Source organism: Pelodiscus sinensis, chromosome 5 (genome assembly GCF_052426305.1).
Source record: "Pelodiscus sinensis isolate ZL-2025 chromosome 5, ASM5242630v1, whole genome shotgun sequence".
In the NCBI taxonomy this organism is placed as follows: Eukaryota; Metazoa; Chordata; order Testudines; family Trionychidae; genus Pelodiscus; species Pelodiscus sinensis.
Genome location: NC_143056.1, coordinates 59898136 through 61021229, shown reverse-complemented (window position 1 = coordinate 61021229; position 1123094 = coordinate 59898136). Strand labels below are relative to the sequence as shown.

The 1123094-nt window shown below is 45.4% G+C and overlaps 2 protein-coding genes and 6 long non-coding RNA genes across 10 annotated transcripts; 2 read left to right on the top strand and 6 right to left on the bottom strand.

Annotated features, from left to right (window-relative positions):
- Positions 1–6803: 6803 nt before the first annotated feature.
- Positions 6804–33941, bottom strand: LOC149524325 (uncharacterized). Its single transcript, XR_016349650.1, has 6 exons — positions 33786–33941; positions 31839–31911; positions 23290–23376; positions 8933–9027; positions 7942–8057; positions 6804–7170 (listed from the first exon to the last, which is right to left on the bottom strand). It is a non-coding gene; the product is annotated as an uncharacterized LOC149524325 (long non-coding RNA).
- Positions 33942–41566: 7625 nt separating this feature from the next.
- Positions 41567–83524, bottom strand: LOC149524324 (uncharacterized). 2 transcript variants are annotated; one of them, XR_016349648.1, is made up of 6 exons: positions 83409–83524; positions 81087–81159; positions 74373–74459; positions 43674–43768; positions 42705–42820; positions 41567–41933 (listed from the first exon to the last, which is right to left on the bottom strand). It is a non-coding gene; the product is annotated as an uncharacterized LOC149524324 (long non-coding RNA). The 2 variants fall into 2 exon arrangements; XR_016349649.1 differs by lacking the exon at positions 74373–74459.
- A 7678-nt stretch (positions 83525–91202) lies between these two features.
- LOC149524323 (uncharacterized) lies at positions 91203–116392 on the bottom strand. Its single transcript, XR_016349647.1, has 6 exons — positions 116237–116392; positions 114760–114832; positions 104383–104469; positions 93320–93414; positions 92329–92444; positions 91203–91557 (listed from the first exon to the last, which is right to left on the bottom strand). It is a non-coding gene; the product is annotated as an uncharacterized LOC149524323 (long non-coding RNA).
- A 10023-nt stretch (positions 116393–126415) lies between these two features.
- Positions 126416–128704, bottom strand: LOC149524322 (uncharacterized). The gene is made up of 3 exons (XR_016349646.1): positions 128549–128704; positions 127558–127673; positions 126416–126770 (listed from the first exon to the last, which is right to left on the bottom strand). It is a non-coding gene; the product is annotated as an uncharacterized LOC149524322 (long non-coding RNA).
- A 137009-nt stretch (positions 128705–265713) lies between these two features.
- Positions 265714–461513, top strand: FSIP1 (fibrous sheath interacting protein 1). The gene is made up of 12 exons (XM_089778464.1): positions 265714–266040; positions 269013–269144; positions 277396–277573; positions 286110–286282; positions 289790–289883; positions 292850–292948; positions 297770–297882; positions 307162–307272; positions 318209–318373; positions 340972–341109; positions 445196–445742; positions 448779–461513. The coding sequence occupies exons 2-12, from the start codon at positions 269019–269021 to the stop codon at positions 448811–448813; spliced, it is 1779 nt and encodes a 592-aa protein (XP_089634590.1). The 5' UTR covers positions 265714–266040; positions 269013–269018; the 3' UTR covers positions 448814–461513.
- A 14807-nt stretch (positions 461514–476320) lies between these two features.
- THBS1 (thrombospondin 1) lies at positions 476321–498518 on the bottom strand. Its single transcript, XM_006123938.5, has 22 exons — positions 498185–498518; positions 497810–497902; positions 496306–496883; positions 495619–495694; positions 495148–495344; positions 494440–494565; positions 492864–492957; positions 491714–491887; positions 490071–490247; positions 489506–489679; positions 488808–488935; positions 488520–488672; positions 487872–488090; positions 486690–486797; positions 485736–485895; positions 485161–485279; positions 482161–482395; positions 481426–481653; positions 481032–481303; positions 480047–480144; positions 479775–479914; positions 476321–478670 (listed from the first exon to the last, which is right to left on the bottom strand). The coding sequence occupies exons 2-22, from the start codon at positions 497874–497876 to the stop codon at positions 478663–478665; spliced, it is 3531 nt and encodes a 1176-aa protein (XP_006124000.1). The 5' UTR covers positions 497877–497902; positions 498185–498518; the 3' UTR covers positions 476321–478662.
- A 51616-nt stretch (positions 498519–550134) lies between these two features.
- Positions 550135–1019344, top strand: LOC106732083 (uncharacterized). The gene is made up of 13 exons (XR_016349643.1): positions 550135–551527; positions 552960–553095; positions 609561–609668; positions 678368–678472; positions 679641–679814; positions 716593–716632; positions 773305–773453; positions 848940–849019; positions 882184–884617; positions 927599–927689; positions 937032–937160; positions 1010638–1010699; positions 1019206–1019344. It is a non-coding gene; the product is annotated as an uncharacterized LOC106732083 (long non-coding RNA).
- On the bottom strand, positions 917213–1103328 carry LOC149524321 (uncharacterized). Of its 2 annotated transcripts, none has more exons than XR_016349645.1 (3): positions 1097322–1103328; positions 1052750–1052816; positions 917213–917429 (listed from the first exon to the last, which is right to left on the bottom strand). It is a non-coding gene; the product is annotated as an uncharacterized LOC149524321 (long non-coding RNA). The 2 variants fall into 2 exon arrangements; XR_016349644.1 differs by lacking the exon at positions 1097322–1103328 and adding an exon at positions 1093901–1094085.
- Between the last annotated feature and the right edge of the window lie 19766 nt (positions 1103329–1123094).

Sequence of the window (1123094 nt, the reverse complement as noted above, 5' to 3'; positions counted from 1 at the left end):
CCTTCCAGTGTGCCCTGGTACCACCAGGGCATGGCATCCCACACACTTCTGCCCTTCCTTCCCTTAGTGCTACATAGACACCTCTTCACCCATTCTCACCCCTACGCCCGCCCGTTAGTGAGTGCAGTCTTGCTGCAATGTCTTGCCTCCGCACAGGCATTGATTGCTGCCCCTGATGTCCTTTAGGCTTTATTGCTGTGTGTGTTTTCCACAGCCCTTGTTTCCTGACCGGAGTCTTTGCTCCCCCTTGTGTTCATTGGGCTATAATGCAGTCCCTGAGCCACAGCCCGTTCCTCTCCCTGGTGCCGATTGGGCTGTACTGCTGTCCCTGACCGCCCAGCCGTTGCTCCCCCTAGTGCCATTTGTCCTGCATTGCTATTCCTGACCCGAGTCGTTGCTGCCCCTTCTGCCTGTTCAGGCTGATTTAGTATTCCTGAACCCCGAGCCATTTCTCTTCCTAGTGCCCACTGAGCTGTACTGCATGTCCAACCGTTGTTCCCCTTAGTGGCCTTTGGGCTGCACTGCTATCCCTGACCCCAAGTCCAAGTGATTGCTACTCCTTGTCCCTGTGTAGGACGTACTGCTGTTCGTGACCCGGACTCATTTCTCCTCCTAGTGCCCATTGGGCTGTACTGCTGTCCCGGACCCCGAGTGACTGCCGCTTCTCGTGCCTGTTGAGGCTGCGTTGCTATTCGTGACCCGGACTCATTTCTCCTCCTAGTGCCCATTGAGCTGTACTGCTGTCCCGCCGCCCAGTCGTTGCTCCCCCTAGTGGCCATTGGGCTGTATTGCTATGCCTGACCCCGAGTACTTGCTCTCCTTTGTGCCTGTTTAGGCTTCATTGATATTCTTGACCCCCCCAGTCATTTCTCCCCGCAGTGCTCATTGGGCTGAATTGCTAATCCTGACCCCCTCCCCGCAGCGTTATTGCTCATTGTGCTCGTTTAGGCTGCATGGGTATTCCCGAGCCCGGGTTATTGCTGCCACTTGTGCCTCTTTAGGTTTCATTGCTGTGACTGACCACCAGCCATTTCGCCTCCTAGTGCCCATCGCGCTGTATTGCTGTCCCGAACCCACAGCCCTTTTCCCCCCACGTCTCCATTGGGCTACATTGCTACTCCTGACCCTGAGACATTTCTGACCCCGAGTCATTTCTGCACATAGTGCCCGTTGGGCTGTACTGCTGTCCCGCTTGCCCAGCCGTTGCTCCTCTAGTGGCCATTGGGCTGTACTGCTCTCCCGGACTCCTTGTGATTGCTGCTACTTCTTGCGCCTCTTTAGGCTGCATTGCTGTTCGTGACCGGGACTCATTTCTCCTCCCAGTGCTCATTGGACTCTAATGCTGTCTCTGACCCCCAGCCCCTAGTGGCTCTTGGGTTGAATTGCTTTTTCTGACCCCGAGTCCTTTCTCTTCCTAGTGCCCCTTGGGCTGTACTGCTGTCCCGGCCCCCCATCCCTTTGTACCCCTAGCGTCCATTGCTATTCCTGAACCCGCATCATTGCTGCTGCCCTAGTGGGCATTGGGGCTCTACTGCTGTCCCGGACCCCGAGTGATTGCCGCTCCTCGTGCCTGTTTAGCCTGCGTTGCCATTCGTGACCCCGAGCCGTTGCTCCTCCTAGTGGCCATTGGGCTCTTAACGCTGTCTCTAAACCCCAGCCGCGATACCTCCTCGTGACCCTTGGGCTGCACTGCTATTCGTGACACGGAGTCATTGCGTCTCCTAGTGCTCATTGGAGTGTACTGCTGCCCCAGCCGCTTAGCCATTGCTCCTCGTGGTTCCCATTGGTCTGCACTGCTATTCCGGACCCCGATTCGTTTCTCCTCCTACTGCCATACGGGCTCTACTGCTCTCCCGATCACCCACCCGTTGCTCCCCCTCGTGCCCATTGAGCAGCATTGCTATTCCTGATCCCGAGTCGTGCTGCACCTAGTGCCTGTTTAGGCTGCATTGCTACCCGTGAGCCGGTGTCATTGCTCCTTGTCGTGCCCATTGATCTGTACTGCCGTCCCGGCGCCCAGTCGTTGCTCCCCCTAGTGGCCATTGGGCTGCACTGTAGTCCGGGAAGTCCAGCCGTTCCTCCCCCTAGTGGCCATTGGGCTGTACTGCTGTCCCGGAGCCCGAGTGATTGCCGCTTCTCGTGTCTGTTAAGGCTGCACTGCTATTCCTGACCCGGAATCATTGCTCTTGCTAGTGGACATTGGGCTCTAACGCTGTCCCTGACCCCCAGGCGTTACACCCCGTAGTGCCCCTGGGGCCGAATTGCTATTTCTGACCCCAGGTGATTGCTACTCCTTGCGCCTGTGTAGGCTTTATTGCTGTTCGTGTCCCGGACTCGTTTCTCTTCCAAGTGCTCTTTGGGCTCGAATGCTGTCCCTGACCCCCAGCGGTTCCACCCCCTAGTGGCTCTTGGGCTGAATTGCTTTTTCTGACCCCGAGTCCCTTCTCTTCCTAGTGCCCCTTGGGCTGTACTGCTGTTTCGGACCCCCCCCCCCATCCCTTTGTACCCCTAATGTCCATTCCTCTTCCTGACCCCGCATTATTGCTGCTGCCCGTAGTGCCTATTGAGCTGAACTGCTGTCCCGGACCCCGAGTGACTGCCGCTTCTTGTGCCTGTTGAGGCAGCGTTGCTATTCCTGCCCCTCGACTCATTTCTCCCTCTCGTGTCCTTTGAGCTATACTGCTGTCCCGCCGACCTGTTGTTGCTGCCCCTAGCGGCCATTGGGCCGTAGTGCTTTCGCTTTCCCCGACCCCGAGTGATTGCCGCTCCTCGTGCCTATTTAGGCTGCATTGCTATTCCTGACCCGGAGACGTTGCTCCTGCCAGTGGACATTGGGCTCTAACGCTGTCCCTGACCGCTCAGCCGTTAAACCCTGTAGTGACCCTGGGGCTGAATTGCTATTCCTGACCCCGAGTCCTTTCTCTGTCTAGCGCCCCTTGGGCTGTACTGCTGTCCCGGACGCCCAGCCGTTGCTCCCCCTCGTGGCCATTGGGCTGTACTGCTGTCCCGGACCCCGAGTGACTGCCGCTTCTCGTGCCTGTTGAGGCTGCGTTGCTATTCGTGACCCGGAGTCATTTCTCCTCCTAGTGCCCTTTGTGCTGCGTTGCTCTTCCTGACCCCGAGTCCTTTCTCCTCCTAGTGCCCCTTGGGCTGTACTGCTGTCCCGGACTCACATCCCTTTGTACCCCTAGTATCCATTGCTCTTCCTGACTCCGAATCATTGCTGCTGCCCGTTGTGCCTATTGAGCTGTACTGCTGTCCGGGACTCCCAGCCGTTGCTCCCCCTCGTGGCCATTGGGCTGTAGTGCTGTCCCGGACCCGGAGTGACTGCCGCTCTTCGTCTAGGCTGCATTGCTCTTCCTGACCCGGAGTCATTGCTCCTCCTAGTGGCCATTGGGCTCTTAACGCTGTCCCTTAACCCCAGCCGCGATACCTCCTCGTGTCCCTTGGGCTGCACTGCTATTCGTGACACGGAGTCATTGCGTCTCCTAGTGCTCATTGGAGTGTACTGCTGCCCCAGCCGCTTAGCCATTGCTCCTCGTGGTTCCCATTGGTCTGCACTGCTATTCCGGACCCCGATTCGTTTCTCCTCCTACTGCCCTATGGGCTCTACTGCTCTCCCGATCTCCCACCCGTTGCTCCCCCTCGTGCCCATTGAGCAGCATTGCTATTCCTGATCCCGAGTCGTGCTGCACCTAGTGCCTGGTTATGCTGCATTGCTACCCGTGAGCCGGTGTCATTGCTCCTTGTCGTGCCCATTGATCTGTACTGCCGTCCCGGCGCCCAGTCGTTGCTCCCCCTAGTGGCCATTGGGCTGCACTGTAGTCCGGGAAGTCCAGCCGTTCCTCCCCCTAGTGGCCATTGGGCTGTACTGCTGTCCCGGAGCCCGAGTGACTGCCGCTTCTCGTGCCTGTTTAGGCTGCACTGCTATTCCTGACCCGGAGTCATTGCTCCTGCTAGTGGACATTGGGCTCTAACGCTCTCGCCGACCCCCAGGCGTTACACCCCGTAGTGCCCCTGGGGCCGAATTGCTATTTCTGACCCCAGGTGATTGCTACTCCTTGCGCCTGTGTAGGCTTTATTGCTGTTCGTGTCCCGGACTCGTTTCTCTTCCAAGTGCTCTTTGGGCTCGAATGCTGTCCCTGACCCCCAGCGGTTCCACCCCCTAGTGGCTCTTGGGCTGAATTGCTTTTTCTGACCCCGAGTCCCTTCTCTTCCTAGTGCCCCATGGGCTGTACTGCTGTCCCGGACCCCCATCCCTTTGTACCCCTAGTGTCCATTGCTCTTCCTGACCCCGCATCATTGCTGCTGCCCGTAGTGCCTGTTGAACTGTACTGCTGTCCCGGGCTCCAAGCCGCTCCTCCCCCTAGCGGCTATTGGGCTGTACTGCTGTCCCGGCCCCCGAGTGACTGCCGCTTCTTGTGCCTGTTGAGGCTGCGTTGCTATTCGTGACCCGGAGTCATTTCTCCTCCTAGTGCCCGTCGGGCTGCACCGCTGTCCCGAAACCGCAGCCCTTTCTCCGCCTAGTGCCCAGTGGTCTCTACTGCTGTCCCTGACCCTCAGCCGTTATACCCCCTTGGGCTGCATCGGTAGTCTTGGTCCCGAGTGATTGTGCCTGTTTGGGCTGCATCGAATTGCTATTGCTGACCGGGACTCGTTTCTCCTCCTAGCGGTCACTGGGTTCTACGTCTGTCCCTGACCCCCGGCCGTTACGCCCCCTACTGCCCCTTGGGCTGCATTGCTGTTCCCGACCTCCCCCAACCGTTGTTGCCCGTCGTGCCTGTTTAGGCTGCATTGCTGTTCCTGAGGAGGAGCCGGTGCTCTCCCTTGTGGCCATTGGGCTGTACTGCCGTCCCTGACCCCCGGCCCTCGGTTGCTTAGTGCCGGTAAACCTGCGGGAATGTCTCTTCCTCACCAATCTATTGTTTCCCCTAGCGCCCGTTGACGGGGTTTACGTGCTTCTTTTCACCCTTTCACCTCCTTTTCTCATCTATTTTTCTTTGTTTCCTCGTGGGTGCTGCTGTTTAGCCCTGTCAGCCATTTTGTTTGAAGTTCTTCTCCGACGCGCCCCAGTTTTCCAGCATCGTTAATAAAATGTGGTTGCCGAAAGTGGACGTGATCATAATAATCGCTCCAGGCTACAGCAGAATGATGGCAAGGCTACAACCTTTCACGCCTTCCCTCTGCTGCCAGTCGCTCTCTTGAATAGTCCCCCACACTTTTCCCGAGCAGGTGAAAGGGAGCTACAGTGAATAACCCCCCGTGTGATGGGTAGGGGTGGAAAGGGTGAGTCATTGCTCATAGCTGGCACTAGGAGAAGAAATGTCATAACGCTCTGCTGTCCCTAGCGTTCATTAGACAGTATCTGTCCCCTTCTCACACCCTGCTGCCCCTCGTGGCCCTCCGTGTGCCCACAGTGACCCTTGTGCATTACAACTGCCTCTTTCCTCCTTTCGAGCCTCCCTTGTTCCTGGTAGTAACGAAGCAGCGTTGCCCCTTTCTCCCTTCCCTGGCTGCGTCCTCCAGTGTCTATTGCGCTTCTATTGCCCACTTTGGGTGTGCGCTTAGCTAAGGGGTTCAAATCCCGCTTTATGTCTGCTGGGAAGGGATTTGAATCGTCATCTTTCACCTCTCAAGTGAATGGCCTAAGGTGCGAGTCTGACCTGGCCCCTGCCTTGCTCTTGTCCCCTGAAGCTGCTCCACTTTCGGTACGTATCCATCCTGCCAAAGCTCGAACAAACAGCCCTCTGTAGCTTCCTGCTTGCGTTTGTGCTCGCTGACTGGGAAGTTGAGGGTCCAGGTCTGCATCTTGCCTGCTGGTCTCTTGCCTCAGAGGTATTCCAACGTGCTGGCTGGCTCCTTCAGTGTTTCCTTTCCAGGGTGGGCCACCGTCATTAACGAGAGTCACACACATTTCCCTGTTGTGCAGTGGGGCTGAGTACGGGCCCCTTGGACGGTGCAAGTGTTGGTTCAAATCTCCTTCTCGCTCCCAGAGAAGGGATTGGAATGTTGATCTCTACACCACCGAGTGCTTTTGAAAATAACTGTCAAAATAAGCTTATTCCTCTTCACAGGCAGTTTTTATTCTAAAACAACAGGCGCGGCACCGGGGCTCCTCGCCTCTGTGGTATTGGGGTTAGGATGCACACCTGAGGAGGGTGCGTGCCTAGATCAAATCCCTGCTCTACCAGGCAGCAGCGTGCGGGGTGGGAGAGTACAGCCCCTGTAGCCTATCAAGAGGCCATTTGTGGCCCCCCTTTCTCTTTTAATTAAAGACTCACTTTTGTCCACCACGATCAAGAGACCGGCCCAGCTTGGGGGCAGCCCCCAGGGCACTCCCCTACTCTTTTGAGGCGTGTGAACTGGGGGCTCCAACCTGCTGGGGCGAGTCACTGGTGAGCCATCCCTGTCACAATCCCCTCCCCGCTCCAGGAAGACAGCAGCCTCTTGACAAAGAGCTCGAGTTTGTTCAAGGATGGCCCGCTGCAAAGGACGGTCCCCTAGGAGTAGGGCACAGGAGGGCTAAAGCCGAAATAAGCTACGCAACTTGAGCTCGTCGAAATAGCTTATTTCGCCTTTTGGCGCTGGCTACGCAGCAGCCAGCCCTTGTTGGAGCACTCTTCCTCCCACTTCCCTCACTCCTCGTAAAATGAGGGTTACAGGAGTCAGAGTAAGAAGTCCTCCAGCTCGACATTATTTCGACCTTCTGTTAAAATAACTGCTTGCTGTGTAGACATAGCCTAAGGATTTCCAGCAAGCACTGCACAGGGTCAACCTCCCCACAGTCAAGTCCCAAAACAAACTAAAACAACCAATTATTTAATTAAATGTATTTCTTGTTTCATCACCATAAGATTTCATCATCTAAATTTTACAACGTAACACAGCTATTTTGTAACCATACACTTGACAGTGACAATAAACGTAAGAAAGAGAAAACCCCAAGTAACATTCGAACGGTCCATTCCACAGAAAACACAGCAAGAAGAAAGCAGGAGATCCAAAAGCTTGGGTTTAGTTCTCCTAAGTCTCAGATCTGCACCATTTGCTGAGTCTGAAACATCATCCCTCCACCGGCTCGTAGAAATCCTCAAGGGGAATCCACGCAGACTCTTCCTCTGCTGGGCATCGCTGCTAGACACTCAGCTCCTTGACTGGTCAATCAGTTAGCTACGTCACAAATATACAGATGGAAAGAAAATCCCGTTAGAATACAAGAACAGGGAACAACAAAATAGAAATGACTCTTTTCCCATTGATACATTTAAGGAAAAGCTGATGACACGCACTAGCTGAGGAAGTTAACTAGAACAGCATGGCTAAAATCCAAACAACATTCCAAGTGTACACTTAAAACAGAACAAGTTATTTTTCCCTGTGTTATAATGAGCATTGCCCACATTCCCCGCTGGAGGGTTAACAGTATCATTAAGCTGCTGCAAAGTGCTTCAGCGTGAGGGACGACAGCCTGCTCTCTGCTCCTGAGCTCAGCTTCTCCCAGCTCACACAAGACTCGTGGCCCTTAGAAAAGCAGCTGTCCTGCCAGCTTGCCCTCACCTCACGGACTGTAACCCCACCAACCAAGATTGAACCAACTGGAGCAGAGCCCCAAACTCTACACCCGGAACCTTCTGGCACTGAACGTGGTGGTGTTAAATCTGCTCAGCAACAATGATTCAGACCAGGGGTGGGGGCAAGAGAGCCCCTGCGGGCCAGATCCAGACTGCAGAGGCCCTGCCGTCCCCAGGCCAATCAGGGCCCCTTCCCTGAGCCCCCTCATACACGCCAACCCTGACTTGCGCTGCTTGTGTATGTGGGGGTGCAGAAGTCCCATTAAATAAAGTCTGAAAGGACAAGGTTTCATTTCTGCTATTAATCATCTCATCAATTATCAATAATATTAAGCTGTGTATTTTCAGTCATGCAAACGTGCTTTCTTACACGGCTCTTGGTTGACCGCTTGCTCTGAATTTTGATGTTGTTTGAAAAGGTCGCCGACCCGCCGCCGTAAGCTGTTGGAGGGCTGTTCGGCGTTTGGACGCATCTCCTGAGGGGCCCTGAAACACCATTTCAGCATTGGCAGCAATGACTCTGAAGTCCAAGACACATTTCTACGTGGAAAGCTCACTAGTGCACACATGAAGGCAGCTGCTGGGGCCAAATGTCACCCTACAGCAACAACTAGTAGCAGGTAATGTTCTGATGGCTAAAAACAAAAATGGGTTTCGTTTGCTAAAATGGCACTACTACGAGAAAACCGTGGGCCGAGAGAAGAACTTATTTCAGGCAGGAAGTCACCCATATGCCTGGCTATTGTAGCTGCTCTGACAAAACTGGTTTGTTATAAGTAATTCTTCCACTCTGCTCAGCACTTAAGGGCCTCAGCTGAAGTACCGTGTCTACTTCTGGGCAGGGATGTAAATGGTTAACTGGTAAACCAGTAAGTATCACCCTTAGCAGATGATAACTTACAGGTTACGGTTAACAGGCAGACTGGAGCACTCCCAGCCAAAAGGGAGACTACGCCGCCTAACTGCCAAAAGGGGACGTAGAGGGAGAAACGAAGCAAGAAGCCGCTATCTTTTGTGAAGGTCAGGAGTGTGGGAAAACAGAAAAGGGGCGGCATTGCCTACAACAGGGAGACAAGAGAGTGCAAAGGGGAGGAAGGGTAGCAATACTGCAAAATGGGAACTAGCAGTAACAGAGGGAAAAAGCGGGGAAGAGATAGCTACAGCAGCAAAGGACAAAAGGGGCAAGGGGAAGCTATCGTGAGGAAGGGCATGAGGGGCAGCGCACAGAGGGAAGGCGGGAAAGAAAAGCTATACTGCATAACAAGCACAGTAGCAGACACGGAGGAGTGGAGGGGGGCAGCTGTACCTCCCAAAAGGCACCAATGGCAGAAGACGTATGCAGTGAAAACCAGCAGCCTTACCATAATTCTTCTATGCTAGTCCACACCGATTGGGGCATCAATTTCATCAAAGCATGCAGTCCCGGGCACCATGTGTCCTTAAAGATCCTGGACAACTGCAGAGTGCAACCAAACAAAAAAAAAGGCTGAAAATGTTGAATCCCCCACCTACAAGGGAAGACACCCTTGCTTTTGCTCTCTGCAACCAAAGCTGGGCATTATGCAGTAAGAGCTGTACTTTCCACCACCTCTCAGTCAACAAGCACAAGGGAACGCCAGCGGTCATGTTGGGTATCAGACTGCACAGTTGACGCAAGAGGGTGAAGAGGAGGAAGTGGTTGGACACGAGGAGGACAACAGGAAAAGAGGGGAAGACGGAAGGCTTTACTACAGTGACCACTAGGGTGCGGCTTTAAGAGAAACAGAACAGGAAAAGAAAGACAGTGAGAAGAGACAGAAATAAAGACAGGGGCACCTGTAAAATACACAAGAGACTGAGGGGAAGCAGAGAATGAGGTGGGTTGCTGCCTAAAGGGGCAGCCACGTTTACAAGAGGGAGAAAAGGGGTGTTACATGGGGTTCCTACCAAATACAGGGCACTGCGGACAGACGAATAACGGAGCCTAATTTGCCTAAAGGACAGGAGGAAGACAATAATAGGAAGAGAGGGGAAGAGGGAAGGCTTTACTTCAGTGGCTACTAGGGAGCGGCTCTAGGAGAGACAGAACAGGAAAACAAAGATAGTGAGGAAAGACAAAAAGGAAGACAGGGGCACTTGTAGCAGGTAAAGGGTTTGGGCAACTTGGCTCCCTGACTATATCGCAGCTTATAGTGGCCGTTAGGGAACATGGACACCCCTGCGGCGTCATCACCCTCTGTTGCCCCTAATCCCCGTTATGCAGCAGAGCTGCCCCGCCACTCCTCCTGCGCCTTCTCTTTCCCATACCGGGCGTCATGCAGTGTAGCTACCCTTTTCCCCTCTCAGTCTGCGGCCTCATAGACTTTAAGGTCAGAAGGGACCGATATGATCATCTAGTCTGACCCCCTGCACAGTGCAGGCCACAGAGTCTCACCTACGCCTCTTAGAATAATCCTCTCACCTATATCTCAGATATTGAAGCCTTCAAATACTTTGAAGGCCCCAACATGCAGAGAATCCTCCAGCTGTGATCTGTGCCCCATGCTACAGAGGAAGGCGAAAAACCTCCAGGGTCTCTGCCAATCTACCCTGGAGGAAAATTCCTTCCCGACCCCAAATATGGCGATCAGCTAAACCCTGAGCATGTGGGCAAGACTCATCAGCCAGACACCCAGAAAGTTCTCTCTAGTAACTCCTATCATCCCTCCAATGACCTATTTCCCACTGATAATGGCTCCCTGACTATATCGCAGCTTATAGTGGCCGTTAGGGAACATGGACACCTCTGCGGCGTCATCACCCTCTGTTGCCCCTAATCCCCGTTATGCAGCAGAGCTGCCCCGCCACTCCTCCTGCGCCTTCTCTTTCCCATACCGGGCGTCATGCAGTGTAGCTACCCTTTTCCCCTCTCAGTCTGCGGCCTCATAGACTTTAAGGTCAGAAGGGACCGATATGATCATCTAGTCTGACCCCCTGCACAGTGCAGGCCACAGAGTCTCACCTACGCCTCTTAGAATAATCCTCTCACCTAGATCTCAGATATTGAAGCCTTCAAATACTTTGAAGGCCCCAACATGCAGAGAATCCTCCAGCTGTGATCTGTGCCCCATGCTACAGAGGAAGGCGAAAAACCTCCAGGGTCTCTGCCAATCTACCCTGGAGGAAAATTCCTTCCCGACCCCAAATATGGCGATCAGCTAAACCCTGAGCATGTGGGCAAGACTCATCAGCCAGACACCCAGAAAGTTCTCTCTAGTAACTCCTATCATCCCTCCAATGACCTATTTCCCACTGATAATGGCTCCCTGACTATATCGCAGCTTATAGTGGCCGTTAGGGAACATGGACACCTCTGCGGCGTCATCACCCTCTGTTGCCCCTAATCCCCGTTATGCAGCAGAGCTGCCCCGCCACTCCTCCTGCGCCTTCTCTTTCCCATACCGGGCGTCATGCAGTGTAGCTACCCTTTTCCCCTCTCAGTCTGCGGCCTCATAGACTTTAAGGTCAGAAGGGACCGATATGATCATCTAGTCTGACCCCCTGCACAGTGCAGGCCACAGAGTCTCACCTACGCCTCTTAGAATAATCCTCTCACCTAGATCTCAGATATTGAAGCCTTCAAATACTTTGAAGGCCCCAACATGCAGAGAATCCTCCAGCTGTGATCTGTGCCCCATGCTACAGAGGAAGGCGAAAAACCTCCAGGGTCTCTGCCAATCTACCCTGGAGGAAAATTCCTTCCCGACCCCAAATATGGCGATCAGCTAAACCCTGAGCATGTGGGCAAGACTCATCAGCCAGACACCCAGAAAGTTCTCTATAGTAACTCCTATCATCCCTCCAATGACCTATTTCCCACAGATAATGGCCCCTACAGCCCGTTGACTCTGAGGAAGGGAAAGGGCAGCTATCCTGCGTAAAGCCCATTACAGGAAACAGAAGGCCCAAGGGGAGCTCGGGGCGGCAACGCTGAAGAGCGGGGAACAGGGCCAGCAGAGAGAAAAGAGGGGAAGGAAGTGGCCCATCTGGTTTAAAAAAAAAAAAAAGAGCTAAGGGGCCAGAGGTGGTGGCGGAAAGGTAGAGAGGGGCAGCTAGATAATACAGAACGAGCATGAGGGGAAAGAGGGACAGAGGGAAAAGAAGGCAGCAACGCCACCAAAGGGGCCGCCCGAGTCAAAGAGGGTTAAAACGGAGACAGAGTAAAGGAAAACAAAGACAAAGACAGAAAGACAGACAGGGGCACCTGTAAAATACACAAAGGCCTGAGGGGAAGCAGAGAGGGAGATGGCTTGCTGACTAAGGGGCAGCCACGTGTACAGATGGGAGGAAAGGGGTGGTACGTGGAATTTCTAACAAATACCGGGCACTGTGGACAGACGAATAACGGAGACTACTTTGCCTAAAGGACAGGAGGGGGACCACAATAGGGAAGAGGGAAGGCTTTACTTCAGTGGCTACTAGGGAGCGGCTCTAGGAGAGACAGAACAGGAAAACAAAGAGTGAGAAGAGTCAGAAAGACCAAAAGAAAGATAGGGGCACCTGTAGCAGGTTAAGGGTTTGGGCAACGTGGCTCCCTGAGTATATCGCAGCTTCTAGTGGCCGTTAGGGAACATGGACACCCCTGTGGCCTCACCACCCTCTGTTGCCTCTAATCCCCGTTATGCAGCAGAGCTGCCCCGCAACTCCTCCTGCGCCTTCTCTTTCCCATACCGCGAGTCGCGCAGTATAGCTACCCTTTTCCCCTCTCAGTCTGCGGCCCCTACAGCCCGTTGACTCTGAGGAAGGGAAAGGGCAGCTATACTGCGTAAAGCCCATTACAGGAGACAGAAGGCCCAAGGGGAGCTCGGGGCGGCAATGCTGAAGAGCGGGGAACAGGGCCAGCAGAGGGAGAAGAGGCAAAGGAAATGGCCAATCTGGTTAAAAAAAAAAGAGCTCAGGGGCCAAAGGTGGTGGCGGAGAGGTAGAGAGGGGCACCTACATAATGCAGAAAGGGCGTGAGGGGAAGGAGGGAGAGGGGGAAAAGAAGGAAACAAGTCCATCCAAAGGGCCGCCGGAGTGAAAGCGGGTTAAAGTGGAGACAGAGAACAGGAAAAGAAAGAAAGGCCTGAGGGGAAGCAGAGAAGGAGGTGGGTTGCTGCCTGAGGGGCAGCCAAGTGTACAGGAGGGAGAAGAGACGTGTTACATGGCGTTTCTACCAAATACAGGGCACTGTGGAAAGACCAATTACGAAGCCTATTTTGCCTAAGGGACAGGAGGAGGACGAGAACAGAAAGAGAGGGGAAGACGGAAGGCTTTACTACAGTGACCACTAGGGTGCGGCTTTAGGAGAAACAGAACAAGAAAAGAAAGACGGTGAGAAGAGACAGACAGAAAGACAGGGGCACCTGTAAAATACAGCTAGGCGTGAGGGGAGCAGAGAAGGAGGTGGGTTGGTGCCTAAGGGGCAGCCACGTGTACAGGTGGGAGGAAAGGGGTGATACGTGGAATTTCTACCAAATACTGGGTACTGTGGACAGACGAATAACGGAGATTACTTTGCCTGAAGGACAGGAGGAGGACCACAAGAGGAAGAGAGGGAAGAGGGAAGGCTTTACTTCAGTGGCCACTAGGGAGCGGCTCTAGGAGAGACGGAACAGGAAAACAAAGAGAGTGAGAAGAGACAAAAGGAAAGATAGGGGCACCTGTAGCAGGTAAAGGGTTTGGGCAACGTGGCTCCCTGACTATATCGCAGCTTCTAGTGGCCGTTAGGGAACATGGACACCCCTGTGGCCTCACCACCCTCTGTTGCCTCTAATCCCCGTTATGCAGCAGAGCTGCCCCGCAACTCCTCCTGCGCCTTCTCTTTCCCATACCACGAGTCGCGCAGTATAGCTACCCTTTTCCCCTCTCAGTCTGCGGCCCCTACAGCCCGTTGACTCTGAGGAAGGGAAAGGGCAGCTATACTGCGTAAAGCCCATTACAGGAGACAGAAGACCCAAGGGGAGCTCGAGGCGGCAATGCTGAAGAGCGGGGAACAGGACCAGCAGAGGGAGAAGAGGGGAAGGAAGTGGCCAATCTGGTTAAAAAAAATAGCTCAGGGGCCAGAGGTGGTGGCGGAGAGGTAGAGAGGGGCAGCTACATAATGCAGAAAGGGCGTGAGGGGAAGGAGGGAGAGGGGGAAAAGAAGGCAACAATTCCATCCAAAGGGGCGCCAGAGTGAAAGAGGGTTAAAGCGGAGACAGAGAACAGGAAAAGAAAGAAAGGCCTGAGACGAAGCAGAGAAGGAGGTGGGTTGCTACCTGAGGGGCAGCCACGTGTACAGGAGGGAGAAGAGAGGTGTTACATGGCGTTTCTACCAAATAAAGGGCACTGTGGAAAGACGAATTACGGAGCCTATTTTGCCTAAAGGACAGAAGGAGGACGAGCATAGAAAGAGAGGGGAAGACGGAAGGCTTTACTATAGTGACCACTAGGGTGCGGCTTTAAGAGAAACAGAACAGGAAAAGAAAGACAGTGAGAAGAGACAGAAATAAAGACAGGGGCACCTGTAAAATACACAAGAGACTGAGGGGAAGCAGAGAATGAGGTGGGTTGCTGCCTAAAGGGGCAGCCACGTTTACAAGAGGGAGAAAAGGGGTGTTACATGGGGTTCCTACCAAATACAGGGCACTGCGGACAGACGAATAACGGAGCCTAATTTGCCTAAAGGACAGGAGGAAGACAATAATAGGAAGAGAGGGGAAGTGGGAAGGCTTTACTTCAGTGGCTAGTAGGGAGCGGCTCTAGGAGAGACAGAACAGGAAAACAAAGATAGTGAGGAAAGACAAAAAGAAAGACAGGGGCACTTGTAGCAGGTAAAGGGTTTGGGCAACTTGGCTCCCTGACTATATCGCAGCTTGTAGTGGCCGTTAGGGAACATGGACACCCCTGCGGCGTCATCACCCTTTGTTGCCCCTAATCCCCGTTATGCAGCAGAGCTGCCCCGCCACTCCTCCTGCGCCTTCTCTTTCCCAACCCGGGCGTCATGCAGTGTAGCTACCCTTTTCCCCTCTCAGTCTGCGGCCTCATAGACTTTAAGGTCAGAAGGGACCGATGTGATCATCTAGTCTGACCCCCTGCACAGTGCAGGCCACAGAGTCTCACCTACACCTCTTAGAATAATCCTCTCACCTATATCTCAGATATTGAAGCCTTCAAATACTTTGAAGGCCCCAACATGCAGAGAATCCTCCAGCTGTGATCTGTGCCCTATGCTACAGAGGAAGGCGAAAAACCTCCAGGGTCTCTGCCAATCTACCCTGGAGGAAAATTCCTTCCCGACCCCAAATATGGCGATCAGCTAAACCCTGAGCATGTGGGCAAGACTCATCAGCCAGACACCCAGAAAGTTCTCTCTAGTAACTCCTATCATCCCTCCAATGACCTATTTCCCACTGATAATGGCCCCTACAGCCCGTTGACTCTGAGGAAGGGAAAGGGCAGCTATCCTGCGTAAAGCCCATTACAGGAGACAGAAGGCCCAAGGGGAGCTCGGGGCGGCAACGCTGAAGAGCGGGGAACAGGGCCAGCAGAGAGAAAAGAGGGGAAGGAAGTGGCCCATCTGGTTTAAAAAAAAAAAAAGAGCTAAGGGGCCAGAGGTGGTGGCGGAAAGGTAGAGAGGGGCAGCTAGATAATACAGAACGAGCGTGAGGGGAAAGAGGGACAGAGGGAAAAGAAGGCAGCAACGCCACCAAAGGGGCCGCCCGAGTCAAAGAGGGTTAAAACGGAGACAGAGTAAAGGAAAACAAAGACAAAGACAGAAAGACAGACAGGGGCACCTGTAAAATACACAAAGGCCTGAGGGGAAGCAGAGAGGGAGATGGCTTGCTGACTAAGGGGCAGCCACGTGTACAGATGGGAGGAAAGGGGTGGTACGTGGAATTTCTAACAAATACCGGGCACTGTGGACAGACGAATAACGGAGACTACTTTGCCTAAAGGACAGGAGGGGGACCACAATAGGGAAGAGGGAAGGCTTTACTTCAGTGGCTACTAGGGAGCGGCTCTAGGAGAGACAGAACAGGAAAACAAAGAGTGAGAAGAGTCAGAAAGACCAAAAGAAAGATAGGGGCACCTGTAGCAGGTTAAGGGTTTGGGCAACGTGGCTCCCTGAGTATATCGCAGCTTCTAGTGGCCGTTAGGGAACATGGACACCCCTGTGGCCTCACCACCCTCTGTTGCCTCTAATCCCCGTTATGCAACAGAGCTGCCCCGCAACTCCTCCTGCGCCTTCTCTTTCCCATACCGCGAGTCGCGCAGTATAGCTACCCTTTTCCCCTCTCAGTCTGCGGCCCCTACAGCCCGTTGACTCTGAGGAAGGGAAAGGGCAGCTATACTGCGTAAAGCCCATTACAGGAGACAGAAGGCCCAAGGGGAGCTCGGGGCGGCAATGCTGAAGAGCGGGGAACAGGGCCAGCAGAGGGAGAAGAGGCAAAGGAAATGGCCAATCTGGTTAAAAAAAAAAGAGCTCAGGGGCCAAAGGTGGTGGCGGAGAGGTAGAGAGGGGCACCTACATAATGCAGAAAGGGCGTGAGGGGAAGGAGGGAGAGGGGGAAAAGAAGGAAACAAGTCCATCCAAAGGGCCGCCGGAGTGAAAGCGGGTTAAAGTGGAGACAGAGAACAGGAAAAGAAAGAAAGGCCTGAGGGGAAGCAGAGAAGGAGGTGGGTTGCTGCCTGAGGGGCAGCCAAGTGTACAGGAGGGAGAAGAGAGGTGTTACATGGCGTTTCTACCAAATACAGGGCACTGTGGAAAGACCAATTACGAAGCCTATTTTGCCTAAGGGACAGGAGGAGGACGAGAACAGAAAGAGAGGGGAAGACGGAAGGCTTTACTACAGTGACCACTAGGGTGCGGCTTTAGGAGAAACAGAACAAGAAAAGAAAGACGGTGAGAAGAGACAGACAGAAAGACAGGGGCACCTGTAAAATACAGCTAGGCGTGAGGGGAGCAGAGAAGGAGGTGGGTTGGTGTCTAAGGGGCAGCCAAGTGTACAGGTGGGAGGAAAGGCGTGATACGTGGAATTTCTACCAAATACTGGGTACTGTGGACAGACGAATAACGGAGATTACTTTGCCTGAAGGACAGGAGGAGGACCACAAGAGGAAGAGAGGGAAGAGGGAAGGCTTTACTTCAGTGGCCACTGGGGAGCGGCTCTAGGAGAGACGGAACAGGAAAACAAAGAGAGTGAGAAGAGACAAAAGGAAAGATAGGGGCACCTGTAGCAGGTAAAGGGTTTGGGCAACGTGGCTCCCTGACTATATCACAGCTTCTAGTGGCCGTTAGGGAACATGGACACCCCTGTGGCCTCACCACCCTCTGTTGCCTCTAATCCCCGTTATGCAGCAGAGCTGCCCCGCAACTCCTCCTGCGCCTTCTCTTTCCCATACCACGAGTCGCGCAGTATAGCTACCCTTTTCCCCTCTCAGTCTGCGGCCCCTACAGCCCGTTGACTCTGAGGAAGGGAAAGGGCAGCTATACTGCGTAAAGCCCATTACAGGAGACAGAAGACCCAAGGGGAGCTCGAGGCGGCAATGCTGAAGAGCGGGGAACAGGACCAGCAGAGGGAGAAGAGGGGAAGGAAGTGGCCAATCTGGTTAAAAAAAATAGCTCAGGGGCCAGAGGTGGTGGCGGAGAGGTAGAGAGGGGCAGCTACATAATGCAGAAAGGGCGTGAGGGGAAGGAGGGAGAGGGGGAAAAGAAGGCAACAATTCCATCCAAAGGGGCGCCAGAGTGAAAGAGGGTTAAAGCGGAGACAGAGAACAGGAAAAGAAAGAAAGGCCTGAGACGAAGCAGAGAAGGAGGTGGGTTGCTACCTGAGGGGCAGCCACGTGTACAGGAGGGAGAAGAGAGGTGTTACATGGCGTTTCTACCAAATAAAGGGCACTGTGGAAAGACGAATTACGGAGCCTATTTTGCCTAAAGGACAGAAGGAGGACGAGCATAGAAAGAGAGGGGAAGACGGAAGGCTTTACTATAGTGACCACTAGGGTGCGGCTTTAAGAGAAACAGAACAGGAAAAGAAAGACAGTGAGAAGAGACAGAAATAAAGACAGGGGCACCCGTAAAATACACAAGAGACTGAGGGGAACCAGAGTATGAGGTGGGTTGCTGCCTAAAGGGGCAGCCACGTTTACAAGAGGGAGAAAAGGGGTGTTACATGGGGTTCCTACCAAATACAGGGCACTGCGGACAGACGAATAACGGAGCCTAATTTGCCTAAAGGACAGGAGGAAGACAATAATAGGAAGAGAGGGGAAGTGGGAAGGCTTTACTTCAGTGGCTACTAGGGAGCGGCTCTAGGAGACACACAACAGGAAAACAAAGATAGTGAGGAAAGACAAAAAGAAAGACAGAGGCACTTGTAGCAGGTAAAGGGTTTGGGCAACTTGGCTCCCTGACTATATCGCAGCTTGTAGTGGCCGTTAGGGAACATGGACACCCCTGCGGCGTCATCACCCTTTGTTGCCCCTAATCCCCGTTATGCAGCAGAGCTGCCCCGCCACTCCTCCTGTGCCTTCTCTTTCCCAACCTGGGCGTCATGCAGTGTAGCTACCCTTTTCCCCTCTCAGTCTGCGGCCTCATAGACTTTAAGGTCAGAAGGGACCGATATGATCATCTAGTCTGACCCCCTGCACAGTGCAGGCCACAGAGTCTCACCTACGCCTCTTAGAATAATCCTCTCACCTAGATCTCAGATATTGAAGCCTTCAAATACTTTGAAGGCCCCAACATGCAGAGAATCCTCCAGCTGTGATCTGTGCCCTATGCTACAGAGGAAGGCGAAAAACCTCCAGGGTCTCTGCCAATCTACCCTGGAGGAAAATTCCTTCCCGACCCCAAATATGGCGATCAGCTAAACCCTGAGCATGTGGGCAAGACTCATCAGCCAGACACCCAGAAAGTTCTCTATAGTAACTCCTATCATCCCTCCAATGACCTATTTCCCACAGATAATGGCCCCTACAGCCCGTTGACTCTGAGGAAGGGAAAGGGCAGCTATCCTGCGTAAAGCCCATTACAGGAGACAGAAAGCCCAAGGGGAGCTCGGGGCGGCAACGCTGAGGAGCGGGGAACAGGGCCAGCAGAGAGAAAAGAGGGTAAGGAAGTGGCCCATCTGGTTTTTAAAAAAAAAAAAGAGCTAAGGGGCCAGAGGTGGTGGCGGAAAGGTAGAGAGGGGCAGCTAGATAATACAGAAAGGGCGTGAGGGGAAAGAGGGACAGAGGGAAAAGAAGGCAGCAACGCCACCAAAGGGGCCGCCCGAGTCAAAGAGGGTTAAAACGGAGACAGAGTAAAGGAAAACAAAGACAAAGACAGAAAGACAGACAGGGGCACCTGTAAAATACACAAAGGCCTGAGGGGAAGCAGAGAGGGAGATGGCTTGCTGACTAAGGGGCAGCCACGTGTACAGATGGGAGGAAAGGGGTGGTACGTGGAATTTCTACCAAATACCGGGCACTGTGGACAGACGAATAACGGAGACTACTTTGCCTAAAGGACAGGAGGGGGACCACAATAGGGAAGAGGGAAGGCATTACTTCAGTGGCTACTAGGGAGCGGCTCTAGGAGAGACAGAACAGTAAAAGAAAGAGTGAGAAGAGTCAGAAAGACCAAAAGAAAGATAGGGGCACCTGTAGCAGGTTAAGGGTTTGGGCAACGTGGCTCCCTGAGTGGCTCCCTGAGTATATCGCAGCTTCTAGTGGCCGTTAGGGAACATGGACACCCCTGTGGCCTCACCACCCTCTGTTGCCTCTAATCCCCGTTATGCAGCAGAGCTGCCCCGCAACTCCTCCTGCGCCTTCTCTTTCCCATACCACGAGTCGCGCAGTATAGCTACCCTTTTCCCCTCTCAGTCTGCGGCCCCTACAGCCCGTTGACTCTGAGGAAGGGAAAGGGCAGCTATACTGCGTAAAGCCCATTACAGGAGACAGAAGACCCAAGGGGAGCTCGAGGCGGCAATGCTGAAGAGCGGGGAACAGGACCAGCAGAGGGAGAAGAGGGGAAGGAAGTGGCCAATCTGGTTAAAAAAAATAGCTCAGGGGCCAGAGGTGGTGGCGGAGAGGTAGAGAGGGGCAGCTACATAATGCAGAAAGGGCGTGAGGGGAAGGAGGGAGAGGGGGAAAAGAAGGCAACAATTCCATCCAAAGGGGCGCCAGAGTGAAAGAGGGTTAAAGCGGAGACAGAGAACAGGAAAAGAAAGAAAGGCCTGAGACGAAGCAGAGAAGGAGGTGGGTTGCTACCTGAGGGGCAGCCACGTGTACAGGAGGGAGAAGAGAGGTGTTACATGGCGTTTCTACCAAATAAAGGGCACTGTGGAAAGACGAATTACGGAGCCTATTTTGCCTAAAGGACAGAAGGAGGACGAGCATAGAAAGAGAGGGGAAGACGGAAGGCTTTACTATAGTGACCACTAGGGTGCGGCTTTAAGAGAAACAGAACAGGAAAAGAAAGACAGTGAGAAGAGACAGAAATAAAGACAGGGGCACCTGTAAAATACACAAGAGACTGAGGGGAAGCAGAGAATGAGGTGGGTTGCTGCCTAAAGGGGCAGCCACGTTTACAAGAGGGAGAAAAGGGGTGTTACATGGGGTTCCTACCAAATACAGGGCACTGCGGACAGACGAATAACGGAGCCTAATTTGCCTAAGGGACAGGAGGAGGACGAGAAGAGAAAGAGAGGGGAAGACGGAAGGCTTTACTACAGTGACCACTAGGGTGCGGCTTTAGGAGAAACAGAACAAGAAAAGAAAGACGGTGAGAAGAGACAGACAGAAAGACAGGGGGGCACCTGTAAAATACAGCTAGGCGTGAGGGGAGCAGAGAAGGAGGTGGGTTGGTGCCTAAGGGGCAGCCACGTGTACAGGTGGGAGGAAAGGGGTGATACGTGGAATTTCTACCAAATACTGGGTACTGTGGACAGACGAATAACGGAGATTACTTTGCCTGAAGGACAGGAGGAGGACCACAAGAGGAAGAGAGGGAAGAGGGAAGGCTTTACTTCAGTGGCCACTAGGGAGCGGCTCTAGGAGAGACGGAACAGGAAAACAAAGAGAGTGAGAAGAGACAAAAGGAAAGATGGGGCACCTGTAGCAGGTAAAGGGTTTGGGCAACGTGGCTCCCTGACTATATCGCAGCTTCTAGTGGCCGTTAGGGAACATGGACACCCCTGTGGCCTCACCACCCTCTGTTGCCTCTAATCCCCGTTATGCAGCAGAGCTGCCCCGCAACTCCTCCTGCGCCTTCTCTTTCCCGTACCGCGAGTCGCGCACTATAGCTACCCTTTTCCCCTCTCAGTCTGCGGCCCCTACAGCCCGTTGACTCTGAGGAAGGGAAAGGGCAGCTATACTGCGTAAAGCCCATTACAGGAGACAGAAGGCCCAAGGGGAGCTCAGGGCGGCAATGCTGAAGAGCGGGGAACAGGGCCAGCAGAGGGAGAAGAGGGAAAGGAAGTGGCCAATCTGGTTAAAAAAAAGAGCTCAGGGGCCAGAGGTGGTGGCGGAGAGGTAGAGAGGGGCAGCTATGCAATGCAGAAGGAGTGTGAGGGAAAGGAGGGAGAGAGGGAAAAGAAGGCAGCAACGCCGCCAAAGGGGCCGCCGTAGTCAAAGAGGGTGAAAATGGGTGTTCTGCTGCTCTGGGGGTGCCATGGGCTATAAAAAGCGAAAGCAGGGACGGGCAATGTCCAGTACCTAAGTGGCACTGTGGACAGCACAATGTCAAAGACATTTTGCCTAATGGGCACTAGGAGGAGAATAGGAAAAGAGGGGAAGAGAGAAGAAGGCTGTTCTTCACAGTAGCCACTAGGGTGTGGCAGAGCGCAGGAAGCTGAGAGGAATCCTTAAATCTCCTCACACACAGGAAGCACGGGCGAGGTCAATGCCCTAAAAGGCCGTAGGGGAAGAGAAGAGTCAAGGGGTAAACGTGCTGGCTATGCAGGCTAATAGGCAACAGAGGCAGAGGGTGGCAAAGAAAGGCCGAGCAATGTGCTGGGCATTAGGTGCCGGAGAAGATGAAATGCTCAACGCCTCAAGATCCTGAGGTGGAGGAGAGAGATCAAGGGGGAAAAGGCACCAAGGCTGCCTCAGGGGCTCCAGGGGCACAAGAGGATTCCAGGGGGTTAAGCGGCCCTGGTGGGCGCTAGGGCAGCAGAGAGATAAAGCAGGGACAGGGCACTCCTAACACCTAAGAGGCGCTGTGGATAGACCAATAATGGTGCCCACTATGCCTAATGGGCACGAGGAGCTCAATAGGAAAAGAGGGGAAGAGGGAAGGCCGTACTTCTCTGTGGCCACGACGGAGCATCTCTAGGGGACAGAGTGGAGAAAGAGAAAGACAATGGGAAAAGACCAAAAAAGATAGGGGCAACCTGTAAATTGCACAAAGACCTGCGGGGAAGCAGAGAGGGAGGTGGGAGAAAAGGGAACAAGGCTGCCTAAGGGGCAGGCAAGGTGTAGAGGAGGGATTAGGGACATCAAGGAGCTCTGGGGTGGTTAACGACCGGAAAGGTCGTAGGGGGAGGAGTGGAAGAAAGGGTTGGCTATGGAGGCTAACGGGTAATAGATACAGAAGCAGGCAAAGAAAGAGCAACCGAGTGGCTGGGCTTTCTAATGGGGTCTATAGAGTAGGGAAGAGAGAGAGAAAGAAAGAGAAAAACACTTATATAATGTACGAAGGGCCTAAGGGGAAGCAGAGAGAGGGGGAAGGCGGCAGTAAAGCCGCGTAAGACGTCGCCAGGCTCCAAAGGTTATAATGGGTTTATGCTGACCTGGGGGGCACTATGGGCCATGGAGAGTGAAAGCAGCAACAGAGCATGTCTAGTACTTTATTGACATTTTGTGGAGAACACCATGTGTAAGAGAAAAGGGCGTCCATTTTCCCTAATGGACAGTAGGAGGAGAAGAGAGGCTATGCTTCACTAGGGCCACTAGAGTGAAGCTGAGAGCAACAAGGCTACTGGGGTGCTTATATCATCTCAGAAAGACTAGAGAGCTGAGGATCAAGGACGGATGTGGCAGGAGAGGAGGCAAGTGTGGAGAGGAGAGGTTATGGAGCATAATGGGCAATACGGGCAGAAGAATGCGCAGAGAGGAACAAAATCCCTGACCTGTATAATAGGCACCAGAGAAATCGAAGGTATAGGGGGGAATCTAAGTAATTCAGGAAAGGCCTGAGGGAAAGGAGAGAGCAAAGGGGGAAAAGGACGCAATCTATAATACAGAGGGAGAAAGGAGGCGGAGGGGAAACGTGGCTGCCATATTTTATGAAAGGCATCAAGGTTAGCAAACAATCAAGGGGGAGAGCGGTGGCTAAACTGCTTCACATGCAATAAGTGTAAATAGAGACGGAAAAAGGGAAAATACAGCAATACTGCAAAATGAGCACTAAGAGTAAGGAATGGGGGAAGGAAGAGACATACCGAATAATGGGTGCTACGTGCTATAGAGGGAATAAAGTGGGAACATGGGGAAAGGGATGGCAGGAGCAGCAGAGGGTGGTTAAAAGGAATAAGCGGCAGTTACGCAGTGGAAGGGTATGAGAGCCAGCAAAAAGGGAAAATGGGAAAGGAGAAGCTACACTGCATGCCTGAATAAAGGGACAAGAGAGGAAGAGGGAAAGGGTGGCAACATCCTATTACAGACACTATAGGTAGCAAATGCCATAGAGTGGAAGGGGCATCAAATGGGCACAAATGGCAGGAAGAGTGAGGAAGGATAAGGGAAGCCTTACCACAATTCTTCTGCTGTTGTCCACAGTGATTATGCGCCAATTCCATTATCGCCTTAAGTTCTGGGAATCACGTTCCATCTTAAGAAACTGCAGGAAGCCCGGAGAAGAAGAAAACTGGCTGAAAATCTAGAAATGAGCACCTATGCAGAAAGAAGGGACTACAAGCACAATGGACACAAGGAGCAACAGACAGGCAAGGGGGAAAGAGACATCTACATTTTGTAAGAGGTAGCAGGGGCACGAGAGGATCACAAGAACCAATTATGCTGCCCTGATGGGCACTAGGAGCAGTGGAAAGTGAAAGAGGGGGAAAAGGCACTTCTATTGCATGAAAGGCACCTCTGAGGGCAGGAAAGGGAAAGGGAAAGGGTCGGCTATTCCCGCATAATGGACACTAGAGGGAGGACAGGGCAGAAGGAAGGTCATGCTTCACAATGGCCAGCAGGGGACAGCACTGTTTGAGAAGGGGAGGTTTCGCTAACACTGCCTAATGGCAAAGGGAGAAAATGGCGGCTACACTGAACAAAGTCCACTGAGGCAACAGAGGGCGAGGAGCTGAAAAGTAGGCTGTGCGGAATAATGCCCACTGGAGAAAGCAAAGGAAGAAAGGGGGCGGAGAGACAGGGAGAGACAGCTACATGGAAAGAAGGATATATGAGGACAGGCACAGTGTAAAGCGGAGAAGGCTAGGCTGCAAAACATGCACTAGGGATATGCAGACAGCGAGAAGGAGAGGAAGAGCCAGCAGACGGTAAAAGTACTGCGAATCCACACAATGGGCACTAGAAGTAGCTGACTCAGGAGGGGAAAGGATGCCTAAACTGCACAGTGAGGAAGAAAATGAGGAAGGAGGGAGTATATGTTCCATGGACACTAGGGGCAAGAGAGAGGAAAGGGGGAAAAGGATGTTTACGCTTCGAAAAAGGTACCGGAGACAGGAGAGGATTACTACAGAGATTTATGGTGACTTGGAGGACACTTGGGGACAACGGGGGCATTGGAGGAAGCATAGGAAGAAAGGAGCGGAGAGGCAGGGAGAGACACCTACAAGAGACGAAGGACACGAGGACAGGCACATAACGGGGAGGAGGAGCAAAGGACTGCAGAGACAGAAAGGGACGCTTATACAGTTCAAGGGGAAATCAAGGCCACAGAGGGGAAAGTGGGGAAAAGAGTTGCCAGAGTTTTTAACGGACACTAGAGAGAGCCAAGCGTGAAAGGGAGGAGAGGCAGGTAGACTGGACGAAGCACAGGAGGGCCAGGAGTTGGCCAAGGGAGAAAAGGGCGGATACAGGGAACAACATGCCCTGGAGGCAACAGAGGGGGAGGAGGGCAAAAGCTGGCTAGGCAGAGTAACGCCCATTGGAGGAAGCATAGGAAGAAAGGAGCGGAGGGACAGTGCAAGACAACTACAAGAGACGAAGGACACGAGGACAGGCACATAACGGGGAGGAGGAGCAAAGGACTGCAGAGACAGAAAGGGACGCTTATACAGTTCAAGGGGAAATCAAGGCAACAGAGGGGAAAGCGGGGAAAAGAACCGCCAGAGTTCGCGACGGACACTAGAGAGCGCCGAGTCGTGACGCACAGGAAGAAAGGGGGGGGGGGGTGAAGGGAAGGGCAAGGAGAGTCTATAGGGACCTTTATGCTGCCTTAAGGGGGCACTTGGGGCAGCCCTACGTGAGAAGTTCTGTTTCTAATGCCTAAGAGGTACCACTGAGGGCAGAGAAGTGCAAAAGGGAGGCCTACCCTGCATAATGGACACTAAAGAGGCTGGGGCAGGGATTTGGGGGGAGAGGAAGGGTTTACCTCACTCTGGCCACTAGGTGGGGCACCGCTGGAGAAGGGACGGGTCACTTACACTCCCCAATGGACACTAGGGGCAGCAGAGAGTTAAGAAGGGGAAAGTCTCCCACAGTACGCTGCTGCTCCCAGTGCCCACTAAGCTCCATCGCCCACCGCCTAAGTCCCTCTCCAGGGCATTCTGGCTGTTAGGCAGTACATCTGCCTTTTCCCCTCCTCAGAGCCAACGAGCATTAGAGCTAGCAGAGGGAGGAGGGGAAAGAAGCCGTTCTAATGCCTAAGAGGCACCACTCAGGGCAGAAAACTGAAAGGGGAACGGGCGTCATTCCCCCACAATGGGCGCTAGCAGAAGGAGGGGGGGGGCAGAAGGCCATGCGGCACAGCGGCCAGTAGGGGGCGGCACTGGTTGGAAAAGGCAAGGGGTCACTTATGCTATCTAATGGACAATAGAGGCAGCAGAGAATTCAAGAGGGAGAAGACTCCCCCTCCCACCTGCTTCTAGTGTCCCCTGGGCACAGAGACCCCTCCCTCCTCCTCCTCCTCCTCCCTTTCACCTTCTCCATGCTGTAGTGGGCGATATGCAGTACAGCTGCCCTGTCCCCTCCTCAGAGTCAACGGGCAGTAGGGGCGGCAGACTGAGGAGGCGAACAGGCCGCTAAACTACATTAGAACACCGACTAGGGCACGCAGAGGATCAAAGGGCAGCGAGGGAGGTTAGGCTGAATAACAGGCAACAGATTCTTAAGCGAGAAAAGAGGGAAAAGGAGGGCCCATATTTCATAACGGGCACAGGGGCAAAAAGGGGGCAGCTATATTGCAAAAAGGGCAGAGGGGCAGCAGAGAGTGAAGGGGGACAAAGGACGACTATACCACGCTACACCAACTAAAGGGAGAGGGAGAGCGGGAGGGAGAGGGAGAACAAGTGGAGACAGGGGACCTTATGTTACACCTCACCAAGTCTAAGTATGGCTCAAAGCAAAGTAGAAAAAAGGGGGGTTACAGGCCTAATGGATCATGAGGGCAGGAGAGGGAGAAAGGGGTGGCTATACTGACTAAGAGGATTTAGGGGCACCAGTAGAGGGAACAGGCAGCTTTCCTACATAACGGGGAGGAGGGGCAAAAACTGAGCAGACAGAAGGGGACGCTTATACAGTTCAAGGGGAAATCAAGGCCACAGAGGGGAAAGTGGGGAAAAGAGTTGCCAGAGTTTTTAACGGACACTAGAGAGAGCCAAGCGTGAAAGGGAGGAGAGGCAGGTAGACTGGACGAAGCACAGGAGGGCCAGGAGTTGGCCAAGGGAGAAAAGGGCGGATACAGGGAACAACATGCCCTGGAGGCAACAGAGGGGGAGGAGGGCAAAAGCTGGCTAGGCAGAGTAACGCCCATTGGAGGAAGCATAGGAAGAAAGGAGCGGAGGGACAGTGCAAGACAACTACAAGAGACGAAGGACACGAGGACAGGCACATAACGGGGAGGAGGAGCAAAGGACTGCAGAGACAGAAAGGGACGCTTATACAGTTCAAGGGGAAATCAAGGCAACAGAGGGGAAAGCGGGGAAAAGAACCGCCAGAGTTCGCGACGGACACTAGAGAGCGCCGAGTCGTGACGCACAGGAAGAAAGGGGGGGGGGGGTGAAGGGAAGGGCAAGGAGAGTCTATAGGGACCTTTATGCTGCCTTAAGGGGGCACTTGGGGCAGCCCTACGTGAGAAGTTCTGTTTCTAATGCCTAAGAGGTACCACTGAGGGCAGAGAAGTGCAAAAGGGAGGCCTACCCTGCATAATGGACACTAAAGAGGCTGGGGCAGGGATTTGGGGGGAGAGGAAGGGTTTACCTCACTCTGGCCACTAGGTGGGGCACCGCTGGAGAAGGGACGGGTCACTTACACTCCCCAATGGACACTAGGGGCAGCAGAGAGTTAAGAAGGGGAAAGTCTCCCACAGTACGCTGCTGCTCCCAGTGCCCACTAAGCTCCATCGCCCACCGCCTAAGTCCCTCTCCAGGGCATTCTGGCTGTTAGGCAGTACATCTGCCTTTTCCCCTCCTCAGAGCCAACGAGCATTAGAGCTAGCAGAGGGAGGAGGGGAAAGAAGCCGTTCTAATGCCTAAGAGGCACCACTCAGGGCAGAAAACTGAAAGGGGAACGGGCGTCATTCCCCCACAATGGGCGCTAGCAGAAGGAGGGGGGGGGCAGAAGGCCATGCGGCACAGCGGCCAGTAGGGGGCGGCACTGGTTGGAAAAGGCAAGGGGTCACTTATGCTATCTAATGGACAATAGAGGCAGCAGAGAATTCAAGAGGGAGAAGACTCCCCCTCCCACCTGCTTCTAGTGTCCCCTGGGCACAGAGACCCCTCCCTCCTCCTCCTCCTCCTCCCTTTCACCCTCTCCATGCTGTAGTGGGCGATATGCAGTACAGCTGCCCTGTCCCCTCCTCAGAGTCAACGGGCAGTAGGGGCGGCAGACTGAGGAGGCGAACAGGCCGCTAAACTACATTAGAACACCGACTAGGGCACGCAGAGGATCAAAGGGCAGCGAGGGAGGTTAGGCTGAATAACAGGCAACAGATTCTTAAGCGAGAAAAGAGGGAAAAAGGAGGGCCCATATTTCATAACGGGCACAGGGGCAAAAAGGGGGCAGCTATATTGCAAAAAGGGCAGAGGGGCAGCAGAGAGTGAAGGGGGACAAAGGACGACTATACCACGCTACACCAACTAAAAGGAGAGGGAGAGCGGGAGGGAGAGGGAGAACAAGTGGAGACAGGGGACCTTATGTTACACCTCACCAAGTCTAAGTATGGCTCAAAGCAAAGTAGAAAAAAGGGGGGTTACAGGCCTAATGGATCATGAGGGCAGGAGAGGGAGAAAGGGGTGGCTATACTGACTAAGAGGATTTAGGGGCACCAGTAGAGGGAACAGGCAGCTTTCCTACATAACGGGGAGGAGGGGCAAAAACTGAGCAGACACAAGGGGACGCTTATACAGTTCAAGGGGAAATCAAGGCCACAGAGGGGAAAGTGGGGAAAAGAGTTGCCAGAGTTTTTAACGGACACTAGAGAGAGCCAAGCGTGAAAGGGAGGAGAGGCAGGTAGACTGGACGAAGCACAGGAGGGCCAGGAGTTGGCCAAGGGAGAAAAGGGCGGATACAGGGAACAACATGCCCTGGAGGCAACAGAGGGGGAGGAGGGCAAAAGCAGGCTAGGCAGAGTAACGCCCATTGGAGGAAGCATAGGAAGAAAGGAGCGGAGGGACAGTGCAAGACAACTACAAGAGACGAAGGACACGAGGACAGGCACATAACGGGGAGGAGGAGCAAAGGACTGCAGACACAGAAAGGGACGCTTATACAGTTCAAGGGGAAATCAAGGCAACAGAGGGGAAAGCGGGGAAAAGAACCGCCAGAGTTCGCGACGGACATTAGAGAGCGCCGAGTCGTGACGCACAGGAACGGGGGGATGGGGGGGGTGAAGAGAAGGGCAAGGAGGGTCTATAGGGACCTTTATGCTGCCTTAAGGGGGCACTTGGGGCAGCCCTACATGAGAAGTTCTGTTTCTAATGCCTAAGAGGTACCACTGAGGGCAGAGAAGTGCAAAAGGGAGGCCTACCCTGCATAATGGACACTAAAGAGGCTGGGGCAGGGATTTGGGGGGAGAGGAAGGGTTTACCTCACTCTGGCCACTAGGTGGGGCACCGCTGGAGAAGGGACGGGTCACTTACACTCCCCAATGGACACTAGGGGCAGCAGAGAGTTAAGAAGGGGAAAGTCTCCCACAGTACGCTGCTGCTCCCAGTGCCCACTAAGCTCCATCGCCCACCGCCTAAGTCCCTCTCCAGGGCATTCTGGCTGTTAGGCAGTACATCTGCCTTTTCCCCTCCTCAGAGCCAACGAGCATTAGAGCTAGCAGAGGGAGGAGGGGAAAGAAGCCGTTCTAATGCCTAAGAGGCACCACTCAGGGCAGAAAACTGAAAGGGGAACGGGCGTCATTCCCCCACAATGGGCGCTAGCAGAAGGAGGGGGGGGGGCAGAAGGCCATGCGGCACAGCGGCCAGTAGGGGGCGGCACTGGTTGGAAAAGGCAAGGGGTCACTTATGCTATCTAATGGACAATAGAGGCAGCAGAGAATTCAAGAGGGAGAAGACTCCCCCTCCCACCTGCTTCTAGTGTCCCCTGGGCACAGAGACCCCTCCCTCCTCCTCCTCCTCCTCCCTTTCACCCTCTCCATGCTGTAGTGGGCGATATGCAGTACAGCTGCCCTGTCCCCTCCTCAGAGTCAACGGGCAGTAGGGGCGGCAGACTGAGGAGGCGAACAGGCCGCTAAACTACATTAGAACACCGACTAGGGCACGCAGAGGATCAAAGGGCAGCGAGGGAGGTTAGGCTGAATAACAGGCAACAGATTCTTAAGCGAGACAAGAGGGAAAAGGAGGGCCCATATTTCATAACGGGCACAGGGGCAAAAAGGGGGCAGCTATATTGCAAAAAGGGCAGAGGGGCAGCAGAGAGTGAAGGGGGACAAAGGACGACTATACCACGCTACACCAACTAAAGGGAGAGGGAGAGCGGGAGGGAGAGGGAGAACAAGTGGAGACAGGGGACCTTACGTTACACCTCACCAAGTCTAAGTATGGCTCAAAGCAAAGTAGAAAAAAGGGGGGTTACAGGCCTAATGGATCATGAGGGCAGGAGAGGGAGAAAGGGGTGGCTATACTGACTAAGAGGATTTAGGGGCACCAGTAGAGGAAACAGGCAGCTTTCCTACATAACGGGGAGGAGGGGCAAAAACTGAGCAGACAGAAGGGGACGCTTATACAGTTCAAGGGGAAATCAAGGCCACAGAGGGGAAAGTGGGGAAAAGAGTTGCCAGAGTTTTTAACGGACACTAGAGAGAGCCAAGCGTGAAAGGGAGGAGAGGCAGGTAGACTGGACGAAGCACAGGAGGGCCAGGAGTTGGCCAAGGGAGAAAAGGGCGGATACAGGGAACAACATGCCCTGGAGGCAACAGAGGGGGAGGAGGGCAAAAGCAGGCTAGGCAGAGTAACGCCCATTGGAGGAAGCATAGGAAGAAAGGAGCGGAGGGACAGTGCAAGACAACTACAAGAGACGAAGGACACGAGGACAGGCACATAACGGGGAGGAGGAGCAAAGGACTGCAGAGACAGAAAGGGACGCTTATACAGTTCAAGGGGAAATCAAGGCAACAGAGGGGAAAGCGGGGAAAAGAACCGCCAGAGTTCGCGACGGACACTAGAGAGCGCCGAGTCGTGACGCACAGGAAGAAGGGGGGGGGTGAAGGGAAGGGCAAGGAGAGTCTATAGGGACCTTTATGCTGCCTTAAGGGGGCACTTGGGGCAGCCCTACGTGAGAAGTTCTGTTTCTAATGCCTAAGAGGTACCACTGAGGGCAGAGAAGAGCAAAAGGGAGGCCTACCCTGCATAATGGACACTAAAGAGGCTGGGGCAGGGATTTGGGGGGAGAGGAAGGGTTTACCTCACTCTGGCCACTAGGTGGGGCACCGCTGGAGAAGGGACGGGTCACTTACACTCCCCAATGGACACTAGGGGCAGCAGAGAGTTAAGAAGGGGAAAGTCTCCCACAGTACGCTGCTGCTCCCAGTGCCCACTAAGCTCCATCGCCCACCGCCTAAGTCCCTCTCCAGGGCATTCTGGCTGTTAGGCAGTACATCTGCCTTTTCCCCTCCTCAGAGCCAACGAGCATTAGAGCTAGCAGTGGGAGGAGGGGAAAGAAGCCGTTCTAATGCCTAAGAGGCACCACTCAGGGCAGAAAACTGAAAGGGGAACGGGCGTCATTCCCCCACAATGGGCGCTAGGAGAAGGGGGGGGGGGCAGAAGGCCATGCGGCACAGCGGCCAGTAGGGGGCGGCACTGGTTGGAAAAGGCAAGGGGTCACTTATGCTACCTAATGGACACTAGAGGCAGCAGAGAGTTCAAGAGGGAGAAGACTCCCCCTCCCACCTGCTTCTAGTGTCCCCTGGGCACAGAGACCCCTCCCCTCCTCCTCCTCCCTTTCACCCTCTCCATGCTGTCGTGGGCGATATGCAGTACAGCTGCCCTGTCCCCTCCTCAGAGTCAACGGGCAGTAGGGGCGGCAGACTGAGGAGGAGAACAGGACGCTAAACTACATTAGTGAGACAAGCAGCAAATATGCTGCACAGCCTGCACTAACTAGAAAGCAGAGACTGAGGCGCTCCAAAGTCAGGCTACGCTGCCTAACACCCAATGCAGCATGAAAACGGTGAAAGGGGGGGAAGTGACAGTTAGGTTTGCGAAGAGCATGAAGATCAGCCAATGGGAACATAATAAAGGGGTTGCTAAATTGCCTAATGTGCTATAGGAAGAAGCAGAGACGGAAAAGTGCGGAAAGGGTAGCAATACTGCAAAACAGTCATAGAGTGAAAGGAAGGAAAGGTCCTACTAACAGGCACTGTAGGAGATAAATGGAAAAGGCGAGGAAAGGGGTGGCTACAGCTCCTAACGACACAAACAGTAGGAAAGGGTTAAAGGTGCAAGGGACAGCTATACTGAAGAAGGACGTGAGAAGTAGAAAGGGAAGGTGGCAAAGGAGCAGTTAAACCGCATAATGAGCGAGAGGGAATGAAAGGGGGAACAGAGTGGCTACATCCTATAACAGCGGCATCAGGGACAGCAGACATTGAGGAGCGGAAAGGAGAAGCTATACCTTCTGAAGGTCATAAATGGCAGAAGATATAAGGGAAGACAAGCAGCGCCTTACCCATAATTCTTCAGTTCGAGACCACAGTGATCCAGGGTCAGAAGATCTAGAAAACAGCACCTGGGAGAAAACACTGGGGAAAAAACTGGGTTAGTAACTCTGTAGAACAAATACTGAAAAGATGGCTAATGAGAGGTATTCTGCATTAACAGGCACTAGGAGGAGCAATGGCTAGCGGCCAGTGACACCAATATGGCTTAACAGTCACAGGCCCGCAGGGTAAGGAGGAGCAGAGGGACGCCGCAGTCTCCCCCCCCACCAACCTCCAGGCCCGCCGGGTAAGGAGGAGCAGAGGGACGCCGCAGGCCCCCCCCCCACCAACCTCCAGGCCCGCCGGGTAAGGAGGAGCAGAGGGACGCCCGCAGGCCCCCCCCCACCAACCTCCAGGCCCGCCGGGTAAGGAGGAGCAGAGGGACGCCCGCAGGCCCCCCCCCCACCAACCTCCAGGCCCGCCGGGTAAGGAGGAGCAGAGGGACGCCCGCAGGCCCCCCCACCACCCTCCAGGCCCGCCGGGTAAGAAGGAGCAGAGGGACGCCCGCAGGCCCCCCCCCACCAACCTCCAGGCCCGCCGGGTAAGGAGGAGCAGAGGGATGCCCGCAGGCCCCCCCCCACCAACCTCCAGGCCCGCCGGGTAAGGAGGAGCAGAGGGACGCCGCAGGCCCCCCCCCACCAGCCTCCAGGCCCGCCGGGTAAGGAGGAGCAGAGGGACGCCGCAGGCCCCCCCCCACCAGCCTCCAGGCCCACCGGGTAAGGAGGAGCAGAGGGATGCCCGCAGGCTCCCCCCCACCAACCTCCAGGCCCGCCGGGTAAGGAGGAGCAGAGGGACGCCGCAGGCCCCCCCCCACCAGCCTCCAGGCCCGCCGGGTAAGGAGGAGCAGAGGGATGCCCGCAGGCTCCCCCCCACCAACCTCCAGGCCCGCCGGGTAAGGAGGAGCAGAGGGACGCCGCAGGCCCCCCCCCACCAGCCTCCAGGCCCGCCCGGTAAGGAGGAGCAGAGGGACGCCCGCAGGCCCCCCCACCACCCTCCAGGCCCGCCAGGTAAGAAGGAGCAGAGGGACACCCGCAGCCCCCCCCCCCCACCAACCTCCAGGCCGCCGGGTAAGGAGGAGCAGAGGGACACCCGCAGCCCCCCCCCCCCCCAACCTCTAGGCCGCCGGGTAAGGAGGAGCAGAGGGACACCCGCGGCCCCCCCCCCGCCCCCCCAAGCTCCAGGCCGCCGGGTAAGGAGGAGCAGAGGGACACCCGCAGCCCCCCCCCCCCAACCTCCAGGCCGCCGGGTAAGGAGGAGCAGAGGGACGCCCGCAGGCCCCCCCCCCACCAACCTCCAGGCCGCCGGGTAAGGAGGAGCAGAGGGACGCCCGCAGCCCCCCCCCCCCACCAACCTCCAGGCCGCCGGGTAAGGAGGAGCAGAGGGACACCCGCAGCCCCCCCCCCCCCAACCTCCAGGCCGCCGGGTAAGGAGGAGCAGAGGGACACCCGCAGCCCCCCCCCCCCACCAACCTCCAGGCCGCCGGGTAAGGAGGAGCAGAGGGACACCCACAGCCCCCCCCCCCAACCTCCAGGCCGCCGGGTAAGGAGGAGCAGAGGGACGCCCGCAGCCCGCCCCCCCCTCCAGGCCCGCCGGATAAGGAGGAGCAGAGGGACGCTGTAGACCCCCCCCTCCACCCAATGTCCAGTCCCAGGGCTGGCCAGGATCCGGGGCGGAGCGTGGCCGAGCCAGGCCTGGGGCGGGGCCGGGATCCGGGGCGAAGCGGGGCGTGTCGGAGGCAGGCCCCGGGCGGGGCCGGGATCCGGGCCGGGGCGTGGCGGGGCGGGGCCGGGATCCGGGCCGGGGCGCGGCCTGACCCGGATCCGGGCCGGGGCGCGGCCTGACCCCGGGCGGGGCCGGGATCCGGGCCGGGGCGTGGCGGGGCGGGGCGAAGCCAGGGTCGGGCTGGGAATACTCACGGAACAGCTGTGTGGGAATGGCAGCTTCGGAGTCTCCGCTACTTTCCAGAAAGTTTTCACCTTTCGGACCTCTCCAGTCGCCGTCCTTCCGCTTCTGGATCCCACCGGCAAATGGCGGGCTGGGCGTCTTCGGCCTCTTTTTATATGGACGTTCTACGCTCTGATTGGCTACTTTTCCCGGAAGTGTGTCTCTCTTTGGATGACTATCCCTCTGCCTCTTTCTGATTGGCTGATTCGCACAAACATGCTTCGGGCACGCGGAGAGCACGTGCCCTTTTAATTGGTATTGCCAGCCCTTGGTTTCCGGCGTGGAGTCGGTTCCCGTGTCAAGCCGCAGGAGTCTTTCGAACTTTAAATGTTCTACACTCTGGTGTAAATCGGAACTAGTTCATCTGATTTGGAGTAGTTATATGAGTGTAACTAAACGCCGTTTGTTCCTTGCTGTCGATGATAAATTATTTAAGAGATTAATCACGTGTCAGGTTCTGGATCTCCCTCCGAGATTATATCCGACAATTGTACATTTCATTGGCATGCTCTGCAGTTTCGCCTTCAACTCTACAACGATTTACGGCAATTGCTGATATCCCAGCTTGCGTTCATCTCTGTGGGAGATTCCTGCAGGGAATTCTCTTGCCCGTATACCCTAAATTTCAACACATGCCGCTTTCCACGCTGAGAAGTTTTCTCGCTCAAAATGCACCTTCTCCTTTTAGTCTTCATCCTTTTTTCTTCTCCCGGCAGGTTTCTTTTTTTCTTTCGCTCCCCTCTCTCTTATTTTCAGGGAAACACACGGACCAAGCAATACACTTCTGCAACGGGGGAGTGGGGGGAAACACATGTCTGTTGACAGGGTCTCCCCGACGCGGCTGATGGAACTTGCGGTAGCAGGCAATAAGTAAGCGTATCGGTTTCATAACAGACCACCTCACAGACGGACTGGTGGGATTACATAGAGCAGAAAACTATCGGCGCAGGACCTTCCAGTGTGCCCTGGTACCACCAGGGCATGGCATCCCACACACTTCTGCCCTTCCTTCCCTTAGTGCTACATAGACACCTCTTCACCCATTCTCACCCCTACGCCCGCCCGTTAGTGAGTGCAGTCTTGCTGCAATGTCTTGCCTCCGCACAGGCATTGATTGCTGCCCCTGATGTCCTTTAGGCTTTATTGCTGTGTGTGTTTTCCACAGCCCTTGTTTCCTGACCGGAGTCTTTGCTCCCCCTTGTGTTCATTGGGCTATAATGCAGTCCCTGAGCCACAGCCCGTTCCTCTCCCTGGTGCCGATTGGGCTGTACTGCTGTCCCTGACCGCCCAGCCGTTGCTCCCCCTAGTGCCATTTGTCCTGCATTGCTATTCCTGACCCGAGTCGTTGCTGCCCCTTCTGCCTGTTCAGGCTGATTTAGTATTCCTGAACCCCGAGCCATTTCTCTTCCTAGTGCCCACTGAGCTGTACTGCATGTCCAACCGTTGTTCCCCTTAGTGGCCTTTGGGCTGCACTGCTATCCCTGACCCCAAGTCCAAGTGATTGCTACTCCTTGTCCCTGTGTAGGACGTACTGCTGTTCGTGACCCGGACTCATTTCTCCTCCTAGTGCCCATTGGGCTGTACTGCTGTCCCGGACCCCGAGTGACTGCCGCTTCTCGTGCCTGTTGAGGCTGCGTTGCTATTCGTGACCCGGACTCATTTCTCCTCCTAGTGCCCATTGAGCTGTACTGCTGTCCCGCCGCCCAGTCGTTGCTCCCCCTAGTGGCCATTGGGCTGTATTGCTATGCCTGACCCCGAGTACTTGCTCTCCTTTGTGCCTGTTTAGGCTTCATTGATATTCTTGACCCCCCCAGTCATTTCTCCCCGCAGTGCTCATTGGGCTGAATTGCTAATCCTGACCCCCTCCCCGCAGCGTTATTGCTCATTGTGCTCGTTTAGGCTGCATGGGTATTCCCGAGCCCGGGTTATTGCTGCCACTTGTGCCTCTTTAGGTTTCATTGCTGTGACTGACCACCAGCCATTTCGCCTCCTAGTGCCCATCGCGCTGTATTGCTGTCCCGAACCCACAGCCCTTTTCCCCCCACGTCTCCATTGGGCTACATTGCTACTCCTGACCCTGAGACATTTCTGACCCCGAGTCATTTCTGCACATAGTGCCCGTTGGGCTGTACTGCTGTCCCGCTTGCCCAGCCGTTGCTCCTCTAGTGGCCATTGGGCTGTACTGCTCTCCCGGACTCCTTGTGATTGCTGCTACTTCTTGCGCCTCTTTAGGCTGCATTGCTGTTCGTGACCGGGACTCATTTCTCCTCCCAGTGCTCATTGGACTCTAATGCTGTCTCTGACCCCCAGCCCCTAGTGGCTCTTGGGTTGAATTGCTTTTTCTGACCCCGAGTCCTTTCTCTTCCTAGTGCCCCTTGGGCTGTACTGCTGTCCCGGCCCCCCATCCCTTTGTACCCCTAGCGTCCATTGCTATTCCTGAACCCGCATCATTGCTGCTGCCCTAGTGGGCATTGGGGCTCTACTGCTGTCCCGGACCCCGAGTGATTGCCGCTCCTCGTGCCTGTTTAGCCTGCGTTGCCATTCGTGACCCCGAGCCGTTGCTCCTCCTAGTGGCCATTGGGCTCTTAACGCTGTCTCTAAACCCCAGCCGCGATACCTCCTCGTGACCCTTGGGCTGCACTGCTATTCGTGACACGGAGTCATTGCGTCTCCTAGTGCTCATTGGAGTGTACTGCTGCCCCAGCCGCTTAGCCATTGCTCCTCGTGGTTCCCATTGGTCTGCACTGCTATTCCGGACCCCGATTCGTTTCTCCTCCTACTGCCATACGGGCTCTACTGCTCTCCCGATCACCCACCCGTTGCTCCCCCTCGTGCCCATTGAGCAGCATTGCTATTCCTGATCCCGAGTCGTGCTGCACCTAGTGCCTGTTTAGGCTGCATTGCTACCCGTGAGCCGGTGTCATTGCTCCTTGTCGTGCCCATTGATCTGTACTGCCGTCCCGGCGCCCAGTCGTTGCTCCCCCTAGTGGCCATTGGGCTGCACTGTAGTCCGGGAAGTCCAGCCGTTCCTCCCCCTAGTGGCCATTGGGCTGTACTGCTGTCCCGGAGCCCGAGTGATTGCCGCTTCTCGTGTCTGTTAAGGCTGCACTGCTATTCCTGACCCGGAATCATTGCTCTTGCTAGTGGACATTGGGCTCTAACGCTGTCCCTGACCCCCAGGCGTTACACCCCGTAGTGCCCCTGGGGCCGAATTGCTATTTCTGACCCCAGGTGATTGCTACTCCTTGCGCCTGTGTAGGCTTTATTGCTGTTCGTGTCCCGGACTCGTTTCTCTTCCAAGTGCTCTTTGGGCTCGAATGCTGTCCCTGACCCCCAGCGGTTCCACCCCCTAGTGGCTCTTGGGCTGAATTGCTTTTTCTGACCCCGAGTCCCTTCTCTTCCTAGTGCCCCTTGGGCTGTACTGCTGTTTCGGACCCCCCCCCCATCCCTTTGTACCCCTAATGTCCATTCCTCTTCCTGACCCCGCATTATTGCTGCTGCCCGTAGTGCCTATTGAGCTGAACTGCTGTCCCGGACCCCGAGTGACTGCCGCTTCTTGTGCCTGTTGAGGCAGCGTTGCTATTCCTGCCCCTCGACTCATTTCTCCCTCTCGTGTCCTTTGAGCTATACTGCTGTCCCGCCGACCTGTTGTTGCTGCCCCTAGCGGCCATTGGGCCGTAGTGCTTTCGCTTTCCCCGACCCCGAGTGATTGCCGCTCCTCGTGCCTATTTAGGCTGCATTGCTATTCCTGACCCGGAGACGTTGCTCCTGCCAGTGGACATTGGGCTCTAACGCTGTCCCTGACCGCTCAGCCGTTAAACCCTGTAGTGACCCTGGGGCTGAATTGCTATTCCTGACCCCGAGTCCTTTCTCTGTCTAGCGCCCCTTGGGCTGTACTGCTGTCCCGGACGCCCAGCCGTTGCTCCCCCTCGTGGCCATTGGGCTGTACTGCTGTCCCGGACCCCGAGTGACTGCCGCTTCTCGTGCCTGTTGAGGCTGCGTTGCTATTCGTGACCCGGAGTCATTTCTCCTCCTAGTGCCCTTTGTGCTGCGTTGCTCTTCCTGACCCCGAGTCCTTTCTCCTCCTAGTGCCCCTTGGGCTGTACTGCTGTCCCGGACTCACATCCCTTTGTACCCCTAGTATCCATTGCTCTTCCTGACTCCGAATCATTGCTGCTGCCCGTTGTGCCTATTGAGCTGTACTGCTGTCCGGGACTCCCAGCCGTTGCTCCCCCTCGTGGCCATTGGGCTGTAGTGCTGTCCCGGACCCGGAGTGACTGCCGCTCTTCGTCTAGGCTGCATTGCTCTTCCTGACCCGGAGTCATTGCTCCTCCTAGTGGCCATTGGGCTCTTAACGCTGTCCCTTAACCCCAGCCGCGATACCTCCTCGTGTCCCTTGGGCTGCACTGCTATTCGTGACACGGAGTCATTGCGTCTCCTAGTGCTCATTGGAGTGTACTGCTGCCCCAGCCGCTTAGCCATTGCTCCTCGTGGTTCCCATTGGTCTGCACTGCTATTCCGGACCCCGATTCGTTTCTCCTCCTACTGCCCTATGGGCTCTACTGCTCTCCCGATCTCCCACCCGTTGCTCCCCCTCGTGCCCATTGAGCAGCATTGCTATTCCTGATCCCGAGTCGTGCTGCACCTAGTGCCTGGTTATGCTGCATTGCTACCCGTGAGCCGGTGTCATTGCTCCTTGTCGTGCCCATTGATCTGTACTGCCGTCCCGGCGCCCAGTCGTTGCTCCCCCTAGTGGCCATTGGGCTGCACTGTAGTCCGGGAAGTCCAGCCGTTCCTCCCCCTAGTGGCCATTGGGCTGTACTGCTGTCCCGGACCCCGAGTGACTGCCGCTTCTCGTGCCTGTTTAGGCTGCACTGCTATTCCTGACCCGGAGTCATTGCTCCTGCTAGTGGACATTGGGCTCTAACGCTCTCGCCGACCCCCAGGCGTTACACCCCGTAGTGCCCCTGGGGCCGAATTGCTATTTCTGACCCCAGGTGATTGCTACTCCTTGCGCCTGTGTAGGCTTTATTGCTGTTCGTGTCCCGGACTCGTTTCTCTTCCAAGTGCTCTTTGGGCTCGAATGCTGTCCCTGACCCCCAGCGGTTCCACCCCCTAGTGGCTCTTGGGCTGAATTGCTTTTTCTGACCCCGAGTCCCTTCTCTTCCTAGTGCCCCATGGGCTGTACTGCTGTCCCGGACCCCCATCCCTTTGTACCCCTAGTGTCCATTGCTCTTCCTGACCCCGCATCATTGCTGCTGCCCGTAGTGCCTGTTGAACTGTACTGCTGTCCCGGGCTCCAAGCCGCTCCTCCCCCTAGCGGCTATTGGGCTGTACTGCTGTCCCGGCCCCCGAGTGACTGCCGCTTCTTGTGCCTGTTGAGGCTGCGTTGCTATTCGTGACCCGGAGTCATTTCTCCTCCTAGTGCCCGTCGGGCTGCACCGCTGTCCCGAAACCGCAGCCCTTTCTCCGCCTAGTGCCCAGTGGTCTCTACTGCTGTCCCTGACCCTCAGCCGTTATACCCCCTTGGGCTGCATCGGTAGTCTTGGTCCCGAGTGATTGTGCCTGTTTGGGCTGCATCGAATTGCTATTGCTGACCGGGACTCGTTTCTCCTCCTAGCGGTCACTGGGTTCTACGTCTGTCCCTGACCCCCGGCCGTTACGCCCCCTACTGCCCCTTGGGCTGCATTGCTGTTCCCGACCTCCCCCAACCGTTGTTGCCCGTCGTGCCTGTTTAGGCTGCATTGCTGTTCCTGAGGAGGAGCCGGTGCTCTCCCTTGTGGCCATTGGGCTGTACTGCCGTCCCTGACCCCCGGCCCTCGGTTGCTTAGTGCCGGTAAACCTGCGGGAATGTCTCTTCCTCACCAATCTATTGTTTCCCCTAGCGCCCGTTGACGGGGTTTACGTGCTTCTTTTCACCCTTTCACCTCCTTTTCTCATCTATTTTTCTTTGTTTCCTCGTGGGTGCTGCTGTTTAGCCCTGTCAGCCATTTTGTTTGAAGTTCTTCTCCGACGCGCCCCAGTTTTCCAGCATCGTTAATAAAATGTGGTTGCCGAAAGTGGACGTGATCATAATAATCGCTCCAGGCTACAGCAGAATGATGGCAAGGCTACAACCTTTCACGCCTTCCCTCTGCTGCCAGTCGCTCTCTTGAATAGTCCCCCACACTTTTCCCGAGCAGGTGAAAGGGAGCTACAGTGAATAACCCCCCGTGTGATGGGTAGGGGTGGAAAGGGTGAGTCATTGCTCATAGCTGGCACTAGGAGAAGAAATGTCATAACGCTCTGCTGTCCCTAGCGTTCATTAGACAGTATCTGTCCCCTTCTCACACCCTGCTGCCCCTCGTGGCCCTCCGTGTGCCCACAGTGACCCTTGTGCATTACAACTGCCTCTTTCCTCCTTTCGAGCCTCCCTTGTTCCTGGTAGTAACGAAGCAGCGTTGCCCCTTTCTCCCTTCCCTGGCTGCGTCCTCCAGTGTCTATTGCGCTTCTATTGCCCACTTTGGGTGTGCGCTTAGCTAAGGGGTTCAAATCCCGCTTTATGTCTGCTGGGAAGGGATTTGAATCGTCATCTTTCACCTCTCAAGTGAATGGCCTAAGGTGCGAGTCTGACCTGGCCCCTGCCTTGCTCTTGTCCCCTGAAGCTGCTCCACTTTCGGTACGTATCCATCCTGCCAAAGCTCGAACAAACAGCCCTCTGTAGCTTCCTGCTTGCGTTTGTGCTCGCTGACTGGGAAGTTGAGGGTCCAGGTCTGCATCTTGCCTGCTGGTCTCTTGCCTCAGAGGTATTCCAACGTGCTGGCTGGCTCCTTCAGTGTTTCCTTTCCAGGGTGGGCCACCGTCATTAACGAGAGTCACACACATTTCCCTGTTGTGCAGTGGGGCTGAGTACGGGCCCCTTGGACGGTGCAAGTGTTGGTTCAAATCTCCTTCTCGCTCCCAGAGAAGGGATTGGAATGTTGATCTCTACACCACCGAGTGCTTTTGAAAATAACTGTCAAAATAAGCTTATTCCTCTTCACAGGCAGTTTTTATTCTAAAACAACAGGCGCGGCACCGGGGCTCCTCGCCTCTGTGGTATTGGGGTTAGGATGCACACCTGAGGAGGGTGCGTGCCTAGATCAAATCCCTGCTCTACCAGGCAGCAGCGTGCGGGGTGGGAGAGTACAGCCCCTGTAGCCTATCAAGAGGCCATTTGTGGCCCCCCTTTCTCTTTTAATTAAAGACTCACTTTTGTCCACCACGATCAAGAGACCGGCCCAGCTTGGGGGCAGCCCCCAGGGCACTCCCCTACTCTTTTGAGGCGTGTGAACTGGGGGCTCCAACCTGCTGGGGCGAGTCACTGGTGAGCCATCCCTGTCACAATCCCCTCCCCGCTCCAGGAAGACAGCAGCCTCTTGACAAAGAGCTCGAGTTTGTTCAAGGATGGCCCGCTGCAAAGGACGGTCCCCTAGGAGTAGGGCACAGGAGGGCTAAAGCCGAAATAAGCTACGCAACTTGAGCTCGTCGAAATAGCTTATTTCGCCTTTTGGCGCTGGCTACGCAGCAGCCAGCCCTTGTTGGAGCACTCTTCCTCCCACTTCCCTCACTCCTCGTAAAATGAGGGTTACAGGAGTCAGAGTAAGAAGTCCTCCAGCTCGACATTATTTCGACCTTCTGTTAAAATAACTGCTTGCTGTGTAGACATAGCCTAAGGATTTCCAGCAAGCACTGCACAGGGTCAACCTCCCCACAGTCAAGTCCCAAAACAAACTAAAACAACCAATTATTTAATTAAATGTATTTCTTGTTTCATCACCATAAGATTTCATCATCTAAATTTTACAACGTAACACAGCTATTTTGTAACCATACACTTGACAGTGACAATAAACGTAAGAAAGAGAAAACCCCAAGTAACATTCGAACGGTCCATTCCACAGAAAACACAGCAAGAAGAAAGCAGGAGATCCAAAAGCTTGGGTTTAGTTCTCCTAAGTCTCAGATCTGCACCATTTGCTGAGTCTGAAACATCATCCCTCCACCGGCTCGTAGAAATCCTCAAGGGGAATCCACGCAGACTCTTCCTCTGCTGGGCATCGCTGCTAGACACTCAGCTCCTTGACTGGTCAATCAGTTAGCTACGTCACAAATATACAGATGGAAAGAAAATCCCGTTAGAATACAAGAACAGGGAACAACAAAATAGAAATGACTCTTTTCCCATTGATACATTTAAGGAAAAGCTGATGACACGCACTAGCTGAGGAAGTTAACTAGAACAGCATGGCTAAAATCCAAACAACATTCCAAGTGTACACTTAAAACAGAACAAGTTATTTTTCCCTGTGTTATAATGAGCATTGCCCACATTCCCCGCTGGAGGGTTAACAGTATCATTAAGCTGCTGCAAAGTGCTTCAGCGTGAGGGACGACAGCCTGCTCTCTGCTCCTGAGCTCAGCTTCTCCCAGCTCACACAAGACTCGTGGCCCTTAGAAAAGCAGCTGTCCTGCCAGCTTGCCCTCACCTCACGGACTGTAACCCCACCAACCAAGATTGAACCAACTGGAGCAGAGCCCCAAACTCTACACCCGGAACCTTCTGGCACTGAACGTGGTGGTGTTAAATCTGCTCAGCAACAATGATTCAGACCAGGGGTGGGGGCAAGAGAGCCCCTGCGGGCCAGATCCAGACTGCAGAGGCCCTGCCGTCCCCAGGCCAATCAGGGCCCCTTCCCTGAGCCCCCTCATACACGCCAACCCTGACTTGCGCTGCTTGTGTATGTGGGGGTGCAGAAGTCCCATTAAATAAAGTCTGAAAGGACAAGGTTTCATTTCTGCTATTAATCATCTCATCAATTATCAATAATATTAAGCTGTGTATTTTCAGTCATGCAAACGTGCTTTCTTACACGGCTCTTGGTTGACCGCTTGCTCTGAATTTTGATGTTGTTTGAAAAGGTCGCCGACCCGCCGCCGTAAGCTGTTGGAGGGCTGTTCGGCGTTTGGACGCATCTCCTGAGGGGCCCTGAAACACCATTTCAGCATTGGCAGCAATGACTCTGAAGTCCAAGACACATTTCTACGTGGAAAGCTCACTAGTGCACACATGAAGGCAGCTGCTGGGGCCAAATGTCACCCTACAGCAACAACTAGTAGCAGGTAATGTTCTGATGGCTAAAAACAAAAATGGGTTTCGTTTGCTAAAATGGCACTACTACGAGAAAACCGTGGGCCGAGAGAAGAACTTATTTCAGGCAGGAAGTCACCCATATGCCTGGCTATTGTAGCTGCTCTGACAAAACTGGTTTGTTATAAGTAATTCTTCCACTCTGCTCAGCACTTAAGGGCCTCAGCTGAAGTACCGTGTCTACTTCTGGGCAGGGATGTAAATGGTTAACTGGTAAACCAGTAAGTATCACCCTTAGCAGATGATAACTTACAGGTTACGGTTAACAGGCAGACTGGAGCACTCCCAGCCAAAAGGGAGACTACGCCGCCTAACTGCCAAAAGGGGACGTAGAGGGAGAAACGAAGCAAGAAGCCGCTATCTTTTGTGAAGGTCAGGAGTGTGGGAAAACAGAAAAGGGGCGGCATTGCCTACAACAGGGAGACAAGAGAGTGCAAAGGGGAGGAAGGGTAGCAATACTGCAAAATGGGAACTAGCAGTAACAGAGGGAAAAAGCGGGGAAGAGATAGCTACAGCAGCAAAGGACAAAAGGGGCAAGGGGAAGCTATCGTGAGGAAGGGCATGAGGGGCAGCGCACAGAGGGAAGGCGGGAAAGAAAAGCTATACTGCATAACAAGTGGAGGGGGGCAGCTGTACCTCCCAAAAGGCACCAATGGCAGAAGACGTATGCAGTGAAAACCAGCAGCCTTACCATAATTCTTCTATGCTAGTCCACACCGATTGGGGCATCAATTTCATCAAAGCATGCAGTCCCGGGCACCATGTGTCCTTAAAGATCCTGGACAACTGCAGAGTGCAACCAAACAAAAAAAAAGGCTGAAAATGTTGAATCCCCCACCTACAAGGGAAGACACCCTTGCTTTTGCTCTCTGCAACCAAAGCTGGGCATTATGCAGTAAGAGCTGTACTTTCCACCACCTCTCAGTCAACAAGCACAAGGGAACGCCAGCGGTCATGTTGGGTATCAGACTGCACAGTTGACGCAAGAGGGTGAAGAGGAGGAAGTGGTTGGACACGAGGAGGACAACAGGAAAAGAGGGGAAGACGGAAGGCTTTACTACAGTGACCACTAGGGTGCGGCTTTAAGAGAAACAGAACAGGAAAAGAAAGACAGTGAGAAGAGACAGAAATAAAGACAGGGGCACCTGTAAAATACACAAGAGACTGAGGGGAAGCAGAGAATGAGGTGGGTTGCTGCCTAAAGGGGCAGCCACGTTTACAAGAGGGAGAAAAGGGGTGTTACATGGGGTTCCTACCAAATACAGGGCACTGCGGACAGACGAATAACGGAGCCTAATTTGCCTAAAGGACAGGAGGAAGACAATAATAGGAAGAGAGGGGAAGTGGGAAGGCTTTACTTCAGTGGCTACTAGGGAGCGGCTCTAGGAGAGAGAGAACAGGAAAACAAAGATAGTGAGGAAAGACAAAAAGAAAGACAGGGGCACTTGTAGCAGGTAAAGGGTTTGGGCAACTTGGCTCCCTGACTATATCGCAGCTTGTAGTGGCCGTTAGGGAGCATGGACACCCCTGCGGCGTCATCACCCTTTGTTGCCCCTAATCCCCGTTATGCAGCAGAGCTGCCCCGCCACTCCTCCTGTGCCTTCTCTTTCCCAACCCGGGCGTCATGCAGTGTAGCTACCCTTTTCCCCTCTCAGTCTGCGGCCTCATAGACTTTAAGGTCAGAAGGGACCGATATGATCATCTAGTCTGACCCCCTGCACAGTGCAGGCCACAGAGTCTCACCTACGCCTCTTAGAATAATCCTCTCACCTAGATCTCAGATATTGAAGCCTTCAAATACTTTGAAGGCCCCAACATGCAGAGAATCCTCCAGCTGTGATCTGTGCCCTATGCTACAGAGGAAGGCGAAAAACCTCCAGGGTCTCTGCCAATCTACCCTGGAGGAAAATTCCTTCCCGACCCCAAATATGGCGATCAGCTAAACCCTGAGCATGTGGGCAAGACTCATCAGCCAGACACCCAGAAAGTTCTCTATAGTAACTCCTATCATCCCTCCAATGACCTATTTCCCACTGATAATGGCCCCTACAGCCCGTTGACTCTGAGGAAGGGAAAGGGCAGCTATCCTGCATAAAGCCCATTACAGGAGACAGAAAGCCCAAGGGGAGCTCGGGGAGGCAACGCTGAGGAGCGGGGAACAGGGCCAGCAGAGAGAAAAGAGGGGAAGGAAGTGGCCCATCTGGTTTTTAAAAAAAAAAAAGAGCTACGGGGCCAGAGGTGGTGGCGGAAAGGTAGAGAGGGGCAGCTAGATAATACAGAAAGGGCGTGAGGGGAAAGAGGGACAGAGGGAAAAGAAGGCAGCAACGCCACCAAAGGGGCCGCCCGAGTCAAAGAGGGTTAAAACGGAGACAGAGTAAAGGAAAACAAAGACAAAGACAGAAAGACAGACAGGGGCACCTGTAAAATACAGCTAGGCGTGAGGGGAGCAGAGAAGGAGGTGGGTTGGTGTCTAAGGGGCAGCCTCGTGTACAGGTGGGAGGAAAGGGGTGATACGTGGAATTTCTACCAAATACTGGGTACTGTGGACAGACGAATAACGGAGATTACTTTGCCTGAAGGACAGGAGGAGGACCACAAGAGGAAGAGAGGGAAGAGGGAAGGCTTTACTTCAGTGGCCACTAGGGAGCGGCTCTAGGAGAGACGGAACAGGAAAACAAAGACAGTGAGAAGAGACAAAAGGAAAGATAGGGGCACCTGTAGCAGGTAAAGGGTTTGGGCAACATGGCTCCCTGACTATATCGCAGGTCCTAGTGGCCGTTAGGGAACATGGACACCCCTGTGGCCTCACCACCCTCTGTTGCCTCTAATCCCCGTTATGCAGCAGAGCTGCCCCGCAACTCCTCCTGCGCCTTCTCTTTCCCATACCACGAGTCGCGCAGTATAGCTACCCTTTTCCCCTCTCAGTCTGCGGCCCCTACAGCCCGTTGACTCTGAGGAAGGGAAAGGGCAGCTATACTGCGTAAATCCCATTACAGGAGACAGAAGGCCCAAGGGGAGCTCGGGGCGGCAATGCTGAAGAGCGGGGAACAGGACCAGCAGAGGGAGAAGAGGGGAAAGAAGTGGCCAATCTGGTTAAAAAAAAAGAGCTCAGGGGCCAAAGGTGGTGGCGGAGAGGTAGAGAGGGGCACCTACATAATGCAGAAAGGGCGTGAGGGGAAGGAGGGAGAGGGGGAAAAGAAGGAAACAAGTCCATCCAAAGGGCCGCCGGAGTGAAAGAGGGTTAAAGTGGAGACAGAGAACAGGAAAAGAAAGAAAGGCCTGAGGGGAAGCAGAGAAGGAGGTGGGTTGCTGCCTGAGGGGCAGCCAAGTGTACAGGAGGGAGAAGAGAGGTGTTACATGGCGTTTCTGCCAAATACAGGGCACTGTGGAAAGACCAATTACGGAGCCTATTTTGCCTAAGGGACAGGAGGAGGACGAGAAGAGAAAGAGAGGGGAAGACGGAAGGCTTTACTACAGTGACCACTAGGGTGCGGCTTTAGGAGAAACAGAACAAGAAAAGAAAGACGGTGAGAAGAGACAGACAGAAAGACAGGGGGGCACCTGTAAAATACAGCTAGGCGTGAGGGGAGCAGAGAAGGAGGTGGGTTGGTGCCTAAGGAGCAGCCACGTGTACAGGTGGGAGGAAAGGGGTGATACGTGGAATTTCTACCAAATACTGGGTACTGTGGACAGACGAATAACGGAGATTACTTTGCCTGAAGGACAGGAGGAGGACCACAAGAGGAAGAGAGGGAAGAGGGAAGGCTTTACTTCAGTGGCCACTAGGGAGCGGCTCTAGGAGAGACGGAACAGGAAAACAAAGAGAGTGAGAAGAGACAAAAGGAAAGATAGGGGCACCTGTAGCAGGTAAAGGGTTTGGGCAACGTGGCTCCCTGACTATATCGCAGCTTCTAGTGGCCGTTAGGGAACATGGACACCCCTGTGGCCTCACCACCCTCTGTTGCCTCTAATCCCCGTTATGCAGCAGAGCTGCCCCGCAACTCCTCCTGCGCCTTCTCTTTCCCATACCACGAGTCGCGCAGTATAGCTACCCTTTTCCCCTCTCAGTCTGCGGCCCCTACAGCCCGTTGACTCTGAGGAAGGGAAAGGGCAGCTATACTGCGTAAAGCCCATTACAGGAGACAGAAGACCCAAGGGGAGCTCGAGGCGGCAATGCTGAAGAGCGGGGAACAGGACCAGCAGAGGGAGAAGAGGGGAAGGAAGTGGCCAATCTGGTTAAAAAAAATAGCTCAGGGGCCAGAGGTGGTGGCGGAGAGGTAGAGAGGGGCAGCTACATAATGCAGAAAGGGCGTGAGGGGAAGGAGGGAGAGGGGGAAAAGAAGGCAACAATTCCATCCAAAGGGGCGCCAGAGTGAAAGAGGGTTAAAGCGGAGACAGAGAACAGGAAAAGAAAGAAAGGCCTGAGACGAAGCAGAGAAGGAGGTGGGTTGCTACCTGAGGGGCAGCCACGTGTACAGGAGGGAGAAGAGAGGTGTTACATGGCGTTTCTACCAAATAAAGGGCACTGTGGAAAGACGAATTACGGAGCCTATTTTGCCTAAAGGACAGAAGGAGGACGAGCATAGAAAGAGAGGGGAAGACGGAAGGCTTTACTATAGTGACCACTAGGGTGCGGCTTTAAGAGAAACAGAACAGGAAAAGAAAGACAGTGAGAAGAGACAGAAATAAAGACAGGGGCACCTGTAAAATACACAAGAGACTGAGGGGAAGCAGAGAATGAGGTGGGTTGCTGCCTAAAGGGGCAGCCACGTTTACAAGAGGGAGAAAAGGGGTGTTACATGGGGTTCCTACCAAATACAGGGCACTGCGGACAGACGAATAACGGAGCCTAATTTGCCTAAAGGACAGGAGGAAGACAATAATAGGAAGAGAGGGGAAGAGGGAAGGCTTTACTTCAGTGGCTACTAGGGAGCGGCTCTAGGAGAGACAGAACAGGAAAACAAAGATAGTGAGGAAAGACAAAAAGGAAGACAGGGGCACTTGTAGCAGGTAAAGGGTTTGGGCAACTTGGCTCCCTGACTATATCGCAGCTTATAGTGGCCGTTAGGGAACATGGACACCCCTGCGGCGTCATCACCCTCTGTTGCCCCTAATCCCCGTTATGCAGCAGAGCTGCCCCGCCACTCCTCCTGCGCCTTCTCTTTCCCATACCGGGCGTCATGCAGTGTAGCTACCCTTTTCCCCTCTCAGTCTGCGGCCTCATAGACTTTAAGGTCAGAAGGGACCGATATGATCATCTAGTCTGACCCCCTGCACAGTGCAGGCCACAGAGTCTCACCTACGCCTCTTAGAATAATCCTCTCACCTAGATCTCAGATATTGAAGCCTTCAAATACTTTGAAGGCCCCAACATGCAGAGAATCCTCCAGCTGTGATCTGTGCCCCATGCTACAGAGGAAGGCGAAAAACCTCCAGGGTCTCTGCCAATCTACCCTGGAGGAAAATTCCTTCCCGACCCCAAATATGGCGATCAGCTAAACCCTGAGCATGTGGGCAAGACTCATCAGCCAGACACCCAGAAAGTTCTCTATAGTAACTCCTATCATCCCTCCAATGACCTATTTCCCACAGATAATGGCCCCTACAGCCCGTTGACTCTGAGGAAGGGAAAGGGCAGCTATCCTGCGTAAAGCCCATTACAGGAAACAGAAGGCCCAAGGGGAGCTCGGGGCGGCAACGCTGAAGAGCGGGGAACAGGGCCAGCAGAGAGAAAAGAGGGGAAGGAAGTGGCCCATCTGGTTTAAAAAAAAAAAAAAGAGCTAAGGGGCCAGAGGTGGTGGCGGAAAGGTAGAGAGGGGCAGCTAGATAATACAGAACGAGCATGAGGGGAAAGAGGGACAGAGGGAAAAGAAGGCAGCAACGCCACCAAAGGGGCCGCCCGAGTCAAAGAGGGTTAAAACGGAGACAGAGTAAAGGAAAACAAAGACAAAGACAGAAAGACAGACAGGGGCACCTGTAAAATACACAAAGGCCTGAGGGGAAGCAGAGAGGGAGATGGCTTGCTGACTAAGGGGCAGCCACGTGTACAGATGGGAGGAAAGGGGTGGTACGTGGAATTTCTAACAAATACCGGGCACTGTGGACAGACGAATAACGGAGACTACTTTGCCTAAAGGACAGGAGGGGGACCACAATAGGGAAGAGGGAAGGCTTTACTTCAGTGGCTACTAGGGAGCGGCTCTAGGAGAGACAGAACAGGAAAACAAAGAGTGAGAAGAGTCAGAAAGACCAAAAGAAAGATAGGGGCACCTGTAGCAGGTTAAGGGTTTGGGCAACGTGGCTCCCTGAGTATATCGCAGCTTCTAGTGGCCGTTAGGGAACATGGACACCCCTGTGGCCTCACCACCCTCTGTTGCCTCTAATCCCCGTTATGCAGCAGAGCTGCCCCGCAACTCCTCCTGCGCCTTCTCTTTCCCATACCGCGAGTCGCGCAGTATAGCTACCCTTTTCCCCTCTCAGTCTGCGGCCCCTACAGCCCGTTGACTCTGAGGAAGGGAAAGGGCAGCTATACTGCGTAAAGCCCATTACAGGAGACAGAAGGCCCAAGGGGAGCTCGGGGCGGCAATGCTGAAGAGCGGGGAACAGGGCCAGCAGAGGGAGAAGAGGCAAAGGAAATGGCCAATCTGGTTAAAAAAAAAAGAGCTCAGGGGCCAAAGGTGGTGGCGGAGAGGTAGAGAGGGGCACCTACATAATGCAGAAAGGGCGTGAGGGGAAGGAGGGAGAGGGGGAAAAGAAGGAAACAAGTCCATCCAAAGGGCCGCCGGAGTGAAAGCGGGTTAAAGTGGAGACAGAGAACAGGAAAAGAAAGAAAGGCCTGAGGGGAAGCAGAGAAGGAGGTGGGTTGCTGCCTGAGGGGCAGCCAAGTGTACAGGAGGGAGAAGAGAGGTGTTACATGGCGTTTCTACCAAATACAGGGCACTGTGGAAAGACCAATTACGAAGCCTATTTTGCCTAAGGGACAGGAGGAGGACGAGAACAGAAAGAGAGGGGAAGACGGAAGGCTTTACTACAGTGACCACTAGGGTGCGGCTTTAGGAGAAACAGAACAAGAAAAGAAAGACGGTGAGAAGAGACAGACAGAAAGACAGGGGCACCTGTAAAATACAGCTAGGCGTGAGGGGAGCAGAGAAGGAGGTGGGTTGGTGCCTAAGGGGCAGCCACGTGTACAGGTGGGAGGAAAGGGGTGATACGTGGAATTTCTACCAAATACTGGGTACTGTGGACAGACGAATAACGGAGATTACTTTGCCTGAAGGACAGGAGGAGGACCACAAGAGGAAGAGAGGGAAGAGGGAAGGCTTTACTTCAGTGGCCACTAGGGAGCGGCTCTAGGAGAGACGGAACAGGAAAACAAAGAGAGTGAGAAGAGACAAAAGGAAAGATAGGGGCACCTGTAGCAGGTAAAGGGTTTGGGCAACGTGGCTCCCTGACTATATCACAGCTTCTAGTGGCCGTTAGGGAACATGGACACCCCTGTGGCCTCACCACCCTCTGTTGCCTCTAATCCCCGTTATGCAGCAGAGCTGCCCCGCAACTCCTCCTGCGCCTTCTCTTTCCCATACCACGAGTCGCGCAGTATAGCTACCCTTTTCCCCTCTCAGTCTGCGGCCCCTACAGCCCGTTGACTCTGAGGAAGGGAAAGGGCAGCTATACTGCGTAAAGCCCATTACAGGAGACAGAAGACCCAAGGGGAGCTCGAGGCGGCAATGCTGAAGAGCGGGGAACAGGACCAGCAGAGGGAGAAGAGGGGAAGGAAGTGGCCAATCTGGTTAAAAAAAATAGCTCAGGGGCCAGAGGTGGTGGCGGAGAGGTAGAGAGGGGCAGCTACATAATGCAGAAAGGGCGTGAGGGGAAGGAGGGAGAGGGGGAAAAGAAGGCAACAATTCCATCCAAAGGGGCGCCAGAGTGAAAGAGGGTTAAAGCGGAGACAGAGAACAGGAAAAGAAAGAAAGGCCTGAGACGAAGCAGAGAAGGAGGTGGGTTGCTACCTGAGGGGCAGCCACGTGTACAGGAGGGAGAAGAGAGGTGTTACATGGCGTTTCTACCAAATAAAGGGCACTGTGGAAAGACGAATTACGGAGCCTATTTTGCCTAAAGGACAGAAGGAGGACGAGCATAGAAAGAGAGGGGAAGACGGAAGGCTTTACTATAGTGACCACTAGGGTGCGGCTTTAAGAGAAACAGAACAGGAAAAGAAAGACAGTGAGAAGAGACAGAAATAAAGACAGGGGCACCTGTAAAATACACAAGAGACTGAGGGGAAGCAGAGAATGAGGTGGGTTGCTGCCTAAAGGGGCAGCCACGTTTACAAGAGGGAGAAAAGGGGTGTTACATGGGGTTCCTACCAAATACAGGGCACTGCGGACAGACGAATAACGGAGCCTAATTTGCCTAAAGGACAGGAGGAAGACAATAATAGGAAGAGAGGGGAAGTGGGAAGGCTTTACTTCAGTGGCTAGTAGGGAGCGGCTCTAGGAGAGACAGAACAGGAAAACAAAGATAGTGAGGAAAGACAAAAAGAAAGACAGGGGCACTTGTAGCAGGTAAAGGGTTTGGGCAACTTGGCTCCCTGACTATATCGCAGCTTGTAGTGGCCGTTAGGGAACATGGACACCCCTGCGGCGTCATCACCCTTTGTTGCCCCTAATCCCCGTTATGCAGCAGAGCTGCCCCGCCACTCCTCCTGCGCCTTCTCTTTCCCAACCCGGGCGTCATGCAGTGTAGCTACCCTTTTCCCCTCTCAGTCTGCGGCCTCATAGACTTTAAGGTCAGAAGGGACCGATGTGATCATCTAGTCTGACCCCCTGCACAGTGCAGGCCACAGAGTCTCACCTACACCTCTTAGAATAATCCTCTCACCTATATCTCAGATATTGAAGCCTTCAAATACTTTGAAGGCCCCAACATGCAGAGAATCCTCCAGCTGTGATCTGTGCCCTATGCTACAGAGGAAGGCGAAAAACCTCCAGGGTCTCTGCCAATCTACCCTGGAGGAAAATTCCTTCCCGACCCCAAATATGGCGATCAGCTAAACCCTGAGCATGTGGGCAAGACTCATCAGCCAGACACCCAGAAAGTTCTCTCTAGTAACTCCTATCATCCCTCCAATGACCTATTTCCCACTGATAATGGCCCCTACAGCCCGTTGACTCTGAGGAAGGGAAAGGGCAGCTATCCTGCGTAAAGCCCATTACAGGAGACAGAAGGCCCAAGGGGAGCTCGGGGCGGCAACGCTGAAGAGCGGGGAACAGGGCCAGCAGAGAGAAAAGAGGGGAAGGAAGTGGCCCATCTGGTTTAAAAAAAAAAAAGAGCTAAGGGGCCAGAGGTGGTGGCGGAAAGGTAGAGAGGGGCAGCTAGATAATACAGAACGAGCGTGAGGGGAAAGAGGGACAGAGGGAAAAGAAGGCAGCAACGCCACCAAAGGGGCCGCCCGAGTCAAAGAGGGTTAAAACGGAGACAGAGTAAAGGAAAACAAAGACAAAGACAGAAAGACAGACAGGGGCACCTGTAAAATACACAAAGGCCTGAGGGGAAGCAGAGAGGGAGATGGCTTGCTGACTAAGGGGCAGCCACGTGTACAGATGGGAGGAAAGGGGTGGTACGTGGAATTTCTAACAAATACCGGGCACTGTGGACAGACGAATAACGGAGACTACTTTGCCTAAAGGACAGGAGGGGGACCACAATAGGGAAGAGGGAAGGCTTTACTTCAGTGGCTACTAGGGAGCGGCTCTAGGAGAGACAGAACAGGAAAACAAAGAGTGAGAAGAGTCAGAAAGACCAAAAGAAAGATAGGGGCACCTGTAGCAGGTTAAGGGTTTGGGCAACGTGGCTCCCTGACTATATCGCAGCTTCTAGTGGCCGTTAGGGAACATGGACACCCCTGTGGCCTCACCACCCTCTGTTGCCTCTAATCCCCGTTATGCAACAGAGCTGCCCCGCAACTCCTCCTGCGCCTTCTCTTTCCCATACCGCGAGTCGCGCAGTATAGCTACCCTTTTCCCCTCTCAGTCTGCGGCCCCTACAGCCCGTTGACTCTGAGGAAGGGAAAGGGCAGCTATACTGCGTAAAGCCCATTACAGGAGACAGAAGGCCCAAGGGGAGCTCGGGGCGGCAATGCTGAAGAGCGGGGAACAGGGCCAGCAGAGGGAGAAGAGGGAAAGGAAATGGCCAATCTGGTTAAAAAAAAAAGAGCTCAGGGGCCAAAGGTGGTGGCGGAGAGGTAGAGAGGGGCACCTACATAATGCAGAAAGGGCGTGAGGGGAAGGAGGGAGAGGGGGAAAAGAAGGAAACAAGTCCATCCAAAGGGCCGCCGGAGTGAAAGCGGGTTAAAGTGGAGACAGAGAACAGGAAAAGAAAGAAAGGCCTGAGGGGAAGCAGAGAAGGAGGTGGGTTGCTGCCTGAGGGGCAGCCAAGTGTACAGGAGGGAGAAGAGAGGTGTTACATGGCGTTTCTACCAAATACAGGGCACTGTGGAAAGACCAATTACGAAGCCTATTTTGCCTAAGGGACAGGAGGAGGACGAGAACAGAAAGAGAGGGGAAGACGGAAGGCTTTACTACAGTGACCACTAGGGTGCGGCTTTAGGAGAAACAGAACAAGAAAAGAAAGACGGTGAGAAGAGACAGACAGAAAGACAGGGGCACCTGTAAAATACAGCTAGGCGTGAGGGGAGCAGAGAAGGAGGTGGGTTGGTGTCTAAGGGGCAGCCAAGTGTACAGGTGGGAGGAAAGGCGTGATACGTGGAATTTCTACCAAATACTGGGTACTGTGGACAGACGAATAACGGAGATTACTTTGCCTGAAGGACAGGAGGAGGACCACAAGAGGAAGAGAGGGAAGAGGGAAGGCTTTACTTCAGTGGCCACTGGGGAGCGGCTCTAGGAGAGACGGAACAGGAAAACAAAGAGAGTGAGAAGAGACAAAAGGAAAGATAGGGGCACCTGTAGCAGGTAAAGGGTTTGGGCAACGTGGCTCCCTGACTATATCACAGCTTCTAGTGGCCGTTAGGGAACATGGACACCCCTGTGGCCTCACCACCCTCTGTTGCCTCTAATCCCCGTTATGCAGCAGAGCTGCCCCGCAACTCCTCCTGCGCCTTCTCTTTCCCATACCACGAGTCGCGCAGTATAGCTACCCTTTTCCCCTCTCAGTCTGCGGCCCCTACAGCCCGTTGACTCTGAGGAAGGGAAAGGGCAGCTATACTGCGTAAAGCCCATTACAGGAGACAGAAGACCCAAGGGGAGCTCGAGGCGGCAATGCTGAAGAGCGGGGAACAGGACCAGCAGAGGGAGAAGAGGGGAAGGAAGTGGCCAATCTGGTTAAAAAAAATAGCTCAGGGGCCAGAGGTGGTGGCGGAGAGGTAGAGAGGGGCAGCTACATAATGCAGAAAGGGCGTGAGGGGAAGGAGGGAGAGGGGGAAAAGAAGGCAACAATTCCATCCAAAGGGGCGCCAGAGTGAAAGAGGGTTAAAGCGGAGACAGAGAACAGGAAAAGAAAGAAAGGCCTGAGACGAAGCAGAGAAGGAGGTGGGTTGCTACCTGAGGGGCAGCCACGTGTACAGGAGGGAGAAGAGAGGTGTTACATGGCGTTTCTACCAAATAAAGGGCACTGTGGAAAGACGAATTACGGAGCCTATTTTGCCTAAAGGACAGAAGGAGGACGAGCATAGAAAGAGAGGGGAAGACGGAAGGCTTTACTATAGTGACCACTAGGGTGCGGCTTTAAGAGAAACAGAACAGGAAAAGAAAGACAGTGAGAAGAGACAGAAATAAAGACAGGGGCACCTGTAAAATACACAAGAGACTGAGGGGAAGCAGAGAATGAGGTGGGTTGCTGCCTAAAGGGGCAGCCACGTTTACAAGAGGGAGAAAAGGGGTGTTACATGGGGTTCCTACCAAATACAGGGCACTGCGGACAGACGAATAACGGAGCCTAATTTGCCTAAAGGACAGGAGGAAGACAATAATAGGAAGAGAGGGGAAGTGGGAAGGCTTTACTTCAGTGGCTACTAGGGAGCGGCTCTAGGAGAGAGAGAACAGGAAAACAAAGATAGTGAGGAAAGACAAAAAGAAAGACAGGGGCACTTGTAGCAGGTAAAGGGTTTGGGCAACTTGGCTCCCTGACTATATCGCAGCTTGTAGTGGCCGTTAGGGAGCATGGACACCCCTGCGGCGTCATCACCCTTTGTTGCCCCTAATCCCCGTTATGCAGCAGAGCTGCCCCGCCACTCCTCCTGTGCCTTCTCTTTCCCAACCCGGGCGTCATGCAGTGTAGCTACCCTTTTCCCCTCTCAGTCTGCGGCCTCATAGACTTTAAGGTCAGAAGGGACCGATATGATCATCTAGTCTGACCCCCTGCACAGTGCAGGCCACAGAGTCTCACCTACGCCTCTTAGAATAATCCTCTCACCTAGATCTCAGATATTGAAGCCTTCAAATACTTTGAAGGCCCCAACATGCAGAGAATCCTCCAGCTGTGATCTGTGCCCTATGCTACAGAGGAAGGCGAAAAACCTCCAGGGTCTCTGCCAATCTACCCTGGAGGAAAATTCCTTCCCGACCCCAAATATGGCGATCAGCTAAACCCTGAGCATGTGGGCAAGACTCATCAGCCAGACACCCAGAAAGTTCTCTATAGTAACTCCTATCATCCCTCCAATGACCTATTTCCCACTGATAATGGCCCCTACAGCCCGTTGACTCTGAGGAAGGGAAAGGGCAGCTATCCTGCATAAAGCCCATTACAGGAGACAGAAAGCCCAAGGGGAGCTCGGGGAGGCAACGCTGAGGAGCGGGGAACAGGGCCAGCAGAGAGAAAAGAGGGGAAGGAAGTGGCCCATCTGGTTTTTAAAAAAAAAAAAGAGCTACGGGGCCAGAGGTGGTGGCGGAAAGGTAGAGAGGGGCAGCTAGATAATACAGAAAGGGCGTGAGGGGAAAGAGGGACAGAGGGAAAAGAAGGCAGCAACGCCACCAAAGGGGCCGCCCGAGTCAAAGAGGGTTAAAACGGAGACAGAGTAAAGGAAAACAAAGACAAAGACAGAAAGACAGACAGGGGCACCTGTAAAATACAGCTAGGCGTGAGGGGAGCAGAGAAGGAGGTGGGTTGGTGTCTAAGGGGCAGCCTCGTGTACAGGTGGGAGGAAAGGGGTGATACGTGGAATTTCTACCAAATACTGGGTACTGTGGACAGACGAATAACGGAGATTACTTTGCCTGAAGGACAGGAGGAGGACCACAAGAGGAAGAGAGGGAAGAGGGAAGGCTTTACTTCAGTGGCCACTAGGGAGCGGCTCTAGGAGAGACGGAACAGGAAAACAAAGACAGTGAGAAGAGACAAAAGGAAAGATAGGGGCACCTGTAGCAGGTAAAGGGTTTGGGCAACATGGCTCCCTGACTATATCGCAGGTCCTAGTGGCCGTTAGGGAACATGGACACCCCTGTGGCCTCACCACCCTCTGTTGCCTCTAATCCCCGTTATGCAACAGAGCTGCCCCGCAACTCCTCCTGCGCCTTCTCTTTCCCATACCGCGAGTCGCGCAGTATAGCTACCCTTTTCCCCTCTCAGTCTGCGGCCCCTACAGCCCGTTGACTCTGAGGAAGGGAAAGGGCAGCTATACTGCGTAAAGCCCATTACAGGAGACAGAAGGCCCAAGGGGAGCTCGGGGCGGCAATGCTGAAGAGCGGGGAACAGGGCCAGCAGAGGGAGAAGAGGGAAAGGAAATGGCCAATCTGGTTAAAAAAAAAAGAGCTCAGGGGCCAAAGGTGGTGGCGGAGAGGTAGAGAGGGGCACCTACATAATGCAGAAAGGGCGTGAGGGGAAGGAGGGAGAGGGGGAAAAGAAGGAAACAAGTCCATCCAAAGGGCCGCCGGAGTGAAAGCGGGTTAAAGTGGAGACAGAGAACAGGAAAAGAAAGAAAGGCCTGAGGGGAAGCAGAGAAGGAGGTGGGTTGCTGCCTGAGGGGCAGCCAAGTGTACAGGAGGGAGAAGAGAGGTGTTACATGGCGTTTCTACCAAATACAGGGCACTGTGGAAAGACCAATTACGAAGCCTATTTTGCCTAAGGGACAGGAGGAGGACGAGAACAGAAAGAGAGGGGAAGACGGAAGGCTTTACTACAGTGACCACTAGGGTGCGGCTTTAGGAGAAACAGAACAAGAAAAGAAAGACGGTGAGAAGAGACAGACAGAAAGACAGGGGCACCTGTAAAATACAGCTAGGCGTGAGGGGAGCAGAGAAGGAGGTGGGTTGGTGTCTAAGGGGCAGCCAAGTGTACAGGTGGGAGGAAAGGCGTGATACGTGGAATTTCTACCAAATACTGGGTACTGTGGACAGACGAATAACGGAGATTACTTTGCCTGAAGGACAGGAGGAGGACCACAAGAGGAAGAGAGGGAAGAGGGAAGGCTTTACTTCAGTGGCCACTGGGGAGCGGCTCTAGGAGAGACGGAACAGGAAAACAAAGAGAGTGAGAAGAGACAAAAGGAAAGATAGGGGCACCTGTAGCAGGTAAAGGGTTTGGGCAACGTGGCTCCCTGACTATATCACAGCTTCTAGTGGCCGTTAGGGAACATGGACACCCCTGTGGCCTCACCACCCTCTGTTGCCTCTAATCCCCGTTATGCAGCAGAGCTGCCCCGCAACTCCTCCTGCGCCTTCTCTTTCCCATACCACGAGTCGCGCAGTATAGCTACCCTTTTCCCCTCTCAGTCTGCGGCCCCTACAGCCCGTTGACTCTGAGGAAGGGAAAGGGCAGCTATACTGCGTAAAGCCCATTACAGGAGACAGAAGACCCAAGGGGAGCTCGAGGCGGCAATGCTGAAGAGCGGGGAACAGGACCAGCAGAGGGAGAAGAGGGGAAGGAAGTGGCCAATCTGGTTAAAAAAAATAGCTCAGGGGCCAGAGGTGGTGGCGGAGAGGTAGAGAGGGGCAGCTACATAATGCAGAAAGGGCGTGAGGGGAAGGAGGGAGAGGGGGAAAAGAAGGCAACAATTCCATCCAAAGGGGCGCCAGAGTGAAAGAGGGTTAAAGCGGAGACAGAGAACAGGAAAAGAAAGAAAGGCCTGAGACGAAGCAGAGAAGGAGGTGGGTTGCTACCTGAGGGGCAGCCACGTGTACAGGAGGGAGAAGAGAGGTGTTACATGGCGTTTCTACCAAATAAAGGGCACTGTGGAAAGACGAATTACGGAGCCTATTTTGCCTAAAGGACAGAAGGAGGACGAGCATAGAAAGAGAGGGGAAGACGGAAGGCTTTACTATAGTGACCACTAGGGTGCGGCTTTAAGAGAAACAGAACAGGAAAAGAAAGACAGTGAGAAGAGACAGAAATAAAGACAGGGGCACCTGTAAAATACACAAGAGACTGAGGGGAAGCAGAGAATGAGGTGGGTTGCTGCCTAAAGGGGCAGCCACGTTTACAAGAGGGAGAAAAGGGGTGTTACATGGGGTTCCTACCAAATACAGGGCACTGCGGACAGACGAATAACGGAGCCTAATTTGCCTAAAGGACAGGAGGAAGACAATAATAGGAAGAGAGGGGAAGTGGGAAGGCTTTACTTCAGTGGCTACTAGGGAGCGGCTCTAGGAGAGAGAGAACAGGAAAACAAAGATAGTGAGGAAAGACAAAAAGAAAGACAGGGGCACTTGTAGCAGGTAAAGGGTTTGGGCAACTTGGCTCCCTGACTATATCGCAGCTTGTAGTGGCCGTTAGGGAGCATGGACACCCCTGCGGCGTCATCACCCTTTGTTGCCCCTAATCCCCGTTATGCAGCAGAGCTGCCCCGCCACTCCTCCTGTGCCTTCTCTTTCCCAACCCGGGCGTCATGCAGTGTAGCTACCCTTTTCCCCTCTCAGTCTGCGGCCTCATAGACTTTAAGGTCAGAAGGGACCGATATGATCATCTAGTCTGACCCCCTGCACAGTGCAGGCCACAGAGTCTCACCTACGCCTCTTAGAATAATCCTCTCACCTAGATCTCAGATATTGAAGCCTTCAAATACTTTGAAGGCCCCAACATGCAGAGAATCCTCCAGCTGTGATCTGTGCCCTATGCTACAGAGGAAGGCGAAAAACCTCCAGGGTCTCTGCCAATCTACCCTGGAGGAAAATTCCTTCCCGACCCCAAATATGGCGATCAGCTAAACCCTGAGCATGTGGGCAAGACTCATCAGCCAGACACCCAGAAAGTTCTCTATAGTAACTCCTATCATCCCTCCAATGACCTATTTCCCACTGATAATGGCCCCTACAGCCCGTTGACTCTGAGGAAGGGAAAGGGCAGCTATCCTGCATAAAGCCCATTACAGGAGACAGAAAGCCCAAGGGGAGCTCGGGGAGGCAACGCTGAGGAGCGGGGAACAGGGCCAGCAGAGAGAAAAGAGGGGAAGGAAGTGGCCCATCTGGTTTTTAAAAAAAAAAAAGAGCTACGGGGCCAGAGGTGGTGGCGGAAAGGTAGAGAGGGGCAGCTAGATAATACAGAAAGGGCGTGAGGGGAAAGAGGGACAGAGGGAAAAGAAGGCAGCAACGCCACCAAAGGGGCCGCCCGAGTCAAAGAGGGTTAAAACGGAGACAGAGTAAAGGAAAACAAAGACAAAGACAGAAAGACAGACAGGGGCACCTGTAAAATACAGCTAGGCGTGAGGGGAGCAGAGAAGGAGGTGGGTTGGTGTCTAAGGGGCAGCCTCGTGTACAGGTGGGAGGAAAGGGGTGATACGTGGAATTTCTACCAAATACTGGGTACTGTGGACAGACGAATAACGGAGATTACTTTGCCTGAAGGACAGGAGGAGGACCACAAGAGGAAGAGAGGGAAGAGGGAAGGCTTTACTTCAGTGGCCACTAGGGAGCGGCTCTAGGAGAGACGGAACAGGAAAACAAAGACAGTGAGAAGAGACAAAAGGAAAGATAGGGGCACCTGTAGCAGGTAAAGGGTTTGGGCAACATGGCTCCCTGACTATATCGCAGGTCCTAGTGGCCGTTAGGGAACATGGACACCCCTGTGGCCTCACCACCCTCTGTTGCCTCTAATCCCCGTTATGCAGCAGAGCTGCCCCGCAACTCCTCCTGCGCCTTCTCTTTCCCATACCACGAGTCGCGCAGTATAGCTACCCTTTTCCCCTCTCAGTCTGCGGCCCCTACAGCCCGTTGACTCTGAGGAAGGGAAAGGGCAGCTATACTGCGTAAATCCCATTACAGGAGACAGAAGGCCCAAGGGGAGCTCGGGGCGGCAATGCTGAAGAGCGGGGAACAGGACCAGCAGAGGGAGAAGAGGGGAAAGAAGTGGCCAATCTGGTTAAAAAAAAAGAGCTCAGGGGCCAAAGGTGGTGGCGGAGAGGTAGAGAGGGGCACCTACATAATGCAGAAAGGGCGTGAGGGGAAGGAGGGAGAGGGGGAAAAGAAGGAAACAAGTCCATCCAAAGGGCCGCCGGAGTGAAAGAGGGTTAAAGTGGAGACAGAGAACAGGAAAAGAAAGAAAGGCCTGAGGGGAAGCAGAGAAGGAGGTGGGTTGCTGCCTGAGGGGCAGCCAAGTGTACAGGAGGGAGAAGAGAGGTGTTACATGGCGTTTCTGCCAAATACAGGGCACTGTGGAAAGACCAATTACGGAGCCTATTTTGCCTAAGGGACAGGAGGAGGACGAGAAGAGAAAGAGAGGGGAAGACGGAAGGCTTTACTACAGTGACCACTAGGGTGCGGCTTTAGGAGAAACAGAACAAGAAAAGAAAGACGGTGAGAAGAGACAGACAGAAAGACAGGGGGGCACCTGTAAAATACAGCTAGGCGTGAGGGGAGCAGAGAAGGAGGTGGGTTGGTGCCTAAGGAGCAGCCACGTGTACAGGTGGGAGGAAAGGGGTGATACGTGGAATTTCTACCAAATACTGGGTACTGTGGACAGACGAATAACGGAGATTACTTTGCCTGAAGGACAGGAGGAGGACCACAAGAGGAAGAGAGGGAAGAGGGAAGGCTTTACTTCAGTGGCCACTAGGGAGCGGCTCTAGGAGAGACGGAACAGGAAAACAAAGAGAGTGAGAAGAGACAAAAGGAAAGATAGGGGCACCTGTAGCAGGTAAAGGGTTTGGGCAACGTGGCTCCCTGACTATATCGCAGCTTCTAGTGGCCGTTAGGGAACATGGACACCCCTGTGGCCTCACCACCCTCTGTTGCCTCTAATCCCCGTTATGCAGCAGAGCTGCCCCGCAACTCCTCCTGCGCCTTCTCTTTCCCATACCACGAGTCGCGCAGTATAGCTACCCTTTTCCCCTCTCAGTCTGCGGCCCCTACAGCCCGTTGACTCTGAGGAAGGGAAAGGGCAGCTATACTGCGTAAAGCCCATTACAGGAGACAGAAGACCCAAGGGGAGCTCGAGGCGGCAATGCTGAAGAGCGGGGAACAGGACCAGCAGAGGGAGAAGAGGGGAAGGAAGTGGCCAATCTGGTTAAAAAAAATAGCTCAGGGGCCAGAGGTGGTGGCGGAGAGGTAGAGAGGGGCAGCTACATAATGCAGAAAGGGCGTGAGGGGAAGGAGGGAGAGGGGGAAAAGAAGGCAACAATTCCATCCAAAGGGGCGCCAGAGTGAAAGAGGGTTAAAGCGGAGACAGAGAACAGGAAAAGAAAGAAAGGCCTGAGACGAAGCAGAGAAGGAGGTGGGTTGCTACCTGAGGGGCAGCCACGTGTACAGGAGGGAGAAGAGAGGTGTTACATGGCGTTTCTACCAAATAAAGGGCACTGTGGAAAGACGAATTACGGAGCCTATTTTGCCTAAAGGACAGAAGGAGGACGAGCATAGAAAGAGAGGGGAAGACGGAAGGCTTTACTATAGTGACCACTAGGGTGCGGCTTTAAGAGAAACAGAACAGGAAAAGAAAGACAGTGAGAAGAGACAGAAATAAAGACAGGGGCACCTGTAAAATACACAAGAGACTGAGGGGAAGCAGAGAATGAGGTGGGTTGCTGCCTAAAGGGGCAGCCACGTTTACAAGAGGGAGAAAAGGGGTGTTACATGGGGTTCCTACCAAATACAGGGCACTGCGGACAGACGAATAACGGAGCCTAATTTGCCTAAAGGACAGGAGGAAGACAATAATAGGAAGAGAGGGGAAGTGGGAAGGCTTTACTTCAGTGGCTAGTAGGGAGCGGCTCTAGGAGAGACAGAACAGGAAAACAAAGATAGTGAGGAAAGACAAAAAGAAAGACAGGGGCACTTGTAGCAGGTAAAGGGTTTGGGCAACTTGGCTCCCTGACTATATCGCAGCTTGTAGTGGCCGTTAGGGAACATGGACACCCCTGCGGCGTCATCACCCTTTGTTGCCCCTAATCCCCGTTATGCAGCAGAGCTGCCCCGCCACTCCTCCTGCGCCTTCTCTTTCCCAACCCGGGCGTCATGCAGTGTAGCTACCCTTTTCCCCTCTCAGTCTGCGGCCTCATAGACTTTAAGGTCAGAAGGGACCGATGTGATCATCTAGTCTGACCCCCTGCACAGTGCAGGCCACAGAGTCTCACCTACACCTCTTAGAATAATCCTCTCACCTATATCTCAGATATTGAAGCCTTCAAATACTTTGAAGGCCCCAACATGCAGAGAATCCTCCAGCTGTGATCTGTGCCCTATGCTACAGAGGAAGGCGAAAAACCTCCAGGGTCTCTGCCAATCTACCCTGGAGGAAAATTCCTTCCCGACCCCAAATATGGCGATCAGCTAAACCCTGAGCATGTGGGCAAGACTCATCAGCCAGACACCCAGAAAGTTCTCTCTAGTAACTCCTATCATCCCTCCAATGACCTATTTCCCACTGATAATGGCCCCTACAGCCCGTTGACTCTGAGGAAGGGAAAGGGCAGCTATCCTGCGTAAAGCCCATTACAGGAGACAGAAGGCCCAAGGGGAGCTCGGGGCGGCAACGCTGAAGAGCGGGGAACAGGGCCAGCAGAGAGAAAAGAGGGGAAGGAAGTGGCCCATCTGGTTTAAAAAAAAAAAAAGAGCTAAGGGGCCAGAGGTGGTGGCGGAAAGGTAGAGAGGGGCAGCTAGATAATACAGAACGAGCGTGAGGGGAAAGAGGGACAGAGGGAAAAGAAGGCAGCAACGCCACCAAAGGGGCCGCCCGAGTCAAAGAGGGTTAAAACGGAGACAGAGTAAAGGAAAACAAAGACAAAGACAGAAAGACAGACAGGGGCACCTGTAAAATACACAAAGGCCTGAGGGGAAGCAGAGAGGGAGATGGCTTGCTGACTAAGGGGCAGCCACGTGTACAGATGGGAGGAAAGGGGTGGTACGTGGAATTTCTAACAAATACCGGGCACTGTGGACAGACGAATAACGGAGACTACTTTGCCTAAAGGACAGGAGGGGGACCACAATAGGGAAGAGGGAAGGCTTTACTTCAGTGGCTACTAGGGAGCGGCTCTAGGAGAGACAGAACAGGAAAACAAAGAGTGAGAAGAGTCAGAAAGACCAAAAGAAAGATAGGGGCACCTGTAGCAGGTTAAGGGTTTGGGCAACGTGGCTCCCTGACTATATCGCAGCTTCTAGTGGCCGTTAGGGAACATGGACACCCCTGTGGCCTCACCACCCTCTGTTGCCTCTAATCCCCGTTATGCAACAGAGCTGCCCCGCAACTCCTCCTGCGCCTTCTCTTTCCCATACCGCGAGTCGCGCAGTATAGCTACCCTTTTCCCCTCTCAGTCTGCGGCCCCTACAGCCCGTTGACTCTGAGGAAGGGAAAGGGCAGCTATACTGCGTAAAGCCCATTACAGGAGACAGAAGGCCCAAGGGGAGCTCGGGGCGGCAATGCTGAAGAGCGGGGAACAGGGCCAGCAGAGGGAGAAGAGGGAAAGGAAATGGCCAATCTGGTTAAAAAAAAAAGAGCTCAGGGGCCAAAGGTGGTGGCGGAGAGGTAGAGAGGGGCACCTACATAATGCAGAAAGGGCGTGAGGGGAAGGAGGGAGAGGGGGAAAAGAAGGAAACAAGTCCATCCAAAGGGCCGCCGGAGTGAAAGCGGGTTAAAGTGGAGACAGAGAACAGGAAAAGAAAGAAAGGCCTGAGGGGAAGCAGAGAAGGAGGTGGGTTGCTGCCTGAGGGGCAGCCAAGTGTACAGGAGGGAGAAGAGAGGTGTTACATGGCGTTTCTACCAAATACAGGGCACTGTGGAAAGACCAATTACGAAGCCTATTTTGCCTAAGGGACAGGAGGAGGACGAGAACAGAAAGAGAGGGGAAGACGGAAGGCTTTACTACAGTGACCACTAGGGTGCGGCTTTAGGAGAAACAGAACAAGAAAAGAAAGACGGTGAGAAGAGACAGACAGAAAGACAGGGGCACCTGTAAAATACAGCTAGGCGTGAGGGGAGCAGAGAAGGAGGTGGGTTGGTGTCTAAGGGGCAGCCAAGTGTACAGGTGGGAGGAAAGGCGTGATACGTGGAATTTCTACCAAATACTGGGTACTGTGGACAGACGAATAACGGAGATTACTTTGCCTGAAGGACAGGAGGAGGACCACAAGAGGAAGAGAGGGAAGAGGGAAGGCTTTACTTCAGTGGCCACTGGGGAGCGGCTCTAGGAGAGACGGAACAGGAAAACAAAGAGAGTGAGAAGAGACAAAAGGAAAGATAGGGGCACCTGTAGCAGGTAAAGGGTTTGGGCAACGTGGCTCCCTGACTATATCACAGCTTCTAGTGGCCGTTAGGGAACATGGACACCCCTGTGGCCTCACCACCCTCTGTTGCCTCTAATCCCCGTTATGCAGCAGAGCTGCCCCGCAACTCCTCCTGCGCCTTCTCTTTCCCATACCACGAGTCGCGCAGTATAGCTACCCTTTTCCCCTCTCAGTCTGCGGCCCCTACAGCCCGTTGACTCTGAGGAAGGGAAAGGGCAGCTATACTGCGTAAAGCCCATTACAGGAGACAGAAGACCCAAGGGGAGCTCGAGGCGGCAATGCTGAAGAGCGGGGAACAGGACCAGCAGAGGGAGAAGAGGGGAAGGAAGTGGCCAATCTGGTTAAAAAAAATAGCTCAGGGGCCAGAGGTGGTGGCGGAGAGGTAGAGAGGGGCAGCTACATAATGCAGAAAGGGCGTGAGGGGAAGGAGGGAGAGGGGGAAAAGAAGGCAACAATTCCATCCAAAGGGGCGCCAGAGTGAAAGAGGGTTAAAGCGGAGACAGAGAACAGGAAAAGAAAGAAAGGCCTGAGACGAAGCAGAGAAGGAGGTGGGTTGCTACCTGAGGGGCAGCCACGTGTACAGGAGGGAGAAGAGAGGTGTTACATGGCGTTTCTACCAAATAAAGGGCACTGTGGAAAGACGAATTACGGAGCCTATTTTGCCTAAAGGACAGAAGGAGGACGAGCATAGAAAGAGAGGGGAAGACGGAAGGCTTTACTATAGTGACCACTAGGGTGCGGCTTTAAGAGAAACAGAACAGGAAAAGAAAGACAGTGAGAAGAGACAGAAATAAAGACAGGGGCACCTGTAAAATACACAAGAGACTGAGGGGAAGCAGAGAATGAGGTGGGTTGCTGCCTAAAGGGGCAGCCACGTTTACAAGAGGGAGAAAAGGGGTGTTACATGGGGTTCCTACCAAATACAGGGCACTGCGGACAGACGAATAACGGAGCCTAATTTGCCTAAAGGACAGGAGGAAGACAATAATAGGAAGAGAGGGGAAGTGGGAAGGCTTTACTTCAGTGGCTACTAGGGAGCGGCTCTAGGAGAGACACAACAGGAAAACAAAGATAGTGAGGAAAGACAAAAAGAAAGACAGAGGCACTTGTAGCAGGTAAAGGGTTTGGGCAACTTGGCTCCCTGACTATATCGCAGCTTGTAGTGGCCGTTAGGGAACATGGACACCCCTGCGGCGTCATCACCCTTTGTTGCCCCTAATCCCCGTTATGCAGCAGAGCTGCCCCGCCACTCCTCCTGTGCCTTCTCTTTCCCAACCCGGGCGTCATGCAGTGTAGCTACCCTTTTCCCCTCTCAGTCTGCGGCCTCATAGACTTTAAGGTCAGAAGGGACCGATATGATCATCTAGTCTGACCCCCTGCACAGTGCAGGCCACAGAGTCTCACCTACGCCTCTTAGAATAATCCTCTCACCTATATCTCAGATATTGAAGCCTTCAAATACTTTGAAGGCCCCAACATGCAGAGAATCCTCCAGCTGTGATCTGTGCCCTATGCTACAGAGGAAGGCGAAAAACCTCCAGGGTCTCTGCCAATCTACCCTGGAGGAAAATTCCTTCCCGACCCCAAATATGGCGATCAGCTAAACCCTGAGCATGTGGGCAAGACTCATCAGCCAGACACCCAGAAAGTTCTCTATAGTAACTCCTATCATCCCTCCAATGACCTATTTCCCACAGATAATGGCCCCTACAGCCCGTTGACTCTGAGGAAGGGAAAGGGCAGCTATCCTGCGTAAAGCCCATTACAGGAGACAGAAAGCCCAAGGGGAGCTCGGGGCGGCAACGCTGAGGAGCGGGGAACAGGGCCAGCAGAGAGAAAAGAGGGGAAGGAAGTGGCCCATCTGGTTTTTAAAAAAAAAAAAGAGCTAAGGGGCCAGAGGTGGTGGCGGAAAGGTAGAGAGGGGCAGCTAGATAATACAGAAAGGGCGTGAGGGGAAAGAGGGACAGAGGGAAAAGAAGGCAGCAACGCCACCAAAGGGGCCGCCCGAGTCAAAGAGGGTTAAAACGGAGACAGAGTAAAGGAAAACAAAGACAAAGACAGAAAGACAGACAGGGGCACCTGTAAAATACACAAAGGCCTGAGGGGAAGCAGAGAGGGAGATGGCTTGCTGACTAAGGGGCAGCCACGTGTACAGATGGGAGGAAAGGGGTGGTACGTGGAATTTCTACCAAATACCGGGCACTGTGGACAGACGAATAACGGAGACTACTTTGCCTAAAGGACAGGAGGGGGACCACAATAGGGAAGAGGGAAGGCATTACTTCAGTGGCTACTAGGGAGCGGCTCTAGGAGAGACAGAACAGTAAAAGAAAGAGTGAGAAGAGTCAGAAAGACCAAAAGAAAGATAGGGGCACCTGTAGCAGGTTAAGGGTTTGGGCAACGTGGCTCCCTGAGTGGCTCCCTGAGTATATCGCAGCTTCTAGTGGCCGTTAGGGAACATGGACACCCCTGTGGCCTCACCACCCTCTGTTGCCTCTAATCCCCGTTATGCAGCAGAGCTGCCCCGCAACTCCTCCTGCGCCTTCTCTTTCCCATACCACGAGTCGCGCAGTATAGCTACCCTTTTCCCCTCTCAGTCTGCGGCCCCTACAGCCCGTTGACTCTGAGGAAGGGAAAGGGCAGCTATACTGCGTAAAGCCCATTACAGGAGACAGAAGACCCAAGGGGAGCTCGAGGCGGCAATGCTGAAAAGCGGGGAACAGGACCAGCAGAGGGAGAAGAGGGGAAGGAAGTGGCCAATCTGGTTAAAAAAAATAGCTCAGGGGCCAGAGGTGGTGGCGGAGAGGTAGAGAGGGGCAGCTACATAATGCAGAAAGGGCGTGAGGGGAAGGAGGGAGAGGGGGAAAAGAAGGCAACAATTCCATCCAAAGGGGCGCCAGAGTGAAAGAGGGTTAAAGCGGAGACAGAGAACAGGAAAAGAAAGAAAGGCCTGAGACGAAGAAGAGAAGGAGGTGGGTTGCTACCTGAGGGGCAGCCACGTGTACAGGAGGGAGAAGAGAGGTGTTACATGGCGTTTCTACCAAATAAAGGGCACTGTGGAAAGACGAATTACGGAGCCTATTTTGCCTAAAGGACAGAAGGAGGACGAGCATAGAAAGAGAGGGGAAGACGGAAGGCTTTACTATAGTGACCACTAGGGTGCGGCTTTAAGAGAAACAGAACAGGAAAAGAAAGACAGTGAGAAGAGACAGAAATAAAGACAGGGGCACCTGTAAAATACACAAGAGACTGAGGGGAAGCAGAGAATGAGGTGGGTTGCTGCCTAAAGGGGCAGCCACGTTTACAAGAGGGAGAAAAGGGGTGTTACATGGGGTTCCTACCAAATACAGGGCACTGCGGACAGACGAATAACGGAGCCTAATTTGCCTAAAGGACAGGAGGAAGACAATAATAGGAAGAGAGGGGAAGTGGGAAGGCTTTACTTCAGTGGCTACTAGGGAGCGGCTCTAGGAGAGACAGAACAGGAAAACAAAGATAGTGAGGAAAGACAAAAAGAAAGACAGGGGCACTTGTAGCAGGTAAAGGGTTTGGGCAACTTGGCTCCCTGACTATATCGCAGCTTGTAGTGGCCGTTAGGGAGCATGGACACCCCTGCGGCGTCATCACCCTTTGTTGCCCCTAATCCCCGTTATGCAGCAGAGCTGCCCCGCCACTCCTCCTGTGCCTTCTCTTTCCCAACCCGGGCGTCATGCAGTGTAGCTACCCTTTTCCCCTCTCAGTCTGCGGCCTCATAGACTTTAAGGTCAGAAGGGACCGATATGATCATCTAGTCTGACCCCCTGCACAGTGCAGGCCACAGAGTCTCACCTACGCCTCTTAGAATAATCCTCTCACCTAGATCTCAGATATTGAAGCCTTCAAATACTTTGAAGGCCCCAACATGCAGAGAATCCTCCAGCTGTGATCTGTGCCCTATGCTACAGAGGAAGGCGAAAAACCTCCAGGGTCTCTGCCAATCTACCCTGGAGGAAAATTCCTTCCCGACCCCAAATATGGCGATCAGCTAAACCCTGAGCATGTGGGCAAGACTCATCAGCCAGACACCCAGAAAGTTCTCTATAGTAACTCCTATCATCCCTCCAATGACCTATTTCCCACTGATAATGGCCCCTACAGCCCGTTGACTCTGAGGAAGGGAAAGGGCAGCTATCCTGCATAAAGCCCATTACAGGAGACAGAAAGCCCAAGGGGAGCTCGGGGAGGCAACGCTGAGGAGCGGGGAACAGGGCCAGCAGAGAGAAAAGAGGGGAAGGAAGTGGCCCATCTGGTTTTTAAAAAAAAAAAAGAGCTACGGGGCCAGAGGTGGTGGCGGAAAGGTAGAGAGGGGCAGCTAGATAATACAGAAAGGGCGTGAGGGGAAAGAGGGACAGAGGGAAAAGAAGGCAGCAACGCCACCAAAGGGGCCGCCCGAGTCAAAGAGGGTTAAAACGGAGACAGAGTAAAGGAAAACAAAGACAAAGACAGAAAGACAGACAGGGGCACCTGTAAAATACAGCTAGGCGTGAGGGGAGCAGAGAAGGAGGTGGGTTGGTGTCTAAGGGGCAGCCTCGTGTACAGGTGGGAGGAAAGGGGTGATACGTGGAATTTCTACCAAATACTGGGTACTGTGGACAGACGAATAACGGAGATTACTTTGCCTGAAGGACAGGAGGAGGACCACAAGAGGAAGAGAGGGAAGAGGGAAGGCTTTACTTCAGTGGCCACTAGGGAGCGGCTCTAGGAGAGACGGAACAGGAAAACAAAGAGAGTGAGAAGAGACAAAAGGAAAGATAGGGGCACCTGTAGCAGGTAAAGGGTTTGGGCAACATGGCTCCCTGACTATATCGCAGGTCCTAGTGGCCGTTAGGGAACATGGACACCCCTGTGGCCTCACCACCCTCTGTTGCCTCTAATCCCCGTTATGCAGCAGAGCTGCCCCGCAACTCCTCCTGCGCCTTCTCTTTCCCATACCACGAGTCGCGCAGTATAGCTACCCTTTTCCCCTCTCAGTCTGCGGCCCCTACAGCCCGTTGACTCTGAGGAAGGGAAAGGGCAGCTATACTGCGTAAATCCCATTACAGGAGACAGAAGGCCCAAGGGGAGCTCGGGGCGGCAATGCTGAAGAGCGGGGAACAGGACCAGCAGAGGGAGAAGAGGGGAAAGAAGTGGCCAATCTGGTTAAAAAAAAAGTGCTCAGGGGCCAAAGGTGGTGGCGGAGAGGTAGAGAGGGGCACCTACATAATGCAGAAAGGGCGTGAGGGGAAGGAGGGAGAGGGGGAAAAGAAGGAAACAAGTCCATCCAAAGGGCCGCCGGAGTGAAAGAGGGTTAAAGTGGAGACAGAGAACAGGAAAAGAAAGAAAGGCCTGAGGGGAAGCAGAGAAGGAGGTGGGTTGCTGCCTGAGGGGCAGCCAAGTGTACAGGAGGGAGAAGAGAGGTGTTACATGGCGTTTCTGCCAAATACAGGGCACTGTGGAAAGACCAATTACGGAGCCTATTTTGCCTAAGGGACAGGAGGAGGACGAGAAGAGAAAGAGAGGGGAAGACGGAAGGCTTTACTACAGTGACCACTAGGGTGCGGCTTTAGGAGAAACAGAACAAGAAAAGAAAGACGGTGAGAAGAGACAGACAGAAAGACAGGGGGGCACCTGTAAAATACAGCTAGGCGTGAGGGGAGCAGAGAAGGAGGTGGGTTGGTGCCTAAGGAGCAGCCACGTGTACAGGTGGGAGGAAAGGGGTGATACGTGGAATTTCTACCAAATACTGGGTACTGTGGACAGACGAATAACGGAGATTACTTTGCCTGAAGGACAGGAGGAGGACCACAAGAGGAAGAGAGGGAAGAGGGAAGGCTTTACTTCAGTGGCTACTAGGGAGCGGCTCTAGGAGAGACGGAACAGGAAAACAAAGAGAGTGAGAAGAGACAAAAGGAAAGATAGGGGCACCTGTAGCAGGTAAAGGGTTTGGGCAACGTGGCTCCCTGACTATATCGCAGGTCCTAGTGGCCGTTAGGGAACATGGACACCCCTGTGGCCTCACCACCCTCTGTTGCCTCTAATCCCCGTTATGCAGCAGAGCTGCCCCGCAACTCCTCCTGCGCCTTCTCTTTCCCGTACCGCGAGTCGCGCAGTATAGCTACCCTTTTCCCCTCTCAGTCTGCGGCCCCTACAGCCCGTTGACTCTGAGGAAGGGAAAGGGCAGCTATACTGCGTAAATCCCATTACAGGAGACAGAAGGCCCAAGGGGAGCTCGGGGCGGCAATGCTGAAGAGCGGGGAACAGGACCAGCAGAGGGAGAAGAGGGGAAAGAAGTGGCCAATCTGGTTAAAAAAAAAGTGCTCAGGGGCCAAAGGTGGTGGCGGAGAGGTAGAGAGGGGCACCTACATAATTGAGAAAGGGCGTGAGGGGAAGGAGGGAGAGGGGGAAAAGAAGGAAACAAGTCCATCCAAAGGGCCGCCGGAGTGAAAGAGGGTTAAAGTGGAGACAGAGAACAGGAAAAGAAAGAAAGGCCTGAGGGGAAGCAGAGAAGGAGGTGGGTTGCTGCCTGAGGGGCAGCCAAGTGTACAGGAGGGAGAAGAGAGGTGTTACATGGCGTTTCTGCCAAATACAGGGCACTGTGGAAAGACCAATTACGGAGCCTATTTTGCCTAAGGGACAGGAGGAGGACGAGAAGAGAAAGAGAGGGGAAGACGGAAGGCTTTACTACAGTGACCACTAGGGTGCGGCTTTAGGAGAAACAGAACAAGAAAAGAAAGACGGTGAGAAGAGACAGACAGAAAGACAGGGGGGCACCTGTAAAATACAGCTAGGCGTGAGGGGAGCAGAGAAGGAGGTGGGTTGGTGCCTAAGGGGCAGCCACGTGTACAGGTGGGAGGAAAGGGGTGATACGTGGAATTTCTACCAAATACTGGGTACTGTGGACAGACGAATAACGGAGATTACTTTGCCTGAAGGACAGGAGGAGGACCACAAGAGGAAGAGAGGGAAGAGGGAAGGCTTTACTTCAGTGGCCACTAGGGAGCGGCTCTAGGAGAGACGGAACAGGAAAACAAAGAGAGTGAGAAGAGACAAAAGGAAAGATGGGGCACCTGTAGCAGGTAAAGGGTTTGGGCAACGTGGCTCCCTGACTATATCGCAGCTTCTAGTGGCCGTTAGGGAACATGGACACCCCTGTGGCCTCACCACCCTCTGTTGCCTCTAATCCCCGTTATGCAGCAGAGCTGCCCCGCAACTCCTCCTGCGCCTTCTCTTTCCCGTACCGCGAGTCGCGCACTATAGCTACCCTTTTCCCCTCTCAGTCTGCGGCCCCTACAGCCCGTTGACTCTGAGGAAGGGAAAGGGCAGCTATACTGCGTAAAGCCCATTACAGGAGACAGAAGGCCCAAGGGGAGCTCAGGGCGGCAATGCTGAAGAGCGGGGAACAGGGCCAGCAGAGGGAGAAGAGGGAAAGGAAGTGGCCAATCTGGTTAAAAAAAAGAGCTCAGGGGCCAGAGGTGGTGGCGGAGAGGTAGAGAGGGGCAGCTATGCAATGCAGAAGGAGTGTGAGGGAAAGGAGGGAGAGAGGGAAAAGAAGGCAGCAACGCCGCCAAAGGGGCCGCCGTAGTCAAAGAGGGTGAAAATGGGTGTTCTGCTGCTCTGGGGGTGCCATGGGCTATAAAAAGCGAAAGCAGGGACGGGCAATGTCCAGTACCTAAGTGGCACTGTGGACAGCACAATGTCAAAGACATTTTGCCTAATGGGCACTAGGAGGAGAATAGGAAAAGAGGGGAAGAGAGAAGAAGGCTGTTCTTCACAGTAGCCACTAGGGTGTGGCAGAGCGCAGGAAGCTGAGAGGAATCCTTAAATCTCCTCACACACAGGAAGCACGGGCGAGGTCAATGCCCTAAAAGGCCGTAGGGGAAGAGAAGAGTCAAGGGGTAAACGTGCTGGCTATGCAGGCTAATAGGCAACAGAGGCAGAGGGTGGCAAAGAAAGGCCGAGCAATGTGCTGGGCATTAGGTGCCGGAGAAGATGAAATGCTCAACGCCTCAAGATCCTGAGGTGGAGGAGAGAGATCAAGGGGGAAAAGGCACCAAGGCTGCCTCAGGGGCTCCAGGGGCACAAGAGGATTCCAGGGGGTTAAGCGGCCCTGGTGGGCGCTAGGGCAGCAGAGAGATAAAGCAGGGACAGGGCACTCCTAACACCTAAGAGGCGCTGTGGATAGACCAATAATGGTGCCCACTATGCCTAATGGGCACGAGGAGCTCAATAGGAAAAGAGGGGAAGAGGGAAGGCCGTACTTCTCTGTGGCCACGACGGAGCATCTCTAGGGGACAGAGTGGAGAAAGAGAAAGACAATGGGAAAAGACCAAAAAAGATAGGGGCAACCTGTAAATTGCACAAAGACCTGCGGGGAAGCAGAGAGGGAGGTGGGAGAAAAGGGAACAAGGCTGCCTAAGGGGCAGGCAAGGTGTAGAGGAGGGATTAGGGACATCAAGGAGCTCTGGGGTGGTTAACGACCGGAAAGGTCGTAGGGGGAGGAGTGGAAGAAAGGGTTGGCTATGGAGGCTAACGGGTAATAGATACAGAAGCAGGCAAAGAAAGAGCAACCGAGTGGCTGGGCTTTCTAATGGGGTCTATAGAGTAGGGAAGAGAGAGAGAAAGAAAGAGAAAAACACTTATATAATGTACGAAGGGCCTAAGGGGAAGCAGAGAGAGGGGGAAGGCGGCAGTAAAGCCGCGTAAGACGTCGCCAGGCTCCAAAGGTTATAATGGGTTTATGCTGACCTGGGGGGCACTATGGGCCATGGAGAGTGAAAGCAGCAACAGAGCATGTCTAGTACTTTATTGACATTTTGTGGAGAACACCATGTGTAAGAGAAAAGGGCGTCCATTTTCCCTAATGGACAGTAGGAGGAGAAGAGAGGCTATGCTTCACTAGGGCCACTAGAGTGAAGCTGAGAGCAACAAGGCTACTGGGGTGCTTATATCATCTCAGAAAGACTAGAGAGCTGAGGATCAAGGACGGATGTGGCAGGAGAGGAGGCAAGTGTGGAGAGGAGAGGTTATGGAGCATAATGGGCAATACGGGCAGAAGAATGCGCAGAGAGGAACAAAATCCCTGACCTGTATAATAGGCACCAGAGAAATCGAAGGTATAGGGGGGAATCTAAGTAATTCAGGAAAGGCCTGAGGGAAAGGAGAGAGCAAAGGGGGAAAAGGACGCAATCTATAATACAGAGGGAGAAAGGAGGCGGAGGGGAAACGTGGCTGCCATATTTTATGAAAGGCATCAAGGTTAGCAAACAATCAAGGGGGAGAGCAGTGGCTAAACTGCTTCACATGCAATAAGTGTAAATAGAGACGGAAAAAGGGAAAATACAGCAATACTGCAAAATGAGCACTAAGAGTAAGGAATGGGGGAAGGAAGAGACATACCGAATAATGGGTGCTACGTGCTATAGAGGGAATAAAGTGGGAACATGGGGAAAGGGATGGCAGGAGCAGCAGAGGGTGGTTAAAAGGAATAAGCGGCAGTTACGCAGTGGAAGGGTATGAGAGCCAGCAAAAAGGGAAAATGGGAAAGGAGAAGCTACACTGCATGCCTGAATAAAGGGACAAGAGAGGAAGAGGGAAAGGGTGGCAACATCCTATTACAGACACTATAGGTAGCAAATGCCATAGAGTGGAAGGGGCATCAAATGGGCACAAATGGCAGGAAGAGTGAGGAAGGATAAGGGAAGCCTTACCACAATTCTTCTGCTGTTGTCCACAGTGATTATGCGCCAATTCCATTATCGCCTTAAGTTCTGGGAATCACGTTCCATCTTAAGAAACTGCAGGAAGCCCGGAGAAGAAGAAAACTGGCTGAAAATCTAGAAATGAGCACCTATGCAGAAAGAAGGGACTACAAGCACAATGGACACAAGGAGCAACAGACAGGCAAGGGGGAAAGAGACATCTACATTTTGTAAGAGGTAGCAGGGGCACGAGAGGATCACAAGAACCAATTATGCTGCCCTGATGGGCACTAGGAGCAGTGGAAAGTGAAAGAGGGGGAAAAGGCACTTCTATTGCATGAAAGGCACCTCTGAGGGCAGGAAAGGGAAAGGGAAAGGGTCGGCTATTCCCGCATAATGGACACTAGAGGGAGGACAGGGCAGAAGGAAGGTCATGCTTCACAATGGCCAGCAGGGGACAGCACTGTTTGAGAAGGGGAGGTTTCGCTAACACTGCCTAATGGCAAAGGGAGAAAATGGCGGCTACACTGAACAAAGTCCACTGAGGCAACAGAGGGCGAGGAGCTGAAAAGTAGGCTGTGCGGAATAATGCCCACTGGAGAAAGCAAAGGAAGAAAGGGGGCGGAGAGACAGGGAGAGACAGCTACATGGAAAGAAGGATATATGAGGACAGGCACAGTGTAAAGCGGAGAAGGCTAGGCTGCAAAACATGCACTAGGGATATGCAGACAGCGAGAAGGAGAGGAAGAGCCAGCAGACGGTAAAAGTACTGCGAATCCACACAATGGGCACTAGAAGTAGCTGACTCAGGAGGGGAAAGGATGCCTAAACTGCACAGTGAGGAAGAAAATGAGGAAGGAGGGAGTATATGTTCCATGGACACTAGGGGCAAGAGAGAGGAAAGGGGGAAAAGGATGTTTACGCTTCGAAAAAGGTACCGGAGACAGGAGAGGATTACTACAGAGATTTATGGTGACTTGGAGGACACTTGGGGACAACGGGGGCATTGGAGGAAGCATAGGAAGAAAGGAGCGGAGAGGCAGGGAGAGACACCTACAAGAGACGAAGGACACGAGGACAGGCACATAACGGGGAGGAGGAGCAAAGGACTGCAGAGACAGAAAGGGACGCTTATACAGTTCAAGGGGAAATCAAGGCCACAGAGGGGAAAGTGGGGAAAAGAGTTGCCAGAGTTTTTAACGGACACTAGAGAGAGCCAAGCGTGAAAGGGAGGAGAGGCAGGTAGACTGGACGAAGCACAGGAGGGCCAGGAGTTGGCCAAGGGAGAAAAGGGCGGATACAGGGAACAACATGCCCTGGAGGCAACAGAGGGGGAGGAGGGCAAAAGCAGGCTAGGCAGAGTAACGCCCATTGGAGGAAGCATAGGAAGAAAGGAGCGGAGGGACAGTGCAAGACAACTACAAGAGACGAAGGACACGAGGACAGGCACATAACGGGGAGGAGGAGCAAAGGACTGCAGACACAGAAAGGGACGCTTATACAGTTCAAGGGGAAATCAAGGCAACAGAGGGGAAAGCGGGGAAAAGAACCGCCAGAGTTCGCGACGGACACTAGAGAGCGCCGAGTCGTGACGCACAGGAAGAAAGGGGGGGGGTGAAGGGAAGGGCAAGGAGAGTCTATAGGGACCTTTATGCTGCCTTAAGGGGGCACTTGGGGCAGCCCTACGTGAGAAGTTCTGTTTCTAATGCCTAAGAGGTACCACTGAGGGCAGAGAAGTGCAAAAGGGAGGCCTACCCTGCATAATGGACACTAAAGAGGCTGGGGCAGGGATTTGGGGGGAGAGGAAGGGTTTACCTCACTCTGGCCACTAGGTGGGGCACCGCTGGAGAAGGGACGGGTCACTTACACTCCCCAATGGACACTAGGGGCAGCAGAGAGTTAAGAAGGGGAAAGTCTCCCACAGTACGCTGCTGCTCCCAGTGCCCACTAAGCTCCATCGCCCACCGCCTAAGTCCCTCTCCAGGGCATTCTGGCTGTTAGGCAGTACATCTGCCTTTTCCCCTCCTCAGAGCCAACGAGCATTAGAGCTAGCAGAGGGAGGAGGGGAAAGAAGCCGTTCTAATGCCTAAGAGGCACCACTCAGGGCAGAAAACTGAAAGGGGAACGGGCGTCATTCCCCCACAATGGGCGCTAGCAGAAGGAGGGGGGGGGCAGAAGGCCATGCGGCACAGCGGCCAGTAGGGGGCGGCACTGGTTGGAAAAGGCAAGGGGTCACTTATGCTATCTAATGGACAATAGAGGCAGCAGAGAATTCAAGAGGGAGAAGACTCCCCCTCCCACCTGCTTCTAGTGTCCCCTGGGCACAGAGACCCCTCCCTCCTCCTCCTCCTCCTCCCTTTCACCCTCTCCATGCTGTAGTGGGCGATATGCAGTACAGCTGCCCTGTCCCCTCCTCAGAGTCAACGGGCAGTAGGGGCGGCAGACTGAGGAGGCGAACAGGCCGCTAAACTACATTAGAACACCGACTAGGGCACGCAGAGGATCAAAGGGCAGCGAGGGAGGTTAGGCTGAATAACAGGCAACAGATTCTTAAGCGAGAAAAGAGGGAAAAGGAGGGCCCATATTTCATAACGGGCACAGGGGCAAAAAGGGGGCAGCTATATTGCAAAAAGGGCAGAGGGGCAGCAGAGAGTGAAGGGGGACAAAGGACGACTATACCACGCTACACCAACTAAAGGGAGAGGGAGAGCGGGAGGGAGAGGGAGAACAAGTGGAGACAGGGGACCTTATGTTACACCTCACCAAGTCTAAGTATGGCTCAAAGCAAAGTAGAAAAAAGGGGGGTTACAGGCCTAATGGATCATGAGGGCAGGAGAGGGAGAAAGGGGTGGCTATACTGACTAAGAGGATTTAGGGGCACCAGTAGAGGAAACAGGCAGCTTTCCTACATAACGGGGAGGAGGGGCAAAAACTGAGCAGACAGAAGGGGACGCTTATACAGTTCAAGGGGAAATCAAGGCCACAGAGGGGAAAGTGGGGAAAAGAGTTGCCAGAGTTTTTAACGGACACTAGAGAGAGCCAAGCGTGAAAGGGAGGAGAGGCAGGTAGACTGGACGAAGCACAGGAGGGCCAGGAGTTGGCCAAGGGAGAAAAGGGCGGATACAGGGAACAACATGCCCTGGAGGCAACAGAGGGGGAGGAGGGCAAAAGCAGGTTAGGCAGAGTAACGCCCATTGGAGGAAGCATAGGAAGAAAGGAGCGGAGGGACAGTGCAAGACAACTACAAGAGACGAAGGACACGAGGACAGGCACATAACGGGGAGGAGGAGCAAAGGACTGCAGAGACAGAAAGGGACGCTTATACAGTTCAAGGGGAAATCAAGGCAACAGAGGGGAAAGCGGGGAAAAGAACCGCCAGAGTTCGCGACGGACACTAGAGAGCGCCGAGTCGTGACGCACAGGAAGAAGGGGGGGGGTGAAGGGAAGGGCAAGGAGAGTCTATAGGGACCTTTATGCTGCCTTAAGGGGGCACTTGGGGCAGCCCTACGTGAGAAGTTCTGTTTCTAATGCCTAAGAGGTACCACTGAGGGCAGAGAAGAGCAAAAGGGAGGCCTACCCTGCATAATGGACACTAAAGAGGCTGGGGCAGGGATTTGGGGGGAGAGGAAGGGTTTACCTCACTCTGGCCACTAGGTGGGGCACCGCTGGAGAAGGGACGGGTCACTTACACTCCCCAATGGACACTAGGGGCAGCAGAGAGTTAAGAAGGGGAAAGTCTCCCACAGTACGCTGCTGCTCCCAGTGCCCACTAAGCTCCATCGCCCACCGCCTAAGTCCCTCTCCAGGGCATTCTGGCTGTTAGGCAGTACATCTGCCTTTTCCCCTCCTCAGAGCCAACGAGCATTAGAGCTAGCAGAGGGAGGAGGGGAAAGAAGCCGTTCTAATGCCTAAGAGGCACCACTCAGGGCAGAAAACTGAAAGGGGAACGGGCGTCATTCCCCCACAATGGGCGCTAGCAGAAGGAGGGGGGGGGCAGAAGGCCATGCGGCACAGCGGCCAGTAGGGGGCGGCACTGGTTGGAAAAGGCAAGGGGTCACTTATGCTACCAATTGGACACTAGAGGCAGCAGAGAGTTCAAGAGGGAGAAGACTCCCCCTCCCACCTGCTTCTAGTGTCCCCTGGGCACAGAGACCCCTCCCCTCCTCCTCCTCCTCCCTTTCACCCTCTCCATGCTGTAGTGGGCGATATGCAGTACAGCTGCCCTGTCCCCTCCTCAGAGTCAACGGGCAGTAGGGGCGGCAGACTGAGGAGGCGAACAGGCCGCTAAACTACATTAGAACACCGACTAGGGCACGCAGAGGATCAAAGGGCAGCGAGGGAGGTTAGGCTGAATAACAGGCAACAGATTCTTAAGCGAGAAAAGAGGGAAAAGGAGGGCCCATATTTCATAACGGGCACAGGGGCAAAAAGGGGGCAGCTATATTGCAAAAAGGGCAGAGGGGCAGCAGAGAGTGAAGGGGGACAAAGGACGACTATACCACGCTACACCAACTAAAGGGAGAGGGAGAGCGGGAGGGAGAGGGAGAACAAGTGGAGACAGGGGACCTTACGTTACACCTCACCAAGTCTAAGTATGGCTCAAAGCAAAGTAGAAAAAAGGGGGGTTACAGGCCTAATGGATCATGAGGGCAGGAGAGGGAGAAAGGGGTGGCTATACTGACTAAGAGGCTTTAGGGGCACCAGTAGAGAAAACAGGCAGCTTTCCTACATAACGGGGAGGAGGGGCAAAAACTGAGCAGACAGAAGGGGACGCTTATACAGTTCAAGGGGAAATCAAGGCCACAGAGGGGAAAGTGGGGAAAAGAGTTGCCAGAGTTTTTAACGGACACTAGAGAGAGCCAAGCGTGAAAGGGAGGAGAGGCAGGTAGACTGGACGAAGCACAGGAGGGCCAGGAGTTGGCCAAGGGAGAAAAGGGCGGATACAGGGAACAACATGCCCTGGAGGCAACAGAGGGGGAGGAGGGCAAAAGCAGGCTAGGCAGAGTAACGCCCATTGGAGGAAGCATAGGAAGAAAGGAGCGGAGGGACAGTGCAAGACAACTACAAGAGACGAAGGACACGAGGACAGGCACATAACGGGGAGGAGGAGCAAAGGACTGCAGACACAGAAAGGGACGCTTATACAGTTCAAGGGGAAATCAAGGCAACAGAGGGGAAAGCGGGGAAAAGAACCGCCAGAGTTCGCGACGGACACTAGAGAGCGCCGAGTCGTGACGCACAGGAAAGGGGGGGGGTGAAGGGAAGGGCAAGGAGGGTCTATAGGGACCTTTATGCTGCCTTAAGGGGGCACTTGGGGCAGCCCTACATGAGAAGTTCTGTTTCTAATGCCTAAGAGGTACCACTGAGGGCAGAGAAGTGCAAAAGGGAGGCCTACCCTGCATAATGGACACTAAAGAGGCTGGGGCAGGGATTTGGGGGGAGAGGAAGGGTTTACCTCACTCTGGCCACTAGGTGGGGCACCGCTGGAGAAGGGACGGGTCACTTACACTCCCCAATGGACACTAGGGGCAGCAGAGAGTTAAGAAGGGGAAAGTCTCCCACAGTACGCTGCTGCTCCCAGTGCCCACTAAGCTCCATCGCCCACCGCCTAAGTCCCTCTCCAGGGCATTCTGGCTGTTAGGCAGTACATCTGCCTTTTCCCCTCCTCAGAGCCAACGAGCATTAGAGCTAGCAGTGGGAGGAGGGGAAAGAAGCCGTTCTAATGCCTAAGAGGCACCACTCAGGGCAGAAAACTGAAAGGGGAACGGGCGTCATTCCCCCACAATGGGCGCTAGGAGAAGGGGGGGGGGCAGAAGGCCATGCGGCACAGCGGCCAGTAGGGGGCGGCACTGGTTGGAAAAGGCAAGGGGTCACTTATGCTACCTAATGGACACTAGAGGCAGCAGAGAGTTCAAGAGGGAGAAGACTCCCCCTCCCACCTGCTTCTAGTGTCCCCTGGGCACAGAGACCCCTCCCCTCCTCCTCCTCCTCCTCCTCCCTTTCACCCTCTCCATGCTGTCGTGGGCGATATGCAGTACAGCTGCCCTGTCCCCTCCTCAGAGTCAACGGGCAGTAGGGGCGGCAGACTGAGGAGGAGAACAGGACGCTAAACTACATTAGTGAGACAAGCAGCAAATATGCTGCACAGCCTGCACTAACTAGAAAGCAGAGACTGAGGCGCTCCAAAGTCAGGCTACGCTGCCTAACACCCAATGCAGCATGAAAACGGTGAAAGGGGGGGAAGTGACAGTTAGGTTTGCGAAGAGCATGAAGATCAGCCAATGGGAACATAATAAAGGGGTTGCTAAATTGCCTAATGTGCTATAGGAAGAAGCAGAGACGGAAAAGTGCGGAAAGGGTAGCAATACTGCAAAACAGTCATAGAGTGAAAGGAAGGAAAGGTCCTACTAACAGGCACTGTAGGAGATAAATGGAAAAGGCGAGGAAAGGGGTGGCTACAGCTCCTAACGACACAAACAGTAGGAAAGGGTTAAAGGTGCAAGGGACAGCTATACTGAAGAAGGACGTGAGAAGTAGAAAGGGAAGGTGGCAAAGGAGCAGTTAAACCGCATGAGCGAGAGGGAATGAAAGGGGGAACAGAGTGGCTACATCCTATAACAGCGGCATCAGGGACAGCAGACATTGAGGAGCGGAAAGGAGAAGCTATACCTTCTGAAGGTCATAAATGGCAGAAGATATAAGGGAAGACAAGCAGCGCCTTACCCATAATTCTTCAGTTCGAGACCACAGTGATCCAGGGTCAGAAGATCTAGAAAACAGCACCTGGGAGAAAACACTGGGGAAAAAACTGGGTTAGTAACTCTGTAGAACAAATACTGAAAAGATGGCTAATGAGAGGTATTCTGCATTAACAGGCACTAGGAGGAGCAATGGCTAGCGGCCAGTGACACCAATATGGCTTAACAGTCACAGGCCCGCAGGGTAAGGAGGAGCAGAGGGACGCCGCAGTCTCCCCCCCACCAACCTCCAGGCCCGCCGGGTAAGGAGGAGCAGAGGGACGCCGCAGGCCCCCCCCCACCAACCTCCAGGCCCGCCGGGTAAGGAGGAGCAGAGGGACGCCCGCAGGCCCCCCCCCACCAACCTCCAGGCCCGCCGGGTAAGGAGGAGCAGAGGGACGCCCGCAGGCCCCCCCCCACCAACCTCCAGGCCCGCCGGGTAAGGAGGAGCAGAGGGACGCCCGCAGGCCCCCCCACCACCCTCCAGGCCCGCCGGGTAAGAAGGAGCAGAGGGACGCCCGCAGGCCCCCCCCCACCAACCTCCAGGCCCGCCGGGTAAGGAGGAGCAGAGGGATGCCCGCAGGCCCCCCCCCACCAACCTCCAGGCCCGCCGGGTAAGGAGGAGCAGAGGGACGCCGCAGGCCCCCCCCCACCAGCCTCCAGGCCCGCCGGGTAAGGAGGAGCAGAGGGACGCCGCAGGCCCCCCCCCACCAGCCTCCAGGCCCGCCGGGTAAGGAGGAGCAGAGGGACGCCGCAGGCCCCCCCCCACCAACCTCCAGGCCCGCCGGGTAAGGAGGAGCAGAGGGACGCCCGCAGGCCCCCCCCCACCAACCTCCAGGCCCGCCGGGTAAGGAGGAGCAGAGGGACGCCCGCAGGCCCCCCCCCACCAACCTCCAGGCCCGCCGGGTAAGGAGGAGCAGAGGGACGCCCGCAGGCCCCCCCCACCACCCTCCAGGCCCGCCGGGTAAGAAGGAGCAGAGGGACGCCCGCAGGCCCCCCCCCACCAACCTCCAGGCCCGCCGGGTAAGGAGGAGCAGAGGGATGCCCGCAGGCCCCCCCCCACCAACCTCCAGGCCCGCCGGGTAAGGAGGAGCAGAGGGACGCCGCAGGCCCCCCCCCACCAGCCTCCAGGCCGCCGGGTAAGGAGGAGCAGAGGGACGCCGCAGGCCCCCCCCCACCAGCCTCCAGGCCCACCGGGTAAGGAGGAGCAGAGGGATGCCCGCAGGCTCCCCCCCACCAACCTCCAGGCCCGCCGGGTAAGGAGGAGCAGAGGGACGCCGCAGGCCCCCCCCCACCAGCCTCCAGGCCCGCCGGGTAAGGAGGAGCAGAGGGATGCCCGCAGGCTCCCCCCCACCAACCTCCAGGCCCGCCGGGTAAGGAGGAGCAGAGGGACGCCGCAGGCCCCCCCCCACCAGCCTCCAGGCCCGCCCGGTAAGGAGGAGCAGAGGGACGCCCGCAGGCCCCCCCCCACCACCCTCCAGGCCCGCCAGGTAAGAAGGAGCAGAGGGACACCCGCAGCCCCCCCCCCCCCACCAACCTCCAGGCCGCCGGGTAAGGAGGAGCAGAGGGACACCCGCAGCCCCCCCCCCCCAACCTCCAGGCCGCCGGGTAAGGAGGAGCAGAGGGACACCCGCAGCCCCCCCCCGCCCCCCCAAGCTCCAGGCCGCCGGGTAAGGAGGAGCAGAGGGACACCCGCAGCCCCCCCCCCCCAACCTCCAGGCCGCCGGGTAAGGAGGAGCAGAGGGACGCCCGCAGGCCCCCCCCCCCACCAACCTCCAGGCCGCCGGGTAAGGAGGAGCAGAGGGATGCCCGCAGCCCCCCCCCCCACCAACCTCCAGGCCGCCGGGTAAGGAGGAGCAGAGGGACACCCGCAGCCCCCCCCCCCAACCTCCAGGCCGCCGGGTAAGGAGGAGCAGAGGGACACCCGCAGCCCCCCCCCCCCAACCTCCAGGCCGCCGGGTAAGGAGGAGCAGAGGGACGCCCGCAGCCCGCCCCCCCCTCCAGGCCCGCCGGATAAGGAGGAGCAGAGGGACGCTGTAGACCCCCCCCTCCACCCAATGTCCAGTCCCAGGGCTGGCCAGGATCCGGGGCGGAGCGTGGCCGAGCCAGGCCTGGGGCGTGTCGGAGGCAGGCCCCGGGCGGGGCCGGGATCCGGGCCGGGGCGTGGCGGGGCGGGGCCGGGATCCGGGCCGGGGCGCGGCCTGACCCGGATCCGGGCCGGGGCGCGGCCTGACCCCGGGCGGGGCCGGGATCCGGGCCGGGGCGTGGCGGGGCGGGGCGAAGCCAGGGTCGGGCTGGGAATACTCACGGAACAGCTGTGTGGGAATGGCAGCTTCGGAGTCTCCGCTACTTTCCAGAAAGTTTTCACCTTTCGGACCTCTCCAGTCGCCGTCCTTCCGCTTCTGGATCCCACCGGTAAATGGCGGGCTGGGCGTCTTCGGCCTCTTTTTATATGGACGTTCTACGCTCTGATTGGCTACTTTTCCCGGAAGTGTGTCTCTCTTTGGATGACTATCCCTCTGCCTCTTTCTGATTGGCTGATTCGCACAAACATGCTTCGGGCACGCGGAGAGCACGTGCCCTTTTAATTGGTATTGCCAGCCCTTGGTTTCCGGCGTGGAGTCGGTTCCCGTGTCAAGCCGCAGGAGTCTTTCGAACTTTAAATGTTCTACACTCTGGTGTAAATCGGAACTAGTTCATCTGATTTGGAGTAGTTATATGAGTGTAACTAAACGCCGTTTGTTCCTTGCTGTCGATGATAAATTATTTAAGAGATTAATCACGTGTCAGGTTCTGGATCTCCCTCCGAGATTATATCCGACAATTGTACATTTCATTGGCATGCTCTGCAGTTTCGCCTTCAACTCTACAACGATTTACGGCAATTGCTGATATCCCAGCTTGCGTTCATCTCTGTGGGAGATTCCTGCAGGGAATTCTCTTGCCCGTATACCCTAAATTTCAACACATGCCGCTTTCCACGCTGAGAAGTTTTCTCGCTCAAAATGCACCTTCTCCTTTTAGTCTTCATCCTTTTTTCTTCTCCCGGCAGGTTTCTTTTTTTCTTTCGCTCCCCTCTCTCTTATTTTCAGGGAAACACACGGACCAAGCAATACACTTCTGCAACGGGGGAGTGGGGGGAAACACATGTCTGTTGACAGGGTCTCCCCGACGCGGCTGATGGAACTTGCGGTAGCAGGCAATAAGTAAGCGTATCGGTTTCATAACAGACCACCTCACAGACGGACTGGTGGGATTACATAGAGCAGAAAACTATCGGCGCAGGACCTTCCAGTGTGCCCTGGTACCACCAGGGCATGGCATCCCACACACTTCTGCCCTTCCTTCCCTTAGTGCTACATAGACACCTCTTCACCCATTCTCACCCCTACGCCCGCCCGTTAGTGAGTGCAGTCTTGCTGCAATGTCTTGCCTCCGCACAGGCATTGATTGCTGCCCCTGATGTCCTTTAGGCTTTATTGCTGTGTGTGTTTTCCACAGCCCTTGTTTCCTGACCGGAGTCTTTGCTCCCCCTTGTGTTCATTGGGCTATAATGCAGTCCCTGAGCCACAGCCCGTTCCTCTCCCTGGTGCCGATTGGGCTGTACTGCTGTCCCTGACCGCCCAGCCGTTGCTCCCCCTAGTGCCATTTGTCCTGCATTGCTATTCCTGACCCGAGTCGTTGCTGCCCCTTCTGCCTGTTCAGGCTGATTTAGTATTCCTGAACCCCGAGCCATTTCTCTTCCTAGTGCCCACTGAGCTGTACTGCATGTCCAACCGTTGTTCCCCTTAGTGGCCTTTGGGCTGCACTGCTATCCCTGACCCCAAGTCCAAGTGATTGCTACTCCTTGTCCCTGTGTAGGACGTACTGCTGTTCGTGACCCGGACTCATTTCTCCTCCTAGTGCCCATTGGGCTGTACTGCTGTCCCGGACCCCGAGTGACTGCCGCTTCTCGTGCCTGTTGAGGCTGCGTTGCTATTCGTGACCCGGACTCATTTCTCCTCCTAGTGCCCATTGAGCTGTACTGCTGTCCCGCCGCCCAGTCGTTGCTCCCCCTAGTGGCCATTGGGCTGTATTGCTATGCCTGACCCCGAGTACTTGCTCTCCTTTGTGCCTGTTTAGGCTTCATTGATATTCTTGACCCCCCCAGTCATTTCTCCCCGCAGTGCTCATTGGGCTGAATTGCTAATCCTGACCCCCTCCCCGCAGCGTTATTGCTCATTGTGCTCGTTTAGGCTGCATGGGTATTCCCGAGCCCGGGTTATTGCTGCCACTTGTGCCTCTTTAGGTTTCATTGCTGTGACTGACCACCAGCCATTTCGCCTCCTAGTGCCCATCGCGCTGTATTGCTGTCCCGAACCCACAGCCCTTTTCCCCCCACGTCTCCATTGGGCTACATTGCTACTCCTGACCCTGAGACATTTCTGACCCCGAGTCATTTCTGCACATAGTGCCCGTTGGGCTGTACTGCTGTCCCGCTTGCCCAGCCGTTGCTCCTCTAGTGGCCATTGGGCTGTACTGCTCTCCCGGACTCCTTGTGATTGCTGCTACTTCTTGCGCCTCTTTAGGCTGCATTGCTGTTCGTGACCGGGACTCATTTCTCCTCCCAGTGCTCATTGGACTCTAATGCTGTCTCTGACCCCCAGCCCCTAGTGGCTCTTGGGTTGAATTGCTTTTTCTGACCCCGAGTCCTTTCTCTTCCTAGTGCCCCTTGGGCTGTACTGCTGTCCCGGCCCCCCATCCCTTTGTACCCCTAGCGTCCATTGCTATTCCTGAACCCGCATCATTGCTGCTGCCCTAGTGGGCATTGGGGCTCTACTGCTGTCCCGGACCCCGAGTGATTGCCGCTCCTCGTGCCTGTTTAGCCTGCGTTGCCATTCGTGACCCCGAGCCGTTGCTCCTCCTAGTGGCCATTGGGCTCTTAACGCTGTCTCTAAACCCCAGCCGCGATACCTCCTCGTGACCCTTGGGCTGCACTGCTATTCGTGACACGGAGTCATTGCGTCTCCTAGTGCTCATTGGAGTGTACTGCTGCCCCAGCCGCTTAGCCATTGCTCCTCGTGGTTCCCATTGGTCTGCACTGCTATTCCGGACCCCGATTCGTTTCTCCTCCTACTGCCATACGGGCTCTACTGCTCTCCCGATCACCCACCCGTTGCTCCCCCTCGTGCCCATTGAGCAGCATTGCTATTCCTGATCCCGAGTCGTGCTGCACCTAGTGCCTGTTTAGGCTGCATTGCTACCCGTGAGCCGGTGTCATTGCTCCTTGTCGTGCCCATTGATCTGTACTGCCGTCCCGGCGCCCAGTCGTTGCTCCCCCTAGTGGCCATTGGGCTGCACTGTAGTCCGGGAAGTCCAGCCGTTCCTCCCCCTAGTGGCCATTGGGCTGTACTGCTGTCCCGGAGCCCGAGTGATTGCCGCTTCTCGTGTCTGTTAAGGCTGCACTGCTATTCCTGACCCGGAATCATTGCTCTTGCTAGTGGACATTGGGCTCTAACGCTGTCCCTGACCCCCAGGCGTTACACCCCGTAGTGCCCCTGGGGCCGAATTGCTATTTCTGACCCCAGGTGATTGCTACTCCTTGCGCCTGTGTAGGCTTTATTGCTGTTCGTGTCCCGGACTCGTTTCTCTTCCAAGTGCTCTTTGGGCTCGAATGCTGTCCCTGACCCCCAGCGGTTCCACCCCCTAGTGGCTCTTGGGCTGAATTGCTTTTTCTGACCCCGAGTCCCTTCTCTTCCTAGTGCCCCTTGGGCTGTACTGCTGTTTCGGACCCCCCCCCCCATCCCTTTGTACCCCTAATGTCCATTCCTCTTCCTGACCCCGCATTATTGCTGCTGCCCGTAGTGCCTATTGAGCTGAACTGCTGTCCCGGACCCCGAGTGACTGCCGCTTCTTGTGCCTGTTGAGGCAGCGTTGCTATTCCTGCCCCTCGACTCATTTCTCCCTCTCGTGTCCTTTGAGCTATACTGCTGTCCCGCCGACCCGTTGTTGCTGCCCCTAGCGGCCATTGGGCCGTAGTGCTTTCGCTTTCCCCGACCCCGAGTGATTGCCGCTCCTCGTGCCTATTTAGGCTGCATTGCTATTCCTGACCCGGAGACGTTGCTCCTGCCAGTGGACATTGGGCTCTAACGCTGTCCCTGACCGCTCAGCCGTTAAACCCTGTAGTGACCCTGGGGCTGAATTGCTATTCCTGACCCCGAGTCCTTTCTCTGTCTAGCGCCCCTTGGGCTGTACTGCTGTCCCGGACGCCCAGCCGTTGCTCCCCCTCGTGGCCATTGGGCTGTACTGCTGTCCCGGACCCCGAGTGACTGCCGCTTCTCGTGCCTGTTGAGGCTGCGTTGCTATTCGTGACCCGGAGTCATTTCTCCTCCTAGTGCCCTTTGTGCTGCGTTGCTCTTCCTGACCCCGAGTCCTTTCTCCTCCTAGTGCCCCTTGGGCTGTACTGCTGTCCCGGACTCACATCCCTTTGTACCCCTAGTATCCATTGCTCTTCCTGACTCCGAATCATTGCTGCTGCCCGTTGTGCCTATTGAGCTGTACTGCTGTCCGGGACTCCCAGCCGTTGCTCCCCCTCGTGGCCATTGGGCTGTAGTGCTGTCCCGGACCCGGAGTGACTGCCGCTCTTCGTCTAGGCTGCATTGCTCTTCCTGACCCGGAGTCATTGCTCCTCCTAGTGGCCATTGGGCTCTTAACGCTGTCCCTTAACCCCAGCCGCGATACCTCCTCGTGTCCCTTGGGCTGCACTGCTATTCGTGACACGGAGTCATTGCGTCTCCTAGTGCTCATTGGAGTGTACTGCTGCCCCAGCCGCTTAGCCATTGCTCCTCGTGGTTCCCATTGGTCTGCACTGCTATTCCGGACCCCGATTCGTTTCTCCTCCTACTGCCCTATGGGCTCTACTGCTCTCCCGATCTCCCACCCGTTGCTCCCCCTCGTGCCCATTGAGCAGCATTGCTATTCCTGATCCCGAGTCGTGCTGCACCTAGTGCCTGGTTATGCTGCATTGCTACCCGTGAGCCGGTGTCATTGCTCCTTGTCGTGCCCATTGATCTGTACTGCCGTCCCGGCGCCCAGTCGTTGCTCCCCCTAGTGGCCATTGGGCTGCACTGTAGTCCGGGAAGTCCAGCCGTTCCTCCCCCTAGTGGCCATTGGGCTGTACTGCTGTCCCGGAGCCCGAGTGACTGCCGCTTCTCGTGCCTGTTTAGGCTGCACTGCTATTCCTGACCCGGAGTCATTGCTCCTGCTAGTGGACATTGGGCTCTAACGCTCTCGCCGACCCCCAGGCGTTACACCCCGTAGTGCCCCTGGGGCCGAATTGCTATTTCTGACCCCAGGTGATTGCTACTCCTTGCGCCTGTGTAGGCTTTATTGCTGTTCGTGTCCCGGACTCGTTTCTCTTCCAAGTGCTCTTTGGGCTCGAATGCTGTCCCTGACCCCCAGCGGTTCCACCCCCTAGTGGCTCTTGGGCTGAATTGCTTTTTCTGACCCCGAGTCCCTTCTCTTCCTAGTGCCCCATGGGCTGTACTGCTGTCCCGGACCCCCATCCCTTTGTACCCCTAGTGTCCATTGCTCTTCCTGACCCCGCATCATTGCTGCTGCCCGTAGTGCCTGTTGAACTGTACTGCTGTCCCGGGCTCCAAGCCGCTCCTCCCCCTAGCGGCTATTGGGCTGTACTGCTGTCCCGGCCCCCGAGTGACTGCCGCTTCTTGTGCCTGTTGAGGCTGCGTTGCTATTCGTGACCCGGAGTCATTTCTCCTCCTAGTGCCCGTCGGGCTGCACCGCTGTCCCGAAACCGCAGCCCTTTCTCCGCCTAGTGCCCAGTGGTCTCTACTGCTGTCCCTGACCCTCAGCCGTTATACCCCCTTGGGCTGCATCGGTAGTCTTGGTCCCGAGTGATTGTGCCTGTTTGGGCTGCATCGAATTGCTATTGCTGACCGGGACTCGTTTCTCCTCCTAGCGGTCACTGGGTTCTACGTCTGTCCCTGACCCCCGGCCGTTACGCCCCCTACTGCCCCTTGGGCTGCATTGCTGTTCCCGACCTCCCCCAACCGTTGTTGCCCGTCGTGCCTGTTTAGGCTGCATTGCTGTTCCTGAGGAGGAGCCGGTGCTCTCCCTTGTGGCCATTGGGCTGTACTGCCGTCCCTGACCCCCGGCCCTCGGTTGCTTAGTGCCGGTAAACCTGCGGGAATGTCTCTTCCTCACCAATCTATTGTTTCCCCTAGCGCCCGTTGACGGGGTTTACGTGCTTCTTTTCACCCTTTCACCTCCTTTTCTCATCTATTTTTCTTTGTTTCCTCGTGGGTGCTGCTGTTTAGCCCTGTCAGCCATTTTGTTTGAAGTTCTTCTCCGACGCGCCCCAGTTTTCCAGCATCGTTAATAAAATGTGGTTGCCGAAAGTGGACGTGATCATAATAATCGCTCCAGGCTACAGCAGAATGATGGCAAGGCTACAACCTTTCACGCCTTCCCTCTGCTGCCAGTCGCTCTCTTGAATAGTCCCCCACACTTTTCCCGAGCAGGTGAAAGGGAGCTACAGTGAATAACCCCCCGTGTGATGGGTAGGGGTGGAAAGGGTGAGTCATTGCTCATAGCTGGCACTAGGAGAAGAAATGTCATAACGCTCTGCTGTCCCTAGCGTTCATTAGACAGTATCTGTCCCCTTCTCACACCCTGCTGCCCCTCGTGGCCCTCCGTGTGCCCACAGTGACCCTTGTGCATTACAACTGCCTCTTTCCTCCTTTCGAGCCTCCCTTGTTCCTGGTAGTAACGAAGCAGCGTTGCCCCTTTCTCCCTTCCCTGGCTGCGTCCTCCAGTGTCTATTGCGCTTCTATTGCCCACTTTGGGTGTGCGCTTAGCTAAGGGGTTCAAATCCCGCTTTATGTCTGCTGGGAAGGGATTTGAATCGTCATCTTTCACCTCTCAAGTGAATGGCCTAAGGTGCGAGTCTGACCTGGCCCCTGCCTTGCTCTTGTCCCCTGAAGCTGCTCCACTTTCGGTACGTATCCATCCTGCCAAAGCTCGAACAAACAGCCCTCTGTAGCTTCCTGCTTGCGTTTGTGCTCGCTGACTGGGAAGTTGAGGGTCCAGGTCTGCATCTTGCCTGCTGGTCTCTTGCCTCAGAGGTATTCCAACGTGCTGGCTGGCTCCTTCAGTGTTTCCTTTCCAGGGTGGGCCACCGTCATTAACGAGAGTCACACACATTTCCCTGTTGTGCAGTGGGGCTGAGTACGGGCCCCTTGGACGGTGCAAGTGTTGGTTCAAATCTCCTTCTCGCTCCCAGAGAAGGGATTGGAATGTTGATCTCTACACCACCGAGTGCTTTTGAAAATAACTGTCAAAATAAGCTTATTCCTCTTCACAGGCAGTTTTTATTCTAAAACAACAGGCGCGGCACCGGGGCTCCTCGCCTCTGTGGTATTGGGGTTAGGATGCACACCTGAGGAGGGTGCGTGCCTAGATCAAATCCCTGCTCTACCAGGCAGCAGCGTGCGGGGTGGGAGAGTACAGCCCCTGTAGCCTATCAAGAGGCCATTTGTGGCCCCCCTTTCTCTTTTAATTAAAGACTCACTTTTGTCCACCACGATCAAGAGACCGGCCCAGCTTGGGGGCAGCCCCCAGGGCACTCCCCTACTCTTTTGAGGCGTGTGAACTGGGGGCTCCAACCTGCTGGGGCGAGTCACTGGTGAGCCATCCCTGTCACAATCCCCTCCCCGCTCCAGGAAGACAGCAGCCTCTTGACAAAGAGCTCGAGTTTGTTCAAGGATGGCCCGCTGCAAAGGACGGTCCCCTAGGAGTAGGGCACAGGAGGGCTAAAGCCGAAATAAGCTACGCAACTTGAGCTCGTCGAAATAGCTTATTTCGCCTTTTGGCGCTGGCTACGCAGCAGCCAGCCCTTGTTGGAGCACTCTTCCTCCCACTTCCCTCACTCCTCGTAAAATGAGGGTTACAGGAGTCAGAGTAAGAAGTCCTCCAGCTCGACATTATTTCGACCTTCTGTTAAAATAACTGCTTGCTGTGTAGACATAGCCTAAGGATTTCCAGCAAGCACTGCACAGGGTCAACCTCCCCACAGTCAAGTCCCAAAACAAACTAAAACAACCAATTATTTAATTAAATGTATTTCTTGTTTCATCACCATAAGATTTCATCATCTAAATTTTACAACGTAACACAGCTATTTTGTAACCATACACTTGACAGTGACAATAAACGTAAGAAAGAGAAAACCCCAAGTAACATTCGAACGGTCCATTCCACAGAAAACACAGCAAGAAGAAAGTAGGAGATCCAAAAGCTTGGGTTTAGTTCTCCTAAGTCTCAGATCTGCACCATTTGCTGAGTCTGAAACATCATCCCTCCACCGGCTCGTAGAAATCCTCAAGGGGAATCCACGCAGACTCTTCCTCTGCTGGGCATCGCTGCTAGACACTCAGCTCCTTGACTGGTCAATCAGTTAGCTACGTCACAAATATACAGATGGAAAGAAAATCCCGTTAGAATACAAGAACAGGGAACAACAAAATAGAAATGACTCTTTTCCCATTGATACATTTAAGGAAAAGCTGATGACACGCACTAGCTGAGGAAGTTAACTAGAACAGCATGGCTAAAATCCAAACAACATTCCAAGTGTACACTTAAAACAGAACAAGTTATTTTTCCCTGTGTTATAATGAGCATTGCCCACATTCCCCGCTGGAGGGTTAACAGTATCATTAAGCTGCTGCAAAGTGCTTCAGCGTGAGGGACGACAGCCTGCTCTCTGCTCCTGAGCTCAGCTTCTCCCAGCTCACACAAGACTCGTGGCCCTTAGAAAAGCAGCTGTCCTGCCAGCTTGCCCTCACCTCACGGACTGTAACCCCACCAACCAAGATTGAACCAACTGGAGCAGAGCCCCAAACTCTACACCCGGAACCTTCTGGCACTGAACGTGGTGGTGTTAAATCTGCTCAGCAACAATGATTCAGACCAGGGGTGGGGGCAAGAGAGCCCCTGCGGGCCAGATCCAGACTGCAGAGGCCCTGCCGTCCCCAGGCCAATCAGGGCCCCTTCCCTGAGCCCCCTCATACACGCCAACCCTGACTTGCGCTGCTTGTGTATGTGGGGGTGCAGAAGTCCCATTAAATAAAGTCTGAAAGGACAAGGTTTCATTTCTGCTATTAATCATCTCATCAATTATCAATAATATTAAGCTGTGTATTTTCAGTCATGCAAACGTGCTTTCTTACACGGCTCTTGGTTGACCGCTTGCTCTGAATTTTGATGTTGTTTGAAAAGGTCGCCGACCCGCCGCCGTAAGCTGTTGGAGGGCTGTTCGGCGTTTGGACGCATCTCCTGAGGGGCCCTGAAACACCATTTCAGCATTGGCAGCAATGACTCTGAAGTCCAAGACACATTTCTACGTGGAAAGCTCACTAGTGCACACATGAAGGCAGCTGCTGGGGCCAAATGTCACCCTACAGCAACAACTAGTAGCAGGTAATGTTCTGATGGCTAAAAACAAAAATGGGTTTCGTTTGCTAAAATGGCACTACTACGAGAAAACCGTGGGCCGAGAGAAGAACTTATTTCAGGCAGGAAGTCACCCATATGCCTGGCTATTGTAGCTGCTCTGACAAAACTGGTTTGTTATAAGTAATTCTTCCACTCTGCTCAGCACTTAAGGGCCTCAGCTGAAGTACCGTGTCTACTTCTGGGCAGGGATGTAAATGGTTAACTGGTAAACCAGTAAGTATCACCCTTAGCAGATGATAACTTACAGGTTACGGTTAACAGGCAGACTGGAGCACTCCCAGCCAAAAGGGAGACTACGCCGCCTAACTGCCAAAAGGGGACGTAGAGGGAGAAACGAAGCAAGAAGCCGCTATCTTTTGTGAAGGTCAGGAGTGTGGGAAAACAGAAAAGGGGCGGCATTGCCTACAACAGGGAGACAAGAGAGTGCAAAGGGGAGGAAGGGTAGCAATACTGCAAAATGGGAACTAGCAGTAACAGAGGGAAAAAGCGGGGAAGAGATAGCTACAGCAGCAAAGGACAAAAGGGGCAAGGGGAAGCTATCGTGAGGAAGGGCATGAGGGGCAGCGCACAGAGGGAAGGCGGGAAAGAAAAGCTATACTGCATAACAAGCACAGTAGCAGACACGGAGGAGTGGAGGGGGGCAGCTGTACCTCCCAAAAGGCACCAATGGCAGAAGACGTATGCAGTGAAAACCAGCAGCCTTACCATAATTCTTCTATGCTAGTCCACACCGATTGGGGCATCAATTTCATCAAAGCATGCAGTCCCGGGCACCATGTGTCCTTAAAGATCCTGGACAACTGCAGAGTGCAACCAAACAAAAAAAAAGGCTGAAAATGTTGAATCCCCCACCTACAAGGGAAGACACCCTTGCTTTTGCTCTCTGCAACCAAAGCTGGGCATTATGCAGTAAGAGCTGTACTTTCCACCACCTCTCAGTCAACAAGCACAAGGGAACGCCAGCGGTCATGTTGGGTATCAGACTGCACAGTTGACGCAAGAGGGTGAAGAGGAGGAAGTGGTTGGACACGAGGAGGACAACAGGAAAAGAGGGGAAGACGGAAGGCTTTACTACAGTGACCACTAGGGTGCGGCTTTAAGAGAAACAGAACAGGAAAAGAAAGACAGTGAGAAGAGACAGAAATAAAGACAGGGGCACCTGTAAAATACACAAGAGACTGAGGGGAAGCAGAGAATGAGGTGGGTTGCTGCCTAAAGGGGCAGCCACGTTTACAAGAGGGAGAAAAGGGGTGTTACATGGGGTTCCTACCAAATACAGGGCACTGCGGACAGACGAATAACGGAGCCTAATTTGCCTAAAGGACAGGAGGAAGACAATAATAGGAAGAGAGGGGAAGAGGGAAGGCTTTACTTCAGTGGCTACTAGGGAGCGGCTCTAGGAGAGACAGAACAGGAAAACAAAGATAGTGAGGAAAGACAAAAAGGAAGACAGGGGCACTTGTAGCAGGTAAAGGGTTTGGGCAACTTGGCTCCCTGACTATATCGCAGCTTATAGTGGCCGTTAGGGAACATGGACACCTCTGCGGCGTCATCACCCTCTGTTGCCCCTAATCCCCGTTATGCAGCAGAGCTGCCCCGCCACTCCTCCTGCGCCTTCTCTTTCCCATACCGGGCGTCATGCAGTGTAGCTACCCTTTTCCCCTCTCAGTCTGCGGCCTCATAGACTTTAAGGTCAGAAGGGACCGATATGATCATCTAGTCTGACCCCCTGCACAGTGCAGGCCACAGAGTCTCACCTACGCCTCTTAGAATAATCCTCTCACCTATATCTCAGATATTGAAGCCTTCAAATACTTTGAAGGCCCCAACATGCAGAGAATCCTCCAGCTGTGATCTGTGCCCCATGCTACAGAGGAAGGCGAAAAACCTCCAGGGTCTCTGCCAATCTACCCTGGAGGAAAATTCCTTCCCGACCCCAAATATGGCGATCAGCTAAACCCTGAGCATGTGGGCAAGACTCATCAGCCAGACACCCAGAAAGTTCTCTCTAGTAACTCCTATCATCCCTCCAATGACCTATTTCCCACTGATAATGGCTCCCTGACTATATCGCAGCTTATAGTGGCCGTTAGGGAACATGGACACCTCTGCGGCGTCATCACCCTCTGTTGCCCCTAATCCCCGTTATGCAGCAGAGCTGCCCCGCCACTCCTCCTGCGCCTTCTCTTTCCCATACCGGGCGTCATGCAGTGTAGCTACCCTTTTCCCCTCTCAGTCTGCGGCCTCATAGACTTTAAGGTCAGAAGGGACCGATATGATCATCTAGTCTGACCCCCTGCACAGTGCAGGCCACAGAGTCTCACCTACGCCTCTTAGAATAATCCTCTCACCTAGATCTCAGATATTGAAGCCTTCAAATACTTTGAAGGCCCCAACATGCAGAGAATCCTCCAGCTGTGATCTGTGCCCCATGCTACAGAGGAAGGCGAAAAACCTCCAGGGTCTCTGCCAATCTACCCTGGAGGAAAATTCCTTCCCGACCCCAAATATGGCGATCAGCTAAACCCTGAGCATGTGGGCAAGACTCATCAGCCAGACACCCAGAAAGTTCTCTATAGTAACTCCTATCATCCCTCCAATGACCTATTTCCCACAGATAATGGCCCCTACAGCCCGTTGACTCTGAGGAAGGGAAAGGGCAGCTATCCTGCGTAAAGCCCATTACAGGAAACAGAAGGCCCAAGGGGAGCTCGGGGCGGCAACGCTGAAGAGCGGGGAACAGGGCCAGCAGAGAGAAAAGAGGGGAAGGAAGTGGCCCATCTGGTTTAAAAAAAAAAAAAAGAGCTAAGGGGCCAGAGGTGGTGGCGGAAAGGTAGAGAGGGGCAGCTAGATAATACAGAACGAGCGTGAGGGGAAAGAGGGACAGAGGGAAAAGAAGGCAGCAACGCCACCAAAGGGGCCGCCCGAGTCAAAGAGGGTTAAAACGGAGACAGAGTAAAGGAAAACAAAGACAAAGACAGAAAGACAGACAGGGGCACCTGTAAAATACACAAAGGCCTGAGGGGAAGCAGAGAGGGAGATGGCTTGCTGACTAAGGGGCAGCCACGTGTACAGATGGGAGGAAAGGGGTGGTACGTGGAATTTCTAACAAATACCGGGCACTGTGGACAGACGAATAACGGAGACTACTTTGCCTAAAGGACAGGAGGGGGACCACAATAGGGAAGAGGGAAGGCTTTACTTCAGTGGCTACTAGGGAGCGGCTCTAGGAGAGACAGAACAGGAAAACAAAGAGTGAGAAGAGTCAGAAAGACCAAAAGAAAGATAGGGGCACCTGTAGCAGGTTAAGGGTTTGGGCAACGTGGCTCCCTGACTATATCGCAGCTTCTAGTGGCCGTTAGGGAACATGGACACCCCTGTGGCCTCACCACCCTCTGTTGCCTCTAATCCCCGTTATGCAGCAGAGCTGCCCCGCAACTCCTCCTGCGCCTTCTCTTTCCCATACCGCAAGTCGCGCAGTATAGCTACCCTTTTCCCCTCTCAGTCTGCGGCCCCTACAGCCCGTTGACTCTGAGGAAGGGAAAGGGCAGCTATACTGCGTAAAGCCCATTACAGGAGACAGAAGGCCCAAGGGGAGCTCGGGGCGGCAATGCTGAAGAGCGGGGAACAGGGCCAGCAGAGGGAGAAGAGGCAAAGGAAATGGCCAATCTGGTTAAAAAAAAAAGAGCTCAGGGGCCAAAGGTGGTGGCGGAGAGGTAGAGAGGGGCACCTACATAATGCAGAAAGGGCGTGAGGGGAAGGAGGGAGAGGGGGAAAAGAAGGAAACAAGTCCATCCAAAGGGCCGCCGGAGTGAAAGCGGGTTAAAGTGGAGACAGAGAACAGGAAAAGAAAGAAAGGCCTGAGGGGAAGCAGAGAAGGAGGTGGGTTGCTGCCTGAGGGGCAGCCAAGTGTACAGGAGGGAGAAGAGAGGTGTTACATGGCGTTTCTACCAAATACAGGGCACTGTGGAAAGACCAATTACGAAGCCTATTTTGCCTAAGGGACAGGAGGAGGACGAGAACAGAAAGAGAGGGGAAGACGGAAGGCTTTACTACAGTGACCACTAGGGTGCGGCTTTAGGAGAAACAGAACAAGAAAAGAAAGACGGTGAGAAGAGACAGACAGAAAGACAGGGGCACCTGTAAAATACAGCTAGGCGTGAGGGGAGCAGAGAAGGAGGTGGGTTGGTGCCTAAGGGGCAGCCACGTGTACAGGTGGGAGGAAAGGGGTGATACGTGGAATTTCTACCAAATACTGGGTACTGTGGACAGACGAATAACGGAGATTACTTTGCCTGAAGGACAGGAGGAGGACCACAAGAGGAAGAGAGGGAAGAGGGAAGGCTTTACTTCAGTGGCCACTAGGGAGCGGCTCTAGGAGAGACGGAACAGGAAAACAAAGAGAGTGAGAAGAGACAAAAGGAAAGATAGGGGCACCTGTAGCAGGTAAAGGGTTTGGGCAACGTGGCTCCCTGACTATATCGCAGCTTCTAGTGGCCGTTAGGGAACATGGACACCCCTGTGGCCTCACCACCCTCTGTTGCCTCTAATCCCCGTTATGCAGCAGAGCTGCCCCGCAACTCCTCCTGCGCCTTCTCTTTCCCATACCACGAGTCGCGCAGTATAGCTACCCTTTTCCCCTCTCAGTCTGCGGCCCCTACAGCCCGTTGACTCTGAGGAAGGGAAAGGGCAGCTATACTGCGTAAAGCCCATTACAGGAGACAGAAGACCCAAGGGGAGCTCGAGGCGGCAATGCTGAAGAGCGGGGAACAGGACCAGCAGAGGGAGAAGAGGGGAAGGAAGTGGCCAATCTGGTTAAAAAAAATAGCTCAGGGGCCAGAGGTGGTGGCGGAGAGGTAGAGAGGGGCAGCTACATAATGCAGAAAGGGCGTGAGGGGAAGGAGGGAGAGGGGGAAAAGAAGGCAACAATTCCATCCAAAGGGGCGCCAGAGTGAAAGAGGGTTAAAGCGGAGACAGAGAACAGGAAAAGAAAGAAAGGCCTGAGACGAAGCAGAGAAGGAGGTGGGTTGCTACCTGAGGGGCAGCCACGTGTACAGGAGGGAGAAGAGAGGTGTTACATGGCGTTTCTACCAAATAAAGGGCACTGTGGAAAGACGAATTACGGAGCCTATTTTGCCTAAAGGACAGAAGGAGGACGAGCATAGAAAGAGAGGGGAAGACGGAAGGCTTTACTATAGTGACCACTAGGGTGCGGCTTTAAGAGAAACAGAACAGGAAAAGAAAGACAGTGAGAAGAGACAGAAATAAAGACAGGGGCACCTGTAAAATACACAAGAGACTGAGGGGAAGCAGAGAATGAGGTGGGTTGCTGCCTAAAGGGGCAGCCACGTTTACAAGAGGGAGAAAAGGGGTGTTACATGGGGTTCCTACCAAATACAGGGCACTGCGGACAGACGAATAACGGAGCCTAATTTGCCTAAAGGACAGGAGGAAGACAATAATAGGAAGAGAGGGGAAGTGGGAAGGCTTTACTTCAGTGGCTAGTAGGGAGCGGCTCTAGGAGAGACAGAACAGGAAAACAAAGATAGTGAGGAAAGACAAAAAGAAAGACAGGGGCACTTGTAGCAGGTAAAGGGTTTGGGCAACTTGGCTCCCTGACTATATCGCAGCTTGTAGTGGCCGTTAGGGAACATGGACACCCCTGCGGCGTCATCACCCTTTGTTGCCCCTAATCCCCGTTATGCAGCAGAGCTGCCCCGCCACTCCTCCTGCGCCTTCTCTTTCCCAACCCGGGCGTCATGCAGTGTAGCTACCCTTTTCCCCTCTCAGTCTGCGGCCTCATAGACTTTAAGGTCAGAAGGGACCGATGTGATCATCTAGTCTGACCCCCTGCACAGTGCAGGCCACAGAGTCTCACCTACACCTCTTAGAATAATCCTCTCACCTATATCTCAGATATTGAAGCCTTCAAATACTTTGAAGGCCCCAACATGCAGAGAATCCTCCAGCTGTGATCTGTGCCCTATGCTACAGAGGAAGGCGAAAAACCTCCAGGGTCTCTGCCAATCTACCCTGGAGGAAAATTCCTTCCCGACCCCAAATATGGCGATCAGCTAAACCCTGAGCATGTGGGCAAGACTCATCAGCCAGACACCCAGAAAGTTCTCTCTAGTAACTCCTATCATCCCTCCAATGACCTATTTCCCACTGATAATGGCCCCTACAGCCCGTTGACTCTGAGGAAGGGAAAGGGCAGCTATCCTGCGTAAAGCCCATTACAGGAGACAGAAGGCCCAAGGGGAGCTCGGGGCGGCAACGCTGAAGAGCGGGGAACAGGGCCAGCAGAGAGAAAAGAGGGGAAGGAAGTGGCCCATCTGGTTTAAAAAAAAAAAAAGAGCTAAGGGGCCAGAGGTGGTGGCGGAAAGGTAGAGAGGGGCAGCTAGATAATACAGAACGAGCGTGAGGGGAAAGAGGGACAGAGGGAAAAGAAGGCAGCAACGCCACCAAAGGGGCCGCCCGAGTCAAAGAGGGTTAAAACGGAGACAGAGTAAAGGAAAACAAAGACAAAGACAGAAAGACAGACAGGGGCACCTGTAAAATACACAAAGGCCTGAGGGGAAGCAGAGAGGGAGATGGCTTGCTGACTAAGGGGCAGCCACGTGTACAGATGGGAGGAAAGGGGTGGTACGTGGAATTTCTAACAAATACCGGGCACTGTGGACAGACGAATAACGGAGACTACTTTGCCTAAAGGACAGGAGGGGGACCACAATAGGGAAGAGGGAAGGCTTTACTTCAGTGGCTACTAGGGAGCGGCTCTAGGAGAGACAGAACAGGAAAACAAAGATAGTGAGGAAAGACAAAAAGAAAGACAGGGGCACTTGTAGCAGGTAAAGGGTTTGGGCAACTTGGCTCCCTGACTATATCGCAGCTTGTAGTCGCCGTTAGGGAGCATGGACACCCCTGCGGCGTCATCACCCTTTGTTGCCCCTAATCCCCGTTATGCAGCAGAGCTGCCCCGCCACTCCTCCTGTGCCTTCTCTTTCCCAACCCGGGCGTCATGCAGTGTAGCTACCCTTTTCCCCTCTCAGTCTGCGGCCCCTACAGCCCGTTGACTCTGAGGAAGGGAAAGGGCAGCTATACTGCGTAAATCCCATTACAGGAGACAGAAGGCCCAAGGGGAGCTCGGGGCGGCAATGCTGAAGAGCGGGGAACAGGACCAGCAGAGGGAGAAGAGGGGAAAGAAGTGGCCAATCTGGTTAAAAAAAAAGTGCTCAGGGGCCAAAGGTGGTGGCGGAGAGGTAGAGAGGGGCACCTACATAATGCAGAAAGGGCGTGAGGGGAAGGAGGGAGAGGGGGAAAAGAAGGAAACAAGTCCATCCAAAGGGCCGCCGGAGTGAAAGAGGGTTAAAGTGGAGACAGAGAACAGGAAAAGAAAGAAAGGCCTGAGGGGAAGCAGAGAAGGAGGTGGGTTGCTGCCTGAGGGGCAGCCAAGTGTACAGGAGGGAGAAGAGAGGTGTTACATGGCGTTTCTGCCAAACACAGGGCACTGTGGAAAGACCAATTACGGAGCCTATTTTGCCTAAGGGACAGGAGGAGGACGAGAAGAGAAAGAGAGGGGAAGACGGAAGGCTTTACTACAGTGACCACTAGGGTGCGGCTTTAGGAGAAACAGAACAAGAAAAGAAAGACGGTGAGAAGAGACAGACAGAAAGACAGGGGGGCACCTGTAAAATACAGCTAGGCGTGAGGGGAGCAGAGAAGGAGGTGGGTTGGTGCCTAAGGAGCAGCCATGTGTACAGGTGGGAGGAAAGGGGTGATACGTGGAATTTCTACCAAATACTGGGTACTGTGGACAGACGAATAACGGAGATTACTTTGCCTGAAGGACAGGAGGAGGACCACAAGAGGAAGAGAGGGAAGAGGGAAGGCTTTACTTCAGTGGCTACTAGGGAGCGGCTCTAGGAGAGACGGAACAGGAAAACAAAGAGAGTGAGAAGAGACAAAAGGAAAGATAGGGGCACCTGTAGCAGGTAAAGGGTTTGGGCAACGTGGCTCCCTGACTATATCGCAGGTCCTAGTGGCCGTTAGGGAACATGGACACCCCTGTGGCCTCACCACCCTCTGTTGCCTCTAATCCCCGTTATGCAGCAGAGCTGCCCCGCAACTCCTCCTGCGCCTTCTCTTTCCCGTACCGCGAGTCGCGCAGTATAGCTACCCTTTTCCCCTCTCAGTCTGCGGCCCCTACAGCCCGTTGACTCTGAGGAAGGGAAAGGGCAGCTATACTGCGTAAATCCCATTACAGGAGACAGAAGGCCCAAGGGGAGCTCGGGGCGGCAATGCTGAAGAGCGGGGAACAGGACCAGCAGAGGGAGAAGAGGGGAAAGAAGTGGCCAATCTGGTTAAAAAAAAAAGTGCTCAGGGGCCAAAGGTGGTGGCGGAGAGGTAGAGAGGGGCACCTACATAATTGAGAAAGGGCGTGAGGGGAAGGAGGGAGAGGGGGAAAAGAAGGAAACAAGTCCATCCAAAGGGCCGCCGGAGTGAAAGAGGGTTAAAGTGGAGACAGAGAACAGGAAAAGAAAGAAAGGCCTGAGGGGAAGCAGAGAAGGAGGTGGGTTGCTGCCTGAGGGGCAGCCAAGTGTACAGGAGGGAGAAGAGAGGTGTTACATGGCGTTTCTGCCAAATACAGGGCACTGTGGAAAGACCAATTACGGAGCCTATTTTGCCTAAGGGACAGGAGGAGGACGAGAAGAGAAAGAGAGGGGAAGACGGAAGGCTTTACTACAGTGACCACTAGGGTGCGGCTTTAGGAGAAACAGAACAAGAAAAGAAAGACGGTGAGAAGAGACAGACAGAAAGACAGGGGGGCACCTGTAAAATACAGCTAGGCGTGAGGGGAGCAGAGAAGGAGGTGGGTTGGTGCCTAAGGAGCAGCCACGTGTACAGGTGGGAGGAAAGGGGTGATACGTGGAATTTCTACCAAATACTGGGTACTGTGGACAGACGAATAACGGAGATTACTTTGCCTGAAGGACAGGAGGAGGACCACAAGAGGAAGAGAGGGAAGAGGGAAGGCTTTACTTCAGTGGCCACTAGGGAGCGGCTCTAGGAGAGACGGAACAGGAAAACAAAGAGAGTGAGAAGAGACAAAAGGAAAGATGGGGCACCTGTAGCAGGTAAAGGGTTTGGGCAACGTGGCTCCCTGACTATATCGCAGCTTCTAGTGGCCGTTAGGGAACATGGACACCCCTGTGGCCTCACCACCCTCTGTTGCCTCTAATCCCCGTTATGCAGCAGAGCTGCCCCGCAACTCCTCCTGCGCCTTCTCTTTCCCGTACCGCGCGTCGCGCACTATAGCTACCCTTTTCCCCTCTCAGTCTGCGGCCCCTACAGCCCGTTGACTCTGAGGAAGGGAAAGGGCAGCTATACTGCGTAAAGCCCATTACAGGAGACAGAAGGCCCAAGGGGAGCTCAGGGCGGCAATGCTGAAGAGCGGGGAACAGGGCCAGCAGAGGGAGAAGAGGGAAAGGAAGTGGCCAATCTGGTTAAAAAAAAGACCTCAGGGGCCAGAGGTGGTGGCGGAGAGGTAGAGAGGGGCAGCTATGCAATGCAGAAGGAGTGTGAGGGAAAGGAGGGAGAGAGGGAAAAGAAGGCAGCAACGCCGCCAAAGGGGCCGCCGTAGTCAAAGAGGGTGAAAATGGGTGTTCTGCTGCTCTGGGGGTGCCATGGGCTATAAAAAGCGAAAGCAGGGACGGGCAATGTCCAGTACCTAAGTGGCACTGTGGACAGCACAATGTCAAAGACATTTTGCCTAATGGGCACTAGGAGGAGAATAGGAAAAGAGGGGAAGAGAGAAGAAGGCTGTTCTGCACAGTAGCCACTAGGGTGTGGCAGAGCGCAGGAAGCTGAGAGGAATCCTTAAATCTCCTCACACACAGGAAGCACGGGCGAGGTCAATGCCCTAAAAGGCCGTAGGGGAAGAGAAGAGTCAAGGGGTAAACGTGCTGGCTATGCAGGCTAATAGGCAACAGAGGCAGAGGGTGGCAAAGAAAGGCCGAGCAATGTGCTGGGCATTAGGTGCCGGAGAAGATGAAATGCTCAACGCCTCAAGATCCTGAGGTGGAGGAGAGAGATCAAGGGGGAAAAGGCACCAAGGCTGCCTCAGGGGCTCCAGGGGCACAAGAGGATTCCAGGGGGTTAAGCGGCCCTGGTGGGCGCTAGGGCAGCAGAGAGATAAAGCAGGGACAGGGCACTCCTAACACCTAAGAGGCGCTGTGGATAGACCAATAATGGTGCCCACTATGCCTAATGGGCACGAGGAGCTCAATAGGAAAAGAGGGGAAGAGGGAAGGCCGTACTTCTCTGTGGCCACGACGGAGCATCTCTAGGGGACAGAGTGGAGAAAGAGAAAGACAATGGGAAAAGACCAAAAAAGATAGGGGCAACCTGTAAATTGCACAAAGACCTGCGGGGAAGCAGAGAGGGAGGTGGGAGAAAAGGGAACAAGGCTGCCTAAGGGGCAGGCAAGGTGTAGAGGAGGGATTAGGGACATCAAGGAGCTCTGGGGTGGTTAACGACCGGAAAGGTCGTAGGGGGAGGAGTGGAAGAAAGGGTTGGCTATGGAGGCTAACGGGTAATAGATACAGAAGCAGGCAAAGAAAGAGCAACCGAGTGGCTGGGCTTTCTAATGGGGTCTATAGAGTAGGGAAGAGAGAGAGAAAGAAAGAGAAAAACACTTATATAATGTACGAAGGGCCTAAGGGGAAGCAGAGAGAGGGGGAAGGCGGCAGTAAAGCCGCGTAAGACGTCGCCAGGCTCCAAAGGTTATAATGGGTTTATGCTGACCTGGGGGGCACTATGGGCCATGGAGAGTGAAAGCAGCAACAGAGCATGTCTAGTACTTTATTGACATTTTGTGGAGAACACCATGTGTAAGAGAAAAGGGCGTCCATTTTCCCTAATGGACAGTAGGAGGAGAAGAGAGGCTATGCTTCACTAGGGCCACTAGAGTGAAGCTGAGAGCAACAAGGCTACTGGGGTGCTTATATCATCTCAGAAAGACTAGAGAGCTGAGGATCAAGGACGGATGTGGCAGGAGAGGAGGCAAGTGTGGAGAGGAGAGGTTATGGAGCATAATGGGCAATACGGGCAGAAGAATGCGCAGAGAGGAACAAAATCCCTGACCTGTATAATAGGCACCAGAGAAATCGAAGGTATAGGGGGGAATCTAAGTAATTCAGGAAAGGCCTGAGGGAAAGGAGAGAGCAAAGGGGGAAAAGGACGCAATCTATAATACAGAGGGAGAAAGGAGGCGGAGGGGAAACGTGGCTGCCATATTTTATGAAAGGCATCAAGGTTAGCAAACAATCAAGGGGGAGAGCGGTGGCTAAACTGCTTCACATGCAATAAGTGTAAATAGAGACGGAAAAAGGGAAAATACAGCAATACTGCAAAATGAGCACTAAGAGTAAGGAATGGGGGAAGGAAGAGACATACCGAATAATGGGTGCTACGTGCTATAGAGGGAATAAAGTGGGAACATGGGGAAAGGGATGGCAGGAGCAGCAGAGGGTGGTTAAAAGGAATAAGCGGCAGTTACGCAGTGGAAGGGTATGAGAGCCAGCAAAAAGGGAAAATGGGAAAGGAGAAGCTACACTGCATGCCTGAATAAAGGGACAAGAGAGGAAGAGGGAAAGGGTGGCAACATCCTATTACAGACACTATAGGTAGCAAATGCCATAGAGTGGAAGGGGCATCAAATGGGCACAAATGGCAGGAAGAGTGAGGAAGGATAAGGGAAGCCTTACCACAATTCTTCTGCTGTTGTCCACAGTGATTATGCGCCAATTCCATTATCGCCTTAAGTTCTGGGAATCACGTTCCATCTTAAGAAACTGCAGGAAGCCCGGAGAAGAAGAAAACTGGCTGAAAATCTAGAAATGAGCACCTATGCAGAAAGAAGGGACTACAAGCACAATGGACACAAGGAGCAACAGACAGGCAAGGGGGAAAGAGACATCTACATTTTGTAAGAGGTAGCAGGGGCACGAGAGGATCACAAGAACCAATTATGCTGCCCTGATGGGCACTAGGAGCAGTGGAAAGTGAAAGAGGGGGAAAAGGCACTTCTATTGCATGAAAGGCACCTCTGAGGGCAGGAAAGGGAAAGGGAAAGGGTCGGCTATTCCCGCATAATGGACACTAGAGGGAGGACAGGGCAGAAGGAAGGTCATGCTTCACAATGGCCAGCAGGGGACAGCACTGTTTGAGAAGGGGAGGTTTCGCTAACACTGCCTAATGGCAAAGGGAGAAAATGGCGGCTACACTGAACAAAGTCCACTGAGGCAACAGAGGGCGAGGAGCTGAAAAGTAGGCTGTGCGGAATAATGCCCACTGGAGAAAGCAAAGGAAGAAAGGGGGCGGAGAGACAGGGAGAGACAGCTACATGGAAAGAAGGATATATGAGGACAGGCACAGTGTAAAGCGGAGAAGGCTAGGCTGCAAAACATGCACTAGGGATATGCAGACAGCGAGAAGGAGAGGAAGAGCCAGCAGACGGTAAAAGTACTGCGAATCCACACAATGGGCACTAGAAGTAGCTGACTCAGGAGGGGAAAGGATGCCTAAACTGCACAGTGAGGAAGAAAATGAGGAAGGAGGGAGTATATGTTCCATGGACACTAGGGGCAAGAGAGAGGAAAGGGGGAAAAGGATGTTTACGCTTCGAAAAAGGTACCGGAGACAGGAGAGGATTACTACAGAGATTTATGGTGACTTGGAGGACACTTGGGGACAACGGGGGCATTGGAGGAAGCATAGGAAGAAAGGAGCGGAGAGGCAGGGAGAGACACCTACAAGAGACGAAGGACACGAGGACAGGCACATAACGGGGAGGAGGAGCAAAGGACTGCAGAGACAGAAAGGGACGCTTATACAGTTCAAGGGGAAATCAAGGCCACAGAGGGGAAAGTGGGGAAAAGAGTTGCCAGAGTTTTTAACGGACACTAGAGAGAGCCAAGCGTGAAAGGGAGGAGAGGCAGGTAGACTGGACGAAGCACAGGAGGGCCAGGAGTTGGCCAAGGGAGAAAAGGGCGGATACAGGGAACAACATGCCCTGGAGGCAACAGAGGGGGAGGAGGGCAAAAGCAGGCTAGGCAGAGTAACGCCCATTGGAGGAAGCATAGGAAGAAAGGAGCGGAGGGACAGTGCAAGACAACTACAAGAGACGAAGGACACGAGGACAGGCACATAACGGGGAGGAGGAGCAAAGGACTGCAGACACAGAAAGGGACGCTTATACAGTTCAAGGGGAAATCAAGGCAACAGAGGGGAAAGCGGGGAAAAGAACCGCCAGAGTTCGCGACGGACACTAGAGAGCGCCGAGTCGTGACGCACAGGAAGAAAGGGGGGGGGGTGAAGGGAAGGGCAAGGAGAGTCTATAGGGACCTTTATGCTGCCTTAAGGGGGCACTTGGGGCAGCCCTACGTGAGAAGTTCTGTTTCTAATGCCTAAGAGGTACCACTGAGGGCAGAGAAGTGCAAAAGGGAGGCCTACCCTGCATAATGGACACTAAAGAGGCTGGGGCAGGGATTTGGGGGGAGAGGAAGGGTTTACCTCACTCTGGCCACTAGGTGGGGCACCGCTGGAGAAGGGACGGGTCACTTACACTCCCCAATGGACACTAGGGGCAGCAGAGAGTTAAGAAGGGGAAAGTCTCCCACAGTACGCTGCTGCTCCCAGTGCCCACTAAGCTCCATCGCCCACCGCCTAAGTCCCTCTCCAGGGCATTCTGGCTGTTAGGCAGTACATCTGCCTTTTCCCCTCCTCAGAGCCAACGAGCATTAGAGCTAGCAGAGGGAGGAGGGGAAAGAAGCCGTTCTAATGCCTAAGAGGCACCACTCAGGGCAGAAAACTGAAAGGGGAACGGGCGTCATTCCCCCACAATGGGCGCTAGCAGAAGGAGGGGGGGGGCAGAAGGCCATGCGGCACAGCGGCCAGTAGGGGGCGGCACTGGTTGGAAAAGGCAAGGGGTCACTTATGCTATCTAATGGACAATAGAGGCAGCAGAGAATTCAAGAGGGAGAAGACTCCCCCTCCCACCTGCTTCTAGTGTCCCCTGGGCACAGAGACCCCTCCCTCCTCCTCCTCCTCCTCCCTTTCACCCTCTCCATGCTGTAGTGGGCGATATGCAGTACAGCTGCCCTGTCCCCTCCTCAGAGTCAACGGGCAGTAGGGGCGGCAGACTGAGGAGGCGAACAGGCCGCTAAACTACATTAGAACACCGACTAGGGCACGCAGAGGATCAAAGGGCAGCGAGGGAGGTTAGGCTGAATAACAGGCAACAGATTCTTAAGCGAGAAAAGAGGGAAAAAGGAGGGCCCATATTTCATAACGGGCACAGGGGCAAAAAGGGGGCAGCTATATTGCAAAAAGGGCAGAGGGGCAGCAGAGAGTGAAGGGGGACAAAGGACGACTATACCACGCTACACCAACTAAAGGGAGAGGGAGAGCGGGAGGGAGAGGGAGAACAAATGGAGACAGGGGACCTTATGTTACACCTCACCAAGTCTAAGTATGGCTCAAAGCAAAGTAGAAAAAAGGGGGGTTACAGGCCTAATGGATCATGAGGGCAGGAGAGGGAGAAAGGGGTGGCTATACTGACTAAGAGGATTTAGGGGCACCAGTAGAGGGAACAGGCAGCTTTCCTACATAACGGGGAGGAGGGGCAAAAACTGAGCAGACAGAAGGGGACGCTTATACAGTTCAAGGGGAAATCAAGGCCACAGAGGGGAAAGTGGGGAAAAGAGTTGCCAGAGTTTTTAACGGACACTAGAGAGAGCCAAGCGTGAAAGGGAGGAGAGGCAGGTAGACTGGACGAAGCACAGGAGGGCCAGGAGTTGGCCAAGGGAGAAAAGGGCGGATACAGGGAACAACATGCCCTGGAGGCAACAGAGGGGGAGGAGGGCAAAAGCTGGCTAGGCAGAGTAACGCCCATTGGAGGAAGCATAGGAAGAAAGGAGCGGAGGGACAGTGCAAGACAACTACAAGAGACGAAGGACACGAGGACAGGCACATAACGGGGAGGAGGAGCAAAGGACTGCAGAGACAGAAAGGGACGCTTATACAGTTCAAGGGGAAATCAAGGCAACAGAGGGGAAAGCGGGGAAAAGAACCGCCAGAGTTCGCGACGGACACTAGAGAGCGCCGAGTCGTGACGCACAGGAAGAAAGGGGGGGGGGGGTGAAGGGAAGGGCAAGGAGAGTCTATAGGGACCTTTATGCTGCCTTAAGGGGGCACTTGGGGCAGCCCTACGTGAGAAGTTCTGTTTCTAATGCCTAAGAGGTACCACTGAGGGCAGAGAAGTGCAAAAGGGAGGCCTACCCTGCATAATGGACACTAAAGAGGCTGGGGCAGGGATTTGGGGGGAGAGGAAGGGTTTACCTCACTCTGGCCACTAGGTGGGGCACCGCTGGAGAAGGGACGGGTCACTTACACTCCCCAATGGACACTAGGGGCAGCAGAGAGTTAAGAAGGGGAAAGTCTCCCACAGTACGCTGCTGCTCCCAGTGCCCACTAAGCTCCATCGCCCACCGCCTAAGTCCCTCTCCAGGGCATTCTGGCTGTTAGGCAGTACATCTGCCTTTTCCCCTCCTCAGAGCCAACGAGCATTAGAGCTAGCAGAGGGAGGAGGGGAAAGAAGCCGTTCTAATGCCTAAGAGGCACCACTCAGGGCAGAAAACTGAAAGGGGAACGGGCGTCATTCCCCCACAATGGGCGCTAGCAGAAGGAGGGGGGGGGCAGAAGGCCATGCGGCACAGCGGCCAGTAGGGGGCGGCACTGGTTGGAAAAGGCAAGGGGTCACTTATGCTATCTAATGGACAATAGAGGCAGCAGAGAATTCAAGAGGGAGAAGACTCCCCCTCCCACCTGCTTCTAGTGTCCCCTGGGCACAGAGACCCCTCCCTCCTCCTCCTCCTCCTCCCTTTCACCCTCTCCATGCTGTAGTGGGCGATATGCAGTACAGCTGCCCTGTCCCCTCCTCAGAGTCAACGGGCAGTAGGGGCGGCAGACTGAGGAGGCGAACAGGCCGCTAAACTACATTAGAACACCGACTAGGGCACGCAGAGGATCAAAGGGCAGCGAGGGAGGTTAGGCTGAATAACAGGCAACAGATTCTTAAGCGAGAAAAGAGGGAAAAAGGAGGGCCCATATTTCATAACGGGCACAGGGGCAAAAAGGGGGCAGCTATATTGCAAAAAGGGCAGAGGGGCAGCAGAGAGTGAAGGGGGACAAAGGACGACTATACCACGCTACACCAACTAAAGGGAGAGGGAGAGCGGGAGGGAGAGGGAGAACAAGTGGAGACAGGGGACCTTATGTTACACCTCACCAAGTCTAAGTATGGCTCAAAGCAAAGTAGAAAAAAGGGGGGTTACAGGCCTAATGGATCATGAGGGCAGGAGAGGGAGAAAGGGGTGGCTATACTGACTAAGAGGATTTAGGGGCACCAGTAGAGGGAACAGGCAGCTTTCCTACATAACGGGGAGGAGGGGCAAAAACTGAGCAGACAGAAGGGGACGCTTATACAGTTCAAGGGGAAATCAAGGCCACAGAGGGGAAAGTGGGGAAAAGAGTTGCCAGAGTTTTTAACGGACACTAGAGAGAGCCAAGCGTGAAAGGGAGGAGAGGCAGGTAGACTGGACGAAGCACAGGAGGGCCAGGAGTTGGCCAAGGGAGAAAAGGGCGGATACAGGGAACAACATGCCCTGGAGGCAACAGAGGGGGAGGAGGGCAAAAGCAGGCTAGGCAGAGTAACGCCCATTGGAGGAAGCATAGGAAGAAAGGAGCGGAGGGACAGTGCAAGACAACTACAAGAGACGAAGGACACGAGGACAGGCACATAACGGGGAGGAGGAGCAAAGGACTGCAGAGACAGAAAGGGACGCTTATACAGTTCAAGGGGAAATCAAGGCAACAGAGGGGAAAGCGGGGAAAAGAACCGCCAGAGTTCGCGACGGACATTAGAGAGCGCCGAGTCGTGACGCACAGGAACGGGGGGATGGGGGGGGTGAAGAGAAGGGCAAGGAGGGTCTATAGGGACCTTTATGCTGCCTTAAGGGGGCACTTGGGGCAGCCCTACATGAGAAGTTCTGTTTCTAATGCCTAAGAGGTACCACTGAGGGCAGAGAAGTGCAAAAGGGAGGCCTACCCTGCATAATGGACACTAAAGAGGCTGGGGCAGGGATTTGGGGGGAGAGGAAGGGTTTACCTCACTCTGGCCACTAGGTGGGGCACCGCTGGAGAAGGGACGGGTCACTTACACTCCCCAATGGACACTAGGGGCAGCAGAGAGTTAAGAAGGGGAAAGTCTCCCACAGTACGCTGCTGCTCCCAGTGCCCACTAAGCTCCATCGCCCACCGCCTAAGTCCCTCTCCAGGGCATTCTGGCTGTTAGGCAGTACATCTGCCTTTTCCCCTCCTCAGAGCCAACGAGCATTAGAGCTAGCAGAGGGAGGAGGGGAAAGAAGCCGTTCTAATGCCTAAGAGGCACCACTCAGGGCAGAAAACTGAAAGGGGAACGGGCGTCATTCCCCCACAATGGGCGCTAGCAGAAGGAGGGGGGGGGGCAGAAGGCCATGCGGCACAGCGGCCAGTAGGGGGCGGCACTGGTTGGAAAAGGCAAGGGGTCACTTATGCTATCTAATGGACAATAGAGGCAGCAGAGAATTCAAGAGGGAGAAGACTCCCCCTCCCACCTGCTTCTAGTGTCCCCTGGGCACAGAGACCCCTCCCTCCTCCTCCTCCTCCTCCCTTTCACCCTCTCCATGCTGTAGTGGGCGATATGCAGTACAGCTGCCCTGTCCCCTCCTCAGAGTCAACGGGCAGTAGGGGCGGCAGACTGAGGAGGCGAACAGGCCGCTAAACTACATTAGAACACCGACTAGGGCACGCAGAGGATCAAAGGGCAGCGAGGGAGGTTAGGCTGAATAACAGGCAACAGATTCTTAAGCGAGACAAGAGGGAAAAGGAGGGCCCATATTTCATAACGGGCACAGGGGCAAAAAGGGGGCAGCTATATTGCAAAAAGGGCAGAGGGGCAGCAGAGAGTGAAGGGGGACAAAGGACGACTATACCACGCTACACCAACTAAAGGGAGAGGGAGAGCGGGAGGGAGAGGGAGAACAAGTGGAGACAGGGGACCTTACGTTACACCTCACCAAGTCTAAGTATGGCTCAAAGCAAAGTAGAAAAAAGGGGGGTTACAGGCCTAATGGATCATGAGGGCAGGAGAGGGAGAAAGGGGTGGCTATACTGACTAAGAGGATTTAGGGGCACCAGTAGAGGAAACAGGCAGCTTTCCTACATAACGGGGAGGAGGGGCAAAAACTGAGCAGACAGAAGGGGACGCTTATACAGTTCAAGGGGAAATCAAGGCCACAGAGGGGAAAGTGGGGAAAAGAGTTGCCAGAGTTTTTAACGGACACTAGAGAGAGCCAAGCGTGAAAGGGAGGAGAGGCAGGTAGACTGGACGAAGCACAGGAGGGCCAGGAGTTGGCCAAGGGAGAAAAGGGCGGATACAGGGAACAACATGCCCTGGAGGCAACAGAGGGGGAGGAGGGCAAAAGCAGGCTAGGCAGAGTAACGCCCATTGGAGGAAGCATAGGAAGAAAGGAGCGGAGGGACAGTGCAAGACAACTACAAGAGACGAAGGACACGAGGACAGGCACATAACGGGGAGGAGGAGCAAAGGACTGCAGAGACAGAAAGGGACGCTTATACAGTTCAAGGGGAAATCAAGGCAACAGAGGGGAAAGCGGGGAAAAGAACCGCCAGAGTTCGCGACGGACACTAGAGAGCGCCGAGTCGTGACGCACAGGAAGAAGGGGGGGGGTGAAGGGAAGGGCAAGGAGAGTCTATAGGGACCTTTATGCTGCCTTAAGGGGGCACTTGGGGCAGCCCTACGTGAGAAGTTCTGTTTCTAATGCCTAAGAGGTACCACTGAGGGCAGAGAAGAGCAAAAGGGAGGCCTACCCTGCATAATGGACACTAAAGAGGCTGGGGCAGGGATTTGGGGGGAGAGGAAGGGTTTACCTCACTCTGGCCACTAGGTGGGGCACCGCTGGAGAAGGGACGGGTCACTTACACTCCCCAATGGACACTAGGGGCAGCAGAGAGTTAAGAAGGGGAAAGTCTCCCACAGTACGCTGCTGCTCCCAGTGCCCACTAAGCTCCATCGCCCACCGCCTAAGTCCCTCTCCAGGGCATTCTGGCTGTTAGGCAGTACATCTGCCTTTTCCCCTCCTCAGAGCCAACGAGCATTAGAGCTAGCAGAGGGAGGAGGGGAAAGAAGCCGTTCTAATGCCTAAGAGGCACCACTCAGGGCAGAAAACTGAAAGGGGAACGGGCGTCATTCCCCCACAATGGGCGCTAGCAGAAGGAGGGGGGGGGGCAGAAGGCCATGCGGCACAGCGGCCAGTAGGGGGCGGCACTGGTTGGAAAAGGCAAGGGGTCACTTATGCTACCAATTGGACACTAGAGGCAGCAGAGAGTTCAAGAGGGAGAAGACTCCCCCTCCCACCTGCTTCTAGTGTCCCCTGGGCACAGAGACCCCTCCCCTCCTCCTCCTCCTCCCTTTCACCCTCTCCATGCTGTAGTGGGCGATATGCAGTACAGCTGCCCTGTCCCCTCCTCAGAGTCAACGGGCAGTAGGGGCGGCAGACTGAGGAGGCGAACAGGCCGCTAAACTACATTAGAACACCGACTAGGGCACGCAGAGGATCAAAGGGCAGCGAGGGAGGTTAGGCTGAATAACAGGCAACAGATTCTTAAGCGAGAAAAGAGGGAAAAGGAGGGCCCATATTTCATAACGGGCACAGGGGCAAAAAGGGGGCAGCTATATTGCAAAAAGGGCAGAGGGGCAGCAGAGAGTGAAGGGGGACAAAGGACGACTATACCACGCTACACCAACTAAAGGGAGAGGGAGAGCGGGAGGGAGAGGGAGAACAAGTGGAGACAGGGGACCTTACGTTACACCTCACCAAGTCTAAGTATGGCTCAAAGCAAAGTAGAAAAAAGGGGGGTTACAGGCCTAATGGATCATGAGGGCAGGAGAGGGAGAAAGGGGTGGCTATACTGACTAAGAGGCTTTAGGGGCACCAGTAGAGAAAACAGGCAGCTTTCCTACATAACGGGGAGGAGGGGCAAAAACTGAGCAGACAGAAGGGGACGCTTATACAGTTCAAGGGGAAATCAAGGCCACAGAGGGGAAAGTGGGGAAAAGAGTTGCCAGAGTTTTTAACGGACACTAGAGAGAGCCAAGCGTGAAAGGGAGGAGAGGCAGGTAGACTGGACGAAGCACAGGAGGGCCAGGAGTTGGCCAAGGGAGAAAAGGGCGGATACAGGGAACAACATGCCCTGGAGGCAACAGAGGGGGAGGAGGGCAAAAGCAGGCTAGGCAGAGTAACGCCCATTGGAGGAAGCATAGGAAGAAAGGAGCGGAGGGACAGTGCAAGACAACTACAAGAGACGAAGGACACGAGGACAGGCACATAACGGGGAGGAGGAGCAAAGGACTGCAGACACAGAAAGGGACGCTTATACAGTTCAAGGGGAAATCAAGGCAACAGAGGGGAAAGCGGGGAAAAGAACCGCCAGAGTTCGCGACGGACACTAGAGAGCGCCGAGTCGTGACGCACAGGAAAGGGGGGGGGGTGAAGGGAAGGGCAAGGAGGGTCTATAGGGACCTTTATGCTGCCTTAAGGGGGCACTTGGGGCAGCCCTACATGAGAAGTTCTGTTTCTAATGCCTAAGAGGTACCACTGAGGGCAGAGAAGTGCAAAAGGGAGGCCTACCCTGCATAATGGACACTAAAGAGGCTGGGGCAGGGATTTGGGGGGAGAGGAAGGGTTTACCTCACTCTGGCCACTAGGTGGGGCACCGCTGGAGAAGGGACGGGTCACTTACACTCCCCAATGGACACTAGGGGCAGCAGAGAGTTAAGAAGGGGAAAGTCTCCCACAGTACGCTGCTGCTCCCAGTGCCCACTAAGCTCCATCGCCCACCGCCTAAGTCCCTCTCCAGGGCATTCTGGCTGTTAGGCAGTACATCTGCCTTTTCCCCTCCTCAGAGCCAACGAGCATTAGAGCTAGCAGTGGGAGGAGGGGAAAGAAGCCGTTCTAATGCCTAAGAGGCACCACTCAGGGCAGAAAACTGAAAGGGGAACGGGCGTCATTCCCCCACAATGGGCGCTAGGAGAAGGGGGGGGGGGCAGAAGGCCATGCGGCACAGCGGCCAGTAGGGGGCGGCACTGGTTGGAAAAGGCAAGGGGTCACTTATGCTACCTAATGGACACTAGAGGCAGCAGAGAGTTCAAGAGGGAGAAGACTCCCCCTCCCACCTGCTTCTAGTGTCCCCTGGGCACAGAGACCCCTCCCCTCCTCCTCCTCCTCCTCCTCCCTTTCACCCTCTCCATGCTGTCGTGGGCGATATGCAGTACAGCTGCCCTGTCCCCTCCTCAGAGTCAACGGGCAGTAGGGGCGGCAGACTGAGGAGGAGAACAGGACGCTAAACTACATTAGTGAGACAAGCAGCAAATATGCTGCACAGCCTGCACTAACTAGAAAGCAGAGACTGAGGCGCTCCAAAGTCAGGCTACGCTGCCTAACACCCAATGCAGCATGAAAACGGTGAAAGGGGGGGAAGTGACAGTTAGGTTTGCGAAGAGCATGAAGATCAGCCAATGGGAACATAATAAAGGGGTTGCTAAATTGCCTAATGTGCTATAGGAAGAAGCAGAGACGGAAAAGTGCGGAAAGGGTAGCAATACTGCAAAACAGTCATAGAGTGAAAGGAAGGAAAGGTCCTACTAACAGGCACTGTAGGAGATAAATGGAAAAGGCGAGGAAAGGGGTGGCTACAGCTCCTAACGACACAAACAGTAGGAAAGGGTTAAAGGTGCAAGGGACAGCTATACTGAAGAAGGACGTGAGAAGTAGAAAGGGAAGGTGGCAAAGGAGCAGTTAAACCGCATAATGAGCGAGAGGGAATGAAAGGGGGAACAGAGTGGCTACATCCTATAACAGCGGCATCAGGGACAGCAGACATTGAGGAGCGGAAAGGAGAAGCTATACCTTCTGAAGGTCATAAATGGCAGAAGATATAAGGGAAGACAAGCAGCGCCTTACCCATAATTCTTCAGTTCGAGACCACAGTGATCCAGGGTCAGAAGATCTAGAAAACAGCACCTGGGAGAAAACACTGGGGAAAAAACTGGGTTAGTAACTCTGTAGAACAAATACTGAAAAGATGGCTAATGAGAGGTATTCTGCATTAACAGGCACTAGGAGGAGCAATGGCTAGCGGCCAGTGACACCAATATGGCTTAACAGTCACAGGCCCACAGGGTAAGGAGGAGCAGAGGGACGCCGCAGTCTCCCCCCCCACCAACCTCCAGGCCCGCCGGGTAAGGAGGAGCAGAGGGACGCCGCAGGCCCCCCCCCACCAACCTCCAGGCCCGCCGGGTAAGGAGGAGCAGAGGGACGCCCGCAGGCCCCCCCCCACCAACCTCCAGGCCCGCCGGGTAAGGAGGAGCAGAGGGACGCCCGCAGGCCCCCCCCCACCAACCTCCAGGCCCGCCGGGTAAGGAGGAGCAGAGGGACGCCCGCAGGCCCCCCCACCACCCTCCAGGCCCGCCGGGTAAGAAGGAGCAGAGGGACGCCCGCAGGCCCCCCCCCACCAACCTCCAGGCCCGCCGGGTAAGGAGGAGCAGAGGGATGCCCGCAGGCCCCCCCCCACCAACCTCCAGGCCCGCCGGGTAAGGAGGAGCAGAGGGACGCCGCAGGCCCCCCCCCACCAGCCTCCAGGCCCGCCGGGTAAGGAGGAGCAGAGGGACGCCGCAGGCCCCCCCCCACCAGCCTCCAGGCCCACCGGGTAAGGAGGAGCAGAGGGATGCCCGCAGGCTCCCCCCCACCAACCTCCAGGCCCGCCGGGTAAGGAGGAGCAGAGGGACGCCGCAGGCCCCCCCCCACCAGCCTCCAGGCCCGCCGGGTAAGGAGGAGCAGAGGGATGCCCGCAGGCTCCCCCCCACCAACCTCCAGGCCCGCCGGGTAAGGAGGAGCAGAGGGACGCCCGCAGGCCCCCCCCCACCAGCCTCCAGGCCGCCGGGTAAGGAGGAGCAGAGGGACACCCGCAGCCCCCCCCCCCCAACCTCCAGGCCGCCGGGTAAGGAGGAGCAGAGGGACACCCGCGGCCCCCCCCGCCCCCCCAAGCTCCAGGCCGCCGGGTAAGGAGGAGCAGAGGGACACCCGCAGCCCCCCCCCCCCAACCTCCAGGCCGCCGGGTAAGGAGGAGCAGAGGGACGCTGTAGACCCCCCCCTCCACCCAATGTCCAGTCCCAGGGCTGGCCAGGATCCGGGGCGGAGCGTGGCCGAGCCAGGCCTGGGGCGGGGCCGGGATCCGGGGCGAAGCGGGGCGTGTCGGAGGCAGGCCCCGGGCGGGGCCGGGATCCGGGCCGGGGCGTGGCGGGGCGGGGCCGGGATCCGGGCCGGGGCGCGGCCTGACCCGGATCCGGGCCGGGGCGCGGCCTGACCCCGGGCGGGGCCGGGATCCGGGCCGGGGCGTGGCGGGGCGGGGCGAAGCCAGGGTCGGGCTGGGAATACTCACGGAACAGCTGTGTGGGAATGGCAGCTTCGGAGTCTCCGCTACTTTCCAGAAAGTTTTCACCTTTCGGACCTCTCCAGTCGCCGTCCTTCCGCTTCTGGATCCCACCGGCAAATGGCGGGCTGGGCGTCTTCGGCCTCTTTTTATATGGACGTTCTACGCTCTGATTGGCTACTTTTCCCGGAAGTGTGTCTCTCTTTGGATGACTATCCCTCTGCCTCTTTCTGATTGGCTGATTCGCACAAACATGCTTCGGGCACGCGGAGAGCACGTGCCCTTTTAATTGGTATTGCCAGCCCTTGGTTTCCGGCGTGGAGTCGGTTCCCGTGTCAAGCCGCAGGAGTCTTTCGAACTTTAAATGTTCTACACTCTGGTGTAAATCGGAACTAGTTCATCTGATTTGGAGTAGTTATATGAGTGTAACTAAACGCCGTTTGTTCCTTGCTGTCGATGATAAATTATTTAAGAGATTAATCACGTGTCAGGTTCTGGATCTCCCTCCGAGATTATATCCGACAATTGTACATTTCATTGGCATGCTCTGCAGTTTCGCCTTCAACTCTACAACGATTTACGGCAATTGCTGATATCCCAGCTTGCGTTCATCTCTGTGGGAGATTCCTGCAGGGAATTCTCTTGCCCGTATACCCTAAATTTCAACACATGCCGCTTTCCACGCTGAGAAGTTTTCTCGCTCAAAATGCACCTTCTCCTTTTAGTCTTCATCCTTTTTTCTTCTCCCGGCAGGTTTCTTTTTTTCTTTCGCTCCCCTCTCTCTTATTTTCAGGGAAACACACGGACCAAGCAATACACTTCTGCAACGGGGGAGTGGGGGGAAACACATGTCTGTTGACAGGGTCTCCCCGACGCGGCTGATGGAACTTGCGGTAGCAGGCAATAAGTAAGCGTATCGGTTTCATAACAGACCACCTCACAGACGGACTGGTGGGATTACATAGAGCAGAAAACTATCGGCGCAGGACCTTCCAGTGTGCCCTGGTACCACCAGGGCATGGCATCCCACACACTTCTGCCCTTCCTTCCCTTAGTGCTACATAGACACCTCTTCACCCATTCTCACCCCTACGCCCGCCCGTTAGTGAGTGCAGTCTTGCTGCAATGTCTTGCCTCCGCACAGGCATTGATTGCTGCCCCTGATGTCCTTTAGGCTTTATTGCTGTGTGTGTTTTCCACAGCCCTTGTTTCCTGACCGGAGTCTTTGCTCCCCCTTGTGTTCATTGGGCTATAATGCAGTCCCTGAGCCACAGCCCGTTCCTCTCCCTGGTGCCGATTGGGCTGTACTGCTGTCCCTGACCGCCCAGCCGTTGCTCCCCCTAGTGCCATTTGTCCTGCATTGCTATTCCTGACCCGAGTCGTTGCTGCCCCTTCTGCCTGTTCAGGCTGATTTAGTATTCCTGAACCCCGAGCCATTTCTCTTCCTAGTGCCCACTGAGCTGTACTGCATGTCCAACCGTTGTTCCCCTTAGTGGCCTTTGGGCTGCACTGCTATCCCTGACCCCAAGTCCAAGTGATTGCTACTCCTTGTCCCTGTGTAGGACGTACTGCTGTTCGTGACCCGGACTCATTTCTCCTCCTAGTGCCCATTGGGCTGTACTGCTGTCCCGGACCCCGAGTGACTGCCGCTTCTCGTGCCTGTTGAGGCTGCGTTGCTATTCGTGACCCGGACTCATTTCTCCTCCTAGTGCCCATTGAGCTGTACTGCTGTCCCGCCGCCCAGTCGTTGCTCCCCCTAGTGGCCATTGGGCTGTATTGCTATGCCTGACCCCGAGTACTTGCTCTCCTTTGTGCCTGTTTAGGCTTCATTGATATTCTTGACCCCCCCAGTCATTTCTCCCCGTAGTGCTCATTGGGCTGAATTGCTAATCCTGACCCCCTCCCCGCAGCGTTATTGCTCATTGTGCTCGTTTAGGCTGCATGGGTATTCCCGAGCCCGGGTTATTGCTGCCACTTGTGCCTCTTTAGGTTTCATTGCTGTGACTGACCACCAGCCATTTCGCCTCCTAGTGCCCATCGCGCTGTATTGCTGTCCCGAACCCACAGCCCTTTTCCCCCCACGTCTCCATTGGGCTACATTGCTACTCCTGACCCTGAGACATTTCTGACCCCGAGTCATTTCTGCACATAGTGCCCGTTGGGCTGTACTGCTGTCCCGCTTGCCCAGCCGTTGCTCCTCTAGTGGCCATTGGGCTGTACTGCTCTCCCGGACTCCTTGTGATTGCTGCTACTTCTTGCGCCTCTTTAGGCTGCATTGCTGTTCGTGACCGGGACTCATTTCTCCTCCCAGTGCTCATTGGACTCTAATGCTGTCTCTGACCCCCAGCCCCTAGTGGCTCTTGGGTTGAATTGCTTTTTCTGACCCCGAGTCCTTTCTCTTCCTAGTGCCCCTTGGGCTGTACTGCTGTCCCGGCCTCCCATCCCTTTGTACCCCTAGCGTCCATTGCTATTCCTGAACCCGCATCATTGCTGCTGCCCTAGTGGGCATTGGGGCTCTACTGCTGTCCCGGACCCCGAGTGATTGCCGCTCCTCGTGCCTGTTTAGCCTGCGTTGCCATTCGTGACCCCGAGCCGTTGCTCCTCCTAGTGGCCATTGGGCTCTTAACGCTGTCTCTAAACCCCAGCCGCGATACCTCCTCGTGACCCTTGGGCTGCACTGCTATTCGTGACACGGAGTCATTGCGTCTCCTAGTGCTCATTGGAGTGTACTGCTGCCCCAGCCGCTTAGCCATTGCTCCTCGTGGTTCCCATTGGTCTGCACTGCTATTCCGGACCCCGATTCGTTTCTCCTCCTACTGCCATACGGGCTCTACTGCTCTCCCGATCACCCACCCGTTGCTCCCCCTCGTGCCCATTGAGCAGCATTGCTATTCCTGATCCCGAGTCGTGCTGCACCTAGTGCCTGTTTAGGCTGCATTGCTACCCGTGAGCCGGTGTCATTGCTCCTTGTCGTGCCCATTGATCTGTACTGCCGTCCCGGCGCCCAGTCGTTGCTGCCCCTAGTGGCCATTGGGCTGCACTGTAGTCCGGGAAGTCCAGCCGTTCCTCCCCCTAGTGGCCATTGGGCTGTACTGCTGTCCCGGAGCCCGAGTGATTGCCGCTTCTCGTGTCTGTTAAGGCTGCACTGCTATTCCTGACCCGGAATCATTGCTCTTGCTAGTGGACATTGGGCTCTAACGCTGTCCCTGACCCCCAGGCGTTACACCCCGTAGTGCCCCTGGGGCCGAATTGCTATTTCTGACCCCAGGTGATTGCTACTCCTTGCGCCTGTGTAGGCTTTATTGCTGTTCGTGTCCCGGACTCGTTTCTCTTCCAAGTGCTCTTTGGGCTCGAATGCTGTCCCTGACCCCCAGCGGTTCCACCCCCTAGTGGCTCTTGGGCTGAATTGCTTTTTCTGACCCCGAGTCCCTTCTCTTCCTAGTGCCCCTTGGGCTGTACTGCTGTTTCGGACCCCCCCCCCATCCCTTTGTACCCCTAATGTCCATTCCTCTTCCTGACCCCGCATTATTGCTGCTGCCCGTAGTGCCTATTGAGCTGAACTGCTGTCCCGGACCCCGAGTGACTGCCGCTTCTTGTGCCTGTTGAGGCAGCGTTGCTATTCCTGCCCCTCGACTCATTTCTCCCTCTCGTGTCCTTTGAGCTATACTGCTGTCCCGCCGACCCGTTGTTGCTGCCCCTAGCGGCCATTGGGCCGTAGTGCTTTCGCTTTCCCCGACCCCGAGTGATTGCCGCTCCTCGTGCCTATTTAGGCTGCATTGCTATTCCTGACCCGGAGACGTTGCTCCTGCCAGTGGACATTGGGCTCTAACGCTGTCCCTGACCGCTCAGCCGTTAAACCCTGTAGTGACCCTGGGGCTGAATTGCTATTCCTGACCCCGAGTCCTTTCTCTGTCTAGCGCCCCTTGGGCTGTACTGCTGTCCCGGACGCCCAGCCGTTGCTCCCCCTCGTGGCCATTGGGCTGTACTGCTGTCCCGGACCCCGAGTGACTGCCGCTTCTCGTGCCTGTTGAGGCTGCGTTGCATTCGTGACCCGGAGTCATTTCTCCTCCTAGTGCCCTTTGTGCTGCGTTGCTCTTCCTGACCCCGAGTCCTTTCTCCTCCTAGTGCCCCTTGGGCTGTACTGCTGTCCCGGACTCACATCCCTTTGTACCCCTAGTATCCATTGCTCTTCCTGACTCCGAATCATTGCTGCTGCCCGTTGTGCCTATTGAGCTGTACTGCTGTCCCGGACTCCCAGCCGTTGCTCCCCCTCGTGGCCATTGGGCTGTAGTGCTGTCCCGGACCCGGAGTGACTGCCGCTCTTCGTCTAGGCTGCATTGCTCTTCCTGACCCGGAGTCATTGCTCCTCCTAGTGCTCATTGGAGTGTACTGCTGCCCCAGCCGCTTAGCCATTGCTCCTCGTGGTTCCCATTGGTCTGCACTGCTATTCCGGACCCCGATTCGTTTCTCCTCCTACTGCCATACGGGCTCTACTGCTCTCCCGATCACCCACCCGTTGCTCCCCCTCGTGCCCATTGAGCAGCATTGCTATTCCTGATCCCGAGTCGTGCTGCACCTAGTGCCTGTTTAGGCTGCATTGCTACCCGTGAGCCGGTGTCATTGCTCCTTGTCGTGCCCATTGATCTGTACTGCCGTCCCGGCGCCCAGTCGTTGCTCCCCCTAGTGGCCATTGGGCTGTACTGCTGTCCCGGACCCGGAGTGACTGCCGCTTCTCGTGCCTGTTTAGGCTGCATTGCTCTTCCTGACCCCCAGTCCTTGCCGCTCCTAGTGCGTGTTTAGGCTGCATTGCTATTCCTGACCCGGAGTCATTGCTCCTGCTAGTGGACATTGGGCTCTAACGCTTTCGCCGACCCCCAGGCGTTACACCCCGTAGTGCCCCTGGGGCCGAATTGCTATTTCTGACCCCAGGTGATTGCTACTCCTTGCGCCTGTGTAAGATGTATTGCTGTTCGTGTCCCGGACTCGTTTCTCTTCCAAGTGCTCTTTGGGCTCGAATGCTGTCCCTGACCCCCAGCCGTTCCACCCCCTAGTGGCTCTTGGGCTGAATTGCCTTTTCTGACCCCGAGTCCCTTCTCTTCCTAGTGCCCCATGGGCTGTACTGCTGTCCCGGACCCCCATCCCTTTGTACCCCTAGTGTCCATTGCTCTTCCTGACCCCGCATCATTGCTGCTGCCCGTAGTGCCTGTTGAACTGTACTGCTGTCCCGGGCTCCAAGCCGCTCCTCCCCCTAGCGGCTATTGGGCTGTACTGCTGTCCCGTACCCCGAGTGACTGCCGCTTCTTGTGCCTGTTGAGGCTGCGTTGCTATTCCTGCCCCTCGAGTCATTTCTCCCTCTCGTGTCCTTTGAGTTATTCTGCTGTCCCGCCGACCAGTTGTTGCTGCCCCTAGTGGCTATTGGGCTGCACTGTAGTCCGGGAAGTCCAGCCTTTCCTCCCCCTAGTGGCCATTGGGCTGTACTGCTGTCCCGGAGCCCGAGTGATTGCCGCTTCTCGTGTCTATTAAGGCTGCACTGCTATTCCTGACCCGGAGTCATTGCTCTTGCTAGTGGACATTGGGCTCTAACGCTGTCCCTGACCCCCAGGCGTTACACCCCGTAGTGCCCCTGGGGCCGAATTGCTATTTCTGACCCCAGGTGATTGCTACTCCTTGCGCCTGTGTAGGCTTTATTGCTGTTCGTGTCCCGGACTCGTTTCTCTTCCAAGTGCTCTTTGGGCTCGAATGCTGTCCCTGACCCCCAGCGGTTCCACCCCCTAGTGGCTCTTGGGCTGAATTGCTTTTTCTGACCCCGAGTCCCTTCTCTTCCTAGTGCCCCTTGGGCTGTACTGCTGTTTCGGACCCCCACCCCCATCCCTTTGTACCCCTAGTGTCCATTCCTCTTCCTGACCCCGCATTATTGCTGCTGCCCGTAGTGCCTATTGAGCTGAACTGCTGTCCCGGACCCCGAGTGACTGCCGCTTCTTGTGCCTGTTGAGGCAGCGTTGCTATTCCTGCCCCTCGACTCATTTCTCCCTCTCGTGTCCTTTGAGCTATACTGCTGTCCCGCCGACCTGTTGTTGCTGCCCCTAGCGGCCATTGGGCCGTAGTGCTTTCGCTTTCCCCGACCCCGAGTGATTGCCGCTCCTCGTGCCTATTTAGGCTGCATTGCTATTCCTGACCCGGAGACGTTGCTCCTGCCAGTGGACATTGGGCTCTAACGCTGTCCCTGACCGCTCAGCCGTTAAACCCTGTAGTGACCCTGGGGCTGAATTGCTATTCCTGACCCCGAGTCCTTTCTCTGTCTAGCGCCCCTTGGGCTGTACTGCTGTCCCGGACGCCCAGCCGTTGCTCCCCCTCGTGGCCATTGGGCTGTACTGCTGTCCCGGACCCCGAGTGACTGCCGCTTCTCGTGCCTGTTGAGGCTGCGTTGCTATTCGTGACCCGGAGTCATTTCTCCTCCTAGTGCCCTTTGTGCTGCGTTGCTCTTCCTGACCCCGAGTCCTTTCTCCTCCTAGTGCCCCTTGGGCTGTACTGCTGTCCCGGACTCACATCCCTTTGTACCCCTAGTATCCATTGCTCTTCCTGACTCCGAATCATTGCTGCTGCCCGTTGTGCCTATTGAGCTGTACTGCTGTCCGGGACTCCCAGCCGTTGCTCCCCCTCGTGGCCATTGGGCTGTAGTGCTGTCCCGGACCCGGAGTGACTGCCGCTCTTCGTCTAGGCTGCATTGCTCTTCCTGACCCGGAGTCATTGCTCCTCCTAGTGGCCATTGGGCTCTTAACGCTGTCCCTTAACCCCAGCCGCGATACCTCCTCGTGTCCCTTGGGCTGCACTGCTATTCGTGACACGGAGTCATTGCGTCTCCTAGTGCTCATTGGAGTGTACTGCTGCCCCAGCCGCTTAGCCATTGCTCCTCGTGGTTCCCATTGGTCTGCACTGCTATTCCGGACCCCGATTCGTTTCTCCTCCTACTGCCCTATGGGCTCTACTGCTCTCCCGATCTCCCACCCGTTGCTCCCCCTCGTGCCCATTGAGCAGCATTGCTATTCCTGATCCCGAGTCGTGCTGCACCTAGTGCCTGGTTATGCTGCATTGCTACCCGTGAGCCGGTGTCATTGCTCCTTGTCGTGCCCATTGATCTGTACTGCCGTCCCGGCGCCCAGTCGTTGCTCCCCCTAGTGGCCATTGGGCTGCACTGTAGTCCGGGAAGTCCAGCCGTTCCTCCCCCTAGTGGCCATTGGGCTGTACTGCTGTCCCGGAGCCCGAGTGACTGCCGCTTCTCGTGCCTGTTTAGGCTGCACTGCTATTCCTGACCCGGAGTCATTGCTCCTGCTAGTGGACATTGGGCTCTAACGCTCTCGCCGACCCCCAGGCGTTACACCCCGTAGTGCCCCTGGGGCCGAATTGCTATTTCTGACCCCAGGTGATTGCTACTCCTTGCGCCTGTGTAGGCTTTATTGCTGTTCGTGTCCCGGACTCGTTTCTCTTCCAAGTGCTCTTTGGGCTCGAATGCTGTCCCTGACCCCCAGCGGTTCCACCCCCTAGTGGCTCTTGGGCTGAATTGCTTTTTCTGACCCCGAGTCCCTTCTCTTCCTAGTGCCCCATGGGCTGTACTGCTGTCCCGGACCCCCATCCCTTTGTACCCCTAGTGTCCATTGCTCTTCCTGACCCCGCATCATTGCTGCTGCCCGTAGTGCCTGTTGAACTGTACTGCTGTCCCGGGCTCCAAGCCGCTCCTCCCCCTAGCGGCTATTGGGCTGTACTGCTGTCCCGGCCCCCGAGTGACTGCCGCTTCTTGTGCCTGTTGAGGCTGCGTTGCTATTCGTGACCCGGAGTCATTTCTCCTCCTAGTGCCCGTCGGGCTGCACCGCTGTCCCGAAACCGCAGCCCTTTCTCCGCCTAGTGCCCAGTGGTCTCTACTGCTGTCCCTGACCCTCAGCCGTTATACCCCCTTGGGCTGCATCGGTAGTCTTGGTCCCGAGTGATTGTGCCTGTTTGGGCTGCATCGAATTGCTATTGCTGACCGGGACTCGTTTCTCCTCCTAGCGGTCACTGGGTTCTACGTCTGTCCCTGACCCCCGGCCGTTACGCCCCCTACTGCCCCTTGGGCTGCATTGCTGTTCCCGACCTCCCCCAACCGTTGTTGCCCGTCGTGCCTGTTTAGGCTGCATTGCTGTTCCTGAGGAGGAGCCGGTGCTCTCCCTTGTGGCCATTGGGCTGTACTGCCGTCCCTGACCCCCGGCCCTCGGTTGCTTAGTGCCGGTAAACCTGCGGGAATGTCTCTTCCTCACCAATCTATTGTTTCCCCTAGCGCCCGTTGACGGGGTTTACGTGCTTCTTTTCACCCTTTCACCTCCTTTTCTCATCTATTTTTCTTTGTTTCCTCGTGGGTGCTGCTGTTTAGCCCTGTCAGCCATTTTGTTTGAAGTTCTTCTCCGACGCGCCCCAGTTTTCCAGCATCGTTAATAAAATGTGGTTGCCGAAAGTGGACGTGATCATAATAATCGCTCCAGGCTACAGCAGAATGATGGCAAGGCTACAACCTTTCACGCCTTCCCTCTGCTGCCAGTCGCTCTCTTGAATAGTCCCCCACACTTTTCCCGAGCAGGTGAAAGGGAGCTACAGTGAATAACCCCCCGTGTGATGGGTAGGGGTGGAAAGGGTGAGTCATTGCTCATAGCTGGCACTAGGAGAAGAAATGTCATAACGCTCTGCTGTCCCTAGCGTTCATTAGACAGTATCTGTCCCCTTCTCACACCCTGCTGCCCCTCGTGGCCCTCCGTGTGCCCACAGTGACCCTTGTGCATTACAACTGCCTCTTTCCTCCTTTCGAGCCTCCCTTGTTCCTGGTAGTAACGAAGCAGCGTTGCCCCTTTCTCCCTTCCCTGGCTGCGTCCTCCAGTGTCTATTGCGCTTCTATTGCCCACTTTGGGTGTGCGCTTAGCTAAGGGGTTCAAATCCCGCTTTATGTCTGCTGGGAAGGGATTTGAATCGTCATCTTTCACCTCTCAAGTGAATGGCCTAAGGTGCGAGTCTGACCTGGCCCCTGCCTTGCTCTTGTCCCCTGAAGCTGCTCCACTTTCGGTACGTATCCATCCTGCCAAAGCTCGAACAAACAGCCCTCTGTAGCTTCCTGCTTGCGTTTGTGCTCGCTGACTGGGAAGTTGAGGGTCCAGGTCTGCATCTTGCCTGCTGGTCTCTTGCCTCAGAGGTATTCCAACGTGCTGGCTGGCTCCTTCAGTGTTTCCTTTCCAGGGTGGGCCACCGTCATTAACGAGAGTCACACACATTTCCCTGTTGTGCAGTGGGGCTGAGTACGGGCCCCTTGGACGGTGCAAGTGTTGGTTCAAATCTCCTTCTCGCTCCCAGAGAAGGGATTGGAATGTTGATCTCTACACCACCGAGTGCTTTTGAAAATAACTGTCAAAATAAGCTTATTCCTCTTCACAGGCAGTTTTTATTCTAAAACAACAGGCGCGGCACCGGGGCTCCTCGCCTCTGTGGTATTGGGGTTAGGATGCACACCTGAGGAGGGTGCGTGCCTAGATCAAATCCCTGCTCTACCAGGCAGCAGCGTGCGGGGTGGGAGAGTACAGCCCCTGTAGCCTATCAAGAGGCCATTTGTGGCCCCCCTTTCTCTTTTAATTAAAGACTCACTTTTGTCCACCACGATCAAGAGACCGGCCCAGCTTGGGGGCAGCCCCCAGGGCACTCCCCTACTCTTTTGAGGCGTGTGAACTGGGGGCTCCAACCTGCTGGGGCGAGTCACTGGTGAGCCATCCCTGTCACAATCCCCTCCCCGCTCCAGGAAGACAGCAGCCTCTTGACAAAGAGCTCGAGTTTGTTCAAGGATGGCCCGCTGCAAAGGACGGTCCCCTAGGAGTAGGGCACAGGAGGGCTAAAGCCGAAATAAGCTACGCAACTTGAGCTCGTCGAAATAGCTTATTTCGCCTTTTGGCGCTGGCTACGCAGCAGCCAGCCCTTGTTGGAGCACTCTTCCTCCCACTTCCCTCACTCCTCGTAAAATGAGGGTTACAGGAGTCAGAGTAAGAAGTCCTCCAGCTCGACATTATTTCGACCTTCTGTTAAAATAACTGCTTGCTGTGTAGACATAGCCTAAGGATTTCCAGCAAGCACTGCACAGGGTCAACCTCCCCACAGTCAAGTCCCAAAACAAACTAAAACAACCAATTATTTAATTAAATGTATTTCTTGTTTCATCACCATAAGATTTCATCATCTAAATTTTACAACGTAACACAGCTATTTTGTAACCATACACTTGACAGTGACAATAAACGTAAGAAAGAGAAAACCCCAAGTAACATTCGAACGGTCCATTCCACAGAAAACACAGCAAGAAGAAAGTAGGAGATCCAAAAGCTTGGGTTTAGTTCTCCTAAGTCTCAGATCTGCACCATTTGCTGAGTCTGAAACATCATCCCTCCACCGGCTCGTAGAAATCCTCAAGGGGAATCCACGCAGACTCTTCCTCTGCTGGGCATCGCTGCTAGACACTCAGCTCCTTGACTGGTCAATCAGTTAGCTACGTCACAAATATACAGATGGAAAGAAAATCCCGTTAGAATACAAGAACAGGGAACAACAAAATAGAAATGACTCTTTTCCCATTGATACATTTAAGGAAAAGCTGATGACACGCACTAGCTGAGGAAGTTAACTAGAACAGCATGGCTAAAATCCAAACAACATTCCAAGTGTACACTTAAAACAGAACAAGTTATTTTTCCCTGTGTTATAATGAGCATTGCCCACATTCCCCGCTGGAGGGTTAACAGTATCATTAAGCTGCTGCAAAGTGCTTCAGCGTGAGGGACGACAGCCTGCTCTCTGCTCCTGAGCTCAGCTTCTCCCAGCTCACACAAGACTCGTGGCCCTTAGAAAAGCAGCTGTCCTGCCAGCTTGCCCTCACCTCACGGACTGTAACCCCACCAACCAAGATTGAACCAACTGGAGCAGAGCCCCAAACTCTACACCCGGAACCTTCTGGCACTGAACGTGGTGGTGTTAAATCTGCTCAGCAACAATGATTCAGACCAGGGGTGGGGGCAAGAGAGCCCCTGCGGGCCAGATCCAGACTGCAGAGGCCCTGCCGTCCCCAGGCCAATCAGGGCCCCCTCCCCCGCAACGCCCTTCCCTGAGCCCCCTCATACACGCCAACCCTGACTTGCGCTGCTTGTGTATGTGGGGGTGCAGAAGTCCCATTAAATAAAGTCTGAAAGGACAAGGTTTCATTTCTGCTATTAATCATCTCATCAATTATCAATAATATTAAGCTGTGTATTTTCAGTCATGCAAACGTGCTTTCTTACACGGCTCTTGGTTGACCGCTTGCTCTGAATTTTGATGTTGTTTGAAAAGGTCGCCGACCCGCCGCCGTAAGCTGTTGGAGGGCTGTTCGGCGTTTGGACGCATCTCCTGAGGGGCCCTGAAACACCATTTCAGCATTGGCAGCAATGACTCTGAAGTCCAAGACACATTTCTACGTGGAAAGCTCACTAGTGCACACATGAAGGCAGCTGCTGGGGCCAAATGTCACCCTACAGCAACAACTAGTAGCAGGTAATGTTCTGATGGCTAAAAACAAAAATGGGTTTCGTTTGCTAAAATGGCACTACTACGAGAAAACCGTGGGCCGAGAGAAGAACTTATTTCAGGCAGGAAGTCACCCATATGCCTGGCTATTGTAGCTGCTCTGACAAAACTGGTTTGTTATAAGTAATTCTTCCACTCTGCTCAGCACTTAAGGGCCTCAGCTGAAGTACCGTGTCTACTTCTGGGCAGGGATGTAAATGGTTAACTGGTAAACCAGTAAGTATCACCCTTAGCAGATGATAACTTACAGGTTACGGTTAACAGGCAGACTGGAGCACTCCCAGCCAAAAGGGAGACTACGCCGCCTAACTGCCAAAAGGGGACGTAGAGGGAGAAACGAAGCAAGAAGCCGCTATCTTTTGTGAAGGTCAGGAGTGTGGGAAAACAGAAAAGGGGCGGCATTGCCTACAACAGGGAGACAAGAGAGTGCAAAGGGGAGGAAGGGTAGCAATACTGCAAAATGGGAACTAGCAGTAACAGAGGGAAAAAGCGGGGAAGAGATAGCTACAGCAGCAAAGGACAAAAGGGGCAAGGGGAAGCTATCGTGAGGAAGGGCATGAGGGGCAGCGCACAGAGGGAAGGCGGGAAAGAAAAGCTATACTGCATAACAAGCACAGTAGCAGACACGGAGGAGTGGAGGGGGGCAGCTGTACCTCCCAAAAGGCACCAATGGCAGAAGACGTATGCAGTGAAAACCAGCAGCCTTACCATAATTCTTCTATGCTAGTCCACACCGATTGGGGCATCAATTTCATCAAAGCATGCAGTCCCGGGCACCATGTGTCCTTAAAGATCCTGGACAACTGCAGAGTGCAACCAAACAAAAAAAAAAAGGCTGAAAATGTTGAATCCCCCACCTACAAGGGAAGACACCCTTGCTTTTGCTCTCTGCAACCAAAGCTGGGCATTATGCAGTAAGAGCTGTACTTTCCACCACCTCTCAGTCATCTAGACTGGCATGATTGTCCGCAAATGCTTTTAACAGAAAAGCTTTCTGTTAAAAGCATTTGCGGAAAAGAGCATCTAGATTGGCACGCACGCTTTTCTGCAAAAGCACTTTTGCGCACACGTATCCGTGGCCAATCTAGACATGCTTTTGTGCAAAAAAGCCCCAATTGCCATTTTTGCGATCGGGGCATTTTTGCACAAAACAAATCTTAGCTGTCTACACTGGCCCTTTTGCGCAAAAGGTTTTGCGCAAAAGGAGTTTTGCCCGAACAGGAGCAGCATAGTATTTCCGCAAGAAGCACTGATTTCTTACATGAGATCGTCAGAGTTCTTGCGGACATTCAACCAGCCAGTGTAGACAGTTGGTAAGTTTTTCCACAAAAGCAGCTGAAAAAGCGGAAAAACTTGCCAGTCTAGACGCAGCCAAGGAGGATAATAGGAAAAGAGTCAACAAGCACAAGGGAATGTCAGCGTTTATGTTGGGTGTCAGACTGCATAAGAGGGTGAAGATGAGCAATGGGTTGGACACTAGGGCTGTGTCTAGACTGCAGGGTTTTTTCCAAAAAAGTAGTCTTTTTTCGAAAAAACTTCACCTGCATTTTGACTACAGCCACGTTCTTTTGAAATAAAATTAAAGAATATGGCTTTTCTGTCGATGGCAGTGCTCCTCGGTTTATGAGGAAGAACACCTTGTACGACAGCGATCCATCGAAAAAAACTGTATGTGGATGCAGGGAGCTAAGTTTTTTTTTTTTTTTTCAGAAAAAAAAAAGGGTCTTCAGGAAGAAGCCTTGGTGGACAGTCTGGGGTATGCCTTGCATCTCTCTGGTTCCTGTCTGCAGCCATCTTTTAAAGGGACAGTCACCCTCACAGCCAGTTGTGGCAGCAAAGCAGACAGAGCACACAGCTCTTCCAGTTCAGCCATGTCCCAGCCCGAGGACCCTCCTGGCCCTTCCAGACAGTCTTCTGGGGACCCAACCAGGGGCTCCGAATGCCGGGCACGGGCATGGTTTGGGCCAGAGCTTAAGACCCTTCTTGAGCTCTGGTCGGAGAAGGAGGCCTTCTAAGCCCTGCACACAAGGCGGTGAAATGTGGATATTTTTGGCTGCATGGCAGAGGCCCTGGCCAAGAGAGGGCACAATCCCTGCACCCAGGACCAGGTGCGCTCTAAAGTCAAATAGCTGCTCCAGGGCTATGTTAGGGCCAGGGAGGAGAGCTCCTGTTCTGGGGCAGGCCCCTCCCCCCCACTACTGCCCTTATTATTCTGAGTGGCCCAGATCCTTGGTGGTGGGGAAGGACGCACACCATTGTGTCTCGTCCAGTCTGGCTTGGGGGACCCTGTGGTGGATGCTCCAGAGCAGGACCTAGAGCAGTCCAGGGTGTCTGGAGACAGGGAGATGGTGCTGGAGGAGGAGGCGAGCGAGAAGACTGTGATCCTCATTCTGGAGCCAGTCACCCAGACCCCAGATGCCTCCCAGGTGTCATCTGATGCCGGAGGCAAAGCACCAGGTGAGTGCAGTGATGTCGTGTAACACACAGGGTGGGGGAGGTGGGTGCACAGTGGGTGAGGCACAAGAGAAACCTGTAATGTTCACCCTGGACATCATGCAGCTGGCTGTGCATGTGCCAACATGTCCAGTGGTAAGAGTGTAACACATGGGGGTGCACTACGTGGTAGCATAAACCATGTCCAGAACACACCTAGGTGGGTTGTCAGTGTAAGGTCCCATGGACACTTTGGGACACCTGTGATGTTCAGGCTGATGCCCAGGTCACACTTTGTGTTACCTTCAGAACCTCTGAATCCCCTGTCTGAAAGAGAGGGCATGCCCTTTTGGATAGTTGTTGCACACATGACTGATCGTGTTTTCCTCCACAGATGGACCAGCCATGCAAGAGGGCCGCAGCACCCCAGCCCCACCTCCAACCCAGGGACATGGGAGCCGCAGACACAGGCGTGTCTATGCAGACATCCTGAGGCAGCATGTGGTGGCCCTGCAGGATCTCAACACCAATCTGCGAGAGAGGATGGAGGTAGAGGCATGGTGGCATGATCGGCTGATGGAGGAGCTTGTCCAGCAGCTCACGTCCCTGTGTGCCACTCTCAGGGAGGTCTGTGGCTTGCCTGCTCCTGTGCTTGGCCCTGCTCCTCCAGCACACCATGACCCTGCCCCACCAAACCCCCCTTCCACAGCACCATCGCCTTCCCCCCTTGTACCTCCCTCTCCTCCAGCCCCTCCAGTCCCTCAGCCCCCCCGTTCCCCTGGCCCTCCTTTCCCCCAGGCCTCCCAGACCCAAGTGCACCTAACCGCTCTTGTCCAGCCAACAGTCAATCACCCCACCTGATCCCAAGGCCATGGTGGACCCTGAACACGAGGCGGCAGGAGCTTGTGAGCAGGCAAGCACCATCCAACCTGATCCCCTTCCCCTCTCCAGGTTTTAAGCACCCCCACCACCCAGTTAAACACAATGGTGGGTATTTAAGAAAATGTTTATTTTTGATGCAGAGAGTATTCTTTGAGAAAAAACTATGTACAACAAACAAACAATTTTATATGTTTGCAACATTTCTACATTCTTTCAGTTATTGATATTTATAACAATAAAACAGAAGTTATTCTTTTCAGGCAAAACCTGGTGTTTATTATTTCTACAAACAGAGTCAGGGTGAGGGTTCAGGAGGGAAGGTTGTATTGGGCCACAGCTAAGCCCCCAGATAGGAGGCCCTCAGGAGATTCAGTGGCCTCCATTATAGAATCACTCCCATATGGCCTCCTGGATGCGAACACCAGATCTGTGAGCCTGGCGGATGGCAGCTGTCCGGGGCTGGGCAAAGTGCCTCTCCTGACCATCAGCACCTGTACCCCACCCTGGTAGGAAGGCCTCCCCTTTCCTCTCTACCACGTTATGGAGAACACAACACGTGGCCACCACCTCAGGAATGTTGCGTTCCCCCATTTCTTGCCATGTCAGCAAGCACCGGAATCTCCCTTTTAAACATCTGAACGCACATTCCACCTGGCTGCGAACCTGGTTAAGATGAACATTAAACTGCTCCCTTGCTCACATCCAGGTGGCTGGTGTAGGGCTTCATCAGCCACGGCATTAGCCACTATGCACACCGGCATGTGCACATCCCCAACTGCAAAGTCATGATGTGGGAAAAATGTTCCTGCCTGCAGCCTCTGGTAGAGGTAGGAGTTCCTGAAGATGCGGGCATCATGTGCCCGCCTTGACCACCCAAAACAGATGTCAGTAAACTGGCCATGATGGTCGACCAGGGCCTGGAGGACCATTGAAAAGTAGCCTTCCTATTAATGAATTGGACTGCTCAACGGGGCGGTGCACAGATTGGAATGTGTGTCCCATCGAGTGCTCCTCCACAATTCGGGAAGCCAATGGCAGCAAAGCTGGCTATGACGCTATCCAGGTCTGCTAGATGGACGAGCCTGTTCAGCTGCTCGGAATTGATGGCCCTCACCACCTGAAGAAAGAGACAAATAGACAGACAACGACATTTTAGAAGGGGTGCCTGATCTCTTGGGAGGAGAACCCACCACCCACCTTCCCCCTCAAACATCCTGGGAATCCCCTCCTTGGAACTTCCCTCCCTCCCCAGCAGCTCACGGTGAGTGGAGGAGCTCCCTCCCACTCCCACTCCACTCCATCCCCCACTCCACCTTGCCCTTTCCCAACAGTCTCCCTTCCCCCCCCCAACTATGACTGTCCCCCTACAATTACTTACCTCCATCAGGATTGACCTGACAGTAGACCTGCCCACTCCAAACTGGTGTCCCACAGAGCAGTAGCTGTCGGGGGTGGCCAGCTTCCAGAGGACAATAATGACCCTCTTTTCCAGGGGGATGGCAGGCCACAGGTGGGTGTCCTGCCATTGCAGAGCGGGGGTGAGCCAGGTCCACAGCTCCTGGAAAGTGGCCTTCCACACCCAGAAGTTGCGGAGCCACTGCTGGTCATCCCACAGCTCCATAATGAGCCGGTCCCACCAGGGGGAGCTCGTGTCAAGCCTCCAAAAACACCTCTCCATGAAGAAGTTTGGAGGCAAGGGCAGTAGGGCTGTATGATGGGTGAACCTTACGTATCTCTGGTCTGGGTCCAGACGTGGAAGTAGCCTCATGACTGTGTCATGCAGATGCAGCAAAACTTGCAGTATGATGGTGTGGAGCCATCGCTTACCCAGGGGCAGGTCTGGTTCTATGGCAAAAAAAAAAAAAAAAAAAAGGGGATCTAAATCAGGAAAACCTCCAAACAAAAAAACCTGCTGTGCTGTCCCAGGAAGCTGGGCACTCCAAACAAGCACTGCAATACCTTGCTTACTTCCTAGAGGGACAACAAAGGCAGCTGCAGGAGCAGAGCAACTGGTGTTCAGGGGGGGTCCCTTTAACCATGCGTCTCTGCAAAGGGCAGGCAGCAGCACCTGGAAGGAAATGCTGCCCCCATGCCCTGGCAGAAGCAGTTCCGGGTGGCTTTTTCTTTCGACAGAGCGTCCAGCATTCAGGACGTGCTTTTTCAAAAAAGTGGATCGATTTTCCGATCCACATAATGTGATCTAGATGCTCTTTTTTGAAAGACATTTTTTCAAAAGTTTCTTTTGAGAAAGTGTCTTTCGAAAGAGGCATTTAGTCTAGACGTACCCTAGGAGGAGATTAGGAAAAGAGGGGAAGCGAGAAGGCTGTACTTCGACAGTGGCCACTAAGGTGTGGTAGACTGCCACGAGACAACAGGGATGCTTTGATAGCCTTTCAAACAATAGGCACATCCAAGGAGCTCTGGGAGTGGTCAACAACCGAAAAGGTCAAAGGGGGACAAGAGGAGGAAAGGTTTGCCTATTGAGGCTAACGGGCAATAGAAGGCAAAGAAAGAGGAACACAGCAGCCGGGATGTATAATGGGCTCTAGGGGACAGAGAAGAGAAAAAGAAAGACAGTGCGAAAAGGCAGAAACAAAGAAATATAGGAGCACCTGTAAACCATACAAAGCCCATTTCAGGAGGCAGAAGGTCCAAGGGGAGTTTGGGGCAGCAATGCTGAAGAGCAGGCAACAGGGCAGCGGAAAAAAGAGTGGAAGGAAGTGGCCAACCTGGTTTTAAAAAAAAAGGCTCAGGGCCCAGAGAAGGTGGTGGAAAGGTGGAGACGGGCAGCTACATAATGGAGAAAGGGCATGAGGGGAAGGAGGGAGAGAGGAAAAAGAAGGCAGCAACGCCGCCAAAGGGGCTGCCGGAGTCAAAGAGGGTTAAAGATCATGCTAATGAAGCACGGGATATTTAAATCTGTGACCACTCCTGTCACAAACCCTCATTCCACTTTCATCTTATGCACCCCCTAGTGAGTGTTGAAATGTATTTTAGTGGCCTTTTCTCTTCCCAGTCTTTTGCCCTGACTGCCCATTGACTCTGAGGTGGGGCCAGAGCAGCTTTACTGAATAACACCCAGTATGAAGTGGAGAGGGTAAAAGTGGGGGATCATTGTGCATATTGGGCACTAGGAGCAGCAATGTACTCTTTCCCCTCTTTTTAACTCTAATGCCCCTAGTGTACTTTAGGATGTATAAATGATCTGTCCCCTTCCCACATTCTGCCACCCCTAGTGACCATTGTGAGCTATACCATTCCTTTACCCCCCTTCTCTTAATGTCTGTTCTGCAGGATAGATGCCCCCTTTCTTTTCCCACTTTTCTGCCCTTTGTGGTGCCTCTTTTACATTAGAACAGTGGATTGCATGAGATCATTTATACATCCTAAATGAAGCCTGGGGTTCCGCCAAGTGGAACTTAGGGTTCCGCAAAAAAAATTCTGCGCCCGTGTACCCTGCAGAACCTGTAGGCAGCTTCCATTGGTGCTTTGCTGGCAGGGATGGGCTTCTGGGGGCGCGCAGCTTTGGCTGCTCCACCACCCACTGTAGCTGCCCTACCCCTGCACACTGAGTGACCTCTCCGCACCCTGCAGGACCATACCGGTGCCTTGCAGCTCCCTCCTCCTTGTGTGCAGGCTGCAGCTTTTGCAGTGGCTGCTGCTGCTGCTGGGTGAGGGTGGCCAGAGCTGAGGAGCCGCTCCTGGACTGCGGCGTTTTTAAATTGCTGCCTGCGTGGAACCCGGCTCGGGCTCTGCTGCTCCCCCCACCTGGGGCTTGCCCGAGCTCTGCTGCCCCCCCTTGCGGAGCGCTCAAGCTCTACTGCCCCCCCTCGGGGCATGCTCGGGCTCCGCTGCACCCCATGTGCTGCTGCTCTCTCTCCCCAGCGCCCCTCCCCAGCCTACTGGGGAAATGGCAGAGTTTGATCTGGCGGGGAAGGTCAGGGTTTCTACTCTCACCGCCCCCCGCCCTTCCAGCGGAAAGCATTTCCTGGTGCTGCAGCTGCGCTGGGTTCCCTGTTACACGGGCGGGGGAGGGGGCGGTGGGACTGAGCTCCCTCCCTCCCCCAGGAACAAGAGCATGCTGGCTGGAGACTTTTCCTGCTGCAGCAGAGTGCCAAGCCAGGTAAGCATCCCCCCTCGTGCCAAGACCCTGCACCCATATCCCCGCACCAAGAGCCTGCATTCTCAGCTTGCTCTGACACCCTGCCCCAAGTCCCGTCTTGTAACCTCCCTCCTGGCCAGACAACTCTGCCCCAAGCTTTCTCTTCTGTACTCTTTTTCCTGGCCAGGACATTGCAGATCATCTTTGTGATTTATACACAAACATCGTGAAGTATTTTACAACCACAAATGATAACAATAACTGGATTTGAAATCCATTAAGTATAACAGGAAAGCCAGTCAGTTTTTCTATGCAAGATTATGAAAACCTAATCAAAATCACTTCAGATGGCCAATTAATACAAAAATTTAAAGATGATTCTGATTACATTTTGGGGCGGCTTATGTCAAGAATATTCAGCTTTATCAAGATGTGCAATTCGTCAGGTGTTAACGTTCACCAGCACATACTTGTGTGACACTGGGTTCTCGAATTATGCAGCAACAAAAACAAAATACAGAAATCAACTGAATGCAGCACCAGATATGAAAATCCAACTTTTTAGTATTAAACAAAATATAAAAAGAATTTGCCAAGAAAAGAAAAACCACTCTTCACATTGAAAACTGCCAATATAATTCATATTTTTGAGCTTTATTTTTTGTACACATTAAATGTGATTTTTGTTTTTAAATATGTGCAATTAAACTAAATGTTGAGCTCATGTCCTTATTTAGCAGTTGTTCATTATTATTATCCTTACTTATTTGTGGTCTACTTTTTCAGCTCCGTATACCAGACTCCGTATACCAGACGTATATATGTCTTCCTCGGGGCCTGGGGTAGGGGAGGTCGTGGTGCTCAGGTCCGGTGACTTTTTTTTGTTTGTTTGTTTGACAAATTTTCCCTAGGGGTTCCTTGAAATTCTTCCAAGTTTAAAAGGGTTCGAAGGCCAAATAAAATTGGGAAACACTGTTGTAGAGGGTAGCTTAGAAACCTCAAGTGAAAGGCTCTCTTATTGTGATTTCAAAAATTACTTTCTTTCATTATGTTATTCATGGTTTTCTGCTTAAACAGCAAAAGTCAGGGCTACGCTTATGAATAAGTTTTATTCTAATGGCAAGCATAAAGGAGTAAGGGATTCTGCAGACTAAAAGGAGCATGCTTATATTGCATCAATGACCTGAACTATAATTCCACATTGCATATTAAGTCTTTGTGGCGGCATCTGTACTTCAAAAAAAATCATGACATTAATTTGATTTCTTGTATTAAAAAATGCACATTTACTGCAGTTAAAATGGGATAAAACATGCAGGCATTCAGTGGCTGATTAGGGTACAAAGAACAAAAAGCTAGATTGTATCCACTGGATTGAAGCTGCACAGTGTGGAGAAAGAGTGAATAGTTTTCTGTCACCTTGTGCATCTCATGCAAAGGTCACTTAGGGTATGTCTACACTACATGGCTCCGTCAATGGAGCCATGTAGATGAGGTTTGTAGACATAGCAAAATGAAGCCGCAATTTAAATAATCACCGCTTCATTTACATCACAATGGCTGCCGCGCTGTGCCGATCAGCTGTTTGGCGGTGCAGCGCGGTAGTCTGGCTGCTCCTCAGTCAAAATCAAAAGCCTTTGTCGACCTCATTCCATGAGGCATAACAGGGCGGTTGACAAAGGCTTTTGATGTCCACCGTGGAGTGTCCAGACTACCGTGCTGTGCTCTTGCGCAAGAAGGAGCATCTACACTGCCCCTTCTTGCTCAAGAAAAACCCTCTTGTGCAATGCCATTACATCTATTACTTTTCAGGAAGAATGACATTGCACAAGAGGGTTTTTTTTTTTGTGCAAGAAGGGGCAGTGTAGATGCTCCTTCTTGAGCAAGAGCCTCTTCTGAAAAAAATGGTGGCTTATTAGGTATGCAAATGAGGCTTGGTGATATTCCACGCTTAGCCTCATTTGCATATTACTCGTGCAAGAAGCCGCGAGTGTAGCCATAGCCTTAGTGTGAGTCTACACAGCACCCTAAACTTGAAATAAGATATGCTGCCTTCAACTTAAAAGATGTGCATTTTCACTTATCTATTGCCCCATGTCACAGATACTCTGTCCATTTCATTGTGGGCCAGGACCTTTTATCAATTCACTGCACTCCCTTTTGGAGTCTCTATTTCCCCCCCAGGTTTTTACCAAATGCATGGTGATGGTAGCTATAACCTGAGGTCCAGTTCAATGGCACAACTATTTGTAATGGCTGTGTATCACCGGAAGGTGTGTAGCATGTATCTTTTACCTGCATTTGGCTAGGGTCATATGTTTCGCATTTCAGCACAATCTGCTTTGTCCATCATGTTTCCACCATAGGTGAGCAATATCTTTTTCTACTTCCATCATCCTATTTTCATTGCATGATTTGACCAAACACATCACCCTGACCATGCTTCTTATAAATTGCTGTTTTGGTCCCTACACATTTGCTGACTGAATTCTCCCATCTATTTTCCTCCATGGTCTAAATGATCTAAAATCCTGAAGTTATTTTCTGTAGTGGTTAGAATTTATTTGGTTGGTTTTGCACTTATTTAGGGGACCTCAACAGAGATTTTCTGCATACAGACAAAATTATTACTATTGCTACATATAATTATACAACATTCATCACTACTGTATCAATGGACATTTGATAGAATTTTGCCAAGAGAGATTTTTTCCCCCAGAAATAGGCAGTATGTATTTGTACATCTCAACAGTCAATGTATACTCTATATTTAAACATATTACGAAGCATATTCTTAGCGGAAAGAACGAACAATATCTAAAATGAATTCATGCTCTGAATAAGGTTTCATTGCAAAACAAATAATGTTGACACACACCTATTTTTCTAAAGTTTTATGTACTTTGTATCAAACTTTTATGTTTTGTTACTTTGGGAAGTTGCTTCCTTTTCCCACTCTTTGTTCTTTTAGTTTACCAAGCATTTATTATATTACTTTGTTTAAACCAGGCTGGTGTTAAAAATAGAATGAAAAATGAAAGGTACACTGTATACAGGCAGTCCCTGAGTTACGCGGATCCGACTTATGTTGGATCCGCAGTTACGAACTGGAGACCAGCAGACCAGGGAGACGGGAAGCAAAGCCTCTGAGGACGCCGGCAGCGGGACAGCCGCGGCGTGTCTGGGCTGTCCGCTGCCGGCGTGCTCCGCGGCTTTGCTCCACGTCTCCCCAGACCAGGGAGACGGGGAGCAAAGCCAGGGAGCACGCAGGCAGCGGACAGCCCAGACGTGCCATGGCTGTCCCGCTGCCGGCGTCCTCAGAGGCTTTGCTCCCCGTCTCCCTAGTCTGCTGGTCTCCAGCAGACTAGGGAGACGCGGAGCAAAGATGCGGAGCAAAGCCGCGGAGCACGCGGGCAGCGGACAGCCCAGACGCGCCGCGGCTGTCCCGCTGCCGGCGTGCTCCGCGGCTTTGCTCTCCGTCTCTCTGGTCTGCTGGTCTCCAGCAGACCAGCAGACCAGGGAGACGCGGAGCAAAGCCGCGGAGGACCCGGGTGGCGGGACCGCGGTGCGTCTCGGTTCCCCGCCCGCGTCTCCCTGGTCTCCCCCCCAGAAGTCCAGGCTTTTCTCCGGATGTCTGTGGTAGAGCAGCAGCTGGGGCGCTGCCGGATGGTCCCGCAGCGCCGCTCTGAGCGCTACTGGACCAACCCGGCAGCACCCCAGCTGCTCTGCCCCAGGCGTCCTGATTCAGCCGCTGCTGGTCAGTTTCAGCAGCGGCTGAATCAGGATGCCTGGGGCAGAGCAGCTGGGGTGCTGGTGGATTGGTCCAGTAGCGCCGAGGAGCGGCGCTACTGGATCAACCCAGCAGCACCCCAGCTGCTCTGCCCCAGGCGTCCCCAAGTCAGCCGCTGCTGAAACTGACCAGCGCTGAGTAAAGGAAGCCCGAGGCAAAGTTGCTCTGACCAAAGGTCAATCTAGCCCAGTATCCTGTCTGTCGACAGTGGCCAATACCAGATGCCCCAGAGGGATTCTTCATGTGATCCCTCTCCTGTCACCCATTTACAGACAGAGGCTAGGGACACCATTTCTACTCATCCTGGCTAATAGTCATTGATGAACCTCACCTCCATAAATCTATCTAGCTCTTTTTTGAACCCTGTTAAAGTCCTAGTCTTTACCACGTCCTCTGGCAAGAAGATCCATAGTGAAGCTGAGTGAAGAAAAACTTCCTTTTGTTTGTTTTAAACCTGCTGCCTATTAATTTAATTTAGTGACCCCTAGTTCTTATACTGTGGGAATATGCAATGGACATATGATCCTTCACTCTCACAGGCCTTAGGAGGCAGGCCAGTCCTCGCCCACAGACAGCCCACCAACCTGAAGCATATTCTCACCAGCAACTATACACTGCACCATAATAACTCTAACTCAGGAACCAATCCATGCAACAAACCTCGGTGCCAACTCTGCCCACATATATATACCAGCAACACCATCACAGGACCTAACCAGACCAGCCATACCATCACTGGTTCATTCTCCTGCACATCTACTAACGTAATATATACCATCATGTGCCAACAATGCCCCTCTGCTATATACATCGGCCAAACTGGACAGTCCCTACGTAAAAGACTAAATGGACACAAATCAGATATTAGGAATTACAACATACAAAAACCTGTAGGGAAACACAATTGCAGATCTAAAGGTAGCCATCCTGCAGCAAAAAAACTTCAGGACCAGACTTCAAAGAGAAACTGCTGAGTTACAGTTCATCTTCAAGTTTGATACAACCAACTCAGGATTAAACAAAGAGGCTACGTCTAGACTGGCATGATTTTCTGCAAATGCTTTTAACGGAAAAGTTTTTCTGTTAAAAGCATTTGCGGAAAAGAGCGTCTAGATTGGCATGGACGCTTTTCCGCAAAAGCACTTTTTGCGGAAAAGCATCTGTGCCAATCTAGACGCGGTTTTGCGCAAGAAAGCCCCAATCGCCATTTTCGCCAGCAGGGCTTTTTTGCGCAAAACAGTTTTTAGCTGTCTACACTGGCCCTCTTGCACCAAAACATTTCTGGAAAAGGGCTTTTGCCCGAATGGGAATATCAATCATTTGCGCAAGAAGCACTGATTTCGGACAATAGACCGTCAGTGCTCTTGTGCTAAATCAAGCGGCCAGTGTAGACAGCTGGCAAGTTTTTGCGCAAAAGCAACTACTTTTGTGGAAAAACTTGCCAGTCTAGATGCAGCCAGACTATGAATGACTAGCTAACCAGAAAAGCAGCTTCTCCTCTCTTGGAATTCATACCTCCAGATCAGCTACTAGAAATGGGCCTCATCCTCCCTGATTGGATCCATCTCATCATCTTTAGCCTGATTCTGGCCTGCATATTTATACCTGCCTCTGGAAATTTCCACTACATGCATCTGACGAAGTGGGTCTTTGCCCACGAAAGCTTATGCTCCAACACTTTGGTTAATCTATAAGGTGTCACAGGACTCCTCGCCGCATTCACAGTTTTAAAGAATTTATAAATCTCACAGAGATCTCAAAATACCTAGTAATAACTCCACAAAACATAGGGAATGTCTACACTACAGCGCTAATTCGAACTAACTTAGTTTGAATGAGTTAATTCGAACTAAGCTAATTCGAACTAACGCATCCAGACTAAAAAACTAGTTCGAATTAGCGTTTTGCTAATTTGAACTAGCATGTCCACACAGAGTGGACCCTGAACCGGGGCTAAGGATGGCCGGAAGCAGTGCCGGCAGGGCATCAGATGAGGACTTAGAGCATAGAGCTGCTGTCTCAGGCTAGCCGAGGGCTGTGCTTAAAGGGACCCGACCCCCCACCCCGGACAGACAGGTCTCAGGGGTGCCCCGCTTGCAAAGCAGTCCTGGCTTGGATTGCCCGGAGTACCCACACTGGGCACATCACAGCACTCGGCCATCAGACCGGCTGCACTTGCCGCAGGCTGCCATCTGGGGAGAGGGGCAATTGGGGGGCTGCAGGAGAGGTTCCACCCCCAGAAGCCCGCAGAGCCAGCCCAGTCCTCCACATCGGGGGCTCGTACCCCATTCCTCCCTCACCTCCTTCCACTTACCCCTCCCTAGCCCCCCTTCCTGATGTACAAAATAAAGGACAATTGTGTTCAAAAATAGAATCTCTCTTTATTGAACAAAACTGGGGGAGACTGGGAAAAGGAGGTGGGAGAGGGGAAGCAACTACAATGATGAGGGGTTTGGAACAGGTCCCATATGAAGAGAGGCTAAAGAGACTGGGACTTTTCAGCTTAGAAAAGAGGAGATGGAGGGGGGATATGATAGAGGTCTATAAAAGCACGAGTGGGGTGCAGAGGGTGCATACAGAAAAGTTCTTCATTAGTTCCCATAATAGAAGGACTAGAGGACACCAAAGGAAAGAAATGGGTAGCAGGATTCAAACTAACAACAGAAAGTTCTTCTTCACAAAGCAATTAGTCAACCTGTGGAACTCCTTGCTGCAGGAGGCTGTGAACGCTAGAACTATAACTGAGTTTAAAGAGAAGTGAGATCAATTCATGGAGGTTGGGTCCATGGAGTGGTATTAGCCAGGGGGTAGGAGTGGTGTCACTGCCCGAAGTTTGTGGAAGGCTGGAGAGGGATGGCACGAGACAAATGGCTTGGTCACTGTCTTTGGTCCATCCCCTCCAGGGTCCCTAGGGTTGGCCGCTGTCGGCAGACAGGCTACTGGGCTAGATGGACCTTTGGTCTGACCCAGTACGGCCATTGTAAGCTCAGGGCTCAGGGTCGGGGGTCTCAGTGGACCACCTTTATTTTCATGCACACCTGCTCCTGGGTGGCCAGGCTAGCAGCTCTCCTGCCCTAGACGGCCGCTTTCCTGTGCCTAGTGCGGAGGTCGTGGACGAGGTCCACGATGTCTGCACTGGACCAGGCGGGTGTTATTGATCACGCCTCAGCCTCGCTATTGGTTGAGCGACAGCCCCCTACGGCCCAGCCTGGGGTCAGGGCACCAGGCAATGGGGGAACACAGATAGTTTAGGGTTTTAAACTATCAGCTCTGGGTCACAGCTCTGGGTCAGGGGGACAAGCAATGGGGGAACAATAGTTTAAAGCTCCAGCCAGGTTCCAGCCAGGCAGGGGTTGGGTCTCCTCACTCTGGGAGAGCTGACAAGCACAGAGGGGTTTGCCCTACAGGGGGAACCTGCCACCTACTGGGAGGAGTGGCGGGAGGGGGACACAGGTCCATCCACTCCACTGTGTCCTGGCCCAGGTCAGCAGGGATCCAGTCCATTAAATGCTGATGAGGTTGAAGGTCAGCGGGGGTCCAAGTCGCAACATGCTGCCCACCCGACCTCCATGTCCTCAGCTGGCCCAAGGTCAGCTATCCCTGGGCCACTTTCTAAACCCCCCTGCAGGCCTACCTAACTCCGGTGCTGCTCCAGGGCGTCCTCAGGTGCTGGAGGTGCTGGCAGGGTGTCCATGGGCTCTGGCTCAGGCAGGGGTCCCAGTAGGCCAACTCAGTCATCCGTGCCCATTGAGGGTCCTGGAGCGGTCGGCGTGGGTTCAGGCGGCAGCCGGTGTCTTGGCAATCCGGGCTAGGGCTGCGGAGCTGGCAAGGGTCCCGGTGGCTCATCCCAGTCCTCTGGATGGGGGCAGCATGGTCAAGCCCTTCTCTGCAGGAGCCAGGGTCAGGCATCTACTCGGGTTGGCTGCCCAGCTCTGACTGAAGCCATGGCTCTTATAGTCCTAGACCTACCCTTTGGCTTTCTGTGGGCGGGGCTAGGTGCTGCTGGGCCCGCCCACCAAGGGGTCTTAGAGGGCGCTTCCTCTTCTGGGTCAGCAGGTGGCCATGTTGCTGTCCCGGGCTCATTACAATCACCTTTAAGATCAGATGTTTTTGAGCTGCTTCACAGCTAATAGGATAGAAACAGATGACACTATTAGACACTCTCAAGAGTTTTTGCTGTGTCACCTTCTACTGAGCTCCAAAATCTCAACTTTTCCCTGAGAATTTCAGCTTTGCAAACTTATTTGTTTTTTTACCCTTGAAGTTTCATTAGTTTTTGCATCATACATTTTTCATGGGTCTTTGGCGAGGCCATATTTTTATAGAACTGGTCCAAGAATAAACATAGTATATTCTGGATGCCAAAAGTACACAAAGTTTATTTCATGAATACTGGTTAATCCACTGTTCGGAATGCCCCAGTAATAGAGCACACTATCTTAAATACAGGCAGTCCCCGGGTTACGTACAAGATAGGGACTGTAGGTTTGTACTTAAGTCGAATTTGTACTTAAGTCGGAACTGGCATCCAGATTCAGCTGCTGCTGAAACTGACCAGCGGCTGACTACAGAAAGCCCGAGGCAGAGTTTCTCTGCCCCGGGCTTCCTGGAATCAGCTGCTGATCAGTTTCAACAGCAGCTGAATCTGGACGCCTGGGACAGAGCAGCTGGGGTGCTGCCGGGTAGGTCTCTGCAGCGCCGCACCTCAGCGCTGCAGGGACCAACCCAGCAGCACCCCAGGTGCTCTACCCCAGGTGTCCCCAAGTCAGCTGCTGCTGAAACTGATCAGCGGCTGATTCCAGGAATCAGCAGCGGCTGACTTGGGGACGCCTGGGGCAGAGCAGCTGGGGTGCTGCTGGGTTGGTCCAGTAGCGCCGAGGAGCGGCGCTGCAGGACCAACCGGCAGCGCCCCAGCTGCTCTACCACAGGCGTCCTGAGAAAAGCCTGGTCTGCTGGGGGAGGGGAGGCGCACTAACTGCGCCCCCCCCCCCAGCAGACCATGGAGACATGGGCGGCGGGACCAAGACGCGCCGTGGTCCCGTTGCCCGGGTCCTCCGCGGCTTTGCTCTGCGTCTCCCTGGTCTGCTGGGCTCCCCCCCCCAGCAGACCAGGGAAAGGCGGAGCAGCTTTTCTCACCCCAGAGGACGAGGGCAGCGGGACCTCGGCGCGTCTGGGCGGTCCCGCCGGCCGCATTCTCCAGGGCAAGAAAAGCCCTGTTCGTAAGTGCGGATCCAACATAAGTCGGATCCGCATAACTCGGGGACTGCCTGTACCAAACTGAGAAAAAGATGGAGTTGTAGCCTAAAGTCTTGATCCTTCAACTACATCTGCACCAGTGGTCTAGGGACCTATCAGAATCACATTGACTTCAGGAGTCCGGATTCCATCTGAACTGAAGCCACGGCAGTTTTGGGGCCTAAATTCTTCTTTTGATGATCTTTCTGTGCATAAGACAGATTCTTGCTGTTATTTAAATATGTATTATGCATAAACTTTGGCTTTTCAATTTTTTTTAAATATATATATTCTATGTTGACTAGTAGAAGATAGACTTTCAAATACATATAATACTGCTTTTGAAGTCAGTACAGGTAATCACATATATTGGGATTCTAAGTGTAAACTGGAGCAGTTTTTAATGACTATTAATAATTATGACAACATATCAAAATTAATCACTAATATGCAATATTTAGCTGAATATGAATAAAACCAGGATAAAATAAATACTATATGAATTTGTTAAAAGGATACATAAGCATATTCAGTAAATAAAAAATATATAGAAAGATTTTTTTCTCTTCCCCAAACCAAAAGATGCAAAAGTCCAGCAGATTTTCATTTAATATATAGTGTTGATTGTTTCTGTGAATTGTTTCTTACTTTGGGTTCAAAATAAAGAAAAGAAAAACAGGTGCTTTGAAACATGAACATTCAAGTTTTGGTTAAATGTCATCTCTATTGAGTTGAAATGGATACTGGAACACAAGATGACTAGAACTAAGGAGCTGAATGTTCATATACTGACAGGATCATTTCAGGACAAAGGAAATAAAAGATGAACTTCTGCCAAATACAAAAAGGCTCTAGGTTCCCCATGGTGAAAAAAAAGAAAGGTGAACATACAGAGAGAACAGTCTTTAACCATATGTGGAAAATGTCCCTGAATTAAATTTATTTTTCATTCAGGCCCTCCCCTTACTTTCAGTAGAAATGTTTAGTAGAGTTGAAATGGGATGACATTTCTCTATGTGCAAAATAGGGGAAAAAAGTATAAAAACAAACATACAAAGGCTGAATACAATTGTAACATTGTGTCTTAGGGTATGTCTACACTACCCTGCTAGTTCGAACTAGCGGGGTAATGTAGGCATACCGCACTTGCAAATGAAGCCCGGGATTTGAATTTCCCGGGCTTCATTTGCATAAAGCGGGCGCCGCCATTTTTAAAACCTCGCTTGTTCGAACCCCGTGCAGCGCAGCTACACGGGGCATGAACTAGGTAGTTCGAACTAGGCTTCCTAGTTCGAACTACCGTTACTCCTCATTCCACGAGGAGTAACGGTAGTTCGAACTAGGAAGCCTAGTTCGAACTACCTAGTTCGTGCCCCGTGTAGCCGCGCTGCACGGGATTCGAACAAACGGGGGTTTTAAAAATGGCGGCACCCCGCTTATGCAAATGAAGCCCGGGAAATTCAAATCCCGGGCTTCATTTGCAAGTGCGGTATGCCTACATTACCCTCCTAATTCGAACTAGGAGGGTAGTGTAGACATACCCTTAATGTTTACAGCAGTATAAGGCAGACAAGCTCTATTTCTCTTTATTCAGGTTAAATGAGGCACCAACCCAAGCTGGGAGTCCTAAGGGAGCATACAGCCAAAAGCAGAAGCTCTCAGAAGCACTGTTCCTGACTCATGTACCTAGCATGCCAGAACTCCAGGAAGAATGACTTTTGCATGAGTATAGCATGAACTCCTTCCCCACCTGGTGTGGCTGGTGCTACATGGAAGACTGTGTCACTGGTCCAGCATCCTACTCATCACTAGCCTTGCAGATTCCTTGTACTCCAGGGAAAAACAACAACTAGACTGAGCCTGGTCCACGTGCTCTTCTCTGCCTTACCTACCCAGGGAAAGTCAGTCACAACCTGGAAGTCATTAATTTTCAGCATGAAATGAAAACAAAAAAGAGGCATGTTGAAGAAAAATGAACACACTACAAACTCCTAGGCTGCATCTAGACTGGCAAGTTTTTCCACAAAAGCAGCCGCTTTTGCGGAAAAACTTGCCAGCTGTCTACACTGGCCGCTTGAATTTGTGCAAGAACACTGACTATCTAATGTAAGGTTGTCAGTGATCTTGCGGAAATACTATGCTGCACCTGTTCGGGAAAAAGCCCTCTTGCGCAAATGTGTTTGTGCAAGAGGGCCAGTGTAGACAGGGGAGGACTGTTTTGCGCAAAAAAGCCCCGATGGTGAAAATGGAGATCGGGGCTTTCTTGCATAAACCGCGTCTAGATTGGCATGGACGCTTTTCCACAAAAAATGCTTTTGCGCAAAAGCGTCCGTGCCAATCTAGACGCTCTTTTCCGCAAATGCTTTTAACAGAAAAACTTTTCCATTAAAAGCATTAGCGGAAAATTATACCAGTCTAGATGCAGCCCTAGTGGCTACGTCTAAACTACATCCCTTTTTTGTAAAAGGGATGTAAATTAGACGTATCGCAATTGCTAATGAAGCGGGGATTTAAATCTCCCCCGCTTCATTAGCATAAAAATGGCTGCCGCTTTTTTTCGGCACGGAGCTTTGCCAGAAAAAAGCGCCAGTCTAAACGCTCATCTTGCGGAAAATAAAGCCTTTTCCGAAAGATCCCTTATCCCTCTATGAAATAAGGGATAAGGGATAAGTGATCTTTCAGAAAAGGCTTTATTTTCTGCAAGATCAGTGTCTAGGCTGGCGCTTTTTTCCGGGAAAGCTCTGTGCCGAAAAAAGCGGCAGCCATTTTTATGCTAATGAAGCGGGGGAGATTTAAATGCCCGCTTCACTAGTAATTGTGATACGTCTAATTTACATCCCTTTTACGAAAAAGGGAGGTAGTCTAGACGTAGCCTAAGAGTTTTCTAAAACCACTAGAGAGAGTCGGCAATATCACCACTTCAGTTTGTTTGGGTGATCAATTCCTAGGATCTTCAGACTCAGAAAGAACCCATATGAGCCAAATGAGAAAAGTTTGCTACTCTGATATCCAGAAAAGTACATGTTTGACTGTTATATAGCACACAAAGTAATATCCTGTTCAGTGAAACACTATTTGTAGGAAGTGTTTTTCTTCTTTAGTTGTACAGTAAATGAAGAAAAAAAAGAAAAAAAAAGATGTTCTGTCCTTCACAATGTACACCAGCTTGCAGTGTTCCCTGGGAAGAAATAGTCTCCTTTATCCTCTAATTAAATAATACTGTATAGTATAAAGGGCTCCTACTGGGTTTTACTTGTCAAGTCTCATACATGAGAACTTCCACTATGATGAACCTTAACAGAGGAAAGAAAAGGATTAAGTATGTGTTTTGTTATTGCCCAGAAAAGTGATCCATTATGTTAGGAAAAAGTTGTTTTCTTTCAAATTGAGCACAAATGAAGTTATGCCTATTTATGATCCAAATTGAGATTCCACTCACAGTTCACTGTACAGTTGTTCACAATATGATCATGAATGCTTTCTGGTCTCTGTGAGCTTTCCTTCTCTTCAGCAATAAGTGGTATTTGGGTATATTCATGAACTCTGCTTGGCTTCTTGAACTTGACTTCCCCTAAGCTGGAATCAGATGTCCTGTTGGGCTCGTTAGGAACGGCTCCCCATAGTGTGACACTGCTAGGCTCCTAGGTATTAGTTCATATCTGATGAGAGAAAAATAGTTGGAATCTCACAAGTGCTATCAAAATAAGATGACACTCACAGCTGGCTATAGATCTTCATAACATGATTCACCTTCTCCTTTTTTCATGCCTTGTTCAGCAGTGAAATAGTTAACAATGCTGCCATTTATGCTATCATCAGGTATCAGTACTGAGATGAGGCTCTTTGCGATGAAAGTATATTGCAGTTTGTTTCCTCATGAACAAGCCGTGTATGGCAATACTGTTGTATATTCTTCAAAACCAGCAGTTCTCCAAATCTTTCATTGCTTTAACCACATCATAAGGCAGGATCCTCCATCTAATCCATTACCATTCCTTTTATGTCATTTTTATTATGTATCTGTTTCACAATCAATGTTGCAGTACTGATGTGATTCCCTAGTACATCTCACGAAACGCAGAACAAAATATTGGATGTGTAACATTTAATGTACACATTAAGTGGAAATATGTGAATAAACTATAAACAGTGTAGCTCTGATTCTTTAAAAAGAGGAACTTGACTCCTATGTATTGCACAAAAGAAAATTTTGATTGATAATTAGGAAGGTAAAAATGCACTGTGTTCAGTGATCCAAATCCTACTTCTCATTTGTGTCCTCATGAATTTTGCCTTGTGCACAAGGTCTGGAGTGATTGGAATCAGGATGAAATTACCAGGGGCTTCTGAACTATGTAAATTGGATATTGGCAACACAGTGAGTTATTCAAAGCTATGCAGAAACTAGCTCAGCCTTATAATGTAAACTCAAAATTGAAGTGTATGTAAATCAATTTAACAACTTCTTATTCTCTACTGCCCCTTCTCTTGGACTTGTTCTTCTCCCCAGAAGTGGTGTAGCCCACTTGGAGGCAGCTTTCTGAGAAAGAGTCCTAAGATGATTTTGAGGTAAGGTATTTGTAGCACCCACAACATGTTAGACACTGAATAACGTATAGATGAGCCAATGTTTTGGAGATTTTTCAAACTAGATTTAAAAATGTCCACCAACTCTTGATTTCTGTGCGTTCTTCTGTTAGTAATCAATAAGACTGGATTATCATATATGAATTTTGCTCTCAGTATTACACTTCCTTCAGCCTTATCCAGACACCAGTAGTCATCTACTTAGATGTTAAAAAAATCATTTAAATCTCCTGTCTCATAGCCTTAATTTCATTGCTAAAGATCAACACTACCCTCATCAAGTCAACATGGTGCCCATCATAAGAAATGTTTCACAAATCACAGTGTGTGAAAAAAGCCCTGCTAATCATAGCTCTGAGATCATTTTATGTACATCTAGGTCATATTTTTGTAATTAATGATTTACATCTTGTTCAAGAATAACAGAACTGAAAGCACAGATAGCTTATTATGTTACCATGCTTTAAAGGGGTCTAAAATGTACTTTTTAACTGATATACCTACAGCAATAAATAAAATACAGTCTTTCACAATGTTTTATCCTTTCTATGATTCAGGAGGATATTATGTGTCATGTCTGCAAATAAAGTCTCCAATATTTTACCTGTTGATGTGCAGGAACAATATTGCCCAGTAATTGGATCATACTCTTGGTTTTCTTCGGACAGACACAGGACGGTGCCTTCTATATTTTCGGGGGAAACAAGGGGATACACACCCCACTCAGCGTTTCATATTCATTCACATCTGGAGAATGAATCAGAAGTTGGTCAAAACCTGACTACTGCTTAAGTGGACTCCTAAGGAAACGTGTTCATCGGAGGAGATTAAAGGCCATTGAAAATAACAGTAACATTGTAAAAGGCCAGTATTGATTTTAAGCTAGACCAGAGTCCTAACTTTTCCCTTTCCCTTATCTCCCTTTTTTACAGTGTGAGGGTATGTTTACACTACCACCCTAGTTTGAACTAGGGTGGTTAATGTAGGCATACGAACTTGCAAATGAAGCCCGGGATTTGAATTTCCCGGGCTTCATTTGCATGTTGCCGGGCGCTGCCATTTTTAAATGTCCGCTAGTTCAGACTCCGTGCCCGCGGACTACCTAGTTCATGCCGCGTGTAGCCGTGGGCACGGAGTCCGAACTAGCGGACATTTAAAAATGGCAGCGCCCGGCAACATGCAAATGAAGCCCGGGAAATTCAAATCCCGGGCTTCATTTGCAAGTTCGTATGCCTACATTAGCCACCCTCGTTCAAACTAGGGTGGTAGTGTAGACATACCCTAAGATATTGACTTCTTTTGAGCTATGTTATCAGGACAGCAGGCAGCTCGCAGTGTTTATTTTATTTAACAGATATTATGCCAAAACTTGCTGTCATTCTTTCCAAGCTCAGTGAAATTCAAAGAATTTAGAAAGCAGATGAGGGCAGGATTCAGTCCCTGCTATACAAATGAAAAACTGCTTTCCTGGGGCATGTCCTTTTGATACTCTAAACTCCTTTTTGTATTAGATCCCTCACGCACAAAACACTACAGATTGCTCTGGGGCTCAGAAATATTACAGGGCGTCCCCACTGTAAGTCACCCCGTATACATCAGTTCCACACTAACATCACTGACGCTTGTAGGAACTGATGCATTATAAGTCCTCCCATTCCCTGCTCTTATGTCGCTTAAAAAAAATTGCGCAAATGGAAGTCAGCTGCGGGAAAAAAATTCTCCGCTTTACATCGTTTCGTTATGCACCCATGTTTTTTGGAATGTATCTTGGATGTATAGTGGGGATTCCCTGTAGTCTGGTATTATCTAGGGAAGTCTCTGTAGAGCAATGCAAGTCTCCTCTACCAGATTAAGGGCTAGGTCTCACACTATTGCCAATTGCTCTTGGCCTGGCACAAAAAACATTCCAGGAGTCGTAAACTTGGCTCCCAACACTTCTAACCTCATCTAAATACTATGAAAAGGAAAGTTGTCCATGGTTTGAATGACATGGGATTACCAAAAATCCCTAGCACTTGTTAAACTCTGCTCCTTCTCAAATATATGAGTTTTACTTTTGACTGACCACAATACAGCATATTCACTATGTAATTGTAAAATTATTACATTCTGATTAATAAATTAATAATATTTTATATAGTAATAAAACATACTGCCTCATCTTTTATCCACCAAAATAAATATGTAGCCATATAATAGACTATTCATAAGTTTTTATCTTATCTGGATCAGCGAACTTAACACTTTTGAAATTAATTTAATTATTTTATTTTGTTTGCTGCATATCAATGAGTTAAAGCTCTGCTTTGGGGAACACTGTTTACAAATTATACAAAGACATATTTTCCATTAAAATGTTTTTGAGGGATTGGTTACATCAAAATTGTTTGTGAGCATGTTAGAATGTTTCCAGTATAGGATGAACCTCTCTAATCTGGTACTCTCTAGTCCAGCAACATCTGTGGACTGTCATGATAAATTAGTTAGCCAGATGTCCACTTATCATGGGAATGGCCAAGTTTTCTCCAGTCCTATAAAATTTGTTTACAGCCATCAGTTCTTGCTCAAAGTGTTCTGTGCTGTTATTTAGCGCTAATTTTCCCCTAAATGTCTTCTAAGAGCCTAGTAACCAGTGAAAATGTTGGAAATGTTGCTAGACAATATTGATCTACCGTGGTTTGGCAAATTCTCTGGTTTGGTTTAGAAAGGTTCAAACTTTACTCCACTAATCTCATTATCACATGTGCAAATAAGCCAAACTGTGAGGTTGTTCCACAGTGCAATCTCATTCATTTCACTAACAGCCAGCAACAAAAATCAGCTTCCACAAACTTTCTTTTTTTCTTCTTTCCTTCCCTATATTTTCCCCTAACTTTGCCTTAGTAGTTGAAAAGTTATTATACAAAATATTACACAAACAACTGATTGTGAGATTGCAAAAGAAAAGCAAATGTTAATACACTGCCATAGGGGGCAGCTTATATTTGAGATTGACAGAATCCAATTTTTATTTTTTTTCTAATTTCAGCAATTAAAATATTCATTTTTGTATTTTATCTATGTGTATTTTTACAGTTGCTAGCAAGTAAGATGAAGGTGGGGATAGAGCTCGGTTCAGGGGCTATTGTTCAGCATGACTGCTGAAAGCTCCCAGCACTGAAAGTGGGGTAGCAGGGAGTTTGCTGCATGGTTGTCAAAATGCAGGGGAGGCTGCGGGCTTGGCCAAGCAGAGCAGAACCCCTTGGCCTAGGCTGCAAGGAGGAACACGAGCCTCTGTCTGTGCGGGACTGCTGCATCCTTTCTGCTCCCAAACTCCTGGCTAGTGAGAGAATGGGGTAATGACACCTAACCCTTCTAGGCACAAGATGAAAGGAAAGTTATTGTTCTCGGTTAAAAACAGCAGAGACCTCTGGCCAGGGTCATGAGGACAAGTCCCTGACCTCAGCACAGGCCACCTGGCTCCAGATGACTCCTGTCCAGGGACATGGCCATTCAGTATCAGGGTGGCCTCTCTTGTGGCTGCAGCCTCATCCTCTTCCCTCTTCTTTTAGTATTGGGCATTGGTCGCTGCTCTGCCCAGCCAGAACCTCAGGTTTCCCCAGACCGTGCATCTGCAGGGATCAGGTGCCACTAAGCTTGTGGCAGCAGAGAGAGAGACACTTCTGCAGTCCCACCATCACAGGAGTGAGGAAGCAGGTCTATGACAGTGAGGCTGCAGTTGCACTGCTGCAGGCTTGGCGACAGACACCCAATCCCTGCAGGCTGCACTCCTGCCATCTGCCACCAATAGTTTTATCATTGATTTCAGGCTGTCAGCTGAAATCAATATTTACCAACAACTATCTATTTAAACTGAATCCTGCAAGCCTATTTTGATTAGTTCAAATAGGCTTAATTTGTTTGAGTTTATATTTCATATCATTGAAAAAATCACCAAGAATTAATTTTGCAGAAATGTATTTCCTTTCAATTCAATTACTAAAATTAAGGAAATCACAGGTTGAAGCAACATTGGCATTCACTCCAGTAAAAGGCCCCAATGAAGAAAAACATCCCTATTCAGCACAGAACCCAGGTATGTGTTTATGACAATGAGATTTAAATAGGCTCTTAAGCGATGAATTGAAGTACGTGCTTAAGTGCTTTTCTGAATTGGGGCCTCAGATAATAGGCCTTACAACTCAAATATCAGAATCAGACTCCTCACCTGCACAACAAAATCCCCTTTCTTTCCACCAGGTAGCCACCTGCAAAGCGTACATCCAATTCTCCAGAACTGTGCACACATGCACTAAATTAACTGTGCCCTCAGAACTTGTAAGGTACTTATGACTTTTGCCAGAAAAACTCTGTACATTGGCAACATCATTTTTCTGACATTGTAGGTAATGCTGCATATTTGGGTACGAGTGTTAAGAACTGGATATATCTATCTCCCAGGCCCTGGAACAGCCCAGTCTGACTTCCTGGAGCAATGTGCTGAACACAACTGTTTAGGAAGATAGATGGTAACAAAAAGACAATGTAGCTCAAGGAACTGGGGAGCTCTAACTACTGTGGAGCATAACTAGGATAGGTTATGCCAAATTAGCAAGATCATTTAGAAAGTTTGATATATAAATTGCAACTTGCCCACTTGGAAGAGATTATCATAATGTGCACATGCTTCGCTTTGGGTTTGTAGGAGCAGTATTTGTAGATGAGGGCTGTCAGGACCATATTTTTAAAGGAAAACATTTTAAAGTACTTGTTTTCTGAAAGATTTAGTGACACTAGTAAGAGGAAACATTACAGAAAATTCCCTTTGCTCCGGAAAAGCTACTGTGCAGAATTTGGAAACAAAATGAATTAATTTGTGTGTTTGAGACAGAGATTTCCCCCCAACTCCCAATTTAAATTCTCAGTGCAATCTTTACTATGTAGTCACTACTGACACATCTATAATTCTGTAGTTAACTACCAACTTCTACAAGTTGGCAACACCCAGTTATTGTAAAATACACCAAAAATCAAGGAAAGGCTTCTTCATGACTGATGGGCTATACTGTGCAAATAACTCCTATTTCTCAACGGGGCTCAGAACCTGCAAACTATTATGTATCTGCTTAATTTTAAGCGCCCAAATAGACCCACTTAGTTCAGCAGCATCGAGATATCAATTAGGTCACATAGTTGCAGGCATATTAAAAATGAAGCAAACTGTCAACATGTTGTTTAATAATAAATGCGCCAAAAAGTCATTAATTAGGGAATAGACCAGTGGTTCTCAAATTGCAGTTGAGGTGGTCCGCAGCTTGAGCTCAGCCCCCCACTCCCCTTCTATCCTTTCTTCCGCAGCAGGGAGACCACGCTGGCACTCCAGCCTCGCCCCTCCCCCTTCGTGAGGTTGGAGCACCAACATGGCTTCTCTCTGGGGTGGGAGGAAGCCTTGAGCCTTTCTGCCAGATCTGGCTGGTAGGGAAGAAGCAAAGCCGGAAGTGATTCCATGTGTTGCTGCTTCTTGTCAAAGTTGACTCAGGACTCACAGATTTTCGTAGACCACTCTGTTTTATTAGCAAAGCGCTTCACCAATACAACCAGAAAAAGTGAGTTCCTCCCCAACCCGAGTCACCTTATTTATACAGATAAAAGAGTAGAACAGACAAAGGACTGAAAAAGGGCTCGTATTCACAAAGTTACCTGGGGTCAGTCAAATATCTCATTTTCTTATCAACTCTCACCAATCTCCTGTTAATGTCCCACTATCACCCTTAAGTGGAACCATTGTCCTCTGCCTTCACATCCTTCTTCCTGCTTACACACAAACAACTTTACCTTCACATCTCTCTTCCTGCTAGAGCAGGGGTCTCCAAACTACGGCCCGCGGGCCGGATGCGGCCCGCGAGGCCCTCTCATCCGGCCCGTGGAGACCTTTTTTTCCTAATGTCAAAACTTTTGCATCAAGGTACCTTTCAATCTTTGGAACAACATACCTGTGTGAACAAACATTTTCAAGAATGAAATACGTGAAGAACAATTTGAGAACAAACTTGTCCGATGATAATCTCAGGTCACTGTTGATGTTAGGGACAACAAATCTAAAGCCAGAAATGTCTGCTATTTTGGCATCCAGGAAACAATTTCACCATTCACACTAATACAGGTGTTCATGTGTAGTGTATCAATGTGTTATTAAATAATAACTGAATAAAATAATATTAAATAAATAATTAAAAACAACATCCATGTTTTGATTGTTTTTTATTTGGACCTCAAGTGTGTAGTCGGCCCCCGAACTGCTGTTTGATAGTTAATGCGGCCCTCGGGCTGAAAAGTTTGGAGACCCCTGTGCTAGAGGAACAAACAACAGTTTGTTAATTCATTCTACTTTTATAATATAATTCAGTCTACTTTCACAATCCCTTCTTTTGGTCAAGATATGCCATGACCAACAATTACTGAGTTCCACATACCAATCGTTCTTTGTCTCTTTGTTTATCAGTGATATTTAGAACCATTATATTAGCCCTCTGGTTTGGGGCAACGACCTGTGTGGCGTGCCATACACAATTTTGGATAGAACAGGAGATTAACTGAAAGCACACAAATATTATTAAGATACCAAACAGGATAGTCAAGGCTCCCTGAAACAACCAGCTTCCTATGCCAGAGAAATTGAACAGGTTACTTAGCCACTTCCATAGAGAACTCGGCTCTTCATAGGGAAGATATGCAATCTGCTCTAAGTGGCTAGCATGATCGATTACATCATGGGTATTGTCAGGTATATGTACATAACATTCTTTGCCAATGAGAGCACAGGTCCCTCCTTTGGCTGCCAGCACTATGTCCAATGCCTGACGGTTTTGGAGGGCCATCTTTCGGCTTGCCCCTATTTCTTTGACCAGAGCTCTTAAACTTTCTCCGGTTTCATTTGCCATTATTTCAACTACTGCTTGTAACCTCAGGAGCCTTTTTGAATGGTGTATTACTCCCCCAAATGGGACAAAGGAACCACCAATAGCCTCTTCCCAGGTTAAGGGGCTTATATTATTTACATACCACTGGGCATCGGATAAGTACCTTCTTTTTCACCTGAGATTATGGAGGCGAGTTCGTGGAAAGGACTCTAGTACTCGAAATTGTGGAAAGAGTCGGGCAGGATAACAGATACCTGACCAGTTAGCTGGTAATACGGTATAAGCTTTGGTTCCGCAAATCCAATGATGCCCTATCAAGGCCGGGAGTGGTCAATTGCACCCATTTGTCAAATAGGTACCTGCAAAGGAGGAATAATATCCCCTAAAGGGCACATGGTGATTCTCCTTAGGAGAAGTGGTGTTATTAGCATGACATTGAAAGACTGTATTGTTCTAATTAGGGTTACCGAAGGGGGAGCATGAGATTGATTTCTCTGTTTGATTCCAAGTTGAGAAAAAGGTCATACCCCCATACCCAGCCCGCAACTCTTTAGTTTTGTTCGAATAATCCCATGCACCATTGGCTACAATATGCTGAAGACAACTGCTCCTTCCCAGATTCAGCCCTGTCCCATTACACACCCAACTCCAATGACCTTTTCCCTCCACCACACTTATCCATTTAGATACATTTATTCCCACTGCTTCCCAAGTATCATTATTGTTCCATGTTTTGCTAAATGGACGAGGTCTTCCAGTGAGGTCTGGGGAATTAAGTGGGATTGCCAGGACAGGAACACCAGCTTGAGAGTGGGCTGGGATTTGGCTACAGACCCAGCAATTAGAGATATTGAGAATCTGTGCTATGCTGTTGGATAAAAGGATTGTCATTGTGGATTCCCCAGACTGTAAGACACCAGCAACTGAGGAACAGGCACCACCAGAGGCACATGTTAGAGGCCCTTCTGGTTCTGACAACCTCAACTGAAGGAACCGCAGTTGCGATTTTACGTCCTCCAGGCAGCAGGTGCTAGGCTCGCTACTGCTTCTTTGTGGGCCTTGCTTTAGGTCATCATCCACTTCTGGCAACCCTTACGAGAGCGTAGAATGTAAGGTATTGCAGGCTGTTCCTCTGCGTCTTCTTCTGGAGTCAAACTGACTCTGCAAGGTCCTAAGGTTGGTGGCTGATTCGCTGGGGGCAAGGCATGTATCCATGCTGTGATGCCAGATAGTTTGACAGCCATCTGGGTAGTAAGTAGTACCTGATGAGGACCCTTCCACTGGGGCTCCAAGGCGTGTTTTCAATGGTGGTGCCGTACGTCGACTCAGTCACCTGGCTCGAGGTTGTGGCAAGTGTCAGAGGTTCGTTCTGTTGGCCAGTTGGCTCGGACCTGTGAATGGAAGTTGCTAACAGCTTGCATCAGTCCTTTGCAATATTGGAGGAGTGCACTGGGGTCAAGTTCAGGCCTGGGACTGGCGTAATAGTGGCCAAAGCTTGCATAGGGCATCCCATAATTATTTCAAAGGGTCTCAGATTATGCCTTTGGGGATGGGGTGCATTGCATTTCCATAAGGGCCAGTGGTACGGCTGCTAGCCAGCTTAATTCTGTAGAGTCGCAAATTTTTGCAAGCTTATTCTTTAGTATACCATTTCTTCTTTCAACTGCACCTGCGCTCTGAGGGTGGTAGGGTCAGTGTAACAGGTGTGTGATATGTAATACGTGATCTAGGTGCTGAATAATTTGCCCGATAAAATGTGTACCCCTGTCACTGGACAGAGTGGCAGGAATTCCCTTAGCAGGCATAATATGATTTAACAAACATTTGGCAACAGACAATGAGTCAGCCTTGTGACAAGGAAAGGCTTAAATCCAACCAGAAAATAAACATACCATAACCAAAATAAATTCATATCCTTGACACTTAGGCACTTGTACAAAATCAAGTTGCCAATGCAAGAATGGTGCTTGGGGCAGGCCCCGGAACCCCTGAGCCACTTTTACAGGTTTATCAATATTGTGGCTTTGACAAGTGGCGCAGGCTGCACAGTGATGGGCTGCAAAAGAGCTGAAATGAGGGGCCCACCATCCTGCCTTAGTTCTAACAGAGACCATTCCCTCCTTTCCGACACGCAAAACACTGTGGAGCAGGGTGGCTAGAGACGGGTAGAGCAAAAAGGGGGCCACAAAGGCACCCGTAGGTGAGCACCAAAGGGAATCAGGATGCAAAATGCAGCCTCAGGCAGCCCAGGAGTCCTTTTCGGCTTCTGAGGCAGTCTTGGAGCAGGGCGAGATCAGTGAGGGACAGTGGTGGTATAGAAACAGAAAGAGAACCTAAAAACGCATCCGGGGAGGGTTTTATGGCTGCAGCACGTTTAGCAGAAGCGTCAGCCAAGGTGTTGCCCTTAGCAATGTCCGTATCAGCTGTCGAGTGGCCGGAACATTTAACAATAGCTAGGGCAGATGGAAGTAAAACTGCATACAGGAGAGCTGCGATATAAGGACCATTCTTAATAGGGGTTCCGGCAGAGTTAAGGAAACCCAGAGCTTGCCAGAGGGTGCCAAAGTCATAGACAACCCCAAAAATGTATCAAGACTCAGTATAAATGGTGGCAGAGCGTCCCTCAGCCAGAAAGCAAGCACGGGTGAGGGCAACTAATTCAGCAATCTGTGCGGAGGTAACAGAAGGTTAAGGTGCAGCTTCTAGGGTTTCAGAGAGTAACACAACAGCGTATCCTGCAAGGAGACGACCTTGGTTGTCTCAAAAACTGGAACCATCAGTGAACAAAACAAGGTCCGAATTAGGGAGAGGGACATCAGAAAAGTCGGGGTGCGGGACGGTGACAGCAGAAACAGTTGCAAGGCAGTCACTGGGTTTACCGTCATCAGGCAGAGGGAGGAGAGTGTCAGGGTTTAAGTGAGAACGCTTCACAGTAATATGCGAAGCCAACAGCAGTAAAAGTTCGTACCTGGTGAGGTGGGTGGAGGAAAGGTGAGCTGTGTTACGTTGTAGCAGGAGAGTTTCTACAGAGTGAGGGACCACGAGGGTAAGAGAAGAGCGGAAGACAAGGGATTCAGACATTTTGAGTAGGCATGTTGTGGCAGCCACAGAGCGCAGGCAGGGGGGGTAAACCCTGGGCAACAGGATCCAAAGTGGCAGAGAAATAAGCCACTGGGCGATTTTTGTCACCATGTACCTGGGTGAGAACTCCGAGTGCACAACCAGATTGTTCATGGCAGAAAAGGGAAAAAGGCTTAGAGTAGTCAGGTAACCCTAGAGTGGGAGCAGAAGCCAACCCTTGTTTGAGAGACACAAAAGCTGAGTTGGCCTCAGGGGGCCATGGCATGGGGTCAGGCACAGAGAACCGAGTGAGTTCCTGGAGTGGCTTAGTGAGAAAAACCCAGCCATGCCCAGGAACTTCTGGACCTGGTGTAGAGAGTTCGGTCTGGGAAAGTTAAGGATAGCTTGAACGTGGGCGGGAGAGAGTGTACAAGAACCACGAGAGAGGAGAAAGCTGAGGTACGTGACAGAGGGTTGACAGAGCTGTAGCTTAGAGCGAGAAGCCTTGTGGCCCTTGTTTGCTAGGGCAGTCAGGAGCACTAAAGAATCAGTTTCTGAAGCAGACAATGAAGGGGAACAGAGGAGTAGATCATCTGCATATTGGATCAAAGTGGACCAAGAGGGGAAGACAAGGATGGCAAGGTCTCGGGCTAATGTTTGAGAAAAGTTAGATGGGTAGAATATACCCCTGTGGGAGCGTGGTCCCAGTATATTGCTGCCCCTTGTAGGTAAAGGCAAAAAGATACTGGGAGTCAAGGTGAACTGGGACAGAAAAGAAAGCAGAACATAGATCAACAACAGTAAAATGAGTTGCATCTGGTGGGATAGAAGCCAGAATGGTTGCTGGGTTAGGGACAACAGGAAAGGTGGGCATGACAATATGGTTAATGGCACGAAGATTCTGAACAATACACCATAAATTCCCATCAGACTTTCGAACTGGGAGGATAGGGGTGTTACAGGGGCTACTGCAGGGGACAATAATGCCTTGTTCCCGCAGGGTGGACATGACCGGAGCAATGCTGGCCTCTACTTCGGGATTCAATGGATATTGAGAGAGGCAGGGTAAAGGTTTGGAGGAGTCAACAGTAATGCAGATGGGGTCAGTATTTAAATGGCCCACTTCTGATGGGTAGGCTGGCCACAGAGAGGATGGGACCTGTGAAATTAAGTGTTCAAGGGATGGGATCAATGGGCAACAGGGGAATGGAAAGGGGAGTTTTGGACAACAGAGAAGCCACAGAATCACACAGAGAAGACTGGGGAATTTGCAAGTAAATACCATCAGGGGAACAGTAGATGGTGCAGCCGAGCTTGCATAGTAAATCACGACCCAACAGGTTAACAGGCGTAGAGTCAGAAAGCAGAAATGCATGATCATCTGAGAGGGGACCAACTTGAACAGGCAAAGGTTTAGCAAGGGGATAGGGAATTGGAACCCCTGTGATACCTACAGAGGATACAGTTTTTCCAGAATGGGGAACCGCAGGCAAATCGGCGGTACAGACTGCAGAAAGTGAGGCTCCTGTATCAACAAGGAAAGGAAGTGAAAGGTCATTGACAGTCAAGACACATTCACCCGTAGGAGAAAGCGGTAACAAGGAAGCCAAAATTTCCTGAGGTTCCCCTAGATCCCGTCATTGCTGGGGAGCGAAGTATGGTTGGGGACCGGCGTGCGGCATGTAGCCTTGTTGATCGCTTATGAGGCCATTAGGGCAGCTTGGACACTCATTTTTCCAGTGTCCTGGTAGCTTACAATAATTATAGACACCTTCAAATCCCGAAAACCCAGTCCCACGGCCCCTTCCCTGACCTCATCCCCTTCCCTGGAAATCCCCGCGGCCCCTGTATTAACTTTTGAGAGGACTGTTCCTCTTTTCCTTTTAGAGTGCAGTGGCAGTGCTTTGCCACTGCTTGCAATTTGTCCATGGTCTCGGTCTCCCATCCAACATTTATTCGCTTTAGCATATTGCCAATAGCAGGTAGGAGGCCATTAACAAACGCATGCGCCAGGGCGCCCTGTACATTTTCACCCTGTCGCTGTATACCAGAATGTTGCAGAAAAACATCAGTCAGCCGGGTGTGATAGTCTCCCGGGCTTTCTCCCTGTCACTGTTTACAGCAATGTATAGCCGTCCAGTTGGTTTTTGGAGTCCATATTTCGGGAATGGCCTCATACAAGTTGTATGTGAGGAGTGAGGAGCCTCCCCGGTGCCAGTTCCATGCACGTTCGGCCCGCCACTTGCTGTCCTGCCGCCCCAAAAGGGGTTGGGCTAGTCCTGGAGTCTCCCTTGCACTGGAGTCACAAGTACCCTCAGACTCAGTCACAGTGACGCCTCCGCTGATGGGTGGCCACAGGGTAGGGGGGCCTGGGCCCGCCGTCTCTCACGGGTCCCAGCTCAGGGCCCTAATGACAGGTTCAACCGAACCCGTCCAGCCGGTGGGGGTCCTAGCCCACAACTTGCCGGCTCACCAGCCGCAATTCTAGACTCTACCTTGGGCTGCTTTCTACCCCGTGGTCTGCGTCCTCTCCCTTTCTCTCTCTCCCCTTCAGCAGAATCCTCCTCCATCCCCCTTGGAACTCGCGCCCTACCTCTCCCTGCCGGGTTTTTTCTTTCCCCCTTTCGCTTGCCCGGTAGCCTCCTTTTAAACCCTCCCACCCTCCTGACATCACCTGCTGACCCTGTTGACGTGGGTGCGCCCCCCTTGCCGTACTGACGACACCCGCCGGCCCCACAGGTGTGTCCTGCTGACGCCTTACACCCGGGTGGCTAACTCTGCCCCCGCTGCTCCGCTGGGTTGCCGCAGCCGTGCACAGTGGACAAAGCCTCCGCGCCTCCCGGCCTATCCCTAGGTGTGTGAGGGCAACTGCCAGGTCAGTGTGGGGCAGATCCGCCTTGGAGGGGCAGAGGTGGTCTGCCCCATCACACAGGTGCTTAGCTGGATTCTTACATTTCCTCCGGTAGGCAGCGTCAGGACCAGTGTCTGGTAAATTAGAACGATGCTCAGCGGTGGGCCAATTTGCAGTTGTGAGCCATTTTTTGTGCTTGCTAGGGGTTACGAGTAGCTTACGGAGTTGCAGGAGGTCTGCTTCAGAGGGTTCATAGGCGTTGCACACTAGCAAAAATTCCTCTGCAAATTTGGTAGGGTTTTCCTGGGGCTTTGGAAAGCCTTTTACAATTGAGTGGAGCTCCATGTGGGTCCAGGGTTTATAGCTCCAAGTGGGACCCCCTTCTTGGCCCTCAGTATGCAGGATTCAAAGGGGAGCCTGGATAAACTTATTGCCAGAGCGCAAGTGCTGAGCCCAATCATTATCAGAGCAGTCTCCATGGGAAGTGGAGTCAGGCAAACTGGGAGATTTTGAGGGAGCAGCATCGGAGGAATGGATTCGGGCAGTGCCGGACAATTCAGACTGGTCTGAACTGGAGACCACTGTGGTTTGTCCCTGAGCCAAGGAGGTTGGTGGCCATCTATTGATCCGATGCAAGAATGCCAAGCCAATTAATGCGTCATCCTCATCGTCGTCACCAGAAATTAACAAGGGGTCTCCTTCGTCCTCTTCCACAATGGGATGGGAATATGGAGGGGGTCAGGACCAGTCTGGATCTTCTCGGAGGATGAGGAAAAGGGGGGAGCGCTTGGTCTGGTGGTGGGAGAGGAGGTTTCCAATAAAGCTTTTAACTTATCATTAGAATCTTTGAGAGAGGCGGTTTCGATTCTGTCCACCTATGATTTTCCTCTTCTCATCACTGCATGAAACAATCGACCTCTCCTCTAGCCAATTCTGTTTTGGGTTGGCCGAGTTTGTCTCTTAAGACATCCACTCGGTCTTTGTCCCAAGATCCTAATAGTGGCCACTGCAATTTGGGATCCCCTAGGGTTAACCTAGACCATTTCTCCAGGAATTTACAAGAGTCCGGACTCTTTCTAAAATACATAAAATGAGCTGGCGTCCCTTTAGGGAACTGCCCCAACTTACACGTCTGATTACCCATACAGGAGGACTTCACACACACCAATCACACAAGGAGGAAATTCGGGTTCGTCAGAGCAGTGCCCGGTGCAACACACAACACACAAAAGAAGCTCACAGGCTACTGCCTCAATTGCCCTTGCGTTCACTCCAAGGATTTTATCCAAGGTGCGGTGCGGCTGCGATTGTGCAGATTCCAGTCACACAGACCATGGGGACAGGAGCCCCTTGGTCGGCCAATCCCCAGGCAGGGATGGCTCCCAGATTCACTCACATTACAGGGAAGACAGATAGACACAGAGACAAGACGGTCCTCAGTCCGGACAAAATACCAGAGGTATACCTGACCAGATACCAAATTCCAGATACGGGATTCACCAGAACAGAGTGGGAACCAACAGGTTCGATGTTGTAGACTTCACTGCAGTCACACACCTTTCCATTCTAGTGGAGGATCATCGTTCTTGTGGAGGACCAAAGCGCCCACATGCCGGCTACCATGGCTGTCCTGCAAGACGGTCAGGAATTACACAGCCTCAGTGAAGATGGTTGCCATCTCGGTGGAACCTCTAAATTGTCAGAGTTGACTCAGGACTCACGATTTTCGTAGACCAGTCTGTTTTATTAGCAAAGTGCTTCACCAATACAACCAGAAAAAGTGAGCCCCTCCCCCACAAACCTAAGTCACCTTATTTATACAGATAAAAGACTAGGACAGACAAAGGATTGAAAAAGGGTGCAAATTCACAAAGTTACCTGGGGTCAGTCAAATATCTCTTTTCCTTATCAACTCACCAATCTCCGGTTAATGTCCCACTATCACCCTTAAGTGGAACCATTGTCCTCTGCCTTAACATCCTTCTTCCTACTTACACACAAACAACTTTACCTTCACATCTCTCTTCCTGCTAGAGGAACAAACAACAGTTTGTTAATTCATTCTACTTTTATAATATAATTCAGTCTACTTTCACATTCCCCCTGGGGAAACTGCAGTGCACAGATGCACTGCCTAGAGGCTTTTCCCTGCTGCTCCCATTGGCTGGAGTTGTGGCCAATGGGAGCAGTGGGAGGCCATGACTGGGACACAATGCTTGGGAGCAGAGTGGGGTGTGAAAGCAAGTAAGTGCCTCACCGCCCCCTCATGCCCAGATCCCACACCCCTAGCAGTGTTCCCTCTAAGATTTTCTATGAGAGGAGTGAGTTTTGTCTTGTGCACCAATATTGAGGTCATGGGCACTTGTTTGGATGTGTGCCACCGTGGCACCCAAGTCAATAAATATCTTATCAATATTTTTTAAAATGTTATGGAAGAAAGAATACTAAAACAAGAGATAATTAACAAGATGAATGACTTTAAATGTTTATTTAATATGAAGTCAAATAAAAAGAAAATTAATACTGAAAAATTTTCAGTAGCCAACTTCCTCTGGTTATAGCCCTCTCTTAGACCCTTTCTCAGCTGAGCTTCCTCATCAATTAAATCAGGCTTTCTTTTCAAGTGTAACCCTTCTGCCAGGCCGAGTTAATAGCAGCAAGGGCCGGGTTCAGTATCTAGGGGTCTCCTCCCAAAAAGGTAATACAACACCGGCTCAAGCCCCCACCCAGTGACCTGGGAAATCTTACACACACCTCTGGGTGCCTCAAAGAGGCAATTCTTCCCCTCTCACAAGCACAGAGTCTCAGTATAGCAGCAAACCTTTAATAATATGAGGTAACCGACATCAGCATTAACTTGGGAAAACACCACAACTTGGATTCATAGATCAAATATGAGCAAAGACCCTACCCCCAGCCATGAATCCCCCAAAGTCCCAAAAGTCCAACACCCCAAGAGCCTCTTAAGTCCAGCAACCCAAAAAATCACCCAAAGTCCAACATCCCCAAAGTCTCTGTCCCGGGTCAGCGCCGCACCAAGGTTCAAAAGTTCACCCGGTAGGGTTTTACCATCCCAACCTGGAGGGGAGGGGATTGATACACCTTACGTGGTCCGCCGATGGCTCCGTCTCTTCATAGGGTTCTGCCGCCGCCGCCAACGTGAGTCACTCTGCCACACTCCACCTGTCCTCCAGTGAGCCACCTCAGCTGTCCCACGAACTGTCCAGCTCCACCAGCCCTCTTGGTCCACGCCCCTGGCCGCCAGCTGGTTGCTCCTGCCACTGCTCCACTGGCTGTCTGCTGCCATACCCACCAGTCATCCTGGCAAACCGCTCTGCTGGCCGCCTGTGCTTGCTGGTTGTCCCTTGCAAGCTGCTCTGCTAGTAGCTCACAGCAACAGTGATTGCAGCTCATCAGCAAGTTCAGCTCATAACAGAGGAATCTCAGTGCTAGTGCTCTACTGGCCCACAGTAAAATCAACTCCACAGCTCACAACTAGACTCCTAATGGAATCTAAATTAGTTCTGATATTCCACAGTGGAGAGAGGAAGGGGTGCAATCAGTGTTGTTTAGGCCCTCAGACAGGGCCCCACCACCAGCTACAATGACCTATCCCCAACCTCTCTCAATTTGACTGGGTTTGGAACCCATGCCCCTTGTCTAGTGAGTGATACTTAGTTTATGGCGAATCCCTCTGTCATAAACAGTTCCACCATTCCATTGTCCTTGATTCGCATAATCAGGGTAACACTTTTATCCCCTCTGCCTCAATAACAGAGAGACTGGGGATCCTACAGTGGCCAAAGTGACCATTTGGGCTGCCGTGAGCACATACTAGATGGGGCGGGTGTGTCTATGCAAATTGGGATCAGCCCCTGAAGTCTCTTTGTACCACTCACCACAGTTCACCACCAGGTGTCAGGGTAGAGCTTACCCTGACCCCGCTTACACAAGGAATTATGTTAATTGGCCTTTTGGACTAACATTTCTGAGCTTGTGTAGGATACACTCTCCGTTGCACGCCTAGACAATAGCTTATTGACTGTTTCTCTCTATTCACATTGTGTGTCAAGGCTATATTTTATTTTGGATCAGAGGTGAAGTCAATCCAGTATAATTCAAGACAGCTCTTTTTATTACAGATAAAGAGCCAACTTAGAAAATGTAGTTACATGGAATGCTTGTTCTGCACAAAAGACATATCAATCAGAGCTAAAGCTCTCTGATGAATCCGGTGCAGATTTCCTTTAATTCTGTGTCCTGGCCGCACTGCGGGGATATGCTTATTACAAGTCTAAATTTGCCCAGTCTTTGGATCGTCTGCTACATTTCTGCGATAGGTTGACAAACCAGTGATTCAATATTTGTTCCCCCATAGGCACTTACAGACCGATTGAGTCCCCCTTAGAACCGGAGAAGGGCTGAAGCTGGGGCTAGGGCCATATAATGAATGCTCCTGAGGTGGGGCTGCGTGACAGGTGGCTGCCCCATGTGCCAGGGCTGGAGCTGGGCTGCAGTGCAGCTGCTCCTGGGGCTAGGGCTGCGATGCTATTTTTAGTACTGCAGTGCTGGTCCAGGAGTAGCTGCACCACAGTCTGGCTTCAGCACCAGTACACAGGGCACCCGCCTGCCATGTGGCCCCACCTTGGGAGCAGCAGGTGTTGGGGCTGCAGGGCAGCTGCAGTGGCCAGGGCCATGGTACTAAAAACAGCACTGAGGCCCTGGCTCCAGTCCCAGCACATGGGCCATGGTGGGCAGCTGTCCCGTGTGCTGGGACTGATGCCAGGGCTGCAGTGCAGCTGCTCGTGGGCCAGGCCGTGGTGCTATTTTTAGTACCTCTGGCAGATGCCACGCAATCTTACCGAGCCACAGATCCAGCCCTGATGAAGGGTTGAAGCTAGAGCCAGGACCCTGTGGTGGCTGTTCAGCTGCTCTTGGGGTGGGGTAGCTGCCCATCCCATTCCCTACCCTGTAGCCCTGGCCCAAAGCAGCTGAGCACCCACTGTGCAGCTCTGCTGAGGAGGTATGTGTGTCTCAAATTCTTGGTGCACACCCACATAGGCATGCACCTTAGAGGAAACTTAGACCCCCCACCCTGCTTCTGCACCACTCCCTGCTGAAACCCTGCATTGCTAGCCCGCTTCTGACCTCCCTTGCTCCTGCACTCTCCCCCTGGCTGGACACCTTTCCCCCAGCCTACTTTTGCACCCTCCCTCCTGGCCAGACACCATACCCCCAAGCCTATTCCTGACCCCACCTTTGCTCTTGCATCTTTCTCTCCTGGCCACATACTGCAGTTTGCTTAGCTCTTGCCTCCATCTTCCTGGCCAGACACCCTACTCCCAGCCTGCTCCTGCACCCTACCTTCTACCCAGACTCACACTCACCCCCTCCTGTACCTACTTCACTGGCAGTCCTGCCCCGCACACTGAATCCTTCATTTTTGTATCCACCCCAGAGCCTAATGGGGTCCACAAAATCCACTAACTCTGAAACCCCAGAAGAGTAAATCTGGCACATGGGAAGCCCTAAACCTCAGTCCTCCCAGTTACTCCTCCTCGCACCAGAGGTATGAGGTGTCTCAGTTGGGGGCCACATCAGTGAGGGTTGGGGGTTTTTGGAAGGGTTTTTTTGCTTCTCAGCTGTGGGATCCCCAACTGATTTTTCTGTGGGTCAGTGGTTTACCTGTGATCCAACCAGCAACACACTCTACACAGATGACAGGTTATGAAAATCAATCTCATCAATTCTGCACAGGTTCTCCCAGTTCCAAAAGCACCAGGTCAATTTATGCCTCAGATCTTACCCAGAAGAGCACACTGTGCCAGTTCTTCAGACACTAAAATCTAAAGGGTTATTAATAAAAGAAAGAAAAGTTTGAGCATGAGATTGTTAAAAGAAACACCTTACATACATCAATCACCAAGTTCTTGAGGCAGGCTCTTAGCAGAGATGTAACGAACTGCCAGCTTAAAAGTCTCTGGAGTACAGCCTATGTCAGGATGGGTCAGCAAATCCTTCTGGGCCCTCTGTTCTAAGCAAAGGTGCTTCTGGAGCAAAGGGCAGGAGCGAAGACAAAGATGAAGGAACCCATAGGATAATTTTATAATCTTGCCAATGGGGAGGGAAAGCCATTGTTCTTCTGAGTGATGGTACTTCCCAAAATGGAGCTGATCACATGATCAACAAATCACTCTACGTCCTTTTTTGGCAGGAGCCTTGGAGTATCCCAGTGTGTCCTTTTCAGGCTAGAGGCCATTGTCTGCTCCTCAGGTGTCAATTGGCAACCTGTAAGAGTCATTGTCCATGCAGTATTCACTGGGTCACCACCCCTCCCAATAGGTGGTCAACGCCTACTGCTGTCTCCCAGACAGAAAACACATCAAATATAAGTACAGAGCCCATTCTCAAAACTTTACATACAAAAATCATACAAGTGCATGAGTAGCATAAAGAGAATCAGCATGGCATACGCTTTCATTTGGTACGTCACATGGCCCACTGTGCACCAAATTTGGGGCAAGCATATAACAGCGGGTGCGACAATGATCTGCCTGCTCACATTAAAATCCAATAATGTGACAACAATATTGAAAATTTTTGTGCTGGACAAATTAATATTTTACTTTATTTAAAATGAAGTTTGCTTCTCTCGGCACACACAGTCTTTTTCACACAGTCCTTTTTCTCAAAGTGATAAACAAGTCCATAATCCACTTGGGCGCTGTCTCGGATCCTAGTATGGCCTCTCTTCAGCTCATTTACTGTTAATTCATTTATGTCAAGCATTCACACTACCCATGATTCGTGACACCTAAGAAGCAGGATCTACTGCGGAGCTGTAGGATTCCCCACCCACACCCCCATGCTGCAGGAAGGAAGGCAGGCAGCTCGGGGAAGGAAGGGAAGACAAGAAAGGGTGGGCTCCTCCCTTGCAAACAACTTTCTTGTCTTCCTTTCCTTCCATGTCCTCCGGAGAGGTGGGGATGGGAGGGGGGTTAAGATGGTGGTGCAGGATCTGGAGCGTCTGGATTTTTTTTAAAGGAGCTGCACGTGCTCTTCATCCAGTGCTATCCATAACTCCTGCCCCAGAGATCGTTGTCCCTGGAGACCCCCCCCCCCCAGGTATCAGCCAAGCTTCCCCTGCTCCTTCTCTCCTGCCCAGTCACCCAACCTGCCCCCTGGCCAGACCCTCACCAGCACCCTGCCCTCTGCCTAGACCCCCATCAACATCCTGCCCAGACACCATCCAACACCCTGCCCCTTCCCAGACCCACACCAGCACCCTCTCCCCTGCTCAAACCCCCACCAGCACCCTGCCCCCTGCCCAAAACTCCACCAGCACCCTGTCCCCTGGACAAACACTATTCAGCACCTTGCCCCACGCCCAGATCCCCACCAGCACCCTGCTCCTGCCCCAAGGCCAGACCCACCCCAGCACTCTGACCAGATACCATGCAACACCCAGCCCCTGCCTCCTGGCCAGACACCTACCCAGCACTCTGCTCCTGCACCCTCCCTCTTGGCCAGATACCTACACCCAGCTTGCTCCTGTACCCTATTTTCCACTCAGATTCTGCACCATCAGCCCTATCCTACTCACTGGCGGCTCTGTCCTGCACACTGGATCCCTCATTTTTGGCCCCAACTCAGAGTGTAGAGGGGCCCACAAAATTCACTAACCCTGGAACCCCAGAAGAGTTAATCTGGCCTGAAGCCTTGAACCTCATTCCTCCCTGCCCCTTCCCCCCATGGAGCTGGAGTGTCAGGGGAGTGAGGTGAGTTCTTTGGGACCACATCAGTGAGGCTTGGGGGGTTTTGGAGGGTTTTTTTTTTGCATTTCACTTGTGTGGTCCCCACCTGATTTTTCTGTGGATCAGTGGCCCCTGACCAGGTTCCCTTCCCCTCCCATAAATAAAGACAACGCTGAAACATTTTGTGCTGGACATAATATTTTATTTAAAAATGAAGCCTAGCCAATAAGTCCCCAGTTAGGGCCAAGCCCCCATCTGATTGCAGCATCATAACACTCCTGCATCCCCCCCGCACACCCCAATCCTGAGCTTATCATACACCTGAACCCCCACCCTGAGCCTCTCACATCCCCAAACTCCTGTACCCCTACATCTCCAGTCTTCTGCCACAACACTCCTGCACCATCTGCACACTGCAAATTTGTGCCCTGAGCCCAAAATACACCCAACCTCTCTGCCCAGAGCCCTTCATACAGCCCATCCCAAATTCCTGCACCCCCCCCATCCACAAACCGGCTTCTTGCTCAGCACCTTTACCTTCCACCTGACCCCAAAACTCTCCAGCCTGGAGCCCCTTCCATGAGCCAACATACCCTCCACCTTCTCCTGCACCCAAATTCCCTCCCAGAGCTTGCGCCTCTCACCCCTTTCCACACCCAAATCCCTCATTCCCACCCCAGAGCCCGCACTTCCTGTCTCAACCCAGTGAGAGTGAGTAAGGGCTGGGGACAGCAAATGATGGAGAGGGGAGGAATGGAGAGGGTGGGGCCTCAAGGAAGGGATGGAGTCCTGGGGTATTGGCTTGCCCTGACATTTAAAAAGTGATCTGGGTGTAAAAAGGTTGGAGACCACCGCCTTAGAGAAAGAAAATATGAACTAAGGCTAAAAGGCCTATTGACAGCTTGAAGAAGAATCTGATGAAAGCCATAAACAGTCATGACACAGTTCTAATTAAGTAAACATAAATTCTGTACAAAGTCCAATCCGTTTTAAAAGCAAACAGTTCACAGGGCCAGATTCTGTGCTGTGAGGTCCATCCAGTACAAAGGAGGGAGAACACAACATAACATAGGAACGGCCATCCTGGAACAGAGCAATGGTCTATCTAACCCACTATCCTGTCTACTTAGAATGGCCAGTGCCAGATGCTTCAGAGGGAATGACACATCTTTTATCAATCAGTTCTAGCTTTTGGTAGTCAGTGCATGGGGTTGTATCCTTAACCACACTGACAAATAGCCATTGATGGACTTATCCCCCAAAGCTGGTATTAGACATAAACAGACTCTACATTTGCTTTGGGGCCTGAGCAGCTCAAGAGCCTCTCCACATTTGCTTTTTTATTATAAGAAACTTGTCTGTTTTAGTAATGGGGGGCCAAAAATATTCCTGTTTTAGGCTCCACTCGGCTAGTACCAGCTCTGCTATTCTCTATGGGTATGCCTACACTACAGCACTAATTCGAACTAACTTAATTCGAATTAGTTAATTCGAACTAAGCTAATTCGAACTAGTGCATCTAGACCTAAAAACTAGTTTGAATTAGCATTTTGCTAATTCGAACTAGCTTGTCCACATTGAGTGGACCCTGAACCGGGGATAAGGATGGCCGGAAGCAGTGCCGGCAGGGCATCAGATTAGGACTTAGAGCGTGGAGCTGCTGTCTCAGGCTAGCCGAGGGCTGTGCTTAAAGGGACCCGACCCCCACCCCGAACAGACAGTTCTCAGGGGTTCCCCGCTCACTTGTCTAACTCGATGAGGGACAGCAAAGCAGTCCTGGCTCGGAGTGCCCTGAATGCCCCCATTTGGCACATCACAGCACTCGGCCATCAGCCCGGCTGCACTTGCTGCAGGCTGCCATCCGGGGGGGTGTCAATCGGGGGCCTGCAGGAAAGCTTCCACCCCGAGGAGCCCGCAGAGCCACCCCAGTCCTCCCTGTCGAGGGCTCGTACCCCATTCCTCCCTCACCTCCTTCCACTTACCCCTCCCAAGCCCCCCTTCCTGATGTACAAAATAAAGGACACGTGTGTTCAAAAATAGAAATTCTCTTTATTGAACAAAACTCGGGAAGACTGGGAAAAGGAGGTGGGAGAGGATAAGAGAGAGGGTGGGAGAGGGGAGGGCAACTAAAATGATCAGGGGTTTGGAACAGGTCCCATATGAAGAGAGGCTAATGAGACTGGGACTTTTCAGCTTAGAAGAGAGGAGACTGAGGGGGGATATGATAGAGGTCTATAAAAGCATGAGTGGTGTGGAGAGGGTGCATAAAGAAAAGTTCTTCATTAGTTCCCATAATAGAAGGACTAGAGGACACCAAATGAAATGAATGGGAAGCAGGCTTCAAACTAACAACAGAAAGTTCTTCTTCACAAAGCAAATAGTCAACCTGTGGAACTCCTTGCTGCAGGGGGCTGTGAACGCTAGAACTAAAACAGAGTTTAAAGAGAAGTTAGATAAAGTCATGGAGGTTGGGTCCATGGAGTTGTATTAGCCAGGGGGTAGAAATGGTGTCCCTGGCCTCTGTTTGTGGAAGGCTGCAGATGGATGGCACGAGACAAATGGCTTGGTCATTATCTTCGGTCCATCCCCTCCAGAGTACCTACTGTTGGCCACCGTCGGCAGACAGGCTACTGGGCTAGATGGACCTTTGGTCTGACCCAGTACGGCCATTCTTATGTTTTTATGTTCTAAGTTCAGGGCTCATGGTTGGGGTCTCACTGGACCACCTTGATTTTCATGCAAACCTGCTCCTGGGTGGCCAGGCTGGAAGCTATCCTGCCCTAGACAGCCACTTTCCTGTGCCTAGTACGGAGGTCGTGGATGTTGGAGGCTTCCCCCCAAACCTTGATGAGGTCCACGATGTCCTCACTAGACCAGGTGGGCGCCCACCTCTTGCGGCCCCGGGCAGGCTCCTGGGAGCCGCCAGCCTGGTCCCAGGAAGAGGCGGAGGGCTGGGTGGCAGCGGGTGGCTGGCTCATGCTGTGCCAGGTGCAGGGTCTGCTGGCTGGGTGCTGGCAGGCTTGCACCTGGCATGGGCACCGTAGCCAGACCATTCCCCTTTAAGGGCTCCGGGGCCTGGAGGGGGGCAGATGAGTTTCCCTGGTGGTGCCCAGAGTGGCCACCAGGGCAAGCTGGGGAGGGCTAGCCTCCCACTAGTTTGAATTAAGTGGCTACACAGCCCTTAATTCAAACTAGTTAATTCGAACTAGGCGTTAGTCCTCGTAGAATGAGGTTTACCTAGTTCGAATTAAGCGCTCCGCTAGTTTGAATTAAGTTCGAACTAGCAGTTTGCCTGCGTAGCGCCTATGAAAGTTAATTTGAACTAACAGCTGTTAGTTCGAATTAACTTTAGTGTAGACATACCCTAAGAATTTGTCTTTTTTTGGGGGGGGATGCAGATATATATTTGGCTTTCACATCCCTTGGCAATGAGTTCCACAGATTGACTGTGTGTTATGTGAAGAAATACTTTTTTTTAGTTTGTTTTAAACCTGCTGCCTCTTGATTTCATTGTGACCCCTGATTAGGGATGTTAAAATGTTATTAATTCCCTAATTGAATAGTCTGGCTTGCGCCAATTCACAGTGCAACCATCACAGCTGCCCCTCTGCATTAGACTGCCCAGGAAAGCTGTGCACGAAGGTGCTAGCTCAGTCCCTGCTCCGCACGTCACTTTTCATTCTGAAAATGAAAATTCTGGTCTGATGAATAAAAAGAGACGCACGGAGCAGGGACTGAGCTAGCGCCCTCGCATCCGGCTTCCCTGGGCTGTTTAATGCAGAGCAGAAGCTGGGTGTGTGCATGTGGGCTGTGTCTACATTGGCACCCCTTTCTGGAAAAGGGATGCTAATGAGACACTTCCGAATAGCAAATTCCGCGGGGGATTTAAATATCCCCCGCGGCATTTGCATTTACATGGCTGCCGCTTTTTTCTGGGTTGGGGATAAGCTGGAGAAAAGCGCCAGTCTAGACGTGATTCTCCGGAAAATAAGCCCTACTTGAAAGTAGGAATAAGAAATCCTCCGGAAAAGGGCTTATTTTCCGGAGAATCACTTTTTGCGGAAAAGTGTCCGTGGCCAATCTAGACGCGGTTTTCCGCAAAAATGCCCCGATCGCCATTTTCGCGATTGGGGCTTATTTGCGGAAAACAGTACCGTGCTGTTTACAGTGGCCCTCTTGCGCAAATGATTTGCGCAAGGGGGCTTTTGCCCGAATGGGAGCAGCACAGTATTTCCGCAAGAACACTGACGATCTTACATGAGATCGTCAGTGTTCTTGCAGAAATCCAAACGGCCAGTGTAGACAGCTGGCAAGTTTTTCCGCAAAAATCACATGATTTTGCGGAAAAACTTGACAGTCTAGACACAGCCATTGTGTTCATTTATATGTCTGATAATTCTGTTCTTTACTATCCAGTCAATATGCTGTGGTCTGAAGTTAGGGTTACTGGCCTGTAATTGCTAGGATTGCCTCTGAAGCCTTTTTTAAAACTGCCATTATGATATCCTCTGGTCCAGAGGCTGCTATAAAAATGCTATTTGTCTTCAAATGGTGTTCCTGTGGGTGCTCCACTCAGGCATCCATGTGTCCTTGCGCTGGCGAGCAAAGAGTTTTAACCTAGCAGTGCCTTCCCACACCACACATGCGCAGGAGTTGTCTCACACTGTCTTCATTTGTTAGCTGTGTGCACGGCACGGATCCCCTCCATTCCTTTTCTACTGTCCTCAGTAGAAGATGGCATTTCAAGCAGGGCTCTCTTTACTAGAAAAAGATAGACAAATTATTTAGCTTGTTAATAGGGTTTAGTATTCATAGTCATTGGTTAGTTCTAGTTCCTTTTTTCTTAAAAAATACAATGCACCAAACCAAACCAAACCAAACCGTTGCTCCCTGGTTTTTTTCCCATCTCCAAGTTCTTCATATCTTAGTTCATTAACATGCCAGGTTCTCCTGGGTTTAAAAAATGTGACTTATGCAGAGTTTCAATGCTCACTTCAGATGGGCACGCCTCATGGATAAAGTGCCGAGGCAAAGGCCATGTGGTGCAGAAATGCCCACACTGCCAGAGTATGACTGTCAGGGCAAGGAAAGATTGAGAGATGAGGCTTAAAAATTTGCTGTGGCAGAAATCCCTCCACCTGCTAGAAGCAAAGACAACTGCTCCTTCAGAACCTCTAACTCCAAGGAAAAGGGCTAATTCAACACTCACGCGAAACTCCTGTAAGTCCCGAGTCTCCCTGGCACGGTCCTTACCCCCGCATCGCCAACATTGCATGCCACACATTCCCCAGTACCATCTATGTCTGGCAAAGTGCAAAAATGGAAAATGTCACTGACAAAAGGCTCTGAGTCGGAACCTAAAAGAAAGGTCACCACCTCCACACTGACAAAGGCGGACATGTCACCCCCACGGGTGCTGACAGACATGCTGGCACCACCACAACCTTCAGATTCTCGGTGCCCATCAGCACCGAAGAACACTCCAGCACCGCAAGTGCCAAAGCCGAGACCACATAGAACAAGAGAGGTTCAGCACCGCACCTCAAAACCATCAGTGCCTTCTTCACCGGTGCAGGAAGATAAGACACCTCTGCATTGTGTCAAGGAATCTAGGCTCAAGGAATCTAGCCCGCACCAACGTTCCTGAGACCATCTCATTCTCCTCTACTCTGTCTTCCCTGAGCACTGGACCTGGGTGCTGTTTCTCCTCCCAGCACTGAGTCATCACCAACCGGCTCAGTCAGTTGCTGGCATTCAAACAGGCACTGACCACATTACTACTGCTCATAGTACTCTTGGTTCAAACACCCGTGGCATTATGTACCTCAACAATACCAGTCCCAGTGGCCACCCTGGGAACTGTGGGGCCAATATCCCACTCGTCCATCACAGTGGCACCAATCTCGGGAATCAACTACAGCTACCTCAGGAGGTGATTACTTACCTCAGTCTGACTCAGAGGGTACATCTAGACTACATGGCTCCGTCGACGGAGCCATGTAGATTAGGTTTCTAGACATAGGAAAATGAAGCGGCGATTTAAGTAATCGCCGCTTCATTTACATCAAAATGGCTGCCACGCTGTGCCGATCAGCTGTTTGGTGGCACAGCGCAGTAGTCTGGACTCTCCGTGGTCGACAAGGGAAGCCCTTGTCAACCGCCCCGTTATGCCTCATGGCATATTAGTTAAATCGCCGCTTCATTTTCCTATGTCTAGTAAACTAATCTACATAGCTCTGTCAACAGACAGACATACCCAGACAGTCAGTTGCCACCTCAGCAGTCCTCTTCATCACCTGATGAGGCTGTGTTTCCTTCCTCTTCCTTTCCTGCTGCTGCTGTGCTGAAGCAGTTTCAGGAATTGTTTAAGTGGGTAGCACAGTCGCAAGAGACAGCCTTACAAGAATCACAAGAAAAGCAGCGCAAGCTGCTTAAAATTCTACAGCCCACTACATCTTCCAAGGTAGCACTACCAATAGATGAAGCTATTATGGAACCACCTGAAGCCATATAGCAGACACCGGCCTCTATCCTGCTGGCTAATTGCACGTCCGACAGACAGAAAGTACTTTGTATCAGCTAAGGCAGTGGTCTACAACCTTTTTATGCTCAAGATCACTTTTTAATTGTCAGAACAAGCCAAGATCCTTCCCCCAAGTCCACACCCCTTCCTTGAAGTCCTGCCCTCTCTGTTTTCCTCTTCTGCATCACTTACTATCCCCAGCCCTTATACACTCTCAGGGTACAGCTACACTGTCACTTTTTTTCGATTCTTCTGGAGGAAGAGGTTTTTCCAATATTTGGCCTGTGTAGACTGGGCCAAATGTCAGAAAAGCCCCTTCTTTTGGAAGCCCCCTTATTCCTTGTGGAACAAAGAATACAGGGGTTTCTGAAAGAGCACGTTTGCTCTTCCACTAAAAAAAGCAGAACAAACGTGTCCCTGAACACGGAAGAGTCCCAGAAAAACTCCTGCAGTCTAGCCGTATCCTCACTGGGTTGAGACAGGATGTGTGAGCTCTGGGGTGGGAATGAGGGATTTGGGTTTGGGAAGGGGTGAGAGGTGCAAGCTCTAGGAGGGAATTTGGATGCAAGAGGATGTGGAGAAAGGGATGCTGGCTCAGGGAGGGGGCTCCAGGCTGGGGAATGTTGGGGTCAGGTGGAGGGTTGGGGTCCTGAGCAAGCCACAGGCTTATGGATATGAGGGTGCAGGAGTTTAGGTTTGGGGGATGTGAGGGGCTCAGGGCAGGGAGGTTAGGAGTATGATGGGCTCAGAACACAGATTTGCGGTGTGTGGATGGTGTAGGAGTATTGTGGCAGAAGACTGAGGATGTGGGGGTGCAGGAGTTTGGGGATGTGAGAGGCTCAGGACAGGGGGTTCCAGTGTATGATAGGCTCAGATCTAGGATCTAGGGGGAGGAGGTGCAGAAGTGTTATGATGCTGCGGCCAGATGGGGGCTTGGCCCCAACTGGGGGTTTGTTGGCCAAGCTTCATTTTTAAATAAAATACTATGTCAAACACAAAAAGTTTTAGCATTGTTTTTATTTATGAGAGGGGCAGGGAACCTGTTTTGAGTCAGGGGCACGGACTCATAGAAAAGTCAGTTGGGGTCACACACGTGAGATGCAAAAAAAACCCCCAAGCCTCACTAATGTGGCCCCAACTGTGCTGGTCAGAGCAGGGGACAGGGTGCTGGGGATGGGTGCTAGGGACAGGGGGGGTACTGGGGCAGGGTGCTAATGGGTGCTGGGGTGGGGACAGAGTGCCAGTGGGTGCTGGGGCAGGGGACAGGGTTCTGCAGCAGGAAACAGGATGCCAGTGGGGGCAAAGTGCCAGTGGGAACAGGGGACAGGGTGTTGGTTGGGGCAGGGGACAGGGAGTCCTCGGCATGCACCTCCCCCCGCAGAGGAGGGAAGCCCGGTGCACGCCTCCTCCCAGGACTTCTCCCTCCTCCTCCGCAGAGGAGGGAAGCTCTGGCACATGCCTCCTCCCAGGTCTCCTCCCCTGAAGAGGAGGGATGCTCTGGCACGTGCCTCCTCCTGGGACTCCTACTCCCTCCCCCCGTGCAGCAAGTTCCAGCACACAACAGACCAGGAGGAGGGGAGCAGCCAGAGCACTTCCAGAAACCCCGGAAGTGGCACATAACTGCTGGACTTCCGTCCACCCTGCGGGAAGCCAGGACTACCTCTATCGTTGCTGGAGGTAGGTACTGGGGTTTCCTGGGGGTGGGAGGAAATGGAGGGGGAGCCCCCGAATGCCTCATGATCGACTGGTTGAGCCCTCCCAATTGACCAGTCGATGGCGATCGACAGGTTGGTGACCACGGAGCTAAGGGGATGGATTTTCTCTTCTCCCATCCCCAGCTAAAATTTGGTGGTAGATTCTGTCAGTCATCAGTCCAGATAGCCACAATTCAAAGACCATGAAAGACTTGACATTTTTGGGAGGAAAGGCTATTCTTTGGCTACCCTCCAATTTAGAATCTCCAGTTATTCAGCTCTCCTTGCCATTTATGACTTTGTCAATTATAGCAGGTTTCAGGAGTTGCTAAATGACCTCTCTGAACAAGAGACCACATCTACAGTCCATTATGAAGGAGGGCCAATCCATTGCCCGAATGGTGCTCCAAGCATCTATGGATGTAGCAGACATGGCGACCCGAACAACCACAACCTTATGTCATGCATTGCACCTCATGGCTCCAATCATCTGGTGTCCCTCATGAACTACAAACCAAGGCAGAGGACCTGCCCTTTGCCAGGAATCAGCTTTTTGAAGCCAAAACTGATGAAGTACTTCATTCAATAAAAGATTCATGCACAACCCTCCAAACACTCAGAATGTACATGCCATCCAGTAAGAGAAGGAGATGATCTCTGGTGTGGAGTATAAGGGATACCTCCTATCAAAGACAACATCAGAGGCCCTTTGATAACAGATCGAAACAATGGTCCAATAGAAGAAGAGCTCAACACACCCCATCATCTGCCCCTCAATCAGCAGCACCTAAACAGCAAATTTGAAGGTGTGGTCAAGGGTCTGAGTGACCACCCTGCAGATCCAGTGCATGCCATTCATACTTTCCATCATCATTTGAGACCATTCAACCATCAGTGGGCTCTCATCACCAGGGCTAGACAAACTCCGGTGAGAGCCACTCGCCAGCCCTGCTCTGCGCATGCACAAGACTGGCACTGTGAATGTGTGAAGTGCCGGTGAATGGGCCTCGCGGCGCAACTGGCTGAAATCTACTCGCCATCGGCGAGTAGATTCAGTGGTTTGTCGATCCCTGCTCATCACTCTGGACCAATGGTTCCTTGAGACCTTAAGAACCGGCTATACCATTCCATGTACATCTGTACCCATCCACCCTTCCTCCTCATCTCTTTTCAGGGACCCCTCTCATGAGTCCCTTCTACAGGCAGAGGCACAAAACTTCTGAGCCTGGGGGCCATAGAGTAAGTTTTACCCGAATTTCACTGAAGAGGGTTCTATTCCAACTGTTTCCTTACTTCCAAAAAACAGGGGAATGGAGACCAATCATAGATCATAGGAGACTCAGCAAATTTGTCCACAACAAGAAGTTCAGGATTGTGACCTTCGGAACCATCATTCCTGCACTGGACGAGGGGGATTGGTTCTCAGCCCTCAACCTCCAAGGCGCATTTTTTCATATAATAATACACCCTGCCCACAGGAGGCTCCTCCAGTTTATGTTGGGCAAAGAACATTATCAATACCACGTGCTCCCCTTTGGGTTATCACCAGCACCATGCGTGTTTTCCAAGACTCTGGCTGTAGTGACAGCCTTCCTCAGGAAGCAGGGCTTTATCATGTTCCCGTACCTAGATGACTGCCTAATCAAGGAGATTTCATGACAACAAACAATAAACATGACAGATATTACCCAAGATGTTTTCTCCTGCCTAGGTCTTCTGTTAAATGTACAGAAGTTTCCTCTTGATCCCACCCAGGGAATAGAATTCATCAGAGCACTACTAGACTCTACCGTGGCCAGGGCCTTTCTTCTGCCACACTGCTTTCAGACTCCGTGTGACATAATAAACAATATTCTCCATGTCCTGATGAGAACCGTTTGCACATGTCTTCAGGCCTTAGGCCACATGGCAGCCACTTGCAAGATTCCACAGGAGATGCTGTACGTAGAGATTTCGGCAAATACAGTAATGTGCCTGAACCACTATTGCTTACTGCTTAAACGTTAGCAACCAAGCTAACAGGCCCAAATTAGACCTAGACAGCAACTTCCACATGACCACAGTCAGGGAGTGGAAAGAAAGGGGGCTTGAGTGCCACAGAGAGGGCAGCTTGACCCTGCGTCTTTCCTGAGGCCCAGATCTCTAGTGAAATCGCTAAGCTATGCATTTAGGAAAACAGGAAGTTTGTCTAAATGCCCTAAGATCTATATCTATCAGGACCCCCAGACATGGAGACTTTGAAAAAGAAAAAACGCATCTGGTGAAAATAATGATCAGAAGAAAACCTCTTGCCTAACCTTTAAAAAGTGCGTGCCTAACAAGTTTTTGAGTGACACGTTATTGCAATACTAATGGATAAATAAGGAAGGAAAGTTTGAGTTAGAGGGACAATTTTGGGGAACACTTGGAGGGATGCCTGAAGGACACCTTGAGGACTCTTCTCATCTGGATGCATCTCCGTCCCCATGGGCAGACGGAAGACTGGCCATCGAAAGCCTGCCCGGTGTCACTCGAGAGCCACACTCAACTTTGGTAATTATCAAGGGTGGAGAAGTTTTACTAACCTGTTGCGGATGTGTGTAAGTGCTTGAGACTAAGTAAAGTTTAGCTTTAAGTTAAAGCACTCCTGTGTTGTCCTGTTTGTACCATCCATTTATTAGTCGGACGACCGTGTCTCCCCTGAATTATTTCCTGACACCACCTCGCAGAGAGTAAAAGTTACCGAGACGTTTGGGTTGAAAGAACCCTGGTAACAATGAGTACAGGCTTGGCTAACATCAGTGTATATTCCCAACTGACACAGCCTCACCGAGGGTATGTCTACACTACCCCGCTAGTTCGAACTAGCGGGGTAATGTAGGCATACCGCACTTGCAAATGAAGCCCGGGATTTGAATTTCCCGGGCTTCATTTGCATAAGCGGGGAGCCGCCATTTTTAAAACCCCGCTGGTATGAACCCCGTGCAGCGCGGCTACACGGGGCACGAACTAGGTAGTTCGAACTAGGAAGCCTAGTTCAAACTACCTAGTTCGTGCCCCGTGTAGCCGCGCTGCACGGGGTTCAAACCAGCGGGGTTTTAAAAATGGCGGCGCCCCGCTTATGCAAATGAAGCCCGGGAAATTCAAATCCCGGGCTTCATTTGCATGTGCGGTATGCCTACATTACCCTCCTAGTTCGAACTAGGAGGGTAGTGTAGACATACCCCAAGTGAGTTACATCTACAACATTGGTGCTGACATCTCTGTGGTGGTGAACCTGCCCACACAATCTCCTTTCTGGAGTGCTCTTCCACCGCCCAGACCCCTTATAGGTAATAACTACAGACACATCCCTTCTGGGCTGGGATGCTCACTGTGGACATCACAAGGTCCCGGGAAGATGGTTGTACCATGAGGTGAGACTGCATATCAATATTTGGAACTCAGGGCAGTCTGCAATGCCTGTCTTAATTTCTTGCCACTCATCCATGACCATACAATACGTGTCCTTGTGGACAACACTCCATTTATGTATTACATCAACAGATGAGGGGAACCTGATCACACTTACTATGTGCCAAAGCAATCAAGTTTTGGAACTGGTGCATGAAGAACGACATCACACTGACAGCAGTGTACATACCAGGTCAACAGAAAACCATGGCAGACAAACTGAGCAGATATTTTTCTGAACACCACAAGTGGGAGCTCAGTCTCAAAATCATCCTGCCTATATTCTGTCAGGGGGATAAGGCAATGTCGCATTTATTGATAATATAACAAAGTAGCATATGCATTCACACACACATGTCTTGCTAATGGAATAGTTACCAGTCTGTTGATCGACCCAGCCTATTGGCCAGATAGGTCGAGTACAAAGGGGGAGTCGGGTTCTTGTCAGTCTGGACTGATGCTCCATGGTCTTAGCAGGACGGAATCCAAAGAACCATACAAGACACCCCGTCCTTTATAAGGATTTTCCCTCCATGCAAGTCTATGTATTTTGCCTTGTCAGATCTTAATTGCTTTGTTAGGTCTTAATTCAGCATCATAATCAGTTTTTCTGTGACATATGTGTATCTAGAGGTTGTTCTCACAGTCATCTGATATCAGTGTGCTGATGACCCCTCGGGGGTGTTGTCTTTCCAACTAAAGTTGTTATTGGTTCCCTATCATGGGGTGCTTGCCACTAACTTCAGGGTTCATCAATCTGCCTTGGTCCAGTTTGCCTCTTCAGTGTGCTTTAGCTTAGTTGATTATTATTTGGTTGTTTCTGAGTCTCTGGCCCCTCCTCTGACCATTTGGGCATGCAGTAGTCCTCACACTTATTTCTCCTAAAAAGTTCTCTCTCTCTCATTCACACAAACAATACATTTACAGAATTGCAGCATGGAACAGAGGGGTACTTCCAGTCACTTTAACAAAGTTACAAAGTCTTCCAACATTAAACTTCTTTCTATCTACTACAAGGCTTTATCTAATGCTAACATCACTAGGCATCACAACGTTCCATCTCTTCACTTCAACATGCTAACATCAAATGGAGCTGGATCTAAGTTAACAAAGCTGCCTGGCCTGTCTGAGGCCTACATCTTGTGTTTAAGTTTAATGCAAACCTTTTGCTATAACATACATTCATTATAACTAACTAAGGGTATGTCTACACTACCGCCCTAGTTCGAACTAGGGTGGTTAATGTAGGCAACCGAAGTTGCACATGAAGCCCGGGATTTAAATATCCCGGGCTTCATTTGCATCTTGCCGGGCACCGCCATTTTTAAAGCCCCGGTAGTTCGGACTCCGTGCCTGTGGCTACACACGGCTTTCTAATTCAAACTATCTACTCCGTGCCGTGTGTAGCCGCGGGCACGGAATCCGAACTACCAGGGCTTTAAAAATGGCAGCGCCCGGCAAGATGCAAATGAAGCCCGGGATATTTAAATCCCGGGCTTCATTTGCAACTTCGGTTGCCTACATTAACCACCCTAGTTCGAACTAGGGTGGTAGTGTAGACATACCCTAACTTATTACCTACACAATTTTTACAAGGCTACATTTCTACAGAATGTCCCCATGCCCAACATCTGTAGGGTGGATACCTGGTCTTCCTCCCATACCGTCACACAACCCTATGCATTACAGCAAGGACTATTACCTACCAACTCCATGGGCGACGCTGTCCTTGCTTCTTCCCATAGATGACTCCAAAAACCCACCTCCACACATTGTAGGTACCGCTTTTTAGTCACCTGAGTAGAGCACCCACTGGGACACCACTCAAAGGAGAAGAGGAAGTTACTCAACCTGTGCAGTAATGATGGTTCTTTGAGATGTGTGTCCTTATGGGTGCTCCACTACCCTCCCTCCCCTCTACTTTGGAGTCCATTAAAGGATTTCTGGTAGAAAAGGAATGGAGGGGACCTGTGCTGCATGCACAACTAACAGAAGAAGACAGCATGAAATGGCGGCACAGGAGGGCACTGCTAGGCAAAAATCTCCAATCACCAGTGCGAGGATGCACCAACACCTGAGGGGAGCACCCACAGGGACACACATCTTGAAGAGCCATCGTTACTGCACAGGATGAATAACTTCCTCTTACCACTGTTAATAGTTCTACAATTTCATATTTGAGTTCCTTTAGAACTCCTAGGTGAACACCCTCTTTTCTTGGTCACTTATTCCACCTGGGACAGTTCTTCATATTTGTCACTTAAAAATGGCTCTGTGATGGGAATCTTCCTCAAATCCTCTGCAGTGAAGACCAATGCAAATAATTCATTTAGCTTCTCTGTACAGCCTTGTCTTCCTTGAGTGTTACTTTAGCACTTCAATTGTTCATTGGCTTCCTGCTTCAGATGTATTTGAAGAATTTTTTGTTGTAATTTTTGTTTCTTTTGCTACCCTTGACATGCTTTTTTGTCTGAATTGTATTTTTATCCCTTACTTGCCACAGTTTATATTCCCTTCTATTTTCCTCAGTAGGACAACTTTTTTTTTCTCTAGCTGCCTCTTTTACTCCGTCATTAACCAAGGTGGCATTTTTGGTTGTTGTAATAGTTCTTGTCAGCGCGAAGCCATGCTGACTCACTACACTTCGCCTGAGTTCAGGGCCTCCAGTCTGACTGCAGGCCAAATATCAGTTCTAGCAGCCTGTCCTCACAGAATGGGGCCTGGTCACCCTCCCTATTGTTGAAGCAAAACAAGCTCCTCTGCGATTAGGCAGCTAACAAAAGCTTTATAGATCAATAAAGCACAAAGTGAGCCAAACGTGGTCCCAGCAGAGCCGGGCCCAGTAAGGCTGCTCAACACAATCAATCCTAGTATTTTATACCCTTAACCAAACAAGTTTGATGCCAGGGCATACCATTAAAGCAAACTTCAAAGAGAAATGGTTATCAGCAAAGAAAGAAACAGGTTTTAGGGAGTGAGAGTTATTTCTCAAAATGGTTCATTAACACATTCCAACAGCTCATATTTCTGGCTTTTTCTCACATTGGTGAAGGTCAGTTCATCCACCGGTGCACATGCAAAAGCAAGAAACTGAAATGGATTCTGTTATACAGAATGGCTTCTAGCTAAATATGAAATGGTTTCCACACTATGTATGGAAGCTCTCAAATTATGGAACAGGTGCCTGGCACACCAAATTACCTCCATAGCAACTTATCTCCCGGGGGCACTGAATGTTACAGTGGACACTCTTAGCCACAATTTTTATGACCATCACAAATGGGAGATAGAAGTCCAAGTCTTCAATCACGTTTTCCTTTGATAGGGACTTAGACCTCTTTGTGACCAGAGCCAACTGCAAATGCCACCTCTTGCTCCAGAGTAGCCCTCAGGAAGGGTTCTCTGGGAGACACTTTCTCCCGCAAATGGGATGCACCTTTGTTCTTTGTGTTCCTGCCACTCCCCTTGCTCCACAAGATCAGAACAGAACCAGTTTGTGTGATCCTCATCGCATCAGCTTGATGGAGACAAACATGGTTCCCTTACCTGCACAGATTGGCAATAGTGGATCCATACACCTTTCCCCCACAATGCAATCTTCTCACTCAACATCAGAGCAGAGTTCTCCATCCTGAACCACATGAACTCCGCCTCCACACTTGGGTCCTTCATGGCTCCAGAATGCTGAGAACACCTGTTCAGAATGAGTGAAGCAAATATTAATCAACAGTAGGAGAAAGTCCACTAGGAAAGCTTCCCTTTACAAATGGACCAGATTCTCTAAGTGGCTCAAACACAGTCACCCCATGCCTCTTGAAACCACCCCTATCTCCCTCATATTAGATTACCTGTTGGAACTAAGGGAGTCTGGCCTATCTTTTAATACAATAAAAGTACACACAGCAGTGATAGCAGACTTTCATGAGACCACTGATGGCAAACTCCTTCTTTTCAGACCCAATCACCAGAAAATTCTTTACTGGTCTCCAAAACACTTTCCCATCAGTTCGCCCTCCAGTTCCCATTTAGGACCTTTGCCAGGTCCTTAAGAGTTTGACTAAGCCATCCTGTGAGCCTCTATCAACTTGCTCGTGGTCACACCTATCCATGAAAGTCACCCTTGTGGTGGCCATAACCTCCAGCAGGGGAGTAGGGGAGCTCGCTGCACTAATGGCAGATCCCCTCTTATACAATTTTCAGTAAGGACAGAGTGACCTTTTGGCCCCATCCTAAATTCCTCATAAAGGTCCCTTCTCCCTTCTATATTAATGAACCCATACACTTACCTGCGTTCTTCCCCAAGCTGCATGGCATACCCTCGATGTCCATAGAGCACTCACATTCACCATAGATTGAACAAAATCATGCAGACTATCCCCTGACTCTTCTTATCCTTTGTCGACCTTTCCAAAGGCCAAGCAGTCCCCTCCAAGAAGATTTCTAAGGGGATCTTATCATGCATGTTATGGCAACCATAACAAACCACCACCAGATACTATCACTGCCCACTCAACCCGGGCCATAGCCTTCACAACTGCCTCTCTCAAAAATGTACCTCTGGAGGACATTTGCAAAGCAGTCACCTGGTCATCTAGCCACACATTTGCAAAACACTACGCGCTTACCTCACCATCTATTGCTATTGGACAAGCGGTGTTATCCTCAGTGACAGTGACAGAGCTCCAAACCTGACTCCATGATTTGACTACTGCTTTGTAGTCACCCAGAGTGGGGTACCCACGGGGACATCACTCGAAGAAGAAATGAGAGATGCTCACCCTGTGCAGTAATGGGGGTTCTTCAAGATGTGTCCCCCCATGGGTGCTCCACCACCCTCCCTTCTTCCCCTGCTTTTGAGCCTTCTCATCTACTGACAAGTGTAGAGAAGAAACGGAGGGGTGTGTGTGTGTGTGCCACATGCACACCTAACAGACACCAAGAGCACGAGGAGGCACCAGAGTGTGTGCGGGGTGTGGCAAGGCACTACTGGAAAAATCTCCAGTTGCCGGTGCAAGGATGCACCAGCACTCAGAGTGAAGCACCCATGGGGACACACATCTAGAAGAACTGCACAAGGTAACTCTCATTTCTACTCTTATGGTCTAACTCAGTCATGTCAGAGCATGGAGCTTCTGACTAAACCTCAGGGCTCTCATCAATAAACTCAGCAGCTCCACAGATAACTTCCTTCTACACATAAATGAACATCATGCTACTTGCTACACACACAGTGGATGTACAAAAAACTAAAGTAACATTGTTAAAGTTGCAAAGTCAAACTTTCAAAAATTAGGAATATCAGAATTAAGATTACCTGTGCAGCCTTAATTCCACTCCCTTGTGCATATGCTTTATGCCAGGGTAGCCAACGAGATAGAGATGAAGAACCAAAATAGCTGTGGATAGAGTGCAAAGAGCAACATATTATATATTTATTTATATCTATCTATCTATATATATATATAGATATAGTACACAAAGTGTAGTGATAAAAATAACATTACAGGACATTTTGGACAAAAACCAATAAAAAGTCTCTAGTCACTTAAAAAATTCATGGTCAGTCCATAGATTTTCAGAGAACTTGACAAGGAACAAACATCACATTAATTTTTTTAAAAAATATAGTAATATTCTCTCACTAAAAAAAAGCATCCCCACCATGTATTTTAAATTTAACACTACTGCTCTATTATGTCCTGTGAGTTTTTTTAAATTAAACTGAACTGAGAAGTAAATTAGCACAATCTGAAGTGCCTGTTTCAATCCAGCTTGTTGATCTCTCATATGGTTTCCTCATTTTTTTTACTTATGAAGATTATGGCTTTTTTATAGTTCTGTCCCAAACTGCAAATATGAGAGGTTCAAAAACAATAAGGGAGAAACTAATATCCCAGAATAATTGCTTCAGCCTGGCAAACAATAGCCTTTGAATTTTCTTTAAAGAAACACAGCGTAAACCAAGTATATGCTGATTCTTTTTTTGCCCTGGAATTTAAATATGACATCTGTGCTGGCTGCCTTATTCTGCATCCAAGAAGACTTTGAGTTTAAGGCGCTTCACACCCCTTCCCCCCACTCTAACTCCCTCCACTCCCCCAAAGCCAGGCACCCTCAGCCCCTCGCTCTAACCCAATGCACCCTCCCCTCTCCCAGAGCCAGGCACTCCTAGCCTCCCTGCTCCAATCCAATCCCCCTCTCCACCTCCCCCCGAGCCAGACCCCCTCCCCAGCCCTTCCCTGCTCTAACCTAATGCCTGGGTCTCATTGGAGCTGCCACCACCTGCTTCTCCCTCCAGGTGCTGGGGTGTGTGCGTGGAGCGGCTGGCCCTGAGCAGTCCAGGCATTTGGCTCAGAACTAGCAAGAGCCCATTTCTTAGAGCAAAGAGCTGCATGTGGCTCGAGAGCTGCGGGTTGGCCACCCCTGCTTTATGCCATTAGTCTTTAATTACATGACCACATACTAGTTCTTCCATACGTCCCCTGTGTCATCCAATGGAAAAGATGTATTCAATCTTCTTGTCTTCTGGTTCACCCAACTCACCACACTCTATATCACAATCAACTCCACACACCATAAACTTTGTCCAGCTCATGTCCTCACTCTATTCAAGGCAAGCTGTTTCTTTATTCACTAGCCAATTAGCCCGTCATAAGACAGGATTTTCAGGTCTCTCCTCCACGTTGGTCTTTTCTCCTGAACCTCTGGTCTCTTGCTCAGTCTCTCTCTCTTTCTCTCTCCTCCTCCTACTGCCTCCCTGTCTCTCTCCGCTCTCCTCTGCCTTCTGTCTCTCTCTCCATCTCTCTCTTTCTCTTCTCCCCCTCCTGCCTCTCACTCTCTCTCCACTCTCCTTTGTCTCTGTCAGGGATGCACGCTCATCCAGGCCCCGCCCCCTGGGTATGTACATCACCGCCCCACCCCCCCTTTGCCTCTCACCGTGGCACTCGGCTGACTTCTGCGCCACTCGGCCAGGCTGCCGCGCGGGAGCAAGTGGCACAAGCAGCTGTTTGGGCCCCATACTCCCCATGTAGCACCCCACTGCTACATGGGGAGCGCGGACCCCAAACGGCCACTTGTGCCGCTTACTCCTGCGTGGTGGCCCAGCTGAGTGGTACAGAAGTCAGCCGAGCACCATGGCAGGAGGCAACAGTGCCACCCAGAGGGAACAGCCAGTGTTTCAGTGTTACAGAATTACAGACATTGGGCTACTATATATATGATGGTGCACAGGTATAAGCAGTGGGAGTACTGAAAGCACAAAGGAGACAATCTTCCTGATCTCAATTCTGGTGCCCAGTGCCACATTGGTTCTTAGGAGCCTGAAGAAGAGACTGCAAGAAAAGTAGTGCTCTGCCTACATCCCTGGATTGTCACATTATCCAGTTTACTCTTCAGAGACTTTTGCAACCAAACCCTAACAATTTTCTATTGAACATGTGCAAATGGCAATTTTTCAGAGATGCAGAACTTGGCTAGATTTGGGTATTTTATCACAAGAACAACAAATGGCACAGCACACCTCTGACACAAAGACTGCCCCTTCCCAATTTGCATGCAATTGCTCCGAAACATGGAGGCACGAGGGCTTCTAAATCTAAATGAAATGACTGTTAGACTTTTTTTAAAACACATGGGCAAAACAATATGTTTTCTTTCCCCAAAACATGTTCTCATGACCCTCTTGTAGGGATAACATATCAATGTATTAAAAATGTGATTCCCCCAAATGGAAGTGACTCCCATTAATTTGTTCCACACAACTTAAAGTGTTTAGATTTATTATTAATTCTTCTTCTTACTATTATTATTTGTTAAGATTGTTAAATGTTTAGATTTATTATTATTATTGCCCCTTTAGAATATAATGTATTCGGTCATGTAACTTAGAACTGTTAAGAATATAATCCTATGTAGCAAGAAACAGCCCCCCCCCTGTGCCCCAAGGCATGCTCAAGCTTGTGCAAGGGGGCTGCTTGAAATTGACATTGCAGAGATACATTGTAACAATGCATTGTCAAGGCACTAACTCTGCTATGGGAGCCAAGCCCTGTAATTGACTAAGGGCATTGTTACATAATTGACGCCTGTTCTCTTTAAAACATTGTAACTTTACTCAGCACTCAGAGAATGTTTTAAGCAATACCACCCAGAAACTTTTGTAACTACAACTTTTATTATTATACAAAATACTGTATGAATGTATGAGAGAGTGCTTGGACGATGAATGAATGGTTCTGAGAGGTGCCAGCCTGAGAATACAGCAACTAAGGGCTGAAGAAGGCGTCAGGTGCCAGTGCAACCAAAAGGTGTCAAGTGGAGAAAACCAAGTACTGGAGGTCCACCCGATGAGATCACTGACGAGCACCTGGCAGCCACCTGGAGACATCAGCATGATGCAGCAATTTCCATAGACTGGCATAGGAAAAAATTCCTATAAGAACTGGACTAAAAAACTATGGAATCAGAGTCCAAGGTTCTGCTGCCAGCCTGCCAGGAGCTTCAGATGCGCATCTGATCAGGACTTCGCTCCCCACTACCATCACTTGTGTACAGAATACTTGGCCAGTATTCTGTCACAAGCAACTTCCAGGCTGGTAACTATAACAATACACAGAACCTGAATGAATGGATGAATGAATGTTTATATGTATAAGGGTTAAGTAGTTAAACAACGTTGTTTGCGTCTATCTTTTCTTTATTTTTTATTATCATCTTTACAATAAATGTGGCTTTTTGCCTTATCCCCCTCATAAGATCCTGCTTGCTTTTATTTGGTACAACACTCTGGACCATTTCTGTGAAAAATTTCCCCAGAAAACTGAGCTTGAGGCAGATATGCATCATGGAAAACGTTTGCCCATGTAGGAAAAGTCCAGAAAAGTTATAAGAAACTGACAATAGGAAGTATCAGGCAACCTCAACTATACGTGGCATTACTAGCGCTGCCTATGATAATATTACAGTTTTAATTCTGAACTCAGCAACAGTAACTTGTATTTACTCTTAAAATACGATCACTGAGTTAATTCCAGATAAAGGATATGGTTTTGTGTGGGTGAGTAAAGTATGAAGTCAGAAAGCATGGTATTATAGAGTGAGTTAAGTATTGTGTGTAGTGAGAGAGAAGAGGGGAATGCGTGGGAAACCGAAGGGAGTAATTTGTGGAGCTGCAGAATCTCTCAGAATGGCAAATATTATGTGTGGATGTAATGATGCGGCAGAAACGCTTCCCTTAACACAGTGGTTCTCAACCACCGGTCTGTGGACCAGTGGTGGGCCACAAACTCCTGCCTGCTGGGCCACAGCACTCTGCCAGGCCATGCTTCCACTGTGTGCTGTGGCTGGAGCCAGGCCACGGTGAGGATGTCCCAACTGGGGCAGCCTCACCACAGCCCCAGGTCCAGCTCTGCGATTCCAGCCTCTGGGGCAGCCAGCCTGCATGGCTGAGTGGGGCTGCTCTGGGATGGCTGGGTCGCATTGCAGAACAGGGCTTTTCTGGGGGGCTGGGGCCCCTCTGGGGTGCCAGAACTGCTCCAGGGCTGTCCAGGAATGTGGGGCTGGTCCAGGGGCTGGAGCTTCTCTGGCAGTGAATGGGCTGTGGGGCAGAGCAGGGCCACCTGGTTGTGCGGAGCCCTGGGGGCTGGCTCAGGAACACCCTGGCGGGGTGGCTGGGGCTGAGCAGTGGCCATCACTACCTACGCAGCTGGGGTTGGGTGAGGGGACAAGGTGGGAGAAGCCCTCCCAGCTGTAATCAGAGCCCTGTCACCTTCAGCCCAGCCTCTCCCTGGCTTGGTCCCCCTTGTCAAATCACAGGGCCAGGGCCCAACAGGGTTGTGGATTCGCTTCAAGACAGAGTCAATTAGGGATAGATAGTTGCTTTTATTAATCTCACTATGTCACTACTATTATAGGCTTAATACTGCCACATGGTTACACAACTACTGCAAAGTAATAGAAATAAGCATAGGCAGAGCAATGCATATAAGAGTAATAGGCACTTGGAAATGCTTACACCCGTTTAGTCTGCAGGGAGTTCCATTCCGGTCACCTCATACCAGGCCACAGAGGACGTGGCTCCAGCAGGGGGACCCAGTACAGCCTCTGAGGTTGAGGTCCCTGGTGGAACTCCCAGAGGGGTGGGACTCCCAGTGATCTTAAACCTTAGGGCTGTGTCTAGACTGTCCAGTTTTTCCGGAAAATCAGCCGCTTTTCTGGAAAAACTTGCCAGCTGTCTACACTGGCCGCTTGAATTTCCGCAAAAGCACTGACTTCCTACTGTAAGAAATCAGTGCTTCTTGCAGAAATACTATTCTGCTACCATTCGGGCAAAAGTCCCTTTTGCGCAAAAGGGCCAGTGTAGACAGCTCAGATTTGTTTTCCGCAAAAAAGCCCAGATCGCGAAAATGGCGATCGGGGCTTTTTTGCAGAAAAGCGCATCTAGATTGGCCACGGACGCTTTTCTGCAAAAAGTGCTTTTGCGGAAAAGCGTCCGTGCCAATCTAGATGCTCTGTTCTGAAAATGATTTTAACGGAAAACTTTTCTGTTAAAAGCATTTCCAGAAAATCATGCCAGTCTAGATGTAGCCTAGAGCTACGTCTACACTGGCATGAATTTCCGGAAATGCTTAAAACAGAATACTATTCCGTTTTCAGTTTTTCCGGAAAAGGAGCGTCTACATTGGCCGCGGAGTTTTCGTGATAACAATGCGCTTTTCCGGAAAAGAGCGTCTACATTGGCGGCATGCTTTTCCGGAAAAGCAGAAGCCCGGAACCATTTTGAAGAGGGCAAAGGCCACCAGACCTTTCCGGGGGCGGGGCCAGAGCTCCATCCAGACGCGTGGTTAAAGGGGTCTCGCCGGGCAGCCGTTGGTCTCGTGCTCCCGTGCCTTGGGACCTCTGCCAGGGACTGGCACCCTTCACAGGGTTGGCGGTTACCCTGTGAGTTTTGGGGACACCACCCTTTGGCCCCCCAACAGCTTTTCCTGATGTTTTGTTTTGTCTGCCCTGCTCTGTCTGCTATGGAGCCGTGGGTGGCCATGTACCTGCTCAGGCCCCTGTTGGAGCTGTACAGGTGCCTGGAGCTCGTGCTGCAGGCTGGTGCCCTGCTGTACACATACCAGGAGGCAGAGATTGCCTTGGACTCCCTCACCAGAGAGGTCCTGGCAACCGTGTGGCATCAGCACCCCACTGTGGAAAGGACCATCTGGACTTTGGAGACCAGCACCGACTGGTGAGACCGGGTGGTCCTCGGACGATGGGATGACTACCAGTGGATCCGGAATTTCAGAATGAGAAAGCGGACCTTCTTGACGCTGTGCACCTGGCTCACCCCCGCGCTGCAGAAAACCGCCACCCGGCTGCGGGCACCCATCCCCGTGAACAAGAGGATTGCCATCGCGCTCTGGAAGCTGGCCACACCGGACAGCTACGGCTCGGTGGCACACCAGTTCGGGGTGGGAAGATCCACTGTCGGAGTGATTGTCATCGAGGTAAGTCCCAGGGGGAGTGGGATGGGGAGAGGGTGCTGCATTCCAGTCCCAGGGACAGCCAAGACTCCAGACTGGGTCGCCCAGGGGTTTGGGCCGTCCCTCCCTTGTACAGGCCCACTGGTGGGGGGGGGGGGCGTGGGGCGAGGGGGGCCTTGGAGTGTGTGTGTGTGTGTGTGTGTGTGTGTGTGTGTGTGTGTGGACAGAGAGAATCAAGGGGGGGACCCAAGGGAGCGCACACTCACCGCTGGCTGTATGTGATGTGTTCCCTTGTGTTTCTCTGCACCCTTCTGCAGGTTGTCCACGCCATCAATGATGTCCTGCTCCCGCGAATCATCCGCCTGCGCGACGTGGATGATACCATGGCCGGCTTCGCTGCCCTCGGGTTCCCCAACTGCGGGGGAGCCACATCGCCATCCAGGCCCTGGAGCATCGAGCAGCCCATTTCATGAACCGAAAGGGGTACTGCTCCATCGTTCTGCAGGCCCTCGTGGACCACCAGGGCCACTTCGTGGACATCTACGGGGGCTGGTACAGCCGGGCACACGATGCCCGCATCCTCCAGAACTCAGGACTGTTTAGCAGGTTGGAGGTGGGCACCTACTTCCCCCGGCGGGACTTGACTGTCGGGGATGTGCCTATGCCCATCTGCGTCGTCGGGGACGTGGCCTACCCCCTGATGCCCTGGCTCATGCAGCCGTACACGGGGCAGCCGGACCAGAACATTATGGAGCGCAGTGGGGAGGCCTTCCTCCCTGCATGGGTGGCAGACCAGGCACAGACCTTGGACCAGCACGACACAGCTGCCATCCACCAGGCGCGCCAGGAGGCGGTGCACATTAGAGAGGCCCTGGTGGACATGTTTGCCCAAGCCCCATAGTAGGGTCGCCTGGGTCACCTCAGACTACTCCGTCCCATCTCCTACCCTTCCCCATCTCCTCCCCTTACCTCCCTCCCCCCAATAGTAAAGCGTCGGGTCATAGCACATCGGCCGTCATCGTGTCTGTTCGTCGGGTGCGTCGGGCGTAGTTAGGGTTTTTCTTTTAAGTTAGACTAGGGTTTAGGCCACCATCGCCTGTCCTGAAGAACAGCCAACAGGATTTGGGATTTGTGCCGAAGGCTCACGTCAGTGCCATCTTCGACGGATCTCCTGGCTCTTCCTCTCCTGAGGCCCAGAAGGACCAAAGGATTGAGGTGGCCAGCAACACCACAATTGTCTTCCCTGCACCTAGACTATGTTTTAGAATCTGTACTGTGCATCTTTTAACCATTTGTGCTTGTTTGTTGCTATGTGAATATAGTTTGTGGTTTACATCTTTACTGAAAAGTCTCAGTATTTCTTTATGCGCCACAAACCAATGACCACTGAAAAAGCCCCCCCCCCCCCCGGGACACTGTGAATTTGTTGTCCACAGTTTGTAACCCTGTTAAATTGAAGTGGCTAATTGGCATCTCACATTTCTTACAGTTACTAGAGGAACACAATACCCACACAAGATTCAAGTGAAAACAGAACTTTTTATTTACATAGGAGAGGGGAGGACCTTTAACTGGGAGAAGGAGGGGGGGGGCCTTTAACTGGAACGGGGGGACCTTTAACTGGGAGGGGGGGACCTTTAACTGGAATGGGGGGGACCTTTAATTGGAAGGGGGGACCTTTAACTGGGAGACGGAAGGGGGGGCAGTTACTGGGATGGGTGGCCCCTGTGAGCACCCCTCCGGGGGCGGACCTGCCCACGCTAGGCAGACCGCGTCGGGGCAGGCTGCACGGTGAGGTGGCCACGAGTAGGAGCACGAGTAGGAGCACAAGTAGGGTCAGGGTCAGGAGCAGGGTCAGGAGCAGGGGCAGGGGCAGGGAGAGGAGCAGGAGCTGGGAGAGGAGCAGGGATAGGAGGGGGCATGGGCTGTGCTCCTGGAGGGATGGCGGGGGCATGCGGTCCGGCCATGCCATAGTGGATGGCATGCACTAAATGTGCCGTCAGCGTGCCCATTGTGGTGCACATCCCTCGGCATTCCTCCAGGAAGGCATCCCAGCCCTCCTGCCACCAGTCCTGGTCCCCCTGCACCTGCTCCGCAATTGAGGTCTGGATCCCCTCCACCGCGGTGATGTGACAGCGGAGCAGCTGGTCCCGGTGTCGGAGCCTCGGCCTCCGGGCTTGGGCAGCTGGGGGTGCCGCTGCTGCTGGAGTCGCGGGTCTGGTGCTGGGTCCTGCTGCAGGGAAGAGAAGAAAGGACGGGTCAGTCAGGCAGGCCTTCCACTGTCCCCTCACCTCATGCCCTCCACCCCTGAGCCCAGGTGACCGCACAGTTGTGTGGCTTGGCCCCACTCAGTTTCCCTCCTGCTCCTGTGTTGTATGTTGGCAAGGAGGACCGCCCCTGGAGTAGGGTACTCCCTCCAGTATTGTAAGCACCGGTCTGTATCTGGAGGGCGGGAGGGTGCTTGTGCTGCATTCACCTGTGGAACTCCCTGCCAGTGGAGACTGTGAAAAGCTTTGGGCTAATCACTAGTGTTTGACAGGGAGCGAGATGCATCCCCACACAGTGCCTGGGAGCACACCTGTCAGTGGCGGGCTGGGCTCTCAGATCCCCTCGCGTGGGATATCTCCTGGACGGAACCAGAAGAGTGACTGGGTGGGGGGATGTCCCATCCTTGCAGCAAAACTCAGGGGCCCTTCTCCCTCCCACTATCCCTCCCACAAGCCCGGTAGCCCAGGGACAGGTGTGGCCACAGTGGGGACTTCCCTCGGGGAACCTGCCAAGGCACCGGGAGCAGGTGAGGGGCTTGGTGGGGGTCCACGGTCACAGGACTGTGACCCTGCGCTTTTCCCAGGATCAGCTGGCTGTGCCTCACAGCCAGGCATGGAACAGTGTGCCGTTCTCTGTGCTGCACCCTTGGAGGAGCAGCGGGCTCTGGGCTGAGTCCCTGGGGCCCTGGCCGGTTCCACCCAGCATCCACCCTTCCCACTGGTCCCGCCGAATGTGTAAGCAGCATGGTCCCAGGCGTGCCCTGCAGCTGCCTGCCACAGCCACCTGCCGCTCGGTCACCAGGCTGCACGTGGTTGCACGTGCTGCTAACTGCCTCATGCTACGCAGCGTGCAGCTCACGTGGCCTGAGTGACATGCTCTCCCCCTCCCCTCTCTGGGTACCTGGCTCTCCCCCCCCCCGCCCTCCGCCCCCCGCCCTTTGAGAGTGTAACCTGCAAAGACTCACCAGTGGGTTCCTCCCCGGCCTCAGAGGAGCTGCTGGAGGGGGCTTGCTGGGTGGCAACGCTGGCCTCCTTTCCTGACGCGCCGCCACTGTCCTCTCCCTTCTCCGGCTCGGTGGGATGGTTGATGGGGGGGTGCTGGCAGGTGTCCACAGGGACAGCTGGGGCTTGCGGGGCTGGCTGGCCCAGAAATGAGTTCAGCCGCTCAAAATAGGGGCAGGCATTGGGTCTTGCTCTCCTCCCCTCCGAGGCCCGCACGTACCCCAGCCGCAGCTCCTTCACCTTCGACCGCACCTGCTCGCAGTTGTGGCTGGGGTGTCCTTGCTGGGCCAGGTTCCGTGCCAGACGGGTGTAGACGTCTGCGTTCCGGCGGCGGGACTGCAGGTCATGGAGACTCTCCTCCTCCTCCCACAAGTCCAGGAGGGTCTCCAGCTCCCTGGGGGTTCAGGATGGGGCCCTGCGTTTGCGGCCCCTGGGGGCTTTCTCCCCTGCCCCGGGTGACAGTGGCTGACCACCCGGAGCTGCCATGCCTGCGCTGTGAGGTGGCTGGGCAGCACAGTTGGCACGTGGCAGAGCTGGGAAGGGTGGTCTCCTGCGGGCTCCTGCCACGTGCGGCTAGTAGCGTCCGCGCTCTTTAAGACCTCGGGTAACCCGGAAGTCCGTGGCTTCTACGGGTCTCCCGCCATCCAAACCGCTTTTTTCCGTTTCTTCTGCTTTTCCAGAAAAGCTGTCTACACTGGCCCTTTTCCGGAAAAGCTTTTCCGGAAAAAGGACTTTTGCCTGAGCGGGAGCAGCGTAGCTTTTCCGGAAAAGCGGCTGATTTTGTACAGTACAGCGTTGTTGCTTTTCCGGAAATTCAAGTGGCCAGTGTAGACAGCTCGCAGCTTATTCCGGAAAAGCGGCTGCTTTTCCGGAATAAGTGGCCCAGTGTAGACACACCCCACCTGTTTACTGAGTGTGCGGGAGTTGGTCCAATGCTACTCTCAACGTTCCCACGAGGCTGAGAGCTGAGGTCATATTCTTTATCCCATACTTGGCTCTCAGCTAGCAAGCAAGGGGAGCTGAAGCTGTTGAAGGCCGTCTGATAAATAACACCTGGTGTTTTCACCAGCAAGGCTCATAGCTGGCCTAGGGGAATACAAGTTTAACCCCTGTTGGCCTACATGTGGCTTTTATGTGACACCCCTTTTCTTTTCCTTCCCTTCCTTCATCTTGGCAACAGCCCCCCTTCTCCTGCCCTGCCTGCTGTACCGCTTTGCCTTTCTCCAAAAATTAGTGAAAAGAAGAACTATTCTGCAAAGCATGCCATATATTTAACAATGTATGATTTTGATTTTCCCAGCCACACAATGGCATGTATCGTGTGCACACAGATGCAATGTAAAATAACAGGTGACTGCTTACAATTAATTACCATAACAAATATGCAAATAACTCAATTACCACAATGAATATGCAAATGTTCCCGTGCTGGTTCACCAAAAGTTTTTGAATGAGTTTGCTGGACTGTGGTATAAAAAAGGTTGGGAACCACTGCCTTAATATGTCATTTCCTTGGTTTGAAGGCTGGGTGAAGGAGGATTTCCCCATTAAGCATCCTTAACTAGTTTTCAGTGTAGAATGCATTTGTAGGAATTATGGGTTTATGTAATTGGAAGCTATTGTCCAAATTCTTGGACAAGAAAAAAAAACCCGATGCAGCAGAGTGCATGTTTTAAAATAATTGGTATAACAGAAAATAATGGATGGTTCCTACTAAAAGAAGTTATTTAACAAACCCCACAGCAGCAAATCTAATGCTGATGTGAATGTCTGTTTTAAATTCTCCTACTGGAAAGTTGCTAAGCACAGTGTAAAAGGAGGTCAGACAGAAGACATGATGGCTTGATCTTGCAAGATTCTGAGCAAGATACTCATATCTTCTACTCCCACCAAAGTCAGAGAGCATTAAGGTGCTCAGTGCTTTGAACCCTAAAAGCATTCTCTACTCCCCTTGTATGTGATAAACAATTTCAAAGTGATGTATATTAATAATAAAAGTTAAGACATTTTATTTTCAGAACCATGCAAGGGCTCTAATAATCTTATTTCTCCCATCTTTAGCACACCATATAAATAATCCACCTGTGAGTCTTTCATTCATCCCTGCCCATAAAGAACACCTAAAAGGCTATGGCAGGACCATTTCAAGCTAGATTGGGAAAAAAAACCAACCCCAACCTGGGCTAATGGGATTGAAGAGCTTGTGAGACAAGCTCACACTTCCATGTTTTAAACAACCCAGTTCTACCACATTGAAGATGCTATAAATCAACTGCTTCTCCACTCAGCTTGTGACTGGATTTTATTTATAATCATGTCTGAGCTTGTTCTCTCAAGCACAGGGCTAAACAAAACAAAAACATTTTCCATGTTAAAAAATCTCAGAGGGGACTACATGCATATAGGCTGACGCAAGCCACTCCCCCCTCCCCCGCACGGCTGCCTTTCTATCAGAGGCAGCAGCAGTATGTGGGGAGGGAACTGCCTGCCTCTCCATGCTGCTGCTTCTATCAGAGGCAGCAGCAGGGGGTAAAGGGCACCAAGGCTTGCTATGCACAGAGGCTGCTCCATGGGATGCCGGCACAGCCTCTATCTGTGAAGAGCTCGCCCCCTCTGTGGATAGGGGTGGTGGGTGAGAGCCTGTCTGCCCAGGGATCTGGTTTTTAAATGGACTCCCCTCATGGACTGGCTCTCACCTGCCACCCCTGCTGCTGCCTTTGATGCAGAAGCAGCAATGCAGGATGGCAGGAGGCTCCCCGGGAGTGAGGCCAGGAGCTCACTGGCTGCTGGCCCCATCCCCAGGGACTATTGAATAGTTGTGTAACTAATAACATTTGGGGTGGTCACATGACTATTCAATTAACCACTCCCTAACATCCCTATTAATATTAACATACTGCTATTAACTTGCCAATGGTTTGGCTTACTTAATTTCAATTACCTACTTCTGGAGTCAAAACTCTCCATGATATTGGCCTCTTTTCATGCAGCATCCACTGTTAAAACATTCACATGAGTCAATGGTAAAGATGCTAAAACCTTACCCGCAGAGGTGAGATCTCAAACCTTCAACAAAATCTGAGAAGTGGGCCAGGAGGAGAAACCAAAAAGGTGCATATAAGCTTGAATTCATCACCAGATAATCAACATATATAATACATGCATTTCCCCTACATTTTCTTGTATGTCTGCATGATAGAAAAGGAGTAGAGAATTACAAATGAAAATGTTAATGTTCAATTTAAAAAAGAAGCTTTTAACACACTCTGGAAAATAATATATTGTATACTATAAGACATATCCAGCATTGCTTGGGTCCTTCAGGGCAGGAGGCTGGGAGTGGAGAGAGAGGAGAGACTTAGGGCAGATGGGGGGGTTCAAGGCAGAGGGTGGGGAGCAGAAGTCAGGGAAGGGGTTGAGAAGTGTGGGGATGTTTAGGAGAGGGAGTGGAGGTGCCTGCTGGCTTCTCTCCAGGGCTGGCCTGGGGCGGGGAGGGAGATGCAGCCTGCCCGGTGGCTTCTCTCCTGGGCTGTTCCCAGGAAGGCAGGGGGTATGGGGTGGGTGCAGCCCGCCTGGCAGCTTCTTCCTAAGAGTGGGGGCATACTTTGTTGTTGAGATGGTGGGGGCTTTGCTGCAGGCCAGTAGCTGCTCCCCAGGGTTGGGCCGCTTGCTGCCCCCTGTGGTCATTCAGCAGTATAACTGTCCCCTTGTGATCATTTCTGTGTATAACTGTCTCTGCTATAACACCGCTCCCTTTCCGGTTGATGAGAAGCAATCACATTCCATGCACATCCCCTTGTCCTGGCACAACCAAACCCTGACCTTGTTTTAAGTTATAAGAGGAAGCTGCATACCGAATTTGGTGGTCCTAGCTCTCACCATTTTGGAGGAGTTCTTGAAGAAACGGACTGACAGATGGACAGACTCACAAACTCTCAAATATTCAGTAGATTAGAAACATTGTGGGACAGATCTTGCTTTCAGTTGCACTGGTGTTAATCCATAAAAACTATTCACAGATCCTCAAAGGTATTTAGGGGCCTAACTCCCATTGACTTCAATAGGAATTGAAGGAAGGATTAGGATGTAGCCAGTCCTATTCTGGAAAGGGGACCGGTAGGCAGAAGCTGGGAATGATCTGATCCTGATTGGCAGTGTCAGGAGACTGGGTCTGATGAGAACCAGCTTGGTGATACAGATGTGGGCTCCAACTCCATGAGGAAGCCTGGGTCCATGAGCATGATGGAGCAGAGAACTGGGGGGGGGGGGAGTGAGTGAGAGGCCCTGCAAACTACTTTCCCCTGACCCCCACAGCTGGGTGAAGGTTTTGGCTACCAAACTGCTGGTAACTGGGGACTGGGGACAGAGCGTCATGTTAGGAACAGAACTATTACTTGATGTTGTCATGCCATATTTCCTTTTTGTGTGTTGGACAAAAAACCAGAGCCCTAAGCCAAGGGTTATGAGTTGATGTGGGTGTGATTAGTTATTTTCTCCAGCTGATGATCAAATCTACCAGCCTACACATACTTTGTTGGGACATGGCCAGAGAAGGTCAAATCCACAGCTATGTGCAGTCACCTAGTATTTTCCTATGCAAAAGAAAGACAGAAGAGGGCACATGGGTTGTAGGTGCAATTGAAGCCTCCCAGAGAAGGGATTATTTAACTCATGAGTTGTTTTGGATGGCACAGAAGATAATCTTTGTTGTATATATTATGTGGCCGGAAAAGGCTCCTTATGTGCAAATGCAAGTGATCCCTTAAGATTTTTGAAAAAATTTCTTCCATACCTGAGCATTTTGTCTCTTGATCATTCAGCTTGTAGCCTTCATAGCAGATGCAGGTGTATCTGAAGCAGTGTCCTGCTCCACAGATATCAGGGTTCACTGTGCACTCATTGATTTCTATAGACACATAGAAAAAGAAAAAAACTTATGAAAAATATATGTTAAATATTTCAGTGAATAGGTGATATTCAGTTATTTCAGCTCAAAGGAAGAGTATCCTGACATCAGTTGTGACCCATTGAACAAGCAACCTATCTTGAAGGCCTAACAGGCCTAAAAGAGTCAGACAACTCTTTTCTCCCACCACTTCCTGACCCCCCCAACCTGCCTACAGATCAAGTAGGTATATATGCAAATCCAAAGTGAAGATAAAGCAAAATGAAAATAATCATAGATGTTAAGTAACTATTTGCTGTAATGGATTACAGATTTGTCACAGACTGTAGTTTTTAGCAATATCACAGCAGATTGTCTATGAAAACACACATTTCCTAATTAGGACAAATACAGATTTGGCATCTTTAATATAAGCAATATGATATTTCAGTTAAATATAAGGATTCTTTGTGTAGACAAGCTCACAGTATCAACCTAATTTTAAATGTCAAAACATTCTATCTTAGAACTTAGTTTCATTAGTTTTATCCTTAAACATAATTTTAAACATCTTTACCCACCTTGTTACTTTAGAACTCGGTATATTTACTGTTGAAATAGTATTCAAATGGAAACTTTTCAAGTCATAGAGGGTATGTCTAGACTACATGGCTCCGTCGACGGTGCCATGTAGATGAGTTTACTAGACCCAGGAAAATGAAGCGGCAATTTAAATAATCGCTACTTCATTTACATCAAAATGGCCTCCGTGTTGTGCTGATCAGCTGTTTGGCTGCACTGTGGGGCAGTCTGGATGCACCGTGGTCGACAAGGGAAGCCTTTGTTGACTGCTCTGGTAAACCTCATTTCACGAGGCATACCAGAGCTGTCGACAAAGGCTTCCCTCGTCGACCGCGGCGCATCCAGCCTGCCCTGCTGCACCACCAAACAGCTGATCGGCACAGCGTGGCAGCCATTTTGATGTAAATGAAGCGGCGATTATTTAAATCGCAGCTTCATTTTCCTATGTCTAGTAAACTCATCTACATGGTTCCGTCGACGGAGCCATGTATTCTAGACATACCCAGAGAGTAGGGGAAAAGTTAAGAAAGCTTTGAAAAACTATTGAAAAGGATTGAGCATCAGGGTCATAGGGTATATCTAGACTACACGCTTCTTTTGAAAGAAGCTTTTTCAAAATCTTTTGAAAAAGCTTCTTTCAAAAGAGAGCATCCAAACTATGTAAAGTGGATCCAAAAAGCAATTTGCTTTTTCGAAAGAGAGTATCCAGATTGCCTGGACACTCTGGCTGTGTCTAGACTACATGCATCTGTCGGCAGAGGCATGTAGATTAGACACATAGGCAAAGGCAAATGAAGCCGCGATTTAAATGATCGTGGCTTCATTTACATTTACATGGCTGCCGCGCTGAGCCGACAAACAGCTGATCAGCTGTTTGTAGGCTCGCGCGCTAGTCTGGGCGCTCCCTGCCGACATCAAAGCCCTTTGTCAGCAGCCCCGTTATTCCTCGTGGAATGAGGTTTACCGGGGCTGCCGACAAAGGGCTTTGATGTCGACAGGGGGAACGTCCAGACTAGCGCGCGAACCGACAAACAGCTGATCAGCTGTTTGTCGGCTCAGCGCGGCAGCCATGTAAATGTAAATGAAGCCGCGATCATTTCAATCGTGGCTTCATTTGCCTTTGCCAAAAAATCAAATCTACATGTCTCTGCCGACAGAGGCATGTAGTGTAGACGTACCCTCTGTAGAAAAAAGGGCACTCAGAATCACTTCTGGCAGGGCATGGGGGCAGCATTTACTTCTGGGTGCTGCTACATGCCCTTTGCAGAGATGTGTGCTTAAAGGAACCCCTCTGGACAGCTGTTTCTCTGCTGCTGCAGCTGGCCTGCCTACCTCTCAGAGAGACAGCAAAGCTTCTGTAGTGTGTACTCTGGTTGCCCTGCTTTCTTGGACACCACAGCAGTTTGGTTTTTTTTGTTGGTTTTTCTGGTTTTGAATATTTTTTTTTGCCATGGAGCCGGAGCTGCCCCAGACAGGCGATGGCCCCACACTGCCATGCTGGAAATTCTGCTGCATCTCCACGATACCATCATGATGCTCCTGCCCCATCTGGACTCAGAACCCAGCCTTCAGCCCCTCGCCCAGGGTGCAGCACCAATGGCCTTCCCACCGGACTTCTTCATGGAGAGGAGATTTTGGAGGTTGGACACCAGTTCAGACTGGTGGGACTGTCTTCTCATGGAGTGGTGGGATGATCAGCATTGGAGCCAAAACTTCCAAATGCGGAAGGCCACATTCCAGGAACTGTGTGCCTGGCTCACCCCTGCCCTACAATGACAGGACACCCTCTTGCTGCCTGCCATCCCCCTGGAGAAGTGGGTCGCTATTGCCCTGTGGAAGCTGGCCACGCCCAACAGCTACCACTCAGTGGGACACCAGTTTGGCGTGGGGAGGTATACTGTTGGGGCCGTCTTAATGGAGGTAAGTCACTCTTGGGGGACAGTCCCTGTGAGGTTGGGGTGCCGGAAAAGGGGGACTGTCAGGAAAGGAGTGGGGGATGAAGTGTGAGTGGAGGGGGGGCTCCTGGCTTCACCCTCCCTGCTGATGGGGGGGGCTGCGTCAAGGGGGCTCTTGGGATCCTAGATTGCTCCCCTTCTAATTTCCTGTTTTATGTGTTTCTATTTGTCTTTCTGCAGGTGGTAAGGGCCATCAACTTGGAGCTGCTGCACAGGATTGTCTGCCTCGGAGACCTGGACACCATTGTGTCCGGCTTTGCTGGGCTAGGATTCCCAAACTGCGGAGGAGTGCTTGATGGGACTCACATCCCGATCGACACACCACCCCATCGAGCAGCCCAGTACATAAACAGAAAGGGCTACTTCTCCATGGTGCTGCAGGCCCTGGTCGACCACTGGGGACAGTTTATGGACATTTGCGCTGGGTGGTCAGGCCAGGCACATGATGCCCGCATCTTCCATAATTTCTACCTGTACCGCAGGCTGCAACATTCTTCCTGCAGTGGAACTTTGTGGCTGGGGATGTGCAGATGCCAATGTGCATCGTGGTCAATGTGGCGTATCCCCTTATACCTTGGCTCATGAAGCCCTATACTGGCCACCTGGACACGAGCAATTTAACGTGCACCTGAACCAGGCTCACTTGCAAGTAGAATGCACCTTCAGGCATCGGAAGGGAAGGTTTAAGTGCCTACTCACTCGCCTTGACATGGGGGAATGTAACATCCCCGAGGTGGTGGCCGTGCGTTGCATGCTCCACAGCCTGGTGGAGACGAAAGGGGAGGCCTTCCTCCCAGGGAGGGGGACATGGGCTGATGTCAAGGGGAGGCAGTTAGAGCAGCCCCAGACAGCTGCCATCCGCCAAGCCCACCAGGCCGGAATGCGTATCCAGGAGGCCCTGTGTGAGAGATTCTCAGAAGGAGCCCAATGACTCTCCCCAGGGCCTCCCCAATACCTTTCCCCCGACAACCCATCCCTGCTCCACTTTCTGGACAGTAAACACAGACACTAGGTTTTCTTTGAAAAATAGCCAATAAAGTGTGCATTGAATAACGATCAATAACAAAATAACAGTGTTAAGTATCAGAGGGGTAGCTGTGTTAGTCTGGATCTGCAAAAGTGACAAGGAGTCCAGTGGTACCTTATAGACGGAGGGTACGTCTACACTAGCCCCCTAGATTGATCTAGGGAGGCTAATGAGGGCAACTGGAATTACAAATCAAGCCCGGGATTTAAATATCCCTCGCTTGATTTGCATGTTCCCGGCCGGTCGCCATTTTAGAAATTGACTCGCCCGAAGTAATTGCCCATGTCTACACGCGGCAGTGAAACGGGATTCCAGAATAAAGCCCTAAATCGAATTAGGTGGTATTCCTCGTGGAATGAGGCTTACCATCTAATTTGATTTAGGAGCTTTATTCCGGAATTCCCTTTCACTGCTGCGTGTAGACGCGGGCAGTTACTTCGGGCTAGTCAATTTCTAAAAATGGTGACCAGGCTTGATTTGCAATTCTCGTCACCCTCATTAGCCTCCCTAGATCGATCTAGGGGGCTAGAGCATACGCACCCTAACAGATGTATTAGAGCATATGGGGGCAACAAAATAAATGTTGTTTCCAAAAATAAATGTTGTTTTAAATATAAAAATGTTTCTTGAACTGTGGAGGAGAGGGGGCTGTAAACCTGGAGGGGGGAGAGTGACTCAGGGCAGTGGGTGTCACCTGGACTGCAAGTTCTGCTGCCTCGGGTCCGTGGACCTAGAAGTGATCAGGGTTGTGTGGGGCCTGGGCAGGAGTGGGGGCTGTAGCTACATCTGCAATGGCAGGGGCTGAGAGGGGCGAGGGAGGGGCAGGGAGAAGGGTGGGGGGGGAAGGAGAAGCAGTTGGGCCGGAGTAGGTTGAGCAGGAGGGGAGGTAATAGGTATAGGATCTGGGAAGGCCATGACCTCCCAGATTGTGGCACAGATTGTTGTCCGGTCCTGGACGAGCTCATCCAGAAAGCGGTCATGCCACACAGCCTCTGTCTGCGTCCTCTCGGCTATGGTCGCTTCCAGTCAAAAGCAGAGACATCCAAGAGGATGAAGCTGGGGATGGTGCTGGCCTTCAGATTTGACCAGGAAGAGCCTGGTGGGCACCTTGGAGAGAGCAATTTTGGGGGAATGAAGTAGCTGCAAGCTAGCCTAGTGAGGATCTGGGCTGGAGTTGGAAAAGTAACTCATTTATTTTCATGTAACCCTTCTGCCAGGTAGCGCCATCTGCAGCCAGGCCAAGTTCAATATCTAGGGGTTCCTCTCTTTCCAGCCAACGTAGGACTGGCTCAAACCCCAACCCAGTAACCTGGGAAATTCACACAACACTCCTGGGCACCTCTGAGAGGCAATGCTTCCCGACTTGCAAGCACAGAGTCTGAGTACAGAAAAGAAACCTTTAATAAAAAGGGAGGGAAGTAGTGTGGCATTAATTTGGGAAAACACCACAGAGTTCATAACCAAAGCCATGACAATCACATTCCATGCACAACCCCTTGTTCTGGCACAACCAAATCCTGACCTTGATTTAGGTTACGATAAAAGGAAGCTGTGTACCAAATTTGGTGGTCCTAGCTCTTAACATTTAGGAAGAGTTTTTGAACAAACAGACTTACAGATGGATGGACAGATATAGACAGAGATATGCTCAAACTCTCTAAAGCAGTGCTTTTTTTGTGATAGTACGTACAGGTACGGTGTACTGTCACCGATTTTTGGGAGCACTTGCCGCTTTTCTCCGGCACAGCCCCTAGCTGGCCCTGGGAGCACTTGCACCATGCCAGATGGAAGCCTGCTCAGGACTCATGGTAATTAAAGGGGCTGTTCGGGACACGTGACAATTAAAGGGGCCGTGACTGCTTTTTTTTTTTTTTTTTTGCACAACCAATTTTTCCCTGGCGTTTTTTTTGTTTGACAAAACCATTGGAACCCTAGTACTGGCACTTTTTTTTTTTTTTTTGAACACAAAAAGAGCACTGCTCTAAAATATACAGTAGATTATCAATACTAATATTATGGTAGCGCCTAGGAGACCCAGGCATGGACCAGAATTCCATTGTGCTAGGCATTGTGCAGATACGTAACAGATCATTTCACATACTTTTTATAGGATTACACTTTATGCCTGCATTTTTATACAAACAATTCAACTGTGAATACAAATCTGAATATTAACTACCTGATTGAGAGCCAATCAGGCATCTAAAAGCGGGATTATTCAGATTTCTATGAACCATTTATTTTGTGAGCATAAAATGAGCCAGAAAACAGTATTTACAACCAGGGGGGCCCACGTCTTAGTTCTGCTAAAAGCATACCCTTTACTATGCTATTTTGCCCTCCTATGTTGTACCTCCCAGTTAATTATTCCCTTATTTTCTACTGTTAGTCTATTTGCTGTTCCAGTAGAACCGTAATGCCACTAACAACACTATTTAGGTGTTATTGTCAGGAATGTGTTCACAGTCATATCTTACCTTGTTTTTATACTGAAAGGCAAGTCCTATATCTGTAACTTGAGTAGGCACAATTACTTGACTTGCACTTGAAGGAGAAACTTCAGGGGCAACTTCAACAGGCAGGAGAGGTAAGATTATCAATCACTGCTGTTTGACAGAGAATGGAAAACTATCATATTTAAGATATATTTCAGCACATAACACACAGTATTGAACTAATCTGACAGCAATTTATGCTACTTTGATTTTAATTAAGAAAAACAGGTTGAGGTTTTTTTTCCATTACACCACTTGTGAGAAAAAAAAACCACCTTTGCACTGGGTTAAACAAATAAAGAATATCCAGTGGCCACATTTTTTGGACCTAAGCTTAGATGCAAATCTACATTTAGATTTAGACATCCCCATGAGAGTCCCCCCATTGCCAGATGTTGATTGCCCCCACATCATGGACTTCAAAATTCTTGTTTTCATGTTCAAGGTCCTTCACCATTTCACCTCAACCTACAATATCAATCTTTTGCTTAACACTTTTCCTGTCCTTTGTTCTTCTAGCAATGCCAACCACTACACCTTCCACTCCCATTACCTTCTTCCACTCCAGACTGTGACTTTTAAGACTTTGCCTCCCATTCATTGAATGCTCTCACAAAACCTGCTAGCCAAGCCACTAACAGCTTCTAATGAATATCCATTCAAAAAGCCCACCTCTTTCAGGTGGCTGTAAGTAGTGCACCAATTTACCATTAACAACAATAGTAACTTGAATGGAAACAAAATATGCACACTCAGGAAAAGTCATCAGGTTGTCTAATTGTCATCCTTCTTATTTTCACTCCTTTGGTTTATTACTCCCAAATGTTTCATCTAGTTTTAAGTGAGAGTGTAATTTTTTTGGGGCAGAGATGATGCTTCTATATTTATTCTCTAAAGCGCTTGACACATTTTTAATAACAATGTTACAAAATTTAGTTTTTGAATTATTTCCTTTATAATTTGCCTTGGCAAAAAATTTCACTCCTTACAGTACAATCCTTCCATTACACACCTGTTACGTCACTTTTATTGACTTTTCAACAGGAGTTGCATGCAGAGCTTCTGCAGGACTGGGATTGGAGGAATCAGTTCTGCACACACACACACACAAGTAGTCCAACTGATTTTAATGAGACTGTCCTTGTAAGTATCACTTGCAGGAATAGATTATCGCAGAATCAGGCCCTAAATTCATGAATCCAGAGTTTCAAGTTAGCAGTTGGCTTGTGAAACAGAAAGGAACATATAGCAAAATGTACTACTCCATTCTTTGATTCACAAGTACTGTCAGCCACTAAAGGAGGAGTCAAAAAGAGCTACCTGGAAATTGCTGTTGCAGAATAATTGTTGAAATCCCAGGAGAAAGCAGACGTTGACCAGGCTTTCGTATTGGTTTTTCTTGATCATCAAGAGAAATCAATTCCTAAAAAATATTTTAAAATGTATCACTTGAAGATGTGATTTTAATTCAGTTTGCTGAGATGTGAGGGGAACTATTGTCTGGAAAAACAGTTGCTACTCTTACATACCTATCATAATGTTAACAGCAAACAAAATATTATTAATGAATATATGAAATAATGGTGGCATATCATGCAATTATCTGAAGTGGTTACTCATGTGGGGTCTAGTTCCACAAAGGTTTTCCACGCATGAGCAGTCCCATCTCTCACTTTAGAATAGTTATAGAATATATTTCATTGCAGTTTAGTGTGCAATTTTTTATTTTATAAATATACTTTTTCACAAATATAGCAGACTCTCAAACATCTGTAGGCCTTTGGCTGATGGAGAGCTTATCACAAAGGTCACGTTTTTATTTTCACAAATTACAGATACTTTCATCGTAACGGAGGAGTGAAATGAAGTGTAGCAATTGTTATCTCTAACAAATCAAAGTAGAAAGTATAATACACTGCCCATTGCAATATGTCAACGTACTTCGTGGGGGGCTGTTTTACATTTCTTAATTAGGCAAAATTCTAAGTGGATTAAAAGGAATATTGCCTGAACAATAATTAAACAAATATTAAATAAGTTCTTTATTTGTGAGACATCTAATTATTTTATGTTAGAAAGCATGTTGGTGACTTTTGTAGCTAAGGACTAAAAATTCTTACATTTATATAGCTTAATATGGAGGAAATTAGTAAACTATACTGATTTATAAATTCACAGAGTATAAGCCCAAAAGTGACCATTAGATCATATCATCTGCTCTCCTGTATAACCAGGACCATTACATTTCACCCACTTATGCCTCTATTTAGCTCAATAACTTGTGTTTGACTAAAGCTTATTTTCCAAAAAATTACCCTGTCTTGATCTGAAGACATGAGGAGATAGAGAATCCACCACTTCCCGTGGTAATTTGTTCCAACAGTTAATAATCCTCACTGTTTAAAAAAAAAAAGTGTCTTTTTTTCTAATTTAAATTTATCTGGGTTCAGCTTCCAGCCGTTAGTTCTCATTATGCCTTTCTCTGCTAGCTTAGGTAGTCTTTTAGTATCCTATACAGTACTTTCTTCCCATGGAGATACATATACACTATAATCAAATCACCATTCAATCTTTTTTTAATAAAACAGACTAAGCTCTTTAAGTCTCACTGTTGTACATATTCTTTAGCTGTCAAATAATTTTTAGCTTTTTTTCCCCCATTGTCTTCAAGTTTTCAACATCCTTTTAAAATGCTGACAACAGAATTATATACACTATTCCAGTAGCAATCTCATGAATGCTGTATTCAGAGGCAAAGTCCCCTCTTACTCCTACTCACTTGTTGTTGATACATAGAAGGACTGCATTAATTCTTTTTGCAATAGAATCACATTAGGAGTTCATGTAAAATTGCTTGTCTATTATGACCACTAAATTCTGTTCAGAGTCACTGCTTTTCATGTTACAGTCCTCCATTCTGATGGGATGTCAACCTGTATGACTTCCCTATTTAACCTCATCAACATTTTTGTTAGTGGAACTCTTGAGGTCTCAATTTAAGGAAGCATCCTCATTCAGGATAGTACTTAATGACATGCTTAAAGCCCATTGAAGTCAAAGGGAATTGAATGTGTGCCTGAAGTTAAGCACATGTTTCAGTATTGTGACAAAGTCAGGCCTCAGGGCTGCTGCAGAATGGGGAAAAGGAAACCCCAAAAGGGTAAAAGGCCTGCTAATTAGAGGTGGAGGGCTGCAGGGCAATTAGAAGCAGTTGGCAGGGAGCTGTCCCAGGCAGATTAGGGCCAGCTGACTGCTTCAGGCCTGCTGGAAACCTTTAAAAGCCTCCTGGGTTAGCACCTGGAGGAGAGAGTGAGAGAACAGACAAAAAGCAAGGGTTTGAGACAAAGTATTACAGATTGGCTCGCTCTGGTCTGGCACCTTAAACTGTCCTGGACTAGGGGAGGTTAGTGCTCCCCTGATAGCTGTGGTGCTCCTGGACTCCTAGCTGTGGGGTTCCCTGCTTTGCTACTGTCCCCCTAATACTGGCCTGGCACAGCTTTGCTACCTGTACATTGCCCTAGGGTCTCTTGGGCTTTGTCTACACTCATGGCTTCTTGAGCAAGTACAGCTGTTCTTGTGCAAGAATCTGCAGAGCATCCACACTGTGCGCCTGCTCTTGCACAAGGAAATTTACAGTACGGCGTGGTAAGAGAGGGCTTCTTGCACAAGCCCTACGCTCTTTTTTATCAGGTGTAAGCCCCTCTTGCGCAGGAGCTCTTGCACAAGAGGGCAGTGTGGACGCTCAGCAGGGATTTCTTGCACAAGAAACCCCTATGGGTAAAATGGCCATCAGAGCTTTCTTGCACAAGAGAGCGTCCACACTGCCATGGCTGCTCTTGCACAAAAGCACAGCTCGCACATGGCAGTGTGGACATGTTCTTGCACAAGACTTCTTGCACAAAAACTCTTGCGCAAGATGTTCTTACGCGAGAAGCCACCAGTGTAGACATAGCCCGGGTTTGTGGGGATTCCTAGCTAGGGCCACTGACTGCTGACAGCTCAACTGCAACTGGGGGTTCCCCAGCTAGGGCAGGAGCTCCCCAGCTGCTGCCTGTCCTAGCCAAGGCTCCCCAGATCCTGTGTTGCTCTTGCTTCTTGGGCTCTTTGGTCCAGCAACATCTGTGGCCTTGCTGGACCATGGATGTAGTCAGACCAGAGAGTCCTGGATGTGGGAGGTCCAACCTGTTAACAGTGAAGGAATGTCTGGGCTCCCTACTCCAGAACTAGCTGCAAGCCCCAAACCCTGACAAAGCAGGAGGGCAACTGGGCCAAACTCTGGCCAGGGAAAGAGGGAACCTTGCCACAATATGTTGCTGAATACAGATGGAGCAATGAATCAGAGCCCTAACCATTAGGAACATCCAATGAACCTCAGTGCTAGCCCTAACCAATTATAACTGATGCTTTTTCATTGTCATTGGTGAATTTCAGTGGAAAATTAAACAGTGTGGCTGCATCTAGACTGGCAAGTTTTTCCGCAAAAGCACCTGCTTTTGCTAAAAATCTTGCCAGCTGTCTACACTGGCCGCTTGAATTTGTGCAAGAACACTGACGATCTAATGTAAGATTGTCAGTGTTCTTGTGCAAATACCATGCTCCTCCCGTTCGGGAAAAAGCCCTCTTGCGCAAATGTATTTGCGCAAAAGGGCCAGTGTAGACAGCTAAAAAGTGTTTTGCGCAAAAAAGCCCCAATGGCGAAAATGGAGATTGGGGCTTTCTTGCACAAAACCACAGCTAGATTGGCACTGACGCTTTTCCGCAAAATGTGCTTTTGCGCAAAAGCGTCCATGCCAATCTAGATGCTCTTTTCCGCAAATGCTTTTAACGGAAAATTTTTTCCGTTAAAAGCATTTGCGGAAAATCATGCCAGTCTAGACGTAGCCTGTGGCTATATCTACACTACAATGTTATTCTAAAATAAGTTATTTTGGAATAATAACTCCTGAAATAACTATTTTAAAATAGCATGTCTGTAACCCTTCTGCCAGGCCGAGTAAATAGCAGCAAGTGCCAGGTTCAATACCTAGGGGTCCCCTCCCAACAATGTAATGCAACACTGGCTTGTGCCCCCATACAGTGACCTGGGAAATCTTACACACACCTCTGGGTGCCTCAGAGAGGCAATTCTTCCCCTCTCGCAAGCACAGAGACTCGGTATAGCAGAAAATCTTTAATAACATGAGGTAACTGACATCAGCATTAAATTGGGAAAACACCACAACTAAGATTCATAGACCAATCCATAAGCAAAGACCCACCCCCAGCCAAGAATCACTCTGGCTACGTCTACACTGGCATAATTTTCCGGAAATGCTTAAAATGGAACAGTTTTCCATTATAAGTATTTCTGGAAAAAACACGTCTACATTGGTCCCAGAGTTATTGTTATAACGATGCGCTTTTCCGGAAAAGAGCGTCTACATTGGCAGTGCGCTTTTCCGGAAAAGCAGAAGCCTGGAACCATTTTGAAGAGGGCAAAGGCCACCAGACCTTTCCGGGGGCGGGGCCGGAGCTCCATTCAGACACGTGCTTAAAGGGGTCTCGCCGGACAGCCGTTGGTCTCCTGCTCCCGTGCCTTGGGACCTCTGCCAGGGACTGACACCCTTAGCAGGTTTGGTGGTTGCCCTCTGACTTTTGGGGACACTACCCTTTGGCCTCCAACTGCTTTTTCCTGTGTTTTGTTTCTTCTGCTCTGCCCTGTCTGCCATGGAGCCGTGGGTGGCCATGTGCCTGCTCGGGCCCCTGTTGGAGCTGTGAAAGTGTGTGCAGCTCGTGCTGCAGGCTGGTGCCCTGGTGTTCCAGGACCAGGAGGCAGTGATCTCATTGGACTCCCTCACCAGGGAGGCCATGGTGGCCCTGTGGCATCAGCACCCCACCGTGGAGAGGCCAGTCTGGAGTTTGGACACCAGCACTGACTGGTGGGACCAGGTGATCCTCGGACGATGGGATGACCAGCAATGGCTCCGGAATTTCCGCATGAGAAAGCAGACCTTCCTGCAGCTGTGCACCTGGCTCACCCCCTGCGCTGCAGAGAGCCACCACCCGGCTGCGGGCACCCATCTCCGTGAACAAGAGGGTCGCCATGGTGCTGTGGAAGCTGGCCACACTGGACAGCTATCGCTCGGTGGCACAGCAATTCGGGGTGGGAAGATCAACCGTCGGTGTGATCGTCGTGGAGGTAAGTCCCAGGGGAAGTGGGGTGGGAGGAGGGTGCTGCACTCCATGCCCAGGGACAGCCAAGACTCCAGGCTGGGTCACTCAGGGGTTTGGGCCGTCCCTCCCTTGCACAGGCCCGCTGGTGGGGGGGGGGGGAGCCGTGGGGCGAGGGGGGCCCTGGTGTGTGTGTGTGCATGCGTGCGTGCGTGCGTGAGGACAGAGGGAATCAAGGGGGGGCTTGGGAGCAGGACGTCGTTGATGGCGTGGACAACCTGCAGAAGGGTGCAGAGAAACACAAGGGAACACATCACATACGCACACTCACCCCTGCCGTATGTGATGTGTTCCCTTGTGTTTCTCTGCACCCTTCTGCAGGTCGTCCACGCCATCAACGACGTCCTGCTCCCAAGAGTCATCCGCCTGCGCGGCGTGGATGATACCATGGCCGGCTTTGCTGCCCTCGGGTTCCCCAACTGCGGGGGAGCCCTGGATGCAACCCACATTCCCATTCGGGCCCCGGAGCATCGAGCAGCCCATTTCATGAACCGGAAGGGGTACTGCTCCATTGTTCTGCAGGCACTCAAAAGCCTGGGCAACAAACAGAAAGAACTGGAGGCCCTGGCCCAGACCAAGAAATATGATTTAATTGGGATAACAGAGACTTGGTGGGATGACTCGCATGACTGGAGCGCTGTCATGGAAGGGTATAGACTGTTCAGGAACAACAGGCAGGGGAGAAAAGGAGGAGAAGTTGCACTATACGTAAGAGAGCACTACGATTGCTCTGAACTCCAGTATAAAGAGGAAGAAAAACCTGTTGAGAGTCTATGGGTTAAGTTTAAAGGAGCAAACAACAGCATTGATGTTGTGGTTGGTGTTTGCTACAGGCCACCGAATCAGGTGGATGAGGTAGATGAGGCTTTCTTCGGACAATTGAGCGAAGCTTCCAGATCGCAGGCCCTGGTTCTCGTGGGGGACTTTAATCACCCTGACATCTGTTGGGAAACCAATACGGCAGTACACAGGAAATCCAGGAAGTTTTTGGAGAATGTTGGGGATAACTTCTTGACACAGGTGCTGAAGGATCCGACCAGGGGCCATGCGCAGCTTGACCTTCTGCTCACAAACAGGGAGGAACTAATAGGGGAAGTGGAGGTGGGTGACAACCTGGGAAGCAGTGATCATGAGATGGTAGATTTCAGGATCCTGACCAAAGGAAGAAAAGAGAGTAGTAAAATACACACCTTGGACTTCAAAAAAGCAGATTTTGACTCCCTCTGAGATCTGATGGGCAGAATCCCCTGGGATGTTAACATGAAAGGAAAAGGAGTCCAGGACAGCTGGCAGTATTTTAAAGAAGCCTTATTGAAGGCACAGAAAGAAACCATCCCGACGCGTAGCAAGAGAGGCAAACATGGTAGGAGACCGGACTGGCTTACAGGGGAAATCCTTGGTGAACTTAAGCACAAAAAGGAAGCTTACAAAGAGTGGAAACTTGGACAAATGACCAGGGAGGAGTTTAAAGGTATAGCTCGAGAATGCCGGGGGGTTATCAGGAAGGCGAAAGCGCAAATGGAATTGCGACTGGCTAAGGATGTGAAGGATAACAAGAAAGGTTTCTACAGGCATGTTAACAAGAAGGTGATCAGAGAGGGTGTGCAGCCCCTAATGGATGAAGGAGGTAACCTAGTGACAGATGATGTGGGGAAAGCTGAAGTACTCAATGCTTTCTTTGCCTCTGTATTCACGGACAAGGTCGGCTCCTGGACTTCTGCGCCAAGTGACGCAAGATGGGATGAAGATGGACAGCCTGTGGTGGGTAAAGAACAGGCTAGGAACTATTTAGAAAAGCTAAACGAACATAAATCCATGGGTCCGGACTTAGTGCATCCAAGGGTACTGAGGGAGTTGGCAAATGTCATTGTGGAGCCTTTGGCTATTATATTTGAAAAGTCGTGGAGATCGGGAGAAATCCCGGATGACTGGAAAAAGGCAAATGTAGTGCCCATCTTCAAAAAAGGGAAGAAGGATGATCCAGGGAACTATAGGCCGGTCAGTCTTACCTCGGTTCCTGGAAAAATCATGGAAGGGATCCTTAAGGAATCCATATTGAGGCACTTGGATGAGAGGAAAGTGATCAGGAATAGTCAGCATGGATTCACAAAGGGCAAGTCGTGCCTGACCAATCTGATTAGCTTCTATGATGAGGTAACTGGCTCGGTGGACATGGGGAAGTCAGTGGATGTTATATACCTTGACTTTAGCAAGGCTTTTGATACGGTCTCCCACAATATTCTTGCCAGCAAGTTAAGGGATTGTGGATTGGATAAATGGACTGTAAGATGGATAGAAAGATGGCTAGAAGGCCGGGCCCAGCGGGTAGTGATCAATGGCTCAATGTCAGGATGGCGGTCAGTTTCTAGCGGAGTGCCCCAAGGTTCGGTTCTAGGACCGGTTTTGTTCAATATCTTTATTAATGATCTGGATGAGGGGATGGATTGCACCCTCAGCAAGTTTGCGGATGACACTAAGCTGGGGGGAGAGGTAGATACGCTTAAGGGCAGAGATAGGGTACAGAATGACTTAGACAAATTGGAGGATTGGGCCACAAGAAATCTGATGAGGTTCAACAAGGACAAGTGTAAAGTCCTGCACTTGGGACGGAAGAATCCCAAGCATAGTTACAAGCTGGGGACCAACCGGTTAAGTAGTAGTTCTGCAGAAAAGGACCTGGGGGTTACAGTGGATGAGAAGCTAGATATGAGTCAACAGTGTGCCCTTGTAGCCAAGAAGGCTAATGGCATATTAGGTTGCATTAAGAGGAGCATTGCCAGCAGATCCAGAGATGTCATCATTCCCCTTTATTCGGCTTTGGTGAGGCCGCATCTGGAGTATTGTGTCCAGTTCTGGGCCCCCCCACTACAAAAAGGATGTGGATGCATTGGAGAGGGTCCAGCGGAGGGCAACCAAAATGATTAGGGGTCTGGAGCATATGACTTATGAGGAGAGGCTGAGGGACTTGGGTCTGTTTAGTCTGCAGAAGTGAAGAGTGAGGGTGGATTTGATAGCAGCCTTCAACTTCCTGAAGGGAGGTTCCGAAGAGGATGGAGAGAGGCTGTTCTCAGTAGTGACAGATGGCAGAACAAGGAGCAATGGTCTCAAGTTTTGGTGGGAGAGGTCCAGGTTGGATGTTAGGAAAAACTATTTCACTAGGAGGGTGGTGAAGCACTGGAATGGGTTACCTAGGGAAGTAGTGGAGTCTCCATCCCTAGAGGTGTTTAAGTCTCGGCTTCACAAAGCCCTGGCCAGGTTGATTTAGTTGGAATTGGTCCTGCCTAGAGCAGGGGTCTGGACTTGATGACCTTCTGAGGTCTCTTCCAGTTCTATGATTCTATGATTCACTTGTGGACCATCGGGGCCGCTTCCTGGACATCTACGGGGGCTAGTCCGGCCGGGCACATGACGCCCGCATCCTCCGCAACTCCGGACTCTTTCGCAGGTTGGAGGTGGGCACCTACTTCCCCTGGCGGGACTTGACTGTCGGGGATGTGCCTATGCCCATCTGCGTCGTCGGGGACGCAGCCTACCCCCTGCTGCCCTGGCTAATGCGGCCCTACACGAGGCAGCCGGACCAGAACCGGGCCCGGTTCAACGACCGCCTCAACCGGGCCCAAAACCTAGTGGAGCTCGTCTTCGGACGTTTGAAAGCCCGCTTCTGTTGTTTGCTCACCCGTCTCGAGATGGGTGAGCAGAATGCAACGGAGGTACTGGCCGTGTGCTCTGTGCTCCACAACATTGTGGAGCGAAGTGGGGAGGCCTGCATGGATGGCAGCCGAGGCACAGACATTCGACCAGCCCAACACAGCTGCCGTCCGCCAGGCGCGCCAGGATGCGGTGCGCATCAGAGAGGCCCTGGTGGACATGTTTGCCCAAGCCCCATAGTAGGGTCGCCTGGGTCTCCCCAGACTACTCCCTCCCATCCTCTCCCCTTCCCCACCCCCTCCCTTTACCTCCCCCCAATTGTAAAGCGTCGGTTCAAAGCACATCGGCCGTCATCGTGACTGTTTGTCGGGTGCGTCGGGCGTAGTTAGGATTTTTCTTTTTAGTTTAGGCTAGGGTTTAGGCCACCATTGCCTGTCCCGAAGAACAAGGAAGAGGATTCGGGGTTCGTGCGGAAGGCTCAAGTCAGCGTACCTGATTCCAGTCGTCTTCGAGGGATCTCCTGGCTGTTCCTCTCCCGAGGCCCGGAAGGACCAAAGGATTGAGGTTGCCAGCTTCGCCGTCATCTTCCGTCGAGGGATCTCCTGGCTGTTCCTCTCCCGAGGCCCAGAAGGACCAGAGGATTGAGTTTGCCAGCAACACTACCCAGTCGTCCTCCCTGCACCTAGACTATGTTTAATAATCTTTAGTGTGCGTCTTTTAACCATTCTTGCTTGTTTGTTAGCTATGTTAAATATAGTTTGTGGTTTCAATTTTACTGAAAAGTCTCAGTATTTATGTATGTGCCACAAACCAATGACCACTTAAAAAGGGAAGCCCCGGTGATAGAATAAAGAATTTGGTGTCCACAGTTTGTAACCCTTTTAAATTTAGGTGGCTAATTGGCATCTCAAATTATTTCTTACAATTACTAGAGTAACACAATAACCAACACAAGAATCAACTGAAACATAGAACTTTTTATTTACAAGAGGGAGGGGGGGAGACCTTCAACTGGGATAGGGAGGGGGGAGCTACTGGGACGGGTGGCCCGTGCGAGCGCTCCTTCGGGGGTGGACCTGCACATGCGGGGCAGGCTGCATCAGGGCAGGCTGCACGGGGAGGTGGGCAGGAGCTGGGGGCAGCAGGAGCAGGGGCAGGAGCTGGGGGCATAGGAGCAGGGGCCTTTATGGGGGCAGGAGCTGGGATAGGAGCAGGGGCCATTATGGGGGCAGGGGCCAATTCAGGGACAGGAGGGGGCATGGGCTGTGCTACGGGAGGGATGGCGGGGGCATGGGGTACGGCCATGCCATAGTGCACAGAGTGAACAAAGTGTGCCGTGAAGATGGCCATGGAGTTGCCCATCCTTCGGCACTCTGCCAGGAAGGCACCCCAGCCCTCTTACCGCCACTGCAGGTCCCCCTGCATGCGCTTGCTAATGGAGGCCTGAATTGCCTCCACCGCGATGACATGGCGGCGAAGCAGCTGGTCCCGCTGTCGGAGCCTGCGCCTCCGGGGTTGGCCAGCTGGGGGTGTTGCTGCTGCCGGACTGGGGGGCTTGTGCTCGGTCCCGCTGCAGGGAAGAGAAGAAAGGATGGGTCAGTCAGGCAGGCCGTCTACTGTCCCCACACATGCCCTCCACCCCTGAGCCCAGGTGACCCCACAGTTGTGTGGCTTGGGCCCACTCAGTTCCCTCCCTGCCCCCCGTGTTGTATGTTTGCAAGGAGGACCGCCCCTGGAGCAGGGTACTCCCTCTAGTATTGTAAGCACCGGTGTGTGTCCTGGCCCCGTGGAGGGCGGGAGGGTGCTGGTGTTGCATTCACCTGTGGAACTCCCTGCCGGTGGAGACTGTGAAAAGCTTTGGGCTAATCACTGGTGTTTGACAGGGAGCGAGATGCATCCCCACACAGTGCCTGGGAGCACATCTGGCAGAGGTGGTCTGGGCTCTCAGATCCCATCGCATGGGATATCTCCTGGATGGAACCAGAAGAGTGACTGGGAGGGGGGGGTGTACCATCCTTGCAGCAAAACTCAGGGGCCCTTCTCCCTCCCACTATCCCTCCCGCAAGCCCGGTAGCCCAGGGACATGTGTGGCCACAGTGGGGACTTCCCTCAGGGAGCCAGCCAAGGCACCTGGAGCAGGTGAGGGGCTCGGTGGGGGCCACGGTCACAGGACTGTGACGCTGCGGTGTACCCAAGAGCAGCTGGCTGTGCCTCACAGTCAGGTATGGGACAGAGTGCCGTTCTCCATGCTGCACCCTTGGCGGAGGTGCAGGCTCTGGGCTGAGTCCCTGGGACCCTGGCCAGTTTCAGCTGGCATCCACCCTTCCCCCTGGTCCCGCTGCATGTGTGTGAGCAGCATGGTCCCAGGCGTGCCCTGCAGCTGCCTGCTGCGGCCACGTGCCACTCGGTCACCAGGCTGCACGTGGTTGCACATGCTGCTTGCTGCCTAATGCTACGCAGCGTGCAGCTCACGAGGCCTGAGTGACATGCTCTCCCCATCCCCCCTCTGGGCACCTGGCTCCCCCCCCGGCCCTCTGCCCCCCCGCCCTTACAGGCAGTCCCTGAGTTAGTTACGAATGGGGTTTGCTGCCCGTCGGGAAGTAAAGCTCTGAGGACACCGGCAGCAGGACAGCCGCGGCACATCTGGGCTGTCCGCTGCCCGCGTGCTCCGCGGCTTTGCTCCCCGTCTCCCCAGACCAGGGAGACGGGGAGCAAAGCCGGGGAGCACGCGGGCAGCGGACAGCCCTGATGCGCTACGGCTGTCCTGCTGCCGGCGTGTTCCGCGGCTTTGCTCCCCATCTCCCTGGTCTGTTGGTCTCCAGCAGACCAGGGGGACGCCTGTGGTAGAGCAGCTGGGGCGCTGCTGGTTGGTCCCGCAGCGCCGCTCTGGGCGCTACTGGACCAACCCGGCAGCACCCCAGCTGCTCTGCCCCAGGCGTCCCCAAGTCAGCCGCTGCTGAAACTGACCAGCGCTGACTACAGGAAGCCCGAGGCAGAGTTGCTCTGTCCCGGGCTTCCTGGAATCAGCAGCTGATCAATTTCAGCAGCAGCTGACTTGGGGACGCCTGGGGTTCTTAAGTTGAATCTGTATGTAAGTCGGAACTGGCATCCAGATTCAGGATGGAGCCCGCCTTTTGCGGCCCCTGGGGGCCTCCTCCGCTGTGGGTGCAGGGGGCTCACCAGCTGGAGCTGCCATTGCTGCTGAGAGATATGGCTGGGCAGCACAGGGGTGCCGTGGCAGAGCTCAGGCTGCAGCGTCTGAGGCACGCTCCTGCCACGTGCACCCAGGAGCCTGCATGCTCTTTAAGCGCTCGGGTTACCAGGAAGTCCAGGGCTCCTACGGGGTCTCCAGGCGTCTAAAGTTCTTTTTTCCATTTCTGCTTTTTCGGAAAAGCTGTCCATACTGGCCCTTTTCCGGAAGAGTTTTTCCAGAAAAAGGACTTTTGCCCGAACGGGAGCGGCAAAGCTTTTCCGGAAAAGCGGCTGATTTCATACAGTAGATTGTCATTGCTTTTCCGGAAAAGCAAGCAGCCAGTGTAGACAGCTTGCAAATTATTCTGGAAAAGCAGCCGCTTTTCCGGAATAAGTGGCCCAGTGTAGACACAGCCCCTAAGTCCTCAGGAGTCCAACACCCCAAGAGTCTCTTGAGTACAGCAGCCCAAAAATCACCCAAAGTCCAACACCCCAAAAGTCTCTGTCCCTGGTCAATGCTGCCCCAAAGTTCAAAAGTTTACCTGCAGGATTTTTACCTACCAACCTGGGTGGAATGAGGGGGCAGGGGTTGATACACCTTACGTGGTCAGCCGATGGCCCCGCCTCTCTGTAGGGTTCTGCTGCTGCCTTTAATGTGAGTCACTCCGCCACACTCCACCTGCTGTCCCGTGAGCTGCTCCAGCCATCCTGCAAACTGCCCTGCTCTGCCAGCCACCTCTTTCCACTCCACCAGCCAGTTGTTCCCACCAGCTGCTCCACTGAGTCATTCCCACAAACTGCTCTGCTAGCAGCTCAGCAATATAGCTTCAGGCTCCCCACAGCACTCAGTGATTTCAGCTCAAAGTAGAGTTCAGCTCTTTAGCAATTTCAGCTCATAATAGAGGAGCCTCAGTGCTAGTACACTATTGGCCCAAAGTGAAGGCAGCTCAGTAGTCTGTAACTAGACTCCTAATGGAATCTAAATTAGCTCTGATATTCCACAGTGGCAAGAGAAGGGGGTGCAGTTGGTGTTTCAGACCCTCACACAGTGGGCCCCACCACCAGGTACAAATATCTGTCCTTAGCCTCTCTTACTTCACGGGGTTTGGAACCCATGCCCCTTGTCTAGCGTGTGCTACTTAGTTGATGGTGAAAACCTCTATTGGAAAACAATTCCACTGTTCCACTGTCCTTGATTCACATAATCAGGGTAACAACACTTTATCCCCCCTGCCTCAATAACAGAGAGACTGGGGATCCCGCAGTGACCAAAGTGACCATTTGGGCTGCTGTGAGCTCATACTAGGTGGGGTGGGTGTTCCTATGCAAACAAGATCAACCCCTGAAGTCTTTTTGCACCACTCGCCACAATTCACTACCAGAGGTCAGGGTAGAGCTTATCCTGACCCTGCTTACGTGTCCATACAACAAATCGCCATCAAAATAGTGAAGATCTATATCAAAATAGTGTGTCCACACTCATTAGAGCTTCAATTGCATTAAAGCCCCTGAAGCATTTCAGGGAGGGCATCAGGACAGCAGTCACTTTATGGAGCTGCTGTCTCAGGCTAGCTGAAGCTCCTGCTTAACGGGGCTCACCTCTACGGCCATGTCTCAGACTTTTCACCTTTGCCTACCTCCTTGAGGGACAGAAAACACCACACTGTGTGCTCTGGTTGCCCTTGTAGAAGCCACAGCACTTCCAGCATGGAGCTGGACGAGTGGCAAATCAGTCACCAGCGGACAACTGGGCTGCTGAGCTGGGAAGGAGTTGGGTGGGGTAGAGGGTATAGCCGGGACCAGGCAGGCACAGGGTGGGGCTGGCAGGGTGCAGCAAGTGGGGGGCACTCCAGGGCTTAGACATGGGTAGGAGAAGGGAACAGAGCAGTCAGGGGGCGCTGCAGGGACTGGACATGAGGTAATGCTGTTGGGGCACAGTGGTGAGGGGCTGGTAAGGATCCTCCTTATGCCCAGCCCCTGCAGTGCCTCCCAACTGCTCAATCCTCTGCCCCTCCCTGTGCCTGGGCCCTGCAACTCCCTCCACTTGATGCACCCTGCCAGCCCCATCCCATCCCATGCCTGCCTGGTCTCTACTCCCTTCCCCTCCCCCTGTGCCATGCCAACCCTTTCCTGTACCCGGTCAAGGCAAGCAGGCGGCCTCCATGCTGCATGCCCGAGTTTGTGAACGCCGTCTTCAACGTGACCATCATGGCCACCAACACGTGTGGTTCACTAGCTGAAGAGTACCGCACACAGACCAGGGTGATCAAGTCTGGCTACAGAGAGAAGTGTTGGGGAGCATAGCAAGCAGGGGGTGCAACTCCCTAACCTTCTTACAGAATGGATTGTTTAACAATTTTGTTCAGTATCTTTCCAGGTATCAAAGTCAGCCTGACTGATGAATAATTTCCCAGGTCCTCATTATTCTCCTCCTTAAAAATAAATATTATGTTTGCCCTTCTTCAGGCCTCTGGGACCTCCCCCATCCTCAATGATTTCTCAAAGATCATGACAAATGGATCTTAGATTTCTTCAGCTAGTTCCTTAAGTACCCTACAGTGAATTTCATTAGGCCTTGCCAATTTGTGTACATCTAAATTATCTAAATAAACTTGAATTTGTCTTTACCCTATTTCATCTCCTATATTCAATGATATGTACACAGTCCAGGCAAGTAGTAAGTAGATTTGCTTTCTTAGGTCACAATTCTACAAGCTGTTTCATGGGAGCACACTCCTATGCCCTTGCAGAGCCCTTTGACCTCCGGGCGGCTACACTGATGCCATTGTTAAACTCAGCCAGCATGGCCCAATATAAATGGGACAATTGTACCATTATGAATATTCTGGGAGAGTAGTGCTCTTTGATTATGAGTATAGAATTTTAGGACCATGTAATGTATTTATGAAATGGGGAGAAGGAGAGATTATTCATAGGATGGATTAATATAAGGAAAAGACTTTGAATTATGAATTGCTATAGACAACAATATTGAGGGATAGTCTTTGCATACTAATTCCTAATTGTTCCTGATCATGTGATTACATTTGTTATTTTGTATACACATCGTATGATGTGAAGGAATGATAGAAATAAACTTTCTTCATTAAATAAAAAATCTTGATTGAAAAACAAGTATTAGAAAAGTACATTCACTCATGCCCAGGCAGGCCAGCTATCATTACCACCCCAAAAAAACAGTAACAGCAGAACCTTACAGGAAAAACAAACAAAAAGCGCATAAACAAGAGCACTCAATGAAATCATGTGAAGACAAAACCTTCCTCCTATAACATGTCCAGTGGCCACCAGTTTTCCTTTCTGTTCTTTTCCCATTTGTCTGGAGTTCCTGATTCAGGATCAGTTTGCAGCGATCAACACCCAACATGGGTTCAGAATTCATGATGGAATCACTGGATTCCTCAAGATTTAACCTGCTAGGCTGTGGCTTTCTTTATGTTTGCATGCAGTCATTTCTCCTCCCCATCCTGGCACATTTTTGCACAAAATTTCAAACTGCAGTCATATTTAGGACAAATGGTTTTGACACCTGGACAACAGGGGCTTACTTGGACAGCAATGGCTAGATTTTGTGAATAGGACACCTGTCTCTGAACACGTGCACACACATTACTATGGCAGTTTAGACTACGAAATAGTATCTTTACAAGCATGGCAATGTAAAAAATTGGTATCTTTCCAGTAAAAATACCCTTTGAAGGTTTTCTTTACTGTTTGCATGTCCCAGTTACTGTACTGAACTCTATTGCAGTGTGTGTACACTCTGCTATTAGCAAATACATGCTGCTAGCTGGTGCTGCTTATAACTTTTGTATTGGTTGTAGAGTGGAAATCCCTCCCATTACTATATTAATAAATATTGTAATTAGCCAGAAATTTACCAGGCTTAGGGGCAATTTCTGTCCCATTTCCCTGCTGCAGGCTCCACAAAGGGCTGTTTTTAAGGAGTGCATCAGCTCCTCCACGTATGGAGCTAGAGGCTATGTCTACACTGGCGGGTTCTTGTGCAAGAAAGCATCCACATTGATGGGACGCCATTGCACAAGAATGGCCCCAGAACCACTTTGGCCATATCAAGAGGTCACCAGTGGCGTCTGTGGGCGTGCGTCAGACCCACAATGAGAAATGTGCTTAAAGGGACCCCTAGACGGCCGTTTCCCTGTGGCTGCATGCTGAGGCACCTCTGTGAGGCATCGAGAGCCACAGACTTGCCCTCCACCTCAGCCCCGGCAAGTGCCCCTGGGCACCGTCACAGCCCTCGTTAGAGCCATGGAGCTGGAGGAACCCCACTCAGCAATGTCCCCCACAGCCATCATTGAGGCTATGGCCACACTGCTCCAGCAGGAACTGGAGACCGGGAAGCACATGGTGGACCAGATGAATGCTGCAGCTGCGCTCGAGCACCCCCACCCCACCACTGACAGGCACCTGCGGAGCCATGACACCAGTGGGGAGTGGTGGGAGTGCCTGGTGTTGGGACAATGGGCTGACCAGCAATGGGTGCAGAACTTCCAGATGTGCAGGGGACATTCCATGAGCTCTGCACCTGGCTCACCCCTGCGCTCCGGAGGCAGGACACCCGCCTGCACCCCGCCATCCCCGTGGAGAAGAGGGTCGCGATCACCCTCTGGAAACTGGCCACCCCACACAGCTACCACTCTGTGGGGAACCAGTTTGGGGTGGGCAGGTCCACCGTCGGCATGGTCGTCCGGCAGGTAAGACCCCCTGGGGGACCGCAGGCTCCCCATGGGGGAAGGAAGGGGCCAGACCAGGGTGGGGGGGAGGCTGTAGGGGCAGGGGAAAGCACCACACCCAGGGGGTCATGCTGTCCCTCCTGCACACAGCTCTGCTGGTGGGGGGGAACCCCCTGGGGCAGAGGGCCCTGGCCTGTGTGTGGGGAAGGGCCATCAAAGGGATGGCGAGCACACCCCAAGGGCCCATGTACCCACTGTGTCTCATTCCGTGCATCCCCTGTGCTCCTATGTGCCCCTCTGCAGGTCCTCTGTGCCATCAACGATGTGCTGCTACAGAAGGTCATCTGCCCCCATGACCTGGATGCCACCATCGCCAGCTTTGCCACCCTGCGGTTCCCAAACTGGGGGGAGCCATGGATGGGACCCACATCCCCATTTGGGCACCAGAGCACCAAGCGGCCCGGTTCATCAATCGGAAGGGCTATTGCTCGGTGGTGTTCCAGGTGCTCGTGAACCACCGGGCCAGTTCCAGGACATTTATGTGGGGTGGTCCAGCTGTAGGGATAACATATCAAGGTATTAAAAATGATTTCCCCAAGTGGAAGTGACTCCCCATAATTTCTTCCCCACAACTTAAAGTGTTTAGATTTATTATTATATTATTATTATTATTATTATTATTATTTGTTAAGATTGTTAAATGTTTAGATTTATAATTATTGGCCCTCTAGAATATAATTTGTTAGGAATATAATATTGGGACTATGTAGCCAGAAATAGCTCCCCCCCACAAACAAATAGCTTAGTTTGTTTTTTACATGTGCAATTCGGTGCTTATTAGATAATACAGCAATCCATACTTTAAAACTAAAAGAGCGTATCATGCGATTAAATTAAAACGCAAAGCCATGCTTTTTTTGAGACATTATAGGGTTACCAGGTAGTCTTAAAAAAAATAGTGGACACACTTCATGGAGGAGGAGGGACCAGCCGGGAGGGGAACAGGGCTGGCCAGGAGGAAGGGGGGGGCCGGGAAGAAGAGCTGGCGGGGGGGGGGGTCGGGGGCTGGCCAGGGAAGATCGGGGGGTGGGGAGCGGCCAACGGGAAGCAGAGCTGGTGGTAGGGAGAGGGGGGAGGGCAGAGCGGGGCTGGCCAGGGGAGATCAGGGGGAAGAGCGGGCAGCAAGCAGGAGTGGGGCTGGCCGGGGGAGCTCAGGAGGAGGAAGGGAGAACATGCCACCAGAAGCAGCGCTGGCGGGGGTGCAGTGGGGCTGGCTGGGGAAGATCGGGAGGAGGAACCGGCTGGCAGGATGTAGAGCTGGTGGCGGGGGTTGGGTACAGGAGGGCTGGCCAGGGGAGATCGGGAGAGGAGGGGAGAACTGGCTGCTGGAAGCAGAGCTGGCGGTAGGTGCAGTGGGGCTGGCCGGGGAAGATCAGGAGAAGTGGGGGAGAACCAACCGGCCGGCCAGGAGGGGGAAGTAACGTATCAGCCGGTGGGGAGCGGGACTGACCCGGGCAGTACAGATCCCAGGGCGTTCTTTCCCCCTGCACGGTCCAGGCGAAGCGCGAGTCAGTCCGGCTGCAGCTCCACCAGCGCTTGACCAGCACACAGGAGCACGGACCTGGCTGCCCCTCTTCCCCACTCGTCTGCGCGGATCTTGGTGGCGAGGGAGCGCTCCATGCACTCAATGGCGCAGATGTGGTGGCGGAGCAGGTGGTGGTGGTCTCGGGTGCACTGCGATGGCGCTGGCTCCTTGGCGCCGGCAGGATGGGGCTGGAAAGTCCCTCGCTGGCAGGGGGTCCTGCTGCAGAAGCAGATGAGAGCAAAATGGTCAGTGACCCCTGCCCCATGTTGTCCTGGGCGCCTGTGCCCTCCTCGTGCCACTGCACATGCCACAACACCTGGAGACAGGTGTGACCAGCATGGGGGTATTCCCCTAGGGGCAGCAGGAGGGCCTGAGGTGGTTCGGGGGCCCCTAAGAGGGCCACATGTGCTGGGGGGGGCCTGTTGTGCCTTCCCCTGGGGCAGCTACTGTGTCCCATAGGTGGCCATGGATGCATACTGTGTGCAGCAGCCTTGGGCTTCGTGGGGTCCAGCCTATGCCCTTGGGACTGGGCTGCTCCCGGACGGACCCCCCACCCTGGGTTGGGTGTGCGTGACCCCTGGGGTCCCAGGTGTGTGCTGGGGCTGGCTGTTGTGTTCGTGTGTAGCTCAGTCTGGTTGCACAGGGTTGCACATGCTGCGTGCCACTGCACAGCATCCGGCCAGGCTCTGCCATGTGCTGTGCCCTCTCCCCCACCCCATGGCCCCCCTGACTCCTGCACACTTGTGAGTGGCAGCCGCGACACTCACCAAATGATCCCTTGCCAGCCTCCGATGAGGCCTGGAATACATCATGGCTGCTGGACCGGGCTGGTGGGCTCTGGCTGCCGTCCTTTTCCTCTTCCACCTCCTCGGTGGACCAGTTGCCCTCCTCCTCCTCTGGGTCCGTTGGCCGGACCACTGCAGGCCACTGCTGTGGCCCCCATGTCCCCGAGGATGCTGTGCAGGCTGTAGTAATGGGGACAGGCAGTGGCTCCCCCACCTCCACTCTTGCTGGCCTGCATGTAGGTGAGCCGCAGGTCTTTCACCTTGGCCCGGACCTGTTCCAGGGTCCGGGCTGGGTCTCCCTGTGCAGCCAGAGCCTGGGCCATCCAGGCAAAAATCTCTGCATTTCTCCTCCTGGACTTGGAGTCCCTGAGGGCCTCCCTGGACTGCTACCCCAGAGGTCCAGGAGGGCCTTGACCTTGGTGGTGCCCCAGCATGGAGCCCACCGTTTGGTGCCCCTGTGGGCCTGCTGGGTGCTCTGGGGTGGCTCCTGGGTGGGGACTGAGGGACCTGGCTATGGGGTGCAGGTGTTTGAGGGCTCCTGCTGGGGATGCAGGCTCTGGGCTGGGGCTGAGGAGTACAGGGCTGGGTCAGATGGTTAGAGTGCAAGGACTCTGGCTTGTGGTATGGGCTGGGGATGTGGGGTTTGGAGTATAGAAGGGGGCTCCAGGCAGGGGCTGAGGGATTCAGAATACAGAAAGGGGCTGCAGGTGGAATAAGGAGGCTGGGGTGCAGGAGCAAGTGAGGGCTCTGTGGTGGGCCCAGGGATGAGAGGGTTTGGTATATAAGAGGGGGCTTGGGTTTAGGGAGGGGTTCAGGCTTGGGGGTTAAGGTGCAGGGTGTGAACTTTGCAGTGGGGCCAGGGATAAGGTACTTGGTGTGCAGGAAGTGGTTCTGGTTGGGTGTGTTCAGGGTGGGGCAAAGGGCTGGCTTACCTGGGCGGCAATGCTAAGGTAGGCTGCCTGGTGCCTGACTGTCCTGGGACACCTCACTGTGGCCAGCAGGTCTGGCTAGTGAAGAAGGGGGCTTGAGGCTTCACACTATGTCTCATAGTGCTCTTGCCCCTGGGGCGAAGGCAGCATCCATGGCTCCCCCCTAGGAGCTGGACCTACTGTTCTGGCCTCTTCCCCACTGGCCCCAGCACAGAGCTGCCTCAGCTGTGGCACCTCAGAAGAGTGGGGCCCCTCCCTGCTGGCCCTAGCTGTGGCAGCTCTGTGCTGGGGCCATCAGTTCTGAGGTGGTAGCTCCTTGCTGGGGTGGCAGCTTTGGGGCTTGTGGTATCTCTCCCTGTAGTAGTCCTGAGCCCTTGTGTTGGGCTTAATGAGAAGCTGGCCACTGGTCTATAAGTTTACAGTGCTGCTAGCTTCTTTACTATTTGTTGTGTTGGGATTTTGTGGTACCCAATGGCAACCAAATGAGTCAGGTGTTTGGGGGAATAAAGAGTCTTCGACACGTCATTCAATTCAACAACAAATCTTTATTCAATGTGCACAAAGGGAGAGACCCTGGTACAAAATCAGCCAGGCTCCATTGAGAGAAGAGCCCCGCCTCTTGATATTTTATGGCACATGGCAGTTACATAACAAGAACTTTTTGCCAATCATATCACATTCTTTATACTCAGCGTGACCAATCATGTTTAACAATTCCATACATAGACTTGTTTACCACATGCTTGTACTTTTCAGCTCAAGGGTCCTGTGAGACACACTGAGACAACAATTTGCAATATTCAACAAGCTGGTCACCCATGACTTACAACTCCCCTCCTCCAATGCACAGGTCCTCTAGCATCCTCATTGCCTGCCCTGTCAGCATTTCAAAAGGAGATAAGGAATGTGGGTTAGTAGGATTGTCTCTCAGGGTATGTCTACACTACAGCGCTAATTCGAAGCTAATTCAACTAACGCGTCTAGAACTAAAAACTAGTTCGAATTAGCATTTTGCTAATTCGAACTAGCGTGTCCACACTGATTGGGCGCAGGGGGGCATTTAAAACCGGTTCTGGCAGGGCATCAGGTCAGTAGTTGCTTTGTGTGGCTGCTGTCTGAGGCTCGAGCTTAAAGGGACCCCCCTGGACAGCCGGTTCTCAGCTTTTCCTGCTTGCTTGCCGAGGGACAGCAAAGTGTTGGTCTCTGTGCCCGTCTGTGTCGGTGCTTCCCTTCGGGGACACCACCGCAGGTGGCAACATGGAGCCACAGCTCGCCCTGCACCTTCTGGTGCATTTTCTGGACTTGCTGCTGCAAGCCTGCCACCAATGGCTCAAGGCTACCTGGCTACCTGGTGCACGTCAGTCCCCTGCCTCTCCGCCTGGCCGCCCTGGGGGCCGTGGAGGAGCCGCGGCGGTGCCCCGGCACAGGCGTGCCCCGCCACGTCTGGCGTCTGGACACCAGCACCGACTAGTGGGACCGCATCATCCTGGAGCGCTGGGAGGATCGACAGTGGACCCAGAACTTCAGGATGAGGAGGGACACCTTCCTGGAGCTCTGCGAGTGGCCCGCCATCCCCCTCCAGAAGCGGGTGGCCATCGCCCTCTGGAAGCTCTCCACGCCGGACAGCTACCGATCCGTCGGGAACCAGTTTGGTGTGGGGAGATCCACCATCGGAGCGGTGCTTATGCAGGTATGGCATTTGTCGGACACCAAGTCAGGGGGGAGGGGAGCTGCGAGGAGGGGATGGGCTGCCCCAGGGACAAAGGGGGGGGCGGGAGGAGGCGAAAGTGCCCCGCACCGGAGGGGTCGGTCTGTCCCGGCCGTACTACACACCGCCAGGGGGGTTGCTTCTGGGAGTGGGGCGCGGGGCACTGCCAGGGCACGAATGCTCCCAGCCACCCGGGCGCCCCACTGATTGGCACTTTGCTGTGTCTCTCTCCGCAGGTGGTCAAGGCCATCAACTGGGTGCTGCTCCGCAGGGTGGTCCGCCTCGCCGACCCGGACGCCGTCATCTGGGGGTTCAGCGCCCTCGGCTTCCCCAACTGCGGGGGGGCCAACGACGGGACGCACATCCCCATCCGTGCCCCGGAACACCAGGCGTCCCGGTACGTCAACTGCAAGGGGTACTTCTCCATCCTCCTGCAGGCCATGTGTGACCACCAGGGCCAGTTCATGGACATTAATGTGGGCTGGTCCGGCAAAGCACATGACGCCCGGGTGTACCGCAACTCCTCCGTGTGCCAGCGGCTGCAGGACGTGACCTTCTTCCCCGACCGCCACATCAGGGTCGGGGACGTGGACATGCCCGTGTGCCTGGTGGGGGATGCCGCCTACCCACTGCAGCCCTGGCTCATGAAGCCCTACACGGGGCACCTCAATCCCTCCCGCCAGGCCTTCAATGCCAGGCTGACCAGGGCCCGCATCGTGGTGGAGGGGGCCTTCGGGCGACTGAAAGCCCGCTTTCGATGCCTCCTCACCCGTCTGGACCTGGCCGAGCACAACATCCCTCCTGTGGTGGCAGCATGTTGTGTGCGCCACAATTTGTGAGAGCGAAATGGGGAGGCTTTCCTGCCAGCCTGGATGGCTGAGGCTGACCACATGGCTGGACACTATGGTCAGCCCCGCACCGTCGCCATCCGGGAAGCCCAGCGGGGGGCCGTCCGGATCCAGGAAGCCCTGCGGGAGAGCTTCCAGGTGGAGGAGGAGGACTGACCTCTCCCTTGCATGCCCCACTGGGGCCTTCTTCCACCCTACCCCCCTTCCCTTTCCCCTCCCTACCTACTGTAAAATAAAGACACCTGTTTTTCAAACAAAAACGTATGTTTATTTCACATAACTGGGGTGGGGGAAGGGAGGAATGAGGGTGGGAGAGGGGAGGGGGAAACCTAGGACGAGGGAGCTTGAAGGGGAGGGAAGGGAGGAAGGGAAAGGAAAGCTCAGGGATGGGAGTCCGGCTGCCTCTCCTGTCTCGCCACACTGCGGGTCCGGGGGCGTCGGTGGGAAATGGTTGTGGGGGGGGGGGGGGCAGGAGGGACGGGGGGTGTGGAGGAAGCAGGAGCGGGAGCAGGAGGGGGAGCAGGAGGAGCAGGGGGAGCAGGAGCAGGAGCAGGAGGAATTGGGAAGCGGTCGAGCAGGCTCTGGAGGTGGCCTCCAAACTCCTCCGGCGCAGCCTCAGGTCCTCCTGGACCCAGTGGTCCTGGGTGCGGAGCTGGTGATCCAGGAACCGGAGGTGCCGCCTCTGGTAGTCCTCCTCATTCCTGGCTCTCCTGCTTGCCCGGGCACGGGCAGCTGCTGCAGGCGGTGTGGTGCGCCCTGCAGGCCTAGGTGCTGCGGCTGTGGTGCAACAAGACCAGCGGTCAATTACCCCAGGGGCCCAGGTGTGTGAAACCCAGCTCCCCTCTGCAAGGCCAGGGCCCCTGCAGGATCCCCAGCTGCTGCTCCATGGTGGGCAAGGCCCAGGCGCACGGTCCTGGGGCTCCCTCTCGCCCCAGCCCCCCGTACACATAAGGGGAGCACGATGGTACTCACAGGTGGACGCCTCCCCGGCCTCAGACGACACAGGCAAGCGGCTCTGTGGGGTGCCTCGGGGGTCCCGGGTCCTGGGCAGGCTGCCAGCAGGCTCCTGGCTCTCGGAGCCCTCCTCCTCTTCCATCTCCTGGAGCGGTCCCTCTGCCCCGGGGTCTATCACGTCCCGGGGGGCAGGGACGGCATGAGCCCCCAGGAGGCGGTCCAGGGCGTGGAAGTGGGGGCAGACCTCCGGGTCGGCCTCTGGCAGGCAGGCCCGGGAGTAGGACTGCCGCAGATCTTTGATCTTGCAGCGCACCTGCTCCCGGCTGCGCTGGTGGCCCCTGGCGGCCAGGCTGGCAGCCATGCGGCTGTAGATGGCCGCGTTCCTGTGGCTAGTGCGGAGATTGTGGACATTGGAGGCTTCCCCCCAAACCTCGATGAGGTCCACGATCTCCGCACTTGACCAAGCGGGCGCCCGCCTCTTGCGTCCCCGGGCAGGCTCCTGGGAGCCGCCAGGCTGGTCCTGGGGAGCAGTGGAGGGCTGGGTGTCCTCGGGTGGCTGGCTCATGTTGTGGCAGGTGAAGGGCTCCGGGGCTGGGAGGGGGGTAATAGAGTTTCCCTGGTGTTGGCCAGAGTGGCCACCAGGGAAACCTGGGAAGGGCTAGCCTCCTACTAGTTCGAATTAAGGGTCTACACAGCCCTTAATTCGAACTAGCTAGTTCAAACTAGGCTTAATCCTCGTAAAATGAGGTTTACCTAGTTCGAACTAAGCGCTCCGTTAGTTCGAATTAAATTCGAACTAATGGAGCGCTAGTGTAGCGCCTATGAAAGTTAGTTCGAACTAACGTCCATTAGTTCAAACTAACTTTGTAGTGTAGACATACCCTCATAGACATGAGAACTTCTGGTAGGTTGGTGACCCAGTCTTTCCCTATAACAGAAAACATCTGTTTGGTAAGCTTGTTTTTAACGGTTTGGTTAGCTCTTTCTACTAGTCCTGAACTCTGGGGATGGCAGGGACAGTGGAATTTCTGTTTTGTCCCCAGTGTCATGCATACAGTTTTCATTACCTCTCTGTGAAGTGGGTACCTTGGTCACTATCAATAAAACACGGAAGTCCCCATTGGGGAATTACTTCAGTCATCAGTATGTCATCAGTTAAACCTCATTGCAGGAGGAATAACAGGTAGTTCAAAATAGGGCTTTATTTCGAACGCCCGCTTCACTGCCACGTGTAGATGCGGGCAGTTATTCCAGGTTTGTAAATTTCAACAATGGCTCCCGGACGGGAAGATGCAAATCAAGCGCGAGATATTTAAATCCCAGGCTTGATTTGCAATTCCGAATGCCTACATTTGCAGCCCTATTCCTAAATAGGCTGCAAGTGTGGACATACCCTATTTTAGCTACATCAGCCACAGTGGCCTTGGCCACCGGGAGAGCTTTTACCCACTTAGTAAAGTGATCCATGATCACCAGAACATATTCCTCCCCTCTGTATCTTGGCAAGGGCCCAATGAAATCCATTTGTAACTGTATGAAGGGCTACATTGGTCTTGGCTAATGTTGCATTTTCACTTTCACTGTGTGAGCAGAATTACATTGAGCACGTTACGCAACTTCTCACATAATCATGAATGTTCACATTAGGCTTAGGATGCCACCAGCTGTCTGACATCCAGTGGATCACTCTCTGCACCCCATTGTGTCCCAACATGTGATACATCTGTGTAATAGTTCCTATAAGTGCATTTGATAACACTCATGTATTCCCTGGACCCCTACAAGTGTTATCATCACATGGCTTGCCCCCATTCTCTATCCATAACCACTTCTCTGCTCTTGGTGCAGCATGTTAGATGTCCCGTAATTTGAAAAAAATTGGGGTTTTTATGAGAGGCTGTGTTGCAGCATCAATTGTGTCTCTTCACCTTTCACTGCTGCTTGTTTGGCTAGTTCGTTTGCCCTTTGGTTCCCTTCACTATAGGGGTCTATCCCTTTTGTATGGGCCTTCACTTTTATCACTGATACTTTTGTAGGTTTCTGTACAACTGCCTAGAGTTTCTCCACTATTCCCCCATTTTGTATTGGGGATCCTGCACTCGGCAGGAATCCCCGATTTACCCAGAAATTAATATAATCATGTATAACTCCAAATGTGTATCTAGAATCTGTATATATGTTTACAGCATAGCCTTTCACAGCTTCACACTCTGTGACTCATGCCTGTAATTCCGCTACTTGCGCAGATGCCCTAGGTAAATTGCCATACACCACCAACTGCCCAACTTGAGTACAAACGGCCCATCCTGTGTGTCATTTGCCATCCATGTAGAAGGAAGAACAATACATGTATAGGCAAGGGCCACCAGGTATTTCAGTTTCTTTTATCAATGGAGGGTCCATGGGCTCTTCCTCAGTGCAGCAACGATGCCGGTGCTCCTCATCTGGGATAGGCATGTGGGGGCAGGGTTTAGCAATGATGCTCACTGCAGAGGTACTGAACGCATCAGCAAGCTTGTTTCTCATTGGGTCCATCTCGCCACATGGACTGCCAAGGATTTCTTTCCTGATAAAATAGCAAGGACAGCATGAAGTACAACAATATTTATATTCTGCATGCCAATAAGGGGTGACACCTGACTTAGGGCCATAGAGGCTCCTTCCACTGCTTGGAGGCATGGTGGCATTGCCTGAGCAACAGTGTCTAGTTTAGAAGAGTACTATGCTCCTGGGCATTGTTTGTCCCCATGTTTTTGCATTAACACTCTTGCCATATGTCCCTCAGGGTATGTCTACACTGAAAAGTTAGTTCGAACTAACGGATGTTAGTTCGAACTAACTTTCCTAGGCGCTACACTAGCGCTCCGCTAGTTCGAATTTGAATCGAACTAGCGGAGCGCTTAGTTCGAACTAGGTAAACCTCATTTTACGAGGAATAAGCCTAGGTCGAACTAGCTAGTTCGAATTAAGGGGTGTGTAGCCCCTTAATTCGAACTAGTGGGAGGCTAGCCCTCCCCAGGTTTCCCTGGTGGTCACTCTGGCCAACACCAGGGAAACTCTATGCCCCCCTCCCGGCCCCGGACCCATTAAAGGGGCACGGGCTGGCTACGGTGCCCATGCCAGGAGCAAGCCTGCCAGCACCCAGCCAGCAGACCCTGCACCTGGTACGGCACAGAGCCACCCACCCGATGTCCCCCAGCCCACCCCCTCTTCCCGGGACCAGGCTGGCGGCTCCCGGGAGCTTGCCCTGGACCGCAAGAGGCGGGCACATTCCTGGGCTAGTGCGGACATCGTGGACCTCGTCCACGATCTCCGCACTAGGCACAGGAAAGTGGCCGTCTAGGGTAGGAGAGCTGCCAGCCTGGCCACCCAGGAGCAGGTGTGCATGAAAATCAAGGGGGTCCACTGAGACCCCCGACCCTGAGCCCTGAGCTTACAATGGCCGTACTGGGTCAGACCAAAGGTCCATCTAGCCTAGTAGCCTGTCTGCCGACAGCAGCCAACCCTAGGGACCCTGGAGGGGATGGACCGAAGACAGTGACCAAGCCATTTGTCTCGTGCCATCCCTCTCCAGCCTTCCACAAACCTTGGGCAGGGACACCACTCCTACCCCCTGGCTAATAGCACTCCATGGACCCAACCTCCATGACTTGATCTCACTTCCCTTTAAACTCTGTTCTAGTTCTAGCCTTCACAGCCTCCTGCAGCAAGGAGTTCCGCAGGTTAACTATTTGCTTTGGGAAGAACAACTTTCTCTTACTAGTTTGAAGCCTGCTACCCATTCCTTTCCTTTGGTGTCCTCTAGTCCTTCTTTATGGGAACTCAGGAAGAACTTTTCTGAATGCACCCTCTCCACCCAACCCCTGCTTTTAGAGACCTCTATCCTGTCCCCCCTCCGTCTCCTCTTTTCTAAGCTGAACAGTCCCAGTCTCTGTAGCCTCTCTTCATCTGGGACCTGTTCCCAACCCCTGATCATGTTAGTTGCCCTCCCCTCTCTCAGCCTTTCTCTTCCCCTCTCCCACCTCCTTTTCCCAGTCTCCCCCAGTTTTGTTCAATAAAGACAGAGTCAATGTTGGAAGAAATGTTATCTTTATTTTGTACATCAATAAGAAGGGGGGCTAGGGAAGGATAAGTGGAAGGGGGTGAGGGAGGAATGGGGTACGAGCCCCCGATGGGGAGGACTGGGCTGGCTCTGCGGGCTTCTGGGGGTGGAAGCTCTCCTGCAGCCCCCCGATTGCCCCCTCTCCCCAGATGGCAGCCTGCGGCAAGTGCAGCCGGGCTGATGCCCGACTGGTGTGATGTGCCCAGTGTGGGTACTCCGGGCACTCCAAGCCAGAACTTCTTTGCAAGCGGGGCACCCCTTAGAACTGTCTGTCCGGGGTGGGGGTCGGGACCCTTTAAGCGCAACCCTCGGCTAGCCTGAGACAGCATCTCCATGCTCTAAGTCCTCCTCTTATGCCCTGCCGGCACTGCTTCCGGCCATCCTTAAGCCCTGTTCAGAGTCCACTCAATGTGGACTTGCTAGTTCGAATTAGCAAAACGCTAATTCGAACTAGTTTTTAGTTTAGACGCGTTAGTTCGAATTAGCTTAGTTCGAATTAACTAATTCAAACTAAGTTAGTTCGAACTAGCGCTGTAGTGTAGACATACCCTCACTGACATGTGTGTACAATGTAAAAGGCATTAATGGATTAGCAAGTCACAATCCTGGGGCAGTACTTAGTCTCTGTTTCAATGTGGTAAATGCCTGTTCGTATTCGGGCGTCCATTCAACTGCATTGTGTGGTCCACTGGCCACCTTCAGGAGGTCATTAATGGGCTGGACAATCCTTGAATAATTTGGGTTTTGAGTTCAGCAAAAACTGAATAACCCCAACACTTTCCTCACTCCACTGACCGTAGTTGGTTGTGGGTATGCATTAATAGCTTCAGAGCAGTCAATTGTTAAACACTTGTACCCTTTGGATATTAGGTATGCCAGATACAATATTTCCTTCTTTGCGATCTGGGCCTTTCTAGCATTACATTTTACCCCACAGTCTGCTAACTGCTGTAGGATCACATCTAAATTTTTCATATGCATTTGGCGATCTGGTGAGGAGATAAGAAGATAATGAACATACTGTACAACACATCAGCTAACGCTCTATGTAACAAAGTAGGTGAGTTATGAAAACCCTAGCTCAGGTGAGTAAAGGTGCATTGCTTTCCTTTAACAGTAAATGCAAACTAGAATTGACTGTCAGGGTGCACAGGAATGGACTAGAAGTCATTACTAATGTCCAAAGCCGAAAACACTAAGTACAGTAGAAAGAATAGTACTAGGGTCAGGAACTAGGAGAGTGAGTCTGTCAGCATGCTTGTTAATATTTTGATAAACAATAGTGAGCCGCCACAATCCATCTGACTTCTTAACCGTCCAGACAGGCGAATTACATTTTAACTACATTTCTTTTACAACTCCCCTCTTTATCAACTCCTTGACTGTGTTTTCTATTGCTTTCAGGGCCTCTGGCTGAATTGGATAGGGACCTGTGAGAGGGGGAGGGTTTCCTATATTCACCGCTGGAGGAACTTTCATCAAACTGCAGTCGAGTTTATTGGCCACCCTCACTCCCTTCGGTCCCGGCACAATGTACACACGCTCATCCGGAGAAGAACAGATCAGTGGCACATTAGCACTAGACTTTTGAGATGGTATTTGCAAAGAAGGTGACTTGCCCAAATTTAAATGTCACCCCAATTCTTGTAACTTGTTGATTCCCATTGTTGTACCTTTGGTTTATTTTGGCACATAATAAAATTGCCCCATCTAAAAATGTTCTTCCGTCTTGATCAAAAGGGACTTTGTCAGATATGCTTTCATACTTGCTCCCCCAAGCCCTGTTAAGGTAGTAAATTTAGAAGCTAAAGGTAATCCTGGAATATTAGTGATGGATACTGAGGCTCCCATATCTATAAGGATTTTACATGATACATCCCCAACCCTAGCATTTAGATACAGGCATGCAGATGAGCCATACTGACCTGCTGCAACAGGGGCTGAAAGCCCCTAATCACAGGATTTTTTCATGGAGTTAAGGACTTTTATTAATTGTTCTTGAGACATATTCTTGAGAGGGTCTTTACCCTTGTTTTGGATCAATGCCCTGTCTGGTCACATTTCATACCTGGTCAGCTCTTCTGCCCCCTTTCTTATAACATCCCTTTTTGTTATGACCCAGCATTCCACAATTACTGCAATTACCTCCACCTAAATTTGCTTGTTTAACTGTGGCAACGAAGCTATCTTCCAAACTCATGTTCTGTTTCCTTTTTCCTTTCTGTCCTCAGGTTTGCATTCTGTGTACCTTTTCTCCTGCACCCTGTTCCTGATTGCGTTTGCTAATGTTTGAAGCCCATGTCAATAATTCAGCATAACCCAGAGGCTGAAAGCTGGTTTTCAGTGCCATCTAATATGGGCCACATACCCCATCAATTACCCCTTCTATGAATACGGCGTCTTTGCGCATAGCATTCTGTTGTCCCCCATACTGTTGATATAACTCAAACTTATCTTCCACATATTTTTCAAATGGCTCATTTGGATGCGTATAATGAGTACAAATTAGTACCCGGTCCCAAAGCCACTGTTACAGCTTGTCGGAAGTTCCGTACTGTGGTTTCCATATCAGCTGAGGAAGCAAAAATAGTCGTTATCCAGGTGGAGCTATTAAAGCCGTTGGAAATTCTACTACAGGCTGTGCCTGGACATTTCACTTTTACCTTGGTAAAAACATCAAAAGCATGTAAGCCTCCCACTACCATCCACTCCTGTACCTTTTCCCAGAAGGGTAGGTTGGGTTATTAACCTGCAAAGATGGCAATTCTTTTAACATGCTCCTCAGGTCAGACTGACACATAGGACTGTGCTCTAAGCGACTAACAGTAGCAGGGTCCCCTTCCTCTTGATTAGGATTAGGGACAGCATGCACTCTCACTGGAGCCATGGAACCAGACTGATATCCCCACATTCTGAGTGTAAAGTACAAGGGAGCGGAGGGACAAGATCTTTTTCCCTGCAAAGCTGCTTCTTCATACTATTTTTCAACTGCTTGAAATGTTTCTACCTTTACTTCTAACCCCCCCACCCTTCCTTTTAGCATATCATACTTTGACCAGCTGTTTGTAATCGACAATGAAACACATACCAGCCATTTTGTCCTTTTCTATGCCATTTGTTAACCCCATACATCAACAGGCAACATAATATGGGTATTTAGTTGGGTTATTCATCATGTGTCGGATACCCTTGTTTCAATGCCTTGTCATACCAAGACAGGGAAGATTTTACCCTCAACAACCTTACATCTACACTGATGACATCGTCTTCCTCTGATAAGTATTGTGGTTTATACACAAAATCAGTAATACCCACCTGTAATGGGGGGTCATCATCCTTCTTTATTTCAGTTACACAGCCAAAATCTCAAGAAAATGAATAACCTTACTACTACAATAAGTATAAAAGCACTAATTACATACTCTTGATACTATAGATCGCTATATCTCTTCATTAATCACACATCATCCATCTTTTTCACTCAAATATCCTCCAATCTCCAAATTTTCAAATACAATTTTGTTTACAGATCAATGGCAATTTATTCAAATCAAATACCCCAGACGGAAATGCCCAATCGGTGGATTGATCAGTTTTCCAATTTATTTGGTCTGGACTTTTACAATTGTACAACTTCTGATTAGAAGATCTGGATCACCCAACACATTAACTAGAGGTACTTATGGCTATCTCAGCCCTTACAGCAGTGGTCTCCAACCTTTTTACACCCAAGATCACTTTTTAAATCTCAGAACAGGCGAAGATCTACCACCCCACCCCTTCCTAGAAGCCCCACCCCTTCCTAGAAGCCCCGCCCTCTCTATTCTCCTCCTGTCCATCACTTGCTATCCCCAGCCCTTACTTACACACTCTGATAAACAGTTTATTTTTAAATTATGTGATACATAAAATTAAAATCATGTGTTTATAGTTACGAAATAAACGGTCTGTTTTTTATTCATGCTATTTAAATCTAAAATAAAGCATTTATAATTATACATTTTGTGGGGACAGAGTTCTGCGGCTGGGGGCAGGAGAGAGGGAACAGGGTGCTGGGAGGGCAGAGGACAGGGTTCTGCAGCAGGGGACAGAGTGCCAGTGGGGACAGGTTTCTGCAGCTGGGGACAGGGTGGCAGTGGGGACAGAGTTCGAGGAGTGGGGATGGGAGTGGGGACAGAGTTCGGTAGCTGGGGACAGGAGAGTGGGGACAGAGTTTGGGGAGCAAGGACAGAGTTCTGTGGCTGGGGCCAGGAGAGTGGGGACAGAGTTCTGTGGCTGGGGCCAGAGGAGTGGGGACAGCATTGTGTAGCTGGGGACAGAGTTCTGTGGCTGGGGACAGGGGACAGCGTTCTGTGGCTGGGGAGTGGGGTGCCAGTAGAAGCAGAGAGTCCCCTGCATCACCCTCCTCCCAGGATTCTCTCCCCCCCAGGGAAACCAGTGCGCGCTGGTCCCGGCGCCAACCTCCCCCCATGCAGGGAAGCCCCACGCGCACGCCTGCCCCGGGGCCGACCCCCCACTCAGGGAAACCCTGTGCGCGTGTGCCTGCCCAGGGGGCCGACCCCCCCACCCACGCAGGGAAACCCTGCGTGCGTGCTCCTGCGCCTGCGCCAAGGCCAACCTCCCCCCCAGTGCAGGGAATTCCCGTGCGCGCGCCTGCCCAGGGGGCCGAGCCCCCCCCACACAGGGAAGCCCCGCGCGCGCTTGCCCCGGCACCAACCCTCCCTCCCCCCCATGCAGGGAAGCCCCGCGCACACGCCTGCCCCGGGGTCAACCTCCCACCCCGCATGCCAGGAAACTCCCTGCGCACCTCCCGCGGGGCTGACTCACCCCTCCTGCGTGGTGCAGGTAGCCAATGCTCCCTTCCGCAGTACACCCGGCAGAGCAGCTAGCGCACTTCTGGAATCGCCGGAAGTTGTGCTAAGCTGCGGGACTTCTGTCCATCCCCGGGAAGCCGACACTACCTCCATTTTCACTTGAGGTAAGTAGTGGGGCTTCTTTGGGGTGGGTGGAAAATGGGGGCGGGGCAGACAGGACGCCTTGCGAGCGACTGGTCGAGGCCTCGCGATCGACCTGTTGGTGACCACGGCCTTACAGTAACTGTTAGTCCTTATGGACTCTTTGATTTCCCACTTCAACAACACTTAGTCAGAGGAACTTACGGCTTAACCAGCCCCCACACTAAGTACAATATCTTAAGACTGAGATCTAAATGTTTCAAAACTGCAGCAAACTCCTTGAATTCCACACCACCAAGACTCGTTTATTACAAGGGGTATGAGAGTCACCAGTCAGGTCAAAGACACACAATCAAATAAAAAAAAAAAGATGGTAAAATAAACATACAGTACTCACTTAATTTGATTGTAGGTCATTGTGACAGAGCGCCTGCCCTGCACTGGGCCTTTAAGCCCAGGGCTCATGCCCTGAGCCTTAGGGTGGCTTGAAGAACCCAGCTGACGCTGTTAGGCTAATGAGGGCCCAGCTGCCAGATATTCAGAGAAGCCCGGGTGGCTAGGAGAGCCCAGCTGTCAGCTATAAAGGGAGGAGCACAGTTTGCTTGAGAGAGATCCAGTGGAGGGCTGGATGCTGAAGAAGCCGGAGCTCCTAGGGGGGATAGCCAACAAGGGCTGGAGAGGGCCAGCCAAGACTTCCCCTGGAGAGGGGCCGGAGACAAGACCCCGGATTTGTAGCTGGATCATGATGCCGGCTTGGTAAACAAGGTAGTTGAGACAGACAATGCCGATGATGAGCAACCCATACAGACTGTAACTTGCCCTGAGAGGGGCTAGATGAGGACAGTCAGGGGGCACTGAGGCGTGGGGGGGGGCTTGCTCCCTGACAGACGGTGGAGAATGTGGGCACTGTAACCCCACCCTGAGGTGAAAAGGGGGTTATTGTGAGCAAATGGTGGTCGGTAGGCCACAGGACTAGAATGGGGAGTTGGGGAAAAATAATAATAATAATAATAATAATAATGAATAAGTATTGGAGGGCCTGGGAGGCCCTACAGGCTCGGCCCTGGAAAAGGGGGAGCTGACCACTACAAAGGTGGGACCCGGGACTCCATAGTAAACCAGGTTCCAAGAGTTGGGGGCAAGGGCTGAAAGTGAAAACTTGTTTTGCCTGTGGGCACAGGGGACACCTGAGAAGGGAGTGCCCCTATGGGGTGGGAGCCAGGAGGCCCCACCCAGCGAATAGGGACAGAGGGAGAGCAACCCCTGTGAAGGCAACAGGGGAGGCATGGACATGTTGGGCCTGCGGGGAGCCGGGCCACATCCGGAGGCTGTGCCCTAAGAGGACCCAGGGAGCCCCAGCTAGCATGGGGGGAAGGTGGAGGTGACAAACTGCCAGGGAAAAGACTCAGGACCACCGGCCCGGGATGGTAAGGGAAACCAGAGGGTGGACGGAAGGTGGTTTGGACCCGGGCAAAACCAACGCACAAGGGAGCCCAGACTGGAGTCCTGCCCTGAAGTGTGATGGGCCGGGACAAGCAGGAGGCCAGCGAGTGGGCGACAACCATACAGAAGGTGCGTATGGCCAGGTGATGGCTGCTGACCTACGGGCGAGACCACGGGACAGGACAAAGATTACCCTGCAGGTATGGCTAGAGGGAAGGCCAGTGACCGCCCTGGTGGATTCTGGGTGCAGCCAGACAATGGTACGAACAGAGCTGGTCCCGGAGTGGGAGGTGGCTGGGGGAACCATCTTGATGCAATGCATCCATGGAGATGTTAGCACCTACCCCACGGGGTGGGTCCGTCTGTCAGATGGGATAGACGAGGTGATCTGCAGGGTAGCGTTAGCCCCAAAGCTTGTGTATCCAGTACTACTGGGCCAGGACTGGCCGGGTTTCAGACGCATCCTGCGTGACTGGGAGGAGCAGGGGCAACCGCCACCAGCAGGGATGGAGGACTGGAAAAGGGGAACATCCCAAGGCCCGGAGGAAGAACCGGACCCTGAGAAAACCCTCACTTTGGAGGAAATAGGAGGGGATGAGGACTTCACAAGAGACCAACGGGAAGATCCCTCCTTAACCCATGCCTGGGAACAAGGGGCAGGAGAGACTGGGGACCCCGGCGCGGGGGCAGCTGTTCGACCAACACCGCGATTCGAGGTAAGAGCCAATCGATTATATCGGATCGCACAGTCGGCCGACGGGCAGACAGAGGTTAGCCAGTCGTTGGTCCCCGCACGGTACTGTAGGCAGGTATTAGACCTGGCACATGCGAATCCCTGGGCCGGACATTTGGGGCGAGAGAAGACCCTACAGCGCATAACGCAGAGGTTCTTTTGGCCAGGGATTTATAAGGAGGTCAGAGACTTCTGTGAGTCCTGCCCTGAGTGCCAGAGGATGGCTCAGGGAGGGGTGCTGAAAGCCCCTCTAGTCCCTCTCCCCGTGGTAGAGGTGCCATTCGACCGGGTGGCTTTAGATCTGGTAGGACCCCTGGAGAGGTCCCGAAGAGGACACCAGTATATAATGGTCATAATTGACTATGCCACCCGATACCCCGAGGCCGTCCCACTTAAGAACACGACAGCGGCAACGCTGGCACGTGAATTGGTGCAAGTATTCTCCCGGGTGGGAATCCTGAGGGAGATAGTAACTGACCAAGGGACCAATGTGACTTCCAAACTGATGGCGGAACTTTGCCGCCTCTTAAACATTAAGACCATGCGTACCTCAGTTTACCACCCACAAACCGATGGACTTGTTGAACGCTTCAATAAGACATTAAAAGGCATGTTGCGGCGGTTTGCTGAGCTCGACCCAAAGGACTGGGACCTATTACTACCGGCACTGTTGTTTGCGGTGCGAGAGGTGCCCCAAGCCTCAACGGGATTTTCCCCATTTGAATTACTTTACGGCCGACAACCCCGGGGGATACTGGACTTATTGCGGGAGACATGGGAGGAGCAGGACTCCAGGGTGAAGGGTACAGTACCGTATATCTTGGACTTGCAACAGCGACTCCGGACTGTAGGGGAGCTGGCTAGAGAGAACCTCCTCCAGGCCCAAAATAAGCAAGCCCAATATTATAACAGAGGGGACAAGTCCAGGACAGTCCAACCTCGAGACAGGGTACTCTTGCTATTACCGGCGCCAGACTCAAAATTATTGGCCAAATGGCAAGGGCCCTTCGAGGTCATACGACAGGTAGGACTAGTTGATTACGAAATCAAATTATCAGGAAAACGGAAAGACAAGCAGATCTATCATGACAATTTACTAAAGAAGTGGAACGCACGGGAGGGTATGCTTATCACCTTACAGCCACCCGAACCAGCGCTTGGACCCTGGGGAGGCGACTTGAAGGCAGAAGGGGCAACGCATATCGGGGCAGAGTTGACGGAGGAACAACACCGAGAGATGAACTCCCTTCTTTGGGAAAATGAACAGGTCCTAACTACACAACCGGGTAAGACCCCCTTGATGAGCCACCATATCGCGACAACCCCAGGTAAAAAGATCTGGGACCACATACGACCCCTCCCAAGGAAAATGTGGAAGCCCGTTCAGGAAGAGCTGCAACGGATGTTGCAAATGGGGGTGATCAGGGAATCGAGAAGCAAGTGGCGCAGTCCCATCGTTTTGGTGCCTAAGCCCGACGGCACAATACGGTTCTGCATAGACTTCCGGAAAGTCAACGCAATTACGCGATTTGACGCGTATCCTATGCCCAGAGTAAATGAACTGTTGGAACAGTTGGGTAAAGCACACTACATATCTACGCTCGACCTCACTAAGGGGTATTGGCAGATCCCCCTGACACCAGCCTCTGAGGACAAGACCGCATTTGCCACACCATTTGGCCTTTTCCAGTTCATCACAATGCCATTTGGATTGAACGGGGCGGCAGCGACGTTCCAGAGGCTGATGGACAAGGTATTATGCAAACATCAGGAGTATGCTGCTGCATATATTGATGACATTATCATTTATAGTGAAACCTGGCCGGAACATCTGCAACATCTAAAGGCGGTCCTCGGAGCCCTAGCAGATGCCAAGTTCACGGCTAACCCCGGTAAGTGCCACTTTGGACAAAGGGAAGTATCCTATTTAGGTTATGTGGTGGGACAGGGAAGGATAAAACCTCAGGTGGACAAGGTAGAGGCCCTAAGAAGCTACAAAGCCCCCACCACCAAAAGGCAAGTCCGCCAGTTCCTGGGATTAGCCGGTTACTATCGGCGATTCATCCCCGATTTTGCCACGATCGTGGCACTCTTGACCCAAAATACACGACCCCAAAGGGTCCAGTGGACCATGCAATGCGGGAAAGCGTTCCAAGCGTTAAAACACCGATTGATGCAGACACCGGTTCTCCGTCAACCTGACTTTACTAAATCATTTATAGTACAGACAGACAGAGGGCTAGGGGCCATCCTCTCGCAGGAGCAGGAAGGGGAGGAACACCCAATCCTGTATTTAAGCAGGAAATTACTACCGCGGGAGCAACAATATGTCACGATCGAGAAGGAGGCCCTGGCAGCTAAGTGGGCAATAGAGGCACTCCGCTATTATCTGCTAGGGGGGACCTTCACCTTGATAACAGACCACACACCATTACGATGGATCCAGACGATGAAGGAAACCAATCCTCGGATCATGAGATGGTACTTGGCCTTACAGCCTTATAAATTTGAGGTCTGTCACAGGCCGGAGAGAACCCATAACAATGCAGACTTTTTTTCTAGGTCCCTAGCCAATAGCGAGGCGGCAGAAGGGGATGGAGCCCTGGGAAGAGGGCTGAGCGATGGGGCAGTGGCGTCCCACACCGACATTGGTGGGGTGACCCTCTGCGGAGCATGCCTGCCGACCCGCTGACGTTGCGGAGCATGCTCAGAGGCAGCGAGGGCAAGCCCAAAGGCAGTTAAGGCCTCCAGGGGAAACCAGACCCCGAGGGAAGGGATAGGAGAGGCCCGGCTGGGGCTGGTGGAAGAAGGGAAGCACGAGCCGAAGGGGAAGGTGTGTGACAGGGCGCCTGCCCTGCACTGGGCCTTTAAGCCCAGGGCTCATGCCCTGAGCCTTAGGGTGGCTTGAAGAACCCAGCTGAGGCTGTTAGGCTAATGAGAGCCCAGCTGCCAGATATTCAGAGAAGCCCGGGTGGCTAGGAGAGCCCAGCTGTCAGCTATAAAGGGAGGAGCACAGTTTGCTTGAGAGAGATCCAGTGGAGGGCTGGATGCTGAAGAAGCCGGAGCTCCTAGGGGGGGATAGCCAACAAGGGCTGGAGAGGGCCAGCCAAGACTTCCCCTGGAGAGGGGCCGGAGACAAGACCCCGGATTTGTAGCCGGATCATGATGCCGGCTTGGTAAACAAGGTAGTTGAGACAGACAATGCTGATGATGAGCAACCCATACAGACTGTAACTTGCCCTGAGAGGGGCTAGATGAGGACAGTCAGGGGGCACTGAGGCACGGGGGGGGGGCTTGCTCCCTGACAGTTATGATCCTGAAGGATGTTTCTCACCCTGCTCACTGAGACAAGAAACTGTTGGGATTTTGTGGTACCTAATGGCAACCCAAATGAGTCAGGTGTTTGGCAGAATCAAGAGTCTTCGATGCATCATTCAATTCAACAACAAATCTTCATTCAATGTGCACAAAAGGAGAGACCCTGGTACAAAATCAGCTAGGCTCCATTGAGAGAAGAACCCCGCCTCTTGATATTTTATGGCACATGGTAGTTACAAAACATGAACCTTTGGCCAATTGTATCACATTCTTTGTACTCGGCATGACCAATCATGTTTAACATTTCCATATACAGACTTGTTTACCACATGCTTGTACTTTTCCACTCCACCTGTAGAGCTCACCCTCTCCCCTTGGCCTCTTTCTGAGAATGTTCCTAGGGTGGTGAGACACAGCATGCTTCCTTGCACGTGCACACCCTTTAAACCACATTTTGCACAGAATAAACACAAGCATACCCCTCAGCTGGTATGTGTGGTCATTCCTGCTACTCTTACTAAAGTCCACTGTTTTGTTGTCTTTATACCAGAGATTTACCAAAAGCCGTGCTGCACGCCTGTGTCCATGAAGCAGAGTGTTTTGCAGAAGGTTTGCTCTGGTCAGCCTCTACTTTGAACGCAGAAGACTTTCTAGTGGTAAGTTTGTAGTTCAGTGGCAAGACAATGGAAGGGTTATAACACACTGACTTATTGAACTGCTGCAGTGTATCAAGATTGGTTTCTTCTGTTTTCAATAGAGTAGATTCAAGATTTTTGAGAACAAGAGGACAAAGACAGTTGGTCCCTGGGATTGTGGGATATTTTGGGGAGAACTACCAGGAACTGAGGCAGTTGGGGCTGCATGCACACTGCAAAGCAACAGGGCTCATATCCTGGCTTAAGGCTTGACCTGGGCTCCAATCCTGGAGCCCCACAGACTTCTGAGATCCTGGATCCTAGCCCTGGATTAATACAATTTGTATATGGACAGAATGGGAGTTAAATTTGAGCCAGAGACTGAGCCGAGGCTTACATTGCAATGTAGTCATACCCATTATTTTTTATATTTTGGGAAGCCATCACAGCAGGAGTGCATGTATGTGGCTAGAACTTGCTTCTTGTACAGGTTAGTAAACATGATTATTTGTATCCCACTGTACCCCTGTCATTCCCTCATAGAAGGTAAGTTATAAAGAACAAAAACTACAGTCCTTGACCCTGGAGATGGGATACTGATCCAAGAACACAGAGGAATGCAGAGTAACTGCAGAGGCCCTCTGAAACAGAAAACGGCACCCACTGGGAATAAACTACATTTTTAGGGCACGTTTACACTACAGTGTTATTTCAAAATAACTCGCGTTATTTTGAAATAACAAGGCCAGCGTCCATGCAGCAAGCGGGTTATTTCAAAATTATTTTGAAATAATAGGCTTGTTATTTTGAAATAATAAACCCTCATTCCACAAGGAATAACATTTATTTCAAAATAGGGTGAGTATGGACTGTTCACCTTTACTTATTTCAAAATAATAAGCCTCCAAGGCTTCTCACAGGTGCCCCAGTGGCCACTCTGTCCACACTCCTCAAAAGTCTATAGTTTTGCTTCCCCTGCAGCCTTTAAAGGTACAGACAAAAAGGGCTTGTGGCACCACACTGGCCCTGCCAGCCCTGTGCCGCACACCAGTATTCTCTACTATTCCCTGCTGCCATGAGTGTCCCCAGCATTCCTTCTGAGGCCCCCGCAGCTGCAACCAAGCATGCAGCCACCTTGGAAGCCCCTGGCCAGTGGCAGAAGAGGAAGACGCCATCCTGGACTGGCGAGGAGATCCTGGATCTCATCGAGGTCTGGGGAGAGGAGGCTAACCTCCAGGATCTCTGCACCAGGTGCAGAAATGTTAATGTGTATGGTTGGATGGCTGCCAGCATGGCCCAAAAGGGACACGGCAGCACCCAGAACCGGGTGCAGATGAAAGTAAAAGAATTCCGCCAGTCCTACACAAAGTTCCCACTCAGGGTTGGCATCCCAGATGTGCTGTTTCTACCTGCAGCTGGATGTCATGCAGGGAGGGTGAGGTCAGTCCCTTGCCCACCTTGTCATGGACTTCAGCCTGGTCTCTAGGAGGGTGAGACTGTGGACCAGGATGCAAAGGAGGAGAAGGTGGGCGAGGAAAAGGAGGAGGCAGTGATACCACGCCCACCAGCCAGGAGGTCATCCTCAGCCTGGAGCCATCCCCGCCCTTCCAAGATGTCCCCCAGGGCTTGGACAAGGCCTTGAAAAGCACATCAGATGTGTTCCATTACTTTCCCTATCTACACGTGGTGGGAGGTGGTGGCCTGCGAGATGCTGTGTGCTCCTCGCTAAGCCTTCTTAGTATGGGGATTGCACAACAGCCTGTGAACGTGGATGCGCACGGAGCAACAGTTCGGAGCAGACAGTGTGGCGAGATGGAGGAGACTGATTTCCTGCTGGGGAAGCTGTTGGGGCAGAAAGAGGAAGGGACCCCAGTTCCACCCTCTACGGTAAGCGGCGTCTATTGCTCAGACACAAACACCCTCCCCCCTCTCCTCCAGCTGGAAGGGATAGAAGTTGTCTCCGTGTGAGATACTGCCAGTGCTGGACCCAGCGTGTTCACAGGAGAGAGGGAAGCCGAGGTGCCTCGTCCCGCTTTCCTGCCCACAGACTCCTGACCTGGCCACCACCTTCTCATACCTGTGTGTCCCTGGGAAGTGGGAGTAGTGATACTTCCCTAGGATGTCCGTGCCCTTGCAGAACAGTGTCTGCTGTCTAGGCCACAGACGGCCTGCTCAAAACACGTCACCATCGTCTGAACCGAGATTCTTGGTGTTGGCGCAGACATTAGGGCTAGGCTGCATGCACAGTGTCTCCTGAGATGACTGTCCTTTGCACTTTTCTTCACAGCTGGGCCATCCACTGGTGTAGCGCCTCCACCACCTCCTGCACCATACTCCCAACCCTGGAAGAGCCACAGGTGCTGGTGACCTGGAGCAGGAAAATCTGGAGTGCCTCTGTTCCACGCAAACTTTGAGGAAGACCAACAAGAGCACCATGCTGACCGGGAACTGCATCACAACATTAGGCAACAGCTGTCCTGGCACCAGGAGATGATGTGCTTGGCATACACCAATGCTGTCAAGTGCATGGTGGCTGCCATGGAGTGGTCCAGCAGCTGCCCCTTGGCAGCTGCTCTTCTCCCAGTCCCTCCAGCACCCACATCCACTCCTGTCCCCCTGACTTCTCCTCCGTAGTTCCCCCCGGGCTGCCAAGAGCCCTGCACACAAGGTTAGACACAGATAGAAAATAAGACCCAGAATATCTTACTGCCTCTGTATAAAACTACGGTACGCCCACATCTTGAATACTGTATTCAGATGTGGTCTCCTCACCTCAGAAAAGATATTTTGGCCTTAGAGAGGGTTCAGAAAAGGGCAACTAAAATGATTAGGGGTTTGGAATGGGTCCCATATGAGGACAGGTTAAAGCAACTGGGACTTTTTAGTTTAGAAAAGAGGAGGCTGAGGGGGGATATGATAGAGGTCTATAAAATCATGAGTGGTGTGCAGAGGGCGGATAAAGAAAAGTTATTTATTAGTTCCCTAAATAGAAGAACTAGAGGATACCAAATGAAATTAATGGGGAGCAAAGCTGCTCTGCGTCTCCCTGGTCTGCTGGGGGGGGGGGAAGGAGAGGAGCCAGATCAGCTTCCAGATCAGCGCCGCGATCCCGTCCGGGTCCCCCGCGGCTTTGCTCAGCGTCTCCCTGGTCTGCTGGGGGGGGGGGGCGCAGCTAGGGGGGCACCACCCCGCAGCAGACCAGGGAGACGTGGGGTTCGAGCTTCCCAGACAGAGGCTGGAGCAGTTTCTGTCTGTGGGGAGCTGGGATCCTCCCCTCGCATACAGGGGCTGCTGCCTCTGTATCACAGGCAGAAGTGTGGGGAAGCAGGCAGCTGCTCTGCAATGGGAGCTGTTTTTTAAATTGGCTCCCCTTGAGGACTGATTCCTGTCTGGCATCCCATGCTGCTGCCTCTGATACAGAGGCAGCAGCCCGGGATGGCAGGGAGCTACCTGGGAGTGCGGCCAGAGCCCACTACCCCAGGAACTATAGAATAGTCAACTAATAGTTAAGAATTCATGTGGTTAACCAACTATTCTATTACTTGCCATCTAACATCCTTAGACCATACCAGCCTCCAGCCTGTAACTCAGGCCTATAATTTGGGCCTCATCTTTTACTCCATCTGTCCTGGACCTCACATTCAGACTATGTGTAATTCTTGTAAATTTATTCTCCATAGCATCTCCAAGACACAACTCTTCCTATTCCACACAACCAAATCTTTTGTCTAGGCTTACGTGATTTTGCAATTACTACAACACTCTTTTCTTTGACCTTGACAAGCGCAATTTTGCCCCTTGAACTACGCAGAATGCTGATGCAAAGATTATTCTAGCCTGTTGCTTTGACCATATCACCCATTACTTTGTGTCCCTCCACTGAGTTCCCATTCTCTATTGCAGCAAACTTAAGAGGCTTGTCTTCACTTCACATGCCCTTCATACTACCATCTTTCATTCACTACTGAAACATCAACTACTGACTCTGATTGCCCCATGATGCCAGCCTATATTGCCCAATTCTTTAAATTTTTAAACGTCTCAGAAGGGGAGCAATGTTAGTCTGTAACTTAACCCGCCCCCCCAGTGGTCTTAGAGTCTAACAAAAATATATATATAATATCATGAGCTTTTGTGGGCACAACCCACTTCTTCAGATGAGAAAGCGGCTGCTCCATGGCATGTTGGCTCCCCTCATGGATCAGCTCCGCCTGCCACCCCACACCGCTGCCTCTGACACAGAGGCAGCAGCATAGCATGGCAGAGTGCTCTCCAAGAGCTGGGAACACACTGGCTGCCGGCCCTGCCCTCATAGAGTGTTTTAGTAACCATGTAACTGATACGGTTTTTTTGTGGCTATACAATTACTAAAATAAACATGATCTAACATTCCTATAATCTATTATATATTTCAGAGAATTTGTCTGTTTGATCAAGAATTCCTCCTAAAGGGTATGGTCATCCTCTTATCATAACTTCAAGGATCATAAGGGTTTGGTTGTGCCAGGAAAATGGGATGTGCCTGGAAGGAGATTGCTTATCATAAAACCAAACAGAAAAGAGACAGAATCACCAGCTCAAGTACTGTCCTCAAATTTGACAAAACTGAGTAAATGTTGACAGAGACTGAACCAATAAGAGCCAGAAAAATTGGATAAATTTAGAGTGGCTCTCTGTTTTGGTACAGCTAAATCAACGCTTAAGGTTTGAAAACTAGAAGACAATGTTATTGGAAACCAAATTGATTACAGGCAGTCCCCGGGTTACGTACAAGATAGGGACTGTAGGTTTATTCTTAAGTTGAATCTGTATGTAAGTCGGAACTGGCGTCCAGCTTCAGCTGCTGCTGAAACTGATCAGTTTCAACAGCGGCTGAATCTGGACGCCAGTTCCGACTTACATACAGATTCAACTTAAGAAAGTCGGAACTGGCGTCCAGCTTCAGCTGCTGCTGAAACTGATCAGTTTCAACAGCGGCTGAATCTGGACGCCAGTTCCGACTTACATACAGATTCAACTTAAGAACCCCAGGCATCCCCAAGTCAGCTGCTGCTGAAACTGATCAGCGGCTGATTCCAGGAAGCCCTGGGCAGGAGCTTCCTGTAGTCAGCCCCTGGTCAGTTTCAGCAGCGGCTGACTTGGGGACGCCTGGGGCAGAGCAGCTGGGGTGCTGCTGGGTTGGTCCAGTAGTGTCGCCGCTCCTCGGCGCTACTGGACCAACCCAGCAGCACCCCAGCTGCTCTGCCCCAGGTGTCCTGATTCAGCCGCTGCTGAAACTGACCAGCAGCGGCTGAATCAGGACTCCTGGGGCAGAGCAGCTGAGGTGCTGGGTTGGTCCAGTAGTGCCAAGGAGTGGCGGCGCTACTGGACCAACCCAGCAGCACCCCAGCTGCTCTGCCCCAGGCCCGGGGCTTTGCTCCACGTCTCCCTGGTCTGCTGCGGGGTGGTGCCCCCCTAGCTGCGCCCCCCCCCCCCAGCAGACCAGGGAGACGCTGAGCAAAGCGGAGGAGGACCCGGGCGGGATCGCGGCGCTTCCAGATCAGCGCCGCGATCCCGCCCGGGTCCCCCGCGGCTTTGCTCAGCGTCTCCCTGGTCTGCAGACCAGGGAGACGCTGAACAAAGCCGCGGGGGACCCGGGCGGGATCGCGGCGCTGATCTGGCTCCTCTCCTTCCCCCCCCCCCAGCAGACCAGGGAGACGCAGAGCAGCTTTTCTCGCCCCGGAGGACGGCGTTGGCGGGACTGGGCGTCCCGCCGCTCCCGAACTCCGGGGCGAGAAAATCCTCGTTCGTAACTGCGGATCCGACATAAGTCGGATCCGCGTAACTCGGGGACTGCCTGTATACCCCTTTTTTGTAAAAACATGGCAAATGATAAGGGTTTATAGGGATGAAGAAAAATTATGTTTCATAGAATTCCCAATTAAATTTCCCCCCAAAATTAACTTCATAAAAATAATACTCGATTTTTTAAAAATGCAATAATTTCAAAAAAGCATATACCTCTTTCTTTTATTTAAAAAAATGACTTAAAGACCCCAGCAACGCTGAGTAAATCTGCCACAGGTTGCACCTCTAAAATCTGGGATTTACTGGTCCAGCAACATCTGGAGTCTGGCTTGACCATGGATGATCCAGGACTAGTCCTGGAGTGCTGCAGAGGAGTGGGGACCCAGGAAATAACACGCAGCTCAGCTGGGCTGTGGAGGGTGAGGGAGCTGGCATATGGCTCAGCTGGGCTGCGAGGGGGGGTAAGGGAGCTGGCACGTGGCTTAGCTGGACTGCAAGGTAGCTGGCGCGTGGCTCAGTTGGGCTGCGAGGGAGGGGGCGGGAAGCCTGAGAAGAAGGGAGCTTTTGGGGGGGAAGGGGCGCGGCAGTAGGGAATCTGAAATGACCTTTCCTGGCCTGGAAAAATCTCTTATCCAGGACCAGTCAGGTCCCTAAGGTTCCAGACCCGGAAGTCCAATCTGCAGTAATAAATGTAACTAACAGCTGTATTTATGTGCAGCATATTCAATGATCAAATAACCATTAGTAACACAGGGGTATAGTTATCCCTAGTGCCATTCTTTTGAGACGAATGTTATGCCTTTATTGATTTAATTGGAATCACACCTTGGGAGAAAATGACCCAATATATACAAGATTTTATGTTAAATCAGAGATAAGTTTCATGGTAATCATTCATCATTGTGTCCTAAAGGATCTGGTGGAGCTCGTAGGCCAATATAAAATGATTGTTTATTATAGTAAGTGTGGTTCTTCAAGATTACTGACATTAAATCTCATTGTAGATAAAGTATGCATTCTCTGTATGAATTCAGTCTTTCTGGAGAACAATGTTGGTTGGAACTGAACATCCTCCTCCCCCAGAAAAGAAATAGTGCAGCTGCCACTATTACTCAGTTCTTTTAACTAAATACAAAATCTGTAAGATTCCAAAAGTGTAGGGGACAAGAGTAGCTAATGTAAATCCACATAGGCAATTGTCTCAGAATCACACAAATACCATGGTAAATAGTCATTCTTTCCTCTTTGAGCATTGCCTTTTTGGATCCCTTCTGCTAGCAACTGATGGTTTTTGGAGTTTTAAAGATTATGGAGAAACCTTGGAGAGATGCACCAACGTAAACATGGTGGAATGAAAACTAACACATATCATAGGAGCCCTGTCAATTCACACAGATGCGGATTAGCCACTGGGAAAATGGGGCCAGTCCGAGGGACCCTGACCAATTGGGGGCTCTGGGAAAAATGACATACTGTGCCCCAATCTATTCTGTCCAGCGCTCATGCCAGGCAGAGGAAACAGAGTATGGGAGCTTGCCTGGCTCTGTCTGCCAGGGGTGGACTGGACCGGCGGGATACTGGGAATTTCCCGGTGGACCATCCTCTGAAAGGCTGGCTGAAGCTGTCCGGCGGCTGCTGGAGGAGGAGGGGGATTGTGACGGGGCGCTGCAGCCCCGCACTTTAAATTCCCTGGCGCCGGCCATGTATGGGGCACAGTGGGGCCGAGGGAGCGCATGTGCGGCGTGCTCAAACTTCGCGCAACAGCTGAGAGGGGAGACACTAGGGCGTGGTGTGACATCACGGCCCAGGACTTTAAAACCGCCTGGCCTAGAGTTGCACCGAGCGACCCAGCTCCATGCCCAGCAAGTGGTCTCGAGCCCTGAAAGCAGCTAGGGCCAGGGCTGCAGGGACTTCTGGGGCCCGATCACAGACTCCAGCGTCGCAAACTGGAAGGCAGAAGGTGGGGAAGGGGGAAAAATAGGGGGAAGGGGTGGGAAAGGAAGGGGCTTGTGCTGAGGGGAGGAGGGGAAGGGGGGAGGTCAAGAGAAGAAAGGAGAAGGCACCAAGGGACAGGGTGGAGGAGAGACAAATGCCAGGGGGCCAAGTGGAGACAATGAGGAAAAGGGCAGAAGGGGAGGTGTCAGTGGGAGGGGGGTCAGGGTTATGCTCGGAGAGGGTGAGGGCATTGGGAGCTAGAGGGGAAAGGGGGAGGTGCTGGGAGAAGGACTGAAAGAAGGGGTGGGCATGAGGAAGGCAGGGATGGAGCAAGTCATGTGTGAAGGCACAGGGGCATGAGGGGAACAGGGGCAGAGGGTGATGAGGGGGTGGGCATCAGGAATAAAGAGGGCAAAGGGTTCAGGGGCAGTGAGGGAAGGGAGGACACCAGGAGGGTGCAGGGGTAAGGGAAGGTGCAAGTGCCAAAGGATTCTGGGGGTGAAGCAGAAGGGCAGACACCTGCAGGGGAGGGACCAGCACCAGAGGAGAGAGGCAGGGCAGGTGTGTAGAGGGAGGTGTTAGGAGAGGGGATGAGGAGGGGTAACTCACATGATCAGAGTGGGGCTACTGGAGGAGTGGGCACAGGGGGGGAGAGAAGGGCTGGTGGAGGGGGGCAGGTCGCAGGAGGGTTGAGGGAAGTGAGAAGGGCAGGAGTCAGGACAGCAGAGGAGAGTAAGGGGGGGGGGGGGCAGCAGGCACCAGGGGAGCTGATGGAGCAAGGGTAGGAAACATGGCAGCAGAGGGAGAAGGTAGAGGTTTATAAGATATTTATTAATAACTTGGGTGCCACAGTGGCACATCCAAACAAGCCACATGAACTCAGTACTGGTGCATAACACAAAATTCATTCTGCTCATGGGAGGAAACTCTTAGAGGGAACACTTTCCCCAGCCTCTCCGCCCCCAAGTTAATGTCACACACATTGGGTTAATGCGATTGCAGGATAGTTGTGTAGCGCCCCCTCTCCACCTGGTTACTTTCTTTAAAGCCAATCTCCTTACAGGTTTTGATGGATAGGTCTGGGTTCTTCTGGATCCCACCACCCACTCAACTTTATTTTTTCTGATGGATTTATTTGGCGGTGCCTCCACCCCCCTCACTCCTTCTGGCAGGGTCACCAGGGCAGCTTGGGAGGAAAATTCTAGCCCAGGGTAATCCCCACATCTTTGCCAGATAGTTGGAGACTCCCAGAAAAGAGCACAAACACATACACTATAATAAACACAATTATATTAAACAGGAGACAAATATAACAGAACAGGGTAAAACACTATTTTTAGGGTCACCGGTGCCCAACAACCCTAAGATCAGTGTCCCATTGGTACGTGTACTTTGTTGGGGCCCTTGATTACTTTTGACCACAAAATTCTTCTCTGCAGTGGTTTAGCAGTGGGGCTGACTAGGTCCAGTACAGCCCAAACGACTCACACATGGGAGAAGGCAGTAAATCCCTTCACAGGTTTAATATGCAGCAGGTAATAAAATCCCCAAACAAATTCCCTGCCTGACTAACTAAAAATTGGTGCACTCACACACTCCATGAATGAGCCTCAGGGTCAGAGATGACTCAGTCACTGCAAAGGGGCTGCTTTCTTCTTGCAGGGATTCTCTTCAGGCAGGAATCAGGCTGCTTCAGTCCCAGAATTTCCCCTCACCGCGAAGGGGTGCAGGGCTCAAGGTGCAGGCCACACAACTGCACCAAAATTCAAACTATATCCTCCTAGCCCAGCATTCAGACCCACACAGCAGGCAGCAGCCCTGAACTCACAGATGTAGCCGAGCTGACCATGCAGTCACTGGTCTCACCCAGGGAGCTGGAGAACCAACTCAGCCTGGCTGTGGAAGCCTCCCAGCAAACTCCACAAACTGGGAATCAACAGTGGAGAAATAAAACCCAGTTGAGGGATCCTGCCTTCAGGTCCCTAGAGGCTAGTTCTCAGGGGGAACCCTGCATGCAGGCCTGGAGCTTATTAGCTCCCACACAGCCAGACCTCCCCTTGCCCTGGCTGGCTCCAGACTCCCCTCAACAATGGTCTCTCCTTCCCCCTGGGAGGGGCATCTCACTCCCTATGGGTTGCTGGGCAGACTCTGGCCCTGGTGCCTCTCCCTGAGCTGCCAGCAGACAAGGCCCCGGGAATCGAAATAATCTCCTTGGGGGTTACAGTTGCATGAGGGGGGTTTGGTGGGGGCCAGACTAATCCCTAGTGGTAGGAGGATGGTGGGAAAAGTCCTTAGAGAGGGGTGACATGACACCTTTTACTTCTGGTCATGTGTCCATCTTGCCCCGAGAGTGTTACCTCCCGAGGTCTGGCTAATGGGAGTCAGGGGGTGTGGCTAATGGGGGTCAGGGATGTGGTTAACAGGGGTCAGCAGTGTGGCTAATGGGGGGGGGTCAAAGAGCAAATTTTTAAAAAATTCTTTGATGTGAAAAATTGGGCCGTTCTCAACCCATTTTCCAGGCCTGTTTTGATTGTCAGTCTGCCCCTGCTGCCTGCCTGGTGAGCCTATCAAAGCATGGGAATTTCCCATTCTCTGGCAGGAGCATCAGGCAGGAGGAATGGGGCAAGAGCCTGCATCCTTACCCCTCTCTCTGGCAGGAGAGTTGGGCAAGGGCAGCCCTTGTGCCTCAACCCTATATCGCTGGCAGGAATGCTTAAAGAGGCAGAGGGGGACTACAGATGGAAGGGGTAAGGAAGGGTCCCTAATTGGTCTGGGCCAGGTTGTTAAAGATTTGCCTGCATCTGTGTCCTGTACTGATTCATCAGATTGTTGGGGTCACTGGGCATGATCCTAGGTAACTCGGGGGAGTGGAAGATCACAAGGATCGATGAAGCCCCCCCGCTCTAGGCCCAAGCACCCTAAAAGCCCCCCCCCCGGCATAACTTTTCTCTAGCTCGCTGATAGCTGGGAATGGCAGCAAGACCTTGAAGTTGCCTAGTTACTATCAGTGGTATAGAAGAAGAATTCAGATGTGTTTCTGTAGAAGGGAGGAGGAGGGGGGCTGGCAGCATGTCCCAGCGTGGGAAACTTGCTACAGTTCACTATATTCCTGCAAGTAAACAACTTGGGTATATAAGGAGGGAAAACTGCTTACGTTGGTGTGCTTGATCTGAGGTCTAGTCTCCTGGCACCTATTTGAGCGTTCAAATACATTTTTTTGCTTCTCCACACCGATGTGTTTATTGGAGCGGGCACACCGGGCAACGAACCCAGCTGTTGCTCCCCTCGGGCACTGTGTGCCGGCAACAAGATAACCTATACATCAGGCTCTGATCGAACTGCCCAATAAATCCACAGGCTTAGCTTGTAGCAAAGGACCTTTGTCAAGTTTATTGTCAATAAAACACATTCTAATGTCCTGGCTCAATAGTTACACAGACACTAACACATGTAGGCCTGTTGCAATGGACTAGCTGTTAGTGGCAGGACTTTGCACTATCCTCTAAACCAGAGGTTCCCAACCTGATGTATGCGTACCCCCAGGGGGTACGAGAAGCTTGTCAAGGGAGTACGGGGAATATTTGGTAAGTAACTAGATTATCCTAATTGAAATATTCCAAAAGTAGTAGTGTTAGTGAAAAAAGTTGTGGATTCTAGAGTCTAGAATGTATTTACTTTCATATTGAATAGGGGGTACGGGAAGGTTTACTGAAAGCCAAGGGAGTACGGGGACCGAAAAAGGCTGGGAACCCCCTGCTCTAAACCAAAGACATTGTATCGGTACATAAAGATGTATCTCAGTGGCAAACAAATTATGCATTACAGCTGGTCCCCGAGTTGCGAACGGTCGACTTACGACCGTTTGCATTTAAGACTGAAGCTGTCGTAAACGGCGGACCCCGAGTTACGAACGTGATCCGCACTTACGAACAGCGTGGCTGCATGTAACTCTATGGGGTCTGACATAAAAAGAAACCGAGTTACGACCAATTGCTTGGTCCGTAAGTGGTTCATAAGTCGGGGAGAGATGCAAGGGATATGCTTAGAGGCTTTACAAGGACTATAAATAGCATACACTGATGCTGTTCTCCCTCTCCCCCAAGTGGCAGAGCACGGGTTCATCTCTCAATCATCTCCACTACATTAAAGAAGCCACCAGTATTTGTAACAGAACAGTGAAGGGGATTCACCACTATCCACTACACACTGCTTCACAGACCTGCACAACCAGAAACCACAGGATCCTCTTTTCTGGGTCTACATGAGACATAGCAGGATTCCTCAGTATGGCCTCAGGCAACTTCTTCTTTGAAACAGTCACATTGCAGTCCACCTGATATAGGTTTCAATAGGGTATATCTTACCTATTAAGGCTAAGGGATTAGCGTATATGGGTCTGAGCTTCATGCTCTTTTTTATGTCACTGTTACATATTATTATATTTCTCCCTGTTATTGTAATAAATCCTTCAATAACACTTACCTTTGTTTTACTTTATCATTTATCTTTCCTCGTTTTTCCTGAATACACACGTTTAAGGAAAGGACTACTCAAGGCAATCCACAGGTGATAGACTCAGACTAGGGGTAATATATTTGCATCTTCTCATCAAGAATCATTAGCCTCACCTTCCATTTTGGCCCCATCCCTTGGTAATACTTTTGGACATTATAAGATTATTTATTATGGATTTGATGGCTCCAGAGGTCCCACAATAATACTTGTGAGGCAAACGTGGTCAAACTTCACTAGAAAGTTGTTTTCATCTATTCTTTCATATAGAGATCCTATGGATCTTCTTCAACATTTTATTTCCGTCCAACTAGAGCATTTATTTACAAGTGCATTTAAACCAAATACTTTGGGAGCCCCAGAATTTCCAGAACTTTTGTTATGGAAGAAACTTTATGAATGCAAATGGCAATGTAATTGACAATTTCTGATCCAAAATCACTCCCAAAGACTGAAAGTTTTGGATATACAACTATGTCCAACTCAATGGAAAACAGCTACATCTAATATTCCAAAAGCAGCTATAAACCTGGGACTACAGTGTGGGTATTTTGTATAGATCAGAATTGTATTAAAATACAAAGTATGTTTTGAATCAAGTGTGAATGTTAATGACTGACTTACCTTCTTGATTCTATCAAACATGGAGTATATGAACTATCACCCCTGCAATCCTTGAAAGCTACTTTGCTTCATCTATAGCTGCCTGCTTAAATTGGACAGTTTCCATTTTGTTCACCATTGCCAGATCAATTTTCCTTCCCTTTTTTCCATGAGCATTCTATCACTTCAGGAATTCCCACCTATGAAGGCATAAAAGACCAGAGACTGTGCTTGTGTGATGCTGTCTGCCACGTGGGCAATCTTTGTGTGGATCAGGACTTGTCTGCTCCAGAGCTTCACAGAAGTATTCTAACAGCCCAAAGTGGAAACATAAAAGAATAGGCCTCTTCACCATCCATCCATTCCACCTCCGTGGATCCCTGCTTACCTGGAAACCACCATCTATCTCCAGAGGGTACTCTTCTCACCTGCTGTCATGGCTCCTTCCCCACTCTGGCATGATAAAAGCAGAAGTGGGGGCCAGCAAGTGTACCCCAAAGCCTTATCTACCAGGCTTTGGTATAAAACTTCCCCCAAAATCTTAAAAACCTAGATTTTGGGAATAAAACTTCCGCTGCCACCACCCAAATATTAATAACGAGATTAGGGGAAAGATCATTTGGGAAATCTCACCCCTATTATAAAAATCAGGACACACAAGTAACCAATGCCAGGATAATAAAAATAAAAGAGAACACTTTTATTATTACAACAATATTCCTGTTGCAAGCATAAGGATCAGACAGAAAGGTAACAAAATATACTCATGGAGGAGTTACACCATGGGCTAGAACTTAGTTAAAAAGAAAAGCCAAACATCTCTTAAGCAGTGCCAGATATCAGATCCCATACCCAACCCTTAAAACAATAAAGCCTAACGAAGCTACCTAAACTTTACCCTACTTACAGAAAGTGAAGAATTGTTTCTTGGGGAGGGAGGGAGAGAGAGAGAGAGAGAGAGAGAGACGTGCTTGTCCCTCCTTGTAGCTGCAGAGGACTCACCCTGAGAGACAAAAGGAGAAAGGAAAAACCCAAATTCCTTTGTCCCAGTTTGAAAGTCCCACCTGCATTTCTACTGGTCACTCCACCTGGCTAGGTGTAGTTAACTCCTTAATCCCCAGGCTGCTGGCTAACCCTCATAATCATGACACCTGCAATAAAGGTAATCAATTGACAGGATTCCCCAGTGTTCCACCTCAATGGCTTTAAATTAGGTCATAAATAGTTGGTCCTGGCCTTTGCTGCACCTAATAGTCAAGGGAATACAAATTTCTATATCAAGGTATTTACAAGAACTGACACCAAAGGAGGGATTGGGATTATTGGGGGCCTATGCTTCAAGCTCATTTTCCATCACTGATTCACTAGTGTTAGTTTCTTTTTGCTTCTATTCCCATCTTCCAACATTATATTTTATCTTTAATAACACTGACTTTCTTTCAGATACTTACCTGGTCTCTTTTTTCACTACATACATACAGAAAGGGAGGGAGGAAGACATTTTGTTACTGATCTTCAGGTGACAGACACTGATAGTAGATTCATGCCCAAGTCTCTGGGAAAAAAAAAAGGACTTCCCAGTTTACATTATTCCCATACCAACCAAAGATTTCTTTCAATCCAATGACTCTGGCTCCCCTTTGAGATAACAGCTTATTCAAATAGCATTTTTTCAAACATATTAGTCCCCCTCTCATAGCAGTGGTTCCCAACCTTTCAAGCAGATGGACCCATTTTTAATCTGTTAAAAATTGTACCCCTCGCCCCCAGGGGAGAGGTGGGAATTATGTCCCTTGGCCTGTGCTGCTTCCTCAGCTCCTGCCCCTTCTGTCCTCTGTCCATCCATGGAGGATACGGTGGGAGCACTCTTGTGGCTAAAGGCAGCTTCTGCCCTGGCACTCCACCCTTGGTCAGGTATGGAGCTCTGGGGGAAAAAAAAGAAAAGGAAAAGGAAATATCGGGCCTACCGTGGGATTGGGAGTGGGGAGAGGGCTGGAGCGTAAATGGAAGTGCAGCTGATGGTGAGAGGATGGATGATACCTCCTGGGGTATCAAGAGCCCATTCCGAAGGCGGGAAGCAGAGTGTGTGTGGCTGGTCATGAATAGCGATCCCTGAGCGAAGATCGCCTGGCAGAATGTCTCAGTCTTGTGGTAGGCCCGATCCTTAATTTTTTCCCTTTCCTAAACTTTCCACGGACCCTCTACAGAACTGTAATGGACCTCCAGGGGTCCACAAGTTGGGAACTACTGCCCTATAAGTTAATAGTAGTAGTCCTAAAATTCTGCAACATTTGTATTTTTAGAATTAAAAACAGAATATTTCTATTGACACTCCAATGGCTGATGATTGTAGTATTTTCATTTTGTGGAGTTATGATAGCCACAGGCTATGGAGATAAATATGCTCATGTTTATTGCCTAACCACCAACTCTGCTCAGACAGTGAAGGTTTTTATGGGGTACACTGCAAAGATGTTTCATGTAAGGTGGTCTCTTCTGAGAAAAGGAATCCTCTGCAGTTGTTCTGAAAATGGATGTGTATTCTTGGATTCTGAGATACTTAAGGTCTCAAATTTCACTGGTGCTGGCACTATAAAAAAACAAACCAACACTACTTCTGTTGTGCCTATAAATAACATTTAATGTCCACACTGTGTCCCTACTTTCTCCACACTATAGATTCTGGCTTGGTTCCATGCCTATATAGCTGTGCTAATATTCTGAGATAGCCATGTCACAGATACAAGACTACAATAATCTATACTCTGCCCAGACAGTGGAGTCAATGACTGTCTCCTACCATTTAGGATTATAGCAACTCACATTGCATCCAGGACCTTTTGAATGGACAAAATATGGGTCCCTTGTGTGACTATCTAGAGTATGATTGACTGAATATTATCTGTAGAGTAGCATTACAGATGACAGCTGTGAATAAGAAATGGATCATCATGCACAGGAATAATTCTCCAAAAGGTAATTAGAAGAGAAGAATAACCTCTTCTGACTCCCAATCACTTCCCACCAGGTATCCAAAATACTTTTGGGAAAGGTCATGAGATCAGAGCCTGTCCCTATGTCTTCCCAACAACAGGTGTGTATGGATTACTATAGCTCTAGTGTAACAAACTCCTTGGCCTCTCGGAGAGCAAGGATGTATAGCAGGGGTGGTGTTAAGATTAAAATCCTAAATAGTTAAATGTTCAATTTGTAATGTAATTGTCGAAGCAAAAACACGCTCCTCTGTGTTTAGGCAGCTAACAAACAGCTTTATTAATTAATAAAGCACAGCATGAGCCAAACGTGGTCACAGCAGAGCTGGGCCCAGTAAGGCTGCTAATGCAATCAATCCTAGTATCTTTATACCCTTAGCCAAACAGTCTGATGTCAGGGCATCCAATTACAGAAATCCTCAATTAACTTTGGAAAAACAAAGCCTTATCAACAAGATGGCGGACAGGTACGAGGGAGTACATCTCCTGTCCCAACCAGCCCAATTAACACATACCAATAGCCCATCCTGTAGGCCTCTTCTCACGGGGTGACAGAAAGTTCACTCTGGTCTACGTGCTTGAGAGAAAAGCTGAAATGGTTTCTGATATACAAGATGGCTTCTAGCTAAATATGAAAATGGTTTCTACAGCTTCTACAACTGTTTGGTTTGTGATGTGCCCCTGTTAAAATCAAAATGGAAGAACAGTCATCCATTTTGTAAATCAAAATGGAAGACAAACCACTTGCTCTGGGACTGCCAGACCATGATTTTCCCGCTTTCTGGCAGAAAGGAGGGAAACAAGTTCCAGTTCAAACTGGTTTTACCTCATAAGTACATCCTACAGGGTATCTCTAGCAGGGATGGACTCTGTAGGGTCTTTCTGGCAGGGGTGGATGCTATGGGGTCTCCCTCACAGGGGTCTCCCATCTCAGAGGGCATAAAAGGCCAATAGCCAGACATTTCACGGCTGCCCATCCTAGAGGCAGGGTTTTTCTCTACAGGTCATCAGACTCCATAACAAGACAGCTGCTGCAGCCATAGGAAGACCCCATCACCAGGTACCCTGACCTTCAGCGCTGAAGAGGACTACAAGGGCTCTCCGCTGTGCTCCTCTCTCAAAACTCTCGGTGAGCTGAGAGACTGAGGTCCTGAGCAGCCTTCTGGGATCTATCAAGGAGGTTGCTATAAACTTTAGTTATACTTACCATACAAATGGAACCGATTACTGTACCATTCATTATTTGTTGTTTCTTATTATTACCTACTAAATCCCCTATTTTGTAAATTTACTCTTAATAAATTGGTTATTGTTTGGTTCACATAAACTGTGTCCTTTGATTAATTAAAACACGCCACCAGACGATAGACGCTGGCTGTCACAGGACTCGAACAGAGGGTCTAGTATTATTAGAGGGGACTCCTCTACAGCCTTATCTTTTCTCCCACCTAACAACTGTCGACCAGGGCAGGACCCTGTGATTGGCAGGACTCCTGTGACCAAATTGACAGGTTCTCAGATTGGTTATTTTTTGGTACAGTAGTCAGTAAGGCCAAAAGGCTCTGGGAGTGATTACGGGAAAGGGCCCTGATTGCAAAGCAAAACATAGATACTGTGAGACCCAGGGAGTTTCAAGGCGGATAAAATCTGTATGTAGCTGGAGCCAGTAATGACAACCATTAACCTCATTCTTTTTCACTTTTTGGCCAAGATTCTGTCTCAGAAAGAGACTACTGGGTCTCATGAAGAGACTTGACTGTGGGAGTCTCGTGAGGAGACTATTGTGGGGACGGCATGGCCACCCCAGTGACAGGTGTTTACGGCTACCTGACATATCAGGGCCTAGCCGGAGAAAAACGTCTGTACGTTTTATTTTTCTAGCGGGTAGGGTAAGTCCCTTAGGAAAATTTTATCGATGATGGACCGGTTGTTCTCACTAAAAGGATGGGAAACGGGGTCAAATTATCTCTGGATTCACTGTGAATTTATTTGAGAAAAATCAGAATCCATGGAAGGAGGGTGCAATTTCTGGCCCTGATGCCCTACCCACTCCAGACCCTAATTAGCCTGGGGGCAGAGGATTGGAAGGGCCTCTGTGGCCAGGATCAACCTGCTTGGTAGGCTGGATCTGGCCTATGGAGGCCCTTTTGCTTACCCCTGGGGTGCGTTTAGACTGGCAAGATTAAAAACTTGCCAGCTGTCTATACTGGCTGCTTGAATTTGTGCAAGAGCACTGTCTTTGTAATGTACAAAATCAGTGCTTCTTGCGCAAATACTTTCACACTCCTGCTCAGGAAAAAGCCCTCTTGCGCAAGAATACTTGTGCAAGAGGGCCAGTGTAGACAGGGAAGAACTGTTTTGTGCAAAAAAAGCCTCGATGGCTAAAATGGTGATCGGGACTTTCTTGTGCAAAATCACGTCTAGAGTGGCCACGGATGCTTTTGCACAAAAGCACTTTTTGCGCAAAAGCATCCGTACCAATCTAGACGCGCTTCTGCGGAAATACTTTTAACAGAAAAACTTTTCCATTAAAAGTATTTCCGCAAAGTCATGCCAGTCTAGATGCAGCCCTGATGTATAGGGAGCTCATGAATAGAGCCCTGTGCAAATCTATATAGCCACGAGCCATGTCTGAGGATGGGAAGCAGGTACAAATTTTGTATCTTTGAGGGACTCTACTTTTGGTCTGATGAAATGAAAAAGGAAATTGATTTTGAGAACTCATGTTGAGTTTGCAAGGCTGACATAAAAGTTAAGCCCGTGTCAGTCGCTGCAGGATCAGGGCTTCAAAGAGTAATTTTTTAAAAGATCAGCTACTTTTAGCAAATTCACCTAAGATCACAGAGTGAAAAAGAATTATACAGAATAGTTAAGCAAGCTAAAACTAGTTGATTTGAACATACACATTTTACATTCTACTCTGGAAGGCTTTCTGAGAACACTTGAAATATGGGCCAACTCACCCTACTCACCAAGCCCACTGTCCAACTAAGTTAAATTGGCCCCACAAGTGAAAACCTAGATTCAGTACTTCTGTTTTGTGTGCAGAAACACGGCTTCTCTCCTTTAGCCAGCTAAAGCACTGATCACGCAGCAGCAGCTTTTCATGCAAAGGAAGGACAAAACGGGTATGAATCGCTTGTGAGTGAGTAAAGTGACGCTGGCAGAAACAATTCTCTGCACTTGCTCTGAAAAACCACTCACTTGGATTCTCCTCCTCCGGGCTGCGAGGCGCACGGGGCTTGTCCCCGCCCCGACGCGCTGCTGCTGCTGTGGCGGGCAGGCAGGGGCACCACAAAGATGACGGGGGCGTGGGCTCCGGCGGGGCGAGGCCCTTTGCCACCTCCCGCCCCGCCCCGCCCCTACTGGAGCAGGCACCGATTCTGATGGCGGGTGGCTGCGGCGGCCGCGTTTGGAGCCGGCAGAACAAAGGGACTCCTGGCCAGCCCCCAAAGGACCCAGCCACCTGGTGCTACTGCGCATGCTCGCATCGCCTCCCGGAGAGTCCTGTCGCTTCGTCACGAGCGGGTGCGGGGAGACGCCCCCTGCCTCAGCTGGGTGGCTAGAGGCAGCCTGCTCCAGACGGTGTTTCCCTCTCCTTTCCCCGGGAATGGTACCGCCTGTTCTGAGACGCCTGCAGGGAGAGCGTGCAAACAGAGAGGGGAGGGGAAGAGATAGTTCTCGCGAGAAGTAAGACCGCAGTGTTATTGGTTGGCATGGAAACGGCGGTCCCTGGCTGTGGGCGCAAGTGCGACTGGGCCGGGACCCCGCGCTGAGTCTGTTGTTTCCGAGCCGGTGGGTGCAGGGGCGTGGCCAGGCGCAGTTGGGGAGCCGCGCACGTTGCGGGGCTGACGGTCCTCTCGGCTCTGGTGCCCGCGGCAGGTCTGGGAGCGGAGGCCGGGGGGCTCCTCCCACAACTGCGCTCTCGTTGTGTCCCCTGTAGCGGGCGGGCAATAGCTTGTAGCAACCGGTGCAGTCTCCAGGGCAGGGGTGGGCAAAAGGGCCTCTGTGGGCCGGATTCGGCCCGCCAAGCGCATTGATCTGGCCCGTGGAAGCCCTGCCGCTTCCTCTGCCTCCGGGCCAATCCACCTGAGGAGGTGGTAGTGGGGGCGGGAAGCGCACAAAGTCTCCTCCCTCACTGCCCCCAACCTGCAGGAGTGCGCGGGCTGCTGGCAGGGCGGGAGAGGGCGGGAGGAGGCTTTTGTACGTCTCCCCCGCCCCCCCATTGGCGGGCAGTGCGGGAAGTCTCCTGCGGGACACAGCTCTTCTAAGCCCTGTGCACTCCTTGCAGGAACCACCAGCTGTTCAGAGCAGCTAGTGGTTCTCTCTTGGGGGATGAGAAGGCAAAGACTGCCTGCTTCCCCAGTCCACAGACCAATGGCATGGTGAAGCACTGAAGTGTCCTGGCTCCGCTTCTTCTGCCTGTGTTCCCGCCCATTGTGGGATGGCCCAGGGCCACTTCACAAATGTCTGAAGTGCGCCCCCTCCCCCCGCCGCGTCAAAAATGATTGCCCACTCCTGCACCAGGGGGAAGCTAACCAGGGCTGTGCATCCCACAGGGCAGGGGCTTCATGCTGCTGGGCCAGTGGTATGTAGGAAGTTGCTCCCTATCAGACTGAGCTACTTAAGGAGAATTTAGGGGCACTGAGCATGTACCACTGGAGCAGGGGGCTGGGTTTGCACCATCAGGAGTGCAAACCCAGCTCCCTACTCTGGTGGTACATGCTCAGTGCCCCAATGCACTCCTGATGTGCCCACACACAGGCTCAGAGGGTGCTGAAGGGGGCCATCAAAGGCGCTTGGTAGCACCACCACCCACTGCTAGCACTGTGAGGGAAGCATGACAGGGAGCCGAGGTTATAAGAGAGTGACCAATCTTTTATTAGAAATGTAGCCGTGTTAGTCTGGTGTAGCTGAAGCAAAATGCAGGACTATGTAGCACTTTAAAGACTAACAAGATGGTTTATTAGATGATGAGCTTTCGTGGGCTAGACCCACTTCCTCAGATCATTCTGGTGGTGAAAAAGATATGCAGTAGAGCTCTACAGAGCTCTTTTTCATATCTGAGAAAAGTACACAAATAATTTTTTTAAAAATTTTATATTTCCCACACCTGAAGAAGAGTGCTGTGTAGTTCAAGACCTGGTCTCTTGTATTGCCAGGAGCTAGTCCAATAAAATATATTGCCACAGGTGAATTTTATCTCTTACATCTATTAGCATATTTTTCAACAACCCAGAGAAATGTGTAAAATAGATCTTGTGTCATGTGGACTTATCTCAGTTTGGATGAATGGCTTGCACTTAGTCATATATGGAATTTCAGTCATTCTTTCCACATTTCTTGAAAAGGAACACATTTTATTGAAAAATCTTTGCAAAATATGAATTTTAGTGTTAAAAGTTTTCATTTTAGAGGGAGTTTTCTTTCTCTTCCCCCCTTCCTCCTTTGCTCCCCTTTTCCCCATTTGGTAATGGAAAAAGGGAGGAAAGATATTGAAAAATACAAGACCAAATGTTTGTTTTAGTGAAAAGTAGATATTTTTAAAAAATCCCCAACATGGCTATTTCTGGACTAAGTTTGAGAATTTTTTACCATTTCAGAAAAATATCTATAAAGAGTAATACGATATAAATGTTTCTCACATTAACTAGTTCAGGGCAATATATATCAAAGAGTACAGCCGGTCCCTGAGTTATGAACGCATAGATTTACAACCGTTCATATTTACGATCAACTAGGAAGTTGAAACCCGAGTTACGAACGAAATCTGCACTTACGAACTGCACGGCCGTACATCAGTGAATGTAATCGGGACCGGCTGTAGAAGGAAATTACGTGTGAGAAGTTGCGCAAGTTTATGGTGTACTTTTCACCTTTCTGTCTTCCATGCTCACTATCCTGTACTTCAGTGAAATTTGACTTTTCTTTTTTTTTCTATGCCCATTCTCTTGCTAAGTCCTATAATTTCTTCTTCTTTTAAAAAACTCCATATTTTTGCAGTAGCTGTGTCTTGTTTGGATTTTCTTTCCATATATTTTGCAAGGCATTTTGGGAGGACAGCATCTGAAGGTTTGGGAAAGCTTACCTGGGCTTGAAGTCTGTGCCATTGCTCATTTTCCCATAAATAATATTAAACAAGCCAAAATATAGGATGGGGAGCCAATTGATTGAATGATCAAAAACTTTGCAAATCGGAATAAATAAGTACTGTAACTTGCTCTTTTCTGTAATACCTGGATTATGTCTGTGCTTGTAAAAAGTTGTGTAAATGTAACATCTTCTATGTATGCTTTTAAATAATAATATTGTGGTACACTTTACACTGAGGTGAAAGTCATATTGTCCAATGCCTTTTGACAGTAATATGCATTTAACATCACTTTACTGGGATATGTCCTGTATATCCACTAAATGCTTCAATCTTGCTAATGAGCCAAGATTTACAATGGTTTATATTGGTATTTCATTTTGATGAGACCATTTTTTGGCCTGTCACTAACCTATTTAAAGTTTGGTTGAGTTTGGGATCCTGTAAAGGCTGCATAATTTCTTAGGGGTAGGACTTCTAGATTATTTGTTATCTAAGCCTTGTGGGTTTTTTTGTTTAATAAATAAGCTATTAAAATGTGATAGCATTTGGTGTTCTCTGTCCCTTTTAGATAACAATGGATATTACAAGGGGAAATTTGGATGAAATTTCAAGGCCTGCATCTAACTCAAGAATTCATCCTGTAAGCAAAGCTTTAAGTGCATCTTTGGAGGTTCTAACACCAGAGCCGTGCTTGTCAAAGGTAATTATAGGAGCTTTGGCAGATCACAACCTCTTTGCATCTTTTTTTCTCTTATCTATAAATGGAAAAGGATAGACCTTTGTAAAACATTTATAAAGTGCTTTGTGGAAGAAAACTGATATGTAAATGCTAGTGAGTATTATCACAGAAAGAAGATCTAATTTCAAAAATGTGAGTATGCAGGTCAATTCTTTGTATGCATTTAGATAATATCTGCTTGCTTTAATGATTTATACATGTCTTTACTCCTTTCCCTCTCTGTTAGCCTCGATCAGTGGTTCCCAAACTTTTCGGCATAACGCCCCCTTTTTGATTTTTGAGAAACCCTAACTCCCTCCCCCCCATAGCAGCAAACTTGTTGGGGGGGGGGGGGGGAGAAAGAAACACAAAAATAGCAGCAAAACTTGGGGGTGGGGGGGCAGGTAGAGCTGGGTAGCCTTGCGCCTCCCCGCCCCCCCGGAAAATTTCTTCACGCCTCCCAGTTTGGGAACCCATGGCCTAGATCATATTCTGTTTTGTGTACCACTAGTCAGATGTTAACTCAATTTTGCCCTCAATTAAACGTTTGCTACCACATTGATAACTGGAGGACTGCACAAATGTAACTTGGGACAGTGATTGTAATGGCTCATAGAGTACCCAGGACTGTGAATCACCTTGTTACCCCCTCCTCCCCAACTCTCCTACCTCCAGTGGGCGGGAGACTTTTTGTATTTAATTGAATATTAGCCTTTTTGCTACCCAAACAAAGTCATCTTGGCTATGACAGCCCTTACTTTGCCTTGCAGATTATAAATAGGTACACCCCAGTTCCTGAGCCCCTTTTCTGCATTTCCCTGGAGTGTCCAGACCCTTATCCTCTAAACACTCTCAGAAATATGAGATCTACTGGCCGTAAAGAAACAGTGTACACACCATCTTGAATGATTCAACTCAGGATCGGCTCTTTGTGTAATGTCACAGCACTTAAAGATACTGTGACCGTGTGCCCCCGCCCTCCGCCCGTCTCTGGGGGGGGGGGGGGGGGGAGAAGCGGTCACTCGACTCTCCGGAAGAGTTATCTAGTCTCGGGCGACGAGCCCGGTCGTGGTCCGGGTTTCCTCGGGAGGAGAGAGGGAAGGGGGGTCCGGGCCCGCCCTCACTCCCGGACCCCAGCCCAGGGCCCTGAGGACGGAGACTACCTGTAAGTCTCGGTCCAACTGGTGGGGGCGTGCCCCTAAACGCACCAGCCCACGGGCTATCTCGCCGCCCTGCCCTGGGCTGCTTCCTTCCTCTCTCCTACCCCGGCTCCAGGGTGTCACTCCTTCCCTGCCGGTTCCTGCTGCCGAAGCTGACAGTGCTCCTGCGGCTCCTCCGCCGCTGGTTTTTCCCCTGCTCAGTCCGTCGGCGTCTCTGCGGGTCCTCTACTGCCCGGAGGGGGGGGGGGGGTACTCTCGCGACCTCCTCGCGTTACCCCCTTCCTCTCCTTGGCGACCAGCCTTTTGAATCTCTCTGCCGGCCCGGCGGGGGGGGGGGGGTGTTACGTGCCCCGCCCCCCCCATCACGCGCTTCTTCCCTCCCCGCCCCTTCGTCGGAGCCGCGTCCCGCTTAGCTGTGCCGCCGCTCCTTTCCAGCTGGGCGGCGGCATCAATCAGCTGAGCCGCGGCTTTACTCAGCCGCGGCGCGTGAACAGCCGACACAGCGGTGGTAAGCGCTCTGTTGCCCTTCTCCCAGGGCACAGAGTCTTGGTGGTTGGGTGCGGGGTCTTGGTGCCCCGTCACAGATACTTTTCATGAAAATGATACATTTATTATTAAATATTTGAGATTCAGGTGATGATAATGAGAACAAAAGAAATTTATAAAACAAAATCATAACATGGCTTCTAGAAACTAAACTGAATAGGATAGCCTTCTGTCTTCAGATCTTTATTTCACTCCAAATGTCCTTTGTGGTGTTGCACCCAAGGTTACTTATGACCCTGTTTTTCAGAATGCATGTTAGTGTTTTCACAAAAATTTTGCTCACACTGATGCAACTTGCCCCAGATGCCTTTTTAACTCCACCAGTGGTGTAGAGTTCAGGTTGAGATTGGTCAATGCAGTGTCAATGTGGACTCTGTTACTTACATCCACTATTAGTGGCCTCCAGAAGATGTCCCACAATCCTCGCCTTGATCACTCTGGTCACCATTTTGAAGTCTGCTGTCCATTGGTCAGTACCCAGGAATCCACCTATCCCTTTTAAGGCCCGTGACTTTTTCAAATGTCATTTCCTGTTTTCCCAGTATGGAGAGGTCATATAGGAATTCTCGAGCACACTTAGCAACTGCCCAGCTGAGCATGACAGTTCCATGCTGCAAATATGCTCCTGCCTTGAGTATACAAGAAGTGTTGGATCTCCTGGGTAAATGGGAAGAAGAGGCTGTGCAGGCACAGCTCCAGTGCAAGCACAGCTCCAATCCAGCCATAGAAATGTCAACATCTTCCATGAACCAAGAGATCTGCTTGTAGAAGAGGGACTATCAGAGGAAGCAGGAACAGTGCCACATGAAAGGAACTGCAGCTGGTGAACCGGAAGGCAAAGAAAGCCAACAATTCTTCTGATTTGCAGCTGCAGATTTGCTGCTTTTACACAGAGCTGCATTCCATTCTCAGCTTATACCCCACCACCACCACCCAAACCCCCATGAATACTCAGGAAGAGTTACAGGCCTGTGAAGAGGAGGAATATGGGGGACAAGTGACCAGCTGTGCAGTGAGCCAAGACATGATTTATAGCCTTGCGCAGTCCAGCTAGTTTTTGCAGTCCAGGACAGACAAGCATGATACAGGGGAAGGAACCTTTGGTAAGTATGCTGTTTGCTTCGATATTGCAGGGATGAAACCTAGAAAGTATCTGGACTTACCTATTGATTTATTCATTTTTACTTATACTAGATGAGGTAGTGAAACAGCCAGTGGAGGTAGAGTTGCCATCTGCTTTTCAAACTCCAAGTGGAGTTCAGCAGAGGGAGCCCACTGGATTAGTTTATGTGCACTAGTTTGCCTTATGACTCATCTATAGAGATCTTGAGGAAACCTTCAGGGAGGTAGTCTGGAATTCTCTGTTGAAGGTTTCCAGGAGGACTGCCTTATTTTTTCTGCCACAATAGAATGCTTTCCTGTGACAATCAGTGAGTACTTCAGCAGGCATCACTGCAGCACATAGGCTAGAAGTATATGGTCCCAGTTGACATCTGGGTACCTGCAGGAGCTGTTGCCTTTCAACCTCTGTTAGCTTTGGGAATGAAGTATCAGCTAAAATCATGACAGCCTGTGCTAGTATTCAGTACAGTTGCACAATAAGTATGTGCTCATGCCCATAACTTACCTCCTTCCCACAGGGTCATGTTCATGGTGGCATTCCAGCGATGGTGCTCTATCAATTCCAAATAAAAGTGAGAATGTATTTCTTGCAACTTGTCTGGAAAAAGGGGAGTGAATTCAGTATATCAGATTTCCATTTATCTTGTGAATACATTCACAATTGGACTGCTGTGCATTGTATCTTTTACAACTGGAAATGTGGCCTTGAGGTTCCGTCCATCCACATTAGCAAAGTGACTCAGCCAGATAACAAGGAGAATGAAGAGGACACAGGATGACATGTTCCTAGAGATCTTGCAAGCCTCTGCTACTTTGGATACTGAGCACTGGGCTTAAAGAATTACCCTTGTGGACCTGAGAGGAGAAACATCTGGGAAATGGTCAGGGAAGTGCAGCGAGAAATGTAGATGCTTCTCCAGCAGTAAAGAACATGCTACAGACTCTTGTTGACCTTCAGGTTAAATAGTACCATGCTCACCTCCCTCTTCAGCCCATAGAAATCTACATTCTGGAACTTCTCTACACTAATTCACTTGCCCATCAGCCCCCACAAACGTCCACCTGGTGTCTGGATCCAGTGCACTACCTTTACCACTCTACCCTGAGTGAGAGTGTAGGCAATCACAGCTGCACGTGCATTGTTCTGTGAAATGGAAATGGCCTTTCTTTCCCTTACAAAAGTTCTTTTCTGTATTACTTATTAAATTTTATGCAGTCATAAATGTGTCTGTATGCATGGCTGTGGAATAAATTCTATTTACAGATTCTTAATCTTTATTCGTTCATAACATAAACTAGCTGGGGCTGATATTCACAAGTAGTAATAGGTGCATTTGCAATGTTACATTACTACACACACTGCAGTTATTACAAGATTCATAATATAGCCTCTTTGAGCTAAACAAGTCAATGTTGAGCTCTTCTGATATCTGGCTGCTCAAAATCATCAGGTTCCACTTCTTCCCTTCACCTCTACAGAAACTTTTTCCCTTTTACTTCATAGATGTTATGCAGCACACAGCTATAGTCAGACTCATTGGGATATTTTTGTCATTGAAGTCCAATCTCTTGAGTAGACAGTGCCAACAATCTTTTAAACATCCAGAGGCATAATCAATCAATGGATTTCTCAACTCCAAATTGATTCCTGACCGACTGGTAGCAATAAAGTGTTTCAAGTTTCTGTAGAGCAGTCTACTTGCTTCTCCATGTCAGTGCAGATTACATTTTGGTGTTGCTACTCCGGAGGGCACTGCTTGTCATTTTGGACCAGAAGCAGTTCTCCACCATCTGCAGTTGCTCCATGAATGCCCCCTTCAACTTTGAATTGTTTCTTTCTATATTCCACAGCAGTCTAGCTTCCAAGGAATCATTATATTGCCTGTGGCTCCCCTGCTGGTTCTGTAAATACTGTAGTATCAGGTGCCCCATGCTTGCAGTGCTCATCACAGTAGTGCAGAATCCATACCTCTGATACAGATGATGGACAATTAAGAAGGATGTGTGGGTTTGTGGAAAATTAGAAAAGAGGTGTGAAACATTATGGGATAAAGATGAAATTATAGGATGGTGACTACTACAGTTTGGAATGTTGAAATCATGCTTTCAGTCACTATGACCAATTTTTTGGGGCCCTTTGAGGCATTGCAAAACCTCATGAAAACACCCTGTGCTAGATGATAAGTTGCACAGTGTAATTGCTATCCACAGTGAATTGCTTTCTGTATCAGTGTAGGTACTGCTAGCAAGGACACATGTCGCTGACAACACAAGTAGTGTAGTTTGGACACGTAAAAGCAATTTTAATTACTGTGACAGTTTTATGCTGCTGTAACCCAGGTCCACATAATTCTGTAGTTTTGACATGACCTTGGTCTTCCAGTATATGAGACTAGCTCCCTTGCATGCAGCATTTCTAAGATGTAATAGGACCATTCATTAATTATTTGTGTCACAATGTTCCTTAATGCCTCTTTCATGTTAGTAGGTCTTGTAGAAGCTATTTTATGTTTAGCTAGAAGCCATTAAGGAGCGTGTTTTTGCTTCAACAGTCTTCTTAATGGGTGAGAGAAATTATTCCAATGCTGGGTTTCCTAAGCTCAAAGCAAACATTTTCAAAGTTGCAAAGCAAAGCACACACATTTCCTTAGAGCACTGTTTCTCAAACTGTGCTCCACAGAGCCCCAGGGCTCCACAAGACATCTCCAGGGGCTTCGCGAGGTTGACAAACTGGAAACATCGATAGGTACAACACATACAATCAGTGGACCACTGGGGCTCTGCATAAATTTTTATGCACGTAAAGGGCTCCGGAGCCCAAAAAGTTTGAGAACCGCTGCCTTAAAGCATGGAATACAGACATTGCAAGTGAGATTAATGCACACAGTAACTTACAAGAATTTCATGGTCTAAAGGCTGAATACATTCTTAAAACTAATACCTAATTAGAATAAAACAAACCAGCTCTCCTGTATGTTAGGTTTCCAGTTATGAGATTGTTAGTTCTTAGCTACTGCTTATGGCCTTGCTCAGGGCTGGTGCTTGGTTTTCCAGCATCAGAACAGTTTTGAGGTACTTATCAGTGTAAATACATAGGATCTATTTATACATTTCACAATGCTGTTAATGACTGGTGGGACTCTAGCTTTCATGTAAAGTCTAATACTCTTTAGTGAATCAGGTATCAGAGGGGTAGCCGTGTTAGTCTGAATCTGCAAAAGTGGCGAGGAGTCCTGTGGCACCTTATAGACTAACTGAAGTGTTGGAGCATAAGCTTTCGTGGGCAAAGACCCACTTTGTCAGATACATGTATAGTTAGTCTATAAGGTGCCACAGAACTCCTCGTCGCTTTTAGTGAATCAGATTATACATACCGGGATATTCTTGTAACCCCTTGCCAGTTGGCACTGAGGAGTTCTTAGAGTCACAAAATGTTTTATTATTTATGATAATTAAAGCTTCATGAAGGTTGTGGGCTGTGATATTGTAGCAGGAACTACAATTTTTAAGACACACCTTAACTTGGTGTAGTTGTCACAAATTTAAATGGAATTGTTACCTTGTGTGCCAACTTATAATGCCACAAACTTGAATTTGGCAAAGGCTAAATTCAAGTGAGTGACATTTGTGATTCTCAGCTTTGGTCTGTCTACCTGTCTAATGAGGTAGTTGGACCAAGTTTGAGTGAGTGATGTCACAGCCTAGCACATGGTGTTGCAACACCACTCAAATTTGAACTGACTGTACCAAAATCGTAGCTATTTCAAACAGTGGCTGCGACTTTTGAACAATAGAAGTCACAACTTTCCTACAGGCTTAATGCTGATTCGTGAGCGAGAAAAGGCACAACTTTACTTTCTGATCCAAGGTTAATAGTTAGAATAGATGAGACAGTGTTTTATTGGATCAACTTCTGCTGATGAAAGAGGCAAGCTTTCAGGCTACACTGAGCTTTTCTTCAACTCTGCATAGTTCAAAAACTTCTCTTTCACCTAGGCTTTGTCTACACTGCAGGGTTTTTGCACAAGAAGCTTTTTGCAGAAGAAATCTTTTACAAAACTTCTTGCACAAAAGCGCATTGCAAAAGCAATGTGCTTTTACTCAAGAGAGCGTCTGCACTGCATGGACGCTTTTGCACAAGAAAGCTCTGGTTGCCATTAACAGAATGGCCCCATCAGAGCACTTGTGCTTTTTCTGATAGACTCTTTTTGTGCAAGAAATCCCTGCAGAGCGTCCACACGCATCTTTTTGTGCAAGAGCTGTAGCGCAAAAAGGAGTTATTCCTGGTGGGGAGAGGAATATCTACCGGCAAAAGCCCTCTGTCCTGTTGATTTACTGTATTTTTTTTATTTTGCATGAAAAAGTGCTTGAGGTGTGGATGCTCCACCTGTTTTTGCACAAAAAGTGACCGTTTTTGTACAAAAACCTTTTAGTGTAGACATAGCTCTAGGGTACATCTATGCTGCAATGCTATTTTGGGATACCAGAGTATCCTGAAATAGCTATCCCACCTCTTCACAGCAAGCCCATTATTTTGGGCTTGTTATTCCGATGTCCCCGTAAACCTCATTCTGTGAAGAGTAAGAGACGTTTTGGAATAATGCTTTATTTGAAATTTGGTGCTGTGTAGACAGAGCCAAATGACAAAATAAGCTATTTCGAAATATCAAAATAAGATATGCAATTTGCATAACTCAAATTGCATATCTTATTTTGAGTTATAGTGACTTGTAGACCTGTCCTAACAGAGGTTGATTCAATAAAAGATGTTACCTTACCCATCTTATCTCTCTAATATTCTGGGATAAACAAGGCTACAACTAACATTGCAAACAAGTTAGAATAAATGTAATTGTATTTGTAAACTGAGCACACTTGGGAGATCTCAGCTAAGTGGAAATCCTGATTAAGCACATCCTGGCCAAGGGGAGAGCTCTGTAGTAAGTGGAATATGATTAAGAGATGTTTCAAGTGCCATTATTTAATTATCTCATTAAACAAATTCTAGTGTAAGTATAGTGTTTGCCTCTACCATGAAAATATTAATATTTGAAATCAACTTTTAATTTTAGGACAAGGAGTGTGTATAACGTTGTATCAGTGTCTGGGAATCAGGATGCCAGAGTTCAATTACTGCATTTACTTGCTGTAAGGTTTTCAGCAATTCATTTTACCACTTTGTGCCTCAGTTCACGCATCTGTAAAATTAGGGTAATACCTATGTGCCTCACAGAGATGTTGTAAACTTTTTTGTGTGAAATACTTGGAGATCCTTGGATAGAAGCAGCTGCAGAACTTCAAAATCTGGTTTGATGTCACTGTTGATGGCACTCATATAAAACAAAAGAAAGTATTTAAAAAAGGTTCATGCTTCTGTGGAAATTGTTAATTTACATAATTTTTAGGTTTCTTCACCAGTTGATCATAAAGAAGACAATTCAAGGAACAGTAGTATAGAGGATGATAAAGATGATGATAGTAAGAAGAATAAAATGAAGAATATGAAAACATCTCCACAGTATTCTGAGGGTGAAATTAACTGCATTTTCCAGCATCAGGTGCAAAATACTGATGAGTATCCAGGTATGAGATTGACAAAGTTTACGTCATTGGCCAGCAGTGTACTGTTATATAACGTGTAACGGGTAAAATTTTAGTGGGTAAAATTCTACTCTTGGATCTGCAAATGGGGACTGTATGCCTGCATCTACACGCAGCAGTGAAACAGGAGTTCGAAGTAAACCCCTAACTCGAATTAGCTGTTACTCCTCTTCGAATGGGGTTTACTTGGAACTCCCGGGTAGTTATTCCGGGCTAGTCAGTTTCCAAAATGGCGACCGCCCGGAAACATGCTAATGAAGCACGGGATGTTTAAATCCCACGCTTCATTTGCAATTTCGGTCGCCCTCATTAGCCTCCCTCGAACTAAGGGGCTAGTGTAGATGTACCCCTAGTTCTTCAAGCAAGTGGACTTGAACACATTCCTGTAAAGCAAGAGGGAATTTTAGTGAGGAATGCTGCAGATAACTATCTTACCAGATCCTTAAATTTATTTTCAATTTAGAAAAGAAGACCAGACCTATTGCTTACTGATATATGTAATTCTTCATCGAGTGTTGTCCCTGTGGGTGCTCCACTCAGGTCTCGGTGTGTGCCTGCGCCGGGGATCAGAGATTTTTGGTAGCAGCGCCCCTTGCGCTGCGCCTGCGCATACAGCAGCCCTTCTGCCCTGGAGCCTGTGGAATGCGCACGCGGTGCGAGTCCTGTCAGTTCCTTTTCAACCGTCCCTGGCTGAAGACGAAGTTCACAGCAATGCTCTTCTTCCTGACAGGAAAAATTGAAATCCCCTATTATTTTTAACTCTTTACCTCCTAATTTTGTTTAGTTTGACCTTTTTCAACGTTGACTTTGCTAAAAAGCAAAAAAAAAGTGACAGCCGCCACAGCTTTTCTTCACCGCAACAATGCGATTCCTGCAGAGACCCAATGTCTATCTCAGATGGCCAAGCCTCATGTGTCAAATGCCTGGGGGAGTCGCATGTGGTACAGAAATGCCCTCATTACTTGAATAGGACGGCAAGAGCAAGAAAAGACCACAAAACATGGCTCAACATTATTATCTGGGCAAAGTCCTTCAATTATCAAGGGACAAACCAGAGCAGCTGCTGACACAGCAGAAGCCGTCTGGTAGGGCAGCTTCATCATCCCGCAAAGGCTCTCAAGCTGCAAGGGTTTCCCTGGCACACTCCCTGTCCGAGCTGTCTAGAGCCTTTCTTTCCCCGGTGCCATCAGTCTCTGGTACTGTGGAGAAACGCAAGTCTGTGCCGTCCAGAAGTGCCCTCATTGGCTGAATATGAAGGCGAGGGCCAGAAAAGACCGTGAAATGCGGCTCAAGACTATTCTCTGGGAAAAGGCTCTTCAATTACCAAGGGACAAACAAGAGCAGGTGCGGGCATAACGAAAACCCTTGGGTAGAATAGCTTCATCACCCCACAACGGCTCTCAAGCCGCAAGGGTTTCTCTGGTGCACTCCCTGTCCAAGCTGCCTTGAACCTCTCATCCCCCGGTGCCATCAGTCTTTGGTACCGCAGAGAAATGCAGATCAGTGCCAGCCAGGAAAGTTGAGGCACAAACTAAAACCGTCACATCAACTGGTGCCACTGAGGTAGCAGCTTCAGATAAGCCGTATATGCCTCCTCCATCAGCTCCAGTGAGCTCCCCCTCTGCACCCAGTCTGACTGGGCAGAGTGATTTTGACCGCCCCATGGCACTGCAGTACAAGAAAGCACGGCACCTACAAAACTCTCCTTAGTCTGATTCAAGGGGCGCACTAACACTTCACAGAGTGGCCCCCAGTCGCCTACACTGCTATCCCCAATATCTGATTATGGTAGCAGGCATAGGAGCAACCTCTCATCATGCTACTCCTCTCCTTCTCCATTGCTAGCTTCCTGGTATTCATACAGGGCAGCTCCCACCTCAGTGGAGCTGCTGGGATACAGGGTAAGAGTACCAACAGCTGTCCTCCTATACCTAACATTCAAGGCACACAGCCTCTACAGCCCAGCAATTCTGCACCTCGAGGCACTCACCCACAACCTCTGCATGCTCCTCACCTGCTCACCTGCCCTCGGTAATTTCTCAGGCGGGTTCCAGTGAGCATGACAACTTACCTCAGTCAGATTCAGAGGGTGTGTCTAGACTACAGAGTTTTGTCGACAAAAGTCCACTTTTGTCGACAAAACTATACCTGCGTCTACACTACTGCTGAGTTCTGTCGACATAACGTCGACAGAACTCAGCAGTTTTGTCGATGCTGGTAAACCTCATTTTACGAGGCATAACGCCTTCTGTCGACAGAGTTCTGTCGACAGAAGGTGTTATTGCCTGTAGGGTTGTGTCTAGACTACAGGGTTTTGTCGACAAAGCAGCTTGCTTTGTTGACAGAACTGAATGTAGTCTAGATGCTCTTTGTCGACAGAAGCTACTGTCGACAAAACTTCTGTCGACAAAACCCTGTAGTCTAGACGTACCCAGAGAGTCCCTGACATGAACCTAGATCCAGGCAGGAGAAAGCAGTATTCCAGATCTCGCCTTCTCCTCCGGCACATGACCTGAAACATTTTTAGGAACTTTTCAAACAAGTAGCACAACCATAGGACATTACATTACAAGAGGTGCAGGACAAACAATACAAATTACTCACCATATTACAACCCTCAGAATCCTTGAAAATAGCTTTACCCATCAACGAAGCTATCCTTGAACCTTTGGATGCTTTGTGGTAAAATCCAGCCTCTGTTCCGCTCACAAACCGCACAGCGGACAAAAAATATTTCATCCCTGCAAATGACATGGACTTTCCATTTGCCCACCTTCAAAAAAATTCGCTGGTGGTGACTCTGTGAAACACAATTTAAATCTATGCCCCGTGACAAAGAACACAAACGGCTAGACACCTTGGGCCGCAAAGTGTGCTCTTTGGCCACACTTCAGGGCTGAATATCTTAATTATACAGCACTGTTGGCTAATTACAATCATGCCAATTATGCCAAATTACAAGACTTGCTACAGGACATTCTTGAAAACAAGCAACTTCACCTCTAAACCAGGGTTTATCAATAGCTAAAATAGCTCTTCGGGCCAGTATGGATGTCACAGACACCGCAGCTAGAGCCACAGCCACAGACATAGTAATGCACAGGACCTTGTGGCTGTAGTTATAAGGGGTACCAAAGGAATTACAAGCAAGGGTGGAGGATCTCCCCTTTGACAGGAAACAGTTGTTTGCTAAAAATATAGATGAGATCCTATACGCTATGAAGGACTCTCATACGACACTATGCACCTTGGGCATGTACATCCCTCCCAATAAGAAGCATAAATACACTTCCTACCAAAAAAAGAGGGATTATAATTACAACTATTACAGGCAGCAGCAGAGACCATATGATAACAGGCTCAAACAATGGCCTAGTAGGAAGAGGAATCAGCAAAACCAGTCCTCCACAAATCAATCCACCTCTAACAAGCAGCAAATTTGAAATTTTGGTCGGCGGTCTGAGCGATCACCTCATAAGTCCAGTGCAGTCCAATGTCATCTTTGGTCATCGCCTGAGACCTTTCTGCCAACAGTGGGCGCAAATTACCACAGACAAATGGGTCCTAGAAATTATCAGATCATGTTGTATAATCCCCTTTACTTCAGTGCCCCACATGCAACCCCCTACCCTGTCCCTCTTCAGGGACCCCTCTCATGAGCCTCTGTTATGGGCAGAGGTGCAAAAGCTACTTACCTTAGTAGCAATAGATCATTATCAATACACAGTCCTCTCCTTTGGCCTCTCTACGGCCCCTCAAGTATTTGCAAACACCCTAGCTGTAGTCACGGCCTTTCTCAGAAGACAAAACATTATCTTACCTTACCTAGATGATTGTCTAAGCAAAGGCCCTACCTATCAGCAAACTACTGTCATGACAACTATTACCAGGGAATGTTTTTCCCGACTTGGTAAAAGATAAGAGTTCATTGGCGCCTTGCTAGACTCAGTCACAGCAAGAGCCTGCCTCCCACCACAAAGATTTAGGATGATCTGCGACTTCGTTCAACGGGTCAGACAGGCCCCTTTCTCCACGGTCCGGGCATGCCTTAGTTACTGGGGCATATGACAACGTTTCTGGTCTTGTTTGCAAGGCTGCACTTGCGTTGCCTACAATATTGGTTCGCAATCAACTATATACCAACCCGACACTGCCTTGCAAAGCACCTCTCACTTCCTCCACCAGTCCTGCAGTCCCTCCAATGGTGGACATCTCTGAACAACCTCCTCATACTCTTCCACTGACCAGGCCCTTCAGTTACTATAACAACAGATGCATCACTCATGGGCTGGGGAGCCCACTGTGGTGCAGTGTCAATACAGAATACATGGGCCCCACACGAGAGAAACTTTCACATTAATATTCTAGAGCTCAGGGCCATTCTCAGGTCTTGCACCCATTTCTTGTATCCGCTGCCTCGGCGAAAGCCATGTACTGCAAAAATGCGTGTACTGTTCAAAACTCACGGTTAGGCCTTGCTGTGATCATGAAATGAGGCTCTGCATTCTTCTTTTTGATGAGGTGCTTCAGCCTGCTGGTTCAGCCTCTCCTTCTCGGCCCGTTCTGTAACCACAGAAACGGAGTGCCTCCTCTTCGACTAGGGCTCCTCATAAGAAGCCTAGGCCCTCCCCAAATAGATTGCTGCCTTTAACTTCTCATGGCAGAACTACTTCAGGGTCTTCTCATGGCAGAACTACTTCAGGGTCTAAGTCGGGCACTTTTGCTACAAGTGCCTGTTCAGTTTCTAAGGCATCTAAAAGCATGTCTGGTGCTTCCCGCCACATGGCTGCAACTTCTCCAGTGACGGAACCGGCGGTGGTGGCACTGAAGTCATTGGCACTGACTCTGCCGACGTAACTACAGGCACAGTCGGGCCGCCTCTACTTCCTCTAACTCAAGCTTGGCACCAGAGGAGCTGCCAACCTCAGCACGGGAGCATATGACTGATGGGTCATATGGCCTCCACAACATACGTCATCCTTCACTCCAGACTACACTTTTGGCTGCTACAGCACTGGCTGATCACACTATACAATCCTATCAAGCACAACGTACACAAGGGGGTGACCGTCAGATCTTCTCTCCACTGGTGGATGGTAGATGACAATTTACTGTCAGGCATCTCGTTTCATCAACTGCTGCCTTGTCACATTTCCACAGATGCCTCCCTCATTGGCAGGGGCGCTCATATGGGCAATCTTTCCGTCCAAGGCTGTTGGTCGCCACAGGAGTCTTTACTACATAGAAATCTCCTGTAACTGAGGGCTGTTGCCAACGCCTGCAGACATTTTCGCCCCCCCCCCCCCGTCCGCAACTCCACAGTGGGCATCTTCACAGACATAGTAGCCATGTGTTATATAAATCATCAGGGTGGTGCACGATCCTGATTGCTGTGTATGGAAGCAACCCGACTATGGAATTGGTGCATTGCCAACGGCACTACCCTTGTTGCATCCTGTTTACCTGGCATCAACAACACGATGGCGGATTCCCTCAGCAGGAACTTCGCAATAGACCGCGAATGGGAGATAGATCAAGAAGTTCTCCACTCTATCTTTCGCCACTGGGGCACTCCTCGAATACACTTATTCGCCACCGCCAACGACAGGAAATGTCACCGCTACTGTTCCAGAGCGGGCCTAGGCCGCCACTCCTTGGGGGATGCCTTTCTCCTCAATTGGAGAGGTCCTGTCATGTATGCTTTTCCACCTATCCCTCTTAGCTTCAGAGTCCTACAGAAGATCAAACTCGACAGAGCCTCGGTAATTCTGATAGCGCCCGAGTGGGCACGTCAACATTGGTATCCACTCTTCTTGTGATTCGCACAACTCCCACCATATCACCTCCCACTAATCCAGATCCTCCTAACCCAAAAGTGAGGTTCTCTCCTGCACCTGCACACACTTCATCTCTCAGCGTGGTACCTAGTTGGCTAAATGCCTCCAAGGCCATATGCACTGACCGTGTCAAGGTAGTTCTTATACACAATGGCTGCGTCTAGACTGGCATTATTTTCCGCAAATGCTTTTAATGGAAAAGTTTTTCCGTTAAAAGCATTTGCGAAAAAGAGCATCTAGATTGGCATGGACGCTTTTGCGCAAAAGCACTTTTTGCAGAAAAGCGTCCATGCCAATCTAGACGCGGTTTTGTGCAAGAAAGCCCTGATCGTCATTTTCACCATCGGGGCAAAACAGTTTTTACCTGTCTACACTGGCCCTCTTGCGCAAAAGCATTTGCGCAAGAGGGCTTATCCCTGAGTGGGAGCATCATAGTATTTGCGCAAGAACACTGATAATCTTACATTAGATCGTCAGTGTTCTTGTGCAAATTCAAGTGGCCAGTGTAGACAGCTGGTAAGTTTTTCCACAAAAGCAACTGCTTTTGCGGAAAAACTTGCCAGTCTAGATGCAGCCAGTAGGAAACAGATAGGAGTACAGATAGTTCGAACTACGTAGCCATTCCGAACTATCTAGCCCATGCCGCGTGTAGCCGCGCGGCATGGGGTTCGCACTAGCCGGCTTTTAAAAATGGCGGCGCCGGCTTTATGCTAATGAAGCCCGGGAAATTCAAATCCCGGGCTTCATTAGCAAGTTCGGTATGCATACATTACCCTGCTAGTTCGAACTAGCGGGGTAGTGTAGACATACCCTCTGATATATGTAGGGTTGCCACTTGGTCATCCTATCTCACGTTTGCCAAGCACTATGCTATCCAAACAAGATGGCTTTCAGATATTTCCGTAGCATCTGCAGTGCTTTCTTCCTTACATAGGGACTTGTGAATTCCATCTCCTTTCCTCGGGTGGGTACTGCTACTTAGCCACCTATTGTGGAGCACTCACGGGGACATCACTTGAAGAAGAAAGCGAAGTTATTCACCTTGGTGCAGTAACTGTCGTTCTTTGAGATGTGTCCCCGTGGGTGCTCCACTACCCACCTACCTACCCGCTTTGGAGTCTGTTTCATTCTCTTGCAGATTCTGAGACGGGTCCGAGAAACTGGATAAGACCAGATCGTGCAGTGCAGGAGAGCGTGAACACCGTGAGACACCCCTTCCTGCTCCGCATGCATGGTCCAACTGACTACGGCTTCGAACATCTCCGTCCTGCGACTCTGGGGCAAGCCCAGCACCTATTGTGGAGCATCCATGGGGACACACATCTTGAAGAATGACAGTTACTGCTCCAAGGTGAGTAACTTCGCTTTTCTGTACAGCGCTTATCCAAGTGGATTGCGGGCTGCATATACACCCTATATGAACTTAGGGGCAGACAGCCACCGCAATCCATCAGGGCTCATTCCACATATGCGGTGGCCACTACAATGGTCTTCCTGAACAATGTACCATTGGCAGACATTTGTAGAGCAGCCATATGGTCCTCACACCATACTTTCACTCAACACTATGCCCTACACAAGGGGCCAATACCCTCCACATCTTTAGCAGATGCAGTCCTTCCTTCTTCCACATAGGAAGACTCCAATGCCCATCTCCATTGGGCGGGTACTGCTATGGAGTCACCTGAGTGGAGCACCCACAGGGAAACCACTTGATGAAGAAGAAGTTACTCACCCTGTGCAGTAATGTTGGTTCTTCGAGATGTGTGTCCCTGTGGGTGCTCCACTAACCTCCTGTCCTCCCTTCTGCCAGGGACTTTAGGTAGAAAAGGAACATATGGGACTCATTCCACAGGCTCCGGGAAGGGGGGAAGGAGCTGCTGTGCTCACAGGTGTGGCGCGAGGGGCGCTGCTACCAAAAATCTCCGATCCCCGGCACAGGCACGCACCGAGACCTGAGTGGAGCACCCACAGGGAGACGCATCTCAAAGAGCCAACATTACTGCACAGGATGAGTAACTTCTTCTCTTTTGGCATCAATTGTTAGTGAATCCTGTTTCATTTTGAAATAATGGTAATTTCTTAAAGAATATTATTTTTTCTTCCCTAGGCTGCTTTTTTTCAGGTCAAATGTCAAAATCTACCTGTGTGTCCTATCTTTTGGAACCATAACTTTTTGTTGAGCAGGTAGAGGAACATATTGAAACTTTAGATGCTTTGCAGCATTTTTAAAATTGAGCTGTTTAAAATCTTTTTGGTCTGAAAAGATTCAATCAAAAAAAATCAGGGCACATTTTAGTTGTCAGTGAGATTTATCTCAAAATCTGTAAGAATGAGAATTGTTTGTGATTTTTTTGGAATTCTTGCCTTATAATGGGATTGTGGTTACAACTGTTGCTATGGATAAGCCACTACTGCCTTAGAATAAATATTACTTAGCTGCCAAACAAGAATTCTGGTCTGAGGTGTCCAGAAATACAAACCTCTACCGCTTAGCTTATGGAAGAATTCTGTTAGACCTGCATATTTCTTTCCTGCTGTAATCGACCAATGGAAAGCAACATGTGCGAGTGAATTGTCCTATTGCAACATAAGTTGCTGCCAGATAATTACTGTTGGCTTGTAATTTTTTTTAAATTAAATGCTTGAAGCTCACATTCTATTTTATATGTAATCTACAGCAAATTCTACTGATCTAGAAAATACTGAAGAGAAAGATGTAGATTCTATGATTCAAGAAGCGATAAAGAAGATGAATAAATTGGATAAGATACTGGCAAAGAAACAATCTAGAGAAAGAGAAATTAAAAAACAAGGCAGAGAAGTGAGGGCAAAACTTTGGGAAGAACTTAAGGTTAGAAATGTGTGTTTTTTAAATATATGCCAATATTTGAGAGTGCTGTTATGTGGAAAGGAACAGTCTAGTTTCAAGAACATACTTTATTATTCAGTAGTCATTGCCTGGTGAAGGATACTAACACAAAAGGGAACTGAAAGAACCATACGTTATTATAATCCCCTTCTTATTACCCCCTCCAAGTCTTGGTTCTCAGCTATGATTTCGGGAATGTTTGCACTTACACCCTCTTTCGAGAGAGGGATGCAAATGAAGACATTCAAAATTGCAAATGCAGCTGGGATTTAAATATCCTGTCCTTCATTTGCATATTCACATTATGGCGCTATTTCGAGTGGGGGAGCCCCTTTGCTCCCCCTTCCCACTAAGTACCCATTCACCTGGCTGGGCAGGAAGAGGCTTCATATACTCCCCACCCCCAGGCCCCGATTGGCCTGGGGGCGGGGGAGCATACAGAGCCTCCTCCCACCCTACCCCTGCCCTGTGAGCAGCACACAGCACTGCAAAGTGCCATGTGCTGCTCGCAGGGAAGGAAGAGACGTTATGCACTCCCCTGCCCCCAAGTCCTGATTGGCCTGGGGGCGGGGGAGCTGTGCGAAGCTTCCCTTGCCCTGCTCCTGCCCTATGCAAGCATACTGCACATTGAGCATGATGTCTCCTTCCACCTTGCGAGCAGTGCGCAGCGCTTCAAAGCTATGTGTACTGCTCACAGGGTGGGAGGAAGCTTCGCCCGCCCCTAAGCCCTAATTGGAAGATGATAAGCACTGACTTAGCATCTCAGAGAAAATTCAAAAATGATTTCAGTGTCTCTCTTGAGGCTTAGATATTGGTGTTGCAAGGGACACACCTTAGGGCTAAGTCAGACTGTCAGCTGAAGCAAAGTATGTTCTTTGGTGTATTCTGACCATGAGGCTAATGCCAATGCTTTTTGTAATGACCAGTCAGCAACTTTAGATGTATTATAATATAAAAAACCCATGATAATTTGTCATTACCATTACATATTTATTCCTGAGGACCCAACACTCTTATCAATACTTAGGTAATATGCAGATTCGTCTAATGAATTTAATCTGTGTATAGGATCTTCAAGTCCTCACAAAGCTACTTTTGAGCTTCTTGGTCGGTAGGTATCTTCTCCCTGAAAGTATCTTGCATTCTCATCACCTGGTACAAGGGGGTTTCAGTACATAGCATGCTTTCAGTGAAAGCTCAGTTACATATTCTGTCAAACATGGTCATTCTGTGAACTTAGCTGGCCTGCATCCCCAAGGTCAACATAATTTCCCTCATTCAATAGGAAGTGGCATTATACCTCTCTACTTCCTTTGCATTCAAAAAGGACTATAAGTTAGATGTGAACAGAACCGACAGAGGAACAGAGGTAATTATAACAAAGACTTTCAAAGCCTCTGATGCAACTTCTCTCACTACTGTACATTCTGTGAAGAGAGCAAAATTTTTGTTGGCAGAGAAATTACACATCTTATGAAGATGTCTGATAGAGCTGGCGAAAACTCTGGGGTATTTTGCAATTTGTTTTTGGTCTGATTCAGAGCAAAAACATATTCTATGGAAATTTCTTCCAAAACAAAGACTCTAAAAATTTATTTTCAGAAACATAAAATATGATGTTCTTGAAAGGAACTGTATGAAATTAACATGTTTTGTTTCACCATAGCAGTGGTGAAGCTGACAAGAATGTCAGATTCCTTCAGTGGCTGCTTAGGCTCTGTAGCACAGAGTCAGCTGTGTCTAGCAGAGTGTCCTCCCAGTCTCCAGACAACTGTTTATCAGTGTTTTTGCCCCGTCGGTTCCAGATCTCTCTATACTTCGTGTATCAGGCCATTTCTGGTATGGAGCATGATTACTTGCTCTGTGGCAATGGCTCCATGCACTGGCCAATCACATGTAAGACCTGTGAAGGAATAAGTGCACACATAATCTTTGGAGATTCTAGCTGCAATTATATTTAGTCAAGATAGGTGAATAGGGTCTTGTATTGCTACCAGTCCTGCCTATAATATGTATAAAATTAGTTTTGAAACGGTAAAGCAGTATATGCAATATCAGTTATACTGCAAGTTTACCAGGATTCAAATTTATGTATGTATAAAACTGCATAATTACTATTGTAGAATCATAGAACACTAGAACTGGAAGGGACCTCAAGAGGTCATCTAGTCTAGTCCCGTGCCCTCACTGCAGGACCCAGTACCTTCTAGACCATCCCAGATAGATGTCTATCTAACCTGCTCTTAAATATCTCCAGAGATGGAGATTCCACAACCTCCCTTGACAACTTATTCCAGTGTTTAACTACTCTTGACAGTTAGGAATTTTTTCCTAATGTCGAACCTAAACGTCCCTTGCTGAATTTTAAGCCCATTGCTTCTTGTCCTGTCCTCAGAGGTTAAGGAGAACAATTTTTCTTCTTTCTCCTTGTGACACCCTTTTAGATACCTGAAAACCGTTATCATGTCACCTCTCAGTCTTCTCCTTTCCAGTTCTTTCAACCTTCCTTCATAGGACATGTTCTCTAGACCTTTAATCATTCTTGTTGCTCTTCTCTGGACCTTCTCCAATTTCTCCACATCTTTCTTGAAATGTGGGTCCTAAAACTGGACACAATACTCCAAATGAGGCCTAATCTGCACAGAGTAGAGTGGAAGAATGACTTCTCGTGTCTTGCTTACAACACTCCTGTTAATGCATCCCAGAATCATGTTTGCTTTTTTTGCAACAGCATCACACTGTTGATTCATATTTAGCTTGAGATCCCCTATGACTATGCAGTGCTCATTCCTAGATAGTTGCTTCCCATTCTGTATGTTTGACATGGATTGTTCTTTCCAAAGTGGAGTACTTTGCATTTGTCCTTATTAAACTTCATCCTATTTATCTCAGACCATTTCTCCAGTTTCTCCAGATCATTTTGAATGACGATCCTTTCCTCCAAAGTAGCTGCATCCCCTCCCAGCTTGGTATCATCTGCAAACTTAATAAGCGTACCCTCTATGCCAATATCCAAATAATTGATGAAGACATTGAACAGAACCGGTCCCAAAATAGACTGCTGCAGAACCTCACTTGTTATACTCTTCCAGTAGGACTTATCCAACCAATTATGCACCCACCTTATAGTAGCCCCATCTAAGTTGTATTTGCCTAGTTTATTGATAAGAAGATCATGCAAGACTGTATTAAATGCCTATATAAATAAGGTGCAATAATTATATGAGTATACATAGCTTAAACGTGTGCTACTTCCAAAAAAGGTCAGCAGTAGCAAGTAATTCAAATCACCTAAAAAGTACAAAAAAAAGTAAAAAAATAATATATACCCCCAAAAGCTTTATTGACAAAAAAGGTTTTTAGTATGTGCGCTGAAGTTTATTAGGCTTGGGCCTCTGACAGAGCATCAGGAAAAGTATTTTACTGATTCTAACCTGATCATATATTTGCTGCTGTCTTATATTTTCATGTTTTCCTTCTTTTAAATAGTCTATAACCTCACTAAGTGCTTCAGGAACTCAAGAGGAAATAGAAAATACAAACAAATTTTTAGCTTTGACTTCCTCTTTGCAGGAGATAGCTGGTAAGTAAGTAAAATAGGTAAATTATAAATATCTTATAGATATTTATAAAAACTTACATTTTGATTATAGCTGTATTTCTGTAAAATTTTAAGATATCTCTCATATTAGAACAGAATAAAATGTTTTCCTTAACAAGTACAGTTTTAAACTTTTATCAATAAAATAGTCCTTGCATGTAAAAATTTGTGAAGACAATTTTTTTATACCTTAGACTGAGTAAAGCGTATTTTTGCTGCTGTACATGCTTTCACAAGGTAGTATTGCTTTACAGATTTTTGTTTGTAATGTTTCATATGACCGAGTAGCCTTAAAGGTTTGAGTAAGTAGAAGAAAAGAAGGAGGAATGTAAATAACTTATATCTGTGATAGTTAAATCAGGGCTGATGTTAGAAAAAAAATTCAAGCTGTTTTATAGACTGTGTTGAACTCCATTTTATTGTAATTAGTACAGAACCCTATATGTGTCTTCAGAATCTAACTATTGGCACTTTTATTTTCATTTTTATCTCACACATTTATATTTTGATCTTTGATCCCCAACCATTCAGCCTTGCCTGGAAATTCATTTTTAAAAGGCCCTGTCCCGCAGAGCAGATATATGGCCTCCTGCAGCGTGAGGTTGTGGCCTTAACTATCCTATTGAAAAGGAAGTTTGGCCCAGCAAATACTCTGAATGCTGCTGCTTCTGCTTCTCAAAGGATATTTAATCTACAGTCTAAAGCACTCTACATGGCCTACTCTTCAGCATTTCAAATGGAACTGGAATTCCAGTGCATTGAGATCCTGACTTACAGCACGTTTAAGTAAACTTCTGGTTACAACAATAATCAGATTCAGAGTTTCAAAAATATATCTTAAGATTCTGGTTATTAAATCCAGGGCCAGATAGCTATTTGAAGTCACAAGCAGCATTCTGTGGAGGTAGTTGGCTCTGCAGCATTGTTACAAAGAATAATTTAACAACTCTTTCTTTTGTATTTAAAATGGAGCTTTGGTCTTGACTCTTTTGATTTTGTCTGTGCTTTGCACTGAATTATCTTGGCAATGCTTCTACTGTTCTCAAATTTATTAATTGTTTTGTCCAGCACTTAAAGACAGTCATTTTGTTTTTGGTTGGAGAAGGATTTCTTGGAGTATAAATTTTTGACCTCTGTAATCTACAAAAGTTTTTAGATCTCTTAAATAAAAGAATTATCAAAAGTTGTCTTTTTGTTGCACTGTAGTATTTTTATTCTCAGCATCTCGTGTGTGCCAAACTTAAAAATATTATATTACTGGCTGTTACAAAATTTAATGAGAGAATCTTTACTTGGAATAGTCTTGGATTACATTTTTTTCTGTCAGAATGTTTTTAGGTATAGTTGCCTGACCTTTTTACACTAGACCTGTAGTGACTTCATGTAATTTTATAGCTGAACTATTCCATTCTGTACTGGACTTTTTGAAAATGGTAAAGAAGTATGCACAAGAAAAGGATTTTTACATCAATAATTTACTGTTAAGGGGCAAAAAACCACAAGATTTACATATCAACTTTACAGCAATTTAAAACTGTCCAGTAGGTGTCACCATCTAATAAAAAATAATATGCTTTACTCTTTACTGCATATCTTAATCTTTAAAATATGGAGAGAAAATTTGTTTATGAGATTATTATTAATAAAACTCCACGTTGCACTTCCTTTTTCTTTTCAAAGGTAGCACCAGGAGAGCTGTGCATAGTTCAGATTTTTCCAGGATCTTCCTTGCCTCAAGATTTTATAAAGCATGATACATGAAAAGAGTTATCAGGTCAATTTTGCATGCTTGGCAGCAGAGGAGATAGCCCTTATTTAAAATAATGTAACTGAAAATAATTGACATTGCCTTTTAACATGTAAATATTTAGTTTTTATTTTATTTGTCAACAATAAATGACGCAAGGGAGGCTGTTTTGAAAATAGTAATTAGAGCGACTGTGATATCAAATGCCAGCTACATTTACAAAATCACTTATATCCAGCCACTTGTGCCTCAACCTCTCTAGCAGCAGAAACATCTGCCCTAATTGTCGCAAAAAATAGATTTTCAGCTATAAAAATCATTCATTTGTTACTAAATGACATCCATCATCATGCTTTCAGTTGAGAAGGATAGTATTAATTATTACATGCTGTTTGTTGTGTAGTTGATGTAGTTATAGTTATAACCATAGTCGTATCTCTCAAAAGTATGTAGGTCCTTACAGCATGTGCACTTTGGGTGTACACATATTGCAGAGCAGCCAGTGAGGGAGTTCTCCTTAACTAGAACTTTCTGGCTAATTCTTGCCAGGAGTGTGACTGACACTTGGAGTACTTGAAGCAGCACTGGGACTTTGGCACCCATTTCTCCCACATCACACTTCTGACAAAGGCCAGTTGGATTTCTGACAATTTGGATACAGCTAGACACCCAGTGTGAAAATTCCTTGGGCACTTATCTTTCAGTTGAACCTCCTAGATGATTCCCCAAATGGCTATTCATGTCCACCGAAGCTTTTGAACATTTTTGCCTTAGGCTGTATCCTTTATATACAATTACCAGGCTTCTAGAAGCCTTAACATGCAGGAGCAGAAAAAAAAATGTAATCTCATTTACTCAAAACTTCTATCAGACTTCATAGATAAATCAGAAGTAGTATAATACATTTTGATATTTTCCTACAATCTTAGTTTGCCTCATTCATAATGTCTTTTACTCACATATTGACTCTCTTATTCACCTCCCATCTCCCCCCCATATTCTCTCTTCCTCTTGTTTGTTCCATCTATTCTATCTCTTGCAAAATGTTTTATTATTTTGTTGTTGAAAACTGAAGAAAACAAATAATAAACTTCTATGATTTGTGTTTTGTACATCCAGAAATGTACATAAATCATATTACTAAGTCACAAAAATCGGAGTTAAATATTCAACAGTTATTCAGTACACTTCTAATTAACAGATCCTTCCCATTCTGAAGAAGATGGAATGTTTATTTCAGTATTTCACACACAAATTAATTCAGAAGATTATGACCACAATGAAAAGCATGCTGTACAGGGTAAGCCCTTATTACCGACCTATAATTATGTAATAAATTATGTAATGTATTTTGGAGTGAATGAGTAAAATCTTCCAAAAATCAAGGCTGAAAGGGAAGCATTGTGTGCCATATACATGTTGGAAAAAATAACATTCCCATGATGTATATAATATTGGAAGATTTACCCAACATTGCTCAGGTCCTTACATTTTGTTTTTTGGAAAATAAAATTCAAACGTAAATATTTCATTTGCATCATTGCTCTGAGATGGCATCTTGGGGCTAGCTGAAAGCGCCTCTTCATGGCTGCTGCAACTCCAGCAGGTAAAGACTGGGGAAGGGTGCATGTCTCTTTGCTGGGGCAGGTCCAGGTTTGTATGAGCTATGTCAATTGTGTGGCTTATGTCGAAGCTTATTTTAGCTTTTGGTGCTGTCTACACAGCAGGAAGTATGAGTTAGAGGTGGGCAAGAGGCTGCCAGTGGGCTGGATTTGGCCCGCCAAGCCACCAGATCTGTCCCGCAACCCCCTTGCCAGAACCCTCAGGCAGAGATCAGTTCATGTTTTAGAAAGCCAGCTGTTCTCTGCTCCGGTCTGCCTGCGGAGGGAGGAGGGAGACGTTTCCTGCTGTTCCCGTCCCCCAGCAAAATCTCTTAACTGCTATTGGCCAATCTCTCAGTTTCCGGCCAATAGGAGCCAAGAGTTTTTGCTGGGAGAAGGGGCAGCATAGGAAGCCTTCTCCCTCCCTCCTCGTCCCCTCTCCTGCCTCTTATGCTCAGAGAGGAGCCATGTGGAGCAGTGAGCAGCCCGCAGCCAGAGCTTGCCTCTGGCACCCCAGTTGGCATCTGGCACTCCCTTCCCCAACCCTCTGCTCCCCTATACCCCAAACCTTCTGCCTCTTCCTGTACCCATACCCTCTCTCAGATCTGGCACCCCAATTTCCTTCCCCAGATCACAAGCCCCTCCTAGCCGAGGTCACATCCCAAAATCCTGCACCCCAGTCCTCTGTCGTAGGTCACAACCGCCTCCTTCACCCAAACTCCTTCCTAGATCCCATTCTCCCTCCTGCACCTCAGTCCCTCACCCCAAGCGCCCCTTTGCACCCAACCTCCATTCCAGAACCCACACCTCTCCATTAATATCCTGGAGGAGTGTGGCCCTTGACCACTTTCCAAAATTTTGGAGTGCCCCCCCAAATTATTACCCACCCCAGAGTTAAAGCATTCTTCCTCCGACTTCCTTTACTCCTTGTGAATAGAAATCCTCCAGCTTGATATTATTTCAACATGATGTTGAAATAACTGCTTGCTGTGTATGTTATTTCAGAATAATATCAGTTTTCCAAAATAATGCTGCTTTGTAGACATAGCCAAAGATAATAGTTAATGCTTCTGAGATTGCTTCTGCTAGGTCTTTAGGCATCATAAGGTGAATTTCATCAGATGCTGCCAGCTTGAATATATCCCTGTTTTGATTTATGTTCCTTATCCCTTATTATTATTTATTAATACTAATTCATATGATTTTAATGGACAATGAAGCATATTTTATCTGTCTTGATGTTATCAGTTATTAGCTCTCTTTCCTTGATAAGTAGAGGACTGATTCTTTCATATATCTTTCTCTTGCTCTTAATGCCTTGTTGTCGAACCAGTTCTGAAGCAGTAGCCTCTATAATGGCTGCTGCTATAATGTACTAGTCTCACTCAACCAGCCAAATAGCCACATGTGGCTAGTGGCTAACATGTTGGACACCATGGTTAATGTATACAGAAAACCTGTTATTATTGAGCTTTATGTCTCTTGCTAGATGTAAGTCATTTTGTGCTTTAGCCCTTTTGATTGTATGCCTACATGCATGTGCTCTTTTGTATTCATCCTTACCTTTGTCCTTGTTTCACTTTTTGTAAAATTCCTTGTTGATTTTCAGGTAATTAAAGTGCTCATGACTGAGTCATATACTTAATATGAGGCACCATCTTCCCCTAGGTATTGCAATTATTAGACCTATGCTCTTAAATCTGACAGTTGATGCAAAGTGCAGTATTACCCATTCTCTAATGTACCTATTTTGGATCAATGTTCTCTTGCCCTATTTGGTGTCTTCAGACTTCATTAATCTCCTTCAGTTTTGTGGGGTTTTTTCAGTATTATTATGGTATAGACTGAACCTGTCTTGATGTTTGAGGCTCTCCTGACAAAGACCAATATCCTTGCTAGCTTTTTTAGATATTTCTGTTGTTTTGAAACTGTTGCTCATGAGGTACTATTATAGCAGGCATCAGTCCAGGTAGATTGAATTATGTTTCAGTGCCTGAATTCCTCCCTCTCTGAGATTCCGGTGGGTGGCATTGGACAGTTGCTCTTCTAATCAAATGGTTCTTTTCAGCGGGTATACATGACCACTAGGGGAGTAGTGAAATATTTTAAGTTGGCGTTGCCACTAGTATGCCAATGACACTCAACGCTACCAACATATTAAGTGATTCAAAATAATCTGGTTTCTTGGTGACTGGCTAAGATGGGAAACTGGATGAGAGGGGTTTGGCTAGATTATTCACAATAGGAGAGATGAGGTATATGTGTGTATGGGAGGTGTGCTAAGGAGGAGGTGATATTTGCTGTTTCTAGTCAGGCTTCTTAATTGTGGATTGGGTTGTAATCTTGAGGTCTTTTGCATTCTTGGCTGATCCTGGATTCCCAAGTAGTAGGAGTAGTTGAGAAGATAGGCCCTATGACAGCAAAGCAGAGAAGACTCTGCGGCTGTGTCTAGACTGGCCAGTTTTTCCGGAAAATCAGCCGCTTTTCCGGAAAAACTTGCCAGCTATCTACACTGGCCGCTTGAATTTCCGCAAAAGCACTGACCTCCTACTGTAAGAAATCAGTGCTTCTTGTGGAAATACTATTCTGCTCCCGTTCAAGCAAAAGTCCCTTTTGCGCAAAGCTTTTGTGCAAAAGGGCCAGTGTAGCCAGCTCAGATTTGTTTTCCGCCAAAAAGTCCCGATAGCAAAAATGGCGATCGGGGCTTTTTTGCAGAAAAGCGTGTCTAGATTGGCACGGACGCTTTTCCGCAAAAAGTGCTTTTGCGGAAAAGCGTCCATGCCAATCTAGATGTTCTGTTTTGAAAATGCTTTTAACGGAAAACTTTTCTGTTAAAAGCATTTCCAGAAAATCATGCCAATCTAGACGCAGCCTGCTTGACTATAAGTACCTGAGTACTCATAGTTAGTGGAATGATTGATGTGCTTAATATTACATTTAAGCCATTTACATGCTGTTTTGGATTGGGACCATAGTCTCTTTCCTCTGGTATAGACATCAGATTACAATCTTCCTTGGTGTATTTATTCCCACAACTATCCATGTCTCTGTCACTTCTGTATTACATGTTCTAAGTGGGTTTACCCTTGAAGGTCATCCAGACTTTGGCTAGCACAGAATGCAGTGTTAAGCACTTATTATACTTGTACTTGTGGACTGCACTGACTTCAGTGTGCATGCAAAATATTCATTTTTATCCATAAAATCCTGCATACTTTGGTTCCTACTTAGCTTCAAGATAATGTCTTTCCTATGCTCTGTAATAGCTATTTAAATGATTTTGGATGCTTTTTCCTAATAGGCCCTAGATTTGAACTCTGGAGGATTGGAAGCAGGTTTTTCTTCACTGGGGAGGCCCTCCACTTGCATGTTCACCTCCTTCATTGCTACTTGCACAGTCAGTTTTTTGGACTTTAATGTTGCAAAATCTCTTCATATATTATGACTTTGGTGTGAAGAAGTGGGTAGAACTTATATGATCCAAGGAGCTTTCTTTTAATTATTTTTACTGCATATTCTTTAATTTGTAATTCTTTAAAATACAATATATGTGCTCCCAAGGAGTGTGATAGTCAGTCGTTTATAAATCCAATGATAAGTAAGCACATTCTAGTTTTACAGCCAAATAATCCCCAAACCTGTGTCTAACCCCAGGATCAAAGGAAAAAAGAGACAACTGTGTTAAGTATGCAGGAGAACAGATTGATTTATAGAACATTAAATATGATTGCTTAGTTTTGCCACTTATAAATCTGCATCATTCCAATAGTTGTAAAAGAATTACCATTTTAAAATTATTAGAAGTCTCTGAATAGCACAGACCATATATTATTTTTAAGTGTTTTTTGAGAAACTGTTCACAAAATATTAAATCTGAATATAGCTTAAGGGTGATATAAATGTTCAGTCTCCTACTTTTTAAACAATCTTATTTGATTATAAGAATTTATCTTTAAATTTAATTTTCACACAATGTATTTAAGACTGTTACTAAGAAACCATATTTGTTTTATAGCTTGCACAGATTTAAGGTGAGTTTTGAAAGAAAAGTTGTTACAACAAAGGACTGTAGAACATCAAAGACCTCATCTGTTTTTCAGCTGTTTCATTTAAGAAATCTGCTAGAAATATTCCCAAATGCTTTCCCAAAAAAATCACTGCTTAATTTATCTAGTACTGGTGGTATAGTTCAAACAATAAGAACTTTAAAAAGAATTGATTTAAAATCATGTTAATGTGTCTAACATTTTTGAAGTCAGATGTCCATAAAAATTTTTTGGCCTTCACAAAACTATAATCTTATATAAGAAATAACTTTGCTAAATGGTCACCCTGAAAAACTTGCATTTGCCACATTTAACTGTTGAAATGGTTATAACTAGAGTTTCTCATGGTAAATGTAGGTAATACTTCTAATATTATAAATACAATAAATAATAGTGAAAATAGTAATCACTGATTTTTTTTGTCTATTGGAGAGTCAACAATCACATTTTGCAACTATTTTTTCTTAACTACAGATCGTCTAAATGAAATCGAAACAAGTGGCTCATTGAAAATAACAGAAAAAATACACCAAAAAAGTGAAACTAGAAGTAAAAATACTCAAGATTTTATTAAAAAGAACATTGAGGTATGTGTTAAGGTCTAACATTACTAAAGGATTAGGGAATTACTGATGTATACTAAAAGCATTGCCAAAAAATTACGTGATGGTGTACAGGCAGTCCCCGAGTTACGCGGATCCGACTTATGTCGGATCCGCAGATACGAACGGGGATTTTCTCGCCCCGGAGGACTGGAGCGGCGGGACGCCTGGTCCCGCCGCCCGCCTCCTCCGGGGCGAGAAAAGCTGCTCCCCGTCTCCCTGGTCTGCTGCGGGAGCCAGCAGACCCGGGAGACGGGGACCAAAGCGGCGCAGGACCCGGGGCCGGACCCGCGGCCGCTTCCAGATCAGCTGGCTTTGCTCAGCGTCTCTCTAGTCTGCAGACCAGGGAGACGCTGAACAAAGCTGCGCAGGACCCGGAGCCGGACCCCGGCGCTTCCAGCTGATCTGGAAGCGCCGCGGGTCTGGCCCCGGGTCCTGCGCCGCTTTGCTCAGCGTCTCTCTGGTCTGCAGACCAGGGAGACGCTGAGCAAAGCCGCGCAGGACCTGGCCGGACCCACGGCGCTTCCAGCTGATCTGGAAGCGCAGCAGGTCCGGCCCGGGTCCTCTGCCGCTTTGCTCCGCGTCTCTCTGGTCTGCTGGGGGGGACGCAGCTAGTGTGTGCCAAACTTAAAAATATTATATTACTGGCTGTTACAAAATTTAATGAGAGAATCTTTACTTGGAATAGTCTTGGATTACATTTTTTTCTGTCAGAATGTTTTTAGGTATAGTTGCCTGACCTTTTTACACTAGACCTGTAGTGACTTCATGTAATTTTATAGCTGAACTATTCCATTCTGTACTGGACTTTTTGAAAATGGTAAAGAAGTATGCACAAGAAAAGGATTTTTACATCAATAATTTACTGTTAAGGGGCAAAAAACCACAAGATTTACATATCAACTTTACAGCAATTTAAAACTGTCCAGTAGGTGTCACCATCTAATAAAAAATAATATGCTTTACTCTTTACTGCATATCTTAATCTTTAAAATATGGAGAGAAAATTTGTTTATGAGATTATTATTAATAAAACTCCACGTTGCACTTCCTTTTTCTTTTCAAAGGTAGCACCAGGAGAGCTGTGCATAGTTCAGATTTTTCCAGGATCTTCCTTGCCTCAAGATTTTATAAAGCATGATACATGAAAAGAGTTATCAGGTCAATTTTGCATGCTTGGCAGCAGAGGAGATAGCCCTTATTTAAAATAATGTAACTGAAAATAATTGACATTGCCTTTTAACATGTAAATATTTAGTTTTTATTTTATTTGTCAACAATAAATGACGCAAGGGAGGCTGTTTTGAAAATAGTAATTAGAGCGACTGTGATATCAAATGCCAGCTACATTTACAAAATCACTTATATCCAGCCACTTGTGCCTCAACCTCTCTAGCAGCAGAAACATCTGCCCTAATTGTCGCAAAAAATAGATTTTCAGCTATAAAAATCATTCATTTGTTACTAAATGACATCCATCATCATGCTTTCAGTTGAGAAGGATAGTATTAATTATTACATGCTGTTTGTTGTGTAGTTGATGTAGTTATAGTTATAACCATAGTCGTATCTCTCAAAAGTATGTAGGTCCTTACAGCATGTGCACTTTGGGTGTACACATATTGCAGAGCAGCCAGTGAGGGAGTTCTCCTTAACTAGAACTTTCTGGCTAATTCTTGCCAGGAGTGTGACTGACACTTGGAGTACTTGAAGCAGCACTGGGACTTTGGCACCCATTTCTCCCACATCACACTTCTGACAAAGGCCAGTTGGATTTCTGACAATTTGGATACAGCTAGACACCCAGTGTGAAAATTCCTTGGGCACTTATCTTTCAGTTGAACCTCCTAGATGATTCCCCAAATGGCTATTCATGTCCACCGAAGCTTTTGAACATTTTTGCCTTAGGCTGTATCCTTTATATACAATTACCAGGCTTCTAGAAGCCTTAACATGCAGGAGCAGAAAAAAAATGTAATCTCATTTACTCAAAACTTCTATCAGACTTCATAGATAAATCAGAAGTAGTATAATACATTTTGATATTTTCCTACAATCTTAGTTTGCCTCATTCATAATGTCTTTTACTCACATATTGACTCTCTTATTCACCTCCCATCTCCCCCCCATATTCTCTCTTCCTCTTGTTTGTTCCATCTATTCTATCTCTTGCAAAATGTTTTATTATTTTGTTGTTGAAAACTGAAGAAAACAAATAATAAACTTCTATGATTTGTGTTTTGTACATCCAGAAATGTACATAAATCATATTACTAAGTCACAAAAATCGGAGTTAAATATTCAACAGTTATTCAGTACACTTCTAATTAACAGATCCTTCCCATTCTGAAGAAGATGGAATGTTTATTTCAGTATTTCACACACAAATTAATTCAGAAGATTATGACCACAATGAAAAGCATGCTGTACAGGGTAAGCCCTTATTACCGACCTATAATTATGTAATAAATTATGTAATGTATTTTGGAGTGAATGAGTAAAATCTTCCAAAAATCAAGGCTGAAAGGGAAGCATTGTGTGCCATATACATGTTGGAAAAAATAACATTCCCATGATGTATATAATATTGGAAGATTTACCCAACATTGCTCAGGTCCTTACATTTTGTTTTTTGGAAAATAAAATTCAAACGTAAATATTTCATTTGCATCATTGCTCTGAGATGGCATCTTGGGGCTAGCTGAAAGCGCCTCTTCATGGCTGCTGCAACTCCAGCAGGTAAAGACTGGGGAAGGGTGCATGTCTCTTTGCTGGGGCAGGTCCAGGTTTGTATGAGCTATGTCAATTGTGTGGCTTATGTCGAAGCTTATTTTAGCTTTTGGTGCTGTCTACACAGCAGGAAGTATGAGTTAGAGGTGGGCAAGAGGCTGCCAGTGGGCTGGATTTGGCCCGCCAAGCCACCAGATCTGTCCCGCAACCCCCTTGCCAGAACCCTCAGGCAGAGATCAGTTCATGTTTTAGAAAGCCAGCTGTTCTCTGCTCCGGTCTGCCTGCGGAGGGAGGAGGGAGACGTTTCCTGCTGTTCCCGTCCCCCAGCAAAATCTCTTAACTGCTATTGGCCAATCTCTCAGTTTCCGGCCAATAGGAGCCAAGAGTTTTTGCTGGGAGAAGGGGCAGCATAGGAAGCCTTCTCCCTCCCTCCTCGTCCCCTCTCCTGCCTCTTATGCTCAGAGAGGAGCCATGTGGAGCAGTGAGCAGCCCGCAGCCAGAGCTTGCCTCTGGCACCCCAGTTGGCATCTGGCACTCCCTTCCCCAACCCTCTGCTCCCCTATACCCCAAACCTTCTGCCTCTTCCTGTACCCATACCCTCTCTCAGATCTGGCACCCCAATTTCCTTCCCCAGATCACAAGCCCCTCCTAGCCGAGGTCACATCCCAAAATCCTGCACCCCAGTCCTCTGTCGTAGGTCACAACCGCCTCCTTCACCCAAACTCCTTCCTAGATCCCATTCTCCCTCCTGCACCTCAGTCCCTCACCCCAAGCGCCCCTTTGCACCCAACCTCCATTCCAGAACCCACACCTCTCCATTAATATCCTGGAGGAGTGTGGCCCTTGACCACTTTCCAAAATTTTGGAGTGCCCCCCCAAATTATTACCCACCCCAGAGTTAAAGCATTCTTCCTCCGACTTCCTTTACTCCTTGTGAATAGAAATCCTCCAGCTTGATATTATTTCAACATGATGTTGAAATAACTGCTTGCTGTGTATGTTATTTCAGAATAATATCAGTTTTCCAAAATAATGCTGCTTTGTAGACATAGCCAAAGATAATAGTTAATGCTTCTGAGATTGCTTCTGCTAGGTCTTTAGGCATCATAAGGTGAATTTCATCAGATGCTGCCAGCTTGAATATATCCCTGTTTTGATTTATGTTCCTTATCCCTTATTATTATTTATTAATACTAATTCATATGATTTTAATGGACAATGAAGCATATTTTATCTGTCTTGATGTTATCAGTTATTAGCTCTCTTTCCTTGATAAGTAGAGGACTGATTCTTTCATATATCTTTCTCTTGCTCTTAATGCCTTGTTGTCGAACCAGTTCTGAAGCAGTAGCCTCTATAATGGCTGCTGCTATAATGTACTAGTCTCACTCAACCAGCCAAATAGCCACATGTGGCTAGTGGCTAACATGTTGGACACCATGGTTAATGTATACAGAAAACCTGTTATTATTGAGCTTTATGTCTCTTGCTAGATGTAAGTCATTTTGTGCTTTAGCCCTTTTGATTGTATGCCTACATGCATGTGCTCTTTTGTATTCATCCTTACCTTTGTCCTTGTTTCACTTTTTGTAAAATTCCTTGTTGATTTTCAGGTAATTAAAGTGCTCATGACTGAGTCATATACTTAATATGAGGCACCATCTTCCCCTAGGTATTGCAATTATTAGACCTATGCTCTTAAATCTGACAGTTGATGCAAAGTGCAGTATTACCCATTCTCTAATGTACCTATTTTGGATCAATGTTCTCTTGCCCTATTTGGTGTCTTCAGACTTCATTAATCTCCTTCAGTTTTGTGGGGTTTTTTCAGTATTATTATGGTATAGACTGAACCTGTCTTGATGTTTGAGGCTCTCCTGACAAAGACCAATATCCTTGCTAGCTTTTTTAGATATTTCTGTTGTTTTGAAACTGTTGCTCATGAGGTACTATTATAGCAGGCATCAGTCCAGGTAGATTGAATTATGTTTCAGTGCCTGAATTCCTCCCTCTCTGAGATTCCGGTGGGTGGCATTGGACAGTTGCTCTTCTAATCAAATGGTTCTTTTCAGCGGGTATACATGACCACTAGGGGAGTAGTGAAATATTTTAAGTTGGCGTTGCCACTAGTATGCCAATGACACTCAACGCTACCAACATATTAAGTGATTCAAAATAATCTGGTTTCTTGGTGACTGGCTAAGATGGGAAACTGGATGAGAGGGGTTTGGCTAGATTATTCACAATAGGAGAGATGAGGTATATGTGTGTATGGGAGGTGTGCTAAGGAGGAGGTGATATTTGCTGTTTCTAGTCAGGCTTCTTAATTGTGGATTGGGTTGTAATCTTGAGGTCTTTTGCATTCTTGGCTGATCCTGGATTCCCAAGTAGTAGGAGTAGTTGAGAAGATAGGCCCTATGACAGCAAAGCAGAGAAGACTCTGCGGCTGTGTCTAGACTGGCCAGTTTTTCCGGAAAATCAGCCGCTTTTCCGGAAAAACTTGCCAGCTATCTACACTGGCCGCTTGAATTTCCGCAAAAGCACTGACCTCCTACTGTAAGAAATCAGTGCTTCTTGTGGAAATACTATTCTGCTCCCGTTCAAGCAAAAGTCCCTTTTGCGCAAAGCTTTTGTGCAAAAGGGCCAGTGTAGCCAGCTCAGATTTGTTTTCCGCCAAAAAGTCCCGATAGCAAAAATGGCGATCGGGGCTTTTTTGCAGAAAAGCGTGTCTAGATTGGCACGGACGCTTTTCCGCAAAAAGTGCTTTTGCGGAAAAGCGTCCATGCCAATCTAGATGTTCTGTTTTGAAAATGCTTTTAACGGAAAACTTTTCTGTTAAAAGCATTTCCAGAAAATCATGCCAATCTAGACGCAGCCTGCTTGACTATAAGTACCTGAGTACTCATAGTTAGTGGAATGATTGATGTGCTTAATATTACATTTAAGCCATTTACATGCTGTTTTGGATTGGGACCATAGTCTCTTTCCTCTGGTATAGACATCAGATTACAATCTTCCTTGGTGTATTTATTCCCACAACTATCCATGTCTCTGTCACTTCTGTATTACATGTTCTAAGTGGGTTTACCCTTGAAGGTCATCCAGACTTTGGCTAGCACAGAATGCAGTGTTAAGCACTTATTATACTTGTACTTGTGGACTGCACTGACTTCAGTGTGCATGCAAAATATTCATTTTTATCCATAAAATCCTGCATACTTTGGTTCCTACTTAGCTTCAAGATAATGTCTTTCCTATGCTCTGTAATAGCTATTTAAATGATTTTGGATGCTTTTTCCTAATAGGCCCTAGATTTGAACTCTGGAGGATTGGAAGCAGGTTTTTCTTCACTGGGGAGGCCCTCCACTTGCATGTTCACCTCCTTCATTGCTACTTGCACAGTCAGTTTTTTGGACTTTAATGTTGCAAAATCTCTTCATATATTATGACTTTGGTGTGAAGAAGTGGGTAGAACTTATATGATCCAAGGAGCTTTCTTTTAATTATTTTTACTGCATATTCTTTAATTTGTAATTCTTTAAAATACAATATATGTGCTCCCAAGGAGTGTGATAGTCAGTCGTTTATAAATCCAATGATAAGTAAGCACATTCTAGTTTTACAGCCAAATAATCCCCAAACCTGTGTCTAACCCCAGGATCAAAGGAAAAAAGAGACAACTGTGTTAAGTATGCAGGAGAACAGATTGATTTATAGAACATTAAATATGATTGCTTAGTTTTGCCACTTATAAATCTGCATCATTCCAATAGTTGTAAAAGAATTACCATTTTAAAATTATTAGAAGTCTCTGAATAGCACAGACCATATATTATTTTTAAGTGTTTTTTGAGAAACTGTTCACAAAATATTAAATCTGAATATAGCTTAAGGGTGATATAAATGTTCAGTCTCCTACTTTTTAAACAATCTTATTTGATTATAAGAATTTATCTTTAAATTTAATTTTCACACAATGTATTTAAGACTGTTACTAAGAAACCATATTTGTTTTATAGCTTGCACAGATTTAAGGTGAGTTTTGAAAGAAAAGTTGTTACAACAAAGGACTGTAGAACATCAAAGACCTCATCTGTTTTTCAGCTGTTTCATTTAAGAAATCTGCTAGAAATATTCCCAAATGCTTTCCCAAAAAAATCACTGCTTAATTTATCTAGTACTGGTGGTATAGTTCAAACAATAAGAACTTTAAAAAGAATTGATTTAAAATCATGTTAATGTGTCTAACATTTTTGAAGTCAGATGTCCATAAAAATTTTTTGGCCTTCACAAAACTATAATCTTATATAAGAAATAACTTTGCTAAATGGTCACCCTGAAAAACTTGCATTTGCCACATTTAACTGTTGAAATGGTTATAACTAGAGTTTCTCATGGTAAATGTAGGTAATACTTCTAATATTATAAATACAATAAATAATAGTGAAAATAGTAATCACTGATTTTTTTTGTCTATTGGAGAGTCAACAATCACATTTTGCAACTATTTTTTCTTAACTACAGATCGTCTAAATGAAATCGAAACAAGTGGCTCATTGAAAATAACAGAAAAAATACACCAAAAAAGTGAAACTAGAAGTAAAAATACTCAAGATTTTATTAAAAAGAACATTGAGGTATGTGTTAAGGTCTAACATTACTAAAGGATTAGGGAATTACTGATGTATACTAAAAGCATTGCCAAAAAATTACGTGATGGTGTACAGGCAGTCCCCGAGTTACGCGGATCCGACTTATGTCGGATCCGCAGATACGAACGGGGATTTTCTCGCCCCGGAGGACTGGAGCGGCGGGACGCCTGGTCCCGCCGCCCGCCTCCTCCGGGGCGAGAAAAGCTGCTCCCCGTCTCCCTGGTCTGCTGCGGGAGCCAGCAGACCCGGGAGACGGGGACCAAAGCGGCGCAGGACCCGGGGCCGGACCCGCGGCCGCTTCCAGATCAGCTGGCTTTGCTCAGCGTCTCTCTAGTCTGCAGACCAGGGAGACGCTGAACAAAGCTGCGCAGGACCCGGAGCCGGACCCCGGCGCTTCCAGCTGATCTGGAAGCGCCGCGGGTCTGGCCCCGGGTCCTGCGCCGCTTTGCTCAGCGTCTCTCTGGTCTGCAGACCAGGGAGACGCTGAGCAAAGCCGCGCAGGACCTGGCCGGACCCACGGCGCTTCCAGCTGATCTGGAAGCGCAGCAGGTCCGGCCCGGGTCCTCTGCCGCTTTGCTCCGCGTCTCTCTGGTCTGCTGGGGGGGACGCAGCTAGTGCCCCCCTCAGCAGACCAGGGAGATGTGGAGCAAAGCCCGGGGCCTGTGGTAGAGCAGGTGGGGCGCTGCCAGTTGGTCCCACAGCACCGCTCCTTGGCGCTACTGGACCAACCTGGCAGCACCCCAGCTACTCTGCCCCAGGAGTCCTGATTCAGCCGCTGCTGATCAGTTTCAGCAGTGGCTGAATCAGGACGCCTGGGGCAGAGCAGCTGGGGTGCTGCTGGGTTGGTCCAGTAGCGCCGAGGAGTGGCCGCGCTACTGGACCAACCCAGCAGCACCCCAGCTGCTCTGCCCCAGGCGTCCCCAAGTTAGCCGCTGCTGAAACTGACCAGCGGCTGGCTACAGGAAGCCCGAGGCAGAGTTGCTCTGCCCCGGGCTTCCTGGAATCAGCTGCTGATCAGTTTCAGCAGCAGCTGACTTGGGGACGCCTGGGGTTCTTAAGTTGAATCTGTATGTAAGTCAGAACTGGTGTCCAGATTCAGCGGCTGAATCTGGATGCCAGTTCCGACTTACATACAGATTCAACTTAAGAACAAACCTACAGTCCCTATCTTGTACGTAACCCGGGGACTGCCTGTACATACATGTCTACAAATAAGGTTGGTTTCTTGATCAAGGAACATTCCATTATTAATGCTGGAAAAATTCATCTGGATTAAACGAACAACATTGTATTACATAAATTTGTTGCTCATTGCAAAGTGCTGCTGAGTATTCATCCTTCACTGCCCAAATTTGCAAATTAGGTCCCCATTTGCTTTAAGATGGTCATATAACAATAAGAGTTTATATTTTTCTGGACACAGCCTATATGTTTTGTAGACAAGTACTTCTTTATAACATTTTTTCTTAAAGGAAATTTGGTTTTCTAAAAGTTAATGGGTGGATGTTGAATTAAACTACAATGTGCTACAATGACTACTGTTCAGTCATTATTGCTCAGTCTTAGTGCAGATGAGCAATTTACTATAGCAGAGAACAGTTCACTTTCCAAGCATCATTTGGTTCTTGACTTTTCTACTAACATTATCTGAAACTAAGTTGCCAGATATGGTAGAGGTTTTTTTATGTAGGCACACTTCTGTGCATGAACAGTAATAAAAAAAACTAATTTATTTCGTGCAGGCCACCAGATTTGTGAATGCTTGTGATCAGCTAGGTTTTGGGTTTTAACTAGTAGCACAGAAATGAAAGCCTCTTTTCCATTTTCAGTATTCTGAGCAAATTCTTATAGTTTTATGCTTTTCTATCTGTAAATCCTTCAGCTAGCAAAGGATTCAGGGAGCCAACTGGTTATTCTAGAGGAAGAGAAGAAAAGATTGGTTGAACTGTTGAAAGATATAGAAGATAATAGCAGTGAACTTCAAGGCATTGAGGTATGTACACTGACTCATGACTGGACTTTCTTGGATGTTTATGATATGGAAAGAGAGGTAAATATTGAGGCAAAGTTTGCACATGATACAAAATTATTCAAGTGAGTTAAGTTCATAGTACACTTTGAAGAGTTACAAAAGATTCTTATAACATTGGGTGATAGGGCAACAAAATGGCAGATGAAATTCAATGTTGGTAAGTATATGGGCATTGGGTATAATAGGCCAAAGGAGACGCTGCTGCATCTGTGAGGCCTCCTATTCCGAGGTTGTGGTGAAGTTATTATTTTATTATGCCCCACACAGGTTCTAGGATGCCATATGTGTTACTCAGCTTTCTGGGTTCCTCTGGGAAATTACTGAGGAACCGGGGAAGCTGAGTAGCACATGCTGCTGCCTCAGCTGCCCCGGAACCTGCATGGGTCATATCATATGTGTCTCTGAAAAGACACATTTGCCTGGGGCAGGTTGAGTCTGGGGCGGGGAGGTGCAGCTGTGGCTGGCTCTGGGAAGGTGTGTGTGGTGGGGGCAGGAGGACTCCTTTGGACAGGTTGGTGGGGGGACAAAGCTCCTCAGGCTGAGTGGAGGGGCAAAGGGTCCCAGAGCTCCAGCTGTGTGGTGTGTGTGTGTGGGCAAAAGAGATGTAGCTGCGGGCTAACCTCCCCAAAGAGGGGGCTCCATCAGTTACCCATGATGAAGTACACAGTAATGCACATTACTATGCATACTCCCACCCAAACATACAAAATGGTGGGGTCTACATTAGCAGTTATGACTTGAGAAAGAGATCTTGGGAGTCATTGTGGATAGTTCTCTAACATGTTCAATGTGCAAAAAAACTAACAATGTTAGAACTATTTGTAAAGGAATAGCTAAGGAGAAAGAACATATCATAATGCAACTACAGCCTCTCTCTGACTTACGAACTGGTTACAGACCAAGCAATTGGTCGTAACTCGGTTTGTTCATAAGTCAGACCCCATTGAGTTACACGTGACTGTGCTGTTTGTAAGCGCGGATCACATTCGTAACTTGGGGTCCGCCATTTACGACAGTTTTGGTTGTAACTGCGAACGGTCATAATTCGACTGTTTGCAACTCGGGGACCGGCTGTATATAAATATGTGGCATGCCCACTGCTTCAATACTGCGCCTAGTTTTGGTTGCCTCATCTAAAAAAAGAGGTAATTGAATTTGAAAAAGAATGGAGAAGGGCCACAAATATTAATAGGGGGATGGAATGGCTTCCGTACAAGAGAAGATTTAAAAGACTGAGGCTGGCCATCTTAGAAAAGAGACAACTAAGGGGGGATAGAATAGAGCTCTATAATGATATGAAGATAGTGAATATGAATGTGTTATTTATCTCTTCACAAAAACCAGGGGTCACCCAATTAAATTAAAAGCATTAGGTAAGTATAATGTTGATAGGGTTGCCAGATGGTTTCAACAAAAATACCGGACACACTTGACATTACATCACAATCTACATTACATCTTACTTAGAAAATGCTGGACTTTTATATCTCATTCATATTTTCTCAATTTGTTTCCCAAACAGCTCAAATACTGGACTGTCTGGTTCAAAACCAGACTCCTGGCAACCCTAAATGTAAAAGTTATAAGCATATACTGTGGTAACACCATCAACTGAATGGGAGTGAGATTGACATTAAGCAATATCTGGTCGTATAACTGTGTTACAGTTTGTACCATTGAAACATTATATGATTATATATTTCTTATAGAATACGTGACGTTGTGATGTACTAGGGCAAAATTCAGACTAGTGAGGGAGTGCCCTGCAGCTATGGGTGCCTTACAATGCCTTGCTCTAGTAGCTTCCGTATAGGTCACTTACAAAGAACATTCTAGCATGCAAGCCGCAGCCTGAGTGTCATTGTGTATAAATGCAGAGCTACACTCTGGCTCTAACCAGCCTTGGTTGTACTGCATGTGACCCCAGCCCACCCTCATTTTTGGATCTTCCCCCAGAAATATACTATGGATAAAACTGTAAAACAAGTTTATTAACTGTAAAGAGATTTTAAGTGGGTGTGAGTAATGACGCATAAAAACCAGAAATGATAATGAGAAAAATAAAGATCAAATGATAATAGTATCTATTTAAGATACTATCTTAGTTACAAAGTAGAATTTCTTATCACGTTCCAGAATACTGATCAACTTTCAGATCAGGATCCCTCCTGCAAAGTTCAATGTGCGGTTCCTTTTGTCTTAGAATCATAGAACTGGAAGGAACCTCGAGCGGTCATTAAGTCCAGTCCCCTGCACTCATGGCAGGAACAAGCACCATCAAAACCAGGGTGGGCAAGATGTGGCCCATGGGCCAGATGCAGTCCACCAAGCTGTTGGATCTGGACCCTCAAGTGCTTTAAGTGGCTGGCTGCTCCCTGTGTCTCTCTGCTCTGGCAGGTGGGAGTGGGAGCCAATGGGAGTGGAGAGATTTTGCTGGGGCAGGTGCAGCACATGAAGCCTTCCTCCCTTCCATCCACCCTACCCTGAGCAGAGAGGCACATGAACAAAGCAGCCAGCTGCCTTGAGTATCCTGAGACTGCTGGCAGTCAGGGAAGCTGCTTCAGAGTCCTGCAGGGCTGCTTGCTTGGAGCTGTCAAGATACGTGTGCCTCCTGGCCAGAACCTGCTTCTGGCACCCCACCCCCTCTCTGAACCCCAACTCCCTGCTCTAGATTACCATGCAAACCCTAACCCCCTCCCAACCCAGGTCAAAACTTCTTCCCAGATAGTGCTCCCTCTCCTACATCCCTCCCCCAGGCCAGAATCCTCTCCTGCACTCATACCCCCTCCCAGATCCTGCCCCCCAGTCCCTTTGGAAAAGAGATTTCTTGTCATTTATAAGTTTTGAAAAATTCTGTGTCAGACTAGTTTGACTCAGACTTGCAAGAATGTAATCTTTCTCAAATATTCTAAGAGAATAATAATAATAAGACTTGACTATGCTGTTGGAAAAGCATGTTCTGATTTTATGAACTGGAAACTGGCAGTAGGAGTCTGAGAGAGAAGTTTCTTTTAATAAAAAACTTAAAATCGATAGGGCTGTTTTGAGAGTACAAGAGAGATTATATATGTATTGAACTTGCTTGTAGATGTTATCTTGACATCATAACATGCTATTTAAAATTGAAACTAGTTATATTGTGTACTTCATTTCCATGTAATTCTTCATTTCGTCAGCAAGCTGCAGCCTGGTGTGACATTTTCATTAATTGGCTACAGAAGGGGATTTTGTGACTTCCTTCACTTTCTGTCAGGTTATGCAGTACATTATTGTTTAAGGAGCCCTTAGAGAACCAAATTTTGACCTGCTGAGGTGACTTTTATTTTTTGGACATGGACATTATATATTGCTATAAAAAAACAGTAAATTTTGCTACTAATCTGTTGGTTGTGTGTTGAATTTAGTTTGACATACTCTGCTAGGGGTTTTTTTAGCCTTATTTCAGGTTTTTATCATAATAGTATTGCAGACTTCCTCAGAGTTCTGGCAACTCTTTGGTTGCTATTAATTCCATGTGTATTCCCTTACGTAATTCATGTTTTAGCCTGCGATATATATACAGGCAGTCCCCAGGTTACGTACAAGATAGGGACTGTAGGTTTGTTCTTAAGTTGAATCTGTATGTAAGTCGGAACTGGTGTCCAGATTCAGCCGCTGCTGAAACTGACCGCCAGTTCTGACTTACATACAGATTCAACTTAAGAACCCCAAATCAGCTGCTGCTGAAACTGACCAGCAGCGGCTGAATCAGGACCTGGGGCAGAGCAGCTGGGGTGCTGCCGGGTTGGTCCAGTAATGCCCAGAGCGGCGCTACAGGACCAATCGGCAGCGCCCCAGCTGCTCTGCCCCAGGGTCCACAACAAAAGCCTGGTCTGCTGGGGGGGGGGCACACTAGCTGCGCCCTCCCCCCCCCAGCAGACCAGGGACACAGGGAGCAGAGCTGCAGCGGCAGCGGGGTGCCGCGCCTCTGAGGCTTTGCTCTGGCAAAGCCTCAGAGGCGAGGGACCCCGCCGCGGCTGCGGCTTCAGTCCCGGTGCCTGTGGTCTGCTGGGGACGGTCCCCAGCAGACCACAGGCACCGGGACAGAAGCCACAGCAGCGGCGGGTTCCCGCACTTCTGAGGCTTTGCCAGAGCAAAGCCTCAGAAGTGCGGGAACCCGCCGCTGCTGCGGCTTCGCTCCCGGTGCCTGTGGTCTGCTGGGGACCGTCTCCAGCAGACCAGGAGCACCGGGAGCAGCTTACGAACGGGGCTTTCTCGCCCCGGAGCTCGCAGGCAGCAATCCGCCACCTCGACCTCCGGGGCGAGAAAGCCCCGTTCGTAAGTCGGATCCGCGTAAGTCGGGGACTGCCTGTAATCTGTTTTTGGATAGAGAGATATCATCAGGAAAAGACAATAGTAAGAGTTTGCAAGGCACTATTTCTGGCATGAATTGTACTGAATTAGGACTGATGAGTATATTTGTCTCAGATTGCATCTTAATAACTTTCTTTACACAGTTGATTTATATAGGAGATTGGTTTTAAAGAATTTTCACTAATCAGTTCAAAAACTTAAATTTAAAACATTTTAAGTTTAATTTAAAAAAATACAATATGTCAGAACTACGAGCCACCTTGAATATTTTAAATAGAAAAGCGGGATAAAAAGATTTAAATAAAGAAATAAATACTCTAAGATGTCATTTTTAAGTTATACCAGTTTATTGTTTAGACTAGAGTAATAAATTGCTACATTTGGGTTTTTTTCCTTTACTAGTATCATTTCATGGATTAATACATTTGTCTACCAAAGATTATGGATGCAGTCCTGCAAGATCCCCAAATGCTGAATGCCTACTGAAATGAGAATTCCATGTTCATAAAGCTTGCAGGCTTAGGCCTTTTATTGAAGCACTGCATTCATTAACTGATGATTTCTTTGTGCTTAGGTACTCAAGGAGTGATTTCCTCTCCCATCTCTCCTGAAAAACTGGAGTGTAAATACCACTGTAAAGTACATTGATGTAAATCCAGAGTTAATCACTGAGTCAATTTAGGCCAATGTTAGAGTGGAATTTTGCCATAGGTACCCAAGTGAGTGCCTAAATAACCAATTTAAAGTGTCACTACACGTGTCCTTCTCTAGGAATTGCACCTTGACACAGTGGGAAAGCCTATGACTGGAGAGTTGTGGCAGCTGGAGGTCTAGCCCCTAGTAGAGCTACCCATGCTCAAAGTATAGGGACCAGATGTAAGGGCATTGAATGATAGGCCAGGGACCTATCCTCGTAAAAAATACTTTATAGAAACAGAGCAAGGTAGCTATCTGAACAAGAAGCCTGATAGAAATGGTGGAATGGTGTACATGCCCTAAAAGATTTTGGTGCAGGAAGGGTCCGCATATTTTCTCAGCCAAACTACATGTGTTTGTATACAATTGTATGCCTGGTCTCAGAGGATATGAAATAGTTAATTCAAAATAAGTTATTTCGAAATAACGCATCTACACACAAAATGCATTTCAAAACGGCGTTTTGCTATTTCGAAATAGCGTATCCACACTGATTGGACGCTGAATTGCGTCCAGGGACAGCAAAGCATTTTTGTCTCTGCTTGCTTTAGTTGCCCTGACTCAGGACACCACAGCACTCTGCACCATGGAGTGCTGTGGAGAGATGTGCCCTCCCTCTGTGTAGAGGGGGCTTCTGGAGGGAGGGCATCATGCACCATGGAGCCAGAGCTGCCTCTGAGCACTCTGGTGCTCATTTTGGATGTCTTACTGGAAGCCTGGCTGCAATTGCTGGAAACTGCCTGGCAGCATCTGCTGCAGTCCAACCTCCAGGTCCTCTTCTGGATCCCCCGGGGGCCGGGGAGGAGCAGCAGCAGCAGCACCTGGACGCCAGCGTGCCCTGCCGCATCTGGCATCTGGACACCAGCAGCGACTGGTGGGAACACATCGTCCTGGAGCACTGGGGAGACCAACAATGGTCCCAGAACTTCAGGATGAAGAAGGACACCTTCCTGGAGCTCTGCGAGTGGCTCGCCCCCGCTCTGTGGCAATGGGACAAGCACATGAGGCCCGCCATTCTCCTCCACAAGCATGTGGCCATCACCCTCTGGAAGCTCTCCACGCCGGATAGCTACTGATCTGTGGCGAACCAGTTCGGCATGGGGAGATCCACCATTGGAGCAGTGCTCATGCAGGTATGGCAATCTCTGGCCACTGTGTTTGGGGCGGGGCGCAAGGAGGGGATAGGCTGCCCTAGGGAAAAGGAGGGGAGGGGTTGCAAGTCCCCTCCCCGGGAGAGTTTGTTCTGTCCCAGCCACGCTATGGACTGCCCACAGTGGCCAGGATTGCAGGGAGGAGGGGTGGCTCCTGGGGAGTGAGGGTTTGGGGCAGTGGTGGGGAAGAGCACTCTCAGCCACCCTGGCACCCCAGTGACTCTCGGTTTCATGTATCCCTCTGCAGGTGGTCAAGGTCATCAATAGAGTGCTGCTCTGCAGAGTCATCTGCCTCACTGATTTGGACGCAGTCATCGAGGGGTTTGGCGCCCTGGGCTTCCCCAGCTGCGGGGGGGGGGGGGATCGATGGGACACACATCCCCATCCGTCCCCCAGAACACCAGGCTTCCCTGCATATCAACCGGAAGGGATACTTCTCGGTCATCCTGCAGACTGTGTCTGACCATTGGGGCCAGTTTGTGGACATCAGCGTGGGCTGGTCTGTCAAAGCACATGACGTGCAGGTTTACTGCAACTCCTCCGTGTGCCAAAGGCTGCACGCCGGGACTTTCTTCCCCGACGGCCACATCAGGGTTGGGAACGTGGACATGCTTGTGTGCCTGGTGGGGGATGTAGCCTATCCCCTACAACTCTGGCTCCTGAAGCCCTACACGGGACACCTCAACCCCTCCAGACAGACCTTTAATGCCAAGCTGAGCAGGGCCCGCATCGTTGTGGAGGGGGCGTTTGGCTAGTTGAAGGCCTGTTTTAGATGCCTCCTCACCTGCCTGGACCTATCTGAGCGGAATATTCTGCACGTGGCGGAAGCATGTTGTGTGCTGCATAATTTGTGCGAAAGGAAGGGGGAGGCTTTCCTGCCAGCCTGGATGGCAGAGGCCGACTACTTGGCTGGCCTCTATATGAAGCCCCGTATGGCTGCCAGCCGGGAGGCCCATCGGGGGGTGGTCCGTATCCGGGAGGCCCTGCGGGAGAGCTTCCACCCGGAGAAGGAGTGAAGTCTCCCTGGTGTGCCCCAGTGGGGCCTCATGACTTATTCCACCCTCACGTCCTTCCCCTTTCCCCTCCCTAACCCCCCTTTCTGATGTAAAATAAAAACACATGTGTTGCCAAAAACAAACTCTCTCATAACTGGGTTGAGGGGGGGAAAAGGGTGTGAGAGGGGAGGGGGAAACCTGGGAGGAGGGAGCTGGAAGGGGGAGGAGAGGAAAGGAGAAGCTCAACGTTGGGGTTCTTGCTGGTCCACCTGTCTCCCAGCACTGTGGGTGCGCGGGCCTTGGAGTCCCTGGGGAGAGCAGATATGGAGGATGGGATGGGTGGGGAAGGGGGAACAAAGAAGTAGGAGGGGGAGCAGGAGTGAGAGGAGGAGCGAGAGGTGGGGTGGCCACAGGGGCTGGAGCGGCAGCAGGCAGCAATCTCTGCACCAGGGTCTGCAGATGGTTGCGGATGGCACGGCCCTGGTCAAGCAGCACCTGCAAGCTCTCCCGCTGCAGCTGCAGGTTTTCATGCACCCAGTGCTCCTGGCTGTGGACCTGCCTTCGCAGTAACCCCAGGTGCTGCCACTGGTATTCCTCTTGGTTCTGGGTGAGTCTGCTGGCCCGGGTGCGGGAGGCTGTCCTGGGCGGGGTGGTGCACCCTGTACTCGCAGCTACTGCGGCTGTGGAGAAGTGATCAGTTATCCCTGGGGACACAGTGGGTGAAGCCCAGCCCCCCTCTGCAAGGCGAGTATGGCGGGTCTTGCACCATGATGTCCTGCTATCCCCAGGAGTGTGAGCGGCCTCCTGTGCTGTATATAGTGTGGGTGTAGGGGGGAGGAAGGGGTGATGTGCCCTGCCTCTGCGTAGAGGGGGCTTCTGGAGGGAGGGCATCGTGCAATGTCCCTCCCTGGGGTCAGGAGCATGTTATGTGCCTTCATACATACATGTGTGTGGGTAACAGGCCAGGGCCCCTGTGTGGCAGCCAGCCAGGGCCACATGCGCAGGGTGGTACGGCACATGCACAGGTTGCTGCATGTTCTGTGGTCAGCAGGGCCCACACGCATAATCCTTGGGTTCCCTCCCGCCCCCTGCCCCTTATAAGGGGATAGTGATGGCACTCATATGTCGAGGCCTCCCTGGCCTCGGATGACACTGGCGACAGGCTTGCTGGGACGACTCGGGGGTCCTGGGTGCGGGGCATGCTCCCTCCAGGCTTCTGTCCTCCTTCTCCTCCTCCTCCTCGGTGTCATGGGCAGGGCCCTCTGCCCCAGGGTCAATGACCACCTGAGGGGCACGAACCATCTGACTACCCAGGATGCGGTCCAGGTCATCATAATAGGGGCAGGGATCTGGGTCAGCCCCTGGTTGGGAGCTGCTCCCTGAGGCTCTGGCATAGGCCTGCTGCAGCTCTTTTATTTTCATGCACACCTGCTCCTGGGTGCACATGTGGCCTTTGGTGACCAGACTGTCAGCCATCCACCTGTAGACGGCCGCGTTCCTGTGTTTAGTGTGGAGATCGTGGACATTGGAGGCCTCCCCCCAAACCTCAATGAGGTCCACGATCTCTGCACTAGACCAGGAAGGCGCCCGCCTTTTGTGGCCCCTGGTAGGCTCCTGGGAGCTGCCAGATTGCTCCTGAGAAGTGATGGAGGGCTGGGTGCCACTGGGTTGCTGGCTCATGCTGGGCAAGGTACACAGATTGCTGGCTGTGTGCTGTCAGGCTTGCAGCTGGCACAGGCCCTGTGGCCAAACTGAGTCTACACCTTTAAGGGCTCCGGGGCTGGTGGAGAGAGCAGAAGGGTTTTCCTGGTTGTGCCCAGAGTAGCCACCAGGGCACCCTGGGAAGGGCTGTAGGCTTCCTATTTCGAAATAAGCATCTACACAGCGCTTATTTTGATTTAGCTATTTTGAATTTGGCGTTATTCCTCGTGGAATGAGGTTTACCAAATTCGAAATAAGCGCTCCGCTATTTTGAATTAATTTCAAAATATCGGTTTGGCTGTGTAGACGCTAGGAAAGTTATTTTGAAATAATGGTTATTTCGAAATATCGGTTTGGCTGTGTAGACTTACCCAGAGTGGTATGTAGCCATGGTAGTCTGTATCTGCAAAAATAACAAGGAGCCCTGTGGCACCTTAGGGCATGTCTACACTAGGAAATTATTTCCAAATAACTTACTTCAAAATAATAATTCCCGAAATAACTATTTCGAAATAGTGTGTCCACAGTACAGGGAAGCCTCAAAATTAGTCTGAGGCATGCTCCCTTAATGTGGATGTGCTACCTTGACTTAGAGTCCCAGGAAGCAGTAATTACTTTGAATGAGTCTGGGGAGTAGTTATTTCAAAATAGCAGCCATGGAGCATCCACTCTACTGTTATTTCAAAATAAGTCTTATTTCTTGTGGAAAGCAGAAATAACAAATCCGTTATTTTGAAAAAATGGGCTTAGTAGTGTGAACGCTGCTTGTTATTTCAAAGTAAGTGCAGACCAGGACTTAAAGACTAGAAGATTTATTTGGGCATAAGCTTTGGTGAGTAAAATCTACTTCATCAGATGCATGACATTCACAAAAGCAAACTCTCATGATTTTTGTCTTGATTGTACTTAGTTCTGTCATGTTCCCACTCTGCTTACCAGATAACACTGGTGTGCTGGTTGTGGCATCTGATTTCTTGCAGAGAAGTTATAATGCGAAGATTACACACACTCCTCAATTCACATATACATCACATTAATAAGTTTCTACTTATGTTTGAGAAGAAATCTTTATTCAAATCCTATTTTTTCAAGCATTTGAAACTTAAAAATGATCTTTTGACTTAAAATTTCTCTTGTTTATTATGCAATGACATATTTGTTAATAGAAGCCTGTTTGATTTCTGTTTCTGAGATTTAAATAAACACATTTTTACATGTCAAGAAGTCTGAGGTTTTGTTTTGCTTCATTTCAAGATTTCTAAGTTAATGAGGACATGTTCGTCTTGTTTAAAAATCTTTTGTTTAGAAAGAATAAGCTTTAAGGGTCTAGACTGCAACACTATTTTGAAATAACTAGTGCTATTTCGAAATAACTTAGTCCGCGTCTACACATCAGTCAGTTATTTTGAAATAGTGTCAAAATAATGTCCAGCTGGAAGTCTTTTTACTCTGACTCCTGTAACCCTCATTGTACAAGGAATAAGGAAAGTTGGAGGAAGAGTGCTCTATTTCAAAATAAGTGCAGTGTAGATGCTCCCTGTTTCGAAATAAGATACCCAATTGGCGTAGCTCATTTGCGTAGCTTATTTCAAGGTAAGCTCTGCAGTGTAGATGCACTTAAGTGTTGCAAAACTTTATTGTACATATGCAATGTTAAATTTTAAATAGTAATGGAAATATGATTGTATAAATGCATGTCTTTTAGAATGTATTTTTTAATGGAGGAGGTTTGCATACACTTTTAAAAAATGTTGATTAGTTATATTTAAGAAAAAAAATGTATGCCTACAATTGGATGGGATTTTTGTTCTCAGGTACTCTAGAGGAACTTCATTAATTTCAGGGGAGTTCAGATACGCACTTCTGTGGCTGAGAACTCACTGTATTTTAGTTCTGAAAAATAACATTTCTTTGAGAAGTAATACATGTTGCTTTTTGACTGCCATAAACAACCATTTTCTTTGGTCATATGAAATAACCACTTTGCTTAACTTTTTATAGGGAGAAGTATCTAGCTGGCTAATACCAGGAGAAGGGTATACACCTGAACCAATGGAATATCATCACCTACATGAAATAGATGCTAAACTCCAAGAGGTACTCTCTAATGGAGATATCTCTGCAAGTCACAGCTCCTGCTCAAAAGTTCCAAGCCAAATTTATCAGGTACAGTAGTGCACAATGCTTATGAATTATAGATTTCTTTTTTGGAATATGTGTTGATGTAGGTAGAGAAGTGCACACTGCACTTATTATCAGGAAGTCTGAGTACTGTAACTTTAATTTTATTAAACACAAAATGGACTTCAGTTGCTCTTTGATAATGTGATGTTAGCATACTTGATGACAGTTTTATCTTTTAGGGACTAAAATTGAATTTCCATTTTTGTTTTTGAAGTTTCAGGCAGTTTCTCATGATCCATTGTTCAAATATGTGTCGTGAGAAAGAGTAACAAAGTAGTGAAAATAATACTCCTTTGAATGCTGGTAGTAATAAAAGATGTTAAAGTTCTTTCAGTTGGAAAAAAAGCATTGTTCAGATTTTGTGTATGGAAGAGTCGAAATTCTAAACAAAAGTTTAAACAAAAAACTCTTTGAGCTAAAGATGTGTGCAATTGTCTTCTTCCTTGAGGTTTATAGTTTTTTAAAATTGTATCATCAGATTTATTTTTACATTATCTCTGCATTATTTCTTTTTTTTGGCAACCTGTTTCTGACTTTTTGTATAATAGAAATGTTCCTCCAGCTGTGTAAGTGCAGAAGAAAGCTCTACATGATACTGATACTACTAGTAACAGATGTTTTAGAGTGTAAAGTAGCAACACTTTCTGATTGTTATTTTAATCATATTCATAAATATGGTTAATATACATTGGTTTTAGGCTTATTGGTGCAGTCTGCAAACACTATCCAATATGACACTCACAATCATGAGCAGTTGCCATGTGGTTTGATTTATTTTAGATCTGAGGGAAACCAGAACATTCCAGAGACACTTAACTACTTTCTTATTTATTGCAAGCTTTAAAGAGTTAATATAGTTGTTCAAGTTTTACAAGCCTCAAAAACAATTACTATACAATTTAAACTTTAAATACCATAAATTTTAAAGCAATTATTACAGCACAAAGCAATGCAAAAGCAATTAATAGAAGATCTACTATTGAAGATAGAAGATCATATAATAATTATGCCACTTACACTTCACTTGTATGCCACCTACAATACCAGGCAGGAGGTCGTGGTCCCTTTGATTCCCACCTGTCAATGGGAAGGGTGTATTTACTTCTAGTTGCAACGAGCAGAACCCGTGGGTCAGTCCTGCTAACTCCCTCCCATTGATTCTTCTTAATAAGCCCATTTTATAGCAAAGCGAGACTTGGTCATTTTAATAATATTTACAAATTGATTACATATTTTGTAAAATACCTAAAATGCCCAATACCCTTATTTGGGGTACATCCTGCTACTCAGGATGTTGCAAAGACTGTGTGTATAGTTAACAGTTTTATGTCTGTCTCTGAAATTTTTGCTTATCAGAAACAGAAGTACCAGTACAAGTTTGATTGTCATGTGTTCTTGACGTGATCTCGCTGTACCAGTTAATCTGCATTATTATGCATAACATTCCTGCCTCTCCGAGCATCCCTCTCAAGCCTTGCCTGCGGGCTTACGTGCACCAGACTTGAGACAGGCCTGGGTTTTGCTTGTTAGAGATCCGCAGTGTGGTCAAGGCAGACATTATTATTTCAGTCAAGGCAGGGCCATCCAGGCTCCCCTACAGTGGTACAGTTGAAGTTAGTTGAATTATTCATTATATAGATTATAACTTAAGTTTTTTAGTTGACTTGACCAAAAAACAAAGCAAAAACCAACCCCCCATTTAAATTGCTGAGTGTGTATATATATTTTTAGAAAGATTTAAAACATTACCTTTTAGGCATGTTGTAAAAAACTAAAGAAATCTAGAGTTTATGTGTTCCGTAAACAAATATTCTGCACTACTAATTACAAATTGATCATACATGTGCAGTTTTGAAATATATAAAGGTGGCTTCTAATTTAGGAAATTATTTTCAGGATTCTGTATATCTTTGTTTTTATATAAATATTCTTTCAAATGAGAAAGGTATATTAACAATTAAACTCTTTAAAATGGGGGTGGGGAACCTTTTTTGGGTCAGGGCCACTGACCCATAGAAAAATCAATCACGGCTGCACACAAGTGAGGAACAAACAAAAAGCAACCACCAGCATGGGCTCTGAGCCTCAGGGGCCAGATCCAGGCAAGCCGGGGCATGCAGCTCCCCCAGCCTTAGGTTCCCCACCCCTGCTTTAAAAGTCTCGCATTTTTTATAATACTTAAGTTTGGTGATAGGTTTTATCTAACCTTTGTGTTAACCAAGTGGTTCCCAGATAATTGTTCTCAAACAGTAATTATTGTATAGATATAAAATCATGAATTTACTCTTACTGCCTCACTCCTGAATGAAATCTTGATCTTCTGCAGCCTAACACCAACATAGTGCATTTTTCCAATCCTTTTAAAATGTCTATTTGACAGTAACTTTTTACTAAATAGATAAGGTCAACAAATAATCCCTATTACTTCAGAGCCCTAGGGAGCCTTTCCACAACTACAGAAGAGAGCTGGAAAAGCCAGCTTCATGGAGGGTTTTAATTATTGTGTGGGCTTCAGTATAAAACTGACCCAAGAAAACTTCAGGACATGGGTTCCCAAACTGGGGGGCATGCCAAGAAATTCCAGGGGGGACGCGAGGTGACCCAGCCCCCCCCCCCCAACACCCTTCCCCAAGTTTTGCTGCTATTTTTGCTTTTCGGCCCCGGTCAGTTCCTTGCCCCCCCCACCTCCCCCACAACAAGTTTTGCTTCTATGGGGGGGGGGCGTGAGGGTTTCTCAAAAATCGAAAAGGGGGCGTGAAGCCGAAAAGTTTGGGAACCGCTGCTTCAGGAGTATTCTGTGAAGAGCACAAAGACTGAGAGAAAGCTTTTGTGCTATCTTTCCTTCTCTCCCCAAAGTCCTGTGACAAGGGCAAGATTTTGTAACTTTTTCTTTTACCATAGTTCTAAAATCCATGCTTTTTGATCTGCCAAAGCCTCATCATCTCCTGTTTCAATTATAGTAAACTTCTGATAATCCGGCACCTTTAGGACCCAGGGGTTGCTGGATTATCAGATATGCCAGACTATTAGAATGGGGGGCTATGAGGGGTCTGGGGTGGGGTAGAGGGGATGCCACCCCAGACCCCTCATAGCCCCCCCTTCTGATAGTCCAGCTCTGCCCCAGGCGTCCCCGATTCAGCCACTGCTGGTCAGTTTCAGCAGCGGCTGAATCGGGGACGCCTGCGGCAGAGCAGCTGGGGTGCTGCCAGATTGGTCTGGTAGTGCCACCCCTCGGCGCTGCGGGACCAACCCGGCAGCACTCTGGCTGCTCTGCTCCAGGTGTCCCCAAGAGCAGCTGGGATGCTGCCGGGTTGGTCCTGCAGCCCCGAGGGGCAGTGCTACGGGACCAACCCGGCAGCACCCCAACTGCTCTGCCCCTGGCTTCCCCGATTCAGCTGCTGGTCAGTTTCAGCAGCGGCTGAATCGGGGAAGCCGGGCGCAGAGCAGCTCCAATTGTCCGGCTGCCCCGAGCACTTCCGGGTTCCCGATGGTGCTGGAACATAAGGGCTACGTCTACACTGGCCCCTTTTCCGAAAGGGGCATGTTAATTTCACAGGTCGTAATAGGGAAATCCGCGGGGGATTTAACTATCCCCCGCGGCATTTAAATAAAAATGTCCGCCGCTTTTTTCCGGCTTTTAGAAAAGGGGCCAGTGTAGACGAGCCCCAGGAGTGCTGGAGCATTGGATGCCGGACCAATGGAGTTTTACTGTACTGTAATCTCTTCCTCTTGGATATTTTAGTGTGAACCTCTGCTCCTCCTGTTGTTCAAATTGCTGCTTCCAAAAGCCTTTCTTATCTGTTGTTTCAAGATGTTGTCTCCTCTGAGTCACTCCACTGCAACTCAGACTACTTGTTCTTGCCTTCAAGGCCTTATCCCATATTCTCTCTTTATATTACAGTGTTGGTCTTCTTTTACTTTTCCTCTGCTTCATCAGTGATTTCAGCCTATCTCCTTTATTCAGTTCTATCACAGAAACTCCCTCCTGTCCTGTATTCTTGGAATGCTTTCTCCTGTTCTTCTTCGAGTGATTGCTCATGTCCATTCGAATCAGGTGTGCGCACTGCGTGCACCGCATCTTCCGGAGCGTTTTCCCTAGCGGTACCCGTAGCGTCCGCAGGGAGCCCCCTGGAGTGGTGCCGCTATGGCGGAGCATAAGTACCCCTGCCAGTGCTCCCTCTCCTCAGTTCCTTCTTACCACCCGTGACGGTTGTTGGAGCTTGTTTCTCTGTTAGAGTAGTTAATGGTTCCCATTTCTCTTAGTGTTGTAGATAGTTGTAAATAGTTCAAATGAGTTAGATACTTAGCAGTTCTTTAGTTATTTGTTTTTCTCCTTTTTCCCCTTCAGGGGTGAGGAATGCCTGGGCCGCAAGGCTTTAAGGCTTGCACTGTATGTGCTAAATTCATGCCCAAGGGAGACCCTCATGATAGCTGTTTAAAGTGTTTGGGTGAGGGTCACCTAGCCGACGCTTGTAAGATCTGCAGGTCGTTCAAGCTGCGCACGAAGAGGGAGCAGGACTCTCGTTTGAAGCTTCTTCTCATGGAGGCGGCTTTACAGCTGGCACCGACTGGACATTCCACGGTGCACAGTGTGCTGGCGTCGACGCATGATGCGCCATCCCGTGCGCGGACTTCGGTACTGAGACCTCGGCACCGCTCTCACTCCCCGACGCCAAAGAAGTCAAGGTCTTCTCAGGGTAGGTCTCCGAGCCGGAAGTCCTGGTCTGGCCTATACCATCACCTCGAATCCCCGGTGCAGGCGTCTCCGAGTGCTGCAGTGTGGTGTAAGAGAGCTGGACAACCATCAAGTCCAGGTCAGCTATCCTCGCATCGTCCTTCGATGTCAGACACTTTTGAGGCAGCGCAGGACCTGATTAGCCTCACTACCTCCCCTCCGTCGTCGGTTGAGGCGGAGAGGTCGAGGTCTTCGACGCTGGGAGCCATGTTGGCACCGGCTTCTCCTCCGCACCAGTTGGATTGGTCGGCATATGCAGCAGGACCATCCCCTGTGGGACCAGTACCGCTTCCCTCTACCTCGGTGCCAGCCTCGACACAGGCTGCCAGGCCTTGCCCGACTGGCCTCGACCCCATCGCTCTGGGACTTCTCCCAGAACCGGTCTTGGCTGCCCCGGTGCCGTATTTCTCAAGCCTTGTGGCACTGTCAACATCACTGGCACTGACCCTCTTGACAGGGGTGCCGCTTCAGTCTTCGGTACCGGGCTCTTTGGCACCGATGCAAGTGCAGGCACCGGGCTCTTCGGCATCTCTGCAGGTATCGGCATCGGTCCCATGGGCCATGCCAGTACCACCAACGCCAATAACGCTGATCTCTTTGAGGGCAACCAGTAGGGCTCCAGCGCCTTCTGTCTTGCCTGCTGTGGTGTCCATGGGGGCAACGATGAGGGCGCTGTCTTTGGGGCAACTGGACTTGGGAGTTCCACGTTTGCAACCGGCACCGACTTCGGCACTGCAGTCCACATGCACTGGGTCGATGCTGCATGCGGCACAGGGGCCTGTCTTCCCGGCACCGGTACGCCCTCACCGCACGCACGCGGGCAAGCCAGAATCTATGGCCAGGTTCGCCCCTCCGATAGTGGCAGGGCACTCGTCATTGGCACCACCCTGGCCTGAGTCTGAATACTCTTCAGATTCTGATGTGGGCTCTTTCAGGTTGGAGTCCTTGGGAGCTTCGTCACATCATAGATCCCGTTCCTGGCACCGGTGTGACCGTTCGCGTGTGCAGCAGACTTGGCCACCTCAGCCGCACTGGCCTTTTTGGACGCCGTGGGCATACCACCAGTGGCAAGGGCCTGTGCCCCCCTCCGCGGTGTCCAGTGTCTCTGGGCACCAGGCACCTCCGTCGGCATCGCTGTCATGACCCCCTTCCTCGCCCCAGAGGGCTGCTACTATCGTTGCTGCTAGAGATCCGCAGGCTTCGGTGCCGGACCTGCATCCACACGCGGTGCTGCCTGCCAAGCCGCCCCCTCCATTGCGCCTTACGCTGGATCCGGTGCCGCTCCAGGAGTCGTCGTCTTCTTTGTCTCCTGACGAAGCTTTAGCGGATCCCGCACTGGCAATGTTGACTATGGATGCTCGGTTGCATCAGGATCTGCTCCGGTGTCTGGCCTCCAACCTGGGTGTCCCAGCGGAGCCAGTAGTGGAGGACACGGATCCCATGGTAGACATCCTGTCCGTTGATACGCTGGCCCGTTTGGCTTTGCCACTCAACAAAACTGTGGCTAAGATCACTAACGCCCTGTGGCAGACCCCGGCTTCTTTAACCCCTACCTTAAAGGGAGTCAAGAGGCGCTATGATGTCCCGCTGTCGGGCACGAGCACTTATATTCCCAGCCTGTCCCGGGGTCCTTGGTAGTCCAAGCCGTGGCTCAGAAGGAGAGACTTCCACAGCTGGGGCCGTCCCCGAAGGCTAGAGAGCCCAAATGCCTCGACTTCATGGGGCGTAAGGTGTATGCCACTGGTGGGGTGCAGCTCCACATTGCTAACCAGCAGGCAATGCTGAGCCGATACGCCTATAATACATGGCAGGCAATGGATAAGTTTAAAGATAAGCTTCCCTCCGAGGCGCGTCAGGAATTTGCGGCTATGACCACAAAGTGCAGGACTATCGCCCGTAAAGCTCTTCAGGCTTCCCTGGACGTTGTTGACTGTGCAGCCCGCACCATGGCGTCGAGTGTAGTTATGCGCCTTGGTGCCTGGCTGCAGGTGTCTGGAATACCTCCTGATGTCCAGACTATTATTCAGGATCTGCCTTTTGATGGCAAGGTGTTATTCTCGGGGCATACGGACTCGAGGCTCCATATGCTCAAGGACACGGGGTCTACTCTCGGGTCCTTGGGGATCTACATGCCGGCTCCTCAGCGACGTCAGCTTCCCTACAGACAGCAAGGGAGAACGCAGTCCCAGGTCCCCCGTGGGGATTACTGGAGATGCCGTCCTCGTGCTCCCAGTGGAGGTGCGGGGGTGACTGCAGCCCCGTCGTCGGCCAGAGGTTGTCGTCGCCGCCCGAGAGGGGACAACCCCCGTGGGGTTGGACAGGGCCCCTCTCAATAGTCCAAGCATCCATTTTGACAGTCCTCTAGAGCATTGAGCACCAGTTTCCCCCCCCCGGTCCCCTGTTTGGGGCCAGGTTATCCTGTTTTGCCCGCGCCTGGGCAGCAGTCACCACCGACGCCCGGGTTCTGAGAATAGTCAGAGATGGCTATACTATCCCCTTCCTGGGTTTGCCCCCTTCCAACCCGCCCACCCCTTCCTCTTTCAGGGACACCTCTCATGAAGGCATTCTCCGTCAAGATGTGTCAGCGCTCCTCCAAAAGGGAGCGGTAGAGAGGATCCCTTCACATTTAAGGGGCAAGGGAATTTAAGGGATTTTTATTCCCGGTATTTTGTTGTCCCAAAACCCAAGGGCGGGGTTCGTCCCATCCTAGACCTCAGGGACCTCAACAAGATGGTGGTAAAATCCAAATTCAGAATGGTAACCCTGGCATCTGTGATCCCGGTATTGCAGTTAGGAGACTGGTACGCAACTCTCGATCTCAAGGACGCTTACTTCCATGTGGCAGTAAGACCCAGCCACAGGAGGTTTCTCCACTTTATTGTATCCCGCTGTCACTTCCAGTTTACGGTGCTCCCATTTGGTTTCTCGACAGCACCCAGGGTCTTCACGAAATGCATGTCGGTCGTAGTGGCTTTCCTCCGCAAAAAAGGGGTACACGTCTTTCCTTACCTAGACGACTGGCTGATTCGTGGTCGATCCTACGAACTAGTGGAGGCTCATATTTCCCTTATAAGGACTCTCTTCGTAAGACTGGGCCTCATGCTCAATGAAGAAAAGTCACTGTTGACTCCCTCTCAGTGCCTCGAATTCGTAGGGGCTCTCTTGGATGCCAGGGTGGCGAGAGCATTCCTCCCTAGAAACAGATTTCTGGCCATAGTGGAGCTGGTCTCCGAGTTAACCCGGTTCCTCACTATGACTGCCCGAGTCTGCTTGAGACTATTGGGCCACATGGCGACATGCACATATGTGGTACGCCATGCTTGCATGAGGCTCAGACCCCTGCAGGCCTGGTTAGCAAAGTCATTCGACCAGTCCAGGAGTCTCTGGAACATGGTTCTCACGGTGCCTCCAGAGGTAATCACCATCTTACAGTGGTGGACTCAGGAGGCTGTGGTGTGCAGCGGGGTTCTGTTTATTGTGCTTCCCCCTTCGATCACATTGGTGACAGATGCCTCAGACCTGGGCTGGGGAGCACACCTGGGGCGTCACAGGACTCAGGGCTTGTGGTCTCCTGCAGAGCGAGTCCTGCATATAAATGTCCGAGAGCTCAGGGCAGTCAGGAGAGCCTGCGAGACCTTCATGTCAAAGCTGTTCCACCGCTTCGTCCTGGTCCGCCTGGACAACACGGCAGCTGTTTTTTACCTCAACAGGCAGTGGGGAGCCTGGTTGCCTCCCCCTCTGCCGCGAGGCTTTGTGGCTGTGGGACTTGTGCATAGCACACGATATAGCTTTGTAGGCAGAGTACCTGCCGGGGTGCAAAAATTTGCTGGCCGATGCTCTGAGCAGGTCCTTCCGAGTCCACGAATGGTCCCTCAAGGATTCCGCCCTTCGTCCGGTCTTCCACACGTGGGGTTGTCCCCTACTAGACCTGTTTGCCTCGGCACACAACACCAAGTACCAGAATTACTGCTCCCTGTTAGGCCTGGGGGACCACTCCAGGGGAGATGCCATGACTGTACTGTGGCTGGCGGGCATCCTCTATGCATTCCCTCTGTTTCCTCTAATTCCCATGTTTCTGACCAGGGTCAGAACCTTCAGGTCCACGGTCATCCTGATAGCCCCTCGGTGGCCCAGGCAGTTCTGGTTCCCGATCCTGATGGATATGCTTGGCGAGGAGCCTATAATGCTCCCGCCAGTTCGGGATCTCCTCACCTTGAGATGGGGAGCTCATGGTTCACCCGAATCTCAGCTCTCTTCACCTGACGGCCTGGTTTATCTGTGGCTGACCCAACCAGAAAGGAAATGTTCCCAGGAGGTGCAGATGGTGCTCCTAGGTAGCAGAAAGCCATCCACCAGGCAGTCCTATGTAGCCAAGTGGCGGCAGTTCTTGTCATGGGCGTCCAGAAGGGGGGTGCACCCATCCTGTGTACCTGTCTCGTCCATTCTGGACTACCTTTTCGAGCTTAGGTCTGGTAGCCTCTCTACCTCTTCTATCAATGTCCACATGGCATCACTCTCCACCTTCCATGTTGGGTCGGCAGGAGTCTCTCTGTTCTCTGACCCTGTGGTCAAGATTCCTTAGGGGTTTGGATAAGTTGTACTCCTCAGACCTCTCCCCGCTTGAGACCTTAACCTCGTGTTGTCTAGACTTGTGTCGCCTCCTTTTGAGCCGCTGGCCACGTGCACTTTGACGCACCTCTCTATGAAGGTTGCGTTCATTGTAGCCATTACGTCGCCTTGCATGGTCTCCGAGCTGAAGGCGCTAACTGTAAACTCACCCTACCTAGTGTTCTTGGAGAATAATGTGCGGCTCCATCCTCACCTGGCCTTTCTCCCCAAGGTGGTGTCACCGTTTCATCTGTCCCAAGAAATTTACCTCTCGGTTTTCTTTCCAAAGCCGCATGCCTCTCCTAGAGTGCTCCACTCCCTAGACGCTAGGTGGGCGTTAGCCTTTTATGTCGATAGAACAAAACCCTTTCGTAAGTCCACGCAACTGTTCATTACTTTCGCGGACAGAATGAAAGGGCTCCCTATCTCGACCCAGAGGTTGTCCAGTTGGGTCGTGGGGTGTATCAAGAAGTGTTATGTCCTGGCCGGGAAGGTCCTGCCCCGGGTTATATCACATTCCACCAGGGCGCAGGCGTCCTCTGTAGCTTTTGGAGCGCAGGTTCCCATTACGGAAATCTGCAGGGCAGTCATATGGTCATCAGTGCATACCTTTACGGTGCACTATGCGCTGACACAGCAGGTCAGGGAGGATGCAGGGTTGGGCTCTGCAGTTCTCATCTCTATGTTATAAATGTGTGAGGTTTTTTCTCTGTACTACATTGCACTTTATTCAGTGGTTCTCTGTGTTATGTTACTGGAATAAACATGTTTTGGGTTGTTCAACTTTCGTGAACTTCTCTTTCTGGGTGCTCCGACCCCTCCTCCATAAGTGGGGTTGGCTTGGAAGTCACCTGATTCGAATAGACATGAGCAACCACTTTAAGAAAAGAACGGTTACTTACCTGTAACTGTTGTTCTTCGAGATGCGTTGCTCTTGTCCATTCGATTCCCCCTCTACCTCCTCTTCGTTGGAGCATCCGGCAAGAAGGAACTGAGGAGGGGGAGCACCGGCAGGGGTACTTATGTTCCGCCATAACAGCGCCACTCCAGGGGGCACGCTGTGGGCGTTATGGGTACCGCTAGGGAAAACGCTCCGGAAGATGCGGTGCCCACACCTGATTCGAATGGACATGAGCAACACATCTCAAAGAACAACAGTTACAGGTAAGTAACTGTTCTTTTCCTCAGCCAACATCCCTGCTCTCATTGAAATCCTTTGTTAAAAACTCTTTTTTGCCATGTTTCCTAAAGGAGTGAGACAAAAGAAGGGTAACCAAACTAAACAATAGAGCAAATGGAAACTTGTTACCCTGGTCCATCCTTGCTTCTCCTTTCTTTTCTTCCCTATGTCTGTTAACCTTTGTATGTCGTCAGTTTGTATTTAGGTTGTACACTCTACAGATTTGTCTTTTAGTTGCTTTGTAAGGCACCTATCACATTTCTGGATGTTTTGAAAAATAGTAATACAGTAGACTTCCGATAATCCAGAGTATCGGCGGGGGGGCTGTGACTGGTCTGCCGGGACCTGCACTGCGACTGGCGGGGGCCGGGGGGGGAGGTGCGAACCCTTCGCCATTTTGCAGGGAAAGCCCCGCACAGCCACCGGCAACAGGCCAGCTGGGGCTGCAAGCGGCAGCGGCGGACTTGGGGAAGTGGTGGGGCAGAGCAGCTGGGGTGCTGCCGGGTTGGTCCCACAGCGCCACCCCTCGCCTCGCCCCCTCTCCTCCGCTGCTTCTTGCAGCCCCAGCTGGTCTGTAGGAGGTGGCCGTACGAGGCTTCCCCCACCTCCCTGCAAAACGGTGGAGGGTTTGCCCCTCGCTGCGCCGTTCCCGCCGACCCAAGCCGGATGCAGTATGGGTCCCGGCAGACCTATCACAGGGGTATAATCCCCTTCCCTTCTCCTCCCCTTCCCTTTCCCGGCCTGTGAAAGCGTGTGAGGCTCACAGGAGCTCCAGTTGTCTGACTGGCTGGAGCACTTCTGAGTTCCAGTTGGTGCTGGACTATCAGGAGTGCCAGACCACTGGATGCCGGACAATTGGAGTTTTACTGTAGTTATTGGGGTTGAAAGAAGAGAACATTTGTTCTTAAATGTTTCCTGTTGAATGCTCTGGGGATTTCCCTTTTCTTGTAATTGTGTTGAACTTGTAGAATGAATAACTTGATTTATAAACTTTAACTGTGACAGATCTGTTCTGCACCAGAGATAATGTGCTCCATGATAAAAGCATCTCTTTTACAGATTGTACTGCTGAAGATTTTTAGGAGTATGACCAATAACAGATATATGTGGTGAGGTTAAGTAACCAATAATACATGCAAGGGCATGGAGTTATGGTATTTTGCATGCTTCATCATGCAGTCAAAGACTAAGCAAATAAAAAAGGAAAATTTTAAAGAATAAACCTAGAGAAAGAACACACCTTCTTTTAGCACTTTTCTTCCATACACCATCCTTCAGTAGATGAGCTATGGTTAGTAGTAATCACTCAAAGTAAGTTGTAATGTTATATTAATATTAGAAACACAAAAAGAATGGTAGAATAACATTAGGGTTCTAAAGTCAAGCACTCAAAAGTTAGGAAATAGTAGAATTGAAGTTGTCTATATAACTTACACTTAGCCTCCTTGGGCATCTCTGTGTTATGTCTTTAATTTGTTACCAGATTTGCCGAGTACTCTGGGGTATGCTCATTTATTAGGGTTATTCTTATGGACCTGGGGGGAGGTTAACAATTCTATCAGTGTGCTGCTTGTGCTTACTTGTGCTCTCATATGGAGCTGAATTCTCCCTGCTGCCAATTCCCCCTCCCACTGGAGCTCTCCTGCAGAAACTAGGTTCCTCAGGGTGGGGTTCTTCCCACCTTAGCAACACACACAGACACTCACACCCACTAGTCAGAGCATGTTTGAGAGGACTGGGTAATCAGCACTCCCAAGCTGACCCCTCATATGTCCCTGGACACAGCAGGCTGGGTTTAACAGCAATGCCGCACTGCACCCTCATGTGCCTTTGGACTTAGTGGGCTGGATTAAGCAGCACTTTAAACTGCCATCCTCATAAGCTCCCAGGTTCAGCACCCCCATCTCCACTTTCACACCACAATCATTCACTGGTATGCCAAACGATGAGGATATTGGGTACTACAGGGATCTTTAGCTTGGGTACAAGAAGTGTTGTTGCAGAGTGAATGGGGAAGCCAAAATAACACCCGTTGAGGAAGAGTGAGCGAAAGAGAAAGAAAGAGAGAGAAGCAACCAATTTAACAATGAAAGTTATTTATTTCTGGGTAGTGAATATATATATATAGGGAGCCAAACACACAAAACAGTTACAGTATTAAATCTAACAGTTACAATATTAAATCTAAATTGAAACGGATTACAAATGTTAGGGCTAGCTAACCATATAACAGTTTACATAGGGCACAGTCAGGAGGCTATGCTTAGAGAGGTAGTTGGGGTGGGGGAAAGGGTGAGGAAGATAGAGAGAGAGGACTCACCACTCCATAGAGTTCGCACTGATCGGGGTTGCCAGATGGTGATGGGAGCCTTGGGTCCAGAGGGCAGGAGACATGCAGAGCAGAGCCCTCAGCACGATCAGACAGGAGATGAAGAAGTCTCAATGGAAGTGATGAAGTTTAAATCCAGGTATCAGAACAGTTTTTCTTGGACAAGGGTAGGAGTTTTTATAGGGGTAGGACAATAGTTCAAAGAGAACACTGGATTTGTTTATGGGTAAACAGAGGCAAGACAATAGAGACTGATCATACCTGATTATGGGTGATATTCCTTGAATGAGCTCACACTGCAACTAGGCAGTTTCATTATTTTGGATGTCAATAGGATCCATTACTAGAATTGATCAGATAATGACTAATTTAGGGGATGAGCAGTCGTGGGTTCATTAGCATCTGGAGCAGAGATTTCCTATCAGGCAATGCTTCTCTGCTTTTGGTAACCCATAGTTCAGTGTGGTTCCTGCTTTGGAAGGGTTGATCTCCATTCTGTATGCTAATGGAGATGTCTCTCTGTGCTGTGTTCCATGCAGATGAGGCTGGGGTGTTTCCTTAATTCTATCACCCTTGTCTGAAGCTGTTTAGGTGTGTCTTCCCTGGCCTTTTCATTGATTTGTCTTTGATTCTAGCAGAGTCCTGGAGGAGGGGAATGGTTTTCCATGAATGTCACTCCCTGGCTCCCCAAGAGCACAGGGCTAGTAGTAACAAGTTACATAATTGCATGCTATGTTTGCCACAAAGTGCCTGCCTCCATCACTGCATGGGATGGACCTGTTCTGGATATGAGTTAGGGTTGTTTGTTGAAGGTGTTCGATTGTTTATAGAATCCTTGCCTCATTTGTTGTGGCAGCTACGTGTTTAGTGAAGAAGGCATGGGATTGTGGGAAGAGAATGGATAGTTTCACAATTAAAGTAGTTGAATGCTGCCTTGGAGATGTAGATTTTGTCTCTCTACCTTTGCCTCAGAATTATTTACATCAGTGTTTCTTAAACTATTTAAGACAGAGGAACACCAAACAATAATGTATTATTATGAGGGGCACCAAGGCCGGGGAAAAGTTATTGAGCCCTTTAAGGGCAGCCATTTTGAGCTCTGTTGTTCTCCGTTGTCCTCCGACTGTGGAACACAGTTTAAGAAACACTGTCTTACATAGTGGTAGACAAATCACGTAAGCCAAACTTTTTTTCCACACTAATTGTGTGTTATTCATCTGGTCACCTAAAGTGAGAGCTTGGGATCTAACTAACAAAACTGCTTAGTATTCACAAATGGCAGCTGAAGTCAGTGGAAACTGTGCTTTGAATGTATAAAGTGATGTATAATGCTAAGTACTCTGAAAAATCACGATCTAATTGGAGAAATTGAATACCTAAAATTAGTGGCAAATTATATACTTAATCTCTCTGTGCCTCAGTTCTTTATTTATAAAATGGGAATAATACATCCCTTGTCTTGCAAGGATGGTTTGAAAATTAATGTTTTTGAAGCATTCCGATGCTATAGAGATGAGCACCATAGAAAACCTAGGAGAAAAATAATAATTCTGTATATGTTACAGTGTTTGGACAGTGTGTAATAAATAAGGAATGGTACCACACACTTGGAAGAAATGAGGTTGAAGCAAAATACTGAATAGCCGCTTATTAAGCAAACACCTTCGAACCTGTGCACTGACTGAAGCAGGGATCCTGTGGAAAAAATAGTATTTGATCATGTAATTAAAAGCAGTATGATAATGAATATGCACAAGGGAGCAGAGTGAAAGTTGCACAGGTAAACTTTTGCTGTAGTTGTGTGGTTTCACGAGGCTTACCTGTGCCGATGAAGAAAGGCTTCTTTGTCGGCGCGTCGCGTCCAGACTGCCCCGATCTGCCGACAAACAGCTGATCGGCAGATCGGGGCAGCCATTTCAATTTAAATGAAGCCTCGATTATTTTAATCGCGGCTTCCTTTCCCTCTTCCGATCTGGCTAATCTACATGCCACCGTCGAAGGAGGCATGTAGTTTAGACACACCCTTAGAGTCCAGGAGGGGTTTCAGGATGCAAACTCCTGGAAGGAGTTTGGGTACAGGGGGACTCGCATCTGGGTCAGGAGGTTGGGTGTAGGTGGAGATTCAGGGCTGGGACAGGCTTCAGGAAGCAGGCTCTAGCAGGGCACCACTTAACTGAGATGGCTTCCGGGTGGTGGAGCAGTGGAATTAAAGCAGGCTTACTCCTGCCCTGGACCTGCACCACTCCTGAAAGCAGCTGGCATGTCCAGCAGTGGCTCCATGTGCTGCCCTTCATCTACAGGCACTAAATCTACAAGCAACTTAACCCCCCTTGCTGCAATGTAAGCCTATTGCTTTTTGTTTTATCATCATCATAGGTTAAGGAGAATACTTTCCCTCTCCTCTTTGTAATAACTTTTTAGATCCTATAATAGAAAGCTATTATCTTGTCCCTTCTCAGTCTTCTCTTTTCCAGACTATCCCAATTCTCTCATTCTTCCCTTATAGGTCATGCTTTCTAGACTTTTAATAATTTTTGTTGCACTTTTCTGAACCTTTTTTAATTTGTCCTTTACAGAAATGTGGTGCCCAGAACTGGACACAGTATTCCACTGGAAGTCTAATCAGCACAGAATAGAGCGGAAGATGTAATTCTCTTGTCTTGCTTACAACATTAGTGTTAATACATCTGTAACTCATGGGGGTGCTCCTTGGGAAATAAAGGGGACTCCCCTCAGGGTCAGTGGGGGCGCCACTCCAACCCACTAAAAGCCGCTAAGCAGTCAGTAGCCCGGCTCTAATCCTGGGCAGGGGCTGCAACAGTCAAGCAGTCTAAGCGAACAATCAGTAGCCCAGCCCTAACACAAGGCAGGGGCTGCAACAGTTCAGTAGCCTAGCCTTAGGGCAGGTGAAAGGCTTCTCCCAGGAGAAACCAACCAAGTCACTGTGAGTACGCCTAGGTATGAAGTCTGTCTCCTTACACAGGAAAGGTTCAGGCCCTTTGCCTGTGGCTGCACGCCACTGTAGGGGAGACTGCCACCCAATCAAGAGGTGGTAGGGGGAGCGCGGGCCCTCCCTTCACCACCGCACCCCGGCCCAGGGCCCTAATAGCAGCTGGTAATCAGCTGCCAGGTCAGCCAGGATCCGGGCCAAAACTCACTGACCTGTTGCACTGGGGTCAGTGGGGGATCCAGTCCGCAACCCACTGGCCCCAGCCAGACCAAGGTCAGTGACCCCTGGGCCGGCTCCAGTTCTCCCTTCCGTCCCAGGTACCTGGTTCCCTGGGAAGTTTCTAGGCGGCAAGGGGCGGGGTCCCCTGGCCACAATAGCAGGCCTGCGTGGTAATCCTCCCAGAGAGAGCTGGGAGGCCCAGGCCAGTTGTCCAACTCTGCTGGCTCTGGCTTTGAAGCCTCTGCCGACCAGAGTGGGGAGGCTTTTGGCTCCTCAGCTGTCAGAGAGGCAGAGGCCTCTGGCTCCCTTGCTGGCTGGGGAGAGAGTGCCTCTGTCTCTGGCAGGGCCCAGACTGGCCTTGTAGGAAGTCCTTTTATATCCCTGGGCCTGCCCCCTGACTTCCTCCCAGGTGAGTCCTCCAGGTGAGCCCAACCTGGCTCATGGAGAGGCACTTCCTCCTCAGGATCAGTGGGTGGCCACTCTAACCCACTACAACATCCCAGAATGATATTTGCTTTTTTTGCAACAGTGTCACACTGTTGTCTCACTTAACCTGTGGTCCACTATGACCGCTAGGTCCCTTTCTGCAGTACTCCTTCCTAGGTAATCATTTCCCATTTTGTATGTGTAAAACTGATTTTTCCGTCCTTTGCATTTGTCCTCGTTGAATTTCATTGTATTTACTACATATCATTTCTGTAGTTTGTCTAAATTATTCTGAATTATAATCCCATCCTCCAAAACACATGCAACTGATCCCATCTTGGTATCAGCAAACTGTAGAAGTGCGCTCTCTATGCCATTATCTAAAATTGTTGATGAAAATATTGAATGGAATCAGTCCCAGAACTGATCTGTATAAAACACCACTTGTTATGTCCTTCTTGCATGACTATGAACCATTGATAACTATTCTCTGGGAATGGTTATCCAACCAGTTATGCACCTGCTTTACAGTAGCCCCATCTCTGTTGTATTTCATTAGTTTATGTGAGATTGTATCAGGTACCTTACTGTAGTCTAGGCATTCCATATCTACCACTTCCCCCTTATCCACAAGGCTTGTTCTCCTGTCAAAGAAAGGTATCAGGTTGGTTTGATATGATCTGCTCTTTACAAATCCAGGCTGTGTCACTTATCACCTTATCTTCAAGATGTTTGCAGATGGATTCCTTTATCATTTGCTCCATTATCTTTCCAGGTACAGAAGTTAAACTGACTGTAGTTTCCTGTGTTGTCCTTATTTCCCTTTTGAAAGATGAGCACTATATTTGTCCTTTTCCAGTCTTCTGGAATTTAGATAAGCTAAGGGCTCAGATATCTCCTTACTCAGGTCCTTGATTATTTTAGGATACATTTCCTCAGGCTCTAGTCACTTGAAGACATCTAACTTGTCTAGGTAATTTTTAACTTGTTCTTTTCCTATTTTAGCTTCAGAATGTACCTTATTTTCATTGTCATTCACTGTGCTAGGTATCTATTCACCATCAACCTACTTGGTGAAAGCCGAAACAAAGAACTCATTAAGCACTTATGTCTTTTTCACATTTTCTATTATTCTTTTTTCCTTTTCATTGAGTAATGGTCTTACCCTGTCGTTGGTCTTCCTCTTGCTTCTAATATATTGGTAGAATGTTTTCTTGTTATTCTTTATGTGTGTAGCTCGTTTGAGTTTATTCTGTGTCTTGGCCTTTCTAATTTTACACCTTTATATATTTTTTATTTATTTTTATTCATCCTTTGTAGCTTGACCTTTTTTCCATTTTTGTAGGCCTCTTTTTGATGTTTAGATCATTTTAGATCTCTAGATTAAATCAGGATGGTCTGTTGCTATTTTTACTATCTTCCCTACACAGTGGAATAATTTGCTTTTGTGCCCTTAATAATGTCTCTCTGAAAAACTGCCAACTGTTTTCAATTGTTTTTCCTCTTAGACTTGCTTCCTATGGGCTCTTCACTACCAATTTTCTGAGTTTTCTAAAGTCTGCTTTTGTGAAATCCATTGTCTTTATTTTGCTGTTCTCCCTCCTATCATTCCTTAGAATCGTGAAATTTATCATTTTATGATCACTTTCATAGAAGCTTCTTTCCACTTTTAAGTGCTCTACCAGTTTCTTCCTATTTTTTTTAAATCAGATCTAGAGCAGCCTCCCCTCTGGTGGCTTTCTCCACTTTCTGAAATAACAAAGTATTTTCCAATACTTTCTAACAACTTGTGCCTTGCTGTGTTATTTTCCCAGCAGATGTCTGGATAGTTGAAGTCCCAGTTACCACCAGCTCCTGTGTTTTGGGTGATGTTGCTAGCTGTTCAAAAAAGCTTCACCCCCCCTTTTTTTTTGTTAAGTGGGCTATGGTAGACTTCTATAATGACATCACACTTGTTTTTTACCCCTTTTAGCCTTGCCCAGAGGTTCTCAACAAGTTTGTCTCCTGGTGAGATAGAGCACGGTGAGTTGCTCTGAAGGAATGGTGAGTGCACTGTGTGATCAACAGGACGAGCTTTGAGCAGCTGGATGGAATCTTCAGAGGTTTCGTTGTTATACTGTTGAAGTCGCTACTGACTGCCAAGGAGATATTACAATAGCTTACAGCAGCGTTTCTCAAAGTGGGCCACAAGCCTTGTGGCTCCCTTGTGGCTCCCATGTAGCAGACCCTCAGGATAAGCACACAGATTTGATAAATTCTTTTGAGAGGTCATGTGGCAAAGTAGATGAGACTAGGAGTTGTCATATTAGGGTATGTCTACACTATGAGATAAGGTTGAATTAAGATATGCAACTTCAGCTACATTAATTGCAAAGCTGAATTTGAAGTACCTTAACTTGACTTTTGGTGCTGTCCATACTACAGGAAGTTGAAGGGAGAGTGTTCTCCCTTCAGCTTCCCTTATTTCTCATGGAAGCAGGACTACCGGCATCGACAGGAGTGCTCCTCTCTGTTCGAATTAGCGTGTCTTCACTAGACCCGCTAATTTGAACCCTGGAAGATTGACAATGGCAGCTTTGATCTTCTCTCTAGTGTAGACATATTTTTAGAAACCTAAAGTGAAAACTTGGCCTCGTTGAAGTTTATGGTACAACTCCCATATACTTCAGTGGGCCTAGGATTTCACCCTGGGGTTCTATTTTCAACTGAGTGAGAAACCACCTTGTTTAACCTTCTGGTTATTTTTTTCTGTAAAATGGCGAGCGGGGCTAATATTTGTCTCCCTTCTAAGGTAGGAGGATAAAGGTCTGCTTCAGTAATGAGGATTGTGAAGGGTATAAAGTTATTTTAGTAAAAATACTACAGAATTATTACAAGTATTGAATCTACATCACCTGTCTCCCATCCACTGGGCTTTCCAGTGGTCTAACAAGTATCTTCATAAGAGGCAGGGAAAAATCAATTTTGCTGTGTCCGAGCAGGAGGTTCATTTTTATGTGGCTACTTCAGAATGTTGCATGGAGCACAGTGGAGCTTGGGACTATGCACCATGCAGCTGGAATGTTCAGAGAAGTGTTTTGTTTCAAAGCATGGAGTAAAACATTTTTTGAATGATTCTTTTTTGCAAAGTTAGATTTTCAGGTGGACATCTCCCACTGCCCACATAGAAGTAGAACTGTTTTCTGTCCCAAATGCTACTTTTTCATTCTTGAAAAAGTGTATTTTGCTGGTAGAGCTAAGATATGATTTCAGTATGCAGGATGTCGGTATAAAGCATGCTATCAGATGCTGTTATTTAATGTAAAACATACTAAATTTAACTAGGTTTAAATATGTGACAATAGAGTGTAATATTTCATGTTACACTAAACGATTTCAGGGTATACGACTGTTTAGGACTGTATCTATATTAATCTCATTCTCTCCATTGTACTTTATTTTCTTTTATCTGCATTGGTATATTTTTAATCACTATGGATACAAAAAAGAAACATCTGTGCTTTTGAGTTTTCTGTGATCTCTTAAAATAGAATAACTAAAGCAACAGTGCAACTGATCCTTCTTCAGTACAAACTGGAATATCTTCTGATACCTTTTTCAGTTTTTTTCATGGCATTTCCTGTTTTTCTAACAAAATAAATTGCTTATTTTATTTATTTCTAGAAACCTAAAACTGGCATAAATACTTCCTAAGATCCTTTTTGGGAACAATGTGTTGCATCAAGCATTCTGGTGAAATGATGTGGCAAATATGTGTGATAATTTGGAACATTTTCAAGTATTTGCTATTTTAATGTAACTTCTTCCCAAACTTTACTTTATATATGAACTACAAGTTCTTTCTATGTTGTTGTCTTTCTGATGCATCTCACTATATGCAACTGTTAACATACTTTCATGGCACTTTGAAAAACAATATGCTATTTTTTTAGCCCACCATCCCATTCTCAATTAAAAATGGGAAGGTGTAGTTATGTAACAAGGTTGTCTGCCTCTTTAAGGGTTGGATGTCCAGGGATAGCTAGCCACATTCAGTTATCAGACCCAGCTGAGAAAGGGTCAGGTGATTTCTATAAAGGGCTGAGATTACTGCAGGATGGTGGTTGCCTTCTGTGCAATGCCCTAGAGCAGTGGTTCCCAACCTTTTTTATACTGCGGATCGGCAAACCCATTTGCAGGCTTTTGGCGGACCCGTGTGATTTTATTTGCATATTTGCATATTAATTGTGCAAATAATGAATATGCAAATAAAATGTTACTTGTCTGCCAACCCGCTGACCCTTTCTTGTCACTGCACATCCCTCTACCTCCAACCCCAGAACCCTCTGACCCCGCCCAGCCAACCCTGGTACTTATTGTCTCTGTATTATTAAACCTGCCTTAACCCCAGCCCTCCTCCTTTAAGCCCTAGCCCCAAACCAGTCTCTTGCTCCCCAGTACCTAACACTCTTTGACCCTTACCTCTACTTCCTGTGTTTTTGACACAGTTTGCAAATAAAAAATAATATACACCGCTAATAATACCACAAAATACAGTTATTATTAATTATACCAACTTAAAAATGCCCCTCAAAAGTCAATTTGAACACTGTTCATTGAAGTCTCAATTCATATAAAAGTATCCACCTGCCATCCATGTAGTCAAAACACAATATAAAATAACAGTGAAGCAAAACGAATGGGAAATACATTTAGTGATCTTGGAGTACCACTGTTTTCTCTCTCTATATATATATATATATCTGTAGCTTATAACACTTTACTTTCTAAACAAATAATAATCACAGCTGTAATCACACTAAATGGTACCCATCGAACTGACACTATCTCTGCAAGTATGCAGATTGTGAAGTTGGATTTAGAAATTTGACTTCATTGCAGAAACAGGTGTAATTTGTAAGAAAATGTAAAGTCACTGTTTTTTTTATTTTTAAAAATGGGTTTTCTTACATCACAATCAGTGGAGATGAAAAAAGCCTTATATCAATTCCCAGTAAATGCCATGCCTGAAGAGGAGTAACTTAATCTTTATTATTGGTTCCCTGAGACAGTTCTACATTCATATTGAAAATATGAAGATGATACACTGGTATAATGAATTTATGTACAGAAATAGAGATAATTGTGATACTGGGAGCCATTGTGGTGGCCTTCGCACTTTCAAATAGTCACTCTGAGAAATAAACTTCATACTGCATGATCCTCTGGTGTTATGGTTTAAAGCCCCACAGTCATTTATTTGTCATATGCATTTTGGCCAGAAAATACATTGTTTTAAAATTACCACATTTTTTATAAACTGTAGCCTGTATGCTGAAAAGTTTTTATCTGAATTATTAAATTTAGAAAACCTTTCCCTTTTCCAGTTAAATATGGTAGTTTTTTTTTTACTCAAGAGTGTGTGTTAATCAGGAATGGATGAGTTGTTTTTTAAAACAAGAGTGATTAATTGGACTAGGATTTCATTTAAACAGTTGGACATAATCTTTTGGGTTAAAGATAATTAGATATTGTCAAATGCATTTAGCATTTCCAGTAGACTAGCTTCCATTCTGGTCTTTTGTTCAATATTACATTAATCCAACAAATAGTCCAGTTGATTTCAAGAATAATATTCACTGTGTAGAAACATTTGAATCTGGTCCCAGACTGCTGAATATTTGTGAAATCATGTAGCTTTGCTTTGTAGTAATGGTTGCAGACCAGTTGCACATGTGCTTGATGGTTTTGCTAGGGCGTAGAGGATTGGCATTGTCTCACATGTTCCCACATAAATCCACTGTGTAAAGGCTGTATTGAAGAAAAACTATTGAAACTGAGATGCTGAAAAGTCCTCCCTCCACTGTTAAATATTTTGTAGAAACACTCCTAGAATGAAAATCTTGACTATGAATGTTTAATCTTCTCGATTACAGAATTGATAAGAGTTAATGAATACCTTTTTTGGAAAAAAATTCTGTTTGATATTTAAATATGATTTATACACATTGACCTAAATGTGAAACTAACCAATTATACATAAATTTTTGTGTTCTCTCACTTTTTTTTCTGTAAAAGTCTATTTAGCTATTTTGCCACTTTAAAGCATGAATTTGAATAAGATGTTTTAGCTGTGTCCACTTCTTTTTGTCAGGAATCTCTGGCTTATGCAAACAGAAGTTTGAACGCAATTCCTGGTGAGAAGGTCTTGAGAGACACACGTGAGCAACGTGAGCAACAAAATCGACTTAAAGAGATTAACCAACAGCTGAAAAATCTGGAGGGAAATCTTGTAAGCCAGAATTTATAATTGCATATGATTAGCTCCAGAACGAAGAAATATTTCACACATATATATGTAATTATATATATGTGTGAGTGTAATTATATAAGTTTCATGTGAAAAGTTACTCTAGTTTTGAGAGAGAGTCCCTGTTCTAATGATACTCCCTGTTTATATATAGGGAATGTCTCTCAAACTCACTTTCAGAAAGGAAGAAGCCTTTCAACAGTGAAAGAAGTATTTTAAATATTTTCTAAAAATGTATGGAATTGGTGTGGTTTCTTCAAATACGTTTTTGAAATAATTCAGTGTGATCCAACATTGACTCTGTAATCTGATTTTATTTAATTCATATTATATATTTTTTAAAAACCTGACAGTTCCAGAAGGCCAAGAAAGCAGGAGAGTTAAAATGTTATAAGTGTATAAAATGTGAATTGTAATTCAATACTTTAGGGAAAAGCTGCATAATTTCTCAGTCTTAATAATAATAATAATAATAATAATAATAATGATAATTTGTTGAGGGGTGTCTCTGGGGGTGCTCCACATTAGGTGCTGAATGTCCCTCCACCTCTCGACAGATTTTTCTCTAGCAATACATTGGGAGCTGTGCATGTGTGGCGCATGCGCGCCCTGGTGCCATTGCGCATGCACGCCCCCCCCTCCTTTCAGTTCCTTTCTACCGTCCCTGGCTTCATATGGAACTCTTCAGTGCTCTCATTTCTCTTCATCTTGTTATAGCAATTTTACTTTTCTAGTTAGCTTAGTATTAGGTTCTTACTGTTTGTTTAGTGTTGGCTTAGTGTTACTTATAGCTTTTAAAAAAAAACAAATCTCAGATCGTGGACAGTTTGTCTGATCATAACCGTGGCTTGGGATCTCCCAGTTTCAAATGTTGCGCACTCTGCAATGAGGCAATGCCAGCCTCAGATGGACGTGTAAACTCTGTCAAGTGCCTTGGCAACTCGCACTCTCAAAAAGACTGCCCACATTGTGCTAAGCTTAAAGCATGGGCACGTAAGGATAGAGAGCTCAGGCTCTGACCTGGGCTCAGGTCAAATTAACATGGCAAAAAGGGATAAACCCCCTGGAGCCACAAAAAGACGGGCAAGCTCACTGCCTCAGGACATACCACACTAATACCAACACTGGTACTTTCCCTTGCAACAAACCCCGCTGCCAGCTTTGTCCACATAATCACTCTGTTGACACCATTATTGGGCCTAACCAAGTGAGTTATAAGATCAAGAATACATATTCCTGCGCCTCCAGAAATATAATCTATGCTATTATGTGCCGAAAGTGTCCATCTGCTATGTATATTGGACAAACATCTCAGACACTTCGCCAAAGAATCAATGCCCATAAAACAGACATTAGACAGGATCACAAAGAAAAAACAGTTGCTTGTCATTTCAACCAGAAAGGACACTGTCTCAATGACCTGCTAACCTGCATCCTACTTCAGAAGACATTCAAATCTGCACTTGAAAGGGAATCCTCTGAACTGGCATTCATGCTAAAATTCGACACTCTCCGCAGGGGACTTAACAAAGACTCCAACTATCTTACCCATTACAAAGATAGCTTCCCCAATTATCACCTCTAATACTATTAACCCACATACATTTACCCTTCCCCACCTCTAATATCATTAACTCACTGGCATTCACCTTCCTTCCCCCCCCCCCCCCGCATCCCCCTTCTGTTCTGAAATGTGATTTGTCCTTTTCATATGTGTTCATTTTTTTAAATTGTATCCTTTGGTATATATGGCTGTGACTATTTTCTTCCACTATTTGATCTGAGGAAGTGGGTCTGGCCCACGAAAGCTCATCATCTAATAAATCATCTTGTTAGTCTTTAAAGTGTTACATAGTCCTGTATTTTGTTTCAGCTACTCTCCTAAGAGGCACTCTGCTGACAGGCAATTGGATCCCTCCAATATGTGCCTCAGCACTTTTGACTGCCCAGGTATCTCGGAGAACTGCTCATCAAACAAAAAAGTGCGAAAACAGCTGCCCCTTCAGAGGCAACAGGCCACACCATGCCTGCCTCAAACAATGAGGCACCGAGCAGGACGCCGCTTGCCTCAGCACCAGCTCCAGCAACGCCTCAGGACCGCAGCACGGCACTGTAGCCTTTCACAGGGCTTACAGGGCAGCCACTTGGTACCAGCCCTCCCCCTCATTGTCAGGGCAACCCCTCTTGCCGCGAACTCTGCTCTCTCAGCACTGCAATACTCAGTGACAGCACAGCTCCCACATACTCCCCTCATGAACTACAGGGAGATTAAAGACATAGCAATTTCTTCTATACACCAATCTCCTATTTTGAGTGACAATAGATATCCTCACTCTCCTTTTTCTGATTATACAGAATCACCTTCCCCCCTCTCAATGGAAGAGAGAGATGACTTAGCTGTGTTTTCACCACAGCTTTCTCAACACTGAGAGGGGTCAGGAATGCCAGTTAACTCTGTGCAACCAGATTTCATCCCAACACAAATGGCTTCTTGGGCTCCATTCCCATGGATGCCTCCACCCATGATTTACCCCCAGCAGTGGCAAATGTGGAACCAATGGCCACAACAACAACATAGGAAGAGTCCATTTAAATCCAAACATATGAGCTATGTCTACACTACGAGTTTTCTCTGCAAAAAATATGCTAATATTTCCCAAAAAAGGAGGTTTTCCGATCTTGTGGGAAAAGGGGTTTTTGCAGAAAAAGAAAATGTCCACGTTGCTTGTTTTCGCGCAAAAACCCTAGCGCAAAAATGGATCAGCAGAAAGTATACAAATGAGATTGCGACTCATGTAAATGAGTCTCTCATTAGCATATTTTTTTTGCCGAGAAAACTTGTAATGTAGACGTAGCCATGGTGAAACCTCGCACTTGCCTGACCAAATAACTTCATTCGTCTTTTGCAACTTTACTTCAGGCTAACTCTCCTTCTACCATGGAGGAGGCAATCCTACCACCATCCTCTAACAACGTGGAGGATGTTTCTTCCTTTCAAGACCTTTTTAAAAGAGTTGCAACCAATTTAAATATCGCCGTGGAAGAGGTGCAAGACTCTCACCATGATCTTACAAGCATCCTCCAAACTGCACCATCTGCAAAGATAGCTTTACCTATCAATCTAGCCATACTTTAACCGGCAAAAACCTTATGGCAGACACCTGTCTCCATCCCACCCACATGCAGAAAGGCAGATCGGAAATATTTTATCCCCTCCAAGGGCTCTGAGTTTCTTTTTACATACCCTCTGCTCAACTCCCTTATAGTGGATGCTGCACAGCAAAGAAATAAGCAGCAGAACCGATCCACTCCATCTGAGAAGGACAATAAAAGATTTGACTAATTTGGCAAAAAGGTTTATGTTTCGGCTACACTTCAGACAGGAGTAGTGAACTACACCGTGTTACTCAGTAAATACGATTTTAACAACTATGCAAAGTTTAACACATGTATTGAAAATATCCCTGACAATAAAAAGACACAATTTACAGCTATCATCTCTGAAGGGCAAACAATATCATGTATAGCATTACAAGCTGCCCTCGATGTAGCAGATACAGCCATGAGGACGACAGCCACAGCAGTCACTATGAAAAGGGCCTCACAGATCAATTCTGCTTTTCTCCGTCAAGTTCACCTAGCCGTGGAGGATCTCCCGGTCAACTGTGAGAAGCTATTCTCTATGAAGACTAATGAACTACAGCCGGTCCCCAAGTTACGAACAAGTTGCAGACCAAACACTTGGCCATAACTCAAAGTGTTCATAACTCAGATCTCATTGAGTTACATGGTAACCGCACTGTTCATAAGCACGGATCGCGTTTGTAACTCAGGGACTGCATTTACAACCGCTTTGGTCGTAAGTGCGGATGGTCGTAAGTGGAAGTGGTCGTAAGTTGGAGACCGGCTGTACTTCAGTCAGTGAAGGATTCCAGGACTATACTACGTTCACTGGGCATCCAAACATCTGCAACAAGACCAAGACAATTCAGGTACCAACCACATCAGAGACCAAAGTACCCACAACTCACTTATTACCAGAGGCAAGACCACCTGCCGTACCAACACTGTGGGCAAGGTAGACAGCAAAGATGACGTACTCAGAATAACAACCCCAACCGTTCATCCCAATCCAATAAGCAAATTTGAAATAACAGTTGAGAGACTGAAAACCATTTCACTTACCTCAGAGCCTCAAAGTGTATCAAAACTATTCCACTTTCATTTGTTACCGTTTTTACAAAACTGGAAAACTATTACTTCTGACAAGTAGGTAATACAAACTATCTCCGCAGGTTACACCATCCCTTTCCTCTCCCTCCCTCCTCTCCAGCCATCCACCCCGTCCCTCTTCAGAGACCGCTGTAATGAGACCATATTACAACAAGCGGTGGATCACCTGCTCCAGTGAGGGGCCGTAGAACCAGTGTCCCTGGAGTTCCACAGTACCGGTTTCTACTCACCCTATTTCCTGGTAGAAAAGAAGACAGGCGGGTGGAGACCGATCTTTGATCTTAACAAATACATAAGAAAACAGAGATTCAAAATGGTCACTCTGGCCACCATTATCCCAGCTCTGGAGTTTGGTGACTGGTTTTCATCTCTCAACTTGCAGGATTTTATACTTTCATATATCAATTCAGCTGATTTATAGACGTTTCCTTCATTTTCCCTTAGGTTGCCAACATTACCAGTACACGGTCCTACCCTTCGGTCTCTCGACAGCACCCAGGGTATTTTCCAAGGTGTTAGTGGTCATCGCCACACCTCTCAGGAAATGTGGAGTCACTGTCTACCCTTACTTAGACAATTGCCTTATCAAAGCAAGGACCGAACAAGTATACAGTAATTACTCATTTAACATGTGCCCGCTTAACACGTTTTTGCGATAGCACAATTCTTTTTTTAGGCAACATTTTTTTAATAAAACAACCATCCCTGAAATAACACGGAAGTGCTCCGGTCAGCCACTCTCTCAGCCGGGCTGCTGTGAGCCACATGTGTACTCACGGCTCCAGCCTGAACTTGCTAGCAGCTGGCCACTGAGCACAGGTAGCTGCCTTGAGATGGGGACATAAAGTTGGGGGAGAGAGGAGACTGGGTTACAGCAGGGAGGGGAAGTGTTTGGCTCTGGGGAAGAGAAGGGGGGGAGGGAGATTGGGTTGGGAGTATGCCCCTGTGATGGGTCTGCCGGGATCCGCACTGCGTCCGGCGAGGGCGGTTCAGCGGGGAATAGTGCGGTGAGTGGCGAATCCTCCGCCACTTTGCAGGGAGGCGGGGGAAGCCGCGTGCAGCCATCCGGGCGCCTCGCCCCCTCTCCTCCACCCCCACTTGCAGGCTGTTGGCTGCGTGGAGCTTCCCCCGCCTCCCTGCAAAGCGGCGGAGGGTTTGCCGCTCTCCGCGCCGTTCCCCGCCGACCTCCCCTCGCCGGATGCAGTGCGGGTCCCGGCAGACCCGTCACAGAGGCACACTCCCAACCCAATGCCCCTCCCCTCCCCTCTCCTCTCTTTCCCTTCCCCACAGCCAAACACCTCCCCTCCCTGCTGTAACCCAGTCTCCTTTCTCCCCCAACCTTATGTCCCTGTCCCAAGGCAGCTGCCTGTGCTCAGCGGCTGGCTGCTAGCAAGTGCAGGCTGGAGACGACTCAGCACCAACAGAAAATTGACTTAGACACCAACGCTTGAAACGCAACCCCCACCTTTTCCATTATTTTCAATGGGAAAATTGACCCTGCAAAACATGTTTCTACCGTATCTACCGTGTTAAATGAGAAATTACTGTATCACCAGCATTCTCTCGTGGCCTTAGTTGTCTACGTTCTTTAGGACTCCTAGTAAACCATGGCCAATCAATGCTTACACTTACCCAAACCATCCAATTTATTGGGGGCGCATCTCATTTCCATTGCAGCCAGGGCCGCTTTGCCTACTGACATATTCATCCGCTTCAGACAACTGATGCCCTCAGTAACGGCTCATGACTGCCTACAACTTTAAGGTCACATGGCATCATGCAACCCTGTGGTGCCCAATGCATGACTATTCATGAGATGTCTCCAAGGCTGGCTCCAACTCAAATACAAACTGCCCGTCCATCACATGACCAAATCACTAACATTACCATATGCAGTTAAGGCATCCCTACATTGGTGGACAAAATCATCCTACCTATGCACAGACATACCCTTTCAAAGCCCAGAACCCACAGTAATCATTACTACAGACGCTTCGCTCACTCATATGAAAGGCCGAACAGCACAAGGTGTACGGTCTTCAGCAGACTGCATCCTTCACATCAACGTTCTCGAACTCGGTGCAGTTCACCTTGCATGCCAAAAATTATTCCCCCATATCACGAGGTTTCATATCAGAATATATACGGACAACATGGCATGCATGTTTTATATAAATAGTCAAGGCAGTGCTTGGTCATAGGCTCTCTGCAAGGAAACCATAGCGCTTTGGAATTGGTGTGTAGCCCGAGACATCCGTGTAACCACATGCCACCTCCCTGGGGTCCTCAGCTCAACAGCAGATACCCTCAGCAGAGCCCTACCACGGGACCATGAATGGGAACTTGATTATACATTAAGGGACAAAGTAAAACTCATCCTCATTGCACCTTGTTGGCGTCGTCAACCGTGATTTCCCCTCCTGAACAGGATGGCACGCCTTACATAAGAGGTTCTTATGTAAAGTGCACTCCTCTTTCCACATAAATCAAACCATATACTTACCAGTGTTTTTTCCAAAGCCTCACGCCAACGGTTTTGAAGCACAGATGTACACCTTAGACGTCAGAAGGGCACTTTCCTTCTATGTCCATAGAGTTAAACCTTTCAGATCATCTTCACAACTCTTCGTCTCCATTGCAGATCACATCAAGGGAAAACAAATATCATCACAGATATTATCACATTGGATTTCGGAATGCATTGCTACATGCTGTTCGCTAAGGGTATGTCTACATGCTGTTCGCTAAGGGTAGTCCTAATCCGAACTAGCTACTCCGTGCCGCGTGTAGCCGCGCGGCACGGGGTTCGAACTGCCGGCATTTAAAAATGGCGCCAGCCGGCTTCATGCAAATGAAGCCCGGGAAATTCAAATTTGCAAGTGCGGTATGCCTACATTACCCTCCTAGTTCGAATTAGGAGGGTAGTGTAGGCATACCCTAAGTAACTTACCTATGCCAATTCCAATCTGAGCACACTCCACAAAAGCGGTTGCCATGTCCATCGCTTACCTGAGGAAAGTTGCCGTGGGTGACATATGTGCAGCAGCCATGTGGACATCAGAAGACACTTTTTCAAGTCACTGTGCACTTGCCTTGGGACCTCTCCAGCATACTAAACTAGCAAAAGCTGTATTACAAATGGTGTACTTACCTGATCCGAAGTTCCTACCTCCATAGAATATATTGCTTTGTAGTCACCTAGGGTACGTCTAGACTACATGCCTCTGGCGACAGAGGCATGTAGATTAGACTACCCGGCATAAGAAAATGAAGCGGCGATTAAAAAAATTGCCACTTCATTTAAATTTAAATGGCTGCTGCGCTGAGCCGATCAGCTGTTTGTCGGCTCAGTGCAGTAGTCTGGACGCTCCGCGGTCGACATCAAAGGCATTTGTCAACCTCCCAGGTATGCCTCCTGTAGTCTAGACGTACCTCTAATGTGGAGCACACCCAGGGACACCTCTCAAAGAAGAAGAGGAGATTACTCAGGTTACTCACCTTGATATCATTCTTTTATAATTTTTATTTCTCATAATTTTGACAGATAATATCTGTCTTTTTTAAAAACATTTTCCCATTTTTATCAGTTTAAATTTTCACTATGGGAAATTATGGGGGGTCAGATGATAATTATTTGACAGCAAATGTTGAGATTTTAAAAGTTAAAGCTTTATAAGCACTAAACCACAAATTATCATTCTCAAATATCAAAATGTACAAAATAAATTGCCTTAAATCAGACTCTTATAATTGCTCTGACATTTCTTTTACATTGTCTTTCTGTCAATTTGGATTATTATTGATGGAAATAGTTCTTTGGGTGCATGCTTATGTCCATTCCAATTAGGTGTGTGCGTGCCATGTGTGTGGAATCTGGAGCTTTTTCTCTTAACAGTGCCCGTTGGGCCAGCCAGGGAGCCCCTTTGGGTGGTGCCAACATATCGGTGCATATATACTGAAAATCAAAGGGAAAAACAGGAAGATTTCTCATAACTTCTGCTCCTTGTTTTCAGCCCCCCTCCTTTTTTTCCTTTCCCCTTCTCCCCTATTTATTTTGGGTCTGTACATCCTAAACTCAAAACTCTGGTCATCTGAAGAAGTGGGCTGTGCCCATGGAAGCTCATGATACCATCTTCATGTTTTGTTAGTCTATAAAGTGCTACCAGACCTTTTTTTGTTTTTTAAGTTTATCCTGTACAGACTAACTCGGCTACCCCCTGAAGCTTCTAGATCTTGTTATACATTTCCTAGGTTGAAAAGCTCACTATCAAAGCTTTATTCCTATGCAAGTACTCATGGATTGTGATTAAAGTCACTTTTGTCTCTTTAAGTTAAACACATTGTCTCTTGGGTCTATTATTGTAAGGCCTGTTTTCCAATCTTTAAATCAATCTTGTGGCTCTGCTCTCAAACCTGTGCAATTATCAACATCTTTATTGAATTGTGGATATCAGAATTTGCTTGCTAGAGAAGCACTCTGGAGAGAGAGATTAGACATGATGTTGGACTCTTTGCTAAGAGAAGCATAGAAATTATCTGCCCATGAGGAGCTGTGAAAAAGGCATGTAAGACACATTGAAGTTCTGGGGATGAATGAAATAAAAGTAGGCAGCCTAGGAAAATACGATTTGGGTGTGGGCTGGAGGCTCATTGTTGTTAGTGGTTCTTACTTAAGGCCCTGTCAGGATGTGGGAGAAATTCCCTCTTTAGTTATGGCATCAGCAGGGGTGTCCGAGGACAGATGGTGGTGCCCTTGTTTAAGTCCAGAAAGGATCATGGTGTCAGACTGCCAGAGCATAGGAAGGGCTTTAAAAGACTTTTGAGCTGACTATTGAGAGATGAAGCACTCGTTTCTTTTAAGTTTTAGAAGTGTGTTTTTGGTTGGACTCTTGTTTTACACTGAAAGGGGAGGTCTTTTCCTATGGTTTGCTAGAGGGCTAGCCTGTAGCCATTGCACCATAGTGGAGAAGAAACTAAGCAGATAGGAAAACTGGCATGGTCCACTTGATATGGGAAAACACATTTCTATTAAATAAGTTATAAATGGTTTTGGACTGACCTGAAGAGCTCTGGGTAACTTGAAAGCTTGTGTCTCTCATCATCAGAAATTGGTCCAATAAAGGCCCACCCACCTTGTCTTTCTAGACGAGAGGTTTTTAAGCATAGTTAATTGAAAAAGCATTTTTGTAGTTGAGCAGGGGAAAAAATTGGTACAAGAAGTTTCATGTATAAGTCTGTCATCCAAGAATTGTCTGTCCCAAGAACAGAGGTCTGAGTGTAGTCTAGAATCCATGCTTTAAAACTGAAATGAATACACGAATTATGTCTTGTATAGAGAGATTAATAATACAGAGAATGGAGTTTGAAGAGTGAGCACATGCTCATTTCTGCAGTTGACCAATGATGATGAGTGATGGCCACTGATGGGATGGTAAAAAAGAAACCTCAAGAAAAATATTTTTTGGTTTACATCAATCCAGAAGTCCTTCATTTGCTATTGTGAGTAATTCCTTAAATAACTGTAACTGGAAGAGATTGGAAAAAGTAATTTTTTAGTATCCAAACTTGTTCATTTAATAAACTTTTGAATATAGTTGGTTTCTCGGCCTTCCCTGCATGACCTTCGTTTGCTGAGAGATTCAAGCTCTTTGTCTTAGATAGAAGAGCTCTATGTAAGCTCACAAGCTTGACTCTCTTACCAACAGAAGTTGGTCCAATAAAAGATATGACCTTGTGTCCCTCTCCCCCAAGTTTTTCTAATATCTTAGGGTCAACATGGCTACAGAAACGTGTCATATAAAATAATTATATGATGGTTTCCTTTTGTATGGAGAAAACAATCTATTATATCAAACACTTTACAAAATACTGTTGTAACAGTATGTTTAACTCCTTTTCTCGTGTCCAAGATCAGTTGTTTCATGTACTGTTCATTCTGAAACACATCTTCTGTGGGGTGAAACTGTTCTAAGGTATTTTAAAAATTAATTGGGCAACTTTAGTGTCTATGAAGGCAGGGGAAAATAACTTTCCTTCTAGGTGGCACAGTTTCAAGTGAGATCTATGATCCTCTTTACTAAGGAGCTGAGGCAGGTGTATTCATTCACTTCCCTTGACCTGTGCTGGTGTGAGAGAGAACAGGGAAATCCAGTGGAGCTGGGGTCTATGACATCTAATACTAGGTGGTCACCACTAGCTCCTAAAATCCTAATAGCTTCCACCACCTCCTCCCTTACTCTTGCGTGCACATGCAGTAGAATTTTCTTCCATACTATTGTTCTGCTGAGTCTCTTAATGTTAATTCACAATTTTAGTATTGAAAAATAAAAATAAATCAGTTGTTCTGTTATGCTCTAAGTAAATGAGAATAATTAAGTTGTTTGCAAAATGTCTTCCCCTTCCAGTGTCTTAAAAATGTCCTTAGTAAAACAGTATATGAAGGAATGTATTGTATGCATTGTTTAAAACACATTTTGGAATCTCAACCTAACTAAAATTTATCTGACTATGGTTTCTAGACCCTTGTTGAATTTCTTTTTGGTTTTCCATTTGACCTAAGTTCACTTGTTCTTCATTTGAAGTGATGGCAGTATCTTTCCACATTCTTTCATCTTTCAGTTTCTTGGAAACCATTGAGCTTAGCTTTGTTTAGTCAATTGCATTGTTGTTACTGCTTCAGAAATGTTCAGCTTCCAAAGACCTGTTGCTGAGCATTGATAAAAAGAATGTTGTATACAAAGGGTAAAAATCTAGTGAAGCTTGGTGGGTTTTCTTGGTTTTTTTTTTACATTTTGAAATATGGCTTCCATTAGTTAGTATTTGTAATATGGAGACCCTTACTTGGAAGATATGGTGTTTCTGTGATGGCAAAGGTTTTGATTCTACATCTAGGCAAGCTATTGCTAGGAAACTTCTCTGAGTCGCCTATTTTCTTTTCAATTAAGCTACAAAAATAGTCCTACTTCCCAACTCTGTAAGGCCACAGTGGCCATACATACTTGTAACTGTTTTGGTGTTTTCAAAGGAAATTAGATAGCGGGTGTATGTGCTGATATATTACCTCAGTTGGGATCCTGTCAGCTTCTTTTTAAATATTTTAGATTTGCTTTATTTTAGCAACACAGTACTTAGTACCAGTATACTTCTCATACCCTTTTCCATTAATTGTATCTTCCATACTCATTTTTCTTAAGGAGCACAAGCCAAACACAGTTTTTTTTAATTTCAGACTCAGTGCCATAGGGATTGTCTGCATAGTTGTAGAAAGAGTTTGTCAGTTAACATTCTGACCAGACGTGATTCAACAGCCAAGCATAAAATGTGGTTGTAAATTCTTAACAGTGTTTCTGGTATTTTGTGTTCACTTTTTGTACCCTGTCATGTATAAAAATGTAAATCTCAGTGTGGTAAAATATATTATATACATAATATAAAAATAATTTCCTGTGCCTCATGAGGAAGTCAATATTTTAGACTAGGGATATGTGAAATCTAGAAAATGTTAGCACACTTTGGTGTTTTCAGAAAATATTGGTGCAGAATTTCTCTTTAGTCCCTTGATGGTATAGTATCTAGTAATGATGTAGAATATACGTCTGTGAAAAATATCACAAGGGAAAATACATTTTAGTGCTGCTTTGCTGAACAAAGCCTCGTGGACCATTTAAATCCTGTATGAAGACCATAGTTGAGGCTAAAATAGTGCATATTATCTTGTTTGAGTCCTGTGCACTGGCTTGAATGTAACTCAGTGGGTCCGATCCAGCAGCCTCCATGTAGGCAAAATTTGAGCTGAAGTCAACAGGAGTGCAACACACACACACACACACTCTCTCTCTCTAGTTTTGTCAGACCTGCAATATGATTGTTTATCTAGTGAATTTGCTCTCATTTCTTAATGTGATTTGAACATCACAGAAGGAGAGGGATAGCTCAGGGGTTTGAGCATTAGCCTGCTAAACCCAGGGTTGTGAGTTCAATCCTTGAGGGAGCCATTTAGGGATCGGGGCAAATCTATCAGGGATGGTACTTGGTCCTGCCCAGGGGACTGGACTTGATGACCTCTCAAAGTCCCTTCTAATTCTATGAGATAGGCATATCTCCATATCAAGTAACATCTTGAAAAAAGCCATAATGTTGTTTTCAGAATTCATTTGGATCTTACAGTGGTGGTCCTGTTAGAAACTAGATTAATATAGAAATAGACTTGCCAATATATGATTTTTATTTCCCATAATTTTGACAGATAATATCTGTCTTTTTTAAAAAAACATTTCCCCATTTTTATCAGTTTAAATTTTCACTATGGGAAATTATGGGAGGAGGAGGTCCAGGAAGACTGTGACCCCATGATGGACATACTTTTGGCGACCACTCCAGGGAGAGTGGCACTACCGCTTAACAAAACAGTGGACAAGTTGTCCAAAGCCCTAGGGCAAACCCCAGCCTCAATCCACCCACCCACCCACCCACCCACCCAAAAAGGGGTGGAGAGGTGTTATTTTGTCCCCCAGATGGGCCATGAACACCTCTTTACACACACACACACACACACACACACACACACACACACACACACAGAGCTCAATAGTGGTACAAGCTGTGGGCAGAGGGAGTGCTAGGCCCCCCCGGGTCCTACCCCTAAATCAAAAGAGCCCAAAAAGCTTGACCTCCCTGGGGAGGAAGACATAAGCTACAGGGGGCCTGCAGCTCTGCATCGCCAACCAGCAGGCAATGCTTGGCAGATATGCCTTCAGTACTTGGGCAGGTATGGACAAATTCGAAGACCGTCTCCCACAAGAGTCATGGCAGGAATTTGGGGCTTTAACAGAAAAGGGAAGAATGGTGACACAGACAGCATTACAGGCTGCCCTAGACACTGCAGACTCGATGGCCCACACAAAGGCCACAGCGATAGTGATGAGGAGAAGTGCGTGACTCCAAGTATCGGGCATCCTCCCAGAGGTACAAAACATGATCCAGGACCTCCCCTTCAGGGGGTTGGGACTGTTTTCAGACCAGGCTGACTCAAAACTACACAGCCTCAAGGACTCTAGGGCAACCTTAAAATCCCTGGGGATCCATATCCTGGCCCCTTAACCCAAGGCCAAGTGATAGACCCTTCCAGTGTGGGTTCGGCTCCGAACGGGGAAGGCAGAGACACTGTAACAATGGCTGGAACGATCTGCCCAGGAATAGATATAGGGGCTCTAGATCTGATTCCAACAGGGGATCAGGTCTGCCTCTGGGCCAACAATCTAAACCCTCATTTTGAGGGTATACTCGAGGACAGCTTAGCAGTTGAGCTGCTGTCACCCCCTTTTGGTTGACGCTTGGCACTTTTCTACCGGGCCTGGTCCCGAATAACTTCCGACTGATGGGTACTAGACCTAGTAGCAAAGGTCTATGCAATACCATTTCTATCCATCTGTTCTTCCACCCTCCTCGCTATCCCTCTTCAGGGACCCCTCTCACAAGATTCTGCTGAGACAAGAAGTATCTGTGCTTCAGCAGCTCAGAGCAGCTGAGCCTGTCCCAAAGGAGTTCAGGGGTAGGGGCTTCTACTCCCAATATTTCCTTATTCCCAAGGCAAAAGGGGGCCTATGTCCCATTTAAGACCTAAGGAACCTAAACTCATTTGTAAAGAAGACAGAGTTTAGGATGGTCACCCTAGCCTCCATCATCCCTTCCCTACAGAAAGAAGACTAGTATGCTGCCCTCGACCTAAAGGACACTTATTTTCACATCTTGGTGATCTCCGCCCACAGGAAATTTATCAGATTCACAGTAGGTTGGGATCATTTACAGTTCACATTCCTGCCCTTTGGCCTTTCCACAGCGCCAAGAGTGTTCACCAAATGCATGGCTGCAGTGGCAGATTTTATGAGGTGCCACAGGATCCAGGTTTTCCCTACCTGGATGATTGGTTGATAAGGGGGACATCCTGAGAACAAGTGATGAATGATATCTCTGTAACCAGGAAGCTGTTTCTCCAACTAGGCCTCATAAATGAGGAAAAGTCCACTGTGGACCCCACACAAATAATAGAATTTGTGGGGAGCCTGCCTGGATTCTGTCATCAAAAGGGCATTTCTGCCCAGAGGCAGGTTCTTGTATATGAACTCAATGATCTCAGACCTCCAGAGGTCTATAACCACAGAGAGAACATGTATGCTACTTCTGGGCCATATGGCAGCTTGCACCTATGTGGTGAGCTACGCCAGGCAGAGGCTCCGACCCCTACAGAGGTGGTTGAGGAGCTTCCACAATCCAGCACGATCTCCCCTGGACGTAGTGGTCACGCTGCTGGAGATGGTGCTCCATTCACTGGACTGGTGGTCATAGGAGGAGACGGTATGTGCGGGTGTTCCATTTACCAAGTGAGCCTGTTGGTGCAGTTGTTTACAGACGCATCGGACACAAGTTGGGAAGCCCACACAGGAGCCCTCAGGACTCAAGGAATGTGGTCCCGGGGAGAGAGTTTCCTACATATAAATGTCAAAGAGTTCAGGGCAGTCAGGCTGGCATGTCAGGCCTTCCTTCCCCAGCTAGAGAACAAGGTGGGAGCGGTACTGATGGACAACACGACCACCATGTATTATATCAACAATCAGGATGGAGCTCGTTCCTCTCCCCTTTACAGAGAAGCCCTAGTACTCTGGGACTTACGCATTTCCCTGAACATCCACTTGAAGGTGACCTATCTGGCGGGATCCAGCAATGTCCTAGAAGACAGGCTCAGCTGCTCTTTACAGGTCCATGAGTGGACTATCAGGAAGGATATTATCTAAGAAGTCTTCCAGAGGTGGGGTTATCCCCTTCTGGATCTGTTCGCCTCATGAAATAATGCCCCAGGGCAGACCTACTGCTCATTCATGGGCCACAAGCTTGGATCTCACAGGGATGCATTGTCTATACAGTGGCCTCAGGGGCTGCTGTATGCATTTCTCCCCTTCTTGCTAATCCACGGGACCCTGATTAGGGTCAGGTGGTTCGGCGCAAGAGTCATCATGGTGGTCCTGTGTGGCCATGCCAACACTGGTTCACCACCCTGTTAGAACTAGCAGTGGAGGACCTGGTGAGATTGCCTCTAGTCCTAGACCTGATTACCCAGGATTTGGGAGGAGGAAGGTTGTGCCACCTGAACCTAGCGGCCCTCCGCCTGGTGGTATGGCACCTGCGTGGCTGTCAGGTGTAGAACAGAGGTGCTCGTAGGAGGTACAGTGCGTATTGCTAGAGAATAGGAATCCTTCCACCAGGGTGCTGTATGAGATCAAGTGGTGGTGGTTTGCTAGCAGAAGGGGATAAACCCATTGTGTGTCACTATCCTGCTAACCTTAGACTACTTGCTACAGCTTAGACATCAAGGCCTCGCTACATCCTCACTGAAGGTGCATTTGGCAGCGATTACATCCTTTCATGCAGGGGAGGGTCACAGGTTTGCTAATTCCATAGTTAAATGGTTCTTGAAAGGAGTCAACTATACGTGCCCCCCGGTGCCACCCTGGGATCTCAATCTGGTCCTTACGGGCCTCATAAGGGTACCATTTAAGCTATTAGCCACCTGCTCCTTAAAATATTTATCATGAATGGTAACATTTTTTATCTTGATTACCTCTGCCCAGAAGGATCTCAGAACTGAGGACCCTCACTTCGGAGCCCCCACACGTCTTCTTGACATGACAAAGCTAGACCGCACCCCCCCCGGCCTTCCTCCCTAAAGTGGTCTCTCAATTTCATGTGTCAGGACATTTACCTTCTGGTGTTCTTCCCAAAACTGCACACTTCAGCTAGGGAGGAGGCCCTGCACTGCCTGGATGTGAGAAGGACCTTAGCATTCTATATAGAAAGAACAAAGGAGTTCCGTAAATCTCCACAACTTTTTATTTCAGTGGCCGAAAGGATGAGGGGCTCGCAAGTTTCAGCCCAATGTTTATCCTCATGGATTACCTCCTGTATTAAGGAGTGGTTTGATAGTGTGGGTAGACCACCACCTCCACTGACAGCACACTCCACAAGCGCGCAGACTATATCCGCGGCATTCCTAGCGCAAATACCTATTGTGAACATTTGTAGGGCAGCCACATAGTCCTCTGTGCATACTTTCTCGGAGCACTATGTGATTATGCAGCAGGCCAGGGCAGATGCGACCGTTGGCAGGCGGTGCTGCAGTCTGTGAACGTGTAGATGGCATTAGTCTCTGACCCCACCTCCAAGGACATGGCTAGGGAGTCACCTAATTGGAATGGACATGAGCAAACACTCGAAGAAGAAAAAACGGTTACTTACCTCCTAAGTGTTGTTCTTCAAGATGTGTGCTCATGTCCATTCCAAATCTCACCCACCTCCTCCTTGTCAGAGGACTCTGGCAAGAAGGAACTGAAGGGGTGAGGGACCAGCAGGTATATATGCACCAATATGTCCGCACCATCCTAGGGGGATCCTTGGCTGGGCCAATGGGTACTGCGAAGGGAAAAAGCTCTGGATTCCATGCATGTGGCGCGCACACACCTAATTGTGATGGACATGAGCAACATATCTTGAAAAACAACAGTTACGAGGTAAGTAAACGGGTTTTTGTTAGTGATTCGTGTCTGTACCATGAAGTTGACATTTATCAGTATTTACCAATAAAAAAAATCTAATCCTCCCAACCCTATAAATAATATATATACAGCCGGTCTCTGACTTACGACCATCTGCACTGACGACCAAAGCAGTCGTAAATGCGGTCCCCGAGTTACAAACGTGATCTGCAGTTACGAACAGCGCGGTCGCCATGTAACTCAATGGAATCTGAGTTATGAACACTTCGAGTTACGGCCAAGTGTTTGGTCTGTAACTCATTCGTAACTCGGGGACCGCCTGTATAGACAAAAGTATATATTACAGGTAGTATGTATACACAGTATCCTCTAATATCTGGTTTCCTTATAAATGTGTGCATGCTTAAAAGTACAATATTTATTTATTATAGTGATTTCCTATTAAATGTTTCACTGCATACACTGAAGCAAAAATGCAAACCACATGTCTTTATGAAGATAACTTTTATACTGTCACTATGTTGACCTCACTTCAGCAAAGCACTATTAGCTAGCAGGTATTGATGCTTTCATAAATAACTTTTAATCATATTTTGCTTATGTAAGCTTGCAGTATGTGTCCTATTCATGTGGTTATACAGAACTATTTCAGAATGAAAAGTGGTAGCACTTTCCTACTGGAAGTAATTATTAGTATGAAAACCAGATGTTCTGTACGTAACAAAAAATGATAAAGGAAAGCACCACTACAAACAACATGCAACAGGGAAACCAATTAACTTCAGTGCAATTATTTTGCTTAGATCCTTAAATAAAAAATTGCTATAAAGTTCTTCATATTGACAGTTTTTCATGGTAGTGAAGGTCACAAGAGGTATCACTTAGCTAGAATTCTCTTTATATGTTTTCTTCTTTTTGAAAATGTGATATATTAATTTCAAAACAATTAATTGTAAAAACAATATATACAGTACTTATTTATGTTAACCCTTAGTAATTTAACACAAAACTTTCCCTGCAACATTGAGACCAACTGAATTGAATAAATTTATAACTGTAAAGTAACATTGTAAATTTACATTATGTTTGGCATCCCATGATCTCCAAGGACTTCACAACTATTTGTTAGGTCTTGATCCTTCATATAATGTTTGGACTTCTGTGTCCACAGAGAATCTTATTGAATTAATAGAGGCTTTGTGTTGGCACAACAGTCTCTCCATGTACTAGTAAGTAAAGGTCTGGTATCTTAAGCTTCACCGCACTAGGGATGTTAAGTAGCAGTTAATTAGCTAATTGAGTAGTTGATAGAATTTACATCCACTATTTGATTAGTCAATAAGGCGACAGAGGAAGCTTGATACCCCCACCGGGGCTTTGCAGTTTAAATGTAGTAGGAGCCGGGTGTGCAGGCTGCCTGGTTCCTACTACGTTTGAACTGCGGAGCTGCAGCGGGATTAGCTCCCCTCTAGGACAGCTGCAGCTCTGCATTTTAAATATAGTAAGAGCCTGCCTGGCTCTTCTTACATTTAAAATGTAGAGCTACAGCAGGGTTGCTCCCGTGGCTGGTGCCTGCCGCAACTAAACAGTCCCGGTTTGCGCCAGCTCTAGGACTGCTGCAGCTCTGAATTTTAAATATAGTAAGAAGATGGTGGGCTTTTATTACATTTAAAATGGGCTCTTATTACATTTAAAATGCAGAGCCGCAGCAGGGTTAGCTTCTGGGGGTGGCATGAGCTGGGACTGAATAGTCCCAGCTTGCATTGGCTCTGGGATCGCTGCGCTCTGCCTCCCCGGCCCACCTTCGCACTGGCTCCTGCTTCCTCCACCCCCACTTGCTGCTTCTTATAGAGAGGCAGCGGGGAGGAGGGAGAAGGGTACCAGTAGTCGAGTAGTGACTTGACTACCTGATATCTTATCAGGTGGTCGGCTACTCAAATAGTTGCTGACATCCCTACATCATACTCCTATGAAGCATGTATATAATAATATACAGATAGGAGGCATAGAAGTAAAATGACTTCTCAAAAACTTGAGTGAGTTTGGTAGCAAAATGGGATTAAAATTTGAGTCCCGGATTTCCACTTATTCAGCATTTTCCTTACTCTTTTCAACTTTTCCTACCTTTTACATCTTTTCCATAACATTTCCTCCATTTTTTACTTTTTAAAAATATATTTTTCCCCCTTTTGAAAATACAGTGTCACAAACCCATTGCTGTTATACCCTGGCTACCCTAGACTTCATGGCATCAAGGAGATAACTTAGACTTTTCTGTTTCCAAAATAGAGATTCCTGTTATTTGTACTAAAGAAGAACATGTTAAATAGTATTGGTATACAGTCTACAGAACACCCATGAGCAATTCTTATTCCGCTAGTTATCCTCTTGCTCTCTGAAGTCTCAGAGGGGTAGAAGTGGGTTTTGCCCACGGATGGTCATGATACTAGCTATACATTTTTGGTTAGTCTCTAAGGCTATGTCTAGACTGCAAGCCTCTTTCGAAAGAGGCTCTTTCCAAAGATACTTTCGAAAGAGCCTCTTTTGAAAGAGAGCGTCTAGACTGCACGTTGAACTTTCGAAAAAGCGGCTTGCTTTTTCGAAAGAAAGCATCCAGTGAGTCTGGATGCTCTCTTTCGAAGAAGCCCTATTTACATTGAAAAACGCCTTCTTTCGAAAGAGGAACTTTCGAAAGATGGCGTTCTTCCTCGTGAAATGAGGTTTACCGCCGTCGAAAGAAAAGCCGCGTTTTTTCGATTTAATTTCGGAAGAACGCGGCTTGAATCTGGACGCAGGTGAGGTTTTTTCGAAAAAAGCCTACTTTTTTCGAAAAAACCCCTGAGTCTGGACACAGCCTGTGATGCTACAGGACCATTATTTTGTGTGTGTGTGTTGGTTTTTTGTTTGTTTGTTTTGTTTTTTGTTTTTTTATAGATACAGAAGTGCCTCATTTGCTCTCCTTCTGTGACCTCTTTACTTATCTCAGAGATCCCATCCCATTCCTTCTCCTAATCTCCCCCATGTCCACTCTTCTGTTTTCAGCTGGAATGCTGTTGTTTCTTTCTCAGAGACATTTTGCTTTTTTTTTATAAACAGGATTAAAACTGATTTTGGAAATATTCTGCAAGCTTTCCCTTATGAATCTAAAGAGTCTAATCACACAAGTTTTTCATTGCACTGTATTTTATTCTAATCAAGATGTTCTTCTATAACCATTCAGCTCATTTGGTATCATGGATATAGGTGATAATGAAAGAGATGTCCCTATTTGTGGATAATGTTAGGTTGATACTGGTCAGTTGATTAGGCTATACATTTGGGCCTCGTAATAGAAAAGAATGTCTCCCTCTCCAACCCTTTACATTTGGTTATTATTCCACACTCCTAGCTGGTTGTATAAAACTCAGGGGAGGAAAATGTTGTTTGAATTGCTGCTTATAGAATTAGCTAGACATTTTTGGCTACACACAAGTTAATGGTGTATTCCTCACCAAGACTCTCCTTTCTGGGTGCCAAACTGTAGCCAGACAGATCCCCCCCCCCCCCCCCCATCCATCTTATTTGCCTCTCTGAGGTTCCTGAAGCATACAGGGCAGAGAAGGAGCAATAACATCAGCATAGTCTACGCTGGCTCATCTGATCCTGAGAAGCTGAAAATATAGATGTGAGAAGAGAGCGATTAAGGCAATAAGCTGACCTCGAAACTGCGAGAACTGCCCGGCTGGCACCCATGTTGATATGATCACACACAGTCCCTGGGAGAGGAATTTCCCACTGAGAAAAGAATGCCCAGTACTTCCAATTTAGTTATCTCTCTTACAAGTGTAAATTAAGTTCACAACTCCCTTGTAAGAACTGGTCTCACAAAAGACAGACCAGCACCATTTGGCATCACAGATAAGAAAGAGAAATACGTGACCCCATGGGTATAAAGATGGGTCCAGCAGCACACTCACTTTGAGTGTCAATCTACCCTCTACCTGCTGGTCGGGTTAGGTGTTTGACCTCCCGAGGTTCTATGGGGACGCCCACCTCGTATTTTCGTCTTTCCTAGGAATTGAGGGACCAGCCCTGGCCTGACACGCTGGAGTCGAGAGGCACAGAAGGGGGTAAAAATTGTACCTGGATGTGGTCCTCTGTCTTAAGTGTACACATAGACTTAGAGCTCTTTAAAGATTAAGCTGTTACTTGGTACCATTATTTCTATTTTTCTATCTTTATCTTCTTTGTAACCATTTTTAAGATCTATATTTGCTAGCAGTTAAGAAATAGAGCAATAGCCATTGTAACCATATGATTTATAAGCTTCTTTAATAAACCTGTAACTGTTTAAGTTTTAACCTGACTCCTTCAGTTGCTGTAACAGAACAAAGCACAATTTAAAAGAACTTCAGCGGTCATAAGGGACAGGTATAGGAACACACCCTGCCCTGACTGTCGGCTGACACAAACCAGTTCAAGTAAATGGCTTTCCCTCAGTGGTGTAAACAGCAGTTCTACTTATGCTACTGTACCACCAGCATGTACATCTTCTTTCTAAGCTCCAAACTATTTCCACTGTCTCCCTCTGGGCCATATCCTTTTCTGCTGTACAGGGCAGTTGGCCTTGACTTTTTGATGGGATCCAGCTGTCTTGATCTTTTAGCCACATAACCTTTTCCTGCCTGTACTTCCGTAGGTCATCCCAGATTCCAGAGGCATTTTGCTGTTTACATTTATCTTATCTCTCTGTGAATGAAATTATCCCTTAGTAGCAGGTTTACAGTGAAAATGCTCATGCTTACTTTCAGAATTTCCTTTCTGCAGACATTCACTTAAAATTCATTGTCTGTTACATATTTGAGACACTCTGTCTGTTTGTTCAAAAACTCCTTCTAAATGGTAAGAGCTAGGACCATCAAAATAGATATACAGCTTCCTTTTATCATAACTTAAAGTAAGGTAAGGGTTTTGTTGTGCCAGGAAAATGGGATTGCTTCTCATAAAAACAAACAGAAAAGAGACAGAATTAGCAGGCAGGTGAAAGGGGCTGTCGGGGGCCGTTCCTCCCCCCGCCCTGTCCAGCACTGTCCCAGTCCTAAGCCTCCCATCCCACATGTTCCCTATTGAGAGGTTGAGGAGGGGTGAAGCTCTCCTACCAATTTATACAGGAACAGTGCTGGCTGTTCCCCTTTTTGTCAGGGAGTAAGGAGAAACCGCACAGTTTGCTGCATTCGTCACTCTGGCTGGGGAGCACAGGGGGCAGACGAATCTGGATCTGTCTTATCTGGGGGGACACATATCCCTCCTCTGACTGTATCTGTTGGAGCTGCAGTGGCCATGGAGAGGCGCTTCTCACCTGGCTCCCAGCCTCTGTGGTGAGAGAAATCTAGGATAGTCCTCTCTCTCTGGGGGTATGTCTACACTTGCCCCCTAGTTCGAACTAAAGAGGCAAATGAAGTGTACTGAAATTGCTAATGAAGTGCGAGATTTAAATATCCCACGCTTGATTAGCATATTCACGGCCGGACGCTATTTTAAAATGCTGGTAGCCCGAATTAACTCGCCACGTGTAGACGCAGTAGTCCGATCCAAGATTGGCACTCCAAGATTTTGGAAAGTGGTCATGGGCTGCACTTTTCTGTGGGGTCTAGGATGGTGCAGAAGTGCACATGGGGTAAGGGACTGGGGTGCAGGAAATGGTGTGAGGTCTGAGAGAGAGTTTGGGTGAAGAAGGGGGTTGTAACCTGGAGCAGGGGATTTAGGTGCAGGGTCCAGGAGGGGATGTGGGTGCAGGAGAGAATTCTACCTGGGGGAGGGGTATTGGAGGGAGTTGTGACCTGAGGTGGTGGTGGGGGAAAGAGTTTCGATGGTGACCTAGGGGAGAGAGTTGAGGTTCAGGAGAGGCAGGAGTGCCAGAGGCAGGCTCTGGCTTGGAGGCACTTACTTATGTGTGTCCCAGCCAGCAGCCCTGCAGCACCCCCATAACAGGCTGGGCTCCCTTCCTGCTGCAGCCACAGACTGCTGAAAATGCAGGCTGTTCTCACCATGTGACTCTCAGTTCCAGGTGGAGGAGAGGCTTGCACTGCCCCCATCCCCCAGGCCAAGCTCTCCGTTCCTATTGGCTGGTTGTTTCCAGCCAATAAAGCTGAGGATTGGGATGGAGGTGGGGAGATCATACAAACCCTCCTCCTCCCTCCAGAGCACAGAGCCACATGGAGCAGCCCTGCGTTTAAATCAGTGGCAGCTTCTTGTCTGAGGGTCCTGGCAGGATGTCCGCGGGCTGGACCCGGAGGTTTGGCAGGCCGAATCCGGCTTGCGAGAGGTAACTTGCCCAATCTTGTCCTTGAGTATAGTTTTCAAAGAACATCCATTCTTGATTTAAAAACTCAGTGATGAGGAATCCACCACCATTCTTGGTAAATTGTTCCAATTGTTAGTTACTCTCACTGTTATAAATTTACATCTTATTTTCATTCTCTGTTGGTCTAGCTTCAACTTCTAGTCATCGGATCATGTTATACCTTACTCCACTAGATATTTATTCCCCATGCAACTACTTATAGACTGCAATCTAGTTATCTCTTAACGTTCTCTTTGTTCTCTTTACCTTTAATAATAATGATAATAGTATTTTTTCCACTATGTTTAGTTCCAGCTTCTTGGCAGTTTTATATGCCAAGTGATAATACAAATGCAATAGAATTTAGCATTGGGAATGCTGGACTGATGATGCCAAGTAAATAATTGGTGGTCATTATTGCAGATTTTGATTATGCAGATGTAGGGAAATTCAACAGAAATTGGTTTATTCTGATAAAAATTTCAATACAAATCTTGACATTTGTTTAATATGATATGGGTCAGCAACTGACATTTTTTCCATGTGATAGATGTTTGATAAAGGATGTTCTTTTAAGTCAGTACATTCATGTATCTCTTGCTTGATATCTTGCCAGAGGTTCACAATAACATTTAGCTACAGAGAATAAAGTGAACGAGCAAATCTTTTTAATTAACCTGTGATTATGCATCATGCCCCATTTATTAAATCAAGCTAGTGGGGACAAAAGCCAGTTGTTTCTAATAATTTTCTGCTGTTGTTGTGGTTTGTATACTCCAGTATTCTGGAAGTCAGATGGAGTTACCAGACCATAAAATCCAGCCAGCAAGAAATCTGGCACTAAGAGAGCTCACGAATTTATTAAGTGATGTGAAACTCTATTGTTTTGTGCATATGTTACATAATTGCTGTCAATGCAAAACTGTTAAAATTCCCTGCTAGTAATAACAGGCATAACATTTTATGGCTTCAAGAGGAGATAAAAGAAAGATCTTAGTCAGCATTTCAACAATATCACAGCACATGTCAGTTTTATTATTGTGAGGCCTTCAGTTTTGGCAGATGCTCTCCATTCTGGCTATGGTCCTGTAATTACCATATAAATTAAGCAGTGAAATAAACTGAGTGCAGCCTTATCCCTTCTTCTTGTAACCAGGTTGCAAGTACTGCAGCGTGAAACAGGCATAATTCAGGCTGATTATGTTTAGAAGGCCACATTTTGAAATGCTGGGCCTTTATCTCTATTCAGATCGATTAAAAGTAAATTGAAGCTGTTTAGTTGCTGTGCAAACAGAAGGATCATTCTTTCTGCACAAGGTACTCTCCATAATAGCATTCCAGGAATTAATTTAATCCATGCAGGATTGATTCATAGCCACTCATTATATTTTAGCATACATTCTAATGCTTCAAATTATATGTGTCCTCACTTTAATGAGTTGTAACTAGTCCTTAAATTGGGAGCTTTTCACTTTCCTTTTATATAGTAACAGGCTTTACTCTGGGAGATGATAGGATTAAACTACAATAGAAAGTCTGGGGCACTGAACTGAAATAGATAATGGATGTATTTCTTTTTGTTGTGCATTTTTTAACGAAGTTGAATTCTGTTCTTTTCAGTGGATTTGGTAAATTTTAAATAAAATCAGATACCTATAAAACTATAAATACCTTTTTATCTTAGATTATTATAATAAAATAGACATTTCTATGAAAATCATAAATATACATGGAAATAAAGAGTGGCATAGAGAAATATAAGGATGATACGTATTGATCCCAAGATGGTAATTTCTACAACCTAAAAATAAAGTGTGCAAAAGAAAAAAAGGTCATGTATAACATTTCAGTGGGCCTAATATTTTATTCCATCCTATCATCTCAAGTATTTTTCAGAGGTGGATATATTATGGCTGGAGCAGCTGAAGAACCAAAAAATTAAGTGATTTTATCCAATGTTACTTATTGAGTTAATAACACTAGTAATATAAACTGGGTTTTTTCCCTCAAACTTTAGCTTTATTGACTGCTTAACTTCTCCTATGCATGCAGTTCCTATAAAACCACACTGAATAATTAGACTTTACTGGAATATTTTCTGTAATTAAATTGTGAACCCATGAAACAATTTCAGAATCCCTAAGCCTGTTTCAAAGGGAGCTGTGCTTCTCTATTATTAATAGGTGTTTGCAAAAGGAAATTATATTGGACATACCAATTTTGCTTGAGAAAAGGAGTTCCCATGTTTCCTATATGAAGATGTCATTCTAGAAGGACTCTCACCACTGGATCAGTTGCTTCCCATAGCTAGGTGGAGCTCGTCAAGCTTGAATATTTGTAGTCTGTAAGGCTGTAGTAGGGGGTTAGTGTGGGATTCTTTAAAGCATTCAAACTTAAGGTTACAGTTCTGCAGCTAGTTCCAGGATGAGATGATCCCATACCCCATGCAGAAGTCAATGAGTTCCATGTGGGTGGAGGTGTCTGTTAATGTAGAGGTGTTTGAAGTATCGGTGCCAAAATTATCACTGAGTTTGGGAGATGGAGCCTTCCAGTCCATACTTGGTTTCATATTCATGAGCAGAATTAGCAAGACATCAGTTTTTGGACAGACTTGCATAAGATGAATCTGTATGCTTTTAGAACACAGCCTTTAAACAATAAAGAATGAACTCCCATTATTGTGAATAGATATTAACAACAAAGTAATTTTAAAAATGTGGGAAGGAAGGATGGTGGTTAAGCATTAGAATAATATATCAGTTAAAGTTTGACACTTCACTGAATCTACTTCACATGCGAATAAGTAAAAAATTAATCCCCAAAACTCTGAGTATTTTACCCCATCTGACCTGATATTTGGATGTTAGCCAAGTACAAAATGACTTAGTTAAATCTTTCTTGTACTTTCATGGTTGACCTCCCTGTAATCTCATATGGTGGAAAAAATTTCATGGGAAAATGAACCTTATGGAAAAAATGTTTGATCAGATTAGACAAATTTGCTGTCATTTACATTTGTGCAACCCATTGAGAAAATATATCTGAGTTGTTGGAAGACCCCATATTACTACCTCTTCCTTTTTAATATTAATTCACTACACTGCCTGTCTGTCCTTCATCCAATTATACTATATATCAAGTACGGGAATGAGCTATTAGACTATATTTAAATGGTCCCAGTGCCCTAAGGTATTCCAGGACATTCTCATGTTTATGAAAATATTCTAATGGCTTTTCCAGGTAGCAGAACGGAATGTTTTAATGAGATACCAGAATCTAACTTATGAAAAGCAAGATATGTCTACTACAGGAAATCTTTATGCCAGTATTTTGTTAGTCCTCTTTTTTGTTTCTGTTGATCATAATTCCCTCTAGGATTTGTGCTTGCAAGGACGTGCAGAAAGAATTTCAGTCCCGTCCACCTCAGCAGATAAGCTGATGGTGGTCAGCATGTGGGGGAGTGGGAACTGCTTAAAAAAGCCTCCACCAGGACTTTAGCAGGGGACAAGGCAATGTGGCGGGTGGCTGCTCCGTGTGCTGGAGCTGGAACTGGGGCTGTGATGCAGCTGTTCCTGGGGCCGAGGCTATAGTATGGCTCTCGCCACTGGGACAGCCACACCATGGCTCCGGCCCCAGAAGCAACCACACTGCAGATCCAGCTTCAGCTCTGGCAACTGCCACATGGCTCTGCCCTGGGAGCAGCGGGCAGCCATCATTTCCCTAGCCATTACAAAACACTATCAACTGTTCAGTTGTGGTAGGTTAGGTTCTGCCAACCTTGAGAACAGCAGCAGTTGCTCTTTGCCAAGGAAACTATTCCTGCCACCATTTATTACTGGCGCTGTGTAGCAGCGCAGCACAGGTTTTTAAGACAAACAGCTTATTGTTCAAACTTTGCATTTGAGTGGATGATGTCTTTTTACCCCATGTGTGACTGAAGGCATGATACAAATATTAGCACTAAGGGTCCACCATAATAATAGGGATGCTTCGGATTTAAAATCTCTTTTTATTCTTTGTGACTGGAGAAGGGCTGGAGCTGCAGTCAGGGACACATGGTGGCTGCCTGGGTGTTCCCTCTAGCTGGTGGGTGCCACGGTGGCACAAGATAAAACTCACTCCGCTCATAGATGGAAAATCTTAGAGGGAACACTATTGTTGATATTTGTGGGAGGATGAATAGGGGTATATCACCTCATTACCCACCTTCCATTTCATCTGGATCTTTTATTGAATTAATTATTGTGTTTCTCACTATCATGGAAATAATAGCTATTGTAAAGTTTGAAAAAATAGCTTTAGTGCAGGAGCAAGCAGAAGATGGGATTATGCAAGGAAAAAAACCTCATTTAAATATTTTTAGTAGCAGTTAAATATGTATCAAGAAAATTGAGAAATATTTGAAAGATAAATGTAATCTGAAAGGGAGTCTAAACCCACAGTGTTTGCAAAAGAAACAGAGGCATTTTGAGATCCCTTGTAGAACTTTTTAGGATGCTTGCATTATTAATCTAAAGTTATATATTATTTTTTGCTGCAACCCTATTCGTTCCCTGCCTTGTATTTATTTATTAATTTATTTTGGTTTTACCTTGCTTTCCATGTTACTAGTAGCTAGTCTTCTGCTTGCTTTCTTGGATGTAGTTCTAACGATTTGTGTGGGGTGTATGGTATGTAGAGTGGCTCTTCCCCATCCAGGAACTCCAGCTGGACCATTTTGTTCTGCATTTGTCTGTTTCTATCTAATTGTATCTATCCTAATCTAATCTAAGTATTTACATTACACCTATTTATCATCCCTAACTGGAGACAATGCCTGGTTCACCAAGTTTTAAAAAGTGCTCTTTATGCCGTGAGGCCATGCGGGTGTCTGATGGCCACTCAGCCTGTATTTGCTGCCTCAGTGAGGCACATGTCCCACAGAAGTGCACTGGTAGAGCTCGTAGGGACAGAGAAACGATCCTCTTTGAGAAAGTCTTACAACCCGCAGACCTCACTCCGCCACCAAGTTCAGAGGAGGGTGTGACGCAGAAGTGTAGAGTTTCTTCTCCAGGGGTGACTGCGGTGGAGAAAGTCAGAGCGTCCCCCACGTGATCTCTACCTGCTGAATGTTGCACTGAGGATAACTAAGGCCTAAATTTGCATCTGATTAAGTTAATTAAGGCCTCAGTGGAAGTTGCAGTCGACACCAGAACCTCATCTATCATAGGTGTTTGCTGACCCAAGAATGCCGCAGTAAATGAAAACGTTGCTCACTTTAAAGGGGCCAAACCATATATTTCGGTAACCGGGTTTGGTTCTTTAAAGGATTTGAAACCACAGAGAGAGGAATACTTCTTTTTAGGGTCAAACAAAGATTATTTATTTTTTCTATTTACTTTATAATCAATTTTTCCATTTAAATCAATTCATTATTTTTGATTCTTTTAAGACAATATAATATACAAAGAAAAAATAGAAAAACAGTACAGTTAAAAAAAACAAGAAATAATAACTTCTCCTACTGATATACCCTCCTGAATTACCTTTAAAAAATTTATGGAATTAACAAATATATAATACTCACGTTAAGAAAGATAGAAGCATTGCTTAGATTCAGGAGATATTCTTTTCTTTATGTTTTTCCTTTCTTTGGATTTTTCGTTGCAACTTACGACCGGTATTCGTTCCCCTTTCGGAGCTTATGTGCGGCAGCAAGATTCAGCGCCGGGGAGGGAGCCCTGGTTGATCAGACCTGGCTTTTTGGATTCGCAACCCGTCCGCTCTTGGTCTGTTTCAGCCCACCTTATATACCCTGTTTCGGTATTTTGGTACTCCTCCACTCGCCTGACAATTGCTGACATTAGATTTTTGTTGTCTCATTCTGCCCTTACAAAAAACTTTCGTCTGCTCCATTTGGGGTAATCAGCACTTTGTTGCATACTGCTGTCTGAGTTACCTACTTCCCTAAAAGCGGGGTTATTGTTGATCAACCAATCAAATTTTGTTTTTATTTTTATCTCCTGTATCTGAGAGTGCTGCCTTTCCTTTACACTTACAATTAAACTGGTGCTCATTTGACATATTCTGGGTAGGCCTCAATACCTTCCTTTCACAATATATTGTAAAAGTTTTAAAAGCACAACAAGGAAAAGCAGGTGAACACTTTTTATCCCAACCCCAAGAAGGAAAGAAGATAGAAAAGTACCCCACAAACACAAGGTTACACAAAATACAATAATTACACAGTCCAGTAGTTGACAGTGGGTGAGAAGCTCCTGTCTCTCAAACCTTTGGCTAATTTAAAGCCTCTGATGAAAGACAAGGAGGAGATCCCTCGCAGCAATGACCCTCTATGGTGCTCTCAACCTCAAGCCTTAGGCTCCTTTCGAGCCCTCAGCGAGGAATGGAGAGGTGATCCCTCGGAGACCCTGGGGACGGGTATGGTGCAGGCAGGTGGTGATGATCCTCATCTGGGGCCTTCCGCTCCTAGGCGCAGGAATCACCGGTGGAGACATGCCTGGCGCTGATCTTCAGGTGGCTTCTGCTCTTCAGCAGGAACCGATGATAGACAGCTACCTATCCCTAATACTGGACACAAAACCTGACTAGCTAGACTCGACGCTCCCGTCACGAACAAGTACCCGGCTGCTGGTGCAGTGAACCGATGCACTAATCCTAACGGACACACTTGATGACGAAATCTAGCTAGCCCTAACTAACTATAGACTAACATAAACAGACAGGAGACAAGCAGGAACAAAGGTGGCGCAAACGAACATAGACAACTGCTAGCCAGGCCTTCAAAGCACCCTTCTCATAAATATTCATGATCTTTATCTTTAAAATCATTGGACCCTGTACAGGAAAACAAGGGTCCCTGATTGGGTGCTTTGATAAACAAATTGTAACAGCCTGGATCAGTGTGCCGCATGCAGCAGCACAGTGTGATGTGCAGTTACTTGCGTGCCGTGTGCAACATTCCTAAAAACTTCTATATTAATATTCCTGACAGCTACTACATATTCATAACAAATCATACATATTAATGATTGCTTATACATACAGGCAGTCCCCGGGTTACGTACAAGATAGGGACTGTAGGTTTGTTCTTAAGTTGAATTTGTATGTAAGTCGGAACTGGTACATATTGTAGGGGAAACTCTAGCCAAATATTTCTCCAGAGCTCAGTTTTATTCTCCCACACCTCACTTCCCTCAGTCCTTTATTCTCAAGCTGAGGTGTCTGCTGAGAAAAGCCGCTCCGCATCTCCCTAGTCTGCTGGGGGGGGGGCGCTAGCTTCGCGTCTTCCTGGTCTGCTGGGGGGAAGCAGCTAGTGCGGGGTTGCTTCACCCCGTTTGTAAGTAGGGATCCGATGTAAGTCGGATCCATGTAACCCGGGGACTGCCTGTATTAATGAGGTGTCAAAAATGAGCAGGCTACATGAACCTGTCAACACAGTCAGTAAAGGGGATAAGCCTGGTACATCCGGCACTGCCCCTGGGGCCTCAAAAACCTCTACAGGTGCCAAATCTAAAAAGCTGACCACCTTGGCACCGAGACTGACAGCGGCACTGGGAGGCCAAACTGAGAATATCATGGCACCATTAGCACAACCATCTCAGGCTATCGCCCTCTCCACCGCTGGCACCGACAACAGTGCTGTGCACTTTGGCACTGACAACAGTGCCGCGCACAATGGCACCCATTATGGTGGAATCACACACATCGGCACCAGTGGCTCCATAAAGGGTGGAAACAGGGTTGAGTCCAAGGAGCAGCACCACATAAGCATCGAGGAAAGCCGTGGAAAATTCAGATAACTGGTAAAGTTCTATTTCTTCATCCCCGACTTTTTCTCCAGTATTGTCTTCATTGCTACCGGGTCGTTGCTCTCCCACACAGAGTGATCCGTGGTACCGTACTAGACACATCTCTCATTCTTCTCAACACACTGTGAGATCTCCATACCAGGAACCACTCAGGAAATATCCAAGGCAGTGGGACAGGCACAGCTCGATGTCACCGCCTTTGAGGTTTTCTCATCACTTGCCTAATTCGCCAAGACGGTTTCCTCACTCAGTATATTACAGGTAACATGGCAGTGTTGTATTATCGTGACATTCATCACCTGCTCATTCTGACCGTTATTATGAGCATTCCCGTAGACCGCATTACTCATTTCGCCATTACTACAGATTCTCTGCTAGTGGAGGCGGTGCAACATAGGGTGAAGATACCACAATACAGAAAGACTGTGAAAAGAGCTCAGTAAAGAGCTACATGGCTCAGGGAAGCTTTGAAACACCATTTGAATAATGAGCCACAATAATGTGTGTTGCTTTTGGGTGGTGTGCCTGAGATTTGGGGTTTTTTGCATTCCTATATGAACCTCGCAATGAGTGCTATGTATGTAGGAATATAACACTGGAAATGCACTTATTGCTATTGTGTGTGAATAATCTCAAACCAAGTGAGCATATGATATGAATTAATACAAATTAATTAAGTTTCCATAAATAGACTTTTTATTTGAAACATGTGTAAGCAGATATCTTTACAACTGAATTAAACTTTATAAATATAGGGAAAAATCTTTTGATTCAGAACGAACAGTCATTTCTAGTTCAGAAACAAACTAATGTGTCTCAGAGGTCAATGTATGTGTGGCTATGATTGTACTCTTCCCCTGAATGGAATGATAGGCATAGAGTGATGGCCTCAGACGCAACATGGAATTTTGGGAGTGAGTATAGGCAGTTCCTGGAATACAGTTATTAGGACCGCAGAGAGAGGTGAGCAAGGATCTTTTGAGCCTGGAGTCAAGACTCTCCAGCATGTTTATTTGAGACGACATGACAAATCAACCCAATCATATAACTGCCGTTTTCCATGATTGGCTCAAGCCCTTTTACCATCAGTGGGCAAGCATCACCACCGACCATTAGGTCTTAGAGATCGTGTTGACAGGCTAACCATCCCTTTCATCTCCATACTTTCACCTTTCCCACCTGCTCCATCCCTCTTCAGGAACCCCTCTCATGAGCATCAGTTACACCAAGAAGTCCTACGTCTTCTTACCATTAGAGCAGTAGAAATTGTGCCACAAGAATTCAGGGGCAGAGGGTTCTATTCCAGTTATTTCCTTACTTAGAAAAAAACAGGAAGATGGAGACCTAAACTCGATCTCTGAAGACTCAACCGCTACTTACGGAAACAATGCTTTAAAATGGTGATGCTTTCAACCATAATTCCAGCGCTAGATCCTGGGGATTAGTTTGTGGCCCTCGACCTGAAGGACGCTTATTTTCATGTGACCCTTCACCCCGCCCACAGAAGGTTTCTTCAATTCGTGGTTGGAAAATACCACTACCAGTATCGTGTTCTACCCTTTGGACTCTTGTCAGCTCCAAGGGTTTTCTCCAAAATACTTGCAGTCGTTGCTGTGCACCTTTGATTAAAGGGCATACTGATTTTTCCTTATCTGAACGATTGCCTGCTGAAGGGCCCATCCAAGGATGAAACCTTGCTCGTGGTCTCCACCACATGAACGACTTTCAAGTCTCTAGGGTTGATTATAAATGACCAGAAGTTAACCACGCAGCCAACACAAAATTTAGAGTTCATAGGAACGTGGTTGGACTCTACAACTGCGAGAGCATACTTGCCCATGGAGGTATCAGGCAATACAGGACCTCATCGCCATACTTACCCTGAGACCAACAGTGCAGGTCATTATGTGCCTGCAGCTCATGGGCCACAGGGCGGCCACAACATCTGTTGTCCATCACACAAGGCTCCACTTCTGGTGCCTGCAATAGTGGTTTGCGTCAGTATACGTCTCTTCAAGACATCATGTCAGCAAACGAGTCATGCCTACACACTGATTGAAATGGTGGACCAACCCATGCAATCTTCTCGCAGGGGTTCCTTTCCACCAACATCAGCTGTCCGTTCAAATCATCACGATGCCTCACTCATGGGCTGGGGTGCCCACATGAACAATCTGTCTGTACAAGGGTGCTGGATACTCATGGAGGTGAATCTCCATATCAACATTTTAGAGCTCAAGTCTGTATTCAATGCCTGCAAACATTTCAAGACACATATTTCCGGCACCATGACCAGAATTCTCATGGACAATGTTGCCACCATGTATTATATAAACTGTCAGGGGGACGCCCAGTCCGTGCCCTCTGTACGGAGTCAGTGTGGAACTGGTGCATCTGCAGTGATGTCACACTCACAGCTTCATATTTGCCGGGGGTCAACAACACCACTGCGGACACACTAAGGAGACAGTTTGCACCTCATCACGAGTGGGAACTCCAGGACGATGTACTCCGACACATCTTCAGTCTCTGGGGTTTCCCACAAATAGACCTGTTTGCATCCCAACAGAACTCCAAATGCAGAGAGTTCTGCTTCAGAGCGGGAATTGGAAAGGACTCATTGGGCGACGCCTTTCTCCTCAGTTGGTCAGGCCAACTTCTGTATGCATTTCCACCCACTTCGCTCATACCCAGAGTAGTACAGAAGATCACAAGAGACAGAGCCAAGGTGATCCTGATAGCACCTTCATGGGCTCGCCAGCCGTGGTTTCCCTTTCTTTATCAAATGTCTCTTCAGTCACCTCGTCCACTTCCTGATCTCTCTGTCCTGCTAACTCAGGACCATGGGACCCTTTTCCATCCACAATTCCATTTTCTCCAACTCACAGAATGGCTCCTCAATGGTTCTTGAACACTGAGGACCTTTGTTCATCCCCGATAAAGTGAATACTTCTACACAGCCGGAGAGAAGCCACTAGGGCTACCTATATGCATAAGTGGTACAGATTCACCGCCTGGTGCATGGAAAAACAGTTAGACCTGTATAGTGCACCACTGCATGATACTCTAGAATATCTTCTTTCCGTACACCACACCAGGTTACTCATATCCTCACTAAAAGTGCACCTGGCCGCTATTACTGCTTTCCATAAGTCTATGTATGCTACTTCCTGTAGGGGGTTTCCCCCGTGCGGAGGGGCTTACGTCCGCCCCCCTCAGTTCCTATAGCTGTTAGTGATGTGCCTGGCTTTGCTCCGCTCAGCTCGGCCGGCTGGGGGAAGGGGGTCCGGGCCTGCCCTCGCTCCGGACCCCGACCCAGGGCCCTAAGGTCAGGGAAAGACTCCCCACCTAGCTCGTGGGGGTCGTACTTGGCCTCGCGGAACCGCCGGCGATGAGTCTCCGGGGTAACTCCCAGCTGGTCCAGAATTGCCTCCTTAACCTTGAAGTAACACAGGGCATCACCGGCAGACATCCCCCGGTAGGCCAGCTGGGCTGGCCCTGACAAATAGGGCGCCAGGAGGGTCGCCCAATGTTCTGGCGGCCATTTCGCGGTGGTGGCCACCCTTTCGAATGTCACCAGAAAGGCCTCGGGGTCATCCTCTGGCCCCAATTTCGTCAGCCGTATCGGCAATTGGGTGTCAACCCCTTCGCCTCCTCCGGGCCCCCCGGCCGCCCCAGGTGCCATCACCGGGGCCCCTCGCGCCATCTGCTCCTGTCGCTCCTGGAACTGGTTGAGGAGCTGTTGCAGCGCCTTCATCTGCTGCTGCTGCTGCACTTTTTGAGTCTCCGTCCACCACTCCAGGATCTTGTTTGGTTCCATCGTATCCTGACAACCAATCACTCGTTAACACCTTTTCAGATCCAGACCCCGTCTCGGGGTCTACAATGCCCACATTCTCCACCACGTGTAGGGGGTTTCCCCCAAACAGAGGGGCTTACGTCCGCCCCCCTCAGTTCCTATAGCCGTTAGTGATGCACCCGGCTTTGCTCCGCTCAGCTCGGCCGGCTGGGGGAAGGGGGTCCGGGCCCGCCCTCGCTCCGCACCCCAACCCAGGGCCCAAAGGTCAGGGAAAGACTCCCCACCTAGCGGGGGGGGTCGAGAACCCTAAACTCCCCCGCTCTCAGGGTCCACGTCCCTGCCCTGGGCCACTTCTTCCCCCCAAGTCCAAGTGTTTCACCTGGGCTCACCCTCCGGTCCCGCCCAGGGTCTCCAGTACCTACGCCCGTTCACCGGCTCCCGGGGGGGATGCGGCTCCTCGGCGTCCCCCCTGCTTGCTGGCACACTGCGACCTTTTAAACTGCCCGCTGGTCGCAGGCAGATGACGTCACCCCCCTCGTCGGTCTCCGGACCTCCTTCCCCCAGCCGGCTGAGCTGAGCGGAGCAAAGCCAGGCGCATCACTAACGGCTATAGGAACTGAGGGGGGCGGACGTAAGCCCCTCCGCATGGGGGAAACCCTCTACACTTCCATATTTGCGCATCCTATCTCCAAGTGCTTTATTAAGGGCCTAACTAACCTCAATCCCTCTCATAGGCCTCCTCCACTGTCATGGGACTTGGACCTAGTTCTGGATACTCTTATCAGACCACCATTTGAAACACTGGCAACAGTACCTCTGTCGATGTTGACAATGAAAGTTATTTTTCTGTTATTAATTACCTTTGCCTATAGGGTCCGTGAACTAGCAGCCCTGCTAGCAGTACCGCCCATATACTGTCTTCAGCAAACACGGCGTAACTTTACGACCACATCCAACCTTTGTTCCCAAGGTCTGTTCTGAGTTCCACATCAACGAACCTATCGTTCTTCCTGTATTTTTTCCTAAACCTCATGCTTCCACTCAAGAGATATTACTGCATTCCTTCAATGTACGTTGCGCATTAGCCTTCTACATCCATTGAACCCAAGCCTTTAGAAAGTCGCAACGCCTTCTCTTATCCCTTGGGGAGTGGTCTAAAGGACATTCCTTATCATCCCAATGCATATTGAACATCATAGTGGACTGCATTGAGAAATGTTATACTATCCAAAACAGACCACTTCCAGTAACTCCAAGAGCTCATTCCACAAGAACTGTGTCCACTTCCACAGTGTTCCTCAAGGGAATTCCCTTTACAGACATCTGCCATTCGGACACTTCAAATGTTACCTTCATGAAGCATTATGCCATACTACAGCATTGGGCCTCGTACGCAGCAGTAGCCTCGGCAGTGCTTTTCACGGCCATCAAACTGTGACTCCAAGACCCTCCATCTGTTCATCCTGAACCACTGCTGCTCGATCACCTATAGCGGAGCACCCACGGGGACATCACTCAAAGAAGAAGAAGTTACTCTCTTTGTGCAATAATGATGGTTCTTCGAGGTGTATGTCCCCATGGGTGCTCCACTACCCACCCTCCTCCCCACTTCAGAGTCTCTGTCTTGTCTATCTTTCAGATTCTCAGGCGGACGAGAGGAACTGGTGAGCCAGACCGCGCATGAGAGAAAAGCGCGAATGTTGCAAGACGCTGACCGTGGATGCGCGGTCCAGCTGATCACTGATATCAAGATCTCCGATCTGCAGCACCGGGACAAGCCCAATACCTAGAGTGGAGCATCCATGGGGACACACATCTCGAAGAACCATCGTTACTGCACAAGGTGAGTATCTTCTAATCTTCCTGAAAACACCATCCTGGCAACTATAGATATAGAATCTCTTTACACCAACATTCCATACTATGATGGATTACTGGCTATCAGGAACACTGTCCCTGATGATGCCATTGTACACCTGGTTACAGATTTCTACAACTTTGTCCTCATGCACAACTATTTCCAATTTAAAGTCAGTGGCACAGATATGGGCACCTGCATGGCCCCACAATATGCCAACATCTTGATGGCTGACATTGAACAGCATTTGCTCAGCTTCCATCCCTTAGCATCTTTACTCTTCTTATGCTACATTGATGATATTTTCATCATATGGATCCACGGGAAGGCGACCCTTGAAGAATTCCACAGGGATTTCAATAACTTCCACCCTACCATCAACCTTAGCCTGGACCAGTCCACACAAGAGATCCACTTCCTTGACCCTACAGTACAGTTACATGATGGACACATTTCCACCACTTTATACTGGAAACCTATCAACCGTAACACTTATCTACATGCCTCTAGCTTGTAGCTTCCATCCTAGACACATTTCCCAATCAATTGTTTATAGCTAAGTCCTAAGATACAACTGGATTTGTTCCAATCCCACAGAGACAAACACCTACAGGAGCTATATGAAGTATTCTTAAAATTAAAATACCCACCTAGAGAAGTGAAAAAACAGATTGAAAGAGCCAGACCAGGACCCAGACATCAGCTTCTTGAAGATAGGCCTAACAAAGAAAACAACAGGACACCACTTGTCATCACCTACAACCCCCAACTTAAACCTATCCAATGCATTATCAACAATCTACAACCTATCCTGGAAAATGACCTCTCATTCACAGGCCTTGGGGGACAGGCAACCCCCTTGCCTAAAGTCAGCCCCCTAACCTCAAACAAATTGTCTCCCGTAACCACGCAGCACTCCTCCATCATACTCATCCAGGAACACACCCCTGCAATCAACTCTGGTGCAGTCTCTGTCCACATATCTATGTAAGTGACATCATCACAGGACCTAACCACATAAACCACAGGACCTAACCACATAAACCACCAGGGTCTCATATAACTGCACATCCACCAGTTTGATCTATGCCACCAATGTTCCTCTGCCATGTACAATAGCCAAACTGGACAATCCTCTATGACTGTGGTCACCAACCAGTGGATTGCGATTGATTGGTCGATCCTGAGGCCTTGATTAGTTGATCGTGAGGCATTCTGGGCCCCCCATTTTCCCTCATCCCCAAGAAGCCACACTACCTACTTCGAGCAACAATGAAGATAGTGGCAGCTTCCCGTGGGGTGGACAGAAGTCCTACAGCTGCGTATCACTTCTGGGGGTTACAGAAATGCGCTAGCTGTTTCCTTGCCCCAGCTTCCTGGCGTTCCGGGAACTTACTGGGTAAGTCCCCAGAGGTGCATGCTGAGACTTCCCTTCTCTGCGGGAGGGGGAAGTTGGGCCTGGAGGGAGTGTGTGCGAGGGCTTCCATGCTCTGTAGGGGGGGAGGTCGGCCCCGAGGGGTCACATGTGCGGGCGCGCGACGGAGGCTTCCCTCCAAGGCTGGTGTAGGGGACTCCCTGACCCCACTGGCACCCTGCCCCCGAACCCTTTTCCTGCTGCAAAACCTTGTTCCCCACCGCAGAACCTTGTCCCCCACTCTTCTGCCCTCCTGTTCCCTCTCCCCTGCCCCCAGCCACAGAACTGTCCCCCCGCCCCCCTCCCCACTGCAGAAACCTGTCCCCCCTCTGCAGTAACCTGCCCCCCTTTCCCCCTGCCCCTACAGCAGAAATCTGTCCCCCTGCTCCCTACTGCAGAAACCTGGCCCCCGCTGACCCCCTGCTGCAGAAACCTGTCCTCCTGGCACCCTGTTTCCTCTCCCCTGTCCTCAGCCACAGAACTCTGTCCCCATTAGCACCCTCTCCCTTGCTGCAGAAACCTGTCCCCTGCCCTCCTGGCACCCTGTTCCCTCGCCCCTGCCCCCACTGGAACCCTGTTTTCTGCCCCAGCACCCACTAGCACCCTTCCCCAGTACCATGTCCCCTGCTCCCAACTGACTTTTCTGTGGGTCAGTGACCTCTGACTCAAGACAGGTTCCCTGCCCTTCTCATAAATAAAGACAATGCAGAAACTTTTTGTGTTTGACATAATATTTTATTTAAAAATGAAGCCTGGCCAACAAGCCCCCAATTGGGGCCAAGCCCCCATCTGGCCACAGCCACTCCTGCATTCCACCTTCCCCCAGACCCTAGATCTGAGCGTATCATACTCTGGAACCTCCTGCCTTGAGCTCCTCACGTCCCCCAACCCAAATTCCTGCACCCTCACATCCACAAGCCTGTGGCTTGCTTAGTACCCCAACACTGCCCGGCCTGGAGCTCTGTCCCCGAGCCAGCGTCCCCTTCTCCACCTCCTCCTGCATCCAGATTTCCTCCCAGAGCTTGCACCTCTCACCCTTCCCACACCCAAATCCCTCATTTCCACCCCAGAGCCTATACATCCTGTCTCAACCCAGCAAGGGTACGGCTAGACTGCAGGAGTTTTTCAGGATTCTGGAGATATCCCAGAAAAACTCTTCTGCATCAAGGGATGCATTTGTTCTTCCGCTTTTTTTAGTGGAAGAGCAAACATGCTCTTTTGGTCACCCCTATATTCCTCTTTCCACGAGCAATAAGGGGGCTTCCAAAAGACAGGGTTTTTTTTCTGACGTTTGGTCCAGTGTAGACAGGCCAAATGTTGGAAAAACCTCTTCCTACAGAAGAATTGGGGGAAAAAAAGCAGCAGTATAAGGATTGGGAATAGCAAGTGATGGAGAGGAGGAGAATAGAAAGGGGCGGAGCTTCAAGGAAGGGGCGGGGTAGTAGATCTTGGCTTGGTCTGTCATTTAAAAAGTGATCTTGGGTGTAAAAAGGTTGGAGACCACTGCCCTACGAGAAAGGATTAATGGACACAAATCAGACATTTGATAAGACAACACACAGAAACCTGTTGGGGAACATTTTAACTTGCCTGGGAACTCATTAATAGATCTCAAAGTTACTGTATTATTACAAGCCAATTTCAAATACCAACTTGAAAGGAAAGTTACAGAACTTAATTTCATTTACAAGTTTGGTACCTACAAGAAAGATCTAAAGAAAGACCTTGTCTGGCTGGCCCAGTACATTCCACATCCTAATGACATAAAAAAACCAAGCACTGGATACTTAAGAGTACTTAGTACTCCCTCTATCAGCTTCATTTAGCATGGACGCTCTAATTGACAACACCCCCTCTCTTTTCCTTCTTTTTCGTCCCTCTCCCCCCAATCCCCTCTCTTCCTCTGCTATTTATTTGGAAACTTGACCTCTTAACTTCATTCATCAGAAGTAGTGGATTGTGCCCACAAAAGCTCATGATACCATCTACATGTTTTGTTAATCTCTAAGGTGCTGCAAGATTATTCATTATTTTTTATGAACGGACAGGTGAGGAACAAAAAAAAAGAGACAAAGAAATGTCCAAAACACAGATAGGGGAGGAGACAAAAAAATTGGGGGGAAAACAAAGAGAGGAAGATGGGAGATCTTGTGAAACAGAACAAATGTAATAAACAGATGTAATAAATCAGCAACTAGAATTGTCTCTCTATATTGATATTTCATAGGAAATTCCACCTTTCTTAGATGAAAATGATCCAGCCAAAATGAAATTGAAAAAGATTGTCTGGCCCATTTATTACAAAAATTAGAAATACTAATGTGCAAAGCTGTTTTAAAATATGTATGGCTGAAGAATTTGCCCTGTGCTCGAATTTGAAGTGGAGAAGACTGGCTAGTGCCTAGCTTTCCTTCCCTAACTCCGCAATGGAGGACCAAAACCATCATGAGTAAAGTATTCCATATGTCCAGAAGAGTCAAATTTGACTCAGAAATACTCCCATTCTTTTAGATTTTCTCTTTTCTATCAGCAAAATAAAAAGTAGTGAATTAATACATTAATAAAAGAAAGATCATCTTTAAGTTGTCTTTTCTTGCTTATTCTTTCTTTCTTTAATTGACTTTTTCTTTTTCCATCTCACATTTTCATACTTTTTCTTCTTTTCCTCTTTCTCAGTTTTCTCTTTTCTGTTCTGTTTCACAAGACCTCCCATCTTCCTCTCTTTGTCTTCCCCCCAACTTTTTTGTCTCCTTCCCTATCTATGTTTTCGACATTTTTTTGTCTCTTTTTTTTGTTCCTCACCTGTCCGTTTGTTATTATCTCTGCTCTGTTCCTTTATCTTGGATTTAATAATCATGGTATTTCCCCATCTATTCCTGATGTCATTGTTCTATTTCTTCCATCATTATTTTCCCTATCATCAGTGTCTGACCCAGCTATCCATCAACCTTCTACATTAAAGAAAGGAAAAACCTTCCAGTGGGTACATGCTCTGTGTCCTTGATCTCTGCCAACTTCTGACTAGGATATGCTTCTCTGACATGCTTCTCTTATGAACTTCTTGTTACTATAGAAACAGGAAGTAAAGCCAGTCTTGGCTGTACTGCATGGCAGGGTGGGAGTGCAGCAGAGCATGTAGACAGATAACAGAATCTCCCAAGTCAGCACTTTCCTTTCCTTTCTGCATGCAGGGAGAGCTTTCAGACCAGCAGCTTCTCTTTTTTCCCCCGTAGAGAAGTTGAGGGAGACTCTTTTTTCTCCTGGTGGAGAAAATGCAAGTATGGCATAATAAGCTATAACCGAACTATAACCAAGCTATAATCAGTGTCAGAGGGGTAGCCGTGTTAGACTGGATCTGCAAAAGCAACAAGGAGTCCTGTGGTACCTTATAGACTAACAGTTGTATTGGAGCATAAGCTTTCGTAGGCAAAGACCCACTTTGTCAGATGCATGTAGTGGAAATTTCCAGAGGCAGGTATAAATATGCAGGCCAGAATAAGGCTAGAGATAAAGAGGTTAATTTAGTCAGGCAGGATGAGGCCCACTTCCAGCAGCTGATGTGGAGGTATGAACACCAAGATAAGAGAAACTGCTTTTGTACTTGGCTAGCCATTCACAGTCCTTGTTTAATTCTAAACTAATGGTGTCAAATTTGCAGATGAACCGTAGCTCAGCAGTTTCTCTTTGAAGTCTGGTCTTCAAGTTTTTTTTTGCTGCAGGATGGCTACCTTTAAATCTGCTACTGTGTGTCCAGGGAGATGGAAGTGTTCTCCTACATGTTTTTGTATATTTCCATTCCTAATATCTGATTTGTGTCCATTTATTCTTTTGCGTAGGGATGTCCAGTTTGGCCGATGTATATAGCTATAACCAGTCATCCTGAGTTTGTTACCTGGGAAACTAATAGAACAATGTATAAAACAGTCAATTTGTGACTACCTGAAGCATGAAGGGGGTAATTCCTAGCAGACAGCATGGATTTACCAAAAACAAATAATTCCAAACCACTTGATTTTCTTCTTTGACAGAGTAACTTGTTTGGTGGGTAAGGAGAATGCAGTGGACATAATATATCTGGGCTTCAGCAAGGCTTTTGACACAATCTTAGATGATATTCTGATAATCTGGAGAAAGGTGAGGTTGGTGGAATTACCATTAAGTGGATGCATAATTGGTTAAACAACTGCAAACAAAAGATAACTATAAATTGAATGATGTTAGATTGTAGGGAGGTCTCAAGTTGAGTCCCACAGGAATCTGTTCTAAGTTTTGTTTTATTTGACATGTTTATTAATGACCTGGATGTAGAACAGTAGCTCATACTGATCAAATTTGCAGATGACACAAAACAATGGGGGGCTAGGTTATCTACACTTTGGAGGATACAGCTAAAATTGAGAGGGATCTTGATACATTGGAAAATTGGGCTATAGACAACAAAATGAAATTCAACAAAAAAAATGTAAGGTGCTAAACTTAGGAAGAGAAATCAAATCCACAAGCAGAAAATAGGGGATAGCTTGCTTGGCAGCAGCACTGCTGGGAAAAATCTGGACGTTGTAGATCACATCTCAATATGAGTCAGCAATCTGATTCTACAGCAAAAAAGAGCAAATGCATTTTCAGGTTGCATGTACATAGTAGGTGAGAGTTCTGCTTATTTGGCACTGATTAGGCCTCAGCTAGAGTCATCAATGTATAGTGGTATAGAAGGGATGTAGTAAAATAGGAAAGGATCCTGAAGCAAGTGATAAAGGTGATCAAAAGATGGAATGCAAGTCATATGAGCAAAGGCTTTAGGAATTGTGTGTTTAATTTGTAAAAGAGGCGATTAAGTGGGGCATGATAATAATCTTCAAATACTTGAAAGTCTGCCATAAAAAAGATGGAGAACAGTTTTCTCTTACCACAGAGAGCAGGACAAGAGGCAATGGATTCAAACTGCAGTATAGCAGATTTAGATTAAATATCAGGAAAAAGTTCCTAACTCTAGGGCAATGGAACAGATTGCCTAGGAATGCTGTCGAAACTCCTTCGCTGGACGTTTTCAAAAGGAAGCTGGATAGTCCTCTATCATGGATGGTTTAAACCCAGAGTGGGCAAGACAGCCTCCAAGGACTGGATTTGGCCTGTCAAGTCCTTTGATCCAGCCCACAGATGTTCTGTTGCTCTCCCGCCCCCAGACCAATTGAGACCTGGGAATTAGGGAGTGTGCATAGTCTCCTCCCCCTGCCAGGAGCATGTGTCACCAGAGGGAAACACCAGCTGTTCAAAACAGTTGGCAGTTCTCTCTAGGCACTGCATGCCGCTGGCAGGCCAATCAGGGTCTATGGGTGGGGGAGCATGTGAAGTCCCCTGTCCCTGTCCCTTCTGCCTGAGGTCCTACCCCTTTCGGGGCGACATGTGACTACTTCTGAATTTCATGAAGTGGTTCCCCTTCAAAAATTATTGCCCACCCCTGGTTTAGATACAACAAATTGTGCATCGTGTCAGGGGGCTAGACTAGATGACCCTTGTGGGCTCTTCTAAGCCTAAGATTCTAACCCCAAACAAGACAATCTGAGTATATTTTCTGAACCTGAGGGGAGCAGTGGGGATGCAAGTTATGAAAAACTCAATTTTAAAGTGAAGGATAGAGATGTATGGACTTTGTTATGAATCAGGTGCAAATGGACAGTCTATTTTTAGGAAAACAGCTGCTTTAAATAGTGACTGGCATCATATATTTAGTACCCCAAGGTCTGAGACTCTGTAACGCTGAAATGCTGGCTGTTCCCTCTGGGTGGTGCTGTTGCTGAAATGCTGGCTGTTCCCTCTGGGTGGTGCTGTTGCTGAAATGCTGGCTGTTCCCTCTGGGTGGTGCTGTTGCTGAAATGCTGGCTGTTCCCTCTGGGCAGCCTGTGCTGCATGGGGAGTACGGGGCCCAAACAGCTGCTTGCGCTGCTTGCTCCCCTGCAGCGGCCCGGCTGAGCGGTGCAGAAGTCAGCCGAACACCATGGCGGGAGGAGAAGGGGGGCAGGACGGTGACGTACATGGCCAGGGGGCGAGGCCTGGCTGTGTACGTCACCGCCTCGCCCCCCTTCGCCTCTTGCCATGGCGCTCGGCTGACTTCTGCACCACTCAGCTGGGCCGCCGCAGGGGAGCCCAAACAGCTGCTTGCTCCATTTGCTCCCCCATGGCGGCCCGGCTGAGTGGCGCAGAAGTCAGCTGAGCGCCACGATCGGAGGCGAAGGGGGGCATGGCGGTGATGAGCGGCATGACAGCGGCTCCAGTCCCCGCCCCCTGGCCGTGAACATCACTGCCCCGCCTTTTTTGCCTCCCGCCGTGGCACTCAGCTGACTTCTGCGCCGCTCAGCGAGGCCGCCACGTGGGAACAAGTGGCGCAAGCGACCATTTGGGATCCGCGCTCCCCATGCAGCACGGGTAGTGCGGAACCCAAATGGCTGTTTGGGCTCCACGGTCCCCCAAGTGAGAGGCAGGAGGGGGAGGAGAAGAGAAAGAGAGAGACAGAGAGGGAGGCAGGAGGCGGAGGAGAGCTGAGAGAGGGATGGGGGAAGGCAGTAGGAGGAGGAGAGAGAGAGATCTGGAGCGAGAAACCGGAGGCTCAGGAGAGAAGACCGACGTGGAGGAGAGACCTGAAAAATCCCATCTTATGATGGGCTAATTGGCTAGTTTCTAATAGTAGGGTATTTTCAAATTCTCTATTGATAGCAAAATGGCAGTTTTTAAATGTCATTGAAATTTAAGGAGTTTAGTATTAGCATCTGTCATAATTGTGGGATGTAATAAAAAGAGGTTGGTTGTTGCAGAGGCTAGAAATCAATAATTAACATTTGAAAAGAAAATGCAAATTATGATTATTTAGCCATTGTAATCTGTTTTTTATTCCTTTTATTCTAATATACATTATGGCACTGCTACAGTTGATTGCTTCATTTATAGCTTTCCAAGATTTCTATTTTTGTGCAGTTACTGAAATTAAAGAAATCCTTGCTTTTTTATGTCAGTCCCAGCATACTACTCTCCATACTCTTTAAAGCATGCAATGCAAATTCTTGTTTTCTTAAAACTATATTGTGTCACTCTGTTTATTTCACTTGCACTCTCCTAAAGCTTTTCAATTCAAGAAACTTTTAGTTGCCATAAGTGAAGCTGGATTCAAAACCAGGTGGCAGAGATGAATAGACAATGTCTCTGGACAATACTTCGTCGAATTCCATTTCACAATACCTACCCCGATGAGATTTTTTCTTTTCACTCATACAGCACTTAAATAGAGCCCAGTGGATCACTGAATAATGCTTTCAGAAACATTTAAAAAATTCCAAAGTTATTCTTTTAGTACCTTTGTCTGTTTCTTTATTATCTAAATTCAGACTGTTTTAATCCTTCAGCCCCTGTTGTTTCTTACATTATTCCTTTCAATTCACCACTCATTGTTACTTCTGCCCAAATTCCCCTCAATTAGAATGGCTTAGTCCATTGTCATTCTTAATCTCATATTATAAGGAAGTATTGTGAGTACCAAGTGTAATTTTTATTGTGGTTATAAATAGCTGCAGGTAAGGCTATAGTCCAAGTGTATATTTTCCTGCCCTTCTCTTCAATCCTTAGTATGAATTTGAAATTGGATTCTGAATGTGATATATTTGTCCTGCATATTAACACTTCTAGAATATATGACTCCAGGGGAGGAAAATTCCTCTACTGTGACATCAGTTAATGGTATTATGTTGTATAGTAAGCAGGAGTGGCAGAAAGCCAGCCAGTCAGCCAGTAGGCATATAACTTCAGGTTCTTTTGTGGCAATATTCAGTACTGGTTTAAGCAGGGTTTAGAAGCTTTAGTCAGTGCATGAAATTCCATCATTTTATAAGAAAAAAAGAATATTAAACACAGTTTAGCTCTAATTAGAGTTGGCTGGGGACAACTTTTCTCAAGAGTCTGGGATAAACTATTGTGTAGATTTTATTTTGTCACAGTGCTTGTTGCAATGGGTTTTCAGTTTGGCTAATTTGTGTCTGCAGAATGGGTTTAAACTAAGGCAAGGCAGTAGGCATTTCTGCTTGGGTGAGCTAAATTTTTTTAATAGTAATTTTAAAGTACAATTTGCTTCTCTCTTCTAAGAGACATGATAGAGTAAGGGAAGTCAATTCCAAAGTATTTTCTTATTTTCTCACTTTCAGAATTCTGCATGGGGAAAACATCAATAGACAAGAAGTGTTTCCTAATGATTAAAGCACAGGACTGAGAGTCAGGATACATGGGCTGTTTTGCTCGTTCTGTCACTGAGGTACATCTACACTTCAGTAAAGAAACCACAACACTGAGTCTCAAATCCCAGGTCAGCTGACTTAGAGCTTGTGGGGTGTGGACTGCGAGGTTAACAATTGCAGTGTAGCCATTTGGGCTCAAGCTGGAACTTGAGCACTGAGACCTTCCTCTTCTCAGGTATCAAAAGCCCAGTCTTCATCCTGTGCCTGAATGTCTACTCTTACAGAGTTCAATCCTGCAGCTGGAGTTGGAGCAGGTCACATGGCCCAGTGACCTATCCCTGCGTGCCATGTCAGCAGTCATGATATTGGCTGATTTGCAGGTTCCAGACACATTCCTCAGGTGTATATTGGCCTCTCTGAGAGCCTTGTACCTGGAGCCTTGCTAATTAGCATAGTCACTGACTGAACATTCCTGGCCCATTGCTCTGTCTCAGAGGGTACGTCTACACTACAGCGCTAGTTCGAACTAACTTAGTTCGAATTAGTTAATTCGAACTAAGCTAGTTCGAACTAACGCGTCTAGAACTAAAAACTAGTTCGAACTAGCGTTTTGCTAGTTCGAACTAGCAAGTCCACATTGAGTGGACTCTGAATAGGGCTTAAGGATGGCCGGAAGCAGTGCCGGCAGGGCATAAAAGGAGGACTTAGAGCATGGAGATGCTGTCTCAGGCTAGCCGAGGGCTGCGCTTAAAGGGTCCCGACCCCCACCCCGGACACACAGTTCTAAGGGGTGCCCCGCTTGCAAAGAAGTTCTGGCTTGGAGTGCCCTGAGTGCCCACACTGGGCACATCACACCACTCGGCCATCAGCCCAGCTGCACTTGCCGCAGGCTGCCATCTGGGGAGAGGGAGTAATTGGGGGGCTGCAGGAGAACTTCCACCCCCAGAAGCCCGCAGAGCCAGCCCAGTCCTCCCCATCGGGGGCTCGTACCCCATTCCTCCCTCACCTCCTTCCACTTACCCTTCCTTAGCCCCCCTTCTTATTGATGTACAAAATAAAGATAACGTTTCTTCCAACATTGACTCTGTCTTTATTGAAAAAAAACTGGGGGAGACTGGGAAAAGCAGGTGGGAGAGGGGAAGAGAAAGGCTGGGAGAGGGGAGGGCAACTAACATGATCAGGGGTTGGGAACAGGTCCCAGATGAAGAGAGGCTACAGAGACTGGGACTGTTCAGCTTAGAAAAGAGGAGACGGAGGGGGGACAGGATAGAGGTCTCTAAAAGCAGGGGTTGGGTGGAGAGGGTGCATTCAGAAAAGTTCTTCCTGAGTTCCCATAAAGAAGGACTAGAGGACACCAAAGGAAAGGAATGGGTAGCAGGCTTCAAACTAGTAAGAGAAAGTTGTTCTTCTTGACAAAGCAAATAGTTAACCTGTGGAACTCCTTGCTGCAGGAGGCTGTGAAGGCTAGAATTAGAACAGAGTTTAAAGGGAAGTGAGATAAAGTGATGGAGGTTGGGTCCATGGAGTCCTATTAGCCAGAGGGTAGGAGTGGTGTCCCTGCCCAAAGTTTGTGGAAGGCTGGAGAGGGATGGCACGAGACAAATGGCTTGGTCATTGTCTTCGGTCCATCCCCTCCAGGGTCCCTAGGGTTGGCCGCTGTTGGCAGACAGGCTACTGGGCTAGATGGACCTTTGGTCTGACCCAGTACGGCCATTGTAAGCTCAGGGCTCAGTGTCGGGGGTCTCAGTGGACCCCCTTGATTTTCATGCACACCTGGTCCTGGGTGGCCAGGCTGGCAGCTCTCCTGCCCTAGACGGCCACTTTCCTGTGCCTAGTGCGGAGATCGTGGACGAGGTCCACGATGTCCGCACTAGCCCAGGAAGGTGCCCGCCTCTTGCGGTCCAGGGCAAACTCCCGGGAGCCGCCAGCCTGGTCCCGGCAAGAGGGGGTGGGCTGGGGGGCATCGGGTGGGTGGCTCTGTGCCGTGCCAGGTGCAGGGTCTGCTAGCTGGGTGCTGGCAGGCTTGCACCTGGCACGGGCACCGTAGCCAGCCCGTGCCCCTTTAAGGGGTCCGGGGCCGGGAGGGGGGCATAGAGTTTCCCTGGTGTTGGCCAGAGTGGCCACCAGGGAAACCTGGGGAGGGCTAGCCTCCCACTAGTTCGAACTAAAGGGCTACACAGCCCTTAGTTCGAACTAGCTAGTTCGAACTAGGCGTTAGTCCTCGTAAAATGAGGTTTACCTAGTTCGAACTAAGCGCTCCGCTAGTTCGATTCAAATTCGAACTAGCGGAGCGCTAGTGTAGCGCCTATTAAAGTTAGTTCGAACTAACGTCCGTTAGTTCGAACTAACTTTGTAGTGTAGACATACCCAGACAGAGAATCTTCCAGCATCACACAGAGTACATATTTATAATTCCACATACAGATATTACAGAAGTACATGAATAACATACATTAAATCAGTAGAATAAGCTTTCATTTGACATCTCACATGGCCCCCTTTGTACAAATTTTGGGGGCAGCCACCCCCCCCCTTGGGTGCAGCAGTGACCTGTCTGATCCCCTTAAAATCCAGTAACATGACAAAGGGTGTGCACTAAAAGATCTTCTGGCCACTGGAACTTAACAGAAATGTTTATCTCAGTAGATTGGAATGGACAAAGTTAAAAAATCAGTAACTTTAAGATAAATTAAATAGTTGTGAAACTCCTTTATTCAAGCAGTGCTGCACAGTCATATTTGCCAGCATGTAGTTTACTGCTCAGAATACAATACATTCAGAAAAAGACAGATTAAAATATGGTCACTTAAAGTGCCTTTTATTAAGAAATAATGGGCTGCTTATAAATTAGATGTCACTAAAGGGGCTTAAAGACAGTGGCTTGGTTCATAGTCAGGGTATGTCTAGACTGCAAACTTCTTTTGAAAGAAGCTTTTTTGGAGGAGATCTTCCAAAAAATCTTTTTCCAAAAGAGAGCGTCCACACTTCAAAAGTGCATTGAAAAAGTGATCTGCTTTTTCGAAAGATAGCGTCCACACTCAGGGTACGTCTAGACTACCGGGTTTTGTCGACAGAAGTTTTGTCGACAGTATCTGTCGACAAAACTTCTGTCGACAAAGAGCATCCAGACACATTGAGTTCTGTCGACAAAGCAAGCTGCTTTGTCGACAGAACTCTGTAGTCTAGACGCAACCCTACAGGCAATAACACCTTCTGTCTACAGAACTCTGTCGACAGAAGGTGTTATGCCTCGTAAAATGAGGTATACCAGCATCGACAAAATTGCTGAGTTCTGTCAACGTTATGTCAACAGAACTCAGCGGTAGTGTAGACGCTGGTATAGTTTTGTCGACAAAAGTCCACTTTTGTCGACAAAACTCAGTAGTCTAGACACACCCTCATTGTACACTCTCTTGCATGTAAGCTGTGATAACTATGGACAGATTGGCTAAAAGGGTACCTGTGCTTTTTCCTGGAGGCCTTTTCTTTCAAAAAAACTCCCTCTTCTGCATCCACACACACCTCTTTCGGAAAAGGCATTCTTCCCTCATAGAATGAGGTTTAGCAATGTCGAAAACCCCCCTGCATTCTTTCAATTTTCTTTCAAAAGAATGCAATAGCAGTGTGGATGTAAATGAAGTTTTTCCAAAGAAATCCTGCAGTCTAGACGCACTCTACATGTTGAGGAAATGGGAGTAACTGAGGAATAATAGAGTCTTGGCTACATAAAAATTAACCAAAATGGAGAATCACTGACATGATGTAAATTTGAAGCACTTGGCTGACTGAGTGTGTAGCTCTGAGTGCTTTAAAACATGTTTCTCAATGTAAGGATCATGGCTTAAATATGGGTTTCCAAAATGTATCAGAGGGACATGTGATGTCTCCATAGGGCTGGCTGGTGTTGTAGCCTCCAGGGTCATGGCATCTTTCAGATTTGGCCCAGCCACTTCTGCATCCTGATAACAGAGAGCCAGTCAAGCCAAATGTAAGTGACTCACAAGGCAACCCAGTGCTCCAGATCACAGAGCTACCCACACAAATTTGGTTCAGTTGGCCCCCTAGGAGTAGAGTGGGGCTAAACCTCAATAGTGCTGTGATTCCAGAGGCAGCCCCTGGACTAGGGAGCGAAATCCAGCCAGCCCTATGGGACCAGAGTCCCAGAAGACTCTGGTGAGGTGAATGCAGACTGATCCCCAGGAGCACCCATCCCTGGGGGCAGCACCTTACCTGTAGCCCATTTATTGGGTTGTGACAGGTCATTTCTCCCTCCAGAGCTTCTCACACCATTGGGGTAGGACTTCACCCAGCTCCCTACAGGATTACAATGGGTCCTGAGCCAAGAGATTGGGAATCATTGCTTTAAAACATATCAGTTGAGTCAGCAACCCTTTAAATATGACCTGGACTTGCCCTTTGGAGTGCTAATCTCACAGTGCATTCAGAGGACATACTCAGACGTACTTAGAAATTCAAGTTGTTCTATGATAAATGATAAGTAGTGTATCAAGTGTATATAAATTAATTTTCTAAAAATTATTTGTCTTAATATTTTTCCTACTTTAGGGCTTGATAAAAAAGTAAACATTGAGGGTGCGTCTACATTGCACCTGTAGCTTGAAATAAGCTATGCAATTTGAGCTACGCAAATTGTGTAGCTTATTTCGAGGTAATTTCAAAATAACAGGCTTGCTCAAAAGACATGGAATAGCTATTTCAGGATACCGGAAATAACCCAAAACAGCACCTCAGAGTATATGTACCCTGATAGTCCTAGCTACAGCCATTGTTGGTGAATGCTGCTTCACAGGCTCATTTGCTAATTCAGTTTTGTAGAAGTTTCCCTCTTTTCTGGAGGGCTTATTTATGAGTATACTTGATTCCTTCATTTCAGCACATGGACAGCAATGGGCAATACTTCATTTGCAGCGATTGAATTTCTTCCAGAAATTCCTCTTTCTCTTATTCAGTTCACAATGCAAAATTCTATGCCTTAATTTTGAGAAAATATGTTTGCTAGTATCACTCCACAGTGATACTCCTATATTATGCAAAGGAAAATGTTCCAAATATATTTGAAATACTTGCCTCATTTATCTCTCAGTAAATAACTGCTGAGAAATGCTGTGGGGCTCTGCTGATGTTCTCGATAAAGGTGAGAAATTATGCAGGTATGCAGAACTGCTGGACATGCTATGATTGCAGTCAATCCCTAAATGGGCTGCTCCTGAACCAAATTCACTGATTGCTATAACTTTAAAGAAAAGTAGCTGTCAGCCTGGAGCATTCCTGTGTTGACAAAATGTAATGGCATCTAGCAGATGGTCGACCGTGTGATTAGGAATAACTTTCTTCATCACAGTACTGTATGTATTTATTTGTCAGTATTTTATTGGTACAAGATTTATTTTTTGAAATCCCAGTTACAGTTAGAACAAGATTTCTCCTTTAATCTTTACCATTTTTCTGTACTACTTAGTAATAGTAAAAACTGACATTTATATAGTAGTTTTTGTCTCTAAGGTTCACAGAGCACTTAAAAACCTCACCCTCCAAAGAAATCAGCAGGGTCGAAACACATCTGTTTTAATAGTGCATAGTAACAGATTTAGAACAGGAAATGAAGATAAATATCTTTTCCAATGGAAACTGCAGAAAGAATTTAAGTAGGCAGAAAGTTACCCAGACTGAAATTTGGCCAGGGCACCAAGGTAAATCCCACTATACTTACATAAAGAGTCATGGGATCTTTCTTCCTCAAGTGTGCTGTGTGTACTTGTGCCAAAAATTTTTCCCTTGGTGGCATCCGTTGGGCTGTCGCCAGCACACTTTGGTGCCACGCACTTATGTACCAGTACAAGGGGCCCCACTGGCCCCATATGCTCTCATTTCCTTCTTACTATCCGTAATTGTTGCTAGAACAATTCCTCTTGCCTTGACAAGTTTTTCTGTACCCGAAGTCATAGTATAATAGGGTATGCCTACACTACCACCCTAGTTCGAACTAGGGTGGTTAATGTAGTCAACCGAAGTTGCAAATGAAGCCCGGGATTTAAATATCCCGGGCTTCATTTGCATCTTGCCGGGCACCGCCATTTTTAAAGCCCCGGTAGTTCGGACTCCGTGCCCACGGCTACACGCAGCACGGAGTAGGTAGTTCGGTTTAGGCTCTCTAATCTGAACTATCGTTACTCCTCGTGGAACGAGGTGTACCGGTAGTTCGGATTAGAGAGCCTAATCCGAACTACCTACTCTGTGCTGCGTGTAGAGGCGGGCACGGAGTCCGAACTACCAGGGCTTTAAAAATGGCGGCGCCCGGAAAGATGCAAATGAAGCCCTGATATTTAAATCCCAGGCTTCATTTGCAACTTTGGTTGCTTACATTGACCACCCTAGTTCGAACTAGGGTGGTAGTGTAGACATACCCATATAGTTGTAGTGTAAATAATGTAGATAATCAGAACTCTTTTCCCCTGGGCATCAGTTTCCTGGTTTCAAACTTTGTGCCTTCTGTGGCAAGTTATACCAGTGAATACCCAACCTTCCAGTTGTCTGAAGTGTTTGAGAGAGGCTCACATAAGAGAGCACAGCCAGATTTGCCAGGACTTTCAGCTTTAAAGAAAGACCGAGAGGTTTGACTGAGGGCTGTCCTAATGGAAGCTGCTCTTATATGTCCTTTAGAGCAAAGTTGCTCAGATTTGGCCCCAAGCACTTTGGTCTTGGTGTGAAGTTCTCCCTGCAGCACAGTATATCCTGGCAGTGTTCTCCATCTCCAGTGCTGTTGTAAAAACATAAAAAGCAGTGCTCTGAGAGAGGGCACTTGGAAGCAAGAGGAAGGCAGTGGAGTGCAACCCACATCAGGCTACTCCTCCATCCTGATCCCCTGGTACCACCATTGACTCCAGAATGTTGAGGCTGGTAAGGGACTTCCCACTGATGCTAGAAAGTCACTGTGACCCCAGTAGAATTGCAGTGCTGTCAACTGAGAGGCCTTTGTAGTGGCCACGGACTTATTATCATTTCTAGTACTGCCAGCTCCAATGGAGCAATCATGGGCTCCAATGAGCAGATGCAGAAGAGAATGTAGTGCTCTGAACTTCCTGGCACTGGGACCTTTGATACCTTCCAGAAAAAAGCTGACCTTGCTTTGGCCCCCATACTGAAACCCTTATCCCCAGCCCACTCCAGAGTAATGTTTAAATGAAGTATGTACATTTTCATTTTATGTTCTAGAAAAACAAAAATTAATCTAATTAAGGACCTGAGCAATGCCAGGTAAATCTTCTAGTGATTTATATTTTAAGTTCAGCTTGTTTCATATATATTAAAATAGGTTGTATCTATGTACAGTGTTGTCTATTAAAACAAATACAGAAATCAGTGCACAAAGTATTAATCAGAATTATAGCAAGCAAACAAACAAACCCCAGTGAAGAACACATAACCTTCTCCCTCTGAGTTATCAAGAAATCTGAAGTTGTTTCTCAGCAAGCTGTTTCCTTAAAGTGAGACGTACTCATCTGAAATAGGGATGTTATATATCAGTTAATTGAATAGTTGATTAACCTCAGGAATTCTTATTGGTTACTCAATTATTGTCTAGTCCCTCGGGGTGGAGCTGGCAGCCAGTGCACTCTGGCTTACTCTTGAGGATCCCCCTGACACTCCGTGCTGCTGCCCCTGTATTAGAAGCAGCAGCACGGGGTGTAAGGCAGGAGCTGGTCCACAAGTGGAGCCAGTATAAAAATCAGTTCCCCTTGCGGAATGGCTGCCTGTTGCCCCATGTGTCACCCTCTATCAGAGTCAGCAGCGTGGGGTGGCAGCAGCTCCTATCCGGAGTTGGTCTGAGCTCTTGGACCCAGCGCAAGCCGGAACTGAGCCGGGCTGCCTGCCCACCCGGCTCCTAATACACTTTAAATGCAGAGCTGCAGCAGAACTAGGTCCCAGTCCCAGCACAATCCAGGACTAAGCTGGGCTACTGGCCAGCCTGCTAAAAAATTTAATGACGGTGGTGGGGGGTGGGGAATGCATGTAGTCTATAGCATTAACTTATACGCTTTTTGCTTATCGGTTAATTGACTACATTATTGCACCCCTAATATGAAATATAGCACACCATTCAGTTAGGCAGAACCACAGCTTATAATATATATATAATTTAGAACTAGGAAAGTTTTTTTCACCGATGTATATGCTACTCTTTGAAGGGAGCCCTGAGGTTGACAGGGTTGTGAGCCACTCTAAACAGCGTTACTGACCATTTAAAAATTAATGTTCAATGAACTTTAAGTTTTACAACACATAAAAATATCAGATCTTTTAATAATTAAATGTAAAATGTCTTTCTAACAATGTCGCTGAATCTTATGTCCAGTCTTTGTTAGTGCTAGATCACGTCAAATTTTACAACATCAGCTCAATATTTAGATAGCATAATGCTCTGAATCAGAATGTCTTGTTTGTTACACAAAGATTGAATTGTGTTTGTTAAAAACAGAATAGTTTGCAAATCATATGAAATACCTTAGAATCATAGAATACTAGGACTGGAAGGGATCTCGAGAGGTCACCAATTCCAGTCCCCTGCCTTCATGGCAGGACCCAGTACTGTCTAAACCATCCCTGATAGACATTGCTCTAACCTACTCTTAAATATCTCCAGAGATGGAGATTCCACAACCTTCCTGGGCAATTTATTCCAGTGTTTAACCACCCTGACAGTTAGGAACTTTTTCCTAACGTCCAACCTAAACCTCCCTTGCTGCAGTTTAAGCCCATTGCTTCTTGTTCTATCCTCTGAGGACAAGATGAACAAGTTTTCTCCATTCTCTTTATGACACCATTTTAGATACCTGAAAACTGCTATCATGTCCCCCCTCAATCTTCTCTTTTCCGAACTAAACAAACCCAGTTCTTTCAGCCTTCCTTCATAGGTCATGTTCTCTAGACCTTTAATCATTCTTGTTGCTCTTCTCTGGATCCTCTCCAATTTCTCCACATCTTTCTTGAAATGCAGTGCCCAGAACTGGACACAATACTCCAACTGAGGCCTAACCAGCACAAAGTAGAGCCGAAGAATGACTTCTCGTGTTTTGCTCACAACACACCTGTTGATGCATCCCAGAATCATGTTTGCTTTTTTTGCAACAGCATCACACTGTTGACTCATATTTAGCTTGTGGTCCACTATAACCCCTAGATCCCTTTCTGCCGTACTCCTTCCTAGACAGTCGCTTCCCATTCTGTATGTGTGAAACTGATTGTTCCTTCCTAAGTGGAGCACTTTGCATTTATCTTTATTAAACTTCATTCTGTTTATCTCAGACAGTTTCTCCAATTTGTCCAGATCATTTTGAATTATGACCCTATCCTCCAAAGCAGTTGCAACCCCTCCCAGCTTGGTATCATCTGCAAACCTAATAAGCTTACTTTCAATGCCAATATCTAAATCGTTGATGAAGATATTGAACAGAGCCGGTCCCAAAACAGACTCCTGCAGAACCCCACTTGTTATACCTTTCCAGCAGGATTGAGAACCATTAATAACTATTCTCTGAGTACGGTTATCCAGCCAGTTATGCACCCACCTTATAGTAGCTCCATCTAAGTTGTATTTGCCTAGTTTATAGATAAGAATATCATGCGAGACCGTATCAATGTCTTACTAAAGTCTAGGTATACCACATCCACCGCTTCTCCGTTATCCACAAGACTTGTTATCCTATCAAAGAAAGCTATCAGATTGGTTTGACATGATTTGTTCTTTGCAAATCCATGCTGGCTGCTCCCTATCACCTTACCACCTTCCAAGTGTTTGCAGATGATTTCCTTAATGACTTGCTCCATTATCTTCCCTGGCACAGAAGTTAAACTAACTGATCTGTAGTTTCCTGGGTTGTTCTTATTTCCCTTTTTATAGATTGCCAAGGGAGGTGGTGGAATCTCCCTCTCTGGAGATATTTAAGAACAGGTTAGATAGACATCTGTCAGGGATGGTGTAGGTGGAGCTTGGTCCTGCCTTGAGGGCGGGGGGCTGGACTCGATGACCTCTTGAGGTCCCTTCCAGTCCTATTATTCTATGATTCTATGATTCTATGAGATGGGGACTATAATTGCCCTTTTCCAGTCTTCTGGAATCTCTCCTGTCTCCCATGATTTTCCGAAGATGATAGCTAGAGGCTCAGCTACCTTGTCTATCAGCTAATTGAGTATTCTAAGATACATTTCATCAGGTCCTGGTGACTTGCAAGCATCTAACTTTTCTAAGTGATTTTTAACTTGTTCTTTTTTTATTTTATCTTCTAAACCTACTCCCTTCCCACTAGCATTCACTATGTTAAGCATTCCTTCATCAGACTTCTCAGTGAAGACCGAAACAAAGAAGTCATTAAGCATCTTTGCTATTTCCAAGTTTCCTGTTACTGTTTCTCCCTCCTCACTGAGCAGTGGGCCTATCCTGTCCTTGGTCTTCCTCTTGCTTCTAATGTATTTATAAAAAGTCTTCTTGTTTCCCTTTATTCCCGTAGCTAGTTTGAACTCAGTTTGTGCCTTTGCCTTTCTAATCTTGCCCCTGCAGTCCTGTGTTGTTTGCCTATATTCATCCTTTGTAATTTGTCCTAGTTTCCATTTTTTATAGGATTCCTTTTTTATTTTTAGATCATGCAAGATCTCGTGGTTAAGCCAAGGTGGTCTTTTGCCATATTTTCTATCTTTCCATCGCAGCGGAATAGCTTTTGGGCCCTTAACAATGTCCCTTTGAAAAAACTACCAAATCTCCTCAGTTGTTTTCCCCCTCAGTCTTGATTCCCATAGGACCTTACCTATCAGCTCTCTGAGCTTACCAAAATCCGCCTTCCTGAAATCCATTGTCTCATTCATGTCAGTGATAGTGAGCTTGACTCTAGTTTCAGTTACACCAATATAAAATGGGCAGTAACTCTAAATACTTCACTAGACCTAATTCAATTTTACCACAGTTTAGCCAAGATCAGAATCTGGTCAGTAGATGCTAATATAGTGAAACCATTTGTTGACTGCACAAATCAAAACACATTTCTGAATTGTTATTCAGAAGGATTTGTTTTCATGTCAGATATAAAGTGTTCACATGTTAGATTATCTGTTTAGTCAATTTGTCAAGATGTTCACGTTAATGTTTTTGAACCAAAAGATTGCACTTCCGTACCTTTCATGTTTCTTTGGCTCTTTCTTTTATTGTCCTCTCATTTTGTTGGATATTTGGAAAGACATGCTGTGCTGGTTGCTTGTAACCTACTGATTAAAAACAGACAAGTCAAGCACACTTAAGATTTATCAAGACAACTGGAAATACTTTATGAGCATGACTCTTAAGAGGTATTTTGTTTAACTTGCACATGGAGAACGTATTTCATCACATCTTTTAGTTTTACAGATTACCTCATGTGAGCTCCATCCTGATAACAATAATCTGAGAATTTTGGCAAAATCAGGATAAGGAACAGGTCAGAAAATTAGAAGTATGAAATCTAGTCTATACATAAATATCTTTTTGACCTAAAGAGCTTTGGTCAAAGAATATAATTTATGCTCAATTTTCATATCAGATGTAAAAAAACAAATGAGATTGTCTATATCTGTAGGAATTTTTTCAACTGTACGTGGGTAACTAGGGCTGAAATCTTGACCCTATTGACATCACTGGAGTCAGTGGCTACTCTAGGTTTCTGATATGGCCAGTCTCATTCACTTAATCACACTACCTTTCAGAATGAAGTTGCAAATTATACATGTTTGGATGTGCTACCTGTAACCACAGTTCTTTGAATTTTTGCACATACCCATTCCACTTCAAGTACACACACTAGTGCACTGAAACCTTAAAACTTTTTCCCTTGTAGGTGGCACATGCACTAGCAACATGCTTGTGCTGCTAACTGAGAATATAAAGGACCAGAGCCAGCCAACTTCACACTGCCCCATGGGCAGTAGGCAGGGCTTCACATATTTTAGAAAATGTTTTTCTACAGCTCTTTTCATGTGAAGAGGTAGTTTTGAATATTTGCAGTTGTAGTACTCATTGATGGTACTCATTTTAGGTTTAAGCTGAACATTTTGTACCTTTATTTGGCAGGGGGCAGTGTTCATTTCCTGTCAGGGCATGCTGAAGTTTCTGGGTTTCAAGGCTATTTGTCTTGTTCTCCATCAAGATAAGGAGAACAAGAAGGGTCAAATGTACATAAAGAAAAGACTAAGACTTTTTTAGAATAAGACTAAGACTGGTCAGAATAAGACTATGAATAAACTTCATCAGTGATCATTAACCCCACGGTCTCAGAGTGACTTTATAGACTTAGCAGAGGAAGAAGCAAAAGGGGCTCTGCCACTTTCTGCTATACACACACTTTTGTGCCTACCAGACTCCTTTGGCAGACCCCCTGTACTTCAGTACCTGCTACCGAAAGAACAGAGAAGAGTATCAAGTGCCTTGACAAGAACATAGATATTTTTATTCACGTCCAGCCCCAGGGTCTTTGTTGGTGGCAATTGTGGATGAGAAGGCAAGAAAGGGGCCGGGCAAAATCCACTCCCAAAAGTAAAGATGCCAAAAAATTGGATCTCTTTTGGAGAAGAGTTGTGAATCTTCAGATTACCATTTAGAATTGCAAATAATTAGGCTTTGTTAGCTATTCAGTGGAGTATGATGCCTGAGTTTCAAGATGATGCAAAAGAAGAGATTTTGGTGTCACAGTTTAGGGTAATTACACCTGTTTTCACACTTTGTAGTTCAAGAACACCTGCTTAAAGTTTTCCAGTTCCTGGCCATCGCCTCTCTTGGGCAAGGATCTGGGTCTTTCTCTCTCTTGACTGGGGATTTGAAGGTTACACAGCTCCCTGAATTTTACATTGATGTACCCAACCAGTGAGGGTGGGGGGAAGAGCAAAGGGCTAATTGCCCCGGGTCTTTTTGAATTGCTGTTTGAGTGCCATACTGTGTGCTCCATGTGGCTCTGACAGCTGGGGGGACCCTAGCACCTGACAACAGGTGAAGCTGAGGGCTGGTCACCCTTATCCTGCCCCTTCCACCATAGGGCCCCACCCCTTTTGGAGGCATAGAAGCCCCCCCCTCCCCACACACACATCTTGTCCAGGGGCTCATGGAAGTTGTCAGCCACCTGATTGGCTACAGTTATTATAAGTTACCACGCAGCTCCATTTAAGCAAGCACATTTATTCTTCTTCGAGTGATTGCTCATGTGCATTCCAGTTAGGTGTGTATGTGCAGCATGCACGTGCTGTCAGAAGTTTTTCCCTCAGCAGTATCCTTAGGGCCAGCAGGGAAGCCCCCTGGAGTGGCGCCAGTATACTGGCCCATATATACCCCTGCTTATCCCCTCATCCACTGAGTTCCTTCTTACCGCTGTGAGAGTCTTTGGAACAACCTTCAGCTCTTTACAGCAATCGTTGTCTTCAGCATTGTTCTTCTCATTCTTTCAGTTAGTCTCCAGCTAAGTAGCTGCAAATTAAGTTAAAGACTCTTTTGTTATTTTCTGTTTAGCATGCCCGGTCCACAAGCCTTTAAGCCCTGCAAAAAGTGTCACAGGCCTGTGCCCTGTGGTGATCCCCATTCATCGTGTCTAAAGTGTCTGGGGGAGGCTCACCTCACAGAAGTCTGCAAGATCTGTAAGGCCTTCAAATCCCGTACTAAGCGTGAGAGGGAATCGCTCCTCAAAATCCTGCTAATGGAGGCAGCTCTCAGACTGGCACCAGCATCAGACCCAGCACCAGCCTCTCAAAGCGCACCGGCGTCGGTGTGGGACAGTTCTGCGCACCGTGCCTCTCCGGCACCACAGAGGCCCCGGCACTAGTCCCAGTCTCTGGCACCTCAGAAAAAGAGGAGACCTAACAGGGGCCGGTCCCTGTCCAGACATGCTCCCTCCATGCGCCCTCCAGCGGGGTACACAGCACCAACGAGTCTAGAGCCCAGGCGTTCCAGGTCAGGCAGACCTTCTTCCAAGCACAGGGAGATCAGTCCCATGGAGGCCTTAGAGGCAGCGAGGGTCCTCATTGACTCCTCTCTCTCTCCTCCTCCCACCCTGACATCTCCAGGCAGCACGGGGAGAATCGGCACTGGCCCCCTTCCAGGGCATCTGAAGGTCAGGTGCAGAAGGTTGGAGGCCACCTCCCACCCCTACCAACCCCGGCGGCAACGCACCCGGCACCTGCCACTGAGATGCCCATACTCTCGCTGCCACCCCAGGACATGGCACCGGACTTGGCGCGGCACCACTACCGGTCCAGGGGGCCCCAGCACCTATCTCTTTGTGGGATGCCTCTTCGTGGCATAGCATCGCCATGCCACTGCCTCTTCCTCGCACCACGGCAAGCTAGAATCCATGGCCAGAGATGCGATAGTTTCATCGGCACCCCCGCTGGCTCCACCTTGATCCGCCTCGGAGTATTTGTCCGACTCCAAGGCGGAATCCACCTGGTCCTTAAGGGGTTCCCGGTCCAGTTCGCGGTGCTGCTCCTGCTCTTGGCACCATTTCCAGCACCGCAGCCATCCTCACCTATGCCAACAACAGTGGGCACAGCCAGTTCCAGTGCCAATGTTTCAGCAAACGTGGCCCCCACAACCTCCGGGCCAGTGGCCATTCTGGACACCCTGGGCGTACCACCAAAGCCAAGGCGTAGATCCACCCAGACCGGGTTCCGTCTTCTCAAGCCCATGAGCTCCCCCTTCAGCAACACCTCTGGCCAGGTCCCCTACTTCGGTCCAGTTGCTACCTCCAATTGGCTCCAGTGAGCCAACCTCCCCCATCCTCGTCCCTGCGTTCCTCACAAGATCCACCGCACATGGATGTCCCTGTAAGAGAAGTCCAGAAGGGGTCATCGTCCTCTTCTCTGATGAGACCTTAGGCAATTCCGCACCACCCATGCCCTCCATGGACACTAAGGCCCACCAGGACCTTCTCTGCCACCTGAGCAGACCGATCAGAGGCTCTATGGCCTCAAGGATACCTGGGCTATCCTAAAATCCTTGGGCATGCACACTTCTGCTACCCAGAGGTACACTTTTGCAAATAAAAATGTTCTTAAAGCACCCCTTCAGACCCCACGTCCTGACTTCTCCTGTCGTTGGAGCAGGAGTGGTAATGGCAGAAACAACAGGCGCTGATCATGCCTGACTCCAGGCAACATCAACGGGCCCCCCAACAAACCCTCGGGCTCTGATCAGGGGGTTTGACGAGGTCTGTAAACTCCTTATTTAGGGAATCCTCCTCACTCAAGGTTTCAGGCATTCAAGGATTAGACCCTTTCCCATAAGAATTGATTGCTGACTCCAAAGAGTTTTTATTTATCAGAGGTGTCCAACCTTGGAGGTTAAACTGCTTGTCTTTTGATGTCATTGTGGAAACAAAAGTTACAGAGTTGCTTACCCAACTCCTTAACCAAAAGAGGGGTTAGCAGAGGCTAGGCCTGAACTGAAGTCTGCCTCAAGTTTTTCCGGTGATGATCTGGCTTGGGTCTGCAGCAGCAGCAAGGCCCAGTTACAATAGATCCCACAAACAATAACAAAAATAAACCAACAACACTGGGTAGGGTAGCAGCGATAATAAAACACGAACGGGTTTCAAGCGAGTGACACTCTGTCAGGCCCGCAACCCACAGGATAGGCCAAGGCCTCACCTTTAGCTGCTCCAGCCTGTGCTAGGGAGAAGGAAACTCTGCTTCCCGGACCAGTAGGCCCTACCGGACCCGATGAGGGAAACACCGCTCGGTTACCGGTTATGTATGCTGGGGCTTGGCGTCCCCAAGCTCCCTTGGACGGACACACAAACCGGATTTAACATAGTGGGGTGGAGTAAAAATATTGGGGAAAGGGAAAATCCAATCCCTCCCCAAGTTACTGGACTGCTAATGGTGTTATTCTGTTGTTTCATGCACTTTCAGGCACAGCCTATATAAGTCTAGGTGGTGCCTCTGGACCTGACTAGGAAAAATCCTGTCATGTCCTGCTGCGGTTGCATAAGCATAAGCTTATTGGGTAGTCAAGTCGACTACTTGACTACTCACTTCCCCCTTCCTTGCTGCCTCTTTATCAGAGGCAGCAAGGGGGAACCTAAGCTGGTGCTGTGGGGTAGCCGGCTAAAAAGCCAGTTCCTCCCAGAATCATCTCCGTGGTGCCGTGGCAGCAGCCCCTGTCCGCAGCCAGCCTGCGGGACCTGATGCGAGCCAGGACTGAGCAAGCCAGCTCGCACCAGTCCAGGACTGCTGCAGCTCTACATTTTAAATCCAGCTCTTACTACATTTAAAATGCAGAGCCATGGTGGTCCTGGCTCTGTCCCGGCTTGCGCCTGTCAGGGACCTACTTATGCTGCATCTCTGCAGTTTAAATGTAGTAGGACCTAGGCTGTCTGCATGTCCTGCTCCTGCCACATTTAAACTGAAGAGCTGCAGTAGAAGTAGCTCCTGGATCAGCACGTAGCCTAATTTCTATTATCCTTCCCCTATCTCACAATAACTGGGTTGCTACCCCCAACTTTCTATAGCCCCTTGTGTCTTCACAAAGTGCATGGTCATGGTAACAGCACCTCTTAAACAGGTGAGGATCCAGACAGGTATATACATATCTGGACAATTGGCTGACTCAAAGTCAGTACAGAACAGCAAGTGGAGGAGGTCATCAAAAAATGGAAGAAGTCATTCAGTCCCTCTTCCATTTGTTGGACCTGTTGACCAACACTGACAAATCTGTTCTCCTCATAGAGGATTGGATTTAAAGGAGTGCTTCTAGACTCAAAATCAGTGAGAGTAAATTTGAAAGCCAGGTTTCACTTATACAAAGAATTCAAGGTGTATTCTCATTCCTATGAGGAATTGCCTGAAACTTCTATGTGACATGGTAGCTTTGCATATATGTGATTCAGCATGCCAGACTTTTACCTCAGAATCATGCTAAGGTGTTTGAAATCTGTCTATTGTCCCCCTCCTAATTTGTTGAGCAGTTGTTGACTCACATACTTATAGCTCTCCTATCTTCCCAGGATTGGTGGATGGTTCCTGCTGATGTATGAAGTGGAGTTCCATGGAGTTCCTTTTGCTCCAGCTTCGTCCTTTGTGACCTTAGGAAACTTTTAAGATTCATAATCTTTTGGTCAAATCAGAACCTCCCCTACACATAATTGTCAGGGAGCTTTGAGCTCAATCCTCCAGCTGCTAAGGCCACACATAGAGGCTTGTTCTGGGGCAAAGAGTATCTCTTTGATATAAGTTATATGTATCCTATTTATAACACACATGTACAAATTGTCAGCGTTGTTTTATTCAATTGTCTCTAGCATAAACTTCTCTCTAAGTCATAAGAAAAATAGTCCTTTCTCATATACTTTATTAAATACAATCATTTGATTAATCACTTATTATTCTTGATTTTTTTTAAAAAAGGAAATTTCCACATAGCTTATTTCATGAACATATGGTTTAGCTTTGTGGTTTTTGGGTACACAGTGGCCCATGTTCATGTGTATGTCTAATAGTCAGATACATAGGATGTTTTTATTATATCATTTAAATCTTTCACTGCAGAATATGAAATGATTTCATATCACGTTTACATTATTATTCTACTTCTTAATATATTATTTTATTATATTGTTACTGGATGCGTTTTCCCTTTCTATGTCTGTTCTTGTGTTTCTCTGATTTTGCAATATAAGATTGGAATTTATTTTTAAGGGCAAATAATATATAATTAAAAATGGGAATTTAAATTTTCCATTCTATCATTAAGAATGAAATATTTTGTTCAATGCAATCCTCATTATATGAATTTAGACCAAATAAACTATTGGAGCATCTTGAGAGGAATGATGGTCCAATTGTTAGGCCATTAGTATGGCCTATGAGTCAAATTCCTGCTGTAAGAAACACTTCCCATGTGACCAATGACAAATCGCGTCGTTTGTCTTTACTTCAGTTCCCCATCCATACAATGGGAATATAGCAGCACTCTTTTCACAGGAGTATTATTAGAAGAAATATGTTAAAAATGGTGAGGTGCTCAGAGATGAAGAATACAGAAGTATTGTATATTGCTAGATAGTTATTTTCCTAAGTTTTTGGCAACTAACTTTTGTTGTCTTGGGAGAAATCTTTGACAATGAAAAATATACATTCATTTTTCATGTGTACTACATTAAATAAATGCAAAACATTGACTATATGGACAAATCTGGAATACAGCTCATTAACAAATATGGAAACGCACACTAAAGAAAGACAAATTGATTCTTCAGACAGCATAAATAAAGTCCTAAGAGACATATCTAAGAAGCATTCCTGCTTTACCCTCTAGTCCATGAATAAAAGATGCAGAATTACAAGGCATTTAAAACAGAGGATGAGCTCAAGGCTGTTTGGCCCAGGTGTTTCAGTAATGCAGATGTCCTGAGAACCTTCCTCTGTGTGGTGTGGTGATCTACTGTTAATACACAGGGATGTAATATAAAACTCGTAAGGGTCAATGTACATCGAAGCTCAATCAAGCTTTTATTGTTAGACAGACTTTTTAGCCTCACATAGCCTTCTTTGTTCAGAGAGGTTTGTAAGATACTTTTGATATAGATGTAGGAATGCGTGACCAGGTGAAAGAAAACTCATGCACATGAATGCATGAGTTCACATGACTGACCTGTAAAAGGGTGGCAGTGCACAGCAATCGCATCACAGGAGTGCCTAGAACAATGAGTTAAATAGGACATTTGGGTAATGGAAAAACCTATTGTATGAAACATGATGAAAATTACAAATAATTTGCAACTAGATTCCATGTTGCTGATTTTGAGACTCAGCTGACCAAACCAATTAACTTTTACTATTTTAAGCCAGTTCATCCCTTCAGCATTTTACTGAAGTTTATTTTGTCTTTACTGGCTTTGCTATCCGCTTGTAATCATCTTACCATTGTTACGTGATTGTGCAAAATTCCTTGCCTTTACTTAATGAGGCATTGACTACACTGCAGGGTTTTTGTGCAAGAAACTTTTTGCGGAAGAGATCTTCCGCAAAAACTTCTTGTGCAAAACCGCATCCACACCTTAAAGCTCATCGCAAAAGCGATGTGCTTTTGCACAAGAGAGCATCCACACTGCATGGATACTCTTGTGCAAAAAAGTTCTGATTGCCGTTCACAGAATGGCCATCAGAGCACCTGTGCTTTTTGTGACAGGCTCTTTTTGCTCAAGAAACCTGTGTTGATCATCCACACACACTTTTTTGCGCAAGAACTCTTGTGCAAAAAGGAGTTATGTCTCATAGACGGAGGTAAACCTACCCCGCAAAAAGCCCTCTGTTCTGTTGATTGACTAGATTTTCTTGTGCAAAAATGTGCTTGAGGTGTGGACGCTCCACAGATTTTTGCACAAAAACAGCTGGTTTTTGTGCAAAAAACCTGTAGTATAGACATAGCCTGAGTGTGTCCTTAAAACTATACACATATAACATTTAACTTTCTCTTCTCTGCATATAACTTTCTGAAATAAAATAATAAATAAATTAGGAAATAAAGAACTTGTGGCTGCGGAGGATATAAGCATGGTACAATGCTTTTGATACACTCCTGAAAATACATTCTTTACGTGGTTAATTCAGCTTTGGTTTTTTGTGTGTGTGAAATTTGAATAAGCTTGACACTTGTGCCCAGGGAAAGAAACAAAGTGCCTTACCTTCTGTCCTATTGATCATCCTACAAATTATTCAAATATACTCAAGTACATCCCCCAAATACTCAGATTAGGATAATCTGTGGTTAACATAACATCTCCAGACTTCTAGACCTTTAGCCTTCACATAGATATTCTGTATTCAGTGAAACTGATTATGCAGGAGGCAAGGAAAATGCATGTTTAGAGGAACACAGATCTTTCCATGGATACCTATGGAATTTTACATATTAAGGCTGACCTATGACTAAATCAAAGCTCAAGTTCATTTAACTTGAATAGTTTGACTAGTCATCCTGAAACCATTTAAATGCTCAAACGTCAATAAGATCACATTAAATTCAGCAGTGCTCTTGGCAAAATGAGTTGTGTCAGTTAAATTGATTTTATCCCTCTTAAGGTGCTACTATAGTGCTTTAGAAAAAACAATCAATAATTTTCGTATAGTGTTTCCATAGGAACACTCTGTCTGAATTACTGTTATGAAACAAAGCAGCCTTTTGTTAAATGCTTTCAAGATATTCATAAAATATTTGTGGTATTACCTGCTGATCAGTAGCCATGATAATAAAAATTTCACATAAATATGAGCAGTGCAATATCTTCTTCAACAAAAACTTGTCAAAATTAATTCAGATCAAAAGCACAGTTGTGAATGTTAGTTGACTTTTACTAAAGTAACTGGATCAAGAATTCCAATATGCAGTAAAAAAATTACCAAACTGCTGGGTACAGAGAGTTTTGTGTTTCTACCATTGACCTTGTAAGGTGATCGTGCAGACTGCTTCTAAATTAATCTTTCAGAATTTGTCAGTGATATGTGAACTTGGACCTCAAAGCAAAAAGATGCAATTTAGTTTTAGTGAAGTCAAGATCATTTTACCATAGATATTTATTTTAAAACTATATTATTTCTTAACTTAAATAATCTGATAATTTTTGTATGTTGGTGTTTTTTCTTAGCAAGTGAAGTTTTGATCTTGATTTTACTTTCACCCCAGTAAAGAAGTAATTCCATTGAAGTCAATGTAGGCACATTTATGTAAAAGTGGTGTAAATGAAATTATAACGTTCACCAAAGAGCAACATTTAAAATGGATACTTTATTTTAATTGTTATGGAAATAACCTTTCAACTGGTGGGTGTATAGAAACTTTCATATGAACCACAAATATAACTGCACCTGAAATGAAATTAACTGCATTACTCTTGCTAGAAATACAAAAATATTTTAACCTTTCTGTTCTTTGAAAGAGAGATGTCCCTCTGGGTGCTCCACATTAGGTTGGTGTGCTGCCGCCAAGCTCAGTGACAGAGATTTTTGACAGCTGTACCCCTGGGCCGTGCATGTGCCAGCCAAGACAACCATGAGCTCCCTAACTGCCTATGCTGCACATGAGCAAGCCCCCCTCCCTCCTCTGTTCCTTCTCTACTGCCTCTGACTTCAGATGGAACCTTCATCTCTCCTGACAGCATTTTCTCTCAGTTTCCTCTATTAGAATTAGACCCCTCTCTCATAATTAGATAGTTTGTTTCTTCATTACAGTTATTTTAGGTTAGAGTTCTCCTGTTTATGTAAATAGGTTTCTCCTTACGGACACCACACTTTAAACCGTGGTGCTGTTTTTTTCTCCCCCCTTCCCACCTAAAAAAGAGATCTCAATTGACAGTTACAACTAACATAAAAAACTAAAGATCTAGAACAGCAAATTCAAAAATGAGACTACCAGTTTTCAATACAAACCAGGGTTTTACACTCCCAGACCCCCCCCCCAAAATTGGGGGGGAGTGAAAGAGAAAAAAGAAAATAAACAAAATATAAGAACTATAAGGGAACCCCTACCATAACAGTGCCTTCGCTTGGGGTAACAGTTCCGGGATCCCCCGGGTTTAAACATTGTGTTACCTGTGGGGAGGCAATCCTGGCATCTGATGGACATGATGAATGTGTCTGATACCATGCCTGTCACAAATGTCCTCACTGCTCTAAAATGAAGGCAAGGATTAAATGTGACAGAGAGCTCAGATTGAAAATTCTTTAAGACCTGCCTCAGACCCTGGCCAGTCAGAACATTAAAAATGCAAAGAAAAAGCACTCTCAAAGAAATGGTCTGCCTCCGTGCCGAATTCAGCCCTGCCTGCAAAAGGCTGTCTCCGAAGTGCGTGCTGCTGGCCATATCCGTGGCACCATGTCTCAGTACCTTTGACACCCCAGGCACCGCCAGCACGATGCCGGCAAGGGCTAAGGATTCCTCCTTTCACTCTGGGGCTTCAGGCTTCCAGCTGCCCACCCCTCCCAACATGGAAACACCCCATGCCGAGAGCAGTGCATTGTAGAGTAATGCTGCCTCTTTGCACTTCAAAGCCGGCACCGGAGTTGAAAGTGCATTGCACTCCATGCTGTCTCCCTGCCCTCTCCCTCCAGAGGTGCCGAGGCTTTGCTCACGCAGCACCATCCACGCTGTCATAGCAATATATGTGGCAAAGCGACTTGTTGATCTCTTCTACTCTCAATTCTCCTCTTCTGGATAACACTAACTCACCTATTAAGCCAGCCTCTCCAACATGTCTCAATCAAAGTTTCTCCTCTGACTCAGAGAATCTGATCTGGGGTTTTCTCCCCACGAATCTCCACAGTCAGGACATTCATTATACTCATCTGCTCCATACCCCCTCCATATCCAAACCTGTGGGGACCCCCACCTATGCCTTTTCCACAATGGCAGTATGAGGGGGGTGGCACCCCCGATCAAAATCCAAGTTAAGTCGTACCCAACGCATAAAAGACGAACATTACAACAATCTCTAATAGATGTTGGGCTGCTCACCGAGAACTTGCTAGCCAGTCCCACATCAGCAATCAACAGCCATGAGGCAGCCCCTCCCCCAACTCCTTTCACATCCGATGACTTCGTTTATTTCCAGGACCTGCTCAAACAAGTTGCGACTGAATTTAATATCCCCTTACAAGAAGTAACAGAGAACCAGCTTGAACTAACGCATATCTTACATTTGGCCTCGCCATCAGAGATTGTATTACCCATCAATTCCGCCATTATGGAACTGGCAAAAGCAATATGACAGACACCAGCTTCGATAACCGCTACTTCTAAAAAGGCAGATAAGAGATACTTCATCTCACCTAAAGATTGTGAGTTTCTCTTTACCCACCCCATGCTTAACTCACTTGTAGTAGAAGCAGCTCACCAAAAGAGCAAACAACAGAAGCAATTTAGGTCCGCTCCCTCTCACCAGGAAAGCAAAAGGCTTGACATGTTTGGCTGAAAAGTATATGCCTCATTCACCCTCCAATTCAGGGTGGCCAACTATGCCATCTTGCTAAACAAATATGATTTTAAAAACTACGCCAAGATCCGTGACTTCACTGCTGATATACCTGAGGAGAATAAATCGCAATTTGAAGCTCTAATAACAAAGGGCCAGTCCTTAGCAAGAATGGCCCTGCAGGCCTCCCTTGACATGGTCGACATAGCAGCACACTTCACTTCAACAGCTATTGTGATGAGAAGGGCAGCATGGTTCATAACTGTTTCTTTCCCCAGAGAGGGGCAATCCTTTATAGAAGACCTGTCCTTCAACTGGTTGAAACTCTTTGCTATGAACACTAATGACTTACTGTACTCCATGAAAGACTCAAGAGCTAGTTTACGTTCTCTAGGTATCCAGAATAACATCAGAAGAAGAGGCAGGTTAGGTACCAACCCTATCCCAGACTTCACATCTACCAATACAATCATCAATATCACAGGCAAGACCATTTCTAACATAGCAGGATCAGGGGCAGACAGCAACATAGGGCGCCCTCAGTCGGCTATTTCACAACAGTCCCAGCAATCTGGCAAAGAAATTTAATTAGATAGTTGAGAGTCCAGAGATTCCCTCCCCCATTTCAGCACAGTCTCCATCATCCGGTCTTTTTCATCATCGCCTGAGACCATTCTTACAGAACTGGCAACATAACACATCTGATAGATGGGTCCGTCAGATCATTAAACATGGGTACACTATCCCCTTTGAGTCCATATCCCCTTCCAATCCCTCATCCTGGTTCCTCTTCAGGGACCACTCACGAGACAGCACTATATCAGAAGGTCCAACATCTTCTGCACTTAGGCACCATCAAGCAAGTCCTGGAGCAGTTCAGGGGAAGGGGATTTTACTCACACTACTTCCAGGGGCAGCCCTAGACTAGCTGCCAGCAACTGGTGCCCTAGGCGAACCATGCAATCGGTGCTCCCACCTCCAAACCCCTCAATGATATTGCACCATCATTTGGCGCTCCATTTAACTTGGCACCCTAGGCAACCACCTAGTTCGCTTATATGGACGGGCCGCCCCTGACTACTTCTTAACTCAGAAACGATTGGTGGGGATGGAGACCCATGTTGGACCTGCATGCATCAGGAAGCAAAAATTCAAGATGGTGATGCTGGCAACCATCATCCCTGCACTGGAAAGGGGGGACTGTTTCTTGTCCCTCGACTTACAGGATGCATATTTTCACATCTGTATTCACCCTTCTCATAGATGGTTTCTCCGTTTTGTTGCAGGAACCTATCATTACCAATACAGGGTTCTTCCCTTCGGCCTTTCCACCACCCCACATGTTTTCTCCAAGGTCCTTGCCATCATTTTGTCTGCCCTCAGAAAAGACAATGTTGCAGTCTTCCCTCACTTGGACAATTACCTTGTGGTAGCGCACTCAGAGATAGAGGCTTATGATCAGTGTTTCTTAAATGTGTTCCGGGGAACACCGGTATGCTGCGAGGCAGTTGGAGGTATGCTGCGGAGAACAACAGAGTTCAAAATGGCTGCCCCCCTTTTTTTTGTTCAATTTTTTTTTCTTTTGCTCAACAAAAAGTCCTTCGTGTTCCTCATTTAAAAAAAAATTATTGTTTGGTGTTCCTTGATCTTAAAAAGTTTAAGAAACACTGCTTATGATGCTTCCTGTCTTTCCACCAACTAGGCCTCCTGATAAACAAATTGAAGTCCTTCCTCATTCCTGCCCAAAGAATCCAGTCTATAGGAACCATACTGGACTCCACCCAGGCCAAAGCATCACTTCCTCCTGAAATATCAAGGACCTAGTCCACTTCTTACAGACCAAGCCCAGGTCATCAGCCCACGAATGTCTACAATTATTAGGGTACATATCAGCATGCACTTTCGTGGTGCCCAACGCACACTTACACATGCAGTGCATGCAGGAGTGGCTTCAACACATCTACAGGTCCAACATACATCCCCTTTCCAAGTCTATCCAAATAGCAACACAGGTGAAAGCATCTCTCCTATAGTGGTCAGATTCCTGCAATTTACTCATGGGCATCCCCTTCCACACTCTGGAGCCAACAATCTCCATGATCACGGATGCTTCCCTGTTGGGACGGGGAGCTCACATTGGCCAACATACCACTCGGGGCCTGTGGTCTCAATCAGAAAAACTCTTTCACATAAACACCTTGGAGCTGAGGGGTGTCCGCTATGCATGCAAAGAATTTCTGCCTCTTCTAGCCAACCACTAGATCCAATTATACACTGACAATGTAGCCGCAATGTTCGACATCAATTGACAAGCGGGTGCACACTCTCACGCACTTTGCTCGGAGGCTGTCACATTATGCAATTGGTGCAATATCAGTATCACCACAGTCCATCTCCCGAGAGCTTCCTCCGGAATACGAATACCAACTAACCCCCAAGATTCTGTCTGATATTTTCCACCTCTAGGGCCAACCAATCATAGATCTATTCACTACTGCCATGAACAAACAAAGCCAACATTACTGTTCCAGTGCAGTCATTGGCAAAAGTACCTTGGGTGATGTCTTCCTAGTGACCTGGGCACAGCATCTATTTCCATCTACAGCCTTCCACTGATACCACTCCTAAACAGAGTTATATACAAAATCAGGAGAGACAAAGCTCTCCTCATCCTCATAGCGCCTACATGGCCTCAACAAGCATGGTTCTTCTTCGTGTAGTGTCCCCGTGGGTGCTCCACTGTGGGTGTTGGGCTCGTCCCAGCGCCGCAGTTTGGAGGTCTTTCAGCTGTTGTCTACCAACCGCTCATGTGCGGCGACCATCTTGCGGCTTTTCACGTCATTTCTGGTCATGCGGTCTGGCTCCCACCAGTTGTTCCTGACCATCTTCGGGCGAAGATGGAGAAACAGCTCCCTCTCGCATTGATCCTATCAGGACTGAGAGAAGATAATTTGTATTTAGTTAATTAGTTAAGGTTATAGTTAATGTTACAGTAGTTAGATTCTAGTTAGCTTAGCGCATTTAAAAAACCAACCATTTTCTCTCACCATGCCTGGGTCACCAAGGCTTCAGAAAATGCCTGACGTGCTGGGAGTCAATGCCTGTGTCAGACGGGCACTCCTCATATATAAGGTGCCTGGGGAAAGGACATATCCCCAAAAGTTCCCACACTGTATGATGCTGATGGCCAGGGCACGCCGCGACCAGGAGATGCGGCTTAAGATGCTCTTCTTTGATAAGGCACTTTGACCACAGGCGGAAACGCTAGCTCAACCGCCGTCTCTTCCCACCACAACTTGTCGGCTTTCTCCCAAGGCGACGAGCTCAGAAAAGAGCCGATTGCCATCTTGTTCCTTACCAGCACTCAGAGTGATCACGGGAGATAAACCGGGCACCTTGGGCATAGTGGCAGCTCGAAAACCACATAAAGACAAACTGGTGTGTAGTACATCGGCACCGAGCCCAGCAGTGCATTCGGCACCAAGACTGAAGTTGGCACTGACGTCGGCACCAGTTGCGGTATCGGTACAGTTGGCATCTGTGCCATCTCCCTCCAACCTACCGGCACTGATGCCGGCCATGGAGACCATATCAGTGCATCCTGCACCTCATTCCCTGGCACCGACAAACTCGGCACTGGGATGCACTGTAGTGACGCACAGGGTGCCAGCTCTACTGGCACCAACACCTAAGGCACCGGCGCAGTTGGCACTGACACACTCGGCACTGGAACCATTGGCACCAGCGCAGCACTCTCCAACACCTCCATGCTCGCACTGAATTTCAACATCTAGTGCGACACCACTCACGCCTCTTATGCAACTCTCCCCTTCTTCCACTGGCAGAGGACGAACAGCGAGTCCGCAACAGGGGATCTTTTCCCCCAAACCCTCTTCTCCACCTCCAACTTGGCATGAATTCAGGCAGCTCCAACCTAGTGTTTCCCCTCGACCAAGGCACTACTATCATCGATACTATCGCTTGCCGTCTCCCTGCTATTCTCAGCACAGATCCAGATCCTCAAGGTCTCCCTCATATTCTGGGAGCTCTAGATACAGGGACGACCACAGGCGTAACCTTGGTACGATGATCGCTGGCATAGATACCATAGCCATCGAGAGCGATATTCCCACTCAGCTCGCACCTCACCTTCACCCGCTCCATCATTCATAACCCGTGACAGGAGCAGATCCCCCACCTTGCCCTCAGCCAGATCACCTACTCCATCTAGTGATCAACCACCAACAGAACAGCCCACCATGGAAGTAGTGCACACCTCTGACACGGAGGCATCCCATCAAAGGTCCCCTGTAGATGTGGTGTCGTCTTCGCCGGACGATGCCATCCTCACTGGAGATACCTCACTGTCAGATGACCTGAAGGAATTTCAAGAGTTGTTCAGGCGGGTAGCTGACACCCAGTACGTACAGTTAACGGAGTTCCAACAGAAACAACATAATCTGTTGAGAAACTTATATCCTTCCTCCCACTCATCCAAGATCACTCTCCCACTGGATGAGGCCATACTTGAAATTGCCAATGGGATATGGCAAACTCCTGCCACGGTGCCGCTGACCAATAAAAAGGCCAACAAAAAGTATTTCGTCCCAGCCAGTGGGATGGAATTCTTGTTTAACCATCCCCAGCCTAACTCCTTGGTCGTTGATGCCGCTCAACAATGGGCCAAAGCCCCTCAATACAAAACCACCACTGGAGATAAGCACAACAAGTGCCTAGATCTCTTGGGCAGAAAGGTGTACTCCTCGGCCACGCTAACGCTCCGAATGGCCAATTGTGTGGTGCTGTTAGCGAATCACAACTTCGACAATTACGCGAAGTTCGTTCCCCTACTCGACTACCTTCCAGATACTAAGTGACAGCTGCTCAAAGCTATTATTCAAGAGGGCTACACCACCTCTCGTTCAGCGCTTCACATTGTTCTGGACATAGCAGATGCAACAGCAAGGGCAACAGCAACATCTGTCATAATGCGCAGGGCCTCATTGCTCCACATGTCAGTGGTTCCGAGGGACCTTCAATCTAAAGTCGAAGACTTGCCCTTCAACAGACAAGGCCTCTTTGCGGTCAAGACAGACCAGCTGCTTCACTCCAGCAAAGATTCGTGCACCATGCTCAGGACCTTGGGCATGTATATACCGCCATATCGACAGAAAAAGTACAAAGAGACAAAGACCTTTCTCCTATGCACAACCACGACAATACGAGCACCAACGACCTAGGCAATGGCCTCAAAGATGACGGCCACAAGCCACCAGATCAACAAATCAGCAACAAACCAAATAGCAAGTTTGATGCATGGATCAAGGGATTGCAAGCCATTCAAGCCGATTGCTTTTCCACCATCGCTGGCCTGCAATAACAACAGACAGATGGGTCATGCAGCTAATAATAGCGGGCACGTAATTCCCTTTGTGTCCCTTCCTCCTACCACCCTTCCCCTCCCATCCCTCTTCAGGGACCCATCTCACGAACTCCTCCTCAAGAAGGAGGTAGCTCAACTACTTGACATCGGAGCAATAGAAAGGGTACCAGAGCCCTTCCGAGGGAGAAAGTTTTACTAACGCTATTTTTTAACACAGAAAAAGTCGGGGGGTTGGAGACCTTCGCGATCTCAATCAATACGTATGAAAGCAGCCTTTCAAGGTGGTGACCCTAACGACCATCATACCGGCACTTGAGCAACAAGACTGGTTTGCATCCCTCTATTTACAAGACACCTATTTCTGTGTGACAGTTCATGTGGCCCACAGGTGCTTCCTTCGCTTCCTGGTAGGCTTTGATCACTACCAGTACAAAGTCCTGCCATTCGTCCTTTCATCAGCCCCAAGGGTATTTTCCAAAACACTGGTGGTAGTGGCGGCCTTCCTACGTCGATTAGGAGTCATCATTTTTCCTTACTTAGATGACTGTCTTCTCAGAGCCCAATCATTCGACAAAGCCTTAAGCTCTGTCAACACAACAAGACTGCTCTTTGACACCTTGGGTCTTATAATCAACGTCCAAAAGTAATCTCTCGTACCTCAGCAGACCATAGAATTTATAGATGCTCACCTCATCTCCATCACGGCACGCGCCTACCTACCCAACTCCAGACTTCGTAGTATTCAGGATATTGTCCAGGTTCTCACTATAAGCCCCAGAGTCCCTGTGCTTACCTGTCTGCAGTTGATGGGGCACATGGCAGCGACAACATATGTCTTTCCACATGCTCGACCACACTTCCGATGCCTTCAGTACTGGATATCTACAGTATACACACGTCACAAGCGCGACATCCACAGAATGGTCACTGTACCAAACATGGGCAAGCAATCCCTGAAGTGGTGGACCATCCCCCAGAACATGCTGACAGGTATACCATTCCACAGACCCCAGCCAACTGTCCAGGTGACTACAGTCACATCCCTACTCAGTTGGGGAGCCCATATGCAGGGCAAGCAAGCTCAAGGTCATTGGTCGGCTCAGGAATCGCTAGGCCATATAAACCTGCTCGAGTTACGAGCTGTGTACAATACTTGCAACCACTTCCTCCCCTGGATATGCAATCAGGGAGTGTGAATACTCACAGACAATATGACAACTATCTATTATAGAAATAGACAGGGAGGAGCCTGCTCCCGTACACTGTGCAGGGAAGCTGTGCGTTTATGGAATTGGTGCAATCGCCACAATATCATGATTACGGCAGCATACCTCCCTGGGGATGACAACATGACAGCAGACATGCTCAGCAGGCACTTTGCCCAACAGCACAAATCAGAACTACACCCTGAGGTCTTACAGAGCATACTCTCCCGCTGGGGCCATCCAGCGGTGGACCTCTTCACCACACAGTACAACGCGAAGTGCGCTCATTACTGCTCCAGAGCAAGCATAGGCCTCGCATCGAAGGGGGATGCCTTCCTATACAACTGGGTCAGCAACTTCTGTACACATTCCCACCCATTCCCCTAATCCACAAGGTCCTAGAGAAAGCAGCTGTGGACAGAGCAACATTAATCCTAGTAGCACCATACTGGCCATGCCAGACTTGGTTTCCTTACCTGTTCCATATGTCACCTCATCTTCTGTATTGTCTTCCCAATCGGCCCGATCTATTGACACAGGATCATGGGCAACTACTGCATCTGCAGCTGGGTTACCTCGCTCTGCCACTTGGCTCCTGACGGCTTCCAACAAGAAATAATAAGTAGTTCAACAGCTGTCGACCATGTTCTTTTACATAGTAGGAAAACCTCAACCTGAAATACTTACCTGTATAAGTGGAGAAGGTTCACTGAATGGTGCTCACACAAGAACTCGGATCTTCATGGAATGCCTCTATATTCCATTTTGGAATATGTCTTGCATCTCAAACACTTTGGACTTTCTCTGTCTTCTCTCAAGGTGCACTTAGCGGCTATCACAGCTTTCTGCCAACCAACTGAGGGCTTTACCGTCTTCAAGCACCCTACTATGAGAAGATTTCTCAAAAGGGTTGGCCAACCTGTTCCATGAACACACACAATCCCCAGACCTGTAACCTAGAGTTGGTCCTAGATACTCTGATGCAACCACCGTTCAAGCCTTTGGCCACATCCGACTTCAACACTCTTACCATGAAGGTTGTGTTCCTGTTAGCAATCACATCTGCACACAGGATAGGAGAACTGGCAGCCTTGTTGGCATCACTTCCGTACACCATTTTCATGCCACAGGGAGTCATCCAATGACCACAACCATCGTTTTTGCCCAAGGTCAACTCCAGTTTCCACGTAAATTAACCTATCATTTTACCTGTATTCTACCCAAAACCATATTCCCTCCAAACACCATGCAAGACTTCACTCACTTGACGTCTGTAGGGCCCTGGCATTCTATATTGAAAGAACCTGCAATATATGAAAATCTCAACATCTGCTAATCTCGCTATCTGACTGTTCTAAAGGTCGCCCATTAACCTCTCAGCGAATATCAAAGGGTAGGTCTATGCTGCCACCTTAGTTTGAACTAGGGTGGCTAATGTAGGCATTCGAACTTGCAAATGAAGCCCGGGATTTAAATATTTGCATGTTTCCGGGCGAGTGCCATTTTTAAATGCTCATAGTTCGAACTACCTGCCCACGGCTACATGCAGCATGGACTAGGTAGTTTGAATTAAAGCTCCTAATTCGAACTATCATTAAACCTCCTTGCAGTGTAGACATACCCAAAGATAATAGTGTCCTGCATTACTAAATGCTATGAACTAAGAAACGTCACATTACCTCATATGGTCAGAGCCCACTCTACCAGGGCAATAGCATCCTCAACAGCCTTTCTCAAAGGAGTCCCCATCAAGGACATTTGCCAAGCAGCAATGTGGTCCTCCAACCTTACGTTTGCAAACCACTACACGCTACCAAAGATCATCATCTCCGACACAGCAGTAGCCACTGCGGTCCTCTCCTTAGTGGCAACAACTGACTCCACACCCTCCACTGTATGTCGGCTATTGTTGTGGAATCACCCACAGTGGAGCATCCACGGGAACACTACCTGAAGAAGAAGTTACTCACCTTGTGCAGTAACGATGGTTCTTCGAGGTGTGTGTCCCCTGTGGGTGCTCCACCACCCGCCCTCCTCCCCTCTTTGGAGTCTATTATTTTGTCTTCCAGACCTTGATGATCAGGAAGAACTGGCAGGAGCCAGATCCCACAACGAGAAATGGCGGGAAAAGCCACAAGATGGCCGCCGTGCATGCACGGTCCGGCAGACAACGGCTGAAAGATCTCTGAATTGCAGTGCTTGAGCGAGCCCAACAACCACAGTGGAGCACCCACGGGGGGACACAACTCGAAGAACCATCGTCACTGCACAAGATGAATAACTTCTTCTTTCCATTCTCGACCAGGATGTCCCTTGATCAACCCATCCACTTACCTCTTCTCTGAGACCTGCTCCTCTTCCCATCATCACAGACCAAGCCCCTGAACCTCGCCTCTCCCCACCTCACAGCTTGGCTCCTTAATGGCTCTTGGGCTTTGGAAACGAAAATGTAGACACTGTAGATTCAAGCAGGAGGATTTATTACGCACAGCACTGATGGAGTCTCATCTTGCCACTTGGGCTCAGCAAGCACTGCTAAGCAATTGATTACAATTGATTACATAGGGAGTCAATGAGCGGAGGGAAGTTCCTGAGCCCCTAGATAGGTTATGGCAGCAAGATATATGAGCATGGTACACCAATAATCTGAGGGTTTGTCTACACTACAGTGCTAATTCAAACTAGCGCAGCAAGACTTAAAAACTAGTTCGAATTAGCGTTTTGCTAATTCGAACTAGCGTGTCCACACTGATTGGATGCAGGGGCGCATTTAAGGGCAGCTGAAACCGGTTCTGGCAGGGCATCAGGTCAGTAGTTGCTTTGTGTGGCTGCTGTCTGAGGCTATCTGAGGCTCGTGCTTAAAGGGAAGCCCCTGGACAGCCGGTTCTCAGCTTTTCCTGCTTGCTTGCCTACCTCGCTGAGGGACAGCAAAGCGTTGATCTCTGCGCCCGTGTGTGTCGGTGCTTCCCTTCGGGGACGCCGCCACAGGTGGCAACATGGAGCCAGAGCTCCCCCTGCACTTTCTGGTTCAGTTTCTGGACTTGCTGCTGCTGCAAGCCTGTCAGCTATGGGTGGAGGCTGCCGTGCACCACCTGGTGCACGTCAGCTCCCTGCCTCTCCGCCTGGCCACCCTGGGGGCCATGGTGCAGATGCGGCGGCGCCCGGGCGCCGGCGTGCCCCGCTGCATCTGGCATCTGGACACCAGCAGCAACTGGTGGGACCGCATCATCCTGGAGAGCTGGGGAGACCAACAGTGGACCCAGAACTTCAAAATGAAGAGGGACACCTTCCTGGAGCTCTGCGAGTGGCTCGCCCCTGCTCTGCGCAGAAGGGACACTCGCATGAGGTCCGCCATCCCCCTCCAGAAGCGTGTGGCCATCGCCCTCTGAAAGCTCTCCACGCCGGACAGCTACTGATCCATCGGGAACCAGTTCGGCGTGGGGAGATCCGCTGTCGGAGCAGTGCTCATGCAGGTACGGCACTCACCGGCCACTGGACCGGGGGCGACGGGGGGCTGCAAGGAGGGGATGAGCCGCCCCAGGGAAAACGGGGGGGTGGGGGGGAAGGAGGCAAAAGTGCCCCGCACCGGAGGAGCCGGTCTCTCCTGGCCATACTACACGCCGCCCGGGGGGGGTTGCTTCCGGGAGTGGGGCGCGGGGCACTGCCAGAGCACGAACACTCCCAGCCACCCGGGCACCCCACTGATTCGTGCTTTGCTGTGTCTCTCTGCAGGTGGTCAAGGCCATCAACTGGGTGCTGCTCCGCAGGGTGGTCTGTCTCGCTGACCAGGGTCTGGAGGTGGCCTCTGAGGGCACGGCTCTGCTCCTCCAGCACCTCCAAACTCCGCTGGTGCAGCCGAAGGTCCTCCCGGAGCCAGTGCTCCTGATTGCGGAGCAGCCGCTCCAAGAACCAGAGGTGCCGCCGCTGGTAGTCCTCCTGGTTCCTGGCTCTCCTGCTGGTCCGGGCGCGGGTGGCTGTTGCAGGCAGGGTGGTGCGCCCTGCAGTCTCAGGGGCTGTGGTGAAACAAGAGCAGCGGTCAATTCTCCCTGGGCCCAGGTGGGTGAAACCCAGCCCCCCTCTGCAAGGCCAGGGCCCCTGCATGACACCCAGCTGCTGCTCTGTGGTGGGCAAGGCCCAGGAGCACGGTCCCTGGGCTCCCTCTCTGCCCCCCCCCGTACACATAAGGGGAGCATGATGGTACTCACAGGTGGAGGCCTCCCCAGCCTCGGACGACACAGGAGACGTGCTCAGTGGGGTGCCCCGGGGTTCCTGGGTCCTGGGCAGGCTCCTGGCAGGCTCCGGGCTCTCGGCGTCCTCCGGCTCCTCCTCCTCCGTGTCCGGGAGTGGTCCCTCTGCCCCGGGGTCAATCACCACCCAGGGGGTCATGGACGGCGTGAGCCCCGAGGATGCGGTCCAGAGCCTGAAAGTGGGGGCATGCCTCCAGGTCGGCCCCTGGCTGGCAGGCCCGGGAGTAGGACTGCCGCAGGTCCTTAATTTTGCAGCGGACCTGCTCCCGGCTGCGCTGGTGGCCTCTGGCGGCCAAGCTGGCAGCCATGCGTTTGTAGATGGCCGCGTTCCTGTGGCTAGTGCGGAGATCGTGGACATTGGAGGCTTCCCCCCAAACTTGGATGAGGTCCACGATCTCCGCACTTGACCAAGTGGGCGCCCGCCTCTTGCGTCCCCGGGCAGGCTCCTGGGAGCCGCCAGGCTGGTCCTGGGGAGCAGTGGAGGGCTGGATGGCATCGGGTGGCTGGCTCATTTTGTGGCAGGTGCAGGCTCTGCTGGCTGGGTGCTGGCAGGCTTGCAACTGGCACAAACAGTGTAGCCAGCCTGTGGCCCTTTAAGGGCTCCGGGGCCAGGAGGGGGGCAGTAGAGTTTGCCTGGTGTTGGCCAGAGTAGCCACCAGGGCAAGCTGGGAAGGGCTAGCCTCCCACTAGTTCGAATTAAGTGGCTACACAGCCCTTAATTCGAACTAGCTAATTCGAACTAGGTGTTAGTCCTCGTAAAATGAGGTTTACCTAGTTCGAATTAAGCGCTCCGCTAGTTCGAATTAAGTTCGAACTAGCGGAGCGCTAGTGTAGTGCCTATCAAAGTTAATTCGAACTAACGTCTGTTAGTTCGAATTAACTTTGTAGTGTAGACATACCCTAAGAGATTACATAGTAGCTCTGCCTATAGCTCAGGTTAACATAGTTGCTAAAACACAAGTATCCCCACCGCCCTCTGAGAATTCCCTTGCAATACATAAGCTAAATGTCTAAAATTAATGTTATTAATATTATTAATATCCTGCACAAAATAGATTAAAACATTTTAAATGTTGACTAAACCTTCCTGCACTGTTGAGATTTGATAAATAATGGTAAGAAGCTTTTGTCACGAAGACTTTAACACTCTACTTCAACAACATGGTTATTTAATTTTTTTGCCCCCAAATCAGGAAAGCATGTAAACATGTCCTTAACTCCATCCTTATTTAGGATGGCACCTATACATGTACTTGTGTAAGTATAAAAGTCAATGGATAAGTATCTGAACTTAGAAAGGCTATTGTTAAATGGTAGAAAGTAGGTTTAGTTTAATTTTAGATCCCCAATATATTATTCAATAATAGTTTGACAAATTACTTTGTGTAAGTTAAGTATATTCAACCTATGTAATTATACTGCAAAGTCACATAGAGTTAACATTGTATGCTGCATTGCCATAACATTATTTTCACCTGTAATTAACTGTGCAGAAGATGGGAACAAAAAAGGATGATTGTGGTGCCAGCCTTTACAGAGATCCTGTACAAAATAAGATGGGTTCTATCTAGCTTCTTATGCATCTGCCATGAGGCCAGTGGCACTGTGATTCGTGATTTTGGCATTTGTGTACAGCTGCATTGTTTTCATAGGTCTGTGGCTCCCACTGCTTCCAGTTACAAAAACCACAGCCTTCTCTTGCTTATTAAAGAAAGACACTCTTTCTGGTTAGCTACAGTAGATGCATTAATAGAGAACTAGGAATTGCAAGAATTTGAATGAATGTACTTTTTCAGCTGTCTGGTGTTCAAGCACTTGAAAAAGAGCTTATCAGTGAGAAGAACACTACAAAGACCCTGAAAGTGGCTCTTATTTCTAAGGCCTGGAACATTAAAAAAACTAAAATAATGGCAGTGGAAGGAAAGAACAGTGACTTTTTTGTGGAGGAAAATAAAGGTTTATACAGGAATTTGGATGGATAATCAAAGTCCTGTACAATGCTTTTTAGTGCATCTGTCATCATGCAAACAGTAAATGTTTCAATTACTGCTCTTTGCAAAGTCAGATTTATAAATGCAGGAATTTCTATTCAGGAAAAGGCACACACACGCACAAAGTTGAAATTCGAAACATACCTGCTAAACAGGAATCAAAACACTGCAACCAGCTTGATAGTTTTTCAACAGAACACTCACACAAATACCTATATTTAATCATGTTTTATTAGTAAACAAAAGGAATCTAAAGTATATACTATTTGTGAATTCACTAAGGGTATGTCTACACTATAGCATTATTTTGAAATATCTTATTTTGAAATAGTTAATTCAAAATAAGTTATTTTGAAATAACACATCTACACATAAAATGCATTTTGAAATAGCGCGTCCACACTGATTGGATGCTGAATCACATTTAAGGCCAGCTGAAACCAGTTTCAGCAGGGCATCAGGTCAGTAGTTGCTTTGTGTGACTGCTGTCTGAGGCTATCTGAGGCTTGTGCTTAAAGGGACCCCCCTGGACAGCTGGTTCTCAGGTTTTCCTGCTTGCTTGCCTACCTCGCTGAGGGACAGCAAAGCATTTTTTTCCCTCTGATTGCTTTGGTTCCCCTGACTCGGGACACCACAGCACTCTGCACCATGGAGCCAGAGCTCATTTTGAATGCTCATTTTGGATGTCTTGCTGCAAGCCTGACAGCAAGTGCTAGAGAGTGCCTGGCAGCTTCTGCGGCAGCCCAACTCCCACGTACTCTTCTGGACCCTCTTGGGGACAGTGGAGGAGCAGCGGCCGGACACCAGCGTGCCCCGCTGCATCTGGCATCTGGACACCAGCAGCGACTGGTGGGACCGCATCGTCCTGGAGAGCTGGGGAGACCAACAGTGGACCCAGAACTTCAGAATGAAGAGGGACACCTTCCTGGAGCTCTGCGAGTGGCTCGCCCCTGCTCTGCGCAGAAGGGACACTCGCATGAGGTCCGCCATCCCCCTCCAGAAGCGTGTGGCCATCACCCTGTGGAAGCTCTCCATACCAGATAGCTACCAATCCATGGGGAACCAGTTTGGCGTGGGGAAATCTACCGTCGGAGCAGTGCTCATGCAGGTATGGCAGTCTCCGGCCACTGTGGCAGGGGAGCGGGTGCGAGGAGGGGATGGGCTGCCCTAGAGGGGAAGGAGGTGCAAGTCCCCTCCACGGGAGGGTTTGTTCTGTCCCAGCCACATTACAGACTGCCCGCGGTGGCCAGGGCACCGCGGGGGTTACTCCTGGGGAGAGTGCATGAGGCAATGGTGGGGAAGGAGCACTCTCAGCCACCCTGGCACCTCAGTGACTATCGGTGGTTTTGTTTGTCCCTGTGTAGGTGGTCAAGGCCATCTCAATAGAGTGCTGCTCCGCAGAGTCATCCGCCTCACTGATGTGGACGCGATCATTGAGGGGTTTGGCTCCCTGGGCTTCCCCAACTGTGGGGGGGCAATCGACGGGATGCACATCCCCATCTGTGCCCCGGAACACCAGGCCTCCCTGTACATCAACTGGAAGGTTGTGCCTGACCACCTGGGCCAGTTTGTGGACATTAACGTGGGCTGGGCCAGCAAAGCAGATGACGCGCGGGTTTACCGCAGCTCCTCCATGTGCCAGAGACTGCACGCTGGGACCTTCTTCCCTGACCACCATATCATGCCTGTGTGCCTGGTGGGGGATGCGGCCTACCCACTACAACCCTGGCTCATGAAGCTCTACAAGGGACACCTAAACCCCTCCTGGCGGGCCTTTAATGCCAGACTCAGGAGGGCCCGCATTGTGGTGGAGGCGGCATTTGGCCAGCTGAAGGCCTGATTTAGATGCCTCCTCACCCGCCTCGACGACTTTGAGAGGAATATTCCGCACATGGTGGCGGCGTGCTGTGTGCTGCACAGTTTGTGTGAGCGGAAGGGGGAGGCTTTCCTGCCAGCCTGGATGGCGGAGGCCAACCACTTGGCTGGCCTGTATGTGCAGCCCCACACAGCTGCCAGCCAGGAGGCCTATCAGGGGGCTACTGGTGTCCGGGAGGCCCTGCAGGAGAACTTCCAGATGGCAGAGGAGTGAAGTCTTCCTGGAATGTCCCACTGGGGTCTTGTGCCTTATTCCTCTCTCATGCCCTTCCACTTTCCCCTCCCTAGCCCCGCTTCCTGATGTCAAATAAAAACATATGTTGCCCAAAAAACCCTCTCCTTATTGACCATAACTGGGGTGGGGAAGGATGAAGGTGGGAGATGGGAGGGGGAAACCTGGGAGCAGGGAGCTGGAAGGGGGAGGCAAGGGAAGGAAGGGGGAGAAGAAGCTCAGGGTTGGGGGTCTTACTGGCCCACCTGTCTCCCAGCACTGTTGGTGTGAGGGCCTCAGCGTCCCCGGGGGGAGCAGGTATGGAGGAAGGGTCGGGGGGAGGAAGAAGCTGGAGGGAGAGCAGGAGTGGGAGAAGGAGTGATAGCTGGGGCGGCTGCAGGGGCTGGAGCGGCAGTAGGCAGCAATCTCTGCACCATGGTCTGCAGGTGGTCGTGGATGGCGCGGCCCTGGTTACGCAGCTCCCGGAACTTTCCCACCACAGCTGGAGGTCTTCCTACACCCAGTGCTCCTGGCTGTGGACCTGCCTTTGCAGTAACCCTAAATGCTGCCACTGGTATCCCTCCTGGTTCCGGGTCAGCCTAGTGGCCCAGGTGTAGGAGGATGTCCTGGGCAGGTGGTGTGCTCTGCACTCGCAGCTGGTGCAGCTGTGGAGAAACATGAGAAGTGGTCAGTTCTCCCTGGGGACACAGTGGGTGAAGCTCAGACCGCGTCTGCAAGGTGAGGACAGCAGGTCTCCGCACTGTCATGTCCTGCTATCCCCAGGAGTGTGAGCTGGTCTGGGACTGTACCCATGCCCCTGTGCTGTATATAGTGTGGGTGTTGGGGGGAAGGGGAAGGATGTGCTCTGCCTCTGAGTTGAGGGGGCTTGTGGAGGGAGGGCATTGTGCAGTGTCCCTCCCTGGGGTACGGAGCATATGCTGTGCCTTCATACATAAATGTGTGTAGGTAACGGGCCAGGGCCCCTGTGTGGCAGCCAGCCAGGGTCACATGCCCCAGCTGGCCCGGCACATGCACAGGTTGCTGTGTGATCCATGCTCAGCAAGGCTCACACACATGGTCCTTGGGCTCCCTCGCCCCCCTGCATAAAGGGACAGTGATGGCACTCACGTGTTGAGGCCTCCCTGGCCTTGGAAGACAGCGGTGATATTGCTGCTGGTATGCCTCGGGGGTCCAGGGTGAGTGCCATGCTCCCTCCAGGCTCCTGCGACTCTTGGCCGTCGTCTTCCTCCTCCTCCGTGCCCTGGTCAGGACCCTCTGCCCCAGGGTTGATGACCACCTAGGGGGCACGGACCATTCAGTCCCCCAAGATGTGGTCCAGGGCCTCAAAGTAGGAGAAGGGGTCTGGGTCTGCCCCTGGTTGGGAGCTGCCCCCTGTGGCCCTGGCATAGGACTGCCTTAGCTCCTTAATTTTCATGCGCACCTGCTCCTGGTTGCGCATGTGGCCTTTGGTGGCGAGGCCGTCAGCCATCCATCTGTAAACGGCCGCATTCCCCCCTCTAGTGCGGAGATCATGGACATTGGAGGCTTCCCCCCAAACCTCGATCTGGTTCATGATCTCCATACTGGACCAGGAAGGCATCCTCCTTTTCCAGCCCCTAGCAGACTCCTGGGAGCTGCCAGACTGCTCCCGGGGAGCGGTGGAGGGCTGACTGGCATTGGCTGGCTGGCTTGTGCTGACAACTGGGTCAGGGCAGCACCTATGGGCTCTGGGCTGGCAGGCCTAGAGCTGGCACAGGCCCTGTGGCCAATCTGAGTCTACCCCTGTAAGGGCTCCGGGATTGGGGGTGAGCGGAGGAGTTTTCCTGTTTCGGCTCAGAATGGCCACCAGGGCACCCTGGGAAGGGCTGGAGGCCCCATATTTCAAAATAAGCGTCTACACAGGGCTTATTTCGATTTAGCTATTTTGATTTTAGCGTTATTCCTCTTAGAAGGAGGTTTACATAATTAGAAATAAGTGCTCTGCTATTTTGAATTTATTTTGAAATAGGGGTTTCCCTGTGTAGATGCTAGGAAAGTTAATTCGAAATAATGGCTGTTATTTCAAATTAACTTTGATGTGTAGACATACCCTGAGGCAATATGGTTGGAAGTACTGCAGGGGAATTTGATATTTGTGTTTTGATGTGGTCTAGCTCTGTAATAAATTTGAGCATGATATTAATTTGGGTGCAGCAGAGAATCATATCCCATCATTGCTTAACGGAAAATTGCTACAACAAGAAGCATATAGGGAGTGCATGACAGTCAAAGGTAAAAGAGATAAAATTTCTATTTTCCAATATGGACTCCTCGTGCAATGAGGAGTAACAATAAATTCGAAGGAAGGGTTTTGGATCTGACTACTGAGTCTACATGTGGCGAGTTAATTCGGGCTACCAGCTTTTTAAAATGGTGACAGCCGTGAATATGCTAATCAAGCGCAGGATATTTAAATCCCTTGCTTCATTAGCAACTTCGGTATGCTTCATTTGCCTCCCTAGTTCGAACTAGGGGGCAAGTGTAGACATACCCTGAGAGATTACGTAGAATCAAAGGATAAATTTGAGTGAACTTTTTTTACAGATTTCAGTCTTCACCCTGGCTACGTCTACACTGGCCCCTAAAAACAGAAAAGCGATGCAAATCAGGTAAGTCAGCATAGGGAAATCCGCGGGGGATTTAAATATCCCCCACGGATTTAAATAAACATGTCCACCGCTTTTTTTCCGGCTTGGGGAAAAGCCGGAAAAAAAGCGTCTAGACTGGCGCGATCCTCCGGAATAAAGCCCTTTTCCGGAGGATCTCTTATTCCTTATTCCTGAGGTAGGAATAAGAGACATGTTTATTTAAAACCCCCGCGGATTTCCCTATGCTGACTTACCTGATTTGCATCGCTTTTCTGTTTTTAGGGGCCAGTGTAGACGTAGCCCCTCTGTCTATTGTTCTATATCAGTGTTTCATCTAAAGAGCAATAAAATATCTGTAGGCAGTATTTTTAAATCCAAACATTCAAAATTCATGAGATTTAATAGATTTGGAATTATTTATATTTGTCATATTGTTCATGACCATGTTTCCAATTTTTTCTCCACAACCATGAGAATTTGCTTTTTAAAAAGTTCTGAAAGAAAGCTGAGATTTTTACTTAATTGCTTGAGCTCAAGAGCTTAAAAAGAACCCAGCTATTTCAAGACCTCTCATAAAATTGCGAGAGTTGGTAATAATGTATATGTGTATGTGAATTGTAATCTTGCATTCAGCAAATCTCTTCCCAGTTACACAGCTGGACTTCAGATAGAAAAACAAGAAAGATGAATCTTCAGTCAGTTACTATTCATGAAACATGTGTTGCCCTTGAATTTGCAGTAAGTCAAAATTTTGACGTTATTTATTCAGACTTCAGCTGAAGAAAATGCATAGCAAAAAACTGAAGTGGTCACAGTTTTGCTTTTTATTTTTCAAAAGCCTTGAATATAAGAACAGTCATAGTGGGCAAAGGTCCATCTAGCCCAGTATCCTGTCTGCTGACAGTGGCCAATACCAGATTCACCAGAGTTTATGCTCCTTTTTATTTTCCTCACTAAGATTTAACTTCTACTTTTTAAAGAATGGGTTTTTTTGTGTGTGCTTCTAACTGCTTTTAATTTGTTATTTAGCTACAATTATACTTTTTTGGTTCTCTATGTTTTGTTTTGTTTTGAATTTGGGGTATATATATATACATTTGTATATGTATCTAGACGGGATTAAGGTAACTAAGATGTCAGAGTAACTGAGATGTCAAGGTTTGAGCCAGCAAGGAATCTAAATTCTTTTACAGGTTCACTGGAAGTGTTTTTTTCAACTTAAGGGTGAGTACTGGTAAGCTGCTATGGGAATCTCATAATTCAGCAGTGCTCACCAATGTGTAGATACTTTTTTATGAGTTCCTGAAAAAAAGAGAATAGGAATTCCTGACTACCCTTTTTCATTTTGAATTGATGGCAGTATCTTGTGAAGGACCTACATATATCTGTCTTTTCCATTTCCACATAAAACACAAGAGCCCTATGGAAGAATACGATGAACGGTATATTTGCTTTGGGAAAACATTTTCTTTGGCTTTTCAAACCTGTTTAAACTAGTTTCAGTTTCTGAGCAAAGAAAATACTCCTTTTAGTAAGTGGAGGAATATGAATTTAGCCAAAAAATACTAGGATGAACATTATCTCTACTCATGTCACATAAAAGTAAGAAAAGCAAAGAAAAGATTCAGGTAAGCCAACAGTAGCATTAGTAAATCAGCAAACATTCTGAATGTATCTTGCAAAACATTTAGTAATTCAATGTGAAACCATTATTAATTTTCTCCTGTAGTCACTAATTAGTTAAGCTTCAGAGGGCCATGTAAAGAAGGACAAGGAATTTTTAAAACAAAGCTGAGATTTTAACCTTTTATCAGGACAACGGTTTTTCTTAACATAACTACAGTCTCTCTCTGACTTACGAATCGGTTACGGACCAAACAATTGGTCGTAACTTGGTTTGTTCTTAAGTCGGATCCCATAGAGTTACATGCAACTGCGCTGTTCGTAAGTGCGGATCACGTTCGTAACTCGGGGTCCGCCATTTACGACAGCTTTGGTCGTAACTGCAAAAGGTCGTAAGTCAACCATTCGTAACTTGGGGACCTGCTGAATTGATTTATCAGAAGCTTCAGAGGGGTAGTCGAGTTAGTCTGTAACAGGAAAAACTTAAAAAACAACAGACTTTGTTAGCACCTTAAAGACTAACAAAAAATGTAGATCAGTGTTTCTCAGCCAGTGGTATGAGTATCCTTATGGATACTCAAGAAAAATCTTGGGGTATGTCAACACAACTGACATTTGGAGAAAACTGAATTTTTGTTTTAAGTTTTACAGTGCTTTATTATTTTTGTACTTTTTACACTCAAAAATTTCATCACCTGCCCAGCTACGATTAAGTTGTTTAAACAAATGTGTTGCAATGGTAAAAAAAAAAATTTTGTGTCTGAAAAATGTTGGTACTGGGGGGTACTTATAATTTTTTTTAAAGGGGTACTTTATAAAAAACGTTGAGAAACAATGCTGTAGATGGTATCATGAGCTTTCATGGGCACAACCCACTTCTTCAGATTAGTTTTCTCTTTCTGGGCTTTTTCATACAGTGATTATGTAGGAGTACCAATTAAGTCAATTCCCCCAGTGGTAGATTGTGTATGTGTATATAGATATAGGTAAATGACAGTGGAAGCTTTATGTCAATATGCAGGAAGATATTTTTAATTGGACCCGTGATAATTAGGAGTTGGATTCAAAGTACACTGGGGGAAAAAAGTAAAGATTCCTTTTGACTTCAGGAAGTTTTGGTTCAGGCTCTAGACATATGACTTTACTAGCAGGAGGATTTGAAAAACAAAAAGTTAAAAAACATTTTAAAAATATCAGTAGAACATTCCTGAAAGAGCTGTTTTATGATCATTAAAAAATATTGTGAGTATGGCTTTGGGGTTCTTGCATATTAATAGTCTTACCATGAGAAGATAATTGCAGCCTTCACTGTGGAATGGCTACCATCCTCAATAATAACACATATACATACATGCACATATTATCTGTGATGATGATTTACATGTGCAGAATTGCTTGTGATCCAGGATTCTCACCAGAAGTCCACTTAAGCATGTAAAACTATGTAAAGATCAGGTAGTCTTTAAACATTGCTCTGGCATGGAGATTATTTTGTTGTAAATTAAAGACTACAGCCAGTGAACTATAGTACTGCTGGTTATTTGTTGTTAGTTGTAATATTATTTTGTTTATGAAACACAGAAATACTATAGTGGTTGGGTATCTTATACAAATTTTATGTACGTTATTCCTTAATGGTATAATTATTTGCTTTCAAACCAATATCTAGCAGTTTGTACTTTTCTTAACCTTAATAGAAGTAGGAGTTTAACTCCTAATATGTCACCCCTTCAGTGGGATGATTTGGATCTGATTGTATCCTATGCAGTTCCTATGTTTTTAATTAGAAAAATAAAATAGAGACTTTGGTTAACATTGACATAACTAAAAAATGAGGTAGGTTATCACTATCAGACGTAGCTCTTTGTTGATAGTGTCAGAAATCGCAGTTTCATGTTTGTCAGTGCTTTTGACTTTAAACAAAAGCAAAGGGTTTGATCTTGCAAAGTGCTGATGGGTTTGGCCTGATCAAATAAAGCAACTAAGCACTTAAAATTAACCATATGCCTAGGTATAGTGTTGGGTCAGAGTCAGAGTGCCCTGCATCCTTGTGAGATTGATACCTTCAGTAGAAGACTGTGTTCATTGTCTGTCCAGGTTTCAGTTCACAAAAATCCTATTGTAGCAGGGACAGTTGGGATTAACCTTGGGAAAAGGGATTTCGATTAACTGATTGATGGACTGTCTGACAATGATTTTTTACATGTAACATAGATTTAAGTAAGAAAAGGAAAGTGAAATTAGTGTTTTGATTTTCTTTTGGTCTATAAATTGTAGAGAAAACTTGATGTAACACGTGTATTTATTTTTAGGCCTCTTCTTTCTGTGTAGAAATTGATTTTAGGTTTGTTTGTTTTTTAATTTATGCCTATTAAAATAAGGCTGATTTTGTTTATTTGAACATAAGTTAATGTTGAACTTACTTTAAAGCAGAAATAGAAGTGATAGAAAATAAAAGTGATTTTATTAAGTACAGATAGTAGGATGTAAGTGATTGCAAGTGAAAACAGGTAGAGCAAAGTGAATTACAAAATTAAAATAACAAGAAATGCATAGCTAGTTCTTACGGACACTGAAGTTTATTATAGACTCACCCTAAAACTGTTCTTATTTTGGCTAAACCTCTAAGCCAGGAAAGATCTTTTTTCCTTGGAGTTTCCAGTTCATTCTCTTGGGAGTGACATGCCAGCCAAAGACAAAGGGACAGTTCTCCTCCCATTGTTCTATAGATTCCACTTTGGGCTGAAACTTGGAGTTCTCTCCCCTACCTTCTATGGAAAATTACCTGGTCTGACCCGACCAGTTGGAGTGATCATATGTCTTCCTGAGACCAACCACTGCTTAGACTCAAAGGACAAAAGAGGCTGTTTAGAAGTAATTGCCCAGACTTTGAGGGAAACACCCTTAATGGCTTTCATTTGCACTTTTTAAACCATAAACCATTCTATACTCTATATTTCTAACTTTATATGCACCAAAATAAGATATACAGATCTAGCCGATTGTGACATTAAAATTGACAGGTTACTTGAGGTATTTTGTCCAAAGCATTTTTGAGTTATGCATATACGTATCTGTAAGCCATTTTCATAAACCATTGGGGGCGTGAAATCATCAATCCCAGTCATTCATAATCATTCATGTTTAATAATAAACAGTCTCCATTTGTTTCTGCATGCAATGTATTAGATTAAACAAAAGTAGCTTAATGAATGGTGTTGACTGACAAATATGTGTGATGTATGGCATTGTCTGGCTGCTGATAGGGCATGTTGGTGTGAGATACTAAATGGAAAGTTAAAGAGAGCAAGGATTGCCTTGTCAGTGATTTGGCACAGTTATGCACTTAAAATGCTATTTATTATTTAGTAAATAAATATATAAAACTTCTAAATGATACCTGTGCTGAAATGTCAAAAGCCAGACTTTCAGTAAGTTACTGCATTCTTCTAATGGGTTCCTTTCAGTGGGAAGGGAGAAGATTATTTCAGAACAGATTACAAACCATATATTTAACATTGCATTATAGTTAAAATACATTCCCAATAACCTTAAGGAATCAAACTGAATAACTTCAGAGACATAGTCACAGCAGTTAACTTGTACTACCTCCAAAGTGAACAAGAAAAATATATCATATCACAAAACAAAAAGACTTAAATATTCCTTTGTGTCTTTTTCTAATATAGAAAATGCATTTAGAAGTCTGTTTCCATTATTATATAGAAATTGAAAACATTCCTAATGCTTTGAACTTGTAAGTCCAGAGTCACAACAGGTCTGTACACAAAATAAGTACAAGTATGCATTCCTACCACATGTAGTAAGATTTATCCTATAGACCAATTCCACTGAGGAATTCAGTTGAACACAAAAGACCCTCAGGTAGAGAAAGGCAACTGGGGCAGGCGAAATAGCTACATGCATAAATACATTCCTTCTGGAAAGGTCATTAACAGGCATCCAGGTCTCCAGGCGAGGAATTAGTTTCTTGGACCATTAGCAGTAAAAAGCCAAACAATTGAATGGAATTCAGTGCCCTATTAAAAAATTAGCAAGAAATTGGAGTTTTTCTAATTAAGGATCCAGACTTCACAGATCATTTTCCTTTGTCTAGTTTGTGGTTTCTATATTCTAAATGATATGAATAGGATGTATGTATATGTTATTAAAATAATATCTCTGTAAGTGTCTTGTCTATTTAATGAGGCCTTGTAAATATATTACAGTGAGGACAATGAAGGCTTACAACTAGAATTTAGTGTCATCCTAAAAATTTACTGTTGATTCTAAGTTTTGAGCCTCATAAAAGGCATAATTAACCATAAAATAATTAATTTGTTTGACATATACATATATTATATCGTATCAACTTTTTATATAATCCCAGATATTAAAGTGCTTATGTGGTTTTCATATAGGCTGTGTCTAGACTGCAGGGTTTTTTCGAAAAAGTAGCCTTTTTTCGAAAAAACTTCACCTGAGTCTAGACTATAGCCGCGTTCTTTCGAAATTAAATCGAAAGAACGCAGCTTTTCTTTCGACAGCGGTACTCCTCATTTCACAAGGAAGAGCGCCTTTTTATGAAAGTGCTCTTTCGAAAAAAGGCGTTCTTGAATGCAAACAGGGCTTTTTCGAAAGAGAGCATCCAGACTGTCTGGATGCTCTCTTTCGAAAAAGCGGCTCACTTTTTCGAAAGAAGAGGTTGCAGTCTAGATGCTCTTTTTCAAAAGAATCTTTCGAAAAAGCCTCTTTCGAACGAGGCTTGCAGTCTAGACGTAGCCATATACACATAAGTATATTCCTGTAATTTCCCTCGGTTATTCAGACTTCTCTAAATAGAATTTCTAAAGCCAGTGCTTGAATGGCCACTAAGCAATGTCTTTGCTCTGATTTCAGTACTGACCTTCTGTCTCATAGTTGTGAGAAGATGACTTGGGGTAATTGTCTGGCTATGCCAGAAGAAGAACAGGAAGGACTAGATGTGGCTTTTATTGGGCCAGGACTTTATTTTTAAATATCTGGGAGTGCTCAATGGGTAAAATTGTACAGTTCAGGAAACTTCATAATAATTTCCATATACTCATGGGCTGCCATCAGCTCTCTCCCACCACTTTCCGTTTCCATTCTGATCCCAGCCAACTTGTTGCCTAGATATTCTCACCCTCTCCCTCTCTTTGGAGATTTAAGGGGGACATAAAGAGGGAGGAATTAACTCCACTGCTGTTATCTTCCTTTCCAAATGCAAACAGATGGACATCATACCTAAGGGTGAAAAACCCATTACAATCTACATGTCCCACGGATTACAGCCAGAGATTATTTCACACTCTTGCAAAAAAACTAAAGAATCACCTATGGAACAAACAGAAAAAAATCAAGGAGGAGCTCTCAGCATTAGAAACTATCATAAAAAACCAGGATCTCCCATTCCAGATACTCTCGATTCATCCAACAACATTTTCAACCTATCTAACTACTCTCTTAGCCCAGCAGAGGAATCTGTCCTATTTCACAGACTCTCCTTCTGCCCCCACTACCTCTATGAATATGATTCAGTTCTGTGGTGATCTGGAATCCTATTTTCACTGCCTCCACCTGAAGGAATATTTCCAATACTCTAATGTACAGCACACTGACCTTGTTGCTCCCTCCTGCCAATACCACAAGAGGAAGGCCTCTATGTGGACCCCCACTAATGGTTGTAACAAAAGTCTTGATTCCTACATCAACTGCTTCCGCACATGTGCTCAAGCTGACATTGTCAACAAACAACAACATATAACATATAACCTCAGTTATACAGAATGCAATGCTATACATAGCCTCAAAAACAATCCTAACATAATCAAAGAGGTTGACAAAGGAGGCGCTGTAGTCATCATGAACAGGACAGATTATGAACAGGAATCAACCAGATAATTCACCAATACCAGATACTACAAGCTCTCTCCTGTGATCCCACTAAAGAATACCAACGAAAACTGAAAAAACTGCTCATGAAGTTCCCTGATGCTACTCAGGAACGAATTTACACTAACATCCCCCCTAATCCCTGACCAGGAGCTTTCTATCTGCTACCCAAGATGCACAAACCTGGAAATTCCAGGCGACCCATCATCTCAAGCATTGGCATACTTACAACAGGATTATCTGGCTATATCAACTCCTTCCTCAGACCCTATGCTACCAGTACCCCCCAGCTACCTCCGTGACACAACTGACTTCCTGAGGAAACTTCAAAACATCAGTAATCTACCTGAAAATATCATCCTGGCCACTATGGATGTAGAAGCCCTTTATACCAACATTCCACATGAAGATGGATTACAGCCATCAGAAACACCATCCCCAATGACAACACTGCACACTTAGTTACAGAACTCTGTGACTTTGTCCTCACTCAAAACTACTTCCAATTCAGAGACAATTTGTATCTCCAAGTCAGCGGCACAGCCATGGGCACCTGCATGGCACCACAATATGCCAACATCTTTATAGCTGACCTTGAACAATTTTTCCTCATCTCTCGTCTCCTAACATCCCTACTTTACTTATGCTACATCGATGACATTTTCATCATATGGACCCACAGGAAAGAGACTCTTGAAGGATTTCACAAGGATTTCAACAACTTCCACCCCCCATCAACCTCAGCCTGGATCAGTCCACACGGGAAATCTACTTCCTGGATACTACAGTATAATTAAAAAATGGACAAATCTCTACCACCCTATACCGGAAACCCACTGACCGCTACACTTACCTTCATGCCTCCAGCTCCAATTCCAGACACATTTTTCAATCTATTGTATAAAGCCAAGCCCTAACATACAACCGGATTTGCTCCGATCCCACAGACAGAGACAAACACCTACAGGATCTTTATAGAGCATTCCTAAAACTGAAATACCCACCTGGAGAAGTGAAAAAACAAATTGACAGAGCCAAAAAAGTACCCAGACATGAACTACTCCAAGACAGACCCAAAAGAGAAAATAACAGAATTCCACTTGTCCACCTATGGTCCACAACTCAAACCTCTCCAATGCATTATCCATAATCTACAACCTATCTTGGAAAATGATTCCTCACTGTGAGAGGCCTTGGGGGAAATGCCTATTCTCACTTACAGACAATACCCCAACCTGGAACGTATTCTTTCCAATAACCATGCTACATAGCTACATCATAAATATCCAGGAACTCATCACTGCAATCAGCCACGGTGCCAACTCTGCCCACATATCTATACAAGCGAACTCATTACTGGAGCCAACCACATAAGACACCAAATCAGAGGCTCATTCAACTGCACATCCAGTAATTTAATTTATGCCTTCAAATGCCAGCAATGCCCCACTGCAATGTATATTGGAAAAACTGGGCAGTCCTTACGTGAAAGAATTAATGGACACAAATCAGATATCCGTAAAGGGAACATACAAAAGCCTGTGGGGGCACACTTTAATCTCCCTGGGCATGCATTAACAGATCTTCAAGTGGCTGTTTTGTTACAAACCAACTACAGGAGCCAAATACACAGGAAAGAATTAGAGCTTCAGGTCATTTGCAAGTTCAATTCTCACACCTCTGGATTAAACAAAGATACTGGATGATTAGGTCATTACCTACCTATCAAACAATGAGGGCAACAATGGTTCTGTGTCTTTGAAGTATCTCATGATACCATCTAGATGTTTCATCAGTCTTTAAGGGTTTGACCCTTTGTTGTTTGCTAATTAATGTTTCTTATCTGCCCCCTTTGACTATCTAGTCTTTAGGTGCTTATAGACTCTGCTTTTCCTTGATATATTTTTTACCCACTGCCTTTTCTTGTTCCCCCTTCCCAATTTTCCCTTCTTCTACTCCCCCTCCCATTTCCCCTCTTTAATTTGGTCCTAGACATCCAATATTCTGGTCATCTGAAGAAGTGGGCTGTGTCCATGAAAGCTCATGATACTATCTACATGTTTTGTTAGTCTATAAAGTGTTACCAGACTACTTGTTGTTTTTTCAGTTTACCTGTACAGACTAACTTAGCTACCTCCTGAAGCATCATCTTTAATGTTCGCCAAAAATATGTCATCTCCCCAGTCGGGTAGGTGAGCCCCATTACCCTTGAATAACTATGCCCCAATAAACTATGCTCAGATGAAAAATTATTATTCCCCTTTGACCTCCTATAAATTAGGCTACTATCCTATTCATGTACCTCTTAGTCATGTGCACATTACCAAACTCAAGGATGATTGTAAAACTAATGCTATGTGAGCCTATTGTAGCCCCTTCTGTTCACTACCCAGTATGAGGTTATTCTACATAGGAGAAGTCTTGTAACTTTTTACACAACTTTGGGAGACTATGCCTGAGGCTCTTTTGTGAGCTCTGTATAGTGTGTCAGTTGTGTGTTCACTTTAGACCACATTCACTTAGACAAACCACTAGGAACAGGCTTTATTCTAAAGAACATAGAACAGGATTACAGTTTAACAGCCTCCTCTCTGCTTGCAGCCTATGTGCTCCCTGGTAGGGCAGTGCTGAAACCCTCTGGGAGAGCAGAGGGTAACATCCTAGCAGGATCCAAGAAGTTCTTCCAACATACCACAGTTTATAGTCCACCGTTTGAAGTTCCCAGGACTTCTCATGAAGCACACTGGACATTGGGCTACACTATTTAGGAGCTTTAAAATGTACACAATCACTCTAAAATCATTGAAATGTAGGGCTGGAAGGGATCAAAAAGCTGTCAAATCCAGTTCCCTGAACTGAGATCGGACCAAACATCCTATAGACATCATCCTGTTTATTTCTCTGAATGCTGGCTTTTTTTTCTTTGTCCAGGAACAGTTTCTCACATAGAAGATTTAACACGTCAAGACTGTCTTAAACCTTTCCTGACGTATCTTCTCTCTTGTTCTATTTTTTTGTTGGCAACCTAATACAAATACTCCTTGGTAGGAAGTTTCGGTAGTGAACACACAGCTTGATTTTAGATGAATAATTAGAGAATTGAGTTACTCATGCAAGTCTTTGTTTTTAGTTTTTGAATATTTTGGTAGAAAATATTCCCATTTCTCTATGCTTTTTGAAACCTGCAGCCAGCTACAAAAGCAAATCCTCAAAATTGCAAGCATTCATTTGTAGATTAATATTTTTATAACTCAAGATCAGACTTCAAGAGACCCAAAATCCAGAAACCCTCGCACCTGAATAAATGAAATGGCCAAGAGTAACTCAGCCCCTCTTCTATTAGGCAGGAAACCAACATCTTTTAAAAATTAATTTATGTGGGTTTTAAAAAAAATACTCATTGCACTTCTGTGCCTTCTTCATATTACTTCATAATCTGTTAATTATGCAATAGATTATTCAGAATCTGTTCTTCATTTACCAAAAAACTTATTGTAGCTCAAAAACACTCATAAATATTTTCTTTGCTATGGGAACAAGTAATAATATGAAATCAAACCCTGTGAAAAGAGAAATACAGATAAACTTTGTCAAAAGACTGCTGTTTAACTGAATTTGTCAGTCTTTCAATAAAAATAATGTACTCTGAATAGACATATATAAATAATGCCAGATTAAATGAAGGTAGCCCTTTAGGGCCAAGTCTTCAAAATCTAACGGTCAACATGTACAAAAGGAAATATGCATTAACAATTTAACGAACATATTGGTATAGGCAGATCAGATAATGATACACAATAATAATAATAGGAACCGATACTACAAGTGTTGTTTTACATGTAGAAAGAATATTTACATACAGAGTAGAGAAGTATGCAATGGGAAAGTGGAAAATGTGCTTGTGGACCCAGATCTTCAATGGTATTTTTAGCACCTAATTTCCATTGATATTAATTGGATTTAGGTTCCTAAATATATTTGAGAATCTGGGCTGTAGCTTATCATTTACATGTGTGATTACCAGTTTTGTATACAAAACATAGGTGCACATTTCTAAAAATCTGAAGAACCTTGTATATTAAAGTGTTTATTTTAAACTGATAAGGTGTTACTCCTTACGTTAATATTTACATACTTCTGCAGATTGTCATGTAATCACTAAAAGTAATTCCCATATAAGTGGCACTGTGGATTAAAAAGACAGAAATAATATATAGTCTATAGTTATATTGTGTTGTCAACATAGTCTGAAATCACTATACAGGGAGTCCCCGGGTTACATCAATCCAACTTACGTTGGATCCCTAGTTACAAACGGGGGGGGGGGGGGCGCAGCTAGTGCGGGGTACCTCCCCCACTGTCGCCGCCTCCGGCGGCATGGGGGGCGCTTCCCCCCAGCAGACCAGGGAGACACGGAGCGGCTTTTCTTGCCGCAGAGGACGCGGGTCTTCTGGGGGGAACAAGACACCAGCCAAAAGGGGCACCCCAGAGCAGAAAAATTAATTTCCTAAGGAACAGCAGGAGCAGCAGGCAATGAGACCCATTGTGTTCCAGTCCCTACCTTGGGAGCAACAGCTCTTTCCCTCTTCAGCACTAGAGCTGCAAGTATTTTGTTAGCGTCATGTGAAATTAACAAGTCCCTTCCAGCCTGACAGAGGTGAAGCTGAAAAATTACCCAGTGGTGTGGGTGGGCAAGAATGGGGAGGAGCAGGACAGAAGGGAAGAGGGGATAAGCCACAACCCCACACCCTGGCTGGAGCGGAGCAGAGTAAGCCCCGAGGGGATGGGTCTGGTTGCAAAGTGGGTGAGTGGACAATGAGGGCACACCTGTGGCTAAACTCCTGTTCCCAACACAGAATTTTTCTTTAAAATTAATCCTGTGGATAAATTCACACACACACTTCACAGGAAGGGATTTCCATTTTCTGCTCAGCAGAATACAACAACAGCTTTGATTGTATCAATATTTCACTGTGCTCTCCAATGACTATTGATTACACTTAATACCCATTTCACTGAACCATCTGTAGCAAATTCTATTTGGAACAGTAATATGCATTGAATAAACTTTTTTTAGTTATAAAAAACAAAGATTCTGACTATTAAATGAATAACTGGTACCCCAAAAGCTACCCCAATTCAGGTACCCCAAAAGGAAGATTTGGAAATAGCATGAAACACTGAAACTTATGATCAATTTTTAATTAAAATATCAACCAAAAAAACCTTCATATCAAAACAGTATGGCTGTGTCTATATTGGCACCTTTTTCCGGAAAAGGGATGCTAATGAGACCAGTTAGAATTGCAAATGCCACGGGGGATTTAAATATCCCCCGCGGCATTTGCATGAACATGGCTGTCGCTTTTTTCCAGCTCGGGGCTTTGCCGGAGAAAAGCGCCAGTCTAGACGGGATCTTTCGGAAAATAAAGCCTTTTCCGGAAGATCCCTTATTCCTCTTAAATTCATGATTTCAGGATGAGGGGGAACGTAGTGTCTGTGAGGTAATGACATAGGGGTGATAATAGGGGAAGTTTCTGTGAGTTAATGACATTATGAGTGATAATTGGGGAAGCTATCTTTGTAATGGGTGAGATAATTAGAGTCTTTGTTTAAACCTATACATAAAGTATCAAATTTAAGCATGTATTACAATTCTATTGAAGTCTGGAGTTAAAGTCTCTTTGAAGCAATATGCATGTTTTAAGGTTATTGAGGGAATGGTCAGTCTGGCTGAAATGGCAAGCAACAGCTTTCTCTCTGTGAGAGAGTCTTATGTCTGTTTTGTGTGCATTGATTCTTTGGCGAAGTGTCTGAGACGTTTGTCCAATGTACATAGCAGACAGACACTTTAGGCACATGATGGCATAAATTCCCCACTCTATTCTAAAATTTGATTTGTCAATATCACATGCGTTCATTTTTTTGATTGTATCACTTTGGTATATATGGTTGTGCCAATTTTCTTCTACATATTGATCTGAGGAAGTGGGTCTGGCGCACGAAAGCTCATCACCTAATAAACCATCTTGTTAGTCTTTAAAGTGCTACATAGTTCTATCTTTTGTTTCAGCTAGACCAGACTAACACGGCTGCATCTCTATCATTAGATGAGAGTTTACCTATGCACAGCCTTGACATCCATCTCTGAGACCCTTCTAATTCTGCTAACTCCTTTCAGAAATGGGACCAATTGAATACAATATTCGGAGTGAGGGCATATGGTTGAATTATATAATGTTATTATAATTTTACTTACTATTTATCATCCTCTGGGCTGGACTTTTGCATAATTACTATGCATTAACACCCAGCAGATTTCTAAATAAGACTTTGCAAGTATTAATACTCTAGATTAGTTCTAAAACATTGCATAATCTTTATGTTCCTTTTTAGTATGTTAATATATTGTAAATCCATGTGTACAAATTGTACCTCAAATTGAATGACTGTTGCTTTCATCAATATTTGTTCTGACATCTTTAGATTGCAACACAGTTTTGCATGATGAATTTCCTGATTCTTTTTTTTTTTTTGTATAATGTTTACTTTATAGATTAGCTATCAAGATTTTTTTACCTCTGTTATCAGTTTGGGATCTTAAATGGTCTTTTGTTCTTTTAAAAGTATTTTCCCAAGGCATCATCATTGCTGTTGAGTCTGTGCACCCTTGCAATTGAACTCAACTCATGCTACCTATTATTCAGTAGCTGATGGTGGCTTGATAATGCAGGCTTTTCCACATCCTTTTTATCTATTTGATATTTCAAAGAACACTGAGATTCAAAGGACACTAAGATTTGAAAAAACACTCATTGTAGAGTGATGACTGGAAGTGACCCAGATCTCTAACTTGTTGATTTTATAGAGTCAACTTGAAACTTTTAATACCTGAAACATATTTAACAAAGAAGTATTCATTTCTCTTTGACTGAAGACTGTTCCCATTCATAAACATGAATGAGCAGTTTTAACAATATCTCTTTGGGTTATATCTCGTCTCATCAGTGTCATGTTAGGTCAGTACTTAGATAAGAGTTCTGCAGAAAAAAACATGATACTACAGGAAATGGTGGTGATGCTGGTGGGTGGCACTGTACTCTGAGTCAGTGTTGGATCAATGATCCTATATGGTTCATGGTGTTGGAGGTTTTGTAGTGGGCCAGATCTCCAGGGAGTATAAATTGGTGTAGCTGTATTGAAATCATTAGTTGATTATCTGACCCATCATGTTTGGATGTCAGGTAAAACTGAGGCCCTCATTACCGTAAAATCTCGAGTATAATGCGGACCTATGTATAATGCGCATCTGCCTTTTAAACGTCAGAATTCTTGAATAAACTAAACTCTTATCTATAATGTGCACCCCCATTATATTCGAGATTTTACAGTATACTATTTGCCCCCATATTCCTCCTGCTAATTCTTCTAACACCATATAAGCAATTCCAAAGCACAATAAATCTACAAGGTCAGATTAGGAAGCTCCTCACAACTCAAAGGCACAACTGCAAACACAAACCGAGCTTGCACCTGCCTGGGGAGCATCCCCTGCCCAGCTGCCGGACCCGTCCCATCTCCCCTCCGCCCCTCCTCCCCCCACCGCCCAACTCGTGCCTGCCGAGGGTGAGTTTAAAACTTAAACAAAAAACCTCCTATAGATAATGTGCACCCCGCCTTTGATGCTAAAAAAATGGGGGAAAAGTGTGCATTATACTCAAGATTTTACGGTAATTGTGATCTGAAAAATAAACAGTATACTTTTTGTAAAAGTAACATTGTTACCCCTAGAACTCTTGCCAAATTGCTCTTTGAATATCTTCACTTTAGCTGCCTAATAAACTCCCTGTAGTTTCAGCAGGAAAAGATAACTTCCTTCATTACCTGCATTACACCATTGTGTGGCATTGCTCTGCTCTGTTCATAGAGGAGCATTGAAGGTTTTTGCATCATAAACTCTATCTAGCAAAACTGCCTCCACATTGTTAGTATAAGATATAGACAAAAAAAGGGATACATGGCTGTCAGAGCTTCAAATATATAACCCGAATACCAGGGATCTTTCAGCTATGTATTCTGTTTTTCTTGATAACTGAAGGAGAATAGAGCCCTGAAATGAACAAGAAAATACTATATTTTATAAAGTCACTAAACTATTTAACATACCATAAACAACTATGCTTTTATCTTTAAAAACTACACGGGGGCCATGCCCCCTGCTCACTACACTCACCACCTCCTCTGTCTGTGGGGGTGGGCAAGCCCGGCTTTTGCCCTGGCTGCCGGGGTGGGGAGGGTCAGGATCCATACCAGACCCAGCCACTGGGCAGGGAAGGGCAGGGGACCACATCAGCCCTGGCCTCTTGGCCCCCACTGCCAGCCACTGGGTCCTCTCACCCCCTCCCCTTCACAGCTGCAGCCAGCCCCAGCCTCTCGGGGCCCCCATCCCTCTGCCCAGCCTCCCCGCCAGGTTCTCAGCTCCCCCCCCCCCATCACTGCAGCCAGCCCTGGCCTCTTCCTGACACCCTCATCCCTCTCCCCAGCCTCTTGCCCCCACATTTTCCTCCCCTGCTGCAGCCAGTCCCAGCCTCTCGTGCCTCCCACTCCCACCATCGCAGCGAGCCCTAGCCTCCGGATTCCCTCCCCCACAGCTGCAGCCAGCCCCAGCCTCTCAGCGTCCCTCTGGTTACAGGAGGAAGGCCGGGGCTGAGCCAGGGTGTAGCGGGGATGGCACACTGGGGCTGCCGCGTGCCTGGCTCTTCAGCCTGGAACTTCCCCCTCTCCCCATCCCACAAGATTAGTGTGCCAGCACTGGCTTCCTGTGGGGATGGGGGGAGAGAAAACCCTGAGGCTTCACATTGGATTCGGATCACGGAGAAGTGCATATGCTGCTATGGGGAGGGCCAGGGGCCCTCTGTGCTCAGCAGTGTGCACACTTCTCTGTGAGCTGAATCCAGCGCAGAGCCTTGGGGTTTTCTCCTCCACCCCCACCTCGCAAGAAGACAGCTCTGGTGCGCTAATCTTGTGGAGCAGGAGGCAGAGACAAGGTTCGAGGTTGGAACTCCAAGTAGGTGGTGGCTCAAGTAGCTGGAGGCAGAGGTTCCCCCCTGGTCCTTGGAGTGTTGGGTCCACCAGCGCAATGAGGAGCTGTTGCTGCCGCCCTGTGGCTGTCATGCAGAAGTGCCAGGGGCCAGTGGTGAGTCCAAGGGGCACCCCGGGGGAAAGAAGAACCCTGAGTCATGGCCACTTCTTCCCCTTCTGGGAACTCTGTTGAGGCTGGAGGCCGGGGGGGGGGGGGGGAGAGGGAAGAACATAATGTCGTCACTCTGTCACCCTACCGGAAAGGAGTTTTTTTTAATAAATAGAAAGTAATGAAGTCTTGTGTGAGACTGTAGGTGAAATGAAAGGCCTTTCCATTAAGTGCCTGGTGTACATCAGGCCGCTAACTTAGACTCATAGACTCATAGACTTTAAGGTCAGAAGGGACCATTATGATCATCTAGTCTGACCCCCCGCACAGTGCAGGCCACAGAATCTCGCCCACCCCTCTTAGAATAATAACTTGCAGAATCTGATCTAACTGTGTTGTACTCTGTGGAAAGGTTTACATGTAGTTTATTTACTATGCTCACCCACTTATCTTATTTACATACAAGCATATTTAAACTCAGTATAGCCACAAGACCACTAGCATTAATGTTCAAGAATCCTATTCATTCTTTTGTGTCTTCTAAACTCTTTTGGGGGGGTGTAGTTTTATTAATAGTTATAATTTGATAAGAAGAAATTCTTGCTTATTTTTTCCAGCCTGAAGAACTACCTTGTCTCTCTGAAGGGCAGCTTGTGACTCTTCTGGAAGAATGCAAGCAGTTCCAAAGAACAATAAGTAATGTTACCATGCCAGAATCACAGGAATCTCTTTCTGATGGAATAAATCTCTCTTGTTACACAGCTCAAGACTCCACCCTGCTCTCCAGCTCCACTCTTTCCAAACAGTTAGATGAAGCTGGTAGCATGAGGATGTTAACAGCTCAGGAGAGGGCTGGAATCGAAAATAAAAGTGTATGTGAAAGTGCAGAGAGTGAAATCTCTGGCTACTATCTAAGTAAAGCACTGGCCATTAGTCATTTATCAAAGGGTTCTCTGCCCCAAATAGAAGAACCTGGTGACCTAGAAAGTTCACAGGAGATGGAGAATAAGAGTAATACTGAAGGTTACTTTATGTCAAGAGCACTCACTGCAAAAACATTGAAAAAACCTTCTTTTTTGGATGAACTATTTGATTGCATCAGCATGAACAATGAACTATCCACAGAGGCTGACATTCCCAGCATACCATTGCAGACCAGAGGAGGTGAGGCTTTTAACAATAATTTAGAAAAGGCTTTTTGATTAAGATGAACAAAAGAAGCAAATTCTCACCAAAGGTATTCACTAATGCACTACAGTTATGTGGTGGGGCAAGAAAGTACTTTTATAAAGCATAAAGCTATTCCAAAAATAACACATGCAAATTGTTTTTCAAAATTCTTGCTTTGATGAAATTGCCCCCCAAATTAATAGTCTTATGAAACAGGAGGAGCTGAAAGCTCATGCTGTCATATGGGGTATTATTCATAAAGTCAAAATGGCTAAGAATTTAAACATTGAATGGTAACAGATTGCAAAACCCAGTGAGGATTCAGTCTGCTTACATTCTGAAAAAAAAGAGCCTCAATCCTGCTTGTAGCAGTTTCTATCAGTTCAGAGTAACAGTCCCGGAATCTTATTATTTTTATAGTATTGATTGTAATTAATACTGTTAACTGGAAAATAATGCTAGAAAAAGATAGAACATTTTTTATGATAGAAAATTCTGTTATTTCTTTTTTTCATTTTGAACTTCATTTCTGTTTCTGGAGGACCGATATTCTCATGTTAATTCACATGAATCCCAAGATATGTCTGTTGAGTTGTTTCTCTGATATAAGCTCCATACTTAAAAAATAAAATAAAATAAAAATATATTGTAATTTAAATATCAGAAAATCAGAATTGCTTACAGCACTTTAACCCTTATGTTGACAAAATGCATGTGGCATAAACATATACTAACTATACATATTTATGTTCTACGTTTTTGTTGTTGTTTATGTTCAGTAAAGAGAGACTTATACACATCACCTAGTGCGCAATTAAATAGAGAATATATATTACTATAAAACTTGGTGTGTCCACATATTTCTAATCTCTTTTATGCAAATGTAAAACATTTGTTCTTTGATAATTAAAACAAATCCACATGTAGATGTTTAACCTAATAGCTGTGTGAGTCACTCTTCCTTTTTTAAAAAAAGAATTTGTGTTCTAATAAATCAACTTGGCACATAGCTATGCATCAATGCGAGCTAAAAAGTTACATTGGATTGGTAAAACACTGGTAATATTACTGAGTTTGTGATAAATTAAGATAGTTTGATTATATGATAATTTAACAGAATTCTCTTTAATTTACTATATTAGAGCTCATTGTTTACTAACTTATTGTCATGATATACCCAATTACTTCCAAATTTGGAATCCAGTACCCTTTTTATTAGCGCATATAATACTTGATATAATCAAACTATCTCAATTTAGCACCATCTCACCTCCTTATTAGAGTAGCATTTTTGAGCTCTGATTATTATGATTGCTTTGATTGCATATTGTTCTGTTTCCCCCATTCTGTAAAAAAGATGCCTTGCGTTAGGTGGGGTGATAACAGCCTATCAGGAACAAGGAGGTAAGCAGGACTGTCAGTAACTGAACCTGCAGAGTTAAAATCTTGCTCACCACACTCAAGTCTTATTTTTACAACCTCATTCTGGGAGCATGGAGAAGCAACTCTGCATTATCTTTCTTCTCTTTTCTTCTCAAAAGAAATGTGATAATGATAGGCATATGGATAACTGAGAGAAGAGGTCAGAGAAGGATGAGAGATGATGAGCCAGGAAGCAAATAAGAACAGAATTCAGACACAAAGATGAGCATGATTTGTTGGCTAAGAGACACATAGCTTTTTGTAAAGAAATATTGTTCCACATCAGTTTTTCAGAATTCTTTAAGGGGTCCAACAAACATGTGGCAAGAGTGATCCAGTTGATAAAGTGTACTTGGTCTTTCAGAAAGCCTTTGATAAGGTCCATCACTGAAAAGGCTGTTAAGCAGTCATGGGACAAGAGAGCTGGTGCTCTCATGGATCTGTAACTGGAAACAAAGACAGGAATAAATGAGGGGAAACAAAGGGTAGTAATCAATGGTCATTTTTCAGAATGGAAGGAGGTAAATAATTGTCTCCTCCAGGGTTTTGAACTGGGACCAATGCTATTTAACATAGTCATAAATGATCTGGAAAAAGTTGTAAGCAGTGTAGTGGAAAAATTTGCAGATGAACCATTATCTTAAGTAGGGCTGTTGAAACTGTCAATTTCACTTAGTTGCTTCCTCCTGATAGGAAAGTGGAGCCATTCTAGCATAATTTGAAGTGTGTGTCTTGCAGAATAGGGAAGAGAGGAGATCATAACAAAACAAGTACTGGTAAATAATTTTCCCATGTAGAACATCACATAGTGAAGCATTTAAAGTCTATAGAATTACATTATTAAATGTATTACGTATGTCTTAATATTTTAATATATCAGCATGATATCATCTGATGTATTGATTTTTTAAAATTAATTGTTGAATAATATTCAATTATATACACTTTAAAATATGTAAAGTTTAAATTCACATAGTTATTTACCAACCTGTTTTGTTTATCAAATGCTTTGACAGAAAGTGGGTTAGTAGCAGAGATTTGCTGCCCAAACTTTTGTGGATCTGTTTTTTCATAGTGAAAAGTCTCTATTCACATCTCTCTGCTGTCACATGAGTCTTTGACCAGGATTAGGTCTTGGTCAGGTAGCTGGAGCAAGTGGATATGGCTCATGAACTGCTGATGTTCTACAGGACAGAGTGAAAAGAAGTATAAAAAGGGAAATGAGATATTTGTAATGTCAGTTTTCATAACTGACAGCCATTTTCAAGTTCCCCACAAATTAAGTCCAATAGTGGGTTTTTCAGATCTGCCATTTCTGGCATTAAAATACATGTAGAAAAACTTCAGAAATAAATGGGAGGTATTTTAATTATTTTTGTCATTTATTACTGATGATATGTAGTATACTACTAAAGAGTTGATATTGCTCAATTTTGAGAGTTCAATCAGTAGATACGCATGAGTGACTGCTCTTATTCCCAGCTTTCTCTGCTCTTGTTGGTATTCAGGAAGATTATGTATCACAAATCAGTTACTACTTTTTTCATTTATACTTGCACATATTATTGTCCTTAAGCAATTCATGTATGATTTCTTCTTTTTGTGCAGATGATCTGAAGATTGAAGACGTGACACCAGAGTAGTATACATACTCCTACTTATAGTCATTTTTATAAAGCCTTGGTAAAGTACAGTTCAGTGATCTTCATTAATTTTAGACTCTGGATACAGAGAAATCATCATGCACATATACACTGAATATCTTAATTATTGCTGTGAAATAGTTTCTTCTTACAGAGAGAGTTATTATTTTCATGCATTACAGATTAACTGCTAAAATAGAATATTCCACTTCACTGAATTTCTGGTGAATATTTTACATAATATTGTTCATTGTTTTACAAGCAATGTACATTTTTCAACATACAATAGTAGATAAACTGTTTAATTGAATTTGGTAAAACTGAGTATGCACTTGAAAAATATGATGTCAATTCTAATAATCTATTTTTTCCTTTTTTTGCATACACTTCAATGTTTTGAAGAAAAATGGCTAAAATCTGATGTCAGCTATTCCTGTAAGCAAGGAAGTGGTGGGCACTCTCTTCCTAATTCAACAAAGTACATTATCATTTGCTTAAATTTAATCCAGTCACAACTCTCATCAACAGGACTATTCCTATTCATAGACATAAGCATATGCCTAAGTACTTTTCTGAATTAGAGCAAGAGTACTCATCACTTTGCAGGATTAAGCAGTACAGGTTGAACCTCTCTAATCCAGCATTCTCTGGTCTGGCAACGTCCATGGTCTGGCATGACTGTTGTAGCCAGATGTCCACTTATCGTGGGCATGGCCAATTTTCCCATGGTCCCATAATGTTTGTTTTCAGCTGAAAGTTCTTGCGCTCAGTATTCTGTGCTGCTATTTAGCTCTAATTTACCCCTAAATATCTTCTAAGAGACTAGTAAGCAATGGAAGAGTTGGTAATGCTGCTAAGTATAAGCATATTTTTATGTTTTATCTACTTATTTCTTTGTGCCAATACAGTAAAATTGTGTAACACTAACACTTTGTTATGCAGAAAGCTGATAAGCCTTGCCTAGGTATAGGCATATATAGGGTGTATCAGTACAGTCATAAACTACTAAGAGCATTTCAAATATTGTTCTTCTTCAAGTGATGTCCTTGTGGGTGCTCCACTGTAGGTGTTAGGTTCGTCCCTGCGCTGCAGATCGGAGTTTTGAGCAGCAGTGGTTAGCACCAGCGTCTCATGGCATTCGCACCATTTTGCACATGCGCAGGGTCTGGCTTCCACCAGTTCCTTCATAACTGCCCTCAGTCGCAGACAGCAAGCTCCTCTCTTCAATTCTTCTAGTCAGAAAAACAAAGAGAGTTATTAGTTAGTTGTTGTAGTTAATATTAGTCAGTTTGTTTCCTACTTACAGCTTATAGTTAATAGTTGTAGTTTGTAGTTTGTTTTAAAAAAAAATTCTTTGTTGCTACTGGCCCTTTCAAGTTTCAAAAAAACCCCAGAGTTAAAACCAAATCAACGATACCAGGTTCTCCGGGATTTAAGAAGTGTGATACTAGTCACAAGCCCATGCCGGTCTCCGACAGCCATTCTTCATGTATTCGCTGCTTGGGTGAGGTTCATGTGCCTCAGAAATGCCCTCACTGCTTGAAGTTAATAGCAAGAGCCTGGAGCGATAGGGAAATGTGCCTCCAGATGATTCTTTTTGACAAGGTGCTCCAGCCAATGGACTCGGCATCTGCAGCTCACGCAGACCCTGCTACCATGCAAAAATGGAAAGCGTCCTCTCCAGGGTCAGCTCTGGTGAAAAAGACATGGGCTTCACCATCACATCCCCTTCCGCCGATCCCTATGAGCAGGGTGAGCGTAGGAGATAAGCCCAGAAGGTCCAGTACTGCCTCTTCACACTTAAAGATAGTTCTAGTCGCAAAGGGAAAAAGACGACACCTTGAACACCGACGGTACTGAGATTGGCACCAGCAGCCCCAGCTTCCAAGGCTCCGGCATGGACACTGACTCCGGTGGCACTGCCGGCACCCATGGCTATTGAGCATCAGCACTGGAGAAGAGTGATGCTTTTTCGGCATCGAGGAAAGAGTCTGCAAAAACCAACAGGCGTTGGAGCCCAAGCCCTAGTTCTGTTTCTCCAATGTTCTCCCCAGCACCTTCTTCGCTGGCACCAAGGTCACCAGAACCGCACATCCTTCAAACGGAACATGGGGCATTTTCATACTTGCCACAAGGGAAATCTCCATCTCTGTTCCCTGCGGCACCATGGAGAAATTCTCATCACCACACGAGGCACCTATCTCTCTCCCTGCCTCGCTCATATAGAGGATAGGTAATACTTCCTCATTCACCAATGTTGTCTCCACATGTTGCATATTGGGAAGAGCACAGAAGTGCATTCTCTTCAAGACCTTCCTTACCTCAGCGATCGCATCATCACCACAGTTATCATCGCGACCATACACCTTACTGCTCTAGCTATTATCATCACTAGCAGTCACATTCTAGGAGATGGTCCCCATGTTGCTATAGGTCTCCCAGATATCCACCTGCCTCCATGATGCCATGGGAACATCATCTGCTGTTGCCACCGCGGAGCTCCTCACCCCAAACACATCACTCGGAACCTGAGAAGGAGCAATTATCAGATGCGGCGGTAGACTAGTCTGACATTTCCCCCATGGACCAATTGTCATCCTCTCCTGACAAAGCTGTAATTCCGGTGATATATCGCCCCCTGATGATCTTAAACAGTTTCAAGACTTGTTTAACAGAGTTGCGCCAAGTCAGGAGGTCCAATTGGCGGAGGTACAGGACAAGCAATACCGTCTCCTTAAAATCTTCAGCCCCCTCACCGGGCTAAAGCAGCACTGCCAATAGATCAGGCAATTATGGAGGTAGCAGAGGAGATTTGGCAGACCCCAGCCTCTGCTCCACCAACAAACAAAAGGGCAGACAAGAAATACTTTGTCCCATTGAAAGGGATGGACTTTTTATTTACTCATCCCCAGCCTAATTCTTTGGTTATAGACACTGCTCAGCACAGGTCCAAGGCCTCTCAGTATAAGAATGCTGCAACTGAAAGGGACAGCAAAAGAATGGACCTATTCAGGAGAAGGGTGTACTCTTCAGCAACACTATTACTCTGTATTGCCAACTATGCTGCACTCTTGTCGAATCACAATTTTGACAATTACACAAACCTCACAATGCCTATGGAACACCTGCCAGACTCGAAGAGACTGATCCTAAAATCCATTGTCCAGGAAGGCTATGCTTTTGCCAGGACAGGTCTCCAGATTGCGTTAGACGTCTCGGATACAGCCGTCTGTTTGACAGCTACTGCAGTTGTGATGAGAAGGGCTTCCTGGTTGCAAATGGCGTGAGTTCCAAGAAAACTGCAGAATAAGGTTGAGGACCTCCCATTCGACAAACAGAAGCTCTTTGCCGAGAGAATGGACGTGGTCCTCCATTCGAGCAAAGATTCACGTACCACTTTTTGTATCCTTGGTATGTATACGCCTCCATACCGACACAAGCATTACATGCCTTACCAAAGACAACAGCAATGTGGTTTCGACCAGCCATGAACAAGGCAGAGAGCCCAAAGAAGGAGCAATCAGACCCACCGTGCCCCCAATCAACCATCCAACAAACAGCAGATTTGATTTCTCGGTTGAGGACTTGCAATCCTTCCTGATGCCAGTCTGAACGATCATGCCTCACCCATATTTCGCCACCGTCTAAGACTGTTTTCCATCAATAGTCCACCATCACATTGGGTTCTGGAGATCATATCATCCAGCTACACCATCCCCTTCCTTTCTCTGCCTCCAACCACCCCATATACCCCGTCCCTCTTCAGGGACCCTTCTCACGAGAACTTTCTAAAACAAGAGGTCCATCATCTCTTCTCCATCGGAGCTGTAGAGAAAATACCAGATAAATTCAAGGGAAAAGGGTTCTACTCCCGCTATTTTCTCACCCAAAAGAAAACAGGAGGGTGGAGATCCATATTTGATTTTCGAAAGCTCAACCATTATCTCAGAAAACAACAGTTCAAAATGGCAAATCTTGCCTCAATAATATTGGTGTTAGATGATGGGGATTGGTTTGCAGCCCTCGACCTTCAAGATACCTACTTCTACTTCACCATTCATCCTGCCAACAGGTGATTTCTTCGCTTTACAGTAGGCAGGGAGTATTTTCAGTATTGGGTGCTTTCCTTTGGCCTTTCCTCCACTCCCAGGGTATTCTCAAAGACCCTGGGGGTGGTGGCAGCATACTTGCATCGACGGGCTGTTATAATTTTCCCTACCTCAACTTTTACCTTATAAAAGGCCACTCTTCAAAGGAGAGACAACATATGATAGCAGTAGCCAAACTTTCAATTTCCTTTGTCTAATTATCAACAACCTGAAATCCACGCTCAAACTTTCTCAGACTTTGGCGTTCATAGGTACTTGTCTCAATTCCACTACAGGACAAATTTACTTACCCAACCAAAGGTTCCAAGCCATCCAAGACCCGGTTGCTGTACTAATCACCAGCCCTACTGTTCCAATACTCACATGCCTACAACTAATGGTCCATATGGTGGCCACAACCTATGTTGTCCACCGCGCACAACTACACTTCTGCTGTCTTCAACACTGGATAGCATCCCTGTATACTTTGACAAAACATCACGTCCACAAAATAGTGACTCCTTTAGCCGATGTTCGCACATTCCTCATATGGTGGACTGACTCACACAATCTCCTGGTAGGAGTCCCATTTCACCGGCCTCAACCTTCAGCCCACATTACCACAGACGCCTCCTTCATTGGCCAGGTGCCCCCATGAACGGCATGTCTGTACAAAGCTGATGGTCATCCTTAGAGGCAGCTCTCCACATAAATTTTCTGGAGCTCAGGGCAGTCTTCAATGCCTGCAAACACTTCCAGAACCACATCTGCGACTCCACTGTCAGCATACTCACTGACAATATCACCACAATGTACTATATAAATCGCCAAAGTGGTACTTGGTCTCGATCCCTTTGTGCAGAGGCAGTGCACCTCTGGAACTGGTGCATTCACAACAAGACCACTTTAATAGCATCATACTTACCTGGTGACAACAATGCTGCCGCGGATTCCCTGAGCAGACTTCTCGCACCGGATCATGAGTGGGAACGGCGCAGCGACATATTCCAGTGTATTTTCCATCACTGGGGTTTCCTTCTGATAGACCACTTTGCCACGAACAAAAATATGATATGCCAATATTATTGCTCCAGGGCAGGTATCGGTTGGGGATCCCCAGGGGATGCTTTTCTCCTCAACTGGGGAAGGGCTCTTCTGTATGCATTTCCCCCTATCGTACTTATACCTGGGGTCCTTGAGAAAATTAACACAGATGGAGCCAGGCTGATCCTTGTAGCGCCCTCCTGGGCCCACCAGCCGTGGTTCCCTTCTCTCCACCGAATGTCTCTGTATCTGCCAATTGTTCTTCCCAATCTACGAGAATTGCTGACCCAGGACCATGGCACCCTCCTACACCCTCAGCCCCAGATCCTGTACCTAACCACCTAGTTCCTAGCTGGTTCTGCACATCCAAAGATCTTTGCTTGGCACAGGTCAAAGAGGTCTTGATACACAGTAGAAGGGACACCACCCAAGCTACTTACCTCTGTAAATGGCAAAGGTTCTCCTCCTGGTGCTCTGCTAATCAGATCAACCCATATGCAGCACCTCTTCATCAGATCCTCAAGTATGTCCTTTACCTGAAACAGTCAGGTCTAGCCATTGTTTCCTTGAAGGTATATCTTGCGGCAATTACTGCCTTCCGGCACTCTATAGTTTGCTCACCCAGCTACGAAGAGGTTCCTAAAAGGGTTGACCAACCTTAACCCACCTCACAGACCCCCCCACCTCCACCCTGGAACCTGGTCCTAGTGCTGGATACTCTTTCTCGACTACCCTTTGAAACCTTGGCTACTTCGTCGCTCCAAATGATGATGCTGAAGGTGGTCTTCTTGCTTGCTATAACATCTGCCAGCAGAGTCTGTGAACTTGCACTTCTGATGTCAGTACCACCAGACATCACCTTCAACAGAGATAGCATTGTATTACGGACCCATCCAGCTTTTATCTCCAAAGTGTGCTCTGAATTCCACATTAATGAACCAGTCATCTTCCTTTCCTTTTACCCTAAGCCACACACCTCGCCACAAGAGGCAATCCTCCACTCTTTCGATGTGCGCAGGGTGCTCGCCTTCTACATTGATAGGACTTGGCTTTTCCACAAAACAGAACGTTTGATAGTTTCCCTTGCTGATCAATCCAAGGATGAAACACTGTCATCCCTATGTATTGCTAAGCTTATAATCTCGTGCCTTACCACTTGCTATTCCATATACGATAGACCGCTTCCATCCCAACCAAAGGCTCATTCTGCAAGAGCTGTAGCTACATCCACAGTGTTTTTATGAAGGGTTCCTCTTCAGGACATATGTCGGGCAGCCACATGATCATCCAATGACACTTTCATGAAACATTATGCTATTGTTCATTGTTTGGCTGTGGACTCCTTGTTAGCCTCAGCAGTACTTTCAACATCAAACAAACCTTGACTCTGGAACCCCGCCATCCAGTCTACACAGTCACCTACAGTGGAGCACCCAAGGGGACATCACTTGAAGAAGAAGAGGAAGTTATTCAACGTGGTGCAGTAATGACAGTTCTTTGAGATGTGTCACCATAGGTGCTCCACTACCAACCCCACTATTCAGGGAGATGCCAGCCACGCATGTGCAGTCCGGCTGACTACTGCTGCTCAAAACTCCAATCTGTGGTGCTGGGACAAGGCCGACGCCTAAAGTGGAGTACCCACGGGGTACACACATCTCGAAGAACCATCATTACTGCACCAAGGTGAGTAACTTCCTCTTCTGTTTATTTGCCTTTGCAAAAAAAAATATAAAAAGAAAACTACTCACTAAAATATTGATCTTCCATGGTTCTGCAAATTCTCTGGTTCAGTACCCACCAGGTCCTGAGGGTGCTGGAGTAGAGAAGTTCTACCTGTAGTTGAAGATAAGAATATAATCCATGCAGCAAGTAGCCTTAGATTCTAGGTAAGGTACATGTGACGGACGGACCGGGCACAGCTGAGGGCATCCACACAGGGCGAATTGCTCAAATTCAGGGCTCCTTACAGCCCCCAGACTGGAGACCTTCCCAAACAGGCCACAAACCAGTCCCACAGAGCACTTCAGCTGCCTGCCTGAAGCCTCATGAGCAAAACCCCTCTGACACCACAGCAATATCCATGCCCCAGATGGCTCCGGGCCTCATACACTGGTGGGGGAGGGTCTTAGAACCCAATCCCACCTACCCCGAACAAGTTCTGTCCAGTTCCAAGAAACCAGCCACAGATCCCAGGCCAATTTACTCTCTGGATCTTACCCACAAATCACGCTGAGCCAGTCCTTTAGAATCTACAATCTAAAGGTTTATTACTACAAGAAAGAAAAGCACGAGAGTACGGTTGTTAAACTAGCATACATTACATGCATCGAATCTCCCTGTTCTCGATGCAGGCTGTAGCAGAGATGTTATAGCTGCTGGCTTAAAAGTCCTTGTTGCACATCCTATAGCAGGATGGGTCCACAGTTCTTCCCGGCTCGTGATTCCCTGCGAGGCCGCAACTGGGGTCAGAAGCAGATCTGAAGACCACATGGAGTCGACTACATGGCATATTTATACCTCCTTCCTGGTTTCTTCCAGGCTGGCTAGAATCACATGGCTAGTATCCAGGTGTGTCTTTGGCCTTCAGAGGCCCATTGTCCCCTGGAGCTTCACTCATTAGCATGTCCATAGGCAAACATTCCTAGCCAATTACTCAAGCACATTCAGACAGACTTCCAGTCTCTATACAGAGTACAGATCCCTAACTCCACACACAGACATTATACAGCTATATGAAGATCAGATACAGAATCAGAAGAAAGTAAGCTTTTGTTTGACCCTTCACATGGCCCCCTTTGTACCATTTTTGGGGTGAATACCCCCCATGGGTGCAGCAGTGCCCCAGCTGCTCCCTTCACAATCCAATAATGTGACAGTACGTAACTAATTAGCATGGAGACTATGAGTCAGTCACTGTTGATCTTTCTTAGGATCCGCTTCTCAATTGCACAAAAGCTTCTTTACATTAATTGGATAGTATATAGTAACCTAATAACGTAACTGAATGTCAGATGCACATTTCTTAATGGGAGTTTTGTCTGAATAAGAACTGAAGATGGAATTTAGAAGTTGAATCTAACAGAAGGTATGCAGGATCTGGAATGATAATATTGGAATCTGAAACTTTCTGGTAATGTCTAGCAGTAAGAGGGGAAACAGCAGCTGTTTTGTGTTTGAGATAACAGTTATAAAAATTTACTTTGTCTCCACTCCCTTTCTCACTGCTCTGTACCTTGACTTTTTAGCTTTCTTAAAGAAGCAATCTCCCTTTCATCCTGTGTATTATTGTGTGAGAATAAAATAACTTTTTTAGGTGATTTTTTAAAAAAGAATCTGAGGAAAAATAGTCATTCTAACAAAGATAACTTGGTAGTTACAGCAAAGAAATCTATTAATTTAATGTGGACTCCACATATATCACATTAACAAGTTTTCAATTACCATAAGCTAAAAATATAAATTTTCTTTTAGCTATTGTGCTGGCTGTTCACCATTCAGTAAGAAGAAACTTCTGATTTCACTGATACAAAGTCAATGTTGGCAGAGGTCATACATGATCTAATCTGAACTCAAACTAATAAAAACATATTCAAAGTTTAATCTGTGACAGTGGTATAAATGCAGGTGGAGTTTACCCCATTGATTTACTTGGGATTTACATGGATGTAATAGATCAGAAACTAGCTCAATATGTTTACCTTATGAATTTAGACAACTGATGCATTATAATTTCCATAATCAAGTGCCACTTGTCCTTTTAGCAGTTTAATTGTGTGCTCGGGAGCCACACCCACAGCCATTCAGATCAAGGCCACCACGTAGTATGAAAAATTTATATATTATATCAGAAAATAAAAACATAACAGTGAGGTTATCATGGAGATGAACAGTCTAGGCACTTATTTGTAGAGCATAAAAATTAAATCAAAATACTATCTCACATATACAAAATATCTGTGAGGTAAAACAAAGAATTGACAAATATACAATTGTAGTGGACAGCATCACCTGACAACCTGGTGCATTGCCACCATTGTGTGTGTCAGTCTCCCCAAGGGAGAGTTTTAATAAGTTCAGTAGGGCTTGAAATTGAACTAGGTCTTCAGAGGCCTAGTTTTTTAACCCCAAAGGCAGAACATCATACAACTAGGCCTGGCTCAGATTCTGTGGCACACATGGGGCTATCATCCAAACTGGCCTTTATAGTTTCCTTGATGAAGAAGTTTCCCACAGCTCTCTTCCCTGCAGCTTTGGTTCAGGTCAGTTTCAGAGCTTCTGCTAGCTTAGCCCCATCTGGCCTGCTATGAAAAAAGAGGGAACATTTATGCTGACCCCTATCCTTATTGCCTGGGATCACTTCTCTCTCTTCCCATATCTTTTTCAAGGGCAGACTATCTGTCACAACTGTATACCTGCAATCTTTATTAAAGTAAAAACAATATGTAAAAATGTGTAGAACAATAAATCCAGACTCAAGTTTCTTTGATAAAACACAGGTAAGAATCTTCTCTGTATTCATTTTACTGGCCTTACTTACTTCTGTTTCCTATTCTCCAAGGGTGAGACTCTGTGTTGCAATTCCAAGAGATGCAAAACAGAACTTACGGTACAGGAAATTTTCTGCAGCCTACTGCCACACCTTACACAGGCCCCAGGTTGTCTCCAACCCCAGAGCACTTTTGTGCCCTCCTGATCCTTGGCTGCTCCGGAGTTGGAGACATCCTGGGGCTTGTTTAAGGTGTAGCAGTGGGCTGCAGAATTTGCTCAATGATACAGCCCCTCCACCACATACTTTCCTGCCTTCAGCTCTGGCCTCAGCAAGGTGCCTATTCTGGGGGAACCCTTCCACAGCTGGATATAGTACTCTTAGGGCTCCTTCTTACTATCTTGACACTTGCATGCATCTTAAAGGGGCCACATCACTGGTGAGAATCTCATCTCAGGTAATCTAAAAATATGTTTTGTGAGCACTTGATCTGACTCTCATTGAAGTTTTTGGAATGGTTCTCGACTTCCTCAGTAGCACTTGGATAAGTCTGTAAGCATCTCAGTTAAAAAGTACATGAAAAGTTGATTTACTAAAAAGTATAAGACGAGTTGTTTTACTGGCTCTTTCAGTACTCATCTGTGTCACCTCATTTTATGTTAAAGATGCATAGAAACCAAAATTGTATTTCTGGTAAATTTCTTATTTTAGAAAATTGTAGACTTTATTTCACATTCTGAAATGATGTCACTCTGGCCCTTTTTGCAGGAACATGTTTCCCTTCCCTTTGTCATATGACTCTCTGTTTCCCATACTAGAATAAAAATACTGTTATTGAGCTTTATCTCCCTCTGTGTCTCCCTTACCTTTCCCCCATCCCTAAATATAGAGTTTGCTGAACCACCTCCAGCTCCTGTTGCTTCTAACCAGAGAATTATGAAATGAAAAGAACAAGAAGAAAAAGATCTTGCAGGGAGGAGAGAGAAATCATGAATTCTGGCAGAGAGAGAGACAGACAATAAGCCTACTGACTTGCTGCCATCTCCTCTTCTGCTACCCTTGCCTACAGCTGTTTTTGGTACATCCTGTTCCAGCAGGTTTAGACCCACTTCTCCACAAAACTCTTACACTGAGTTATCTCAGTTAAATTTCTTTGTGCATGGAACATGAAGTTCCCTGGCAACACTTTTTCCCCTCCTTCCACCTTTCATGAATGTCAAGTGGGTTCTAGAACCATGTCGATTTTATCCCTGGGGAGCTCAGCCATACTATTTCCAATTTTGACAAAAATAATTACGTTGTGCATGGGATACTTCAGTTCAGTAGGACACTTCATTCCACGATTGCCTAATGCCTCCCCCTTCTCTTCTTACTCCACTCCTCTTCCTAAAGCATATGTGATGAAAGCCCAAATCCAGCAAGACATTTAATCACTGGCTCAGCTTTCAGCACATAAATAGTCCCACAGGATTTAAACTGTACTTAAATGTTTTTCTGCATCAGGGTCTAAACTAGCAGGTTCAGTTAAATGATACAGTTGCAATGATGAAGATTACCCTCAGATGAAGGTGGGTAATCTGGTGGAAAGACCCTTCTAAGAGTTTGTCTATATAAGGACACTCTTGAAAGTGTCCTTGTATAGACAAATCAACTTGGGGTTTGAAATTAAAGCACTAAATTAAAAGTGCCTTAAACCTTATGTGGATGCTCTCATTTAGAAGTGACCTCTACTTGCCACTTTTGAATGAGTGCAAGCACACATGTTGAATTTGCTTTAACTTTTGTCTATTGATGTCAGACCTTTAGTTGATTTGCTGTAAAATTTCTGAAAGTCCCCATGTAGACAAGGCCAAAGATAGCAACAGTAACTGATATCAACACTTGTAAAATACTCAAGTCTTTACTTCTGGAACATGAACTTGGATGTACATGTCACAAATGCCTCCAACTGAGGTGACGTTTCACATAAAAAGACTGTAGTTGAGAATCCTCAGACTGTCTCTGAAATCATTCTTTCATACATAAGAGGGCAATTTGTGCAGAGTCTCATGGGCAACATGATTTCTATTTCTTTATCTAAGGTTTTTATATTAGCACCTATCACTCTAGCACTTGAGTATTTCTCAGGTTAACTTAGTTGGCATAGCATGGTCCTTAATGGATCTCCTGTAAACTTCAGGTCTTCATTGGTTATTGTTTTATTTTTTGCAGAAGTGGTTGTTGTAAGGACCATTCTGGTTCTGATAGAAAAGTTTTATCAAAGGTCTTGCATTTTATTCTAATAGCCTTCCTCAAGTGGATTCCTGTGCTGAGATTGCCTTACCTCCAGCTTTCAAGGACTTTCAAGGACTTTGTCATAGGCATATGATCTGCATTGGTCCAGAGGAACATATCTTTCTTGCAGTGCATATATGAAGATGCAACCTTTAATTGTAGCTGTACCCTAACCCTTGAACTTGAAGCAGAAGTAGTTTAAAAGCCTGCGGAGGTAGAGGACAATTGTGATGTGATCACTCATAAAATAAATAGGCAGTTGCATTCTGCACAAACTGAAATAATTGAATTTGCGTTTACATTCAACTTCAGAGACAGTGAATTATGTTAATTCAATCTGGAGATGAAAAATGCATGGATCACTGTGTCCAGACTCTTGTCTAGGAAGAATTCAGCTCACTCTTTTATAGCTATATTGATTCTACTATTCTAATGGGAGAAAAAAGTAGTAAGCAGATATGACACTCATTTTGCAGATTGCAGATCTGTTAGGTAATCACTTTTCAGAGAACAAAGCCACAAAGCTCAGCACCAGATGTGTTATGACATCATTGGGAATACAGTACCTGCTGGCTTGTAGTCCATCCTGATGTGGAAAGTTGGTGTAGAGGCATTGGCACTCTTACAGCAGAGCTATCTCTCTCCTCAGGCCCTATCCTACTAGTACTTCTATCTTTGAGACACCACTGACTTCCTGAGAAATCTACAATCCATTGATGATCTTCCAGAAAACACTATCCTAGGGTATGTCTACACTACAAAGTTAGTTCGAACTAACGGATGTTAGTTCGAACTAACTTTAATAGGCGCTACACTAGCGCTCCGCTAGTTCGAATTTAATTCAAACTAGCGGAGCGCTTAGTTCGAACTAGGTAAACCTCATTTTATGAGGATTAAGCCTAGTTCGAACTAGCTAGTTCGAATTAAGGGCTGTGTAGACCCTTAATTCAAACTAGTGGGAGGCTAGCCCTCCCCAGGTTTCCCTGGTGGCCACTCTGGCCATCACCAGGGAAACTCTATGCCCCCTCCCGGCCCTGGACCCCGGCACGGGCTGGCTACGGTGCCCGTGCCAGGTGCAAGCCTGCCAGCACCCAGCCAGCAGACCCTGCACCTGGCACGGATCGAGCCAGCCACCCGATGCCCTCCCAGGTCTCCCCCTTTTCCCGGGACCAGGCTGGCGGCTCCCGGGAGCTTGCCCGGGACCGCAAGAGGCGGGCACCCGCCTGGTCTAGTGCGGACATCGTGGACCTTGTCCACGATCTCTGCACTAGGCACAGGAAAGTGGCCGGCTTGGGCAGGAGAGCTGCCAGCCTGGCCACCCAGGAGCAGGTGTGCATGAAAATCAAGGGGGTCCACTGAGACCCCTGACCCTGAGCTTACAATGGCCATACTGGGTCAGACCAAAGGTTCATCTAGCCCAGTAGCCTGTCTGCCGACAGCGGCCAACCCTAGGGACCCTGGAGGGGATGGACCGAAGACAGTGACCAAGCCATTTGTCTCGTGCCATCCCTCTCCAGCCTTCCACAAACCTTGGGCAGGGACACCACTCCTACCCCCTGGCTAATACCACTCCATGGACCCAACCTCCATGACTTGATCTCACTTCTCTTTAAACTCTGTTCTAGTTCTAGCCTTCACAGCCTCCTGCAGCAAGGAGTTCCACAGGTTGACTCTTTGCTTTGTGAAGAAGAACTTTCTGTTACTACTTTGAAGCCTGCTACCCATTCCTTTCCATTGGTGTCCTCTAGTCCTTCTTTATGGGAACTAATGAAGAACATTTCTGTATGCACCCTCTACACCCAACTCCTGCATTTAGAGACCTCTATCCTGTCCCCCCTCCGTCTCCTCTTTTCTAAGCTGAAAAGTCCCAGTCTCTTTAGCCTCTCTTCATATGGGACCTGTTCCCAACCCCTGATCATTGTAGTTGCCCTCCCCTCTCCCAGCCTCTCTCTTCCCCTCTCCCACCTCCTTTTCCCAGTCTCCCCCAGTTTTGTTCAATAAAGACAGATTCCATTTTTGAACACAATTGTCCTTTGTTTTGTACATCAAGAAAAGGGGCTAGGGAAGGGTAAGTGGAAGGAGGTGAGGGAGGAATGGGGTACGAGCCCCCGATGGAGAGGACTGGGCTGGCTCTGTGGGCTTCTGGGAGTGGAAGCTCTCCTGCAGCCCCCCAATTGCCCCCTCTCCCCAGATGGCAGCCTGCGTCAAGTGCAGACTGATGGCCGAGTGGTGTGATGTGCCCAGTGTGGGCACTCCGGGCACTCCAAGCCAGGACTGGTTTTCAAGCGGGGCACCCCTGAGAACTGTCTGTCCGGGGTGGGGGTCGGGTCCCTTTAAGCACAGCCCTCGGCTAGCCTGAGACAGCATCTCCACGCTCTAAGTCCTCCTCTGATGCCCTGCCGGCACTGCTTCCGGCCATCCTTAAGCTCTGTTCAGGGTCCACTTAATGTGGACATGCTAGTTCAAATTAGCAAAATGCTAATTCGAACTAGTTTTTAGTTCTAGATGCGTTAGTTCGAATTAGCTTAGTTCAAATTAACTAATTCGAACTAAGTTAGTTCGAACTAACTCTGTAGTGTAGACATACCCTTAGCTACTAGGGATGTAGAAGCTCTCCTCACAATATGCCAACATTTTCAACCTCATGCATCTTCCGAAGTGGGTTCCAGCCCACTAAAGCTTATGCCCAAATAAATGTGTTAGTTTTAAAGGTGCTATAGGATTCCTTACTGCGTGTGTGGTAATGCAACACTAGAAGTTAAGACCTTTAAATATTTTTATATTTGCAATATGAATCAGGATTTGGCACTGGGTCTGTCAAACTAAAAGGCACCATTTCAACCCATAGAACTATTTGAAATAAAATAGGATTTAATAAGGCTTTCTCAGCTCTTTGCTTATACCCTCACATAGCCAAGCAAAAGATATCACACAAGTTATCACACAAGCTTTACCAGACTTTTTGTGTTTGATTTTTGCTGTCAAAAAGAGAACGTTTGACTGTTTCTCGTCATGTTTCCCAGTATGAGTTTTCCACCAGGTTGCAAATAATTCTGTTAAAAAAATGTAAGGTTTTTATTAAAAGAAAGGTACTTAATTTACCAAATCAGTAACCTTATTGTTCATAAAAAGTATTTTATGTCAACACTTCCTCATCTGATGATAGAAGATTTTTGCATAAAAGCCATCTATTTTCTGAGCAGAAAACGAACAATCCATTCTGCCATTGTCAGTGAAACTCTGAGTAATGTATGTTGTCTGTAGTATTATTGTTCTTTATTGGGAAATGCTCAAGTGTTGATAATGGATAACTTCAGTGATTATGTGTGTCAATTTTGCATGGCTGGCTTTCTTTTAATGATAAACTCCACAGTAGTTTTTGTTTAGACAGACAAATGATAGGAGCAAGTACATCTGAGACCTGTTTTATAGCCTGCTACTAACATATTTCTGAAATTACTTTCTGTCATTTACAAGCAAACATTTACAACATTTACATTTACAAATAGCCTAAATAAGCACAATGCACAACACACACAACTACAATGTAAAAGTTAGCCATATGTGCAAGTACCCACCGTGGCATCTATAGGTAATGCCATTAAGAAAAAAAAAACAACAACGGAGCACCAAAAACTACCCATGACTCTTTGCTGTTTTTCTAGAGAAGAATTTGTTTTAAAATATCCAGTTGAAGACCATAAGAGCAGGCGGCAGGTGCTAGCACTAGTGTCTGTATGTTTTTGGTGCTTGAACAATCTTTTAGCTATGGAAAAAAGGAATATTAGGACAGATTTTTGACTAATGGCAAATTGGCATTGCTTCACTGAAGTTGGAACAACACCAATTTACAATAGCTAGCTGCTGAAAAGTAACAAGGGTCATGGGTATCATCATGAGATTTTTGCATATTCTCCAGGATTTGGTATTGAAACAATTGAGAAATTCCTGAGTATACTGATTTCAGCCTCATTATTTTTCAGCAGTGAATGCTGTATATATGCTGTTGACAGTTTGCTGAAGTATGTGCTGTACTGGAAATTGGAAATGTCTGTAATATTTTTATGAACAATATACATATTTGTCGACTCAGTTGGCTTGATATTGCTACTCAGTGGGTGCAATAAGGTTCAAATATCTTCTAGAACAGAGAGAAGGCAAAGAGTGGGTCGTATAGATGTAGAGAGAGGGGGTGAAAAAGATATCAAGGGATCCAATCTACATATTTGAATAGAAGAACTCCAGAAGGATAGTTAAAACCCCGAAGATCAACACCAATTTGGAAAAGTAACTGAACACGCAAACATAGTGTGGTGATGTTGAGAGAACAAAGATGACAGATGTCAGGAGCTGTGTTAAGAACTGGATTCACTCAGACAGAAGCTCATTTGGGACTGAGAGGGAGAGAGACCGGATGGATTCTACAGCAGAATAGCTTGGAGGAGCACTGGCTTTGGTCAACATGAATCTTTGCTTCCCAGAGCAAAGACCTGAGCTCGTCCCAACACTGTATCCCAGTTGACTACTAAAATCTACCTGGCTTTGAGAAAGCTGTCTGATGTTGTTGCACATTGTTGCCGGCAGGAGTAAGTCTCAGGTCTGACACTGGGTTCTCAAAGTACAAAGACATGCTACACAGGTATCTGTCAGACACAAGCAGTTTATTTCCTGACAGCTATCAGCTGTGCCCATTAACTAAAAGAACATGATAGGAAAAACAGCATTTCTTACATCCTTTCTGCTAGCCAGGAAATCCGTTTCGGCTGCGGTTGAAGTGGGAGACTGTCTCAGCTTCTCAGACGCCGGTACCCAAAGCCCATTGGTGAGGTCCAAATTGCTGTGCTCTGGTGCAGCTTTAAATACTGTGTCTCTACATTGTTTGTGGCAGTTTGGAAATATCCGGAGGTTACTCATTGCTTGTTACAGTATGGCTCAGCTGTACTGCTTGTCCTTTGACTTTGTTTACATGATCAGTACATTTAGGTAAATAATATTGTTATGTTCCCACCCTTATCTACAATTAGTTCTTGCTACAATAGCGTATGTTCCTCGAGGCTTGCTTCTGGCTCATCAGATATAGGGAAAAGGGAAAGGGGGGGAAAGAATGCAGGTCTCACCACCCCTAAACTTGTATGTCCAAAGTTCTTCCATAATTAACCCCTACACACATACAGATTGACATGGATTGATCTCTAATGGGGTAAGTGTCTCTGAACAACTGTCTGCCTCATTCAGATTCCCTGGGCAAAGCTAATGGTACACAGTGATGCAAGTAAACAAAATGTCTTACCAATATGGGAGGGCACAGTAGCTAAGAGTGTCACATAACCTCCCAATGCTCTTCTCCACTCTCCACCCCATGTTACCTGGGGGGAGGGACAGAACTGCTGGCAGTTTTTCTCCTTTCTCCCTGCGCTTGCCAGCCCCCTCATCCCCAACCCTGTACACAGAGACAGAACTCCATGGAAAGGCTGGGAACAGCTGGGAATTCTCATTTTCTTACAGTCCCTCCCAGCAGGGGAAAGGAGCAGAACTTCCAGCCCTGCCCCCTTCCCTCCACAGAACTTGTGTCTGTATGCAGGAGTGGGGAGAGAGGAAAGGAGGGGAAAGAGGGCTAATTTCTCCTTTCCTTGTTGGAGGGGCAGCAAGGAGAGGAGCAGAATGCCAGCAGCCCTTCCAGCTGCTGTAGCACTCCCAGCTCCTCCCCCCCAAGTCACAGCCCTCTACAGAGATGCAGCAGCTTAGTGGAGGAGCTGGGGACCGCAGCAGTGTGGCAGCATATCTTCACAGGTGATTAATCAACCCGCCCATTCAGTCAGCCTTGAGCCTCTGACTGAGTGGGGCTCATTAATCATCTGTGAAGCTGTGCTGCAGTGCAGCTTAAAGCGAACAGTGGATGTCAGCTGTGATGGATCGGGCCGGGTCTGGGCACTGCTGAGAGCGTCCGCTCAGGGTAAATTGCTCAAACTCAGGGCTCCTTACAGCCCCTGAATGGAGACCATTCCCAAATAGGCCACAAACCAGTCACACTGAGCGCTTCAGCTACCAATTCAGCCAAATTCAGCCAGCAAGAAGCCTCACGAGCAAAACTCCTCTGACATCCCAGCTCTCCCTGTGCCACAATCAGCCCCGGGCCTGCACACAGGTGAAGGGTTATAGAACCCGATCTCACCTACCCATTCTTTGGTCTTTCCAGTCCCAAAGAACCAGCCATAAATCCCCGGTCAATTTACACTTTGGATCTTACCCACAAGAGCACGCTGGGCCAGTCCTTTAGAATCTTAAAATCTAAAGATTTATTAATAAAAGAAAGAAAAGCACGAGAGTACGGTTGTTAAACTATCATACATTACATGCATCGAATCACCAAGTTCTCAATGCAGACTCTCAGCAGAGATGTTACAAACTGCTATCTTAAAAGTCTCTGGTCTACATCCTATGTCAGGATGGGTCCACGATTCTTCCCGGCTCTCTGTCCCTCGCAAGGCTGCATCTGGGATCAGGAGCAGAATTGAAGACAAGATGGAGTCCACCTCATGGCATTTTATATCCATCCCTGGTGTCTTCCAAGCTGGAGCAGGTCACATAGCCAAGTGACCTATTCCTGTGTCCCATGTCAGCAGCCATGAAATTGGCTGGTTTGCAGATTCCAGACGCATTCCTCAGGTGTGTATTGGGCACCTTGGCAGCCATTGTCCTTGGAGCCTCACTAATTAGCATAGTCATTGACTGGACATTCCTTCCTTATAGCAGGCAGTTCAGGCCCACTGCTCTGTCTCAGGCAGAGAACACTTACAGTATCAGCACAGAGACCATATTCATAACTCCACATACAGATATCATACAAGCACATGAATAGTATACATAGAATCAGTAGAACATAAGCTTTCATTTGACACCTCACATGGCCTCCTCTGTATAGACTTTGGGGCAAACACCCCTCCATGGGCGCGGCAGTGATCTGGCTGCTGCCTTTCAAATCCAGTAACGTGACAGCAGCAGGGAGTATTTCCTAGTATGCTGTATCAGCTAAAAATAACTTGCTGGTACAGTATGCTAGATTGTCCCAGCCCACTTGTACCACTGATGGTTTGAAACAGGCGTTCTTCTTCAAGTAGTCCCTGTGGGTGCCCCATTACTGGTGTCAGGCCAGTCCCGGCGCCATGGCTCAGAGACTTGTCATAGCCATGCTTGGCTGGACCGCACATGCGCAGCTAGCGCATCGCGCCTTTTATCTGTCACATGTGGTCTGGCCCCGCCCAGTTCCTCTCAACTGCCCTCGGTTGCGGACGGAGCTCCCTCCTCTCTTCAGCTTTCTTCAAACAAGTATCTGTAAATAGTTCAAATTATTAGTTAAGTGCTTCAACTCACCCCTTCTCCTTATACTTAGTACTGTAATTAAAAAAAACAAAACAAAAAAAACCAGGGTTTTTTTCAAGTAGTTTAGCCGTTGCGGATTAGCTGCAAATAAGTAAATAAATAAATAATAATTCACCAGATGACCTGATAATTCCCGGCTCTCCAGGGTTTAAAAAGTGTACCGTCTGCTGCGAGGCAATGCTGGCCTCGGACGGCCATGCAGAATGTATTAGATGTTTGGGTGAGGCGCATGTGCCACAAAAATGCATGCACTGCTGCAAACTAACTGCTAGAGCTCGAAAAGACCAGGAAATGCATTTAAAAATAATTCTATTTGACAAAGCACTAGCGCCTTTGGACCCCCCCGTCCCGCGGCTACTTCCACTGAACACCTTGCGCAGAAACGCAGTGCTGCTTCTCCTGGGACTGCCACTTCAAAGAAAGTAAGGGCATCTCCAACTCGGTCCTTACCAGCCACTTCTGTCAGAGTGAGCTCTGGGGATAAGCTGGGCACATCTGGTATGGTCTCCTCCAGCTCTCGGCACACTTCGAGCGGCTAGTTTGGCACTGAAAGCGCAACCATTGCTGGCACCATTGGCACCACAAAGACTGTTGAAGGAAATTAGACCAGCAGCACTGACATCCTTGGCACTGGCGTCGTTGATTCCAACAACCTTGGCACCGTCTCTGCCGGCACCAGTGCCGGCACCAACACTGACCACTACAGTGGTACCTACATCTTTGTCAGCACCGGAAGAAATTCAACCAGCACCACGCCACCCAGCAACAACATTGGACATCACCATGGCACCAAGGAAGGCGGTCACAAAGACACATTAGCACTACAGTCCTCGCTCTCCCTTTCCAATTTACTCTCCAGAGCCATCTCCCTCCCCATCTCCACTGTCTCCAGTACCAACTGCCTATAGTAGGGTACGTAGAGATCATCTGTAACGTAGTTCATCTTCTTATCACCGACGCTGTAGGACCTCTAGCTATGACCAAAGAAGACACTCTATGTGCCATTCTCCTTTGCACCACCCACGCTTACCAATACGATCACCATGTCGTGGCTATTATATCTGACACAGCAGTGTCTTATCCTCTGCCCGTTCATCACCTACATGTTCAGAACGATAGTATGGGCACTACCATAAATCGTACTACTACATCCCAACTCATGACCAAAGATCACATTTATACAGGAGGTCCTCATGTCACTGTCACTCACCCAGCCCCCGTTCTTTACCACCTGAACCTCTGTAGCCAGATGTGAACCCCCATTTTAACATCCATCTTTGTCTGCGAGAAACCATGCAGGGCACATAAGAGCAGGAAAACAGCATATTCTTTGAAAACCTTGGAGCAGGAGGTTTAGATATGCTGGCTCAGTGACCGTGACCAACTGTAAGCAGAGATAGGAGGGTGGTCAAACTAATTGTTGACCAAGAGGCTGTACATCGTGCCCTTGACTTAACCCATATTGATACGAACACATACCCGTCCACGGGGGAAGGAATCTCCCGCCCAACAAGAACATCCGGCAGTCCTAATTTAGTTATCTTCCTCTCTTACAAGTGTAAATTAACTTGTAACCTGCTTGTAAGAACTGGCACCACAAAACGGACGAGTAAAATTTGGCCTCTGAAGATAAGAAAGAGAATACGGGCCCCCAGGGGTATAAAGATGAGTCCAGCAGCACACTTGCTTTGTGTGTCAATCTACCATCTATCTGCTGGTCGGGTTTGGTGTTTGACCTCCCGAGGTTCCAGAGGGGACGCCCACCTCATATTCGTCTTTCCGAGGAATTGAGAGACCGGCCCTGGCCTGACACGCTGGAGTCGAGAGGCACAGAAGGGGGTAAAAATTGTACCTGGATGTGGTCCTTTGTTTAAGTATATATACATAGTGTTAGAGCTCTTTAAAGATTAAGCTGTCATTTGGTACCATTATTTCTATTTTCTATCTTTATCTTTTTCCTGTAACCACTTTTAAGATCTATCTATATTTTACTAGTATTTAAGAAATAGAGCAATAGCCATTGTAACCATATGATTTATAAGTTCCTTTAATAAACCTGTAACTGTTTAAGTTTTAATCTGACTCCTTCAGTTGCTGTAATAGAACCGAGCACAATTTAAAAGAACTTCAGCCGGTCATAAAGGGACAGACATAGGGAGAGCTTGGGCGTTTGGATCTGTGTCACTCCCAGGTGACAAGATCCGTTGGGGCACCTTTCCAGCCTTTCCCAGGCTGCCTGCTGCGAAGGAACTTTGTGTTCTAGCAGTTAAAATCTAAGGTGTAATAAGCTCTTCCTACATACTGGGGCGTCTGTTAGCCTGTTTGGCTACCCTCTGCGACGGGACCTCGGTCCTAGCAGTAAAGTCACGGACGTTAAACACTCGGGGCTCCTTTCAGCCTTCTGGGCTGCCCGCTGCGACGAGACTTCGTGTCTTAGCAGTTGAAGACGTAGGAGACATACCCACACACACTGCCCTGACCGTCGGCTGACAACCTCAACGGTGCTCACCTCTACCACCTCCACCATCTCCAAAGAGTCCGACTACTCTGCTAGAGCACTCGGAACCAGAGGAGAGACAGCTGTCAGAACTGGAAGACCCACAGCCTGAGACATTGCCTACGGGCCATTCATCATCTTCACCGGATGAGGTGGTGACTCCGGTGATGCCTTACTACCAGATGACCTGAAACAATTTCAGGATCTTTTTAAGCATGTGGCAGAAAGTCAAGAGGTACAACTGGGGGAAATTCAAATAAAACAACATCGGCTGTTAAAAAATTTACATCCTCAGCACCGGGGTAGAATCACGCTCCCCATCCACAAGGCGATTATGGAGGCTGCAGAAGAGATCTGGCAGACTGCAACGTCGGTCCCACCAACAAGTAAAAAGGTGGAGAAAAAGTACTTCGTCCCTTCAAAAGAGTTGGAGTTTCTGTTTAACTCATTGGTGGTTGATGCAGCCCAACACAGAAACAGAGTGCCTCAATTTAGGAATTCTCTCCTGGACAAAGATAACAAAAAGCTGGACGTCTTTGGGAGAAAAATCTATTCATCATTGACATTGTTGCTTCGTATTGCAAACTATTCCGCTCTTCTTTTGAATCATAATTTCGACAATTATTCGAAGTTACCAGAACTTATGCAACATCTTCCTGAGGTGAAAAGACCACTACTGAAATCAGTGGTACAGGAGGGATACGCTTCATGCAGGGCTGCACTCCAGATTGCCCTGGATGTAGCAGATATGGCTGTGCAAGTTACTGCAACAGGCATTGCTATGCAAAGATCTTCCTGGCTTTTGTCAGTGGGAGCTCCGTGGGAGCTCCAGAGTAAGGTTGAAGATCTCCCATTCGACAAGCATAAGCTGTTTGCTGCTAAGACAGACAAGGTTCTTCACTCAGGGAGGGACTCTTGTACCACTCTTCGCATGCTTGGAATGTATACGCCTCCTTACAAGCGTAAACGTTATTCCACCTATCCAGGGGCAGATGATCATTTTGCGGGGCCCAGGGCAGTCCAATTTCGCGGGGCCCCCCTTTGCCACGGTGCATGCGCGGTGGCGCCATGCGCATGCACAGTGGCACCATGGCGCATGCACGGGGCTTCATGCACGTGAGCGGCCGCCCTGCCCTATATCCGCCCCTGCACCTACCAAAGAAGATACGATTATACTTTCCACAAACAATAGTAGTGCAATCTTGATCATCCGTGCTTCAGGCAACGACCAAAATGGAAGCAATCTCAGACAGCCCGTTTGTCAAATCAACCTAATTCAAAACAGCAGATTTGGCTGCCTTGTCGAGGATGTGAGCAAATCTCCCATTGTCAGTGCAGGAGAAAATCCTCCTCTTCTGTTTCACCATCAATTAAGACCATATTTCCATCAGTGGGTCAACATCACCTCAGACCGGTGGGCCTTAGAAATAGTAGCATCTGGTCTCACCATTCCACTCACCTCCATACCCCCAACTATCCCACCCACCCTGTCTATCTTCAGGGACCCATCTCACAGTGACCTATTAAAGCAAAAGGTCTACCGCTTGCTTATTATCGGGGCCATAGAGAGGGTACCCATCGAGTTCTGAAGGAAAGGTTTCTATTCTTGGTATTTTCTTGTCCCCAAAAAGTCCGGGGGATGGAGACCTATTCTGGATCTAAGAGGCTTAAACCAATACATTCGGAAGCAACATTTCATGATGGTGACTCTGACTACAATTATACCATCGTTGAACAACAGAGATTGGTTCGCAGTCCTCGACTTGCAGGACACGTATTTCCACTTTGCAATACATGTGGCACACAGGCGTTTTCTTCAGTTCGTAGTAGAAGACAAACATTTCCAGTACAGATTACTGCCTTTCGGCCTTGCATCTGCCCCCAGGGTGTTCTCCAAAACCCTAGCAGTAGTGGCAGCTCACCTTCGCAGGATAGGGGTGACGATATTCCCCTATTTGGACGATTGCCTCCTCAGAGGCCGCACCTACTCAGAGACACGCAGAATGGTAGCAATAACGAGAGATACATTCGAATCCTTCTCATTATAAACATACCAAAATCATCCCTGGAACCGACTCAAGCGTTGATTTTCATAGGAGCTCAAATCGACTCAATTTCAGCATGAGCGTACTTACCTGTAGAATATTTCCACATAATTTAGGACTTAATAAATGCCCTGATGCAGTCGTCCACACTTCCCATGTGCATTTATCTGCAATTAATGGGTCACATGGCAGCTGCCATCATCGTGGTCCGACACGCCAGGTTACATTTTCGCTGCCTCCAGCATTGGCTGGCTTCCGTTTGCATTCCTGCGAAGCACAGCAACCACAAACTAGTAGCTCTACCATAACACGTTTGGGAATCTCTCCAGTGGTGGACTAAACCAAAGAACTTTTTGGCAGGATAGGGTTCTTTTCTCAGTTCCAACCTTTGAAGCAGATAATTATAGACGCTTCCCTCACCGGTTGGGGTGCTCACATGGGCAAGTTAACAGTTCAGTGACGTTAGTCCGAAGGAGAAATGTTGTTGCATATCAACTTGCTCGAGCGCAGAGCAGTATTTCATGCCTGCAGGCATTTCAAGCCCTACGTAAAGGGCACAACAACCAGAGTCCTCATGGACAACATTGCAACCATGTATTACATCAACAGACAGGGAGGGGCTTGGTCTCGTCCCTTTGCACAGAGGCGGTCCGCTTATGGAATTGGTATATCCCCAACAACATTACCATCATAGCATCGTACTTATCTGGTGCCAACAATGCCATTGTGGACTCACTCAGCAGGCACTTCCCTCATGACTATGAGTGGGAAATTCGGACCAACATTCTGCATCGTGTCTTCTGTCACTGGGGGTTCCCTTCGATAGACCTGTTCGCTACTCACACCAACGCAAAGTGCACGGAGTATTGCTCAAGGGTGGGAATCAGCCGTCAGTCCTTGGGAGATGCCTTTCTCCTTCATTGGGGAATGTTGTTACTCTATGCAGTCTCACCAGTTGCCCTTGTACCCAAGGTGCTAGAAAAAAATCATCATGGACACCGCTTCAGTGATCCTCATAGACCTGGCTTGCTCCCAGCAACCGTGGTACCCAACACTTCACCAAATGTCCACGTGAACACTATACTGGTTTCCCCTCCTGCCAGATCTGCTCACTCAGCAGAACAGCTCTCTGTTCCATCTGAAACCTGAAGTCCTACATCTGACCTCTTGGATGCTGAATGGTTCCGTGCATCTGAGAACCTCTGTTCTAAGCAAGTGAAACATATATTAATCCACATCAGAAAGGACTCCACAAGAGCTACTTACTCTTCTAAATGGTCTAGATTTAAAACGCGGTGTAACAATAACGATATAAATCCATACATCTCACCGTTGCATGTTATACTTGATTATATCCTCTACCTGAAAATGACAGGGCTTTCGATAGCTTCCTTGCGGTTTCATCTAACAGCAATTAATGTTTTTCACCACACTGTGGAGGGAGTGTCAATATTCTCCTATCCTACCACCAGGAGGTTTCTAAAGGGGCTCACAAATCTTAATCCACCACCCAGGCCCCCACCACCTGCATGGAATCTTTACTTGGTATTAGACACTTTAACACATTCTCCGTTCGAACCTATGTCCACGATTTCTCTGCACTTACTTACGATTAAACTGCTTTTTCTGCTCAACATACCCTCGGCACACAGAGTAAGTGAGCTAGCAGCCCTCATGTCATCTCCACCATATACAGTGTTCATTAAGAATTCAGTAACGTTGAGATCCCATCCAGCATTTATACCTAAAGTATGTACTGATTTTCAGATTAACGAACCAATTGTTCTTCACTGCTTCTGTCCCAAACCACACGCCTCTTCGCATGCAGCAGTTCTCCATACGCTTAACATATGCAGAGCCCTTGTGTTCTATATCGACAGGACGCAAACAATCCGTGAAACAGACCGTCTCATATCACTAGCAGACCGCTCTAAAAGCCAACCGTTATCTTCTCAGCACATTTTGAAGCTAATAGTTGAAATGCATTACTACCTGTTATTCCATCTGTAATAAATCCTTTCCGTTGCAACCTAGAGCTCATTCAACAAGAGCAGTAGAGGCATCTACAGCCTTTGTAAGAGGAATTCCACTTTGTGACATTTGTTGAGCAGCAACTTGGTTTCCAATGGCACTTTCATGAGGCATTACGTGATCATGCAGCAGTTTGCTTTGGACTCCTCAGTGGCCTCAACAGTACTTCCATGTTATTACAAACCATGATTCTGTAGCCCACCTTACAGATTGGGGTACTGCTCCGAAGTCACCAGTAGTGGAGCACCCATGGGGACTACTCGAAGAAGAAGTTACTCACCTTCATGCAATAACAATGTTTCTTCGAGATGTGTCCCCATGGGTGCTCCACGACCCACCCTCCTCCCTGCTCCGAAATCTTGGTTTCTTTTCTCATTTCAGATGACCGAGCAGATGAGAGGAACAGGGCAGGGCCGCACTGTGCGTGACGGACAAAAGTGCGAACGGCGCGAGGCGCTAGCTGCGCATGCACGGTCTGGCCAAGCAAGGCTATAAGTCTCCAAGCCACAGTGCCAGGACAGGCCCGACACCAGTAGTGGAGCACCCACGGAGACACATCTCGAAGAACCATTATTATTGCATGAAGGTGAGTAACTTCTTCATCTGGAGTCCAATGGCTCAGTGTCAGAATAATTGAAGCTATATGGTCTACCCCTTGGGGAATGGGTGAACATTTGGGGATCTCATACATTAGGAGGGTACCCCTAGAAGAGTGTTGCGAGGCCAGGGCACAGTATAAACTGTAAATCTATAATATGCCATATGCTGAATTTATCTGGAGTGGCTCCCATATTGTGTCATTAATGAAAAGGGTACAATAAGGTGGGGAATGGTACAGAGGGAATGAAAACTGCACCTTGCTGTGAGAGCTGCATTTTAAGAATGATTTTCCTTTAATACCCTCCCACGTCCTTTTGGGAGGTCAGAATTTTTTCTGCCACTGCCCTCTTAAAGGCTTTTGGCATTGGAAGTTTGCAGTGGTGGTGTAACCATGTTGGTCCCATCATTAGTAGAGAAGTGAACGAGAGAATATCTGTTGTTAAACCAACTTCTGTTGGTCCACTAAACAAAACAATCCCCCCCCCCCCCAAAAAACAAAACAATTCACCCTCTTTCTCTCAGACTATGAATGACAGTTTTAAGTTCTCCCAGGCAGTTGTTGCCAGTAAGACTCCCCAGAAATTTCGCATTCTATACCAGGTTCCAACAGTAAATCAGTGGATCTCATTAACATATTTTAATGCATACTGACCAACCATGCATGCCTTCATGGAACATACATTCACACTATGGAACACATTTCATCCTATGCTTACCATATAGGGCCATGGTGTCCAACCAGTTCTGAAGCTAGAACTGGTCACACTCAATTGGCCAAATAGCCACATGTAACTAGTGGCTAACATGTTGGACACCATGGGCATGGGGTACAGTCCTGGCTTCTATGGACTTCAATCCTGGCCCTGTTCTATTTTTTAGGAAAATCTTTATTTTCACATCATGCCTGTGCATCTTTGAGATTAAATGGGTGAGTACTATATTAGTTTGCTAGTCTGACTGAGTTGAGCCATCATAACAGAGTTAATATAAATTGACCCATTAATTCAAGTGGCCCATAAAATCAGTGATTAGAAATGAAACATTATTCAAAAAAATATGTAAATATAAATTTTCATATTGATTTATTGTTCCTTGTATGTAAGAAATTTTATTGTACAACTTACACAGCTTTAAAATGTAAAATGGTTTTAAAAGTGTACAAAAAAGCACATTCTTAGAAAATTATGCTATAGCAAAAACATGGGAAGAGAGCAAAAATCTTCAATTCAGTGTGCAAACATTTTATAAAAATAGAAATACTAGCTCTACAGGTAGCACTTCCTGATAAATTACTTAAATAGCGTATCTACACAATTATGAGATTAACTATTAAAATGGCAATAAGAAAAATAATTTATAAAAATACAAGCAATGGTATACAAGAGGACAGAAAAATATAACACAACATTAGAAATAGTATTTGGCATTGTTTCAATGCCATTTTCTTATTGGGAATATACTTTTCTGCAAAAAGAATTGGACTATGTACAGCATTTTTTAAAGTTCTACAGTAGCTTTAAAGTTTGTTAGACATTTAACCTCTGCTTGATCCAAAGATTTCTCAGTCACACAATGAGGTAATATTTGTATGTACGTTTCATCTTGTTAATTTTTCTTCTTTTTTGGAAAGAAAGGTTTATAGGTATAATCATGCTGTCCTTTACATCTGGAACAGCTTCAGTTAACATAAGTCTCACTACCCCTTTCCTCTCCCTGGAGCTCCTAAAATCCCATCTTCTCTGTGAAGCATTCCTACTTCTACAACGACACCTGGATCATTTCAATATGCAACCTGAAACTTCATAAAATGGCTGCAACCCAATGCCGTAGTGACAAGTGCCATTTGCAAAATTGTCAGGGCAGGGATTCTATAGTTTGTCTGTCTTATTTTTGGCCAAAGGTGAAATACCATATACATCTAATGGCACTATGTAAATTATTAGATAGTAACAAATGCTGTCCAGTCTCTCCAGTAATAGGTGCGAGAGATAGGAACTGATAGCGTCTAAATAAGATTTGTGGTTTCTTAAAGAAGTAGAAAGGCAACCTGCCAGGCTAAAACCAATTGCCTTCCGCAAAGTAGTAAAAAAACCAACACATAGAATGCTGACTGAGATGGGGGGAGGGAACATTCCTTCCTTGTGCTCCACATTCTTTAAAAGGAAAGTTGCTCTTTGTAATTAATACATCTCAGCTATATGATCCAAACAAAAAGCTTTCTAAACTATAAAAAAAATCTAGGTTCAGTATAGAACAGAATTAATAAATAATCTGTATTTACAATTGTACAGTCTTGAAGACTTGTAACAATGATTATATGGATAGTCTTGACGCGCTTTTTTGTTTTGTTTTATCAATAGTCCTTCAGTCATTGCGACATCCAGGATAAGTAAAATAAATATTTTACATTTTAAGATTTTATCCACAGCCTTCTTCCTCCTCCCAAAAAGTGAGGAGTTCAAAAAAGTCCATGAAATCTGTAGAAAAAGGAATGTTATTATCATTTGTTGTGCCTTTTTAACCATTAAAAAAAAAGCCCAGATGCTTCTTCTTTGAAGACCAGCACAGGTGCTAGTTGAAATGGTGTGCTTTTCAGCACCCTTTTTCATGTTCGCTACATCTGCACTTGCTACATGTGGAAAAAATATAAATCTCTGTTTAATCAGGCAATGGCATTAGATTCCAATTGTGAAGCCCAGGTCTCACCATGCTAGTGCAATCCTGTGGGTCAATCTTTATGCCTCCTTCCCCCAATGGGGTCAGTTTTGCAGTTTCTGCTTTGGACAGTATGGATTAACTTGCTAATATAGCTAGTCTACATCATGAAATAGAACATTTTTCATCACCTGAAAGATATTTAGTCCAAAATATAACAATTTCTCCAAGTTTCCTGGATATAAATTCCAGAAAGCATAGACACCTTCTAGACAAACATGGCAATTTTCTGTTTAACCTTTAGAAGTTCACCCCCTTTCCCCACATATTGAAATGTCTTTAGTTTTTAAGTAGTCCACAGAACATCTAAAGATGTCTTATTACAAAAATTGGTACTTGGTGCAACCACCAGTTAGAGGCAGTGACATTTCACTGTGATAAAGAACAAAGCAAATGTCTTTCTTACTGAAGCAAATGTGTGCTTTTTATGATGAAGACAAATTTTCATTCATGAAAAATAATTTTTCCTCTCATTTTAGATGAGGTCATATGTTGAGTGTGCTTTCAATTCCATTCTTTCAAAATCGTTCTTGAGGCAGGTCATGTGTTTTTGTCCACATTTGTGCAAGCAGAAAAAAAAAAAAAAAAAGGAAGAATACAATGGTCCCAGGGTTTGTAAAAATTAAACATTTCAGAAGGTGCAATACCTGCATTTTAAAATAGTTTCTGTATCAATAACCTCATGATTATGGATCTGTAGAGGAAGGGGGGAGGAAAGAGAAAAAAATTACTGAATGAATTAAAATCTCTGTATTAATAATAACTACAGTTAGGGACTAATATGCCCCTTTGGTAGCTATTTCTTCAGTCAGACTAAGAAAGATTTGAGATATGATGGGCTAGGTTTTTGGGTGTGCATGCACACTTATGCAGCTGAATACATAAACCCTGAGCTGTGCATACATTTTGCATGGGTCCAAGCCAATTAGGATTTGTTTGTTTGCACATATGCATACATATGAAAGTAAGAATTTCATGTTGAAGTTTATACACATGCATTTAAAAAATCTGGCCAGGAGTTAAAAAAAAAAAAAAACACACTAGCTATATTTCAAAGCATGAAGTATATATATTTTATATTTCTCCTAAAATGTGTCCTGCGTTAAGCATCTTCAATGTTTTGCTTTAAGTGGATGGTAACTTATAACAATGCAAAATTAATTACAGGTAACCCCTGACATATTACTCCACCACATTTACGATAGCTCCTAAAATCTCCCAATATACGTTCAGAGCTCACATTTACAACAGCATATGACACAGCCTCCACGTATCATCCCAAAACAGGAAACGCACGAGGTCAGTCAGACTCGCCAGTCTGCAACTGCTGCTTGAACTGCATGCGTCTCTACCACATTGGTCTTCACTTTTTAGTTATTTTTGTGCATTATTTGAACTATTTACTTTTCCTCCATTTCCGTCATCAATTTTGGTATTTTTAGGGTATGAAATGGGATTCCAAGAATGGAACCACCATTTATAACATTGCGCCTATGGAAAATAAGGGTTCAACTTACGATGGCTCAACTTATGACTGTTCTTCAGGAACCAATTAGGTCGTAAGTGCGGGGGCCGCCTGTAACAGGTTTTCCCCACAAAACTCACATAGGATTTCAAAGAAATCCTTCATGTGGTTCAAGAGCAATATAAGATTATCACAATGTTATATAATACCACAGAATTTAAATTGATAAATTTCATCTTTAAATATGCTTTAAAGAAAATTGCCTCAGAAGAAAACAATTGTTATTTCAATGTACTTCAGTAAAATGTCATACCAACAAGACACCATCCTTACCTCTGCATTCATATTTAAGGTCTGAGAAGAATACCATTTCTTGAGAGAAGACAAATAATCCTAACCGACCGCCAGCATATGTCTTATCGTAGATTGGTCCTGAATCAGCCATGATTTTCTTCCCTTCATACATTACAACTCTGCAAGGAGAGCAGTAATAAATCATCCTTGCTAGCTGTGGTAAGTTTTTAACTTTAATATAAGGCTAACTATTACCAAGATGACATTGCAATCAAATCTCTTCATATATATCACATTAATGGAATGGTTACCTAATGTATCCAGTCTTTGGTCTGTGACTAAGACGCCATCTATAGGCAGTAAAATCTTTCCAGCCTATGTGACGAGGGTCATGCCACAAGGTCCGTACCTAAAAAGGATACCATTATAAATAGCAAACAGTTTGACAATCCAACCACATTTTGAGAAGTATTTTATATGTAAAATAAGGGCCCACAGCTGGACTGTATATCCAAAAGATAGACTGAATCAGAGATGATGGGGGATGTGGGAAGGGAATGTGGTGTCACATTCCCCTCCAAATTTGCTGTTTGGTTTGTACTGAGCATGCTCACATTAATGGAGTCTTTTGAAAACCGATTTAACTCCTAGACAGGTTCCTATTTTATTATTCAGTCAGGCTAGTGCTGGACATTGAATGTTTCAGGCCATCAGAAACAATGGATAAACTTAGATTCCCTTTGGAGCTGAGGGATCCTACTATGTAGAGCATATGAGTCAATCAAATTTCTACTCAGTAAACGTTTAACTACAAATTACAAGGTGTTAGTTCTGAGAGCCCCTTCCTAACAGTCTCCCCAGAATTATCATGCTTATTGTTAGAACACAAGAATGGCCATACTGGGTCAGACCAAAGGGTCATCTAGCTCAGTATCCTGTCTGACAGTGGCCAATGCTAGGTGCCCCCCCGAGAGAATGAACAGAACAGGGAATCATCAAGTGATCCATTTCCCGTCACCCATTCCCAGCTTCTGAAAAACAGTGGCTAGGAACATCATTCCTACCCATCCTGGCTAATAGCCATTACTGGATCTATCCCCCATGCATTTATCTAGCTCTTTTTTGAAACACGTTAAAGTCCTGACCTTCACAACATCCTCTGGCAAGGAAGGAGTTCCACAGGTTGACCGTGTATTGCGTGAAGTAATACTTCCTTTTGTTTGTTTTAAACCTGCTACCTATTAAGCTTGACCGCAGGTGCAAAAAAATATAATTAACCTCAGATTGAGTTCTTACCTGTCCTGGGGTGTTGCCAGTGTGCCACAGAGCATTTCGAAGGTGCTCTCCAGGACCTGTAGTGGAGTTCACAACTTTGATAGAAAGACCTGAGTATCCCTGAGCTCTGGTTGGTGTTGAGTCCCAATAGGACTGGGTGATCTGCTTCCACATGACTACATAGAAACGGCTGCTAGACTGATAACCAAATACAAAGCCAGCATAGTCATCATCTCTTTCTGTATTGATGAAGAATGTGCCACTGAAGTCCACAGCATTGAATTCATCAAATCCTGGATGAAGAATAAAGAAACCAAGTTTGAAACTTCTGCTGCCTTATGCTGGACCTTAAGCTAAATGTCTAGCCTTTTCTAGGCTACTATGAGGAGGGAGGATCCAAAATGTTTTTACTCACCCACTGCAAGTCCAGGATCACAATTGACAGTCTGTACCAGTTCTTTACCCTGGTGACGAACCACCCAGTTAGGATCATTTTGCGATGTTCCCTTGGGATCCAGGGGAACCATCTGAAATCGACGGAAATCTGTCTCACTGATGTCAACATTCTCAGGACAGATGTCATCAATGTCTGGCACGTTGTCGTGGTCAAAGTCATCTTTGCAAGCATCACCACGTCCATCACCTACAAAAATATAGCTTCAATGACAATTCTGAAAACTCATTGACATAAGTTGAAAATGATGTATCATTAAATTTGCTTTGAAGTCATATGACAATTGAGACTGAAATCTGTTGCAGTGTAGTAGTGGCACAGCCAAAACAAGGCAGATTCTTGTAAGAAGCCTAGAACTGCTTTATATTATCCACCTTGGTATCTTAGCATCAAGAAGTTTTTGAAAGCTCAGACTTCAGTATATATTAAATTTCAGTAGCCATGATTATTAAGATTCATACTCTCTCCCTATCCAAATATTTTTCATTTTGGCATTTCCCAAATTTTATTAATATACTGGGAATCAGCATAAGCTCTGCAGTAAAAAGAGAAGGACACTATATTGGTACTATGTGTACACGTTTATTCTCTTATAAAAAAGAAAAGTTATGATTTTAAAATATATCTGCATGTAATGCTAGACATGCCTTTGTAGAAAAATACAGGTTTTGATAACATAATGTTCATCTTACTTACCATCAGAGTCAGTCTGGTCTGGGTTAGCAACCAGTCGGCAGTTATCTTTGTCATCAGGGATACCATCATTATCATCATCATGATCACAGGCATCACCTTTGCCATCCTTGTCATGGTCTGCTTGATTAGCATTGGGCACATAGGGACAATTATCTAGGTTATTTTGATGGCCATCTTCATCTATGTCCTGATTGTTGTCACATTCATCACCTATGCGGTCAGAGTCAGAATCCTCCTGTTGGAGAAGAGGGAAGGCTTGAAGAACAAGCTTTAAATGCACACCACTGCTGCACTTGAGGATGCTAGCAAGAAAGACATAAATACAAACCTTGAAGGCTTGAATTTAGGCTTGCTATTCACTTAGCAAAAAGAAACTGTTAAATTTTTACACTCTTTTTGCAATTCAGAAAAGGCCAACTGTGCTAACTTCTTTTGAATTACTTTATTAACATTTCACTAACCAATTGCTTCAGGCTTATTTATTTGAATACCTAGGGTTCAGAGAGTAGTATGATTTTCAGCTTTTCCCCAGTATTTGTATAATTATGCTTGTAATGTTTCTGCCACTGCAGGCTAGTCTCCATTTATTCCATGAGATCTTCATAGATCTGGTGTCAATTTACCATTGTATCTTTCTTTTCCAAGCACCTTATGATATTGACTTTAGTATGTACCTCGCCATTAGATCACTCTCTCTGATTAAAAGACTGTTTTGACAGACTGTTGTATGGCTTCCGCTCCATGTCATAATTTTCCTAATTACAAGAAAAAGCCTCCAAAGCCCTCTATAAACATAGGCTACATCTATACTCAACTCTCTTGCACAAAAAATATGCAAATGAGGTGAAGCAGTGAATATCTCTATACCTCCTTTTTATACTTAATGAGCAGCCATTTTTGAGCAAGGGGCTTTTGTGCAAGAGCCATTTGGCTGAAAAAAAGCGTCAGAACGGCTCTTGCGCAGAGGGTTTTTTTGAGCAAAAAGGAGCTGTGTAGATGGCTTCTTTTTGTTCAAAAGCCCCTTGTGCAAAAATGACGGCTCATTAAGTATGCAAGTGAGGTGTGATGATATTCATCGTTTTGCCTCATTTACATTTCTTCTTGTACAAGAGAGTGCAGTTTACACGTAGCCATAGAGACTTAGGGTACGTCTATACAACAGTGTTATTTTGAAATAATGTCAGTTATTCTGAAATAACAGTGCACATCTACACTACAAGCCTCTATTTTGAAATAATGTCGAGCTGGAAGACTTCTTACTTTGACTCATGGTAACTCTCATTTCACAAGGAGTAAGGGAAGTCAAAGGAAGAATATTCTTCCTTTGACTTCCTGCTGTGTAGACAGTGCCAAAAACCAAATTAAGCTATTTTGACTTAAGCTACGGAATTGATGTAGCTGAAATTGCATAGCTTAATTCAACTTTAGCTCTGCTGTGCAGACATACCCTAAGTGTTATGTGAGGAGAGATAGTTACTTCCCTTAGTAGTGGGCTATGCCAGGAAAGCCCCCTTCTGCTTGTAGTTTGTATATACACATCTCACTGTTTGCTTAGTTTCTCTAATATGATCACATGGCATCTAGCTTTATATTTGTTAGGGCTATCAAAAGTTAGTCTGACCTGTATTCTTGCACAGACTCTTCAGACCCAGGAGTTACTGAAGTGTCAGAGGCCATTTTAACTTACACATTCTGAATTGCTACAAGTGCTAGAATTTAAATTATTTTTTCCTTAATACTCTATCCTACTAGAATACCTACAGGTGAGAGTGTTGTGCATTAGTTTAATACAATTATTCATGAGAACACTCCATTGAAAGCCATAGAAAAAACCTTAAAATTAATCGAATGGACCATGATTTCCCCTATTTCACCTATTAGAAAGTAAATGGCAAATGTTAAGAGATCTAATTTTATAAGCATAATTTAAATCCTTGCATGCAACATTGCCTGGGCAACTACAGTCCTATGCTGGATTCCACTGATTTGCAGCAACTTTTCTGAAACCATTCCAATTATGCCCCTGAAGCTATTAATCTTACTACCTTTGACTTGACAGGACTGTACAGGCTTTACCCACCACTCCTGTTGAGCTTCTTAGAGTGAGCAAATTCAGTGGGAGGGGCTAGAAACTCCTCTCACCCCCACTTAATCTTGTAAAGATTAGTTTTGCATATTACTTCTGAATGTTAGAACACACCTTTGAACCTTGACATAAAGAGGGAAAAGCAGGCAGAATTGCCTTTATTGTATTGATAAATGAAGTCTTTTGAAATGTAGTTATTTTATACTGCTTTAACCTTTGTCTTCCAAAAGGCAAGGTGAGTCTATACAAAATGACATGCAATGCACTAGTTAAGCCTCTGCCCCTCCCATGCCTAAGATCTATAGTCTGTTCCTAGCATACCATGATATTTAGCATACGCCCTGCACTGGTGTCAGGCACCTGGCAAATGTTTGTTTTTTCCTTCAGGGAAAAAAAAACAGCTGTGCGTTCTGTCTCATATTACTCCTTTATTTTGGCTTATTTGGATCAATTTTTTTTAAAACCTGGACTTAACATCTGTGACTATTTGTAATGTACATAATTTTAGTTTCTTGTATAGCATGTTCATTTGACTGCACTCCAGACTGGATAGTAGAATCAATGGGAAGACATTTTCATAGACTGTTTACAATTACTTGTTACTCATGTGACTTTCACGCTGCATTACGAGAGTTACTGCAGTTGACAAGATACATAGACAAATTTACAGACATGAATGTTTCCCATTAAATGCTCAGGACACATGACTTCAAATAAGAGTCCCAGAAACCTCCATTACTCTATTTTTCAGTTAACAGCTAGCAGCTGGGTGAGCTCCCTGTGAGTTATGTTATCACTTAATAAAGGCATCATTTGTCATATCAGCATAGTGTGTATAACAAAGGGTAAAAATGTAATGGTAAATAAGATTTGAACAACAGATACTGATACAGGTCAGAGTAGAAAAGCCTTACCTGGTCTGGATTGTGTGCCATAGGGCAGTTGTCACATTGATCTCCAACCCCATCCAAATCTGTATCCCTCTGGTCTACATTGTAGACATATTGGCAGTTATCCCTTTCATTAAGAATGCCTAAAAGGAGCAGAGCAGAGATGAATTAGAGTGGTTTACATAGATCATAATCTCCACAATCTGAATACTGTAAACTGACAGTGGCACTGCAGTAAGTAAATAAGGCTTACAATTAAGTCAACAGTTTCTATAGTGATAAAATGAATTACTGTAGATTATGCTGCAGAAGAGTGGTTTATCTCAACGCCTATTGAGTCTCCTGTTACAGCTATTGCCACTGTGAGTGGAGCTATAAACCAGGACGATCTACTGCAACAAATCATAGGCTCCTAAACTAAATGTGCATATAGCCTCAGTGGCCTGCAGTCTTGACTTGCAACCTGCAGGTGACTTGATCACACACTTGACTTTCTATCTATAGACAGTGGTACCAACAGAGGCAACATATAACTGCCATCTATGCAATACTGCTCTGTATATATGTAGGAGGGTGCAAATGGCAACAAAACACTTTACCATCTCCATCAATATCCACAGCACATGCATCTCCTTCTCCATTGTTATCAGTGTCAGTTTGATCAGGATTGTGATTGTAGGGGCAGTTATCACAGCGGTCACCAACATCATCCCTATCATAGTCATACTGCTGCGGGTTGTAAATGAATGGGCAGTTGTCCTGTAAGAGGAAGGGCAGGCACAAAATGGCTATTAACAAACAGAAAACTAGTTTGGTTCTTTACCAACACAATTCAAATGTATGACATTCAGTTCAGAAAGATCTTTAATGCAAGTTAGGAAAATGCTTGAAAAGTCAAACTAGTTAAATCCTCTTCCGTGAACAGAGCAGAACTAGAGGTTTTTAAAATTACACTCAGATTGGATCCATTACAAAGTGATGTCTGGGAGAAAGTGGAATAAAACAAATATAGAATCTGCAAAAACAACATGCACCTTACTTAGGAACACTGGCTGGTATTTCAAAGCCCTTTGCATCTCAGCCAAATTCACTACTGGTATAAATAGTAGAAGCGATTAAGTTGCTGTCAATTGCAGCAGTAGTGAATTGTGACATTCTGAAAACCTTGGTTAGGCTGCCATTTAAAACAATTAGAATTGTTGCTTTATGAAAGTGAGGAGTGGGAACAGGAGAGTTAGCTATCTGGCATGCTGGAATGTTAGTGTATACTTGCTGAAGCTTTAGCTGTCTCAAGAATGCATGAGACTATGAAGGAATAAAGCATGAAGAGAAGAGTCAGTCAATCTCATTTTCAAACTCAGCCAGCTGCAGCTAGTTCCTGGAACTACTGAATATCCAATTGGAGTTAGGCATCTCTTTTCAATAGTTAACTTTCCCTTCAATTTCCTACAACCTTTTGTTAAGATTAAGGTCAGAGGCCAGGCCTTGACTGTTGGGAGTGGAGAAAGAAAAAGCAGCACTAGGAAGGGCATGAATCTTTCATGTAGCATTACCCTGTCATCTGGAATGTTATCATTATCATCATCATTATCACAGGCATCACCAATTCCATCCTTATCATAGTCTTCTTGTCCAGAGTTGGGAAGATTGGGACAGTTATCCTAGAAAGGAGAAAGTGCAGAAGTATTATCATCCTTGGTATGAATGCCATCTTTACTTTTTTTAAAAAAGTGAACAGCTAGAAATAAACAGCATAATTACAATCTCATTTACTGCATTCTCTCAGTGTAATTCTATTGATTTCACACACTCTTCATAACTACTATGGACCGTGGATAACAATTTCAAAAGTCACTTAGGCTTTTCTATACTGGCAATTGAAGGTCAATTTGTCATTCCCAGGTGCTTAACTCTCCCACCCCAAGTGACAAAAGCTTTGCTGCTTACTGTAAATGGTGCTTTGTCAGCAGGAATGCTCTCCTGCCAACCAACCAAAAATGCTGCTGCTCATAGGGGGTAAAGGTTTTGTCTGCACTTTTGTTTATGCTGTTTGACTTTTAGTGACAGTGTAACATATCCTTAGAAGCCTAAGGGCCTCTTATTTTTGAAGCTGGGACTTAGACACTTTTGAAAAAAAAATCTTTATATCTTTTTCTATGACCTTTGAGAATGTTTATGGGTGGCCAAAAATAGGCTTTGTAAGAACTTATACGTGGTATTTTTGTAATTACTGTAATGGTCAGAATTCCTGTATGTTCCAGGCATGACTCAACTACTGTAATAATAGGTTCTGATAATCTGGAACTTTTCTTTGGCATTGCCATTATATCCCTGAAAGGATATAGTCTTATCTTGCACTGGAGATAGTTTAAGCAAAATACAGGACTATGTAGCACTTTAAAGACTAACAAGATGGTTTTTAGATGAGCTTTCGTGGGCCAGACCCTCAGATCAAGTGGTCTTGATCTGAGGAAGTGGGTCTGGCCCACGAAAGCTCATCATCTAATAAACCATCTTGTTAGTCTTTAAAGTGCTACATAGTCCTGTATTTTGCTTCAGCTACACCAGACTAACACGGCTACATTTCTATTACTATTGGAGATAGTTTAATACCTGTAATTAGTCAGAGATTGAGTCATAAGCCTTTAAAACATTGAGCATTTAGCACATTCCTTAGTTATATACCAAGGCAATTTCTTAAAAAAGCAAGCAGGAGAACAGGGGAATTTGCTTACTTTTTTGCAGTGGTAAGTGGCATTGGCAACACAGACAAGGTCCTCATTTGGCCATCCATCTAAATCTGTATCTTCACCACAGATTATGCCATTGCCAGCATAGCCTGGTTTACACTCACAGCGGTACATAGGATCACTGAAATGGCCAAGGTAGTTGCACTTGGCATTCTTGTTGCAGTCATGAGTTCCATCTGTGCATGGATTACGTGGCTTGCAGACCTAAGAGACCACACACATACAAAGATAATAAGTCTGCTGCAAAAGAGTCTCTCCCTCATGCTTCCTGGATATGCAGCTAAGGCTAGAGGAATGTATAGCTGTTCATGTACAGGTATAAATAGTCACATGTTAAGTATTTACATAGTTTCTTTATTGGCAACATTTCAAAAATGTTTATTCCCCCAAATTCATGACATTCACACCTTTCCACAGCTTTTAAAAGGCTAAGAAAGCACTGCTTTTAAAAGTCATGTTACTGAAGCAGATTATATGCTTGTACTATGCTGGTCTTTTACAATAACCTTTATTTTCCTAAACTATGAAGGCTGGTCAAGAACTTGCTTTTTCTGAGAATTCAGAATGTGCTTTAGAATATTCAAGGCTGGTGGGTGGTTTTATAAACCAGGAAAATTTTCATCTTGGGAGTACCTGCTTGTTAGCTGTGGCATCCTCGATACCTCGACCAAAAGGCTGTGTTCCAGTGAAACGTGGTGGGCAAGGCAAGCAGTTGTATCCAGGTTCAGTGTTTTCACACCTGTGCACTCCATTGAGGACAAAGCAGGTATCAGGAACCTCTTGACACTGAAGTGAGAAAGATTGGAGTATGAGGGAAAATTAGAGATTTTTTTTTTAGGGGATTTGGATTTTTAACTTGTAGCTTAGTGTTTTGCCCTTTATTAGAAGAGAGACTACAAACAAGAACTCAAGCTTTCTGACCTCATCAATATCTTTGCATTGAACACCATTGCCATGGTAACCAGTGGGACAGGCACCACACTTCCAAGAACCATCAGGGGAACTGGTGCATGTCGTTCCAGCAAAACAGGGATTAGACAGGCAACCATCTGAAACACAAGATTGAATCACAGTAAACTTCAACTATTTAAGTGGTCTGTTAAGGGGTTGGCTATCCCCAACATGTGAATTGAAACAAACAGTTTGGAGGTTCTTTTAGAGGAATATGGCAGCATTTCAGTCTTAAAAACAACCTCACTAACCAAAGGAAAAATAAAGGTAAAATTCTACATGTCAGGGACTTTAGATTGCCAAATTAAAGTCAGTCATTTGATTCAGTTGCATTCTTCACTACAGAAAGGAAGTATTGTCTAATAGGTTGATCATTGGCCTAGGAGTCAGGAATTCTTTCAGATCTAACCTCAGCTTTGCCACTGACTTGTGTTGTCCTGACAAAGTCATTCAGATAGTCTGCCCTCAGTTACACAACTAGAAATCAAAGAAATTTATACTTAAATCATATCTTACTCTGGTATTTTAGCAATGTAATGTAAGTCAGAATTTGACTCTCTTCTTTTAGTTAAATGGAAATTGACTCAGATGAGGTGTAATTTTTGCACAAATGTTTGAAGATGCAAGTGCTGCTTAAAATACTATTTTTTTTAACTAGAGTTACTCACCAATTGGGCAGTCGTGCTTGTTGCAGACCTGCACTCCTGTGGCGTCACCTACACAGTCCTTCCCACCATACTGAGGCTCAGGGTCATTGCAAAGACGTCCACGTTTTTGAATACCTCCTCCACATGTGACTGTGCATACATCCCATGGAGACCAGGGTCCCCAGTTTCCATTTACTGCAGAGAAAATCCATGGAAAACGTAAACATTCACAGAATTCATTGTAAATTCAGCAAGATACTACTAGCTGCATATAAGTACTGATGCACATATTTCAAGACCACCGCTGCACTTGGACACTATGGAAGAATAAAGGATAGAATGGTGTACCTAAATTTTTCATTTCTGAGTTTTCTAAAAAATTAGAGCCTGAGTTTTATTCAAACTAACTTTTAATGTATTTTGTCTTCAGTATTTTTTAAAAATATGAGATTTTACATAGTACTTGATTTAACAGGAGACAGTGGTCAGGAATAAGATTACTGTATACAAAAACTTCTAGCTTAAAAGGTGCTTGTTGCTTAAGCTAAACAAAGAAAGAAAGAGTCTATTTGACCCATTTACTTACTTGGGCAGGGGTCTTTCTGGCATGATTTGGTTTCCCTTGCCTCACCCTCACATGGTTTGCCATTCATCTGTGGGACTGGAGAGTTGCAGAGACGGATTCTAGTGATCATGCCAATGCCACAAGTAACAGAGCATGATGACCATGGTGACCAGTGGCTCCAACCACCATCCTGTTTGACTTCAGAAAAGACAAACTTATGTTACCATCTGAGATTTTCGAGCTCTTTGAGGCATGTTAGCAAAGTGCCTAGAAAACTTTTGGTACTGTGTGAATGACAGCATTAAATACAAACCCCAATTTTGCTACCCCACCATGATGGGTAGAGATTTAAAAATGAAATGCATGTTGGCCTGAGATTTTGCTATGTTTAGTTCAGGCCCAATGTCAAAAACAAACATTCATGCTGGCTTCCACTGCATACATTTCAATTTTGATAGGAGTTTTAGTAGGAAAAAACAAAAATCTCAGGAGCTTCTAGAGCAGAGCTGGGCAAAATATGATGTGAGCCACATCTAGCCTGCCAAGCTGCTCAATCCAGCCCGCAAGAAACTCAGAAAGCTCCATGCCTGCCCTGCTCACACTCAGCACTCAGGAAAGCCAGCTGTAGAGCCATACGTGTGTTTGAATGCTGAGAGCCCAGGGGAGGGGGCAGAGGTTTCTCATACTGCTCCAGCCCCCAATAGTTCCTATTGGCCAGTTTCTGGCCAATAGCACCTGCCTGTTTGCAGAACAGGCAGCATGTGAAGTGCCCCCTTCCCCCAGGCTTACGGTATTCAGTTCTGATCAGTAAACATGGTCCCAGCAGCTGCCCTGAGCAAGTACGGGGGCTAGAAGATCGGGACCCTGGAGGGCTTCTGGCTGGGATCCAGGTAAGGTGCCTCTGGCACCACAGCCTCCCCCTCCCCCAACCCTCTACTCCCCCTCCATGTAACCCAAACCTTCTGCACCCTACACCTTCTCAGACACTACATCTCCTCCTATACTTCTCTTCAGGACACAACCCTCTCTCAGACCTTGCACCCCAGTCTGTTGTCCCTGGCACAATTCAAATCCCCGTTCTCCCCGCCCCCCTGCACGCCTCTGCCAGGTCACAACCTTCTCCCAGGCCCTGCACTCCCTCCTTCTGCACCTCTCCCCCAGGCCAGAATCCTCTCCTGCAGCCATACCTCTCCCAGACCCTGCACCCCAATCCCATGTCCCAGGTCACAACCCAAACAAACCCTTGCAACTCTACCCCAGATCACACTCCCCTCCCAGACCCTGCACCCTTCCTCACACTAGTCTTTTGGCCCTAGGTAACAATCCCCTCCTTCACCCTAACTCCCTCCCAGATCCCACACCACAGGCTCCCTTCTGCACCCAACCTCCATCCCAGACCCCCACACCTCCTCCATTAATATAGTTGAAGAGTGTGGTCCTCAACCACTTATCAAATTCTTGGATCCCCCCGCCCCCAATCAAAAATTGCCCACCCCTATTCTAGAGCTAAAAAAATCAATGTTTTGTACCATTGGTAAGCAGCTTATTGTGGTTTAAATCATGATTCTGACTCGTGGTAGCTTAATACTTAAATTACAATTGTAGAAGCCAAGGATAGGCTCAGGTAAGGTTTCACAATTTGTCTAAGCATATGAAATACTTACACCTCTTATCGCACTCCTGAATGTGGCAGGTCCGAGTCTGTACAGAGGAACCTTCACAGCGATTATTGAGACTGTCACAAGAACGACCTCTTTGTTGAACCCCATTTCCACAGGTCACAGAGCATGAAGTCCACTCAGACCAAGGGGACCAACCATCTTCTGCATAGTCACTGGCTACAAGAGAAGTACATTTCTGCTTACAATGTGAATAAAAAATGTATACACTATGTTTAAATCCCTTTCCCACCAAGAAATCAGAGGTTACAATTATGTCATTTGCCTTCCTCTTAAAAAGCATTTCAGCATAAACTTTAAAGTCTCTGGGATGCTGAATTGTCTCAGTGAGAGACAAGCACAGAGGAAGACAAGGGCAACACAGCTAGTTTAATGATGTTCTTTCCTTTCATAAGAACTCAGTTCACTGGAGGACCAGATTAGAGTTAGGTGAGGGCTGCATGTATGTTCTGTTTTTGCTTGTCGTGAACAATTAGACTATTAGTGGAGTTGCTTGGAAAAACTTCAACAGAACTATTTTCTGTCAGAAAATATAGTTCATCAAAGTCAAAATGCTTTGCAAAATCGTGTTGATTCTGCCAACATTTCATTTGATAAAACCCTGAAAAAAGTTCCAAATTCAGAGGATTTAAAAGCAGGATTTATGTTTGATTGGTATTAGGGCATTCCAGTTTCACTACTGATCACATCAGACTAGATCTGTCAAATGTTCTAAATAGTGTGGGCTTTTGAGGGACTGTCAAACTTTTTATGAGGCATGTTTCTTTGGATCAGTGCCATAAAGAGGAAATTCAAAAGAAGGTCACCATATCTGACATGTCCACTTTTCTTTGCAAATATGTACTAGGATCCAAGTCTGGTCCCTCTGAAGAATGATCATGTTTCCAGAATCACAGTGGCCATTACTTTGATAAGTGATTATTAGAATTTAATATAGCTAGCTTACAAACAATAGTCTATTTAGGTTAGGTCTGCATGATCATTTGAGTATCTCAGTTAACGCAAACTAAGACTAATAGTTCTCTGGTGGTGTAATTCTATACTCACCTGCTTACATTTTAGTATGGTATAGCTAGGTAAGAGAGACAATACAGCAGATTATGGCAGAAATATCAAGCAAGCTGTAACTACTTACGCCAGCATCGTGGACAGCACTCCCCATCAGGAACAGTAGCATTAGAACAAGGCATGAGAGGGCAAGATACTTTCCTGCATATAGTGGCAGAGTTCTACAAAAAAAGAATCACCACTAAATTTATGATGAAACTTTAGTTGAAAAGGTCAAATGCTAAAGATAGTTATCTACTGAACTCACAAAAGATTCAGTAGTAAGTTCATTACATGAGACTCCTTGTTGTAGTCAATAGTGGCTGTACCAATCCTTTGTGGACTATTTTTCCGTTATTCTTTAGTTACTTTTCAACCAAGGGTGGAAGTGTTTTAGAATTTGTAGAAGTTAAGCAAGAGAAACTGCCAAATGTCTGAGTCAGATTCTGCTACATAATATCCCAAATATGTCAAACTTTAAAGACACTAACAAAGAATTTGAAACCAGCTTTGTCATGTGTTAATCTGAATTTAAATTGATTATATAAAGTGAGTTGAGTGGAGTTGGCTCAAAACCCAGAAACCATAATTTATAGTTAGATGTGGCTTTGATCTCTGAGCTGAAAGCAAAACAAAAAAACTCCACCAGAAGACTGAATGAGAACTAAAATGTAGTGTATACTTTGGCTTCTTATGTTTCTTTTAGGACAACAAGCCTTCTGAGTGCTATAGTTTTAGAAACTAATGAAGCAAATTGTGACAGCTACCAATATTCGACAATGAGAATCACAATGTCATTAGCTGAGTATAAGTTTAAAAGAATATTCTGCCCTACAAATAGTCCATTTATATCTAATAATTAAGCCTTTAGTTTCCAATTTGAATTGGGTTTTGTAGATTTGTACTCTGAAGTGTTTTTAATAAGATATAATTAGGATTTGAGGAAAGTCATAAAAGGAGTTTTTAAAAAGAGGGCTGGGGAATTATAGTTATGATGTTATTCAGTATTTTAGGATATTTTATAGTACTCTGGAACAGAACATGTTGAAGAATGAATTCCTTGTACAGTTTGGTGGTAGTTTTGGCTAGCAGTTACCAACTTTATGAAATAATCCTTCTTTCCCGTCTGCAAAATGTCTGCAAACTCAGTGGCATGAACAGTTTCATTATAGAATCAAGATTTTCTTTTATTTTTGAATTAATCTAGTGAAAAGCAAGGATTCATTCCTATTCATTTCAGTTAGTAAAAGGTGCAATTGAGTACCTAATTTAGACCTCAAGTATTTCAGGGAGGAAACCTGCTGGCTACTATAAAGATAAAATTGCTGGAGTGCTGAAAACTTAGTTTACTTTTTGGTTTATGTAAACTAAACAGAGGCATTCCCCAAATAGCTAAAATAGACTGGTTAATGGACAGTTATATCAGTTGCATGATTTTAGGCTACTCCCTTCTACAATGCTTCTTCAGTAGCATCAAATGAAAGCTGCATTTACAGCACAACTACCACATCATTGATACTACATGGATCTTTCAAAAGATGATACAGTATGCAGTACCTAGTTTTGTGTAGGATTCATTTTTTCTACATAATAAACATAATTTAGGCAGCAGTTGCTAAAGCCGATGCATTATGTTGTCATGTTGTGAATTGTAAAGTCTTTACCTGGCAAGTACATTCAGTGCAGCTATCAATAGTCCACTCTTCTTTGTTTTTATGCAGAATTCCATTATGAATGCACACTCCGGGAGTGATCTGGACTACTTTGGCAATCAATTCGTTTTCTTCAGTCTTAATGGAACAGAAAAGTAAAAGCATTATAGGTGACTTCTGTACTAAGCTCTCCTTTGTCTCTACACATGGGCTGTGTCTAGACTGGCCAGTTTTTCCGGAAAATCAGCCGCTTTTCCGGAAAAAACTTGCCAGCTATCTACACTGGCTGCTTGAAAATCTGCAAAAGCACTGACTTCCTACTGTAAGAAATCAGTGCTTTTTGCGGAAATACTATGCTGCTCCTGTTCGTGCAAAAGTCCCTTTTGCGCAAAAGGGCCAGTGTAGACAACGGAGATTTGTTTTGCGCAAAAAAGCCCCGATCGCGAAAATGGCGATCGGGGCTTTTTTGCACAAAAGCACGTCTAGATTGGCCATGGATGCTTTTCCACAAAAAGTGCTTTTGTGGAAAAGCGTCCGTGCCAATCTAGACACTCTGTTCCGAAAATGCTTTTAACAGAAAACTTTTCTGTTAAAAGCATTTCCGGAAAATCATGCCAGTCTAAACATAGCCATGGAGTTTAATCTACAGGTATTAGAGGCAAGTTACCTAGTATTTGAGCGAATTGTAATGAAGACAACTTTGGATTTCTTGGCACTTACCACTTTGCGCACTTTGTCTTGAAGGATTGTCACCATGGACCGCAGTCCTTGCATTTCTACAAACATATTTGTGAGTTCTTCACAGGAGAAGCCACAGACTGCCTGGACATCCTTTGTTTTGTGGCCAATGTAATTAGTGCGGATAGCTGGGCTGGAGCCATTGATGGGATTGTCCAAGGTAATGATTGCATTAGTAGCTAAAAACAAAAACAGCATATGCCCATTAATATAGATGCACACACAATGTTACAAGTGCAAAATTCATCATCTAAAGTGTGCATAACACCTGCTAATGTAGCTGTCACCAAGTCCATTTATTTATCTATAAGCCTGAAAAAATCCTGTATTTTCTTATACAATAATGATTTTCATATCAGCATACTTTCACTTTTGTCTCAACTTGTCTTCCTAGCATGCTGAGGAATCCTATTTTTAATAGGTCAGTAGATTCAGAAAAAGTTGTAGACTTACAGCTGGAGCAACCTTTGTTCCTTAGAATGGCTTCCAGGGTTGTTCCAAAGACAAACCGCACATTCTGCAGCACTCCCTGTTGGCAGAGGGAAAATGACAGTGTTTTGTAGAAACTATAGGGGAAAGACGTGTAATTTTGCCCAGGAAGCCAGTTTCAATTTCAACAAAAGTTTCAAAGGCACTAGAGTGAGGCATATGTCCAGAATGCTTCACTACCCCTTCTACCTGGTGATAGCAAGTCCTGTGTCTGAATACTCTCTTCACCAGCTCTCAGTGTATAACAACTCCACAGATGCACAATGTCCTCTTTTCCTCTATATTCCAGGCTTTATTTTTGTTTACTAAAATTTGCTAGACAACTGTTTATCTGATCAGTGTAGTAGGGTCAGAAACTTCAAGTTTTTCTTGTAGTCTGAGAAATTTCATCAGGTCTCATCTAAAACAAGTCTAGAGCTTTAAAGAGCTTGGGATTTGAAGAGGATTTTCTGCAGTTCACTTAATATGCAAATAGATTGTGGGGACTATTTATATTGAAGGTGGACAGTTTTCCTGCACAAGCTGATCAGAACCCTCCTCTTCTCATTACTACTCTTTCTCTAGTGGGGGTAGGTTTGGACGTTGTGCCTTTAAGGGTTTCTCTCATTGAAGGAACCCCATGAAGATGCTGACTGAGAGAAAGAGCCTTACCTGGAAGTTGTCATTGACATCACCCTTGGCGATGCGGAGCTTGGCACTGCTGGCCAGGTCTCTGGTGAAGATGTTTTGGATGGGGATGTCCAGTTCAGCATTCTCCATTTTCTCGCACCCTACATACAGCTGGGCCCGGTCCTCCTGCACGAACAGGGTAATGTTCTTCCAGTGGCCAGTGGCTAATAGGGCATCCTCCACTGAAACCACCTGCTGCTTCCCATCACCAAACAGGCTCAGATCCAGAGTGCCTGCTTTTCCATTAGACACCAGGTTGAAGATATGGCCCGAACTGTCCTTGCGCTCCACAGCCAGTAGGGTGCCCCGACTCTTCTTGGCCTGCCGGAGAGTAGCCAGCAAAATGAAGCCCTTTTCAGCATAGATGGCATCCAGCAAATCTTGGAACTTGTCATCAGGCATGGCAGGGATGCGGCTGGCATCCTCAATGCGGTAAGCAGGGCTGGAAGGCTCAGGCCCCTTCACCAACTGCACCCCAGTTGCACGGCGTCCGGCTCCTTTGCGAGTGAAGCCAATGAGTTCGAAGAGATCAAATACACTATTATCATCTCCCCCAGACTCTGTGGAGAGACCAGAGTAAGCGTTGTGAACAAAGATAGAAAGGGGCCAAATGGCTGTGCAACCCCTGGGATGGGGGAGCAGTCAGGTGCTGGGGGCTGAGAAAGTAGCTCAATCCCATTGTGAGCTGGTGTTCACTGAGGCTGAGTAGGGACTTTTAATGGAAGTTGAAGATCAGTCCAATTGGGTGGGGAGCTGATATAGCAACAATGCAAGTATGGGCAGCTATGAAGCTAATGCAGCCCTGTAGGGGGGCTGCTGTACAGAAGGGCATGGTGCATTTCTGTAGGGATGCTAGGAAGCACATCCTGATTTACATACAAAGCTAGCTGGACAATAGTGAGTGGTGTTTTGAGTGCTAATAGAGGAGGCAGCGAAGCACATCAGTAAGAACAAGGGGAAGAGAGCAGAGTGTCCACCCCGTCAGATCCCATTTTAAAAATCTAAAGTGAGACTTTCACTGATTACCTATAGAGATCTCAGTTAGTACATAAATAATGTTTCTATATGGTCTGAGGTCTATGCTGAGACATAATGCACAATACAGGCAAGATAGGGGACAATGCCAGATTGCTTCTTTTAGTTCCTCAGCTACATTTTCCCCATGCATAATGTGGAAAGGTAGGTAAACCATGCTTTGCTTTGAAGTCCTTGAGTGTTCAGTCCTTCCTTGTTTGAAGGTTACATAAATTCTGCACAGGAGGAAATAATTTGCTGTTCATAACCACTAATCTGAATATTCCCCAGGCTAATGCATTTTTGTGGGCTAGAAATATCAAAGCAGCTCTTCATCACAGTTTAAGGTTTCATTCCTTCAAAGTCAACACCAAAGATACCAGATTTATTTAAAAAAAAATCCTGACCATTAATATTTACCCAATAAATCTCTTTATAATTGCCAAATATAGAATGAAGTAATTGTTTTTACCTGGGATCTGGTTTGTTGCATAGACACTTAGCATTAGGAGGAGAAAAAGTCCGCCTGATAGCTCCATGGCAAAGACCAGTCTTCAAGACAAACCTTCGAAAAATAAAAGAAAGTCTCATCCTCATTACATCCAGAAGAATTTTTGGGGGAGTCTGAGGCTGGCAAGCAATAGGTTTGTCAGGTACCCTGAAGATGAAAAGTGTTGCAAAGGGCTAAGGCGCGAGCAGCGGGACTATTGAGGAGGACGTGTAGATAGATACACAGACCCCTCCCCTCCCATGAATTTCAGTTGCGTTTTCCCCCCCTCTTTAGATTTTGTCTTTTACAAATTACATGAAGTGGCAGGGGAAATTAAAGTGCTGCTTCTGCACTTACCTTTACAGGGAAAGATGCTGAGACCTTAAAGATAACCCCGGGGATGAAATATCTCCTGCAGCCACTGAGTGAAGAGCGATCAATATCCTTTGGAAGCCCTTGGATTCTCCTGACGACTCTTAGGTGAGTGATTGTCCCCTAGCGCGCTAGACACACACTCAGCAAAGCCCCAGCCCGAGCAGTGTCAGTGTCCCTGGTGCTGGGGCGCTGGTGTTCCAGGAGCAGTCCGTGAGTAGCCGCGAGTCCCGGTTGGTGGATCGGCTCGACAGCTGCTTGCAGCCCCCGCAGGTTTCCCTTGGCGCTCAGCCTCTGGCCAGTGCAGTGAAGCGGCTGGAGGAGCCGCTCTCGCCTTTAAGGGGTCGCGCACATTCCTGAAAGTCCCGCGGGCCAATCAGCAGCGACCGGGCAGGAAGCGGGCTGGTGTTTATCCAGTTACCTCACAACAAACGAGAAACAAACCGCTCAAAAGAGGGGGGGGGGGGGCAGGGAGGTGATCACACTCCAGCCTCAGTTCTCTACGCCCAGCACGTGGTAGGCAGAGGGCTCTGCCCCTCGCTGTGACAGACCTGTCCAGGGTTTGCTCTGCCTCATTCGGGGTGCAGGGAATTGCTGGGAGTATAAACCGCCTGTGACCAGCCGGGCACTAGTTGGAATGAGGGAGAGCAAATTACCACCGGGCAGCGATGGTTTCTCCAGTCTGATTCCGCTGCTCCTGTTCCAGGAGCTAATCTCCTGATGTGATAGTGCTACAGTAACCGTGCGCTATTAACGCGTGTTCTTCACATTGGGTGGCCGCGGTGACTTTCTTTTTACGGGTAACAGGGCCCCCTTTGCGCCTGGATGTCTCTGTCAGGCTATTTGCACAGCGGGGGTGGGGAGATGAGACATAGACAGGGGCCTTCCTTCAGTGGGGGAACGTGTTAGGGCGCTCACTCGCTGCATGGCTTGGATCCTGGGCACACTTTCAAAAAGGATCAAGTTCGCGGCGTTAAAACCCGAGCTGTCCGCTTGGGGGCGCCCAGCGAATTCTTATCGCCAAGGCCTGGAGGAAATGGTTCCCAAATTAATCATTCCTAAAGGGGAAAGTGCATTTTCCCCTTTTATAGAATTAATGAAGTTGCATCTTCAAACTAGTCCCCGCCCTTCCCGACCCTGTCTCCCCTATGGTGCTTTCCGTGCGACTCTTCCGTGTGTATTTGAGGGAATGATGGTGTCACCAAATTCCTCATCAATCGCTATTCGTTTATGGGGGAAAGTCTCCTGCCAGTTCTTTTATCTGCTTCCTACACATCGCTCATTCTTGTCTTCTCTGTCCCCCGTGCGCTTCTGAGAGTAGACGCGCGTTAATAGCTGCGCGGAGCTGGGCACGTCCCTGGCCCGGGTGGCGGCGATTGATTTCTCAAACCTCTCCCAGTGTACGCGGTGTCTCTGTCCAGTGCACACAGAACCCGTCCCGTGCCAGCATTACTCCAGCTGTCTGGAATCCCATTCATGTCCTCTGGCTCTGACGTGAGAGGGAGCAGCAGCAGCTCTTCCACAATGGAGTGGGTGAGATGAAAGGTATGAACTCATCATCTTTCAGCACTGCCTTGTTACCAGGAGCCCCAGGTGACCAATCTTCTCTGGACAACAACCCTCCAATCCCAAATTTGAAAGCAGGTCAGAGCAGGGACAGGCAGACTGGACACACGTCTCTTTAAATTCACAGAGAGTGTGCTAGAGTGAAATGTGTGGGAGTGGGTTGGATAGGGGGCAGGATATATGTGACTTGAGCAGTGTGTAATTAGTGCTTGCCAGTAATAATGCTGAGTTTGAATGTAGTATAGTCTCTGGTGGGCAGTGCAGATAAATAGTATGTGAGGGAGGTGTAAGTCATGCATAGGTAATATGAAGTGTGTGTCAGGAGGGTATGTAAGTATGCAGTGTTGTGTGCAAGTAGTGTATGAGTGCAGTGTATGTTATGTGCAGAAGGCATGGCTGAGAGACTTGGGTGACCTTTTGAAAACGCCTATAGAAAAACCTGGAACATCAGCACCAGCACTTTTTTCAGAAGATCCTCAACAGAAAGTGTGAGAATCATCACACTAAAGCCAGTGTCCCCAAAGAGGCCACCTTCTTCAGGTATTGAAGCCCTGATTATCCAGCACCAGCTAAGATGGAGTGGGCTGTGTGTGCACATGACAGGTATATGCTTACCAAAACAACTGCTGTAAATCCAACTCACCAAAGGAGAAAGGAAACCAGGAGTCCAAAAGAAATGCTTTAAAGACATGCTTAAGATAAACATAATGGCTGTGTCTACACTGGGCCACTTATTCCGGAAAATCAGCCGCTTTTCTGGAATAAGCTGCGAGCTGTCTACACTGGCCCTTGAATTTCCGGAAAAGCAACGACGCTCTACTGTACAAAATCAGCCGCTATTCCGGAAAAACTATTCTGCTCCCGCTCGGGCATAAGTCCTTATTCCGGAACACTGTTCCGGAAAAGGGCCAGTGTAGACAGCCCAGTAGTCTTTTCTGGAAAAAAGCCCCGATCGCGAAAATGGCGATCGGGGCTCTTTTCCGGAAAAGCGCGTCTACATTGGCCACAGACGCTTTTCTGGAAAAAGGGCTTTTCCGGAAAAGCAGCCTGCCAATGTAGATGCTCCTTTTCCGGAAAAACTGAAAACGGAATAGTATTCCGTTTTAAGCAGTTCCGGAAATTCATGCCAGTGTAGACACAGCCAATGAGATATGACATTGACACCTCACACTGGGAGACAGTAGGCCAGTACTGGGTTAACTGGTAAAGACCTGTTAAGAAAGAAATAATTTGTTTCTGAGGAAAATCCCCTGGCCTTGGTCACACACACACACACACACACACACACACACACACACACACACACACACACACACACACACACACACACACACACACACACACACACACACACACACACACACACACACACACACAAAAACAGAAAAGATGAGAACTGTCACGCAGCAGTTGCGGCCTAACCTTGACTCCCAACATCATTGCAATGTCTGAGAATGAGCCTGTGGCTCAGGGATCCCATTCTTCAGTCACCAAAGGACCCATAATAAATAAATGTGTGTGAGGGGAGGAATAGGTCAGTGGTTTGAGCATTGGTCTGCTAAACACAGAATTGTAAGTTCCATTCTTGAGGGGACCATTTAGGGATCTGGGGCAAATCTATCAGGGTGAGTACTTGGCCCTGCTGTGAAGGCAGGGGACTGGGCTCAATGACCTTTCAAGGTCCCTTCTAGCTCTATGAGATAGGTATATCTCTGTAATATTAACCTCCAGGGATTGCTGATGATGGAGCATGTATAAGTCATGTCTGAGAATAGTCCAGACTGAGAACAGTGTTGATAGGTGTAGGAAGTACAGTTTGAGGGGTGCTGTAGCACCCTCTGGGTTTGTGCCCAGCATGCCCTCACACTGAGGATTCAGCCACTGGCCTCAAGGTCCCCTCCCCTGGCCTTTCTGTCACTGCCCTGGGTTACTGGTCCTGCTGCCAAACCCAGGATCCTGGTGGCTCTGGCCCAGGGCTCTGCAGCAGTCTTCAGCTATGGCTTTAGCTGTGGTGGGGTGGTAGTGTGCATAGGGAATAGGAATAAGTGTATTGGTTCTTGGCCTTTTGGCTAAGATCAAGATCAATCAAGTATAGTTGGACAGCTGATGGTATCCAGCACCATCCAGTGGTCCGGAAACATCCACACGAAGCACATCACAGGATGAGTGAACAAGGCCACCAACAAGAGACAACATCAGGGTAATCACTCACTCCCTTACTCCTTTCCTTTACAGACTATCTTTTTCACAGAAAACCCACAAGACACCGACAGACCCGGGGACATACTCCACTCATGTACCTATGTGCTTTACTGCCATGGACGGTGATGCTATAAGCATTATGGGTGGCATTCCCAAGACCACTTATTCTCCGCTGCTTTACAAACATAAGAATGGCCATGCAGGATCAGACCAATGTTCCGTTTAGACAGCCCAGTATCCTGTCTTCCAACCATGGCCAGTGCCAGATCCCCCAGAGGGAGTGAACAGAACAGGAAATCATCAAGAAATTCCTCTCCCATCACCCATTCCCAGCCTCTGTCTGAGGTTAGGAACACCATTCCCACCCATCCTGGCTAATAGCCATTGATGAACCTAATCTCCATGAATTTATCGAGTTCTTTCTTGAACCCTGTTAAAGTCCTGGTCTTCACAGCCTCCTCTGGCAAGGAGTTCAACAGGCCGACTGTGCGCTGTGTGAAAAAAAAATCCTTCCTTTTGTTGTTTTAAACCTCCTACCTATTAATTTCATGTGGTGACCCCTAGTTCTTATGTTATGGGAACAAGTAAATAACTTTTCCTTATTTACTTTTTCCATGCCAGACATGATTTTATAGACCTCTGTCATATACCCCTTTGGTCTCCTCTTTTCTAAGCTGAAAAGTCCTAGGCTTTTTAATCTCTCTTCATATGGGACCCATTCCAAATCCCTAATCATTTTTGTTGCCCTTTTCTGAAACTTTTCCAATGCCAATATATCTTTTTTAAGATGAGTGGACCACATCTGTACATAGTATTCAAGATGTGGCACATAACATGGTTTTATATAGAGGTAATAAGAAGTTATCTGTTTTATTTGCTATCCTTTTAAAAATTATTTCCAACGTTCTGTTTGCTTTTTTGACTGCTGCAGCACATCAAGTGGATGTTTTCACAGTGACTCCAAAAGCTCTCTCTTGAGTAGTATGGCTATATTAGTCACCATCATATTGTATGCATGGTTGGGATTATTTTTTCCAGTGTGCATTACTTTGCATTTATCAACATTAAATTTCATTTGCCATTTTGTTGCCCAATCACTTAGTTTTGTGAAATCTTTTTGAAGCTCTTCAGAGTCTGCTTTGCTCTTAACTATCTTGAGCAGTTTGGTATCATCTGCAAATTTTGCCACCTCACTGTTTATCCCTTTCTTCAGATAATTTATAAATAGGTTGACTAGGATTGGTCGCAGTAGGGACCGTTGGGGAACACCATTAGTTACCTCTCTCCACACCTCGGATTGGGACAATGCTGTTTATGTATACTATGTATAATATGTACCTCACAAACTGTGTAATCTGATTCTTGTAACTTTCCATAACCCAAGCTTGACCCCAGATGTATAGTGCCTTGCTTTGTAACTTATGTACCGTGAACTTTATTTGAAAGGTTAGTTTTAATAACATTTTTCAATCTGTAAGTATGCAGTCTGTGTTAGATACATGTAAAGAAGGGAGTATAATTCAGTTACATTAATCTCAAATCAAACTCAAAATGAGGAGATAGCAACTACACATGATTGCTTTTCAACGTTACCTGAAATTGCAGACCATACATTCCATATGTTCAGCTGCAGAAATGCACTGTCATTTGGAAACTCAAATTTCTGTTGGAAAAGAGCACCTTTTTATATGAACAATAAAATTAATACAGCAATGAGAAAGAAGCCTACTCTTTACATAAATAAATTGGCTCTATTTGCCAATGCCATATGTTTTTTATTAAAAAATACATTTATTTCTCAAAGTGCTGATTTTAATAAACCTTTATTTGAAACAAAAATGCAGAAATTCAACAGAATGCATTTTTGTAAATAAAACTGTTGCTGTAGAGTCAGTGAATGCTATAGTAGAGAGGAAGCCTTAGTTTTTACATGAATTCTAACCTCTCTCTTCCCTCTCCTCTTTTTGACTGCATAGAACTTCCTCAAATTATTTTTAGAATGAAATTTCTCTTGTTTGGCCTCAGCCTGATATTGATAGTTTTTTTTAAGTCAGAATGCAATTGGTTCAGCTGTACTGCATGATTCAAACATAAAAACACAATAAGACCCTATTCTGTCTCCTCCTCCAGTATATGTTTGGATATACAACACAAGTTAACTTTGGCTCAAAAAGCAAACTTTACAAATTCTGTAGTGAACATGTGCTTCTTTTACTCTTTCCTAAGAGTGATCATCTTTAACCAGATTTTTCTCTGTAGGAAAAAGGAGTGAAAACTGAGAAAGAGGTTTCCCCCACTCCTAGTGTGTGTATTGCTGTTAAGAAATAAGCACCTTGCACATGTTTTAAAAGAGCTTTGGCCCTCTATGAAGGTTATGTGGGGAAACAGGCATGGAAATGGAACAAGCATCAACTGGTGTAATCATTATAGCTTCACTGAATTCAACACAGCTATGACAAATTATATCAGACGAGGATCTGCCTCATTACCCATATCTAAGGGGAGGTGAAGGGTTGATGGTTTAAAAAGATTGGCTGGAAAAAGTGACATCTCTACCCATGGCAGTGATATACTAAAATTAGAGTGTCTTTAAAAGGAAAAATAATAATTAATATACAAGTTAGTATGTTAATATTTTATTGTAACTTTTCTATAGTGAAATAAGTCAGGTTGTGGAAAGATTTAAAAGATCAGGAGATAACTTCAGAAGCATTTTTATGTCATACAAGCAGTTCAGACCAGGCTACCAGATTACCCAGCTAGATATAAAAAAAACCCTCCCCCCAGCCCTATCCTTTCTTTCACTGTAAAGGTGTATGTATGTTTCTTTAAACTTAAATCAAATTTTCTCCTCTGATAAAGTGAACCATGATATCTCTCTATAGATAGATATATAGATAGATATGGATGAATGTATCACTGTGAAAATTATTTTATTTTGAGTTTTTTAAAATAGAAGAATGGAGCCAAACTGGAACCCAAGATCCAAATATTCCCAGATATTAGTAAATACTCAAATCCAGATCCAAACTTTACTACTTTTTCTTTAATTTCCAAAATTCCTAGGACCAAACTCTGATCAGTGTAACTAAGATCAGAATTTAGCACTTATTTTTAGCCCCATAGGACAAGTCTGATTAGTTTTGCTAATTTACTTTGCTTTTATGCAGATATCACATTGAAGAAAAAATACCATCATCACCATTAATTTTTTAATTGTTCACATGTGTTTAATAATTCCAGGTGTGTAGAAGCCAGGAGCTGGATTAAAAAGCCAGCGATCCTCAAGACATTTATCCGATTGTACCCTCTGTCCAACAGTAGATTCCTTTGACCACATCTTTTTCTTGATATTTTTCTAGGACTCATGTCCTTTCACATTTAGTGTTTATTTGTGGCCAGATTTTTTTAAAAAAATCCATGCTCTGAGTTTGCTAATGTGTCAGTTTCTGGACATTGCACTTTAAATCGATTTAGTACAATGCAGCTATTGATAAAACCTACATTAACAGTGTAAGATGTTCATGTCAGCTATACCTCATCTCAGTGTAAGTCTGGAATAATTCCACTATTGATGGTCATAATTGTACTCATGACATTGTTAAATATGGTGGGACAGATTCATTCCAATTGTAATGGTATTCACTTCTGTGATCGTGTTTTTGGAATGAGTTCGGGTCATCTTTTGTAATTATGGTACTGAAAGAAGATTCTTCTAAATAACACTCCATAATGCTTTTCAGCCAAAGATCTTAGAGCGTTTAACAGACCTTACTTACCTACTTATAGTCATTTATAAAACAAACTTAATTTACTCATGGAGAATGTAATGTGGGAAATAGCTACAGTTCTTTACAATGGGATTTCTAATACGTGAAGACTGGAAAGTACTGAAATCCTGGGGAGAGAAGAGGAGCTAAAAATACAGAACCGGAGCCTCAACTGGTGTAAGTTGGTGGAACCCCTTTGCTGTTTGCCCTTAATATTGCTAATTGGGGGCAGAGCAAATGGGGCAATTGCTCCATGGGCTGGTGATTCAAAGGGTCCAGGGTTCCTAGCTGCTGCTACTGCAGCAGTGTTGGTGGCCTGAGCCGTAGGCCCTTTAAGTAACTGCTGCCTCTGGCCCTGCCCTTCTGGCTCGAGTCCCCACCTCCTTTGAGAACCTGGAGCCAGCCTACTCCACACCTTGCCCAGGGGCCTATGAAGGCTGTCTGCTCCCTTCATGAAAAATGTTATGGGGATAGCACGTGTGGGCCAGATCTGCTGCTGCTGTAAATTGGCATAGCACCATTGAAGTAAGTGGAAGTGTGCCAATATACACTGGCTGCAATCTGACCTCATGTGTCTTATTCCCATGAATGGAAAATCCCCAAAGGAAACTGCATAATGTCTCTGTCTTGTTCATTGTAACATCTGAACTGCAGTGAGGAAGTTATGGGAATAGTTTTGTTGTGTTTGACAATTTAGCAGTACTTTTAGAAATTCTTATGATGTAAAAGCCACAATTCTCTTTTTGCTCCCTTTTGTGGCTGTCTTTACTGTACAATCCCACAAACAGTGAAATACAGTAGCAGACAGAGATAATGCAAAGCCCTTTTACTGGCATCACTTACATCTCCTTGGAGTGTCAGACATTTTTTTCTTCTGCCTCATTTTCATTGTCATCCTGGTATCTCCCATTGCATTATCCCTTCAACAAGGATCAGGCACTACTATTTTGTTGTAATATCTTTTTAAGGAAATTGATGGTTAGCTATAGAAAAGAAATGGATAAATAATGTTGGGAGTGAGGATTTGTGTGCAGTGCAGAACTCTTGGCATATGATACTTGATCTTTTGGTCACTGGCCAGTGGCTCAATTGCATCTCAGTTAAAGAGACAGCACATGCAAATTCCATTTGAAAACATAATTTCTTCTTCCAGAGAATGTCAGCATGTCGGGGTGGTCTGCACATCAATATCTTTTGTTTGTATATACGTTCTCATCCAAATCCAAGCTGCATGCTGGCTGCAGCCATAACAGACTTTAGATATTTTGGCTAAGAATTTCTTGCATCAAATGTAAAAAATGTGGGAAATTGCAATGACCATTTAACTGATATTTTATTGAACTACCACTTACCCACATAATAAGAGGAGATCTTTGCAGCTTTCTGAACTTTGCTGAATTACAATACAGGCAGTCCCCAGGTTACGTACAAGATAGGGACTGTAGGTTTGTTCTTAAGTTGAATTTGTACGTAAGTCGGAACTAGCGTCCAGATTCAGCCACTGCTGAAACTGACCAGCGGGCTGACTACAGGAAGCCCGAGGCAGAGTTGCTCTGCCTCGGGCTTCCTGTAGTCAGCCCGCTGGTCAGTTTCAGCAGCGGCTGACTTGGGCAGGCCTGGGGCAGAGTAGCTTTTCTCGCCTCCAGGACGAGAAAAGCCCCGTTCGTAAGTACGGATCCGACATAAGTCGGTTCCGTGTAACCCGGGGACTGCCTGTATGAGCATAGATGCATTTGTTTACTGTTAGTCAGATTTTGATATTGGCAAAGGACAGCTGAGTTTCATAGAAGGAATGTGCTTTAAAGGAGTAATATTGTAGTGAGATAGAATCATAGAATAATGGGACTGGAAGGGACCTCAAGAGGTCATCGAGTCCAGCCCCCCGCCCTCAAGGCAGGACCAAGGCAGGACCAAGCTCCGTCTACACCATCCCTGACAGATGTCTATCTAACCTGTTCTTAAATATCTCCAGAGAGGGAGATTCCACCACCTCCCTTGGCAATTTATTCCAATATTTGACCACCCTGACAGTTAGGAATTTTTTCCTAATGTCCAATCTAAACCTCCCCTGCTGCACTTTAAGCCCATTACTCCTTGTCCTGTCCTCAGAAACCAAGAGGAACAAATTTTCTCCTTCCTCCTTGTGACACCCTTTTAGATATTTGAAAACTGCTATCATGTCCCCCCTTAATCTTCTTTTTCCAAACTAAACAAGCCCAGTTCATGAAGCCTGGCTTCATAGGTCATGTTCTCTAAACCTTTAATCATTCTTGTCGCTCTTCTCTGTACCCTTTCCAATTTCTCCACATCTTTCTTGAAATGTGGTGCCCAGAACTGGACACAGTACTCCAGCTGAGGCCTAACTAGTGCAGACTAGAGCGGCAGAATGACTTCACGAGTTTTGCTTACAACACACCTGTTGATACAACCTAGAATCATATTTGCTTTTTTTGCAACAGCATCACACTGTTGACTCATATTCAACTTGTGGTCCACTATGACCCCTAGATCCCTTTCCGCCATGCTCCTTCCTAGACAGTCGCTTCCCATCTTGTATGTATGGAACTGATTGTTCCTTCCTAAGTGGAGCACTTTGCATTTCTCTTTATTAAACCTCATCCTGTTTACTTCTGACCATTTCTCTAACTTGCTAAGGTCATTTTGAATTATGTCCCTAACCTCCAAAGAAGTCGCAACCCCACCCAGTTTGGTATCATCTGCAAACTTAATAAGCGTACTCTCTATCCCAATATCTACATCATTGATGAAGATATTGAACAGTACGGGTCCCAAAACAGACCCTTGAGGAACTCCACTTGTTATCCCTTTCCAGCAGGATTTAGAACCGTTAACAACAACTCTCTGACTACGGTTATCCAGCCAATTATGCACCCACCTTATCGTGGCCCTATCTAAGTTATATTTGCCTAGTTTATCAATAAGAATATCATGCGAGACCGTATCAAATGCCTTACTAAAGTCTAGGTATATGACATCCACCGCTTCTCCCTTATCCACAAGGCTCGTTATCTTATCAAAGAAAGCTATCAGATTAGTTTGGCATGACTTGTTCTTCACAAACCCGTGCTGGCTATTCCCTATCACTTTATTACCTTCCAAGAGATGACTCGCTGACAGTCAACTGCACATGCTACTGTACTACTGGCTGCAGAAGCATAATGAGAATGACAAAATCAACCATTTAAGACTGTTTCCCCCCAAGTTTGCTGTTTTAACAAACAAAATACACAACCCAAAATATTACTACTGGACTTTGCAATTCTGGTGTGGCTTGCCTTCTAGGTGGTCATCTAAAGGATCTGCTAGCACAATGGTACTCTTCCAGGTTAGATTTTTTTACTATAAAACAACAAAACCCCAAAATCATAGAAAATGTTGCTTTTTTCTCCTGCCTAAAACAATTAATAAAGGAAAAAATGGTTTGCACTGAAGAAAAGCAACACAAATGATTAAAGGTCTAGAAAACATAAGCTCTGAGGGAAGACTGAAAGAACTGGGCTTGTTTAATTTAGAAACAAGAAGACTGAGAGAGGACATGATAGTGGTTTTCAAGTATCTGAGAGGGTGTTCGTTATAAGGAGGAGGGAGAAAAATTTTTCTTCTTGGCCTCTGAGGATAGGAAAAGAAGCAATGGGCTTAAATTGCAGCAAGGAAGGTTTAGGTTGGACATTAGGGAAAACTTCCTGCCTGTCAGGGTGATTTAACACTGGAATAAATTGCCTGGGGGGGGTTGTAGAATTTCCGTCACTGGAGATATTTAAGAGCAGGTTAGACAGACACCTGTCAGGGATGATCTATTCAGTGCTTGGTTCTGCCATGAGGGCAGGGGACTGGACTCGATGACCTCTTGAGGTCCCTTCCAGTTCTAGTTTTCTATGATTCTATAATTATATAAGCAAATATCAGTTTGACTTTCATTGCTAACGTTAATGCAGAATCAAAGTTTGCATATTATTGTATTCAGTGAAAATTTATAATGGTAACTTCTTAGTTAACTTACTTCGTTAACAATGATTGACCTTCAGTCTCTGATGCAATTGCCAATCCTTGATTCAGCAAACCATTCCTATTCAGCAAAGCATTTAAGCATGAGTTTAACATCAGTATATGCTTGAAGTCCAGTTAACATCAAGGGAACTTCAGAATCCATGCTAATGCTTTGTTGAATAGGAATAGCCTTAAGCCTGCACTTAAGCCTTTTGCTTCCCTTGGTTCTACTGAGATGCTCATCAGCATTCACTAGCACAGGGGTTTCCAACCTTTCTAAGTGCAAGATCACTTTTTGAATGTAAGTGCAATGTAAGATCTACCTCAAACCCAAATACCCTTGCTCTGCCTCCTTCACGCCCCTTCTCCGAGGCCATGCCCCTGCTCACTCTGTCCTCCCTCCCCCATTCTCCCTCCCATTCACTAGGCAGGGGCAGCGTGTTGGGGCACAGGCTGTCATCTTGGGCTAAGGGATTTGATATTCATTAAATTTATTATATAGTCATAAGGATTGCAATGTTTTTTATACCATATAATACTCTTGTCTGATTTCATAGTAGGTGGTGGCTATGCATCTCTGAAATTATTATGTGAGGGAGGCATTGAGGGATTTATTGGTAACATACCCAGATTTTAAAAGATCCTGGAATTGCAACTAAGAACACAACATTTCTTCTGAGGTGTAACCACCTGTGCATTCTGTCAAGTAGAGCTTGTTAGAATATTTGTACTAATGACATCTTTAGACTTCCAGTAAGATTCGAGAGACCAGATCCTTTAACTTTATTCAGTATTTTGTGATGCAAAACTCCAGTTGATCTCAATGAGAGTTCTGCCCTAGTCTTCGCAACATCCCATTGAAAATGGCTGACAGAGCCGAAGAGATTTTTACATCAGTGCTCCCAATATTTCTAATGTAGAGTGGGATTTTTTTGTGAAAATTCTCCACTGTAGTCCACGCTTTAGAATGGTACCCACAATATGTGGTAAAATGCGTTGTGGGAGGTCTATCTCTGAAGTGCTATGGGAAGAGGAAGGAGTGACTTTATCAATTGTAGTGCTACAGTTAGAGGTCCTGGGAATGCAATAAATAGCCCTTAATCACCTACAGAAACTGAACCATGTGGAAGATTAGGTCTCCCGCAGAGCAGAATGCTATTAAGGTTCACTGGTTATTAACCAGTTATGAAGCATGTGATATGTGACTGTAAACACTGTTTTTAGTTAAATGGCAGTAAGTGGCAGGGTAAATAACTACTAAGAGAAAGGGGCTGGAGCCAAGGTTGACAAATGTTGGTGAATAAAGTGGGGAAACTTACATTTAATTTTTATTTTGTTATTGATAGGCTTTGCTAAGGCATCCTTGCTGAAGGATCTGTGAACATTTCACTCACTAATGAACTAAAATACAGAAACTTTACATTTTACACATGGGGAAGTGTTGGGATACAGAGGACTGCATTTAAGACATGAAAGTAAAAGTCTTCAATTCTGGATGTGTAAGTGAGGCTCCTAAATTCATGTCCAAGAAGCCTGATTTCCTGAAGTTTTGGATATTCTCATTGGCTATGTCTAAGCTTGCACCCTCTTTGGAGAGGGGGATGCAAATGAAGACATTCGAAATTGCAAATAAAGCCGGGATTTAAATATCCCGTGCTTCATTTGCATAATCACATTATGGTGCTATTTCAAAGTAACAGATGCTGTTAAGACATGGTTATTTTGAGAGAAAACCCTTTTCTCGAAATAACTGGTTTACTTCATTGTATGAGGAATAAGGGTTATTGAGAGAAGGTTTTTCTCTTGAAATAACTGCGAATTAACAGTGTCTGTTATTTCGAAAAAATGTTATTTCAAAATGGCACCATAATGCGATTATGCAAATGAAGCACGGAATATTTAAATCCCGGATTCATTTGCAATTTTGAATGTCATTTCCATCCCTCTCTCGAAAGAGGGTGCAAACATAGACATACCCACTGCCACTGAACTGAGTAGGAATTGCAAGTGCTCAGTGCCTTTAAAAGTCAGGATGTACAGGCAGTGTTCTCTGTAGAGGTACATCTACACAGCACCTTAAACCCAGAATAAGATACTCAATTTGCGCTGTGCAAATTGTGTATCTTATTTCAAATCTATTTGGAAATAGCTTATTTTGAAATTTGGTGCATCTACACAGTGCTATATTTCAAAATAAGTGCTATTTTGAGACATCCCATAACCCTCATGGAATGAAGGTTACCAGGATGCCAAAATAGTGCACCCGTTATTTCAAAAAAATTTCAAAATAATGAGCAGCTTGTGTAGGCGGGTGGTAGATAATTTGGGATACTTCTGGTATCCCAAAATAGCTGTGTAGTGTAGACATACCCTAAGCTGCATGGCAGTACAGTTTTACAGGTGATTAATCAGAGCACCCTGCAGAGCACCATGAGTGAAGCTGTGAAGCTGTGCTGCTGCTCAGCCTTAGAGGGATCACTGCCTATAGGTAAGTAATAAAGTTGGTCTCTATTTTTATGGCCACTTTGAAAGTTTAGGTCAAAGTAACCTGTCTGCATTCACACAATAAGAACATAGTGTCAAGAATAGAATCCAAATCTGGCACTGCCAGTCTGGCTCTAGAACTACCATCTTTCTGCCAGATGGAAACCTACTCTGTGGTAAAATAGAGAATTATAAACTGTAATGCCAACAGTTTGGCATCTTCCACGAGCAATTAAGAGTCAGGGATCTGGGGTGTGCAATTTTCTCTTGGCAACTTTCAGTTAAATGACAGCCCAAGAATGTAGGGTGGTGATAAAAAACTGGTCAGCTACTCAGCAACACTTGTGCACATCTAGTCTCCTACTCAGATGCTCAAGTACACATAGGCTATGTCTACACTCGCGTCTTCTTGCGCAAGTAATATGCAAATGAGGCTAAGCGTGGAATATCGCCGAGCCTCATTTGCATACCTAATAAGCCACCATTTTTTTCAGAAGAGGCTCTTGCGCAAGAAGGAGCATCTACACTGCCCCTTCTTGCACAAGAAAAACCCTCTTGCGCAATGCCGTTCTTCTTGAAAAGTAATAGGTGTAACGGCATTGTGCAAGAGGGTTTTTCTTGCGCAAGAAGAGGCAGTGTAGATACTCCTTCTTGCACAAGAGCCTCTTCTGAAAAAAATGGTGGCACATTAGGTATGCAAATGAGGCTCGGCGATATTCCCCGCTTAGCCTCATTTGCATATTACTTGCGCAAGAAGCTGCGAGTGTAGACATAGCTATAGAGTCAGAGAACCATTGGGTTAGGAGGGGACCACAATTGTCATCTTGTCTAACCCTCTACCGGGATGCAGGATTTGTTGTGTCTGAAACATTAAAAAAACCCACCTTTCCTACTGACCTAAGATGTCTGCTTTTTGGGTATTCTTAATCCTGCCTTTCTGCTTTTTTTCACCATACCACCGAATATCCTTTGGCAGAAAAAAAATCTAAATGTTCTTTCAAGCAAATACTCTTTCCGCTTATGACCTTTCCTAATAACTTATTACACATCCCCATATTCCATAACTACCCTTTGTAGAGTGCACTTTCTGCCAAGATAGAGAAAAATCTCCCTTTTGTGGTCACCAGATAACCTTTCTTAATGCAGGGGAGAAAATATTACTTAATGTTCTAAAAGTTTAAACAAAACTGGATCTACTAAAACTTTAAGCAGATATAGGGTACAATACTTTGATTGAAGGTAAATATACTGGCTGCTGATCAAATAGTTTTCTGTTCCCTGAGTGACCAAGGCAGGGGCTGCTGCAACTCAATCAGGAGAATCCTGGAGTTAATTAAGACCTTGCCAGAAGTAAGAGAGAGCCAGGCTAATCAGAACACCTGCTGCCCAACCTGCTGGGACTATTTAAAAAGGCTTCCCTTCAGGAAGGGAGGAAAGCCAAGTACTGGGAGGAAAGGGGTGTGTTGTAGAAAAGTGGGAAGAATATGGTCTGGTACTAGGCGGAAGGTGCTCAGAGGGATCATTTGTGGAAGTGGCTCAGGAAAGGATTATAGCTCTGGTGGTTGAGGAAATACTATGGCTATGTCTATACTGTCCCCGTTTTGTGCAAAAAATATGCAAATGTGGTGGTGTGGAATATTGCTGTGCCTCATTTGCATAATTAATGAAGCTCTGTTTTTGCGCAAAAAAATACTCTTGCGCAAGAGCCGTTGTTCCTGAAAAAATGCGGAAGACTGGCTCTCGTGCAAGAGGGGGTTTTTGCACAAAAAGGAGCCATGTAGGTGGCTCCTTTTTGGGCAAAAGCCTCTTGCACAAAAACAGAGCCTCATTAATTATGTAAATGAGGCATGGAAATAGTCCATGCTTTGCCTCATTTGCATATTTCTTGCACAAAATGGGGGCAGTGTAGACATAGCCTATCTGTTGCCACTGCTATTAGGATCCCTTGGCTAAAACCTGGAGCAGAGGGCAGGCCTGGCTTCCTCCCCATACCACTACAGAGACCACCCCTGAGAGGGGAGATAGAGACTAAGGAGGGCCTATGATGAAAGTGGCCCAGTAGATTGTGACCCTTGCCTCAAGTACAGGAAGGGAGTCCTGTGCTGAGGGTTACAGTGAGCCTCTGAGACAAACACTAACCACCTAGAAGCATAGGACCTCTGAGGTAAAGCTGGAGCTCTGCTGGAGCTCATCACATTCTAGAAACAATTCCTATGTTGCTGAATAAATCAGTCTGAGTTGCTTTGTGTCTGACAAGATGTTTATTCCTAGCAGGCAATGTTCTATACAAAACAACCAGTTCAGGAACAAGTATGAAATCATGTTTAATCCAAGCTTTCAGAAGACAGAAACTAAAAGGGCAGTGGAATGTGTGATTTGTATAGAAAATGAAATTATTTTCCTTCCCTTCCTTCCCCCATTTTTCCTATTAGGAAATGTTATTTGAGGTTAGGTAACCCATGCAAGCCAAAGAGAAAAGGACCACTAATCCAACAAATACTGTCACATGATATATTTAAGGAAAGGCAAATTGATAGAGAAGCTCTCTAAGGGTATGTCTATACTAGCCCCCTAGTTCGAAATAGGGAGGCTAATGTAGGTATTCGAAGTTGCAAATGAAGCCCGGGATTTAAATATCCCGGGTTTCATTTGCATCTTCCCGGGCGCCGCCATTTTTAAAAGTCCCTTAGTCCGAACTCCGTGCCCGCGGCTACACACGGCACGGAGTAAGTAGTTCGAATTAGGATTTCTAATTCGAACTACCGGTACACCTCATTCCATGAGGAGTAATGATAGCACGAATTAGAGATCCTAATTAGAACTACCTACTCCGTGCTGCGTGTAGCCGCGGGCACTGAGTTCGGACTAAAGGACTTTTAAAAATGGCGGCTCCCGGGAAGATGCAAATGAAGCCCGGGATATTTAAATCCTGGGCTTCGTTTGCAACTTCGAATACCTACATTAGCCTCCCTAGTTCGAACTAGGGGGCTAGTGTAGACATACCCTAAGTGACTTATGTCTCTAGATTTTGGAAGCAAGCTACTAAATGGATGGACTTGTAGCTAAAAGTTTAGAATGAGCTGACTTGGAAATATGGAATGCTAATCTGTCTATCTATTTACACCACCACACACTATTAGGTTGTAAATGGGATTATACTATTAATCAGATATTGTAGTATCCATTATAAACATGACTTGGTTATAGTGAGAGTTGACTAGCCAATATTGAATTATATGATTCAGACATAGTTTATGTCCAACACTTTGTCAACTAATCCACCTTTTCCTTTTTAAATAAACAACCTTATTAGTCAAGGAACAGATTGATGTTATTTAGATGAAAGGTCAGCATTTGAAGGTCTTTTTGTGTGTGTGTGTCTGTCCATTCTGAGTAAGCTTCCATACAAACAAGATCTTGAGTATATTAATAGATTAATGAATTGTATGTATCTAAACACTGACAATTAGCATGCAGAATGTATTTGTATAAAGGATATGAGGTTTTTAATTTGCATGCTGCTGGTAGCCACAAAGGGGAAATCTTGACAGTATTTATAAGGTGCTAACTGATACCTTTTCAGATGAAATCCTGACTCATTTTTTGGTAGTTGACCTGCTTTAAAATCATGGTGTTTTAGTACTTTCTGTCTGTAAAGGATGCTTTGAAAACATCAACTTGTAGTTGTTTCACAATGCAAGGGGTTCAGTGAAACAAAAAATACCTGCATCTTGGTTCTAACAGTTTAGTCATATTTTTTAAACTAGAAAAATCCTTTTCTGCATTAATTTGCTATTTCCACGACAGAATTTACAGTATTTTATTATGGTGCTTCTGTAAATCATTTTTAGCATGTCATACACTAGGAATGTGATGAAGGCAATTTTTGAAGTGAAAACTTGAACAGAGATGAAAAGGTACAAAGGTAGATGCATAAAATGAATAACTGCAGTATTATTAATTAATTAATTAATGAAAAATAAGTATTTGAGCTTTAGTGGGAATGTGGAAGAGAATAGGGCTAGTCTGGGGTGGGATTATCCATCAGTCAGAATAGGGAATAGGGAGTCTAGGCTTTTAGACTTGGTGCCACCACTGGCTTACTATGTGACCTGGATATGTCACTTATCCACATCTCAATTTACCAATCTATACAATAGGAACAATAATACTCACCTCAGAGTTTTGTTGTGAAAACTACCAAATGTTTGCAAAGTGCATTCAGAACTTCAGATAGAAGTTGCTAGATGAATGCCAAGTATTAAAATCATACTAATACTAGCATTAGGTAATACACAACAGTGGCCTAGCAACTGAATTTGCTAGAAAGCTTTGCTAATACACTTAGGCTGTGTCTACATTGGCATGATTTTGCACAAAAGCATCCGCTTTTGCACAAAAACATGCTGCCTGTCTATACTGGCGGGGAGTTCTTGAGCAAGAACACTGACGTTCTAATGTAAGAAACCAGTGCTTCTTGCGCAAGAACTATGACGCTCCCGCTCAGGAAAAAGTCCTCTTGCGCAAGTGTTCTTGCACAAGAGGCTAGTGTAGACAGGCAACATGAATTTCTTGCACGAGAAAGCCCGATGGCTAAAATGGCCTTCGGAGCTTTCTTGTGCAAGAGAGCATCTACACTGGCACGGATGCTTTTGCGCAAAAGCACATCTCTTGCGCAAAAGCACATGCCAGTGTAGGAGCTTTCTTGCGCAAATACTTTAATGTAAAAACTCTTGCGTTAAAAGTATTTGCACAAAATCTTGCCAATGTAGATGTAGCCCATAAGCAGCTACCATTGGAATAAAGAGTTCACTCACATGCAGCTGAACAGCACAAGCAGGGGATTAACTCCCTCCTCAGATTTCCCACAGGTGCTCAGGGTGAAGTAAGGCAATAAAGGCCCAAATCAGGCTCTCAGAGTAGCACCAGGGAATGCTATATAAAAACAGCCTCCTGCAAGTTAGAGCTTTGGGATTCACACAGGGTTTTCCTAGAGGGTTAAGTTGTTGCTGCTAATGTAGAAATGCTTTCATACCTTGTGGTACATAAGTATGAAAAGCCATGGGGAGAGAGATGCTCATGGTGAAAAATATCATAAGGTTGCTGGCTCAGGTGCTCACTTGGCTGGTCCGTGCCATATATCTCTAAAGGAAAAATTAGCTGGCAACTATTCTAAATGATCAAAAAGTGGAATCATAGAGGCTACGTCCACATTGGCATGATCTTGTGCAAATACTCTTTAACGCAAGAGTTCTTGCGTTAAAGTATTTGTGCAAGAGAGCATCTACACTGGCATGTGCCTTTGCGCAAGAGATGTGCTTTTGCGCAAGAGCATCCATGCCAGTGTAGACGCTCTCTTGCGCAAGAAAACTCCGATGGCCATTTTAGCCATCGGGCTTTCTTGCGCAAGAAATTCATGTTGCCTGTCTACACCAGCCTCTTGCACGAGAACAGGTGCGCAAGAGGGCTTATTCCTGAGTGGGAGCATCATAGTTCTTGCGCAAGAAGCACTGATTTCACACATTAGAACATCAGTGTTCTTGCGCAAGAACTCCCCGCCAATGTAGACAGACAGCATGGTTTTGCGCAAAAGCAGTTGCTTTTGTGCAAAATCATGCCATTGTAGACACAGACATAGTCTTTATCTCTCACACATTTTGGGCTGAAGTAGCTGTAGCCTTAACTTCTTGTGCAGAGAAACTTCCTCATGATGTACTGGCTGATTTTGCCCACCATCAGTGAGAAGCATCTGTTTAACTGCTCTGCCACATTAGCAATTATTATTCTCTAGCCTTTCCTATGGATGTACCTTGTGGTAACGATGTATGTATGCTGTGGGGACAGCAGGAGCAGGCTGCCTCAAACAGCAATGCTTGTTAGCAGCATTCAGAAACCTAGCCACTGTTTTGTACCAATTGGTGGTCCAGTGACTGCTTGTTAGGTATAGGCTATTGCCTCATGTGACTATTCAAATTGGTAAGATAGAATGCTGAGGGAACTGTAGGTGACAAGATTAGAAGTGTTTTATGGGATCCCCTCTGGGCTAACGTTCTTGAATGTCATGAATATGTTGACCTGGCAAATAATGTGACATCACTTTTTTCATCTAGCTCATATATTCTATTCCTGCTGTAAAGTGGGTGCAGCATTCCAAATGCACTGGAGAGAGACCAGTGCAAAGCATGCTTACATCTCAGTTTATCAACAACTCAGTGATTTTTGCATGGCTTGTGGTATGAAATATATCTAAAAAGCCCAGCAGCAGAAGAGCTAATGTCTCACCATATTAAATTAACATGAGAAATGAGCATGCACAATTTAAAGTTAAGGTGCCCGTACATAGATGTTGTTGAGCTCTAACCTGACGAAATGCTGAAATATTTTGATAATTAAATTAAGATGACCATTTTGGGGAAAAAAAATCTTCCCTTCATGTCACATAGTGTCTGGCTCCTTTATAGGGAAATAGGGCCTCAGCCCCACCTGGAATAAATTTATCTCATCTTCCCAGGTGGGAAAATGATTTTGGGAATGTGATTAAATCAGGCCAGACCTGGGGAGGTAAGGGAGCTTGAATGGGAGCATAATACTCTAGTTTGTCCGGGTTGGCAGTGCCAGGCAAGAGAAGTCTGGAAAGCTGCAATTGGTGTGAGGAAGTAGCTATTAGTCTGTGCTGCAAGGAAGAGTGAAAGGCATTGTCTGGTTATAACTTATGACTCAGCTCTGGAAGAAGGCTAGAAGCTCCTGACTTGGAAGGTGAATGAAGAACTTGAATGGCAACCAGAGGCTGGAGCAGGGAGAAGGCAAAGAGGGGCAAGCTAGGTTTTGTGTAATCCCTATGTGCTCCAGTAGCAGAAAGAAACAATCCCTCAGGGAGAAGAGGTTTGGTATCCCTGGAATCCGGACAGAAGAGTTTTTATTTTTTATGTGGACTCTCATAAAATAGGACTCCAGCAGACGACTGCTGTCTCATACCTTTCAGACTCCATGGAATTATTAACAAGCCCTGAGCAGGAGAAAGAGAGAGAAAGAAAGTGTGTGTGTGTGTGTGTGTGTGTGTGGCAACTGCTCTATTGTATTTCTTCCAAACCCTGCAGCATATCACTTTGCAAAATCTTCACATTATATTTACTTGTACAGTTTGCTCTGAAACATCCAGATTTGGGGCATGGTTAGAGACTGCATACTGAGCTAACTAAATTGTTGATCTTTTCTGGAATGGAAACTCCTAAGACATGATCTCTCCTCCTGTCAGTAGCCAAAAATAGAAGGCACAAGAGCAGTCATTCTCTTGGCATTTTAATCTAGCTGCTAAGATCAGAATTCCCAAGAAATTTTGGGACCTGAGAGGCTGAGATAAGTGTTGAAGCAAGGAGGCTTTTGGGTGGTCATTGATGACTATCAAAAATATTATGGAAGTCTTTTTACACAAGAAAACCAAAATAAATATATTTTTGTGTCTTGGAAAATCACTCATGAGGTGGACAGTTTTGACAAAAAGTGGTGTCAGTGAAGCAAAATAAATATACACAATACAAATGATTGAGAATGACCAAGCCTTTTACTCTCTGTGTATAGCATATCAAAGATTGACTCCGATCTAGAGTGTACATAAAATCCTGAAAGATGTTTTTGTTTTCAAATTACTGTGGAGAAAAATAACTATTTTGAAGACCCATTGCCCTTCCTCATGTGTGTTTCAAACAAATGTCTGGCTCCGAGAGTTGTTTGGGATTTCTGTTGCCAATGTAGCACTTGCTCTGTCTTAGCACAGAGAAGCTGCAAATGTTCTTTATACTGTCACTGGCCCAGATATTAATTTAAAAGACGCTGTCAGCCAGCCCATGAGCACAATCTGAAGAGACTGATCTAAAAATGTTGTTTTTCCCCTTGTCGGTCTTCATGATCTGTCTGCAGTTCAAGGGAGGTTGTTGAATAACCAGTAACCTACATTTTAGCATGCAAGCAGAGGGCAAGATTTGGGACAGAGGGACAGCTTGTAGGAGCATGAACTGTCTGAGGGAAAGGAAAAGGGAGGAAAAGAGAAAAGATGAGACTTGAATCTCTGTGTGAGTGACAACAATGACATTATTATTTTATTTTACACAGGGCCCCATAAAATCTTAATCCTATCATGTGAGGGAAGGAAAGTAGATTAACAGTGAAATAATTCATACAAAAGTACATCCACTAGAACAGTTACATGGTTTCCTAACAAATGAGCTGAGAGGCTATACTCCAGAAATGCAAAATGAGAGTAAGCATTAGTTTTCAGAAAGACTTTCATGTGAAATGGAGCAGGGCGTCCCTGAGACAGGATGTGAGGTATATGAACAGAATCTAATGTGACAAAAAGAATCAAGCCAGGTATCATGTGCTTTAGGAGGCTCCAGAATTTAAGACCTGCCCCCCTCTGTTGCTTTTTCAGGAGTGGAATGCAAAAGTCTTCTGATCAAAAGTCTACTAACATCAATGGGAATCTTTCCATCACCTTGAATAGGCTTTGGATCAAGCCTATGTTTGGTTTAATTGAACGGGGTTCCCTGTATGGATCTGAAGAGATTTCCTCCTCCCCTTCTGCCTGGTGGAGCACAGAATGGTGTCAATGGGCTTTTCTCAGCCATCTTTTTTGCTGATGTGGTGCTAGGCTTTTGAAGTTAGTGACTGGAAAGTAAAAGAGGAGAAGAAATGAACTCCCAAAGCTTACCCTCTCCTACTATCCCTGCCATCTGGGCTCTCTCCCAGCAACATCAAACAAAAGTATGCTATACAGTTATCAATATTCCAACATCCTGCTGTTTGTTCTAGTGGAGAACCCTGTTTTCTCTGCTCTCCAATGAAAATTCCTCTGCTCTCTACAACTGTTTAAACATATATAATAATATCTGAATGTAGCAATGGAAAGAGTGCAGCAGCCCTAACTGATGTTAAGCAGTTGTAACTCAGGAAGTGGTCATTGTTCTGCTCCAGGTTCTGCACTACAGTACAATAGCAAACTGTTGCTTTTTGCACATATGTCAGCATCTGTTCAGAGTGTTGTTCTGCCTTCATTTTTTTTTAGCTCAGATTCTGAAGTGTGCAACTTCTTTGACCATATTCTTGAAGGTCTAAGCCCTGAGCCCCTGGTTGGCCAGGGCTCATAAGGCAGCTGCAGGGCCCTGCTGTCACGCAGCTTGAAGGGAACCTTGGTCTGAGGTAGCTCCTAGTATTCCTCTTTACTCTTGCACCATCCGTGAAATGACTCTTCGCAGATAAGCCCTAACACATCACCCTTTTAACACTACAGGAACTAGCTTTTTCCTATGACATCATATTGACATTTAGTTGGATGTTGGCTTTCCTGCAAAGATGTCAGAACTAAATATAGAGCTGGAAGGAGAGGCAGTGACACAAAAGGGACACAGAGCTGAATTAGCCAGGCAGCTGTGGATTTCCTCTGGCATGAATTAATGTTTGGGTGGCAGAGAGCTGTGATTCCTCCTGCACAGGTAGTATGTTGGGGTATGGTGGTATGAACTGGCTGTTGCAGCAGAGTGGCTCTTCAGGAGTTATTACTAGCTGGTGTAAGCTAGTGCTGTCCTGACGTGACTGTAGCTTGTGGTAGGAGGGAAAACTAACCCCCAGCATGCAATGTGAGTGGAATACAGAAAAATGACCTCAACCACCACGCACTCCCATTTCTATCAGAGTCTATGCTGAATGCTGCTCAAGCAGATTAAAAATCAGGCCTAGTGAAAGTCAATGAAAGATGGTCTATCAATACAGCAGGATTATTCTGGTCAGGCGTTTACTCCAGTTTGTGACCATTTGCCACAATATATGCATGTCACAAATCATGATGGCCCAATCTCTATCACTGGCATGAAAGATCAAATGAACAGCCAGGGACAGGCAGTGGTGAAACATTTATGGGAGATATCTGAGCTGGCAAGAAACTTAGGGCTGTTGTTAAAAGAGCAAATGGACAGAACCTGCCTGGAGTGCGATACACAAAAGACTTCTGAGCATCCCTTAGTCACCATTAGGCATCTCATCTGATACACTGGCCATCCCCATTAAGTAAAGACTTTGAGTCCAATGTCTTTCTGTTCAGGCAGTGCTTAGTGCAGGCCCTGGAGAGCACAGGAAAAACCTATTCCATATGCCATATCTCACCCCAGTGAAAATGTTTTCTGTGTAGTTATATAGATGTGACCATGACCATGCAACCTTAGGCTGTTTTGTGACAAGCTTCTAAGCTTTCCCATTGTGAGTGGGCTTTGGCTAAAAGGATCATCTTAAAGAATGCTCTCCAAGGGTATGGCTACACTACCCCACTAGTTCGAACTAGCGGGGTAATGTATGCATACTGAACTTGCTAATGAAGCCCGGGATTTGAATTTCCCGGGCTTCATTAGCATAAAGCCGGCGCCGCCATTTTTAAAAGCCGGCTAGTGCGAACCCCGTGCCGCGTGGCTACACAGAGCACGGGCTAGATAGTTCGAACTACGTAGCCATTCCGATCTATCTGTACACCTCGTTCCACGAGGCGTACAGATAGTTCGGAATAATTACGTAGTTCGAACTATCTAGCCCGTGCTCCGTGTAGCCGCGCGGCACGGGGTTCGCACTAGCCGGCTTTTAAAAATGGCGGCGCCGGCTTTATGCTAATGAAGCCCGGGAAATTCAAATCCCGGGCTTCATTAGCAAGTTCGGTATGCATACATTACACCGCTAGTTCTAACTAGCGGGGTAGTGTAGACATACCCCAAGTTATTATTAGAATCTGTTGACAGTGATCTTCCTCTGACAATCACCATATGGTGGGCTTTGTTTCTTTGTCACCGTTTTTTTTTCTGGTTCCTGATGTAGCCCCTTTGAGCATGTATTTTATTACTGTGTGGATGCTGGATACACTTTTTGTCTTGAAGTTGACTTAATTGCACTTCTACAATCTTTGATACCCAAGTGATATGATTTAAAGAGATGTAAAATGTAAAAGAAACAATACTGAGGAGCAGACAAATATTACTAAGAATAAGAAGAGCACTGGACATTCTAGGAACTCTTGTCAGAGTACTAGTGATACAGGAGACATCAGGTTTCTCCAGAGAATCTCAGTAATGTTATGTTAGTCTGAATAATGTTTGCAGGCCTTGCTTAAGAGTGGGGATTTATTCATCTACACCCTAATTCAAGGCTCACTGAATACAACAGAAAACCTCCCATTGACTTCAGTGTGCTTTTAAGCAGGCCCTTATTCTATTAGTTTCCTAAGTGATTCCCCACTTTCAAATCTCATTGAAAAAAACACACTGTGCATTTGTTTCAAGCTGGTACAATATAGCAATGTAGCTGTGAATCATTCATCCATTTGCTGAAATATACACATGCTTAAAGGAACCATTTGTTTGGGAAATGGGGCTGAACAATGAAGTTCAGATCCGGACCTGAAGTTTCCCAAAGTTCAAGAGAAATCTTAGCTGGGCTTTGGGCCAACCCCATTGTCCCAAACAATATCTGTTAGTGTGGTTTGTCCAATATATGTGGGATAAAAATACTGTTAACTGTCTCTTCCATTGTTAGTGCCTTGGGGATGCTTAAAAAGCACAGAGAGTGCAGGTTTTTTCTTTAAATAACATAAAATCACACTTTCAGAAAATGAGTTGTGAGCATCCGATTCTTTTCCTTGTTGACTAAGCATGAGCACTTCACAGCACGAACTTGTGAACATGTTCCATTTGCGGTGCGCTTGTTTACCAACGCTGTCTTGTTTTATAACAGTTGAGAAAAGCTAAACAAACTGAAGCTGGAAGCATGAGCTTCCATGCTGGGAACCTTCATGAATCTGGCAAGTGCAAAATAATGGGTCTCGGCCAATGTCTTTATGCAAGGTTAAGACAAAAAGAGGTGCAAGGAATATAGGATTACACTCCATGTTTTCTGAGCAACTGTTACAGCTTATAGACACAGAAAGCAATAGTTTTTTGCTATAATAATCAGAAAAGGTCTAATTATTATACAGAATACCTGAGTTCTGTTTTCTCTTGCACTTTCATGACCATATGTGCAATTGGCTTGATTCATACCTTCCTATGTGATGTTACCCTCCACAGTTTTATCTCCAACAACCAATTGCCATGCTTTATTTCAATTAAATATAAAATCTGCTGGTCTTTCTCTTCCTGGCAAGGTTACAGAAAATTTAGCAGTTGGTGTAAAATACTGCAAGATTCACTAGATCCAGCCTTTCCCACTAGCCCTTCAGCGCTACCTGGAACACACTGAGCAGCACTCCGGCAGTGATTTAAAGGGACCAGGGCTCCAGCAATTGCTGCTAAAGTTTCAGTGGCTGGGAGCCCTGGGCCCTTTTGAATAGCTGGGCCCCGGAGTAGTTGCCCCCTTTGCCTCCCCCTCTGCCATTGTCTGTAGGCTGGAAACTACTGCAATCCTGGCTTCCAGTGATATTCACAGAGCTTCCAGGGTGAAAGGGAGGACAAATTGCTCTCAAACTGACAGTATGAAGCCAGGGCTATTTGTCCCATTCTATTTCCCCAGCTGTTATGCTTCTGTCCTGTTTTGTTTCATGACCATCCTGGCTAGTGCCCTCACTCTTTTCTGCAGTAATAACTAATAGGTAAGGCAGGGATTGAGATTTCCACATGCTCTACTTCTTGTCAAAAATATTACACCTGCCTAATGCTACAGCAGTGACATAAGTTCCCACTCCCTTTAGCATATGTTATTGTCACTGTGCCTCAGAGGGTAGCAGCTGAGGATGCCAACATACTGCTGAGAAATAGGGAAGACTCACTCCAAAATGGTGGGTAATCTATCAATAGATCATACCAAACCGGTAACAAAAGTAAATTTGTGTCTCACCACATTAGTTAACAAGAAGTCAAAATGTGGGTCTCTTTAGGCATTCCAGCTCTGGGCTTACCACTCAGACACTGGTCTCTAGGATGAATGGTTAATGAACACCAATTTAACCAAACTTAGAGGTCTTCTAATCCCAGGAAATCAGCCATATAGCCAGGTTGGTATATAAGGGCCATTAGTTCGAATTAACTTTGATAGGCGCTACACTAGCGATCCGCTAGTTCGAACTTAATTCGAATTAGCGGACCGCTTAATTCGAACTAGGTAAACCTCATTCTACGAGGATTAACGCCTAGTTCGAATTAACTAGTTCGAATTAAGGGCTGTGTAGCCACTTAATTCGAACTAGTGGGAGGCTAGCCCTTCCCAGCTTGCCCTGGTGGCCACTCTGGCCAACACCAGGGAAACTCTTCTGCCCCCCTCCCGGCCCCGGAGCCCTTAAAGGGCCACGGGCTGGCTACACTGTTTGTGCCAGTTGCAAGCCTGCCAGCACCCAGCCAGCAGACCCTGCACCTGCCACAACATGAGCCAGCCACCCGATGCCACCCAGCCCTCCTCCTCTTCCCGGGACCAGCCTGGTGGCTCCCAGGAGCCTGCCCGGGGCCGCAAGAGGCAGGCGCCCGCTTGGTCAGGTGTGGAGATCGTGGACCTCATCGAGGTTTGGGGGGAAGCCTCCAATGTCCACAATCTCCGCACTAGCCTCAGGAACACAGCCGTGTACAGCCGCATGGCTGCCAGGCTGGCCACCAGAGGCCACCAGCGGAGCCGGGAGCAGGTCCGCTGTAAAATCAAGGGCCTGCGGCAGTCCTACTCCCGGGCCTGCCAGCCAGGGGCCGACCCGGAGGCCTGCCCCCACTTTCAGGCCCTGAACCGCATCCTGGGGGCTCACGCCGTCCATGCCCCCCCGGGTGGTCATCGACCCCGGGGCAGAGGGACCCGTCCCTGACACCGAGGAGGAGGAGCCGGAGGACACCGAGAGCCAGGAGCCTTCCGGGAGCCTGCCCAGGACCCCCGAGGAACCCCACAGACCACATCACCTGTGTCGTCCAAGGCCAGGGAGGGTTCCACATGTGAGTACCATCATGCTCCCCTTATGTGTACGGAGAGGTGGGGGGAGAGGGAGCCCAGGGACCGTGCGCCTGGGCCTTGCCATCATGAAGCAGCAGCTGGGTGTCATGCAGGGGCCTTGGCCTTGCAGAGGGGGCCTGCGTTTTACCCACCTTGTCCCCAGGGAGAATTGACCGCTGCTCTTGTTTCACCACAGCCGCAGCACCTGGGACTGAAGGGCGCACCACCCCGCCTGCAACAGCCACCCGCACCTGGGCCAGCAGGCGTGCCAGGAACCAGGAGGACTACCAGCGGCAGCACCTCCGGTTCCTGGAGCAGCTGCTCTGCAACCAGGAGCACTGGGTCCGGGAGGACCTTTGGCTGCGCCAGCGGAGTTTGGAGGTGCTGGAGGAGCAGGGCCGTGCCCTCAGAGGCCACCTCCAGACCCTGGTTGACTGGTCCCTGCCTCCTCCTGCTCCGGCTCCTGCGGCTGCCCCAGCTCTCGCTCCTCCTCCCACCCCTGATGCCCCTGCTCGCCCTGCCCATGCTCCCCCTGCCCCTGCTCCCCCTGCTGCCCCTGCTCCCTCTCCCACTTCCTCCACACCCCCCGTCCCTCCTGCCCCACCCTCCACACTCATTACCCCCCGACGCTCCCGCACCTGCAGTGCTGCGAGACAGGAGAGCCAGCCCGACCCCCAACCCTGAGCTTTCCCTTCCCTTCCTCCCCTTCCACTCCCTTCCAGCTCCCTCCTCCCAGGTTTCGCCCTCCCCTCTCCCACCCTTACTCCTCCCTCCCCCCACCCCAGTTATGTAAAATAAAAAGAGATTTTTTTTGCCAAAACAGGTGTCTTTATTTGACATTAGGAAGGGGGGTTAGGGAGGGGAAAGGGGAAGGGGGGAGGGTGGAAGAAGGCCCCAGTGGGGCATGTAGGGAGAGTTCAGTCCTCCTCCTCCACATGGAATCTCTCCCGCAGGGCTTCCCGGATCTGGACGGCTCCCCGCTGGGCTTCCCGGACCACGATGGTGCGGGGCTGAGCGTAGTGGCCAGCCATGTGGTCAGCCTCAGCCATCCAGGCTGGCAGGAAAGCCTCCCCCTTTCGCTCGCACAAACTGTGCAGCACACAACATGCTGCCACCACGGGAGGGATGTGCTCTGCGAGGTCGAGACGGGTGAGGAGGCATCTAAATCAGGCTTTCAGTCGCCCGAAGGCCCCCTCAATCACGATGCAGGCCCTGGTCAGCCTCGCATTGAAGGCCTGGCGGGAGGGGTTGAGGTGCCCCATGTAGGGCTTCATGAGCCAGGGCTGTAGGGGGTAGGCCGCATCCCCCACCAGGCACACGGGCATGTCCACGTTCCCGACCCTGATGTGGCAGTCAGGGAAGAAGGTCCTGGCCTGCAGCCTCTGGCACACGGAGGAGTTCCAGTACACCCGTGCATCATGTGCCTTGCCGGACCAGTCCACATTAATGTCCATGAACTGTCCCCGGTGGTCACACATGGCCTGCAGGAGCACGGAGAAGTACCCCTTTTGGTTCACATACTGGGAGGCCTGGTGTTCCTTGCATGGATGGGGATGTGCGTCCCGTCAATGGCCCCCCCGCAGTTGGGGAAGCCGAGGGCGCCGAACCCCCGGATGATGGCGTCAGGGTCGACCACCCTGCGGAGCAGCACCCGGTTGATGGCCTTGACCACCTGCGGAGAGACACAGCAAAGTGCAAATCAGTGGGGCGCCCGGGTGGCTGGGAGTGTTCGTGCTCTGGCAGTGCCCCGCGCCCCACTCCCGGAAGCAACCCCCCCGGGCAGCATGTAGTACGGCCGGGAGAGACCAGCCCCTCCGGTGCGGGGCACTTCCGCCTCCTCCCCCCCCATCCCCCCGTTTTCCCTGGGGCGGCCCATCCCCTTCTTGTAGCCCCCCTCGCCCCCGGCCCAGTGGCCGGTGAGTGCCGTACCTGCATGAGCACTGCTCTGACAGTGGATCTCCCCACGCCGAACTGGTTCCCGACGGATCAGTAGCTTTCCGGTGTGGAGAGCTTCCAGAGGGTGATTGCCACATGCTTCTTGAGGGGGATGGCGGGCCTCATGCGAGTGTCCCTTCTGTGCAGAGCAGGGGCGAGCCACTTGCAGAGCTCCAGGAAGGTGTCCCTCTTCATCCTGAAGTTCTAGGTCCACTGTCGGTCTCCCCAGCGCTCCAGGACAATGCGGTCCCACCAGTCGCTGCTGGTGTCCAGACGCCAGATGCGGCGGGGCACGCCGGTGCCCGGGCGCCGCTGCAGCTGCTCCATGGCCCCCAGGTGGCCAGGCTGAGAGGCAGGGGGCTGATGTGCACCAGGTGGTGCCAGGCAGCCTCCAGCCATTGCTGGCAGGCTTGCAGCAGCAAGTCCAGAAACTGCACCAGAAAGTGCAGGGTAAGCTCTGGCTCCATGTTGCCACCTGCAGTGGTGTCCCTGAAGGGAAGCACCAACACAGACGGGCGCAGACAAAAACGCTTTGCTGTCCCTCGGCGAGGTAGGCAAGCAAGCGGAAAAGCTAAGAACCGGCTGACCAGGGGGGTCCCTTTAAGCATGAGCCTCAGATAGCCTCAGACAGCAGCCACACAAAGCAACTACTGACCTGATGCCCTGCCAGAACCGGTTTCAGCCGCCCTTAAGTGCTACCCAGCGTCCAATCAGTGTGGACGCGCTAGTTCGAATTAGCAAAACACTAATTTGAATCAGTTTTTAAGTCTAGATGCGCTAATTCAAATTAGCTTAGTTTGAATTTACGAATTCTAACTAAGTTCAAATTAGCGCTGTAGTGTAGACATACCGTAACTTATCTAAAGGTGCATCTACACTGCACCATTATTTCGAGATAACTAACATTATTTTGAAATAACAATGTGAGCATCTATACAGACATTCCATTATTTCAAAATAATTTCAAAATAATGGATAGCTTATTCTGAAATCTGTAAACCCCATTCTATGAGAAATAAAGCCTTTTCTGAAATAGCTATTTCAAAATAAGGCGTGTGTAGACGCTCCACTGCTGCTATTTCAAAATAGCCCCTCATCAGGGGCGGACTGGCAATCAAAATAGGCCCAGGAAATAGGTTGAGACTGGCTCTGCCCATGACATCACCCCTGCATGACCCTCCCCCTTTCCCTGTGTCCAGGGCCAGCTCTAGGTTTTTTTGCTGTCCGAAGCATAGAATATTTTGGTTGCCCCCCCCTTTTTTGTCTGGGGAGGGTGCGTGCGCAAATGCAGCTTGCACGGCTTGCTGGGCAGTGGGGCGCGCACTCCGGGAGGAGCCCAAACCCCGGGGCATTTTCATCTCCTTGGAGAGTGCCAGGGACTCCCCACGTGAGGACATTGGGAGGGCTGGTTCATCCACAGCAAGTCAGTTAAAGACTTCCAAAGCATGCAGCTGTTCACATCACCTAGTGCTGGAGTCCCAGTCCCACTCCTCACTCTGCAAAGGGATTTTATTATTAGAAGCCTTATAATCACTCAGATTCCAACCCCAACATATAAGCTGTCCAACTCTTGGTGTCCATGGACAAGAATCAGCCACACTATACAATGAGACAGTTCAAAGAGATTAAGAGAACTTTTGGTTCAACTCCCTAGCTCAACTGTCCAGAAAAAGACAGGGACCAGACAACAAAACCCCACTAACCTAGAACCTATTCCATGAGTGCAGCCCTGTGCTTTCTCCTTCAGGGATGGACCAAACAGCCTCTGAAGCAGGGTGGATTGATATAAATAACTTTGATTTAAATATCTAATTTTAATCATGATTTAAACCGGCAAGCAGAAAACCTTGGTTTAAAAGAGCAATTAATCATTTAAATTATACTTTTAAAATATTTCCCTAAAGGATGGTTGAGTCTTATTGATTAGCAACCTTTAAAACATGTTGATTTACAACTAAATATAAACTTTATGCCAAATTTGGTGCTTCTATTTACTAACCAGGAGAATACACTCAGTACAGCTACCAACTAAATAAATACCCACAACTGGAACCGGAACAATGTACAAGCACCAGTTAATACTGTTAACATCAACCGTGTACAGCGATGTCATACTCTGTAGCTCACAAGACTCGCGGAATGTATAGACAGCAACAACTACAATATGCACACACCTTGGCACTTATCAAACCACTGTGTACTCTTAGAAACTTTACAGTGGATATTACGGTTATGGTGACCATATTTTCTGAACCAAATTAGGGACACATTAGCAACAACCCAACGCCTGTTAACCACACCTCTGAGCCCTATTAGCTACACTCCCTGACTCCCATTAGCCAGGCCTCTGGAGGTAACACTCTCAGGGCAAGACGGACACATGACCAGAAGTCATGTGACCCCTCTCTAAGGACTTTTCTCACCATCCTCCTACCAATAGGGATGAGTTTGGCCCCCACCAAATCCCCCCTCATGCAACTATCCTGCAATTGCATTAACCAAAAGTGTGTCACATTAATTCGAGGGCCATGTCTCCTCCCCTTCCTCCATCAGCTCCCCTGATGCCTGCTGCCCCCCCACCCCTCACCCTCCTCGTCCTGACTCCTGCCCTTCTCACTACGCTCAGCCCTCCTGAGATCTGCCCCCCTCCACCAGCCCTTCTCTTCCCTCTGTGCCCACTCCTCTAGTAGCCCCACTCTGATCATGTGAGCTACCGTCCTCATCTCCTCTCCTAACAGCTCCCTCGACACATCTGCCTGCCCTGCCTCTTTCCTCTGGTGCTGGTCCCTCCCATGCAGGTGTTTGCCCTTCTGCTTCACCCCCAGAATCCCCTGGCACCTGCACCTTCCCTTACCTCTACACCCTCCTGGTGCCTCCCCCTTCCCTCACCACCCTCTGCCCCCATTCCCCTCATGCTCCGTGCCCTCACACATGACTTGCTCCATCCCTGTCTTCCTCATGCCCACCCCTTCTTTCAAGCTTTCCCCCAGCCCCTCCCTCTTTACCATCTAGCCCCCAAAGCCCTTACCCTCTCCTCTACCAGCATCACCCTGTCCTCCCTCCCACTGACACCTCCTCTCCTGCTCTTTTCCTCATTGTCTCCACTTGGCCCCCTGGCATTTGTCTCTCCTCCACCCCATCCCTTGGTACCTTCCCCTTTCTTCTCCTGACCTGCCCTCCTCCCCTCAGCAGAAGCCCCTTCCTCTCCCACACCTTCCCCCTATTTTTCCACCTTCCCCTCCCCCACCTTTTGCCTTCCAGTTTGTGGTGCTGGGGTCTTTGATCGGGCCCCAGAAGTCCCCACAGACCTGGCCCCAGCTCCTTCCAGAGCTCCAGAGCACGTGCTGGGCCTGGAGATGGGCCACAGTGCTAATTTTACTGAAGTCCCCACACCAGCTTTGGCTCCTATTAGCAAGAACACGGGGGAGAAGTCCCCACCCTACCAGGCCCACCATGAGGAGCACGGCTATGTAAGCGCGTCCGTGCACTGCTGCTCCCCCAATGGAGTGGGAAAGGGCACGGGGGAGAAAGGACTGTGCAGAGTGCACACCAGCAGAGCCCGAACATACTCAGCTTTGCAGCGCTCCAGCCACGCTCTGCACTGTTTCTGCCAGAGCTCTGTCAGCCACTCCCAGGAGCGGCTTTACGGGTTTATCCCTCTTCTCCTTCAGCAGCCGCCAGCTGGCCCTTCGGACGACAGCCTCACCAGGGCTCTTCACCAGGGCCATTCTAAGTGATTCTTCCCCCAGTGCCTCCTGGGGCTCTAGATCAAGATAGCACGTCTACATTAGGGAAGCCTGCTACATTTGAGGCTTCCCTGTAGTGTAGACGTGCTATTTCGAAATAAGCTATTTCAGAATCACTATTCCAGAATAGCTAATTTCTAAATAGCTGTGCAGTGTGGACGTACCCTAAGTTATTGATGAAAATAGTGAACAGAACCTGACCTAGAACTGATCCCTGCAGGACCCCACTTGATATATCCTTCCAACTTCATAGTGAACCACTGATGACTACTGTCTGGGAGCAGTTTTCCAATAAGTTATCTTTTGGTTGGAAAACCAGTGAAATGCCATACAGATTTATAGTCACTTTCATAACATAGATTGAAACTTTAGAAAATGATTGGCTTATGATGTCAACTGAAGTCCATGCATATAGTCTACTTGGAGAAAACAGCACCCAGGCGCCACCTGCAACTAGAAAATAGTGATCTTGGTCATGGATGCTGTCTGTGAATTGCTGAAAATAGTCAAAAAAAATCATCAAATCATTTTCAGCAGCAGATATGGAGCTACCATAGACACTGTGGAGCCATAGGTATGTCAGGAAAATGTAGTATTAGTTCAGTGGAGAAACAGTGTTAAAATTGAAATACAATCATAGACATTTATGGTCATTAAATACCTTGTGCTGCAGTTCCTAAGAAGAGGGTTGTTAATCCTGATGTCCTGTTGAAAACTCATCATGGCTAATTATATACACTGCCTACCAAAAACATCTAAACTTCAGCTGAATGAATTTTTCTTCACTTTCTACTCTAAATGTTAGTAAATACAGGTTGCTATGCACAGTTAAACAGCATGGTGGTCCTCCACAGCATCTGCATTTCACAGATGAATGAAATGATCCCTGCATGGTTTAAAGCTCTGTTTCTCAAATGCTGTGTGATTGTTTAAGAAAGGACCTAGATAAATGTCAGTTAAATGGTACAGATAGATGGTTAATTTGACATAACTTCTTTTAGAAAAATGAAAGACTGAGAGTACGTTTTACTAACTGCTTAGCCAAAAGCTATGAAGGTCTTCAGAATGTGAGTTGAAGTTGTTTGGAACTAGCGCACAGTTGCTGAAATTGGCAAGATAAATGCTATTGGAAAAGTCAGATGTTTTGAACTAAAGAAGGCTATTTTGTTTTGGTTTCTCCCAAAAGCCAGAATAGCATAATAAAGGAAAGTTATTAGTTTGTTTACCTTCTTAACATTCCTTCATCTATAAAGAGCTACAGCAATCATATCTAGGAGAAAACAAATTTTAGAACTGACCTAGCCCTATGCTACCATACAGGGGTTGGGGGAACTGGCTTTCCACACTTCGCTGTTTGCTTCCCAGCTGGCAGCACGCTCAGCCTATTGTCCGTCTACTGCAAGTCCTCTGGCCAATTCAGCAGCAATACTATCTGGGCTCCAGAGAAGAGTTATGCCCACTCCTTCAGCCTTCCTATGCTAGAAAGATGGTCCTCTTGGCATGGGACTTTGTGTGTGGGAGAGTAGAAGCAAAGAACAGGATGGTTTAGAAACCTCAGAATTCTGACTGAGAGGCTCAAATGTAACAGTAAGCTGGTCTTTAGTGTTCTGTGTGTGAAACTTGGGGGTGTGAATCCCATTCCTTAAATGGTAGGTCACTGGGATGTTTGTGTACCATATGTTAGTCGCATAGTCTATTCATTACTGGCCTGTCGTACCATGTGAGAAACCTGGGTTTGATTTCCAATCCTGGTAGATCATAGTACTGTTAGTTCAGTAGGGCAAAGGGTAAAAACAATCTAATTGCACATTTCAGATTGTTCCAATTACCATAGTAACTGTTTGTTTTTCTGTTGCAAGGTCTGGCTTTGTTAGCTATTTAAAAAAATTAACATGGCATGTAAATATTTCCCGTGATCATCTCTGGCATTTGTAGCTTCAATCCGAACCTTTGTGTCAACTTAAGTTGTCAAGAAAGGGATAGTAGCACTAGCATAAAGGTTTTTTTAAGGACAGCTAGAACCCAGAAGCTAATGATAAGTTCCTAAAGTAATTAAAGACCCCCTGATAAATGCCAGACTTTCCCATCTCGATACATTCTTGTTTGTTCAAGTCATTATGATGCCAAAAGGTGTATAATTAACAACAACATATACTATGCATGAATGTTCAAGAACTCATATTTGCTGGACTTGCACCTGTGTCAGCCATAACAATATGTCTTCAATGGAAAGATGACCAGAAAAAGCCCAGAGTTTGTCACACAGTATATTCATACTAAAGACAATATTGCATTTCAACATAGGAAACTACAAGATAGATTTAGAGAATTTCTATTGACCTACGTGGCAGATGTAGCCAAACATCAGACAGCAGAATTGGTCTCATAGGCATTTAAAAAATTAAATTAACTGATTACTTGTATATAATATAAGCTATCTGTAAGGTTCATTAAGCCAGATGGTAGGATCCACAGGGTTTCCTTCAGTTTTTAGTAAGCCCTACTATTAAGGTAAGATGCATTAATGCAGTTTTCTTCACATCCTTTCCCCTCTGTGTGTGTTTCTGGGTTCCCACATCTTTAATGTTAAGGATATATTCATCCTTATTCATAGACCTACCAACCAAGGGCAAAGCCTACAACAGTAGATCGGGATCTACCGGTAGATCTTGGAGCATCTGAGAGGTGATCCTGACTGGTTTGGCCAAGAGGCTCTCAAGTGCCCGCACTTCAGCTGTCCCTCCCCTCACTGCTGCTCATCTCCTGCCCTTTGCCATGGAGCTGCCCCTCCTCCCAGGGAGCCTCCTGCTTTCTGTGCAGGGCAGGGAAGGGAGAGAAGAGGTGCTAATGTCAATACCTCCTCCCACTCTGTATCCTTTCTCCATGAAGCAGAGAGGGGGCACAACAGGACTTGGGATGGAGTTTGCTCACTACTTTAGGGAGTGGGCCAGGGCCTGGACCAGGGTGAGCCTGCCTTAGCCCCACTGCACCACTAACCAGGAGCCACCTGAGGTAAGCAGTGCCCAGCAGGAGTCCACATCCCGAAACCCTACCCCAGTCATGAATCCCCTCCTACACCCCAAACCCTGCATCAAAATGTCTCCCCAGAACTTGCACCTAGAACCGCCTCTTCAATCCAACTGCCTGCCCCAAGATCAGCTCAGAGCCCCTCTCGCACTCCAGATCCTTTAATCTAATACCAGAGTCTGCACCCCAACCCTTTGCTGAAAGTCAGTGAGGATAGGCAAGAGAGGGAGGATGGAGTGAGCAGGGGTGGGGCCTCAGAGAACAGATGGGATGGAGGCGGGGCAAGGGTATTTATATTTGAGGTAGATCTCGGATTGCACTTAATTAAAAAAGTGATCTCATGCTTAAAAAGATTGGAGACCACCGGCCTACAGTATCAATGTTACAAAGAGTAACTTCTTTCAAAAGATTTGTCTATAAGGCCCAAGTTAGCACTTAATGTGGATGGAGTAAATTCTACCCATAGTGAATATTCAGAATTTGCACTGTGATTACTCATTGATTGCTCATGTAAGCCACACAATGCATTTGTTTTCCCAGACTGAACAGTTTGTAAGACACCAATCCATTATGATTTTTCCAGTTTGGCATTAGATGTATAGGTCAAAATATGCTTTCAGTAAACAGTTGAACCATCAGAGCTTTGTCTTCCTTTTTTGGTGATTATTCCTGTCAGTAAAGCTTGGACATGCAGGAATCTCCAAGGTCAAGAAAATGGTGGAACCAACATTTTTGTTTAGAATTTTGAATATTTGCTGAAAAAAATCCCACTGTTTTCTTAATTCTAGGGAACACTTGCCACACAGGTGGTTTGGACCCAATGAACTACAGTACTTCAGCTTTAAAATTCTGCAAGAAGGGAGAGTCTTTTTATCTTTCAGGAACTTAATATTATTGAATGGAATTCATCACTGGGGCCAAAAATTGCTTTCAGAACAGGTGGCAGTTCACTTGAAGATGTGAAAGTCTCAAGATTCCATCATCACAGTCTCTTTCCTTCTACCACTTCAAAGCAATCGCCGCTAGCAATTTTCTGTGACACAGGGTATGATTTGTTAGTCATGAAAAGACGAAAACTATAAAACCAGGTCTCTGTCTTCCATAATAGTGACTTCTATCCAACAAAGGCTTTGGGGATTTCACATATGAAACTTAATAATATTTAATAAAAATACATTTGATAGTCCTTTCATTGTGAATGACATTTTCCTCTGAGAGGTAGACCTGACTTCATCAAATGGTAGATATGTCTGTCTCCATTCTAAAGAAGGCTTCTTAGTCCCTAAATGGAAATGGACTCTTGGCCTATCAGAAGGAGCTGTAATTTCATACTGGAGAGGATTATTGCAAATGTGTTAATCCCTGATGCAAGAATCCTTGAGAATAACAAGCTGAGTAAGCCTGTACGCATTCTCTTTCATGTCCAGATTTTCATTTTGCTCAGACTTTTCTCTAATATCTGCAAAGTTGAAAAGGCCAATGATCACAAGATGGAACTGTTCCACCACCAGCAGCCAGAGCTGAACTGGGAAAGACATGGCACAGGATCAATGATACAAAGCTTAAAGGGGAAAAACAGTGGACTGGGGAGGATCTTACAGATGAGTAGGGAAGTGTGAGAGAAAGAAGGAGCAGATGGTAGGGGAATAGGAGGTGGAGATTGACCCATTCTCATTTCTTATCCCAGAGATTCGCATGCAACAATACAATGGCTTTTGCGTGTCTTAAAATCTGTTCTGGGTTTAGAAATAACTTCCAGGTGATGCAATTGGACACAATTGCAGCAACTTTTCTCTGTTCCATATAAATGATTCTCCTCTTCTCAGCAGAACTGAGCTAAAATCAGTTGATCTGAATATGCTCATGGTTTGGGGAAGCTCAGAGCTGAACCTTTTTTCTGAAGCTCATGTCTCAGCTGTTACAATTTTAAGAGATGATACAACAAATATGCATTTGTTCTTTTATGTATTTTAGAGCTTTTGGGGAGATTTGAGAGTTCTTACTGTAGCTTGAAAATAATATAATGGAAAGAACACCATAATAAGAGGAAGTCAGAATAACTGTCATTCTGTATGGAAACCTCAATGACTGGGGATATACCAACTGCTTAGCGTCTCCTAGGGTATGTCTACACTAGTCCCCTAGTTCGAACTAGGGAGTCTAATGTAGGCATTTGAAGTTGCAAATCAAGCCCGGGATTTAAATATCCTGCACTTGATTTGCATCTTCCTGGCCGGTCGCCATTTTTGAAATTTACAAGTCCGGATTACTGCCCGGCAGGGACCCGGTATTTCGAATTTAAGCTCTAAATTGAACTACCTGTTATTCCTCCTGCAAGGAGGTATAACAGGTAGTTTGATTTAGGGGCTTTAATTCAAAATACTGGGTCCCTGCGTGTGTAGATGAGGGCAGTTAGTTCAGACTTGTACATTTCAAAAATGGCGACTGGCCGGGAAGATGCAAATCAAGCACGGGATATTTAAATCCCGGGCTTGATTTGCAACTTCGAATGCATACATTAGCCTCCCTAGTTCGAACTAGGGGGCTAGTGTAGACATACCCCAAAAGAGTAAGGCTGTCATAGGTGTTAAGGCAAAGCACTTGTGGTTATTCATGAAGAATCACATGAAACCCTTGGGAAAGTGTAGAGACAAGCACTGCTTTCCCAGTGAATTTTACCACACTAAACTGCCTCTTCTAAATCCCAGACTTATTTCTTCAAAACGGACAGTGTTCCAAAGCGTAAGAAATAACCAGGTTTAGAATCTCAGTATGCCAATATGAAAGATCAGGCTGAGAAAATAGAAACAAATTCTTTGTAGGTTTCCAAATGTGTATGTCAGGTCAGCAAATCAAAGTTTAAAGGGCTACTCTTGGTCAGACTATTTATTTTGCTTTTCAATCAAATGGAGAGCTGTATATGGTGAACACTGAAACACTGCATAAAGATAGGGGATGTCACAGGCCCTCCTATGACAGTCTGTGAAGAATGCTAAGAATGCATTTGTCACCTAGCAACAGCAATGGGTAATCCATCAAAGTTCTGGTACAATGCTGCAAGTGAAAGGGTTGTTGGGTAGTTTGTCTTTGATGATAATTCAGGGGGCTGTCAACTGTTGCACCCGTATCTTCCCCTTATTGTGAGGTTAATTTGCAGTAACCTACACAAGAAAGCAGGAGCCTCAGCTGATGTAAATTGAAGTCAGTGGTGTAGCCTGATCAAGAAGAGAGCAGAGAGGAAAACCAGAAAAAAGAATTAATGCCTGGAAAGCCTCCTGCACATTTTGAAACCAGAGGGTCTCTGTTATATGTTACATTGAGACTCACTAAGTGTCTGACTCAGATGTTTTAGTAACAGATTCTGCATCACTTTAGCTCTTACTTAAAAAAGGAAGACTGCACAAATAAGCAAATATAGACCTTATGCGAGAACATTATATATTAATTTAAAATTCTGCACCTGGGTGTATTTATAATTAAGTACAATAGCTGAAAATGGTCTTATTTCACTTAACATTGGTTAAAGTTGCTACACAGGAAATATTGAATTTTTGTTATAGTCTTCTTTTATTATAAATGTTCTATATTGCCTTCTACTGAGATTGTTTGTTTGTTTGTTTGTTTGTTAGTAGTATAAATCAGAATAGCTCCATTGACTTCAATAGAACTAAACTGATTTACACCAAATGTGGATATGGCTCATCATATTCAGCCTTCCTATAGGCGTGGATTTTCCTCCATCTGCAGATAAGTACAGTAGTGCACACTCTTGCTGGAAGGTAGCCATTTAGGAGCAATACAAGACCTATTCACTGACACATTATTTCAAGGGAGTTATGTGGTGGCTAGGCCTTGCTCTGGACTCGGAATAGGGTGGATTTCATGTGTGAAGAATTAAGCAGTAATAAAGATCTTGTTTTTCATGTCAGTATCTCAATAATAAGCGATGAATGGAAAAACTCACCCAGAGAATTTTTGAAGTATAAGCAGAATTGCTTGTGCTCCTTTAAAAATATAGATCTTCACCAAAACCTCTGAAGATGCCTCAGAAGGCTAGTCAAGTGGAGCATATCTTGTTAAGATTCAAAATAAATTGTAAGCAAACAATGCTCAGCTGTGTTTTTAAGCTTGTGAAAAGAAGTATCTGTTTTTTAAAATCTGTTGTTTTCTGCCTGTGTCTCATTGAGATCCTTATGTACAGACTGAGAATTGTGTGGGACTGGGGGATAGTTTAATATGTTCCATTCTTCTAAATTCTGTTAGGTATTAAAAAGCTCCCTCCCACTTTTACACTAAGGGTATGTCTACACTACAACATTATTTGAAATATCTTATTTCTAAATAGTTATTTCGAAATAGCTTATTTCGAAATAACGCGTCTACACACAAAATGCATTTCAAAATAGCTTTTTGCTATTTCGAAATAATGTGTCCACACTCTGGCTATGTCTAGACTGCAGGCTTCTTTCGAAAGAGGCTCTTTCGAAAGCATCTTTCGAAAGAGCCTCTTTCGAAAGATCGCGTCTAGACTGCAGGCGGATCTTTCGAAAGAGAAATCCACTTTTTCGAAAGAGAGCACCCAGCGAGTCTGGATGCTCTCTTTCGAAGACGGCCTCTTTACATTGAAGAATGCCTTCTTTCGAAAGAGGAGCTTTCGAAAGAAGGCGTTCTTCCTCGTGAAATGAGGTTTACCGCCATCGAAAGAAAAGCCGCGTTCTTTCAAAATAATTTCGAAAGAACGCGGCTTGAGTCTGGACGCAGGGGAAGTTTTTTCGGGAAAAGGCTACTTTTCCCGAAAAAACCCCTGAGTCTGGACACGGCCTCTGCAACATGGAGCCAGAGCTGCCCCTGGGCACTCTGGTGCTTCTCATGGACATGTTGCTGTGAGCCTGGCTGCACTTTCTGCAGGCTGCCATCCAGGAGGTCCATCGGGGGGCTGTCAGTATCCAGTAGGCCTTGTGGGAGAGCTGCCACCCTGAGGAGCACTAAGAGTCTCCCTGGTCTGCCCCACTGGGAGCTTGTGCCTCCTTCGCGTCCTTCCACTTACTCTCCCTAACCCCCCCCCTTCCTGATGTAAAATAAAATACGTGTATTTTCATGAACACAAACTCTCTTTATTTAACAAAACTGTGGGGAGGGGAATGAAACTCTGGTGAGATTGGGGAAAGGAGGCAAGAGAGAGGGTGGAAGAGGGGAGGAGGAAACCTGGGAGGAGGGAGCTGGAAGAGAGAAGCAAGAGGAAGAAGGGGGAGGGGAAGCTCAGGGTTGGGGGTCTTGCCAGACCAACTTGATTTTCATACAAACCTGCTCCTGGGTTCGCATGTGGCCTTTGGTGTCCAGGCTGGCAGCTATCCTGCCATAGACGGCCATGTTCCTCTGTCTAGTATGGAGATCATGAATGTTGGGGGCATCCCCCCCAACCCTGAATAAGGTCCATGATCTCCACCCTAAACCAGGAAGGCGCCCGCCTTTTCCGGGCCCTGGCAGGCTCCTGGGAGCTGGCAGACTGCTCCTGGGGAGTGGTGGAGGGCTGGCTGCCAGTGGCTTGCTGGCTCATGTTTTGGGGCCACTGGGTCAGGTGCAGTGACTGCTGGCTCTGGCCTGGCAGGCTTGGATCTAGCACAGGCACTGTGGCCAGAGTCAACCCCTTTAAGGGCTCTGGGGAGGAGGAAGAGAGAGGAGTGTTCTTGGTTGAGGCTGGAGTGGCCACCAGGGCACCCTGGGAAGGCTGGAGGCCCCCTATTTTGAAATAAGTGTCTACACAGAACTTATTTTGAAATAGCTATGTCGAATTTGGTGTTATTCCTCATGGAATGAGGTTCACCAAATTTGAAATAAGCGCTCTGCTATTTCGAATTAATTTCAAAATAGCGGTTTGGCTGTGTAGACACTAGTAAAGTTATTTTGAAATAACTTTGCTGTGTAGACATACCCTAATAGAGCCAAGGTTTGAAAAGTGGCTGATAAATCTGCACACAATTTTTCACATTGCATGGCAAAAATATCATTTGCATAGGCAAATAATTAAATTTGTGATGGCAAAACATTTCATATTTATAGTACAATTTAGTGACCAGGTTCAAGTCTGGTAAAAGTATTGGCCTGGGGACTTAGGCATTATAATATACAGTGTTGTAGCTTTCAGATACTTAGAAATCATGGAAAAACCCTGCAATCCACAAAGGCTATATTATGTGCCAAGAGGAACTGTGTACCTTCAAATGCGATCCACAAAATTCAACATGATATCTAGGGAGCTATTTAAACTAGCCAACTAGGAGATGCTTATGAAAGGTGTGTATCCTAAGTTCCACCCATTTCTTGGAGATAGGAACCAATGTTCAAGCTATTTGAAGAATGGAAAACTGCCTCTGGGAATCAGGAGGGTAGTATATCTAAGTTGCTTTTTGTGGGAATGAATTATGCACCTGACCTGCTCCAGATCAAATGGCCAGAAAAAGAGGTGCTGCTAGGATTGCTGGCACCTACCTTTTAATTTTTAGTCCAGTGACAGGCGTACTCAGTGTGTGGGAGACCCAGGTTCAATTCTCCCCATCTTTAGAGGAAAAAAGTGGAAGACCTTGTTCAGATTGTTAGTTGGGAGTGCTTTAATCATAGAGCTAGGCAATATTCTGATGTGGGGCTCCCTACTTTTTTCCTCTTGAAACTGTTCCAGTGTGGATAAAAACATGAAAGAGTCAGTTGAACATGGGCACTGGACTCTGGGTCTCCCTGTTCCCAGGTGGGCTTCCTACTACTAGACTGCAGAGTCATTCTCCTTCTTCATTGGTCCACTGACTCTTTCAGTATTTATCCTCAGTGGAACACTTTTAACATCCCCACAGCTCAGTGGCTAGAACAGTCTCCTGAGAGGTGGATGTCCTCTGTTTGAACCCCTTCTCCTTCTCTCAAAGAGAGGGAAACTGAATCTGGCCTTCCCATATCTCAAGTGAAGGCGCTAACTATTGGGCTAAAAACTGAGGTGGGCATCACTGCCACCACTCCAGAATTTTAATGAGATCTGATTTGCTAGATGTCACCTGAGGACTGGGTCGTGCATTTGACATAGGGAGAGGAACCCCTGTCTTCCCCTGGCTCATAAATCTCTCTGGGGCTTAGGCAGGAGATAGGCAGCAGTGCATAACCCCAGAGACAGACATGTAGGTGGTGAGAGAGCTTTTATCCTGAAAACTGGGTATGGGGTTTAGTGGGAGCTTTATGGATCACAGTGAAGCCTAAAACTGGGACCTAATTGCCTAAAACCTTTGTGGATCTCCTCCTTAGTCTATAGCATGCCATACAGATGCCAAATCAGACTTAGAAACAAGTGGTGAAAGTATTTCTAGCAGGTAAATACAGGGGAGCCTAATGAATCGCTGGGCCCCTGGGCAATGTGTGTGTGGGGGTGGCTCTTTCACTCATAGAAGGGGTGGGACCTCAGGTGAAAGAGGCACTGCTGGGACAGCCAGCCCCCAGCACCACCCAGATGGTGTGGTGTTCCTCCCACCCGTCCTCAAAGCCATCTGGAGTGCATGGTGTGGGGTTCTGCTCCCTGCCATGTGGTGCTCTTGTGGCAATTCTAAAGGGCCTGAGGGGCCCAGGTTCCTCAGCCCTTTAGAATTAATTACTGAGCATTGAGGTATTTGCCCTTTTTGCCTCCCCTTTAAATGGACCTGGTTAAATATGAGAAACAGATAATCCTGAATTCATAGGGTATCTCACTAGTGCCTGAGGAATCTTTCAGTGTGTGACTGACACAAGCTACTGAACTACAAGGATGTCAGCTTTCAGAGTAACATGCTACCATCTTTGGGCAGAGGAAATTTTTGCCATAGGAAACGTAACATTTTTATCAGTGTGGGTGACCTGTTCACAAGGGAGCGGGGTCCAAAGCTCTTGTGACTTGTCAGTTGCCTCCTCAGAAGGCAAGTAAGGACTGTCTGACAGCAGACTCTGGAGGAGTAAGGGAAGGGGAGAGCTGCCAGAAATTAGGAACCCAGAGGAGATCTCTGGGGAAAGCTGTGGCAAGTGGGAAGTTCTCTACAGTCCATCTCTGGAAAGAGGATGGACTTGTCAGGAGCCAGTGGAGAGAATAGCTGACTGAACTTTCAGAGCCAGAGGGATGTGTCCAGAGAGTCCTGAAATCTGACAGAACAAGAAGGAGATGAACGAGCTGGAAAGCTGAAGCTGGTGGGATGAAAGCAGGAGGTAAGGTATTGTGTGAGACTCTAGAGCTGTACCAGGAAGCCTGTATGGGCTGAGATACTGGTCCATACTTGCTTTGTTAATGGACTTCTGGGACTTGAAGATTGAATGACTGTACCACCTAGAGGATGATGGGAAAATCTGAATTATTGTTTACATGCAGAGGGCTTTCTTTTGAAGTACATGAATTCTGCAAGGGCTATTATACTTGGAAAGCCTTTGAGGACTATTTCAAGGTAGCACTTAAGGGGAAACCGAGGCAAGCCTACTTGTTGTGCTGTGACCGATGTTGGAAGGCACCCAAGAAGAGGTCCCCTTATGTCAAAAGTTTTCAAGGATCCTACAAAGCGCATTATACAACTGAGTCTTCATCATTGAAGGGTTGCTTTTGGAAAACAGTTGAGACCGTGGGGAAAAATATCCAATGTACCTGCTCAGTGATAGTCCCATCAAAATATATAAGGCCAGATTCCCATCTGTTGTACAGCAGCATGTCTCCATTTACTTGAGTGAAGCCACACTGATTTACACTAACAAAGGATCTGGCACATCTTTGGGCTATTACATCAGTTTAACTTATTAAGCATTCAAAAACCTGGGCTCTAAGGGTATGTCTAGATTACATGGCTCCATCGATGGAGCCATGTAGATTGGTTTACTAGATATAGGAAAATGAAGCGGCGATTTAAATAATCGCCTCTACATTTACATCAAAATGGCTGCCGCACTGTGCCGATCAGCTGTTTGACAGCACAACGCGGTAGTCTGGATGCTCCGCAGTCGACAACGGAAGCCTTTGTCGACCGCTCCATTATGTCTCGTGGAATGAGGTTTACCGGAGCGGTCAACAAAGGCTTCCGTTGTCAACCGCGGAATGTCCAGACTACCGCGCTATGCCGCCAAACAGCTGATTGGCACAGCGCGGTGGCCATTTTTATGTAAATGAAGCGGCGATTATTTAAATCGCCTCTTCATTTTCCTATGTCTAGTAAACTCATCTACATGGCTCCGTTGATGGAGCCATGTAGTCTAGACATACCCTAAAGGTACGTCTACACTTCATTCCTCTCTCTTGAGAGAGGAATGCAGATGCAGACACCCGAAATTGCAAATGAAGTGGGGATTTAAATATGAGGAGTAAGGGTTATTTTAAGGGAAGGGTTTTATCTCGAAATAACCCCATTTTTTCTCTCAAAATAGCGCTATTTCGAAATAGCGCCATAATGTGATTATGCAAATGAATCACAGGAAATTCAAATCCACACTTCATTTGCAATTTCGGGTGTCTGCATTTGCATTCCTCCTTCTCTCTTGAGAGGAAAGAAGTGTAGACATATCCTAACTATGTGGTCAATATCTGAGGCAATTATCTAGGGAACTTGCTATATCACTGTTTCAGGTGTCATGAAGAATGGTCTGAGTATTGTTTAACTCTGGTACCATAAATATAGAACAGTGAAAAGAAAAAATGCTTCTTAATAGTTTTGTGGACTGTTCCCTTTCCCCTTGTTAAAGCCCTCTTCTGCTCCTAAGCCCAGCCTACATAAAGTAAATAGCAGGTGGCATGTTTTGCAGTTGGATCAGAACTGCCATCCATACAATACAGCTGTGCCTATCCAATGCACAGATGCTTCTATTATTATTTGTGTAACTACAGAGAAAATAGGTAGAATTTTAAGAGAGGGGAGAGTGACTGCAGACATACGGGGAAAAAAGGCGAACAATCCATTGGCTCAGTTGCAATTAATTTGGCTGTCCTTATTGCTCTTTGTCAGGATTTTCCTCTAAATTGTGTTACAAGGACAAATGATTACTGGAAGGGAATGTTTCATTCTTGCCCATCTACTAAGTTGACAATACATTTTATTCAAGTGTTCTGGATACAGATGTCATTTCTTAGCTTAATATTTATTAGTTCTCCTGTCTTGAAATTAAAATGTAAACACTTTTACACTTTTGCTCTTTGGTGTTGAGAGATTTTAGCTATTGAAGTGTTTTTTAACTCTTCTTAGAGCAGTTATTTGTGGTATCTCACTAAATGCCCCTCTGTCTTGTGCAGCAACAGGACATTCAGGATAGCTATGCATTTTTATTCAGACAGAAGCATGCCATTATTGCACCAGGATTCTGCACATCTCTGAATTGATGCACTGTGATCCTCTGCAGCAATTTATTCTTGAGACAGAGTGGGTTGCAAGCATGGCAGATGGCACATATAGGATATGTCTATACTGTAGCTGGGAGCGTGCCTCACAGCCTGGAAAGACAGACTTGCTAACTTGAGCAGAGCTAACATGCTAAAAATAGCAGTGTGGACACTTCAGTGGCTAGTTGCCCACAGACATGCCTGCCTAGGGACCAAGGGACCAGACTCTGTAGGTGCAACCAATGCCAGAGTGGCCTCACTGTTCTTTTTAGTGCACTAGCTCAAGTGGAGCTAACATGTCTTTCTCCCAGGGCTGGGAAGCATGTTCCCAGCTGCAGTGTATGCATAATCATACACTTTATTCTATAATGTGTTTATTACATAAAACAGTTATTTAAATGTTAAGGATACAAAGTAAAACACTTAAAAACTTAAGAAATGCCAGAAATAAGGTTGCATATAAAAATGCTTCCCCCCATGCATGTGTATTATGATACTATCCTTAGTCCCATGTAAACTTGTTTCTTTTGTTGTTGTTGCACAGAAGCCAGCAAAAGGATAGGGAAATGACAGTTTAAAACTAGTATGCCAAATCTTCCTGTTAGGCTGACAACTATGAACAATCAATATATATGAGCAGAGTGGCTGGGAATTTAGAAATTTCCCTTTATAGATCATTTTAACAGCTCCTGTATTATGGTGACCATCCTTCTAAGCTTATTAATGTGATCAGCACAAATACATATTCCTGAAGTGAAGACTAATAAGTAAGTGTAGAGGAAAATGTTCTGAACTTTTAGGGCTTGCAGGCAGGTAATGCAATGAAAAGGTAAATTTCACATAAGGAAGAAATGCCCAATACCTGATAAAGGGGTAAAATCCCTTTCTTTCCATATGAGAATGTGCCATTTTCAGTGCTGTATTTAGGGGAAGCTGTTTATTTTTTCCTTTTAAAAAATGTTAATAAATACTAAATACTGAAAAGTTAAATATCAATTCCACTGAGTGAAATTCTTTTCTTGAATATGTAGTGCTTTCCTTAGCTCCACGTCAAAAAATATTTTCTTTAGCTTCTTCCATAACATTGATCTGAATTTTCTGCTTCAGACTGATGTTCAGAGAGCATTTAAGCAGAGCTGGAAAGTTTGTGAAAATGTTTGCATTCCGAGATAGTGTAGCAAAGTGCTGTACACAACTATGGAATTTTTATGCTAGGGACTATTCAGGGGGAAATTATGTTGAAGCTGACATCTCCTGGACTTTCAAGGCCATGGGGTTTAATTTAAGGTAGACTACAAATGTAAGATGTTACTAAATGCATGAGCGGGAGCGGGAGATGAATACAGGAAAACATGACAATAGTAACTTGGGTAACTGAACAATGCAACCAAGCGTTCCTATCCAGCTTTTCACTTCAAAGCACAAACGGAATGCTTATGAACATTGTGAAATAATGACCATGTGTCAGATCTTTGGAAGGAGACGAAGTACGCCACAGACTGCCAGGGTTTGGTTTTTATTGACGATAGTGATATTTATTGTCGTCTGTTTTTCCTAACTTATTTTCTCAATATTGCTTATCTGGTGTTGCCAGATGAAACATGCACAGCTGGATTAAATTCTCTCCTGTTGTATCACACTGACTCATTTCTTTTTTCTTATCTACAGAAGTTTACAATAAATACCCTCTGCATTTCTTTAAGCGATAGAGACTAATATATGCTGTAATTATTTTAAATCTCACAGTGGGCCAGATCCTGGTCTGTGCTGTCCTGAACAGAGTTGCTTTCTAGACTAGAGATATGATACCTCAGGACTATATTCAGTGAAAACATTTTTGTTCACCTTTCAAATGCAGGCATTCACTTTTTTGGGAGTTTGACAAGGTGAAAGCTGGACTGGGTTTTTAACAAGGAATCCTAAGAAAGTGGACTTATTATTATTATTAGTGTTATTTCTCTACTACTTCAGATGAAAAAAAGAGAACATGTAGGTGATTGTGGTCATAACTCTGATGTGTATGTGTTGTAGCATGTAGTCTAATCTTGCTTATGGGTAAAACTAATGCCTGCACAAGGATGGCTAGTTGGCTGAATCACAGAAATGTAGAGCTGGAAGGGACCCAGATAGGGTCATTTTGTCAAGTCCCCTGCACTGAACAGGACTAAGTATCATTCTAGACTATTCTTGATGGATATTTGGAGGTTTTAAAGAACAGACTAGACAATGCAAGAGATTCCACAGTCTCCCTAGCTAACTTGTTCCATTGTTTAACCACACTTACTTAGAGTTAGGAAGTTTTTCCGAATGTCTAATCTAAATCTTCCTTTGCTGCAATTTAAGACCATTACTACTTGTCCTGTTCTCGGTGGATAAGGAGAACAATTTATCACCCTCCACTTAATCACCATCTTTTATGTATTTGAAGACTGTTACACCTCCCTGTCCGTCTTCTCTTCTCCAGACTAAACATACTCATTTTTTTCAATCTTTCCTTGTAGGTCATTTTCTAGACCTTTAATCTTTTTTGTTGCTTTACTCTGGATTCTCTAATTTGCCCATACCTTTCCTGAAGCTTGATGCCCAAAACTGGATACAGTACTCCAGCTGAGGTCACAGAGTAGAGCAGAAGAATTACTTCCCGGCTACGTCTACACTGGCCCCTTTTCCGGAAGGGGCATGTTAATTTCACCTATGGTAGTAGGGAAATCCGCGGGGGATTTAAATATCCCCCGCGGCATTTAAATAAAAATGTCCGCCGCTTTTTTCCGGCTTTTAAAAAAGCCGGAAAAGAGCGTCTACGCTGGCCCCGATCCTTCAAAGTAGGAATAAGAGCCTCCGGAAAAGGGCGCTTTTTCCGGAGGATCGGGGCCAGCGTAGACGCTCTTTTCCGGCTTTTTTAAAAGCCGGAAAAAAGCGGCGGACATTTTTATTTAAATGCCGCGGGGGATATTTAATTCCCCCGCGGATTTCCCTACTACCATAGGTGAAATTAACATGCCCCTTCCGGAAAAGGGGCCAGTGTAGACGTAGCCCCCATGTCTTGCTTACAACACTCCTGCTAATACATCCCAGAATCTTGCTTGCTTTTTTTATTGCATCAATATCACATGTTGACCTATACACTATAAGCCCAGATCCTTCTATAGTACTCCTTCCTGGGCTGTCATTTCTCATTTTGCCTGTTTTGTACCTTTTTAGGTGGAGTACTTTGCACTTTGTCTAAAATAGGGTAAAAAAAATCAATTTCAAACCATTCCTCTTGTTTGTTAAGATGATTTTGAACTCTAATCCTATCATCCAAAGTGCTTGCAAATCCCTCTCAGCTTGTTATCATCTGCAACCTTTGTAAATATATCCTGTATGCCATTTTCCAAATCATGTAAGAATATATTGAACAGAATTGGACCCAGCACACATCACTGCAGGACTGCTTCCTCTCACTCTATGGCTACATCTAGACTGGCATGATTTTCCACAAATGCTTTTAACGGAAAAGTTTTCAGTTAAAAGCATTTGTGGAAAAGAGTGTCTAGATTGGCACGGACGCTTTTCCGCAAAAGCACTAATTGTGGAAAAGTGTCCGTGCCAATCTTGACGCGCTTTTCTGCAAAAAAAATCCCCGATCGCCATTTTCGCAATCAGGGCTTTTTTGTAGAAAACAAATCTGAGCTGTCTAAACTGGCCCTTTTGCGCAAAAGCTTTGCACAAAAGGACTTTTGCCCTAACGGGAGCAGCATAGTATTTCTGCAAGAAGCACTGATTTCTTACATGAGATCATCAGTGTTCTTGCGGAAATTCAAGCGGCCAGTGTAGACAGCTGGCAAGTTTTTCTGCAAAAGCAGCTGCTTTTGCAGAAAAACTTACCAGTCTAGACACAGCCCATGGATATGTCTAGACTACATGCTTCTGCTGACAGAGGCATGTAAAATAGGCTACCGGACATAATCAATGAAACGGGGATTTAAATACCCCTGGCTTCCATAGGCCTGCGCACAAGGTGTGCTGGGTGTGCCTGGGCACACCCTAATGCGGAGCAGACTGGCCGGCTGGAGGCTGCTGGAGGAGGAGGGGTGGACCCGGGCAAGCCCGTCTCCCGCCCCCGCAAGAAGACGCCGGCAGCCGAGGCGTCAGAAGCTGCGCAGTCTGGTGTGCCTGGGCACTACTGCGCATGCTCCGGCGGCCCCGGGCACTTCGAAAGCCGGGGCCGCACACCATGAAGCCGGTGGAGGGGGGCGGGAGGCTTTCGGGTGAGTGCGGCCCCTCCCCCCTCCCGTGCGCACCCCCGCAACTCCCCCTCCTGCCGGCCGTCGTCTCCAGTGCGGCTCGGCGACGGCAGAGGAGCCGTTCCCAGGGGGCGGGGCCGGGCTCCCTGCCTCGCCCGCTCCGAGCCCGAGAGCCGCCCCCTCGCCACTGGCCGGCCGCGCCGCCGGAAGGAGCGCCTGGCTGGGCAGGGCTGCAGCGGCCGCTCCGTGCCTGCTGGGCTCGGCCCCGAGCTGGGCTGCTGGCCCACATGGTGAGGGCCCGCTGCTCACAGCCCACCCAGGGAAAATACGAGTGGGGTTGCCTGGGAGGGGCGGTGTAGCTAGCCGGGGGAGGGGCAGGTCCTGCTCAGAGCATTGGGGCTCTGTGGTTACTACAGTCTCGTGTCTCTTGGAGACCTTTTGTCTGGCCCTGGGCTAGCAGCTGGAGCAGCCCCGCAGACTCCAGCCCCGCAAACTGGAAGGCAGAAGGTTGGGGGGGGGGAGAGGGGAAGAATAGGAAGGAAGGGGCTTGTGCTGAGGGGAGCAGGGCAGGAGAAGAAAGGGGAAGGCACCAAGGGACAGGGTTCAGGAGAGACAAATGCCAGGGGGGCCAAGTGCAGACAATGAGGAAAAGGGCAGGAGGGGAGGCGTCAGTGAGAGGGGGGACAGGGTGATGCTGGTAGAGGAGAGGGTAAGGGCATTGGGGGCTAGATGAGGGAGGGAGAGGTGCTGGGAGAAGGCTTGAAAGAAGAGGTGGGTATGAGGAAAGTGGGGATAGAGCAAGTCATATGTGAGGGCACAGGGGCATGAGGGGAACGGGGGCAGAGGGTGGTGAGGGGACAGACATTAGGGAAAAGGGGCAGAAGCAGCGAGGGAAGGGGGAGGCACTAGGAAGGTGCAGGACTAAGGGAAGATGCAGGTGCCAGGGGATTCTGGGGGTGAAGCAGAAGGGCAGACACCTGCAGGGGAGGGACCAGCACTGGAGGAGAGAGGCAGGGCAGGTGTGTAGGGGAGGTGTTAAGAGATGGGATGAGGAGGAGTAGTTTACATGATCAGAGTGGGGCTACTGGAGGAGTGGGCACAGGGCGGAGAGAAGGGCTGGTGGAGGGGGGCAGGTCTCAGAAAGGCTGAGGGCAGTGAGACGGGCAGGAGTCAGGACAGCAGAGGAGGAGGATGGGGGCTAATTTGGCTATGACAAATCAGGAAAGAGAACTTGGAGTTCTTGTGGCTAGTTCTCTGAAAACGGCCACACAGTATGTAGCAGCAGTCAAAAAGGCAAATAGGATGCTAAGAATCATTAAGAAAGGGATAGAAAATAAGACACAGAATATCTTACTGCCTCTGTATAAAACTATGTATGCCACATTGTGAGTATTGTGTACAGATGTGGTCTCCTCACCTAAAAAAATACATTTTGGCCATGAAAAGGGTTCAGAGAAGGGCAACTAAAATGATTAGGGGTTTGGAACAGGTCCCATATAAGGAGAGGCTAAAGCGACTGGGACTTTTCAGTTTAGAAAAGAGGAGACTGAGGGGGGATATGATAGAGGTCTATAAAATCATGAGTGGTGTGGAGAGGGTGAATAAAGTTATTCATTAGTTCCCATAATATAAGAACTAGAGGACACCAAATGAAATTAATGGGTAGCAGGCTTAAAACTAATAAGTGGAAGTTCTTCTTCACACAGCGCATAGTCAACCTGTGGAACTCCTTGCCAGAGGAGGCTGTGAAGGCTAGGACTATAACAGAGTTTAAAGAGAAGCTAGATAATTTCATGGAGGTTAGGTCCATAAAAGGCTATTAGCCAAGGGATAGAAATGGTGTCCCTGGCCTCTGTTTGTCAGAGGCTGGAGATGGATGGCACAAGAAAAATCGCTTGATCATTATCTTTGGTCCATTCCCTCTGGGGCACCTGGTGCTGGCCACTGTCGGCAGACAGGCTACTGGGCTAGATGGACCTTTGATCTGACCCCGTATGGCCATTCTTATGTTCTTACGTTGGAGGCAGCAGGCACTAGGGGAGCTGATGGAGCAAGGGGAGGAGACATGGCAGCAGAGGAAAAAGGTAGAGGTTTATAAGATATTTATTAATAACTTGGGTACCACAGTGGCACATCTGAACAAGCCAACTCAGTAGTGGTGTATAACACAAAATTCATTCTGCTCATGGGAGGAAACTCTTAGAGTGAACACTTCTCCCAGCCTCTCCGCCCCCAAGTTAATGTCACACACATTGGGTTAAGGCAACTGCAGGATAGTTGCATGCAGGGGATTTGGTGGGGGGACAAACTAATCCCTATTGCTAGGAGGAAGGTGGGAAAAGTCCTTAGAGGTGGATCACATGACACCTTTTACTTCTGGTCGTGTGCCCATTTTGTCCTGAGAGTGTTACCTCCAGAGGTGTGGCTAATGGGGGCCAGGGAGAGTGGTTACATTTAAAACAACTTTTGGTGCACGCCCTAATGAAATGTGCTGCGCATCCCTATGCCGGCGTCATTAAAATAAAAATGGCCGCTGCGCTGTGCCGGCTCGGCTGATTGTCGGCACAGCGCAGCAGTCAAGACGCAGATTAGTTGACAGGGGAAGCTTTTGTCGACCGCTCCTGTAAACCTCATTTCATGAGGCATAAGGGAGTGGTCAACAAAGGCTTCCCCTGTTGACGGATCCGCGTCTTGACTGCTGCGCTGTGCCGACAATTAGCCGAGCCGGCACAGCGCAGAAGCCATTTTTATTTTAATTCAGCCGGGGATATTTAAATCCCTGCTTCATTGATTATGTCGGGTAGCCTATTTTACATGCCTCTGTTGGCAGAGGCATGTAGTCTAGACATACCCCATATGTCCTTCCATCTTGACTGCTAACTCTTGATTATGCTTAGTACAATATTCCAAAATGATTTTGCACCCATCTTATAGTAGGTTCATCTAGGCAATATTTGCCTAGTTTATTTAGGAGACTATTATGTGCAACAGTATCAAAATCTTGACTGAAGTTGAGATACTATGATTTTATCTGAATAAAATATGAACATAAATATAATTGTTACAATCACTGTTATATGTTTGCAACAAATCTTGTAGAAAGTATGCCAAGTGAGTTCTATAAAAAGCTAATAATTCATTGGTTAAGATTATGCCATCCATATGCACATATCAATGTTTGCTGCTTGGAAGCACCAATAAAGCATATTGTGAAGGCACTATTCAAATTGAACAGAAACAACTGACTGACAATGGGCCTTGGGATGTGCTAGTCCACATCTGATGAGCTTTCCTGTGAATGTTCAAACTAGCATGGAAGCAATGGCTTCTACCTGCAAAGAACTGAGTCATGCATGCACAGGTGATTTGCCCATATGCTGGCTCATGTGACAAACTCCATCTTGTGACTGTACTTTTCCACAGAAAGAACAATGGGGTCCCTCCACATGCTAGATTATATAAAAAGCCCTGAAAACCCCTCCATTTTGTCTTCATTCCTACTTCTTACTTCTGCAGGATCTTTGCTACTAACTGAAGCTCTATACAAAAGACTGAATGACCCATTCAAGCAGCAGATATACTTCAAAGACTTGACTTACACCAGCAATTTATTCTATCACGGATACAAGCTTGAACCAAGAACTTTGTAATTGTATGTATTTGATTCCTTTAACAATTTTAACCTCCATCCTTTCTTGCTTTAAAAAAAAATATAAATAACCCTTTAGATTTTAGCTACATGTTGGACCATGGATGTTCCTGGACCACAGAGCCCAGAAATAAGGAGGTCTGAATGCAGGACAGGAGTGTGGTGGGGTAATGGATGGGACTCAGTCGGGAGCCCCATGTCAAGGGGAGGTGGTGCAGCGCATCTGGGAGTTCTGGCTCCAACAGCCAGGCAGTATGGGGGGCTGGCAGCAGCCACAGAGCTCTGGCTCTGATGGTGGCCAGGGAGCCCTGGCCCTGGCAGTGGCCAGGCAGCTCTGGCCCTGGCCATGGAGGCAGCCAGGAAGCTTTGGTCACAGGAGCCATGGCCAGATAGGCAGCAGCGGGGCTGGGCTAGAGCCCTAGCTGGGGCAGGGGTTCAGCAAGGGCCATGAAGGGAGAGAGGGAGAGACCCCCCCCTCTCTGGTCCCACAAACCCCTCGGTTGGGACTGGTCAGGTCCTAAGGGTGCTGGATCAGGGAGGTCCAACCTGTAGTAAAGGACTGACATGGCATGATTATGTGAGTCCTTTACTATCTAAAATATAAAGGTTTCTCCCACAGTCCCTCTTGGCCTAGCCACTGCTATAACTTGGCCTGGCTGTGCTTCCTCCCCTGAAGCTCCTGCAGTACCTCCTTCCCCTACGGCAGCCAGTGCTGACTGAACAGCTCCCGAGGCCTTTATAGCCAGCCTCCAGTTGGAGCATGCCCAGCAGGGCTGTGGGGATGGGGCCTCCCCAACGAGGTGAGCCCTTTGGGCCCAGTGAGGGGATTGATACACCCCATCACAGGAGGAACCTCAGTCTTGGTTTGTAAGCAGTCCCATTTCTAAGAAATTTACCCTAAGTTGGTACTCTCAGTAGTGTCCCCCAAAGCATCGCTTGCTACAGATACATCACATCTACCACTTCTCTGCCATTCACAAAGCTTGTTACCAGTCAAAAGAAGATATTACATTGGTTTGACATTTTTTCTTGACAAATCCATATTAATTGTTATTTATCGCCTTAATATTTTCTAGGTGCTCACAAACTGACTGTTTATTTACTCCATTATCTTTCTAAGCACTGAAGTTAAACTGTCTGGACTATAATTCCCTGAGTTGTCCTCATTCCCCTTTTTATAGACGGGTACTATATTTGGCCTAGATCTGTTCTGAGAGAGGCTGGATGCTTAACAGTGTCCAAAGCATGGCGTCCATGTACATCTTTGACTCATCAGGCAATGTGCATGGACTTGGAGCAGTCTCAGCTGAGATGAACCAGATGTTTGGCACTTCTTGGACCTTGTCTAAGACCATCAGGAACTGTTGGGTGAAGGGATAAAAGGACAGACTGGGGAGGACACAGAAGAGAAATTAGCATAGTTTCCTCTCAGTAAGATGGATTGCATTGTGCATGTGGAGGGAGGGTTCTTCAGTGATAGCAAACACAGGGAAATGAGGATGGAGACAGGGATAGGTGTGGAGTACATACATAGCAGTGTGGGTTTTTTTTTCAAACTGGCATGGTTTACTATATTTTTAATTCAGAATCCATGCACATAGCATATGAATAAACAGCATTTTCAGAAACAGCTAAAACTTAACAAAACCCAACACTGGCCTTGGATATACATCTGGGCTATGTCTACACTGGCATGATTTTCCGAAAATGCTTTTCGGAAAAGCACATCTAGATTGGCAGGATGCTTTTTCGCAAAAGCGCTTTTTGCGGAAAAGCGTCTGTGGCCAATCTAGACGCAGTTTTCCACAAAAAAGCCCCGATCGCCATTTTCGCGATCGGGGCTTTTTTGCGGAAAATAGTTCTGTGCTGTTTACACTGGCCCTCTTGCGCAAATGATTTGCGCAAGAGGGCTTTTGCCTGAATGGGAGCAGTACAGTATTTCCGCAAAAACACTGACGATCTTAAATGAGATTGTCAGTGTCCTTGCGGAAATTCAAGCGGCCAGTGTAGACAGCTGGCAAGTTTTTCCGCAAAATCAAATGATTTTGCAGAAAAACTTGACAGTCTAGACACAGCCCTGCTGTATGGTCTATGGTGATATTAAACCCAGAGCACTTGCAAAGTCTCTCAGAATATGTACCTGGGTGCAATGGAAGGGGAGTCTATAAAGGCAGAGCTGTGTTGGTTCTATGCTGCTGCATTCTAGGTCAGCATCCTGCTTATGCTGATCTGAAGTTTAGTAAAACCCTGGACAACAATGTAGGAGGACATCTCATGGAGCAAGAATGTCACGTGGTAGGTCTTTTTTATTGTGAGATCAAATGTCCCATGTTTTTCTTTCCCCCACTGTCCTGTAGCTCACTAGCCCCTAGTCTTTAATCTTCCCATCAGCCAGCAGATAACAACTGTATGGCACAGATCAATAGTTTTTTTCCAGAGGCCTTAAAGTTCCAAAATGCACATTCCACCACCATCGTGCACTTGCTTAGTGTGTAATTGAATGGTATTCGTGCTGAAAACCAAGCTGCAAACACAGCACCAGAGGTGGAGTGCAATGGGTTGTCCAACTTTCACAACTTCTGCCCATGTGCTCAGAAAGGACAGACCAGAATCCCTAATGCTCTTCCCCAATGCTCATAAAATGATCTCAAAGAGCAGTTCACATTAGAGTAGCACTATGAACCAAGGGGTATGATTTCACAAGTCCTGGCACTTCACTTGGTTCAGCGTAGGTGCAATAACTAAAGTGTAACTTGACTTTTCCTTTGCAGTACGGACTAACATAGCTCAAGTGGCTAAATCTGAGGATAGTAACTTGAGTTAGCTCTTCAGGGGATCCAAATCCAAATGTTTAAGTAGATTTTTTCTTAAGTGGTCAGGCCTTCCCAACTGAGGTTTATAGAGATAAGTGGCCTATTTTAGAGTGGCATTGAATAGCTCTCATTGAATTAAATGAGCACTGTTGATGCACCATATCTCCTGAAGATCAGGCTATGATCAATTTGACCAAAGCCATGTAGCTACTCTGGCATGGGTATGGGAGAAGTTGGAACTCCTGCCTCAGTCTTATAAAATGATCACTAAGTCTTGCTTCCTTCCTAGCTCTAACAAGTAGCCCTGGGTATCTTCTCCAATAAATGGTGTGCTGTTCCAGTGGGCATGCTGGGGAAAGTGAACTCATAAGGCTGACTTAGGACACAATCAGTTTGGAATAATATCTTTGTTTGGCCCTCTCTTTCCACATTTAGTTCTCCAATAGGCAATGGACCAGAAAACTCCTCAACACTTACATTTACTTAATAGCTTTTAGAAAGATAAATACTTCTAAGAGATTTTGTTAAATGATATAATTTGGACTTACAATGCTTGGTAAAACCATCAAAAGTTCTGTCTCCCTTATCATGGCTCCATTTCAGAAGATACTGAAGTATGTGAGCAGTCCCATCAATTTTAATTATATACATCCTTAGATATGGGGCTTTACAGGTTTCTTTTAGGGTTTAAATACATTTTACAACTTCAAGTGCCAATGTGGTCTTAAAATATTCTAGAGACCTTTTCCCTGTACAGTCTCTATCTAAGGGCTCTTTATTGTTGAAGACAGGAGAAAATGATTTCTGATATCCTATTAAATGAGCTAAGGGACTGCTCAGTTAGCAGTGTAACAGAGATCTATAGGATATACAACTATACATAGGAAGAGAGACATGAGTCAGATGAACTAGATGCAAATAGGTTATACCTGTTTGGAATATATTGGAAGGGGGTGTATCCTGTCTCTTTGGTTCCAGAGAAGGGTGGGCTTCTTCTTCGAGTGGCCCTATGGGTGCTCCACTGCTGGTGTTGGGCCCTGTCCTGGTGCTGCGAATTGGAGAACTGTCAGAGCTATGGTTTGCTGGACCACGCGCACACGGCTTTCCTTTGGCAGCTTTCGCACCGTTGATCCTTTACGTGCGGTCCAGCCCTGCTCAGTTCCTCTCATTGGCCTCTGATCACGGACGGAGCTCCCTTTATCTCTCTTGTCTTTCATCGTTCTCCTCAGACCTGTCAGCATTTGTAAATAGTTAAGAGTTTTTCGTCAGTTACTTATAGTTCTATAGTTATCTCTTTGAAATATATATATAAAAAAATGTCATCAGAAGTTATAGTGAAGCCGTTGCGGCTAGCCGCCTCAGAACCAAAATAAATAAATAAATAAAAATAAATAATAAAGGGATGGACAGAGACGAGAGAACAATTAGTCAATTTCTCTGTCCCGGCTAATCTGAAGGATGCCGGCGTCCCCTGGATTCAAAAAGTGCTCTGCCTGCTGTGAAGCCATGCTGGCTTCCGACGGCCATGACACTTGCATTAGGTGCTTGGGAGAGACACACGTCCCACAAAAATGCACCCATTGCTGCAAGCTTATGGCGAGAGCAAGGAAGGGCCAAGACATGAGGCTAAAAATGATTGTTTGGCAAGGCTTTGGAGCCTGATGCCATTCCCACCTCTGGGGCCGTGAAACACAAGCGGAGGGCAGCTTCTTCTGGGACGACAGTTACAAAGAAATTTAAGGCGTCCCCAGTGGAATCCCTCCCGCCTACCAGCAGAGCAAGATGTCCTGAGAAACCATCTGAGGCTACCACCCCACGGCATCCAGCTGCTCCCAGGGCTAAAAGGTCGCCCACACCAGCACCGAGAGCGCGAGCCGCATCAGCTCCGTCAGCAGCGCAAAAGCCAGCACCGGAAACGGCTGCTCAAGCGACGCCTGCTTCAGCAGTGTCAACCCCTCTGGCACCGAATGCTGAAGCATTCGCTTCTGCACCACTGGCGCTGTGCGCAACCCTGGCAGCGCACACATTTTCAGCAGCATCAACTCTGCCCCCGAATGGAGTCTCCTCGGCACCGAGCCAACCTGGTTCAGCCCTGAGCTCTCCAGCTGCTAGGGAAATTGACAAGGCTTCCCTCCCTAGTAAAGCCTCATCAAAGGAAACTTACAAGGCATTGTCTCCTTCCCCTACCTTTTCTCCAGGACTGTTTCCTTCACCACCAAGGCACCGACGGCACCGGGACTACAGTGTCTCTCTTGCCTATCAAGCACACAGGCAACCCACCTATAGGGGCACCATCTATACAGAAGCACGACGCTCCCCATCGCGTTCTCGCTCATCCAGATGGTCACCAAATCGTAGGTCACCTAGACTGTCACTGTGGCAAGTCTACTATATCCTCAGTGCACGGTCTTCGCGATACTCCGCTCCAGCACTCTCAGAAAGATATTATGGGGACTACTATAGGGCTGACTATGATCACGCCCACTAGGATCATGTCTCACTTACCTACAGGGGGATCTTCCTGCAGCTGTCAATCTCCCAGTGTGCAATACTTACCCGAGCATTCACAGCAGCTACATTCGCCTCCTCCATCGAAAAGTCCAACCATCCATCACGAACATTCAGAACCAGAAGGACAATTGTCCAAACCAGAAGATCCTCAATTAGGCATTTCCCCAACTGATTGTTCCTCTTCTTCACTGGACAAGGCAATGATCCCAGGTGACACCTCTCCACTGGATGACCTGAAACAGTTTCAGGACCTGTTCAAAAGAGTGGCAAATGCCCAAGAGATACAATTAGCAGACGTTCCGATTAAACAACACCGTCTCTTAAAAAAATCTACAACAAGAACATCAAGCGAAGATTGCCCTCCCTATTGACGAAGCGATTATGGAAGTGGCGGATGAAATATGGCAGACCCCAACATCGGTTATTCCAACAAGTAAAAGGTTGATAGAAAATACTTTGTGCCTGTCAAAGTTTTAGATTTTCTCTTCCATCATCCTCAACCTAACTCGCTTGTATTTGACGTGGCACAGCGCAGAACTAAAGCAGCTCAATATAAAAACACGTTGCCAGATAAAGACAATAAGAAATTGGACATGTTTGGTAAAAAAATTTACTCTTCGGACATGTTGTTATTATGTATTGCAAATTATTTAGTCCGTCTCTCAAACCATAACTTTGACGACTGTTCAAAGTTGGCTGATTTGTTACAACATCTTCCGGATACTAAGTAATCCTTATTGAAGGCCATAATACAAGAGGGATATGTCTCCTGTAATACCACACTACAGATGGCCATTGATTTGGCAGATACATCCACATGAGCCACGGCTATGGGAGTCGCCATGAGACGGTCTTCCTGGTTATCCTCTGAAGGAGCCCCGCGAGAGCTTCAGGCTAAGACCTACCGTTTGAGAAACACAAACTCTTTGCTGCCAACACCGATGAGGTTCTCCATTCGGGTAAGGACTGCCGTACCACACTACATCCGTTAGGAATGTACACACCTCCTTATAGGCACAAATGCTATTATACCTATCAACGGAGGTATGATTACATGTTTAATAAACAACAACCATGCACCCAAGAAAACCAGCGCTTCTGACAATGCCCTCAACGCAAATGGCCTCAACCAAACCATTTGTCCAATCAACCTTCATCAAAACAACAGATTTGACTTCCCCATTGAGGATGCCAAGACGACTTCCATACTCAACATGCAACACAATTCTCCCCATCCTTTTCACCATCAGCTAAAGCCATACCATCATCATTTTTCCAATATCACCTCGGACAAGTGGGTACTGGAAGTAGTAGTATGTGGTGTCTCCATCCCCTTCCTCACCATTCCACCCACCCCGTCCCTTTTCAGGGACCCCTCTCACAAGCAACTGTTGAAACAAGAAGTCCAACGCCTACTCACCATTGGTGCAATAGAGAGGGTGCCCAAGCAGTTTTGGGGGAAGAGATTTTATTCCTGATACTTCCTCACCCCAAAGAAGACAGGAGGATGGAGACCTATTTTAGACCTATGCAAGTTAAATCGCTACCTCTGGAAACGTCGCTTCAAGATGGTGACCTTAAATACAATCATTCCGTCATTGAACAAGGGAGATTGGTTTGCAGTCCTCGACTTGCAGGACGGCTACTTCCACATCGCAATCCATGTGGCACACAGACACTTTCTCCATTTCCAACTAGGAGAAGAGCAATTTCAGTACAGGGTACTGACCTTTGCTTGGCATGTGCCCCCAAGGTCTTCGCCAAAACTCTAGCAGTAGTGGCTGCCCCCTTGCACAGAGTAGGAGTGACAATTTTTCCCTACTTGGATGATTGCCTCGTCAGAGGGTGCACATATGCAGAGGCATGCCAAATGGTGACAACATCCTCTCAGACCTTCGAATCTCTGGGTCTCCTCATAAACGCGCAAAAGTTCTCACCAGAGCCAACAAAGGACCTGATTTTTATAGGCGCGTGGCTCGATTCAAATACAGCACGTGCCTATTTACCAACTGAACGTTTCGGGGTGATCCAAGACCTTGTACACACCCTGACACATGCTCCAATGCTTCCCATTCATGTTTGCTTACAACTCATGGGAAGCATGGCTGCTTCAACCACTGTAGTTAAAAACGCAAGGTTGCATTTTTGCTGCCTTCAACATTGGCTGGCCACAGTTTGTATTCCAGTGAAACACAGCGTCCACAAGTTGGTGGTAGTACCTCCACATGTGTGGCAATCCCTCCAGTGGTGGACCAAGCCACACAACCTCATGGCGGGCATTCCCTTCTATCGCCTGCTGCCGTCAAAGCAAATAACTGGCTGAGGAGCGCATATGGACAACCTGACAGTCCAAGGTCACTGGTCCACACAGGAGATGCTGTTACATATGGACGTACTTGAGCTAAGGGCAGTGTGACATGCAAGCCAACATTTTCAGTCCATATAAGAAATACGACTACCAGAATCCTCATGGACAATATTGCAACCATGTATTATGTCAACAGACAGGGGGATGCTCGATCCAATGTATAGAAACAATGCATTTGTGGAATTGGTGTATCCGCAACAACACCATATTGACAGCCTCCTATTTACTGGGCGTCGACAACTCTATTACAGACTCACTCGGCAGGCGTTTTTCCCACGATCGCGAATGGGAAATTTGCACAGACATTCTGCATCGCATATTTACCCAATGGGGATTCCCTACGATAGACCTATTCGCAACTTCAGTCAACGCGAAGTGTCCCAACTATTGTTCCAGAGCGGGAATAGGATGCCTTTCTCCACCATTGGGGAACGTTGTTGCTATACGCTTTTCCCCCAGTTGTCCTAGTGCCCAGGATCCTGGAAAAAATCAGCATGGAAAAGGCTCGAGTAATCCTCATAGCCCCAGCGTGGGCGCGTCAGCCCTGGTATTCAATACTCCACCAGATGTCCATGAGAGTACCGTACACCCTGCTTCTTCTTTGGAACCTCTGGACTCAAAACATGTCATCCAAGGCCCGAAACCTTACACCTCACAGCATGGATGTTAGTTGGTTCAACGCTTCCGAATGCTCATGTTCACAGTGAGTCAAACAAGTATTAAAGCACAGGAGAAAAGACTCCACATGAGCAACATATTTGGCCAAATGGACCAGATTTCAAGCATGGTGTGACAATAATAACCTGGATCCTCACACAACAACTGTATCCCAAATACTTGATTACATTCTGCCTCTCCACGACGCAGGCCTTGCAATAGCCTCCTTGCGAGTACACCTGACGGCAATTAGTGCATTTCCCCATGTGGAAGAGGGGTTCTCCTTGTTCGCTTACCCCATGACAAAGAGGTTCCTGAAAGGACTCACAAACCTCAACCTACCACGGCAGCCACCACCGCCTTCATGGGACCTGGACCTCGTTCTGGATGCACTGACTTGCCCACCCTTTGAACTCTTAGCCACAATATCATTGCAATTCCCTACCACTAAACTTCTGTTTCAACTTGCCCTTATGTCAGCTCGCAGAGTAAGCGAGATAGCAGCATTCATGTCTTCACCACCTTACACAGTATTTACTAAAGAATCGGTGACGCTGAGATCTCATCCGGTGTTTATCCCGAAGGTCTGTTCGGAATTACATATTAATGAACCGGTTGTCCTTCCATGTTTCTACCCCAAACCTCATACTTCACGGAAGGACACAGCATTACACACGCTCGATGTAAGGAGGGCACTAGAGTTTTACATTTACAGAACGCGAGAGTTCAGAAAATCAGACCGTCTCATAGTGTCATTGGCAGATCGCTCCAAGGGGCAACCCTTAACTTCCCAGTGTATTGCGAGACTGATAGTTTCATGCATTACCACGTGTTACTCCATATGTAATAAACCTCTTTTGTGCCTGCCTAAGGCCCATTCCAGTAGAGCAGTAGTCACTACTATAGCCTTTGTAAGAGGAGTCCTATTTCGGGACATTTGCCGAGCAGCAACATGGTCCTCCCATACTACCTTTATGAAACACCATGCTGTAGTAAATCAATTTGCTGCTGATTGTTCAGTGGCTACGGCAGTACTCATTCGTACCCAAAAACCTTAATTCCGGAGCCCTCAAATATTTGGGTAATGCTCCAAAGTCACCAGGAGTGGAGCACCCACGGGGCCACTCGAAGAAGAAGACGACAATACTCACCCTGTGAAGTAACGATTGCTTTTTGAGATGTGCCCCGTGGGTGCTCCACCACCCGCCCTTCTCCCTGCTCTGGAATTTCTTTCTCATTTCAGATAGCGGGTGAGACGAACTGAGCAGGGCTGGACCGTGCACGACGGATCAAAGGTGTAAAAGCCGCCAGAGGAAAGCCGTGCATGCATGGTCCAGCGGACCATGGCTCTGACAGTTCTACAATTCGCGGTGCTGGGGTGGGGCCTGACACCAGGAGTGGAGCACCCATGGGGCACATCTTGAAGAACAATCGTTACTTCACTGGGTGAGTAACATCTTCTTTTGTTTTCAGATAACATTGGCAAAGCAAACAGAAAGGACCAATGAATGTACCCCAAAAGCAGGATTATTGAGTGCAAAGTTGACATTCATTAATATTCACTTTTCAGAGGTGGATTAACTATGTTGGTTGGAGACGTTCTCTCCTGACAGCATAGTAACATCTTCATTGAAGGGCTACTGAGGTGCAGTTATGCCAGTGCAGTGTTTTAAGCCTTTAATGTGTTAGCATAAGTCTGGCTAGCACACATCTGTGGACCTGGAGGAGGCTTCCTTCCATCTGCAGTATAATATATCCCATGGAGTTCAGTCCAGTGTCCCAGGAGCTGGAAAACTCAAAGCAGGGTTTGCAGTTTTTATTTATATACAATATTGGGTCTATTCCAGAAGCTCTTTTTTAGGTCCTTATTAATCGAGAACCTCTCACTGATTTTAATGGGTGTTTTCTGTGAATAACATCAGAGCTAGAATAATAATAGGGATTTGGTTTGCTTGTACTGGTTCAGAAAAAATAAATACAACACTTCATTTTAAAATGGGAGCTGACTTTCAGGTTTCTACAAGTTTGGCTCACTGTTATACATTGCACGTTGTGGTTTCAATGGGAAGTAACGTAAGTACAGAACTACCATGAAAATATCTATTCTGGTGGCATTTTTAGCCCAACTGAAACTAGGAAGAGCTGCAAATGCAGCAAGATAGTTTTGATTTTTCCAAGACTTCCATCTCAACACAAGGTATTATCATCTCATCGTATTGATTAGGGATCAACAACAGGGTATTTTGGGGACTTTTATCAACCAGCTATAGTCCCTACCTCAGCTGATCTGAGCTGAAGATTCAAGTGTACAAGTTTGGAGTTAAAAAGCAAGCATTTGAATTTTGAACGCTTTACTCATGCTGACTACTGATGTTCACCCATAACCTGTAAATAATTGAAAATTGGGCAGAGGCTGCCCTATAGTGTGCAGTGAAAGGGAAGCAAATTTTGGCAAGACCTGATCAGCAGTGGCTGACCTGATCAGCAGTGGCTTTTCCTGTGTAGTTGCAGGTCCCTGAGTAAGAGGATGGTTTCAGTGAAGTTGCTGGAAGGGGCCCTCAGCATTGTACTTTCTGAGGAAGCTGTGCTGCAGAGGAAAAGAGGCAGACAACCGGAAAGGTATTGAGGCCCTGGCTTCCCATGCAAATGTTCTGGAGCACCATCTGTTGCCTCCAAAGGAAAAATGGTGAGAGTACCCTGAGAGGAAGGTGATTGTTTGCTCCCTATAGGTCAATATTAGGATTCAGTTCTCCTCTGCATTGGCAATGAGAGTTTCCACTTGTATTGAATATTTGAAATATTTGCCTGCCGCAGCACATCTGTAACGTGTGTTCATTGCCACTGGCTTGCTCATGCTTATCCTGGGTTTGTTTGGCATTTATAGTTTGGACTGAAGAGAGCCCTAAGTCTCTTTCATGTGGCCAGTGTCACATGTACAGCTGTGTGAGACACTTGCCACGCTGCTGGAGTGTTCTCTGCTTTTTGCTTCACACGCTTCCCTAGATGGTTCATTCTTTACAGATGGCTCTTTTTTTGGCTTCCATGGATGTTCTGGCTTTTAATGTCTTTACATGTGTGTATTCATCCCACACAGGCTACGAAAATGCACTTTGTTTTTCTTTGTGTTTCCTGCTATCTAACATGAAACGTTCAGCTCTGTGAGGCCCTCACTGAAGCGAAATGCAGCATAGCAAGACGTGTCCCTAACATAAGTCATTCTTCTTTGTGCAACCCTTTTTTCCTTTTTAAGGGAGCTAAAATGTTTACTTTTCTCTTTCTTTCTTTGGACTGCAGGGGTCCAATCCTTCTGGTGCTATGTGAGTACTACATACTTGCAAGCTGCTGGCTTAGGGTATGTCTACACTACAGAGTTTTGTTGGAAAAACAGCCATTTTTTTCAACAAAACCTGAGTTATGTCCACACTGTAATCGCATTTTTCCGAAAGTAAATTGTAAGAACATAGGTTTTTTTCCAGTGTTGGTAATCCTCTTTCTATGAGGAATAAGCCTTTTTCCGAAAGAGCTCTTTCAGAAAAAGACGTGTGGATGGGGAAGAAGGAGTTCTTTCAAAAGAAGAAGAAAGAGGAAAAAGCACAGTTGCCCTGGTGGCCATTCCATCCATGGTAATCACAGCTTAAATGTCAGATAGCATCCACACTGAATGGATACTATCTTTCGAAAAAGCAGATCGCTTTTTCGATGCACTTTTGTGTGTGGATGCTTTCTTTCGAAAGAAGTTTTTTCAGATCTTTTCTGAAAAAAGGTTCTTCTGAAAGAAGCCTGCAGTCTAGACATAGCCTTAGGCTGTGTCTACACTGGCATGAATTTCCGGAACTGCTTAAAACGGAATACTATTCCGTTTTCAGTTTTTCCGGAAAAGGAGCGTCTACATTGGCAGGCTGCTTTTCCGGAAAAGCACTTTTTCCGGAAAAGCGTCTGTGGCCAATGTAGACACACTTTTCCGGAAAAGAGCCCCGATCGCCATTTTCGCGATTGAGGCTTTTTTCCGGAAAAGACTACTGGGCTGTCTACACTGGCCCTTTTCTGGAACAGTGTTCTGGAATAAGGACTTATGCCCAAGCGGGAGCAGAATAGTTTTTCCGGAATAGTGGCTGATTTTGTACAGTAGAGCGTCGTTGCTTTTCTGGAAATTCAAGGGCCAGTGTAGACAGCTCGCAGCTTATTCCGGAAAAGCGGCTGATTTTCCGGAATAAGTGGCCCAGTGTAGACACAGCCTTAGTGTCATACCTCAGTTAATTCTCATATCATCACTCTCTGTCCTGCCTGACACCCGTGGGCAGTGTGGGGAGTGGAGCATTAGCCAGTACTGCATCTGGAAATTAGAGATAACAAGCAACAGTAGCCCCCTAATGAAAACTCAGCTCCTGGCACTTGTCATGCACTTCTGGAGTGAGCAAAATGGAGAAACAGAGTAGCTTGCATAGGTAGAGGGGAGAGGATGGGGGGACACTGGAAGAAAATGGAAGCAACAGCAGCAGGAAAACATCTCAAATGCAGGATAATTCAGTTGCAGGTGGGTGTTTTGGCTAATCTTTGTAGCCAGGACTGAAACCAGAAGGCAAAAAACCCCCACGTTTCTCATCCCAGTAGCAATTCCCTTGGCTGCTTCCTGTGCAGCTGAACATTGCCTACAGAAGCAGTTTTTACCAGTTTAATTGTATGTTTTTTATTAGCTGTTTTTGCTGTAGTAACTTGAGCACAACTATCAGATCATGAACATTGATGGTAGCTTTAACACTTTGGAACTGGTTCAGAAGCTTCTGCTCTCTGAAGCCTACTCCAAGAACCACTTTCAGAACTTATACCATAGCTATGATTAAAGTTAGAAACCAAAGGCCTGGTCTGTGGGAGTGAAGGATCATCACATCAGATGCAGGATTTTGCTGTTGGAAGAAATGGTAACATAATCCAGCCTTTATGAGCTGAGGTGGAATTTGAGCAGATGAGATATAGAAGCAATAGCATCCTTTTGGTTTTGTCCAATAGCTGGAAAAACAATATGGACCTAGAGTACCTCTCATTCTCCTAAAGATCAAAATTCTGATCCTGCATCCAAATCATGCCTGATACTCCCCATTGACTTCAAAGGGAATTCTATGTGTGTGACATCAGGGACAAGTGAAGTAGTGTAGGAAGTTGTAAAAATGGGAGTGTTTTACCTGTAGCAAAAGCATCATTATTTCTAAATACTATAGCCTCAGTGTCACAGTCCAGTATTTCACAGCTATAGTTACACAAGTTGAAGAATGCCATGGGAGAAATTGGCCTAAAAAGGGGGTTAGGGATGATATTCTATGACAGTTTCTGTTGTTGCTGTCTATAAATCAGAAGGGTTGGGAGGGACAGAGATCACTGCTTCACTTCCCCTTTTCAGTTATGTCTACACTGGCCAGCTTTGTGCAAGAACATATGCAAATGAGGAGCGGCAATGAATATCACTGTGTCTCATTTGCGAACTTAATGAGCCATCATTTTTGTGCAAGGGATTTTTGTGCAAGAAGGAGCAGGCTACACTAGAGCTCTAGAGATTAGTGTAGCAACCGCTACAACTTGAAGTCTAAGCTGGCCTTATAGCTCAAGCTGTAGATGCTCCTATACTAAGCTCCTGAGGTCCCAGGTTCAAATCTATGTGGTTGTGGTTACACAAACAGGAAGGCTATGTCTACACTGCCCAGTCTTGTGCAATATCATATGCAAATGAGGCACGGAGCAAGAGCTGTTCTTCTGTTTATTTTCAGGCAGAATGGCTCTTTTGCAAGAAGGGATTTTTGTGCAAGAAGGAGCAGTATAGACTGCTCCTTCTTGTGCAAAAGGCCCTTGTGCAAAAATGATGGCTCATTAAGTATGCAAATGAGGCACGGTGATATTAATCACCGTGCCTCATTTGCATATGTTATTGCACAAGACTGGGCACTGTCGATGTAGCCTTCCTGTATGTGTAATCATAGCCACATAGATTTGAACCTTGGTCCTCAGTGTAGGAGCGTCTACAGCTTGAGCTATAAGTCCAGCTTAGACTGCAAGTTGTAGGGGCTGCTACACTTAGCTCTAGAGGTCCCATGTTCAAATCTGCCTGGTGGTGGTTATAGATGGGGCTGCCTGTGGGATCTCAACTGGGTCTGTGAAGTGCCAGTTGGGCCCCGTCACCTACGGGAAGTATGTAATCCTATGCACCTAGGCTATGTCTATACTGCAAGCCTCGTATGGAAGAGCAAATGGAGTGCTCATTTACATATGCAGTGTTCTCATTTGCACTTCCTCTTCCTTTCCTTTTTGCGCAAGAGGTTTTTGCGCAAAAAAGCGCTAGGTAGACGGCACCTTTTTGCGCAAAAAAACCCCTTTTGGGCAAGAGCTTCTTCCTCAAAAAAATGAGGAAAAACGGCTCTTGCACAAAAGGGGTTTTTTGCACAAAAAGGCGCCGTTTACACAGTGCTTTTTTGCGCAAAAACCTCTTGTGCAAAAGGGAAAGGAAGAGGAAGTGCAAATGAGAGCACTGCATATGCAAATGAGTGCTCCATTTGCATTTGCTCTTCCGCAAGAGACTTGCAGTATAGAAGTAGCCCTTGTGTGGTTACCACTTAAAGCAAGAGATAAGAACAAAGGAGCTCTACAGCCTAAATTGAGTCTCAGCAGGGTTTATAACTTAAGCAGTAGAGGCTCCTACGCTAAACTCCAGCAGTCCCAGGTTCAAATCTGCCTGTTAGCATTTACATTTTGGAGGGGTTTTTTGAGTTAAGTTGTTGAATAAAGTCCTGGATGTGCCTGTGTGGTGAAATATACATGATGGGCCTACTCCTACAGTTTTAACTCAGACAGGCATCCCACTGAAGTCAACAAGAATTTTGCTTCTGTATTGAAACCCTCATCTGGCCTCTTCAGGCCCGGCAGCTATTTTTTCAAACATTCTGTCCAACTGGCATCATTAAAGGACAGCACAGTTTTTCAGCAAACAGGTCACTTCTAAGTAAGTGCTGTCCTCAAACCTTTCTCTTGTTTGGGCGTAACTGTTACCCTGCAAAAGGTCAGATGTGGAACAGAGACTCTAAGCAAAGTCTGAGAAAAATAACTCTATAAGCAGCTAAGAATAATTCAATTTCTTTAATGTAAACAACATCCTCCATGGTTTTTGTTTCATGAATCAGCATTTTGGTCATAAATAATCTGAAATAATTAAGAAGAGGAGTATAGGCCAGATGTAAATTTGAGCACTAACTGAAGAGCAATCATTCCTTGTAAGGAGAAATATTGGTAGGATCTGTTTTCAGAAGCAATTTGTATATTTGGAATGGGCTACTGAAACTGACTGTTTTATTTGAAGATCCAGTCAGGTGAGGATTGCTGTGATTCCAGTTCAAGTGGATTTATAAAGAGAGCAAGGAACTGAACAACTTGCTAACTGTTTAGTTATAGGAAGTTTTGGACTCGCTTGTGTAAAACAGAATGAAAGTTAAAAATAGAAGTAGCATGGAATGGAATATAACAAAATAGCAGTTAATTATTGACAGTGGTTGTCTTTGCATTGTTGACATTTACTATACATTGGCATTCAGGATACTGTAATTGTTTTTTTATAGCATCAGAAACCTTTGGGGTGGGGACATTTTCTTATTTCCTGTCTCTGAAGTACACACGGTTGACACTAAGGTATATAATTTCATGCACTACTGTGCTGTAACAGTTCATAAATGATTTTTTTAAACAGAAACTGCTCTACTAATCATAGGCAACCTGTCCTGATTCTTGAAAATTAATTTTGATTAGTAGATTTTTTTAAAGATCTCAATATTTTCATATCTGCCATAAAATGGATTCCTCCAATCCCTCTGTTTGCTTCATTGGACTTGCTGATGGCTGTCACAGGAAGCATTGTCAAATGAATAGGGCACTAGATTAGGATTAAGAAGATCTGAATTCTGTTTCCAGTTCTGCTATCCTGCTGTGTGCCCTTGATCAAGTCACTTTTCTGTCAGTTTTCCTTCCCAAAGTTTGACTTGTCTATTTTGATTATAAACTCTTCGGCTATGTCTATAGTGTGCCCGTTTTGTGGAAAAAATATTCAAATGAGGCAAAGCATGGAATATCGCCGTGCCTCATTTGCATAATTAATGAGGCTCCATTTTTGCACAAGAGGCTTTTGTGCAAAAACGAGCTGTATACGTGGCTGAAAAACGTGGCTGAAAAAAATACGGAAGAATGGCTCTTGCGCAAGAGGGTTTTTTGCACAAAAAGGAATTGTGTAGATGGCTCCTTTTTGTGCAAAAGCCTCTTGCACAAAAACGGAGCCTCATTAATTATGCAAATGAGGCATGGCGATATTCCTTGCTTTGCCTCATTTGCATATGTTTTTGCTCAAGAGGCTATCGTGTAGACATAGCTTTCAGAGATAGAGACACTCTCTCATGGTGTTTGTTCAGTGCCTAACATAACAGGGCCCCACTCTCACTTTGGGCCTCTAAGTACTACTGTAAATATACAACGTAAGAAAAGTACTCAACTTTCTTGCATGCTTTGCAAATTTGCAGATGTTGGTCCATGGAAAAACAAGAAATTCCCAATAACTGCTTCTCCTGACAGTTTCAACCTTCTGGGAAATCAAATTGTCCATGCTCTTCTTATTCCTTTTAGCCAGGGGTGGCCAAATTTACAGAACTTCACAGCCACATACAATACTACAGTAAACTTCCGATAATCCGGCACCTTTAGGACCTAAGGGGTGCCGGATTATCAGATATGCCGGACTATCAGAAGGGGGGGCTATGAGGGGTCTAGGGTGGTGTGAGGGGGATGCCATCCCAGACCCCTCATAGCCCCCCCCTTCCGATAGTCCGGCTCTGTCCCAGGTGTCCCTGATTCAGCCGCTGCTGGTCAGTTTCAGCAGCAGCTGAATCGGGATGCCTGTGGCAGAGCAGCTGGGTGCTGCCGGGTTGGTCCCACAGCACCAAGGGGGAGACGCTACCGGATCAACCCGGCAGCACCCCAGCTGCTCTGCCCCAGGCATCTCCAAGTCAGCTGCTGCTGAAACTGACCAGTGTCTGACTCCGAGAAGCCCGGGGCAGAGCAGCTCTGCCTCGGGCTTCCCGGAGTCAGCCGCTGGTCAGTTTCAGCGGCAGCTGAATTGGGGACAGCTGGGGTGCTGCAGAGTTGGACCCACAGCGCCGAGGGGCAGCGCTACGGGACCTACTGGCAGCACTCCAGCTGCTCTGCCCTGGCTTCCCTGATTCAGCCGCTGGTCAGTTTCAGCAGCAGCTGAATTGGGGAAGCCGAGGGCAAAGCAGCTCCAATGGTCCGGCTGTCCGGAGTTCTTCCGGGTTCCTGATGGTGCTGGACCATCAGATGCCGCACCAATGGAGTTTTACTGTATTTAGATACTTGAGAGCTGCAAGACACACCACCTGTCTCACAGGGCAGCACCTGTTGGGGTATAGAGATAAAGCAGTTAGACCCCTCTCCTCACTGGGCAGAGTCCCCTGGTCCCATCATCCCACCACAGGGCAAACCCCCCCCAACTCCTCCCTCCCAGTCTGACAGGCAGGAAATGGGGAGGGAGAAGGCCACGAGGGGCACTGTGAGCCACACTCTAACTGTTAAAGAGCCTCAGTTGGGCTACACCTGCTATCAGTCAATCAGATATTACTATGTTCAGGTCTCTCTATCCTGGCCTTTCCTCCTACTCTCTGCTTCTCTAACTTTGCAACTGTGACAGATGATAATCTTTTATACTTGTCCCTCTTATTCTTCCCTTTAGTTCTAACTGCATGTTTTTGGACAGGAGCCCAGATGAGATCATTTACCAGATAGCATTCTGAATGTGCAATTACATTTTGAAAGTACCAAGGATTTTGAGTGCCTATGTTTTTGATATGTTGGGCCTTTCCCCCCCAAAGATGCTAGCCCCTATAAGTCCATGTCATTTTAATGGAAAATGTAGGAGATTAGTGTCTCTGAAAATCAGGCCCAAATTGTCTCAGAAGTTAGGTAATAAAAACAGTATCTAGTTCTGAAAAACTAGACATTAAGATTCAGTTTTTAAGTGTTAGTTTTCAAATATATCTATGAGAGAATATAAACAACCTTCACTGAGAATTTCCAAACTTTTGACAATTTAAACTGAATTCTAACGCTTCCATAAAACTGGTTTTTGTTAGTGTGAAATAACTTTGCAACATTAAAAATAACAAGGTTCTCCTTGTACGAACACATATGATGATACAGTCGGGAAATTATCAAAACTGTTATATTTCATTTGCTATCTGTATATTTTTTTAACACAGATCAGGTATAAAGGAGAACAGGATTCTTGAAATTCTGTATGTTTATACTGTCTGGTGATAGCTGCAGTTTAAACAATCACCTTAGTAGGAAATCTGTTTTGAATCTTTAGGGATGCAAAGAAGTTCAGACAGTTTGGAGGTTTATTTTTACACAGGAAATTACAATTTTACAGGATGATATTGAATATCGTGAACCTTAACTGCTGGATAATTCTCCATTCATTGAGGATATAGAAAAATATAACACTGCTTTGCCAGTCCATAATTCTATGTGAAAATGATCCCAAAATGTTTCAAAGATATAAAGTCAGACAGAAAAAGTGGCATAATAGCTAAAAAGGGGCAATAGGGAGAATACCACCTGTAATTAATATACCAAGTTGCAATAATCACAGCTTAGATATTACTGACACAATCAAAAGTTTTTCCAATATATTAAACGTACTCAGACATTTTTTACAACGTTTTAGGAGCAAATTTTTGGCACTGACTATGGGGAATTTGCCATTTCACTTCTTATAATAAAATATTGGTTGGTGCTGTGCTGTGACAATTGTATTCCCTCAAGTGTGAGAAGGTTGCAGAACATAGATCAGGGGCCTGCAAGGACTATAATGTAGGCTCTATTGGAGTTGCCACCTACACAAAATGGCTACGTCTACACTGGCCCCTTTTCCGGAAGGGGCATGTAAATTTCAGCAGTCGTCGTAGGGAAATCCGCGGGGGATTTAAATATCCCCCGCGGCATTTAAATAAAAATGTCCGCCGCTTTTTTCCGGCTTTTAAAAAAGCCGGAAAAGAGCGTCTAGACTGGCCCCGATCCTCCGGAAAAAGTGCCCTTTTCCGGAGGCTCTTATTCTTACTTCAAAGTAAGAATAAGAGCCTCCGGAAAAGGGCACTTTTTCCGGAGGATCGGGGCCAGTCTAGACGCTCTTTTCCGGCTTTTTTAAAAGCCGGAAAAAAGCGGCGGACATTTTTATTTAAATGCCGCGGGGGATATTTAAATCCCCCGCGGATTTCCCTACGACGACTGCTGAAATTTACATGCCCCTTCCGGAAAAGGGGCCAGTGTAGACGTAGCCATCGATACTTTCCCTTCAGGCTGAAGCTATTAAGGAGACTAGAACTGTAAGGCATTGAACACTGTGCTGAGTATCTGCCTTTCATTTGTTATACAACCCAAGAGCTTAATTAATCTTCCTCAGACTTCACTGCAGGCTTTAAACATTCTTTCCAAAATCTACCAAGATTTTCTTAAAAATTTTAGCCTCATGCTTGCTAATGTTTTTCCATTCTCTGCTGATTAATGATTTTATTTTTTCTGTTCTTCCTAAAAACAGATGAGACCAACCTTAAACTGAATTTACAAAACTTAATGTGGATGCTTTTATTGTACCGAAATACTTATTTTATTATGAGTTAGCAGAAGATTGGAATAATTCCTGGACTAATGTATATGGCATACACAATAATCAGTACATTTTAGCACTAAGATAACTAGCCAAGTTAAGGTCAAGATTTTGCAGCCTTTTGTGAAAATAGACACCATTAATTTCTACAATTATTCCAAATGCATAACCATGTAACTGAATATTGAATTTGGGCCAGAATTACCATCCTACACATCTTCACCTGAAAATTTGGAAGGCTCTTCTCTCTCACAAACTGTGAAATGCATGTAATAAAAATTGATCCCTAACCCAAACAGTTCATTCTGTTGAAAGAACCCTAAAAACAAATACTAAGAATTGCCAGGGGAGGAAGAGGAAGGAATCAAATAGACATTCAATATGCATTTTTTATCTCATTTAGTCCAATACCCAGCATTAAATAACTATTTTCAGCTGGAATGTAGTAGTTGAAGGGTAGGTTACAACACTGCCAACACTAAGAGTATGTCTGTTCAGCCTGGATCAACAGACCTAGGTTTGTAGGGCTCACCCTTGCACTCCAAAAATATCTGTATAAACAGCAATTTGAAGTTGAGGGTCAGGCTCTGATGACAAGGACAAGGATAGGGTGTCATACTCAAAGTACTGTCTACACAGCTGTTTTTAGAGCGCTAATATGAGTCCCAAGTTTCTTGACTGGGGTTACTCCTGTAGGCTGCATAGATTTACCCCAAATGCTCAAAAATCATGAAATTAGGATAAAATAATAATTTTTTTTCAAAAAAATACACACTCCCTTCCTTTTATTTGTCTTCTGGTTTTTGAGCCTTGAGGGTGCACTCAAGTCATATTTCATAGTTGAAGAGAAAAGCTTGAAAATTTGAAAGCATGAAACTTACTTTTTTGAAAATGAAAGCTGAGATTCCCATGAAAGCACATGACTCCTGGAGTTGGGGCTTTAAGAATAACACCTAATATTGTGAGACTTGTAAATAATTGTAAAAGTTGGCAACTTTGTATATTTGAGAGATTTATTATTTGTATTGTGTATATTTGTATATTGTATAGTTCCTAGGAGCCTCAGTCATGGTCAGGACTCCAGAAGTTAGAAGTTGAACAAACAGAATAAAAAGATAGTCATTGCCCCCAAAGAGTTTGTTGTGTGACCAGTTGTTCTAATGCACATGACACTCAGTTTTGGAGCAAGGCCTATTAAAAATATTGTTTTTCTTGCACCAAAAGTTGACATTCCTCTTTCTTTAAACACCTACATCAGTAGTAAAGGCTGTCTCAACAGAGGCAAATCTACTTGCCAGAGATTCTTGATTCCATCAGTTATTAACATATTCTCAGTTCATTCACCAGAATGTAAACAGTTCTAAACATTGGTCTGATGGTCTAGCCCTGATAAGGAATGTAAATATAACTTGGATCTGCAGAGGGAGGAGAATAAAAAATGTTATCAAGTCACACATGATTAGGTTGGTATGTCATAGTAACTCACAACAGTGCCCACTGAACAGCAATACTAAGGATTTTGCTCTTCTACTTACTGTTCCATCATGAGTACAGCTGGTTGAGCATTCAAAGTGAACTATTTAGTCAACAGATTTAGCCCCTTTTTCCTCATTTGCAAATTACAGGCAGTCCCTGGGTTACGTACAAGATAGGGACTGTAGGTTTGTTCTTAAATTGAATCTATATGTAAGTCGGAACTGGCGTCCAGATTCAGCCGCTGCTGAAACTGATCAGTTTCAACAGCGGCTGAATCTGGATGCCAGTTCTGACTTACATACAGATTCAACTTAAGAACCCCAGGCGTCCCCAAGTCAGCTGTTGCTGAAACTGATCAGCGGCTGATTCCAGGAAGCCGGGGGAAGAGCAACTCTGCCTCGGGCTTCCTGTAGTCAGCCGCTGGTCAGTTTCAGTAGCGGCTGATTTGGGGACGCCTGGGACAGAGCAGCTGGGGTGCTGCTGGGTTGCTCCAGTAGCGCGGCTCCTCGGCACTACTGGAGCAACCCAGCAGCACCCCAGCTGCTCTGCCCCAGGCGTCCCCAAGACGTAACTCGGGGACTGCCTGTATCTGACCAAACTGTGTGTTTTCCTGAATTAATTAGATACTTGCATTTGTTCAATTGCAGATACCAAATGGAGATGTCAGTGGAGTTCCACCACTGATCAGATGATCTGAATTTTTATGTGAACAAATGGACTATACATTGCTAATGCGGGAGTGCTGGAACAATTTTTACGATGGGGATGCTGAGAATCACTGAAGTAAATTGTAAATCCTGTTTACATTAATCTGAAGTGGGTTTTACCCACAAAAGCTTATGTCCTGATAAATCTGTTAGTCTGTAAGGTGACACAGGACTCCTTGTTGTTTTTGTAAACCCTGTATATAATGGAAACCACTTCAAGCCAAGGGGCTCTGCAGCATCTTCTGCACCTCTGATTCCAGAATCTATGTGCTAATGAAGGGATTATTGCAAGTATTCATTTGCCAATCACCACTATGTGAATGGTCACCGAAATAACAAGGTATTGTAGTATAGCCTCGGGGCAGCTCTAATCTTCATTGGCTGTGGCTAGCCACTAGCATGTTTCCTGTGCTCAGGAGTTGGAAGTGGTGACACTAGAGCCACTCATTCAAATAGGGCACATAACCTTCCATCAAGATTCTGTGAGGGGCTAGTGTAAATAGATAAAGAGGTAGGCAGTGGACTGATAGGCTATGTCTGCATTGCAGGCTTTTTGTGCAAGAAAAGCCATTCTTACGCAAAAACTTGCCAAGTGTCTACATGCTCCGTACGCGCACTCACAGCTCCTTACTTCCTGGCTGCCAAACCTCCCCTGAAAGCCACATGCAGCCTGCAGATACCGCGTGGCAGCAGCACCTCAGCCAGTCGCTCCACCACGCGGCTCTGCACTGCTACACCCAGGAGCCCAGATGTCTGCTCCACAGACACCCCGTGAGCCTGCACCTTCCTCCCAGCAGCCACTCCAGGGCTCCCAGCAGGCCCGGAGGGGAACCAAGTGACATGCCCCTTGCTGGTCCCGGGCTGAGGTGGAGGTCCTGTTGGGCCTGTGGACAGAAGAGGAAGCCCTCCATGGCTCCCTTGCCTGTTGCCACAACACAGACATTTTCAGCTGCGTGGCCCAGGCGCTGTTGGACCAGGGACATCCAGCCTGGACTGTTGAACAGGTCCGGGTCAAGGAGTTGCGCCTGGGCTATGTCCGGGCCACCAAGGGCGAAGGTGAGGGCACAGGAGCTGACACCTGCCCCCACTATGACCACCTCCACTCCATCATCAGTGAGACAGCAGTCTCAGGGCCCTCAGTGCCAGTGGACACCAGCCTTCACCCCCTAGTGACAAGGCCACCTGACGCGTAGGAGGAGGGTGACTTGCCTTCCAGGTCTGAGGATAAGGGTGATGACCACAGCAGCACCGTCACCCTGCACCTGGAGCCAGTGCTTAGCAGCCTCCTGGGCTTCATCTGAGGCTGGCAACGGCTCCTCCGGTGAGTGTTATGCTTCTCCCTCTCAAGGCGGGGGGAGGTGAGTGCTCAAGGGGAAAGAGGAGGGAGTGTCACTCAGGCAGTTCAAGCTGCACATCGTGCAGCAGTACGCAGCACGTGCAACCTAGTATGGCCTGACTGTGTGGCATGTGGACGTGGCAGGCAATTCCAGAGCATGCCTGGGACCTTGCTGCTCACCCACATCCTGCCCGGGAGAGTGAGGGGGGATGCCGACTGGAAGCAGGCAAGGCCCCAAGAGCTCAGGCCAGACCCCACACCTCCCGAAGAGTGCCACACACAGACAGCACGCAGCCATGCCTGGCCATGCAACACAGCATCTGTTCCTGGGAAAAACGCAGCGAGCCAGCCCTGTGAGCATGGACCCCAGGGAGTCCCTCGGCTGCTCCCGACCCCTAGGTTGCTGTAGGGGTTCCCCCCTTGTGCGGGGGGGCTTACGTCCGCCCCCCTCAGTCTCCCATTCGTTAGCGCCTCGATGTGACCGCTTTCACTCGGTTCCGTTAGGCGGTTGGGGGAAGGGGGTCCGGGCCCGCCCTCGCTCCGGACCCCGACCCAGGGCCCTAAGGTCAGGGAAAGACTCCCCACCTACCGGGGGGGTCGAGCCCCCTAAACTCCCCTGCTCTCAGGGTCCGCGTCCCCGCCCTGGGCCACTTCTTCCCCCAGGTCCAATTGTCTCACCTGGGCTCCCACTCTGGTCCTGCCCAGGGCCTCTAGTACCCGCGTCCGTCCACCGGCTCCTGGGGGGAATGCGCCCCCTCGGCGTTCCCCCTGTCTGCCGGCCTTCTGCGCCCATTTGAACTGCCCGCCCGGCGCAGGCAGATGACGTCCCTCCTCCCGCCTCCTCCCGCTGCCCCTTGGCGGTAGCGTCCGCCAGTCCCGGCTCGTCACCTGGCCGGTGCGCCGGCCCTCCCTCTCGGGGAAAGCGGGCGGCTCTCCAAGCCGCGTCGGGGGGTGAGCTTTTCCCCCGCGATCGCGGCGTCCCGGCAGTTTCCGGGAGGGGCGGGGCTACCCCGCCACAGTTGCCCAGGAGGGAAACCCCTCACTGCAGCCATACAATTCCCTGGGCTACTTGTGTGAGGGCTAGTGGGAGGGGGAGCGGGGAAGAGGTCAGCCTGGGCCTATGGCCACTTGAGTTTTGCTGCATGGACGGTACACTCCCCAGTCACCCTGGCTCCGTCTCCAAGGACATCAGTTGACTGTGGTCTGAGAACCCAGACCCTGTCTGCCACACTTGCTCCCAAGCAATGTGGGGATGTGCACGCAAACATGACTACAGTATCAATGTTGTGTTGCTCACAGACAGTGACAAGAGTTGAAGCCATGTGCTTTACCTTAGGGACAGTGCAACGCAGACACACATAAGACCATAAGAACATTAGAATGGCCATACTGGGTCAGACCAAAGGTCCATCTAGCCCAGTATCCTGTCTGCCGACAGGGGCCAGTGCCAGGTGCCGCAGAGGGGATGGACCGAAGACAATGATTAAGTGATTTGTCTCCTGCCATCCATCTCTGGCCTTTGACAAACAGAGGCCAGGGACACCATTCCTTACCCCATAGCTAATAGCCTGTTCTGGACCTCACCTCCATGAATTTATCAAGCTCTTTTTTGAACTCTGTTAGGGTATGTCTACACTACCCCGCTAGTTCGAACTAGCGGGGTAATGTAGGCATACCGCAATTGCAAATGAAGCCCAGGATTTGAATTTCCCGGGCTTCATTTGCATAAGTGGGAGCGCCGCCATTTTTAAATCCCCGCTCGTTCGAACCCCGTGCCGCGCGGCTACACGCGGCACGAACTAGGTAGTTCGAACTAGGCTTCCTAGTTCGAACTACCGTTACTCCTCATTCCACGAGGAGGAACGGTAGTTCAGACTAGGAAGCCTAGTTCGAACTACCTAGTTCGTGCTGCGTGTAGCCATGCAGCACGGGGTTCAAACGAGCGGGGATTTAAAAATGGCGGCGTCCCGCTTATGCAAATGAAGCCCGGGAAATTCAAATCCCGGGCTTCATTTGCAATTGCGGTATGCCTACATTACCCCGCTAGTTCGAACTAGCGGGGTAGTGTAGACATACCCTTATAGTCCTAGCATTCACAGCCTCCCCTGGCAAGGAGTTCCACAGGTTGACACACCACATGCCAAGTGGCCAGGACACAGACAAGGGGTCTTTATTCACAGTGATGTCTTCCAAAGGTTACAGTCCATGGAGAGAATCACTTTATTCCAGGGAGTCCTTTATGCGAACATACACACAGGGGACTGATTGGGCCCAAGCCACAGTTGTGTGGTGTCACTTGGGGCTCAGGGTGGAGGGCATGGGGCTCAGGGACAGTGTGGGCAGGGCTGCCTCACCGCTTCATCGTTTTCTGTGTTTTCTGCAGCAGGACTATCCAGGAGCAAGGGACCCTCCAGCCCTGTGGCGGCAGCACCACCAACCACCCAGGCACCAGTCCAGCGGGCCAGGCAGCAGGACCAGCTCCTTTGGCAGCACGTCCAGGCTGTTGAAAGGATCGAGAAGGCAGTCAGCAGAAAGATTGAGGCTGACCTGGAGTGGCAGCAGCAGGTGTGAGGCAGTTCCTGCAGAGGTGCAGCCGGATGTGCGACGTGATTACCACCCTGACATCGCACATCAGTCATGCCATGTACTTCAGCATGGCCTTGCCGCATCCTCCTGCCCTCCCTGCTGTGCCCACGCCCCTTCCAGGCACCCCTCCTGCTACCATTACCGTGCCCTCCCCACTGCACCCAGTCCTGCCCTCATCCCTGTGCTGCCTGCCTCAACCTGGCCTGAAGGATGCGAAGGCCTCCACACCCACAGAGGCACTGGCAGGAGCTGCCTCTCCCAGCAATAGCTCCCCCTCCCAGTTCATAGCCCCTTCCTCTTCCACCTCCCAGTTCAGAGCCTCCTCCCACTGCTCACCCTTCTTCCCCATTGAAAATAAAAATAAAAGTTTCCTCTTGTTTGAGCAAAAAATGGTTTTGTTTATTGGGAGGTGAGGGAATGTGGGGAGGGAAGGGTTGGAGATGAGAGGAAGATGTATACGGGAGACAGAAGCGACCCCACTGTGGGGCCTGGGAGAACATGTCCTTCAGGGCCTCCCAGAAGCGCACCCCATCATGGTTCGCTTGGTGGATGGCAGCTGTGGAGGGCTGCTCAAACACCTGGCCCTCAGCTGCTATCCACGCCGGGAGGAAGGCCTCCCCCTTCTGCTCCACTGTGTTGTGGAGCACACTACACACTCCCACAACCTCAGCAATGTTCTGCTCACCCATTTCGAGATGGGTGAGCAGACAATGGAAGCGCGCCTTCAGTCATCCAAAGGCACGCTCCACCTGGTTGCGACCTCGGTTCAGGTGCTGATTGAAACATTCCCGGCTGGGGTCCGTCCATCCGGTGCATGGCCGCATCAACCAGGGCATGATGGGGTAGGCCGCGTTCCCCACAATGCAGAGAGGCATGTGGATGTCCCCAACTGTAAATTCCCGCTGGGGGAAGAAAGTGCCCAACTCCATCCTGCGATATTGGCTGGAATTATGGAGGATGTGGGTGTCGTGTGCCTTGCCGGACCACCCCATATAAATGTCTGTGAAGCGACCATGGTGGTCCATGAGGACCTGGAGCACAACGAAGAAGTACCCCTTTTGGTTTATGAAATGGGCTGCTTGACGTTCCAGGGCACGGATGGAGATGTGGGTCCCATCCATGGCTCCCCCGCAGTTGGGGAACTCCAGGGCAGCGAAGCCAGCCACCGTTGCATCCATGTCATGCAGGCAGATGACCCTCTGGAGCAGGATGTCATTGATGGCACGGACAACCTACAGAAGGGCACACAGAAACACAGGGAATGCACTGAATGAGGCAGGGCATGAGCCCTTGGGGGGTGCCTGCCTTCCTGTGATGCCCTCTGCCCCCAAACACACCAGGTCTCCCTTACCCCAGAGCCCCTCCCATACCAGCAGGCCTGTGGGAGGGAGGGATGGTATAAGCCCCTGGGTGACGGGACTTCCCCCACTTCCCCAACCCCCCTTCCCAGCCTGGAGTCTTCCCTTCCCCTGGGCAGGGAGTGCAGCACACGCCCCCCCGCAGGACTTACCTGCATCAACACAGCACGGACTGTGGACCTGCCCACACCGAACTGGTTTGCCACCAAGTGGTAGCTGTCCGGAGTGGCCAGCTTCCACAGGGCGATGTCGACCCTCTTGTTCACAGGGATGGCGGGCCGCAGCTGGGTGGTATGTCTCTGGAGCGCAGGTGCGAGCCAGACACACAGCTTCAGGAATGTCTGCTTTTGCATTCTGAAGTTGTGGAGCCACTGCTGGTTGTCCCATTGCTCCAGGACCAGCCGGTCCCACGAGTCCATACTGGTGTCCAGTCGCCAATATTGCCTCTCCACGGTCAGGTGGGGATCCCACAAGGACGCCACCGCATCCGGGGAGAGGGAGTCTAGCGCGAGTTTGGTGTCGAGCTCCTGCAGGAGTATTGAGGCAGCATGGAGCAGCAGCTGCAGGCACTCCAAAATGGCTGTGTGGGGCCAGAGCAGGCACAGGGCCACCCCTGGCTCCATGGCACAGCAAGGAGAAAGCAAAATGAACAAAAGGCACTAGGGCACAAAGCTGTGGTGTCCAATAAGGCAGAGGGCAATCACAACTAGCGCTGCTACGGCTTTCAGTCCCTATAAGAGGTCCCAAAGCATGCAGCAGGAGAGAAACGGCTGTCTAGGGAGATCCCTTTAAGCACGTGTCTCAAAGGAGCTCCAGCCCCCACCCGCGGAAAGTCCTGGTGCCCTTTTGCCCTCTCCAGAGTAGTTCCGGGGGGGAAGTCTTTGCACAAGAGTGTCCCACCAGTGTGGATGCTCTCTTGCACAAGAACTTTCCCCTGGAACAACTTGGTTCTTGTGCAAGAAGCCTGCAGTTAGACGTAACCATAGTGTATTATCTGTGGTAACGCATTGGATAGCTGTGTGGCATGTGAGGGGAGACTTGTGGCATAAGTAAACAATATTATGTTGAATTGGGAAGACCACATCTTAATTCTGAACAAAGATTTATTCTCTTATATATAAAAATAATATTGACAAGGAAAGTTTGAAAACTTTCCCATTCAATGGAACCATTGACTTCAATTGATACAGCATTCGGTGCTTCATTTAAATAGCTTAAAATAAAATCCTTACTACAGGTTGAACTCTCTGGTCCAGCAACATCCATGGTCCAGCAGGACGGGCAGTGGAGCTCACAGCCAGTGGAGCTACCGTGAGCTCAGGGCTGATATGAGCTCCAGTGCGGTCAGGAGCTCTGGCAGGGCTATTGCAGCTCACAGGGCTGGGAGGCTGGGGAGAGGAGCCCAGCAGGGGGGCTGGTAGTTCCGCCCCCTTTTCGACCTTTCCTGGTTCAACAAACTCCCTTGTCTGGGACTGAGAGTGTCAGACCAGGGAGGTCCAAACTGTATCAGCAACAAAAAATCGCACTATGAAAGGACTTGTCTGCTGATATGATTAAGGTACAACGCATGTTTAATGCAAAGTAGGCAAGGTTAGGGGGAGAAGAATGAAGGGGAATTTTCTTTACTTGATGCAGGAGATGAGATAAGAGGTGTCCCCATCATTTAAGATTCTGGTCCTACATTAATTTTGCTGAGTGGCTAGTGGGAAAGAGAAAAGTGTGAAAAAGGAACAGAGAAGTAAGAGATGAAAAAAGAGGAAAGGGAGAGCAAAAAGATGAGAGAGATGAGAAAATGGATGGAAAGAGAACAGGTGGAAAAGGTGTGTGAAAAATATAGGCCTTTCAAGGTACCTATGTTTTCTAAAGCTACTTCTTTTCGCCTGTACACTGTACTGTGTTTTGTCACCATGGGTGGTGCTGGCTAACTGCTCTTTGAGCTGAGTTAAGGGTAACCAGCAATTTGAACTAGGCACTTGACACTGAAGTCAATAATGCTATGCTAATTAACAAAAGCTGAGGAATTGGTTCAAGAATTCCATAATATCTGTTTATTTAGGTTTAATCAAGAGAGATTATTCCAACAGGAAAGTATGCTTTGCAAATACAGTAACAAAATAAGATCCTTTACAAAGCATTTTCAGAGGCATTGTCAAGATAGCATGTATTACCTAGCCAGATACAGGCAGTCCCCGGGTTACATACAAGATAGGGACTGTAGGTTTGTTCTTAAGTTGAATTTGTATGTAAGTCGGAACTGGTACATATTGTAGGGGAAACTCTAGCCAAACATTTCTCCAGAGCTCAGTTTTATTCTCCCACACCTCACTTCCCTCAGTCCTTTATTCTCAAGCTGAGGTGTCTGCTGAGAAAAGCCGCTTCGTGTCTCCCTGGTCTGCTGGAGGGGGAGGGGGAAGGGTGCTAGCTTCACGTCTCCCTGGTCTGCTGGGGGGAAGCAGCTAGTGCGGGGTTGCCTCACCCCATTTGTAAGTAGGGATCCGATGTAAGTCGGAACCACGTAACCCGGGGACTGCCTGTACTGCAAAATACAATTAGGCCATGGTTATTTGCATGATGTGTTCACTTACCATTTCTTTGTTGCAGATAGCTTAAACTTGTAGGCTGTAACAAAATTGCATGTCACCAAATGGGCAAATAAATATATCTTCATGGTACTATTTAGTAGCAACGCAAGCAACTGAAGCTAAGCATAAGCATTATGGTAAACCCCTATCCTGGTGAATGTTAAAAATAAGCACTACCTAAAAAGTGGGATTACTGTACCATATGGCAATATTCATAATGCATTCAATTCTTTAGGGAAAACAAACAAGAGACTGTCCCACAGGTATGGATGCATTTAGAAATCCCTCTTAGAATAAGCAACTCTTTGAATCATCCCCTTATTCTACCCCAATGCCTCTTTAATCCTCCTGATGGGGGAAAATGGTATTTTCCCATGGCTTTAATAACACAGTGAATTCTGAACAGATGGCACACATGAGCCTTGGTTTTCAAAATCCTTGCTCCCCTTGTCCATTTTGCATTCATTAGTGACTTGCTTTTGTTGTGCCCATATTTATGTTATCTTAAATATCCTGAGCCTGGCAAGACAGAACTATAAAACCTGGCCAATTTAAGGAGAATTCTCTGTCAAATGCACAAATGTGATATTGCAGCATTTCACAAATACTGAGGATTGCTTATAAGCTACTGCCTCTACTACATGGTTGTTAGGTATTGAGTGTGACAGGGCCTATAGATGGCATGCAGTTAGTGGCAAGAAGACAGTTAACAAGCTAAGTAGAGGAGCTACCTCAGCTGTCTGCCCTTATTACAGGGATTGCCAGGGAGTTGAGCAATGTGGGAAATGTGGCTAAGCTCATTTGTAGGTAATTATTGCATCAGTAAAAAGAGCAAGCTCCAAAAAACCTCTCTCACTCAAGGCTAGACAGACATAGGAGGCTACACTCTGAGATGGCATTAGCACCGGACGTTAGGGTATAGGAGTGCTGCAGCATCTCCAGATTTAGTGCCCAGTGTCCCAGCCACCCAGAGTCCCAGACCCAACATCCACCAGGCTCACTGCCAGCCTAGGGTCCTTCTTGGCTCCTGGCCCCGTGTGTGGGGTCCCAGTCAGTCACCACCCTGTGTCCCACCCAGCCATTGACCCCAGGTCCCAGATTCTGGCCCAAACTCTAGGGACAGTGAGGGGTGCAGACAAGAGTAAGGAGAGATGCAGCTCCACACTCCCATGCAAAAAACTGTTCAAGCACCACTGGATGAGAAGGAAGCTTGGCTGTGAGAGACCTCTCATTTTAATTTAGGATCTACAACTGCTCATCCAATCAAACTCAGTCTCTTGTCCTTCCTCTCCTTAAGACAGCCTCCTGACTGTAATTACCTAACACTTACCTAACAACATGTTTTTTTCAAAAGGAAGACCAGGCTAGAACAACCTGGTCTCCTTTGAGAAGGTAATAAATATTTCAGACAAATATTTCCTGAAATCCAGGTAGATTGTATCTACTGCATTAGGGTACTTCTACACTACAGTGTTATTTTGAAATATCTAATTTTGAAATAAAACAAAAGACAGAACTATGTAGCACTTAAAAAACTAACAAGATGGTTTATTAGGTGATGAGCTTTCATGAGCCAGACCCACTTCCTCAGATCAAATTGTGGAAGAAAATTGGCACGACCATATATACCAAAGTGATACAATCAAAAAAAGTGAACACATATAAAATTGACAAATCAAATTTTAGAACAGAATGGAGGTGAAGGGGGAAGATTAGTGTCTGGGAGGTAATGACATTAGGGGTGAAAATTGGGGAAGCTATCATTGTAATGGGTGAGATAATTAGCATCTTTGTTGAGACCCATACATCTATTGTATTCACTGATCACAGAGGATATGTCTACACTACAAAGTTAGTTCGAACTAATGGACGTTAGTTCGAACTAACTTTCATAAGTGCTACACTAGCGCTCCGTTAGTTCGAACTTAATTCGAACTAACGGAGCGCTTAGTTCGAACTAGGTAAACCTCATTTTACGAGGATTAAGCCTAGTTCGAACTAGCTAGTTCGAATTAAGGGCTGTGTAGACCCTTAATTCGAACTAGTGGGAGGCTAAGGCTTCCCAGGTTTCCCTGGTGGCCACTCTGGCCAACACCAGGGAAACTCTATTGCCCCCCTCCCGGCCCCGGAGCCCTTAAAGGGCCACGGGCTGGCTACACAGTTTGTGCCAGTTGCAAGGCTGCAAGCACCCGTGCCAGCAGACCCTGCACCTGCCACACCATGAGCCAGCCACCCGATGACACCCAGCCCTCCACTGCTCCCCAGGACCAGCCTGGCGGCTCCCAGGAGCCTGCCCGGGGGTGCAAAAGGCGGGCGCCCGCTTGGTCAAGTGCGGAGATCGTGGACCTCATTGAGGTTTGGGGGGAAGCCTCCAATGTCCACGATCTCCGCACTTAGCCACAGGAACGCGGCCGTCTACGGCCGCATGGCTGCCAGCCTGGCCGCCAGGGGCCACCAGCGCAGCCGGGAGCAGGTCCAGTGCAAAATTAAGGACCTGCGGCAGTCCTACTCCCGGGCCTGCCAGCCAGGGGCCGACCCGGAGGCCTGCCCCCACTTCCACGCCCTGGACTGCCTCCTGGGGGCTCATGCCGTCCCTGCCCCCCAGGACGTGATTGACCCCGGGGCAGAAGGACCGCTCCAGGAGACGGAGGAGGAGGAGGAGGAGGAGGGCTCTGAGAGCCAGGAGCCTGCTGGCAGCCTGCCTAGGACCCGGGACCCCCGAGGCACCCCACAGAGCCCCCTGGGGTAATTGACCGCTGGTCTTGTTGCACCACAGCTGCAGCACCTGGGCCTGCAGGGCGCACCACACCGCCTGCAGCAGCTGCCCATGCCCGGGCAAGCAGGAGAGCCAGGAACGAGGAGGAGTACCAAAGGTGGCACCTCCGGTTCATGGACCACCAGCTCCGCACCCAGGACCACTGGGTCCAGGAGGACCTGAGGCTGCGCCGGAGGAGTCTGGAGGCCCTGGAGGAGCAGGGCCGTGCCCTGCGAGGCCACCTCCAGAGCCTGCTCAACCGCTTCCCATTTCCTCCTCCCCCTGCTCCCCCTGCTCCTCCTGCTCCCCCTGCTCCCCCTCCTGCTCCCGCTCCTGCTTCCGCTCCTGCTTCCTCCACACCCCCTGTCCCTCCTGCCCCCCCTCCACAACCATTTCCCACCGACGCCCCCGGACCCGCAGTGTGGCGAGACGAGAGAGGCAGCCGGACTCCCACCACTGAGCTTTCCTTTCCCTTCCTCCCTTCCCTTCCCCTTCCAGCTCCCTCGTCCCAGGTTTCCCCCTTCCCTCTCCCACCCTCCCCCCTTCCTCCCCCCACCCCACTTATGTTAAATAAACATACGTTTTTGTTTGAAAAACAGGTGTCTTTATTTTACAGTAGGTAGGGAGGGGAAAGGGGAAGGGGGGGGTAGGGTGGAAGAAGGCCCCAGTGGGGCATGCAGGGAGAGGTCAGTCCTCCTCCTCCACCAGGAAGCTCTCCTGCAGGGCTTCCCGGATCCGGACGGCCCCCCCCGCTGGGCTTCCCGGATGGCGGTGGTGCGGGGCTGATCGTAGTGTCCAGCCATGCGGTCAGCCTCAGCCATCCAGGCTGGCAGGAAAGCCTCCCCCTTTCGCTCACACAAATTGTGGAGCACACAACATGCTGCCACCACGGGAGGGATGTTGTGCTCGGCCAGGTCCAGACGGGTGAGGAGGCATCGAAAGCGGGCTTTCAGTCGCCCGAAGGCCCCCTCCACCACGATGCGGGCCCTGGTCAGCCTGGCATTGAAGGCCTGGCGGGAGAGATTAAGGTGCCCCGTGTAGGGCTTCATGAGCCAGGGCTGCAGTGGGTAGGCGGCATCCCCCACCAGGCACACGGGCATGTCCACGTCCCCGACCCTGATGTGGCGGTCGGGGAAGAAGGTCCCGGCCTGCAGCCGCTGGCACAGGGAGGAGTTGCGGTACACCCGGGCGTCGTGTGCTTTGCCGGACCAGCCCACATTAATGTCCGTGAACTGTCCCCGGTGGTCACACACGGCCTGCAGGATCACGGAGAAGTACCCCTTGCGGTTGACGTACCGGGACGCCTGGTGTTCCGGGGCACAGATGGGGATGTGCGTCCCATCGATGGCCCCCCCGCAGTTGGGGAAGCCGAGGGCGCCGAAGCCCCAGATGACGGCATCCGGGTCGGCGAGGCGGACCACCCTGCGGAGCAGCACCCAGTTGATGGCCTTGACCACCTGCGGAGAGAGACACAGCAAAGCGCCAATCAGTGGGGCGCCCGGGTGGCTGGGAGTGTTCGTGCCCTGGCAGTGCCCCGCGCCCCACTCCCGGTAGCAACCCCCTGGCGGCGTGTAGTACGGCCGGGACAGACCGACCCCTCCGGTGCGGGGCGCTTTCGCCTCCACCCGCCCCCCCTTTGTCCCTGGGGCAGCCCATCCCCTCCTCGCAGCCCCCCTTCCCCCCTGGCTCGGTGGCTGACGAGTGCCATACCTGCATGAGCACCGCTCCGACGGTGGATCTCCCCACGCCGAACTGGTTCCCGATGGATCGGTAGCTGTCTGGCGTGGAGAGCTTCCATAGGGCGATGGCCACCCGCTTCTGGAGGGGGATGGCGGGCCTCATGCCAGTGTCCCTTCTGCGCAGGGCAGGGGCGAGCCATTCGCAGAGCTCCAGGAAGGTGTCCCTCCTCATCCTGAAGTTCTGGGTCCACTGTCGGTTCTCCCAGCGCTCTAGGACGATGCGGTCCCACCAGTCGGTGCTGGTGGCCAGACGTCAGACGCGGCGGGGCACGCCGGTGCCGGGGCGCCGCCGCGGCTCCTCCATAGCCCCCAGGGCAGCCAGGCGGAGAGGCAGGGGGCTGACGTGCACCAGGTGGTGCCAGGCAGCCTCGAGCCATTGGTGGCAGGCTTGCAGCAGCAAGTCCAGAAAGTGCACCAGAAGGTGCAGGGCGAGCTGTGGCTCCGTGTTGCCACCTGCGGCGGCCCCCCCGAAGGGAAGCACCGACACAGACGGGCACAGAGACCAACGCTTTGCTGTCCCTCGGCGAGGTTGGCAAGCAAGCAGGAAAAGCTGAGAACCGGCTGTCCGGGGGGGGTCCCTTTAAGCTCGAGCCTCAGATAGCCTCAGACAGCAGCCACACAAAGCAACTACTGACCTGATGCCCTGTCAGAACCGGTTTCAGCTGCCCTTAAATGCCCCCCTGCGTCCAATCAGTGTGGACGCACTAGTTCGAATTAGCAAAACGCTAATTTGAACTAGTTTTTAGTTCTAGACGCGTTAGTTCGAATTAACTAATTCGAACTAAGTTAGTTCGAATTAGCGCTGTAGTGTAGACGTACCCAGAATGACTTGATTTGAGGATCTGCCTAACCTAGCCAGAATTTAGCGGTCTGTTTAAGGAGTGGGTGAGGCTCTGAGGCCAGCAATGTGCAGGAAGTCAAACGAGGTGATAATGGTGATCCCTTCTGACCTTAAAGTCTATGGGACTATGAGTCACCAATGTAATGAGACTGAAAAAGTCTAATGCAGTCATAGGATGCACCAGGCAAAGTGTTTCCAATAGAAGCAGGGAAGTGTTAGTACCATTTTACAAGGCATTGGATAGACCTCATTTGGAATACTATGTGCAGTTCTGGTCTCATGTTAGAGAAGATGAATTCAAACTGGCACAGATGCAGAGAAGGGCTACTAGGATGAAAAACCTACTTATGAGAGGTGACACAAAGAGCTTGGCTTGTTTAGCCTAACCAAAAGAAGGCCAAGGAGAGAGATGTATTGCTGTCTATAAATACAACATGAGGATAAATACCAGGGAGTGGAAGGAATCATTTAAATTAAGCACCAATGTGGACACAATAACTAATGGATAGAAACTGTCCATCAATAAATTTAGGCTTATAATTAGGTGAAGGTTTTTAACGATCAGAGGAGTGACATTCTGGACCAGACTGCTAAGAGAAGCAATGGGTGCAAAACCTAACTGACCTCAAGACTGAGATTGGTATGTGTATGAAGGGGGTGATATGATGAGACTGCCTACAACAGTATCTAGACAATCCATGACAGCTAGTAGCAAATATCTCCATTGGTTGGTGATGGGACTCTAGATGGGGAAGACCCTGGGGGTGTGTCTACACAGCAGCGTTATTTCAGAATAACAGCTGTTATTCCAAAATAACAATGCAAGAGTCTACACGGCAATACCATTATTTCAAAATAAAATTGAAGTAATGGATGGCTTATTCTGACTCTGTAAACTTCATTCCACGAGGAGTAATGTCTATTCCGAAATTGCTATTTCAAAATAGCTGTAGTGTGGAGGCTCCACTGCTGCTGTTTTGAAATAGCTCTTCCCCAGGGCCATGCAAAGTAATTACTTGCTAGTGCTTCCTGGGGCTCTAAATCAAGGTAGCATGTCCACATTAGGGGAGCCTGCCTCGGACTAATTTTGAGGCTTCCCTGCAGCATAGACGTGCTATTTTGAAATAAGCCATTTTGGAGTATTTCTTCTGAAATAGCTTATTCTGAAATAAATGTGCAGTGCAGACGTACCCTGGGTTACAAAAGAGAATTCTTTCCTAGGTGTGTGCTGTTGGGTGTTGCCTACATACTCGGGTCTAATTGATGGCCCCATTTGGGGTCATGAGGAATTTTCCTTGGGGTCAGAATAGCAGAAACCCAGGGGGCTTTTAGCTTTCCTTTGCAGCTTGAGTCACTTGTAGATTTAAGCTAGTGTAAATAGTGGATTCTCTGTAACTTGAAGTCTTTAAATCATGATTTAAAGATTTCTGCAACTCACCCAGAGATGATGGGTCTGTTACAGGTGTGGGTATGCAAGGTTCTGTGGCCTGCAGTGGGCAAGAGATCAAGTTTGATGATCATGATGGTCCCTTCTGGTCTTATAGCCTGAGTGTATGGGTACTTAATATTTATCTGTTTTGGAAATTCCTACTTTCCTCTGTCCTGAAGCCCAGACAATGAGTTCAGCGGATTAAGTTGAATGATTATAAAAAATAATAATAATTAATCTCTGCTGAAACAGAGAATGTGTTTAAAAAAAACAAAAGAGTGAATGTTCCCTGGAATGCTGCAGTCTGAGATGCATACAAGCACATCGATCATTGTCTCGCAGAAATATGCACAAACAAGAATTAATGCAATAAACCACTAATAGATCATGTAGCTATGAAAGTTAAATAATAAGGCAGAAAAGAAAGAGTACTCTATGGAGAAAAAAATACAAGTTAATTAAATAAGGCCCCTTGGAATATATATTTGTCCCAAATTGAAAGTGTATTTAAGCGAATGGAAATTCTCCCATTGGCTTTAATGAGATTTTGGATCAGTCCTATAATTATTTTCCTCCTAGTATTTTATACTCTATAACAAATTTTGTTATTCGCCTTTGACTTGTCAGTTTGTAACGTTCAGATCTTCTATCCTCTTCCCAATGATCTCAAGCTGATAACATTCACATCTTTGCCCAAAGCCTATGGTGACTCTTATTCAAATTCTTCAACTTCATTTTTCTATATCACACATTTCTGCCCGGACACAGATGTCAGCTACCCATAGGACAGACAGACATAATAAACAGGACATAAAAATTCCTGTTTTACAGCACTACTTTCTCATCCTTTCTGTGAAGTGCTTGGATTTTTCATGTTACACTCTTTCCTGTCTGGCATGTGACCTTCCTTTCCCTGCCTTTAGTCCTTTTTATTTTTTTTAAAGCAATATGTCAATCCCCCATGACACCTCATTTTAATTATGATTTTTTCCTATTAGACTTAAGTTAGTGTGCCTTGTTACAGAGAAAGAATCATGAAGAAATGATGAGGACTCAAAAAGCAAAACACAAATGTTCTTGGTTACAAAAATGAACGTGATTTAACGCTTGTGTAAATTCCAATTTTGCGAAAGAAACCTCATACAATGTAATAATCACACTAGCATGGAGTTAAAATCTTTCTAGTGAAAATTGACTTAAAATGTAGACAAGGTCAAGATGTGGAATTAAGTGAAAGGTGTGGAATGGAATGCCTATAGTGACTTTAAAAATCATTATTGACACATGTAACTTTCTATAAAAGCATTACCAAATCTTATTCATACTCTGCATTGTTATCTTTGAAAGGTATTCTTGTGTTTGGTCAGTCTCTTATTGTTAACCTTGGATTTATTTTGTTTAAATTCCAAAATTGGTAACCACAAATTATGAAATGCACTTGACCCTAATGTAAAGCTCTCTCACTTTTCCATTGAAATGATTTCCCATACTTTATTTCTCTAGGCCTTTAGTTGTAGAAGGACCTTTCCTTTTCCAAAACGAAGTTGTAGCATATAATGCTGTAAATAGCAATTCTGTTAATCAGTGAGGTTCTTCTCTGAGGGTATGTCTACACTACCCCCCTAGTTCGAACTAGCGGGGTAATGTAGTCATACGGAGTTGCAAATGAAGCCCGGGATTTGAATTTCCCGGGCTTTATTTGCATAAAGCTGGCCGGCGCCATTTTTAAATGCCGGCTAGGTTGGACCCCGTGCCGCGCGGCTACACGCGGCACGGACTAGCTAGTTCGGATTAGGAAGCCTAATGGATAGATGGCACAAGACAAATGGCTTGGTCATTGTTTCGGTCCATCCCCTCCAGGGTCCCTAGTGTTGGCCACTGTCGGCAGACAGGCTACTGGGCTAGATGGACCTTTGGTCTGACCCAGTACGGCCATTCACTGGACCACCCTGATTTTCATGCACACCTGCTCCTGGGTGGCCAGGCTGGCAGCTATCCTGCCCTAGACGGCCACTTTCCTGTGCCTAGTGCGGAAGTCATGGATGAGGTCCACAATGTCCGCACTAGACCAGGTGGGCTTCCACCTCTTGCGGACCTGGGCAGGCTCCCGGGAGCCGCCAGCCTGGTCCTGGGAAGAGGCGGAGGGCTGGGTGACAGCGGGTGGCTGGCTCGAGCCGTGCCAGGTGCAGGGTCTGCTGGCTAGGTGCTGGCATGCTTGCACCTGGCACGGGCACCGTAGCCAGCCCGTGCCCCTTTAAGGGCTCCGGGGCCGGGAGGGGGGCAGAAGAGGTTCCCTGGTGGTGCCCAGAGTGGCCACCAGGGAAAGCTGGGGAGGGCTAGCCTCCCACTAGTTCGAATTAAGTGGCTACACAGCCCTTAATTCGAACTAGTTAATTCGAACTAGGCATTAGTCCTCGTGGAATGAGGTTTACCTAGTTTGAATTTAGTGCTCCGCTAGTTCGAATTAAGTTCGAACTAGCGGTTCGCATGTGTAGCGCCTATCAAAGTTAATTCGAACTAACTTCCGTTAGTTCGAATTAACTTTGTAGTGTAGACATACCCTATGTGAGCGTCTACTCAGCAATTCCATTATTTCAAAATAATTTTGAAATAATGGATGGTTTATTCCGACTTCTGTAAACCTCATTCTATGAGGAATAACGCCTATTCAGAAATAGCTATTTTGAAATAAGGGGTGGGTAGACACTCCCCTGCTGCTACTTTGAAATAGCCCCTCTCCGACAAGGTCAATCTAAGTTATTCCGCCTGGGGCTGTCAATCAAGATAGCACCTCTACATTAGGGAATCCTTCCTTGGACTAATTTTGAGGCTTCCCTGCAGTGCAGATATGCTATTTCAAAATAAACTATTTTGGAATAACTATTGCAGAATACTTTATTCCGAAATAACTGTGCAGCGTAAACATAGCCTAAATGGGCTCACCAGGAGCCTCTGAGCACATGTACATTTAAAACAATAACCATAGAAGTATCAAAAATATATTTTTCTGAAACACAGATAAGTCACTATTATCCATCTCCCACCTCCAGGCAAAAATCTGATTAAAAAGCTTTTTTAAGCCTCATAGTTAGGGCTCATAGTTAGGGCTCATCTAGACCGCATTCCTCTTTTGAAAGAGGAATATAAATTAGGCAGATCGAAAGTGCAAATGAAGCACAGATTTAAATATCCCACGCTTCGTTTGCATATTCACATCGAATCCCCGTTTTTTCAGGAGTATGGGTTCTTTCGAAAATGGTTTTTTTTAAAGAACTGCATCTAGACTGCGGTTTCACTTTCGAAATACCATTTTTTGAAACAGCGATCGGATGCAAATATGCAAATGAAGTGCGGGATATTTAAATCCACGCTTCATTTCTATTTTTGATCTGTCTAATTAACATTCCTCTTTTGAAAGAGGAATGTAGTCTAGACATAGCCTCTGTCTCATAGTAAATTTGAAAAATACTTTTAGATGGAAACATGATTTTTGACATAAATGAAAATGTTGATTTTGGTCAAAGTTTTCCACATTTTTTTGTCAACAAAAAAAATTCCAAAACTGGAAACTTTTCAGTAAATAGTTTGGTATTTTTTTATTTTTTTTATTTGATAAACCTTGGGTTTTGGTTTTCAAATAGTTTGGGGTTTGGTTAGATTTTTTCATAACAAAAATGTCACAAGTATTTTTAAATGAAAATATTCCAAAATACTTTTTGGAAAAGTAGCTGGATTGTTTTTATTAGATTGACTTGTCCCCATTCTTGATAATCAACTAACCTAGTTTGCCAAACCAAAAAGAGAAGCAACATCCAGATATGAGGGATTGTCCATAGAGTAAGTTCTGCTCCCAAACCTGTAGAATTGAAATCCAGTTGTTATTAGTGAAAATGTCCAAATGGCTCCTACACTTGAAATGATTTAATGATAGATGGGAAAACATGCAACAAGAGGCAAACTATGACCCAAGAGGCTTTATAGATTGGAATTAGAGATGAGCAAATAATTTACCACAATTAATTTACCACAATTTATTTCACAATTTACCTTATGTTCTTCACATGGAATATCCATTACCCTTTTATTTAGGTTAGTCCTGAAGTCAATTTTCAGTCTACATTACAGTATTCATAGCCAAGATGGTACACATTGATTTTGAGGGTAAAATTTCAAATAACCCTATAACATCTGCATCTACTACACCCAAATAACACCTGCAACTATTGTTTTCTGTTCATCCACTATCTTTGCAAAGTTTTGAAAATGAATGACCAAAGAAAAAGATGCTGTTTTGCAATATCCTTTCTCGATAACTGAGCCCGATGAACTATTGTTGATTGTAATGTTATTAGTTGACTGTCTGCAGTAGCTGTTCTTTTTCTGCCTAGAGTTAAGGGAACAGTTGAATTTGCCCTTCATCCTTGAAATTCTTTCACTTAGGAAACTGAATCAGCAGTAGATTAATCAAGAGTAGAAATCAGAATTGTAGCAATAGTATCTAACTCTATGATATATTGAGTGTTGCTATTTTTTCTTTGCATCTGATCAATATAAAGACATAAATTTGACACTGTAGTGAGGCGGACTGGCCACCCACAGACCTGGAGCAGTGGAGCCCTTCGCTAAACCCTGGTGGGCAGAGCTATACCATGCTCAACCCTCCTGCTGGAAGTCAGTGGATGGGACAGGAAATACAAATGGTGGGCTGAAGAGCTCAGTAGGGCCTCAGCCACAGGAAACGCTAGAGGCCTCCTGTGGACTTAGGGTTACCAGCTGTCCGGTTTTGAACCAGATAGTCCAGTATTAGAGCTTTTTGTTCAGGAAACAAATTGAGAAAATATAAATGTCCAGTATTTTCTAAATAAGATGTAATGTAGATTGTGATGTAATTTCAAGTGTGTCTGGTATTTTTGTTGAAACCATCTAGCAACCCTATGTGGATTCAGGAGCTGAGAGGCCACTGTGGATGTCAAGGGAGTTGAGACTGGCCAAGACTGCCAGAGTTGTTCATAGACTTGGAAACTGAGGAGCTGTAAGCCTGAGTGAGATCCTGTTCCCTGTCAATCCAAACATCCTTCCACAGAGCCAGGTATGCACAGAGCGGGAGTTAGGTAGAGGCCCAAGGTAATCAACCCCATGTCTGGCTGCAACACTGCCACCAAGTGAGTCAAGACAATCTGGTCAGGATCCTTCTTTACCAAGTGGCAGACTGCTTTGCCACTGTTATTGCCTTGGGCTAGGATGCAGTAGAGTGGATGGGCCTGTATCCCCCCCGACCTAGTCTGTAGGCAGCCATCTCCCCCTTTCTTAGGCAAGAAGCCTGCACTTGTTGGTCCCCTCCACCAGAACTAGGAGGCCTGACTATTTGCTCAGCTGTGGTACAGGACTAAGCCCCTGGACTCTTGCTGCTACGCCCTGAGCAAGGGCGTGGGCTAAATAAATGTTCGCTTGTTTGCTGAGCCTGAGTGCAGCCTCGAGCTCCTAGACTCTTTTGCTGCCCTGCTCTGCGCTAGATGCCTGCACTAGATAACTGCTGGTTTGCAAAATCTGAATGCAGGGGAAGGCCAGAGACTCTTTACCACCCTGTCCTGCCTAGAGCTGGGATGCCATGACATTATTTGTTGTTCGGCCCTGACCAAAGACCTGCTCCAGTCGCCCTGCTGACTCCCCATGTCTGGTGACCAGTAGTGATGTAGTGAGTGATCTGGCTGCCCAAGGTCCCAGAGGGGCACATGTATTTGTTGCATCACCAGCTTGGATTCAAAGTTCGTGTCAGTAATCATTTCCTCCCCTCCTTCTTTTGGAAATTTATCATCAGAAAGATATTTTTGTCTAATTTTTTAAAGTTTCAATTAAACTTCAGTTGCTTAATTGCAGAAACAATTTATTGAACTGTGCCCACACAAAACAACACTCATTCAAAAATTCAGGTATGCCGCAGATTTGATTTCCCTCTCTCTCCTCTCATGGCTTTAGTGTTCCCTCTACTTAGAATGGAAAAGCACAACTTAAACATAACTTCTATTATGCTTCCCATTTTGCAGGAGAGTACTAGGGCAAAGCAGTAGTTTAGTCAAGAGCATTAGTCAATGGGCCAGGTTGTTTGTTTGCTAGTGGAAATCAGAGTAGAAAATGTCTACCAGCTGAGGACTGGCATGTTATTTCAAGGGCTGCACATGCTGTTCTGGAGGGATGTAAATGTAGTTTCTCCTATCATTAGGCATGATATTTGGAAAGGAGAAAAGAGTGTGTGTGTGTGGGGGGGGGGGGGAGGAGGTAGGAGGGGAGATCCTAAAGAGGCAGAATAGAAAGGTAGTGAGAGAGGGGGGTTTGAAAGAAAGCTGGTAACAGGAAAAACAAACTGGAAAAAAGGGGAGGGGGGACTATCAGGCAAATAGTTACTGGTTTGAAAGCTTTAAGACATGAAGATTTCTGTGCTGACACATTCCTTTACAACACATTGGCTCGTATTGACCAATTTCCATTAATGGAAAGTAACATTTTATTTCTCATGTGTAAGGCTAATCTTAGTGTGTCTCACAGATTCAGTGCAACTGCATTGCTGATTTAATAAATAAAATAGAAATAATTCTAGAAAAGCTGCATAGATACTCGTCATGCCCACCCACCTGTAGTATGTTCAATTATTTTGATATTTTAATAAGATATTGTGTCATTAGGGATATCTATTCTTCTACATTTTTCTATGTAAGTCTAGAAAGCAATTGTCTCTATTTAATTAACATTATAGATCACTATTCAACACATGCGGATTAATTTATTTCCTAGAACTACAATTCATTGGAACTTATCCAAATTATTTCCAGTAGTTACAAAACAAGAAGGTTCTGAGATACTATGAAGATTCATAGTTACCATGATGAGCACAGTATAATACTTAAAACATTTTGAGGATTTTAAAATTTACTTTTACATGGGCTATATAGATTGCACCTTTCCATTTCTATTCCACTCCCCTCCCCCTAAAAACAATGCTATATCTCTTGAAAACAATATAAGAAGTAGTTTTTTAATACCTCCCGAGCTTTAACTCTCCTATATTCTCCATATGGTTACTCAAAAGACAGAATATATGGATTTTGAGCTGCATATATAAATTGTGTAAGAGCATTCCAAAGAGCAGAAGTTGAGAGACCCCAATGTGAACTTAAAGAATGCACATAAAGTTTTCAAGCTCTTATAGCTCCAAAGTAAATGGCTGTAATGCAGATCAAGGCATGAGGATTAGGAATTGTTCCCAAGAGAGCTGATAACTATTAGTTCTTACTCATTTTTTCCCCAGTTATTTCACTGCAGCATGTTCTACAGTTTTTATTCTTTTTCAGGTGGAAATTTTGATCAAAGCTGACATTGGGAACAGCACACAATGTGCACAATGACATTCCTTCCATTAAAGAACAGGCAGTAGCCTGTAAAATGTGGTAAATTAAAGGAACACCATTTGTGTAATGCTGCTGCATGTCATAGGAAGACATTGCCAATGCTGCTACATATAAGGACATGGTTCCGTTGGAAGCAGAATGCCTGCCTTAAAAAAATTGAAACTTCCTTAGCATTCCCAGATTACATCTGTAGTTTGTCCTACAAACAATTGGCCTACACATTTCCCTGAAATAAGATGTTTTGCTTGTGCAATCATGCTTTGGCTGATAGTAGGCTTCCTGTGAAATCTGTAAATCATCAGTACAGAGATAACAAAAGGGCTTAGCAGCATTATTTAAATTAAAATATTTAGAAAGGATCCCCAGTAGAATTCCTTATTTATTGACTAACCCTAAATTTATACCCCTAGAGTAAATGAATGCATCCATATCTGATATTACAGCTGTTACATTGGAGGAAGAATGACCAATGAATGAAGAGATGGGAAGTATAATGAAAGAATAATAATGGTCTGATGGCAGCCTGTCATTCATAGCTAGTGCCTGCAGGGTGGTATTTTCCCAAATGAACTAGTAAACTTAAGTCTTATCATTTTAGGCACTCTTACAAAAAAGAAAGTTAGTAAAAGGATGGCCTCATTTTTGTTCTAATTTCACAATCCCACCTGGAACTAATTGCCATTCTATTTGTCAGTGTCAGGAGAGAGGCTGAGGAAGTAGATGCTGGCTGAGGTGCTCTCCCTTAGGGGCAGGTCTCTGCTATGGGGTGTGGGTCATTCTGAAAGATTGTAGGGAAATATTGCACTGCTGCTGCTGTCTCAGTGGGGATCTTCAGCCTCCATTGTGGATCCAGAACCTTACATGAACACTAAATTAATAAAAAAAATTAAGAGCATAAAAATTCAGATAATACCAATTGAAAACACTTCACAGGCTGGGAGAAATGCTTGGGGGAGCTTTCCCATTTATTACTAGAAGGTTCTGGCTCTTCAAAGGTAAAATGCACTTCGCATGTTTACACGGTCAAGGATTCACTGTCTTCTATGGAAGAAATGAAGCCACATGCAGACCCATAGTCAAGTTCCTCCCACCAAATGTTGCAGTTAACAAGTCCAACGGCTTGTCTCTACTTACAATGCTATAGAGCCTGCTGGAGCACTTAGTGAAGATGCTACTTATGCTGACAGAAGAGTTTCTCCCAGGGGTATGGCTGTGGGTTCTCTGCCTTCCCAAGAGGTGTCAGCTATGGTGATGTGAGAAGTTCTCCCATTGACATAGCCCTGTGTGCAGCGGGAGTTAGGTTGGTATAAGTGTGTCATTCAAGTGTGGATTTTCCACACCTCTGAAGGATGTAGTTATACCAACATAAAAATTATAGTATAGATCAAGGCCAAGAAACTGTTAGGGTTTCTGCTGTATTCTTTTGTCATTCTGCACTAAGACCTTGTCCCAGGAAAGCACACTTATTCGGGACTATATTTAAGCAGCTGCTTAAGTCCCATTGCTGTTAATGGGTCTTCAGCACTTGTTTAGAGTTATGTGTGTGCTTAAGTGAATCCTTGAATCATGGCCCAACAGAGTTATAACAATTTCACTGAATAGAAAGATTCAAATCTCCTCTTTTTTATGCAGATACTCTGGTTGGTTTCTGTGGCATTGCACCTGTGCAAATTGTCCCCTTGCAATTCAAATGTAACCAAACATTTTTAGTAGGTCCTCAGTTGGTGTAAAACAGCATAGCTCTGTTGAAGTCAGAGGCACTGTAGTTAGTCACACCAGCTGAGAAGCCAACTAAATGTTAGGAAATAAAACTAATTTACAAGTAGAAGCTGTATTTAAAAATGCATATGAAACTTTTACAATTTACAGGTGGATTAGTCAACCAGTGTGATGGATGTAGATTGGTCAAGAGTGATAAGCTACCTTATGAGTAAGATGATGTAAAATCTTAAGTGGATGTCACTCTGTTCTTGGACATCAACTCATTACAATTACATTCTTCCAAGTAAAGGGCAAGATGGATAGAATCCACTTCTTTTTTCCCCTCCATATTTACAGTAGCAATGTGCAAAGGGATGGTGTAGACGGAGCTTGATCCTGCCTTGTGGGCGGGGGGCTGGACTCGATGACCTCTCGAGGTCCCTTCCAGTCTTATTATTCTATGATTCTATGAATTTCACCAGTGTATGATCCTTTACTTCAGATTTATGCCAGTGTAATGTTACTGAAATAAGTGTAGCTATTCTACTGTAAAAATGGTACAGTGCTTGGCTTCCAATCTTGTTTAATAGGATAGATTTTTTTGTTTGTTTTTTACTGAATGTTTGAATTTTTGGTTGTGTGTCTTTATTACAGTTAAGAACATAAGAATGGCCATACTGGGTCAGACCAAAGGTCCATCCAGCCCAGTACCCTGTCTGCTGATAGTGGCCAATGCCAGGTGTCCCAGAGGGAGTGAATTGAACAGATAATGATCAAGCGATCTCTCTCCTGCCATCCATCTCCACCCTCCAACAAACAGAAGTTAGGCACACTATTCTTTACCCATCCTGGCTACTAGCCATTAATGGACTTAACCTCCATGAATTGATCTAGTTCTCTTTCAAACCCTGTTATAGTCCTAGCCCTCACAACCTGCTCAAGCAAGGAGTTCGACAGATTGACTATGCGCTGTGTGAAGAAGAACTTCCTTTTATTTGTTTTAAACCTACTGCCCATTAATTTCATTTAGTGGCCACTAGTACTTATATTATTGGAACAAGTAAATAACTTTTCCTTATTCACTTTCTCCACACCACTCATGATTTTATATACCTCTATCATATCCCCCCTTAGTCTCCTCTTTTCCTAGCTGAAAACTTGCAATTAAAAATACCTCCTTACCTGAGGAGACTAAAATACTGCTGGGGAGGCAGCATGAACTCAAGAAACCTTAGCATAAAACAATGAATTATAACCATTTTTTTCTTGTACTGCCTAAGAGGGCTGACTCATTTTAGACTTTGTCAGCAATGAGAAAATTCCCCATGCCTGGATTTAACTGAAAGTGTGATGAATCATCTATGTGACATGTCAAAACTCATGAAAGTTAGTTAAAGAGAGAGACACTGGGGATTCCTTGTGCGTGAACAGTAATAGTGAATTCCTAGGTGAAGGGCATGACATCTGACATAATTTTCCAAGATTTGTAGCAGGGACTTGGCCTTCACCTGTGAATGACCTTGCTGTCAGACATAACATAACTCGGACAGTGGTGTGTATTCATTTGTATGCAAGAATTTTCCATTACCATCTCTTGAGTCCTCCCTCACACAACTATAATGCTAAGTTACATTTTTAGGAAAGGCTACAGGATCTTATCTCCATCTGGCACAACCAGCCCTGAAAAGTCATTGGATAGATGGTAAGATTTTTATTCTCCCAAGGCAAGAAAAGCTTTTGTGGTAAGGTGAAGACACAGTCTTTAGGAAAGAGAAACTATCTGTGGACCCTCCCTAAACTACCAGAAGCAATCTTAAAGAAAATGGAAAAATTACTGGACTGTTTTTTCTTTCCTCACCATTTTATATTTTCTTCTACCTAGACTGGTATTTTTTTTTCCCAAAGAAGAGAGAGGAAGGGAGGAAGGCAGGCAGGCAGGCAGGCCAGAGCTTCAATGCAAATTCTTTTTCCAAAAGAGAGAGACCTTGGTGATGGCTTGTTTTCCATGTGCTACATGTAAGGATTGGCCTTTAAATAGATCCTCATGGCTGGAGCACCCTCATTTTCCTTCCGGGCACCAACTTGTTTCCATTTCCCATGCTGCCATTGTGACTGGCTGTGATAGCATTCCATCTTGACCACTGCACTTGAATGCAATAGCCTGTAACTCCTTTTGGGTATGTCTACACTACAAAGTTAGTTCGAACTAACGGATGTTAGTTCGAACTAACTTTCATAGGTGCTACACTAGCGCTCCGTTAGTTCGAATTTAATTCGAACTAACGGAGCGCTTAGTTCGAACTAGGTAATCCTCATTCCTCGAGGATTAAGCCTAGTTCGAACTAGCTAGTTCGAATTAAGGGGTGTGTAGCCCCTTAATTCGAACTAGTGGGAGGCTAGTCCTTCCCAGGTTTCCCTGGTGGCCACTCTGGCCAACACCAGGGAAACTCTACTGCGCCCCTCCCGGCCCTGGAGCCCTTAAAGGGGCACGGGCTGGCTACGGTGCCCATGCCAGGTGCAAGCCTGCCAGCACCCAGCCAGCAGACCCTGCACCTGGCACGGATCGAGCCACCCACCCGATGCCCCCCAGCCCTCCCCCTCTTCCCGGGACCTGGCTGGCGGCTCCCGGGAGCTTGCCCGGGACCGCAAGAGGTGGGCACCCGCCTGGACTAGTGCGGACATCGTGGACCTTGTCCACGATCTCCGCACTAGGCACAGGAAAGTGGCTGGCTTGGGCAGGATAGCTGCCAGCCTGGCCACCCAGGAGCAGGTGTGCAAGAGAATCAAGGGGGTCCACTGAGACCCCCGACCCTGAGCCCTGAGCTTACAATGGCCGTCCTGGGTCAGACCAAAGGTCCATCAGGTCCAGTAGCCTGTCTGCCGACAGCGGCCAACCCTAGGGACCCTGGAGGGGATGGACCGAAGACAATGACCAAGCCATTTGTCTCGTGCCATCCCTCTCCAGCCTTCCACAAACCTTGGGCAGGGGCACCACTCCTACCCCATGGCTAATACCACTCCATGGACCCAACCTCCATGACTTGATCTCACTTCCCTTTAAACTCTGTTCCAGATCTAGCCTTCACAGCCTCCTGCAGCAAGGAGTTCCACAGGTTGAATCTTTGCTTTGTGAAGAACAACTTTCTGTTACTAGTTTGAAGCCTGCTACCCATTCCTTTACTTTGGTGTCCTCTAGTCCTTCTTTATGGGAACTAATGAAGAACTTTTCTGTATGTGCCATCTCCACCCAACTCCTGCATTTAGAGACCTCTATCCTGTCCCCCCTCCGTCTCCTCTTTTCTAAGCTGAAAAGTCCCAATCTCTTTAGCCTCTCTTCATATGGGACCTGTTCCCAACCCCTGATCATTTTAGTTGCCCTCCCCTCTCTCAGCCTCTCTCTTCCCCTCTCCCACCTCCTTTTCCCAGTCTCCCCCAGTTTTGTTCAATAAAGACAGATTCCATTTTGGAAGACACGTTATCTTTATTTTGTACATCAAGAAGAGGGGCTGGGGAAGGGTAAGTGGAAGGAGGTGAGGGAGGAATGGGGCACGAGCCCCCGATGGGGAGGACTTGTCTGGCTCTGCGGGCTTCTGGGGGTGGAAGCTCTCCTGCAGCCCCCCAATTGCCCCCTCTCCCCACATGGCAGCCTGTGGCAAGTGCAGCCGGGCTGATGGCCGAGTGCTGTGATGTGCCCAGTGTGGGCACTCAGGGCAATCCAAGCCAGGACTGCTTTGCAAGCGGGGCACCCCTGAGAACTGTCTGTCCGGGGTGGGGGTCGGGACCCTTTAAGCACAGCTCTCGGCTAGCCTGAGACAGCATCTCCACGCTCTAAGTCCTCCTCTGATGCCCTGCCGGCACTGCTTTCGGCCATCCTTAACCCCGCTTCAGGGTCCACTTAATGTGGACGCGCTAGTTCGAATTAGCAAAACGCTAATTCGAACTAGTTTTTAGTTCTAGATGCGTTAGTTCAAATTAGCTTAGTTCGAATTAACTAATTCGAACTAAGTTAGTTCGAATTAGCGCTGTAGTGTAGACATACCCTTAGAGACTAGTGGCTAACCAAAGTTTGGGGTTTTACAGGTTGTTTCTGCTAAGAGAAAAAATTGATGATGGAGCCAAGTAACTAAGGGCATGTCTACACTAGGAAACTATTTCAAAATAATTTATTTCAAAATAATAACTCCTGAAATAATAATTTTGAAATAAATGTTATTCCTCTTGAAAAGCTGGAGTTATTATTTTGAAATAAGCAGCTCATTATTTCAAAATAACAGGTGTGGTAGTGTGGATACTTTGCTTGTTATTTCGAAATAAGGGGAATTGTTGTGAAATAACTCCCTGCTATAGACCAGGGCTAAAATTCTATAGGAAGTTCTGTTGTCCTGAATACATTAGGAATCAAACCACAAGAGATTATTCCTTTTCCTGCTGTTCCAAACCTGCCTTTCTAGCCAGCACTATTTCAGCTTTCTCTTAGGACCATGTTACCAACTTCTTTTGTTACTGTCTACTTGACTTTCTGGCTGTTTCTGTACCCCCGGCTCCTTTTCTCTCGTAGAGAGAAAATCAGTTCCACCAACAAAGTATCTAGCCCGTGCATTTGCTAATCAGTGCCCTGAGAAAATCCCATGGGCCCATATTTCAGCTTTTACTTTGACTTTCCTTGTTTCAGCTACTTCTATTCATATATCCTGACTGAAATGTGGCACTTACCCTCACCCATAATAACAAGCATGTATTTAGTTTTGGTCACTTGATTAAGTTTCAGTCAATGACATTTGTTTTAAAAGATCCTGATGATATAGTTAGATATACACACAAGTTTTAACAGGAGGAAATTTTAAGGTGCTGTGCATTATTTTTCCTATATAGAAAATCACTTTTCTATTCCTTTTTTAAAATAAAAGGTTAACACATTATTGTGCACTGAGTCTTCCGTGACCTGTAATAACCTGAGTCTGTGATTAACGGAAGACATTCTTTCCAACATCCAACCCATCCTTTTTACATGACAACTGTTTTACTCTTTGCTTAGGCACTTCCCGAAAGTCAACATTTTTTTCCTAGTACCTTGTGCACAGTCTTACAAACTCCACTGCCTGATTTTTCAATACTTCCGGGAGAGCCTTTTTAAAGGAGGTTAATAAAATAGAGGTGGCTCATCACACTCACTGATGAACATTCAATCCATCTCCATTAGCTGTTCTGAGCTAATTTAGACATTAAGCTGTGATAGACACTGCAGTTATCAACATGTCTGTCAGACAGTCTACAAATATGCTAGGAAAGCTTAGAAACAAATGACAAAGCAAGAGAAGAGATAACCAAAGCAGAATGTGTGACTTTAAAAGATCTTTTAGAAACACTGATGATGATTTCAATTGCTTCACATACACATTGTGCCTTAAAAAATTACCTTGTGAATTAGATGTCTTGGAGACTTTTCCACCTATTTTGCTAAGTTTAACAAATACAAGGGAAGTTTTGCTGTATAAAAATGCCAAATATACAATTTTTTCTTCCCTCTTCTTTTTCTGAAGGCTTAATTCTTGAATTTCTAATGGTTATGTGAGAAGATAAGGTAAGTACTATACTTGTGACTGAAGGACCAATCTGCAGCCTTTGAAGTCAATAGCAAGTTCCATTTGTTCCTATGGCATCATGCCTGTAGCGGGAAGCAGTTTATCATTTGCAAAAGCAGTCTTTCCAATAATGGTCAGGCAAATTTTTCATTTTGCCAGAGTTGTTACTGAAAACATATGCTGTGTACCGTGCAGGGTCTGACTTAGGACTGAAATGCTCCATTTGAACATCAGCGTAACTCCATTGTTTTAATAAAATCACTGGTTTGTTTCAGTCACATAAAATTGGAGTAATGCAGTCAGAGTAGAGAGTAGTTTCAGAAATTCAAATCTCATGGTATTGCTTTCCATTATATTTAGTATATTGTCTAGAAGTTCATGGCTGGCTTCAATCCATCTTAGTTTTTTCTCACTTATTGGGCAAAATTTAGCACTCAGTTCATCCACGTAATCTTGTTTGACATGAGTATAACTAAGATGTTTACTTTTTAAATAAAAAGGGATCGATTCTCCATATTGTTACACTAGGAGCCCCATATTAGAATAAAATTGATGTAACAGAATGAAAACTGAAGCCTTCAATTGATTTGTTTTTAAATTTTCATTAGATAGCTGAATCTTGTACCTCAAATACAACCTGAAGATGAGGTAAAGGATGTTTTGCATTGTCCAAGATCAGTGCATAGTTTTCAGAAATTCTTCTTGGCACAATACCTGTAGAAGTTTGCTATTAATCAGGAGTTAGATATCTGGAAATTTGAATCTCCCATCTCTGGAAAGTGAACAAGCCTATTCGGGTAATATCAAAGCATACTGGTTGTGCAGCATGGTACAACAACATAAATTGAATTCATAGTTTTCATCTTCTTTGGTATAATGTTGGGAGCCATGAGTATCAGTAAATTATCAGCTCAATTATTTCCTTTAACGTTCAGATGCAGAAGATAAAGTAGACTGATTTTTATTGTAATTTTGGAAAAACACTTTCATTACACTGTTATAATTTATAAACTAATAAGCAGTCTACTTCTGCATTGTTTGCATCTGGGGATTTTATTACTATTCAACCATACCCAAATTCCAAGTTTAAACTAGTGGGTTTTTTTCTAGTAACTTAATGCTTACTTCATAGCCACAAGAGTTTTTTTAATTGTGAGGTGTGGGACAATGGATAAGAGGATAAGTCTTGTTTTAACTTCCTTATTATAAGAACCCTCTCTCATTTTAGCCTCAAATTAGCACCAATATAATAAAAGTCTGTATAGTTGTCCTTTTGACACTATAATTTCTTTCTCTCAGAAATTCTGAATAAGTGAAACTAGAATACATTATTTATACTAATACATAAATCCCACACAGTGTTTGTCTTTGTGCCTTTATTAATACTTATTAATTTTGGAGGGACAAAACATTGGAACTTTTCCCACATTTGGGTTTCTGTTAGGTCAATTAAAGTTTCAACTAAGGGTCAAATTCTGCCCTTAGATGTGTGCATTTGCCTAGTAGCCACTGGGCAACATAAAAGTGAATCTGATAAGGGCTTCTTAATGAAAAGCTTGCATCCTAAAACTTCTGTGTGAGTGCATGCATATGCATGCACACATACCTGCATTCATGCCTGTGTGGAATGGAAATTGGTTGTCTACAATTTGAGCAATATAAAGCAGAGGCCGGAGAACACTCAGGAGTTAGCCTGTTATAGAAACTCTCAGAGATAAATAACACCAGCTCTGTAATAAAATCCACTGTTCATGAATAGAAAGAGTTCAAAAAATGTCAGTAAAGGAATTCACTTTACTGACAAGACCATAAAATATTTCCATCCTCCTTTTGCTTGCTCTGGCTTCAGCCACATGGAATTCCTTTACTGTATAAACTACTTCACTGGACAAAAATACAAGCAAGTCCCCTCCCCTTCCCCCATCACCCTCCATCTCTTTAAAGGAATGCACTGAATTGGTACGTAAGAGCAATTGTTAGAGAGAAGACCACCCAAAGTGGCCCTTGGTTTAGACACTTCACATGAAGTTACTGAGTACAACCATCCCTTGCAGTTTGCAAGGAACAGTTGGAATTCTCTAAATTGTTTCCAAGTCTTAACTGCATTGTAACCCGGGAGGCAAAAATTCCAGCCTTTGGTCTCATTTAATGCTTAAAAGCTTCCTAATGAAGTCCATCTTTTCATCATCATGGGACTTCCTGTTTTAGACCAACCATAATACCCACAGGAATATATGTATGTTATTGTAAGCAGAAGTTTTTTCTTTTGACTGTGTTTATTATACCATTTCATACTGCTAATAATTTACAGAAACAATCAGTTGGACAATATCCCTGAAAAAAGATTGGGTCAGCATATGCAAGTATGATGATTGGGTATATTAGGATGTATATTAATAATCAAAACTTCTTACTGGGGTACGGAACGAAGAAAAATTGATGCCCAGAAAGGAAATGATGTGAGAAAGTAGAATGAGGGCGAAAGGCTACCAATCAAGGCTCCACTGGAATAGTGCTGCAGAACTGTGATAAACCACATCCCTGAAGGGGCTGTTATCATATGAAAATATCTTGCAGAAACTCGTAGGCTACGTCTACACTGGCCACAATTTCCGGAAAAGCCATGCAAATCAGGTAAGTCAGGATAGGGAAATCCGCAGGGGATTTAAATATCCCCCGCAGATTTAAATAAACATGTCCACCGCTTTTTTTCTGGCTTGGGGAAAAGCCGGAAAAAAAGCGGTGGACATGTTTATTTAAATCCGCGGGGGATATTTAAATCCCCCGCGGATTTCCCTATCCTGACTTACCTGATTTGCATGGCTTTTCCAGAAATGGTGGCCAGTGTAGACGTAGCCCTAGAGTTGGAGAACAACCATAGAATAACCATAGTGAAAGGAAGAATGTTACATTAGGAACATAAACAACAAACATACATTGCAATAATAGAAAACCCCTGGAAAGGATTTGAGTGAGGCAAGTTTATAGTGAAAGCAGTTGAGCTCTCTGCATTGAGGGTTGTGTTCAAATGTAAACCGTGCCTTAAGAATAGGTCTATTCTTTCCAGGTTTACATCCCAGTCAGTCCTATTGATTTCAGCAGGGTATAATGCAGTAGAATTTAGCCTATTGTTTGCAAACCAGACCTTGGCCAGCCTATAAGGGCTTAATATCAGAATGCAAGTTTATATAAAAACTTAAGCAGAAGCACTTGGACCCCAATAACAACATGAGCATCCTGTATGTGGTGAATTTAGTATCTTCAAATCTCACACTGGATGCACTTTAAAATATCTTATTTCTTACTCCAACTGTAAAATTCTAGAAGAATGTAAGAGGGATGAAATCAACAGGTCTGTAGAGAACTTACTAGCGTGATCATCTTTCCATTTGCTTTTGAACAAATTTATAGAATCCTACAACAGGGACAGCATTCTCTAAAAATCTATATAATGATCAAAAACATATGGAGATGTTATTTTCTGTTAAATTCTATCTTCTATCAAAACACTATTCCATATGTGATTGAAAATAGAAAAGGATTCGTTAGCTTCCCCCCCTATAATTTCCTAGAAAGCATTGTCAGTTTCAGTGCAGTAAATAAAAGTCAGAACTTTTTCAAATCTCAATGCCCTTCTGTCAAAGATAATTAGATATTGGCATATTTGTTGTGATCCTTTTTATTTTCATGCAAACTGTAACTCCCTCAGGTACCCTAGAATAAGGTTGACAGCATTATTTTAATTCTTGCTGTCTTAATGTGGTTTTAATCTTGTTTACACAGACTGAAATTGTATTGATTGCACTGAACTTCTATGTGTCATGACTGGATCTTGATAAACAGATATCTGATAAGTTACAGAAATGGGCTTCTTGTCTTCAGCTAGTAGTTAACAGAATGGAACTACTTGAAATGAAGACAAATATCTCAGGATCTACCCCTTTCAAACTTGTATGTCCTTTTCTCTCTCCCTAAAAACCCCACATACAAATGGCAGGAATTTTAAGGATAGTGAATGAAGGAAACACTGAATAATATTTGCACAGATAAAAGAATCTTGAGGATCAATGCAACAAACAGTGATGCTGAGCAAAGCCCAGTCCAGATGGGCCAAAAATTACACAATTGTTAAATAAGAGGGACAGATTCTCATTTGGCTTAAATTGCCTTAGAACCTCACCTTCATTTGATGTAAATTGTCATCATCCAGAAGCTACGGCTACACTGTAGCCTTCTTCCGGAAAAGCTTATGCAAATGAACCGCGGCGTGGAATATTGCCACGCTTCATTTGCATAATTAATAAGCAGCCGTTTTTCCGCAAGAGGCTTTTGTGCGAAAATGAGCTGTGTAAATGGCTCCTTTTTGCACAAAAACCCCATCTTGCGTAAGAGCCATTCTTCCTGAAAAAATGAGGAAGAACGGCTCTTGCGCAAGAGAGGGTGTTTACACAGCTCCTTTTTGTGCAAAAGCCTTGTGCGCAAAATCGGCTGCTAATTAATTATGCAAATGAAACATGGTGATATTCCATGTGGCGCTTCATTTGCATAAGCTTTTCTGGAAGAAAGCTACAGTATGGCCATAGCTTGAGTGGTTGTACTTGTATTTGTACTTAATTCAGCAACTCAAAAAATGGGAGCATAAATTTTACTCTTTAAAAAAATATATGTAAACAAGAGGAAGTACTTGCATGTGTGTTGATATTATAGCTGACTCAACATCTGAAATAATTTGGCATCAAATAAATGATCTGATGTGGACTGCTATTTTCTGTGAATTGGTTTGATGAATGTTATTCAACTAGCTATAGAACTAGTTGAGTACCACAAATATTATTTGTCCCATAAATCAGCATAATGAAAACCAGCAATGTGTGCTGGCTTCCTTTGGTTATTTTTTCTTTTCTTTGTTGCTTATGAGAACAGTGACAGCCTCAGAAGAAATAGTCTCCTGCAGATCTCAGTTGGTGACCTGAATCTCCCATGAGTAGACCCGTGCTGATGGCTGCCTAAGCATAGAGGACTGGAGACTGGGTGAGTGATGGGTCCTGCTAGATCCCCAATGGAGCCTGCTTTGGGAAGAGTACACTCTATTCCTCAGCTCCTTGGAACAAGCCTGGCTGAGGACAGAACTTGCTCTTACGCCTATGGATTATCGGAGCCCTTGAAAGGAAGGTGGGCTGCACTCCCAGCAATTGCATCTTTAAAAGATGATATGGCCTTAACTGACCTTGTAAGTCTTTTAATGAAGAAATCATTGCGATTTCAAGGTTCCTTTTTATAAGACATTGTTTACATTTTCTATGTTATAGAAAAGTTGGAATTTTCCAGAGAGAGAATCCTTTTTAAAAGTTCCCTTTATCAGTTGCATGTCAGTGTGGCTTCTGATGGGGACATAATGATGCAGCAGAATTGGTAATCTATCTGGTACATTCTGTACTCTGAAAGATGAATATACTCTTTCTCTAAGATTAAGTTAAGCTATTTCCAGAAGCCATGAACATAGACACAAAAGGGAATATTATATAAGTCAGCTAGCTACATATGTTCTGCATTACCCTAACATTTTAAACAAATACTGCATAACAGAATATCTATGAAAAGGCTTTTGATTTGGGATCCCCAGAATGATATTTTTATCCATGAAAGTAAACCTACAGATTCTGGGAATGTTCTCTGCATAGCTCCACTTCCCCCTCTTCTCAAATAAGATTGCTCCAGGAGTGTGACCAAAAATGTTTATCTTCTGAATTCTCTTTGGTAGTCTTAATGAAATAAGATTGTGTTCTTAAGACACTAATTTCCACATCACAAAAACCTCCATTCCAACTGGCATTTTTGTCAGTCTCAGCAAAGACAAATATAGCATTTGCCTGCACAGTGAACTACCTTCTCACCCCTAGAGATGGTCCTTCTAGCTTACTTTCAAATAAAAGGGACCTGGTCCAATGGGAACCTCTCCACTGACTTCAGAGAATTTTTAATCAGGCCAATGATGCTACTGCCTGGGATAGACTGTGGCATAATGGATGTACCATAGAGCAGGGTCCTCAGACTTCACTGTATCATGACCCCCTTCTCACAACAAAAAATACTTCATGACCCACAAAGGGGAACTGAAGCTTGAGACCCCATTTGAGCCTCACCTCCCAAAATAGCGTCAGTGTGAAAGTCCAAAGTCTTCAGCCCCAGATGGTGGTGCATGGGCTTCGGCCCCAGATCCAGTTGAATGCCGGCACTGGCAACCTCATTAAAATGAGGTTCCAACCCACTTTAGGGTCCCAACCCTCAGTTTGACAGTTTGAGAACAACTGCCACACTTCACATTTAATTATTAACAAACATACATCTTTGCCAGGATTGGAGCATCTATGGTCTAAGCACCATTTTACATTGCTAGTATGGATGTCATGTCTGTAGAATGATGACAACATTGTGCCACTGGAATCCACTTGCAAAAGAAAACCCTCTGTGGCATGATCTCGCTCCCTTTTGGAAGGAGGAATCTTCCACTTTTGTGGAGGTTTTCTCTCATGCTAGACCCCAGAAAAGACTGTCCATTAGGGCACTATCCACAAGGAAGGAGACCATGGGAAATGTGAACTAGCCATGTGCTTCTCCATTACCCAGCATGAACTGAAGAGGAAGGTAATACCCCCAGAAGCTGTGTTCATTTTTTGTATGGAGCCTTATTCTTGCTGGGGATCATAGTTTCGAGGGAGATGGGAGACTGCTTGGAGACAAAGGACCTCTGCCTGTTTGGATCCCAAGGATCTGTGAATGGGCCTTTGAATCACCAGTGTTCTCATACAGCAACCTTTTCAAAGGGCAACAAAATTCACTTTAAAAACTAATCTGACAATGAATAAGAGGCTGAAACATCAAAAGCTCTAGCTCTCTGTTGCTAATTCCCCTCCCCCCCATAGAGATGTTTTTCTATAACTTAGAAATTGTAAATTCTTGAAAATCCATATAAATATTAACCCATACCTTTAACTGAGTTCACTTGTCCATTTCCACTGTGTCCAGTGCTGGAGATTGTTACAGTCCAGTCATATGTTTAATTTAGATTTGAGAAACCAGTAAATCATGGCTGCAGGGTACATTGAGTCACAGAATACCAGAATGAAAATGTGAGTAACTTTGCAAAGCTCTGTAAACCAAAGGCAACCAAAAATTGATCAGAAATATAAGGCTTCATGGTGTAAGTTAGAGAGCTACTACTGAATACAGACACATTGGCTACAGCAAAATGAGATTAACTGAGTATGCCAACTCTGCAGTAATCAAAGGGCGGGGAAAGTTTTTGTGCAACTAGTATGGTGTAAAATGGTGATGGGCAGGGGGAGTGCATGGAGCCTCCCTGGTGTCCCTGTGCCTAAGTGCTGCATATCTCTGCTTTTGGGAACTGTGTGGAGCCAGGGAACGTTTTATGGCCTAGTCATCAGTGCTGACCAGAGCCATCAGGGCCCCTTTTCAAACAGGTATTCCAGTCAAAAAACAGAAATCTATTAAACCTGTCAGAGAGACTGAGTCCAAACATGTAGCATAATCTCCAGGCTATGCCCTGAAATGTTCTGCAGAAAACCCTATTACAGCAGTCCCGCAAAGTGACCATTCCACAGACGTGGTGGAGAGCCCAAATCACAACAAAAATAATCCACTCCCTGCTCATCTTGTACTTTCACGTCTTCTAAGCCCTGATTCTCCTGGGATACTCACATGTGCAAACTCACTAGTGTATTGTCTATTTGCAGAACCCTGGTCTTAATGTACAACCATGGACAGTGGACAGCCAAAAATTGGCCCAGGAGTATTTCTACTGCTTACATGCACCTATCAGAAATCTTCCTGAAGCTTTTCCTTTGACTCATGTTCAGCATTTTTTTGTCCAGATCTAGTCCCACTAAAATCATTACATCTTTTTGAGGAATGAGTTTCTGCTCATGCAAAATTGGCTTTGAAGAGAGAATACCTAATTCAGAAAACATATTCCATGAAGCAAAATGCAGGACAATGTAGCACTTTAAAGACTAACAAGATGGTTTATTAGATGATGAGCTTTCGTGGGCCAGACCCACTTCCTCAGATCAAATAGTGGAAGAAAGTAGTCACAACCATATATACCAAAGGATACAATTAAAAAAAATGAACAAATATGAAAAGGACAAATCACATTGCAGAACAGGAGGGGGATGCAGGGCGGGGGGGGGGGGGAGGAAGGAAGGTAAGTGTCTGTGAATTGATGATATTAAAGGTAGGGAGAGTGGGACTTAACCACCTGCATTCTGCTACAAAGACCTTTTACATCTGCACTTGAAAGGGAATCCTCTGAACTGTCATTCATGTTAAAATTCGACACTTTCCAACAAGGACTTAACAAACATTTGAACTATCTCACCCATTACCAAGATAGTTTCCCCAATTATCACCTCTAATACCATTAACTCACAAACATCCCACTCTCCCTACCTCTAATATCATCAATTCACAGACACTTACCTTCCTTCCTCCCCCCCCCCCGCATCCCCCTCCTGTTCTGCAATGTGATTTGTCCTTTTCATATTTGTTCATTTTTTTTAATTGTATCCTTTGGTATATATGGTTGTGACTACTTTCTTCCACTATTTGATCTGAGGAAGTGGGTCTGGCCCACGAAAGCTCATCATCTAATAAACCATCTTGTTAGTCTTTAAAGTGCTACATTGTCCTGCATTTTGCTTCAACTACCCCAGACTAACACGGCTACATTTCTATCACTATTCCATGAAGTACAACTAATGAGAAAAAAATTGTTAACATTCTTCTATTTCTAAAACCATTGCATTTTTTCTATTTAAAAAAAATAAAACTGCACAAGGACATTCTCTAACGATTCAACAGTTTATTATACATTCTACTGGTTTGCACAGTAATTGTAATAGCTAAATATTTTAAAGAACTATATACAATAAACCCAAATTCACTGTGGTCACTGTATAAAAATGTTCACCTATTTTTCCTCTATCTGAATTAAGTAGCTCTAAGCAATGTTAAAAGACAATACGGCTTGATTGAAAGTCTACTGAAGTTAATGGGAGACTTTCCAGTGAAGTATGGCCACTGGTAACACAGATAGCCACAAAATCTTTCTGCCATGGCACAAGACTGGATATCAGGAAAGCTGGATACTATGTGTGGCTAAACCCTGCTACAGACTTCATAAATTACTTTGGGCAGGTTACTTCACTACTCTGCATGCCATTTCCTCAGGGGTAATAATAATGACTTTCTATATCAAAGTTTCCAAGTGTGCTTTCAAACACAAACTCATTAACCTTTGCATTAAGTGTTGTTATTCCCATTTTCCAAATCAATATACTGAGGTTTATGACTTGCCTAAGGTTACATACGTCAGGGTAGAACTAAGAGCAGACGTGAAGTCCTGACTCACTGTCTGTCTGTTTTGCCCGAGAGCCAACAGTCACTTTGGCCCAATCCAAAAGCAATCCTGATAAGATGTGCAAACCCAACAGGATCTCAAAGAACTATAAGAACTATATACTCTCAAGTTAACCAGAGACAGCCATTTAATGGAGCATGTCTGAGCACAAATGCAGAACTTGGATGCGTTTGAAAAGATATAGGAAATGCCAATAAATTATTTCAAAATAAATAGCATACACTTGTTCCTGCCATATGGATTTATGTCCATTTCCTATTACTGTATATGTATTCTTATAATATTTATGTAAAAATTTAACAAAAAAGTGTATAACTTAAAGCATGTGGATTGTCTCAGACAAATAAATGGGACTCCTTATGTGCTTAAGATTAAACATGTGCATAGGAGAATTGCAGGATTGAAGTCTTTATGAGCATTACTTGGAAGAAGCTTTAATACTTATAATGTAGCAGGGACTATGTGGGGACCCAGAAGAAAACTCACCTAGCTTCCATGATGTTACTAGTCTCAGAAAATTGTCCTTCCTACAACTGGTTTATGTATCGCAAAAGCTGGATGAATTATCTCTGCTGCTTTGTATAAAAAAGGAAAGTATATTATTACATCAAAGAGGAGTGAAAGGTTAAAATAACTGTTATAGAGCTGTTAACATTTCCAAAAGGTTATATTTTTGTTAAATTGGCTGACAAGTATCATTCTACACATACTGTGATCCTTCCTGTGCAGAGGGTATTATTAATTCTACAAAGAGTAAGACATCAGAAACTGGAAAGAAAACTCTAAACTAAATATAGATTGTTCACTTTACAAGAAACAAAATCCAACACTTTTCCTGGAGTTCTATTTAATATCTATTTTCATCCATTAAGAAAAAAAATGTTTTCCATGATCCACTTGGAAACATAAAATGGAGCTAAAATGCTTTTTGGTGTGATTACTTATAGGTTGTTGAGGAGCTAGTCTTCTTAATGGATACAATCGATTTTTCTTCCTTTCAGCCTATGGCTGGAAAACCCTGACTGTCTCAAGAGAACAGACTTATGGTCCCTTTGGGTGTCTACACAGCACCCTAAACTTGAAATAAGATACACAATTTGTGCTACGCAAATTGTGTATCTTATCTTGAATCTATTTCAAAATAGCTTATTTTGAAATTTGGCATGTCTACACAGCACCAAATTTCAAAATAATGCACTATTTTGAGCCATCCCATAACTCTCATGCAACAAGGATGGTGAAATAGCGTGCCTGTTATTTTGAAAAATATTTCGAAATAATAGGAGGCTTGTGTAGACGTGGGGTGGGTATTTTGGGATACCAGAGGTATCTAGGAGTTACTAGGGGTATGTCTACACTGCATGGCAATTTCAGAGATATCCCAAAATAGCCATGCAGAACAGACCTACCTCTAGTGAATTATGTGTTTGGAAATAACCAAAACAGCCTTGTCTCCTACTTTCCTGTACAAAGGATTCCACTTCGCATTCAAAAAAGTGATACTATTTAAACTACTTTTAGATTTAATGATGGCCATTAGAATGGAAGACAGGCACCGAAGACAGGTCTTCATTGATTTTGGTTTGTCATTAGTTATTTTGGTTTGTCACTTGATTATTTTGCTTGACATATAATTTCTTTCATATGACATGCTGCACAAAACAAACAGATTAGGAATTTCAAATGTACATCCCACTCTCTTATTCCAAATCTCTATGGAAAAATGGTTTAATAGCTTTTCACATGAGGAAGAATCTATGTTTGGAGAACAAAAACCCAGACATTTGTTCTTGAGTGGAATTTCAACTCTACTCCTATTATGTGCTAAAGGTTAAGATATATATGTCTTACTATCTAGTCCATGAACTTTCTAAGTTCTACAAAACTCTGCTGCCACTTACATTATCAGCCTTATCTGTGTCTACTCTCACATTTTTCTCTGCTGATACTTCATACCCGACTCCCATTTCTGCACTTTCTTCCACATTAACATCCATGATTGGAACATTTTCTCCATCCTATTTAGGTGAACTCTCCCTGTGCACTCCTTGAAAAAGTTCCTTGTCAAAATATACATTTCTTACTCAGCTAGCAAGACACAGTCACCATCTCCTGACCTGTTAGGCTTAATGGAAAACATTTGCAGCATGCCTCCGGTAAGTAGTTCTTCCTCTGCTTTTGTTAGTGAATGTGCTTGACTTCTTTGGCTCTAAAGTCCTCAGTAGAGGGGGCATGGCTCATGTTTTTGTTCTGAATATTATGAGCAGCTGGTCAGTGCTCAGCAAATAAAAATGTAGAGCCAAAGGGCCAAATACTGGCTGGCCATATGTGCACATACACCTCAAGGAGCAGCAAGAGCATACTGTGGGTGCTAGCTGCCCTGTTTCTACTTCTTGTGGAAAGTCACAAACCTCTGCAGATGACGAGAGACACATGGCACATAGCTGAGGAAAGTACATATAACCCTAGGCTATGTCTACACTGCATATTGTTGTGCAAGAAGATACGCAAATGAGGCATGGAGATGAATATCGCCACACCTCATTTGCATAACTAATGAACCGCCATTTTGCGGAAGGGGCTTTTGCACAAGAAGGAGCTGTCTACACTGCTCCTTCTTGCACAAAAAACCCCTCTTGTGCAAGAGCCGTTCTGCCGCTTATTTTCAGGAAGAACGGCTCCTGTGCAAAAGGGGTTTTTTGCGCAAGAAGGAGCAGTGTAGACAGCTCCTTCCTGCACGAAAGCCCCCTCCACAAAGATAGCGGCTCATTAGGTATGCAAATGAGGCACGTCGATATTCATCGCCGCAGTTCATTTGCATATCTTCTTACGCAACAATGTGTAGTATAGATGTAGCCCTTGTGTTTACGTTTACATACGTGAACCAGTCATTTGTATACATGCTATGGAATTTATTCCTGCTCTTAGCAGGAGCAGAATGCAGAGAAGAACTAAACGTATATTTGCTGTCATATTGAATATGGACAGATTCCAAATCAACCCCATTTTTTCAGTCTATATCTGCCCTTTTGGTGGTTTAGGGGATTATGTCACTTTCCCTGTATTAATAGCTACAATTCAGACCACTGTTTTATCAATCCCTCTCAGTTCTAACAAGACCCGCTCAAGGCTACATCTGCACTGTACCATAGTTCAAAATAAGATACGTAATTTGAGCTACACAAGTCATGTATTTTATTTTGAACTTATTTCAAAACAACTTATTTTGTAATTTGGAACTGTCTACACAGAGCCAAATTTCAAAATAACCCGTTATTCCAAAACATCCCTTCTTCTTCGAGTGGCCCCGTGGGTGCTCCACTCTAGGTGTCGGGTCCCATCTTGGCACTGTGGCTTGGAGAATTTTCATAGCCGTGCTCTGCCAGCCCGCGCATGCGCGCTCCTTCAAAGCACCGTTCGCGCCTTTGATCAGCCACGTGCAGGCTGGCAACCGCCAGTTCCTCTCAACCACCTCAGGTCGCGGTCGGAGCTCCCTGTGTTCTCATATCTATGTCTCTCAGTAACATTAGTAGTTAGTTTTTTCAGTGTAAATAGTTACTTTTAGGGTTAGTCGAGTTCCTGTTCTACAGTTTCATTGATCCTTTAAAAAAAAAGTTTTTCTCTTCAGATCAATTCCTTCAGTGCTACGGCTAAGCGCTAAAGAACTGAAATTGACAAGGAGCCTGTGTCGGCATCCAGCCACCCTCTTCTGTTTCTAGCAATGCCCGGGTCTCCTGGTTTTAAAAAATGCTCAGTCTGCCGCGAAGCTATGCCGGCGGCTGATGGCCATGATGCTTGCATAAGGTGCCTGGGCGAATCTCATATCCCGCAAAAGTGCACTCGGTGTTGCAAGCTCACATCCATAGCCCGCAGAGAGCGGGAGTTAAAGCTCCGGATGATGTCCTTTGATAAAGCACTACAGCCTGACCCGTTACCCTCGTCAGCCGCAGCAAAAACTACTACTTGTAAAAGGAGAGCGGCTTCTCCTGGACCGGCTACTTCAAAGAGGGCAAAGCTGTCCCCGACTCGCTCCCTCCCTCCGGCAGCCTCAAGGGCTTCGGCAGCCCCCAAAGTGACCCCCACAGGGTCCCGACGCTCTACTGACGCTGGCGACAAGGGATCACAAATGCCAAGGGCTCGGGCTGCTTCAGTGCCAGCATTGGTGGCACTGGCTTAAGCTTCGCCGGCTTGCGCTACAGCGCCGACGCTGAAACTGATGAGCCAGCCGGTGCTGGGTTCAGCGGCATCAATTTCAGCGGTGTGGGCTCCAGTGGCACCGCTTGTGACGGCACCGGCCTTGGCGGCACCGAACTCAGGCGTGCAGGTTCCTGACATGGCGCCACCTGCAGATTTGATGACGTCGGCACCAGGTGCTCTGCTGACACCGACAGCAGAGCAGCTGCAGCTGATCTCCCCAGCACCGCTCTGTTTTCACTCTGTGCAGAGCTCTCCAGTTGCCATGGACACTGACAATGCCTCAATACCTAGGAAAGCACTATCAAAACTCATGGGAGGGACAGGTCTGCCTCTCCAGTTTTCTCACCAGGACCATCTCCATCACCACCAAGGCGTGCACGGTATCGTGACTATAGTGTCTCTCCGATCCATGTCACGTACAGACGGCGCAATTACAGAGACACAGTATATCTAGAAGCATAACAATCCCGTTCACGATCTCGTTCACCGGGGCGGTCATCTAGATATGGGTCCTGTAGACGCTCTCCACGCCGCGTCTATTACATTCAACACAGTAGTGCACGTTCATCGCGTCATTCTTCTCCATCACGTTCTGAGCGCTACTGCGGGCACTACTATCGCTCGTGCGATGACGGTACCCACCGTGAACATGTATTATCTTTACATACGGGATCCTCCTGCAACTGCCGATCACCAATTGCACAATACTTACCTCAACAATCACAACAGTCAAACTCACCTTCTCCATCGATAAGTCAGTCTGTCCAACAGGATCTGTCCGAGCTGGAAGAGGGGCAGCTGTCTGAAATAGAGGACCCTAAGCCAGAAACTTCTTCAGCGGACTGCGCATCTTCATCACCAGATGAGGTGCCCAGGTGAATTGTCTCCACTGGACGACCTAAAACAATTCCAAGACCTGTTTAAACAAGTAGCAGGCACGCAGGAAATACAGCTGGCAGATGTTCCAGTGTAGACACACCGCCTCTTAAAGAATCTCCACCCGCAGCAGCATGCAAGGATCGCCTTACCAATTGATGAAGCGATCATGGAAGTGGCGGACGAGATATGGCAGACGCCAACATCGGTTACTTCTATGAGTAAAAAAGTTGATAGGAAATACTTTGTACCGGCAAAGGGGTTAGATTTTTTATTCAATCACCCTCAGCCCAATTCGTTAGTAGTTGACGTAGCACAGCGAAGGACCAAAGCACCACAGTACAAGAGTGCGCTCTCTGATAAAGACAATAAAAAGTTAGATATATTTGGTAGGAAGGTCTATTCTTCAGCCACACTCCTATTACGTATTGCAAACTACTCGGCTCATTTATCAAACCACAATTTTGATAATTATTCAAAGCTAGTGGAGTTATTACATTATCTTCCAGACACTAAGAAACCATTACTAAAAGCAATAGTACAGGAAGGATACGCAGCATGTAGCACTGCATTGCAGATTGCAATGGATGTGGCCAATACAGCAGCGCGGGCCACGGCTACGGGTATCGCAATGAGGAGATCGTCATGGCTTTCGTCTGCAGGAGCATCAAAGGAGCTGCAAAGTAAAGTTGAAGATCTCCCCTTTGATAAGCTTAAGCTTTTTGCAGCAAATACTGACGAAGTCCTTCATTCGGGCAAGGATTCTCGCGCCACCCTACGTACACTGGGGATGTACATGCCCAATTTAAACGTAGGTGCTATTACCCCTATCAGAGAAGATATGATTTTAATTTTCCCAGGCAACAGACACGCATGTCGGAAAATCAGCATCCCAGGCAACGTCCTCAGCGGAAACGGCCCCAGTAAAATCGTTCAGCCAATCAGTCTTCAACCAAACAGCAGATTTGACTTCTCCGTCGAGGTTGCAAGCACGCCTTCCTTGGTCAACGCAGAAAACGAAACTTCCCATCTCTTCCACCATCGACTAAAATCATATTACCACCAGTGGTCCAACATCACCACAGACAGATGGGTACTAGAAGTGGTACAGTATGGCCTCTCAATTCCTTTTCTCTCCATTACCCCTTCCACCCCACCCACCCCATCCCTTTTCAGGGACCCTTCTCATGAGCAACTGCTGAAACAAGAAGTTCTTTGCTTGCTCACAATCGGGGCAATAGAGAGAATACCCGAACAATTTTGGGGAAAAGGTTTTTATTCCCGATATTTTCTCACACCGAAGAAATCGGGAGGCTGGAGACCCATTTTAGACCTTCGAAGGTTAAACCGCCACCTTCGAAAATGTCGATTCAAGATGGTGACCCTACCAACTATCATTCCATCGTTAAACAAAGGAGATTGGCTTGCAGTCCTCGACCGCAGGACGCTTATTTCCATGTTGCTATTCACGTGGCTCACAGGCATTTTCTTCGCTTCTGATTGGGGAACGAACATTTTCAGTACAGGGTTCTACCGTTCGGACTGGCGTGTGCCCCCAGGGTCTTCACCAAAACTATAGCAGTAGTGGCGGCATATTTACGAAGGACAGGAGTGACAATATTCCCTTATTTGGACAATTGTCTTATCAGGGGCTCAACATATATGGAGGCATGTCATATGGTGCAGACAGTATCCAGCGAGTTTGCATCCCTGGGCCTCCTCATAAATGTAAAAAAGTCATCATTAATTCCGTGCCAAGATCTGGTTTTTATAGGTGCACGGCTCGACTCAACCGTGGCACGGGCGTACCTACCGTTGGAACGTTTTGTGGCAATCCAAGACCTTGTACATACTGTCATGCATGCTCCCACAATTCCTACACGTGTCTGTTTACAACTGATGGGCCACATGGCGGCTTCCACCGTAGTGGTACAAAACGCAAGGTTACATTTTCGCTGCCTCCAACATTGGTTGCCATGATTTACAGTCCAGCAAAAAACAGTATCCACAGACTGGTGGTGGTATCCCAGCATATACGAGAGTCTTTTCAGTGGTGGGTCAATCCGAGCAATCTTCTCACGGGTTTCTCATTTCATCGCCCGCAGCCTACAAGGCAGATAACTACAGATGCTTCCCTCACGGGCTGGGGGGCGCACATGCACAACCTGACGATTCAAGGTCGCTGGTCAACTCAAATGATGTTACACATCAACGTACTCGAGTTGCAGGCGGTACGACATGCTTGCAAGCATTTTTAGTCCCACATATGGGATACAACTACCAGAATCATGACAGACAACATGGCAACCATGTTTTATATCAACAGGCAGGGAGGCGCTCGATCTTGTTCTTTATGCGCGGAGGCTGTCCAGTTATGGAATTGGTGTATCCACAACAACACCATTCTAGTAGCATCCTACCTTCTGGGTGCTTACAACTCGGTAGCAGACTCACTCAGCAGACGTTTTCCCCACGACCATGAGTGGGAACTCTGCACAGAGGTTTTAAGCCATATATTTGTTCGGTGGGGATTTCCGACAATAGACTTGTTTGCCACGGAAAACAACAGGAAATGCCCCAACTATTGTTCAAGAGCTGGAATAGGACGTCAGTCACTAGGAGACGCCTTCCTTCTCCACTGGGGACGGGCGCTGTTGTATGCTTTTCCCCCAGTCGTTCTAATACCCAAGGTTCTCGAGAAAATCAGCGTAGATGGGGCTCGAGGGATTCTTATAGCCCCAGCGTGGGCTCGTCAGCCTTGGTTCTCAACGCTCCATCAGATGTCGGTAAGGGCACCATACTCCCTACCTCTCCTCCCAAATCTCTTGACCCAGAACAACGGATCCCTGCGCCATCCAAAACCCACGATTCTGCACCTCACAGCATGGATGCTTGTTGGTTTAGCCGTTTCGAACAATTCTGTTCCCAGTGGGTCAAGAGGGTGTTGATACATAGCAGGAAAGATTCTACATGAGCTACTTATATAGCTAAGTGGTCCAGATTCCAGGCATGGTGTGCGGTTAATAACCTGGACCCCTGTTCCACATCTTTACCTCGTATATTGGAGTACATTTTACACCTCCATGATAATGGACTGGCATTAGCTTTCCTACGGGTGCATTTGGCAGCGATTAATGCTTTTCATCACATGGACGACTCTTTTTCTATATTCGCACACCCTACTACAAGAAGATTCCTAAAGGGGCTCTCAAACCTTAATCCACCCCGAAGACCCCCTCCACCCTCGTGGAATCTGGATCTAGTATTGGAAGCTCTATCTCATCCTCCCTTTGAGCCTCTGGCCACTATCCCGTTATACATACTTACCACCAAGCTTTTGTTTCTCCTAGCCCTTACCTCAGCTCGTAGGGTCAGTGAGATAGCAGCGTTCATGGTTTCGTCTCCTTATACAGTTTTTTCTAAAGACTCAGTCACGTTGAGAGCTCACCAAGCGTTTATTCCAAAGGTGTCTTCTGAATTTCACATTAACGAACCAGTGGTTCTACCATGCTTCTTCCCTAAACCTCATGCCTCAGTGCAAGAAGCAATATGGCATACGCTGGACGTAAGAAGAGCCTTGGCTTTCTACATTGATAGAACGCGGGACTTTAGGAAGACGGACCGTTTAATAGTGTCATTGGCAGACCATTCTAGAGGCCAACCACTGACCTCTCAGTGTATCTCGAGACTTATCGTTTCATGCATATCTATGTGTCATTCTATACGGGGAAAACCTCTGCCGTGTCCTCTGAAGGCTCATTCCACCAGAGCGGTTTCCACTACTACAGCCTTTCTGAAGGGAGTCCTGTTCCGGGACATTTGCAGGGCAGCGACATGGTCCTCCAATGTCATTTTTATGAAACATTACGCTATAGTTGACCATTTTGCTTCGGACTCTTCGGTGACTATGGCAGTACTTACTGGTACTTAATCGTGATCATAAAGTTTAATCTCGGAGCGCTCTGGACTCTTTTTAGGTACTGCTCCGGAATCATCTAGAGTGGAGCACTCACGGGGCCACTCGAAGAAGAAAAAGAAGTTACTCACCCTGTGAAGTAACGATTGTTCTTTGAGATGTGCCCCGTGGGTGTTCCACGACCCGCCCTTCCTCCCCGCTCCGGATTTCTTTCTTCTCTCTTTCAGGTGGGCGGATGAGAGGAACTGGCGGTTGCCAGCCTGTGCGTGTCTGATCAAAGGCGTGAACGGTGCTTTGAAAGAGCGCGCATGCGCGGGCTGACAGAGCACGGCTATGAAAATTCTCCGAGCCGCGGCGCCGGGACAGGACCCGACACCTAGAGTGGAGCACCCACATGGCACATCTCGAAGAACAATCGTTACTTCACAGGGTGAGTAACTTCTTTTTATTCCTCATGGAATGAGGTTTGCTAGAACATCGGAATAGTGAGCCCAAAATAACGGGCTTGCAGTGAATATGCAGGTTAGCTATTTTGGGATACTCCAGTATCCAGATGTAGCCCATGTGATAGAAATTAAAGTTAAGGGTCACAAATTGCATATCATTCTTTTCTCCCTTGTCATGTTGAGGAAATCACTTAACCTCTTTGTGTCTCGGTTTGCCTATGTGTAAAATGGGGAGATGCTGATAGCTCCTTGTCTTTGTAAAAAGATGCTGTTAAAGATTGCAAAATGGTGCAACAGGTGAGTGAGTATTAATTGCATCACTATTGCTTGTAACTAGATTAATCTTGTTGAATGTATGTGCTTGGAAAGTAGATGGACTAGCCTATGTAGAGCCCCTGGAATCCTGATTGGAATGGATTTCCTGGCTACGATTATAGTGTTAATGCTGGAAGGAAAAAGGCACACAATGACAATTACTATATCTTTGTGGGCCTCTAAGGAAAACATTTTTAACAATGTGTTTATAATTAGTGTCTGGTCACAGTGTCCTTGTCTCCTAAGGGAACAGTTCTTCAGATGTCAGCTAATATACTGAAAGCAACTTTGAACGGTTGTGCTGCAGAATCAAATAGAGGATGGGAATGAGAACAAGGAGTGTGAAAAATCTAAGCTTTATAGGATTCTCAGTTCCAAATCCTGGCATTTTGAAACAGAACCTTTTTGGAAGTCTCATTCCCAAACAGTTTGATAAGAAAAGGTAACTGACAATGATTATTGGCCTTTTGTTGAAGAAATTCTGTGTGCTGCGCTATGGTAAAAAATTGCATGATGGAGAAGCTCTGATGTTAGTTTTCCATTCCAAAAAGGAAAATGGAGTCAAAACAGGTTGTTCATGCCACATACTGTATCCCTAACATTCTTGCTGAGTCTCTGACAATGCATGGTGCTAAGTGGCCTCAATTCCCATTGATTTTAGAGGAAGATATGAATGCTCATTGACTTTTGGGCTTAGAAATAGAATTGTGTCTGGTTCTTAGTAATTTGGTACCTGTAAGGGACCACATTCCCTACTAGAGGTTGGAATGTTAATATAAATAATATAAAATTAAACTATTTTCTTGGTAATCCTGACCAAACCATTTTAAAAAAGGAGAGAAACACAGCTGGCTCTGTCCATTTAATAGCACTGAGGATGTCAGAAAGGTTACAGAGTTTCACTCTGTTTAGTCCTCTGGGGCATTAGTCTTTGTGGAACAAAACACCTGGTTTTGTTTGCAGTAACATTTTGCTAATTGAGTTTACAAAAGGAAAGAACAATCAACATTTAATAGCTTTCAAATACATTATTTATTTGTATAGTGACAGAGCTCTAGGCATGGATCCAGACCCCATTGTGTTAGGTGCTGTGCAAACACAGGCCAAAAAGATGGTCCTGGGCCCAGACCACTAATACTCAGATATGCGTGTCTTAGCCCCTTGTTTTGAGGTCTAGAGGAACCACCTAGAAGCGGGAGTAGAGAAAGGAAGATATTAAAATCCATACAGATGTATGTAGGTGCAGAGCCCAGAACCTAGGGTGTTTTGTGATTGACTGGGGAGGGTGGGCGGGGCATTTCATTATCTAGGTCATATCACCTGTGGAGACAAAGATCAGATGACATCAGGGCTGTGGCAGCCTCTGGGATGCAGTTGTTGAGCAGTTCTGCAGCTGGTCCACAGAAGGTGGTCAATTCCCAAATCATTCCCTACAGAGCACATCAGCATATAATCCACTATTCTGAGTGGACTCAAGTGACCAGCCCTGGGACCATAACAAATGCAACATAAGAGCAACCCCTTTCAAGAGCATAGCAGTCCCTCAGGTACAGAGAAGTCATGTACTTTATTACATACACTTGGACATGGGTAACAGGGATCCACCCCTTATACAAATTACACACCTCTGCCTTCACCGCATTTGAAAGAGGACAGTCTGATGGAATAGACCTTGGATTTGGGATTTTATAAAAATAATACTTTCTAGTTGAAATGTTTTAATAAAGAAATTTAACACAAGAATTTAAGTAAAATCACATTTTATAGCCCCACCAGCCACATCAACCCACACCCAAATGTTCCCTCGCAGTGCTAGGAACCACCCACTTTGGGCTCGTTCCATTTATTTTTTCCTTTAAAGCAACTGTGAATTGTCAAGAAAACTTTTGTAATGTTTAGGGTTATGGGGAATTATAGGCAAAGAACACTCAACTCATAATTAAATACAACAGAGTCTGATATAGAAGTGAAGTTAATGGCTTTTCTCCTGAGAAAGAGATACTTAAGCTTAACAACACATATTAAAAATGGCATGTCCTTAAACATCCCATGAAATGACTAGTTAAAATAACAGAAAAAAACTAGATTAGCAAACAGTAGTAACCAATTAATATCCCATCATTAGTAAAGAGATTATGTTCTTTAGTAAAGAGACACACATCAGAGTGAATATGTAGATATACTATGTGGTTGTGACCTGACACAGAAGAAAAACATGATGCACAAAGGGGACCCCGATTGGAGCTTTTTGGGGTTACTATAAAGTATTTGGTACATGCCCAAAGCCTGGCTTTGACATAGGCCTGGCACAGAGCCTTGCAATTACAAATCCCAAGAGAGGGATGCCCTTTTCCCCATTTTGTATGTGACCATATAGCTCTGATGTGGCTGCCAAACCACTACCATTGTTTGAGAGAGAGGGCTAGTTCATGGAGCCCTGGTCTACATTAGTAAGTTATTTTGAAATTACCCCCCTTATTTCAAAATAATAAGTGAAGTGTCCACACTATCATGCTCATTATTTTGAAATAACAGACTGGTTATTTTGAAATGTGTATTCATGGGGGAATAATCTTATTTCAAAATAGTTATTTTGGGAGTTATTATTTTGAAGTGAGTTATTTTAAAATAAAGTTTCTAGTGTAGACATGCCCTGAGAGTGCCTCCTAGCTGTTCTTCCTAGCAGACAGTCAAGGACAAAGTGAATGGGCCAGGCTTTCAAAGACACCTTCTGACTGAAGGCTTGGTTGAGAGCTGGGAAGACGGAAGCAATCAATGGATGCAAAGATTCCTCCCAACATAATACAACAGCTTCCACTATCCCCCTCTGTCTGCTGAGTGCTCCCCTGAAAGGTCACTTTTATTTTTTATCAGTTACTACAGGAGCCAAAACACGCGTTGCCCTTTTTCCCACTCTACAATGGTTATCACCAGTACTACGGTAACTATTGTTGTTTTTCTGAGGCCAGCGAGGAAGACAGAGGTCCACCTATGATGCTCAGTGGGTTTTTTCCCCGCATAATGGGAACCTTTTTGTGCTTCTGTTGAGCCATCATACTATAAGGCTGAGTGTGTGTGATTTCATAAAGATCTTCTTCTCAGCTTTCTCTTTCCCTGCATTTTTGAAATTTAGTGGCCATACAAATGTAAAAGGAATCAAGGTAGCACAACATTTAACTGCTAAAGATAAAACATATTTATCCTTAGAGAGGCTTAAAAAATGTGCTGAAAAGCAAAGGAGGTGAATCATTTTTATAAGCAAACCGAATATGTTGCAGATTCTGTTTATTTCCTTTTGTAAAAAGTGATTTATTTTCGTGAGATTTACATTTTGTATTAGATATTGTTTAGGCCAGGCTTTTTGGAAGTGTTTTTCCCCTCAAAACTATAGGTAACAACATTCCAGATGGCATTCAAATGGGGTTGAAGAAAGAAAAAAGTTTCTGGGAACCACCGTGTGAGTAAATGACTGATAGTGTTTGATTTTATGACCTGGGCCCACCATCTGTATAAATGATTTAGCCCAAGCTATAATACACTTTGCAATTTATTTTCCCCTTTCCATTAAAGCTATGAAGGCAAAATATACATTGAAACGGTCACTCAGCCCCCTTCAAATGAAGGTAGACTTTTCCCTGTAAATAGGCCTCTCCCGAGTTAAATAGGTAGTTACAGGTGACTTTTTCCCCCTGAAAACCATATCAAAGATCTCTTTATAGAGGAGACCACATGTAATGCTGTGAAACATTCCTGCTCTCTAGCCTTCCTGCTTTACAGTCTCTGTAAGCAAATATTAAAGCTTAGATCAGAGAGTTGTGGACACAAGATAACCCCCATCCACAAACACTGTGTGACTGTTAAAAGCTAACATAGAAAATATGTTGTCTCTCTTTCACCACTCCACTTTACTTGGGAGAGGGAAGTCTCCTCATAACTTGCAGTCAAAGAATTCTTTGATGTGCTTGAATCACTGTACTAAGGTTGCTGCTCATTGACGTGAGAAACTTTAGAGCTGCTTGTGAGGGTGAAGTTTCAGGTCAGGCTGAGACATGATCTGCTAAGCTTGCCAAGCTCGTGTCTGATCTCAAATAGCCCTTGGAACACCCAAAATAACGCATCTGATGTGCAGCCATGTACATCACACTGTGAGGCTGAGCATGTTTGATTGCATAAAGGGGTACTTTTCAGTCTTCTGTTCTTGTGACTCACAGAAACTGTTTCCAAAGTCTGGGACCTGTTCTTTTAAGAGGAGAAAAAATGAAAAGCATTTTCCATTTTATAAGTCTAAAGGAACATTTCACAATAAAAATCTTTTAAAAACCCCAAAACACCACCTCACAACAACGTACAGTGGTATTTCTACAAAGGGTCTGAGCTCCTGATTTAGAAGCCTGTCCAATTCCCCTTGAAGTCCATGGAGTCTGCCCAATGACCGTAATGGAGAATAGATCAGGCTCACAGATTGGAAACTTCTGTGCAGGATCAGTTGCCAAGAGGACCTATATAGCCACAAAGGCAGTAATGAGGAGGGGCATTACATTTACTCATTTAAATCTCTATCCCATTTTGCTATGAAATTATGTGGCTCTTTTGTTTCCACATGCTTTATAATTGACTATATCATTAACTAAGAGACCCAAACTGTGTGTGTAGTATGCTAATCTTGGCCCAAAAGATCAAAAATAGGTATCTAAAGTTAGGGTTGGACCAGCTTCTATAGATGGGAGAAGCAAGACTTCAAGCTTATACAAACAAAGAGCTCTCTGTGAGTTCAAAAGCTTGTCTATCTCATCAATGTATATCAACAGAAGTTGGTCTAATGAAAGATATTACCTCACCCACATTCTTTCTCTAATATCCTACAACCAGCATGACTACAAAAACATTCCATATACCTTACATTAGGTGCATTAATCCACATTTAAGCAATTAGGTAGAAATGTCCTGATTTTCAAAGACATTGAAAATCACAATGCCAACTGAAATAACAAGGATTTATGGGTGCTTAACACCTTTGAAATCTGGGCCACTTATATTTTGGGTGACTAAATATGGCTTTATGAGCCCAACTTTAGGCTCCAAAGATTGACAATTTATCTTAGTGTATGTTTATACTATAGAGTTAATTCAAAATAACAGATGTTATTTCGAATTAACTGTAATAGCGGTCTACACATACAAACCACTATTTCAAAATAAATTCGAAATAGCGGAGACCTTATTTCAAATTAGGTATACCTCATTCTACGAGGAATAATGCCTAATTTGAAATAGCTAATTCGAAATGAGTGCTGTGTAGACACTTATTTCGAATTAGGGCGGCTCCAGCCCTTCCCAGTTCCCCCTGGTGGCCACTCTGGGCAAAACCAGGAAAACTCCTCTCCTCTCCCCCAGCCCCGGGGCCCTTAAAGGGGCATATTCTTGCCACTGGGCATGTGCGAGAGCCAGGCCTGCCAGCAGCTGCAGACCCTCAGGCAGTGGCCACAAGATGGCAGCCAGCTCTCCCCAGCCCAGTCCCCCAGCACCCAGGGGCCACCATGGCCAGAAAGGGACACAAGCGCACCCAGGAGCAGATGCGCCTGAAAGTCAAGGAGCTGTGGCAGGCGTATGCCAGGGCCACCAGGGGCAGCACTGTAGCAGGGGCTGCCACCTGCCCCTACTTCCCCACCCTCGACCGACTCCTGGGGGGCAGGGTGGTCCGTACCAGCCCAGGAGGCAGCCAGCCGGGTCCGGAGGGCCCTGACCCAGGTGCACCGGAGGGGCCACTGCCAGCTGTTCTGGCACCAGAGTCGGCAGGGTCGTCCAGGGAGGCCATACCGGGTAAGTGCCAGCACTGTCCCCTACACGGGGGAGAGGTGGAGAGGGAGATCTTGGACCGTGTGCGTGGGCCTTGCCTCCCACAGATCACGCAGCCAGCTGTGCATGTGCGAGCACGTGCCATGCCACCCTTGGGTGGGTGGCTCCACCTGCGTGACACCCAGGGGCCATGGCCCAATAGGCACATGCGTGTGTGAAGAGACCTGACACACTTCTGACCCCGGGGTGGGACCCAGCAGGACGCTCTCCCTTCACACTCCCCCTCTACACAGAGGCAGGGGACATCTCCCCCCCGCCCCAGCCACACTATACACGGCACAGGGGCATGGGTGCGGTCTTGGGGCAGCTCCAAGTCCAGGGGAGAGCCAAACATCCTGACCATGGCCTCTGTGCAAGCACAGTGGCTCTGACAGTGCAGGGCATGGCTGCCCTCACATCGCGGGTGGGGGGGGGGGGCAAGGAGCTGGGCATCATATGTGTCCCCAGGGAGAACTGAGCACTTCTCTTCTTTCTCTACAGTTGCACCAGCTGCTCGAGCAGGGCGCACCCCCCCCCCCCCCGGGACATGCTCCCGTACCCGCAGCCTGCTCCGGACCACCACCATGCGGCAGGAGTACTGGGACCAGCACCTGGGGGCCCTTTGAGCCCTGTACTGCACCGTCCAGGCCTGGATGCTGGAGGACCTGCAGCTCCGCCGAGAGCAGCTTGCTCAGGACCGAGCTGAACTTGAACCTGCAGGCCCAGCTGCAGAACATAGAGCCCTGTGCCAGTCCTGCGCCTGCTGCCCCCCTAACTACTGTCCCTCCTCCCACTCCTGCCCCCCTCCCACTGCTTCCTCCTCAACCTCCACACCCTCCTCCTCAATGTCCATACCCCCCACAGAGGCCCCCTCCTCCACCATGCTGGGAGGCAGTTGGCCTGGCGAGACCCCCACCCGTGAGCCCTGAGCTTCCCCTCTCCCTTCTTCCCCTTCCCCCTTCCGGCTCCCTCCTCCCAATTTTCCCCCTCTCCTCCTCTCTTCCACCCTCTCTCGCCTCCTTTCCCCCGTCTCCCCACAGTTTCATTCCCCCTCCCCAGTTGTGTTAAATAAACACAGGCTATATTTTTGAAAATACGTGTCTTTTATTTGTCATCAGGAAGCGGGGCTAGGGAAGTGTAAGTGGAAGGACATGAGGGAGGAATGGGGCACGAGCCCCCGGTGGGGAGGACCAGTGTGGTTCTGAGGGCTCTTCGGGGTGGACGCTTTCCCGCAGGGCCTCCTGGATTCTGACAGCCCCCCGATGGACCTCCCAGATGGCAGCCTGCAGCAAGTGCAGCCGGGCTGATGGCAACGACCCCACAAGATGCACCGGCGTGCACAGGGACAGGTCTAGTTCCATGTTGCAGGGTGCCGTGGTGACCCGAGTGAGGGCAAGCAGAGCACTCCAAGACACAAATGCTTTGCTGTCACTCAGCGAGGTGGACCAGCAAGCAGAGAAACCTGAGAACTGTCTGTCCAGGATGTGGGGGTCGGGTCCCTTTAAGCACAGACTTTAGCTAGCCTGAGGCAGCAGCTCCACACACTAAGTCTGACCCTGATGCCCTTTTGGCACTGGTTTCGGCCAGCCTTACCTTCAATTCAGGGTCCAGTCAATGTGGACACGCTATTTCAAATTAGAAAAAAGCTATTTCAAATTAATTTTTGTGTCTAGATGCGTTATTTCGAATTAACTAATTCGAAATAAGTTATTTCGAAACAGTGCTGTCGTGTAGACATACCCTTAGATAATCAAGCCAGAAGGAACTACTGTGATAATTTAATGTCCTGTATAAAACAGGGTGTAGCACTTTCCTGAATTAACTCCTGCTTGAATTAGAACATCTGCTTTAGGAAAACATCCAGTCCATATTTAAAAGTTGCCAGTGATGGAGAATCTAACACAACTTTTGGTTATTACTCATATTGTTAAAAACGTGTGTCATTACCAGTCTGAATTTGCCAAGCTATGAAATTCCTGCCATTGCCTCTCTATACCTTTACTCAGGGCCGGCCCGAGGTATTCTGGTGCCCTGGGCAAGGGTGCGCAGCACCGCCCCCGGGCACACAGTTCATGCACAGGCCCATCCGTGGGGAGCGGGCCCACCCTCTTAGGGGGCACAGGCCCGCCCCTGGGGTGCACTTTGCATGCATGGCCCAGCTATGGCCACTGGCACGGAGCCTGGGGCCCGCCTGTAGGGCGCATGGCGCAAGCGTGGCCCAGTCCGGTCCAGCCATCGCGCACGCCGGGCTGTGTAGAGCCCCGCGGCTGTGTGGGAAAGGGCACTGCTGGCCGGCGCCACAGGGATGTGGGCGGGCCGGCGCTGCAGGAGGTGGGAGCACGGTGCCTGATGGCAGCTGTAAGGGACGCCACATGCCCCTTACAGCTGCCATCAGGCGCCCCCAGCAGTTGGCGCCCTGGGCAGCTGCCCGGCTTGCCCATGCCTCTGTCCGGCCCTGCCTTTACCTTCTTGTCCAAAAAGTGCTCCACCATTTTTTCTTCTCCATGTAGGTCTTACAGACTGATCAGTCAGACTTTAATCTTCTCTTTCTTTACTGTTGGAGTCTGTTACTGTATAGCATGTTTTCCAAACCTTTAATCATTCTTGTGGCTCTTTTTCTGACCCTCTTTTTGGCCTTTTATCTTTCTGGTCACTTTGTGTGGCACATGATGCTTAGTGGGAAATACTTATTTTTTAAAAAAACATAAAGGAGCACTAGGATTTGAATTTAATTAAAATGCTTTAAATAAAGTATTCCTGCACCACTGCTACCCTTGAGTCCATTGACAATAAAGTGCAAGTTAGAACAGCCATTACGGGTCAAGCCTCAGTCAACCCATGGACCATTAGAGCTCAAAGATCACTTAAAGCCACTTTCCCACACCATCATTCCCCAGCTTGTGCTGATCATCGGTTGGCCACACCAAGGGACCAGGTTTTAGTTATCTGTATGACTGATGAGATAGAGCAGTAAAGGAGTTAATTTTCCTTTTAAAATTATACATTAGTGTTTTGATGTCTTACAGGGAAATAGCAACTGACCTTTTATTTCAAAGCCACTAGCAAAAAGGGGCTATATCTTTAGATTTTTTATAGTTGCTACCTATGCAACAATATTTAAATTGACATGCAAAAGTTAGTTCTATAGTAGGAATATTAATGCTACCAAAAAAAAAAAAAAAAAAAAAAATAGCAGGGAGGGAGGCACTATGAAATGGAAACAGTTTCAGTTGTGGAAACTTTGTAACTCTGTAGGTGGTATTAAGGAAGCATTTCCTTCTCATAACCAAGAACCACTCTCACCCCAAACCATATCAAATAGAAGATTACATTTTTGTCATCTTCCCAAAGCACATTTTCAAACAGCCTTGTCTACAGCAGCATATCAAATGACGTACTCTGAGAGCCACAAAAACTAAACATGCTGCTTTGGTTTAGAAAATCATATGAGGTCTTTTTCAATTTTGCTTGGTCACTCTTCCTGGTTAGTAGAACTAGTTTGCCTCAGTTCTGTGTGACAAGGCCTTGATTAAACACCTTGGGAACGAATTTATACCTCTATTATATTTCTGTTTCCTTTAGCTTACTTTCAGCCTAAAGGCAAATGTGAAGAGCAATACATAGAGCTAATCTCTGGATTTCTCCTTCACCAGCTACTATTATTCCAGCAGATACTTTGGTTAAAGACAACAGTTGTCTAGACAAAAGAAAATAGCTTTTCTTTTCTTTAAACTCTCAAGTCTAAAAAGCACTAAAGTGAAACTAACAAAAGCCACAAAATTCAAAGATAAGGATGGTTGAATGTGGATGGTTCTATTTAATCCATGCTGTTGATGAGTACTTGTTTATGTTATCAGACTCTCAGCTTTAGCTTTGGCTTTCCTGGAATTTGTAGATTCAAGACCATCTCTTGTTTTGCGCTTAATTTCCCAGGTTTCTTTTATTTTTATCACCTTTGCCATCCCGAACTCTTAAGAAGTTATGTTATGGGGTAAAAAAAAATGTTATAGCTAGTGGGAAATAATTTAGATACAATCAACTGCAGTAACAAGACTCTCTTGAAGTACTTCTAAAGATTTTTAGACTCTAATTTGTACAATGGCTCCTATAAATTTAACTTCAGTGTCCTCAAATATTTTCTGTTCCATCTATACAATTCTGCAGGAAAGACATAATTCTCAAAATTCTATAGGACAGCTCAGAAAGAATACCTATAAAAAGATCTAATTTTCTGTTAAATTCTATGGATTTTTCCCCTCATACATCTACCTCTAGAAATGGGAAAGAGGAGAAATACAACTGTTTAATAGTATAGATATGGTAGCCATGTTCTACTATGTATTTGAGAGAGTTTGCATGTGTGTGTGAGTCTGTCTGTGTATCTGTCCATTCAAGAAACCCTCCTAAGCAGTAAGAGCTAGGACACTAAATTTACTATGCAGTTTCCTCTTATCATAATTTAAACCAAGGTAAGGGTTTAGTTGTGCCAGGAAAACAGAATATGCCAGTAATGGGATTACTTCTCAGAAAACCATACAGAAAAGAGACAGAATCACCAGGTAGATGAAAGGGGCTGGCTAGGGGTACGACTCTCCTCCCCCTTATGGGACTGTCCTAGCCCTGAGCCTCTCACCCCTAGGTGTCCTTTGGAAAGGGCTGGGAGGTCTGAAATGCCTCCCCCTTTTCCAATTCATCCAAGAACATTTTCCTTTTCCTGGCTGTTCCCCATCATCAGGGGCAAGGGGAAAGTACACAGTTTGCTGCATACCTCACTCTGGCTGCACCCCTCCCTCAGCTGTGCTTGCTGGAGCTGCAGCAGCAATGGACAGACACTTCTCACCTGGCTCCAAACTGCTGTGGTGAGAGAGAGCTGGGATAGTCCTCTCTCCCTGTGGTAGCCTACGTACTGAACTCTCATCCCCAGCCCCACCGACGATTCAAATGAAGAAAAACAAAAGTAATTGAGTTAAGGACCTGTACAATGCCAGGTAAATCTTCTAGTTTCAAGATAAAGAAAGAAGCAGAACCTGTGCAGTCTCACAAAATATTTTTTTTCAAGACACAAGTCCCTTCTGAAAACAAACAGGTGCTGGAGCTACTGCTATCACCTTCTACCACATCTTCCTCATGGCATGTCTTCTCCCTCTTGCTAACTTGACTCAAGCCACATGCATGGGTCTTAACTCAAGTGTTATCGTGTTGGCAAATATCTGGGTTTATATGCAGTTGCTTGAGTTAGTGCTAATATAGACATTTTGTGTAATTTGAGTTTTATTTTGCAGTATAGCCGCCCTCACTTGAGCTAGGCTAACCTGAGAGGAGTTTATCTGAGCCTAGATAGATGTACTCCGTCTCCACTGCAGAGCTCTGACTCAGCAGTTAAACTTAAGCTCCCTCCCAACAACATACAAAACTCACCCACCAAAGTTTAGTGGTGCTTTGAACCTGGGCTAGTTTACCCAGCTTGAGGAATAGGCTGAAGTTAAGGTGCTCTCTTCACTCAAGGTAGTAATCCACTCACTTTATAGTGAGGATGCAGGCTAAAGCACTTGATTGCTCATAGTCTGACACAGTTTCCCATCCTCCCCCACCCAGAGGAGAAAATGAGTTTTATAATTCACTGGGAAAGAATCATGGGATTTGCCCCCAGATGTCTGAAATACACACAGAGATGAGTGCAGTGACAGTGAGGACATAGTAACCCAGGTATAGCTTAGCAAGGTGGTTGTTTACACACAGCTGCTGATAGCCTGACTTAGCTGCAGTGAAGACACCAAGATAGGGCCAAAGAGAGCTCTTAGGTGTTCCACATTCCAGCACTGCTCTTTGATCCAATTTACCAGGGTGGAAGAGCTCTGCATTTAAGCATCTACATACCTTTAACAAGATGTATCTTAATCTGTCTATTTTCCTTTTTAAAATGGAGATAATAGCACTTCCCTGCCTCACAGGAGTGTTGCAGGGGTTAAATGCATTGATGATTGTGAGGTGCTTAGATGTTATGTCAATGGAAGTCATGCAAGTACCTTAGCTAGATAGTGTGCTCTGATTTTCCATTTTGAGGACGTAACTGTAGAGCTAAGCTGTGCCTGAGCCAGTGATGATGACTCTGTAGGTGCTCTGGAGCACCCACTGGAAGCCAACCTAACCCTTTCCCCAGTGCCTCTCCCCTGCTGATCAACTTCCAGAGTGGTGCAAAGAACTGATTTATGGTGTTCAGGAATCTGTGGAAGAGAGGGGGAGAAACATGCATGGGGCATGGTCAGGGAAGAGGTGGGGTCAGGGCAGAGCAGGGGTGGAAAGAGATGGGGGTTTTAGGGAAATGGTGGGATAGGGTGGGATGGGGGTTGAGCACTCCCTGGCTGGAGGGGAAATCAGAGCCTATAACCTGAGCTGTCATCACAGTTCCCACTGCTTTCAGTGGAGAAGTTGAAGAGTTTAAGCAGAGAAAAAAGGACACACTCCGTTTACAATTATGAATGAAGAAATCTGAAACAATAATAAAAAGTAGCTCTTAACAAAATAATGGCCCTTCTCTGTTATTATTTGGACTATGTCTTCAGACTAAAATGATCTAAAATACTGTTTTGGTTAGTACCAGGATTTATGCATTTGCTTGAACTCTCCAATGGAATGTAAATAATTTATCATGAAGTCTGTTAGAAGTTTTGCTTAAGGACAGGCTCAGTAAGTTCTTCTGGGCTTGGCCCTTTATTTCACTGTTATTATTTCAATTTCTTGAGTATTCATTGCTCATAAATGCGTGTGTGTTTTTCATATGATAATACCAAAAAAAGGAATAACTTTTTAATGTTTTAGATTTGTTTTGCTTTTTTAATACTTACTGTATCTAGTTCACTACAAAATATCATGGCCATTTTAACTCTTGTGCCTAGTTACTAGCTTCAGAACATTTGGGCCTAGCTCTTCAAAGCTTTGTAGGCATCTAACTCTCATACCTTTGAGATTCTGGGCCTTACATCCTATCTTTAAGAGGGTCTGAGCACCTGTTGCAGCCAATGATTTCAGATGCAGTTGTGGGTCCTCAGTTATCAGTAGGCCTTGTATCTTTGCTCAATAACTGCCTGGCTGTGTCTACTTCCAAGTAGGAATAAGGGATCTTCCGAAAAAGACTTTATTTTCCACAAGATCCCGTCTAGACTGGTGCTTTTCTCCGGCAAAGCCCCGAGCTGGAAAAAAGCGGCAGCCATGTTTATGCAAATGCCACGGGGGATATTTAAATCCCCCGCGGCATTTGCAATTCCGACTGGTCTCATTAGCATCCCTTTTCCGGAAAGGGGTGCCAATGTAGACACAGCCCCTCTGTCCTCCAAAAGTTAGGCACTGCAGTGGGAGGGAGCAATTGGGGACATAGCAAAGTCAATAGATTACTTGTCATGCTCTTGTGTGTGGCTCTTTTGTGCCTCTTCCAAGGCCTTCTGAATTTGGGAGTTTCCATTTAATTTCCCTGGACTATGAACAAGTCTTTTAGGGTAAAATCCATGCTGCTACATCTGTAAGTGTTAAAGTTTCCCATTGTGATTCACAAACCTCCCACTGAACTGTGCAGGTACCTAAATTCCTTCAAAGTCCTGAATTTTCAACATAAAAATTCCCTAGGTACCTAGTGTTTTTTTTTTTTGACAGGTGGGCCTCTGGGCAGGCATGTTGCTGCCTCACTCTAGGGCTGCATATAGACTGGCAAGTTTTTCCGCAAAAGCACTTGCTTATGCGGAAAAACTTGCCAGCTGTCTACACTGGCTGCTTGAATTTCCGCAAGAACACTGACGATCTCATGTAAGAAATCAGTGCTTCTTGCGGAAATACTATGCTGCTCCTGTTTGGGCAAAACTCCTTTTGCACAAGAAGCCTGTGGTGTAGAAGTAACCAAAGTGTTTTACAAACTAGGGGAAGACAGGTGTTTGGTTCCCTAACTTGTCAGAGCAGCCTGATCTGGTGGGTGCTCTCTGAGCACACCTATCAGATTGGGCCCCATTGAAAAGATAGCGCTGTCTATCTTATAATTTTAACTCAATGGTTAGAGCACTCAACTAGGATGTGGGAAACTTAGGTTCTGTTCTTCCCACCCCCAAGAGAGGAAAGAATTAGAACTTGAGTTGCATCAGGAGAGGACTCGCCTCTAGTCCAGTGGTTATATTCTGATGTGGCGCTCCTGCAGTGTCTCTTGTTGAAGCTGTTTCCCTAAGGATAAATAATGAAGGAATGGTTGGGCCAGAAAAAGGGAAAATATGTCTGTAGACCAGTGATTGGAGCACCCATAGGAGAGGCTAAAGATCCTGGATCTTGTCCCATCACTTTTTTAATAATTTAATCTTACAATGGAATTGCTTCAACAACAGATACTGAGGTTGTCATATCTCAGAGCATCCTGAGCACTCACCTGAGAGATTATAGACTCTAGGTCTTATTTTCTCTTTCTCATCTGCCAAGGGGGAGGGGGAGCATTGAACATAGGTTCTCCTCCAGTATTCCCTCTAAGCTGCCTAGCAACACAGGTTCACAGGTGATTAATCAGCCCTGCCCAGGCAGTCAGCTCCCAGCACAGAGCTCTGAGCCTCTGAAGAGGCAGGGCCAGGGTTGATTAATCTCACCTGTGAAACTGTGCTGCCCTGCAGTTTACAGGGAACACTGGTCTCCTGTCTTTCAGGTGAGTAGTACTCAAACTGCTGGGCTAATGCTGTTGCTGTCATTTCGTGTGGAATAACAGGTGCCTAACTGAGAAACTACATAGGCCCCTACACCAGCAGAGTAGTTCCCATGTATGAATCATTAACAGAGTGAGGCACCTCCCTGTATCTCAGGTGCCTATATCTAAGAAAGCAGTGAAACTTAGCACTTCGGTGTGTTTCATTAGCTAATTTAGGCAGTTCTTCTGCTTGGTATGCTGGCTTTTGTGGACCATATCCTAAGGCACCTAACTTTGCCAAGTCATTGCACAGTGAGCTGAGGTGCCTAGCTCATCTTAGTAGGTCACAGTTTGTTCCTGTGACTTTTATTCTAGGTGCTTAGTTACGTGCCGTGGAGCTTTGTGTTGCAACATCTAAATCTCTGTGGATTACTCCCTTAGTGCCTGCTTTGCAGCAGTTAATAAGAAGTCAACCATTTCCTAGAAAGGGTATATTCAGTGCTGATGCAATGTTTTCTTTCTGCTTTTGAAATTTGTCTTTATAACTGACTTTGTCTCTACCATATATTTTCTTTGATTTTGAATGTCATAAAGGGCTTTTGGAAGACATGTAAACAAAAGGTTTGCATATTTACCTTTTAGTGTATTAAACGTGTGTCTACATGTGCTTACTTTTCTTTTCCTTTCTCTCTTCTCTGCAACTTGCCTCATGATGTTTTTAAAAAAGAACTGTTCCTGTTTCCTTTCTCTCACCAAGACACTGTCTTCCTACTGCCCTACTATTTTATTGTGCTGGACTGTGTTGCCCACTTCTGAAGGCAATATTTCTGTCCTTCTTAGGGTTGCCAGGTGTCCAGTTTTGAACCGGACAGTCCAGTATTTGAGTTTTGTGTTTGGGAAACAAATTGAGGAAATATAAATGAGAAAATAGAAATGTCTGGTATTTTCTAAATGAGAAGTAATGTGGATTATAATGTTATGTCAAGTGTGACCAGTATTTTTGTTGAAACCGTCTGGCAACCCTATTCTCTTGTCAAGACTTGTTCCTCTGAGGTCTGATCCCAATTCACCACTTCTGCTTGGACCACTCTCCCTAATACTCGCTGCCTTGATACTGTGCTCATGGGAGGAATAAATGTTAATTTTCCCATAAGATGCTTAGTCCCCTGATCATTCTCTTGACCTCCTTACATAATTATCTCTAAGAATCTCTTTTGCAAATATCAGGCCTGACCACGCTGAAGATCCAGTGTTTATCTTATTAGGACAAGGTTTAATTAGAATCTCCATGTTCTATGCAGGGCTACTGTTTCCTTACTCTTTGCATGCCAAGCTACATTGGTGTCCACTGTTTGAACCTGGAGCATCCTTGTTGTGCTTTTGCTCATCTTGAAAGTCAGGCAATGGTTTCCCATGTCCTAAGGGAGTCTATTTTCCCCCATTGGTGATTAAAGTAATAATTACCCTAAAAGGTATTTCCTATTCTTACCTATTTTTCTCACTAGGCTTACGTGGCAAAACAGACTCTCTCATTTGTCCTGCTCCTGCAGTCTTTGCTCTTCCGTCAAGCACTGTCAGAAGGCACTTTTAGTGGGCCAAACCAAAATTCTTTTTCACGTATTCCTCTTTATGGAGACACCTTCCTTGCATCATAGTGTGCAATATTACATTTATTGGATTAAATAACTGTTCATATAGTACTATCATAGTATTTCATACATATGACTGTCCTAATAGCCTTCAGCTCCACTGAGACCAAAGTGAAACTGAAATATTTTCCAATTCCATGCCCTCCATTCATATTAAATTTCTAATTGAAGGTTGCTCCAGATTTAGAGCTAATATGAAAAAATTGTACTTTTCAGGTCTTGTGGTCCTTGTATCCAGTTTATGCTCCAGCTCATTAAGTGAATTGACTGTACTTTCTTTCCCTATGTTTGCATAAACTGACAAAGAGGACAGCACAGATTTACACACCACCCAGTTCATACAAGAACTATCTGAATACTCCAATTCAGTGGTCTCCAACCGTTTTAAGAATGAGATCACTTTCTGAATTTAAGTGCAATCCAAGTGATCTACCTCAAATATAAATACCCTGGCCCCACCTCCTTCCAGTTCCTTCTCCAAGGCCCCACCCCTGCTCACTCTATCCTCCCTCTCTTGCCCATCCTCACTCACTTTTAGTGGGCTGAGGTGCAGGCTCTGGCCTTGGATTAAGGGATCTGGAGTGTGAGAGGGGCTCTGAGCTGCTCTTGGGGAAGGCAGTTGGGATGTAGGAGGGGGTTCTAGGTGCAGGCTCTGGGAGGGCGTTTGGATGCAGGGGTGCTTGGGGCTGGGGCAGGAGTTTGGGGTGCAGGGGTGCATTCTTGACTGGGTTGGAGTTTGGGATGTGGGCTCTGCTTACCTCAGGTAGCTCCTGGGTGGTTGTGCAGTGGGTTTAAGGCAGGCTCACCCCTGCCCTGCTCCTGGCCCACTCCCTAAAGCAGCCAGCAAACTCCCTCCCAAGTCCTGTTGTGCCCCTCTCTGCTTTGTGGAGAAAGGATACAGAGTGGGAGGGGGCACCTTGACATCAGCACCCCTTGGCTACATCTAAACTGTGAGCCTCTTCCGCAAGAGAAAATGCAGATGGAGCGCTCATTTCCATATGTCTCACTCTCATTTGCATTTCCTCCTTGCATCCCTTTTGCACAAGAGGTTTTTGCACAAAAAACCCCCGCTGTGTAGACAGCGCCTTTTTCCTCAAAACCCCCTTTTGTGCAAGATCCATTCTTCCTCAAAAAATGAGCCGCTCTTCCTCATTTTTTGAGGAAGAGCAACTCTTGCACAAAAGGAGGTTTTTCTGCTAAAAGGCGCCGTATACACAGCATTTTTTTGTGCAAAAACCTCTTGCGCAAAAGGGATCCGAGGAGGAAATGCAAATGAGAGCATGACATATGCATATGAGTGCTCTATTTGCATTTCCTGTTGCGAAAGAGGCTCGTAGTTTAGATGTAGCCTTCCTCTTCCTTCCCTGCCCTGCCCAGCAAGCAAGATACTCCCCAGGGAGAGGGGCAGCTAGTAGGAAAGGGCAGGCGAGGCACAGCAGTGGGGGGAGGGACAATTGAAGTGCTGGCACCTTAGAGTCTCTTGGCCAAACCAGTCAGGATCCACCTCTCAGAGGCTCCAAGATCTACCAGTAGATCCTGATATACTGGTTGGTGACCACTGCTCTAATTGAATATAGCTCACAACCACAGGATTTTAATGATACATAGCTTAAGAAATTTCATAAGCCTTTTGATTAGATGTCATTTCCTCTGTTTTTAATTCAGACTTTGAAAAAGTTAATCAAAACTATTGTCTATGGAATTTCCTTTTGACTTTTAATTGGATTGCAACCATTGGGTGAAATCCTAGCTCAAGTGAAGCCAACAGGAGTTTGACTTCCTTTAGAGCCACTGTCGTTACTTTCAAAGGGAACAATTGTATGGGGGTCTTCTCAGCTTTGAGATCTTGCATTTGATTGTTTACATAGAGCCTCTTTACAGTACCACAGTGTTATAGAGGGGTTTGGCTGTAAATGAAAATAAAGTCCCTTACGCCTCAGAAGAGCAAAATCCTGTAATAAAAAATAAGTATATTTTGATTAAGAAGCAATGAACACATAGGCTACGTCTACACTGGCAGCTTCTTGCACAAGAACTCTTTTGCGGAAGAGTTCTTGTGCAAAAACTCTTCCAGAAGAGAGCGTCTACACTGGCATGTGCTTTTGCGCAAGAGCATCTGTGCCAGTATAGACGCTCTCTTGCGCAAGAAAGCTCTGATGGCCATTTTAGCCATAGGACTTTCTTGCGCAAGAATTTCATGTTGCCTTTCTACACTGGTCTCTTGTGCAAGAACAGTTGCGCAAGAGGGCTTATTCCTGAGTGGGAGCATCATAGTTCTTGCACATGAAGCCCTGATTTTATACAGTAGAATGTCAGTTTACTTGCGTAAGAACACACGGCCAGTGTAGACAGGCAGTAAGTTTTTGCGCAAGAGCGGCCGCTTTGCCACAAGATCGCGCCAGTGTAGACACAGCCTTAGTGTCAGAAGTATCAAGCCAATGGAGGAAAGATCATATTGACTTGGAGCCAAATGTTCTTTTCAGTGCAGCCAGAAAACTCTCGCTATGTTTCCTCTAAAATTGGTTAGATGTGTTACCACGCCCCAAACCAATACAGACCAAATTGTCTGCAGGTGTGAATGGATGAACCTCCATCTGTGTCAATGGGAAATAGTGATTGTGCAGCCCTTTAGAAAACCACATCACTTACTGAGGTGTGTGTGTGATGGGGTGAACACTTGTTACTGGTTAGAGAAGGAAATAAACTCCAATTAGAGACAGGCTTCATACCTGTAATGTGACTGACTTGCTTGCCATGGAGGAGCTGTTAGGTAAGTACTGTTAGATAAGTGGGGCTATATGAGCAGGTTGAGTAAGCTCACTTATTTATTTTGTTTATTTAAATATTTTTACCTCGCCTTTCTATTTAAAATATTCTAATTTAAAATGTCTACACAGCACACTTACCTCAAAATAAGCTATGCAAGTTGTGCTATGCAAATTGTGTAGCTTATTTCAAGGTAATTTCAAAATAAAGCACTATTCCGAAATGTTCCTTAGCCCTTGTACAATGATGTTTACAAGGGACATCGGAATAGTGAGCCTGTTATATTTCGATGTAATAGGCTTGCTCTTAAGATGCAGAATCCCTATTTCGGGATAACGGAAGTATCCCGAAATAGGCTACGTCTACACTATGGAGCTAAGGGAATGAGACGACAGAGGGAACAGGATTTTCTTATACGGGAAAAAACTTACCAGGATAAAATCAGAATCTTTTTGGGGGAGCCGTGAGCTAGGCCATGGATAGGTGGGGAGTTGGGTAGAATGACCCATAGGAAGCAGAATAGGCTTCTGTGAGGGAAATCCTAATGTCGAGGCTACAAGGAGTAGGGAGCTCTTTCGGGGAAGTTGCCAAAGTCCCTGGCAGGGGGAAATCCTGCTAAAGAAAAAACAAGAGAGAAGAGGTACTGGAGTAAAGCTAGTAAGGGCTTTTGTAGAGTCCATCAGGGAAGGAAGAACTGATAGTTGGATGTTTAATTTTGATCTTACTTTAACTTTTTTTTTTTAACTCTCTGGAAAGGGGAGCAGTCTAAGTGTCTTGACCAGAGTGCTAAGTCACAGAATGCAAAACACGAGCAGATGAGGTGTAGAGGAAGCAGCCAGAAAGGTAGCACAGATTCTAATCAGTGTAATACTGACTGCTGATAAAAGAAAGTGCTACAAGTGTGAGCAGATATTGTGATGGTGCCTAAATTTAGATATGGGTACCTGAATTTAATAACATGTTTATTGATAAAGATATTTTTAAAACCTAAGCAACCTGACCTTTAAAATGGATTTTCTACATATATAAATGTCTTACTGGAATGTAAAGATATTGTCTTTAGTCCTTCCAAATCTACAAGGAAGTATTTTTCTGTCCCATTTTAATGAAGTCGCTATCCTGTTTCTGGAGTTAAAAATAGTGGACCTTTGCAGGAATGATGTGCTTTGTGGGCGTCTGGCCAGTGTAAATTCTTCAAGGGAGATTTCATATTTAGGGAAGAAGAAGAAAAATTATTAGGCTGATTTAAACACCACCACCACACATAGTGGTTGTTTGAAACTGATCAGTGCTTTGGAATGCTGGTAGTCCCAGGGGAAATGGGTTTGTTTCCAGAAAGCGGTTGAAAGTTCTCAAAGCCATGAAGTATAGTACATCATATGTCTTTGCAATTCACCACGTGTGTAGCATTATCACACATGTGGATGTGGAGTCTGTGCAAGAACATTTAGACTTCATGGCATTTAAAAATGTGTGCATTGTCATATCTAGCTGCTAATGATGGAGTCCTATTGTGACTATCCGTGTACCTAGAAAGATATCAACAAACTTTGTGGCTAACTGAAAATATAAATTATCAGTAAACTTTATTTGCTGAATGTTTTGTTCAGATTTCTTGCTCATGATGAAAAGTGATGGTTTTTGAAATGAACAATAAATGACCATAGTTTTTAACATTGTGCAGAGCAGCATGCATGGTCTTTGGCAAGGCTTCAGTGAATATTATTGGAAATACATTAGTTCCATAAGCTTAAATTTGGAATTAGCTACAATAGTACTAAGTACAAACAGATTTTGAAAGCAAAATCTAATCAAAATAACATCAGGTCAGCACTGGACCTACATCATCCTATTTATTTTTCCACTTACTAATCTAAGCAGATGACCAACAAGTTTAGAACAATTGCTGAACTTCCAAATGAGGAGGATCTAGGGTAAGGGAGATTCACTTTGTTGTCTGCTAATGCATTCAGTTGGCTTACAGATACTTTTCCAGCAAGATTATAGAGATAGCAATTTTCTTGTATTTGAGAAATGACAGATATATGAAGAATAGTCACAAGTGGCACCTGAAAACAAGTGAAATTCATTTGAGTCACATTATATTAGAAGCTCAAAACCCTGTTCTGGTTTGCTAAAAATTTTGGAAAAGCTCAAGACTGTTTTGAGTGAACTAAGGCCAATGTATGATTTCACATCAGAACAATGTAAAACTTGGGAAAAAATGCAGTTTTGCCTGAATTTTACCTTATCATTTTTGGAATTCAGCAGAAGCCTGGATTCAAAGTGGAATGCAGCATGTGTAATATTATATTAAGGGGAACTAAAAGAATATTTCTCCTGGAAAGCAAAACTGCTGAGTTTCACACAGTTCAACACAGTAGCCAGTCATGCAGGTGGAATCCATTTCTTACTGGTACACATGAAGTGGGGAGAGCAGCTAATGAGGGACACATGACCTCTCCATGTGACTCTGCCCCACTAAGAACCGCAGTGTTCTCCTGGGAACTACAGTGGGGAAGGAAGCAGAATGGCAGCTGCTCCTCCAATATAATTGTACCATCTTTAACCCCGAGTTCTGTCCTCCAGCAGGGCTTCTATATAGATGGAAGAGACCCTGCATGCAAAGACTGTGGGCAGAACTGCATCATCTGTCTTTCAAGTACACCATACTGATGATAAATATCTTGCTGCTATGGTACATTGTACCGAATCACCTTACTTGGATGGCTGACAATAGCTTATGTCCACAAAAACAGAGTGGAGGGTGAAGTGTTGTGGAGTAGAATATTGTGGGCCAAATCCTGCTGTATGTTAGGACACCATGCCTACGTCTACACGGCAGGCTTTTTGCGCAAAAACATTTGTTCTTGCGCAAAAACTTGCTGGGTATCTACACTGCACGCACGTTCTTGCGCAAGTAAATTTACAGTACAGCATCAGAAAACCAGGTTTCTTCTGGAAGAGTTATTCCTCTCCCCATGAGGAATAAACCCTCTTGCACAAGAGCTCTTCCACAAGAAGGCAGTGTAGACAGGCAACACGATTTTCTTGTGCAAGAAACCCCTATGGCTAAAATGGCCATCAGAGCTTTCTTGTGCAAGAGAGTGTCCACACTGCCATGGACTCTCTTGCGCAAAAGCACATGGCAGTGTGGATACGCTCTTGTGGAAGACTTTTTGCACAAGAACTCTTGCGCAAAACCATTCTTGCGCAAGAAGCCTGCAGTGTAGACGTAGCCCTTATGTTTGCACTGGTGAAGTTATTATAAAACCCACTTAGCTGGCCACATGTAGAGTCATCCTATGTAGAGACATCCTCAGGTTAGGCAACGCTGCCATACCCTTCTCTGGTGTTGGTATTGAGGGCATAGTCATAGAAGGGGTCATGGCTGTACCTCAGCAATCCCACTCTGCCCTTTGGGAGAAGGGGAGGAGGATTAAGCAACTTTTGCAGTCTTCTCCTCTGGAGCAATGCTGCATGCGCCTAGGTTGCAGCTGCAGATCTAACCCATGAAAGCGGATATCCTACTAGCCCAGATTTTTTCTCATGGCTCACCCTAATATTTATGTTTTTCACTAGAGTATGACATCAAGTGATTAATCAGACTAGCAAACCATCTTAATAATAGAAGAAATCCTCTGAATAGACACATTCCTGGGGCTGAACATAATCAGATTTTGTTCTACATGGATCCTCATAGAAGAGAGTGGATCTATTGCCTCAGTTCCCTGCTCTTACATGTTTATATGCATTTTTCTTTAATTTGTGATAGTACGTGGATTCAAGCTGTTCTTTAATTTTGGGGGGCTTTGGAATCCAAATGAAGACCAGGATCAAAACTCCATAGGTGACATCTATTTAACCAAAACTCTGTCTTCAAACAATTCAGAACTCTGGGTCATTCTAAATCTGCATCCATATTTGCTTTAGCTTAGTGAAGCTCTGTTTTTTGTTCTTTTAAATACAGATGGGGACTGACCCATTCCAGATATGATGTGCACAGATAATGGACTGGTGCATACCTTTAAATAATGAGAAGAGAGAATGGTTGCTAAAGTTAAACTTCTGTGGATTGTAATTTTTCACCCTTCCTCTGTTTTGCTGAGCACTTCTCAAAACAACAACAACAAAAACAAAACAAAAAAAACCCACCACAACAACCTGGGGAAAAATACCCTCAATCATTTATCTCTTCAAAGACAGATATACAAATCTGTTTGTGGAAGGAGACAGCTGAAAAGTATTTGGTTACATCACTACAGATAAGTGGGATAGTGCTCAAACCATCAATACTATCTCTCACTGCACTGTTTATCTTGCATCCTAACCAGTATGCACTAGAACCTGAATTCATAACAGGTGTTTTCCGAAATGCAGTGCAATTATGTAGGTGAAATCAATTGTCGACAGAGACTTGGAATTTTTGTGATTCTATATGCAATAATTATGACACACACAGACTGAAAAATCTTGGCTCATCCATAAAGAAGAGTGAGGTGATAGGCAGACTGGTGGTAATTTTTTGGCCTACTACATTTTATTTATGTTGCTATTCTACTATTATGATCTGAAAGACAGCATAGAATAGAGGATTTTCCTTCCATGCTATTCTCAAAATCTCATTTGGGGATTGGACAGAGGGGATTGGAAGAATAACTAAGTTCAGAGAAATTAGAGTAGAATGCATCATCTAAGGACTTGTCTACATGAGGGTTTAAACTGGAGTGATTTGACATTAATTATTCAAAATGCAATATGCAAGCTGCATTAATAGTGCGCACATGACATAGCCACAACTTGTTTCAATTTGCATCTTTGTGTACAAATTGTGTTGGCTTGTTGAATACTGAGATTGGTATTTCTAGGCACTACTTTAACACAAATAGTAATAATAAAGAATCCATTCACTGCATTAAAGTATAAAAATGCAATGAAGTGCACTTTCAAGAGTGCTTGACTGTGAATCAGTGAGCATTAAGAGCAGAAGGAAAAGCATGTGTCTTGCTAAAAGAGGGTACTGAATTGTCATAAATGTGTCCAGCAAAGGTCAAGAAGTTGAAGAGTATATTAATCAAATAGGAGGCAAGAGAAATGCTAGAATGTTTTTCATGTGACAATCCATCCATCAGTAAATATTGGGGGTCAAAAGGGTTCTTCACTTATAGTACCAGGTGTCAAGGCTTTCCATCTCATTTTAAGTAAATGCTATAAATGGAAATGACACTAGTTCTAATAAAATAGCTAATATTTGACAACAACTGCATGTTGACAATAAAGGATAAAGAGATATAGAATACTCTTGCACATGAAAAAGAATGGACAGAAATGTATGTTAAGATGTTAAGCCATCAGAAAATTCTATTGCATGTTATTAAACCTAAGATAATGTAACAGGTAATGGGTGTAGTTTAAAATAATATTGTCAGAACAATATTGTCAGAAAAATACTAATGAAAAAAATTCATCCTCGTGAAACAAGGTTCACAGGAGCAGTCAACAAAGGCTTCTCCTGTCGACCGATCTGTGTCTTGACTTGCACGCTGTGCCAACGATCAGCTGAGCCAGCACAGCGTGGCAGCCATTTTTATTTTAATGAAGCTGGGGATATTTAAATCCCCGCTTCATTGACTATGTCGGGTAGCCTATTTTACATGCCTCTGCTGACAGAGGCATGTAGTCTAGACATACCCAGAGTGTCTTCACCAGATATGCTGCAGTGGTGCAGCTGTGCCTCTGTAGCACTGTATGTTTAGACATGCCCTCAGATTGAAGTCCCTGCATTACCTGGAGCTGAGCTAGGCCATGAACTTGGCTCTCCCACATCCAGAATGAGTTCCCTAATCACTGGGTAATTGGATGTTCTAGGTATATGAGCGGTGTCTGTCTTTCTCTCATATTTTTCCCACCACATATTTTTGAGGGGTCTGAATTTTGTTCCAATGAAGAATGAAAACTAATATCAAAACCTCATCCTCCCTCCAATGAAACTCTTGTTTTCAAGTTACCCTTATTCAATATTTTGCTTTTTCTTGTCCTTGTTCGTTGTGAGGTCCCATGTTCCATTTATTGAGCACTGTTTAAGTCCTGCTATGAAGACAGTTACTAAAATCCTCATGGACTTTCTACTATAAGAGCTTAGCTTTCATAATTTATTTTTAGTATGATAGTGTTTCACAACCATTTATGTTTCCTTCCCCTCTCATGAGCTGAGCAGTATTATCTTTACTTTACAGATGGGAAACTGAGGCACAGACAGATTTTAAAGGTCAAAAGCATCCACAAATCATGAATGCTCAATTTGAGACACGTAGTACCTTATTTTTCAGAGTTTGGGCATTATACAGTACTTATATATTCAAGCACAATTCCTACCTACTTCAGTTGCATCCACAATTGCTCAGTGCTTGTGCAAATCCCCCAGGATCTCAAGTCAGGCGTAGAGAACATGAGAAACATATAATGTGTTACCACCTGGGAAAAGCTTTTTTTAAATGCCTTGATCAGAATCTCATAGGAATCCTTTGACAGAGGTGGGGCTAGGATCCAGCTATTGATGGCAGCATTCAGCTGCCTTAACTGCAAGCCCATGCTTCATTTTCCTGCAGTTCCCGCTTCATTTATCACACACCGTCCAACTTCTGCAACTAATCCATGAGTGTTGTATAATGTATCCCTTCACAGTCCTGCTCTACCTCTAGTGCAGATCCAGACTGTGCACGGTGTGACTGTGTAATAAGAAACTATATTATTGTGCATACAGACAGGCAATGCTAGATCTGTCATTTAGGAACTTTTGAGTGCTTGATTTTGAAATTGGAAGCAATTTTTTTTAAAGAAACTGTTTTTTTAAAAAATGAACTAGGAAGTTACACGCAAACACACACACAGCCTGACTGAAAAACACAAAATGACATTATATGGCATCATATTGAAAAACCATGTGGGTGTCAGCAGGATCAGAGCCTTGATATGCACCACTTAGTCCTCTACTAATGGAGTAACTGATGGCAGTAGAATCAAAGAAGTGTAGACTGGAAGGGGAATTGATAGGCCAACTAGTCCAGATCCCTGCACCCAGAGAAGAACTAGAAAATAACTAGATCATTCCTGACAGGTGTTTGTCTACCCTAGTCTTAAAATCTTCCATTGACGGAGATTCCACAGTCTCCTTAGGGAATTTGTTTCAGTGCTTAACCACCCTGACAGTTATGAAGCTTTTCCTAATGTTCAACTCAAATGTTCAACTCAAATGTTCCTTTTGCTGCCATTTAAATCCATTGCTTCTTGTCCTACCCTCAAAGGTTAATGAGAACATTAATTTCATCCTTTATCTCGACCAGCATTTCAGGAATGCAGCCATGGGAGGTGACAGACTTTGCAGGGCCATGGCTAGTGAGGGGGGCTTGGCTCTGGGCCCCCCAGAAAGGGTAAGGCTAAGGGCAGCCAGCCCTCAGCACAACCCAGACTTCACAGGTGTCTGGTGGTGATTTTAAGGGCCCAAGGCTCTGGCGACTGCTGCTGTCCTGGTAGTTGTGGTGGCAGCCTGCTCCAAAGTACATGGATGCTAAAGCTTTTCAAAGAAAAGAAAAGGTTCCCCACATATTTTAAAATGGAGAAAACAATGTATTATTTCCTACTCTCATTCTCAGAAATGGAACCTTGGTTCTACTTGGTTGAAGTAGTCTAAAAAAATTAACCAAAGCAGAGACCTGGCATAGAAAACTTCAGCCTGAACACTTAGTCTGGGAAAGTTATAAGTACCGTATATACTCGAGTATAAGCCGAGTTTTTCAGCACAGTTTTTGTGCTGAAAAATGCTCCCCTCGGCTTATACTCAAGTCAGCCTCCTGCTCGCGGGCGGGCTCAGCGTGTCTCTGACGCCGGCCGGGTCTAGACGCGTGAGCCCGGAGCTCCGGCCCCCCAGCCCCTGCCCTCCTGGCCCTTCCGGCCCCTGCCCTTCTGACCCTCTCAGCCCCCCTGTCCCCCCCAGCCCCTGTCTCCTCGTCCCCCCAGCCCCTGCCCTCCTGGCCCTCCCGGCCCCCCTGTCCCCCCGAGCCCCTGCCCCCCTGGCCCACCCAGTCCCTGCCCCCTCGGCCCCCCAGCCCCTGCTCTCCTGGCCCCCCAGCCCCTGCCTGCCCGGCACCATGGGCCCTTGCCGCGTGGGAGGAAGGGCGTTTGGGGCCGTTCGCCATGACGCTCGGGTGCAGCGCTGAGCTCGGGAACAGCTGGGCCAGGAGCCGACTCGGCACCGTGGGTGTCTGTTCTGGAAGCGCCCGGGAGCCCTGATCACGAGCTTGGGCCCAATTCTGGGGCAGGTGCACAAGGACCAGCCGCTGCTCCCTGCTCCCCCTCCCTCCCCTTCCCTCCCGTGGTAAAATCCAGCCAGCACCGGCACCCGCTCCCCCCGCTGGCTCATTGGCCCATCGACGCCCGGCCCGGGTCTCGCACAGCCTCCCCCGCCCCCCCCGCTGGCTCATTGGCCCATCGACGCCCGGCCCGGGTCTCGCACAGCCTCCCCCCCCCCCCCTGCTGGCTCATTGGCCCATCGACGCCCGGCCCGGGTCTCGCACAGCCTCCCCCCCCCCCCCCGCTGGCTCATTGGCCCATCGACGCCTGGCCCGGGTCTCGCACAGCCCCCTCCTCCCCCGCTGGCTCATTGGCCCATCGATGCCCGGCTCTGGTCTCTCACAGCCCCCCCCCCCCGCTGGCTCGTTTAGAGGGGGCTCGTTGGCAGGCGAGGGGGCCGGAACGTGGGGGCTGCGGGGCGGGGGCGGGGGCGGCGGGGACTGAGCTGTGGCCGTGCCTGCAGAACCATATTGTTTTTGTTGACCCCCTTTTCCACTTACAGAGCTAGGTTATTGTTTTTCTTTGAAATAAATATTCATGTAATTTTATTGGTATCTATCTTCATTTTTTACATTTACCAGTAGCTGCCTCATTTCCTACCCTAGGCTTATACTCGAGTCAATATTTTTTCCCAGTTCTTTGTGGTAAAATTAGGTGCCTCGGCTTATATTCGGGTCGGCTTATACTCAAGTATATACGGTAATTGAAAAAGGGAAGTAGTATTGGGCCACCAGTCTCACCTACAACAACACACTCTTTCTCTTTGATCACTAGTCTTCAGACTCTCCTGGAATCAGTTACCTATTGATTTCAGAATGTGAATGTCCCAGGTTTTTAAATCAACACTGAAAGGCTCTGTCTACACTATGTGCTTTGCTGGAAGAGGCAATGCAAATGAAGTGCTGATTAGCATTTTGTCACGTGTCATTTGCGTAATCTATTCCGAGATTTTTATGCACAAGATGCTTTTGCATAAAAACAAGCAGTGTGGATGTTTCCTTTTTGCTCAAAAACCCGGGGGAGGCAAAAGGATCTTGCACAAAAAAGTTTTTTTGTGCAAAAAGGAAACGTCCACCCTTTGCGCAAAAACGGCTCAGAATAGAGTATGCAAATGAAGCATGACAAAATGCTAATCAGTGCTTCATTTGCAGTTCCTCTTCAGGCAAAGTGCATAGTGTAGACAAAGTCAAAGAGTTCTTCTGACTTGCTGTTGGGTACAAAGACCAGAAGAAATAAATAAAAAAATCAGACAACTCCAGGGGGAAAAACCCTCAGATCAAGCAATAGTTAACAAATCAAGAAATAGTTTAGATTCTTTCTCCTCCTTTAGATTTAAGACATCTAAGGCCAAAAAGTAGATGGGGAAAGAACAAATTCCAGACAATTCAGCAGGTGCCTTAAAAATGCCAAATATTTCAGTGTTCACATTTTATACAATCACCATGTATGATGATACTCTAGAGCAGGATACACTGTGTTTCCTTTGCTCCTTAGCTCTCCAGGCCTCTCTGGCACATTCACACATAGCACTCTGAACGACATAGTAGGGCAAGACCTAACAGCCAGCTAAAGTTTTAAAGTTCCATTTTAAACAAGTTTCTGTTGATGAGCGGTACAGCTGTTGGTGGCTCTGTGCCATTTCATAGAATTAATTGAAAAAAGTTAAAAAGTTCTTAAATACGCGGAAAAGACATAGGGGGATAAATGTCTGGGACTAATTACGACAAAAATGTAAAAAAAATATGCTTTAGTCAAACTCAAATTATTGCAGTCACTACAGGTCTAATTGCAGCTTGTATGTGTGAATAGTTAAGTGGCAAGCTGGAGTGTGACTCTATCCAGCACTAGCCTGCTGCACACAAATTGCAGACCCTTCTGATGTGCAGTTACAGTTTTGTTCTCATCCTTTTTGAAATGAGACTAGATTAAAGTTCATTAACAAACTGTTAATGTCCATAAGCAGACTCCACACAGTCAGTTCATGTATAGCAAGTTACTGGAGAGTAGGTTCACATCTTGGCTTGCCACTAACTAAAGGTTAACATAGATAAGACCTGGGTGAAATGTAATGGCTTGTTCTAGACAGGAGTCAGACTGTATGATCTAATGGTCCCTTTGGCTTTAAATTCTGAATTATAAGCCGGAGGGTCATACCGCCTGAATCTGTTTAAAAAGATGTCAAGTGCGAGTGGTAGTTTTTCTGACTTGAAACCTTATGCACTGAGTGGACTTTATCCACCAAGTAATTTCACTTAATTGCAACCACTACCAGATGATTGCTGGTCACTACTGATGCAGGTGATACAAGATAAGCAGGTGATTTAGAGATGAAAGACTCAGTATCATATTCTTAAAACTATCAGCCTCTCATGTCTCAAAGTATGTTCTTGTGTTTAGTTTAGGCAACGTGAGACATAGGGGCACTCAAAGCTGGAAAAATGAAATTAAAGAATTTTTTTCATCATCTGCCATTCATGGGTGTGTAAAATTGCTTGGTATTATTTGATATGGTACCTTTTTTAAGTAGTTGCTCTAATTCTGAGATGCTGTGTAACTATTATCAACATATGATGAGACAATTGCTAAGGTCACCACACATTTGTATGAATAAACAGGCTCTTCTGGCTGCCAAAACTCCCAGAATGCATTGAAAAGAAAGAAATAGCATTTTCTGCCTGATTCTGCCAGTCATGTAAATAAACTTTTGATATATAGCCTATTTGATGTAACACTCATATTGCTTGCCATTCCTTTGTGTGGGAGATCTCCATAATTGCATGCCTATACTCAGGGCTTGACAACCGTGGCAAAATCTACTTGCCAGCCCATCACTGTGCATGCGCCAGACCCGCATTGCGCATGCGCGCGCCGCCAGTGAACAGGGCACATTGCACGAGGAGTAACAGTTAATTCGAGGTAAGGGTTTTGGATCAGCCTATCGCGTCTACATGTGACGAGTTAATTCAGGCTACCAGCTTTTTAAAATGGTGACCAGCCGCGAATATGCTAATCAAGCATCAAGTTGCTTCATTAGCAACTTCGGTATGCTTCATTTGCCTCCCTAGTTCAAACTAGGGGACAAGTGTAGACATACCCTTATTCTATAAGGTGCCACAGGACTCCTCTTTGCTTAATCTAACCAGCGGGATTTCTGTGCGCCAGAGGGCATACAAGATACTGCAGCAGTTATTATAAGAAAATAACTTTTGATGATGACCAAAATAATTTTAATATTTGCCCCTTGCTACTATTCACTGTGATATAAGACACTGTAGTTATTTCTTACTTGGTGTATATATAGAAATACTGTGGTAATTGCAGATAAATTCTGACCTAAATTTATTTTCATTCCAGTTTTCTGTGCCATGCATGATGGTTCATGCTTTCACCTGTTTAGCTGCACAAATGTCTAAGGGGAAAGCCATGTGGGAAATCTCAATAGGATATTTTGAAAGAGCCATCGGTTTCACAGAATTTCTCAGGAAGATCATTCTTTAATCATTAATCCACTTTTCCCATTCAATTCTTTCAGTTGCCAGGACTCCTCAAGAGTAAACTGTAATGCTAGGTTTTAGTAAGACAGTGATGATTCACTAAACAAATAAGTATTGACATGGTTGTGCCCTTCCATAATACCTTTCCATTTAAATGTCTCAAAAAGCTTTAAACAAAGTTTAGTGAATTAAGCCTGCTAGGCACGGTATGAGATGGGGCTTGTTTATGGGGGAAGTTACTGCATGGCAAGCCAGAGCCAAAGTGCACACTGGGACTTTCACTGCACCACAGCAATGTTCACACTACAAGTTACTGCTGGCAAACTGCTGGTTCACACTCTGACTTACCACATAGTAACTGCCATGTAGACAATCCCATAAAGAAAAGGGATGGTCTCCTAATTTCATTGCATGCCACTTGTCCTTGAATTCTATGGAAGGATTTATAGAAGTGCCTATTTTACTGTTTTTATGCTATTAATTATTTTGGATGTTTATACAGAGGAGGTGAATATAAAAAATGTTGCAGTCCCAATTGTTTTATTTTTTTCTTCTGTGGAAGGAAGGAGTTTAAAATGATCTCACCCTCCCTGTCTGATTGCATAGGGAAAGACTATAGGGCTATGTCTCCACAGCAGCATTATTTTGGAATAACATTAGTTATTCTAAAATAATGTGGTGTGCATCTACACAACAAACCTGTTATTTCGAAATAAATTTGAAATAACGGGATTCTTACTCTGATACCTGTAACCCTCATTGTATGAAGAGTAAGGGAAGTTGGGGGAAGAGTGCTCTACTTTGAAATAAGTGCTGTGTAGATAGCATCAAAAGTTGAAATAAGCTATTTTGACTTAAGCTCCATAATTAGCATTGCTCAAGTTGCGTCACTTATTTAGAGTTCATCCCTGCTGTGTAGATGTACCCTAGGAGTGGTTGCTTATGAGGCAGAAGGCAGAGACTACCTTTTGGAAGGCCGGACTCTACTCCCAACATCAAAGCATGAAGAGGGTATTCTGATTCAGGTAAAATCCTTTCTGCCTCTCTGTTGAATTACGTGCACTTTGTCATGGCTTGTGCCTACTTCCTTCTGAAATATCTACATTTCAGGGAGCTGAAGATAACTGCCCCAATTAATCCTGTAAGTGTAATACTTTAAAAAGTGGAGGTAACAAGGATAACTGCCCCGAGAAATATTCCAGTGAGATTTGCACAACAAATTTTGCTTTATTTGATGACTCATCCTGCTGTCACGCTGGAGAGAGGAGAGACTAACCTGGGGGTAGAAGGTGTATATCCTGAATGATTTGTCTAGGATTAGAGCTGTATCCTACAGTTCGTCACCCACCAGCCACTAACTCCCTCACTTGATACTTGGCATCACTCACAAACCTCTGAAATCAAAGCACTGCTCTGAGTTGAGCAGAGATGCTAAAAATTAAATAAGGTACAAAGTGGGGCTAGCCTCTTGCACCAAAGGATGATCTCTTGACATGTCAGGATACGGACACCTTCTTGAGAAGTTTGTGATGTGATTGCTTGTGCTGCTCCTGTTTTGTCAATAGAGGAATTCTGTTTCCTGGGCTATTAGCTGAATATATATCACCACACGGGCCTTTTTTGTAGCTGTCAGTATGAGTGGAGAGTAAAAGAATGAAGAATTGTGGCAAATATCCCATGGGTCTCATTCCTGTCTCTTGTAATCTGATGAATCCTCCTGCTCCCAGTCTGGAAGGAAGGGAGAATAATCCAGGGGAGATACTGATTCTTTTAAGATTAGAGGGATACTCACGCTAATTTTTCTAGGATTACAGCTGGGTTCCTTCACGTATCTCTCACTGCTCCTGGCAAATTGTCTAGACTTGGCATAGTTCCAAACAATTTGTTTTGGGCCTCCTTCAAGCCTCATTGATCCAGAACAGGAGAGTGACTGAGGAAAATACGTGGCAGAGGGGAAACCCAGCTCTGGTTCTAAACAGTCAACTTGGTTATAATAACTGCCTAATCTTAAAAATAAAAAAATTGTCTCCCTTGGGTTTTCTGTCTTGCAGACTCAGAGGATGATGATTCATCAGATAGTATTAATGACACAGACTACACCAAACCAAGGGTGAAAGTGTTAGACTATTTCTCAATGCAGCTCTCTGTCCTGACTAGAAAGAATTTCAAAAGTGTTACTGTGACGGAATTATTAGTAAGAGATTGTATTCAGACATCTGAGGGATACAGGTTTTTCGTTAGCTGTTTTATAGTGACTCAGCTGCTGTTCTCAGAATTGAACTCTTGTTTCTGGTACAAAGTAAGTTTGTTGAAAATAATAATTGACAATGACCATAGGTGAAAAAAAATCACATTTAAAACTCGTGCATTTAACATTCTGTTGCTTTAAAACAGCAAGTTCACTTTTGATTAAAGTATTGTAAGCAAAATTAATTTTGATAAACTCATATCGCTTTGTCCCATCTCACAGGTTCTACTTTGACAGGTGACTGTTTAAAAGCTGTGTCATGAGCTACCATGTGTGTTGTGTGCCAGATTTCTAATGTGCTCAGTTTACAAATATGTTTTTTCTCAAAGACAGTTGATTAATCATTGATGTTGAGTGTTAGGGATGTAAAAGATTAACCAGTTACCTGGTAAGCACTGCTCCCCTCCTCCTGCAGCCTGACTGGTAGAACACTGCCAGGGCTTGAGCAGCCCCCTACCCGCAGAGGACCGGGCTAGAGGAGCGGGCTATCCAGACTCCAGTTAACTGGTTAAACTATTACAAATATATTGTTTAGATAGTTAACTTTGTAAAGGGGTATTTACATGCCTATTGAGAGCCCTGCTAGATTCTTTCCATTTTATGCATCATCCCCAGTAATAAAATAGTCTTCATCTTAAACTAGGAGTGACTACCGTGAAAGCACATAGTGTTCAGATGTGCCTGGTCTCCATTAATTTCAGTTGGCAATAAGCACCTAAACAGTTTTGAGAATCTTGGCCTTCAGAAAGAATCCTGTAGTTGATGCAGCAGGTTGAAGAAAGAAAATCAATAATTTCATATTTTCAGATGTTTAAATCTGAAGCTTCACTGTGTGGTAACTGTAAAGATCCCAACCCAAAAGGAGATTCTGGGGGGCATTGCAAATCTCTTGTGTGTGGCGTGGGGGCCACAGGATTGCTGCTCTCACTTCAGTGCTGCCTTCAGATCTTTGCTCTGAAGGCAGCAACTGAGGCACTTCCTGCAGTCACAGGAGGTGGACATGGGTCTGAGCTCCCCAAAGAGCAACTGTGCAGGGAATAGACAAGTCCTGTCCTATCCCAGCCCAGCAGGGGGAGATTGGATTGCACAGGGAAGGGCTTAAATTCATGGTCTATCATATGTTTTTCACAGCCATGAAAGTTGTTAGAGTTCTTCTTATCATCTGATACTCCAGCCTTCCCCTTGCTCAGGAGAATTTTTAGCTGTGCTACTTATTAAAGAAAAAAAATTGTGGTTGAAAATGCTGTGCTCTGAGCCTTCATGCCAGTGGTTTAGAATGCAGCTCTTTTCTGAGGCTCTTAACACATGCTGAAAACTCACTAAGGAATTATTTCATTTTAAACAACTTTTTTTTCCCAAGGAAATGTACAGGGCTCATAAACCCTTCTTTTGCTAGCATTTTAAACCCAGTTTCCAGGGACCAAAACACATAAGCACTTGCTTAAATCATCTAGATTTAATGGAACTTAAGACCTTCTGTACACAGCAAACCACTTGCATGTCAGCTTAAAGTAAAGAATGTGGTTAAGTGCTTTTCTGAATTGAGGTCCAAAACATTATTTGGCATTTGAAACATCAGTACAATTTTATCACAATTATGAAAAAGCTGGAGTTCAGTCCAGTGCCCTTCATTGCTTTGCTGCTTGGACACAACCTGTAGCAATGCTTAGAGCTCAAGGATGTGAAATGTTTTCATTCTCAGGGCGGAGAGAAGATTTACTCTGTCACTTGGCAATCTTGAGCCTGTGGTTCTCCTGCTTTTTTCTAGCTTGCTTGCTTTATAGCTATGCTTAAAAATTAGACCGATCAGCTGCTTCAGGGCTGTGAAAAATTTTGTACACTGAGCACTGTAGTTGGCATACTCTAACCCCTGATGTATGTATGAGTAGGTCAATGGAAGAATTCTTCCATACACTTAGCAATCTCCTCTTGGAGAGATGAATTAACAGCACTGATGGAAAAACCTCTTCCATTGATCAGCGTCCGCTAATGTGAATGCACGGAGTTTTTTGTCATGAAAACCCGTTTTTTGGTGATAAAACATGCCAGTGTAGACAAGCCCTAAGGCAGGGGTACCCAACTTTGGAAGCCCCGGGGGCCACAATGATACGCTCAGCACATGCTGAGGGCCGCAACTTAAGTGTGGTTGCATATATATAAAAATATATATGCAAATAGCTTATTTTACACTGGTAGGCATGAATGCAAAGATTAAGGCAAGAGTACACAACACGCAGGCCCCGTTTAAGTCAGTTCTGCTGATATTAATAAAATGCAACATTTACCCGATTTCCACCCATATGACAGCACTTTCAATAAGCAATGACAGTCCAGGAATTTAACTACTAAAACACATATGAACAGAAAACCATTATATTGACTACTTTTTTGTTTTGTCTCCCACCTACGGGCCACGTGTTGAGCCCCGCGTAAACCCAAACTAATGGGCTGTGGGCCGCATGTGGCCCAGAGGCCACATGTTGAGTAGTCCTGCCCTAAGGTGGCACAAGACCCCCTCATTGTTAACACAGACTAACTGGGCTATCTAATGAAATGAATTATCCTTGGGTCACTTTAATGACAACTTTTAGCTACCTTAATCACCCTGCCTCCGTTTATCAACAAACTCCCTGCTGCGATGTCTGTGTTGCTCCCACCTTCTGAATTTATTACAGACACACTCAGACTGTGTTGCAGTTAACAGTGCTGGAGCAGAGGCCCCAGCCCCGAATATTCATGGCATGTAAGCACCATCGGGCCCGCATAACTTGAAGCCTATGGTAGTGGCTGTAGTTTAAACAACATAGCTCTGTGTTCCACAGCCTTGCTTTATTGCAAAATACTGGTTCATCATCGTCTTAAGAAGAGAGAGCGTGAGAGGGAGTTATTGGTAAACCATGCACGTTCTATTAGGTGCCTCTTGTTTGCTGTTATCCTATTGTCAAAGATCATTTCAGTCAGAAATTTGCAAATCTTGAGGGTTTTTTTTTTTTAAGGCAAAATTTTCGTTGCTTTCCCCTACAGAGCTCTGTTGCATATTATATACTGGTGACAGGCATGCGGGAATGAATGCAGATTATTTGATAAAGAACCATAGTATAGCTTGAAGAAGAGAATTTCACTTTGCTGTTGTTAAGTTAAATACATTACAATACATAACTGGCATGGAGTATAATGTGATCCAGGCCTTTCCAGTCACACAGAATGCAGTGAATATAAACCAGCAGCTAAGGCTCTTTATACTAATGATGTTTATTTCCTCTCCTCAGTGGCTTTATTTCAGGATTATACCAGTGTAACTCAGAACACAATGTTACCCAATGAATAGTTACAAAAAAAAAAAAAAAAAAAAAAGAATTATCTTTTCAAATTATATCTCTTATGTATATATGCATAACATATGTTTAGCTATTTGCTGCATAATTGCTAAAACACTAATTACAGTTAGGAGCTGTTTTCACTTTAACAAAGTGGTATCAGCATCTTTACTAGATAAAACCTTTTTAAACTTCATAATGTGTACTATTCAGCTGAAAAAAACTGTGGTTCAGTGTTAAGCTTGGCATACATGCTAAGCTTAAGAGTAAACTTATTCTCCCATATTTCAGAAGAAAATCTGGTAAATCATTTTTAATTAGAAGAATATAAATAAAAATAGAAAGTTACATTTATGGTCTTTATTATTGTTACATATATAACACAAACATGGGTTAGTGGTTTATCAGAAAAAATGTTACAGGCAATTTGTGGGCTATTTATTCAGCCACAAAGTCACTCCTTACATATTTGGTAAAAAGAGGCTATATCATGTTTTGTGCCTGCAACCACAGGCAGTGATCTCATAAAGTAAGCAGGTTTAGACCTGAAATGTTGTTTCAAATCAGTTTATTATTTTTTCTAATAATGCATAAAACAATTACTATGTTTCTGCATATAGTTTTAAAAGTTTTAAAAATACCAAAGAATCCTTAATGAGTATTTATATACACTTAAGTTGTTTAGACTTTATTGTTGTCTTTATTATTATGGATCTAGTGTCTATATTAGAGTTGGCAAATACTGCAAAAAATCTGCAAATATTCTCTCAAATTTTAACATGCTCAAATTTTCAATTGTGCACATTCATTTTGTATGCTTATTAGAGTTGGCAAATACTGCAAAAAATCTGCAAATATTCTCTCAAATTTTAACATGCTCAAATTTTCAATTGTGCACATTCATTTTGTATGCTTATTACAAACATACACACTCCACTTCTTTGAGATATAAAGTAAATGGATTTTGTGTTCCTAAATCACGTAGGTGTTTCTGAAAATCTCATACTGGATAATTTTCAGAGCCATGTGGTCCACATATTTATCAGACACTAACCTGTCTCTGCAGAACTTATTTTGATACTGCAACATCTTGAGCAGTTTCAAAAAGCTTTTAAAAATCCAAGAAACAAACATTGTGTTTAAAATTTTTCAGAATTAATGCACCACCAGCATAGTAGTAAGGGATACCAAGAAAACAATAGAAGTAATTTCATCAACAGATAAGTCATGTGAACACTGATGTTCACTTTTCATTATATTGTGGTAGGTAGGAAGAAAGGAAAACCCCCCAAGATTTTGGTGGGGTGGTCCTAGGTTCATTGTTGTGATAAAATGCAGCTCATTCCCCCAGACAGTGTATATAATTTATTTTGTATGCATCTGGAGAAACGGCACGAGAAGGAGATAGGCTAAGCTCACCAGTCAGGAACAGCCTATTGTGTTTTCTAGCCACTAGTTCCTTTCAATGAGTATCTGGCAACAGTTCAGGTATTCATTTCTTCTTGCTTAACGCAAGTCATAGGCACAATGATTCTTTATACAGCATTATACGATTTTTTTTCTTTCTAAACAATGACCAGAAGGACAAAGGCATTTTCTTCTGACTGTTTCCCATAACGCTCTGAACAGGGTGGCTGTGTCTACATTGGGCCACTTATTCTGGAAAATCAGCCGCTTTTCCGGAATAAGCTGCGAGCTGTCTACACTGGCCCTTGAATTTCCGGAAAAGCAACGATGCTCTACTGTACAAAATCAGCTGCTATTCCGGAAAAACTATTCTGCTCTCGCTCGGGCATAAGTCCTTATTCCGGAACACTGTTCCGGAAAAGGGCCAGTGTAGAGAGCCCAGTAGTCTTTTCTGGAAAAAAGCCCCGATCGCGAAAATGGCGATCGGGGCTCTTTTCCGGAAAAGCGCGTCTACATTGGGATGCACAGATGCTTTTCTGGAAAAAGGGCTTTTCCGGAAAAGCAGCCTGCCAATGTAGACGCTCCTTTTCCAGAAAAACTGAAAACGGAATAGTATTCCGTTTTAAGCAGTTCCGGAAATTCATGCCAGTGTAGACACAGCCGGTATGTTCAATTCTTATTGCTAACAAGCATAAAATAGTCAATCCATTGAACCGTAATGCTAAATCCCAGCCTGCTGCTAGCAATGTCTCACTATAACGCTGGTGGCAAGAACTGTGCCTATAAGCAACAAGTCATGATATTGTCCTAACAGGTGACCAGAATTCCATTAATTTAGCAAATAATCCTTCAGAGTAAAGTCCTCTCCACTCACATCAACATCAAGCAGTTAGCATTTCTGTGAATGGGGCAATAAGGGTGGGTGGGAACCCAAGTGCATACCATTACCTGGAGTTAAGGTGCTGGTTTGTCTTACAGCAACAGGAGCACAACTAGTTGTTCCTGGGGGGGGCATGCAATATATGACTTTGGGCCCCCTTCCCTCCTCTTATGGCTCACTTCTTGAGAATTACTGCTTAGTTAATGTTAATTATTTTACCCCATCTTCTCAGTGGCTCAAAGAGCGATTAAATAAGTTTGCATAGTTTTGTGTCTAGTATTTCATTTAAAAATGGGGTGAAAGTAACTTAAGTTTCTTTGGGGTGTGCTCAGAGCAGAGGGTTTGGGGGTCTGATACAACAGCACCTGTAAGAAATGTAAGTGTGTGTATGTGTGGAAGGGGCTTAGGGCAGAGGATTTGGGGGGTCAGGAATAAGGCTAGGGCTGGGGAGTCAGGATGGGGGTGAGGGTATGGGGCACTCAGAGCAAGGGGGTTTGAGGGGTTCAGGAACAAGGGCAGGGGTTTGGAAATGGGAACTCAGGACAGTGGTGTGTGGGAGATTCAGGAATCAGTGTGTGGGGATGGGAGGGCAAGTGGCAGGGGGCTGAGGATGAGGGGTCAGAGCAGGAATCTGGGAGCTGTAGAGGTAAGTGCAGTGGGAGAAGCTGCAGCTGCACATATGATTAGGGAGTGAGGGGAAGTGCACAGCTTGTGTGAAATCTCTTCTGCCCCTGCCCTAGGCAGCTGGGAGCGAGAGGAAGGCGCACAGGCTGTGCACTTTCACCTCATCCCATGATAGTCAGGGAACGAGGAAGAGCAGCAGAGTTCTGGGTACATGTGGCTGCAAATCCCCACTCTCCCTAAAGGGTGCATGGGGGTAAGGGTGGGGAGTTGTTTAGGGGCTGAGGCAGCCCCAATCTGGAGGGGATTCATATCCCCAGCCAGCCCCTTTCACTTATCTGGCTGCCTGCTTCTTAGCAAGGCAGCTTGTAGGAGACCCCTGGGAGTTTGGCTGAGAGCAGCTGCAGCCGAAAACCCCAGCGTGCCAGCCTCTTTTTGCCGGAGCACTGCTCTAGGGCACACTGGCTTTTAACTCTGAATTTGGGCCCCCTGTCACTGTGGGCCTGCATGTGAAGCATATCTTGCCTGCCCTGTAGTTGTCCTTCTGCCCAGCAACTGGTATCCTGGTTTATGTGAGAGAAGAGCACCTACAGCTCTTTTTCACCAATGGCACAGGATAATGAAGTTATGGGGTAATATGGGTCTTGTAGCCACTCCCTTGTCCTGCCAGTTCAATCTGTCTCCGTTGAAGCCATTGTTGAGACCCTGTCCATAGTGTGCAGTGAATGAAAGCTTGAGTTCCCTCTCATCCCTCCTGAATTTGCAGTGAGGGTCTTGTGCTGGCCATCTGCAGCATGGGTGAATTTTACCACCAAAGCAAGGGTTGGTTTACTAAATACAGATTTTGCTAAAGCCTTTTGATGAAGACACAGAAATTTTGACTATAGGTGGTACAGCAATTCTCTGCAAATGTGTCAGGACAAAGCAGATTTATTTCTGCAGCCAAGTTTTGGGATCTTATCACATTTGTCTCTTCTCTTGCTGTCGAGGCATCTTGAAAAGTTGGAGCACTGGGTATGACCTCCAATCTATCACTTCATCTAATTAAACTTTCAGAATGTTAATGGCATAAGAAGAGAAGCACAGGATTACTGCAGCATAGAGTAATTGCTCCACAAATAAACATCAGGCAGAGTCATAAAATTATGGGGTGAATTCCTAGCTCCACTGAAGTCAATGACAAAATTCCCATTGACTTCAACACAGCCATAGTGCTTTGGAATTTTTTTGTTGCATTTGTGCAGTTTATCTAATGCTTTTTATTAAAAATTATCTTTGAAATGACTTGTCCTGGTGTCATGGCTTAGGGTAGGGGTGGGCAATAATTTTTGCATGGGGACCACTTCAAAAATTTTTGAAGTAGCCCTGGCCCACCCAGAAGGGGCGTGGCCTAAAAAGGAAGGGGTGGGGCCTAAATGGGAAGGGGCAGGGCTACCCCACCACGATTGGTCTGGGGGCGAGGGAACCCCTTCCCCCCCCTTTCCACTAGGCACCCATGCCCTGGAAGAAGGTTGGCATGCTCCCCACACCCCCAGGCTAACCAGGGCCTGGAGGCAGGGGAGCGTGGGAAGCATCCTCCCACACTGTGAGGAGCATGTGGCACTTTGAAGTGCCATGGGCTCCTTGCAGGGCCGGGGCAGGGCGAAGGGAGTGTCACGCAGCTCCCCTGCCCCCAGCCTCTGATTGGCCTGGGGGCAGAAGAGCGAGCAAAGCCTCCTCCACTCTCCCCCCCACCCTGTGAGCAGCATAAAGCGCCACGTGCTTCTAGGCAGGGTGGGAGGAGGCTTTGCGCGCTCCTCTGCCTCCAGGCCCTGATTCGCCTGGGGGCAGGGGAGTAGCAGGGCCTCCACAGGCCTGATCCACCCGCTTGGCAGGCTGGATCCGGCCCGCGGATGCCTTTTTGTCCACCCCTGGGTTAGGGTGTGTTGTGCGTTAGACTTCTTTCGGTCATGCTTTTGGGCTCCTTTCAAGGCATCTTTCTGTGTGGAACCACATGATCCAACAACTCTAAAGCCTTGTCTATGTTTGTGGCTGGGTGTAGCAGTCTGTAGCTTTGTGTGGTATAGAAAAACTGCAGCAGTGAGGAAAGGCTCTGGAGTCTGTTACTGCAATGAGGAAAGGCTGAGGCAGTGGAATGCTACGCTGCTAAAATAGCAATGGAGATGAAGGAGCCACTGCTTGGGCACATAGAGAGCCACGTAGAATATGTATCTTGTGTGTCTGAATTCTACTTGATTAAGCAGTGCCTCACTGTTTATACTGCTATTTATGCCCATGCTAGCTGGGTGTGCAGTCGCTGTACTCTATGTGCCATTTGTGTAAACCTACTCTGAGATGGGATCTCTGGGCTGCAGGCCTCTTCTTCATCAAGAACGTTAACCTAACAGCACCTCCTGAGTTTGGCATCTTTCAGCCCTTTTACCTCCAGGGACCTGTGACCGCAGCTGATTAAAGTAACTCAAATCCAGCTTCCTCAAAACAAAGTAGCCTTTATTTGCCTGAAGGAAAAGGAACACCGTGTTTAGGAAAATAGCTTAAAGCAAGACATTGATATTTATGTCATTATCTAAGATTAACCTTTTGAGCCACAGCTTGCGTAGATCCTGCTTATTCCTGTCTCTGGCCTTGGAGGGAAAGCCTGTGCGGGCAGTTTCTGTGTCTTCCTGTCTGCTAGCAGCTCATCTCCAGCTGCTGACATCTCGCTCACTCCCCCTCTTTATGCAAATCAACATATGTAAGGCTTAGGATCCCATTTGAACCTTGGCATGCAGCCTTGGGGAAGAGGAAACCATTCAGCTTGGAGGCTGGAGGCAGTGAAGCACGTCAGTCCCAAATTAATAATTCTTCCTATATTTTTTCCTTAAGGAGCCATATCTTTTTCATTGTGTTGTTTCTTGTGTGCTTTCCTTTTAACAGTCTCCTTTGGTCTAACTCTGTGCCTTCAGACAGGACAATATAACATATGGAGATATTCCTGTCTCACAGAGCTGGAAGGGACCTTGAGAAGTCATCAAGTCCAGTCCCCTGCCCTCATGGCAGCATCAGGTACTATCCCTGACAGATTTGCCCCAGATCCCTAAACAGCCCTCTCAAGGATTAAACTCACAACTCTGGGTTTTGGAGGCCGCCACTGAGCTATCCCTTAAGTGCACATTATATTTATTAAAATAGTACACATAACTCATTATATATACATAGGAATATCACATTTGTTTTATCTAACTGGCATTGCTGAAGGGAATTTATTCTTAAGGTATTTGTCAAGATGTACACATTTGTTTTTACAAAAATGGTATGGATTGATTTAGTTTTTCATATGCAACACATTCATTATATGATCACTTTTATTTTATGGGAGTGTAATACAATGATCATGTCATCTGTTACTCTTTACTATGAACAATGATAATGCACACTGTTGCTAGGGATGGTTCCTTGTTTTGTTTTGCTCTATGATTACTACAGTGTAAACAGTCTAAGTAATTACATCCATACAAACTATGTAAATAGAATATTAGGATTGCAAAAGTGAGCACTTTAAAATGAGGAAATGCATGTGCAACCCTAATTTGGCCCCTGTGTGCACATGCTTTGTGATTAGAGATGATCAGGAAACAGTTTTTTGCTGGAAAATGAGAAGTCATTGAATCTGACTGCTAAAGGAGCGATTTTGGGGAAAAGTCTGGTTCTACTCCTGCAGCCCCGGGATGGAGCACCACAGCCTGCTGTGGTGTTGGTGTAGTCAAAACATAAGAAAGGAAGGGTGAATTTTGTTCTAGCACTGATAGGGTATGCCTACACTGGAGGCTAAAGTTGAGTTAAGATATGCAACTTTGGTTAAGTTAATTGTGTAGCTGAAGTCAAAGAAGCTTAACTTGACTTTTGATGCTGTTTACACAGCATTAAGTTGAATGAAGAAGATTCTTCCTTTGACTTCCCTTACTTCTCATGAAATGAGGATTACAGAATTCAGAGGAAGAAGCCTGTTATTTTGAAATTATTTTGAACAGGCTTGCTGAGTAGACACACACTGTTATTTTGAAATAACATAAGTTATTTCAAAATAAGCTAGCTATAGGGTCCTCAAAAAACATAGCTACCAAACTCTTACAAGACGTCTTTGAACATGTGTAAATGGAGATTTTCCAGAAATTTATAACTTGGTCTAAATTATAACTCTGTGGCCGCAGCGCCAGTAAATAAACAAACTGGGCTGGCCAGTTAATGTGTTTCTCAAAGTGATTCCGTGGAACACTTTCAGAAACACTGGTCTAAAGAGTATAGTTTATAAATATAAATATTTATAGATGTAAATAGACCTTGTTCTGACTCCAGCACCTGGGCTAAGCAAGAAGTGTTGGGAGGGCATTGATTTTCTAGTTGACAATCAGGGAAAAATGCAGAGGGATGGCATTCTGGAAGGAGGCCAAAGGGAGGCCACGAGGAGTTCGAATTAGAGAGCCTAATTCAAACTACCTACTCCGTGCCACGTGTAGCCGTGGGCACGGAGTCCGCACTAACGGGGATTTAAAAATGGCGGCGCCCGGCAAGATGCCAATGAAGCCCGGGATATTTAAATCCCGGGCTTCATTTGCAACTTCGAATGCCTACATTGGCCACCCTAGTTCAGTAGGGTGGCAGTGTAGACATACCCTCTGAGAGTTTGGTGTACTAGTCTGGGTTGGAAGGAGAACCTAATTTCGTCTTAGGGTTCTACATGTGAATGCTCTCTTGGAGTTATATACCTAACATATTTCTTGCAAGAAGCCAAGGGGCAGAGGGAAGAGGAGGACAAGGACTCCACTCATAACTTTTAGCCTAGTGATTAGGATACCCCCTCTCCTAGTTCAAGTTCCCTCATTGCATCAAAAGTAGAATGGGTCTGAAAAAGGCTCTACCACCTTCCATGGGAGTGCTCAAACACTTGAGCTGTGTGATAGTTTGATGAGGGATTCTTCTGTCTCTTTTCTTCTTGGATAAACACTAGAGAGTCATAAGGAGCAGGGGACTGGATCCTGGGCTTCTCACATTCTGGGTTGTGCCATAACAATCAGACTATAGAATCATTCTCATGCCCATGCTCTCTTTCTCTGATACCATGACTTTTGTGTGGCATTAACATGCTCAGAATATGCCTGGCAGATAGGCCGTGCACGTGGGTTAGGGGAGGAGTGCCAATCTTCTTCCAGTTTGTGAATCGCAGTGGGTCTTAAGCATCCATACACCTAGACTGAGGCAACAGTGCACATGTCCAGAGGTAGAAACATAGCTATTTAGGGAACTTTTACCGCAAAAACATAGCTGCTGAGTGACTTGAGGCAGAAGGTGGCCAGGGGGAGGGAGGTGATTAAATAATAGAGTCTCCTACATCTGGGACTTTGGTGCCTAATTGCCACTTTAAGCACCTAAGTCCCTTTGTGAATCGATTCTCTTACGTTCAATAGTTGTTTCTGCATAAGGATTTAAGAATGAGGTGCCTAGTGCTTCAACTTTTTGGGATGAAAGACTCTATAGAAAATGTAAGCTATTACTGTCATTATTACTAAATCATGGAAACATGAAGTGCTTTGAATTTTTAAGTAGTAGTCTTTTTTGAAACCTCCCATTGATTAAAATTAGAGTGCTGCTTAAAAATTCATGGCATGAACTGATCAATAAAAATGTAAAATACTTATTTAGGAGAGCAATACCCTCTCTCTTCCAGTAGAAGAAATTTCTATATAATAAAATCCATGTATAGCAGTATCGGAAACATGTCATTATCTTTAATAAAGCGATTGCTTAAGCTCTAATAATTAGCCTGCTAGTAATATTAAAATGATCATACTTTTCTCCAGGAGTCATCAATGATTCATATAAAGTATATGCACTCCTGCATTCACATATACAGTGTGCTTGCCAACTATTTAAAAATAATACTGTTTGAAAATGATCCTATCAAGATAGCACATTTTAAACAAGTCCAGATAATTGCTTCTTTCAATCTGGGAAGGAGGAAAGGGGAATCAGGGGAGTGGGGAAGAGAAGTTCAAATAAGACCCAAAGCCTTGATCATATTGATATTTTTTTCTCTTGAAAAATGTTTACATTGGTGTGCCAAGAATTTTTAATATGCTTTTAAAACAGCTATGCATCCACTACAGTCTACAAGATGAAATCAGACTTGTATTAGTATTAATATTTTCAGATGGTTTGTTTATTGTAACACAGCTGGGCTTCTAAAGCAACAGCTGAAATTAACTGCAAGCAATGGAATAGCAATTTGCTTTTTCACAGCTTTAAGGGTTTTTTTTTCACAGCAGCTTTTAAGGTGTGCTGTTTAAAGATCTTTGTCTTGGTGTAGCTATATTGTACAGGTAAAGTGTATTTATTTGCATAGGTATCATTTGGCACTTTCTGCACCCAGGATCTGGGTTATGGGGGTGTCTCTAAATATGCTAGTTGGCCCAGGCAGTTTAAACTAAACAACCATCTTTAGAAAAAGCTGTTTGTCTGAGTTCAGTTTGCATTCTGATGCAACCACATTTTTCCTTTTCCATAATACTGAACTAGTGATGTATTGGACAGTTCTTTAGTGGAGAAAAAACAAGGCCAAATGTCAATGCTAGGCAGCTAAAATCATAATCAAGTATCTAAGTAAGTTGCTTGATTGGTATTTCTGTAAGTGTGGTCTGTGGACCCACAAGTAGTCTACAACCATTGTGCAAGTGGGCCGTAGGGTCAGGGTTCACCCCCCACTCCCACAGTGGGAGCCGACACTGGTGTTCTCCCCTGCGAGGTTGAAGTGCTAGCACTGATTTCCTGCTCTGTGTGTGTGTGTGTGTGTGTGTGTGCATGGTGAGGGAGCCCTGAACCTCGTGTGCTGGATCTGGCTTGTTGGGGGAGGAAAATGGCTCTGTGTGCTGCCACTGCCTCTCCCCCCAACTGAGGGAACGGCAGCACAAGAAACTGCTTACCTGGAGGCTTTCCCGGCTGCTCCCATTGGCTGAATCCCCACCCCCCAGCTTGCTCCTGCACCTCACCCTCCCTCTTGCCTCAACCCCCATCCTGCACCCATTTTGTCATCGTGGTAAGCTATGCCTACATCACAGACGGGGTTTTTTTTTCCAGAAAAACAGCCATTTTTCCAAAAAAAAAAATTCACTTACATCTACACTGCAATCGCGTTCTTTTGGAAGAAAAATCGAAAGAACAGAGGGGTTTTTCTGACATTGGTAAACCTCTTCTACAAGAAAGAAGCCTTTTTCTGAATGAGCTCTTTTCCAAAAGAGAAAGTGTTTTCAAAAGAAGAGGAAAGAGGAAAAAGCACTGGTGCCCTGGTAGCCATTCCGTCCATAGTAATCGCAGTTTCAGTGTGGACATTATCTTTCGAAAAAGCAGATCACTTTTTCGATGTGCTTTGGCAATGTAGACGCTCTTTTTCTGAAGAAGTTTTTTCAGAAGATCTTTTCCAGAAAAGCTTCCGAAAGTAGCCTGCAGTCTAGACGTAGCCATAGTTGGCTGTTGGTTCTGTGAAAAGGCTTGCATTGAGTGGGGTGGGCCGCGAGCCAAAAAGTTTGAGAATGACTGCTTTAAACCAATGGGAGCTACTGTTTCTCTGCACACCTGAAAATTAGGTTACTCTTTTGGGGATGGAAATGTGGACTTAGTGACCTATATTTAGATAGCCAAGTAAAGTTTGAATATTTTGTTACTGGAATGTGGAAGATCAAGGATTTTAGTCTTAGTTCTGCCATGGATTTGTTTTATGTTGGGTCAAATTTCTTAACTTCTCCATAGATCAAATTTCCCATATTTAAAATAGTGTTACTTACCCAGCTTCTAAAATTGCATTGAGCTCCGTGTTTGAATAGTGCTATATAGATGCTATTCAATACCCTTTCTACAACAGTCATTTTTTACAGACAATTTATTTATGGTTTGTAGTGGTGAATTTAAAATTACTTGTGATCTATCTTGAAGTTGAATCAAGGACTAGAGTAGATTATAATGTTGAAATACTTCATTTGGTAAGGAAAGCAAGTGCATGAAGAGGTGCAAATATAGTGGATTTTCTGACTGATTCATGTGCCTAGTTCTCATTATAACAAATGTAAATTACTAAAAACAGGCAACCATGGAAGAACTGAATCTATGGCCTGCATGATTGGAAGGCTTGCTTTAAGTAGTGATGAACCAATGATGTTTTCAATATTTCTCAGTTAGCAAAGCCTCCTAATATCCTGTTTCATGGTAAACTATTATAACAGAAATAATGTATTTTGATGTTGGGCAAAGCATGTTTTATCCTTGTCTCATCATGCTAAAATATCTGGCAGTTATAATGTTCCAGAGAACTGCCCTGGAGTTTGAAATGTCCCCCCCCCCCTTCTGCTTTTCAATGCAGCTGAAAAAAAAACAATAAAATATCTATGTATCTGGCTCCAAATCTGACCTTCCTGATTGTCAGATCACGATAGTCACCACTCAGTGCACCTGGATTACACACATAACTTCCATTCATTACAGTGAGTAAAAGAGCAAGATAAGCCCAAAGATGTCTGATGTTTTGCTATGAAATACATGCAGTCCCCTTACTAAAGGGGCCTCTGTTTTATTCTAAAAACACCCTGTGTGCTACAATCCAGACTACAATTCCCATGAACCCTTGGAACAAAAGAGGTATGGGGACTCTTGTGGGAGAGAAGAGGCTCTCTCCATGTGCTTGAAGAAGAGGCCTAGCAGTCTGGGACTCTGCCTTGCAGTTTGGAACCAAAGGGGGAGCCAGGCTACTGCCAAGGACATTGACCCAGTGCAGGGGCTTTTGGATGCAGCTACTACATGCCTGTTGGAACTGGGAGTTAGCAGGCTGCTTCCTATAGGCACAGCATGAGGCAGTAAGTTTGGGCCTTGCTGGAAGAGTGCTGCCTGGGACAGAGCTGCTGTTTAGCCTGGACCAAACCCTCACTAAAGCTGCAACATCAGCATGCCAACGCAAGCAAGTGTCTGGGACTGAGTCTAGGGGTGTGCACACTCTGGGGTAGAGGAACTGTTGTCTAGCTATATAAGCTTCAGTTATTATGTGTTTTGTTAATGCTATTCCTTGCTAATCTGTTAATCCCTGTGTAGTTAAGTAAAGATGGTTTATTTTAAAGTATTCTATTAGATGTATATGATTTGTGGTTGTTCTGTAATTATATCCAGCTTTATGTTGTAATGAGTATATTCCTGGAGGCTCTCAAGGCACCAGTGTGTGTACAAGGCCAGCCAGGTGGAGGCACCGCCACTTTACATTCATTGCCAGCAAGGGACTGCAGCAAGGGGGTAGATAGGGCTTTCCCCCAGCTAAACACCCATCACCACTGGGGTACTCAGGATCTCTTTTTTGGGTTAAAACACCAGGCGCCTAGGCACACCTGTGAGAGTGACCTGCTCCCCAGTAACCCGGGGAGGAAAAAGGGGGTTACATACATATTTTTAAATTAATTTAAAACTATTTTCAGAATACACTTCTGTTGTTTTTACTTCCTGTACCAGATTGCTTGCTCTCTCTTTTCCTTGATTCCATAAAAGTAAACATCTTGGCACCTTGTTTTTTAAGCCTCCTAATAATTGTTTCACCATGAGAAATCTCACTGTGATGGATGTATTAGTCTGTCAGGGTTATTTAAGTATATATATTGCAAAGGTTATATACAGTGCCCTATGCTAATGAACCTTAGTAGAGGCTCGATCCTGAAAAGAGGTGAGCATTCTGCTCTTGATCTAACAAAGTACTTAAGCACCTGCCTAACTCTGCGCATGTGAACAGTCCCGTTTAAGTCCATGGAACTGCTGATATAAAGATAAGCACACAGTTCAGTACTTTTGGTGGACTGGTGTCTGAGAGCTAAGCACTTTGAAAGATTGATACCATGATTTTTCAGACTTGACTTACAGTTTACCTGTACAGGCTAGCTTTTCTATTGATGAATGAAATCTGCTTGTGATCATCTCTTCTGATGTCAGTGTAATGTTTGATTGTGTACAGACCCAAGTGCACTAGGGCTACCTCCAAAGTAAATGAAGGGCCACCCGCTTGTAATCAAGAGAATGTGTTGACATGGACTTGGCAAAGAGATTAAACACTAGTCTTTAGAAAATAATCCTTAGTGTGCACCATGTTTAAATACGTAAATGTTTGATGCCAGCATGACTCATGTTTAGTTATTAATACAAATCCAGAGATAAGGTATTTGACAAGAACACACTTCTGTGTACACTGAAACTAAGAATGTTGTATAATACTGAGAATTTCAACTAGCTTTTTTTCAGTCTCACTGAAATCCTTTGGGGAAGGGAATTGAATGCCAGCTCTATTATAATCTAAAGAAAGCCAAACAATAAGACTTTGTAGGCATGCTGGCTATGCTATGAAACAGAAGGATTTAGTGCATCAGGCACTAGTTAAATTCAGTCAAGCTAAGGCCTGTCAAATGGGATATATATGCTAACATTGTGGGTAGTCTATTTTAAACTATTTTTAAAACATACAAAGGAAGAAAATATTTAAGGGTAAATACAGGAGACTAGTAAGTGGGTCTGGCTGTGGAGAGCTAATCAGGAAATGCCTTTTCCATTTCACAGGAAATTCCACAATTTTTAATTTTTTTCCATCTGAGATCAATCGAAACCAAAATGTTTGAAAATTTCCTACAAAACAATTTAAAAAATACATTTCGGGTCAATCAACATGAGTTGATTTGATAAAAATCAAAACATTTCATTACGAATTTGACCTTTTCAAGCTTAAAACATTTAATTAAAGAAGTCCTTTTGAAAAAAAAAATCATAACATTCCGATCAGAAAATGTTGAAATGAGGATGTTTCAACATTATAAAAATGTTGTGTTTAGTGTGTTTAAAGCAAAATGACATCACCATGGCCACATTTTAAAAAACTTTTAGAATTAAAGAACATCTCTTTTAGAATCCCCACCCCGCCCCAGTTCTAATTGTACTTTTACATCCATTGATCTCAAAATAGCAAGACGGGTACATGTTCTTATTTTCATTTTTCAGAGTAGGAAACAGACACAGAGAAATAAATGTGTTCAAGTCAACAATGCAGTTCAGGCTAAGGAATGAGTAAAATGCAGAGACAGAAAGAGATAAAAATATGTCCAGGCTTATTTTCTCCAAATGGAAAATTATTGATTTTAAAATTTCTGGAGCAACTTTACTGACCAACACTTGCGTATATTGCAATTGGTTCAGGATTTTATTATTTAATATAAATATAAAGGCAGTATTTTTCAGCTCTGTAATTCCATTAACCCTTTCTGTAAAAGATGAGAGCTAACCCTGAACAATGATAATCACAGACTTCTTTCCCACTTCACTGAGCAAAGTTGTAACCATAATTTTCATTGTTAAAGTAAATTTTGCTACTTTGAATTACACCATTTCACACCATTCTGTCAGCTGTTGCTTTTCTTGCTGTCACCTTCATGCATAAAAAATGGCACTGGAGAAGCAACAGAAAGAAGCTGGAATTATGGAGATCAAAGATCTAGTGTGAATCTCTAGTATGGAGACCTTTCCTTAACCGATGATCTGCCTTCTGATAGAAAAGCCCCAGCATTGGAGTGCCCTTTAATGAAACCACAAGAGAAAATGGCACCTTCACTAATGACTGTGTGATCTAAATACATTTATAGCTTTTTCATATTAGCCCTCAGAGGGGTAGCTGTGTTAGTCTGCATCTGCAAAAACAACTTTAAGGTCCTGTGCTACCTTAAAGATTAACAGATTTATTAGGGCATAAGCTTTCATGGGTAAAACCCACTTCATCAGATGAATTGAAATGGAAGTTACAGAAGAAGCAGGAGTATATATAAGGAAGGAATGCTTGTGTTAATGAAGCTCCTTATTCCACTGGATAATTTGAAAGCTTTCCCCCTCTGTAAATATTGAAAATAGAGAACCTTTAACAAAGGTGATGCAGAAGGAAAGTGTTTTCAGAACTCCTTAGTCATCCTCCAGCTGGTCCTTCACTAAATGTGAGTTCGCTCTGAGGTAGCAAAGAAACATCTTGAGAGCAATGACAATGTAACTGGTATTCATATTAAAATGGTGCATCAGGGAGGATTTCCTTTACTCTGGTAAAGTGTGTTCATCCCTACCCTTTCCAGATACTCCATAACCATATAACAAATGGTCTGGTAGCACTTTATAAACTAACGAAACATGTAGATTGTATCATGAGCTTTCGTAGTAACAGCCCACTTCTTTAGATGACCAGAGTTATGAGTTGGGGATATGAAAACTCGAAATAAATAGGAGAGGGAAGGGGAGGGGGAAGAGAAAATAAAAGGGAAGGGGGTGGGAGACAGAGCATCATTAAGTATCTGGAGAATGGGTACTTAAACCTAAGCAGATAAAAATCAAAGTCAATAGATAGATTCCTAAAACAGGAAGGATACCACTTGGATGCTCTGTCTCTCATCCCCCCTCCCTTTTTCTTTCTCTCCCTCCCCCCCCGTCCCTTCTCCCTCCTATTTATTTCGAGTTTTCATATCCCCAACTCATAACTCTGGTCATCTGAAGAAGAGGGCTGTGCCCACGAAAGCTCATACCACCATCTACATGTTTCTTCCTCCACACCCTCCCCACACCGCCAGGGATGCCGAGAACCCCGCACCATGGTGCTGGGAGACAGTTGGACTGGTGAGACCTCTAACCCTGAGCCCTGAGCTTCTCCTCCTCCTTCCTCCCCTTGCCTCCCCCTGCCAGCTCCCTCCTCCCAGGTTTCCCCCTCCCCGTCCCACCTTCCATCCTCCCCCCTCCCACCTTCTTTCTCTCCATCCCTGTTTTGTTCAATAAAGAGGCTTCGTCGTAATGAACACGTGTCTTTTATTGTACAGCAGGAAGGTGGGTTAGGGACGGGTAAATGGAAGGACGTGAGGGAGGAATGAGGCACAATCCCCCAGTGGGGCACACCAGGGAGACTGTTACTGCCTGTACAATGTGCTGCCAGGCTCGCAGCAACATGTCCAGGAGAAGCACCAGAGTGCCCAGTGGCTGCTCCAGCTCCATGCTGCAGAGTGCTGTGATGTCCTGAGTGAGGGCAACCAGAGCACACAGAGAAAAAAATGCTTTGCTGTCCCTCAGCGAGGTATGCAAGCAAGCAGGGAACCAGCTGTCCGGGGGGAGGTAGGGGTCCCTTTAAGCACAGGCCTCAGATTCCTTGTGTGGCTGCTGCCTAAGGCTAACTACTGACCTGATGCCCTGCCAGAACCAGTTCTGGCCGGCCTTTAATGCGATTCAGCATCCTATCAGTGCGGACGCGCTATTTCGAAATAGCATTTTGCTACTTCAAATTGCATTTTGTTTCTAGACACGTTATTTCGAAATAAGCTATTTCAAAATAATGCTGTAGTGTAGACATACACCGACAGACTAACTTGGCTACCTCTTGAAGCATTCAGAAAGAGACTGTTATCACTAGCTCGTGATATAACTGAGTAACATATTTGGGTGCTTCCCATCCAGAAAAGTCAAGAATTGCTTCTTAAGTGCAATTTAAGTTTTTTGTCTTTGAAATGCACCACATTGCACTAAGTAGCAGGTATGTTTAACAATTTTCTTGAAGGAGGAATGTTTCTACAAGTGTGTTAATATCCCCATCCCACTTTCAGCATATTCTCCAGCATATTGTTGCATACATTATCCATCAAAATACATTTTTGTATGGTAGCAGGAGATTGCACTGTGTTTCTGTGAATAGCAACAAGTCAATTTTTACTATGTGAATTAAAGAAATGGCCTTTCTATGGCACCTATCTCTGTAGTTTGCATTTTGAACTAATGTGGTATGCTGCATACACCCTCATGAGGCAGAAAATTAACTCATTTTACAGTTGGAAAACTGATACATGGAAAAGTTGCATTATTTGTCTTGTCATCTAGTGTCTATAGAAAAGCCAGAAACAGAACCCAGATCTCCTGACTTCTAATTCTGAGCCTTAAATACTGGGCTCTCTTTTTTTTATAGCACCAGTTCCTCATATTAGACAAGTCGTATTGGTCATTTATTTTCACACATCTCAAAAAAAAATCCTGGCTTTATATAATTCATCTCACTTGGAAATCACATTATTAAGGGGCCTTTCCATTCCTTTTTTAAACTTGTATTTCTCAAGAAAGCTTCATTATTAATTATAAATAAAGAATAAAAAGTACAACAAGTTAGCAGAAAGTCAATGTCATGGTCCCAGTTTAGGAGTGTCTGTATTTAAAAGACACTATCATTTGCCTCAGTGATTTAAAAGCATTCTGTACTGATATTAGCTATACTGTAACATTCCCAGTGTGTCCCAGGCCCACTATGGCAGAGGCAGGGAAGTTGGTTTTATACTTTAGAACCCAGTCCCTCCAATAACAAATGTCCCTATCTGCTAATCTATAGAAAGACCGTCTGTGTTGGAAATTTTCCCCACATGATGGTTTTGTTGCTCACATGGTATGGGTAAAAGTCTTACGGGGTAGCCATGTTAGTTTGTAACTGAAGAAAACTTAAAAAAAAAAAACAACAAATGGTCCTACAGCACCTTAGGGTATGTCTACACTGCCACTCTAGTTCGAACTAGGGTGGTTAATGTAGGCATTCGAAGTTGCAAATGAAGCCCGGGATTTAAATATCCCAGGCTTCATTTGCATCTTGCCGGGCGCCGCCATTTTTAAATCCCCCTTAGTGCGGACTCCGTGCCCGTGGCTACACATGGCATGGAGTAGGTAGTCCATGCCCGCGGAGTCCGCACTAAGGGGGATTTAAAAATGGCGGCGCCCGGCAAGATGCAAATGAAGCCTGGGATATTTAAATCCCGGGCTTCATTTGCAACTTCGAATGCCTACATTAGCCACCGTAGTTCGAACTAGAGTGGCAGTGTAGACAAACCTTTAGAGACTAACAAAAAAATGTAGATGATATCATGCGCTTTCGTGGGTACAACCCACTTCTTCAGATGACTGGAGCAAGGGGTTCAGAGGTCCAAAATTCTTTCTTATCTGCTCTCAACATCTGACCATCAACATCACAGCTTCTTTTGAGTGGTTTGTTTTAGATGTTCTCTCATGATTGCCTGTTTGTTTCCTCACTACTGCTTACATAGCCACCATGTTACACCATTAAATTTTATCTTCTGCTATGGTTGATTTTAATTAGGGAAATTCAGAGGTCAGTTTGTTTTAATTATTATCTTTACTGCAAGTGGGAACTGATTCTTAATATGCAATAGCACCAGTAATTTAAATAGAATTGGTAAGCTAATAATTGTTTTAGCTAGTCTTTTTCTTGGTAAATTTGTAGATACAGGATCAATTTCCTATGCAAATTTTCTGCTGTGGACCATAGTTCAGAATACCATCTTCAGGATGCCATGAAGAAATAGCAGGACTTTTGACTGTCTAAAAGGTGGGTTACCTTTTGGATATTTGTGTTATTCCCTTGTGGATCATTCAGCAAATACCTCTTTTAAATTATGATATAGTTGTCTTTTAAAGCTATCCTGTTTCATCCAAAGCCTTGGCTGCCCAAATGATTGTGTTATCAAACTGAAATCTGCCTGTTCTTCTGGAGCTGTTCACCTATGGCTTATCCCTCACTTCGTATAGCATGTGATGTCAGATTTAGGGTATGTCTGCACTGCAGCGTTTTCCCGGAAAACGGCCATTTTCCCGGAAAAACAATACTTGCGTCCACACTGCTATTGCGTTCTTTCAACAGAAAGTCAGAAGAACGGAAGGATTCTTCCTCTTTCTATGAGGAAGAAGCCTTTTTCCGAAAAAGTTTTTTTGGAAAAAGGCGTGTGTGGACGCAGAAGAGGGAGTTTTTTCGAAAGAAGAGACCTCCGGGAAATAACACAGGTGCCCTGGTGGCCACTCTGTCCAAACTAATAAGGACTTTATAGTTCCTGTCTCCTGCCAGCTCTTAAGGCTGCAGGCACCAGGACAAGCCTTGTGGCAGGAAGCTGGGCCTGGGAGCTGCACCTCACCACATGGCTCTGACTGCCACCCACTTTTGGACCCTTGGCTCAACCACAAACCTCCTGAAACTCCGCTGACCCTCACAGAGGACACCACTAGGGCTCACAGGGCCCTGCCTGGGGCACCAAATGGCATGCGCTCTCCTGGTCCAGGGCAGAGATCCTGTCCCTCCTCGAGCTGTGGGAGGAGGAGGAGACGCTGCAGGATCTCCCCTCCCAGCGGCTCAGTGCTGATATCTATGGCTGGATGGCCAAGGCTCTTGCATTAGAAAGGCAGGATAAGGGATCCCCTGAAGGCAAAGGGGGTGGACCCTGGAGTGTCCTGAAGGCGGGAAGGTGGGGGAGTGGATCCTGGAGTGGCTTAGGGCACTCAAGCAGTGGTACAAGTACCTTTAGGGGTATTCAAGAGAAGTCGGGTGGGGGGAGGGGAGTAGATCAACACAACTGGAAATGTCCCCTGGACATTAGAACAGGTGCAGAGCAAGGTTAAAGCGCTCCATCAGGGTTGGGTCACGAAGCGCTCCGGGGCAGAACCGCACTACTACCCTACTATCAGGAGCTCCACCAAATCCTGGTGAATCCCTTTTCCCCACTCAGGGCTACAGACACCTATTGCCCCCCACCCAGAGCTCCCTGCTGAAGAGGAGAAGGATTAACAGCAGCTGCAGGAGGAGGAAGACACAGCCAGCACAGTCATCCTGACCCTGGAGCTGGTATCCCAGGCCCTAAATGTCTTGCAGGCATCCTCTGAGGATGGAGAGGGATCATCAGGTGAGTGCTCTCAGTGTTCCATATTCACAGGGCGGGGGAGGCGAGTGCAAAGGAGATGGGGTGCGATTGTTGCTCAGCCTGGACATCATGCTGCAGTCCGTGCACGTGGGATCACATTCAGTGCCAGTCTGTGCCATCTGGCCTCACGAGGTAGCCCTAGAGCACCCCCGGACTCCTGCTCACAGGCTCTTGGGAGGCCACACACACGTCTGACCCCTTCACTCCTGGCTGGCCTCTGCCCCCCACCCCACTAGGAAAGTCTCCCCCTTCCTCTTCCTGATGTTGACGCCACCTCAGGGATGTTGTGCTCCCCCATGTCGAAGTGGGTCAGGAGTCACCTGAACTGTGCCTTCAAGCATCCAAAGGTGCACTCCATCTGGTCATTGAATTGGTCCCTGCTGGGGTCCAGGTGACTGTGGTAGGACTTCATGAGCCATAGAATTAGAGGGTAGGCTGCATCCCGGATGATGCACAGTGGCATCTGCAAGTTCCCCACATGAAAGTCACACTGGGAGAAGAATGTGCCAGCCTCCAGCTTCTGGTAGAGGCTAGAGTTTCTGAAAATGCAGGTGCCATGTGCCCTTCCTGACCACCCGACGAAAATGTCCATGAACTGTCCATGGTGATCAACCAGAGCCTGCAGCATCATCGAGAAATAGCTCTTGTGGTTGATGTATTGGGCAGCTCGATGTAATGGTGCATGGATTGGGATGTGGGTTCCATCATTCACTCCCTCGCAGTTGGGGAACCCCAGGGCGGCAAATCCTGTGACGATTGGGTCCAAGTCTCCCAGGCAGATGACCCTGTGCAGCAGGATAGCGTTGATGGCCCTCACAACCTGCAGAAGGAGACAAACACACAAAATAAAGAATGAGAGAGGGAGTGCCCGAGCCCTTGGGAGGTGCCTGCCTCTCTCTCTTCCCCCCTCAAACACCCCAGGAGCCACCCTCTATGAGGCCACCTCCCCAGCAGGGCAGTGTAAGGATGAGATGGCAAGATGGTGTAACTGCCTGCAGGCAGATTTGAATGTGGGACCTCTAGAGCTGAGTATAGGTGCCTCTACCCTCTGAGCTAAAAGCCATCTGGCTCCCAGCCCATGCTGTAGAGGTCTCTTGATCTTAACTGTTGCTGTGGTCTAAGTACCACTTGCATTGCTCAGTAACCGCCCTAGGTGTGTGGGTTACCGTGGCACAACCCCCTGAAAGACGCTTGCAGTCTAGAAGTAGTTTCCGTGTGGTGTTATTCTCCATGCTGTTCCAATATGCTAATGATTCAGACAGTCAGATCTTGCCATATCTTTGTGTATATGTGCAAATATGAACAGAATTACAGAGCGTGAATGTGCACATCAGGAGTCAGAACTCTGTTGGAGAGTGCCTTCAGACTCGGCATTGTCTTTGCTTAGTTATGAGTAAATGACAAATTAAGTGAATGTATCATTTGAATTCTGACAGTCCTATGTTTCCGCTAGGACTCATTGAAAGGTTTGAGGAAAAATCCCTGATTGGGAGCAGGTTCTTATCAGCAGAACAAAGTCTGAAGAGTCTGAGTTCTGCACACCCATTCTTAGGACATAATGATGTCATATGACAATTTTGTATGTGGTATTTGCATCAAAGTATTTGCTACCCCAGAACTGGGCAACCTGGTGGAAGCTCATCCTCAGAGTGCTGGTACCAGAAGGAGGCTGGCCACACAGGACAGAAGGAGGCTGGAAAAAGCCCTGACTTTTAGGAGCTCAATCATGGAGTGTAAGGCGAAATTAGTTGTTAGTATCCCTATGTTGATAACGCTCCCTTGTTGATAATGTGTGCTATCCCTGGAGCATGAGCTTTAATTGTTAGGTGTTGTGTTATAAACTTTATGAAAACGTTGTCTATTGTCTATTCTGAGGGTAATCAGAAACGGCCAGACTCCAATCCTTACATCTGAACACCTATTTATCACTTTTTTGGGGAGAGAACTTCTGAGAAACACTTGTTTTTGTGTGTTTTCGGCCACAAATGTCTCTTCTTATAGTTTATACTAGATATTTCCTTCCTCCTCTTTTAGACTGTTTACATGTCTGATCTGGATCATACGCAAAACTTCAGGGTGGTAGTTTCTTTGAGCAGCTCAACTAGTTTACTTTTGGCATTTGTATGGCTCCATCAGAATGAGTTATTTTTCACTCAAGTCAGAACTCATTCAAGTAGGTCATGTATAAATTCTTAGTATTACTGGGAATTAAGCTTCAGATAATGTGTTAACATTTTTGTTTGTAAATTCCACAAATGACAAGTGAACTGAATTGTATCTTTGCAATTAGTGTGTTTCACCAGAAAAGATCAGAGCCTGCTCATTTCTGGGGCTTACCACTCTTTAACCCAGACAGTTACTCATTGGTGAATACTAATTTCCACCAAAGTCTTGACTAATGATGGCTAATCAAAGGGGCAGCGGAATTACCTCCCCTTCCTCCAGCCCCTCTCCCCAACAAATCAATGAGACAGAGGGCTGGGCAACAGTAGCTGATTCAGTGCTCTGGTCCCTGCAACCATAATTGCACTAGAGCAGCCTTGATTAAGAAGAGCTGTGCCTTACTGATGGAACAGGTTGGGCTAAGGAGAGCGAAGAGGCTAATTAGCTCATTAGGCAGAAGGAAGAAAAGACACAGGAAGCCGAGGAAGAAAGTTCAAATTGTGTGAAGGCACTTACAGAAGCAGGGCCCAGAGGTACCTGGGGAAAGTTACCTTCTATTCCTGCCCCTCCTCTCCATGGCCAAAGTGTAAAAATGGGGCTGCATGAGTCTAAAAAGGGGTTAGGGAAGGAAGCCACATGGAGCACTTATCAGAAGAAGGGCTACAAACTGCTTGCAATCTAAAAAGAGGAACTGTCCTGTCACAGGCAAAATTTTTGAATTTTGATTAGCGGTGAACTCTTCCGTTTACCTGTATCTACCTTGCAAGTACCTTTGTCCTTCCCATGCCCACATGGGAATGAAACAGATGAAATTTCATGAGACAAGCTGGTCCTGATGGTATTTGTGGCCTGACAGGAAGTACTAGAAAGTATTCTCAAGAGATATTTCAGCCCAGTTTTGTAAACTCAGGAGACAGCACACAAATCTGATGTGTGTTGAAGTGTGTGGGGTGTATATGTATGAAAAATATGGAATCATTTATATCCTTGTTTCTCCTTCGAGAGGCATCCCTGGGGGTGCTCCACCACATGAGGTGTAGAGCGTCCCAGAACCTCTGGATGGAGTTTCTTCAGCAGTGTCTTGGAGGAGGCCGAGTATGCATGGCGCACGAAGCGCGTGGGCTCCCTCGCTAGCTATGCGCATTCACAGCCCCCACCTCCCTTCAGCTCTTTTCTACCATCCCCGGCTGCACATGGAACCAATGTCGCACAGAAATAAGGAGCTCAAATTGAAAAGGCTCCTCAATGACAACAGCAACTTCCTCTGACCCAGGCTCTGGGCAGAGCTCTTAATCCAACAAGGATAACCTTAAGCCCTTTAAGAAAAGGGCAAGCTCATTACTTCAGCAACCCACCAAGAGGCATTCTGAGGTAAAAAAGTAGATAAGAACCATCTGAGTATGTTTGACCACCCAGGTACTTTGGGCAAACAGTGTAATAAGCCAGAAAGCGCTTCACATGCTGCACTTACTGAGGCAACATGCCATTCCGTGCCAGCCTCAGAAACCCCGGGAACGCTGACCGTTATTGCAGCTCTACCGTTCCTCAGTCTCTCATGACGACACCTTGAGAAAGGATAGAGCATTCAGTGAATGCCGCCCCTTCCTCTCAACTATTAGGGGCTGTAGCTCTCCCTCTCAGCTCTGCAGTAAATACAGGCTCCTTTCAGCTAGTGCAGCCCCCTGCATCATAAACTCCCCTGGTCACCTGCAGGGAGAATAAAGACTTTCAGATTGATTCAACTCTTCACTCCGCTATTTTGAGTGAAGATACGTACATTCAGTGTACAAGAAGCGTGAGAAGGGACAGTTGTGGGGAGAGGATTTCGAACCTCTCATCCAGAAGGGTCACTGGGAACACACAGTCTCATGCAACCAGACCTTCTCAAAGTGCAAATGGCTCCCTGGGCTCCCTATCTGTGGATGCCCCCGCCTGTGGCATAACCCCCTCAGTGGCAAATGTGACACCACTGCACAGAAAGAGACCATGTAAAACTAAGCATATAGATAAGCCTCTTTCATGCTCTACTAAATCTCCTCACAGACACACTAGGAGGAGTGATAATGACAGCCAATATTCCCCTATGTCAGCGACGGGATCTTTGGCTCACACAGCTTCATTAGCTGATACAGGGAAATCAATTCTACCTCCTTCCGCTAACACCGCGGAGGACATTTCCTCTTTTAAAGACTTATTTAAACAGGTTGCACAGGGCCTAAATATCCCTGTGGAGGAAGTACAAGATACTCCCCACGAGCTCACTAACATCCTACAATCCAGCTCATCAACAAAAATTGCTCTTCCTATCAATCCAGCCATTCTTCAATCTGCAAAAACTTTATGGCAGACACCTGCCTCAATTTCCCCCTATAAGCAGAAAGGCGGACTGAAAGTATTTTGTGCCACCCAAGGGATCCGAATTTCTCTTCGCACATCCCCCCATAATTCCCTGGTGGTGGATGCTGCACAACAGAGAAACAAGCAGCAAAATCGCTCAACCCCATCTGACAAGGAGAACAAGAGATTAGAAGCGTTTGGCAAAAGAGTGTGTGCTTCAGCCACACTTCAGGTGAAGGTAGCGAATTATTCAGCCCTACTTAGTAAATACGATTACAACAATTACATGAAAATGAACGCATTTATTGATGATCTGCCAGAAAGCAAAAAAGTACATTTCAAAGCCATTGTCTGAGGTGCAAACAATTTTACGTACAGTGCTGCAAGCTGCGCTCAATGCAGCAGACACAGCCACAAGATCAATGCCTACAGCTGTTACTATGCGGCAGGCCTCCTGGTACAACAATTTGGACTTCCCGTGACAGGTACAGCCAGCTGTGGAAGATCTCCCCTTTGAAGGGGAAAACCATTTTTCCTCAAAAACTAATGAAGTTCTTCAATCTATGAAGGACTCCAGAGCCATTCTCCAATCCTTGGGTATCCAGACTCTACAATGAGAACATGACAATATAGGTACCAACTATATCAAAGACCAAGGTACCAGCAGCCCCCTTTCCAGTACCACAGACAAGAACAACTCCCATATTCACAGCGGGGTTGAAATAGGCAGCGGAGATGACTGTCCCAGACTAATACACCCAGCCTTCCAGGGCAATCCAATAAGCACATTTAAAAATACAGTCAAGAGATTGGAAACCAGAACGCCATCTCCAGAATCAAGGTCCAGACACGAGTGCCATCAACACACTCATATGGTGCTAGACTGTTTTCATTCTCTAGGACTTCTAGTGAACCACCCCAAGTCAATGCTTACAACCTCACAGACCATCCGATTTATTGGGACACACCTCAACTCTGTCACAGCCAGAGCTTCCCTCCCACATGACAGAGTCACTCACATCAGGCGCCTGGCACTATCCTTCTAGGACATGCCTACAGTCACAGCCTCCAACTGCAACCCAGTGGTGCCCAACATGAGATTATTTATGAGGTGTCTCCAAAGCTGGCTTCTAACCCAGTACAAACCAAACATTCATTCACTGACAAAGAGACTAAAAATGCCTCCACCAGTCAAGGCATCATTAAGATGGTGGACAAAGGCATCCAACCTAACTATAGGCACACCTTTCCAATCCACAGAGGTCATCACCATGGATGCCTCACTCACAGGTGGGGGTGCTCACATGAAAAGAAGAACAGCTCAAGGCCTATGGTCTTCTGCGGAGCGTGCTCTGCATATAAATATTTTAGAACTCAGAGCTGTCTGCCTAGCAAGTAAAAAACTGCTCCCTTGAGCAAGAAGTATACACATCCGTGTCTACACGGACAACATGGCATGCATGTTCTATGTAAACCGGCAAGGTGGAACACAGTCTCAGCCCCTCTGCAGAGAAGCCATAGCCCTTTGGAACTGGGCCATAGCACGGGATATCCGATTATCTGCATGCTATCTACCCAGAGCTCTCAGTATGACAGCGGATGTTCTAATCAGAGCCCTCCCACAGGAACACGAATGGGAGATGGACCATACAGTCCTACAAGAGATATTCAGCCAATGGGGCCAACCCTGTATAGATCTGTTTGCCACCAGATCCAACAGAAAATACACAATGTATTGCTTCAGAGCAGGCATGGGAAACGTTCCTTAGGGAACGCTCTGATTCTGACATGGAATGCATCCCTGCTGTATGCATTCCCTTCCCTTCCCCTCCTCAGCAGAGTCATCATAAAGATATGGAGGGACAAAGCAAATCTCATCCTTATAGCTCCATGCTGGCTGCGCCAACCTTGGTTTCCCCTACTTCTCGGGATGACACACAGCCATCCAATCACGTTACCGCAGGTACCTCACATCCTCTTATCACCCGCAAATCAGGACATCTCACCCTCAACTACTGATGCTCCATCTAAAAGTGTGACACCTTAATGGTTCACTGGCATAGAGCTCCACTGTTCCCAGCAAGTCCGGGAGGTTCTCCTGCACAGCAAAGCTCCTGCAACAAGGAAAATATATATTAGTAAATGGACGCATTTTACACACTGGGTGAGCGACCGCAATATACTACCTCAAACAGCCCCACTGCCGGTAATTCTGGAATACATGCTGCACCTAAAGCAGTCTCGTCTCTCCTTAGCCTCAATTAGAGTGCACCTAGCAGCTGTAACAACATTCCACGCACCACTGGATGACACCACTTTATTTGCACACCCTACAACTAAACAGTTTTTGAAGGGTCTGCAAGCTCTATACCCTGACGTGTCACCCCCACAACAACTATGGGACCTCCACCTACGCCTGTCCTCCAAACAGCCTACTTAGCCGATCTGAAGTCCCTACCACCATAAGATAGACTGCTTGTAGTCACCTCATGTGGAGCACTCCAGGGACGCCTCTCGAAGGAGAGTTACTCACCTCCTGTAACTGACATTCTTCGAGATGAGCATCCTTGGGGGGTGCTCCACTACCCTCCCTTCCTTCCCTCTACTTCGGAAACCTTAAGAAAACTCCACAATCATGTAAATCATGCTTCTCTGCTGGGTTCCGGATAGAGAGGGAACTAAAGGGAGGCGGGGGCTGTGCATGCATATAGCTAGCGAGGGAGCCCGCACGCTTCACATGCTGGGCATGCGCAGCCCCCTCCGAGACACTGCTGAAGAAACTCCATCCAGAGGTGCTGGGATGCTCTACACCTCATGTGGAAGAATGTCAGTTACAGGAGGTGAGTAACCTCCTCTTCCCCATTTGCTTATGTAGATTGTAAGCTATTCAGGGTAGATGATGGCAACTTTCTGTGTGTGGACAGCAACCAGCGAATTGTGTGCACTAGTCACACACAGATAATGTTGTGCTGGAAGGTGCTAATGGCTGCTATCATGGAGGTCTTTGATCCAGAGACAGTCACAGACTTCATTAAAGTCAATTATAACATTCTTCCAGGATCAAGAACCCTTTACAGTGAAATAGCTTTAGATAGCGAATGTTACCCCATGAAGCACTAAGCTGCATGGCAAGGCCTGAACAGAGCTAGCTGAGGGTTTTCCTTGGTTGCAAGGTCAGGGGCTAAGGTATTGATTGCAACTTATGTCTAGGGGAGGCACAAAGCCAGCAGATGCAGTTATGTGACTGACTCTGAGAGGAAGTGAAGAGGCAGAGCTTTTCTGGCACAGAGCTCACTGGAATGGCAGACGTGGGTTTCTGAGCAAGGAACATGCCAGCTGTTGCCTTGTTTCTACTATGTTCAAACACACAAGTCTTTGTGTGCATTTTGTAGAATGAACAAAATTACACCAAAGAGATACCTGATTGATTTTTCAACTTAATGGAAACAACCCTCCTAACCATTCAGGCCAGTGGCACGGGATATAATAGTTGTCCAATAGAGCTTGTTGAGATTAATGTTCTTTAACAGATAATCATGTCACTTACAGCGGGTATGTCTACAGTACAGTGTTATTTTGAAATAGCTTATTTCGAAATAACGCGTTTAGGCACAAAATGCATTTCAAAATAGCGTTTTGCTATTTCGAAATAATGCGTCCACACTGAGTGGATTCTGAATCGCATTTAAGTCTGGCTGGAGCCAGTTTCAGCAGGGCAGCAGGTCAGGACTTACTGTGTGGGGCTGTGCTTAAAGGGACTCCCTCAGACAGCTAGTTCTCAGGTTTCCATGCTTGCTTGACTACCTCGATGAGGGACAGCAAAGCATTTTGTCTCTGCATGCTTTGGTTGCCCTCACTCGGGACACTACAGTACTCTGCAACATGGAGCCAGAGCTTTCAAAAAAAGGCATTCTCCCTCGTAAAACGAGGTTTTCCGCAGTCGAAAAAGCTGCTGCATTTTTTGATTTACTTTTTAAAGAATGCAGCAGCAATCTAGATGCAGGGGAAGTTTTTTTTAGAAAAAAGGCCACTTTTTTCGACAAAACCCTGTAGTCTAGACACACTCATAGAGATTAGACCAACAAATTTGTATCCAGTCTGAAAAAAGATGTTGTGGTTAGACAAATGTAATGGAATATCCAGTTCTTCATATCTTTGTTCTTTGGTTGCAAGCCTGCCTGGACTGGTGGTGGTCTAGTGTCAACTGGCAGCTGGCTGGTGACTATGTGAAATTAATTTAATCTCAGTCTTATTCTTAGTGGGCAGCTGTCCAAACTGAAAAACAAAACTCCCTATTATAATTGGTGTATTTGTTGGCAATCTCAGCAAATGAGTCCAAGACTGAATAGGTATCAGGATTTGAACTATTCTTGCATCCCTAATGGATCCAGGCGGATTGGGCTTGAGACATACTGGTGGAGCAGCATACTTGATACTTGCATTGTAGTTGCCCATGCCTTAACTTTTCAGTACACAGAGAGCATCCGTCTCCTCAGGTGACCATCTGGTGCCTTTTCCAGCTGAAATTTATTCTAACCAAACATGTCTGAAACACTTAAATAGCTCCCATCACTATTAACAAAATGAGTTAAAATAAAATAAAGCACTAAGCATAAAACAAATCTTTGTACAAGTTCATCATGACCCTCCAAAATATTTTAACACCCTGGTTTACAGGAATATTTATGTGCAAGCATATTCCAATGGAGTAGACAGTGGTGGAGGAATAGAAAGGAATAGATGAGTGTGAAGGAGCAAAGGAATGGATAAAAGAGGAGGTAGAGGGTGGTAGAGGATGCTCTACCAGGGTCCTAAGGAACAGGGTGTGGACTCTGCTGTTACACTCTGCTTGTGTTACCTGTACAATTATAGGAAATGCATATTACCATGGCAAGTAGGTATTACCAGTTAGCGAGTAGCTACAGACATAGGTGTGTGCACTACGGGTGGCGTGGCCCCATCTGCCGGCCAGGTGGAGAAGCGGAGCGCCACAGGGGAGGGGGAAGTGCGGTGATTCTCACCGCCGGGCTGCCTCTGTGCTTGAAAATGAAAATGAAATGATATGTTTTGACTCCAAACTAGAAGGTAATTTTAAAGAAACCAAATGTTATTATTTTTAAATTTCCCATTATTTAAACTCTGATTTTGGGGGATCCACTCATGTTTGAATGACTAGGGTTGTCAATACTGAACACTGCATTTTCACTGAAGCATCTTCATTGCTTTTTCTGGAATTATATTTGCTTTTATGTAAATATCAAATGAAATCAGACACATGGAAGTCGGAAAAAAATCTAATTTATATATAAAAATAATATATATTTTTCACAATTGCCTTATCAAAAAAGTCAAGACATCCTGTTCATCTCATTCGCCTCAAAAGGCAATAAATAGAAACATGTGCAAGTATAGTCACAGATTATGAAATTCTCTTCTCCTGTTGAATCTGTCCAGAAAAAAAGTAAACTAAAAGGTCATGTTGTAGGAAGGGAAAGTTTATGACGCACAACCATATGCAATCTACGGAGGTTATAACACTCTGGTTTTTTTAATTAGGATTGGTAATATATTTTAATCAGGTCCAGTAATACTTTGTTAATCATTTCCTGTTATCTTGTAAATGTCTTCATCTTGCACATGGATTTAAATTTTGTTGGCAATTGTTAAACCCCTTTGAAGGACTGAATGATGATTTTTACTCTAATCAAATGTTTAAGACATGCTGGCATGGTGGGCCTCTCATACACGGACTATGGTTGGATACGTAAGTTTTTCCTGTTACAGACTAACTCGGCTACGCCTTTGAAGTTATTGAAGATACATCCCTTCTCCAGACACCAAGCAAGTCCATTAAGGAAGTTGTATTCAGTTGGATTATTTCAACATTTCTGACTGTACTTGTAGAAAACTATTATAAGCTGATTGGAGTTTTAAGAGATCATCTGCTTGAAAAGTGCCTTGTTTTTGATTAAGGAAGCACTTGCAAGATTTGATATAGCAGCATTGACTACATTGGCAGTAGGCATTTCTTGAGGAAATCACTAATGGCTGAATTAATGGTAGCTTTTTTCAGCTATTTTTTAATCCAGAAGAAATGCCCTACATCTATACCATTATAGTTTATGTGCTGTATTGCAATAAGTTTTCCCTCCAATACACCTCATTTACAGCTGTCAGAGAAGTGCTAGGCACATGTTTAAAACAGTCAAACTTGATGTAGCATCTTCTGGTGAGATGATTTTTTTATTTAGTTGTAGTGATGAAGAATAACTATCAGAGGCAAATAGTACAGAAATATGACAGTGAACTTCAGCTGTAGTTTTAAAATTAGTTCATTTCCCTCCTTTTCCATATGCTTTTCGCAAATATTTGAGCAATTCAGCTGTGTTTACACAAAAGTTTGTGACAGATTTCCATAAAGTGAATTTCCATAAAGTGAATTTTACATTTATGCTTGCAAATGTTCAAGCTGGAAGTGTTTGTGTGCTCATCTAGAAACCAAGTAACTGGACTTATCTTGTCAGGGGTAACCAAGCCAGACCACTCAAAGGTCAAATATTGACTATGTATGGAGAATTGTTTGTGATCCATCTTTAGAGTAAGAAAAAAGGGTGGGGAGGAAATGTTCAAAATGATCTTAAATAATGAATCAATTCAAGAAAATTACAATAAGACAGCATACAATTCACAACAGCAATATGTGTCATTCATACAATAGATTATTCATTGTGGATTATTTATTTAGGTCTACTAATGGCAGTGCCCCCATTTCTTTCCTCCTGGGATTAAAATTGAGAATGAAAAAACATATATGCATTAAAATAACGTTGATACTTTTATCTCCCCCATGCCGCAATGCAGTGGTTCTTTTGGAAAGCAAAGAGCAGTATATTGCCCAAATATTTTATTTTATTTTGTTTTATTTTGTTTTTAGTTTTTAGTTTTTGTCTTTGTGTTTATTTTTTGTTTTTAGATTGTGTCCTTTGTTCATCCCAAAACAAAAATTGTAAAACCATTTCAAATGAATAGTGAGTTTTTTTTTATGTATTGGGGGTAAGACAGGGGTTTCTTTGAAACACAAGTAAAAGTGGCCAAGCTGAGCAGTTTTCTAAATCCTAAATCACCTAAGAACAGATCTAGCATCCACGGTAAATTTTTGGTTTTTCAAAAGTCTTTCTAATATACAATGTGCAGATTTCCTTTTATGAGTACATACTAGTCTTAACATGAAAATCACTTAATGCATCTGATGCAGTAATAACAATAGTTTCAGTGAGCTGGAATTTCCTGCATAGTGGACACAGCAATCTTGAAATGTTGATGGGTTTAGCAAACTGATAAACCAGTGGCTTTCTATAAGCACTTGTGAAAGGACCACTTCCATAAGAGAAACATATCTGGAAAACCACAATGTGATGTCAGATGCAATCATGGGCATAATAATGGAGCAGGAACTTCATAGCTTCAAATAAACTGTTTGAATTTGCAAAGCATTTTCCCAATGCAATTTGTATGTGGGTCCCCTCCCCCCCCATGTATAAAGTAACATTTTTTAATAATCCAAAGCTGGATTTAAACTTTAGGGGCAGGGTGTTGCAAAATTCATGTCTGGGTACAAGCTACTGTACATTGGGTGGTAGGAACATTGCCTGCTTTCCTGATGATTGCTCTTGATAACAATTTTGAGTAGGGCCATACAACTTCACTTAGCTGCACATAGGTTCAGAAATTAATGGCACTTCAGAAAGTGCCTCCAGAAGTGGTAAGATGGCAGATGGATTGTTCAGTGAAGTCCTCCTGCAACTGCTTTTTGAGCTACTGCATCTAGAGGACTGAGTCTATGTCCTCACTCACCCTAGTGGAAATTCCTGTAATCTCCTTTAGAATCCTTCAAATGCTCTTTGTTGCTTTCTTGTCTAGAGTACACCAGTGGCAGGAATAAATATCAGAGGCAAATAGTGCAGAAATACACTATAACATTTCAGCCTCAGACCCCTTTGTTTTGTTTCAAGCCTCGTTGAGCTCTAGAACCAGTTTAAAATGTTCAGCTGGAAAGTCCATTAGGATACTCCCCTGAGAAGTATCCTTTTGTGTTTCATGGTAGTTGCTGAGCTATTCAATGCAATCTTGCACCTTCAGCTTTTAAACCTTCTCCTGGAATGTGAGCATAGAATCATAGAACCATAGAGCTGGAAGAGTACTTAGAAGGTCATCAAGTCCAGCCCCCTGCTCTAGGCAGGACCAATCCCAACCCAGCCAGGGCTTTGTCAAGCCGAGACTTAAACACTGCTAGGGATAGAGTCTCCACTACTTCCCTAGGTAACCCATTCCAGTGCTTCACCACTCTCCTAGGGTATGTCTAGACTACATGCCTCTGTTATCAGAGGCATGTAGTTTAGGCTACTGGGCATAGGGAAACGAAGCTGCAATTTAAATAAATAATTGCGGCTTCATTTAAATTAAAATGGCTGCCGCACTCTGCCGACCAGCTGATGATCAGCTGTTTGTCGGCAGATCGGGGCAGTCTAGATGCGCCGTGGTTGACAAGGAAGCCTTTGTCGACCGGCGCAGGTATGCCTCGTGAAACCAGGTTTACCTTGTTCTGCTATCTGTCACTACTGAGAACAGCCTTTCTCCATCCTCTTTGGAACCTCCCTTCAGGAAGTTGAAGGCTGCTATCAAATCCCCCCTCACTCTTCACTTCTGCAGACTAAACAGACCCAACTCCCTCAGCCTCTCCTCATAGGTCATGTGCTCCAGCCCCCTAATCATGTTGGTTGCCCTCTGCTGCACCTCTCCAGTGCGTCCTCATCCTTTTTGTAGCTGGGGGGCCCAGAACTGGACACAATACTTCAGATGTGGCCTCACCAGAGCCGAATAGAAGGGAATAATCACTTCTCTGGATCTGCTGGAAATGCTCCTCTTAATGCAACCTAATATGCCATTAGCCTTCTTGGCTACAAGGGCACACTGTTGACTCATATCCAGCTTCTCATCCACTGTAACTCCTAGGTCCTTTTCTGCAGAACTACTACTTAGCTGGTTGGTCCCCAGCCTGTAACAATGCTTGGGATTCTTCCGTCCCAAGTGCAGGACTCTGCACTTGTCCTTGTTGAACCTTATCAGATTTCTTGTGGCCCAATCCTGCAATTTGTCTAAGTCACTCTGGACCCTATCTCTGCCCTCGAGTGTATCTACCTCTCCCCCTAGCTTAGTGTCATTGCAAACTTGCCGAGGGTGCAATCCATCCCCTCATCTAGGTCATTAATAAAAATATTGAACAAAACCGGTCCTAGAACCAATCTTTGGGGCACTCCACTAGAAACTGACCACCATCCTGACATCGAGCCATTGATCACTACCTGCTGGGCCCGGCCTTCTATCTATCCATTTTACTGTCCATTTATCCAATCCATATTCCCTTAACTTGTATGAGCTCTTTATGCCCTGGGACATTAGGGTGTCTCCCTGACATGGATCCTTCACTTGCATGAGAGATCATTGAATTAGTAGACCAGAGAGGCATCTAAGAATGGGATAAAAGTAAATGTATTTTACTCTGATTTTATGTTTTTCTCTTTTCTTGGTTGAGGCACTGCCCCTGCCAATCCAGTATTAGAGCCACAACTGCTGGGGGCCTATTCTGGAGAAAAGGCAACTTTAATCATAGCCAGATAGTCCCCTCACCTGGGGCTGTGAGACAATGCCTCTGGCCATCCTAACCAGTCTGCTTTGCTAGTCCATGTCCATTTTGGGGTGATAATGGTCACTTGTGGGTCTGCCTTGAAAGGAAGTTGTGATCACCTAATGCCACATCCCTAGAAGGACTTTTCTGCACTAGCTTTCAACATAGTGAAGTGAATCTGTCCCCTTCTGTTTTTTTCTAGTGAAAGGGAGGCCTTGAGTATGTGTTAGAGGAATTCCTTTGACTCAAAATAGGCTAGCAAAAGCAACCTCTCTTTTATTCATAAGAACACTACTGTATTTTCTGCCCATTTTTGATCTTGGCTCCATTTGGCATCCTATATTTCTAATGGATATTTCCCCTCCGCCCTTATGTCCCTTTTTCATAGTCACTCTTAAATAATTTCCCTTCATGCTGATTTTACTCAGGTAAACCATCCCATTTGCTTCACTAACATTATTTTTTAGCATAAGGTGAGCAGGATCATGTCCTTGGTGTATACATGAGGTGGGAATGAAGGTTCTAAATGTGGCCTCTAATTAGCAGAAAAATAAGTCCCCATTTTAAGTAAATGTCTGCATTCACAGTGTAAAAATCACCTGTAAACCACTAAAGAAAAGCAGTTTCCAGCATATGCATGGTTTGGTGTATATTACAGTGTAACAGGAAAAAAGGCACACTTCATAGTGGTCAGTTTATGAAACCAGACTTGGGAAAGCGCAGTAGCATAATACAAGTGTCTGCTCTTTATAATAACCCATTTCTATCTGAGAGTAACATTCATGGAGCTGGCATCTTAAAAAGCTACCTTAATGGTATTAGTTTACCAGAAATGGATTTTTTTATTCCATCATAGAAGAAACTGAATTATTTTTATGGCCAAACAGTGACACATTTTCAATAAGATGACGTAACACTAGCCTCTGCATTTAAAAGGAGAGGGCTATACAATCATACAGAATTCAAACAAGTTTAGAGGAAAAAACCAAAATGATGGTGCTCAAATCAGGAGACGCAGGATTACATTTTCAAAGATGTGGTTGCTCTGCTTGAAGATTTTTGCACCCCAAAACTCAGCTGATAGTTGCATCATTAGTTACTAGATTGCAACTGAAAATCAAGTAATGAGAGTTATGTACATTTGTGCCAGCAATCTGGGAGGCTGGGCTTGACTGAAAAAAACCCACAACCATGATACCAGCTAAAGACACTATGCAGAGGGCCTCCTTAAAACAAAAACCATATTGTTAAAATCAGTGAGTGCAGTGACTGAGCAGAAGAATCTTTGTTGTAAGTTGGGATTCATTTAGTATTAAAAGCAAGAGCAGCAACAGTCCTACTGAATGCTTCCTCCCTGTCCCCTCTGCAAAAGTTGTGGTAGCCCTGGAGAGTCGTGGCGTTCCCCAAATTCCTCTTGTGTGAGGGGAAAAAAGACAGAAAGCTCCTTCTGACATTGCCCTTCATTACACTTCTGGGTGACTAGGATTCAGAGGGCAGGCACAATCTGCCCTATAATGCACAGTAGTTGCTATAAAATTAAGACCACCCACCCACACATCCACCCAGAGAATTTCCAATTTAAATAATTCCTAAAATGTACTGCATCTTTAGGATGATACACTTTAAAAAAAATTCTTAGAAAATTATATCCATCCTGTAGGAATTTTGCAGACTGGTTTAGAAATAGCCCTATAAAAAGGCAATCATTTTCTATTAAATTCCATAGGTGGCTAGAGTAATTTGTATAGAACACTATTGCACTTTTTTAAAATCATGTTCATTTTCTTCCCTATTGAATTCTGCCAGACTTTTCCATAAGGACTATAGAGTACAGACCTTTGTCTTTCATTCCTATGTTGCATCATGTCCTGGGTAGCTGACTGATAGCAGAAAGCACTATGTCCCTTTGATGATCCCTGCTGAAGTGCTGTTGATGGCATCATGACAGATGGGACTTGAACAGTTCTAATTTTATCTTCATCTGCAGAAGGATTAGCAGTTAAACTCCCTTATTCCTTTGACATACTTCCCCATCAAAGGTCAAAAACAATTGTTTGATAAACAGAGACTATAATTTTATTTTTAGCCATGTTAGTCTGTATCTGCAAAAACAATGAGGAGTCCTGTGGCACCTGAAAGATTAACTGATTTATTTGGACATAAGCTCTCGTGGGCAAACACCCACTTCGTCAGATGCATTGGAGTGGAAATCACAGTCAGGATGGGTGCAATTTATTTGAGGCAAAAGTTGAATTAAGCTATGCAACTTCAGCTATGTCAATTGTGTAGCTAAAGTCGAAATAGCTTAATTAGGCTTCTGTTGCTGTCTACACATCAGGAAGTCAAAGAATGCTCTTCCTTCAACTTCCCTTACTCCTAGTGAAATGAGGGTTACAGGAGTTGGAGTAAGAAGTCCTCCAGCTTGATATTATTTTGAAATAATGGCTTACTGTGTAGGCACGCATTTTGTTATTTTGAATTAATGTCGGTTATTCCCAAATATCACTGCTGTGTAGATATACCCTCAGGCTACGTCTACACTGGCATGAATTTCCAAAAATGCTTTTAATGGAAAAGTTTTCCGTTATAAGCATTTTTGGAAAAGCCCGTCTAGATTGGCAGGATGCTTTTCCGCAGAAGCACTTTTTGCGGAAAAGCATCCGTGGCCAATCTAGATGCGGTTTTCTGCAAAAAAGCCCCGATCGCTGTTTTCATGATCGGGGCTTTTTTGCGGAAAACACTACCGTGCTGTCTACACTGGCCCTTTCGGGAAAAAGTCTTTCGGGAAAAAGACTTTTGCCCGAACGGGAGCAGCATAGTTTTTCCGGAAAAGCACTGATGATTTTACATTAGATCGTCAGTGCTTTTCCGGAAATTCAAGCGGCCAGTGTAGACAGCTGGCAAGTTTTCTCGGAAAATCAGATATTTTGTTTCCGAATATTTTATATTCCTTTTTATTTGCTTTTGAAATTGTAAACAGATTGCATCAAATAATAATATTGCTGTTACCAAACAGGGCATGTAAAGAGCACTATCAAGAGCACTAAAGAATAATGTCACCAGAGAAATAATTTGCTTGCAGAAGGAGCCCTGTTCACACTCATTCAGTGATGTCTGCATTAATATATGGTGGGCCAGCTACCTCCATACCATCATGAAGAGAGGATGGGAATCAGTGGGTTGGGAAGGAGACAGAATGGGAGGTAGTGTAAATCATTGTCCCACTTGCTGATGTTTAGCAGCTAATCTTTAAAAAAGTAACTTGTGCCTGGAGGTAATTTTTCTGTGACCACCTCTGCCTCCAAGACCCAGGAAAGCCTGGTAGCATGGCTCCAATGGAGCTGGGTTGCCCAGAGTAGGTGGTGAGATTAGAAGGCTGGCAATATATATTTAGAACTGAAATGTCTATCTTAGTGCATACTTTTACAGAATTTAACTTAGTAGTTCTCAATCTTTTTCTAGTGATGCCCTCCTTAAAATGGATCAGTAAGTGGGCACCTCTTTCTTTTCTTTTCTTTTCTTTTCTTTTCTTTTCTTTTCTTTTCTTTTCTTTTCTTTTCTTTTCTTTTCTTTTCTTTTCTTTTCTTTTCTTTTCTTTTCTTTTCTTTTCTTTTCTTTCGTTGTACATTCTGGTAGGAAGTGGAGGGTGGCATTACATGTAGCTAGATGAATGCCATGCGATCAAGAGAAAGATGTTTAGATTTTTGGTTGATGCTGAGTCTCTAGAACTGTATGTATCAGCTGCCCTTGTAACAAGATGCTTTGCGGGCCTGTGGGAGCAACAGCTAAGACTGGGAGCCTTCAAGGAGCGATCTGCTGCTTTACCCATAACTACAGGAACACTTTTGCATTGAGGAGAGTCATCAACTCTGGTAGTTAATGTAATTTTGTGCATGTCTCTGGTGCTTCTCTGATAACCCATAATCCCCTGGGAAACAATGACTCAGCTACATGATCTTAGCCACTCACATTCATGTGATGCAGTATTTAGATGAATTCTGCCCCAGATAAACAGCAGACATAATTATTAATTAGCATTAGCTAGATATGTTCATGGGAAGAAAGTCTAATACATTCCAAATGAGTGCATCTCAGTTCAGTGGAATGTCCTTTGAAATAGGGGTCAGTATTAAAACTTGGTTTGTTTTCATTCTTTAGGATTTCAAAACTCTCTTTAAGTGTTTTTCCTGATGCACCCTAATGGTGTAACTTCTTGCATGCAACCATAAGCAGTGGCACCTTGCAAATATATAAAATGTCTGTAGTATTTCAAATACAGTAATAGGAATACAGCTGGTCATTTTACATCTTCACAACTTTTTGAGGAAGAAAAAAATATTAAGACGGGCCTATTGTGATTAATTTTTGTATAAAGTTAATAAAGAAACAATACAAATACAAAATATTAAATGACTTGCAGAGTGTATATGCCACTAAATACCACACATTTCTCAGAATATTCAATAAAAATATGCAATTACTCACAGGAAGAGGATGCCATTGATGGCTAAGCTGTTTGTGCTGTCCTGAGAACAAACTGTTGATACATAATGTACCCCACAAGGTACTTTTAAATCCTCAAATTCTTTCTTATGTTCTAAAATAGTCTCTGGGCTGAGGTTCAAACCTGTTGCAAAGGAATGAGAGAATGGCAGTGAGGCAGAAGTCTGTGATTTTGGTTAACTAGATTGTCCCTGTGGCCACAAGCAACTTGATATTCACCCTAAACTAAAATAATCACTCTTCTAGATAATCTCAGATGGTTTACATATAGGTCTTATGCACCAGGGCTTTTAAAATTTAAATCAATTTCCAGGCTAGAAAGAATATAGATAGAAACAAAGAGCAAGTTTGCTATTTTACAATTGGGTATTGTTGTATGTTATAGCCAGTGGGCATGTTTCTAACTTAGTGGCAGAAGCAGATATTTCACAATATGTCAGAAGGGTAGAAATGCTATCAGGGCAAAGCATTCTCAGGAGATAAGAACCCTCTCTCTGAATTTAATGGAAAAAGTCTTGTATCATTCCGTAATGATCACCTTCTCCAGCTGATGGAGGAATAATATAAACAGGTTTGTGAAACAGTGGTGTTAACCATCCCAGCTCATGGATAAAACTGTAAGGTGATCCTTCAGCTGCAGTGAATGGACAGGAAAAGGGTAAATTGGTAGAGGCCTGAAAACCAATGTGTCTGATCAGTATATAGGCATATAAATTTCTTCTTCAAAATGAGTTTACATACCTGTTATACCCTAGTCTGTGGCTCAGGTCTTTCAGTGAGATCCTACTTCTTACAGACAGTATAGGTAAAGTGTAAATGTTTGCAAGAAAAAGTTAAGTATTGACTAACAATCTATTTGTGTGTATGATCTATTGTTTAGCTGCACGTAAATGTAAATGTTTTGCTTGTTTAAAATTATTTGGCCAAATTGTGCTCTCAGAGCTTCAGGCCATTTGGATTTCTGGATAGTCTTCAAGGGTATGTCTACACTATCCCACTAGTTCGAACTAGTGGGGGTAATGTAGTCATCTGCAGTTGCAAATGAAGCCCGGGATTTCAATTTCCCGGGCTTCATTTGCATGAAGCCGGTCGGCGCCATTTTTAAATGCCGGCTAGTTCGAACCCCGTGCCGCGCGGCTACACGCGGCACGGAGTAGCTAGTTCGGATTAGGCTTCCTAACTAGCTACTCCATGCCGCGTATAGCCGCGTGGCACGGGGTTCGAACTAGCCGGCATTTAAAAATGGCGCCGGCCGGCTTCATGCAAATGAAGCCCGGGAAATTCAAATCCCGGGCTTCATTTGCAACTGCGGATGACTACATTATCCCCGCTAGTTCGAACTAGCGGGGTAGTATAGACATACCCCAAGGCATTCCTTTTACCCTTTAAAGCCCAAACTGGTTTTGAATCTGGAAACCTGAGAAACTGCCTCTCTCCCCTTACTGAGATTCCATACTTGTAAAGTATGCGCTGAAGACTCCTTTAAACAGAGCAAGATGCTGCTCACAGGGCATTGTCTATTAAGATCCTGGATTGCAGAATCTGCTTCCCCACTGATCTCCCAAAACCCAGATGTATTAACCTCCCACATACTCAGTAAAACCATTTTCTCTCCTAAGCACCCGAGGATAAGACATTCCAAAAGACTGTGGTGTTTGGCTTGGAAGTCTTTCTCACTGAGTTCCTTACTTGCAGAGAGATAAGAAGCCTCTGTTACTTTGAAAATTAGCAGAGCAGGTACCAACTCATGTTAAGGTCCTCATATCTCAGATGAACATGATCAAATACATGTCTGGAATCAGTATGGCTCATCTGTGGATTGGTATTATTAAAATAGAGTAGTAAAAATGTGTCTAGTGTTTATAAGTGAGATGAATGTGTGCAGTGACTCTCAATCATTCAATCAAGTGTAACATTTGTATCCCATATTGTAAGGTAATATTTGAATAGCTGTATTGTGTAAATCACCACACAGGAGAGACATTAATTAGTGTAAAGGGTTTCAATAGAAAGGGTTGATCTTCAATAGTGTAAAGGTTTGATCTACTCCTTTCCCAAAAGAAAAGGTCCTTTGATACCAGACAAGCTACACAGCAGGGCTTAACTCAAAATAAGCTACGCAAATTGAGCTACCTCAATTGAGTAGCTTATTTCGAAATTGGGAGCATCTACACAGCACTTATTTTGAAATAGAGCTGTTTTTCTCTGATTTCTCTTACTCCTTGTACAATGAAGGTTTCAGGAGTCGGAGTAACAAGTCTTCCAGGTTGACAGTATTTCAACATTATTTTGAAATAACTGCCAGCTCTGTGGACGTGGACTAAGTTATTTTGAAATAATGCTAGTTACTTCGAAATAATGTTGCTGTGTAGATGTACCCAAAGATATATAGCACATGATTATAGACACTTCTATTACCCTTTCAAAATTAATTGTAACTCATTTGTTTATCTGTGCTTACCTGCTTTAGCCTCGTAAAATAACTCATTTCTTTTTTCTATTTAATCAGTCTTTATATAGTTTCTTATAGAATTCCTTGCAAGCATTGTCTTAGGTGTGAGATCGAAGGTGCAATTTACTGGGAGTAACCTGAATATTATTGTGTTAACCTTGGTGAAAGGATCATCTGTCACAAAAGTATGCTATGCTTGGTGATGAGATAGATCAGAGTACTCAAGGGGACTGTCTGTGATTTCATGTTAAGGCTGTTGTAGTGCCTGAAAAGTTTATGGTTGATAATTATCATGTTTATGGTTGATTGGTGAAATTCTTGTATGGAACTCACAACTAATGGGGTTTGTGCCTCACTTCCTAACAGTCTCCCTCTGGTTGTTACTCATTCTCTTGAGCCACAGTTGTTATTTGATATTTATAGTAATTGTGTTTGGGTGAATGTAACAAGTGTAGCACAGGCACTAGTGCATGGGATGGACACCTAAAAATTGATTAACCTCTTTATGCACTGAAATATTTAATGGGTCCCAGCATTCTTCAATCTGCAACTCAGTAACACCAAGCAAATCAATAGAATTGCAACAGATTTACATTGATGTCTCTCAGAGCAAAATTTGGCCCTTGTGTCACTTCATAGCTACTGCATTGTTTCCAAAGAATTGTGCTCATAATTGTTTCAAGAACAAACAGACTTAATATAATGCAACATGTTGTGATACTGAATGACACAATGCTGAGAAGTTTGATTAAAAGACATGAGGAATTTAAACTCTACCCCTGTGTCTGACCTAAACTGATTCACTTGTAATGTTCCCTAGAACACACAATGTTTGCTGTATTATTCTCCTCAGTTAAAAATTCCATACTTTTGATGCAGCCAAATCCACTATAACTTGAAATACAACTTGCCTTTTATTGTAATGTATTACTCAAACTCTGAGTTGCTGCAATGCTTTGAAACATCTGGTTTTGTCACATCATACTCATCAACGAACAACAACCATAAGTTGAGAATGGTTCACATTAATGGAGTGTGATATGAAAGGGCCATAAAATCACAGTAAGAATCCATTATGCTTAGAAAGCTTGTTTCTGGGCCCAAGGTCTTGTCATAAGAATAATTCATGTTGTGCCATTTTCTGCTCTCATATTTGACTTTGAGTAAAGGTTGACTTAGCCTTAGATATTTTGCATGACTAAAGATGTAGGAGTGAAAGAATTCCTTGGCAGGGGCGCCATTTCAAATTTTGGTGGTGGGGGGATAATCTGTGCATGCCGTGATGGGGGGGAAGGGAGTCAAAGCTGGGGGAGAGGGTGGACTGAGGACAGAGACTTCAGCAGTGTTACTGACATGATCAGTACAAGCCAAGCACCAAATGGGAAGATGGGGGGAACAAACCCCATCCGCCCTCTTCCTCAGACACATCATCTCTATCCAGGAGCTACCAAGGCACTGGAAAACTCTAATTTTTTTGGCCCACAACTTAGTAGTTAGCTGACAGGAGCACTGTATTTAATTCCTATATAAAATAAAGAAAATTAAATGAATATTAGATCCACTCAGCTCTAACACTAACATATTCTGACATCTTGTGACAAGTCACTTAAGGAACACTGGTTAGTCTTAAAAAAATAATGTATATTCCTACTTTGTTACTCACTCTGTGGAGAGAGACAGACACCATCAGGACTCTTAGTCTCTATCTCAGCTCTGGAAGGGAATGGGGTCTAATGGGTTACAGCAAGGGGGCAGATACATTTCAGCTCTATATAAAAAAATCAGAATGGCCATACTGGGTCAAACCAAGGGTCCTTCTATTCCAGTATCCTGTCTTCCAACAGTGGCCAATGCCAGGTGCTTCAGAAAGAATAAACAGAACAGGCAATCCTCATGATCCATCTCCTGTCACCCATTCCCAGCTTCTGACAAACAGAAGTTAGGGACACCATTCTGGCTAGTAGCCACTGATGGATCTATCCTCCTTGAACTGATTTTTTTCTTATTGGAACCCCACTATGGTTTGGGCTTTTTCACTATCTCCTGGCAAAGAGTTCCACAAATTGACTATGTTGCATTTAAGAACTGCCTCTGGAATCAGGGCATGCAGCTTTCAGCAGACCTCAAGCATGAAATCCAAGTATTCAAAGTTGAGAGGGGGATCACTGCCCCCTGAACCCTCCAGAAATGGTACCCTTGATCCTTGGGCAAAACAGGGGCCAGCAAAAAGCCTGACTCTCCCTTACATCTTCTGTAAGATTGATTGAACCATATGTAGTTCAGGAACTTTTAATCAGCCCTTTGAACAATAGTGAATTTTGGTGCTAATACATATTTCAGCAGAGATTGTTCATCTCCACATATGGTAGGTTTTCAAGTCTGTTCGTTTTCTAAATAAAAATATTTAAAATTACACCAAATTAGTAATTACTAATAGTAAAATAATTTGTCTATTTCACAAATAGTATTGTGAAAAAGATGTTTCAGTTACTGGATTATGTATGTTGTATGGGTTCTTTTTGTGTTATGAAATGTATTATTTCTGTCATATTTAAAAATGACAGAATTCATATTTTTATTTAAAAATTTATTTTAAGTAACATAAGAATAATCAGTTAATTATAGATTAATCATGAATATTTGAAAGTCTAGTGCAACCCCACTCCTTGGATAACCCCACTCCTTCCTAGGGAAAAGGAGGTGGGAGAGGGGAGGGGGAAACCTGGTAGGAGGGAGCTGGAAGGAGGAAGCAAGGGGAAGAAGGAGGAGGGGAAGCTAAGGCTCAGGGTTGAGGATCTCACTGGACTAACTTGATTTTCATGCCAACCTGTTTCTTGGTGCTCATGTGGCCTTTGGTGGCCAGGCTGGCAGCTATCCTGCTATTGACGGTCGCATTCCTCTGTCTAGTGCAGAGATCATGGACGTTGGGGGCATCCTCCCCAAACCTGAATAAGGTCCGTGATCTCCATCCTGGACCAGGAAGGCGCCAGCCTTCTCTGGGCCATAGCAGGCTCTTGGGAGCTGGCAGACTGCTCCTGGGGAGCGGTGGAGGGCTGGCTGCCAGTGGCTTGCTGGCTCATGTTATTGGGCCACTGAGTCAGGGGCAGTGACTGCTGGCTCTGGCCTGGCAGGCTTGGAGCTGGCACAGGCACTGGGGCAAGAGTCAACCCCTTTAAGGGCTCCGGGGAGGCGGAAGGGAGAGGAGTGTTCTTGGTTGAGGCTGGAGTGGCCACCATGGCACCCTGGGAAGGCTGGAAGTCCGTGATCCTATTTCGAAATAAGTGTCTACACAGCACTTATTTCACAATAGCTATTTCAAATTTGGCATTATTCCTTGTGGAATGAGGTTTACCAAATTTGAAAAGCGCTCCGTTATTTCAAATTAATTTTGAAATAGTGGTTTGGCTGTGTAGACGCTAGAAAAGTTATTTTGAAATAACTTTGCTATGTAGACATACCCTGCATTCTGCTTCTGATAATGATGGGGTGGTGGTGAAATGAGGCAAAGTGTCATTTATATTTCACCACTGTGCTAAATGGCATGTTGGTATCCACTAGGAATCAAGTTGTGATGGCATCAATGCAGTTTAGTACAGTTACAGATTAAGTATTTTCCAAGTAGCATTTCTTTCACTGCAAATAGTTTCAATGTCATTTTATATTTGTGGCAAAAGAATTGCATCCAACGTATGGCACTTTCTGAGTCTGAGTACATTTTAATGCTTGGGAAAGAAGAAGAACATGGAGTCTTATAGATGTTTTTGCTACACCCTCTCTCACAGCACACCTCCTTATTGATCTGTAAGGGTATGTCTACACTACAGTGCTAATTCGAACGAACTTAGTTCGAATTAGTTAATTCGAACTAAGCTAATTCGAACTAACGCATCCAGACTAAAAAACTAGTTCGAATTAGCATTTTGCTAATTCGAACTAGCTTGTCTACACAGAGTGGACCCTGAACCGGGGTTAAGGATGGCCGGAAGCAGTGCCGGCAGGGCATCAGATGAGGACTTAGAGCGTGGAGCTGCTGTCTCAGGCTAGCCGAGGGCTGTGCTTAAAGGGACCCGACCCCCACCCCAGACAGACAGTTCTCAGGGGTGCCCCGCTTGCAAAGCAGTCCTGGCTTGGATTGCCCGGAGTACCCACACTGGGCACATCACAGCACTCGGCCATCAGACCGGCTGCACTTGCTGCAGGCTGCCATCTGGGGAGAGGGAGCAATCGGGGGGCTGCAGGAGAGGTTCCACCCCCAGAAGCCCGCAGAGCCACCCCAGTCCTCCCCATCGGGGTACCCCATTCCTCCCTCACCTCCTTCCACTTACCCCTCCCTAGCCCCCCTTCCTGATGTACAAAATAAAGGACACGTGTGTTCAAAAATAGAATCTCTCTTTATTGAACAAAACTGGGGGAGACTGGGAAAAGGAAGTGGGAGAGGGGAAGAGAGGGTGGGAGAGGGGAGGGCAACTATAATGATGAGGGGTTTGGAACAGGTCCCATATGAATAGAGGTTAAAGAGACTAGGACTTTTCAGCTTAGAAAAGAGGAGATGGAGGGGGGATATGATAGAGATCTATAAAAGCATGAGTAGGGTGGAGAGGGTGCATCTAGAAAAGTTCTTCATTAGTTCCCATAATAGAAGGACTAGAGGACACCAAAGGAAAGAAATGGGTAGCAGGCTTCAAACTAGTAACAGAAAGTTGTTCTTCACAAAGAGTCAACCTGTGGAACTCCTTGCTGCAGGAGGTGGTGAAGGCTGGAACTAGAACAGAGTTTAAAGAGAAGTGAGATAAAGTGATGGAGGTTGGGTCCATGGAGTGGTATAAGCCAGGGAGTAGGAGTGGTGTCCCTGCCCAAGATTTGTGGAAGGCTGGAGAGGGATGGCACGAGACAAATGGCTTGGTCACTGTCATCGGTCCATCCCCTCCAGGGTGCCTAGGGTTGGCTGCTGTCCGCAGACAGGCTACTGGGTTAGATGGACCTTTGGTCTGACCTAGTACGGCCATTGTAAGCTCAGGGCTCAGGGTTGGGGGTCTCAGTGGACCACCTTGATTTTCATGCACACCTGCTCCTGGGTGGCCAGGCTGGCAGCTCTCCTGCCCTAGACGGCCACTTTCCTGTGCCTAGTGCGGAGGTCGGGGACGAGGTCCACGATGTCCGCACTAGACCAGGTGGGTGCCCGCCTCTTGCGGTCCCGGGCAAGCTCCTGGGAGCCGCCATCCTGGTCCCAGGAAGAGGGGGAGGGCTGGGGGGCATCGGGTGGCTGGCTCGAGCCATGCCAGGTGCAGGGTCTGCTGGCTGGGTGCCGGCAGGCTTGCACCTGGCACGAGCACCGTAGCCAGCCCGTGCCCCTTTAAGGAGTCCGGGTCCGGGAGGGGGGCAATAGAGTTTCCCTGGTGGTGCCCAGAGTGGCCACCAGGGAAAGCTGGGGAGGGCTAGCCTCCCACTAGTTCAAAGTAAGGGGCTACACACCCCTTAATTCGAACTAGTAAGTTTCAACTAGGCTTAGTCCTCGTGGAATGAGGTTTACCTAGTTCGAACTAAGCGCTCTGCTAGTTCGAATTAAGTTCGAACTAGCGGAGCGCTTGTGTAGCGCCTGTCAAAGTTAATTCGAACTAACGTCTGTTAGTTCGAATTAATTTTGTAGTGTAGACATACCCTAAGATACCTGATCTGGAGATCAGTGGTCTTCTGATCTGAGCTAGATATTTGCCAAACTGCATGGTGGCTTTCTGACTAGGACATAGAATGCACTGGAAACTAATCTGAGCTCACGAAACTGAGCTCACTTCTGTAATTGAACTTGCTATTTTAAACCGTTTCATCAAGAGAAATTGCATTAAGACATTGCAGCTATCTCCTTGCTCTGGCTCTGAGCTATAGATCAGAGACTGCAGGGAATTCTTTGTTCAGAACAGGCAAACAGATTTGCTCAGCTTTCTCCTGTATATGGATGAACCTCAGCCAGACCATTGAAGCATACTTTTGGCCATTCTGGAAAGGTCCCTGACAAGAAAGTCCAAAGGAATGAAGGGCATTTAAATAAATTAGTATCTGTGCTCTCTCATGGCAGGTCTAACTATCTGCGGCCAAAAACCAGCTACATCCCATTTACCAAGATTCTACTTTAATAAGTTAATACAGTGCTGAGCTGGATTTATTCAAATACTGTACTAATGTAGGATGAACACCTGATGAAAGACTCTTGGCAAGAAATCTAAAATAACTTTTCTTATACATGTAATTTTAGGACCGTCTGCCATTATTTCTATCAGTTTTAGGAAGATAGTATAAGGCAGAGTAATCAGCAGGTGGACTGTGGGCCAAATTCAGGCTGCCAGATACTATTGGACTGATCTCAAAATCTTTTTATTTACTTATTATTATTGTTTATTATTTTATCTGACATATGGACCCTGAGTACATCTTGACAAAATAATTGATTACCCCTGTTGTAAGGGCCCATAGGACTAGAATTTTGGTGAACAGAGCTTGGGAAAACTGACAGTCCCAGTCACCACCAGCAACTCACACAGTGTTCTCTCGAAGCAGCACTGTGGAGAGTAGGAGCTTCAGCAAGTACCACCCAAAGGTTCCAGATTAACAGCATCCTGTGGCCTTCTTCGTGGTCCATGACTATTGTGATGGGTTGGGTCACAGAGATTCCCAGGAGATGGTTACCTAATGGGCTGATCATACCACTGAGTGGGCCTACCTGCCCTCTGGTGTACTCCACCAACCTGACCTGCTGAGCCAAAAGCTCTGGTCTCCCCAACAAGGTACAAATTTGAGATAACAGCCTATAGTAGTGTGACACAGACACTGAGATCAGCTTAGCTCAGGTAGGGCTGAAGCATGATCAGCACCCTATGCATAGCTCCAATGGGATCAAACCCCCAGGTAAATCCATCTTACTCTTTATAAAAATTTTACACAGAGAAATCTCATAAAGTCTGCTCTCTATCAATGAGAGCTATGCACATTGGTTGCTCCCCCTAGTAACAATTATTTATACTGGGTTCGAAAATAAACAAAAGTGATTTTATTAAGTACAAAAAGTAGGATTTAAGTGGTTCCAAGTGATATCAGATAGCTCAGTTATTTGTAGGACCAACCATAGTTTAGGCTTACAAGAAAACCAAGACTATTTACAAATCATTGGCTTGATTACAGGGCCATTAAGTTCTTTAAGTACCACTAATAGTTCTCACCATAAGACCTATATTAATAAACTAGTTTCCACTTCATATTTCTAAATTCACATACAAGAACGATACATGCACACAAATAGAACATACACATTCAGGGGGATCACAGGCTCTTGAAAGGTAGATTACGGGCCCTACTTTTCTTAAAGCATATTCGACTTAGTCATATTCATATTCAAAACCACATTTTAATAAAAAAAATATGGAGGCACAACATTGCACTCACCATTTAATATCAGAGAGCCCTCAGGAAGTTATCTAGGCAGATATCTAGATTTTTGGCTTGCTATGACTCCAGACCTCACTTTCTGATCTTTATTCTCTAATCCTAGCCTGATTCTGATCCTGATCTTAGCTCCTGATTCCATCTTTCACTCTGATCTTTAGCCTCTGACTCCAGCCTTTCTGATCTTTATTCTCTAATCCTAGCCTGATTCTCATCCTGATTCCGGCCTCCTAATTCCAGTCTGCGAATTACTCCTGGTTTCTGATCCTAGCTTGACTTTTGCTTATTGATTCCAGCTCTAGTGCTTAAGCTGACCCTGCTTCCTAACTCCTACCTTGCAGCCATTCTTGGCTTGTGGAGACCAGTCCAGCTGTGACTGCTAGGCAAGACAGCCCAAGATTTGGTCCCTTAGTGAGAGAACGTGTTTGCTCATGCAGTAAAGTGGTTGAACACTCAGCTGAAAGAATCTGCATTTATAATTTTAGGAGTTTATCTGCTAGACACTGTACTGTTGATCCAGTTGGCTTCTGGGAGTTTTGCCTGCTTTATGTGCAGAATTCTGATGTGCTGTCTGATGTTCCAAGAGGCACTTCTAGCACTCCATATTGTGATCATGGAGTAACTTTGGGTAAATCTACACAGCAAAGTTATTTTGAAATAACAACCCTTATTTCAAAATCACTTTCCTAGCGTCTACACAGCCAGACAGCTATTTTGAAATAAATTAAAAATAGCAGAGCACTTATTTGGAATTTAGTAAACCTCATTCTATGAGGAATAACGCCAAATGCAAAATAGCTATTTTGAAATAAGCGCTGTGTAGACACTTAATTCAAAATAGGGGGCCTCCAGCCCTTCCCTGGGAGCCCTGGTGGCCACTCTGGGCACAACCAGGAAAGCTTACTCTCCTCTCCCCCAGCCCTGGGCTGTGTCCAGACTCAGGGGTTTTTTCGAAAAAAGTAGCCTTTTTTCGAAAAAACTTCCCCTGCGTCCAGACTCAAGCCGCGTTCTTTCGAAATTAATTTGAAAGAACGCGGCTTTTCTTTCGATGGCGGTAAACCTCATTTCACGAGGAAGAACGCCTTCTTTCGAAAGTTCCTCTTTCGAAAGAAGGCGTTCTTCTATGTAAATAGGGCTTCTTCAAAAGAGAGCATCCAGACTCACTGGATGCTTTTTTCGAAAAAGCAAGCCGCTTTTTCGAAATTTCGCCGTGCAGTCTAGACGCTCTCTTTCGAAAGAGCCTCTTTCGAAAGAAGCCTGCAGTCTAGACATAGCCCTGGAGACATTAAAGGGGTAGACCCTGGCCACAGTCCCTGTGCCAGCTCCAAGCCTGCCAGCCCAGAGCCAGCAGTCACTTCCACGACCCAGTGGCCCGAGAACATGAGTCAGCAAGCCACTGGCAGCCAGCCTTCCACTGCTCCCCAGGAGCAGTCTGCCAGCTCCCAGGAGCCTGCCAGGGCCCAGAGAAGGTGGGCACCTTCCTGGTCCAGGGTGGAGATTATGGACCTTATTCAGGTTATGGGGGGATGCCCCCAACATCCTTGATCTCCACATTAGATGGAGGAACATGGCCGTCTATGGCAGGATAGCTGCCAGCCTAGTCATCAAAGGCCACATGCAAACCCAGGAGCAGGTTGGCATGACAATCAAGTTGGTCTGGCGAGACCCCCAACCCTGAGGCTTAGCTTCTCCTCTCCGTGCTTCCCCATGCTTTCCCCTTGAAGCTCCCTCCTCCCAGGTTTCCCCCTCTCCTCTCCCACTTCCTTTCCCCAGTCTCACCAGAGTTTCATTACTCCCCTCAGTTTTGTTAAATAAAGAGAGTTTGTGTTTATGGAAAAACGTGTATTTTATTTGACATCAGGAAGGGGGTTGGGGGGGGGCAGTAAGTGGAATGATGTGAGGGAGGAATGAGGTAGAAGCTGTCTCGCAGGGACTCCTGGATACTGACAGCCCCCTAATGGACCTCCTGGATGGCAGCCTGCAGAAAGTGCAGCCAGGCTCGCAGCAATGCATCCAAGAGTGCCCAGGGGCAGCTCCAGCTCCATGTTGCAGAGTGTTGTAGTGTCCTGATTGAGGGCAACCAGACCACGCAGAGACAAAATGCTTTGCTGTCCCTCATCGAGATAGGCAAGCAAGCAGGGGAACTTGAGAACCGCCTGTCTAGAATGGCGGGGTGGGGGGGTCCTTTAAGCACAGGCCTCAGATAGCCTCAGGCAGCAGCCACACAAAGTAACTCCTGACCTGATGCCCTGCCGGATCTGGTTCCGGCTGGCCTTAAATGTGATTCAGCGTCCACTCAGTGTGGACATGCTATTTCAAAATAGCAAAACACTATTTCAAAATGCATTTTGTGTGTAGATGTGTTATTTTGAAATACGTTATTTCAAAATAACTATTTCGAAATAGCTTATTTTGAAATAACGCTGTAGGGTAGACATACCCATTCATAACAAGAATAAGGTTTACTTATTTAATATAATTTTAGATTCCAAGGCCTTTAGGGACCATTGTGATTTCTTCTATAGTGCAGGCCATAGAACTTACACATAATAATTCCTACACCACATCTTTTAGAACATCTAATCTCGATTTTAAAAAATGTCAGTGTTGGAGAATCCATCATAACTCTTAATATTTCCTCTCATTGTTAAAAATGCTGATTTCCAGTATGAGTTTGTCTAGCTTTGATTTCCAGACATTGAATACCGTAATATCTTTTGCTGCTAGTCTGAAGAGTCCACTATGAAATATTTGTCCGCCCTGTAGGTACTCAGAGTGTAATCAAGTCATTCCTTACCCTTACAAGTTACATAGGTTGGACTCCTTCAGTCTATCACTATAAGACATGTTTTCTAAATCTTTAGTTATTCTCATGTCTCTTTTCTGAATCCACTTCAATTTATCACCGTCTTTCTTGAACAATGGACACCAGATCTGAACACAATATCCCAGCAGCACTCACCCCAGGGCCAACTCTGCAGGTAAAATAAAGTCTCTGCTCAACTAGAGATACTCCTGTTTATGCATCTGAGAATTCCATTAATTAATTTTTATAGCAGCTATTACAATGTAGCCAGTTGCTGTGAAATATTAAAACATTTGAAAAGCGTACAAATAATAAAATATTGCTTTTATTGTGCAACACAGGCACTATTTTAAATACTATAGGACTAAATATAAAATTCATCAAATGGCCATGAATGGAAACAAACTAAACATGATGATTTATGTTGTATTCTGACGATCAGTAAAGATATGCTCTGGCAGAAAGCCCAGGCTTGCAAGTTCCAAAAATGAGAGCTGCCTACTGGGAAAGCTGTCACCAGTTCTGGAGAGCTCAATTCTAGAAATTGACAGTATGGGTATGTCTAGACTACAGGCTTTTTTCGACAGAGGCTTTGTCGACAGATACTGTCGACAAAGCCTCTGTCGAAAAAGAGCGTCTAGACTACAGCCAGGTCTGTCAACAAAGCAAGCAGCTTTTTCAACAGAGAGTCTAGATGCTCTCTTTTGAAAAAGCACAGTGTGGATGCAATGGCACCTTTTTTTTTTACATAACTCTGTCGAAAAAAGGCGTTATTCCTTGTAGAATGAGGTTTACCTCCATCGACAAAACTGCTGCGTTCTGTTGACTTACTGTCAACAGAACTCAGCAGTAGTGTAGACGCAGGTATAGTTTTGTCTAAAAAAGTCCACTTTTGTCAACAAAACCCTGTAGTCTAGACACACCCTAAGAAACATCCATAGTGATATTACCTACTTAATTGACCTTTAGTAGCCAGCCACAGAAAGTAATATACAGGCTTACTGGAGAATGTTGAAGAAAAAAATTTCTAGCACAGCCCAACAACAACAAAAATTTATAGCTTTGTAGATCATGTAGTCCTCCAGATATCTCAGTCCTCATTCTGTGAGAGATCAGTTAGTCATAGAAGCTCCCAATTCCAAACAAAACCCCTCCCTGGCTAAAAGCTGTAGAGCTCTCTTGGAGGAGGGAAGCTAGTTTTCCATGGCTTACAAGATCAGATTTTAGCCTGAGTTCAGACCTGGAGTGTGTCCACCAACCAAGATATTTCAATGCATCTGTGAGTAAAGGACACAGATAGGATGACTAATCAGTCTGTCTTCTGATCTGTGGTAACTATTATGTAAATTTTACAGATAGGTAAACAGACCCACAGAGAGACTTGGCTGACGTGCCCAAGAACACAATTCTTTAGCCAATTATTTAGACAAAAATAGAACACAAGTCTCTTAACTCTTAGCCACTTGCCCTATCCATTGGGTTTGTTTGTGGACTGATTCAGCAGAAAGACCAAGGAGTTCATTACTCTGTAGGGTGAACAGCTTACTAGCCCTCCACATCAGGGTTAAGACGCATTGGTAAGAGAATGTAAAGTAAATAAGCGCTGCTAATTCATGATATTTCTGTTCCCAGGCTAAATTCTAACCATTCTCCAGAACCTCCAATCTATGAGTCACAAGCACAAACACCTTTCCACTTATTTATTCTTTTGAAAAACTAAACAAATAGAACAGAGGTCAAAGATGACAATTTAAAAGGGAATCCTAGTGCATTGATCCTTTGAGGGATCTTTGCTATTTTTCAAAAAAATCAGTGTAGTATCATCTGCTGACAAAAGAGCATGCACATTTCTTTTGGTAAAATGGGGTTCTGAAATCATGCATATATAAGAGTAAAAGCACATTAACTGATTACTAGCAATTCACTTATTGCAAAAGCCAGGAGGAACAGAGACAATAATACAAAGACATTTATACAATGGTTAGAAATAGGAGAAACTGGAGTCAGAATAGCTGAGTTTATAGTTTATAAAAGAGTCGGTGTCTACCTTTTAAATCTACAAAATGAATCTGAATATGAAACAAAAGGAAAACGAAAAATGTTTTGAATAGGAAAGTGTAGCAAATCCTTGTGTTCAGATATTGCAGTTCATGGGGAAAATATCTCTGTGCCTCTCCAAATGTGCCAAGAATACAGTGTACTACCAAAAAGAACCTGGCTAAAGTTAACTTTGGTTTCTCAGGGCAAAGATGAGCAACTGAATTTCATATGACATATAGTGTCAAACCATGGTCTTGCTAGAGAGTTGCTGAGAGAGATGTAAGTAAATTCATGTGGTTATTAATATCTCAAAATAGCTATTGTATCCCTGTATGTCTATTTAATAAGAGAAATGATGAGAGGCAGTGTAGTCCCATGAATAGGGCAAGGGGCCTAGAGTTAGGATGCTTGCATTCTATTTTTGTTTTAGCAATTAGCCAGAGAGAATGTGGTCTTGGGTATGTCAACCAGTCTCTCTGTGTGTCAGTTTACCATCTGTAAAATTAACATAATACTTGCCAACATTTCCTCCAATCTGTCAGCACTTAAACACATTCATTGCTTTATATGCAGGAATAGTCCTTTGGATCTTGTCTATACAGGGATAAAAGACTAGGGCGTGGCCACAGGGGCTCATGGGACTCAGGCTGCAAGCTGAAAATCACTGTGTAAATGTTCGGGTTTGGGCTGGAGCCCACACTCCGAGACCCTTCACCCTCACACACAGTAAAGGAAGAGAAAATAAAATTAATATTTGAAAAATGCAATTTGCACATGTGAGAGAAATAATCTAAAATCAGGATAATCATTGTTGTGCAGGAACCTAGACATCAGAAGTACTTTAACACAGGTGTGACTAGGGATAACACATTAAGTACGAGTCTGCAGTTTGATAGAGTAACCGAGCCTTTACTCCGTCAAAGTGTACATACCAAGAAACTATGTCTCTTTTGAGACTACCCCTGAAATACTACAGTCAGCAGCAAGAAAAGATGTGAGAAAGCAAAGAGAATAGCAAGAATATTGGGTATTAGATTTATATTGTGACACTCCTCCTGACTTCTGAGTGAGCAAGGTCAGGCCCAGGAAGACAAGGGATTAAGGGTACCAAATGTGTTTCCTTGTGTTGTACATGAAAAAATATGAACCTATATTATACTCTACTTAATTAGAGAAGCCTAAAATCACTAAGAAAGGTGTTTTGTTTTTTATTTGTCTGTTTTTTAAACAAACTGAAAAAACAGACTAGATGTACCTGTTTTTCTTGGTTCACAGCCAAGTTATATGTATAGCTAAAGTCTGAGTCTGGACTGACCGGAGCAATTAGATTTACTGATGAAAATAGGCCATCTTTCCTTGTTTCAGGCAGAGTTTCCTCTAACACTCTTTGGAAATATATGGAAAGTCATTATGGATCCAATTAAGATGATCCTATTAAAAATCATACATACTTTTCCTATGTGACATATGTGTGTGAATAAAAAGAGGTTAAATTAGGTCCCTACAAATTCATCAAAGCTGTATCTTCCAGAGTGGATAGTAGAATATTTATGCTAGTGTACAATTTGTGGCATTATTTAAACTTTAGATGCTGTATAATGAATGGTGTATATTAATGAAGAGGCAATAAATGTGTTTATGCAGAGATCATTACTGTGTTCAGAGAAAACTTAGGGCAAACAGTTTTCATAATCGTCATAAAAAACATTGTTTTAAAGATATAAAACTAGAGATTATTTTGGAATCCTTCCATAGACAAGTTAACTTAAGGAATATGAGAAGGAAAGGAATATGACAATTTTAATTAATACCCTCCCCCCACCTCTGGGACTCTTGAATTTGTATTGGCAATGTTATTTACTGTTTACAAAATATGACAGAGTAAAGAAGGACTTTATTTTTCTTCCCAGAAGAAATTGTTTTCTAAAATATAATAACTTGTATTTAAGAATCATAATTTCATACAGACTAATTTTAAATGATAAGTGTTTAGATGACATTCATTTATTTGTTACAGTTGTGTATCAATAGAACGCTTCCAGGTACTAGTTAACTTACTGCCTTTCACATTAACTATGAGGCACAATGTAGGTGCTAACAGTAACAGGTATACATTTAGCACAAGTCACCAGTGTTGCCTAACACTTCCTATTTCTCCATTTTCAGCCTTATTTAAACTAATTTATCATATTTATCAAGCAAGGGCTTTTATAATCTGTGCACAGTGTGGTAGGTACACATTAGCATCCTCATTTTCCAGAAAGAACAGAGGTCGCTAGCCTGAGTTTTCAGGGGTCCCAAGTTTCCATAGCTACGATGAAGTCAATGGGCACTGCAGGTACTCAGCATGTAAATATAGGCCCCACGTGACTCATGTAGAGCAAGTCACTGATATGTGGTAGAAGAGAACTTGGGGACACTAAGGGTACGTCTAGACTACATGCTTCTGTCGCCAGAGGCATGTAGATTAGGCTACCAGACATAGTAAAATGAAGTGGCGATTTAAATAATCGCCGCTTCATTTAAATTTACATGGCTGCTGCGCTGGGCTGACAAAGCTGATCAGCTGTTTGTCGGCTCAGCACGATAGTCTGGACGCGCGGGTGTTGACATCAAAGGTATTTGTCAACCACCCAGGTAAGCCTCCTGGGATGAGGTTTACCTGGGTGGTCGACAAATACCTTTGATGTCGTCACCCACGCGTCCAGACTATCGCGCTGAGCCGACAAACAGCTGATCAGCTGCTTGTCGGCTCAGCGTGGCAGCCATGTAAATTTAAATGAAGTGGCGATTATTTAAATCACCGCTTCATTTTACTATGTCTGGTAGCCTAATCTACATGCCTCTGGCGACAGAGGCATGTAGTCTAGACGTACCCTAATTATCAGTCCCCTGTGCTGGACCACAGTGCAGAATTGAACCAACAGAGGTTCCAGCTCTTTCAGAAGCAAATGCTGCAGTCAAAATCATGCTTCTTTAGAATGGGATCCTCAACTATGGCACTTGTCAATTGTGCAGTTTTTTAGTAAACTCAGTCTGACCCTTTGGAAAATGCTCTTAATAGAAAAAGTTACCTCAAGAGTACTTATTTTAGAAAATATAATGAGTAAATGAGAAAATGTATACAAGAGCAGAATAGCTCTTCTCCACGGAACTGGAATATATCAGCTAGCAATTTTGTCTTTCTGCATTTAGCAGAATCAAGTAAATTATAACTACTTAAACTTCTTTCATGTTTATCAGATCACCATAAAAAGTTTTCATTTATGCGAAAGGAAACTGTATATTGCCTAAAGGAAATCCAAGGTTTTGGAATTAATTATGGTTTTTAAATTTACAGACTTGGCCTTTCGATCCAGAAATGAGTAATCTGACTAGCAGTAAGTATGTTTACAGATAACATCATATCAATTATCATTCTCTAGAGTGTGCACTAGAAAATGTGCCTGGGAAAATCTGAAGATATCCTAAACCATTTACCAGGCTGGTTGGGATAAACCCTTATGTAAATGCTTTAGTGTGTTGTCAGTTGCATTAGAATTGGAAGCTTTGTTTATTGTTCTAAGACTAATTATTTTTCATTTGTTTACACTCAACTGTTTTACCATTTATTAACCACTTGATCCATCACCAGAAAATAGTGTAGTAAGAGGATTGTCTCAAATGCACCCATGCATATTTGTGATATATACACCCCCAAAAGCCATGATTTCATCTTCAAGGATTTCAGTTCCTATCTTTTTATTATAAACATACTACATCATACATTACTTATTCAGGATGAAGTTGACATTCAAAGAACATGACTAAAGATTCTAGATTACTGGCTAGGAAGCCCTCTTCCTCTGAGTCCAGTAAAAAGGGTGGCCACATTTCTAAATATCTATCCTCTTTTGGTGCTTCTTATGTATAATGCTTGGTGGGAAAGCTTTTCCATTACAAAATGAGTCCATATTTTACCACACCATAATCCTGTAAGAGCAGGGGACACATTTTCCAGTAATGTGGAATAGAGAATCTGGCTGCTAACAATGAAAAAGTAATTAATGTTTCATTCTGTTTAAAATGTAGATCCTTTACTGGATCATTAAGTAAGCAGGTCAGAAGGTTACTAGGAAGCTGACATTATGTCACATGATGAATTTCTTCAATAATTTCCTCCCAAACCATCTAATTCCTGGACAGAACCACTATGTGTTCCCAAGTATGTTCCAAGTAAAAATTATTTAGAAAAGCTAGATGTCTTCAGGTCACCAGAGCCTGATGTAATGCATTCTAGAGTACTCAAGGATCTGATTAAGGAGATAGCTGAGCCATTAAACATTATCTATGAAATAGGGATGTAAATTTTGATTATTCAGCTGATCGATTAGTGGATGGTGGGATGGCATGCTTACTATCTGTGGCTCTTTCTACATTTAAAAGATGGAGGCACAGCATTTGGGACCCGGGGCAAGTAGGGACTACTTCAGTCCTCACTCGCACCATTTCCCTCACTGCACCTCTGGCTCTGCTACCCCCCGCAGAGACGGTGCTGGGGGGAACTGACTTTTAAGCTTGCTTCCCCTAGCACTGGCTCCTGCTCTACCTGCTGTGCTGCCTCTGATACATTTGATAATCTCACATGACCTCCTTATCAATAAACTAGGGAAATACAACATAGATTGGACTACTATAAAGTGGGTACATAACTGATTGGATAACCATTCCCAGAGTGTAGTTATCAGTAGTTCACAGTCATGCTGAAAGGGAATAACAAGTGCGGTTCTGCAGGGGTCCGTTTTGGGATGAGTTCTGTTCAATATCTTCAGTGATTTAGATGATAGCACATAGAGAGTATGTTTATTAAGTTTGTAGATGATAACAAGCTAGGAAGGGTTGCAAGTACTTTGCAGAATAGTATCATACGTCAAAATGATCTGGACAAACTGGAGAAATGGTCTGAGGTAAATAGGATTGAGTTCAATAAGGACAAATGAAAAGTATTCCACTTAGGAAGGAACAATCAGTTTCACACTGAGGATATGTCTACACTGCATCCCTAGTTCGAACTAGGGATGCAAATGGAGACAATCGAAGTAGTTAATGAAGCGGGGATTTAAATATCCCGCGCTCCATTAACATGATCTCGCCGGCGCGCTAGTTCGAATCACAGCTACAAAAAATGAGGAGTAACATTAGTTCGGACTAAGGGCTTTAGTCCGAACTAACGCATCCCGGCGCACACTTCCTGGTTCGAATCAGCTGTGATTCGAACTAGCGCGCCGGCGAGATCATGTTAATGGAGCGCGGGATATTTAAATCCCCGCTTCATTAACTACTTCGATTGTCTCCATTTGCATCCCTAGTTCGAACTAAGGATGCAGTGTAGACATACCCTAACAGAATGGGAAGTGACTACTTAGAAAGGAGTACAGCTGAAAAGGATCTAGGGATGATAGTAGACCACAAATATGAGTCAACAGTGAGACACTGTTGCAAAAAATAAAATAAAATAATTCTGTAAAGCATTAGCACAGTGTTGTGAACAAGACATGAAAATTAATTCTTCCCCTCTACTCTGTGCTGATTAGGTCTCAATAGGAGTATTGTGTCCAGTTTTGGGCACCACATATCAGGAAAGATGTGAAGAAATTGGACAAGGTCCAGAGAACAGCGACAAAAAGGATTAAAGATCTAAAAAACATGACCTATGAGGGAAGACTGAAATAATTGGATTTGTTTAGTTTAGAAAAAGAAGACTGAGAGGGAACATGATAGCAGCTTACTACAGTAAAACTCCATTAGTCCGGCATCCAATGCTCCGGGACTCCTGATGGTCCGGCACCCCGGAAGTGCTGGGGCAGCCGGACAGGCTTCCCCCATTCAGCCGCTGCTGAAACTGACCAGCAGCGTCAGTTTCACCAGCAGGCTGAATCCAGACGCCTGGGGCAGAGCAGCTGGGGTGCTGCGGGGTTGGTCTCGTAGTGCCGCCCCTCGGCGCTGCGGGACCAACCCGGTAGGACCCCAGCTGCTCTGCCCCAGGGGTCCCCAATTCAGCCGCTGCTGAAACAGATCAGCGGCTGATCTGTTTCAGCAGCGGCTGAATTGGGAACCCCTGGGGCAGAGCAGCTGGGGTCCTGCCTGGTTGGTCCCACAGCACCGTCCTTTGGTGCTGCGGGACCAACCTGGAAGCACTCCAGTTGCTGTGCCCCAGGCGTCCCCAAGAGCAGCTGGGGTGCTGCCGGGTTGGTCCCGCAGCCCCGAGGGGCGGCGCTACGGGACCAACTGGGTAGTACCCCAGCTGCTCTGTCCCAGGCGTTCCCAAGAGCAGCTGGAGTGCTGCTGGGTTGGTGCCGTAGCGCCACCCCTCGGCGCTGCGGGACCAACCCGGCAGCACCCCAGCTGCTCTATTGCAGGCATCCCTGATTCAGCTGCTGCTGAAACTGACCAGCAGTGGCTGAATCAGGGACTCCTGGGGCAGAGCCGGACTATCGTAAAGGGGGGCTATGAGGGGTCTGGGGTGGCATCCCCTCTTACCTCACCCCAGACCCCTCATAGCCCCCCCTTCTGATAGTCCAGCATATTTGATAATCCGGCACCCCCTAGGTCCTAAAGGTGTCGGATTATCGGAAGTTTACTGTAGTACCTAAAAGGGTGTTACAAGGAGAATGGAGAAAAATTATTCTCCTTAACATCTGATAATAGGACAAGAAGCAATGGGCTAAAATTACAGCAAGAGAGGTTTAGGTTCGAGATTAGGAAAAAGTTCTTGTCAGGGGGTACGTCTGCACTAGCCCCCTAGATCAATCTAGGGAGGCTAATGAGGGCGACCAGAATTGCAAACCAAGCCCGGGATTTAAATATACCGCGCTTGATTTGAATGTTCCCGGCCGGTCGCCATTTTAGAAATTGACTAGCCCGAAGTAACTGCCCGTGTCTACACGCGGCAGTGAAACGGGATTCCGATTTAAAGCCCCTAGTTAATTTCTAAAATGGCGACCGGCCGGGAACATGCAAATCAAGCACGGGATATTTAAATCCCGGGCTTGATTTGCAATTCCGGTCACCCTCATTAGCCTCCTTAGATCAATCTAGGGGGCCAATGTAGACGTACCCAGGGTGATTAATCACTGGACTAAATTGTGTATGGAGGTTGTAGAATCTCCAGCATTGGAGATATTTAAGAGCAGGTTAGACAGTCATCTGTTAGGGATAATCTAGATTCTAGATGGTGCTTTGTCCTGCCATAAGGACAGGGGACTGGACTTGATAACCTCTTGAGGTCCCTTCCAATTCTAGCATTCTGTGAGTTAATGATTTCCATGCAACCCTTCAAACAGAATGCTTCCTTAGAAGCAACAATGTGACAGATCTTAATATTTCCTTGAATTCAGCCGGAGATGCATATTTGGCCAAAAAATAATAATTAAAAAACAACAACATAGGGTGAAACTAGACACAGCTGTGACTGTGTTGAGGAAATACATTGACCACAATAATAAGTGTATAGCGTTAGTGACAAATGGTGATAGAAATACAAATAAGAATAAAAAGAGGCATTTATGATGATGATGATGATGTTCCTATCCTAAAACCCAGGAATTTTTGACAACTTTTTCACTGTTGAGAGAAAGTGATGGGCCAGCATGTAAGAAAATTAGAATTTCTTTGGGCTTAAATCTGGGCTCTAAATGGCTCTCAAAAATATGGTTGTATGCAAGGCTGGCAAAAGGGCATTCTGGCTAAGCAGCTGGGTGCAGATGAGAGCATGCGTCACTCCCACTTTTTTCTGCATTAATTTTTTGTTTCAATTGATTTTTATAACTGTATAAGGTGTGATATATACTGTAGTAATATTTTTGGCCTTGATTGTTTACTTTTGTTTTATCTTTCACATTGCGCACATTATAAATTTGTGCAAAAATGACTGAAAAAAATGCAGCCTATCTATTTTGTGTTTTCGGCATATATGGCATCTTCTGTCCCTGCTGAGAACATTACATTGTCCCATTTTAAGTCATTGTTGGCAGTCATGTCTATAGGAACTGAAAGTTTTTTGTGTAAATATTTAGTTTTTAATAGGAGAGTGGGCAGATGGATAATATAAATTAAGAATGACTGTTGCTTAGGGAGTTGAATGAATCATACTAGTAATACATATCCTTTGGAAGAATTACTAAATTTCTATCATGTCATAGTAGTCTTGCGATGTTATTAATCAGTTTTGCTAATGAACTATAGAAGTTGTTTAAAAATGCTCATCATATTCATAAAATAGTCATGCTGTAGTAGCTCATTTATGATAGAATCCCATAACACATCAGTCGTGTCATCACAAATTTCACTGAAATGCTTAAAAACACTTCCTTTTACCTAGTCATTCTGGCTGGTTTTCTATACTGGTTTTCCTCATCTCTGGGGGGAAAACATTCTGTAAACATTTTTCTGTCTGCTAGTTGTATGAATTTGAATCTTATGAAAGTGAGATGATCAAACATATTGGGAACAAATGCTTCAATGATAGGTATCCTCTGTAATCCCCAGAAGCCAGTGGAACTGCCAGGATTTTGAATCAGGGCAAAATTCAGCTTTACTTGGAGTTATGCCGGGTTAAGCAGTGGTTGCTGGGACGTTAGCTTGCTCTCTTATTTCTTCATGTTGAACAATGGAAAAGAGTAAATGTGGCCCAAGAGAGTTTGTGTAATCCAACATAATATGAAGGAAGCTGAAGAAAATAACTCCACAGGTTGGGAAAAGTAAATCTCTAAGGATTTTTAGAAGGAATTCAAAACTCACAAAATAGTTTGGAGCTTACTAAATCTTTGCAAGTAAGTAGGTCTATTATAAACTTGATATTTAAATCTGATCCTACCTCAGCATTGCTGGGTATATTTGAGGTGGCTGTTTTAAACCCTTATAATCTAAAAATCCATTACAAACTTCAGCCTAGAGCAGCCCTTCCTGTAGAAATAACTTGCAGGAATGAGAAAAAAACTCCACAAGGATGCTCTTGGGATGTTTCCTAGGACAGAGCCATTATTTTGATTTTTCTGCCGGCTTTTCTGCAGGGATCAGGAGAGCACAATGTGCCCTTCTCCATCCCAATTCTTACTATTTCTTTTTAAAAATTAAACCAGATTCCTGTATCAAAGACATCTGTAATGCTGCCACATGGTATCTCCTCTCCATAATATCATGTAACTGTAGTGCCCTGGGTCCAAGATAGCACCTGTTGTGCAGGATGGCTTCAGCCAAGAAAATGCATGCATAGGAACACAGATGGGAAATGCCTTTTCATCCCTTCTGCATCTGTTCCCACCCCCTGAAATAAACACACTCGCACACACTTGGGAACAGTACAATAAATACAGGACATGGGAAAATGTACTCATAGGGGGATGCATGAAAAAAGGCAACAGGAGGAAAAGTAAAACGGATACATCCAATACATGAACCAACAGACACAGTGGTACCACGGTGGTACCACAATATGAAAGAGTAAACACTGAGGGTACGTCTACACTACAGCGCTAGTTCGAACTAACTTAGTTCGAATTAGTTAATTCGAACTAAGCTAGTTCGAACTAGCGCATCTAGAACTAAAAACTAGTTCGAACTAGCGTTTTGCTAGTTCGAACTAGCGCGTCCACACTGATTGGACGCAGGGGGGCATTTAAGGGCAGCTGAAACCGGTTCTGGCAGGGCATCAGGTCAGCAGTTGCTTTGTGTGGCTGCTGTCTGAGGCTATCTGAGGCTCGTGCTTAAAGGGACCCCCCCTGGACAGCCGGTTCTCAGCTTTTCCTGCTTGCTTGCCAACCTCGCCGAGGGACAGCAAAGCGTTGGTCTCTGTGCCCGTCTGTGTCGGTGCTTCCCTTCGGGGGGGACTGCCGCAGGTGGCAACATGGAGCCACGGCTCGCCCTGCACCTTCTGGTGCACGTTCTGGACTTGCTGCTGCAAGCCTGCCACCAATGGCTCGAGGCTGCCTGGCACCACCTGGGGAATGTCAGCCCCCTGCCTCTCCGCCTGGCCGCCCTGGGGGCCGTGGAGGAGCCGCGGCGGCGCCCCGGCACCGGCGTGCCCCGCCGCATCTGGCGTCTGGACACCAGCAGCGACTGGTGGGACCGCATCGTCCTGGAGCGCTGGGACGACCGACAGTGGACCCAGAACTTTAGGATGAGGAGGGACACCTTCCTGGAGCTCTGCGAGTGGCTCGCCCCTGCCCTGCAAAGAAGGGACACTCACATGAGGCCCGCCATCCCCCTCCAGAAGCGGGTGGCCATCGCCCTCTGGAAGCTCTCCACGCCGGACAGCTACCGATCCGTCGGGAACCAGTTCGGCGTGGGGAGATCCACTGTCGGAGCAGTGCTCATGCAGGTACGGCGCTCGTTGGCCACCGAGCCGGGGGGGAGGGGGGCTGCGAGGAGGGGATGGGCCGCCCCAGGGACAAAGGGGGGGGCGGGAGGAGGCGAAAGCGCCCCGCACCGGAGGGGTCGGGCTGTCCCGGCCGTACTACACGCCGCCAGGGGGGTTGCTTCCGGGAGTGGGGCGCGGGGCACTGCCAGGGCACGCACGCTCCCAGCCACCCAGGCGCCCCACTGATTGACGCTTTGCTGTGTCTCTCTCCGCAGGTGGTCAAGGCCATCAACCGGGTGCTGCTCCACAGGGTGGTCCGCCTCGCCGACCCGGACGCCGTCATCCGGGGATTCGGCGCCCTCGGCTTCCCCAACTGCGGGGGGGCCATCGACGGGACGCACATCCCCATCCGTGCCCCGGAACACCAGGCGTCCCGGTACGTCAACAGAAAGGGGTACTTCTCCGTCATCCTGCAGGCCGTGTGTGACCACCGGGGACAGTTCACGGACATCAATGTGGGCTGGTCCGGCAAAGCACACGACGCACGGGTGTACCGGAACTCCTCCGTGTGCCAGCGGCTGCAGGACGGGACCTTCTTCCCCAACCGCCACATCAGGGTCGGGGACGTGGACATGCCCGTCTGCCTGGTGGGGGATGCCGCCTACCCACTGCAGCCCTGGCTCATGAAGCCCTACACGGGGCACCTCAATCCCTCCCGCCAGGCCTTCAATAACAGGCTGAGCAGGGCCCGCATCGTGGTGGAGGGGGCCTTCGGGCGACTGAAAGCCCGCTTTCGATGCCTCCTCACCCGTCTGGACCTGGCCGAGCACAACATCCCTCCCGTGGTGGCGGCATGTTGTGTGCTCCACAATTTGTGTGAGCGGAAGGGGGAGGCTTTCTTGCCAGCCTGGATGGCTGAGGCTGACCGCATGGCTGGACACTACGGTCAGCCCCGCACCGCCGCCGTCCGGGAAGCCCAGCGGGGGGCCATCCGGATCCGGGAAGCCCTGCGGGAGAGCTTCCAGGTGGAGGAGGAGGAGGACTGACCTCTCCCTGCATGCCCCACCGGGGCCTTCTTCCACCCTACCCCCCCTTCCCCTTTCCCCTCCCTATCTACTGTACAATAAAGACACCTGTTTTTCAAACAAAAACGTCTGTTTATTTCAGAGAACTGGGGTGGGGGAGGGAGGAATGAAGGTGGGAGAAGGGAGGGGGAAACCTGGGACGAGGGAGCTGGAAGGGGAGGGGAGGGAAGGGAGGAAGGGAAAGGAAAGCTCAGGGGTGGGAGTCTGGGTGCCTCTCCCGTCTCGCCACACTGCGGGTCCGGGGGCGTCGGTGGGGAATGGTTGTGGAGGGGGGGGCAGAGAGGACAGGGGGTGTGGAGGAAGCAGGAGCGGAAGCAGGAGCGGAAGCAGGAGGAGCAGGGGGAGCAGGGGGAGCAAGAGGGGGAGCAAGAGGGGGAGCAGGGGGAGGAGGATGGAAAGCGGTCCAGCAGGCTCTGGAGGTGGCCTCGCAGGGCACGGCCCTGCTCCTCCAGGGCCTCCAGACTCCTCTGGCGCAGCCTGAGGTCCTCCTGGACCCAGTGGTCCTGGAGACGGAGCTGTCGGTCCAGGAACCGGAGATGCCGCCTCTGGTAGTCCTCCTGGTTCCTGGCTGTCCTGCTTGCCCGGGCGCGGGCGGCTGCTGCAGGCGGTGTGGTGCGCCCTGCAGGCCCCGGTGCTGCAGCTGTGGTGCAAGAAGTCCAGCGGTCAATTACCCCAGGGGCCCAGGTGTGTGAAACCCAGCTCCCCTCTGCAAGGCCAGGGCCCCTGCAGGATCCCCAGCTGCTGCTCCGTGGTGGGCAAGGCCCAGGCGCACGGTCCCGGGGCTCCCTCTCGCCCCAGCCCCCCGTACACATAAGGGGAACACGAGGGTACTCACAGGTGGACGCCTCCCCGGCCTCTGATGATGCAGGCGAGCGGCTCTGTGGGGTGCCTCGGGGGTCCCGGGTCCTGGGAAGGCTGGCGGCAGGCTCCTGGCTCTCAGAGCCCTCTTCCTCCTCCTCGGTGTCCAGGAGCGGTCCCTCTGCCCCGGGGTCAATCACGTCCCGGGGGGCAGGGACGGCATGAGGCCCCAGGATGCGGTCCAGGGCATGGAAGTGGGGGCAGGCCTCCGGGTCAGCCCCTGGCAGGCAGGCCCGGGAGTAGGACTGCTGCAAGTCTTTAATCTTGCAGCGCACCTGCTCCCGGCTGCGCTGGTGGCCCCTGGCGGCCAGGCTGGCAGCCATGCGTCCGTAGACGGCCGCGTTCCGGTGGCTAGTGCGGAGATCGTGGACATTTGAGGCTTCCCCCCAAACCTCGATGAGGTCCACGATCTCCGCACTTGACCAGGCGGGCGCCCGCCTTTTGCGCCCCCGGGCAGGCTCCCGGGAGCCGCCAGGCTGGTCGTGGGGAGCAGTGGAGGGCTGGGAGCCCTCGGATGGCTGGCTCATTGTGTGGCAGGTGCAGGCTGTGCAGGCACGGGTGCTTGCAGCCTTGCAACTGGCACAAAGTGAGTAGCCAGCCCGTGGCCCTTTAAGGGCTCCGGGGCCGGGAGGGGAGCAATAGAGTTTCCCTGGTGTTGGCCAGAGTGGCCACCAGGGAAACCTGGGAAGCCTTAGCCTCCCACTAGTTCGAACTAAAGGGCTACACAGCCCTTAGTTCGAACTAGCTAGTTCGAACTAGGCGTTAGTCCTCGTAAAATGAGGTTTACCTAGTTCGAACTAAGCGCTCCGTTAGTTCGAATTAAGTTCGAACTAACGGAGCGCTAGTGTAGCGCCTAGGAAAGTTAGTTCGAACTAACGTCCGTTAGTTCGAACTAACTTTGTAGTGTAGACATACCCAGAGGAATGTGTCTAGACTCAGAGTTTGGGAATCCTGGACCAAGATCCAGTCTAGCAATGAGTCATGGGTTCTTCTGAGTCTCTTCAGCACCCATAAAACTTTCTCCAGCAAATCTGTCCAGTGCCGCCTTCTGCCATCCTCTGTGAATCCAGAGAGAGATAACCTTCCCATTTAACTAACTACAAAATCCAGCCTTATTTCCAGGACCGTAACAAGGGTGAGGTGAGTGAGGTACTTGCCTCGGGTGCATAGCTGAGGGGGCACAGAAAAGACAGCTACTACGCTGTTTTCACTCATGCCTTGCACCTTGTCAGCACTCCCACTCGCACCGAGGACAGTCTTGCCTCAGGTGCCCAATTAGCTAGTTACGACTCTGCTTATTCCCAGTGCAAGGTCATGAGATCCAGTACTCACAGTCCCATACATTTCTGAATGACAGTGATATTTGAAACTTGCATCAGGGCTTGACAGTAAATAGGATGAGATTCAATAAGAACAAATGCAAAGTACTCCCTTTAGGATGGAACAATCAGTTTTACACATGCAAAATGTGAACTAACTGCCTAGGAAGGTGTACTACAGAAAGGGATCTAGGGGTCATAGTGGACCACGAGCTAAATATGAGTCAACAGTGTAACACTTCCAAAAAAAGCAAACATAATTCTGGGATGTACCAGCAGGAGTTTGTAAGCAAGACATGAAAAGTAATCTTTCAGCTCTAGTGTGAGGCGGATTAGGCCTCAACTGGAGTATTGTATACAGTTCTACTTCGAGGAGTGTCCCTGTGGGTGCTCCACCTTAGGTCTTGCAGCACCCTGGTGTGTCTGGACAGAGATTTTGCCAGCAGTGCCCTCCGGTGTGCTGTGCGTGTGGTAGTCAGCACGCACAGTGCCGCTATCACACATGTGCAGCAATCATCCCCTTCAGTTCCTTCTCTACCGCTCTTGGTGTCGGTCAGAACTTCAGTTGCTCTCCTGTCTTTTCATAGCAGTTTGTAGTTTTTCCAGTTCTTCTTCGAGGATGTCCCTGTGGGTGCTCCACTGTGGGTGCTGGGCTTGCCCTGGCGCCGCAGAATGGAGACTTGTTGGAAGCAGTATTCTGCCGGACCGTGCATGCGCCACTGTGCTCGTGGCATTTGCGCTCTTTTCCTGTGCATGGTCCAGCCACCCACCAGTTCCTCTAGACTGCCTCAGGCTGCAGATGGATAGAACCATGCTCTTCACCTCAACCTGTTTGTGTGACTCTACATCCTCAAATTACCTCGTAGATAGCCCTTACTTGATTTCTCTTCCTTCCTCCACTTCGTTTCTTCCCCTTAAAAAAAAAAAAAAAGTTACATTAATAAGAGTTAGAAAGCTGTTATCTCCCTACATTCCTGTCAGTGACTCTCCGGTTCACCCTTGAACATAGTTGTTCATTTAAAACTAAAAAAAAAAAAAAAAAAAAAAAAAGAAGCAGAGACAGAAACTAAGAGAAAGACAAGACAAAAGCGAAAAGAATTCAAGAAACATATATTCTACTTCACATACTAGCGATTCAAAACATCCTGCATGCTGCCATCCTCAGATTTAAGAAATGTGGCACCTGCTGGGAGGCAATGCCAGCCTCCAATGGCCACTCTGACTGCATTAAGTGCCTTGAGGAATCCCATGTCCCCCAGAAGTGCTCCCACAGCACTAAGCTGACAGCCAGGGCTCGAAAAGATAGAGAGGTGCCCACGAATGCTTCTCTTTGACAAAGCCCTTCAGCCGCAGTGTCTCATCCACCACGGAGGAACAGCCCCCCTAAGTGACAGACTTCATCTCCCAGTGTGGGCTCATCAAAAAGACAAAGGCTCTCTCCCACTGGGTCCTTACCTGCTGCCCTTCAAAGCAGGGTGAGCCAAGGAGACAGACCGGGAACGTCTGGCATTTCCAAGCCATGTCCCAAACCACCAGCTGCGCTAAAACCGGGACAGCCGGCACACACCATCATGCCGAGGGTAGCATTGGCTCCACCTGTACCCCGGCCGCAGGTGCTGACCACTGAGCCACCAATGAGAGCCTCGTCGGAGCCAACCACAACGGCGCTGACCGGCGCCATTCCCGGATCAGCATACGGTTCCAGAACAAGCAGCGCCGACGTGAGTGCCGCCTACCATCTCAGCACCGGCCACTACGGTGCCTCAGTCATCGGCACAGCTTGCACCTCCAGAGCAGGAGTCTAGCCCCCTTGACTGCACTGCGCTGGAGCCAGTCTCACTCCCTTATGTTCTCCCCGGCACCATCACCCTCTCCTCTGGCACCGCGCTCTCCCTATTACTGAAGTAGCCGTCGCAGGTCTCCGCACTCTCCTGCCAGATTGCCATCGCCATTCCTGGCAGCTCAGCCTCATTATCAAAGACATCATTATAGCCGATTATCTGTTTCTTCTGTCTCCTCCACAGCGTCGTACGGCTGTTTCTCATTCGCCTTACTCTCCACGCCATCATTGGCATTGTTCACACTCTTATTACCCAGAGAGATGCTCTCACCTCTGGACAGGATATACCCTCGCGATGACTATTACACCCGTGTTTCTTGCAGCAGGTACTGTTACCACTCATGATCCGCCTACGATTACACCTCTTCTAGGCTCTCTCCAGCTCCTGCTCCCTTCACTCCTCCGGAACACATGGCTTCGCCCTCTCAACTTCCATTGGAACCTGACTTTACGCCTTTCGCCGAACAGCCAATCGAAGTCTCCCCAGCAGACTCCTCTCCGCCAGATGAAGCAGTCATGGAAACTAGGACAACTAACAAAGGATGAATATAAGCAAGCAACACGGGAATGCAGGGGCAAGATTAGAAAGGCAAAGGCACAAAATGAGATCAAACTAGCTACAGGCATAAAGGGAAACAAGAAGACCTTTTATAAATACATTAAAAGCAAGAGGAAGACCAAGGACAGGGTAGGCCCACTGCTTAGTGAGGAGGGAGAAGCAGTAACAGGAAACTTGGAAATGGCAGAGATGCTCAATGACTTCTTTGTTTCGGTCTTCACCGAGAAGTCTGGAAGAGTGCCTAACGTAGTGAATACAAGCAGAGAGAGGGTAAGTTTAGAAGATAGGATACACAAAGAACAAGTTAAAAATCCCTTAGGAAAGTTAGATGTCAGCAAGTCACCAGGTCCTGATGAAATGCATCCCAGGATACTGAAGGAGCTGATAGAGGAGGTATCTGAGCCTTTAGCTATGATCTTTGAAAAATCATGGCAGACAGGGGAGATTCCAGAAGACTGGAAAAGGGCAAATATTGTGCCCATCTATAAAAAGGGGAATAAGAACAACCCAGGAAACTACAGACCGGTCAGTTTAACGTCTGTCCCAGGGAAGATAATGGAGCAGGTAATTAAGGAAATCATATGCAAACACTTGGAAGGTAATAAAGTGATAGGGAATAGCCAGCATGGGTTTATGAAGAACAAGTCATGCCAAACTAATCTGATAGCTTTCTTTGATAAGATAACGAGCCTTGTGGATAAGGGAGAAGCGGTGGATGTCATATACCTAGACTTTAGTAAGGCATTTGATACAGTCTCGCATGATATTCTTATTGATAAACTAGGCAAATATAACTTAGATAGGGCCACGATAAGGTGGGTGCATAATTGGCTGGATAACCGTAGTCAGAGAGTTGTTGTTAACGGTTCTAAATCCTGCTGGAAAGGGATAGCAAGTGGTACAGAGAAGAGCGACTAGAATGATTAAAGGTTTAGAGAACATGACCTATGAAGCCAGGCTTCATGAACTGGGCTTGTTTAGTTTGGAAAAAGAAGATTAAGGGGGGATATGATAGCAGTTTTCAAATATCTAAAAGGGTGTCACAAGGAGGAAGGAGAAAATTTGTTCCTCTTGGTTTCTGAGGACAGGACAAGGAGTAATGGGCTTAAAGTGCAGCAGGGGAGGTTTAGATTGGACATTAGGAAAAAATTCCTAACTGTCAGGGTGGTCAAATATTGGAATAAATTGCCAAGGGAGGTGGTGGAATCTCCCTCTCTGGAGATATTTAAGAACAGGTTAGATAGACATCTCTCAGGGATGGTGTAGGTGGAGCTTGGTCCTGCCTTGAGGGCGGGGGGCTGGACTCGATGACCTCTCGAGGTCCCTTCCAGTCCTATTATTCTATGATTCTATGATTCTATGATCCCCGGCGAGATCTCTCTGCCCAATGACCTTCATCAATTCCAAGAGCTGTTTAAGCGAGTAGCCATTACTCAGGAGATACCATTGCAGGAACTCAAGGACAAGCAACACAAACTTTTTAGAAATCTTCAGCTGCAGCACAGGTCGCGCCTGGCCATTCCTCTTGACGAAGGTATCTTAGAGATTGCCGATGAAATATGGCACTCCCCACCATCGGCTCTGTCGACTAACAAGAGGGCCGACAGAAAATATTTCATCCCCCCCCCCGAAGGGGATGGAATTCCTCTTCGCCCATCCTCAACCTAACTCCCTCATTGTGGATGCAGCTCAACAGAGGGCTAAGGTCCCTCAATTCAAACAGCAAGGCTCCAATAAAGACACAAAGAGATTGGATATTCTGGGCAGGAAAGTCTATACATCAGCAACCCTACTGCTCAGAATCGCTAACTATACGGCGCACCTCTCCAGTCACACCTTTGACACCTTCTGACGTTTGACTCTGCTGATAGACCACTTGCCAGAGTCAAAAAAATCTATATTGAAATCAGTGATCCAGAAGGGCGACACGTCAGCAAGAATGTCCCTCCAAATGGCCATGGAGGTGGCTGACATCGCCGCTCGCTCTACTGCCACTGAGATCATTATGTGGAGAGCCTCTTACTTGCAAGCAGCGGGAGTCCCTAAGGAGTTATAGAGCTAGGTTGAGGACTTGCCCTTTGACAAGGACAAGCTTTTTGCTGAAAATACCGACACCGTTCTACACTCTTCAAAGGACTCCCGAACAACGTTGAGAACTTTGGGGATGTATACACTTCCCTTCAGGAGACATCGATATACCCCATACTAGTACAGGTACGACTATTTGTATATCAGACATCAATGGCAGCAACAACATCAACAACAGAGGAGCGTCGATAATCAACGCTCACGCCAGAGACCCCAACGATGACGCAGCAGGAACGGCCGTGGCCATATGGCCCCCAATAAGAAGCAGCAAGTATGATACCTTGGTCAGGGGTGCGCAGACAGTCACAGGCAAGATTACAGATCAGTTTACCCAAGTCTTCCACCATCGATTGAAGCCCTTCTTCCACCAATGGGCAGCAATCACCACAGACAGATGGGTACTGGAAATAATTCAAATGGGTTACACCATTCCCTTCACTTCCATTCCCCCTTCCCCCCCACCCCTTCTCTTTTCAAGGAACCCACTCATGAGGCCCTCCTGCAAATTGAAGTCGACCGCCTGCTCTCTCTGAGGGCTATAGAGATGGTCCCAAACTAATTCAAGAATAGGGACTTCTATTCCTACTATTTCCTCACCCAGAAAAGATCCAGAGGTTGGTGACCCATACTAGACCTCCACCGTTTGAACAGATTCCTGCGCAAACAAAGATTCAAAATGAATTCCAGAATATATTAAATTAAAAGCTCTCCTAAGAGAAGTAAAGATAAGCAACTGGAAATATCAGCTATGCATGTTTGTCTGGAATAGAAAAGTGATTCTGTTAAATTCTTTTTTGAATCTAATTTAGAAAAAAACTGTAATCTTTGATAATTGAAAAATGTGTATATAGAAGTAATCAGTGCACAATGGTCCTGGTTCTCATATATTGGCGAAATCAGGAGTAAATCTTTTAAGTGAGATCAGAATCTTGAGAGATTTTCTTTCCAGGAAAATAATTTTTGCTGGGTTGTAAGGAAAATTCTTGCCATTGATGGGTCTCTGTTGTCTGGCTGCCAATTTGCCATCATCACTAATAAAAACTGCCCGAGTATCAATATTCTGTATTATTTTAATTGGAAACTAGCAGGACTGGAGAAATGGGATTGTTGACACAATGACAGCTAGGCTTCTAGAGTCTTACGTTAGAGCATACATTGATTAAAATTATTGAATTAATTGTGTGTGTATGTGTGCATGCATGTGTGTGTGAAAATGAGAGAGACGCAGACGATTAACTGACTGGGCAGCATCAAAGCATACATCTTACCAGTGATAGAAATGTAGCCGTGTTAGTCTGCTGTAGCTGAAACAAAAAACAGTACTATGTAGCACTTTAAAGACTAACAAGATGGTTTATTAGGTGATGAGCTTTCGTGGGCCAGACCCAGTTCCTCAGATCAAATAGTGGAAGAAAATTGTCACAACCATATATACCAAAGGATACAATTTAAAAAAATGAACACAATAAAAAGGACAAATCAAATTTCAGAACAGAAGGGGCGTGAGGGGGGGAGGTAAATGTCTGTGAGCTAATGATATTAGAAGTGATAATTGGGGAAGCTAATGGGTAAGATAATTAGCGTCTTTATTCAAACTTAGGTGTAAAGTGTCGAATTTAAGCATGAATAATAGTTCAGAGGATTCTCTTTCAAGTGTAGTCTTAAAAGGCCTTTGAAGCAGGATGCAGATAATCAAGTCATTGAGACAATGTCCTTTCTGGTTGAAATGGCAAGAAACTGTTTTTTTTTTTGTGATCCTGTCTAATATCTGTTTTGTGGGCATTGATCCGTTGGCGAAGTGTCTGAGATGTTTGTCCAATGTACATAGCAGACGGACACTTTCGGCACATGATAGCATAAATTATGTTTCTGGATGCGCAGGAATATGTGTTTTTGATCTTATAACTATCTTACTAGGTTATCTTATAACCATCTTACTAGGTTGCCTTGCAATGCTTGTTCCTCAAGAACAGATATATGCTGCTGGTATCTTGACATTTCTGTTAAAATGGATCAGCATTCTGTTGAAAACTACCAGAATAACTCATTCAAAAGACAGAGAAATGAGCCTACTGATGGGAGGAGGGAGTAAAAGGGGCAGCTAATTACCAGCAACAGTGGCGATAGGAGCCTTGGCCCTTTTGAATTTCCATTGGAGCACCAGAGCACAGCTCTACGTGGGTGTGAGGACTGAGGGCAATGTTCCCTCTAATCTTTTGCATCCATATGCAATTTTATCTGAGTGTAGAATAAGTCTTATGTGCATTGAGGCATGTGCAAATGTGCACCACCAGTAGAAATACAAAACCTAGTTGTGGGGCACTCTGTTAATCAGCGTGGTGACATCTGAATCTCTTCTTAGTGGCTGCACAAATGCTCAGCTTACAGGGAACACTGGCTGGAGGAATGGATGCACCGCAGTCTGGGAGGTGCTAAGGACTGCCTGCTCTCGACTACACCCTTCCTCTTGAGGCCCCACCCCTTCTTGGAACACAGAGCTATCCCCTTCACATTTTATCTAAGGGCCTATGGTGGCTGTTGGTCCTGCTGGACATAAGTAAGAGTAATGTACAAATCCTACTGTCCAAATTTAATGAGAATTGTTAGTGAAACAAGAATGGAAACGAGAATACCATTATCCACAGTTTACACAAACATTGAATTGTTGGCTTTTCACCTATCTGTAGTTTAAAAACATTTCAGGCAACACAGTCAATTTTTGAAGGTGCAGTTCAGATATCCTAAAATATGAAGCTCTTAAATTTCAGAAAAAGAAAATTGAATCTCTCACAATTTGTCATGAGATTCCAAGCACTTTTTGGCTTCAGTCTGGTAGACTATGTCATGATAGATTTTTTCCCCTGGTATTCCAGTGTTTCTAATCCTAGGGGAAGTCAGAGGTAGTCCAGGTACTGAAGGATGCTTTTTTCAAGTTTAATGAACATTTTTAAAAACTGAAAAATAACCTGAGTCTTGTTCAAGTTTCAATGAAAAGTCAGGATAGGTTTTATTATATCCAAACTAGTTTAGGACCTAACTCAGACTTTAAGGACGTCCATTATTTAATGGCCTCTTTCCCAAATGGTTTAAAGTGACATAGTGCTTAAATTTGTCCCATTTCTAATAATAATCCATGAACATTTATTACTCATTCCTCTGATCTACTATATTTGCAAGCATTCAGTCCAGTTTGAACCTGAATGTTATTTTGTTTGTGGTGAGTCACTGTTTAAAAATAATTCATGTGCTATCTATCAGAACTGTAAAAATTAATTAAAAAGAAAATGCTCGAGTCAGTGGCAGGAAAAAAACCCTCTAATAAGTTACAATGATTATAGTGTTAGATACTTCTTTGGCAGACACATATCCCTTGCATTTCCAAATAAATGCCTACGGTAGCAAGAGCTGCCATAGCTAAACTGTTGGCAATCTAATCTTTGCCTCAAAGCATGGGAGGAACGCCAGATGGAATGTTTAAAACTTTGGGATTCAGGACTTTATATGACATGACTATGTAAATCGAACCGTTTGAAAAATATTTATTGTAGAAAATTTAGGAAAAGGCAAGATCCTTTACTCAATTAGGGGTTAAGATGGTAAAGCTATCATTTGAAATGAAAATTCTTTAATGAATATTTATCGCTGTTCCCGCCTCAGCACACAAATGACTTTAGCATTCCTTGGCACCAGTCATCTCCCTTATTTTAAGAGATGATCTTACTCTAATGTCAAAACAACTTGAGAAAGAGGGAACAGTACGTCTCATGAAGTGTTTCAAGCAGAAGTGCAGTCAGCAATTCATTTGTGTTGACTTTATCTTATTGTTCTTATCCTCATTCCACGAGGAGTACAGCTAGTTCGGATTAGAAGCAGCACGGGGTTCGAACTAGCCGGCATTTAAAAATGGCGCCGGCCGGCTTCATGCAAATGGAAATTCAAATCCCAGGCTTCATTTGCAATTGCAGATGACTACATTACCCCCGCTAGTTCAAACTAGCGGGGTAGTGTAGACATACCCTTAGCTACCTGTGGGTATGTCTATGCTTGTCCCCTAGTTCGAACTAGGGAGGCAAATGAAGCATACTGAAGTTGCTAATGAAGCATGGGATTTAAATATCCCGTGCTTGATTAGCATATTCATGGACGGTCGCAATTTTAAAATGCCGGTAGCCCAAATTAACTTGACGTGTGTAGATGTGGTAGTCCGATCCAAAACCCTTCCCTCGAATTAACTGTTACTCCACATTGCATGAGGAGTAACAGTTAATTCAAAGGAAGGGTTTTGGATCGGACTACCGCGTCTACATACAGTGAGTTAATTCGGGCGACTGGCATTTTAAAATGACGACCAGCCACGAATATGCTACTCAAATGCGGGATATTTAAATCCCATGCTTCATTAGCAACTTCGGTATGCTTTATTTGCTTCCCTAGTTTGAACTAGGGGACAAGTGTACACATACCCAGGGTGGTTATCTTCTCAACCCCTATATAGTCTGCTGATAGTAGCAAAACCCAGTGGTGGACAGCAATTGAAGAAGAAAATAGAAGGAATAGTTCATGATCCCAGACATTGCTCTACATATTTTTAATTATTATGTAAAGCATTATATTTTGGCCTGTTATAAATTTTGTTAAACCCCAGTCACTATAGGTGATTTTGTTCACACGCCTTAATCATATCACTTCTGTGAAATGTCTGATGAAATGAAGGGACTTTTGAATAGTGACCCTGGAACCCACCTTGCTTCACAATTGTCAGCACTGCCATACTGTCTGAAGCTTTCAAAAGCCAAGCTCTAGTCTGAGAAATGTTTTAACATGTCCATCAAACCCTGTGTTTCCTCATTCTCAATCAGGGGCATCATTTCAGAAAAATTCAGTGGGGAGAGACAAAGCTGTGTTAGCATCCCCACTTCTGCCTCCCGAGCCAAAATTGGGCGGGGGGGACACAGTCACTATCTTTCATTTTTCCCTGAGGTTCTCCACCTCTGCTCCATTCCAAGGCCCCTCTCCTGCTGTTCCCCTCGGGTCCTGCTCTTGTGCACCTCTTCCTTTCCCCACTCTGCCTCCTCCCATTAGCCCCCCACCCAACGCTCACTATTCTCTGCTGTCCCACTAAGTGCTTTCCCGGCCACCAAACTGCCGGTGGGTGGAGCTGCAGAGCATCTGTGCCTGGAGGGTTTTTCCCCTGGGTGCTTGAGCCCCAGAACATTCATTGAGTTGGAGCCTATAGGATGGGCAATAGTCTCCTTGCCCTGTAGCAAATGACACACCTGCTTTCAAAGACTCAGTGTTAGATTCACTGTTTGCAAGTCACACACTGATCTCAAACTGCCAGTCCTGGGATATGGAGAAAGTTGATCAAATTTAAAGCAGTGTTTGGTTTTCTGGCTTTTTTTTTACATCATCACCGGAGTAAAGAGTCTGTCAATAGAATTTAGCTGGCAGAGTTGTTGGAGGGGAGGGGAGGAGTCAGCTCACTTTTCCCCAAAGCTGTGTTGGCTTTGGAGTGCAAACAAAAGTAAAATGCTGCTTTAAACAGTAAGGTGAGGGATATATGAAGAGCACACATTCAGGAAGGAGTCTTATTTTTTCCCCCACAGCCACTAGCTTGCCCTATAACTTTGCTTTAAACCGAGACAGTATTGACCAAAGCAACATATGCTGTCCTGTACATGTATTCTGCCTAATTAGGGCTTGTCATACTGGTTGTCTTGAGCAGAGCTCTCTGACCCCACAAAGGCAGAAGGGCCAGAGATTCTATGAAATCCACTAGGGTCTTTGATATTGCTATTGATTTTGCATGAACGCTGTTCAGATCAAGTGCTGGAGAGCAGTATAAAATCCTCAGATAAATAGACAAATTAATTTACTGCAATAAATAGCAGTAAGTATTTTCAAGATAGTGGCTTGTGTCTGCTGTCTCTTTGGGGAAGTGATCTTCCTATGCTATGTTTTGTGAAGTAGCTGAAAATATTTAACAAATCATTGATAATGGTCGCACACAAAAAAGTTAAGGTTGCACAATCAAGCACTCAGAAGTTTCCTCCCAGTTCCCAGTCTGACTCTTCTTGCCCAGCCAGTTCCAGTGTGTTTCTTCTGTCCACAGCTTCCACTCCCAGTTTATTTTATACACACCCTCAGCCTAGCCCCAGTCTCTCTGTCCTCTCTGCCATCTGCAGGCTCCTTGTCCCAATGTACTCCATTTGCATCTCTGCCAGTCCTGGTCTAGGTCTTGTCCTCCTTGCAATTAAGTCAAGTTTCTTCCTCCTCTTCACTTCCTAGACACAAGCGGGTGAGGTTCAGGTAGGGTTGCCAGCCCCACAGGATTGTTCTGGATTCTCCCAGAATTAAAAATTAATCTTTAATTAAATATGTAATTTGGTAAAACCTCCAGGAACATGTCTAACCAAAACTGGCAATCCTAGGTTGAGGGGAATTGAGAGCACAGGAGAGACAACCTGTGGCCCACAGCAACCAGAAGCAACAAGTGGAGTGAAAGTCCAACTCAGCCCCTGCAATCCCAGCATGGAGGATAATCAGTGGGATGGAATATCTTGAGAACTTACTTACCCAATGTTAACAAGTCTCCAGTGAGCATCTCCTCATGAAGATTTTTATAATGCCCAAAATTGTGGGGTCCTCCATCCAAGCAGCAAAAAGCATATCACTGACACCAAAATCAAATTTCAAGTCCCTGCTCCAAATTCTGGAGTCACTAGAGTTTTTCAACAAAAATGTTGTAAGAATGTATTTAGCATGGCCCAACAATATATTTTTCTTTAATCCTCACTCTTCTTTTGAGTCGATTCATCACTGAGATCTCCCATAGGCTATCATTTGGCTAACTGGCACACACTACATTGGAGAAATGAAAAGAAAAAGTCTGTTTAATGGATTGCCAGTATCTTGAAAGATGCAATGTGATAAAGAACCTTTATTCTTTAAATTAGGGATTAAAGTCCTGATAAGGCTAGCAGCAACTGAAAGCATATTTGTAGATCTTGCCGATTTTTTTAAATGAAAACTAGCTTTTCAACCAAACGGAACATTCTTGCAAATTTTTGGTTCCATTTTGTCATGAAAAATTTCACATTTTCTAACATTTTATTTCTGATCTTTCTTTCCTTTTTTCCCATTGAATAAAGAGGGCAAAGGAATGATTTAACAATGGGAGAGTTGTTTCTATTTTCCCATCATTTAAAAAAAAAAATTCTCCCAAAATTACAAATTATGAAAACATTATTTAGAAATTTTGTTAGAAAAAATATTTTATGAAAAAATGCAGAGGGAATGCAAATATTTAATTTCTTTCAAAGTATTAAATATACTTACATGTTTTTCAACCAGCCTCATATACTACCACATGATAGCCCTGTGTGAAAGGATTGAAAAGGTCTGTGTATCATAAAACTCACCACCACATTTGGCACTAACTTGCTAGGTTGTTGGCAGTCTCAGCGGAGGGGGACTAAGTTGTCTCTGGAAACTGAGCTACCCTTTTTCTTTCTAGAGGAGGGCCCTCCAGATCAGAATTAAGACAATCTGTTGGTTTTTCTTTCCACCCTGCTATTGAGGAAATGCAAATCTATGAAAACTACATTTCCACTGCTTGGATTGTCCTTGTCTGAAGCTAGATATGGAACTTTAGTTTGCAGTGCTGCCAAATTGACCCTTACCCTCTTCTTCCATAATTCCACTTCTTTGCTGCTCCAGAAACAAAACAGTTCTCTCCTAGCCCTACCTAATCTCCCAACAATGGACAGTTACCTTTCTTGGCAGATGATTTTTCTTAAACTAACCCATTTACATTTTACAGCACCAATTTATGTCAAGGTCCATGATGCAACACAAAATGGGTGAAAAGAATATATATGTAAATTGCATTTCCACCTCTTCTTAAAACATGATAATTGAAACAACAATGCTACTACAAACAATTTGCAAAAACAGTAGCAGAAATAATTATATTTATGTGGTATAACATTGAGATCTGTATTTGATTTTTACAGAAAAAGAGGTTTTTTGATTTTTATAGAAAAAGACTTCTTCAGACTGCTTAACATTTTTTAGGCCAAGGACCATAGCAAATGAAAAAGCCAATCTAACCTGGAGGCAGAATGAAGTACTGTACCAGATGCTTTATTGGAAAACTGTGCTAATTACGTAGGTGAAGACAGACACCAGACCAGGAATTCAGGTGGCATCTTTTTTGTAAAAGGAATTACTATTACACAGTCCCCCAGAGAACTGAGAAGCTTTTTCTTCAGTTGTTTGAATGGTAATCACATAAAGGAGACTTAAATTCTAGAATGTCCTCTCAGAGCTTCTGTATTGAAAAGTCTTTTATATAATTATCCAATATGTATATGGAAATTTTGCTAGAGCCGAGCTAATATTGTATATAAAAATGTTCCCAGTTTTTTATCTTTTTCTTTTTGCAAATAGTTTGCAAAGATTTTGCAGTTTTCTCAGTTGTTCATTATTTAAAATTTCCTACCAGTTAATTTCAATTAATAATTTTTTAGCTATGTCTATTGCTCATTTGTGAGCAGCTCATTGCAAGTATTCAGCTTTAGATTTTAGAAATGTGAGCTGACAGGTCACATGGTAGTGTTAGTCTTCCTTGACTGAATGAGAGTAATCAGAACATAAGACTGGCCGTACTGGGTCAGACCAAAGGTCCATCTAGCCCAGTATCCTGTCTTCTGACAATGGCCAATGCCAGACTCCCCAGAGGGAGTGAACAGAACAGGGAATCTTCAAGTAATTCCTCTCCTGTCACCCATTCCCAGCCTCTGACAGAGCCAGGGACACCATTCCTACCCATCCTGGCTAATAGCCATTGATGGACCTAACCTCCATGAATTTATCTAATTCTTTCTTGAACCCTGTTAGTCCTGGTCTGCTACAATGTTAGCAGCCGGAGGTCCCATATAGGGTATACAAAGGGTTGAATTTTTAAAATTAGACATGTTTGAGGAAAATACATTCACTATAAGTCTCAAGCAAGGCTTATTGTTACTAGAAATTGACCTGAGGTGCACGGTTGGGACTGGATTCAATTTTTCCAAAACTAGGTTATTTACAACAAGGGTTTTGGTTCAATCCACCGCAGAGGTTAAGGCTATGCACATAGCTAGCACGTCCTTATCTGTCTGAACTTCCCGTTTCTAATTAGCAAATAATGATCAGGGGGATCTTTATTGCAAGTAAATGATCATCTTGCTTTAAGGGGTTGTTTGGAACCAGACTGTCCCAAAGAGAGCATCAGGAGACAAATGGAGCTCCCCAGTGAAAAGGTACACTATGCAAAAACAGAAAGACTACCTAACTAAAAGGGTGAAACATGTTAGTACCAGTGTGGATTCACCATAAATCCAATTTTTTCTAACTGTTTGGGGATTACTTATATCTCTATGGATGCTAATATGGACAGTTCCATCACTCAAGTGAACACAGGGACTAGAGTAGTGGGCAGCCCTAATGCAGGGAAAATGAGGAATAGAAGGCTCAATGCACAGTTTTGACCCAAAAATCATTCTAAAGACTGAGCTTTATTGCATTTAACTCTAACAATAAAGCTGAGTGTAGTTTTGCTTTGTCAGATGCATATTTAATTTTTGCAGTTGTATAGCACATTCCTTCAAATCAGTCTTTAATCATTCGTAAGGCTGTGGGAAAAGATTTGAAGAAACGGTAACACATAAAAATATTGCTTATTCAGTTATAGTTTATCTTTCCCATTTCTTTTTAAAAGCAAAAAAAAAAAAAAAATCATAGCACTGCATAACTGGAATAAACTGATATTCTGAGTTCCTTAAATAGAGTTGTGGTTAGCAAGAGCGGTCATTTTTTTAAAAAAATGTGTCAGAGTTTCATTGGATTTCATCCTTCATTTTATCATTTGAGTTTTATAAGAATGATACAGCTGAAAACCAGTTAAATTTAGTACAGAAATACAGACTGTAGGAACTTTTTGCCAGCTGAAAAGCCAAGACATTTGTAATTTTGGTACAACTGACAGAAAAAAAAATCTTTCCGTTGTTAATTCATGTGTGAAACTTTCTGTAAATTTTAGTGACACAAAAGGCAAACAATTGAGTCCATCAGACCACGACATATAGTATTTTTAGCATCATTCAGTGAATCACAGCACCGTATAGCACCTCACCAAAGCCACTTCAAAAACCCCTTTCAGGTAATATGTCACAATCACAGGTTTAAAAAAAAAGCAGTCAAGTATGACAAACATTTAACATTTTGGCAGTAGGAGGAATTTGGCTTCAGTACAAAAGTGAGCATTGTAGCTGAGTTGGAGGATGATGCATCTGAAATTAAAAGATACGGTCTGTCATGGGCTTAGTAAACTCTGTTTTCTAGATGGCATAGTCTCTTCTTACTGCCAGTAGTGATGGATGGAATGTATGTAATGAATATTTATCCTAAAATGCCTGTAGATATTGCTGTGTTCAAGAAAAACTCTATCCCTCATTGCAACTGAAGTCACAAGGGTAAGGAAAACTGTAGCAACAACTACATTTGAGAAAATTGTCTCATTAGGTATACAAGCCACATGCCAAAAGAAGAAACTGAGTCCCAAAGCATCAGCATCATGTGAACCTCTTAAACCTAGAGGGTGAAGAGATACCATTCCCACCAAAGCTGCCAGTTATATCTTACATGGTTGAGTCACCTATTACCGTATTTATCTAAATACTGATGCTTTCCCACCTATTGATCTCTCCTTTATCTTGTCTGGGTTGATCTTCAGCCAGTTCATGCTCATTCATATCCTAATCTCAGGTAGGTATCAGAAGATCAAAGACACTGTTTCACCAGATTTCACTGAAAGAGAGAAAGAAAGCTCTGTCATCCACAGACTCATTGCATCTCAGCCAAAGTAATATCGCCCCAATGACCCTACAATTCACATTGAACAAGGGGGCTAAAAGAATAAATCTTTGTGGAAATCCACAAGACAGCCCTTACGGCTGATTAGCAATTGTCCAATAGAGCTATCCAGAATCTTGGTAGGAGGAAGGAATAGATCTACTTATGATAATCCTGTCTATCCAGGTAGGGTCTGCAAGAGAGTCAACAGAATTTTAGGATCAATAATTATGATGATTACTGGCATATCTACAAGAACCAGTATGTACATTGCTAGATAGAAAGCATCAACCATTGAAGCTATAACACTGTCGTCAGTCCAGATTCAAGTCATAAAGGAAGACTAAAGGGTTCAAGGAATCTGTGCATTCTTGACACAAAGTTGTTTCATCTGAACAACTTTAACAATAAAGGGAACAGTAGAAACAAGGCGATAACTACTGTTGCCAAGGGATGCCTTCTTAAGAATGAAATTTAACAATCTCTCATTTGAGGATAGCTGGCAACATGCCTTCCTGTAGAGAAACATGGGTGCTACAGTTTTTTTTAAAGGATCTTTGTCCAGGTGCCAAGCCTGCTAGGACTGTGATGTTGCTCTGGCTTGCCTGAAATAGAAGGCCTCATTTGCAAATTTTTCTCTTTGATGTTGTTTTTCATTTGGCTTCCCAGAAAAGCAAATGAGTAGTAAACACAATAAAAGTACATTAGATCCAGTGGAACTTTCCAACTAGTCCAACAAAACTATGATTTAAACAAAATAATTCCTCCCCTCCATAGATGTCTCATAGTGCCCCTTTGCATTGTTTCACCTTACTAATTATTATATGGGCCTTCATATTTCCAACCTCACTGTCCATGGCTTGTGGGAGAGGTGCTGCATCTACAGCATTTTTGTGGGTGTTTTTTTTATAGTAAAATCCAGCGCATTCATCAAGAGCTCTTTGATGTCCAGTTCTCATTACCTGAATATATCATCTGTAGAGTGTTGTAGGGACTGAGATTCATCAAAGAGTTTACAGTGTTGTGCAGAATCAGAACAATATCTATATTTCTATCTATCAATTCATTTTTGAAGTTTGAGATTCCTAAATCTAATCCCGGTTATAGTAGTCATATCTGAGGACTTAGGTGTTTGGTATTCTCCTGTGTTTGGAGTTGTAGAGTCAAAAAATCAATTTACACACTGAGGCCATGTCTACACTACGTGGAAGACTGACACTGCCACAGTCAATCTGCAGGGGTTCAAATTAGCAGTGCCAGTAGTCTTGCTCCTCATGAGGAGTAAGGGAAGTCGACAGGAGCATTTGCTCCTGTCAACCTCCCACTGCGTGGCTGGCCCCAAAACACAATTTAAGATACTTTGACTCCAGCTATGTAATTAACATAGCTGGAGTTGTGTATCTTAAGTTGGCTTTCTTCTTTAGTGTAGACCAGGCCTGATAGTTGAAAAGACTGACACATTGTATATATTTGTTGTATTTTTGTAATTTATTAATGCAATTTATTTATGTATTCCATGCCCACATTTCAAAATGCTTTTGTACAAATCTTGTCCTAGTAGTGTAACTCAAAAGCATAACCTTAACTGAAATTAAGGTTGTTCCTAAGCACAATCAAAGCAAGTGGCTGATTGTGTTACTGCTCTTCCAGTGTCCTGACTCCTGAGCAATTTATAGGCCATGCTAGTTTCTATCAGACATTAGGTTCAGATCTGAACAGTAAAACTGATTCCTTCCTCCAGTTATTGGACCTGATAGGAAGACCACCAATGTCCTAATTTTCCCTTCTTACTTTATGAAGTCCTGTAAACGGTTTGGCCAGAATTGACTGCAGTCTTCGTAACCTTCCTCTTTATGGTCTTAATTCAGCAAGGTACACTTCCTATTACACCTCTGATATTGTATGACTGGAATTGCAGCTGGAATTGCAGTCTGAGCAGCTATGGTAATTGCTGTGTTTCTGTGTTCCTATGGATGAATTATTTTTAAATTTTCCCTCCTGTGTAAAGGGTTGTGGGTTTTTGGACAGCACACCGTGGTTGCCATGTCACTCTTCCACTGCCCAAGCACGGGATGCACTTAGAATGATGTCAGTGGTTGATTACTATGTTCAGCCTATAAAGAAAATGTGGGATCTTCCAGGATGAAAAACACCATATTAAAACTTAATCCATCTATTGCAGTATCAAATATGAAACAATGGTGTCTCTCAAAGCTGAATGTAAGTTGTAAAAAATAATCTTGGTATTCCTATTGAGAATACTTAAACACACCTGTCTAAACTAGTTTTTCACACTTGAGGTAGGTGCATGCAGAAGTGCTTGAGTACTTACATGTGCAAATTTGGGCCATTACTGATATATTTATACATTCAGTTTCTTTGCAGTATTAAGCGGATAGGGAAAACAGCTCAACAAATTTATCATATTTTTGAGTTCCTTCTCTGTAAAACTGTCTTCTTGTAAAGGCTACACATTATTCATATGAATAGTAAAGCATTTAACTGAAAATTGATATAGGGAGGCTAAGTGCTACTTCATAAACCACATGCTATGTATTGAAATATGGTTGAATGGAAAGCTGCTGACATATGTGTGATGGAATAGTAAACTTTTGCATCATATTATGTTGAAAATGTGGAAAATGCCATCGTTTTTGTTTCCAGAAGCTCCAACTAATCATATCAATATGTTTTCTTTCTCAAATTTTAGGACACTGATTTTTCACTGAATGTGTGCTTTGTTAAGATGATTGCACTAAGCCTTAGGCACTGGAGTAAATTTTCAGTCTCTCTTTAAGCACCTACTTTTGCTCTCGTAGTTTTGTGGGTGCAAATTTCTTCCTTCAGATATTTGCAGGTGTAGTTAAGGTCACTTCCAATGTCTAGACACCTATTTGTTAGATACAACTAGGTCCTCATATTTCAAAGTAACATTAATTACTCTCTCTGGGTACGTCTATACTTGCTCCCTAGTTCAAGCTAGGGATGCAAATGTAGGCGACCGAAATTGCTAATGAAGCGGAGATTTAAATATCCCACGCTTCATTAGCATGATCTCACCAGTGTGTTACTCTGCTCAACAGCTGATTCGAACCAGGAAGTGTACGCCGGGACGCGTTAGTTCGAACCAAACCCTTTGGTTAGAACTAACGTTATTCATTTTTTGAGGAGTAATGTTAGTTTAAACCAAGGGGTTTGGTTCAAACTAACATGTCCCGGAGTGCACTTCCTGGTTCAAATCAGCTGTTGTGCAGAGTAACGTGCCGGCGAGATCATGCTAATGAAGCGCGGGATATTTAAATCCCCGCTTCATTAGCAATTTTGGTCGCCTACATTTGCATCCCTAGCTCGTACTAGGGAGCAAGTGTAGATGTACCCTCAGGTAATTGTAAATTCAAAAATTGTGGCAGAGTTTTAAAACTTGGCCCATCATATACTCCTGCAGCATTAATTGGATAGTATGTGTATACAAGCAACACTGCACTGCTAAGGGAATTGCACATTTACTTCTGTGTGAAATGTGTTGAGTTTTCTACACAAGAATCTGGGAAAAATTTAAACTGACAAAAGGTGTCAACTATATCTCCAGTGTTTCTTATACTGTTGAGAATTGTTGAGAGTACAGTGTTTCTCAGACATCAGCTAATGATTTCTTATCCTTTACAGGCAATTAAGTAATCAGACAAAGATATACACACACAAATAAAAAACATTTTCTCCTGTTCTTCCTCAAAACAAACTACACACTATAAACCTATTGTACCATTGTAGAATCCATTTTAAACAATCATCACAAAGTTGGCTTAAACTATTTTGTATACATTGAGCCATCACAAAGCTATCTTACCCTGTTCTGTATACAATGAGCTTTGAGCCAGAAATGTAATTTATCTCAATAGTTGTGGGGGACGGTGATTATCAGCTTAGGTTGCTTTATCTTTGTATTTATTATGGAAGCACTCTTATTATAAAGCTCTGATAATAAGTACTTACAACATTTCAGAAGAAAATGATTTTCTCAGCTGAAATACTGTATATATGCCTGTCCTCAGGCCAAAGGTGAACTTTCCTTGTATGTTAAATTTAGTTTGATGGTTTTATTATCTAAAGGTGAGCACATGTCGTTCTGGGATGTTTGAAAAGGAGTATTGGATGTAAGGCATTGGAAGTAATTGTCTCCTCTTCTAGTCTTAGATGGAGTTCTGTGTCCAGTCCAGGACACCAAATTTTATGAAGTATGTGAATGAACTGAAGAGAGTCCAGAGGAGAACAGTTAAAAAACTTATAAAAGGATTAGAAAACCTGATTTATGAGGTTGAAAGAATTGGTCCTCTTTAGTCTAGAGAAAAAAAATCTGAGGGAGGACATTGTACTAGCCTTCAAATATTAGAAAGACAAGATGGGAGAAGTAATAACTTCTTGGTCCAATAAAATATATTACCTGACCTACCTTAGAAAATAAGAAAAAAAGCCTTACTGAGTCTGAGTCCAGCTCAGTATCCTGTCTTCTGACAGTGGACGATGCCAAATGCTTCAGAGGGCATGAACAGAGAAGATGAATAAGTGATTAGTTCCTTGTTGTCCAGTCCCAGCATCTAGCAGTCAGATACACAAGCATGGGCTTTCATTATTGACCATCTTGGCTTATAGCCATTGATAGCTCTAACCTCCATTAGCTTAACTAATTCTGTCTAATTCAGTTATAGTTTTGGTTTTCACAACATCCTCTGGCAATGAGAGCCATTCTGTGTGAAAAAATACACCCTTTGGTTGGTTTTAAACCTGCTACTTATAAATTTCATTGGGTGATTCTGGTTCTTGTGCTATGTGAAAAAGCAAATTACTTGCTTTCTCCACACCATTCATGGTTTTATGGACCTTGTCATATCTCCCCTCGTCTGTTTCTTTTTCAAGCTGAACTTTACCAATCTTTTTAATCTCTCCTCGTATGAAAGCTGTTCCATATCCTTAAGCATTTTTATTGCCCTTGTCTGTACCTGTTTCATTTGTAATGTTTCTTTTTCTGAGGTGGGGCAACCAAAACTGTATGCAGTATTCAAGGTATGGGCATATCATGGATTTATATATTGGCAGTATGGTATTTCCTGTTTTCTTATCTATCTCTTTTCTAATATTCCTAACATTCTATTAGCTTTAATCGTGCTGCACATTGAGCAGATGTTTTCAGAAAACTACCCGCAGCGACTCCAAGATCTCTGTCTTGAGTGGTAACAGCTAATGGAGATCCCATCATTTTGTATGTATAGCTGGGGTTATGTCTTTTAACCGGTTACTAATCCATGAGTAAGACTCATGCCAGGATTGCTTACTTTGTTAAAGAGCCTTTGGTGAGGGACCTTATTAAAGGCATTCTAAAAGTCCAGGTATACTATTTTACTGGATCAACCCTGTCAATATGTTTGTTGACCTCCTCAAAGAAATCTAATAGATTGGTGTGGCATAATTTCCCTTTACAAATTGCCATACTGACTCTTCCCCCAACAAGTTGTGTTCATCTATCTGATGATTGTGTCCTAATTACAGTTTCAGTCTACGTAGTACTGAAGTCAGTCTTACCAGCCTGTAATTCCCAGGATTGCTTCTGGAGTCTTTTTTTAAAAATTAACATTACATTATCTATCCTCCTGTCTTCTGGTACAGAACCTGATTTAAGTGATAGGGTTACATCCCATGATTAGTAGTTCTGCATATTCAGGTTTCTTCAGAACTCTTGGGTAAATATCTTCTGGTCCTGGTAACTCATTTTGTACTTAGTGATTTCTGCTAAGTCCACATTTGTCACCAGATACCATACTGTTTCTTATTTCCTTTTCTGATTATGGTGAACAGCTTTGTGATATCACATATAGTTCTAAGTATCCTAGAAATACCTAAAGTAGATAGACTTGATAGATGGAAAAATATCACCATGTCATAGCTGTTGCCAAAGGATGACTTTTTAATGGTTGCCACTGAGCCTCTCTTTGACAAGATTTTGCATTGCCATAGAGTTTTTTTTATACATATTGATCATGGCTGGAAACATGATTTTCCTTTAATGGTCAGTGCAATGAGAGTGATGATGGCATCCAGTAAACGGTGAAAGAAAAGCAACCAACAAATAATTTAATGAATGTATTGAAAACTTGCACATGTTATGAATGAAATCTCACTGGACATATTGGGAAGCTAATGGAAGATATAAAGAGGTTAGAGAGATGGTATTTTGTCATATTTCTGTTCTTTCTATTGATAGATCATGAGGAAGGAAGACAAAAAATTGACTCTTGCAACTATTTACATGTCAGCTTGCTAATTTTAGCTGTGAGTGACCTGAGAAATAGCAAGTTAGCTTTAAATATTGAAAAGCATAAATACAAGAAATAAAACAGAGGATTTTTATGTTATTAACTTTCCTTTTTCTCTTTAGAATTGTTTTCCTCCAAAAGTGTTTTATTAACAATATAGACTGGAATAGCTTCAACACCAATGACATGCAGCTATGGTGGAATTCCACAATACAGTGCAGACCTTGGGAGAACCATTTAGAAGACATGCAGAATAATAATCACTAGTTAAAACTGTGAGGAGGCTTTAGATTGGTAAACCACAATTAACATGAAATTAAATAGAATGCTCATGAGACTGGGCTAACATCTCTATTTTTACTCCCCCTGCAGACGTACCATAACATTGGAATCTGTAATAATTATTAAGTGTAAGGAGGGCATTGGCGTTAATATCTCACCCAAAGTATCCCAACCAGAAGAACAGATTCTGTTGGCACCATGATAAGGAATGTATTAGATATTAAAGGGAAGAATGCCACCTATTGAATAATTAACCTCCTCAAGGAGTATGTGAGTATCGCTTAGAGGTCTTCTTTCCAAGTATTAATGCAACTCAGATGCAATTAGTTTGAGATTAGACAAGATCGTACCTTGAGGTTATATGGCTTCAGATTGCATGTGAATACCATATTTCATAGAACAGTCTAATGTCTTTTTTGGTTTTGTCTGGCAGAATTATATATTATCCAAGAATCTGTAATAGCCTAGGGTTATAAATATGAATTATTTTCTCATGACTGGATGGCACGCAACCTTGATTATGTAAGATTCTACATGTTTTCTGAAAGTTCCATGTAGTAGAGTAGGAGTTTTTGTCTTCATCATTGCCAAAACATGCTACTTGTAAAATCCTGAATATCTTTTACCTCCATGACACTGTATGTCAAGTATTCACATTCAGGTTCAGATGGCATCTCTGTTAATAAAGGAGAATTACATTAAGGATCGATCTATCTATCTATCTATCTATCTATCTATCTATCTATCTATCTATCTATCTATCTATCTATCTATCTATCTAAATTGCATTGAACTGCCATCAGTACATTGATTAAAGATTATCTTAATACTATTTTAATATCATCTTAAAATGCTGTTTGGAACTTTGGGCCCGATTATACTAAGTTGTCGGCAGCTAGATATGGAATTCACTCTACTCCCACTAAGTTCAGCTGGAGTCACAGCACATATGTCAGATGCTGAAAGCATTCAGATGGCCTCATGAGATTTGCATACACTATATTGAAATATTTACAGTTCAGAGAAAATGATTCTAAATTGAGCATAAGGATGGCTAAGCAAATTAATTTTTAAATTCAAGAAAATACCTGTGGAAAATGTTTGACTATATTCCGCAATTCTATAAACTAGAGAAGATCCAAATGAAAATGTTTGAGATTATGAGAGCATGACCTACAAAGACTCAGTAAAAAACCAGAATCAGGTACATGACCACTCTCAGGCCAGCTACACCATGCTGCTGAAGCAAAGTTGTCCCAATGCCGGACTACCCATCCACTAGGGGAATTTCTTCTGATGTAGAAGGAACATTGTGCAGCATATAAATCATTATAGTGACGGTCTGCCCCACTTCCATCCAGTGGCTGGTGTAGGTGGGGCAATCGGAACACCCTCATACCATACTGATTGCTAGTTGCTGTGAAGGCTCATAAGGCAGCTAGTAAAACTTTGGGGAGCCTGCTCACCTATATCTACACTACCAGGTTATTTGGAAATAATAACTCTCGAAATAATTATTTTGAAATAAGCTTATTCCTCTTCACAAGCAGGAATTACTATTTCAAAATAACAGGCCCGTTATTTCAAAATAACAGGCTTGATAGTGTGGACACTCATCTTGCTATTTCGAAATAACTCCCCAGCGTAGATATGCCCTCAGTGCTGAGCTGCCCTAGGTTATGGAAGCACAAAGATACCATAAAACAACAGAGCACCCTTCTTTCTCAGATGTACACTAAGCTGAGACCTTTGTAGGTCACACTTTGTATGAAGGGCCTATTTATAGTTTATAAAAGGTTAGCAAAAGATTAATCAATTTTAAATATTATTTTAGAGCACAACAGATTAAAAGATCATCTCTGTGCATGGCTTATAATTATTTATAACTAACCATGTCTGTAACATGCTTATAACATCTGTTTGTAAAAATACTCTTCATATAAAGTGTGGCCTGTTTATTCTACTTAATACCTGACAGGTGGTAATAAAAACAGAACACTTATTTAAGGGTGCTGGATAACAATTTTGAATATAAATACACAGTCACATAATTTGATCCAGAGCCATTATAATATTTTGAATAGGTACTGAGAAATGTAAAAATCAAAACAAACAAAAAAGCCACCTAAACAAAAATGCAACACTTTTTGATAAAAGTGAAGTATTTGGAACTGGTATTTTGTTTGAATATTGAGAAAAGAACTTAAATATTTTTCTTTATGTGGTGTTATGCTAAGTTTGCATATTATTCTTTGTGGATAGATACTATCACCAAAATGACTCACAAAACGTGACAGGGAATGATTGTCAGTACACATTAATAGTGGTATTGTGTACTAGCCAGATTTCAAATATGTTTTGCCTATGCTATAGGTCAAATTCATACTAACTCATATTGCTCGTATGACATCTTACTTTTATGGAGCCATTCCACTGATAAAAATGCCATTGAATTTTATGGATTAGCATTGTAATAGTTATAGAATATGAAATTTATTATTTAAAAACTAGTATGAAAATTGGTAATTAGCATATTTTGAATCAACCATTTCTAATGAAAGGTCAGCTTGCTTGAAGTGATTAGTGTACACTTGAGCTAATACTCTGAGATATAATTAAAAAGCTATTTAAAGTTCAAATGGAATAATTAAAAAGCATCTAAACCTGCCAAAACAGATCTTTCATTCTTCACTAAAAGCTACTCAAAATTTTGTACATTATATATTTTTAAAAGGGTTCAGAGAGAAGTCATATCATTTGTTTTATTCTGAAACTAATTTATTTAGAGTTAACCTCTCTAAGGGGCTTTTCAATGAAAACTTGGACATAGCTTTATGTCAGCATGAATAGTGCCTCTATAATAAAGAGGCAACTGAAGATTTTTGTCTCTTCATAGCTACAGATGGCAGTCTGATTTAGAAACACGATAGATATTTATTACCTTTAGACTTCACTGGCCTCTTAACCTCCATTTCCTTTGTCTAATATAGGACTCTATTCCTTTTCTTCACAAAAAAAAAAACAAAAAAAAACCCTACAGTAATATTAGAGATCTGCTGATAGTGTAAATATCACAGTAGCAAGCCACCTGCAGTTACAACTGACAAGACCTGCTTCTCACAGGTATCAGATTCACTAATTACGCTAAAAAAAATCTGATCAGATGTCTTATACCTGCATTTCTTTCTTTACCAATAAATGCAGCTGCAGGGGCTGAGTTTTAGCAGGAAATTAACAAAATAATTGGCAAATATTAGCAAAACTAAAAAAAAAAAATGCTACAGTGCTTGAGCCTATCTGGAGTTTGTACCTCTTGTGTTATAGCTGGATAGGGAACAAATTAAAACCTGGTGAGAAGAAGAAACCTGCAAAATACCATCATGTGAAAATAATTAAACTCCCACAAATATGTACAGCCTCTCTACCTCCTGCTGTGCTATTTCAATAGCTTAGATGGAAAACATGAGTTTCACAAAACACATACCTCAGTCAATACAGTGTAAGTGACTGAAAGCAACAAATAGCAAAGAAGGCTACTGGCTTGAACCTAGTTCAGGTTATTTAGAAATTCAATTTATTGCTACTTGACAGCTGTTAGTATGCCCAAGTGAAATGACTTGACACAGAGTCAACATATTTCAAATTGAACAAGTACCCAAATTTAAAAAGTTGCCATCAAATTTGGCCATCTGTAAAAATCTTCTAGGGAATCTCAAAGGAGAGACGAAAGGGCATAAAGATATCTATCCAAATTGGGGTTAGCTAAGGCCATATTTGTAGAGCTGTTATTGCTGTTTGCAGTGCTATGCCTTTTCTACAGATAGAAATGGTGCTTTCATATTAGGAGGATAGATACCCTAACCCTAGACAGATTTTTATATAAAGGACAACAAGAAGCTATTCTACAAATATATTAGAAGCAAGAGGAAGACCAAGGACATGGTAGGACCATTGCTCAGTGAAGAGAGAGTCACAATAATGGAAAACTTGGAAATAGCAGAGGTGCTTAATGACTTCTTTGTTTCGGTTTTCACCAAGGAGTTTGATGGTGACAGGATGCCTAGCATAGTGGATGTAGGGTAGGTTTAGAAGTTAAAATAAAAAACAAGTTAACGTTACTTAGAAAAATTAGATGTCTGCAAGCACCAGGACCTGAAGAAATGCATCCTAGAATACTCAACGATCTGATAGAGGAGGTATCTGAGGTATTTGAAAAATCATAGAAGTCAGGAGAGATTCCAAAAGACTGGAAAAGGGCAAATTTAATGCCCATTTATAAACAGGGAAATAAGAACAACCCAGGAAACTATAAACTTCTGTGCCAGAGAAGATAAAGGAGCAAGTAATTAAGGAGTTCATCTGTAAACATCTGGAAGATATTAAGGTGATAGGAAACAGCCAGCATGGATTTGTAAAGAAAAAACATTTCAAACCAATCTGATAGCTTTCTTTGATAGGCTATCAAGCCTTGTGGATAAGGGAAAAGCAGTGGACGTGGTATACCTAGACTTTAGTAAGGTATTTGACACAGTCTCGCATGATCTTCTTATCAATAAACTAGGGAAATACAACATAGGCATGAGCAAAGGAAGCATGTGCTTGGGGCGGCACATTTCCAGGGGTGGCATTCCAGCCATACTTGTGTGTATTGTGCCACCCCCATTCTGCCCCCCCACCCATGGTCACCTGCCAGCAGCAGCCCCTTCCACACACCCCTCCGCTATGTGGGGGGTCCCAGCACCAAGACAGGTGCCCCATAGCATCACCCTTCCACAGGTGGCGCTGCCGAGTCTCTTTCCCGCAGGGCCAGGACCTGCATGTGCCCCACTGTGCACGCTGATGGGCCAGCTGGTGCCACGTCATAGACCTGATGGGGCCCTGCATAGGGAATAGGAGCAGGAAGGGCCCGGGGCCCTGTGAGGGGTTGTGGTGCACGGGTGGATAACCATAGGGGGTGGCCAGGGAGTCCATCCCTTCCGCCCCTCCCCACCCTGTCACCATGCTTGGCCGCGCAGGGCTCCTGAAGGGGAAACTGAGGCAGAAGGGAAGCGACGTGCCCCAGGCCAGCCGGCGGCAGGGCCAGAACTCAGGCGTCCGGGCTCCAGCTTGGTGCTCTGGGTCATTTGGGGCCTATCCTGGTCTCAGGCCAAGCTCTTCCTAGACAGTTGCTTCCCATTCAGATTCTGCGGCCCTGGTCAAGCATGGCAAGCAGAACACCCTCTCCCTCCGCACCAGGATGGCTAGAGCTGCCCCTGCTCCAGTCCAGGTTGCTGCCAACAAAAAAAGGGGGAGGGGAATGGCCAAAAATTTTTTTGCTTGGGGCGGCAAAAGACCTAGAGCCGGCCCTGTATAAGGTGAGTGCATAACTGGCTGGATAACCATTCTCTTGGGCTACGTCTACACTGGCAGCTTCTTGTGGAAGAACAGCCGTTCCTCTGCAAAAACTTGCCAGCTGTCTACACTGCACAAATGTTCTTCCAGAAGTAAATTTACAGTACAGTGTTGTAAAACAGGGCTTCTTCTGGAAGAGTTATTCCTCTCCCCACCAGGAATAAGCCCTCTTGCGCAAGAGCTCTTCCACAAGAGGCCAATGTAGACAGGCAACATGAATTTCTTTCACAAGAAGCCCCTATGTTAAAATGGTCATCAGAGCTTTCTTGCAGAAGAGAACGTCTACACTGTCATGGATGCTCCTGTGCAAAAGCACATGGCAGTGTAGATGCTCTCATGTGGAAGAGTTTTTGCACAAAAACTCTTCTGCAAAAAAGTTCTTATGCAAGAAGCTGCCAGTGTAGACATAGCCAGAGAGTATTGTTACAATCATGTTCAAAATCACAGTGGAAGGGCATAACAAGTACGTAACACGGTTTTTCCTGTGGCCTAGGGGATAGGGCGCTTGCCGGGGAAGGACGGGATTGTGGGTTCTAGTTCTGGGTCGGGAGGAATAAAGGATGCCCTGAGGGTAAGGTGGTGGGGCGGTCAGTTTTGGGACGACCGGTTCTGTTTAATATGTTCATCAATGATTTATATGATGGCATAGAAAGTATGATTATTAAGTTTGCAGGAGATACTAAGCTGGGAGGTTTACAAGTACTTTGGAAGATGGGGTCAAAATTCAAAATGATCTGGACAAACTAGAGAAATGGTCTGAGGTAAACAGGATAAAGTTTAATAAAGAAAAATGCAAAGTACAACACTTAGGAAGGAACAATCAGTTTCACACACAAAGAATGGGAAGCAACTGTCTAGAAAGGAGTACTGCTTAACACTGATGCAAAAAAAGCAAACATGATTCTGGGATGCATTAACAGGAGTGTTGTGAGCAAGACATGAGAAGTCATTCTTCTGCTCTACTCTGTGCTAATTAGGAGTCAATCGGAGTATTGTGTCCAGTTCTGGGCACATTTCAAGAAAGATGTGGAGAAATTGGAGAAGGTCTACAGAAGAGCAACAAGAATGATTAAAGGTCTAGAAAACATGACCTATGAGGGAAGACTGAATGAATTGGGCTTGTTTAGTTTAGAAAAGAGAAGACTGAGAGGGTGTGAGGGAAGGCGACTTTTAATCCAAGTCTGGGGCACCCCAAACTCCTGTCCCCCTCTCTTTCCTTGCCGTCCTCTTCAAGTTTTAGGTTTTCCCCCATTCTGGTTCTCAGTCCCACGGTGTTTCAAGGTCTCTGGACCCCAGGCATTCCCAGCTGCAGGTCCTCGGCTTCGCCCCCCCATTCAGCTCCGTCTGTCTTACCCTAGTCTCCAGAGTTTCCTGCTCTGGGACTTCCACGGGGGTTTCCCTGGGAAGTGAACGTTACGAAGCGGGAGCCCATCTGCCTCCCCCTTTGTTGCCCTTCTCTCCCCCCTTATCTGCTTCCTCCTCCACTTATGTGCATCCGCCCCCACAACCGGCGTCCACCCCACACATGCCTCTGACTTTTTCACTGCCGTACTCTTCCCTGCTGGGTCTCCCGTGCAGGGTCTAACACCTACTCCTGCCTCCCTCTCCCTGTGTCTCTGCGCCTGCGCTCTGGCTCAGTGGCCGGCTCCGGACATGGCACGACGGGGCTCCACTCTCCAGTTGCTCCTCTGCTCGGTGAGGAGGGGGTTGGGGTTGGTCCCGGTCCCCCCCTCCTTTTACTTTCCCCCACTGAGGATTTACACCCAGGTATGGCCCTCATGCATGTGCTGCAGGGCTGCCAGGGCGGTGGCACACCCCCTTCCCAGGCCGTTCCCGAGGCTTGGATAGTGCGGGGGTCCGGACCCCCATCACACACCTCCCCCTTTTGATTAGAGTTCTGCTCCTGTGATTCTTCTTCGGGCCAGTGCCTTGAAAAATAGTCCACATTTGTGTGAGCTACTCCTGGCCTATGCAAGACCTCAAATTTATACGGCTGCAGAGCTAAATACCATCTAATTATATGCGTGTTTGTGTCTTTCATTGACTGTAGCCACCTTAGGGGGGCATGGTCCGTCACTAACTGAAAGTTACTCCCCCAAATGTAATATCGCAGGGCTTCTATTGCCCACTTGATGGCTAATGCCTCCTTCTCTGTGGTGACATACCATCTTTCTCTTGGTAATAACTTGCGACTTAAATATAAAATGGGGTGTTCTGCCTCTTCTGATTCCTAAGACAATATGGCCCCGAGCCCCACGTTGGAGTCATTCGTTTGTACTATAAAAGTCTTGGTATAGTCCGGTTGGGTTAGCACCGGAGCTTGTGTCAGCTTTACTTTTAATGTCCAAAAGGCCCTTTCGCATTGGTCGGTCCACTGGATTATCTGGGGCATCATGTTTCTGGTCAGTTCCGTTAGTGGGGCCACCAGAGTGGCGAATTTGGGGATAAATCTCCGGTAGTATCCGGCTAACCTTAAAAACTGCCATACCTGTTTCTTTGTGGTAGGAGCCTTGTAGGATCGCAATGCCTCTACCTTGTTGACTTGGGGTTTCAATTTACCTCTCCCCACCACATACCCCAGGTATTCCACCTCCCTGTGCCCCAAGAAACACTTACAGGGATTGGCGGTTAATTTTGCCTCTTCCAGAGCCATGAGGACTGCTTTTAGATGTTCTAGGTGTTCAGTCCATGATCTGCTATAAACAACGTCGTCAATGTATGCCGTGGCGTAGGTTTGATGTTTACACAGCACCTTGTCCATTAAATGCTGGAACGTTGCTGCGGCCCCATTCAATCTAAAGGGCATCGTCACAGAGTGGTACAGCCTGGAAGAGGTGGCAAATGCTGTTTTCTCTTGAGATGTTGGCATCAGGGGTATCTGCCAGTACCCTTTCGTGAGGTCGAGTGTGGAGATATACTGGGCCTCCCCCAGCCTTTCTAATAATTTGTCGACTCTTGGCACGGGGTAGGCATCAGAACGAGATATAGCATTAATCTTCCAAAAGTCTATGCAAAATCTCAGGGACCCATCTGGCTTGGGGACCAAGACTATGGGGCTACTCCATTCGCTCTGGGACTCTTTGATCACCCCCATTTTTAGCATCCAATTCACTTCGTCCCATACTGGTTCCCACAATTTTCGGGATAACAGGCGTAATGCATCTCAAACTTTTTGTCTGGGTGGTGTCCGGATGTGATGGTACATTAGAGGTGTCTTCCCCAGCTGGGCTGACAAGAACCTGGGGAAAGCTCTGAGTAGGGTTTCTATTTCCTCCTTCTGCCGCTCAGTGAGGTCCTCCCCCAAGGTCACTTTGGAGTTGACTTCCCCTTCTCCTCCCCATTGTCCTAGCTCTGGGTCTGGCGCCTGCAAAGTGATCATCATCGCCTCCCAGGCAGTCCATTTCTTTAGTAGATTAACATGATATATGTATGTTTGCGTTTTCCTGTGAGTAGCACTTCATAGTCTACTGGTCCCACTTGACAGATAACCTCAAAAGGCCCTTGCCATTTGGCGAGAAGTTTGGAATCCAAGGAGGGCAACAGCAAAAGTACTTGATCACCGGGTTGAAATGTATGGGGTTTCGCCCCCTGATTGTAATATTGGGCCTGTTTTTCTTGGGCCCGTACTAGGTTTTCCCTCACTATCTCCCCAATCGTTTTTAACTTGTGTCTTAACTCTAGGATATAAGGGATCGTACCTTTTACCTGGGAATCCTGTTTTTCCCAGGTTTCTCTTAAGAGATCTTGTATGTCCCGGGGTGGGCACCCATATAAAAGCTCAAATGGGGAAAATCCTGTTGAGGCCTGTGGCACTTCCCTTATAGCAAAGAGAAGGGCTGGGTGTAAAAGGTCCCAATCCCAGGGGTCAAGTTCCACAAATCGTCTAATCATTCCTTTCAGTGTCTTATTAAAGAGTTCTATGCGTCTGTCTGTTTGAGGGTGATACACAGAAGTTCTAAGAGCCTGAATTTGTAAGAGGCAACAAAGCTCAGCCATTAATTTAGCCGAGACATTTGTTCCCTGGTCTGTCAGTAACTTGCGTGGGAGCCCTATGCGGGCAAAGATTTTGACCAGTTCAGTTGCCAAGTTGGCCGCGGGGTGTTTCTTAATGGAACGGCCTCGGCGTACCATGTGGTATAGTCAATGAGGACTAGGATGTATAGGTTACCCCGTCGAGACCTCTCTAGGGGTCCCACCAAGTCTAACGCCACCCTCTCAAAAGGGACCCTCACTACTGGCAGAGTCATTAACAGTGACCGGGAAACGTTCCCCGTGCCTGTCCTCTGGCATTTGGGGCAGGAATCACAGAAGTCCTTGACTTCCTGATGTATCCCCGGCCAAAAAAACCATTGTGTTACTCGCTGGAGCATTTTCTCCCACCTCAAATGTCCGGCCCAGGGGTTGGTGTGGGCTAGGTCCAAGACCTGTCTTCAGAAGCTGCGAGGTATGAGGAGTTGGCTCAGTTCCCCCCATTTCCCCAGGCGCCCTTTCACTCTATAAAGTCTATCCATTCTTACCTCAAACCTGGGGGTTGTCTTTCGTTCTGTCCCTCCTGAGCTGTCGTCTGTGGGGGTTTAGACCTGTTCCCAGGCATTCTTCAAGGTGGGGTCCTCCATTTGTTCTAGAAGGAAGTCTCCTCCGGCTCCGACCTCCTCACACCCCAGGCTCCACGTCTGGGGCAGCAGCTGGGCTCCGGGCTGTCTCCCCTGAGGGCTACTCCCCTTCTGAAGGTAGGGCAATCCTTGGCTCCCCCTGTTCCCATTCCCTCATGAGGCATAGGAATCCTGGCCAGTCTCTACCCAGTAATACTGGATATACCAGTTTTGAGACAAGCTACATTCTACAGGTGACTTCTGCCACTGCATACTGTTTTTTACAGCCCCAAAATATAAACACGTATTAAAAAAAAGAATGAAAAATGAATAAATTTTCAGTGTTTCACTCGGCTATATCCTCTGCCCAGCTTGGGCCAGGGTTTGGGGGACCCAGCACTACATGGGCACTCCAGGAGGTGGGAGCAGGAGCAGATTGTGGGTAGGGTATCTGGCTGGGAGGGAGGCTGCAAGGAGGGATAGGGTTGCCAGGTGTCCAGTTTTGTACCGGACAGTCTGGTATTTGAGGGCTCTGTCCGGGAAACAAATTGAGAAAATACCGGACATATAAAATGTCTGGTATTTTCTAATTAGGTAAGTTTTATTATTATTAGGTGTATCAGTCCATAGCTGCCTGGCTGGTAGAGGTGCTCACACTTCATGAGTGTGTCTACCAGCCAGGCAGTTCATAACTACTCAAGGGAGGGTAGGAAGGGTGAGCAAAATGGAATCCCCTGAGCTAGACTAATTCGTGTGCCCGGGTCTCCATGTGCCCAGGTCAGTCCTCCTTCTCTCCAGTTGATTTTCTTCCCCCCGCCTGCTTCTCCTCCTGATCTCCCCTGGCCAGCCCCACTGCCCCCGTTCAGCCCTGCTTTCGGCAGCTGGTTCTCCTGTCTTCCTCCTCACGATCTCCCCCGGCCAGCCTCCTCTGTCCGGTTCCCTGGCCAGCCCACTGCCCTCATCCAACCCTGCTTCCGGAGGCTGGTTCTCCAGTTCTCCTCCTCCCGATGTCCCTCATCCATCCCTGCTTCCGCCGGCCATGCGCCTGCCCACCCTGATCTCCACCAGACAGCCCCGCTGCCCCCAACCCTGCTTCCACTGGCCAGCCACCAGCCTGCTTCCCGGTGGCCGGTTCCCCTCCCACCCCCCACACCACTTCTTTCTTGAAATCCGCAAGGTGGATAGAATGGAAGATCATTGAGGAAAATAGACAAGTATCCTCTCTATGTCCTCTCAGATTAAGAGTGAAGCCAGTTCAAAATATCTCCCTCCACTCATGGTAAGACCTGTTTGTCAATAACTCTAAGTAATCAATTATACCAAAGGAAATAGTGACAGATCTAAAAGAATAAGTATGGGAATGCGGACATCACTTATGGCTTGGGGGAAGACACGTGCAACCTCAGAACAGTTTCTTTTCCATGTCTGGGACAAGAATCAGATTGACTAACATCAAGAAATTTTAGACTGCAGAGTATGTCATCCTATGTCTCCCTCCAGCATGTTTTATAAGCACCATGCTTCTCTACTTTTTAAACATTTTCATATGCATAACGATGGGGTTTTTGACGTTTTTAAAAAAATACACAAAATTGGCATTTTTAATTTAACTTTCATTAGGCAGTCAGAGACTAGTAAGATTTTCCTTATTAAGATTTATTTTAAATCTAGGTTAAGCACTCTTTGCTTATGCTTAAACTCTCAACAAATCCATCCAGTAATAGCATAGGTCTCGTTTAATGGGTTTCATACATCTGAATCCGTGCATTCTACTTTGGAAATTACTCTCTTTCGATCAAACAATCTAGCCAATGTTGTGAAAATTTACAAGCTTTTTCAAAAGAAACCAAGGGCATGATGTAGTTTGTCACATTATATTCAACAAATAGTATATTTTGGGATCAGAGTTTCCTGACTTGGTAGCTTTTCCTTTTTTGGTATAAATGAGTAATCCTATATTTTTCTCTTTTACAATGAAAGCTGCAGAAGTTTAGCCAACAAGAATATATTTCCATTCTGACCTGTTTATAGACATCTTTCCAGCAGCAATTGATTTTAAATCTGCTAAACTCATTACCAATAGTTAGGTGGATGAAAACCGAGGTATCCAAAAATATAACTACTGCTTTCTTAGTGCCTGTTTACTGTGGAATCAGTGAGTCTGAGATGAACTCCTCCTCGGTATCACAGACAGTTTGGAGACAATCCCAGCGTATGTCCTATGGTATCTTCTTCAACAAAGAAGTCAAATTTGGAATTTGCTCTGAAAATGTGTCTGGGACTTGAATATTTTTAGAGCTACTTGGAAAATGAACTTGTGACATATCTAACTGCAGTATGAGAAACATAGCGTAACTCTCCAAATAGTAACATGAACAAGAGTTAGACATGTCTCCTTAACCATTAAGTGGACTTTCAAATATTTGATTCTTGCTATACAATATTACATTGTTTTTGTCATACCACTAGAACAAATCCCCTTTTCAAATCCATTCATTTTATTCCGGAATTCCTTTCTCTTCGTACCTTTTTGCCAGTTCACTGATTAAAGGTTTAAATAGTTTGGTTTAATTCTAAGCCATAATTTACTAGCAGTAGCCTCACTGTCCTCAATTTTAGCAATTTCCGTCACACACTGGTAAACCTAGAGGCATCCAAGAACATATTGACTCATAGTCTCGGTATTTGGTTAAAGATTTGCATCTTTCCTTTCACTTTTTCATTGCTTAGGTATGTGTAACCATTCTTCACATAGCTGTTATTGTGCAATAATACAATTATTCCTTATATATTTAATGTCAAGCTAATAAAATAATTAAAGGATTGGAAGAAAAAAGAAAAATCATATTTATATGAGAGTTTAATGCATAAGGATGCAGGATTAGGTCTAATGGGTTTGGTTTATTGTGTTAGTGGACAAATTGTTCCTGGCCCTTGAAAACAAGTAGTAAGTTTAAGTAACACTAGTGTCCTGTGCCTATTTAATGCCCATTCACAGAAAGGCAGGCTCTGCAATTCTTTCACATTAACTGCTTTTCTGTTCATAGAAGGCCTACTCTTTGTGTAAATTTGGTGCCAGAACTAAAACTCAGTTCTGCTTGAAGGAGAAGAGGGTTGTTACAAGGTAAAATAAATGTGCAATGTGTGTGGTAATTAAACAAAACAGTAACAGGAAACTTGGAAATGGCAGAGGTGCTTAATAACTTCTTTGTTTCGGCCGTCACCAGGAAGTCTGATGAAGGAATGCCTAACATAGTGAATACTAGTGGGAATGGGGTAGGGGTTTAGAAGATAAAATAAAAAAGAACAAGTTAAAAATCACTTAGAAAAGTTAGATGTCTGCAGGGCATCAGGGCCTGATGAAATGCATCTTAGAATACTCAAGGAGCTGATAGAGAAGATATCTGAGCCTTTAGCTATCATTTTTGAAAAATCATGGAAGACCAGAGAGATTCCAGAAAACTGGAAAAGGGCAAATGTAATGCCCATCTATAAAAAGGGAAATAAGAACAACCCAGGAAACTATAGACGAGTCAGTTGAATTGGTCTTGTTTAGTTTGGAAAGGAGAAGACCGAGAGGGGACATGATAGTGGCTTTCAGGTATCTAAAAGGTTGTTACAAGGAGGAGGGAGAAAAATTATTCTCTTTGAGGATAGGACAAGAAGCAATGCACTTAAACTGCAGCAAGAGAGGTTTAGGTTGGACTTTGGAAAAACTTCCTGTCAGGGTGGTTAAACACTGGAATAAGTTGCCTAGGAAGGTTGTGGAATCTCCATCTCTGGAGATATTTAAGAGCAGGTCTATCAGAGATGGTCTAGATGGTACTGAGTCCCGCTGTGAGGGCAGGGGACTGGACTCGATGACCTCTCGAAGTCCTTTCCAGTTCTAGTGTTCTATGATTCTTTTCTTTGTTATTGTAACAGTATAATATCGCCATTGTAAAACTAAATTACTAGATTTTTTCTATAAAACTTCCAGGTTTCCTGAGTAAAATAATAGCAGTAAAGATTCTAACTGTTTAACATAGCACCTTCCCCAGTGGCTAACTGAGCCTGATAACCACATTAAAACAGATATCTTAATGTGCGTGTAATTTAAGGAGATATTTATATTACTCTTAGCTGAACCAACGTGGAAGTTCTTATTAAACATGATTAGAAATGGCATTTTACCCCTACAAGACATAAGATGATTTTCTCCTAACTTTGCCCAACTGCATCCAGATAGAACCCTTCTTAGCTAAAAAGTCTAGTAAAAATGTGTGCCTTAGCCAAACCCACTGGGTCTATTGCTCATCTGCAGTAGTTAAAATCTGGCAGGCACTGCATTATGGGTGATCACAACTGCCATGGCAGTAGATTAGGAAAGAGAGACATTTATCCTCTCAACCTGTAAACATTTGAAATCAAAGTCAGTTTACCATAAAGGGGAAAAAAAGGAAATTTCATATAAATAAAACTAATATACTGAGATGCATCTTAATGGAATGATGGATTTGTCTAGAGTGGCTCATTTGTCACTATACTATATGCTGAGACCATTCTGGACTTCATAATCATAAATGGAGATAGAATTCTGCTCCACAAACACCCGAAGTGTAGACCCTTCCATTTAAGCTAATGGAGAATTGTATGAATTAATGCCTTATATTCACATGTAGAAATATTATATTTTTGTCAAACCGCACATTTTGCAAGGAAGCAAAAGCCATCACAGATGTCTCCATTGTACCGTAGGTCTCTTACAGAAGGTAATTTTCCTTAAGCAAGTCTTTAGGTATCATATGAGAAACCACAAGAGGGTATAGGGTTTTGATTTGACTATAACGGTAGTCAATGCAACTAGAACTTGAAATTCTATGGAAACATGACTTCATCTAATCTAAACTATATTGCCATACATAATATTCTGACATTGCATAGCCCAGAAAAGATTATACACTGGAGACCAACCCTAAATTGTGAGTAAGAATGGCAATTCTTTGAAGAAGCATTAGATTTTCTCCCCAAGTTTAACTCAGCTACCGTTCTGAAGCTTTTATACCAGACAGATAATTCAAAGTGAAAGTTTAATGGCACTTCCATTATCTCTAAAGACAGACTTCAGGCACATCTTGGGTGGCTTTTCCCAGGTGACCATTAAACTCCTGACAGCTGTGTTTTAAAGATGGTCTTGTGGAAGGATGCAATCTTCTGAAATGGTGTCAAGACATAATATGGTATCAAAATTAACACAATCACAACTCATTTTGATTATTACATCCTGATGCCCCCATTTAAAATCTTCCAAGTCAAAGATCACAAGAGTTTGTGATTATTCAGAATAAAATTGTCATAAGTGCTCTTGCCTCTCATCCTGACCATTTTAAAGCCTTTGTTAAATCAATTAAAAACACACACACACACAAAGATCATACTTTCTTATATGTAGCTTGGTAAGATATTTTCTCCTATAGTCGGAAGGCACAAAACTGGCTGTAAGAGTTCATTTGTCATCTAAAGTTAAATAGAAAAAAGATCCAAGAGCTGAAGAAGGTATTGGGTCCCACAATAATCAATATTCTCATGTCACATAAGAATGCCCAAGAAGTTTTCAGGAAAGAATTTAGTTGTCACCTCCAAGATCTGGCAGACTTTACAAATATTTCACTTTGAATTATCTGTCTGGTATAAAAGTTTCACAGCGGTAGCCGAGTTAGTCTATAACTGGAAAAACTTAAAAAACCACAAATAGTCTAGTAGCACTTTAAAAACTAACAAAACATGTAGATGATACCATGAGCATTTGTGGAGCAAAATCCACTTCTTCAGATGACTGGAGTATTAAAAGTCCAGATCCAAGAATAAATAAGGGAAGAGAGAGAGAGAAAAGGAGAAAAAAGACAGTGAATAGTTTGTTCAAGTTACAAGAGGCTAATTGTGCTAATTGTTCTTAGCAGCCTCTTGTAACTTGAACAAACTATTCACTGTCTTTTTTTCTCCTTTTCTCTCTCTTTGTTTCCCCTCCTTCACCCCGCCCTTATTTATTCTTGGATCTGGCCTTTTAATACTCCAGTCATCTGAAGAAGTGGGTTGTGCCCACAAAAACTCACGATACCATCTACATGTTTTGTTAGTCTTTAAGGTACTGCTACACTATTCATTGTTTTTTAAGTTTTTCCTGGCTGGTATTGTCGGCATTCTATTCTGTATCAAATGCTTAATCACTGTTCCATATTGATAAGCATGAGTATAATCTGTGTCCAATTCCAAGGCCCATTTCCTTTTTGAATCAGAGTAATGCTTATGGATTGACCCACATATTGTCTGCAAAGTGCAACAGAGGTGGAGATCACAGAAATGTATTCACCAAATTGTTTTGAGAATAGGGAAATTAACTATTTTTAAGGCAATTGTTTAGAATTATATATCTAGCATCTTACATATGGACATAGTGCCACTTAAAATACTATTTACCAATATTTCCCAATTGCAGATATATGAGTCTGTTATGAGTGAGTCTTTTAAGATCTCTGGTACTCTAGATATTTACCTCTTCATAATTATCTGCTTTTGTCAGGGCTCAGTAGACCTCTTCTGCCCAGCTCTCATTCAGTTGTGTGAACAGGGACATGGTGGCTACTGTGAAACCTGCTTTACTCCAAACCAAGCCCCACAGTTGCAATCATAGGGCCATAGCCCAAAATTCCAACTATTGAATTGAAGAGGCCACCTACTCAGTTCATACTGTCAGAGGTTTTGGTGTAGTAAAACTTGTAGTTTGCAGAAATTGGTGGGAACCACTCACCTAGAAAACCAGTGTTCAGTCAGTTCCCTAAGAATATTTCATTAAATCCAAAATTCCTCACTGAGCTCCACATGTCAGATTAAATCTCTGCTGTGCTCTTTCTACATGCACATAGCTTCCACTGATGTCCGTGTGAGATTTGTTCTTGTAGAAAGCACATTACAGAATAGAAATGTATCATATAGACCTGAAAGCAGAGGTTTGTCCTTGTTGTGATGCTGTTGAAATGGTCTCTGCTCATTTACACAAGCACTATTAAGTTGATTTCATTGATATATTTTACAAGTGGATTAGATCTATGGATGGTATTTCCAGCCTTGAAATCATAGTTTTAAACATTCTTTAGCAAAGCACTTATGTAGTAGTGTGAATTATAGGCCATGGCCCTATGACTGCAACATTGGGTCTCGGTTTGGAGTAGGACAGATTTCACTGTTCATTCCAGCCATTCTTTTCTCTGTTTGTACAACTGAATGGCATATGGGCAGCAGTGGTCAGTCCAACCATCTTAATACTCCACAGAGACAAGGTAGGTGAGGTATATTTTTATATTAAACCAACCTCTGTTGGTGAAAGTTATAAGCTTTCAACTCCACAGTTCTCTTCTTGAAGTTACAAGTCCACAGTCTGTTTGAATATTATTGCAAAGCAGATAAGAAGTCAAGAAGAACCTTTTAGAAATTAGATATTATTTGTTTTCAAATAGAAGCACTAATTGGAGAGGTGAAATACTTCTTTAGTAAGATTAATTATTTAACACTTGTAAAACACTTTGAATATTGAAATGTGCAAATAAATGCTAATTGTAATAATAGTGCTATCATTATATTTATTCAGCTGGCAAAGTAAATATAGAAAAGGTCACTGTTACTTACTGGAGAAAATATAGGATGGAAAATGATTCTGGATAATTTGTATATGCATAAGTGAAAGATAAAAGAAAATAATGAGAAGTTTGTAATTGATGTGGGATATGATTGGGATTTGAATCTATCAAAAGATGAATTTTACTGTAGAGTGAATGATTGTTAATACTAATCATAATATTGGATTTAATACGTACCATCTATATACAGGCAGTCCCCGGGTTACGTACAAGATAGGGACTGTAGGTTTGTTCTTAAGTTGAATTTATACGTAAGTCGGAACTGGCGTCCAGATTCAGCCACTGCTGAAACTGACCAGTGGCTGACTGCAGGAAGCCCGAGGCAGAGTTTCTCTGCCCCGGGCTTCCTAGAATCAGCCGCTGATCAGTTTCAGCAGTGGCTGACTTGGGGACGCCTGGGGCAGAGCAGCTGGGGCGCTGCCGGGTAGGTCCCCGCAGTGCCGCACCTTGTCGCTGCGGGGACCAACCCGGCAGCACCCCAGCTGCTCTATCCCAGGTGTCCCCAAGTCAGCTGTTGCTGAAACTGATCAGCGGCTGATTCCAGGAAGCCCGGGGCAGAGCAACTCTGCCTCGGGCTTCCTGTAGTCAGCCGCTGGTCAGTTTCAGCAGTGGCTGACTTGGGGACGCCTGGGGCAGAGCAGCTGGGGTGCTGCCGGGTTGGTCCAGTAGCGCCGCTCCTCGGCGCTACTGGACCAACCCAGCAGCACCCCAGCTGCTCTGCCCCAGGCGTCCTGATTCAGCTGCTGCTGAAACTGACCAGCAGCGGCTGAATCAGGACGCCTGGGGCAGAGCAGCTGGGGTGCTGCCGGGTTGGTCCAGTAGCGCCGAGGAATGGTGCTGCGGGACCAATCCGGCAGCGCCCCAGCTACTCTACCACAGGCGTCGGTGAGAAAAGCCTGGTCTGCTGGGGGGGGGGAGGGGCGCACACTAGCTGCGCCCCCCCCCCCCCAGCAGACCAGGGAGACGCGGGCGGCGGGACCGCCGAGACGTGCCGCGGTCCCGCCGCCCGCATGCTCTGCGGCTTTGCTCCGTGTCTCCCTGATCTGCTGGGGGGCTACCCCCAGCAGACCAGGGAGACGCGGAGCGGCTTTTCTCACTGTGGAGGACGCGGGCGGCGGGACCGCGGCGCGTCTGGGCGGTCCCACCGCCCGCGTCCTCTGCGGCTTTGCTCCACGTCTCCCTGGTCTGCTGGGGATCCCCCCCCCCAGCAGACCAGAGAGACGCGGAGCAGCTTTTCTCGCCCCGGAATACGTGGGCGTCGGGACCGCGGGCAGACCAGGGAGACGCGGAGCAAAGCCGCGGAGGACGCAGGTGGTGGGACTGCGGCATGTCTGGGCGGTCCCGCCGCCCGCGTCCTCCGCGGCTTTGCTCCGCATCTCCCTGGTCTGCTGGGGTCCCTCCCCCCAGCCGACCGGGGAGACGCGGAGCAGCTTTTCTCGCCCTGGCGTACGTGGGCGGCGGGACCATGGCGCGTCTGGGCTCTCCCGCCGCCCGCTTCCTCCCGGGCGAGAAAAGCCCCGTTCGTAAGTACGGATCCGACATAAGTCGGATCTGCGTAACCTGGGGACTGCCTGTATGTATACTCTTGCCCTAATATTCTCATGGAAGAAGAGGAAGTATAAAAAGCCAAAAGCTTATTTGGTTCCTGATGTTTGTGTGAGCTGCTCTTACATTAAAAACAAACAAAAAAAGGGTGCCAAGAAAAGAGTTTTCCCATGGGTCAGCTTTGCTGTTCCAGAAAGGAGTCATCAGGACTGTGCAGCCCATTCATTATAGTAATTGCCAAAAGTGTTTGTTGCAATGTATTTTGAAGTTGGGCTTAGCATATGCATAAATATGTGAAAGTTTTAAACAATCCTGTGTAGCAGAGGATGAAAAATATCAGGTATATTTAGGATATAGATATTAAATTAATTACTGTTTTTATTATTTATGCATTAAAGTTGTAATACGGGACCTACAGTCCTCAGGCCTGTAAGACAATAGTTTAGCTAAACTAATTGAGACCTAAAAACTAAGGTCTTGACATGAGCAGTTAACTGTAAGTGACCCTAGATCAGAAGCTGTCACAAGATAGCAATGACACTGTATTACAAGATGCTATAAGATAGATGCTATAAGCAGTGCTACAAGCAAGTGTTGCTAAACTGCTGACAGGTAAGCACAAGATATCTGTTTATTCAAACTTCAGATATCATAAGTTAGGCACATAAGTAGATGTTTAACCACAAGAATACCATGGTAACTAACACATATATATGCTAATCAACTTAAGGGAAAAGGTCCAGGAACCCATGAAAGAAGGTGTTGGAATTCCCTCTCCACTTCCCCAAAACTCAGGTCTTCTTCAGATTTTGTCACTCATACATCCAGGAAAGCTGTGCTGCACTGATAAGACTCAAGCATAGAGGGGTGTGTATGCCCAGAATGTACCCAATGTCCAGAGTTACTCAGAGAACCTCTTCCTTTATATACACTTATGCATTCACTATATACTGTATCTCACATTCTGGGACCCATCTCTATACAGCATGCTCTGTTCATGCACTGCCAATATACAAACTGACCTCTATTGATACCAGGAAGATCCTGCTGATTTTATTGAAGTCTAAGAGTTGCATGTAACTGCTTCACTGGGAGCAGAATCAGGCTTTTTTCTCATTTTTTTCTTTGAATCCTAGAGGAATTCTTTAAAATTACACTAAGATTAATTATAGGGCAGCATCAAAATATGATTAATATTCAGTGTGAAAATCAAAAAGAATGGGATTTGTAATCTCGCACATTCATAAGAAGTCATTTTAGACAAAGACATCATGTGGCCATTTTAAAGATGGGGCAAAACAATAATTGCTTTGTTTTAACTGAATGACAAAATGAGAACATACAGTTTCTGGAAATAAGTTGTTGAAAGTGCTTTGCTTTAATACCAATGATTCCTTTTCTGCTTACTGTGTTTCAAAGTTCTGCTTTATCCAGGTGAAATGAACCACTTCTCTACACTGTGAACTTGTGTTTGACTTCCCAAGGTGTCACATTTGTGTTCTAGAAACTAATCTTTCTGTTTTGTTAGAAAAATAATATTTTTCCAGCATCTTCAGATGTGAACACATCAATAACGTAGGCAAGTGTTCATATGCAATGTCTGATTAACAGTTTTACCACTGACTGCAAAGTCATACCAAGTATTTTTTTTGGCAATTTGATTCTCAGAATGGACAGGTGACAATCCAGGAGAGGATGAACTGGTAAAAATTTCTTTCAGCTGTATTTTCTATATTCTTAATGTCTCCATGAAACTGGTAACTCCACTTAAAAAAAATCTGAAATGGGTTATACAATAGTTTATAATCACTTGACCCAAGATAAAGCACAATTAAATCACCAGCAAACCACACTTCAAAATGCTCTATATGTGGGAAAAAATAATTATAATATATTGAAGCAGAGAACCACCTGGTCCTCATATTTCAGAAACTTACTCGAGAGCTGTCACTTTGAAAGCCACTAAATCTTGATTTCACTCAGTCAAGCCTTCAAGTTTAATGTCCACCTCATTGCGCATCATTGCAGAGCTCTTACTTTTTAATGAATGCCCTGTGTTATTATTTCTCAGAATTTCTTCTAGTACATACTGGTACAGTGTGCCACTTCACCATAAAAGTCTGATTCCATACCTGTTGAAATCAGCAGGTCCCTTTTCATGGACTTCAATGGGCATTGAAACAGGTCCTTAATTAATGTTAAGATTTGCCAACAGTGACTGTAAGCATCCCTTATTCATACCCTACACTTTACTGCAAAGATATTGGTACAAAATGTGTTTTGTGAGGTTTCATTTGAAAACTAATAACACTCTGGTTATTAATATCATTGTAACATGCATGTGCTAACATGTGAAATTATGAATTCTGTCTATATTATCTTACTAGAACACATATAAGACCAGGCAGTCTAGACTAAGTAAAGGTAATAAACAGGTCTATCCTAGACAAAGGAATGTGGATTTACTTCAGTTTACATATTAGCAGAAAACAAAGCCATTAAGTTAATCCAGAAAGGGTTTTTCCTGGTCTTGAACTCAAGAGACATCCCAGAGAGAATCATTAGATGGAATATCCAGGATATATTCTTATCTTGTAAGAAAAACAATCAGATTGGAATATAAGAAGCACAGAGAGTCTTTATAGATTCCACATTAGGAGACAAAGGAATCAAGCAAGTGCATCTCTGTGATGGATTCTGCACAGGCTGGCATGTGAAAGTTGGAAAGGAGACTGTGGATAAGAGAAACCACCTTGAAACCTGCTACTTGGTATCACTTAACCTAAGCTTCTGTTTTTAAAAAAAATCCTTGTTTTATTTTTACTGTAGAGAAACTGTGGCTACGTCTACACTACGATGTGAGATGAGATGGCACATTTTTTAGCAAAACCCCCCTTTAGAGCAAGATCCGTTCTTTCCTCATTTTTGGGGAAGAACGGTTCTTGGCAAAAGAAGATTTTTGTGCAAAAAGGCGACATCTACACAGCGCTTTTTTGCGCAAAAACCTCTTGCGCAAAAGAGAAAGGAAAAAGAAATGCAAATGAGAGTGTGACATATACAAATGAGTGCTCTATTTGCATTTGCTCTTCTGCAAGAGGCTCATAGTGTAGTCGTATCCTCAGTGTTTGAAGGGAAGGGTGTATTTATCCAAATACGGATAATAAGTTGTAATGATCTGACTCTTGAAAAAAGCAGCAACCATGATATCCTTCTGTGAATGAAAAGTGATAGGAATTGGGAGCTGGAGTTGTCATATTGTTACCTGTAAGGCAAGGGAGAACCTTGAGGATTTTGCAGGTGAAGCAAACATACTGGTGTGGCAGGAAGATGATACAGTTGCTAAAGCAGAGAAACTCACAACTCTAGGCATACCCAATAGCATGCTACACCATTGACACAACAGATTTATAGCATTTTCTTTCTCCTGTGTCGATGAAAATCTCATGTCTTTCTCTTTCTATCTGTAGTCCCCTTATTAAAGGGGACTCTGACTTTTACTGGGAGGATTCTTTGTGCTGCAATCTAGCCCTAGAGACTACAATTCCCATGAGCCCTTGGGAAAAAGGGAGAAGTGTGCCTTTTCCAAGCTATGCAGACACAGAGTTGGGCTCGGTTCCATTTTTGAAGAGAGGATACAACCTGCTGGTGTGGAGCCTTTTCTAGGCCAGGAGCTGTTGTGTTGCCGCTGGAGCCTGTTACTGAGGGTGCGTCTAGACTACAGGGTTTTTTCAGAAAAACTTCACCTATGTCCATAGTGCAATCACATTCTTTTGAAAGAAAATTGAAAGAATGTAGGGGTTTCTCCAACATTTGTAAACCTCAATTTATGAGGAATAATACCTTTTCCAGAAAAAGGCATATGTAGACACAGAAGAGGCAGTTCTTTCAAAAAAACAGGCCTCCAGGAAAAAGCACAGGTGCCCTGGTGGACACTCCATCCACACTAATCACAGCTCTATAGTTCCTGTCTCCAGCCACCTCTTAAAGTTGCAGGCACCTGGGGCAAGCCTTGTGTCAGGAAGCTGGCCTCAGAACAGCACCCTGACCACATGACTTTCCCTGCCACAGCAAGAACCAGCCATGGCACAGCCACAAGCCCTCCAAGACCCTCCTGACCCTTCCAGGGAGCTGCCCCAGGGGTCCCAGGACCCACCCAGGGGCACCAAACGCTGGGTGCCATCCTGGTCCGGGCCTGAGATCTGGGCCCTCCTGGAGCTCTGGGGTGAGGAGGAGTTCCTTCAGGAACTCCAGTCGTGCTGCAGAAATACAGACATATATGGCTGGATGGCCAAGGCTCTTGCCCAGAGAGGACACCACCCCCGCACTCTCGGCCAAGTGAGGAGCAAGGTCAAGGAGCTGTGGCAAGGCTACGCATGGGCCAGGGAGTGCAGCTCTCACTCCGGGGCAGGACCCCACTCCTGCCCCTATTACACAGAGCTCCACCAGATTCTGGGTGGTCGGCAAGCCCTGTCCCCACACCTATTGGTGGACTCAGGGCTGGAGACACCCGTGATCGTCCAGCCAGAGCTGGAGGAGGAGGAGGATGACCAACAGCAGCTGCAGGATGAGGACACTGGCAGTGTCATCACCCTCAGCATGGAGCAGGTACCCCAGGCCCTGGACGTTTCCCAGGCATCATCTGACACCAGGGAGGGAACATCAGGTGTGTGCTGTCAGGCTGGCACACACACAGAGCGGGGGAGGCAAGAGCCAGGGGATGGGGTGTGATCATCACTCAACATGCTCGTCCTGGACAGCATGCAGCAGCAGTGTGCAACACGTGGTCTCCAGAGCCAGTCCCGGATCACACATGGGCTGCTGCTCACAGCCTAGGGAGAGGCCCCACCCATGTCTGACCCCTGGGAGGGACGTCCTCCCCCCACCAAGCACTGCCAGAAGCAGACTGAGCACAAGGACACGCGCATGACCCCACGCAGACCAACGACTGTTGCACATAGCACACGGCCATGCGTGCACGTGCAAGGCACCACCCACTCCCGCAGACAGCGCTGCCAGGTGCAAGTGTGTGTGTGTGTGCAGGCTTCTTCAGGCCCCTTTCCTGCACATGGGAGCCCACTGCGGCTGAACACTTCCCTGGCCTGCTTGTCCAGAGGGAAGAAGCAGGCAGGATGGTCCCCTGGGCACCACAGGGCTCCTGCTCTTGGGACATCACCATCCCCTGTTCCAAGGACAGCTGCTTGCTGCTCACAGAAGAGGGCATGCCCTCAGGAACAGTGTCTGCAGGAATGACTTACTGCCTCTCCCTCTTGTCCTCCACAGATGGACCAGCCATTGCTGAAGGGTGAGCCATGCCAGCCCAGCCAGCTGACTGAAGCTGGGGAAGCCGCAAGCACTAGCAGATCCACCATGACCTCATGCGACAGCACATTGCAGTCCTGTGAGGCATGCAGCAAACAGTCGCCCAAAAGGTTTGTGATGATGCCGAGTGAGAATCACCACCTGCATGCGAACCCGGTTCAGGTGCACGTTGAATTGTTCCCTGCTCAGGTGTAGGTGGCAAGTGTAGGGCTTCATGAGCCACAGCATCAGTGGATAGGCCACGTCATCCACGATGCAAGTCAGCATCTGCACATCCCTAACTGCAAAGTCCTGCTGGGGGAAGAATGTTTCAGCCTGCAGTAAATGCTAGAGTTCCTAAATATGTATGCATCATGTGTCCTGCCCGACCACCCTATGTCTGAAAACTGTCCCCAGTAGTCAACTAGAGCCTGCAGCACCATGGAGAAGTAGCCCTTCCTGTTAATAAATTGGGTTGCTCTATGGTGTGGTGTGCAGATCGGGATGTGTGTCCTATCGATCGTTCCTTCACAGTTTGGGAATCCAAGGGCAGCAAATCCGGCCAAGATGGGGTCCAGGTCTCTGAGGTGGCAGCAGGACGGAATTGATGGCCTTCCCCACCTGCAGAAGGACACATAGAAACACACAAAACAGAGAATGAGAGGGGGTGACTGAGCCCTTGGGAGGTGCCCACCTCCCTCCCCTGTCCTCCAAAGACCCTAGGAGCTTGCCCCATGAGGCCACCCCCGGCAGCAGTTCTGTGCGAGGGCGGGCCTTGCCCCTACTCCCACTCCACTCCCTACTCCCCCTCCCCTTTCCCGAGGGTCCCTCTTGTCCCCTGAGAGTGCCTTACCTCCATAAAGATGACCTCAATGGTGGATTTCCCCACGCCGAACTGGTGTCCTGCTGAGCTGTAGCTGTTGGGGGTGGTGAGCTTCCATACAGCAATGTGACCCTCTTCTCCGGGGGATGGCGGGCCTCAGGTGGGTGTCCTGTCATTGAAGGGCAGGGCCGAACCAGGCACACAGCTCCAGGAAGGTGGCCTTCCACATGAGGAATTTTTGGAACCACTGCTGGTCGTCCCATCGCTCCATCACCAGGTGGTCCCACCAGTCGGAACTGGTGTCCAGCCTCCAAAATTGCCTCTCAACCATGAGATACGGGGGCAAGGGCATTGCTCCCACATCCAAACAGAGGTTCTCAGTGCTGAGCTCTGAATTGAGCTGGGGCAGGACTGTCATGAAGATCTGTTGAAAGTGTTGCAGAAGCTGCATCATTACAGTGTGGGGCCATCGCCTGCCTCGGGCAGCTCCAGCTCCATGGCAAAAAGAGAAAAAAATGCTGTGGCATTCAAGAAAGCTGGGCAACCAAAGCACACACTACAAAAGTTTTGCTGTCCCTCAGAGAGGTAGGCAAGCAAGCAGCAGAACCTGAGAAATGGCTGTCCAGGGGGGTCCCTTTAAGCACACATCTCAGATAGACTTAGGCAACAGCACCCGGAAGTAACCGCTGACCTAATGCCCTGACAGAAGTGGTTCCAGGTGGCCTTTTATGCGACAGAGCATCAAGTGAGTGTGGATGCTTTCTTTCAAACAAGCTCATCGCTTTTTTGATCTGTTTTTGAAGTGTGGACGCTCTCTTTCGAAAGAAGATTTTGCTGGAAGATCTCTTCCGAAAAAGCTTCTTTCGAAAGAAGCTTGCAGTCTAGACGAACCCTGAGGCTGTTACTGCTGGGGCTTGGATCTAGCAGACTGCTTTGGCGGCTGCTGTTGATTGTCTCTGGAGGGGAGATATCCTGGCTGTGCCTATGGCTGGGAAGAGCTTACATAAACCTACACAGGAGGTGACTGTGAGTAACTTGGCTGTTTCGAAAAGTGCTGCCTGGGATGGAGCACAAAAGACAAACTGACTCTGGGTGCAATGAGAGCCAAAGTGGCTGCCCAGAGAGGTGCTGGCATTTGGTAGGGCCTGTTCCAGTGGCAGAGGGATTTTGCAGCTGGCTGCTTAGCTTGGACTGACAGCACTGTGCAGGTTCTGTGTGTCTCCACTCCAGCTGCAGACCTTCAAGCGCACCCATGCAAGCAAGTGTCTGGGACTCTGAATCCAGAGGAGTGCACACTCGGGGTGAGATAAATGGTGGCAGGGTAAATACTAGATGGATATGTTTCCTTTCTTTCTGTGTACTTTTTAATTGATTTTGTTTACTTTTAATCTGTTAAACCTGGTTTCTTTAAGTTAAGTAAAGGTGTGTTAATTCTAATTTAACCAATTAGATATATTTTATTTATAATTGTTGTCTTAGAGTTAGTTCCAGGTTATTACTGGAATAATTGTATTCCTGGAGGCTCCCAAGGCACACCATAAACAGGGCCATCCAGGTGGAGGCACCGCCATTGTATATTCTTTAGGAGCAAAGGACTGCAGCAAGGGTTTGGATGGGGAATCCCGAACTAAACATCACCACTGGGGTACTCAGGATCTCCTTTTATGTTAAAAACACTAGGCACCCAGGCACATATGTGAGTGTGACCTGCTCCCGAGTAATCCAGGGAGGAAAAAGGGGGGTTACATATCTTTATTCTCACAAATGGAGGTAGAAGAGTGAAATTTCCAAAAATGAATAAGTCCCATTTTCAAAAGTGACTTAGGGCTTGTCTATAGCAAGTTAGAGAAATGGTCAGAGGTAAACAGGATGAGGTTTAATAAAGAGAAATGCAAAGTGCTCCACTTAGGAAGGAACAATCAGTTCCATACATACAAGATGGGAAGCGACTGTCTAGGAAGGAGCATGGCGGAAAGGGATCTAGGGGTCATAGTGGACCACAAGTTGAATATGAGTCAACAGTGTGATGCTGTTGCAAAAAAAGCAAATATGATTCTAGGTTGTATCAACAGGTGTGTTGTAAGCAAAACTCGTGAAGTCATTCTGCCGCTCTACTCTGCACTAGTTAGGCCTCAGCTGGAGTACTGTGTCCAGTTCTGGGCACCACATTTCAAGAAAGATGTGGAGAAATTGGAAAGGGTACAGAGAAGAGCGACAAGAATGATTAATTAAGGTTTAGAGAACATGACCTATGAAGCCAGGCTTCATGAACTGGGCTTGTTTAGTTTGGAAAAAAGAAGATTAAGGGGGAACATGATAGCGGTTTTCAAATATCTAAAAGGGTGTCACAAGAAGGAAGGAGAAAATTTGTTCCTCTTGGTTACTGAGGACAGGATAAGGAGTAATGGGCTTAAAGTGCAGCAGGGGAGGTTTAGATTGGACATTAGGAAAAAATTCCTGTCAGGGTGGTCAAATATTGGAATAAATTGCCAAGGGAGGTGGTGGAATCTCCCTCTCTGGAGATATTTAAGAACAGATTAGATAGACATCTGTCAGGGATGGTGTAGACGGAGCTTGGTCCTGCCTTGAGGGCAGGGGGCTGGACTCGATGACCTCTTGAGGTCCCTTCCAGTCCTATTATTCTATGATTCTATGATTCTATGATACAGTGCAGCAAAGCACACTTGAGATACCTGATTGATATAGTGCTCTAACATGCTATGCTCTAATTGCCCAGTGTAGATCTTGGCAGTGTGCTTTAGTTTGTATTAACTTAACTTCAGACAGGACTATATCAACATACACTAGGTCCCTTTTAGAGAATGTTGGCAGAGTCTATACAGATCACTCTGATGTGCAATGTTGATAAGCCATAAGTCACTTAAGAGTGAGTGAGAGTTTTGCCATTGACTTCAATAGAGCTAGATTTCATTCTAAGGGTATGTCTTCACTTTAATGATTGCAGCACAGGTAGGTATACCCAGGGTAGCTTTAATCTAGATAGCATGGCTAGCAATAGTAGTGAAGATGTGTCATCAGCATGGGCTAGCAACCTTAGCGTGAATCTGGAGTGTCCAGCGGTCTTGTAGTTGGGAAATGCACTAAGTTCTCTCTAAGCTGTAATGCTATGCAGCCACACAGCAGCCTATCAAAACCTGTGCAGGCTGTCAGGGCTGTAGTGGATTGAGGCACTTCTCCCCTGGCCCAAGCCTCTGACCTGCCATGGTGGGGAAAGGCACCTCTCCCCCAGTTCAAGAGCTTCTGCATGGCGAGAGAGCTAAGGGAGTCCTCTTTCCCTGCCACAGCCCTGGGGCAGCCTGCAGCTCAAACCCCTCATCCTGGCCCCACCCAAGAGCCTGCACTGCCCGCCAGAGCTCTCACCCCATCCCACACCTCAACCCTTTGCCCCAGTCATGAGCCCCCTCACATACTCCAAACCCCTCATCTCTAGCCTCACCCCAGACCCCGCACCTTCATCCAGAACTCTAACCCTCCCTCACTCTTCACCCCTTGCCTCTACCTCTGCCACATGAATTTTGTTATGTGCACCAAGACATAACAATTTTGTTATGTGTCCCATGGGAAAAATTAAAGAGCTCATTGGTGATGAACCAGAGTACATGATGTGCTACCATGTCTTTAGTAGTGGTGTTATCTGGGCTAGCTATCTTAAAGCTAGCATGGACACCTGTCTGCTAGAAATACACCTTCACTCAGCAATGAACACATGTACCTAATGTCATTGAAAGTCAACTAAAGTTCAGCTTCTGAAACATAGACACTTTGGCAAGTTTTAACTCTGTCATTTGTTGTTTTGTTTGTTTTCTGTTTCCTCTTAAAATGTTGACAGTCCTGAGAGTGTCTTATGAGAGATTTTTTCAGGAATTTAGACTTTAAAAACCATCTTGCTTGCCATATTACAGAGATTACAAAGAGGATACTTATTTCCTTACTAATCAAGAGATGTGGCTTCTCCCCTAATATGTGTCAAGCCTCCTCCCTAGTGCTTTTTCTTTTGGAGTGGCTTCTCCCCTCTCCTTGCATGGGATCAGACTCTTGTGGTAGTGGGACCAACACATTTATAAACTGTGAGTTCAACTGGAATGAGTAACTAAAAGTTCATAAAGTGTCATATAACCTTAAAAATGTTGATGGGAAAAAGTATGAAAGGGAGACAGACTGAATTAGGCTTAGTGATTTAACCTGGAATGTGAGACTTTAGTACACACACACTTTGTTCTTTTCCTTCCCTACCTTTTTCTTCTTTCTTTTTTCTCTCTCCTTTTTCCTTCCATCTTTTAAGAGTCAGGCTTAGCTGGCCTAGCTTGTATTTTGCAACATTGCTTACAAGTCTGTGATCAGAAAGGCCTATAAAAACAATGTCCTAAACAGCCCAATTCCAATGTATGTTGGCCACGTCTCAAAATGACTGATCAGAACAAGCGCCAGATCTGTGTTTCTTCAGCAGTGAGATTGTGGGTCAACACTAGAGAGAGAAGCTGCATTTTCTAGCTTTGCTGTTCTTTTTTCTTTCTGCGCGTGCATGTGTGTAATTTCTAGGAAATGGAATCAGACTTTAACAACAGCAAGAGCCCATTTCAATTGATTTCTTCTCTTTTCTCCAAAAAAGGGAAAGTCAAAAAGGCTTTTAAGTAAGGATTATTTTTCCTAAAGATTTTCTCCAGCTAAAAGGAAAGGGAGCAAAAAATGCTGTTGAAAGGAAAGCCTCGCTTTATGCTTTACATTTCAAATGCTTTAACTGATTTTACATCTTCCCCATATCTTTAATAAAAGGTTAAATGATGTTTAATCTGTGTTTGCCATGGTACTAAGCAATCTGAGGTCTCTGAATAGCAAGCTCAGAACACTGTTTAATATTGGACATGCTAACACAGTTAATTCTTTGGGTCTTTATAGTTCACTTATATTAATACAACCATTCTTGTTATATTAATACAACTTCTCACTGTGCCTGAGACACAAAAGGTGCTATTCCTTAGGAAAATGAATTAAGTTGTTAATGGGCACGTGATATAAAGCTCAACACATGAGAAACTATAAAGTACAGCAACATAAACTTCACGATGGAATGACACACTGAAAAATAGTATTTGGTGAGGGAAAGGGGAAAAAATAACTAATACGCACTAAACATTGTCAAAACAATAAATCCCCCCACATCACAAAATGTATACTCTTCTTTTTGTTTTTGAATATGAATTTTACCCACTGAACTAAATGAAAAGCTTTTTACCCTATAAGTTAACAGAGATAGAGATACTTGACTCTTCCCTAATAATAAATCAAGTTCTGACTGCATGACTAAGACTTACTTACATTTATAATAGTGACAGAAACTATTTTAAAGTAAACTACATATGCAATTTCTTGTGATTAATTATTGCTGATAAAAGCTCTTGTGATCTACTGAAATTTTGAAACAGACTTATGATGAATGGAATGATTCCTTAAATCTGACTAATACACAATTTATTCAGTCTCTGAAAATCCCATTATGTGCAAAATCAAACCACATCATTGAGGTTTAAAAAAAATCATAATCTAATTATATACAAACCATGAATAGTCTCTGACATTCCATTCCATATTATTTAGGAAAATATGCTTATGATATGATATGACTAAGATGTACTTTATGCAAGACAACTCATGAAAGGTATCATTGGTAAGGTTATGATTTACTGACTATGATAGTTCTATTTATATGTGTAAGCAGGGTCAGGATAAGCTCTATTCTGACATCTGGTGGTGAATTGTGGCGAGTGGTGCAAAAAGTCTTTAGGGGTTGATCTCATTTGCATAGGCACACCCACCCCGCCTAGTATGTGCTCACAGCAGCCCAAATGGTCACTTTGGCCACTGTGGGATCCCTAGTCTCTCTGTTATTGAGGCAGGGGGGATAAAGTGTTGTTACCCTGATTATGTAAATCAAGGACAGTGGAATAGTGGAACTGTTTATGACAAAGGGATTCGCCATAAACTAAGTAGCACTCACTAGAAAAGGGGCATGGGTTCCAAACCCAGTCAAGTTGAGAGAGGCTGGGGATAGGTCTTTGTACCTGGTGGTGGGGTGGCCCTCTCTTAGTGCCTAAACAACACCAATTGTACCTTCTCCACTGTGGAATATCAGAGCTAATTTGGATTCCATTAGGAGTCTAGTTGCAAGCTGCTGAGCTGACTTCACTGTGGGCCAATGAGTACTAGCACTGAGGCTGTAAATCACTGTGTGCTGAGGGGAGCCTGGTGCTATCCTGAAGAAGAGCTGAAATCACTGTTGCTGGGGGTGGGGGAGCCTGGTGCTATACTGCTGAACTACTAGCAGAGCAGCTTGCGGGGATGACTGGCGGGGGCAGGCGGCCAGTGGAGTAGCTTCAGGAACAACTGGCTGGCAGCCAGGGGCGTGGACTGAGATGGCTGGTGGAGCAGAGCAGTTCGTGTGATGGTTGGAGTGGCTCACGGGACAGCAGGTGGAGTGTGGCGGAGTGACTCGCGTTGATGGCGGCAGCAGAACCCTACAGAGAGGTGGAGCTGTTGGTGGACCACATAAGGTATATCAACCCCCGCCTCCACCATTCCACCCAGGTTGGGATGGTAAAACCCTGCTGGGTGAACTTTTGAACCCTGGGGTAGCACTGACCCGGGGCAGAGATTCTTGGGGTATTGGACTTTTGGGGACTTTGGGTGATTTGTGACTGGGGGGTGGGTCTTTGCTCATGTTTGGTTTATGAATCTGAATTGTGGTGTTTTCCCACTTCAATGGTGATGTCGGTTACCTCGTGTTATTAAAGATTTGCTGCTATACCGAGGCTCTGTGCTTGCGAGAGGGGAAGAATTGCCTCTTTGAGGCGCCCAGGAGTGTGTGTAAGATTTCCCAGGTCACTGGGTTGGGGTTCGAGCCCGTGTTGTATTATGTTGTTGGGAGGAGACCCCTACATACTGAACCCGGCCCTTGCTGCTATTAGCTCAGCCTGGCAGAAGGGTTACATATGCATGTATCATTTTTATATCTGAAGTTAGGAATATGGACTAATTTATTTGTAATTCAAACACATTCTTCTTCGAGCAGTGTCCCGTGGGTGCTCCACTACAGGTGTCGGGCTTGTCCCGATGCCACAGATTGGAGATCTTTTCCAGACGTAGTCCACCGGACCACGCATGCATGAAGTGCGGCTCGTGCCTTTTCGCGCCGTTTGTGTGTGCACAGTCCAACTCCCACCAGGTCCTCCTGACCGTACTCATCCATGGTCGGAGTTAGGACTCTCTCTGACAGAGAGTATATGTGTTAATTCAATAGTTGTTAGGTGTGTGTTAGTTGTTATTTAGTCAGTAGTCATAGTTATTAAAAAAAAATTCTTCTTCTTAGTGTAGTTCTGTAAATAGTTAGTTAACCAAAATGCCAGGATCACCTGGCTTCAAAAAATGCAGTTCTTGCCGCGAGGCAATGCCCGCCTCCGATGGCCATTCCCTCTGTATTAGATGCCTCAGGGAAGGCCACATCCCACAGATATGTCCCCACTGCTCGAAGCTCACAGCCCAAGCAAGGAGAGACAGAGACATTCACTTAAAAATGCTCCTTTTTGACAGTGCATTACAGCTGCAAAGTACTGATCCCCAGCCACCTCAACCCTTGGGGCCTGTAGACCGGCCCACGAAGAGGAAGAAGAGACCATCTCCTTCCTGGTCCCTTCCTCCTGGATGGGCGTCGGCGACAAGCCAGGCACCTCAGGCATGTCCTGAGAAGTCAAAGCAAAGCTGAAGCAAGTCGGCTCCAAGCCCATTGGTATTGGGCTCCGCTTTCTCTGTTCTACCGGTGTCCCTTTCAGCACCAACAGCATCTATAGCCTTGAGAACATTGCCTACCCTCAGAGGCTTCCCGGCACCAGAACGCCCCCTTACACCGAACAGCTTGCCAGTACAAGCTGCTTGCCGGCACCGAGATGTTCCCCAGCACAGAGTCATTCTCCAATATAAAGATGCTTGCTGGCACCAATTTGTCCCCCGGCACAGAGGCTCTCACCAGCACTGAGACGATTGCCAGCACCGAGACAATCACCAGTATCCAGAACTTCACCAGCGCTGAGATGTTTACCGGTGCTGAGCCGCTTGCCAGCACCGAGACGCTGACCGGGACTGGGATGCCCTTCTGCAGCTACATACTCACCTGTTCCACTGGCTACAGTCACAGTGGAACTTGTTCCTCACACTACAATTTCCACCCTGGCTTCCTCGCCGCCTGCTCAGATTATAGTGACCCAGCATAGGGCTAGCAAGCAGCCAACTTTGTCACCCAGCCCTGAATTCTCACCAGAGCTACCATCACCATTTTCATCGTTCTTGAGACGTTCGCCGGCGTACTTTCACAGATGCCATCATTCTTCACAATCACGGCACCATTACCACCATGACCGTCGATCACCTAGTTACACCACACACTATATGGGAAGGTCCATTTGCTCAGTTCACCCACCTTATTGACCCATTCAGACTATTACAGAAGATCACGTTATTCCAGATCACCATACCGTTATCACCGGTCTTCATCGCACATCGCCACTCATATTCGCCTCATTGGCAGGTGGCACCATCCCTTTCACCTCACAGCTCCCATTCCTCGGTCGTCGAGGAGCGCTCATCACCTCCCCCATCTTCAAGACCACCGACCCCATTGGGGGTCCCACCTCATCCTAGGGATGTACAACAACCTCCTTCTACACAGGAGCGTATGGAATGTCAATCCCCGTATGGACTATTCCTCTTTGTCCCCAGACAAGGCAGTCTTCCAGGGTGATATCTCCCCTTCCAGCTATTTGCACCAACTTCAACAGCTTTTCAAAAGTCGCGGATAGTCAACGGGTGCAACTTGGGAAGTACAACAAAAACATCACCATCTCCTACACAACATTAAACAATCACACCAGGACAGAATTGACCACTTGATGACACTATCCTTGAAATAGTAGATGACATCTGGCAGCTACCAGCATCCATTCCGCCCACCAGCAAAAAAGCGGACAAAAAGTATTTTATCCCCTCAAAAGGGATGGAGTTTCTTTTTACTCGTCCACAGCCTAACTCATTGGTTGTGGATGCAGTACAGCAGAAGGCAAAAGTGCCTCTACACAAAACCACTGCTGCTGATAAGGATAGCAAGCATCTGGACTTGATTGGCCGAAAAGTATATCTTTGGCAACACTGACACTACAGATGGCTAATTATTCCACGTTACTGGCTAACCATAATTTTGATAATTGTGCCACTTCTAGAACACCTTCCCGAAGCCAATAGGGACATCCTAAAGGCAGTAGTCCAGGAGGGATACGCAGCCTCCAAGACGGCTCTACATATAGCCCTAGACACTGCTGACACTGCGGTGTATACAACAGCTACCTCAGTTGTCATGCACAAAGCATCCTGGTTACAGCAGTCATCTGCCCCTAAAGACCTTCTGCCAAGGGTTGAGGACCTCCTCTTTGACAGGCATCTATTTTCAGAAAAGACTGATCATCTGTTCCATTCAGGGAAAGACTCCAGGACGACCCTTAAGACACTGGGAACGTACACACCGCCTTATCGCTGGAAAAGATACACTCCGTACCAGAGACAGAGACCCTTCCTTCATCAATCACCAGCATATAGACCTCACAAGCAACAACGAGGCAGACAACTCCAGCAGAGGAAGCGATCCCCACCGAAAGCGTCCACCCACTAGAACACCAGGCAACAGGTTTGATGCTTCCGTCGAAGGACTGAGAACCATTCCCATCAGCAATCATGCCTGTGCTTCAAATACGGTCTTCCATCACTATTTGAGACCTTTCCTTCAACGCTGGGCCCATGTTATGACCGACAAATAGGTCCTCCAGACTATCCAGCTAGGCTACATCATTCCATTCACATTGCTACCCCCCATCCCTCTCCCCCTTCAGGGACCCATCTCATGAGCCCCTGCTCAGGCAGGAGGCTATTTGTCTACTCAACATTGGAGCAATAGAGATGGTCCCAGACGAATTCAGGAGCAGGGGATTTTATTCCCAATACTTTCTAACAGAAAAGAAGTCGGGGGATTGGAGACCAATATTAGACCTCCAGGGTCTCAATCACTACCTCCGGAAACAGCGATTCCGCATGGTCACCCTAGCTACAATCATCCCAGCACTTCAGGGTGGAGATTGGTTCATGTCTCTCAATCTCCAGGACACTTATTTTCATGTGGCCATCCACCCAGCCCACAGATGATTCTTACGTTTTCAAATCGGTGCAGACCATTTTCAACACAAGGTCTTGCCTTTTGGTCTCTTGTCAGCTCCAAGGGTTTTCTCCAAGTCCGTAGCTGTAGTTATGGCATACCTTCGCCACCTTGGTATAATAACTTTTCCCTATCTCGATGACTCCCTAATCAGAGCCCCGTCATCTGTAGAGGCACTTCATGCCACAAATACCACAAGCGCAGTTTTTGAAGCATTGGGTCTCATTCTTAACGTTCCAAAGTCATCTATGAATCCCCAGCAATCAATACAGTTTATTGGGGCCCAACTCGACTCCATCACCAGACAAACCTTCTTACCAATAACCAGATTCCAAATAATTCAGGATTTGATTCAGGTGCTGCTGACCAGCCCGAAGGTCTCCATATTACAATTCCTACAGCTCATGGGGCATATGGGGTCCTCGACTTACGTCGCCAAGCACGCAAGGTTACATTTTCGGCGCCTTCAGCACTGGATGCCAAGGATGTGCCCTCCTAACACTCGCAATGTCTACAGGACAGTAGCAATACCTTCCCAGGTCAGAACGTCACTAGCCTGGTGCACCGTTTCCAACAATCTGATGTCAGGAATACCTTTCCACCATCCTCAGCCAACAATGCAGCTTATGAACGAAGCATCACTCCTCGGATGGGGCCCCCACCTCAGACACGAACAGGTACAGGACCTATGGTCCCCTGAGGAATTGTTGATGCACATCAACCTTCTAGAGCTTAGGGCAGTCTACAACTCTTGCCAACACTTTCTCCCGATTATCCAAGGCCAAGTCATACGAGTCCTCACCAACAATATGATGATGGTTTACTATATAAACAGAGAGGGAGAAGCCAGATCCCATTCGCTATGCACCGAAGCTATACACTTATGGAACTGGTGCAACCGCCACAAGATCTCTCTCACCATGAATACCTCCCCGGTCATCACAACTGCACAGCCAATGCCCTGAGCAGACATTTTTCGCTCAATCATGAATGGGAATTTCATCCCAAAGTACTCTCCACAATATTCCATCATTGGGGGTTTCCGACAGTAGACCTCTTTGCTACACACCGCAATGCAAAATGTCCTCAATACTGTTCGAGAGCAGGGATTGGATGCAATTCCAAAGGGGATACGTTCCTTTACAGCTGGAGTCGCCATCTTTTGTACACGTTCCCCCCCTACACCCCTAATACCCAGGGGTGTAGAGAAAATTCTCTGGGATGGAGCCACGGTAATTCTAATAGCCCCCTGCCATGACAGACGTGGTTCCCATACCTGCATTGTCTGTCGGCTCATCCTCCATATCCTCTACCCAGACGCCATGACCTGCTCACGCAGAACAACCTCTCTCTGCTCCATCCGCAAGTCGACCATCTGGCACTCACGGCATGGTACCTAGTTGATTCCAGCAAACAGAGATAACATGCTCACAGTCTGTTAAACATATCCTGTTACACAGTATGAAATCATCCATACATACTACCTACCTCCACAAATGGTCTCGCTTCTCTTCCTGGTGTTCTCAAATGAACTTAGATCCAGGTTCTGCTCCTATCCAATGAATTTTAGATTACCTTTTACACCTCAAGGACTCCAGCCTTTCCTGTACTTCCATCAAAGTGCATGTTGCTGCAATATCTGCCTTTTGCCATTCCGTGGATGGATATTCGGTATTTTCACACCCCATGATGAAGAGATTCATGAAGGGAATGGCTAACCTATTTCCACATCACAAGCAACCACCGGATCCTTGGGATCTGGAGATGGTCTTGAATGCATTAATGGATAAATCCTTCAAGCCTCTAGCAATATGTGCCCTTCAAACCCTTTCTATGAAGGTTATCTTCTTGCTTGCAATAACTTCGGAAAGAAGAGTTGGCGAACTAGCCACCTTAACAGCTTCACCTCCATATACGGTGTTCACCCCCCAAGGGATCATACTACACCCACAATGTTCTCTTCCCAAGGTGAACTCTCAGTTCCATATAAATGAGCCAATAATCTTGCCCACCTTTTACCCCAAACTGCATCTCTTGCTGGAACAGACACGCCTACACACTCTGGATGTAAGATAAGTGCTGGCTTTCTATATTGATAGAACTAGACCCTTCTGAAAATCTAACACGGTTCTAATATCAATGGCGGAATGTTCCAGGGGTCACCCACTATCCGCACAACACATCTCCTTGATTATCGTCGACTGTATAAGAAGATGCTATCCCCTGCGAAATAAGCCACTACCATTAACAACAAGAGCACATTTGACTCAAGCGGTAGCAGCCTCCACCACTTTCCTCAGAGGAGTACCGCTGAAGGATATCTGCAGAGCTGCTACATGGTCGCCGAACTTAACGTTTGCCAGACATTACACTATCTCCAATCTCCTCATACCAGACTGGGCAGTGGCATCAGCAGTGCTGTCCACAGTTATGGCCCATTAGCTCCTAACCCTCCTCCTTCTCAAACTACTGCTGTAAATTCACCTACAGTGGAACACCCACGGGACACTGCTTGAAGAAGAAGAAGAAGTTGTTACTCACCCTGTGCGGTAACGATGGGTCTTCGAGATGCGTGTCCCATGTGTCCTCCTCGACCCCCACTACTCCCCTCTTCGGAGTAATTCTATTTTATGTCTTTGATAACAATAGGTTCAGGAGGAACTGGCAGGAGCGGGACCGCGCACACACAAATGGCGCAAAAAGGCATGAGCCGTGCTTTGTGTATGCGTGGTCCGGTGGACTACGGCTGGAAAAGATCTCCGATCTGTGGCACCGGAACAAGTCCAACTCCTACAGTGGAGTACCCACGGGACACGCATCTCGAAGAACCATCATTATTGCACAGGGTGAGTAACTTCTTTTCACTTTGAGTAAGCTTACAGCTAACACTCCAGGTACTATAATGGTAATGTGAGACAGAGCTTCTGGCCTATCAGTAAGGACAGTAGACTGTGAAAAGTTTTGGATTTCCTGTGGGTGCTCTGTACTGTCATTGACTTATAAATGCTGTTATGCTACAGAGTCAGGTGACCTGGTCTCCTGATGGTAATCTCCATTTTGGATTGTTGAACTGTTCCACCCTGAGTTGGGGAATTCAAAGAAAGGATCCCCGCCTTATGGAAATTCTTTGTGAGGTGGGGAAGGAAAACAATGTCTTTAGTTTGCTTTACCTCTGGCTTCCCACCCACTGAGATACTTGACAATTTGAAAACTGGCAATAAAAGGATGTGAATTGAAGGGCAAGAGGGATAAAACTGCTGGACTCAGGTTAAAAGATATATGGCCTCTGAAATACTCTACCTAAACAATATCTATGAATTATTATTTGTAACCAATCTCTTTAGTGAATCTGTCTCTGTGTGCTTGATATTATTTTCTTAGTAATCTGCTTTGTTTTGTTTGCTACCTCTTCAGCCACTTAAAATACACCACGTTGTTGTTAATAAACTTATTTCTAGTTTATAATGTAACCCAAGGTATGTAATTTTTAATTGGGGAGGGTGTAGGTTGTTGTATATACTTTCCTTCATGGTGAGGGAGGAGGTGCATTTTACATAATTTAGGGTTTGTACTCCAAGGGACGTGCATATCTGGGTCCTGTAGTAAATCTTTTACATAGAGCCTTCCTAATCTCATCATCCATATTGTTCTGCAGCTGGGTGTGGCCCTACCTGTTTATTACTGGAAAAGGCTTAAGAGCCATGCTCAGCAAGACAAAGTTAAAGGGTGCCTAGGCTGGCAGAAAAGATGAGTTCAGTGGTATCTTCAGCACATTAGGTGATATCCCAAGGGGTCCAAACCATCACAGTCTTCCCTGCCCGTCTCCAAAGCTGAGTCTCTGAATTTCCCCTCTCACATAGCTCTTTCTACCTCTTGGAAAGAAGCGTAGGATGCCTGGTGCCTCTCTACAATGATCCTTCACTTCTAACACAGCATTAATACCCTTCTGGAAGCAAAGATATGTCAAATCACAAAGAGGAGAGACCTCATATCTCATTTTCTAATGCTACAGAACCAAAGCAACATATTTTCCAAAGAATTCAGTACCCAGGAGCTTCCATTCAGGCACCTACCTTGAATGGACACATTTCCAAAATTGCTCTGCCTCCAGCAAGCTCCCGTGGTGGCAATGGGTCCTGATCAATCCTTTGTACATTTCAATATCTGGCACCGCTGTTCTGGAGTTGCATTCTTCTATTTTAGTCATGCTGGAATGGTCTGTCCCTCACATATACCCATGGTAACTTTGGCTACATCATGCATAAGACCTGAATGTTGCTAACAGAGATGAATTTTAAAGATAGTTTTAAATGCATATGAACTTTAACTATCACCTTAAGCTAAACAGGGCCATACTTTGGTCTGCGTAAAGAACCACGAAAAGAAATCCAGGTGACATAGGAAGGGGAGTTGTATTTTTCACTTTTCTCAGTCAAAACCAATGTTTCAACATGGTGTTGGCAGGTAGTGTGCTGTTGCAGATCTTTTAATATGAGATGCAGAAATAAGATACTAGTCACTTGTGATCTTTAGATGATCCAGTGGAACTTTTTGCAATACTAAAAATATGAACTCCAATATTTGGGCCAAATTCCAACTTGGATAATTATACTGGCCCAGATCCTCAAAAATTTCTATGCACCAAACTCCTGTAATTAGGTACCTAAGCACATTTGAAGATCTTGACCATTCCTCCTACTTGAAATTTCCCCTATAGTATCAGCAAGGGTAAGTATTTATGTCCTTTCCCTTCCTTCCAATATCTCCCACAAAATATGATGTTTGATGCTCACTTTCATCCCAGAAGTAGCAGTTTTTGAACTGTGAGTGATAGTATCAAGAGTGCATTAGGAGTTTTCAAGATGAATTATTTATTTTTAATTACTAGTGACATTAAATTGGCATAAACATCAGATACCATACACGTGAGTTTACTTGGAAAACAATGAGACTAGATAGTCATTCCACTTTGTTATAGTTCAATGTGTGTCTGATTATAGAAAATGCCTAAATACTGCCAGGATTTAAGTTTTCATTTTTTATCTCCATGAGGGAACATAAACAAGTGAATATTTTTTCCATTGTTTAGTTTGTTAGAACCCAAATTTCCATCTGCTCTAACTGACACCTTTCCAGGGGCTAGATGTGAGCAATTTAATCATATCTTTCAGAAGAAACACTGAATTCCTTAGGATTCAGTGGCCCAGTGGACCAGATCCAGATGTTAAAGTGCAGTCAGTGTTGGGCTCACATAAATTATTAAAGAAGTTCTCTGACTGTTTCTCTATTTAAGCTTGCTAAAGTGCTTCAGAAAATGCACCTAACCACTTCTTGGATGCTTGCTTCCACATGGGATTACAAAAGAATGACTCTCTGTGATGGTCTTTGTGTTGATCTTTAATTCCTGATAAAGTTCCAATGACTTTGAAAATGGCTATTATTATTTCTGAGTAGAAAAAAACACCACTTCTAGCCTAATAATCCTGCTTGTTCTCTTCCAATTTCTAACCTGCTTTTCCCAGCTAAAGCTTGTTGATAAAGTAATGGCTTAGTAGTTCTTTGGTAGTCAGGGCAAAATGAGGTATTGTATGTGACAAATCTTAAGCTATGAGTACAGAGGTTACTGTGATTACATTCTGTAGAAGCCTCTTTCCTAAAATGGTAGGATGAAAGTCACCTCTTTTTAGAGGGATAACAGAAAGTCTATAGGTATCGCTTCAGTACCACTAACACCTCAAAAATAGGACTTAAATATGAGGTAAGTAACTCCTAAGCTTTGTGCCAGCCTGGTATGTGGGAATGATTTTAATAGACAGTTGGCAATGCCTTCACTGCTACAGAGATATTTTAAATCAATTTGGAACTCATGAATAGTGCAGATTATCAACATGAAGTCCATGTTATTCTTCAGTCTTAGCTCTCTCTGCCAACAATTGTTGTATTAATTTAGATTAAATAAATGGGCCAACCAGGTGTTAACTGGTTGGGGTGTGTTTTACAAGGACCACCACCTCCTTAGTATACACAGTTAAAAATCATTTTAACCATTAAAGATTGTGACGGAGCGGGTCGGCCCCCCCCGGGTCGGCCCCGCCCCGCACTAAACCAGCAGTCGCCCTGACCTTCTTCGGGGCGACTCGAGACCCGGGGGCGACATGCGGCACGTGCTCAGCCACCGCTGCCCAGCTGAGCGGCAGCGCCAGGGATCCCCCGTTGACCGGGAGCTGGCAAAGGGGGAAGGAGAAGCCTGTGTACGTGGCGTGGGACGTCATCATGTCCGTACGCCGTCGCGGGCATTTCAAAAAGCCGGTTGACCGCCAACCCCACTAAATGTCACTTTGTCCAGCGGGAGGTTTCATACCTAGGCTACACGGTAGGGGTGGGCCAAATCAAACCACAGATAAGTAAAATCGAGGCCCTGCGGGACTATCCCGCGCCGACCACAAAACGCAAAGTCCGACAATTTTTGGGGCTCGCCAATTACTACAGGCGATTCGTGTCAGACTTCGCAAGCCTAGCAGCCCCGTTAACAGATTTAACATGGAACGCCGCCCCAAATAAGGTACGGTGGGGGCCTGAATGTGAAAGCGCGTTTAAGACACTTAAACAGCGGTTGACCCGGGCCCCAATACTAGCGCCACCCGATTTTACTAAACCTTTTGTTTTACAGATCGACGCCCCCGAGCGGGGGCTCAGCGCCGTACTTTCTCAAGGGGAATGTGGGGAGGAACACCCAATTGTGTATGTGAGCCATAAGCTGCTCCCGCGGGAGCAAGGATACTCCACAATAGAGAAGGAGGCCCTAGCAGTTAAATGGGCTATTGATGTTTTACGATACTATCTCCTAGGCAGCTCGTTCAAGGTGGTGACGGACCATGCACCCCTCTGATGGCTTCTGGCCATGAAGGACTCCAACCCACGCATCCTGAGATGGTACCTGGCCTTGCAGCCATACCATTTTGAGGTCAGCCACAGGGCGGGGAAAGACCACGGAAACGCAGACTTCTTTTCTAGAAGCTTTGAAGGAGCACAAGAAATGGACAAAGAGGGGGGGCGCACCTTAAAGGGGGAGGCGTGTGACGGAGTGGGTCGGCCCCCCCCGGGGAGGCGAGCCCGCCCCGCACTAAGCCAGCGGTCGCCCTGACCTTCTTCGGGGCGACTTGAGACGCGGGGGCGACATGCGGCGCGTGCTCAGCTGCCGCCGCCCAGCTGAGCGGCGGTGCCAGGGATCCCCCGTTGACCGGGAGCTGGCACAGGGGGAAGGAGGAGGAGCCTGTGTACATGGCGTGGGACGTCATCACGTCCGTACTCCGTCGCGGGTATTTTAAAAAGCCGGCTGATGCCGGCGGGGGGGGGGGGGGGAAGGAAGGTGGAGAGCAGGAGAAGGAAGGTGGAGAGCAGTGGGAGGGAGCGAAGCGGGGCGAACAGCGGAGGGTTCGGACACCCGGAGATGAACCGGAGGCTGGGAGAGACGGAGCGGGGACACCGGGATTAGGGCAGGGTGACCAGCAGGAGGAGATAGGAAGTAACCCAGGCCAGGGCAAGGAGCTGGCGTGCCGGTGAGTTGCGGGCCAGCACCCCCTCCAGCAGGGCAGGACAAACTGATCCTGACCCTAGGGCCCTGGGCTGGGATCCGGGAGAGAGGGAGGGCCCGGACCCCCCTACCTCCCCTCCCAACTACGGGGGTTTGAAATCGCAACTGTCTCAGCGCTGCAGAGACGGCGGGGAACACTGAGGGACGAACGGAGGTGGAGGGGCGACACCCCGTTACAAAGATACATAAAAGAAAGGAAAACAAAGCATTTAAAATGTAAAGTATTAAATGAGGCTTTTATTTTAAAAACATCTTGTTCCCTTTCCCTTCAGCTGGAGAATTTTTAGAAGGAAACTGTCCCTTGTTGGACAGTCTCTTAGAAGGTATCAAAGATGGTAACACCAGCCCTTTGGGGAAAAGAGAAATTAGCTGAGGTCTGTTGCCTCTGTTGTTGCTATTAAAATCTGATACTATTTCTTCTCAGGTGGTATTTGAGATTCAGCCAGTCCCAGTAGAGATGGCAATGTCAGCTGGATCTCTTTCTCTGGTCAGGACATCTCCTAGCATCTGGATAAGAAAGGCCTTGTGTCCCAGGCAACACTGGGGTTGTCCAGGATAATGGTGCTCACTCCAGTAGCCAATTTTCCAAGGATCCATAAAGGCAATGACTGGCAGAACTGCCCATCTTCTTCTTATTTTCTCCACCAATTAGGTCTATTATTAGGACACACTAATTTGGGTTCATTAATTTAAAGGCCCACATTTTCTTATTTACCAAGCATGATCTTAAGACAATCCACCAATTAGATCAGTAGTCTTATTTGTTTAGACTAATTCAGTTTTCCTGTGCTTGCTATTGCACCTTTTCATAGGGATAGAGCAACCTTCAGGTGGTGCTGCAATAAAAGGAAGGCTGGTTGGGTGGCTAGGATATTACCTGGAGACTTGAAATACCACGTTTCCAGTCCCTGCTCCACCATGTACTTCATGTGTGACTAAGGATGAAGACGCGGAATCGCTTTGTGCCTGAATTCTTCATCTGTAAATTGAGGTTAATTGCATTTTCCTGTCCAACAGAGGTGTGGTGAGAATAAATTCATGAAAGGTTGCAAGGCAAATGAGATATGGGGCCATAAGTATTTAAGAGTATGTCTCTTCTGCAATTAAAAACCTGCAGTGGCTCTGTGTCAGCTGACTCAGGCTCATGGGGCTCAAGCTAGTGGGCTGTTTAATTGCAGTGTAACTCTTTGGGCTCTCAAGCCCATGTCTACATTTCTACTAACCAGCCCTTTTGCCTGAGCTCTGCAATCCCAAGTCAGCTACCTCAGGCCCTTTGTGGGTGTCTACTGCAGGGTAGACATACCTTTGGACAAATAATCACCTTTGATCACTACTGAACTGAGCTGGATTTGAGGATATACCCACAGAAATCCCATGAATAATCCGGATCCTGAATTTAGTGACACCATGAAATATAAGGCTCACTTTGTAATATCTCATGAAGGTCATTGCCTGAAAGAAACATAGTCTCTTATCTCACAGTGAGATGTGGGTTTTGGCTCATGTTCTAACCACGTGAAAAGATAATACTCTTGTCATTTGCTTCCTACTCTGCTCACTTGATACACTGGTTCATGAAACTAAAATAGTTCAAAACTGTTTCCTGACTACTTGCTTGTACTAAATGATCATGGTGTTTCTGCCTGAATGTGTGGCCATAGAATCATAGAATAATAGGACTGGAAGGGACCTCGAGAGGTCATCGAGTCCAGCCCCCCGCCCTCAAGGCAGGATCAAGCTCCGTCTACACCATCCCTGACAGATGTCTATCTAACCTGTTCTTAAATATCTCCAGAGAGGGAGATTCCACCACCTCCCTTGGCAATTTATTCCAATATTTGACCACCCTGACAGTTAGGAATTTTTTCCTAATGTCCAATCTAAACCTCCCCTGCTGCACTTTAAGCCCATTACTCCTTGTCCTGTCCTCAGAAACCAAGAGGAACAAATTTTCTCCTTCCTCCTTGTGACACCCTTTTAGATATTTGAAAACCGCTATCATGTCCCCCCTTAATCTTCTTTTTTCCAAACTAAACAAGCCCAGTTCATGAAGCCTGGCTTCATAGGTCATGTTCTCTAAACCTTTAATCATTCTTGTCGCTCTTCTCTGTACCCTTTCCGATTTCTCCACATCTTTCTTGAAATGTGGTGCCCAGAACTGGACACAGTACTCCAGCTGAGGCCTAACTAGTGCAGAATAGAGCGGCAGAATGACTTCACGAGTTTTGCTTACAACACACCTGTTGATACAACCTAGAATCATATTTGCTTTTTTTGCAACAGCATCACACTGTTGACTCATATTCAACTTGTGGTCCACTATGACCCCTAGATCCCTTTCCGCCATGCTCCTTCCTAGACAGTCGCTTCCCATCTTGTATGTATGGAACTGATTGTTCCTTCCTAAGTGGAGCACTTTGCATTTCTCTTTATTAAACCTCATCCTGTTTACCTCTGACCATTTCTCTAACTTGCTAAGGTCATTTTGAATTATGTCCCTATCCTCCAAAGAAGTCGCAACCCCACCCAGTTTGGTATCATCTGCAAACTTAATAAGAGTACTCTCTATCCCAATATCTACATCATTGATGAAGATATTGAATAGTACGGGTCCCAAAACAGACCCTTGAGGAACTCCACTTGTTATCCCTTTCCAGCAGGATTTAGAACCGTTAACAACAACTCTCTGACTACGGTTATCCAGCCAATTATGCACCCACCTTATCGTGGCCCTATCTAAGTTATATTTGCCTAGTTTATCAATAAGAATATCATGCGAGACCGTATCAAATGCCTTACTAAAGTCTAGGTATATGACATCCACCGCTTCTCCCTTATCCACAAGGCTCGTTATCTTTTCAAAGAAAGCTATCAGATTAGTTTGGCATGACTTGTTCTTCACAAACCCATGCTGGCTATTCCCTATCACTTTATTACTTTCCAAGTGTTTGCATACGATTTCCTTAATTACCTGCTCCATTATCTTCCCTGGGACAGACGTTAAACTGACCGGTCTATAATTTCCTGGGTTGTTCTTATTCCCCTTTTTATAGATGGGCACAATATTTGCCCTTTTCCAGTCTTCTGGAATCTCCCCTGTCTGCCATGATTTTTCAAAGATCATAGCTAAAGGCTCAGATACCTCCTCTATCAGCTCCTTGAGTATCCTGGGATGCATTTCATCAGGACCTGGTGACTTGCTGACATCTAACTTTCCTAAGTGATTTTTAACTTGTTCTTTGTGTATCCTATCTTCTAAACTTACCCTCTCTCTGCTTGTATTCACTACGTTAGGCACACCTCCAGACTTCTCGGTGAAGACCGAAACAAAGAAGTCATTGAGCATCTCCGCCATTTCCAAGTTCCCTGTTACTGCTTCTCCCTCCTCGCTAAGCAGTGGGCCTACCCTGTCCTTGGTCTTCCTCTTGCTTTTAATGTATTTATAAAAGGTCTTCTTGTTTCCCTTTATGCCTGTAGCTAGTTTGATCTCATTTTGTGCCTTTGCCTTTCTAATCTTGCCCCTGCATTCCCGTGTTGCTTGCCTATATTCATCCTTTGTTAGTTGTCCTAGTTTCCATTTTTTATATGACTCCTTTTTTATTTTGAGATCATGCAAGATCTCCTTGTTAAGCCAAGCTGGTCTTTTGCCATATTTTCTATCTTTCCTACACAGCGGAATTGTTTGCTTTTGGGCCCTTAACAACGTCCCTTTGAAATACTTCCAACCCTCCTCAGTTGTTTTTCCCTTCAGTCTTGCTTCCCATGGGACCTTACCTACAAGTTCTCTGAGCTTATCAAAATCTGCCTTCCTGAAATCCATAACCTCAATTGTGCTGGTCTCCCTTCTACCTTTCCTTAAGATCATGAACTCTATTATTTCGTGATCACTGTCCCCTATACTGTCTTCCACTTTCAAGTTCTCAACTAGTTCCTCCCTATTTGTTAAAACCAAATCCAGAACAGCTTCTCCTCTGGTAGCTTTTTCAACCTTCTGAAACAGAAAGTTGTCTCCAATGCAGTCCAGAAACTTATTGGATAGCCTGTGCCTCGCTGTGTTAGTTTCCCAACATATGTCTGGATAGTTGAAGTCCCCCATCACCACCAAATCTTGGGCTTTGGATAGTTTTGTTAATTGTTTAAAAAAGGCCTCATCCACCTCTTCCACCTGGCTAGGTGGCCTGTAGTAGACTCCTAGCATGATATCACCCTCGTTTTTTACCCCTTTTAGCTTAACCCAGAGACTCTCTACACAGCTATCTCCTACGTTCATCTCCACTTCAGTCCAAGTGTGTACATTTTTAATATACAAGGCAACCCCTCCTCCCTTTTTTCCCTGTCTGTCCTTCCTGAGCAAGCTGTACCCTTCCATACCAATATTCCAATCATGCGTCCCATCCCACCAGGTTTCTGTAATACCAATGATATCATAGTTGTATTTATTGGTTAGCAATTCCAGTTCTTCCTGCTTATTACCCATACTTCTCGCATTTGTATATAGGCATCTAAGATACTGATTTGATCTTGCCTCCCTGTTGTGCCCTGACCCTCCTTTCTCCTTGCCATTATAGGCCGTAGTCCCCCCCATATTTATTTCATTTCCATTTAGTTGCTTGTTTCAGTCTGTTTACAAAGGTGGGACCATTCTTTGTTTCTTTATAGACAAGAACATTTGATGTAGATGTGAATTCTCTGTCTTCCTGACCACATCTAGTTGGTAATAGCTTGAGTGTATTTCCCCAATATATAACTTGGTTCTAGAACTACTGTATATCATTCCTCCTGATACCTGTGGGGGTTGAGTCACCAAGAAAGTTCAAAGTTTATTTATTCAAAGTGTCCTGCTACAGCTAATCAGAAATCATTTGTAAAGGGAATTTAGTGCACCTTTGCCCTTGTCAGCATTTAGGAAATTTTACTCGCAAAGCTATGTTAATTAGAGATGTGATTTCTTGCCAGAATACTTATGACGGTAAAAGCACAAATGTAGATGCAGTTATATCAATAAAAGGTATGTTATCTAATCTTATTTTGCTTTCTGAATTAGAATCCACTGTGAATTTTTATAACAGTACTAGAAAATCTTTTAGTCTATCAGGTGCCACAGGACTCCTTGTCGCTAGTACTAGAAGATTTACCCGGTGTTGCTCGGGTCCTTAACTCAATTAATTTTTGTTTTTCTTAATTGAAATCAATGCTCTGGGGTAGGGCTGGGGATGAAAGGTTCAGTTTACTGGCTGTTCCAGGGAGTGGGACTCCCCCAACCCTCTCTCACTGCAACAGTTTGGAGCCAGGTAAGAAGTACCTTTCTGCGGCTGCTGCAGCTCCCAGCAGGCACAGCAGGGGAATGGGTGCATGTCCCCTGGCTGGGGGGGGCGGGGTAGGTCCAGGTCCAGATTTGTCCGCCCTTGCTTTTCCCAACAGATTGAGGATTGGAGCAAACTGTGCACTTTCCCCTCACTCCCTGATGAAGAGAAATAGCCGGAAAGGTTCCTGTATGAATCCCGGGGGGAGGAGCTGCACCCCCCCAATCCTTCGTAAAGGGAACTTTGGAAGTGGGATGCTCTGTGTTGGGGCATCCCCAAACCAGGCCTGGTGATTCTGTCTCTTTTCTGTATGTCTCCTCTCTAAATCTCCATATGAATGGGGGGGGGGGAGAGAGTTAGGGGCTTCCTGCACAACCAAACTTTTACCTTGCTTTATGCTATAAGAGGAAGCTGCATACCAAATTTGGTAATCCTAGCTCTTACCGTTTTATGAGTCCCCATACTACCGTGTTTTAGCACATATAACCTGCGGGTTATACAAAGTTTTACAAACCCCGCAACCCCCCCCCCATGGGGTATACATGTCCGTGGGGTATACAAGTTTATATTTACTTGCCTGGGTGCGAGTGCAGCTCCCCTCCTGCAGGCTGGCCAGCTTGCCTGCGCTGTGCTCTCTGTTCCCCCCTCCCAGAAGCTGCGGCTAGTATGTGCAATTACCAGGTACCTTAAAGTAGTATATATAACCCGCGGGCTACACATGTGCGCGGGTTATCTAAGACTTTTTTTTACACATTTAGGAAAAAATGCAGATTATGCACTGGTGCGGGTTATACACAAGTGTGGGTTATATACACTAATTTATGGTAATTGGGGGGGAGGGAAGGTGGCTTCAGCCCCTTATTCCGCACACAACCAAACCTGTACCTTACTCTTAAATTATGATAAGAGAAAGTTGCATATCAAATTTCCTAGTTTTTACCTTTTAGTAGGAATTCTGGAACGAACCAACAGACAGACAGACAGACATGCTCACTCACAGACAAAGTCTCTCAAATATACTAGGTTAGTGCATCTACAGTAGAGGGTTTTTGTCACTTTAACAGGCATAGTTAAAGCAACAAAACTTTCAAATGTAAACAAGGTGTAAGAGCAATGTAAGAGAACTATATATCCTGGTTGGAATTAAAGCTAAGATTATTCAAGCTAAATATAATGAATAGCTGGGCAGAAAGTGAATTGACAGTAATTGTTGATGGCACAAGATAATAAAGAAAGACATGTGGTGGCATTGCTCTGTATTTTCAGTTAGAGCCCAGTTTCAGTAGAAGTTAAAACTCCACAATCAAGATGAGTGGCAACAGGATTTTCTCACTTGAAAAGAGGTATCACATCATCTTAGAAGAGCTGTAGGCTAGGAAGACACATGCCTTACATCACTTCTTTCCAATCCAGCAGTTATCATGCATAAAAAAATCCTATTGACATAAGGCAAGACATTATATGCAGAATCAGACTAGTAAAGAGTTGGAGTCCTGTAGGACATGCTACAAAGCCCATCTATTTCCCCAAGCTTTTGTGGTGGAAGGAAAGCAGAGGGAGCGGTATGATTAAGACTTGGGAGGAAGAAGTGGTTTGTTACAGTGGATGTTGTAATATTTTTGTTTGTATAGTGGATCGGTAATATGTTTTATGATGACTGTCCAGTGCTATGGATGGGTTCTTAAAACATTAAATAAAGTGATAACTAATTAGCTCTTTGCTTTTTGCAGAAGTATCATCTACCTTATTGTTCTCAGATTTTTTTCATTTTGTCTATCTCCGCAACTTTTACACAGTCGTCCATCATATTACACAGCCATGTAATATAGCCTGATTGTCGCTTGTATTAAAGCTTCTTTACACACTGTGTAAAGGTAAAGGAGGTCTGAAAGGACCCATAAATTGCACTGATCCCACTTTAAGGCCTCTTTTAAAAATTATACAAAGGTGCGATAGTGAGACTTGTGGCTGTGCAAAGTTGATGTGAATTTCTAAAAATGGCCATGATAGACAAAATGAATAAACATGCCATGGAAAGGGGGATCAGACTTTAAATATCACACCCATCTTCTGGATGAAATGTAAAACAAAGCCCTAACTAATAATTGTCAAGGAGCCTATCCATAAGAATTGCTATTACATACTTATTCTTCTAGGTAAATTCCAATTAGAGTAATCCTGATCGACATCAAGTTTCTGTTGGATTGATGGCATTCACTTCCTGTCCTAAATGGGATCATTAACTTCCAGATAGCCAGACATAACAGAAAGTAGTAGACGGGGCCTGTGTTTAATGTTTGATGTGCAAAACAGCAGACTTGAGATTCCTCCCACTTATACTGGTAGAACTCAGAAGCAAATCAGATGAAGTCGATGGGAAAATACTCATAAGTAAGAGGAGAATACAACTCAGCTTTCCTCTCAGTACAGAGCACACAACAGTGCACTTACACAATAAGGTATAAATCCAAATCTAAATGAATAATTGGACCTACAACTTTTTGACGCAATCATGACAGTGCTACTAATTCATCTGTTCTGGTATAGGCAACCTATAATATCCATACCACTACTCATTTTGCAATCTACATTCTACAACCATGTATGGGATAGCAGCATTTTCCCTTAATATTAGTAATATTGAATTACTTATCAATAGAACGGGCTGGGAATTTTTCAACACAACCATTTCAGACAAAACCAAAACTTTTTGCAGTAAACTAACTTATCACTGTTGATTAGCCAATACCTGGTGATTAAGGCACTCACTAGGCTGTGGGTAGGTTGGGTTCAAATTCCTGCTCTCTCTCTTCTCCCACAGTAGAACACAGCAGACTTTTAAAACCTTTTCCAAACTGTAGAACTAACTAATGAAATCACAACAGGTCTCTGATAAACCACTGTGGCAGTTAAATAATAATATTATTTTGAAAAAAATCAGATGTAATTATCAAGCATCTATCAGACCAGAGGAGGTGCTATTGTGCAGAATCTAACATTTCCTATAAGTCAGCCATTTATGACCTCAATGTTCTTCAATAAGTAGTAATAGAAATGTAGCCGTGTTAGTCTGGTGTAGCTGAAGCAAAATACAGGACTATGTAGCACTTTAAAGACTAACAAGATGGTTTATTAGATGATGAGCTTTCGTGGGCCAGACCCACTTCCTCAGATCAAGTAGTGGAAGAAAATAGTCACAACCATATATACCAAAGGATACAATTTTAAAAAAATGAACACATATGAAAAGGACAAATCAAATTTCAGAACAGAAGGGGGGTGGGGGGGAAGGGGTCTGTGGGCTAATGATATTAGAGGTGATAATTGGGAAAGCTATCTTTGTAATGGGTAAGATAACTAGATCCTTTGTTTAAACTCAGATGTAGAGTATCGAATTTTAGCATGAATGACAGTTCAGAGGATTCCCTTTCAAGTGCAGATTGAAAGGTCTTTGTAGTAGGATGCAGGTAGTTAAGTCATTGAGACAGTGTCCTTTCTGGTTGAAATGGCAAGAAACTGTTTTTTCTTTGTGATCCTGTCTGATATTTGTTTTGTGGGCATTGATCCTTTGGCGAAGTGTCTGAGACGTTTGTCCAATGTACATAGCAGACGGACACTAATAAACCATCTTGTTAGTCTTTAAAGTGCTACATAGTCCTGTATTTTGCTTCAATAATAAACACTCCTTGAGCACGACTCTTTAAAGTAATGGGGTCTGCAGATTTCCCATGAGCCAATTAATTCCCTGTTCATATCACCATCCAAATTTTAACCAAAAATCCATATGAGAATACTCATAAACTTAGGGGAAATTCATATCAACATGCAAACTTTGCTGGTAGGGCCTGTTTCTTATGGACCCAATTACTGGCTGATAAAGTGCCAGATTTGGTATGTCAATAGCTGGAACTGACTTTGGCAGCATTTTAGGATTGCATGGCTTGGACACTTTTCTCAAGGCATGAACTTCCTTCGGAAACATTATCAAATACGAATGGCCATCTTCCAGTCTTCCACCCACCAATGGCCTACCTCTTTTATCATCCCAAAACTTTGATTTCAGTGCCAGTTTATTAGGGTAAGCAAAAAGAAATGCAATGCATTTATCTCGTGAATAAAAAATGCATGCCTATAATTTTTGTCAGCTCATATAACTCGTATATGGCTTTATGAACTCATATAAATATTAATCGGCTGTTCTTTTTGTCACAATGAGGTTCACATACTATAAAGATATCTTGGCTTTAGAAAAAGTTCAGAAAAGGGCAACAAAATGATTAGAGGTATGGAATGGCTGCCTCTGAGCAGAGGTTAATAAGATTGGGACTTTTCAGCTGGGAAAAAAGACCACTAAGGGGGGATATAATAGAGGTCTATAATATTATGACTGGTGTGGAAAAAGTGAACAAAGAAGAGTTATTTACTCCTTCCAATTATGAACTAGGGGTCACCAAATGAAATTAATAGGTAGGTGGTTTAAAACGAACAAAAGGATGTGTTTCTTCACACAATTCAGGGTGCGTCTATGCAGAAGGGCTTAACTAGAAATAAGTGATGCAAATTGAGCTATGTCAATTGCATAGCTTATTTCAAAATAGGGAGCATCTACATAGTACTTATTTTGAAATAGAGAACTCTTGCTCTGACTTCCCTTACTCCTTGTACAGTGAGGGTTACAGGAGTCGGAGTAAGAAGTCCTCCAGCTTGACAGTATTTTGACACTATTTCAAAATAACTGCCTGCTTTGTAGATGCGGGCTAAGTTATTTTGAAATAATGTTGCTGTGTAGACATACCTACAAAGTCCATCTGTGGAACTCCTTGTCAGAGGATGTTGTGAAGTCCAAGACTATCACAGGGTTCAAAAAAAGCACTAGATCAGTGATCACCAACCAGTCGTTCCCAATAGACTGGTTAATTGTGGAGGCACTACCAGTTGATCTCGATGCAGTGTTCCTAGCCACCTCCTCCCTCCCCCCCACCGCATCCGCAATGAGGAGCTTATGCTGGCACTGCAGCCTCTCTCCCCTTGCAAAATTTGAGCCAAAGCCAGCTTTCTGCGGTGGGGGGAGAGGAAGAGTTCCGAGGCCAGAACTTGCGTTTCAGGAAGTTCACACTACTCCTCCCCTCCCCAGAGCAGCATGCACACTTTCGTGTCTTGCTTTCCTTCCCCCGTGCACCAGGGAGGCAGGGTCAGGGGGTTAAGAGGATTTGGAGTGGCTGGATTTCTTAAAGGAGCCACACACTTTTCAACACTGCCTACAGATCCTTCCCAAAAGATTCTCAACCCCCAGGTACTGGCCAAGCTTCCCCTGCCACCTCTTCCCTGGCCAGACACTCACCAGCACCCCGCTTCTGCCCCCTCCCTACTGGCCAGACACCTACCCTCAGCTTGCTCCTGTATCCTACTTCCCACACAGATTCTGCACCCCCACCCTATCCCACTCAGTGGTAGCTCTGTCCCACACACTGAACCCCTCAGTTTTGGCTCCACCCCAGGGCCTGGGTGGGGGGCACAAAATCCACTAACCCTAGAACCTCAGAAAGTTACTTTGGCTTTGGGCCTTGAACCTCAGTCCTACCTACTATCCCCCTCAACAGGGGGCTGGAGTGCCAGAGGAGTGAGGTGTCTCAGTGGGGGCCACTTCAGTCAGGATTGAGTTTTTTTTGGAGGGGTTGGGTTTTTGCATCTCACTTGTTTGGTTCCCAACTGATTTTTCTGTGGGTCAGTGGCCCCCCAAAAATGTTCTGCATCCCTGCCATAAATAAAGACAATGTTGAAACATTTTGTGTTGGACATACTATTTTATTTAAAAATGACACCTGGCCAGCAAGCTCCCAATTGGGACCAAGCCCTCATCTGGCCGGAGCATCATAACACCCCCGCACCTCTCCCACCTCAACCCTGAGCCCATCATACACCTGAACACCCTGCCTGAACCCCTCTTGTTCCATATCCCCATACCTCTATACCCCTCACATCCTCAGTCTTGTGCCACAACACTCCTGCATCATCCACACACTGCAAACCTGTGCCATGAGCCCATCATACACCCAATCTCCCCTCATACACATCAACCCAAACTCCTGCACCTTGATATCCACAAGTCTGTGGCTTGCTCAGCACCCCAACCCTCTACTTGACTCCAACACTCTCCAACCTGGATCCCTGTCCCCGAGCCAGCATTTCCTCCAGCATCCAATTTCCTTCCCAGAGCTTGTACCTCTTACCCCTTTCCACACCTAAATCTCTAATTCCCACCCTAAATCCCACCCCTTTTGCACACCTAAATCCCTCACTCCCATTCCAGAGCCCCCACCCATCTCAACCCAGTGAGAGGGGGTAAGGACTGGGGACAAGAAGTGATGGAAAGGGCGGGGCCTCAAGGAAGAGGTGAGGTTTTGGGGAAGGGATGGGGTAGATCTTGACTTGCCCTGACATTTAAAAAGTGATCTTGGGTGTAAAAAGGTTGGAGACCACTGCGCTAGATAAATTAATGGCGCATACGTCTATCAATGGCTACTAGCTAGTATCGGCAGGTATGGTGTCCCTAGTTTATGTTTGCCAGAATCTGGGAATGGATGACAAGGGATGGATCTCTTGATGATTCCCTGTTCTGTTCATTCCCTCTGGGGCACCTCACATTGGCCACTATTGGCAGACAGGATACTGGGCTAGATAGACCTTTGGTCTGACCCAGTATGACTGTTCTTATATTTCAATCTATAATAAAGCAATTTTTCTCACATTAGTTTCCTTTTGAAGAATGTTCTTCCTAATATGATTCTTTTATATCCATTTTAACGACAAGTTAAAATAGACAAGTTACCTCATAAAGTAATGATTAATCTTTCTGTTCTAAGTAAGTTCAGTGCATGTCTGCAGGACCCTTTCAAATCTTCCTACCCTCAATATCTATTATGTTGCCATTCAGAACTGATGAGTCACTTTACTATTAATAACAGAGGTCACCATTTAAAGTTATAATCCAGGGAAATAAATTTAGTTTCCTTTGTTTCCAGATCCAGTATGGAATAAAAGATTGAAACCGCTATAACTGACTCTGCTCTGATGTCTGTTTCTCATTTTACATCAGACAGCAATTTGTTATGTGTACCAAGCAATTTAGTATATAAAAAAATGCCAGACACATATTACATTTTACAAGAAAATTGAGCAATAAAAAGATGTCTGACTTTTAAAAATTGTTTATAAAAGTGATACACAATAATTTCAGTTTTAAAGAAAGAAATTCATTGTTTAACTTAATTCATTCTCTGTACCATACTGTTTGACTACTAACTTCATTTACAAGGCTTTTTTAACTATCTATCTTTACTGTTTGTGATCTTTCTTATTTCCAGTTACCTTAAGATTTCATAGATACAAGAGTGATTTAGTAGAAGTCTAGGAGAACTACTTATATTTTAGTTTATTTTCTAACACATATAAATAGATAAATAATTAAAGTTAGTAAAAATGAGGGTGGGGATCTTTGAGAAAAAAATTCAAATTTGTTTCCATTTAGCAGAGTTAAAACAGACCATTAAACATTAAATACATTTTTAGTTATCAAAATGAGTTTTCAGTAAATGGTTTACTAAATAACAGTTTTCAGTAAGTAAAATATGGCTAATTTTGTAACTATTGGCTGAAGTATTTAATAAAATGTTGATAAAAAGTTGTTTTCATTGTTTTTGGAAATACTTTTTTTTCACTAAAAAGAAAATCAAATCTTTTTTCATGCCACATTTTTTCACTAGCTCTTTAAATTATATCACACCCTCACATATGAAGGGAATCAAGAAGATGGGAGAAGGGCAAAGAAAATTCAATTTCACTGTCCTTTTATCAATTGTACCTTAAAATTGCCAAGGCTGGTTGTGATAATTGGGCCAACACATATACTGTAATGTTAGCTCAACTATAAAAAAAAGTCACCACAACTTATAATAATAAATGTTGGTGGGAAATTAGTTCCAACAAAAAAGGCATACTGACATCATAAAAAGTCTCTCCTCTCCCCCTAAAAAAATGATAGTTATTACTGCTTAAAGGCTCTCTAAAGATTCTTTCCAGCTAATGGGAAAGGCTACAAGGTATGTTGTTAAAATGAAAGCCTCACTTAAACTTTGCATTTTAATGCTTTAACTGTTTGTCCCTCTTTTCTGTTTCTTTAATAAAAGGTTAAAATAATTTTGAAGGCTGAAGTCTCTGTGTACAGGCAGTCCCCGACTTACGCGGATCCGACTTATGTCGGATCCGCACTTACGAACGGGGCTTTCTCGCCCCGGAGGTCGAGGTAGCGGATTGCTACCTGCGAGCTCCGGGGCGAGAAAGCCCCGTTCGTAAGCTTCTCTGGTGCCCCTGGTCTGCTGGAGACCGTCTCCAGCAGACCAGGGGCACCGGGCGGGTTCCCGCGCTTCTGAGGCTTTGTCTTAGGGTGTGTCTAGACTACAGAGTTTTGTCAACAAAAGTGGACTTTTGTCAACAAAACTATACCTGCGTCTACACTACCGCTGAGTTCTGTTGACATAACGTCGACAGAACTCAGCAGTTTTGTCGATGCTGGTAAACCTCATTTTACGAGGCATAACGCCTTTTGTCGACAGAGTTCTGTCGACAGAAGGTGTTATTGCATCTAGGGTAGTGTCTAGACTACAGGGTTTTGTTGACAAAGCAGCTTGCTTTGTCGACAGAACTGGATGTAGTCTAGATGCTCTTTGTCGACAGAAGCTTTGTCGACAGTATCTGTCGACAAAACTTCTGTCGACAAAAGCCTGTAGTCTAGACGTACCCTTAGTTTGAAAGCCCTATCTGCATTTCTATTGGCTGACTGCTACCTGGCTAGGTATAGGGGACATAGTTAACCCCTTAGTCCCCAGGTTGTTGGCCACCCTCATGGTTATAACAGTGGATTTGAGATTCAGTTATGTAGCACTGGTTGAATTTGTTCGGAAACTTTGAGTTTGAATCTATCCTCTGTCAATAGTAAGTAGTACTATGACACAGTCTAATTCAGCAGTCTGAATAGAAGTTACCTATACAAGTCGCTCCAGTGAATTCAGTTGGCCACTATAAAAAGCTGTACACAGAACTTTTTATGCAGAAATACCACTCAAACAGAATAAAGCTTACAGTATTTGGTCCCAAGTGTTCATGCTTAAACTTCCAGTAAGTCTGACTTCTCTATTAATGTATACCTCTGTTTGCCCAGGATTATAGGGATAAAATGCTACGCAGTATGCTTCTAGTTCAGATGTTTGGCGGGGAGACCTTATTTGTGTAGAGAATACAAAGTTTCTTCAGGTGGTTTGTGATGTTTCTACTGAAATAGTCAAGAAATGAGGAAGATGGCAATTTTCAAATGAGACACTGACATCCTTACATCCACTCCAAAACTAGGCAGTCAGGAAAACAGAGGCAGGATACCCATGACTCACGGTATGTGCTTTGGAACACATGCCATTTTAAAGTAGCTCCATTGGGATTCGTGGATTAAATTCCTCAGTGACAAGCACTACTCATCAGAGCAGACAATTGTGCCTGTAAATAAAGTTGCCATGACAGTAGGTGACATGCCAGGCAAACCACAGAAGAAGAAATAGCAGCAAATAATGCTTCACTTTCCAAGGATCTGTCTGATACAAGTTGGCCTGGGAATGAGGATGATAGTAGCACTTTAGAATGTCAGTCTGCAGACTGATTTTAATAAGGGCCTGGTACATATGAGTGTAATTAAGAAATTGGATTTTCTTTCCCAGCCTCAGTTACAGGACAGGGGTGTAAACTTTACAATTCTCATGATTTCTTCCTGAGTAAGATGATTTCACCTAGAGCTGGAGCCAATCTCACAATTAATTTCTGCTCTGCATGGAAGAAAACACCCTTTTCTGTAGAGCCCGGCAAATCCATGGGTATCTGCTCTATATCCACAAGTATCTGCATTTGTGGATGTGAATATCTGCTGCTCATTTTTGCGAATACAGATGCAGGCACAAATTTTGTATCTGTGCAGGGCTCTGCCTCTCTAATTGACTGCCTTGACCACTTGCCTGCTTCTTGCAGAAGAAAAGTCAACCAGGGGTTTTGCAGGAGACAAACAGAGTTCTCCCCCTACCACTCTGGGACCCAACAACTTTTTGGGAAGGAGAGGAGTAGCTGACACCATTCTCAAAAGAGGGAGGGCAGAGGTGGGAGCAGAAGAAGCCTAGCAATGTAGGGTGGTCCTGCTCCCTTTTTCCCTCTTGTGAACAAGGGATCAGTCTGCTCTCAGCTCTTTCTCCCCAAGCCCTCACCTCATAACACCAAGCCAGAGAATGGGATCAGTGGTAAAAAGCCCCTGGAGCTGCAGGAGGAACAGAGAAAACAAGTATAGGGGTGTGCGTATGAAGGTTGCATCTACTCTCTTCCTCCCTTTAGCCTCCTTCACCTCAATCTTTTCCATCTCCCATTGCCCAGTGCTTCATCTTCATGTATGTAGCATTACAGAGGCAGATTAAGAACAGATTCATGCATCTGTAAGCCTTGTCCCCTTATACAGTTTGAGAGGCAACCTATTGGCTTTTCCACCCAGTTTTGAAACCTCTGCACAGTTTATTGGATGAAAGAATAAAATGGGAGTGAAGATCCTTAAATTTCCAGCCTCTAAAAAGCCTGGAATAGAGGAGGAGCTTAAGAACAACTGATGTGCCAGAGATCATAAAATAAGCTTGACAGTGGATTTACTTTGGATTCATGGTGGAGCCATTTATTGCTCACCAGGCCCTGAAATACCAGAAACCAAAAGGCTGGGAATTTCCTTTCTCAGGGCTCTCCAGGGGAAGAATGCTGAGCTGCTTCCTCTGATTCCTCTGAGCTTCTCCTCAGATTCTCCCACAACTCACATAGGCAGATAACTTATTTGCAACCTGTACTAATGTAGTGCTGAGGTATTTGCCAAGATGATCTGAGGTGACATCATCATTAACTCTTCCAATTACCACCCTTCCTCTCCAGTTAATTTAACTGCTGGTATTCTATTGGTTTAAATAAGCTAGTGGAGTGAGAGAGAATGTACATCTGTCTCAGAAGTTCTTATCAGTTCTATTATGTGACAGACTGTCCACAATGAGAGAGAACACTGGATTGCCACAACCTTTCCCTGATTTAAAAACATCAGTGGCTGCATGCCTAGCCAATGACTCCTTCAGAGACACTTGTAATACATTTCTGGAGCTCTAATTACTTCAAATTTGAATCCATCACTGTGAGTCAGAGAATGAGTGACAGAGAGAAAGCCTGGAGGCAGAAGAAAGAAAGCAAAGGAGCAACTGCAAACTGGAAAGAGAATGGAAGATAAAGAGGAAAAAAAAAGCAATAAAGGTGTGAAGCAGAGATTAGGGACAGAGCTGGGAGGGAATATAGGATATCAAACTGAAGATAAAGGTGCAATGCAAAGTGGGAGAGAAATAGGTAGACAAAGGGTGCAGAGAGCGGGGAAAAAAGAGAAAAATGATTAGAAAATTGAAGATTAAATAGGGCAAAGTTTGGGGAAGGCAAAAGAGGATGGTTGAAGAGAGTACAGCTAAGCAGCACAGTAACACAGGGGAAACAGAGAAGGGAAAGAGGAAGACAAATTCTGGATGGAGATAAAAGGGAGGAGCAGAGGGTAGAATTTTAGGGTGAGAAGACACAGGGAAAGAATTGCACTCTACCCATATGCTCCTACTTGCTTTTACCTTCTAACACTGATACAGTAGCTGCAATTATAATCCCCTCCATCCACTACACCTGGCAGATGCATGACCAGCTCATACTAGAGCAAGTGTGTTACTTTTAATGGAGTGAAGATTGTATGACACTTGGAGGCAGAGAGAAACTGGGATTCAGGAAGAGCTTTCAGATCTGTTGGCTCAGTCTCAGCTGATGCTAGTTCTGAGACAGGCAGTTTCAGTGTTTGTTTGTTTTTCGTTTACCATTTTGTGACCTGCTGGTCTTACTGCTGTCACTGCCTCAAAAGACTGAGGACTTCTGCCGTGGTTGATTTGAGAGACTTGGTGAGGTCCTCTTGCTACAGACCGTCACAGAGCACACTGCACAGTGATGATTCTGTTTGTATCCTATATCCTAGGGACAATATATTTTGGTTTTGCTTTCCCCAAAAGGAATGTAATGGTTGAAATGCTATAAAGTTATTTTTGTTAAAGAAATCTGTGTCCTTTGTATTTGAGTTCAAGATGTCCTATCAGTGTTTTGTGTTAAGCAATATATTTATCATGTTGGCTTATTGTTATTAATCACAAAGGATTGATCAAAAGCAGAAAGGATTAGCTCTGTAGCGGAGGCACATATTCTAGTTCACATAGTAAATGATCCAGCAGAATTGTGCATAATAGTTTGCACCTCTACTATACTCTGGTTTATGGTGGCATCTCATTCTCCTGAATTTAAATGTTTGTGCATTTTTCTGTAATTTAGTGCACGTAGTGGTGATATCCTTTGAATCTGTATGCAGAATCAATCCCCGAATATAGCTTAGGCTGGGTCTAATCTACAGCTGCTTTTTCTGATTTTTTTTCAGAAGAGGCTTTTCTGAAATTTGGCGTGTCTACACTGGGAGAAATTTCTGAAAATCCCCCTCTTTCGGAAGATCCCTTCTTCCTCATGGAATGAGAAAGACAGGGTTTTCCTGAAAGAGTGCATTTGCACATCCGCAAAAAAAAGCGGAAGAGCAAACGTGTTCCCTGGACACGGCGGAGTTTTTCCAAGGTACCTCTGGTATCCCAGAAAAACCCCACAGTGTAGACGTACCCTTAGAAGATCAGAGATGCAGAATTCATCTTTATGAGGTTTTATTTAGGACTAGAGTCCCATTTCATACATAGCTGTACTTGTGACTTCTATCATTCTATCAGCAGTTTCTCTTCTAATTCCTTTCCTTTCTTCTCTCAGAAAACGTGTGGTCATCTACTGGCAGCTGCCAGGTGCCTTGATTAAGAAGAGTGGAGAGGGAGCTGATAATGGTCTTCAAATAAGTTAACGGCTGTTATAGTTTTCCACATCTAGTGAAGAAAGGACAAGAAGTAATTAGTTTTATCTGCAGCCAGGGAGAGTTAGGTGAGATATTAGGAAAAGTTTTCTAACTGAAGGGGTAGTTCTGGGATTGGCTTCCACAGGAGTTTGTGGCATCCCTATCACTGGAGGTTTTAAAAAATAGGTTATACAAGCATCTGCCAAGTATGGCATAGGTGTATTTGGTACTGCCTTAGCCCAGTTGGCTAGACTAGGGGTGCATCTAGACAGCATCCTTACCTCGAAATAAGCTCCACAATTTGCGCTATGCAAATTGCATAGCTTAATTTTAAGTAATTTAGAAATAAAGTGTTATTCCGACAAATCCCTTAACCCTCGTGGAATAAGGGTTACAGGGACGCCAAAATAGCATGCCTGTTATTTCAAAATATATTTCAAAATAACAGGCTTCTTTTAAAGACATGGAATTGCTATTTTGGGATATTTCTATCTAGACATAGCCTAGATGACCTCTTGACACCTCTTTCAGCCTTCATTTCTAGGATATCATTTTAACAGGCTGGCACACTGTCAACACGAAACACTCTATCCTCTTAGCCCTCCCAGCAAGGGAATTCCTAGCTAGGTGTGCTCAGCTGAATCACAGCAGTGCTTGTCTTGTTACATCACCTAGATGTGAGCAAACATCAAGTGAGGTGGAGGGAGAGTGAATGGGGCAGGAGTGCAGCTCAAATTTCTTTGTTTAAAGCAGAGCAAGAGAGCTTTTTCTCCCCTTCCTGGCTTAAGTGAACATCACTTCCTCATATTTTCTTTGTTTAGGCTGGCCTGGTGAGTGTTCTCCTTTCCTGTTGCAAGTTATTTTAACCACAGAGGTAAGGAAGGTAGGAGTGAGACTCTGGGAAATAAGTGACTGGGTATGGGCTAGTCTCTCTGGAGGTAGGAACACTAGGAGCAGCAACCCCAGGAAGAAAGGCCTTGGATGAACTGTTTATTTCAGTGTTACTAAAATCATGCTCCAGCAAGGGGAAAAATATTTATTCTTGTGAATGGACTTTGGGAGCAGTTTGAAAAGGCACTAGTTTGCAATGGTATTATAACATCTATTAAAATGGAAACAACCCTTATGTAACTCTAATCCTTCTATGCTCTTACATTAAGAATGGGAATAATTTGTGGTGTTTTTAATAAGGATATTCATTTCCTGTAATAATTTTATACATATACTGAGGGCAGTGCAAAGCACTTAGTTTTGAAACGTTTGACATTTTAAAAACAAGATTCTTCAACATCTTGCTTAATTAGGAGTTTATTGAAGTTTATTTTAATATTTTCATCTACTTCTGTTGTCTGTTGTGTAGACTGAAAAACATCTGGTGGATTTGCACATATTCTTTGCAACTAGAACATTTGATGAAATGCTTCCTGTTCTCGGAACTGTGTTTTTTAATACAAAAACTCTTTTTTTTTAAAGAGAAAGTATTTGAGCAACAAATAATTTGAAAATTTAGAGAGATATATAGATATCCATCTCATATAACTGGCATCTGAAATTTAGCATCTGGTGCAGATACTAAGTATAAAACTGCAAATCTTTATCCCATCTCAAACTCTGGAGATGGTTTCAGTTCTAGCGTAGCAAGTGGATATTTTGGATACTGCTCAATCATTATTTTTGTTTATTTGTTGGTATAGCCTACTTCTATATTGGCATTGATTTTTCACTTGGTTCTGTGATTGGTCTGTTTGTTTATTCTTGATATAGAAAATAAAAAATGTTACTGCATAAAATATTAAACTTTGGTGTAGCTTTGCTTTCAAACTGTACTGCAACTCAGAGGCTCCATCTTCACGGCATCATTTTCGTGGAAGAGGAAATGCAAATGAAACTCTCATTAGCATTTCTCACACTCATTTGCATATTCTCTTCAGCTCCTTTTTGCAGAAGAGGTTTTTGCCACAAAAAACGCAGTTTAGACAGGGCCATTTTGCACACAAAACCCTGTGAGGAATAAGGGTTCTTGTGCAAAAGGAGGTTTTTGCACAAAATGGCCCTGTCTACAGTGCGGTTTTTTTCTGTAAAAACCTCTTCCACAAAAAGGATCGGAAGAGAATATGCAAATGAATGTGGAAAATATGCTAATGATCACCTCATTTGCATTTCCTCTTCCGCAAACATGATGCAGTGTAGACGGAATCTGTTCAGAGAAGAAAGAACCCTTTTTTTCTGTGCTCTTTTCTTTGCCAGTACATTTGTATGCTTTTTGGGAGGGATCAGGAAGATATGCAAAGAAAGACTGCCCAATGAGACAAGTTTAGATAGCACAGCTCAGACTGGTTTATCCTGAGGGAGGATCTCTTTTGTCTTAGGTAGAGCTGTTACCTTTGACCAAAAAGGTCTTAATTTGAATCTCAGTAGCACTTAATATCTAGGAACTGCACACCATGTGTTTAAACACTGAACATGAAGAGTTTACTAAAGACTCCCTGCTGGCCCACAATATAATATTTTTATTGTAACAATATATTTCCAGAAATATCAGCACTGTTATTTTAATCTTTTTTCTGGTACTCTAAAACAATAGTAAAATCATGTAATCTGGAAGGATGTTCCTTTAGGGAGAATTGCTGCTGTCTTTTTTTCAGACGTATCTCAACAAAATCAATAGCACATACAGGGAATTTGTATAACTTTAGTCCCATTTCTGCAAAAAAGATGCACTATAGTATCATTTTTGCAGACACAGGGTACAATATAAGGCAAAATAACAAGGACTGTGGGCCAATTTTTATGAAAGAACTTCTATTTCTCTAATAAAAAACATTCATCTGTGCACAGTTTGTACATCTGTGTGCAAGTCTAGTTTCAGAACTCAGGGACACCCGATTCTCCAAGATTTCATATGATTTGGCAAGACTTAAACTGGAGATTTCAGCGCTACATGCACTGTATGCTTATTCCTCCTAGCTCACCCCGAAATTGACATTTTCTCTGGAACTCTCAGATTCCTCTCTTTTGCTACCACAGCCCCTGAATACTCTTGGAATTCTGTGTTTTGTGTTGGTTTAATTTATAATCAGTCACAGATCTCAAAAGTTATTGGATTCCACTTAATACATTCTCTGAAAAAACACTAACATTTGGTTTAAGTAGATCATGAGAGGCCAGTAAGCCAATGATCAGAAATTATCTCTTGCTTTACCACATAAAACCTGAAATTTGGCAGTGTGTGTTCAGCTGGTACAATAGCTGTGAAAATATATATGTCCTTTTTAAAGGATTACGGTAAAGCTTTTGGTGTTTATACCGCACCACGTAGGCACCATTCAGCAGAGCCCTTTTAGACATGTTTCACTTTAAGCCAGTGCTTACATCCCATTGACCTGTATTTATTTAGTAGTGTGCTTGCTGGAATAGTCAGATTTTTGAGCAACTTATTTTCCCTATTCAGAAATGTACCTCTGATATAAGTGTTTGTAAACATAATTCAGAAAAAGTGTAATTGAAATACACCTGTGCACTCATCACTGAATATCATTGTTTCAAAAATGTGATTTAGGTGATACGTGGAAATATAGTAATGTAGTGCATTAAATCTTAGAAAGCATATAGGGTACTGGTGTAGACATTTTTTAAAATACCGATTTTCAGGCCAGTTTTGCTATACATTTATTTTAAATCTCAGGAGACTGACATCTCTTCTGAAGAAGAGCTCTGCATGCTCTCAAATGCTTGTCTCTCCCAATCCAAGTTAGTCAGAATACTGAAGAGGATCTGAATATTATATAGGAAGAGTTAGATGGCCCTGAAGCCTGGAGTAATAGAATGGGATGAAATTTAATAGTACAAAGAGCAAAGTCAAACAGTTAGGGATAATAGTGGGACCCCATACCTAGAGCACCCTGGGCAGTGCAATGCAGCATTGCAGTTACTTCTTTGTTTCAGTCTCCCCATACTTCTTGGCTATGTCTAGACTGGCATAATTTTGCAGACATACTTTTAACGGAAAAGTTTTTCTGTTAGAAGTATTTCTGCAAAAGTGCGTCTAGATTGGCAAGGATGCTTTTGCGCAAAAGCATCCATGCCAATCTAGACGTGCTTTTGCGCAAGAAAGCTCTGATGACCATTTTAGGTGCCTGTCTACACTGGCCCTCTTGCACAAGTATTCTTGCACAGGAGGGCTTATCCCTGAGCGGGAGCAGGAAAGTATTTGCGCAAGAAGCACTGATTTTGTACATTTCAATGTCAGTGCTCTTGCGCAAATTCAAGTGGCCAGTGTAGACAGCTGGCAAGTTTTTGCGCAAAATCATTTGCTTTTGCACAAAATCTTGCCAGTCTAGATGCACCCCTTATGTTCATGTGCTTTGCCAATGAGGAAACCAGTGGAATTTGGTAACCCTGCACCTGGGCAACAGTAAATAGAATGTCTTGTAGGCCACTCATAGAACCATAATAGGCAGCAGGTTGCCCAGCACTGCCTTGGAAGTTTTCTCTTTCCATGTTCCTCTCCCCAGGATCCTCTGTTCACTAGCCACACTGGGAGTAGCTTCCTTTTATAATTCCCAGGTTCTTTCCTGTGTTCCTTCAAGTTACACTGTGAGTTAACTAATCCGAGGTGAACCTAAATTCTTAGTCCCCATTGTGGAGTCCACTAGATGTAGGGCTGGCCACTGACCCCTTCAGAGGTCCAGCTCTACTCTGATAGGGGCTAATACTTTTTTTTTCTATAGATGGGCGCTCATCTGTTGGAAATAACAGAGGAAGAAAAACAATCTTTTTTTTTCCTAAAAGGAGACTGAAAGAACTTCACCTGTTTAGCCTAAAGTGAAGGCTGAGGAGGGATATAACAGCTCTGTGAGTTAAAGGACAATGCTGGCACAAAATAAATGGATTGGCCATATGCAAATTTAGGCAAGAAATTAGAACAGTGTTTCTAACCCTCAGCGGAGTGATGTTCTGAAACAGTCTTCCGAGAGGCAAAATGGGGACAAGAAACCTAACTGGTTTTAAGATGGAGCTTAATATCATGTTTATTGGGGGGTGGGATGGCTCAGTGGTTTGAGCATTGGCCTGTTAAACCCAGCATTGTGAGTTCAATCCTTGCAGAGGCCATTTGGGGCAAAAATTGGTCAGGGATGGTACATGGTCCTGCTGTGAAGACAGGGGACTGGATTCAAGGTCCATTCTAGGAGATAGGCAATCTCCATTAATTTATAAAAAGAATTACATAACATGTTTCCTGTGCTAGATGGGAACTTCACTTGATGACCCAGGATATACCTTCCAACCCAATGTTCTTAAGAAAATATGTTAAGTAGTTTGTGTTAATTCATTTAAAATGGATTCTTTAAGAATCTCAGCTGGGGCTTTGTTTATATACTCAAAAATTGGAAGAAAACTGAATCTTTAATAGTAGTAGTACATTTAATGGGTAACATTTAAATTTTTTTATAATTCATGGCAATATTTACTGTGAAAGTAACTAAAAATCTCCTTCAAACAACCACTTCATATTAATCTCCATGGGTATGTCTACACTACAAAGTTAGTTCGAACTAACGGATGTTAGTTCGAACTAACTTTCATAGGCGCTACACTAGCGCTCCGTTAGTTCGAATTTAATTTGAACTAGTGGAGCGCTTAGTTCGAACTAGGTAATCCTCATTCCATGAGGATTAAGCCTAGTTCGAATTTACTAGTTCGAATTAAGGGCTGTGTAGACCCTTAATTCGAACTAGTGGGAGGCTAGCCCTCCCCAGGTTTCCCTGGTGGCCACTCTGGCCAACACCGGGGAAACTTGTCTGCACCCCTCCCAGCCCCAGACCCTTAAAGGGGCACGGGCTGGCTTCGGTGCCCGTGCCAGGTGCAAGCCTGCCAGCACCCAGCCAGCAAACCCTGCACTTGGCATGGATTGAGCCACCCATCCGATGCCCCCCAGTCCTCCCCCTCTTCCCGGGACCAGGCTGGCAGCTCCCGGGAGCTTGCCCAGGACCGCAAGAGGCAGGCACCCGCCTGGGCTAGTGCGGACATCGTGGACGTCGTCCACGATCTCCGCACTAGGCACAGAAACGTGGCCGGCTAGGGCAGGAGAGCTGCCAGCCTGGCCACCCAGGAGCAGGAGTGCATGAAAATCAAGGTGGTCCACTGAGACCCCCGACCCTGAGCTTAGAATGGCCGTACTGGGTCAGACCAAGGGTCCATCTAGCCCAGTAGCTTTGATCCATTTCTAATTAGAACATACAGATGTTATTTAAAAGATTTTCTCTTTGTGTTTCTTAGTGGTGGCCCATTGCTGCAGCATATAATCTACAGATTTTACCAAATCTTGTCTTTCTAGTGTTTCTATTGTGAGGATATGAAAGCTGTATGCATTCCAGCCAAACATTCCAGTGCATGTTTATTTACATAACGTCTTTGTTGGAAAGAAAACATTCTTAAAGAAAAATTCTTTAGTGTGCTTGACAATGAAAGGCTTAGATATATGACACTGAGTTCTAGTGAGCGCTGTAAATGCAAAAGTCTTATTAACATCAGTGGACTTTTCTACACATACAGAAAATAGAGAAGTGTAGGATTTTGCATGTGCTTCTTATCCTTGCAAGGCTAAATATAGATTGAATCATATGGTCCCTATGGATATGTCTAGACTTCAAGCCTCTTTCAAAAGAGGCTTTTTTGAAAGATACTTTCAAAAAAGAGCGTCTAGACTACAACCAGTACTTCCAAAAAAGCAAGCTATTTTTTTGAAAGAGCACCTAGGCAGTCTGGATGCTCTCTTTCGAAAAAGCACAGTTTGCATTACATAGCACCTTTTTTCGAAAGAGCACTTTCAAAAAAAGGCATTCTTCTTTGTAAAATGAGGTTTTCCATGGTCAAAAAAACTGCTGTGTTCTTTTGATTTACTTTTGAAAGAATGCAGCAGCAGTCTAGATGCAGGAAAAGTTTTTTTTTGAAAAAAGGCCACTTTTTTCGAAAAAACCCTCTTGTCTAGACACACCCTAACAAATAAAACTCCCATAAGTTTCTGTGGGAATTTTGCTGAATAGAAACTTGAAGAGAAGACACTATATCCAGCTGCAGCCATTATGTTCTGTGCCTTTCGAAATTATGGTTAAGTGGCAAGAGACGAGTCTTAGTTTTCAATTTACGAAAAGGTCAGCCATGCTCCTAATGCTAAGAAGTTGGTTGAGTCTTGGAGATAAGTATTAAAATCTGAAACAAACTTAATATTGAATTTGAATGCAAGGAGAGAAACAAACCAACAAAATCAATCTCAGGGTATAACTTACATTTTGTACAACAGCTTTCCTCACAAACTTCCTTCAACCCACTACAAGAGTCTTGAGCCTACAAAGGTATTCTCAAGCGCAAACCATTTCTTCTGCATGACGTTCTGATGATGGTATCAATGAAAAATAGTAGAATATTACATGGATGAAAGCATAAGGACTTGGGGAATCCCATTGAAAAAGTAATCTCTACATGCAAACTGCTCCATTGGATGACACCTGACCAGCACAAAGCAATACTATACAACAATGGGGATATGGGGAATATTAACAGGGCAAGACAAAACTGGAGAAATTGCTAATTTTAAAATGCCAGAAAAACACCAAGTCATACAGAAGAAATGGGATCTCTATTATTTTAGATGTTACATCTAAAATACCCATGTATGAACCTCATATCTCCATTGTGAAAGATTGCAGGATTTTGTCAGTTTTGCTATAATTTGAATGAAGGTTTCCTGAAGTCTAGCTGACTCTTATGATTTGATGGGATAGGAGAGTTATTGAAGACAATATCAATAAATTTTGAAAATATGGCCTGAGTTAGTAAATGGATCACAAGAAATCAACACATAAGGATATAGAGGAATATGTCTTGTTCATATAATACCCTCAGATCTTTATATAGTACAATGAACATTTGTGTATGCAAATTTAGTAGAGTACCTATTTGTTTTGTGTTTCTGTTTGTATGTGAATAGGGGTGTATGGAGATGCTTTATGTGAAAAGGTTTTTTGTATGAATAATTCTACGTGCCTTTTGTCTTCCTATAATCGGGGCTAAATAAATAGACAATGTTATGAATATGAGGCACAACATTTATTTTGCATGAGAACAATTTTCATCATGGACATCACAATTTTAATTTTCACATTCACATTCTTTTAATAACATCCTTCTCTTTGAGATAATTTTTACTCCTTTATCTAGCAAAAGGTTTCCTAAAATTGTTTCGTTTTTATTGTAACAGATTAATTTCTTCCATGAGCATTGCTTTTCTTGTGCAAACATTTCATATCTGTTGTCATTTGCAATATGATATGAAAAACCATCTATTATATATTTTGAAGAGTTTGTGCAATATAAAGTCATAATTCATGATTACCTACAGATACCAAATTTTGCATAAACAATCCTGCCTCTTAATTAGCTGAATGTACTACTTTTTACACCAGAATATGCTGTGTGAAAGGTTTAAATAATTATTTGTTTTTCATTGAAAAAAAGTCATGATTCTTATGATTAGAGTTTATTAAAAAAATTGCTAACAAAATTAAAATTGAGTCACCTATTCAATTGTTATATTAGTGCAAAGAAAATTTTTAGTGTTACATATCACAAAATAATTCAAATTAGTTATAGAAAGAGGAATGGAAGCTTTATGAGTTTCTGAGTCAAATGTACTATGTATAATCATTATTCAATAAAATGAATCATGTTTGACGTTGAAATCCTACAAATTTAAAACTATTCTTTTGCTTCCCTTTTGCAAGCACTTGATAAAAAATTCTATTTCACATATTTAATTTCTTGATTTCCTTATAAGTGTAATCTATGCAAAATGACTTTGCCTGGTCAGTGATGGGCCTCACCTGCTAACTAAATTAGCTATATTTTGCTAATTTTGCACCATCTCTCACTTAATACCTCTGCAAAAGATTAGGAAATTGTATGTTGGATTCTGTCTTTCCTAGTTTGTCTCCCATTGGCTGACCTTTCAGAAACCTCACGAGTATGTTTTTATGTAAGAGAAGACAAAAGAATGCTTTTGAGAGTAATGAAGCAGTAGTTGGTCACAAATGTGAATGTTTAGAAAGAAAGAAAGAAAGAAAGAAAGTGAAAATAACAGCTTGCTTTTATCTGAAACCATTAAAATCATCCTGTAATTGTCTCTGTGCTATGATTATATACGTAAGCATATAAGAAATAGTAGTCAAATATTTCTGATTAATTTAATCTACTGAATTAGAACATTTTGCATGTCAAACAATGAGCACTCATGTTGATTGTATTTCACAATACCCTTTATTATGAATAGTGTCATGAACACCAACTGTATATAAAAGTGCTTTTCAGAGTGCAAGGTAAACAGTCTGCTGACAAAAACTCCTCCACATCTATGTGAGACGCCTAGCAATAAATATATAAGAACAAATTCTAACTGTTATGCAGCCAAATAAATGTTTAGGTTTGCTAAGCTGTTGGCAAAGGAGAGGTTTGCCCATTTCCATTATATCACAACATTTGAAAAGTAATTATATTACTGTGACAGATTCAAAACATTTGGTTTTAAAATAGATTCATAGGCTAATGCCAGAAAGACCCACTATAATCATCTACTCTGGCCTCTATACAAAGGCAGTAGAATTTTCCCCAAAATATGTGCAAATAAATTATCCTCAGATAACTGCAAGCTGGTAAGTTTCAAGGTAGTGTTAATAGCTACAATCAAAAGTACATGACTAAGCACTTAATTCTGCATTTCTCTCCTGGACAACAGCTTCAGAGAACACAAATGCATTGGATTAAAAATTAGTCTGGCCATTCTGAATCAAGACTTGAGTTGTCAGTTTTCTTGCTTGGATATATAAGCCACATGGTATGGCTGTATTCCCTAACTGGATGACTGTAGCCTTAAAAATCAGGTTTCAAATGTGAATATGCAAGGTTACAAACTCAGAATCCATGTTTTCTGAGCACCTGTTCAAATTCACTTTTAATCCTCTTTTTCTTCAAATACTCCTGACAATAAAGTGGTTCATGATAATATCTGCAGAAACTGATCACCAACAAGGTGAGAACACAATTGACACAAAATGGGTTTAGAGATTTAGCAAGTATTCACACAGTGTTGTACTGGTAAAGATGCTCTGCAGTAGTGGAGAGAAACCAGATGCAGGCAGCAGCCAATATTATAATTATGTCTCACTTTTTATTAAAGAAACATAATATTTGCCATAAGACATAGCTATTTCAAACACCAGACTTTATCTTGAAAACATGGAGTTATCTTGCAACCAAACCTCTTGTCCTCAAAAGAGGGAAAATTCAGTTCCTTGTCCAAAGTTGTTTTTCTTTAAGATTGTCTGCTGGTCACTGCTGAAACTTCCATTGCAGGATCGCACTTACATAGGAATCGTTCCCAGCTTATGTTTCTCTCAGCTAGCTCTTTAAATTTGTCAGAGAGAAGTAGTACCAACCCTAATTAGTCATTTGCAAGTCAAATGCTACATCTCTCTTCCTTCCAACTGGGAAGATTTCCTATACTATTTCCCCTTTCTTTTAGCATTGACATGATAACACATCCTCACAGGAACATGTGCCCACTGAGAACTGGACAGTGATCTCCAAATTCATTCTACAGAAGCCAACAAATTGTTCTCATACAGTGTCACCATTTTTTGGTACCAAATTGGGGTACATTTGAATAGGCTCAAATAACAGGCTCACATAATAATGCCAATCCCATGAGCTAGCCACTTAATATCAAATTCTTATTACTTAAATATACTCAGTTATTATTATTATTTATAACATGGAAAGGATTTAACTTCCAGACAGAAGACCTCTATGGCAAATTTCACTGCAGAGCAAAATTTTATGACCAAGTTCAAACCTCCCAGTACCCACATTAGGATTTTACGAGCAGTCATTACTGCAGTGAGTTATCTATGAACAATCATGTCAGACGTTTTGTACTCTTGCTGACTGGCTGAGGTCAAATTTCTAGTAGACATACCAGAAAAGCAAAGGAAGGTTATTTGAGACAATTGCAGTCTGATTTACCTGAAAAGATTTTTCTCTTCTGAAGTAGATAGCACATCTAATATGGAATGACAAGACTGCTGAGTCATTCAGCTGATGTATCAGCTCAGTACAGGCTCTTATTGATACTGTTACATTGCTTCTGCTTAGAATGATCTTTTTGGATGCCCTGAGAATTTAACTAACTTGTAAGCTGCATTTTTTACATTCTGTGTATAACACAGAACTGTTCTGGTTCACAATGCGCTTTACACATTAGCTTTTGGCCACAGACAAACTCACTATAGCATTCTTTTGAACTGAATAGATGCTTTTACTCAGGTACATTTTAAATGTGCCCTTATCTAATTTATTAGAGTTACTTGTACCCAGCCAAAAACACTGCACTTAACAGCAAGAGGTGATTTTATTTAATCTTGAACAGCATTTCTCTTTATTTTGAATGTCCTCTGTCATTGGATAGACCTGAACGATACTGTGCTGTGGGGAATACATTGCCTTCTCACTATGAAGACTTACATATATTTTAATCTGGCCTCACCATCCCTGCAACACGTAGCAGTGCTGATCAAAGCAGCTAGCTGGTCCCTGAGGCTCTCTGTGCTGCTGGGGAAAGAGGGAAGGCTTTGCACACTGCCCATGCCACCAGCAAATCCTCTCAGCTCCCACTGGCCAGCTTCCAGCCAATAGAAACTGAGAAATTTTGCTGGGAGTGGGAACAGTGCACAAAGCCTTCCTCATTCCTCCTGCAGCTCAGAGAGCAGGGACCAGCAAGCTGGTTTGATCCACCTCGTCATCTCCAGCCTGATCGTGGCCTGCATATTTATACCTGCCTCTGGAAATTTCCACTACATGCATCTGACGAAGTGGGTCTTTGCCCACGAAAGCTTATGCTCCTACTCTTCAGTTAGTCTATAAGGTGCCACAGGACTCCTCGCCGCTTTTGCAGATTCAGACTAACACGGCTACCCCTCTGAAGCTGGTTGGAGTGGCACTTCTCTGTGCTGCAGGGGTGGGTGGGCCAGATTAAAGGCTTGGAAGGCTGGATCAAGCCCATGGGCCATATCTTGCCCACGCTGTCCTAGTTCCTCTGCTCCCTAAAGAGCAAAATGCCTCCTCTTACTATTTTCTCCTCAAGTCACCACTCCTGTATAATACACAGCATCAGCAAACTTGAATAATAAAGCAAAAAAGATTTATTTAAGAAAGAATAGAGAATCCATTAGAAAGTGATGGAAATCAGTGGTTTTAATACTAAACAAAATCATAAAATGTGAACTAGAACCCACATTTATGAATAGTTAGCTTTCTGATCTAGTAAAGTAGGTTCCCCAACCTCCATCCCAAAATTCTTGGGAATCAGGATCCAATCTTTCATAAAATATGACCATTCAACAAACTGTCTCCTCACTGAAAGGCTGCAGAGTGTCTTTCTTCACCCTGGGATGTACTGAATCAGTCGTTTGTTTGCACTGACATTCTGGTGATTCCTGGTTGTTCATACTGTTCCTTTTTACCTCCAAGTCATTGGGAATGTTTGCAGTTGTCTTTTGGTGGTTTTCCATTTACTGTTCTGTAATGTGATAAGGGTTGACAACGGAGCCTTGCATTACATCACAAGCTCTCCAGAGAGAGGTAACAACTCCCTTCTGGTTGAATGGACTATTACGGAGACATATGACTTCCTGGCACCTAACTTTTACTCCAAGGCCATAACACATAATTTGCAATATACTGTTCCTTAATTCGTACCAATTTAACAGGGCTTCTAGCTCCAGGCCTCTTCTGAGGGGTGACACCCTGCAAACTGACCCCTCATCTGTAAGTCCCTGGTGGCTTAGTCCACAAACCAACCACAGCCTCTGGAGCAGTCCGGGCCTGAGACCCAAACAATAACCCCCTCTTTCAGGGCAGTCAGGCTTCTTGGCCTGAACCTTCAAGGTCAGGCCCAGCGCCTTGGTTCATATAACAGTTGGTGCTCCCCCTTCCTTGCAGTCACAGAGGTGGGGGTGGAGAAGTCCGGGCTCATCCTCTCCACCGGGCCCCAGCCCAGGGCCCTGTTGATGATGGGTGCGCCCCCAACCACCAGCTCAGCGGGAAATTCTTCCAAAACATGCCAAGCTCATCAGGTTGCCTTCTGGGTCCCTGCCCTTGGGCTACTTCCTACCCCTGTCCTGCTGCATAGGGTATTGTTTGGTTTTAGGCTGCCACTCCTCAGTCTGCTGCTCCTCCGGCCGCTGCTCTGCAGGCTGCCACTCGTCCGGCTGCTGCTCCCCAGATGGCTGCTCCTCCGGCTGCCACTCCCTCTGGGTCGTGTAGTTCCTCAGGCTGTGGCTCCCTCTGGTTTGTGCTGCTCCTCAGGCTGCTGTTCCTGGGTTAGGACAGGAGCTCTTTATCCCCGGTGGCCAGCTTCTCTGGCTTTATACTAGGGATGCAGCTGAAGCATGCTGAGCAGGGCAGTGGGGTAGGGGCCTGCTCCACCCAATAAGCCTATCCTCCACCGCCCTGGTCAGGGCAGGGTCGGTACACCCTGTCACACCAATATACACATCACAATGAGTATGAGTATCAATAAGTTATAAGCTTCTAGCAGAGATGTCACATGCTCCCTTTCATGGTTAAATTCTATGAAAGTGGTGTATTAGATGCTGCCAGTCTGTCCCGTTTTATACAGGAGTTGCTTGTGAATTACAGTGAATCTTTTGCCCATTGGTATGTATGGTACTGACTATTACAAAACCCCTCTACATATTCATAAATTTAAGGAAGACATTTCCCAGATTGCAATAGCATTTTTTTTATAAACCTCCATGACTTATGTACCACCTTTCTGTTAGAAATTATGGAGCAAATTATTTTCTTAGCTACACCAGCACAAAGCAAACTTGGTATACTTCTATGTACTTCGGTGGAGTTATTTTGTATTTGAACTTGTGTAACTGAAACAGAAATGAGCTCTCTGGGGCTGCATCTAGACTGGCATGATTTTGCGCAAATACTTTTAATGGAAAAGTTTTTCCGTTAAATGTATTTGCGCAAGAGAGCATCTATACTGGCATGTGCCTTTGCGCAAAAGATTTGCTTTTGCACAAAAGCATTCATGTCAGTATAGACGCTCTCTTGTGCAAGAAAGCTCCGATGGCCATTTTAGCCATCGGGCTTTCTTGCGCAATAAATTAACATTGCTGTCTACACTGGACCTCTTGCGCAAGAATACTTGTGGAAGAGGACTTATCCCTGAATGGGAGCATCAGAGAATTTGCGCAAGAACCACTGATTTTGTACATTACAAAGTCAATGTTCTTGCGCAAATACTCGCGGCCAGTGTAGACAGGTGGCAAGATTTTGCGCAAAAGTGGCCGCTTTTGTGCAAAATCATGCCAGTCTAGACGCAGCCTAAGGCTATGTCTACATAGCCAGCATTATTTCGGAATAACTGATGTTATTCCAAAATAACATAGTCTGCTTTTGCACAGCAAGCAGTTATTTTAAATGTCAAAATAATGTTAAGATGAAGGACTTCTTACTCTGACTCCTGTAACCCTCATTTCATGAAGAGAAAGGGAAGTCAGAGGAAGAGTGCTCTAACTTGGACTTTCTGCTGTGTAGACAGCTCCAAAGCCGAAATAAGCTATTTTGACTTAAGCTACGCACTTGATGTAGCTCAAGTTGCATAGCTTATTTCAGCGTTAGTCCTGCTATGTAGGCATGTCCTAACACTTTGCAGGGTCTCTATGCAGCATGATGAGTCAAAACAGCAAAATTATCCCTCCTGGAGTTTTGCACCAGTCTGCCAGTGAATCTCATATGTAATCACGATTCTATAACCTAACATTAACGAGGTGTCCTACCTTGAGATATGCCTGTTGCAAACTGTCTGACAAAGTCTTTAGGCTGTTATTGTGAAATGCAATTAAGAGATGAATACAGCAAGGCAAAGGCTACGCTACAATTTAACATGAATGATGTCACTCGGATGTGAATTAGCCACCCACTGAACAACATAACTTACACCGATTTAAGTGCTGTCTATTTCTAACATAGCTACCACTGCTTGTTGGTGCTGGAGTAATAAAGCCAACAGGAGCACTCTCTTCCATCCGTTTAGACCAGCTACCTAGAGAGCTTACAGTGGCACAGCCGCATTGGTGCAGCTTTACTACAGTTAACTCTCTAGTGTAGCAATTGCCTCAGACCTGCAAAGTAAAGGAGACTTCAGCATTCTGGGTTCATGTCTGTCTTGCATTAGCTGTTCATACTGTAGTGTATGTCTGTGAACCTGAGGCCTTAACTGCTTTTTTTCCCTGAACTTAAAACTACATAAGGCTTTTATTTATGTTTTTTAAAGTAAATGTAGTGTTAGGATGAAAATACTCTTGGATGAAGTTCGCTATCCAAGGAATAGATGCAGGCACAAATATTGGCAAACTGAGTTTTGGCGTACCACTCCAATACATGATTGCATTAATATATATTACCAGTACTGTTCTGTCATGCGCGAGTGTGAAACAGTGGAAGTCAATGGTGTAAGGTTGGTAGAAGTAAGATTAGAATCAGGACACAGACTTTGTGATGTACTATTGATTGCAATAAAAATAATTGTGATGTCAGAAGATTATGACATCAGTTGAAAGAGAAACAATGCACACAGATGAATGTCTCAGATCTTGTTTTTGTCTCAGATGCAGATGTTTTTAATGCAGAAAGGGGAAGAGATGCAGAAAACATGGCCGTGCCCTAGGTCTGCCTCTCTGCCACTTCTTTTTTTATTTCTCTAGATCAGAGTCTAGTCACACTCAAACTGGAATCAATGGTATTACACATCTGTAATTTAACTCATAGGTAATTCTTTCTTATGGTATTTAAGCCAGGGTACGTCCACACTAGATTGATCTAGGGAGGCTAATGAGGGCAACCGGAATTGCAAATCAAGCCCGGAATTTAAATATCCTGTGCTTGATTTGGATGTTCCTGGCTGGTCACCATTTTAGAAATTGACTACCCCAAAGTAACTGCCCACGTCTACACGCAGCAGTGAAACGGGATTCCGGAATAAAGCTCCTAAATCGAATTAGGTGGTAAATACCTAATTAGGTAGTAATTAGGAATACCACCTAATTTGATTTAAGGGCTTTATTCCAAAATCCCGTTTCACTGCTGCGTGAGGACGTGGGCAGTTACTTCAGGCTAGTCAATTTCTAAAATGGCGACCGGCCGGGAACATGCAAATCAAGCGCGGATAGTTAAATCCCGGGCTTGATTTGCAATTCCGGTTGTCCTCATTAGCCTCCCTAGATCGAACTAGGGGGCTAGTGTAGACGTACCCTCAGAGACTGGTTTTCTATGAATTTTGTGGGAAAGTTTGCTTGTATTTTGCATAATTATTTAATTGCCAAAGAAAATCTGGTGTAGTCTTAAAGTTAGCTCCTGGGAGATGGGGGAGGTATGATCTGCTGTGGCCTGGCTACCCTTCTAGAGCAGCTTTCTGGCCACTTCACACTGCTTGAGTAGCATAAGATAGCCAGGCAGAGGGTTGCACCCTGGATCTCCAGTTGTGCAGAAGCAGTGTATTTGCTGAGGAAATAAGTTAGCTCTAACTTGCTGAAGGCTTGTTCTGTAGAACAATGACTCTATGTTGTCAGCAATACAAGCTACATCACTGTAGTCTTCTCAGATGGGACCTTTGTTTTACTTGGCTTTTGCTGCCATTATTTTCAAAACAGACAGCTTTAAAAAAGCCTCATTAATCTAGTTTTCTTTGGTAGGTTTCAACATGCTATAACATGGGATGCCTGAAAAAATCATTAGGGTTATTTATTTCCCAGAGTCTTGGTGCCTTTACATGCGCAAATGGCACAAAGCCAGCATTCTACTCAGAGAGCTAGTGTTTCAGTGTCTGCAGTCAGGAAAACAAATTAGGTAGGATAGCCATTTGTTTAACATAAGTAACTGGATGCATTTGGGCTTTGGTGGGCAGCACTCTTATGGAAGCCAACTTCACCTCAAAGTGGAACAGAAGTCACATAGGGTTTCAATTCATTCAGTCAGAAAAAACTACTAAATGCATTTTAAAACAACCATAAAAAAGCCAAAGAAAACCAAATTTTTAGTTTTTAAGCTCTCCACAGGTGGTGTTGCCCTTTATGAATTCTCCATTTCAATCCAAAGGAGAGGGAGATAATTTTTAAAACAAGATATTAGGGAAGGGGGTCATGATCAAAACCAAACTACACATTTTCACAAAAACATGCTCTGTTACTGCAAACACTCCAATTAACTGTAGGGTGTAGGTGGTAAACCCATTGATCACAGGTGTTCAGTATGTAATTCATCACTTCTTTGTGGGCCCAACTGAGCTACCCTTGCCCACAATGAGTAGTATCTCACTCCTCAAGTTGTACTACTGGCTTAATTAGAGCTACTATTCAGAATGACTAAAGGAATCAGAGTCTGATCCTATGTATTGTATTGGTGATTTCTATTTAATAGGTAACTAAAGAGTACTCTCACCTTACAGCTTATTAACCATTTTCTGAGATTAATAAACATTGAGACCAAAGGCTGAGGGTTTATAGGAAATAAATCCTGTAACTGAAGGCTCAGGAGCTGATAAGCCCAGAATACAGATAACAGCTGTTACTGAGTTAATAGGGAACACTCTCAAGATGTCGCTACAATGCAAAGATTTACACTCCCTCTTTTTGCCTCTGTGCTCTGTTGTTGTTACTATAAATCTTTTAGGCTCTGATAGACTATTACCCTCAGAACTCCTAAATCATATAATCACCAAAACCAGACCCATCTCAGTTTGTGAACTCCATCCTATAATGCTACCTGCAAATCCCTGTGGTCTGAATCCTTACTCTTAAGTGATTATAAAGCCGACTCAATATGATCATTTCATTTTTTGGATACCAAAGGAGAGGTATAGTAAATAATACAGTGTCTTGAAGTTGTAGCTGCTCATATCTAACAACAATCTGTTTCCTGTGTAAAACTGTAATACCTGATTCTGTCAGGCACTAGGGCCTTGGCTGCACTATAATGGAAGGTCAAAATAAGATATGCAACTCCAGCTACGTTAATTATGTAGCTGGAGTCGATGTATCTTAAATCATGTTTCCATGCCATTCACACAGCAGGAGGCCAACAGGAACAAATGCTCTTGTTGGCTTCCCTTGCTCCTTACAAACAGAGGAGTACCAGATGCCAGCTGGAACTGCCCTGAGTATTCATTGTGCGGGTCCATACTTGATCTGCTAAATCAAATGTCAAAAAAGATCAACCTCCGGAACATCGTTCTTCTGCACTGTGTATACGTGCCCCAAGCGTTTTCTGTGAGGTACAGAGAACCCTTAACTTCTAGTGCTTTTAGAACATGTAAAGGTGCTCAGTACCTGGTAACTTCAGGCTCTATAAGTCTTTAATACTTTAAAGCATGGTTCTACTCTGAAAAATAACTGTGAAATGGCATTGTTAGGTGGTATTATTTATTTGCAGAGAATAGTGCTCAGTTTACAATTTTTCTTCTGCCTGCTCTCAACATTCAATCTATGATTTGACAATCAAGCTGGATTTTCTTTCTTCTGAGTCAGCCCTGGTGTTGACAGCAACCAACGTGACATGCCTGTGATGACACCTGTGAAGTCCCATTGCTTCAGTGAGTTTGCACAGGTGTAGAGGATTAGCCCTAAAACTGGACTATAGTAAACAATTCTGACAATGAGGTGGTCACAAAATGAATTGTGCATCAAACCTCCCTCCCTTTCACCAACCGTTTTTAGTCCTTTTTGAGTGGACTACATTGTTGACTTCCTGCATCACTCCTCACACAGTCCAACCACCTTTAGAGGGGATATCTGGCCTGCAGCACTTCTGTTTCCCAAGCATGTCAATGCAACAGGACCATGGCACTTAGCAGCAGTTCCATTCTGGGGACCTGTGCCCAGCGAGTTAGTTAAAGAAATTCAAAAGCAGCATTTTCAGAGAGCATTATTTATTTATTCCCTCAAGCCCTTAGCAAAGGGTAACAATGATAAAAGCTATATGTACATGGCCCTTATTTACACAAGCTAGCAAAGAAAGTGTCAGTGCCCCTTGGCCCAGCTAAACTCCATCTCTGGAAGGGATGCTCTCTCCTGCTCACAGTGTTTCCTTGCCAGCCTTTCAGACCCAGTTGACACCCTGGGCAGTCTCAGTCAACCCCCACCCTTTTCTGGATCTGGAGGTGCTGTTATGGTTTTGTGTTTCCTTTGATCTCTCTCTTCTCAGCTTTGGCAAAACAGCCAGACAGGGACTCTGAAACAGCTTAGCTTGGTGGTGCTGCTAAAAACCACTGGGGGAAAAAACTGCAAATCCTTTTTATGGCAGAAGCCGTGCATTCGGTTGATATTATCACTTCAAGCCAGGAAGTGCTGCCACACCCCCAGGACGCCCACTTCCACTACTGCAGATAGGTATAGTCTCTTCACAACTATAAACATGGCTATTTTGTTTGCATGTTTTTGGGATGCTCCTAACATCTATATGTAGTGACTTTGCAGAGCAGAGATGCACTTAAAGCAATCATTTTGTTCACCCACAGGACAGTGAACAAACCAAAAGAAAATTTAGTGCTCAAATAGAATGGCTGTCTTGATAAGAGAAGTTTGTGTACATTGTCATTTCCTTCACATCTGTACACTGTGATCTGCCCACTTTCTATGCGTGTATCACGTAGAGATAGTCAGTCATGTGTCTTTTTGTTTGTATTCAAGTGTTGCATTTGTGGAACTGAATAATGTCTATGAATGTTTCTTATTCAGATAAATTGGCTGGATTGCATCCTAATATTTGTTACAGCTGGAGGTGTACCAAGTGACTGTGATAACCCTCAAAATGATTTTTCATGTTTTGGCATCTGTGTGATTTTTTTTATTTGATATTATGTGAGCAAAAAACATGAGACACCACTGACTTCCAAAGTATTTCTGTATGAATAGGAGCTTTATTTTAAAATTTACTTTAAAAAACTATTAGAATAAAACTACTGGATTAAAACTGTTTCTAAGCAGTGAAAGAAATACATTTAAAAAAACTGATAAAATGCAAACATTTTCTCACTTTAATTTATTAAAAATATAATAATATACATTAGGAAATGTCACATATATTGGGCCCATAGGGAAGGGGAAGTCTACGTGGATTTTTTTTAAACATAAATGTAACTTTAGTCAATTGTGAAAAGTACTTGACTGATAGTTCTCAAATTTGGAATGCTGTATCAAAACACAGCACAAATATGATATGAACGCTTTGTGTATGGCCCTAACAATTTGTTCAAACCCTGCTATGGAGGAAACCATATCTTCAAATAAAAGAGCAGTTCATTCTACATGCACATATAATGCTTGGCCTCCTTGCTGAGCATACCAACCAATGGGCCAGTTGTGTGTATGTTTATGGGCAAAAGGTCTTGCCTAGGAATTGAACTATGTCTAGTCATCTCCTTTTACAAAAGATGTTAAACAGCCATCAGATGACAGAAACTGTTGGTCACTGCTGATTTGGACTGATTTTTTTAAAGAAGATTCTAGACTTTTTCTATTTTAACTATCCTATTTTGTGGCTTTATTACCTTGAAGAACCAAACAGAAGTGGTTGATCAGTAAATCATCTTCTAAGCAGCTTAGTCAATGACAGACCCTTTGAAAGAGAAAAAAATACATGAAGAGCTGGTACACAGCACAGCAGTCATTAATTTTTCAAACCTACACATGAATGTAATTGGGGTGAAATTAGAAGTTGCTCCACCAAGAATTCCTGGGTTCACTCAACATTGAGAATAGTAAGGAAAATTGAGAAAGCCTATAGCAAAGTTTAGTTTGGCATGGGAATGCAGAACCAAGCAAGAGAGAACTCCAGTGGGAGATCCTGCTCCATCAGCTTATATGACAGCTAGAGTGAGCAAAGGAATTAGGTTACAGCAAGCCCGGAAATCAGTTAGGGGCAATGGTTAGCCCCAGTAGGAGAGCTTTCAGGCAGGAAACAGGAAAGACTGAGAGTCTGTTAACCCTGTTTTTAAAGTTCTCCTTTTATGAGCTTATAGACCGCGATTCTCATAGGTCTACCATCGAGCAAAGTATAGAAGTTTTTGTTTCTTAGGTTGGGACCCTATTTTCCTTCATATGTGCTCAAAATTTCTTAATGAGAGTTATATATGGTGAGGATAGATTGTCTGAACGAATTTCTCATGAAAGCAAAACTCCAGCTGTTTTTCTGTTCACACTAGTGACACAGGGACTGGAAGCTGCATTTTATATTTTACTCTCGGCTCTTTTCATACTTTTCCTGTAGGGTAGCAAAATTAAACCTGCCCAGGAAAAAGAATGAATAGTTAAGCAGTGAATAAACTGCAGCAGTCACTTAGGTCTCTTCAGTAATGACAATCAGTGTTAATTTCTTAATTCCAGTTCACAACTATAGCATGATAGAGTTCTGTCTTCCACAAATAGTAGAGATAAGCCAGGGCATGTTTACACTGGGGAGTTATTTTGAAATAACTCCCCTTATTTTGAAATAACAAGTGGGGTGTCCACACTACCAAGCTTATTATTTCAAAATAATAGACTGGTTATTTTGAAATAACTCTTGCTTTTCATGAGGAATAATGCTTATTTTGAAATAGTTATTTAACAATAGCAGTACTGTGGATGCTCCATTGCAGCTATTTCGAAATAATTACTCCCCAGAGTCGATCAAATTAATTATTCCCCACTGCTTTCTGGGGCTCTAAGTTGAAGTAGCGCTTCCACATTGGAAATGCATCTATAGTGTACCCTTAACTCGAAATAAGCTACGCAATTTGAGCTACGCAAATTGCGTAGCTTATTTCATAATTTGGAAATTGCAAAAGAAACCGCTATTCTGAAACGTCCCTTAATCCTTGTGGAATGAGGAGCATGTTATATTTTGAAGTAACAGGCTTGTTTCGAAGACACAGAATAGCTATTTCTGGATGCCTGAAGTAACCCGAAATAGCACTGCAGTGTAGATGTACCCTAATGGAGCCTGCCTCAGACTAATTTAGAGGCTTTCCTATAGTGTGGATCAGCTATTTCAAAATAGTTATTTCAGGAGTTATTTCAAAATAACTTATTTTGAACTATTTTCCTAGTATAGACATGCCCTTTGAGTGTTGCCAGCATACCCCTGGGCAATAACCTAACTTCATCCTCCTGGTGTCTTACAAAGGTAGAATCACATGTTTAATTCTTATACCCAATCCTTCTTTTACCACAAACACACAGAAAATGAAAAAAGATGAGCCTTTTAAAAGCAGAAGAGGGGGAAAATAAATTCCCAATCCTCCATATATATATATATATATACACACACACACACACACACACACAGTTTTATCAACAATAAATATAGTATTGAAACTAAATTAGAAGATGAACACCCTATATATGGATTCTTCCTTACTCCCAGCTTCAAGCTACCTTACATTCACTGAGGCCCAAATTTTCATATGAGTCTCCTAAATTATTTCCATACAATCTGTACATGCATCTATTTCTGCCTGTAAGTCCCAGTTTACATACACGGGAGTGGGGGTTTCATGCACAGCAGGATACATGCATCTGTTTTGAAGGTGACATTTAAACAGCCCTATGTGAACATTTGATCTTGAGTGTAAAATGTATATGGAATAAGTAAACATCTGTTCCTTGCTCTCCTGTGCCATGCCAAAAATGGGTGAACAGAATATTTGAAAATGTGTGAGTGGATGCCTACAGAATTTTTGCCTGTTATACACTGAAAATGTGTACGATACATTCAGACTCAAATGAAATGGTGGTGTCTATGTTTTCAGTCTTGAAACTAGTGTTTTATACTTTATAAGAAAATTGCTGAGTCCAAGTATAGTGCTACAATAGATATCATTTGAATATAAATTACATACAACATGTGGGTTTCCAAAATTCTTTTTTCAATCAAAAGTGTATTTCCTTTTGAAAACTCTTTCCCAATTTGGTTTATTAAAGTGTCTTCAGGATGAGAAGGTAAAAATAAACCAGGGAACAATTACTCCTTTCCAAATATAAACTTTTCTTTTACAAGCTGAGGTTAGAAACAATGAAAACTTTATTTCAGTAGACAATACTGACACTTAGAAGCCTGGAGCAATGTAGACTTTTGTGGGTCTGAACTGAAGGCAAGGTGGATGCGGGATCTAAATATGGAGGACTAGACTTTTCTGCTTACTATGCTGATGGACTAGGAAAAGAGAACAAAGGCTGCTTCTATCTCCTGGTGTGAACATTGGGTCAGGATCTCACTGGAGCACCAGGGAACACTGGGAGAATGATCCAGCATCAAGTTGGTCTCACATAATGGTCCAAAGGCAGCACTGTCTGCTAGGACAGATGTCTGCTTTCTCTGCTGACTGTGCAGTCAGCTAGATAGGAATACATAGTGCTCCTGTTCAATGGAGTAGGTTCCAAAGGACATCCCTATACATGCCACTTGTAACTTGTGCTTCTTAGAGCAGAGAACATCTTTGCCAACATCCCAGCTCTTCTTGGCAAAGCCAGCAGGAGACATAACCAGCAACATACACATTTATTTTTATTGAATAGCAATTTCAATATAAACGGTTACTATAGGAAACAGAAATTCCACATGCACAGAACAAAATGTGTTAAAAGATCGATCCAAAAATTTCCATGTGGAAATAAATTATAGATTGTAAATTGTAAGAGGTGTTTTAATTTTTTTTCTGTCTTTATAAGTGGCAACCATGTCAGTATTTATAATTTGTATTACAGTATCACCTAGAGGTCCCATTACTAATTGGGGCTTCAGTGTCCCAAGTGATGTACAAACAAAGAATAAAAGATAGCTCCTATGTACAGAGATGCTGTAATTAGCAGTTCTTGGGATGTTGCCACATCCCCTAGCTTGAAGTGGTTTCCTTATATACAGGGTTTACAGTTGGGTTCACTGGCTTTCAGCATCCCCCCTAAGCAAATTGTTCCAGCAGCCCTGCCTATGAATCTCAGCCTGTTTAATATTTCAGGGAGAAGATGTCTCCAATTTGTTAAAGTTGCTTATGTAATAACATAGGTTTCAGAGGGATAGTCGTGTTAGTTTGTTTCAGCAAAAACAAGGAGTCCCATGATAACTTAAAAATAAACAAATATATTAGGGCATAGGATTTTGTAAGATACAATTCACTTCCTCAGATGCCTGAAGCCAAAGAAAGGCAGAACTACAGAGATGGGAGTGTAATATCAGTGCTAATTAAATCGGGGTGGATGTGGATTATTTCCTACAGGGATGAGAAGGTGAGTGTATCTGAAGGAGCAGTTACTTATTGTAGAGAGAGCCATTCCATGTTTCTATTCAGACTCCTTCTGAAAGGGTTTAGCAGTTTCACATTGCACTATGGTTTTGAAATTATCAGGCAAAAAACCCTCAAAAACAGACTGCAATCTGAGAGTCAAATCCCAAAGTCCTTATTTAATCTTTATTCAAGAAAAACTATGAGCCTAGTGCATTGTCTCTCACTAATTGTCACTTCATATCCTCAGTCTTTCAGGGTACGGCTAGACTTCAGGAGTTTTTTGGGATACCTTCACCGCGTCCAGGAAACACGGGTGCTCTTCCACTTTCTTTGCGGAAGAGCAAACGCACTCCTTCAGAAGCCCCTGTATTCCTTATTCTACAAGGAAGAAGGGTGCTTCTGAAAGAGGCCAGTCTTGACAGGCCAAATGTCAGAAAAGCCTCTTCCAACAAAAGAATCGGAAAAAGGTACGCAAAATGCAGAATGCCTTTTGCGTACCTTTTTCTGACAAAAAAATTTTAGTCTAGCCATATCCACAGAGACTACCCCATCTGTAGGTTGCCATTCCCAAATCCTTGCCCACATGGCAGTTGTCTTTTATAGCTCTAGATGGATGCTAATTTTAGATAATTAAAGAGAAATGGTTCATTGATTCCCAGGCCAGAAGGAGCCACTGTGATAATCTAGTCTGATGACCTGTATAACACACAGCAGAAAACATCCTAAAACAATTCCTACAGCATGATTTATGGAAACACATCCAATCTTGATTTAAAATTGTCCACGATGGAAAACATCTACCATCGTCCTTGATAAATTGTTCCAGTGGTTAATTACTCTCATTCTTAAAATATTATGCCTTATTTCCTGTCTCAATTTATCAAGTTTCAACTTCCAGCCACTGGATCATGTTACACCCTTCTCTTCTAGACTGAAGAGCCTATTATTAAATAGATGTTGTCCCGCAGGTACTGATAAACTGTAGTTAAGTCACCCCTTAACTTCCTCTTTGTTAGGATAAATAGATTGAGTATAAGTCTATCATTGTAATACAGGATTTCATGTCATTTAATCATTGTCGTGATTCTTTTCTAAACGCTCTCCAATTTATGAAAATCCTTCTTGACTTATGGGCATCAGAACTAAATACAGTATTCCAGCAGCAGCCATGCTAGTGACAACTTCAAAGGTAATAAGCTCTTTACTTCTACATGAGATTCCCCTCTCTCAGCATCCCAGGATCACATTAGCTTTTGTGGCCACAGAGTCACATTGGGATCTTGTGTTCAGCTGATTATCCCTCCACAAACACCACATCTTTTCCAAACTCATGACTTCCCAGGGCAGACTCCTCTGTCTTGCCAATATGGCCTACATTCTTTGCTTCCAGGTGTATACATTCACATTATCTCTATTAACATGCATATTGTCTGCTTGAGCTCAATTCACAGTGTGATCCAGATTGCTCCGAATCAGTGAATTGTCCTTTTTATAATTTACCACTCCAATGTTTGGGTCATCTACTATATCTTCTGGGCCATTGATAAAAGTGTGAAATAGCATAAGGCCAAAAACCCTTGATCAGTTAGCCAATTTTATCCATTGGGGCAGGTAATCCCACTCCTGAGTTCCAGACCCCTGCTCAGTCCTCTAGCTGGCAGTCTCAGTACTGCAACTCTGGTCTTGCGTGCCCTTGCTAAGGTTTGAGCTTTTGTCCCTTGACTACAAAGGGCATAGGGGCCAGTTCCCCCTCATCAGCCTGGGCTGGATAAACAGTCCTCTCCAGCTACCAGCTGGATTATCCGGCTGCCAGGGAAAAGGGAGCCCAAACCCCCCCATTGGAGTTCGTCACCTCTCTCTTGCAGTCTCCAGCAATACTGCTGTTTTCTTTCTCAATTTTTCTGGTTTTCTCCCCCACCCCATCTGTTCTGATCTGTCACTCTCCTCCCTTCCCTGCAGGGAGGGCTTCTTTTTAAAAGGCTAAGTGGCAGCCTCAAGTGAGATCAGCTGGCTGTAATTAATTTACAACAGCCCTGTCTCCCTTACTCCTGATTAGCCAGGGCCCTTGTCACCTTTTAGAACTGCATTTCTCTCTCTCTAATCTAACCCTCTGGCCTGTCCGGCCTGACCCTGTCACACCATTTAATGTTGAACATTATAACTCTTGGGGGAGTGGTAGAAGATAGTTTGCTACCTTGTACTAACCTGGATCGTGCATTGCAGCTAGCTACATGACTAAAAAGAAGAAAAATGCTGTGTTAATTTAGGCATCAGAAGCTACTCCTGATTTTTGTATCAATGACATCAGTATACATGATATATATGGTTGTGCCAATTTTCTTCCACTATTTGATCTGAGGAAGTGGGTCTTGCCCATGAAAGCTCATCACCTAATAAACCATCTTATTAGTCTTTAAAGTGCTACACAGTCCTGTTTCTTGTTTCAGCTACACCAGACTAACACGGCTACATTTCTATCACTGTCAGAGTGGATATGTTAGTGTATCTTTAGTAATGAGAGACTCACATAGAAGGTCATAGAAACTGAATACTGTTAATCCACAGAAAAGATACAGCAATGGCAAGGGATGTGCCAAACCTGTCCTTGGAGAAACCACTTCTAGGCCCATTCAACATCTTAATTAAAATTGCCTACAAATGTGCTATAGAACGTGAGGCTTTTGTATGTGAAGTAGAGATCTGTCTGCTAGCAGACATACTAAGATTGTTGACTTATCGACATAGACCCAACAGCTCTCAAATGGTGGTGACTCTTGGTCAGTACAGAAAAATGAACTTTCTGGCTTTGTCTACACTGCAGGGCTTTTGAGCATGAAGCTTTTTGAGGAAGAGATATTTGCAAAAACTTCTTGCGCAAGAGAGCATCCACACTGCATGGACACTTATGCAAGAAAGTTCTGATGGCCATTCTGCGAATGGCCATCAGAGCACTGCTTTTTGTGATAGGCTCTTTTTGCACAAGAAGCCCCTGTTGAGCGTCCACACACACTGTTTTGCACAGGAACTCTTCCACAAAAAGGAGTTATGTCTCGTAGAAGAAGGTATATCTACACACCAAAAACCCCTCTGTTTTGTCAATTGACTGTGGATTTTCTTGCGCACAAACACACTTGAGGTGTGGACACTCTATGGATTTTTGCACAAAAAGTGCTGTTTTTGCACAAAAACCCTGTAGTGTAGACATAGCCTCTGAGAATAACTTTCCAGAAGACTTTTTTTTTTTTACTAGTTCTGCTTACAGATCAAAAACACAACCACTGCTAGCTCCAGGCAGCCTTGACGCAGCCAGAGCCAACAGATCCCTATCCATTTCGGCGCTGTGCTGGAATGGCTTTATCATAAATATAGTAAAACCTTTAGACCCTGCTCCTGCATTATTTCACCTTACAACTTCGTTGCAGTGACTTGAGCAAGTAAGAATTTCACCTGTGAGTTACACTGTACGTGTTGTCTTTCTCTGCCTTACATTGTCCCTATCCATGGCAATTTTTGTGTATTTTATGTGGCCTTGAGAGAAGCCCTTTGTGCTATGTTAAATTTGACCTTGGCAAGTTAGTATACTCCTGAATGTGTGGCAAGAAATCTAGATAGAGAATGTAGTTAGATAAGGGTGGTGAAAAGTGGGCACCACTGATAAGTATAGGCCAAATTTTTCAAAAGCTCTTAAGTTGCATTTTCAAAAGTAACATGTATACTTAGGAACCTAATTTTTTTTTTTACTTTTGATGAGATGAAAGCTCCTAAATGTGCCTACATCACATTTGAGGATGGAAGCTAAATGATTTAGGATCCTCAGTCTCATTTTCAAAAGTGACTTAGGCACTTAGGCGGTTAACTCTCATTTATAGTCAATAGAACTTGAGCTCCTATGTACCTAAGTCATTTTAGATAATAGTCCTAGGCTCCTAAAGCACTCGGGTGCTTTTGAAAATTTTACTCATCATCACATTTTATCCATCCAAAGCCCTTTCTTTGAGTCCTTCCCTGGTAGAAAGTTGGGTAGTAATTTTTGAACTAGATTGTGATGTGTTCTGGCCCTTTGCCTCTCTCTCTGTGGACTGAGCTATTGTCTGTAATGCTAAGGTTCTGCACCACCTGCCATTCGGTCACAGCAAAGGACACATGGTGAGTGTGGAGAGTAGGTATGGTTAATGTATACTCTTTAGGGACCGTTGCCATCTGGTGTATGTTAGGACAACCATTCCCAGACTTACACTGGGGCCAGTGGAAACCCACTCTTATAATTGTAACAGAGTTCCTGATAGCCTCCGCTCTCTGTTGTGCTGTGTAGAAAGGCAGTGCTGCAGAGATCCTGAACCATCATCTAAACCATTCACTGAAGCTGCTTCTGTATTATTAATAACTGAAGAAGCCTAAGAAGCACAAATTCTAATTTGGACCCTTTCACAACTAATTTCAAAAATACTGTTTTTCTTCAAGAATTTACTTCTGCAAGAAACACATTTTTCCTGTCAGAGAGCTGTTTATAGAATGTGCCTCAGAAGAGAAAAAAAGCAGCAAACAATGAGGGAAGAAATGGTAAAAGTCTAAACAAAAGAAACACAAATCATGAGATCCCTGAAAGCAGCTGTCCCTCTATTAAAATTCCTCAGGTGCAGTGCAGATTTTGATACGGCTTTAAACCTCTCCAAGGAGCCAGTTAATTATCATTGTAGCTGGCTAGCTAAGGAGAAGACTTTTGGAAATGTGCTGTTACTGTGGGTCACTTGGGCCAAACCAGGGCAAATTTTAGCTGATCTCTGACCTTTGAGGTTAAATGCCTGACCCCATCAGCACAACAGGAAGGCAAATATATCAAGATAGGTAATGAACACAATACTGGTTTAAACTGCACAAGTTCAACAGAGTCACACCAAAGAAAGTGAAAGGAGAATTTGGCTTTCTGGGCTGACTAAAAGGAATGTGTGAGAGAAATCCACTGAACAGGGATAAGAGTTTGTCTCCATTTTGTTAATTTCAGCAGCCTGCTCTGTAACAAAAAGCTTCTTATGCAACTTCAATATCCCTTTCTGATATTTGTCCATATTTTTTCCTGCTGAGAAATTTTGTAAAAGTACATAAAACCATAGGGCTGTGTCTACACTGGGCCACTTATTCCAGAAAATCAGCCGCTTTTCCGGAATAAGCTGTGAGCTGTCTACACGTTCCGGAAAAGCAACGATGCTCTACTGTACAAAATCAGCCGCTATTCCGGAAAAACTATTCTGCTCCTACTTGGGCATAAGTCCTTATTCCGGAACACTGTTCTGGAAAAGGGCCAGTATAGACAGCCCAGTAGTCTTTTCCGGAAAAAAGTCACGATCGCGAAAATGGCGATCGGGGCTCTTTTCCAGAAAAGCACGTCTACATTGGCCACAGACGCTTTTCCAGAAAAAGGGCTTTTCCAGAAAAGCAGCCTGCCAATGTAGACGCTCCTTTTCCGGAAAAACTGAAAACAGAATAGTATTCCGTTTTAAGCAGTTCCGGAAATTCATGCCAGTGTAGACACAGCCGAGGTGTCGATTTCCCCTCAGGCTTTTGCTCCACTACCCCAATCCCTGCCTCCGTTCCACCTTTTTCCCCATGACCCCACTTCCGGTCTGCCCCTGTCCGGACCTCATTACCCCCAATTCCCTCAATGCTCACCCCTGCCCTGCCAAAATTTTGCTCTTTTTCCATCCCCCATTCCTGCCCCGCTGTCTCCCTCCTGTTGCACTCCATCCTCACTCTTCCCTTTCCCTCCTGGAGCTTTCTGAATGCTGTGAATTAGCTCTTCATGATACTCTAGAAGTGCTGGGTACCCACTTCTGCAGAGGAGATGGTCAGTGGATGAGAGACACAAGGGGGCGTGAGCTTGGCTGCTGATTGGTAATTAGCACTCACTAATTTTTCACTGTGGATGTTCAGCAGAGAACCCATAGAGTTGGCACCTATGCATAAAACAATAAACATATCTGATCAAGAAATTTCTAATCCCACCGACCAATCTGCTTCACTTAATGGAAATGATGGGATGATTTAAAGCCATGGTAAATTACAGGATTACAGCTGTTTAATCAGCATAGAGGACAGTCCGCTAGAAAGCTGAAATTGCCATGAAAGCATAGTGCCAATGTTTTCCACAGCTAGCTCACAGTATCAGATGCAAATGAAACTGTGTGGTCTGTGTTTTGAAGAACAGAGAGCGTTTTGGGGAAGATATGACTTTAATTGTCTTCTCCTGTGCTGTGAAGCCACCATATAACAAGAAGGCAGGAAGGATGGAGCTGAAACTTTGGAAGGTATTTTGCAAAATTAAGGCTTGTTTTGAACCTGTCACATGCACTGTAGTGTTCTGCAGCTCAGGCTGTTGAACTGTGCCAAGCATTCCTTAAGATTTATAGATACTTCCCCCCAAACATGTAGACCATCATGCTTGCTTTTACAGATTTTCCAGTATATGACTGCAATATAGAATGCATGCTGAGACAGACTTAAAATATGGCCAGAGTGGGCAATAATTTTTTGCCAGGGGCTATTTCAGAAATTTTTGAAGTGGCTCCGGGCCACACCGGAAGGAGCTGGGCCTCAAGTGGAAGGTGTGGGGCCAGGATACTTCCCTGCTACCGCATCCACAGACCATGATTGGTCTGGGGGCAGGGAAGCAGCTTTACCCCTCACCCCAGAGGTTCCCACTAGGCACCCATGCCCCTGGCGGTGGAAGAAGACTTTGTGTGTTCCCCCTTCTGCTCCCAATCAGGTCTTGGGGGTGGGGGAGCGTGCAAAGTCTCCTCCCACCCTGCCAGTAGCGTGGGGCACTTCTAAGCACCGAGTGCTCCTTGCAGGGTGGAGGAAACTTCACGCACTCCCCCCGCCCTTAGGCCAGTGAGGGCTTGGGAGTGGAGGAGCATGTAAAGTATCTCCCACCCTGCCAGGAGCAGCTCCTGGGGTGGAGCTGCGGCAGGGCTTCTGTGGGTCGGATCAACCCACTTGGCAGGCCGGATCTGGCCCGCGGCGGCTCTTTTGCCCACCCTTGATGTAATGGCTCAAGGATGGAGTTAGTGATGAATCAAAGGTGGAAAAGAGATAGTGAGTTTGTATGAGTTGAAAATCATTTAGGGTGAAGAAGTGGGATGATTTCGCCCCTCTCCAAAACTTTTATTTGGCTTTACTCAGGGAATTTCCCATTGTGATTAATAAGAGTAAGGATTTCTGCATTTTGTTCTCCATTTCTGCTTAATGCATGACGCTTGTGATCACAAACATCCATTTTATAGTTTTTCTTAATATTGCATCAGCGTGAGATCTGACAATGAGCTAAGCTGACTTAAAAATGAATTGTTGGAATTCCTCATCCAGTCCCATGGGAGATCTAAAAGAAATGTGGTTGATGTGCTGAAATAGGACCGTGGGTGAGAATATATACAACACCCAGCCCATAAGTTATCAATACTCTTCATGTTGTTTTTTTTAAGTTGAAAGCTAGCACAAAACTGACATGCCTTGTGGGGATACTCATGCCAGGTCAATATGGAGATAATTGGTGGGTCAGCGTAATGCTGAGATTCATTATACTGAATTTGGCTCAAAGCCATGTAATATAAATGGTCTCAAGTACAGTGGGGGAGGTCTAGGTTGGATATTAGGAAAAACTATTTCACTAGGAGGGTGGTGAAGCACTGGGATGGGTTACCTAGGGAGGTGGTGGAATCTCCATCCCTAGAGGTTTTTAAGTCTCGGCTTGTCAAAGCCCTGGCTGGGATGATTTAGATGGGGTTGGTCCTGCTTTGGGCAGGGGGCTGGACTCAACCTTCTGAGGTTTCTTTCAGCCTTATGATTCTATGATAGATTTGATTTCCTATGCTTGAGGGTCTGTCAACTCTCAAATATTCTAAAAATTGAAAAGAAAATCAAAACAGCATTGTTGCTCTTTGAAATTACATATTTCTTGGTTTCTGTTATTTCCATTCCAGTTCATCTGATGAAGTGAGTTTTACCCACAAAAGCTCACTTCAATATATTTTTGTTAAGTCTCTAAGGTGCCACAGGACTACTCATGGTTTAATCAGAATGATTGCAAACCTCTATCTTCTTCTGACATGCTATTTCATTTGGCTTTGTTTTGTAGCAGGAGGTCACAGGACCTCAGATGACTTATTAAATAACTCTGCTTGCTGAAAACAGCTTCACCTAAAAGTCTAGCCCTACAGGCTAGTTACAAATATTGCATCAGTGAACAGAGAGCAAACTCTGTAGTGTGAAATCCCTTGGTCCCGTTGCTCTATTGACACAATGATTCAGTCTATGTTTATAGAACATATTGTAATATCCATAGTGCACAAATATTTTTAATATTTTCCATGTGTTCAGAAGGACAGAGTTTTGCTTTGGCTATGCCTTGCTTCTTAACTTGGCTTTGCTAAAATTTTAAAATATCTTTCTGTTTGTATATATCTGTCTTTACATAACCTTTGAGGGTGTTCATTATTAAGGTTGCATGTCCTCACTAAACATTTTGAAAATTATTTTATAACTGTAGGATTATATATTCAATCTAATATCAAAAGTTATGAAATGATCTATTATTTTCCCTGACATTAATATGGGACAAGAGCCACTTGAAACAAGACTGAAACCACCAGACTCATTCCACACAGGTCATTAAAAGCACAAGGATGGGCTCTTCATCTCTCTTCCTTTTCCTTCTCCCTTTCTCTGTTTGTCAGTCTAAAATAGGGTTTCTCAAAGTGTGCCATGAGCCAGCTTTGGGAAAGCCACTAGCGGGTCCATACTGCTTTGTTTACCTAAAGTCTCTGTACCCACAGAACCTCACAAATCCCATTGGGTCTGGTTTGCTGTTTCCAGTCAAGGGGAGCCACAGGAAGCAGTGCGGCCTGGGCCGCCACTTCCCACAGCTCCCATTGGCTGGAAATAGCAAATCGGAACCAACAGGAGCTATGAGGTTTCATTGCATGGAGCCTTGGCATAAACAATGCAGCATGGGCCCACTAACGGCATTCCCAATGTCTTCCATCATTCTAAAACTTTGGAGCCAGTAAACAATTTAAAAAATACCATTTTAAATACACAAATTAAAATAACATTGTGCCTTCAATGTCAATTAAGTTGTTATTGCTAAGGAAAATGTTGTTCACTTCTGATTAACTCAAAGATTCTTGTTTGATATCATTTTGACCCACTTTCTCAATTTTGATCATATAAAATGCCCAAAGATCAACAGTTTGTGAACTTCAGGCTGTTTTTCAGTTGGCATTCATAATATAGGAGAACAGATGAAGCAAATCAGCACTGTTTTTTATTTCTTTTCCTGATTTTTAAATTAATAATAACGACATATACAGATTCCCTTTTTTATCAGATATCTTCATTTAAACACTATAAAATAGGAGAAAATATATATATTTGTTGCCAATTGTTCAGGTAAAGCAGAAAAGTAGAAATATTTCATGTTTCTTTCACTAAATGAGCAAGATGCATGAATGTAGTCTAACTGCCATAATTAGAATTCCCCTTTTAAAATAGTGCTATTAAAATTGTATATGAACTTTCCTATCACTATTTTTATAAGGACACATACATTTAATATTAAGTAAGTTAACAGCAGTTGGGTTGATTCAGATGAAGGCCACAAAAGACCATTAAATAATTATTAATTCCCAAAAGAGTATTGCAAAACAGACCACCATTGATTTTTAAGAACCTGAAGAGATTTGCAAGTTCAGCTTTGAGCAGCACCCACATTTTGTACGCTATTCGAACTGCAGAGCCATATTCTGTTATGAAAACCTGTCCTGAACAGTTCAGATTTTCCAGCGACAGAACTCCTTTCTTTTCATATATTGTTACTTTCATTACCAGGCCTATCTGGAATCAAGAAGTGCTTGCAGAGTCTTGCAAAAATGGGAAGAAAGTGAACCACATTGCTTTTCAAACTTCAGAAAAAGTTCCATTGGGATTCAGTTTGAGTTTTGGGAGAAGGCGCATATTGTTTATTATTTTATTTGAATTGGTCCACCCAGCTATTCAACACTTTTACCTATCTATCATTGCAGTTCGTCGGAAAAGGGTGGGGAATTGTAGCATTGAGCTGAGATGAAAGACACCAGCAGGAAGTAATTGCCTTTGATTAGTGAGTTTGCCTCTAGCCCCGTGACTTGGTTAGATAGCCCAAAGCTCAAGAATATACCAAGTTAAGGCCAAGGCTCTCAGTAAAGTTGCCAGCTGTGTCAGTCTGAATGGCTTCCCCAACACTTTGTAAAGGATTTTTGTTAATGACTGTCTCTCCTTGTGTAATTAACTATCCTTATTTTGAAAGTGTACACCAAAAGTCTTAGGACTCTATTAATCCCAGTGTACTTAACCCTATATCAGCATGCAAATTCAAATTCAAATTCAAATTCAAATTATGCAATGACCCTTAGACCTGAAAAAAAAATTCAGCCAAATCATAATAGCACACCATATCAGAGCTACTTTTATTGTTGTGGTTAATAACACTATTAATAATAATTACTAATGACTAATAGTAGCAATAGTAATAATAATAATTATTATTATGTTAATTATTATTTTTAATTTTATTATTTTGCACTGAATTCATGATTCCATTCACAAACCCAGCTTTTTAATTAGTGAGCATATTCCAGGGCCACTGCATGACTACAATTTTAAAAGAGTGTAATGCTGTTAAATCAATGGTCTTACACTAGTATAAAAGTGGAGTGTCACAGTGAAGAGATGAATCAGGATCTTCCTATCAATGGTAACCTCTTATTAATTTTACTTTAGCCCATTATTTTGTCTGTGGCTAAAAGTTCTTAGAATGCCTTTACTGACAGTGTACTATGTGCACTCATAGAATGTGCAGCTTCCCTGAAGTACAGATGGACTGCTCAGTAACAACATGAGGATATATGTCATTAGGCCATCAGGTGCCACTATTCTATCTAGAGTGCGCCAAAGGAGTTAAGATATTGATTAGTAAGCAAACCATTAGTATTTAAATATTAACCCCTCTACTCTTTTTTTAAAAAAGGTTGGTTTCTTTCTTTCAATTGTGTTGAGCTGACATTACACACTTTAATTGACTATATATACTACTTAGAATTTTGTTATTAAGTCCAATTTCCCTTGGGGAAATTATCTGGCTGAACAATAATAGAAAATGGAAATCAGTTGTTGCCAATACAGCTCTAAAATACTCCTCATACTCCACCCTGAGAAAAGTCGGTTTTCATTAAGCACTGGCGGAAAAAGATAGTGGAATCATTACAAGGTCTAAAACCTTTCCAAGTTCATTCAAGGAAGCTTTGACTTAAATAGGGCTTGGGTCACACCAGTTCAACTTAAAAAACAAAACAACCTATCGCAACTTTTTAAGAGTGTGCACTGGCCTTGTTGAATCTGTTTTAGCATTTCAAAGCAAAAATTCTGATAGAATTCTTAAGAAAGAGATTCCTCAGTTTGAGGTTAAGCCTTTATCAGAAGATGCCCAAGCACAGGAATGTATATCATTCCATACCCATATTTAATGTTTAATGTTTACATTTTGATTAAATATGAACTTGAATGTTCTGAATTTTTTAAACAAGAATTAGATTAATAGATATTAAAGTAAAAAGGGAGTTTGAAGAACAGCTAGCCAAAAACTCAAAAAGTAATAGCAAAATGTTTTTTAAGTACATCTGAAGCAGGAAGCTGGCTAAACAACCAGTGGGGTCCTTGGACGATCGAGATACTAATGGAGCGCTCAAGGATGATAAAGTCATTGCACAGAAGCTAAATGAATTCTTTGCTTTAGTCTTCATGGCTGAGGATATTGGGGAGATTCCCAAACCTGAGCCATTCTTTTTAGGTGACAAATCTGAGGAATTGTCCCAGACTGAAGTGTCATTAGAGGAGGTTTTGGAACAAATTGATAAACTTAACAGTAACAAGTCACCGGGACCAGATGGCATTCACCCAAGAGTTCCGAAAGTATTCAAATGGAAAATTGTGGAATTATTAACTGTGGTTTGTAACCTAGATTTTAAATCAGTTCCGTACCTAATGACTGAAAGATAGCTAACATGACGCCAATATTTAAAAAGGGCTCTAGAGGTGATCCTGGCAATTACAGACCGGTAAGTCTAATGTCAGTACCGGGCAAATTAGCTGAAACTATAGTAAAGAATAAAATTGTCAGACACATAGATGAACATAATTTGTTGGGGAAAGTCAATGTGGTTTCCATAAAGGGATTAATTTAGCTACAACTACTCAAGAGAGAGATCTTGGAGTCATTGTGGATAGTTCTCCAAAAACATCCACTCAGTGTGCAGCGGCAGTAAAAAAAGCAAATAGAATGTTAGGAATTATTTAAAAAGGGGTAGAGAGTATTGCCTCTGTATAAAACCATGGTATGCTTACATCTTGAATATTGCATACAGATGTGGTTGCCTCATCTCAAAAAAGATATCTTGGCATTGAAAAAGGTTCAGAAAAGGGCCACAAAATGATTAGGGGTTTGGAACGGGTCCCATATGAAGAGAGATTAAAAAGACTTGGACATTTCAGTTTAGAAAAGAGGAGACTAAGAGGGGATATGATAGAGGTCTATGAAATCATGACTGCTGTGGAAAAAGTGAATAAAGAAAAGTTATTTACTTATTCCCACAATATAAGAACTAGGGTATGTCTACACTAGCTCGTTAATTCGAGCTAGGTAGGCAAATCAGGCAAACAGAGTTGCAAAGGAAGCCCGGGATTTAAATATCCCGGGCTTTATATGCATGTTCCCATCCGGCCGCCATTTTTAAATCCCCTTTAATTTGAATGAACTGCCCGTGGCAGTTTAAAGTTAAACTACACGCAGCAGTTTAAAGTTAATCTACACGCAGCAGATTAACTAAATCCTTAAGGACTTAGTTCGGATTAACTTTAAACTGCAGCATGTAGCTGCGGACAGTTCGGTCGAACTAAAGGGGATTTAAAAATGGCGGCCGGATGGGAACATGCAAATAAAGCCCGGGATATTTAAATCCCGGGCTTCATTTGCAACTCCGGTTGACTGATTTGCCTACCTAGCTAAATTAACAAGCTAGTGTAGACGTACCCCCAGGGATCCCCAAATGAAATTAATAGGCATCAGGTTTAAAACAAGCAAAAGGAAGATTTTCTTTACTCAGCGCACAGTCAACCTGTAGAACTCCTTGCCAGAGGATGCAGTGAAGGACAGAATTTTAACAGGATTCAAAAAAGAGCTAGATAGCCATTGATGGACCTAACCTCCATGAATCTATCAGCCAGGATGGTAGTAATGGTGTGACTAGCCTCTATTTCTCTGGAGGTGGGTGACAGGGGAGTGATCATGTGAGGATTACCTGTTGTGTTCCCTCTCTCTGAGGCATCTGGTATTGGCCATTGTTGGCAGACAGGATACTGAGCTGGATAGACGGTTGGTCAGACCCAGTATGGCCATTCTTATGTTCTTATAAAGTCCCATTATGATAACTTTATCACAGTACTGTGGCATTTGAAACATGACTGGTACACTCTACCATTTTAGAAAAAATCACTAGGAGCTCAAAAACAAACAAAAAAAATTTCAGCCACAAAACCATGAATAACAATAAATCTACATTTTACTCATCAGCAGTTTTCCTAATCTGTGTAACACCGTATAATATAAAAACTATATTATGATATTGATGGAAAAAATAGATAATTAAACAATCATGTGACTTTTAGGATAAAATCTAGGTCCTTTTGAAGGCAATAGCAAAACCCTCATTAACTTCAATAGAGCTAGGATTTTACCTCTTTATCCCTCATGTGAACCTGAACTTGCACTAACATGCACTTATATGATTAAAGGAAAATATAAAATATGTTTATTGTGGAGTCTTGCTGAACAAATCAAGTTATGCATGCTTTGGCTATTCTGTCACTAATAAAAGATTGCTATTAGTTCTGGGTTTTAATCCTTTAAATATGTTTCTTGGTCACAGGACTATGAATGTCACAGAATGCGCAGGGAAAGTTGTTTAGCCATTTGTCAAGTCCAGATGTCTCTTTTAGAATTAGTATTATTGGAAAGCAGCACTCTGCATTCCCAAATAAGTATTCCCAAAGCCCAACTCTGCCAAAAATCAAGTTAAGATCAGATGGTGGTGCTTGAGAGAATAAAGAGTAATCCTCAAAATTTTTATTTTATTTTATGTTTTGCATTTAGCCTCATGAAGATTTTCTCCTGTAAATAATTATAGCTTTGTGATTGACATCACCTTTCCAGTTTATGCATCCCTCATAAAGGTAAGCCAATTAAAGATGCAAATGTGTCATGCATGTTTTACTAATGTATAGATATATATGTGGCCCATTTCTCCATTCTCATTAGTGTTTACTCTAGGGGTAGATCCTTTGACTTCAGTTGAGTTACATCTGATTTACTACTTAGCCATAGGGGTATCAGACTTGTGTTCTGAATAATACATGATAAATTTTAAGTATATAAAACACCATAGTTGTAAGAAAAGCCTGCTTGAATGACCTACCAGTTAATTGTGCGACTTCACATTAAAAGGTAAGATCAAGGCTGAAGAGATGAACTCAATAAATGGAGCAAATGTATGTCTCCAGTGTAAATGAAAGTATAAATTCTCTGTGTTTGTTCTAGCAAAGGCTGCAGGCTCTTTACCACAGGAGATCTCACCTGGTAATGTTAGCTTTAACAGTAAAGTGATATCATTGTGACAAAATTTTAGATAGTTAGATACCAAAGTAGAACATTGTAGGCTATGACCACATGAGGAGTAGTATGTATGAGAAAATAGAATCTTATATGGTACAGTAGGACATATGGAAGATATGTCAAAGATTCTGTTTTAACTTGATCATTCCAAGCCCTTTGACAGTCTTCAAGTGCACTGATTAAACCCAACATTTCTGATCTGATACATATACACGAACTAATCTTGTTATGCTTAAAAGACGCACATGGGATCTTTTTCAGGGAGATAAGCCAACACACCACATTTATTGATAATATAACAAAGTAGCACACACACACACACACACACACACACACACACACACACACACACACACACACACACACACACACACACACATATATTTCCTGCTGATGGAATAGTTACCAAACTGTTGCTCGACCCAATATGTTGGGTGCCAGGGAGAGAGAGAGCCGGGTTCTTTTCAGTCCAGACTGATGCTCCATAGTCTTAGCAGGACGAGAACCCAAAGAACCATACAAGACACCCCATCCTTTATAGGATTTTCCTTCCATGCAAGTCTATACATTTTGCCTTGTCAGGCCTTAATCAGTCATTCAGCATTACAATCAGTTTTTCTGTGACATATGTTTATCTGGAGGTTGTTCTCGCAGTCCTCTGATATCAATATGCTGATGAACCCTCCTGGGTGTTGTCTTCTGGTCAAAGCTGTTATTGGTTCCCTATCACGGGATGCTTACCACTAACTTCAGGGTTCCATCAATCTGCCCCAGTAATCTGTGTCTTCAGTGTGCTGTCACTTAGTTGATAGTTATTTGGTGCTTCTGAGTTTCCTTCCTCTGACCATTTGAGCATGCAGTGGCCTTCACACTTATCTCTCCTAAAACATTCTCTTTCATTCACACAAACAATACATTCGGGCTACATCTACACTGGCATGATTTTCCGAAAATGCTTTTAACGGAAAAGTTTTCCGTTAAAAGCATTTTCGGAAAAGCACGTCTAGATTGGCAGGATGCTTTTCCGCAAAAGCACTTTTTGCAGAAAAGCGTCCGTGGCCAATCTAGACATGGTTTTCCGCAAAAAAGCCCCGATCGCCATTTTTGTGATCTAGGCTTTTTTGCGGAAAACAGTACTATGCTGTCTACACTGGCCCTTTTGCGAAAAGTCTTTCGGAAAAAGACTTTTGCCCGAATGGGAGCAGCATATTATTTCCGGAAAAGCACTGATGATTTTACATGAGATCGTCAGTGCTTTTCCGGAAATTCAAGCGGCCAGTGTAGACAGCTGGCAAGTTTTTCCGCAAAAACAGATGATTTTGCAGAAAAACGTGCCAGTCAAGACACAGCCTTACAGAGTTGCAGCATGGAACAAAGGGGTACTTCCAGTCACTTTAACAAAGTTACAAAGTCTTTGAACATTAAATTTCTTTCTCTCTACTACAAGGCTTTATCTAATGCTGAAATCACTAGGCATTACAATGTTCCATCCCTTCACTTCAACATGCTAACATCAAACAGAGCTGGAGCTAAGTTAACAAAGCTGCCTGGCCTATCTGAGGCCTACATCTTGTATTTAAGTTTAATCCAAACCTTTTGCTATAACATATATTCATTATAACTAATTGACTTATTAGTTACAAAATTCCAGGGCTACAATCTGATAATAAGAATATATAATGAAATAGATTGATACTGCTTACGTCCATTACCTTTTGTGCCTCATAATCTTTCCTGTCATAGCTCCTCCATGAAGTAGTGACTGTCTAGACCAAGATCTTTTGTTAAAAATTTCCTATATTTAAACTCATGATAATTTTTCATTACTATTGAATCTACCAGAAATTCAAAACCCTTAGGCTGTGTCTACATTGGCATCCCTTTCCGGAAAAGGGATGCTAATGAGACACTTCGGAATTGTAAATCCGCGGGGGATTTAAATATCCCCCGCGGCATTTGCATTTACATGGCTGCCGCTTTTTTCCGGCTCGGGGTTTTTGCCGGAGAAAAGCGCCAGTGTAGACGCGATTCTCCAGAAAATAAGCCCTTTTCCGGAGGATCCCTTATTCCTACTATTCCTATCCCTTTCAAGTAGGAATAAGGGATCTTCTGGAAAAGGGCTTATTTTCCGGAGAATCGCGTCTACACTGGCGCTTTTCTCCGGCAAAAACCTCGAGCCGGAAAAAAGCGGCAGCCATGTAAATGCAAATGCCGCGGGGGATATTTAAATCCCCCGCGGATTTGCAATTCCGAAGTGTCTCATTAGCATCCCTTTTCCGGAAAGGGATGCCAATGTAGACACAGCCCTAGTATCCTAGTGTCTATGCAGAAATGCTAATGCCTCAGGGTATGTCTACACTACCCTCCTAGTTCGAACTAGGAGGGTAATGTAGGCATACCGCACTTGCAAATGAAGCCTGGGATTTGAATTTCCCGGGCTTCATTTGCATAAGCGGGGAGCCGCCACTTTTAAAACCCCGCTGGTTCGAACCCCGTGCAGCGCGGCTACACGGGTTTCGAACTAGGTAGTTCGGACTAGGATTCCTATTCTGAACTACCGGTACACCTCGTGGAACCCCCGCTTATGCAAATGAAGCCCGGGAAATTCAAATCCCGGGCTTCATTTGCAAGTGCGGTATGCCTACATTACCCCGCTAGTTCGAACTAGCGGGGTAGTGTAGACATACCCTCAGTGTTCTTTAGTGTTAGCCACTGTTATGAATTGGCCTGAGTCAGTGCCGTGGTAAAAAATTTAATTTGTGGTTATTGTTGATATTTGTTACAGAATAGCACTTTGCCTTTGGGAACATGTACCATTTCTCAGGTTAATACTGTAAGTACAGACTATATTCTAGGTGAGGTCTAATTCCTCCAGCTGTGCTATCTAGTAAGTGTTCTCTTTTTGGTTTTTCTTCTTTTGAGCTGCCAGTGGTAGCTGCTATCCTTAGAACTGCAGAAAACTGTTACTAAATACAAAATCTTCTTGTTAAAGAACAGTCGCATTTGAATGAAGTAATGTGGCATTAGCATTACTGCCCTGGTACCTAATTTGTATAAGAAAGTATACAACATATTTTCAAAATTTTCCCCACCGCTGCTTTATAAATCAAGCTTCTCACTGAAGTGAGAGAGAAAGGAAAGTGGTATTCAAGTCTTCTACTGCAATTGTAGTTTTTTGTGGATCCCAGGCAGTGCTGCTATTGCTTTTGGCTAGTGTCCTTTTGCACTGTGGTTTTATAAGTCATTATCAGCATTCACAGGTAGTATCAAGGGCAGCTCTGAAATGCATGCCGTATAGTCCTCTTAGTGACTCTGAACATTCTGCTCCTACAAGCGACAGTGTAGTGATTTTGATGCAGTGAGTCATTCATTAGAAGCAAACTCTTTGCCATTCCAAATACTGAGTTCTACATGAAACATCAGTAAGTGATGCATTAAAGAGTTGCTGATGTATTTGAAGACTTGCTATTTTCCATGAGAATTTTTTTTAAAAAACTTTTTCTGCCTTTTCCTGCAAAATTTGCTATAGTGGATTCATTACTTGTCTTACAATAAAACAAAAAACAGGACTATGTAGCACTTTAAAGACTAACAAGATGGTTTAATAGGTGATGAGCTTTCGTGGGCCAGACCCACTTCCTCAGATCAAATAGTGAAAGAAAATTGTCACAATCATATATACCAAAGGATACAATTAGAAAAATGAACACATATGAAAAGGACAAATCAAATTTCAGAACAGAAGGGGGGTGAGGGGCGGGAGGTAAATGACTGTGAGCTAACGATATTGGAAGTGATAATTGGGGAAGCTATCTTTGTAATGGGTAAGATAATTAGCATCTTTATTCAAACTTGAGTGTAAAGTATCGAATTTAAGCATGAATAACAGTTCAGAGGATTCTCTTTCAAGTGAAGTCTTAAAAGGCCTTTGAAGCAGAATGCAGGTAATCAAGTCGTTGAGACAATGTCCTTTCTGGTTGAAATGGCAAGAAACTGTTTTTTCTTTGTGATCCTGTCTGATATCTGTTTTGTGGGCATTGATCCTTTGGCGAAGTATCTGAGGGTATGTCTACACTACCACCCTAGTTCGAACTAGGGTGGTAATGTAGGCAACCGGAGTTGCAAATGAAGCCCGGGATTTGAATTTCCCAGGCTTTATTTGCATCTTGACGGGCGCCGCCATTTTTAAATGTCCGCTAGTGCGGACTCCGTGCAGCGCGGCTACACACGGCACGGACTAGGTAGTTTGGACTAGGCTTCCTTAGCAATTTTGGTTGTCTACATTTGCATCCCTATCTTGAGATAGGGAGCAAGTGTAGACATACCCTGAAGGGATGTGTCTAGACTGGCATGATTTTCCGGAAATGCTTTTAACAGAAAAGTTTTCCATTAAAAGCATTTTCGGAAAAGAGCGTCTAGATTGGCATGGACGCTTTTCCGCAAAAGCACTTTTTGCGGAAAAGCGTCGGTGCCAATCTAGACGCGCTTTTCCGCAAAAAAGCCCTGATCGCCATTTTCACAATCGGGGCTTTTTTGTGGAAAACAAATCTGAGCTGTCTACACTGGCCCTTTTGCACAAAAATTTTGCGCAAAAAGACTTTTGCCTAAACGGGAGCAGCATAGTATTTCTGCAAGAAGCACTGATTTCTTACAGTAGGAAGTCAGTGCTTTTGCGGAAATTCAAGCGGTCAGTGTAGACAGCTGGCAAGTTTTTCCGGAAAAGTGGCTGATTTTCCAGAAAAATTGGCCAGTCTAGACACAGCCAAGGAGATTGTATACTGCCATACTTCTGTAAAGTTATGTATTTCTTTGCCAAGATATAAAATTAATCTGGATAACCTGAAATTTCTTTCCATCTATTGTTGTGTTTAACAAGTTCCCCACTCAGAATATCTTGCAGCTATTTCGAATTGAAGTTGCTTCTATATTACTTTATCAGATATCCCTGTCCATGTGCGTGTGTATATATATACAAGCATGCTTCCAGGTTTAAAGACACTATTTGGCCTACATACAGCAAAGTTTGTTTCTGGGAAGATTCCTGTTCATAATAAGCTGTATTTTCAGATTTTTGGATTGTAAAACTAATCCCCAGTGATGTCTGATGTCTGAGTAGTTCAGCTGCTTGGCTACAAGCCTGGAAGCTGTAGGTTTGAGTCTTTCTCAGTCTCACACAGAAAAGCTGCATCCAGTCCATCCAGCTGCAAATGGGTACCTGATCTATAGGAGTTAAAGATGGTTGGACTTAGCATTAGCCACCTCACTCCTTTGTGCACTGTTGGCTATGGAAATTGACATCACACCTCAGCTGAGCATAAGGTGGGTTTTTACCTTGAAAAATAATCCCCAGTTCCTCTAAAAGTTACTTCAGTGGAGATATTTCCATTTATGCCAGCTCAGGATCTGGCCTATAAGTTTTTTTTCTTTTCAGCTTCTCCAAAAATATGTACATTCTTACCAAGCAAATGAAAACAGTATTATACATGGGGGACTCCTATTTATGCATTTTTTCTTGTATTACACTTGAGAAATGTTTTGGGTTTCCTAGCTATAATTTAACAAAGCCTTTCTATTTTCATATTACTGCTAAATTAAATCCCTATTCCATTTTCTTGTTCTGAATGAGCCTTATTAGAGCAAAGCATAGAGATCAAAAATCACAAGTATGAACTTACACACATATGTGCCTAAGTGAACCACTCAGGTTCATCTGAGGAAGTGGGTTTTGCCCATGAAAGCTCACTCATAATACTATCTATCTATCTATCTATCTATCTATCTATCTATCTATCTATCTATCTATCTATCTATCTATCTATCTATCTATCTATCTATCTATCTATCTATCTAATATGTATGTGTGTGTGTGTGTGCGTGCGTGCGCGCGAGGTGCCACAGGACTACTTGTTATTTTGTTTTTAATATTTCTGAGAGTTGTGCATATACACATGCATTACACATTCACTGAAGAGTCTAGCAAGCAGTGCACAAAGAAAATATTATAAAATCAGGATATTTTTGACAGAACCTTATGAAGCAAGGGCTGCAGATGAAGTTTACTTAGGCCATTTAACATGTTCAGTCTAGATTAGTCACAAAAAATTCTTGTCCCCAAAATGAATGAATCAAATAGTTATTTGCTAAACAACAACAATTTTTTGAATTGCCTCAAATACTTTCTCAAGGACACACTGCACAAAAAACACAGATTTAATTATTTTTCCCACAATAACATTTATTTACCCTTCAAAAGTCAGTTTCCTTAATATGCTTAGTAATTTCACCTTAACCAAAAATAGAAACCACTATTGCTAGGAAGAAAGCAGATTATTTTTATGATGAATAGTAATACAGATGTAGCCATGTAAGTCTGATCTTGCTGAAACAAAAGACAGGACTATGCAGCACTTTAAAGACTATCAGGATGGTTTATTAGCTGATGAGCTTTTGTGGGCCAGACCCACTTCCTCAGATCAGATTGTGTAAGAAAATTGGCATGACCATATATACCAAAGGGATACAATCAAAAAAAGTACTTTACGAATGGGCCTTAACAAAGACGCATTACAAAAATAGCTTCCCCGATTATCACTCCTAATATCATTATCTCATAGACACTAACCTCACCCCCCTTCACTCCTCCTTTGTTCTAAAATCTGATTTGTCAATTTTATATGTGTTCACTTTTTTTGATTATATCCCTTTGGTATAGATGGTCATGCCAATTTTCTTCCACAATTTGATCTGAGGAAGTGGGTCTGGCCCACGAAAGCTCGTCGCCTAATAAACCATCTTGTTAGTCTTTAAAGTGCTGCATAGTCCTGTCTTTTATTTTTATGCTGGTTTGGCTTGTCAAGTCAGGCCATGTCAGTGGCAATCTGAAGGCTGCATGAAAGGTAAAGCAATTCTTTGGTTTTCTAGTAAAAAAATAATGTTATTGCTAAACAATGGGAGGCTGTGTTGCTCTGTATTCACACTATTATTTTGAGTTACTAAAGTGATTGCATGAAATATGCTTTCCTTAGCATTTTCCCACATCTGGGTTAATTGTGTATTTTGGAGTTGATTGTAGCATTCTTAATGTCAGTAGCAAGAGTGGTTATTTTTCCAGATAGTGGCTCTAGGGTTCTGCCTGTAGAAATATGACCTTCTGGCATAATTATGACATAACTAACATCTCAAAGACTGTCTACACTATGGGATAAAATCAAATTAAGATACACAACTTTAGCCACATTAATTGCATAGTTGAAGTCGAAGTAGCTTAATTTGGCTTTAAGTGCTATCTACTCAGCAGGAAGTCGAAGAAAGAACACTCTTCCTCCGGCTTCCCTTACTCCTCATGAAATAAGGGATACAGAAGTTGGAGGAAAAAGCCCATTATTTTGAAATTATTTCAAAATAATGAGCTTGCTGTGTAGACATGTACTCTGTCCTTTTGAAATAACATGAATTATTTTTAATAAGTGTGCAGTGAATAATAACATGAGTTATTTTAATAAGTTATTTTTAATAAGTGTGCAGCCTCAGAAATGAACCACCACCAAAACCTGGCCTCAGAGACTTGAAGACTATTCTTAGATTATAATGTAAACCTATTCTCAAAAGGTTGCCAGCCTGAGTTCCCCGTCAAAGAGGCTTGGGCAAGGTTTGGAATGGATAAGAATCTACATTTTAGGATGCTCATCTGAATGAAATCTCTAAACCCTCTGACTTTCAACCATTATCATTTTATACAGGAATTTTTTTTTCACCAGCCCAAGCATTAGCTGCATTGACAGCTTAAATAAAGGTGTCCACACCTTCATTCACTTCTCCACTATGTTATTCTTGTTTCAGGTCCGTTGCATCTAGCAATGATGGTATGCAGAATCCCTGTAACCACAGATGAGTGGGTTGGGACTTATCGATTACTGAATGACTTCACTGGTTCCAATGATGTTAAAGTGCTCCCTTGCCTGTGGAACCCTAGGCAGCTGTCCATTTAGCCTATGGTGACAAGGCTACCCCTCTTCACAGCTGTGATATGATTCATTTAATAGCATATTACATGCAGTGCTCCCTGAATGTTCTATTGTTTTAGCTTTTTTCAATAAAGGAGTCATTCAAAGTAAATAGTGACCTCATCATACAGTCTGTAACTTACAGTTAATGGAAAATCTCCAAAGCCATAATAGAAAAAAATAGTTCAACAGATGTAAGATCCGAGATAAAAAGTGAAAACTAATTTGGATGAGAATGTGGTCCCTAAAGACCCGTGCAATTATTTGATTCTGCTCTGTGCAGACTTTGCTTTTCATAAGTACATGGTTACTTATTTTGTGGGAATTTGGGAGAAATTAAACATCCTGATACTGTGCCTCAAATGTGTCTGGCACAGCTCAGGGGAACAGGGCAAAAGTAGCTTTACTCACAGAAGCTAAAACATGAAACAGAACAGAAAACAAACTCTATAGTTAAGGAAAGGAACTGCCAGACAGAAAAGCAAGTGTATTATCTTTAGCATAAACGGTGAGATTTCAAGGCCACCTAGGCATTTATACACATAATTCTTATTAATGTCAATGGGAATTATGCATCTGTGTTCCCAGGTAGCCTTTAAAATCAGCCAAAGTACTCAAGTACTTAGGCATATAGTGTCATTGTTCAAGCGTTTCAGATCAATCATATACAACACAAATAAGAAAAAACAATTCCATAGGGACAGGTTTGCAATGCAAACAGCATTTATGAGGGGTTTCATGTACCTTGTTCTTATCAACCTCATTTTCACACTGTGTGGTACAGGCCGAATCTCTCTAATCTGGCACCCTCAGAACTTGACCAGTTCCCAATGAGAGAATTTTCCAGACGAGGGGAAGTCAATATTGTCTAGCAGCATTACCAACACTTTCACTGCTTGTTAAAGGACATTTAGGGGTAAATTAGAGCTAAACAAGAGCAGGGAACATTGAGAGCTAGGATTAGTGGCTGTAAACAAACTTTATGGGACCGTGGGAAACTTGGCTGCTCCCAGGAAAAGTGGACATCCGGCTAACTAAAATCATTCCGGACAATGGACATTTCTGGACCAGAGAGTTCTGGTCTTAAAAGGCTCAACCTGTAGTATATGTGGACACAGTCTTATCTGCAAAAATCGGTATATTAATATTTTATTATGCATTATTATTACTACCACCAGGATCCTGTTGTGTTAGGTATTTTACAAACACAGAACCAAAAGATTGTCCCTGCTCCCCAATGATTTTATAGTTTAAGTATAAAGAGAACAAGACAGATGTACACCAAAGAGAGGTGTGGGAATATACAAGGAAACAATACTGAGTCAGCATGATTGACCATGGTTGCAGGAAACCAACAGCCTAGCCATTCTCAAGTTTGTTTTTAGGCATTGTGGCAAACAGGTCAAGAGAGTGTAAAATGATCTAAACTGTATTACAGGCAGTCCCCAGGTTACATGGATCCGACTTACATCGGATCCCTACTTACAAATGGGGTGAGGCAACCCCGCACTAGCTGCTTCCCCCCAGCAGACCAGGGAGACGCGAAGCTAGCACACACACCCCCAGCAGACCAGGGAGACGCGGAGCGGCTTTTCTCAGCAGACACCTCAGCTTGAGAATAAAGGACTGAGGGAAGTGAGGTGTGGGAGAATAAAACTGAGCTCTGGAGAAATGTTTGGCTAGAGTTTCCCCTACAATATGTACCAGTTCCGACTTACATACAAATTCAACTTAAGAACAAACCTACAGTCCCTATCTTGTACATAACCCGGGGACTGCCTGTATATATGTCTTTCTAAATATTCATTTAGAAATTCAAGATACATGCCTAATTCAATAAAAATAAAAATGCTGTTTGTTTCCAAGCTGCAGAAACCAAGATACATCCTCTCTTCACCCCCCCAAAAAACCCTGAAACTTTTTTTTTTACTAGGGGATGGGGAGGTTTCATGACTTTATATGGGCTTCAGAATATGAAGACAAGAAGATTTTTCTTGGACCTAGTCCAAAATGATTTAAGTATGTAGTACTTTATGTTCTCTGCTTGATGGATTTTCCCCCTTTTTTCATAGATTTATATCAGAGGACATATGCTCTTCTCTCACAGAGGAATTTAAAGAAAAAATACCAAAAAGGAATTCAACATAAATAGGGGTTTGTTGTATAAACAATTCTAATTTTTCCCTTTTAGAGTTTGCAGTGGTTTATACTCTGGGGTTATTGTATCATCCCACATTAAATTACTAAGAAATATAAGAAAGGACATTTCCCTTTATTTAATCCCATCTTTTTTTTTCCTCAGTGACTCACTAGTGTTCTGAATTCCCAAACCAGAAATGTTATAATCATTCTGTGAACAAACTTACTTTAATGTTATCCTGACATCATCTGTGCTACATTTATATTGTCAGTGACATTACACAGGACATGCCAAAAATAGAGCTTTAACTTCTTGTAGGTTTTTCCCCCTCTCTGACATCACATTCTGAGCCATGTTTTATTCCCACAGCCATTCTTCTGCTTTTAAAGCAACATAGAAAACCTTGCCTCGCAGCTATTGGTACATGCTTTCTCAGGTAGTTTTTGTTAAGATTTATATCTGAGGGTATGTCTACACAGCAAAGTTATTTCAAAATAACAGCTGTTATTTCGAAATAACTTTCCTAGTGATGCGTTATTTGGAAATAAGATATTTCAAAATAACTATTTCGAAATTAGATATTTTGAAATATCGCTGTAGTGTAGACATACCTTCAGTGTGTGTCAGACTTTGAGGATACAGGAACACCATTGCTCAAAAGAAATATTTCAGTTGACCCAAACCAAAAATATTTTCAGATTTTCTCATTTGGCACCTTTTTTTTTTTTTTTTTTTTTTTCAATTTGAACTTTTCCTGATTCCAGACAAGAAAAATGGTGAAATGTTGAAAATTCTCATGGGACTTGAAAACTATTCCCCACACAACACTATGTACAATGGTGTTGGAAGTATTACCTGTTCTGACAATTACTCCATCACGCTGATATTGTTGTGGGTTGGGTGGAATGGTATTGAAACTGGAGGTGTGATTGTCATCCTTCATTTAATATAGCTGTACAAAACTTGTTAGCTCCATTATAGCAACCCCTATCTAAAACAAAGGGATACGACACTGCAGGAATTAACAATATGTGGGCAGAAGGCTTTCCTGAGTATTGTGTTGGATAAGGGTTTGGGTGGATGGGCGATACATGTGTAAGCAGGGGCTGAACTGCTGCTTGCTATCAGCCAGCTAAAAGGAGAGAGCTGCCCTGGGGTGGGTGTGCCTACTACAATTGTTTAGCTCTGCAAGATAATTAACTGTTAACTGTTGATATGTAAATACAGCTCATACCAGGAGAGGGAGGGAATACGGGGTGTGGCTATGTAAATCAAATTCAGCCAGGGCTGATGGAGGATCAGTGTTGGAATGGAATGTGGTGTATTGTAAATAATTTGGGGCTGTTGTGGGGATCACAAATCATACTACCTCCAAATGTGGGAAGTGTAAAACATGCCACCAGTGCTTGCAGGAGAGACACCACCATCATGGTAAGAGGTCTCTGAGGAACAAGCCTCCCTCCTTCCAGAGTTGAGTGAACTAAGCTGAGGGGAAGGGTTAAAGGGCTTGAGTCAGCCTGCTTCCCACCTGCTAGGTGTGAGTTGTAAGACTGGCCCAACCTACCCCTTTTCCCCTGACCATGTCTAGATTGCATTCCTTTTTCATAAAAGGGAGGCAAATTAGATGTATTGCAATTGCTAATGAAGCAGGGATTTAAATCTTCCCTGCTTCATTAGCATAAAAATGGCTGCTGCTTTTTTTTTTTTGGCATGGAGCTTTGCTGGAAAAAAGCGCCAGTCTAGATGTGGATCTTTTGTAAAATAAAGCCTTTTCTGAAAGATCCCTTATTTTAAGAGGGATAAGGGATCTTTTGGAAAAGACCTAAAGCAGACTCCCTGAGGAGTCTTTTTGCTAGTCTAGTGGAAGCTGGAATCCTTTGCCAGTCCAGCTGATGGCTAAAGAGTTGAAACCACTAAGAGCTGAAATCACTGGTTTGTCTGGGAGCCAGACCCATTGCAGCCAGCGAAGCTGTGGCGGCCAGCAGACTGGCTGGTGGGAATCACTGGCTGGTGGCATGGTGTGGCTGGTGGCATGGTGTGGCCGGTAGGAGCGGCGGAAGGTGAGGAGCAGTGACCAGCCGCGTGGCGCGGCTGCTTGGAGTGGTGGCAGGCGCGGAATGGTGGCAGGTGACCAGCGGTGCTGCGTGACGCAGCCGGTAGGAGCAGCGACAGGCGACCAGCGGAGCGTCCGGTGGCGTGGAATGAGACAGCTGGTGGAGCATGGCAGAATGGCTCGTAAGGTGCACTCTATCTATCCCCCCACCCCATTTCTACCCAGGTTGGGAGGTGAAACCCTGTGGGTGAACTTTTGGACTCTGTGCAGCACTGACCAGGGACAGAGACTTTTGGGGTGTTGGACTTTGGGACTTCGGGTGATTCTTGGCTGGGGAGGGGGGTGCTTAGCTCATGTTTGGGTTATGAACTATGTTTGTAGTATTTTCCCAAGTTAATGCCGTATGACTTCTCTCGGACTGCATCTAGACTGGCATGATTTTGAGCAAATACTTTTAACGGAAGATTTGCTTTTGCGCAGAAGCATCCGTGCCAGTGTAGACGCTCTCTTGCGCAAGAAAGCTCTGATGGCTATTTTAGCCATCAGGCTTTTTTGCGCAAAAAATTAACGTTGCTGTCTACACTGGCCCTCTTGCACAAGAATACTTGCGCAAGAGGGCTTATCCCTGAGTGGGAGCGTCAGAGTATTTGTGCAAGAACCACTGATTTTGTACATTACAAAGTCAGTGTTCTTGCGCAAATACTCACGGCCAGTGTAGACAGGTGGCAAAGTTTTTCTGTTAAAAGTATTTCCGCAAAAGCGCGTCTAGATTGGTACGGATGCTTTTGCACAAAAAGTGCTTTTGTGCAAAAGCATCCATGACCAGTCTAGACGTGATTTTGCGCAAGAAAGCCCCGATCGCCTTTTTAGCCATCGGGGCTTTTTTGCGCAAAACAGTTCTTCCCTGTCTACACTGGCCCTCTTGAGCAAGTATTCTTGCACAAGAGGGCTTTTTCCTGAGCGGGAGCATGAAAGTATTTGCGCAAGAAGCACTGATTTTGTACATTACAAAGTCAGTGTTCTTGCACAAATTCAAGCGGCCAGTGTAGACAGCTGGCAAGTTTTTGCGCAAAAGCGGCCGCTTTTGAGCAAAATCTTGCCAATCTAGACTCACCCGGTATGTCTACATTTCCAGAGAGAAGTGAAATTTGCTGTTTAAGGAGATGTACTCATACTCTGATCAAGCTAGTGCAGTAAAAATAGAGTGTGGCCACAGTGGCATGAATGGCGGAAGGGGCTAGACCCCTTGATTATGTACCTCATCAAGGCAGTAGATACATACATGCAGGGCTGCCAACAGAAGAGAGCAAAGGAGGAAGTTGCCCTGGAGCTTGGGATTTAAAAGATCCCAGAGCTCCAGGCCACTGCCACTGCTACCACAGCAGCAGTCAGAATCCCAGTCCTTTTAAATTGCCCTCAGAACCCCAGAGTGGTCCAGGTAGCACTGAGGGCTGGCTGAGGGAGACATGGTCTGGGCAGCAGTGAGGGCTAGCTGCCCCTAGCCCTACCCCTTCTGCCTGAAGCCCCGAGCCCCCTCCACATTGCCTCGGAAAGTCTGTTGCCAAACCTGAATACATGGAGCAGCTAACCCCTCCCACCGCTCATACTGTTAGTGCTACATTTTATTTTGAGTGTGCTAGGTCTGATGGAGCAAACGTGGCTATGTCTCAAGAGAAATCTCACAAAGGACAGAAACAGTCAGTGAGACACAGGCTGAATAAGCACTGATTTATGGCCTGAGTGGTATATAAACCAGGAAGCCATCATAGGGAGCTGCTGTAGCAACAAAGCAGTCTACTTGCTTACAGCTGCTCCAGGCCTTGCCTTGCTGTGGACCCAGAACTCTGGCTTCTGACCCTACTTCATCCCTGACTTTGCTACTTGCCTCCAGACAGAAATTTGGTGGCTGACACTGGTTTCCTGATATTTTGATCCAGCTTAGCTCTGGTCCAGCTACTTGTGTCCCAGCTGTGAGATGTTAGCTGACTGGTGCAGGCTGCCTTTGACCCAGTTCTGAAAGATCTGGCTTTGGGTTAAAGAGTTTGGGGACTCAGAGCTAAGAAGCTGTTTCCTTTTGTTTGGTTCTTGTGTTCAGGAAAACAGGACTTGGCTCATTCTTTGTAAATAAGATTCAATTTCTCCTCTTTCCTGGAGCAACCTACAAGTCTGAATTTTTGCTGTTCACATCAAAAGGAATAACAATATATATATATGTGGCTCATGTATACGCCTCAAGTAGCTCAATGAGTGGCATATTCCGCCCCCCCCCACACACACACAGACACACACACATACACATTCCCATATAAGGGCACCTCAGATTATCTTGGGCTGCGCCAGAGTTGCTTCCCTTAGAAGCAACTCACCATTTAGGGCTTGTCTACATTAGGGCTGTGTCTACACTGGCCACTTATTCTGGAAAATCAGCCGCTTTTCCGGAATAACTTGCCAGCTGTCTACACTGGCCCCTTGAATTTCCGGAAAAGCACTGATGATCTACTGTAAAATCATCAGTGCTTTTCCGGAAAAACTATGCTGCTCCCGTTCGGGCAAAAGTCCTTTTCCGGAAAACTGTTCCAGAAAAGGGCCAGTGTAGACAGCACAGATTTCTTTTCCGCAAAAAAGCCCCAATCGTGAAAATGACAATCGGGGCTTTTTTGTGGAAAAGCGCGTCTACATTGGCACAGACACTTTTCCGGAAAAAGTACTTTTCCGGAAAAGCATCCTGCCAATGTAGACACGCTTTTTCTGGAAATACTTAACGGAAAACTGTTCTGTTTTAAGCATTTCCGGAAAAGGGTGCCAGTGTAGACGTAGCCTAGAAGTTTTACCTCTAACTATACCATTATAGCTTCAGAGGGGTAGCTGAGTTAGTCTGTAACTGGAAAAACTTAAAAAAAGACCATTTGTTGTTTTTTAAGTTATACCATTATAGTTAAAAGCAGGAACCTCCATCCCTAGTTTGAATGTAGTCTGTCCAGTAGAAAAGTACACGTCTGTCACCCCAAGGAAAGAGCGTATTCAAGGTCCCCTTCATTGGTTAAATTTTTGAATATCTTAATTTTTATTACATTTGTAGCCCATTTCACAACTTTGATGTATGATTTGCAGGCATTTTATCTTTGCCATATATGATGATAATTTACATGCTAACATCTGTAAATATGTATTTATTCATGCCATATAAGCAATATAAGCAAACTGGGGTGTCAGGGAGTGTCAGGGAGGGGTAGCATCTCTGGTGGCTGTACATGTCACGTCCTTTCAGGGCGGTTCATCCACCTTTGGCCCCCACCTGGCACCCAGCTCTCACCTGTGGCTCCTTGTAGCTGTTTGCATGCGACAGCGGCCACACCCCGGGCAACGGCTTCGACTGGCCAGCCAAACCAGATGAGGGTAGCCGATGGGCCCAAAACCCTTGGTGAGACAGGGAGTTGTCTATCCCAGCATGTGAAGACAGACTCCGGCGGATTGAGTGGATGAGACCAATGGAAGGTCCAACGGTCAGAAGTCTGTCTCCGCAAGTGTTGTGGAAAGCGTAGAGCAGGACAAGACACAAAAGACGCTCTGGCCATCCACTGCGTCCAGTCCTGTCTCCAGCCATCTTGACTTTTGTCTTGCCACTGGACCCAGATGGGAATTGGGAAGAGAGAGTGAGGTTGACGCTGCGCAACTTTTCCTCACTTAAATCCAAATCACGTGCGAGTCTCAACACCTCATATATTACCTCATCATTATTGCAACCTTCGAAGTCCTGTGGCGATGGGCGAGTGACGAAGCAGCAGGTGTGGACACACTGGGAGCTGTAGTGACAGACCTACACACAGGCAGCTCAGGTTTAGTGGTCGTTTCTCGCTGATCGAAGCAGCAGTGAAATCCGGCCTCTACCTGGGCGACTGAGCAGTCTTTTTCAGGAATGCACTGCTCACCTCCGTAGAATTGGGGAAGGGGCTAGAAAAGGTGCCCTAAACATTGCCTGCTTCACTACATCCTGGCCGGTTTACCGCGGCTGGCGGGAGTCCCATTATGGCGGTCGAACAAATACAAATAAACAGATTAAACATATGGTGACACCGCTCACCATTGGAACTTGGATGCACCCCCACTCTTAAGCACTGGCATCTTATTGACTATGTCATTGTTAGGAGAAAAGACAGGCAAGATGTCAGAGTGACCAAGGCCATGTGTGGTGCTGATTGTTGGACAGATTATAGGCTCATTGTCTCCACATTAAATCTCCGAATTAGAATGAAGAGGCAGCCTCAAGGTAGCAAGCCCATAAAAAGAGTTAATGTGGCCAAGCTAAAGAACCCAAGCATAGCCTCAGTATTGACTGATGATCTAGAAAGCAGGCTTTCTGACCTGCACCTTGCAGGCAGTGCTGCGGACAACTGGGAACTTTTCAGGAATGCTATCCACTCATCTGCACTGAAGATTTTGGGACCCTCTTTGTGCAAGCAGCCCGATTGGTTCAATGAGAATGATGGGGAGATATTGTCTTTACTTGCTGAAAAGCACCTCCTTCATCATGCACATCAGAACGATCCATCATCAGCTGCCAAGAAGAACGCCTTTGCAAATGCTCGCAGGACAGTCCAGAACAAACTGCACAAAATGCAGGATGCGTGGTTAAGTGATCAGGCAGCTGAAATTCAGGGGCATGCTGACAGGAATGACCTGAAACGGTTCTGTGCAGCCCTCAATATGGACCTCAGTCTCTCGGGAGCTCCCCCCTTATTAGTACAGATGGTACCACTCTGATTACAGAGAAGGCTCAGATCCTGCAGAGATGGGCTGAACATTTTGAAGATGTCCTCAACCGACCGTTGAGGCAAAGCTCCAGGGGCAAACGCTATACCTGCAGAGGTCTATAAAGCCAGCGGTCACGTACTCATAGAGAAGCTCACCGAGTTGTTCCAGTCTTTTTGGGAGCAAGGATCCATTCCTCAGGAACTCAAGGATGCATCCATTGTGCATCTCTATAAGAGGAAGGGCAATCGACAGGTATGTGACAATCATCGGGGAATTTCACTGCTTTCCATCGCAGGTAAAATTCTTGCAAGAGTGATGTTAAATCGTCTGGTCACTCATCTGGAGTGTGGCCTCCTGCCGGAGTCACAATGTGGCTTTCGTAAGGGCCGTGGGACTATTGACATGATCTTTGCTGCGTGCCAACTTCAGGAGAAGTGTCAGGAGCAGAATCGTGATCTCAACACAACCTTTGTTGACCTCACGAAAGCCTTCGACACTGTCAGCCGACAAGGTCTGTGGAGGATCATGTCAAAGTTTGGCTGCCCCCCCAAATTCATTCAGATGGTGCGTCAGTTTCATGATGGCATGATGGCCAGAGTGCTAGACGGTGGAGAATCTTCTAAGGCATTCCCAGTCACCAATGGCGTCAAACAGGGCTGTGTACTTGCACCTACACTGTTCAGCATCGTGTTTACTGCTATGCTGAATGATGCCTTCCAGGACAGTGTTGCCAGAATCAGCCTTAAGTACAGAGTGGACGGGAATCTTTTCAACCTGAGGAGACTTCAGGCTATTACCAAAGTGAAAGAGATTGTTCTGAGAGACTTCTTGTTTGCCGACGATTGTGCCTTGTATGCTGGCTCTGAAGCAGAGATGCAAATTAGTGTGGACAAGTTCTGCACAGCTTGTGACAACTTTGGACTCACCATTAACAGCAGAAAGACCGAAGTAATGTATCAGCCTGTCCCTTATGCACCGTACACAGAACCCACAATCACAGTCACAGGGCGGATGCTACAGGCAGTGGACCAGTTTACCTACCTTGGCAGCACTCTTTCCCATGCAGCTAACATTGACATAGAAGTCATATGCAGAATAGCGAAGGCAAGTTGTGCTTTTGGTAGACTGTGCCCCACTGTATGGGAACGTCGAGGAATCAGCCAAGCAACAAAACTGAAGGTCTACAGAGCCGTGGTACTCACCACTCTCCTGTATGCCTGTGAAACATGGACTGTGTATCGGAGGCACGCAAGACAGCTTAATCACTTCCACATGACTTGTCTTCGCAGAATATTACGCATCAGATGGCAAGACAAAATACCAGACACTGAGGTTCTCTCTCGAGCAAGTTTACCGTCACTCTACACTCTGCTGATGAGTGCACAAACTAGATGGGCAGGTCATGTCATTCGTATGCCGGACAAACGTATACCTAAGCAGCTCCTTTTTGGGGAACTCTCTACTGGTAAACGCTCACATGGTGGACAGAGGAAACGTTACAAAGACACACTCAAGGCCTCCCTGAAGTTGTTCGGAATTGATACAACCACCTGGGAATCACTGGCACACAACCGCCCTGCCTGGCGCAGTCTCATTCACAAGGGATCCAAGCTTTCAAAACAAGGCGCATCTCTGAAGCACAACACAAGCGCGTGCTGCGCAAGTCCAAAGCTACCAGCGCAACGATTGCAATGTCTACACATGTCTGCCCAACATGTTCCAGGACATTTGGTGCCCGAATTGTCCTGATAAGTCATCTTCGGACACACTGTATCCAATCTCAAAGCACTTAGTGGTGTTGAGGTCTTCATTGACTACGATGGACGAACAACATATAAGCAATTAAAAATTCATTTCCTCTAAGCTTATAGAAACTTTTTAATTTTAACTGAAATGTACTAACATCAAGAAATTGACTATGTACCAACGGTGGATGGAAAATTATTAAATAGTGGTATACTAAGTGACAGCCTTAGAATGTTCACTCTTAGTTCAAAGGGTCAGCGGCAGAAAGATCCAAAGACTGGCCAATGGCATTTTCAAGTGATGATATAGCACATGATGTCAGTTTCTTGTTAGCCATCATCAACTAAAATGTGTTTTAATGGGCCTGAGCTTCAAAATAAACCATACTCTCCACTTGCAACTGTGATCAACAGTATGAGCAAAATCCTCAATGCTATCCACACATTAGGTAAAGTGTCCTTCAGCTCTGTCTAATGGATGAATTGGAGAATTTGGAATGTAGAATGCTTCTCGTGGTGCACAATGTGATGAATGTTGTCCAATTCAACACAGAGGTCTTTATCATTGATGCATGAACACTCCCATGTGTCAGCATTCAGTGAAGGTCTGTACAATTGCTTGAGTATTTTCCTGTTCACTGGCAGCTTATTAAGGTCTTACAACTCCCTCCCCACCGCTGTGTCTTCTCATGGTGCTTCATTTGTCCAAACTTTTCTTCTTTGGGCACCAAGATTTCCACTAAGCTGCAGGGCAATATGGACCTGCCACTGCTTAATGAGCCCCTCCCTACCAACTCGTAGAGACATGCTGCTATAGCAGAGGGAGAAGTGCCCCTCCCCGAGCTAGGATGCTCTATGTGCAGAGTCCTGAGCCTCTGGGTGAAGCTCATTAAGCAGCTGAAGTTTCAAGCTCCCTCACAGCTTAGAGGGAACCTTGACCGACACTCAAGCAGTGAACAAGCAAGCAAAATCCCTCTCTCTTTTGTTGTCTCTGTAGACCATGATGAAATCAGTGCAGCTTTTCGTCAGCAGCACCCCCAGCCTGACACCCCCATATTCTCCACCCCAAGCAGTTGCCTGGCTTGCCTGCCCCTAAATCCAATCTTGAAAGTACTTGTACCAATGTAGTCTATTCTGTTCAGGAAGCTAAAGTGGAGTAAGACACCTTTATATTTGTATAACTGCATGCACACTAGGGCTTGTATTGGTTAAACTATATAGGTTAAAAAAATAATGCTACCAATGATACGGCCAAGAATGACCTTGAGCAGGTTATTTAGTGCTGGGAAGAAGGATCCAAGAATTCGGAGCGCAAGTGGTGTTCTTGTCCCTCCTCCCTGTTGAAGGGAAAGGACTGAGCAGGGATCGTCGAATTGAGGATGTAAATGCATGGTTGCGCAGGTGGTGTCGCAGAGAGGGCTTTGTTTTCTTCGACCATGAGACTCTGTTCCGGGCACAAGGATTGTTAGGAAGAGATGGGATCCACCTAATGAAGAGAGGAAGAAGCATCTTCGCGGGCAGGCTTGCAAACCCAGTGAGGAGAGTTTTAAACTAGGTTCGTTGGGGGACGGTGACCAAAACCCTGAGGGAAGTGGGAAAGTTGGATACCGGGAAGAAATGCAGAGAGGAACAAGCAAGAAAGGAGGACCCCTGATTCAAATGGAGAAGATAGGGCAATTAACTGGTTACCTGAGCTATTTGTACACTAATGCGAGAAGCCTGGGCAACAAACAGAAAGAACTGGAGGCCCTGGCCAGTCCAAGAAATATGATTTACTTGGGATAACAGAGACTTGGTGGGATGACTTGCATGACTGGAGCACTGTCATGGAAGGGTATAGACTGTTCAGGAAGAACCAAGCAGGGGAGTAAAGGAGGAGGAGTTGCACTATATATAAGAGAGCACTATGATTGCTCTGAACTCCAGTATAAAGAGGGAGAAAAACCTGTTGAGAGTCTATGGGTTAAGTTTAAAGGAGCAAACAACAGCAGTGATGTTGTGGTTGGTGTCTGCTACAGGCCACTGAATCAGGTGGAAGAGGTAGATGAAGCTTTCTTCGGAAAACTGAGAGAAGCTTCCAGATCGCAGGCCCTAGTTCTTGTGGGGAACTATAATCACCCTGACATCTGTTGGGAAACCAATACGGCAGTACACAGGCAATCCAGGAAGTTTTTGGAGAATGTTGGGGGTAACTTCTTGACACAAGTGCTGAAGGCTCCGACCAGGGACTGTGCAAAGCTTGACCTTCTGCTCACAAACAGGGAGGAACTAATAGGGGAAGTAGAGGTGGGTGACAACCTTGAAAGCAGTGATCATGAGATGGTAGATTTCAGGATCTTGACCAAAGGAAGAAAAGAGAGTAGTAAAATACACACCTTGGACTTCCAAAAAGCAGATTTTGACTCCCTCTGGGTATGTCTACACTACAGCGCTAATTTGAACTAACTTAGTTCGAATTAGTTAATTCGAACTAAGCTAATTCGAACTAACGCATCCAGACTAAAAAACTAGTTTGAATTAGCGTTTTGCTAATTCAAACTAGCATGTCCACACAAAGTGGACCCTGAACCGGGGTTAAGGATGGCCAGAAGCAGTGCCGGCAGGGCATCAGATGAGGACTTAGAGCATGGAGCTGCTGTCTCAGGCTAGCCGAGTGCTGTGCTTAAAGGGACCCGAACCCCATCCCGGACAGACAGTTCTCAGGGGTGCCCCGCTTGCAAAGCAGTCCTGGCTTGGATTGCCCAGAGTACCCACACTGGGCACATCACACCACTCGGCCATCAGACCGGCTGCACTTGCCGCAGGCTGCCATCTGAGGAGAGGGGGCAATTGGGGGGCTGCAGGAGAGCTTCCACCCCCAGAAGCCCGCAGAGCCAGCCCAGTCCTCCCCATCGGGGGCTCGTACCCCATTCCTCCCTCACCTCCTTCCACTTACCCCTCCCTAGCCCCTTTTCTTGATGTACAAAATAAAGGACAATTGTGTTCAAAAATAGAATCTCTCTTTATTGAACAAAGCTAGGGGAGACTGGGAAAAGGAGGTGGGAGAGGGGAAGAGAGAGGCTGGGAGAGGGGAGGGCAACTATAATGATGAGGGGTTTGGAACAGGTCCCATATGAAGAGAGGCTAAAGAGACTGGGACTTTTCAGCTTAGAAAAGAGGAGATGGAGGGGGGATATGATAGAGGTCTATAAAAGCACGAGTGGGGTGGAGAGGGTGCATACAGAAAAGTTCTTCATTAGTTCCCATAATAGAAGGACTAGAGGACACCAAAGGAAAGGAATGGGTAGCAGGCTTCAAACTAATAACAGAAAGTTCTTCTTCACAAAGCAAAGAGTCAACCTGTGGAACTCCTTGCTGCAGGAGGCTGTGAAGGCTAGAACTAGAACAGAGTTTAAAGAGAAGTGAGATAAAGTCATGGAGATTGGGTCCATGGAGTGGTATTAGCCAGGGGGTAGGAGTGGTGTCCCTGCCCGAAGTTTGTGGAAGGCTGGAGAGGGATGGCACGAGACAAATGGCTTGGTCACTGTCTTTGGTCCATCCCCTCCAGGGTCCCTAGGGTTGGCTGCTGTCAGCAGACAGGCTACTGAGCTAGATGGACCCTTGGTCTGACCCAGTATGGCCATTCTAAGCTCAGGGCTCAGGGTCGGGGGTCTCAGTGGACCCCCTTGATTTTCATGCAAACCTGCTCCTGGGTGGCTAGGCTGGCAGCTCTCCTGCCCTAGACGGCCACTTTCCCGTGCCTAGTGCGGAGGTCGTGGACGAGGTCCACGATGTCCGCACTAGACCAGGCGGGTGCCCACCTCTTGCGGTCCCGGGCAAGCTCCCGGGAGCCGCCAGCCTGGTCCCGGGAAGAGGGGGAGGGCTGGGGGGCATCGGGTGGTTGGCTCGAGCCGTGCCAGGTGCAGGGTCTGCTAACTGGGTGCTGGCAGGTTTGCAACTGGCATGGGCACCGTAGCCAGCCCGTGCCCCTTTAAGGGGTCCGGGGCCGGGAGGGGGGCAATAGAGTTTCCCTGGTGTTGGCCAGAGTGGCCACTAGGGAAAGCTGGGGAGGGCTAGCCTCCCACTAGTTCGAATTAAGGGGCTACATACCCCTTAATTCGAACTAGTAAGTTCGAACTAGGCTTAGTCCTCGTAGAATGAGGTTTACCTAATTCGAACTAAGCGCTCCAGTAGTTCGAATTAAGTTCGAATTAGCGGAGCACTAGTGTAGCGCCTATCAAAGTTAATTCGAACTAACATCTGTTAGTTCGAATTAACTTTGTAGTGTAGACATACCCTGAGAGACCTTATGGGCAGAATCCCCTGGGATGTTAACATGAAAGGAAAAGGAGTCCAGGACAGCTGGCAGTATTTTAAAGAAGCCTTATTGAAGGCACAGAAAGAAACCATCCCAACACGTAGCAAGAGAGGCAAACATGATAGGAGACCGGATTGGCTTACAGGGGAAATCCTTGGTGAACTTAAGCACAAAAAGGAAGCTTACAAAAAGTGGAAACTTGGACAAATGACCAGGGAGGGGTTTAAATGTATAGCTCGAAAATGTCGGGGGGTTATCAGGAAGGCGAAAGCGCAAATGGAATTGCGACTGGCTAAGGATGTGAAGGATAACAAGAAAGGTTTCTACAGGCATGTTAACAAGAAGAAGGTGATCAGAGAGGGTATGTGGCCCCTACTGGATGAAGGAAGTAACCTAGGGTATGTCTACACTACCACCCTAGTTCAAACTAGGGTGGTTAATGTAGGCAACCGAAGTTGCAAATGAAGCCCGGGATTTAAATATCCCGGGCTTCATTTGCATCTTGCCGGGCGCCGCCATTTTTAAAGCCCCGGTAGTTCAGACTTCGTGCCCGCGGCTACAAGCGGCACGGAGTAGGTAGTTCGAATTAGGCTTTCTAATTCGAAGTACCGTTACTCCTCGTGGAACGAGGTGTACCGGTAGTTCGAATTAGAAAGCCTAATTCAAACTACCTACTCCGTGCCACGTGTAGCCGCGGGCACGGAGTCCGAACTACCGGGGCTTTAAAAATGGTGGCGCCCGGCAAGATGCAAATGAAGCCCGGGATATTTAAATCCCGGGCTTCATTTGCAACTTGGTTTGTCTACATTAACCACCCTAGTTCAAACTAGGGTGGTAGTGTAGACATACCCCTAGTGACAGATGATGTGGGAAAAGCTGAAGTACTCAATGCTTTCTTTGCCTCTGTATTCACGGACAAGGTGGGCTCCTGGACTAATGCACTAAGGGACGCAAGATGGGATGAAGATGGACAGCCCTTGGTGGGTAAAGAATAAGTTAGGAACTATTTAGAAAAGCTAAACGTACACAAATGCATGGGTCTGGACTTAATGCATCCGAGGGTACTGAGGGAGTTGGCAAATGTCATTGAGGAGCCTTTGGCGATTATCTTTGAAAAGTTATGGCAATCGGGAGACATCCCGGATGATTGGAAAAAGGCAAATGTAGTGCCCATCTTCAAAAAAGGGAAGGAGGACGATCCAGGGAACTATAGGCTGGTCAGTCTTACCTCGGTTCCTGGAAAAATCATGGAAGGGATCCTTAAGGAATTTATTTTGAGGCACCTGGAAGAGAGGAAATTGATTAGGAATAGTCAGCATGGATTCACAAAGGGCAAGTTGTGCCTGACCAATCTGATTAGCTTCTGTGATGTGGTAACTGGCTCTGTGGACGTGGGAAAGTCAGTGGAAGTGATATACCTTGATTTTAGCAAGGCTTTTGATACGGTCTCCCATAATATTCTTGCCAGCAAGTTAAGGGAATGTGGATTGGATAAATGGACAGTAAGATGGATAGAAAGATGGCTAGAAGGCTGGGCCCAGCGGGTAGTGATCAACGGCTCAATGTCAGGATGGCGGTCGGTTTCTAGCGGGGTGCCCCAAGGTTCGGTTCTAGGACTGGTTTTGTTCAATATCTTTATTAATGACCTGGATGAGGGGATGGATTGTACCCTCAGCAAGTTTGCGGATGACACTAAGCTAGGAGGAGAGGTAGATACTCTTGAGGGCAGAGATAGGGTACAGAGTGACTTAGACAAATTGGAGGATTGGGCCACAAGAAATCTGATGAGTTTCAACAAGGACAAGTGCAGAGTCCTGCACTTAGGGCGGAAGAATCCCAAGCATAGTTACAAGCTGGGGACCAACCAGTTAAGTTATAGTTCTACAGAAAAGGACCTGGGGGTTACAGTGGATGAGAAGTTGGATATGAGTCAACAGTGTGTCCTTGTAGCCAAGAAGGCTAATGGCATATTAGGTTGCATTAAGAGGAGCATTGCCAGCAGATCCAGAGATGTGATTATTCCCCTTTATCAGCTTTGGTGAGGCCACATCTGGAGTATTGTGTCCAGTTCTGGGCCCCCCACTACAAAAAGGATGTGGACGCATTGAAGAGGGTCCAGCGGAGGGCAACCAAAATGATTAGGGGGCTGGAGCATATGACTTATCAGGAAAGGCTGAGGGAGTTGGGTTTGTTTAGTCTGCAGAAGCGAAGAGTGAGGGGGGATTTGATAGCAGCCTTCAACTTCCTGAAGGGAGGTTCAAAAGAGGATGGAGAGAGGCCGATCTCAGTAGTGACAGATGGCAGAACAAGGAGCAATGGTCTCAAATTGTGGTGGGAGAGGTCCAGGTTGGATATTAGGAAAAACTATTTCACTAGGAGGGTAGTGAAGCACTGGAATGGGTTACCTAGGGAAGTAGTGGAGTCTCCATCCCTAGAGGTGTTTAAGTCTCGGCTTGACAAAGCCCTGGCTGGGTTGATTTAGTTGGGATTGGTCCTGCCTAGAGCAGGGGGCTGGACTTGATGACCTTCTGAGGTCTCTTCCAACTCTATGGGTATGTCTACACTACAGAGTTAGTTCGAACTAACACACGTTAGTTCGAACTAACTTTCATAGGCGCTACACTAGCGCTCCGTTAGTTTGAACTTAATTCGAACTAGCGGAGCGCTTAGTTCGAACTAGGAAAACCTCATTTTACGAGGATTATGCCTAGTTCGAATTAGCTAGTTCGAATTAAGGGGTGTATAGCCCCGTAATTCGAACTAGTGGGAGGCTAGCCCTCCCCAGGTTTCCCTGGTGGCCACTCTGGCCAACACCAGGGAAACTCTATTGCCCCCCTCCCGGCCCCGGAACCCTTAAAGGGGCACGGGCTGGCTACGGTGCCCATGCCAGTTGCAAACCTGCCAGCACCCAGCTAGCAGACCCTGCACCTGGCACGGCTCGAGCCAACCACCCGTTGCCCCCCAGCCCTCCCCCTCTTCCCAGGACCAGGCTGGCAGCTCCCGGGAGCTTGCCCGGGACCGCAAGAGGTGGGCACCCGCCTGGTCTAGTGCGGACATCGTGGACCTCGTCCACGATCTCCGCACTAGGCACAGGAAAGCGGCCGTCTAGGCAAGGAGAGCTGCCAGCCTGGCCACCCAGGAGCAGGTTTGCGTGAAAATCAAGGGGGTCCACTGAGACCCCCGACCCTGAGCCCTGAGCTTACAATGGCCATACTGGGTCAGACCAAGGGTCCATCTAGCCCAGTAGCCTGTCTTCTGACAGCGGCCAACCCTAGGGACCCTGGAGGGGATGGACCGAAGACAGTGACCAAGCCATTTGTCTCGTGCCATCCCTCTCCAGCCTTCCACAAACCTTGGGCAGGGACACTACTCCTACCCCCTGGCTAATACCACTCCATGGACCCAACCTCTATGACTTGATCTCACTTCTCTTTAAACTCTGTTCTAGTTCTAGCCTTCACAGCCTCCTGCAGCAAGGAGTTCCACAGGTTGACTCTTTGCTTTGTGAAGAAGAACTTTCTGTTATTAGTTTGAAGCCTGCTACCCATTCCTTTCCTTTGGTGTCCTCTAGTCCTTCTTTATGGGAACTAATGAAGAACTTTTCTGTATGCACCCTCTCCACCCCACTCCTGTCTCCTCTTTTAGAGACCTCTATCCTGTCCCCCCTCCGTCTCCTCTTTTCTAAGCTGAAAAGTCCCAGTCTCTTTAGCCTCTCTTTATATGGGACCTGTTCCCAACCTCTGATCATTGTAGTTGCCCTCCCCTCTCCCAGCCTCTCTCTTCCCCTCTCCCACCTCCTTTTCCCAGTCTCCCCCAGTTTTGTTCAATAAAGAGAGATTCTATTTTTGAACACAATTGTCCTTTATTTTGTACATCAAGAAAAGGGGCTAGGGAGGGGTAAGTGGAAGGAGGTGAGGGAGGAATGGGGTACGAGCCCCCGATGGGGAGGACTGGGCTGGCTCTGCGGGCTTCTGGGGGTGGAAGCTCTCCTGCAGCCCCCCAATTGCCCCCTCTCCTCAGATGGCAGCCTGCGGCAAGTGCAGCCGGTCTGATGGCCGAGTGCTGTGATGTGCCCAGTGTGGGCACTCCGGGCACTCCAAGCCAGGACTGGTTTGCAAGCGGTGCACCCCTGAGAACTGTCTGTCCGGGGTGGGGGTCGGGACCCTTTAAGCACAGCCCTCGGCTAGCCTGAGACAGCATCTCCACGCTCTAAATCCTCCTCTGATGCCCTGCCGGCACTGCTTCCGGCCATCCTTAAGCCCGGTTCAGGGTCCACTTAATGTGGACATGCTAGTTCGAATTAGCAAAACGCTAATTCGAACTAGTTTTTAGTTCTAGACGCGTTAGTTCAAATTAGCTTAGTTCGAATTAACTAATTCAAACTAAGTTAGTTCGAATTAGCGCTGTAGTGTAGACTACCCCCAGGTTCTATGATTCTATAAGTCTACTACAGTTTGAACCTCTCTAATCCAGAACTCTCTCATCTAGAAACATCTGTGGTCTGGAATGATCTTAGCCGCATGTCTACTTTTCATGGTTGTGGCCAAGTTTCCCATGGTCGCATAAAATTTGTTTACAACCACCAGTCCTAGCTCTCAGTGCTGTTATTTAGCTTTAATTTAGCCCTAAATGTCCTCTAATAGCCCAGTAAGCAATGTAAGTGTTGTTAATGCTGCTAGACAGTATTGACCTCTCGTAGTCCAGAAAATTCTCTCATTCAGAGCCAGTTAGGTTCTAAGGGTGCCGGATTAGAGAGGTTTAACCTGTAGTATATCTTTTCTAGTATAGATCAGGTCTAATTGGAAGGGATAAGTGTATATGTGGGTATACGGCTCCATCTCCACATCATGCATACTGACCACATCAAAAACAGGGAAACAATATGCTTAAAGGCACAAAATAATTATATTTTCAGTACTGTGCCTTCCTGATTGTAAATATCACCAAATGATCCTCCTGGATCAATGCAGCTCTGCATGACCCTCAGTGCAAGACTGTAAATGTCACAGTTTCATCCTGTATGAGTACTAAGTACTTATACTAGAACTAATTGGGAAATGGGGGGAGGGATTTCTCTGGAAAACATCAACATCTTGTTGAGGCACTGAATGAGCCAAAATTGAAAATTTTCCAGGAAAAAATGAAAAGTATTGAGGAAAACAGATGTTTTCCATGACGATGTTCATTTTATCAAAACCTCACTTTTCTATCAGAAAAAGAACTTTGACAGAAAAAAAATCTGACAAGTACTAATTATTAATATTTTCTATACTTGTTTTCTTCCTCACTGATTTTTTTTAAATTTTGAAATAGAGAATAGAGAAAAGGGGTGGAACTATTCAGCTGTTTTAGGAATTTTATTTATATCCCAAGAAAGGGCTATGCACTTCATTCGCCATATTCTCCCTTTTTTATAGTACATCAGTGGCAGCCAAAACTAAAGTTAAAAGAGAATATAGGAGACATGACATGTTTCTGAAGACCAAATTTTCCCCCTGTTCTAATGTAGTTCATAGTTCTCATTCTGCATCACTTGAGGCCTTGCCAATTTTGTAGTTTGTGCAGAAGAAAAACACACTCAAATGTTCATACAATGACATTGTATAATAATAGTTAATATAAATGGTCATATCACCGGGGATTACAAAATTACCAATAAATATGTATATCAATGTTGTATCTTAATCATTTTTGATGCAATAGAACATTTTTCATCTGTCGTCAATGGGAAAATATTTATAGCTTGCATGTGAGTAAAATTAAACAGTGTTACCAGCACTCAACATCTTAGGAGCTAGCTAATTTGATCAATTCCTACGATTGTTTTTGTGAGTTTATATGTCATTACAAATGAGTTCAAAATAGGATAATCTATAAATAAATAATATATTTTTATTATTGCTTGACTATAAATAAAACTAAATTTCAAGTCTATTTGATGACCCTCAGACTATTGTTACTATAATCCAGAAAGAGCTTTGATGGCATGGGTTGATGAGCATGATCTGGGCATGGAGTCTGGGTGACTATGCTGAAGATCTCTCAGCAGTTTTTTTTTTTTTTTTTTTTAGTTTAAAATAATTTCTATATTGTTAAAGTAGGATATGACCCTTGCCATTACATTCACTGTGGAATATCTTTTCTGTTATACATCTGATGATTGCTTATGAATTTATAGGCAGTTAACATACAGCTCAGTCAGCTAGAGTGGTGGGTTTGGCAATTGACCATGAAGTGGTGTTGATGAAAGTGCAGACCCTGAATGCAGCCAGTCTTAATGGGAAAGTCCTGTGAATTTTTTTTGAAAAAAGATGACCTTTCTATAGTCATTTTTAAAACTCATCCTGTAATATTTAAAAGAAAATTAAATCCTTATATTAAATAATCCTTCAGAATGGAGATAAAATGCTGTACCTCAAATTTTCAAATGTAGACACCTAATTATACACTCCTAATTCAGTATTAGTTTTCATTAATAAATCTGGCCTGATTTTCAAAAGTGCTGCTTCTGTTGAATTCATGCCAAAGTCCTGCATACATATATTTTTAAAGTGAAATAGCTTGTGTATGATACATATGGTGACTTCTTATGAATGTATGGTCAATGAAACTACAGTTCAACCAAAGGGAGTGGTGGATTCTCAGCACCTTTCAGATTCTCAGATTTCTCTTTTAATTCTTAACAGCTTTAGTCTACTGTGTTTTCTTAGGGTACGTCTACACTAGCCCCCTAGATCGATCTAGGGAGGCTAATGAGGGCAACTGAAATTGCAAATCAAGCCCGGGATTTAAATATCCCGCACTTGATTTGCATGTTCCCGGCCAGTCACCATTTTAGAAATTGACTAGCCCAAAGTAACTGCCCACATCTACATGTGGCAGTGAAACGGGATTCCGATATAAAGCCCATAAGTTGAATTAGCTGGTAAACCTCATTGCAGGAGGAATACCAGCTAATTCGAGTTAGGGCTTTAAATCGGAATCCTGTTTCACTGCCGCATATAGATGCGGGCAGTTACTTCGGGCTAGTCAATTTCTAAAATTGCGACTGGCCGGGAACATGCAAATCAAGTGCGGGATATTTAAATCCCGGGCTTGATTTGCAATATTGGTCACCCTCATTAGCCTCCCTAGATCGATCTAGGGGGCTAGTGTAGATGTACCCTTAGAGAGTTCACTACTATCATTTTCATTTTTAAACATTTGTTTAGTATCTTCATTCTGCTAAACAGAAGAGTTATTGGAATATTCCAGCTAAAATTATCCTCTTTAATTCTGTTCTTTTGAAAGGATGTCATGGAAGTTCAATACCATTTTTAAAAAATACTTTAGGTTAAATCTGTGTCTTTTTGCAATGCAAAACACCAAAACAGAGCAACAGTATGAAGTTTTTTGTGCTTTTTGAACATCTGAAACATCTGATATGCCCATGTTACACTAATTAACATTATTACTTGAACAGTGACCCATTGTTATTGGTCCTAGGATATCATTCAAGTGTGTACCCTTTGTGAGGTATATTGAAATCAACAATTTTAAGAAAAACTGAAGTCCTTGTTCCTTTAAAGGATGTTTATAGTCCAGTATACTCTGTACCATTCCCTTCTGACTGGTAGTCTGAGTTCTCCCATATGAAGAGAGGCTAAAGAGACTGGGACTTTTCAGTTTAGAAAAGAGGAGACTGAGGGGGTATATGATAGAGGTCTATAAAATCATGAGTGGTGTGGAGAGGGCTGATAAAGAAAAGTTATTTATTAGTTCCCATAATAGAAGAACTAGAGGACACCAAATGAAATTAATGGGTAGCAGGTTTAAAACTAATAAAAGGAAGTTCTTCTTCACACAGCATGTAGTCAACCTGTGGAACTCCTTGCCAGAGGAGGCGGTGAAGGCTAGGACTATAATTGAGTTTAAAGAGAAGTGTAGCCAGACAGGAACCCCCCTGTAACATCCATTTTTGCTTGCCTGGAGCATACAGGGCACACAGAGCAGAAGGCCCAGGCTGCTGTGACCATGAATGGCTGTAAACAAAGATACGCCAATTGCTGACCAAGAGGCTGCCAAGGAGTGCCCTTGACTTAAACCCATATTGATACGAACACACAGCCATTCGCGGGGGGAGGAATCTCTCGCCCAGTAAAAAAATGTCTAGTACTTACAATTTAGTTATTTCTCTTGCAAGTGTAAATTAACTTGAAACTTGCTTGTAAGAACTGGCGCCACAAAACGGACCAGTACAATTCGGCATTTTAAATAAAAAAGAGGATACGGGCCCCCAGGGGTATATAGATGGGTCCAGCAGCGCATTTTTTCTAAGTGTCAATCTACCATCTATCTGCTGGTCGGGTTAGGTGTTTGATCTCCCGAGGTTCCAGAGGGGACGCCCACCTCATATTCGTCTTTCCTAGGAATTGAGAGACCGGCCCTGGCCTGACACGCTGAAGTCGAGAGGCACAGAAAGGGGTAAAAATTTTACCTGGATGTGGTCCTTTGTTTAAGTATATATATACATAGTGTTAGAGCTCTTTAAAGATTAAGCTGTCACTTGGTACCATTATTTCTATTTTCTATCTTTACCTTTTTCCTGTAATCATTTTAAGATCTATATATATATTTGCTAGCATTTAAAAAATAGAGCAATAGCCATTGTAACCATATGATTTATAAGCTTCTTTAATAAACCTGTAACTGTTTAAGCTTTAACCTAACTCCTCCAGTTGCTGTAACAGAACCAAGCACAATTTAAAAGAACTTCAGCTGGTCATAAAGGGACAGACATAGGGAGAGCTTGGGCGTTTGGATCTGTGTCACTCCCAGGTGACAAGATCCGTTGGGGCACCTTTTCAGCCTTTCCTAGGCTGCCCGCTGCGAAGGAACCCCTGTGTTCTAGCAGCTAAAATCTAAGGTGTAATAAGCTCTTCCTATATAACGGGGCGTCTGTTGGCCTGCTGGCCACCCTCTGCGACGGGACCCCGGTCCTAGCAGTAAAAACACGGACGTTAAACCTTTTCTCAGAAACATACATACACACACACACACTGCCCTAACCGTCGGCTAACAAGAAGCTGGATAAATTCATGGAGGTTAGGTCCATAAAAGGCTATTAGTCAGGGGATAAAATGGTGTCCTTGGCTTCTGTTTGTCAGAGGCTGGAGAGGGATGGCAGGAGACAAATTGCTTGATCATTGTCTTTGGTCAACCCTCTCTGGGGTACCTGATGCTGGCCACTGTCGGTAGACAGGATACTGGGCTAGATGGACCTTTGGTCTGACCCAGTACGGCCGTTCTTACGTTCTTTTTATGTTCTCCCCATAAAACAACCCATTTGAAAAAGTGAGATTTTTGTGAAACACACTGAATTTGTTTTGGGATTTGTTTGCTTTCTTTAACATAATAAATAGCAACCGTGTTTTGGGTTATTTTCATGTTTCCTTGCTGTATGTCTAAGTATTAATGAAATTTCTTTTTCATTACCAAATGATACTTTTATATTTCAAGAACCTCCCACTATTTTAGTCCCCAGAGCTCTGCAACCAGTCTTACTCAGAGGACATTCCAACCCTTTCACTACACAGCTGCAGTTGACAGATAGCCACCCACATGGGGCCTGAGCCAAAACATCATTTCCCTGGGCCTCTGGACAGTGTATTGGAGCATTGGTTATTATTGTGACATCCGCAAAGCTGCTAAAATATTTTTGGCTAGATAATGGATTCACTTATTTTGTGTTTACAGAGTAACACCACTGGATTCCATGGAGCTATTCTTGCTTTACCTCAGAATCCATCACAGATGTTTATTCATCATGTACCTTTGACCACCTCATCTGCACTCCACACCTGCACTCCGCTCACTAATCCATTTCAGCTGGAACTCATAATATTTGAAATCTTTGAGCATCCACCATTTAAAGGAAGAAAAGAGTGTGCGGGAGAAATCTACCAAAAATAATTTACTTCCTCTTCATACTCTTATATATGTAATTTCTCCCTGCCAAATACATTTCTCCAAGGCTCAAAAGAGGCAAATATTAGCCATGGACAATGAAAGATTTAAGGGCCTATATCTTGCAAACTATTATGGCTAGAAATTAGAAATTTATACCATTAAAACTAGGAATTCCCTCTTCCCCCACCTTTCCCAAGGATGTCCAGAGGGACTTGATTTTAGCCCTAATAAGTCAGACTTGGAAACTGTGATATTGTTATCCATGGAATAGCTATTTTAGGTCACATTTTTGAGGTTTCAAACATTGATTCATTATAATTTTTCTCATCTTCTTCCAAAGTTCTCTCTCTATATATAAATGCTGCAAACTTGTCTTTGAACTGGTAGAACTTTTAGCTACTGAGAGGGTAATCTTTCTATTGGAAGAGCAGGAGCAGCATTCTAGAGATCAATAGATAAAGACTCTGGAGGACCTATTTATATGGAAGAGCGGGAGATACCAGGAACATTTTGAATTTCTTTGGGCACTGGAGGAGCAGGCATTGAATAGACATTGATGAACCCATTCATGGAGTAAGTGGTACACCATAAGAATAGGAGCATTCTTTAATAGAGATGCTCACTGAACTGATGTTCATACAAGTCCGGGGTCAGCCTTCTAAGCCACTGAACCTGTCTGTGAACCACAATATATCCTCTTCTAGCAGCCTCCCATGGTGCTGCCTTGCTGCATGTTTTGCTTTCAATGACATCCTCTACGCCATACCCCATGAGTGACTGGGAGAAGACAATGGAGCCTACAGGACTTCTCTGAAAAGAAAAGTAAAGAAATTTAAGAAAGAGAAGAAAAGAATGGGTGCTGATTTTGATCAATCTGAGTGGTGGGAAAATGTGTCATTTTTTATTAAAAAGATCTGCCGCAAACACCCTGACTTACTCAGCATATAAAAAGTGAACTCTTTCTTTACTCCCCTCTCGATTGTAGGATTTCTTTCCCAATGGGACTGGCTCTTGTTTGTCTATGATTAAATATGCAAACTTTACCTATTAATTAAGTGACTCAGCTGTAAAAGCATCTATCTTGAAGGGTCTGCCAGTTAAGTGACATTTTACAGCTGTGCTGATGTTTTTGAATTCTGACTTCAAGTCCAATGTACAACAGACATTTGCTAAGATTCCTGCTGTGATGAATTTTTATGGCATCATTTACAGCCACAGACTGCAAATGAAAGAGCCCCCAAATCTCCCTGTAGGGTACTATGAACAGTCGCAAGTTATTTCTTATTTTTAAGGAAGATTATACAGAACTGCTAAGATTGTTTTCTCCTTATTCCAAACTAATAAAAGCTGAAGAGATTCCTTTAAACCAGGGTTTCTGAAAATGTTCCGTGGAATCACTTACAGAAACACATTAACTGGCTGCCCCAGTTTGTTTATTTGCTGGCACCGCAGCCTCGGAGCCTCGTGACTACCATTGACTCTGTTTCGCTCTTTGCAGCCAAGCGGAGCAGTGGGAGGTGGTAGCCCAGCCCATGCCACTTCCTGCAGCTCCCCTTGGCTGCAAAGGACGAAACTAGCAATTAACTTCCACTAATTCAAGTTATAAGGACAGGGGCATAGAATTGTAGAAGGAAAACTATTTGAATAAACCACATAGTTTGGATATTTTCAGCAAAATATTTTTTAAGTTACAGTGCAATTTTCAGCAGACCTGCTTTATGGCAGGAAGCTACTGTACATCCAAACAGAAGGCAGAGAAGGGAGATAAGTGACTGTGACAGGGTACGCCAACCCCACACTGGCAGTGAAGTAGTTAACCAGGCTTGCTGGGCTGAGAAGGCCCCTCCCCTGCGGCCCTGCTGGGCATGCTCCAGATGCAGGGTCAGTATAAAGGCCAGTGGAGCAGCTCAGTCAAGGCTGACCACTGAAGGGGAACGAGCTCCTGCCAGACCTGAGGAGCAACCACCTCTGCGGGATCAGTCGGAGCAGCCACACCAACTGGAGCTGCAGTCACTACTGGAGCTGCAGTCGCTGCCTGAGCTGCCACAGCTGCCTCCAGAGCCACTACACCGGCCGGAGCCACAGCCGCTGCAGCCACCCCTGCGGCCACCGCACCTGTCACAAGCTACCGCCACAGCTGCAACGCCAACTGCTACGACGCCAGCCACCACTGTCGCCAACACTGGGCCAAGTACAGCCACTGGCACATTCACCAGTCCAGGTATGAACGGGGCCAGCCAGTAGGCGAGGGTAGGAAGCAGCCCAGGGTACAGGGCAGGAGATCACCTGGAGAACTCGGCGTGCTTCGGGGACAACTCCCTGCCAAGCCAGTGGTGGAAGCCACCCACCGCTGATAGGGCCCTGGGCTGGGGCCCAGTGAAGAGGGGGGTCCCGGGCTCCCCTACCCTCCTACTCTGACACCCCCAAGAGGGGCGCCATTTGGAAATAATACAGTAATTCTAGGCCACATTAACCCCCAGACAGGGGGCTGTACAGACTCGGCTACTAAGCCATATTGACCTCCAGACAGGGGGCAGTACAGAGTCCGCCACTAGGCCGCATTTAACCCAGGGAGGGGGCAATACAGACTCGGGCACCAGGCCATAATTTCCCCTCCCAAACGGGCGTGTGACCCTGTGACACTGATCTTATATTGTCAGTGCTTTTTTTTTTTTTAATAGCAGCAACAAGCAATTTACCAATAAATATAAATATGTGGCAGACTAAAGAACTGTGGCCTGCATTCAAGTAACTAAACAAATGGGCTGGAATAAAGTTCAAGCAAGTAAAATCTGAAAAATAAAGTAAGCAGGAAAGTTAAGTTTAGAATCTAGAAACAGGAAGGGTGGGACATTCCTGCTAGCAGCTGGTCTATGAAAAGCTAAAGAATGAGAAAATTGATACAATTAATTCTTACTGTCAGCAAATGTTTACCATCTTACATTGATATAGCAAGTACCCCCCAAGGGTTCCTGAAGAATATTTTAAGCTCTCGCCAAAGTAATGTGCAAACTCTAGTAGAGAAGAGCCAAATCTCCAGATCCAAATACCCACACATTTGGGAAAGGTCATGTCTAGCAAATGGTTCCTCTCTCTGCAATAGGCTGAACTAATACACTGGATCTGAACTTAGGGAAGATCAAATCTAGATCCAGACCCAAACTTTGTGGCTCAGTCTGGTCTCTAATATACATCAATCACTTTATCCTCTGCTTATATTCAGCTTCCTTTAAGTTACATATTTTCTGCAGTAGCAGTTCACAAATGTGAGGTTTTGCAGACCTCATAAAATATTTTGGGTTTATGGACACTGATTCAGATATTTCCTCTTCTAATTTAAATTCTTGTTTCTTCTGAAAGTGATTGAGTGGTTTTAATGAAAGCCTATATTAAGCATTAGGCTTTGAGAATAGAAGAGTAGAAGTACATCCCCCAGAAGCTGCACAGGGACAACAGGATGTCATGCATATGAGCCAAATTTTGATTTCAATTAATCGGATGCTTCTTAATTGAAGAAAACTTCAATGCATAATGGGTCAGACCTGTGGTCCACCAAGTTCAGAACCCTGTTTCTGATAGTGGCCAAAATCAGATACTTCAGGAGAAAGTGCAAGGCAAATATAGGGGTAATCTGCCCACGAGAAATATCTCATCCTGAGTACTAACAGTGAGAGTTCACATGAAATTTGAGGTTTTATTTCCCTTCCAATATTTTCTGTTTGTTAGTATTTAACTCAGGATATTCTTGTTATCTACATAAAATATTTTTGAAGTTAAGTTCTTTTCCCAATGATTATCTTTTGGCAATGAGTTGCACAACCTAACTATATGTTATTTGAAATTTATCAATTTGAAATTTGTAATTTTCCAGTTTCAATTTCACTGACTCGCCACTAATTTTGCAATATCCTGTCTGTGATGGGGTACCAGTACTGCACATAGCCTTCCAGATAAAGCTATAGCATTAGTTTATGTGAACTTAAAAATGATTGGCCCTGTAGCACCTTAGGGTATGTCTACAAACTAGCGGGGGTAATGTAGTCATCCGCAGTTGCAAATGAAGCCCGGGATTTGAATTTCCCGGGCTTCATTTGCATGAAGCCAGCCAGCGCCATTTTTAAATGCCGGCTAGTTCGAACCCCGTGCCGCGAGGAGTTCCATGAGGAGTACAGCTAGTTTGGATTAGAAGCCTAATCGGAACGAGCTACTCCGTGCCGCGTGTAGTCGTGCGGCACAGGGGTCGAACTAGCTGGCATTTAAAAATGGCGCCGGCCGGCTTTATGCAAATGAAGCCCGGGAAATTCAAATCCCGGGCTTCATTTGCAACTGCGGATGACTACATTACCCCCGCTAGTTCGAACTAGTGGGGTAGTATAGACATACCCTTAGAAACTAACAAAAAATATATAGTATCATAAGCTTTCACGGGTACAACCCACTTCTTTAGATGAGTGGAGCCAGAGGGGCCCAGAAATCCCAAAATTTAAAGCAGAAAAAGAGCATTAGTTTATATGATGATAATACAATTGTTCCATATTAATCTACATTCCATTTTTTATTCATTCAAACATCACGTTTCCTTTTTTGACCACTGCTCCATGTTGAATATAGGTAATAATTGAGCTCTCTATAATAATACCTAGATCTCTTTCCTGAGAAGGTGCAGTTAAAATCTTGCAGAAGTTTGTGGGCCTACTATATCTATGTTTCCTTAGAATTTTAATCCCTTAACCCCTTCTCTGCTGCTTCTACACAATCTTTCATAAATGCTGCTAGTACCCAACTGTTATTTGTATTTTAGCTGAACTGTAGAGCCTATGACGTTTGACAGGATTCCAAAGTAGACAAAACAAGCTTACTCTTCTCTGTCAATGTGTATTTTTTTTTAATTCTTCTGTACATTATGTGTCAGGATACAGTCACCTGGGAATATAGAAATATTCAGAGTAATAGAGAGACAGAAGGCCAGATTGTAATCTCACATATACTTGCATTATACTGGTGTGACTTTATTTATTTCAGTGGAGTTATTCCCATGTTACAGTGGGATGAGTTCTGAAGCAGACAGATATTTAATTTGAAGAATTTAATTTGAACAATTTATTAAATAATTAGTTGTTGATATTAAGGCCATAGAAAATAAGTGTAGGCATAGATTCCCTGTTTCCTTGTTTCAGACCTTGATGTCCTTTATTAAATTCTTGCAAACTCCCGTGAAAGCAAGTGGAAGTTTTGCCTGAAAAAAGAGTGACCTTATCCTGTAGTGCATTCTGTTTTTCTGAGCAAGTATTGCCACAGTATAAGGTTAAATTCTTAGTTTCCAAAGTGGAAGGATATGCCATATAAGATGCGTTGAATAATAGAAATAGAAGTAAGATTTGCTCTTTCATTATATCCCTAAAGAAAAACTAGTCAGGCAAATGGTACTGGATTACACAGTGTTTGGGAATTGAACTGTAAGCACAAAAGGTTGCATGCCTCAATGTAAAAGCATGGTAAAGGAATCCTGACTGTGTGGATAAGATGCTTCCCTGATGAATAGTTAGCAGCTCTGGTTTGTGTTTAAATTCCTCCTTCACAACTCATGCATCTAAAAACTAAGTTGGGAAAGATTCAGTTTTATAACTAAGGGTATGTCTACACTGCCACCCTAGTTCGAACTAGGGTGGCTAATGTAGGCATTCGAAGTTGTAAATTAAGCCCGGGATTTAAATATCCTGGACTTCATTTGTATCTTGCCGGGCGCCGCCACTTTTAAATCCCCCTTAGTGCAGACTCCTGAAGTTACTATATAATAATAACTACTTTATATGCCTTGTCCCTCTTAGGAAATTGCATTCAAAATCTTGAAATACTAATGTCTATGGATATTTAGCAAAATATGATGACAGATGTTGTACTATACAGGCAGTCCCCGGGTTACGTACAAGATAGGGACTGTAGGTTTGTTCTTAAGTTGAATTTGTATGTAAGTCAGAACTGGTACATATTGTAGGGGAAACTCTAGCCAAACATTTCTCCAGAGCTCAGTTTTATTCTCCCACACCTCACTTCCCTCAGTCCTTTATTCTCAAGCTGAGGTGTCTGCTGAGAAAAGCCGCTCCGCGTCTCCTTGGTTTGCTGCGGGGGGGAGCTAGCTTCGCGTCTCCCTGGTCTGCTGGGGGGAAGCAGCTAGTGCGGGGTTGCTTCACCCCGTTTGTAAGTAGGGATCCGATGTAAGTCGGATCCATGTAACCCGGGGACTGCCTGTACTTCACAGGCACATCTGCATTTTAATAATATTCCAATGTTAACTTTAAGGGAGTTTAAAAATCAGTAAATGAAAATGAAGAAGCCTTTTATACTGTGGAAGAATTATTTATTAACTCTTCCCCATTCTATTAATACAGAGAAAATATCCTGGCATCCTCATAGATGGATAGATAGATCATTTTATTGTTTTAATGGTATAGTCAATGACATTTCAGTCATTAAGCACCTACTAACTAATCACCAATTCCTATCATTCTTTTCACAGTGAATTCAGAAATCTTTTCTACAGTAGAGTCCCTATCAGCCGACCTAAACATGGTCGGATTACCGAATATTTTGGATGATACGGACTCTACTGTAGAGAGCAACGGAACAGCTGATGCCGCTCCTGTGGGGACGAAGTGTCCCTGGCAGAGCAGCATCAGCAGTTCCGTTGCTCTCTAGGAGCAGCTGCTGCCGCTCCTGCCGTGACACTTCCAGGCAGGAGCAGCAGCAGCTGTTCCCTTGATCTCTAGTAGAAGCTGCTGCCGGGACGCTTCCAGGCAGGAGCAGCAGCAGCTTCTCCTAGAGAGCTAGGGAACAGCTGATGCCACTCTCTGCAGGGACGAAGCGTCCCCAGCAGAGCAGCAGCAGCTGTTCCATTGCTCTCTAGGGGTATGTCTACACTACAAAGTTAATTCAAACTAACGGATGTTAGTTCAAATTAACTTTGATAGGCGCTACAGAAGCGCTCCGCTAGTTCGAACTTAATTCGAACTAGCGGAGCGCTTAGTTCGAACTAGGTAAACCTCATTCTACGAGGACTAAGCCTAGTTCGAACTTACTAGTTCGAATTAAGGGGTGTGTAGCCCCTTAATTCGAACTAGTGGGAGGCTAGCCCTCCCCAGCTTTCCCTGGTGGCCACTCTGGCCAACACCAGGGAAACTCGTATGCCCCCCTCCCGGCCCCCTTAAAGGGCCACGGGCTGGCTACGGTGCCCGTGCCAGGTGCAAGCCTGCCAGCACCCAGCCAGCAGACCCTGCACCTGGCACGGATCGAGCCACCCACCCGATGCCCCCCAGCCCTCCCCCTCTTCCCGGGACCAGGCTGGCGGCTCCCGGGAGCTTGCCCGGGACCGCAAGAGGCGGGCACCTGCCTTGTCTAGTGCGGACATCGTGGACCTCATCCACAACCTCCGCACTAGGCACGGGAAAGTGGCCGTTTAGGGCAGGAGAGCTGCCAGCCTGGCCACCCAGGGGCAGGTGTGAATGAAAATCAAGGTGGTCCACTGAGACCCCCGACCCTGAGCCCTGAGCTTAGAATGGCCATACTGGGTCAGACCAAAGGTCCATCTAGCCCAGTAGCCTGTCTTCCGACAGTGGCCAACCCTAGGGACCCTGAAGGGGATGGACCGAAGACAGTGACCAAGCCATTTGTCTCGTGCCATCCCTCTCCAGCCTTCCACAAACCTTGGGCAGGGACACCACTCCTACCCCCTGGCTAATACCACTCCATGGACCCAATCTCCATGACTTTATCTCACTTCTCTTTAAACTCTGTTCTAGTTCTAGCCTTCACAGCCTCCTGCAGCAAGGAGTTCCACGGGTTGACTCTTTGCTTTGTGAAGAACAACTTTCTGTTACTACTTTGAAGCCTGCTACCCATTCCTTTCCTTTGGTGTCCTCTAGTCCTTCTATTATGGGAACCAATGAAGAACTTTTCTGTATGCACCCTCTCCACCCCACTCATGCTTTTATAGACCTCTATCATATCCCCCCTCAGTCTCCTCTTTTCTAAACTGAAAAGTCCCAGTCTCTTTAGCCTCTCTTCATATGGGACCTGTTCCCAACCCCTGATCATTTTAGTTGCCCTCCCCTCTCCTACCGTCTCTCTTCCCCTCTCCCACCTCCTTTTCCCAGTCTCCCCCAGTTTTGTTCAATAAAGAGAGATTCTATTTTTGAACACAATTGTCCTTTATTTTGTACATCAAGAAAAGGGGCTAGGGAGGGGTAAGTGGAAGGAGGTGAGGGAGGAATGGGGTACGAGCCCCCGATGGGGAGGACTGGGTTGGCTCTGCGGGCTTCTGGGGGTGAAACCTCTCCTGCAGCCCCCAATTACCTCCGCTCCCCAGATGGCAGCCTACGGCAAGTCCAGCCGGTCTGATGGCCGAGTGCTGTGATGTGCCCAGTGTGGGTACTCCGGGCAATCCAAGCCAGGACTGCTTTGCAAGCGGGGCACCTCTGAGAACTGTCTGTCCGGGGTGGGGGTTGGATCCCTTTAAGCACAGTCCTCGGCTAGCCTGAGACAGCAACTCCACGCTCTAAGTCCTCATCTGATGCCCTGCCGGCACTGCTTCTGGCCATCCTTAACCCCGATTCAGGGTCCACTCTGTGTGGACAAGCTAATTTGAATTAGCAAAACGCTAATTCGAACTAGTTTTTTAGGATGGATGCGTTAGTTTGAATCAGCTTAGTTCGAATTAACTAAGTTAGTTCGAATTAGTGCTGTAGTGTAGACATACCCTAGGAGATGCTGCTGCTGCTGAATAAAACTTTCAGTTCCAACAACAGCATATTCAGCAGACACAGGTGGGTGGGGAAGGTGCATCTTCTCCAGCTGGGGTAGGTTCAGGTTTGTATGCCCCCTGTGCTCTCCAGGCAGACTGAGGAATGGTGCAAACTGTGCACTTTTCTCTCACTCCCTGACAAAGCAGGCCAGCAGTGTTTCCATATGAATCAGGAGTGGAGAGCTGCATCCCCCTTTCTCTGCACTCACTAAAGGTCACCTGGATAAATCCTACATGTGAACAGACAGATACTGTCGACAAAGCGCGTCTAGACTGCATCCAGTTCTGTCGACAAAGCATCTTGCTTTGTCGACATGAGAGTGTAGACGCAAAGGACAGTGTAGATGCAATAACGCCTTCTGTTGACAGAACTCTGTTGACAAAAGGCGTTATTCCTCGTAGAATGAGGTTTACCGCCGTCAACAAAACTGCCGAGTTCTGTCGACATTATGTAGCCCACTCAGGGCTGGAGTAGTAGTTCCAGTTAGGGGGAGCACCCTCAGCCATCCCCTTTCATCTCACTGGTGATTCTGTCTCTTTTCTGTATGGTTTTATGCATCCCAGTATGAACTGGGAAGGGAGGAAGGTTCAGCCCTTCTCCGCTGCTGAACCCTTGCCTTGCTTTAAATTATGAGCAGAAGCTGAATACTTAATTTGGTGGTCCTATTTCTTACCATTTAGGACGATTTCTGTTTATGTGTCCCTTAATGAAAGGGGGTGGGGAAGCTTCTGACTCGCAGACTTTCTTTCGAATATATAGTAGATATACCCTAGATTTTGGGTAACTGGGAATAGCTTGCTTAAGTGAAGGAGTTGGTACATAATGATACCAGACAATTGCTAGAACCTGAACTGATATTAGACTTGATTTTTAGGACAGTCTCAAATTGGCTTTAGCAATAGGCAAAGTATATGATAATGAGCTAAAGGCATGAATTGTTAACCTATAGGGTAAGTGCACCCCAATATTATGAGGACAAGGGAGTTAGTTTTAGGCATGGATGGCTGGGCAGCTGAATGAATTTTCAAGCCCTATAACAGGCCTTGCCATCATTGACCCTTCAGCTCTCCGTTGTTCTGATCTACCACTACCTTTAGGTGTTGTGTCTGATGGTTCAGCCCCACATTTGGCATGCCAGGGACAGGGCAGTTCCTTTGTTTCTTACCACAAGACTCCCATGGAAGGGTGTTAGTCTAAATGAGCATGTGCAGGGGATGACACCAAAGAACTCTCTAATTCTGTGTTTTTTGCTATTTGTTTTTTCCTTTTGTTTACTGATTGTTTTAATAAAAGTGGCTGTTAGTTTTAATTCTGTGTTCCTTGGTTCTGGGACTAGAACCCTATTACCCTCAGCTTATTAACTTAGTAGCAAATGGCAATCAAGATAATGATTATTAACCATGAAAAAGAGTCAGGTTACTATGCAACATTGTTTATCAGCAAGACATAGTAGACACTCAATTATAAGAATACATTCAAATCTCCAGATGGCCCCACATCTCACAATTGCTCATGGCATTATAAATACAATCCTTAAAGATAACTTCATCTCAGTGGAGGGACAAATATTAAGTATTGTGGGTCAAGTTCTAAAATTCCCCTGCATGTGCCTAATTTTTTCCCCGCTGATAACAGATCCAATTGACTGACCATTATATTACCTTCATCTGTTAATCGGTTAATTAGCCACAGAAGAACTTAATTCACAAAAGCGTGTATTGGCATTTAAAATATACTTAATGACATCTCAACAAAGAAAAAGCACAAGATGTAAATTATAGAGACAAGATATGTGAGGTAACATCTACAGGATCAACCTCTGTTGGTGAAAGAAGACAAGCTTTCAAGCCACATCGAGCTCTTCTCAAGGCAGGGTATAAGTTAGCCCATCATGTATTTGTTCTGACAATGGATATTTTAAATTTTAATCTCACTTGCAGCTGAGTTTTACCACCATATCTACAAAAGAACTAAGCACTGGGAGCATCTAAATTTCTTCTTTATTACTCTGGTTAAAGTAGGGGCAAAGTTTTAAAAAAGTATTTAAAACTCTTATTAAATATCTATATACATAATTCATAAACATTGCCACTTTTCCTTTTCTGTTAACTCAGTACATGGTTTATAAATAAAATTTACTAGTTTTCATGAGGAATCAATCAGAAATATAGTAACAAAATGCATTTAATTGAAGCCATGTGAAACATGTCAGTTTCAAAGTGAAAACTGTATACATTAATTAAAACATTTTAAATCTTTAACTTAATATTTATTATTTTGAAAATATTCTAAATATTTTGTCATAATAAAATCTGGATTGTATAAACAAATATAATATCTTAGGTGAGGATAAGCTTTTTATCTTAGATACCTTGTGCTCCTCCATCTGTTTTTTGTATCCATTGTTCGTCCTTGTCTTACAGTTAGATTGTAGGATCAGGGGAAGGAACTGTCTCTTTTTTTGTATGTTTACACAGCATTTAGTGCAAAGGAATCCTGGTCTCTGACAGAGGCCTGTAGACAGAATAGCAATGCAAATATTAATGTTGTAATTAAGCAGGGAAAGGAATATTAAGGCAAATAATTTTTAATATTTCTTCTTGTGAAAGCTTTAACTTTTAACATGATTATAACTTATTTATTTATATAGTGCTAAAAGTCCCATTCTGCTCAGCACATATAACATGTATCAAGATATAACAAAGAGATGGTCCCTAAAATGAAAGACAACAGATGAATATAACAAGCAAGGAAAAAACAAGCTAACAATGAAACTATATCAATATGATAAGAAGTAGTTGAAGAACATTCATAGTATATTTTTAGTTTATATGGTTCATGTAGTGCATATTCTTAGTTAATGCAAAAAATGTAGACAAATTATGAGACGTTCAGGATTGAATTTAGGCCCATAAGAACACTGGACAGCTGCTTTTGTACTCTGAAAACACAAAGGTTCCTTGTCTGAAAGCTGTGTGGAAAAGTTAGGAATGAGTCCAAAACAGAGCATACCATCCAATATCCTAATTACAGTATTTTTCATTAAAATATATTGGAACCCATTCTTTTCAAAGTTTGCATGCTTTATCAAATGTTATCTAGATGCCAGAAACCCTAATCTAAACTAGAGCTGGTTGGAACATTTTAAATTAAATGGAATTTTGTGTAAAGATGCTGTTTTCTCAAAGCTCAAATACTTCATGGAGATGTGTCTGCTTCTATTAAGTTTGTCAGGAATGATTTCTGAGACTAGGGAGATGTAAAAACACTTTTATTCATTACAAAAGCACGTATTAAACATATAAAAATAGTTGTAAATAATATTAAATATGATACAATATAATTTACCCACAGGAAAGACTAAATAAACATAAATCTTCCCCAAGTAAATACTACACATGGATCACTGAGGCATCACCATGTTTAACCAATACATTATCAATGGATCAGGTTGACTAAAAGGAACCTATACTGCAAGTCAGTTTTATAAAAGGTGTAGTTAATTGCAGGTATACCACAATCATCATGCAGAATAACTCCACTACATCACACCGCTCTGTTTTCAGCACTCTGACCTTTTAGTATTTCAGAAGGTTTGGCCTGTCCCAATAAAAAATGGCCAGTCAGGAACCAGGCCATGGGAAAGCACTGTATCCATCCTACTCCCAAAATAAACAAGGAGCAGGAGAAAACAAGCTGCTATAAAGCTGCAAAAAAAAAAAAAAAAAGTCAGAGAGAGGGATCAAATGTGGACAGTTGAGGAAAAATGAAACACTGGATTTGAAGCCAAAGAAATACCTTGGGAGTAACACGGCACACAAAGCAACCTGGTGAATGATGGTGTGCCAGATCCACCACTTCAGGTTGCCCATGTCAAGGGAGAGGATGCTTGTAGCGCATCCTCCAAGCCAGGAACACAGAGTTACCCTCAGATAAAAGCATTCTCCAGGTGGTGTCAAGTAGATCAGTGATAGTAAAATAATGCCACAGAATTCATTGTTCTGTTTAAGGAATATCTACCAGGCAGACAGGGCCATCATTGGCACAGCTCTTCTATCACCAGCACATTGCAGTTCGCAATACAAACTTCAGTAGAAAAACACAGATATTTTTTGGATCTCCGCAGTGTCAACTCTCAAGACACGCACCAGGCAGCTAGAGACAGTGAATCTCCAAATGGGCCACAATTTTCCTTTCCAACCCACTGTCTTGCAGTTGGATGACACAAGCCTGAATCAGAGTTTTCTACACTCCACCTCCACCAAGTGCCCCAGAAGCTGGTACATCTCAGTAAAAATGAGATGATCAAACAGGGATGCAGGGATGCTTGTGCAGATTCTTCTTTTCTGAAGTTGCTTCTACATAAAACCTTTTCACAGCCCCAAAACTAAAACATTAGCCCGTCTTCCTAAGAGTCAAAATTGCTTGAACACTAAGAAAATAATTTGGAAGACCCTGGGTAACAGCAACACCAGCTGATGCCTGCTATAAACATATTATTCATAACCAATGGTTCCTCCAGCTTTATATCCACTACAGATGTTTCACTGCAGAAAGTCCTGTTCTGTTCTTATGGGAATGTGGCTGCAGGAGAATACAGCTGCAATCATTGAATAGTTTTCCTAGTATTCCTATTTTTTATTTTTTTTTGTTTAAGGTGAATATATAACAAGGAGAATCAATGAATGGAAGACAAGTGGGTAATATTTTGTAGACAAACATGCTAATACTGTGCCATCATCTGTCTCTGAAGTCAATAAAGGGTCAATATGGCGCATGACCATTTCCTGTTACTCAGATTGTTTATCATCTCTCCTAAGTTTTCGTTCTTGCAGCATCTTTACCAAATCATTAACAAAGGCAAGTGGTGAGACTGTGACATGAATGTTGTTTTGCTTATTGGCCTTTATGTCATCTGAGACATCAAAACAGTATTTAGGAGAAATTTGAAACATCCTGTCCTCACCCAGGGCACGACTACACTAGCCCCCTAGTTCGAACTAGGGAGGCTAATGTAGGCATTCAAAGTTGCAAATGAAGCCCGGGATTTAAATATCTTGGGATTTATTTGCATATTCCAATCCGGGTGCCATTTTTAAATCCCCTTAGTCCGAACTACCTGCCCACGGCTACACGCAGCAGTCAAACGTTAACTCGAACTAAGTCCTTAGTTCGAGTTAACTGTTAACTGTTACATCACATTCCACAAGGTGTAACAGTTAACTCGAACTAAGGACTTAGTTCGAGTTAACGTTTGACTGCTTCGTGTAGCAACGGGCAGTTAGTTCGGACTAAGGGGATTTAAAAATGGTGCCAGACCTGGAATATGCAAAGGAAGCCCGGGATATTTAAATCCCGAGCTTCATTTGTAACTTCAAATGCTTACATTAGCCTCCCAAGTTTGAACTAGAGGGCTGGTGTAGACATACCCCCAGGGATCTAGATAGTTTTTGCCACACCTCACAATTGTTACAAGATTTGCCCACTACTCTGGGGTATGCTCATTTATTAGGGTTACTCTTATGGGACCGGGGGGAGGTTAACAATTCTATCAGTGTGCTGCTTGTGCTTACTTGTGCTCTCATATGGAGCTGAATTCTCCCTGCTGCCAATTCTTCCTCCCACTGGAGCTCTCCTGCAGGAACTAGGTTCCTCAGGATGGGGTTCTTCCCACCTTAGCAACACACACAGACACTCACACCCACTAAGGGTATGTCTACACTAGCCTCCTGGTTCAAACTAAGGTGGCTAATGTAGGCATTCGAACTTGTAAATGAAGCCCGTGATTTAACTATCCCGGGCTTCATTTGCATGTTCCTGGTCGGGCACCATTTTTAAATATCCTTAGTTCAAACTGACTGCCCGTGGCTACAGGCGGCAGTCAGAAGTTAATCCGAACTAACTCCTTAGTTCAGATTATCTGTTACTCCTCTTGCAATGAGGTATAACAGTTAATCCGAACTAAGAACTTAGTTCGGATTAATTTCTGACTGCCGCGTGTAGCCGTGGGCAATCAGTTCGAACTAAGGGGATTTAAAAATGGCACCCGACCGGGAACATGCAAATGAAGCCCGGGATATTTAAATCCTGGGCTTTATTTGCAAGTTCGAATGCCTACATTAGCCACCCTAGTTCGAACTAGGGGGCTAGTGTAGACATACCCTAACAGAGCACGCCTGAAGGGGCTGGGTAATCAGCACTCACAAGCTGACCCTTCATATGTCTCTGGATTCAGCAGGCTGGGTTTAACAGCAATGCCGCACTGCACCCTCATGAGCCTTTGGACTCAGTGGGCTGGATTAAACAGCACTTCATTTCTTCATTTGAATGTTCCTATGAACATTTTATCTTTAATCTCTATGTCCCACCAGCTGTGGGCATCCAGTGCTACCATGCTATTTTTCAGATTCAAATTACTTTGCAATAGTATGCCAATTTATCAGAGATTGTAGCCACAGTTGTATAGGCAGCTAAATCTTGTGCTGTCTTACCTACTTCAGAAATAGACTAGTTTATCATCTTTATTAATCTTTTTTATAAGTTAAAATATCATTTCCATAAATCAAGACCCAAATACTCCTCTTTAATCTGATCTGTCTTTCTGAAGTCAATAGTGTTCCAATGCTCAAACACACATTTTGCATTTATAGATTTGCAGAATGGATAATAGAACTGCAGTGCTGATCATAGAAGGGAACTGTAATTATAAATCCTACATGTGAACATTTTACATAATACTTTGATCGGCATAATTATATCTTGCAAGTGAATTTATTCCTAGAGATGGCCACAATTTTCATAAAATCTTTTATTTGGATTAAACTCTGCATTCAGTTCTACTACAAAACTGGGAGGTCAAGCCAGGATCATGGAAGTGTTTTCTGTAAATCTTTAACGTTTGCTTCAGCTCAATGTCAAATCAGTCCTGCTGTATTTTGACTGATCCTAGGCTGATTTCTGGTTTCAGATGTGTATTCAAAGCTTGCTGGTTATGAAAAGGTTCCCTATGAAGATTTCAGTAATTCTGAACCTAAAATGCAAAGGATCAAACCTGTACAAAGTAAAATAGAAGTTATAAGATTCTCATGATGCCCTGAAAACTCAAACCACCATATAAAACTTTAATAATTCCATCTTTTTTTCTTTTTCCAAATGTTTTTTTTAAACAATGTGGACTGTATATTAAGTTCCTAGAAAAGGAACATACATACATAAAAAAATGTGTCTTTGGAAGGCAGGGAAGGCATGTGAAGGGGTGTTCACCGCACATCTGCCCAGAAAGGGTTAATGTAGGGTATGAAGAAGGCTAATTCACTTGACTGTCCACAGCTGAGGGGAATCAGGTAGCTAAGCAATCCGCTGACAGGATGAGGGAGCCAGCTCAGTTGAATAGTTGGAGCTGGTCTGGATTTCTAAAGACAGGAAATTAGCTGCAAAGGGGACTGCTGGGAAGCCTGCAGTCACTCCTTGGAAGAAAGGAGGAGTGTTTAGAACAGAGGTGGCAGTAATTTTTTATGGTGGGTGCCCCCCAAGATTTTGGTGAATGGTCATGAGCTGCACTTTTCTATGGAGAGGGTTCAGTGTCTGGATGAAGGTTGGGTGCAGAACGAAGCTTAGGTTAGGGATTTGGGGTGCAGGAGAGGGTGTGGGGTCTGAGAGGGAGGGAGGAAGGAGGGGGTTGTGACCTGGGGCAGAGGACTGGGGTGCAGGAGAGCATTCTGGCCTGAGGGAAGGGTATAGGAGGGAGTGCAGGGTCTGAGAGGGAATTGGACCTTGGACTGGGACAGGGTACTGGATGTTTGGGTGGTGGTGAGCTAGGGCAGGGAGTTGGGGTGCAGGACGGGGTGACGTGCTAGAGGCAAGCTCTGTCTAGGAGGTGCTTAGCTAGGCAGTTCTCAGCCAGTAGCTCAGCAGGAGCCTCAGGCAGGTTCACTGCCTACCAGAAACCCTAGAGTGCTCAAAGTGGCTGGCTTTTCCATGTGGCTATCTAAGCTGCCCTGCCCAGGCTCACCTTCTCTCTCATATACACACACATCACACAGCACAATTCACCTGCCATTTCAAATTTCAGAAAGTCTTACTGGGCTCTTTGTTCCCAAAGACAAAGATCAGGCCTCTTGGGTACAGTGAATGGAAACAATATGAGATCAGAGTCATATATCCATAAATACTATGTAATGGCATTTTATTTAAAACTTAGCTTGTTAACAATTTTATATCACATTCCAGGCTCAGATTTACACTGTATTCCAGGCTTACTTTCTTGAGGACCCGGATACAGTGAAGTTCAGCCCAAATTTTATATATATAGTCTCAGTCCTAGTGGACGTTTGTTACTTTGAAATACAGTATTTCTTCCTGTATTACACTCATTAGGGCCTGATTCCATAAATCCTTAGTAATGTGACAGGAGTGGATGGCATGGGATGGCACACATGTTTAATGTCTAGAAGTAGGACTTGCTGATCAATCCTGTAGTTTCTATATCTCATAGGCCTATTGCAGTTTGGCCTCTAATCCTGCAGTTTTATTCAATTACATTCTATGAACAACAAATATGTAATAACCAGGAGGTGATAGACATGTTTTTTCCAACTCTTTGGGAAGATTACATTACTCACAAGTGGTTCTGCCAAAGAATAGCATGCCGTTCTTTTCTAACAATAATAATTATTTATTTTATCTTGAATGTGTTCCATACAACCCTTGGCCAAAGCACTCAGCATACTGTCTAACTGCATAATGACAAAACATAATACAAACTAAATATAATAAATAATAAATACAGACTTTTAAAATTCAAAAGTGAGACGCAAAGAAAGAGCTTGATGCAAGAAGCAGCCTTGGAAGGGATAGTGGTAAAGAAAATAAATAGAGGGCCAACACTGATGGCAACAGAAAAATATCTTGAGATGAAAAACTCTTAATGTGTTTTTTTTTCAAAATGGAGAGAGATTAATAGAGATGGATACTAGGTTGGAAAGCAAGTGCCACACTCTAGCATCTGCAGGAAAAAGGGTGATTGCCTCTCAGCCTAAAGCACAACTCTGGGAATCTTACAAATCAGCCGTGTTAGAATGTAGGAACCCCTCTGAAATAGATCCAAGGAGGAGAAATTAAAATATTAGCCTGGATTCTCACATATTCTCATGCTTTGTGCACATCAACCATTCTCAAAGAGTATGTCAGGACTCCAGAGTGGGTCCCATCCCAATTTTAATGGGGCTGCCAAGACTGGCTTAGACTTGCTGGGGCCCAGAGTTGAAGTCTGAGTTCCATTGCTCAGGGCCAAAGCTGAAACCAAAAGGGGCTCATTTTACAGGCCCCCTCGCCTGAGGTTAGCCCCCCCAGACCTGGAGTGGAGGAATAGTGGAGGGCTTAGGCTTTATGCATTATGGTGGCTCAAATAGTGGGAAGACTGTGTACCTCATGGAAGATGCAATCCAGCTATGGAGCCTAAACCACTGATGGAAATGGGGGCATTAGACACCCCATGTATAACGTCCATTGGGCTCAGGCAGGTTGGATCATGTTGACATGACTCATCATATTTTGTTTTGATTCTCCTGATTGAAATTTGAAAATTTTTAAATTTTGTACAAACTCTATTTTCTGCTGAGATTTTTTTTTACCAATGAACTCAATTATTTTGTTTTTAATTTTTCTCCATTAATAATCAGAGGTTGTGGGTGTTTTTTGTTTGTTTTTGTTTTTGGTTTGGTTTCGTTTGGGGTGGGTTTTTTCGCACTAGAAGCTTTTCATTTAAAAGTATTCTTTTAATGAAATACAAGTTTTCAGGAAAAATTGTTGGCACTACTGAAATTTTTCACTTTCCACAATACTTTTTACCAAAATTATCTTTGGTATGATCAATATTTTAATGTAAAATTGAGGTTTCCCTAAAGAAAATATTTAAAAATTATTTTCTTGAATATTTTGGTTTTAAATGTGATCCATTTTGAACCATATAAAATGGAAGGAACTTTATATTTTTGTGTAATTACCGTATATTCTGGCGTACAAGACGACTTTTGATGTTAAAAAACATCCCCCAAAAATCGGGGGTCGTCTTGTACGCCGGGAATACATCCCAGGCGCGCCTGGGATGCCCCGCCGCCGGCTTCCCCCGAGGCTTTGCAAAGCCGCAGAGGGGCTCCGGTGGCGGGGCATCCCAGGCGCGCCCCGAGGCTTTGCAAAGCCGCGGAGGGGCTCGGGCGGGGGGGCATCCCCCGAGGCTTTGCAAAGCTGCTGCGGCTTTGCTCCCGGTGCCTCTGGTCTGCTGGGGACCGTCTCCAGTAGACCAGGGACACCGGGAGCAAAGGAGGCGGAGGGGCGCTGGGGTATAAGATGAAACTCTATCTTTTAATTAAAAAATTAGGGGGTCGTCTTATACGCCCAGTCGCCCTATACGCCGGAAAATACAGTATATGGGATTAGTTTCATGGTTCATAGTAGGCACCAGTAATGATGTAATCTATGGAAGTCTTGATAAAAGAAGAAATAAAAGCAGATGGACTGTGTCAAGCTGATACGCATAAAGGAGTTGTCTAGGTTGAGCATATTTATGGATCTTCTTCCTTTCTTTCTTCCAAAGCTTCGGATTGTGTAGTGAGGTATTTTTGTTCCATGAGGTTGCTGTCTTGGCACTCACACCACAACTATGGAGTCACAGACTTTCATCATCCATTTCAGGGAAGCTTGGGTTCTGGAGCACAAGATAAATCACCAGGGAAAAATCACCGGTTCATCAACACGCTGCAAACCAACTAATCCAACGTTATCCAGTGAGCTACAGAGCTGGATAGTTATGATGAGTGTATCTCTTAGGATTTGCGGGAATGAAGGAGGAGGAATGATACTATTTCCTGTCAAATAAGCCAACCCGACCTCTGAGAACAATTAGAAGTTATTTTCACCTCCGAGTTGTTGTCTGAACGCTGCTGTGAGTCATATTATTTCTTCGTTATCTTAACAGAAATATAAAGAATGCTCCCCTTTTACTGACTTCCCCTCTTCATAAAAAATATGCAATAGAAGCATAGTGTACTCACAAATAGCCTTTTAATGAGAGAGAAGTGTGGTTGTGTAAGCTTATAGATTTTATTAAAATGCGCTTAAAGGTGCATTCTCTTTGTTGAATCAAATCAGGCAGTGATTCCTGTCTGAGGATTGTTTATATGTCCCAAAGCATCCATAACTCACTGGGTTCAGCCATCTACAAGTGTTTAATTACAGACTGTCTGTTTCATGTAACTAGTGCTTGCCAGCAGTCTTTTGGCAGAATATAGAATGAACTTTCTGAAGAAAAACTCAGCAGCAGCAGCAGCAATGGGGAAAACACTATCTCCGGGGTTCTTTATATGTTTCCAGTTACCAGATCCAGCAGAATTAATATTTACAGGACAAAAGCATGTTAGGAACTGTGGAAATTTTTAACTGAAATATAGAACATATTTTCCACTTCCATATCTAGTAATGCAACACAAGGGCATGGAGTAACACAGAAAGAGGAGAAAGAATAATTGGTGCAAGAAAAGAATCTTTCTTTATGCTTTTTGAAAGATTAACACAAAGCATCGACTTACTGAGAAAGCAAAGGGCTCATACTTTACAGTCACAAGACTCAAAGTAGAAAGTCCTGTGTATCCCACATTAGAAGCTCAAGCTTGTCTGGAAAATGGAGATTTTTCACGCAATTGTTTAAATTGAACTCATCTATAGAAAATTTTGCCATGTAGGTGAAAAAAAATGAGAAGCAAAGTTTTTGTTTTTGTTTTTTTAACTGAAAAATGAAAACACGTGGTTGAAAACTTTCAACACATATTTGGAAAAAGCCACTGTTGTGCATTATAGGATTTGTAGTTTGGACACCACATCCTCCCCCATTTTCAATTATAGGGTTCCCAGATCAGACTACGTCATAAGACCATAAAAATGGTCAGACCAAAGGTCCATCTAGCTCAGTATTCTGTCTTCTGAGAATGGCCAATGCCAGATGCCCCAGAGGGAATGAATAAAACAGGTGATTCATCTTCTGTCACCCATTCCCAGCTTCTGAAAAACAGAGGCTAGAGACACCATCCCTGCCCATCCTGGTTAATAACCATTGATGGATCTATTCTCCATTAATTTATATAGTTCTTTTTGGAATGCTGATATAGTCTTGGCCTTCACAACGTCCTCTGAAAAGGAGTTCCACAGGTTGATTTGTGAAGAAGTACTTCCTTTTGTTTGTTTTAAACCTGTTACCTATTAAATTAATTTGATGACCCCTAGTTATTTTATTATGAGTAAATACCACTTCTTTATGTACTTTCTCCACACCAGTCATGATTTTATAGACCTCTATCATATCTCCCTTAGCCATCTGTTTTCCAAGCTGAAAATGTCTAGGCTTATTAAACTCTCCTCAGATGAGATATTCCTAATCATTTGTGTTGCCCTTTTCTAAACCTTTTTCAATTCCTATATATTTTTTTAAATGAGGTGACCACATCTGCACACAGTGTTCAAGATGTTGGTGTACCATGGATTCATATAGAGGCAATAAGATCTTCTCTGTCTAATTCGCTATCCACTATTTTATAATTGTAAGCATTCTGTTGATTTTTTTTAACTGTTGCTGCACATGGAGTGGATATTTTCAGAGACCTATCCGCTATGACTCCTAGATCCCTCTCTTGAGTGGCAACAGATCATCTAGTCCCCGTCATTTAATACATATAGTTGGGATTATGTTTTCCAACATACATTAATTTGCATTTATCAGCACTGAATTTTGTGAGTATCAATTGCATGCTCAATATTCAAAAAACATTGTTAAGGGAACATTTTCTACAAGCCCTATCCTAGACCCTTAAGTTCAACATTTCTTTACCATTACCATGGACTTCTGGATGTTGCATTCCAACTCCCCAGCATGACCGCTGTCTGAAATGATGTTCTTGCTTTTAGATTTGACCTTACTGATGTCACTAAATGAAAGCTCCTACAAATATGTTGACAGGAATTAAATCTACCAAAATAAATGGGAGTTTATTTTAAGTGTAAGTGATGCTGCCTTATCTCTATCAGGAAGAGGGAGCACAAAACTGGCATTTACAAAGACAGAGACTGAAAGAGGAAGTGTGTTATTTCAATGTCTGGTATCTTTAATTGAAGGCTGGACTAGAAAATTTGACATGCTTTAAGTGGAAGGTTTGTTTGAAGGCTAAGGAGAGGAAGTTTGACAAAGCTATAACCACAAAGTTAATTGTCATAAATAAGGACATCAGGATATCTACTATTTCAATCATTTCCCCCTTCAACATATGGAATTTGGTCTCCCCGCTAGCCTCCCTATATACATTTCAAACGTCAGGATCCAGGCTTCTCAATGGCCACAAATAGAATCCAAATGTGCAATTAAGATAAAGGCCCATTGTGCTGAGGAGTAAAGCCCCTTACTGCCCCCAGAGGAATCTAAAGAAAACACAGACTGCTGGAGCTCTGAGGTGCCTAATAACATAGGGTATGTCTACACTACAAAGTTAGTTCGAACTAACAGACGTTAGTTCAAACTAACTTTCATAGGCGCTACACTAGGCGCTCCATTAGTTCGAATGTAATTCGAACTAACGGAGCGCTTAGTTCGAACTAGGAAAACCTCATTCCACGAGGATTAAGCCTAGTTCGAACTAGCTAGTTCGAATTAAGGGGTGTGTAGCCCCTTAATTCGAACTAGTGGGAGGCTAGCCCTCCCCAGGTTTCCCTAGTGGCCACTCTGGCCAACACCAGGGAAACCCGTATGCCCCCCTCCCGGTCCTGGACCCCTTAAAGGGCCACGGGCTGGCTACGGTGCCCGTGCCAGGTGCAAGCCTGCCAGCACCCAGCCAGCAGACCCTGCTCCTGGCACGGATCGAGCCAGCCACCCGATGCCCCCCAGCCCTCCCCCTCTTCCCGGGACCAGGCTGGCGGCTCCTGGGAGCTTGCCCGGGACCGCAAGAGGTGGGCACCCGCCTGGTCTAGTGCGGAGATCGTGGACCTCGTCCACGATCTCCGCACTAGGCACAGGAAAGTGGCCGGCTAGGGCAGGAGAGCTGCCAGCCTGGCCACCCAGGAGCACGTGTGCAAGAGAATTAAGGGGGTCCACTGAGACCCCAGACCTTGAGCTCAGAATGGCCGTACTGGGTCAGACCAAAGGTCCATCTAGCCCAGTAGCCTATCTTCCGACAGCGGCCAACCCTAGCGACCCTGGAGGGGATGGACTGAAGACAGTGACCAAGCCATTTGTCTCGAGCCATCCCTCTCCAGCCTTCCATAAACCTTGGGCAGGGACACCACTCCTACCCCCTGGCTAATAGCACTCCATGGACCCAACCTCCATCACTTGATCTCACTTCCCTTTAAACTCTGTTCTAGTTCTAGCCTTCACAGCCTCCTGCAGCAAGGAGTTCCACAAGTTGACTCTTTGCTTTGTGAAGAACAACTTTCTGTTACTACTTTGAAGCCTGCTACCCATTCCTTTCCTTTGGTGTCCTCTAGTCCTTCTTTATGGGAACTAATGAAGAACTTTTCTGTATGCACCCTCTCCACCCCACTCCTGCTTTTAGAGACCTCTATTCTGTCCCCCCTCCGTCTCCTCTTTTCTAAGCTGAAAAGTCCCAGTCTCTTTAGCCTCTCTTCATATGGGACCTGTTCCAAACCCCTCATCATTGTAGTTGCCCTCCCCTCTCCCACCCCCTCTCCCGCCTCCTTTTCCCAGTCTCCTCCAGTTTTGTTCAATAAGGAGAGATTCTATTTTTGAACACAATTGTCCTTTATTTTGTACATCAGGAAGGGGGGCTAGGGAAGGGTAAGTGGAAGGAGGTGAGGGAGGAATGGGGTACGAGCCCCCGATGGGGAGGACTGGGCTGGCTCTGCAGGTTTCTGGGGGTGGAACCTCTCTTGCAGCCCCCAATTGCCCACTCTCCCCAGATGGCAGCCTGCGGCAAGTCCAGCCGGTCTGATGGCCGAGTGCTGTGATATGCCCAGTGTGGGTACTCCGGGCAATCCAAGCCAGGAGTGCTTTGCAAGCGGGGCACCCCTGAGAACTGTCTGTCCGGGGTGGGGGTCGGGTCCCTTTAAGCACAGCCCTCGGCTAGCCTGAGACAGCAGCTCCACGCTGTAAGTCCTCATCTGATGCCCTGCTGGCACTGCTTCCAGCCATCCTTAACCCCGGTTCAGGGTCCACTCTGTGTGGACATGCTAGTTCGAATTAGCAAAACGCTAATTCGAACTAGTTTTTTAGTCTGGATGCGTTAGTTCGAATTAGCTTAGTTAGTTCGAATTAGCGCTGTAGTGTAGACATACCCATAGAGAGGGTACAATTTATAATCCCAGCTGGGATGTGGGGAGGAGGAGTGTGTCCATAATTCCACCTCTTTACTGATCCCCTCTGCCTCTTTTGGGGTGGTTAACACCTTCATGTGATAGCGTGAAGCATACCTAGCAGCCGGACAGTGGAGAGATTGCAACTGTGACTCATATGTAGGCAGGAAAGGTTTGCAGCAAGGGTGAGGCAATCTCCCTGCACACACTAAGGCTACGTCTAGACTATATGCCTCTGGCGACAGAGGCATGTAGATGAGGCTACCAGGGATAGGAAAATGAAGCGGCGATTTAAATAATCGCTGCTTCATTTAAATTTACATGGTTGCCGCGCTGAGCCGATCAGCTGTTTGTCGGCTCAGCGCAGTAGTCTGGACGCGCGGGTGTCGACATCAAAGGCATTTGTCGACCACCCAGGTAAACCTCATCCCAGGAGGCATACCTGGGTGGTCGACAAATCCTATCCCTGGTAGCCTCATCTACATGCCTCTGTCACCAGAGGCATGTAGTCTAGACGTAGCCTAAGTCTTATGCCCAGTATCAGGGCAAAGCATGCATTTGTTTCATAGATATTAACAAGCAGATATAATATAACGGGGGTGGGTGGGAATTGAGCTCTGAATTGTTGCTGCCAAGTCTTAAAGAAATAAATACCAATCTAAAGTGTAGAGAAGAACCAAAAGACTTGTACTAAGGAAAGATGTTGATCTTGTAACTATGAAGGGATGCTGATTAGATGCATGGGCACTTTTAACTAACAGGAGTTTCACGAGCATCCCATCTTCTGCCTGTGAATGAAAAGCAAAGATGTATTCAATAAGTAGAGAGCAATTTTCAAGCCAGATACAACTGCTTTTCAAGCCAGAGACAACTACAAATACTTAGCTAGTAAGCTAAAGGAACAAAGATGATATTGTCATAGTTTCATTAAAAAGACATTAGAAAGGGTTGAGGTGAGTAATTACATTAAAGTTTACCACATCACTGATATTCTCTGATTTCAGTTGGTGGTTTCACCAAATTCCCACTAGTAATATCTTAAGCACAACACAGCTCCTTACAGCTGAATTTATCTGTTGGCACTTCAGTTCCAGAAAAAAATTAGTCAACAGTATAGAAAGTGGTCAACACACACCCACAAAATGTGTCTGCTTATAAACCTACTATATAATGGTTAATGCTTGGAAGATATGTAAAATCATCTTAGTAAATGAAATGTTACCTTAACATATAACTTCCAAAGTCTGTTTCTGAAGAGATAGATAGATATCCCAAACATATTTAGCTTCAAAGCATCATCATGAGGTAGGAAAAAACTATTTTCTCAATTTTATAGATGGAGAATTAACTTGCCCAAGGTCACAGAGGAAGTCTGTGGTGAAACAGATACTCAAACCCAGGTTCCCCACGCCCTAGGCTTGTGCACTGACACTGGATCATCCTTCCATTTTCATAGATAGCAGTGCCACCAGAGGACACGTATATGTGCCGAAGTTTAGATTCACCTAGAACCACGATACAAGTTTTATGCTCCTGTAGAGAAGAGGCCCATGAGTCAAAGGGGCATTAGCTAGTAAACTGGATGTGTGCTTTCTTTTGACAGGGTTCAAAGAGCCCAGAGAGAGCCTTGAAGGTATTGGTACTGGAGGAGAAACACTCACATTGGCATATATTTGAAAATACCAACATATGAAAAAGGTATCTGTTTTCTTGGCAGTCTGTCTCTGGTTAGAAGTAAGATCAACAGTAAGAGCAACAGATCAGGCTGATATAGAGAATCTGAGGCAAGCAATTTATTAATTAGCTGTTAGGTCTATATGAAAAAAGCACATATGAGTACTTTCCCATGAACACATTTTTAAATGTGTAACATTAGACCTTTTATTTTCTTGTAATAGTGCCATCCTGTTTTGCAACAAATTAACATTGTATATGGACGGATGCAAAATGGAAGATTCTCCTCAGGAGAAATTGGTCTCAAGTCTTAAACCTATGAGAAGCGAACTTGACATTATAGGTAATAGTACTTTCTTTGAGTCACATTGGGGCCTGCAGTATATGCTCAGGCAGAAGAGGAAAGGTCCCTTTGGCTCCCTGTTTGTCCCTTATGCAAGCTGTTTTCATCATTGGTCACAACACAGGGAGCAGAGTGGGAGCAAACAGAACCTTCTAGGTGCCCACTACTCCCCATCCTGTGCATGTGTCCAGGGGATACTTGACTCTCTTCTACCTCTGCCACCCACAATGTGTCAGCCAGTGAAGAGGGGGTGTGAGCCTGTACAGAAGAGGGGGTAAGCAATGCCAAACACAAGGCTGGCAGCTCAATTCCCTCCCTGGAGCATGGGAGGTCAGCTATGATGCACAAGGTGGTAATGAATTTGTAGTTCTCCAACTCAGTCTGGTCTCTGATTTGCTCCTGGGACAGTGCAACTACATGCAGCTCTGGACACAGTGCTTGTGACAACTTCAAAATCTAGCCTTATTTAATATCATTCTTAATAATTAATACAGTTTTGTTTGGTATAAATGGCACTTTATACTCTCCTGAACTTACATTTTATACTCTGCACAGAGCCAAAAGAGAGCTAAGATTTTTTTCATTACAAAGTTGCTAAAATTCTTGCCATTTGTATTCTAAAATATTTTTAAACCATATTTTAAGTGTCTCTGACTGCTTATTTACAAATATAGACAGTTGCGTGCTTTGTGTGTGTTGGTTTTGTGGTGATCATTTTAGACTTTGACATGTCTGACATTGTATCGTAATCAACACATACATTATGGTCAGTTTATCTTTATAGTGCCAGAAAGGGAGGAAATGGATTATGACAACACATTTTCATAGTTTCCTCTTGTGATGTTGTTTTTCTTAATTTTGTTTTTTAATAGTATCTTTGATACTCTACACAATTCTCTAAATTGGTCCTTAGCTTCCTGAAGCTATAAGAGTGCAGAAAACATAGATATGCACTTTAAACTGAAAAAATATGGATGCTTTAGCTCTGTATACACATCATGGAGGTTAGGTCCATAAAAGGCTATTAGCCAGGGGATAAAATGGTATCCTTGGCCTTTGTTTGTCAGAGGCTGGAGAGGGATGACAGGAGACAAATCGCTTGATCATTGTCTTCGGTCCACCCTCTCTGGGGTACCTGGTGCTGGCCACTGTCGGCAGACAGGATACTGAGCTAGTTGGCCTTTGGACTGACCCAGTACGGCCGTTCTTATGTTCTTAACATAATTCATAATCTGCATGTATTTACAGACAAAAAGCTTTGGAAATTATTCATTTCTGTCTGCAATTTAGGGCACATATATTGATCATTAAGGGGACTTATCCAGAGCCTGCTGAAGTCAATGGGACTCTTTCCATTTACTTTTGTGGGTTTTTGGATAAGGCCCTAAATGTCATATCTTAGGTTATAGAAACCTGAAAGGTAAACTCTCCTGCCATGTCCCATCGTGAAAGTGTAGATCAGGTGATTAGCTTTTCCACTTAAGTTCTAGACCTGAACATGGAGGATATGACTCTTTTAACAGAGATCCCTCATGTCTGGAATTCATGTTCCCTTATGGTCTGTTACAGCTGACTCTGTTGATTTGTAGGACACAATGTAAATCCCATTTGTTTATTTAGGTTTTGCGTGTGGTGAGAGAGAGTTGTGAGGAATCATCCCTGAACTAGAACTTGATTAACCATATGCAATGATGAGTCATTCCTGTGTTCGGCTTCAACAGGAGCTGGTCTGGTGACACTTAGAGGAGATATAAAGTCTCACATGGGAAACAGAAGATGAGTCTGCTCAATGCTGTTTCATGGCATGGAACTTTTTCCTGACTGATACCGGTGACAGACTCTGGGGGCCTCGGTCTAGCTCCAAGCCTACTATTGACTTGTTCCAACCCTGCTCTGAACTTCTGATTATGGCACTGAGCTTTGATTCTGACCACTAGGCCTAACCACCCTGGTCTCAACTTCTTTAATATGCTATGTATTTTTCTTTCTCCCCCGCAAGAGTGGGGTTGAGAGTTTTGGTTCAAATGACATTGATCGACAGATTTTCTAATGGTTTTCTCATATTTCCTGCCATTGCACTCAGGGAAAGTTATTTATTACTAAGATAGTTTTTAATAAATAAAGCTGTAATGTATCGAGGGACTTATCTGAATGGAACTAACTTTTGAATTTTTTAATTCTTTGTCATCACTAATAATTATTGGTCTTACAAATGATGCGAAAGAAAAAACATGCATAAATCCCTACTTCATGTGTATCTTCCTGGTCTGATATGATCAGTGAAGCAGTGTGGTGCAATAGCAGAGTATAGGATTGGGCTGCAGGAAACCTGCATACTATTCCCATCTTAGCCACTGACTGGATTTGCGATTTTTGGCCAAGTGTCTTCCCCCTCTCTATTCTCCTCCCACTTTATGTGTGAGTGTGTGTATGTTGTTATAGTCTCTCTACTATGGGCGTCTCTGACTTTTACTGGGAGGAACCTTTGTGCTGCAAACTAGCCCAAGAGACTACAACTCCCATGAGCCTTTGGAGAAAAAGGAGGAAAACAGTGGCTCTTCGAGGCAGGGAGAGAGAGAGTTAGGGGAGGCACTATTTTGGGGAAAGGACCTCGATTACTGGTGCGGAGGTATATAAAATCATGAGTGGTGTGGAGAAAGTGAATAAGGAAAAGTTATTTACTTATTCCCATAATATAAGAACTAGAGGCCACCAAATGAAACTAATAGGCAGCAGGTTTAAAACAAATAAAAGGAAGTTCTTCTTCATACAGCGCATTGTCAATCTGTGGAACTCCTTGCCTGAGGAGGTTGTAAAGGCTAGGACTGTAACATGGTTTAAAGGAGAACTAGATAAATTCATGGAGGTTAAGTCCATAGATGGCTATTAGCCAGTATGGGTAAGGAATGGTGTCCCTAGCCTCTGTTTGTGAAAGGCAGGAGATGGATGGCAGGAGAGAGATCGTTTGATTCACTGTTCAATTCACTCCCTCTGGGACACCTGGCATTGACTACTGTCGGCAGACAGGGTATTGGGCTGGATGGACCTTTGGTCTGACCCAGTATGGGCCATTCTTATGTTCTTTTTTCAGGTCAGAAGCTGCTGAGAGCCTGCTAGGGCTTGGATTTAGCAGGCTGCTTCAGTGGCTGTTGGTGATTGTCCCTGGAGGGGAGAGACCCTGGCTGTGCCTGTGGCTGAGAAGGGCCTGCATAACCCTGCTTAGAAGGTATTGTGAATACTTGTGGCTGTTTGGGGACGTGCTGCCCAGGACAGAGCACAGAAAACCAGCCGACTCTGGGTCTAAAAGAGGCAGAGTGATTAGCCCACTGAACCAGAGCTGCTGGCATTTGTGGGAGCCTGCTCCAGTGGCAGAGGAATTTTGCAGCTGGCTGCTTAGCTTGTACTGACACACACAGAACCTGCACAGTGCTGTCTCCACTCCAGCTGCTGACGTTTAAATGTGCCCACACAAGCATCTGGGACTCTGAGATCCAGAGGAGTGTGCACTCTGGGGTGTGACAAATGGTGGCAGAGTAAATGCCAGTTAGAAAAGCTTCCTTTATTTTTGTGTAGTTTAATTGATTTTATTCACTTTTAATCTGTTAAGCCCTGTTTCTTTAAATTGTTAAGTAAAGGTGTGTTAATTCTAATTCGATCAATTAGATGTATATTATTTATAATTGTTGGTTTTGAGTTAGATCCCAATTATTACTGGAATAATTTTATTCCTGGAGGCTTGCAAGGCACACCATTAAGTGTGTACAGGGCCAGACAGGTGGAGGTGTAACCCACACACCTACTGCGGTTCACTGTCCTATGCAGTGGCACCTAGACCACAGCAACAGATAAGAACAAGAGACCTCTACAGGGTGGGCCAAGAGCCAGCTGGCTTTTAGCTCAAAGGGTAGAGGCTCCTATACTAAGCTCCAGAGGTCCCAGGTTCAAATCTGCCCAGTGTGGTTATAGAGGCACTACCATTGTATATTCCTTTAGGAACAAAGGACCTCAACAAGGGGATGGATACAGAATCCCCAACTATACAGCATCACCACTGAGGTACTCAGGATCTCCTTTTATGTTAAAAACAACAGGCGCTCAGGCACAGAGGTGTGTGTGATCTGCTCCCAAGTAACCCACGGAGGAAAGAGGGGGTTACATTGTCTATATAGTCTGTCTGTTATTCCGGACAACTTCTGTCTCTTACTGTTAGGGTGTATTGACAATTGTGTTAAAAATTTTAGACTGTCACTTTAAATTTCAGAGTGGATTCCTTGTTCTGACTTCAGACTAGGAGGTTCTATACAGAACTGTGAAATTTGGGCGTAGCACAGCCATCATTTAGATCACCAGCTTACAGTAAGGTGTTTCAGGGCTATCTGTTTCCTCTCTGTTTCTGGGAGCAGCCTGCCTTCTCTTGGTCTGTTTTTATTTTTGTGTTGTTAAATTGAAAACTTTTAAGAAAGAAACTTGCGTTTTTTTTGCAACCTCCTGTATAGAATATTCTTTTATATTAACTTCTGTGTAAATCATGAACATCAACTCTATTTTGCACAATGAGCAGTACAATGTAATCCTGATCTTGGATGAGATTTCAAGATCCACACACAATAAAAACGATCTTTCGTTTTAACACAGAAATGTAACAAAAACCAAAAAAGACATTCTAGACACTGTCCTGGAGAAGAGAGACTGCTAAGGGTTGCCTTTCTGGTAGGCTGTGGCTGAAGCCCATGATGGAGGTGCTAATACTCAATGTCTGAGTCATATATTTGTTCATCATCAAATGTAAATTGTTACTAAATCTTATCTTTTCCAAGTCTTCCTGCTGATGAGGTCAGATTGTGGTGTCTGAGCAAATTTTTTGTTTGGGCTGGATGTGATTTTCATTTGGACCAGTTCCACCTGCAGCATTTTACTTATTTGTCAGACTAAGCAATCACTGGCAGAGACCATTAACCAGAAATAAAGATAAATTCCATTTGTAATGGAATGAGAGCATAGACTTAACTGTCAAAATGCATAGTATAAAGATAATTGACAAGATACTGCACAGCACAAGAGTATTGAATGCCTTCTGGGAAGTTTAGCTATACGGGTATGTAAAAGGGAATGAGAGTGGCTTCCAGTTTATAAACACCACAAAACAAGCAGTCTGTCTTCTAACTGTTTGAAAAACTTTTATTGTACCTCAAGAACTAAAAGTGCTGAAAAGGAGCATGACTGAAATGGCAAGACAAGCAATGAAAAATTCAATTTGACTCCAGGGATAGGTTTAGAAACATTGTGGTCAGAAATTTCTCTTACCTGAGTTGTGGGAGAATGTACTTTATTCTGTTACCATTTTAAATTGGATTTCAAACTGTGTATAAGTTTTGAATTTCATTTAGGTTAGAAGCAATTTAAATTTACCTTTCTTAAGGCCACGAGGATGGCTGAGCTATACAGCTTTATGCGGTGTAGTTGTAGCCTTGACAGTCCCAGGATATGTTACAGAGACAAGGTAGGTGAGTAATCTGTCTTATTAGACTGCCTTCTGTTGTCCAAACTGCCTCTCATCAACAGAAGTTGGTTCAGTAAAAGAGATGACCTCACTCACTATGTCTCTGTAATAGCTTTGTCAACTTCCTGTAGCCTACCAGATGTTTTTACCTCTGTTCAGTAAAAATCGAAAGAATGATGCTAGCTTTTGGGTTTCACATATTAGGCACTGAGGGGAGATCCCTGATTAATGGGGGTTGATTAAAAGAGTTGTGACTCTTTTTCTGCAGTCAGTGGAGTACTTAGCTTCTCTTATTGTTCTGTGTGGAAGAGCCAGGCCCTCTTTTCTTATTCTGTTTTCCATCAGAAGACCAACTATGGAATAAGTGATGTTAACAATAAGAACTGTGTTGAAGTGGAGTAGCCAGTTAGGAGTGCATGAAAATCTGCATATGAACTTAATACCTGTGGAACTCCTTGCCAGGGGATGTGGTGAAGGCTAGAACTTTAACAGGGTTCAAAAAAGAGCTATATAGATTCATGGAGATTAGATCCATCAATGGCTATTAGCCAGGATGGGTAGGAATGGCATCCCTAGCATCTGTTTCTCTGGAAGTGGGTGACAGGGGACGGATCACGTGAGGATTACCTGTTGTGATCCCTCCCTCTGGGGCATCTGGTATTGTCTACTGTTGGCAGACAGGATACTGGGCTAGATGGACTTTTGGTCTGACCCAATATGGCTGTTCTTATGTTCTTAATCTTTCAGAGCTGGAACAGATCTAGCTTGGTGCTGTCCAAATGTGTTGACCAACACCATGGTATTTCTACTAACACTTAGGTCAGGGCTGAGCAAAATACATCCTGGGGGCTGGATCCGGCCCACCAAGCCACTAGATCCGGCCCATGGGCCACCCTACCAGGACCCTCAGGCACTCAGCTGCTGTGATTCAAAGCACGGTCTGTGAGGCTCACTTTGCTTTGCAGGCAGGGGGAGGCTTTGTGTGATCTTCCCCCCTCCCCTACCCCCAGCCCAATCCTCAGCTCCTAATGGCTGAAAACAGACTGCCTATAGTAGCTGAGAGATTGGCCTGGGGGATGGGGACAATGCAAGCCTCTTCGCCCTCCCAGAGCTGAGAGCCAAATGGAGGGAACAGCCTGAAGTTTCAAACAGTCTGGAGCTGCAGCAGGCAGGGAGTCCAGCCTGCCTTTGGGGTGCTGCAGGGCTGCTGGCCAGGAGACACTTAGGTAAACACCTCCCAGCCAGAGCCTGCCTCTGGCACCCTTGCCCCTCCTGCACCCCAACTCCCTCCCCAGGTAATCATCCAAAGCCTTTGCACCCACTTGCTCCAGGTTACAACTCCCTCCCAGACCCTGTATCCCCTCCTACACACCTCCCCCAGACCAATATTCTCTCCTGCACCCAAACACCCTCCCAGATCTTGCACCCCATTCCTCCTTCACCCAAACTCCCTCTCAGACCTCAAACTGTCTCCTGCACCCCAGTCTCTTTCCCCATGCACTCTTCTGCACCCAACCTCCATCCTAGACCCCAGATCTCCTCTACAGAAAAGTGTGGCTCTTGACCACTTTCCAAAATCTTGGAGTGCCCCCCCACCAAAAATTATTGCCCACCCCTGACTTAGGCAGAGCTTACTGCCAGATGTAATATGATCCTTCCTGAACCACTTAGAGAAAGATGTCACTTATTGTCTTCCCCACTAACCAGTGAAAGAAGAGGACAGCAAAGATCCACTGAACCCTCCCAAAACAATATGTGGGAAGGTGAAGAGAATGTCTACCATCTTTCAGCTATGCAGTGGGGTAGAAGAGAGAGTGAAAGGACAAAAAGCAAGGAGTTAAGGAAAGGGGAAGAGACAAAAGGGTATTGTAGGAAGAAAGAAAAGGCTGAGAGTTTCCTCTTTTCCACCCCATCACAATAAATAAATTTGCTGGAGGACCCAGAACCATGGGATTTTATTCTCTTCTGACTTGTATCAGTTACATTTGTGTAACTCCATTCACTTCAGCAGAGCTAATCTTAATTTACACTGGTGTAATTAAAAGGGGGCTTGGGTAGGGATGTTAGCTATCAATTAATTGAATAGTCAACTAACCGCGTGAATGCTTAGCAGTTAGTTGACTATTCTGTAGCTCCCGGGGGCAGGGCTGGCAGCCAGTGCAATCCAGCCCCACTCACATGGAGTATTCTGCCATCTTACACTGCTCAGAGGCAGCAGTGCAGGGTACCAGGCAGGAGCTGGTCCACGAGGGGAGTCAGTTTAAAAACCAGCTCCCCTCACGGAACAGATGTCTGCCACCCCATGCTGCTGCCTTTTACACAGAGGCAGCAGTTTAGGGGGCAGCAGTCCCTGTTTGCAGGGGGGGGACGGTCAGAGGCTGCTGGGGAAGGGAGGAGGTGGGAGTGTCTGCCCGAAGCAGCCTCTGTCCACAGTGGTCCGGGTTGGTCATGGATTGGAGCTGCCACCACGAAGCAACCTCTGTCCATGGCGGTGTTGTTGCTGCCGCAGCATTGAAACAACCTCTGTCCACAGCCAGCACTGGCACCACCACGGACAGAGGCTGCTTTGCAGCAGCAGCCCCAATCCACGTCAGCTTCCCCAAGCACCAGCTCCTGCTTCTTGATACAGAGGCAGCAATGCAGGGGGAAATTGAGTCATTGACTAGATTAACCGATAAGCCTAGGGTTATTGGCTAATCGACTAGTCAACTACTCATTCACATCCCTAGACTTGGGCTGGTAATGCTCATGCTGCATAAGAATTTCCATTTAGTCCAGAATCCTGTTTTTAGCAGAGGTCAACCCTTGCTGTTTCTGAGGAAGGCCAACAATCCTGTACAACAGCTACGTACTTGAACAGAGATGTACATTTGGAATGGTAGAGAGGGGAAATACCATGTTTGCTCTCCTCCCTGGCACTCACAAGCAATCATTTTATATCCTCAAGTTGAGATAAGGTTCAGTTACCAGTCCCGTTACTTTCATTTACATACCAACAATTTTGTTAGTGGTTGAAAAAAATTTCCATCTGTTTTTAAAATGGGGCCATAGCATTACTCTCAATGATGTCCTATAACACTGACTGCCACAAGTTAATTATATGCTATGCTGCATTAAGTCTCATTTTATTAGATCTAAACATTTGCTCTTTGAATACAGAAGAACTTTGGAAATACAAGGTTGACATATCAGGATGTTGAGAATGGAAAACAGCTTTCTTTAGGCTCTCAGTCTGAGTCTGGTGCAGGTCAGTTAGAAAGAGCATCTATTACCATCACATGGCTCTTCGTGGCCTTCATTGAATCTTTTTCCTAATTGACTAAAATGGCAGCTGGATCAATTCTTAATAAAACATCCTTCGTCACTGCACCTGTACCAAAACAAAATGAAATGCAAGTGTAACGCACAGGCCAGTGAATCAACAGGACATCAAGTATAAATATTTGAATTAGTTAGCTACCTGCAATATATGTAAAGGGAAATTGGATCACAAAGAGAATATGCATTCATTGGCACTATGACAGGGTCAGGCCAAATGGCTACAGGAGAGTGATCAAAAACAGGTATATTAGCCTCAGATTAAACCGGTCCTTTTTCCCCAGGGTAAGCTAACAGGCTACTCCAGAGCAATCAGGAATTTGCTAGAACCAATTAAGGCAGGCAGGTCAATTAAGACATATAGAGTTAATTAGGAAGTTGGTAGAATCAATTAACACAGCCTGATCAGGACACCTGAGCAGCCAAATAAGAACTGGCTAGTACTGGTTAAAAAGATTTCCCTTGAGTTAGTTTAGAGTATGTAAGGGCTGGAGTAAGAAGGTGTCTGCTGCTAGGGGACTGAGCAGTATAAACACTGTCAGATACTAGAGGAAGGTCCTGAGGTAAGGATAAAGAATGTGCTGGTGAGGGACTATGGGGAAGTGGCAAGGGGAATCATAGCTGTCATTTAGCTGGCTCAGGAGGCATTGTATACATCTGCTCTCTGGTACCTGGGCTAGAACCTGGAGTAGAGGCTGGGGTTGAGTTAGAGATGTAATAGTGTAGTTGATTAATGGATAAGCCAAAAACTTATTGTTTAATGCTATAGACTATATACATTTCCCTCTCTCCATCTCCCTGCTAGTACATTTTTTTAGCAGGCTGGGCAGCAACCTGGCTCAGTCCTGGCTTGTGACGGGTCTGAGACCGACCCCTACTGCAGCTCTTCATTTAAAGTGTATTAGGAGCTGGGCAGGCAGGCAGTCCAGCTCAGGCTGGGTCCGGGAGCTCAGACACCGACTGCTGCCACCCCATGCTACTGCTTCTTATTCAGCAGCAGCAGCAGCAGCACAGGGTGACAGACAGCCAGTCGTGAGGGGAGCTGGTTTTTAAACTGGCTCCCTTCATGGATCAGCTACTGCCTGGCACCTCGCACTGCGGCCTCTGATACAGTGGCTGCCAGCCCACCTCCAGGGACTATAAAATAGTCGACTAACTGCTAAAATGTCATGCGGTTACTCAACTATTCAATTAACCAATATTTAACATCCCTAGGCTGAGTTCCCCCCAATTCTCTATTTGTCTTGAGAGGCTTGACCTAGATAGTGAGACACGCCTGAGAGGAACAGCTACTTTGGAAAGGGATCTGGCCTGTCCCTGACCCACTGGAAGGGGCAGCAGAGACTATGGGGACAGTTCTCCTCTGTTTCACTCAGGCTGACCAATGATGAGGATGGCTCAGTAAATAGCAAGTTTTGTCCCTGGGAAAAGTGACTAAACTGAGGGTCGCCATGAGTCTCTGAGGAGAGCAGTTTGCCCAAAACCACAGGTCCCACCAACGCAGAAAAGGAACTTTGTCACAGCACTAATAGCATTCCTTTTCAATGAATTCAGTGCTTAAATCAAGCTCACTGCTTCCATTCCTCCTCCCCTCCCCCACCTGTTGCTGCCGCTATATGATCCTCTATACTTTTCCTGCATTGGGGTTTCACTGCTTTGGAAAGGAGTTACATAAGCACAGGTGTTGCAAATTGTTTTGTTTTCATAATCTCTGCAGCAGCTTTTTGCCTTGCTTTGTTACACAATGTTCTGAACAGGAGAGTGCACGGAGGGTGAGAGCCCAGCCCGTAAGTATATGGGGATTTCTGTGATTCATCTGCATATTGTCCTAGTGAGACTTAGAACTCTGTCTCCTTAAAATGGATGATTTGTATTGGAATGGCATAGAATTCTAGAAGTTAAAGAGGGGAAGTGGCTTTTAGACTAGATTTTTCACATTAATTAGACATGGCTTTATAGTTCCACTTTGTCCATGAAATTCTGATTATACATATTTTTATGTGCAATTAATAGCTAGTTGTTAATCCTTGGCACATGTTCTTGCAGTAATTGCATGCACAAAAGTGGTGCTCATTTGAATATATAATATTTGAAAATCTAGGTCATTACGTCTTCTACTCTAGTCCGATCCCAAACCAGGGAATTTGCTGGATTGGGGAGGTCAATGCTGGTCCCTCTGCTCCCTGCTGCCAGCTTCCAGGGCTCTGCTTCCAGCTATCAGCCCCTCAAGGCTCTGCTCCCACCCACCATCAGCTGACAAGCGCCACTCTTCTCTAGTCCAGCAATAGACCTGGCCCTAGCCCACTATTTTTGCCCATGAGTGCTCCAACCCCAGAGCACCCACAAAGTCACCAATGATGCCGGACCAAGGATGTTGCCAGACTAAAAAACTTACTAAAACTCCAGAGCTTCAACCTGTAGTATATTTTCCATCTTTAGAGTTTCAAGGAATGTAGCTTCTAACATTTGGGAGACTAGTTGTTTTGCACTGACTGTAGAAATGGATTCAAAATACCAAGTTCACCTCTGCACTGGAACTTTTGCAAAGAGTGCTCACATTCAGCATTCCAGTCAGTGTATCACAGGGAGACACAGCTTGGTTCACCTCCAGTTTTGAATCCCACTGTACTCCAAGTTAAGATGGAGGGAGGGTGTTGATTTGGGTATACTGTAATATCTGATTCGACATATCTCTAATTTACTGGGCCATTTAGCAAATCTAATACCCACAGTTCTTTCTTCAGTCTTCTCTAATGCGACAAATGTTAAATGACCAAGGGGTGCCACCTGTCTATGTGTTAGTCATGGAGAAGGAAAGAATGTTAGTGTGACTCAGACAGGGAGGGGAAAGTAAGTGTCAGACCTCTGGATTGAGCACTCAGCCTGCTGGGGAGGAGGAGGATTATTAGGGCCGGTGAATAGGGATTACTTTGTCCTTTGCCTGATGCAGTAACTGTGGGAGGGTGACTTCCTTCCCTCTGGTACCTGCCTTCCCCCACAAAAACAAAAAATTCTGGCTCTGAAGTACTGGTTGACAGACAACACTTAAAACAGCTATTTTGAGGTATGGCTTTGCTAATCTAGCTACCGAATATGCCACTTGAAAAGGAGCATTGGGAAGAGCACAAAGAAATAAATCAGCCATATGCACAGTCAGGAATTCTCGTGTGTGTGCTTTTCTTTGCCTTTATCTTATCACTTTCATCTTGTGTTGATGAATGGCATGCTCTGGTTGTTCTTGTCCCTGTATAGTTTGGGTGCTCGCCAGGGAAATCTAAACTTTGTCAAGGACGAGACAGATCAGGCTTTGAATTGATGTGGCTTTGAATTGATGTGACTGCTCCTAATACATAGACCAATACATTAGTGTAAAATGCATTTGAGCAATACACACCAGGGGGCTACTAGGTTTGATGGCCTTTATCTTCTACTTTGATCCTTCTAAAAAAGTGAACATGGCAACATCAATTTTATTTGTATTCATTCACGCTTCATCTTAGGACACAGTGTAAGATCCTCTGATGGTGTAATTCAGTTTAGTTCCATTTGGCTTCAAAGTTCTTATTCCAGTTTTGTACTTGTGGCCACATTGTCATTTGCTGTAAAAGTGCCAATTTAATATTTTCAAGTGCCGTGTGTATTACAGGTGGAACCTCTATGTTCTGGAACTCTCTGGCCCAGCAACATCCATGGTCTGTCAAGATCACGAATGTTGCCAGACCAGAGAGCCCCAGCCATGGAGGAAGCCAGTGGCTGGGAGCTTCAGCTGGCAGGTAGCATGGAGGAACTGTGGCCTGGGAGCAGGGAGCCCGGCAAACAGCTGAAGCAGGGCCAGGCAGGGAGCCCTGCCAGCCAAGAGCAGAGCTCTGTTGGCTGGGGCAGGGAGCCCCTGTCTACTGTGTGAATGGAGCCACCGCTGGCCAGGGCCATGACACTCCTGCCGGACAGGAGTGTGGAGCCACCACCAGCCAGGGGCCGGGAAGCCCCTATGGCCAGAGGTGTGGAGATGCCACTGGCTCAAGGCAGGGACCCCTGTGCCTGGGACCACAAAGATGCTTCTAATGGGGGCAGGGAGCCCTGCCGGATGGCTGGAGTGGGGCAGCAGCCAGGACTGGAGCCATGCTAGCAGCCAGGGCCAGGAGAGGAGCCCCAGGAGGGCCTGAGGCCTGACTTCCCTTTGTCCCACAAACTCTGTCCTCTGGAACTACTCGGGTCCCAAGGGTGCCGGGCCAGGGAGATCCAATTTGTATAAAATTCCACACTGGAACCCAGAAATGGTATAACAGTAGTTAGAGTTAAAATTCATGGATTTTTAAACCAGAAGGGACTATTAGGATCTAGTCTGGTCTACCCCCTGAAAATGAGCACACATTTAATTTTAAAGGGTACACTTTTGAGTAAAGGTTCTGCTTCAGCACTGCAACCTTATGGAATGATGGTCAAAAGGAAAAAATATGAATGTCAGTAGTAGCTAGTGTATTTTATACATTCTCTGCTGGAAAAGCACATTTCTTTTGCACAATTTGAATCAACACAGTGATATAACTTGTTGTAGAAGATAAAATCTAGCAGAATGGTGGTCAACCACTTCCAAAATCTGGTTTTAGGTAAATTCCTTCGAAGTCCACATGAAAATGTAAACAGATTTTATTTTTCTTTCCATAGTATTTTACATCAGTGGTTCTTAACCAGGGTCCAGGGCCCACCCAGAAGGTTTTAGAGAGTTCACCAAGCATAGCTGGCATTAGACTTGCTAGGGCCCAGGGAAAAAAGACAAAGCCCCACCATACTGGACTGCAGCCAAAAGCCTGAGCAACTTAGCTTTATGCTACCTACTCTGGCATAGGGCCCGGGGCAATCGCCATATTTACTATCCCTTAACTATGGCTCTGGCTTTCACAGCAGAAAAGCAGTTGCGGCATAGTTGGGCTGTGGTGTTTTTATAAAAAGCTGGAGTGGCAGAATGTAGAAAGGATCTCATCCTTTTTCTATCATGTTCTAGCTTCACTAAAGATGTTATCTAAATTAAAAGAAATCTTAAAAATAATTAAACAAATCCATAAAGCATAGTATTGAATCATCAAGAAATAATGCAAACATTCTTTAGAATTTTCCAGAAACGTTTTTTTTCACTTGGTTGTGAAAAAGTGGGAGGAAAATCTACCTAGAAGCTACAAAGTAAGCAAATAACTCTTAATAGATTACTGGGCTCTAGTCATAGCAGAGCAGATTTCTTGTAATTGTTTCTGCATTTTTAATACAGGCAGTCCCTGGGTTACGTACAAGATAGGGACTATAGGTTTGTTCTTAAGTTGAATCTGTATGTAAGTCGGAACTGGCGTCCAGATTCAGCTGCTGCTGAAACTGATCAGCAGCGGCTGAATCAGGACTCCTGGGGCAGAGCAGCTGGGGTGCTGCCAGGTCGGTCCAGTAGCGCCAAGGAGCGGTGCTGCGGGACCAACCGGCAGCGCCCCACCTGCTCTACCACAGGCCCGGGGCTTTGCTCCACGTCTCCCTGGTCTGCTGGGGGGGGGGGGGCACTAGCTGCGCCCCCTCCCCTCAGCAGACCAGGGACACGGGGAGCAAAGCCGCAGTGGCGGCGGGGTGCCGCACCTCTGAGGCTTTGCCAGAGCAAAGCCTCAGAGGCGCGGGACCCCTCGCCTCCCCGGCTTTGCTCCAGGTGTCCCTGGTCTGCTGGAGATGGTCCCCAGCAGACCAGGGGCACCCGGAGCAGCTTTTCTCGCCCTGGAGGTCGAGGTGGCGGGACTGCTGCGCTCTGGGTGGTCCTGCTGCCTGCAAGCTCCGGGGCGAGAGAGTCCCGTTCGTAAGTGCAAATCCGACATAAGATGACATAAGACTGCCTGTATGTGTAGTAGATTTTAGGGGTAATTCCATCCTTTGTCAGTGGAAGCAATAATGAGAACATAATAACTAACCCCTCAAAGTTCATCTGGATACAATACAATTTGACTTGCCCCGGGTACCATCTGTTTGCAGATGGTCTTCATTAGACCAACGGATGGTGAGATTATTTCACAGCACTAACAATGTGTGGCCACTATCATATAGATCTTAATATTTACAGTAAATACTAAAGATGAGTGTTCTCTTTATGATATGTGCCTGCATACAGCAAAAAAATCAAGATAATAGTACTGAAGAAGTAATAATCTAAGTAACTTCTGGGCAGAATAATAACTTTGTCACACTTTCCCCCTCCCTTAGATTGTATTATTGGAAAATTGCCTGGTTCTATTTCTGCAGGCTAACAACTGGGTTTTTTAGCTAAGGTTTGTGGAGCTGATTTTTCTGTTGTGGACAAAATTTCTCTATCTGAAAGAATATATTTGCCGAAAATATCACCACAGCACTATGGACATACAAGTAATTAGACATGCAGTTATTGAACTTAATGTATAATTTGGCAGCATGCTCAGTTGCTCTCTTACTTCAGTAAATTAGTAGATTTGCAGGTTCAGTGGGCACAAGTATATTTTGGTGACTGCACTTGTGGCCAGAACTGAAAATCTGGCTGATCTTCCTAATGGGAAGGTTAAAAATAAAGTTGGGCAGAAAATGTCAAGAATGTTTCATAAAAAATTCAAAAGGTTTTTTCTCTATTTTTAATTTTACAATGAGAAATCAAAACTTGCAAGGTTTTTAAAACCAAATATTTTCCAGTTTCTGACTATTGTTCTTTCCCTTTCTTCTTCTTCCTTTATCTTTCCTTGTCTCTTCTCTTTATCCCACTTGCCCCATTTTTCCTCTTTCCAGTTTGCCGTTGAAATAGGATTAAAAATTGAAAAGGGAGGGGGAAAGAAGGGATGAACAAATGGACTCAAACAGAAATAATTTTCATCGATATGATAGTGGTCTATTAAAGTGATGTCTGTATGTAAGTTTGCCAATAGATGGAGCACAAGAGTATTCAGCATAATTCATAACGTACTAGGCCTTAACTTATTTAATTGACAGCAAATATTTTGACTGCCTCAGGAATCTGTTAGTTCTAATTGTAGGACCCAGTCCTGATTGTCCTTCATTAAAGACAATAGTGCTTCATTACTCTATATGTAAAAGTTAACATTTTCTTTTGGATTACAGTTCTGGCTCTCTGTATTTGCAGAATCAGGTCACAAACTGCATATTTTCCAAATATCTGTATCGCATTGCCAAGAAAAGAAACTCTCTATTTGGGGTTGCAAAGGCAAAGAACCAACGGATATAATGACTCCAAGTCTGGGTTTATGTTATTTCACGGTTTGAGCTTCAGTTGTTCTGTTTCTGCTTCAACAGCTGCCGGAACTTCCCTTCGGTGGACTGGGAACAGAGTAGATTTTCTTGCCACCTGTCCCGATTTGGACTGGGTATTTACACTGTGAGCTGTCCTGGGTTTTAAGAACGGAAACAGAAAAGCTCTGAGTACTTTCTAAACCTATTGACTTATAGCTGCAATCTAATCACCGTAGTCCCCGAAATATTTTTCTCTTTTGTTTGTAGTCCAGAGTCCAGGGTTCTCCTTCAAACCTTGGTTAGTACCAACATGTTTCAGCTGAAATTTTCCTTTGCAGCTCACCTCATAGCCACCTATCTATTCCATTACAAGTTAAGTATATTGAAGTATGGATGACTCCTCACAGAAATGCACTTGGAACAGGGTTCTGCAGGGATATGTAGTTGTGGGGGAAAAGCGGGGAAAAGACTGTCCCTGTAGACTGCGCAATGATTTTTACCTTAAATTCTGCAGATCTCTTATGCTATACTGATAAACATTTAACACAACAGAAATATGGGGTTTTGAAGCCCAACCTCTAGCTCTAAATCCCAAGATAAAGGTTTGACTTTAGTATATTGGAACCAGACTTTAGTTTTGGATTTAGTTTTGTCTTAGCACATCAAAAAGAGCATAATTCTATGCCTTTGAAGCAGAATTTGTTTTGCTATACAGTCATGCAAACCTTTGCCCAAATTCTGAGTATATGAGCTGTTAGCAGATGACTGTAGAGTTATAAACAGAAGGTTGCTCAATGAGATTCAGGGCCAACTTGACCCTCCCCCATCTGGTGCTACTAAAGCAACATCCATTCAAAACCAGCTGACTAAAACTCTGTTCCTGAATGCCTCAAAGGATAATGAATTATTAGTGATTATCGCTGAAAATGCATGAAGGCAAACAGTCCATATCTTGAAAATGGGTAGGAGGAAGTCTTACCGGCCTGTAATTCCTCAGGTCTGATAACTGAGGCTTGAAATGATATTGAAACAAAATATTAAACAATCCATTTATAAGTACCCAGAGGATAATAGGGGTCTGAGGAATAGCCAATATGGATTTGTCAAGAATAAATCATGCCAAACCAACCTCATTTCCTTCTTTGACAGGGTTATTGGTTGAGGGAGAGGGGTATAGCTATGATACACCTTGATTTTAGTAAGGTTTTTGACACAGTTCCACGTGCCATTCTTATAATGCACGCTATTTCTCTAGTTGTAACTTACCTTACTCTAAGGTAATGCAAATAGTATGACCTTCCCAGCTGTGCAGCAAGTTGTTCTCTCCATTCCATTCTCAAAGTAATTAATGAAAATATTGACTAGTACTGGACCCAAAACAGAACCCTATGAAACACCACGAGAAACATCTCCTCAGTTTGACTGCTAATTATTGATAATTAAACAAAGTTGGGAGGGGTTGCAAGCACTTCAGAGGACAGAATTAGGATTCAAAGTGACCTTGAGAAATTGGAGATTTGGTCTGAAATCAAGAAGATTATAAAAACAAGTGCAAAGTACTATGCACAGGAAGAAAAAAATAAAATGCACAAGTACAAAAAGGAGAATAACTGACCAGGCAGTAGTACTGTTGAAAAGGATCTGGTGACTATTGTGGTTCACAAATTGAATGAATGAATAACATGAGTTGTTGCTCAAAAGGCTAATATCATTCTGAGGTGTATTAACAGGAGTGTCAGATGTGAGACCTAGGACGGAAAGAGTTGTCCCTCTCTACTAAGCACTGGTGAGGCTTCAGCTGGCGTATTGTCACATTTTATGGACACATTAAGGAAAGATGTGGACAAATGAAAGTCCAAAGGAGAGCACCAAATATGTTAGAAGTTGTAGAAAATCTGACCTTTAAGGAAAGGTTAAATTGAGCATATCTAATCTTGAGAAGAGGCTGAGGGAAAACCTGGTAAGTCTTCAAATATGTTAAGGACTGTGATAAAGATGATGGTGATATATACTCTGCAACCATATATTTAGGACTGACAACAGAAAAAGCTTTCTAATATGAAGCACAGGAGCAAGTTTCCAAGGATGGTTGTGAAATTTCCATCACTGGAGGTTTTTAAGAACAAAATGGCCTAGATTTTCTTGGTCTTGTCTCAGCCCAGATGAATGAACTAGACATTTTCTCAAGGTCCCTTCCAGACCTACATTTCTATTAGTGGTGAATCTCTCTGTTCTGTATTGATGGAAGCTTACTGATCTGGAATCTTGGTTTTCACCTGTCATGTACCCATTTTTAGTTAATAAGTACATTTACTGGGATATCATTTGAGATAGGGTGAGACATATATGATAACCAAGGGACTGTCCATTTTTAATCAGATTGACACTCTCTATGAAACCAATAACTCTGATCTTTTCTGTAAGCCATTTAATCTTTTAATGTGTACCAGTGTAAATGTACCCCAAAGAACACTGAGACTTATTTTATATAATGAAATTTCATTTAAAGGCAAGGACTGATAGGGATTTAGTTAAACTAATAAATGGTTTGAATCCAGCTCAAGTTGGTATGGGAGTTAGCCAAAAATTGTTACCAAAATGATTGCTATTTGATGGCCTATGTGATTTCAGTGTGACTCCTAGTAAATGGGTGTCCATATGCCCTCCAAAAATGGACAGTTGGCACCTTTCTTGGCAATCTTGTTTGAGAGACCAAGGGGTAGATCCTGAGCTGTTCAGAGCTCTCCTCAGTAAGTGGGAGACATAACACAAACACTTTCTTTCCAGGATTATGGGGGCTTTATCTAGCCCTCTTCCCCTGATATAGGGAGAGTGGATATTTGGTACAGAGCCAACTACATGGTCCTTCAATCAAGTGAATCCCCAGATGCCCGTATTTACAATTCCTGTGAAAAAGGGAATGGCTTCAATAATTGAAATTGTCTTGGAGAATGATTTCGACTCTGATCCCTTCTCTCTTACCCTTAGGTCAGGTTTGAGACAAATTGGCAGGACGATGGGAAGATGACACTGCTGCTGTCCATGCTGTACCTTTTCTATGACTTCAATTTCCAGGAATGTGTGTATGGAATATTTTGCAAGTACCACATCACTAGTAACAAAAAAATGTAAACTTGCTATGAAAACCAGCCACAAGCATTATTTTCATCTGCTTTTACTCCTGGACTGAATTTAATCAACTTCAGCATAATCTAATTAATGAGCTGAGAGAGAATCAACATGAATTAGGATACAAATTAGTGTCCTAAATCTCAGTACCGTCTTTCCCTCCAGAGGTTAAGCAGTCAACATGCTTTGCAGAGTAGCGTTTAGGGATGGGACAACCTATTTTGCTTTATTATGAAGCTACTTGAGTAGCATTAGACAAAGTTTGATTAAAACTCAAATCCCATTGAGTTATGCTTTACTAGGAATGAAAAGGAGAGGGGAGGTGAATGAAAATAATTTCTAATGAAAAATAGGGTTAATATAAAGACTGAGAAAATGCAGAGAGAATACTTTCTAATGCTAAATCTTGTTTTATATTTTTCATATCCTTGATAGATATGGTGTATGTAGAGACTAATTCAGTGGTTCTGAAGCTTTTTGGGTTCAGGACTGGTTTGTAATAGTTTGGCTTGTCACAACCCAGTACGTAGTCTGTGGGCAGAGGCCATGGAGCAGAGCTGTAAATAGGCATTTTAGCACCCAAGGCAAGGATATTTGCTCCCCCTACTAGAAACAAAATGGTGGGCTCATGGGAGTCACATGCCTTGCAGATTTTTGTTGCGCACTCCAACCCAAACAGGCCAGGTGGCCAGCTGATGAGAATCAATGGATGGAGGTAGTGGCCCTTTCCCAAACCCTATGGCGCCTATAGTTCCTGTGATATGGGACTGGCTGTGTTTGGCTTCACTCCAGGCATTTCAGTCTCCGGGGTCGCAGCAAGTTTTGTTTCAGTTTTTGCCCCCACCCTCATAATTGGACCCAATTTGTGTTGGTGACATTATGACCTAGCTCTGGGGTTGCCTTTGGCCCACTGTGTTAATTTTAAGTGAGAATGTGGTGTCTAATCTCGTGAACATGCTTTATTCAACTACATGCACAACTGAAGTGAAATAAAAAAACCACAAACTGAATGCTGCTTTCTTGTAAGAAGTTTCCTTTTGCACTTTTGCTCCTTAAATCATATTGAAAATCTTGGAACATTCCTAGATTCTCATCTCACTTTAGACCAATTTTATAGAGGTGTACTGCCAGTGTCTTCAAGGGGCTCACTTCTGATTCATGCTGAGTACATGAGAGGAGAATCAGGCCTTTTAAATGCTACAGGATATCTTTTCATTAATATGAACCGTTGGAAAATGGCTCCCCTCAGAGGTAACCTAGAAAGCATGCATCCATTCTAAACCTGTCATGTGCTAGATGTCAAACTGAGAGGGAATTTTGTGTCATATCTGGTACAGGAAAAATACACCATTACAGGATGGAATTTAAGAGACACTTTAATACAGTCATTCTTACATAAAGAATTTAACTAATAAAATCTGTCACAATTAGCCATGGAAAAGCATGAAGGATGTTAGAAAGGAAAACCCATATTAAGGTTTAAATTTTGTTTAGCTAAATATAATTGCTGGATTTAAAAGTGTAATGTCTGCTGCTTATCTGATGTCTGATATTTCAACTGGCTTCATAAACTAACCTAGAAACAAATCAAAGAAGCCAATAAAAACAAATTGAATTAAAAGACCATTACTTGCAAGCTAGAATTTTAACATTTGACTAACCTGATATTTATATTGGCTGAAGTCCAGTTTTGACTATGCTTTGAGGTTATGCTGTGTCTCTATAGTGCTCTGTCCAGTCTCTTTAAGCTTATTAACAGATCTTCTTGCTTCCGATCTAGTGTTCCGGACAATAAATCACATATTTTACTTTATGTCCATTTGATGGTTTCAAGGGAAGATGCTTTCATTGTTCTCTTTGCACTTTTATGTGCTGAACAAAATTGTTTCCAAAAAAATTTCTGAAAATTACATCTCAGGTGTTTAATTGCTCATGGCTTCAGCATAATGAACACTGCAGAATATGCTCTTTAAATTTTAATAATCCTATCCTATCATGTCCCTAATCTGTCCTCACTAAATTAGGGTACACAACTACACAGAAAATTTGAATCTGCTAAACATGTTGTTGAGTGTCTATGGATTTTGTGAGCACACACTCATTGTGTGTAAACATAGCAAAATGAACATATGCCAATTCTACGTGCTCATTTTAAGGAGGTCTGTTTTGAAAATAATGTTTAAGTGTTGTTTTATTCTAAAATGTTTACAGTCTTGTACATGAAACAAAAGTACAAGCCCATACTGAACACTTAAGTGAATTGTCTTATGATCTAAGCTTTGTGCTGGTTGTACAAGTTCTGGACAAACCTGCCATATATAATTTGGCATAATTGCTGGCCCCTATATTAAAAAGTCTTATAAGAGAATGAAATGAATGTACCTGTGATGACAATCCAGGATTAAGATGAATATTTCCTTTCACTGAACTTTCATCAGAGGATCAAAAACACTTCCACATTAGTTAAACACTCTTAAGTTTAAGACAATAGTATTTTAATCCATTTCATGGACAGCTTAGGTGAGGTACAGAAGTTGGGATGGTAGAGGTGCTGCGTACTCGCAGCTCCTGGTTGCAGGGGTACACTTTATTCCCTTTACAGCATATACAGCAGGGTTGTAAAATTATTGCAGTTCCCATGTGCTGCCATAGGGGACAGGGAACCTACGTGCAGGGTGGTCAGTAGAGGATAACAGGATTTTTGCCTGAGTGGAGTAGTGGGATGAAGGGACTTTGTAGTCTTTCAATATATAAAACTTTTAAAAATCAGTGGGGCATAAAATATTCTGTGACCTTGACAAACAATTTTTTATAATATTCAGATGAACAACTTCAGACTGGCTCTATATGTCATCAAAGTTCCACCACATGGGGTAAATATTAGTCCTTAAGCACCACCTGACTTGGCTTTTGTCAAACTGGCCAGTAAAATCACACGATAAAAGGAAAAGCCTGCTCTTTGCTCTGTCTTTCTATCAATCTTGCATTATTTTCTGCCTACATGCAGGCAAAGACAGGTGATACTCATGAACTATAGCTAAACAGCAAATTCTGGTTTTGAGGGTTTTTTGTTTAGTTTTTTAAAAAGCTTCATAGTAGTACCACAATGAGAAAATCTTCCTCTGTATTGCAACAGACATAACATGCACACATAAATAGACTGTATGCACCAGAACTCCCTGGAGTGCCCTTGAGTCTTAAGAAAACACTAACATGAATTTGCTTCACCCATGTGAAATGTAAATTGGATGAACTCATGAAATAAATTAAACAAATGATTTAAAGTGTGTATAAACATATCCTTAAAACATATGTAAATACTTCTGTTTGATAAAGACTTATTTACAAACTTTCCTGGTATCTTTACAGGCAATGCAAGTAAAACAAAGTAGATCAGAGATTAAGTTCTACTGGATCTGCTCTCCTCACATACTAAAGTTACTTCAGCTGTACTAGTTTTGCACTTTCAGTAGCTGTTTCAGTTCTTTCCAGGTCACTCTTAAAGAGCCAGATTCTGGCAAGCTCTGCATATGTCCATACCAGAAAAACTACAGTCAGGATTGTGAGGGCAGAGAGGCTATGTCTAGACTACATCCCTCTTTTGAAAGAGGGATGTAAACTAGACATATCAAAATTGCAAATGAAACCGGGATTTGAATTTCCCACGTTTCATTTGCATAATAATGTCATGGCGTTTTTTCAAAAAAATACTATTTTGAAAGTGAAAAGCCATTTTTGAAAGATCCTGTAAACCTCATTTTTTGAGGAGTAAAGGATCTTTCAAAAAAGTCTTTTATTTTTGAAAGAACTGCATCTAGACCAGTTTCACTTTTGAAATAGTTTTTAGGGGGGAAAAAACCCCCCCACTGTGACGCGATTATGCAAATGAAGTGCTGGAAATTCAAATCCCGGCTTCCTTTGCAATTTCGATATGTCTAATTTACATCCCTCTTTCGAAAGAGGGATTTAGTTTAGACATACCCTGCAAGGAGTTTGTAGCTTCTGTCAAAGTCTAATGTCGTGTGGGAATGTGCTTAGGGACTGTAGTCTGTATACTTAGATATATATATGCTGTGGCCACAATGACTTCAGCAGCCTTATGGAAAGGAGAATACAAGTAAACATACTCTTTACTATTTTATTCATATCTCCTTACTTTTCATGCCACTGGTAAACTCAAATAATTCTAATTTAAGCAGGGTAGGTCAGAAACACTTTGAAACACAGAGTGGTCCAAATAATCAACTAGGATTCAACCAGTCCTTCAGTGCCTTTGGTTTTATTTGAGGGTGGTTGGTTTGGTTTTTTTTACTACATATAATGCATTGCCAAATTAAAACTAGTTTTGGGATTGTTGCTATCATTTAAAATTAAATCCTCAAGAAATATTGAATAATCTTTACATTTTATAAATTAAACCTGTGGATTGTTAACTCTAATTTCTCCCTTGCAGTCACATAAAAATAACCCTTTTTGGTTAAAATATAGGGCAAGATTTTCATTCTTCGTGCTTTCTTTCTGGGCCCCATTATTTTTAATATGGAAAAGTACAATTGTATAGAACGTAAATCCATTACAACTCTGAATTCTACAGCAACATTACAAAGCTAGGTGATGGAAAAGCACATGCTGCAATGGCCACTCAGGCCCGTTCTCAAGAAGGTGTATTGTGACAAATTCCAGGCATAAGACTATTGAAGTCAATGAATTTGTCAAAGTGAGAGGAGGGCCTTTTTGCCCATTTAGCCCCGCCCTGCTTTTTCTGCAGCCAATGCTAGGAAGATGCCTGGCTCAGTTAGGGGCTGACTAGTGAAGAGACAGGAGTTGGTTCTGCTGTCTGCAGGAGCTGAGCCAGAACCTGTCTACAGGGACAGCTGCCAGGGCATGTAAGCCTCCAACCCTGGGGCAAAGGAGGGGGAACCTATGAGGAGCCCTCATGAAGGAGGGAGAAATAGGACTCTTGGGGCTATGCCCCAACCTTAAAAACTATACTCAGAAAATAGGTTGGAGTTCCCAGGCCTGTGGCATCAGTGGCAGGGGCTGCACCCTTCCCCTGCCCCTCCCCTAAATTAGGGAGACCTGGCCACAGCCCTGTAATGACTAAATCGGTTTGAATGAGTCTGGGACTGGCTGCTTTTCTTTGGCTCCTCCACTCGAATGAAGCAGCAGTTTAAAGCAACAATTTTACCCATAACATAGAATCATAGGACTGGAAAGGACCTCGAGAGGTCATCAAGTCCAGCCCCCTGCCCTCAAGGCAGGACCAAGCTCCGTCTACACCATCCCTGACAGATGTCTATCTAGCCTGTTCTTAAATATCTCTAGAGAGGGAGATTCCACCACCTCCCTTGGCAATTTATTCCAAAATTTGACCACCCTGACAGTTAGGAATTTTTTCCTAATGTCCAATCTAAACCTCCCTTGCTGCACTTTAAGCCCATTACTCCTTGTCCTGTCCTCAGAAACCAAGAGGAACAAATTTTCTCCTTCCTCCTTGTGACACCCTTTTAGATATTTGAAAACCGCTATCATGTTCTCCCCCCCGCCCCTTAATCTTCTTTTTCCAAACTAAACAAGCCCAGTTCATGAAGCCTGGCTTCATAGGTCATGTTCTCTAAACCTTTAATCATTCTTGTCGCTCTTCTCTGTACCCTTTCCAATTTCTCCACATCTTTCTTGAAATGTGGCACCTAGAACTGGACACAGTACTCCAGCTGAGGCCTAACTAGTGCAGAGTAGAGTGGCAGAATGACTTCACGAGTTTTGCTTACAACACACCTGTTGATACAACCTAGAATCATATTTGCTTTTTTTGCAACAGCATCACACTGTTGACTCATATTCAACTTGTGGTCCACTATGACCCCTAGATCCCTTTCCGCCATGCTCCTTCCTAGACAGTCGCTTCCCATCTTGTATGTATGGAACTGATTGTTCCTTCCTAAGTGGAGCACTTTGCATTTCTCTTTATTAAACTTCATCCTGTTTACCTCTGACCATTTCTCTAACTTGCTAAGGTCATTTTGAATTATGTCCCTATCCTCCAAAGAAGTTGCAACCCCACCCAGTTTGGTATCATCTGCAAACTTAATAAGCGTACTCTCTATCCCAATATCTACATCAGTGATGTAGATATTGAACAGTACGGGTCCCAAAACAGACCCTTGAGGAACTCCACTTGTTATCCCTTTCCAGCAGGATTTAGCACCGTTAACAACAACTCTCTGACTATGGTTATCCAGCCAATTATGCACCCACCTTATCGTGGCCCTATCTAAGTTATATTTGCCTAGTTTATCAATAAGAATATCATGCGAGACCGTATCAAATGCCTTACTAAAGTCTAGGTATATGACATCCACCGCTTCTCCCTTATCCACAAGGCTCGTTATCCTATCAAAGAAAGCTATCAGATTAGTTTGGCATGACTTGTTCTTCACAAACCCATGCTGGCTATTACCTTCCAAGTGTTTGCATATGATTTCCTTAATTACCTGCTCCATTATCTTCCCTGGGACAGACATTAAACTGACCGGTCTGTAGTTTCCTGTGTTGTTCTTATTCCCCTTTTTATAGATGGGCACAATATTTGCCCCTTTTCAGTCTTCTGGTATCTCCCGTCTTCCATGATTTTTTAAAGATCATAGCTAAAGACCCAGATACCTCCTCTATCAGCTCCTTGAGTATCCTGGGATGCATTTCATCAGGACCTGGTGACTTGCTGACATCTAACTTTCCTAAGGGATTTTTAACTTGTTCTTTGTGTATCCTATCTTCTAAACTTACCCTCTCACTGCTTGTATTCACTACGTTAGGCACACCTCCAGACTTCTCGGTGAAGTCCGAAACAAAGAAGTCATTGAGCATCTCCGCCATTTCCAAGTTTCCTGTTACTGCTTCTCCCTCCTCACTGAGCAGTGGGCCTACCCTGTCCTTGGTCTTCCTCTTGCTTTTAATGTATTTATAAAAGGTCGTCTTGTTTCCCTTTATGCCTGTAGCTAGTTTGATCTCATTTTGTGCCTTTGCCTTTCTAATCTTGCCCCTGCATTCCCGTGTTGCTTGCCTATATTCATCCTTTGTTATTTCTCCTGGTTTCCATTTTTTATATGACTCCTTTTTTATTTTGAGATCATGCAAGATCTCCTTGTTAAGCCAAGCTGGTCTTTTGCCATATTTTCTATCTTTCCTACACAGCGGAATTGTTTGCTTTTGGGCCCTTAACAACGTCCCTTTGAAATACTTCCAATTCTCCTCAGTTGTTTTTCCCTTCAGTCTTGCTTCCCATGGGACCTTACCTACAAGTTCTCTGAGCTTATCAAAATCTGCCTTCCTAAAATCCATTACCTCAATTGTGCTGGTCTCCCTTCTACCTTTCCTTAAGATCATGAACTCTATTATTTCATGATCACTGTCCCACAAACATACATGTGTGTAGGATTCATTTAAACTCCCAATGACTTCAATGGAAATTTGATCTAGTTCATATGTTAAATTTATTCCCTTTACTCCCCCAAAACCATTGAAAATAATGAAAATAATTACAAATCTTATTCCATTAGGACCCAGTCTAGCATTATTTTCAATGGGATTACACACGTGCTTAAAAGTAAGTATTTGTTTAAGTGCTTGGCAGGGTCTGGCACAGAAGCCTGGATCCAAAAAAGAAATTAGGCATTGCAACACTCAGTATCGCAATGCCTAACTTTTAGGCACCAAGAAACTCACAGGAACAACACAGCAATCCACAAAGTCCAAATTAAAATAAACTCCCTAGATGATGAATGGGAAAAGAGAGGCACCTTAGCGTGCAATCCACCAAACCTAGCATGCTAGTTAGAGAGCTGCCTAAACTAGCCATAGGGAGATGCCAACAAAAAGGGGGTGGGGTTGAGTGCTAATCCCTGCCCCTTTCCTGGACACAGGTGCCTGAGTTCAAGATGCAGGGAGGCCTCTAGCTGTTCAGCAATCCATGAACAGGAATCTGTTCTCTAGAGTCAAGTCCTTAGCTGCCTTCTTCACTCTATGCAAAGTGGCCAGAGGAGGAGATGGCAATGGTATTCACCTTATAACCCAAAGATTACCCCTCTTACCTAGGATGTGGAAACTCAGGCCCAATTCCTCCTTGAAATCATTGGGGAGAAAAAAAATTGGAAGAGGGATTTTCTGCCTCGGAAAATATTCTGATGTGGGGCTCACTCAGGGCTCATCTAGGCTACCAAGAAGATTCGAAAGAGGATATGCAAATTCCACAGGAATTTTTATATCTTCTTCTGATCTCACTTTCGAAAGCAGAGCTTTCAAAAGTGAAAGTAGTCTAGACACACTTTTTTTGGTAACCCCTCCCTTTTTCGAAAAGCCGCTTTTCCTCAAAAAATTAGGTTTATGTGGCTTTTTAAAAAAGGGGGGGGGGGTACTGAAAGAAATGCATCTAGACTTTTCACTTTTGAAAGCTCTGCTTTCGAAAGTGAGATCGGAAGAATATATGCAAATTCCCATGGAATTTGCATATATTTGCATAGCCTCTTTCGAATCTTCCCCATAGTCTAGACATAGCCTCAGTCTCTCCTGTTGAAGCTATTCTACTTTGGATAAAGAGTAATTGGAGGAGAAGGCTGGTTCCTGAACTTCCTATTTGGCGGCCCTAATCATTAGACTATAGAGTCTTTCCCTCTTACCCCAGTGACTAAGTCTTTATCCACAGTAGAATTGTCATCTACCTCCTGCCATTAGCCCCCTCACACAACTCCCTGCCCTGACTCCTGTACACCACCAGCCCTGTGCTCTGAAGACTCGAGCAATGCCAGGTAAGTCTTCCATTATTAATATAAAATGGCAGTATTTACATATGCAAATCAGTTGTTTGTGAGCATTCAGGGCCAGGTAGGTCCTCAGATCTTGCAAGCTACCTTAGCTAAAGGGAAGTCATAGTTCAGTGTCCTCAGTATTTTAATAGCAAAAATAAATTTGCATTATATATTCTAGGTGCACATTTAAAAACTGGAGTGCATCAGTCCAAAAGATCTGTTCTTTCTTAATATTAATATTTATATAACTTTCAGTTTAGGGGTAATTCTATTTTAATTCATCTTTCCATTTAGAGAGGAATCTGAGGTTGAATGCTGAATCTGAACTTTCTGGGCATTGTTAGTGATGGAATGTGCAATGGTAGATCTGAATATAGCTAGATTCAAAATATAGAAAACAATTCCAACTTGCAGACTTTGAAGTAAAAACCAGGCCCCGCTGGGGGCTGAGCCTTCATGTTCCTAGCATCTTTCCTTTGTCTTCTTAGAGGGAACTCCACAGACTTCACTCCTCTCCAGGGCTTTTCAGGAAGACATTGAATGACTGGTCCCACATAGCTCCATCCCTGCCAGGAGGCCATCAGAATGTCACCATCCTTCAAATTAGCAACATGATGGTAAGTAATTGAATTTTCTAGTCATCCCACAAAGTCCAGTCAAAGGTCAGGAGTAGGCAAATGTATATGCTGACGGGGTGGATGAGGGGAAGCATGCCATGCTTCCTGTAGCCATGGGAATGCTCTCTTTTTTGAACTGAGAAGTTCTCAGAGGGAATTTGGTTTCCTGAGGCAAAGTCGGTCACAGAGCTGTCCTGGATAGGGTTGGTCTCACTACCCCAAGCCAGGACACTTCCTATAAGACACAAGTGATTGCTATGGCTATATCTGGACTACATTCCTCTTTCGAAAGAGGGATGTAAATGAGCCCAATCGAAAGTGCAAATGAAGCATGGATTTAAATATCCTGCACTTCATTTGCATATTCGCATCCAATCACTTTTTTGAAAAAGGGTATTTCGAAAGTGAAACTGCAATCTAGACATGGTTCTTTCAAGAAAAAACCCCCTTTTTCAAAAGAACCTGTACTCCTTATTTTTTCAGGAGTATGGGTTTTTTCGAAAAAGGGGAGTTTTTTTTTTTAAAGAACCATGTCTAGACTGCAGTTCACTTTCGAAATAGCCTTTTTCGAAACAGCGATTGGACGCTGCCCTATAAGACATGCCCTATAAGAACTGTGTAGTGACCAAGTACCATACTACATCCAGAAATTTTACAGGTGTTAACAATAAATTTAAGCAAATATTTTTGGCAGTTTAGCATGTGTACTCCCATAGTTACTCTTCAAAATGTTTGAACATTGTTGATGGAAATATCGTTACCTCATCCAAAACATCTCAGTCATGACAAACATGCAGTTTATATTAGAGAGTCTAAAAAGGCCACAGTGCAGTCAACATTCTCTAAGCGTGGGTAATGTGTCCATTTAAGTATGGTTTGTAACAATCTGTGTAATTTCGTAAACACGAAAACTTTTCTCAGAGCTGCACAAGTAAACAACGTACAGCTCCAAAGCACTGGATGAAACAAAAGAAAATGCCTCACCTCACTGAAATCTGCATATTGTGGATGAAATCTATAACCTTTTGAAATTGATGTAGGATTGATGTATGTGTAAGGGTCTTATCTTGCAGACATTGACTTGTCTGAGCTATAGGATCAGACCCTATACCATGAATAATTAGACAGATGGAGTTAAGAAAGTAAGATGTGTCTTCTACTGGTTATAACACAGGACTGTGACCCAGGATTCCTGACTTTAGCATAGATTAGCTTTGTGTGACCTAAGAAAAGTCAGAAAATGTCCTTGTAATTCAGTGTATCTGTAATATACGGATATCTGGCTGGAGAGTTGGGAGGCTTAATTCATTATTCTGTGTTATGTGCTTTGAAGATGAAAGGTTTTAAATGAAAGGTTCTGTAGAAGTGCTTTCTAAAATTATTAGTGTGAATTTACTCTATGGAATGTCAGGCATAGTTGGTACTTACTGCCTCCATTTACTCTACCCCATAGCTAATGGTGGTAAAAGCCAATTGCTTGTTTGTTTATTTGAAAATGTTCACAAAAAATGAATTTTAACCAAAGTTGCTTTGTGATTTTTGTTGAAAATGCAAACACTCAACATTTAAAATGTTAGTTTGTCAAAAAAAAAAATCATTTTTCTGCTGTCAACATTTCCACAAAACTAGACATTTTCTTGCAACAAAAGCTGTTTTCATCAGAAAAAAAGTTTTTAACAAAAAGGTGTCGTCCAGATATATCCAGAACAATCATATCTTATTTCAATGTAAATAAAATAAAACAGGATTCTGGAACATGAACAGTGCCTTCAATCACTAAATCTGTTGCAGTCACACAGAAAAGCGAAGTAGGATGTATGGCGTGGGGTCTAGGGTATTGGCCTCAGATGTAGGTGTATTGGCTCAGTCTGTGCTCCTCTATCCATTAGACTTTTTGTTCACATCTATGAAATGGAGATCTGAGTGCCCATCACATGCTGGAGGAGAGGGTGGGAGAGGAGGGTGTGAGAATAAATACTCTAAGGGTGATCTACTGATGAAAAGTGTTATGTAACTGTGAGCAGGGTTTGAACGAATTCTTCCCTGACAGCTAGCTGGGAGGAGGAGAGAAGACTTCTGGAGCAAACTGTATTTACATATACATACCTAGTCTGCCAAGATATTCCATAGATATGACAGTGATCAACTTTGGCTGATGTTAGGATACAAATCTCTTTAGTAGTGAATGGCCAGATGTCAAGTGCAGCAGAATGAATGGCAGGCAGGGTGACCACCGGAGAGGAACAGTAGCCGGTGGAGCAGGAACAGTGGCAGGCAAAGTGGCCAGCCAGAGCAAGCGCTCAGATGGTGGAACAAGCAAGGTGTCTACTACCCTTGGGGGAAAGTGAACTCACACTGATAAACTTCTAAATGCTGGTTCTTCACTCATCAAGGACAACCATTGTGAGTGATGTTGGGTGGGGTGAGGGGTACAGAAAAGGAACTTTTGGTTGTAGAAAGAAAGAATGTGAGGCAGATGACTACTCCATGCATTCTGGGGTGGGTGTCCTGCTCACAGTTTTATGGCTATAAATCCTGCTTGTGGCATTTTATTTAATTAATGTTGGGTGATTTCCCTGTTTTCATTAAAAGTTTCTTTTTTCTACACTCAGGTTATGTTTACACTTGGAAGGTTTGGGGTACGTCTAGACTACAGGCTTTTGTCGACAGAAGCTTTGTCGACAGATCCTATCGACAAAGCTTCTGTCGACAAAGAGCGTCTAGACTACATTCAGTTCTGTCGACAAAGCAACTTGCTTTGTCGACAAAACCCTGTAGTCTAGACACAACCCTAGGGTGTGTCTAGACTACTGAGTTTTGTCGACAAAAGTGGACTTTTGTCGACAAAACTATACCTGTGTCTACACTACCGCTGAGTTCTGTCGACATAATGTCGACAGAACTCAGCAGTTTTGTCGACGCTGGTAAACCTCATTTTACGAGGCATAACGTCTTTGTCGACAGAGTTCTGTCGACAAAGGGCAGTCTGGACGCAGGGGTTCCTTTTGTCAACAGAAGGAGACCTCCAGGGAAGCCCCCTGCTGGAGAGTCCTTCTTTAGGAAAAACCTCTTCTTGGTCCTGTCTGTAGCCATGTTTTAAAGGCACAGACATCCCTGGCAGGCATTGTGGCAGGAAGCTGGCCACAGAGAGATCCTGTCAGCCCAGAGCTCTCCCAGCGTAACCTGCACGTGGCCATGTGTGCAGCTCCAGCGCCACGAGGCCCCCAAGGAGCTTTGAGGGAGCCAGCCCAAGTTCTCTCAGGCGAGAAAAAGAGAGCCCCAGCTTGGTCAGGGACAGAGGTCCTGACACTGTTAGAACTGTGGGGGGAGGAGGAAGCAGTCCAGGCCCTGCACACCTGGCGCAGGAATGCAAACATCTATGGCCGCATGTCTCAGGGGCTGGCCGATAAAGGGCACCATCCCAGGACACTCCAACAGGTCCGGGCCAAAGTAAAAGAACTTCGCCAGGGGTACATGAAGGCCCGAGAGCAGAGCTCGGTGTCAGGTGCAGCCCCAGTGCACTGCACCTATTATGAGGAACTGGACCGCATTCTGGGAGGTCAGGAACCAATGTCTGCACCGGTGCTCGTGCAGCCAGGCTTGCACACACCGGTGCAGCATAGCCAGCAGGAGGTCCCCAGGGACGATGTCGAGGAGGAGGAGGAGGCAGAGGAGCAGATGGAGAACACCCTGACCCTGACTCTGCAGCCTGTCCCAGAGACAGAGGAAGCCTTGCAGGCACTGTCCGATGCTGGAGAAGGAACATCAGGTGAGTGCAGGCAGGGTCACAGACACAGAACAGGGGAGGTGGGAGCAGAGAGGATGCAGAGCAGTGTTCACATCTTGGTCCTCCCTCCTGGACAGCTTGCATCTCTCTGTGCATGTACAAGCAGGCGGGCAGGTGGTGGGTATGTGGGTGGGGAGCATGGGAGACCCAAGGTGCAGCAAGCCCCTGTCCTACTGTACCTGCACACTGATCTGGCCTGGACGGCTACAGTGGAGGGTGGGAGGATCTAGGGGGTGGAGGTGGACATTGTCCTAGCCACAACGGGTCCCCTGTGCAGCCGAGGCAGCTGGCAAGGCCAGATGTGGCCTACCAGAAACAACATTCCCATCCCTTGTTGTATGGACTTGTATGTGAATTGCTAACACTGATCGGTTCTCCCTCTTCTTCTCCACAGCCGGACCTGCTGCAGCTCTCCGCTGCACAACTCCTGTACCACCACCCACCCGGTCCCACAGCACCCGCAGGCATTGGAGGACCTATAATGACCTCCTAAAGCAGCATGTGGAGGCCATGGAGAAAATGGAGAGGACCATGGCCAACATGCAAGAGACCATGGCTGAAAGAGCAAGGGAGGAGGCTCGGTGGCATACTCGCCTCCTGCAGGACTTCCTCCCAGAGTGGAGCAGTATGTGTGCCACCGCCCGGGAGTCCCTGGCTGTGCCAGGTCCTCTCCCCCTGGGGACTCCTCCTGCCCATCCAGCTCCAGCCCCCTCTGACCCCCCATCCTCCCCCTCAGCCCCCTCTGACCCCCCTTCTTCTCCCTCTGCCCCTGCCACCCCTTCCTCTCCCTCAGCCCCTGCCACCCCTCCAGCCCTGCCCCTCCCCCCCCGCTAGAGCAGAGTCATTGTCAGCCCCCACTCGAGCTCGAGGATGGCTGGGTCCACGGACCGGGGTGTCAAAGCCTTGCGGCCCAGGCGAGGCCGCCATTACCCTTAAGGTGTCTGCCCTCCCTCCCTCCCTCCATGTTGGAAATCCCTCCTCCCTCCCTCCCTCACTCCATGTTGGAAATCCCTCCCTCCCTCCCTCCCTCCAGGTTGAAATCCCCCCTACTACCTCAGTTATAAACACATGTTATTAGTTAAAAAAAGAACTTTATTTTTCACTGTTGTTGAACAATTCTATTTTGTATTACAGATCTAATTTCTTACGTTACTCCTTTATAAACATATTTTTCAAGTTTAACATGGTGTGTGCACCTTAACTGTTCAGAGGCTGATGCAGGGATGGATTGTGGGAGGGAAGGTTTTGGGATGGGGGGGACGGCCCACAGACCCCATTGGGGATACCTTGGGGAGTCATAGGGCTCCAGCTGAGAAGCGCTCACGCAGAGCCTCCCAGATGCAAACCCCCGCCTGATGGGCTTGGCGAACGGCAGCTGTCCGAGGCTGCGCAAACCGCCTGCCCTCCACTTCAGCCATTGGCCCCCAACCTGGGAGGAAGGCCTCCCCTTTGCTCTCCACCAGGTTGTGGAGGATGCAACATGCTGCCCCCATCTCTGGGATATTGTGTTCCCCCATGTCAAGGCGAGATAGCAGACACCTAAACCTTCCCTTCAACCGGCCAAATGCGCATTCTACCTGTAAATGGGCGCGTGTCGGGTGCGCATTAAACACTTCCTTGCTTGGGGTCAGATGCCCTGTGTATGGCTTCATAAACCAGGGCATGAGGGGGTACGCCGCATCGGCCACAATGCAGACCGGCATCTCTACGTCCCCAATAGCAGAGGTTCTCTGGGGGAAGAAGGTTCCTGTCTTCAGCCTTTCGTCGACAGAACGCTGTTGACAAAAGGCGTTATGCCTCGTAAAATGAGGTTTACCAGCGTCGACAAAACTTCTGAGTTCTGTCGACGTTATGTCGACAGAACTCAGCGGTAGTGTAGACACAGGTATAGTTTTGTCAACAAAACTCTGTAGTCTAGACACACCCTTGGTGATAAAAGTGGTGTCAACATGCAAAAGTGAAAAATTGTCAAACTGTTTTTTCTGCCTCCCATTGTTGACACTTCATGGCCACATTGCTTTGCTCTGTCAATAGAGGAGCTAGCAATGTGGGTAAGCATTCCATAGTGCATTGTTATGGGGAAACAGAGCTCATCCCTGCGCTTCTTGGAATTCTCTCTGAGTTCTCCCACAGCATTCTCAGCTGCTGGGAGCAGCATCATAAGTAGCTCTGTGAGCTCTCCATGCTGACGAATGTCAAAGCAGCACAGCAGTCTCTTCAGCCTCCTCCCTGCAGCAGCAGTCTGCCCCCTGCTGTGTTCCTAGCAGGGCAGAATGGGAATATTCTAATGATTAGCTCTTTTTGTTTGTTCCCCAAATGGTGCAGCTCGCTCCGCTGTCAGATACCTCCAAGATCTTTGAAAGGGGAGGAGAACATCTCTGATCAGTAACAGAGATCACAAAACACTGAAGCCAATTCTCTCAACAAAACAAACAACATAGCCCACACTGGCTCTTTGACAATAAAAAGAGGGGAAAAGTCAAAAGTCTCTTGCAGAGGGTGGGGAGTTAGGGGAGCAGTTTTTAATCACCAAAACTGACTGTTTTTTCTGACAAAAGTTGCATTGTAGTGTGTACACTCGCATACACCGAGAACAAAACCAAAAGGCAGTTTTTGGCAATAAAACACATCAGTGTAGACAAGGCTTCAAACTACGTGCTTGTCAGTGAGGAAGCCATGCCTCTCAGAAGTGCTCACGGGTGGTGTATAATTTCCCCAGGTTACTGAGTAGGGGCTCAAACCAGTTCTGTGTTGTATCATTAAAAAGGAGCCTCTAGATTTTGACCCCAGGCCTAGTTGCTGCCAGCACCACCTGGCAGTAGAGTTACATAAGAAATAAGCACCTTTTTATTATTACCTCATCCAGGATTTCACTGGAAAGCTTCCTTTTAAATAATAGTTCTTTAAAAACCAACTGTTATTCCAATTCACCTCTGCCTCTACCCAGCCTCCTATGGTGTACACACACAACTTGTCCATGTACAACCTTGCAGCTATACTTTCAGGCTCAAATATCTGAGCACCTTCTAGCACTTGTTCCTGTGCAAATGTTAGCTTTTTTTACCCAGCTGCATTCATTGGTCCTTAATAGCAATAGCCATGGCATATGGGATTGAAGGAAGGCAGTACCATATTTCCACCCCTACACTCTTACAAATGCAGTGGCCTAGCAGAAGAGGAAATTGCATGCTGCAACCCTGAATGGGCATAAGAGCAGAACCACCCCCCTTTGTGGGACAGAAAACTCCAAGAAGCAGGTGGACTCACAAGAGGAAGAGTTTATAGAATCCAGCCTTAAGAGTAGAAACAAACAATCCACGCTGGACCATTTGATCATTCTACTGTCAATAAGACCCTGTTCACCAAGGTATTCATGAGGTTTGTCATCCAATAGAATATTCCTGGAAAAGCTTTAAACATCTCTGGCTGTATCTACACTGCCATTAGACACCTGTGGCAGGTTGTCTCTTTTGATGCTTACATGATCAAATATATAGTGGCATGCCCTTGACATTCAGAGAGGACTTTCTACAAGCTAACCGGCTGTTTAATTGCAACATTGATGTTTGGTCTTGACTAGAGTCCAAGCTCTGGTATGGTACATGGCCCATATGTGACTTGGCATATTTGTATTGGCATAGGAGCAGCCCAGGGAATGAATTGAGACTGGGGCTGCACTTTGGATCCAGCTCTCATCCTGACATTAATATTCAGAGTCTGATGTATTGGATTTATTCAATAAAATGCCATTATTTGAAAACTAGAATAAAATTCATGAAACTTACAAGATGGGTCCAGTGTTTATCCCAAGTAGTACCTTAAAGTTAAACTTTACAGGTGGTAATTGTCACTTCCCACTGGGCTGAGGCTACAGATTCAGGAGATCCCCAAAGAGGTGTGTGTGTGTGTGTGTGTGTGTTCTTTTGACTGCCGATATAGTGCTCTGATTCCCTTTTCATGACCATTTTCCTGATACCTTGTACCTCTTCCCTTCCCCTTCCATTTACTCTTTGGGATGTAAGCTTTTCAGGGTTAGAATTATGCTTGTCTGGCACTTAGCATATTATGTAGGTTACTGCATTGTTAATTTTCATTACAGTGGTTGGTACTGCAGGATGTTTTACCCATAATGTATTTTCCAATGCTCTGAGTCTGGCAATGGGGCTTTGTCCATTTTCATTGGTTTGCACGTCATTGCTGTACAATTCAGTTTAATTGGCATCCCCTGTTGACAGCCACAGCAGAGAAGGTAAGGGCTGAATGGATATGCACAAGGAACTATCTGCTTGGATGTAGACATACAGCTGGCAGGATTGAAGCTAATTGATGGTACCTATAAGACAGAACTGAATCTTATACTATTAATGCTCATGCTGTGCTGACTTCTGTGATTAGAAGACTTCGGTCTACAAGGCTACCCATGCAGCATCTTTCACAGGCATACCCAAACAAAAATTCCATGTTACCATAGACAGGAAAAATCATTCACCAATGTATTTTTATTGGGTGAATTTCATTATTCTTAAATTAGGATTAAAGTAGACAGGGAAAACAGACAAAAAAAGTCAAAATAAATATTCATGACCAAGTTATAAATCTTTAAATATATCTGTTTATAATGGAATCGCTGACAGATAAATACAGGTAATATCATTTCATCTCTAGACCTTTCATGCATTCTGTGGTTTTAGCATTGCAATGGGGAAAGCTTTCCTCTTCACTAGACCAATGAAAAATAAATATTACATTTTATAGCTTGTGTTACAAATCTGTGAAATGATATTTTAGACAGCTACTATACAGATCTGGTTTTCTCCATCAGATAATACTGAATATATACAATCTGAATTTTGCTCTGTGTCTCCAATCTACTAGATTGTCTTCCCCATTCTTACAAACATCTATGATAGAAAGGAAAAAACACTGTGCAAAAGGGGACTCTTATGTAAGCAGTTCAGCAGTATTTCTTTTAAAACACAAAGATAGCAGTAGCAAGTGAGAGCTAGTCAGTTTCAAATTCAATTCAATGAATGTCTAAAAAACCAGAGCCCTTAATTTGGTCTGAGCGTTTGTTTAAGACACTGGGAGACAGCATTCCATTAGTTCATTATTAAACTGCAAAAGAATACAAGTGTGGCTGCCACTGCCACCAACACAAAAATAACATGCATATGGCCACTGGTATATAGATCAAAGCATTCACAGACACACCGAGAGCTGAAACTTGGATACTATACATAGAATATTCATTTTCAGCAGTGAGTTATCTAAAAATAAGCTCCTATTCTAATGTAAGAGTTTCCTTTGTTGTATTTTAGTAATGTTAAAAAAATCCCAAATCCTACTTTTAATCTGAAAGAATGTTTCAACTTCTGTAGTGGTGTCAGAAGGCCAGGTTCCAGTCTCCTGTGAACACATGTCACATTCTTCTAAAGAACTGGTCAGTTTCAAAAGGAAAAAAAAATATTTTTGAAAATAACCTTCAGTGATTTTTGCCAGCTGCAGTACACAGAGCATCTGCCCTCAAAGGGAATTCAGTGGTTTTTGGCAGCATCTTCAAGTGAGTCTGTTTTTTCCAACCCAGAAGTGTTTTCTCTGCCTGATATTCATCTGAAAGAGTGTCCTCAGACAGAAAACGCGTGCTCAGTGTGTTTCTCACTCAGATACTGTGAGGAGGCCCATGAGCAAAAGGTTCTGAGGTTTCAGGGCCCCTTGCTCCAGATTAATGAGCAGGTAGGCACAGGAGGGGAATGGGAGGGGACATCAGGAAGGACAAGGATTCCTGGGATTACTCCCAAGATTGCAGGATCTTAGAGAACATGGGGCAGTGATGCAAAAGGGAGTGATAAGCATGAAAGACTTTGGAGGCTAATACCTTGAATTTGGATGTTCTTTGCAAATCTTTCACAAGCCTTGTGCCTTATCCCTTTAGAAACGGAGTAGTTTTATACAGTGTCCAAAGTTGTAATGCTTGTGAAAGGTGCTCAGATACCATGGTGATTGACAGTATAAAAGCTTAACCCAGATACAGGTTTAATGGCATTGTTACTACATTGCAATGTCTATTGTAATGTCGAGGACCAACTGCTTTTATCTGGAAAGACTTTTTTCCTCCTTAAATGAGAAGACTCCAAAAATCCACACATATTTGCTGACATTATTTACTCCTTTTCCACCGACTGTTTCCTCAAATTACTTTTTAAAGCTCATTACATGCAAAAATAACATTTTCTCCCTCTCCCCCCCAAAATATTCATTAAAATAGATTGTGGGGCTTTGTTTGGATGGGGTTTTTGTTTGTTTGTTTGTTTTTGCGTTGTTCACCTTACTGCTCTCAAAGTCTTAGGGTATGTCTACACTGCAATCCTAGTTCGAACTAGGGTGGCTAATGTAGGCATTCAAACTTGCAAATGAAGCCCGGGATTTAAATATCCCGGGTTTTATTTGCATGTTCCCGAGCGCTGCCATTTTTAAATGCCCCATAGTTCGAACTACCTGCTACACGTGGCACGGACTAGGTAGTTCAAATTAAAGCTCCTAATTCGAACTACCGTTATTCCTCCTGCATGGGGACGTGGGCAAATGCCCTTCTTGCCAGCCCCTAACACCAGCAATCACCCTAAAACTGTCCCTCAACCCCTCTCAGGGGGTCACAAACCTAGTTGAGAAACACTGATCTAAATGAGTTGAGTACCCCGTGCAAGATCATTGTATCCCCAGGAGTACATGTATCCCTGGGTATGTCAACACTAGCCCCCTAGATCGATCTAGGGAGGCTAATGAGGGCAACCGAAATTGCAAATGAAGCGTGGGATTTACATATCCCATGCTTGATTTGCATGTTCCCATCCAGTCGCCATTTTAGAAATTGACTAGTCCGAAGTAACTGTCCGCGTCTACACGTGGCAGTGAAATGGGATTCTGAAATAAAGCTCCACCTTGAATTAGCTGGTATTCCTCCTGCAATGAGGTTTACCACCTAATTCGATATAGGGCTTTATTTCGGAATACAATTTCACTGCTGCGTGTAGACGCGGGCAGTTACTTTGGACTAGTCAATTTCTAAAATGGTGACCGGCTGAGAACATGCAAATCAAGCGCGGGATATTTAAATCCCACTCTTCATTTGCAATTTTGGTCGTCCTCATTAGCCTCCCTAGTACGATCTAGGGGCCTAGCGTAGACATACCCCCTGAGTGAGAATCACTGGTAGATGATCAAATGATCCTTGAAGGTCTTAAATCTATTATTAGTTCCTACAAGTTCAAAGAATTACAATATTTATTCAGTGAGTTAAACTGCTACCTGTAAGCATTTTTTTTCTAATATGAAACCTTTTAAGGCAATATTCTCACATTCTTGACTGACTTATGTGTTGTTCCGTTAAGGTTATATTTTTATCCAGTGATGATGGTAATTGTCCGATATAAATTACTATACTAAAAAATTAAAAGGTTGAATTTAAGGTTTTAATGGCACCATTCCTCTCTGATTTCTTTAAAGAAAATGTTTACCAAGTTCCTTTACTTCTTGCAAACATTCCTGATATAGAAGTTCTGCTCATAAAAATGCTTATGGAAAGCAATTATTTTGCAAATACTCACATAGCTATGCATTTGCTGAATATTTCTGGTGCCAACGACCGTGCAGTTATCTCAAAGATCAAGAAGAAGAAAAATATCACAACTTACAATACATAATATGAATAGCACATTGAGACTAGCAAATGTCTGAAGGAACATTTATGGTGAAGCATTTGCAAGCAATCATTTGTCATAATTTCAAATGATGACTGAATTCAGGAAAAAGGGTTACAGTTGTTAAATAAATTGTTTGTGCAAATAGCCTATTTGTGATTGATTGTTACTTTCTAATGGATGGAAATTTTTAGCATCCTGGTTTAGTAATTGAGGGCAAAGAGGAGAAGGAAAGAATCAGTAAAGCTCTCTGTCTGATTGTTAAACCAGCAAAAGGGAATGAACACTTCCTCTTCTGGTAACCAACTGGATTGTGCTCTGTCTTTTGTTTAACTTCTTTTTAGATTCCAATACTTGGATAATGTTTTGTTTTTGGCATTTTTTTAAAAGTTTGCTTACCAGGCCATTTTTATTCATGCTCATCAGTATATGCCTTTTTTTAAAAAATATGGCACTATATCCTGCAGTTCTTGATCATAAAAGAAGATGTAAGTTAGATTTACTAAATAATCAGATTTTGTATTGTGCAGACGTTAGTGATAGAATAATATACATTATTGTAATAGCAGATTCAAAAGGAAAAAAATTGAATAATTAATGGAATTAATAGTGTAATTATGGATAAAATAAATATTGATCTCTGAACATACTGCACATCTAAAATATTAAAATAGGAAACAAAAACCCAGCATTTTTATGTGTTTGTGTTGTCAGCAGTAATTCACTTTAATGTAAATGAGAAATAAAGCAGTTGAGAGGTAGGAACAGCATCTGTGAAATATTTACTAATTTTTATGAGTGTACAGCATGTGGTCAGTTACTGCAAAGGGCTGTTCTAATTTTCCAAAGCCAGCATTTACTGTTTTTTAAAGAGATGGGTTCTGTGGTGGTCAATGCTATCTGATGGTCCCTGTCATATTGCAATGCGGACAAAATCAATGACCAGGAGTCAGATTTTTATTTATTTCAATAAAACACATGGCAAGATGAGGGAAGAGGGGGACTTGCACTGTACAGGTGTTGTTAAAAAGTCTAACTCTAAATATGAGTAGCCAGAACCACCCTAATTCTCTAGCAAGAATCCCTGATGGTCAGGCTTGAGCACATTTCTATTCTGACTAGTCTTTTGGGAACTATTGCTAAAATTTTCTTCAATCCTACCCTTCCATATAATCACCATTTGTATGATTTTACCCACTCATGTTGTTTAAAATTAGACAATTTGTCTTTTTCTATAGGTTAGAACAAGTTCAGGTCCAATACATATGTTTAATGTGCTCTGCGTCTGTTTGGTTGCCAAATCTCTTATAGGTTTCTGGCTGTTAACATATTCCAAATGTGTGTGGCTGTCTCATAAGTGTAAAGTCTATTGCAATGTCACATTAATGTTGCAACTGTAACCCTTAACAATGCACAGTCCTTTGTATTAACTTCTTGACAGTCCTTTGCATTAACTTCTTAACATCCCGCAAGAAAAGGGAAAGAAATGATGATGTGCAGAGTGATTGCACACAGAACGGCTATGGAAGCTATTAGAAAAAGTTATCCCAGATGTGGCAACATAGATTGCACCATGCATGTGATTAATGTTAAAACATTGTCACAAAATGGTATCACAGGATTCTATATTCAGAAGGAACTTGAATCCAAATATCATAATGGGAATTGTGATAGTCTTCACATCTCTGTAAAAAATAGCTACCTGAATAGCAATGTTTATTCAAGTGCCACCAACTCCAAAATCATATAAAATATACTTTCAATGACTCCTAGTGTATTCCAAGCTCTGGCCAGCCCTCAGCATGCAAGAGCATAGTTTTGTTACTGTTTTTTGTAAGGGGAAAAGCATGATTTTTGAGCATACTTGAAGGTGAGAATGTATATTAAGAGGGAGCTTCTGGATCACCCATTGGCCCTGGATTTTATGGAATTTCCCAACTTTGATAGATACACTCCCCTGTCCTCTCAGGCTAACTGGGCTCAACTCCCTACTCTAGACAATATGAACTGGCATTTGGCATGCAGTGTCACATCATGGCTCATCTTTGGCCTACTCCCTCTGACAGGAGGTTATCCAGTCATTTTGTAACTCCAGGCTTTCAGTGCTATGCTGTCATATTTGGCCAAGTCACCCACTCAGAAACTGTCCAAATCAGGGCAGCACTACAATCTCATGTGCAGGAGGTAAGGTTGCAATCCTTGGAGAGGGGATCCAAACCTACCCACCTCTGGGGCACAAGAGCTACAGGAGTTACTGCTGCATAACATGTATAAGGTAGGCTCACGCTAACTTTCCATCTCTAGGGGCATCCTTCATGAGCTACTGGAAATGTTGGGAGATATGGTTTTATTTAACTTGTTTATTAAGATTGGAATCCAGCTCTGTACAAACCTAGTTGTGACTTTCTGGAATAAGTCTTTAGTCAAATTCATAACAGCTGTGCTCTCTTTTCATTACACTAAATGGTATCTGCCATGAAGTTCAAGGAAAAATTGTCCATTTAGTGTATTGGGGCTTTTTTAGTAGGAGGAACCTGCTGGAACACATCCTAAAACAGTAATGATCCACTTCAGAAGGTCTTCATCAGTCGATGAATGGAAAACTATGACCCATCTGTTATGGATTCAGATGACCCTCTTGCAGCCAAAGTCCTATAGTTCAGCATTATTAGTTGAGAGAGGAGTCGGGGTTTGTTGAGGCCAAATAAAAGGTGTACTCCATTTGCATGGTGAGGAGTATTGAGAGCTGAACAAAAGTGCACTGGAGGCGAGGGAGAGCAAGAACTGACAGCTGAGGATCCATCGTTGGGTATAGTTGCAGAATCTGTTGGACCTTCTCCACAATTTGAATTTAAACCAATTCAGTTAAACCAATGAACACCTTTTATTTAGCTTAAGAATGGTTTATTCTGGGTTATCTTTTGTTGGTAACAAATCTATTTAAGATAAGTTGATACAAACCACTCTTAAACCCAAAATAAGGGTTTTCACACAGGGATTTCCATCCGACTTATGTCTCAACTCAAATTAATTCTGCAGTGATCTAAACTTAAGTTAGTTAGCCTAGCTCAAGTGCGTGTGGCTATACTGCAAAATAACATATGAGCTGTTACATCCACACTGGTGCTGAGCTTTTGTATGTAGCATTAAGATATTAAGAGTCAACTCCCATCATTCTTGTGCTGCAGTATACTGAGCTGCTATATGAATGCTTTCCCAGTGTGTTGTGGGAAAACTTCTCTCTCCTCACTGTGGAGGCAGGGGAATTGTGGGAAGAACTGGTATATGCTGCATGGCAATAGATTGTTTCCACACTACAGAATGGTCATGTTAGAAGCTGATGAGTCCTATGTAAGCAGGTTTTAGCCTATGTCTGCTTTTCGGCCTGCCACCGTGAATTAAAAGCACCACTGCACACAAAGGTTTATGCGTGTGGATGGAACTCAAGTTATGAGCAACGCTGACATAATTCATTTTAATGTTCAGCGAAGACAAGCCCTAAATCAGTTTAAAAAGTGTTTTAAATTAATCCAACCCAGTCTTCTCATCTAGATAGGCTTTGGCTGAACAGCTCCTTTGCTGTACCTCCTCTTGCAGCTCACGCCAGGTCTAGTCAAAAGTCAGGCTGAGTGCATTTGAGATCATATGTTTATCCCTACAGTGTTCATCTCCAGATAGTAAAATGAGATTTACCAGGCAAAGAGGAAACCTTTCCAATTTTATTTTACCCTCTGCATACAAGAACATAGCAAATAGGCACATTGGCAAAAACACCCAGATGGGTGGCCTACATGTTAAGATTCTCAAACAGCACAGTGCCCTATAAGTGTGTGAAATAATAATCTAAGACAATCTCATTTTAATATCAAAGCACAAAGAGTGTAACATTAATGCAATGGTAAGTAGAGAGGAGCAAAGAAAGATGTGCTTGGGGGCAGGATTTGGGATCAGAGCCTGTTTGAGGGCCAAGAGTTGGGTTTGGATTCAACATAAACTAATTTGATTTTAGCAATCTTGTGAGACTTTTGACTCAGAATGCTAAAGATTTCCCAAATCATGACCAGCTTGCACAGTTACAAAAAAATCAACTCCATCAGCTCTTATTCAGAGGAGGATCATGTTGTTTTCAAATGGAATTGTTCCTAAGGATTGAGGATTTAATCCTAAATGGAAGATTATTTCAGAATATTAACAGGTGCCAGATGTGCAAGTTTAGAGTATAACGGACTGTGAAACAACATCTGACACTTGTGGAGTATGCCTTGTTAGTTGTGGACTAAAAGACATTTTCCCCTTTCTCTCCTTTTTTAGGGGGAGGGGGGAGGTTGGGAAGAAGTAGAAGGGAAGATTCAGTCTTCTCAAGGTAGAAACAGCCCCAATAAAGAAATGAAATTCTTCCACTCGTGTAATTTTTCACCACCCCCACAGAAGACGCTGGGGTTTCTACTGCCACCAAAACCATAACTCTCCCTATCCACTCAAATCTAAAGGATCTTCTATAGGCACAGGGCCTCCTGGCTGCCACTTCTGGATGATAAGGTATTTACAGAAGTCATGTGGCTAGGTTAGGTTAGCTTTCATGCTGCTGACTGGACAGCAAAGAGGACAACCAATGTATTACAGTATATGATTCCATGATGTTCCAGCCTGAGCTGTGGGGCATTGCAGGGTGTGAGGAGCAGGTGCTAGATGCTGTCTGGCCATTATGTTTTAGGTATTCCAGGGGATCTCTTCCATCCTGCTTTCACTGGATCAAAGTTGAAGATGATCCTTGTAGGGAAATTGATAGGTGATCCATACCACCCTAGAGAGATATGGGCGACTGTTTCAAAGAGCAGGACTTAGAAAATGATTCTCTGTCAGGGAGTTCCAAATCTAGGGGCTTAGGAAGAAATAGAATATGCTACTACAGATGGTGTCACTTTTTTGCATTTAATAGATTGGAACTGCATAACATCTAATTACCTCAGTTCTTTACCGTGCATTATAGTGAGGTACTGGTAGCACAGTAATCATGCAAGTAAATGGAGCAGTCTTCAGTCATAATTAACATATGGCCTGTCACATAGTCAGTATATCCCATGCTGATTCAGCTGTCAAAGTATTCACAAAGTAATGGTCTGCCTGCTTAGTAGCTTAGCTGATTGGCAGCCCCACAGCAAGGCAGTGGAGTACAGTAGCTGCTACAGAGATTAAGGGTCTGCTAAAATAGGATCTCTTCAGGAGAATGGTGAGAGGTTACCGAACCCACTAAGGAAGGAGAAGCGGGGAAAGAAGCTGCGTGAAAACGACAGGAGTAGGAAATAGCTCAGGGAAAAGCAAGAAGGACAAGTTCTGGCTGTTCCAAACAAAAAATGCTGTTTATACTTTTGTTTGTACTGCAGTGTAAGCATTGGGTATGAACCCAGAGATGAGTGCTACTGAGTTACACTGATCTCATGGGATAGATGACATCAGCATATCCACCATACTGACTACACTAAACATTATGTTGGCCCCCTAACATAAAAACTAAGGGGGCACAAAGTGAAATTAATAGGTAGCAAGTTTAAAACAAACAAAAGGAGGTTATTCTTTGCACAGCGCATGGTTGACCTGTAGAACTCCTTGCCAGAGGAGGGTGTGAAGACCAGGACTTTAGCAGAGTTCAAGAACGAACTAGATAAATTATGGAGGTTAGGTCCATCAATGGCTATTAGCCAGGATGGGTGAGAATGGTGTCCCTGGCTCTGTCAGAGGCTGGGAATGGGAGAGAGGAAAGGGATTCATTGATGATTCCCTGTTCTGTTCATTCCCTCTGGGGCATCTGGCATTGGCCTCTATTGAAAGACAGGATACTGGGCTAGATGGACCTTTGGTCTGACCCAGTATGGTCTTTTCTTATGTACTACATAGCACCTTGCAAGACAGATACCTCAAACATTACAGAAACTCTAGCGCCCTCACTGACTATTCCTACCCCTCTCCATCCATTCCATGTCCCCTAAGGGAGCGTCTTACAGAACAGTCCCTGTGCTCAGGAGACTACTGAAATTGTATTTGTGGCTGAAACCTTTGGAGGCAGGAACAAAAGAGAGAAGACTTTAGCTTTCCCTTGCAAACCCAAGCAAAGGCCATCCATAATCTGGGCCTTTTGGTATAGAGAGTAGTCAGACTTGCTTTAATGGCTAACCTTCTTGCAATGTTTCTGCATTGGGTCAATTTTTCTTTCACAGCTTTATTTAAATGCATCCTTATGCATACACAATATTTGTATATTAGAGACATATGTTGACATGGTTGTACTAACTACTTCACACTGCCACAGGAATTCTGGGCAACAAAACAAGGGGAAATGAGGGCACACAGTCTAAAGCAAGAGTCCTATAACCTCTACTTTTCCAAGTTCCTTGTGATATTGTTTATGAAGCAGCATGAGACTATTCACTTTCTGGCTTCTTTCATCCTGTCTGGCCTATGAAATTTGATCTAAATAACAGTAGGCAAAAACATTATACTCTGACTATGGTTTGCACACCATAAAGGGAGAAAGGTTAGGAAACTTCTATTTTTGTTAAGTGTTTCTAAATTTAAAATCAATAGAATCACTTGTATTTCTGCTCAATAAAAATATTTTTTGGAAAAAAAACCCTCACACTTTATGGTGAAACACACAAAGCTAGAAGGCCTTGGACTCTGATGGGGGAAGAAAACAGCTGCAGCAATAACACTACAGCAATAGCACAGAGCTATCACAGATTCAAACTATTATAAATATGCCTTGGTTGTACATCTAGGGATATTCATACATTGCAAATTAAAATGGGCAACACCAAGCTCAGAGCCTGAATCACCTGACTGGGGCTTATGAGACTTGGGCTGTGGGTCTAAGCATAACAGTGTCGACCAATGGCTCTCAACCTGTGGCCTATGGGCTGCTTGCAGCCCAATCAGCACACAACTGCAGTCCATATGATCATCGGTACTGGCACCGGGGTGCTGCCACATCCTCTGGCTTGAAATGGTTTCTACCATGTACACAGTTTACAGTTTGGTTCAATGGATCTGAGCATCCCTTCTATACAAATTGTTGTAGCACCCCTACATGTGACTTCCCCAAGGCCATACAGGTAATATATACATTGTGCAATGAAGCCTACATAAAACCGAGAGCTGCATATGTGGCCCACAATAGTAAATAGGTTGAGAACCACTGGTGTAGACATTTCCTGCTCAGGCTGGTTCCTGGGCTCTGAAATGGGGGGGGGGGAGGGAATCTTATTTTAGCCCTGTGGCTCTGGCCCAGTCTCTGAGACTCAGTGCTGTAGGTCTTCTTCTCAGAATAGACATACCCTAAGAAAGTTGAAGTGCTATTCTTTTAGCTAAAGAAGGTTGCTACTGTTTTCTGACTATCTTCCCAAATACGAACATGTGAAGAAGAAAGGAGTATTAAAAAGAACAGGAACAATTTATGGTCTGTATTGTTTTGACTGCTTCATTATTAGAAACATTGTCTAAAGCGCTAAGTTTCCCCTCCGGGGAAATTTCCGGATTACCATTTGGTCTATGTATGCAAGCAAGGCAGGGCACATCAGAGTCAACACTGCTCAGCCTACAGTACAGCTCTCACTATGGAAGAATTTTCCAGATTCACACTAACCACAACAAAATAGCTAGCCCCAGGCCTGAGGTTAAATGCAGAGGTGCACTCTTGGTTTAGTTTTGTTCTAGTCTACCCTAGTGTGATAGGGCATTTGTCCCACATTGGCCCTTTAAGGGCAAAACCCCAGCCCTGAGCAAGGGCTGAGAGGGAAGCCCCAGCTGAGGTGTTTCTTGTTAATGAGGGCCCAGCTGGAGGCTATATAAAGGACTCCTGGGGGAGAGAGACCTGATAGTTGCTATGGGCAGAGGCAGTAGGGACCTGACTGCCAGGGATGCAGGAGGCTTTTGGAAGGTAGAGCAGTGCTGGGGAAGGAAGGGCTGGGGAGGCTCTGGCCAACCAAGCTCCCAGGCCACATGGTCTAAAGCTACTGGGGCTGCAAGGGGCAGCCATGGTAGGCAGGGGCAGCAAGTCTTCACTCCTTTGCCAATGATGAGTGGCCATTACAGATGGCAGTTTGCCCCTGAGGCAGGGGCTAGATGAAGACTGACAGTGGGTCATTAAGGCAAGGTGGGTACAGGGGGAACTGAGTGTTCCCTGGGAGAAGAACTGGGGGTCCCTGAAGAAGGGAGGACCCTGCTGTGCGCAGTGGAGTAAACAACAAGCCCCCCCCCAAACACACACCGGAAGGGGGCACAGAGAGACTGGAGTGGACGCTGCTGGAGGGCACTGTCCAGAAGAGGATGCTGTGGTCAAAGAGAAATGGGGAGGCATCCAACGAGCCAAACAAGTGAATTCCCAGGACTGCCGGCTGGAAGTGCTATGTGGTGAGTTGGCCCCGTGACACCTAGTTATATTGTGTTTGTTTATCACCATAGCATCTGAGAGCCTCAGTGTGGTGTCTGTTTCATGGTGGTTTGTTCCTGATGCCAAACACAGAACAAATAGCTTATTTCTACTTGTATTGAATATATAATCATAGAAGGGCCCATCAGAGTGAGGGGGTGTGATGTAATGAATTGAATAAAGGGCCAGAAACCATGGACTAATCCTTGCTCTACCATTAACTGAATGGTCACCATTGGGCAACGTGCCTCTCCATGGCTTTCCCATCTTCCAAAGGAATTACTGTTAGGATTAATTAGTTAATGGGCTTGAGTCTTCTCTCAGTTGTAATAGAGTAATACAGGTGTAACTCCAAGAGAATGAGCAGTTATGTAGGTATAAAATGTGAGATGAGAATCAGGTATAATGTTTTTACAGCACTATGAAGATGTAAAGCATCATATAAGCTCTAAGTTTATTTATTATCCACAGTAATATCCTTCTGAGCTACACTTAGAACTATGCTTGAAGGTCAGAAGCATAATAACTTAAAGTATGTATAATGGTATTTCCTAGGCAACCTATTTTGTAATTGTCACATCACATAAAGATCATGTAACACCTTAGCTGGATCCTACTCAATTTGTTCTGTGTGTCATCAAGGAATCAGATTCCAAAATGAGGTGTTGCAGAATTTTATGACCTCCATATCACCAATGTGAAAGGCATGTCACCTGTTTATCTGATGTGCCATGATACATTGTGCCAGACCAAAAAAACCTCCAAACAACCCAAACCTCTCATTTTACCTTGCAATCTAGAATGACTTTTTAAATTCAGGACAGCAACAAAAAATAACAGCCTCCTGTGCATCTCTCTAGAGCAGTAGTGAGAGCAAAATGACAGCTGCCCTAACTCTACTGGTGTAGAGTTCTTGCATTTAACACCACAGCGCACAAACTACAGCACTATAGTTTTAGCTGCATAAACAATGGTACCCTAACAATCAGGAGTATGATGCAGCTGGAAAGCTGGCATACAACATGCACAGCTCAAGATGTACCAGAATTTGACTCCAGAAATAATCTAAACTATTATGCCAAATTAATTCTTCATGCTGAGAAGAGGGTCAATTTCTTTAAACATTTTGCGTACTTTTGTGATGAGAATACCACAGTAAAGTGTGCTTCAATTAACTGATCTACTAGCACCTATGATGAAAATAATATTGGCATTTTCTACACTTAGATGTATTTTTTCAAAATGTGAAAGACTCAATTTAGTGGAACAAAACTTTCCTTTAAGACAATAAGTACAGTGATAAGAATACATTTTGCTCCAGTTGAAAAAGGTCTACTTCTACTGAGTGCTTTGTTTGTTTTCAAATAAGTGTACTGATAGATCACTTATTACAAATTATAAAATGGCCAGAGGAAAAAATGAAGCAATTTAAATCAGCTGATTAGGATTCTGAGCTGGATGGGTGAAAGTTAATTGTTCAGAGATCTGAGCTGAGTTGTTAATCAACACTTGGACTAATCAGCTACAATACAAACAAGAGTTTTTTTGACTGGCTCTGTATTGCATTAAGGTAGCATTCAAAGATCCTAGGAAGGCCTTTTTACTAGTTGCAGTATAAAACACAAGTTGTAGCTTCTGCCCAAATGCTTACTGCTTAAGCCATTGATTCTCAAACTTATTTGATCAAGCCTGTTCCTTAGTGTCCATAGTTGTTTACACCATGCCCCCTAACTCCCACAAGTATATATACCACCCCCCAGTTCTGAAGGCAGAGGAGGGAACAGCCGCTGGCTAGGTGTCTGGCTCTGAAGGCAGCAGTACAGAAGGGTGGCAATATGAAAAGTGTGCACCCCATTGCAACCCTTACTTTTGCCCTATTGGTGCCACCCCATGGCTAACAGTCCTTTCTGCCTCCAGGTGTGGGATTGGGGAGGAAGAAGTGCCCAAACCCCCCACTGAGGGAATGGGGGAGGGGGGGGAGAAGGGAAGAGATTCTTAGCCCAGATTGTCTCCCAGGAATGGATTGAGAGGGAGGAGGAAGGAGAAGAACCCAAGCCTGAGTGGGGCACTTGTAGGTCTCCCTTTATCCCCACCTCCCAGGTGTGTGCTCCCTTCTGCATAAGCCCCAGCAACCTAAGCTAACAGCCAGAGCTCTCTTTTAATTTATATATATATATATATATATATATATATATAAATAAAAAAAAGAGGGCACTCTGCTTGTGCCTCCTTTGACGTGTTCCCACGAGTCCCTTGAGAAACCTGCCCCACAGTTTGAGAACCAATGGTCTAAACATGCAACTCTGTACCTCACAGGATGCCAGGTGTGAATTAATCTGACATAGGTCATGGTTTCCAATGTGTTGACTCTTAAATAATCCATTCTTCCTAGTTACATTTCCCAGGCTTTCTTGTATATTAATGACCATCCTCAAAAGTTTCAAAACATTGTGTGAAAGGTCTTTCTACTTCCTCTTTTTGTCTTCCAGTCCAAACCATATTCTTCTCCATGCCATCCCCCAAAATAGACTCCTTCATTGGAAACCTAAATCCATAGTTTAATGAATTAAATAAGCAGGCTAACATTCCCCAAAAGATCTTAATAGGCTCCTCCATTCACACCTGGCATTCAGTGGAGCTTTTATAGGGCATAAACAATCCAGAATGAGTTGTGTGCCTTTCACATGGGAGTGCAGAGCATTTTTTCAATGCTGCCAAAGACCAGCATACGGGGATACCACACAATACTGGAAAGACCCTGTGAGCATAAGAATTGCTGTAGCCAATGGTTCAATATTCCCTCTTGGCTGGTGTCCTGTCTCCAACAGTAGCTGTTGCAGGATGCTTTGAGGAAAACAAAGGTCTCTGGCAATGTCTATATTGCAGTGCTATTTCAGGATACCAGAGGTATCCCAACATAGCTATTCCATGTCTTTTGAGTGTGCCCATTATTTTGAAGTGTAATAGCAGGGATGGACTGTCCCAGCAGGATATTGGGAATTTCCTGGTGGGCTGTCATTGCCCCCGCACTCCAGCGCAGATGCAGAGCTCCTCATATGTGGTGCATGGAGACTGAGCTGCTGCTTGTGCTGCGTGCTGGATGTGATGTGGGGAAAGGGGGCAGGACTTGAGGGGCACACAGAGGTTATGTTATGGAGGGCTGTTCCCAGGCCTATTTTGATTGCCAGTCGGCTCCTGTGTAATGGGTTTGCTATTCTGACGTCCCTGAGGAGTAAGGGACATTTTGGAATACAAGAGGCCCCCAACTTGTGATGTGATGCTTCCCCCGGAACTGATTGCAAGTCCGGGGCATTGTAACTTGAACCCTTATTTACGATAGGCACCATGCACCTGTCGTAAATGCGGACCATGGACATACGTCAGAGGTTTCTGGCGCCTTCCACTCTTACAAAAATGATTGTAAATGTGGGGTGTTGGACTCAGGTCACACCTCGGGAGGGCCTCCTGTAGTGATTTGACAGTGTCAAATTTCAAAATAAGCTCAAACTGTGTAGCTTATTTTGAGCTCTGGGTGCACTGTATACGCACCTTATGGCACCCAACTGCAGTATTGTGCCATGGAGCGTGGTAGTGACCTAGGATTTCTCCCTGGCTCCATTTGGTGATCAGCTTGCTCTGAAGCGCAAAACTATTGAGCATAAAGCAAACAGCATGTTAGATGGAATGTGGGTTCTCCTCTGAAGTGATCCAACTCTAAAAGAAAAGTTGTAGTTCATTTAGCTTGAAGAAAATGATTAAAAATGTGGCCCATGTCTTTTCATTCATATAAGCAACTGAGCATTATATTAAGCTTGATTTGACATAGCTATTTCTGCTTTACTTTTCAAGTTTAGATCAAAATATATCAAATGTATTGCCTTCCAGCCTTGTAGAAAATGCAGCACAAAGAATCTTGTTATAAATTATTTCAGTAGGCCCCTCTCTTCAATCCAGCCAGTTACATTGGTCTGACTGAGGAGCACAGCTGAATAAACTATAAAACTCAGGAAATAGTTGGTGTTACAGGCACTTGGTCAAAACAGAGCATGCCAGTCTTATCTTGTGAACTTGAATCTATACATCATACCAGTCCCTCTTATACTTCTGAATGAAGAGTACTAAGGGCCTGATCCTGCATTCCTACTTCAACTTGTACAGTGTCCATTGCTAGAAAATGTGAGCCTGATTCTGACTACTGTACATTGGGGATAACTTCACAGAAGGTAAATTGGTGCAAAGCTGGTGTGAGATCAGACTTAGACCTAAGGCAGGTGTGGCCAAATTGTGGGTCCCAAGCCACATGTGGCTCTGTTACCATTGAAATCTGGCAAGGTCCTAGCCTCCTCTTAGACTGCAGGGAGTGGAGAGGGAAGAACTCAAGATCTCTGCCTTGTAGGGAGTGGTAGGGTAGGGGCTTCAGCCTGGCAGGGATCAGGGCTTCAGTCTGACACCAATGAGACAACAGCCTCCATTGTACCCTGGGCAACGGGGGGAGGGGGGGGAAGAGACAGGCTCTACCTCCTGAAAGGAGCAGGGTCTCAAGCAGAAGGGGCAGGTAGAACTCAGCACTGCCCAGACTGCAGCGTACCCTTTCCTTAGAACTGGCTGGAGTGTGCGCTGTGGTGCTCCAGTGGCTATTTAAAGGACCCAGTGCTCTGCAGCAACAGCAGCCAGGAGCCCTGGGTCCCTTTAAATTGCTGAGTCTCAGGGCAACTGCCTCCTTTGCCCCCCACCTCCATCAGCAGATCTGCTGATGCGCCAAGTCTTTGTTCCTGGGTGGTGCATTCTGGCTCTCAGGTTTCTGAATGTCACATGCAACTCAGCGGACCACTAAGTTTGAGCATGCCCAGTCTAAAGTGTTAGTTTTATACATATAATCCTTGCAAATTACTGAATCCTCTTTAGAAATAATTGTAAATTAATTACAATAAAAAAGATACATAGTGAAACCTGGGCAATCTCCTGTATTAAGTAACTGCTCCAAAGTAACTGCAAATCTTTAAAATAAAAATTAACAGTTCTATTTTTTTGGTCCATTTTCATCAGTGCCTCAAGTAGTCACTTAGAACAAGTTTCACAGCATTTTGTTTCCCTCGTTATGAGGAACCCAGTCTCTTCCTCTAGAAAGTCACACTGAGAATTCTAAAGAGTAAATGCTGTGAATGCTGTCAGGTACCTTGTGTTTAACTTTGTAGTGAATCTCCCAATTTGGTGCTGTGTGCCCCTCTAGATGTTTGAGCTCATGTCTATTACTTCTGCTTCAGAATCATGGAAACATAAAATGAATTGACATCAGTCAACCTTGTGTGTGTCTGACTCCATGGGAATTGAGTGCTGCAGCAGCTCTCCAAATGTGGATTTAGAAGTATTCTTCAGCTTCCATTGGCTTGAATAGCCTGCAGCATTCTTTTCTCTTGGCTGCTCCGGCATGCTTTCAGAGCATAGACTCTCTAACTGTTACTCCTTCATGGAAATGAGATTACACAGCCCAGCTGCCCTAGGCCTCAATACCAGACTCCCCAGTAGCTTAAGCACATCTCTTCCCAGGCATTCTTCTGGGTCTGTGATAATTTAAGAAAAAGAAAAAAGCCACAGACTTCACAAGGTTTCCCAAATACCAATCACTGTTTACATAGCAGTATATGACTCATGCATCTCTATGCCAAATAAACACAACTTCTGCATTCCTGAGCACTTGCTGGGGATAGGCCTGCATAATCTAAGGGATCCAGGATCTCCTTCTCTCTGGAACATGGAGTCTCTGTCCTTTTCTCCCTCACTCTCTAAAATAATCAGGGAGACCCTGGAGGACCTCCACCCCTTTGTCAGGTCACTCCCCAATCAGTCCCATTAGGGGTGCCAAGTCCTCTACCATAAGATCTGCTGCTGCTGTTACCATCCCCTACTCTGTTACCTGGAGTTCTGATATGAAAAATTAGTTTGCCCTGCACAGTAGCCACCTTTGTCCAAGGGTGCTCCATTTTACTGGATAATCACCTTCCATTGTTAGCTCTGTGCCACCATCTCTTGGACTATTAGTCAGACACCCAGACAGCAAAGACCAGCCTTGTGATTAAAAGGAGTTTGCCATCTGACACAGATACACCTATGCTTCAATTTGGGGTGTGATTCCTGGATCTCAGACCTATTCTTGCTAGCACAGAGGACATCTAGCATGTTAAAAATGGTAGCATAGCCACAGTAACATGGGCTGCAGTGGCATGGCTTAGCTGTGCCAAGTGTGTACCGATGGGGTGCGTCTAGACTGGCAAGATTTTGTGCAAAAGCAACTGCTTTTGTGCAAAAACTTGCCAGCTGTCTACACTGGCCGCTTGAATTTGCGCAAGAGCACTGACTTTGTAATGTAAAAAAATCAGTGCTTTTTGCGCAAATGCTTTCACACTCCTGCTCAGAGAAAAAGCCCTCTTGCATAAGAATACTTCTACAAGAGGGCCAGTATAGACAGGGAAGAACTATTTTGTGCACAAAAGCCTCGATGGCTAAAATGGCGATGGGGCTTTCTTGTGCAAAATCGTGTCTAGACTGGCCATGGATGCTTTTGCACAAAAGCACTTTTTGCGCAAAAGCATCCATGCCAATCTAGATGCGCTTTTGCAGAAATACTTTTAACGGAAAAACTTCTGTTAAAAGTATTTCTGCAAAATCATGCCAGTCTAGACACAGCCATGGGGTTCAGGAGGGTTTGTACTGTGGGTGGCTAGCATGGTGTAACACTACTTTTGTACCTGGACAACTCAGATGCGGTAGCACAAGCATGTCTACACAAGCTGGAAATCACACCCTTAGCTCAGGGTGCAGTCCTAGCCAGAGTCCCAACCTCGAAGTCATAAGTTTCACACAGATTCCCTAAATTGTAACACCAGTTTAACCACCCAAATATTCTTTAAATTGGAACAATGCATTTCTCAGTTGATATGAGCATTAAAAGAACTTGCTCCAAAGAGACTATCTGCCAATCATGTTACATTTTCAAAGTTTAAGAATTTTGAATATAATTTAGGTTTAATTCAGGTTTGGTACATTAGACCTGTGCTGACACCAACTCAGCAAATCCTTATTCTGTTAGGAGCACATCCTTAGATGGTAGCACTCTCCATCTGCTTGGTAAATTCAGCTAGAGACTATCATCTAAGGACTTGGGCTGCTCTAAGCAAAAATTCAAAAGATACTACTCTGCTAAATAGGTGAAGGGCACAGGAATAAAATCAGAGGTTGGCACCTCTTTGGGGAAAAAATGCTATTGTAAGAGACAGCTGGACAATCAACAATAGCAGAAACAAAACAGTAAATGATGGTGCTGCACATGCACACAAACACACACCCTCGAAACCTGGGCTAAAATGATGTATTTACAAGGAACCCCACGAGATGACTCCAACAGGTTATGAAAGGTCTCAGGACATGGAACAAAGCTAAAAGTCATATCATGCAAATCACTCCTCCCCAGCAGACATTTTAGTGACCTAAGAAGGTTTTGCGAATGAGGACTTTTTGTTTTGTTGGAGAGAACAGTTGTATATGTTTTGTTTGTTTTTTTTTACATGGGATTTTTATCTCCTGCTTATCTAGTGGAAAACAACCAGAAAATGAGTAAAGAGGAATGGCAGCCAAAAGGGAAAGGGGAAATATGTACAGGCTAATGGCTGGTGTTTATAATAGGGATTTATCAGGCAGTTTAACTTGAGTGACCGCAATAAAGGGGTTAAAAATAGCAAATTTGAGATTAGCAGGCTGTGCTTGATTTGCAGTCTAGAAATATCCTCCAGTAATTAGTAGGAGAGAAGGCATTGAAATAAGGGAGATAACAGGGAGGCCCTAGAGAGCAGCATCGGGTGGGAGGAAGAGATGTAATTTGGTTCTTTAGAAGTACAGTACTGGATTTGCAAAGTGGGGTGGAACATAAGAAGTAAGCCACATTAACACTTTTTAATGTTTGAAACTGGTTTCAAATGTAAATATGGCAACTAAAGGTCATCTGTTTAAAAAAAAAAAGTCTCTGTCCACACTGAACACTGCAGCAAAGCTAAACTCCTACTAGTTACAACCATGTTTAGAAATGGCTTTCATGCCAACTCATGTAAGAACTGTGGTGGTGAATGACTGTAGAATGTTTTTGTATCTAGCATGTTTCTGTTTCCAGCATGGATAGGGCCTTTATGGGAATGTTGGTTGAGCTAGATAATGGATGAGATCTTCTAGTACTATGGGGAGATTTTTGGAAGAAGGTGAAGGTTTTATAAAACCATCCATTCATATTGAATTACAAGCTTTTCAAATATAAATATGAAAATGCTGCCCTGCTTAATTATGAATTTGTTGTGAACAAAATTTAGGCAGAGAGAAGGAAACTAGCATCTAAAAGTATGCTGAATTTTTATCACTGTTTGCAAAAATATTTCGTCTGTTTGTTCCAAAAATGCTTCATTTGTGGTATGGTTTTTTGTTAGTCAGTTAGTAGCCTAAAATTCAAGAATAACCCTACAATAATAAATCAGTATACAGGAAGGATGGAAGGGGAAAAAATGTGGCAAGGAAATGGATTTCCATTTAAAACATTCCAGAGGATTTTATAAAGAGCATGGTTTGAGACTGTAAGCCTTTTGAAGCACACTTTTTAAGCAGATGATGAAATATCAAGGAATTGTTCATGATATTTCCAGTCCTGCATTCTTAAGACCCAAATAGAAATTCCTCAGCAGATCACCTTACTTCAGGGTGAATGCTTCAAGTTTAAAGTTGTGTATGTTTTGACCATTTATGGATGGTTAAAAACCGCAACCGAAAGATTTATTCAGGTTTGTCATCAAGAGTGCATACTTTACTACAATGATTACCTGCCTAGTTTTAATGGTACAATTAGAATCTGAACTTAAATTGCCGAAGTACATGTTCTTTTGTGTCTGGTGTTTGATGGATCTGTTCTTGTGCAGTGCACTATATGTAGGAACAGGGCCAGTCCTAACCAATTGGCGGCTCTGGGCCAAGCCAAAAAAAAGCCAGGGAAAATTTGCCCAAAAAAAGGGTTGGGCTTAGACCGGCTCTGTCGACGACCCCAGGCAACTGCCCAGCTTGCCAGCCCCTAAGTCTGGTTCTGTATAGGAAGACAGATGGTTCATTTCACGTTTAGTAAAAGTTAACTACTCTAACTCATCTAATCTACCAATGCCTGAGTAGAGTGCTATGTGGCCTTCATGAAAGAGCTATTGTTTCCCCTTTTTACCATTCGATGCCCCAAATTCTTCCCTCAATTATACCCACTGTGCCATTAATACTAGTTTCAGAATCAAATTAGGTTTGGGGTGCATTTTAGACCAGAATGTATAGATTTTGTCAAATCCAATACTCTGCAGATTTCCCAAAGCCCTGCTGAGATCTTTCTTTCACTAAATTATTCCAAACCGAACTCTTGCCTAACCAGAGAAGGACAGTCATAATATACTTTGCAAGTACTGTGGCTGTTTTTTGTGTCTTGTCTTGTTGGGGTGGGGGGAGAGCATAAAGAAGATTGGATTGCCTTTGTGACCTTAAGAGGTAGAAGGTACTATATTATGCTCTAGATTTCCTAGCCCTGTAATCAGTCTTTTAAAGCAGATTTTCTGCAGTGTAGGTAGGGGGATTACCATGAGAGTGTATTGTGTTTATCATACCATTGTGATATTTCCTATATTAAAGATGTTCTGTAACTTTTTGTTTAAAAAAAAAATCATACTATTTAGACAAGTTTAGCAGTGCAGCAGGCTATCAATGGTTGCACAGGCAGGGAGAGGCACCCCCTATTCCAACCAGGTCCATTGCAGCCCTGCTGGAGCTGCCATCACCAGGGAGACCTGCATCTCCCCAGGCCAAGCCTCACCAGGGCTGCAGCAGCATGAGATGGGTACTTCTCACCTGGCCCCAAGCTGCTGCAGTGAGAGGGCTGGAGGGAGTCCTCTCCCCGCCAAAGCCCCAAGGCAACCTGCACTCCAGACCTCTTATTCCTGGCCCCACACCAGAACTTGCACCCCCCCCCACAGCCTAGCCTCCTATCTCAGCCCTGAGTCCCTTCCCACACTCCAAACCTCTCAAACATATTCCCACTACACATGACCTCCATATTGGTACACATAACACAATGCATTCCACAGATGGACATGAAAATTAGAGGGAACACTGCTATTTAGTAGAACTTACTTTTGGGTATATTGATGTTGGTCCTGAATGCTTAAGTAATCAACCTCATACGTCAGTCCACAAAGTATCATTTTAATGAGCAAAGTCTAGAGAAGGCTCCCAGTAACTCACTGAGTTCTGAATGTTCTTCTTTGTCTTTCATTTGTGCAATTCAAACATCTGGCATAATACCTTGTGCAAAACCTCTCCTACAACTTTCACCAGTTTGGTCTGTCTTTCATTGTTTACAAACCTGGACACTTACCAACCTGGACATTTCAAACATATGGCCCAGATTAATCAAGCAAATGCTTGTATTGACACGAGTGAGAATTTTGCCCATTTAAGGGCTGCAGAGTTTGATCAAACAATACTAAAAATTGAACTTTCAAAAATAAATCACAATGGTTGGCTCTACTAAAATGCATACACTCAACGTTCATAGAAAAGCACACGTGCACATACCCAAGTGCATAGTCTTCTGTTTAAATCAGGAAATTACCTTGGAAAGACAGAAGTCCTCTTCCAGCCTGCGCCAAACAGTGCTCCTCCAGTCATGTATCACTATTGATGGTACACAACTGAAGGTAGTGGTCAGCTTTAAGTACCTGGGCAGCACAATATCAGTGGTGGATTCCTTGACAAATTAGTGAGGATCCTGAAAGCCTGTCAGGCACTTGGGAGATTGCATATTAAAGTTCTTCAGCACAAAGATATTCACCTGTCAACTAAATTCAAGGTGTATATAATGCTGTGGTCCTCACATCTCTCCTGTATGGCTGTGAAACATGGACCCTGTACCATAGGCACATCAAGCAGATGGAGCAGTTCCACATGCGCTCCCTACGATCAATCATGCGAGCACACTGGCAGGATCAAATTACTAACCAAGAAGTGCTTGATATAACTAGTTCCACAAGATCGAAGCCAAGATCCTCCAGATCCGGCTTCGATGGTCTGGCCATGTTCTCCACATGGACGAAAACAGGATCCTGAGGCAGCTGTTCTACAGGAAGCTGGTACATGGTAGTTACAAACAGGGATGCCCGAGGAAGAGGCATAAGGATAACCTGAAGATCAACTTGCAGTGGGCAGGCCTTCAACCTCAACAATTTGAACTAGCTGCTGCAGACAGGACTAATTGGTGTTCCCTTACGAGAACAAAGTTTGAGGACAACCGCCGCCAACGCCTCGCAGCTGCACATGAAAGACATAGAGCTGTGTTTTCTCCTGTCCTGACAACCAGCATCCCATGCCCTATTTGTAGCTGCATGTGTGTTTTGATCTTTGGGCTCCAGAGCCACATGCATCTCCACAAATAAAAATGCACAGCCTATCTTTCTCGGCTCCCGAGACAAAACCAACAACAAAAAATCAGAAAGTTACTTGATTTGTGCATGGTGGGGTAGATAGCATGCATTCAGTTCCTTATCATATTCAGTATTTCACTATTGAGTCCTACATCCTATTTGTGGGGTTTGTAACAGTCCTAGAAGATTTAACCAGTGTTGCTCAGGTGCCTATTTCAATCATGCTTCATTGAAATCACTGCTCCAGGGTGGGGCTGGGGATAAGGGATTCAGTAGCTTGCTTCTCTGGGGGGTGGGGGGGAAGGGGGAAGAGGACTACCCCAGCCCTCTCTAACCACAGCCGCTTTGAGCCAGGACAGAAGAACCACTTAGTGGCCACTGCTGATCCAGCAGGCACAGATGGGGAAATAGTGCACGTACCCCAGCCAGGGTTCAAGTTCGTCTGTGCTCCCCAGCCAGAGTGAGGAATGCAGCAAACTGTGTGCACTTCCCCTCACTTCCTGATGAAGGGGAACAGCTAGCAGTGTTCCCAAACAAATTGGGAAGGGGGAGCTTCAGCCCCCCACCCTCCCTAAAGGGTGCCTGGAGGGTGAGCAGCTCAGGCTTGGCACAGTCCCACTGGGCAGGGCAGCTCATCCCATACAGCTCCTTTCACCTGCCTAGCGATTCTGTCTCTTCTGTGGTTTTCTGAGAAGCACTCCCATTCCAGGCACATACCAAACTTAAAGCAAAGTAAGAGTTTTTGTGACAGAAAATGGGAAGAGGATGTTGTATACTGAATTTAGTGGCCCTACCTCTTACCATTTAGGAGGAGCTCTTGAACAGACACAAACTCTAATCTAGAGTAGATTAGAGAACCATATTTAAACTGTCAGACCATGCCCTGTGTGCAGAAAGGGCTCTCCATGGGTTGATCTCTCCCTGCCCAAGTGGAAGGGGGAATCGGCCACCTTTACAGTACCATTATCCCCTATTCTACTCCCCACTGACAGTTTTCTGCTGTTCTGCAGAGAAGGACAAACTCAGGTGGGTACTTTATCCCTCCACCCCACCTTCTAAGAACATGGACTGAAAGCAACCTCCTAGGTCATCAAGTCCAGTTTTCGGGTATTGGAGGCAACTGTCCGGTACTCTTAAACTTTTTGAGGTCTGTTTTAAAACCCATTCATTTTCTTGCCCCTACTTCTATTAGAAAGCTGATCCAGAAACTCACTTTCCTTACATTTAGGTACTTCCACTTGTAATGTTTCAAAGCATGCAGAAAGCTATTTGGGACAGCTTTTTGAGCCAGGAATGGCATTTAATATGCAGGAGGAATCACTGCTCGCTCTTATACTAAACTGAGATTGGAAACTCTTTGGTGTACAGATCCTATTTTTTGTCTTGAGCTTGTAGAGAACCTAGATCAGTGGGGTCCTGGACCATTATTGGGACCCTCAGCACTACTGAAATACAAGTTGAACTCTCTGGTCTGGCAACATCTGTGGTCCTGCAGGACCAAGGATGTTCCTGGAGGAGAGAGCCCTGGGGTAGGAGGCCAGTAGCAGGTCTGGGAGCTTGGGGAGGGGCTAGCAGTAGTGAGGCTGAGGCAGCCTGATTGGCAGGCTAGCCAGGGCAATTACAGCCCACCAGTGTCTCAGTACCAGCCAGGGGGACCAGGGCTGCAGCTGCAGTTGGCTTGGGTGGTGTGGGGCTGGCAGCCCAGCATCAGCCAGGCCAGCAGCAACCTGCCTGAGGTAGGGGCAGCCCTGAAGCCCAGCCAGGACTGCATGCTGCCTGGCAGCAGGGCTGGGGCCACAGCAGCCCATCATGGGCCGCATGGAGCCGGGGCTGGGGACAGCCAACAGGCAACCCAGATGGGGTAGAATGAGCCGGTCGCAGGGAGGGGCAGCAGGCTGAGGGTCCATGACAGGAGACCTCTCTTGGTCTGGCAAATTTCCTCCTTCAGGATTTGTCCAGGCCTGAGGGTGCCAGAGCAGGGAGGTCCAACCTGTGCAAATACATAAAGACCACTGGGGAAAACGTGTTTAGTTGGGACATGAACAGAGCTGCTAATGTCGGATGTGTGTTTACCAAAGCAAACAGTAACTGAGTCACCCTCATGCCTGCTCTTGGAAGTGCCACTCTGTACTGCACTGTTAGGTTACAGTCCTTTCCTGTCTATGCCAGGTGTGTGGTAAACGAATGCATTATGATTCAAAGTTACTTAGATAAGGGTGCCCTAAAAACAGATGTAAGGGGGTGGGCATCAACCTCAAGCAAACTGAGTTCTAAACATGAGGTTGAGAACCCCAACTTTAGCTCATGTTCTGAAAGCAAGATCCCAGCACACAATGTTTTTCTGAGTTGCAATGCTGGCATGAAAATATTTGTGTTCTAGTGCTGTGTGTGCCAAAATGAACATGTGGATAATTGGCTCATGTTAACTGCCAGCCTGTTTTGGGTGGGCTCAGTCCCATTCTAAACCATTCACTCTGCCTTAAAAGGAGAGCCCACCGTTGAAATTCTCTCCATCTTGGTTAAGGATTTGGATGAGGCCTTTTGTTCTATTTATTTAATATAGTGGATCAGTACAGATTGCCCGACATTACAGTTTGGTTACAAAAGCATTCTTGTCACCATTCCACACTGAAGGTTAATGTTAATATCTGAGTCTGACAGGCAGGGGCAGATATAGGGCAGGGCTAATGGGGCGGCCGCCCTGGGCCCCGCGCTTAAAGCCCCACGCATGCGCTGTGGTGCCACCGCACATGCGCATGGCGTCACAGCGCATGTGCTGTGGCAAAGGGGGGGCCTGCAGAGTTATGCTGCCCGGGGCCCCGCAAAACAGTCATCTGCCCCTGCTGACAGGTATAGATATAGCTAGATATGGGGTGGTGACCACACCAACCCCCACACCAACCAAGAAGTCTCTTATCCCCCTCCCCCCCCCACCTCCCAATATAGGATCTCCACACTGTGTGTATGTGTGCTGTGAAGCAATTCACTTTCACTGGAATTCCAGCTAGCTTTCAGAAGAACAGAATTGTCTGGTGTCAACATGCTACTGAAGTGATTTAATTTAAGACTGGGTAAAGAATATTTTTTTGGTTGGGGCTTCTGAACCACAGAAATCAGTCTCATCCAGCCCCCTGGCCCTAGGCTCCCCACCCCTCTTTAGAGAAAGAAGCAAACAATAACTTCCTCCAACAAATGTCTTAGATAAGCCACATGTAATTACCTGAACTGGAGTTTATGTTGGAAATCCATACGTCTGAATGACAGTTATACCAACTTCATCTCTGGCATAAGTGCTAAGTTGATAGAAGAGCATCTCCCATTGACATAGCTATTACTTCTAGGGGAGGTGGAGTAACTATGCTGGTAGGAAATGCTCCTCTGTCAATTTAAGTAGCATTTTCTTTAACCCTTACAGCTCCACTGGTGCAATGCTGTAAGTATAGACAAGCCCACAATTTGAGCTTAAAAGCAAAAGGGTGGTAGTGAAGCATTGGAAAAATTGCCTGGGTGGTTCTGGAATCTCCACCCTTAAAATTTTCTAGGACTAACCTTGACAAAGCCCTGGCTAAGATTTAGTTGGGGTAGGTCCTGCTTTGAGCAAGGGGTTGGATTAAATGACCTCTTGAGGTCTCTTCCAACCCTGATCTTTTATTATTCTAACCAAAGAATAAAGTGGCCTTTGTAATGTGCTGGAGTAAGAGTCAATGTGGTGGTGGACCCTCCCAGAGATGAGGATACAGTAATAGCTCAGGTATAAAACATTACTGCCTCTAAATGGGCTCCCAGAGTGTAATGTCAAACTAAGTCAAAGTAAGCTGTAAAGAGAAGACAAGCCTAAAGCTAAATTATTGCATAGGCACGGTAGTCACATGCAAGCTTGGTGAGTGTATCTGAACCCAGACGAGAGAGGGGGACAAACTCACTGCTGCTTGCTGTGGGTGGTAACTTTATTGTTCTTGCAAAACTGGAACTAACACTACCTAATCCTCCAAACTTCATGTACAGTCATAAATGACCCTAAGGCTCTGCACCGCTTGACACCCATAGCTACACATTCAAACTACAGCATTGATTTCTACATCGTGAAGAGAAGTTAGCACTACTGGACTTCTGATTTTTTTCATCATGACTCCCGAAGTAGTGATAGGTGCCTGAAAAATGCTAAGGGACATTAAGATTAGCCCTTTTCCTCATCCCACCCACCACCACCTGCCCTTCTCTCTCATGGAAGAAGAAAATAGTTCACTCTTTCAAAAGCAGGGATTGGTTGATTTGTCTCCTCCACCCCTTGCATTGAGTTCTGCAGCTGTAGAAGTAATTTCAATTTGTTAACCTGCACAGACTGCAGCACTAGGTGGAAGTGGAGAGCAAGGAGGAACAGTGATGAAGTTCAGGCAAAACTAGAATAAGCCCAAGTGCCTTCTGAATGCTTAATGGAGCCAAATGGCTAGCTGCAATGAGACTTTCAAGTGTAGATGAGGACTTTTAAAAAAATAAATTAACACATGTATTATCAGGATGAGTGGAATATGTTAGTGTAAATATGGTGAAGAATAAAAATCCATGGATGTGTTGAGTGTCTCATCTCACTGAACACAAATGAGAAGCATTACAGTTCCTCGGGGGAGGGGATCCAACTCCCCATACTGCATTCATAAAACAAATGTGTGTGTGCAAATAAACAGCCTCCATGCCCCCTCCCCATGGGTATGTATACATGCATTCTATTCATGACAGCCATATTGTTGTGTTTAATTTTTGGTATGAAGTAGATATTTATATGCGTGTGGGGGGGGGGGGGGGAGAGGGGAACATTCCTGCAGATTTTACTGCTATGCTGTTAGGCACCATGTCAAGACTGAACAAAGAGCTGGTTTAGTAGGGCTCTGCTCTATGCTAGAGTGCATGGAAGCTTCCTCACTTTCCACCACAGGTGACTTTGTGGATCTACCCTCCTTCTGTGCTCTGTGGCTTCTTGTTAGCAGCAGTTAGAAGGACTCTGAGCTTTGTAAATGGTTGCCATATTATCCTGGGAGATCATGGAAACTGGGCACCAACCTGCCGCCTTGGCTGCAATGCTGGAGAAACAAACTGCTGGTTTTTAGCAGCTTGATATTAAAAGCACATCAACTCTATCATTTTTTCCATATCATTCCAAAACCTACATCTTTAATGTTCACATTGAGTTCATCTGAAATTGTTCTCTTTGGTAAGAGCCTTCCTCATGTGTATTGCTATCAAAAGAATACAGTGAACAATGTGGGTAGGGATTAATTACTGTCCCATTCCAAATTCATTCCTCAATATTTTATCATTAATATTTATTTTGCATACTCACAGGGAGTGAGTTATTCTGAAGTGGGAGTTATTGCCCTCAACCTGTTATGGGTACAGAAATATTGACCAGCACAGGTGATTTGTACAGGTATAGTAGTGTCCTCAGCTGTGTATTCTGCCAGAGAGGAAGCTGTACAGTCATAACAGCTTTATTCAACATGGCCACCTTGCTTTCACAAGCCCAAAGGAGCCCTGTTTACAGTAGAATGTTTCTGGTGAGCGGCTCTACAAATATTTTTGGTGGTAGAGAAGGAACTGAGGGAGAGTGGGGGAGGCAGTCACGCATGTGCAGAAGCATGTATAGAACACACACTGGCTTCCTGCACGTGTGGCCAGGATACTGCTGTAAAAGATCTCCGTCCTGGGCTCAGCGGCACTAAAGCACCTAAGGTGGAGCACCCATAGGGACGGACAGTCCTCTAAGAAGTAAGCACTTCAAGCTTCAATCAGAAACATCAGTTATGACCAGAACTTCTAACAGTGCTTCTGCAATGTATTTTTTTTAAATGGGAAACATGCGCCATCTTGACCTCACTGAATAATTGCATAATCATCTCTCTCAAACCCCTATCACTACTTCTCATCCTCAGCTTGTCTTTTTTTCTGGTTTTCTCTTCCTTTCATTTAATGGGGACTCAGCAGCAAAATGAGAACAAACCCCTGTGTGGAATTAAGTGGCAGGCTGTACCTTTTATTAAACGTTAACACAGGGGAGGGGCCTATACCTGTGTGTTACCCATACGCTCATACCACACATTGAACTGGTTCCAGTGCCGTTACTACAAAGCTCCTTACCATATAACCTGTAATAAGCACCAGGATTACAAGGCCCCTAATCCTGTAATCCATAGCCTACCCCTCAGGACTCAGCTTGCAGTGCAAGGGTGCCATTTTGGGTGCATATGGGGGGCAGCAGCCATGTGCTCCAGGGTTGTGCTTACTTTTCATACCATTCCCCAGACGCTAAGGGAATGAGGGGAAAGTGCTTGCATTCTGTGCATGCCTCTCATACCTGTCTGGTGAGCTCCCATCAGCCAGGTGTGAGGAATGCAAGCACTTCCCCTCACTCCCTTAGCATCTGGGGAACAAATGAAAAGAGAGCCACATCTTGAAGCACACGGTTGCTGCTCCCCCATGTACCTGAAATGGTGCCCTTGTTGCTGAGTGCCAGTATAACCCACATACCTCATGGGTGTGGTGCACTGTCCCACCTAGTAGCCCTTAGACCACTTACAGAGCGAGAGAATGAGTGTGCTCTACAGCCTTAGCTGAGAGCCAGCTGGCTTTATAGCTCAAGCCTGGAGGCTCGTGTAGCGAAGTCCCAGGTTTGGTTCCATCCGTCAGCTTTACACCAGCACCCTCCTTCCTGCAAGGGGAACAGAGGGTGAAGGAGTGTGGAGACCTCAACCCTATCACAGGAGCCCAAGGCCCATCACCAAAATTCCAGGTCGCTTTATTCTTGTGACACTTCCAAACTCTCTCCCATCCCCCACAGTACCTCAGTTATTAGGCATGTTTCTACTTAATGCTCTGGTTAATGGACCCCCTTTAACAGGAGATCAGCTAGACATGCAGCATTTGTCAAGCCAGGTTCCTATTCTGTTTGTGTGGGTAGAGTGGGCTGCTGGAATGGAGCCCAAAGTGATCCAGATAGTTCTTGCACTGGGCAAAATCTAAAGTCTGGGGAATGGTGGCTAAGCAGCACCCTTGTCTCAGCTGGCCAGTGGGTGCCAAAGACTTGCAGAGGAAAGAGCTTCTTACTGCCATTTGCAAATGTTGCCCTCCCTTGTTACTGGGACTTTCCAGTGCTGGCCCCAACAGTTTCTCACCTGTTGATGCAGGAGGTTGGCATTTATTGGCTGCAGTTAGTGTCTCCTCTTTGGAACAGTGAGCATATCATTTAGCTGTATGATGAAATACCTAGCACAGTAGCGAGCTCTGTAAATAAATAATTTGTTCATTTTAATGGTCTAGAAATCAGAGAAAAATCTCACAGGAATGCAACAGATTTCTGAACCTCCCAATTCTAATTAGTTCAAAAATAAAATAGGGCATTTTGTTCTATTTTGGTGCTGTTGACTCTGGGTGCATGAAAAATGCAATGGAAAGAAAATTCAACCAAACTGACTTCAGTTTATTTTGTGTTTTGGGCCAACATTCAGGTCATTATGTATTTTTTTTTTTTAAACCATTACATCCAGACTTACTGGCAAGAAGGAGCCATGGGTGCAATTTATATTAAAAATAAATAGATATTGACTGCAGCTTGGCAAAATTAAGCATTTTATATTTTCAGTGGTTTAGACACACTTTTTTTCCTGTTTTGGTTCATGAGCATTCACAGTGCCTCAAGTTACACATCTGAGCAAAGCTGAAAGCATACCTCAGCCATTACTACCAAATCATACTGAAACCAAATCATACTGAAACTGAGTCTTGCATGGTTTCCACCAAAATCCATAAATACCGCTCCCTGGCCCTGCTCCACACTTGGCCCAAACTTCAGACTCAAATCAAGTTTCCTGAAAATCGAGATGGGCTATAGCAACAGTGACCATATTTCTCAAAATGAAAATGGGACTCCAGAGGGTTTGGCCCAAGCTCCTCCTTTGCCCTCCTCTGCCTTGCTGCTACTGGGGGCTGGCCCAACTTCTTGCCCAAGCCGCACTGTCTGTTGCCAGTCACCTGAGCCCCACCATGAAGGTCTGGCATCACTGTTCACCCCACCCCTAATGGTCCTCTACTTCACTAGGGGGACAGGCCCTACCTTTTTGGCTGAACTGGGCATTTGTCCCCTATTTTTCCTTCTTACTGATTTCTTTTTTTCCAATAAAATTATGACATTTAAGACCAGGCTTATAAGGAAGACTGAGCCAAAATGGGACATACGGTCACCTTTGTTATAGCAAAGTCTAGCCCAGGTCTGGGGTTTGGAAATCTGGCTTTGCATTTGATTATGAATATTAAATGCAGCTGTAATGTTGAAATTGTAATTTCAGAACCTAAATTGGAATCAGATGAAGATGAAATGTATAGGACTTTGGTATTGAGTTTGTTAGCATTATTTTTTCCTTTTAATTATAAAAGCTGAGATCTTAAAGAGAAGGCATATGAAGCAAGCTTGTCCATCTCCTGCCAATGCAGCATTGTTCTCTCCTCTACACTATACTTTCCTGGACTTTGTGCAAGCTACTTTTAGAATGAGTCAAGCAATAAGGCTTCCAACTCTTCCCTTGGGAGGCTATTCCACAGCCTAATAGACTCTTACTGTTAAATATTTTCCTAATATTAAGTCTAAATTTTCTTTGCTCAGATTCACCCCAGTAGCGCTGGTTATATTCTTTGTATTTGCATATGAATATGGTGAGCCCTATAGTCAGTTTTCAAACATCACCATTATCTCATACTGGTGTCTGAGATCCCACCATTGTCCCCCACAGCAAAGAATGTAGAGTAGCTCATATTCCTACATGTCATGCCATGGTGTACAATCTCACATTACTGTCACTCACTGTTTTCCTTAGTGTAGTCTCCCTTACAAGAACATATGTGACTTAGTATTGCACACTTCCAGCTATAGAGAGATCAGTAGGAAGGTCTAATCAAGAGCTGGATTGTCCATTCCACTAAATTTTACTGTGGCTAGATTGGATGTAGTGGAGAATTAGGGCAAGAACTTCCTTGGTATAGCTTCAATCTCAGATAAGTTCCTTGGTAGTCTAGTATTTAAAAATAACAGGAGAAAACGGGTTCATATAAGATAGGACTACTGAGGACACGTAGTTTGGTAGCATAGATTCCATGCTCCATCATATTTCAATCCTGGGATCAAATTCAGATTGATTTACATATTAATGTTCATAGTTTTTTGGAATGGGTATGTATCTCATTCACATTCCAATTTGCAGAGCCAATTTTAGTTAAAATCCAGTGCTCTATATGCAAAATTAGTGAGTGGGTTTGACTGAATATTTGCTCTGTTTTTTCCATAGATGTTTTCTTCTTGTGCACAGCGTCACAAAGTAACGAGCAGGATAGGTAGTACAGGGGACCCTAGTCCTGACCAGTGAAAATACTGGTGCCTCCAACCTACTTAGATAAGCACTTTTTTATTGCAATAAGAATGAAGATGTGAATTTATTCAGAAACACTTTTTCCATCTATTTCCCCCATCTTATTTTACCCTACCCACTTGTAAAAAAACCATAGGCGGTAAGCACTAAATGGGATTGAGATTTACTTTGTTTCCAGTAATAAGGTCTATGCTTATTCCTTAATCTCATTTGAATCTTTCACTTGTAGGCACTGATCTTGTACACACCTATGCAATGGAAGGCCCTATACAATTCCAGCTAAGTAGCCAATGAAGTAGTAGGAAATTGTTACCAGATCCTTCCTTGATGCTGAGTTAGTCTGCACTGCTATGTGGCAAGCACTTGTTCCTGTTAGAAGTGCTACTGAGGCCTCATTCTCAGTTCTTGGGTGAGGGAGCCATTCACATTCCTATACAGGAATTAGACTAGTGGAAGATTCTCAGACAGATGGAAGACTACTGGGAGAATGGTGTCTGACAGTGACAACTTTCTGGGGGCATGGTGTTAAGGCAGGAAAAGGATGACCACATTCAGTGACAACAGTGAGGAAACTGGATCTTCCTCTCTCCCCGTCCCACCAAAATATAGCATCAAATATCATAGGTGTTGTGTTGCACTCTGAATGTAATGGAGGAATATATAGGTACAGAAACACAAGCACGAGAAACTAAAGATTGCAATTCTAGGCCTTGGCCAAGTCAGAGGCTGTATACCTAAGCAGCATTATTCTGAAATAACTGACATTATTTTGAAATCGCAAAGAGCGTGTCTACACTGCAAGCTGTTTCAAAATAATGGCAAGCTGGAGGACTTACTCCTCATGAAATGAGGATTACAGGAGTAGAAGGGAAGTCAGGAAGAATGTTCTTCCTTTGACTTCCTGCTGTGTAGACTGTGCCAAAGCTGAATTAAGCTATTTTGATGTAAGCTATGCAATTGATATAGATGAAGTTGCATAGCTTATTTTGACTTTTTTCCCTGCTTTGTAGATGTGCCCACATAATCCTGCCCCTCTTGGGAAAACCCAAGTCCAATACACCAATGATCTGGCAGCATCATACCAGAGATTTGGCCAAACTTCAGGCTTTTGGGGCCTGCCATCCTTTGCTTCTGAGGTCTTCATGCCCCCCCTTCCAAGAGAGATTAGGGGTGCCTACTGGGTACACTGAAGCAGATGAGGTCCATTTGTTCAGACCTTCTGCTGTATCCCTGCACTACTTCACACTGTGGCCTGCAGCGAGGTCTTTCTCACAATCTTTTTCTCACCCCAGCTCATTCTTCAAGTCCAAAACAAAGGAAAGCCAATCTAGCTGAGAAACTAAGAGAAACAGGTTCTGCACCACTTCTGGCTGCCCCAAGGACATTGAGAAGGCAGCTCTAGCTTTATTCTAACCCCAGCTGGTCTTTACTTCCTTACAGCATCAAGGTAGACGCTAGTTAGGCCTTGGCCCCAGCCAGGCCTGTCTTCACATGTTCTTAAGAAGCCTACTCCCTCTCTGTTGGTCACCTCTGAGCTAGGCTTTTCATTTTTTATCATTGCAGGTGTGACAACTTGCATAGATATAATGGGATGGGGCTCCCCAAGCTCTCGTTAATCCCTTCCTAGTCAATGTGGGAATCTGAATATCCCGCCACACTACCCCATTGTGATGAGCAGCAAGGCTAAAAGACCAACAATCAGCCATGCCAAGTGTCACTCATTTCACATCAATAATCAGACCTACTCAGTATCCGTCACTTCATGCATTTGGCAAGCCTGTCTTGCCTACCCATAGCTTGGTAAGAGATGTTCTCCACATCATCTTTGAACAAGGAGAAGATGCTCTACGGTGGAGGTAGGAGGCCAAGAGTTCTGGTTTGATGCATTCTACTAAATGTTTAAATGTTTGTGTAGTTCACAACCCTTCATAAATAAGGGCCTCACTTCCTTTCTGTGGCAGGCTACCATTTATCATGTCCTCCCCAACTATAAATTAGGTAATAGGAGTTCCACAAAGTCAAGTGAGGTAGAGCTGTGAGTAGAATCTTGGTCCCCTAGCCTCTGAGCTCCACTGTCTTTGATTCTGGCACATTCTCTCTAATGTGCTTGGCTATATTGTCTTCTAGCCTAGATTACATTGTTTCCCACAGCCAGGAACAGAACCCAGCTGCCCATAGTTGAAGCCACTGGCAAAGTATGTTGTCACCCTTTCTAAATAATGGTGTGACGGGGCAGGCGGGCCACCCGCTCTACCCTGCCCTGGGACGGACACAGAGGCAGGGGGCAAAGGTCCGGAGGGGGATTAGGCGGCTGGGGGCGCGCCACCGAGACCCAGGGAACTGCGCTGAGCGACAGCGCAGCCCACAGCATGGCCCGCAGCGCAGTCCGTCTCCCCGTGATGTCCGCAGGGGCACAGGCCAGGACGCCAAGGAGGGCGGGGCTACAGACACGGAAGTGACGTTGGCCCAAGACGCCGACCGGCAGGGAATTCAAAAGGGCCACAGCGGCGGCCAGGAAGGGGGGAGTGCTCGACCCTGGGAGGAACCCCAGGCCTTAACGAGGAGACCGGGCCCAGAGAGGCCCAGGCCGCTAGAAGCCCTCCGGAATGGAAGACGGAGGGTAAGTTTATCCCCATGCTGGGGGAGCCGGTGGAGGACTGACCGGGAAGAAGGAACCCAGGGCGGGGCCGTGACCCTCCACTCGCAGGGTTTTGGGGGATCTTGACCCCCTCCACTGACATGGGACGCACGTCCCAGTCTTAGGGCCCTGGGTCAGGGCTCAGAGGGAGGGGCCTGAGCCCCCTTCCTGGTCCCCTGGGATCTGCGCAGGCTCGGATCACGCCTAAAGTACGAGAGAGATGCCGTGGCTAGGAGGCCGCCCATAGGGTAAACCTCCAATATAGGACGACTACCCACCCAAACTCGGGGTGGCCTTTAAGGGGACGATTACACGTGGTGGAGAATGTGGGCACGACCCTAGCCCCAGTTAGGGGGGTGGAGATGGAAGAGGGGAGGCCCCAGGAAAGGGGGAACCCCCCCGATATAATAAACTGCTAATTCCCTTTACACAGAAATGGAGTTGAACAAGGTACTCGATTGGTTAGTAGAGAACCAAAAACAATTGCAGCAGCAGCAAATCCAGGCCCTGCAACAAATCCTGGCAAAATTCCAGGAACAACAGGTCAGGACCAGTGCTGCAAACAACAGGGTCACGCCAATGGGAGCCAAAGAGGGTACAGTAGGCCAGTAGCTCCCGATCCGGTGGTTGAAACTAGGACCCGATGATGACCCAGAGGCCTTTCTCGTCACTTTCGAACGAGTAGCAACCGCTTCAAAATGGCCACAGGATCAGTGGGCTACCCTTTTAGCCCCTTACCTGTCCGGGGCGGCGCATCTCACATACCGCAGAATGTCAGCGCGAGATGCGCTGTGTTATTATAAAGTGAAAGAAACGATTCTAGATCAACTAGGAGTCTCCCCGGAATCGTTGATGGTGTGACTGGGGAAGTCTGGTACAACCCGGGGGAACGTCCTAGGTCAGTGGCCCAAAGTCAAAGAATCGGGGATGCAATGGCTCGAGCCAGAAAAATCCGGGGTCCAAGTAGCCGAGACTGTCATTCTCGAGCAATACGTGAAGGTCCTGCCCTCCAAAGGACAACGCTGGGTATGGAGGCACTTACCAGGGACCCTTGACGAAGCAGTCATCCTAATAGAACATTTCCTTGCCGCCGAAGGGCCCGAAACACCCTGCCCCAGGAATACACCCAAGGAGACCCACGCAGGAGGGCCCCTCCTGCCGAGGGCCGGAACGAGACTGCAAATGGGGTATGGGCGTAGAGCCTCAGTGGGCCAAGCCCCGGTGAGAGGGCTAGCCCCTCATTGGAACCACCCGGATGGGCGAACCCCAGACACGGAAGGACCAGCCAAAGGACCCGAGAGGAGCCCGAAGGGGGAGCAAAAGGAGCCTGCTACCAATGTGGCCCAGAAGGACACTTTAAGAAAGACTGTCCCCTCATGGACTGCACCTGTGGCCAAGGGCCGACCAGAAAGGTAACGGGATGAATGGGGGCGGGAACAGATAACACACAGGATAAGAGTTGATGGGCGCTGGGTGACAGCGGTACTAGACTCGGGATGTAGACAGACGATAAGGGCCAGCCTTCTCAACCCCCGGAAGCCCCGGGGACCCAAGGTATATATGAAGTGTGTCCATGGGAACATCCACCCTTATGTGACAACTAAAGTAGAGATTGATGATGGGCAAGTACGGGACTTATGTAGGGTAGCCATAGCCCCCAGACTAGCATACCCCACACTCTTAGGTCGGGATTGGCCTGGCCTGGGCCCCCTGTTAAGCAACTGGGGATGGGGGCGATCGAGGCCAGGAAGGGAGGGACGAGAGGTCCACAGGCTCACAGCCCAGGGAGAAGAAGTAATGAACCCACCACCCAAGGACAGGCACCCAGCCAACGACGCTCCACCTAGACCTGGACGAGGGCGATTTTGTCAAACTACAAAGGGGGGACCCCACATTACAGAACGCTTGGACCCAGGTAGGAAGCACCGGAGGAGGCAGTGGGCAAAGAACCCAAGGTCCACGGTTCAAGATACAGCGCGATCGCTTATTCCGCGTTGCGCCAGGGGAGGGAGGAACTGAGGAAAGACAGCAGTTACTGGTACCGAAACACTATCGGTGGAAAGTGTTAGCCCACGACCACACCTGGGCTGGCCATTTAGGAGCCGAGAAGACACAGCAGTGGGTCCCTCCAGCGGTTCTACTGGCCTGGAGTGTACCAGGACATAAACTACTGTGCCTCATGCCCACACTGTCAACAAATGTCGGCCACCAAGGTACCGCCCGTACCCCTCATTCCCCTCCCAATTGTAGGGACACCATTTGAGTGTATTGCCCTAGATCTAATGGGACCCCTAGAAAAGTCAAGTCGGGGACACATGTATATCTTGGTCATCATAGACTACGCGACCCGGTACGCCGAGGCTATCCCCTTAAGGAGAGCAACCGCGGGAGTGGTAGCCGAAGAACTAGTGAGACTATTCTCCCGGGTGGGACTACCTAAAGAATTATTGACGGATCAGGGAACAAATCTAACATCGAAAGTAATGACAGAATTATGTAAGACCCTACAGGTACGGAGACTGCGGACAGCTGTCTACCATCCTCAAACAGATGGACTAGTGGAAAGGTTTAATTGAACCCTGAAGGAGATGCTGCGTAAGTTCGTCAGGGATGACCCCTGAGACTGGGACAAGCTGTTGCCGGCCCTGATGTTCACGATCCAGGAGGTACCCCAGGCATTGCTGGGCTTCTCCCCATTCGAGTTGCTGTACGGGAGGTGACCAAGGGGAATCTTGGACCCGGTGAAGGAAGGCTGGGAGGAACAAGAGACCTCGGCCCTTGGAATAGCCCAGTACGTAGAAAAATTAAGAAAGAACTTCCGTCATCTAGTGGAGTGGGCACAGGAGAACCTACAAAAGGCCCAGGAGAGACAACAGGCCCATTACAATCAGAAGGCCAAGGTAAGATCGTTCGCACCCGGTGACTCAGTCCTGTTGCTGCTCCCAAAAGGGGACTTGAAGCTAGTGGCCCAGTGGCAAGGGCCCTTTCGCGTGGTAAGACAGGTTGGGCCAGTGGACTACGAGATATTGGTTAATAGCAACCGGAGAGAAACCCAAATATACCACGTAAATTTATTAAGAGTGGAAACTGCAGGAGGCCCTCCTAATCGATCCGCAGCCCACTGACATCGAATTTGGACCCTAGGGTGAGCCAGAGGTAGCCGTTGAACAAGCCCAGATTGGAGGGGAACTCTCAATGACCCAACAGGACCAAGTGAAGGGGATGCTACAACAGTTTTGAGAAATTTTGACCAGTCGCCCCGGACGGACGCAGGAGATCCAACATGAAATAACTGAACCGGGTAAGATAGTGCGGGACCAGTTACAACCGGTACCCCGCAAGCTGTGGGACACCGTGAAAAGGGAACTCCAAGCGATGTAAGATTGGGGGGTAATCAGGGAATGCCGCAGCGAATGGAGGAGCCCGATAGTATTAGTCCCAAAATTGGATGGATCCACCAGGTTCTGTATAGACTTTCGAAAGGTAAATGCCATCTCCTGGTTTGACACGTACCCAATGCCTCGCGTGGACGAGCTACTAAACCGAGTGGGGAAAGCCCAATATTTATCAACTATAGATTTAACTAAGGGGTACTAGAAAATTCCCCTGTCCCCAGAGGCCCAAAGTAAAACAGCCTTCGCCACACCATTCGGGCTATACCATTTCATAAATATACCCTTTGGCCTGCACGGGGCAGCCACCACTTTTCAGAGGCGAATAGATCACATAAAACACAACCACCAAGAATACACGGCTGCATATATAGATGATATTGCCATTTTTAACAGATCCTGGGAGCAACACCTGGAACATATCGCAGCTGTACTGGGGGCACTTAGACGGGCAAATTTGACGGCCAACCCAAAGAAGTGCCACTTTGGGGAAAGGGAGGTATCCTACCTAGGGTACACCGTAGGACGAGGACAACTCAAACCCTTACTTAGCAAAATTCAGGCGGTATAGGACTACCCAGCCCCAATTACGAAAAAACAGGTCTGCCAGTTTTTAGGACTTGCCGGCTATTACCGTTGGTTTGTAGCCAACTTCGCAACGATAGTGGCACCTCTTACAGACCTCATGGGTAAGGAGCAAGGTCAGCGGGTAAAATGGACGGAACGATGCAACGACGCCTTTAGGAAGCTAAAACATGAGCTCACCCACGCACAGGTACTGATACAACCCGATTTTACTAAACCATTTATCCTATAGACCGACGCCTCGGATTTAGGGCTGGGGGCGGTACTGCCTCAGGAGGAGGGGGTTGAATATCCTGTCTTATACTTAAGCCACAAACTATTCCCCCGGGAAAAGGGCTATGCCACCATCGAAAAGGAAGCCCTGGCCCTCAAGTGGGCCATTGACTCTTTACGTTATTTTCTTTTAGGCGCAAAAGTCACCCTGGTGACAGATCACGCTCCTCTCCAATGGATACAAGGAATGAAGGACACGAACTCCCGCATACTGCGCTGGTATTTGAGTTTACAACCATTTAAGTTTGAAGTAAAACACAGATCGGGCACTGCAAACGCAAATGCTGATTCCCTCTCGCGAATACTGGAAGAGGGAACCGGGAGGGAGGCAGGAATTGGGAGGTACTTAAGGGGGGAGGTGTGTGACGGGGCAGGCGGGCCACCCACTCTACCCCACACTAGGACGGACACCGAGGCGGGGGGCGAAGGTCCGGAGGGGTGATTAGGCGGCTGGGGGCACGCCACCAAGAGCCAGAGAACTGCGCTGAGCGACAGCACGGCCGGCAGCCCGCAGCGCAGTCCGACGTCTCCCTGTGACGTCAGCGGGGGCGCTGGCCGGGACGCTAAGGAGGGCGGGGCCATGGGCGCGGAAGTGATGTCGGCCCAAGACTCTGACTGGCGGGGAATTCAAAAGGGCCGTGGCTGCGGCCAGGAAGCAGGGAGTGCTCACCCCTGGGAGGAACCCGAGGAGTCCGGGCCCAGGGAGGCCCAAGCTGCTAGAAGCCCTCCAGAGTGGAAGACAGAGGGTAAGTTTATCCCCACGCTGGGGGAGCCGGTGGAGGACTGACTGGGAAGAAGGGACCCAGGGCGGGGCCGCGAACCCCGTGAGTGGAGGGCTTGGGGGATCTTGACCCCCTCCACTGACATGGGATGCACGTCCCAGTCTTAGGGCCCTGGGTTGGGGCTCTGAGAGAAGGAGGGCCTGAACCCCCTTCCCGGTCCCCTGGGATCCGCGCAGGCTCGGATCACGCCTAAAGTACGAGAGATACGCCGTGGCTAGGAGGCTGCCAGTAAGGTAAACCTCCAATATAGGACGACTAGCCACCCAGACTCGGGGTGGCCTTTAAGGGGACGATTTCACAAGGATTACAGCTTATTTCTATTACCAGTTAATACTTTCACTCAAGAGGAAGAAGCCTGTGCTATGGATGTATAAATCCTATACACAAAGCCTACTGTTTACCTGGCAGAAAAATTAATATGCACTCTTGTAATTAAACACGGTATCATAAAATATATACACGAGTAGGCGGATGTTGTTCACCAACAAAGCCATGCTACTTTTTGAGATATGAATGTACTTTATATACAAATTTGCTCATTAAATAACTTGCATAATCTTTCATTTTATATAGCTGCAAAAATTGTTGTATAAAAACAAAGGATTTCTCTGAGATCAAAGCAGGAAAGGGAAATGGGAGTAGGGAAGGGAAAGGAAACTGAAAAGGTAATTATTTCCAATGACATAAAAACAAAACATTCAATTAGAGGCCAGAGTTGTCAACTGTCCTGACCTTTACATAAATGACTATGCCAGTTGAACACTGGCCAGGTGGCAAGTGGCAACCCTTTTGCAGCTCCATATATACCCAAATGAGCAGGTTTCTGGTGCCAGAGACCAGAAGTCCAATGCATTTAACACCACCACCCAATAATTTATAGCATCATGGTTTACGCTACTGTAGTTAAGGCTCTTTTAATGTTTGTCTTATAAACTGTTCCCAAGGGTTTATAATTTAACCACTAACATTCCCTCAGTCCCAGAGACTCGGTGGCTAACCCAGAACACAGTTTTGACACACAATTTTGGGGAAAAATGTTTTAGTTTGGGAGAGGAAGGAAAAGCATAGCTACTTAAAACAGTGAAGGTTAGTATTTTTGTGTGTACTCCAATGTCTAAAACTGGACTTCATTTTTTATAAATGAATTAACATGTAGCATTACATCTGGGACTCTGAGAGTTTATTTTAAAGCAGGATATTATGCAAATTTTGTATCTTTTCTATTGATTGTTATAATGTATTTATGCTGCACTAAACCCTCAGTCAAGTTCAACCGGCAATTTTACAAGCGCACAAAATGAGAATGAATCGGAGGGGAGGGGGGAAATGCATTTGGGAAACTTCTGCGTCTACTTCCACTTCATTGCACCAATAACCTCTCTACCCACAGTTCCCGTAGTAGTTGGAAATATAGGGAATTTTAGCATGGGAGCAGTGCCTATGCTTTATGACCCCCCCTTTATGCAAATCAAACTGCATAGCAAACTATTGCACATTTTGTGACTAGCAAGGAAAGTTGCAGGTATGGGGCAGCTTCAAACTTAGAAGCTAATGCTATTCTCTTACACACCACAGTGCCATTGACATCCATAGGAATTGTGTAATCGAAACTGAGCAGCATTTGACCCTAAAGTCTTCATGCTTTAGTGATCTTTAATAAAAACATGTTATGATCTTGAGTACACTCCAGCAGATTGATTCCTCTTATTCTACAACCCTTCAAGCTTTGCTGTTGTAGCTCATTACCTGGCATGCAGTCATCAGCAACAAGAATGCACTTCATGTTTATGTATTGGGCAGCCATGATCCAATGCTCTGGATCCAGGAGCTTGCCTGCAATACTATAGACTGACTTCCACTGGCCTCCCGCAGTTTGTTTCATAATGAGTGGACCCACTCGTTATGAAATTGAAATAATTCACATTGGGTACATCTACATAGAAGGGCAAAAGTTGAATTAACATCAGTTATTCCGAAATAATGCTGTGGTGTAGACATAATCTTTATAATGTTTATAATGTATCATTCTTCAAGACTGGGCCATTCTTTGATATTTTTCTTTGGTTTGATTGTTTGCTCTTTTTTCTGCTTTTATGGAGTCCTTTCTTGTTGACTATCATGATTTGCTTAGATCCTGGACTGAAATGTTCAGAGTCTTCTATAACATATTCGCTAATTGGCTGGAGGACTGCCATTTGCCAGCATAGGTAAGCTACTTGTAATATTTGGGGATTTTGTTGTAACTTTGCGGATGAGGGTTTTGAAGTGGGTTCAAGTTTTAATTTTAATCCGTGTCAATAATCCAGCCTAAAAATGCTCAAATGCATGAGCAGAAAGATCTAAACTAGTGATAGTCCCCCCAGAACTCGCCACTGTCTCAGAACAGGGTCCACCCTTTCATCATGCCTAATTCTTTCTGCAGAGAAAGGATAAAGAAAACTGACATGCCTGTTGAGATTCTTTGGTTTGGGCAGGAGATATTACAAAGTTTAACCATATCTGACAGTATCTACCATGTTGTAAGTAAATCCATAGACACTTTATTTCTCCTGGACACCAAATCAAATATATGTTTTCAAGTTTTAATTTGGTTCATTTATAAAGCTTTGTCTAAAAGACAAACCATATTTATAGGGCCCTCTAAGTAGAAGGAAGGGGTGGCAACTCACAACACTGATTCCTTAATATTAGAAACAAATAGCTTTGAGTGAATGTGTCTGAGGAATCCCTGCATGGGACAAGTTGAGAGTTATTGCACAATATCTCTTTCAGATTGTTCCTCAGGATAACATTCACACTGGTTCCAGTTAATTACCCATAAGTGGAAGCTGAGATGCATGTTAATCATTTTTCTAATAACCCCTTTACCCAACAGACTACAGTTCCTTGTATGTGGAAAGGTAGGTTTGGAATAAGTTATGCCTGCTGCCCAACCACTGGTGGTGGTGGTTTCAAAATATTTAAACAACAATAAATACTTCAGCTTTTGTTTATGGCATTTTAACTTTTAACAATGGTGTTTTCAATTATCAAGCTACCATTCTAAAAATTCTGGGGGAAGCTCCTCAAACTCATTTTATAGAAGATGGCATTCAGAAAGGCAAAGAGGGTGCCATGTTTGTATAATGTTTGGTGCCCAGAAAATATAGGAGATAAAAGCCCCAGGCACTGCACTCCAGGAATCCTTGCACTTCAGGGATCATGGGGTCCAGGGCAGCCTGGTGGATTAGCAGGGGATCTGGCATTGGTAGCAGTAAATGCCCCAGCCTGTCCTACTCTGCTCTACCTTGCTGGCTCATGATGTCACTAGGGTGGGGGCAGAGGATGAAAGCCATGAAGAAACAGAACAAGGATTTAGGGAAGGGTGGAATGGAGGTGGGGAGGGTGCAAGGCAGGGCTGGGAAGATGTGGGGTGAGCAGAGCAGGGGCCTGGCTGCTGGTGGTGCCAGACTAATCACCTTGCCCCCACTTCTGCCTGAAACAGAGCTCCCCAAAACCCAGGGCTCAAGCCTATGGATGGGAAGTCTATAAGACCAAACTGGTGGAGCCAGGACTACGATCCTAAATATTGGTGGACCATGAGCATGACAATGAGTATACATTAGTAGAAGTCCACACAGGACAGAAAAATCAGGACTAACATGAGAACTCAATCCATAATGTAACTGTCTCACTATGTTTTATTAGGTAATACAGATTCTGTGGGCTTGTTGAAAGATGCATGATGCTGTGGCTTTCAGACTTAGCTAGACATTTTGAAATTTTATTTGGGGCCACACTGTACAGGGTTTTTACTGGACTTGGTTTGTTTTGAACAGCTGTTGGGCCCTGAAGAGTGTGGTAGGGTTTACACCAGGGGTAGGCAAAAGGGCCTCCGGGCTGGATCTGGCTCATGGAAGCCATGCTGCTCCCTCTGCCCCTGGGCCAATCAGGACCTGGGGCAGAGAAGTGTGTGAAGTCTCTTCTTACCCTGCCCCCACCCTCCAGGGAGCGCATGGCTTTTAGAAGTGCTGTGTGCTGCTGGCACAATGGGAGGAGACTTCACATGCTCCCCTTACCCCCATTGGCCTGGGGGTGGGGAGCAGTCTCCTCCCTCCCGTAGAGTTGCTTACAAGATTAATTTTAAAATGAGACTACCTATTTGTGTTAAACTTTTTGAGGGTGGCATAAACCAATAATCCTAACAGCACAAGTGCTAAACAGGTATGTGTTGGCGAGATCCCCGTGTTTGGAGGTATATGAAATTATCACCATATGGTTCATCTATATTACAGCTATAGTACAGTATTACAGGTATCTGCAGGGCCATAGACAAGCAGTGCCACTTTGTTGAATCTATATATTCTCTTCATTAGCTTTAGAAGTAGAAGGGACAGTTATTGTACTTGTATGTATTTTATCCTGCTGCAGATAAATAGAAAACTTCATTGCACAAAAATAGTAAATTGTTTTGTAAAAATGAGTCGATACCTGACATGCCATTGCACTTCTGCAATGAGATTTCAACAAGAACTGTTTGGAGGAATTTCATCCAGTGGAATTCTGCCAAATAATTTGAACCATAAAACTCACTTCTGGCCTATTTTATTTTTGTATACATAATGACCACTAACTGACTAAGATAATGGAGTCTGCTGTGTCTCTCCAGGCCATGACAAATATTTTAGGCAGTAGTCCTAATTCAGTATTAGTCCTTTCTCTATGCCATTTGTTTTGTTTTTACTTTGCTTACCAAATGTTACTGAACTTCAGAATACACTAGTGAAATTGTCAAACAAGAGTTGAGTCTCATGTGAAATATGCTGATTCTTCAAAATAGGGTACATAACACCTAGAGTGACTAATTTGTATTCTATACTTGTGACGGTGATTCAGTCGGGAACAAAATCCCTGCAGTAACTGGTTGGTCAAATACATCATACTGCTTTAAGAGCAAGTAGAGTTTTGCTATTACATAACCATATTTCAGAATCTGTGTTGTATGCTGTGGTGCTCCATCCCATTAGAGTCAAGATAGAACTGCACACTTGCATGTTTCCTTTGTACTCTTCAGGGTGCCAGAAGTATTTTTCTGCAAAACTACGGCAATTGCTGGCCTCTCATATTTCAGACAGACCTAATTTGAATTAACATTAATATTAATTCTAAAAATTGGGATTGAATTTGGCCCATAATAAAAATTGAAAGTTGAGATCATATGAACTCTACATATGCAATGTCATTTCCATGAGCTATGGAAATGAGTTACACTATAAATTGTTTATTTGGGGCCACACTGTACAGGGTTTTTACTGGACTTGGTTTGTTTTGAACAGCTGTTGGGCCCTGAAGAGTGTGGTAGGGTTTACACCAGGGGTAGGCAAATTGGTTTTCTCATTTCTTCCCATGACCGTTATGATCATGGGAGATCAAATGCAAATGAATAGAATTTCTAGCATCCTTAAGTTGCATGTCTCAGACTGCAAAGTGTGAAGCATGATTGTTATGGCAGTCCTGACACATTAATAGATCCAATAGGGGCCTGCAACCTATGGCTCTAAAGCCAAATATGGCTCAGTAGGGAACCAAAAATAGCTCTCCTTCCCAAAATTCACACAACTTTTTAAATTAAAATGAAGAAAATTCAAAATTTTAAACTTGTAATTACTCACATCAATGTTCTGGGTTTTTTTGTCCATTTCACCTTTAACTATTCATTTTAACAACCATCCATCGTCTCCACTCATTGGGGGTCATGCATCTTCTCTTTGTATTGGATTAGTCAAATCTTTCCATCATGATGGTGAACTCTGTAACCCCCTAACAGTAAAAATGGTGGGGAGAGAAAGATAAGTGCCAATTTTCAAAAGGAGAGGACACACTTGGGTGCATTTGTGGATAGATCTGGATCTCCCCACACTCATTTTGTAATGAGAGATTGTTCTCAAACGTTGCATGACAAAACTTTTCGCATTTGCTACAAAATACCCCAAGGGTGGTACATCCCCAAAATGTCTGCAAGGAGCTTCAGCGAAAAATGAACATTGGACAAAATAGCCTTTTGGCATGCTCAAAGGAAGATGGGATCTTAAACTCCACACCTGCATCTAGACTGGCAAGCTTTTCCGCAAAAGCAGCTGCTTTTGTGCAAAAACTTGCCAGCTGTCTACACTGGCCGCTTGATTTTGCGCAAAAGCACTGACGTTCTACTGTCCGAAATCAGTGCTTCTTGCGCAAATGCTTTGATGTTCCCGTTTAGGCAAAAGCCCTTTTCCGGAGATGTTTTTGCGTAAGAGGACCAGCGTAGACAGCTAAACTGTTTTGCACAAAAAAGTGGCGAACGTGCTTTTGCAGAAAAGCATCCGTGTCAATCTAGACGCTCTTTTCCACACATGCTTTTAACGGAAAAACTTTTCCATTAAAAGCATTTGTGGAAAATCATGCCAGTCTAGACATAGCCCACAAGTTTTGCGGACTCCTACAGCATTACTTGAGAGGAGAAGCCTTTCACTCACAGGGATTATATGAAGAGACACATGCTAAAAATTGGTCAAGAACTATGAGTTTCACAACAAGGACAAATCTTACAGAAAATTCAGACATCTCATTATTGGCAAAAACTGTTTGACAGCTGTGAAAACAGCCCTTCAAATTGACAAGGAACAAATGCAAAATTTGAGTTCACCTGTAAGTGGGGTCAGGGTAAACTCTATCCTGACATCTGGTGGTGAACTGTGGCAAGTGGTGCAAAGACTTCAGGGGCTGAGCCCAATTTGCATACACACCTACCCTGTCTAGTATGGGCTCACAGCAGCCCAAATGGTCACTTTGGCCACTGTGGGATCCCCAGTCTCTGTTATTGAGGCAGGGGGGATAAAAGTGTTACCCTGATTATGCGAATCAAGGACAATGGAATGGTGGAACTGTTTGACAGAGGGATTCGCCATAAACTAAGTAGCACTCGCTAGAAAAGGGGCATGGGTTCCAAACCCAGCCAAATTGAGAGGCTGGGGACAGGTCTCTGTACCTGGTGGTAGGGCTCTGTCTGAGGGCCTGAACAAGACCAATTGCACCCTCTCCACTGTGGAATATCAGAGTTAATTTGGATTCTATTAGGAGTCTAGTTGTGAGCTGTGGAGTTACCACTAGCGCTCCACAGTGAAGCTAAGGCTCCTCTGTTATGAGCTGAAATCACTGTTGCTGAGGGGAGCCCGGTGCTAAGCTGTTAGGCTACTAGCAGAGCAGCTCACAAGGGACAACCAGCAAGCGCAGGCAGACAGCAGAGCGGTTTGCTGGGACGACTGGTGAGTGCAGGCGGACAGCAGATGCAGCTGGTGGGGGCGACCTGCAGGTGCAGGAAGACAAAGTGGTTGATGGGGATGACCTGCGGCTGGTAGGAGCGGCAGCAGACAGCCAGCAGAGCAGCGGCAGGAGCAACCAGCTGGCAGCCAGGGGCGTGAACAGACAGCTGGCAGAGCTGGACAGTGGAGGCGGCTCACTGGTCAGCAGGTGGAGTGTGGCGGAGGTGGCTTACTGGATGGCAAGTGGAGTGTGGCGGAGTGACTCATGGCGGTGGCAGAACCCCATGGAGAGGCGGAGCCACCAGCGGACCACGTAAGGTGTATCGATCCCCGCCCCTCCAGGTTGGGATGGTGAAACCCTGCCGGGTGAACTTTTGAACCCTGGGGCGGCACGAACCCAGGGCAGACACTTTTGGGGTGTTGGACTTTGGGGGGATTAGTGGCTGGGGGGAGGGCCTTTGCTCATGTTTAGTCTGTAAATCCGAGTTGTGGTGTTTCCCCAATTTAATGCTGATGTCGGTTACCTCATGTTAAAGGTTTGCTACTATACTGAGGCTCTGTGCTTGCAAGAGGGGAAGAATTGCCTCTTGAGGCACCCAGAGGGGTATGTTAGGTTTCCCAGGTCACTGGGTGGGGGCTCGAACCGGTGTTGTATTACCTTGTTGGGAGGAGACCCCTAGATACTGAACCCGGCCCTTGCTGGTATTTACTCAGCCTGGCAGAAAGGCTACACACCTACTTATTGTTCGTTTGCTTTGGATAAGAAAACGGACATATGACGTTAATCAGTTATGTATTCTGGGATGATGCTGTGCATGAAGAAATGATTGAGAGATTATCCATGAAAAATCAAGCAAGGAATAAACACATCCTTAAAATTGTGGTGAACTTTGTATGGGGCGGGGGGGGGGGGGGAGAGAATACAGTTGGATAATCTTGTGATTGTGCAGAGACTGTGCACCTAGCATGGTCAGCAAATACAGGGGATTCCTTATTCTTGTCAGGACTGCTAAATCACCTGCTTTTGAACTTTCATTGCATTGTGCATCAAGAAGCTCTTTGTGCTCAATCTTGTGGGACTGGTCATTCATACTGTCAATTAGATTCCTGCCCTAGCCCTTAATCACCATCAATTTAGTCACTGTTTGAGGAAGTAGATTCTGAATACCTCAATCTACTAATGCATGATGTTCGCTGGTTATCTCGTGGCAGTTTTGTCTCGTTTAGTCTCAGAAAAACCCCTCTTGCGCAAGAGGGGTTTTTTTACACACAGCTGTGCAGACAGCTCCTTTTTTGCATAAAAAACCTCTTGCACAAAGCAGGTGCTCATTAATTATGTAAATGAGGCTCATCAATATTCCATAATTAGCCTCATTTGCATATTTCTTGCACAACATGAGCACAGTACAGACCTAGCCTTGATCCGTTAAACATTAATATCTTGGTGGATTGTATGTGCATGTATTGTATGTAAAGTTATGAAATCTTGCTATGTATGAGTTCCTAAAATATAATGTGAGACTGGAAATACCCCAAACAAGTCTTTCAGATACAACAATGGAATAGCTAGAAGGTGTGTGGCTCTCATCAATTCAGGGAAGAATTCACTAACACAGGAATTATGTATAAAGAAGCCACCTCAGAGGAAGCACTGAGACAATGGAAAACATTTGGCCAATGGGGGTCAGGTACATAGATTTTTTTTCCAGCAGGCTTTAGAAGAAACAGTAAAAGACGGGGAGTGACATCATGACTTTGAGTGGTGGGGGGGGGAACCCAGGCTGCAAATTAGATGCTGCCTGTGTTCCTCAAGGATCTATAAGCCTGCTTGTATTAGGATTTGAATCAGCAATCTCTCTCTTACTATCTAGTTTGTATAAATCTTAGATTTTAAGTGATAACAAACAGATCAAAGCAGGTTACTTAGGAAATTGAACCTCACAATCTATCTTCCTGTAGTTAATCTGTTTTTATGGGTTTTCTCTTAACCAGTATGTTCTAGAGTGAAGTGTTAGGGAATCTTAGCTCTGTTAACAAAAGCTGATACATCACTTACCCACATAAAGGAGGGGAGTGTTCTAACTAATTAGCTGGCACCGTTAAGAACCTGGTGCAGTGCAAGATGGGATAATTCTGAGTTTATGCACCTGGAGGAATGCATAGCTGGGAAACGGGCTAGTGTCTCCGCTCTTGGGCCCTGAGTGGCTTAAGTACAGCATTCAGATGACTCGGTTGGATGATGGCACCACCTGCTGTCATGTTGGGTGATAACAGGGCCTGGATGCGCTGCCTGTGCCTCCAGCAGAGTGAGGCCAACCCAGCTGAATAGTCTGGAGAAATTCCAGTTTCAATGGCGTCAAGCCTTCACCTCAGGGGTACATGTCATCGTCATGCATAGTTTAAGGTCAGCAACAGAACTTGCAACGGCTATATAATGAGATGTATCTACTAGTTTACTTCTATAGCTAAGAAGAGCTGTTAAACTTGTTGGGATAAAATGACGATTATCTGAATCTTTACTCGCTATTTGAATTTTATTAAACTTCTTCCCCTATTTTTCATTTGTAGGTGCCTTTGAACAGGTGGTTTTCATGGTAGCTCTGGTACCTCTAGGTTCTTGCTGGAACAGGAATCCAGGGGCAGCCTGGCAATCAAAATAGGCCTAGGCAATGGGTTGAGAGCAGCTGACTTTTTCATGAACACTATCTTCGTTCGTTTACACCGTACTCACACTGTCAGTTATGGAAAATCACACACCCACAACAACAGACGATAACAGAACTCATCCAACCACTGTGTACTCTAGTCACCAGTCAACTCAAACCACTCATTGCCGCTGCACAAAGCAGACCTACGCATTGCTGTCATGTACCATTGCGCCTTGTACGTCCGTTCAATTGATTTCAACCATAATGCAACGTCATTCACTTTGGCACCAAAGAAACCGAGGCTGAGCCAGGGCAGCGGACCACACCTGACCCCACAAACACACACGGCCTTGGCTGCCTCGGATTTATTCGGAAACATTTTGAATTTTAGTATTGTAGATTTTTTGATATTAGAGTGGTCTCCAACCTTTTTACACCCAAGATCACTTTTTTTTAAATGTCAGAACAAGCCATGATCTACCACCCCATCCTTGACATCCTGCCCTCTCTATTCTCCATCACTTGCTATCCCCAGCCCTTACACACTCTATACTACCACTTTTTTTTCCTATTCTTCTGTAGGAAGAGGTTTTTCCAACATTTGGCCTGTCTGCACCAAATGTCAGAAAAAAACCTTTCTTTCAGAAGCCCCCTTATTCCTCATGGAACGAGGAATACAGGGCTTGTCCACTAAAAAAAGTGGAAGAACAAATGCCTCCATGGACATGAGTCGTTCCGGGATAGCTCTGGAGTCCTAGGAAAAACTCCTGCAGTCTAGCTGTACCCTCACTGGCTTTACAGGATATGTGGGCTCTGGGGTGGGAATGAAGGATTTGGGTGTGGGAATGGGTGAGAGGTGCAAGCTTTGGGAGGAAACTTGGATGCAGGAGGAGGTGAAGGGAATGCTGGCTCAGGGCTCCAGGCTGGGTAGTGTTGGGTTCAGATGGAGGGTTGTGGTACTAAGTAAGCCACAGTCTTGTGGACATGAGGGTGCAGGACTTTGGGTTGGAGTATGCCAGAGGCTCAGGGCAGAGGGTTCTAGTGTATGATCGGCTCAGAGCTGGGAGGGGGTGTGTAGAGCAGTGTTATGCTGCTGCAGCCAGATAGGGGCTTGGCCCCAATTGGGGGTTTGTTGGCCAGGCTTCATTTTTAAATAAAATACTATATCAAACACAAAGTTTCTGCATTGTCTTTATGAGAAGGGTAGGGAGCCTGTTTTGAATCCGGGGTCACTGACTCTCAGAAAACTCAGTTGGGGGGCCCCATAATTGAGATGCAAAAAAAAAAACCTCCTCCAACCCCCCCCCCCCCCCCAGGCCTCACTAATGTGGCCCCAACTGTGCTGGTGGGAGCAGGGGACATGGTACTAAGGAACAGTGCTGGGACAGGGTGCCGGGGTGGGGGCAAGGTTCTGCCGCAGGGGACAGGATGCCAGTGGGGGCAGGGACTCCCCCTGGAGATTCCTCTCCCCTCCCCCTGCAGAGGAGGGAAGCCCTGGCACACACCACCTCCATGGACAACTCCTTTCCCCTACCCTCTAGGGACTTCACCCTGCCCTGCCATGCCAGTTCCCGGCATGCCACAGACCTGGGGGAGAGGAGCAGCCACTGCAATTCCAGAACCCCCAGAAGTGGCATGCAGCTGCCAGTCTTCCGTCCGCCCTGCAGGAAATCACCACTACCTCCATTGTTGCTGGCGGTAGGTAGTGGGGCTTTTTGGGGGTGAGGGGAAATTGGAGGGGGGCCCCCCGAACACCTGATCAACTGGTTGAGCCTGTGATTGTAATCAATGGGTTGGTGACCACAATATTAGAAGCTTTATGGTCGGTATTATGGTCAATTCAGATGATGGCCCACCAGGAAATTCCCGGTATCCCATAGGGCGAGTCAGCTCCTGCAGAAATCTCCTCAGATCTGTTCTCATGCGCTCTCTGTTTTTATTTGCTCATTTGAATACAACAAAAAAATTTAGACTAAAGCAGAGAATTTTTACTGGTGATATACTCAACTTCTAAAGACACAAACGGAATTAGAAAGGGGAGCCCCAAATCCCTTCTAACTTCCTCCCCCCCTCACTCCCATGCCCCCAAACACAGTGGCCATGGAGATGATTTGATTTCCCCTTTACTGGAAGGATTTGATCAATGGACAGTTCTATTTATGGATCTATTTGCCATAATCTTGCATCTCCCATGGCCATACACATTTCCTTCCATGGGAAAGTTTCTTCCATAAAAACTAATGAGATTTAGTCTCACAATGGGTTTAGACGGGGGTGGGCAATTTTTGGTGGGGAGCCACACCAAGATTTTGGTAAGTGGTCAATGGCCGCACTTTTCTGTAGAGGAGATGTGAGGGTCTAAGATGGAGGGTTGGCTGCAGAAGGTCAGTCGGGGAAAGGGACTGGGGTACAGGAGACAATGTAAGGTCTGAAAGGGAGTTTGGGTGAAGGAGGGGGTTGTGACCTGGGTCAGGAGCCTGGGGTGTAAGCTAAGGGAGGGAGTATGGGTGTAAATCAGGATTCTGGCCTGGGGGAGGGGCTTGAGGAGGAGGTGCAAACTTTGGATAGGGAATCGTGACCTGGGGATGGGGGGTGCAAACTGCAGAGGGTTTGAGTGATTAGCTGGGGCAGGGGAATGGAATGCAGGGTCTGGGAGGGTGTTTGGATGAAGGAGAGGATTCTGGCCTGAGGGAGGGATGTACGTGGGGCTACAGAGTCTAGGAGGGAGTGTGACCTGAGGTGGGGGGGTACAGAGGGTTTGGATGGTAACCTGGGGGAGGGAGTTGGGGTGCAGAAGGGGTGCCAGAGGCAGGCTGTGTCTGGGAGGCACTTACCTAAGTGTCTCCTGGCCACCAGCCCTGCAGCACCTCCAAAACAGGCTGGACTCCCTGCCTGCTGCAGCCTCAGACTGCTTGAAACTGCAGGCTGTTCCCTCCATGTAGCTCTCAGCGCTGGGAGGGGGAAGAGGCTTGCATTGCCCCCATCCTGCAGGCCAATCTCTCAGCTCCTGTTGGCTGGCTGTTTCCAGCCAATAGGAGCTGAGGATTGGGATGGGGGCGATCACACAAAGCCTCCCCCTGCCTGCAGAGCAAAGAGCCACACAAACTGCTTTAAACTGCAGCAGCTGTGGGCCTGAGGATCCCGGCAGGGTGGTCTGCAGGCAGAATCCCGTGGTTTGGCAGGCCAGATCTGGCTCCCAGGCTGTATATTGTTGAGACCTTGTCGCCCCCCCCAGTTCCATAACACTCAGGTTATGCAAAGTTGCTAAATTTATCACGCACATTTGTCCACATCCGGCCTCTTGGTTCTGCTTCATTTTGGTCCATAAGCTAGTGACCTGCTAGCTAAATACATTGATTTGGTTTTTACGATGATAATTATTAGTCCAATTGGGTTTTTAAGTGTAGTTCCTTTTTGTTTTGTTTTAATGTTCAGTTTGAGCAGCCAATTACTGTGGAAGCCATTAAGAGAATTCTCATCTTTACCACAGATATATAGCCTAACCTAATTTTAGGAGGAAATCGTGGTAATCCAAGATACTTCTTGCGGTAACTGTTGGCAGTTGTTGACTTTTCAATGGCAATCATTGCATGTTTAGTTCAAGTAGCTTCCTAAATATAATGTACTCAGTAGGTTAAGCTCTGAAATGGAAGCTATTCTAGTGTGTAATTTAAATGTATTTTAGTAAATGGCATATTTGCCTTAGAAGGCAGTGTCATGAATTTTTTTTTCATTGTTCATTTGTAGGGTCCTACCAATTTCATGGCCATGAAAAACATGTCCCAGATGGTGAAATCAGCCCTTCCCCCAGTGAAAGTTGATCACCATGCTACTGGGAGCCAGGGCCTCCTAGCTTCAAATCTCACTAAGTTTGGGAGGGACAGGAATTGTCCTTCTCCTGAAGGGCTACTTGTGGTGGGGAGATCAGATCCATCTCCAGAGGCAGCACAGAAATGAGTGTCTTAGCCTCACTTCTGTGCTGCAGCAGCCCAGAAACCAGGCTTCTGTATTCTGCCTCTACCCACCTCCCCATGGTACCATGCATTGAACTAAGGCTTCCTCCCAGAGCAGCTCTTGCTGGGTTGGGAGCTTTTCTGACCACTAGGTACAGCTGAAGCAGCCTGGGCTCTGGTCTTCTGCCCCTTCCCCCCCCCAACCTCCAACCCCTGCTGTGACTCTGGATGCCTGGGGGCTTCCATTCTATCCTGCAGCCAGCACTTGAGACTGGACAGCCCAGGCCAGGGGCTTCCTCTTCTGGTCCAGTCAGGACAGCACTGGCTCAGGCTTCTGCTCCCAGCACCAATTCAAGCCTTCCTCCTCCAGCAGCTCCTCCAATGGTGGTTGTGCTCCTGCCAGCTGCAGCCAGGATAGCATGAGCTCAAGGCTCCCATGCCCTGTCTCCCGCCTAGTCTGTTCCCGTCTGGGCTCAGGGCTTCTGTTCGCAGCCCCCCAGCCATTCAAGCCAGCACTTGGGGCAGACCAGATTCTGGGCTTCAGACCCAGGGCACCTGAGCTTGTGGCTGCTTCACCTGCAAATCCTACCAGGTTTGGGGTGATCCCGTAGCAGCTTCTGCCTGGGGCTTCTTCCAGTTTGCAGGCCTGAGTCCAAACAGCCTAAACGGTGCTGCATGCAGCACACATCCATGGCCACCTCTGGGACACTGTAGCCTCCCCTGGGGAAGGCACAACAGTATCCCCCAAGCACATGCAGCCCCCCAGGGGCTCCTGGGCCACCTTGGGGACCCCTCCTCCAGCTGCCCCAGGGGAATTCCCCTCACCAGCCACACCTGTCCCCAGGAATCATGACATGCTGGGAGGAGGGCACGGAGTGCCGGAACACTCCGGGGCAGGGCTTACTGACCTTGTTGCTCTCCTCTGCTTCTCCTGAAGTGGGACCCCTGCCAGCAAGGGACCTTCCAGCCCCATCCCACCAGCGCCAAGGATCCAGGGCCTATCGCAGCACTCCCAGGACCACCACCACCTGCTCCACTGCCACCTCTGCACAATAGAGCACGCACCATGCACTCATACTCAGATCCACGGAGTGGCAGGAGCTGGTGTGGGGCCAGTTCCTGGAATGCTGTGACCATGTGTGCAGTATCCTGGGCACGATTTCAGACTGAATGGGCCCTGCGCAGCAGCCCCATGCTGCCAGGCCCTCCTCTGCTATCCTAGCTCTCCCCCTGCTTCTCCCCCTGTCCCCTCCTGAGGTCCCCCATCCTCGGCACCTCCTAGTGCAGCCTGCCCCTGCATCTTTGGGGGTGGGAGAGGCCTCCCTTCACACTCATGAGGCCCTCCCAGTTCAGGGGCCCCCCACAGTGCACCCCATTCCCCATGTAAATAAAAGTGCCTTATATCAAGCAAGTGCATTTCATTTATTGGGAAGGGTGGTGGCAAGGGGTGGTGATGGGAGTGGGGGCATGGGGGCATCCCTATGGCCACAGGTGTAGGGGCAGCCTATTGTGGCACTTGGACCAGCATCAGCCAGAGGGTTTCCTGGACCTGCACCCTGTGGTGGTTGGTCTGCTGGGCGGTGGCTGCTTGGGGCTGCTGGTAGGCCTGACCCTCACCTTCCATCCACCCTGGGAGGAAGGTTTCCCTTCCCCTCAATAACATTATGCAGCATGCAGGCCTGAGTGCTGGAAGATGCAAGCAGCGTAGGTCCAACTGGACCACCCCACATAAAAGTCCTGGAACTGGTGGTCCACTAGTGCCTGGAGCACCACTGAGCAGTAGCCCTTGCGGTTTATGAACTGGGCCGTTTAGTACTCTGGAGCCTGGCTGGGGATGTAGGTCCCGTCTACAGCTTCCCCCACAGTTTGGGAACCTGAGGCTGGCAAAGCCCCCAAGGGTGGTGTCCACATCACGGGGGTGGATCACCCTCTGGAGCAGCATGTCGTTGATGGCATGGATGACCTGCAGAGGGGCCATGGGATGCATGGAATGAGACATAGTGCATACATGGGCCCCCTAGGGTGTACTCACCCTCGCTTTGATGGCCCCTCCCCCCATGCAGGCCAGGGCCCTCTGCTCCCTGGGATTCTCTCTTCTTCTCCCCCCTCCCGCACCAGTGGGGCTGGGTGCAGGAGGGACAGCATGACCCCCTGGCTAAGGGGCTTTCCCCCTGCCCCTACAGCCTCCCCCCACCCGGTCTGGCCCTTCCCGCCCCCAGGACAAGCCCGTGGCCCATGGAGGGCCTTACCTGCCAGATGATCGTGCCGACGGTGGACCTGCCCACCCTGAACTGGTTCCCCATGGAGCAGAAGCTGGCCAGTTTCCATACGGCAATCACGACCCTCTTGTCCACGGGGATGGTGGGGCGCAGGTGGGTGTCCTGCCTCAGGCACGCAGGGGTGAGCCAGGTGCAGAGCTCATGGAATGTCCCCCTGCACACCTGGAAGTTCTGCACCCATTGCTGGTCAGCCCACTGTCTCAGCACCAGGCACTCCCACCAGTCCCACTGGTGTCGTGGCTCCTGTCATTGGTGGGGTGCGGGTGCCCAAGCTGCCCATGTGCTGCCCAGTCTCCAGCACCTACTGGAGCAATGTGGCTCCCTGGTGGAGGAGCTCCACAGCCTCTGCCATTATGTGGGGACATTGCTGGCTGGGGTCCTCCTCTGGCTCCATGATTATGAAGGTGGCAGCGAGGGTGCCCAGGGGCCCTTGCCAGGAACAGAGGTAACAGGCGCTGTTGTGGCTTTTGCTCCCTCAAAAAGGGTGCCTGAGCATGCAGCCACAGGGAAGCAGCTGTCCAGGAGTCCCTTTAAGTACATTTCCCAGTGTGGGGTCTGGCCCATGCCCACAGATGCTGCTGGTGACCGCTCAACATGGCCAAATTTCTTCTGGAGACACGTTCTTGTGCAAGGGCTTCCCACCAGCGTGGACGCTTTCTTGCGCAAGAGCTCAGTGTTTTTACAATGCAGTTCTGGTCAGTGTGGATGTTTGCTTGCGTAAGAGCTCTTGAGCAAGAACCCGCCATAGTAGACATAGCCACAGGGTGGGGGGAGGTGGCCACCAAGGGCTTGAGTGCAATTGTTGCTCAGCCGTCATGGCCTGGATGTCACACTGCACTCTGTGCACATGGAAGCACGTGCCACACCAGTCTGTGCCACATGGCTCTGGGGATGGCACCCACACATCTGACCCCTTGGGAAGCAGGCTGGGGACAAGGACACCTGCACACCTGCCCACAGAGTGCCCCACACAGCACACTAGCATGCAGGCACACACAAGGCACCATCTGCTTCTGCAGACAGCGCTACCAGGAGCAGGTGTGTGTGTGTGTGTGTGTGTGCCCCCCCCCCCCCAGAGAAGGCCAGGCTGCTCTCCCATCCATAGGATCCCAGTGTGAATGGACATGTCCTGTGCCTGCTTGTCCAAGGGACAGAGGGGTGGGAAGTGTGGTTTCCTCAGGGCTCCTTGGGGCACCTGTGAGGGTAAGCCCATTGTGTAGGCCACACATGGCCTTGCTCCCAAGACATCGCTGGCCTGAGGACTGTTGCTCACAGAGGAGGATATGGACTCAGGGACCACATCTGCATGGATGACTGATGACCTCCCCCTCTTTATGCTCCACAGCCAGACCAGTTGTCATGATCACCAGCAGCCAAGGCAGCCACCCAAATCTGGGGAAGCCGCAGGCACCAGAGGGTCCACAGGGACCTGATGAGACAGCATGTGGCCAACCTCCAGGCCATGCAACCGACCCTGGACCACAAGGTCTGGGAGGCCACTCACTGGCAGATCCAAATGTGGGGTCAGCTTGTGCAGCAGGGCCAAAACGTGTGCCACAATCTGAGAGTGGATGGCACACATGGCTCCTGTGCCTGCTTCCATCCCTTCCCCTCCCCTCCGATGCCTGCTCCTGCTCTAGGCCCCCCGTCTACCTTCCTGTGGCCCCAGACCCCACACACCCCCAAGGTTGCTGGACTAGCGGTAGCACTTCCACTTGCACCACATGCCACTCCCAGCCCTGAGCCCCTCCCCCCACATCCAGGTTCTCAGCTCCCTGCCTCTCCAGTTGCTCTTATTATGAAAACAAATGCTAAGTTCTTGGTTTTCAACACAAAACTGGTGTCGTTGACTGTATAGGAAAGGGATGGGCTGTGGTGGAAAAGGCATAGCGGGGCAAAGCACAGGTCCCTAGGGGGGGAGGCCCTGGGGAGAGTTACTGGAGTCCTTGAGAAAAGCTCTCCCTCAGGGCCTCCCAGAGGCACACCCCCACCTGAGGGGGCCTTGAGCTGCTCAAAGGCCCTTCCCTCCCTCCCAGCCTCTGACCCATACTCCGGTAGGATTGCCTCCCCCTTCCTCTCCATGGCCAGAAATATGCTGGGCAACAAGAGCACACACTGCTAAAGCTCTGCTATCCATCAGAGAGGTAGGGAAGCAAGCAGAAGCAGAAGAGAAATGGCTGTTTTGGGGGCGGGGGAGAGGGGAATCACTTTAAGCGCTCATCTCAGTTAGCCTTAGGCAACAGCACCCAGAAGCAACTGCTGACCTAATGCCCTGCCTGAACTGGTTCCAGGTGGCCTTAAATGCAATATAGCGTCCAATCAATGTGGATACTATCTTTCAGAAAAGCACATTGCTTTTTGGATGCTTTCTTTCCAAATAAGCTTTTCCAGAAGATCTCGTCCAGAAAAGATTATTCTGAAAGAACTTTGCAGTCTAGATGTAGCCTTTATGCGAGAGACACAAATTTTCACTCTAATGCTCTTTAAATATTACATACCATTGCAAGAGTTGTGAAAATACTGCTCAGCTGGCTAACTGTTCTTCATGAATCATCATCAAAACATTCTAATTATAAAAAGACAGGGAAAAAGTCTGATAATTTGTTTTAGAACTCGATGGGGATTAGAATATTTTTAAAGTTGTTCAGTACAAGTTCAGTAGTTTAGTTTAGTTTAATGAAGTAGCCAGAAAATTTGGGTTGGGGAGAGCAAAGATTTATAACCCTATTAGATTAATTAGGTGATTATTAGTGCAGTTCGTTACTATGAACAAAAATTTTCTAAAGCATTCTAAAGTATTCAGGAACTGTCTTTTCTACATTACATATTCTGATTATGATAATGTGATGAATACAAATCCTTTTCTGCCAACTACCACCATAAATAGCTGAAGATAAAATACATAGAGACATAAAACAGAAGGTCTGATCTCATATACACCTATTTCTTGGTGCCATGATCCTTGATTTCAATGGAATGACTCAGGTTAATGATCATTGCTCTTGCTACTAAGCATGTGTAGGACCAAGTAAATATATAGTGCTAGAGATGACCCTTATAGCTCCTCTCCCAAAAATTTGCAGATGCCCAGATATAGGTGCATAGTAGAACTGTGTGGCATAGACACCTATATTTTCAAGGCCAAGCACAAAATGCGTTTGAACATACAAAGGATATATAACTTCCACAGACAGGACATTGGACTAAAATGATCAATTCAACTGAGGTTACATCTATACTGTAGCATTTTGTCAGCAGAGGAAATGTAAATGAAGCGCTCATTAGCACTTCTCACGCTCTCATTTGCATAGCCTTCTGATCTATTTTGCAGAAGAGGTTTTTGTGGAAAAAACCCAATCTTCACTTCAGCCTGATCATATCCTCCTCAAAGGGCACAGGTAAAGTTAACAGACCTCCCTTTAACCCTTTCAGGGCCTGTGTGGAGTTCTAAGAAACCCCATCACAGGCAAATACTATAGTCAGAACGTGTACTCCTGTATTATCTCTCTGTAATTATGTGTATTGAGTGATCACACAAAGGCCTCAGTCAGAATCAGGACCTTGTTTTGCTACATGCTGGAAAAACAAACAAGATGATCTTGTCCCAGAGAGTTTATAACTAACTTTGAAATAAAGCTGTAGCAAGTCAGTTTAACAAGAAAAGGAGAAAAGGGGAGGAAGGATTAACATGATATAATCCTTTATGGGCTCAGTAAGAATCTAAGGTGTTCTTGCACAGCAGGGAGTAAAGATGAATTATATAAATCCTTTATGATGTTTGGATGAAATGCATGTTTTAACGTAAAATGGTCAGCTTAGGAACCACCACACTCAGTTAATCATTTCTGGTTAGCAAGAGATGCCGTAAGGCCGTGGTCACAAACAGGTCGATTGCAATCGACTGGTTGATTGAAAGGCCTCGACCAGTTGATCGCGAGGCGTCCTGTCCGCCCCACCCCCATTTCCTTCCCACCCCCGAGAAGCCCCACTACCTACCTCAAGTGAAAATGGAGGTAGTGTCGGCTTCCCAGGGATGGACAGAAGTCCTGCAGCTTAGTGCCACTTCCCGCGATTCCAGAAGTAGCGCTAGCTTCTCTTCCGGGTGTACTGCGGGAGGGAGCATTGGCTCCCTGCACCACACAGGAGGGGTGAGACAGCTCTGGGGGAGGTGCGTGCATGCATGGGGCAGTCGGCCGTGGGGCAGGCATGCACAGGGCTTCCCTGCACTGGCCCTCTGGGCAGACGCACGCGCCCGGGGTTTTCCTGCACCAGGGTGTCGGCCCCGGGGCAGGCGTGCGCACGCAGGACTTCCCTGCGCTGGGGGTAGGAGGGGTTGCCCCCATGGCAGGCACGCGCTGGTTTCCCTCGGGGGGGGGGGAATCCTGGGAGGAGGCAGATACAGGGGACTCTCTGCCTCCACTGGCACCCCTCTCCCCTGTCCCCAGCCACAGAACTCTGTCCCCATTCCTGCCCCACTCCCTGAATTCTGTCCCCACTCCTGTCCCCAGCTACAGAACTCTGTCCTCACTCCCCGAACTCTGTCCCCACTCCCATCCCCAGCCACAGAATTCTGTTCCCACTCCCCTGTTCCCAGCTACAGAACTCTGTCCCTATTCCTGTCCCCACTGGCACTCTGTCCCCTGCTGCAGAACCCTGTCCTCTGCCCTCCCAGCACCCTGTTCCCACTTCCCAGCCCCCGCCGCAGAACTCTGTCCCCACAAAATGTATAATTATAAATGCTTCATTTTAGATTTAAATAGCATGAATAAATAACAGACCATTTATTTCATAACTATAAACACGTTATTTTAATTTTATACATCACAATTTAAAAATAAACTGTTTATCAGAGTGTGTAAGTAAGGGCTGGGGATAGCAAGTAATGGACAGGAGGAGAATAGAGACGGTGGGGCTTCAAGGAAGGGGCGGGGAGATAGATCTTCGCCTGTTCCGAGATTTAAAAAGTGATCTTGGGTGTAAAAAGGTTGGAGACCACTGCCGTAAGGCTTTACACTGTACCTGGAGTGGGGCCAGGACTGCTGGTCTCATGAGTTGGACTAACACATTAGATTGTGCTTCCTATCTCCAGAAGTATCATAATCAATAACAGAGGACATGTCTACATAGCAGGACAAAACTCAAATTAAATCATGCAACTTCATCTATATCAATTGTGCAGCTTAAGCTCAAGTCAGAATAGCTTAATTTGGCTTTTGGCGATGTCTACACAGTAGGATGTCGAAGGAACACTCATTCAACTTTCCTTACTCGTAAAATGAGGGTTACAGGAGTTAGAGGAAGAAGTCCTCCAGCTCGACATTATTTTGAAATAAAATCTTGCAATATAGACACGCTCTTTGTTATTTCGGAATAATGTCAGTTACTCCAAAATAACGCTTCTGTCTAGACATACCCTAAGGGCTCTCTAGTCACAAGGCTGGTGTAAAAAGGAGAAAAATACAGACTACATGAATGTATCATTTTTCTTGGACTGTAAGCTTGTGTGAACACATACCTTGACTCTCTGTGTCAATAATTTGAGCCCAAATGACCATTTCCAACTCTGTTGAGAATATATTTTTAAAAGCAAATAGTTTAAGACCAAATGGGGTCTAGTCACTCCTCATATATGCATAATTCAAGAGAAGTTCAGTATGTTCAGCAAGGAGCAAACAGACATGTATACGTGGAATGGCTACTCACCTTTACCACAGAGCCAAGTGTGAGGCCTGTTGAGAGCAATAAGGAAGCATTTAAGTGTAATTTTGAGGAAATAAAAGGAAAAAACGTAAATGAATGAAATCACTGTTTCTTGCTTCTGCTGGGCTCCTGCACAGATAAACAAAAATTGCACACAGTTTGCATTAAACAATATTTCCACTCCATCCTTCACACATTGCTTCAGGGCATGTTTTTGTTGCTGCTGTTTTATCCTTTAATTTAAAAAAAAAAATGAGGCCAACTTCACAGTGCATTTCCATAGGTTCTGTTGAGCACAAATAAATAAAAATATTGAAGGGAAGAGAACAGTCTATGGTATAATATCAAATGAAATTGGGGTGTATAGGTAAACCATTATTATGATAAAGAAAGGGAAATTCATGATGAACCCAAGTGCCAGGTGTACTACAGTAACCTGGCATGCTCAGTCATGATTCAGGTTATTCTACCCACCTTGTCTGCACTGCATTTTGTCAGTACTTGGTATTTCTACACTCAAAGTCTCCAACTCCCTGAGCTGAGTATTGGGCTATAAAAGAGGTTTTGTGTTTTTGGTCTGTAAAAATGAACGAATGTACTGAAACCATATGGCTAATCTATTCAGTATGTTTTTAAAAGTACTCTGGTTTTTCCTCCCTCAATGACGGTTAGAGAGGTGTTCTAGCCGACCTGCCTAATCTCTCCGCTTCAACCAGTTGTGCAAACATGCCTCTTAGAAACTGAAACCACTGGAATGGGATTGGGAAAGGTTGAAAACACACATCAGTTTTTAGTATCTCATCATTTGTCCTTTCATAGTACACATTTTGTAAATGTATTTGTGTATTCAGTACAGCCTTAGTTACACAGCCCTGCTCACTCATCCACTTCACCAAAATTCCCTTTTAACCAATGTCCCCCCAGAATAAATCACATACATAGCTGCTCACCATTTGTTCACATGTTTTTGCTATGTCTGCAATATTTTCAATTAATGTGGTCAAACTCTATGTATATGGTTTGCATATATTAATGTATATATAACTTGACCCAGATCAGCCTTCTACCTGTTTTTCCCCCTTGACTATTCCAAGGAAGGGGACAATTTAATCTCTGGCATTTACTTCATTTGAATAGATCTTATTATGTGATTGATAGAAATTTATAATCTTGTCTCCTTAAATAAAAGTTCTAAATGTAAAGATTAGTCCTTAGAATCATCTACTATATATTTTGAAGAGCGAGTTTGTTTGTGGATTTGTTTGTTCAAAATAAAGTAATACTTTACAATTACCTACAGATACCATAAATAATCCTGCCACTTAAGTTATCTGAATGCACTACTTTTTACACCAGAGTATGCTGGGTGAAAGGTTTAAATAATTATTTTTGTTTTTCCATCAGAAAAAAAAAGTCATTACTATTATGATTAGAGTTCATAAAAACATTTGTTAAAATGAAAATTGAGTCACCTATTCAACTGTCATTTCAGTACAAAGAAAATGTTTACTGTTACAAATCACAAGTCAAATTAGTTATAGAAAGAGTAATGGAAGTTTTATAAGTTTCTGATTCAAATTAACTATGTGTGATAGTTATTCAATGAAATGAATGATGTTTGAAGTTGAAATCCTACAAATTTAAACGTGTTCTTTTAGTTCCCGTTTACGAGCACATTAATAACAAATTCTATTACATATATTTAATTTCTTGAACTTTCCTGTAAGTTTAATCTATGTAAAATGACTGCCCAGTCAACTACGGGCCTCACCTGCTAGTTTAATATTATTTATTCTCCAACTACATCAAGTAAAATAAAAGGAGGGAAGATACCTTTCATCATTTGTTCACATGTGTAGATCACATTTTTCTCCAGATATGACACTTCAGGGAAAGTAGGCAATGCAGAGGAGTGGGAAGGAAACAGAGCTGTAAATGTGTAAGTCTTCAAAGGAGGGTAAGCTATACATTCTTAAGCGGCATGAGCGGTGGCAGTAATCCCCATATATGTAGAGCATGCCCGAGAACCCATGGGTGTCCATGAAGCACTGTGTCCTTCACAACTCTCACTTGAATAGTGCAGGCCTCCAACTGCCTCCTTAGTGGACACCAGTGCATTAAAGGTGTGGTGGAGCCCTACCTTTGTACTCTAGAGGCCTCTTCATCAAAAGATCTCTCAGCTCTTTACACATTTTTGCTTAATTTTCAAAACATTCCTGCAAAATACAGACATTTGGATTTAAACTAGCTCTTTTGATGCACAAACAAGCCCAACAAGATTGTGATATTTGGCCAAAGTCATGCACTGAGCAAAAGACAAGCTGGAAAATAAAATAAAGAGGAGACATGGGGGACAATTAGAAAGTGAGAAAAAAGTGAGGGGCAAGCTTCTAAGCAGTATCCAAGTGTAAAACTTGGCATTACACTTGGACTGAAAAATAATTAATGACTGTTCTAAGTAGTTAATATTTAAAATATGAATTCATGAAATCTAACATACATTGCTGATTTAAATTGGTGCATCTCAACTTAAGTGAATAGAATTGCACTCATTCATAGTATGCGGTATGATAAAATGCTATGACTTTATCCTCCTGTTTTGAGTTCTTTACTATATTTTCTGAGCATTTTTAAGTCCCTACATAACCAGAGTAGTTGTCATCTGTTTACCTATTTAACATACAAGTTTCAGTGTTTGGAACAAAATGTAACTTTGGTTGTACCTATGCAACCCCACTGAAATTAGCTCCATTGGCTTAAATCAGTAGGATTGGAAGGATGTGGCTGAGGTCCAAACAGTGCCCTTACATCATAACTCATAACACAAAAACGTCAACAGACTGAGCTGCATGACAGACTTTGGTGCAAAGAAGTACTAATTACTTGAGCTAGAATGGTCTTTTATTAGTTTGTGTTTTCCAAAATGTCTTTTTCTAAAGTTTTCTTCAATTGCATGCTCACAATTAATACCTAAAACATTAGGCTAGATTCAGCCCTGGTGAAACTCAATCATCTTAAATAATATTACATATCAGGTATGTAGTTGGCCCTCTCTCTATAGCCACTAATTCGTGGATCTGATTGTGGGAAATATTGGCTTATTCATTCTGATTCATTTGAGTTCCTAAAAAGTGTGTTTGCTCTACAGAATGTTCAATATGCTGGAACCTGAGGCCATAGGAAGTGGACAACTGACTCCTCTCACAGCTGGTAATAAACTAAACTTGTTTGTAGAATATTTGGGCACTGGCTCTTGATTGAAATGTCATGCCCTACTCTCCTCCTTTTCCAGCACTGCTTTGAAGATGTTTATTTAAGTTAAACAGTATTTCTTTGAATTTTATATCAAAGGAGGACTTCTCTATCAAGGCTAAACATAACTTTAAGCAAACATTGTAAGGATTAGGAGGCCTGATTCCACATCACTGAAGTCTGTAAGATTTTTGCCATTGACCTTAATGGGAGTAGGACCATGTCCATGACAAATTAGTTTCATTTTAAGATAATGAATTTTAAAAGCCAAAAATGAGCATAGCACTGTCTATAATTTTATTACTATGCTTTCATGTGAATCTAGTCCTCCCAAAAGAGACTAATTAATAGCCACGGAGTCTGAAGTGGTTTGTGTATCCATAGAAAAAAAAAACAGAGGCAACTCAAGTTTCCCTTGACCCTGCCAATGTAACTCAAGCCCAAGCCTCAGTAAGAGATTAGTTCAATTTCCAGGTAAGCCCTGGGCCTCTTTGCTGAGTCTGCCAACAAGGATGCCAATTGATTCTAATTCTAGTAGGCTTGCGTGTGATGTGGTCACCTACCTCCTGGGAACACGATTGAGACCAACTGTTGGTAGCAGATTTTGGTTATTCGTCTGATGGACTAAATTTGAACTGGTGACCTACACATGAGTGGCTCCATAATCTCCTACCTTATTCCTAGTCTCCTGAGAATTGGTTCTGTGTAATCCAAAAACTTCAGAGGTTTAGAGATTCATCCTCATTAAATGATAGAGATCAAAGGATGAGTCTTGCTCCTATTGAAGTTAACAGCATCTTGCTATTGACTTAAATTGTAACTGGAGTATTCAAGAAAAAATTATATTTTTGGCTCACATTTGATTTGAACAAGGACGGAGCCGTTAAAGGACTTATGGAAAAATCTTATAGAATTTAATACAAAATAAGAGCATTTATATGAGCTTTTATAAAAAAAAACACTTGATTGTCTTAGCAGCCTACAATTCATTGAACTTTCTTGCATTGCAGTACGAGCCTTAAACTTACAAAAAATTCATAATGAAACTTCTGCAACTACCATGACATGTGTTGTAATCATTTATTTTCATTAAAAATTGAAATTTGAAGCAAACCAAAACTGTTGGTTAAATTTACTGAAAACAGCTGTTTGCATGAAGCTTTATTGTTCTACAGATCTACCACTTCATCCAAAGCAAAGGAATTGTCATTATAGGTCAGGTATCATGGAGCTTTATACAGAGATTGTTGACACACAATTGTGTGATTTTTTGTCAGCCAGTAGCATTAGGAAAATGCTGAGGATGTGTGTCAAAAATACTCTTCTCTCACTATCAAATGCTTGTTTTCATCCTGCTTTGACCAGAAGATTCTGTGGCTCAGATTGAACAGAAATAATGGAAGTATTTATACTGGGTACAAAATTAAGAAATGAAGGGGACGAAGAGTTCATTTGCATTTCTCTATATCCTGATCCACATAGTACATTGCAGGTGTTCCAGATTTTATTTTTATTTTTCCATGTAATGAGCAGTTCCAACTTGTCTACTAACTATGCCCACTACTAATTCAGATGCTCTGAATAAAGCAGTCGATATTGTTAATTCATGGCTTTTTCTTTCTGTGGTTGTGTAAATAACTCATCTACTTACCTAAGGTATGGGGAGAACATAAGTGGGAGTTGTGAATACTTCCACATGTTACTCTGCAACATGGCTAGGTTCTGACCTGCAACATGTACCTCAGGTGCTGATATGTTAATTTGAAAATTCAATCTCAATAGCTCATTCCACTAAAACTGTCAACAGAATTACCTATTAACTCCTATTTTAGCACTGCTTTAAGAATGTAGACACCTGTCCATTTGGAACTAGTCTGAGACCATTAAATCTACTATCTTTAATATTATTAACATATAAGCTTTTACAGGAAAAGTTAAGCATACTACATTTAAATCCCCATTCTTTCCCTACGAGGGAATAATTTGTGTATCTACTAGGCTCGTACACATCCTGCTTACTAGAAATTTTGAGTTCAGAGTTTTAACTTCTAGATTTTCCTCAGAATTAATCAGTTGTGTAGTAAGTGGCTTTGCTACCAACTTGTACTATGGAAGGTAAGGAATTCCACCTGCAAAATTGCAAATTCCAAGACCTATGAGTATGTTAGAATCAAGGGAATTCTATGTGTGGAAGGACTGTTCACAGGGAATCCTTCCTATTATATGCTGAATTCAGACTGATTTTAATGAGACTATTCCTAGGAATAAAAAACTTTAGGAGAGTGCTCCATGTTTTATATTTGTAATAGGTGACTTATGGGATTTAAATAATTTATAACTAGTTGCCCATATTTGCAAAAGTCAACAAAAAAAACTTGGAAAAATTCACACCATGTACTATACATTTAAAAAAAAACTTTAAAATTGGAATTTCATTGGACCAAAGTAAATGCATGAAAACCATCTCCCACAGACTTCTCCTTGGTAAGAAATCATGATTGCAAAATCTTAAATATATTTGTTTTATTAGCTGTATCAGGAGTTTCACTGAAATAGCACAGACCAATATGTATTAACTTTTATAAAAAAATATAGTGTGCACAGGCTACATTCAAAGAAACCAGCCAATTAACTAGGCAGGATAAACTAGGGCTGTAGAGTCTAGCAACTCACCTGTCTGAAGCAAAACTCTAAAGTAGAAGAGAGAACATATAAAACATGTCAACACTAATGTGTGATATATGAACACCAAACACTGTAAATAGATTTGCTGTAGTTTAACTGAGTCATTTGTTGTCTGTGAATATCTAAATCTCTATAGTGGGCCTAGGGCAACTTCAAAAAAAACCTAAATGTAACAATCTTAAACTGATATTTTGGTTTTAAAATATTATAGAGAAACTAATGTTTCCATAGTTAAGAGCCAATATTGCTTTTAAAACAGTTCATTCTCTGTTATGAATGCATAATGTATAGTGTGGCCTCCCTTGACGTAGAGCACTGATTCAGAGAGTACACATTTGATTTTTCTCAGAATTTACCAGTAAATGTGCTACATTAGTTTAGAAGTAAAACTTACATTATTGGACACATTAAAAATGTGTATGTGTGTTTCTTATCCATTTTTGCTCCTTTATAAAGAGTAACAAACCGGTAGACTTTCCAGATAGTTAAAACTCACTGAAAATTAGTTGATATGCACTATTTGAAGCAAGAAGGTTGTAATCAAACAAAAATATTGCAGTATCTAACTTACCCTAATTCAAAATGGACAATTTCCAAAAATTTACAGTGGGACTAATGAAATAGGGTGCCCTTAGTAAAAATGGCCTCCATTTCCCTATAGTATATGCACATGGAAACAAGGCTAACCCTAACAGATGGACAATGATTCCTAGTATTCCCAGTGGGACTGTAGCTCTCTGCCTGCTATGTCACAATGTTGATTACTTTCTGTTTAAAACTATTCTTCATTTAATATTTTCATTGCTGACTATATTTAATTATGGGTAAATGGTTCAGAATCATTCTTAAAAGTTGTATTTCTAGCCACTCTGAAGAAAACAATGAAAATACTTATGCAATGCAAAGAGAACAGAGCTCCACCTCCACACCATGCAATTCCACAGTCCAGGGTCAGCCCAAACTAACCCCTTACCTATCTAACCCCCATATTTCTGTTCCTCCTCTCCCTCCTCATGGCTCCACTAATTTCCTCTGCCCTCACATAGTATTTCAACCTCAACCCATAATTCTTCTGCTTTCCACATACAAATCGTTGTGTCAGGAGGCTGTTCAGATTCATAAGGTTGTCTGCATCTGTGTTTACGAGACTGGAGTCTAAATAACTAAATTACTTCCTAAAGCGATTTGGAGAACACAGGAATCAGTGAGGGGAAAACCCTCCCGAATGGTCCATTTAAAATAATAATAAACTAATTAACAGATTTATCTGAATGTTCTCAGAAAATTCATTTACTACCAGAGTAAATACCACAAATTAGGGAAATCTCATTTAGAAATTTAGGATATATCTATACTGCCCTTCATTTCAGATTACACAGGTGTGACTAGCAGTGCAGTCCATGTTGCTGCACCCTAACTCCCCAGTTTGAATGCTGCAGGCATGAACTAAAAGGTTGAAGCACTCTAGTCTGGCACCCTCAAGACCTGACCAGTGCCAAACCAGAGAATTTGTCTAGTCAGTATTGTCTAGCAGCATTAACAGCACTTCCATGGCTTACTGGGCTCTTAGAAGACATTTAGGGGTAAATGAGAGCTAAATAAAGGCACAGAACACTGCGAGTCAGGACCGGTGGCTGTTAAAGTTTATGGGATTACGGGAAACCCATGATAAGTAGACATTTGGCTAAGTAAAACACCAGAGCATGAATGTTGCAGGACCAGAGAGTGCTGGACTAGAGAGGTTCAACCTGTATTAATCCTGTTTCAAAGGGACTATTGGGCAGTCTCAACTGCCTGACAGTGCAGAGAAGTCCTCAATCTCTTCTTAAAGTGGAAACTTTGCAGGAGGGGTGTGAAGGAGGATGCAGCACACACTTGAGGCTACTGAGAGAGATTAAATGAAACTGCTAAAAAGTAAGTAGGAGTATTATTGACTTTAAAAAGTATCAAATGGCACGCAGATTGTAAATAGAAGTGAATAAGTTAAATCTTGGCACACCATTTCTGAAAGGCTGCCAACCCCTGCAAGAGATCCTTGGACAAAACAGCACTGAACCAATGGGAAGAACATGAACACACCTGTGTGGTATGCCTGCTATTGACTGTTTATCTAGATTTGTTGAAATTCTCTTTCTTACTGAATGCATAGTAAACAAATCACAGAAAAGTTCAAGAGTATCAATTTGACATTCCAAAAAAAACCAGTCACTGACAATGAGTCATTGTTGGCCATCTCTGAATTCCAAGCTGTCCAGTTACAGCATGATTTCTAGTTTATTATTTCCAGCCCTCACACCCCTACATGTACGGGAATGGATTGGTAGAGAGAGCATTACAAATTGCAAACAAAATTCTACAACAAGACCCAATATTATAAGATATAATATAGATGGAAACCCCCACATCTGTCACTGGTGTTAGACCAGATGAACTGCTTATGGATCAACAGATCAGAATAACGCTGCCAAATGCAGAAATAATTGTTCATCCTAAGTGGCTCTGCATAAGAGATATGAGGCAGACATGCCAGTCTAAGAATTCTCAGATAGCTGTCTTTAATCATAGCAATGCAAAGCTATGACCAACAATGACTCATTGTCAGTGACTGGGTTTTTTTGGAATGTCAAACTGATACTCTTGAACTTGTGTGATTTGTTTACTATGCATTCAAACAATGCAAAGCTTATTCAAACCTCAGCCAGACAATTCTGTCCTGATAAAAGCATGAAAAATAAAATTGGAGAATTCCAGAAGTTCCCAATGGATTTAGGTGCACTATGAGTGCTTACATAGATCAGACTGATCAAGCTACTCAGTATAGAAGAAAAAAAGCACCAACCTCAGATTGAATAAGAGCCTTACATCTGCTGAGCAGATCACTACACTTTAAGCTATAGACAACTAGACAGAACACTCCTACAGAAGAGGGCATAAGCAGATCTTGGTGAGCAATGAAGCAGATGATTCAGCTGGCTCTTATTAATTATTATTATTATTATTATTAATAAACATAAATTTGTGTCTAAGATTGTTTATGCAGCTTAGAGGGTTGATATAGAAACATGGAAATATAAGACAGGAAGGTCAGGTCTACAGTGGACCTGGAAGGTTGGCTTAAGGTACGCAACTCCAGCTATGCATTTTGTGTACCTGGATTTGGCTTACCTGAAGCTGAGTTGTTGTGGTGTCCGCACTGTGGGAGGGCTGACAGGACCAAATGCTCCCGTTAGCTTCCCTTACTCTTCACAAAAGGAGGAGTACTGAATGCTGACGGGAGCTAAATTCGAACACTAGATCAACCTCTGGAGCAATCAATCTTGTGGTAAGTATAGACATGCCTGAAGAGACCTTGAAATGTCATTGAGTCCAGCCTTCTCCATTCAACTTGAAAAAAAAAAAAAAAAGCTTAAAAAGACATGTTATAGAACACATCTCAAATACTCAGGAAGCCCTAACTTACATCCAAAACAAGGCCTGCAGCAATTTTAAAAAGCTAAATGTTTAGGAAAGATGATCCAAGATATAATTAACTTAGAATACTGGGTTTATTCAGTGGATGATTTGGTCAAGCATATCCATATGTTTGGGCACCTGGTACTGTCCCATCTGCCCTCCTTTATCAGGAAATTAAAATGGAAAGAATACCAGAGGAACAATGCTAAGGAGTGACATAAGGCTGTTGTTTCTCGGGTCCTCATTTTTACCTGTGCAAGTTTGTGAAAAACATTAATATAACATAATTGGTAGCATTCACTTACAGAAGAGCAAACCATTATATGTAATACAAGGCAATGGAGATTTGAGCTACAACAATATGCATGTACGTATGGCGCGCACAAACATAAGACGGAGCTATCTTATAAATGAAACAGACCCATTATCCTGTTCTCATTGTGTCTTTTGTTTATGTGTTCAGACTAATAAGGGAAAATGTAATTAATACTGTAGTACTGAAAAAGCATTCTAGACTTTGTTTGAAGTAGCTCATACTTCTATCATATCCCAAATCAAAACAGAGGGGATAGAGATTTTGGGCATCTAAATCTTGGGAGCACCTATTTAATCAATATTGTTGCCAGTGATTCTCCAGGTGCCACTGAAACTATACAGTTTACTTAAATTCAATTAACTTAAAGAGTCTTTATTTCAAACAAGAAATAGCTCATTTTGTGAATAACTGACTAAGGAAAGTAATGCCAATAACTGACTGGAGCAGACACTGTTAAAATAATAATTCTCCCCATCAATGGGATTGTGTGTAAAGCCTATTTAACACAATATATTTTGGCTTCCAAGAAAAGACAAACAACTTTACATGGTAAGAAATCCCTTAAGTAGGCCAGTGATACAGAAAGCAAGCCTGGTGCCTTGCACTAAATAGCAATGTGTGAATTTTCTATTCAACACAGCAACACTGGTCTATTTATTTGGTTTGTGTGTGTAATTAATAGTAAAATTATGCAGGTTTTTAACATATAGTCATTACGCTTTATGGGTCTGGGTCTTGAACAAAAATATTTCCTTTAGATTTTATTTGAGTAATGCTTTCTTCAGGTGAGCTCTGGCAAACGCCATAAAATTATAAATCTGGAAACCTAGGAAGTATAGGAAAGGGAAGGAAATTGCCTCAGTTTGGCATGAGGTACAATGTTACTTTCTTTAAATAAAATGTATCCTCTGTCCTTACTAACCCCGTATAGGCTAATTTAACATTTCATTGTATTCTGTCACTTAGCCTTGTCCATTGCCAGAAACACAAGATGCCTGGAGTTACAAAGAGCCTATGTTTCCACTCACTATTTTTCACTTCCCTTGGAAAAGCATGGTAGAATGGCACCTTTTCTTCTTTAATCATAAATGTTCTTTGGCTTAAGAGAAGAAAAATGGTATATGTGTACAGATAGTGAAGATGTAGATAAATATATATAGTATTTCATATTTATCACCACAGTATCTTATAACAACCTAACTTGGTATTTCAACTATATCTCACTTAAATGTGCAACCAGTGAGGTCAATTTTAGAAAAGACTTATGAGCAAAAGCCTTAGTGGTGACTTCAGGCTTCCAGTATGTTCTAGTGAATGATGGAATCCAGTCAGTGAAGTATTAAAGGACAGTATCACAGTGAATACCAGTTAATATGGTTTTATGGAAAAAAGGTCTCATCAAATGAATCTGATATAATTTTTATGAGATTACAAATTTGGACAATAAAAGTCATTATTTTGACAATCTATTTAGACTTCTACAAGGCAAAAAAGCAAAAATGAGACTTTGGCTCTTAAATCGCCACACTGAGCATAATAATGCCTAAATGCCTTTATAATCTGGACATGCCTACTTCCTTTTTTAAAATATATTTAAGCTCCTAGATCAGTTAGGTGTTACAACACAAAGTGCAGCAATGCCTAGATCTCTTTAAAAATCTGAGTCTTAGCCACTCACCATTTTGTTTAGCATTATTCTAACTCAGTGGAGAACATACTAAAAACTGACTAAGTGTTAGATCTCAAAACAGACATATTAATGGGGAATCATCATCCTCAAATGAGAGTTATCAATGACTCTTTCAAAGATCTGTTCTTGGCCCAATGCTATTTAATATGTTTGCTCAAGGAAATATTAATGATCTGGAACAAAACATAAAACATTGCTGGTAAAGTTTGAAGATGAGAAAATGATTGATGAAGTAATAAATACTGATGATAGATCAGTTATACAGAGCAATTTGGGTGACTTTTAAACTGGTTTCATTGAAAAAAAATGTTGTATTACAGCCAATGCATCTAAGAATGAAGAATGTACCTCATGAAGACAGAATTGGAAACTGTGTCTTGGAAAACAATGAAGCTGAAAAGGACAAAGGAATCATTGCAGATAATCAAATAAACATGAACTCCCAGTCCTGGTTCCACATTTGAAGAAAGTTGATGAAAAGTTGTTAAAATTGGAAACATTGAAAAGGATACAGAAAAGAGCTCCGCGAATGATCTGACATCTGGAGAACCTGACTTAACCCCAACTAATTTAGCTTATCTAAGACAAGTTTAAACACTGACTTGATCATGGTCTATATGGATTGACACATGAAAGACGTATCAGATAGTGGCCAGCTCCTCAATTTAGCAGACAGACACATGACATGATCCATCTAAATTCAAATGGGTAATAAAATAATTTGTGTACTTTGTAGCTCTTATTTTTGACCAATTCTTCATCCTCCTAGTCTGGGAGGAGGTATGTATCAGTCCTTGTATTTTGGAGTTAAGGTTGTAAAGGTCAGACAGATAGATTTGGGAAAAAATTTAAAAGCAATGGAACTTAAGCCAGCTCTATACTAGATGAGAAAAGTCCGTATAAGATATGAGAATAGCTAGTATCTTAAGTTGAATTTCTGCAGCATCCTCCCTGCAGGAGGTCAGTGGGGGTATGTCTATACTATAGTATTAATTCGAATTAACCTAATTTGAAATAACGCATCTATACACAAAAACTATTTCGAAATAGCGTTTTGCTATTTCAAAATAGTGCATCCACACTGAGTGGACCCTGAACTGAAGTTAAGGCTGGCCGGAACCAGTGCTGGCATTGCATCGGGTTAGGACTTAGCCTCAGGCAGCACCCCCACACACTATCTGAACTCTGTGCTTAAAGGGACCCTACCCCCACCCCAGACAGACAGTTCTTAGGGTTCCCTGCTTGCTTGTCTACCTCAATGAGGGACAGCAAAGCAGTCCTGTCTTGGAGTGTCCTGAGTGCCCTCACTCGGGACACCACAGCAATCGGCCACATGGAGCCAGAGCTGCCCCTGGGCACGCCGGTGTGTCTCGTGGGGTTGTTGCCATCAGCCCGGCTGCACTTGCTGCAGGCTGCCATCTGGGAGGTCCATCGGAGGGTTGTCAAGATCCAGGAGGCCCGGTGGGAGAGCGTCCACCCTGAGGAACCCTCAAAAGCATCCTGGTCCTCCCCACCGGGGGGCGAGTGCCCCATTCTTCTTTCACGTCCTTCCACTTACCCCTCCCTAGCCCCCCTTCCTGATGTCAAACAAAAGACATATATGTTCAAAAATAGAAACTGGGTTTATTGAACAAAACTGGGGGGGAGGGGAGATGAATCTCTGGGGAGACTGGAGAAAGGAGGAGGGAGCTGGAAGGGGGAAACCTGGGAGGAGGGAGCTGGAAGGGGGAAGAAGAGATAGGAGAAGCTCAGGGCCCAGAGTTGGGGGTCTCGCCGGACCAACTTGATTTTCATGCCAACCTGCTCCTGGGTTTGCATGTGGCCTTTGATGGCCAGGCTGGCAGCTATCCTCTGTCTCGTGTGCATTCCTACGTCTAGTGTGGAGATCATGGACATCGGGAGCATCCCCCCCAAACCTGAATAAGGTCCATGATCTCCACCCTGGACCAGGAAGGCGCCCGCCTTCTCTGGTCCCTGTCAGGCTCCTGGGAGCTGGCAGACTGTTCCTGAGGAGCGGTGGAGGGCTGGCTGCCAGTGGCTTGCTCGCTTATGTTTTGGGGCCACTGGATCAGGGGCCTCGGTGGCCACTGCTGGCTCTGGGCTGGCAGGCTTGGAGCCGGCACAAGCACCGTGGCCAGGGTCTACCCCTTTAATGGCTGCAGGGCTGGGGGAGAGGAGAATAAGTTTTCCTGGTTGTGCGCAGAGTGGCCACCAGGGCTCCCTGGGAAGGGCTGGAGGCGCCCTATTTCAAATTAAGTGTCTACACAGCACTTAATTCGAAATAGCTATTTCGAATTTGGTGGCGTTACTCCTTGTAGAATGAGGTTTACCAAATTCAAATTAAGTGCGCCGCTATTTCAAATTAATTCAAAATAGCAGTTTGCATGTATAGACACTACTGAAGTTAATTCGAAATAATGGCTATTATTTCGAATTAACTTTGCAGTGTAGACATACCCTGGGAGAAATAGGTCAGTGGGAGAAATTTCCCCATCTACTTCCCTTACTCCTTGTGACCTTGTGGAGTATTGGAGTTGACAGGGGTGCCATCCTTTATCAATTTAGTCATCCTTACTAGACCTGCTAAATTAAGCCCCGGGAGAGCGATCTCTGAACATCAATCTTTAGGTAAATAGAGGCAAGCCCTTGTTTTCAAAGGTCTAGTTTCACACAGACTTAGGAAACCTAACTACCTCTTCAGGTACTTCAGTGGCATATGTAGGTGTCATCAATATTCACAAAAAAATTGCTTAGCTGCCATCTAATCCTATTCCACAATAGACAGTTAAATTTCCACTGGTGGCATGAACAAAGAACTGAGGCTGCTTGTGGTAGCGTATGCCCACCCTGTCACAGGAATGGGGCTATTCCAGGGTGTGGATGTGGCCTGATTGGATACTGGACCAACAGCTGTCTCCCTACCCCATAAGTCTCTTGATCTAAGTTGGTGAGTAGTCCTGCTTGCCAGGTAAAATGGCCTACTGGCCAAAGTCAATAAACATTCCTGGCTTCAGGGAAGTATGGCCTAATAGAGACAGTAGGTACCCTTGCATCAGGGCAACATGGCCTAATAGCCAGGTTAGCCCCCTGGTAGAGGGACCCAGACCCACCCTGCTCCACCCAAGGCTCTGTGAGCAGTGGGACAGCCTACCGCTCCCCCTCAGTGGGGAATCCGGCCAAAACGCACCAAGAGTACCTGGGTGGGAGAGGCAGCTCCTGCACTCTCCCTGGCTCACTTCCTACTGGTCCTGCTGGGGGGTTGTCCCATGTAGTGGCTGGGTGTCCCAGCTCTTCGGCAGTGGCTCCTCCCTGGGTCTCCATTGGGCCTGAGTAGTGGCAACCTTCTGGCATTTCAGCTCACTCTGTCAGGGCCGCGGGGTGTAGCAGCACCGGAGCTCTGTCAAGAGGTCCTTCCCCTGCCCTGGCCAGCCCAGACTGAGCTGCTCTCTGGCCTTTTATACTGCCCCTGCACTTGGGAGATGTCCAGTCTGGTTAAGGGACAGGATTTTCTCTGCCCACGGGGTTTTCACTTCTCCTGTTCTAGTGAGGGATATACCCACTCCATCACACTGCCCCACAGCTAATAGGTTGCTCAAAGCCCTCACTCACACCTAAACCTCTACTGGATTGTCAGACTTGACATTCTTCTGCTTATCACCTGTCAGGGCCCAATGTGGTAGGCATACCCTGACCATGCTTAAGATAGCCAAGGATGAAAAAATCAGAAATGTTGGGGCCCGGGCTGTGTGCCCTAGAATATCCAATACCCCAGTGGTTCTGGCCCTCACCTGAGTTGTAAGAGACCCAGGACTGAAACCTCACTCTGTGGTTTAGAGCAGGAACTTGAGCTAGGGTCTCCTATATTCCAGGTCAGTGCCCTAAGCATGAGGCTATTAAGTATTCTGGGTGAAGGTTTCTCCGTCTTTCCTGTTGAATCTATTCCACTTTGCATAAATAATTGAGTGGAACCTTGCTCTCCAGTCAATGCCCTAATCACCCTGTGATAAGGTCAGTCCTTTGCTTTCTGTCCACCTCAGTCAGAGACCCACCCAAGAACACACACAGCCTGACAGAGCACTTAGCTGTGAGATCTATATCAGACAGAGCAAAAATTTGAAAACAAGTCTCCCACATCTCAGATGAGCGCCCAAAGCACTGGGCTGGTGGTAGTAATGGGACAGGCAACCCTCTTTTTTCATGAGAAAAGGCTGACCTGGACTAGGCACCTAACTCCAGGAGACAACTCCCAGCTGAGAATCACAAGTGGAGATGGGCACCTTCCTCTGGCCTGTTAGGAAGGCACTCAAGTAACTTAGAGCAGTGGTCTTAAAGTCCCAGCCTGCGGACCATCCCTGGCCACAGAGTTGCACAGGGATCTTGGCAGGTCAAGTGGGAGTCTGTCTGTTCCCATCTCTCAAGTCCCGCCTCCTCCCACCATTGCCCCACCCTCTCCTCCCCATGACACACATCCTCTGATTGTGCTCACCCAGTGTGCTTTGCTTCCCCACAGCTCCTGTAACTTCTACTGCTGTCCTGCACCCAGTAACTCATGAGGTTGCATCTCTAGGGGCACAGGGTGCTATGGAGGGACAGGGCAGTTCAATGGCAGAAATGGCTATTCCCCACATCCCATGGTTCATCCCTTCTCTCTCTATTTCACTCATGGTTAGCTTAGACAGCTTCCCACTCAGCTTACTGGTTTCTGAGAATCCTTTTCCTAGGCACCTACTTCTCCGCATACAGTGCATCAGCAGTCTGGGTATCTAGCTTGAGGATGTGTATTCCAGTAGGTGACAGGTCTCTGGTGGTTAGGCATTGCAATGCCTGAATTGCTTTTGTGACTCTACTTCAAAAGTGCCTGTTGCTTTTGAAAATGGGCCTTAGCCTTCTATGTCACACGTACTTTTGAAAATTTTACCCACCATCTAGTGTGTGACTAGATAATCTGTGAAAGACCATGTGTGATTATAAGAAAGCTTTTCTAGAATGGAAGAGTTATCACTTCAAGAACGAACATCAAGAAACACCTACATCGCACCCACTTCCGAGTCTTTGAACGGAGATAAGCGTTCAATGATCACAGTCCAAAAGTTGTGCATGTGTTGTACAGGAAACCAACCAGTTTTAAATCTCCACCAGATTACTCCACAGTAGCAAAATACTTTCCCAAAGAAATGGGCTGAAGTTTCATCTCTCTCCCATTCATGTATGAGCTCTGATACTGGTTCTTCGAGAGCCATGAGATTTGTTAGATATTTTGTAATTATACAGAGAACCTCATCCTACTTACATTGAAATCAGCTGGACTATCTTTGAATTTTTGGGGAGAAGGACTGAACCCACAGATTTTATGGTAGAGTGAGAGGTTGTCGGGGTTTTTAAAATTAGGCTTTGTTCAAATAATTACAAATCTTATAATTACGCGTGCATTTCCTAGCATTTTATCTATTGCTTAACTTTCCTAACAAGAAATATTCACCTCTCTCTGAACTCCTCAGTAGTATGTGTGGATGATTAATCAGTCAAAAACGTTAAAGTATCAAGTCTATTTGACAGATTCTGTTGAGAACATATGTGCTGTAATTTTGCTGACTCCCTAGTGAAGGACAGAGTGCTGGCAAAGCCCAAAGGTTTATCAAAACACAGTGATAAATCCCAGATGTGATCTGAGCTTTAGTACTTTCTATTTTGCTAATGTCTGCTAAAGCACTGGTGTTGGGTTTTTATTTTTTATTTTCCAGATTCACAGCTAATTGGTCTGACTTCTGGTATCTGGCACAGTGGCACACTTCCTCTTAACAACTGTAAGCCTGTCTGAAAAACAGAACAACATCTTTGAGATGGGGTGTTTATATGGGCAACTTACAGTCACTGCAGAGAATGTGGCTCCACCTTCAAAGGGATTTCAGACCAGTACTCACCTGATGAAAGCATGAACTGTTTTTGGTTGACTTGATTTACATGGAAGCAGCCAGCTCATTAGCTGAGTTGAACTTGAGGAAGCAAATATAACACACATGCAAATGTTTTCGTAGCTATTGGTGTCAATGTTGCTGCAGCTTTCCTTGAGGCAAGAGAACAAAGACAGCAGTGATAAGGCCTTGCAGCATTCACAAGTAGCTAAAGAAGGTCTAGCCACTGAAAAGATTTACATCCAGGGGGCTGAGGTTAAAGAAATTAAAGGAATGCAGCCAAGTCATGTTGGTTGATGTATTGAATTCCACTGTATGCGGCACATATCCATATAGATATTTTAAAAAAAAAAACACGGGGAAAAGTCAAAGGACCAACTGATATATGAAGGATATGACCTTAATATGCTAATCCATAGGAGTGTGGCAATTTTTATCCTACAAGTGTCTATGTTGAGCATGCAGCCTCTCCTAACACCATATTTTGAATAGAACTAATCACTTAGACATTCAGCTCACACGATGGGTTTCACCCACAAAAGCTTCTGTGCTAATAAATCTGTCTCTAACGAGCTACAGGACTCCTCATTGTTTTTGCAGATACAGACTAACATAACTATCCCTCTGAAGCTTGATTTCAATAGCCTTCTGCAGGATCACTACAAGAGCAAGTTCTGCAGACCTAAGGTCCTTATAATCGGGACTTTTGTAATCCAAGAACGCCTCAATACCAACTGGCAAAGAAGTTACAAAACTATCTTCTGTTATGGTTCATCAAATAATGTCATGTGAGGTCTTAAATGAAAGAGAAGGTTACACTGGTGATTAATGTACTTTTGAGGAGATATGGATAGATACTGAAAATACATTTTAGTCTGTATGAAGATTAAACTGAATATTCTCTGCCGTGTGCATGAAATTTCACTGGCCCACACAAAGCCCACAATCCTTTCATATGGAAAGCTACTCACAAAGATGGCATCTGAGGTCACATGTCCACATCACATGCCCTTACATGTTTTGCTGAATCACAAGAGTGGCATTGTATCCTTGCTGTTTGAGACCTCCTCAGGAAAAGCTATTTAGAGAATTGATTCTACTTAATGGCCCATCAAGCTTGATTAGTCCTTTCAGAATGGTCTGGCAAGACTGGATGTAAACTACCTTGTGGCTGTTACCCCAAGAAAAAACATATTTGAGATACAAATACATAGGCAATACTCATTACTTTAGATATAAAAATTATGCATGGATTTAACCACGTTAATCATACTTGACAGACAGTAACTTTTCCATTGATACAATATACTTTGTAGAAGATTTGTTACAATTATATAATAATGGTATCAATAATATTATAAATTATCAACCATCTTTTAGGCAGCATCACATTGCACCTAGGCAGTAAATGTGCAGTGCATCTACATTAATGAAATCAGGATCAAAATCAGTCATGATTGCAAATGCTGCAACACTGAGTGACAAGACTTCTTTAGACAGGAAGTCAACCCATTTGGCCTCTGTTATTATTTTGCTTGATAGCTAACCTTTTGTTTCCATTCTCCTTTCTCACCATCTCGACTCTTAAATCTTTGACAACAAACTTAATTATTGTTTTCACTATAAAAAAAAATCTCATTGCTGGGGTACTAACTCAGATTCTGGTCTTAAGCTGAATCATATAAGCTCATGTGTACACAGTTCCCTTGGTATTTGTGAGAGTGTTCAGTGGATAAGGGGCTGGACATGACAGGGATATGCTTCAAAAGATTCTGGGACTAAGATAACTCCATTGTTAACCTGAAAGGAACAGTAAGGGATGGCATAGCCCAGAGGAGAGTGTGAGAGTGGCTAACAGGCTGGTGGTGTCAGGAAGCTGTCACCCAGTTACACACAAGCCAGTCCCCCCATCACTGGAGGAAGGGTGGTAAGTAATGAGGCGCCCCACTGTCCTGGGTATCCCAACAATCATCATAGCCTTTGCATAATTTCTTTCAAGAGACTACACACAGGCTTTTGTTGAATTTACTGTGACAAGTTTGGGAATCCCTTTAAAATAGTACTTATGAATATTCAAAGTCAAAACATCCACACAACAAAAAGAAATTTCATTCAGCAACAAAAAAGAAGCTAGCAAACTGTACCTATTAGATTCTGTTTTAAAAACCTAACGCAGAAAACATCTCACTCTTTAAATGGAGAATAGTGATAGAAATGTAGCCGTGTTAGTCTGGTTCTTCCACTATTTGATCTGAGAAGTGGGTCTGCCTCATGAAAGCTCATCACCTAATAAACCACCTTGTTAGTCTTTAAAGTGCTATATAGTCCTGTTTTTTGTTTCAATGGAGAAGTTGCCTTCTACTATGTCTCAATAAAGACCCAAGGAAAAATTGTAGAGCTTCGCCCTTCAACTTCCTTTCCTATCAAGGAAAATTAAATTGAGCTTTTTGCAATGCTTACTCTTATCACAAAATCCCACTGCCTGCCCGCACTCACCAACCTCCACAACAAGCATGCAATGCTGGCTGGAAACTGGGAGGTTAAGATGATCTGCTGGGTAAGAGGAGGCATGCACTGACATACTAGTAGAGGGAGTAGCCAGAGCAAAGCCTCAGAAGCGCGGCACCCCGCCACCGCTTCGGCTTTGCTCCCGGTGCCTCTGGTCTGCTGGGGACTGTCTCCAGCAGACCAGGGACACCGGGAGCAAAGCCTCTGAGGATGCCCCGGCAGCGGGACAGCCCCGGCGCGCCTGGGCTGCCCCGCCGCTGGAGCCCCTCCGCGGCTTTGCAAAGCCTCAGGGGAAGCCGGCGGCGGGGCATCCCAGGCGCTCCCGGGCTGCCCCGCCGCCTGTATACCCAGCGTATAAGATGACCCCCGATTTTTGGGGGATGTTTTTTAGCATCAAAAGTCGTCTTATACGCTGGAAAATACGGTATTTGTTTTTCCACTGCTGAAAGCTAATTTCAGGACAGGGAAGGGCTCTCTCCATGGGCAATAAACTTGTGAGAAGTATTAATATAAGAACTCATTCATTCAATTATTAATATTTTTGACATACAAGCATGTCATGTATTTTTCCAAAATACATCACCCCAAGATATGACATCTCATATAATGATGGGAGATTACCATCATCCTGAGAAATCAATTACTGATGAAAAATATAATTCACAAATGTAAGTATGTTTATTGTGAGTCAAAGAAAAATAAAACACTAATATTAATCAAACAAACAAGTGAAAGTAGAACATCTGAGACCCTAGTATGTAACCTGTACCATACATCTGAGGGGTTAGGCTGCAATGCATACTAAAAAATAACTTCTTCCCCATACCTTATTAATCTGTAACAGAGAGCTTTGCTCACCACCTAGTTGTTCAGATTATTTTCTTTCCAGGTTCTCCTAAGTTTTCTTTTTTACAGTTTTTTTAATCTTTGGATATGAGAAACAAATACCTTACCTCCTCCCTCTCTATTATTTAGTCATGTACTGTTGTTTCTGTACTAGATGCAGGGCCTTCCGGAGGTGGGTAGGGAGGGGGACATTGGGCGCACGGCAAAAATCATAACAATATTCAGAGGGGTAGCCCTGTTGGTCTGTAAATTAGTCCTGTGGCACCTTAGAGACTAACAAAAATATAGATAATCATGAGCTTTCATAGGTTAAATCCACTTACTCATCTGGTTAAGTGTAGAAATAATAGAAACCAAGAGATTTATATAACAGCAAAAGTAGTACCTGTCAATTGTAGGTCCCATGTAAATGAGGCCAATTAAGTGGGCTGGATGTGTCCTGTTCATAACTTTTGATGTGAAAATGTGGATGTTAAAGGCAGGAGAAATTGGCTTTGTGATGTGCCAACCAGAAAATGTCTTTATTCAAAGCCAAGGTAACAGTGTCAAACTTGTAGATGAATTCCAGCTCTGCAGTCTCTCTCTGTAATTAGTGAAATTCCTTTATAGAAAAATGGCTACTTGGTAACAATTTAACCTATATGGTCACTCAATCATGGATTTAAAAGTAGCCATCCTTCTACAAAGGAATTTCACTAACCAATTACAGAGAGAAACTGCAGAACCGAAATTCATCTACAAGTTTGACATAGTTACCCTGGGCTTGAAATAATATTGAAATAATGGGTAGCTTATTCCTACTTCTGTAAGTCTCATTCCATGAAGAATAACTCCTCTTCTGAAATAACAATTTCAAAATAGCAGCAGTGGAACGTCCACAGTGCAGCTATTTAGAAATAGCTCCTCCCCAGGGCCATTCTAAGTAATTTCTCCCCAGTGTTTCCTGAGGCTTTAAATCGAGATAGCATGCACACATTAGGGGAGCCTACCTAAGACTAACTTTGAGGCTTCCCTGCAGTGTGGATGCTCTATTTTGAAATAAGCTTTTTCGGAATATATCTTCCAGAATAGCTTATTCTGAAATAAGCGTACAGTGTAGACATACCCCATGAGAAGATACAGAACATTATTCTGATGTTATTTTTACTAGGGGAGGATTAAAATAATTCCCCTGAATTTGATATAGTACAGCAGTATATTCCTCTTTAGATGTGGGAAAAATTAGACCATTATTTCAACATTTAATGTATATACAACTTCAGCAAAACTTCTTCCATGATGCTTTTTCATATCCCTTTTAATATATTTTTGCATACGTAGGTAAGAGAACTCCAATAAAAATGCCAAATAGTTTACTCATTTATTTGCTTTCTTGTTATGAATATAAATGTTTAACTTTATATCCTCATTCTTCTTTTCATTCTCTGTGACAGAGTTGGACTATATTAAGTTATTTTTATGAAGTAAAATTTGACAAGCTATCTTGTTTCTATGTTTTACAGTTGGGAGCAAAATGTTTTGTTAAATACATGTTGGTGCTTTTTTGTTATAATTATTTGTTATTAATAACAAACAAACAAACAACAACATTAAACTGATAAGGGAGCAGAAAATATCTTGTTTCAAGGAAAAAAAAAGTCAAGTTTCCAAAAGAAACTAAGAGCACTCCATTTCTGTGACCTAGTGGATTACAGTCAAATGTTTTAGTATAAGTAGGGTGAATTAAGGTATTCATTAATTAAAGATACAGTGAAAATGTGTAACACAGGGACCCTTGATCTACGCTAGGGGAAAGCTTGAATTAAGACACACAACTTAAGCTACGCAATTAACATAGCTGAAGTCAAAGCATCTTAACTCAAATTTTGACACCATCCACACTGCGGGAAGTTGAAGGGAGAATACTCTCCCTTCAACTTCCATTATTCCTTGCAGAAGCACGACTACCAACATTGACAGGAATGCCCCCCTCAGTTCAAATTACAGTGTCTTCACTAGACCCACTAATTCAAACCCTGGAAGATCAACTGCAGCTGCTTTGAACTTATCTATAGTGTAGACATGGCTGGAAGGCCTAACTCTTCTCTCACGAGTTTTACTGTGAGAGAAGCTAGATAATTTCATGGAGGTTAGGTCCATAAAAGGCTATTAGCCAGGGGATAAAATGGTATCCTTGGCCTCTGTTTGTCAGAGGCTGGAGGGAGATGGCAGGAGACAAATCGCTTGATCATTGTCTTCGGTCCACCCTTTCTGGGGCACCTGGTGCTGGCCACTGTCGGTAGACAGGATACTGGACTAGAAGGACCTTTGGTCTGACCCGGTACGGCCGTTCTTATGTTCTTATAAGTCCACTGACTTCAGTAGAATTACTGCAGATTTACACTATTTTGTGTGAGAAAAATTCTGAAGCTTCAGGAAGCTGTGAGTCAGAGATGTGGGTGGCAGTTGAAAATGGTGATTAAGGGAACAGCTAAGGAGAAGGTGCAGTTTGAGTTCTGGAAGAGTAAAAGTAAACGGAGAGTGCAAAAGTGTAGTTTAAGGGAGGGTATTCTCAAAACCTGTGGTTACTGAATTTTGTTACAGAATCTACGCTTTGCATAAAATAGGGATCTAGAAGCTATTTTCTAGGCCAAACAGAAGTGGAGGAAAAAATCTTAAGGTTGGTGGCGTCTTTATGAATTCAAAATGCCATCTGACACAACTGAAATAATTGCTTTTCAAAAAATCATTATATAAAAATATTTTTCCTGGAAATTAAAGTAAGTGCTTTCATCCAGAAAATATCTCTCAAAATTCAGTTGGCTTCAGAAGAGAGATTATAATAATTTTGAAAAACTACTCCAATTCTTCAGTCAGCTCCCTGTGCCTGACTTTTTTGACCATGTAGAATCCCACTGGCTGAATCCATTTACAGGATGGGGCCCAAATTATTGCACTAAACTTTGAACCAAAGGGATCGCCTGCATCAAGTAGAGGTCTCAACGCAACCTTAGTTATGGATTCTTTACAGTTACCGCCATATGGGGCTATTGTATTAATGACACTGTACATTTTAAAATTTAACTCAATAAAGGATGTATTCTTTAAATGTAACTGAAACTGCCACAAAACCTCTTGTCTGCTACATCAGGTTGCCACAGAATTGAGTTTCAGAGTATAGGGTTACTTATAACCTTCACCTTTTCTTTATTATCTCTGCCATCTTTACTCCATTTCCAATCACTCACTTCTTATCATTTCTCTTATAGCTCCTAGCACTTCCAACCCCAAACCGTTATGCTTCCCTCTAACACACACACACACACACACACACACACACACGCACCTTGAAGCTTGCCAGGTATCCTAGTTAAAAACTGTAGTTTATAATTTCCTTTCTTTCTTACTTAAATGTCATGCTTCACATTTAGAAGTATGACTAGAAGTTCAATGAAGTTATTCATAAAGAACTACTCTGTTTACATTAGGAGTTGCAGTTCTGGCTGCCAGTTTGTCTCAAAAATGGGATGGAGAATTAAGTCTTAATGAATAATAAAAGCTTTTCAGTGCAGGGACTTCCTCCCGCTATGTGTTTGTACAGCACCTAGCACAATGGGGCTCCAGTCCAGGTCATGCCTTTTGGAATGATTGCACTTAAATGAACACAATTACCTGCTGGGTGTATTTTTAGTGTGTGAACTCTTTATCTAAACTGTCTGTATGTGCTTATGTATATGTTTGATTCTCAACAGCTCTGCATCATACCCTGTAGGGCCTTACAGAGAAGTTGTAATACTGCATGTGTGTTAGAGATCCCATTGAGTTTTCAGGGATTCAGTTAACACTTTAGCCTATTTTCTTACATTTAGGATGTTATATAAATGATATAAATAACAGAGATGGGTTAAAGTAGCAAAACTCAGAACTAGATTCCATTCTAAATTTTCAACATCCCTAAAGTTAAAAAATTGTGATGTTTAGGATTTTAGTTTGCCCCAGTATAAAGTCTACCACTGCTGTTCAAAAGAGTAGCAGAACCAAGACTAGAATATAAGCCTCCTGGTGCCCATTTAGATATGGGTCATAGGTAAAACTTGGATCCAAATCCAGTTTCCCTTAGACAAAGAGTAACCTATGTTCCATACCTTCTAAATTCTCTGCAATTGTCACCACAACCTGCGAGACCCACTTAGATGAACATATGACTTGAATTTTTAACTATACTTTCAGCAGTAGGGAATTATTATTCTAATATTATTCATGTGCAAACAACTTCACCGCTTGAGCAGCATCTTAAAATGAAAGCCATTATAATTTCCCAGTAGCATACTGTAACAATAGACTCAGGAAGAAGATGTAGTTACGTTTAAATAGTGAGAACTTAAGGACTAAAATCCAGACATTTCTGAACATTTTACTGTATTCCAACAAAATCACCCCTAGAGTTGGCCTGTCAATTTCAATTTACTTTAACAGGAGCTGTAACACATTTTCCAAGATAAGCAAATCCCACACTATTGCACTCCAGGATACTCAGGTTTAATCAGCAAGGAACTTTCAAACATTCTCTCTCTCTCTCTCTTTCCTTCCTCCCTTCTATCATTCATGCACACACCTGATTCATTTAGCATTGTCTTTTAACTCCAAGCCCACTGATTCTCCACATACTGTGTTGGCAGCTATGTGCTTTAGCTTTAAGGGTGTTAATCTTTGTGGGTGCATCTTTTCAATACATTTCCAGTTTACTAATTTCCAAGAAAAAAAAAGCTAAAATATTTTCTCCAAATGGCTCCATTTTTGTTTTCTCCATCTCCCATCTGCAAGCACAACATCATACTGCAACTCCAACTGTAGAAAGCAGTCTGCAGGGAAAATCCTGCACTCCCCAGACATCTTCAGTGAAGGAGGAATCAAAGTTGTCCCTAGGACACTGTAGAAATTTGCAAAAATACAGAAGACAGTGAATCTCTGTCCTTTCAATCACTTCCTAAATGACTGGTAGATTGATAAAAAACAGTCAAAAGTTATCTGAGGCATATTTTTGTAATGTTCTTGTAACTTTCAGATTGATTTGGCACTAAGTACACAGGAAGCATGACATGGTTATACTAAATTATATAGGGGAATCTTTACCAAGGTTACTGGGCACACAGAGACCTGCAGTTCAGGTGGACTCTCTAGCTATCTGACTGAAATTGGTTTATATGTTGTCTAAATCTTGGTCTGAAATAAACAGTAACAGACATCACTGTCCATGTACTTCAAGAAATACTCATCCATAGTAGTATAATTTAATAAAAACAAAAGGCACTTCAGGATATAATATAATTATTAACATACTAGTGAAAAAGTGAAAAAATAAGTTAAAATGCATAGCAATATTAATAAATATTCAACAGTTAAAATAGATAGTATTTGTTCATTATACTGTGATTAAGAATTAAAGTTAAATATGCCAACAAGAATGTACATACACAAAACAAAACAAAAACATGAAAAGTAACAAGGAAACCCTGAAAGGCTCTGGCCATTCTGAGATGCTGAACAGTCAGTACAAGCTGTTAGATATCAGAGTACTTAGGCCACTATATTTTAGACACTTCAAGAATGGAAAGCCAGTCTTTAATACCATCCTGTGTGTTTTGTCTTGGCAACTCTTTCGATCAAATCCACCAGGGTTTTTTTTTTTTTTTTTTTAAGTGATACTCCATATTTTAATGCATACTAGTCTGAGTTACATCCCATTTCTTTCTTTAATCATCACTAGCTTATAGTTTCCTCTGTCAGTTATTTTTGCTCTAAAACCAAAGTATGCCTGCAATTGTAGGAAAAAAGTTGCAGACGTGTGGTAGTGATGCCATTGATTACATGCCATATTCCTTTTTCATGAGCTTTGTCATCTACATATCAAGTTCTATAACGAATGCTATTTGATCTGTAACAATCTACAGCACTTTTCAGAAACCAATTTAAATTCTGTACAGCCACATATAATGAACTGCACTTTAGAAACTCTATTCTGATTATACTCCGATTATAAATAACTGGCAGATAGTTAACAGCTTTCATCCTAGAATAAAAGCCAGTGTAGGGTATTTTTCTTGGCAAAATATCCTTAGCTCTTCAGAAGCCACCATTTTGGATAACTACCTCTTTTCAACAATAATTAAATTAGAGTAATCAAAAACATCACTCCTGTTTGCAGCAAGCAATTTATCTTCTCATGCAAAGCAATGAGAGCCAGCACCAAGCTGATGTATCTATGCCAGGTTACATCAACTAAGGATCTGGCGCTGAGTCTGATCTGCTGGCTAAGTAAAAGGCAGAGGTGAATGTGAGTGGGGCTAGTATTTAGACCAGAGGTGGGGAACCATTTTTGGGTGGGAAGCCACTGACCCACAGAAAAATCAGTTGGAGGCCAGGGGCTGTGGGGAGGCAGTGTGGGGAAAAGGAGGCTGAAGTGCCAGCACAGGCTCCCCAATGCTGGGGGTGGCCCTAAGCCTCAGGGGCCAGATCAAGGTCCCCTCCCCAATTTAGACAGTAAGTTTACAGTACTTCCTATAGAAGGTTTTATTCTTAACATGGCTGTGTGCATTTTCATCATTATGCATTGTCACTATCTGCACTGTAGAGGATGGGCATTCCTAATTTCATGCACAGATACCACAGGGGAGGAGGGTAAATTGTATGCAAAATATTATTTTGTCTGAATGAAATTTATACCTGACTTAAGGCATCTTTATACTACCAGAGTGATGTAAATGGGAAGAAAACCTCAGAATGATGGAAAATTGGCTCATGCAACACAATCTGAATCCAGCTCTAGATTTCCAATACTCCAAAGTCTGGAGTCATTGACATATGGTTTAGTTCATTATAAAGTTAGGGGCCACTTACAAAATTTGAGTGTGGGGGTTAGGGTTAGGGTTTTAGTTTTTGTTGTCCAATCCATCATATTCCCCACAAAAATCAGGGACATTCAGGACCAAGTTGAAGGCCAACTCTAATAAAGACTGATATTTAAGGGAAGCCATCAATTTGATGATCACATTTTGTTCCTGGATATTTTGAATCTACTATAGTTAAGAATCTGATAGAAGTTAGTACACGCGCACACTCTCTCAGCGGCTGAATCAGGACGCCTGGGGCAGAGCAGCTGGGGTGCTGCCGGGTTGGTCCAGTAGTGCCCAGCTGCTCTACCACAGGTGTCCGGAGAAAAGCCTGGACAGCAGACCAGGGAGACGGGCAGCAAACCCCGTTCGTAACTGCGGATCCGACATAAGTCGGATCCGCGTAACTCGGGGACTGCCTATATTAAAGAAGTGCCTAGAGGCCCAAATCAAGACTGGAGTCCTGCTGTGATAGGTACCATGAAATTATATGCTAAAGAAAATAGTGAAGAATGTTTCATGTAGGGCTGCTCAGCATGCATACAAGGACTTTTGGTTTGTTACATATTTTAAAAAATTCCTTGGATATTTGTACCATCATAGTCACAATGTTCTGTACCAATGATCTAGTTAGACAGGAATTATTGTTGGACTAAGAGTAATCAAAGTGCAAAAAGCTATAAAGTTAGACTAAATGGGAGGTAACTTCTGTTACTCCAGTGTCTTCGTCTATACATAATTATTTTTCTACTGATTCTCATGATCTTGCCACCTGATGAGCACTGCAAACTGCTCTTCTTCTGGCACATTTGGTAGTCCAGCAAAGAGACAAATGTCAACAATATTTTGCCTAATTAATGTTTCTTTAAATCATTCTTCATTAAATTTAGATGGAGAGTATAAAAAGAACCTGTAAGCTACCTGGCTCAAGACCTGTACTCAGGACCCATAACAAATGCTCAGTAGTCCCCTTTAAGCTCTGGCCATGAGTACAGGGCAGAACAGTCAAACAAAACACAGACCAGTCTATACATGGGGCCCAACCCTGGGGAAGACAGGCTGACAAACCCTCTGTAGTTCCCAGTTCACCCAAGCCCAGTCCCTGGTGCAGGGCAGGCAAACACAGTTTAGCAGTCACAGTATTAGTAGGCTTAGGCCCAGTCAAAGAGCGGGGCAGAGAAACAAACAGTAGGTAAGTCCTGGACCTGGGACAAGGTGAGGCAGACAAACAGCAGTTCCTGGTGAAATTAGGCCCAGGCCCTGATGCAGGGCATGGCAGGTAAGCAACCACAGTTCACAGGAAGACCCAGGCACAGGTGCAGGGTGGGGCAGATAAACAAACATGCAGTGATCACTGGTGAGATAGAGGGGAAGGCTGCCACACAGTATGTGGGATGGTAGGGGGGACACGGGCCCTCTCTTCTCCACCGCGTCCCTCCCAGGGCCCTAGCCATGGCAGCAAGGACTGCCACCGGGGGGGGGGGGGGGGGAAGGGGTGAGTGGAGATCCAGCCTGCTACACACTGACACACTCTAAAGTACTACAAGATTAGCCTGACAGTTGTTGACTGCCCCCGGACACATCCTAACTCCACCTCCGTGTCTACCTGTCTCCATGGGTGGCTGCAGGTTCTCGAGGTTATCGGCATCTGAACCCTCAGGCAGGGTATAAAAGGATAGGGGCCCGGTAGTCCAGGCCAGTCTCAACCTTAATAAGGTCCTCAGTGGTTCCCTGGCTCGGGAGATAAGGGAAGGCTTCTATTTCCTCCAGCAGCTGGGCCTTTACTAAGCTTCCGGGCTCGGCTTTTATACCTCTCACCCTGTCCTTGGCTCCCCGCCCTCCTTAAAAGGACAAGGCCCGGCTTGGCCCACCCAGACTTAGAGAGGGGTTCTTCCTCCTCAGAGTCAGTAAGCAGCTACCCTGTTCATTACATAGCCCAAGGGAGTTAAGTGCCTAAATCTCATTGAAATAAATTCAAAACCTAATACATTTGGAAGCTGGTGCTGAGTTTCTACACCTTGCTTTTAGACATATAATAAAGAAAAATAATTTTGTTCTCTCTTCAAAGCTCTTTCAGGTACCAGGTGTTTATATGTTCTTAGAAGAAGAATCAACACTTAGGTAACCTAGGTTTCAGGACACATCTAGACTTGCTTTCACTTTCAAAAGAAGATATGCAAATTTGGCACAAATTTGCATATTTTCTGATCGCTTTTTCAAAAGAGGTTCCTTTGAAAAAGAAAGTAGTCTAGATATGGTTCTTTCGAGAAAAAACCCTTTTTCGAAAGAACCATTCTGCCTTAAAAAAAAAAAAAGAGGTTTACATGGTTCTAGTCTGTTTCAACAAAAGAAAGAGTCCAGTGGCACTTTAAAGACTAATAAATGTATTAGGGTATTAGGGCTTAAGCTAAAACTCACTTCCTCAGATGCTGACAAGGGATAATAGGCTCCAGGAAACAAAGTAGGGTGTGTGCAACTACTTATTTATTTTGTGCACTCAGTGACTACAGTTTTGTATCTAAACTATAAAGTCATCTAGATTGGGTGTACATTGGCAAATACATTTTGGGTGCCCAGCTTTTAAAGGAAACAAATCCAAAATCTCTGACTCCTAAAGTCAAAGAGAGCATGTCTGCACAAGGAAATTATTTCAAAACAATTACATTCAACTTAATAACTATTGATTTTACAAAATGAAAATAGCATGTCCCCACTACAGGGAAACCTCAAAATTAGTCCGAGGCAGGTTCTGTTAAGTGGATGGGCTACCTCAACTTAGAGACCCAGAAAGCACTGGGGAGTAATTAGTCTGAATTACTCTGAGGAGTAGTTATTTTGAAATAGCAGCACCGGAGTGTCCATACTAATATTTTGAAATAACTATTTCAAAATTAGCATCATTTCCCCAGGAAAGCAAGAATACAGATTTCTAAATAAGTGGCCTGTTATTTTGAAATAAGTGACCTGTTATTTTGAAATAACAGGGTTGGCGTGAGGACACGCCACTTATAAATTCGACCTAATGGGGGTTATTTCGAAATAACACCCTAGTGTAGACTAGGGCAGAGAGAATTGAAAACCAAGGAATAATGTTTATATTGGAAATGGGAACTTGTGCACTGGGAATGTGTACACTTGCATAAGAATGTGTGACTGTGCTCTAGTGAAGGGAGCTCTTCTGTTGTTTTCAAAAAGCAGCAGTCTTCTTTGGTTATCAGGCTATGTAGTTTCTACTTAAAGAGGGTCAAACACTACTGTTTGGAACACAATTTCCTGTTAACAAATCTGCAGTTACTGTAGCACAAATTCATGTTTCACACACAATCCAATCACAAATGCTGTACAGTTGAGTACTCAGTAAAAGGGAAAACACATGTGGGCTTAGTCACTATAACTACAGCTGCAGTAAAACAAATGTTATTTCCCCTCCCCCCCCCATTAACAAATGAAGCAAAAGCCTCTGCAAAGCAGAGCTATCCATTCACTGCCCCTATCCTAACCAGATTCTATGTTAAGCTGTATTCTATGTTCAATATTAAGAGAGCCAGATTCTGTGCAAAATCCACATAAAGTAGAAAAAAGTGTCATTTCCACATGTTATATCAGACTCAAAAGAAAAAACCATGGGCTGTTTAACTGTTGACAACCTCCAGTGAACTGGGATATTTACTCAAGTGCAAATGATACACAATCAGTTTTAGAGGGGCATTTGTACCTTTATAAAATTAAAATGTAAAATTACAGAATATGACACGGCCTCCAGGAATACCGCACACTAATTTTTGTGCAGATTATTTGATGATCATGCAGTCATGTAGCCACAGGACAGTTGCCATTTGGGGATTTCTTGGCACAGAGAGTTGTTCCTATATATACAACCTGCAAACGTTGCAAAGTGTATAAATATTAGTGGGGGAGAACTGCTGCTCCAGGGGGCTCCAAGGGGAGCTGCTGATGAAGGGGGACACTGATGGAGGACCCAGGAGGGGCACTGCTGGGATCTCCAGGTTGCCACTGCTCAGAGGGACCCCAGGGCCAGTGGCATCAGCTGCCAACGACTGCTGAGCAGCAGCTGCTTTGGCAGCCCTGAGAACTACTGTTGGGGACCACTAAGCTGCAGTTGCATCTGCTGCCCCCAGGCCCACTACTCAGGCAGTCCCCAGAGCCATCCACATTGACTGCTATTCAGGTATCCCCAAGGCTGCCTGAACAGCAGCTCTAGGACAGTTCCCAGCAGTGGTCAGTGTGTCTGACCTTGGGGCCACTCCAGCTGCTGCTGGATGTGGCTGGCTCTGGGGTCAGCCACAGAGGCAGCTGCAGAAGTCACAGAACTAAGGAAAGTCATGGAATTCTTGACATCTGTGACCTTTGTGACAGAGAGAGAGCCCAGCTATTCAAATGTGATGAAAGGATGTTTTTTGTATATTTTTCCCTGTGATGTTGACAAATTCTGTTTTAACAGTTATAAAGCTTTACATTTTTTTGAATCTTTATATGTACTGTATTTCCATGAATACCTACTGTCTGACCCCCTCCAGTAATTGCCCGCAACTAAGAAAATTAAAATTGATAAAAATTGAAAAATGCTTAAAAATAAATGGTTTAACATTATCCATTGAAATGAAGAAAAGAAATATGGCATTTTGCCAAGCTATGTATAAAGAAACAATACTGTATTTTGGATGGGATCTATAGCATAACATGCCTGGGGTTTGTCTACAGGTCCATTATTTCCCACTGGAGGGGTGTAAATTTTAGTCTACACCAATGTCTTGTGCACTAACTAGCCTGGTGGATCCTTCTGGTGTGCACTAAAAGTTCTCCAATGTGCAATAACGTAGTTCTGTTTCACATGTCATCCCTAATGCGCAGTCGGAAAGTTTTAGTGCACGACAAGAGGCTTCCATATGGGCCAGTTAGTGTGTGACCGACTAAAATGTACACTCCCTTAGTGCCGACTAATATATTGTGTGGATAATCCCCTGGGCACTCGTGGTCCCACAACACTTTCCACAGGAGAACTGTGTCCTAGTCAAATTACAACTCAGAAAATTGGAATCTGCCTAATAACTTCCCTGGTGGGTTCCATTGGAGAAATTATACTTCACTGCTCTCCTAAAACTTCCTTGAAAGTGATTAGGTCACATAAATGCAGGGCTGATTGAAACTTTGTACAATTACACCTGACATGAAAGGTACTGTGCAGAATGACAGTGCTAGATTTATCCAAAGTCTGCAAAAAGAAACCCCACAGATGAAATTCTACTCTGTTCCACTGATGAAACCCCAATGAAGTTCACTGAGTGAGAAAAGTTTTGGCCTTAGAAGAGTATTAGTAACGAAGCACAGTGCGTCTATTATTAGCTACACAATAATAAATATTGAACTGTAAGATTAAAATAAAACATCTGTGCTTTGTAGCCAGGAATATTTTTTTAAATAGCAAGAGCAGTTTGCTCAATGCAGCAACCCCAATCTATTTTATACACACAAAAACAATATTATTCAAAGTTTATCACTTGACAAAATAATTCCTCTCAAAAACAGAAATTCAGCATGACTGCAACAGCACAACAGCTATGCAGCAATAACAGCCAAGCCAAATATTTGCTGCTGTGTATGCTACTGTGAAATTGGGATTATATAGCCAGGAAGCAGTGCTAACATTATCAAACCAGTCCCAATCAGTCAAAGGCCTAAGGAGGTGCAGGGTCTAAATGATGTCAGGCAAATTAACTAAATAAAAATACATTATTAACTGTGAAACTGCAGTTATTATCTGGGATTGTTCCCCTTGTAATACTCAAGCTGAATTTCACAAAGCAACATCTCTTAAACCAACAGGGTGAAATAATGAGACTTATTTGAAATAAATGGTACAGCACATGTGAATTGAATCTATGGAATATAATAAATCACAGCCCACATTTGACCTTCAGGCAAAACAGAAGGAATGAATGTAAATAGGGGACAAATGTCAATCAAGATGGAATCATTGCCTGTACTTTTGTATTACTGAGCCCTGTTCTAAGACAAAAACAGGCCACATGTCACTTAAGAGGTACTTTCAAATGGATCCATATTTCTAGCCTGCCTCAGAGTTGTGTTTGACAGTGCTCCCATTTATATTTTATACAAAATATGTGATATTACATTGAGCATAGTGAACGGGCAATTACAATGCTAACATTAGCAGTGTTTGTACTTTAAGTCCTGGTCTCCACTAAAGGAGAAAGTTGACTTAAGAAACGCAACTCCAGCCAAGTTAATTACACAGCTGGAGTCAAAGCATCTTAAATCTGGTTTTCATGCCATCCACACAGTGGGAGGACGACAGGAGCACACACTCCCCTCGACTTCCTTTACTCCTTGTGAGGAGCAGGAATACCGGAGCCAACGGAGGAGCCCTCTCAGTTCAAATTAGCTGATCTTCACTACACCCATTAGTTTGAACCCCGGAAGATCAACTGTGGCAGCGTCGATCTTCTCGATGGTATAGACCAGCACTAAGAGATATGGGCAGAATTTTATACTGGACTAAAAACTTATCTCTTGGCACAAATCTGTAAACTATGTTGGTAGCTAACCCCATTCAAGGGGGGAGGGAATATTCTCATCTTCCTCTATTACTGTCCTCACACACTGGTGTTCCCTCTGCCACTCCTGACAAGCATCAGCATAATGAGCTCCAGAACAGTCTTGGTGAGGGAGTCATTTGGAAGAATTCTCTTTTCTTCCTATTCATCCCTTCCTCACTATCATCCTATCCATGTGGGTTTTTTCTGTGATTCAACCACAGCGCCTTCCCACGCCATTCCTGGACTGTCCTCCATTCTCCTCCGTGCGTGTTGACCCACCACTCTCTCTAGCCTCCATTCCATCTGCTCCCTGCAGCTCTGTAATTCCATTGTCCTATCACACAGTCCTCCATTCCTCTTGCTCCTTCTCAGTCCATGCCCTCCCTATCCGCTACCTTGCTCAAGCTTTACACCATTTGTGCAGTCCAATTTATTATTATTAATTATAATTATTATTTACAGAGATCGTCTTAGGTCACCACCTCCTACGTTCATCCAGAAGTTTCCCTTCCCCCCCACTTCAGTGCAGGTCCCCACAAGTCCCACAAGGCCCTCCTGAGTGAAGGGAGGCAGCCAGGAATCCAGTCTCTTATAAGCAAGACCAGAAATATTTGCCCTTGCAAGTTCAAATCTCTGGAGAATACCTCGTTGAACTTCTGAAGTTTAGTTTTGCATGGAATTTGTAATAACAGGAAAGAGAAATATACAGCCTTTCAGAGCTTGGAATGGCAAAGTGTCATGTGGTTAGGAAAGGTATGTCTGGGATTATCGTATAGCTGTTACTCAACTTAGACACAGAGGAGCTTTGTCCAGTGAATTGAGGCATCTTTAGCAAGGCAGACCAAAATACAGACATACGGGTGAGGCTGAACTGGTTTAGACTGACACAGACAAGTTACAATCATGAGCACAAGGCATTAATTTTTTTTCCTGTTAGGAGAATAAAATCCCAGTGTTGGCCATCTTCAGACTAAACTTTTAGCACAGGACAGACCTTCTATTCCTCAGGACCCAATTTGGAGAGTTAAAGAGGAAATCTGTGGATCATCATCACTAGCCAGAGGTTATCTGGTCTCTTTGTGAAGCTAGAAAGAAGGAAGGCTGCTTGTTTTTCCTATAAAGTATCCATCCAACACTTCTACATTACCGTTTAAAGCTTTATTAGATTTCTAGCCATAAAATAAAGATGGGATGAGGAGGTCTTAAAAACTAGTTATATTGCTCTTGTTTCTGCACCACACTTCTGCCCCCCAGATGTATTTGGGTTTTATTTGATGCAAAGCTTTTTAAGACCTGACCTTTTTGTCTGTGTACTGCTGTAGACCTTTAAGGATCGGTTTATAAGGAGCCTGTAAGTCATATTATCTATTGTCTGCGGGCAATACACTATTGTATATAAAGCTTATTTAGGTCAAAAAGTTTTGGCAAGAGATTTCCATAGAGATTATAAGGTCTGACTATACAGAGCAGCAATGCACACTTTGAGGTGTGATTTCTAAAACATACTAATGTGCTGTGCATTCATTGATCCTTGTAGTCGCTGCTGGTCTGAATTTAAAAATACGAATGCATTTTAGTATAGTACTGTTTCAAACAAGGTTGTACTAATGCACACTAGGAAACTTCCAGTTTGTGTCAGCAGGGTCTATACAGATCAGTGAATTATGTCCAGTATCATACACAGGGAAGGTCAAAGATGACAAATATCGAGCACAGACACAGAGACCAGTTGCATATGGGAGAGCTTACTCATGACAAGAAACTTCATTATCAGCAGCAGCACCAGTAGCTCATGATCTCTGGGGTAATAGAGTGTCCCTTCGTATTCATGTATGAGTGAGAAAGCAGAGGAAAAAAACAGTCATCAGTTAATTAACCACATATACCACGTTTCAGCAGGCTCAAGAAAGTAATCATGGGAAACGAAAAAAAGATAATTAAGGGACTTTTTCACACCAATAGTCCACAACTAGACAGAGACATTTACCAACCTCTTGTAACAATTACTTGTTAGTTAAATAAACTAGACTGTATTTGTATTGCAATTTATTCTGTGCAACACTAAATTTTCATGTCTGACCACTAATGAATTAATTCCTGTACAATTGGAATTTACCTCTCAGCTCCTAAAAACTGTTCTCCCTTCTTGTCTTTATAGATGGATGAAAGTTCCAATCACCTGTTTGGATCTAGAAATCTAGCTAGAAATCACCTGTTTAGCTAGAAATCTAGCTAGAGTCTCAGACTCCCTTACATCCCCTCGCCATAAATGCCACTCACCTCTTTTCCCTCTTCTCTTGCTTCCAGCAACAACATAGAAATAGAAGAATCCCTTTCCATCAACTTGTTATTTAAGATAGCTTAGCTGCCACATTTTAATAGCCAGTGTGCCACATTTGGGCTCTGACAAATAGACAGATATATAAAATACTGAGAAATACATGCACTGTTGGTATGCTAGGAAAACTTCTTCCCCTTTCTTCACCTCAATGTTTAAAAGAATATTTTATGAAGCTAAATTCAATTCAGCTCTAACGTAAGTAAAGGATGTGATTCTGTAAAAGACATGATTCTAAATCAAAACTCTCACAGATAATATTCTGTACTGTTTCCCCCACACCTTGCCCAAGAGCTCATGGAAGCTGTCAGCTCCCCTGAGTCTATAACAGATTTGGACACCTGTTCAATGGTGGAAATTCATTTGGCCGATCTAAAGTCTGAATCACTGGGCTTTATGCAAGAGATCGGGAGAGGAGTGGGAGCTGAAAACTAATATCATCTAACTCAGGGCCAAGAAGGATACAAGTTATAAAAAGTGTTGGGCGGGGGGGAAAGGGGAGGCAGCTGTCTACTTAAATTCCAGAGATACCTTATTACCTGTTTGGTTTTGTTGTTTGTTAATTTTTATCAGATTGCTCCTAAGAATGATACACAGTTCACATAATTGAAAGCAGGAGTAGTTCCTTGATGTCCACCTATGTGTAAGATGCATCTTTTTAGTTGCACAATATATGCTAGTGGCAAAGGCTATAGTCACTCTATAAAATTAGGAAAAATGAATTAAGAAAGATAATGCTAATGCGGGAATACTGACTGGCAAGAATAGGAGATGCTGGAAAGGCACTATAATCAATGGAATGGAATAAAAGCTACAACATGTACAGCAATATATAGGAAGAGGATGACTCACAGTCAACATTGATTTTTGTCCAGTGCCAAGACAACTGTGACTCCTGTTATGCCCTCTTCAGCTTTGTGAATTATCACCGTCAACCTTATTTAATTTTCAAAAGCATTGTGTCAGACTGCAAACCAGTGCTATGCCATGTTAGTAGATGGAGCTGCAACTGTTTATGGGCTGCTTAAATTTTGTCCATGGGCTTAATAAGCCACTAAGCGAACTGAACCTCAGAGATGGCATTTTTCTCCACTGTCCCTTTTCTCAGTCTGCTTGTTATCTTGCAAAGAGAATCATTTCCACTAGCACACCTCCAACTACTTGGGCTGAGGTCAAAGAAAGGCGCTTTTTTTGGTTCACTGTGTGGTGCTTCTGTCTATCAATTGTAAGAACCCCATTTTGAATTTCACATCAGATAATATGCACGATATGTGCACAAAACAAATCCAGCACCAGAAAGAAAATTCAGCTAATTTGTGGAGGCAAATCAAATGGCCATCAGTTACTAGGTCACTTTAGAAATTAACCACAGAAACATATAGAAACACAGCCCTGTCTCCCTGGGCCAGTGCAGAAAATCATTATGATATGATAAGGGCTTGAGCCAAAGTCCATTAAGAAAATGGAAAGAGTGCCTTTGGCTTTGAAGATGGTCCTTAAACTGAAGGTGGAAACTGAACGAGCACAGTCATGAGCAGTTGGATGTGTAATTGAGTACTGGGCTCAATATAGATACAACTGGGCAAAATTTATTAGCCCGTGACTTACATGTCAAAGAAGATGATTTTATGGTACCCACTAGCCCCTAACTCTATGAATCTATTAACTGATCCTTATCAATTATAGGAAATGTCTGAGTAAATAGGCATATAATTTACATGAACATGTGCAAACAAATGGGTCACTGTGGTGTTATTGCCTTTATTTTTATCCAGTTAGCCTGGGAAAAAGACAGGAGATACTGGTTATAATTTAATTAGGCCATAATTGTATTCTTCAATGTCTGGGAGTACCTGACAGATAAACGTGTACAATACAAGTAATTTTGTAAAGCATTTCAATATATGTCCCAAGTACTTCCATCAGCTCTCCCTCTTACCCATCAAGCTGGGATTTCATCATTCTTCCTCTTAAATGAGGGGGAAGGAATGGGCTATATAGGTGGGAGATCCTTGTGGTACGAGACATAAGAGATCTAAGCTCCCCCATTTTAGCTCCTTTAAAGAATACCTCCTTTAAATCCTTTACCAGTCAATTTTATCTGATATCTGTATATTTTCCTTATGACGTACCTGCACTGGACAGCCACCCCAAGTTCACATAAGTTGTGATGTCATAGCTTAATTCCCATTTCATGTTCACCCCAACTATGCCCCTCACCCTAAACTACTGTGGGGAAGACAAAAAACCCTTCACTTTGCTTTGGCCAATTTGGCCCTCTTTCAAAACCTACTGTGGGAAGTGGAAAAAACCCACTTTGCCCTGGCCCCCCAAGAAAGGAACAACTAATACAGTGCCCACTGCAATTCCTAATAAAACTTGGTGTTTCACCCTGTCCAAGGGAAGGTGCTGCTCTGCTTGGCCCAAGTAAAACAGGGCTTTTCCTGCACTGGCATGGACTTGTATAGTCCTTTCAGTCTCCTGGGGATGGGAGGGGGAGTGTGTCCGTGTCCCCACACTGATAGATTCTGTAGCTGCACAAAGTCACTGCCTGACTCTCTGACCCGTAAAGGTCACCTGACACCTTTTCCAACAAGCCAGACAGCAGCCCTAGGGCTTAATGTGCAGTGAGGTCATTTTAAGTGCTTAGTGGGATAGCCTCTGAAGGATCATTTTTGGGATGCTTCCATGGAGACATGTGTCATTAAACCATTTGACGATTAGTATAGCTGATTACAGATCTGACAGAACCAGAGCATAGCTCTGAAAAACATTTATATTTGCAACACTCAGTATCAGTAATATGTATTCTAACATAGAATCATAGAGCTGCAAAAGACCTCAGGAGGTCATCAAGTCCAGCCCCTTGCCCAAAGCAGGACCAATCCCAACTAAATCAACCCAGCCAGGACTTTGTCAAGCCGAGACTTAAAAATCTCTAGGGATGGAGATTCCACCACCTCCCTAGGTAACCCATATGGTCAAAAATGTACATGTATTTATAAATGAGGTCTTGACTCTGAAAATATGCTTAGTGGTCAGTCTTGAGTGTCTGCAGCAGAGATGCCTAGAGACCTCATGTCCCACCCAGTGAGAAGGGTGTGCCAAAGCTTTGGGAAATGGAACTGGACATTAAGGAAATAGTTCAACTCCAGGAATTTCAGCAGCCATTTTCAGGGACCTTCTCCATTAAATTGGTGTCCATCCATTCTGGAGGCCCTGTCCTCAATTCATGTGGCACATAGCCACTTATTGAAATAACCTGACAGATGTATCCTTGGATCTGGGCGCTCCCTGGATTGTAGGAATTCCAGGTCCTGGAGCTCAGGAGTGGAGAAAAATAAAAAAGGAATGAAGCAGAACTGAGCTGAGTAGTAAAGAAGGAGCACTTCCCAATCTTTATCTTCCTCCAATCTCTCCCTGAGTGTATGAATCTGTATGCTGTGCATTCCCATGAATTCCCCTTTAACACACAAGTGGAAAAAAATCCAGACCTAACACAATGTGACACAAATCACCACTTGAACAATAATGGGGATCTAGTTGAAAATCATCCCAATCTAAAGCTGCAAACACTGGAACATAGCAACCAAATGCATTTTGATGAAATAGAATATTACCATTATGTCTAATTCTTTTTTAGTGAGAACATTTTCAAAATGCATATACAGAATTCCAGCACCCTGACAATAATTAAATGATCGTAACAAAACCACCTTGAGGATAAATACTAATATGCAAATAAATTAATCTGCTATATTCTCAGGGAAAGCTCATTTCATGCCCTATTTTAGCATTTCACTTTGCAAAGAAACTGGTTACTCCAATCAGATGTTAGAGGGAGGTAGAAAATAGGGCTTAATAGAAATCAAGAGCTAATTTCCATTATGTAGACATAACTGTAGCCTCAACAATAAAATAGCTAATAGCTAGGGAGGGGACTTGATGGGAGTTAACAGAGCTCCACACTATATTAACCTCCAACTGGAAATCTGGAATCAGCAGGGGATAATGCCAGGGAAAAGAGCTACCTCCTTAAAGAAATGTGATGTATAAGTTAAGAGAGAGCAATAACCTTTATGTAGGGGTTGTTTAATCATCGTGTGAAATTTAATAGAAAACTGTGTCTCTGTTGTGTGATTCTATAAGATGGTTTGTAAAAACGTACAGAGCTAAGAATTCTCTACTACATTCTGCAGCTTTTGGAACAATTTTGTGTAGAATCCTGCTGTGTTTCTTTAGAGCTTCATTGGATTTGTTCCTAACCAGTTCATGGCACTTCTCCATGAGGGTTCCCTCACTCTGCTACTTCCCTACAACAATGCATTTCCCACAAAGATCAAACCACTTGGAGGGCTGACCTACCCTATGAGCAATGACTTCAAGATTTGACTAATTGTTGTTTTAAAAGTTATTTTGTGCTGCACACAAGCCTGCCTCTTATTGTTCACTTGGGCACTTTAAAATTGACGCTTAGAATATTTATGGTATAATTTACTGGCCAAAAGAATAGATTTTGGTAAAATAAAATTGCATGGTTTGCAGGCTTTTATTATGAAAAAGCAAGCAATAAAAATGAACAGTAAACAAAACTAAAGCAATGCAAGACCTACCCAAGGAATGATTAACCCTCTCACCAAGCAGAGCAATGTATTATAAAATACTGAAGCGTGAGGAATTTTGCTAGAGGTTAACTATGGCTGCACAAAGTCCATATAGATTATTCTACAGGTGTGGTAATCCTTTATTACATCATATTTCATTCCCCTTTCTGCTGGTCATTTACCTCATGTCTCCTAGAATCCTTGAAATAATATTGCTTGCAAATTAAGCCAAAAAGTTGTTCTTGATTCCAAGGAATGTTAGAGAATTTATAAGGTATTTACCTTCCAATCCCTGGAACCACTGACAGAAGAAGTCAAATCCAGACATTTGCAATTCACCAAAGTATGGCAAGCTAATCTCATCAGTAGAATTAAAGTTTGAGCAAATGACCTCAGAAGCAAGACATTTGATGGCTGCCAAGCCACAATTGCTCATGCCATTTCACTGTATTATGAAAAGTTCTTTTGGAGTTTTGTTTTCATATGTTTTGCCACCCTGGCATATAGCTCAAAGAGAGCCAGGCACATTCATGGTCCAGATTAAAATTCTTTATCCCTGCCAAGACTCTGGCAGGCATAAATGTAAAGTAGCGCGGGCAACCATCAAACGAGTCATAGGTTTGTTTCAGACAATCGGTATTCAAAAGTTTCTGAACTGATCTGAACTTTTCATCTGCAAAATTCATCTGATTTTGTCTACATGAGATTTTTGGAACTTTCATCCACTCAGTCTGAAATTCACGTTAAAATTATTTTTCTTGTACAGGTTGGACCTCCCTGGGGACCTGACCACTCCTGAATGAGGCAATTTGCCGGACTGGTGGGGGAGGCCCTGCCACCGGCCCCCCCATCCTTCCAACCCTTCCATGGACTCCCAGACAGAGCCAGGGCTGCCAGACACCACCCTACTACCACTGGGGCCCTGACCCCAGGGCTCTGTAGTCCAGGGACATTTGTGGTCCTCTTGGACCATGGATGTTGCCAGACCAGAGTGTGCTGGTTTAGGGAGGTCCAACCTGTGGTATTTCAGTACTTCCACTTCTAGATAGGGGCAGGAAATGCAGAGGCACAGTAAAATGAAAAATAATTTAAATCAATAGTCCTCTAAATATTTTTAAACTTCACTGAAGTTTAAGGTCAATTTGATCCCTCTTGATTTGCCTATCCCCTGTTTGGCTGCTGCACAGGATTCATATTTTACTATTTACTATATAAAATGCATAGTTTCTGATCAGAACATGAATGGTTTTTCAATATCATTGTTAATACTGTCGTCAGGTTTCTGGACTATGAGCTATCAACTCTACTGTTTATTGTATCTGATAGAGCAGAAGGAGAAAGATCAGCATAACCATATAGAAGTAGATTCTTCTCACAAGAGCACAGCATGGGAGAGATATTTTTGGTGAAAAGACTAATGGCACCCTTGGAAAAACTCTTACAGACTTTGCGAGGACCAGAATCGAGTGAACACTGAAAGAACTATAGGCTTAGTATGGGAGTTAATCAGGATTTTAGGTTGACTGGCTAGTCTCTTACCCATGCCTGAAATGATTCTGGAGCCACACTGTTTATTAAAAGCAATGGAACCCAGTATCAGTTGTACCCACAACGGAAGCTGATCTTATGGTTTAATTTAAAAACAGTAAAGATTCATACCAAGAGTCATGATTTTGATGCACAGATTTGGCCACTCATTTACTAAAAGAAAGAGCCCATGCTGGGATTCCATTGCAGTGGCAGTGTCTGGAGGAAACAGACAATTCTCTGAGGTCCAGGTAATTACTAGGCAACGAGCATACCACGAATGATTAGAACCAGAGATGTAAACTGAGTATATACTTGTGCGTGTTTTGGAAAAGTAAGTAACCAGAATTAGATTAGTCGCAGTTCAAGCCAGAAATGATGCTCTCCAGAAAATGATTCAAGGTGATGCAGAAGCCCATGCCATTAGCACTGAATACTCAAGTTCTAATCATCAGCTGAGAGCTATGAGTAATGAAAAGACAAGGTCCAAATTGACTAGGGGTCTGTTTTATATTCATGACAGAGTTTAGACACTAAATGGGTGATCCCTCTTGAGCAGGCCTGTTGACAGGGTAGGGGGAGCAAAAGGGGCAATTACCCCAGAGCCTGGTGACCAAAGGAGCCCAGGGCTCCCAGCTGCTGCTGCTACTACTGCCAGAGCCCAGGTTCCTTTAAATCACTGCCAGAGCACTAAAGACTGGGATGGGCCCAATGTTGCACTCCAGGCAGTGCTGAGGGCACATGTGCATGCACGATGAGGGAAAGCACTGCTACGCAAAAATCTCCGACCGCTGGAGTGAAAATGTACTGAGACCTGAGTGCAGCACTGACAGGGAGAAGAAGGAGGATTTCCTGCTACATGTACTCGCAGACCAGTGTTAGATGTTGACAGCTCTGTACCGTGGTTGCTTAAAATGGCCACCTTTCTGTTAACTAGATTTCTCAATCTATCCATCTCATACCATATGATCAATTTGTATATAAATGATTATGCAACCCCTACTACTAGAGTTATTATTGCTACAACTTGACTGCATAGTACTATAAAAACGAAATGGAACAGTTATTTTTTTTTAAACGAATGTCCAACTCTTATGCTGTGATATTTCCAAGAATAGTGTATCCAAGAAAAACACAAAATGCAATAGGGATACACAGCAGGTACACCTGCCTGGGAGTACCAGCAGACATTCTGGGAGGCTGCAGTTCAGTTCCAAATGTTATAGAGTAAGATCAGAGGGAGGAGAGAGGGTTGGAAGTGATAATTTCAGAGCATTAATACAAGTATATCATAGCCTCCTAATCAGACAAGACAAGAATAATCTTTCTTTCTACTTTTAAAGAGTTTTAAGGAAAATGTGATTGGCATGATAGGATAATCAGTGACAGAAATGGAAGTTGGCTATTGATTCATAGATCATACTGTGTACAAGCAGCTGTACTGCAGGCTCTCTCGCACTGTCCTGCCAATTGTTTTAGCTGTGCTCCTCAGGGATGATGACTAATTTTAGTGTTCTCCTCTTCATACAAGAATTGAGTATAGCACAAATTTCAACACATTTTTACATGAAAATATTAAGGCTGGGCTTGCACGAAACCCCCAGGAACTGAACTTGAAGTTTGCATATGGATCCACATTCAGTTCTCTCCAGCATGAGCCCCATTTAATAAATCTGTTTTAGAGTGGATCTTTCTGTGTGTCTATCAGTGCGTCCATTTGTTCAAGAACTCCTCCTAAACGGTAAAAGCTAGGGCCACCAAATTTGGTATGTAGCTTCCTCGTCTCCTAACTTACAGCAAGGTCAGGGTTTGGTTGTGCCAAGGTAAGTAGAAGCCCCAGGAAAAGGACAGTTTTTCCATAACATGCCAAAGGAGGGGCTGCTGTTCAGAGGGGCGCTATATAAGAGTGGCCACTGGGGGCTGCCAGACCACCAAAGGAGTGGCCAATAGGGTTGGGGCTCCGCCAACTTGCCTGTCAACAGACTGGTAACTAGCCCCGCTGCCCCAAGCTTTTTCCCCACCTGGCCACAGAGCTGGAGGGGAGGAGAGAACAAGCCCCAGGTAGGCTGGAGTTTGGCCTGGTGGAAGAGAGAACAGGCCCTGGATAGGTTGTGGGGGAGGGAAGGAGACTTAAGACAGCAGGCCCCTACTCCCCTGCCTTTGGCACATACACCCCAGACATCCCCAGGACCCTGCCCTGAAGGACCTGGATAATACTGGGTAAGTCAGCTATTATTCTATAAACGATTTAATAGTTTCTATGTTAGATTGAATGTTACGGTTCTCTAGGTTACAAAAATAGCTGTTCTCTCCCCCAGGATAAGCTGTATCTAGTTAAGGGCTAAGAAGATCAAGTGTAGCCAGGCAAAGTAGAGCAATGAAACAGTTCTCTAGGAATCGTTAGATAATTGTGTACGTTGGTTTTAAATGAGCGCTATTATGCATAATCCAAAAGGATATCCTTTTAATTCTAATCTTGGCAAGGTAACTTTAAGTCTTCAAAGAAAGCAGCTACAGACAAAAATCAACTTCTCAATCAAGCTTATAAAATCATGATTGGTTTGGGCAGATTCCAGGTTAAAATGCTCTTAAGATTCATCAAACATATGTGTGCACTGATCTTTTTGGTAGACTATCGGTTCAAACATGCTAGAGTCTATATATTGCCGTCTATTTACGTACCAAGTTTCTGTTGATGTCCGCTCCCATCACAGAAGCTCTTCACATAGTTCAAGGTCAGTCCACGGCTCTAAGAAAGAGAAACAAACACTCAAACTTGTCTAACATTAAAATTTAACTAACCAATGTAACCAAGTATAAACATTCAATATATGGAACAAAACCATGATTGAGCCACTGAAAACAGGTTTTATATGCACAAAGACCTTTCAGAATATATCAAAATGAAAAAGAACTCAAAGTCTTTAATGAAGAAAAGTGAGTTGCAATAGCATAAAGCAACTGGAAAAGGTGTTTACTGATCTGAACAAAAATAATCAAAAATTGCCTGTGTCATATGTCACCATACTAACAATGCAGCTCGATTTTAGAACTCCTGGCTGTTAGTAAACAAAATATCAACAGAAGAGTTAGAAATACTTTAAGTGTCTTAAATATACATAATTAATCAATTTTCCCTGTTAACTGTGTGCTTGTGCAGCCCTACTCAGGATAGATTCAAATGCCTCCCATCTGAATAGCAGAGGCCCACAGCTAGGTTTGTTATTTCTACTGGTAGTGCATTTTCATGCAATGCTCAATGCACATAAAAATGTATTCTACACATGGAGGGAAAAAAGCCACACATGGATGGAAAAGATTTCAGGGAACACTGGTAAGAGGAAATTAGTTACGTGATCGATATTTAAATATACATTTGCTAAAATTTAACAATTACGTAATTAACTGTCAATCATTTGTTTAACAATATTATTCCTATAACTGTGGACTAGAAGTCTTATCTCCTTGGTTCTATTCCAGTCTTTAACAGCAGATGCTTGCTGTTTACCCTTGAAATGGGAGATATATAAGCATCAGCAAATCCATCTGTAAAACCGGGAAATGTAGCACATGACTATCTCAGAAGAATGGTGAGTCACAATATATTCTTATAAAGTGTTATAAAATCATTAGATAAGAACTGAAAGAAATAAATACAGGAGACACTGAGAGGTGCTCAGATATTATGGCAATGGGTCCACACAAAAAATCTAATATAGAGGTGTTTAATGAATGAATAATTAAGAGAACTAGAGGGTGTTTATACACATACTTATGATATGGAGAGAGCAGGTGTGAAAGCTTTTCCTAGATTAATTGGAGTTCAGTGTGTGACTTTCACTGGCCAATGAACCTCAAGTTAATAGGGAAAACACCGTGATATAATGCATGTGTCTCAGTGCAAAGGACATAGTCACAGCTGGAACCTAGTTATGACAAACCAGAAAATAATCAAACTAAAAAAAGGGGAAGGGGAGGATAAGTTTTCGGAACTGATACTTAGATGTTCTCTAAGAAGGCAGTGCATACTCAGAGAAGGTTCTGAAAAGCTCTCTGCAGAAGAGACAGAGCATGGGTGCACATTTATTACACACAAAACTTAAGAATGATTTTGTTTAAAGAACTCTGAATATTTTTTAGCTTTCCTTGCTTCACAGGGCATATTGGCCAGTAATAGAAATGTAGCCATGTTAGTCTGGTGTAGCTGAAGCAAAATGCAGGACTATGTAGCACTTTAAAGACTAACAAGATGGTAGTTGAGATTTATAAATGCTTGGTAGAGATCTTGAAGCTTCTGGTCTCTGTCAGAGGGATTAGATGCGGTTGTATCGAAGGGCTTGGCTATAGACGATGGATCGTATGTTGTGTTCTGGATGGGAGCTGGAAGCATGTAGGTAACTGTATGAGTCAGTGGGTTTTCTGTAGAGTGGTGTCTACTTTTCCATTGTTGATTTGTACTGTGGTGTCCAGGAAGTGGACCTCTCGTGTAGAATGGTCCAGGCTGAGGTTGATGGTGGGGTGTAGGTTGTTGAAATCTCTGTGGAATATCACCAGTGTTTCTTGGCCATGTGTCCAGATCATAAAGATGTCATCGATGTAGCGCAAGAATTTATAAATCTCAACTACCCACCCGGAGAAATAAAAAAGCCAATTGAAAGAGCCAGACAAATACCTAGAAACCATCTACTTCAAGACAGACCCAAGAAAACCAACAATAGAACACCACTTGTCATCACCTACAGCCCCCAACTTAAACCTGTCCAACACATTATCAATAAACTACAGCCTATACTGGAACAGGATACCATACTCCAAGAGAATCTGGGAGACAGACCCATAGTCTCCTATAGACAACCACCTAACCTCAAGATGATTCTTTCCAACAACCACAGGACATACCACACTAATACCAACCCTGGTACCTTCCCTTGCAACAAACCCCGTTGCCAGCTTTGTCCACATATTCATTCTGCTGATACCATTATTGGACCTAACCAAGTGAGTTATAAGATCAAGAACACATATTCCTGCGCATCCAGAAATATAATTTATGCTATCATGTGCCAAAAGTGTCCGTCTGCTATGTACATTGGACAAACGTCTCAGACACTTCGCCAAAGGATTAATGCCCACAAAACAGATATCAGACAAGATCACAAAGAAAAAACTATTTCTTGCCATTTCAACCAGAAAGGACACTGTCTCAACGACTTAACCACCTGCATTCGGCTACAAAGACCTTTTACATCTGCACTTGAAAGGGAATCCTCTGAACTGTCATTCATGTTAAAATTCGACACTCTCTGGGGGGGATTGAACAAAGACCCCAACTATCTTACCCATTACCAAGATAGCTTCCCCAATTATCACCTCTAATACCATTAGCTCACAGACACTTACCTTCCTTCCTTCCCCTCCCCCCCCCACATCCCCCTTCTGTTCTGAAATGTGATTTGTCCTTTTCATATGTGTTCATTTTTTTTTAATTGTATCCTTTGGTATGTATGGTTGTGACTATTTTCTTCCACTATTTGATCTGAGGAAGTGGGTCTGGCTCACGAAAGCTCATCATCTAATAAACCATCTTATTGGCCAGTGTGTGTGACACATGTTCTTCAGTGCCTGATCCATAGAGGATGTGCATTTGGTGCAGCTCTCAGGGTCTGTCTATATGAACATGTAAGTTCATAGCCAGTTCAGGTGTAAATCTACCCTGCACCAAAGAGCCATGCACTAAGCACCCATATGGACTCAGCTGCTGCACACAAAGTTCTGGCATGCACTTTGATCTATCCCGTGTTGAAATGTGACTATATTATAGTGCAATAGGGTAGTGGCTCTCAACCCTTCCAACTACAATATACCTTTCAGGAGCTTGAGTTGTTTTGTGTACCCAGTGTTTCATCTCACTTAAAAAATACTTGCTTACAAAATCAGGCATAAATATACATAAGTGACACAAGGCACAATTACTGAAAAAGTGCTTACTTTCTAATTTTTACCATCCAATAGATTTATAATTGTAATATAAATATTGCACTTACATGTCAGTGTACAGATTATAAAGCAACATAGACAAGTCATTGTCTGTATGAAATTTTAGTTTGTACTGACTCTGCTAGTGCTTTTTTATACATGTTGTTGTACAATTAGGTACATATCTAGATGAGTTGAGGTACCCACTGGGAGACCTCTGCAGACCCCCCCAGGTGTTCGCATGCCTCTGCTTGAGAATTGCAGCACTAGGGAATGTTAGTGGGTGGCAGTAGGGTCCACATGGACAGTTTGTGACAGTAGGGTGGGGTAAATGTATAGCTTTACTTGCTGCAAACAAAGTGGGCATATCGTCAAACCCTCAGGTGGAGAGCATGGCTCTCTACCATAAGCCCCCAGAGATTTATACTTCTAGCTGTTTTCCACCTCCAGTGAACTGGGTAAGGTGGCAGTCATTCCTCTTATATTTAACAGTTATTCGTTTTCCAACAGAGAAATAGGTGCTCTTTGGTGGTGGGGGTTGGCGGTGGAAATGATTCCTGCAAAGATGACAGGGGAGGAGGTGTGGCCCTAGAAGTGAGAACTCCTGAATTCTAATCCTAGCTCTGCTACTGACTCGCTGTGTGACCTTGTGCCAGAGACTCTTTGTCTCTGTGTTGCAGCATCCCCATTTGTAACCTATAAATTGATGGAAGTAGTTACTCTGTGAAAATGGCAGCGTAGTGTTCCATGCTTACTGCCTCTCAGGGGGTTCCATGTCACAGGCGTACTGTATCTTTTGCAAATAGGCCACTCGGTGCACGTGAAACCTACTTTTCTTACTGTGCAGCAAGTTGGGAATGTGCTGCTTTGTTCAACTATATAACAGAGTGAGTGAGTGTGTGTATGTGTGTATATATATGAGAGAGAGAGAGCACACGCTTGGGAGGAGGCACGCTAACTAAACAGAAAGTCAGAGTGCCCTGGAGCATGGCTCCACTGATGATACTCAGAGTAACCCAATTACTCTCCTGATGACCACTATACTACAGTTTCAAGTTTCCCATTTTTCTATCACAGAGGCCATCTATAAACAGGGAAAGAAGAACAACCCAGGAAACTTAAGACCAGTCAGTTTAACTTCCGTGTCAAGGAAGATAATGGAGTAACTAATTAAGGAATTCATCTGCAAACACAGCCAGCATGGATTTGTAAAGAACAAATTATGTCAGACCAATCTGACAGCTTTCTTTAATAGGCTATCAAACCTTGTGGTTAAGGGGGAAGTAGAAGTCATGGTATACCTAGACTTTAGGAAACCATTTGATAATTTAACATGATCTTCTTATCAATAAACTAGGGAAATACAACCGAGAAGGGGCTACTATTAGATGGGTGCTCAACTGGGTAGATAATAACTACTCTCTGAAAGTGGTTAACAGTTCACAATCATGCTGGAAGGGCATAACAAGTAGGGTTCCACAGAGGTGTATTTTGGGTCCGGTTCTGTTCAATATCGTCATCAAAGAATTAGATGAGGCAGAGAGAGAATGATTATGAAGTTTGCAGATGATACCAAGCTGGGAGGGATTGCAACTGCTTTGGAGGATATGGTCATAATTCGAAATGATCTGGACAAACTAGAGAAATGGTCTGAGGTAAATAGGATGAAGTTTGATAAGGACAAATGCAAAGTACTCTACTTAGGAAAGAACAATCAATCAGTTTCACCATACAGAATGGGAAGTGACTGTCTAGGAAGTAGTACTGCAGAAAGGCATCTAGGAGTCATTGTGGACCACAAGCTAAATATGAATCAACAGTGTAACACATGATTCTGGGATGCATTAACAGGAGAGTTGTGAGCAAGATAAAAAGTCATTCTTCCTCTCTACTCTGCACTAATTAGGCCTCAACTGAAATACTGTGTCTAGTTCTGGGCACCACATTTCAAGAAAGATGTGGAAAAATTGGAGAAGGTCCAGAGAACAGCAACAAAAATTATTAAAGGCCTAAAAAAACATGAGCTGTAGGGAAAACTGAAAGAATTGGGCGTGTTTAGTTTTGAAAAGAGGAAGTTACTCACTTTGTGCAGTGACGACATTTCTTCAAGGTGTCCCCCCCCCGTGGGTGCTCCATTCTAGGTGTCAGGATCATCCCGGTGCTGCAGGTCGGAAAGTAGTCAGCCGTGGTTCATTTGGACCACGCATGCACGGCGGCGCATGCTGTTCATGCCATTTGTGAGCTTGCATGCGATCTGGCTTCTGCCAGTTCCTCCTAATCCGATCACTCATGAAAAACATAAAGAAGAGACTCCGAAGTGGGGAGGAAGGTCGGTCGTAGAGCACCCACGGGGACACAAACACACACCTCGAAGAACCATCTTTACTGTACGAGGTAAGTAACTGCCTCTTCTTCTTCAGGTAGTGTCCCCGTGGGTGCTCCACTCAAGGTAAGTACAGAGCAGTAGCCTTGTCTACAGAGGTGGGATTGAAGTCAAGAACTGGTTGCTGTGGACAGAACTGTGGAGGCCAGCACTGATTCTTGGGCGATAGCATTATGCTTAGCGAATGTTATGTCTGAAGACCATGTCGCCATGCGGCAAATGTCCTGAATTGGTACGCCTTTAAAGAATGCCAGAGAGGTAGATGTCGCTCTGGTGGAATGAGCAGTAATTGACGTCGATATGCGCCTATTACGTAATGTGTAGCACTTTGTACTACATTTCATGATAAGCTTAGAAATATGTTGTGAAGATAATGATTGACCCTCGGTTCTTTCATCTGAGCATAATAGGAGTTAATTAGACTGGCAGAAAGGGTGAGTCCTTTCTAGGTACAAAAGCCAATGCCCTACACGGACATCCGATGTTATGCAATTGGGTTTCATGGCGAGAGGTATATAGTTTGGGGTAGAATGTCGGGAGTATTATAGGCTCGTTAATATGGAACTCCGAATTCACCATCGGTAAAAAGTTGGAGTGAGATCGAAGTATTACTCCCTGGTTGGTAAACAGAGTATATGGTGGGTTGGCCGAGAGGACTGCCAACTCTCCCACCCATTGGGCCGATGTTATAGCCAGGAGAAAGGCAACCTTCATAGTGAGCGTAGGGATGTCACAGGTAGCCAAGGGCTCAAAAGGAGGATAAGTGAGGGTGTCCAACATTAGCTCCAAATCCCATAGAGCAGGAAGCTTCCTGCACAGTGGGGTGTAGATTTGTTAGGTCTTTCAAGAAGCATTTAGTCATCAGATGAGCAATTATTGAAAAACCCTCAATTAATTGTCTAAATGCAGAAATGGCTGAGAGATGGACCTTGATGGACGACAGTCCCAATCCTGAATGGTGCAAGTGGAGTACATAGTCCAGGATACAATGGATTGGAATGGACATTGCATCAAAGTTATTGGCTAAACACCAAGAATGGAAACGACGCCATTTATAAAGGTAAGTTTTCCATGTGGATTCACATCTGCTATAGAGTAGTACTTATTTCAACTTTTGGGAGCAAAGGACTTCTGTGCTATGGAACCAGCTAGGAACCACACCATGAAGTGTAGGTGGTTGATTTGGGATTGTGTCATGGACAGCCCTGATTGCGTGAGCAGGTCATGTTGTTTTGGTAAATGATATGGGGGTTGGAGAGACGTTTGTAGGAGGAGGGGAAGCCACATCTGTCTGGGCCAAAACAGGGCTATGAGTATGACTGTGGCTCTGTCCTCGATTATCTTCTCTAAGGAACTGGAGGAAAGGCATAGAGAAGATGGCGAGTCCAGTTTATCAGAAATGCATCTCCCAGAGATTTCGGTCTCAGACTGGCTCTGGAACAGTATTTTGGGCATTTCATATTGAGATGTGTTTCAAAGAGATCATAGTGGGGTGCCCCCATTGCTGAAATATGGAATGGGTTACCCCCACTCGAGGTGAGGAAAAATATGTCTGCTTAAGGCATTGGCAATTGTATCGTCTTTGTCTGGGAGGTATGCGCCCACAATGGTAATTCCATGGCTTATACACCAATCCCATAACTTCGTGGCTTCCGTGCAGAGGGATCTGGATCAGGCTTCACCCTGACGGTTGATGTAATAAACCGTGGTAGTGTTGTCGGTAAAGATTTGAACTGACTGCAAATCTTTGGGAGGAATATCTTGCATGCGTTGAATACTGCCCTGAGCTCCAGGAGATTGATATGCTAGAGCTTCTTGTGTATTCCATCGACCTTGAGCAAATTAGCCCTCGCAGTGGGCTTCCCAACCTAGGAGAGATGCGTCTGAAGTGACTTGAACAGTAGGGTGTGGATGGTGGAACAGAATGCCTGAGAGCATGTTGGTGGGAGAAGTCCATCATGCCAGGGATTGTCGTACTATTAATGGTACCTCCACTTGTCTGTGTACATCGTGATTGCCCGGACGATAAACTGAAGCCAGCCATTGCTGTAGACATCTGAGGCATAGTCTCGTGTGTTGTACCACGTATGTTGTGGCAGCCATGTGCCCCAAGAGTTGCAGGCAGGTACGTATCGGTACCTTTGGACTGATGGAAAGTGTCTGCATAAGGCTCTGTATTTTGTGGATTCTTTCTAAAGGAAGAGAGGCCTTGGCCATTATAGAATCTAATCATGCCCCAATGAACACGAGGGATCTTTGCGGAATGAGTGAGGACTTTGGTACGTTCAGTACAAGACCCAGGTCAGAAAATAATTGCCTTGTGATTTCGGTGGCACGAAGTGCGTGGTCATAAGAATAGGCCTTGATGAGACATTCATCCAGGTACGGGAAAAACATGATGCCCTGGCGGTGGAGATACGCAGCGACCACCACCAACGTCTTGGAAAAGACCCTGGGCACTGATGATAGGCCAAACGGGAGGCCCTTGTATTGAAAGTGCTGTGTGCCTATGACAAATCTCAGGAAGCGTCTGTGAGCTGGGTGTATCATCACGTGAAAATACGCGTCCTGCAAATCGAGGGATGTGAACCAATCTTCAATGTTCAACGCCGGGAAGACAGAAGCTAGAGTCACCATGTTGAATTTGTGTTTCCTGAGGTGCTTGATCCTGCCATGAGGGCAGGGGGCTGGACTTGATGATCTCTCAAGGTCCCTTCCAATTCACAGTTCATCTGTTGCAAACTTTCCCTCTGGTGGGAATAAAGTGCAAAACCTAACCTGAAGGTACAATGTGAACCTCCTATATAACCGAATGTATCCCCACCCACCCTTTCAGATATCTATGTCACCCACACAAATTCTGGGTGTGGTGTACTGTCCCATTTAGTGTCACCAAGACCCCTTAGAGTACATCTACACAGCAAGCTTACTTCAAAATAAGCTATTTCGGATTGTTTTTTCTCCAAAATAACTTATTTAGAAATAGCACATCTGCACTACAGGGAAGCCTCAAAATTAGCCCTAGGCAGGCTTCCCTAATGTGGGCATGATACTTTGATTTAGAGCTCCGGAAGGCACTGGGGAGAATGGCCCTGGGGAGGAGCTATTTCAAAATAGCAGCAGTGGAGCATACACACTACTGCTATTCCAAAACAGCTATTTAGGAATAAGCGTTATTCCTCATGGAATGAGGTTTACAGATTTCGAAATAAGCCACCTGTTATTTTGAAATTATTTCAAAACAACAGAATTGCTGTGTAGATACTCACTTTGTTATTTTGAAATAAAGGCCATTATTTAGAAATAACTCTGCTGTGTTGACACACCCTTACAGACAGAATAATGAGTTTGCTCTACAACCTTAGCTAACAGCAAGTTGGCTTATAGCTCATGCAGTAGAGGCTCATGCTTTGAGGTCCCCAGTTTGATTCTGATTGTTGGGATAAACGTTCACACAGTGAGATAGTAGAAACTACAGCTATGCCCTCCATGGGTTATGTGCCAAAGATAATTGCAGAAAGAGTCACTGGCCCCTAATTCTGAAAAAAAACATAAGGAACATTATCGAAATTGGAGATGCAATGTTATCCCTAAATGTAGTCTGTCTCTGCTTTATTGTAAACTTTGTGTTTCAAATCTTCTCCAGTCCCCTCTCATGTTTGCCTTCCTGCTGCACTTCTACAGAGCAGTAAGCATACCTTCACACATTCCACTCTGAGTACCCACCCAAAAAACCGACCCATCAAGCCCTCAACCCAAAATCTGAGTGTGAAGTTGTATTCTTCCTTGTTTGCACACATTCATCATTCAAAGATTTCACAAGTTATTATTTATGTTCATTATGGTAATCTCTAGGGCTCAACTGAAGTCAGAGCTCCATTGTGCTAGGCCCTATGCAGAGTAATAGACAACCCATAGTTCACAGAGCTTACCATGACTTTGGCATTTCTACACCACAATTAAACAACCACGATTGGCCCATAGCAGCTGACTCTCACTCATTGGGCTCAGGCTACAAGGCAGTTTAATCATGGCATTGATGTTTGGTCTCTGACTGGAACCCCAGCTGAAATATCTACACCACAACGTAACAGCTCCATAACCTGACCCCCACACATGAGTCAGCTGACAGGGGCCAGCTGCTGGTGTCTAACTACAGTTTAGTCATACCCTTTGATAACATTCAGTTGATGATGTGAACCAGCATACATTCCAGCTGTGTTGGCTCTTCGGTGTTTAGAGAAGGAACGAGTAGTGAAAACTTATCTTAATCGCTAACATAAATAGAGATAAATAGGACACTTGTGTTCTGCATACCATGGCACATAAATGAGCACATACTTTTTCAAGTTCACAAACAACTGATAAGACTATTCTGGTACTGGAGCTTTGAGAACAAATCCGTAGTTTATAGTACATGTATGTCATAGGATCACAGAATACTAGAACTGGAAGGGACCTCAAGAAGTCATGAAGTCCAGTCCCTTGCCCTCACAGAAGGACCAAGCAATAGAAACCCACCAGCTTCTTTTCCACAGTGTGTTTTGCAAGCTAGAGATGTTTGGGGCTTTCAGTGCTTTATGCACCTATCGCTTAAAAAAATTAAGGCACTAAATTGTATTAACATTTAGAAAATGACAACAGCATAGATCTCACACCAAACTAAAAAAATTAATCATTCAGGCTTTCCACTGTATATAAGAAAACTAAGGGGAAAAACAGTTTTTCTATAGAAGGGAAACAATCAAGGAGCATGCAGGTGGAGCAGAAGTATTTCTCTTTCAGACTAAAAGCATCATTAAGGAGGGGACTATAACAATATGTTTTTTCCGTAACCATGCTGAAAGGCCTGTAGCCATATTGGGCCTAAACTAAAGCCGCCTTCTGTAGCCAGAATGGAGAGCAGCAGTCATTAGCTGTAAAGCCTGGAGTCACATACTTACATTCCATCAAAATTGCATTAAAGTAGGTTATGAGAAGGGGATCCTCTCCTAATAGCACCCACTGTCACCAGGTAAAAAACAGATATCAAGATGGACATAGAAAACTTAATTAACAGCATTTTGTCTGGCAAGAAACTGCTTATCAATAGTCAAGGTTGTAGAATCCTTATTCGATTATTATTGTCCTCACTTTCCTACACTGTGATATCTCAGTCTGGTTTGTAACTGTTTCTGGCTGCTATATAATTAATTTTGCTAGGTGTAAATCAACTAAGGTGGTGGGGTATGATTGGTTAGGTAATTATGTTACAGTATGTTATGCTTGGTTAGTAAAATTATACTAAAATAATTGGTTACAGTATAGCTAAGCAGGACTCAGGTTTCACTATATAAACTGGGGTCCAAAAAGGAGACCAGCTAGAAAAGCAAAAGGGAAACAAGAACTGAAAGGAACACCAAGAAGAAGGGGAAAGACCTGGAAGAACTACTCACCTCCAAGACACAGACTAAGACCAGAGCTGCCAGGATTCTTCTGCATGACCGTGATGTGCAGCAGCTAAGATCCAGAGAGACTGACCTTGCCTGGCCAACAGGGGAAGTCTGCCTGCCTTTATCAGGATTGGTGAGCATGACGCTGTATGCTTAGCATAGGTGTTCTGCTTGCTTGGGAATTGTCAATAAATAGAGAATAAGAATATTACTGTGTAAGGCTCTTTCAGTGGCTAAAGATCCTGCAAACCCGCAAGAAGTTACACCCTGAACTCTAGGAGTTGGGTTAGGATGGGTGTATAAATTAACAGGGTTGCACCTTAAGTCCTAGGAACTGGGTAAAGGTTTTTGTCCCTAAAGTGTGGAAGGGATAGAGAAATTTGTGTGGGTTTTGAAATGAAGGACATTGCCTTTTCATTTTCTTTTTTAAACTGTCTCCTAATTTGCTTTTCATAATTCTTTTCATTCTGCTCCCTTTTCATTTTCTGTTGCTTTTACCTCTTCTGAAAAGAGTAGATACTGAGATGGGTGTTTAGTGCATACGGAGAAATGACGACATCATTAAGGATATAGCTACACTTCAAGCTGACATTTATACCTCCTGCTTGAATGTAGATATGGCCTAAGAGCTCTCCTGCTACCATGCAACGAGCTCAAGAAGCTGATTGAAAGACATAGCTTTCCAAAAACAGGATCAGGCAAGTAATCTATCTGGTCTTATCCATATTCCATAAGAACAGTCATACCCCAAAAGGTCCTGCTAGCCCAGTATCCTGTCTTCTATCAATGGTCAATGCCAGAATGCCCCAGAGGAAATGAACAGAACAGATATCCATCAAGTGATCCCTCCCTTGTCACCAATTCCCAGCTTCTGACAAACAGAGGCTAGGGACACCATTCCTACCCATCCAGTCTAATAGCCATTAATGGACCTATCCTGCTTGCCTTTATCTAGCTCACAGGTGGGGAACCTTTTTTGGGGTAGGGGCCACTGACCCAGAGAAAAAACAAGTCAGGGGCTGCATACAAGTGAGAAGCACAAAAAAAAAAAAAAAATCACTGAAGCCTCCTCTCACTGATGCGGCCCCTGATTGAGAAGCAGTTCCCCACATTCCCTTCACACACCAGACCTAGGGGGCCCCAGCTAATAGATTTTGTGTGTTCTAACCCTGCAGAGGAGGGAGGGTGGAGCACCAGCATGGGCTCCTCAATGCTGGGGAGAAGCCCTGAGCCTCAGGGGCCATATCCAGGCAAGCAGGGGACCACATCTGACCCTGAGACCTTAGGCTCCCGACCCTGATCTAGTTCTTTTTTGAACCCTGTTAGGCTATGTCTACACTGCACAGAATAGTTATTCAGAAATAGCTTGTTTCAAAATAGCATAGCTACATTGCAGGGAAGCCTCAAAATTAATCTAAGGCAGGCTTCCTTAATGTGGACGTGCTATCTCAATTCAGAGACCCAGAAGGAATAACTTCGAATGACTCTGGTGATGGGCTATTTCGAAATAGCAGCAGTGGAGCATCTACATATGCCTAATTACATAAAATTTATTTTGAAATAATGGAATTGCTGTGTAGACACTTGCATAATTATTTTGGAACAACAGCCATTATTCTGAAATAACTTTGCTGTGTAGACACACCCTTAAAGTCCTGGTCTTCCCCAGTGTCATCTGGGAAGAAGTTCTACAGGTTGACTGTGTGTTATATGTTTGCTTGTTTTAAACCTTCTACCTATTAATTTCATTTGGTGAGCCCTAGTTCTTGTGTTCTGGGAACAAAAAACTTCCTTATTTACTTTCTCCACACCAGCCATGATTTTATAGACCTCTATCCTACCCCCCTTTGTCTCCTCTTTTCTAAATTGAAAAGTCCCAATTTTATTTATCTCGCCTCTTATAGAAGCCATTCCAAACTTCTAATAATTTTTGTTGACTTTTTCTGAACTCTTTCCAATGCCAAGACATCTTTTTTGAGATAAGATGACCAAATCTGTACTCAGTATCCAAGATTTGGGTGTATCATGGATTTATATAAAGTCAATAAAATATTCTTTGTCTTATTCTCTATCATTTTTTAAATGATTTCTAACATGGTTTGCTCTTTTGACTGCTGCTGCACATTGAGTGGCTGTCTTCAGAGAACTATCCACAATGATTCCAAGATCTCTCTCGAGTGGTAATAGCTAATTTAGTCCCCATCATTTTGAACGTATAGTTGAGATTATGTTTTCTAATATGCATTACTTTGCATTTACCAACATTAAAATTCATCCACATTTTGTTGCCTAGTCACCTAGTTTTGTGAGTTTCTTATGAAGCTCTTCAGAGTCTGCTTTGGTCTTAACTATCTTGAGCAGTTTAGTATCATCTTCAAATTTTGCCACCTCACTGTTTACCCCTTTTTCCAGACAATTTATGAATAGGATTGGTCCCAGTACAGATCCCTGTGGGACAGCTCTCCCCATTCTGCAAAAAAATGACCATTTATTTCTACCTTTTGTTTCCTACCTTTCAACCAGTTATCAATCCAGGAGAGTCCCTCCCCTCTTATCTCATGACAGCTTACTTCGCTGAAGAGCTTTTGGTGAGGGACCTTGTCAAAGACTTTCTGGAAATCTAAGTACAAAATTATCCACTGGATTCCCCTCTGTCCACATGCTTGTTGATCCCCTCAAAGAATTCTAGTAGTTTAGTGAAGCATAATTTTCCTTTTCAGAAACCATGTTGACTTTTCCCCAACAATTATGTTCATCTCTGTGTCTGACAATTCTGTTATTTACTATAGTTTCAATCAAGTTACCCAGTACTGAAGTTTGTCTTACCTGCCTGTATTTGCTAGGATCACCTCTAGAGGGTTTTTTTTTTAAATTGTGTCACGTTAGCCATCTTCCAGTCATTTGGTACAGAAGATGATTTAAAGGATAGATTACAAACCATAGTTTGTAGTTCTGCAATTTCACATTTGAGTTCTTTCTGAACTCTTGGGCAAATGCCATCTGGTCTCGGTGACTTGTTAGTGTTAAATTTATCAATTTATTCCAAAACCTATTCTAACATTTCAATTTGGGACAATTCCTCAGATTTGTCACCTAAAAAGAATGGCTCAAGTTTGGGAATCTCTCTAATATCCTCAGCCATGAAGACTGATGCAAAGAATTCAATTCCAATAGCTGTCATTTCCAAGATCTATCGGGGAAAGCGGAAGAAACTCCATATTGAAATAACCTAGTCATCAGGGAAGTTTCCCTTTGTCAGTCAATGGCTGGCTTACACTGCCTGTTGCTTCTTTTGCTCCAGCTCATTGTACTGAGTCATGCTACTACCTATTTGTGCTGAGTCTATCCAGCATGTAGCACAAAAGGATGCTAGCCCATCAGTAGGGTTCCCACCACAAAAAAAAGCAACAGACCAAAGGAGTAATGGCAATGATACCAGTACTAATTCAGAGCTGCAACATGATGCATTATAAAAACTCCAGACCACATAGCCGTTGTCTTAAACCAACAAAACTATGGGAGCACACATCTTGCATTTTGATATTCTTCTGGATGCTCTACTATTAGTACTGAGCACTTTAATCTCCTTTAAGTAGTTACTAAGTTTAGCCTAGAGTAGGATAAAGGATACATTTTCTAAAATTGCTTTAGCTAATTCATTTTGAACCACAACGTAGCACCTGACATAGATAGTTTAACATCTTTGAAACCAAAAACAACCCCCTCCCCCAAGTGCAACAGGTTACAACACTATAAAGTGCTAGTGTGAACCTGGCTACAAATGGACTCCTAGCACAGTCAGCTACTGCCCTCATAGAGGTGGTTTACGTAAAGCACTGGGAGAGCTCTCTCCCAATGCTTATGCCGTGGCCACACTTTCAGTATTATGCAGTGACCACCTTTGCAAATATTATTTGTAAGACACAAAAGTATTTGCAAATTGTCTACGTCCTACAAAGCAATACCATCAATTCAAGGAGCCAAAATTGTTACCTAAGTCCAATTAAAGTTTTGAAAATTGTAGAGATTCACTTTCTTGGTAATTATAAGTATATTTACATTTTTCCAATATTAATAAGATTTTAAAGAGCAGTGCACACACACTGTTAATAGTGCACTATATGAAGTATTAAAAGTCAGTTCCATCATCCAGGGTATGCATATCTTTTGATCTTTTTCTACAAGATAGCAGCTCACTTGGGGGACAGGGAGGAGAAGTTCACTTATGAAACATCTAAGTATCAAAGAAAGCTATTATATCAAAATATAGCACAGCTTTCCCACACATTAATACTTGATAATATCTGGATAAGTCATTTAAGGAGTAGACACAGGTTGGGGGAAGCTAAAACTCTAAAACCAAGTCCCAGTTCCTGGAACCCTCATTATACAAATAGTATATCACCATAGGGTATTGCAGATTGTATCTTCTACAATATGATAGGCAAAACAATAATCTTCTATGATGACCCTTTTGCACAAGGTATCACTTCAGAAGTTTTTGGCACATGTAGTAGCACTTGGTTTGGCATGTGTGACTGTTCTCTGATAAATTAGTGTAATTATTTCAATGTGTTTTATAAAATAAATGTGTTCCTGTTGAGGGTTCATTTGCAAGGATATATTGTGCTTGGAATTCTTCCCTCTTTTAGTTGCAATATCAGCCTGGAGAAAACGTAGAAAAACAGATTTCTTTCGCTTAGACAGACAATGGGCAGTTGGCTAAGTCCAAAGCAGTAACATAAGTCCTTAAGATTTTTTGGCAGACATGCTTACTTAACAGATTTGATAGTATTACACTGCTGTGTATGAATCTGGATACTAAATAACCATGCTGGTGCATTATCTCGAAAGCATTGAATGACTCAGTTACCTGAGATTCGTGTCCTCAAGAAACCTACTGCTCTTTAAAACCTACTACAAGAAACACTGATTTCAAGTAGAATTGGGCTTCGGTAACAGATTCTGTAGCTACTCTAGAAAGGCTATATAAGTTATGGGGCAGACATTAGCTTGGACCACTTCCTGAAATGAATTTTTCAAAACATTCAGACTTTGCTATCTCTACAATTTTTAATTCATATTAAGAAAAGCAACACAATTTAAAAGTGATTAACATGATTTGTGTCCACACTACAGTAAGTGAAGGAAGCAAACTCTTTCGTTATAGGCCCACTCTGGACTATAGAGCTATCTCTGAATGTAGTTTAGTTTAAAGCATGGTTTAATTATAGTATGAATAAGCCCTTCCAGAGTGTTCTGCAGAGGAATGGTGTCGATTCTTCCAGGTAATCCCATATTACACAATGACAATGAAATAAGTTCAAAAAAATACTCTTTCAGGTGCCCACTGTGAATTTCTAGGACAATCAACCAAGAGAGTCAGCTGTTGAGCCACAAATTGTAAAGGATCTGACAGTTATTGAAAGAAAGTAAATATGGACTCCGTGATGTCAAATTTACAGGTGATTATTAAATGTTAAGGTTTACTATTTGTTTATATGGTCCTCCAGGGAGGAGACAGTTGTTGCAAAAACATGAAGTCTGTACAACGAGACACTCTCTTCTAACCACTGCTGGAATATACTTATTTACATCTGGAATAGTAATTACATGTATGGATTCTATTTAGCTAAAACATGGTTCCTCCTTTTCCCCTTCAAACATTTAAAAAGAGTGATCATACCAAATCTGTTATTACCAGTGGTGTTCTCTTTTTCTTGATACACATGTGGGGCTGCCAGCTCAGCAGAAAGGTTCTTGCTCCTGCCATTTCACAAAACAAGCACTGAACATTTAAGACTACCCTGGAAAATGAATTTTGAAAAGGATTATTTTAAGCTTAATTCCAAACAGTTGAGTGTAGGGCAGAAGGACATTGATCAGTGTCTAACAATTAACAGTAAAGTTGGGCATTATCCCTGTGACAACACACTACTCCGCATTCAAGTGTAAAACCTGCATGCTTCAAATAAGAATGCCACTGGGAAACTTTTAACACTCTGTAACACCACAGGTAACCAGGTCAGAAGAGAAACAATTCTTTGCAACCATGCCTTGATGCTGCAGAGCTCTGGGGGCTGATTAGAACTGCAAATGAAACAGAACAGACTATGTGTTGGTGCTCAGAAGAGAGGACTCAAGGAGTCTGTTTCCACATTCCATACTGTACTTGCCCCAGATGCAGTCCTCCCAAATACACAGCATCAGGAGGCCAGAGGAAAAACACCTCCACTGATGTTAACCTCTCCCAAGAGAATGGAGAGGCTCTTGGCCATGCACTGTTCAGCACATGACACTAATGGGATTGAATACAGCACCTTCTTTAAGAAAAGTACCATGGCTACACGCCTATATGCCTGCCACAGCTCCAGGAGAAGTTGAGTCTGTCTCACAAGAAAAAGATACTCCTCTGCTGCCCCAGAACAGGGTTGTGGTTACATACTACAACAGCATCCTGTGTACCTCAATGTGCAAAACTGAGTTGTATTCCATGAATGTCGGTCACAATTTATTTTAAAAAATAGGGTCTTTAATACATTTTTAAACAGAGCACAGAAGTCAGAGAGTTCCAAAAGCATAATCAGAGCCCACTCAGAACATATTAGCTAGCTCCTAAGCCCACACAGAAAATCACGTATGGGAAAAAAAATCTCAGAATATAACATTGAGTACATCAATATGATTTTATAACTTCTACTCTAAAAGCCTATAGAATCATCTCCTTTCAGAAGATTTTTTGCATCCCTCTAAAATATTAAAGAACAGATTTATTTTTAATTCTGTACGAGGATTCACGATTACAGTTTCTCTATAGGTTTCTAGTAAATTATATAGGACTTCTCTGGGAGATAAAATAGAACTACATATACCCAAACAGAGCAAATAAAACACCAGCTAGAATATTTGACCTGATGGCAGAAGCCTGACTCCAACATGAACTTTAACTTGTTGGCTTTCCAACAGCTATTATAGCATTACATTTTCATACATTAATAGCAGACCCATTAATATAAACCAGAAATGGTTTCCATGTGTTTTCAAATGTCTCCTTTCCTGCTCTCAAGAATGTAATCTGAGTGCCTAATCCAGCAAAGCACTAAAGTACGTGCTTAATTTTTGTACATCAGTAATCTCACTAACAAAGGCCTAAATGTAGCCATCCATTTTACCTATGCTGGAGTCTTTCTAATGTGGCCTAAGCATTGTTTAACCACTGTATTTGGGGACGGAGCTCCAGTCAGGTTAATGGTGCTGCACATGGGGGTACATATTCCAAAGCTGCTACAATTTGCAGTTTTGGGGGGGTCCTTAAGGTGATAAAAAGCTATGACAAAAAAAGACAGCAGAAGGCCCATTCCACCATTAACCCCTTTATAGAAATGGGAGGAGGATCAGTTGTGAAGCATCTTACAGCTGGCCCTGTGCCCTCCCCGTACACATGTAACCATTCTGCTAGGCAGAGTTAATAGCAGCAAGGGCCGGGTTCAGTATCTAGGCGTCTCCTTCCAACAAGGTAATCCCAACAAGGTAATACAACACCGGCTCGAGCCTCCACCCAGTGACCTGGGAAATCTTACATACACCTCTGGGTGCCTCAAAGAAGCAATTCTTCCCCTCTCGCAAGCACAGAGTCTCAGTATAGCAGCAAACCTTTAACAACATAACTGACATCAGCATTAACTTGGGAAAACACCACAACTCAGATTCATAGACCAAACATAAGCAAAGACCCTCCCTCCAGCCACAAATCCCCCAAAGTCCCAAAAGTCCAACACCCCAAAGGTCTCTGCCCTGGGTCAGTGCCGCCCCAGGGTTAAAAATTCACCCGGCAGGGTTTTACCATCCCAACCTGGAGGGGCGGGGATTGATACACCTTACGTGGTCCGCCGATGGCTCTGCCTCTCCATAGGGTTCTGCTGCCGCCAACGCAAGTCACTCCGCCGCACTCCACCTGTTGTCTAGTGAGCTACCTCAGCTGTCCCACAAACTGTCCAGCTCCTTAGCTGTCCCACAAACTATCCAGCTCCGCCAGCCATCTTGGTCCACGCCCCTGGCCACCAGCTGGTTGCTCCTGCTCCACTGGCTTTCTGCTGCCGCTCCTACCAGCCACAGGTCATCCCCGCCAGCTACTCTGCTGTCCACCATCCCGGCAAACCGCTCTGCTGTCCGCCTGCACTTGTTGGTTGTCCCTTGCAAGCTGCTCTGCTAGTAGTTCAGCAGCTTAGCACCAGGCTCCCCTCAGCAACAGTGATTTCAGCTCTTCTGCAGTATAGCACCAGGCTCCCCACAGCAATTTCAGCTCCAAACAGAGGAGCCTCAGCACTAATGCTCCACTGGTCCACAGTGAAGTTAACTCCACAGCTCACAACTAGACTCCTAATGGAATCCAAATTAGTTCTGATATTCCACAGTGGAGAGAGAGAAGGAGGTACAATTAGTGTTGTTTAGGCCCTCAGACAGGGCCCCACCACCAGGTACAAGGACCTGTCCCCAGCCTATCTCAATTTGGCTGGGTTTGGAACGCATGCCCCTTGTCTAGCGAGTGCTACTTAGTTTATGGTGAATCCCTCTGTCGTAAACAGTTCCACCATTCCATTGTCCTTGATTCGCATAATCAGGGTAACAACACTTTTATCCCCCCTGCCTGAATAACAGAGAGACTGGGGATCCCACAGTGGCCAAAGTGACTATTTGGACTGCTGTGAGCACATACTAGACAGGGTGGGTGTGTCTATGCAAATTGGGATCAGCCCCTGAAGTCTCTTTGTACCACTCGCCACAGTTCACCACCAGATGTCAGGGTAGAGCTTACCCTGACCCCACTTACACACACTAGGGCTATGTCTAAACTGGCATGATTTTCCGGAAATGCTTTTAACGGAAAAGTTTTCCGTTAAAAGCATTTGCCGAAAAGAGCATCTAGATTAGCACGGATGCTTTTCCGCAAAAGCACTTTTTGCAGAAAAAAGTGTCCATGCCAATCTAGACGCGCTTTTGCGCAAAAAAGCCCCAATCGCCATTTTAGCCATCGGGGCTTTTTTGCGCAAAACAGTGCTGTGCTGTCTACTCTGGCCCTCTTGTGCAAATGATTTGCGCAAGAGGAATTTTGCCTGAATGGGAGCAGCATAGTATTTCTGCAACACTGATGATCTTACATGAGATCGTCAGTGTTCTTGCGGAAATTCAAGCGGTCAGTGTAGACAGCTGGCAAGTTTTTCCTCAAAAGCAGATGATTTTGCGGAAAAACTTGCCAGTCGAGAGACAGCCTATAGGAAGTGTTTTTTAACCAGACCTTAGGTAGTCTGATATGGGAAACAAAGAGGCAGTGGTCCACAAAGAGGCTGAGGGATCCACATTTACACAGATCCATGTGATCAATCAGTTGCACAATGTAAGTGTCCCAGTAGGTAAATGGTAGCCATTACTCCTCTGCATTCTACTCAGATAGCACTCTATTACTTAGGTTTTATGTGGGTAGAATAGGTTGCATCCTTTACCTCCACTAACTCCATCTGCATCAATCTGCTTTGATTAAATGTCTTTCATTTCAACAGTATCATGTAATACACTTGGACAGAGAGTCCTCATTCAGAGGGGGCAATATCCTGTCCTGTGAGAGCAACCAAAATGGGAACTATATTGAATCCACCTACCTCCCCTCCTTACTCTCTTTTCTTTCCCAGTCTTTTGTCCTTTCTTCCCTTATCTCCTCGTTCTCTCTAGTCCAATATACTTTTACTTGAATAATATGGTTTGCTTTATTTTTCCCTCTCCGATTCCTCTTAGTTTACATTCTGCCACTTCTTTGTAGTGTTCCTTTTAATTGTTTTTTCTCCTTCCATTTTCTTAACCTTTTCAGCCTCGTAGGTGTAGTGCCTCTTTCCAGCCTTCCTTTGATTTTCCTTTTTCTTTCAAGATTGTGGATCTTCTTATTACTATTGTTTGTGAAATTGGGCTGCATGCTGTTAGTTTGTCCTTATAGAGATAACCTTTCAACGTATGACAGATGACTTTACTTCTGGAAATGGTGACTCATCAGCAAAGGAAAAAGCCAAAAAAAAAATTCACCTTAATTTAAAATATGTTATATGCACACACATACACTGTAGTTACCATATAAAATTTAAATAATATACATAAGGGTACACTTCTCTGGATACACAAAATTCAATATTCTCCAGTACAGACTATCTTCCACTTAGAGCAGAAACTACTGAGGACACAACTTGCATCCTCAAATTTGGCTCCTTTATCAGACCTTGACAATATTTTTTATTTTGATAGAACAAGCTTATCCAGTTCTCTGAGTGCAGGATACTTTACAAAGTGAGTCCATGCTCACTTTTGCAGTCAACTGCTCGTATGTAAAACCGAAGTTTGAAAAGTCTCAGAGAGGTAGCTGTGTTAGTCTGAGGTGCCACAGAACTCCTCATTTTTTTTCAAATTTGAAAGTCAACCTACTTTTAAGTTTCAGAAAAAAGGCTTCAATACTTATGATTTTTCATACAGAACTGCCACAGAAAAACTATAATAAAATCTTTCCCTACAGCAGGACTGACTTGAGATAATCATAGGGTACCAATTTGATACTGGCACAGGTGGGCATTTGACATCACATCCTCAGCTACATTTACATAATCTTTACATTCTGAAGCCAATAGAAAACATCCCACAATTACAGCCAAATTCAGACAGGCAAAGCTACGTCAGCTACTTCATATGACTGGATACTTCAAAGCATGGATGTCCTCACTTCTAGGCTAACCCTAATGCTTGGGCACAGTGTCACAGGTGACTTTGCATTTTGCACTCCCCTGGTGGCCATGCACTTGAAGACTCAGCCAGCAGCTTCTCTGGACTCAAGAGAAGACTCTGTGTCTTCTACAGCTTAGCCCTTCAGCCCAGTTACAGTTCACACTGGACTTTCACTTATCCCCAGAGGGGAGTCATGTTCACAGAAAATGTCCATAGTTCTTCTGCCACTCAGGCTTGACTGAAATCCTCTGTTTCCAGGCCCTGTCAAAGGTTGTCTTGAACAGCTTCTTTCTCAGCAAGATTCTCCCACTGTTTCCCTTTACTAGGCACCAAAGGAGTTTTCCTCTGAGGATCTCCTTGCTCTTTGTAGACCTATGTTAGTGCCCACTGCTCAGAAGTCTATTCTGATTCCTATGGGGGTCTCACCCCAACCTCCACAAACCCTTCCCAGAGAGGAACGCCTTTAGTTTCCCTCTCTTGAGTCTTTGCCAAGCTCCCTCCCTATTTCACAGACATAGCTGGCAGTGGTGCTAGAACTAGAGTGCTTCTATAGTCCTTGGTTTGAAGGAGTAATAAAAACACCCAATATGTGGCTTCCATCATCAGTATCCTCACTGTTTGAGCACCCCTAAAAGCTGGGGTCACTTTCTAATAAAGCACCATTACTCCCAGATGGAGTCACTAATTAGCCCTTATGTTGCCAGTTCTTCAATGCAGCTGAATAATATGTTAATTCAAGGGTAAGGCTGAGCTCTGCTTGCCTCAAAGGGCTGGCCAGCCAGCGAGCCAATGGCAGGGGAAAAGGAAGGTGGATGGGAAAAGCAATTAAGAAAAAGAAAGGGCCACAGAATGCCAAGTTTTAATTGATCTGGAGTCACTGTGTGGACTCAAGTGGAGGCACTTGAATATAGTTGTATGGCTGAATTTGGTCAGCTGTGCTCTACTAGAATTTTTGGTTGAATAACCCAAGCGCCTTTCTCAGACAGGGACCATTGTGAAGTAGAAGCACCCGTCAAGAAGGAACACTCATTGGGCAGCAGAGACTGGAAAGCCTAGACTTCTTTTCCTAAATAATGATGTTCTGTCTAAGCAACAGGCTTTGCTCATTTAAAAAACTTCCATCCACCATATGGCTATTCAAAAGTTAATACTGTTGAAATCTAGTCCACTCACAGTCATGTATGCAACGAGTGAAACAAGCTCCCACTTGCACTGCTGAAGAAAAACTACATTGAACACACACTAAAACTGTGAGACAAGCTTACACATCTGGTAAACAGAGCTGAGAGATCTTCTATCCTGTACCATTTTGTATATGAGGCCTGGAATCTCAAGTCATTTCCTACAATAAATATACCACTGTTGTACTGTATGACCTATGTTACCTTGTCTGAAAGGATAACTTCCCTCCACTCTCCAAGCTGGATGTCTGAAGACCATAAACCACTGGAACTAACACAAACATAATACTGGGTAATAGCTAGATAATATCTTAATACATTGGCCCACACACCAGGGATATAGAGTAGCTGACAACTCATTCCAGTCTGCTGCTCAGAAACTTAAACTGCATGAAATATACTGCAGCTGTCTCTCTGGTAGGACTCTATAGCCATTACTACTGCCCCATAGTCAAACTCAGTCATGTCTGATGAAAGTTGCAAGATATTAGCCCAAAAAAAGTGAAAGAAAAAAAATGTCATGTTAAAGAGAGAGACCGAGAGAGCCAAAACAATAAAAGTCTTAACATCCCTATTCTGGCCAATGCCATTGGTTTATAGGAGCTTTCACTATTTAATAGTGGGAGAGATGTGAACGGATACGTAATTGAAATAAAATGCAGTTGCCTTAGAAGAAACCTTCTTGAAAAAAATCTAATCATCATTGCTGATTTGAACATAGCTAACTTCAAAATTACAGGAAAGATTTTCCACAAACATGACTTGTTTTATAGATCTCACTGGGATGCACAAATTTAGTCAAACATACTGACAGTGGCCATGTTCTTGGGTTGCACCACAGAACACGTAGGGTGACATGAGTCACCTCTCTGCCCCCCTCATCTTCATTCAGCTGGGCTCCGAGCTACTCCCCCAGTGTAAATTCTAACAGACAGAGGGCTGCACTAATGTACATCAGCTGCCAATGGTCCAAAGAAGCTGCTTTGGCAACCAGAGATCACCAGAGTTTAGGGACCCTTCCCCCCCGCCCACACACACATGATAACTCAGAAAGGAGACAGCATAGAAGCTGTTACTCTGGCTCTGTGGTACCAGAGGTTTCTCCTACACTGGTGGGGCACAAGGTGATCATTCCATGGCTGATTGTACCTAGGATAGGATCATATAACAGTGTGGTACAAAGCAGCCCAAAGGAAGCTAACAATGGGGGTCTGTTATTATCAACTTATATATAAAGCTGTGTAAAACATTACAGTTTCCACTGTATTGTATTCATTGGCAAGTAACTAAAACAAATGGCTAGAATGATTCCATGCTGCACCATAATCACAAGGAAGTAGAGTTACTATTAAGCTTTCAACCCTAATTCTGCATTTCTGAAGTTTATGGTCCTCTATTTCTGAACTTTATTACCTGTTTATGTTTTTTGGCAAAAAATATATATTAAGGTCTACATATGTATACACACGTGTGATACAATTATAAAGGTTCTTCCCAGGACAACAACAGCCACGTTTCATTCCTCACCTCCCGTTTGTTCTTTAAATGTCCACTTTGGAATGGAATTCTTTAGCCAAGGAGAAGCAGATGTTGATTTCTTTGGAATCTCTCAATGTTAACCACTCATTTGGGATACCAGAATGCTCTCTTCTATCACTTCCTCCTGACCAACACATATACGAGGCTTCAGAGTTAGGTCATGTCTACGCAGCATGAACTTAATCTGACATTGTTGTACTGATATAACTTCCCATGTGGATATACCACAAGTGTAATAAACTAATTTTTAAAGAGCCTACATCACCTGAAAAGCTAAACCAAAAATACAAGTGTCCACATGGGAAGTTATACTTGCATAAATACATCAGTTTAACTGTTTAATTGTCCTAAGTAGACAAGGCCTGAGAGTGAAATGCTCCAGTCTAAGGCCTCAGCAGCATGCAAACGACAGAGTTTTTAACTTTATCGGATTTAAATAGCATGTTTTTTTCCTGTTTGTTTGAAATGCTCCTTTTTGTTGTTGTTAGTTTTTACCAGAGCTTTAAACAATTGAGTAACTAAGCACCCACCTAAAACACTGAATTTTATGGAAGTCTGGTTCACCCATTGTCCTTTACAAAACTTTCTGCAGAAACTAATCATCTCACATTAAACTTTCAAAAAGTTTGACCATACCTACAGCCTGTGTAGGAGCAATATTGACAGGTTCCAGAGCAGACAAAGGAACCAAACTCCAAAGCAATCTCCAAAGCACTCAAAATAGGTGGTGCTGAAGTAAGAGTCATCTTAGGGTATGTCTGCATTCCATCCTGACTCAGACTTGAGCAGCTCTGGCTTCAGGATGTTTAACTGCAGGGCTGACTTATAGGACTGGGCTAGTGCCCAAGCTGCAGGATTCTGTGAAGTGAGAAGGACCCAGAACTGGGGCTGCTGCCTGATCCCGGTAGTCAATATTACAGTTAAATTGCACCACCGCCCACATCAGCTGGCATGGGCCAGCAGCAGGTTTTTAATTACACTGTAGATATACCCTTAGAGGTAATTCAGATACATACAAATAAGACCATTCCAATCCAACAGAAAAGGAGGGGGAAGCAGAACACAGAAGAGTGAAAGCCAGCTTTGCTTTGAGTAGAGAGAGTGCGGTGGTAGTTTTTTTTATTTCAGACACAAAATGAGACCCCAATCTTGAAAAGTGGTTCTGTATGGGTATGTCTACACTGCATTCCTCTTTCAAGAGAGGAATGTAAATGCAGCTGAGCGAAATTGCAAAGGAAGCGCGGCTTTGAATTTCCTATGATTCATTTGCATAATTGCATCCGGCCGCTATTTCGAAATACCCTATTTTGAAATAAAAAACGCCGTGTAGATACGGTTATTTTGAAAGAAACCCCTTCTTATGGGGATGTGGTTATTTTGAAAGAAACTCCATATGGTTATTTTGAAAGAAGGAGTTTCTTTCAAAATACCCGCCTCTACATGGCAGCTAGTGCACACTCCCCCCCCCCCCCCCCCCAGCAGACCAGGCTTTTCTCGCCGATGCCTGGGGTAGAGCAGCTGGGGGGCTGCCAGGTTGGTCCCATAGCGCCGAGGTGTGGCGCTACTGGACCAACCCAGCAGCACCCCAGCTGCTCTGCCCTGGGCTTCCTGTTGTCAGCCGCTGGTCAGTTTCAGCAGCGGCTGACTTGGGAACACCTGGGGCAGAGCAGCTGGGGTGCTGCCGGGTTGGTCCAGTAGCACCAAGGAGAGGCACTGCGGGACCAACCTAGGAGCACCCCAGCTGCTCTGCCCCAGGTGTGTTCGATTCAGCCGCTGTTGGTCAGTTTCAACAGCAGCTGAATCTGGACGCCAGTTCCGACTTACATACAAATTCAACTTAAGAACAAACCTACAGTCCCTATCTTGTACGTAACCCGGGGACTGCCTGTACTCCAACTGAGGCCTAATCAGTGCAAAGTAGAGTGGAAGAATGACTTCTCATGTCTTGCTCACAACACACCTGTTAATGCATACTAAAATCATGTTTGCTTTTTTTGCAACAACGTCCACACTGTTGAATCATATTTAGCTTGTGGTCCACTATAACCCCTAGATCCCTTTCTGCCATACTCCTTCCTAGACAGTCACTTCCCATTCTGAGGAAGTGGGTCTGGCCCACGAAAGCTCATCATCTAATAAACCATCTTGTTAGTCTTTAAAGTGCTACATTGTCCTGCATTTTGCTTCAACTACCCCAGACTAACACGGCTACATTTCTATCACTTCCCATTCTGTATGTGTGAACGGATTGTTCCTTCTTAAGTGGAGCACTCTGCATTTGTCCTTATTAAACTTCATCCTGTTTACCTCAGACCATTTCCCCAATTTGTTCAGATCATTTTGAATTATGACTGTGTCCTCCAAAGCAGTTGCAACCCCTCCCAGCTTGGTATCATCTGCAAACTTAATAAGCATACTCTCTATGCCAATATCGAAATCATTGATGAAGATATTGAACAGAACCAGTCCCAAAACAGACCCCTGTGGAACCCCACTTGTTATATCTTTCCAGCAGGATTGTGAACTGTTAATAACTACTCTCTGAGAATGATTATCTAGTAGTTATGCACCCACCTTATAGTAACCCCATCTAAGGGTATGTCTAGACTACATGCCTCTGTCTCCAGAGGCATGTAGATTAGGCTACCAGACATAGTAAAATGAAGCGGCGATTTAAATAATTGCCGCTTCATTTAAATTTACATGGCTGCCACCTTGAGCCGACAAACACCTGATCAGCTGTTTGTCGGCTCAGCGCGATAGTCTGGACGCGCGGGTGTCGACATCAAAGGTATTTGTTGACCACCCATGTATGCCTCCTGGGATGAGGTTTACCTGGGTGGTCGACAAATACCTTTGATGTTGCCACCCGCGCGTCCAGACTATCATGCTGAGCCGACAAACAGCTGATCAGGTGTTTGTCAGCTCAGCGCGGCAGCCAGGTAAATTTAAATGAAGCGGCAATTATTTAAATCGCCGCTTCATTTTCCTATGTCTGGTAGCCTAATCTACATGCCTCTGGCAACAGAGGCATGTAGTCTAGACGTACCGTAAGTTGTATTTGCCTAGTTTATTGATAAGAATATCATGTGAGACCATACTAAATGCCTTACTAATGTCTAGGTATACCACATCTACCGCCTCTGCCCTATCCACAAGGCTCGTTATCCTATCAGATGGGTTTGACATGATTTGTTATTTACATATCCACGGGGCTGTTCCCTATCACCTTACCACCTACCAAGTGTGTGCAGATGATTTCCTTAATTACTTCCTCCATTATCTTTCCTGGTACAGAAGTTAAACTGACTGGTCTGTAGTTTCCTGGGTTGTTCTTATTCCCCTTTTTATAGACGGGCACTACATTTGCCCCTTTTCCAGTCTTCTGGAATATCTCCTGTTTTCCCTGATTTTTCAGAGATGACAGCTAAAGGCTCAGATACCTCCTCTATCAGCTCCTTGAGTATTCTAGGATGCATTTCATCAGGCCCTGGTGACTCGCAGACATCTAACTTTTCTAAGTGATTTTTAACTTGTTCTTTTTTTATTTTATCTTTTAAACCTACCCTGTTCCCATTAACATTCACTATATTAGTGGGATAGAACTAGAAATCCCACCCACTCATTCTCTTGATCTTTAGCCAAACCAAATCAAGCCTCCTCTTGAAGTTGATTGCGCTATTTGCTTGTTTAACAATATAATATATTTTAGGTAGAGACTAAACTTTACAATTTTCCTAGTATACACAGCAAGAATCTGAGCAAAACAAGACTGCTCTCAAATTATAACCTTCATATACATATACTGAATTAACCTCGTTATCTCTGGCCTGCATATTTATACCTGCCTCTGGAAATTTCCACTACATGCATCTGACGAAGTGGGTCTTTGCCCATGAAAGCTTATGCTCCAATATATCTGTTAGTCTATAAGGTGCCACAGGCCTCCTTGTTGCAGAAGTATATACTGAAATTCAGTTTGATCTCCTGCTAGATTTCCCTCTTGATCAGAGGAACTGAGATCACTCAACCCCGAGCATAGTCATTGAGGTTTTGACTACATTACAATCTAAGTCAACAAAAAATGTGTCACTCAGCGTGTGAATATTCCACCCCCTTTGAGAAATATCAATTACATCAACACAGCGCTATGTTAGGTTCCTGCCATTCATGGAGGTGGGTATTTTATGTTTTTGGGAGAAACCTGCAGCACTGTACTATAGACGTGGCATGAGATTCTGTAGCTGTTGAGGATACTTAGCATCTTTTGGGGCCAGGCTATTAGACAGAGACAAAGACAGAGACAGAGACACACAACTTGTATTGACATATAACGTGAAGGAATGGAAGATTAATCTATCAGAAGAGATTTGAGAATAGATCAGTCCAGAGGCTAATAGGAAGCAAGCAAATCATAAATGGTTTATGATCCTATAAATAACTAAGCACATCTCTTGGGAGGCACAAGTGCTTCCAGTGCCTACTGGCTGCAGGAGGAGTTCAGAATACACAGCACCTCTGAGGAGGCCCTCGGCACTGTACAGGATTAGGTCCACAGGTCCAATGATAATATTTATAAGGGGTGAGGACATAAAATGGAGACAAATAATTCTGAGAACTCACTTATGATGGGAGAATACATCCTACCAAATTCACAGCATAACACTGAAATAGGCATGGGTAGGCCTAAAGAATGTCAGGTGTTACCCGCAAAGTTCAGCAAATCCAAACTCCTCCTCCCCATGCTCTGGAAACACCCCTAGAATGCACAAGGACGCCCTGAATGATGAGATTTTGTGAGTCAAGCACAAAAAGAAGCATCCCATCAGTCTCTCTGACCCCGATATCATGAAGATCCAGTCAATCAAACTCACACTGCTAGTACTATGCTCTGTAGAAACAAATGTTACTGACTTGGGCAGGTCTGGATTTCCATTCCATTCCAAAGAGCTACTTGGCCCAACACTGAAATGTATCGAAGGACCAAATACATATGTTTTAAGAGTTAGGTGATATACAATTGCTACACCAGGATCTGGAGTCAAGATTTCAGTGTATTGAAATATTTACTTTGGACCCAGTTAAAGTAATGATCAAATCCGTGTTTTTTATTGCCATATTTTCTAATAGCCAATGGAGGCTGCTTAAAAAAAAAATCAAGCTATTCAATGCTTCTTTATACTACAGGACATTAATAATGTAAAAATACCAGAAATACAGTACCATGGTGGTAAACTAGTAATTAATGAAAAATACTCATTGCCATGGAAACAGGACTGAGCCAAGTGGAAATTGTGCATAATGTCACAACCCTAAACATATCTCCCAACTGTCCCTCATTACAGCAGACAACCTTGGAGTTTAGATCCCTTCATTCCATTTAGACAATGTCCTACTTTGTGAAACTTTAATTTATTACCACCTACCACAGTCTGCTGCTATAACACTTTTCATTTAGAGCATCACAAGGAAAACAAACCAGCAGATAAAAACAACATTGGCGTGCATGGCTGCACCGCACCAAACCATTAAACGCTTTGAGCAAAGTTAAAAAAATAAGAAGTTTTCAATCTTGATTTTTGTTTTAAAAGAAGGGAGAGAGGAATAACAGTCTGAACCCCAGATAATTCCATTTTAAGGCAATTTCACAAATGAAGAGTGTATGATTTAATAGACTTTGCTCCACTGAATCTGTGGGCAGTTAAACATTTTCTTCGGAAACTCTGCAAGCACAGTAAAGAATGTAAGTAACCATCCACATCAATGACTTGTGTTCATACACTGTGCAGTATCCGTATTCCCCATTTGCATAGACACTGGGTCCCAGGTGTGTCTATTAAACACGAAGACATATCTTTTTTTCTGCAGGTGTTCCACTTTAGCCAGTTATAGCCACATTTTGAGGATATGCAAAAATGCACACACACAAGGTAGTCACACAGTTTTCTTTAAGGCATGAAAGTGAGGCTTCTCTATTCCCCACCCCAAAACTACAAATAATCTGATTTCGTTTCTGAGATGTTGTGCCACCAAACAAAGGTAAAGCAGACTGTGAAATCTGTGATTCTACCTTTGTAATAGATTCTGTTCAGGATACAGTGTCCAAAAAAATCAGAGACCATGGAATCTATTAGAAGGAAACCAAAGTAACATCAATATTCTTCTCTGTGTTTCCAACACTGGAATCACCAATGAACTTGGTGTGGTGCATTTAATTTAACTATGCATGCATAGAACTATAGAAGGATTTTAAATTTAATTAAATAGTGTAATCCCTAATAGGGGAAAATTTCCCACCTTTCATTTCTCTGCTACTTTTTAGTAAATTTGACTTAAAACAGAGATCACTCCCTGTCCAAGAAAAAGCAATGCCTTGTCTAAGGAATGCATCTGCTTTTTTTGGAAAATTTCTGAAAATGCGGATGAGTTCTTTCACCATCCCTGTAAACCTAATTTTATGAGGAAGCACGGATGGCTCAAAAGAGCAGGTTTTTCCAAAACTTGGCACCATGTAGATGCACCAAATTTCAGAAAAGTCTCTTTTGAAAGAAAAGAGGAAAGAGATACTCAAATTGCGAACCGCAATTTGCGTATCTTTTTCCGACTTTTCTTTGTAGTATAGGCATAGCCCAAGTAAGCAGATTGTATTTGCTTCTTGAACATGTCACCTCCTAATCCATTTTTGCCTGCAGATTTTTGCCAGCCAGATATCTGACCGGGCCAGGGGAGTGCTCAGCAGGTTCACTGCTATAGCTGCTGTAACAAAAAGTGGAGGTCAGACTTTTCAGGAGACACACTGTAAAGCATTACACCTAATCTGTTAGAATGAAATGAAAGTCTGTCTAAAAACAATAGGGATGTGCTATGTACAAGGCCACTGTTAGGCTTTTAAGGAGACACTATGCAGCAAGTACACCTCAGAGTCCTTAGGGGAGCAGCTAGACTAATTCTGGTGGCTGGCAGGGTAAGGGACAGGTTGGAGCTTGAGCCTGCGAGAGGGAGCCTGGGAATGGTGGGAGAGCAGGTGTTCATGTAGCAACTGTGTGCTCAGTACCCTCGTCCCATTTGCTGGAAAAATGCAGCTTTCCTGTCCTGCAGGAGCAGGTAGGCCGGGGAGGGCAGGGGGGAAGGTCCAGGCATGGTGGCAGGACTGGACAGGGGCTCACACAGCTCCCCTAAGCTTTTCGGCATCTTCTGTTTTCCTGGAGAATGCAACTTTCCCTTCTCACAGTAGCAGGAGAGGAGAGAAGGGCCAGGCATGGCGGCAGGGCAGGGAGCAGGGGCTCAAGCCATGTTTCATTGGGGATGAGGAAACTGAGTTGATGCCTCGGCAATAAGCCTAATAGCTTCTCCTGCTTTATCCATGAGAGATATCAATCTTCTCCAAATCCACAGAGTGATAGGGAGCCGATGCTGACAATGTGGCCAGAAACCTGGACTTAATGCTGCAGTGCTTTGTGTTGCAATGATGCCAGATTACCTACTGCTGGCTTGGTGTGGAAAGACCATGGAGGACAGAATAAGGCAGGCCTCCAGTGAAACCTTGTTAGCAGTTGTTTAAATTTTGGCAACTTGAGCAGATTGGTTCCCTTCTACAGCAGATAAGATGGACACAATTGTCCCATTCTTAAATTTATATAAAATGAGTTAATTACATCTGCAGAGCCCCAGCAAGCAGTTCCCTGACCCTCTCCAAAATACTGTGACTACTCATAGATATAGTGGTGCAACTACTGCTGGCATATCCACACGCAAAATGCTTCCACTAATCTTTTCATTGTAAGTTCACGTACGTTTAATATCATTAGCTAATGTTTCAACTGCACTTTGTCCATTCAAAGTGCTATTAAATGCTAAGCATTAAGTCCAATTACTAAAAGCTACCACAATTCTACTTCCATCTCCAGATAAAGAAAGTGTGCGCTCCTGGAAATATGTTACTTGGGTTTCAACACCTAGGCTAAGTTTATACTACAAAGAAGTGTCGGAAAAAGATACGCAAATTGTGAACCGCAATTTGTGTATCTTTTTCCGTTTTTCTTCCAAAAGAGGCTTTTCCAACATTTGGTTTACACGGGGCCAAATTTTGGGGGGAAAATCTCTTTCCGAACATCCCTTCTTCCTTGTAGAACGAGGTTTACAGGGATGCCGAAAAAACACGTCTGCTTTTTTGAATTTTTTTTCAGAAAAGCAGATGCTTTCCTTGGATGTGGCTGAGCTTTTCTGGGATACCTCCAGTATCCCAGAAAAGCTCTGTAGTCTAGATGTACCCTGAGAGTCCTACCTCTCAAAACAAGAGAGGAAAAGCTCCTCTCTGCTTTTGAATCACTAGAATATTAATCTCAATAGCTGCTTTTCCATTCATAGAATCATAGAATACTAGGACTGGAAGGAACCCCCTGCCCTCATGGCAGGACCAAATACTGTCTAGACCGTCCCTGACAGACATTTATCTAACCTACTCTTAAATATCTCCACAGATGGAGATTCCACAACCTCCCTGGGCAATTTATTCCAGTGTTTGACTACCCTGACACTTTTTCCTAATGTCCAACCTAAACCTCCCTTGCTGCAGTTTAAGCCCATTGCTTCTTGTTCTATCCCCAGAGGCCAAGATGAACAAGTTTTCTCCCTCCTCGTTATGACACCCTTTTAGATATCTGAAAACTGCTATCATGTCTCTCCCCCACCCCCCAATCTTCTCTTTTCTAAACTAAACATACCTAATTCCTTCAGCCTTCCCTCATAGGTCATGTTCTCTAGACCTTTAATTATTCTCCTTGCTCTTCTCTGGACTCTCTCCAATTTCTCCACATCTTTCTTGAAATGTGGTGCTCAGAACTGAACTAAATACTCCAACTGAGGCCTAACCAGCACAGAGTAGAGCGGAAGAATGACTTCTCGTGTCTTGCTCACAACACACCTGTTAATACATCCCAGAATCATGTTTGCTTTCCTTGTAACGGCATCACACTGCTGACTCATACTCAACTTGTGGTCCACTATAACCCCTAAATCCCTTTCTGCTGTACTCCTTCCCAGACAGTCGCTTCCCATTCTGTATGTATGAAACTGATTGTTCCTTCCTAAGTGGAACACTTTGCATTTCTCTCTATTAAACCTCATCCTATTTACCTCAGACTATTTCTCCAATTTATCCAGGTCATTTTGAATTATGACCCTATTCTGCAGATTAGTCGCAACCCCTCCCAGCTTGATATCATCTGCAAACTTAATAAGCATACTTTCTAAATCGTTGATGAAGATATTGAACAAAGCCAGTCCCAAAACACACCCCTGCGGAACCCCACTTGTTATACCTTTCCAACAGGATTGTGAACCATTAATAACTACTCTCTGAGTACGGTTATCTATCCAGTTATGCTCCCACCTTATAGTAGCCCCTTCTAAGTTGTATTTACCTAGTTTATTGATAAGAATATCTTGGGAGACCATATCAAATGCCTTACTAAAGTCTAGGTATACCACATCCATTGCTTCTCCCTTATCCACAAGATTCGTTATCCTATTAAAGAAAGTTATCAGATTGGTTTGACATGATTTGTTGTTTACAAATCCATGCTGGCTGTTCCCTATCACCTTGCCACTTTCCAAGTGTTTACAGGTGATTTCCTTAATTTCTCCATTATCTTTCCTGGCACAGAAGTTAAAGTAACTGGTCTGTAGTTTCCTGAGTTGTTCTTTGCACATGTACAGTTAAGCAAAAATGATCGAGGAAAAAATAAACTTGGCCCCTTTTCCTTCCTGCACCTCTTGCTTCTAAAATGTCTCGCCTTTAACATAATTGATTAGTTTTATTTAGCAAAATGTGTTTGCACAGCTTTGGCAAGCAAAGGTGTATTTTTTCTGCTCACGCTGGAAGGAACAGTTTATGTCAAGAGTTAAACAGCCGCAGAGACCCTTGAGATGGTCTACATCCGATAGCTGTGATATGTGCTCTGCTAAGCCTTAACACGGTATGCTATGCAACAGGCCCCTCTGCGGATATGGCTATGTAAACCATCTTACAGGATCTTTTCCTACCTGAAATAAAGGCTGAGTGTCTCTAGGCATAGTACCAGCAATTCCTGTAATTGGAAAAATTGCTGCTAGAAAAGATCAGCAACAGGAAAGTATTGAAATGAGTAGGTAATGCAAACATGTGCCTGAAATTCCACAGTTAATAGTGTAATTGGCACAAATAAGCTTGACAATGCTTTACTGTTAATTGTCTGTACTGTTGTTTATGTTGTTGTGATGCTCGGGTTAACATGTATATAATTGTGCCTTAAATCCTGGAAGTGTATGCGAGAGAGTGGATTTCATTATTCGTTACACTTTCCTGTTTATTTTGCCACCTTTTGCAAGGAGCAGGAGCCAATGACAACTACATAAATTCCACATTCCATAAATTTCTTCCTCAGTCGTCTTATCATAATGGTTTCTTTTGAGATCTAGAAATTTCAAGATAAGATAAAAAGTTTTCAAGAAAACAGAACTTGGATAATATTGGCCAAATTCTTCCCTAAGCCACTTTAGCGCAGCCCCATGAATTTGGGTCTACACTTCTAATCTATCTGATGTAACTATAAGAAGACTACAGAGCTGGCATCTTATGCACTGGACTGATATTGTACATCTTCTGAACAAATATTCTCCAACAGTTATACAAAACTGGATGGAAGAAAACAGTTTCAATAGAATTGTTTCTTTCTCTGAGAGATTCAAGATCAGGATTAAAAATTTGTGCTCATCCTCCCAGGTGGTTTTAATGTGGGATTGTGCAGGATTTAGTCTTGTCACCTCTCATGCCCAGTGTGTATATATAGTCATTAGGACAGAGATGTTTTGAGCTAATGTCTAGTTTTAGCACATTTCTGATCTGGGTCCCATATTTTTCACCTAATATTAACTCATTTGCTAAACATATCTCTTTATGATCGGATAAATTACCAGTTGGCTTATTCTCTGCTTCTTAATTTAACAGACCACATTTCATGACCATATTGCATGCCAGGAAGCATTTTACGTACTTTTAGGGAACCATATAGTAATGTGCCCCAACTTTGTCTAGACATCCAAAATGCTAAACACATTTTAAAAATGCCAAATGTCTTTTTATAGCAAATCTGCTGCTTGTTTTTCTACATTCCAATATTTTATTAGGTTATGTACTGGGCTATTACAGTACTGTATCAGACAGAGGAGCAGAGGAAAATGAATGAGAGAGAGTGAGAATTACTCATCATGAAGATATATAGTGCATAAATAAAACCCTTCATAACATGACTTTACAAATCCAGTCCTTATTGTACTGTCCTTGCTCTGGCAAAATTCCCAATGTGATTACTGAGGAGAGAGCTCTCTGCATCAGTTAAAGAGTTACTACAGGTTGTATCTCCCTCATCCAGCACCCTCAGGATCTGCGTGGTACCAAACCAGGGAATTGACCTTCCCTGGTCTGGCAAATGTGGCAAGGGCTCTGCATTTCCCCAGGTAGCTCCACTGCCACCAGGACTCTGCTCTCCACACAGTGTACGGGAAGGAGGGAAGCTCCACTCCCATCCCCACTTCATTGCAATCTGGGGCTCCCCTCTCTCTGCAGTGGCCGGGAACTCCACTGAAGTCCGGAGGTCCACTCTGCCTGGCATCTCTGCAATCTCCCCAGCGCCCTGCTGCTGCCTGGGACTTTGCGCTACTGCTGCCCAGCGGACTCCATTAAGCAGCCATACTGCCACCCAGGAAGCTCCAGGCTCCATCGAACAGCTCTGCACTCTCCTCCCCAGCACCTCTACTATGGCCCAGGGGGCTCTGTGCTCCCCTCCGGCAGCTGTGCTGCTGCCCTCCCTCCAGTGACAGAGCTCTACTCTTCACACCCCCAAAGACTGGGGGCTCTGCATTTCTCCCCGTAACTCTGCTGCCCCCTAATTTGGCAATGCTCCTGGCCCCAGCCCAAAAGCTTATCCCCATGAGTGCTCGCACAGGTGATGTTGCAGGACAAGGGAAGCCCAGATTAGGGAGTTTGAACCTGTATTACTGTAAGAGTACAAAAAAAAAGTCTCAGAATGGAAAAGCCTAGTAGCACCTATATGAAGAATAGGCCGAAAGACAACAAATTTAGTCCCTCGAAAATAACTTTATACTACTACTCATCAGAACAGTGACTATAGCTTGACAAAACACACACACACACACACACACACACACACACACACCACCAACAACCAAACAAACCAAAAAACAAAAAGCAAGCAACTATGTTGCTTGATTCCTACAAGGTCAAGCAACATGTAAGCTTTCAATAGCAAATGGCCAGCACACATTATATGCACAACTACTATGAATTCTGTAATCCATCACCAAAAAAAGGAAGATTTCTACTTGGGTAAAATGTTAGGTATTTTCCCTGTGTGTTTTGCTTTTCTTCAGTTCCTGTTTCATTGCAAGTAAAAAGAAACCTAGTTGATTACAGAACGTGATATACAAAGCTCTGTTTTAATTTTTTATTGTAAAACATCTTATACAGCTAGTAGCACACTAATAGTAGAGTTCTCAGGTATAAAATTATTCTAGAACTCTAGATGTCTTTTAAGAGATCAAATCCTGCAATTCTTGCTCAGGCAAATTTCCTCCTGACTTCTGTTGGACTTAACCCTGTGGTAAGACTGGCCTAAAATTCCATGATTTGGCCCAAGGACTTACTCTCATTTGTTTTCAACTGCAGCAAACCTCACATTCCATGTCATGTCGACAGAGTTCAGCCAAATTCTCATGTTGTTTATCAGTCACCTCAGGTCACGTGTCTCCTCCTCTTGATCAAGACTTTCAAAAAACACATTTGTTCCAGGCAGCCTGACAACCACCAAATCTGGAGACCTACTTCTGTGTGAAAGTTGAATTTCAGAAATTATCCACTGCTGGTATTCTTCCAGATAATAAAGTCATTATATATGTTTCCAACAATACCCTTCTGAGGCCAAAACATAAGATTATGGAGCAGTGACTGCGAGTGCAGAGTATCTTCTGGATCTCACTGGATCGTATTTTTAGGAATATTATTCCTCAGAATGATGTGCCCAAACATGTAGAAACTGGCTAATTGAAGTACTTTCCTGGAATTGTTTAGATTTTATAACATAGTCAAGGTCCGTGGTCACCAACCAGTAGATCACGATCTACCGGTAGATTTCGGAGGCTCTAAGAGTAGCTCTTGAGCCCTCTCTGAACTACACACCTGCGCAGTACATTTACATTAGATTTCCTCATTTGAGGATCAGCTACTCACCGAGCAACAGCACAGGTGAGTAGCTGTGAGGAATGGTGGGAATTTTTTTTTAAAGTAGCAGTATAAGGATTGGGGATAGCAAGTGATGGAGAGGAGGAGAATAGAGAGGGCAGGGCTTCAAGGAAGGGGCAGTAGATCTTGGCTTGGTCTGTCATTTAAAAAGTGATCTTGGGTGTAAAAAGGTTGGAGACCACTGGTCTAGGTCTACACTACAAAGAAAAGTTGTAAAAAGATACGCAAATTGTGGTTCGCAATTTGCATATTTTTTCCCGCTTTTCTTTCAAAAGAGGCTTTTCCGAAATTTGGTGTATCTACATGGTGCTAAATTTCAGAAAAACCTCCTCTTTCGACACATCCCTTCTTTCTCATAAAAGAAGGTTTATGGAGATGGCAAAAGAGCTCATCTACTTTTCCAAAATCTTTTTTGAAAAAGCAGACACGTTCCTTGAATGTGGCATAGCTTTTCCCGAATACCTCCAGTATCCCAGAAAAGAGCTGCAGTCTAGACCTAGCCATAGTGGGTCCTATTGTAAGAGACATTGATATTAGGGCTATATTTGTTATGGAAGGCTAAGATACTCTGAAGAGGAATTCATCGTGACTAGAGATGTACAAATACATTTTCAGTTTAGAAAGTTGTTTCATATAAAATCTAAAACTAAACTGTTAGCAAACCAACAGTCCCCAAAGTGAAATGTTTCATTTTGATGTTAAAGGGATAGACTCTTTAAAGATGAATTCAAGCAGAAGCCCTTTCAAACAGAAAAAAATCAAAATGCTTCATTTAAACATTTTGGATTGTTTGTGTTTGTATGAACAATTTAGTGAAATTCATATGCTTTGTAAAATGTTTCATTGTGACCAAACCAACATTTTTGTCAAAAAAAAGAATTCTCACCACTCTGCTCATGACACAATGAAGGGAGAGAATTAGGATGGTGTAGGCATGTTTTATAGAATGTGTCCTTAACTGTGTTTCCCCTTGTTTTCTTAAATTTTGATATTTTTCCTGAAAAGCATCTGAAAAGTCATACCAAGTAGAACTGATCAAGAAGAGTTTAGCTTTGTCATTCTGATTTACCTCCACCATCATATGGATGTGAGGATTTTTCATTTTGAAGGAATTTTCCCCAATTACTTTGTGCTGCGGAATCTACCCTTCCATTAAATAAATAAATAAATAATATTATATATATATATATATATATATATATATATATATATATATATATATATATATATATATATATATAAATATATATAATTTTAATCGGTCCAACGGTTGCAAATAAAACCTGTAGCACATTGTAAACCAGTGCATTCTAAACTTGAGACTTCAAGCCATGAAGATGGTGCTAGATTCCAGGTCTACAAATAAAGACAAGTCAAAAATTTTAACTGCTTTCATCTCTATTCTCTCTAGTTCACCATGTCCTCTCAAATATAATTCTGATTTTATATTGATGATCATCCCATCGCTAGTATTGGTAACAATACAGCAATCTGAGGAGAATACACCTCTTCAAAACAAATACCTTTTACTCTTTCCTCGAAGCACTGCAACATGATAATAAAAATTACAATGAAAGAAAAAGAATGGTGTTTAATATTACTACAGTAATGACTTAGAGGCCAATTTTGAAAAAAAGACACTTCTTTGTCTACAGTAAACACAATAAAACTTAGCCATGTGTCACCCATATTCTGTGCTTAAGCACTCTTTTGCAGAGAGCGAAACAATGTCTGGATTAATGGAGAGACAAAGATGAGTCCCCATACTCCTGTCCATTGCTGAATGACTGCTATGACAAAAACAGTTATTTGATTACATTCACATATCTCCTTTTCTACCAGCTAAGTGGATTTCCCCCAAAATGGGCATTGCTTCTTGAATTTGTTTTAGGCTTGGACCTATGAGCTCTGCAAGAGTTGTGAAATATTACTACTGAATAGAGGGGAAAAGAAGTAGGAATCAAACAGACTTTTTTTGGGGGCGGGAGGAGGGGACAAATTCTTTACCTATTGGAGAAAGACTCCCAAAGATTTCACCAGGACCAAGAATTGGTTGAACCTGAATAATATGGAAAAGTAAAACTCTGGATTTTTTCATCCATCTTGGAATGTATATATATTTTCATCACAATATTCAGAATTTTTCAGACCCTATTTGATATTAATGCTTGTATTCTGCAATGAAAATTTACTTAACTACTTTTTTTTATTTGCTTCTCATTGATATTTCACCAGCACAGTTTTCAGACTCATATGACTGATAAGCCTAATAAAAGTCAGTGCTGCAGCAACACTGGTAGGAACTGAAGGCTTTTAACATTCAACCGAAAAGAGCTCTTGGAAGCATGGCAAGTAGCCAACGCAAGGCCATTTTTAGAATGTATAGATACAGCACTCCAGGAAATTATAGACTAATTATTGCAGTTTTGCATCGGTTGTGGGGAAAGTCTTGGAAATGGTTTTAAAAGATCAAATGGAGGAATGGTCGGAAAACCACAACTTGAATTAAGGATAGCCAACATGGTTTCAGGAAGGGAAGGTCATGCCTCACTTACTTGTTGGAATTGTTTAAGTATGCTGCTGCCAGTACAAACACGGGGAATGCTGTGTACAGTATATACTTGGATTTTCAGAAAACACTTGACAAAAATCCACATCAGAAATTTCTGTCCAATGTGCAAAGTCATGGCTTAATTCAGAAACAGTGGAGGGGTTCTCATGGAAATGAGGGGCTGTCTGATGGACATGAAACAAGACAAGCACTGTTAATCTTGTGAGAAATTTCTACCATTTAGAATCTATCCTTCTAATAATCCTAGGTGAATTTCTGAAGATGGAAGAACTCCAAGACTCCACAGAAAGACTTCCATTGTGACTTGTACCAGTTAAGTACCTGAGCTAATAGATCAAAGCAATTCATTTTAACAAAAAAACCCCCACAAAATTAAATACATTCATCCTCTGAAACCTCTCCAGAAAGGAGATAAAAAGATGGCTTGCAGCACACTTTCAAGGTATAAGTATCTTTATAATGATTACTTCACAGCCATGTGGACTAGTGGTTAACAAAGCTCTTCTAACTGCCAGAGGAAAATATCCTGTTACACTATCACGTTGTGACATGTGTACTTGTGGTTACTATTTCCTCATGGAATGTTTATTATAAATCATGGATGCATTTGATTTTAATACCATGACTTGAAACACAAGTATATTATATTGCAGCTTGAACTCTTGAGATAAATCTTAGACTATAATGATACTTACCGACAGTAGGATAAACTTTTTCTCCCCACAGAAGTAGCAGCACCCATTCTAATTATACTGCAATAAGACAAATTGATTAAATTGGCATAGTGTCGTGCAGCAATAAAAAACACAGCAAACAGTGCCTTCCTTGGCAGTGATTTTAATAGTGATTTGAGTTGGGATTGGGTTTTACAAAACCCAACTCAAAGCTGGGATGGTTATGAATTCAGATTTTATTTAATTCACACCAATGTGGCCTAGGGAAAGATGAATCAGTTGTTCAAAAACAGTTCTGATTTTGGCTTATTTCTAGGGCTCTCAATTGATTTAATATAATCATAATTAGTTACCCAATCATGCTACTAAACAATAAAGTCATATTTTAAAATACTTTTGGAGAGTTTCTACATTTTAAATATCTTAATTCCAATTAATACATAATAAAAAGTGTACAGTGTTCAGTTTCTATTTTTGTTGCAAATGCTTGCACTGTAAAGATAAAATAGCAGTTTTTATTTCACCTAATACAAGTACTGTAGAATTATGTACAAAAAACTGCATTCAAAATTAAAACAATGTAAATCTTTAGAGCCTACAACTTCTACTTTTTATTCAGCCAATCTCTAAACAAATAAGTTTGAGTACAGTCTGCAGGAAATAATGCTGCATGCTTATTTTTTTCCTATGTTACCTGAAAGCGAGAACAGGCATTTGTGTAATACTGTTTTAGCTGACCTCACAAGATATTTACATTCCAGGTGCACTAAAGATGCACACATCCCTTCATGCTTTAACCACTATGCCAGAGGATATACATCCATGCTGATGTGTTTTGTTTGATAATGGCCCAAAGCAGAGGAGCCCTGCATGGATACAAAATTGGTATCTGTATCTGCAAAAATGATCTGCGGATATCCTCATGCACATCTATGGAATATCTACACATTTGAAGAGTTCTAGACAGAATTTTTTTATCCACATCTGTATGTGTATTCACAAAAATGAGCCGTGGATGTCTAGTAGACTAACTCATGTTCATTTTCATCATTTGAGTGAGTTGCCACCAGCAAACTCTTTTTGGTAGTTTAGAGTCTCTGCATCGAAGTGTTACTCTTTTAAGACTTGTGAAAGCATGTTCCCTATTTGGATAGCCCTTCAGATTCTTAAATCTGAGATTGGGTGCGGTAGCTATTTTTACAAGTCTTACATTGATACCTTCTTGTTGTTTAGTCAAATCCGCCATGGAAGTGTTCTTAAAATATACATGTTCTGAGTCATTATCGAAACTGCTACAACATAAATTATATGGCAGAAGGCAGGTAAAACAGAATTGGAGACATGAAATTCTTCCCCCACCCCCAGAAGTTCAGTCACAAATTTAATTAATGCATAATATTTTTTTTTAGCAAGCATCATCAGCATGGAAGGAAAAATATGACTATTTAGCATATCTGGCATATAAATACCTTGCAACACCTTCTATGAAAGTGCCATGCATATGCCTGTTCTCATTTTCAGGTGACTTTGTAAATAATCTCCCACAAATATAAACAAACGTGTTTGTCTCAGCAAATGGCTAAACAAGAACTGAGTGGACTTATAGGTTCTACATTGTTTTGGTTTCGGCGGAAGGTATGTATAAAAAAACAACCCTACATTTATAAGTTACACATTCATGATAAAGAGATTGCATTACAGTGCTGGTATGAGGCGAATTAAAAATACTATTTCTTTTGTTTATCATTTTTATGGTGCAAATGTTTGTAATAAAAATAATATAAAGTAAGCACTCTACACTTTGTATTCTGTGTTGTAATAAAATGTAAAAAGAGCCAAAAATAGCTAATACATTTCATTTTGTATTCTATTGTTTAATAGTATGATTAATCATGATCAATTTTTAATCATGATTAATATTTTTAGTTCATCGCGTGAGTTAGCTTAGTCAACAGACCTACTTTCATTTTACTGGCTATTCCAAATTTAAAAAAATGGGCAAAATAGAGGGTGATGTTGGTTTACCAAACCTCAGACTGGATTTTGTTTTGAAAAACCAGAAGTTATTGCACATCTGGGTTCTATTTCATCTCAAATTTCAGTGGCTGTTTCAGACACGGTATCATAATGCGAGGGTAGGCTGCCCTTTCTGAGACCCTTTTCCAGTACCACAAGGAAACCCTTTCAGGCCCTTGGCTCCACTTCACTTTGGGGTGGAATCAAGCAATCCAGCCAAGTCTCCGAGTTACACCATCCCTCACTGTCAATCTCTTTACTTAGCAGGTCCAATGTCCTTGATACTCCCAATAGTTCTCATTCAGGAGCTTGTGGACAGGAATAGTGCAGTGACTACAGAAGCAGCTTTCCCAAAATAAGTTACATGGAACTAAAGATGGGTGAATCCTATCATTCCTTATCTGGGCCTATGTTTAATCTGTCCTACCTGATTTCTTTTAACTACCCATTTGATCAAGCTACCCATTCAGGAAGACTAATATCACAAGAGATGTGCCCTTTGGTGTATCTCTGGGATATTGACTTCCCTGGATGGACAGCTAGATCAAACAGGTAGTTTCAAGAAATTTGGCAGGAAAGATAGAACAATTGCCTAGATAAGGCCACACACCTTTTCTAGTCCTTCACACCATTCAATCACCTTCTAGCACCCAACGTGTGAGTGGGTTTTGTGTTTCAGATTACTGAGAGCCTTATGTTTAATATGAAGTCCTGTATTCTACTTCACTTTCAGGATAGAATGTTTCTTATAGCACATTTTCTAGTGTCCTTTCACTGTCAATGTAAAAAGAAAACATCCCAGATTTCAGTACAACTGAGTCCAAACCCTTATTCGGCTTTGAACTTGAACCCCAAATTCTAGTTTCTGCCTCATCCAGTACCAGCTCTGAACACTGTTTGGCCACTTTCTACTGTATATACAAAGATGAGGAGAGTAATTGTTGGTCAGATACAAAGATCTGCGTTTCAGTTCAGTAGCCTAATGTCAGGCACATGTCCACACTGCAGACAATGCAAAATGTAGGCATGAAAACAAATGAACAAACCCAGTAGCTGCACTGGATGTTTGAGATACAGTGGATACATGGAAAAAGTTCATTCTGGTTTTAAAGGTAGTACATGGCTGGAATCAATAACACCTCCGACACTGGAATGAACTTTTTAAACATACTCATTGTAGAATCTATTTTACCCCAACAAATGTGAGAAACACCCCCAACTTTTCCAATCTTGGAAACATCAATTTCAAGTTTATTTTAATTTTACACTCTCCTTGTAATACCTACTGCTTTGTGACCTAAGTGACTCATGACTTTGAAAGATATAGAGGAACCTGCCCAATGCTCTATCTACAATTTTAAAAAAATCCCACATGATTTATCAAGCAGATTTATTAAACAACCAGCAGCCTGAATGTAATTATCACCTCTTGTCCTTTGCATTCTGTTTCCTCTTATGTCAGATGGGAGACTCAAAAGAAGAACAGTCCTGAGTACCAAAGCTCTGAGTGCCTCTGTCAAAGCAGGTTAAGAATTCTAGATGTGAAACGGAACGCAAGAGTTACAGTTCAAAGTCTGCCAAAGAACTGCTGTTTTGTCTCTTTCATTAGGTTCAAAACTGCCACTGAGAGTCCTGTAGATAGGTATCCATTTTCTTCCATGATATTGAAAGCAGAGAGCAGTTGAGATCATACTACTGAGACTGGGTAGATTTTGATGGGAGAGGTGATATCATTTTAACAGAGAAGTGGAAAACCACCAATTGCATGGGAACTAGAAGTGTTCCATTATTTTAAATCTTTCTTCTTATTTATATTACCTTGGCGCCTAGAGACCCCAACTCAAATCAAGGCCCCATTGTTCAAACACAAAGAGCTTATAATCAACAGTTTATGCAGTAGGTAAATGGGAGTAGTGAGTGGACGGGGAATGTTAATGCTAAATAAAAGGTGGCTGGACAGGTTCAGCTGAGTTCTGATATCTAATTATTCATGCTGTATAAACAGACCCAGTTCAAATTACTTTTTATGGGACACATCTGTCCCTTCCTTCTGATGGTTATGTGGTCTAATAGGCAGCAGAATTGGTATGATTCTAAAGGGAAGGAGAGGCAGACCAAGTACAGACCGTGCAGGGAGTCTGGGTTATGCTCTGTAGGAGTCTCTTTCTGGAACTGCACAGAGATGTACTGGTGGAATAGCTGCTGTGATATCCGTGTAACTCCCATTGGTGTCATCAAGCTGTGCTGGATTTAAACTGGTGAGAGGAGATTCAAGTCCAGTGTAATTAAATCTTTTGTTTGCTATGGTACACTGGCTACTGTTCCTTACATTTCAGAAAAGTTAGAAATTATGTTGGTTAATTTTTTTTTAAAAGATGGACATTAACCCTTTTGTCTGCATGCTGAAGAGGGCTAATATTCAGCTTGAACTGAGTGACAATTTAATGGGGCTAAAATGATGATGCAGAAATTCCAGCTGTAGATACTTTGAGTACTGCACACAGCTGCATGCTTCTGTTTTGCTATCATATCCATAATTATAATATTTACTAAGCAAAAAGGCAGATCACTTATCTGTATATGTAAATAGCAGTTTATAGTAACAGTAGAAAAGTCCAGGCAATGCACTTCATCCTGATAACTTTTTGAGTGAATGAACTATAAGGCAGTGGCCTCCACCTTTTAGAAGTACAAACTCTCCTGTTGAATTTAAATGCAATCCATGATCTACATCAAAACCTAATACCCTTGCCTTGTTCCCCACTGCTTTTCAGAGACCCTACACTTATCACTCCATCCTCACTCACTTTCATCAGGTTTGGGTAGGTGGTTGAAGTGCAGGGGGTGTGGGCTCTGAGCTGAGGTGTTTGGGAGTGTGGGAGGGGGTTCAGGGTGAAGGCTCTGGGAGAGAGTTGGCTTGCACAAGGGGGTTCAGGACTACAGCAGGGGTTCAGGAGCCAGGCTCTGTCTGGTCACAGCAGTGGCTCCCGAGGAGTGGGACCAAGGCAGGCTCACCCTCACCCTGGCTACAGCTGTACCTCTCCCATAAGCGGCTGGCATGTTGCTTGTAGCATGTAGCTGCTCCTGGGAATGAGGGGCAGGTAGCTCCACACACTGCCTCCTGTCCACAAGCATCGACCCCACACCTCCCATTGGCTATGGTTCCCAGCCAATGGCAGTTTGTGAAGACCCCTTACACCAATGTGCAGTTCTCCCAATTTGGCTGCAGGAGACTCCCAGCAAGTGGATGGAAAAAATTAAAGGGAATGAATTTTGTTATGTGCAGCAATATTGGGGATTGGGGTAATGTGCAGATGCACATCAACAATAGAAACCTTAAAAAAAAAGCCTTTGAAAGGAGTAAAAGCAGTAACAACAACAACACTAGTATGCGTTGGCTCGGGAGATGCATGTGAAAAACAGCGTGTTTACGTGAGTGACAGATTTGCATTGCCCCTTGAAATATGCTGAGCATGTTAGGGCATAGGAGCAGCTGCCAGCAAGCTCACTCAAGAATGAGTGGGATGGGCATAAATTGAATGAGTTAAAACCACTGCAGGGATTCCTTTCCAGGGAGGAGAAAAAAAAACAATTGCTTTTGTACACTGAAAATATTTTCAAATTTGACAAGGTAGGAGGGGTCCAAAAATTGAAAAAAAAAATGTAAAGTGAAATTAGAAGCATTCTATAAATCCTTCTTTAAAATCAATCATAGTAACTTAAATTGGAAGCATAGGCCAAAGAAAATCAGTTGTGATATTATAAGCACATTGTATTTCCCAGTGGTAAAGTGATGCCTCTGAACTGTAAATGAGTAGACATGTTTACCAACCAAATCCACAGAACCAGCATTCTCAGCAACCGATCCATTCCATGAGGGCTACTTCAACTCCATGACTTGCACTGGTTCCACCTTGAGCTTTGCACATCCATCTGGCCTGTGCCTTGACCCTATTAGTAATTTGTACACAGGGAGTACCCAATGACCCGGCTCCACACTATGCATTAAGTACATAACCTCATGTCGAGCTTCCCAAATCAAGTCCCCTTTCCTTTATGCAACAGAATTACACAGTTCCACCTCTGGGGCAAAAGGAGGAGGAGGTATGGTATGGATCCAATTCTAAGACTTGATACTTGCATTCTCTGCATATCCCAAACTTCCACTGAAGGCTGCACAAGAGATCATGGTGAGACACTAATTCCTTGTAGGCAGAATGGTCATATTCAAGTATATTTGCCTCCAATTAGTTAACGCTCCCTATAAAAACAGACAATATAGTTGCAGTTCTTATTTGTAACACTATTTCTCTGTTAAAAACAGTTTTCCTCTATAATTGCTAACCAGATCCATTTAAACAAAATTTTAAAAACACATGGAACAGGAAGAGACTGTGAACAAGACTATAATCATATGAGGTTCTGGTGACAACAAAAAGACCTTGAACTTTGCTCTCGTAGCTAATTATGATGTCATTAGAACCTCTCAATGTACAGTATTTATAGGTCTTTGTACTTCAGGCCTATCATTTATTCTATATATTAACTTCTAAAACAACAAAAAATGTAACCCAGTCATTGGAAAAAGCCACAATCCATAGCATGGTATGTATGGATGCCAATCCTGCTGCTTTTTCAGTCTCAGACAGACTCACAGAAAACAACATGTTTTCACAGCAGTTGCATAAAATCAATTTTAAAAGGAATGATGCTTATTGGAGGTGCCTTGAGGTAAGTTTATTGTAGCTCGTTTGACAATCAAACATGACTCTAAGCCTAGTTCTAGTATTAACATTCAAATTTTGCACACTGCGAAAGATACAGAGCACTTGATCAGGATTCCAACTTCTCTAATATAAACCAGGAGTAACTCCACTGAAGTCAATAGTAGATTTACAACGTTATAAAGTAGTTGTGAAATCAGAAGCAATACCAAATGACACAAGACCCCAAATATTCTTGGCTCCAACTGCCTCCATCGGACCATTAGGTCTTGTTCCCTCTCTAATAGCTCAGTGATGCCACCCCTGTGGAGTGTGCAGGTGACCCAAATCTTGGTCCCTATTGTGTACACACAGCAGAATCATATTTTTCATGCAAGAGGGTCTTCAGCACTTGTGGAGAAGGGGCAGCATTTCCCCCCTTTTGGCTTGTTTTTCAAAGCAAATGTACAAAGCTAAGAGGGGAAAAATGTGGACTATCCCTTCCAATGCCCAGGTGCTGTGAGTGTTACAATGTTTATGTTTTCTCTCTCATACTTGCCTCCTTTTCTACATCACATTTTTACCCCATGGAAAGCTGTGACTTGCTCATTGATTACTATGCATTCAGCAATGCCCATCCGGAACAATCAGATTATTTGATTGACTGAGGATTTTAGCAGCTCCCCATGGAAGACAACATTCCACATCCAATTGTCAGTTTATAAGCTCCCCAGCAAAACGACCCTATTTAAGGCTGTAGAGCTGTAGTAAGGCTAGGACAGCTGCATGGCCTCCCTCTACCCAGAAGAGGAAGGACCCCCTAAGACCTGTTGGTGGGCAGGGTCCAACTCACCCAGCCCCACCCACAGAAAGCAGAAAGGCAGGGCCGGAAGTATAAGAACCAGGGCTCAGAACTCAGTTTGGCCCCGGCTGCAGAGCAGGCCAGACATTCTGCCTAAGCTCCAGAGGAGGAAGGCCCAGATATGCTGTCCTTGAAGGAAGGAACTGGGTTGGATGACCAGGACCACTGCCAGGCCCAGAAGACTGGCCAGGGCTGTTGAGGCTGCTGTCAGGACCTGAAGGTTGGCCAGGACCCCCCCAAGACCGCTTTTGGGCCCTGAAGAGTGGGCTGGACCGCCTGGAACCCTGTCTGACCTGGACCTGGAGCCCATGGACATGCTGCCTGCACCTCTGCCCCTAGCAGACCCCGCAGAACAGACAGGGAGTCAGTTAGCCCCAGCTAGCTGACCTAGGATCGGCTGAGGAGATAGAGGTCAACTGGGGAGCATGTTGCAGCCAGGATCCCTGGTGATCTACTGACCTGGTTGGCATGTTGTGACCAGGATCCCGGCCAACCTAGTGACAGCCCGCACTGTCACTGTTCTGGCCCTGGGCTGGGATGCAACGGAGTGGATGGGCCCGCATCCCCCCCTTCCACCTGTCCCCTGGGGTGGCAGGTTCCGCATCCCCTGTTTCAGCCTGCAGACGGGCCTGAGCGTTAAACTGCTTAATCTGTTTAGCTCTTTGTACTGTTTGGCTGTTGTTCCACCCTGACAAAGGGCTGGGCCTTATAAAACTACTACTCGGCCTGTCACCAGGCTTGAGTCCTGGAACTGCGGTACTACGTATACTCGTTGCCCTGTCCTGGCTAAGGGCTTGGCCTCTACAGACAGTTGCTCCAGCTTGACAATCCCGAGTTTTAAACTATGTATCTGTTTGTGGGTTGCTCTGCCCTTTAGCTGAATCTGCCGAGTGCCTGGAGCCCTTAGCTGTGTAGACTGCTGTTTATAAATTGTTTGTAGCCCTGTCCTGGTCAAGAGTGCGGCCCCTGATAAACTGCTGCTCAGTCTACAACCATGCTGGAGCTCCTGACTGGTTGCTCATCTGCCCTATGCTGCACCAGGGCTAGGATCAGTGTAAAGACTGTTGAACTGCTTTTGGGTGCCTGTTCCCCCTTGTACTTTGGGCTCAGAGCTAAAGGGAACCTCCAGCTGATTATTAATGGTCCTGAGCACAGGTCATGGGCCCAGGCCTAAACTGCCGGGCTTACATGAGCACATCACATATTTTCGATGCTATTGCATTTTACAGCTTTGCAGGAGCTTACATGGTTCAGTAGGAATAAATCCATAAAATATGTACAAGCTCTGAGTTACATTCAATAACTGTCAGAGGCAGCTCTCTTCATGATGGTGTCTTTAAATTGTCAAAAAATAATTATTACAATTAATTTCATTTAGTGCTGGGAACACACCAATGGCTGTGAAGAAAGCCTCTTTCCAATAATGGCAGTTTGAGGTTCCCCCAACCTAATAACGTGCCTCAATTTTGCTGTGCAAGGACCATCATTATAACCAAGATAACAGTTTAGTCTCCTTGCCAATTCAGTGACCAATATAATGGTGATGATTATTTGTATTGCACTATTCCCCAAGAGGCCTTATTCTCGATCATGGCCCAACTGAAGTAGATCCTTGACAAATACTTGCGAATGCATTGGAGCTTTATGCATTAAAAGGTACTGTCCCTGCTCAGAAGAGATTATAAACACACAGAATCATGCCAGGAGAGTGAAACATATTGATCTACCTGCTTAGTCTACCAACAAGGATTTCATCTGGGTAAATAAAGGTTTTATAGGTAAGGAACATGACTGGATCTGATATTTGTGTCTTCTTCCTAGCTTAGGAATGTAAGCAGAGGCTGAACTACTGCTTGTTATCAGCCAGCTAAAAGGAGGGAGCCGCTCTGGGGGTGGGTGTGCTCACTCCAATTGTTTAGCTCTGCTGTTTAACAACTGTTGATATGTAAATACACTCATGCCAGGAAGGGGAAGGAATCCCAGGTGTGGTTATGTAAATCCAACTCAGCCAGGGCTGATGGAGGATCAGTGTTGGAATGGAATATGGTATACTGTAAATAATTTGGGGCTGTTGTGGGGGTCACAAATCATGCTACCCCTAAATGTGGGACCCTTAAAACATGACCCCAGTGCTTGCAGGAGAGACACCATCACTGTAAGAGGTCTCTGAGGAACAAGCCTCCCCCCTTCCAGAGTTGAGTGAACTGAGTTGAGGGCGAAGGGCTAAGTGCTTGAGTCAGTCTGCTTCATGCCTGCCAGGTGTGCGCTGTAAGACTGGCCCCCCCTGCCTCTTTCCCCCTTTTGTTTTAAGGACAGACCTGGAGCAGACTCCGTGAGGAGTCTTTTTGTTGCTAGTCCAGCGGAAGCTGGAATCTTTTGCCAGTCTAGGTGATGGCTAAAGAGTTGAAATCACTAAGGCTATGTCTACACTGGCAGGTTCTTGTGCCAGAAATATGCAAATGAGGCTAAGTGTGGAATATCACAGCCTCATTTGCATATCTAATGAGCCACCATTTTTGTGGAAGAGGCTCTTGCACCAGAAAGAGCTGTCTTGGCGCAATGCCGCTACGCTGATTATTTTCAGGAATAACGGCATTGCGCAAGAGGGTTTTTCTTGCGCAAGAAGGGGCAGTGTAGACGCTTCTTCCAGCACAAGAGCCTCTTCCACAAAAATGGAGGCTCATTAGATATGCAAATGCAGATATCACAAGTGACCATTTCTTCTAATCCTGCACTATTCATCCCCTGTTCTATTGTGGTACAATTCCCAGAAGCAAAGTGCTAGGGTCTAATGCTACTCTCTCTAGAAGCATTCAAAAAATTGGCATGAACTTTTATGACAGCAGGATTGCCCTTCAAAATCCAATGTAATCTGTGCAGTCACATTACATATGGAAAAGTTCTCTCTCCCTTTGAGCAGAATTCTGGGAATGATAGAAAGAGATGCACTTTATATCATCAGCAATAGCATAAAGACAATTGCCAAATATCTCCATTGTCTTTTATTCATAGGTATTTCAGTGGACCTCATCATAGGACCTGAATATTTATTAAGTGGGCTTTTCCCCAAGGTCAGTCAAGTATATCCAAGTTTGGATGTATCGACATTTCCATGGAGGTATCCCAGAATCTCAAATCCTGAGCCAGATAGTCAGCATAAAATTTGTTATTGAAGTACTGCAACTATAGTGAAACTTCATCCATTACCAAATTCAGCCCGGCTCTCGTAACTTCAGGGTGTGCTTAGGAAACCTTTTGAAAACTTAAATAGCAGGTTTCCCTGCACCAAAAACCTCCGAAGATCATGCCTCTATCTGGTATATTACTATAGAAAAACTACATTTACAGAGAAAAAACCTTTTCAATAAAAATTACATGTGGCTTTTAGGGGGAGACAGAGTCTAATAATTGTATTTCAAATATTTGTATTTACATTTTATAAGATTTTCTATCACTTTAGGGATCCATTTACACAGCAGAAATACAGATTTAGTGTTCCCATGGCCTTTCAAAGCCAACATGGTGGAAATACCACAGATAATCAGCTATCAATTTAAAAACAAAATCCCTGAATCAAATAGCACTTCAAGGCCTGTGGAGCTATAAAGCAAAGGAAAAGAGTAAACACTAATAGAAATACCAGCTGTATTTAGATTTATATGAATACTGTTACTTTTATTAATAGATATTGATGTAAAACCACAGATGCACATGGAGCTCCACAAGAGAAAAAGAAAGTTTCTAGTCCCGCCCCTTGGAACTTAAGATGCAATGGTTTGATCCTGAGCTCCCTCAACTTCTAACAACATCAGCAGGAGCTATACGCTGAGGCCCTCTCAAGCAGATGTGCTTGGCTCCTGGTAGGATCAGGCCATAAGTTAGAGAAAACACAACAATTAAAAAAACTCAACAAAAGTCCATGATAGGCAAAAGTAAATATGGGATGAAGAAAAAACAACTTTGAACACGGGACAAAGTCAAAATGCTTTAGAGGGAGGGGACATGTACCTGTAGTCAATAGACTGATGAGCTGATTAGTTTATGTCTAGCTGGTTATTTGGAGGGAAAGGGGGGATTGGCAAAAGAGTATTTTATTTTTACTTTATTCAATTAGTATTTAAATTTCAGTTGATGAAATCTTCCAATGAAAATTCAAAGAACTATTTTCAATTTGATTCAGGTTCTTATGGAATCTGAATATACAGCTCAAGTGTGGGGGTGGGGAAGGGGTGGTTCCAGAGTTTGCCAACTTCAGGCAACCATAAAACACTATTATCAAGAAGACAGACAATGGGAAGGCGAGGGGAAAACAGTTATTGATCTCAGCATAGACCGCCTTCAGGCAGCAGCTCCAAAGTTGGAATCGTTGGACTGTCACTACAGTCCTAAACAAACAGACTGCACAGTATACTCTTTGTACTGAAGAGCTTCTTAGAAAAATACTGCTGCTAAAATGTCCTGTACTACATAGCAAGGTTCAGGGAATATTTTCCTTCAGTTTTATCTATGTGATGGTGCCACCTACAGGGTAATGATGGTATCAACAACTGCATACATTTCCAGCTGCACCTGTCTCATCAATTTTGTTGGCTATTTGAATAATCAGAAAGGGTCTCTTTCCTGGCAGATATGCAGCCTCAAAATTATTTGAAGGAGCTGTGGGGAGACCAGAAGCGAAAATGCAAGATTCTTGAAACTCATCTGAAGTGGATATCAGTGGGGTAGCTACCACTTCAAAAGACTGTGTCCTCTCCTTGCCTCTCCCATCCTTCCAGTGATAACTTCTTAGAGATAAAAGTTTAAGTAAAGAAAAGTAGGGATAATTTTAGAAAAGTAGGGGTAGGGGGAGAGAACTCTAATCTACCCAGTGACTTAACTTTTTTTAAACTATTAATACCATCAAGTGGTATCACTATGATCTCAACTTTTTCTGTTTTCTTGATACAAGTAATTGGGTAGCTCAGTGGAAGGATAGCAGGGTGTAGAGTCTATCATTTCTAGGTCACTGGGTCAAATCTAGTCCAGGTTAGAACTTAGAAATAACTGGAATGCTTACCATGAAGAGAGTGATGAAATTGACTAGGGACCATAACAGAAACTTGAAATCTATTCCCAATTTTGCATAGGCTCCCTATGTCACATTAGGCAACTCAATATATGTCCTCTGGTCCCTCATCTAGAAAATCATGCTATTGATAAAAAAACCCATAGGTAAATGCTTTGAGATCCTTGAATAAAATAGTTATGTGAAATGAGTTTATGGCTGTAATTTCTAGTATACAGGTGTTCTCTTCACAGTTAGCAGCTTTGTCTGCAGCCCCAACAAAGAGACCAAGACGACTGACAGTCCATGGGAAACAAACTCACCCTTAGAAATTGTCTCTCTCAGTATGGCTTGGGGAGAAAGAAGCTTGTATCACTGATGAACGGATCTAATGTACATATCTAATGTGGATAAACACAGAATGCCAGCCTATAGTGCTTTTTGATACTATTTATAAACCCTGAAGTCACTTTAAGGAATTAGTGCCTCTAACCAAAATAAACTGAGAGAGGTCATTAAAAAAAATCCATCTCATACGCAGACTGGGAAAGCATGAGGATCTGTGAGTTATAAAGATCCAGACTCTCATTCACAATGAATTTTTTTTTAGGTAAACAGTAAATTGAGCTGAGGAGTAATATTAATGATTTTCAGCTGAAGGAAGTGGAAAACATTGCAGAAATGAATCTGATAAATGAGGTAGCTGAGCTGCAATTTAAAAAAAAAAAAACCATACATCCCTCTGTAAGTTCCAAGAAAAGCTGGAGAGCCTTGTGTTTTTCTGTAGGTTCCTTACTTTATTTTTTCCTCTTGCTTTTCAAGTGCAACTATTTTATTTGCCCAGGAAAAATATTATTTCATGAAGATCATATTGGAAATGCATCTTCTACCTCTGCGTATTATTTCCGTCTAGGGAAAAAGATCCAGCTGTTCTTCTCACTCAAAAGAGTACATCCATGTATTAATTATAGCTAAGACAGCTCTACACAAGTCACTTCACTAAGACAAGATAATACAGAAAGTAAAATCTAAGAGTCTAGACACATTCAAAATCTTCAAGAAATCACGAGGACAACACTATTTCCATATTAGATGCTCCTTCAGAGCTAAACTGACTAATGGAAAGTTTACCCTCATGTAATCTGTTTGCCTCTAGCAAAGATGGGTACAGCCTTCCTAAAATGGGTGCAGACTGGGAAAGCATTTCCTCCTGAGATTTTTCAAGTGTTGTAACTTCATTGCTATACCATGAAAAGAATAATGGGCCTGACTTTCCATTGCCTTGCGTTTTCTGAAGACCTAGTTTGTGTGATCAGCACAACTATCTCCAATGTCTGTCCTAGCCACTCAGCAACCCATTATTTTCTCACAGCTAAGGTCTACTTCTTTAGCTCAGAGAGGCTTCAGGACTTTTTAATATTTTTGGCAGACCTGCACAGAGAGAACTTTGCCAACAATCAGCACTATTTCTTTAAAACTTTTTTCTGAGTGTAAGAATTCATGTTAAATGTGCTGAATTGTCAGAACCTGAAGAGTGTCTTTATGTCTCCATAGATCAGATACAGCCCAAACAGCAGCAGTAAATACCCCTTTACATCGTTCCACTAATATACCTCATGTCTGGCTTAGAGGGACCACATATTTAGATGGAAAGTTAGTTTGGACTTCATGGCCCATCTAATCCCAGGCTTCCCCACTAAAAATTTCATCAAGTGTTTATTGCATAGAGAAGGGTGTTTAAGACAGCAGTCAGACACTTTTACCTGGATCAACAAACTCATTCAACAAAAAAGTAACCTAACCACTATTATGAGTTCATCTTTCAGTTACTGATGAGCCAGGATGGAACTTGTATATTAGCCAAGAAAGGCCACTGGTAACTAATACAACTGATGAGGCAATGTGGGTTTTCCTCTCTCCCCACACACAGAGAAAAACAAGTATTGGAGCTGTAACCTGCAGAGGAGAATATGCCCCAAGGCACCTGAACTACAACTCCTGTGAGTCATTTGAGCAACATTTCAAAAAGTTTTTTCTTCTTCATTTAGACTGAAAGAAGACATTTGGAAAGATTGGTTTAGTCAAAAACCTACCATTCCACTGGGGAAAAACTTTTGACTAAACAAAAAAAAAAAGTTTTGATGGAAAATTTTTAGCCAGCGCCAGGAAGTAATATGCTGTAGACTGTTATTTCCAGTTTGAATTGAATAATATTTTATTTATTTATATATATATAAAATTTGAAGACTAATATTCTTTCAAGGAGTATATGAACATAAAATTTGCATCGGAACTTCCCTAATCTCAGAGGCATTTTGATGGGTGATTTTGGTCTAGGCCAGGCTGTTTAGTAACAAGTAAAGTTATGTGCACTCATCAAGAGAACATACCCCCTAGCTTGAATTAATATATAATGAGCATCCTATTTACTAGGGTTAATATGAAACTAGACAAAACTATTTTAAAATATAACACTGCAAATTATTCTTTCAGACTGAGCTGTGGGAGGTTGAAATGAAATTCCTGTGCTCACAGTGAGCTCAGCTCACCAGCAGGAGGGGGGAAAAAACCCACACCGTTTAAAGAAGGGCCCTGCAGCTTTGCACCTGCAGTTCAATTCTGCAATCCATCATTTACATTACTTTTTTGGAAATGGAGGATTAGGAAAATCTTGTGGCAAATTTACAGTGATCTGTGAAAGCTTCCTTTCCTGTCCTCTCTGCCTCAGCTACAACTAGGATCTAATCTTTCAAAACCAGTTATTTCCTGGCAAAACAACTTATTTCTACCTACAATCATTCTTTCCTGGGAACTGAAATAGTACTGTGGAGAGTGTTGGATGATGAGCCTTGTAGGTTGTAAAATGTAAGTTCATTCTGATCCTACATTTAAAACCAAATATTTATCTTGCCTCTGAGAAATTTTAATTATTTCCTTTACTGAAGGAATGATTCTTTAGAGATCATTCTGGATCTGGAAAGGAAAAAAACTTCAAGGAAAGTTACAGAATTCTACATAACCAAGATCTTTGTACAGTACTACGATGTGTCTGAAGAAATATTACAGTGCAAATATCCAAAGAAGTCCTTTAGGAGTGCCAGCCTGTCGAGGCAGCTCATTGGGCTTAAGGGAGATCACAGCCTCTTTACGTTCACTTCATGACTGTAGATAGGACTATCCACTGACTAATGCTGAGGGCAGATGATTTTTTATAGCCATATGGCATCTCAGTGCTTTCCCTATTGGGCTCCTATACCAGAACTATGGTTCATGTGGGGCTAATTTCCCAAACTGGAAGATTCCTTATCACTTCCAAAGGCAGAGTAAGACAGAATTAATCAAATTGTTCAGTATAGTTGTAGTTTACCTGTGTAGAAGCAGGTAACAAGCATCAACTGTAACATTTCTTCAGTGATCCTGAAATTATTTTAGTGGATATCAGTTTATGGAGGGAGGGCTACAAACATTACTATGGACAACGAACTCTATCATCACTTTTTGTCTAAGTTTAAATATAAACTGAGGAGTGGTAAACTTGTTTTGTCAAGTTTAGGACCCTCTAAATAACACAGAGTTCTATATTTAGAACAGAACTTGAAGTTATGACAGGAAAAAAATAATTTGAGGTTTCAGTTCCACTCGGATCATTCCATGCAAGATTTCAAGCACAAATCCTGAGCTACCACAGGTTTCTATTTCATGCCCTTGGATACTTCTATGAGCAATGCAAAAATTACTTCCAGGCAAGAATCAATATTGCTTGCCTAACACAAGATTCTGTTTAGCTACAAATATATGGGGTGAGGAATCAATTACGTTTCCCTTGAAAAACTGTGGTTTAATTTAAGAGAGAGTCTGGCAAAACTAAAAAATTTAATGGAATATGAAACTCAAAATTGGGGGAAAAAAAATCTAGAGGTTTTGCAAAGCCAAAACACCACGATGTTCTCTCAACCCTAGCAATTAATTATGCAACATTTAAAGACGAGTCTTGCAAGTAAATCTTATTGCAAGATTACATGCTATGGAAATAGAGAATAACAGTAATACTTAGCAAATTACATAATGTTTTATGTATTCAAAGAGCTGTATAAACAAACCAAGAAATTCATGTTTTTCTGCAAACTCAGTTTTGATTAATACTGAGTGGAAACTAGTGAAGGAAAAAAAAACAGAACCCCGGTTTCAAACATTCAAATTTTGGGAGTGTTAAAATCTGAATCTGGATTTGAATTTCTCAGTTGGCCCCAAACTTTATGGGATAAAATTCTGCAGAGTGAGCCTGTACCAAATCGTGTAAACAGTATCTGTCTGTGTGTTCTGTTAGTATACATTTCACAGAAAACTAGGCACTCTAGTTGTTTTTTCTCCTACGTGTACATTTAGTAGTTAGAAAAGTAAACATCAATTTAAAGTACACATGAAAACTACAGAACCAGCTCCAGAGAGCACTCTTAGTGGTACAAAACATCTAGTTGTGCTCAGATCCTTTCCCTCAGAGGAAAAACAATCTCTGTAAGGTACAAGTAGTTCCACACAAGTTTCCTTTACAGTTTTTCTCCAGTATTATTCCTGGGGGAGGGAGGGAGGAGGTACACCATACACCCGACAAACAGATATTCAGTTCCCAAAGCCACTGACCTTGGATTACCACTCAGATCTAAGTCTGTGCAACACCAGCAAAGGCCACAAACTGCCACACTTTCTCCAAATTCTCCACACCACTTCCCAGCTTCCGGGCAGCATGGATCCATCACAACTTCTAAACTGTCTGTTTTCCATGAAATTTCTCCTTACTGGGGCCTCCTCATAATTAAAAAGTGGATACTACATGCTTTTTTGGGGATGACATGCAAAGAGTATCTGTCCTCCCATACCAGTCCCCAGTTCCAGGTCCACAACCTGCTTCTGCCCACAGTGAAGCTACCAGGGTTCTGAGGGTAAGGGGAAGCAAGAGCTATGCAACTGAAGCAGCACTCCTGCCTTCTGAACATTCAAACAGGGATCCATTGAGGTTTGGTCCTTGCTGCTGCAGCAGTGATTGAGGCCCTGGCTAACACCTCTCCAGAATACTGCCTGCATGTAAAACATTAAATGTATACTCCCTATCTGCAGTGCATCCACCACAGATACCTATAAACCTTGAGATGAGTTCTGAGAACACCACCTCCAGGTGATGGACACTGACAGAAATTGCAAGGGTTCTACAGCTCCAGAAGAATGTAACACGGGTTTAGCAGCAACATCATTGGCAGCCTGCGGTGGAGAAAAGATAGGGATTAAAATTTTGACAAAGAATGAGAATGTACCTTAAAGTACAATCTACAAAGCCAGAACTTCAGCAAGCTTCTCAGTTCCCTACGGATTCAGAGCATAACGATCAGAATACCATTCATTAACCGATCAGTGGTAACAGGCAATTTCCAAGGCCTTCTTGGATAGAAGAGATAGGCAGCAGACTGTGTGTCACAGCATGGACACATTTAGAAATATTTACCTTACCAAACACAGGAGATACTTGTGCTATTCAGAAAGTGTATTCTTCAGTTTGTCCATCCCGAATGCAATAGCAGTCTCAAGTGTCATGGACCAGATTCTGCTTTCACTAACACTCTTGTATTCTGTTGATCTTAATATTATTTCTCTTGACTTATTTGGGGGGGGTCTATGAGGGGAGAAATCAGCCCCTTTGTTTTTATACAGTACTGAAAAAGCTCTTTGAGAAAACAGTGTGAAGGCTAATGATGTTCACAGATTGTTACAGTGCTGTCAATTATCCTTCTGCTGCTGGAGAACTGACTTTTTAAAAAATGCATTTTGAAAGGATTCACTCCTTCCCCTCCCCACTACAGAAGTGAGGAAAAGGATAGTTTTTACACTCATTCATCTTCATTTCAGTAAAGAATGCTTGAGGGCTGCCAAACCTTACTAACTTTTGGGGGGGGGGGAAAGGGAGCTGTAAAGGAGAGAGTGAGAGAAGAATTAGAAATCAATCCAAGACCACTTGCTAATTAGAAAGATACTTTCAGATACCAGCTTTAGTACTTTCAACAAAAGAGACAGGAAAGCTTCAGTAAACATCTTAATTAAGGATTGTCAATTGTAAAGCCAAAATTTCTCAGCTCTTGCTGGTTTGTGACAACACTTAGCACTATTTAAACTTACAGGATTTGTATTTAATTTCCTTCCTTTCCCTCTTTCTCCACATTTAAGAGACGACTTAACAGAAAGTTATAAAGGTATGAATACTCCTTCCTGGAGACAGTAGTCATTTGCATCCAGGGAAGGGTAAAATGGTTTGAATAAAAAAAAAGAACCCTCTCAAATCACCACATTCTTTAACTGAAGCCTTTGAATATTTCACAAAGTCTGCTTCTTTCATTTTCTTGGGCTTTTGTATTTCCTAATTTAGCTGGGCTCCAAGAGTGGGAGCAATGAGACACGCCAAGGAAGACTCCATTAGTGGTAAGATGGACAGACCTGGATCATAATACCTCCATCTTGTGTGCTAACTATTCATTTCCTGCCTGTGAGGATTCATTATTATCGTTTTGTCTTATCTGGGTGCTCCATTCATATCTCTCAGGTTTTAAACCCTGAGACTTTTTTCTACACGTTGAAAAGTATTTACTTATAAAAGGTTTCCATGATATTCTGAATATTTTTCCATGAATGTCAGTAATTTAAAAAAAGTTAATTGTTTCAGGCTCTCACTCTTTAACTCTGTATGTTAAACATTACTTTTATTCTTTGTTTTAAATTAACTGAATGCCTCTAGCACTAATTCTGGCTACTTCATGTTGGTTTAGGCCTCACACAGTAATCACACTGAGAAAGGATGACTGGCAATAACAGGAAACAGAAGGAAAAACAGAGTCAGAGTATGGCTAAGGGGAAAAGCCTCTTATCACATCAGTAATCCAAAGATTCAGGTTGAGGGCCAAACCCCATGCCAGGTACAGGCCATGGTCAGGTTCACAAAGACAATAAAACCCATCCCACTGTAGTTTTCCCCCAGACTTTCTTTAGAGAAGTATGAGGAATTTCTCCCATTCACCAGACTTTCAATTTATGACCACAGCTCAGAGTGGAGGGGGGGGGGGGCAACTACACACTGTACACCAAGGCCCCAGGATATGCTTTATCTTGAGGAAATCTGACTGCCCTTTCCACTCACTAAGTGGATGAGCAGAGGGTGACCTGAGCATCACCTAGGGAAGCCTCACTGTTCTTCTCTTCTGAGCAGGCTATTGCTCTCAGGCCTGCAGACTCCAATTTTGTCCAGAATGACCAAAAATAATCCTTTCCTTTAACAAAGTCCCCAACTTTCTAAATGTTTCTTCCTTCCCTTTCTCAGTATTTCCTCTCTTAATTATTCCATCCAGGTGAAGGAATCTACTTCTGTGCATGACATTTCTTACAGGGTGTGATGGACCAGGCTGAGTGTGGGCACCTCTGAGGGTGTCCGCTCAGGGCAAATTGCTCAAAATCAGGGCTCTTTCCAGCCCCTTCTTTGGCTAGCTTTTGCTCTCTTTCAGCAATGTCTTTGGCTACCAACAACAATCTCAGTTTTGGCTTTGAGGCTTTCTTTCTAAAGGCAATGACTCTCTTCAAGCACAAATCGTTCAGAGCCTTTTGGTCCAGACTGTCATATAGTTGCTGAATCATTGCAGTGGCTCTTTAACCAACCAAACTCTCAATACCAAAAATCAAATTTAGAACAGCGTGGGGCCCTGATCCAAATCTCAATTGACCAAGATCCGTGGATCTTGCCATCTACGCCACGGTGCACGGTGATGGACTGGACACTGCTGAGGGCATCCATTCACGACAAATTGCTCAACACTAGGGCTCCTTAGAGCCCCTAACTGGAGGCCTTTTCCAAATAGGCCACAAACCAGTCACACCGAGTGCTTCAGCTGCCAATCCGGCCAGCAGGAAGCCTCATGAGCAAAACCCCTCAGACATCCCAGCTCTCCCTGTGCCACAATCAGCCCCGGGCCTAACACACAGGCAAGGGGTTATAGAACCCAATCTCACCTACCCCCGAACAGGTTCTCCCAGTCCCAGAAGACCAGCCACAGTTCCCAGTCAATTTACACTTTGGATCTTACCCACAAAATCACGCTGGACCAAACCTTTAGAATCTAAAATCTAAAGGTTTATTAATAAAAGAAACAAAAGGTAGAGAGTAATGTTGTTAAACAAAATACATTACATGTACCAATCACTGAGTCCCTGATGCAGGCTCTCAGCAGAGATGTTACAAACTGCTATCTTAAGAGTCTCTCGTGTACATCCTATGTCAAGATGGGTCCACGATTCTTTCCGGCTCTCTGTCCCTTGCAAGGCTGTATCTGGGATCAAGAGCACAATTCAAGACAAGATGGAGTCCGCCTCCTGGCACTTTATATCCATCCCTGGTACCTTCCAAGCTGGAGCAGGTCACATGGCCAAGTGACCTAACCATGTGTCCCATGTCAGCAGCCATTAGATACTCACTGGTTTGCAGATTCCAGACGCATGTCTCAGATGTGTATTGGGCAACTTGAGGGCCATTGTCCCTGGAATTGTGCTAATTAGCATAGTCATTCACTGGACATTCCTGTCCCATTGCTCTGTCTCAGACAGAGAACCTTCCAGCATAAGCACAGAGTATATATTTATAACTCCACATACAGATATCACACAAGTACATGAGTAGCATACGTAGAATCAATAGAACATAAGCTTTCATTTGACAGCTCACATGGCCCCTTTATACAGACTTTTGGGCAAACACCCCCTTGGGGGCACAGCAGTGATCTGGCTGCTCCCCTTAAAAGCCAATAATGTGACACAGGGACAAATGCACCCCATCTTAGCAAGCTTGTCCATTAACCCTTGCAGTCCTGGCCCTGTGTGGGCTTTGGAGACCCCTTTTCAAACCTTCAATTCTTAATGAAACGATACAGAAACATATGTTTAGATTCAGAAAGTCTTTTAGAAGTCTTGAAAATCACTTAGCTTTGCGAAGCCTGAGTTCAGGCTCCAAATGTTATGGCTGGGGAAGAGTTAGATGTCCCAGAATGGGATTCACAAAAGCCAGCATGCGAGGTGGCACCTCAGTCAATGGGAGTTACATGGAGGGTCTTACCCTTTTCTTGATGTTAGGTACCTAAGTCCAAGCTCCAGACAGACATTTTCCTCTTCTTGGAATTTTCAGCTGCAAACCCACCGTTGGTATTTGGTGCCTATGCCATTTTTAGCGAGAAGCTAATGTGTCTCTATCATCCAACGATTCTTTCGTTATCTATCCACAGCAGAACAGCTTAAACACTGGGCCAGAGGGAAAGACAGCAAGCAGAAGAATAAATCCATATTCTGGTTCTCAGTGTAATCACCTGAGAGGTGGGAGATCCAGAATTCAGTCCCCTGGCTCCACAGATGACAGGTGAAGCTTCCCCTTGGAGAGGCTAGCTCCCTGCCTCGTTTCTTGCAACCAAGGCCACACCCCTGGTCATTGCTCACAGCCTTCACATCCAGGGCCCAGAATGAGAGGTCAGTCTGGACTATGGGGGGCAAGAGGGCTCAGCCATAATCGAGCCTCAACCAAGATTGAGCTCTCAGCCCCTGAAGCAGAACTCATGGCCCTGGCCAAAGCTCTGAACCCAGAGCACTTCCCCAATTCTTCTCCTTTCCCCTACAATTCCATCTCTTTCCCCAAGGCCCTAGCCCCTGCCACTCCCACTCCTCTCCTGGGCTCGTTCTCACCCCCTCCCCTGCCCCATTCACTCCTTTCTGCTCATCCTGCACCACAGTCCTCAGATCAGAAAGCTCGGTGTCCCTTCTGCAACCATAGATAGGAGCAAGAGCTCTCCAGCTCTAGGGCCATGGCCAGGGGAAATTTTTCCAGGGGCCCCAAACTGACCAGGCCATTATGACGGTCTGCCACTGCCTCTCTTCACCCCAGTAGTGAGAGGTTGGGGAGGCTTACCCTCCTCTGGCCTCCATTACACTCTACCCATGCCTGGCTCCAAGGATTTTTTTAAAATTATTTATCCACAGTGGAACAGCTTCAACAGTAGAGACTTGCAGGAGTCCCCAACATCAGTATATCCCATATCACAGTGGTTAGGGCAATCACGTGAGAGGTGATAGATCCCCAATTAAAGCTCCCTTCCCCATCCCTAAGCAGAGGAGAAGGAACTTGAACCACAAGTCTCCTGCATCCCAGGTGAGTAGCCATACCACCGGATTAGAAGTTGAGAGAGAGTTCCTCCCACACTGGCATTTCGTGTAAGCTTCTCTATAGGGGCCCAATCTAGCAGGCAAACTCTAAGCCTGCTTAACAAATCAGACCCCATGGTTGAGTTGGGCTTTTCTTCCCCTGGTTTGTGCATCACTCAGTATAACTTCTGGACTTATGTTGGAATCCAGGCCCTAGGCCCTTTCAAGGTGGGAGGGTCCCAGAGCTCAGGCTGCAACCAAAACTCTTAGCTCTGCACTGTAATTAAACAGCCCTGCAATCGGAACCCCCAAAGCTCCAAATCAGCTGGCACAGGCAAGCCACAAGTTTTGAATTGCACCGAAGACATGCCGTAAGACATGGGCTAAGTGGTGGAATGTCAGAAGAGGTTACCCCAGCTAAAGACAGCAAGAGAGGTGCTGATGCAGCCACAAAGGTACCCCATTGTCCAACAAATCCTAAAGCTGTGATGGCAGATACCTAGCTTAGTTGGACCTGTAGGACCAGACTGGGCTGGACCACAGCCGTGGCAGAAGCAGCAGTGACAATGGTAAACAACAGTAGATGCATTGCTTGTCCAATTCTACCCCATCTAGGATGGAGATAAACCAACTGGAACACATGCCTGGACTCTGGTACTATGCTGACCCCAGTCAACAAACCAGGAGCATACAACATAGGGAAAGAGTGGCATGTTCAAGGGACACTCTCACAAAGTGGTAAACGGAGGCAAAAATAAGACTGTCTAAGATACTATGAGGCAGGTATTTTACTTAAAGATTACGTGCTCGCATCATAGTTGCAGTGTTCTTCCAAATTAATGCTGCGTCCCATCTCCACATCATACAAGTTTAATTTTGTTATATACCAGCTCGGTGCTTATGAGAGAAAAATTTTTGTTTCTCAGATGTTCCCCAATGTGTTGTGCAGTTTTCCCAGATTTTGGGCCAACTGCCCCCGCTATGCCCCATAGCAAATGATGCCCCTGAAGATGAGCCACAAGAACAATTGAAGAAATGGAAAACACGTGTTAAGTGTATAATGGTAAACTAAATAGACCAAACTCCTTGAATCAAACAAAGAGAAGGTTACTGACTGATCAAATCACTCCTTAAGTACATGAGGAACAACTATTTGATCATAAGCTCTACAATCTAACAGAGAAAGGTATAAAAAGATTCAATCACTAGAAGTGGAAGTTAGACAAATTTAGATGGGAATAAGGCTTTTTAAAACACACAGTAATTTACCAAGGGTTGTGACAGATTCCCCATCAATGGCAATTTCTAGGGAATTATTCTGGGGATGTCCTATGGCCTGTGTTATATAAGAAGTGACTAGAGGATCGTAATAATCCCTTCTGGCCTCAGAGTCTATGAATCTATGACATCTGGCTCCAATTTCCAGGGCTGTCAGCCAAACCCAATTGCTAGAATTCAAAGAACCTATACAGCCTTCCCTTTGCTAATATCATTTTACTTTCCCATTTGAAGACACTGTTTAAGATATAGAGAAAGATTTACAGTCAAGAATTTGCAAGTTTGCAATTAATTTGCAATATGATATTAGCTAGTTTTCTAGTCCCAAAAGATCGTGAAATTAAATCAATGGTTATTTAGAGCAGGCATTATCTCAGTTAGGAGTGCAACGGGAAGGGAAACATTCTGTAGGTTTATAAAGATGTTTCTTGATTCTACCACCTATTTTCAGCTATAGATTGTACCTCTAAAATCTGGGAGTCTCTGGTCTGGCAACATCCGTGGTCCAGCAGGACCACAGATACTCCTGGAGCAGAGAACCTGGGGAGCCTAAGGGCAGGAGGGCCAGCTGGGTGGGACATCAGAGTTGGCAACTCAGCTGGGGGCAGAGCAGAACTGGGACTGGAGCCCTCCAGCAGCCCCCAGGAGCACAGGAATGGGGACAGAGCCCCACAGCTTCCCTCGGCCGAACGGGGCTATGGCTGGAGCCCCGTGGCTTCCCCTGGCCACGTGGTGCTGGGGTCAGAGCCTCAGCCCCACAGCTGCTCAGGAATGGAGCCAATGGTAACTGGGCAAGCCAGGCTGGGGGAGAAAGAGGCAGAGTTGCCTGCTGGGACAACTTGCCAACTGCAGGTGACGGGCTTAAGGGCCATTGGCAGGAACCTCCCCTGGTCCAGTAAATTCTCCCCAGAGAGATCCAACCTGTAAAAGGACAGTTTCCAAATAAGCACATACTACAGTTAATTAAAAATGAAGAAAGATACTTCATATCTGTGTGGGACTCCACTGAATGCTTTTTATTAAATCTTGGAACCTCAAGATGATAAAGCTGTATCATACAAAAGTTATAATTAGGGTTTCTGAACCGTTTCTCTATTTTGTGGAATTTCTCTTGGGTAAAATTAAAATTTCTTCTATAGGAGCTACCATAATTTACCCAACTTCTTAGAGAAGTTTGCCTTAAATTATATTTTTAAATGGCTCCTGCTTGAGTCCCTCCACACTAAGAGACCCACCCATTAAGTACAAGAAATTTGTAACATATGTTGGCATCTCTGCAAACAATTTTGAATACTGCAAAAGTTGTAAATTTGGGGTATTTCTGGTTAACCTTTCAGAATAAGTTGTCCCTACATTTATCTTGACTTTTAAAAAAATTATTAGATTCAGACCAAAAAAAAAAAAAAAAAAAAATCTACACACAATACACAGGCAATCTCATTTGCAAGAAATATACAGAAAATCATATAAATTTTCAAATTTTAAGGGGGGTTATTTTGTGAAAAGTGGCTTCTTTAGTTCCAGACAAATTACTAAACTGATAGTCTATTGTAAAAAAAGATAAGAGATACATTAACATGGATTTTTCACATTGCGCAGTTAGAGTTGTATATAGGTTGCATATAGCTAAGTTCCAGTGGGAATCTAGTCAAGGTCAGAACTACAAGACTTGGCGACACATTCTAGGAGATTATTGTTTAAGGAGGCGACAGCTCCATTCCAGTACTTAGTGACTATATGACCCTAACAAACAATGCAAATTCCAGAGAGACATCATGCTTTAGGACACACCACTGTAGCACACAGTGCTGACTACAGGATTAAGAGATGCTCCACATCTGTCCTAGTTTGTGGACTCTTCTCTGATCTTCCTTTTAAAACAGACATGTTTGTATTCATCATGATTTGGGTGAAGTCTAGAAAAAGTGCCTGTGCTCCTTTGTATTTTATATTGGAGAAAGCTTTTCACATTAATATGTATGGAACTGAGCAGATTTTGATCTGACCTCCATAATAGAGAGGACTTAAATGGAAATACCCTGTGCAGAATGTTTCTATAACACTACAGCATCCTCATTGACCAAAGTGTCCTGGAGACAAACTGCTTGTTATCCAATGCACAAAGATGAAGTATTAGGTGAACCTTTATGCCCATTTAGATTTCTACTGGTGCCATTGGGAAATAGTGTCCAAAGTACACTCGTATGTTGAGTCTCTTTATAGGCAATTTCAGAACCTATCTGCTTACTCAGGCAATACACCCTTTTCCAAACTCTGTACTACAGAACATCTTGGCTTTTCAACTCAGGACTGAAGCAAAAAAATTTGCTGAGAAAAAAATGTAATTTTGGAAGGATGCCTAAACAAGTCAGGCATGTTTTATCATTTTTTGAAAAAGCATACTTATTCATGAAGGGGAAGCCCACCACCACAGCTGTTATGCTCTTTTCCCGTATTGAATATAGTCGTTTGAACCATATTTAATGAAACATTTTCCAGATTGGAAACAGCATGCAATAATCTATACAGGCAATTTTAGAACACCATTTCCCAATGGCATCAGAGCAAACTCTAGGAAGACAAGACTCAGACATTTTTACTAACATGTTTTATATCACCCTGCTCAGAATAGGGTTAGACAACACAAAAGTAGAAATGTCAAATCTGTCGATGTAATAAGATTCCTAGAATGTCATTCTAAAGCCTCGAATGTCTGTTGAGCCAGTGGAGGGTGATGGAAACAGCTGAGAGCTGCTGAGAAGCATGGCTGAGAGCTCCTTTTGCTCAGAATATCATGGTAAGTTATCACTGGGATTTGCTGTCTGCTAACATTCCAATTTTATGTTTAGCCATTTTGACTTCGACTTATGAATTACACCCATGTGGTGCACAACTACAGCAACGCATGTATGAAGAGTCCTCGTGCCGTGTCAAGAGTTCTAGGATGACTGTGATATCAGCAGTAACTTGCTCCCGTGCTTACAGAACAGCTAATCTGCATGCAACAATTTCATTGCTTGGAGGAGGGAGATTGTACTGATGGTGAAATATTGGCCCAACTGCCAGTCTATCAAAATACACCTGCCCTCACAAGAATTGTAAGCACACACTCTTCATTCAACATCTGGACAAAACAAAGTTTCACACCACAACACAAATGTTTGCCCACGCTCATTCATTTTACCACAAAACCATCAACATAAGTGTCAAAGCTACGGGTCTTCACCAGCATTATTGTAAGCCACATAGCACAACAGGATCCTGCAAGGGTAGCTGTATTAGTTTGTACCTTTAAAAATGAGTAGTCCTATAGCACCTTAGAGGCTAACCAAATATGAGTTTTGTGGGCAAAACTCACTTCATGAAACAAGCAGAGTGGAAAGAAATGGGGGGGGGGGAACCTCACAATCTATAACAAAAAAAGAAGGAAGAGGTGGGGGGGGGGAGGGAAGTACTTGTCAATTGTAGTGCTGGTGCTAATGAGGCTAACTGAGTGGGCTGGAAGTGTCCCATACTTAGCTGCTGTTAGTTGAATGTTGGACCTACCTAGGCACTCATTAATGGATTTAAAAGTAGACATACTTTTACAAAGATTTCACAAGCCAACTACAGAGAGCGGAATTGGCCTTCAGATGCAAATCTGACACACTCTCATGGCTTGAACAAGGACCAGAATTGGATGGGCCATTATAAAACCTGCTTTCCTTCCATTCAATACCCAGTTGACATCAAAAGTCAAGAATGAGACACTCAACTAGCCTCATTAGCACCAGCACTACAATTGAGAGATACTTCCTCCCCCCCTTCCTTTTCTGCTACAAATTGTGAAGGCCCCCTGCTTTTCTTTCCACTCTATTCATCTGAGGAAGTGGGTTTTACCCACGAAAGCTCATGATACTATCTATATATTTTTGGTAGTCTCTAAGGTGCTATAAGACTATCCATTGTCCTGCTCTATGACATGAGCTCCCAGGCACTATGAGTAAGAATAGGAATAAATCACTTGCCAGCTGTGAAGCAGGATCCATTTGGTATGGACAGATGCGTAGATGCTGCCACATATTGTAGGATATGATAGGGGAAGAGTGCACACGAACAGCTAGTGTGTACCATATAGAGGGGTTTTGTCTTAAGAATTCACTTTGTGTGATATCATTTGATACCCCCTCTTTTTGCCTCCCCCCGTCCACTATCCAGTGTGGAATACAAAGCTCTGAAGCACATGTAGTAGTGTGAAATCCTTCAACGTGGACTTTCCATTGTTTGGCACCATCCCATGCAGTGGAAACACCAAATTTCCTTTAATGCAGGGGTGAGCAAATACCAGCCCAGGAGCTGGGTCCAGTCTGCCAGAATTAGCCCCTGGTGGGCCCCCACAGCACTATATTTACCTGCACCTTTACAGGCACAGGGGAATCACAGCTCCCATTGATTGCAGATCGCCACTTCCAGTCAATGGAAGCTGCAACTACCCATACCTGCAGAGGTGCAGATAAATAGAGCAGCAGCAACCCACCAGTGGCTAACCCTGGAGAACTGCTGTTGTTTTATTTCCCACCTCTGCCCTAATGTAAGGCACTTTAAATAGCTCACAGGAGTTGCCCTTTAATGACCTATCTAGCAAAGGGTATTATTATTTGATAGAGGGCTACAGTTCTAGCCTGTATGAAGTAGTGAGATATCATCAGTGGTCAAACAATTTCATCCCATAGAAACATTTTAAATAAATGTCTAACAGGTACATTTGGAAAACAGTATCTACTTTATTTTTTTAATCACATTGGAATTCAGCCATAATTTGCAACAAAACAAATTAAGGTACTAAGTGAGTTTATACTCAGCCCACTGTGTCTTGAAGATACTGCCAGGAAGGCAAAAGTCTCCCTGGTCCTCTGCCAGTTGCCCAGAGGAAGCATTCTTTTCTGATCCCCTCAGCAGGTGATCAGATAGATCTGCAGCATCTATCAGGCTGAATTCCTGTTCCTACTTCAGACGGGTATGATGAGCTGCTGGAATGGAGCAGAAAGAGGATCTACATAGCTGCCAAGGTGGGTTAAATCCTGGGAGCTGTGGAAGGCTGTCTGCTCTTCTCCAGCTGACCAG

Coding starts and splice junctions, on each gene's coding strand:
- FSIP1 (XM_089778464.1), top strand. CDS start 269,019: ATGGATATTACAAGGGGAAATTTGGATGAAATTTCAAGGCCTGCATCT. Junction 286,283..289,789: donor AACTTTGGGAAGAACTTAAG/GTTAGAAATGTG, acceptor TCTTTTAAATAG/TCTATAACCTCACTAAGTGC. Junction 318,374..340,971: donor TTCCAAGCCAAATTTATCAG/GTACAGTAGTGC, acceptor TCTTTTTGTCAG/GAATCTCTGGCTTATGCAAA.
- THBS1 (XM_006123938.5), bottom strand. CDS start 497,876: ATGGAGCTATCAGGCGGACTTTTTCTCCTCCTAATGCTAAGTGTCTAT. Junction 488,936..489,505: donor CAAGCACGACTGCCCAATTG/GTGAGTAACTCT, acceptor CTTGTGTTTCAG/ATGGTTGCCTGTCTAATCCC. Junction 480,145..481,031: donor CTGGCAACACCCCAGGACAG/GTAAGAACTCAA, acceptor TATCCTTTTTAG/GTACGGACCTTGTGGCATGA.